The 999,841-nt window shown below is 47.6% G+C and overlaps 13 protein-coding genes across 28 annotated transcripts; 8 read left to right on the forward strand and 5 right to left on the reverse strand.

Annotated features, from left to right (window-relative positions):
• Positions 1-2,568: 2,568 nt before the first annotated feature.
• On the reverse strand, positions 2,569-14,410 carry DUSP3 (dual specificity phosphatase 3). The gene is made up of 3 exons (XM_075443739.1): positions 14,200-14,410; positions 7,678-7,904; positions 2,569-4,217 (listed from the first exon to the last, which is right to left on the reverse strand). Exons 1-3 carry the CDS (start codon positions 14,319-14,321, stop codon positions 4,012-4,014), a joined length of 555 nt encoding a protein of 184 aa, XP_075299854.1. The 5' UTR covers positions 14,322-14,410; the 3' UTR covers positions 2,569-4,011.
• A 2-nt stretch (positions 14,411-14,412) lies between these two features.
• Positions 14,413-20,544, forward strand: LOC104338675 (ras-related protein Rab-18-B). 2 transcript variants are annotated; one of them, XM_075443738.1, is made up of 7 exons: positions 14,413-14,650; positions 14,725-14,747; positions 14,961-15,022; positions 17,068-17,140; positions 18,106-18,224; positions 19,107-19,173; positions 20,097-20,544. In XM_075443738.1, the coding sequence occupies exons 1-7, from the start codon at positions 14,586-14,588 to the stop codon at positions 20,270-20,272; spliced, it is 585 nt and encodes a 194-aa protein (XP_075299853.1). In that variant the 5' UTR covers positions 14,413-14,585; the 3' UTR covers positions 20,273-20,544. The 2 variants fall into 2 exon arrangements, with proteins under 2 accessions (XP_075299853.1, XP_075299852.1); XM_075443737.1 differs by having other exon boundaries at positions 14,414-14,650; positions 14,725-14,780.
• Positions 20,545-20,823: 279 nt separating this feature from the next.
• On the forward strand, positions 20,824-27,059 carry LOC142364249 (uncharacterized). The gene is made up of 6 exons (XM_075443554.1): positions 20,824-20,836; positions 22,035-22,332; positions 23,214-23,278; positions 24,896-25,078; positions 25,786-25,898; positions 26,457-27,059. Exons 1-6 carry the CDS (start codon positions 20,824-20,826, stop codon positions 26,685-26,687), a joined length of 903 nt encoding a protein of 300 aa, XP_075299669.1. The 3' UTR covers positions 26,688-27,059.
• A 49-nt stretch (positions 27,060-27,108) lies between these two features.
• MPP3 (MAGUK p55 scaffold protein 3) lies at positions 27,109-54,693 on the reverse strand. Of its 6 annotated transcripts, none has more exons than XM_075443729.1 (20): positions 54,571-54,693; positions 51,724-51,808; positions 51,422-51,532; positions 50,057-50,175; positions 49,483-49,560; positions 47,459-47,539; positions 46,794-46,931; positions 45,747-45,828; positions 44,202-44,287; positions 42,657-42,731; positions 41,418-41,614; positions 39,594-39,658; positions 38,405-38,425; positions 36,713-36,751; positions 36,082-36,246; positions 35,293-35,373; positions 33,783-33,876; positions 32,885-32,993; positions 31,882-32,004; positions 27,109-30,931 (listed from the first exon to the last, which is right to left on the reverse strand). In XM_075443729.1, exons 3-20 carry the CDS (start codon positions 51,444-51,446, stop codon positions 30,749-30,751), a joined length of 1,761 nt encoding a protein of 586 aa, XP_075299844.1. In that variant the 5' UTR covers positions 51,447-51,532; positions 51,724-51,808; positions 54,571-54,693; the 3' UTR covers positions 27,109-30,748. The 6 variants fall into 6 exon arrangements, with proteins under 6 accessions (XP_075299844.1, XP_075299846.1, XP_075299843.1 ...); XM_075443731.1 differs by having other exon boundaries at positions 32,912-32,993; positions 36,713-36,754; XM_075443728.1 differs by having other exon boundaries at positions 27,109-30,928; positions 36,713-36,754.
• On the forward strand, positions 54,078-71,804 carry LOC104338709 (G protein-activated inward rectifier potassium channel 1). Of its 4 annotated transcripts, none has more exons than XM_075443734.1 (5): positions 54,734-55,074; positions 55,481-55,588; positions 59,340-60,829; positions 67,277-67,493; positions 69,181-71,804. In XM_075443734.1, the coding sequence occupies exons 3-5, from the start codon at positions 60,179-60,181 to the stop codon at positions 69,750-69,752; spliced, it is 1,440 nt and encodes a 479-aa protein (XP_075299849.1). In that variant the 5' UTR covers positions 54,734-55,074; positions 55,481-55,588; positions 59,340-60,178; the 3' UTR covers positions 69,753-71,804. The 4 variants fall into 4 exon arrangements, 3 of the variants coding, with proteins under 3 accessions (XP_075299848.1, XP_075299849.1, XP_075299850.1); XM_075443735.1 differs by having other exon boundaries at positions 54,734-54,902; XR_012766251.1 differs by lacking the exons at positions 54,734-55,074; positions 55,481-55,588; positions 69,181-71,804 and adding exons at positions 54,078-54,517; positions 65,457-65,606 and having other exon boundaries at positions 67,277-67,350.
• A 66,205-nt stretch (positions 71,805-138,009) lies between these two features.
• On the reverse strand, positions 138,010-651,827 carry LOC104338677 (acid-sensing ion channel 2). Of its 3 annotated transcripts, none has more exons than XR_012766230.1 (11): positions 651,057-651,827; positions 188,696-188,846; positions 161,047-161,174; positions 146,110-146,260; positions 145,613-145,669; positions 144,897-145,050; positions 144,066-144,157; positions 142,368-142,447; positions 139,217-139,285; positions 138,829-139,003; positions 138,010-138,470 (listed from the first exon to the last, which is right to left on the reverse strand). XR_012766230.1 is itself a non-coding variant. In XM_009944739.2 (10 exons), the coding sequence occupies exons 1-10, from the start codon at positions 651,618-651,620 to the stop codon at positions 138,902-138,904; spliced, it is 1,548 nt and encodes a 515-aa protein (XP_009943041.1). In that variant the 5' UTR covers positions 651,621-651,827; the 3' UTR covers positions 138,803-138,901. The 3 variants fall into 3 exon arrangements, 1 of the variants encoding a protein (XP_009943041.1); XR_012766231.1 differs by lacking the exon at positions 651,057-651,827 and adding an exon at positions 245,273-245,459; XM_009944739.2 differs by lacking the exon at positions 138,010-138,470 and having other exon boundaries at positions 138,803-139,003.
• Positions 651,828-708,684: 56,857 nt separating this feature from the next.
• On the forward strand, positions 708,685-738,753 carry CRHR1 (corticotropin releasing hormone receptor 1). Its single transcript, XM_009944740.2, has 13 exons — positions 708,685-708,997; positions 717,430-717,514; positions 726,559-726,678; positions 727,899-727,984; positions 729,056-729,162; positions 729,560-729,680; positions 729,931-730,084; positions 730,340-730,400; positions 731,304-731,376; positions 732,500-732,585; positions 734,397-734,532; positions 734,724-734,765; positions 736,000-738,753. Exons 1-13 carry the CDS (start codon positions 708,950-708,952, stop codon positions 736,138-736,140), a joined length of 1,260 nt encoding a protein of 419 aa, XP_009943042.2. The 5' UTR covers positions 708,685-708,949; the 3' UTR covers positions 736,141-738,753.
• A 62,173-nt stretch (positions 738,754-800,926) lies between these two features.
• Positions 800,927-802,546, reverse strand: LOC104338679 (reprimo-like protein). The gene has a single exon (XM_009944741.2). The coding sequence runs from the start codon at positions 802,084-802,086 to the stop codon at positions 801,751-801,753; it is 336 nt and encodes a 111-aa protein (XP_009943043.1). The 5' UTR covers positions 802,087-802,546; the 3' UTR covers positions 800,927-801,750.
• Positions 802,547-806,462: 3,916 nt separating this feature from the next.
• Positions 806,463-828,769, forward strand: ITGB3 (integrin subunit beta 3). Its single transcript, XM_009944742.2, has 15 exons — positions 806,463-806,753; positions 811,984-812,069; positions 816,407-816,599; positions 818,583-818,835; positions 819,313-819,475; positions 820,091-820,252; positions 820,411-820,506; positions 820,718-820,807; positions 821,367-821,501; positions 821,925-822,354; positions 824,623-824,845; positions 825,038-825,138; positions 825,265-825,384; positions 826,422-826,588; positions 827,359-828,769. The coding sequence occupies exons 1-15, from the start codon at positions 806,696-806,698 to the stop codon at positions 827,425-827,427; spliced, it is 2,346 nt and encodes a 781-aa protein (XP_009943044.2). The 5' UTR covers positions 806,463-806,695; the 3' UTR covers positions 827,428-828,769.
• A 10,916-nt stretch (positions 828,770-839,685) lies between these two features.
• Positions 839,686-852,978, forward strand: METTL2A (methyltransferase 2A, tRNA N3-cytidine). The gene is made up of 9 exons (XM_075443624.1): positions 839,686-839,810; positions 841,467-841,558; positions 845,544-845,905; positions 847,270-847,319; positions 847,803-847,863; positions 849,058-849,197; positions 850,000-850,106; positions 850,306-850,371; positions 851,730-852,978. Exons 1-9 carry the CDS (start codon positions 839,722-839,724, stop codon positions 851,879-851,881), a joined length of 1,119 nt encoding a protein of 372 aa, XP_075299739.1. The 5' UTR covers positions 839,686-839,721; the 3' UTR covers positions 851,882-852,978.
• Positions 852,979-863,722: 10,744 nt separating this feature from the next.
• Positions 863,723-908,250, forward strand: TLK2 (tousled like kinase 2). 5 transcript variants are annotated; one of them, XM_075443444.1, is made up of 23 exons: positions 863,723-864,346; positions 866,443-866,528; positions 868,351-868,416; positions 875,227-875,298; positions 877,815-877,884; positions 878,946-878,989; positions 880,115-880,210; positions 882,944-883,111; positions 883,677-883,772; positions 886,731-886,823; positions 888,242-888,352; positions 889,745-889,881; positions 891,279-891,431; positions 895,261-895,327; positions 897,217-897,314; positions 897,686-897,767; positions 899,435-899,526; positions 900,489-900,578; positions 901,074-901,243; positions 902,733-902,871; positions 903,996-904,107; positions 905,105-905,212; positions 905,553-908,250. In XM_075443444.1, the coding sequence occupies exons 2-23, from the start codon at positions 866,448-866,450 to the stop codon at positions 905,724-905,726; spliced, it is 2,319 nt and encodes a 772-aa protein (XP_075299559.1). In that variant the 5' UTR covers positions 863,723-864,346; positions 866,443-866,447; the 3' UTR covers positions 905,727-908,250. The 5 variants fall into 5 exon arrangements, with proteins under 5 accessions (XP_075299559.1, XP_075299558.1, XP_075299562.1 ...); XM_075443443.1 differs by having other exon boundaries at positions 863,724-864,346; positions 866,440-866,528; XM_075443445.1 differs by lacking the exon at positions 863,723-864,346 and adding an exon at positions 864,562-864,677 and having other exon boundaries at positions 866,440-866,528.
• Positions 908,251-916,205: 7,955 nt separating this feature from the next.
• On the forward strand, positions 916,206-946,233 carry MRC2 (mannose receptor C-type 2). Its single transcript, XM_075443676.1, has 30 exons — positions 916,206-916,342; positions 929,166-929,564; positions 930,407-930,580; positions 930,812-930,976; positions 931,186-931,299; positions 932,360-932,503; positions 933,061-933,249; positions 934,413-934,567; positions 934,818-934,925; positions 937,880-937,995; positions 938,141-938,289; positions 938,412-938,629; positions 938,879-939,021; positions 939,425-939,527; positions 939,623-939,761; positions 940,056-940,091; positions 940,413-940,573; positions 940,896-940,963; positions 941,115-941,215; positions 941,320-941,459; positions 941,798-941,912; positions 941,996-942,159; positions 942,375-942,483; positions 943,316-943,554; positions 943,640-943,808; positions 943,990-944,139; positions 944,426-944,545; positions 944,941-945,120; positions 945,465-945,491; positions 946,007-946,233. Exons 1-30 carry the CDS (start codon positions 916,252-916,254, stop codon positions 946,225-946,227), a joined length of 4,407 nt encoding a protein of 1,468 aa, XP_075299791.1. The 5' UTR covers positions 916,206-916,251; the 3' UTR covers positions 946,228-946,233.
• Positions 946,234-968,627: 22,394 nt separating this feature from the next.
• On the reverse strand, positions 968,628-991,319 carry LOC142364250 (uncharacterized). The gene is made up of 3 exons (XM_075443555.1): positions 990,813-991,319; positions 973,371-973,548; positions 968,628-969,557 (listed from the first exon to the last, which is right to left on the reverse strand). Exons 1-3 carry the CDS (start codon positions 991,317-991,319, stop codon positions 969,262-969,264), a joined length of 981 nt encoding a protein of 326 aa, XP_075299670.1. The 3' UTR covers positions 968,628-969,261.
• Between the last annotated feature and the right edge of the window lie 8,522 nt (positions 991,320-999,841).

Raw genomic sequence — 999,841 nt, forward strand, 5'->3', positions numbered from 1 at the left:
AGGCCCACGACAGAAAAACGCATTTACAGTCATCCGTTGTCACATAAAGCATAAAAATTTTCTTGATGTAGCTTCTCTAAGTGCTTACACAATCCCCTCTATTAACTGTCTTCTCATTTATCAGTATTATCCACTGGGAGAAATAATATAAAAAAATTTATGAAAGTAAAAATCAGCAGCTATATTTAGCCTCCGGCTTAAAACTTCCTGCCCACAAGCTAGGAGAGCAGCCTAACAGAGGCAAGAAAAGAATCCAAATCCCATAGACATTCAGATCCCTTAACTGCAAAAACATTCTTCCACGCCCTATAGCTGCTGGCCCGCTCATAGTACTTTCTGCAAGAAAGCAGACATGGTCTGGGCTGCAGTCCCTCCCCAAACAATTGATTTTTGCACTGTTAATGAAGCACAGGAGAAAGAAAAAAAAATGGACATATCAAGGAGGCTTTCAGGATTAATCCTCACCCACCAGGGTGGCACTGAGTTTGGATCCTCTGTATTCAGAACCGGGATGCTATTTTCTGAGCTGAAAAAAACACCACCCTTACCCATGCTAAGAAGGAATCAGACATATTAGGGGAGCAGGTACAAGGAGTAAATTGGCATCATGTATTTAGCCTGAGTCTGTTGCTGCTGCTTTCTGGACTCGGACTTCTGTCCTGATGTGCTTGCACTGCAAGATTCTACTATGAAGGCATGCACATATAAACCAGTTTCTGAAATCAGATCTGTCACTCGTAACTTCTGGTGCTCACTATGCACACCCCTCTGCCCACACCTGGACCAAGGGGTGCTGTGTTAGGTAGCCAGGCCCTAAGACATATGTATGCAATTTAAGCTTATCTGTGGACAATGGCTCATAATTTACACACTGCCCATGAATTCAGTTTCTGACAAATTCAAGAAGAACTTGTTTGCTCCTCAGTTCTTTTTCTAAGATGCTGCTAAGCCACCATTGCCCAAGCAACTTCTATGTGTCTCATAAAAATTTTGCTGAGTCACATACTACCCTGTGAATATCAGTCTAATGCTATGATGTGATTTCCTCCAAGCAGCCAAGAATAAATGCAATTTTAGTGTTCTCCCACCCGAGCCTAGCAAACGCACTGATATATCATTCCGGTGGCTTGCCTTTTTCAGTGACAAGACAAGAATACAATACATTCGCACAATAGCATTGTTCAGGGATGGAATGATGACTATCTAGTGAAGAATAACAAGCCTACAGCTCCATCTGGTGAGTCAGCTAGCCAGCAACCTTGGCACACTGGACTTATAATTAAAAAAAACCCCAACACTTTATTGATTTCCAGCATTTATTTGCAGAATAGAAAAAACTACTAGGATACGAATTCTCACAAACAAATCCTTAGAAGATACCTCTGAAGTCTGTTCTATTTTCAATTTTACTCAATGGTGAAGCCCAGAAAGTAATTTTGGAAGAAACCTCTGTGCTATAGTAAGTGAGATTCCATTAGATAGTCCCTCCATGCTAAAAACATTAAACTAGCAGAACTCCTTTAAAAAGAGAAGGGGCAAAAATCCTGCTTCTAGTTCTAGCATCAGAGATTTAATTAGTTCTGGACAACAGAACACAGCTCAATGAAAATATTTAAATGATGAAAACAAGCATTATAAATAACCTTGAAGTACCACTGAAGTTACCACTAGAAGTGAGCAGTGTCCTATAAATTAAAATAACATCTAGACTATAAGAAGAAATTCCTGTATGTCTTGATTTGCCAGTATTTCTTGATACTGACAAATACAAAAACATCACCATGAGGCAAACAGACTCAATTTAAAGAAACCATTCTGATTTTAATCTGACAACTATTAGCCTTCTTACAATCTATGGAAGAGTAACAAAAATCTAATGCCTAATGATTTCTTAGCTCTTTAATGGACTGGAATTTTTGAGTTCTAAGTAACAGGTCAAAGACAAAGTGCATGCACGTGAATCTCCGTATTTTTGTTTTTTCTTCTTGTAGTGCAGATAGGTATCATGAATACATGGCGTGAGACAAGACGACAGAAAAAAAAAAATCTATGCCCATAGTAAAAGTCTTAAAAGGATGATTTATAAATAAGACTGCAGTATGAAAAAGTCAGCATAGTAGAAAAGATAAGGCCAGTATTCATATTCCCCAAGCTACACAGCATGAAATTAGTAACTAGGAATTTTGAAGAAGCAATTAATTTAATACTGATAGAATGGGAGAAAGCAATCAGGCAGGTACTTAGCCAATGAAACTGACTGCTGCTCATTATTGCTGAACCATCCTGATTCAAAGCAAGCACTAAACACTGACTGCAGGCAGCTGAAAGGAAACACTATGTAGACTGTTCCCCAGTTGTCCCCTTAAACGACACAAAAGAGAAAATGTTACTTGACTTGGCAGTTCCCATTCTGTGCAAGGAAATGGAAATAAGCCTGGTTTTCAGCCAGAATAATCATCTCTGGAGTTCAATTTCAAGAAAGTAACCTAGCTATACAGAACTCCCCCCTGCTGCTCCCACCCCCCCAAACCACACAACCCCAACAACCAGAAGTAAGCCAAAATACGTCCTTTGTGATTTTTGATTAGTGAACTGAATTTACAAAACTAGATCTGGGCTTACATGTGTTACTAATGCAACAGTGTTTCTGTTTAAAATAGTGGTAAGATTTTCATTCTAGAACTACATTAAAGCACAGATAAAAATGGAACACATACATCCCACGTTCTGTTAGTTTAACCAACAATTCCGAGTTTGCAGCGGGAGATCCTTTGCATTAATACAGTGCTGTAACTAATACATTTACACACTCACTCAGCCATACTGTAAAAAAAGCTCCCTCTCCAAACATTGCAATGACTCATTTAATCTCTATGTCAAACAGAATCAAGATATAATTTATTTTAATAGAAAGGAAATGTTTCCTATTCCATGTGGTACATAACAATGCTCATTTCTATTTAATGATGACATACAAGCAATTCAAGAAGTCAAGAGCGTACTCCTGCAAACTGCTTTGTAAGCACACCTGTGCTGCCTTACTGGAAGTAATCTGCCTATGTGCTCATTCCACAATATGTTAATAAACAGTGATAGTAAAGCAGGGAGAGAGACACTATAATTCAATACAAGTCTCAGGAGCCATTATATTCTGATACTTAGGACTTTATCATACATCCAGTACAAGCACTCCTAAATACAGACATTATTTCTTCCCTGCTCAAGTTTTTTCCTCAACATTTGCTCTTGACATTTTTTTCTAGTATGACTTCAAAACAAAAATAAAAGAGCATTTAATATCAGGTCATCTCACGCCAGTCACAACAGCAAGGGGTACAAATATTCTTGGAAATACAGTGTGCATCAAGATTGGGCTCTGAATGGCTTTACTACCACACACTGTGTGTTGCATAAACCCACATGAAACACAACACTGCATACACTTCATTTTACAAGCGAGTGCATCTGTGCATTTGTATATAGGCTTCTTCATTCTTTGGAGCTCCTACACTCAAACTTTAGGCACCTGTGTGCATAAAAAAGAAGCTCCTACATTCAAACTTTAGGCACCTGTGTGCATCAAAAAGAAGCTTTAGAAAATACAGTACTTCAATTCAGAATGAGTGAAGAGTGTGAGGAGGCTCTCAGAAAGTGGTGCTCTGGTGGGATACAAGACAAGGCTTAAATGAATCACACTCAATGTCAATGCAAACCACATACGCTACAGAGTCTGCAGGGGGCTCTGAAATACATGTGAGGACAGCGGTTATCACGGGAGTTACTCCTCTGTAAACACCTCTTTATTGCAACAGCTCTGAACAGTGACACAATTTTGTGCCATCTTGAAAGACAGATCCAGAGATTGAGAAAGATACTTTCACTAGACAATAGCAGGATTTCTGTCTCCTTCACATTATGTGACTTAGCTTGGTGGTTGGGGTTTGGGAATCTGAAGCACCTAAGATGTCCTTTGATGGTCTGAGAAACTTCAAAATACTACAGTGCTCTGCTCTAGGGCTTCAGTTTGCCCTCCTTCACTAACTGCTCATTGAGCTGGCAAAGCTGCCTTAGAAAGCCATCATTGGGGCCAATCTCTCGCTTCTGCCGGACAGTGCTCAATGCAGACTTGACATCCATGTTCTGGCGAAGCATGAGGTAGGCGATGACCAGTGTAGGAGAACGGCTGTAGCCCTCACGGCAATGCACAAACACTTGTCCTGCAGGGAAGACAGGTTATAATTTGGGTTATACTGGAATATATGTTTGAAAAGCAACACGAAATAGCTAGGATATAAAGCGTGATAATATTAGTCCTTCAGCAGCTTGAGAAATGTAAACTCTGAATGCTACAGAAGACATATAGAACTTGGAAGAAAGGTGGTCATCAAGGATAACACAGAAAAAAATGGTTGTATATAAAACATTCACACTAAAATATATTTGCTCCTATACTACAAAGAGTCAAACTGTGTCTATTTACTACACTTCTCCAATCTTTTGTGGTTTAGAGTAAGCCTTACCCCTAAAGATGACCAGTAGCAAAGAGCACAAATAAATTATGTAAAGTTTAAAATAGATTGAAGACAGAGAAATATGCTGTTTGTCATATATTGCATCTCTTCAAAGATATCCTGACTTTTTGCTGGATTGCTGCCAATTCCTATGCTAACTCCATGTTGGATCATACCTGGCTAGTTCTCTGGCTATTTATGAAGCCACTTTAACACTCCAGTAAATGAAACTGCTGACTGTGCAGCAACAAGAACATGAAACATCTAATCACACCTATGCCAGCACCAACAAAATGCTTCCAGCTAACTGATTAGGGAACTCACTCTATGTATTTGTTGGGTTGTACTGGGTTTGCATGGCAAAGTTTTGGTACTGGGGGGGCTACAGTGGTGGCTTCTGTGAGAAGATGCCAGAAACTTTCCCTGTGTCTGACAGAGCCAGTGCCAGCTGGCTCCACGACGGACCCGCTGCTGGCCAAGGCTGAGCCCATCAGTGACAGTGGTAGTGCCTCTGTGATAACACAGTTAAGAAGGGGAAAAACCTGCTGTGGGACAGCAGTTGAGGGAGAGGAGTGAGACTATGGGAGAGAAACAGCTCTGCAGACACCAAGGTCAGTGAAGAAGGAGGTGCTCCTGGTGCTGGAGCAGAGATTCCCCTGCAGCCTGTGGAGCAGATCATGGTGAGGCGGGCTGTCCCTGCAGCCGTGGAGGCCCACAGGGGAGCAGATGTCCACCTGCAGCCCGTGGAAGACCCCATGCTGGAGCAGGCCGATGCCCAAAGGAGGCTGTGACCCTGTGGGGACCCAGGCTGGAGCAGGCTCCTGGCAGGACCTGTAACCCAGTGAAGAGGAGCCCACACTGGATCAAGTCTGCTGGCAGGACTTGAGACCCCGTGGGGGACCCACGCTGGGGATGTTCATGGAGGACTGTCTCCCGTGGGAGGGACCCCACGCTGGAGCAGGGGAAGAGAGTGAGGAGGAAGGAGCAGCAGAGACAATGTGTGATGGACTGACCGCAACCCCCATACACCATCCCTTTGTACCACTCGGGGGGAGGAGGAAGAGAAAAGTGGGAGTGAAGTAGAAGCAAGAAAGCAGGGGCAGGGGGAAGGTGTTTTAAGATTTGGGTTTATTTCTTATTATCCTACTCTGACTTGGTTGACAAATAATTAAATTAATTTTCCCCAGTCGAGTCGAGCATGACGGTAACTGCTGAGTGATCTCCGTGTCCTTATCTTGACCCACGAGCCTTTTGTCATATTTTTCTCCCCCTGTCCAGCTGAGGAGAGGGAGTGATAGAATGGCTTACTGGGCACCTGGCATCCAGCCAAGGTTAACCCACCACATGGGTAAATCCTGTAGGTAGGTATCCAACAATAATAAAGCAGGCCACTGCTCCCTTTGAGAAATTTAACTTCATTTTATTGCTTCTCAGCTGCTTCCTCTTTGACCTGCTTTTCCAGACACAAAAATATTTCACTTCCCAAAGGCAGCCCCAGGATATATGGCCCCAGGCTACCCTCCAGAATAAATTGTTTTCGGAGACGAGAGAACAGATGAACCATACACACACACATTTTCATCACAACCACAACTTGTTTTGAACCACAGCAACAGAAAGCCTGTTACCACATTTGCCTGGAGCTGCAGAGGCTTCTCAGCTCAAGGCAACTCTCTAATTAGTAGCAAGTTAAACAGCTAAACCAATTCATTCTCAACATTTATTGAGCGCCTGTAGCCATAAATTAGCAAGATTTAGAGATTTTTTATCATATACATGGAAAAGAATTGCCTTCCCCTCTGCAAATGATCAAAAGCAAAAGGGTTTCTAGCCTGCCTCTGTAAAAGGCAGTGTCTTAAGGGTGGCGTTGCAGAACTTCATGCAACAATGCTAAAATGAAATTGAAGGAAAATACTACTGCATCCCTCTTCATTGTGCTTGCTCTACACTTCATAATCAAAACAAAATTATCAAATTTCAGTAGCGAGCTAATGTTAAAACTGGCTCCAGCATCACCCAGCTACAAAGGTCCTCTTTGCTTACCACAGTAAGAAAACAGTGGCAGGCATGGTAGACAACTAGTAAGACTGAAAAAATCAGCAAACAGAACTGCTACTGTAAATTCAGATTGACTCTACAACTGTTTAGATCAAACTAAGCAGGGACAGTCATGACATAGCTGGCACTGTTAAACTCTTCTTTCCTACTGTAACCTGTTTCAGTGAGTCATAAAGCTAACTGGAAGAGTCGCATTTCAATTTTTATAATTTTTCATATTCCACCAAACTGGAGGTAAAATTTCTTTCCATCTGTCAAAGGCACATCACAGCTCTAGTACCCCTTTTGCCCATTTCAGAGGAAGAACTTCTAGAATTGTGGGAGTTTGTGTTTCTCCTTTTTCATGTTGAGTCATGAAGCAAGAAAGAAATTAAGCATGTCTAGAAATAACTGGTGTGCTGAAGTAGTCAGACAACAACAAACACTGTCTGGCCCACTGCACTATGACCTAGGATTGCTGCTGTGAGAAAACACACTGTAGAGAAATGTGGTAATCAACAACATTGCAAATATAATCTCCAGTATTCCTGCAATCCTAGGGAATAATGAGGTAATCATCACATAAAATAATTTAATAACTTAATGTAATAAAAATTGTAAGGCCACAATCCCTATCCTCACTGTACATGTCGGAAAAAAACCCCACCATATAGCAGGTTGTGTGAGTACTCTTCAGCAATGCTTTACTTGTATCACTTCTGCCTTTAATTTATAATTTCTAGTGTCCTATAAAAACTTATAGATCCTGAACTTTTTTTTTTTAATTTTATTTTTTCATGTGATTTACCACTTCTAAGGAAAAATAAGAACACGTCTTCCCAGGAAGGCACTATTATTAGATGCAGCAGCTGTTTCACTTTTCAAAGCCACCCCTGCAATGACAGACTTTCATTTGCCATATACCGGAGACCTACATGTATAGACAGAAGATTAATATCTCTTATTGTGTATCCTGGTGCCTTTGATCCAGAGCCTTCATCTGAATTCCTGACTTGGTTGTTCAGCTGATAATCTAAGCAAAGAACCATTTCAAACAGTAAAATAAATTGCTAAGAAACATAGGCAGTGCACAGAAAACATGGTAGAAAGACATTTCAGTTTGCCTTACCATCCTTCTGGGAAAGTGCTTTCTCAATAAAATCAGCTGCCTCCTCAAAATAGCGACTGAGGTTAAATTCTTGTGTATCATTAGCTTTAATGCCATGGTATCTGATGCCTGTGCCTTCATAGAACTCTGCATTAGTGTTCACATGCATGAATGACTTCCCCTCTGCTGCATTCAGAACATGGGTTATCCCCAGACGCTGCAGCCTCATAATGTTCTTGGCTATGAACCTGCATGATAAAAAGTGTCAAGAAAATGATTAGAACTTGGTGAATCATCTCAGTATTTATGATGTCCTCAGAAGGTACTGATAACAAAAACCTTTGATTTTTTATTAACAGATGCCAAATACACTGTGCCCAGAAGCAAACAGCCACAGATTACAAATTCACAGAACTATTTAGAGCCATGGTCACTACTTGTGCACGAGAGAACGCTACTTCCTTGGCTGACAATTGAGCAGAGCACACATGAAATTTAATCTGTTACACCCTGGCATAAAATTATAACTCTTTCTGAACACAGAAGTCTCACCAAAGTAAGAAAATACTGGAGATAACAGAAAGCCCAGCATAGTAACATCTAAGATTGACTGTTATCTACATATGATAATCCAAAAACCAGTCACAAAAAGCCTCCACTGTCAGCTACCAGTGTTGCAGGGCGAGGTAAGCAGTACTTGCTACTCTAGCAGACAGTCCAGAAAAACAGACATTTTAGTGGGCAGTATTAACCACTGTGAAAAAACACTGGCTCCTTCTCAGGACACAGGAAGATAGAAAGTAACTATGAGTAAATGTTCCTGCATGTTCAAAGGTCTCATCTGAAGACTCCTATGAGGCATAGTCCCCTGTCCCTGTGCTATTCAACATCTATGAAGTCATGCAAAGATCTGGCAAGGTATCCAAAGGCCAGTGATATAGCGATATAATTCAGTCTTTGCCACTCGGTGTTTTCATCACAAGTAATATAACTCTCAGTGTCTTAGCTGAAATCAATATGGAAAATGGAAAATATAGAAAAGAATCCAGATGAGTGACGTTTAAGATGCTTAAAAAAGCATTCAGTACTTTTAGCTCAGCTAAGCCCTTTCCAGCTCCTCAGTTCTATCAAATAATAGCAGCAAAACCACCTGCTCCCATCTGTAAGTGACGAAAGGAGCACCCTATCCTATCAGTGAACAACTGAGCAGGATGATGCATAACAATCACGCCTTTCAGGCTTAATGATGACAATGAATTAGATCCAGTAACAATGCCATAAGCTCTGACAAAAGTTCCAGGTTGTGCAATGGCAAACAATCCATCTGCTTAGGAACACGACTCACCATGCACAAATCTCTGCTTGTGCACTGGAATGCAATCTATAGTAAGAGGACATAACCATTAAACAATATGAGGAGATCATGGACTGCTTTTTGTCACAAACCCACCACTTTTCATTCTGAGTCTGATTATTTCCATATGTCTGTCCCAATATTTGCTTCACTTTCCTGGAAAGAAAAAAATCGTATGTTTTATCACACCATGTGGCCTCCTAGTAAAACCTGAGCCCACCGGTCAACATCAGCAGAATGTGACAGAAGGCTTTAGTCAAAAGAGAACTCAGTTCCTGCACACTTTGTGAAAAAAAGTAGCCTAAAGAGACATAAATCCCTTTGTTGTTTTTAAAGGCAGCTTTCACTATGTGTCTAATTGGACGTGGAAACGGAGATCTTTTAGAAAATGTCCTTGTGGCTCAAGTCATAAACTGTGAATACAAGGAGTCTTTATATTAAGCTGAGCTCCAGATAAGCATTTGTGCAGTATCTTTTTGGACAAGTTTCTAAAAGATGGAAATGCACCTATGGGTTTTGGCTGGACACTTAGCTATTCTAAAAACATCAAAATAAATACCCAGATTAGTTGGTTTATATCTATATAAAACTCTGAGTGCATTCACTCACAATTTTTGTGTAATTCAAGGCTATATGAACATCTAGAGCATTCCTTTTCTCCTAATGACTGTTCACCCCTTAAATTGTTGTGTAAACAGATAAATCCTTATGCATGAGTGAAGCTTCTACATATTCTGCTGTCTGTGCCAAACAACTACGGCAATGAGCCAAATATTTGTAAAGACTTCACTACCCAAACAAATGTTCACAGATTTTCCATCTGGCAGGACATCATCTGTGCCAGAGAACAAGTATCAGTGCCCGGGGAATTCCGCTTGCAACAAAAAAGTAAATCCTACAGTGCAAGGCCAAAACAAAAAGTGTTCATTCAGCTGTGAGTTCCTATGCTTAGTGAGGTGAGTATATGGTTTAAGTAATAGTATATAGTTCAGTATATATCTGATAGTGGTTGGGACAAATAGGAACTCAAGTCCTGGAATCGTGGTTGAATCTGGCAACACAGACTGGCTCCTGTGGAGGCAAATACATTCCCTGTGAATGACTTTTTCAGATTTTATACATAATTTTCTTACACAGCCAGAGCTGAAAAAGACAGTATTTGTATGCTATTTTTTTCTCTCTTTCCAAACTGTCCTTGGATGTCTCCCATCCTTAACATTTCATTCCAGCTGTATCATGTTCAATGTTGAAATGCCAGTTCCTCCAAATAGCAGAGAGACGCTAAGATCAGCCTCTTTTATTTCCCTAAGAAAAATCACAGAACCTTGTCTGTTCTCAGTATGGAAGACTGGGAGTTCCTTGTCCTGTGAGTAACACTGGTAAGAAGTGTTTCTTTTGAACAGAGATGAACAATTTTACCAGCCACAAAACACAGGTCTAGAGAACCATGCATGAGCAATTAAGAGTACATGAGACTATAAAGTATTGCCATATGGGATTATAAGCAAGTAAACCAAGTTCTTAATGGCAAAAAATGCCAGCACACTAATACATTTTAATTTCCACTGTTTTGGTCATGCAAAATTGCTTCCTCACCGCTTCTTCCCTTGCAGTCACTAAATTTAATACTAATTTGGGGAGAATGCCTTTCATACTCCTTACAATGCACCTGCACTTCTAGCACATTAAGAACAAAGAACTGCTTCATGGGTTACCCACACACATTAAAGCAGACAGAAAACTTAGATTGGGTATTCGTAACCAGAAACTTTTTACCAAATACAGTTCTGGAGACATGACTTGAATTGTTACAGGCTTCCAATAGTCTGTCAAAAAAACCACAAACAGACTCCCTTAGCCAGTAGTACAGGGAGCTAAGCCTGGTTGCTTTCTGGCAAAACACTGGTTTTGACAAGACGTGGTTGCCTACCCTCCGGTGTGTTGACTGCTCCCCCCATTTTGGTGTTATCTGCAACCCTGATAAAGATGCATTCTGTCCAACTGTCCTGGTCATTGATTAAGATGTCGCAGTGAAACACATCTTGATTTGTACAAAAATAGAAAATTATTTGTATTTCCAGTGTATGCTGAATTCTTAGTTTGTTATTGCTTCAAAAATGTATAATTGTGCTTGTCTGTCACCTATACAATAATTCTTGGTTTAGTGATATTAGGTTTTTACTCACCTTCACAAATCGTGTCTAATCTTCTTGAGAGGTTAGAACCGTCTACTGTAATATGCAAAAAGATTCTGTTGAAAATATTTCATTTTACCTCTGTGTTTTCATTAATTACGACTTTCACGTATTGCATGAAAGATCTGTTACTTTGGCTCTGCCTGTAACCTGAAGTCATACGACAGACAAATTTTATTCTGCGCTATGACCTGATTTAATCTCATACGCCTGAATATCTCTGCGTTGTCATTTTTATGTACAGATGAGTTACTCATAATGAAAGACAGCAGCACCTCTATGCAAGATATTCTAAAAGGTTACCAACAGAAGTTTCTGAATCTCACTCAGTCATTTTAATTTTTTCTTGTGAGTTCCTGTTCAAATGCTATTGCCTTTAGGCCATGTATTGGGATTCCAATCCCCCCATGTTAAAACTCCACAGATGTGTCTACTCTATGAATTCTTATTGTTATAAAATCTCCACTGCTTGTACTCATAAATGTGCCCTACATTGCATAAAGGTTTGATCCATTCAAGTCAAAGCAGAGATTTGAATGTCAGAGCAAATGACCGCTTTACTTCGCTCTCCTGCTATATTGCCTTCCCAGACTTCCCTGCAGCCCAGTGCAAAGTGCTTCCAGCAACCCCTCAGAGATTCAGTAAGCAGATATGTGCAACAAGGCCGAAACCGAGATGAGATGAGATGAGATGAGATGAGATGAGATGAGATGAGATGAGATGAGATGAGATGAGATGAGATGAGTGCCAATCAGATGCATGCTGCACCAAGGCAGCTGCAAATATAAGACGTATTCCAAGCTCTGCGCAGATGCTAGAGCAGAACAAGACAGGCTAATGAACTGCAAATACAGGCCCCAAACAAAGCTAAGGCTTATTTCTTGCGCACAGTAGTAAAAGCCTTGCACACTGTTGGACCCACATATGCACAAGGCCCGAGAGGCTGAATGCAAAGCAGGTTCACTTCCCCAGCAGTTCATAGGAGTCAAGTCAGAAAAACAGATCTCTCCTCAGCCTTATCTTTACACAAGCAGAGTACAAAAGAGGGACATGTAGCTGGAAATGGCGTAAGAACAGATCTGCACAGTTTCAAATTCTTTCAAAATGACAACTAATATAGAAAATGCTACTTACAAGGCAGTATACCACAACTCCACCTGATATGAAAAATTCTCTTAAGAATTAGTATTATTTCCAGTGTGAGAATATCCAAGTTCACCCTGCAGTGACCGAAGCTTAACAGACATTCATCCATTCTACTAGACCTCAGTATTATCTTAAGTCTCTGTGGGTGCTTCAAAGATATTACTGCCTGCTAAGTCTTGATAAATTAAGTAGGTGGTCTGTTCCCACTATGAAATAGCTTTGTAAGCCCACAAAATTCTTTCTTACCTCTAGCTGTCCTCCACAAGTTTTCAGCATCCCTTTAAAAACACTGATAGTAGAATTGCATGTTGTCCAACTAACAGTTAAACTGTTCTTATGCTACAAACTGCACTAGACAACATTGCATCTGAATGAATTAAAGTCCATAATGTGTAATTAAAATCAGTTACTGAACAATGAAAACTACTGTGTAGCAGCCAACTATCTTCAAAATTGTTTTTTAATTATTTACTGCGCAAATCACCTTGCAGGCTATGACTTCATTTCTTCCAGGTAAGTGCTAAAAATATGAAGCAGAGGGTGGCTGTCAGAGGTCAGACTGGCCACTGAGATAATTTCAGTCCTATCTGTAGATGTGCATGTCCTGCATTAACTGACAGTGACCAATATAATTTGATTTGGCTTACGAGAAAGTTAATGGAAACCTATGGGTTTGGCTTGTATTTCTTTAGGAAAGACAAGCTTCAAATAAGAACAGAGATGCAGTCTACCACACACGTAACAAAAAGTCCCAAATTTCACAGAGATAAAAGTGTACAAGGATGGGCAAAAAGGGGAAGGAGAACCAGCAGAATATGACAGGATTGGACAGACAACTGAAATCTTAATCTTGGTGCAAAGAATAAACATCATACAACTCAGAAAAGAAGCGCTATTGGTGAACACTGAACACTTTTCCCCATTTAAGAGCCTTCATCACAGCCATACCTGTAGCGCTCTGGCTCCCATCAGGTGCATGAATACTTAATTAGGATGAGTTTTTTTAGGGCTTAGAGTGCAGAAACATTAATTTGACCAACCACAGACAGGAGTGGTGACTCATATTAAAGTCTTGCTTCCTTTAGGTCATTTTGCACATGGTTAAACCCAGATCTAATATCCATATTGCTATTTGCTTGTTCTTTGTGTTCCAGCTTACTCCACTCATCTGACATACAGTTATTACACTGGTGTCGTGTTCGGGCTTCCGCAGGTGACAGTGTACATATACCTCATGGCATCTTGTCTCTCCTCCCTCTTCTGCGTGGATGACCACAGCTTGTTAGCAAGAGTAAGAGATATCACGAGAAAAAAAACAACCCAGCGCTGACACAACTGAGCAGATGTGTTTCATCTTTAAGCAACTTAATTAGTTTTAACCTTGTTTCAGCTCTAATTTAGCTTAGATTTGGGACTTCAACAGGGTACTGAACATTCTCGCAGATACCATTTATGAGCTGCGCCTCGTCATTTGCTGTGTCAGGCACCACCAGCCTGCTGCCTGGCTGCTCAGGCCTTGCAGCCACAGGCCTCCTGGCTGACAGTTCCCTCAAACTCGAGACCCCCGGGCCAGGCTCCGGAGGGCCTCCCGGGGCCCGCACTGATCCAGCAGATTCTGCCCTGCAGCCCGAATTCCTCGGGCTCAAACTCCCGTGCAGGCGGCCACTCGGCAAACGCCCTTCGTCTCACAACCCTGCATGGCCTCGCAGCCCGCTTACCCCAACCTCTGCGCTCAACCGCCTACGAGAACACCCGTCACAGGCTTACGAACACGGGCCCCCCACCTCCACCGCGGCCGGCCTCGCCGCTCGCGAGCCGCCCGCCTCGGCCCCGGTCCGGCGCACTCACGCGTTCCCCACGTGGATGCGCGGCACCACCTCGTTGCTGTGCGCGCTAGGGAGGCTGTAGCAGCCGCTCCCATTAGCCAGAAGGTCGTTCAGCTCCTCCACCGAGATCCGGTAATCGGACATGGCCAGGCCCGAGCCGATCCCCGCCGCCCAGCCACAGGGGCCCCTTGGCGCAGCAGCGCGGGCCTGGCGCACTCCCGCCCCGCCCCGCGCGGCACCGGCCGCTGCGTGATAGGCGGAGTCGCGTCAGCTGGTTCCGTCGGCGACGCCCGGCTGGGTCAGGTCCGGAGCAGCGCGAGGCGCGCGCAGTTCTCTCAGGGCTGCGCGAGGCTGCGACCCGCCCGCCGCGCCTCTCGGCTGGTTCCGGACCCGCGCAGCGCTGGGGGGATGGACGCTGCGGGCCTCACCCTGAAGTTGCTTCTGGTCGGAGACAGCGCCGTGGGGAAGTCAAGGTGCTGGTTGTGCGGGGCTGTGCGGGAGGGGCGCTTTCGACACCGGGCTGAGTTCTCGGTTTGTTTCCCCACAGCCTCCTGCTGAGGTTCACTGACGGTGCGTTTGAGCCGTGCCAGAAACCCACCATCGGTGAGGCCGCGGTCCGCCCGCCCCCGACCTGGGGACGCTTTCGCTTGTTTTCGTTTGGGTCCCGTTGGCGAGAGGCGGCGGTGGGGAGCCGGGGTCGCGCGCGCCACTGCGGGGGGAGTCGGCAGCGAGGGCGGGCGTTCGCCGGTTCGCTCTGACAAGCCTTCGTTTCTTCCGTCTTAGGTGTTGATTTTAAAGTGAAGAAAATGGTGGTAGACGGCCATGCAGTACAGCTTGCGATATGGGTAGGTTTTGTTCTGGACAAATATGGATGGGTTTTGTTCTCGGCAGATGTGGAAACTGAAGAGCTTCTTTTTGTGGAGGTTTTTTCTCTTCCTTTCCCTCCTCCTTGCGAAAGCGCGTTGAGATTGTGTGCTTATGATGCAAATGCGTAGAGGATGTCTGTCGTGATCGTACAGCAGTAGTTGCAGACACGAGTCTTACAAAACACTGATAAATGCTTCGTTGTTTGGGGCTTCCTGCAATTGTAGTAGGGATTTTGACTGCTCTTTCCTGCACTGACGCAGCTGGGTTCACCCTCTCTGAACTGGTAGACTTGTGAAGATGTGGCCTTGCCTGAAAGGCGTTTCATACCTGTGTGGCCCAGAGGCACTCCTCGGACAGGCAATACTTAAGTAAACTGTAGAAAAGTGGTGTTCTACTTAAGTAAACTGTAGAAAAGTGGTGTTCTGGGTGATGGGTTGTGTGATTTCCTGTAGGGACTCTGTGTGTATGCTATACCAGAAACAGTGCAGATGCTTTATTTTGGTTAAAATAGTGGTGGTGGTGGGGAAATATTTGGTCCTGAACTATTTAAAGGTTGGTTCAGACTTACTGGGAGACTTGAGCATTTGTCTGGAACTTCCTGATGCTGTATTTTCAGCACCTGCAAACTGGGAAATCAGATTGCAGCTGTGTGATCAGGATTATTTATAATAGTAAAGCACTGCATTTATTCTCCAAAATAGAATGAAAGATCCCTAGAAGGAAGAGATTTTGTGTATATGCTCATAGGTATTTGAGAAGGAACATGCTATTGTGAATTAAGTAATTGAGACTATTGGAAAGAGAGCACAAATGTGCCTTGGGCTGGTATTAACAAAAGTAATATAAACACCAAAACTTGAAATATTTTCTTGTTTTCTTTCATGCTTTATGTACAGAATGCGGAGCAAGAGTGATGAATTCACACTTGCTTTAGCCAGTAAGCATATATATTGGCTGTACTCTGAACATGCTGCACACAAAGCAGCAGCTTTGCTGAGAGTAACCAAGATAAGTTGCCTCAATAATCACACAGGGGTGTGTCTCCTTGCTGTGAAATGAGAAGCAAGGCTAGAGTGGTATAGCTGGAAAAGGCACTTTTGCAGCAGTCTCTAACAGCATCAGGAGAAACTGCTAATTAGGGGGAAATAAACAATGCAATTGTACAATGTTAAATGAAAACTTCAATGCATGTACAGTGCATCAAGGTCAAAAAGAGGCTTCTGCTTTAGTGTCCATGGATGCCTAAGAGTACAATCTCCTTAGTAATCATGACCTGAATTAAGTAAATATATTGCCAATTTTGGTTTCTTTTTTTAACAAGGAGGAAATAAATTATGATATAGCTGTTTGCCTATTGTAATCTGTACATAAATTTAAATAAATATTTTTTGTAAAAATCATATTTGTGTAATTCTTATTGTTTGTTCTGACGGTTTTGAGTTTCATGTTGCACTTGGCTATTTTGAAGATTCGTGAGAATAAGTGTGACATACTGCAGTAATAATTGAATGAAACATCTGCTTAGACTCTTAACAAACTGGCAGTAGTTCTTCCTCACTGGATTCTTCTTTCCTGCTGTGGAAGAGTAAATGGAGATTTTTGGAACCACTGTGTCTCCTTTCCTGTAGTGTCTCTCACTGGAAAACCAGTTATTCCTCACCTCATTCAGTGCAGTTGATTATTAACTGATTAAGCCTAGCTGCTTGGCTTGCAGCAATAATCTTCTATGTATTTCTCTTGAGTCCCATTGACTCTTTTGTTGTCTCACTCGTTACAGGTGTGCTTATTGCTTTAACCTTCAATCTAGTGCTCTCCATGCTTTTATACCCCTTCTTATTTGTTTTCTGTTGCTGCTGCTGCTGTTTTCTGTCTGCTTCCTTTATTTTGTTGTCTTATGGTTTCACATATCCTTACTGGTTAGGAACAATTTAACTTTGTTTATCTTGTGTAGTTTAAAATACCTTTTTTGTTCTAAATTTATTTGATTTTGTGTGTGTGTTCTTTTTTATTTTCTCTTCTGTAGGACACAGCAGGACAGGAGCGCTTTAGAACACTGACTCCCAGTTATTACCGAGGAGCTCAAGGTGTTGTTTTAGGTAGGAGGTATATGGAAGAAAAACATGATTACAAAAAATGTGGTCTTTACTACTACCTAAAAGTGCATGTCTTTACAAAAGGAGATTGTCTGAGAGAATCAGAGGAACAGTTACAGTTTTTGTAGTGTTACTGCATCATTAGCTGCAACACTGAATGTGCAAAACCACTAGTAGGAAATAAAGCTTCTTCAGAATATTTTAAATTTAAAATACAGAGATGTGACACTGAGCGGATTAATTTTTAGCTTTGTAGTTATTACCTTGGTGAGTTTCTGGTAGTGAGACAAATTGGGTTTTGTGTTGGGTTTTTTCCCCCCATGATGTTTTTACTTTTTTTTTTTTCCCAGAAACTGTTGATGTGATTACTGTAAGACATGAGGTTTGTAGCACAAGTAATGCATGGCTAGTCCCTTTGTATGTGACACCACCAGTTAGAAAAAGAAAGGATTCTTATTCTTGGGGTTTGTGAAGGCTGAACACCTTGCTGTACAAAATACTCTTTCTGACTATGATGCAGCTTTTTAAACCTTAGTGATTAAGTGAATGCAGTTATGAAGTTACCAGTGACCACAAGTCACTTTTTACTCAGAATTCGTGTTTTTAGTAGCAGTGTGTGCCTGTAGTTATATGTTAGATGAGGTGACAAAACACTGTTTTAAAATATTCCGTGTGGCACAATTCAGAACTAGTAATGGGTATAAGATTTCAACTGGTAAGTCTGATTTCCAGTCACAGATCTATTGCAGAGATGCTTGTGTTCTGTAATCCCTAGTGACTTTGGGTGAGCGCAGGCAATGTTTTCCAGCTCTGGGAAGAGGATGTGGTTAATGCGTCTTTCTGTAATTCCCTAATACTGCTTTTTTTTTTTCAGGGTAGTAGTTAGCTAGTAGGGACTAAGTTCTGTCATAACAAAGTAAACATTGATCAAGACTACAGCTGTTAAGCTCCTTCTCCTCTGTTATCAGTGTATGATGTTACAAGAAAAGACACTTTCGCAGGACTAGAGAGCTGGCTGAACGAGCTGGAAATGTATACCACCAAAAGCAACGCTGTGAAGATGTTAGTTGGCAATAAAACCGATAAGGTCAGTTTAGAAATGTGTCCTCTTATGCTCTTCCACAGATTACTCGGTCGTGATAGAGTATAAATGTGAGATAAGTGCTGAAACTAACACCTCTGTTGTGTGAGGAGGTTGATATGCTCTGTAACTGAGGAACCTACATTGGGCAAGCTCCACTTACGACGTCATTTTAGAAGTCGATCTTGTTAAAGATTTCAATGGGAAACTCTCCTGAAGAGACACAAATAATGAGAGATTCTCTTAAGAGCAAGAGGCTCTACCTAAAAACTGCCATATACCATTGAAGTTAACTGCAGTGCAACAGCACAACTGCTGCTTTCTTCTTGACCAGACTGTGTTTTGGACAGGTGGTAGGGAAGGAGGATTCAGCTTTTCAGATGGCTATAGAATCTGCATCTGTGTGGGGGTGAGGTGCGCTAGTTGTTGGACGCTTCTGGGGTGTTTTGACCTATCTTAGATCCCTGTTGCATAGTGAGATGTTTCACTGTTGCTTCAGTACAAGAGGTTTCCATTGTGGCTATCCTGAACCAGGTTCTCTTCTGCTTCCTTCCAAATCTGTCGATTTTCAGATCCCTTGATACGCCTTTTCAACTATTTTGCTACTGAACACTCCTTTCTGGCATACACCGTGCTCCTAGTTGATCCAGAAGATAGCAACACATTTATTTCCTGCTGATTTGATGTTGCTGCTGTTCAATTTGACCCCGTAACAGCCTGCCTAGCAGTAAGCTGTCTGTAGAGTGGGAAAACCCAGTTGCTGATTACTACATGGGTTTATAGACTCTTTTCAGCAAAACTTCACTTCTGCAGTGGTGCTTTTCCAGGGACTTCCTAAAAGTGGCAAGTGTAGCTTATTTTAGTCATGTTCTTCATTCATCTCTGCAGCCTGATCGTGAAGTAGAGAGAAAAGAAGGACTCCAGTTTGCTAGGAAACGCTCACTGCTTTTTATAGGTATGTAACTCCATGCCAAAAACTTGTATATTCATAGGTTTATTTTAGTATTGCTAAGCGTGAAGGAGGTGTACAATTACATTACAGGTTATGTTGATTTACATCTTTTTTTAGTACCTAATTAATATGGGTTCCTTTTGCTGCATTAGTTCATATGTGTGGATGTGGGTTTTAACTTTTTTCAGAGATGCTCTGCATGGACTGCAGTTGGAATTACTTTTCTCTGAAAGAGATTTACTTCATATACTGTGTGGGCATAAATTTTATATTCTATTGAAACTAGCAGGATTTTTTAATTCAGAGCCCAAAAGACTGGAATTTTTCTCCTGACTGATGTCAGCAAGGACCTTGGGTAATCTCTTTTTCAGTTCCAAGTTTATGCTGTTGCAGCTACATGAAAGACAATATTGTTACACCAACAATAAATTGTATGATGTGAAGATACAAAGATGGGTAAACAAATTGTGGTGGGTTTTTTTGTTTTTGTTTTTAAAAAGTACCTTTTAAGTGAAGCTTCTTGAAAAGATATCCAGAAGGAACTGGAACAAATGCATAGGGCAAAATGTAATTCCCTCTGCATTCTTCACTTCCCAGCTTAATTATGAAATAATTATCTTGTAGATTTACTATCAGAACCTGAGAACAATTTCTGTTTCTCCATTATGGAGAGAATGGGGAGCTGTGGAATTTTTTTAGATGGAAAAATGAGATGCTTCAGCCTGGGCTGCATTTCTGTTTATCATATTAAGCTTAAGTGTGCCTTTAAGGGAGAACGGAGAGGAAGTTCACTCATTTAAAAAAAAAAAACACCCCAACAAAAAAACCCATCTTCTCTCTGGTCCTAAAAACTTCGTACAAAGTGGAATACTCCCTGCAAATAAGATAAAATACTTCCCCCCCCCTCCTTCTTTCCCCTCCACCAGAGACCAGTGCCAAGACACAGGATGGAGTGCAACATGCCTTTGAAGAACTAGTCATAAAGATCTTGCAGACACCAGGTCTTTGGGATAAAAGCGCAAAGAAGCGGGGAGTCCAGCTAACGGAATCTTCAGCACAGCAGGAGAAAAGCTTATGTGGTGCATACTGCCCGCTTTCTTAAATCCACAGGTGGCTGTTCTGTCTGAATGAAGTGGACTTTTTTTTTTAATAAAAAAAAAACAAACAAGGCAGGGGATGGGGATTTCAAGCACTGGTCTGTGCCTTGTTTGACCCACCACCAGTTGTGTAGGTCCAAAACCCAAACTGATTAGCAACGTACACTTTTGTTCATTAAGAAAATACAATTTCTCCTCCCTTATGCACAACTAATATCTCCAGATATTTTTCTAATAACTATTGGATTGTTCACTATTAAATCATAGTGCTTCTTGCTGTATGGCCTTCAAATCTTCTGAAATTCCTGCCTTAGCATAAAATAAGGTAATACTCCATTTAAGAATGTTGTTGAAAAGGTAATACTCCATTTAGGAATGTTGTTGAAAAGGTAATACTCCATTTAGGAATGTTGTTGAAAAGCTACTCTTCCCCAGAATGGCAGGAGAGTCTTGTAGGCACCCAAGTTCCCTGAAATGTACTTAACAGTCAGGAGTCACCCTGAGAATTGACTTTGTTTCCCTATTTTTGATAGTTTTAAGCAGTTGAAATTGCTACATGTCCTCACATAGTAAGTAGAGTTACTACTTAATTTTAGGGTTGTAGTGAAGAGGTGTATCTATTAACATTTGGCAGGGAATAAAACTCTTCCTGTATAGTGCACTGTAGGTTCCCCCTTGCTGCTCTTAAATACTTTGTAGTGAGGATCAGTGGTGAAATGGAGTCATCATTTTGGGCTGGTTTACACCGTGGGTCCTTTTTGCAGGGCTCTCTACAAACCCATGTTCCTGCCCTCATTCAGCAATTGCAGGGCTAAAACTAAGTTTAATATAAAATATGCTGGTTGTGGAAGACTTTCCACTAGGATGAGTGCCTATTGCCAATCCTGTTATGAAGTTCTGTCAGAGAACTGCCTCTCTTTATGCCTTCCCCCTTCCCCCCCCACTTTTTCTTGAAAACAAACTGAGTCATGGAAGATGTTAGTCTAGACTCTGATCTTGGTAGCAGTGTCTCCGGAAGATTTCTGGTTGGCTGCCTGCAACACAATAGAAGTATCAAATTTGGGGACAAGATTAAAGGCATTTAAAATGTAAAGTGAAGTGCTTGTGTACAAGTGATGAATCCAAAGACAGTCTTTCATTAGAGGATGTTGTCAAGCCAGAACAGAAAAATTGCCCTTTTTTTAAGATGCGTGTTTTGATGATTCATCACTATCAATTTATGTTAGTGGGACTGCCTTCCTGCATGCCACTAGTGATTTGTCATGAGTGCTGCCACAGCACAGCAGAAGACAAGGCATATGAACTTCACCCTCACTTTGGAACTAGCTTGTTCTCTGCGCAGTTGCTCTTTGTGCAGCTGTTTTCTTTTGTGAAAAGTGTGCCTGTATAATTGTTGCTAAAGTGAACAGAAACACTTGTACTGGGTTTTTGTATCAGCTTCTGTCTGCCTTGCAATGGATCGAAGTAGCTGTATAGTTGGAGTATCAGTCCTGCGTATTTCCCTCTGCTGAAATTAGTCTGAGGGAGATGTCAGATCTTGTATCTTTAGCAGTGGAAATACATCTGCTTATAGCCAGCTGCAGGACTGCTTCTTGCACTTCCATCTTGGTTTTGGTCCCTTTCAAATACTTACTCAGCTTATGAGAGAGTAGAAGAGAAAGTAGTTTCTGTTGGTGTGACTGATAGCAGCTGGATAGGCATACTGTAAGCGGATCACAGGTGGTGTGGTTTGTTGACCTGCTGAGTTATCTAGCAGCAAAATGTGAGCATGTCACAATTTGGGATTGTCTGGAGTCTCCAGGTATAACTGCAAACAGCATGGGCACAAAGTAAGACTAGGGAGTCAACTTCAGAAGATGGGAGGCCATGGGAACTGTAACAAAGCCATAAAGCCACATGGAAAGGCTAGGAAGGAGACAATCATGACTTGTTATGATAAAAGACGAATGACTTCTGATTGGCAGGCCATACAATGGTCCTGGTGCGTTCTCTGCTGTTTGTGTCAGTGGTATTTTTATGGTGATGGGCATGACTTTTGTACAATGAGCCTGTCGCCAAGGTCATAGTTTCTTTCCTGTGTTTCCTGGGGTTAAGGAAGAGACTGGGGAGAAGACTGTGTTCTCTTCCTGTCTTGTGGAATGTGGGCAAAACTGCTTTGCTGGTCTGTGCTGCAGTTGGTATCTGCCTTCCTTGGAAGGCCTCATTTTTAAGAATGGCATATTTTTTAGAAATAATTAAACAGGTTACAGCCCTTTTAAAAGTAATGTAATCTTCCTTTGTGTCATGCTTCAGTTTGCTGCAAATGCAGTCCTCCTGAATGAACGCTTCCTCTGTTGTATTTGGGGGCAGGAAAAAACCCAGAACCAAAATCCACCTTGATTAATTTATGAATTTTTTGTTGTTACTTATAATAATAAACATTTTTGAGGGAAGTGAGCTAAATAAATCAGTCTTTCATTCAGTTTTGAATATAGTCAGGTTTGAGGGTAGTAATGTAAATATATACATGTTCTTACTAGAAACTACAAGAAACGTGTCTACAGGTCCAGATTTGCAAAATGAAATGTAAAAATCGAGTGTTTAGGTCTGAATGAACTATTCCTGTTACGGAGTGCTTATATGCATTGAAAAAGGTATCATCTGATTGTCTAAGTTTTGCCTTTCTAACCTTAAATATCAAGGAAAATTAACTATATTAGAGATTTGACTGGTGGTATCACTGGAAGTTATAATAGATGCTCTTGCTGTGACATCAGAAGCTAGTCCATGACATGGTTAAAGTCCTGTGAACATGAACAAATACCTCTGGCAAAGATGGGCACTGTGCAGTATTTAGCCTAGTCTGTCACAGTTGTAAATTGTGAGCAAAGAGCTGTGAAAAAGAGAAGTCTAGGTGTTGTTGACTATTTGATTTGCAAGAATAAGAATTTGGTATGTTTCTAAAAGTATTGCACCTTCACGCTTCACTCAAGAATTTTGTGGTGTGTTGGGTTTGTTTAACACCCAAGATGGTATTTTTTTTTTACTGAAAAACTGCTAATAGGAAGAAGAGGCTCTGGGGAGACCTTATTGTGTCTTTTCAGTATATAAAGGGGGCTTGTAAGAAAGAGAGAGAGAGGCTTTTTACCAAGGCCTGTAGTGACAGGACAAGGGGCAACGGTTATAAACTGAAAGAGGATAGATTTGGATTGGACTTAAGGAAGAAATGTTTTAGGATGAGAGTGATGAGACACTGGAACAGTTGCATCGTGGATGTTGCATCGTTGGAAGTGTTCAAGGTCAGGTTGGACGAGGCTTGAAGCAGCCTGACCTAGTGAAAGATGTCCCTGCCCACAGCAGGGGCGTTGAAAATAGATGATCTTTAAAGGTCCCTTCCAGCCCAAACGTTTCTGTGTTAATAATATCTTAAGCTATTTAAACTATAATTTGAACAAAAGGAAGAGAAACAGGAGCTGCTTTCAGCAGGAACGATTTTTAGCGATCCTGTTGGGAAATTGCAGTTCTCCTTATTACTAGATATTTTCAAACTGTAGCTAGTTAGTATCTCGGTAAATAGACTTGCTGAATTACTATATTTTCAAATGAATTTGACTTCTGATGAAGCTTGAGCTAAAATACGTGAAGGAATATTTTGATCCAGGTTTATCCTTCTGTAAACAGAAAAACCTTTAAGCAATATTGCAGTTCACTTACTGTGAGTAGAGGCACAGTATTACTAGTTTGGCATGTAAATAGGAAAATATTACTGAACAGTGATTAGGTAGCTCTGAAATGAGAGTACTCCCCTTCCTGTCTCTGCAAGTCTAAAACATTATTCCTATTTCAACTGCTTCTACAAAGCAATGCAGACTTGTAGTGCTCTCCCCAGCAAAAGCTGTTTTCAGGGTTTATTGGGGGGATGCTGACAGAGGAAAAGCTGGGTGAATGGATATGAGACTGAAAACTTCATAAGACTTCTTTTCACTTAAGGCTTCCCCCTGCCTTGAGCAAGACCTTGTGGGGATAATAAACCTCCACATGCACAGACTCAGGCTTTTAACCTGAGCAATATTTTGGTAATGGTACCCCCAAGTCTGTGTCATAGCAATGCCTCAGGTGGTAGGGAAGTCTTCAGGTAAATGTAGAGCAGGGGCCTTTCTTTAGCCTTTGAGTTGCCAAATGAAAGTAATGATAGAAAGGGTAAAGATAGGGGAAAAAACATTGAATACATTTCTGCTTTCTTACCTTATTAGTTTGTTTATATGCATATATAAATAGGAGTGCTGGGAGAAGGAAAACAAGGAAGTAGTGACAAAGAACAGCAAGAGAACATGGTGACTTTGCATGTGACTAAGTGCAGAAATGAGGAGAAGGTAGTAGTTTTTTAAATATATTTTAAAAATATATATGGGCAATGAACAGGGCAACATAACAACTGTGAGAGGCAGCTCAGTCAAGATTCTTACAAGACTATTACAAGCTAATGTCCTGATTTTGGTTAAAACAGACCCATCAACAGCCCCTGCAGCCCCTCCACCTCTGACAACAGCCCTGTTATTCCAGCAAGTGCCTGGACAGCCATTTAGAGCTTCGTTGTACTCATCATGCTGGCAGTGGTGAGCAACTACGTGCTCACAGTCCTGTGTGATGACTGCAAAGCAGACCACGTGCTCTGTGTCCCTGTGGCTATTATTGCCACCCTGCTCTAAACGGTGACAGCTTGTTATCTCTTGCACAGGAGGATCAAAAGCAGATTGGCCAGGGTGAAAGAGATACTAAGAAGCTCTTGGAAAGGCTAGCTGAGATACAGCAAAGGACAGGGATGGTGGACTGTTAGAACACTTGCAGGTGAGGTAGCTGCTTCCATTTGTTCCGGGGGGCAGGTGTGTGCCTGTGTCTGTAGGAAGGAAGGGTGTTGAATAATACAGTGGAATGGATCTACAATTTACAAAAGTAGAACTGCAGCTGTCAGCCTTTCCACTCATAATGTTTCTAAAAAGCTGTACCACCCTACACAAAATGATATCCACAGAAGGGCTCCTGTAGGAGTGACTGATGAAACATTTCAGCTTCAGAACGGGCTGTCTATAATAGAGGGAGTTAAATTAGCACCTACTGGTGTCAGTACCTTCCTACCTCATCTCCTGAAGAGTTAAATATATTTTGAGAGTTCTGTTCTTTTTAGAGTTCAGCTGCGTCTGTAGCCCCATCTACTATAGTACATCCTTACAGAGTTCTGCCTTCAGTCCATTCTGTATTTCATACACACATGCACGCCTTCTGCAACACTCGGTGAACCACTTTTTGGAGACTTTAATCCTTTTCATTGTGTACAAAATGTGTCTACTGAAATGCTTACGTTGTATTCTTTCTTCTTCCAGAGCTTCCTCTAGTCATTGTCATTTTGTGCAAATTTATGCTGGCTATCATCCTATACCATCCAGATATGGAAACATTGCTGCTTGCTAGGGCTTTGACTGCATCTTTCACTAGCTATTGTCCTGGGGTTTTTTTTCTGCCAGCCTCAGTTCTCCTAAAGGTTTTTTCCAAATGGCCCTAATGCATGGACTGCAACCCCAAACTCGCTTTGTCATTGTGATTTCCCCACAATTGATTAACTTCGCAACCAGCCGTCCAAGGCAAGCCAACAAGGTGATTTCTGGTTCTGTATTTGCGGATGTGTATTTGCACTGAAAGAGCCTGCACAAGTAGTGCACATTCCTTTATGGAATCGCAATGTGTTATCATTGCCTCCCCGTAGTATTCACAGTAGCTGTTCTGTTGCTACTTTCTTTCCGCATGCAGTTACGCTTTTAGATCTTCGCAAGTAGAAATCACTTTACCTATTTGGTGGTGCCTGTAGTCACGAATGCTGTAAAATCACAGAATCAGAATGGGGTGGGTTGGAAGGGACCTTAAAAGATCATCCAGTTCCAACTCCCCCTGCCACGGGCAGGGACACCTTCCATTAGACCAGGTTGCTCAAAGCCCTGTCTGACCGTCTGATTTAAGACAGAACTATGCAGGGAAAGGACATGACAATGAGCTGTGATAAAGATACAGCCCTTAACATGCTGCTATGGAAATGCTGACCAAAGCTGATATGTGATTACAGCATTCACTGAAAGGCTGGGGGGGGGCAGGATGTGTTGTTTGACCATGGGCACTTGCAACCAATATATACATGCCTTACAAATACCATTTCATTAGCCAGAAAATGTGTTTTCAAATGTGTTCATTTTTGTTTATAGCTCAAATAAACGCAAGCAAAACAGAAAAATCACAAACATCGTTGTGGAAAACCAATGTATTTTGAAGAGGCTTGTTGACTGTAAGCCTACCTACAATCAAAAGAATTCTGAGACTGGTTGGCAGGGATGTACTTTTTTTGTACAATTTTTATTTTGTATAAATATTATTTTTATTACAGCTTCAAACTAAAATTCTGTTGGGATGCTTTTAAAATTACTGCTATTTAGTTAACTGTGCATTGAACTAGAAAAAACCTATACCTTAAAAATGTGAAACTAATAAGAAAGCATTAGGCAATTAGAAAAGAGGGCAAGGAAGCATTTTCTAGGAAAAAAGTTAGTTAGAAATTTGGGTTGAGGGGCTGCCTGTATGAAAAAAAGCATGTCTGGTCTTAGTGCTAATGGCTGCTTTGCTGAAGTTGTGTTTTCTTGCTATTTTATTCTCATACTCTCAATAAATATTGCCAGTATTTAACAAAAATTTGCCAGTATATTACATTCAGGACTTAATTTTCTATTGTCTACTCACTCACATGCATAAATGCAAATATTAATTTGTTAGGGCAGAGCAATAAATCATGATCTGTTTCTTTATAAAAAGATACCAGAACAAGAACCTTGCTTTTTTACATTACAGAAGTGGAACCTAATTTCAGTAACAGCCCCAGCCAACTTTTCGCTGAAAGTTTAGGAAGCCATTGAATCCTAGGGAGGTTCTTCTGCTATGTCTTTTCAACTTGCTAATCAGGAACCTGAGAAGCTCACAGGTTTTGCTTCTTAAGAATTGTAGCCTTTCCCCCCCCCCCATGAGACATATCTTGTGATGGGTTGTGCTCAATTAGCAATGACAACTGTAAGGGAAGCCATCTTTGTAACTGTCCCCCGTATTCCCCTTGCTCCTTCTCAGGTTCGCTACAAGTTTTTCTATACTATCTGAATGGGCAAAACAAAGTATTTCAGTGCATTCTTAATACCTCAAATGTGAGGTAGCTGGGATACCTGGCTGTAAAAAGGTAGCTGATGATAGGCATTTTTTGAACTTGCATAGTTTGTAGCCCATTCTAGACAAAGATGTGTTTGTTACAAAAAAAAAAAAAAGCTAATGTTTAGGAAAAGGCAATCATGGCTGATCATTAAAATACTATGTATTAAAAATCTGTAGGTATCACTAAGATAACCTGTGGTATATTCTCAGGCAGGAGGTGGAAGAAGAATGTACAGTCTCTATTAACAAATAGTGTTATATACTCTTCTACAGAAGACTTGACTGAGAATGCTAGTAAATCATTGGTATACAAAGGGAACAGGATGTGTAAGAGTAGGGAAAAAAGGATGCAATATACTTCTGTGAATTAGTTTTCTTACAGTACATCATGAGCCCTTATGATGAAAACCCATAGCAGTTTTTTTTTTCCCATGGCAGAACACCAGACACTTTAAGCAGACTGCTACAAGATCCCTTATCTCCTCAGACAGAATTAGGTATGCTGTTTTAATGCAGGTTACACTTTATAAAAACAATCTACAGGTCATAAGAAGCTGGGTTAAAGGTATCTGGGTGCATCTCATAGTCATATTGAAGGTACGTATTTTATAGTAAATTGTTATCTAATCCTATTGCAAATTTGGTTGGAGAAATGGATTCTTTAAAACAACCTCAATGTATGTTTGAGCTTACTAACTGAATCATGCCCTGGATGTACTATATGCAACTGATTTTGAGAAAGGGAAGCAGTTTCAGATAGAGCCAGTGTATGGAAGACCACCTCAAAACTGTAGATGGCTCATCCTTGAATACCACAAACCATAAAAAGAAATACAAAAGACTACATAAATTTCAAGGGTGAGCAATGTGAGGAGAGGGTAAGGGGGAGGAGTTTCAGTTTGCTTAAGTACTTTGACTTAGAGCTTTTGCCAGTATTTACAAAGCAGGACTTTGAACTGAAGTAGATTTGCATTCTGATTTTCTTCAGAATCTCTTCTCACTTTTTTTCTCCCTAATGGCAGGAGCATATACTAGGCATGGCTAATACACCAGGGACTCAGTATCTTGTCAGGATTGAAATCTTGTCCCGATGACAACTATCTGCATGTACCCTCTTCCTAGGATTTTAGAATAAAGAGCACTGAACATGTTCTTTTTTTTCCCCTACAACTGAAGCTCATCTCAGCTACCTGCAAACTTCACCATATAACACATAGCCTCTCACCATCCTTTACTTTGAACCTAAAAAAATGAAACAAAGGTTTCTGACAGTATCCCAAGTTAGTATCTGTGACTGCATCCGTAGAGTATCTGCAAACACTTAAAAAAAATATTAGCTCATATTGAGTATTTCAGTTCACTTTTAATAGCAATATTATATCTTAGTATCTTAAGTTTTCAGTTATTGTAACTTCAGGTGTACCTCTATGTGTCATTTGCCTTGCAAGATAGATCTATGGTGAGATCAATCTCCCTGTTTCACATTTTTGTAAAATGAATGTAAAATACTACACTCAGTTTTTCATAGGATGAAGATACACAAAAGTCACTTGGCAATGCATGTGTCTTGTAAGCCACAAGATTGCAGAGTTAATGGCAGAGCTGATTGGGCCACCTGCATGTGGAGGAGTCCTTACCTGATGAGGCTACCAGTCTGACAGCAGATCTGCTCTGACAAGCCAGCGCAGATAGCTGGCTCTGACTAAGTGCTTATTCTTGCAGGAGTGGGAACCTCAAGGCCTACAGGCAGGACAGTACATAAAAGTTGCCAGAGTCCACGTTTCGAGAAGATGGATACAGGTGACTCTCCTACACAAGTTTTTGGGCTAGAGTTAATGTAGATTCAGTGACACTGGTACGTAAGAAATTCCTTTTAATACAGAATGGTGTTAGTTTTGCTAAATGCAGTAGAACAATAATAACATCATACTGTTAAGATGCAAGGAATGAGACTGGCGCACCAAAAAGTCTTGTTAAAGGGCATAATACATAGACCACAGCAGGCAATGGAAAGCAGGAACTAGTTTCAGCTAACATGCACCTGTACAATACTCATAAATTTTTTCAAATAATTATAAAGCAGAGGTGCTTCCAGAGTCATCTCTCTGTTTTTTTAAGTAACACCCATCTAAAAATCCTGTATATTCAAGTCTCCAAAGTCCTCTAACAGTTAAGAGTTCTTCCTCAAGACTTGATGTAGCCAATTAGATGCTCTGGAAGCCTTCTGGAACAAAGGCAGTCATAAATACTGGAAGGACGATGACTTGGCCCTGTAGCTCTGCAACTTGCTACTTCAGCCTCCTCTTTTTAGTGCCCTTTTCAGAGCTGCTATGTTGGTGTCAAGATGGTATCCCATCACATGGCATTTGCAAACATGTCTTGTAGAAAATAAGCTTCCTTAAAGTCCTATTTTAAATCATATGCAGTTATTTTCATGTAGACTAAAAAAAGGTCTCTGGTTTATGAGCTGGCTAATCACACATGTGTGTTCACAGGTTGTTTAACATTTGTCCTGTATCAGCAGGAAGAGATGGGGAAAGTAAGTACAAACTATCATTGAGCAGACTAGTACCTGTGCAAGACAACTTGGAGGCACTGGGAAATGTGGGATGGACATTAAAAAAACCGCCCACGTCTCAGCCACTAAACTTTCTACAACTTCTGTAACTGGCCTAGTTTTAGTGCCTAATTGGAAAGGATTTGCAATAATCTAATTAGTAATCTAATGATCTTGAGTGAAGGGAAGCATGTTTTTCAGCCCTGTCAGCCAGTTAAACTTTTGAGTAACTGACATGGTGTAAGCGCTCTCCAAAGGACATCCCTCCCACCTAGCTGACGTAGCTTGTTCTGTAGGCAGACTGGTTCCTGAAAAGTACCTTGTTCAGATGCCTTAACTCTAGCCACAAAAATCTGTAGCCAAAGGATGAAAATTCCATCTGGTTAGCATCCTAGCACTACTTAAAAGCTTTGGAAGTGTGGAACCCTCTCTGAAACTTTACTGTACAAAATACACTATTTACAGTCTAAAAGTCACTCCAATCTTTTACTGATCTGTTTAGTCTGAGTATTCATTTTTAAACAATAGCTGCTATTCAAGATTTTGATTTAGGAAGGCAGTGTCAGCTTCTGACTTTGTTTAGTTTTTCTCATACTGTCTTCTAGATAGACTAGCAGTTTTGAAGTGAATTTGACATATTTCCCTTTTCTAATCCATTTATTTACAAGACATTTTTATACAATCTTTCCCTTAAATAGACGATAACAAGCTATGACCTAACCCAGTTGACTGGCACCCAAAACGAATCCTTGTTTAGTTTCTCTAACACAGTTTTCAGCTGATTACATGCACTCTGGAGATCTTCTTTCACCAGTACAGTGTCAATTAAATGGCCATACTGTTCTTCAATGAATGTTGCTGAATTAATAATTTCCTGCTGTTCTTCATCCTGCTGATCAACACAAGAAGATGGTACGAAATTTACTGCATGTCTTTTTAATTACTAGCATTTTAAAGTATATTAGCACAATAAGTCATTACTTTGAAAGGAAATGAAACAAAGGCTGCTACCATTAGGAAAGCATACATAAGAGATTAAAACTGAGATCAAGGAGCGTTATGCTACTCTACTACTGGAATTTGGTAGGCTGTTTAAAAAATGCAAGAGGTGATAGGGAGAGGGAAAACATATTACAGGAGGGACATATGATGGTGACACTGCATTTTATGAAGTTAGAGTCGCTGCCTAACCTACCACCTGGAAATCATACTGCTCAAAAGTTGCAAAGGAATGCTGGACCCACTGTCTCCAAGTTCAATAATTTTAAGGGCTTACATGAAAACTTATCAAGTGAATTAAATTCTCTTATGTATAAATTCAAGTTCAAGTCATCCAAAGTAATGACATTACGCACTCTCAGTATTTCTGTTCATGTTTACACACCACCAATTTGCAGCTGATCTAGGCTTGGTCCTTGTAAGACATCCACATGCTGCATTTTGCGTGTCTCTGATTAACAGCCTGCGTGGGTGTCACTCTAGAGTGATCATGAATAGGTGGCTATCCTTACCATTTGATGGGGCTGCTTATCAGAAATGTAAAATAATTATTTGTTTATCTGAGTTCAGTACCAGCTTCCCCTGCTACAGCCTTGAGTGGTGTACAAAGATCCACATCGAAGAAGTGCACTTTGCTTCAAGTTAATTATATAGTCAAATTTTAAGGGAGTCAAAAATCTCATTCTGAAGTTCCAGCTGAAAGGCTGTATGTGCACAGGACCCACTTAGTGCCCCACTCTGACTCACACCGTCATGGAAGAGGAGCTCTTCCACATCACAGAAATGCTAGCCTAAATACGTCTTTCATGTCTAAAAAGAAGAGATTAAAGTTCGAATACTTACAAGGGAGGCTGGGATTTCTTCTGACATGGGAGATTTTAGGATGTGTTTTTTATTTTCTGGAATGAAAGGCTTCACAAAGATAACATAAGGCTTAAACTCAGGAGTCCTCAAGTGCTTTACTGCCTGTGAACAGATGTTTTTTGTTACGTCTTTTTTTTTTGTTTTGTTATATGTCAATGATTACTCAAGCTAGGTTCACCAGTTTCTCCAGTACACACTGTGGTGTGAAGTCCTGTGTACTATACATCTGACCACAGTAACTTCTTGCTCTTCGAATGAAAGGTTAATGTCAGTGTCCTGGCTAGCTTACAAGAGCACATGAACTTCCTGCAGCATGGGCTAACTGCACACCTGCCTCGCTATGCATTGCGATACCAGGAATGAGGACATGGCAAAAGATACTGAGAAAAGTATCAAAAAAAAACAAAAACGTGACGGGCAAGGTATAGTTTGCTTCACTTAAGAGGCCAAACACTGGAAATTTTAAACCTGGAATTCATCTGAGGTAGTATTACAAGTCTTTTCCTAGCCCAGTTACAAAATCTGAATCAAAATTTCAAAGATTAACTCCCAGTATGGAGGGATTAAGGGCAGGAATACTGGCACTGGTTACAACACTAGTAACACTTCAGAGGCAATAGGAAGGAACAAGAATGAAAAAACCCATCCATGCTCTAAGTATTCGCTCTAGGACTTGAGCAGGCTAGGACAGCGATGCACACTTCTCCTACAGCAAGGGAAAAATCCCACACTGAGAACTGATAAAAGTGTTATCTAGGCTGTATCAACCAGACATCTAAGAACTGTGAACACTGCACTGCTTTCTAAAGAGCCCTATTCTGTTTAGCTAGAGCAGTCGGGTCACCTGTGAGAAACACAAGTTCTGAGAGCATCATTGTTCTTTGCAGAGCAAGGAGCCATAAATGCTGAACGACATCAGTTACTTAGGCTGGCAGCCTAGTAAGAAATACTTGCTTTCTTTAAAATAAACTGCAGAACTTACTTCAGGTACCACATCCACCAAACAAACCTTCTTTTTGGCCATCACAGACCGGATTGCCTCAAGACTTGTACCATACAGATTTTCTTTGTATTCTCCATGTTCCACAAATCTAAAAAGTCAATACCAATAAATTTTTAAATGCCATCCACAAAGAATATTTAACTTACAAAATTTGACAGCCGTTTCCTGAAGTCACAGTAGTCAAATGAGGGGAAGGAAGGGTTTCTTTTCTCTCATTACTTTTTTCCTGCTGCTTGCTTAGCAGCAATAGCCTTCTTCACATGTCACTAACAGCTAGTCAGCACTACTGACCAATAGGGGAAGAAGCTGCATTAATTCAGTTGACTGATATTCAAGCCTAATAGAAGAAAGAGGATGTTTTTCACAGAAAATAGAACAAAGCTGGCAAGGAAATGGACTCAAATTCTTCCATCTTCTGAGAGACTAACCAAAAATCTGTGCTTTCAGGAAACACACTCCATCTTACATAAAGTCCTTTACATCCACGGATTCAGTCTACAACACACTTTAAAGTGGACTTAATGGACAAAACCTGTTACCCGCCATTTTAAATGGAGAATAAGTAGGCCCAACCAAATACCTTATTTTCACTAGGTTCAATTCTGACCAGTCATACTCCTTATGATATGCAGGCTTAAATTCTAACTTACGATCCTCCTGCTAGTCCTATGTTGTTTCTAAATTGCTTCTTAGTAAATTTCTGAGTTCATGCTAACAGTCCAGACTGAATAAAGCGCTTTTTACTTGGAAAGCTGAACCCTTCTAATATAACTAGTCCAACTTTACATCTGATTTTGGTACTCATGTGAGGTGAAGATTTAACTAGCAGTATTTTTGGAATACAGTCAATTATGCTAGTATTTTAAAATTAACTCACTTGTTTTGCTGCACATCTGTCTCAAATGATTGCTTGGAGACAAAATTGTATTCTACTCCCTCTTTCTCATGACTTTTCTTTGACCTGGTTGTATCTAGAAGAGAATGGAAGCAAGACACAGGAGACATCAGCCGTTGCAAAAACCTCTATTTTCTCTGTTTAGTTCCAGTCGCGTTTTCATGACCTCAAACAAGGTAGCCACACACTGGCAAATTCAAATGAATATAAAATATAAATCAAACATTATAATTTTGTTTTAAATTCAATCTCAAAAGTTATAAGACCAAAAATGAAGTTGTTCTGCTCCCAAGTGTGCTCTAACACAAAAATTAGGAGGCATACTTCTTACACCTGATAGAAGCAATACAGTATATCTTATGGAAAACAGTATCTCTTGACTGCTCAGAATACTGGACTCTCATTTTCTTTGAAACTTAGAAAATAAAACCAGGAAATATATAAAGTGCTATTATGTTGTCTCTGAATTTAAAGTAAGAATGTCCCTGGCTGTTTTCCCATGCTACTGTGAAACTTACATAATTATGTGTGTCCCTGACCTTTGATGTCGTAATCTTTTAATAATCATTATTACTGTAGAAGAAGCCTTGGTAATCATTCTAAAAATCTATGTCTGGCCATAAAAGTGATGTCCGCTATTCTTCTGTATACATGTTTAAATTCAAATTACCCATATGAGTTCTACTGCTACCTAATTGAATATCTGCCTGACAGACATTTATTGAAAGTCTTAAATAACATATAAACAGTGCCCTCAACGTTAATTTTTTTGTTGGCAAAAGTAGCTTGTTGGGGAATACAAATATGCATGGATTTTTTTTCTTATGTCTAATATTTTTTTTTTCAGAAAATAACCTAGCAAAAAAAATTCAGTGTAACTCTAGTCACAAACCCATGCAGCAGAATCACTAATTTCTCTGTCACTGTGACTGGCTTGTTTGAACAGCCTAGATATACTAATCAACATTTTAAAATATTGTAAAAAATTTGACTTGGGGTTAATAGCTTTTTTTTGTTTGATTTTTGTTTGTTTGTTTGTTAGGGATTTTCTTAAACTTTAGCCAGTATGATATTCTGAAGAAAAATCATCCTCTTTTAAACACACATTATGTTTTGACTGAATCTGAAGATACTAGTTCTTTTTGCAATTTACAATCTTATTTTTTCTTCCTAGATTCAGTTTCTCAATTTTTTTTAATGGACACTGAGAAAACGCAGTATGTTCACATGGGAAAACTCAATTAAAAAAAATCCGTTGAGTTGACACAATTCCAAAGTGCATACAACTCAAGTTGCGTAGTGATCTATTCAGCTGTTAAGGGCAAACATAGTATATTACAATGAAAAAAAAATATTGAAGTACTTCTGAAATATGCATATAATCAATAGTCAAGACACAAATTAACATTCATCAATGCAGCTAGCGCCACACTATTAGACAGCATTTATGGAATAAAGTGGCAACATACAAAAGTCAGTAAATTTTACTCACGTGGAACTGCAACACCATACTCCTGTGGGTTCTCCGACACAACCTTCTGCTTAAGCTCACTTAATCTGGCCCCCAAACAACCTAATAAAATACAACCGATGGACAGATTTCTGTGTGGAATGAAATACTGCAAAGAGAATAAATAACACCAATTTCACACAAATAATATGATATAGGAACGTGCTTGAAGAAACCTGTACATGAAAGACCTCATGACCTGCCATATTCTGCTCTGAAGAACATCATCAGGAACAAACTGAATCCTTAAACAGCTGTTGGACAAACATCCATCAGGCAGTAAGTCCGAAAATCTGTAATCTTAGCAGTCAGTTTTATAAGACATCTTTGATATCTATGACGTCCTGGGAAACTGGCTTAACACAAAGCTGTTAAGCATATTGGATTAAAATCGCATGCAAGATTTTGTTAGATAATTCTAGCACCTACCTTTTCACCAGTTGTTCTGACAGCACACGTATGCACGTTTGAGTGAGAAACAATGCAAAGTAAATCAGAAAAATGAGAAATGGTCCTGCATCATTATTTTTAAAAGGATCTGGTGAGTTTGGTTGTTTTTTGGTTTGATTTTTTTTTTTGGTTTAGGCTTTTTTTTTTTTAAATGGCATTTAAAAGAAGGGAACAACTTCAGACCAAAAGCAGAAAAACCTTAAAAAAACCCCACCATAATACAAAAATCAAAACCAAACACCTAAAGAAAGCCTCTTGGAGTGCAGGTGATATGGGAAGAGGGAGAGACATGAAAAATTTTGAACCAGTTGTGTATCTTACCAATCAAAACCACCAGCCTCTGCTGTTCACCAGGCTGCTGCTGGTATTTCGTGACTTCTTCGTATGTTAGGAACTCTGCTGCATCTGTCTGCTCTGCTTGCTTTCCTTCATTCAGATTGTTCTCCTTCTCTTTACGACTTAATCTAAAGCTCCTGCGTAAGCCAGCTGTAGAGGAACCAACAGATGGATTAAACCATGTCTCCACTTTCCTAAATTTTCAAGCTTGTTCAGCTAGAAGTTATTCTGTCTTTGAATATGAGTTGCTCTCACAAATTTTTTTGTAATCAGATCAGTGGACATATGCTAATCTTACAGATGAAAAATCTTATAGATGAAAAATTTGCCCATCAGGTAGAAAACCAAGCACCCAATCTATAATAAACCCCCCCTCATATCAGCTTGAGTTGCCAAGTGTTGGCTATGCCAAAGTCCAATTATACCTTTGCACAGAGACAATCTAGTCTGTGAATGCATGGGAAATTAATGAATAAGTATAATATAGCAAATGAGCTAGTTTTTATTTTTTAGTGTAAGTGTGTTTTTTGTGGGGTGGGTTTTTTGTTGTTTTGGTTTGGTTTCCTTTTTTTTGCAGGGGGTGTTAGGGAAGAGGAAAGGGATTTTGTTTTCTCACCTATGTACTCTCCGTTGAAATATCCTTCGCAGTCACAGTCTTCTGTAAATTAAAAAGCGGGGGAGGGGGAGGGAAGGGGAAGGGCACAGGAGAAAGTGAGAGGGGAGGAGGGAGATGTCTTAAACAGCACCTGTGATAAGAGTCCGACTCATTGGTGAGGGAAGGAGAAGTTTTCTATCCTGCATTATATGCACAAGCTTTTCTAACGCAAGTATTAATAATACAAAAAATTATTTGCCTTGGCTAGTGGTTTATATTTTAAAAAATCCCTGATGTCGATATTGCATAAGAGAATTTTACATCTCGCTATTTATGGTTCCCAGAATTTAAGCTCTTCAGCATTCATTACATTTGATCAGTGCTGCTGATAAAAGTATAATATTCAGACTTCAGTAAAAAAGAAGACTCCGCAAACATGGAGCTTTTTCAATGTATGACTATATAAATGGGTATGACTGTGTAAGAATATTGCCTGAAAGGGAATCAAGAGATGACTGAAATATGCTTACTAGTTCTTTATTAAAAAGGTAAAGACTTTTTTCATATGCATACATGTAAAATAACATGCAAATCTATGTCAAAAAAGCCAACCTACCCCTCCTCAGATTACAACTACCCCCAAGGCCCTTAAAAGTGGGCACAAAAAAATCATGATACTTAGCTGCAGAACATTAAACTGCTATCCTAAGACAAATATCGAGTTCTCATACTTCCTGAAAGAGGGCTACCTGGCTTGTTAAAATTCAGGCACCTGTGCCCTGCAATATCCATAGAACTCATTTTAAGGAGGAGGTGTATGGCTCTGGGACAAGCCCAACCAGAGGCAAAAATATATGCAGCTTAAACCTTTGACAAAATGTGCCAATCCAGAGAAAGAGCTTTGTCTTTTAATGAAGAGTTCCAGGCAGATATGCAATCAAGCAATCCCAAAGTATACTCATAAAACATTATGCCTACATTAACAGAAGATACTAGTAGCAATATACGCCTATCCATAACTAAGATCAGCACTATTTTCTGTTGTTGATGGTAGGGTCTAGTTCCACAGTCACGCTTCGACAGGGTATACCAGTCATGACCAGCTAATTACAGAATAGGATCAGTACTTTCACTGAAGTTGATGGAATACTGATACTTAGAATATTATTCTCAAGAAGGATGTGCAATGTCAAAAAAAATAAATCACAGCATGCAGTATTCAACAGGAAACACCTCGTATTTGGAAAGGCATGTGTACAGTGATATATAAAGTGCATGAGCCCAACACAGTTGTTCATAATGAAAATAACACAGAAAACAGTCCAAATGAACAGTGAAGAAAAAACAATTTGGATTGATACAGGTACTTTAAAATGTTAAACCACAATATTTCTTTATATTTTTAAAACTACCAGATACAAAGACTGCATTTGAATTGCAGCTCTTTCAGCCTCACTCAGAAACCTACAGAACATGTAAACGCGTACCAGAAGACACAAATCTTTTCTCCTGAATCAGGAGTAAATTTGGAAGTTATCATTACTTGAGCCATCAATCCAAATTAAATTAATTTAAAAAATAGTAACTTAGGAAGAAACTGCTGTAGGACTAAGCTGTATCTGCTATGCCCTTTGCTTGGGGGCGTAGCAAGTATTTTAGAAAATGCATTGGTTGTTTACATTCAGACAGAAAACGAGTTAGGAGAGTACATACCTTTATCAGAAGACTGATCATCTGTAGTTAGCATGAAAGGCAGAGTTGGTATGGTATTAAAAGACTGGCAAAGGATTGAGTAAAATTAGAGGGAATGGAAAGGAAGGTTCTTCTGGTATGATTTACTTAACAGGCTTTTCTATCTTCAAAAAAAAAAATAATGCAGTAATGTACCCTTATGAACTGATTAAAGACTTTTTTTGCTAAAATTTAGTATTACAACCAGTTATCAGCTTAATTGTCTCAAGAATGTCTGAGAACAAGCCTGAGTAACAATCCTCATTACATGCCTAACATTGAATGTAATGGAAATTATTTTTGAAAAACTTCATTTAAATCAGTCATGCTATTTTACAGTTTGGTTGAGCATCTTCCCTCTTCTTTGTAGCGTAAGAATACCTGTATCTCTTCATAAGATGCCATGCACCACAGGTCAGATGTTCACTTGTATCACTTAAGATGGACAATTTCCAGACTCCTAGTCTACATGAGGGTGGCGCTCCTAGCACAATGGCTTCACAGTCATGGGGCTGCCCCACACATCAGTAACAGCTATGCTGAAGTACCCAAGAGCAACAGGAACATTATATTCTGGGATAATACAGAATGTCTTCTGCCTTTCATCACTGATTAGCAATTTCATCACAAGTAGCAGTTTTGTGTGAACAATTCACTGATAGAGGCTTCAGAGCTGTAAACAAGAATCACTTTAAAGTCTACCTAAGACCAGCTCTGTTAATGCTAAGCCTGAAACGCAGATGGTACTGCCATCTTCAGTGATTTTTATCCTCCTTAAAGCTACAATTTACTTTCATATGAGCTTAGCGTCATTTCACACCCTTATGCAAGAATTTCAGGAAGTGTGCACTAGGTTACTTTTGCAGCTTTGAAGTTTCAAACCGTAGAAAAAATGTGAACACTAGCAAATTTTAAAGCATCTAAACAACATGTAAGGCCTCATGTTCTTGAAAGTAGGAAGAGAGGGACAGCCAGTTTGAAAACAATAGACACTAGCAACACTGGATAAAGCTCAAATCCAAATTCTCTCATGTGGTAGCTTGTATCCATGGAAATCAATCAATGACAGACTACAGGAAACATATGCAAACACATCATTACTGAAATAATAGAAAAATACTCAGAAGTTGGTATTAACTAAGAGATCACTGAAAGAACAGAACAGACTTACATACAGGCTTCTTCACAGTTCTGGGATTCTGCAGAGTGCCTATTGTTCTTCTGTAAGTCAACCGTCTAAATAGAAAACATTTATATTTTAGGAATGGAAGCTCATAATTGTAAAGAATTTATAGCATAGCATACACATAGCATTGAAAATATAGAATGAAGTAGTGCTTTTCCTTGAAAAATGTAACATATCTCTGATTCAACATTTTAAAATACTTTTTCTTTAAAATTGTGATGGTCCAGATTGCTACTGGTAAGTGACAGAGAGAGAACATTCTAAAACTTTTTAGGCTTTCATACATCAGAGCACAGAAATTAATAGCACGTTACGTTATCCCCACCCAATCTTTTCTGCAAGATTAAGAAAACAACAACTATTCTATTATTTTCTCATTCTATTCTATTCTCATTCTGCTGAGAATCCAACTTCTACTTGCCATTTTCACAAAGGACAGGCAAAATTCCTGTCTGCCACAATCCTAAAACTACTAACTTCAAAGTGAACTCGAGAGTAGATAACCTTTGACCAAAATGATCACTGGAGCTATGCATACTCAGAAATTATCCACTGCCTTCCAGATCAGTTTGGAATTTCCTGTTATTTACTAGTAAACAAATCAGTCACCCAGCTTGTATGAAAATAAAAGAACAGACTATCAAGCAAAATTTTCTGAAGTGTTAAAATCATCAACCAGAGCTCAACTCCTAGTCTCCCAGTCTTGAACTTGCTCAAAAAACCCAACCAATCCCCCACTCCAAAAACCCAACACCAAAAAACCCCCCCAACAACCCAGCACAAAAATCCAACTCCCAAGAAACCCCTCACTGTTGGCAAAGGAAAACACATTTTCTTCCCAAGTGTTTTTTTGCAACAGACCAACATTCATAACAGACTAAAGAATATGCTTAGGCATTTACACAGTCACTAAGGAGAAACACACTGAAGCAAATTCTATATTCTTGCATACACTGAAGTGCAGATTACAACATCTGAAAAAAGAGAAAAAAAAAAAAAGACTGCAGTGCAGCAGTCACAATATATATGCATGCACAGGAAGAGGGGTACAGCTGTTCAGGCAGAATTTGCCTAATTTCAAAGGAGCATTCATACAGTGGAGCAAAGTCCTCTATTAGAAAATTTATGCAAATCTTGGAGACCAGCAATAGAATCAGACCTGTTTAATTCTTAGATACCTCACCTTTGTAACACCTACAATCCAAAGAAGACAGATCCAGTAATTTGGAGTAAGAATCACACAACGAGACCAGTGGCCTAAATCAGATTCCTTCTTAAATTTAAGACTTCTGTACTGTAAATACAAGACCTCAGAGATATTTTTGCTTTAGAAGACACACATATCTTGCTATGAAAACAGAGAAACTTCAAACTCTGGAAGTTATCTGTGTCCAAGCTAAACCGGAGCCATAAGAAAGATTAGACACACTTTTTTTACTAGTACTACCACATGCAGAAATTCAAAATTGTTACAATCAATCATCATTTCCTCTTATACTACAGAAGTAAATGTCTGTGAAATACAGTGTCTCCATAAGCCAAGAGGGTCAAGAGACTGATACTCCACATTTCATTTCATACGTGTTTGCTTAACAAGTGTTCCTGCCCTCATGCTACAAAGCACAAGTCAATGGCAAACTAGCCAAAGGAAGCTAGGAAGTTTATCATATAATTGCAGAAGATGGAGCTTTTTAGCATTTTCCTCTAAGCATTTAGTATTCACTCTTCATTTCCTGTGAAAAAAGGCAGCATAAAATCAGTGTGACACTACATGTGTGAAAAAAAGATCTGTAGTTTTCATTGACAAACCTTTCTTGGAACTGTTTTGAAGGTATCAAACCCGCCCTGAGGTTGGTATCTCCAACACGCTTTGCTTGCCACCATGTGGGATCATCTTGGCTTACAACTTCTAGGACATGTCGTCTCTTAAATGGCAGCCCAGCCTCCTGGCAAGGAATGGCTCTGTCTTCTTTGGGATTATAGCAGAAAAGTGCCCTCATAAACACCTTTAAAAGAAAGTAACACATCCTTTCTTCTTGTCCTGTTTAGAATTTCAAACTACCTTTAAAAGGCTTCCCCAATGCTCACACTGCTAACTATACATACTTTTCACCTCTCTATGCTTTAAGGTACTCAAAAATACTGTAACCTAGCAAGCTGCATCTGTATTTTGACTGACTTACACAGAAAAATAAACTTTCAAGCACATACCCAGTCATTATGTATTGGCATTGTGGAATATGGGACTCAAATCACAAGTCTCAAGAAACACAGTTCACACTCCTCATAAGTAGAAAATGCAACAAACAAAGGAAAAAATATATTAAGGGGAGAAAACAATAAAAGGAGACTTATGGCAAAGTTGCCCAATTATAAAGACTGTCCTTCAAATGTTCATTTAATGCATCACAATCTACTATTCAACTGTGGATTTGTACCTTACCACTATTCAACACATCACAGCAGAATGACTTTTAAAGGTGATTTGAGGGGCTTCAACGAAAAATTTGGCAAGCAAGAGCAGGGAAGCAGAAATAGAGGTTGACAGAGGAATCCCGTAAGGGATCAGCCGAACAGTAAGTCATTGCTGATCAAGGAAGGCAAGTGAAGCACTTGGAGGCATGCTGATGTTTGCAGCGGGCTAACGGGGTCAAATAATGAATGCAGCTCTGTTTGCAAATAGGTCTGTTTTGACTCAAGAGAGTGGCAAAATGCCCAGAGATAATGGCCAGATAGCAGCTGTCATGGTGAGAGGAGACTGGCAGGAACACCAATGTTAATTACGTGAACAAAAAGAAGCGGCTAGATTTCAGAAATGCTATTAAAGAATGTGTGCCAAGATGATGAAGAAAAGAGAAGTCACTTGAGTAATTATACTGAATAAAAGGGCACTGCATTTTACAACAAGAAACTGCTCTACTATCTTTATAGTTCAATTACAGGTCTGTGACACTCCTCACTGAAACAGCAGGCATCTTGCGTTTATAGAGATCCCAGAACTGTGTAAATATGAAAATGAGTGCTTTGGTATTTCACTAAGTTGCGTACCTTGCTGTCTTTTAGACGATCTTCTTCTTTGATAGCTGGAATTATTTTTAATGTTATTGATCCCTGAGACTGAGCCTGAGAAAGAGACAAATATGTTTTACTTTGGAAGTAGGCCAAGGACAAAACGCAGACTATTCAAGTTCCAGTTTAGGAGCTAGCATCTGCCTCTTCTCTTAATGGGCTAAGCTAATCCACTAGTTAACCTCCTTACAGATACTATCGTGATGTTCCACGAATCCTTCACAACAGTGCCTTCCCCATGGAAACACGCACAGTAACTACTTGGCTAGAACATATTAAGACCTGCATTAAAATGAATTAATTTGCTTTTAGCAACTGCATTAATTTTTGGATTACAGTTCATAGGGCATTAAACACTTCTGTGGCTTTTAGTATGACACTAACTTAAGTTTTTGCACACTAACCATTTTGAAGTGCTCCTTTGAAAAATATTGCTGTATTTTCCCACATAGTGGCTAACCGGTTAGGGTGAAATGCAAACATCTACAAAGTAAACATCTACTTTCACTCTAAAATTCTTTGCTATTAAGTTTCAATTATTAGTTATAGTAAATTAAAAAGCACTTCTAGGTGCTCTGAAAATCTAGAACAGGTTCATCTGATCTGTTTGAGATGCTGTATTTTGCAGGACGTGAACTGTGTCCTAGAGAAGCCTGGTGTTCTGCACAGATTAAAAAGGAAACCCAGACAATCAACTTGGACAAACCTTTGTAGCTCTTCCTCAAAAAATAAACCGTGAAAAGGAAACTATTACATAGCAGGCATTTAGAATGGGACAGATGAACAGCATCCTAGGGTCACCACAAATAAAACTTTACACAGTATTTCAAAATATGGTTTTCATCCTCCTTCTCCAAGTAAAAAGCAGTAATTCTCCTTATTCAGGATTATTTTGATCTACATTTAAATTAGGGAATGGAACTGATACCAGATACTTCAGTCTCCTAGTGTCACCATTCTTCTGTGTCCCTAACCCACACCAAGACAAGGTGGAACCAAGCCATAAGAGGGGAGTTAGAGACAAATAAGCGTAAGAACTATGACACTTGCTGCAGCACAGCAGGCTGATCACACATCTGGAGGTTTAGAAAGAGTTACCAAGATTTGTGGGCATTGCTAGAGAAGCCTGAAGCAAGAATGTGCTGGTAAAGATCAGACAGCACTACTGAACACCCAGCCAGGACTTTCTTCAACTTCGTAACATACTGTATTATGAATAAACCGCATATCTTCTAGGAATGCACTTTTAATTTGCAATTTAACAAAACATGAATGGGAAGTTCTTGATGGAGCAACATGTAACTTTGTATTTGTATCTTACGTGATACCAATTCCATTCGCAGAAGTTTCTGAATTCAAAAGCAGAAGACTAATCCACTAGAATAAAAACCCTAATGCAAAGACAAGCAGGGATTGCATATTTTAGCTCTACATGTCTTTTAAACTCACGGTTAAATTTCATCATCTATTGTAGTTACTAGATCACCCAACAGAAAAGATCTTAAAATGAGTATCGGTGCAGACCAAAATCTGACTGATTTCTTCTGGTCGTTTGTGAAGCACAGTAATACCATTGACTTCTCTTAGTTCATCTCCAACATGGACAAGACCTGAAAAGATGGCAAGTAAATTAAAGTAAGTCCACAGACTGGAAAGCACCCCTCCTCTGAAGTCTGACCTAAGTCAATAGCATGTATCTCCTCTCCTCCCTTGCCCCGCTTAACGGATCTCCTACTAGAGCCAAATGCCTTTGCTGGCAATGCGCTCTCTAGTCTCCCACCCTTGTTCCATATGGCTTTTTTTTTCATGCAGCACAGTCTCATAGGAGACCAGTGTGGAGATAGAGAACATAGGGCAAGACACTCTGGAAAATCGCTGCCTCTATATTTGGATCAGCACTAAGAATGCAAAACTGGAATAGTTTAATGAGGATGATCAAATCTTGTAGAGTCATGAGACACGCTGCTGACTATAAAGGCAGGAATGACATGGCTGTTAACTGACAGATCAACACTACCCAGTCCCAGAAAGAATAGTGGACTATTTTTTTTAACAAGCCAGGAAGAGGCCCTTACAAGTTTTAGGTTTCTTTATCCAGTTCAGTAAGAGATGTTGTACTTGTGTTATATAACTACTGTTAACCAACATAAAAGAATTTTTCAGTAAATCATTTAGAAAACAACACGATACACTGAATAAACCAAGATACTAGATTAAGGGTAAAAAACAACTTCTCCCATCTCTGTTGGCATTTTTTCCTAGCAGCTATTTTAGAGAAAAACACATCTAATTAAATTAATAAATTACCGATGCAATACAGAAATGCCAAGCGCAAGCTCTAGTCATTTTACATTTATTTATCAGATTACACTAATCTGAAGAATGATAACGATCACGAAGAAAGCTCTAAATGGCTAATATTTTTTCATCAGAGTAATTCATTCATTTTGGGATTGCATTACTTGTATATTAAGAAAAGTTCATGAGGCTTGGAGTCTATAAATCTCATGTAAGGCCAATTCAGCCTATTTAATAAAATCCAGATGATCACCTTCTAGAAAATGCAAGATCACATATTGCACGGATTAACCCTGTAGGTCCTGAAAGCATGCTGAATGACAGCCTACACGTGGAAGTCTCTCCTGCCACTAGACACCAGAAATTCAGTTGTCAGGTGAGCTTACCATGCAGACCCCCTTTACAGTCAATAAGGAAGAAGGGCAATTCCAGCAGTGACCTATCCCATTCTAAAGCTCCTTGGGATGATCTGTTCTCCAACAACATCCATCTCCCTCCACTGACTACACAGAGAGCCTACATACGGGTTCAGACTTGACATCTAACAGTTGCCTATTAAAATTTCGATAGGCTGTTATCTTTTTTCACAAAACAGTCTATACATAAACACTCATGTCTAAGGGACTCGTTTGGAAATGAACAACCATCAGATTTAGCTAGACACTATCTCTCCAGGTATGTGTATACAGTACATGTGTCTGTGCATAATTTTGGAAATTTTAACACAGTTTACAAATGCAATTTTAAATCCCCTTTTCTTCAGAAATTTACCACTGCGATCAGCTGCACCACCTCTCATGATCCTTGCTACAATCACAGCTCCTGTATGCTCATCTCTTCTGATGGTAGCTCCCTGAAATAAAACATACCCACCCCCAACCCCCCCCAAGAAACCATCATAAGAAATTTGCTTAGAATACAGTGAGCTTTGAAATAACATGTAAGCTAATGTGTCCTCTAAACTGGAATTAATTTGTTCTATAAATTTTGTCTTCCTCCTTGACAATTTTCACCATTATTCAACTTTTGCCTGTGCCCGTATCACGTGATTGTGGGAAGGTGTGCACACCTTCCTTTCTGCTGACTTTGATGAGTGCTTACACTACCTATGTTATTGTGGTGATCAAAGTCACTCAAGTGTGCAAAACAGAATGTCTTACAACAAGCCTTTTCTATGTGTCTTCTGAATCTTTGTACAAAACAGACAGCACTTTTCCATATAAAAGCAAGGAAAGCCAAGTAATTAGATTTTTTTCTTTTCTTCTCCTACCACTGCTGGCAATATAAAGCTTTAATCCGGAATTAAGTCACTGCTGTCTTCTATCACTTACTGTCATATACAAAAAGCACTTCAGCAGATTTGTTCCCTGACGCAACTGTTTTTTCTTAGGAAATCAATTCTTCCATTTGTATAAAATTAGTACCTTGTCAATATAACATTTATACACAGCTATCAAACATACTCTTACCATACGTCACTGACTTTCATGCGAATGAAGGCATTAATTCATTGAACGTTAGCTGCAATATGAAAAGCGTTAATATGTATAATACACATCATTGCTTCAACATATAGTTTCCTCAGGGATCGTGTTCCCTGCGTTTACTGACATTATAAACCATGCCTATAAAGCACCTCACGCAAAATTGTGAAGGTGTATTTACCAAAGTTTTCTTTTTATGTTATTTTACTAGCTTCAGAACACTTCTAGGTTTTGCAGACTATTTGACGACATCTTCAAGTATCTCCTCCATACTCACAATAATGCTTTTGCACTACAGAACTTTATGACTAGAGATGGGTTATCTTATATGTACCAAGGGTTCTTTATTTTTCACTAGTCGAACGATTTTCACCGATTCCTCATCAAAATCATCATCAAAGTTATCTGGTAGAGGTGGAAGGACTGGGTCAAAGTTCTTCTGTGCTACAGTGTCATGCACTACAAGCATTGCCTGCATAAAGGAAATAAGAAACAGTAATGTATGGGGTAATATTAGTTTCCAGTTCTTATCTTTCCAGCATTACATCAAACTTAAACCTCCCGCTTCCCACCCTCACCATAAATCCCCTCAAGAAGATTTAGCAATTATCTTACCCATCATGTAAACTATATATTGCTATATGTCGATATCTAAAGTAAATCCAGGCAATAACAAAGCTCAGCCTAAGTAAGCTTACAGGATGGATGTGGACTATAGAAAGCAAAAAGTTTGGAAATGGTATTCTTTTCTGCTCCCTCAGAAAATATTGACGAGACGGAAGACAACATGGTCCATTATGCATAAAAGGCCGACGCTGTGTCTTCTCAATCCCTTTCGCATCCTAAAGCCAGTGTAGAAAATCACCGTGGAATAGAACTGCAGTTTGTAGGAGGTTTTTCTTTTCTCTTAGGGACTCTCCAGTGCAACTTTTCCATTGCAAAATATGCTACTGGAATTCTGCAAACGAATTTCGTTAAGGTCGCTACTGTATTTTTTACCCTGAGATGTGGTGTTGACAACAGCTGAAGTAGCTCTTTTTCTTCATTATTCACTGGTGCGGTCTGCAATTCTTCTATTACCTTTAAAATAAAAATTAACAACCTCAGAATAAAAGCAGTCCACCATATACGATGATACATTTCCAACTGAGTGTTTCTGGTGTTTGCTAACTTCTATCATTCTTCAAAGTAGTGTGCACAGATCAAAAACAATCCCAAACAGTAGTGCGTGAATCATAAAAGAAATTAAAATTTCTTCATCTACTTCATTTTTATGAGACAGTGCAGAGAGACATAATCAGAAATCAGGATCCTAGCTCCTAAACGTACATTTTAAGAGTGATTCCGTCAACGTCATTCCAGGAACGAGTTCTGAAATTTTGAATTCTATACAGAATCCGTAAGCGATATGTGAAACTACATTCTTGGGCTTGCAAAGCCTGGATACTCAAATATGCTCTGGAGTCTCAGGCCTTCCAAACAAAAGATCAGAGATACAATGGAAGCACTTTTGCACCAGGCTGATTGGGTGGGAGGAGAGAGAAGGGGGAGGAGGAAGTGAGCATGGGTTGAGGCAAGAGAGATTTCCTTTCCCCGTAAAGGGTTCTAGATAGAGAAGTTCTATAGTCCTTTATATAACTTCTCTGCTGTTTAGAAGATGATAATTTTGTATGACTTGACAGGCAGCAGTGCCGAAACCTCTATGCAAACAGTAAGCTATCTGTGGGAAAGGGAAGAGAGGGTATGCTGCAGGTTAAGATGGGGCAGTGGGGTCTCCTGGCTTTGCAAAGGCAGGAATTCTAGCTCCCAAACCTTCCACAGCCCTTTGTTACACCTTGGAAGGAAACAGCTGCAAGCCACTTGTAAAAAGCTGTCAAAGGCAATATAAATTTCACTCTTCCAGGGACATGACACTTTACAAATAAATCTAAGATACAACTATGCTCTGTGAACAGATTAGGGGATGAATGGATTGAGGGCAGCCCTGTGGAGAAGGACTTGGGGATACTGATGGATGAAAGATCAGATACATGATGGCAATGTGTGCTTGCAGCCCAGAAAGCCAGTCGTATCCCAGGCTGCATAAAGAGAAGCATGGCCAGCAGGTCAAGGGATGCGATTCTGCCCCTCTACTCCATTCTCATGAGGACCCCCTCCATCTGGAGTACTGCATCCAGTTCCAGGGTCCCCAGTACAAGACAGACATGGACCTGTTAGAGCATGGTCCAGAGGTCTGCAAAAATGATGCGAGGGCTAGAACATCTCTCCTATGCAGAAAGGTTGAGAGAGCTGGGGTTGCTCAGACTTGAGGACAGAAGGCTCCAAGGAGACTTTATTGCTGCCTTTCAAAATATGAATGGGGCTTAAAAGAAAGATGGGGAAAAGCTCTTTACTGAGACCTGTAGTGACAGGACAAGGGGTGGCAGTTTTAAATTGAAAGAGGTCAGATTTATACTGGACATAAGGAAGAAATTTTTTTACGACCAGGGTGGTGAGACGCTGGAACAGGTTGCCCAGAGAAGCTGTGGATGCCCCGTCCCTGGAAGGGTGCAAGGCCAGGTTGGACAGGGCTTTGAGCAACCTGATCTAGCGAATGGTGCCCCATGTCAGGGCAGTTAGACTAGATGATTTTTCAAGGTCCCTTCCAACCCAAACCATTCTATGTGAACAGCAGTGCTGCTTGGGTTGTAATGGGTTTAAGTCCCTAAGACCGAATGCTTAGCTGGGATAGTCTATCGCCAAGGAAGGACTGCACGCATTTTGAAGCCTCTCCCTTATGAAGGCCATTAATAACATCCTTCTCTTCTACCTGCCTGTGTCTGTCTTCACATGACATTTAATGACAAGACATTTTTGAGCCCTCATTTCCTTGATCAATCGTGAGTGAAACTAGCCACCAGATTCTGAAGACAGTTGGAGAAGATGAGAAATATATACACATATAGCACGATTGCCAAGTTTTGATTTGTTAGAAAAGCAGGCTTAAATAACAGGAAAATAAGGAGACGAAAATCTTTACTCACATCTTCAACTAATCCTGCTGCACTATGTAAAACAGGAGTTGGACTCTGTCTTTCATAATGACGGAGTTTTTCATGAATCTGAAAAAGATTATTCAGATATATCACTACAGAGAGATACAAAACTTGCTAATTATACCTACACTGGAATATTTTTATATTTAAGGAATATATTTTTTCTGAGATATGTGTCAGAAAAATAACCTCTCTTGGATTTATTTTTGTTTTGTTTAGGAGTTTTTTAGTTTTCTTTTTGCTCATACTAGTTTCACAGACAGCCAGAAAAATCTGTTACGACTTCAGCAGCGTAAGGGAAAAAATGAAGCTATTTCACACTGCTTTTTAGCTATGGGGCACTGTATCTGCATTCTGGCAATCAAGGCAGAAATGTTTTTTCTGAACAAAATATGTTAACTGTCAATGAGCGTTCTTCACATTTGTGCTTAAATAAATATATGCTTTGGTCTTTATAGAATTCAGAAAAAAAGAGCTTTGGGAAAGTAAACAGTTAATAAATCAAGGGAACAGAGAATAAGTAACCTGTAAGGAAAATACATGTTCATAAATGAACTTTTACCTTCATCAGGTAGCTGAGACTCTTTTCACTGAAAACATCCCTAAGGAATCCCACTTCCTCTTTATGATTTGAATCAGGTCTTAGCTGGGATGTCAAAAGGGCCAAAGTTTCATGCAATCCTAAATTATAATTCAAGACAGAACAAAACCTTTGTAGATAGCATGTCTCACAAGACCTTCTTTTGCAGACTCAACATCAGCTACATTTTCTTGGGTACCATCTTGGTGATCATTAAGCTGCAGAGAGATTTGTGCTTACCTTCCACTAATTTTGTAAGCGGCAAACACAGCTTAAGATATAATACTTAACAGATTAAGGCAAAAGCTACCAAAGCAATACATATTTTTAAAGACATTACTTTTGAAGTTTCCCCCTTAATGTTAATTACTCTTTGTTTCTAGAACAGCTAGCCCTCTAACAAACTTCAAGTTATTAGAGTGCCACAGCAGACTCGCAAAATGTCTGAACTTTCTCCTTTGTTGCACAGCTACCAGCTCTACTTCCTGAGAAACTTTGCTTACAAGCGTTATCCTGCCCTTGCTACTTCTGAGGCACCTGTTAGAAGTCAGGCCTGACCAGAGGAGGAAAGGACTGGTATAGATCTCCACTGCAGTGGAAGCAAAGCTTGTGGCTAGTTTTCTAAGAAGTGCTTAAATCATCAATATCCCAATTTTGCAATGCACAGGGCCAGACAAACGTTAGGTTTCTCCTGGTGGACCATGGCCAGGAAAAAAAAAAACAAAAAAAAAAAAGGAGAAAAAAAAAAGAGAAAGTGAGGGTGGGGCTAAAATCTGCTCCTTTGGCTATTCTCTCCATGAACTTTAGAGTGCATTTGGATCCAGGAGACTCAAACTCACTTCTGCTTTAAAGCTCAGTATCATTAGCATATATGACTTCACCCTGGGTAGCATACTGGAGCAGCTGGTTAGCAAGCCTTGAATGGAATCACTGTTTTTTAAGTCAAATGGAAGAATATTAACAAAGCTCGCCAACACCTAATCAGAAAATACCAAGAAGTAGCACAGCAAGAAGCAGAGATACAAGGGCTGATCTTTAATAAGCACGTGTAGAAGCCAGTGTTACAGTGAGAGGTCCCAATCTGTCCATTGGAGCCTGTCTATCAGTATATATTCAGGGGCTCTAGGGTTCTTATGAAACCAGGTGTTTCCTGAAATCTGACTAACTTTATTAATTTCTACCTTTTATACTCCACCTTCCTTGTATTCTTTTAAGTAATTGCTAAGAAATCTAGTTGAACTATCATAACACTATTTTATTTAACTCTAATTTGAATTCGTTTCTTGCGTGAAACACATACACTAAGATTGCAGTCACCAGTCTGTTGAAAGCATGCAGATTAGTTACCTGAGTCTTCCGAAAGCACTGGCATGGCTTTGTTCTTAATCTTAGAGACAAACGTTCAACTTAAAGCAACACAACTGTTTCTTCTTTCTGGACTGGGATTCAGAGGCAGTCCTGAAATGAGCAAAGATAATAGCTAAGCTCAAGCATACAAGAAAAATGGCAATCATGTAAAAACAGTAAATTCCCAGTACATTTTTCTCTCAAGTGTTCAGTTTAACCTGAATCAGGCAGAGTCCTGCAGTTTTTCTGCTATGCAAGCTGCAACACGAAAAACATCATGTTATATAACAACCATACGGTACCTTGGATAAAGCTGATGCTGAAGAGAGCAGATGCTTCCTTATTCTATTCTCAAGATAGACAGCCTTAGAAGGCCTAAGCAGCTGTCTGAAAAGACAGAAAAGAAAAAAGCACCAATAAACACCATATGCACAGAAACAGAGCATGTAGGAAGATGCTGTCATGACAAGACGTTCCAGGGCTTCCTAAAAGCACACCTCAAAGGAATTTACATCCCCCTGGCATTCTGATGCAGACCATTCTACCATTACTTGCAACTCATTAAAGCTAGTGGCAGTGTCACTCCATCAATCTTGGTCATGAGTATTAAGGATGCTACAACAAATAAGGCTACTTCCATTGCTCAGAGATTCCATTAGATGCTTTTATTGCTGATTTTTCTTGTCACTGAGAGCAAATGACTCCAGAGTAATTTCATTTCAAACTGCAAGACTGAATCTATGCTCACAATCACCAGTCCAAGATGAAACGGTTTGCACGTTCCAGGACATTTAAAATCTCATTCATGCTCATAAAATCCATCAGACTAATGCTTGCAGAAAAATAAACAGTCATAACAGCATGGAAAAAGGATTAGAAATGTGGGATACCTCAACTCTTTACTAAATGCAACATAGGATGCTCCTTCTGTTTCTATCTGTAGATAGATCCCTTGATATTTTGATCGCATGACAGAAGTTTGGTGGTTTTCTGATTCAACTTTATTTTGACTAGCTGCCTGAATATACTGTAGTACTGCATGGCAAAGTAGCATATACCAGTTTAGTATTTTCCAGATTCCTGAGTTTCCCTACAACATACTGAAATATTAAGCTCAATAGTCACCTGTGCTTTGCATCCCATATTTTCTACTTAATTGGAAAATTAAGTATGCTACGCTTAGTTAGTCCACCTGGGTATCAAAACATAACTAAGTTCTATAAGCAAGTGAACTGAAAGAGTGTTGGAATTTCACTCTAATCCATGGATTGTACTCCAGTGTATTACACATACTACACGTTTATTTAATTAACCTTCAAAAGCCATTGTATTACCTATTGCTTTGAAGAAATAAACATTTCACACATACCTACACACACTTCACGCCAAAAGAAATGTACAGGCAATTCACTCAGCTGCTCTGGTTCCTCGGCTATTGCATTTCATTTCACATGTATTTAAAATCTTCTCTAAATATCAAGAAAGGGAACTTTAAGTCATTGCTCTGTCTTTGTAACAATGTGTTTCCCACAGTCAAACTTATTTAGCACCAAAAGCCAAGAAAACCCAAGTATCTTCCAGACTCTTAGTGAAACAGTATCCCACATAGGAATCTGGAAAATCTATGTTTTAACATCTCAAACACCTGACAGCAAACTCAGGAGCACCAGAATTAGACGAGTTAGGCACCACAGTCAAAATGGAGGCTTCCCCTAGAGGCACTTCCCATGCTCTGTAAAAATCCTGTTAGCCACGACTGACTGGAATGAACAGTCAGAAGAATGAAAAGCATTTCATATCCAATAATTTGTCACCAGCACGCTCCATGTCAATACTCAGGGCTGGCTGCAAGGTATTAAACTCAGCCCAGCACATGACACTTTGCAAGACGGGCTCAAAACCATGAATTTGTCCTTTCAAATGTTGGAGTATGAATAAGCTCAAATACACTTTTCCTCTTTAAAAGTATCTACCCTAAACCATAATTCATTTTTCACACACATCTTCGCCCACCTGTTCGCAAGACAGAATGTTTGAGCCACCTTCCTTGCCTAGACAAAAGACTGTTGATATGTGGAAAGAGCTTAATAAACTGAACTGATGCTGTGCATGGGGTAAAACAAGGGGATTAAACAAGTAGCATAATATGCTTTAGCATATCCCCGTTACCTCGGAAAATAAACTTAGTGTGGCTCACAGCCTAATACAACACAAAGCTTCTGTAATCCAGATGTATCGGTCAAAGCAGTAGATTTCATTTTGGAAAGCAGTTGCATTTTAACATCTTCCCTGGAGAAGATTAGAAAATGCATCTGCATGCTGATAAGATCACAGCCGATAGCTAAGGGAGATACAGCATTTCTCCTCACTTTGCTTTTGTGTACAAAAGTGTTCAAATCTGACTGAACTAGTCTTTTGCCGAGTGCTATACCTACTTCAGCACTGAAAGCGGGACTGCTCTGACAGCTGAACGAAGTACGGAGAAAAGCGCACCGTTCCCTGTTGGGCACCACGGGGACGGGCTCTCCGTCCGAGCCCCCCCAGCAGGCGCGCAACTCCACGGCCCGGCGCTCGGGACCGGACGCCGCCCGTGGGCCGGCGGTGTGGACTCAGCCCGGCGACCTGGGGGCTTGGCGGGAACCCGAGGGGAGGAGCACGGCGAGGCGAACCAGCTCCCTCGGCACCGCTGGGCACGACTCTCCGCCCCGGAGAGATTTCCATGCGCTCCACCAAGCTCGGGCACCGATGACTGTCGGCGGCAAGGCCAGCGTGGCCGACCCTCCCTCACGGCCCAGCCGCGGCCCCAACGGGTATGGAGCGAGATTACGCCCCAGATCGGACTCCCCACACGCCGGCAGCGAGATGTCCTCTTCCAGACCTGCTTCCCAAGCCGCGAGGCCAAGCCCTGCAAGCGCCTCTCCGGCCCCACCTCCACCACCCGGAGGATTCGGCGGGGCTTCCGCTAGGCACGGCCGCAACTCCATGGCCTCGGCCAGAACCCGCCAGGCAAACCCCAGCGTCGAAAGCTGCGTCAGAGCCAGGCCCGGCCCGGCCACGCCCGGCTACAAAATGGCGTCGCCCTAGCTGCCTCTGCAGGTACAGAGCCGCGCCGCGCTTCGAGAGCAATGCTGCCGCCGGGCGACCGTTACCTGCGGGTGCGGGCCCAAGTCCGAGCCCGTGCGGTGCTGGCTGTCTGCCCCGGCAGACCGCGCAGCAGCTCCCCGACGCTCGCGTCCCTGCGGCCCGCTGCGCCCCTCGCTCATGCGCCCTGAGAGCTCTTCTACGCGCCGCCTCCCTCCCTCCCTCCCCCAACCTGCCCCTGGCCGGGCAGGCGACTGCGCCAGGGCTGGGGACGGCTGCGGCCGCCTGGCTCGTTGTCAGTTGCTGGAAACTCGCCGCGGAACGGGAGCGTATGGTGGGGGCGGCAGCGCACCGTCAAGCCGAGCGGCTGCGAGCTCCAGCCGGGGGGTTCGTTCCAGAGGTGCCGGCGCCGGACGCGGCTTTCCCGTGAAGGGCTCCACGCCCCTCCAGGGGAGTCCCGCTCTGCGCCCCCCACCCCACACCCCCCGTTGCCACGACCCAGCACCGCTCTGCGCCACCCGGGCTGCAGAGCTCCCTTCTCTGAAGTCACCCTTGGGGAGCGAGTGTCGATGGTGGTGAGCGTAGCCATCTTAGTCCCGTAGCTAGCAGGTGTCAGTTGTGCTGTGGCACTGGAAGACTTGAGGACACTGCAGTAGCTTTCTGGATTTTTGCATAGGGTGATTCAGCGCGGGGAGGTGGGGGGCGGGGGCTCGGCACTGGATAGTGCACAAAAAAAGTTGGGGGCAAATCGTGCTGGTGGAGTTTTGGTGGCCAGGCATCAAGGGAGCAGAAGCTTACAGGCTGATGACATAGGACAGCTGGCACAGCACGCACAAAAAACGATCCAGGCCTTAAAGACAAAAAAATATATTCAGCGAAGTAAAATGGGTTGCCAATGCAGAGAAAAAAAAGAGACGGTGGATAAAAATTGCAGCAGTATGGCAGAAGATCTGAGGTAGCATCTTTTTTTTTTCCTAGAAAAATTTTGTGTTATTTGGGAGATAGAGATGCTAGCAACAGATAGAGCTTTACCTTGCACAGTATTCTCTCCAGCTCTTCAATCCTTAAAAGTCCTCAGCAGTAAAGGTAGGACAATCTATGAGCCATTTACCAGATGCAATACTAAGTAATAATTTAGGAGCGTAGCTACTTTGGTCAGTCAAGCTCTTGGGAGTAAACCATCCTTTTAAAACATACATGTATATGAAGGCTAGTCTGCAGAACACAACATTACTCTGGAAATAATAACCAAGTTATTTATCAAAGTATTTACCACAGATTCATGGTAATTTTATGTTTTATAGAAGTTAATGTATAATTAAATACTAATTTCTCCAAAGCTATTCATTAGTGATATGTCATTACGATGACAAATGGCATTAACTAAAGACAAAGTTGAAATGCTTCCCAGTATTCTCCTAAGGTTCACCTGAACAAAGAATAACGTGAAAGAAAATAACATTTTCCTTCTTCTAGGCCAGGGTACAAACAGCCGTACTTCCATCTGCAGCAATCACTACTGTGATTGTAAAACTTCTAAAATTTGTCAAAATAGAGTGAGAAAGGCATGTGGAGACATGTCAGCAGGCTGCTTTGATCACTGTTAAATTTTGTTTAATTTGTAAAAAATGTATATATGAATACAGTTTCTTCAGTCAAGTCACAGTTGCACAACTAATTGCTAAATCTGTTCTACTTCTTTACAGTTCTTTGCTGCAGATGGTTGCAAGATCTACTCAGTGTGGTTTTGCAGATACGATGGCAGCAATATTAGTAAATGCATACAGGATCAGCCGGTTTCTTCAAATATAAGTTAATCATTACAAGAACAGCTAATAATACTTTAGCAGTCTGCTGCTAGTGGGGTACTGCTTCTGTGATCTGTCAGTCATGCAGAATAACTGTCTATTGTCTTACAAAAATGGGGAACTTAAAATTTTGAAAGTGAATGTGTTGCCCTTTTAAAGACTGCTTTTTCTCCCAACAAGTACCCTTTCAAGCAGAAAGTAAGCAAATATTTCCAAAGTGAAAGCAAGTCTTTTGTCAGCTCTTAACAAATTATTGAAGTGACAAATTCCAGTTTCTGAAAGAAAGCCTGCCTAAAATCCAGTAGATAAAAATCTCTGAACCTCAGAAGATCATGTTTTCAAACACTAGTATCAGGCTGAAAATAGGCTGAAAAAGATCCAAAGGTCACAATCAGATTTTTCTTTGGCTAGAATTAGAAGAGAATAGAAGAGAGGAGTTGAGTTCTATCTGATATTTTGCTTTTTTCAGCAGCAGCTGAGTCAGATTGAAATACTGCTATGAGAGTCCATACGGAATACCTGCTTTAATTATGTAAAACACCTTTTCCTATGCATGCCATCATAATGATTTGGAAAATGCAGTCAGGGCAATCCAGTTTGTGAACAGTCATTTGTAGAATTTTTTTTTACATCTAGTCCAGCCTTGAAAGTCTTGAAGTTTCTTCCTGCTTGTGAAGTACGTTGATATGCGTATGAAAAACATTCTATAAGATTATTTATTTTTTGACAAATGAAGGCTACCAACTGGAATTCTTAGGTATAAACCACCCCTACTAACCCTTGGGGCATAAATCAACAACTTGTTTGCAGCAGATCACCGAACAGAAATGATTCTACTGACTTGTCGGGATTTTTTTGTTTTAATGTGTCACAAAAAAGATATTTCCAGGCAGTGGGGCTCTTCTCAGTGAGACTGAGTTTAGCAAGTTTACTCTTTCAATAGGAATGCAACTCCTTCTGTCTTGAAAGACCAGCACATTAGTAATGTATACTGAAGCTGCATGATATGCATCTACATTATCCCAAGATGCAACTCTGCACTGTCACATCACTACTAGCCTTGTATTCTATCTACAAATTCCATCTGCCCTCGCAGTAAGCAACACAGGTGTTTGTCCAGGAAGACCCAGGCTCCTACTTTCTACCTGACATTTTGAAAAGCAGCTAATACAATTGAAGGTCAGGATGTATCCACATGATAAATATATGCCATCTGGGAGGGGGATCAGGAGGCAAAATCAGAGGAAGGTGCTCGTATGATGGGCATACCCAGTATTCTTCCTGTGAACAGAAGAGTGTCAGGTCACCCCACAACTTAAGATGGTGTCTGCTAGCAGTCAGTATGGGTCTTCGGCTAATTAACCTCCAGCATACCCCGAGGTACTGTTTACACAGCAGTACAGACAGAACTCCTGCTGTTTTGGAATACAGTTTCACCACTACAGACAGCAGTAATGCTACTACCTGTAGTTGTAGACAGAAATTCATGATGAGTGTAACTGTTTGGATAGGCTAAGATGTGCCACATTTGTACAGTGCAAGTAGCCAGTTTGCTGAACAGTGGACTTCCCTAGAAGCTGAAGATCTATGTTAAAGGGAATTAAAACTGTACGTTTCTGCCCTGACTGAGCACACAGCACTTCTGTTTCATCTTCCCTTCTGTGTGAGACTGAGACATTGGGTTTGGTGAGTGACCACAGGGAGTCCAGATTGCAGTGGGAGCAAGGCACCTGTCATACTCAGGAGGCAAAATGCAGGAGCATTCTTCAAAAACAGAGAGCCTCCAGAACAGGCAGGGAGCTATGCAGAAGTTTTTAAAGATCGAAGTTTCAGCTTTGGTTTCAAGTTTGATCTGGCTCCAGAACGCAAGCATTAACTGTTCCTGTGGTACTACATACAGACTAATGAGCCTTGTTGAGAGCCAACAAGCTGCAGCATCTGCATGGTGCTGAAACACTGATGTGAGCTGTGTATTCTTTCCACCTTCCAGCACGCTCTAGCATAGATACGCATGAAATCACATGACAAAAGCCATCAAGCACTTCTCAGTTGGTGGTAAGGCTTGGCATCATCTGCTTAGCCTGCAAGGAAGGAGTGTGGAATTACCAAACCTGGATATTTGTGTCCTGTACAGCTAGGTAGTAAAATTTCTCTTCAATGTGTCTTGAACAGGAAACTTCCCTTCAAAAGATACAATATATGATTTTTAAAATTAATGGAGAGTTAGAAGGTAGACTCTTCTGTGACTGTCTCCCCCATGGGTATTAAGAAACTGTCCAATCAGCAGGCACATGCCTGGAGATACATGATTATTGTTGGACCGTTAAAAAATAAATGAAAGGGCTTTATTTACATCTTGGATGATGCATTCTCACCAACTCCATTGCTCTCGTCTTTCTTTTGCAAGAAATACCAAAAGTATAATACTCTTCTGGTAATGGATACTTAGGGACAAGAAAATATTTTTTTAAAGCTTGGTTGACCAGTGGAATTAATCTCAAATTGTTAGGCCCATCTGATATTTGCTTTCCATATTTGCGGTGGCAATTATATGCTTGATTTGGGAGAAAGCTAGAGGGAACTGTGATTCTCTTGAGTTCAGGAAAATATGGCTCCTGAAATACCACAAAGCACCTACTGCAGCTAGGCACAGAGCCTCCTTGAAAAGTATTAATGAAGTAATGTCAAGACTGATAGGGTGAACATCTTAAAAATACTTGCTTAGGCTTTAGCATTTGGTGAAAATACTGAAACTAAACTTCAGACTAATCACTAGTTATTACATATTCTAAAACCTCAGTAACTGTGGGCTATGGTTTTGTAATGACAATGCTTTGATGAAAATTAGGTGTTGAAGTGACTGACCTGAATGATAATATTGTTCTTATATAACCGAGAATTAAATTCAAATACTGATTATTTTCGAGAAGCAACATTAAAAATAATGAGGGAGGGGGAGAGAGAAAGTCAGTAGCATAGCCCCACTTTGAGCTGCTAATGCCGTTACTAATTAACACTGCTGATTTCAGATCGTTTTTTGTCCATCAAAAAGATGACAGCTGCGTTGAAATCGTTGAAGCTTCTCGGGAACCGTCTTTCAAACAGTTTCTCTGCTATTTCGGCGGAAAGCAGGAACTCCGATGGACTAGGCCTGGTTTAGCTGGAATACTTTTCTTTCAGCGGCGGACTGAGCATCAGCATCATCGCATTCCTTTGTTTAAGGGCTGACCTATCTCACGATTTCCTTTTAAAATCCCTAGTGATGCCGGCACCACGGCTTCTCCGCGGGTGACTCGGTGCCGCTCACATTATCATGCTGATCTCCGGCAGCCCGAACTCCGCTACCAGGGTGTTGCGGTGAAACAGCGTTTGTGAAGTCCTCACTCGTCCTCGCCCGAGGGTCTGTGAGCGCGGAACGAGGCGCTGACTGCAAACGGCGACCAACCGCCTAGCTCGGGGGCGGCACTCCCCGCTGCGCTTCCTTCGGCCTCCGCCGCCCGGACCGCCAGACCCCGCGCCACCGCCGGCCGCCCCGCACGGCTGAGCGCGCCGACCCAGGCTCTCCCCCCGCCCCGGTCCCCGGCGAGCTCCGCCCCGCCCCCGCCCACCGGCCCGGCTCGTTCATCGGCTGCGCAGTCCCGCTCTCGGTCTCCTCGCCGCTCCCCTGCCCGGCCTTCCCCTGCGACAGCGCCTGGCGAGGGGGTGCGGGGGTGGGGGTGTCTCTCCGAGTCAGCGGCGCTGACTCCCGCTCTGCGGGCACATCCGGGCGCGCCTCGTTCCTCGGGGGCTGCTGCGCGCAGGCAGCGACGTGCTGCCGCCCCCCCCCCCCCGCCGCATCCTCACCGCGCCCGCGGAGGGCGTCGGCAGCATGTCTGCCGTGCGCAGGAAGTTTGGGGACGAGTACCATGCGGTGAGCTCGGCTCGCGGTGGCACCCGCAGAGAGAGGCAGCGCTTCGTGGACAAGAACGGGCGCTGCAATGTGCAACACGGGAACCTTGGTGGTGAGAGCAGCCGTTACCTCTCCGACCTCTTCACCACGCTGGTGGACCTCAAGTGGCGCTGGAACCTGCTCATCTTTCTGCTGACCTACACAGTCGCCTGGCTGGTCATGGCCTCGATGTGGTGGGGCATCGCCTACCTGCGAGGTGACCTGCACCAGGCGCATGACGACACGTACAGTCCATGCGTGGCCAACGTGTACAACTTTCCCTCCGCCTTCCTCTTCTTCATAGAGACCGAGGCCACAATTGGCTACGGGCACCGCTACATTACCGAGCGCTGCCCTGAGGGCATCGTGCTCTTCCTGTTCCAGTCGCTGCTGGGCTCCATCGTCGATGCGTTCCTCATTGGCTGCATGTTCATCAAGATGTCCCAGCCCAAGAAGCGAGCTGAGACCCTTATGTTCAGCCGTGCCGCAGTAGTCTCGCAGCGGGATGGCAAGCTCTGCCTCATGTTCCGTGTGGGCAACCTGCGCAACAGCCACATGGTGTCTGCCCAGATCCGCTGCAAGCTGATCAAGGTGAGGCCTGGTGCGACAGCGGGCGGGATGAAGCACATGGCTTGTGGTGGCTGATGCGAGCACAGTGCCATCCAAGTGCAACCACATGTCCATAGTATGGGTAGCGTGGGGCTTCCCCTGTGCAGCCTCTGCTGCTGCCTGCTGGGAGGCTCTGCCTTGTCCCAGGGGCAGCTGCCCTGTCCCTTGGCATGTGAACGAGAGGTTGTGGCCAGGGCAATATGAAGGGCTGCGTAAAAATTTGCTGTGGCTGCCCATAGTGCAAGCCACAAAAGAGCCAAGCAGGCATATGGGAAAAGGCAGTCTCATCAAAGAGCTCCAAGGATCATTCTCGTGGGTTGTGAGGCTGGCAGGAAGCCACTTTCGTCAGGAAGGATCGATGTGTCAGGAGAAAGGATAAGCTGCAGGGACGGATGCTAAGGCATGCCCCTTAGCAGGTGACAGCTAGGAATAAGAAATTGATTATACCGGTTTTGTGGTGACATTAAATTAGGACAAAGATAATCCTTGATCTCCTCTTCCCCTTGGGGAACTTGTAGTTCTTTACCCCATGGTTCCAGCCAGTGGCCTCCCAGTGTTTCAGAGGGATTGTACAGGTGCTTTAGTGGAAAGTCCCTTTGATTGTCACCAGTATCTATTTATTAATCACTGACAATGGTCAGCATAATTCAGAATACAAGAAAACTGCAATTCAAAGGAGATCATAACCAAAAAAACCAAAGAAATCATGAGGGTTTGATGGGCACTGAAGTCTGAAAGACGCATCGGGCGGGAGTCAAATGAAACGAAAACACTGTGTGTGGCATGCCGAGATGAAGCAACATAGCAGCTACGTCTGGTCACAGGAACATTCTTGATGGGGAGCATCAGAAGCTGTATCCCAGTGATGATGTGAATTGGAGAATATCATATTTGAATGTTGTAAATGTTCTATATTCTCTATGCTAATCCTCTCTTTGGAGCAGTTGTTTGGCCATTTTAATAATCTGCTGAAACAAGCGTTGATACAGTAGGTGCCAGGACAATGGTAAATGCAAAAGGCTGTGTTCCTTCTGTTCTGTGCAGAACGCTTGACTGAGCTGTTAATTTTTCTTGCCATAGAATACCATTTCAAATGAAGAATCTGCTAAGATTCAAAAAGAGGTTGGATATATATATGGGAATAAGCTGTCGGGAGTTGCAATGGAGTGATTTTTGTAGGAATTCGAAAGCCAGCTAACCTGTGATTTTTGTTGATCTCCAACTATTAAAAATTAGCAGAAAGCCTCCCTGAAAGTATTTAATTCTGTATCTCATCCAAGATGGAATGCAAATCAAAGTGGAATAAAAGCAGTATCACAGTTGTGTTTTTACAGTTATAGTAATTAGCTATAAACTTCTTTTGAAATAAGGCACCAAACACACCACCTGGTGTGCTTTCTGCTGATAATTCTATTGATACACAATGCTGGTGTGCAGAAGATTGGGACAGAAAACACAAGGAGATTTGATGTACCTGCTTGACTGATTTGTCTTATGATAGCTGTTTCATGGACTAGACAACGAATCAGTGAGTAATACTTCATTTCTTTCAAACGATCATAATGCCCATGACTTGTTTTCAGGCTGCTTGCGGCATGTGGCAAATATAAGCGATGGACACAGGAAACTTTAAAAGTGAATGTGTACTAGCTGCCTCCTCAGTCCTCATTAAGAGATGTGGTATTGGTTTCTGTGTCTTTCTGTAAATCCTTCTCAGTTTGTTGAGATGCCCCTTGAACTGGACACGCTATGCCAGCAGTCAGCGGCTGTTCCAGCCGTGCGTGAATTTACATCAGCTGCTTTGCAGTAGCTTTGTGTGTCCTGTAAACTTACAGTGAATGTGCCGGAGCTTGCTTGCCATTTTTCTTTAGCGAGTTTTGCCTTTTTGTGATTTGTGCTCTTTCCACTGTGCCTTGTGCAGTGCCCTTGACAGCTGATCTTGCTGCACTTCTCCAATTAGACAGCTGATCTTGCAACACTTCTCCAATTAGATATCTGGAATTTTTTTTACTTATGTCACAGTGAAAGAATGTGAAGAAATATGTCTTATCACACTTTTGTACTTGAGATAGGAGCCATATTTAGTAGTGAACATAGTGTTTCAGTGGGACCAATGGAGCCCCAAGGATTTACCTTGGTAAAGAAGTATACCAATCTAAGTCTGTCTGAATGCATTTGCTGAAAGTGTGATATATGCCCTAGGATATTTGGTAGATTACAGTGGTGCCACCACACTGTGCTGGCTTTTATTGGTCCAGGGGACTGCCCAGCAGCATGGTGTAGTGATGTCACAGGGAAGTCTGCAGCCCTTTTTGGACTGACTTATGGAGAGTTTGGAAGACAGAGTTACAAGACTAAGCGTGCATGTTTCAGCAAAGACTTTTCGAGAAACCCAGGTCTTTCTAATTTATGTTAGTCCTCTAGAAGCAGGAAAAAGCAGACTCATGGGGCAAGAAATAGAAAGAAGTTGGTTATAACTAGATGCTGAAAATGTGTTGTTCCAGGTCCTGGCCTTTTCAGTGTCACAGTGAACTGTATTTTTCTGCCTGTTAGTTCCAGTTAGTGCGGTTGAGCAGTGTGGTGATAGCAGCAGTAACCAATATCTGCTGTATGGCAATCAGTGGTGATTTTTTTAAAAATTAGTTACAATACCTGTTTTTATCTTTTGATGGGACTACAGATGTCACTGATAAACATGATAGTGTTGGTGTGTAAAGTGGTCTGTAAAGTGTTTCACCTAGTAGCGTAGGACATTTTGATTCAGAAAGCGGAGGAAAGTAAAATCATCGTAGCCTGCTTTCAATACATGCTAAGCAATAATTTTAAAAATACAGTTGTGAAGCATAGTAGCCATAGAGCCAGTGCACTTTGAGTTATGACCAACAGGCACCTATTCTTTGAGCTGTACTAATTAACAGCTTTGAATAAGCTGAAAGCAAACATAATTTTAACAAAAAGTTCTCAGATGATAGATAACAGGCATTGCGGGTAAGTAAGAAGACCCATTATACTGTGATCTCAATAACTTGATAAGCAGGACACGTGCAGAAGGTGCAAACAATATGTTTTTTAGTATCACAGAATCATTAAGATTGGAAGGGACTTCCAGAGGTCTCTAGTCCAACCTCCTGCTCAAAGCCTAGTGAGCTAGGAGGTCGGACCGGGTTGCTCTGAGCTTCTTCCAGTCTGGTTTTGGAAACCTTGAAGGACAAAGACTGCACAGCCTTGCTGGGCAAGCTCTTCCACTGCTTAACTGTCCTTATGATAGAAAAGTTTTCCTTCAATCCAGTCTAAACTTCTCTTGTATGAACTTAAGCCTGTTGTCTCTCTTGCTCCCGCTGTGCACTGGTGTGAAGAGCATGGCTCCATTTTCTTGCTTGCTTTCCTCTTAGGTTTTGGAAGGTTGCTGTTAGATCCCCCTATATGCCTTCTCTTCTCTGGTCTGAACAAGCCCAGCTCACTCAAGTTGTATTTACAGCTTGAGGCAACTATGCTATATTAAAAAGTAGCAGTCATGCTAGGAATTATCTGAGCTAGAGCTCCAGATATAGTGTCACTACCAAAAAACCTTAGAATTCTTTAACAGTGGTATCAAAGCAACAACTTCCTATTATTTCAGTTATGTAGTACATAATAAATGTTCTTGCAAGCTGCTAGTCTAAGGGTGGGGCAGAAGCACAGACAGGTGAGATCAGCCTTTTTCCTGTCAAATACCAGAACTGGAAATACCATAATACTGCATGGCAAATTAGCATGTACCCGTTTAGCATTTTCTAGATTCCTCTGTTTCTCTACAATGTACTGCAATATTTAGCTCAATGATCATCTGTCTTTTGCATCCTGTGTTTTCTACTCCAATGCTTAAGTAGTCCACCTGGGGTATCAAAACATAATTATGTGAGCTCTCTAAATGAGTGGACTGAAAGAGGGTTAATAATAAAACTGTGTTGTGTCCAATTAAAGATAAACAGCAGGGTTTAGAAAAGAGCCAGGAATGAATAAAGGATAGGAGTGAAGACTCAAAGGGCATAAAATGTTTGGTCAGACACAAAAACAGACTAAGTTGTTATGCAGTGGAAGTCTGCCTAGTAATAGGAAACAAAACAAAGATACAGTGGCAGAGAGTTAAAGATGGAAAAATTCAGACACAGAAGGAGTCTTTTTTTCTTAGCTGTGAGGCAGTTATCCTGTGGAGAAACTCATCTAGACCTTTGGATTCTCCATCTCTGGCCACATTTAAAATGAAAGGTGGAGCGTTTCTAAGTAATTGTGCTCTTGTTCAAGCATGTATTATTCTGCAGAATTTATTTGGCTTTGTGTTACGTGGGTGGTCAAAATAAAGCATCACAATTGTTCCTCCCAAACTTATTGCTGACAGTCAGTAGTCCTCTGCCCTGTTTTGTGATCGTTTGAGTAAAGCTATATTTATGAAACAAAGGTTGCTGGCTAGAAGTCTTAACGTATAAGGGCTATTAAGCTATCTTCATTCAGGTTGATTTCTTTTTATTTAACAAATAAATTTATTTTAAAAATTCTCCATGCCCGGCGTGAATCAGTCCTGTATGTAAGATACTGAATACCTCAAACACAGCCTTTTGCTTTGTCCTAGATCCATTACCTCTGATCGTCCTAGCTGGATTTGTTTACTATTGAGTGGATTTGATTGAAGACTTTTCCACAGAGAAAAATGGTTTGTAGATGAAACAGATCTGAAGTCATTCAGGCAGCAATTTGTGCAAATATGCACATCTTTGTCTAGGTAATTGTATTTGATAAAACTTTGGCAAAATGTGAGGTTTAGATGTTGGTTCATACAGCTCATGTTGAGCCTTGTTACCTTGGAGCAAAGATCATACACTGCCAACCAATTTGTGCATCCGCTGAAAGTACAGTAGCCAGGCAATAAAAGCAGTGGCGTAGCCTGCAGCTTAGTTCTGCAGGTTCCCTCAGGAAAAGAGTAAAGATGTTTTTGCAATAGGTTCATTACACCTTTGCCTATAACAGAGACTGTCACAATTGCTACGTAGGAGTGGTTTTGATTGCTTTTATTTTGTAGCACTGCCTTTTATCTTTCAAAGCACAGATAATCTGTGAGAATGCTTTTACAAGCAATCAGCTGACATTTTCCCCGTCCTCGTCAGTAGTGAGGAAGCTGAGTCTTGTGTGAGGGAGAACTTGGTTATTTAGATTAGGAGGGTTTTTTTTATCCTCAGCAGAAGAACAGACACATAGCACATAACTAAAATAATGCATCATATTTAGTAAGGAGCTGTACTCTACCAGCTACCTAACTACTTATGTAATCACCAGGAAGTACCAGGCAGTTAAAAATTCAGCATTTTTAAGATACGGGTGAAGTGTTGACACAATCTGAAGGTACACTAGTTGCTTAGGGATTTATTTTAAAGACAGAAACTTTCTTAAAAGAATATCAATCAAAGCTAACAACAAAACTGCTAGCTTCAGCTTGCTCTCAGGACTAATGAATGGAGTTTCCAAGCAATGGAACCAATACATTTGTCAGTACCAATGCAACACAGTTAAAACTATTTAGTAATTACAGAATAATCTGTCATTTGTAATCAATAGTTGGCTTCTTAAGGAGTTAAGTGCTTTCTAATCAAGCGATAAGCAGAAAGGATTTTAAATAGGCTCTGCAAAGCTTCTAATTTTAATGGACAATTTCCACCAGAGACCTTTAAAGCAATCAGCTGAGGAGCTGCCTGGCCAACTGATCTAATTTACTTTGAATACCAGGAAAATATAGAGGGAGCACTACAGGGTGGGGATAAGCTATCATATCAGTATTTTTATTGGACCTGTGAAATAATGTGAATAAAAACAAGGTACTTAGTTTAATAATGGTCATAAGTTCAGCAGTAGGTGGTACATGCAAATTGGCAAAGGATGATAGCGTCATTAATATCGATTCCAATGGTTTTGTGGAAATGTCACTTACCAGACATACTGTACAATTACTATGATGCTTACATGTGAGTTAGTACACCACAGTGTCTGCCAAACAAAAATTAGTATCATATAACAATAATGAAACATGAATTTAGGCATTACAGTGTGCCAGGCTTGTAGATTTTGTTCTCGTCAATGGGAATTTTTGCCACAGGACGTTTATGGTGAACATCTGTTACAAGGCGTGTAGTGTGGTACCCGATGTTTTCACCTGTACATATGTATCAATCATAGTAAATGTTGTAGATGATGAGGACATCTAGTGGCATGATAAGAAAAGTAAAAATTGGTCATATATAGTAGCCTTACAGTATTTAGTGTTACTTATAATGACATTATGAGGACCCCAGACCTAATATGTAGATGGTAATTTTGTGAAAGAGGCAGGTTTAAACTTCATTGCATTGATTTCATGTTTTGCATTACATGGTGATTACTAAATCCTCTTTTCATCTTTAGTCCAGACAGACACCAGAGGGAGAATTTCTGCCGCTAGACCAGTGTGAACTGGATGTTGGATTTGGAACTGGAGCTGACCAGCTGTTTTTAGTTTCCCCATTAACGATCTGTCATGAAATTAACTCAAAGAGCCCCTTCTTTTGTCTCTCGCAAAGATCACTGAGAAGCGAGCAATTTGAAATCGTTGTCATCCTTGAAGGAATTGTTGAGACTACCGGTAAGATTTTGAATAATGTGCATGCTCTGATTTTCAGTCTTTGTTTTCAGTCCTGATATTTTTAGTGTGCTAATCTTTTCAGGATGCTAATCCTGGATGCTCCAGAATACGCTGCCATATGCTACAGAGCTTTAGTGGCTTTTACGAGCCAATGGGAGACCTCTCTTCCCTGTAGGGGGTCTGCTTTTCCGATGCCCAAAGTGCCCAGTACATCCAAGAAGAGCTGCACCCTGCCATTCTTTGAGTATGGCATGTAGAGGAGTACAGCACCCTTAAGAGACTCTTGTTGTAAGGACCACTACTCTGAAAGAACGTTGAACTTTAAAAGTTGTGAGTGTTGCAAAATCACTTCCAGCCTAGCTTGCATTAAATTGAATGCAAAATAACAAATGCAGTTTTACGGTACAAATACAGACGACCTAGATGTAAAGACTGTAGGAACACGTGGTTATTGGCAAATACGACCAGGGCTTTTTTTTATTGTTGTTTAATTTTAAATTCTGATACAGTGTTGTCCAGATGACAGCTGACATTGTGGCCTTGTCATTTAAGTACTTAATTCTTTTATGAATCCCTTGGCAATGCACTGCGGTTACAAAAGAAGCTCTGTGTCAAGGATCCATGCGTACTGTTGAAGTCCAAATTATTCAGTACGTTCATCGATATTCTGATCTTCCTCTCCCTTCTTTTGATGGTTTGTTAAACTTTGATTAATCAAGGAGCATTTTAATCCTTCTTTCAACAAGATTACTGGTTGCCCAGTTCCTGCCTTAGAAACAAACAGTAATGTCCTTTTGGCACAGCCAAGTGCAGTCATCTCATGCCAGACAGGAAACAAAACTGACCGGTTATCATGCACGTGCTGGACCTAGCCCTGAAAAGTACACCATCTATCGGGACAGTACACTCTTTCACGTCAAGTGCGACAGTCTTTAGATCCCCACAGAAGCCTCTTCTCATCCCACAACTGAACCACGTATCTTAGATAAACATGCATTCATAACTGCACTTAATGCAATTGCCTAACTGGGTATCGGAAGGGAAACATTTTACACTTGTCAGAGAATTAATGTAGCGGTGATGGGCTTACTGACTGCTAATTCTGCCTCTGAAGAGTACAATGACAGTAAAGTTCTACTCACCTGGGATGTTTTTATTAACTGTCATCAGCACTGTTGCACTGAGATTGTAACAGATTTGTTGGCTTGGTTAGAACACATTTTAGCTGTCAGTTCACACATGTGAATACTGCCAATAATGTATGTTTGCATTAAGTGGAACAAATTCTTCTGTAAGCTTTACAGCGGAACCTATGTCTTAGCATGGAAGACAGCTGCAGTGTCTCTGCACAGCTTTTGTCTTGACATGCTATTTTGAGAAAAAGTAGCCTAGCCTATAGAAGGCACAGAAAATTAAATTTCTCATTTAGCTTTGGCTCCCCCCACACCTGATCTTTGCCGGAGAATTCTGTAAGCCTTAGCCAGGCAATGGTTCTTTCTCCCATGGTGGCTTCCAGTAAAGACTTTTACATACAAACTGTAAGATCGCTCCATTTTTTAATCTATAAATTTGTTAGCTGACAGGTTACAATTGATTTTTATCCGTCAGGCTTACCTTGTATTTTTGTTCCATATGCCAGTCTGCTTGCTCACATTAGAATGCCATGCTCTTGTCTCTGTTTCTGTAGGAATGACGTGTCAAGCTAGGACATCATATACAGAAGATGAAGTTCTTTGGGGTCACAGGTTCCTCCCGGTAATGTCCCTAGAAGATGGCTTTTTCCGTGTGGATTATTCTCAGTTTCATGCTACGTTTGAAGTTCCCACTCCTCCTTACAGTGTTAAAGAGCAAGAAGACAACCTGCCCCTATCATCTCCTTTGAATAGTCCTGTCAATGATAAAGCCAGAAGAGAACAGCCTTATTCACTTGACTGTATTGATGTTGCAGGAAAGAAAAACAAGCTCTCTCTTAAACATCAGAAGATTAGCTTGAGAAAGGAAGACCTTCCAAGAAGAGCCCTTGGAATGAGTTCCAGTAACATAGAGAAGACTTGCAGTACTGGCGATCTCTTGAAAATTGAAGAAATAAGTCCCGTCTCTGATGGTGAAGACGGTGATGACAGGATACAGCTGAAAGCCTTAAAAATAAATGCTGAGGCCTTGACTCAGTCTACCGGCAATCTTGAGTTACAGAAGAACCCTCCAAGTGTGTGCGCTCTAGAGGTGAAACTGGAAGATCATTTTCCTGCCAGACTTTGAAACATGAACTCTGATTGCCTCTCTTAAGACCAGAAGCAATAGGAGTTGTTGCTGATAAACTGCATTCGAGACTGCTGACCTGAAAGAGTTGTCTTACCATAAAGTCATAATTTGGTTTTGTCACTTTCAGGAAGAACAGTCCTTTTTGTATAATTGTTTTGTACAGATCCAACTTAGGTAACTTAGTAGGACTTTGCGGGGCCGTAAGAGATTGCTGCCCTAACGATGTTTATCGGCATGCTTATTGCAAATCTACATTGTCTTCCGTATATGCAGATGCTTTTTTCACAAAGCAAGGACCAGATCCTTAGTTGCAGGGTGAAATGTTCAGAGATCAAGCCAAAAAGGGTGTAAGACCAGCTGAAACACAGTTTTGTGCAGCTCACGTCTTGGACTGTTCCTGATATATAGAACAACAGAACACAGGAAGAATCTGTGATGCTCTTTGGTCATAGCCCAGTTCTGTCTCAGTAACCCCGTTGGAAGGTGGCCTTCCTGTGCAGCCTAGTGGCATGCACCCTTCTTTCTTGATGATTGTGGCATGCCAGCTGCGTGCCCTCAGAGTCTCGTTCATTGTCATTCAGGTAAAGGAATTCGTGTCGTTTGACTTACATCAGCTCTCATAAAAGTGAGGATCGTTTATCCTGTCCAAAATTAGACCCCAGGGGGTTTGATCATGTGGATCACATCTTGAATTTTAACAACCGTATCACCACTCACTGTGCAGGGAACTTGAGGTCGGTAGCTCAATTTAATGTCTCATACCTCAACTTCCTGAAATTGTAGTCTGGAGACTCCTCGTAAGTAAATAAAAGCAAAGCGGTAGATAATGCTCAGTCATTACAGGAATGGAGAATAGTATGTACACATCTCAGAGTTTTACTAATGAACGTTAGGGTCTTTGATGTTGCTCTTTTTTTGTTATATTTGCCTTTTCCATTTATGTATGATTCTCAATAATATTGTATATTTGACATTTATAATGTTATGCAATTTATTGCAGGGTAGAACCCTGTTTGAACATAAATGTATTAAGATCCTGAAAGAAAAGTCAGCATAGGTCTGTAACGTGAGGTGTGCAGCTGAGAGAGGGCTTTCATGCTTTGGAGCATAATGGAGCGTTCTCGCAAAGTGCTTCTGCTAATAATGGTGATTTACTTTCAGTTGTTGAATGAGTATTTAGAAGATCAACCCTGGAGTACGGCAATCTTACATGTAGAAATGACTAAAAAGATGTCAGTGAAGATTTACACAGAGGTGTTGGTGTTTTGGTATTCAGTATCTTGTTAAAGTGTCGTGCAGCTTTTTCTAAGTGACTGGTCTTGAACAAGAGGGAAAAATGCTCTTCTGGTTTTAAAACAAATCTTGTGTAACTGAAATTACTGTTCACCTTACTGATCATCAGGAAGTGGTGAGAGCTAGACTTTGACTTTCTTAGATTCCCTGAGGTTCTGCACTTCAGAATAATCGCATTACTATTCAGCTGTTCTGCTGTCCATCTTGATCTATGAAAGAGGTCTTTTTTTCCAGTTGGTAGGGAGCAAGCGTAATCAGATGTTGCTGTTCTGTAAAATGCGATGTTCAGTAGCTCAGCGTATAGAGTGCTTATCACTAGCAGAGCACTCTGCATCAGAAGGATCAAATTTGGCTCATGTTAGGAGGACAGAGTTCAGTGAAATTTAAAAAGGTATTTACTGTGGCCATATCCATGGGGAACGCGTGCTTCGATGACTGGAATGGAGAGGTAAAGTGATATATACAAGCCAGGGATGGCTTGGCTAGCATAAATCGCTATTTCTTGTTTTTGATCTCCTACTTGCGATGTGAAACTGGAAAATAGTATTTTGTACAGGGATAGGATTTGTTGTTGTTTGTTTTCAACACAAATTTCAACATTATTATATATTTATAAATCTGTATTTTCAGTTATTAAATGTATTAGTATGGGATGTTTAGATGACAGCCTAAAGTCTTGATGGATGATGACTCTGCCTACTCTTCAGAACAGCCAAAATCAGTATAAAATAAAATTACATCCGCCTTGGGTCTCAAGCATTGCGAGTTAGTGAGCTTAGAGTGCATTTCTAATAGACATGGAAACCACAAGCAAAAGTACTCTGTGTCTGCCTTTCCAAACAGTTACCTGAAAGGCTGTTGTGCACATGTTGTGCAACTGTCAGACATGTAAGGCAGTAGTGTTCTGTGCTGTGCGTTCTGGAGGATGGTCCTAAGCTGTTTTCAGTTTTCCCAGGTCTGGGCTGTTCCTGTAGCTGCAGAGTAGAATTAGTTGTGGCCTCCCAAGACTTTCCTGTAGACTAGTCTCAAAGCAAAGCAGAATCTTCGTGCTGTAAATGTATTATATGAGAGCTTGCAAGCCATATGGTGGTTTTCTGTGGTGTCCACTGTGACAAATATAATCCTCAACTAGTAGATGCAGAATGACAGAATAATCTAATTTCTGCTACAAGGCTGTATATGCACTGCACAGCAGCAGATTACCAACTGGTGAATCTTCTTGATAGATTTTTGTTTCTGCAAAGCTTAAGCTTTTTGTGGGAAGTTTTTAAATTAGAGTGAAAACTATTAGATGTTCACCAGTAAGACATACTTGACACAGCAGTTCCAAGCCAAATTCTTTCCTTTCCTGAAACAGCTTGGAAAATTTCCTATCAAGTTTCATGAAAAAGTGGAGGTTTTTTTCCAAATTGCCTGCATTGCCTTATGAAAATTACAGTTTTGGCTCATACCCAGCTCTGGGGGCTAGGCTGGCTGGAGGGCTTGTAACACACAGACCCACACACCATTTCCCGCGGACTTTGGCGCAGGGACCCTCATGCAGGTGGTAACAAGGAGGAGAGCACAGCCTGGGGTCGGGAGGGGAAAGCGTGAGAACTGCAGTGCGAGGGCCACTGGCTGCCCCCACGGCCACACCTCCTGCTGCCGCCGCCCTCTGGCCGCAATGCGGTACTGCAGCCCGGCGCTCCGCGCAGGGACTGGCCCCTCCGGCGCGCCGTCGGGGCTTGGCGCATGCGCGGTGAGCCGGAGCAGCATGGAGGCGTTGTGGGCGAAGTTCCCCGGGCGGCGATGGAGCAGAGAGGCCAGCGGTGAGGCGCGGGCTCCCCTCCGGCGGGTGCGGGGTGCGTGGTGGCTGCCCGAGGGTGGTGGGACGGGAAGCTTCGAGCCGCCCGCTGCGGCGGGCTGCAGGAGGCGAGCCGGGTGCGGGCAGCCCCTGGGCCAGAGGCGGGAGGTGACGGAAGGGAAGAGAGGAGTAGGCAGGCACCCCCCCAGCTCGCCAGCGCTCCCCCGGCCCCGCTTGCCCCGTGCAGCCGCCGCCAGCTCCAGCACGTGCCCTGAAGCCTGTCCCGGAGCGCCCGGCCTCCCCCAAGGCCCGTGGTGCGGGCTCGAGCGTGCCTCGGCCTCCCTGAACGCGGTGGCCGCTGCTTGTTTGTGTGTGGCAGGGGCCGCGCTGAGGACGCGTTTGTCCGTTCGTGCCCTGGGGATGCCGTTGGCTGCGCCCGCTCCAGGCTTGTGTGGGCTGCGTGTGCCGGGCCTCGCTGTGCTGGCGGCGTGGGGGCGAAAAGGGAGAGGCGGAGCGCTGAGCGGCTGCGGACAGGAGGTGGCGCGGCTGAAGCTGGAGAGGCCAGAGAAGGGTGAAGAATAAGAAATCGAAGGCCATCTGGGTGGCAGCTGCCTCGCACTGCAGGCAGGGGAGAGCCTGCCTGTCTGGGTGAGGAAGGATCCTTCTTCGTAGCCTGCAGCAGGCCAGGCCGCCAGCGTGCCCCGTGGGGTCTGTATGTGTCACCAGCAGCGCGGTACGGCTGTGCAGCCTGCGATGGAGGCTGCGTGTCTGGGGAACCTTGTCTCCTAAGAGCTGCAAGAAACACACGTTTTCTCTTAGGTGGAGGACAGCCAAGCGACCAGAGTTATGGAAGAGGAAGGTAGAAGAGAAGGAGAGAGAAGCATCTGAAGTGGCAGAGTCTCCTAGCAGTGCCGAGAGTGAGAACTGCAGTGAGTCCCAGGCTTGGGGCCGTATCGCTCCTCTTCTGCATCCTGGGCCCTGTCTGCCCCTCCCCTGGCCTCCTCTCTTTCCCATGCTGCTATGATTTTTTTTTTTTCTTCCCTGGACCTCTCCTTTCTGTTCTTGTGTCCTGCTCCCGCTCCCTGTCCCTCTTTTTTTTTCATCCTGTCTCTGTCCTGCAGCCCATTGCTGTATTTTTCCTTGCCAGTTGCTTTTTCTCATCTGTATCCATATCTGTTTTCCCCACAATTTCTGTGGCCTGTTCCCTGGTGTTCTTTTCCTCTCTGTGTCTTTACATGCCGTTCCATGTCCCTGCCTTCCTTCTCTTTCCCTCTCCTTCCTTCTCTTTCTATCCCTTTGTCTTGCTCAGTGTCGCTGCTTTTTTTCATTCTGTATCTCACTGTGCGTGTCCTCCTTCCTGTTCATCTCTTACTCTCTGTGACCCTTTTTGCTGCTCCGAATATCTCTCTTTTTTTCTCCAGCCCTCTGTGCATCTCATGGTTTGTCTTTCTCTCCCTCTCGTTGTCATTGTTCTGGTCTGTCTTGCTTCCTGTCCCGTTGTTTCTCACTCTATCCCTTTGTCCCACTCCCTGCCCATATTTCTATTCCCTTCTGTCCTGTTGACCATCCTGAGTGTTACTTCTCCGTCCTGCCGCTGTCCTGATCTTTCCTTCTCTGCCCTGCTCCCTGTTGCTTTTCCTGTCTCTTTTCCTCTGTCCCTCCTGCTTTTTTCTCCATCTCTGTCCAGATCCCTGTCCCTCTTCTTTTTTTTTCTTGCTGTCATTGTGCCCTGCTTCCTCTTGCTGTTTTTTTCTGCCTTTCTCTCTCTGCCTCATTCCCTCTCCCCTCCTTTATTTCTCTGTCCCCCTGTCCAGCTAGATATCCTTTCTTTCCTTTTTCTCTTCTTCGGTATTTTTTTCTTTCTCCATACCTCTCTCCCACTGCCCGTCACGGTTGTTTTCCCCCCCGCCACCCACCCCCCCAATGCTGTCCTGCTCTCTGTCCCTTTTCTTTCTCTGTCATTCTGTCCTGCTCCCTGTGTCTGTTTTTTAATTCCTCCCTCTCTGTCCCACAGCCCAGTGCTTTTTTTTTCCCCTTCTTCTTCCCTGCTGCCCAGCCGAGGCTTTTCTGTCTCCGTCTCTGTCCTGCTCCCCTGTCTCTTATTTTTGCCTGTCTTTCACTTCATCCTGCCTCCATCTCCCCTTTTTCTCTCTTAAGTATCACCTTGTCCTGCTCCCTGTCCCTGTCTTTCTCTGACAATCTGTCCTGCTCCTTGTCCTTCTTTCCCTTCGCTGTTATTCCCCATCCTTCTTCTGGCCTTTCCTTGCTTCTTTTTCTATCCTGGTGCCCCAGTGCCTCTTTCTCCACCGCTGTCCTGCTCCCTGGCCCTTGTTTCCTCTCACTGTCCCTCTGTCCTGCTTCGTGTCCCCAGTTTTTCTGTCTCTCTGTCCTGCTGCCTGTCTGGTCGTTTCTTGCTGTACCTCCCTGTCCAGCCAGCTCTCCCTTTTTGCCTTTCTCTCCTTCTCTTCCTGCTTCCCGGCCCGTTCTTCTCTTCCTCTCTCTCTGTCCTCTAGCCCCTTGCTGGTTTGTGTTGGGGTTCCAACCCTGACCACCCCCTTCTTTGTCTGACCCTTTCTTTGTTTCTTAGTACCTTTTTTCCTGTTCCCTGTCCTTTTTCTCTCTCTGTCAGTGTGTCCTGCACTCTGTGGGACGGGAGCGGGAGGCTGAAAAAGGGTGGGAAGATGGGGGTGGACAAGTGGAGGCTGGAAAGTGGTAGGAGGTTGCAGAGGGGTGGGAACCTGGGTTAAGTAGAGGCCAGCAAAATGGAAGGAGGGAGGCTGATGAGGGGTTGGGAGGCCTAGGGGTGTACCCGAGGAGGGGAGTAGAGGTGAGAAAAATAGAGGACCGGAAAGGGGTGGGAGGCCTGAGGGGGTGAGTAGAGGCCAGAAAAATAGGAAGCTGGGGACGAGAGTAGAGGCCAGAAACAAAGGAGGCCGGAAAGAGGTGGGAGGATGGGTTAAGTAGAGCCAGAAAACTAGGAGATGGGAGGCTGCAGAGGGGTGGGAGGCTGGAGGGGGGGTGAGCAGAGGCCAGAAAGAAAAGGAGGCCGGAAAGGGGTGGGAGGCCACAGAGGGGTGGGAGGCCGGGGGCGAGGGTAGAGGCCAGAAAAAAAAGGAGGCTGGAAAGGGGTGGGAGGCCGCAGAAGGGTGGGAGGCCGGGGGCGACAGTAGAGGCCCGTCGAATTATTAGTAAAATTAAGGTTTTACATCTAAAAATTAAAGTTTATATGAAAAACGTAGCAGTGTTCACCCAGTGAGGAAAAGCATGAAATCCAAAGGAGCTCTGAGGATGGGACGCAGCTGCAGCAGGCAGGCGAGGAATCCACTCCCACAGCAACTCCCTGCAGTGTACCATAGAGGACGGGACGGAGTGGAGACTCCGTGGCCCTGCTCTGTGATGATAAAGCGGGAAGAAATGGTTCTGTAGAACGGATCAGCAGCTCATCTGGCCCCCTGAGCCAACAGGTTTTCGAAACCTTGCCAAAGTGCTACCCTCTCGTGAACTTTGCTCGTTTTAATATCATTTTAATACCAAAACACACCTCCATCCCACAGGCTCCCTGCCTCCGAGGTGCGACCACCCCTCTTCCAGTCTGCGCTCTCGATTTTTTGTAAACTATAAACATAAAGCGAGAAAATTTTACAGCAATCATGATAAAAAGTACGTATGACTCCAGTCACTCAAACTCCACCTTAGAGGTAGAAAGGGTATAAAAATAGCCAGGGAAATGGGGGATTTTCGGAGAAGAAGATAACACTGTCGATTTTCAGAGAAGAAGATCATCAGAGGAAAAGAAGAGAACACCGTGAGCAAGTCAAGGGAAACTCCACCTCAGACTGCGTCCGACAGCCGGGATCGGCCGACGGGCTGAGCCTTGCTTCTCCTGCCTTGGGACGGCTTGGGTGAGACTCAAACTAAGCGCTTTTCTCGGGAATAGTTACTCCCTAATGTTTATAGCCAGGCTGTATTATTTATAATCTTTTCACGCGTTTTGGATTTGCATGTGCTTTCTTGCAGACAGTCACTATCACCGGCAATTCAAAAAAACCTGTGTATCTGTTGCACAAATAAAACTGCACTGTTTCAGTCGCCAGTTGTCACAGTTTCTCACTGAACGCGACCGAATGCGGCCGTGCCAGTTCATGAGCGCGACTGGACTGAAGGTGCAGAGCGCTGTCAGTGTATCCAGAGTCGGGGGAGTTTAACGTACGTATTAAACGCGACTGGACTGGTAGTGGCAAATTGGACATCACTCAGAATTTAAACCTAGCTGCGCCGAGCCTCTCACTTCGGTGAAGAGCGTTAGAGAGCAAGGGGGTTTATTTTCTGCCAAATTAACGCGACACAGGCTAGCCGCTTCTGGTTGCGAGCAATCTGGAGTCGTTTGCATTTTTGGAGCAGGGCTGCGAAATGAGCCCGGCAGGGTCCCTCGTTCCCAGGCTACGTTGGAAGTTTGAGGGGGCAAGACAAGCAAGCAGCCCCAGTCTCTGTGCCTCTGTGCGAGCAGTGCCATGGGCAGATGAGGCTGAGCAACAGCTTTCCAGGCTAGCCCCTTCTGGCTGTGAGCTATCTGCAGACGTTCGCATTTTCGGAGCAGGGCTGCGAAAGGACCCTGGCAGGGACAACCCCATCCCAGGCTAAAGCCCCCAGGAACCCAACAGAGCCCCCATGACACCAGCGAAGCCCCCAGGTCCCCATCACTGCCTGCTGGACTCCAACAGAGCCCTCTGGATCCCAACAGAGACCCCAGGACGCCAGCGAAGCTCTGAGGAATCAAACAGAGCCCCCAGGATCCCAACAGAGCCCCCAGGACCCCAGGGAAACCACCAAGACCCCAACAGAGCCCCCAGGACCCCAAAAGAACTACCACGATACTAACAGAGCCCCCAAGACCCCAGCGAATCCCCCAGGACCCCAACAGAGCCCCCAAGACTCCAACAGAGCCCCCAGGACACCAGTGAAACCCCCAGGACACCAACAGAGCCCCCAGGACCCCAGCGAAGCCCCCAGGACCCCAACACAGCCCCCAGAACCCCAACAGAGCCCCCAGGACCCCAGCGAAGCCCCCAGGACCTCAACAGAGCCCCCAGGACCCCAACAGAGCCCCCAGGACCCCCAGTCTCTCTTTGGAGCAACATACGGAGGGGACGTGTCCCGTTTTCCATGGTGTGATAATTGCAAAGCTGAAATAGAAACAAAGGAGAGGGAATTTCATCTCTACTGATTTAATATTTTGCCAGGAAGGAGCAGTGGTACGGGAGGATGTTTCCTGAGCCATCTGTTTCTGGTGGAACTGAGACCCTTTGCGTCCCCTCCCAGCCCTGTAGCAGCAGCCAGTGCCCCGCACCACATCCTGCCCACCAGCAACGCAGCGGCTGCGTGTGGTGCTCCTGGGCTGGGGGATGTAAATGGCTTTTGTGCCTCAGGAAAGGCCAATGACTCTTTAATTGGACACCTCCACTGCGTGTTAGCAGCTGGTTTGGCTTGTGACCAGAAGCAAGGCCAACCTGGGCTCATCAAAGCTGCTGGTTCCATGTGAGGTCTGAGTGAAAGCACTTTTCTGGCTGACTCTGGTGCTTTGATGACTTGGGTTTATCACCTGCCAAAATGAATAACCTTTTAGATCTGCAGCAGGGAATGTGATAAGCAAATAATAACTCAGCTATGGCACCTGAAAAAGCACCATCTTTGCCAGCACACCAGCATTTTGGCAACCCTTGGTCATGGGAGCACAAGGACAGCAGTGTCTTGTCTCCATCCACAGCATGGTCTGAGGGCTGGTGGAGATCCTACAGCTCTTGTGGAGATTGTTGCCTGAATAGAGAGGAGGGACCCAAATTAATGCCTGGTCCAAGAGGAAGGTGGGCAGCACTTGGCCATTAGATGGTGAGTTTGGAAGTAGCTGGTTTGCCAGCCAGCAAGGTGGTGGTCTCCTCTTCCTCTGGAGGACATGGGGAGGAGCTGAGATCACTGTGGGATGCACATTTAAGAGACTGAGCACACTAATGAATGAGAAATCAGGCTCTCTTATTTTCACTGCTCACAGAATATCTTGATTCTCTTCTTTATTTCTTTGATACAGCTCTGGATTTTCTTCTTATCTGCATAAAACGGTGCTCCCTTTTTAAATGCTGCCAGATGATGTATGATGGCAATGAGTTCCAGAGGCCAAGTGTGTCATGCCGTTATGAGTTTCTCTAGTGAATTTTGTTTAACTGTTTCAATTTCTCGCTCCCACTATGGAGCTTCAGAAGAGCACGATCCTTCCTACGGTGTGGGAAGAAGTGCAGTGATGGGGCTACCCATCAGGAAGTCATGCTCAAGGTGGTCTCGAGCACTTCTTCATCCATTGACACATCTTCAGCTACATCCAGCCTCAGCTTTAAAACATCCATAATTAATGCCTCTGCTAAAGACAAACAGTGTTCAGGAAGATTTATCATTTCTTCTCTTGTAATTACCTGTCAAAATTAAAATAATAGCCTTTTAGAAGGAACAGAGGATTTTTTTCTTTAATTAATTAAGTATGCAGCTTGTCAAGGTCATCAAGATTGAGATGAAGATGACTGCCCCACTACCACTGCTCTTCTCACAGCCCAGTGTGCACCCTTGGGGGGAGAGTGGGGGGAGATATTTGAGGAGAGTGGAGAGGGTTTATTCAAGAATCTAGCTCCTAGTGGACGTTAATGAGCCAAACCTCTCTTTTATATATACATTGTTCACTGTGCCCTTCAGCCTGTCCAGCCTGGACAAGGATGCTTAGAGGAATCTGTCATGGACCAAGACAAGCTTTGCCACCCCTGACATGTGGCTGAGACCTGCTGGCTTTGGAGCTCCTCTGCTGCTGGTCTGCAAGAAGTGTTGTGAGACCTGGTGACACCATCCAGAAGGTAAGTCCTCACTTATAGGCAAGCAAAAGGCAACCAAGTGGTGTCTTATGTTTTGGGTGTCGGAAGTGTCCCAGGAACCACCTGGCACTGTGTCCTAGTTCAACTGGTCTGAACATCTCTTGTCCCTGATGCGTGAAGGCTAGCTCCTCTTGGAGAAAGAGGTAGCAAGCTGTGGATAAAACTGGGGGATCATAGAGATGTGAAACAATCTCCAGAGGCAGGTACTCCCAACGGAGCCCCATGGGGCACAAGGGAAGAGGAGAGATGCTGTTAGCACAGGAAGGATGGGGATCTTGCCCCATTCTCCTCCATCTCCATCCCTGCACCTGGTGGGAGGTGGACATCTCTGCTTCCTCTTCCATCGTCTTTTTTGGTGTATCCCAAAAGCCGATCTCCATTTGTAGCAGCCTGTTGCTTTTTGATCAAGACCTCTGGATCCCCGGGCTTTAAGATGCCCTTCTCTGGGGAGCCGGCGAGCTGGCTGTGCAGGCTTATTTCCCTCTGATAACAGACTCTATTAGCATGAAGTATTGCTTTCAGTGCTCCAGTGAAAAATGTTAGCTTTCTTCATAAGAGGTATCTATTGGGTTAGGATTACACTGCCCATAAATAACGGAGACAGGCTCAATTCCAGGCGCTTTCCCAGCCCATAATTGGAACACCATTATAAATTGTAAACATCTACTTTGTGCTATAAATGCACCTTTAAAAGCATCAGAGTGGGGAACGGCACGAAGTGGCTGTCGGGATGAGAGCAGGGAGCAGAGGAGCAGGGAGCAGAGTCCTCTGTCCCCGTCTCCAGGTGATGGGGAGGGGGCCTGCGGACCGGCTCTGGGGGGGTTTTGGGGCAGATCATCCAAATGTGTGAATTTTGCTCTGTTCACAGGAAAGCTTGCAGAGATGGATGGTCTTGGGTTTTCAGTGCAGAGGAGTAAACCTGCTCCTGCATCTTGTCCTTGAAGTTTGGCTCTGGGCTTCATCCCTTGCTCAGCTGCAGCCAGAGTTGCCCACTGCCTCTAGGCTTGGTCTCAGCATCCCCTGCCCCATCCCAGGCTGAGCACACCTGAAGGCTCTCACAAGCACCAGGCTGGACATAGAGGGTGTCTGCATAAAATGTGGGCTTTTAATTGGAAAAGAAGATAAAATAACTTCTGAGAAACCAAGACCTTCACCTGTAACTTGTTGTTGGATATTTTATTTTTTTTTTTTGCTTCTGTGCATGTTTTCATCCTGCTGAAATGCCAACTTTCCATCAAAAAAACGCCCGCCATTTGACTTCAGTTTTTCAGCCATCGTTGCATTTCTTTTAAACTCTTCTCTGGAGGTATTTAAAGGGTGTGATAAGAGTCATGCAGAGGTGACAGGGACAAATGGCTTGTTTGATCTCCCCTCACAATGTGCAGTGTCCTAAGACTGACATTTATTTTAATGTATTATTGAGCTAATGATTTGTATAGACACGAGTCTTTTAGCCATCAATGTGTTTGATTTCTCTAGAAATACATATCTAAAGGAGCTGGTGACCTTCTGCTGGCTGCTGCAGCTCCAAAGATGCTCAAGGAGACTTTTCTTTGCACGGCAGCAGATGGAGGGACCCTAACATTACGGGCATGCGATGGTGCAGGAGAAGACCCAGGAGCCCAGGGTATGGGATCACGTTCCCATGTGGGATACGGGACAGAAAATAGACACACATCCATAGGAAACCAACTTTTATGGTGCACTTCGTAAAAGTATTTGGGGCAAGGGCTGTTTGGTGTCTCAAAAAAAAAAAGAGGATCTGAAATAATTTCTTTGTGGTGCTTAATTACCTTCACAGGGACAACAGGAGCATTAAGGGTGCTGTAATCTAGTGGAGAGGAGATCAGGGCAGGCAATGCTGTCTCAGAGCAGGAGATGAGGAGGGCAAGGCGATCGGATGTGATGGTGTGGAGGTACCCGATGCCTTGGGAAGTCCCCAAACCCCTGACAGCCACAGGGTGACAGATGGAGCCAGAGGGAGGGTTGCTGGGGACATTGTCCTTCTTCTCCTCTTCCCCAGGCAACCTCTGCTGCCATGGACCACGGGGACATGGGGGCTTTGGTCTAAGGCACAAAAGCAGCTCTGATGTCCTCTGACTTTTCATCCCTTCTTGGCTTGAGGACCGTGCCGGAGCCTCCTGGCTGGTATCTGCGTGGCTGTGCTGGGGAGCTGATGCCTGCTCCTGCAGAGGGGAGAGGTGGCGGAATTAATTAGCTACCAAAGTGCGAGCGCTAGGTGTTGCTCATTTGCTTCTACTTGTGTACTGCTGTGGTTTATTAATTAGATAATATATTCAAGTTTATATGAATTTCATTTCAAATCCCAGCAAATTTGCTGCGCAAATATTAATAGCTATAAATACCAAGAGGATAGCAGAACCGCGAGCAGCTCAGGTTTATTAAGAACAAATCATGCTAGACAAACTTAATTACATTTTTGATAGAACTGCTAAATTAAGGGATGAAGTGAAGGCAGTAGACATTCATATATCTTGATTTTTAGTAAAGCATTCAACTCGGCCAAGTGCGAATCGCCAGAATATGTCATCTAAACTGGCAGGGACTCGACTGTTGTCATGGAAAGTGTGGGATCACTGCAGGACCGCTCTGATGAAAGGGGATGAGAGCATTGCAGCCTGCTGGCAGCTGCCTGTCTCGGTAAGCTGGGCTGTCCCATGCGGTGGTGGCTTCTCCTTCAACCCGTGAGTGGGTCACAAGCACCCAAATGTGGTGTATCAGTGGGTGCAGGGCTGGTGGCATGAAGGAGGGGATGCTGGGCATGGTGATGCTGGAGTGGGGCAGAGCTGGAGGAAGGCAGAGCCATCCCAGCAGCTCCATCATCTGCCACCCTAATTTTCCCCAAAACTGAGGAGCCTGAACATGGGTCCTGTCCCTAAGAGAGCCACGAGCCAGCTGAAAATGCAAGGGCTGTGTTGCAGCTTGGCAGAGTTTTGCACTGATGGGTGCAATGCTTGGCAGCTCCAGGACCCGCTGCAGCTCTCTGGAGCTTCTCTTCCTCAAGCACCACCGGCTGCGAGCAGGGGAAGGTCCTGGTGGACATTAACAAGGATGCTTGTTAGCAGCAGACTTGTTTTTCTCCTCATCCCATGCATGGGCAGCTTGCTGCAGTCAGAGATCGGCACATGGTCGAGCCTCGACATCAGCAAGAGAGATTTTCACTTAATACAGCCACTGGGACCGCTAATGCTGCTATGGGGGATGATGCTGTAATGCTAACATCGGTATAACCCACAGGAGCTCCACCAGCACGATGGTCACAAAGAGAGTACGAGGTACTGCAATAGGCGCTCGCCCTTAGTAAGACCGTAATCCCAGCTCTGCTTCTTTTTTTCTTTCTCCCCAGTAATCAGTTCGAACGTTGACAGAATAAATCATCAGCTTTATGTGTTGATTTTCCACTGCTTCAAGCTCATCTCAGGTCACTTACGTTGGAGCAAAGCAGAAAACAGGACGCTGGGAGGGCTCGTGGCAGCAGGGTTGCACAGGCAAGTTGGGATGATAATAGAGGGGCTCCTTCTCAATTAGATGGTATAATTTGGGCTCTACCATCTCCTGCCCACCTCCCTCACCTCTTACTACCTACACTGAAGCATGTGTGCCCTTGCTTCGGTGTTGTACAGCCAGGTGGGACTGCCAGCAGAGCAGCAGATGGGGACAAGCCACCAAATCCGCACCGTAGGGGCAAGAGCAGCACCATTCCGCAGCACCATTCCGCAGCACCATGCTTTTGGGGTGTTTCCACACCAGCAAAAGTTGCTTTGCATGGCCTTGATCAGATAAAAATGGGAAAAACTGCGTCCCTGCAGTCGGGCCATGCTTTGGGAAGAAGAATGTTGCCAGCAGCTTCACCAGAAGGATGGTGACAGCAGCAATGCCTTCCTTAGTTCAGTAGCTACCCCACGGTGCTGCAAGCTTGGGAACCATCCCTGGGCCTTCTTGAACGCTCCTTGATGTGCCCTCGCTGTTCTGTCGTAGGCACATCAGCTTCGTTAGAAAGCTGCCGTCTGCACTCGTCTTGTTCAGTGTGATTTGCTCTGTTCCCGGCCAGGAGACGCGTTTGATCACCTGGAGTGGTGGTTCCCCGGGTTCGATAGACGTGTGTGTGCTTTAGCAGCGCTTTCCTTAAAAAGACAGATGGGTTTGAGAGGGAATGGAAGCTTTGCATGCTGCGTGGGGAGGCTTTTCCTGGGATTTGTGTGTTTATGCGGTATTACTGAGGCCAGGAGCTGAGCGCCTTTGAAAAAATGTTTAATTCCCAGGAATGGAAATGCAGTCATTAATTTTATTTTTTTTTAATTCCTCCTATGTGAGAGAGGGGAATAGTGTTGGTGCTTGGGAATGAGCGTAGCCCCCATCCTCTGTGGCCTGCGGGACCAGCTCCCATCTCTCTCGGGATTGCTCCACTCCCGCCGTACCCAAGTCCTCAGCCACGCAGAGATCGCAAGCTCAGACCCCCGGATCACGACACATGCTTGAAAAGCATGAGATTTTCAACAGGGGATGTCAGGTCCCTTTTATTCCTTCATTAGATCTAAGCCTTTGAGTGCTGCTTCAAGGGTTTTTTTTTCTCCAACTCCAGAAAATCTGGGAACCTGCTTAAGGTAGAAATGAGTGCTGATACTCCCATGAAATGATGAGATCCTGGGAACCGGGGCTGCAAGAAACAGCCTTGTTCCCTGAGGCTGGTGTCAAGGCTGTGAACCAGCAGCCCCATGGGAGGGATGGGTTCAGCTCCAGTGCCAGGCCAGATATTCGGTGGGGTTTCCTCTCCTTAGTGGCACAATTAAATACAATTACTACCATGGGACTTTTTGAACCAGGTCTCTGCTGTCCCGTTATCACCAGGATCCCAAGAAAGCAGTGAGTGCCCTGGAAATGAGGCAACATCACAGGCTTTTAGTGCAACCTCATATAGTTTTTTCCCTCCCTTCCTTCTCCGGAATACCTTGGTTTTGTCATGATGATTTTGTCCATCCTGAAACATGGTCATGCCTAAACATCTTCAGCTCTACTCTGCTCTTACCTTTTATATCTTAGGATACATGAATTGGTTAATTTCTGATTTACCTTTGGGTGTTATTAGTCCTCTGCTGTTCAGAGGGGCAGACTCTGGGCTGAGGGACAGATCAAACAGATGCCAAAGGCACAGGCCCTTCCAGCTCTGCGTGCTCCAGCAAAGCCACCAACACCTCTCGTGCTGTCATGGAAGAAGCAATCTTGCTCCTTCTCTGGAAGATTCTTCTCTGGAAGATGCTTCTCTGGATTCTGTGGAATCTTTCTGGATTTACACTAGCAACCAAAGAAGGAAAAACTCATTGCAAAACAGGGGCTTAAGCTTCTAAACAGCTGAGAGCAGCTGCTTGCAGAATAAATGGGTATAAAACAGCTCATGAGATACCTGCATCTTTGAGGGGACAACAGAATTTATGGCGAGGGGCTTCGTGACATGATGGCAGAGAGCTGGGTAGATCCGTGCCACCTGCCCGTGCAGCAGTTAGATTTCACTCTGCTGCTCCTATTTTGTAGCTGAATGTAACCCAGGTAAAATTGATTCATTACCTGGAGCTCTATAACGAAAATTAATGTCTTTGGTGCATAGCTGTTGTCTTCAGGGTGCATGCAAACAAACAACCAAAAATTGTAGTGTGGTGTAAAATCAGGGTTATGTGTGCTTTGAATGCTAATGTTTTTAAAGTTGTCTTGATTTATGAAGTGTTTCTTTACTGAATTTCCCTGAGATTCATCATGATTACTGCAACTTTGCTGGAAATCTGGATGAAGTTGATCCAAAAAAATGAGATGTATAGCTGAACATCGCTTTTACACACACTGAGACATCGTGGATCTGTCGCAGCATGGCTCTGCAGAGATGGGATCACAGAGATGGGATCACAGCTCTATCTGCTTATGGTTTCGTACATGTCCTTCAGGGATGGACATTTCTGTCCCCAAGAATATAAGAAGGAAATTATATTACATTATCTAACAGCTTTTGGATCTACCAAAATAGATGGCAGGTGAGGACCATAACCTCTGTATCTCAAGTAGCATCAGCCAGAGCAGCACATCTGGCCACAGCTGGAGGCAGCACATCACAGTTCAGATATTCCCACTGAGGAAACCCCATCCACGCAGAGAACCACAGTGGTGGCAGGAAGGAAAGTTGAAGGCACCATCGAAGATGCCTCTGTGCCTGGAGGAGCATCCCCGGGACGTGGGGTGCCTTCAGAGCAGCTCAGTGGGTGACCAACTCATCCTGCATTGGGCCACTAACTAAGGAAGGGAGTTTGCAAAGTGTTGTAGGATCATTTGGGCTCAAAAGGTGTTATATAAATGAAAAATAATTGTTAATTCCCTGAAGGCCTCCAAAGGGCTTTCATAAATACTGGCAGATTTATATAGATCCAGCTGGAGAAGTTTAACCTCAGGAGTCAGTTTATACAGTAAAACTGATTAATTTCTCAGCAGAACCAGTTAATTGCATGAAGACTCCCCAGTGACTGTTTGAGTTTCCATCCACAATAAGCCCTGTTTGATAAAATGCATCACAGTGAAACTAATCTGTGACCCAAGTCAGCTCTTCTGTGGCATTCGTGCCTCACGTGAGGATGTGAAGATACTCACCGGGATGAGAAAACAATAAAAATGAACTGACCTTTAGCGCAGAGGGCTGGTAGGTAGGTCATAACAGAAAAGAAGCAGTTTCTTTTGGAAGACAACAGAAAACAATTAAACTTTAGGTTTACTAGAACACAAAGCTTCTCCTGTGAAGCCGTCACTAAGCTGGTATAGCAGCAGGGTTTGTCCTCAAACTGCACATCTTCAGGACCATTGCTGCCCTTCAGAGGTTACCCTGGGGAAACCTGGGTTTACCCACTCGCTCTTGCAGCACATTAAGAGCCTGGGCTTCGTTGTCTCTTACTTTTCCTCTTGTCTCTGTGCGGAGGTGCTATCCATGGCTAAAACCTGTCCACAGATGAGGACAGTCTCTTATGATGACTGGTCCCTGGAGCTGGCCATTAGCTGGCTCTTCAAGAGGGAACACAACAAGCAATAACAACCAAGACTTTGCTATTGCTCTGGATTTCCCGATAGCGTTATTGATTGGGCTGTCCAGGGGGTCAAACCTGCCCACTGTGGTGAATTTATAACTACTGGTCTGGAGAGGTGCCTGATTGCCCTTGAGGTACCAAACATCGAGCTGGGGGTGATGCATCTGCCCCTGGGTTTCCTGCTGATGGTGCTGCCTGTGGTGGGGTAACAGGGTGTGGATATTTGGGGCTGGTTAGGGCAGGCAGAGCAGAAGGAGAGGAGGAAAAGCTGGTCCTGCTCCAGGGAAGAGCAGGGGACAGCATGTGAGCTGGGGCCAGGAGGAGTCCATGGTCTTGACTCATGAGAGAAAGGCTTGGAGAATCCCATGGAGAGTACTCAGCAGGCTTCACTCTAGAGGTAAGCATCATTAGCTCTGGCAATTGTTTGTTTACTGGTGGAGGATTAAAGGGAGAAAAGCTAGAAGACAACCCTTCACACACCTGTGCTGAACCAGGCATGGACCAGCTAAGCCTTCAAAGCCAGAAGGGATCCAGTCTGCAAGCTGAGGAGATTGGGTGGGGGGATGTTTGAGCATTTGTTTCTCTACATTTATTGTAATCAGTTGGCAAAACATTTCACAGGGTCTCTCCTGTCCTTCACACTTCCTCAGCCAAGTTTCTTTAAAGCCAACAAGCTCCTTGCCACAGCAGCAAGGTGAAAATAGCAGGGCGAGAGGGAGGTTGAGCACATCAATATTATTCTTCTGTCCCTGCTGTGAAGATCAGGATGGGAGCAGCGGGGTTGCCAGTGAAGGGTTTGTTGGTACAGGGGATCCAGCTGTTCTCCTCCTCTTGCTCATCAGTGTCCCAACCTCACCGGCAGGTCCCAGCGCTCCACAGGAAAGGACAGCTGAAACATTAGCCCCAGCCTGCTGGGAGCAGGGCAGGATGGTGCCCTCTCCTGTCTCTGCTGCTGGAGACAAAGACAGAGCAAAGAGCCGCTGCGAGCATCCTTACAGCAGGGGAGGGAAGGACGTGTTAATGGTGCGAGAGCATCAGGCTGTGGAGAGGCTGCACAGCCGCGATCAGCTGGGCTGCGACTTCAGAGATGTTCGCACTGAGTAGAGTGCTCCACAGAAACATTTCTCCTTTATCACATGCATGCACACGTGTGCACGCCTTTCCTTCTACTGTCCCTACACTGGCCAGCCCTGCATGCTGTAGGTGAGGTTCATCTAACCTACCTTTTGGTCCCTACGATGGCGATTGGGTGGCTGAGCTCATGCTCAGCTAAGTTGGCCAAGCAAAACTTTAGGACCCTGTTGGCCTCTTGGAGATGTGTCTGTGGCCATGAGGACAGACTGAGAGCAGGAGCGTGTGGAGAGTGGGAACAGGGCATAGTCCATCCTCTGTTTTCCTCATTCTGCCTTTCTAAATTGCATTCCACAGAGATGCCAAGGCATCTCTGGCTCCCGCCCATATCCTCATTGCTTGGAAAGCCTTGGCTCCTGGCTGCTCTCGCTTTACCACTGATACTATGAACTTTCTGATGATTTTTTCCTTGTTCCTGGATATGAAAATGCTGTCACTCCTTCTGCTGAGCTGTCACTTAAATTGCATTGGGAATAGTCCTTCATATTTCCCTTGGCTACATGAGTCTTGTAGATGATCCTTATTAAATGTAATAGAAGTTATTTAGACACCCTTTTCTTGAGTTTTTGAAATTAAAAGTAGTTCCAGGTGACTAGGTAGATGTTCTCAGAGGTTTGAGGAAGGTAGGCTGAGCAAAGGCAATGCCTCGTGGAGGCGAAGTGTGGTGGGAGAAGGACAGAGCTTGCTCTCCCTGAGCACTGCAGGTGCAGGACCCCACAGAGCCCTCCAGATCCAAGCTGCCCTTTCCCCCTGCAATACCCAACTGCTCACTCCGCCCGATTTGCTCCTTTTTAAAGACATTTCTTCAGTAACTAAGAACTTGTTCCAATGCCCCCGTGCAATTCAGCAGCACAGAGCCATGAGTGTGGCACTCTCTGCAGGAGGGCCTGAGGAAGCAGAAACTTCCTGGCAAGTTCCCATTTCCCTTCTCCTTGGGGATCCCGATAGGATGGATCCACCTACACTTACACTGTGCATCCAAGTAGCAGCTTGAAGATTTGATCGTTACAGTGGTTTCAGGAGTGTGGGCTTTGCCATCTATTGAACAGCTCTGTACCACCAACTCCCAGCTTGGTCATGCCCAGCCCTTTCAGATGAACTTTGACAAGGTTCATCTACCAGCAAAGAAGATCACTGAGGCTTTCAGCTTACCATGCCAACAGCAAAATACAGCCAAGGAGATCTCTAGGAAAGGTTGGTCCACCTCCCTGTGGACCATGCTCCAATGCAACACAGCTCTGGTGATTCCCATCTCTTTCAGGGAAGGATGGTGGTGGTCACCCTGGCTGCCTTGTGGTGTTTCTTTTGATATCAGACTGCATCTGTTGCCTCCTTCTGTCTCTGCACTTCTTGAATACGAAGCCATAGGTGGGATTATCCCAGGGCCCATCAGGAGCATCCGTTCCTCTGTAAGTGCCGGTATCTCTGCTGGGCCCCTCCCAGACATTTGGACAACTCCAGCAGTAAAGATGTCTTCTCTTTATTACATCCTTTAGGGTCTCCTGAGAAGCGTAAGCTCTTGCAAACAAGGGAATTAACCAAAAATTAAAGTCTTTTCATGTGCTAACAGCTCTCTTAAAAATTAAAGCCTTCAGACACAGAGTTTCATAGCAAAGACTGATGTGTTATCGGCTGCACTGTCAGCCCTGTGGGCAGGTGAGATGAGAGCTTCATGGGGAACTCACCGCTTGTATTTTCCTCTACTCCTTTCTTTCTATCAAAGTGCCAGATTGCCATGCTAATGAAATCCATTTGCGTTGTCTGAACTGTCCCCTCGTTGCTTGATAAATCACTTGATAGAGGAGTAAATGAAGCTGGCTGGTGATCAACTGATATCCAGCATCAATGCAGCCTGTCAGTGGCACTTCTGTTCCCTGGGGTTACCAGCAGAGATGAACGGAGCTGCCTCCACTTCTCACTCCCAAAATCCCCCCAAAAGCAGGAAACAAGGGAGTCTGTGAAGCTGAGCATCCTCCCGTAGGGCGAGGGTCTTGTGCTCGCGCTCAGGATGTGGGTGAGCGGTGTCTGCAGGGATATGTGAGCTGCTTTGCACCGGGGACCATGCTTTGAGAGCAAAACCACCGGCTGGCAATGTGCAGAGGACCTGGGAGGGTGGGAGACGGCTGCTGGGGTGGTCTGGTGGATGCTTTATGCAGAGCAGAGAAGCAGGATCCCCCCCATCCCATGGCAAGGAGGGTGTAAGTTGTTACTCTCAGAGAATGTCCAATAGTTTTGCTGTTGCAATGGAGCAACAAAGGGTTGGACAGACTTGAAAAATGCCTGAATCAAGCTTAAATATTACAGCGTGAGTCTGAAGCAGCCCCCAGTATCTCTGCTGGAGGACGCATTAGGGCACTTCTGCGTATTTAGGTGTGAAAGACTTTGCCTTCATCTACTGTGCACTTGGCTTCCTGGGGATGGACATCAGTATCAAGGTTGATGCTTTAGTAAAAACTGAAAATAAGGCAGCACAATTTATACCCTTCCTCTAGCAGTGGTGGCTTGCTCTGCCCCATGCTCTCTTCTCCTGTCTTCGGCACCACTGATCCTCTGGGAAACCCAACCAATATAAGACCCTGTGTGGGGAGCTGGGTCCCTTCTGCACTTCCTAGCAGACTTCAGAGCACGAGTAAAACACTGATAATTACAGAAAACTGTAACAAACCCAGTTGTCACCTTATTCTAGAGATTGCTTTAACAGAGCATGATATATCTACATTGTTCCTCCAGTTCTTGGGGACAGACAGCAATCCCTGCATTGCCACATCAGTGCCAGTGACTCTCCATATCAATAATGGGATAAAGCTGTGAATTATTTTTATCCTGCTTGTCTGTTCTCCCTTTGCTCACCTCTCCGGGCTCTCAGGGACCTTGAAGGGAGTTTGACGCTCCGTTCACCACATTTTTCTCCCAGCTGTGCCCTGAGATGTGTTTGCGCATCCCAATTCTGGCAGAGCTGACTTGTGTCATTGATGATGAAACCAAAACCTTGGACTTTCTAATCCCTTGGACCTTCTAGTGTCTTCAAGTGACTCGGTCTCCCTTTGTATGCTCCTCGGGGCAAAGTCCTGTTCCCCTAGAAGGTCCCCATCTCTCTCCTGTGCGTTCAGAGAGAGTTTAAGCTTCTTGAGCACAGAGGGGTGCCCAACTCCTCTGCCTGCTCTCTGGGGACAATGTCCCATCCAGCTGTGGCTGTTTGATTGACAAGGCTGAACTTCTCCAAGAGGAAACCTGTCTTGGGTGTGTGGCTAAAATGGAATTTTCACTTCTTTGTGTGGCCACAAGCTCTTGTGTTCCCACTTGCCTTGCACCTTAGTACCCATGCCCCATCCTCCTACCCCTTTTCCGCATGCTTCTCTTTGCTCCCTGGCAGTCTGTGTCTCTGCCTGAGGCTCAGTGGTACCAGACAGACCACGTCTAAGCCATCAGGGTGGATTTTGGTGACACAATCTCTGCAGCTTCTGTAAGGCCATTCCTGAATTGAGAAACAGCTCTTCCACGCTATTCAAAGAAAGCTTTCATGCTCTTAATATAAGCACTCTTGGCTTTACCTCACATTGCTTGTTGTTATGAGAGCTTCTGAATATTTGTCTGAAAGCCGGGTGCCTGCTGACTGCATGCTGTCTGCTGCCATCCTGCAATGCTTTTATTTCTGTAGCCCCTCCTCCCTTGCTCCTTTAGCGCTGCCATTCCCCCTTACCGGCTCGGCAGGGCTGGAAGCCATAACCAATTATATTGTTCTGCAAGAACAATTGCTTTTCTAACTAAAATATCTGGGAAAAAACTCTGGTTGAATCAGAATGAGGATGCATTAGTTTATTTTTCCCTTGCTGAAATGATTTAATTATTTTGAACAGAAGAGAAACTTCTCAGTTTCCATTTGGGAGCCAGGAGATGCAAGGTCCTCCAGGAGGTCGGAGTTCAAGCACAGTCGTGGCACAGCCAGAGTAATGGCTTTGCATGAAACTTTCCCACTGCCTTTGGGCTACGTGACCTCAGGTGGGGAGATGCTCTCCAGCTGGGTAAGGACCAGCACTGATCAGTCCCATGTGTTTCCAATGAGCCCAGTCCTTTCTGGTTGCTCCCCAAAGGGTATATAGGCCTGGGGCTGGGTGGGCTCTGCTTGGTGGGATTGGGTTTTGGGCTTTTGCTGGATGGTGATTTTTTTTGTTTAACTGGCTCTCCTTGGTCTAATGTGGACAAGAGGGCTGAGAAAATGTGCTTGTGGTGGTGAGGCAGCTCCTCGGGGAGTCAGGGCCAGGATTGCTCTGTGTTCAAGTGGATGCATAAATGTTTTTTGCAAAGTGGAGCAGCAGCAGAACACATCTCTTGTGGCCCCTGAAATGCTCTCTCCAGAGAAGAGCTGTGTGGGCTTGACCCCTGCTTGGTGGAGGAAGAGGTCCCATGCCAAGGCTGGAGGTAGGTGCCTGGGTGCTGAAACAGGCTGTGGTGTGGGGGTGTCTGTGGGTGCCCCAAATCTGGGTTTCCACTTCAGGGTGTAGGCAACTGTAAGTGCCCGGTGTCTGAATTCACAGCTGGGCATGGATGAACCGAAGCTCTGCTTCTTTTCAGCTCATAAACTGTCCCTGGGTCTTTCCCTGAGGCTTTTATTTGTCTTTCTGGGATTTTTAGCCCTTGGCATATATGCTTTGCTTTTTCTGGCACCAAAGTCATTTCCCCAAGAAACTGCTTGAAGGTTGTGTGGGTTTTTTTACTGCTACATCTCAAGGCATTCTGGTCTTCCATAAGGAGTCTTGTAAAATCTGTATTCACAGGACAGGCTCTCTTTTAAATCTTTTACAAACTCCTTTTCCATTTCTCCCTCACTCTGTTCTCCTTCATCACAAGTAAAGCTTAGGGAACCATCCTCAAATTCCTTCATTATTTCTCCCAACCTTTCTTCCCAGAAGATTTGGGTGTACCCGTTGCTCCTGTGCCTGCCCCTGCAAAGAGCAGAGCAGTCCATCCTGTGCCTCTAGGGTTCATCCATCATGGATTGCCATGCAAACCCTTTCTCCAGGCTGGTGGGGGATTGATCTGCAGCTGCACTGGTTCTCCTGCAGCCATTTAATGTTGCAGCTCCCAGTAAGTTCCCCAGTGCTCTGTACCTCTGACTTCAGCAACTCTGTTAAGCAAGACTGATTGCAAGAGAAGCCTGTTATTAAAAGCTGAATTGGTGGGTGAAAGTCAGGTAAAACATTACCGAAGGAAGGTTCAGCTCCATCCCCTGGACACAGGCTGCCCTTTGCTCCTTGCTTTTATTCCTCTGCACTGAAAACATGCAGTGGCCTCAAGCAGAGCCTACACTGAGGAGTAAATAGGGAGCAGGAAGCAGCTGAATCTGCTGGAATAGTTTGCTTTGTAGCATGCTTTGGAGGCATGACTTTGGTCTGGAAGCACTGTGACAGTCTGAGCATGGGACCAGCAGTGGAGGTGCAAATGTTGCTTGCCCTGTGTGGTAGGAGCTTTGAACGAAGCAGGTGCTTTGTTCTTCCTCATAGAAAAAGACAAAATGGAGCAGACTGTGTAAAACAACACTGTTCTGTTTGAGGTTTTCTGTTCAAGGACTCTGCATGCATCACTCCAATCTCTGTGCTTCTTGCTCAACCTATGATTTTTTTTAAAAAACCACTACTTTTGTCATGTTAATATTCCTTTTGTCTTGGACAAGTTTATCCTGACTGAACCCAAGGCAGGCTGCCAGCGGGTTCTCGCTCTTGGGGTTAGCTTGATTATAAAAGCAGTGATACAGATGTATAGACTGTCTTGTTTGGTAATAAGAAATAATACAAATCAGCTGTGTATTTTCTCCTACCGTGCAAATAAAAAGAAGGAAATTAAAGGGATAGAAATATTGTGAAAGGAATCTATTCTGAGTTCCTGGAGGTAAATAAAAATTAATCAGGTGTTTACAGTGCTTTCACCTCATGGCTGCAGTAACCTGCTTTGTGGAGGAGGCAGTGAGGAAGGGTGTGCTGGTGTGGTGTTACAGCTAGGAGCCTCACAGTGCATCTCTTCAAAAGGAAAAATTTGCTTGGGTGTGGGGTTTCAGTTGGAGCTCATTTTGCCAGTTAAGGCGGGCAGACCTTCCACTGAACATTTCATGAAAAGCCCCAGTTGTCCATTACATTTTTTTCACCTAGGAAGGATGTTTGATGTTTTGCTGGAAAATTGAAAAGTCCCAGACCACTAAAATGTCAGAAGCTGGTTCTTAGATGACTTGCCATAACTGGAAGTGTAAATCCAGGTGCTTCTCTCAGTATTGAGATTGAGGGGCAGCAAGTTCACCCAGGGTTGTGGATTCAGCTTTAGTGTCTCACTAACTTTTTTCCAAGGCTTTCTGAATACTGCAGATATTTCCAGCAAGGCCAGCTCACTGATGCATTTTGTTTCTAGGCCTTTGAGGATAAACCTTGGAATTTAGGACGTTCTTTTGCTGCAGGGTGTTGACTTTATGAAAATCCAATATTTGTTATTTGTGCAGCAGATGATGAAAGATGGACCAGAAAATTCAGTTTTTTCTAGCACAAAGGGATGGTGAGACCTTTCTGAAAAAGGTCGATGTTTTATGCAACTATTGATTATTGGTCCTGGCAATGACAGGTTAGGCAAGATGATTTCCAGTGTATCATCTGGCTCAGGCAAGACTGGATTTATCTGGCACTTGCAGTAGAGAAAACCAACAAGAGCTTGGTGTCAGGGCTGTGTAGAGCTCCTGGTGCCCTTTTTTTATCCAGGAAAAACTGGCTTTCTGCAGATCTTGATTTTTTTGGGTAAAAAAAAAAGGCACGTATTAGAAAAACAAAAAAACCCTAAGAAGCAAAAACCTACTATGTGAACTTTCCTGGTTCTCTTAAAAGGTAATAAAAAGGTGCAAAAACATTGCAACATCCCAGGAGTGGATACCATCCTGCAGCCATCCAAGGCTGGTGGGCTTTCTCAGGAGGAAGCATTTCCCAAGGGGTTTAGGTGCTGCTCCAAGCTCCTGACAAGTCTCCCAGGAGATATTTAATGCTAATTTGTAGCTCAGACTTGGTGCCCCACCTGGGCAGGGGACAGCAGTTGTGATGCTCTCCCAAAGCAGTTCCTCAAGGGCTGGAGGAGGGTTTCTGAGCACTGCTGTGAAGGACATGGACCTCAGTGTGCTTGCACAGCATTCTGCTGTTTCTTGCTTGCATGGAAGGGACATCTGCAAGTGCAGAGCTCTAAGCACTGAACCCATGGGCTCCCATCAAACACCAGATGGGGGAGTGATACAGAGCAAATGAAATATGTTTATTTGTCAATAAACAGATGAAGATTAATCCAAGGCAGGGCTGGCTCTGCATCAGGGTACCAGCGTAGCTGCAAATAAGAGGCTTTATTTGTGCTGCCATAAATTGAAGAAATGCTCCAGATAACAAGAACAAGGCACAGCACTGTTGCCTTAGGGCCTTGCTTGGGTGGGCTTAAAGTTTGAGCTGAAGTTTGCAAGCAGGAGGTGAAAACCACAATAAAACTATAAATATTGCTGTGGTGCAGGTGAGGCTTGGAGAAAAGTGGGGTATGAAGGGGGGATGGTTGTGTGGAGAGGGGTGATAGGTGGGTGACCATCACTGCTTGGGTGGGGGAGTGGAGGTGGCCTGAATGAAGGGGGCAGGGTCCCCATGGGGAATTGAAGATGAATTGGGGTGGTGACTTGAGGAAAGGATGGGATTTTTTGATGGGGGAAGGATTTTTGGTGATGGGAGCAGCTGCTTCTACCACTCATGCAAGCAAAGGAAGGTGTTTCCAGACTTGAGCCTTCAAACCCCCAGGGAGCTCTTCCTCTGCAGAAACAATTCTCTATTTTTCTTTCTTTTCTTCCTTTCCTGGAAAAGAGCAGTTTTTCCCAGAGTGCTGCATGCTGCTGGCCTGATGTTTGGGAATAAGCACAATGCTGGTTGTGGCCTCCTGCTCGCAGAATCTGGCCTGACCTTGTGCCCTGCCTGCCTTGCTTTGGCTGCTGCTGGGGTTCTTTTGTAGCTAGCCCCAGGTGGCAACTGGCATCTGTGCAGTAATTAGGGCTGTTTGCTAATGGCTCTCTGCAGACAGCAGTATACCTGTAAGATCATTAGCAGACATGTGGTGTGAGAAAGATGGTCGCACCAGAGGGATGAGGATAAGCCAACCTGTACTGGTGTCAGTGGCCATGAAGGCACAGAGGGGGAGCCTAAGGGAAGGGTTGTGGGGTCTGCTGGGTCAGAAGTGGATTTGCATAGTGCATGTTGCAACCTGGGAATGGGGTCGTGGCCATGGGGAGCAAAACCCCATTTCACCTGGGTGTTTTGAGCATGAAAATGCTGGAGTTGTGGCTCCTGGGACATAGGGTTTGCTTCCTACCCATCCTCTGCTTCGTGCAACCCAGCTTTGCTTATGACCATGCATGGCTCAAGTGTTTGAGACATCATCCGTCAAACTGGAGTGTTTTTTAGTGAGTTTCTGATTAAACCTTCCCCTGATGGGACTCCAGCAGAGGTGGGGTGCAAGTGAGAGCCTGCAGCTTCTGGCTGATTCGTATCAACCTCTTTCAGTGGAGAAAGGCTTTCCCTGGAGATGCTTCTCCAGCGTTTTTATTGGTGTCATATAAATGAAGGTGAGAGAAATGTTTAAAGCAGTAAAAAATATGTGGGAAAAGGGTTGTTAGGCAGATTGGAACTGAAAATGAGGTTTCATTTAAGCAAGAACCCAGGTGAAATGAAATTTAAGCTGTGTTTTATGGGAAAAGTAGTAGCGAATAAACTCTGCAGGTCATCTTGTTTCATTTACTGCTTCGCCTGTAAATTGTGCTGACTGTCAATGTGTCGGGCAGAAGTGGGGAAGCCTGCAGGGTGTTATAACTCCAGGTGAAGTGGTGGGTTTTAGCCCTGGGGAGAGCATATTCTCTTCCCTTTGGGGCACAGGGGAACCTCTTGGTGCTCCCTAGCTCTTTGCAGCATCACCTTTTCTGCCTGGGAGTCCACAGCAGAGAGAACTTTGTTAAAATGCTGAGCTAATGAGGTTTATAAACAAGAGCCATTGATTTCCATCCCTGTGGGAACACCAGTTTTTGAACTCACACAACGCGTGGAATTGGTGTGACACGAGGAGGCTCTGTGGAGGGAGGGGACGTGGCCAGGGGGCAAATGCTGCTTGCCCGTGCTTCCTTGCTGCTGAACTGCCAGCGATGGAGGCAGATTGTGTTTAAAGTGTGATGTACAACAACTCTGCTGGCAGAATTACGCTAATCCATTAGCTCCTGAGCTGCTTTGAGCTTTCTCCATCACATGGGGGTCATGGCGAGCAGGTGCTGTGTATGTTAGTGCAACCTGCCATCGTCGCTGGGGGGTAAAGTTTGTCCATTATTGGCTGGTTTTGTGTTAGCCTCTTCGAACGTGGAGTCGATTTGCAGCTCATGTTGTTGGACTATCTGGGGACAGGAGATTCGGATCTGTTTGTGTGGGAGACAAAGTGCTCTGTCCCAAATCAGATGAAAATAGAAGCAAGTAGCAGCTTTTTGCATCATTTGAGAAGTGGGTGCATGGGTTTTCCCCTCCCCTTATTTGTTCCTTTGGCTGTGTTTCAGTGCTGGGCAGAGGGTCCTAAGTGGGATGGAGTGCAGATTTGTGAAGTGCCTTGGGACTCACTTGAGTGTGACATGGTACCAAAAATTCGAGATCATTATAAGAACTGATTGTTTGGAGGTAGAGGGGAATAAACAAACATCCAACGTGCTGCTCAGAAATGAGTTATCTAAAAATTCTAGATAATAAGTTATGCTATGGAAAGAAAAAAATCCAAGCCTATACAACTCTTAGAGCATCATACACCAGTCACTTGGGGAGAAGTGATGACTCTTTCCTGTTTTTAAATTGTGCTCAGTCATTAGTTCTGGGGGAGGAGGCGGTCTGCAACTTTGCTGTAGCAGCAGGAAAACTCGGTGCATGTGTGCTGCTTGGAGTAAGTGGATTTCTTGGCAGTTGCTTGGGAGCATGTCTTGTCTCTCGAGGTGCTCTGAAATACTGGTTTGCGAAAACTCTGGTCTGCTGTGCTTGTGTGGTATTTCACCCCAGGCTTGGCAGCCCCTTGCAGGCAGGATTTAGAGACGAGGGCATGTGGGTCCATGTGGCACTTCCCATGTTGTCAGGCTCAGCACCCTGCTATGGCCGTGTTTGGGCCGTTTTCAGGTCTCAGTGGGTCAAGTTCAGGGGTTTTGGGTGGTTTTGCTTCAGGCTGCATGCAAGCCCTGGTGTGGTCTATGGGGGCCAAGGAGCACAGTGGGCTCCCCAACATCACCTACTGCTGAAAAATCAGACTGGGATGTCTTATTCTTTCTGCTTCTGTTTTCTCTTCCTGCCTGGACCCAGCTGCCCACACTGACCCTCCTTGGGAGCACAACCTCATTTGGGGTGCCCTTTATCAGAGCAGCCTCCCTTGAGCTGCTACGTGTGAGAGCCCCCATCCCCTTGGTGTTTGATCTTCTAATGAAATGGTACTTCCAAATGTTAATATTCTTTTAGCCAATTACCATATAGCCACTAATATGATAGGAAGCAGCATAAACATTTTTATGGCCGGCAATAGTCATGGATAACTTCTTCATGTTTAAGCTTGCCAGTCCTTAAATAATTTCTTCTTAAATAATTCGTGTTATAACATCCTTTAAGCCTGTGTGGCATTGCTTTGAGGTGATTATGGTCTGTAACAAACCTCCACTGGGAGTGGTGAAGTTAACAGAAGTTACTGGTTTAGTATAGGTGATTGCAAAGGCTGTGATGCTGCCTTAGGGTTAGGAGGGGTGAAGTTTATGCATTGCTGGGTTGTGTAGTAGGGGTCTGATCACATGAAGATGCTGTGCTGGGATGAATGAAGTGGTGATGGGGGAGCTGAGACCACTGGTGTCTGGCTTGGCAGAGCTGTGCCCATGCCATCGGTGTCTATGATGACATCTGGATGCAGAGACCAAGGGCTGAGATGCTCTTTTTCTATTAGATATTTGCAGGGGGACATTTTCGTGCCCCATTGCAGATCTGTGATGCATGCAGCCAGCACAGAGCAGCCTCCCTGGCCACAGGAGCAGGGCTGGGATCCCAAACAGACAGAAGCTGGCAGAGAGGATGATTGCAGTGTGCCCCAGCTATGCATCTGCTCTGGGGCTCATGGGGCTCCTAAGCAAAGCTCAGGAGGGTTTTTTGGTCCCAGATGGTCCAACAAATCAACTCTACCAAGTGATGGAAGCTGATTGTCTACATGGTGTCTCTCTCTCCTCCATGATGCTCTTAGCTGGCACCAGTGTTAGTTTTTGCAGCCCTCTCCTGACTGCCCTCATGTTTAATGGATAAAAGCCCTTCCCTCCTCCCCTGCTGCAGACGGCAAATGGAGAGCTCTTCTCTGACAGTAAATTCCTCCCAAGGCAGATGGAAATCTTGTCAGAGTCATAAAGTTGTCTTGCTGGTGTCAAGTTGCCCATAGAAAACTAAAATATTGATCTCTTCTTCCCCAGAAAACGTGACTAATTAGCTAATTATTGTCACGGAGTGTGACAATAGATGGTGGCTCGTGTTCTGTGAGATCTGATCTGGCTGCTGAAAAGACATTTGCTTCCCCGGTGAGAATTCCTGTAGAAGAGCCAGGAGCTAGCAAAGCCACTCAAGGCTGGATGTCCCTATTTTGGGTCCTCAACTCATTCATCTCAGAGCTGAGCGCTTGATAACATGATGATTGTGTTCTTTGGAAGCCTTGTACTTGAAATGCCCAGTTTCAATATGGTTTTGCCCCAATTTTCTAAATCGCTTGTCTCTGTAGAAAGATCCAGGATGGCTTTGCTCGTGGTAAATATGGTAGACGAATCTGAGACTTGTGCCATATGGAAATCTGCTTATGCGTCCCTAACCCTAACAATAATAACACACTGCTTATGTGTCCCTAACCCTAATAAAACTAATGCCCCATGGTGGAGAGGGACGTTGGCTCTTTCTGTCCTGACGGTCACCCACAGGAGGAGTCCACAGCTGCTCTTCCCCTCCCCAGAGATGCACAGCAGGATTCAAAGGCCCATCCTGAGCCCAGTGCTGCTCCACCAGCCGCAGCATCCCAGGCAAATAACCAAGACTGATCTGTTTGCACGGGTGGAGGGAGGTTTGCCTCTCCAAAGCAGCACACATTGAAGCAGGGTGTGCACAGTTAACACCCACGCACCTCCAACAGCAGTTCAAGTGTGAATGACAGCTTCATTTCATTCGCTTCGGGTAGAGGCACCCATATGAGAGCTCCTGTGACAGTCCCTATTTGCACTTAGATTTCCTTGGGAGCTGTCAATTTTACTTCCCCTTCTGTAGTTTCCTGAGTTAGGTCAGTGAACAGTAATGGGAAAAATAGATTATTTTTTTGTTATTTTTTAAGTTTCAGGTAAAACAAGCAACTGGGGAGCTCTGCTGCATCTGGAGTTGAGGAGCAGGTTCTGTGCTGTGGCTGAGCTGTTGCTCTGCCCGTGCTGCACCTCCCGTGGTATCATCAGCATCTGTGACCCTGTGGCAGATACAGCCTCATCTGACCCAAAGGAGGACTTCAGCTTGCACGAGACCCGCTGCTGACATATGCTACACAAAACTTTGTGCTGAGGGCTCACCATGTGGTTATATCTTTTACAGTAAAAATCAATGCATCCCGTGGGGAGCAGAAACCTCTGTCTGTGAAACATGTCTCTGGATCAAAACAATTTTTTTTTTCCCGGGGAAAAGTTTTCAGCATGTGACTTTTGTTCAGAGTTTTTGTGAAATGTGGACTGTGAAGCATTTAACTGGGAATTTCCCAAAGGGACCAAGGCTGATGCCAGCAAGTGGCTTTGCTGCACAGGGAGACCGAGCTCTTGGGTGCTTTAACCTGGGTGACCAGCTCCAGAGATGTCGGACATGTCCTGGTTGATAACCAGTCTCCCCCATCTCCCAGGAATTTGGGTAAGTCACCCCAAAACCCTTCCAGTCCTTGGAGCAGCATTGCCACTGTCCGAGGGAAGGAGGTGGATCAAAGTTTTCAGACACAGGGTCTACCCCGGGGACTGAGCTCCTGAGCTGCTGCGAGAGATTTGCAATTCTGTTTTGCTCTGCTGCAGAGCTTGGAGCCCCTGACCCACGGACGGGTGGGGAAGAGCTAAGCTGATGAAAAGATTTAGCAAGATGTTCTCTCCAAGACCAAATCTCTCTGTTGCAGCAAACAAGGAGGATGCGCAGCCCATCTTCACCCTTTCCATGCTGCAATCATTTCTCTTCCCCGACTTGGAATATTAGTCCAGAACTGGAGGTGAGAAATTAGACTTAGTTCTAGAGTTTGCCCATGCATAGATCCTCCTACACAAGGCTGTTTTACTTTGTACCACCCCTGGTGTTTCCCGGAGCTCTGTCAAGGGTGGCTTTCGAGGGGCTCTGTCAAACCTCTACCACAAAGCCAGCTGCCTATCTGCATTCTGCTCAACGTTTGCCCTGAGCCCCACGGCAGTGCCTGAGCAGCTCTGCACTGCATTGGGAGTTTGAGCTGGATGCCTGCAGAGATGGGGTGTGATGTGTTAAACCTGTTTATTTTTGTCACACAGGAGTGCTGTCTGAGGAAGCCTGGGTCTGCAGCTGGGCTTAAGTCTGATGAAGGGAAGCTGAGTTTTGCCAGGACTCGGCTGGCAGTTCTCAAAGGTCAGGGTGTGATGGCAGCAAGTTTTGTGCCACTGATGCTGGTTATGTCAACGCTTTCCCCCCTGGCCCCTTCCTTGGAAGCTGGTAGCTCAGATGGAGCAGCCTGGCTGTGATGTTCAGGGCTGTTTGCAGTGGGAAGCGGTGGGGTTCAGTTTTCCACCCAATCTTCAGCCCTGCTTGGGCTCCAGGAGGGTTATGGAGATGGGGAAGACAAACATTAAGCGAAGGCTGCAGCTTCTTGTCCTGAATGTCTTTGCTGTATGAGTGAAGCTGTTCAAATGGAGGATGTATGGTCAAGGCATGTATTTTGATCTCCAGGTAAGAATCGGGCTGGGGACCAGGAGCCAGTGCTCTGGGTCTGGAGGCCCAACCTGAGGACTGGGACCAAGAGCCTACAACCCCTCTTCTCCAAGTACCCATCCACCATATCCCTGCAGCTGGTCCCCACCAGCCAGGACATGCTCCAGGACCCATCACAGTCCTGGCTATCTGTTGCTCTGCAAAGATCTAGGGTAGCTCTGCAGCAGGGCTATGTCCTCTTTAAAAAAAAAAAAATGATAAAAATCTGAGAGTAGAAGTAAGGTGGTACATGTGCAATATCAGCACAGATGAGACCTGCCCCAGCTCGCCCCTCTGTGTCCATCCCCTGTGCTCTGACTCCCTGGGCACGGTGGGGATGTCAGATCTTGAATTTCAGCTTTGGGAGGAGAGTCTCCAACCCAAAGGAGGGGATTGTACATCCAGGCTTTAGTCACTAGAGGGAGGGATGCCCGCATGCACCGCTGGGTTTCCAGGCAGAGCTGGCAGCATTCTGGGGGTACGTTTTTCTACTTACCAATAATGTGCTCCACGTTCTTTGTAACAAAGCTTAAAACTTTATTTTTCCCCCCAAGTAACACATCCTATGTGTGATGGTTGGTCTCTGGGAGAATAGCAGCAAAGCTGAAAATGCATGAATATGTTTTTAATTTAGGGCTCAACAAGATATCGCCGAGTGAGAGGGCAAAGGCTGCCGGCGTTTCTTGCCTCATTGAAAAATAAAGGACTGGTGACACTCCCCATGCCAAAATGCCCAAGAAGCCTTCTGCATCCCCAAACCATACATGAGCACAGGTTCGTGGGGCAGCAGATCTTGGTAATTAGGTGTTAAGCACTTGAACTGGTTGTGCTGGGTACCTGAATAGCAGTGATGGCATCTGAGGTCTTCTAAGGATTGGAGTCCAGCCCAGTTACAGGTTTTATCCTCCATCTCTGTCCAGTTTAACCAGTAAGTCAGGACAGAAATCTGTGTTTGGTGCCTTACACAAACTCTGTGACCTGCAAGAACAGGACTGCACAGACAGTCAGTTCCTGTTTGCATGAAGTTCTATTGAACTTGAAATCTTTGCAGCATGTTCTTGATCCTCCTCTGCTGCCTTTGCATTAACCAGTGACCTGTTTGCATCCCAGCATCTATAAGCACCGCCGACTCCGTCTAGTGAGGAAAGGGAGTCTGAAAGCTTGAGAGGAAAAGTAACAAGCTCCCAGGCACCAGAAAGGTCTGAAAAACATGAGAATTTCTGATCTTGCAGATTTAGCAAAAGCACATAAATCTGCCAAATCATTCTGGTTTTATTCCCTTGCAACTAGAAACCAGCAAGATGAAGAGGAAAGTAGCTTTGCTGCTTGGAGGAGTTTGCTCCTCCTAGGCTTGGCCGTACCAGCAGGAAAGGATGGGGACTTGAGGCAGAAAAAGAGTGAGGATGAGAAGGAGAGTGCTTCAGGTTTGCTCTGAGGTAAGTCCTGGGAGCTGCGAAATGGCCAGCGCAGCACATAATCCTTGTCATTACAGGCAAATGGGGAGAATTTTCCCCCAACTTTCCCTCTAGAAATGGAGCACAATTTTTGCAATTTGGCCAACTTCCCCCCAATTTTCCATTGACCCGGGATGCTGCTTTGTGTTCCTCTGTCAGCCTGATAGCAGTGTGTACATCTGCAGTTAAAGATTTCAGATTGCACGGGGCGAGGCAGCCGCCATCCATTTACTCAATGAAAATCGCCTTCAGAAAGCAAACAGCCCCATTCACGCTGCCACGCTGATGGCCAAGCCCAGGCACAAACAAGCTGTGTGGCTCTTGACAGGTAAATCACTCAATATTACTCCAAATATCATCACTAACAGCTCCGGGGCCTGAGGTATTCATTTACTAATCAAAATAAGAGAAGTGAAAATGCACTCTGGCTGACTTTAAAAGCAAGCCAAACTTTATTTAAAGCTTTAACGGTGTAATTGCTAACGGATGATGAGCACGGAGGACTGGAAAAGCCAGACTTATGGTCACTCAGAAAATGCACCGCTCCACATTGGAGAAAATGGGGATTTTTTATTTTTTTCTTCAAGGTTTTTTTTGTTTTAGACTTTTCTCATAACGGAGAGGAATAATGTGGGGATGTGGAGCTGGTAGGCATCCGTGGGGTGAAATCTCACCCCTGGGCATTGGTGACCAGTCCATGCTTACTCACTTGGCACTGTCTCTTCATGCTTTATCCTTATAGAAATGAAAAACTACTGGAAGAGGATTTTGGACCCTTCTCCATCTGTGGACTGTAACCACAGGGCTGGCAGCTTTTGGGGAGCTTCCTCTCTGGCTCTGACTTGCAGCTCATCAGCTCCCAGGTCTCTTTCCTGAACTGAGATTTTTGTACCCTTGTGAAAAGCTTGATTTCAAGGAAGTGACTTTTTCTGTAAAATTTTTGGACAAAAAAGCTTTTCCCTTGAAGCCCCTGGACTTCAGCAGACATTGTTGGCAGAACCACTGGGGACCTGAAGCCAGGGGACTGCAGGGCCATGCATTGCCCACCATGCTGTCTCCGTCTCCTCCATCCAGCTCTGTGGGACACCTACCTGATGCAGGAGCTCTGGGTACCTCTGCTGTGCACAGGGACCTCAGTGCAGCCCTGGGGTCCACAAGAAGGACATCAGCCCAGGGTGAGGGTGAGTAATGCCAGGCTGCTGGCACCTCGGTGGCTCCCAGACAGAGTGGTCTGTTCTTGGCGCTGGGAGCAGGTCCCTGCGCGTCAGGGAGACTATAGCCAGGCTTGGCGTGGTGGAAATGGATTAATATATTTGTCTTCAACTCCAGGGGAGCAGAGATATGTGCAGATTAAACTCTGGACTAAATGAAGGCACATAATGATGGTTAACTGAGGAGCCAACCTGCCCCAGGTCCCCTTGGATGGAAGGATGCAGGCACTTCCCAAGGGCAAGATAGGTGCTTGCAGGGGCTGTGCTGCACTCGCCAACGGCTGGAGCAAATGCTGGCCGAGAAGTGAAGGAGCATGGGGGTTGTCTGATGGCTGTGAGTATTTTCAGAGGTGCAGCTTGGGGCAACATGGTGCTGGAAGTGGAGACCTCTTGGTGCTTGCATGGCCCAGCACGAAGCTGTGTTCAAGCAGTCCTGATGCTCCCTTCATTTCAGCACAGCAAAGGCTGACTGCTGGGCTCACTCTGGCAGTCACCAGGGACCTGGAACTGCAAAGTGCGAGAGTAAAGGGGAAAAAAGTTCCTCTAGCTATCGAGGAGATCTGGGCAGTGGGTCAGCCTGCTTGGAAGTCCCTGCTGCTGGGAGAGGGGTGCTGGGAGGAGAGGTAAAGGGCAGAGCTGGGCTCTGCAAGAGCTGTCTTTGCAAGAAGGTTTCTCTTGCTGGTGCTGTTGGGTGCCCAGGCAGCATTCCAAGAAGTTAATTAATTTTCTCTCATCAGCAGCCACAGCACTAGCAAATACAGTCTGGAGGAGAGCATTGCCATTTTGCAGCAGCAGCTCCCCCCTAAGTTACAGTGATAGTTACTTTGTCTTAGCAAAAATGAAACGTCAAGTGGTGACAGAGAAAAATATTCTTTTAATGCTGAGCAGTAACTGGGTTTCCAAAGTGCTGGGCTCTAGAGGTAATGGGGAAAGCTGGGACCGAGGCAGCTGGGACCACACAAGATTAATTTGGACTCCAAATGAGGCTTCATACATGATGTGCTGCACCATACATCACTGTCACGCACCCAGCAGTAGATCCAGCTTGGAGCTCACTTGTTTGCTCCTGGACCTGCTTCATCGCAGCGTGCGCTGCCGTGCGCAGTGGTGGGGTGTCACGGCTATCTGCTGCACACCCTTGCTCTCTTTTGGGTAGGAAACTCAGCAGGTGAAGGATGTGAAGCACAGAGCTGAAGGAAATTGTGCCCAGATAGATCCAGAAAGCATAACTTAGTGGGAGATCACCCTGAGGGGGACCACGGCCACCATCTATTGCCCCGTGTCGCCCTGTCTGATGTCATCGCGTCATGGCATACGAAGCCTGGTGCAGTAATTCCTCGGAGATAACCTGCCCCTTCCCGGAAGCTGGGTTTGGTCTCGTGAGTAATTTTCAGGTAAATAAGGACTCCACTTCCTAGATGACTTATTTGCAAGGGATAATTCAGACAGTCATGGCCTTGCTGGTTTTTTCCCTTTTGAGTTGTCAGGCTGGCATTATAAGCGCCCTACTTTCATTAAAGTTTAATTTCCCTGAAGAGTGAAATATTAATGAGAATAGGCTTAATACTGTCAGTAGGAAACAGACCCAAACAGATAATTTGCTAATATAACAACCTGGGATTTTATCTATTTCAAGCTTCACAATTGCTCTTCTGCTATGATCTTATGCAGGTAATAACCATTGTCGCCTCTGTTCAGTGAGAAAACTTAATGAGTTTAGAGCTAAATCACCATTTCGCACATTCACATCCCAAAGCATACCCCTTACTAATTCCACAGCCTCTACTCCCCTGCTCTCTGTGTGATTCATCTTGCACCCTTGGGTGGAGGGAGGACATCGGCCCCACTCTTATTCAGGTTGGAAAGAAGCTGAAACAAATTTTGGGCTGAGATCCAGGACTTCAGATCCACTCAGGCATCCCCCTCAATGACTTACCTGTGACCAGGGTCCCCAGATACCCTTGAGGCTCCTCACCCTGGAGACTCCCACCTTCATGGTCATGGCTGGGTGATGTGCAGACCTCTGGGACCCCCAAATCCTCTCCCTTTCCCCAGCACCCAGGAGAATCTGCTCCACCAGTTGCTTTTAACACAAATGTCACATTTAAAGAGCTGCCCTCTTTAATCTCAGCTGCTGAAAGAAACAAAAGGCAGGGAATTACCTGGAGTGGTTCTTCAGTTCCTTGGCAGGTGGGATGTGCTGCTAACTGAGAGGTGCTACAAGAAGGTACATGAGAAGGCGGGTGGGATGAGGAGCTGGGATGTCACCTAGGGACAGCCTGATCTGCTCAGTCCAAACAGATGACTGGACCAGCGTGGGCATCTTCCCAACGGTTTAGGAAGTGTATAAGAATTGGAGAGCAAGCTGTGATGCTCTCCCAAAATGCTTCCCTAGCCCCACCAGTATGTAGTGCAGGTACTTTCCAGGACAGGCCTGTTTGCTTTGCATTTGATTTTTTTAAAATGTTTTTTCTCTTAAATTATTTTATCGCTTTTTGAAGTTGCACATCTTGCAGCAACAGGCACCACAAGCACGGTATGAAAACTACCTTGTCTGCAGTAAGCCTGGCTTTTGCTTGTTCCCTTGTTTCCCACATTTTTGCCTTAGAACAGACTGAACAACTATTTTCTGTTCCCTTTTTCTATGCCATTTGTGGTTTGATGTACGGTACCTTCTTTTTGGTAATCTTTTCATTTTGGACTGGCTTTGTCTACTCGATCGCTCCTTCATCCCCCATTACCATGTGCTGAACCTTTTCCAGTCCTGCTGTACTCCAAGATGGGGGACCTAAGCCACACTCAGCATCCAAAATAAGCACGTGGATTTATACAGTGATTGGAGCTATTTTGGAGACAGATTTTATTCCTGCAGACACAAGTTCTCTCATTTCTCAGTGCGATCCTGCTGTGGCCAGGAAGGGCATCGTGAATGGACTCCGAGCTGCTTGTTTTCTTGAGCTCCATCAGCAGGTCTCACAGAGGATGCTCTCGCTCCTTGCAAACCGTGATGTCTCCCTCTCTCTTCTTAGCACCTAAAAGGAAGACTAGCTGGCTCACCAGCTTTCGTTTCTGATGTGTTTTCCAGCACCTGGAGCATCCAGCCAGTCCAGTAATAATACTAATAGTAGCAGTAACAGAGTTGTTTCCCGACCATTTTTCCCCTTGGAGGCCAGGACAAGTATTTACACTCATATCCAGCAGGTCTGTGCATTCAAAGCATTGAAATTTCCCAGTTACAGAGCTTTTCTTAGTAGCTTCACCCAGCTGACCCTAGTAAATAAAACCCTGTGTTTTTGGTGTTTGGAAAGGAGTTCAGATCTAGCTGGTTTCGGAGCTGAGCATATGGGCTGTGTTTGAGTGCTGGGAATGTGTTTGCTTGTGATTTAATAATACTGTGACTCATGACTGTACCTTCTTCCCAATTACTACCCTTGCATCTCTTTGAGTGGATGTTCTGGAAACTCTGTTTTCATTGTAAAATCAATTACATTCCACCCGTTGTTATCTGCCAGGTCTCCTGCTGTCCCTACTTGCCAAGAAAACCTCCACAACAGCTCGGGTGTGAACTGCGGCAGCGATGCTTGAAGGCAGCCCAGCCAGGAGGTGGGTCCTGGGGCCAGGCTTGGGCTGGGAGCTCCAGGATCTTGCAAGGCTCACTCCCTACCCTGTGTTGCTTGGCTGGAGCAATCCCTGGAGTAAGGGATGCTCCACAGCTCCGATTTCCGCACACCTCTGTGACCCAGAGGACTGGCAAACCCTGTTTGCACATGAGCTGTGTTGACTACAGATTTTTCACTGCAGCAGGACATGATTCTTTCTGAAATTAAGTCGGGTCCTCTGAGACTTCAATAAACCTTTAAAAGTATTTAATTAAAAAAGCATAAAGCCTGGGAGGATCAATCCAGTGTTAATGACCTGCAATGGTGCTGCGAGTAGCTTGTTCTTATTGACTTACAAGGAGCAAGGAACAACTGTGCAACCTGAGGTCTCTAAATCAGCCTTGCCAGGGCTATCCCAGTGCCAAGGAGAAATGGGAGCTGCTGCCTTTTAACTACATCCAGACAGCTCCTGATTAAAATCCAGGTAGCAATTGAAAACAGCTGGTTTTGGAGGCCACAAGAGGTGTGGGGCTGTCAGCAAGTGGCCAGCTGGCTTCCCCCCAGCAATGGGGCCATAGTGGTGTATCTGGGTGTGGAGAACTTGGAAAACTGGAGGCTGCATGTGAGAAAGGACTGCTCTAGCTTTGGAAAAACCAGCTGAGTGCAGGAAAGCACAAAAACAAAGCTTTAGGACAGGGAAGTTTGTTTCATTTTTAAATCAAAAGTTTGATGCAAGAAAAACAAAGCTAAATAGTTCAAAAACTTGCAGCTACGGAATGGAGAAGGGCTGGAGAAGGAGATAGCTGCTGTCACCAAACATCTCTGCAAATAGTCATGATGCCTTTCTGGGAGGAATGTGCTTTAAAAGACAAGAAAGTGGAGAAGAAACAGTTCCTTTTATTTCCCTCCAAGTCCATCCCTTTGGTCTTGAGTTAGTAGAAAATGTATTTTAGTGTCCAGAAAGATGTGAGAAATCTTTGTGGATGTGTGTTGGAAGAAAAACCCTTCATCCCCTCCAATGGGGAGGAAAAGGAAACTGGTGTGAAAGTGGACCCTGAAGAGACAGAGGGAGATGAGGACGAGAGCAGAGCTGCCATTTTAGGCTGAATCCTTCAACAAAATGGAAGGGAAGGACATTTTCTACCCAGAGCAGTAGCAGGGGAAATAGGAATGTTTTTTTTCTCAGAACTGAGTGATCAACAGTGTTAGAGAAAAGCAGATGTTTTGGGCAGACATTTGCATGTAATCAAACCCTCTGTTTTTTGATTGGAAAAATTTGCAGTGGCAAATTTCCAGCCAACACCCTGCAATCAAAGAAGAAAAAAAGCTTGTCAATAAGGGAAGTGGATAAAAGAGAGCCTGGGAGAGACCTGGCCATGTCTCCCCACCCCAACTTGCATCAGGCTCATTAACCTTCCCAGGCTGGGCCTTGGGGTGCATTTGCCCACCGGGCACGTTCCCCTCCTCTGGGCACCCCATATTTGTGGTCGTGGTCCCTTGAGACCTTGGTGATGGTGTGCTGCCTGTTCCTCCAGCAGCTACACAAGGCCATGCTGTCCACGGTAAGGCTCATGCAACGCGTCCTTGGGACACGGGGAGTTAGTATGTGACCCATAACCACCCAGAAAATGTATTTTTGAAGGTGCATGCTGCATCTTTCCAGTGCTGGGGATGGGGATGTGGATGTCTGCATGCCCAACCTGTCCCTGTCACCTTGTGTGCTCTTGGGGAACGGTATCACACAGGGGACTGGTGGGTTGATGGGGGTATGGGGGCCGGGCTGGGTCAGAGGCAGAGGGGAGGTTCTGCGTCTCTCCAAGGGACCTTGCTTTGCACCACAGGGAGGTTCTGCTCCCCAGCCCAGCTCAGGGATTGCGCTGCTTTTGGCTGACGTATGCTCTGTTTTATTGGACTTGCAGCAGCCTCTGAGCCAGAGATAAAACACGTCCTTCCTGTCTGTAAATGGGTAAATTATTGACATACTTAATAAGCATAACTTATCATTAGCCATAATTCGTGCTGGTGACAGAGACACAGCTGTTCCTGGAAAGCAGAGTGGCTTTGAATTTCAGATTTCCGCGGGCCAGGCTCCCGCTGCAGCTCCGGAGCAGCGATGCAGATGTCACACCGTCCCTTGCCCTGATGATTGCTGTCCCAGGGCTTTGCACGATGTTCAAGCTCTGTTTGTGCTGGGAGGAGGGTGAGGATGGACACCGTGTGCTTCTCCCAGGTCCAGGGATTGGTAATGCAATTAAACTGAGTAGTTCCTGCTGAGCTGGTAGGGAACAGAACATTCCTGGATGCATCCAGCCTGCAGCCACATGGGGCCAAAAAGCTCTGGTTGAGGACGTCTCCTACTTCTCCAGTAGCCCATGCTGCTTCTGCTGGCAGTGCCCAAATCCTGGCAGTGTGGTTGCAGCAAATACAACCTTTTTCTCCTTTAATGTCTATCCCTGTTCACCCTGGTCCCTAATGTGATAGGAGTGGGGAGGGGAAGTTTCCACAATCTATATTTCTCGCAGATGAAGAGCAGCTAATCAGTTGTGGGGATGGAGAAAGCCCTGGGCCACTTGCCAGTTCTCAGGGTGCTTGTAGAGGAAAAGGAGAGGCTGAAGCCTCCCATGCTGGGGACAGTGCCTGGGGTCTGGGGCTCTTACAACTAATGGGTGAACTTTCATTACTAGGGAAGGGGAACCATGCAAGGTGGCTGCGTGCGATGGGGCAGGCATGTAAGCTGTGGTCTGGTGGATTGGTCCAAGCTGATCTCCATTTCTGTGGCCAGAGTGCTCCCAGCTTCCTGCCCCGGCAGAAGGAGAGGAGATTCCTGGTTCTTGTCTCCCAGGTGGGACCTAAGGAGGTCGCTTAAGGTAGGTGCAGACCAGGGAGGATCTGGGGGGTTTTTTCCTGCACTCATTTGACCCCTCCTCCAAGGTGCTTGCAAAAATTTGAGCTCCAGTCTGGGCCCTAGAGAGCAATGCACCTCGATGTGGGAGCTCATTCCTCACCGGTCTGGAGCACCGAGACAAACGGGCGATGGAGGTGTGCAAGGGTGGGCAGCAGGAGAGAGCGTGTGAACTTGCGTACACCACGAAGTGGCAATACACCCTCTGAATAATCAGCAAATTCCTAAAGCCTCAAGGTATCTTTCAGTGAAAGTATCCTCTCCTCTCTGCACCCGTGAACTCAGCCCTGGATGTCAGCCTGGCTTTTGGAAACCTCTCCCGGGGATCTCGGCATGTTGGATGTCTGCAGCGAAGTGCTTGTGACCACCTGCGCGTCAGCACTGACTGATTCCAAATAAAGAATCAGTTGGGTAAATATCGCCTTTTTTTTCCAGGCAATTTGCAAGAAGTGAAGGCAGTGGAAATCCATCAAGTGACGGCTGCCACGTTGTACATTCGATTTGCTCGATGGCTTGAAGACATCAATGTGTTTTGGAATGACGCTGATTTTCAAACCATCCCTCCGGCTCGGCGCCTGCGGGAGCAGGTAAGGCAGACACGGGGCTGTCTGAGCCTTGCAGCCTGTATTTCCCCACTGCTCTGTGGATACACATGAATTGCATACTCCCATGAGCAAGGATGCTTGCTGGAGGCCCGTGGTGCTTTATTGGAGGTGGCAGTTAATGCAGGACATTTCTCCTTCTCTTATCTCCCTTTCTCACTGGTGCAAGCATTGCTTGCTGTCGGCTCTCTCAGCAAGGAGGGGCTCTTGCTGGACCTCAGAGGATGTTGGGTGTTTTAAAACAGTGTATAGAACAACTTTTTCCCAGTGGGGTTAGCCCTGCAGCAGCTGAAGGAGCCAGATACCCATGGCTGAAGTCTTGCAGAGGGACACTAAGACAAGAGAGTGGGCTTGGGCAGCCCATGCTCTGCCCATTGTGTCCCGCATGTCCTTGGCAGTGCAGGGACCTGTGTGAGTGTGCACAGCCTGGGCTGTGCCCTGATGGACCTGCAGGCCATGTGGGACCCTCCGCTTTTACAAACCGCTTGCTTGAGCAGAGGGTGGGCTGGTAGACCCTGTTGTCCATGATTCCATGGTTCTGTCATACCGAAATCTGCTTCAAACACGCTATGATGTGCTCAAAGGTGGCTGCATCCAGATGGGGGATGCCAGCCCCAGGGGCTCCTCCTAAGGACTCTGTGGAGGATGTCCTGCAAGTTCACATGTGCTCTGCAACAACCAGCCCTTTTGAGCAGTGTCGTGCTTTCAGGGGGAAGCAGAGGTGGGCCAACAGGAGCTGGAAAGCTCTGGAGGTGGTGAGTTGCTTGAATGGCTGTGGGGGAACAGGAAGGTGTGGGTCTGTCTTGGTCCATGGCTCAGACTGTGAGTTCTCCTCGCCAGCAACGCAAGGCTAGGAGCGTCTCTTCTCCAAATGCATGAAACATTGCTGTCTTTGGGGGGAAAATATTAGAGAGCCACTTACAGCATCTCCAGCCTGCATGGCTGGTGAAGTGCTGTTGCTTGAGCTCAGCAAGGGGGTATTAGTCACGCCTTATTGCCTTTAAACCCTACAGTAGCAGAAGCATCTTCCATTTGGTATTTTAAATAAGAATCAGCCTGATGGAGTGTTCCCAGCACAGTCTATTGGCTTCCCCATTACCCAGCCAGCCTTTAAAGGATTAAGCTTTCATCTTGCCTCTTTCTCTGCAGTTTGTAAAGAGCAGCTCTGCCTCCCGCGTCCCCTGTTTACAAAGCGCTGTTGGCATGAAGGACCCCCTGCAGAAAGGTGAGCGGGGAGAGCAAGGCCAGGCTTCCTCCCTCCCCCTGTCCCCTCTTGTGTGCGTGAGGAAGGTTCTGAGGATGGTGCAGCCTTGGTGCCATGCCTGGAGATCTTGCATCAGGGTTTGCTCTTCAGTCCCTCCTCTGTCGTCTCGGTTGTGCGTGGGCTGGGTGATGCACAGGCAAGGGATGGGGCTGGTGGGAGGAAGAGCTCTGATCCCTGGCTCTGGAGGAAAGCAGGGAAAGAAAAATAGGAAACCTGACAGAGCCGGATGACCAGATGCTGCCAGGATGGTTTCAGCACCTGAAGCCTCTTGTGCAGAAAAAGCCTTTGGCCTCTGGTCCTGCGCCATCCTCTTAACAGGGGCTGGGATGCCGTGGCATCCAGTCCTGCGACCCCCAGTCTTCTTCCCAGCTTGTAAGCTCCCCAGCACCTTCACTTTGGCCTTTCTGCATTTTTCAGCCTTGTCTCGGCATTGAGTCTGGTGGGGCTTTTGCGTGCACAAATGCAGTGCTCTCATTCCTGTTACCCTACTTAAATTATTGACGGAGATCTACAACCTCCGTTCCAGCTTAACAACTCCATTTTGCTGGGGTTTATTACCAGGATCAATCAAATCAAACCCTGATGGCTTAAAAATGTGCTTCCTTCTCATTGTTATTTGCTTGTTTATTATTAGGAAAGACAAGTTTTGGCTCCAGGAGATTTTGCTAGCAGTAAACAATGTCATTAAAAACAAATCAGAAGTCTCTGTTTTGCACGGAGCCGACCTCCGCAGAGCGCCCTGCGCTCAGGTCCCCGCCTGTCACTGATGCGGTGGCCAGGGCATGGGGATGGGTTCACGGCCAGGCACATCCAGATGTTGTCCTACAATTGCTCCCCTGTGGATTCACAGGTTTTTGCCCAGATTCGTGTCTCTGACTCCCATCCTCGCTGCTGCAGGGGCGAGTCCTCCACTCTGGATGTGGGGTGCTGTGGGGTCAGGAGGTGGCTCCTGATTTGGGGAGGTCACCCGGGTCTTTGGAGGCTTTTGGCCCTGTCCTTCTCCTTGCAGAGGGGCTGAGCTCCCCGCAGTTTGAGGATCTGGGCTCTCACCTCAGGGCTCATTCCTCCCTTTCCACAATGAGCAATAGCAGGGCTCACCTTGGGAGGTGGTGGGATGTCACTCATTGGTGTTTTAGGGGGCTTTGTGGTGATTTCAGGACTAAAGGGGCTATGGTGAGTGTGAAGTGTTGCGAGTTTGGAAAATGCCATCTTTTCACCCCCAGGCTCCTTCCCATACAGCTGGTCCACCCTGTGCCATGTGCTCCTCATCCTGCTGTCACCACCCTGCTCCCAGCCCTTTCCCTAGGTCCAACCCCATGGCGGAGCAGAGCAGACCATTTCTCAGCTGCTGCTGAGAACCATCTGGGGGAGCTTCGTCTCAGCCTTTGGCTTTACAGCACTCAGGCTGTACAAACACACACCCCACCAAAATAAATCCTGTAGCTCAGGCAGAGCATGCTAGGAGGAGGTCTGCCTGCCAGGGAGGTGTGGCTGCCTGTTCCCAAACCTGGGCCACCATGGTAGAAGGTGTTCTGCATGGCCAAGGTGCTGGGAGAACCGTGGTGCCCTTCATAACTGCTAGCCCAGCTCACAATAAACAGATTGAAGAGTGACGGGGAAGATAAATTGCTGCTTGTTTTTTTTTTAATGCATACAGTGAAGGAGTTTATTTTTAAACCCGTCTGTGAGTGATGCCTGGTTTGATCTTCTAAATGAAACTGATTTATTCCATTTGTACTGGGGCTTGGGAGAAGAGGGACTGAGTTGGATTTAATTTATGCATTTAACTTTGCCATGGCAGGACTGTGACAACAGCAGACAAATCAAAGCTGAGAAGCTCCCTCCGGTGATCCCAGCAATATAAATGATTTCCCTGGTTCTATCAAATGATCTCGAGTCGCTGATCCCAAGTTGCCATTTGGGGCAGGTATGCATTGTGTGGCCCTGGGATGAGGTGGTAGAACCAGGGCTGGGCCACCTCGCAGAGGGCTCAGGGGCTCCTGCAGCAGATTTTCACATCTGGAAATCTGGTCTTCTCTTCTTCATGGACCTAATTTCCCAGCTGTGTGGTCTTGCTGTCATCAGCTCTGCATTGTAGCCTGTCCCTCTAGATGGGTCAGGATAGGACACAAGGACTGGGTCTACTGTTTCATTGGGAATTCAATGCACAGCGGGAATCACAGCCTTATGAGCCGTTGCCGTGTTCCTCTGCCTTGTGGACAGTGAGGAGGGCTTCTGGGGCAAACAAAAGGTGACAAAGGAGTTTTGCAGTAGATTGATGACTGACTCCTCCATGGACTCCTCAGCTTTTTGTAGGATTGTTAGGGAAACCCTGCTGAGCAGATCTCAGTGGTGATGGAGGCTGGGGTGGAGCACTGCTGCAATCTGTGCTGAATGGAGGCCCTGAAAGTCTGAATTATTCTCCCCAGAGTCTCCCTTTAAAAGGACATGAGTGTAAAAGTGAGTCTTAAACCAGGCGAAATGATGAAGTCACTGGCATGGACGGAAACAATCATTCAACACTGCTCAGCCATGCATCACTTGGGATAATTATCAATTATTATATGCAGAGCAACTCCCCTCTGGAAGCTAATGAAATTTCACATGGAGCACGCTCTGGGAGATGGATTGTATCAGCCTGGACAATATTCATCTCCTCTAATGTGCTGCTTGTTCCTATTTATGCATTTTAAAGCTCCATGTGCAAAGCACCTTCCTGCTGGGAAGGATGAGGAGCCTGGGATGCTCTCGCCCGCAGATGACTGCGCCGACTGCACCGCTCGGTTTCGGATGCATCAGACCCCAGGAGGGTATTGGTAGCGCTGGGGAAAGGATCCCTTCCCTCTTCCTAATCTCTGTCTTTTGCGGCACTCTGCCTCTCCAGCCTTTGGGGATCTGTTTGGCAGAACTGGTGGTGGGCTCTGGGCCACCTTCCACGGTGCCTGGTCTTCCTCTCCTTCCCCTCTGGGTCCCTGCAAACACTTCCCCCTCCCAAGCACTGCCCTTATAACCATTTTGCAGTCCCACGTGGGAGCGCTCTACCACAAGCCATCAAAACAAATGGGAAAAGGTATTTTATGTACAGTTTAGCTACAAACTGGGAGCCCATTCTGGGTTTTTAATGTTTTTCCCAGGTACTGGCAGAGCGTTTGTAAACCTGCATGTGAGAGGGAAGGCCAGGAATGCTATCCAGGCAAAAAGGTGCTTATTTTGCTTCTAAATATTTCATCTGTGACCCATATGACAAACTGCTGCTTGTAAATACAACCATTATGCCTTATTTTGTCATACATAATTGAAAGGTTGGATCCTGCACTCGGCAAACAAACACATAGTTTACAAGGATGCTTTCCTCTCAGTCCTTCCAGTCCTTGTAGCAGCTTCTCTCCCCCTCAGGGCTGGCAGTGGATAGCGGTGGGATCCCCGCTGGGGAAGATCTTTCCATCTCCGCAGCTGGCGAAGTCGCTGTTGGAGATGGCTGGAGGTGTCCCCTGGGCTCTGCCCTTCTCACGAAGTCCTGTTCCCACCCCTCCTGGTTTCTGCCTCCAGCACCTACCCATGGGGGCCTGGGGCTGCTCTTGTACTTTTATTTTTGCAGATGAGCATGACTGCACTGAGAACAGAGCCAGCTCATAGCTTTGCTGCTAAGTTTGCAACCAAGGCAACCCCACTACCCATGGCACATCGAGCATCAGGCCGCTGCCCCATCCCCTGTCTGCTGCTGTACCATGGAACTGGGCTCCAGCGCTCCTCCCACCGAGTCTGCAAACAGGACCTGGGCACTCTTGGTGCTCACTGAGGTCAGTGATCACCTTTGATCCCTCTTCGTCTGTTGGCAGCACGGCGCCGTGTTTATTAATGAGCTAGAGGTGGGTGAGAAGGAAGGTGGCAAACTTCAAGCTCCTATCACTTATTTAGATGAGTCATGACCGAAAAAGGCTCCGTGGGGCTTGGGAAGCACCTTGCCAAGACAGGTGGATGGGAAAGGTGATGGAAAATGTGACTCATGCTTGTCAAGTGAAAATAAGGTATGTCAGAAGGAACGCTTTTTGTTACACTTATGGGTTATCAGGGTCTAGATTAAAAGTCGCTCCTCAGTAGCTTCCTGGGCAATATGTTTAGCTGGGGACATCCAACTATGACTGGGGTCCCACTGCCCCGGGGTGCTCAGAGGCTGGTCCTGGGAGATGCAGGGATTTGGGACTAAACCATAGGCGTGCAGTTTAGAGGAGAGCTTAAGAACAGAGTGATGCAATGAAGTGGGTGGTCCCTGGGGGCAAACTGGGCACCTCTTGCTAGCCTTCCTTCTTGCCCAGGGACGCTTGAGAGCACTACATCCCTGCTCCAAGCTGTGAACCAGCAGAAGGTGCTGTCATGGGTGTCACAGGTCAGCTATGACTGAATAGGATTAAGAAGAAACATCCTGTACAGATCACTTCAATACTGATTTATTGCAACATTTTGTGAAATAGCCAGTAGTACACGCCATGGGAGGCAGAGAAATAAACTGACAGGACTCTGGTGTCTCTCAGCAACCTGCACTCGTTAACAGCCCCAGTGTTAGCCAGGACCCTAGGTTGCATCATGCCTTTGCTCCGTTCACTTTTGTCTGGAAAGTTGTGGAAACCTATGGGCCAACCCTGAGCTTGGCTTGAGGGTAGATTTAGACTGGATATAAGGAGGAAATTTTTTACAATGAGGGTGGTGAAACCCTGGAACAGGTTGCCCAGAGAAGTAGTGGAGGCCCCATCCCTGGAAACTTTCAAGGCCAAGTTGGATGGGGCTCTGAGTAACCTGGTCTAGTTGAAGATGTCCCTGCTCACTGCAGGAGGGTTGGGCTAGATGACTTCTAAAGGTCCCTTCCAACCCAAAGCATTTTGTGATTCTCCCTAGGAGAATCAAAGCCACTTGCATGGACCACACCACTCTGTCTTTCATTTTGCCTTTATTTTGAGGCCAGATTGCTGTGGTCTTCCCCTGTAGCTGCTGCCCTCTCTTCTGGACATGCACATGCCAACCCCCAAGCCGTGACCATGCATGTGTGTGATGGGGGTATTCCTGTAGGACAGCAGACTCTGTTGATGGACACAGCTCAGGACACTTCTGGGTCTGAGAAGAGCAATGATTTAGGGTTGGATGGTGAACCTCCCAGCTGTGCATTCAGGTGCATGGACTGTAGCAGCATCAGGGCAAACCTCTGCATATGAGAAGTCCCAGCCATACAATGGTCTAGAGATGGTGTCCAAGAGCAGCCAAAGGTGAGATCTACCCATCCTGGTGTTTATCCAAACCTTCCTCGTGGCCAGTTCAGCTTTTCTCTGCTGTGCAGCCCGTGTGTCATGAAAGCTGTTTTGCTCTTGCAGCCCAGACCCTGCCTCCATCCATCTCTCGGGTTTGGCTTATTTGTTTGGTCAGCTCAGATCTCGCAGGGAATCTCTCCCTGGTGCAATATGCTCCACGTCCCTTGCTTTAATTGGCACGGGTTGGTGCCTTGCACCGGGCTCTCTGCCAGCCACCCCGTTTGAGACCGTCACGTCCGAGCGCATCAAACCTCACACTTGACAGACGGACTTACAGTTTCCAGCCAGGGAGGATGCTGCAACAGATTGACCGGCTCTGCCAAGGGCTGGGTGCTGGGTCCCGTGCCATGGTGTGCTGCTGGGTGTGGGGGCTGCTGTCACAGTTTAACGGGAATGCCAGCTGGGGTTGGCAGACACCCACGTGCCTTTGCACACTGGTTGTGTTCCACTTTGCTCTTTTCCTGCCACATTTTCCTTGGGGAGCTTGGTAGGAAAAGGGGATTTCTGCTCCTGCAAAGCTGCTCTACTTTGGCTGGGTTTTCCCTGCTCTTTGCTGAGTCCCTGGGGTGACTGTAGCCACTGGCACTGGGAGTCTCCAAGCAAGGACATGGACCCTGGAGGGGACACAGCAAGGGTTGCAACCAGACTGAGAAAAAGAGAAGACAGAGCACCCAGCAGAAAAAGACATGAACTGCTGCGCATCCATCTCAGATGTCTGCCAAACTTGTCCCTCAACAAAGCCATCCCTGCCCTTCCCTTGGGGACTCCACTACAATTGCATGCAGGAGCACGAGCTGAACCGTCCCCGTTTGTGTTTGCGTTGGGGAAAATGGAGGAGCAGCCTGTCCCCCTGCAGGGACTGTGGCGTGCAATGGCCATGGCTGGCTGTTCCCTTGCTGGGACACATGGCACTGTCAGGGCCCGGGAAAGCCCCTAGCCCAGCCGTCCTGGATGTATCACAGAGATCCCAGCAGGCACCAAGTATTTTCAGCACATTCGGGCCAAACGGTGTCAAGCCGCAGCTGCCGAGGTCTCTAGAAGACCGGAGGGAGAGATGGAAAAAATTATTTGAAGTGACTGAAATGGCAAAGCAGTTTTGCAGCAGGCAGAGAGTGAGCCTGGGGACCTGCTGCCCTGGGTAAGCCAAAATCAGGGACAGACTGCAGAAGGAGTGACATAAAATTAAGGAAATAAAAGCGTTTGGAGGGCTAGAGAGGGGAAAACCACAACCTGTGATCAGGAAGTCCTCAAATCAGTGTCCTGAGAGAGGTCATCTTCCCTGTCCTACACCACTGACTGCAGGACCCACCACCGCCTCTCACCCTAGAGCTCCACCAAGGCAAACACGGACACGTGGCTGAAGGCTTCAGTGCTATGGTCCTTGAGGGGCTGCAGGTGGGCTTAGCCTCATCCTCCCTGTGCTGAAACCCCTCCGCAGCGTTTCCCAGATGAAATGCAGTGATTCTGGCTCTTTCTGGTCCATGGCCAACACAGCGTGTGTGCTCTGAGTGTGTTGGTGGCAACTCGCTACCTTTTGGCTCCAGGAAGAGCAGGAACCCTGCAGAGTGTCAATATTATTTTTTTTTTAAGGAGGCTGAGAAATATTTCTGTATCTGGAATAACAATGCAGAGGCAGGGAAACACACAGAGGAGAGGAGGGAAAATAGCAGCTTCTGATAGTGTAAACCTCAAGTCAAACATGAAACATATTAATATTCATGTGCTTAGATACAGCCAAAAAACCAACGCCTGCAGCTCTCCAGAAATGCTCTGATCTCTTGGACTGCCATCAACATCTGTGGGGTGGAGCAGGCAACGAAACCTTCTTAAACCACCAAACTGTGGGAGAAGCATTGTAAGAAGCAATTCCCATACGGCTGGGATTAGGCTTTGGCTCTTTCTGTCCAACCTAACACGTAACAAGGGCAATCTTTCTGCTAAAAATATCAGTGTAATTGCTTCTAATTGATCTTCTTGCTAGCAGTCTCTGGAGGGAGGTGCATGTTGAATGGACTATGGAAATGTACTTTACAGTTTGTGGTTACCAGAAGTGATAAAGCGTTGGTCCTCAGAGCATCCGATGGGATAGAGAAGCTGCTGGAAGCAAAGCTAGCGTAGGGGACAGGTGGGCTTCTCTTCACCCTGGTCTATGTTGTTGGGTGACCTTGACCAAGTGGCCATGAAATGGAGGTGACAGTGATCCTTGTCCCAGTGGGGACACTGGCCTTGTATTGGTGACGTGTGATACTGCTGGAAGATAGCAAGAGTTGCCAAGAATATTTGCTGGATGTTTTTCTGGTCATTGCGGAAACTGCTCAGGAGGCAAAACAGCTTGATGGTGGGTCAGGGAAATGCTGGCTGGGTTGTAAACACAGGGGGTGTGCACTGGCCTGGAGACCAAGTGTCTCGTTGCAAAGCTGAGCTCTCTTATTTGCAAAAAATGCAGCTGCTGTTTAGAAGCTGCCTGTTGGGGCTGTTTCTGGTCCTGCTTTTTCTTCTTAAGCATTTCTGGGCTTCCCATGGGATATTGCTCACTGTCCCAGGCCTGAGACCTTGCCGCACAGCACAGAAGGTCTAATGCCCTGTGCCTCTGCCCTGTATGGCTACAAGGGGGGCTGTTCCCCTTGGATGCCAATTCTGGCTTCACTTTATGAGCCTGTGTTGAGGATGATTCTTCCGAGCTCCTGCTAGGCCAACCCCCTTGTCAGTCCCACTGAATTTCAAATTTCCCCAGCTCTTGCATGGGAGTTTCATCTCCCATGATGACTCTTTGATGCGAAAAGCCTGTCATTTTTGACATCAAGATCTCAGGTGTCTCAGAAGCTGACAGTTTGCAGAGCTGCTTGGCAGGGCATGGCTGGTGTCTCTCTGCTTTCTTCTCCCTGGAGCATCTCAGATGTAGCCTTGCAAACTAGAAAAAAGAAAAATTACAGATGCAAGCTTAGTGTTGAGTTTATGAGCAAAATCTGTCACCTTCTGAAAGCTTCTGTTTGAGTGAGAATCAGAGAAACAGCTCCTCATTTGAAAAGCAGAGCATAAGAGTTTGGGTAGTGTATCAAGGGCAGTGATAGACCCATGACAGCCCTGCAGCCACAGCGCTTGTTGCTGTTCTCCTCCTCTCCCACAGCTTCTCCTGTCCTCTCAGCCATACAGTTTGGAGGGAAAAACAAAAAGCCCTAATGCTGACTTACCTGATCTGTTGGAAAAGACCTCTGTGAGGGCTGGGTTGTGCAAGCCTGTGCTGAAGGGGCTGCAGAAACCGGTGATTAATGCTGTGTTGAAGGATAAGACTCCATGCCCCATCCTTCATTTTGATTGATGGACTCTCATTTCGGATGGAGTGGCTTGCTGCTCTTCACTGAATGTTGTCTTCATCACCCAGCAGTGATGGGTGATGAAGACAACATTATCAGTGCCCAGCCTTGAGGAGTCCCCTGTTGTTGGGATGAAACCAGGCTCAGGACCCAGCGTGGAAGGCAGCAACACCGGCCACAACACTGGCAGATGTGGGGCTCACAGGATGATGCTTGCAGCCCCCTGCTCATGCTGTCCCTAGCCCTGCTGGAGGTATCAGCCTTTGGGCCACCCCTGGATATCTTTGGCCTTTGGTGATGGGGCTACCGGAGCAGAGGTTCCACCTGAGCTACTCCCAGCTCACCATCGGAGTCTAGAAGAGGACTCAGTGGTCATTCATCAGTGTTTAATTTCTGAGTTTGCCTTCATTCAGCACCAACAAATGCTCACAAATGTAGTCTTTGAAAATTCAGTTGGATGTGGTTGAGCAGCACCCCAGCCTTGGCTGAGAGAGGGACCATCTTTCTCCACCAAGTCTGGAAGGGGAAGACATGCAGGCTTAGTCTCCTCCTGCAACAGTGTGCCGCTATACAGTCAGGCTCTGTCTTGCTCTTCACTGCACTCCAGAAAGGGCATTTATGGAGCCTCAGCTTCAAATGTCCTGCACTGAAAAAACCCAACCTGTTATACCAAAATTTTACCTATGCAAAAAGTGTCTGAGGAGCTCTTCTGGCAGTCCCTCTGCACATTTCCCTTGTGCCTTCTGCTGATGGAGGAGTGGAAATCTGATCTGTGCCCTTCCCTGAAGCCTCCCAGAGACCTGGATCCTTCTGCAATAGGTCTAATCCAGGCGTTACAACTTTACAATGAGCTCAGCTGGGACAAGGATGAAATGTCTTGTTGAAGAGGTTCATCTGCAACACTCAGCACTTGTTGCCACTTGGATGAAATGCTTGCACTCGGCTCTCCTGCTAGTTTGACTGGCATCGCTGCACGTTGGTTCTGCCGGGCACTCATGTTGGGGTGAACTGCCAGGACCTCTTCCTTGGCAAGATGGTTTCTCCTCAATATTGTTGCTACAGAAGGTGCAATTACCTCTGCGTTTTGTGAGCTTTGGCAGAGACAGTTGTGTCAGCCACAGCTGAGCCGCGAGCAGACACAGAGCTGGATAAATGCCACATACTGAGCTCCACACAGGGCAGAGCAGGTCAAGCATGAGATGGTCAATCTCCCTGTGGTGCTCTCTCTGTCCTCCATTTGGTTCTGTCTGCTGGCTCAGAAATACAGAGCATTTAAAATTTTCATCTTCAGGGCAAGCCAAGAAATTTCCAGCAGTAATTATACCTGGTACAAGCCAAAAATTTTGTTTTCAGCTCAGGTCTTCCAGAGATGCCATCCCACCTGGCTTACGAAGAGTCAGTGGTGGGGAATGCAGCACTTCTGACAGTCAGTTGATCCTATAGCTAAATGCCTTGTTAGAAAAATGTTAGAAAATATTACCACTCTGACTTTATCTGACTACAGCTTGATCTTGTTTATCTTTATTGGCCATAGACTTATCTACAACCTCTTCCTGTGTAACATGCATGTCTTTCTTGGACTCCCTCTAAAAGGTAAGGATATAGTCATTATGTGCATTTATGGTCAGTAGTGTCAATTGGCTGCTCGCTTGTTGCTAGCAACTACGATATGCACGTGGCCACAAAATGGGCCAATTTGAGCCCAGCAAAGACTTAACCTTCATAGAGATACTTCTAGATCTTGGAAAAAGATTAAAAACTTGCATGGTGAAGTACTTCCCATTGCAGGCAGGGCAGAGGATGAACTTTCTTTTAGAGGTGCCCTTCCTTCCACTGGTGGGAAATGCCTCAATAATTCTCAGACTGGAGGCTGTGCTTCCAGACAACAGGAGTCAGATGATACGAAGGTCTCATCTCCACTCAGAGTGCTGAGACCTTGGGTGAAGAGGGTCAGCTTCAGCCAGCTGCAGTCAGCACCCATTGCCCCCAAACTGAAAACAGGCTAGGAAAGGCTTTGCTGGAATACTAAGAGATCTGAACACAAGTTAAAACGATCTGAACGAAGACAGGGATGCACTTTTCACCTCTGTAATTAATTGCCTCCAAGGGCCTGGGAGGCAAAGCTGTGAAGAAGAGAACTAGGATCATTCAGGAAGCAATTAGAGACTGTCCTCAGGGAAGAATTATATGGAAATTGATATGCATTGATGGGACAAGTGGCCATTTCTAACTCCCAGTATCCCTCTGTTTATTTAATATGTGAGTAAACACCGCAGTTATGGAGTATAGCATGTGTCGGAGCTGCTGCCTGCAACATTAACATGGCAATAATGACTCTTTATGGTGGGTATATGGCTGTATATCATTAGTAAATTGAGCCCAGAAGGAGCTGGGTGGTGTAAACTGCTCATGTGCAGCAATACTCATGCCAACAAAGTGTCAGGGCTTGGTCTGGATGTGGGTGAGATGACCCGGACAGATCTGAGCACATGCCACCCTCCTGCCTGCATCCTGCCATCTGTGCGGCACCAACCTCCAGACGCTGCTCTGAGCCCAAGCGCTGCCCACCCCCACTTCGCTGGCCTGATGTCACCACCAAACGTCGGTTGCGTGGGGTCCTCCCCACCGGACTTGTAGGGTCTGTTCACTGAGCAGGGTGCTCAGGCATGGACCGGAGCTGTGTGTGCCGGCTCTGCTCATGGCCAGTGCGTGCATGGCTGCAGCCGTTGTGCAGCTGTGCGTAGAGTCATGGAATCATAGAATCATGGAATGCTTTGGGTTGGAAGGGACCTTTAGAGGCCATCTAGTCCAACCCCCTGCAGTGAGCAGGGACATCTTCAGCGCCGATCAGGGTGCTCAGAGCCCCATCCAACCTGGCCTTGAATGTTTCCAGGGATTGGGGCATCTCCCACCTCTCTGGGCAAGCTGTGCCAGGGTTTCACCAAAGGGACATTGTGCCCCTTCACCCATGCCTTTACCCACGAGCCTGTCCACGTGCTGGAAAGCCAGCTGGATCTCCATTCATCTGGACCTTGGGGTTTGGGTGCTGAGCGCTCAGACCAACTTCTCTCCCTTGCTCTGCCAGCTGCACCACTGGTCTCGTTAGCTTTCTAATATACAGATAGTAAAATTTCAGAGTGCCTCGTGCCTCAGGAAGCAAATACACCACATAAAAAAACCCTCGCCAGGGAAAACGCAAGATGCACATTTAGCATCGTGGGCTCCTGAGGAGATGGCAGCCGCCTGTCAGCCCCACGCCGAGCAGCTTGCTTGCGGTGTTTGAAGTTAATACCTCCCGACGCAGAGACGAGAAGACCTCTGAAAGCACAAATTAATATAAGTGACATGCCAAGAGGAAGCGTGAGCATGGCAGTGACAAGGAAGAGGCTCTTTGATGTTATCAGAGCAGGAGAGAAGGCAACAGAGGGGGATATTAAAAAGATGAGAGAAGAGCTGAATTTGACTGGATGGGTACGATCAGGATCAAAATGAATTAAGATTTTTTACAAGGAAAACCATACGAGAAATCAGTTTCAGCAACTAAATTTAACAGGAGGAAAACTTCAGCTTCCTGCAGACAAGCTGGCTGTACGATGTGCAGAGCGAATTTATGCCTCTGGGAAATTCTCTAACAGTTTTGGCGGGTGTTTAAAAAGCAGTGCTGACAGAGGGAAGCAACTGGAGCATCCAGAAAGCTGGCTGTTGGCAGGAGCTAGATAAAACTATCTCCAAAGGCTTTGTTGTAGCTGCTGGGGAAAGTTTCTCTGATGAAAAGACGACGTTCAGTTTGAAGGGTTCCTCCTGAGAAAGGCTGGCTTAGAAACTGCCAAAAAAATAAAGGGGGCAGTTGGGATGGCTGGTGTTACCAAACTGCAGGGGAATGTTTCATCTTGAAGAGGCATTCTGTCTGGAGCTGAGGTTTATGTTATTTGGTGCATGAAACAGGCTAAAATCCAACAGGATGGTTTAGTTTTGCTGAACTTGACTCTTTTGAATGGCCCCAATGGCAGATAGCAGGAAAGAAAAGCTGTGCTTTATGCTCCTTCCCCTCCATTGCGGAGTGACAAACACCACAAATTTTACAGCTTTGGAAAGGAGACTCCGAGACTGAGCCCGTTTTGCTTGGATGCACCCAGAAAAGGCTGCAGAGCCTGCTGGTGCTGCCGTGAGTCAGAGAAGGGAAAATCAACAGGGAGGCACCAGCCTGAGCACGCTGCCAGCGTTGTCCCTCCGTTCTCGTACGTGTTTCAAGTCAGACGTGGCGTGATAGCAGCGCTGGCACTTGGAGCTGGCATTTGGACATCCTGCAAAATGGTCCAGACCAGGGTGTCATCACTTTACTATTTTGAGCTCTCACTTGCACACAAATGCCAGGGGGAAAGATGTGACAGACACGCGTGTGCGCATGTGCTTTTTAATTTTTCAAGACTTGTCAGCTTGAAAGGGAAGATTGGGAGATGTAACAGCTTTGTCGTGTTCCCTTATCAAACCCACAACAGTGACCTTCTCTGGCTTTTATATCAATTACATCAGCCGAACAGCACATCTCCATCATGTGCTGCATCCCAAGAGGGACTTCTTTTGCCTTCGTGCTGTGGAGGTCGCTGGCAAGGTTGAGAGTTAGCAGATGAGCTGGCTGGAGGAGGAGGGGACGGTTCCCCTGGGAGAGGCACTGGTGATGAGAACAGAAGCGCCTGTGTACAAGAGGCAGTGCTGGGGGTGGCAGGAAGATGGCAAAGCCGTGACTCGAAGTTGAGACCCATCGGACATGCTGGGATGCCAGCATCTTACAGGAGGTCCCTGCCAGCAAAGCGCTTTGGAGACTTTCTGGTGGGCTACTTGTGTGTTGCAGGGATGCTGCATATCTGGAGGAGTATCTCGGCACGCTAATGGAATCCAGAGGCCATGTGCAGTAATTCGGCCACTTGACAGCCATGCACAACCACCTTTGGCTGCATTAAGTGCTTTTGAGTGAGTGGCATTGCTCTCCTGGGGTGGAGGGAAGTAGGCAGCCAGGGCATCCCGTTGATGTTTTATTCATGCTGCCTTGCAAGTCGGAAGCGACTCAGTTCCAGCAGTCTCATCTCTTTCTCTGTTTATGGCAAAGTTTGCTAGATGCCCATCTGGCTGCTGGGCAGGAGGCAGTGCCCAGCCTGCACCCTTGATAGCCCAAGGAGTTGGACCCAATGCCAAGGCAAGACAGTCTTGTGGGCTAATGCACTGAAGCGGTGCTGAGCCCACTGATCTGCACGTTCAAGATTATGATGGATCCAGGGCATGTTGTCTCAGCTCAGTATCTTTGCCCCGACTTTGTGGTGGTAAATGGGTCACGCAATTCCCAAAACATCGGCATGGGGAACACAGGTCAGGGACTGGAGGGGAATCCCTGCAGGGAAGGGATGTCCAGGCTTTTCACAGGAGAGCTGCAGCACCAGGATTGAATCAGCCCCTCCCACACTTATAAACGGGAATGGGAAATGTCCTCATTCCCCAGTATTTTCTGCTTATTTGTTGATCTCATCTGGGTGCCAAGTGGGGAAGCCACGGGCAGCCATTTTTGCCACACTGTTCCCTAGCTGATTTTCTGTCCTAATCTCTGTTTTTTTTAGTATTTCTTTGTCTGCTATTCCCACTCCTTCCAGAGCCATGGGAAGCAGCAGCAGCATCCCTGCTGCCAGCAAACAGCAGGAATGCCAGCTCCCAAGGTGCTGCAGGCATCAGAGACAGGACACAGCATCACGGAGTGCAGCTCTCGGATATGAGGATGGAGCATGTGGAGACCTGCAGATATTTCTCCGGATCCTAATGGGAGAGGACAGATGCTGGATGAGAGGCAGAGGTGGCCACATACCCAGAAGCTGCTGGAGACAACCTGCATAGAGGGCCAGGTACTATCACATATCTCGAAGGACTCTCCCAGATATGGTTTGGAGGCATCTTCATCTGGGTAAGAAGTGTATACATGTGGCTGAAAGGCAGAGGCGGGAGGAGGAAGCTTTCTGAATGCAGGTTGAACAGAATGGACAGCATTGCCCAAGAAAAGGGAAGTATTTGGTAACGCACAAACAAAAGATCATTACTTCTTCTGGCATTTTCAAAGTCAATACTCTTTTTCATTCAGTTTGCAACTGGATGATTTTTAAAAGATGAGGGAGAGGGTTAAAAAAAACCCCATCACAAAGAAATGTGTTCTGGGCCACCAGAACTGAGGGGAGGGAGGGTGTTAGGTTCTTGTTTGCATTCATGCAGGAATCATGCAAAAAGTAAGAAGTCCTCTGATAGAAGGCAAATCACCGGCCCTGTCCCAGACCCCCCTGCCTCGCTCTAAAGCCCCGAGAAATGTTATCAGAGCAGTAGTGGAGAATTTTTATTTTTTTAGAATTGGTTTCCCCAGGAGCTCTTGTTGCAGCTCCAAAATTTCTTGCCCATCCTCTCTGCTGTCTCAAGCCTTGTTCATCGCTGTCTGTGCTCTTCAAACCCCCTTTTATCTCCCCCAGCCCTGCCTTGCTGGCGGGCTGAGCTCTGCCTGACTCGTGGGTGGGCAGGACCCTGGTGCCCCTCTGCTGCCTCCAACATCAGCACTTGTCAAATATTTATAACCTGGGCCGAGCCAGCCACGGGATGAGACCAAGCAGAAAGCTGTTTTTGCTTTTGAGTTCATACCCACTGCATGCTTCTTCCATCCATTCCAGCCCCTGGGCATCCCTCGCTAACAAACTCCTCCCAGCAAGCACTGAGGCTGCCTGCAGGCTCCGCTTTGTGCCTTTGTAAACCAAGAATAAAGGTCATTGCTTTGTGGAAACCAGCCCTCCTACGAGCAGCTGGATGAGCGAAACTTGGCTCTTCTGGGCTGGATCCTCTGGTTTGCCCAGGGTGAGAGCTCTGATTGCCCCAGCTGGGGCATTTGGGCCATCTCCATCTTACTTTGTGCTTATGGACATCTCTCTGCATCCTTTCTCCCAACATAATGGAAGAATAATGATGATATCTTATCTCTGTGTGGTTCCTAATTTCATAATTCGGCAGCCAGGGCACCCAGTAAAGGATTGCACAGGGACCGTTCTCACATCAGCTCCCTTAGGACCCATGGACACACGCCAAACCCTGACCTATGGTGCTGTGACCATACAAGTTTCCCCAAAGCCCTAAATTATCTTTTCACTGTTCAGCCCTGTCCAGAAGGAGCTGGGCACACACTTCTGGGGAACATTTCCCTTTTCCCTGCCTCTGGACACCACCAGAAGCTGAACTGTCTCAGGCTTCGTAGGAAATGTGCCACCTCCAAGCATGTGCTGCTCCGCAAATTAAGCCATGAGTATCTGTAAGATGTAGAGAAGGCTCGTCCGCACTGCAGAGATAACTGGGACTGGGCTTTTGGCAGAAATCTCTCCCTGCAGGAAGCAAGAAACCTGCCAGAATAATTTTTTTAAAGTTTTATACCTACTGAGCTTTGGCCACTCACTTAAAAGGCTGAGTTTCTGGTTGGAAAAATTCCTCCCATCAAAATCGATTTTTTTTAAAAAGTGTTATTTATTTGGTGTTTTAACTCTGCATGTGGAAACATCTTTATTGTCCTTCAAAAGTCGAATCGTTCATATCCAGAATTTTGGTCTGGAAAACAGTTTTGCTGTTTCCAGGTGTCACAGCAGAGTGTCCATTTTCAGCTGCCGAGAACAGCAAATGGGTCCCTCTTTTCCTTTCACTCATTTTTTCCCCAAAGCAATTTAATTTTCAAGCAAAAGCCTTTGCATAGACCGAGCTTGGAATTGCAATGACCTTCTCCTGAAGCTGAAGGGATTTGCCCTCAGCCCACGGGCCAGGAGGATGCTCCCATGCCCTGGACTTCTCTAGCATGTGAGATGCAGCTGGAACCAAGCAATTTCCAGCCACTTCTGTCTTGTAAATACAGGACCCTTTGGTTCCCAGGCATTTAAAGTGATTTATTGGTCTAATGACTCCGATGATTTGGCCTCGAGTGTCTATCTATCTTCCGTGAGTTTGCTGATAGAGCCTCATGAGCTTTTAATGTTTTTCTTGGCAAAATGTCCTCTTCTTCTGCATCTTCAGCTCCCGGATTTCTGGTGTGGCCATCCCCATCCCTCCCATGTGTTTTGGCTGAAGTTCATTCACAGTTCCTATTTTGAGCTCTTGTGTTCATCTCCTCTGATTTCTCAGACATTTCAGCCTTTGTATGTTTTACCCCGTGGCATCTTCAGCCTGTGATATCTCATTTTGGTGGCCTTGGGAGTGTGTTATTTATTAGTGTTGAGTGTCTGATTTGTGCACTGAAAATCCTGCTCCTTACCTTTCCTCCAGGAGACACCAGAAGATCCTTCTGAGCTGAAATCCACCTGAAGGGTGGTCAAAGACCAAACCAGCCCCAGCTCGCACTGCAGTACCTGGTTCATGGAGCCAGGCTTGGTCCAGAAGATGCAACCCATAAAAAACTCTAGGGAACAGCAGGCACAGCAACCTGCATCTCCTCCCATGGTGGAGATGGGAGTTTGATGAGTTGTTGTAAGCCCCCCAGATGCCTTCAAGATGGTTTTCAGAGCCTTTTGCAATAGCTGATGGAGCATCTTGCAAAAAGTGTACACCCAAGACTTCAAGGCCATCTGAGCCCTCACCCAAAGCAATCCTGACTCTTCCTGCTTTGTGTGCTCACAGCCGCTGCACCTGGATCCACCAGTGGCTAAGAGCAAAGAGGATGATGTCTCCAGGAAGGAGGCAGGAGACGTGTAACCCCAGCTTGCTCTTTAGCGACTGCTGGTAGCACAGCGTGGGGCCATCACAGCTTGTTAGCATCTAGCAGGCTGAGAAGATGCAGGCTGCTAGAGTTTTAACAACACACAAAACTGCATCTTCCTAACCTTTTTTTTTTTAATGCATGAGAAGAACAAAAAAAAAAAAGCATTTTGCTGCATCGTAAGGTGGTCCCTATGGAGGTTGGGTATGGTCTAAATTTCCATACCCTTGTGTGCTCCAGAGACCTGTGACTGCCCAGCCTTCAGCTGGCTGAAGTCTCTGCCCTCCAACGAAACATCCAACAGATGAGATGCTCCAATAAAAATCATGCTGATGGAATCAGCTCAGGAAGAAGTGGAGCCAGAAAATGTTTCTAAGTCCCCATGCTCTTAAAACCAAAAACTTACTCAGGAAAAGTTTTACTGGGTCCAGGTAGCAGGAGGCTGGTGCCCATGGACTTTCCCAGCGGAGGCTTTCTATGCTGTAGCAAATATTAATAAATAATCAGGAAAGTTGTTTTTTCAGGGAAAGGATGTGATGATTGCCAAAAAAGATGCAGCCACCTGAGATGGAAATCTGCAGAAGGATCATACGCCGGCAGCGCAGACCTGGACGACCTTCTTTTCCAGCTGGGGAAAACAAGCCACTGTGGTACCACCATCACCTCTGGTCCTTCTTCAGACAGCTCAGCGGACTGAATGCGAAGCATCTCGCACTGTGCAGATGTATCACAACAATAAATAGACAGTAAGAGGCTGGCGGGAATGTACCGTGCCGCGTCTTTTGCATTCCTTTCTCCTTTTGCTGAAATGTGCTCTAAGCCAGCATGGGGCTAATTTGCAGCAAACAATTTATCAAGCACTTAGAGCTGCCCTTTCTGCTTGGCAGATCCTCGTGCACCTCAGCATAGCTGTTTTCTGTGCTTGCTCAGCAGGTTGGGTTATGATGTTTCTTTTTTTTCTGAAAGCCCCAATAATCCTCACTGCTTTTCTTGATCTTTAATCACCACAACACCATTTTTTTTCTTCCTGAATGAGGGACTATTGGTCCCAATAGGCAATGGGGTTTTGCTTTGGCAGTGCAGTCTCCCTCCATCCCACCTTCTCCACCGGGGCTACAGATCCCTTTTCCAGGGACATCCTCATGCCCTTGGCTGGCTCACTGAGTTGTGTTCAGGAAGGTTTTAAGGTCTCTCCCACTGCTGAAGAAGTGGCAGAGCTGCCATGTGGTTTCTGGACCCAGGAATGAAGCCACTGCCAAGACACTTGGTAAAGGGGAGGGCTTGAGTGGATGCACTGGAATGTCACTTTATTTTCTTGTTACTCTTCTGAGCCAGTTAAAGTTGATCGGTAAAGAAAAAGCTGTAATCAGCTGCTAGGATAGCAATGCTCCAAAGCTCCCAGCCCCAGCTGCGTGGAGTTTCACAGAGCTTGCTCTCCCTAGCTGCTAAAATCTATGGCTTGGTGGAAAGTAATTGCTCCTTGAGCAGCAGCATGAAAGCAAGCTGATGTCTTATGGCTTTGTGCCCTTTATCCCCCGCCCCTGTCCCCTTGGCTCCAGCAATGTGTGTGCATCCCCCACCTCCAAGGACAACGCTTCCAGGAGAAGGCATCAGATGCTGGGAGCAGCTCGGAGCCATGTGCATGGTCCATCAGCCCCATCGCTGCTTGGGCTGTGGCCGTCTATCCCAGCAGAGCTGCCAACTTGGTTTCCCATCTTCTACTCAACTGGCAGCGCTCGTGTAATGCGCAGGACCTGAATTATTTCTGAGAACCCGCTGCCAAATTTTCTTGGAACGGGCTTGTGGGTTTGAAAGCTGCCGGGGGTGATGAATGAGCAGACAAATGGGCTGACAACAAGCTCTCATAAGGCGTTTCCTCTGGAGACGGGGGTCAAAGTCATGATTTTTTATTGCACACTTAAAAAAAAAACCACAGCACAGCTACAATTCCTGGCTTCGTCATGGCTCCATCCAGGCACAGCACATGTGCGCCTGCCGAAGCTGCTTGCAGAGCTTGGGTGGGGGTGAGGACAGGAGCTAGAGGAGAGCCAGGAGGCTGGTTACGGGGTGGAGGAAACTCCTCCAGCGTGCCATGCCATGGGCTTTTCAAATGGTGGGACCATGCTGCCAACCCGTGTGAGCATACCCTGAGTCTCAGCAGCTCCTCGCCATGCGGGTGGGTGGAAGTAGAGGATTTGCGTGAGAATCGCAGTTTTCTTTGCACATTTCCAGGCTTCCTCCTGAGCTTTCGAAACTGTGAAGCGAATGTCACCTTTCTCTCTCGGAAGGTGGGAGGAGCAGGAAGCGAAAACATCACCCAATTTGGATTTTTTTTTTAAGAGAAAATTCTCGTGACTGTTTAAGGCAACCTCGTGATTTTGGGAAGATTTGCTGCTGGGTGTTGCTCTGAGGACACACAGCAGGGGCGAGCATGGAAGAACACCCAGCTGTCCAGTAGCTTCCAGAAGGTGTTGAAGAGCTCCGGTCTGGTGACCACAGCACCAAAGTGTCTAGGCCCTCATGGGATGATGCACCTTCTCATGAAGTTTCTCCCACCTTACTCCATTCAGAGCTCCGAGATCTGAATGGTTGATCACTGGGAGGCCAGGAGAGGGGATGTGAGAGCATCACAGAATCACAGAATCACAGAATAGTAGGGGTTGGAAGGGACCTCTGTGGGTCATCCAGTCCAACCCTCCTGCCGAAGCAGGGTCACCTACAGCAAGCTACACAGGACATTGTCCAGGCGGGTCTCGAATATCTTCAGGAGGTGAAGAAGAGCATCAGGAGGCAGGCGAGAGGATCAGCATGCAGGTGCGAGGATTAGGAGATGGTAAAGAGCATCGGGGTGTGGGTGAGAGCATCAGAAGGAGGCTGAGAGCATCAAGAGGTAGGTGAGAACATCAGCAGATTGGTGAGAGCATCAGGAGATTGAAGTGGGGTTTTTTGTTTGGTTGGTTTTTTCCTGTTTTTTTTTATTTTTGCCCCCTTAGCAACTGTGAAACAAAACACATTTCGCAGCCTGCAGAACTTATTTTTTGACATCTTGAAGGGAGAAACACCATGAGGTTTCTGTGCAAGGGGGTTTTGTGACTATGGCCAGCTGTAAGACACAGCGCAGTGCTGGATGAGAGCAGACAAGAATTGCAAAGAGGTTTTTAAGCCCAGGTATGTGACTTTTCTGCCAGATCTGGGCTCTACAGCTCCTAGGAGTGTGGTGGCACAGGGAGAGGTGATGGAAGATTTGTCACCCAGGGGCACAAGCAGGGAAGCATCAGGACATGAATCTCTGCTCCCTGCTAAGGAGAATCCAGAGGACTGAACCAGCTCCTTCACTTCCCAGCACCCATGGGTGCACGGTGGACTGGGCATTTGAGCGGGAGAAAAGCAAACTAAAATGGGAAAAACTGATCTGAACAGATAGGAGGAGGATGGGGAGAGCAAAGTGAGGGCACTGAGTACTTCCAGCATGACACCAGTGCTCTGGCTGAGGTCTTAAGGCAGGTGATCAAGGTAATTTTTCCTTTGACCAGCTTAGGAGTTGACATTTCAAGGGCCATACCCAAGCCCTGTGGGTCCTGCAATGCCATCTGAAGGCAGCTGTCTTTCTGGAGGCTTCATGGCAGCTTCAGACCCTGTTTTACAACCAGGAGGAGAATGGTGGGTCAATGCGCATTGCTTGTCCCACTCCACGTGGTCTCTTGCAGCAGCACCAGCCTTCAGGCTCAGCCCAGCATCACCCCGCGCTGCCTTCCTGCCTGCTGCCATTGAGATGCCACCGAACCCCTCAAAGCTGAGCTGTTTATTAGTGCTTATATTAGTGCAGAGAGCAGGCAGGCATGTCCTTGGCCACCCCAGGACGTGATATAATGTTCCCTTTCTTCCAGTATGAATTTGGCTTTGCAGCTGATAGATAAGACAGCCGGAGTCAACACACTGCATGTCACCTCTAATCGTTGACATGCTAGATCCTTGATGGAAAAACACTTTGTACCCAGTGGTAATTATTTGTTCCCTGCCAGTCTTGGAGATCACACCGCTCTTGGTGTGATAAGCAATTGAAATATGGACTTATTTTTTTAAACCACCCCTCCAAGGCTGAAAGTCAAAGACATCACCCAGAGAAATAGCCAGGAGTGGAGGAGCGGCTCCAGTGCAAAGACCTGTCCAAGCTCTTGTGAACTCCTTGGGAAGAAAAAGGCTTGTGGATGTCTAAGGGGGAAAATTCGGTACAAGTCCAGCTTGCTGAGGGTTTGGGTGAGCTCAGACACCAACAGGCTCAAATGGGGTTTTGCGGTCTTCACTTCCAAAACCTTTACTACCACCTGCAAGGTCTTCTCCATAAGCCAGCCCAGACAGTGCTGCGGGGATGGGGACCTGCTCTAGGAGCACATCTACTGGAAAAGGATGTTCTATCTTGATTTCAATACTTCGGGGGCTGTGGGACCATCCATGGTCCCAGGCAGGCTTTTTCATTTGAATGCGTTTAGCTTCCACATGTCATGACCCCCTCTTCCTCCCCGTTCTGGCTTTGTCTGACAGATTAAAGAATCCTTTATTAGAAATCTCTCCACAGAGGAATTTATAGACTGATGGAGCCACCTCTTCACCTTCTCTTTGTTAAACTAAATGACTTGAACTTTTGTCTCGCTGGCAGGCAGCTTGCCAAGCTTCATGTCTGCCCTTGCATCTCTGGGTTGAACCCTTTGCGACTCACCAGTGTCCCTCCCAAGAGCTGCTGCTTGAGGGAGGCTCCGCGTTGCATGGGAGGGAGGGTGGCAGTGGGACATCTGCGGGCTGCAGGGATGTGACCTGACCTAGGGCAGCTTCTGAGGCTGTTAAATCTGGGGTACGTTATACCAACCACTGGCAAGACATGCTGTGTTTTGACTCCTCCAGCCCCTCCTTCCCCAACCACCCATCCCCTCTGCTCCCCAAATACAGGCTCTTCAGGCAGGAGAGGGCAGGCAGCTAAAGGGAAGAGGGCTCTTGAATCAGCAACAGTGCTGAGAGCCTGTTGAGAGCTGAGGCAGCTCCAGTCAGCGCTACCTCTCCGGGCTCAACGTGCACACCTTCGAGCTGCAGGCTTGCAGAGAGCCGGGCAGCATGGCCTGTCAGCATCGCTGCTCCAGAAACCTAAGGGGTAGATCCCATGGTAGGAGGTGGGAATGGGGGAGACCTTCTAGGCAAGCAGAAATCCATCAGTGTTGAAGCTGCCAAACCCGCTGTGAGTGCTGCAGTGTGACCCACCTTACACAGAGGGATGGAAGACGTGCTGGCTAGAAGTTCACCTTCTGCTGCCCTCGTGCTCAAAGAGCTGATGCTCCAGGGCACTCAGGGCCAGCACCAAGCCAGAGCAGTGAGTTTGCAGTTACAGCAACCTCCTAAAGCATGGTAACACCTCCACACTGGATGTGGGATGGCTCTCCATCTCAGGGGCTGCGGGATGTTGGATTCACAGGGCAAAAGGACACGAGGCAACCGGGAGCTTTGCAAGTCTCCAGAACGGCTGATTTCTTGGTTGGCTTGCTTTCAGCATGGGGCAGCATCTCTTCTTCAACCTACCCACCACGCTGCTGCTGCCGTCCAGGCCATGTTGACGTAATGCAGTTTGGTGGTGATCCCTAAGGTGCCTGTGGGGCTTTTTTGCATTGAGATACGTGCTCCATATTCAATACCTCTTTCAGTAGAGGGCTGCCCCAGCAATCAAGCAAAATAGTCCAGGATCTGAGATTTCTAAATTTTCCCACCCTGGTGGTATCTCCTCCAGGCTTAGCTGTCCAATGGTACCAGCTATCTGCTAGGTACGGGCATTGTCAGCAGTGTCTCACCGCTCACCCCGATCCCCTCGTCATACCTACACTCTGTCAGAGAGTTGCTTTTCCATTTGGGGGTGATGTAAAAATCCCAAGTTCACCCTTGGGCTCCAATCCAAACAAAGGTGGAGACACTCCTGCTCCTTCAAGCATGCAGAAATACAGTACGAAGGTCCACCATGGACATAGGGCCAACTCCCTTCCCAGCCGTTAATGAGCATATGGGACAGAAAGACCAGTTTGCACGAGGAGCCCAGAGCAGGCTGGGCTTTGACAGCTGGTCCAACCAGCTGTTACGGCCATGGCTAAGAGTCTAGAGGTGTTCCAGTGAGTCACCTTGAGCCAGGCCTGGCATGACTTCCACCCACTGGTCCAGAAGGGACTACAGGGACCAGCCTGGCACAGGGCTTTGGCAATGGGAGACAGAGCTTGGCACCTCCACAGCTTTGTGGCCAGGCTGCTGATGAGCGCTTGTTACCAGCTGATGGCTGCTGGGCATACCATGGATAATGACTGTATGGCCAGGGTCCAGGTCTCAGGAGACAATCCTAGAATCACAGAATGATTTGGGTCGGAAGGGGCCTTGAAGATCATTTGGTTCCAACCCCCCCTGCCATGGGCAGGGACCCATTCCCCCAGCCCAGGGTGCTCAGAGCTCCATCCAACCTGGCCTTGAGCACTGCCAGGAAGGGGGCAGCCACAGCTTCTCCGCACAACCTGGGCCAGGGCCATGCAACCCACATAGTGAAGAATTTCTTCCTAATATCTAAATCCGCCCTGTTTCAACTTGAAGCCATTCCCCCTCGTCCTGTCACTCCATGCCCTTGTCAAGTCCCTCTCCAGCTTTCTTGCAGGCCCCTTCAGGTACTGGCAGGCTGCTCTAAGGTCACCCCGGAGCCTTCTCTTCTGTCCAAGCAGAGGGAAGGTCTTGCAGACTTAGGTGGTCCAGGACTGACCCACCCTGAGCACCCTTGGCTTGCTTGACATTGCCCTTTGGGGATGGTCTAATTCAGAATGTGTGATGGACTGGAAGCCCTTTGCACCATGCCTGGGGCAGGAGCAGGATTTGTCCCAAAGTAAAGTGTTTCTGTGCATGAACATGGGCACTTGAGACGGGCTTGGAGGACAGATCTGCACCTTCTCCATGGCAAAGGCATGCCTTCAGCTGACTGCAGCCGCAACACACCTCCCCTCTGCAGCATCCCCTGTGGGCAAATCTGAGCTACCTCCACTCCCCGTGGCTGGTTTAATGCTCTCCTGGGGTTTGGGACACCAGCAGCTCTCCCAAAAGAGTTTTCCACAGTCCAGCTGCGATTCTCCCCGCTGTGGCCACCATGCTGGTGAAGGTCACTGGCCATTCATCAGTATCCAGCCATGAGCTAGCAGAGGTGCAAACACACATATTGCACCCTGCTCCAGTTCCTCCAGGCTACAAAACTAGCAGGGTTTGAGGTCCGGGAAACTTGCCTTCTCTTTACTGGGGTAAAGAAGCACCATTTTGACCCAGTTCTGTTTAAACTCCTGGCTGCTAATAAATGAGATTCCAAGGGTTGACCACAGCGTACAACATCAGAGCTGGCCCCACCATCACAGAGCAGACAGGGATGTGGCTGAGCATGGCCAGGGCATTGTGCCCACCTCATCAGGAGTTGTGTGAGGATGTGGTGGAAGAGGTGAAGGGGGCGGGTGAGGGATGAGGAACAGCCCCGGGCAGCCCCCGGGATGGGCTCGTCCTGCCCCTCACTCTGTGCTGAGGCTGCGCCAGGGACTCCAGCTTGGGGCGGGGTGGGGGGCAAGGCAGAAATGACACAGCCCGGCCATTTCCACAAGACCAGCTTTAATATCAGTCATGAGAACGAGGAGAAAGCACAGAATCCATTAATGGGAAAAAAAAATTTTAAAAAAATTAAAAATTTAAAAAATAACCATAAAAAACAGAAACCCACCGCCCTGTGCCCACCCGCCGCAGACGGACTATCCAGGCACTGCAGACGGAGGAGCACGACACAGCAGCCGAGGGGGAATGATCCACCGAGAGCCACCCGGTCCGGCCCCTCTCCAGGGATGCTCACCTTGGGGTGACTGGTAGCGCTGCAGAGCCCCGGCGGTGGCCTGGCCTCGGGGCACCCGGCTTAGCTTAAGATTCATCACAGACTGACACGAAGGACAAGAACGTAAGAAGAATCCAAGAGCTGCGACTTTTTGTTTCTTTATTCTAATTCAGCCTACGACGTTAGTAATGGTGATTTCAGGGGATGGCTGGGCCCGCGAGTTCCTTCTTGTAGTGAAAATCAGAGACTGTAAAGAGGAACAGAGCTTATAAAGACAGATAGGAATATATTGCCATAAAAAGAACTGGCATGCAAGTGCTTTGTACATTTGGCAGTATGTGGAATGGCGGGGCTTCGGTTTTGGTTTTGGTGGTGGTGGTCTCTTTGTTTTGTACAGTTCAAAAATGAGCTGCTGCCTTCACAGCTTGAAGACAACCCCCCCACAGGAAAGGACAACACAAGTCAAGTCCAAGGCGCCTCTCGCTTGGTTTTGGCAGACTATATATATAATATATATATATTTATTTTTTTTAATGCATAGCGATTTTCTTCCTTTTTTTTAACATTTTTAAAAATTTAATTTACTTTTTTCCCCCGTTGCAAACCTGAGCTCGGTCCCTGCTTTCCTGTGCAGTTTTCCTTCCTTAGGTGTTGGCACTGTGGAAGGGTCGGATGGTGTCAGCAGGCGATCTCCTCCAGCGTTCCCAGGGTGGCCTGCAGCGGCACGTTCACAGTGTGGCTGATGGTTTCCGAATGATTTGGCATGGGGTCGCAAGTGCTCTGCGGACGGAGAGCGGGGGACAGGGTTACCCCGGGGCCGCTGGATGCTCCCTGTCCCTCCCCAACTGCTATCTCCGTTCTTTGGCCGAGCCACAGCCTCGATCCGTTGGAAATAAGCCGGGGCCGAACGCTGCATCCGTATCGAGCGACTTCGCCTGCCTACGGAGCCGACCGCAGGGAAATTTCCTCCTCTCTCCCAATGGGGCTCCTTACCACGTTTTCATCATGGCTCCCTTCCTCTTCCTCCTTTCCGAGTAGGTCTAGTAACTTCTCTTTGATCAGCTGGAAAAGAGGGAGGTGGGGTTAAGGTGGGCAGGGAGAGGCAAGCGCATCTGCCCTGCCTTGGGGGTACCACGGGGCAGCCTCACCCAGCGGGGCTGGGTCCGCAGCTCCGGGGGCTGCGCTGGGCTTGCAGGACACCCCCCAGAGGAGACAGAGAAGGAGACAATCTTTCCAAGAACACCGCCCCGCGTGTCTAAACTGAACTCGTCACATGGGGGAAACCCCCCCCCCCCCCCCCCCCTCAATTTTTACAATATATTTGGGGGTTTATTGAAAAATGTCAGCTATGTGAGTGCTGCTTCTCTTCACAGCCACATTATTTCCCCGGCAGCCGCTGCTGCTGAGAAACGTATTTTCAAGGGAAATCCCAGAACGGCTGAAAAGTGTTTTGCTGAAAAACTTCCACCGGGGCAAAGGAATTAAGAAAAAAAAAAAGAGAAAGCTAAAAATGTGCACAATTGGGTCAGGTCCTAGGGAAGCGAGGTGGGTGCTGGCTGGCACGCAGAGATGCGTGGTGGGGATTCGGGACTCTGGAGCACAACTCTGCTCTGGGGCAGGACCAAGAGGAGGATGGTGCTGAGTGAATGATGTAAAAAACCCAACTCTAAGGTCAATATTTCATGCAATTTTGGCTAAGTCACCAGAAAAGAATAGTTGTGTCCCTTTGCTGGCAATGCCCAAGAGTTTACAAGTGCTTTGGTTGAAAACTCAATGAGTTTTAGGTGCGCTGAACCCCACCTTGACAAAACCCTGAGCAGATTAGATCAACCACGTAGATTAGGCATCAAGACATTTTATGCCTTTTCTCCCTGTCCGGTGTGGGTTAAATATCTGTCACGGGTGACCATGAAGAGGCCCCCCCATGCAGGACATAGCTGGGTGAACCTGCTGGTGCATCCCCAGGTGCGCACGGGGAGCCTCTGCAAGGAGCCAGGATGCTCTCTTAAGCCACACTGCCCAAAAAAAAGAAGAAAAGAAGAAAAAAAAACAGCAAGAGGAAACTATCTGCCAAGTTTCATAAGCAGATGTCAAACAAAGGAGTAAAACAGAAAAGAAAAATCCGAACTTTGCGAGGTTTCTTATTACCTTGTTCTGAAAGAACCCCAAGAAAGCCGGGAAGAGGTGATTTTAATGAAATACTGTGTGCATTCAGCCTGAGATATAAACTGAGGCGCAGGTTTTGTTTGCACTTCAAAGCCATTATGAGCTTTATGCTTGTAATTTTCAATATATTTTATTGCACAATAATGCCACCAAGTGCTAACTGCTGCCCCGAAGGGACTGTGATGGGGAGTGACTCAAAACTTAAAGCCAGCATCTCAACTTCAGTAATATTGAGAGGTTTTTCAAGAGGCCCCAGCGAGCTTGGAGCAGAGACCGTGGTTGCCTGACATCCCTGTGCACCCACCTGGCTTGGCACACATTCATGCACCAGCCACCAATGATCCCTGACTGCAATATCCCATGGGATTAAAAATAACTGGTCCCATCGTGATATGGGGCTGAGACAGGGCTATGAGAGAGCTGGACTATGCAGGTCTAAGATAACGTGTATTTGGGTGCAGGGGGCCCAAAGCCATGGCATTAAAACCTCCAGGCAATGAGCAGATGACCTGAATTAGCAGGAGGCACCTTCCCAGGGAGGGGCAAAGGACCTTGGGCTGGAACATGCCAAATTTGCTGGGAGCTGCCTGTCTCCAGAGGTGTTGGCATCCTCCTTGAAACTATCCCAGGCCATAAACTCATTCTTTCCTGCTATAAAACAGGCCAGCTTGCCTGTTTGGGTCCCTGGGGTCATCTTGGTGCAAACTGGGTGCTCCTCAGCAGCTCACATCCAGCTGCAACACCTCTCCAGGCCTCAATTTCCCCTTCTATAAACAAAAATCATGAGGCTGACCCCCCAGCACAAAGCCTTCTGCAACGTGGTGATGAAGACTGGAAACGAAAATCAACAGCTGGCGGGGAGGATGCTCCAGGGAAGGTTATTTTGGACTGTGGCCCATATAGGTGAAAAAATGGGGTGGACAAAGTCCAAATGGCAGGAAGAGCACAGAAAGCAGCTGGAATCTGCCTCTGCACTTGCAGGGGCAGTGGTGGAGGGTGCTGGTGGGACGAAATGGCAGGCTGTGACAGCATGGGACCACCGAGGCCTGTGTTGGCACCGCGTCAGAGAAAAGCCAGAATCCCCCGGGAGGTGCTGAGCTGTGCTGCTGGGCTGAGACATCAGCACTCACCCAGGGAACTTGCTTAGGCAAAAAGAGATTAAAAATACACCAGGGTTGTAACTCTGCTGCTGGAAGGGAGGAGGACGGCTGCCAGAAAGCAATGTCCCCTCTGGACTGCTTATTGCAATAATTCCCATTCAAGAGGGCTTGCACTTTTCTCCGGAGCAGCTCCTCTTGGTCACCGCGGAGCCACAGGACCACGCTCGAGCTCATCTCGGCGCTTCCTAGAAAGCTCCTTGCTCCAGGGCTGCTGGCAGAGCTGCAGACAGCAGATAACAGGGACTGGGGTTTTTTTCCACCCCCCCCAGCAGTGGTACAAGGTCTGGTGTTGCTGCTTCTCCTGCCTGATGGCTGGATTGGGACTCAGGCGTTAATTAAAGGTGTTTTTATGAGAAGATGGTAACGGTGTGCTGCTGGGAGAAGCCCAGCTGGGGATGGGGACAGGAGGGTGCAGCAGCAGGTCCCCAGCCAGCACCCCAGGTAGTGCAAGCTTCAGGGTGGGAAGCAGCGCAGCCACATGAAGGTGGTGCTTAATTAGCCCAGGCGAGAAGCAAACCTCGTTAGCAGAGGCAGGGTGCCAAGTGAACCTGGCCACGCCATGCCCTGGCTGTGTACTTGTCCCCACCCCCGCCATGGAGAGCCCCCGCTGATGCAGGGACCTCTGCACCACGCTCCATAGCCGTGACCGACTACTAGCATTATTGTAGAGCATATATATAGTAGCAGTAATTAAAATCAATAATCCACGTGGGCACACTGGGCATGGAGAGTCCTGGTCCGCGACCACCCCAGCCTGGCATCAAGGCTGGCAAACCCACGCCCCGCCAGAGGAACCAGGCGAAGGGCGAGGGTCTTACCTCGTATATATAATCGAAGAGCTCTAGTATAGTGAGGATGCTAGCACCGATAAATAGCCCCATCTGGCCTCCAATGTCACCTAGGAGAGAGAACAACACGCGGATGGCTTTCACCCCTGGGGTAAATGCTCTTAGAGGTACCCGTGCAACCATGGTGCAGCTGCCCTGGGTGCTGCTGTCCCCAAAGAGTGGGGAAATGCATCACCTCCAGAAACACCAATGGCTCTAATGGCATGAAAATTATCCTGGGAAGGATGTTGCTGGCCACCAAAGCATTTCTCCTGCTAAAGAGGCCATCAGCTGGAAGCCTAACGAGGACGGGATACCACTGTAACAGACACACTGGCATCTGAGGAAGCCATCTGTCAGTTAGACAGCAGGCTTCATCCCAGGAATCCCAAAGCCCAATTCACATGGAGAACGATGCTGGAGAACAATTAGGTAATGTCCCCTAGAGCTGATCAAAACCCCAAACCTGCCAAAGAGAGGAAAGGGAGAGTGAAGATGGCTTGATTTTTGGGGGGAGCACCTCAAGGCTGTCTCTGCTCAAGCCCTACAATCCCCCATGGCCAGGGCAGGGCTGCGGAGGGGGCACCGTGGGGAGACTTCCAGGGATGTGGTGGGAAGGTAACTGCTGACATGAGATGCTGTGCTATCCAAACTGTGTGCTTCAGGGACAACAAATCTGATGGATTTTGCTGCAAACCACCCATGGTTCAACTGTGTTGACTCCCAGAGCAAAGGCACCCGTGGGTGGAGGGGCTACAGGACCTTTGCCGTGGATGTCCATGAGACAGAGACAGAAGAAGGAGGAAAAAAAGGTGCTTGGGGGCAAAGTGCTGGCTCAAGAGGAGCTGAGGACTGGGGGAAGACGAGACTCTGCCCAAAGCCAGCAGCGCCCTGGGAATGAGGGTCATGCAAGGCCGTGCAAATAAGGAGGCCAGTGTCAAAGAGAAGCCTCCTCCTTCTCGCTGCAGCACTCTTGGGGAACCCACAGTGGGCGCAGAAGGGAGGGATTTGGGGATTCGGGGTGGCACATGGTGGGCCTTCAAGGCTGAGCGTAGGCACAGAGCATGCTTGCTTCTCCTGACCAAACACTTCTACCCCAAACTCAGTGGGTCCCAAGCACCCAAATCTGCAGCTGGCGCCCACAAAGCTTGACCTGGTTTGAGGGTGAGCAACCCAACAACTCCTCCACCTTCTCCATCAAGCTGTGGAGCATGACCCAAAGCCTCAGGGTCCTGGCTGGCCTGGCTGGAAAGGAGGATGGATTTGGAGCATGTAAGAGGTGACGGGTAGATGGTTTTAAGATGGTTTTGTCCTCCTCCACACGCTGCCCTTCCAGCATGTGGAGCACCACAGAGAGCATCCATCACCTGCTCGGCCGCGGGATTTTCAAATAATAGGGCCCTGGTAGCAAGCAGAGATGGAGCAGCTCACATGAACCTTTCACCACAAGTGGCACACGGACTGGCTCTCGTACCTGGGACATTCCTGGGATGGATTGGTGTTGGAAGGAAAATAAGAGATGGGGTTGAAAGTGTGCTGGCCAGGAAGGTGGCTGGACCTTGCTGGGAGTTTCAAGGCAATGCACATAACCTGTGCACCCACTCATAGCATCTGTCTGTCCCATTAACACACACGGACTCCAGCACAGGATCACACAGACTCCAGGTTGCTCCCCTGATCTCTCCTTACCAAGTAAGGCTGCCACTTCATAGGCTTTCTTCTGCTCAATTGTCTCATAGTTGAGTGCTTCAAAAAATATGTCCAGCACAAGAATATTCTCTCTGTAGAAAGATGACAACAGCATCAGCCCATCAGCCACCAGCGGCCTCATGTGCTTTAGGACAAGAAAAAAAATGAGACTTTTGGGATTTATTCCCCTCTCTGCCCTGACTGTTCTCTTTCTGGGGTCCTCAGGAACCCACAGATGCTTGGACTTTCTGGAGACCAAGACCATAGGGCACTGTTAGGACTCTGGCAGCTGTAGCTGAAGTTGAAAAATGCTTCTCCAAGATATCTCAGGATCTGAGCTCTGGATCTCACTTTGATGATAACAGCAAGAGTCCAAAGGATGTTTAATATGGAGTAACTCTCGCTGCGTCCATAAGCCAATAATGTGCCCAGCGCTGGGAGAGGTCCAAGACAGCGGCTGCCTCAGATCCCCAGCCCAGACTTAGGTAGAAAGCAGCCACATCTCAGACAGGGCCAGCAAGACTCGGCTTCCCTGTCAAAATAAGAGGAGGTTTTACACTTTTTTTTGATGGGTCTGGGGTATGCTCATGGAGACAAGGCCAGGGAAGGACTACACAATTGTCCTGAAACACGTCTACTGAGATGAAAGCAACCTACACATCATTTCTTCAAGGGTTTCATCCCAAACCTCCCTGGAGGACACACCTCTGTTTAGTGATGGATGCACTGGCAAGATCTGGTCTTAGCATGGGCTTGTTTAAACTGCCAACAGGGTTTTACAGACACCTTCCCCCCATAAAGCAAAGGAGATCTGTTTGCTGCAACACTCACGAGATATATTTTTCTGACTTGTTGAACTTCTTCTCCAGGTACTTGGCTGAAGTCTTGCTGGGGATCTTGACCATGGAGAGCTCTTTGTTGTACCTGGTCAGGTTACAGGGTGTCCTGCAGATGCAGTAATTGCTGTCCTTTTCAGCAAGCAAACCTGGAGAAGGTCACAGAGTTAGATCTCATGGAGTCAGGGGGACACAGCCGACATGGGAGCAGAGGTCATGCCACCCAGAGAGGGGCCAAGAAGTCATATCTCAGAAGAACTGCAGGAAAGCCAGTCCTGGCCATTTCTCTCCCACTTCATTGCATGGCCATCCCGACCATCTTGGAGAGAATCCTTTTGCTGGAGGCTACACTCTGTTACCAGCATCTGCTCGGGCAACATGTAGCGGTCGAGTCTCCCAAACCCAGACCTAGAATGGGTCCCTCCATCCCAAACCCAGACCCAGAGGTGCTTCCCTCCTACATATCCTGGGGTGCCCACTGTTGTCATGCTTTCTGTCCTGATGGAGCCCCATGCCCCATGTAGGACCAGAAGAAACTTTGTACCAGGGTGCACCCAGCCCTTCCCAATGAGTTGGGTCTCTTCAAAACCCATCGCCGGGGTGCAGCTGCTCTAGATCACCCAAGTCCTCCCAGCCAGGAGGACATGGGCTGCTGGAAGTCCCTCCAGCTTGGGACACCCATGATACCCAGGGATGCCTCTTGGTACTCACCGAGCGCAGGCTCTGCGCATTCCTTATACTGCTCCGGGGTACAGAAAGGAGCATCCCCTGCATGGAAAGGACACATCCATCAGTGGGCACCAGCCACCGCTGCTGTGGGAGAGCTGGGGACCGCCGGGCTCTCTGCAGGGACCGCAAGGACCTCCCTTCAGCGAGGTGAACCCAGGCTGGGGATGGGCAGCAGAGGTATTGCAGCGTCTGCCCCACCTCTGCCTGCCGCGGGGGCCTTTTCTTGTAAACCAAGGAAGGGGCTGCTGGAAATAGAGCCCAGGGCTGTTAACTGGGGCTAATAAGGGGAAATCAGACCCGTCTGCCTCTCCCACGGCCTGCCCCTATTTCAGGGCATTTTGCAATGGTTGTTAGCATCCTTCGTTCGTTAGGGAAAGGTATTCCCAGCTCCTTTAATCCCTGGTCCTGTTCCAGCTCATTAACCCTTAATGACCCAGGCTGGGTGGAGGGAGGGGTCCCTGCCCCACCGGCACACTGACCTGGCATGTGAACCATTTTGCAGTTGCAGTTTTCCACAATATACCGGGTCTCGCAGTCGATCCTGCAAGCCGTGATACTGTAAACGGGAAAGAAGTCTAAGCCCATATCCGACGAGCGACATTCACCCCACGGCGGAGGCAGGTACGTCAGCTGCAAGAGAGGGAGGAGCAGGGTGTCAGGGGACGCCGGGGACCGGCTGAGAGGAGCGGGGTGAAGCATCTCCCTCCTCTTGCTGCAGAGGAGCCCCCAGAGCACAGTTCTAATGATGTTTGTAAGGGGGGGACCAAACGGTGCTGTTACAAGGGAAGGCCACAGCATGACTTTTGCCAAGCAAGAGACTTTAGCAAGCTCTTCTGCTCCAGAGCTGCTCTCCCGAGTCCCTGCAGCCCAGCATCTCCAGGAGCAGAGAGCCACAGCAGGATGGTGCATTGGAGATGTGCTCCAGGACCAGAGGCTCTCCAGGACCAGCTCAGTGGTCTTTCTTGCACCATTGGGAAAATCCTGTCCAGGGACTGGAGGGGAGGCTCCGACTTCGGTGAGAGCAAACACGGGGTCATTGGCACTGCTGTGTCGACAGCTCCTGTCTCCAGCTTACTCCCATCTCCAGGCTGTGCTACTACGTGCCACTCATGGGGACAATGCAGACAGTGCTGGTGACATCGAGGAGCAGAAAGGGGTGGCAGTGAGATCCTGGCGATGGCTGTGATTGCTCCGATGTGAGCAAAGCTGCCACATTTGCACCATTCCCTTCTTCAGGCACTTTTCTTGTTGATAAAAAATGCAGCAGCTCACAGCCCTCAGAGAGGGCCAGTGGCTTGGGAAGCACGTGGAAAGGACCGAGAAAAGCTTGGCAACTACAGATTGCTGCAGAAAAAGCACCAAGGAAAGGGCGTACCAGTGCCATAAGGAGCCTCCAACCCTTCATGCTCCCCATGGAGGGATGGCTCTGCTCAGAGCGGTGCTGCCATGGGAGATGGTGCTGGGCTGCTGAGCACTACCTCGCTGCGGCCTCGGGGAAGGCAGACAAGTCAATCGTCCTTTTCCGAACACCCATGCTCAGGGAGAACGTTATGGAGCTCCACACACATCATGCACTCTCCTGGCACCCCCTGATCATAGAATCATAGAATCATAGGTTGGAAAAGACCTCTAAGATCATCAAGTCCAACCATCCATCCAACACCTCCATGCCTGCTAAACCATATCCCATGTGCCACATCTACACATTTTTTGAACCCCTCCAGGGATGGTGACTGCACCACTGCCCTGGGCAGCCTGGTCCAATGCCTGACCACTCTTTCAGTACAGAAACTTTTCCTAATATCCAATCTAAACCTCCCCTGATGCAACTTGAGGCCATTGCCGCTCGTCCTTTCGCTAGTTACTTGGGAGAAGAGACCAACACCTGCGTCACTCCCCCCTCCTGTCAGGCAGTTGTAGAGAGCGAGAAGGTCCTCCCTCAGCCTCCTCTTCTCCAGACTGAAAAGCCCCAGCTCCCTCAGCCACTCCTCCATCCTCCTGATGATGAGGAACCTGTCTTCTTCTCCCCCACTTGCACACCACCTCGCATGAGGCTCGTAAGTTGCTCTGCTCCATGCTGGTGCAATGCAAACCCTTCTGCGGTTACTGCTTTATTTAAACACAAGATAAGATAAGTGGGACTCCACAATGCACAGCAGAAACCTTAATTCAGAGCCCAGAACATGTTGGAGAAAAAACAGTCAGTCTCTGTCCCCAAATGGCCAAATCTACCTTGTTCCTCTTCTGCCTGCAGCTTGGCAGCCTTTCCCGTTTATCTTTGCTAACTGCTCGGCTACTCTCAGCTAGAGAGCAGAAAATAGCATTCCCCTAACCCATCCTTCTTTGTGTTTTAAAGCAGCATCCAATTTGCTGCGCTTTGCTCCAAACACAGAACGTTTTGTGCTGGCAAAGCACGCTGGCTGAGCAAAAGCATTCCTTTAAAAAATGTAGTAACATTAATCACGTCCTAAAATAAATACGTAAACATATGTTGACGGACTATGAGCCTCGGACCCAGTGGCAAGACTCTATGGTGCTTGTTGTGGGCTTCTTCTGGAGACGTGTGGGAAAGGGAGGAGAAAAGAGAGGACCCGCAAAGCAGAGGCACACTGCAGATGCTGTTGGATAAATAACGACCCCATGAATCCCTCAGACACGGAGTTGGGGTAACTATGGCAAAACAGCCATGGTGTAAGCAGTTTGGAGCCCATGCTCTGCTCTAGGTCTGGCCCATGAGACCTCCTGTGAGAGCAGGGCTCCAGCTCTCCAAAGCACCCTGTGAAAAGATGTTCACCTTGCGCACAGCTTGCAGTGCTGGGGCGCTGGTAAAACTCCCTGTGGCTTTCACTTATGAACCACTCAGACGTTAAAAAACCAGGAGGGGCTTAAATTGCAGCCAGGAAGAGAAAGATGAGATGTTGGGATGAACACGTGTTGTGGTGAGAACAGCTGGGTATGGGAACAGGCTGCCTTGGAGGGGCACAAAACCTGGAAGCTAAAGGAGAGCCTGGGGAAGATGCCAGGCTTCAGAGGGTGATCCTGCCCTGTGGGGCTGGATGAGCTCTCAGCTCAGCCAAGCCAAAGTAATTCCTTCTCTAGGAACAATTCTGCCACGAACAGTTCCTGTTCGGGAATCCAGAGGCGTTTTGCTTATTCCAGCTCTTTGCTTGCTGCAACTATGGGCACCATACTGGTTCCCAGTTACTTCTCATGCAGGCTTTATGGGACCATCTGGAACCATGGACGTGGCAGTCCTGTGGTGTACCCATCTTCTAGATGAGCCACGGGTCCTCCTTGTGATAAGATGGCAATTCAAGGTCTTCCCTTGCATGACCCCAAGGACAGACCCGAGAAAAGCTCAGCCCCTGCCTGCACATGGGTGAAGGAGGTCTCCGGGTGATGGTGAACCCTTTTTTGGCTCTGGATCCTCCACCAGCCGGGGCAGCAGGGAATCACCAACTCCCTTCCCCTGCTGCTCTGAGCATCACCCCTGGTCTCAAGCGCCAACGAGACAGAAAACTTTGCAGTGACGTTCAGCCACAGCAGACCTGCACGGTCTGCTCAGTCCCTCTGCGTCCCGGCGTGCACGTGCAAAGAAATAGGACGCCATGCATGCCAGAGCTGGCATCGCCCATGGGTGCCTGGGCTGCTCGCTGTGGGACAGGAGCTCCAGCATTCCCAAAATCTGCCTAAACCCACGCTGCCGCTCAGGCTGCTTTGAAAAGCAACAGGAGCGAGAGCGACTCAGCTGCTGGGAGCAACACGCACCCGTCTCCGTGCTCAGCAGGTCCGATCTGACGAGCAGACAACATCCCCAACGGGTGCGAAGATGCAGCAGGTGACGGAGGGATCCCATCTGCGGGGACCAGCTGAGGCATTGAGGGAAAAAAGAAAAAAGCAGTTCCAAGCAGCCTCAGCATGCTCCAAGAAACAGACCTGGCTCTGAACAGGATGGTTTTGAAAGTCAGCAAAGCACACCTTGGAATGGAAATATCAAGAGCGCCTTTGTGACAATAGGGAAGTGCTGTTTGAAGGGGATCTTTTCTCATTTGCTTTACACTTGCAATATAATGGAGTACCAGATGCCATCATTTAGTCATCCACGGTGGAGAAAGGAGCCCATATGCTGCACGTTGTACGATAAAGGAGAATAAATAATCACGGTCTCAGATGGTATCAGCTCCCTTCCAAGCACAGCTACACACAAATCTCTTAAGCTCTTTAAATGTTATTCTGACTGTACGTGAAGGGATCAGAAAACGACGGAGTCGCCATCAGATATTTAGCTTACACACTTTTTAGCTCAGCCAGCACTGGGATTTGAGCCACGGTGCTCACAAACTGCACCGCGTTTGCAGGAGGTGCTCAGGCTGAATGATTAATTACACCCTAAGCAACGTAACTTCAGTAACAGAGTAATGGCCCGTTTTGTAGCTGGGACCACAAGCACCTGACTACCCCTATACTGCAAAGCAAAGCGGGTCTAGATGACCCACAGAGGTCCCTTCCAACCCCTACTATTCTGTCTGCATCTTCCCAAAAACGTGGCATTCCTCGGGGATCTGCTGCCTTGCCACATGCACAAGCCCATGCACACGCTCACGATTCACTTTTTTTTGGCTTCCTAAAAATGCAGGAATCGGTGCAACCCATCTCCCCTGTCACGTGCCAAGACTTTTGCTCTCCCCACCGCTCTCTGAATTGCTGACACTTGAGAGCAGAAAAAGCCTCTTGGTGCATTTAACACCGGTGGAGGTTTTTTTGCTCTGCAGTATGAAAGCTTTCCCTGCTTTGGAGAAAAGCACGTCGTGTCTGGGACCGACAGGAGACTCCAGGGAAGCTCCAATTTTTACTTTTTAAAGGAAATTTCCCCAGCAAAACTCTTGGCTACGGGCTGCTACACAGGCACCCCACTGCTGCCTTGTTTCATATTAATCCCCACCTCTTCTGCCTCTGTAACCCCGGGCGGGATTTCTGGCTGCTGGCCATGCCTCCAAGCAGAGCCCCAGGATGCGGTGGCTGCAACCAAAGCATCTCCCAGCCCCGGGGACAGGCACCGCCATGCGCTTCCCCTCCATCCCCGGCTCGGTGGGACGCAGCGCTGCAGCGTTCGGAGTTTGAGAGGCAAATCTGTGCTGCTTCCGTAGGGGCCAGATTTTAGAGACAAATCTCCCTGGGTTGGCAAGGTGGGACCCTCCCTCCCTTGAGCAAGTCAATGAACTTTTCTCTCTCTGAAGGGCTCATCAGGGGCTGTTACCTGGAGCCTCCATGGTAATTACAGCTTGAAAGACTCGTTGCTTCCCTTGCACTCTGTAATTTGTAATCAGAAGCAAACTCCCAACTGATCAGCAGCCAAATAGGGATGCAGGACCTCTCCGGAGGGAGAAGGCACATCATTAGGGACTGGGTTCTGCAGAGAGTAGGGGAGCCACATTTCCCAGATCCTGCCTCAACATCCCAAGGTAATTTGGTCCCAGCAAAGCTCTCTTTGCCTTTCCCAGGTGGTTTTGGTGAGCAGGCACCACTGTACCAAGTCTCTGATGTAGTTAACTCTTGTCCTGACCTTTCATTCCTGATTACCCCTGCAGGCAGCTGCTCTGTCACCATCTGTGTTTGGAGCCGCAGCAGCATCGCTCGCAGGTACAAGGTGACTGCCAGGACCATTGGGTCGCATCCTCTGCAGCGCTCCCCGTTATCCTTCAAAGAGGAGACTATTCAGCCCCAGGGTACAGTTTTACCCTTCAAATAGTGCACCTTGCAGTGAAAGACTCAAACCAAGGGGCCAAACTCTTCTGCAGGGTTTCCTGCCCTGACGTACAATGGAGCAGGATCCCAAGTCTCTTCCCTCCAGCCCCTGTGGCTTCTCTCCCCGTAGACGAGCCGCATCCATGCTCCCACTGCCTGTCCTGCCGGGGCACAGGAGTCACAGAATCACACAGAATCACAGAATCACAGAGTGGTAGGGGTTGGAAGGGACCTCTGTGGGTCACCCAGTCCAACCCTCCTGCCGAAGCAGGGTCACCTACAGCAGGCTGCACAGGACCTTGTCCAGGCGGGTCTTGAATATCTCCAGAGAAACTCCACAGCCTCCCTGGGCAGCCTGGGCCAGGGCTCCATCACCCTCAGAGGGAAGAAGTTCTTCCTCATGTTCAGACGGAACTTCCTGTGCTTCAGTTTGTGCCCATTGCCCCTTGTCCTGTCGCTGAGCACCACTGAAAAGAGTCTGGCCCCATCCTCCTGACACCCACCCTGCAGATATTTGTAAGTATATATTAGGTCCCCTTGCAGCCTTCTCTTCTCCAGGCTGAACAAGCCCAGCTCCCTCAGCCTCTCCTCGTAGGAGAGATGCTCCAGTCCCCTCACCATCCTCGTAGCCCTCCGCTGGACTCTCTCCAGTAGCTCCTCATCTTTCTTGAACTGGGGAGCCCAGAACTGGACACAGTACTCCAGATGAGGCCTCACCAGGGCAGTGTAGAGGGGAAGGAGAACCTCCCTCGACCTGCTGGCCACTCTCTTCTTGATGCATCCCAGGATCCCATTGGCTTTCTTGGCAGCCAGGGCACACTGCTGGCTCATGGTTAACCTGTCGTTCACCAGGACAGCCAGGTCCCTCTCCGCAGAGCTGCTCTCCAGGAGGTCCACCCCAAGCCTGTACTGATGCATGGGGTTGTTCCTCCCCAGGTGCAGGACACTGCACTTGCCCTTGTTGAACCTCATCAGGTTCCTCTCTGCCCAGCTTTCCAGCCTATCCAGGTCACGCTGAATGGCAGCACAGCCTTCTGGTGTATCTACCACACCTCCCAGTTTGGTGTCATCAGCAAACTTGCTGATGGTACATTCCAACTCTTCATCCAGGTCGTTGATGAAGAAGTTAAACAAGGCTGGGCCCAGTACTGACCCCTGAGGGACACCACTAGTTATCAGTCTCCAACTAGACTCAGCGCCGTTGATGACAACCCTCTGAGTTCTGCCCTGCAAGCCTTGGGGTTAATGCAATGGTGAACCCATCCGTAAAAGCATCCCTCCTTAACCCCCTCCTCCCCAAAACGGGTGCTTTCTTTGGGCTGCAACCTCAAGCAAAGCCTTTACATCCAAAAGGCCTCCGAGAGCTCCCTGAATAACTCACTGTAGATGTTTGACATGTGAACTTCCTGCCCACGATGCTCAGGAGGCCACTGCATCGCCTGGAAGAGCGCACCGGGGACCCTTCTCGCTGGACAGCAAACAGGAGCGTGCCTGACGGAGCAATCCCGCAGACCGCGGCCACGTAAACAACGTAAACAGGAGCGACGCTAATTGGGTTTGATTCCTCTCCCCTGCAGCCACTCTTGGGCAGTGTGCAGCCCCGCAGACATCTCCTGCTCTTGAGAGAATCGCCTTCCCCTCTTCCAGATGATGCTGATTTGGGGTTGGCGGGAGGGCTCCGGTGCTGGTCCAGTGCAGCCAGCCCAAGGATGCCGAGCTGCTCCCCTCCAACCTGCTCTGCTACCACCAAAGACAAGCTACTTTGCTTTGAAGCCGGAGGGAGAAAAAACCAGAAAAGCAAAAGGAAAAGCAGGGGTAAAGGCAGCAGGGACAGTTTCTGCCCTCGGTTCCTGCAGGAGAGGAGCACTGAGCTCTAATTTTGCTCCACTGCGGTGGCAGCTTTCCAAGGGCTGCCCGCGCATACCCCTCCCTGGCACCGCACGGTCTCACGCTTACAGAAATTCAGCTTCAGCCTCTAATTGAGGTTGACAAATTCGCATCCTCGCGTTTTTACAATCATTAATACTTAATTAATTAATGAAATGCTTTTTAAATTCTCTTGATCCTGGCTATTAGGGATTACGACAATCAAGTTACAAACTGGCAGGCGCCGAAAAAAAAAAGGAACAAATTGACTTGTCTCCTTAAAAGCAGGACAGATCTTGCTTGCCAGAAACGCAAGGAAAGCAAGGGCTGCTCTCGGCAAACGGGGGGAGCAGGTCGCGGCGGCGGGGGCCGTTCAGCACAGCCCCCTCCCCACCACAGCCCTTTTCCCTTCGCGCGCTGCTCTTGGCACTGAGCCTCCCGTAACAGCCAACATCTGTCTGCAACTGGAGAGGTCTTTTTTTTTTTAATTTAAGTGGTATCTCTGTTTTTTTCTGCATGTTTAATTTTATGCAACAGGGAAGATATGGGAATGCAGCAGAGATGTTTCGAGCACAACGCCGGGGCAGTTTCAGCCCACTTTGCAGCTGGGCTCTGTGATGAATCTAGCTTTGGGGATGAATCCTGCACCAACTCGGCTCTGGGCTACAGTTCAGCCCCTCTCCTGCCTAACTCCATGCGTAGGTCCCCACCTGATGCCACCGAACTTCAGGCAGGGATCACCAAAGCGGGCTGCAAACCTCTCCCTGAACATTGCAAAGTCTGGACAGGGCGTGTTTGCATTTGCTCCAAACGAAACAACAACCAGAGACCTTCATTCCTTAACGAGACATCAAATAGCATAAACTTCATAGAATTTCAATCCCAGGCAGCTTTAGCACTTGTAAAATGCTTAAAATGCTCGGCGTACACACAGCTTGTTGGCACCGTCTTCCAATTAATGATGCTGCAAGTTGTCTCTTTGCCGCCTCCCTTTGCCGTGCCGGGTGCGATATGGCTGCTCCTTCCCATTTGCTCCCTTCACGCAAGCACCAAAGAAGTTGTCTTTAAGGACAAGAGCTTAACCCTTCCAGCGCCTGGAAGGTCCCCCTGAGCAGGGCTCGGGGACGTTACACAGCCCCCCGGTCCCCAGGGGCTGGAGGCGAGTGGGCACCAGAAGGAAAACGTGATTTTGGAGCTCCACGCTCCACCACGTCCCTGTTTTCTCGGAAATGATTTTGCAAATCAAATAGCGATATTGAAACCTCCTGTGGCTCCCCGAAAAGTCTCTGCCATCCAGGGCAGCCCCTTCAGAGGCTCTTTCTTGGTTTGCTCCTAGGACCTGCTCCTAGGACGATGGTTCCCAGCCTGTGCTGCGCTGAGCATCCACAACTCCCTTCTGACTAAATGAGTTGTACCCTTCGTTCGTGTGCAAACCCTGTCTTAAATTGGATTAAAACTCTGCTCTCTTCCTCTTAGTCACCTCCTTGGCATATCTATAAGCAGCAAAAGTGTTCCCCCCTCATTCTGCCGGACACCGTTGGCTGTATTTGTTTGGCCTACATTGGCCAAACTCTTACCGAGGTGCCCAGTTTGGGGGCTGTGTGGTGGGAGTTGGGCTCTCTGAAGCTCTCCTGTCCTCAGCGAGCAGCTTTCCATCTTTTTTTAAAAAAATCCTCTCATCCACACAGTATGGTGAAGGGTTCCTGGCCCTGTCTCCTTTCCATCGCTGGCCTCCAAACCCATTTTCTTTCATATCCTTTTCCAAACAGGCTGATTCACCCCCGGCGCTGTTTTCCAGGCAAAGCCACTCTGTTACCCTACAAAAACAGCCGTGCAATCGTTTTCTTACGTCTCCTGCTTTGAACTGCTCCTGTGCAGTGAAGTTTTCTATGTGGCTGGCCACCACTGCCTGCCAGTTTTGCTTCTCGTTGAATTAATTCAGAGCCTGCTGATATACTGGAGGTAATCAGCTGGGAGAGTGTGTGGGATTGAGGGAAACAGAAAGAAATCGGATAGTGAATGTTCTTCCAGGAGGAGGTGTAAGACTGTAGGTAGGAGAAGCTGCTCTGAGCAAGGGTTAGGAAACATGGGAAATGCTATTTAATTGCTCCTAATTTTCAAATGCCACTGCCTACACCCTGTTTGGAAATTCGGGCTTCAGAGCGATCGCTGCTAGACCCCCAGTCCCGTTTTCCTGCCTCTGTAATTACACTTCTTGATGGTGCAGTTGTTGGTAGCTGCTGCTCTCTGTCCCATGCAAGCATTAGGAGGGGATGAGTCTCCAAGGCACACTACAGCCCTATTAAACAATATTGCTCCATCTTCGAACCTGTTGCTTAATTGAAGCCTCTTAAACTTTTATTGCCAAGTTGGCAGAAATTGCCATTTTTAGTGTGCTTTTCATCTTCTCTAACGTGCCGTGCCGATGGCATAGTGGGGAGCAGCCGAGCTGGGGAAGCAACATTATCGGATCCCATCCGTTATGGGAGAGGCTCGGGCGATGCTGCTGAGATGCGGTGATGATGCTGTAAAACCCAGCTGGAAAAGCAGGATTAAAAGGAGCAAAATCCAAGAGGAATTTGGCTTTCTCCAGGGGATCAGCCCTTTGAAATGCAATTTCCAGTGTGGCTGCCCATGCCTTGGTGCCGCGGTCCAGTGCAGGGGTGTGCGGAGATACTGCAGCCTCCCCAAGGCCATGCACCACACAAGGTCCAGAGAGGCTTGTCATAGCACCAGGCTCACCCAAAATAGCCAGCAACAGAGAAAAATTGAGGCAGATCCCTCCAAAGCCAGGAGCAGCGGAAGCTGAAGGCACTGCCCTGTGCGGGGTGGTCCTGCCCTCCCTAGGGACCCATCCGAGGGTGACGGCACGGCGTGCCCAGAGCCGGCTCCCGCGCAGCTCAGGGTTTTGCCCATTCATGAGAAAACAAACCTTATTCATTAGACTCAGCAACTGCCATGGCAACCGCTCCCCTGCGAGGCCGGAGCATCTCTCACTGCACAGCACAACGGGGACCGCAGCCGGCTCTCCCCACATAAAACGGTGTGAAAAGTCCAGAAAACAGCAGCTCTGGTCTCGCACATCCACATAAACCACTTCAGCTTCTTTCACGTTGCGTTCAGACACAGCCACTGCTGTGGTGTATGGAAAGTCACCCAGAGAGGATGTTTTCCACCGTCCTCCATCAAGACACTCTTGTTTTAATCACAACTGTCCATCGCGCGTTGCCTTCTGAACACGAGGAAGAACTTCTTCCCTCTGAGGGTGACGGAGCCCTGGCCCAGGCTGCCCAGGGAGGTTGTGGAGTCTCCTTCTCTGGAGATATCCAGACCCGCCTGGACAAGGTCCTGTGCAGCCTGCTGTAGGTGACCCTGCTTCGGCAGGAGGGTTGGACTAGATGACCCACAGAGGTCCCTTCCAACCCCTACCATTCTGTGATTCTGTGATTCTGCTGCGCCACCTCCCCAGTTGCTCTCGGGAGCTCAGTCCCGGCTCCCCTTCAACTTCAGGGGGTCGCTTCGGTCTGAGATTTCAGGCAGAAAGCATCTCCCTTCACGCACAAGTCCGCAGCAAAGAACCAGCTTGGCCTACATAACCCAGCAACCACATTTTATGGAGGAAACCTCCTGCTGGCATTGCCTTTGCAGGCTTGCTTTTGCTGACTCAGCACGCACAACCGATACAGGCGCAAAGTCCCTCTTATGATGCTATTAGTGCAAACCAGCATGACATCGTTAGTGCATTAATGATGCAGTTCCCAACCTGGTAAATATATCTTAAAAGTGTCACTCTGCAGGAATCAGAGGGCTCAGCCACTGCAGAAGGAGCAGAAAAGCTGATTCTGTTCCTTTTTTTAGACTGACAGCTGATTTTAGCGGGACATTTACTGAGATCATGCACCATCACAGAGCCAGAGTCTGCTTATCACGAGGGGCTTTTGGAAAGCTCTCGGTATAAAGATCCAGGATTTATCGCCCCGGCACCAAGATGCAAGTCCCTGCTTGCGCTAAGCGGCTGCACACCTGGAAAGGCTGGAAATCAGTAAGTAAAGCCCAGTAAATATCCTTATTTCCAGACTGGGATGGGGGGACGGGGGGATAGATTTGAATATGACCATAGGGGGTAGTAATAAAACCAGAAATAAAGCCATGAGCCTCTAAACCAGCCATGAATAAATCCCCTTCACCCCAAAGCCCGTCTTAAAGACGAGGCACAGCTCCCACCGCCACTCCAAGCCAAGTCTGCCCAATTCCCCGCCTGTATTCCTTATTGCCAGGACAAGCGCTTATAGCTAACGCCGAGGCTGCTCTGAGCTGGGAGACACGAAATGACCTTCTCTTTATCTTTATCTCTATTATTCTCCAGCTGGAGGATCGTTTCATTTATGTTTCATGGTGTAAAACAGATGGGTTAGGACCCCAACAACTGGCCGGACTCAGGCATCCGGGCGATGTTCATGGGCTTTTCCACCTTTTGCTCTGACTTACTGAAGGAGCAGCATGTGCCTGCCCCAGATGCAGAGATTCAGTACAAAAAGTAAAGGACTAAATCAGAGGTCTAAATAAAAGATGTGTGTTCAGGGCTTGAGACGGTGGGTGATGCCCGGCTGGTCCCTGCCGGGTAATTCGAGGAGGCAGCAGCATGTGTATGCTGTAATGGTTGTAATTAGGTTGAAAAATGACTTTATGGAGAAGATTGGGGCGGGCAGCATCACTTGGGGAGCTGAACGCTGCTCCAGGCAGTGGCTTGAAGAGCCCTCCGTGTCTCCTGGGTAAAGGCGCTGTAGCCTGTGGGATAAGTTTACACCAGTTACAGAACCCCTGGCCCTGAGCAGAAACGTGCCCTTCTCTCTCCAAGCACCCAAACTCTGGCAAAACCTGCAGAACAGGGGACACACTCGAGCTAAGAGTCCTCCCAAATCTGTCTTCCTTGTCAGCTTCTACATCTTCCCTGCCTGGAAGAAGAGATTTGGGGCGGGATGGGATTTTTCCCTCTCTCTCAGCTGGCTGTCTTCCTGATAGAAGATCCAATTTTTCAACAGAAATAATGAAATGGTTAATGCTGGCAATGGGATGGGGAAGATTTACAGCAGCTGTCTTAAAAGTCTCAGCATTTCCGCTATTTCTGTCTTAAAACCAAGTCCTTGAGCTCCTCGCTGCAGGCTCCAGCTCCCAGCCACGCTCCCAAACCCCGCTGAAGCGGGGATGTTTAAGGAAGACAAATCCTTCCAATTATCGCTCGTGCTGCCAGGCGGGTTCGATTCGAGGAGCTGTTGCCAAACTCTTTCAGCATCCGCCGGCTGCGCTGCCCAAACAACACCCTGCCCAGCGCTGCCTGCCTGCCTGCCCGCGAACGGGGCACGCAAAGCGCCCTGCAAACGGCTGGCGATGCCCTTCCCGATCGCCAGCCTCGCCATCGCCGCGGGTAGCTTTTCTCCGGAGCTGATGTGGTCTCGCTAAGGGGGGGCTAATTCTGCCGGAGGTATTTTTCCCAGCTGAAAATGTTCTAAACAAAAATCCTGCTCTTTGCTGCTGGGAAAAGAGGAAAGGGCTTTGCTTGCAGGCATGTGCACGCTGGGGATGGAAAAGCAAGACCACGACACGGGACCCTCTGCTCCGACACAGAATCATAGAATAGTCTGGGTTGGAAGGGACCCTTAAAGGCCATCTAGCCCAACCCCCCTGCCATGGGCAGGGACATCTTCAGCTGGATCAGGTTGCTCAGAGCCCCATCTAACATGGCCTGGAACGTTTCCAGGGATGGGGCATCTCCCACCTCTCTGGGCAATCTGGGCCAGGGTTTCATCACCATCAGAGTAAAAGATTTCTTCTTATACCCAGTCTGACATGGGACCTTCTGCTCTGACAATGACTTCCTCCAGGACCTTTGGCAAGTCACTTGTCCTCCCCGGGGTAACCCAGCGTCTGCGAGCCGTCTGCAGGGTGCTGGGACGGAAGGGCTCCCGTACGCAGCCGCTGTGGGGGGATAACCACCCGCTGGCCCTAACCCTGGGTCCGGATCCAGAGCCCACCGCTCTGCGCTGCATCTGCCCATGGCAGCTACGGGCACGGGGCTGACCCCACCGCCATCGCCTCGGGCCGTGGAGACCCGCAGACTGCTTTAGGAGATGCCTCCGGGGAGAGGGGATGGATAAGGCATTCACTATCCAGTGATTACTGCCAACAGTAATTAATTAGTTTTCCATCATTCCAGATTCTTTATCTCGCAGCATGCTCCATGTAAGCAACGCTGAGTGCTGCTGCGTCCCCCACGGCGGCACGAAGCGGCTGTGGAGGGAGGTGAGGAACCCGGGGACGCACGGAAGGCCTTGTGTCAAGGGGACAGGCGTGAAAACTGCCCATGATGGGCTTCCAACCCTGTTTCTCCATTGGACTTTGGCAGCTGCTGCCTCAGCCCCCGAAGAGCCCTTTGCCTTCGCTGTTCCTAAGGTGTTACCCTCCAAACGAGAGCCCTGCGCGCTAATAAAGCTGCTCATTTTCTCCAGCCCACCGGACTTCCCACGAGATGCGAACCGACAACAGCGAAACATTTCTCTGCGTTAATTGAGAAGTTTCCACCTGGCGCTCGCCCACTGGGAACCCACACCATTCGTTATCTCCTGGATGATTGCACACAAGCGCGCCGTAATGAAGGAGAGAGGAGCTCTTTCCGTCTGAACATGAGGAAGAACTTCTTCCCTCTGAGGGTGACGGAGCACTGGAACAGGCACTGGAACAGGCTGCCCAGGGAGGTTGTGGAGTCTCCTTTTCTGGAGATATTCAAGACCCACCTGGACAAGGTCCTCTGCAGCCTGCTGTAGGTGACCCTGCTTCGGCAGGGGGGTTGGACTAGATGACCCACAGAGGTCCCTTCCAACCCCTACCATTCTGTGATTCTGTGATTCTGTGGAGCCGCGTCCAGGCTGGCTGCAATGCAGCGTCTTCAGGTGTATTTTGGTACCGGCGGCCACGGAGAGAGGCCGTAACGATATATTCGGCAGTGAATTCCTCGCGTTGCTCTGAGCTGAAGCGTGGCTCTGATCTCCACGGAGGCTTAATCAGAGCAAAGCTTCCCACAGCTCATGTTCGCCTTCCTCAACTTGATTTATGTCTCATTTGAGGGTGGATGCAAGAGCAGGGAGGAAAATGAGAGAGGCAATGAGGCAGGAAGGCTAGGATGAAAGCACCGGGGCCAAGCTGGGGGAAAGAATTATTCCGCTGGCCGGCTTTCCGAATGCCTAACGAGGATTTGGGTCTAATGTCGCTATGTCACATCGCATTCATCTGCAGCGTGATGATGTGCCGCTGTCGGGACTCAGGCAGGGTGACGCGGCCCCAGCCACGAGCATCCCACCACAGTTTATAATAAATAGCGTTGAGTATTTCGGTGTTACCTGAAAGGATTCACACTGATCTCATAATGAAACACTCTCCTCTTGTCTCTTTTTATAGCCTTGGAGTGTGAGAGCTTTTTGGCAAAAAGCATCCTTTCTCGGGGGGTTGGAAGGGACCCAACGCACTGAGCGACTGCCACAGCTGAACCGTAACCAGGAGAAAGCGAGGCAGGGAAATTACCAGGGATGTACGGTACCAAGTCCCTTCTGTGGCCAAAATTACAAGGACTGTGGGCAATGCATGGGAAGCAACACTGAAAAAGCTGCCCTCAACCCAATCAATTCAAAGCAAGGCATAAAAATAGCTGTTAATCATGAAGACGCCTCTCAAGGGGCATTGATGTGTAGAAGGAACATCTCATATGGAGCCAGTGGAGTGATCTTGGTGTATAAATGAAATTTAGGACTTACCCTTTGCTCTTGGGTGGCCACAAAGGTCTGGAATCCAGGGGCCACCCCGAACCCCAGCTCTTGGACAAAGGGTGGCTCGGACTGGCTGTGGATCTGGACTTTGACTCCAGCCTCAAACGTGGTCTCCTCTGGAAGAAGAAGAGGGCAGGTTAGCGGGCTGTGGTGGGCGGGATGGTGTCCACCGGCGTGGGCACGTTTGTCCCTCTGCGAAAAATTATATCTGGTAAATCTGTGCTGCTCAAAAGCAGGAGGTAAGCAGTTGGGAGGGCTCCACCTGGATGATCAGAATTCTGGGCATCAAGGAAGGAAAGCCATCAGCAGCGTTTGCCACGAGCACAGCACACCCAGGACTCAGCCCAAATCACCACTGCTGCCCGTCGGGACCAGGAGCATCTCCAGGCTCCCGGTCCTTACGCTGCTGCCTACTCCAAGGGCTCACCCTCCCTGTAATGCAGATTCACGATTTCTTCAGCTTGGTCTGTACTTCCAAGCTGCAGAAACCAGGAGGTGACACCTACTTTCTAGCTGATACTTAGTTCCCGAATTTTAAACACATTCCCATATTACCTAAACAAACAAACTCCTCCTTGCCCTGAACAGAGATGTTTCTACAATTCGTAAGGTCTCCAATGCCAAAAGCACGGGTGCACCCCGCACCCGCTGCCCCATCTCTGACGCGGCATGAGGCCACTTGGGAGACAACATAGGTCATTAAATAATGAAAAAAGTGTGTTAAATTCAAAAGAGCTCATGCTTTTGGCAGCTGAAGTTGCTCCAAGCCAGACAAAGGTTATTTTGCAGCGCATGGGCTCAGACACGTCACCGAGTTATGGGTGATGCGAGGTTTCATATCCCAAATCTGTGCTGAATACCAAGTAACTCGAGGTCAGTCCCCCTCTTCCACTAGAAGCTAAAACCAGCTCGAAAGAGACTTTCTGAAGCAGAATTAATAGGATGCAAATCAGACCCGAGTGTGACATACAAGCACTCTGGGCTCCTCTCATCACACAGGCATCTTCACCCAGCTGAGACGCGTAACCTTTTACTCTTCAGCATCGCTGCTGCGGTCTCACACCCCAACAAACTAGAGGGAGCATATGGGACTAAGGGGTGGGGGGCTAATTTGCAAAGGAAGTTGTTAACTATGCATAATTTAGCCTAAAACCTGAGTTACCCACTCATATCAATCCATGCCTGTGGCCAGCAAATGCCACCTCTACATCTAAAGAGCTTCTGCTTGAAGATGAGTCACTATTTTCTTTGCTTACTATTCCTTGGTATTTTTCTACTATTTTATGATGCATTTCAGTTTTTAACAGCACTGTCTTCAATCCAAAGCACTGGCAGAAACCCAGCACCAAGGAATCACAGCCACAGAGCTGTTATGCCAGGGACTGCACAAAGACATGTGGCAGGAGACAACAGCAGAAGACACCAGACCATGGGGTGACACGGGCAGAGGAGAAGAACATGGGAAGAATAAGGTGATACTGGATGACATGAGGTTTACAGATCTCAGGAACCCATCACTTAAGAGGATGCAACTCTGCTGACTCAGTCGGGCAGCAAAGGGATCAGCCACCTTCTCCCAAAAGGACTTTCTTGGACCCTACTCTCTCAGTAACTCCCAAGGCAAACGAAGCCAGAAACTGCATGGGTGGGAATGGGCTTCGGCACAGATTTGCCAGGCTAAGCGAGAGCATCCACAGTGCTCAGATCTACCTGCTTCACAGCTAACCATCCTCCGTGGCTTCAACACCCAGCTAGGCAAAGCCACAACCAAACCGATCAAGCGTTGATCCAAGAAGGTTGGACCAGAGACCTCCGAAGACCCCTGGCCTGTTGCCACCTTCATCCCCTACCGAGCAAACAAACCCTCCCTGCCAACCACAAACCAAAACACACATTTCATTCAGCTTTTGGGAACAAACAACATCTACAAAGCCCCACTCTGACAGCAAGGCTGCTTGACATGTTGGCTGCGTGACACTTCATGCTCCGCATCTGCAGCCACACGTCTACCCACAGCATCTCCACACCTCAAGCGTTTGATCTCAGCAGACCAAGCAGCTGGAGCAGGCCATTCATATTTAACCTCCTAAAGCCCAGCTTTTCTATCTAAGGCACAGGAAAACAATTTGGAGATAAACAGGATTTCTTAGAATACCTAATTCCCCCGGCCTTGCATACTTCTGCAAAACTCTGGGATGGCGGCGAGCTTTCCACACGCTTGGTCAGGGCTCAGCTCCATCCAGTTGGAGCTGGACTTCAAACCAGTCAGAGATGCACTGATCTGCAAGGCTCACTCTTGGAACACACGGTCCCATCGATTAACGCCTCTGGTGCCCGCGCTGATCTGCCTGCCTGTGCACTGGCTCTGCGATGCTCCACGCAAGGTGATTACATATTTTTGTCTCCTTGTGACAAAAGCGCTTTTGGTATCTAAATAACATCATGATTTAGGGCACGCAGCATTACTAATTGCATGGGGTGGCAGGCGGTGGATGCGGAGCCTGGGTGCATCTCCTCAGAGACCTGCATCTTCTCTGTGGGACATCGGCACAGAGAATGTGAGTTTAGTTTGGCTTTTCCCTATGCTGAAGCCTCCTGGAGCAAGACTGGCATGGACCATCCTTGCTGCTGGCCTCCACTTCTGCTCAAGACCCAACAACCGTGACAGGAATCACTCCCCACCACCCTCCCATGATGGGGGTTATGGTGAAAACCACAGCACTATTACTGGGACCCACCATGACGAAAACCTGCCTAGCCTTTGCCTTGCTTGGCCATAATTGGGCTCCTCTGCCTCCAAGAGATGTCAGATCATAGAATCACAGAGTTACAGAATGGTTTGGGTCGGAAGGGACCTTACAGATCATCCAGTTCCAACCCCCCTGCCATGGGCAAGGACCCGTTCCCCCAGCCCAGGGTGCTCAGAGCTCCATCCAACCTGGCCTTGAACACTGCCAGGGAGGGGGCAGCCACAGATTCTCTGGGCAACCTGGGCCAGGGCCTTGCAACCCTCAGAGTAACGAATCTCTTCCTTACATTTAATCTAAATCTGCCGTCTAAGACGTTATCCCTTGTCCTATCACTCCATGCCCTTGTGAAAAGCCCCTCTCCAGCTTTCTTGCAGGCCCCTTCAGGTACTGGAAGGCTGCCATAAGGTCTCCCCGGAATCTTCTCTTCTCCACACTGAACAGCCCCAACTGTCTCAGCCTTTCCTCATAGGACAGGTGTTCCAGCCCTTGGATCATCTTCGTGGCCTCCTTTGGACCCACTCCAACAGGTCCACGTCCTTCTTATGTTGGGGGCCCCAGAGATATTGACATGTCCAAGCTCTCTTGCTGTCCGCTCAAGCCCTGCATCTGCCCACCCGCAGAGGCTCCAGTTGAGGGTCTCCTCCCTGCCAACACCTCCCCAGCACTGACCCTCCAAAACACTCCAGCGCTGAGGGTGAAGCCAGCCTTCCCCAAAACCTCTGGCAATGCAGAGCGTCCCCATCCAACCTCACCACTGCAGTCCTGGGCTCCGCAGCCCATTCAGCACCCAGCTGCCCAAGTCCCATGGGTGAACGCACACCAGCACGGGTTCAAACCCTCTCCTGAGTGCCCACCTGCTCCTCTAGTTTCAGTCCTGATGGTGTTATCCCTCCCGTGATGCCCACTCCTACCGACCCCACCTGGCTCCATCGCTTTGCCTGGTGCTGATCCCCTTCCAACACTCCGGAGGAGATACCATATGCTTCCTCCAGTAATTACCTGACAAGCTGGAGAAGAAAGCTTCTATTTAGTCTAAGTAGTTGGGCACTGGGAACTGTTTTGTTGCAACATTTTCCATTTGAAATTATTCTGCCCATTTCTGCACCTGCCCCAGGTCTGTTCAGCTCCGACTGAATGCCACGTGTCTCCACGGTTGGGTGCTGTGCCTTCTCTGCAGATAAATCCCTGCCCATCCCTATCAAGCAAATAAGAGTAATAGCCTGCAAGTATCCATAAGAGACTTAAAAGCGACAGGTTTTGTAATTTTATATAGAAAATTCTGGCAGGTAGCCATTTGCAATCACGGACAGGGAGGGGAAGGAATTTTCTGCACTGTAGAACAAACTTTAGTTTTCAAACACAGTTATTAATTTTCATCATCGATAATAACAAGAAGAGCAAAATAATCAGCATTTTTTTAGAAAAGCTGCCAAAAGCCAGGCAGCATTCATTGTTTTTCCTGCAAGCAACACACGTGAGGACGAAACTACAAACATGAAACTGGCTTTGAAAAACTGTCACTTCTCCTAAAAATTCATTTTCTACAAAATAACTGTTTTCTACTAAGCGAGAAAAATTAAAAGCCTGGCTACAAACCCCTTTGATGGAATATGCCTGGACCAGTCCTCATTAGCTGCATCTTAAATGTTTCCAAGCTCCATGCTGGGGCTGAGAAGCATTAACGGGGGTGAAATATTTGCTGCAAGCGTAAGGAAAAGAAAGGTCTCATAGGACCAAGAAACACAAGACTGTCTGCTTTTGGGTGCCTTTAGCTTGCTAAAATGAATGGCTCTGGGTGGAGCAAACCCCAAAAGGCTCTGCAGCAAACCCCGCTGGTCGCCCTGGGACAGGAGCAGTGCAACCAGGGGCGTGAGCAGCCACGGAGACGTGGCCAGGCCACAGTTTTGCCACTTTTTGCACCGTTTTGCACAGTTTCTTCTAGCAGTGCCTCCTGGGGGCACAGGGCTGAGCGCCGGTCCACGCCATCGCCGCTGTTTTGTTAAGGCTGTTTCTAATAATCACCCATCAGCGGGGGAAAAAAAATAACCCTGAAAACCCTTTGATTGGCTCAAATGGCAGAAAAACTTTAAAAATAAAAACCAGTGACTTGGGGTTTGGTTCGTACCTTATGGTTTTTAAATGAATTTCGTGATGTTGCCCAACCGCAGACCTTCACTCAGTCTCGAATCCCACTTTTCAGACGACAACGCCTGTAAATTCATTTCTTAGTGTGTCCCAGGTTGGGAACAGAGCAAAAACTCCTTGATGGTTGCATTTTTAAATATGTACACAGGACAGTGTTTCCAAACAAGTCCTGAGCTGCTCTTTTCCCTGAAGGATTAGAGTAGTGTTAATTAAATTGGGGATTAATTCAGCATGTGCTTCAAGCTGGCTGCAGAGTACTATATGTTGCAGATTGCACAGCTTTCTATTTCTGGCGTTGGCTTTCCATGACTTCGTCGGGGCTTTCTGCTTAGAGCATCGCTCGAAAAATCTTAATCAAGCTCCAGCTGACTGTACGCTCCGGTGCGGGCTACAAAGTTCATCCCTGTGAATATGCAAGAAGCCGCAATTAAAATAAGAAATGCTGCCAAAGGCACGGAGCTACCCTACTCCCCTGCCTTATTATGTCCAAACTGATCCACTTCTCCCTAGCAATTAACATCTGAAGCTGTGCTCAGCACTAATTTATTGGGAATTGAAGATACAGAGTCACGGGTCGTTTCTAGCTGGAGCCGTCACCTGCCCGCTCTGCCATCGGCACCAGCAGCTCCACGGAAGCGGCTCCTGCTCGGAGAAAACCAAAGTAGATCCCACATGGCTCAATCTGAGAAAAGTGGATGGTATTTTCTCAGCTGGTTCACATTATGGCTGTATTAGAAGGTGGCCTGAAGGTTTATTTTGGGTAATAAGCCTCCTCCTGTGCTGTGCAGAGGTAAGCATAGAGCTGGGAGGTTTGGGTTCTGCCCATACTCTCATTGTCGTTTGCCTCAGTTTCCTCATCTGTAAAATGGGAGCAATGTGCTTCCTAACTCGTTGGGCTGGAAGAGTCACCGGTGCCTCTCCTACGCTCTGCCAAGTGCCATTCAATACCGCGGTGTATTACGGGGGTGCAAAGACAGGGACTATCTCATGGGGACAGGATCCTCAAGGGGTGCAGGCAGCACCATGCCCAACATCTGGAAGGAAGCACAGGTGTTCATTCCATGAAGGGTATGTTGAGACCATGGCTCCTTGTCTTCCTCGGGGAGGAAGGCTCCCCAGGAGCAAAGGGGTTGTTGTGGCAGCACAGACACACCCAGAAGATGCTGTGAGACGTCGAGGTTCATCTCTAGTTTTCACGGCATCCTTGGCTCAGTATCGCCATGGAAACGACACGCATCAGAGTAAGTGCTCCTCCACCTCCCGTGCCGGCCCCCGGGACCGACTGGCATCCCCAGCACCGGGGCCGAGCACCCCGAGTTGCTCTGGGTGTTCAGAATAGCATGGCCATGGCCGTTCCCACCAACCCAGTGACCCCCTCAATCCCCCTGGCATCCCTCCTGCACGCTCCCATGTAGCTCAGCAGCACGTGGGACCCGGCTGCGTGTCCTCAGACGACCGACCCGGGGTCTCTGCGTGCAGCTCAGCACCTCCTGAGCACGTCGGGCTCATCACACCAGTGGGGCAGCCGGGACCCACACTGACCCAGCCGACACGTGCCTTGTGTCCCAGACTTGGGGGAACCAACTGCCTCTTTAACCAGCCTGTATCTGTGCAGAAATCTTACACAAATGCCTAACATTCACATTTTCCTAGACAAAAATTTATAGATGAAAAAATGCTCCTAAATCGCCATGGAAACGTAGCTATAAGAAAGCGGGACCGACAAGCTTACCGCGAAAAAACCAGAATTATAAAGAAACCAGTTTCACGCCAGAGAAACCAGTTTCGCTCCCCTGTGCATGCTCTCATTTCTGTGGAAGCGCCGTGTTTTGCTTCACTTCAAGTTGCTTGGTAACAGGATTAAGCGAAGCTGAAATAAAGAGTATTCACAACAGGGCTTGGGGAGGCTTGACGGCACCCGTTTGACAGGCGACCGAGCTGACGCAACTTTCCCCACTAAAAAACAGTTGCTCAGAATTTATCCTGTGCATTTTGCTATCGCGGGCTGCGCTTTGGCTGCTGTTTCGGGAGCAATCAGGGACTACAAATTTCCCCGTGGATGAAAACGAGATGTCTACCGCCGGCTCTGGCAGCTGCTGGGAAAAACACCACGCGTCCCGCTCGGATGCGGCAGGAGCGAGAGTCCCAGTGGGGCTGCGCAGAGCGCGCGTGAGCCCAGCCTGGCTGCTCACCCGCATTTAAGAGGGACAAATTAAGCGTACAGAAGCCACCACGCGAAGGTGGCCAGGGGACTGGGAGTCCGTTGTGGTCTCATCCAGCTGGCCACAGGTCGGAGGAATCCGGCTGATCCCGAGCACGCGGGAAAGGCAGTACTGGCCCAAGGGAATGGGGATGACTTGATGCTGGAGGAGACAAAAATGTCCCCAGAGCAGCTGGAGAAGAGCCCCTGTTGTAGAAGAGGGGCAAACCTCACTAATTGCTTTCCAGGAGGTGTATCTTGCATTTAGGGTGGGGGGTATAGGATGGAAAGTCCTAGAATCGACAGGTTACAGTCCTATACAGACGACTGATGGAGACCACCCAGCCCTTTATCCTGAAGGACAGGTCCCCTGTCACCTTACCACTGGGAGCCCAAAAGGCAGGACATCACCTCCAAGGCTGTTCCCCTTTGCAACCTTTTCAGCACACCAAGGAACGCTGTCTCTTCTCTCCAACATGATCTCCTTGCCACGGTCCATGTCGGGGTCTCGTGGATGCTGCGGTGACACCCCCGGGGGTCCCTGCTGCTGACAGCACTGCTGCAAGCTCCAGGCAAGCCCCATGCCCAGCTCTGGACACTTAAACCTATTTTCAAGCTTCTCCTGTCACCGAAGGAGCGAGGCAGGCAGCTCCGGAGTGATTCATCCCAACCCAGGGAGAGGTCTACAGCAGGATGAGTCACGTCCAAGGCGTTGCAACTTCCCTCCACTGAGCCAAGGCAACTCCTTCATCTCCATAGGCAGCTACGATAGGATCAGATAACCACAACGGAGCCCCAACGGGAATTTCAGGCGTTCCCTTTTCAGAGCTAAGGAACCGGTAAAGGCAACCAGCTTCTCTCTCTAGGAACCCTTCCCCGTAGCTATGAAATCCAACCTTGCTGCTTCAAAGCGCTGCTGACAACCTGCAACAGGGACTGCACATTCCCCTGGTCCCCTTCAATACTCAGTGTTGGGATGAAATGGGGGGGAAAGGATCGTTTCCTGGTGGACCAACTCCTCTCTCACGGAGGTGGGAAGTGCGCTGAGACCCCCCCAAAACATTGCCCAGGTGCCAGACAACTCAGGTAGATGTGGCTCCAGGACATCAGTGATGATCTCAAGGCTACTGGAGGCTTTGATGGTGATGGAAAGCAGACGAAGAGCAGCACAGAAGCATCGTGTGACAAGCTCCACTACATCCAAGACATCAGGTACTTTGTGTGCGAGGTTAAAATTTATTCTGGGAAAACACAACCAAAAGCCCCGCACCTGCAAGAGCTACCAGCATGAAAGGCCACCAGCTCGTACTAAAGGCAAGAGAGGCAGTGGTATTAGCTACAGAGGGAAATCAATTCTTCCACTTCACCTCTTGGGACACAGAGTATTTCAGAAGGGTTTTTTCTCCCTTTTTCTTTTTTTCCAATGAATTAAAAAAATACTTTGAAAAACCTCATGTCCTTGGAGCTGAAAGGTGCAGACTGCCCGGCTCAGGGGGGCTGCGACAGAAGCATGGGGGGCTGCTTCCCAGCCTCGGCTGCTCCATGACGGGGACGGGAGCACTGCTGTCAGCCAGCCGCCACCGTGAAATGACACCTCTCCTCGGTTGTTTCCTTCGCTTTGGTGAGAAAAAACGGCAAGAAGGGATTTGCAGGAAGAGGGAGAAGAAGAGCAAGAGGAAGAGAGAACCTTCTGCCTGCAGAGCCTGGGAGAGGGAGGCTGAAAGGCAGATTTGGGAAGGGTGGGAGACGGACCTCGCATCCTTCTCTCTCCATGGCTCAGAGGCTGGAAAAGCAGCAGCGAAGTCTCTGCCACACGACCCCAAGGGATGAGGGCACAGAGCCAATGCTCTCACCTGGCACCGGTGGGATGCAACCCCGGTGTGATTCCTACCCTGTAAACTGGGAGAATAATCATGGGATGTAAACCCCAAAACACAAGCTGATGACCCAGAATATAAAGCAACAACCACGCCTAGCTGGGACCCAAAGCTTTCCTACCAGCAATGCACTACTTAATCCTGCACAAAGGATTTATTCGGGTATCTTCTGTGTAATCATCCGGTCTCGGTGCTGGAAGAGGCAGGAGACGGGACATGATCGAGCTCCTTCACCACAAAAGTCAGGCCCAGAGTGCAGGTTTTTGCCTGCTCACTCCATTCCGAGCTCTCTGTAAAGCGCAGCCGCAATTCATTACTCACCAAGTAACAGAAGGTGTTATAACAAACTACATTAAGCATATCTGCTATTTTTAGTTAAGCATATTGCATTTGCATACTAAATCTGAGAGGCCATATGTCTCAACGTATATTATTGAAAAGCTTCTTACATAATATACGGGGCAGGAGAAAGCGGCAGGTCTCCAGCAAGCTGAGCCCAGAGCTGTTAAAGCGGTTTTGCTGGACGGCGAGGAGCCAGCAAATGAATATTTCAGTTCCTTGCTTCTCTCCTATTAAGCTTAAGGTTTAATGATTAAAAGTGGTGAAACAAGTGTCTTGTAACCTGCCTTACTGGTGGGGTCACGCCAGGGCAGGGAGCCTTGCTCCTGCCAGGTTATGCTGCTTATACGATCGCTTCTTGGTGGGGAAGGGAAATAAATTCCCTCCCCACCTCAGCATCCTTCGGGAACCGTGTGTGGCAGGGAAGGGCGACCGCACGAGGGAGGACAGCCAAAAAATTGGGGGGGTGGTTGGAGCCACCGTGGTATCTTCCCCATCCCTGCGAGCTGCTGCCAGAAATACGGAGCGAGGAAGGGAGAGAGATTCCCTCCGGAGGGGAGAAACAGTCCCCGCATCCAGAGCCGGGGGTGCCGGCCCCCCGGGCCACCATCTGCCCACTTTCGCTTCTGCTAGCTGCTGCCACTGCAGGGACAGAAATGATTCCCAAAAATCCAATAAAAATAAGAAAGGACACGTTTCAAAGGCGCAGAAGTGATTCTCGAACATCCCTCCCCCCTCCAGGAGCTGCGCTGCTTCCCCCAGAACATCTTGAAATATTAAACGGTGAAGGAGCTGCTGCTAATTTGGGCTGGTAGCGGAGCCAGATGGAAGCAGATTTCCCAGCGCCAAGGCTGGGTCCTGGCTCTGCTGCTGCCCTTTTTGGGGTGGGTGGATGGACGGGGGGGACCGGGACGCCTCAGAGGCTGAGCCCAGGGTTCCAACCTTGGCACTGACAAAAGGGAGATGTCATCCCCATGCACTTGGCAGAGGAGTCAGCAGGATGGGGTTTTTCAAACTGGAGGTCCAAAGAGGTGTCAGGGAGACCTTCCAGCTCTGAGCATCGCTGGCCCTCAGGAAGCCCCTCTGCATCCCAACACCTCTCCGGGAATGTGGGTCCCACGGGAAGGTATGATAGTCCCAAAGTGGGACAGAGGACGAAGACTGGGATGGGTCACCACTCCAAGACGGTGGGTCACCATCACAGCTGGTGATCCCACCACCATCACCACCCTGACCTGCGGTGAGAGCCTCCATGGGACTGCAAGGTCCACACAGGTCGTCAGACCGAGCTGTGTCAGGTCCAGCTCCTCTGCAGGATCTGTGCTTTATTTTCCAGCCTGGAGGATGCTGTAGAGCTTGCATCGGTCCAGCACCACTGGCAGACAACCAAGATTTGTTCCCACTAGGCCTTCATCCTGCAAGGACAAGACCTCCCTCTTGAGCCAAGCTCGTGCCTCCCCATCACCCACCCCCTTTATCATTCTGCAGCCACTCCAATGAGTAACGACCTCTTACAACTACTTATTTTCTCCTGGTCCCTCTCCATTGCTGGAGGCTGAAGCACCGAAGTCCCTGCAGGCAGGACTCTGCTGCCAGAGCCCAGCTCCGAAGCCAGTCCCATTTGCTTTTCCACCCTTCTGAAGAAAAGCAATTTCTCTCGGAACACAAAGCCCGGCTGGATGGAAAAGCTTTGGAGTTAGTGTGCAATTAAAGAAAATCACAGCCAGTACAAGGACGGTTGAAGATAGGTGGCAGAGAAGGTTTCAAGAAACCTTGACTCCGTGCCTTGCCTGAATTGCAGAGCCAGCTGTGGTTACGTCTATTTAATCTGCATCGCCTATAAATGTCAGTGTTTCGAGTGATGTCATTTCAAAGCACTTCGGTGAACTCGGCAACTAAGTAAACACTCAGTGTAATGGAAAAGGATGCGCCTCAGATGCGGTTTATGATTACAAAATGCCAGGAAAGAGCTAGTCTGTCAGAGTGGGGGAAAAAACCCCATTATTTTTGTTACACTGGTGAGGGAAATCCTTCTCCCGCTCTTGTATTTGAGATTTCAAAGCCCTGTCCAGTAAGGAGCAAGATAGACCTGAAATCAATAGGTGATTTTTCTGGAGGTGGGGACAAAATACAGGAAAAAAAAAGATAAAAATAAAACTCCAAGCCCCTCCTCTAACTCAGGGAGACAAGGGTGTAAGCCTTGGTCTCACACCCAAAGCAATGCTTCAACAACTGGGATACAGGACATTCTATAAAGATTGAGGTTTTTCCACACATTTCCACATGGAGTTTTAGCTCCTCCATGCTTCCTTAGCAAACTCCTTGCCCAGTCATTTTTACCCCCAGCAGCCAAATGGATTTTAGACCTTAACAGCAGAAAAACTAAAAGTCTGCGGGCCTGGGGAGCGGAGAATTTCATATTGCCTATTTGTCAGCGTCTTTCTGATATCCTACTTCATAGTGGTTTTTCAGGATTGGGGTTACCAAAGCAGGGAGAGCGTGTGGCCGCAGGAGGTGATGCTCCCCCAGGGTCCCTTCTGCTCCTCCAATCTCAGCTTCCCACTCGCAGACCTTCTAAGGTGCCTTCACCACTTGCACCATCCACACCCCAAAACCGAACCCTTTTTGCACCAGGAAAGGATTTTCCCCCTCTATACACATCCCATCTTCTTCCCAAAGCATCGCTGCTTCCTCACAGCATCTCCACCTCCCTCCCTTTGCCCCCCCCAAGGGCCCCGGTGTGTCCCCCCCCAGCCCTCTCTCCTCCCGCCATCCCCCAGCGCCGCATATGGAGGATGCTATATATAAAAATATTTGCATTGTGTTGTAGCGTGCTGCCCACGGTAAGGCCGGCGGGGTACAGACAGATCTCATCTGGCAGCAGGCAGTCTAATATTTCCCTCTGATAAAAATAACCTGTGAAAATTACATCTAGCGTGGCCTGCAGCGCTGCAATGAATTTTGCTGGAGAGGGGGGGGAAAGAAAAAAATCAATCAGCACTAACCTGGAGATTTAAGTGGCAAACGGCGTTGCTGATACCGGAGGTTGCTTCTGAGTTTTTGCAAATAACGGGGAGAAAAAGGCAGCACGAGAGACCGGGCAGGAGATGAAATACAGCGACGGGACTGAGCACGAGGCATAGCTGGACCCTGCTGAGATTTTGGGAGGATGAGGTGGATTTTGTAAGAGAGACAAAGCGAGGGAAACACTCGGCTCCTTGTGTTTTGGCTGTCTCAGAGTTGAGCATCAAGTCTCAGGTGGCCACTTAGGGCCCTCCACAGCCCATGGGGAGGGATGGGTGATTATACACCCCATCCTCCAAGGGCTGCTCGACTTATTTAGATGAGAAATCTCTTTTTAATGGGTAATGGAGGGTGGGATGGCTCCACTCCAGCTTCCAGAGCTCGGTCACCCTGTTCATCACCCAAACCCACCGTCTTGGATGCCAACACACACAAAGAAACGATGCTTGCAAGCCAGGGGACTCCAAGAGAGTCTTGGTAGTGGAACCTCATCTGAAAGACCATCATCAGTTCTGGTCACCAGAGCTGGATCGATGGAGACAGGGAAAGGAGCACACCAAAGCTGCTGGGATGGGAAGAGGAGCGGGAAACCCGCCATTTGGGAGGAGTCCAACACAGCTTGGGTTGTGTATCGTCTGGCGAGACGAAGGCTACGAATCCTCTCTATAAATACATCAAAGGCAAACACCAGACGGAATCAGAGTGTTTCCATCGACAGGAAAACATTTGTGAAAAAAAAAAAAAAAAAATCCCAACTAGGATAAGCTGATGGTGAATAAGTCCAACCTGGAAATCAAAAGGTCTGGAGCCAACAATACACAGCCGTGGAGATGGCGTCTTGGTAGCACAGACAGCTTAAATACCACATTGTGGCACTGGAGCCAGGACACGATCACCTGTTCTTCGAGGAGAAGCATTGCCCTTTCAGAGCCCAAAGGGATTTTGGCTGCAAAGGCTCCTGGACAACCCCACAGCTCACTTCCAGGCTGTACGGTTCATGGCGAAAGGCTGAGGTCCTCCATCGTCCCAGCGGGCACCGTGCATGACGGCGCCTGCTCTGCACCCACTTTTGCACCCAGAGCAAAGCCACCGGGGAGCCGGGCAGGGGAACAGACCGCTGGGGTTATGAAGATGCAACGGCTGCCTCCCGCATCTCCCCACTCTTACCTGGCCCCAAAGATCCGCATCGTTACATTTTACGGAACCTAACTCGAACCCGAGGAAAGATTTTGCCTCTGGAAACGTCAATTCTAATCCCGGCACAGCAAGAGGGTCCCCGTGCCCATGGGACCCACTCAGCATCCTCACAACAGCAGCCCTGGGCTCACACAGGCTCCTGCACGTCACCATCCCACCCTGGGGCAGCAAAAGGACCAAATCCAGCCCCCAAAGCCTTGCTCCGCTCCTGTCCGAAGCCCAGCCCTGCTCCCTTGGCCGCCACGGCGTGGGATGGAGCCAGAGACGTAAGTGTTCTTGCTTTTATGTGTTTGCAGCTTTCACAGGTTCAGTACTAACCTGTATCGCAGCAATAATGCTTAATTATTGTTTTTATTATTGAAATATTTACGGAAGCCCATGCAACATTGTACAAACAACCTTGTGAGGCCATTACTACCGTTAGAGAAATCAACACCTGCACTGAAGGGCATTCCAATGAGCCACTGAAGACGAATTGCTCCTGGCTCCTGGGATGGAGTATAACAAACTGCTGCGTAACATTCACATGTGTCAAATTTTCCCTTGGGAACACGCTCGGGTAAGAGCTTGGAGCATGAGAAATGCATCTAAATCATCACTGAAACAAAGAGGATTTTTTTACCGTTTTCCCCCCCAGCAGCAGCTCTGACATCCCTTGCGATGTGGCTGCACCACAGAGCTGCTTCAGCCCCAGCCTGGAATTAGACAGGAGTCAAACCTTCGTGCCTTGGGAGTCTTGCAGGAAGAGGTCAGCAAAGTGATGGAGAGAAGCCACCAGTGAAAACAGATCACAGAGTGATCACAGAGGAGCAAACTGGGGGGACCTTCTGCTCCCCCACTGGGACCAGCAGCCTGGACCAGATCCAGACTTGGTGGCAGATGCTAAAGTGTCGCAAAATAAATCAGTCTGAAATGCCAGCGCCGGGTGCACAGCACCATGGTGCTCAGAACTGGTGGAAAATGGGTGTCTCGCCTGATAGTGAGACTTCAAAAAACAACGTCCCTGTGAGCTGAAGGTCTCTTGCCCTGGACTGAAGGTGGCCAGCTCACAAGGAAAAGCAGGGCTGGCTCAGAGCCCTTTTTTTCTCCAGGTCCCTGCATGAATCCTTTGCTATTTTCGGTCTTTCCACATAAAGAGAAGGACTTTTGCCTCCAGCTGCCCGGCATGTTTCGGGACGTATACACGGCTGTTTAACAGTAGAAACCCCTCTCACATCCCTGCTTCCAAAGTCACCTCTTTTGCTTTTCTCACGCTGACCTTCCACGGGAAGGAAAGAGAGTTTTCCTGCTGTGCGTACATATTTGAGAGAAGGCAGCAGCAATCGCTTCCCTTCTCCGCTGTTCGCAGTCTCCAGAATATTTGAGTACCGACATCCCGTAGTATAATTTGTCACTTGGCCAAACTCTGCAGATGGCATTTCCCTCTCTTAATCCTTATAAGCTTCTCCTTAAATAGTAGTAGTGGAAGTAATAACCACAACAAAATATTAAAATTGATAAACAAACCACAGGCGCTGTCCTCTTTCCTAAAGCTCCCCAGTTTTGCAGGGTGTTTGGTAGCAAAGTACACATCACAGGTGGCAGCATGCCCACACCAGCCCTAGATAGCTCCAAAATGCTTGGGTTTCTCCTCAGGTAGTGGTGCCTCTGCGTACCACACAGCTCTAAAACAGCTCATTTTCATTGCTACGTGGCTTTGTGATCTCACTCTGCTGTCACTGAGCAGGAAAGTCATCCAGCACCGTCAACAGTCATGACCTGGCACACCTCACTTGGCCGGAAAATGAGAAAGCGTTGGAAACGTGTCCTGAATAAGCAGAAGAAATCTGCCAACGCGCCAGCAGCACAGGTCACCTGTAACATCACCCACACATCGCTCCTGCCTGGGTCCCCGTGGGCACCAAGTGACCTGTCTCAACAGCTGAGGCTGGAAGAGCCCTGGCGAGACCACCGAACCCAACCTCCTGCCCCAGGGCTGCATCATGGCAGTCCCAGTCTCCACCAATGGACTGTCATCTAACCTGTCCCCAAAGCCTCCAGTGAAGATGGATTTCCCTCGCTCCATTATGGGCACAAGGGACAACAGAAGGAGCAGGTATCTTTCCAGGACTTCACCCAGTGCCCTCCCCACCGCCCAAGTCCATTCCTCCTCCACCTACCCACCACACCTTGTCCCTCCCTTTCTCCCTAGCTTAGTCCTTCCCACACCTGAAGACTTCTTGGGGTTTCCTCTTCACCCTCTCTAAACCAGACAGTGTTGACTCCTTTCCCATTTCAACCATCTCAAGGGAAGCCCAGCAGTGCTGCAGGTAACTGCGCAGCAGAAGATCTCACGTGGCAGCAGGTGCCACCACCGTATCCTTGCAACGGCTGGAGCTCTGGCAGCACAGACTCAGCAGAGCTGATGAAGACCTTGCAACACTCAAGCTTTCTTCTCCCTTTTCATCTTTCCTCCACACATCCAGCCATCGTGGATCTCATAAATGCAGCGGCAGAAATGCCCTGCTCGCCGGCTGATGAGAGAGGAGCTTTGACTCTTTCCTGCCCTCCTTTTAACCTCCATAAAAGCTGAATAATTAATCACAACTCTTTTTTTCCCCCCTCTGCTCTTTTGTTCTGCTGAGATAGTCTTTACCTGCTCTCCAGCCATCCAGAAGCATGCGCTAGATCCTCTTTGCCATCTGTGACTCCTTCGAGCACTCTGTATTACTGCAACAAGACACAGTACAGCCAGAGACAGCTGTGCTCTTCAACAGAGATGCTCAGCATGGGCCGTTGGCTATTTTGTCTTGTAAACAAGCAAGGAGAGAGCCGTAACTAACAGGACAATCAAAATTTGGTGATGCTGCTTATGATGAAATGAGATGAGGTAAGGAGTGGCCACCAAGAGTTGCAGGAAACCCTCACGGAGCGCTCCTACATGGTGCATGGGCACCGGGGCTCCTGGATTTCTTTCACAAAGCCCTGCGCTATCTCAGGAAAGACATCTTTTATTTGCTCCAGATCTCAGGAAAGACAGATTATTTACTCCTTCAGAGCTAGCCAAAGCAATGACGTTTTTAAGAGAAGACTGTTGGGCTCTACTCCTGTTGCTCAGCGCAAGTGAAACGCTTCCAGAACATCTACAGAGGGGAAAACCCTTCCACCTCATCCTCAGCACAGCTTCACACCGCGCGGGGACTACAGCAATTTGCCTTAGCAAGCACCTGGGAGGTCTCAAACATCAGCTGGAGCCCGTGTCACTAGGGGCTGGACAGAGCTGGAGCAAAACGATGATCCCTGCACCAAAGAGATTAATACAATTAATTTTAATTAGCACTTGCAAAAGACTTTTATCTTCAAAGCACTTTCTAGCCACAAAATCTCCTGGTACCTCCGTGAGATTGATTAGCATGCGCCGAGCTTGTCGTCTTCCAGGAGGGAAACGAAGACACTCGGGGAAGGGTTAAGACCAGAGAGGGGGGCAACAACCTGGATTATCCTCACCTAAAAGGATAATGTGCCCGGAGAGCATCCCAAAATCTCACTAGAGTCACCAATACCTCCCTCCCAGGGCTTAGAAAAAAATAGCAATAAAAATCAGATGTTTGCAGGCACCTTTGCAGCTCCTGGGACAGCAAAGGCTGAGGCTGCAGACAGCAGCCCCCAAACCTCGTCACCTCGGTGCGAGCCACCCAGGCACTGGCTGATAGCTGCAATGGTGGCCATGCCAGGCTTTTTCTCTTGTCACCTTACCACCCCACGAATTCTTGCTGTTTTTGTTTTTGAGCATTCATATTTTGGCTATGGACATTTAACTTTACACACCAGCCACAAAGACTTGAATGAAAGCTACAGCATGAAATGCATATTTAATTTTAATGCTGCATGGCATTGCTTTGTAATATGTATCTGTTGACTTCAGGTGCCTTATCTCTGCTTTACCAGATTTCCCAAAGCCAGCTTCTGGTTTGTATTCCTTTAGTTTTGCCTTAAATGAACATTTCCTGACTTTGGGGCTTTTTTTTTTAAGAAAAGCTTTTCAAACATCTACATCTCTTAAAGGATTTTCTCATTAAGTCATTGATACGTATTTACAGCCTTCAGCTTAAGAACATTCTGTGACCGAGGACGGCTCACTGTGCTTGCTGATACCAGTCCTACAGAGGATAAACCCTGGCTGTGGCAGCTCACACACCTTCTCAAGCAGGAGCACAGGAACAGGAGCAGCTTTCCCAGCCCCATCTTAACTGCTCTGCACATCCATGTGTGTACAGCAGAACGGGTGCTGGGAAAGCAGGAGATGAGATACCTGCAGCAGACAAGCACAGTGATTTGATTTGATTTGATTTTTAATTCTGGGTGTCTAACTATCAAACTGGCACAACCTGGACCTAGAGGTCATTGCATGATGTGCTGATTGCACTAGGGTGGGCTGAAACACACTCCTTAGATGAGCTCATGGGCCAGGACCTCAGCACCAAGCTCACCATGGGGACCAGAGGGGCTGCTGGACAAAACACAAGGATGCTACTGACTCGCCTCTGCTGCCCAGTCCGGAAATCCCTTGCAAAAAGCCCACAGATTTCAGGCTCATGGTCACCCACCAGCAGCCAAAGCTGTTGAGATGTTCTTTGTGATGGTTGCAAAGCACCAGTTTGGGGCTCTTCAATCCAAAAGCCTAAAGATGGGCTACAGATGAACATATCCCTCTATTTGTTAAAAACAACCAACCATTTGACTTTAATACCAACTTGAAATCTCTCCCCCCCTGCTCCCTGCCAAGTCCTTTCATTCCACAAGCCACGTTGGATGGCCAGCATCAATCCTTGGGGCAACCTGAGCCTGGATCAGCCCCTGAGCATTTCATGGGCGCATGGAAACAGCAGTACCTGCTACATCGCAACAGAGAAAAACCAGCTTTTTCAACGACTGCGTGGGCTCTCTCCAGCACCATGATAACATCGAGAGGCCCTGGAGAGCAATTCACCACGAACGGGAGTATATCGGTTACGTGACAACTTTAATGACACAGCCCAGACACAAAACCCCGAGTAACCTTTGAGCTGCCTCTCTTCACTCCAGCGCTATTGATGAGTGTGCTCGGGCAAACATAATTAATTTTTAGTGGCAGCATAATTTTGTGGATACTCTGGTTGTCAGGAGGTTGGTGGAAGGTGGAAATAACGTTGACCTTTTCTCCCCAGGAAACCTGGCTAATTGAATGAATTCTTGCTCTCATTAGGAAAAGGTCCGAGATGCAGCACATTTTACACCTCCCTTTAGGTGACACCAACCCGTCTCCTAAAGGTCAAGCTACCTTTGATGAGTTGATCCGAGATCAGAATTTCCTACTGCAAAAAAGCAACGAGTTCTTCTGGCCTGAATCTCTCGGTGTTATTTATGCTCAAGGCCACTGCTGCTTTATAGGTACCATTTATCTCTTTGGACGTTTAAGCGTTCAGAAGGATGAATCAACCCTGTGTCATGAGGGTTTGGGGTGTTTTTCTATTGCCTTGGATAATTATTGCTGCCTGCTAATGCCAAACCTTTGCATCGTTTCAAATAAGTCAGCGTTCTCCCTTTGCAGCACTGACTGCGGTTCAGCAAAAGTCATTTTGTGGTAGCATTTAATAGCTTCTCTTTAAGCCAGAGGAGAGTTCTGCACGGGAAGCTCTACTTCATTTTGCAGAAAGGGACATAAGCAGCGAGGAGAATTTGACTCTCTCAGGGTAAGTTGGATGTCACGCAACAAATCACTGTCCTGGTTCAATCTGCTTCATCGCTTTTATGGGCTCTCACTGCAGATTGTCATCTAAAATCTTTCTGGCACAGAGGTGTCTGCGCAGGGCTCTGAACGCACCGACTGCCGCCAGTCCACCTCGCAGCTTCCGAAACAGCCGATACCCCAGGTTCGCCCTCGGTAACCGGGGACAGCGGGTTCATGGCTCTGTGGCTGTCCTCACTCCCTCAGATATCAATTTTGCGCCTTTCTGGGGCTTCATGCTCTTGCAAAAACTGAAATCCAGAGCCAGCCAAGATTCATTCCTCCGCTCTGGCTTGCTGGGAGACAAGGTGTCGGGTGGGAGAGGGACGGGGGACGGATGCCCACCACCGCTGCCACAGTGTGGTATCCCCAGACCTGTGCCCTGCCCTGCAGACGGGCAGGGACCGACAGCTAGCGAAGCCCCACGCACAACTGAGAGCACTGCTGCACCCCCGAAAGACCACGACTTGCACCGCTGCACCCCCAAAAGACCACGACTCGCACCGCCGCACCCCCGAAAGACCACAACGGCAGTGAAGATGCCAGTGTGCGTAATCGTAATTCCTTAATAAAGGATGCACTAATCTACGGTAAAACATCCCCACTCATTGCAGGGGAGGCTTGGACTAGATGACCTTTAAAGGTCCCTTCCAACCCAAACTATTCCATGAGTCCGTGATTCTGATCAGGAGGGAAAGTTGTTAATTCAGGATCCCAGGATGCTTCTTTAGTAATAGCAGAGGGCATTAACCCCAGCGCCCTGGTTAAATGCCAAGCAAAGCTGTCCCCCTCCGGCTCCCCAAGTCCCCGCTGCAGTTTCTAGCTGAATTCAGTATCATTTTCTCCATCTTAAACCATCATGTACTCTTACTGTGAATAATAAAAAAGCCTTTTTTGCTCTTTCCTCTTTCCAGAGAGAGCCGCATTTCATCCGCCTGCACGGTTACACGTACACACACAGTTTGTTGCCCAGCTCTGGGCTGAGAAGTGCTGGAGGAAGGCAAGTTACTCTTACACACACCTTGCCTTGCCTTTCTTGTTTTTTTTTTCTTTTTTTTTCTTTTCTTTTTTATTTTAATTGATAAATGAAATTGAGAACCACCCCTTCCAAGGCAAACAAGAGTTTCATCTGCAAAAAAGCCGCCCTAAGGCAGCCACGGCTGCACGCAGGAGGCAACTCCTCGCAACATCCCCGTCATGGGAAACAAACTCCAAAAGCTCCGAGGAGCCCTGGAGTCGGCACTAACACGCAGACTTTCAGGAAGCCGTTCCCTGTTTCAGAAGGCGCTCGGGGTTTTGCATGAAGACGTGTACGGGACGTCCCCGTGCAAGCCATCACCAGTCACTGCCGGAGCCCACCACCCCACCACGGCGCATGCTACCCATCACTTCTTCCATTCCCAGGTCACTTCCTACTTCGTTTATATTTACAGATGAGTTTTATGTTAAATATAATTACTCCACTTCAAACTCCACACACGGTGAATGAAGCAGATGCACAAACCGGTGCCTTTCTTCCCTCTTTCCCAAACTCCGCGGATAAAACCGGCGGCTCAAAGCCTGCAGACGATTCCCTGCGGTGTAAATCCGAAACAGCCGCTCAGACCATGCCAGGAGCCTGGCGGGTTTGCAGCCATGACCTGGGGGAGCCCAGGCTGCCTCCTCCACTGCTCGAATTCGGATCTTTTGTAAGCAAAAAGAGGTCTGGACTTCTGAAGAACCGCCACTAATCATATTAATATGCGGCAGTAAATGACAGTGAGTGCTTTGTGCCTCCCCACAGCTGGCAAATCCACTGCTCCAGGGCTTGGGCTTATTAATGCGCCGTGCACAGAGGTTGCACAGCTGGAGATCAAATGCTGGGGCTGGGGAGGCTTTGGGGAAAGGGGGGGACACACACATCTGACCCCTGAGCTAAATCAACTGTCCCTCCTTGCTGTAAAAACCCTCGCAATAAGACGTAGTGCAGCAGGAGCAACGCTCTGCAGACCCATCTCAGCAGCCTGGAGATGCTGTTTGCATCTGTCTGGCCTGGCGAGAAATCCTGGGGGGTGGGGGGCAGGAATATCAAAGAAACAACGGAAACACTCTCAATTTCTGCCCACATCAGTAAACTTCTGCGAGATGAATTTTCAGGGTTGGCAGCGCTGGCCTCCAGCCACCCACAGCTGCACAGGGTCACCCTCGCCCCTCCAAGTCCTCTCCACAGCAGCTTGGCTGCAGCATCCTAAAAGTTATCAGGGCTTTTGTGAGCAACGAGGAGGAACAACTCTGTCTCGAGCCAAAAGCATCACCGTGGTGCTGGTTGCAAGGAGAGAATGTGGGTGACTTGTGCTGCAAATCCCTTTGAACTGATGCCTGGAGCATCCCAAACTTCAGGTAGGTCCTGAAGATGCTCCACTACAGATCCCAAAGCAGGCAGCAGATCCCTCAACGCAGCCCTGATAGCCTATTCTTTGCCAGAAAAAAAAGTCACCAGTGAGACACCTCCTCTAAAATACAGCCTCTCCAAAGCTGGCCCGATGTCCCAGCGCACGTCCCTGCTCTGCAAGCATCCCACCGCGAGCCATTCTCTGGGGTGATTTAGCCGGAGGAAGGTCAGGGCTGGCTGAGAAGAGCTGCTCGTCACAGCATGGACGTGTGGTACCACTGTCACCTTTCCCCCTTTAGAGACTCAAAGGGGACCCAAACAGCCCTTCCCAGAACAGCCAGCAGCCGCAAGCAAATCCGAGCTAACTCCTACTGCATCAGGGCTCACGTGAAGACCCCGGTTCAGAATTAAAACCACGCTAATTCAGTTTCTCTAAATTCAATTTAGAAATGCAAAGAGATCAGCGGAATTAAGGCGGCTTTAATGAGGAAGAAAAGCAGCGGCACGGAAATTCAATGCCACCGAAAGCACCTGCACCCCTGGCTGATGTGGATTAATGCTCCAGACATGCCTCGGGTGCCCCCGCAGCGATGCCCGGAGGCAGGGCGAGCACCCAGCCCCTCCGGCATGGCAGGGGCTGGTCCCCGAGCTCCCACCACACACCATCGGCTTTTCCTTTTCCCAAACCACAGTTCCCTGGGGAGAGGCTTCCTCTGGCCACCAGCAGACGTTTCTCCCCTGCATCCACCATTTGGTGGAAGGGCTTGGTACCCACCACTTCTTTGACAGCACAAAAAAGCTCTACTGGGAAGCAAAAAATAAACTGCAATCCAAATGGGTTGGGTGTGAAGGAAACAGGCTTGAGATCTTTCTCTGCATGACCCAGATCAAAAGTCTTGCTTGTAGACTGTGTTTTTTATCGAGTTAAATAATAGCAGCCCATAATACTACATGACAGTCTCCTAAGTGGATTGAAGCCTCAAGCTTAACAGATTTCATGCTGCTTCTTAGTGCAATTTTATAGTGCATTTCTCATCCCTCTTTTTTTATTCAGCGTGTGACTTGATTAATCGGGATGAAATGTTCATCTTTACCCAACAATTCCTGAAACACAAACACAGGACTCTCTGATTGTGTTTCTTATTTACAGCCCTGTAGCCTGAGTGATTTCCAATTTACTGGGCTGCTATCTTAGGTCAACGTATAATATCTCGGGCCACTCCAGGAAGATTAACCAGAAGTGGATTCCCTTTCTAATCAAATAATCACCACTATAAACTAAAGTTTCTTTTACTATATTTGACTGCGTTTCTGCCACTTTCCCTATCAAGTGCAATAAAACAAACGCCCTCCGCATCCCCGCCCCTCCCCAGGACCTCATTTTGTGAGACAAAGCTGCATAACGGCGGAGCTGGGCAGGCTCCGTGCCATATGTACGACTGGCTGCAGCTTCCACCTACGCTACTCCGAGTCTGCGGCTGCTGTCTCCCCCTCGGTTACTGGAAAGAATTTTCCCTGGTATACATTCTTTCCATCTTGCATTCTCCTTCTGTGAAAGATTGCTATTTTTTCTTTGTTTGTTTGCATCGTGATTCCCACCTGGAACATCTAAGGCTTGCTTGAAAGCACAAAGGCGATGTGAAGACTTCAGCCAAAAATCATTTTCCCAACTCTTTTCATGTCTAGTACGCCCATGGTTAAAGTAAAATGCTAGAAAACACAAATTCTACAAGTGCAAAATTCAAAAGACAGAGATTTCTATCTCTATTTCTTTTTATTGTCTTTTTTTTTCCACGCTCCTCATGATTTTGACAGTCCTGACACAATATTTTTGCACACCCGAAGATGGCAAGGCTGCCTGATGCCATGACATCCAGACACAGTCAAAATAACCTTTTCTTTGCACTTGAAAACCAAGACTGAAGCAGTCTGTGTACACTCGCTTCTCTAAAATTAGACTGCACATAAATTTAACATGTTCAAATAATGGGCTTGCGTATGCAGACAGTCAAGCAAAAGGTATATTTTTCTACTACAAGTAACTTGTTAGACAAGATATTTCAGCTTCCCAAGATATTAACGGATACCCAGTAAAGGTCTTTCTAGAATGACAATACACTTCATTTTGTTTGCCAAGTCAGTAACAATTAAATCCCTTTTGGTATTACAAAGCATATGCCAACGTGACATGGTGGCAGCAGCTCCTGGAGCAGCCCTATCCCAAGCTACAAACCAATATTTTCCTTCTTCACTTCTTATTTGAATTGCAAAGAACCGTTTAAAAAAGAAAGCCGAGATCCTGAGGCACGCAGCCAGCAGCAAAACGAGGATTTCTGAGTCCACGCGCCAACTATTTTCATGTGGGGCTGCGAAGGAGAATGCGGTTTTATGGCATCGCCAAATCTGGAGCAAAAAGCAAAGTAGCTACGGGACTAAACAAAGAATAAGATGCCACCATCTGAACACGGCATTGACAAAAATCAGCCCTGCATCCAACAGAACCACAACTGCTCTGGTGCCAATGAGGGTCTCAAGGACCTGGGGTGCAGGAGGAAAGGTTTCACGGGGTGTCCTGCCCACGGCTGGGATGGAGACGCAGCAAATGGGGTCTTGGAGGGTTCTTTGCGTGGCTGTTTTCTAGAGGACAGACCCTTGCAAGAAGCATGAGCCAAGGCCACCACGACGGGCCAGAGAAATGACCATGAAGACCTCCCTGCAGTGATAGAGGTTGGTCCACATTCAGCGTCTGTGAAGTCCTAACGGAGTGCAAACACCATGTCCGAAACAGCAGCTCGGTGGGAAAACTTGACGCAACTAAAAGAGCAGCTGCTGGGTACAGGATGGTTACTGGGAAAATGTAGCAGCAAAATTAGGCTGTAGAAATATCTGAAGAGTTAAAGATAAGGAGTGAATGGAACAGTTCAGGTTATAATGGAGACATTAACTCATCGGGAAGAAAAAACTCAACTCCTTCCATCCTGGAGGTATCCCCATGACTGGACCTCCCCAGGTCTACATGTGGCTTTGGCACTGCAACACGAAGCTCTCACCCCATGTCCGCCCAAAGCCCCTTCAAGGGTTGACGTTCACTACTCAGAGCTGCGTGCCCCTGGCAAAGCTTTTCATTGGAGAGAAAAGTTTGTGCAGTCCCAGTGGCAGCAGCTGAGGAGGTTTAATTCCAAACACATTTACATTATTATGCAAATATTTGGAAATCATCAACTCCTTCACTTACCTACTAAGAGCCGAGTTAAGTGTTTCCATGGGAACAGCAACTATTAACCACTCTAGTTAATATTTTTATTCTGGTAGTGTCCAGAGAGCTCAATGAAGATTGAAGACAGCTTGTACAAGGCGCTGTACGAATGCAGAGGATGAAAAAGTCTCTTGTTGAAAGGCAAAGATTAACGTTTTATGAGCTTCAAAGTCAAGCACCAGTTCTACCAGGACCGGTAAGAACGTGGCGAAATTTGCTTGCAACGAGTCCAGGAGCATCTGCTACACCATTTAACCAAATCAAGAGCCCTATTTACATAGTTTTACCTTGAATCCTGTAGCATTTCATGGTCAGACAGAGATCTTTATAACTATCCCAGCGCAATCCAGCCCCATAATGTCAACCCAGTTCTAGGGACGTGAGAATCCCTCTTTGTTCCTCTACTCTTTAGCTGAGTACAAATGTAAGTTAAATACGAGTGAGATTAACAGTGGTCAGGTCACGGGGGGCAGGACATCATCAGGGACAACTCGAAAATCAAAGGAGTATATTGCTTACTTCCACATGTGGTCAAAAGTAAAGTCTGGACTCAAAAGACCCTAAAAGTCATAAGATTTTTGAAAACAATGAATGCACTTGGGGTTGGTTTTCCCCGCTCAGGTTTAAAGTCCACAGCCATAGCCATGGCCACTTTTGCCACAACCAGGGCTTGAAAGCTGCCTGAAGAGACTGATCAGAGCAGAAGCTGCCATCCCACCCAACCTCTACGATGCTCATAGACGTGGAGGTACCAGACTGGAAACCTCCTTGCTACTGCCACAGGCTCTCCCACCCAGCTTCCCTGCCAGACGGCAAGAACAAGACCTGATTGATCGTCCTCCCTCATCTTTAGTCTGCCCAATTTCTATCTCCTCTTGCTTCTTTCTTTTCTTTTGCCTCCTGTGTAATGACAGTCTAGTTTACCCAGCCAAGACTGATCCACCTGTCCCAGCATCGCAGCAATAGAAACGCACAGCTCTAAAGGCAGTGCATTTCTGGATGGGTTCCTCCTAAAGATTCTCCAAAGGCACCTCCAAAAAACAAGCCTACAGCAAGAATGGTGTGACACAAGGTTTGTGTCTCCATGGGGAACCTCAGAGGGGTCCAAAACCCACCGAGGTTGAACATACAGAGCTCATGGTGTGGCAGTCCAAGCCTGCTACGTCCCTGAGCCGTCAACGTGGGGGTTTCCAACCCCCACGAGCCCCCCCCGAGCATCCTGTAAGCAATAAAGCACCAGAGCTAGAAGATCCTCTTCATTTTCCAACTCTGCATTGTGAACTTGTTTTGCCTTTGGAAGGATAAGGCTTCAAACAAATATAACGAGTCAGAAATGATTATCTCAAATCACCATCTCCTCCCCCTCACCCGGGCCAGATCAGCCTGCCTTGGAGTACACGCTGAAAACTGGAAGGCAAAGCTCCTGCTACAAAAGCCTGCGCAGTTTTAAATGATTGACGGGACCGTGGGAACCTGTTTAAATCGTAGGAATCAAACACCACACAAATAAATTTTAAGTTTTGAATGAAAGCAGCCAACTTGCTTCTTTGCTATTGAGCGGAAGTTTGAATGGTGTTCAAAGGGGCTCGTTGGCACAGCGTGACAGAGCGACGGCGACACAAAACCTGAAGTGATATTTGCTCCTCTCCCTTTCCTGATACCCAAAAATAAACACAGACAACCTCACCCTGAAAAACGCCCACCGCAACGCTCTGCCTCGCAACTGCCAGAGGAACTGAGCGGCTGCCAATTTATCCAACACTGTTTTGGATGTTTTGTTTGAAATGTCAACGTGGGTTCATGAAAACTGCAGCCGCCACTGCTGAAGAACTGATAAGGCTTGCTCTGAATGGGTGGCTCTGGTGGCACGTGGCACTCCCCATGCTGTCCCCTGCCCATGCAGAGTCGACCACCTCCCTGCCATTTTTGCATCAAAGTTCGTTAAAGAAACTGGTTCCAGCATTGCCAGCAACTTCCACGGTGGCAGCTCCGTCGGGATGACGGGAGCTGCTGAGCTGCCCTTGCAGGAGGTTGCGTTTCCACGTCTGCTCCGAGTGCTGCCACCCCAACCCACAAGACCTGCGAGGCAGCACACAGCCCCAGACTTTCTGGTCAGCACCTTCCGCCCTTCTCTGCGCCAGGACTAGAGGGCTGCAGTGCAGCACACCGGCTCTTCAGAAGATGCCTGACCCAGTTGGGTTCATTAGGGGACAGAGGCCTTTCATCCCAAATGCTCCGCGTGCAATGAGCCGAGCCCTTGGTCCACCCAGGCAGCACTCACCCACGCAAAGACAGCAATTAGGGCAACAAATGTCGCCACATTTCAAGCAGGAGGAAAACACAAACAGCAGCTGGAGGTCCACCTTGAATGTGGCCTCCCTAAAATGCCTTTCTAGGGAAGAAGGATGTGCTGGAGCACCTGGAGACACCACACCTCTTGTCACCCACAAGTGCCCACCCTTGTCCAAGGACAGGCGATGACATTCCTGCTTGGCATCCCAAAATTTGGTGCCAAGACACCCAAGCCCAGAACTCACTGATGAGCTGAACTATACAAATGCCCAACTGGCAGCCCAAGACACCAAGAAGAAAAGCAACCCTTTTCCGTACAGACTGGGCTCCTTTCAAGAGCTATTACATTTAGACATTGGTTGGAGAGGATGAGACGGGATGGTCTTTCAAAAAAACCCACCAGCACCTGCATGTTTGCAGGAGGAAAAAGAAGGTCTTACCTGTTTCTCCCCATATTGGCAAATATTCATCCTGCTGTATGTCTAGCATGATTTCCAGTCCATTCCCTGTCCCACCTTTCACCGTAGTAAGCAGAGGCCGTCCTTCTTCTCCTGAGTTAAACATGTAGCATTTCCCGTATTTTGTAAACACCTGTGAGGAGAGAAGAGAGAGATGATATAGTATTTCCCATGTAATAAACACCTCTTCCCACCCAAAGGCGGGCAGAGGGATGAGAAACGGTCACGCGCTGCAGCTCGAAGGGAAATGTCTGCAGATAAACCTCATCTGGTTTAATTACTTAGCACATTGTGTTCGCCTAATGAAAATAAAAGACAGAAGAGGGGATGGGAAAGCCATTTTGGAGCAGTAAACAAATGTCTTCAGCAGCTCACCGGAGTCCTATCACGTGAAGTCCCTGAGAAACACGTGTACACACTGAGTCTGAGCTTGCACTAAGACACAACGCAATTCCCCAGCTTCGTGTGAGGCACCTCCATCACCCACCATGCTCATGGCCGCCGATCGAGAGGTGGGCTCTTCCCCGAAGGATGGAAACGCCAGCACTGATGCCCACACTCGTCCAGTCGCTGAGTACCACAGCTCGTGCTCACTGCGTTGCACCCAAAGGGAGCAATGTGAACGACGCCCAGGCACTCCAGACACAAAAAACCGCAATGTCCCGTCCATTCCTCACTCTGCCACGACTTGGCAAATAAAAACAGTTAAAACCACTTGGGTAAACAAGGACAGACTTCCTCCATCACTTTTGCTCTTTCTTTCGTCTCCTTTTGGCCCACCTCTTGAAAGAAACGCTGGGCAAAGCCCAGGTGGTGGCTGCCAGGAGACCACCAGTTCTGCAAAGTGGGGAGAACATGGGTTTCCAAGCTGGGGGGCACATGGGTTTCCAAGCTGGGGGGCACATGGGTTTCCTAGCTGGGGGGAACATGGGTTTCCAAGTTGGGGGGCACATGGGTTTCCAAGCTGGGGGGCACATGGGTTTCCTAGCTGGGGGGAACATGGGTTTCCTAGCTGGGGGGAACATGGGTTTCCAAGCTGGGAGGGACATGGGTTTCCATGACAGGAGGGACATGGGCTTCCAAGCTGGGAGGGACATGGGTTTCCAAGACGGGAGGGACATGGGTTTCCAAGCTGGGGGGAGGACATGGATTTCCAAGTTGGGTGGCTCTTGGTGGGGCAGCAGAGATGCGACATCTTTGATTGTGGTGGCACTGACGGTCTTGGGCACTGCCCAGTCCTGTGCTCAGCCTTCCCCTGAACTCAGAGAACACACGGAAACCCAAAGATCAAAACAGAAGTCCCTCCTATGCCTTGCACAGCCAAACCAGAGGCCATGCAGATGTGCAGAACCTCCTCCTACAGTAAAAGAGGATGAAACGGCTCAGAGCCATTTAGAAATCCCCCAACCACTGCACATGGTGACTCCTGACAAGGACGGGCGTGAGATGGGGAGTGTGAGTCGTCTTCGAGTCACTCTGCTGCTTCACGGCTCCACAAAGTCGGGGTTCTGCAATCAGTAAGCAACCAGCAAACACCAGTAATGAATATTCAGAGCGAAGGGAGCCCGACACGAAGCAGCACGCTGGCTGAAGTCCCGTCAGAAGTCACAAGTCGCTAACGCAGTTGCTGAGATCATACGACCCCGAGATGATTCATAAAACTCAACAGAAGCTGGAGTCATCAGCAATTTATTCCCCTCAAATATTGACATATGCCTTCTAATCACAGCATCAGGGAAGCAGGTGAAAAAAGAGAAATATGAAATCATATTTAAGTTTAAAACCTCCATTTGGAGCAAAAAGAGAAAATGAAGTGCTTGCAGGAAAAAAGCCATGCCCTTTAAAAAAGATTCTATATCCAAGTGAAAATCCCATTTTAATACTTGACTGACCTATTAAACCATTCAAGCTGGAAAGATAAGCTGAACAACAGCAAGCCTGTGTCAGCCGCCAGTGCCCCACAGATGGGTTTTCCCAGATAGGCTTTGAAGGCAGAAGTCAAAAATTTCTAATTAGCACAGTTTGAAATACAGTAAGAAGAAAACCTCCATGAGTGAAAATCATGGGAAAACAAGCGAGCTTACATCGCGAGCAACAGCACGGTGTAAACGCTGAATAAGGATTTAGCTGCTGATGGACCCAGTGCAGTCTTCAGCCCAATAAATCCACGCAATTTTATGGGGCTTTTTATATGGCCCTTTGCAGCCGTGAAACTTTCGGTGTAAAACCTCCAGTTAGGGCATGTTTATCCAACAAACAAGATTTAAAGTGACAGGGGCCTGAGGCTCACTGAGTTGCATGTCTGGGACCCCCCAGCCCAGAAAAAGAGATCAAACGGTGACGAAGGGATGGACGTTCCGCCATCCCCTCCGCTCCACCCTCAGCAAGCGACCATCAAAGTCTACAAAAGGCCGCTGGCCATGGCCAGGAGCTCACCTGCCACGACCTTGGCAGATGTTTCTTTTGCACAGTAGAAGGTGGGAAACCTGCCCAGCCACACACAACCTGGGAGGTGTTGACACACGTATGGCAGAAATGCAACCGCTTCCCTGCCCCACACCTGCTCCTGAGCAGTGGTACGGTCAGGGGACCTCCAGAGACACGGCTTAAATCCAGGTGCTGCTGGCATCATCTACATCGCTCCTAGGACTTTGCAAGGAAACATTTCCAAGGAAGTCCAGCAATCTTCTGCTGTTCTTTCGGGCCACCAGCAAGCACAGATCCTCATTCAGGCTCCTGGTGCATATTCACCCTTTCATCTTTGCAAATTGGGCAGTCACTTACGGATTCTACAGCTGAATACCACCCCAGAGCCACGACTGTGATACGATGGAGAACATGAACACTTGTCCTAACGAGGAATCAGACACCTTTGCTGAAGTGCCTAGAGCTATCAAAGGCACTTGGGGCAGGGTCACCACCAGGCCTAGTCACTAAGCAAAGAACTTGCTCAAGAGGAGACCAACAAGGGATACATCAGCAAACAGCGTGGACCAGGAGAAGACCTACAGAACAAAACAGCAGGGGAGGAGGACCAAATGCTAGATGTGATTCAGAACACTATTGCTTTGGACAAGCTTGAGCCCAGTTCCATGCACTGGGTGCCCATTTGGGCTGGAGCGCATCTTCCCACTAAGGTTCACCCACAAAGAGTTGAGCCCAAGTGCTCCAAGACAGCTGCTCAATGCAAACCAAAGCACCGTAAGTGGGGAGGGTTGGGAGCTCACTCCCAAGGCACACTCCTGATCCAGCTAAACCCCATGTAGATGCCTCCACTCTGGGTTTGAGCCGGCCACACGCTGCTCCCACCGCTCACCTCCAGCAGCCCTCTCTGGGCGAGCACCACCAGGGCTATGAGGACTTGGGCCTGAAAACACAGAGAACTGAAAATCAAAGAGAATAAACCAAGGAGGAAGAAATGAGAGGCTTTCCCTGCAGGACAAGGTTGCTCATGGGGACCCTACGGGAAATGCAGCCGTGTGCCAAGAGCAGTGTTAATGCTCAAGCAGCGACTGGGGCTGCCTTCAGGCAATCTTCTGCTGGGCTTAGCCCTGCTCCCAGGCAGAAGGGAGTCACAAAGACATCAAACAAACAAACAAGAAAGACAAAAAAAAAAAAAAGGGAAAAAAAAGGGAAAGGAAAGGAAAGGAGAGGAGAGGAGAGGAGAGGAGAGGAGAGGAGAGGAGAGGAGAGGAGAGGAGAGGAGAGGAGAGGAGAGGAGAGGAGAGGAGAGGAGAGGAGAGGAGAGGAAAGGAGAGGAAAGGAAAGGAAAGGAAAGGAAAGGAGAGGAAAGGAAAGGAAAGGAAAGGAAAGGAAAGGAAAGGAAAGGAAAGGAAAGGAAAGGAAAGGAAAGGAAAGGAAAGGAAAGGAAAGGAAAGGAAAGGAAAGGAAAGGAAAGGAAAGGGGAAAGGGAAAGGAAGCCACCCTGCTCGCTGCAGCTAGAGACCTCCTTGAAGAAGGCCCCTAGAAGACCTCTTGCTAGGTCCTCCAGTCCCAGCAGTCATCACCCTACTATACACAACTCGCCACACGTAACAGCAACTTCACTTCTACACGCCACCCTTCCACATCCCTGAAAATACACCCCATCCACCCTGCTCCCCACTGATGCTGCATGGAGCAAGCACCTATTTGAGCATGGACGTGGCGTTTAACCTCAGCTCCAAACCACCAGCGGCCGTTTCACAGCGATGAAGGCTTTGGGGCCACCAGCCTTGTGTCGGAGGGAATTGGGGAGAGCCAGTGGGCATTCAGGAAAGCCCCGCAGGGTTCAATTTTTCCTCCACAGCACAGCTCCCACGGGATGCGCATGCCCTGCTGCCAGCTACCTTCTGCCTTAAACCGTGGGCAGGCTCCTTCCACCTCCTCTACCAGGAGAAACCCCGGTGCCTGTACGGACAGCCCCTTACCAAACCATATATAAACACCATATATATCTATGGCATCCTCATGTATAAAACTTCCCCGCACGCAGCTGAGCTGTGCACAGAAGGCACAGGGCAACCGCGGGTACCCCTCTCGAGACCCTCAACCACAAGGTTCTCCATCTTTCCCTAAGAAGCTATAAAAGACTATTTAAAAAGACATTGCCAAGTTCAAAAACCCATATGCATTTATTTCAACTCACGTTAAACAGGGCTGCGCTGTTCCTCACCTTCCCTATGAATGATTATTTGGGAAGACAGAATTTATTTTCTGGAGATCCTCTTGGTTTCAGGCTCTTTCGGGCTCCCTGATAGCAGGGGAGGATGCAGAGCGTTCTCAGATCATCAGGATAAACGGATAGAGCGGTTCGGAAAGGGCACCATCAGTGTATACTAACTGCCGTGACGCACCTGAGACAGTAAACACGAGGCAGAGCAGAATGATTTAACCTCAGTTTATTTGTCTCGGGGGAAAACAGCACTCCTCGCTGTTGGTAATGTTTTAACTTGCCGTAAAAAGCAGGTCCAGCACAAGCCAGAAACAAAAACACAAACATGTACCTTGAGAATACTCTACAAAAATACCAATTTTTTTCTGTGATGGATCACTGGTTACTTTTGACAGCTCCTCTGCAAAATCCCCGCTGCAGTACGAAGGTAAACATGTTCCAAACCTGTGAAACAGTATTTGAGCGACACGAGGAGCCCTTCTTTAGCACGTACAGGGAAAAATGTGCATCCTGTGCAATTAAAAAGCGGAGCATGGGTATCACAAACAGACTCCACGTACCAGACAGAAGACACCGATGTATCTCCTGCTGTGTGTCAACCCAACAAGCCACAAAAGACCGATACTCAAAATGCAAGCAAGCCTGACCGGAGTAATAGAGAAAAAGGTATGTCACAATTTATACCCCGCGTGCACTGGACAAGCCTATCTGCTGATAAATTATCCTTTCAATACGAAGCAAAATGATGGTAAAAGCACATCATTTGAAGGCCGTAAATTACTTTTCTAAATCCAGACAAAGACGCAGGGTAGAGCTCACTGACAAGGCAAGACATTAGCTGTCAGATTAAGGTACCAACCATTGAACAGAGAGCAAATTAGCATCCTTCACCATCATTTTCTCCACAATTGTGGTACACAAAGGTTCAGAGACACATACCCCACCAACCCACAACCAACAGTATCGCAGACAACAAGCAAAAAGGAAAACGAAAGGACTTTCCAGACGGGTCCAAGGAGAAGAAAAACACAAACCTCAAATGGCCTGGGGAGATCAGAGATGGGTTTGGGCAGGAATGCACATGAGATGATGGGAAAAAGATCCTGTATAGAAGAAAAGCAGACTTTCTGTCTGAGTTTTGGCTGAGCGACACATTCCCACAGCTACCAGCCCTCCCGTGGCACCCGTGACGGTGGCACCGAGCCATGTCGTTATTGCACGCGGGGTGCGAGGAACAGCGCGGTCCGGTTGGCTCCATGCAAGCGCATCGCGATGGCCCATTCGTTCACACCCTGCCAGGAGGCAGCGGGACCTTATTTAAAATGAAATGACGGCTGCGAAGAGCAAAGCGCAACGGATGCCTGCAATAAACAGGTTTCTGAAGCGTCAAATACCAAGGGGATCTCTTTCCAAGGCAGAGCAAGCCTGCAGTGACAGCTCGGTAAGGAGCAAACTCACACTAACGGGCAAAAAGAACTCCATCTCCCTTCCAAACAAAGTGCAGAAGGAAAGAAGGAACGAAGTTCCTGTCCTAGGCAGAGGGGAAAGCAAGCCTAACCAGCCTTTAGGGCATCCTCTTCGTTGGAGGGGATTATGTACCTCAGTCCTACTAAAACACTGGAAGAATACGAAAAACTCACGGACCCACATATTTAAAAGGTGGTTTGGTTGGTCAGCATCAAGAGACCGTAAAGCAAGGCACGACTCTTTCAAACAACATACAGAAAAACACATATAGATGACATACTTTGGTATCTTCATAGAATCAGAGAATGGTTTGGGTTGGAAGTGACCTTAAAGATCATCCGGTTCCAACCCCCCTGCCATGGGCAGGGAGCCCTTTCACCAGACCAGGGTGCTCAGAGCTCCATCCAACCTGGCCTTGAGCACTGCCAGGGAGGGGGCAGCCACAGCTTCTCTGGGCAACCTGGGCCGGGGCCTCAGCACCCTCATGGTGAAGAATTTCTTCCTAATATCTAATGTAAATCTGCCCTCTTTTAGTTTAGAGCTGTTCCCCCTTGCCCTATCACTACATACTCTTATGAAGAGCCCTTCTCCATCCTTCTTGCAGGTCCCTTCAGGTACTGGCAGCTGCTCTAAGGTCTCCCTGGAGCCTTCTCTTCTCCAGGCTGAACAGCCCCAGCTCCCTCAGCCTGTCCTCTCCCCCTCAAAGGGTAGCCACAGATTTCTCTTTAAATCCGTGTTTGTTTTCTATTATCAGAAGCCTGGCACAGAAGCATGTCAGACAAGCAAAATATTATCCATCCTTCATGGTGTCAGCTTTAATCTCGCAACGTAGAAGAGTAATGGGGATGGAGCTCCGGAAAGCAGAGCCATAAAAGTTGTCAGAGCTGTGTTCACAAGGAGAGGGCTTTCCTTTCAGCTTCGCAGATGGAGAGATCCCACTGGGGCTTGTCAAGCGACTCGGCACGGCAAGGCAGGGAGATGCTGCCTGGAACGCCGCTCGATGCCTGCCCGCACCCCTCTGGGCACCACTGTCGCACGGCTGTATGGGAACAGCAGGGATGGCAGCTCCAGTTTTATACGAGTCTGCTGTTTTTAAATAAGAAGTTATCGAAGTCCTAGGTACCACCTGAGGCTACGATAGTCTTGTGCTGGCAACTAATGTTATTTCTTTTACAAACTAGCAGCGGCCAGCATCCCAAATGTAACAGCCTACCATCGCGACAAGCTGCTACGTAACGCTTAACACTCCTAACACATCGATCTCCACCTCCAAAACCACTTTTTGCCATTGGAAAGGACCAACTCTCTTTTTAATTTGTTTACTGTATAGGACGGCATGAAATGTCGCCCAGTGGATCACAGTTCATACCCCTACATTCTACCCTTCAAGAACAGTTTAACTCCAGCGCAACCAACACAGAGGCACGACAGGTTAGCACGTTTAATCCACTAAGAGATATCGCCATTTTCTTCTTATTTGTGCAATCAGCCACTCCCTGTAATGGCATATCGGTGCAAGCATTTGTGTGAATGGTGAGTACTTACGGAGGGTCCTTATCGCTGGCATAAATCACCTCCACAGCAATCACCGCAATTTAGCACTGGTTGAGTGGATATTTAAAAAGAAATATAGCACTAATATTCTGGCAGCAAATGAACAAACTGTAACGGTGAAGCTCCAAATATTTGAGAGTTATGTTGGCCCATAAACTAAGAAATCTGCTACCCTCTTTCTGAACCCCATCAAGCCCTAATTACTTCCACACATAACGAACTGATGCAGAATGATGTGACGGGAGCTCTGTCACACCAGACCGTAATTTATTAGTCATAGGAAACACTGTCTGCATGCTCCCAGAAAGGCTGATCTCCAACATGAACACAAATTAACCCACGAACATCTCTTCATTTCCCAAGACTTGGTTTGCAGAACACCATCCACCAGCCCTTCAGTAACCCGATGCAGAACACCATCCTCTGCTTTTTACTGGTTTGTTTTTTTTTTTTTAACAAAAACTTTTTCGTCTTATGAAAATCAACGCGTCAGCACAAGTGTAAGGCCACCTGGCATGTATGAACAGGCATCGTACGCAGGTGAAATGAGGTCAATGGCCCCAGACACGTCAGGCTGGGACCATGATATCACCAGACTTGGGTTGAATGAGGTCAGACAAGACAAAAACCTGGACGATGCCCTCAGGAAGCAGCAGATGGTGTGGAAAGAGGAGAAAGGCGTGTGACAGTGTCTTGCATTCCTCCTTCGTGAAAACCAAGCCTGTCCCTCCACCAGCGGCAACCCATGGATGAGCTCTGCGCATCCCAGCAGTAGGAGCCCCGGAGCCTTTTAACAGGTGCCAGCATAAGGCTTGAAGGCCAGGATTCATTCGGATAATCATTACAATCTGTCTTCCTAATCTCTCCCCACTGATTCATTTAATGAGTTGTTCTTCATTACCCTTGCTGAGCTCCTAACCAAGCAGCAGCACAGCTCTGTCTCCAGCCCAGCCGCAGCTCCAGCTCTGGGACTGACAACGGCACTAGTGCTGCATGGCCCTGCCAAAAATACCTCGAGAGCATGCCGCAGGAGCCCATGGATCCCCCCAGCACTCATCCACGCCGAGATACTCATGCAGGTGCTGTGGAGCCTCAGCAAAGAGGACGGATAATACACTTGGACTTGAAATGTCAGTGTTAAACCCAAACCCCTCCAGCTAAGGAAGGATATCACGCACCAGATGAGTTCTCCAGAAGATGATCATTGACCATCTTCAGACCTCCCATGCACCTTAAAACTATCAAACAGCACCCCAAAGCCAAAAGAGGGATGGGGAAACACTCATGAGCTAGTCTGTCCTGATCATCCAAGGTGAGATTGGCTGGAGACTGCTCAGTCATGGCCTTCAGCCCCTCCACAACCCTCCTGAGATACTGAGAATCTGCAGTACGGTTCCTTCCCAGCCAACACCAGAAGTATTTGCTCCTCACTATCGAATTGTTCTCATGTCTGGAGCATTTTAGGTTGTTCCCTGCCTAGAAAGCCCAGCCTTTGCGCAGAGCTGGTGCAGGTGGGAGGCGTCAGCCTCATGAAAAGGACAAACAGCTCCAAATGCTCCCAGCGGGACAACTTCATCTCCTGCCTTTTCTGAAGAAACAGCAGCAACTGCTTCCTCGTCCTTATGCAGAGGAGATAAGTACTAAACGTCACACCGAAAACAGCATTTCTCTGTAGCCAGCAAAGCTTAAAACCCCCGGAGGCTTTCACTACTTACAGCCCTGAGTGTTACAGCTTCTGCCTGAAGTGAAATATTTGGGGCACAAGAAGCAGCAAAGCCGATCCCCACGCGGCACAGGACTTGGCGTGGAGCTCAGGACCAGCCTGGCCACCATGGCCAGCATGAACGGCCACAGCCATACCCTCGGGTGTTGGTTTTATGCCCCTTGCACACCAAGGGATTTGAGATTTGCACTGCAGGCTTTCACTGGCATATAACCAAGCCATAATTCAGAGCACCACCATTTAGGCTCTTAAATTTTCTCTACAGTCAACTGAGAAAAATATTTCCATGCTGCACTTCCAGGCACTTTAGTTAGAGATGCTCTAAAGTTAGTACAAAGTGCTCCTTTCAACTTTCTTGTGATGGCTACATCATTTGGAAGAGTGAATGCTGGAGAGGCTGCAAGCATGGCGTCTTTCTTCTTTCACCTGTTGGCTGCACAAAGACCTCCCAGTAACACCCCACTGCTCTCCAGTGCAGAAAATCCCAGCAAGTGAAGTTGTTCCCCATCACTCGTGCACGCACAACCGTGCCCCATCTACAACTGCCCGAAAGGAGGCCGTAGTGAGGTGGGGGTTGGTCTCTTCTCCCAACTAACTAGTGATAGGATGAGAGGCAATGGCCTCAAGTTGTGTCAGGGGAGGTTTAGATCGGATATTGGGGAAAATTTCTTTACTGAAAGAGTGGTCAGGCATTGGAACAGGCTGCCCAGGGCAGTGGTGCAGTCACCATCCCTGGAGGGGTTCAAAAAACGTGTAGATGTGGCACTTCGGGACATGGTTTAGCAGGCATGGTGGGGTTGGGGTGATGGTTGGACTTGATGATCTCAGGGGTCTTTGCCAACCTTGATGATTCTGTGGTCCTATGATTCCTGCATGTGCTGTCAGCACGGCGGTGAATCTCATCTCCAGGGCTCCCTTTGGGTGTGTGGAGCAGACAGGGCAGGCAGCCCTCATGTTTCTCATCTCCTGTGGGAAAACACAGCCTGTGGATGGGCAAAACAGCGATACTGGCAGTGCCCGACTCCCCAGGAGCACGTGAGGACACCCGCATTCACGCCCGCGAGGTGCATGGAAATTACGGTAATTAGAGGAGCACAGACATCGCAGCCAGATTCACACCATCCCGCACCCAGCGCAGACAGTGGGAGTTTCACTGCAGATGGGAGCGAGCTGAATCAGGGCCTGTAATTAGGGAAAACGCTCTCGCTTTCGACATGCCATCCACGCGACCGCTGCCTCGTAGAGCGAGATGGTCTCCAAGCCCCAGCTCGCTGGAGGTGGCTGCTGTGCTCCTGGGGACCCGCTGGAGCAGAGCCGTCTCCGTGCTTGCTCACGGGACGGAGGACATCCCACCCTGTCGCACCGCGCCTCTCTGCTCCCCACCGTGCGGGTGCGTTGCGGTAACGCCGTATTTCATCATCCGGAGGTACGGCGGACGAAGCAGCATCACCCCGAGTGAGATGGCAGCAGGTCTGTCCCCAGCTGGAACTGTGTCACACCCAGTGGCAGCGGTGAAACGAACGGTCCCGTTACAGCAGGGGAAATATGAAAATAATAGCCAAAGCGGATTTTATTCCACCTTAGCTCAGGCTTCTACAGCAAAGTGGGGACCCAAACCCCACTACCAAGACTCCTGCCATCAGTGGACAAAGGCAAATCAGGGAGGGAGGACACATCTGGAGGTACACAGACAGGTATGGATCGACGTAATTGAAGCACAGGAAGTTCTGTGTGAACACGAGGAAGAACTTCTTCCCTCTGAGGGTGACGGAGCCCTGGCCCAGGCTGCCCAGGGAGGCTGTGGAGTCTCCTTCTCTGGAGATATTCCAGCCCCGCCTGGACGCGGTGCTGTGCAGCCTGCTCTGGGTGACCCTGCTTGGGCAGGGGGTTGGGCTGGGTGACCCACAGAGGTCCCTTCCAACCCCTGCCAGGCTGGGATCCTGTGTGATTCTGTAAACAGAGATGAAGTTTGTTTTAAGCCCAGGGCTGACGATGGGCAGAAATTTGTTGCACCCAAGCACCCATTTCCCAGGGATGGAGCCATCCATTTAAACCACGCGGGACGAGAGGCACAGCTCTACGCAGCCACTGGTTCATAGCAAGGTATAAAAAAATCCTGTGCTTGAAATTTTGAGCGAATTTATTGCAGAAAGAGCATTAGTAACCACAGCCCCTCCGCACTCCCTTGACTGTCTATAGGAAGTGAAATCTTTTTGCTTTTCCCCCCCGCTTTCAGCTGGGCAGAGCCAGCACAGCTGGGCGCAGCAGCCCTGTTTCCTGGCCCGTGGTTCAGCCACAAACACTCGCCCCGGGATGCAGCTGCAGTTTTGTACCATCAGTGTTGCCACAGCCACGGCAAACTTCACTTTCTGATTCCAAGGTAAATTGGTACCGGCAAGCAAGGAAAAAAAAAATCCTGCTTGTAAACGGGGCAGACTGGATCTCCAGACGACCGAGCGGCAGTAAACCAGCCACGATACGTCGGTATTTTTGCAGCCACTTTTCCGAGCGGAGCAGCGCTGGAGGAGACGGGGGATGCGGCACCCCAGCACCGCGCTCCCCGCCGAAGGCTGTGCCCAGCCAGATCTCCAGCCTCGGCAGCAGCGGGGCGAAGACGATGCTCTCGGCAAACCCACTGACTCAGCATAAACCATTCCTGATCACTTTCTATGTGGGACTGAATCAGATTCGGACTATACAGTATCTGTACTGATTTAACCAGGCAAGCAGCAACGGCCAGGCTCTGCTCTTCACAGCAAACATACGTGTAGCACGTTCAACGCAGGACAGCTTTTTGGAGACAGCCCTACAAAGACTATATTAAACGGACTGGAATATTTTCCAGGGGAAATTAAAAGCAAAAAAAATACGGCAACAAAAATATTTTGTACTCTATATTCCCAAACCTCACACAAGCACCCGATCCGCAGCCTCTGCAGCCAGACCAGCGCAGACACTCTGTGAGCATCCTTTGGCTAAAGGATTAACCTCAGTTAGCCTTTTAATTTCAATTACTGCTGAAGTAGCCAATTCAGCGAGCGATTTTATAGCTGTTATTTGTTATTTGCACAGCGCAGCTCCAAGCAGCCCTTTGCCGTTCCGGAAAGGCGGTGGGACACAGAACCCCGCGGCACAGCGCCGGTGCTTGGAGTTACACGGCAGGTTTTAGGAACTACCTCCGAATCAGGACCAGAATCACAGAGCAAAACCCCGGCTCTTGCCACGAGCTGAGGGCTTTTAAAGGCTTTGCTGTGCACACCCCTCAGCTGAGCAGCAGCAACTCGGCATTCAGTGCAAGGCACGAAGCACCGGCCAGGCACCAGCATCTCCTCAACGGCTGGAGCAATCCTGCCCCGTCACTGGTGATGGATGAAAGCCCAGTTAACCCAAAAGGCAAGATTTTTTTTAACCCTTAACTCTTTACTAAACTCAGAACCTTTCCGAGAGGTCCTGATGGCTGCAGGTTAATGATGCCAACACTCGTGACCCCGCAGGGAGCGGCGCTGCCCCGGGACAGGGACGTTTTGCTCTGTAAATGCAAGCGTGAAACGCAGCAAGGCGAGAGACAGAGAGGGAGATCCCTTCACTACAGCAAGCACACGGCCTAACAGGACTCAAGGGAGCTGGGCAGCTCGCCTGCATCCCTCCTTCAAACAGACACTCCGATATTTTTGGCAGAGACCTCCAACGAATCTATTTATGGTCCACTACGGTCTAAAGCCTATTTACTCGCTACCAAAGGGCTCAGGTATCCACCAGCTCCTTTGTAAAATTTTTACAGCCTGTTTCACACTCCTGGAAGACTCAAAGCTCTTTATGGGCAAATGCAGTTTCCCAGATCATCCCAGACGCAGGTTTTTTTCTTAAAAAAAAAATATATATATATATATATATATATTCCAACTATGCACTGCCTGCTACTTGGTGCAGACGAGAGACAGACCTGACCGCCTGAACTAGAGACAGAGCCCAAGCTCTGAGAGCTAAAAAAAAAATGCAATCAAATTTTTGCTTGACACACACCACCCCTCAGCTCTCTGGAGCATCCTCGAGCCAGAGATCTGGTACCTGGAGCTGAGCACACGTGCAAACGAAGACAGCGTGGCCCATTCCGCTGCTTTCAGTTGCTTCTAGCTCGTAACAACCTCAGAAGATATTCATAACCCAGGCACGGAAATGAGTTTGTTCAGCGCACGCAGCATGGTTTTAAAGCAGAAAAATATCCTTTTAATTAGCTTGCCAAGTATATATATATCTATATCTCTACCTTCCCCAGAACCTGCCAGCCCCTGAAACGTGCTGCCTCTTCCAGCTCCGAGGCTGTGGTGAGGGTCTTACCCACGCAGCAAGGACGCTTTTGGCACCAAGTGCCAATTCCTTGGTCCCTCATCCAAACTACACGGTTCGGTACCCAAGCACCTATAGAGAGACTTCTCTTTCTAACGTCAGGGCAGAAGCACGTTGCCTCCAGCCAGCTCTGTGCTGGGAGGGAACGGCGTTTGTCGGACAGACCCCATTACCCTGCTGCAAAAGCCATCGGCTGCTGCTGCAGGAGATTGCAACAATGCAAAATTTGAGAACATGTACTCAAAACAAACATATATTACTATTTTCAAGCACTCCCTGGGATGGTGCTTGACAGCTCCATGTTGGCCTCGCTCCCTTTTACTGCAGCGTAAGGTCACAGTGCAGCAACCAAAGCTGCTCCAAAGCAGCCCAGATGCCGCCAGGGGTGGGAGCATCCTCCAGTCCAAGTGTAAATGACCCGAAAAGCACAGTGCAAAGACTTCCAAAAGCAACTGTGTGACATGCCTTTATACCTGTCCTCCTTCTGCCCTTTATTTGAACCTTCACGCAAGCAGCATGCATTGGTTCCTGCCCTCCAAACTAACGAAAGCACCGGCAAAACCTTTCTCAAGGAGAAAACACCCGTTAACGAAGAACACAGGATGAAAAATCCCTGAACCCTCAGCATGTGCACTCCAGTCAGGCCCTGAAATTACAGATATCATGACTCCCTTAACAACTTTCCCCTGGTCTTATTTTATGGCTCGCTTCGCAGGAGTAAGCCTACAGTAATCACGAACAAAATTCAACTCTAAAAATGTAAAAACCAGCTGTTCAGAAACGTAAAGGCTTTATTTTGTAATTAATTTGACACCAGCTCCTAAAAGGCTTGGCTCTTTAGCACTCCGTGTGAGCAGCTCACTGAATAAAGATTTTCCTTCTCTCCATTTCAAGGAATTTATTTGACGCCATTTCTATTCCCGACAATATCCTGCACATCCAGCACACCAACGCACACAGCTCTATTTGCTTAGTGGCACCAATACGAAAGCCTACTTCATAAATTCCTTCAAGTGGACTTTAGAATTTGACATAAAACCTACCTATGACGAGGGGATTTTAGGTAGAGCCGTGCGATTCCTCTGCAGAAGAAACCAAGCATCGGTGCACAGCAGCATCCTGGGCAGAACAGGGGATGGAGGCAGCGCTCCCCAGGCAGGCGAGAGGCTGGGAGCCGCACGGAGCTGCGTTGGGTAGATGCTGCGTGGGGCTGGTGATGGTGTGGGGGGTCAGCACGCTGCGTGGGGCTGGTGATGGTGTGGGGGGTCAGGACGCTGCGTGGGGCTGGTGATGGTGTGGGGGGTCAGGATGATGCGTGGGGCTGGTGATGGTGTGGGGGGTCAGGATGATGCGTGGGGCTGGTGATAGTGTGGGGGGTCAGGATGATGCGTGGGGCTGGTGATGGTGTGGGGGGTCAGCACTCTGCGTGGGGCTGGTGATGGTGTGGGGGGTCAGGACGCTGCGTGGGGCTGGTGATGGTGTGGGGGGTCAGGATGATGCGTGGGGCTGGTGACGGTGCTGGGGGGTCAGCACTCTGCGTGGGGCTGGTGATGGTGTGGGGGGTCAGGATGATGCGTGGGGCTGGTGATGGTGTGGGGGGTCAGGATGATGCGTGGGGCTGGTGATGGTGCTGGGGGTCAGGATTATGCGTGGGGCTGGTGACGATGCCAGGGGGCAGGACGCCACGTGGGATTGCGGCAGCTGGGATGGTGGGGACGTGATGCTGCCACAGCAAGGGATCCAACTGGGCAGTGATGCTCGGCTGCAGCAGGAACTCTTTTTGCAGCCAAAACGGGCTGTGTTCGAAACGAGGGCTCCAAGGGACGCTGCAGTTGGAAGCAAAGAGCTATTGCATGACCCAAAGGCCAGGTTGATTAATTAAACGACGCCGATGGAGAATTATCTCATGGTAAACAACAGGAAACTCTAAAATGCAACTTCAAGAGAAAAGCTGTTATGAATGTCCTGCCATGAGCAAAGTAAATCCAAGCAAGTCTTTCGGGGCACGCGGGCTGTCCCAACAGGCCAGGAGAAATAAGAAGAAAGAGAAAAATGAGCATCACACCGCCATGGAGCCCCCAGCCCCAAAACCTTCCCTTGGGTGCTTTGGCAGAGGGGGAATGGAGCATCTCCTACCACAAACGACTTTTCTTTTTTCCTTCCAAGACTATTCTTTGCTACAACTTCACGTATTCACAGTTCTCTGCAGGGCCTCCTGACACCCCGTCAGAGTTTTAGCCTTGCCAGGGAAGTACATGACGGCTTCATCAGGGCTCTGCATTTTTAACACTGTCAGTTTTCCTTTTTATCCCCTGAATTTGCTACCCTGCAGCTGCCCTGAGCAGTCCCTTGGCCGTGGGCCAGCAGACAAGGTCTCGTCGTCACCGTCCTTCGCAATGAAGTCAGAAACCAGGAGCGCGGCTGGAAGCTCTCCGCTCTTTCATGTCTCCCTGGTGACTTCTTAAAAGCATCACCAGATCCTGGAAAGCCTCGCATGCTCTGTCGAGGGCTTTTGCAGCTACTTCTTCCCACCCAAGTCAGCTATTCACAGGCAGCCCGGGAGGGATTATTTGCCTGAACTAACTCAGCCTGCGCCAGCACATTTTGGATCATGGCAGCTTTCACAGCTGACCTGTCCGAGACGCCAACTCAATATGGGAAGCAGTGAAGGGAGCCAGTGGATGAAAAAAATAACTCATGGGGCAGAGCAGGGAGGGTGTCTTTGCGTGGAGATGGTCCTGCATCAGTGGAAAAGGCTCTTTTACCTTGCTTAGCTTGGGCTGCCAGAAGGCAAAGCGGCAGCTCATCCTGGAAGACCGTTTTGTGATGTTTTCCCCGTGGATCGCTTGCCCTGCTTCTGCCTTCGCCCTTATTGAGGGCAATCCCTTTCTCCACACTTGGATGTACATCAGGAAGAGATCAAACTGGCCCCGCGACGAGGCTAATGCTCCAACGGGAGCTGGCTGCAAGCTCCTGGGGCAGGGACCGTCCCCCCCTGCACCTACTGCTGCAGCACCGTGCTCCAAGGCTGGGCTTGGAGCCATGGTCTCATGAAAGCAAAACGATCAAGTCCTGCAGCCCTAGGCCTGGCCACCGCTCTGGTTTCCGTCACAGACAAACCCCATTACCAAGCCTTTCAGGTTTCAACACGAAGCAACATGCCCAGCACCCTCCGCGCTGCGGGATGCAGCGTGGCATCACCAGCAGTCGAGCATCTCGGGGGAACAAGTGCTCCTCGTTCCACTTCGTTCTCCTGGACCTCCACAGCTTCACGGGTCTTGGCCAACCTGTCTCATGCCCTCTGAGCAGGCGCTTTGCTCCTGCACCAGTCAGGTGCCTTCAGGAGATAAGCTGCCCCATATACAATATTGCGTGCAGATATAGACCTCAAACACAACACAGTCATGGGAACCCTTTACCAAGAAGGTCTGAAATAACAGTGAGGAGGGCAGGGACCAGCTCCAGGGACAGCAGAACGAGCGCTTCCTTCATCTACAGCAACATGAGCCAAAAGCAAATCAACAGAGGTGGATTAGCAGAGATGAAACCAAAACAGGACCTCCCCTGACTATTCAACCAGCAAACAAAAGTCCCGTGTCCCTACCAACAGCCACCTTCAGGGCCCAGCAATTATTAGCCAATTAAAAGCAAAGCAGCGTTAGGTTAGAGCAGCCGTCGCCGTCTGAAACGCTAAAAGCTTCTGCAAAGCCACGCAATGACTCGGGTCATTATTCCCTCCACACCTTGTAATTTCGTTCGTCGTCGCATCGGGTTATTTCCCCTTGCTCCTGGGCCGCCCTGCAAAGCTGCAGGATTCGCAGCGCGTTCGATTCTCAGCAAGGCAGGGGCTGACAGCTTGAAGGCTTAGTGTCGTGAGCAGAATAACTGGCCTGGCAGAGAAGCAAATTACAAATTGCAGAGGCAATCAGCCGACCCCACACAAGCAAACCTGAACCAGAAAACGAGCAGAATTAATCGAACCCCTCTGACCTCCTGACAGACGCTAGGATGAGCCCCGGCCAAACCCACAAAGGGCTGAGACTGCAATGGAAGCAGGAAAGGGAAGCATGGATTTCTCTCCTGAAGCTGAAGGCTCTGTGGCGGGGTTATTCCGTTATTATTTCCCGATCTGCAGGACCTGGCAGGGTGGAGATGGCTTTTGTCAAGGCTCCTCTGCCCGGAGAGATGTTAAGGCTGAGCCTAGAGATGGTCCTGACGCGAGGTGCGGGGGCAGGTTGTGCCACGGTGGGATGCTGTTGGGTTTCATCCCAGAAAGCCATGCAAGAAAAGATGTTTGGGCATCTCAGGAGATGGGGTGTTCAAGCGAGCAGCCAGGGAAGGAACAAACTGAAGACAGTGGGGATGCCTCTGGTTCTACCGGAGGCCACGGAGGAAGAAAGGCTTGAGAAGCAAATGCAAACATATTTGCAGTTTCTGTATCACCAAAAGCAACAGGGTCAGCAACACCGCCGTCAGCAAGCCCCTACTCAAGGGACACGACACACGTCACCGTCAAACCCATCCCAGCAATTAAGCAGCCGAACTGACCTACGCTTGGAAGTTGCATATGCAATTTAATTTAACACAGCACACAACACAGACCTCGCTCAAACCATGGCTGCTTCTCCATAATTTCTTTTGCTTTTTTTTTTTTAAATGAAACACCTGGTTTTGACTTAGAAAAAAGGGAAAATAAAATGAAGGAGAACTCCAGTCTACAATATAGAGACTTCACTCCCAAGGACTCGGCCACTTTCTGCCATAACGAAATAAAGTAAAAGCGAAACACGGGCAGAGAACAACCGCCTGAGTTGAACTTGGAGTGAACAGATCAGACAGCCACCACGAGGGCTTGCAGAGCAGCAGGGGAGATCAGAGGGGACACCAGACGCTGGCCCCTCCGGCGCAGGCATGGAGAAGGTGGCAGTTTGCAGAGCAGCGAGCTGTTCGCGTGAGACAGGACATGCAGAAAACTGCAATATGCCACAAAAGCTCTATGTTTTCGGCAGCTTTTTATTTCGGCAGCCTGCAGGGTTGTGTGTTTCGGTCCCCGGGAAGGGTTTTGAGCTGTATTTGACACCTCTGCCTTGTCAGCTGTGGGATCAGGGATGCTCAATAAAATGCTCCCGTCCCGATCGCTGGAGTCATTGCTGGGTCATGAGGGTTCATCGGTGGTCCGTGACCATCTGATGGAAGGAGACACCAGGGTGAAGTCTGGCACTGGCTGAGCTGCACCACCCATGTCCCTGCCCAGTCTCGCAGGGATGCTGGGGACAGAAGCACTTTGCAAAGCTCCCTTGCCCATGCACACAGCAAGCCCCAGACAATCCCCCAGCACGAAGCCACTCCATACTTGGAGCTTTAAGAAGAGGTTATTACTTTGAAGACTCTCTGTCCAGAGAGTTTTATTTAAGATCTCCTTTTAATAGCTCAAGCTCTCGGTGCCAGCCAGCGCTGGCTGCCAAAGGGCTGCGGCGGTGGCACCTCGCTTCCCCGTGCCGTTCTCTTTTATGTCGCTGTTACATCACCCATCATTCCACGACGTTTACGAGCTCAGATGGATCCCATTAGCTCACCAGTGTTAACGGCTAGCTGATCTATCTCATCCAGGCTGATTGATTTTGAAGAAAGCAGATTGATGTTTAAGCACCTCCAGGTCTAAGAAGTCTTTTAATAATCCTCACATGCTTGGAGGGGATGTGCATGCACTGGATCAGACAGCAACGCAGTGAGCTGCCTCCGGGGTCCATCTCCCCGCGTCTCCACTCAGCCCCATGGGTCCCCCGCGGCCACCGCCCTCCCCTGCACACCGCAGCCACACAAAATGCCTCTTTTTATGCAGAAACAAGGACCAGAAGCAAGAAAAACATGGTAAGCTCCCCCGGGTAAGGTTTCAAGGTGCTTTATACATCTTGCAGAGCGATGGGGGTTAGACAGCAAGAACCCAATTAATCTCACTTAATGTTATCTATCAGCAACGTGCCAGGTACAACAACAGATGCTGCAAGGACACCAGGCACCCGCTCCACTCCACGGGCACCTTACGATAAGCCGAATTCTGCCCTCCTGGTTCTAACTCTCTTTACTAACTACGAGCGAAACCTGCGGCTCAGATATCCTCCCCCCGTGCGCTGCTAACACCCCAGGAATATCGCTTTACTTTTATTCAGATTTTGTAGATTTTATACCAAAAAAAAAAGAAAAAAAAATCAAAAATCCCTTGCAGATGTTAAAATCTTCCCCGAGGAAGCAGCAGGCACTCGGGGCTCCCGCTGCGATGGTGCCTTCGGTGCGCAGCGATGCTCTGCACCCCTTCCACGGCCCCGCGCCTAACTCAGCCCCCCCGACGCTGTGCCGTGGGTGGCTACGACGGAGCCAGATCCTCTGCCCGTCTCTCCTCCGCCGACTTGTTTTTCGGCGAGCGCTAGGAATGAGTCACCGGCTTCGTAACTTGTTGCTCAAATTTCAACTCCTGCGCTAACCCCAATCCCCCGCTGCCCACGCATTAAACACAATCAAGTTAATTCAGAAAGATAACGTCCCCAGCTCGCCAGCCTCCCAGATGCATTGATCGTTATTTACTTAGGAAGTGGTTTTTGCAAATCGTGGCCATGCAAGGGCCGCAGCAGCAATACCGAGGTGTGGGACAAACGGCCAGGTTGCTTTTGCTTCAGAGCCCAGGGAATTCATTTATCCTCTGTGCAAGGAGATGCCATAGCTGGTGTGGAACTCCTAAAGGGCATATCTGAGACGCAGAAAAGCCTTGCCTGCACCCTAAAAAACCGCATATAATAGCTCTATTGTAAATATTATAGCTTGCAAAAAACAGAGATGCAGGAATACCTCAAACAGCAGGCGCTTCTGCGCTGTGCCCACCCCCTCGCCTCCCACCAGCTCCCGGTGGGGTGGCTCCACGCCCCATGTCACCGCGGCTCTGCCGGGAGCAGCAGCTCTCCCCAAAGGGCTCTGAAGCCGATGTCCCCGCAGGTCTCGAGAGCAACTCCGAGTTAAAGCTCTCGTATTCTCCGTGGCAAGCTGCTGTCCCACAGCGAGGGCACGAGCCTTCTCGCCCTGCGCTGCTGCTCCGCTGAGGGACAGACAGATCCTTCTGCTACAGCTACGATTCATGCCCGAGATAACCAGTTTTCTCGCTTTTCAGCCAACACTGCTGATGTTTAATACACCTGCTTGCTGTCAAACACTTCCAAAATGAAGTCTTCAGCTCAGGAACAGAGCAGCCTCCTCGCTGCTTCCACCGTCCCCACACAAGCAGGCGCTCTACGAGGGCTTCCAGTCCAAACCTTTGAAGGCAGGTCTGCTCAGGGACAATTCCCCTGCCAAATTTCAGGGCACTCGTTTCACCACTTCAAAACCAGACTCCAGTCCTGTGCGTCTTTCCTACTAGCCGATAAAAAAAGTTATTTTGCTTCTGTTGTTTTTTTCCCCCTCCTTCAACAGCCCATTGCCAGCTTCCACCCAGGGCAGTGGCCAAGAAAAGAATTTCAGGCCATGAAGAGAAATATTACAAGTTGAATCCAACTGACCCAAAACCCCTTTACACCAACCTGATATATCTGAGCGTGAGCCTAAAAGCCACGGAACTGCCATCCATGTCCATGCTCTGCCACAGACTCCTCACGTGACCTCGGTCATGTCGCTTGTCACCAGTGAAGCCCCGAGAGCACCCACGTGCCTGCTGCCCTCCTGCTGCAGCTCAGCACATCCTGTTCCCATGTGCCACCGCCTGGACACCCGCAGAACAAAGCTCTAATCCCAAATCCCTTTTCAATGCATGCTATAAATAAATCAGCTATAAGCACTGACCAAATCTGTTCCTACACGTCGGTCATGCCTGCTGCGGCGCGAGCGATGCGCTCTGTGGTACAGCTGCTGTTCAAGCCCTCCGCGTCCACCCCACCAGCAGCTGGGGAGGTATCGTCCCACAACAGCCAGGCAAGCTTTGGAGAGAATAAACCCATCCCTCTCCTCCCTGAAGGAAAGGGGCTGCATGGCAGTGGAGGAAAGAAACTGGATGGGACCAAAGGTAGCTTGCAAGGATGCGGGGCTCATGGCTGCACTCCAGCTGCAGGTGTTCAAAAGGAAACGCGTCTGTGGCTCAAGACTGGGGTTGGTGGGTGCTACACGAACAATAAGGAAAGGCTCCAACTCCTTAAAGTCAAAATGGAGCTGGAAATCACTGGAAAATTAGGGGTGCTGGAGATCACGACGCTACCTGGAGATGGGGGGGCTGGGCTTTGAAGAGACTGTAGGCTGGACCCAGGTACAGGGTGGCTAAGCTCCCCCAACCAACTTTAAATCCTGGCCCAGCCAGTTACAGCATCAGATCTGGGAAAAAACACTTTTTATGCTCAACTCTTTGCCAAAACCTACCAAAATTTGCATTAAGTGCCCTGGCCCAGGCAGCTTACAGAAGCAGCGCGCTTGCTTTATCCCGAGACTCGGCACAGGCTTGCCTGGATGAGCACGCTGCGTCAGCCGGCAAAACGGCGATGGGAATTTAAAGTGGATTGATAAAGTGCATTAACCTCAGAATGAACCATCCCTTCCAGTCCTGCCACGGCCAGACTTGGCTTTGAATTTTAACTAAACAAGGTTAAAGCCTCTAATTCCAGAGAACCGTCTCACAGAGAGCTTTAATGTGCTCTAATGAGCTTCTCTGAATCCCAACATAATTTTCCACTTGCGGCATAAACTAAAACATTGAAATCATAATAAAGCACGAAATTGGCCTGTGGATGGGGAGAGAATATGGTGCAAAAAACGAAGCTTATTATTACTATCTTGAGTTGTCAACAGTCCCTGCAAAATAACCCCTACAAGCGGCGGATGCACGTGCCCAGCTCTGGGCATGTGTCCGAGGTCTTCTCCTCTAACCAGGTCAGCGCAGCGTGCAGGCTCTGCGACGTCTCCGTATTTAATCTCCAGTTTAAAAGCACAAATAAAGCGCAGAGCAATACAGTTATTCAGCCAAGAGACGTGAACCCACGCAGGCAGCGAGGAGAACCGGCCCGGGGCAGCATCCCCAGCCTTGCCAGAGAGCTGCTCTACTCTGCGTGGGGGATGGACGGGGGAACCGCTGCTGGGGAAAGCGGATGCTCTCGTAGCTTTTCCAGCAGGAAAACACGCTGGCCAAGCACACAGGGCTATAAAAGCAGATATAATGTCTAATCAAGCCCAGCTATTACACAGGTTTCAATATGAGGCTTTCTATACGCCCTTCCTCCCCCACTGTATGGACAGAGTCACGTTGCAAGCCGACCCGCAGGTAAATCAGGCCAGAAGCGATCCCAATTAAACACAGCTCAAAACGAGCTCGCTCCAACGAGTTGCAGCAAAGAGCTGTTTACCAGGGGGCAGCGGGCGATTCATTACCTGCTCACGGCAGGACAGCCTGTCACCGGCGCTGGAAGGCGAGGTATTAACGAGGAGGACGACGGTGCGACAGGCACACGTGCTTTGCTCTGAGTCACCCCGAAGCAAGGACACTGGCTGTAAACTGGGGAACAAATTGGCTGCCGGGACGGAGGTGGGAGGTCACCCCGAGCAGACGTGGGTCAGCGAGGCCCCGTTAGCTGTTGGCTTTGCTTATTAACGAGCGGGCTAAGTCTGTCGAGTGGAAATGTTAATACTGCCGGGGCCACAGATTGTCTTCGGGATGATTGAAAGCCACACGACGAGCAGGCGTGGAAAAGCAAAGGCGACAGATTTTTGCATGAGTAACTCAAGAAAGATGCATTTGGTGGGGGAAATAAAAACACCACCAAAACACACCAAGGAAGGAACAGCCTCCCCCGCGAGTGGGTAGCGAGGGGAGGGGAGAGGACTGGGAGCGCCTGGGGATAAGCGATTTTTCTCCTCGGGACTGCAGCTATCACAGAGAGCTGGAGGAGAAAACCACTGGACAGGTCACCTCTGGCTAAAGGACTAATTTTCCTCCTATTTTCATTCTACAAAAAACCCTGGACTCTACAGCCCTTATAGGACAGGGAGGTAGCCCAGGTCCCCATTTCAGAGCTGTCTCTGGCAACAAGGCTGAGAAGCGGCACTGAACATCAGGGATTTTCCATGGTGGTTTGCTCTCCTGTGAGGAGAGGAACAGGGAGGGACCTTCAGAGCGGTCCCTGCTACCCATCACCATGACACATCCATCTTCCCCTCAGCAGCTGGCACCGCAGGGTCTCCGATGCAGGGGCTACAGAGGTCGCTCCCCACTCCATCCCTGGGATGCAAAGAGCTCCCAAATTCCTTCCTGAAGCCAAACCCAGCTCCCAAGGCAGGGATGGGCCAAGGAACCTCACATCAACCCAAAACCTCCCACTCCCATCCACGGATGGACAGGAACCGCCTGCGCCCGGCTGGCAGAGGATGTGGCTTGCGTTAAAGAGCAGAGGACCAACATCAGCGACAGCCTGTCCCTCCCGAATTCACGCCGTTTCTGCTGACAGTGATAAAATCAGCCAAGACTGGCCCGTGTAGCATCACTCCAGCTGCAACGCTGCTGTCTAGACAGAGCCGAGAGCGGTGGCCATCCCCTTCTCGTCCCTAATGTGTCCAGACAGTCACCGAAACCAGCACGCGCTGCGTTTGATCCGCAGGTCTTGGGACTCCAGCTCCCTTTCCTAGTTCCTCTCCAATTTAATCTGCCTTCTGGAAGCTTGGTTTGAAAAACCAGTGCAAGCAGACACCTAAAAATGCCAATTTAGAGACAGCACATTTCCAGTTCCTTTGAAGAGAAGAACTACAGCAAGCAGAAGCCAGGGACAAGCCAGTCCCACACAGAAGCAAAGATCAGGGTCCCTTAAAAGAAGAGCAACTTGAAGGCTCCGTGAGGATTCTGCATGAGAAAAGAAAAACAGAAAAACAAGGACGTACAAGACTTCTTTTGCTTTGCTCCACAACGGCTATAAAGCACCGAGAAGCACTGCACCTGCCACTGAAATAACATTTTGTAAAGAGGCGAAGAAAATCCAAACGAAGGTGAACTTCTCCTTTGCCTGCCCTGGAGTCACGTTCCTCGGATCCATGCTCCGGCCCCGACCCCGCGCAAGCCTCGGGAGAGCCGTCCTGCCCGGCAACGCGCTCCAGCAGCCCCGGGAAAGCAGAAGGGAAAGCCCTGCTCACCTCTGCCAGCCCTGGCAGGCGGCTGGGTCCTCCCCTGCAGAGCAGCATCTCCAGCTGCACCGCAATGATCGCACCCTGTGGCAACCTGAGGAGCATCCTACGGATCCCTGAAGTCTCCAAATGGGGGTTTTCTCAAATTCCACACTTTTTTCCAATTGTGTGGACACAACTCAAAGAAGTGGCAACTCCGGAAGCAAGGAGCGGGTGTTCTGTTGTGGTACCGTTCCACGCAAGCGAGAGCTCCCTTGGGCAACGGTGGTGGCCAAGGTGCCAACCCAACGGGACCACCTGGGCAGGCCCAGGGGCTGAGCACGGGGATGCGTGACACAATGACGGGGGGGACCTTCCCTCTGCCGAGGCGAAGAGCAAGGTGGAGCAGCCCACGGGGGATGAGAGGTTGGAAACTGGGAGCTCTGGGAGCAGAAGAACCCCCCATCATGAGTTCTTTGGACTCCCAGTGAGGGCAGTCGGACGCTGAGCGCGTGTTTTAGAGCCTCAAGCCAGCAGCGCATCCCGGGCTTCAGCTCCGCAGGATTTTTGCAGGGGTAAGCGCAAATCCAAACGTCCCCCCGACCGATGCTCTCCTGAAGAAACAGCCAACTACCTGGAGGTGCTTTCGGGCTGCGGGAGGGTCTCAGGCAGCCGGACTACACAATTTCAGGCCAAAGCAGGAGGTCTCACATCACCTCTGAAATTAGAACTGAACCCCAGCAGGGTTCGTCCCTCGCCTTGGCACAGCCGGCCGGCGCAGAGCCAGCCACCCCCCCGAGGCTTGCCCTGCCCTGCTCGCGGAAACCCCACGTACCCGGCAGCATCTCAGATATCAAGGTTTAAATCTGAAAATCTTGTTGTCGTTACCATGTCTAAGGACCTGCTGGGATGCACAGCTACACAAACCCAGCCCGGCAGGACAGATCTCCCCTCCGGAGCTTCCCGGCAGTACAATTTGCCATCTGAAACAGCTTATTCAATGTCTCTTTTAATGAATATACGCTGGTGCTTTGTGCTGGCAGGCTGTTCACATGGCTCTGCAAGGCTCTTTCACTTCAGAGACCGTATCTGCCTCGCACATTTTGCGTTTTATTCGAAATACATATATCCTGCCAGTGACATTTATGGATGAACTACAGCTCCCGTAACAGGCGAGCACAGTAAAATCCTGGAGACTGACGCACTTGGCTCTGCCTTCCAAGCTCAGCCAGAAATCCTGGTACAGCTAAAGGGAAATAACACGCTTTGACGGGTTCTGTGGGCAAACAAACAAATCATCCGACGAAACCTTGCTTCGACTTCTGGGCTCCAGTCGCGGGGAACCATTTTGCTCCTTGCAGGCTCTGAGAGGAAAGCATCACCAGTGCTCTCATTAATCAGCTTTTAATTGAAAGCAGAGAAAAAAACCCCTAGTGCCTAACGAGGAGGTGAGGGAGCCTGGCAGAGACGCACGCATCCGATTATCCCCCGGGAGCAGGGCGGGGGGATTTCATTGCGAGAAATCAGCAGAACGCCCCATCAGCTCAAGATTCCGGAGGTATTTTGCTGCTGCCGTTGGGGCAGAGTTCAGCGCAGATGCCCTCGGGGTTCGCATCGCAGAGGATTTGCCTTCGCAGCATCACTGCTTTGGGCTTTGGTGGCCATCCCTGCTCACAAGCAGGCACCGTGCACATCGCGGAGTGACCAAAGGCAGCAAGCCACGCAGATAGCTCGGCAGAGAGGAACCTGATGAGGTTCAACATGGGCAAGTGCAGGGTCCTGCACCTGGGGAGGAACAACCCCATGCATCAGTACAGGCTTGGGGTGGACCTGCTGGAGAGCAGCTCTGCGGAGAGGGACCTGGGAGTGCTGGGGGACAACAGGTTAACCATGAGCCAGCAGCATGCCCTGGCTGCCAGGAAAGCCAATGGGATCCTGGGGTGCATTAAGAGGGCAAGGGAGGTTCTCCTTCTCCTCTACACTGCCCTAGTGAGGCCCCACCTACAGTGCTGTGTCCAGTGCTGGGCTCCCCAGTTCAAGAAAGATGAGGAGCTACTGGAGAGAGTCCAGCGGAGGGCTACGAGGATGAGGAGGGGACTGGAACATCTCTCCTATGAGGAGAGGCTGAGGGAGCTGGGCTTGTTCAGCCTGGAGAAGAGAAGGCTGAGAGGGGACCTTAGAAATGCCTCTAAATATCTGCAGGGTGGGTGTCAGGAGGACAGGGCCAAACTCTGTTCAGTGGCGCCCAGCGACAGGACAAGGGGCAACGGGCATAAACTGAAGCAGAGGAAGCTCCAGCTGAAGATGAGGAAGAACTTCTTCCCTCTGAGGGTGACGGAGCCCTGGCCCAGGCTGCCCAGGGAGGCTGTGGAGTCTCCTTCTCTGGAGATATTCCAGCCCCGCCTGGACGTGGTGCTGTGCAGCCTGCTCTGGGTGACCCTGCTTGGGCAGGGGGTTGGACTGGGTGACCCACAGAGGTCCCTTCCAACCCCTACCACTCTGTGATTCTGTGATAACCGCTTCTATCTGCAGCATCTTCAGGCCATGAAACGAGAGGCATAGAGAGAAACATTTCTCCTGCAGCTCCATAAAGCCTTCTGTTTATTGCCTTGGGCTGAGGACGTACGCACCAGCTTCGAGCTTCTCCGAGTCCCCGGTGCCGCCGATGCCCCGGGGATGGGTGTTCCGGAGCCTTCGCACCCCACCCCAGCCCGCGGCTCCTTGCGGTGGAGCATTCTGGTAATTCCTGCAGCAAAACCTCACCTAACTCCCGCCAGCGCAAGCAACCCCTCTGCCCTAGCAGCTTGGATTCCCGCTTTTTCATTGTAACAACGGCTCTGGTTTCTGACGAGTCTCCCACACGTTGAAGCAGAGTCCCTTTTTCTGCCAAAACCCCCCCTTTTTTTTTTTTCTGAAAACCAGGGAGAGTGGGGAAGAAAAAATAAATAAACAAAAGTGAGCTGCAGGAGAGGGAGAAAGAGCAATCGAGGCTGGACTTCACCCTCCTCCCCAAAACTTGCTGCTGTACAGCGAACAGACACAGCCCAGACACACAGACACACCTATTATCAAGGTTAATTAATTAAAAAGCATAAGGAAGTTTGGGTGAGAGCCCAAGCAGCAGCGTGAAACACTTGTGCAGTCTTTGGGGTGTATCAGAGCCCGCATCTTCTAGGAAAGAGCATCTCTTTTTTAGAAAAAAAACCCGAAGAAAACGACAATTTGCACATCACTTGCCTCTAATGGCAGCATCTTTAATTAAAACATCCTCGGAGCTGGCAGCACTGATTGTAGCTCTCCAGGTTTTAAACGCTGTTACAGCACAAAGCCCTCTAAGATGTTGACGGCTTTCAGCAAAATGCTTAATATTCTCAATTTCACCTCTGGTCTGTGCAAGTCCGCGTGGATGCCGGGTATTTAATCTGCTTGGTCTCACCGTCAAATAATAAAATATCATAATAAAACCTGGCAGCTCCTTCTCTTCGCCTCAGAGAATAAACCCAAAATGTTCTGGCACCATGAGGGTTTTTGGGGGGAAGGCTGGGATTTTTCTTTCTCTCTTCTCTTTCTCTTCGCAAAGGAATTTTAAAAAGACACAATCATGATGCTAATTTCCTGATTCTCTGCTCCCAAAATCATCAAGCTCAAGTGCCCAGAGCTGCAGCAAGGAGGGAGGAACTGCACAAAACTCATCACAGAGTAGGAGCGCTTGCAGGTCGGGTGTTTTAGCGGTGGCCCATCCCCAGGAAAGAGACCAAATGCAGCTTTCCAAAGGACAGAAAACCATCCCAGAAGTTAAAGCCCAGCAGTCAACAAGTGTGAAGCATCAAGCCCTTACATTCCAGATCAGCCACTGGAATCAGCTCAGATTAAAGCGTGTGGCTGCGAGGGGAGAGGAGACGGCACGGAAACGCGCTGGGAGGGCACCCGCAGACGTCCCCACGCCGTTCCAAACATAACTTTGGGATAAAAACCTGGAAGTGTTCAAACACCAGCAACTCTTTAGATAAAAGGTATTTACTTTAACTTCTGGTTGTCCGTGCCCAGCATCTCCCCTGGGCTGGGGCCAGGGCCAGGAAAGCAAGCTGGTGCCCCTTCCTTCAGCGAGAAAATGCTTGTCGGTTAATCCCAAACCTTTCAGTGGCCACAAAATGCAGCACTTTAGTTTGCCATGAAGGTTTTCACGCTGAAGAAAGTTTCGGTTTTTGTTTCGGTTTAACTCAAATGCAAAGAATGAACAAACTTGAACAGCTCTTGCAATGCAAAGAGGAGATCTTGCTATCTGCAGCTCAGAAAACGAGCAGTCCTCCATCTCCGAATGCCCCGAGTTTTAACCCAAAACAGGCACCCTCTCCACACTGCTCTGAAAAACTCAATAAAATGAGAACACCCTTTATTTAAGCCTTGAGACGGGAAGAAAACACATCTCTCACGAGCCCCGCGGGGCTCCCATGCCTGCTGGGACCCCACGGAGATGTTTGGCGAAGGAATTGCCATTCCCAACACACACAGCTTAAGCATCTCCTACCTCTGGGTCAGTAGGTGACACCAGCTCCGCACACGAAGAGGGAAAAGAGCCCCAAGGGTTCCAAACCTGACTCAGTGCGACCGCATCCAAGCAAGGCATTGATCCGAGACCCCCTTCCCTCTCTCCCAAGCCGGGAGCATCCCTGGACATGAGCGATACCAGGCGCCAGTCACCTCCTCACCCAAGAGGAGCCCGGTGAAGCGCATCAAGATCAGACACTGGACCAGATCTGTGCTGGAAATCAACTCCCCATAATCACTCTTAATGCGCCAAACACCAAAAAACAAAGGTGTGAAGGTACCTTAACACCAGCTCTTGCACCACACCATAAAGCTGTCTTTTATTGCAAAGCTCCTGTCTAGTATTTCTCAGGTGTAGTGATGCTCAGTGACGCGTCTAAGGGGTAGTGATGCTCAGAGACAGAACGAAGGGTGCTGCTGGGACGGGTAATGAAGCCTCAGCTGTGATCCCCGTCGCTGAAAACGCTTGAGAGTGTTGTTTTTGTTTCAGGATCACTTTAATGCTGTATCTTCTGAACAGCACTTAGCAGCTTTCTCTGTAACTTCGTTCTCACTGGTAGTAACGAAGCTGGTATTACGAAGGCTACCAAGTCATATTAGCCTAGTTATTACGCAACCCAGCCCAATCCTCTTGTTCAAAATGTCTCCACCTGGAAATCGCCTCTAAATATATACATCAAACGTAGGAAGGTGAAGAAAGCCTTGCTGGTAAACCACAACTAGAGAGGCCGGACAGAAACCCATGATTAACTGAATCGCTTAGCCACGTCCACGCTTGCGTCTTCTCTTCTAAGCGCTCATGATTATATGATGCACAAGAAAATTAATAAGTACATCCTAACCCACACAAACACGCCAGAAAAAAGATGTGCTGCAGCTGTCTGCTGTGACAAAGTTCCTCAAATAGAAATTTTTTTCATGTTGTTCAACATGATTAAATAGGAAATCACACTCTCACAGCAAACGCAGCTCAGCAGACGACGCTGGCACGCGGTGCTCGCTGTCCCCTGACCCAGCACCCGTCCGCGCCGAGCCGGCGCCTGCTCCCCCCAGCTCCGCTCGCCGTCGCTCCACGCTCCCAACAAGCAAATCTGTTCTTTCCGGAGGTTACCGCAGCCCAGCACGGCTGGAAACCTGCGCAGCCCGAAGCCCCGAGCTGCGGGGAGGCACCGTGGGATTCCCAGAACCGCCCCGGATTTCAGGTAACGCGCTGACGGAGCTGAGCCCAGCCCAGCACCGAGCTTCGTCTTCCCCGCTCCGACAGAGCCCGGGGTTTTACCATCCAGCTGCTGGGCTGCATGAGGACGAGCCCATGACACCCACGTGGCGACATCCCCAGCAGCACCTCCCCTCTGCTTGCAAAATAAAAAAGCTCCAGCGTTCCCCTCCGCACCCGTAACCCCGAAGCGATGTTGCTCCCTGCAGCACGATCCCTCCCCTGCCATGCCTGGACCCTCTCCAGAGCCCCGAATGTCCCACCTCCACACCCCACTGATGCCTTTAACATTCTACAATGAGAAAACCCTGCCTGTGCTTACACCACTATTGCTCTCTGCTTCACTCTTTCCCTCAATTTATTTATTTTTTGCACAAATGCAAAATCCCCCCCACGTTCACCCCAGGGGATTTACATGGGGGCTTAACGCACCAGCCCCAAAGCCCAGCGCTCCGTCGCTCTTGTTCTGGGCACTGAGAGCACCTTTGCATCCCTACAACAATACCTGAAAATGGAAATGACTTTCCAGAAGAGCCAGAAATGAGAGGAATTAATTTGCCTCTAATCTTTCAGCACGCTTTTTATTTTGTACAGCGATGCCGATTTACAAACTCCTCAGGCACCCACCTGCGGGTTTAAATTAACTCGATAAAAAGGCGGAAAAGAAACGCAGCGAAAAATGTTCAACCTTTCTGAAAGCCAGCGAAGACCTTCTGCACCAAAGTGCAACCGCAGGCGGAGCAGATGAAACCGGGACTCGCTCAGAGAAGAGAACAAACACCAAATAACTGGAGGAATTTCTTCCTTTATCGCTGTGGCTCATCACTGAATGGCAGGTTTGGGCTGCGGCTGCCTACGACGCAGCCATGACTTACTGGAGATTTGGACTGATATAGACTGGAGAGTTATTATTACTATTTTTAATTTCATAATGGCCAAAACAATGTAAGGGCAGGATGCAAAGCCCTTTCAAGAGCGTGGGTACCATGGACACCTTTCCGCCCCTGCATACTTCACCTGCAGCTCCTCGCAAACCGCAGCTCGTGGCACTTCGGTGCCAGCATTAGGTACCGGCAACGCCCAGACCCAACCGCAGCCTTTCTTCTCCCATTAAAAAAAAGATGTATTACTCCTTTCTCAAATATTTCTCTTTGGAATATTTCTCTATTTTATCATGCAATAACCGCTGCCTTCGGTCACAGAATCACAGAATCACAGAATAGTAGGGGTTGGAAGGGACCTCTGTGGGTCATCTAGTCCAACCCCCCTGCCGAAGCAGGGTCACCTACCTCCCAGCCTGACTCCTCATCCCCCCTCCGCTCCTGCACTGAGCATGAAAGTGCTCAGCCCCACACTGCAGTTTAAAATCCAAACAAAACTCCCCAATCTCAACTGAAAACAAGCAGCTGCTTTGAGTGACCTTCGGGGAACAACCCTCTGACCCGTCCCCAGCACACGCCTGCAGACCCCATCAGAGTTAGCTGGGCTTGGCCAAGGCGCTGCAAGGAGAAGGGTCCTGACAGCTTCCTGCTGCAGCAGAGCTCGTATTGATGAGCAGCAGCGATCTTCTGCCACGCAGCGAGGTTATTAATTACACCCCCGGGGCTCCAGCAGAACCGCTTGCGGCAAAATAACCTGCTTTAAACTCGGTGCCCGCTGCTCCCCACGGGCAGCAGCCAGAGCTTATCTCAGACCTACAGATGCCAAGGGGACATCTGCCGCCCCACGGGTTGGTGGCATCAGCCAGGGAGGACTTACAGAGCTACCTCTAGCTGGGAGAAATCCGGGTGAGATCTAAGGGTGGATCTTTTCCACTCTGACGGCGAGGAAGCGATGATCTCAGCCTTCTCACCAGGCAGGGGTGAGCCATGAGCTCCTCACCGTGATGTTCCATTTCCATGCCGACTCCGGAGGGGCTGGAAGCTGGCAGCACGGCCAAACGGCTGCCCGGGCAGAGCTGGCATTACAGCCTGGTATAAAGCAGCTGGTCAGGCTGGTGTTTCCATGACTCAAACGCACTTGCCACTGTGCTTTTCAATCAGCCACATAAACTGCAGCGAGACCTCAAATTACACGGCAGTAGGAAATGAGAAATGCTGCTGCGGGTGCCAGGAGAGGTCGGCAGGCGATGCTTCAGCCGTCCCTTCCCTGCATCCCCGCGCTGCCCGCCCAGCCAGCCCCTTTCTGCCCATCAGCCCGGAGCTGCGGTTCCTTCTCCCTCCCAGGCAAACCCAGCAGAGCAGCTTGCAGAGCAGCTTGTCCCTGCCATAAATTCGCACGGAGGTGCACGAAAGCCAGGCACCTCCATCCCACCAGCAAGGGCAAGGAGAGGCTTTCGTTCCGAGACTTGAAGCAGCGTCTCGACTCGCCGTGTTACATGAAATGGGAACGACTCCCCAGCCTCCCTCCTCCTGCTGCACGCACCACAGGCTGAACTCGCCAAGGCATCAAATAACTGCACAGGTGAGCTATTAGCAAACGCGTCAAGACCTTCCTTCCAAATCTATTACTCTGGTAACTCATAAAAAAGTATCATTACATCTGGGGCTTATCACAAACACGCACCAAAAAATAGGTCAAGAGAAGACGTGCCTGCACAGCATAAACAGGGAGTGGAAGCTGGAAGGGCTGCGGCAAACCTCGGTCCGTTGTAGGGCGATGCCTTGCACCCTCACTCTGCAAAAGACTGAAATAAAGCCACTATTTATAAACGGTCTTTTATAAATAGAAATGTCACTCTTCCTTGCTAGGAAATTGCCTGTTGGGTTTTTTTCTCAAATACAGGTGAGAAGCAAGCGGGGAAAAAAAAAGTTATTCATTATACATAGCAGGATTCATTTTTTATTAGACCTCTTGCAGCCACATCATCGCTGCATCACTGTGCAGTACTGACGTAAGGGTGCAACCCCTCTTGAGCGAGCAGCCCCTGCGAACCCCGCAGCTCGGGGTCCCTGACGACGCAGAGCGGCAGCCCCCCGCGTACGGGACGGAGAGACGGAGCCGCCATCCCCAGCATCCCTCACAGCATCCCCAGCATCCCCAGCATCCCTTACAGCATCCCCAGCATCCCTCACAGCATCCCCAGCATCCCCAGCATCCCTCACAGCATCCCCAGCATCCCTCACAGCCGCCGTGCCGGTGTCCGGGCACCGACTCGCACGACGCCGGCTCCACGCAGGCACCCGCTGCCAGGTTTCCACGCGTCTCTGTATCCTCACGCCACTGGTCTCTGCCTTCGCTCGCAGCTGAGGGCTGGTTTACAGACGCCGGACCCGACGCTGGGAGCGATCCATACCCAGCGCAGCGCAAGCACCCGAGCATCCCCCGAGCAGCGGCAGATGCCTGCCCCTCCGCTTCCAAGCCCCGCAGCGGATATAAAACCCCGGCAGAGCTGCCTACAGCACATCGTAGCCCCTGTAAGCAGAGCATTACCCTGTCTAACCCCCGCGATCGCTGCCGCTCCCACCCTCCGTCTGACCGTGGTAAGGGACCTGGGCAAGAGGAGCCTTGAGGAGCTAATGAGGGGCTTCGGCCCTTGGCATCAGCAGCCGCCGATGCGCAAGATCACAGAGTCACAGAATGGTCCAGGTTGGAAGGGACCTCTGTGGGTCACCCAGTCCAACCCCCTGCCCAAGCAGGGTCACCCAGAGCAGGGGGCACAGCACCGCGGCCAGGCGGGGCTGGAATATCTCCAGAGAAGGAGACTCCACAGCCTCCCTGGGCAGCCTGGGCCAGGGCTCCGTCACCCTCAGAGGGAAGAAGTTCTTCCTCATGTTCAGCTGGAGCTTCCTCTGCTCCAGTTTGTGCCCATTGCCCCTTGTCCTGTCACTGGGCACCACTGAAAAGAGCTTGGCCCCATCCTCCTGACACCCACCCTGCAGATATTTGTAGGCATTTATAAGGTCCCTTCGCAGCCTTCTCTTCTTCAGGCTGAACAAGCCCAGCTCCCTCATCCTCTCCTTGTAGGAGAGACGTTCCAGTCACCTCACCATCCTTGCAGCCCTGAACATGAGGAAGAACTTCTTCCCTCTGAGGGTGACGGAGCACTGGCCCAGGCTGCCCAGGGAGGTAGTGGAGTCTCCTTCTCTGGAGATATTCAAGACCCGCCTGGACAAGGTCCTGTGCAGCCTGCTGTGGGTGACCCTGCTTGGGCAGGGGGGTTGGACTAGATGACCCACAGAGGTCCCTTCCAACCCCTACTATTCTGTGATTCTGTGATTCTGTAATGATGAGATGGCACGGACGAGGTTGCTCTGGAACACAAAAAGTCGTGTAAGCTTTGTGTTAACAGGGAAGTAGCGACCGACCTCAGTGCAGCTGGGGAACAGAGAGATGGGTCGTTTGATTGCTGCTAGACCAAACCCCACATCGCTTCAGCACCAGGCGGTCGGGTCAGCCGGCTGCCAGCCCGGGTTAGAACACGACCCTGACAGAGCAGAAGGGCGAACATGCAAACCAGAGCGAGAGGATACGAGACTGCAGGGTATGAACGTGTAAAGTAGACGAACAGCGGATAAAACAACGCGTTTACCTGGAAGCGCCTGGGGCTGTTTTCCCAGCGGTGCCATTTTCTGCTCTCGTTAGCCACCGGCAGCAGGGGCCGCAGCCAACAGTCGGTTTTTCCACTGCGAGCTTTTGCTTTGGTTACAGCAGCCCAGAGGAATCACTCGCATCTTGTCTGGGGTCAGCACATCCCTTCTGACACCCAGCACACCTCTGCGACTGTACCTACAGAAGCCGGTGACCCTGCCTTTCCTGAACACACAGCTTTTGGCCTAAAAGACCTGAAGTCTTCCTCAGCCCCCCATGTACACCCACCCATGTCCACGCACACGTGAGCACGGCGCTCCCCAGCACACGACTGCCACCAAGCTGTAGCCCTCAGCAACCCCCAGCCGCAGCTCCCGCAGAGTGGAGCCCCTGGGAGCTCACCTCTCCCATCCAAAACCACAACTTCTCTTAGGTGTGTCACGAGCACATCTCAGCGGGATCCTTTATTTATCACTAAATAACCAGCATCAGGTCCGCTCTGCACGCAGGCTTCGTTGTCAGTACGAGCCTTCAGCCTCATTTAACGCTGATGGACTTCCCGTGTCCGACAGCCACGTGAGGTGGGAAAGAAAACGGCGATTCCTCGCCGCGAACGGTGATGACGGCGGAGGAGCTGGGCACGCGCGTGCGCGGCGTCGGCAAAGCCTTGGTGAGCTCTGCCGGGCCCCTCGCGGGCGCGTCTGCGGGGCGGGGGGGCCACGGCCACTGCGGTTAAATTAAAGCAGCTTGTAAAAGTAAGCTTCATTTATTTCCTGATTTGTTCTTTCCTCAGGACGTTCCCAAAAGCCAATTTTTAAATTTTTGTTATTAATATTTTTTTTTTCCTCTACTTGTGAGCCTTTCCAAGGATTAATTTGCATGGAGCATTGGAGTCATCACGGTTTGGCGATTTTTGGAAAGGAAGATGAATGAAACGCAACAGGAGGAGAGAATAACAGAAACTGTGCAAAAACAACAGACCCATCTCCATTTTCCTTTCCTTTTTTAATACAGGGACCCTTTCTAGAGAGGCTCCTGGGGCAAACCAGCTCAGCTTTGAAACGTGCGGTCCAGCATGAGGTTATTTAAACCCAGGTGCCCGACTTCGCTTGGGAAGAAATCCAGTCTGCTTTCGCCATGTTGTGGGGCTCCACATCTTGGAGCAATCACAGAATCACAGAATCACAGAATAGTAGGGGTTGGAAGGGACCTCTGTGGGTCATCTAGTCCAACCCCCCTGCCAAAGCAAGGTCACCTACAGCAGGCCGCACAGGACCTTGTCCAGGTGGGTCTTGAATATCTCCAGAGAAGGAGACTCCACAACCTCCCTGGGCAGCCTGTTCCAGGGCTCTGTCAACCTCAGAGGGAAGAAGTTCTTCCTCATGTTCAGACGGAACTTCCTGTGCCTCAGTTTGTGCCCGTTGCCCCTTGTCCTGTCACTGGGCACCACTGAAAAGAGCTTGGCCCCATCCTCTTGACACCCACCCTTCAGATATTTGTAGGCATTTATAAGGTCCCCTCGCAGCCTTCTCTTCTCCAGGCTGAACAAGCCCAGTTCCCTCAACCTCTCCTCGTAGGGGAGATGCTCGTAGGGGAGAGCAGAGCTCATGGCTCAGGGCCCTGCGAGGCACAGCTGGGTCCCACGTCAGCGCGGGGCAGAGCGACACGAACCCAGCCCTAAAGCAGCCCCGGGGCAGCCCCAGCCCATGGGCTCAGGTGCAGCGATTTGCCCCTCCGCCGCTTGGCACCCAGCCGCCCCAGAGCCACGGGAGGGCACAGAGGGGGCTTGTAGCCATCAGACCTGCTCCACACAGGCTAGTTTTCCCCTGCCAGTCCCCAGCAATGAGAGGATTTGTGCCTAATAACAGGCCCGTCCTGCGCAGACACACTCATGGGAGCAGATCCCACCAGGATAGCGCGGCCAGCAGAACCCTGTACTGGGCACTGGTGAGGCTGCACCTCCAGTACTGAGTTCAGATTTGGGCCCCTCACTACCAGAAGGACATGGAGGGGCTGGAGCGTGTCCGGAGAAGGGCAGCGAGGCTGGGGAGGGGTCTGGAGAACAAGTCTGATGAGGAGCGGCCGAGGGAGCTGGGGCTGTTCAGTCTGGAGGAGGGGAGGCTGAGGGGAGACCTTCTCGCTCTCTACAACTGCCTGACAGGAGGGTGTAGTGAGGGGGGGTTGGTCTCTTCTCCCAGGTAACCAGCGGTAGGATGAGGCAATGGCCTCAAGTTGTCAGGGGAGGTTTAGATTGGATATTAGGAAAAATTTCTTTAGTGAAGGAGTGGTCAGACATTGGACCAGGCTGCCCAGGGCAGTGGGGGAGTCCCCATCCCTGGAGGGGTTCAAAAAACGTGTAGATATGACACTTCAGGACATGGTTTAACAGGCATGGTGGTGTTGGGTTGACGGTTGGACTTCATGACATTAAAGGACTTTTCCAGCCTTAATGCTTCTATGATTCTAGAAACAGTTGGTAGGACCATGACCAAATCCCACAACACAATGTGTTTCAACACTTTCATAACCCAGCCTCACAGACAGATACTCTTCCAGACATCCTCCAAACACCCGAGTCCAAGGTTTGTTCAAGTCCTGGCCCCACAGCTCAGGTTTCTTAATCTGGTGGGGAAAACCAGGGCAGAAACCCACAGCTCTGGGATGCCACCTGGGGCCAGCAGCCTCCTGCAAGGAAAAGCTCAGCAACCTCCCCCACACAATGCCTTCAAAAATGTAAATAAAAATGCACGCCAAATCTTCTGTTAAGTTGGAAAATCAGATGCACAAACTCTAAGATCCTAAGTCAGCTGTCCAACATGTCTGCAATTCAGCAGCTTAGACCCTATCCCAGATTTACTTCCATGCGGTGACGCTGGCAAAAATCCAGGCTTTGAATCAACAACTGGGACAAGCATCATGGTGTAAAAAACCTCCTTTTCCCCCACAAAGCATCCTCTTCTCTGCCAGCCCTGCACATCCCATTCTCCCCAAGGTGTCCCGTGCCATCCATGTTTCCTTGCTGCTGAGGATAGGGCTGGCTGGGAAAAAGACTTCAGAGAGACTTCAGTTCTCCAATGAATTCCCCAGCCTATCTACTAGGAGAGAAGGGAAACCTTCCAGGCTAGAAGTGTTAAAAAAAACCCCCAAATAATTATATATATACATACAAAAAAATCCCAGAATTATATCCATATATTATAATCCCAGACTGTTCACAAAAGGACAAGGAAACCACTTGCACTGACGCGTCCTGCCCATCAGTCTTGAAACCACTTACATCCCAGCGCCTCTCCGCCCAGTTCCCATTAAAGACCAGCTTTTCAGACGCTGAGCTCATTGCGTTACCGCTCCACACCACGGCAAACCGTTCCAGTAGCAACTAATTGCTAACAAGCTCATTACAAGACGAAAGCAGCAGGAGTGTAATACTGGAAATTTTTTTTGCCTGTCTGCAAAGTGAACAGCTGGCCACCAAACCTGGAGGACTAATCTAATTAAACAGTAACAAAAATACCTACATCAATGGCAAAAAAAAGCCCTTTCACTCCGACATAAATGTTCCCTCCTCAAAGTTCATCAGAACTTTGTCAATTCTGAGACCGTTTCCGACCGTCGCGCTCATGGGGAGACTGAAGATTCACGATCCGAGCCCAGCTGGGTACTGGCAGGAAAAAAAACCCAACGTGAGCAGCAGATGTTGGCAAGGTAACCTTGCTGCAAGAACACGGAGTCGCAGGGGAGCTGGCGTCGGGCTGCTGCTTTGGAGCCACGTTGTCCGAGCGAGGCTCGCTCCAGAGCTACGCCAGTTTTCACAGAATCAGAGAATGGTAGGGGTTGGAAGGGACCTCTGTGGGTCACCCAGCCCAATCCCCTGCCCAAGCAGGGTCTCCTACAGCAGGCTGCACAGGACCTTGTCCAGGCGGGTCTTGAATATCTCCAGAGAAGGAGACTCCACAACCTCCCTGGGCAGCCTGTTCCAGGGCTCTGTCAACCTCAGAGGGAAGAAGTTCTTCCTCATGTTCAGACGGAACTTCCTGTGCTTCAGCTGGTGCCCGTTGCCCCTTGTCCTGTTGCTGGGCACCACTGGAAAAAGTCTGGCCCCATCCTCCTGACCCCCACCCTTCAGATATTTGTAGGCATTTATAAGGTGCCCTCTCAGCCTTCTCTTCTCCAGGCTGAACAAGCCCAGCTCCCTCAGCCTCTCCTCGTAGGGGAGATGTTCCAGTCCCCTCCTCATCCTCGTAGCCCTCCGCTGGACTCTCTCCAGTAGCTCCTCATCTTTCTTGAACTGGGGAGCCCAGCACTGGACAGAGTACTCCAGATGAGGCCTCACCAGGGCAATGTAGAGGGGGAGGAGAACTTCCCTCGACCTGCTGCCCACACTCTTCTTGATACACCCCAGGATCCCATTGGCCTTCTTGGCAGCCAGAACATTGAGGAATTACATGATCAGGTGTTTGATACGCAGTTATTTCTTTTTGCAGATTCTCTTACTCGGTCATTGCTGTTTGTTTTGCTCTGTGTCATGCCGGACATCGGGGTCCTACCTGCCCCAAACACCCCCCACCACGGACACCAGCAGGGCAGCAGCAGGGACACGAGACAGCACCCACCCAAGCGCAGCGTGGCCTAACCCTGCTTGGGGTGAGCGTGTCCTGCAGCGCAGGGTAAGGACATCAGAGCAGTTTTCCACCCACCGTCCCTGCAGCTTGCCACTCTGCTGCAAACTGCTCCCTGAGGAGTTTGACTTCGAGCCCACCACATAGAGTGAGATGGAGCCCAGGACCAACCCCGCCATCTCAAGGCGTAACAGAAAATCAGCGCAGAGATAACAAAAAAAATGCCACAAGCAAATCTGCAACCCCAAACCAGTCATGCCGACGCCTGCAATCCCACCGCCTGCTCCACCACGAGAGAGACTCCGCAGCGCTTGCTGATCCATCACTAAAGTTCACGAGCAGTTAAATATTCACTTGCTGTGTCACATCACAAGCAATTTGTTTTGCGAAGTTTGAGATTTCCCTCAAGGTCTCGGGTTTTACAGCGTTTGTTGGTCCAGGATTTTGCAGCCCTGCCACATCCCCAGCTTGCTGCATGGTCCGAGCTGGGTTTGGAACCAAGCCCCCCAACCACCAGCGCCTCAACGCCCTGCCAGCCCACGCAACAAGGACAGCCAAACACCCTCCTTCAGGCGTTTCCATGCTGGTGTTGGTACGACACTAAGTAAAGCCATTTTTAAAGCCCTGAAGACGTGCTAATTCCTGCATCACGGACACCCAGAGTTTCCAAACCACTCACTCCGGAGGCAGAGCATAAACTAACCCAGGGCGCAGCCCAGCCCGCTGCCGATCTTCCTCCAAAGCAGCAGCCTTCACCACGAGGAGCTTGAGCCTTATCATACACCAGCGTTTCTTCCACACGCTATTTAGCTGGCGCTGCATTTTGTATCGAAAAGATAAGGACGCCTGAATTAGCAGCCGAGCTCTGTGCACGGCGCGGGCAGCTTGCTAGAGGCGGGCTGCATCCCCCCGCTCCACCCGGGATCCCCCCATCACTAGACAGGAGCCTGTTTTCTTGATGTCTAACATCAAAAGGGCATTTGCCTTTCCGAACCCAGAGGAGAGCAAGATGAAAACCGAGCAAGTGTCAGACTAATGCTAACAAGCACTGATGTCTCGGGAACAACTTCTGAAACAAACGGGTTGCCAGATACCAAGTATTTTGTCTGGGATTTTCTCGCTCCTGTTTAGTTGCCGGGAAACCGCCTCTTTTGAGGCATCTCAGACCCTTTTGCACTTGTTCCTTGTTCCCCGACAGAAGTCAAAGCTCTCGGCGTGAGTCCACCCAACGCCAGCGGGGAGGCGAGATGGGGCTGTGATCCTTCGGATGGGAAAATTGGAGGTGGCGACCCGACCATGGCACTGCCAACCCTCTCGGCGCTGGGCGTTTTAAGACCAAAAAGTCAGCAGTCCCGCAAATAACCTGTCTTAACACAGCAGAAGGGCTCGCGCAGTCGGCCCCGACGGCTCGGTCTTCCCTTCATCTCCACCTGAGCCCACCTTTAATAAGAAAGGCAGGAAACAGCAGCCAAAGAAGTCAAACTGCTTCAAAAAAGTGGAAGGGAACCAAAACAAAATGCAGTATTTTCCACAGCAAGTTGCTTGGGTTCGTGTGCCCGGCTGTACGGAAGGAGATTGCACCGTCTTGGTGCTGCTCAAGAAGGCTGGTTTCTCCAGAGTCACCCAGTGAGGAGATCTATTTATTAATTTTTTTCCCATTTATTCACTTATCCCACCTCGTAGCTCCAGCCACCCTCCTGGAGAGCATCCCCCTGTTCACCCCTCGCTGAGGAGCATCCCTCACCGTAGCGCTGCAGCCAGGCTCGCTGCCCTTCACAAGCCATTTCAAAGAAAGAACAGCCATTCTCACACTTTTATTTCACCCTCTCAAAATTCTCCTCTTAGAAACGAGGCATTTAAACGTTTTGGGTTAGTAGGCCACAAAAACCTTGGAGCACTGTGATGATCATACAGATGAAAACCTTCTCGAGCTCCTGTCCCTTGCACAAGCTGCTCAGAGTCACTCTGGGGCACCTGGGTGTTTCAAAGTTGCTCCCATGCTTTACTTCTCCCGTTCTTCCCCTTACATACTCCTGTTTTCCCAAATCCACCCTCCTTTCCCATCATCCTGGGAGAGACAGCTCGGGGCTGAGATCTCCATCAGCTGCAGGAGGTGAACACTGGACTAGGTGAGGTGAACATCAGACTAGATGATCATTGCAGGTCGCTTCCAACTGAACTACTCTGTTCTACCTCAAAGCAGCCAATGGTGCCCTCAGTTCTGACCTTCTCCCTACCAAGCAGGATAATTACTGAATCAAACATCTCCATTAACCCTATGCAACCTCCAGCCCCACACCCCAGCTCCAGACGCCCGTATCAATGCCCACCTCCCCGCGCCGCAGACCCTGAACTGCGGCAGGAACCACCCACGCCGACCCGTGGTGTCAAGCAACGAGCTGAACCAGGGAGGGGACGACAAGAAGAGACAAAAGGAGACAAGTGGCAAAGGATGGGGTTCACCAGAGCCCAGCTAAAACATAATCGCCATCGCAGAGATGCAGGCGAGGAGGAGCCCCAGGCCCCTTTCGGAGGTTAGAGAGGACCTCCTCTATCCTAGCATGCATTTTAGGATGAGATGATAGACTTTCTGTCGGGACCCCACCTGGTTTTTTTCCTTATCACACAAAAGTTTAATTTTCTCTTTGAAGCCGAGAGTTGTTTTCTATTCCCCTCATATATATATTAACAGTTATGACTGTGTAGGTTGCTGTACGGGAAAATCCTCCCCCTTTTCCGAGTCTCCTCTCCATCCCTCGCTCTGGGAGCGCGCTCAGCAGCACAGGGACTCGGGCATATCCCACCATCACCCTTCCCGAGAGGCAATCACCACCCAAGACAGGACGACAAGCCAACAAGGAAGATCCCCAAAACAGCGGCGCCCACAACGCTAACGAAGAGGCAGGCTGATGACTCAGCCAGGCTACGAAATGCAGGGAGGAGCACATCACGCGCTATTTTTAATGTCTGGGTAGCCCAAACCCCACCACCCACCTAGCACAAGCTCCACGCTCTTCCCCAGCACTTGGCATCGTTCTGCCTGTCTTCTCTGACTGTCTGCAAACCTCTCCAGATGTTTCCAGCACCAGGAGAGTTGTCAGAACAGATCAGAGCAGTTTATCAAACGCACAACGCTTCGCGTGAGGCAAAAAAATAAAAGACACCACTTTGGCAGATCCTTTTGGGATGTTAAAAAGAATCAAACGCTTCCTACTAACTTCCACACTTCTCATCTCCAGCCCTAAAGCCGGTAACTTTTTTTAGGTGACCACATCGACAACAACATGTACAGACATCACAAAATTACCCCTGGCTTTTGCTGCACGCAGCCAAGCCCCTGGGCTGTGGAATCCCACAGGACTTCATGTTTAAAGGCAGCACTAAGGACACCCATGAAAACCTCTGTTTTGGGGTGGATGTTTTTTAAATCTAAGTGCCTAATCCTCGCAATTGCAAAGGAGAGCTTGGAAATCTCTCATCTCTAGCAATGGCCAAGCCAGAAAGCACAATACAAACACCTAAGAAAATCTTTAACCCTCTTCAAATGATATTTTCACTAACCTTCAGCCAATGATCAGGATTTGCTCCTGCTACACCATCCGGTGCATCTTCACGTGTAACAACATCCTCCCGCGTGCCGGTACACAGAAACCGCACAGAGCTGCTTCCACCCCGCGTATCAGCCTGCGTAAAGCGACCAACCTGGATGCACCTCCCGGAGATAGTATCTTTCCCAAGAGGTGGCAGATCTCCAATCCTGAAGTCGCTCTAAATACAACCTCCCCAACCTTGGGAAGGGTGAGATGGGGTAGGGGAAAGGGACCCGCAACTTCACCGTATCGCCAGCGCTACAATTAATTAATTGTGACGGTTTAATTGCGCGGGAGCAGCGGGGCACTGGATCAAATTCCATCGCAAAGGAAGACCCTTTCGTGCAAAGTTGAACAGCTTGACTTCATGAGCGACAGGTCTTTGGAAAAGGAGCGGATATCCACGCGAATGCAAGGAGACGTGGGTTACAAACCATCTGGACATCCCTCAGCAGTCGACAGAGAAACGCCTGGAGCCGAGCTGAAGCTCGTCCAAGCAGCAAGTCCCACCGCCTCAGGACACCAGCGAATTTACCCCACCTCCCTGTCCAGCCAAGGACATTATTTCCATCTGCCTCTAACGGCTTGCCTACGCAAGCGCCTTGCACGCGTCGGCACACGGAATTAGTTTAGCACAAGCAAAGTTCAGCCAGGTGAATCAAACCGAGCAGTAAAGCGATAGTGAATTATCCATCGCTTGGAAAAATCGAAGGCAGAGGACTTTCTAGAGCATGGTAGCACTCGGTCAGCAAGCTTTGTATTTAATATTACGCCAAAAATACTGCTCGACCAAGACAGCAACATGGGTTGGACATGGGCAACCAAGCAGCAGCACAGCTGACGCTGAAGAGCCGACTGGCAGGGAAAAGCTGGGGATAGCAATGGGAACAGGGCAACGGAAAGTGTGGCAAGAGTGGCAGGGAGGTGATGGAAAGCAGAGGGAGGAGCAGGGCAAGTCACCCGGAGCGATGCAGAGCACCCAGGAAGAAGCTTTCTCCAAAGGCGGTGCCAACTCTTGGGCACTCACGGGGCTCGGGAGTGTGGAAGCAGGAGGGGGAAAACCCAGCCCATGCAAGAGCGTCCGTCTGCCCCGTCTCTCTCCTGGCTCCGCTCGCCTGGCAAAAAAAACAGAAGAAAGCCTCTGCCCTCCAGCATCATGAAAACATACGATCTTCGAGTCAGGAAGATCATACTTTTAATTCCTGGAAATTGCATTTTAATTATTTAATGAGAGAGCAGCAAGCTGAAGCCGCGATACTGGAATAGCCTCCTACAACCACAAACCCACCCCTGAAATACAAGGGGCCATTATGTCGCCAAATGCTGGGGACTTCTGTGTCCCCGGCCCCAGTACGGAGTGGGGAAGGGGGATCTGAGAACAGAGAGGGCAGGAAGGATGGAGGACTGATGCTTCCAACCGCATCTGGAGACCGATAAACCTGGATGCAGGGAAAGGACGAGGGAATCATAGAATAGAATCATAGAATGTTCGGGGTTGGCAGGGCCCTCTGTGGGTCACCCTGTCCAACCCCCTGCCCAAGCAGGGTCACCCAGAGCAGGGGGCACAGCACCGCGGCCAGGCGGGGCTGGAATATCTCCAGAGAAGGAGACTCCACAGCCTCCCTGGGCAGCCTGGGCCAGGGCTCCGTCACCCTCAGAGGGAAGAAGTTCTTCCTCGGGTTCAGCTGGAACTTCCTCTGCTTCAGTTTGTGCCCGTTGCCCCTTGTCCTGTCGCTGGGCACCACTGAGAAGAGTTTGGCCCCGTCCTCCTGACACCCAATCAGAGCTACGTCCAACACAGGGACAGAGCAGAGGAGGCAAAGTCTGTAAAGCTAAAAAGCAAACACACTTCTCAGAAGAAAACCATCAGCCAGTTTTGCACGCGTCCTTGGCTGGTTGCTCAGTTGGAATCTGTTGGTGGATGCCCAAGAGCGAGTGTCGACGAGCGCTCATAAAACCGGCAGCACGGCACCCAGCCGCAGTCCCGGGCGCAGTAAGTCATCTGAGACTGGTGGGAGGTTTCGACAGAGAGACTCTCTGGATGCAGACATTATTCGAAATGGAATGATTGATGTGTTTGATGTTATGGAGCATGTTGATTTTATGATGATGGAGGTAGCTGGGATTATGTGCACGCAATGTCTGGATTTGTCACGTTCTACAGTAAATATTTTAAGTGTTGTTTCGCAGCAAATAACTCAAGGCAGGGCGATACCTTCTGCTGAAAATATACTCTGGAAGGAACGCATTTTTGCATTCAGCTGAGCACAGACTGGTTTAGACGCCAGGAGATGCTTAATTATCATCCAATGCAGGGAATTAAGCTGGTTATCTTAACTGGTAGACTGCAAGCTGCTGCTCCAGCCGCAAAGAGGTAGCCCCAGCACTCCCACATTCCACGCGTTTCCATGCGTTATGCCAGGAGGTGGTAGCACAGGGGGAAGATCATAGGGGGTAAAGACTACTAACCCCATAAAGAAGCCACTGCTATTGCAAAATATTTGTTACGAAGTTCTACACACCTGAGGGAACCACATGGTACATACTGGTGTGTTTCAGGGAGCCTTTCAGGCTGCTTTCCTGCTGTACTACAGCAAGAAACATGCCCATTTTCCACTACTTTTGGAGGTATTTGGTAGTTTCTACTCAATTTAGCAAGGAAAGAAGGTCTGAGAGACATGAAGCCCCACCACACAAGCGCTGGGGGAAGAGTCTGGTGACGTGGTAGCGGGTGCCCCTGCGCTCTCCCATGGGGTTGTGCAGGGAGAAGCAGCCTCAAGGGCTTGCTCCTGTTCTCTGCGGTGCCACGGAGCTGGGTGAGCACGTTTGCAGTTTGCCTTGGGACCTCACACCACCCTGCTCTCAGCATCTCCATCCCTCCTCAGCTCCCCATCTGCAAACAGAGGAAACCCTCTCCCCTAGCTCTTGAAGGTGACGGAGGGGCAATTCCCAAGAGAAGGTGCAGACCAAGACAAGCACAGGGCAGGAGAAAGCAGCAAGGAGGGAAAGGCATTCCTTCTAACACTCAGCAAGACCCCAGCTTCCAAAAAACCACAAACCATCAAATACAACGCTCACAAGCCACGTTGCTTTCTAGACTTCAACGGGAAAGGACCATGAGACCTTCTCAGTTCCCACCTCTAACACAGCCCATCAAATCTCTGCAGAAGCGGGTACTTCCCTCCCAGCACCTCGAGAAAGGGCTGGTGAGAAAAGTCCACTTCAATTTCACTTGCAGTTTTGCAAGTCATTTCAGACCCCTTTTCCTGGATATTTTGGTCACTGTGTTTGCCCTCACTCAGAGCTGGAGATAACCACGTCTCTTCCCACTGCCTGGTTAAAGACAGCGAGGAATGAGAGGGGCTTTCCTCGCTCACCAGCACACGCGAAAGGAAGTTTTCAAACATCCCATTTGAAAACAAGAGGCGCAAAACACCTAGGATCTACACAAAGTATCTCTCCTTGGCATTGTCACCTGGATGGAGAAAAGCCAAAGTCTTGTAATTCCAGCCAGGAGTCTTAAAGCAGCAAAAGCCCAGGTCAGAGCCCAAAGGACCTCATGCACCATCTCCATAGGATTTTGGACGAACCCCAGAGCATCCTCCCACAAGAAACATAACTTCGGGTCCACAGCCCCTAGCAGCAAGTCCTCTAAGAGACCACAAAAACTGAACGCAGCCCCGAGCAGTCCGCAGCTCTACGCGCGGAGATGTCTCCAGCAAGCCCTCGACCCAGAGGGAGACGCTACTCAGCTTCCCCCTTCCTCCAACTGCTTGCAAAACCCCCCCAGCTCTCAAATCTACGCTGCTTTTGAAGTGGTTTGCAGCGAAATTAATACAGCTCTAAGGTCAAGGTGCTGATGGTTTTGCTCCTGCCCACCGCTCAGACAGATCGGGGTCCTTCCGCAAGAGCGGCTTGGGAAGCAGCGATGCATCGAGTCTAATAAAGCTACAGCATGAGGTTATTTATTTTCGTCAGTAACATATGTTGGGAGCCTATAAAGATTTACATGCCTGCAATGAGACACTTTCGATCATTACATGGATTTATTACAAAATATGGAGTAAATTCCCTGTCGCAGGTTCTCCTTGGTTCCAGCCACTGAAGGGTTTTTAAAAGGCAAAAACTAACGGAAAAAAAAAAACCCAAATCACAAAGGGTTCAGTCTTTTCCAATCGTATTATGCAACTTTTCCCCCACAGTGGCAACAGTAATTCCTGCTTGTGAATCACAGCTAATTGTATTATAATAGGCCATTCTTCTTGATTTAATATACCATATGAAAATCAGTATGTGAGCGAGTGTGGTCATAAGATTAGTAACAGCTCTAGTTCTTAATTTATGTTCACACTTTATTATTGAAAAATTTAAAGCTCAGGGGTGTTGAGAAGGATGTTTTGCTGGAGTTTGTTTTATTCCAGAAGAAAATTACAAAACTAGAGGAGAGGGGAGGGGAACAATCAAAACCCAATTACAAATACCTGCTCCCACTGCATGAAATCACAGCAGTCAGGGTGAGGAAAGAAAAAAGACAGAGGAAGAATTCCCAGAACTGCCTGAGAGCGAGATGAATCAGCTGCATTATCACGGAGGTTGGCAACAACAGGGTTCCCCATCTTCGGAAAGAGAGAAGAAAAGTGTGGAGAGCACCATGCTTCAAAACAGATCAAGATTCACGGGTGACTTTTGGCTGGGTTACAGAGCAGCAGAGAAAGAGGATTGGAAAAAGGGAAGGAAATTAGAAAAGAGTGAAAGAAGTGGTGAAAACTGCAAAGAAGGTGAGAGAGAGCAGAAATGCAGGAGAAAAAGAATTGCACTGAAGCAGAAGGACAGAGGAAAGCAAAGGAAAAAGAAATAGCCCCGCTGCTAAACCCTGGCCAAGCTTGCCTATGTGCTTTTAAGCCTTTTGGGTCTGGCACAGGTCTCCTGAGTTTGATTTTCACTCTGTAAAGCACGGGCAGCCCCTGGCAGGCAGGATGTCCCCAGCCCGCTCCAGCCCCCCGTGTCCCCGCAGCAGGAGCCGAGGGCACCGCACCACCCTGCCCTGCACCCCGCCGCCGTGCCCGGTGCCAGGCTGGCCCCCGCCCGCGCCATCAGGGAATGGGAGACGTGACCCTGGGTGGCATCAAGATGCAAAACTTCGGGACAAGCAACAGCCCCGCATGCAGGCTTAGCCTCAGCCAGGGATAAATCCATTTTCAGTCACCGCCTACGATCTGGCTCGAGCAGTGCTCTGCCATCCCAGCTCAGGCAGCAGCAAACCCGCAGCCAGGCTGGAAAAAGCAAGCCCAAAAGAAAAAGCTAATCCCGGCTCCAATTTCAGTCATCCCGCCGGGAAAAGCAACTGTTTCTGGAGCCAGCTCGGGATGCTGCAAAGCCCTCACAGCCCCGCGCGACGCTCCAGCCAGGAACCGGCTCCGGCAGACGGGGATTTGAGGATAAATGACATTGCCCTGAAGCACACCCCAAATAAAGGGCAAACCCCAGTGGCCCCGGGGCCACAAGAGGCTCCCCACAGCCATTTTCATTACACAGACTCTTGGCAGCATCTCACCAGGGTACGGGGACAGCGGGGAGCCCACGCCTGACTTCTTCCCATCCCGCAGCAGACCTGGATCTGCGCTGCGTTTATTTAACCTCCCCACACCGGTTTGCTTTGGAACCTACCTAACAATATGAGAATTCCTATTCTTTGCATTCGGTACGTATTAGTAAGATGGTCGGCAAATCCTGAAGCAATTTGCAAATATTAATTAAGCCTTAACAGAATCCCTGAGTGGTAGGTAACTGTAATTATGTCCTTAATTATATTAATTCTGCTGTAGGGCGGCAAGTAATTATTTGGAATCTATTATATAACTAAAACCAACCTATGTTGATGATTACATGTTTAGCGCGCGACTACCCAGTATTTTGTTTCCTGACTGACAGCTTCGACATAAATGAAAAAGAAAAAACCAGAAGCATGTTAAAAAAAAAACCCAAACACCTGCCCCGGAGGGTCCTGCTAAAAATCCCTCCTCTGCTTCCGCCGCCTGATTCCCCTCGCCCAAACACACTCGTCGCTCCTCCTGACAAACCGCACGTCTGCACGGCCCTACGCGGGCAAAGGGCTTTGGTCCTGCGCTCCAGCCCCGGGGCAAGAGAGGGCCAGAAACTGGGAGCAGCTCAGAAGTGACCCGGTGGTAGCGGGTAAGGTACCCGAGCCATTTCCCCACGGAGCGGATTGTTTCCTTCCTGCCTGAAATAACAATCCCAAGCGTTTTCACCTCAATTATTTGCCCAGATTTTGTTAAAACCTACAATCGTGCAGAGTTTAAACAGTTCCTTGCATCTGGACCCAGGTCAAGAGGGATGCAAAGGATGCACAGGGCTCGGGATGCCCAGGGCTCGGGATGCCATACCAGCACGAGCACCACCCAGCCCTGCTCTTCCCAAATTCCACGGGCCATGAAGCTGCCATCTCCCGTTACAGCCGCTCAACCCATAGCACATCTATTCTCCACCAGTCCAGCAAGGAGCCCTAACGCAAAGATTTCCTCCTGCTGCAAACCTGAGTTTCTGGCCAAACCTGGCAGAAAAACAACCCAAGTGCAGCCTCCCACACCAGAAAGACATTTACTCCTCAAAGATGCCCTCCACAGCAAGCACCTGCCCAGAAATAAAGACCAAGGGGCTGTAAAAACATAAAATATAAAGAACCTGAGGTTATTATTTTTCCTAAATTAGCAAGGCAGAGCAGGTCTCCCTGAACACCCTCATCCTACAGAGCCTGAGGAGTTCACGGCGAGAGCCCGGGCAGCATGTCTCCGCGTCAGCTTGAAAAATTTCACTGTGGCCTTCCCAGCACAGCGTATTGATGGAGCTGGGAGACGTTAGTGCTGACCCAGCAGCGAGGCGCATTCCTCAGATCAGTTGTATGGCAGCCTTTAAAACCCAACATCATTTTTCAAATCAGAGGAAAAAAAAACAACAACAAAAAAAACAGCGGTGAAAGGAGAGACAGAGAAGCTTTACTGGAGCGAACTGATTATCCACAAGACAGTAAAGGACTGCTCCCCGCAGCCTGTTCTCTATAGCCTGTCTCTGGGACAAGACCAATCAGGCAAGTTCCTCTCCACCCTCACCTCTGCAACCTCTCGGTCTGCATTTCTCGGCTCCATCCCTAACACAACCTCATTAGAGACCATCTCCTCCAAGAGTCACGTCCAGCTCTCACAGACACCCTTGGCTTGGACAACCCACACAGCTCCTTTGGTGCTGCCTCACAAATCAATCCCCACTCGTACCTCTTTTATTGCCATTCTCCTGCATGCTCTCCTCAAGTTGTCAATATTTTTTTTCCTTTCAAGGAGATGCTCCAAGGACAGAGGGTGGAAAAAACCAGTTTTGCTGCAATTGCGTATTATCTTCCTCATGTCTGGAAGGGTACTGGTTTGCACTGTGTTGAATGGTACCAGTAACGTCTCTGCTGAAATCTGTTTGAGTAGGAATTGGCTAGAAGTGTTCCAACAGCAGAGTTTGCAAAGCATCTCCATTTTCCAGTAGAAAATTATTAAAGGGTTCTGCTTTGACAAGGTCTACACCTCAGGAGAAGTCAAGAACATGACACCGAACCAAAATGTTTTCAGAGAGTTTCACATCATGAAAAGTTCTAATATCATACCTATTAAAATAAAAAAGTCAAATGAAGTCCCCTAGGAGATGGGAGGTCTGAGTTTCAACCAGACCTAACCCACCTCCTGGAAGCCAGACCTGGGAAGGAGGAGCAGCCCTTTCCCAAACAAGACGTGAACCTTCTCCACGCCAGGTGCCAAGAGGCGCGAAGCGCTGTGGCAGACGGCCGCGCTGATGAAGACCAGCACATCCACAGGCTAAGTCCAACTCCAAGGAACCGTAAATAGCGATGAACGCAGCAACCCCTTCGCACCAACCGCTGTCACTGCCAAGGCAGTTCTAATTCCCTCCCAGTCCCTGGACCGTCCTCCCGCTCCCACCACCACAGCCACCTCCTCTCCAAGCTGACCCCTCGCCATCCCTCCACCCAACCGTCACGGGCAAACCGCCCTTAGGAACCCAGCTGCAGCACCAAGGCGACATTTGGCCGCCGGTGCTTTGCTGATGGGGTCTATCAATCCCATGAGACAAGATAAATCAGGCTATCTGCTGCTGCAAAAAAATAATAATAAAAAGGACCTAGGTACCCACATTCCAGCCACATCCCATTTCAGACTCCTAAATCAAAAATACGCAATAATAAAAAGCCCTGCAGAGCTGCTGGCTACTGCCAAAGGAGCCAGCTCTCCACTGGCATTAAGCTCCCAAAGTAAATGAGGTGAGAGGAGAAGCCCAGGACCCCAGATCACGCACGCTGCCTGGCTTTTCTCGCTACGTGGATTTATTTGGGGTGTCTTAACCTCTCCGGAGCAAACCTGCCCTGGACGGGAAAGCGTGGCAGCGGCCAGTGATGCTCCTTGGTCCCTGCTCGTCTCTTCCAGCAGCTCCGTGCCCATCCACCAGCCAGCACTGAAGTGGCCATCTCCAAGCCAGCTCGTCTCGGCTCCGTTTTTATTCCCCAGCCTAACCGCAGTCACGATCACCTCAACAACCAACTCTGCAGGAAAACAGGAATATCTAACTTCAGTGCGGGGACCAACTGACCCAAACACAGATTAAATTGCCCCAAACCCCTTTTCGGAGCCAGCCCGTATTTCACAGCAAGCATCACTTTGTACAGTTCAGTCCTAACTTCTCCTTGGATTCTTTGACGCTAACTAACACACAATTAGTAATATTGCTTAATGCCGCTGCAGTCTGGTGAGGAGAGCATGGACTTGGCACCGCTGCCTTAATGAGCGAGACTGAATCCAACTGGCTCCGCTCGCCGCTCCCTTAAATGGCAGTTGTACAAACCGGGAGCAGATTTAAAGCTTCAGCCCCACATCAGCATAATTAAACGCAACCCAGTTCCCTTCCAAAAGGAACAGTAAAAGCAAGCCAGAGTTAAGTTATGTTTGGAACTGGTGCTAAAAAAATAATAATCATTAAAATAAAAATATAACAGAATACGGGTCTAAAAAAGGAATTGGGTAAAACAGTTTGTTTGCAGTAGAGCGAGCAAAATCCCCAAACAAACAAGACCACACACGCGTGCTGAAATTGCTGTGCAATTAGTGATGCTGGTGCTAAATACGGCGCTCCCAGCTCCTCCGCGCCTCGGTCCACCCAGGCTGGCGGCACAGCGCTTCCCACCCGCGGTCGCAACGCAAGCCGAGGCCAACCCAGTGCTGGAAATGTCTCACTGATTTAGTCTGATGAGTGTCAGCTTCACACTGGACACGGTGTGAATATTTTTAAATACCTTCCTGCATTCATGAATACTTTTAAAAATGCGCTGTCCTGCGGCAGAGCAGCACCCAGGTCCATGCAACTGCTACCCCACAAAGTCCCTCTTCCAGGAATAAATTCAAACGTTTTTAAAAAAATAAATGGTGAGCAAATAAAACCACTAACAGGTACTGACCGCAGTCTGAAGCAGCCCCACACATCACCGCCTTCGCCAGGGTTTGTTTCCCCGGGGTGCAAGCAGAACGGCGCCGGCGAGCTGCCAGCCCTCCCTGCAACCCGGCTCGGCCCCTCGCAACCGGCAGGGCAAGAGTTGTATTTGGGAAGGGATTAAATCAGGATGAGGTAATTAGCCCGTAAATCACAACTCCTGGGATGTATTAACAGCTTTCTCAGAAAGAAAAAGGAAGTGGTCAATAAGCAAAGGACAACCAAGACGAATATTTTGGAAACAAGAAGAGCTGCATGGAATAACTCAACACCCAAATTCAAGCGATGTGGAGCGAAGCAATCGTCCACCTCAGCCCGATACTCAGTGACGGATCAACGGGGCCATTCCCGCAAGGGACAGCAAACACCATCTTCGATCACTGCCCAGTTCCGACAGGGTTACATCAGAAACGGGAGGAGGTTTCCGACGGCCGCCAACCGCCGAGCCGACGCTTCGAGTGGAGGCGGCAGCCAAGCACGTGCGGAACCATCACCTCGCGCCACGGCCGCGCTTCCAGGTCAGGCTACGGCATGAGGCAACCCCGTATAGTGACTGAGGGTACCAGACCTGTGCAGCCTGCTCTGGGTGACCCTGCTTCGGCAGGAGGGTTGGTCTAGATGACCCACAGAGGTCCCTTCCAACCCCTACTATTCTGTGATTCTGTGACCCCATCCCGCCTGTACACAGCCGTCCTCACCCGGCTGGAGAACGCCGCACACGGCCGACACAACCTGCCTCGCGCAGGCAAGGGAGTCATCCAGCACCGAGCGCTCAGAACTAAGCTAAACGTGCCCAGCCGAATCATTTCAGCCCTGCAGCACCCAGCTCCACAAACCAGTGCAAACCCCCCGTGTTTACATACACCGGGGAATAAAAAAGCAGCGCTGCCTACTCCCGTCGGTTTCGCTGCGCTGATTTTCACAGGGCCCTTTGCTACTTCAAGTTTCAGAAGTGCCATTGCCGCCGTGCCCGAATGGTGTAAACAAAGCGGGGCTGAAAGGAGAGGCAAGAGGCAATCGCCTGTACGAGATGCACGAGCAGAGCCGGAGAGAATAAAAGGCGGCCAGCACTCTCATCCAGAGCCTTCTCTTCTGCCTCAGATCTGAGGAGGGATTTGTTTGCTCAGAAACACGTCTGGTTTGCTCTTTCGGTTTTTTTTTTACCTACTGAAAGCTATAACCCTGCAAGCATTACCTCACACTCGTCTTCTGAGACAGAAAATGCTCTCTGAGCATCCGAGCAGGTACAAAAAACTGCAAAATACACTTAACACTATCATTTATTCAGTTTGCACTCGACCTTATCCACTCGCTTTGCTTCCTGCCTGTGCCCAGTTCAAACCACACAATTTTCTTGCCCCTCCTCTGTGGGATTTCCTCCTAGTTCAGGTGAAAAGTCGAGGCTTCAAGTAGCCCTGACCCAAAGGGAAGCCTGGGGCTGCCCAGCTCTCAACCCTCGCAGCAAACCCCAAGGCTGGTGCATCGCCCACGCCAGAGCCCAGAGGAGCTGCATCTCCCCAAGAAACATCTCCTCTTCACTAGGGATTCACAGGTGGAAAAGCTCCTCAGCCTTTGCTCAAGGACAATGCAGAGGTCACTCCCGTCTGCTTTACAACAGAGAGGAGGCAGGACGTGCCGTGCCGGGGGGAGCAGGCACTACCTCCCTCCTCACCCTGCTTCACGCAGCAGCTCAGTGCGGGGAAGGCAGATCCAGCTGCTTGCCCTGGCACGGAGGGCTCCCACCTCCCTCCACCCCGCTGTCCCCCCTGGCGCCACACACCCTTTACAATCCGAAGAAGGGTGAAAAATCCCAAGTATTTCTCCTGTTTCCCCAGCTGAGCGATTCCAGGCAATGGCACAGGTCTGACAGGGGATGGGGAGCGTTGCCCTGCGCCCGGGCCACGTCCCGGCATGCTGCGAGCTCCCAGCAAGACTCTCCGGGCTAACACACACCAGTTTCCATCCCTCTCACCCTCAAGAGGCAGCTTTTCAGACATGTGCAGGGTGGTTGAAGACCACCGCGTTCGTTAGCCCTCCTCGGTGGTATAAAACCGCTGCTGCAGAGCATCTAGCACCCAGTCACATCAGCCAGAGTCTGCCCTCAACTCCGGCCTCACCCTCCCAGCATCAGTCGCCCACGTCAAGCCAACACTGCGCGCCAGGCTTTATGTTTCTTCGGACAAGGCAAATCACGTTGCCTTGCTCGCCACAACTTGGAACAAGAGTTCATTAGAACCTGCAGTCAGGCCCTGCTGATGACGAGCCAACATCATCACACTTGTAAACCGAGGAACTGGAAGAGGGAGGCAGCTTTTCCCAGCCCAGAGGCCAAGTGTCTGTTTCTGCCTATTACTCCCAAATTTCCTTATGCCACTGGACTGGTCTGCAGTCTTGTCCTGCTAGAAAGGGCCTGCCTCAACATGTTTTGGGTTTTTGGGGGGTTTTAGTTTGGGTTATTTTTGTTTAAGTGTGCCATTTCTGCTCATCCTTGCAACAGCATATGCTAACTCCACAGTCCTGGGCAGCTCACTTCATCCCGCAGGGATTTTCTCCCTCCTCCCTTTTACAATTTAGCAGCCAGCTAGGCTGACGTGACAAGTCCAAAGAGACAATTTCTTTTGATTTTAGGTACGCATCTCCAGCAGCACTTTCAGAACAGGGAATTCAACTCCTCTCCTGCGTGCGGAGCAGCAACAGCTCAAACTAGTTATCTCTCCCTCCAGACACCAGCACCGCTAACAGCGGCGAGAGTATTTAATCGCAGTGTATACCTCTCTCTCCTGGATATCTGCAGAGATTGGAAGAGCAGAACTTTCCAGCACAATAAACATCCAGCTGCTATCAATGAAATACAACAGGGTCACTCAAAAGAGTCCAGTTTCAGCTACTGCGATTCAGCATCTCCTCTCACCGCACCGCAGCCTGCGGACGGTCCCACGGGAATCTTTTCAAGCAGGGATGCTCTCGGTGGTTGGAAAAACAGCGCCTGAAGTTTAGGGGTTTGATGCCATGGCAGAGTTCAGGGGCAAAGCCCCACCTGGCGCACCCACAAAGGAGGCCGGGGGCCCTTCCAGCAGGCAAAGGCAGCAGCCCCAATTAGCAGAGCTGCTCATTAGCAGAGCAGATCGGGCTGCCCAACGCTTCGCAGCTGTGCGGGGTGCGGCTCAGCCAGCCAGCGAGGAACCCGCGGGGTGGGGAACCGAGCCCCCGGCCCCGACCCCCGGGGGGGGCCCCCGCTGCCAGCCCCCGCTCCCCGGCGCGGTGCAGCAGCCAGGGTTCACCCCGGGAAACTTTGCCTCTTGGCTGGAGACGGGAAAAGTCGAGATGCAACCGCGCTGGAAGCAACAGGGCCAGTGTGACAGGAGTCGCTGGGACGGCTGCACCGTTCCATTTTATAATTAAATTAAAAAGGGGGGGGGGGGATAGCAAGTCCCTGCTGATGGCCGGAGTTTTAAGCCAGCAAGCATCAGCTCTGGTCCCGGGGAGCAGTGAGTGCTCAGGGACACGGCTTGGTGGGCAGAGATGCGCGGGGGGGGGCTTCTGCGCGGGAGCCCCGGCCGTGCCCACGCAAAGACCGGCCGCCGGCCCGCAACCCCCCTGCACGCGGGACGCGGGGACAGGGGGGCTTCGCCGGGCACACTCACCGCGGAGAAGTTGTGGGGCCCGCAGAGCTCGCCGCGGTACTTGCAGGAGAGCAGCATGTCCTCCAGCTGATGGCCCAGGCGGTCCATGAACTCGGCGCTGATGCCCTCGTAGTGCCGGGGGGGCAAAAAGAGCCGGAAATCGGCCAGCTTGGCGAACCAGCGCAGCCGCGCCTCGTCGCCGCGGAGCAGCTCGGTGAGCAGCGGGCGGGCGGTGCGGTTGGGCAGCAGCAAGCCCAGCCAGTGCCCCGCGTAGTAGAGATCCCCCTTGGAGAGGCGGGGGAAGCGGAGCGGGTTGTTGTTGCAGAGGGTGACGGCGGGGAAGGGCAGCTGGCGGCTCCACTCGGTGCGCACCTGGGTGTGCGAGGGGAAGGCGAGCCAGTGCAGCAGGCGGTTGGAGGACCAGGAGAGCAGCGAGCCCAGCGCGGCGCAGAAGGCCAGCACCCACAGCGCCCGCCGCGCCAGCGCCGCCCGCCGCGAGCACATGTGCCGCAGCCCGTGCAGCCGCGTGCGCAGCGCCGGCGCCCGGCGCCCCCGCGCCATGGGCGCTCCCCGCCGCCGCCCGGGGCTCAGTGCGCGCGGCGGCCCCGCGCCATGCCGGGCCCCGCCGGTGCCCGCGCCGCGGCCGGCAGCGGCCCCGAGCGGCGGGGGGAGCGGCCGCGGGCCGAGCGCCGCGCCGGCACCGAGCTCTCCGCCGGGCGGCAGTTCCGGCAGCGCGGCATGCCGGGCCCCGCCGCCGCTGCGGTTGCTGCTGCCGTGGATGCCGCCGCGGGGGGCAGCGGGGCGGCCCTGCCCGCCAGCCGCCGGCCGAGCCTCCCGCCTGCCCGGCCGCGCCGCTCACATGCTGCGGCGACGCTCCCGCTCTGCTCCCCCCCCCTCCTCCGCCCGCCGCCGCCGGCACCGGGCACCGCCCGCCGGAGCAGAGGGCTCGCCGAGCCCCGCAACCCCGCCGCCTTCCCCCACCCCCGCCCGCTCCAGTACCGCTGGGCTCGCTCCCGGGACCTTCCCCGCCCCGCACCGAGCCTTTCCCGCTCCGGTACCGCCGGGCTCGCTCCCGGGACCTTGCACCCCCCCCCCGCTCCGGTACCACCGGGCTTGCTCCCGGGACCTCCCCCGCCCCGCACCGAGCCTTCCCCCCTTCCCGCTTCGGTATCACCGGGCTCGCTCCCGGGACCTCCCTACCCCCCCCCCCCCCCCCCGCCGTTCCGGTACCGCCGGGCTCGCTGCCGGGACCTCCGGTGCTCCCCGACACCAGCCGCCTTCCGAGCCACCCCCCCCCCCCGCCTCCCCGGGCACCGTTCCGCGGGGCGAGAGCTGCGGGACCCCCCCGACTCCGGGCGGCCGCCTCGCCCCGACCCGCGCTCCGCCGGCCCCGGCCGCCCCTCGTTCCCCCGGGGCAGCCCGCTCCGCGGAGGAGGAGGAGGAGGAGGAGGAAGAGCGGGGCGCAGCGGTGCGAGCCCCGGCTGCGGCGGCCGGCCCCGCCGCTCGGGAGGCGGAGGGAGGGAGGGATCGCTCGGCCCCGATCGCGCCGCTGCTGCTCCGGAGAACCCCCCCCCCCCCCCCCCCCCTTATTTATCCCCTGGCAGAGCAGGGGGAGCGCGGCCCCGCTCGCAGCTCCCGGGACCGCCGGTGCCGCCGGGCTTCGGGGAGCCTTCCCCTCCCTCCTCTTCCTCCCTCCTCCCTCCTCCAGCCGGAGTTTGTTTTGCTGCTTTCCAGCTCCCCCGGGGCCCAGGCGCTGCCGCAGACACGAGCAAACCCTCCAGAACCCCCCGGCGCGGCTGGCACCGGCTGCGGGGAGCTGCTTTCGGGGGGAAGCGGCTGATTTGGGGGGGGGGGGGGGAAGCTGCTTTTTGCTTTCCGTAGCGAAGCTGCTCTGCGCTCCTCCGCTTCCATGAAAGCGGCACGGAAAAAGGGGTTCAGCGAAGCATCCCCCCCGCTCCGGCCCCTGCCAGCCGTGCGCCCAGGCCATGCCGAAGCCCGGGGAGCGCTTTGGGGGACAGCGGGGTCCTGCTGCCCTGCGTCGGGCGCGCAAAAAGAGCCCCCTTTCCCCACCGCCTTGACCAGCCGGCAATAACTTGCGGTCTGGGTTGGTGTCTCGTCCTCCGAGCTCTGAAAAGCAGCTCGGCGTCACCTGCATTTTGATTTCGAACAGTACCAAGAAGCATCGCTGTAATTGTGTCCAATTAAGCCGTAAGTGGCGATAACTGCTTTGAATCCCCTCTGATATTTTATTTTTTCTCCCCTCTGAATTCATTTTCCGCGTGCGTTTTGCTCCGTTCTGTGTTTTCACCCAATAGATGGAGCCGTTACAGCCCGGTTATCTCCAGCCGCCTGCGGAGAGTTTCTGTTTCACTGTGGCAAAGCTGCAAACGTGCAGCTGAACCCCAGCAAACCCCGAAATCCCACTCCTGGCTCTGGGGCCACAGGGAAAAATGTGTTTGAGGGGCCCCGAGCTCGTGCCCTGGTCTCCCGTGCCGGAGCTGGGGGCAGCAGGGATTTACGCAAACACGTCGGCTCAGCTTTACTCCCTCGGATAACTTGGCTGATTTGCGGTGCCCCTGCTCGCAGCGTACCCGTGACCGCGCTCCGCAGGAGTTTCACCATTTTTTAGCACCGCTCGTGAGCATCAAAGCCTTTCCAAACCCAGAAAGATGGCCGCGACCTTTCTCAAACCCAATGGGAAAAGGCCAGAAGTGACTCCGTTCGTCCTAGCGCGGTATCGAGCAGCTCTCAGCCCGGTTTTGAAGCAGATCTCAGCTTTTTTCCTGCCACCTGTTGAAATCAGTGGGAGTTTTTCCCCTTGGCTCACTCAGGATAATAAACATCCGAACCGCTTTGCCACGAGGCGGTCTGAGATTGTCACAGAGATAGATTGACACAAACCCCAGGACGTAAAAGGTGCCTGGCTACAAACGTCCTCAGATATTCCCTCCCCCCGCCCCAAACCTCATCGCTGCCTTGCATCAAAGAGTCAGGGACGGTGCCGGGTTCCCTGGCGGTGCCTGGGCTATGGGCTGTGCCTGGCCAGAGAGACACAGCGCAGCCCTGGAATTCCTCCACTTGCTTATTCTCAGCCTCTGCCCCCTCTCTGAAGGGTTTTTCACTTCGGCTTTGGGGTGGGGGTAGTTTGGCAAAGGGGGACTGTGAAGGGAAGAATGCCAGGTTTGCGTGGAAAGCTGCTTTATTCCCTTAATGCGCCCACTCCAAATGATCTGCTCAAATCTCCAGATTTATCACAGGGAAGTAACTTCTCTTAATCTAAAAAAAAAAAAAGCAAAGAAAAGCTGATGGTCAATAGGAGTAAGAACAACTTCATCCTGAGCTGAAATTCCAAAGCTTCCCCATGAAAACTTCATGAAGACAAACCAGACAAAACCTGATCATAAAATTACAAAACTCGAAGCCCGCCTCAGCGGGTGTGACGTCTCGCCCGGCCCACGCGCCCACCCTCTGGAAACCCCTTTCCATTCTTCCCGCTGTTTGAGAAAGAGCTCCCGTTACCCCCTCACCCTGGGCGCTTGCTTCGTCAGAGCCCTGGTTAATTCTTTACGCAGCCAGAGCAGCTTAAAAGCTTATTGGGCTTAAGGCATGGAAAGAAGAATAGAGCTGGAATCAATAAATATTGCTTATTAATCAACAAGTCACTCTTAGAATTATCCCTTGGGTGGGCGAGTTCGCTCCTTCTGTTGGGGAACAGAGTTTGGATGGAAAGAAAACTGTACGGGAGAAACTCAGTGAATCATTTCGGGTGAATCCTGCCGTTCCGCCCCCCAAGATGTAACCCGCGTGCTCCCGCAAGGCACAGAAAAGACAAATACTCTGAAGTTTCTCTAAAGCAAAAGCATAGCCTTCTTTTGAAACTTCATTTTCACTTCAAACATTGTCTCAGGTTAAGACAAAAAGGATTAAATAAAAGCTTTAAAACCCCTGGAAAGTAAATCACAATACTTTCTTCCAGCTGGACCCTTTTATTGCTATTATTTAATTCATCCCGTAAGGGAGCCAAAGGAGTGAAAGCTCAACCCCGAACGCTTTTCCCTCTGGACTCTCAGGGGGACTGGCAAGCTGCAAACCCCGCAAACCCCCTCTGTTCCCCAGAGCCCTGCAGCCCCCGGGAGAGCCAGATGCGGAGTTAAAAGCTCAGGTCCATAAATGTGAATTTAGCACAAGAGTTTCCGAGGTTTCCGGGCTTGGCTCTCAGGGCTGCAGCTTCCCTCCACCCCCGTGAGCGGGAGTTAGGGCATCCCAGGGGATTTGTGGGATTTATTCCATCGCTCAGTTCCGCAGAGCAGTTCCTGCCGCGCGGGTGGGCAGCAGATTCACCCCCGGTTCGGCGCCGCGATGAGTTACGGCTCGGTAGCAACACCATGAGCGCGCCCGGGACGTGGATCAGCTTCGCAAAGCTGCGGCATCGTCTGCTTTAGAGCGGTTTTACTCGCTGAAGGCAGGAGGCGAGATTACAGGGATGGGATCAAGAGGTGCAGGACTCTGATCAGCACCTTGCAGCACTGGGGTCTGGGCTGTCCAAGCCCCTGGAAAATGAAGGGCTTGATTTCAGCTCTCAGGAGCTCAAGCCAAGGAGAATGAATAGAATAGAATCACGGAATCATGAAGGTTGGAAAAGACCTCTGAGATCATCAAGTCCAACCATCAACACCACACCACCATGCCTGCTCAACCATGTCCTGAAGTGCCACATCTACACATTTTTTGAACCCCTCCAGGGATGGTGACTGCACCACTGCCCTGGGCAGCCTGGTCCAATGCCTGACCACTCTTTCAGTACAGAAACTTTTCCTAATATCCAATCTGAACCTCCCCTGATGCAGCCCGAGACCCAAAGGCCGGTTGTCCCCAGGCTGGAGGTTCAAAGTCACCGTGGGTCGGGAAAGTGACCCCCGTTCCCTGCGCAGGAGCATCCCCCGGTGCCGCGGGAGATCCCGGTGCAGAAAGCACAGGCTGAGCACAGCCGGGTGGCCCGCAGAGCTGCCGGCTTTGCGGGGATCTGACTCCGGCACGGCCACACAACGAGCGCCTCGCTGGGGCAGATCTGCTCTCGCAGCCCAGCGGGTCGGCGTAGCTCAGAGCAAAATGAGCGTGCTCCTCCCTTGTGTTCTGCAAGCACCCATTTTTCTGGAATACTTCTCTGCTTCGCTTAGCTGCCGCCCAGACAATTCCTGCTGAAGCCACCATGTTACGTGAAAGTCACAAACCGCTTGGAAAGAGGGGTTTCCATGGAAGCTACCATCTTGGCCTTCATTCTGCGACTGCTGCCTCAAATCCCAGCGTGTGACAAAGCCGCCCCGGCGCCAGCCCGGACCAGCGCAGCTCTGGGGAACCTGCAGGCTGCTGCCACCCCACAACAACGCCTTCGTTCCGAAGGGGGCTGGTTTGCTTTGCTTCCATTTTATTTTCCTTGAAAGTAAATTATTGAGCTCCCGGCAGTGAAATTCTCCGAATTAATCGAGGATTCTCAGAGCAGAACCCTCCTAGGTGCAGCCCTGACTGCATCTGTTCCAGCGATTTTTCTGGGTCTGCAGTGTTTTGGGGCTGTGTGCTTTTAATGTAGGGAGGTGAAATACTTGATCCATAATAAAATATTGAAGGCACATAAATAATATGTCAGTAGCCTAGCTCCTAATCTGCTGCATGCATTCTGGCATCAGTAGAGTAGTAAAACGGTTTGCATTTTACAACTCTGCTTTCAGGTCCAGAAATAGGAAAACTTTTGATATCTCATTTTCCGTGCCTCATGTGTGTATTAAAAAAAACACCCGAGAGAGATCAAACAAATGCCCAAGTGAGTAAAGATGCTGCTGCTCTTCCAGGGATTACGCTGGCACTCACAGTCTGTGAAAAGCAAATAAAAGCGGGGTTTTCTAGGGTTATGCAGGAGGCTGCTAAGGATTAATTAGAAAGGCTTCAGGAGGAGCCACATCTCAGCTGGGGTGGGGGACCTGGCTGTGACTCCCCGTAGAGGTGTCACATTTGCCCACACAGCAGCCGGGATGCACACGCAGGGAGTCCCCTGTCCCTGCACGCCAGCAAGGATTTCCTCCTCCAATGTCCCAGGTTTTTGGAGGGGACACTGAGACACGTGGCTGGAAAGGGCTGGTCCCTGGGCTTGGAATCCTCTTAAAAAACAACTGGAGATTATCAAGGGTCCTGTGCAGTGCCACGCATGCCAGGGCTGTCCTGTGTCCTCTAATTAGCCGAGTCTAGTTAAATTGGCATTTCCTGAGATAACCATCGTTCACTAACTTTCCTTAAAGGAGCAAAAAGATAATATATACATATATATATGCGCACCCGTGTATATATATATGTGTATATATTTCTTCTGCAGGTAGAAAAGACGAATGATTTTAATCTATTTTAAACTTCCCAGATGGCATCCTCCCAGTTATCTCCCTTTCTTTCTTCTCCTGTTTTCCATTTCGCCACTGAAGAAAAGAGGAGAGGGAGTGAAACAAATGAAAATACCTCTGGATTTCTTAAGAACTATTTTTAACGTTAACTCTTTTGAGCAAATTTAAACGCAAAGTTCTCACAGCCTCTCAATATCAGTAAGCTCCTTTCCTATTGCGCTCAACAAATCTGTTACGGAACATGGGGCTTCTCGTACCTACCAGCACCGCAGTCACAAGGGAAGGTGGGGACAACCCACCTCCTGCTGCAATGCTCTCCATGCATTTTGGTGGCCCTGTGGCCACCATCCTGCTGGCCAGGGCTGAGCAAGAGCCTCCCCTCCCTCAGTGGGCAGCCCCGAGGCTTGGCTGGCCGCAATGTTTTAGCTCAGCCCCGGTGAGACATCGCGCGGTCGTGCTGGGCGGGAGAGGGTCAGGCAGCGCCCTGTGAGCTGGAGCAAATCACTGCTGCTCTGTCTGGGGACTGGAAGGAAATGGGGAGAGACAGACGGAAAAAGAGGCTGGCACCCCATACCCGAGCTTTGGTATACTTCTGCTACGTCACCTGGAGTTATCCTGGATCCATCCAGCCCACCACGCAGCACAGATACGAGAAAAGAGAAAGCAACGCCTTTAAAAAGGAGTCCTGCAAGACTGCCAGAAAGTGGGGGGATGCATGAGACACGGCCGGAGGCTGGAGAAATTATTCCATCTTCAGGACAAAAAAGAAAACTGAATCTTGTCTCCTTTTTGGAGACAGGGACTGCATCTCTGAACTTCAGAGCCTTGAGGCGGCTCTTCACAGAGCAGTGCTGCAGCCGTTTTTTTTGTGTTGTCATCTCTTTTTCTTTTTCTTTTGCCTGTATATAAAGGGCTGAAGTTTGCTTGGAGTCACCTGGCATTTTGCTGGATGAGCTCGTGCTATTTTAGCTCACGTCTTTATTTCTGATGGGCTGTGCAGCGCGGGAGCAGGAGCGATGTTGTCGCTGCTTCACTTGGGTGTTTAATCACGCTCCAGAGCGTTTTACCTCTTTGTGTACACTGCCACAGGAGATGTTCTGGCTTAATTAAAAAAGAATCTGGGGAAAGAAAAAAAGCCTCTAAGCTCACTTTATTATTCAAATCTGTGCAATTCAGCACGCTGGTCCTGGGCTGTGGGACCGTGAGCTGATCCATATGAGGATTAGACGTCACCTACACCTTCACACGTGGCAGTGGGACGCAATAGTGGGGGGCGTGGGAGGGAGATCCCGGCTTCTCTGTCTTGGGGGGATAATTCTGGATACTCCGTGGCCTGGAGTGTGAATGTGGGTCTGGAGGCTCTTCTGGGCCTCACCTGGCCTCAGATGTCACATCCCAGGGAGCAACAGCACCTGGAAAATGGGAACCTGGAGCTTCCCGGTGGACATCTGGGGCTGGACATGGCACCCACACAGCAGCCGCTGCGGTCAGGCCAGGGCCAGGAGGAGTCCTGGTGAATATTTCATGTCACCTCCTCTGTCTGGAGGGAATATTCGCCTGCTGTCGTAATTCCACCCTTCCTGCCTCTGCTGAACACTTTTTTTCTCAGGTTAAATTTACTGGACCTAGCAAATACAGAGGAAAGCTGCTCTGTGTTTAGATGCTGAAGGGGACTGAAAATTACATCTCTCCCAGGGAGTTTTGCTTCTAAATCAAGTTAAGGGAGCAATTTCTTAAGTTAATATTTATTCTTTGTCTTTCCTAGGTATTTGAAGACTCTTGTGGGAGCCAGGTGGGAAATAGCCCTTTCTCCTCTTAAACCTGTTGCTGTTATTTCAAATGCAAGCGAAGGCGAAGAGGCTGCCACAGCCCCGTTCTTTATAGCAGCAGGGAGGGAAGCTGGGAAAGTCATGCTTCAAATACTGAAATACGAGCACAGCTCGGTCAGGATGAAAGGGGACGGTCACCTCTTGCATGAAACAACCTCAGACTTTAATCCTGCTGCACTAGGGCCACGGTTGGAGGCTGCTGTATTTGCTGCATGAGGGTCATCTGCTGAAAAGCAAATATTTAACTCTCTGGGCCAGTTTGGGGTCTCCCCACCGAGGCTTTGGCTGGAATTTTAAGGATTAAGTAGCCTTGGAATGTTCCCACAGCCAGGATCTGACCCAAAAGTCGCCACTGAAACCTCCCCATCCCCAAATCTATTTGCTATTGGGAATGATTTGTGGCACAAAGACTTGCACCATACTGCAAAAATGCTAGTTTGGGGTGTGTGTGGGGGTTCTTTCTTTGTGAGCAAGTGGCTCTGCAAGGAGAGCAGAAATAGCCAGAGCAGGTGTCAGAGGTCCACAGCATGAACGGTCACCTGGAGACCGCTGTCCTGAGTCCAGGAGAGAGCCATGTGTGTGGGTTGGTGCTTGGGAAGGGTGCGCGTCTCACGCACGCACGCACGCCCTGATGCTTGCTCGCACAGCCGTGTGCTCTAGCTGAGCGCAGAGGTCACATTGGCAGAAATCAATAAATACAATTATTATAAAAGTTGCCGGTGTACCTGCGGGATGTGGCTGGAAGCACAGGAGGGCAAGTCTCCAGCTGATTCGACTTCGCCCTGACTGCTCCTGGCATGTTCACCCCGCGGCACGGCAGGGCGAAGGCACGTGGAGACTCCCAGGGCGACGGCGGCCGTTTGCCGATAGCGGGGGATTTTCAGTGATGCTTCCCAAGGGAAACAACTCCGTTCTGCACAAGGAAAAGACCCCCCTCTCCATCAGAAAAACCTGAATTCCCGTCAAAAACTATTTCAAAGGAGAAGCTTTGGCAGCTCCAAAGTTGCTCCAGTTCCTTCCAAATTCAGTGGGAATATGGCCGGGTATTTCAGCATGAGTTCACTGGGGCGATGCCCATCCGTGGAAATCCCGGGTCGTGGCAAACTCTCCCAACACTGGCGGCTGCTGCAGAAGGAGAGTTTGGGGGCTTTTACCCTCTTTACGTGATTTGGCTAGGACTAGGGGCCGCGGGGTCGGTGCTAAAGGGCTGTCCCCACTAGTATTCCCGCTGTCCTTGGCACGGGCAAAGCCCATCCGCAGGGAAGCTGGGCAGGACATGAGCAGGGCTGGCTGGCAGGGCAGGTAAGTGCTACCTGCTGAGCTGCCAAAGAGAAAGGATCCGTCTAACGTTTCTTTGGCAGGCTAATGGGTGACAGCAGTTGAGTGGGAAGACTAATGGAGAAAAGGTTTGATAAAATAGAAGCACCATCCCTAAGTTTTTCTGATGCTTTTTTGCAGTTATATAATTTTAAAATGACATTGATTTGAAAAAGAAAAAAACAACACTGGGAAACTTTGAACACTTAGGGCTGGATTCTGCTCTCGCTGTCAGCAGAGAAAGTTTGGGTCCCTCCCTATGAACTTCAGGGGAGGCTCAGCACATTTTCCCAGGAGGGGGAATGGGAAACAGGATTTGGCCCCACACCATTAACAGCCTCTGAAAGCCACCGGTGCCGCACAGGGAAGAGCAAAGGGGCTGAGCCGTCACGCCCAGGGAAGTGTCCACGGTTTGCATCCAGCCGATATTCCCTGTGCACGGCGCTCCTGTGCCGACCGGCATCAACGCAGACCGGGACGCACGAGGGGTCTGCACCTCGCGGGGATGCGGCACCATCATCCCCGCGGCGGGGGCTGTTTGTGGGCGCTGTTGCAGCCTCGCACAGCCCCTCGCAGGTGCCTCTTGCTGGGCTCTGCAAAGCCACCTCTGCAGTTCCTGAGGAGCTTTGGAGGATGCCTGGGGAATTTTAGCTCCCATGCCCACTGGGTCTGGACTCGGGGCTCGTTTGTAAGGGAGGGCTGGTTAAAACAAGGTTACAAACAAGGATGTCGGCACGGGAAGGAGCAGCACAGGCAAGCGGTTGGATGGCCAGCGGAGCGGTGGGCTGAGTGTGAGACCCACAGCCCTGGTTGTCACGGGCCGGGTGTGCTCGAGGCTGGGGGGCAGCTGGGGGACAGCATCCCCAAAAGCCTGCTGGGCTCCCAGGGCTCTGCCACAACCCTGCGTCGGGCTGCAAGCTACCCCGGGGGCACAACGGAAAGGACGCAGGGGGAGTCGCCTGCTCTGAGATGTGGAGCTGGGCACCTTGCTCGGTGCCTCAGTTTCCCTGCCCGGCTCTCCTGTATAGACCAGCAGGTTTCCAGGCACAGACTGGTACAGCATGAAGGACAATGGGACCTGGCTCAGATCAAGCCTGGCCTCTCTCCTGGCCAGCATCCAGCCCCTGGCGAGCTGTCCCCTCTCCCACCCTCGCCAGTTGGGACTTTTTTTATTAATGCTTCCCTGTAGGCTCCAGCATTTGGCTCATCTGATGGCTGATGTCTTTTTTTTTTATTAAAAATACCTGCTTTGTTTTTTAATATAATCCCACGGGAAGCCAAAATGAAGGGAGCTCTTAGATGGAAAAAGCCCCAAAGAAAGGAAACTGCAGCACAAAGAAGGTTCCTCCAGGAGCCACGTCCGGACTGACTCTGCCTTGACACCAAGAAAGATGTTGTCAGAATTAGTTTCCCTGAAGAAATGTTGTCAGTGCTTTTCGGGAAGGTTTGGATGGATTCTCTTACCCCTCCAAGAGGAGTGGCTTTGCTCCAGGTATATAGTGAGGCACAAAGGTGAAGATTCTTGGTCTTTTTTATTTTCCTCTACAGCAGTCCCTGTAAATATGGCATACATTCATATTCATAATTGCTCTCTCCCACTCTCTCCTCCTCTGAAATTCCCTGGATGTGGCTGGGTGAGCGCGAGGCGGGTGCGCATGGCGCTTCTCTGAGCAATGGTTAATGGACTGGATGATTCTCCGAGATGGCATCTCAATGTTTTTTTCTCGCAGGGCTCTGGGTTGATATTTTCAAAAAATACACCTGAAGGTATGAAACCTCCGTGGAGAATTGAGAAAGGCTGGTTGGAAATGCGCCTACCAAACGCTTTCTGATCTCCTCTGCGCCCTCCTTTCGAGCAGTCCCCTCCGCTTTCTCCTTTCTGTCTGTAAGAATACGAGTTGTTTTAATAACACCACATGAGTTGTTTTAATTTCACCATTAATCTTGTAAACAAGATGCTCCACAGAAGCCATTTCTCTTGTGCCAATGTACCAGGCTTTAAAATCTGGGGAACGAACATGTCCCCATCTTCTTTCCCCCCTTTGCTGGGATCAATTTCTTGGTGCAATGAAAGGTGATGGCAGTCAAGGGCCTGCAAATAAGGGGGAATCAGCAGCTGCAAATCTGCCAGTTTGCTTAACGTGCTCCAGAAAGCCTCCTCGAGCCTTCCACAAAACAGAGGAAAAGCAGGACTGTTTATTTTCCTTCCAGCTACTCCTAAATATTAGTGCAGCATCATCCCACGTTCCCCATTTAGCCCCCGGAGATAGTGACACATTAGGTTTATCACATCTCTGAGACGGACAGAAAGGGGCTGAGATGAGACATTTCCATGTGGACATGAAAAAACCTTGAATATGTTCCTCGCGGTGGGTGTTTTTCATGACAACAGCGGGTTTTTTTCTCACGTTCATTGACATCACATTATGCAGTAAGTCCCTGGGGAACTGTTCCCAGAATAATTGCACAAGACAAATAATCAGTATTTCCAATTTATTTTCTTCTGCTCTTCCGGATGAAGTAATGTGGTGTTTCTTTGTGATAATTGAAAACACCTGATGCTGACCTTAGAAAAAAAAGGAAGAATTCAAAATATTGATCTTAGAGCCAATGTAAAGGGAAAATTGGCATCTTGTGCTTGGAAATCTTAGCCTGGGACAGCTCACATTGCTCTCCACAAGCTCTCGTGCAGAGACCCAGCTTCTGGGCAGCAAACTGGTGCTGGGTGCAATCCATTTCTTGGCCTTCAGGCTGGCCACCACCTTGGCTGTGAGCTGGGGGCTACAAGTCTCCCTGCTAGTCCTGCTCAGTCAATCCCCTGCTTTGCTTCTCCAGGGAAGTTTATCGTGATACCGTGTTATTGCTTCTTGGTGCTCAGCCAAAGGTTGGTTTGGACACCAGTGTCACCAGTGCTAGGATCAGGTGAGGCATCCTCTCTGGCCGACACAAACGCTCCTGAGAGCACCCAGGGTCTGAGGTGGACCGGAGACATCAAATAAAATGAACAGAAAGGGATCAGAACAAGCAGAATAGCGTATTGCTCCACATCCGACACTGGGAAAAATTAGCTGTGGGCTATTAATGCAGAGATAGACTGACCACAGGCTGATGGAGATCAGCAGAGTATTTGGGGGAACAGTGTTACACCCTGTCCTTATTCTCTGCTCTAGGTGTATGTTTTTATCAGGGACAGGATATTGGAGAAGACAGGCTCTCCATCTGATTTAATACCGCTGCTCGCGTCGTCTGATGCCATGCTGCTGCCGCTCCCCAGGCTTTGCAAAGTGGGACATGCCTGAATCCAGCAGCTTCCCATTAGGCTGCTGGGAAGCAAATGGATTTCAGCTCAATGACAACTCAGTAAAACCAAAATGAGCCAGCGTTTCTCTGCACTGCAAAGTACACACACGGGGACCTTCTCGGCACCCCTGAAAACGAGACGCAGGGCGTTTGCCAAGGGCTGCTGTCTGCCCCGCAGCAGAGCGTGCAGGAACCCGCCCCGCTCAGCCCCGTCGCGGGAGGAGCAGAGGGCCAGCACAGCTCCCGACGTGCTCGCCACACCGCTTGCAGCAACAGCTCTCCTGCGTTTTACACAGACTGGAAAGGGATTCGTGGGCACAGGCGTGAATGGAGAGTTTATGAATGACCCAGTGTCAATCACACTGCTTAAGTATTATAAAGATTTGTGTACTTCTCAATTGATATTGTATAAAGATAACAATAATGAATTTTTTTGAAAATGCCACGAATCAGCTGTTTGTCATCTGCTTATATCTCTGCCAGCACCCAGAGCAATCACCCACTGCAGCCCAGTGAAAGCTTTCTGCTTTACTGGTTTTACCGGACTAAGGAGCTGGAGGAACGATGCTGCTCTGCACAGCACGCACCAGGCAGAGCCCAGAGCAGCACCGGGAACATCAGGGTGAGGAGTCAGAAATTGCTGTTCGGAGCAAAAGCTCTGCTCACCCAAACCTCCCAGCGCGGTCGGTACCGGGGGCAGACAGGATCGCGGCCGCAGCACTGCCAGGGAGCCCGTCCTCGGCCTCCTCGAGGGTCTGCATCCACTCAGCCTTCGGGATGCAGCAGCTCGTAAATGAAGCACGGATGCTGTGCTCTGCCCAGTCTAACACAGCTGGATCCACTCACCAAGATCCCTTTCGACTTCTCTGGCAGTATAAAAGAGATTTTAAAGGTAATACATGCCTAAAGCTATGTGAAGTGGCCTCGGTGCGAGCCAGGATTGTCTCATCTCCAGTAGATTTCTCTAAGTGTGGACCAGATTCCCTTCTTGCTGGTGTAAACCTAATGCACCCACACGAGCTTGGTGGTGAAATTCAGATGAGCACATGGCCCGAAGCTACTATCATGAGTAACAGCTTCATGCATCTTAAAAGGGACTGAATCAGCTACCAGAATAACTCTGGGTTTCTATATCCAGGCAGCGGCATATCCGCCCCAGATTCATCCACGCTTCCTGAGAGTTAGGTTTGTGTACACACGCTGTGCTGGCGTTTATAATTTTCATCTCTCGGTTGTCTTACAAACAGTAGTCGCCTTAAGGGTGAGAGTCTGAGCAAATTCCCCTGTTTGTTAAGAAAAAACACAGGCCTGATTAGGAGCTGAGATCTACCTATTGCTAAGCTGGATAAAAACGCTGAGTTCCAGAGCGTTCTACCCGTGCTCAGTGGTGGGGAGAGCGCTCAGAAGAAAGTCTGGTCAGTGAAGACTTAGCTTTAAGCATAACCTTTCAGAAAGGAGATGTGGCTTCTGGAGAACTACTCGTTACTCCCCATTGTCCTGTGCTGGAGGGCTGGGGAAATCCATGCAGTGCTGCAAAAGCCTCAGCGAATGCAGCTGGGTCGAGCAGAGTGGGGCAGAGCCAGTGATTTCCCCACCCGCAGGGGGTACAACCTGGAACTGCTCTCCTGGGGAACCAACCCTCCGAGAAGCTACTGGAGAGACTCCAGCGAGGGCTACGAGGATGAGGAGGGGACTGGAGCATCTCTCCTATGAGGAAAGGCTGAGGGAGCTGGGCTTGTTCAGCCTGGAGAAGAGAAGGCTGAGAGGGGACCTTAGAAATGCCTCTAAATATCTGCAGGGTGGGGGTCAGGAGGACGGGGCCAGACTCTTTCCAGTGGTGCCCAGTGACAGGACAAGGGGCAACGGGCACAAACTGAAGCAGAGGAAGTTCCAGCTGAACATGAGGAAGAACTTCTTCCCTCTGAGGGTGACGGAGCCCTGGCCCAGGCTGCCCAGGGAGGCTGTGGAGTCTCCTTCTCTGGAGAGATTCCAGCCCCGCCTGGACGCGGTGCTGTGCAGCCTGCTCTGGGTGACCCTGCTTGGGCAGGGGGTTGGGCTGGGTGACCCACAGAGGTCCCTTCCAACCCCTACCATGCTGGGATTCTGTGATTCTGTGAAATAGGAAGGGACGATGCTGGTGAATCGTGGGGCAGGTGTTTAAATAGTTCAGAATGAGCCCTCTTTTTTTCAGTTGCACAGCGCTGGAGGGTTGCCAGCTCACTCCTCTGGAGGAGTGTTCAGGATTATACCGCAGCCTTGCTGAGTCAGTGGTGAAACTCCCTTTTGCTTTCCCGGTATCAGGGTTTCATCCTGTTAAAAGGTAGACACTAAACCACAGCTCAGCACGGCCCAAAGCACTCCATTTGGCTTCAGCGAGAAACTTGGCGGGTCAGCCTTTCCAAAATCAGGAGTCACATCCTCACTTTAGGCTGCTTTACGAGGAGGTCCGGCATCACCGAGGCTGAAGAGCAGGCAGGGCTGGATGGGAAATCACTTCCCATGCTGTGAATATTCTTTTTAAAAATACTTCTCATTTGGGATAAGCGTGTTTGTGTGCACCTGTGCATGGACAGATAGACTGCTTCTTGCTTTTGCGCAGCCCGGGTTTGGGAGACTTCAGCACCTTCACATGATCAGATCCGTGTGTTTGCGTGCCACGGTAACTCGGGCTGTAATTGCTGCTGCCTCTCTAACCTGCAGCCGTGCCTGCTCCTGCCACGCCTGACCCTTTGCTGTGCAGACCCACCGCGACGCCTGGTCCCTGTCGCTGCAGGGCTTGCTGCAGCCCCTGCACGCGAAGGGCTCTCCGTCACCGATTGCTCCATTGCCCATGGGAGCACCTCGCAGTTGCACCTTGCCTTGCACTGCACCAGCGCCCGTACATCGCAGCTGGGGGAAACCCGTCGCTTCTTTCCAGCCCATCCGCAGACGAGAAGCAACAGCTCCGGGGAAGGGGGTGGCGTGTGGGGCTGGCATTCAGGATCAGCCCTTTAGGAGGGCTCTCGGGAGTGGGGCATCTCCCCACGCCGCTTCTCACACCGATAGACGTGTGCCGTCAGTGTGGTGGCTTTCAGGAGCAGTTTGCTGCTTAGCCCCAGGAGGCTGGAGGTGGAAATGAGATGGATCGAAATCAAAGATTTCCTTTGCTTTCGGACTCCTTGTCATTTTCTTGTTTGCCTGATGTTTGCTCTGTGTTTGGTTAGAGCCCCTCAGCACTTGGAGAAGATGTGACACGTGGTCATAAATAGTCATTAACTCCGCAAGTACTTTCTAGTTTAAACATTTTAAATAAATAGATGTAAGTCTCCTGAAATGCAAACTTTTATCTAACTGTATTACATTTGCATGCCTGCTGCTTTCAGTGAGAAAGCCCTGCTAAACAACACGACTGGCACAGGCTGGACTGGTATTTCCCGATCCACAATGGGAAGAGAGACTGCTCTGTCACCGGGAAATAGAACGGCGAGATCAAATACCAGAATATTTCGTCTTGCTTGATAGTGAGCTGCTTCACACCGTGCACTGATTTTTCAGCTAATAAAACTGGCTGCAGACTCACAGAGACCCACAACATTAGACAAGGTGGTGCTGTCAAAGAAATATGAACTGGTTTTGGCAGTGGGATTGAATGGGGAAGGGGGTGCAGAGATCAGACCCCTCTGAAATGCTGGGCGGGATGCCCTGCCCTGCCTGGGAGCAGACAGAGCTCCCTGGAAGAGGGGGATGAGCCATAACTGGTCATTAATGTCAAGAGTCCAGCTGGGAGGTGGTTGTGATGCCAGCAGCCAGCTCTGCTGATGTAGGTGGAAACACCCCCAGCAATACCCTGATGCAGAGGCACGCCAGCTGATGGGGTTCTCTGCGGGACTGGACTTGCTGAGTCACTTCTGTAGACAGCATCATTTCTCACCTCCTGTGATGAGCATTTTTAACCCGCCTCCTTCCATAGGAAGTCTATGTGCCATCGGCAGCACCAACGTTTGCATTCACTGAGGTCAAGTCTTCGAGGCTGGGGCACTGAAGAAAAGCCAGAGGTGAGAGGGGGCTTTTGCTCTGGGCATGGCCCAAGCAGGACCAGCTTGTATCTTTGCTGGTGTTGGCAAAGTGGGAGCTGAGTTGAAAATGTAGCTGGGCAAGCTGAGTTTGCTGGGCTTGGTCCTGCTGTGACAGTGGGGACTGTCCAGGTCAGAGCATGGACCACTGGTGCAAAAAGACAGGGAGCACGCTGCTAACCCAGTTATGTCGAGGTGAGAAGCTCGGGGGTACCATGCCCACACTGTTCACGGCACGCGCAGCGAAGCGCTGCAGCCGCTTTCCTCTGCAGCACGGCCGGGCAGCAGCTCGGCGTTTCGTCACCGCAGACTCAGTCAGCCAAGAGAAGCGCATGCAATTAGCAGGGCGCTGCTGGGTCATTACGGTTGAGCTGTTTAACAGCCGCAGCAAAGCCCTCTGTCAAGACAGCAAGGTTAAGCCCAGTGAAAAAGGGACGCTCACCTGGCACATACGAAAAGTCACAATGAACCAGAAAATGCTGATGAAGAAAACTGGGTAACGGTGATGCAACGGGCTACATCACACCCGTGACGGGCAAAAGCAGGGCTGTGGTAGCAGGCAGAGCCCAGACTGCGCACGCTGGGCTCTCGGATGCCACCCATGTCCCCAGACTTTTTTGCTGTCAGCTGCTCCGGGCACCAGCCAGGAGCAGGAGCCGGGGGATGCAGGCAGAGTGTCAGCCCTGTGCGTGTGTGTCCAAGGCCGTCGCACACCTTAGGAGCCCGGACCGGGTGGGACCAGGTGAGGGTAGCAGATCGCCATCTCTTAGCGCTCAGTGAAGTATAACTAGGGAACTAGCAAGAAAAATAGCACTTGCAATAAAAAAAAAAGAAAGCCAAGCGCTGCCCTGTGATGGTGTGCCCATAGCTGGCCTCTGCCCTGCATGGCCAAACCCAGTCCGGCTGGCAAGCGAGCCAGATGCCACTGAAAGCAGTGAGAGGGAGGCTCAGAAAGAGGAGTTTCTCTACAAACCCCGTGTTTTATCAGCGTGACCAGGGCTTTTAGAGGAGCTCAGAGAAACAGCCCTTTATTTCAGCCGCCGTCACTGCAGGACTTGATGGACTCCCAGAGCAAAGCGGTGGAGATGGCACCTGCAAAGCCCACGCTGGCACAATAAAAATGTCGGCGGCCTAAAGAAAGACAGTGACAAAGCAATCTCTGCAGGAGACGGAGCTCAGTCTCTCAGCCGCTTTGGTAAAGGCTCGTTTAATTTAGTGCACGGTGGTTGAATTAAATATTTCTTGGCCTTATTGAAATAAGGATTTACTCCCCATTCTATTATTCATGGGGCTGTACAATAAGTACCAGCCAGTCAGAGGGTAATTAACAAAGAATTATTTACAGAGGTGAGCAACTGTTACTAAACCCAGGCAAACAGTGTCTCCGTGCTCTGCCGGCGTGGCCTGGCAGCGGGACGGCTGCACGACACGACCCATCAGGGCAGCACCTCTGCAAGCAAGAGTGATAACGCCTTCAGAGGCAGGCATGGGAGTAACTCACAGAAACAGCAAACATGCAAACTGTCAGCATGATTCACTGAGTAATTATAGAATAATACAGTGTAAACTATTAGGAGATAATAACAATAAGTCAGGATTGACTCGTCTCCTTTCAAACTTCAGGCTGCCTCCTGGTTATTTGTTATCTCTCAAAGCCTGCTGCACGCATGAGAGGAGAGCTGAAGGGTACTGCGGCGCAGGCGCCTTCTTCCGTAGGCTTTGACAGCAGCAAACTTCGGGAGGTGGAGCCCATAAATCACCCGGGCTGCTGCCTCGGCCAAAGGCAGGTGTCTGCCGGAGGCGGCGGGGGGAAACTGGTTGGGAAAGGACGGCCCTGGGGTGCATCTGGTGGGACAGGCAGTGACAGGGGTTATGAGTTCTTGTGCTTCGGGACAGACGAAGCTCGGGGTCAGGGAGGAGTCCCATCTGACTTTTATTACAAAGGCACCTGTAATGTTCCCGGGGTGCTGGTATTTGCTAAGGTTCACCCAAGCTGAACCATTTTTAATACAACTGAACCCAGAAACCAGCTAAGGACGCAGCTGAACTCAGCTCCTCTCAATCCCAAAGCTGCATTTTGGTAACACTGATGTATTTGGTTTCAGTTTTGAAATTTAGCCGTTTTACCTTCCCAAATAGTCACTGGGTTTATTTAAATATCTTTTTTTATTAAAAAAAAAAAAGCACTTCAGACTGCAACTTTCTACTCTGAAAATGGCAAATGGAGCACCGAAATAACTGCGAGCTCCGTTGCTGCCTCTCTTCTCCCTGCACCAGCTGTCTTTGGAGTGGGGCAGTTGTCAGCTCCAGCCCTTCACCACACACCACTTCAGTTAGATGAATGACATTTTTAGTGAAAAAACTTAATCCAAATATCCTCGGTTGGCAGGAATTGGTATTGCATTGCCCAGTCTCGCTTACTACGGAAAATCCTGTTCCAGAAATGTTTTTACCACAGCCAATGCCTCAATAACCTGTTGCCCTGAAAGTGTGGGTGCCGCGTGAGGCTTCTGGGGTCTCTGGGGTCTCTGCTCATGACTTCTGGGGAGTCTCTCTGCTCATGAGGAGGGGTTGAGGATTAGACATGAATGTGGGGTGCAGATTTGCATGCGTGTGCAGACACATGTGCATGCACACACGCGTGTGCAGAGCCACGTGCTTCCGCAGGGTGTAAGTCCAGGCAGCCCGGGGGCCCTGAGGGTCCCGCAGCTCGTTCTGCCTGCCCAGCACCAGCAGAGACGCTCAGGCATGGTGTATGGCAACACTTCTCTGGAACAGGATGGCATAAGTTTAACTCTGTTGCAAGGAATGACCAAAATCTTACATTGATTGGTAAATCCGGCCACAAAAAGCCCCTTGTTTGGGTCTGCCAAGCAAAAAAAAATAGCAGGCAGTTTAAGGAGATATTCTGAAACATGTCTCTAAAGCCATGCCAGAAGGGCAAGGGTGGTGACCGAGAGCAACATTTTGGTGGCTAATAGTCATAGATGATGCGTGGCAGGTGGTGCACGGACATTTTGGGTACCACACATCCTCTCTGCGAGAGGCTCAGCTGGCAAAAGCAGGCTGGCCCCTGCCGGCAGCGCGGTACTGCTGTGCTGGAGAGCCCTGTGTCAACACCCCATCCATCACTCGCCGTTCTTTATGAGCGCAGGAGAGCAAGCAGCAGGCGTAACCGTGCTCCGCCGTTGATCAGAAGGTGACACAGCAGGAACAGCTGTCCATCAGCTTGAAACTCAATTATCCAAGCTACATCTCTCCTGTACAGGTGTGATCAGCTTCTTATAGATTGTATCTCATGCATTCACCTACTGGTTATCATCCTCTGTCACGCACTTTCTAGGCAGTTCATTACTTAGCCATGCACTAAGCAGGTATCCTTCCCCCGGTGGGACCTGCATTGCTCCTGATGGATGCCAAGCCCTCTTCCCACGTTGAAGGGCATCCTATGGACAGCAAATCAGCTGGCGGTGCTGCTTGCAAGGACCGGGAAAGGAGATGGCAGCACGGACCTCAGAGAAACCCTACAACCCTGGCAACCTTTGGCTACAAAAGCCTGCGGGGTCTGTGACCGAGAGCTGGAGGCTCTGCTCTGCACTTCACCGTGGTTCTAAAACAGGGAAAAACTAGGCATGGTCCATTCATTTTTTTTTTACTCCGTCATGATTATTTCCAGGAATATTACTTCAGGCAAGTTTGCAGCTTGTATTCACAGTTGAATTCTTTGGTGGCAAGAGCAATGAGCAATGATTTTTGTTCTCTGGGCTTCTATACTCATAACATTTCCATTTTTATGGCATTTGATTATGTATTAGACATTTAAGATGCATTTATAACATTAACCTCTCAAAAGAGGCCACTCCTCAAACAGCTCTGTTTGCCTAGTTAAAATGCGACTCTCGCTGTTGTCTGTACCTCAACTAGTCTGAGTCGATGAATCAAAGACTTGAAATGCTAAAACAAAAAATATATATAAAATACCCCACAGGGCGGAAAGCCTCCTTTCTTAACAAACGACCTGTGCTGTAACACCAGCCACTTACTCATTTGTCAGAGCGGCGCGGTTCTGCTCAGCTGCACCGAAAGTTGTAATTTGCAAATCTGAATCCAGCTGGATGCTTTGTCACCTCGTGACACCGCGGAGGGGGCGAGGAGGCCACTCCGCACCGCTCGCCCCGCGCGGGTGCTGGGAGCTGCCTGCCCTTCCCTGCCGTCCCACGGTCAGGATGGGGCCGTGCAGGGGGGATGTACCCAGCACCCTGCTTTGTGGGGCTTTTTTGAGATCTGGAGAGGAGAGGAAAGCACCAAGCAGGTGCAGATGGAAGGTGTCAAAAGAGGTGAACGGGTTTGTTTGAGATCCTCGTGTGAGTCCAACTAAATACAAAGCCTGGGGCAGCACCAGAGTTTCCTCATCCCCAGCCAGAGGATGAGCCATTTGATCACGCTGATCTTTCCCTGCCCTCCAAGCTGCTTTGGATTTTCATTAATTGCTTGGTCTCTGTAAATTATTATTTTGTTTGTGTGCTAGAAGCAGCTCAAGATCCTGCCGGCGGACATGGACCTCTCGCTGCTGGGTGATGCCCACGCATCTAACCAGAAGAGAGTTGTGACAGCACGAGGCTCTCAACAGAGACCGCAGAAGTCAGATGGCTGTGACAAACCCAGAGGAGAGTGAATATCCATCACGCAATATAACACAAAACTGTCCCCACATCAAGAGCTGAGAATCTCCGATTGCTCTGAACCGCTCCCTGCCTCCTCCTCTCATTTCCCATAGCCATTACAGGGATACGATGTCACCCCATTGCACGGTGTCTCCTCATGTTTGTGAAATGCTCGACACAACCACAGCGAGAACTGTAGAAAAAAATCAGGAGACAACAATAACTGTCTGGGGTTTTTTCCCCCAATAAGCACATATGGCTTGAGAACCAACACAGGGCAACGGCAGAGCCAAGGCAATAAATCCGCTCTCTTTGAACGAGCCCTGTCCATCCTTGCCTGGTCCAGACAGTCGTCTTCCTGAGAGCAGTGTGAAATCATGGAAATAAAGGCAGTACCATAACTCACACGGCAGGCGGAGAGTGGAAATGATGGATGCGGAGTGCAAAGCGTGTCTTCTATTCCCCATATCCGAAGCATTTCACTTTGCACCTTTAACGATATTTTTTTTTCAGCTCTGTACTACGTATGTGTGCCGTGCTCACGTTTAGATTTAACAGTACAAATAGTGGCCAGGATCAGATGCACGAGCCACACGACTCCGGCAGTGATGCCGGAGGAACCCCCCAGTTGCTCACAGCCTGTCTGTGCTGCTACTCGCAGGCTGAAGGCACTGTAGTTATCTCAACACACACGTGTTATTTTGCTAGGCAGGGCGGGATCTTAATGTGTGTACACTATAATTACTTTTAGTTGCTCCCTTCTCTTTTATTGTAATTTGCTTGCTAATTATCGTTACAGAATCTTAACTCAGTTGTTCCCATTAATCTTAAATTAATTATAATGTAGTCCATACTAATTTAACACCAGGGTTGGGTTTTTTTGCTTTTAATCACATGTTTTTAGGCTTGTTGCTGATGTGCTAGAGCCAGTGATACTGGAAAAGCAGCTCTGTCCTGAAAAGCGATGTTGCAGAACACACGACTGTAACCCAGGGATGTCCTCTTCTGATTCAGGGATCCGGGACTAAACCGGCTTCATATGACACAAGGAAAGAGCTGCTTTCCCGACTGCTCCCCAGTCCGTGCAGAGGTCACACTCATTTCTTTGATTTTCAGGTGCCATAAGTGTTTAGACACAAGCGTTTCGCCTGACCGGCCGCAGGAGGTAAGGATTAAACCCTGCGAGAGCTGGTCCCACCTCCCAGAGGTTCCTTTGCAAACCCTCAACTCACTTAAGCATCGTATTAACAGTGCAGGAACATCAGAGGGCTCGTCAGCCTGCCTCTAACAGATCTATACACCAGGAGACAAAATATTCACCAAGCCCCCAGTGAGAAGCATTTCTGTTCCTGGCTAGCTGTTAGGGGAACAGTATTTCTGGATGCAGGCCTTACAGGAATGCCTGTTTCTGATAACACTGAAGATTTAAGATGTATTATTGCACCTATTATAGCTTAGCTGGGTAACAAGCTTTGGCTGAGACTTTCTCTGGTAAAGATGGTGACTTGGTGACACCAAGGTTTTCACCAAATTCATGTCAGTCAGTAGTTCTTCTCCAAAAGAATCTAATCCTCAAACCCTCCCTTGAGTGGAGGCCTCTTCCTTGAGGTATTGCCAGAGTAGGTGACTCCAGGTGACCCCTGCTTGTCTCCCAGGCAGAGATCAATGGGTCAGAGGGCTCCAGGGTAGGACACGCATCCTGACTTCATGGTCAGCTGAGCTCCAGCCCGTACTCCAAAGGAGATTAGGAAGCCACTGTCACTTGTTCACATGCGATTGTGTACCCCAAATGACACGGCTGCATTCTTACGATGACGTATTTTGGCCTTTTCAAAATGTCATCCAAAAGACACACTCCAGACTAGAGGGAACCGTTTTGTTTCAGTCCAAACAGGATGCTACAGCCACGGCAAAATCATTTCCCCTAGTTTTTTTTCAGAATTGTCTATGAGTTGGACAAAATGCTGTATTTTCTCAGAGCTCCAGTCCTGGATCGTGTCACCCGCAGGTGTTTCAGCACATTTGGAATAATAAAGTGCTGCGTACAGTTTGCTGAAAATACTGATGAAATCAGTAAGGTCCTGCAAAACTCTTCTGTGACAGAGCTCCCCCGTTTGCCTTTGCAATACGAATGTGTCAGATAAATTTTGACAAATTCTGCTGTTTCTCACGTCATGGCTAGTTTTTATGTACCTGGACTCTGCCTCAAGCATTTGCTGGGACCTACTGAAATGACAGACAGTGCTGGAGCTGCGAGCCCACATGTCCTACAAGGACAGAGGAGCTCCAGCGCCAGGGCAGACCCACGGCATGAGATGCTCCGTCAAGACGTCGAGATGGGACAGCCCTCTGCCCAGCGGTGTACAGTGACCATCGGACAGAACCCAACAGCTCCCTGCAGCCAGCTGAAGAGACAGGCTACTAAAGAAACAGTGAAGCAGCTCTGCTCTGTAAGATCTGCAAAACCATGGGATGCCTACGGCTTAAATAATATTGACTTATTTATAGACTAAGCAGGGATATGAAAGGATTGGAGGGAGGATGAGGCTTTGTCAGTGGGATTAAACTGTATGTTTGCTAATGCCATCATAAATTTTGTTTTGTTTTGTTTTTTCTCCTAATTTTGACGAGCTGCTACTCTCACAGAACCCTTGTTCAGGTAAGCACAGAATCAGGACGGCAGCGTGAAAGCAGTGTCGTGCCCCAGGAACACCTTTTGTCCAAGAGCCGACACGCACATCGATCGCAGCCACGTACTGCAGTTTTGTGTCTCATGGAAGAAAATCACTTTGGTTTTTGGAGGGGAATGCCAAGGGCCGCCTGCCCCGCAGCGTCCCTGAGCCCCAGCCAGGCACACCGGGCAGCGGCGGGGGCTGGCAGCAGCACATGGCGGCAGGCAGGCAGCAGCGTGGGGTTTGGAGGGGCTCGCTTTGCTGACAGCTGGGGAGCTGAGCCGTGGCAACTCGATTGCAGCGTGTTATAAAGTCTGAGTACTTCCTTCTTTAAATCTCTTCTGGCTCCAGTGAAATGTTTTATTATGAAGACGCCCCAGTAACAAATTCAGAGGGCAATTGTGTTTCCTCCAGAGTTCTTCTGAGAACTATAACTATATCAGAGGAAACACCATATATATCATCTGCAATATTTTCCTCCTTTTCCCTGAAGTCCTCAGTGTGCCTCAGTACCTTTGGTGCCGCGGAGGACTTGCTGTTGCAAATAATTTCTCAGCATCCTCTGAAGATTGCAATGGGACGCAAGAAAAGCTCAGCTTTTAAAAATACTCATTTAGACTCTGCTGGGGAATGGCCTTGCTCTGTGTAAATGTTTGGTTATAAGTGCAGGGATACTCACCCCTCTCCTTACCAGAGCCAGCTGGGATCTATCTAGCACTTCATTTCGAAGAAATGAGGGGTTGTGGCAATACTGTTTGCCAGGCATGCACAGGAGCTTCGAGCCCTGGCAAAGGCAGACTGCAGTGACGCCGGTGCTGGAGGGTTAATAAACAATAAACACTACGAGCAGCCCACAAAATCCCCCTTGCTTTCCCCGCCTGCCAATGCACAGAATGCAAATCAGCCCACCTGTTAATGTTGCAGCATAAATAGAGGCTGAAGGATATTCATGCCGCTTACTGCTAGCTAAAACATCCCTCAGGAAGCTCGCAATTAGCCTGCTGTCTCCGAGCCTTCGCTCGGTACAGTCCTTGTTAAAAGATACTGCCAGAGCATTGTGATTTTCAATGCTTGGAAAGAAATAAAGGGTAAATACAAAACCAGGCCTGCCTGCTAAACTGTGCTGATGGAGGGAAGGGGAGGGGCTGAGCAGGCGGGGGAGAGGGCTGCGCTCCTGTTTCACACTTGCTCCTCACTCCAGCATCCCCAGGACGTGGCCACATCTGCGTTTCTTTCCAGAAATGTTCCTCTGGGCTAAAAGTTCATTTCAGGGCTGGCAGACGCAGCAGATGACATGCCACTGGGGAGCTGTGTCCCAGGGAAGCCCATCCCCTGCCTGCCAGGGCAGGCCAGCTGAGGCTGGCACTTGGTGGGCCAGGATGTTTCTTTGGCCAAGCCGGTGCTGGAGAAGCCCTCCGTGAACAGCAGCATCTGGATGAGCGGATCCAGGTGAGACACTTCCAGTGCACGTATGAAAAACGGGCTTTGTGCCCCTCCTGTTTTCTGCATCGCTTTTCCAAGCGCTCCCTCTCCTCAGCCCACCTTGCTGGGGATGCACACCAGGCACCAAGGTAGGTCCTACGACCTCTGCATTGAAACCCAGGGTGACGTTAGGTAGCAAATGAGCTCAAGCTTTCAGGGTCATGGTTTTGAGCTCAGATTCTTGCCATCCCTGAAACAACCATTTCAAAGCCCATTTTAGTACTTTCTCTTCATTTCCACTATTACCTGTGTTTATTTTTTAGCCACTAAAAGCGCTCCGCATGTGTTCGTGCCCATCTCGGTGGTGTGCTGTGGTGTGCGGGGGTGTGCTCGACTCAGGCGGTGTCTCTGGATACTATTCTAAAGCAAGCAATAATAAATCAGTCTACACCATGCTGTGCTAATTAGGAAGCACGGCTGACAGCGTATTGGACATCCTCGTTTCAAGACAGCCTGAGATGAGGGCCTTCCACAGCTCATGTCTGTGATAGGAATCCACCAGGCCATGAGTCTGGGCTAAAAATAGCCATCGTAATTAAAAAGAGAATTCAAGGCACAAGCAGAGGTATCACAGGCAGATGTATCTCCTTGTAAATACAATATTTAAACACCTAATAAGCATTCAGCATATCACCAAGAAAGAAGTTAGGAGAAGGTCAGTCCTCCTTCTGTTAGTCATGCAGAGAAACAGAATGTATTTGATTGTCCAATATATGTCTGATCTTTAATGGGCCTTTCATTTACCTTTAATATTTATCATAAAGCGCTTTACAAGAGAAAGGCCAGCTGGAGGGCCCTGGCAATATATCTGCAGCAGAAATGTCATTGTGCCCTCTTTTCTCCGTTTCTCTTTGAGGTGTTCCTTGGAGGAGCTATTCCAGGAGAAGAGCAATGAGGTTTGAGGCCCATCATGCCCTGACCAAGAGAGGGGACTAAGGACTCTCCAGAAATGGGTGGTCATAAATGTGAATGCTCAAGCCAGCAGGGAAGACTGTCACTGTTTGTAACTGCTGTGGAGTAGAGATGTACATCGTGCCCTCAGTCCTAGCCAGGCTGTGCTAAATAAGAAGTTGCTTTTACTGAACATTTCTCTGAGACTGAAGTTCTAGCTGCTGCACAAAGCCCCCCCCAGAGGGACATACCGTAAGGCTTTGGGGGACAGAAATCACCTTTTTCTCCTGTTGATCTCTTGCCTTTGAGGAATTTGAGCTGCCTGGATCTATGTCAGTGCTTCTCTCCCCCTCAGGTAAACAGACATTACGGAGTTTGCCCCTGTGTGCAGTCAGCAAACCCGCACGGAGCTAAACCTCTCCGCTGCCATTGTCCAGAGAGCGCTAAGGACCACGGGCTGCCTCCAGCCCAGGGTGACAGATCGGGCACCACGCACTTGGAGATTGCTTTGCACCCTGTTGCACTTTCTAGTCATCCGCACAGGACCCTGCACTCTTTTTAGTGGCTTCTCTCTGTCCCAGCTCTCCATGAACCTGGCCTGCGGGCAGCAAAGCAGTGCTGCTGCCTTTACAGCCTTGACCCCAGGAGCAAGAGAAGCATTCTGAGGTTCTCCTATGAGCTCATCTGGGGCAGGACAATCTGCTAAAAAGCCCATGATGTGCTGGGTTTTTTTCTTACTGAATCCCTGCTGTGCCAAGGTCACTCTCTACATCTTTAATTGGGGACAAGGAAAAAGCAGACTCCAGCTCCAAAAGGTACATCCTCCTCCCTGCCTGCCCAGAGCCCTGCAGATATGAAACCAGCTTGTTCGCAGGGCAGCCTGGTGCATAGTGATTAAACCACAGCACAAACGAGTCTGGAAGTGATGAGGGTAGACTTGGGAGCAGTCCAGGAGCAGAGAGACTTCTAGTAAATATTACCCTGAACCTCAGGACTTGGCTCCATTTTCATGTCTTGTCCTTGGTGTACAAGCCCGGGGCAGCGTGCCTGGTGGATGCCTTGGATCGATGTTATTCCCAGGCTGTAACTCTTTCAGCGCTTGCAGGAGTGGCTGCATGCAGAACTGGGGGGCAACGGCTGAAGGCAGGGAAAGGGGATGCATTGCTTTCCAGCCTACCCCTGTTACTTCGCTGATGCTCTCAGGTTGGGTTCCCAGCTCTGTCACTACTCATTAACAATTTGCTCTGCATGGATTTAGGACTCATTTAAAGCCAATGAGACAGGGAGATCCACTGAAGTCAGTGGAGTTACACGGCGAAGAGCACAGCAGAGATGCTGGTCCTGGCCCACTGTGTCCATGGTTACATGTCTTCATCAAAGTGACATTTCTCACCACTCGTGGAAGGAATGGCTATTATCTCACTGTCTGCTGCTAATGAACTTCACCGCAGTGAGCAAAGTCCTTTGGTGGGCACGACTGGTGCTGCTCGTTCCAATTAAAAATGCACAATTAACATGTCGCGCCATCCCCTCCAGCAGAATGACTTGGAAAATGTCCCTGATCCTTTCTGTCACGGGACGACCCTCGTGCTGTCACTTACCCCCGTGCCTGGCATGCTGTTAAATACCTGGGGCTTAGCACCGGGTTGCTCGACCACCCCTTCCTCACAGGCTGGGTGACACATCTGTCCCACACCACGAAGCTCCGGGGAATCGAAGTCGGAGATGTTTCGGTTGAGACAGATTCCAAAAACCACCTCGAGGAATTGTTGGGCGTCACCGCTGAGAGAACATCAGCAGGTCAGAGGGACGCTGTAAGCGCTTTGCAGATCTTGTAATCGGCCTTGCCCAGAGATAGCTTCATCCTCAGAGGATTTGTTCTTTGCTCTCTTTTTATGTTCCCTTCTGGAAATAAGAATTGATATTCCATCATTTCGTCTGGATGTTTTCACATCCTGACAAGGGCTGGGAAGGCTCAGGAGAGAAAGAACAACTGCTGTTTATTCTCCAACTGGGCTGAGCTCTGTCCTTGCTTCAGCAGGAGTGGGTCTGTGCCACGTCCGTGTGTGTGTGCACAGATGGCTGTCTGGGGGGCTGTAGATGGACAGGGTGGGCTTCAGCTGCCCAAACGTGGTACCTAGAGATGTTCAGCATGCCCCAAGGCATCCCAGGCAGGCATAGGACGATCACATACAGGACCTACAGATGGTAGAGGCCAGGAGGGATCTGAAACGGACCCTAGACATCTGCAGTGGCATCAAACACCTATGTGAGGGCTACTAAATCCCGCCCAGCTAATTAAGGAGCACTACAACTCCTAAGGGTCATACAGGAGAAGGAAATCTCCACTAGACTTGCTGGAAGAATTGCTACTTTCCCTTGAATCTCTTGCTCATCCATAAAGAAATGCAACCACCAAAGCATCCTCAAAAAGCAAAGCCTGCGGAGAGGGTGGTGACACTGCCCCAGGAGGGGGAGAAGAAGGAAGGGAGCCACTCAAGGATGCTGTCAGCTGACTCTGAGAATTAAAGAACTTGTGAAGAATCAGACCCAGAATGGCAGACGAACTAATAATATCCAGAGATAAAGAGGGATCGGGGTCTCTGATGCAGAGGGAACACGCACACATAACCCACATACACAAGGAAGAGGGAACAAATGTTCAGAGTCCTTGAGAAATGTGTTTTCTCTGTAAAATCAGGCATGGGAGACTGCTGCTGGTGTTTCACTCCCTATATAACTTGAAATAAAATGTCTCCTTAAATAAAAATCAGTTGTAGCTGCGTGCGTGTTTCTGTGTGCCCTGAGAAGCAGGACAAGAACTTTGTCCTCACCAGGGTGGGGAGAGGGCAGCAGTGAAGTTACTGCAAATGTTCATTCATCTTTTCAAGACAATTTGTTTTCTCTGGGCAAGGGTCCATTTTGGATGCCCATTCATTAGCTGTTCTAACAGAGGCATTTTAACAGCCCCAAACCTGTCACCACTGCTCTGCTGGGCAGGATCTCCACGGTTCATGCTGGAGCATTTCTAGCCTGGAGTTGAGGACAGAGTCTGTCAGATGAGAAGCCAATTTGTTGATCCTGAAACACTTAATTTGAAGCATCTTAGCTAAGACTCCCTCTAACCATATTCAAAGCAAGTCACTACCAATAGTGTTTGGCTGATCTGACTCATATTGGGGGACTGGGATTTTCAAAGACACATGGTTCCCCCCACTTTTCTTTGCAGGTCTGACACACTGCCATTTTAAAGCCCTCCAAAAACATGGAGATCTTTGAAATTGGTGAAATTCCCAAACTCAAGAGCAACTGCACCTTCAGGGCTTATGAAGCACTAGACACAGGAGCTAGACACAGCCCTCGAAGCTGGGATTTGGCTACCAGCAACCATGCTGCAGCCAGAGCAAGCCCTGACTCCGCATACAGGCGAAGAGATCACCCTTCGGGTTCCTGCTGGAAACCTCAAGATGCAGCTGTAGATACGAGCCTTCTCCTCTGACGTCGGAAGGCAGACGTTTTAAGAGTAAAGGGAGAAAAAGAGGCAAAAGGGATATTTTCTTGGGAGTTACTGTCTATCCTCTTGTATCATTCCCTGAGGGCTGACAACAGAATTTCTTCAGCAAAGCCAAAGATCTTCCCTGTGCTCCCTTTATTTCTTCACGCTCGGCCCCAGGAGTAAAGCACAGTAAACGCCACAAGGAAGGAGTTTCCTTCTCCATTCACCCCTCGCTTGCACAGGTGTACAGTCACGCACACGCGTACGCACAGAGCTCTTCCTTCCACTTCTCACTCATAGTCCATGATTTATTCATTCATAGATAACCTGTGGGATGTTTACAGGAAAGCTTACTGCTTTGGCAGCTTTAATAGAAAGGTGAATTTATTTAGCCTGATAAGCTGCAACTAAACATTCACCCTGTGCTCTAGATCCCTCAACACAACTTCATCTCTTTACGAAAATGGTGCTGAGGAAGCCCATAAGGAGAGGTTGCTCCTCTGGAGTAAAGTTACTTGGGTCAGCATCAGGCAAGCATTGCACCACCACACTGAGTACATGCTGTCCACCCACTGGGGAGACAACTGAGCTCCTTATAACAACGGAACAGCCTCCAACCACCTCCAGATGGGTAGGACCGGCGGCTCTCATGGTGATGGTGAACACCAAAGATACATTGGTACCTAGACTCATAGAACTGTTTTGGTTGGAAAAGACCTTTAAGATCATCGAGTACAACAACATGGCTCTGTGTACACCACTGGAGACCTTCAGACACAGATGTTATGGACATCTCTACCCCCATGGACAGCAATGCCTTGCAATGCACTGCTGGCTCTCATTGCTGTCATGCTGCCATGCCCGGGCATAGAAGGAAATAAGAGAATCACATTCACAGCAGGTCTCCAAATCACACCCTTCTGTTTTCAGAGGGGACCGGATTCGCTTGTCGTGCTTTACTCCTACCAAGAGGTGGCAATAGGCAGTTCTGTATTGGCCTCAGCAAGGAAGAAACCCTGAACTTTAATTATTTCCACCAGTCATTGGCACACGCAGTCTCTCCACCGGGTATAGCGTGAGCAGAGTTCCTGGACTAGAAGGGGGAGAGGGAGGGGTGCTGCAATAAAAGCAACAAAGGACACTTGCAAAGCAAAAATGACATTGAGTTTAAAGAGCAAGAGCAACACTGCCATTTGCAAAGGGCAAAGCATCTCCAGGGAAAACTGGAGAACATTATTGACAGAGGGATAGTTTGGAAGGAGCACAAAATGAGATGATTGTTTAATAATGAGGCAAGAAATGCTCAATTAGCACATGCTAAAAAAACCTCCCATAAGCAACTGCAGATGATCCAGACATGGTAAAGCCAAGCACAAGAGTTTAGCAGACCGTAAGTCAGCTCCCTTTCCCCCTGGGTGGTGATACTGGCCAACCATTACAATACTATCATTAGATGTGCATATATATGTGCAAACATTAATTTCATTTTCATTTGGCTTCTGAACCTTGGAGGATGCATGCAGGTCACGTTTGCACAATCCAGAGGGTCAGAAGTTTAATACAAAAGAAAAAGAAAACACAAGAGATTCTCTCCCTCACGTGGCTCCAGCAGGCAGGGATGGATAAAGCTAAGAGACTCCCCCAGAGATGCAATGACATGGAGTGAGCAGGGAGCACTGGAGATCTTGGGGGATGCCTCCATCGCTTCCCTACTCAGTCTCTGTTCTTTCCAGCCAGCTGGGGCTGTTTCTGTTTTGTTTCATGGATATTATCAAAGCTGACGTCTGCATTGCTGTGGCCCACGGAGCAGCAGCACATCATCGCCTCCCTGCAGCAAGCCTACGGGCAGTCCACGAGGGCAGTGGGTGACCCCTACTTGGGTGTGTGGGTGCTGAGTGCTCCAGTGAAGACACTGTAACCCTGCCTCTGTCTCTGTCTTTGTGCTTACTGTCAGCCTAGGAGGTATCTTGGAGGAGAGGGGTCTTGCCCTTTGCACTTACTGACCCTTCACTCTGCAGCTTTGTGTTACAAAAAAGACGCCTCTTCTCCAGGAGATGATGCTGATGTACCAGGAAGCTTTATGAGACCAATAATCAATTCCCCATCCCTCTGCAGAAACAGCTTTCACACTGTGGACTCTACCCAGCAATTACACTCCTGTGCTGACCTTTAAATCACATCTGCTTTCCCTGGAGAGCACTGAGCCGAGAGGTCACAGCCGCCCCACGTGTACACATGGAGGTGCCTGACATTTTGGGAGGAAACATAAAGGCGATTTCAATCTTCTTGTAGCTCCAAGGTGCTATTGAAAAAATACGACATGAAATAACATCTCTTCAAGGCCCATCTGCAGCTGCTTGGTAATGGAAATATGGGAGACAGATTGTTCCAAGGGATGGCTCAAGACCTTAGGTGAAAGGCTTGTTAAGTCCAATCTTAACAAGTTTGTCCCCTTGGGCAGAGCCCTTTCTTGCCCGCAGACAGCGGAGACGTGGGAGGGATGCAGAATGCTGCAGCTGGTGGCATGGACAGTCTGCTCATTGAACACGGCCATGGTGTGAGCCCAGCATTGGAGGAGACAACCCAGCACAGCCCTGGCCTCTGGCAAGGTCAGGACAGGGTGGATCTGTCCTGAGAAAGCTCTGCTCAAAGTGACATCTGGGCAAAGCGCTGAATCTAGTTTGGGTGGTGTTTTGGTTCAGCCAGTGCCCATGATGGGGGTTCAGCCATCAACGCTTGGCTGTGGGGCTCAGCAAGGCCAGCACGCTTCCTCAGCACAGATCAGCACCTCCAAGGAGTCACTCAAGCCACCCAAAAGCAGCCACATGGGAAGGGGGAGCTGAAACTCCCTTGGGAGGGTTAATTCCTCACCTGAGCTGCTTAGCTACCATCATGTACTGATATTTCAGGTGATTAAAGTTCTGGAGAGGGACCTCCCTTCCAGTTTGAGCTGTCCATGTAGCATACAGCATCCCAGCTGCAGATGTTGCTGGCTTTGGAGAAACTCACGTGTCCAAGCTCTGTTTGCAAAGGGGAAATCACAGGTATGAACTGCATGCCTGAGAGCTAAGTCAAAACCATCTTGGGAACATGGTGTTGTGAAGAAAATCTTATGTCAGCCGCAAGACTGCAGAAATTTTGGGATCTCTGTTTTAACAAAAGATGGTTTTTCTGCCTAGAGTCCTGAATTTCCTCCTTTCCTTCTAATATTCACCATGCTGAAAACCCCAAAGCATTCATAAGCAAGGAGGTAACCAAACACAAATGCAGATTAGGAAAGCAAAGCGGATTTGTTGGGCTTTGAGGCTACTGCGTGTTCCTCACTGCTGGTGGCTGGAGCTCATCTGAGAGAAACGGCTTTGGTTGTTCGTTATAGCACACAAAATCTGCTGGTTGTGGACTTCCTTTGCAGTCAGTGGAGATCTGCTCCAGACTAGCAGCAGATTTGAGGTGTGACTCCCCTGAGGGAGAGGACGACCCTTCCTCAGATGAATCCCAGCTCTGTAGCTGGGGGAGACACCTCCATCCAAGGTGCCCTACACAAGTGGGATCTTTTTTGTGTGTCAGTGCCTTAATTATCATAGAATCATAGACTGGTTTGGATTGGAAGGGACCTTATAGATCATCTAGTTCCACCCCCTGCCCCGCCATGAGCAGGGACACCTTCCATGAGACCAGGTTGCTCAAAGCCCCATCCTGGTCTTGAACACTGCCAGGGAGGGGGCAGCCACAGCTTCTCCAGGCAACCTGTGCCAGGGCCTCAGCACCCTTGGAGTAAAGAATTTCTTTCTTATATCTAATATAAATCGACCCTCTTTCAGTTTAAAGCCATTACCCCTCATCCTATCACTCCATGCCCTGGTCAAAAGTCCCTCTCCAGCTCTCTTGTAGGCCCGTTTGGGTACCGGAACGCTGCACTAAGGTGTATCTGTGTAGATATCTAAGGAAGAATAAGGGCATATATATTTGTGTTCTGAACTGACATGATACCAAAAAAATTGCTGCCTTAGGTTGCTTTTTACTACTCTCAGTTATGGGAAACCACAAGCGCTGCTGAACAAGATGTGTGCATTTTCCTGATGTGTTTCAGTGCAGAATCAAGCAGATTAATTAAACCTCTGCTGAAGATGATCAAAACTGCTCTACCTTATTTTGCAATGACCTCTGCAACCTCCGTAACCTTTGGCTCAGAAAGTCTTTGAGCTGCATATGCCTAGGGAGGGAGATATTAGCATTTTTATACACCTGACCTCTACTTACACACTTCCCTTAAGCACCCTCTACAAGCCATTATCAGAAATGAGCTCCAGGTTTTTGATGCATGAAGCTTAGCACAGTTCTGACTGAATCTGACTTATTGTACTTATTTGTATCTGAATGGAAAACTGAGGGCAGTTACAGGGCCACGATTAGGGGATGGTGACTTCCAGATGAGGTCTCATCCTGAACAGCTGCAGCTTCCAGCTTCTTCAGCCCCACCGGCAAGACCCACATCACCAAGACCACAGCCTTTGCAGCAGGGTTTTGCATCCCCTGGCAGGAGCTAGTCAAGCAAATTGTTTATCGTACACTTTAGGTAGGTCCACCCTAGGGACAGTGTTCATAATTGATTTTTTGCTTCACTGGCAATTTCAAACAAACAAATAAGCAAACAAAAAATTTCTTCAGGTCAACTTGAAATTCAAATCCCTGAAATTTTTTTGGTCAGTCAGAAAGTTGGGAAAAATAAACTTTGGGTTAAGTGGAACATTTTGTTTGCCCTAATATAAAATGTGCCATTTTGAAGCCAAGTATTTTCTTTCACCATGGTGTAAATATAACTTAAGGAGGTTTCTAACCAAAGAGCGTCTTAACTGTTACATTTTCACTTCTTCAGATGGTTTGTTTGTGTGTGTCAGGGCCAATTCTGCAAGGCTGAAATTCATCCAGGGAACAGTTTGCTGCTGCGGAATCTCTGTTCTTTTTGAGACAAAAAGATTTGGCAAAATATTTTGCTCAGGTGAAGCTGTAGCTCTTTAAGAACCTTTTCTCTTATGTTCTCAAAACACCTTTTACCCAGTAGGCTTGGGATATATTAAAATGTCTGCTTTACCTGTGAGTAAAGTAGGTGAAGCCCACCCTGGGCAGAAAGCCAGCACAGGAGCTGTTTGTGGCTAAGCCAGGACAGAGGGAATCCGAAGCCTCATTTTCTTCTTGCCGAAACGGCCTCAGCGTGCAATATGGAGATTTTGTGCAGTTTCAGTTTCACAGAAAAGACTCCTGAAGGACCTGGATTGAATGATTTACTTCAACAATGCTGTAAATCGGAAGATAATCACCAGATCTGTCTGCTCTTTGTAATCCCTGTCACTCAGTTTTTGGGGTAGAAAGTGTGCCTTATGCAGTGATCGTGCTGATCCTTCCACTTTTTCCCCAGCTTTATGACGCCAAGACGACACACTTGGGCTGGTCTTGCTGAACGTCAGGCAAAGAGCCACTGGTGGGGTTGATAACTGAACCCAAGAGACCTGATTGGTTGCATATTTCTTAAAAAGAATGTTTACTGTGATATCTGAGTGCCACTACAGCAGCCCTGGTTTCTAAGCACTAGATTTAAGTCTTCCCCCCAGGGGACAAATAGCAGAGATTAGATAAAACAGAAAATTCCGATGTAAGAGAGCAGCTGGCAGTTGAAAATGAACTAAATCCTCATTCTTCTCGTGTTTGTATGCTTCCAAACTGAGTCTATGTATGCCTGAAATGAGCAGATCCTATCAAAGCATTTGGAGATATCTCATCCAACGCTATGTGAACAGCAGAGTCATCACCCAACAAAATCACTTTTGAACTCTGTGTGGCAGCAGCCCGACTAATTGCATTTCAGATTAATGAGTCTTTCACTAAAGTCCTAATTGCATAATGAGAACCTTATAGTTCACTTTTAACTACTGAACTGTTTCCAAATTAACCAGGCAATGCACACGCACCCAGTGCAACCTGTAGTTGGGCTGATTTGCATATGATAATTACAAGTGTTTCGCTTTGTAAGTGGCTCGCTGCTTTCTCTTACAGAGTGTTTGTTTCTGCTCCAGCAAATTGTGTTCTTGGACATGCGCATTATGGCTGAATCGTGAGTGGTGAAAAGACTGTTAGTGTTGTTTTGAACTACCTTCAAGCTAGAGCACACAGCCATAATCGTGCTGTAATTGTTCCCTGCCAGCTGTCTGTGTGGGACGAGACCACGCTCTCATCTTGCTTATTTAAAGGCAGCAAGTCCCATTCTCCAAGCTGGAAAAGCTTCTTCCTCTTCCCTCGGTCCCATTAGGCTCCCCACAGGTTTGGTGGTTATGCCCTGCCCAGGTCTTATCAAGGCTCTTATAGAATCACAGAATGGTTTGGGTTGGAAGGGACCTTAAAGATCATCTGGTTCCAACCCCCCTGCCATGAGCAGGGACATCTTCCACCAGACCAGGTTGCTCAGAGCTCCATCCAACCTGGCCTTGAACCCTGCCAGGGAGGGGGCAGCCACAGCTTCTCTGGGCAACCTGGGCCAGGGCCTCACCACCCTCATGGTGAAGAATTTCTTCCTAATATCTAATCTAAATCTGCCCTCTTTTAGTTTAGAGCCGTTCCCCCTTGTCCTATCACTACACATCCTTGTGAAAAGCCCCTCTCCATCCTTCCTGTCAGCCCCTTCAGGCACTGGCAGCTGCTCTAAGGTCACCCTGGAGCATTCTCTTCTCCAGGCTGACCAGCCCCAGCTCCCTCAGCCTGTCCTCGTAGCAGAGGTACTCCAGCCCTCGGATCATCTTTGTGGCCTCCTCTGGACCCATTCCAACACATCCACGTCCTTCCTATGTTGGGGGCTCCAGAGCTGGACACAGGACTCCAGGTGGGGTCTGACGAGAGCAGAGTAAATGGGCAGAATCCCCTCCCTCGACCTGCTGGCCACACTTCTCTTGATGCAGCCCAGGACACGGTTGGCTTTCTGGGCTGCAAGCGCACATTGCCGGCTCATGCTGAGCCTCTCAGGGCTGAGCATGGACTGGGATCGGTGAAACGCTGCTTGGCAGGGGAAGGGATGTGGGATGGGGCCGTGATGGATGGGGAAACGACTGGGGGGTTGTACACCTCACTGATCCTTTTCTCCTGTGTGACAGCATGCGAAAGAGAAACTGGGAGAAAGACAAGGAGGATGTGGCACCTCTCTCCTCACCCTCATCTTGCCCCAGCCACCTCTCTTCCCAGTGCAGCAGGGAAAGCAGAGGGCATACGGTATTCATTTTCTGAGTATAGCAAAATGAGCATTTCAGTTTGAAACTACTTTTTTTTTTTCCCCACATCAGTTTGATTTTGTTTCTTTCAATAGTAAACATAAAATTCGCACTATGACAACAGCATGTTCCCTAGAAGAAAACCCGGACTTTCAAGGCTGGAAAAGCCTTTTTCTCAAGAGGAATATTTCGATATTCCTGCATTTAGCTGTAATAATGGTCTTATCAAGAACATTGCGTGGCCTCTTCATCCTCCCTAAACCAGACAGCGTGTTACAAACCCCAGACGCTGTCTGCCAGTCCTTCTGCAAAGCGGGCCACGCACCACCATGAGACCCCGAGCTTCTCTACCACAGCTGGGAGGGCAACTGCTTTCTCTATACCACTGCACTTGTTCTTGCTTCTTTCACTAGAAAGTCCCGAGGGGAAAGAAACACACAACATCTTTCCAAGGGCCACTGAGGTATCTGTCATTGCACCTGCATTGCCTCCACGGACATTATTTGGATGTCCAGCAAACGCAGTCCCTTTGCTTCCCCCAGATCTCAGCCCAGCTGGCAGCAGAGCAAATATCTCTTGTCCTTCAATATCACAGGCTTTTTCCTCATTCCAGAATAATTATTTTGGCTCGTCTCAGTCGCTCCTCTCCATTGCCTGGTGCTATGGCTGATTGATGGCTGTTTTCCTCTTGGTCTGTCTTGTCAGTACAGGGAAGTACTTTTATGTCATAGACAGAGAGCTCAGGTTTGTTCCCTATACTGTCGCCTAGGTTATGATGTGAAGGACTCCTCGCTTTAAAAAGAAATAAATTACCAGTCTTTTTAGAGACTTTGCAACTGCAGATGGCCTTGCAGGTGACCACTCCAGCTCCCTGATGTGCAGCCTTAGCTCCTCCTTGTGCACCGGGCTCTCATCCTGCTCCTCTGATAGTTTCTCATCTTTAACACCACATTTTTCTGCCTTCCTCCGTCACACGAAAGCTCAGCCTGAAAGGGCTCTCCTGAATCCATTTTGTTCCTTATCCCATTTTCTTTCTCTTCTCCTCAGCCCCGTCACCAGCCCAGTTTGCAGAGTGAGTGCCACTGTGTGCTGGATATATTAAGCCAACCTAGAGCAGTCCTATGTCCCCTCCGACAGCAGCTTTTACCCTGTGCTTGGCCCAGCAAAGCCTCCCTCCTGCCCCTCCACAACCTCTCTGCTAGCGGCAGAAGAAGCCTGACCGGCCCATCGCAGCCAGCTCCTGCCTCACTATCTGTTTAGCACCGCTGGGGAGCATGCACCCTCCTTCAAAGCAGAAGGACAACTTCTTTGTGCCACCCCACCCCATGTCCCACCCCGTCCGGTGGGAAGTGAGAGGTACAAGCTGCCCCATTCAGTCTCGGATACAACTTTTGCCTGAGATACAAAGGGATACCTGCCAGCATGAGAACGAATGGACCTTTCATAACATACTCCTAACAACAATAATAAAAAGAAGAATGATGTTTGAATACAAGGAACAACGGCGGAGAAAGGTGGATTTTATTACTGACAACTTGAAGAGTGACATTCCTGGATAACATAGTAGTATAGCACAAATCTTCCTGCCAGGGAAGCAGATTGCCTTCCACATCCATGTTGTATAGATGGGACAAAAGCTCTTGTTTCTATTCATACAAAGAAAACAGAATCTGTTTCCTGTGGCCAGACAGACATCTAACTGAGCTCGCTCGCCGCCGTTTGGGATCGCAGGAGTTCTTTGTTTCTCATTAGTGTTCAATGTTGCCCATGCACAGCAGATGACACAAGCACACTCACAGTCATCGGCGCACACAGCAGACTGTGCTGCTTCAGAGGTTAAAAAAATAAATCTCACAAATGCTGCAAATCGGAATCCCGTTTCCAATGCTGGGGGTTTGTTTTGTGTGTGGTAATGACGGGCTTTGCATTACGCGGGGGTCCTTTGTCCTCTTCTTTCCTTGACAAAACAACGATGGCAAATAATCTTACACTCAGTATGGGAAGCACGTTTTTGCATGGGGACAAAAGAATTACTTGATTAGACACAGGTGTCTCTTCCTTCCTCTCATGGTACAGAAGCCATATTCCTCCTCTGCCATTAGGAATGAAGACAGATTGTATGGTAGCAAAGACAAAGAAACTTCAACCAATTTACCCTCTTTCCAAGTTGGGGTAGATCCTACTATATCTATATACATGCACGCATACATATACATCCATATGTATTAAATAAATACATATATATATATACATATTTGGATGTGTGCATGGTGCATGATCACTGTTGTGGGTGCTCAGAGGGCTCTCGTTCGATTTTACAGCTCAGCCTAATGAAGACGAATCTCCCCTCACTGAGCAGGAGCTCATGAACGGGAAAAAGGAAAAAGCTACTCAGGTAATTCAGAGCTTCGAGGTGACCAAACACCTCAAGGGACTTATTGCTGCCTAAACATCACCAGTGATGCCTGTTTTTACCCCTCAGGGGCTGTCCCTTCCCTTGGAGATGTGCTGGGTGCTGACGGGGCTCTCTTCCTCCCGCCTGCTTTAATACAGCCGTGCGGGTTTGAAGGAAGAGTCTGTTTTGCAGTTGGGGTCAAATTGCTCAGCCTTTGCTGCGAGAGTTTGGCAGGCAGGGATCCAGACACAGCTCTGCGAGGGGTTTTTGTCACTTCCCTAGCCGTCTGTCTCTCACTCTGTCCCGAAGGGGGATTTCCCCGCCCTCTAAGCGAGCTCCAGCAAGATCACGCAGAATAAAACCTCTCATTTATTCTTTACAGACACAGCTTGGCACTCATATCCCATGGGAGGCGTATTTGGCTTTGTACACCTCGAGACAAAATTCAAACACCTTTGGATTTCAGTCAGCTGAAAATCTGTACTTTGTTTGCTTTGTGAGAGTAACTATCAGGATACAATTCATCTCCATTCAAGAAGGACTTTATAGCACGCAAGTCTTGCTAGCAAAAAACACGTTTACCCTGCGGAGAGCACTGACGCCTACAAACTCCAGAGCCATCAAACACTCACAAGTTCGCTTGCGCGGTTCGGTCTAATAGCAACGCTTCCCGGCACGTTGGGGAAACTGAGGCACGGCACCACAGAGGGATGTAGCCGAGCAGAAGAGATTGGTGTGCTGGGGGAGAAGCTCAGCCGGACAGCCCGATCGAGGGACAGCAGCGGGAAGACACGCTGCTCAGACACCAGCCCTTACCAGGCAGCACGGCACCTTTTCCAAGGAATTATTTTACCCATCTGCAGCATTTCAGGTTTGGCTCCTCTGCCCCAAGTCTGTGAAATTACATTTTCGCTACAATTTTCAAGAAAAAGTCCTGGGTTTTCCTAGGTTTAATGTCATGTTTTACCTTTTAAGCCTGAGCAGCCTTTGTTGAGGATGAAGGAAAAGAGCTGCCAGGTGAAAGAATCAAACAGCGATTTCTGCAAGAGCGAGCACAGTGTGCCTGTCGCGCTAAAATGAGAGCTGCCCCTTGGACACGAGAACGGCTTGGGAAATGTCATACAAGAACGACTGCAACATCTGAGGCAGGTTTCATAGCTTCTGTGTTACACAGCCTTGCAGGATTTTTGTGGGAACTTTGCTCTTTTCTTTCTTCAAAACAGTTGCTTGTTTGGGCATGGTGAACTCAAACATCACACCTCGCCTTACATCCCCCCACCTTGGGACGACACCTGGGTTTAACTGGGGCTGGTGGCATTTCTGAGTGGATGGCTTGGACAAAGCCACCAGGGAAAAGATTTCTTCCAGAGGAAAAAGAAATGCTGGAAAGAGCTGGCGAGGAGACCGGAGGCATTGAGTCACATCAAATCAGCCACAACATGGCCCAAGAAATTCTTTGCTTCAAGTTAGTCCTCGCCTGGAGCTGGATTTTGGGTACAACACCACAGTGCTGGAGGGCTCTCTCACCACTGATACAGCCCTGGTAATGCTGGAACCAGTCTGTCCCCTCACTGCGCTGTGTTCGTCACCTCCTGTCCCCGGTTCTGTTGCAGGGCTTGAGTTACGTGCACTCACCAGCCGGCTCCAAGCAGACCTGACGAGCTTGCTAAGCTGCAGCCCAGCATGTTGGCCTCTCTCAGACCCTGTGGCAACACCACACGGCACAGAAGGGGAAGCAGCTCTCTGGAAGATGTCTTCCCATCTATCTCATTACGCCCGTATTTCTTTATCTTGCTTGGGCCAGCCTGAGCTGGTCCAAAAGCACCTTGACAAATACATCGTAGAATCACAGAATGGTTCGGGTTGGAAGGGACCTTTAGAGGCCACCCAGTCCAACCCCCCTGCAGTGAGGAGGGACATCTTCAGCTGGATCAGGGTGCTCAGAGCCCCGTCCACCCTGGCCTGGAATGTTCCCAGGGATGGGGCATCTCCCACCTCTCTGGGCAACCTCTGCCAGGGTTTCGCCAACCTCAGCGTAAAATATTTCTTCCTTATATCCAGTTTAATCTCCCCTCTTTTAGTTCAAAACCATTGCTCCTTGTCCTATCGCAACAGCCCTGTGAAAAAGCCCGTCCCCATCTCTCTTATATCAGCCCCCATTACGTACTGGAAGGCCGCAATAAGGTCTCCTCTGGAGTCTTCTCTTCTCCAGGCTGAACAGCCCCAACTCTCGCAGCCTTTCCTCACAGAAGCGGTGTTCCAGCCCTCGGGCCATCGTTGTGGCCCTCCTGACATGGCCTTTGCGGCCATCAGGCGCTCCTGAAATTCCCAGAAACAACCCATGCAAGTCCCTTTTACGTCAGCAAAGTCTATGTACGGGAAAGCTGTCTGTGCAGCAGGAGGAGATTGCTGAATCCATCTCCCATGCAGGGCTGCAAGCCCTGAGACTGCGCTCTTCCACAGGTTATTGCTCTCCTCTTGCTCGGCACTACGGCACTTTCTTTCACTGAAGATTTCTCCCAACTTGTGCAGCACTGACAGAAGTGGATCCACTTCTCAGAAATGTCTTTTGTCATGTTTTCGAATGCTCCTCTGGCATTTCTGAAACGTTGCCTTCTGCATCACGTTCTCCTTTGTGCCTCTGTCTAGCCAGCTTGCTAGAGCAGTAAATTTTCCCCAGATTGAATTGCATTACGTTTTGTCCAGAGTTCACAATTAGAAGCCTTGAAAATGCAAGAGTGTATAGTGCTTTGCTTACTGTGCTTACTACTAGTATCTTCGGCATTTAAAGATATCTAAGCAGATAACTGACCACACAAATGACTTCCTAGCAAGAGTTGGAACTGTCTGAGCTTTCGGAGATTCTCAGGAGAATCTTTAAGCCAGCTCATGGGTGAATTTTCCTGCAAAAGTTGGAACACCCCTAGTTTGCTACACACGCCTAGAAATTATCTTTGGTTTCGATGCACCAGTCCCAGCACCCACAGCCCCTTTGCAAAGCTGTGCTTCACACGGAGGGGTGCGCGCAGCCTGTGTTGTTAGCTATCATGAGCCAAGGCAAGGAATTTAGAACAAAGATTTGGGGAAAAATCTGGCTGCATGCAGACAACAGTAACATACTTCTAACAAGCGCAGCAGTGAGGAAAACAAACACTTTCATTAATAATAATAAGACAAAGAATTTTGCAATCAGCATGTCAGCATGTATCTAATGGTCTGTTCCCGTTAAACGGAGATGAATTGGCGGTATGGGATTTCAATATCGTGCAGGCTTTGCCTTGTAGATGCATGACTGCCACAGAGCGTCTCAGAGGAGCACAGAATAGCACATGGGATCGCTTAGTGCTGCGTCCCATGTCTGAAGTTGCATGAAAAGTTATTGTGGACTTAGTGGAATTGAAAAAAAGAAAACCTTTTCTGTGGCTGTTTCCAGCCTGCTTGGCAGAAAACACGATGCAAGATCTTCCTTGCGGGAGGAGGATGCTTTATCAGCAGCTGTTGAAGTTGGAAGTGTTGCTTCCAACAAAATCAGTCTTGTTTTTAATAGCCATAAGTGATGGCATTTTTATAGTGTATTGGAGCCCAGTCATAGACTAAGATCTTACTGTAAAAGTTACTATGCAAGCGCCAAGCAAAAGACAACCTCAGCTACAAGAAAGATGAAGCCCTGTAATTAATCTGTGCTCAAATCAAGCCATTATTCAGCGCTAAGTGATCAAGCATTCCTTTAAATGACTCTTGGGGGCTTGGGGTTCTTTCCTTTTCATTGAATTTCAGAAGTCCTCCGATCACAGGAGACAGGCCAGGGCACTCTCTCTAATCCACATATTGATTAGTCATTCGGTGGAGGTGGGAAGCAAAATGCAGCTCAAAGATGCCTGGTCCCTGCAGCAGCTCAGTGTGTGTGATCCACCCGGGACGGAGCCCACAGCTGCCCAGGGACGCCTGCCGCGTGGGTCCTTGCTCTGCTTCGGCCTCGTCCCCAGCTGTTCTTTACAGGAGGAGACTTGCTCTGGATGTTGGAAAACCGGTGTAAATCGAAGCTAGCTGAAAACTCCCTGGATAGATTGATGCTTGAATCAAGATCTCTGAGTAAAACGCAGCAGCACGAGCTGAAAAGCCTGAGCGACCTAATGCACGTGTCCCCAGGGTAGCTTGGTGACCTTACTGCCGAGCACAGCCTTGCGTCAGCGAAGGACGTTTATCCTGGACATCAGCAGTGAAAACGCTCACGCCGGTGCAGCCTGGGGCATGGCTGCTCTGTCAGTATGAGAAGTTGACATCTGCATTTCCCTTTCAGCAGGCAGTAACCTAAAAGCTAAGTTTCTAAGCTGAAAAGCCACCCCTTCCTCCAGAAATGCAAAATGGGATGCTTGGGCTATTTAGAGACTTCTTCCCAAGAAGCTTTATTTCCACATACTAAGTTTCTACAAAATAATACTTCCTGGCCAGAAAACATTTAGCTGGAGATTGCCCAGCTCTCTGGTAAATAAGGGACAGGCCAAATGTGTAGCAGGTCACTAACAACTTGCTGAGTTTGATTGCCTGACATGTCCACATGTTCACATGACTCCGGGAAATGGGGATTTAACGTGGAAGAAAACATACTGCGATACAATCCAGTGCTAAGAAACAATGAAATCCTGGGTAATGCGGCACATATTTTATAGCTTCTGGCCAGCTAAAAAGAACTGCAAACAATGTCACTCTCTTTCCCTGCTCACCCACTCCTCCCATATGGTGCTTTCCCTCCTCCGCACTTCCTGCTCTCCGCTTGGCACCATCTGTCCTGCCCGTGCCTTCCCCGCACACTCCCTCCCGGCCTCCTTCGCCTGGCACCCTTCCTGGCACCCTTCCTGGCACCCCCTCCAGCCAGGTGTCGTCCAGCAATAGATCCTTCCCTAGGCTCTGGGCTGGTTTTGCTGCTTCTCTGCTGGCATCTGTGTCACCTGAGCTGGGATTGAAGGGGGACATCCCCTCCTTGCGTATCTGATGGCCTCCTTGCTGCTGTGCAGGACATCAGCCAGGAAATATGAGGCAAGAAGAGCTGGATTTGCTTTATTTTTTTCCATATGGGGCTCGGTGTGGGGCTCAATCAGTAGCCAGCCTCAGCAAGCGTGCTGTGCAGAACGGGTCGATGTGCTGTGTTCCCTGCAAGGTTCAGGATTTACGCCGTTGCTGACGTCCTTGGTGGAGGCTGTGGAGGTCTTGCCAAAGGCACTGCAGCATCCTGCCGATTCCTGCTGGCCCTGGGACCTCGCTGACCTCCCAAGGCAGAGCCTGGGGCAGGCTGGTGAAAAATCAGCCGGGGATTACCTCCCCGCCTCCTCAAAGCTCCTCAGCAAGTCAACACCTTGCAATAATCTTGAGAAGGAAAAATCAGACTAAAATTCTTGTAATTTCCACCAGGTATTACTGATGTTCCCTGCCTGACCCTCTCCTCACCCAGCCTTCCAGCAGTGTTCAAAGCATATTAATGCCCAAAGCAGCTTTCCGCTGCACTAGGCAGCAGGGGAATAGGAAAAGGAATCAAATCTCTGCCATGGAAAAATGATTTCTTTATATTCACTCACTCTTTACCTTGACAGGAGCTTCAGCTTACAAAATCAGAAGAGGCTATGGAAATAGACATCTTCTTTAATGCCTTTTTTTTAATGTAGCCCATCTCTTTTCCCTCTAAGAGAAAGGCTTGGAGACAAAATCCCTGAGAAGGGACCTGGGGAGAGAGCTCAGGGGTGCTTGCTGGCCACACTGCCGCCTTCCCTCTTCATCAGGCAATTTCTTTTCTTTTTTTTTTTTCCTCTTTGCTAATAAAACTCATCTCTCTCCTCCCTTTAATATAGCCACAGAGGGCACTCGAGAAAGCAAACAGCTCGGGCACATAGCAGGAGCCCACCCCTGTGATTTCTCTGCCCCGAGGCACGGCGGGCCGCTCGGCTGCCTGGGCACAGCTCGCCGGTGGCACCACGGCTGACGCCTTCCGCACGGTCGGGCCTCTGTGTGATCCTAACCCTCGTCTGCAGGGTGGACGCTGACAGTCCCTAAGCGCCGACAGCCGCTTCGGAAACAGGCAGTAGCTCCTTTTGGTGGTCCGAGTACATCAAGTGATGAAAAGGTTTGGAAATAGAGATGTTTTTCAACACATTAAATGTTTCACTGGAAAATTTGAGAATTTTGTGCTCGAAGGTGTTTTATTTTCCATTTTCGTGCTGTTTGCATGTCATTTTGTGATGCCAAGAGCAGTCACACAGCGACAACCACGACACAGCCTAACCAAGTGCCTGCAGCCAAAGTCATAACGTGGCAGGGGGCTGCAGCTGAAATGTTGCAACGTCTCATTCCTGCCTCAGAGCCAGTGCTTGCCGGCACCGTCCCCGCGGTGTTCGCCCCGCAAGCCGCTGCCTGTGCTTCTGCAGACACCATGGCTGTGTCTCGCCATCCCTTCACAGCAAAGGTGCAGAGGTGTAGAACGCACACAGACCGCAGAGACGCAGCGATGGGGCTCGCAGGGATGGGGCTGAGCCTGATCTGCAGGATCCTGAGCCTGGCTCCCATCAGCAGCCAAGGGATGCTCAGCGCACGGGAACACTTGTCTGAGAGATCCTAATGGGAGGAGGCTCTGATTGCATTAATCATCGTTTTCTGAGAGGACACGATTCCCCAGTACAGCAGACACTCTGCTATATTAGGAATATCATTTATTCAGACGATAGCCTTCCATCAGCATCAGCAGCATTAGTGAGTTTAAGCAGCCAAGAGCTGAAAGAGCTTCATCAAAAGAAAAGGACGAGGGCAAACTTATACACCACCCTTAGCACCTAGACATCACAGGCTTTGGTTTAAGTGAAAAATGGAAGACTTCAAGATTGGTGGAGTTACTTGTAAACCCTGAATTTGGACTGTGACTCCAAATGCAGTCATGTTGCGGGTTGAACTGTGGTATTTAGGGCTATGAGGATGATGAGGGGACTGGAGCATCTCTTCTACGAGGAGAGGCTGAGGGAGCTGGGCTTGTTCAGCCTGGAGAAGAGAAGGCTGAGAGGGGACCTTAGAAATGCCTCTAAATATCTGCAGGGTGGGTGTCAGGAGGACAGGGCCAGACTCTTTCCAGTGGTGCCCAGCGACAGGACAAGGGGCAACGGGCACAAACTGAAGCAGAGGAAGCTCCAGCTGAACAGGAGGAAGAACTTCTTCCCTCTGAGGGTGACGGAGCCCTGGCCCAGGCTGCCCAGGGAGGTTGTGGAGTCTCCTTCTCTGGAGATAATCAAGACCTACCTGGACAAGGTCCTCTGCGGCCTGCTGTAGGTGACCCTGCTTCGGCAGGGGGGTTGGACTGGGTGACCCACAGAGGTCCCTTCCAACCCCTACCACTCTGTGATTCTGTGATTCCCAGTGCAAGCCCTAACCACAGAGAAAATTTCTGGCTGGAGATTTTCTCTCCAAATAGCAGGCAGGACTTGAAGACAATTTTTAGCAAAACCAACATATAGCCAGTTGAAAAGAAAAAGAACGCCAAAGTTCTGCATTTGATGAATCAGCGTTTCCCAATGCAGAAAATATTGTCCAAATCCCCCGTGGGCAGCACCTGCCAGGGCACCAGTCCCCGCTCAACGCAGCGTGTCTCGCTCGATATCAGCTCGTTCTCAGCACCTCCAGTAATGGAGTTTCTTGTGAGAATTTAATTTATGGAAATACAGTTCCCTGTCAAGCGATTCTCCCTGGTGTTCAGTGTAGACGCTCCCCGTCTCAGCATTATTGCATTAGCCCTAGTTAGAGCTCCGTGAATTAGCTTGCCTTTCCCTCCTTGCAGCGTACATACTTTGCATACTTCTTAAAAAATTAGTATTGTAATTTAGTCATAACTGAAAATGTCCCTTAAGCATCAGACTCCATTTCTCTGTTGTGTTTTTTTTTTTTCAATTAATCAACACTTCTTGTGGTTTCCAGGACTGCAGACACCAGGTTAGGTGTCTCACTGATACTGCAAACAGTATTACCGCCGGGATCGTCTGGAGGTGAATCCTCATCGTGTCTGTTGCCCTGGCTTGATACCATGTAAGTCTGAAAGGCGAGGGATTACCCAGCCAGTCTGACTGCACGCAGAGATGAGGTCACCTTCCACCCATCACAGCCCTGGCACCGTCAGCGCCAGCATCGCTTCTCCTATAAACTCCCTTAAAAACTCCTCTCTTCCTAAAATAAGCAGCCGAAACTGTCATTGTGCTACTGTTGTTTAAAAATAATATAAAATATAATCCAATGCCAATGTATTCCTACTTAAAGAAAAGAGTTAGTAATTACTACAACTCTGAGCTTTTCAGGGCTGAAAATATGTCACATTTCAGAGCTGTTACCCATTCGAACCCTCAGAGATGTTGGAAATGCCCTGAGGGGAACCCAGTCTGCTGTGCACATACTATTCAAATATATTTTTATAAGAGCAGATTGTGGTTTTGTTTATTTCGAGCTTTTTCTCCCTGCATATGCTTTACTATTTTGGGCTAGTCGATGAAATATTGCTGTCTCTAGACTTTGGCTACTGGATCGTTGTTACCTACACTAAATGTAGGTGTTTCAGGCGCGTTGTGAATTAGGAGCTAATCTAGTTTAGTGGGAGCAGAGGTGGTAGCCACATTTTTCAGAGTCAGAGCCACAGAGGAGCAGTGTACCGGGAGGGACTAGCAGCAGCCCCAGGTCCGATTTCTTCTATTTCAGGCACGGATGCGACAGAGATTTAGCCTGGAAAGTCCATCAGCCACAAACACTTCTCGGTGCTTTGTAGCCAACTTCAAACCTTTAGTGGAAGACCAAACGCCAGACGTATAAAACCCCACTGTAGGAGCGAGTCGAGTTATAACGCATTTGAAGCAAGTGATTCACTAATGAACAGGGTGCTAATTAAAAGGGGGTTTCCCAACCAGTTCAGGACATTAATGGAATGGGACGGCTCCTATCCGAGTCCATTATGGAGGGTCACAGCAAGGAAAGGTTTCTGATCCTGGAGAATTACTGTGGGTGAACACCGTAGCGCGAGCCACACAGGGCACTGCTTAAGGAGAGCTTTGTTAGAATGAGAAAGAAATTTTAGCTGAGAAGAAATGGTCCGGGACAGTCTCATCAGAGCTGGTTTCTGGGAAAAATCACCTGCCAGGATCATGGAGGAAGAGCGCTGGGCCGGTCAGGACGAGAAGGTTTGGAAAACCTGTTCTCATTGGGCGTGGACGTACGTGGGTTTTTGTGACCTTGGCTCAGGACACACGTCCTTCTAACAGCAATTCCTCTGCTACCCGGCAGCCTGCTCCTCCTCTCGGCAGTCACCCCGGCGCTGTCGGGACTCTCTGCCTCCTGCCTGCCGCTTTTCACCGCGAAGGAGCCTGATTCAGATCTGGCTTACCGGGATCAAAGATAACTCCATGGAAGGAAATTAAATGACTCAGGTGCTAAACTGGTGATAAAAAGGTAGCCAGTCTCCAGGGACTCTCTACAACAGACATTCCCAATAAAACAATGAATTGTTTTACAGAAGTATGAAAGACAATTAGTTAAAGGAAGAAAACAAGTTTAAAAATAAATACAGGATGTTACTTGGCTCCAGAACTTTGCCAGAGTAAATCCTAATTAAATCCTAGTTAGATCAATTTTGTGGATGTGCCTGTAAACCAACCCTCTTTTTTGTACGCAGCTATCTATATAATGGATAACGTTATAAAAGCCTTTGCTCGCACAACACTTGAAAGACTCCTTTGGAATCTGAGAACTGATTTAAAGCAAATAACAAAGCCTGCCAAGCGAGTCCGTCCCCAGCACATGACAATAATCATTCCCACCCAGTAACGAAGCACTTGTCTCTGAACGATCAACAGGAGCCTGGTAACTTGTCTAATTACCACTTTGAAAAACGATATATTCATTTTAATGAGAATGCATTTCTCCCTTCTCTCCTGCTTGTTTGCAAAAGGTCAGAAAGCCGCTTTCATGTTCAGGCTGCTTCAGCCTAGAGAAGCCGGTGCTGCCTTAAAAAACGCCAAAACAGCCTCCTTAGAAATTGCTTCAGAGAGATCCATGGGACTTAGAAACAGCCTTCTCGGAGTTCTTCCTGAAGGTTCTTAGATGTAGCTGTCATTGGGCTTCACAGAGAGAAATTATTAAAATCAACTTTTTTTTTTTTTTTAGTAGGAAATTTGGATTTGGAGACTAATCCTCCTTCCTCGGTCCTCCGTGCAATGGGTGTCAGCACATCCCCGGCACAGCAGACTCGGCTGCCTGTCTTCTGCCGCGGGCGAGGGAGTCAGACCCTTTCCTGAGGGCTTTCCTGCTCTTATTAAAAATGTGGGGATTTTCAGCTGCAGCTATCTGCCTTGCCTCATGTTTTTAATCTCACATTCAGGGTGGGCTTTAAAGAGTCTGTTCAGTCATTTCTTCATGAGAAGAATTTTTTTCCCAGGGAAATATTCTTTTGAAAGGGCAACACCCACCAAGAGGTTTCTGCTTTCCTCCATTTCTGTTCATTTTGATGACTTCTTTTTCCACTACAGATGGAGATTCATAACCAAGAAGCATCTTCCCCCTTCTCTTTCCTAAAGTTAGGTGACAAGAGACATGAAGGGCCACCTCAAGCGTTTGCAGCAATGTCCCTGATGACAGCGATCCCATTCCTGATTTTTTCCCCACAAAAAAATAAATAAGGAATCGAGGCTCAGCCCTGGAGCTCGAAGTGCCCAGAGGACGGTCTCTACCCACTCGGGAAGCTTGCCTGTGGGTGGGCTCCGGGGCGCGGGGGTGGCTGAGCTCAGTGCCTGCTCGAGAAGCACCTGCAACTGGGGCAGGAACACGGGCACGTGGCATCAGCAAACACAGCTCCTCACATCAAAGCTTGGAAGAGAAGAGATTTGCTGCTAAGAGCGGATTAATTTTATGAGTCATCAAAATCTCAATTGAGATGCAGGGAAAAGGATTGAAGAGAGAACATTGCAGTGAATGAGATTAGAAAACGAGGAAATCTATCACAAACTCCCTCAAAGGTAAGGAGCACATTCTTAACTCTTATTTAATGGCGCCATTCCTCGTGTCAATAGCTCAGTTAAAGATTAACTAGAGACCTTGTCCATCTGCATACTGAAAAAGAAGCTGGAAGTGCTCTGTAGGGTAACTCAGAGAGACAGAAATAAACAATCGCTTGTTTAATTTCACATGCAACAATTTTAGAAAAAGAAACGATGTCTGACTTCTTGGAAAAGTCTGCAGGTAACTCATCACTTCATCTGCACAATGATCCATCCCGACTCCTCGGAACAGGGAAAATCTTCTAAAATAGAAGTTTTCCTTCCTCCAAAGAGTAAAAGCCTCCGACATACAGAAAAAAAACAGCCACCATGTCACACCAGGCTTGAATCACAATAAGTGCTTCCATTTTTCAAGTCAAATGCCCTTGGAAGTGTTAAATTTCCTGACAAATGAAGCTCGGGATCTCTCAGCATGAACTTCAGAACTGCTTGATTTAAGCTTTGCCGGAGCAGACTACTTGTGAAAGACACTTCATCACCGTGTCCTGAAGCTGGCTTTCCAATATGCCTGCACTGAAGTCTCCACTTGTGTTTCTACATATGCTTTACCATTTCCCTTCTCTCTCTGCCAATTCCACTTCCTCAAAGCCCTCCAGCTCCAGAGTGTTGGTGCTTTGAACCTGTGCTTGTCTATAAGCTTAGGGATGTAGAAAGAAACCCAAGTGAAAAATCCACCTATTCTGGAGTGAGGTCACCTCGAGGTCCTTCCCATGGGACCTTCTGAAGCCTTGGTGCCACCTCTCCATTGACACCACCAGGAAAGGACTCCAAAGGATCCCATCACACGGAAGCAGAGATTTGTGGACACATCTGGCAGGAAGGAGCTTCAGCTCAGGGCTCCAGCTCCCACGCATCTGTCCTGTGTGGTCAAACTTGGGTGCAAGGTTTTGCCAGATGATAAAAACCTAAATGTTAGAGGTGGAAAAGACCTGAAAGACCAGTCTGCACTGCCCCATATGTTAATCAGTTCTATTTTCCCACCTGATTTTAATCTTTTTCAAGCCCTCAGGCTCCTGTGTGCCCCTCCTGGGAGATGCCTCTGCAGTCTGGGAGCTTTTTCTGCTGCATGGAGGTCTCCCAGCTTGCTGCAACACTGTAAGATCCCACCTGGGATTTTACAGCTTGATTATTCCAAGTGAAGAGTATGCAAATTCTGTTGCTGAAGTCACTGGATGCTTAAAAGCTCTAGAAACAATTACTTTTCTGATTGGCATTTCAGGAGATCCTAAAGGGAGTGGAAATTTGGAGCAAAAAGTTGAGTGATCTGTTCCCGAAACACGTTCACACCCCCTGGACACTCCCGTCCTTCCAGGCAACAGAGCCAAGGCCATCTCCGCGTGCCCAGGCTGGACGCAGTTCTGCTCTGGAGCATGAGGTTGTGCAGCTGATACCCCTTCACAGGACACAAACACTCTGTGTCCGGTGATGTTGGGGTGGAGATGTCACCTCCACAGTGCTTGTGGCAGATCCATCCCCAGAACTAGTTACATACTGGAACTAGGTAAGAAGTGTACAGGCTGATTGTTTATGTGTTGAGAACTCTATTTCACTGCAATGCTTTGGGGAAAGGTATCATTATATACTAAATGCTGGATTTTTTTAAGGGGGAAGGCAAAGCACTTTGATGATGTCGAAACATTATGACAATATCATAATGGAATGTTTCAATATCTCATTTTGGAATGTTCTCATTTTGCTATGCCATTTTACAAATATATACCAGTAAAAGAATATGATTAACAGTAAATATCGGCATGCGCAGGAAATTTTTAGGTTTTATAAAAATGAACTGAATGAATCCTGCTATGGAACTGTCTTCAAAAGAGGTATTTTCTTAAAACTGCCTTTGTTTTGCAATTTCTTTAAATTCGGATATTTTTCGTGGCGTTTTTTCTGCATGTCTTTTCATGAAATGAAGCTGCCTTGGCCTTGTCCTGCTCTGAGAGTTCCGACACACTCGGTCCTCCCCTCTCCTGGCTCTTCTGTTCCACATCCCCCACTCCGCAGGTTCCACGCGAGCCGTCTGGCTGGGCGCACCGCTGGGATGCAGCAGATGAGGGCATTGCCGCACGCATCCCTGACCCGCTGTGCTTTGCGTCGCCTCTTTGCCTTCAGACAGCTAAGTCTGAGTCTCACCAGGACTCATCAGCCTCTTCATTTGTCATCAGCTGCCTGTGCAAGCCCTGGCAATATAAAGTCTCTGTAGAATTCATAACTGTTAGCCAGCAGCTGGAAATTAGCAGTAATGTTCTTAATATTGGCTATGTAGAAGACAATGAGAATGAACACTTCCACTGATTGCTGTGAATGCCCAGATAATTAGCGCAGCCTCCTGGCCCTCCCATTCCCCAGCCCTTTGCTGCCTACAAAGCCACGGCTGGGGTCATGAGCACTGAAGCCAGCAGTGGTCCCTGAGCACAACGATTTACAGAAGAGCAGCTGGGAGCCAACAGCATTTTGTAGCAGTGTTTATCATCTACATGTGAATGACTAGCAGGGCCATCAGAATCATTTTAGCCACGTGACTGTGCTATGCTCATTTTGAATGCAGAGATCCAGCTAGGACTGTGATTTTGGACACAAGATGCCTGGACACGCCAAACTCAACAGTGTGAAGTTAGGGGGAAACTGCAGCTTTGGGGCATATTTGACTGTGGGAATGAGGCCAGGTCAAAGAGCTGCTGCCCATTCCCATTCCCATTCCCATTCCCATTCCCATTCCCATTCCCACTCAAGCCACTCATTTGTCTACACACTCCAGGACATCAGCTTCCTCAATGTGTTGGGATACCTGTTTGTGTAGCCATGGTGTAAAAGACATTAAACTGCTCTATGCTAACCCAACCCTCCCATCAATGCATCACATCGATGTCTATCTGCAGCACTCACATCTCCCAACACAGTGAGAGGACTCTGCTCATAAAATGCAGAAGATGCACCTCCAAGATCCAGAAATTAGGAGCTACCTGCACGAAGCTTCGTTGTCGCTTCCTTGCGCATGTCCGTTATCGTACAGCTGGATATTAATGGTTTTGCAGAAGCCCTGTCTCAGTCAGTGCCCGAGATGGAGCTCCTTTAGGGGAGCAATTGTGGCTGCGTAGAGAACACGGGTTTCTGAAGCCCTGGAGGGAATGAGAAGGTCTTGCACTGCTGGGAGACCTATGTACAAGTGCAGTCCTTTATTTCTTTGCCATTTGAAGGAGAACCTATATAAAGTGATGGTTTCTCCTTATACATTCCTCCTGGACCTTTCCTGCCTTCAGAGCGGTCCGGACTTCCTGCAAGAAGCCAGTTACATGGCTGGTTTGTACTGTGCCCTGTTTTTACTCTGTCATAGGGTCCTGATTTCCAAAATCGTCTCATCACAAGCCCTTGATTGAAGGGTATCTAAAATGCAAGTAACGTCTTGATAAGTGGAGATCACTAGACTGCATGTAGATGTTGCAGGCACTTCTTCCTGCGGCAGAATCACTGAAGTGAACATTTTAGGTACTTGTACTTCTCACGTGCTGCTGTTCTCAGAGCTTTAATCTTGTGCTTGTCATAAGAATTGCTGGTTTGTCCCTCCACAGTGGCGTCAGAGTCACTCATAGACCATGCTTTGTTGTCCACTTGATGGATAGGATATAAACCCCAAAACTTTCTTAATACAAGAGATAAGCCCTTGTGGATTTCCACCTAGGGATGAATTTAGACATTTCAGTATTGTGTTTTGTCCCAAATGATGGGAAAGGGAATTGAAAATGTAATGTTCTATTTTCCTTCATTGAACAGAGTATCAAAATGATTTCAGTTTGGAAATGTCAAATGTCACTTATCAGGTGAAATATTTTGTCACTTCTGAAACTTATGAGAAGGTGTCTTTGGTTTCCAGCCAATATGGCTTGTAGAATTTAACTGCTGATGCCTTCCCTGGGAAAGAGTGGCTGGTCCCTGCAGGGCACGAAGGCACATCAGGGCAGCCAGGCCTCCATGAGTGCTGGCCGCAGAAATCTTGCATTTCTTCCACAAGGTCATGTCCACGCTGCCCAGAGCCGTGGGGAAGGGCAGAGCGCCGCGTGGCCGAGCCCTCTGCGGTGGAGGCAGCCATCAGGAGCTGCTTTAGCTCAGGCCAAGTGGAAGAGCTCCAGGTATCTGACTGTGATTTCTGGCACATCGTGCCTCACAGAGAAGACCTCCAGGTGCTTCTAAGGCACTGACTAACCCTAAAGCAGCTTTCTTCTCTTTATTTTCTGTTCCCCAAAGTACCTAAGATACAACACTACTGAGAAAGAGGCAACGTCTGCCATCGCTCTGCTCACAGAAGATCTTCCCCCTCTCCCTCCTTCTCCAACTACACATTCCCAGGCGATGGCATGTCTGCAGTGAGTTCGTCTGGGCTTGGGATCTTTGGGCAGCTCATGTAATGCCCAGTATAAAACCATCACAGCATTTTATCTTCCCCGGCAATGGCCTGTCCCTGGGAGCACGCTCTCCACTTGCAGGCTGGACACTCTGTGCTAACAGGCAAAGGAGAGAATTCTGGGCTAGGGGGGGCCTGGATTTGCAGACTGTTCTGGCTGATACCTCAGGCATACAGAGAAGGCTTCTAAGCAACAGGACTGCACAAGGGGCTTATAACTCTTTCTATAGTGTTCGGGAACACGTGAATCTCGCTTGTGTTATCTAGAAGGGAATTATAATGACAGCGATTGTGTCTAACTGAGACCAGGGAAACACAAAATGAGCTTAAAGCACTATTAGTAGCAGGAGACTTAAAGGAAAATGTCAATAATTTCACTTCTCCTTTCTAATGTGTTTTTTCACCAAAAGCTCTCACAGCTCTTTTTAGTCATTAGCTAAGCAAATCTCACAACCCTCCTGCAAGAAAGGCATTATACTCTGTTATTTTTTAGTAGTGTGAAAGAGAGGTCAGTAAGTGTGGGGATTGGCAACCCTGAGCTTAAAGACAAAGTCGCTGTGAAATGACCATGGAGTATTTGTAAGGAAATGTAGTCCTGCTGTTCTCCTCCGTGAACACATCTAGTAATTATTCACTGGATCTTAGACTTCTCCTTTCTCTAGTGATGGCTTGACTGGAGTTCAGTCTTTCTTAGGGCAAAATTATCCCTGTGGAGGAACCTATTGCTTGTCAGAGCCCTTGTGGTGGCTGTCTCAGCTGTGACGCTTACAGGTAATTCGCAGGCTGAACATTTTTACCCGCCAGAAATGTGTGCTGCCCCCCCTCAAAGGACATTCAGAGAGTGACAATGGCAGTGGCCAGGAGATCACAGCCACCTCCTACGTGCTAGCATCATGCTGGGACATTCTCCAGATGCTGATGAACTACGGTGGCTATGGCAGACGGTAGAGTCCTGGAGCATCTGGCTACGTATATCTGATCTTAGCTCATCTGCTGGGCAACTTCCAGCCTGTCCTTGGCTGCTTAAAGGTTCTCAGAGAGGAGAATGAAGACAAAAAGAGAGGGCAGCGGAGGGCAAAATGGGAAGATAAGGAATCAGGCAGGAAGAGAGGTACTAAGTGAAGAAGAACAGTCTTACTGTCCTTTGCAGATTAATTCATTGCAGTGTGGCTCTCTGGTTTTCCAGAGATTTAGTGCTGACTGAGGCTGTTCCAACAGGTAAAATTTGCTTTTGTAAACAACCCTGTTCTCTTCTCTAGTGCTGAGATTCTCCATGTGCCCGAGCACATGCCCAGTCCCACAGATGACTGTCAACTCTGACCTCACCCTGAGCTTATTTGTACAAAAAGATATGTAGAAGCAAAACCAAATTCTGCAGAAAAATCCAACTTTGCAATTTTCTTCCCACACTCATTAAGCTTAATGATTTAGGCCTTGTAATTGCCACGAATGGGCAAGAATCCCTGGATCTTAATAATTCTAAACATGCCAGAAGTAAATTTTAAAATCCTAAGCAAAAATTAAATGACCATAAAATGTGTGTTCACCTCTCAAGAGACAGTTCTGTTTCAACACGACAGCTTAATTAAAAGCTCAGTAAACCGGTCACAACATTTTTTAATAAACAGTCTTTGTAGCTAGCATGCAGGAGAGAGATGCTGCTTGTAATGCGGCAGAGGTAATTGAAGCGATCAGAGGTCCCCATTCCTTTGATGACCTCTGCAGTAGCTGAGCTCAGCTTGAACCACTGCTAGGGGGAAGCTGAGGCAGCTCAAGAGCTGGAAATCACATTTATATTCCACAATATCCACTCAGTGCAAATTAACATTGCCCAGATTTAACTACGTGGGAACACATATAATAGTTACAAGGTATGTTTGTGTCTCTGAAGCTTCAGTGCTGGGTCTGTGACCAGTTCCAGATGTTCACGTGAGGCTCTGATTTGTCATGCTGGGAAGCATTTGCACTATGTCCCATTGGTCAGGGCACTTGGAGACTTGGAGATCAGCCTTCCTCACTCCCAGGGCAGCTCCCTCATCCCTAACGAGAGTGTAACTGCCAGGCTGTTGGTGAGGTTGGACAGCTGGGACCTGGGGTTAGGAATGCCCTTTGTAAGGGATTGCCACACATCCAGGAGCTGCCTGGTCGTTCTCACTAACCTCGAGTCCCTTTTCAACTTCAGGATGTGACAAAAAGAAATTTGGGTTCAAAATCACCTGTTTTATTTATCTTGAAACACAAAATATCCCTTGGCAACTCCAATGAACTGTTTCATTTCAGGAGAAATGCAACACTTCATTCAACCTGAAATGACTTTTTCTTCCCCATCCAGAAGAGCCAGCGAACCAAAAAATCGGCTATTCCCTCACCTCTGCTTGTTCCCCATCTCCTAAGCCAGATGGTCCTTTTATAATTTCATCTGAAAAAACACATCCCAGGTCCCTTTCTCATGCATTTTGCCTACACAGTTGCCTGCACAGTCAACTCACGCTCAGATCACATCACACGGGCCACCTCGCATTCGATCTTTGCCACAGCATTGAACCTCCTTTCAATTATCTGTACCTAATGTTCCCTTTCCCTTCGTTTAGGGTTGTGGGAGGGGGTCAGGTAGTTCAGATCTGTGAAGAGAAAGAGCGAGACCTGCCCCTGGGATGCTCCTTCCTCACAGAATTATGGGACTCACTGCAACCCTGCCGGCCGAGTCCTTTGCCCAAGTTCTTTGCTCATCTCCAAACTCAAATCTACACGAGTCGAGGGCTGGGACAGCGTCCTGTGAAGCAGGGCTGTCCCCTCTCTCTCATACGTATGAGATGTGATGGGAAACCCCGCTAAGATATTTGCCGTGAGCTGACTTCCACCCATTGCAGTCACTCGCCTTTGATCTGTCTCTCTTCTCCAGTTCTTTTTTTTTTCAGAGAACAACACTCAGATCACAAGTCCTCAAAAAATGAAAGACAAAACTTTTTTCAAATTTCTTCTATAAATGGTGTCACTCTTCCTGACACTCTGGCAAGAAATCAAACTAAAGAGCTGGTGGTTTCCAAACCTCCTGACTGTTTTTTTCTTGCAAAAGCTATGGAAATTAACTTTTTCATCCAGGCCAATTTCATTTGGACTAAAATTTGTGAAGTTTTTGCATTTCCCAACTATTTTCACCACTGTCTCATGATAACCTGTGTCAGTGGTCACACTGGATATAAACCAACCCACCACACTGTTCCGCATCTGGTGTCTTTACCCATCTGACGTCTTCATGCATGGGAGAATCCATCTTTAGGACCAATTCACTAAGATATCAAACAATCACTGATGAGAAAAATTGAGATAGAACAGATTTCAGAGGACCAATGCTGTGGACCAGCATATATTTCCAGAGTCACATACTGAAAAGCTAACACAGTTACCACTAGATCTTCAGTACAGCCTCCCATGTAACTCAAGCTGGAGAATTTTTTCCTCTGTTGAGTCTACCAATCTGTAAGTATGAAGATGAAGTTTCTTGCAACAGCCTACTATCTGGAAAGAAGCTATTCGGCTAAGATTTATGAATCATATACCATGCCGTCAGGATTGGCTTGCAAATGATTTACTAAACAAAAATGGGGCTGAGTTCATAATGGATGTTACTCAAAAGAAGAAATTTGACTGGCGCTATATATTTCATCTATTGGACATAAAATGCATTTGCTGTAATAAAGCGAAGATATAAATGTTAAATATATTCTTTTTTCTTTTTCTGCACACGTGGATTTGTGCTTAAGAATTCTTCTGGGCTGCTGGCACTGTGATTGATAACAGCCTTGCTGACAGCTTCACTAACACCAGTTCAGTGTTGGGCAAATTTGCTTTGGAGTATACTTGCCTCGAACAAATATACTTTGGAGTCCATTAAAAGTGTTTGTGAATTTGGGTTTGAAGCCTTCAGCAATTTCAGCAGCTCCAGAGCCCTCGGGAAGATGGATTGTAGCACTTGCTGTTCACAGCTCCTAAACCACTGATTGCTTGGGGCTGGGAGGGGACAACCGGGAACAGGACTTTATCCTGCTCATGGCCACTGCAGGAGATGGGGTGCTGAGTTTGAATAGCGGGTCCTACCGCTTATTTCTTAGACTGGAGAGACTAGATTTTGCCTGTGCAGAATTCAAAAACATCCTATAAAAATGATGATAGTGACTTGTCTTCCTCCCTTCCCCAGTACAAACATCCCAGGGGCACCGCATGAATTCCACCCCACCCCGAAATTCAGTTGTGACAAAAGCTAGTGAGATGTTGCCACCATATTTTGGCTGAAAGTCTTCATTTTGGCTGTTCTCCCACTGCCACAGATGCTGTGCCCTTTCAGGACACGGTTTCACAGCCACACTAAGTCTACAGCGGTGCCAGCTCCCGACAAAACAGAGGCCCCGACGTTGCCGGTGGCTGGCACACATTTCTGTTCCATCCTTGCGTCCCTCATACAGCCTCACGTGACCGATATCAGCTATCATCCCATTGTGTTTTACATATTTTTTTAGAGAGAGGATGGAATTTTTTTGCAGTTATCTCCACATTTCTGACGATCTCAGCCTCTTGGGGGAGAATATGAAAAGGAATCCAGAAAGAGAAAGGAATCCACAGGCTTTGATGCTGTGGACACAGCTGTCTTATTCATCACCTTGGTGCAAACAGGACTGTACCAGGAATGGTACCTGCTGCACAGACGATGCCTGAAATGGCCATACACAGACAGACCCACTCCAGCTGCCCCAGAAGCTGTCTGGAGAAAGTCTGACAGCCGTCTTGCTGGGCTATTTTGACTTACACATCCTAGAACTGGAATAGGTGCAGGGATAAGATTTCTGTCCCATGAGGGACAATCCCATGCAGCCTGTAGACCACAGCTCATCAGAAGGAACAGGACCTCCAGGCAACTCTCCACGCTACACCACAGTGGCTCATGTAGGCCCTGTTTAACCTCACAGTCCATTACTTCATGGGGGGTTTCAGGATGGCGTCCAGCCAGCCAGGGGTCTGGAATTGGTCAAAGCCGAATCTGAGCTCATGGGCACAGACATACCCTACATTAATTTTAATCACAACAGAACATCAGATTATTCTTCTTCAAAAAAACAATCTTCAATGTTTCCCTTTAGTGGGATTCAGAAGGCTTCTCCTAAAATCTCTGTGTTTCCAGCAGGACAGAAACTCTGAGTTTTGTCCAGCTTGTTGCAGAAAATCACTCCTCCAGCCCCCAGAGCCTGCGGGTCCCCCTGCGAGCGTGCCTCCCGCGGGAGATGCACGGCTGCCTCGTACCCGAGGGGCTGCACGGCGCTCGCAGAGGAAGCCTGCATCAGAAATCCCTCCTCTGACTGACTTAGGTCCCCAGGTTCTTTCCCTAAAGGAAGCAATGTTTTCAAAGATGATATGATGATATCACATCTCCAGGTTTGGCCCCAGACCTCAGGAATCAAAAAAGGAGGCTGTACTGCATGAGAATGAGATACTAATTAGCTAATAATCTCTAACAGCCAGAGGAAAATGAATATGACTAGCTGTCATTAAGATGGTTTTGAAAGCCTGCCTTTAGTGTATAAAGCACATTAGAAATGATTTCATGATCCATCATGCCGCATGGTTTCTGTGGTATAAAGAGGAATTATCGGCAATCATAAAGCATACAACGACCATCATCTAGCCTTGTCGTTAACTGCAGCAGTGAGTGAACCAAACTGCGGCTGCAAATAAAGAACAACTTGCTTTTATTTTTAGTTCCTAGTGGTTTGGTTTGTCCAGCCTGCGGGACCATGTCTCACAGCAAGCCCTCCTCAGGGCTGACAGCTAAAGGGGACTCCTCGGATCGGAGGGCTGCCTTTCCAGCCCTTGCAGGGACCGCTGCGGAGCGGCCCAGGGCAGTTGCACTTGGGTCCGCTGCCCACCCTTATGAGAGGAGAGCTGCACCGCTAGATCAAACCTAAACGTTCACAAGTCCCTTCTGCCAAGTGACAGCCGGCTTCTTCCCTGCAAGTGAAGACACGGGTGTCCTTCGCTTTAGCCTCATTCCGTCTCCAGCCTCTCTTGGCGCGGTTCCTGCCAGACAGCTACAACGCAGGTTACCCGACTCCAGTCTGCATCCAAGTTCACGAAAGAATTGATGGCGTGCCAGGCTTTGGAGCCTACTGTCTTTGACAACTCGAGGCCAAGAACCATCAATGAAAGTGTTTCATTTTAGACTGTGAATACTGAAAATGTCTCAATGGGCAAGAAACAAAGGAAAAAGAAGAAAGGAAAAAGAAAAAAGAAAGGTCAATGTTTCCTGTGAAAATCCTTCAGGTGACACTGGTCCCCTCTGCTTTCCGGCACCAGCTGTAAACTGACATTCAGAAGGCTCCAAACAGCATGAGAAGATCCCTCTGCAAAGAGCGGTCAGCTTCAATACATCAATCCTTTCCCTGAATCAGGGCAGCTGCAGGTGTAAACAGCCACAGAGAGCAACGTGCTCTCCGCTGACAGCAAAGTATCTAACCACAAATGATTTGGTGGGCTCTGGCAGCTGCTTGTGCAGCTGAAACAAGCTAGAAATACATCCTATTAACTGAAGATTTTGGTCTAAAGAGACTTGTTATTCTTCCTACACGGTAGGCAAAGGGATAACACCAGTTGTTGGTGTAGCTGTTGGCTCTTTTAGATTGATGAATGATAAATATTGCTCAGGTCCCGAAGGCAGCACAGCCACAGTGACCCTGGGAATAACCCCACTGGGGTATCAGCAGCCCAGCTCGAGGAGCAGCTTCCAGCAGCAGCCACGCAGCCCCATGCAGTGCTCACCTCTTGCAAAGGTGGCTATAAATCACCTGCAGCCCCGTCCACGGTGTCGGGCAGGGCAGGCTGAGGGCAGCTCTCCTGCCTGCTGTCCCCCCACCTTACCTGGGAGGGGAAGGCTGGTTCCCACAGCGATACTGGCTGCAGTCACAAAACTATTTTAGTTATGCAGGGGTTTCCCTGGATCAGAGACTCCCTAGAAATGCAGCTGGGACTGATAACAGATGCATTGCATAAGTCCTTGCTCAAACTGTCACCTTCCAGAGTCTGATTTAGTGCTAAATCTTGAAGTGAGAGATAAATCCTCATCAGCATGGAAAAACCCATGGACTGGCCCAGCCAACCCTCCACTAAACTTACACAGCTGACAGACCGAAGAAGAGCACTGCAAATATCTCAAGGTCAGAAACGCTCTTCTGCAGCCTTATTTTCTTTTATTAGGTCTTTTAGCCCTATTAAAATGTACTAGGGAGGCTTTTATGCAGTAACTAGCAAAATTTTAAGTCCAGTCTTTTTCTGTTACTGCAACTTTAATGACTTCTCTGGAGTTATCACTAAGTGGAAAGCAGGTTAGACTACTGCTCCCTTACAAACAAAATAAACCCCAAAGCCATCATTATGCAAATCAAAGAGGAAAAGAGCAATTTAGCTGTGTTAAAGAGAGGACAGCCTTGCAGGCTAAGTCTTGGACCAAGAGTCAGGAGCTTGAGTAAAAGCATCTCCCCCCGCCAGCAGTCACCTCTGCAACGCTTCGGGTGCCGTGAAACAGGGAGGGACTGGGGCTGGGGCAGTCACAGGGCAGAGAGGTGACACCGAGGTGACATCAAGGTGGCACCAGGGCCCCTGGACTGGGCAGGGCTTCATAGCACGCTGCTGTGAAAGAAACTTGCGGTTTGGCTCTTGCAGTTGCAAAATTAAAGTAGTTTCACAGATCGTTTCAGAAGCCTCTGTAAATGTTGCACTCCAAGCCCCCAAACACACAGAGGTTCCCCAGCCCAGCGGAAACACTGTTTCTCTGCATTGACCCCTTAGATACAACAACCTCTGCAGGGCAGGGCCTGACTTCGCCCCGTCCAGGGCTGCTCATGGTGCATTTGGGACCTGGGAACACGCAGGGCCTGTGAGAAGGCTTGAAATGCAACCTCTGCTGACACAGGGCAGGTCGTGTTTCCAGGAGAATGTTTCTTTCCTGGCGGGTGAGGCCAACTGCAGCTGCATCAGGGCCCACGAGTGGAAGGGGCCGGGGTACCCGGCTGCAGAGGTGAATACAAGCAGGAGGCAGAGGCTGGAAAGGGTTTCACTTCCATGCGTGTGCCCAAGCCCAGGCGCGTGACTGCACAACCACTTCAGCTGCAATAAGGATTGAGAGAGTGAGATCTGCGCCTGCTCTGGTTTCTGCAAGCGGTCTTCCTTCTTGCCTTTTGCATTCCTTCTGGGGGGGTACATCTCCCTTCCCAAACCTTAAAGAGCAGATTTTCAAAGATGTTCTGGGTCCACAACGACTTTGAAGATCTGGCCCAAAGCCTTCTGTCAGGGGCTGCTGGAGGCAAGAGAGGAGAACATGTTCTTTCTGCAGGGCCTGAAAAAAAAATCATCTTGTGTTTGCTCCGCTCTTCTGAGCAAATGGAGTGTTGTCTCTTGAAGCAGCGGGGTGGAAGGAGGTAGGGCTGGGCTGGGCACAGGGGTGGAAAGGGAGGAGCAGGATGTCAAGGGAAGGTTACAGATCTGATAGCGCTGGCAGCACGCCCCCAGCCCAGCTCTGACACATGAAAGAGGATTTTATCCAGCTTGAACACATTGCCTGCAGCCTCAGTGCAGATCACACGGATTAATGGCTTGAAATTAAACCTCTGCTCATGCAAAAGAGCAGTGTGAGTTTCCAGCAGAACATTTCTCTCCTGGCAGGAGAAAGCAAGTGCCATGTGGCATTTGCACAGGGGGCTGCTGGTGGGCAGGCAGCTACAGAAGAGCAACTCAATCACTCCTTTCCCAGCTGCAGTCATATTTCTCCCCACCGCATGTTACAGCTGAGCTCCTCTGACTCCCACTACAACGGCTGAAACTCATTGAAGACGAACAAATCAAGAAGTGCCTGCTCCATGCCATGACCCGGATGCCAGATCAGATGAGATGAATCTTCAAAGACCAGTTCTACATACCAAGATGTTCAAGAGCTTCACCTTTCTGCTCTGGTAATGCTAATGCCTCGTGGAGCAGTAAGGCCACAAGAGAGTAATTGCTCTAAGTAATACACAATGACGATTGGTCTTGAGTTGGAGAAACGCAGTTGTGTCCTCCTGCTTATACACGTCAGCTTTTTTTCCCTGGTATCTGCAGCAAAAAACGCCTACAGCTTCCTGGATGCATCAAAGGTAGGGTGGCGGCTCAGCAAACACTGCTTAAACAACTCAAACGGGTGCTTGTCTACCATAGCTACACCTCCAGGGAACAGTACACACTACTACTGCAGCAGTAACACCCGTCCATGCCCCAACTCCCCTCTGTCCCAGTCTGCAGTGCCCAGGCCAGAGCAGCAACCAAGAGACCGGGAGAGAGGGAGGGCGAGACTTGTCTTTCCTAGCCCAGAGAGAGACCAGCTGAAGGTGCTACCTCCAAGTACAGTTTCATGCTTACCGAACCCTGAATGGGTCTCCAGGCACCACAGATTGTAATGCAAAGCTTTGCTCAGCTGTTCTGCGCTTAAAGTGGAAGGTGAGGAACAGCAGAGACAGGAGCAGGCGCAAACCCAACCCACTGAAGCGGTTGCATGGACCTTTCCACGCGCTAATGAGCCCAGAGAGGCTGTCTCCAGCAAGAGAAGAATCTTAACAATGTTTCTTAGCTCATCTAAAGCAGCCTTAAAACCGAGCAATGAGCATAACCTGCCACGCAGAGGCCTGGAAGCAGGGGCCCAGTTTCACTTACACCGAGATTCCAAACCCCTCCCCAGACACCCATGGTGGGAAGCCAGGCGCAGACCTGTGCATCTCCTCAGCTACTCCTGCCACTGGCAGGCCACAGCATAAACCTGGCTGGGGTGTTAAAAAATAACTGCAGGGTATTTAAAAACAACTTTCCGTTAATAAATTATGAGGTGGAAGCGCCTGCGACCAGCACTCCTCGCAGAACAAACAAGAAGCTCTTGCTGTTCAAAAGCTGAATCCCAAAGGCGAGAAGCAACTGCAGGCTCTGTTTAGCAGGAAGAAATGTCTAATAAGGGAGAACATGCAAGATCATTTGGACGCAGTTGAAAGTGTTTTATCAGCTTTCCCCAAAACATGATTTTTGCCCAAGGCTGACAGATTCCCTCTTCTTGTCAGACATAGGAACAACAAAGCAGCCCAAGAGAGAGGAGACTCCAGCTCCATGAACCTGCACGCATGACTCTCCTCTGGCTTCTGCCAGCAAAAACCAGGAGTAACTCTGCTTTTTCAGACTCAGTGCTTATGCTTGTGTGTTACAGTAAAACTGCAGATGCGTTTTTGCCTTTTCACGGAAGAAGAATATCCCTATTTCTGCCTAATATCTTATCTTTTCTGTTAGCACAGACCAGCCCAGGTGTTGTCAGAGAGCCATGCAGCCAGCGCAGCTCTGCAAGCACCAGCACAGGGCTCTTCTCCCCTCCCTCCTCCTCTCCACTCGCTGCGATGCATCAGATACATTTTTGTTATGATTACTTTAATTTTGCTTTCATCAAAAACAGACAAAAACCCTACCCCAGGGGCTATTGGCAAGGAGAGAAACGGGGAATGCAGACGAGTGGCATCTACCAGTAATTACACTGCATTTCCCAGCTAGTGGTTCCCCGTTGCACCACGGAGCCGCGCAGCCAGCAAGATGAGGTCTCAGGATGATGCCTGGGCTGGGCGGCTGCTGTTTAATTCTGGCTGTCTCCTCGCTGCTTGCAGTGGTTTGCTTAGGTTTTCGATTATTCATTGGTTTCGGACTCCAGGGGTGAGCTGGCATTTTTTGTTTGCTTGTTTGTTTGTGCTGGGGGGGTTGTTTGGGGTTTTTTTTTACAGATTTCATCTCTGGGATTTAGTGTTTTCCCCAGTGACAGGCCTCTTTTACATCAAAAGAGATTTTTCCGCCACTCTGAATTTATATACTCTGAATCTATTGACTCAATACAGCTGGACCAAGGAGGTCATCCTAAATATTTTTCACCTTTTCTTGCAGCAGGAGGATGAAACAGCAATCAAATATTTATTTTAGATCCCAGTGATCGAACACAGATGCCTCGGGTTTACCAGGGGCTTTCAAAGCCCTTCTAAATAAACTCCCAGAGATTGTCTTTTTTTTTCCCCCCTCGTTGTATTTGGAAAAACACAGGCATATGCAGTCCTTTTACTGTGGCACTTCCCAAGCTGTTTATGACTGTTTACTCTCCCTGTAAAGTTTCTCAGCAATGAGGGCATTATAAAACCTCCCTCCATCTCCTCCCCCTCTTCCATTCCTCCTCCCCTCATCCCACCTTCCCTTCACTTGCAGATGCCTCAGAACAAACCATATATCATGCGTTTAGCAGCTTAGGGCCATTAAAACCCAGATCTGGTATTAGTGCTGTGGACACGGAGAGCTTTCATCACCACTCCAGAATGGGTTTTTATGGGTAATTGATGGGAAGCCACAGACGGCTGTTGACAGTGCGCAGAGATTAAGCAGTTTACTGAGCAGGGCAAGCCTGGCCAGTCCATCCGCCCTGCTTCAGTGGCCAATCTTTAAAGGAATAAATGATGCTCATAAACACATCGTTTTTCTCCCAATCATTATGCACTTCCTCACTACAGTGCGGTCTTGCAGGCAGGACCTGATCCAACACCCACGAAGCCCATGGGAGTCGTTCCTGCCAGTCTGGCACAGATGCACAAACCATTTAGAGTCAGAGTTACTGAAGAGTGCAGGTGCCTAGGGAGGAGCTCAGGGAAATTTAGACCCTCAAATGCAAAACTGCAGCTAGAAAATTCCGGGTGCTCAGCTTAATCCTCAATGTGCTAGACCATGATGTTCCCTGGGCACCTGGAGTTGTATCTCTGTGCTCCCAGTTCCTAGTTTTGAGCTCGCTTCAGCCCCTTCTCAGTACAGATAGGAAAGAAAAGCTGGCGCGACAGTTACCTGCTGTTTCTGGGGTACCCTACCGCTACAAACACCTGCAGAACCAAACCCAAGACCATCTCCTGTTCAGCGAAACTCATACTGCATTTCCTACTAGATGTTTTCCCACCTCTCCTTTTGCTAAAGTCCTGCCGTTCTGCGTGGAAGCTTTCAACAGAATCAGATCGGAGGAAGATGGAGCAGAAGAAGAAGCAGGACTCCGGTGCTGGGTAATTGGGGCATGCAGGAAAGCAGCCCTGTGCTGTTCAGTTTTACTTTATTGGCTTTACTGCTGCTGCTCATTCAAAGTCATGTTAGAAACCAAAATAATAATATGAAAAAATTAAGTTACAGACGAAGACTGAAGTTCCAGAGCAGATATGATGGGAAGCTGGATCGTAAGAGCTCTGCAGCCTTTGGTGCCTGACTTGTCTGTGCAGGATGGGGTTCACTGGGGACTTCCAGAAGCTGGGACTTGGTAGAGGTTTAATGAACAAAGGAGGAAAATTCAGTCTCTACAATCCTTTTTTGTCCTCTGATAAATATTGCCCTTGAATTTCATGCTATGTACTCGGCCAGAAAAAAGCTAATGATCCAAGATGTAAACATTTTATTTCCTGTCTCCAAAGCTGAACACAGCTTTAACCCTTGCCCAGAAAACATCAGCAGCTGTCAAGAAAGCTTTTCCAGACTTAAAGGGCAAGATCCTGCCCCTGCTGAAGTCAATGGGGCTTTTGTCATTGCCTTGGGACATTTTGGGAAAAAAGGCACGAGGAAACCACCAAGGACAGAACTATAATTTTTATCAGATACTCCCCCCACAGCGGATGCAGGCTGGCTGCGAGCAGAGACCCTGCAAGTCAGGATGCCCGAGGCATTCAACCTGCAGCTACATCGAGACACGACACCCAAACCGGAATAATTCTTTTCTCGGGCATTTTGTCCTCCAAATTGGGCAATCCAAGAGGAAGCGGATGCTTTGGGTGGAACTGGGACGGTGTTTAGAGGAGAGATGCCCTCCCTGAGCAAGGCTTCTTTTAAGGTCAGCACAAAGCAATTCCAAGCCAGTACTGTTAATGGGGTCTGGTGCAATTCATCGCAGCCTGAAGTAGATGCCTCCAGTTGGCCAGACTCTAAACTCCACTGGCTATAAACGTGGCTGAGGGTGACCGGCTGAGATAGCCGCCTATGTCTGTAATGGAGGGACTTTGATGTGAGATGAATCCAACCCTTTGGGGAGGTGGGGAATTAAACCTGATGTTCAATAGACAAATTACGACCACTTTAATTTGCCACTCCCTTTTTTCTCTGTAACCACCTGTGGACCACCTTATGGATGAAGGGACTGTGCCAGGGATCTTGCAACCAACCACTTGGAAAAACATTCTTCGGCTTTGGCCAGAAGCCACAGCACTTAGTTCAAGACTGAGTACAGGATGGTGCTGTTGCTTTCACCCTTTCCCAGGCTCTTGTGGATTTTCAGCACACTGGAGGTTTCAGCAACTTGCATGTGTGCATATTATGGCCATCTTCCCTCCGTCTGCCGCTCTATTCTCAGAGATGTCTGAGAGCACGGAGGGTGAAAAATGAGCAGCCACGCCATTTAATTCAGTCCCAATCATCATTAATAGAAGAACGGGGGAAAAAACGCACTTCTATAATTTAAGCAACTGTTTGCTTAACATTTCTGGTCATGACATGAACGCATATCATTAATTATTCTTAGTAGGTCAGGATTATTTTTGACCTGAAGGTTTTCTTGCTTATTGTGCAACCTCTGTCTCCAGCACCGAGTCCTTCTCTGCCTATCTTATCCAGATTCCTTCAAGAGACACAGCCCAAGTCAAGATTGAGCACCAATTTGGTTTTGTTTACTTGGCCAATTAGGGTCAAGTTAATGAAGCATCACGTGGAAAATAGCATCTCTTGTTATGTTGCCACAGCAGCAATTACAGTTCTCTTGAAAGAAGGTTAAGAAATTTATTGCAATGCTTCTTTAGATATAAAAAATAAGCAGAGGTTCTGTCTTAACTGGTTTGAGGAAGTCACTAACCCACATGGTTTTGTGGGCAACATTTATTGACAGCACAGTGGAATAAGTTCATTCTTTATCCAGACCTTGCTGGTGTTTGAGAGAGGACATGTGTTGGAAAAGCAGTCAGCAGCAGAAAGACAAGTACTGGTAAAAGGATGGACATGCTTTCTGGAGCTCTGGCCCTTGGCTGCCCAAATCTCACCAAGACTGATGGTCTGCTGAGCAAGAAATCCCTCCAGTACAGGCTGAAAAATTTAGAGAGCAAACCCAGGATGATCATGACCTGGCCCTTCAGCAACGGTCAACTGGCCAAGGGGAGCAAACAGATGGAGCATCTCGGAGAGCTCTGCTTCATCCTCTCCCTAACTTCCTCTAGAAACCTGGGCTGCTTCTGCCACGCCACTGGAACAAAATCAGTGCAGTCTTTACCCTCCCCACACTGGGTGCGTCTTAACTCTGATGCGGGTGACTGATGGGAGAAGTGCAACCCTGCCTGATCAATGACTGCTGCTCAGCTGCTGATGACAAGAGCCCAGAATCCCAGAATGGTAGGGGTTAGAAGGGACCTCTGTGGGTCACCCAGTCCAACCCCCCTGCCAAAGCAGGGTCACCCAGAGCAGGCTGCACAGGACCTTGTCCAGGCGGGTCTGGAATATCTCCAGAGAAGGAGACTCCACAACCTCCCTGGGCAGCCTGTGCCAGGGCTCCGTCACCCTCAGAGGGAAGAAGTTCTTCCTCGGGTTCAGACGGAACTTCCTGTGCTTCAGTTTGTGCCCGTTGCCCCTTGTCCTGTAGCTGGGCACCACTGAGAAGAGTCTGGCCCTGTCCTCTTGACACCTTAAGATATTTGTAGGCATTTATAAGGTCCCCTCTCAGCCTTCTTTTCTCCAGGCTAAACAAGCCAAGATCCCTCAGTCTTTCCTCATAGGAGAGATGCTCCTACGAGGAGCAGACTGCTTATATTTTACTGCATGAACAAGATGCTCTGTTAAACTGGAAGTTGAGCTAAGAGTTCATGTCAGGGGCTTCCAGGTGAACCAATCTTACGGCATCATTTTAATTAGTGAAAAAATGAGACATCCTGGAAACCTAAGAAATGAAAATGGAAAAGGCATCATCTGCAGAGGCAGAAGTAACTGAGGTGCCAGGCCAAGGGACAAGGGCAGGAGTCTGTATGCTGGGTTGTGATGCATTGAGGAAAGAGACCAGCTGTATCACAAGAGATTCCCTAAAAGTTGTTGAAGGTACCAGAATTACCAACTGCTTGTTTATCCTCTACCCATAGAACTTCTCCGCTCATCTGCTGATTTGGCTCTTGGTGCCAGCTTTGAAAGAGACGACATGGGAGCGGGTGAGCTTTTCTAACCTGGGGAGTGTTTACAGCCAGCAATGAAAAGTCTTCAGGAGAATCCTCCAAAAAGCTGAGTGAGACAGTCAGAGGATCAAGCTATCTCATTTTCAACATTAAACTACATTGCCTAACCTGGGACATCTGCAAAACTCTGTGTGGAGATTGGCAGCAGAAAATTTTACCCTGCAGGTAGCTTTAGAAAAGCTACACTGCCAGCCCGAAATTAAATTTTGTCTTCCATCAGTGAAGTCACACCACAGCAGTCTCCCAGGGTCATGTAAAGCACGCTGGACGTTTTCTTCACAGAGGAAACTTGACAAAACTGGCTTGGTTTGATATTGGATTTCTCTGCTCTGGAAGAGTCTAACTGAAGAACGATGTACAGGGGTATTTAGAAAGCACTAAGGATTCACCACCTTTAAAGCACAGTTTTAAAAGGTAGTTTTAGGTAGATGTCCCAAATGGCTAAATTGCTAGCTGCTTGATAAAAACCAGCGTTGTTGCTAATGCTGAGCTTCAGGCCAAAGCCCCTGAACTTTCTGCCCTAGCCACCACAGCTACAGAGATAAGCTTATCCCTTTGCTCTCTGCAGTAGCCTTTTTAATATTAAAGGACCGTTAGAAATCCCTCCTCAGTCTTCTCTTCCTGTAGCAAAACAGCCCCACTTCAGGGAGGGTAAGCAGGGACAGCCCGTGTGCCCCCCGTCACAGAATACTGCATTAAACAGCCCAGGCTGAGAGCAGCAAACGAGCAAGTGAAGTGCCACTGGGCCCCGTGACCTCGTCCAAGGCCCTCTGGACCTATTCCCCAAGACAGGCATTAATTATATCATCAGATGCTATTTTTGCCTCGTGGTCGCTGATTCAGTGCACAAGATGAACGTGCCCTGGGCAGTGATGGAGGCTGTTGCCTGCAGGATTCTCTTGCGTTAAAAAAAAATAAAACCACACACACACACAAAAAAAAAACAAATGAAGAAAAGAAATAAAAAGGCATGTTTGAAATGGAGGAGGTATTTCTGAGCCACTGCAGACAATATTCTGCCCTGCTTCCTCCTGCCACTCAACACATTCTAAATGCGCTTTCTCTGCTGAATGGACGGTGAAAGCAGCCTAAGTCCTGCTGAAATTAATGGCCCGTGTGGTTTACTTTTATGTCACAGGTTTTGTTTCTCAGAGATGGGTAGAAAACAATTCATTTTTAAATTAAATAGATAAAAAGACATTTCTGAGTCGAGATCAAAAGCTGTGAAAAAGAAGATTTGCACAGCATGGCCACAGAGATGACCTTCGTCATTTCTGATGTCCACCCCATTTGTCGCTTATCTGACTTCGCAGGCTGTTGAACACCCGCGGGTATCTCTGCAGTGACCTGCATGGCCTAAGCTGTATCAGTCATCTGCCACGGGAGCTAACATTTGCAGGCTCCAGAGGTGAATCCTCGCTTTCAGCTTTCCTCCTCTCTCCCCAAGGAATAAACCTTCTGGGCAACTTTCATAATCATTACATTCTGCTGGAAAATGGTATGTAAATAAAATTTCAACATGCTTCACAAAGCGCTTATTCATGTTGATGCATTTCTTGGGGAGTGTAATATTTCCTAAGTCAAATACCCATTTTACGTTTCTGTTGTTCATTTTCATTCTGATATTGAAGAAAAAGCTTCCTCACGATGGGAGCTCTGAGCTCAGGTCAGCTCCATGTGCAGCCCCTGCTCCCCTCTCGGAATCTCCCCTTCTCCCGCGAAAGCATCCCGCAACAACCGGCCTTCTCGTCTCCCTGGAGTCTAACCTCACTGGCTCCACCTGAATCCCTCCCAGACCACGGCCTGATCCCACAGCTGGTTCACTCTCACTCCACTCCTACTCCACTTCTCATTTTTATTATAGAAAATTGCTCCAAATTGCCTCCCACCCCTTGGCCCACGCCAGCACCACCGAGAGCCTCTCGATCAGTTGTAAACCCGCCGATGCCTCCTTCCAGAGCACTCTGAGCAACTTTGAAATAAGATGTCTCTCCTGCTGGATTTTATTTCTTTGTCAGAAATCGATCCTCTCTCTCCCTCACTGTTCTTAACAGAGCTTGAAATTAATGCACTCCTCTGCCGTCTGTCGGCTTGCTCCTCCCCGCTCCACGCCGTGCCAGCTCTGCAGCCCCGGCTGCAGAGGGACCAGATCTCCTCCTGGTTCCCCAGGATGCCCAGCACAGGGCTCTCCATGCGCTGGGGTTGTCTCAGCTCCCGGGGGAGACCTCACCCTGCCCATGGGATGGGAGACCCTACGACCTGGAGCTTCCAGACCAGCTGAGATGTGCCTTGAGGATATCTTCTCTGCCCTAAAAGGCTGCTTCCTTGCCAGCAAACAGCATGGTTCTGGGTCTTTTTTCTGGCCTCAAGGTGCTCTTCCTATGCAGTGAGAGATGGCTTTGGATGCTGCCACAAAGAGTCACCCCTAGTAGCTCCTGCTTTAGTGCACGGGGTTGCATGTGGTCCAGCGAAGGGACTGTGACCGGGAGGCACCTTGTCTCGCCACCGACCTGTCCAGGGAAGCACACAGGCCCCAAGCTGTTACTGAGAACCCAGCTAAGCAGGGATCTCAAGGTGGGATAAGCTAAATGCAGAAGAGCAAAGGTCAGTGACAGAAGGAGAATATTGGAGTAAAACTCGCCAGGAGCTGCTGAAGCAGACCAGAATAATACCAACAAATGCAATTTTCCCTGCAGGAATGACTCCCTGTGCAGGCCACAGGAGCATTTGTGTGCTGAAATACACCCTGGTGCATAGTTTACGCTGCAGTAGTCTTTGAGAGAAAGCACTAGCGTCTGTCGGAGACACAGAGCTGGGGAACACACTAGCTTCCTTTGGCCCTCCCAAAAAGTTGTAGAATAGGAGGGAAGAAGAGCAATTTTCTTTCTTATGACAGGGGGCACTTCACAGTGATTTCCCCTCCTGTAAGCAGGATCTCACCGGCTGGGCTGCAAGTCCCACGCTGTGGTCTGGCCACGCTCCCTGCTCTTCACTGCGTGGGGCTGGCGATGCAGCCATCGCCCTTTTGCCTCGAGGCGGTGGTTTGAATTCTGTTTTGAAAGAACAGTGCTTTTCCCCATTTTTAAAATCAAAATTAAATTGGTTGGCAATATGATGTCGAAATTTTCAATTCTCAGGGAAACAAATATTCAATTTTTTGTTTTAAAAATACCTTGGAAATTGAAACATTTACCTGAAAACACAAAAAGGAGGCCAAAATGTAGTGGAGTTTGTTCTTCAATATTTTCTTTTTTTTTTTTAACAGAACAAATTAAAATACAAGGAATTCTGGGATAGGCTCTGAAAATACTGGCTTTGCAGAGCTCGTCCACCAATTAGAACAAGACTGTTATTTAGAGAATAGGAAAACATGACAAATTTCCCCCTGAAACGCTTCACATTGCCTCCCCTGGACCTGAACATCGCCGTTTCGTTTCTTTTCACATCCTTTGCTCTCTGGTTGGGTTGGCAGCCTCGCCTGGGGGAAGTCATCACTGGGTAAGGTCGCAGCCTGCTCTTGCCTCTGCCCTTGCTGGCAGGCGGCCGAGCGCTCCGTGGTGTGCGGGGAGTACGCAGGGTGCCCGGGCAACCAGAGCAACGGCTGCAGTGTCACGAGAGATGGGGTTCACCAAACAGAAACAAGAACCAGCCCAAGCCCACCCCCTGTGCAACACAGCAGCACACTAAGCATGCTCAGATTCGTGAAATTACACATTTCCGTTCAGGGTTTGGTGCCCTCGGACTCACACAGCTCTCCCCAGCCCGGGGAGCAGCAGGCGTGTTGGCAAGGAGCATCCTTCCCTGCGTCCTTCTCTCTCGGCGGGCGTTTGTCTGGCTCGCCGTGCTCCCTTGCCTCTCGCCCTGCCCCTTGTCACAGGCTTGTGATGGCCAAGCTCCTTCCTGCTTCCTCCCGCTTCCTTTTTCCCCTTCGCAATCTATTTTCCTTCGCTAGGCTGCAGCCAAGAATTTGATGCACTAACATTTTTCTGTTTGTTTGATTTTACTGTTCCAATCTGTTTACACTTCTCATTGAACATAATGGCTTGAGAGATTAGGAGAGGAGTTAATCAGACCTAGGTCCCCAAAAAATCTGCTGAAATGCTCCAGTGAGCTCGTCAAGTTTGAAGTACGGATTTGAAAGGACCACGCCAAGCTGTTTGCTTGAAATGTGTTTGTGATGCTGAGTTCGCTTCAAAGCAAGCACGTCTGAAATTGCTGGATGCACTCAGCGGGGGACATGTGAAACCAGTGGGGAACTGCTGATCAACAGAGCCTGCCTCAGAAATCTCGGCAGGCTAGACGGACAGCTTCAAACGTCTTCATCAAAATACAGAACAGATTTAAGGGCGTAAAAGCGGGCACGGAGGCAGCTGGGATCTGAAGAAAGCAGAGAGGTTACAAATGTAACTGCATCGTGTTACCCGGGATGTGTAGCAGACCGCACAGTATTAATGTGAAGGATGAACGGAAAAGCAAAAAATCCTTAAAATTCCTCCCCTGTATCCCTCAGATCAGTCCACACCTGAAATACACTGACTTTGACAACCTGCTCTAATATGAGCGGCTTCTATTAGGAGACAGACCGCCACTTGGACACTACATCAAGCCATGCAAGGTCCCCCCTGCCTGTGCTTTATTTTAAAAAGATTGTTTCTTTTAGATACTTTTTATACAGACTTTTTTCTTGGCTTCAAGAAGTGTGCTAGAGCAGCAAGTTGAAAAGCAAGCATTCACAAACTCCTCACGTCCTTGAGCAGAGAGACACTAGCTGGAGATGGCCAAACGCAAATTTGTAAGAAATTCCTTTTTTTTCCCCTTTCACTTTTTGATTTTGGTCCAAATTGAATTGGAACCAATAGTATTTTTTTAAATTTATCACAGAGTAGAAACTCCCACGGTTTTGCAGCTGCTCCCGTGAAACTACCACCGCCGTCAGCTTCCCCCAGGATAGAAATGGGAAAGGCTGTGAATGGCACTGAAACGCTGGGGGGGAAGATGCTGCACACCCTCAAAATCCCCGGCCCTGATGCAGACCTGCCTGGCCCCGTGGCTACCAGCCCACAGGTCCCTGTACTCCTGGCCCTTAGAAATATCACAGAACCTGGCTTCGGGCTTGGCCAAACAAATTTGAAGCTCAGAAGTGTTAAATGAGATAATTGGTGCTGCATGAAATGGTGTTTTTTATGAGGAGACTTGGTTTCACTGCAGAGCTTTTGACTGGCTCTAATTCGAGCCGTGCCATTGCCAGCTAGGATGAGACTAAACTGGGCTTTTACAAGCAGCTCAAAGCACTTCATTTTGAGAAAGGCTGGAGTTAGATCAGAAAAATGAGAAGGAAAAATAATTAAAGCATTTGTGGGACTGAGTTAGGAGGGAAGATTAAAGGAGTGGAATACCTGTAGCGTGGCTAAGCAGCAAGTAGTTTGGAAAGGTGAGAAAAGAGAAACCTGGGTGTTTGAAGGCTGCGAATACGCAGAAGGGAAGATTGATTTGTTGAATGCTCCAGATCCTGAGGGTGTCTGGGAGGAGGAAGGGCATCTAGAAATGGTGAGGCAGAGAGTCAACTAATAAGCAGCTCTGGAAGGAACGGACACCATCTCCAGGCAGCACCTCTTCCTCTTGACGCACCCTGGGAGACGCGGCAGCGTCCATCCTCCCGTACCAGGCAGGTGCCAGAGAAAGGACTGCTGCCCAACAGCTCTTCCTCATGGCTTCAAAATTAAAGATTTATGGAGAGATTCATTAGCTGGTCTGGTTTACAGCAGCCTGAATAGCTGGACTTGCAGTTCCTCGTGCTGCAGGCCTTTTGCAACAGCGTAATTCACCCGCTAACTGCACCCTGTCTGCTGCAGGAAACCTGCTCCCCATTTACCCTCTCCAGGCCCAGCTTAACCAAGTTTCCACCACCTCCCACGTGTCCACAATAATCTCCTGATATTTCCTAGTTAAATGTCAAGCTTGACTCTCAATCTGGCGGCAGTACGTTTCCTTTCAGGTCACTGGTACCTCAACCCTCCCTTGAGAGCAGGCGTGCTGGAGCAGCCTCGTGCCCTGCTCATCCTCCCAGCCGGGCTGCAGCTCCTTCGCTCATTAAATGGCAACAGACCCAAACACAAAGCGAGCGTGTGCATCATTAGAGCTAAACATGTTTTCTTCTTTGGTTTTGTTTTCTAAGGGATATGTTTGGGGACTTGTATAATGAGGAGCTCGTTGGCAGGGCAGTTGGAGAGCTAAAGGCAATAAGGCAAACAGATATAAAAAGAGAATGGATCAACAAGCAACATCCTTGCTGTAGAGGAGTGCGGTGATGTCCCCTCACACCTATACACGTAACAACAACAGTCACAAGAGGTCACAACGATCTGAACTGCTTGACTGGCCCCATTCCTACGGTGCCTGAGCACCTCCTGATCCTTCACGTAGTCACTCGGGGTCCTGGGGAAGGGCAGTGCTATTAACTTCAGCCATAGCAGAAAATGAGCTTTGTCCCAGGAAAATCTCTGGAACAGTGAAACATTTTTCTGTCTTATGCTGTGGCAAAAATGATGGTGAATTAAATAAAACCAATGCAATTCCTCTTCCTGTGGTGCAGGGGCAGGGATACCAGCAAGAATCAATCATAATGCTGTGGTTTGTTTTGGTTTCAGCTTCTTATGTTCTTTTTCCCAGTCTAAATAAACTAAACTTTTTGACCAGAAAGCCCCTGATTCAATGTCCAGAGACTCCTTATTTAAAAACTGAATTGTCTGGACTATGGCAGCATTTTTCTCAAAACTAATTTCAAGTCAAGCAAGGTTTCAAATCTGCCTCTTCTGGTTGTCACAAATTGGCATTTTTTGGTGTTGACAAAAGCAACAACAGAAAATTCACTGAAAAATTCCTGGTGGTCACAGCCTTCATTTCCAGTTGGTGTGCAGAAAGTGTGTTACAGTCCAGATGTAGCAGCCCTGGTGTTCAAATGATTAAAGAAATGCTAAACATAGATTAAAAAAAGTCCTAAATACTGCCATATCTTCCCCTTTTCTCCCCATGTCCTGCTTCATGCCCAGGTGCTGCCAGACACCTCTGGTCATTTGTAGCTAAACCCCCTATTTAGGAAGACAGCAGCCGTGCGTGACGAGTGGAGCAATGTCAGCGCTTCCCGCAAGCCGACGTTCACACCACGAGCAAGTGGAAGTCTGCAGAACAAGCAGTGGTAACAAAAACTGGATTGAGGCATCACACAGTAAAACTTAATCTCCCATACAGAGACTTAGTCTACCATAAAAGAAACAGTGCTGGAGGATGTAAGAAAACACGAGACCCTAGGGATGATTTAATGTCCTAGAGACGTAAAGACATAAGCCACAGCAATGCAAAAATGAGCTCAGTAACGCAGAGGCTATTACATTTCAATTGGTTATGTGTACTCTACATAAAACACAATCCAAACACTTGTTTTTAAAGGATGTAAATGCCTTTCTCAGGCTGAGCAGAAGCAGTGTTACTGATTTAGAATCTTAAATATCATTTTAGGCTTTAAACTTGAGCGATGCTACCTCTGTTCAGCAAAACTGCCCAGTGAATCTGGAAAGTACCGCGCAAACTTTGTTTCGGCATCGTTAACGTGAGACCTGGCAGCTAAGTCAGGAAAACCAGGTTCATTTTCTGTTATAGACTTTGTGTGTAAATTGGAAAAATAGCTATTTAATCCCTGGCTGCACATTTATGGGCTTTGCTGGCTGGGCACTGAGTAACTCTGGGCTGTCCTGCTCGGAGACAGGTCCTGTGTGGATTACTCCACCCATCTGGAAGGTTTCTCCAGGCGTTGAGGTGACCAGCCCCAGGACTGTCTTTCCAAAATCAGCAGCTTTGAACCCCTCAGCCTGCAACCTTTATAGGGCAGAGTTTGCAACATTTGCCCTTCTATTGTGTTTTTGTGCACTCCCTTAAACAGTGGTTCCTGGTCTCCTGGTTTTCAGGTGGGGAAGGTCTCCTCCTTAGTGGTCAGACATTGGAACAGGCTGCCCAAGGCAGTGGTGGAGTCCCCATCCCTGGAGGGGTTCAAAAAACATGTAGATGTGGCACTTTGGGACATGGTTTAGCAGGCATGGTGGTGTTGGGTTGATGGTTGGACTTGATGATCTTAGAGGTCTTTTCCAACCTAGGATTCTACGATTCCTCAAGAAAGACAGGTGATGGAGTCTTCATGGAAAGCCTCCAGACAAGGAAGACTAAAGGTAGTTGTTGAAGTTAGGAGAGACTAAAGCTTCTCCACTCTTCTCCTCCTTTCCTTTATCATTTCATATCTAAAATTATAAAAACAATCCTCCCATCCTAGGTGAGTATTTCTGAGACCTCCTGCTGGGAGCACAGAGAAGAACTGTACCTATCGCTACAACCTGGGAAGGACGTGTCATGAAATAGTGTTTCAGAAAAAAATACCCAAAAACTTTTCCAAAATGGGAGGATCTAAATGAGAATAAGTCACCCTTGGAAATGGAAATAATCTGTAATCAAAATGGGCACTTAATTTCCAGCTTCTTCCTTAACTCTAGTTTTATGCTATTATTTTAATTATTTTAATAACACAGTGAGGTGTAATAAGAATTTAAATAATACAGAATGTGGTAAATATTTTATAGGTGTTTAATATTTATATATTACATTTGCTTTTTCAAATCATCCTGCTTCAATATTACAGAATGAAACATTTCCAGAAGGGGGTTCTGACGCTTCCAAAATGCAATCTCCGCTTGGTGAAATATGTCTGAATTTCTCCTTTCATTCTGGTGTGAAAGGAAACTGAATTTCAAAGTGCTGAACTTCCCCAAAGCCAGGAGGATGATTTCGTCCCTCCCTTTGTAACACTGCCCTTCTCCAGCAGGCTTTGGGAGAGGCCGTTGTCTGCATGGTCAAGGCTTCAAGAACACCTCTGGGGGGCTAAGCCAGAGCCATTAGAGATGTTTAGTTATTTAATTGCCATGGAGTTCAGCGGGAGAGGGCTGCCTGAGCATCTCTGCGGCTGCAGCAGTGTGAACGTTCTGCTCCTCGGTTTCTACCCTCTAGCGAGGTTCACATTTCAGCTCCTCTACCTTCCTGCATGACCAGGCTGGCTCAAAGACCACGAAGCCAGCAACGCTTTGGGCTGTCCTAGCCTAGGGCAAACAGGTCGGCACCGAGCAGATGAGTCTCCAGGCTGCAGGGTTTCTGCTCCTGCGGCTGCAGGGAAGCAGGATGGTTTCGCAGCCTCCGGCTGCTCAGCACGGAGCTGTGCCACCCTCTGCCGGGAACCGGACCAGGGCTGGGTCCCAGCACCCTGGGCCAGCAGCCCTTGGAGCAGAGCCGTGCAGCCTCCTCTCCCAAGCCGGCCGCAGATGAGCCGGCGTCGCTCAGACCTGAGCGTTGCTCAGTCCTCCCCATGCACTGCCTTTTGCTTATCCACCGCGGCTCTGCCCGGCCAGGCTTGGCCGTGCCGTACCGCAGCGGCGTGAGTTTTGGCTTTGGAGCTGGTTTGTGCCGCAGCTGCACGGAGGAAGGGTGCTCCCGCACCACGATGAGCTGTGCCAAAAGCAGCTGAACTGCCACGGCTTTGGGGCTCACGGCTCAGGGAGACGGCGGTCATGCTCGGCGCGGGAGGTGCAACCTCGCACCCTTGAGCAAGCGGGTACGTGAGGACGGCACACCAGAGAGCACAGGCGATACCCAGAACTCTGCCCCACACGAGTACCTGCCCCCTTGCACCTCCTTGACTTTGCTGCCCTTCCAAGGAGCCCCCCACCTTCTTTCCCTGCACTCGCCATCCAGAGCCAGTGCTGTTACTAGTCACCAAGACGTCTTTATTTCATCTTCTGGAGCTGGCTTTAGTCAGCGGCACTGTGTGTCCCTCAGCTATTGCCCTGTCCCTAATTTTAACAGCCTCAGCATCCATCTCTATCTGCTGCTCCCAAACATATGAAAAAAAGAGAGAAAACATTGAGCAAGGAGGAAAACTGGAAGAAAATGAGTGATTAACCCCCCCCTGGGAGCTAGGGAGATTGGCCTGTACCCCACAAATCCAAAGGGTCAGCAGAGACCCTGGGGAGCAGATGGGGCAGGAACAGCAGGCAGCGAATCTGAGCCCTGGTCATGGCAAAAATTGTTCCTGAATAATTAAACAGCTAGGAAACACCTTCAGAGTCGGAGGAATGACCCAAACCTTGTCATGACTGTCTGCTTTTCTTAAGATAAACCCATCCCGAACTTGGCAAGCCCTTCGGACACAGCGTGCATCGTGTCATCCACCAGCAGCACTACAGATGGGGACAGGAACCAGCTGTCAGCCCCGGCCACGCCACCAAAGCTCCGCACACGCGGAGCAGGCAGTGATTCACTTCTGACGAGCGTAAAAACCTGCCGCTGCAGATTTCTGCCCAGGGAGAACTTCTTCCCTTCAGTTCTTTGCCTTCTGGAGGATTCTGTTTTCGAATCAAAATGCAATAAGCTTATGCTGAAAGATTAGCCAGGCTCTGGCTCAACCAAGAAGGGATCACTAACATTCTGAGAAGTTCATGGAAGTTAAAATCACAGGAAAACTCCTGCTTCTGACTGCTCCAGGACCAGGCTTTTGCTCCCAGTGTGTCACATCCATCACACGTCTCATTCTCCATCATTTTTATTATTGGGGCTTTCTGTAAAAAGAACAGCTCCTGGATGCTTGTCCTGGAGACACCACAGTCTCCAGCGAGGACAAGATCCTCTCCACCCGTGGCCTCAAAGGCTTCCCCCAGCCACTAGCAAAACTGGATTTAGTTACGTGGAAAGAAGAAAAATTAACGGGAATTAGCTGTGTCTCGGGTCCAGTGACGGAAGTGTCTGGGCTGTAACAGAGGACGCTCTTAGATGCTTTACAGCCCTTCCTGAACAGACGGGTTATCTGAATTACAGGTTATTTCCGTGACTGAAATTACACAGCTGTTTGCAGGAACTGCTCGCTCCGTTCTGGAACACCCAGCTCATGATTTCCAGAAGGAAATGCTTTTTGTAAATCCCTCCTTTATCGTGATTTACGTCAGGCAAATATTTGATTTCCTTCTTTTCAGAAGTAACAAAATGCATTAGCGCATGTGGGAGATGATACAGGACGGCCAGAAAGGAGCAGTAAATAGATGCACTGTGCTCAGAGAATGGGAATGACAAAACTGCATTTAGGAGCTAACAAAGATCCCAGAGAGCTGGAAGAGAGCTCAGTTGTGTTTATTTTCTGGAAGTTTTGTGGGATTTTGGAGATGTTTATATTCATGGATTTCCCTTTGTGTTCCAAAACTTTGCAAGCAAATGAGAAATATGAAGAAAGGGAGAACAATACGTCAACCATGAATTTGAGATTTCAGCTTTTCAACTCCTAAGAAAGCAGAAACCAATCCTTCTCTTTTCAAGCCTGAGGGCAACCTCTGCTTGAGGATATTTTCTATGGTTCTTCCTGATAGAAAAAGGGACATTTCATCGTTTCTGAGCCCAAAAATCTGCTGCTGCATATTGTCAGCTTGTGGCTGCCTGTCCGCGTACTAGCCACAATCTGTACTCTGATTCTCTCTGAGCTGCAAAATCTTTTCATTCCTGTGCTTTGACTTATTTTTGCCAAAGGAAAGCAACAAAAGGAATTTGTTATCTTGTTATTAATCATGTTTATTACAAGAATGCCTAAGGATCAACTAGGATTAAGTCCCTGTTGTGTTCAGTACTATATGAGCACAGAGCTGTAGGAAAAGGTATTGCACAAGGAGCTCCTCTTCCCGGGCTCGCGTTGATGAAGCAATATATTATGCAGCCCCTGTGGCCCATCCTGTATAAATGAGCTTTGAGGTAGGACAAGGAACAGTTGGCTTAATTTCTAACAAGGGAGATTTTGGTTAGACATTGGGGAAAACCTTTCTGCGATCAGGCCAATTAAAGACTGAAATAAATTGCCTGGCAAAGGTGCAGCAGTGCCATTACTGGAGCTGTGCAGAATGGATTAGACAAGTGTCTCTCAGGATGGAGCAATCTGGATGCTCCTTGCTTTGGCAAAGCAAAAGCCACCTGAGTTCCCTCCCAGCCAAGATTTTCTATGGTTTTAATGACTGTTATGATCAACCGATGTTCATGCTCTTCATCCTTCATCTTGCCCCTGACTTCCCAATATCACAAAACTATCTTGGTTGAGCTAGGCTTAGCAGGGCCATCTCCAGCCTCCTCTGTGGGTTTCCCCATGGAGCAACACACCACAAACCTCACATTTTTTGCTCTGTCTATGCAATTTATTAAGCAAATCTTGGTTTGTTCCTATGTCCTGCTTCCTTATGCCCAGTCTCTAGAACACATAGGAGAAAAAGCCTAGCCCCAGCCCCTGGCCCTCCTCACTGGATGTTTATGGGCAAAGACAGATCTACCTGGCAGCACAACACACATCTCCATGTTTTTACTAAAATAATCAGTTTTGGCACCTCTCGTTTGTGTTCCTCTACAGGGATGCTCCATTATCTGCACCACAGCCACAGGAAGGGTATTCATCCTCCAGAGCCACGATAAGGACCAGGGTGGCTTTCAAATGCCTGTTTCTGATCTTGGGTCAAAGAAATAAGGCTGTAGAAGAAATTACTGGGTCAGAATTTATTACAGTTAATGGGCTGATGAATTTGCAGGATTGCTGAACATCTGGATTCAGCAACAGCCAATTGGCAAACAAGTAAAAATGATCCCCAGGGAATGTGAACCTGCAGATCACAATGTCAGCAGGGCCATTTGAAGAGACTGACCTTGCTTTTTTAGTAGCATAGAAGAGAGCAGTTTCTGTGCCAGCATCTGTGCAAAAGAGCATAGAAAGACCACGCAGGGATCCCATGTGTAAACACAACTGGTCACGCTCCGAGCTAACGCTTTGGGCCAAGTCAGTGTGTCCTGCAGACATCCCCAGGTGCTGTGCATGCCAGACAGCCTTGGCTGTTTGCAGCATTTTGCTCGAAGCAGTAAGCAGGTGGAAAATACATCTCTGCCAAAGCTGCTGTTCTGCTCCCGAGGGGCCGTTACTGAAACTCAGAAGACAAGATCTGTATTTCAGTCCTGAGATGCAAAATGTTGAAAAGTAAGTGGGCTCCAGTGGCTGAGCTCTCGAAACCTCATCTTTGCTATCCTGAGTACAGCAAATGCTGGTGGTTTGTTATTCCAAAGCCTGATGCTGTCCAGAAGTTTAACCTCACCCTCCTCTCTCGGTGCGGGAAGCAAAGCACTGAACACTTTGAGGGGCTGGTCTGGAAAACCAGAAGGTGCAATCAAACATAGCGTGGTCCAAGAGGGAAAAGCAATTCCCTTGGGAAGAGGTATCCAGCTTTGCACTGATTCAAAAAGCCTATGATATGTAAATACTATGTATGGATCCCTCTCCATCCCAGCACTGTAGCATCACTGGGCTGGGCTTTGAGGGCATGGAGAAACACTTTATCCAGAAGGCAAAAAAAGTCACTTTCAAAGTCACCTAATCAAAGGTAACCGTCTATTTTAGCATAAGATGTGCCTTTAAAGTATGTAAATCATGATGATAAACTAAGGGACAGCAGTGGAGCAAGGACAAAAAGTCATTGCAGAAATCACCTGGAGATGTGATGTGACCACAACTTTTAAGAATTTTTAAAAATTAAAATAAAGGAAGAAAACAATGATAAGTAGAAACAGAGCATCCCCTCCCTCCATGCCCTACTGAGAAACAGCTAATTAGCACTTCCCACTTGCGCTGCACGAAGTGTGCATTCAAACTCTGCTTTCACTGAGCTGCTAACTGCACACCCGTGTTAGCAGAGTTCAGGCATTCCCAGGGACTGCAAACCGACGGCTCCTTTGCGAGCTCTGGGCCCATGGGCATCGGCACTCGCCCAAGAACCTCGCAGGTGCAGCTCAGCCGACGGGACAGCCCCGTGATGATGCTCACGGGGCAGCTCGCATTCAGCCCCCCCGATACGAGGGCCGTGAAGTCTCCTGGCACACCGACCTCGTAACGACGCGTCTCAATGCTGGACAATATTCCAGGCACATCAGAAGTACCCCAAAGGCAGAGCCTGTGTGTGCCCAGGGGAAAGCAAAGCCTCCCACCACCACGCTAGTTCAGATGTTCTCTTTTTGCATCCAGAAATGCCAGTCTGACTATGAGGAGTGGTTACTTCAAATGATGCGTATGAAGGAGCAAAAAAAAAAAAATTTCAAAGAGTTAGCATTTTTGGATGGAAAAACTTTTTCTTCTTTCAAAAACACCCAACGAATTCTGCTGCACTTGTCAGCCCTCCGGACTGCAAGCTAAGATGCAGCTTTCAGCAAGATGTCCTGTTCTCATGGAGCCATTTCAGGAGAGTGCTTTGCCGTTCAAGGTCAGCTTTTGAGCTGGCCGAGAGCAAGCAGACGCGCGGAGTCTGCTGCAGATGCGCCTGCTCTCTCCAGGCAAGCCTCGAGCACGATGTTTGCTGAGCACAGCTCTTGTACAAACAAGAAATCTTGTTGGCTTGCGTCGGATTGCTTGTGTACACATGAAGATTTGTAGCAGGAGAAAGGAGAGAACTGTTTTCTCCTCCATTGGGTGACGTGATAGTTTTTTTCTCCTACCCCCCAAATTAAAAATTCACTGATTCTAGGTAGTTCAGTTACTTCTCTTTCTAACATCTCAGGTAGGGAAACACACATGTCCAAACAACTGCCAGTCATGGAAAAATCAGCTAGCTAGTTAATGTCTTTTACTATCTCCCCTGCCTTGTCAATGTGGTGATACATCACACCACTGAGACAGCGTTTCTGTGCTAAACCTTTGTTGTCAGCTGCTTAAAACAGTCACGCCAGAAATACCTTTATTGGCTTGACATTTCTCAGATGTTTTCTGCATTTCAGAAGGACTTAATCAGCTCTTCCTGAGTTCTGTGATCATAAAAAATATCTACAGCACTTAATTTTTTTTCACATCCTTTTTGTGATCAAGTAGCTAAAAAAACACTGTTTTGAACAGAGCTGTTTGTAAAATATTCCCTCCCACCCTTGGTTTCACTGTAGAATTTTGCCTTTTTGTTAAGAGTTATTTGGGTTTTGACTTCAAGATTTTTTGATGAATATTGAAGAACATAGGAGAAGGAGGTGCTTTTTCCAGAAACATGCAGGAAAATCTGAAACCTGTTTTTCCATTCGAAAGTTTCAGCTTCAGTTCGGGTTTTTTTGGTCTGTCTTGGGTTTGAACTCAAACTCACTTTAGCAATAAATTTAATTTTAGAGTCCTAAGTTATAAATCATTTCTAACATCTGTTTCTTCCCCACAAACTGAATCACAGTCTCCCCCCTTGGACAGTCCATTTGCATGTGGAGATACTTGGAACTAGACCTTCGTAAATTGTACATTGTACAAATGGACCAGTAGCCCCAAAATCGAGTAGACTTTCTCTAAGGATGACCATCTGCTGAAGAGTCCATGTTCTTGCCCCACTAATGACGGTGCCAAACAAGCAAAGACTGCCATGTTGTGACAATTTTATGGGATGTCAGCGTGGTGCACCCTCTGCACCAGCCAGGGACAGACCAAGTCTCCTTCTCCCTCCAAAGAGCTCGTTACCAAAGCGATGCTGCCGAATCCCTCACGCGAACGCTGCCGGCAAAGCTTGACTCACGCTCAGTCTCCGCAGTGCCCAGGATTCGGGGAGGGTGCCACGCCGGGGAGCACGCTAACGACATCACTGTGAGGACGAGTATGTCTCGATACCCAAAAACATTCCCTGGCACAGTGTTATTTACCAATATAGATTTAGCCAAAGAAACCCTGTGGTGCCTATAAATTCCCCTAGTTTCTATGGCTACGAGGATGTTGTAAGTACATTGTAGAGAGAGAGATTCGATTGCCCCAGTAGAAAACCTACCAGACAATCACCGTGCTTCTTGCTGGCTTTAAAATCAATTAATCTGTTGTAGCAGGAGGTCTGTAGGGCAGACCTTAGCAAGCTGCCTGGAGGCATGAGACCGAACTAAACGACTCCATGTGCAAGCCCGGCAGATGAGCTGACTCTAGCTCGTAGGTCAGACTCTCCCACAGCAGCGCTGGCTCCACAGGTCTCCTTGGAGAAAGTAATACGTGAGCTGCTCTCGCTGTTGAAATCGAGGAGCTTTGATTCGGCTGCAGCCATGAGGGAGGAGAAGGGAGGGGACTGCACTGGGGAGGACAGGGACTGGGCAGAGCAGCTGGCTGGTGGCTGCCCCATCGTGAAGCCCTACTTCACCCACTAAATGTCAGTCGAGCACTGTCACAGTGGATGTGAAAAATGGTTCTCATTACAAAAGGAAAAGAGAAAAATGAAAAGCAAAGAAAGGGCTCAGGATCCCCCGCCAGGAGTTGCAGAGCGGTCATATGCTGTTTGGAGACTTTTATGATCAAAGAGTCCTTCCCAGCCTCTTTCTTCTGCCATCACAAAGTCAAGCCCTTTTACAAGACTAACAATATGCAGACATCAGAACTGTGATACAAAGAAAACACAAGGATATGCATTTGATTAATCTTTACATTATAAACCTAAAAGCTAGGATATGCTGTTTCTCTCTGCCTAGAAAGCCCTGGCTACTGTGGGCTCTGAAAACTACAGGTTTTTTCCACTTGTTAAATTTCCATTAATAAGAAAGTACAACAGACTCTGCAAACACTGCTGCTTCTTCATGCTCTCAATCTCCCTGTGCGATTGCTTCGAAATCCCCTGGTCTTGGTTGTGCTACTTAAGGCGTTGTCTGTACCAAATGGAAGACCAAGCTCAGACCAAGGAAGTGACTGCTGGGTTTCTGATGACCTTTTATTATCTTTAATACAAATATGCTGGTCATGTAAGACCAGCTTTCTGGCAAACAAGAACTGCATATAAAATAATCCTGGATCCAATTTCTTATTCCAAGACTCCTCAGCACAGAAGTCTCCCCACATGACAGCCACAGATGATAAATGTACTGACTCAGACAAAGCTGAGCTGTACTGAAACAGTCTGGTCTCGTTTAGTCCTCTCCTATTAGGATAAGTTAAATTCAAGCTTAAAACTAAACTGAAGAAAAGTTCTTAGCTATCTAAACATGAACCACACCTCTCAGATAACTGATCTCAAAGTCAGCAGAAACAGGCTTAGCTTTTTTGCTGATTAAGCAAGAAAGTCTAGTTTTATTTTAAGGGCTCTTTCAAGGTAGAGTTTGAAAAATGAGGCCCTGTCTACCTTGCCAGCACCTTGGGAAAGCTCTGTGGCCAGTTTATGTGAGCAAGCAGAGTTTTATTTCCCCTGTTCTTTCCAAACACCCATTTGGTCTCCCTCAAGCAATATTCGCAGGCACGGTAATTCCACCCAAGAAGCAGCTGCATCTCAGGTTCAGCATCCGAGCTTTGCAGAATTTCATAGTCAGAATCCTCGTATCTGAGCCCGTACAAATACTGAGGATTAATACAACAGTGTTGAGTTTTTCAAGCAACCATCCTGAGCCTTCATCAGAAATCCCAGAGATTGCTTTGGAGGAGACCAGATCTGTGCGAGGGTTCACCTCTGGAACTGGCAGCACCACTGGTGATTTTACCATTAAACCAAGGCTCCACTCCAAGTTTAAGCCAGAACATCTGTCTGTCTCTATATAAGACAGGACTGTTCCTACCTCCCCTTTACTTCTTTGGTTTTTTTTATTACTAGGTTATTTTTCTGCCCATTCAGCAAGGTGGGTCAAGGAATACCCAAGGAATAAGAGCTTGTAGGAGTGGGACCACTTCTTTGTGCAGCAACAAGATGGTGGATTTTTTTCAACCTAGCTCAGGGAATCTCACATTTTAGTTTCTGTGTGCTGGAGCTAGTCAAATAATACTCAGGATCCAACCTGTATTTTCCGTATTAAGAGCTTAACTGTGTTGATCTATGGAAATAATTTGTGGGGGGCTACAGGAAAAAAAAAATCACAGGATGTCCAATAAAATCTTTGCAAGTAATGGTTCCTGTCCTTGTCTCATCTGTCATCTGCCCCTCCCATGGCCCATTCATGATTCAATATCTTCAACTTTCTAAGGAGGCAAGAAATAAAAAACAAAAGGCATTTCCAATTCTTCTCCAAATATAAAACCTACACACAACAAAAACGCAGCTGCCTTTATTTATATCGATCGGGAAGGTATTTACTTCAAGCACTGAACAAATGTCTGTGCAAACATCAATACTGGTATTAGACTCATAAATGTCGTCTATATTTCATAATGCGAGAAGCAATGACTTTTGGGAATGCTCAGGCCCTTCATTCATTCCATCTTCTTATTTATTTTTTTCCTCCCTTCTCTGGAAGGAGGCTGCAGGGCTGAGATATATTTAGTTCCATACTTCTGAGCTCGCTGCCACGGCTGCCAGTGAATATAGATTTAGCCAGTTGGCTCAACCCTGAGCAGAGTCGGTTTCAGGAAAGGGATGGGGATTTTAAAGGTTTCACTTGGCGTTAGGTACGTAGTCCATGGAGGAAGTGTAACAGTCATGCTGCTGGGTTCTCTTCCTAACTTTTGGCTTGGGGATGATGCCTGGGTATCTTTGCTCCAGCATCCCAAAGCAAGGGACACACAAGAGCTGATGTATTATTTCCAGTCTACAAAGGAAATGTAGGCTTTAAAATTTTAGCTGCTAAATTTGTGGTCAAGAAATCAAACAGGCACTTCAGTAGCTGCACCAGCTCCAACAGCTTCTATCTTTAGACCAGTTTCTCTCCAAGATCCAATTACTTTTTCCCCCATTCCTTCCTAAATTACTAAATCACTCCTCGTCTTACAGCATCAGATATGGCACTTCAGGACAAGGTTTAGCAGGCGTGGTGGTGTTGGGGTGACGGTTGGACTTGATGACCTTAGAGGTCTTTTCCATCCTTAATGATTCCATGATCAGAACTGAAGAAATACTGACAAAGTTGAGGAGAGGCTTGAGCAGAGAGCTTAAGCAGAAGGTACAGACAGTGTCACCCTCAAAGCTGTCCTGGGGGACTTTGTCTCTTGGGTGTACCCCAAGCTTTCCTGGCCCGGCTGGTCGCAGGCAGGCTCTTTGCCACCACTTTCTTCAAACACTTGAGAAAAGCAGACAGAGCACCATCCCTTTTATAGAAATAACTCCCAATCTGTTGTTTTAAGGGCTGGATAAATCTAGTCCTTCCAAATTCCCACCTCTAAAGCTGCCACTGCCTTTGTCCTAGCCTTATTTTCAGGTTAAACTGCCCGAAGGAGCTTGGGGAAATGCCTGGGACCACAGTGCAAGAGCCCTGCCTCGGCGTGCGCTTCGGTGCCAGTCAGGCATCTGTTCTCTAAGTGCCGGAGCTGAAAGGAAGAACTCCCCTGCACGCTTCAGAAACTGTCAGCCAGAAATGAAGGAGTATGTTATATTTTGGGGGGCATAAAACCATCTTCTAGGCCACGAAAGGAAATAAATATGTTAATTCAAAAAAAAAAAAAGGGCAAGGTGGGGGACGACGACTCTGGTTTATTTCTTGCATTGCCTCGAGAGAAATGCCATCTTTCATCTTCTTTCTTTCTTTCTTTTCTTGGTATTTCCTTTGCCCTCCTTTCCTCTGAGTTTCTGAAGAATTAGGAACAGCCATGCAAGTATCAGCCTGGCTGTGATGTGTCCCAGGGGAACAGGGGTGACACGTGGCCATCCAGGCCTGAGTTGCAAAGGCCACATCAGGCCACGAGCAGGGCTAATCTGTCTGTGTCTGTCTCAGAAGATACCTGAAATGACAACCACGGCTGCCTTTACGCGTCACTTGGGCATTGCGAGTCCATGCACTGACTTCTCCAGGCTCATAAGGGGCTCAGCTTATTAACAATAGTCAAAAAACATGGGCAAGATCCAGTTTCAACCTCTGAGAGGGAAGAGCAGGAGCCTGGGGAGGCTTTTCCCCAGCAGCAAGCCCTGCAGAGCTCAAGATGCCATGGGATGGAGTTTGAGCCGGTCCATCGCCTCACCAGGGGAGAATGCAAAAGCCCCTCTCTGCTCTAGCAGAGATTCTCCTCTTGAGCAGCCATGCTCACCAGCTGCAGAGTGGGCTGGTAAGGTGCGTTTGATGTCTGCAAAGTGCTTTGAAATCCTCAGATGAACGCAGCCTGGGAAGCACAAAGTATTATTCTGACGAGGTGTTTCAACAGCTAGCGCCAAGCATGGAAATTGGACGGGCCACGCTCCGACGACACCGCACACATGAGCGCGCCCAGCGCTGCAGCTCAGCCTGCTTCCCGACCGGGGCCCAGGGGCTTTTATACGGGGTCTGGGGATGTCTGTGTCCATGGAAGAGAGAGGAAGGCCATGGAAAAACATGGGAAGCCACATGCCTCAGTTTCCCTACAGTAAAATTAAAATGATACCATCTTCCTTTGTAATCTACTTTCTACTCCAGCCAAGAATTTTTTAAGCCTGCCCGCACCTCTCTCATCTCTGCAATTGTCCATATCAGCATATCAGGACATTGAGCTTACTACATATTCCTCATATTCAGCGTTGGAGAATGACAGCTTTCCAAGACTATACAACAGTCCTTACACTCTTTATACCCTTTACATTCCTTATAAAAGTAGTGGATTAAATGACCAACAAACAAAACTGAAATCTCAATATTATTTAAGAGGATTGTCCCTGATATCCAGAGAAACTTAAAGCTGGCAGAAAAAATAACATTTAAGAATTTAGGAGAAGGTTTCCTGAGCTGATTCATGCAGCCAGAGATCACCTCTCCAAGTTTCACTGGGAGTTGTGCAGTAGCTGTGGTTTTATTGAAGTTTCAAGACTCAAAGGCATGTGATGAGATTCAGCTTTCAGTTCAGTAACTTCCAGTGCTGCTGATAAAAACCAGCAACTGAAAAATAACACCTCCCTTCCAGCTTCAAATCTCACAAAATACGTTAATAAAAGAGAATCCGACAAATTTTCCATTTAAAAAGTCAGATCCTTCAAAAGAAACCTCCCGATTTTTTAGAAAGTGACTTCTGAAGTTTTGGAGGTTGCAATACTTTGCGGATCGTTCTTGGATGAGTGATTTCAGGCTGTTTCCCTGAGCAGAGGCCAGCACAGGGGCAAAATGCTTCCAGGAATCCAGGCTGCTGTGGGGTGATGCTCCTGGGAAATAGCTGTATGACGTGGGCAGAGCTCCATGAGGAGCTCTGGATGTTTGAACTTGATAATACTGATAAAAAAAAATATTATTACATCACTGCCTCCTACAGCTCGGGCACGCTTTCCCCCACTCCCTGGTGTTTCAACAGCTCTTCTCCTCCCCATCGCTGAAGAACAGAGACAGTCAAATTCCTCAGAAGATCATAAGAAGGAACTCAAGAAGATTTCAGGTCCAGCTCTGGATCTCCAATACTTCAAAAAGCTGGGGAGGTTCCTGGAGGAAATAGCTCCTCCAGTTATGCACGGTAGCTTGGAGAAAGGGATGTTCCAGTTTCTCAGCACCATGAAAAAACAAGCCCTCAGCACCTCACTTGGAAGCACAGACTGTGGTAACCCTCATGAACAGCAGCCCGTCATGCTGTGGGATGTGTGAGTTCCCTGGTCAGAGAGGTTTGCTGTTTGTGGGTTTGCACCTACCCTATGGGTTCTCCTTCTCACGCTCCCAACACGCCCAGGGCCTGCACCCGAACACGGGTATGTTCAAGGGCAGTGAGAAGTATCTGCGTGTTGCCATTATATGAGCAGATATTGGTATTGCAGCTTGTAGAGGACAAAGGGACAAACCAGAACTCCTCTCTCTTGAGACAGGAGCATGCTTTGTCCTGAGCAAAAATGAGAAATGCTCAGCTCTTAGCTAATAAAATAAAATGGAATGGAAAACCCACAACCCTACACATCATTAGGCTGTGATTCAAAACCCAAACACAAAATAAAACAATTTCCCTGTTAACTGAAGCTTGCAGAGTGAGAGCCCTGGACAGGTTTGCGTATGCTGTGGCTTCAGATGAAAAAGACAAGAAAAAAAGCCCTACCTCCTTCTAAAGGGGTGAAGTAATTTTTCTTTGTAATTTCTGTAATTTACATAGCAACAGAATATGTAGCGAGGTTGGCATAAACGGCAGTACAAAGAGCAAGGCTGGTTACATCAGGGCATCTCATGGCCCAAAAAATTATTTTTAGCCTTGCAAACCTCCCCAAGAGCCCGGTCGAGTCAGACTGTGTCCCCTGTGCGGAGGTGACGGCAGAGAGATCGCTCGGAGGATGCTTGAGGAGATGCCCCCAGCGAGAGGCTGCGTGGTCCTGCCGGAGCTGCGGCCACGAGGCTGGGCACACTGCTGGCATCAGGGCCAGGGAGAAGGTCCTGCCGCCACCACCCCGACCTTCCCAATTAATTAAGCAGAGAAACTACAGATTGACAAGGTTTTGGTGCGAAAAGCCCACTCCAACAACCACAACATTTGGCCCTGTTTTATAACTTTTGGCAATAATTATAATCTAATGACCACTCCTATAATTATGAATAACTGTGTATGTCCAAACTTTTATCTAAATAAAATAACAATAATATTAATATCTGATTGTTATAGCTGATGACAAATATATGTGCAATGCAAAAACAAGCAATTAACACAATCTGTACATTATTAATGTCTCTCCTTTTCACTGATGTTGTTATCATATGAAGAACACTTCAGGAACGTTGATTTTTCGGAATGACCCAGGACCTTGTTAAGGCAATTTTGTTTGTTTCAAGCTGAAAACAAGTTACAATTTCCACGTGCGGTACTGAGTTCTGGCTTTCTGAGATGGACAAACCTTTTAGGGTTTTTCAAGCTCTGACTTCGCATGGGCATACAGTCTTGGCAGCTTTTGAATGTAACTAGGGCGGCTCTGCGTCATGCAGGACAAAACTCAACCATTTGGCCTCTTGGTCTGCTGAAAAATCCATTTGTTCTAACTGTAAAGCAAAATACGGCAATCAGTGCAATTTGGTGAAACCGGCCAGTTTTAACAACGCACTTTCTACTAAAATAAAATCCTCCCTCGCTGATTGTAGCAGCGAGGGAGGCTGGAAAATGCCAGCTGTGAGCGAGGCAGGGGCATGACGCACGGCTCGAGGAGGGCAGGGGAAGGGGCACAGCTGGGGCACGTTCTGCGACGGGGACAGCCTGAACCAGCTACTCCGTTAGCTCCAATCCAGAGCAGCCCTCGGGCCCCTGCACTGGAAAGCTCAGGTCCCGGCAGCCGCTGGAGGTGAGGATGAGGCTGAGCTCTGCTTCCTCCGTGCCTCAGCCAAGGCGGCCAGGCAGGCTCTGAACCCGGCTGCTCGGTGGCAGGACATCCCGGCGAGCCTGCAAGGGATGGAATGAAGACGGCACCCTAAATTTGTCACATGGCTGCGCTCGCAGCCCCGTGACCCTTTCCAGGTGAGGTACCTGCAATCTCACCCCCGTCCAAGGAACAGAGCTGCTCTCCTTTTACTGCCTGGCCATGTCCTTTTACTGAAAGATCTGTGAATGTGACTGTCATTGCACAATAAAGGATGTGCCGCCTGCTCTGAACAATTAATCCACCTTCTTTCTGATCAATTAACTTGTTCTTTCTCCTCCGTTGGGAAGAAGAGAGCTGATTATGCACGGTCTATCTGTCCAAACAGAAGATATCAACCGGAGTACATCAACTAGGCATGAAGGAGAAACAAATTCCTGGGCACTGGAAGGCTTTCAGTCAGTGTAGCAGAGGAGATGGAGGAGGAAGCTGCTAGATAAATTGTCAACAGCAAGTAGTTGGTGCAACTCTGCTCCCCTTTGCAGTACATATTCTTCTCCATTTCCGTTCACACTTGCAGCTTAAAAATAGCAGAGTCTCTGTCCCTGGCACAGAGGTGTCACCCTTGGGTGCTAGATTCACTCAGATAACACAGCCTCTTCCTGTGGAAAAAGTCCTCTCGGTGTGTTTGGAAACAAGGAGCTCTCCCGAGGAGTCTATCCGAACTAGAGGAACCTCCAGACAGGCTCAAGAAGTCATCAGAGGGCTGGAGCACCTCTCCTGTGAGGAAAGGCTGTGAGAGTTGGGGCTGCTCAGCCTGAAGAAGAGAAGGCTCCAGGGAGACCTTAGGGCAGCTGCCAGTGCCTGGAGGAGCCTGCGAGAGAGCTGGAGAGGGACTTTTGACAAAGGCATGCAGTGATAGGACAAGGGGTGATGGCTTCAAGCTGAAAGAAGGTCGATTTAGATTAGATATAAGAAAGAAATTCTTTACTGTAAGGGTGCTGAGGCCCTGGCACAGGTTGCCCAGAGAAGCTGTGGCTGCCCCCTCTGTGGCAGCGTTCAAGGCCAGGCTGGATGGGGCTTTGAGCAACCTGGGCTGGTGGAAGGGGTCCCTGCCCATGGCAGGTGGGGTGGAACGAAATGATCTTTAAGGTCCCTTCCAACCCAAATCATCCTGTGATTCTATGAAAATCCACTGCCTGGCCCCAGAGGTCCCTCAGGAACCTGACTCCTCCATCCTTGCTCAACTCAACGGCCCTACTCTCTGCTATCATGCCTGCTTTCGTAGAGGTAGGATGCAAGTGACCTAGATCAGTCCACGACAGGGAAGATCCGCCTGCAGACTGAGCTTTTGAGCCCTGGCTCTGCTTTTCATAGGCAGCTGAAATGCCACCAGATCACCGAGACTTTTCTAGTGTTTGTGAGACTCCCTCCTTGTCACTGACACAAGCTTTCCTGTCCTGGGGGTCTGTATGCTCCCTTCCGTCACTGTCCGACACGGCACTGCCCTGAGAAGGAGCCTGGGCTGGTGTGGCCCTGAAGGCACCTTTCTGGCAGCATCAGGGGCCGGGATGGCAGTTCTGCAAGACAGGATGGCAGCAGGCTGGGAGGCAGAGAGCTGCTGCCAGATGCAATCGCATTGTAATGAAAAATGAAGCATGAAGCTAGCTGGGAGGGATGTTGGCTTCTGGCAAACCCGTCCGGTGCCAGATCTGCCAGCAGAGGATGAAGAAGGCATAAAAGCACCTGAAGGTGTCACAGAATGAGCAGCTCGGCACCCAGACTGAAGCAGAGCTTGGCTGGCTGTAAGAAGAAAATTAGACAGGAAGAATGAAAAAAAGACACCAGGTTTTGCTGCAGGTTAATTAACCTGGGAGGTCATCAGTACCTTGGCTGAGCTGTCTTCAACAGCTCATTAAGAGTTTTTTGACAAATTGATTCCTTCTTTGTCCTCTCTTTCTTCTCAGAAAGGGAGAAACCACCTCCTGTCCAGAGTACGAGACATGGTTCGCATGGCCCTGCCCGGTGCTGCCCAAGAGGGCGCTGGCAGATCAGGGCGAGCTGTGTACAGCAAGCGTGCACAGCAGCAGTGGGAAGAAAGCACTCTGTTTAGATGAAAGTAAATGAGCTCTTCATTAGCAGCTCTAGTTCTTGATGAAGAGCTGAGGGAGGGACTAAAAGCACACCGACTGCCCTGGGTCTCTCCCAGCCTCTGCTTGCAACTCCTTCTCCATGCTCCAGCTCCCAAGCCATCCGCAGTGGGAGGATCCGGGCGCTGCGATCGGCCGGAGCCCGGCTCACCGCTCTCCTCACCTCAGGGCATAACTGTCCCCTCTCTTTGCTTTCTACTGACTGCCGAAGCTCCAGTTGGTACCATAGTCTTCCTCATCAGAAGGGATCCTGACTTCGGCATCCCCTGTTTGTGTTTGCTGGTGCAGCCCTACTCAGAGGGCTTCCCAGGCGCAACGCCAGTTCGCTTATTTTATGTATCATTTGATGAGCGGCTATGAGGTTTTTTTTTCCTTTAATCTCCGTAATTAAAGCCCCCAGCTGCCACAGCTATAGGAGCGATACAAGTAACAACAATCTAATAATATATATGCCATAATTCATGCCCCGCCACCTTCTTCCTCTCTCCCAGCCTCTCTCTCTTTGTTGATGCTCTCAGGTGCAACACTCCATCTGGGTGGTGGGACCTGAGAGGGAACCAACAGACCCTCTGCTGGTCTAGCCCAGTTCCAGGAAAGTCACTGACACAGTGGAGATACCTGCTGAGCCTGGAGAGAGCAGATCTAAAGGCAGAGTAATTTCATTTCTGTGTCTGATGAGTTCATTTGTGCCGGGATGTGTCAGATCTCCAGCAGAAAAAACCCTTCTTTCCCAACCCTCATCAACAGCCACACATCAAGCAATACCGTACAGAAAAGTAGTGATGAAGAACCAGAGCTGAAATTATACTGACACAGGAGACAGCAATCTAATGAAATTGGTTCATACAGCATTGGAGCCCTTCAAATTCTGCTAGTCCAAATGAGATCACTCACTCTCCTGTCCTTCTACTTTACTTTTTCTTAATGAACTCAGTGTTAATCAATGGAATTATGTGAGTGGAGTATTACTGCTCAATGGTTCAAGTAACACGGCACGTTCACTCTGTTCGGAAGTTCTCTGATGGCCAGGTCTCTGGCTCAGAAAATACAAAGAAACCTAAACTCTTCACAGGAATGCAGCGGGGCCAAAGGCACACAACAATTTAACTGTCATTTGATGATGAAGCTATTCCTTTGTACTCTGTCAGCACAGAGGAACAGAGCATTCATCTTCCAGGCAGAGGAACAGAGATTGAACCCTTGTCTCCCATGGCCCAAATAATGTGGGAAAGGAGCAGGAGGCAAGGAGCAGGAGCGTGTGATGCTACGGCATGGTCCGGAGGGACAGCAAGGTCACGAGACAGCGTGGCTCAGCGGTGTCAGCACCACCTTGCAACAGGCACTGCTGCTCGCTGCGGCTGCCTGCTCGGGCCGGTCCCAGGACACGCGGCACTTCACAGAGCCCTGCAACGTGGCTCCTGCTGCAGGGTTGCAGTCTGACAAAATCCAGTTTCTTTCCCCCAACCTCAGTTCATAACCTTCCCGTGTTAACGCAGCCCATGGTTCCCTGAGGGCTTCTTCCCTTTCCCTCTGCTGTGTGATCTGACATTTACCTCTTGTCTCTCTCCCAAGGAGGAAAGGATCAGAAAACCTCCCTCGCTGGAGCAGGAGTCCCGCAGGGGCTGGGATACACAATGGCCACCAGTAGAGGAAAATCTGAGGCCTTTCGTTGTGTACTGTCATATACTTTACTTCTTTCAAAAGTTAAAAAGGTTATTTCTACTCTAATCCTCCGGGTAAAGAGCTGAACACAGAGCTGGGAATGCTGATATGGGTCCAGCTCTTCCAGGTGTTCCCGCACAAGCAGCTCACGAGTGGTTTCTGCCTCTCAGAGGCACTTCACACAGTTTGCCTGGTTTTCTGCTCAGCCTTCACATCTCAGTGAGCAGAAAGTCTGGCTTGTACCGTGGTCTCAGAGGTCTGGCCAGCTGGATGAGTTTGAACATCTTTTTTAAAATGTCCTGCTAACACGGACTGGGAGACGCGGCACAGCATCACCCTCCGCTGAGCTGCTCCTGCTACTGCCATTAAACAACGGAGAGGACGAGGGTGAACATAGGTTTGTGTGATAGAGAAATATGTCTGGAGATAAGGCTTTAACAGGGTTTTATAGAGCTATTAAAATGCTTGAACAACACCTGTATTCTAATCCTTCTTTCACTACCCAAAATAAGATTTCTCTAGAACTGAATCATAGGGGTTAAGTTTTACTAGAGCAGGTCTTTGTATCACCGAGAGAAATCGGTCCCGGGGCAAATGTATCAAGGAGCAGAGCTCCTCTCCCAGGAAAGCGCTTTCTGAGCATGGGGTGATCCTCAGTCGTAGTTTCGACCATCAGCGGGAGCCCAGGAGCCCGCATCAGAGCTAAGGAACCCAAAAGCATCAATATTTTTTTTGTGATAAATACAGCCGAACCAAACCAAGCCATCTTCATTTTCAGATGCAACTTTTCTGTTTTCTATTTTCTATCTTTTTAAGCAAAGCACACATTTTCAGCAAAGGAGAAAGTTGTTCTGGCAAACACCTAATTCAAACCCCCTCAATCAGCCTTGAATCAGCCTTAAAACCCTTACGCATTCTGAATATTTCCTCCTCCCGATCAGCTCCAAACCTTTCTGCTCATGTCTGCTTTGGTCTGAAACCACCACCACCTAGAGAAATTCTTCCTCCTGTGTCATTTATCATCTCTGCTTATTGTTTCTGCTTTCTTTCTGTCTGTTTATTACACATATGGCTCTGCAGATTACACAGGGACATGTTAGGAAATGTGTCACAAGGGAGACAAACGTTTTTGTTTCATCCAGGAGCAGCTCAGCTAGCAGAAAGTGGATCATCGTATCGGCTGCTGGAAGAAACTTGGGTGGTTTTCCTTCCCGGAGAGAGGCATCACTGCAATTATTGCTAGGTTTGATATAAATATGCGATGTCACATGTGTGACTGGCTGAAGTCCTGCAGCTTTATTTACAGAAATGATCTTATTTCAAGCTCAGGGTTTCCTGAGGGGGAGGAAAATGAAAAATAAAAGGAAATGTTTCTGTTTTTTAGCAACAACAGCCACCAAATAAATAAACAAATAAGAAAATCACAGTTTTCTTTCCAACCTCCAAAATTTTTCTGCTTCAAACCTCTTAAAGTATTTCTTGACTCTGCACTGGCTTAAACTGCTTGTTCCTTTTTGGCACAATAATTTTGCATTTCTAAATCCAATCATCTTCATAAAGGCAGCCACATCCTGCTCTCTCTGGTAGTGTTCTTTTAGTTAAGTAACACAATTTCAAACTTGTTTAATTGAATGTGTAATGAGCAAAATAATTGTGCCAAACTATGCATGCTAGTGGTAAGCTGTGCATGCGTCATATGACATTTCCAAAAATTTCTCCAGTTCTTTAAAAGCGTCGTCAGCCATCGGTGTCGAAGCACGCACGTGTGCTTTATTCAGGTTGGACCTATCGAGGCAAAGCTCATGGCTTTGGGGCAGCCCTTGCATGAAATCCGCGGGCATGTTTAACCACCTGGCCTTAATAACCAAGCAGCCACGGAAAGAAGCAGGTCTGTCCTTGGCTGCCACCATTTCTGCAAGCCTCCACCCCGCGGGTGAGTGGTCCTGACACCGGCGTGGATGGGGACGGGCTGCAGTCACAGGGCAGGTCAGTGGATTCAACGTCAGCGCCCGGGAGAGAGCAGAACAATGCATCAAACAACTCAACAGTGGTTGCTGGCATGGAAAAAGCGTCCCTGGACTCTGAACCCCTCCGTAGCCGAAGAGAGGAAGGCATCTCTTCTCTTCTCCTCAGCCTTAACATGCATGGTCTCCTTAACATACATGATCCATTGCCAGCTGCAAATGTGTCTTCCTCCACTCTCACTTCTCCACTGGTTTCCCCTTTCTCTCCACTCCAGTCACCCTTCCTGAACTACTCCTTCCACCTCAAACTCCAGATCTCCTGCAGACTCCTGCCCCTACCCAAACAACAGAGGAGTAATAGCGGTCATTTAGCCTCCATACAGGGCACAGAAACTCTCAAGAAGAGCCAGGAGATGTGCAAAGCGCATCCAAAAAACCCCACACTCTCCCTCAGCGGATCAAGGATTCCAATTATTTTTCAATAAAGGTTTCTACAAGCTGCGAAGAGCTCTACATGCAACAATGTCTTTACAACATCAAAAACTAGTTAAATGCTGGTAGGGAAAAAAGAAACCCTCACCCAGACAGAGCCTTCTATAACTCAGGGCTGACTTTATGCCTATAATCCTTACATATATACATATATCTTAATTTACTGCCACTAAAAGCCTTTTAGCAAAAAGAAAAGTCATTCCTGTCTCTTCGTCTGTTTTTGATAACTGCATGGGTATATACATTATCAACATTACAAAAAAAAAAAAGAAGAAATATTTGCAAATTATTTTAATTAAAATGTGATTTTACAATTGTTAAAAGAGATAAAAATAATCCTCATTCATTTTAATTAGTCTTCATTTTTGCATGCCTGGAGCGTCTTCTCCCATGCTGGGGGGCCCTTGAACACTCCTCTGACTGCTCCTGCCCCTCCCTCCCCACAGCTCCTTGCTGCCCCTTCACAAGAGCCAAGAAGGGGATTCTGGGGGGCAATGGGCAATACAGGCAGCACAAGAAGAGAGAAGAATTTCTCTGCCATTGAGAGTAAAACTGCTCAGTCTGTTTGCCACACAAGTGCAGAAAGATGGGTGCTGTCCCCTGTGTGGTGGGCAATATGGATTTGAGGGCTGGGGGTGCCGGGCACCTGTCTGAGGACCCTGCCCCTGAAGAGTCAAGGTCTGAGCATGTTGCATTCAATGGCTTTGTCCCACTTAATTCCAAGGCAAAATCCGCTATTACAAACCATAATCTTTGATTAAAGACACAGAAGAACAGAAACGTGCACAAGCATGAAAAAGCAGAGCATTAGGGCTTCATTAGGAACAATAACCCATAATGCCTCTCCCTTTCATGGCAGAGTTTTTAAGATAAGAAAGCATTCAGGTTTGTCAGTCTGTTAGCCGAGATGAGCAATTACTGCTCTTTTCACTGGACAAAACCAGAGAGCTGAGATAGCTGCCAGGGCTGCTGTCTGGTGTTATTGCGATCTGCCCCTGCTTCACGGAAAACACATCAGGGAGAAGAAAGAATTTGCCAAACTGGACAACACAGCCAGGCAGCAGGACAAGAGTAACTGGGAACATCTCAATACTCTGTGTGCAGCGCTGCCGCTACGAACTGGGCAGGGACTGGCAGCGAGGGCGCGCGGGCCGGCGCAGAGCAGCCTGTCCATACGACTGTGGTGGTACCAGTGATGTTGCAGGGTTTTTTTCATAGCACAGCACTGTTCAAGGATGTTGATGCAGTTCTTTGTGGCTGTCCAAGAGAGATGCTCCCCAGTCTGGAATTTGCTGTCCTTCTGTCACTGCCATTCACACCTCCTGGGACGGCTTTGTTCGGCTTTGGGCTCGGAGCTAATGGCACTGGGATCTGCAGATGATTTAGCAAGTTGCCAAGTGTGTTAGGCACTAGGCACATGATGGGTCTTATTCACCGACGAACTTAGTGCCAGGAGGATATTGCATCTTCTGGGATTCAAACTGGAGAGTAGGTGCTCTGAGAGCGACAGAAAAAGCGATGTCCAAATAGCACAACCCTCCTGTGGGTGCAATCTGGGGAGCCCAGGCTGTGACTTCAGTCTAAAAAGTCCTCTAACCATTTCTACCTAGGAGTGAAACACGTGCTTTCAGGTGGTGAGGACTGTATCAGTGAGGGCCTTCAGTCTAAATACTTCCCCTACAAACAAGGACTCCCAGACTGTACGGTGCCAATGCCACGGAAGCTACTGCAAACCAGGCACCTCATCCGAAGTCCCCGTGCCTGAGCCATGTCTCCGGGGCTGGACGGCTCCCTGGGGCACCCGCGCCCGCAGCGGGATGGCCGGCAGCAGCGGCTGCAGCAGCGCTGGAGCGGGACGGAGCAGCCAAGACCACCTCTCCCAACAAATCGCTCCAATGTTTAACTCAAGTTGGACACGGGGATAATAATGCCCCCTCGTTCCTGGTTATGATGGTTGATTTTGTAGCTCATATTCCCCTTTCCCAGTGGGCATGTTAGAAACCTTGTAGGACATGATGAAGCAATATTTTTTTCTCCAGGTGCTGTCCTCCTGTGGCATTCTCATTTCTTTCCTGTTCAGAGCACCACTCCCCACCACTGACACAAAATACTGATGGGCTTTGCTAATACCAGGAAAATGGCAGCACAGCAGACTCCCCCTCCCACTGCGATTTAATTTCTCAAATCATTCTCCCTATTGCAAATATTTTCTGGTTTGTAACAGCTGAGGTTTGAAAACAATGCTATGTGTACAGATATAACATCTTTCTCTTGTTTGCTTTTATTCCACTGGAGAAAGGAGAACTGATTCATTTATCCATTGTATATAAATTAAGCAACTGTTTGACTCTTCTTTTTTTAATTATTGTGTTGCAAAACACCCCACAGTTTGATTTTTACAAGTTTACTTATTACTTATACTTGTTAACCAGGATACATGAACACTAAGCTGCTCTTCATTTATTTACTAATCATTAATCTTCACTAGAATTTCTCATCCATTTCTTGTGACATTATTTCGACTTCTCAATTTGATGTCTCAACTCTTCTTTAACAGGAGAAAGACAGATCATTAGTGGTAAATAATAAACAATTAAAGATAATTGTCCTTGTTTTCAAAAGTAACTTTGTTCTTTAGCCAGAGTCTTGACATAGCTTTTCTTTACATGCAGAACAGCCGCTCCCTTGATATGCAGCCACACTCATTCTGATTCTTTGCTCGGGGAGGTGGGGTGACCCTCCCCATGTTACTCAAGACGACTGCCTTGAACCACTGTCCCATCGGTACCCCACTCACCTCACACCAACATTTTCCATCAGATTTCCCTCATTCTCCTTTCCTTCAAAAGCTGCAAGCCTGCACTCGCTGTAAACCAGTCCCCATAGTCCCCATCGTGGTCCCAGCAAAGCAATTCACCCTGCAGCCCTGCCCACGCGTGGTGCCCGGGGCAGGGGGCTGCGGGGCAGCGGGGGCTCTGCACACCGGACTGCAGCTCTCCTCCTCCTCACGGGGAGAACCTCTGATCCGCTGCAGCGGGGAACGGCTGGGAAACAAGCACTGCCTTTTGCAAAGTATGGCGAGGATTTACACTTTCATTTTCACTCCCCGCCGATGTGAAAACAGGACCCTTCGAAGCTTTGATCCAGCACCTCCACAGAAAGCAGCCGGTCACCTGCCTGAGGAGAGCCCAGCAGTCAGATTGTGTCACCAGGGCACAGAAGTCTTGACTCAGGTTCATACCCTGCCTCTGCGGCAGCACATCTTGAAACAAATAACCCCAGTGGCTGCTCACGCTGTCTCCTGACCACCGCAAAGCAAGTCCACAGCTATCTACCCACAAGTTCAATCTAATCCCAAAAGCTTCACTGAAAGAGACTTATTCCTATTTTTTAAAAAATGGTGTCACTCATCAAAGCACTACTTATCACTGTTTAAATAAAAAAGGTTGGCTGAAATGTTGCCAACTAGCTCTAAGAAGGATTCCTTGGAAAGTCCCACCAGGACGGTCTGGCAGGGAACACGTTGCCTTGGGGCTGATCACTAACTGCAACAGTCACTGACTCACCCAAGGAGAGGGGAATAGTTTGCCTGGACCACGACGGAGCAGAGGGGTGATCAGCCAGGAGCTCTCACGGTAGAGCAGGGCACATCACCAGGGTCAGGTGCAAAAATAATCTCAGCTTTTAAACCAAGTGAGCTGGAACAGTAGCCATCCCTGTGGTGGAAGATCAGCATAGCACCGGGAAACCAGCAGTGACTGCAGCCCTGGGCTGTGTGGCACAGAGCGCGTCCTCCTGGCTAACTGCTCCAGCAGGAACAAGAGATGGATTCCTGGAGGCAGAGGAGGAGTGAAAGTGTCTCTTCTGTTTTTCCATAGCCCTTGTGCATCCAAAGTGAGTGGGGCACCTCTTACAGGTTGCACAAGCAGCAGGGAGTCAGTGGAGGTGCTTTACCGATCAGACAGTCCAGGATCTGGGGTATTTGCAACATGGGTGGTTGGAGAAGCCAAAAGCAGAGATTCCCCACACCTCCTGTCATGGACCCCATCACAATCCTTTTCTGCCCACGCTTTGCAAGTCAGGGATCAGCACAAGTCTCTCGCACGAGGTAACACTGCGAGTTCATCATTGAACAACCCTTGAGTTCTGCACCACTGCTCAGAGCTGCACCCCCAAACCCTCCCTCAGACGGAGCTGCTGGCAACCTCCCAGTTTTCCTTTCTCATTCCGAAGTTGCTAATATCCACACAGCAGCAAAGAAGCGCTATTTCACTGAGAAACTTCATGTGTTTTATGAGGTGACAGTTCTTTCTTCCTCAGCAGCGAGGAGCATTCAGAAACACCCCAGGGTTGTAATTTCCTAGATGACCCCGTGTTGAAGTGTCTCCATTGCTCACTGTCCTCAAGCACAATCACCACCACCCATCCGCAGTCACCGCAGGCACTTCTGGCTATAGGTTTTCATCATTGCACTGAAACCAGAGAGAGAACAGCACTGCTGTCACCCTCTGTGTGGAAGTGATGAGAAGGGAGAGACATCTCTGGGTGCCTCCCTGCCGCACTGGGATCATTAGCGGGCCCTTCCTCGCTAGCTAGACCATCACATTAACCTTCCTAAAAAGCACAAATGCATTACTGTGGCATATTCAGGAAAATAAGCGACTCACAGGTGGCTATTACACTCATTATTCCAGAGGGTTTTGAAGTTCCCATTTCTATGGGAACAACGGCTGCAACCAGCCTCACCTCCCCCAGCAGCCAGGAGACGCTGCTGGTCTCCCAGGAGCGAGGTGTTGAGGAGCAGGCAGGGAACAGGCCCAGCAGTACGGTTGCTGTGGTGGTATGCAGTTGCTGGTAGCAAGGAGGGACAGTTCTGGCTTGTGTCAGGGAGGCAGGGACTGGTGTTGGATTTGTGCAGAACACGGTTTTCATGCATGAGGGTTTTGCTGTCCGATTCCTACTGAGACAGGGACTTTAGTGGGAGTCAGGGACTGGTTAGTGAAATTGTAGCCAGTACTGGGAGCCTTTGTAGAACAGGAACTTGCTCACCACGCTTGGTGTGGTGAGTCCCACCTTCAACCCCACGGACCAGCAACCACGAAGGCGACCTTGCCGTCGAGGCACAGCGCAGCTGCTTCCATTGCACACGTGGGCAACACGAGAGCTTGCAGTGCTGCCCCTGCGCCTCCGTGGGGCTGGGAGAAGGCAATAAGCAGAGCACCCCACTTCAGAGTTTTGCCGAGGAGGAATTCAATAGATTATAACGCATTCAAGTGTTGTAGAACAAGCCAGAGAAAGCCCTGCAACAGCACATTTTCTGATTACATTAATGAGAGCATGTGAAGCAAGAACTAGTCTCACATCATGAAGCTAATGGTTGTTTTCACTACATTTGCTATTGAAGGCGACGTCTGAAAGACATGAAGGTCTCGTGTCCCATCACATCCCCTTCCCCCTCATCTGCGGTGGAGACAGTTAGATCATGTCTCTCCCGGACGCCTGAGCTTTGTGACTCCTCCCAGAGCAGAGCCAGACGCTTCCTCACAGCACTGGAGAAGCTCGTGCTGCTCATTCTCACCACTTTCTCATCTCTGTTTCTTACCAGGCAGCCCACAGCCACCAGACTGGACCAGGGGAATATGCAAGCTGGTGGATGGGGTGAGACTGAAGAGACCCCAATACGCCAGGAAAAGGGAATACAGTTTGCTCTGAACTCAGACCAGCCCGGGGCAAGATGGGTGGGAAGAAAATGAATGGCTTGGGGGAAACCAGAAGGCAGAATTATGTAATTTCTTTTTTATTTTTGTTTCGCTGCACCCCTTGGTGAATACTGCCTTTGCCCCCCACCTGAGACAGGCAGCTGTCATGGGGCTGAAAAGTCTGGATCAGCACTGGCTAGAAATTTCAGTTGAAGAACAACAAAAAAAAAGAAAGCAGAAAGGGAAATCCATTCTGCTGTTTCAGTTAGTGAAACTCTCCAGGGTTTGTATTGAAATGACCCAACACGAAACTCAAACATCCAAACAGAATATAAGTTATAATGCCTTTGTTCGAGGGACATTTTAAATGTGTGCCTGCCACAGTGCTTCCAAGGATTAATGGGTAAAGGGGACAGGGAGGAAGGAAACCTGCCTTAATGAGAGAACCCAGAGCGTCATGTGAAAAGGGAACTGGAAAACCTTTATCTATCTCAATTACCTGACACGTGCCAGTAGGTTTACAGGGATGGGGCACGAACTGATGAGCACTGGGGGAAGGTGCAGGCGGACGTGGTTCCAGCGCTGCGGGCTGGCTGGTCTCTGCCGCCTGCGCACACGCACACCCTGATGTGTTAAATATAAAGCCATGGGTTACTCCTAGATACATGCTGGAAGAAATGAGAGAAGAGCAGGGCAACAAGGAGGGCAGAAGGACGAAGAGTTCACCTCTGAGCTCCCTTTCAGTTTGCAATGAAGTCTTCATTTCCCAGGGAAATGTCTATCTTGTCCAAAGATTTTTAAAGGGGAAAAAAAATATTCAAAGGCAGATATACAGCCATTTTTGTTACTGGACAATGAGCCTGTCTCAATAACAGGATGTAAGGGCAGGATTTCTTCAGAGCCTGTGTATCAGCAAACCCTCTTCTTTCTTGCTTGGATCAAAGGAAACCTGTGTACCAGGGAAGCAGCAGCTCTTTCTCTCCCCAGTCCCCAGTGCAGGCTGTGTACGCGTACGCTGCAATGCACAGAGGCTGGCTCTGCCTCGCTGGAAAACTCCAGCTTGCCATCAAACGGAAAAATCGATAATGACAGAGAGAAAAGGGAGGAGGAGATGGGGCAGAGGATTTCTGCAAATATGATTAAATCACTGTGGGGCAAAGAAAATCTTTCCCAGCCTGTGCAGCTGCAGGGCTCCAGCAGATAAGAAGCCAGCCCTGGTATTTTGTATGTGTGTAGAGAATTCAGTCTGGAAGGTGTAGCACACAGGTAGTATCCACCACTGCTCAGCTCATCATTTAGTAAAGGGGTAAACTAAGGCACGGAGTGGGTCAGAGGTGTACCCAAGGTCTTACAGAGTCGTAGCCAGTCCCTCATCGCAGACTCTGCAGCGTCTATGGGAATATGATCAGGTGCTCCAGCCCCATGCCCATCTCAAGCAACGTTATCAAACCCGGGTGGCTCGGCCCCATCCGCACCCCGGCCTCGGCCAGCGTGGAGGTGTACATCACGTTTGGCAAGGGCCCCCACATCACCTCGGGCTCATTAGCGTGCACTGTTGACATCTCTTTTGGAAAGTTTCTTACCAGGGAAGCAACACAGAAACGCCACAGTCACCTCCCCTGTTGGAACACATATCGAAATGTTTTTCCAATCTGTCAAATTATTCAGTGCTTGTTAATGATACAAATCAGAATCTGCTTGCCATCACATGCTCAGGCCACTGAGCTGAGAAGACTGGCCCTGCCAGAGTCTGGACTAATGAAGCCTTAAAATCCTGTCTGCCTACATCTTTTGTCAGAAAATAATTCACCTTCGTATTTTGACTAATTACAGGAGTTCAGAATGGCTGGGCTGGCTCGGATCCAAGGCCTGCCTGCAAAGGGAACCCTCTCTCCAGCTCTAGGCAGTAGCTGAGGCTTTGGAAAAGGGACTCAGCCACACTTTCCATAAAGTTGCCTTGGGGCGAGACCCTCAGAAGGGACAACATCTTTGAGGTCGATGCTGTGTCCCTGACACCAGGCAGATGGGGCATCAGGGTCCAATCACAAATAAACTAATCAATCACGTAAAACTTTAGGGAATGGGCTCAAAGTCATCCAATTTCCACGCTCTCCCCATTCAACGTCTACCTGGGAACGGGGCTGAGAGCGACTCAGCAGCTCTCATGTCTCTCCCCATAGACTCGCACACCCATGACTGGGCCATGGCACCCACAGCTTTAAAGGGGGAACTGAAATCAGGACAAGGTTCTGTAAAATATATGAGTCCAGGGCATCAGCTGGTAACTTCACTGAGGCGAGCAGCACTTTGTGTGTAAAATATTAGCATGTGGGGAGCCAGAGCCTCTTAGCAAGGAAACATACTTGTTTCTTTAACTGCCTTCTCAACTCTTTCTAGGATTTATGACCCAACAGAAAGCACACTCACACACTAGCAATTTTCAACTGAAAAAGTGAAAATAAAGAACAGACAACTTGCAAATAAACATCTACCTTAAATACAAAAACTACTTCAGTAAAGAAAATCATGACTCCAATCAAAATCATTATTTTCTTCCTAGCTCAGCAGCTGGCCTATTCAGCTTCACAGTCTGTATCTGTCTGTAGAAGAGCGTGGCAGTCACCAAACAATATCATATTCACTTAAGAGATCAATCACATTGTGAGAACAGCAGAGAGATGAACATGGAGAACTGGAAGCCCTGGGAAAGAAGTCATGAGCAAATCCGCAGCCTGAAGTACATTCCCACCAGCCCCACTTCAAAATAGCAGAAGCTTGTGAGCACATCAGTGAAAAGGAGAAGTCATTTGCCACGATCAGAGAAAGTGGCAGCGAGGACTCAGTAAGTGCCTTGCTTCAGAGAGCTCACTTCACTCTATTAAAGAGAGAAAACAATTTATAGTAGCACTCTCTACCCTCAGCCTCCTGTTTCAGCAGGGAGAGGCAGCCTGGCTGGCCAGAGCAAATCCGACTTCTGTTGTCCCACGTGCAAGACCTCCATACGTGACTGAGCACCGAGCCACGCAGCCTTGGTTTGACCACAGCGCCTGTACCTGACATCCACAACGACCTCTGACTGCTGCAAAGCCTCCCCAAAGGCTACAGGCAAATTCAAATCCAAAGTCTCAACCCAGAGCTTCTGCTGCAGCACATATACATCAGGTTGTGAGCAATTATTGGGTCTTAATGAGTTACCACCTCCAGCTGAGCTGCCGTGAGTGACTGGACTCATGTTGAATGGTTTTCACTGCGAATGCAAGTGAAACCTGCAGCCAGCCTGGAGGGATGCAAGCTGACGGCTTCCACTAGGCAAGCATGTTGTCGTGAATCCTAGCCCAGGAACCTGACTCTTCCGCAGTTGAGTCTTTTGAGATTTAGGCATCAAAAACTCAGCCATGAGCAATTTGATCGGTTAAATCATGAAGAAGGTTCAGCTGGGCATCAGGGAAATAAGCACCGGCCTCTCAAACCCCACTCCGGCTGCTACCTACCAGGCTGGCCTTATTAGCTGCCAGTTCCAATCAGGTATCTTTCCCACTTTAAGCATAAAAGACCAGAAAGATGAGCGACCCAGCTCACAGATGCACGTTTGGCGAATGCTGCAAGCCTGGCTTAGCATTCAGGAGAGGCAAAGAGCAACAAGTGCCCATAGACTGGCTGGCTGGCTGGCTTTTCTAGTTCCCTGGCCAAGGGTGCCTGGGGGGATGCTGCAGGTCCATGTACACTTCTCACCTCTGACATCCCTGGGTAATTTAGGCTTTGATTGACAGCGGTGGGGGGTAATTTAGGCTTTGATTGACAGAGGTGGGGACACGGGGACCTCTGCTGCTATGTGCCCAGGCAGTGCAGCCCCCTGAGCCTTGCAAGAGCCAGGCAGGAGGGAGGGAAGTGCTTTGCTTAGCAAAGAGCCATGATAAATGACCCTGCCTCTGCAGGTTGATTATCCTAATGACAATGATTTGTCACTGCAGGATCTGGGGAGGAATCCCTGTGTTGACAAATGAAAGCTTTCATGGCTCTGATGGGGTGGTGGGGAGAGACCTCGCTCCTCCCCTCCATCGCTCAGTGCTGGCTCTGCCACTACCCATGGATACGTACCCTAGTGGGAGGCAAGGAGACACTGCCTTCTTTCATGAAAAGCTAATTTTACAGCGGAAAAAAAAAAGAAGAAAAAAAAAGCCTTCACACCCTTGTGAAAAGCCCCTCTCCATCCTTCCTGTCGGCCACTTCAGGCACTGGCAGCTGCTCTAAGGTCACCCCGCAGCCTTCTCTTCTCCAGGCTGAACAGCCCCAGCTCCCTCAGCCTGTCCTCGTAGGAGAGGTGCTCCAGCCCTCGGATCATCTTCGTGGATTTCCAGCACATCACTCTGTGTCTCAGTTTCCCCATCTGTAAACCAAGGCTTGGCGCTGTCTTGTTCCTCCCTGGTCCCCCGGGGAGGAGGGTGAGGTGCTGCCTGAGCTGAGCCTGTTATGAAAAGTGCATCCTGGTAAGGTTTGTCCCAAAGTGGAGCTGCTCTTGCTTTGGTTGGGGACTGAAATTCTTGGCTGAAGGAGCTGGTTCTGCTGGAAATTAGCGTGTGCGAACGATGCATTGCAGATTTTTGCAGGCAAATATTCAGTCTGGAAATGGATAATATGCACTCCCAGCCACGGATCAGAAATGATACCTCGGGCTTATCAGAGCAATCACAGCTCAGCAGCAGAGCTCAGGTTTTGAATACTGCAGACTACAAACATGATTCAAACACAAGGAAGGAATGCACTGGAAGAAACCGCAGTCCAGAGAAAATTTCAGCTACCAGAGAAATGATTGCTGTGAATTATGCACCATCCCTGGGGCTGACAGATCGAGAAAGCCCTGAGTGGTCTGTGCTGGCTGGGGAGAAAGTTCCCAACCAGTATTTCTCCTCTGCATTTGGAGCATTTGGCTTTCCCATCCTGTTTTTGTCACCTGCCAGATGAATTACTGCAAGAAAGGGTTTTAGTGTTTCAGATGAGGGCCACAGGCACCTGGAAATAGGCGGAGCAGCAATGCAGAGGCCAACATCTGTACCCTCAGAGCCCCGGAGCACACCCAGCTGCAATCCCTCCTGGTCATGCTGGCAAATCCTCCCCTACCTTGCCCCTCCAGCCTGACAGAGCCCAGCTGCCACTTTAACCAGAAACGTGTTTTAGCATGACACAGGGAGAGCTGTTCAGCAGGTTTGGATGGGTTTTTGTGATGGAATTGAAGAAAAAAACAAGTAAGTTTCAACAGAATGTGTTAGTCTTCCTAGACCAGCGGGAATTTCTTTCTGTTGGAAAATTGACTTCTCTGCTCCCACAGCTCATCAAAATAATTCATTTTCAACCCAACACATACCTGCAGATTTTTTTGTTTTAGTTTCGGAAAAGACTGAGTTTCAACAAAAATTCAGCTGCAAATGTCCAAGGACATATTATGAAGGTGAGAGTGGGGCAGTGTTTGGGGCTCGTTTTCCACACAGGAAACAAAAAATTCCAGCCTTTTGTAATACTTTGGTACATTTCAATCTTCTCTGGCTCTCAAGCTGCTCCCCAACGCAATTTAAAGTGCTCCCATCCACCTCGGCACCGAGTGCTGGGGACTGGCCCCAGTTCAGCAAGTTCTCAGCCACACATGCCATCGTCATATCGATTTTCCTCACTTGACAGCATAGGTTAAATTATCTGCTGAACCGAGGACTCTGTACTTTACCCACTTATTTAGTCTCAGGCAAGTCCCTTCCTCTCACAGCCTCAAGATTCACACTCCACTGGGAAATTTTACTTGAATAAAGACTTTGGGGGTTGAGTCCGTAGTACCTTGGAGCATTCATTACTTCTGCAGGTCTCTAGAAAGGTCATCACTCCCCCACACACACCACTGAGCCTCTCTGCATCTCCTTCTGAAGATAAGGAGCCTGGAAGAAACCCAGGGATGGTAACTAGCAGCGAGCGAGCTGAGCGGAGGTAGGAGCGACGGAGAATTCGCAGGGACTTGGCTCGAAGGCACAGCAGGGGTTGTGGGGAAGAGGCAGGAGGGGCTGGTGCTGTTCAATATCTTTGTCAGCAACACGGACAGTGGGACTGAGTGCACCCTCGGCAAGTCTGCCAATGACACCAAGCTGTGTGGTGTGGCTGACACGCTGGAGGGAACGGATGCCATGCAGAGGGACCTGGACAGGCGGGGCTGTGTGAACCACATGAAGTTCAACAAGGCCAAGTGCAAGGTCCTGCATGTGGGTCGGGGCAATCCCAAACACAAGTACAGGCTGTGTGGGGAGTGGCTCGAGAGCTGCCCTGAGGAGAAGGACTTGGGGGTGCTGGTGGATGAGAAGCTCAGCATGAGCCGGCAATGTGCACTTGCAGCCCAGAAAGCCAACCGTATCCTGGGCTGCATCAAGAGCAGCGCGGCCAGCAGGGCGAGGGAGGGGATTCTGCCCCTTTACTCCGCTCTCGTGAGACCCCACGGGCCAGGCTGGATGGAGCTCTGAGCAACCTGGTCTAGGGGAAGATGTCCCTGCTCATGGCAGTGGGTTGGAACCAGATGAACTTTAAGGTCCCTTCCAACCCAAACCATTCTATGATTCTGTGATTCTATGACTGTAGGGCAATGCTTTTGGGATTGCTGTTGAATATAGGCAGCCACCAGGCAGAGGTTGCATTTTCTACAGGCAATGAGCAGAGCGGTGGTAAAACATTTTGCAATAAGGTTTTCCTGGTGCCTCCCTCCATCAGCTGAGGGCTGTTCCCTTCCCGGCTCCTTCATCTTCCTCACGTTGGCATTGCCCCCCTTGCACACCTCCTATGACTACTGCGTTCTGAGTGACACCTCTACAATGCCTGCATACAGCCAGACTGAGCTTTCCTTAGTTCCAGCAGCTTCTCAGCAAATTGTCAGCAGGACCAGCCATGTTCCCTTATCTGCAAACAATATATCTACGTGGATGCTTCCCGGTCTCTTTATCAATAGCTCCAAAATGCATCATTAATGAGATCTGGAAGAATAAACCTGAAACGTGTGTCAATAATTACCTTGTTTTTCCAGCCGTACATTGCCTCGCCCCCTTTCTGCCTCCATAAGGGTGACATGCAAGACACCGCACATTGTGTCCTACTAGATGAAAGGCATGTCAGACTTAACCTGGTGCACTTTAAAAATTCTACTGAATTAATTTCCCGTAGTTTGGCTCGGTGCAGTACGAGCCTGCCTGGAATGCAAAGCAGCCCCGAGTTTGTGCGGAGAACTAAGAAGTCTGGGCAGAAAGTGATGATCAATTGAATTTTCTCTTAAATCAGATTGAAAAAATATTATGCACTGCAGAGTGATCATTAGCTTGAGTGATCAGGGAGAGCTGTGCAAGCAGCCAGTTTTCCATGCCCAAGCCACGCTGTTTCGTTAAGCCTTCCCTGGGAAAGCAGTGGGTATAGCCAATATATCAAGTAGGGATTGATACCAAAGTCAAAGACTGTAGGTTGGCTCCTCTTCCAGAGCCCAAGCTGCTTTCTAATCCCAGATGCTTTCCATGTTGCTATAGAAATAATACAAAGCTCTGCTCGAGCCTCGCACTATACACCTGCTGCTGCACTCGGATATTTTGGGGTACAGTGCGATGAACCGGCATCTCGCGCTGGCCTCTGCCCTCCCCTCCGCCGGCACTGCCCGGCCGCTCGCAGCCCCCCAGCCGCCTTCAGACAACTTCCCGCTGCTTTTCCTCACGTAGAGCACAAAAACCCTGCCTTCCTCACCCTGGGAGGAAACTCTCCACTAGCACTGGTCGGCAATATATGATAGGCATTATTCAGCCCTGTTTAGAGACATATTTAAGGCCCTATTATTATTATTTATTATTGGATCTTGCAAACACTCCCCATGCGGAGCCAGTGTTTTATGTGCCTGGGATTGGGGTTGAGTAGTCCCTTTCCAACGGCGCATGCAGTCTACGTCCAAATCTTGCAGAATATGAGATATTGGACCTGAAAATTGCATTATAATGTGACAGCAACTTTAGATCACTTTTAATTCCCAGCATTTATCACTTCCAATTTTTTTTTTCTCTCCAGACCCACAGAGTTGCATTCAGCTCTGGGAACCCTTGCTTAGCTTGCAGGAAGGAAAACAAGTAGTCCTATTAAAAAGAATAAGCCCAAAACGCCCAACAGCCCTAAAACATTTGATGCATTTCCTACATCACTTCAGGAGAATATGTAATGTAAGAAAGTTATGAGCCAGGGAGAGTCTATTATCCCCGACCGGGCAATGATTTTTCGCAAGCATTACTATGGCTTTAGCTATTGCAAGGAGGCGGGGATCCCAAACTCGGGCGAATGAACCATCCCACACGACTGCACACGTGTGTGTGCGACCTGTGAGCACATGTCTGTGCCCTGAGGAACACGCAACATGCATTTGGCAGTGGACTGCATCGCCTCGGGAAGTCGTATGAAGCCAGAGAGGGACTGATCTTTACCAGAGCACTGAGAATAACCTAAATTGTAACAGTTAATGACAAACAAGACATCAGACGTCAGAGCAACCCCACATCTCGAATCAGCTCTCAGTTATAAAGGATTAAGAAAGTGGAAAACAGATTATTTCCCATCCGTTTGTTGATGCTGAAGCGTAGCCTCTCTGAGATGCAGTAATGGTCTAGATGGAGCCGAGGTCTAATCTAATTTGACAGTTCTTATGTTCTCAAGTGAGATCTCCAGGAAGTTTGGAAAAATCTCTTCCTACACCTTGTGAATTTTTCCACTGTATCATTTTCTGGTGGGGGAAGGCTGCTGCTTCCCTTAGATCCTGGGCAGTTGCTTGGAGGCACAGCTAACAAATATTCGATATGACTTTACCGTGCACTTTGACCCTCATTATATTACAACAGATGTTCTTCATCTGTGCTTTGCCCTAAAGTAAGCGGGTCACCAAGCAGTTAATAAGCTTCTCCAAAACTTAATTAATGGTCAGCTTAGATGATCCTTGCTCATCCTCTTTGTTTTTTCCCGTGTTGGAACTAGAAGAAACACCTGCACACGTGATTTTTTAAAATAGTTGCTCCTACTGCCACTTCACCTTCTTGTTTATAAAATGGTATCTCACACGGACAGGAACACATGCATTATTAAATTGAACTACTCATTAGAACCACACTTAAAAGCTGTGCATTAAACACATTAATTATGTGAGCTCCTAGGACAACTGATGTGGAAGAGAGAGACAGAGATCTCCGTGACCATGTGTCAGCTTGAGACTTCCATAAAGCTCTCCGGAGTCCCTGCCATAGCTGGAGGAATCTGGGTGACCTGTGCTCGGTGCCTCAGTTTCCCCATTTGTAATGCTAAACCTACAAGAACATTAGCATTCTCTTAACTCTAAACATATAAGAGTAGGTTCATAATGAGGACTTTTGCTAAATCCCATGAAAAGCAACTTGCAGCTGTTGAACCAAAGCAGGACAAAGCACAGCAACGTAACAAAGTGATTTCTTTTGTTACGAACAACAGAATCAATCTAGACTCAGCAAGAAATGGTAGCTGAACGCTGAATGATTGAGCAACAGGAAAGGAATACTGTGTGCAAAATGAGCATAATTACTGGATAGGAAACTGTACGTTGTTTATTAAAACACAATATTGTTACCAATTCTGCACCTGAGAAGAGGGGACAAGAGGATTTGATGCTGGGAATTCAAAAAAGAATCGCCAAAAGTATTACTTCAAACAATTCATTTTCTTCTGTTGTGAATAAGTCAGTGGCTTAATGTGCAACTTAATTTCCCCAGAGCAAAAGGAAAAAAAGTCTTAGAAACACTTCTGTTCTTTTTAAGCTTTAATATAAAAATCTGATCCTGTTCGAACTGCTCTGTGTTTTATGGCTTCCCGCCACAGTCAAAAAACATCTGTGCAGTCTCCAGCTGTATCCCTTGCTCCTGCATCTAGTTAAACCCTGCCCTTAGAAAACCAGCATCCATATTACATGTCTGTGCTTGCTGTAACTCTCCACTGCACAATTTAAAAACTGATTAACGGACTTTCTTCCAATGGGATCTATTGAATGCTCTAATTAAAAAAGAAATTGCTGTCTCAGGAGCTCCCACTCAATCAATTGCCCTTGGTAATGTTAGTTACTATTGCTCTGGACAAAATGAAAAGAAAGAGACCAACAGGAAAAAAAAAATCTAATTATTGCAAGATAAATACAGGCAGTTGGGAAATGCAAAAAGTTCAGCAGAACTTTTGTAAGAAGCCATTCCAAGAGCTAGAAGTGCGTGATGTAGCGAGAGCAATACCTTACGGCTGCCTGATGCGAGAACCACACATCTTTCTCCAAGACATCTCTCTGCTCTTGGGGTGTCTCCGCTCCATGGGGTCTGGGTCCATACTAAATTGTGGATAAACCCCCAGCCACCATATTTACATGCTGACTTAGCTGAAATCTTAGGGCCAGATGTGTGATTCCCCTGGGCTACGGTCTGGGCACCCCAAAGTTATTCTCCACTGACTCTAAAGGGAGCCCAGCTCCCGTTGGATGCCTTCAGCTGGGGCAGAATATCCTTGAGGCTTCAGATTTCCTGTGCTGTGTGAATGCACTTAGGGAAGGCTGGATGCTACAGCCTTAAATATACCCAGAGTTTCGCTTTTAGATGCTGAGTGTGATGTCCAGATAGCATGGACAGACACCAGAGTGGCCCAAAGGCACCTCGGCTTTGACTTAGTGGAGTTCTTTCCCCTCCAGGCCTACACTAGATTTAATTACAGTGGCAATATATAATGATGTCCAGTTTCACCCCATCTATCCAGCCCTGCTATCCTACAATGGCAAAATGAGAGCAGGTCACCAGAGGACACAAGCAACAGCTCAGGGGAGGGAGACTGTGCTGGCGCAGGGCTTAGGTGATGCACCGGAACCAGGCATTTCCTCGCTTGTTAGAGTTTCTTTGAAGGCTGTCACGCTTATCCTGCTATAATCCTTTGCAAAAAACTTCTTTGCTTTGAGATTTTTGCTGAAATCTGTTAACCTGGGCTTTCGTGTACTTTCCTGTGGTCAGGGCTATCTGGAAATGCCATAATGGGGAGAAGGGATTTTGGGAAAAGGGAGGCAGGCTGGGTACCAACACTGCTCAGCAGCTACACCTGAGAGCATCAGCTGCTTGGTCAGCTTACAGCGCAGTTGTTCCCGAGCCACACGTGGATGGGGAGACTGCCTCTGCGCTGCTCTAAGAGGTACAGCTGCCCAGTCGCTGAGACGAAGCCCGTTAGGAAACGGGGTCCCTACTCATAACCTTGACAACCTTGTAACACAGCCCACCAAGGTGGGCATAACTGAGAGGAGAGCCTGTGCTTCAGTCCCAGCTTCACCACCACCACCACAGGATTTTTTTAACTAGATCATAACACATATTATGTTCAGGACTTTGCAAGACAGCTTTTTGGATGAGACAGGCCTTTGCACCCATGCTCTTCCTCTACTGGGGCAGTGTGTATACAGTTACTTATTTGAATCAAGCTGAGACACTCGCATGAAGATGCACCGTAAGATGCAGCATCATCCCCAGGCCTGTGGCACTCAGGTCCTGATCCCTTTCCTTGTGTAGTCGCAGTGATTTGAGTGCTGTCACTATTGATTTGCTCCACTGTGAACTGAAAAAGATTCCAGCTGAAGACTTAATAAATATTCATGTCTCTGGAAAGACTAGGGACCAATTAACTCTTGAAAGGAAAATCTGTTTTGGAAATGAACTTAACAGCCTCTAGCCTTGAGAGGAATAGGTTTTTGAAAGGATCTATTTCTTAATTTTTGCTCAAGCATCCAGGGAATCAGACAGAGCTTCTGATAAAATGCTCTCCGGAGTATTCGGCCCATCAATCGATTCAGTATTCACCATTCTAAGTGCTATTTAGACTTTAATTAAATTGTGCTGGTTTCCGAATAAGAGAGAATTGACTGTTCAATGTGCTTCCCTGATTCATTTATTTCTATAGTAATCAGGCAACAAATATATAGAGTGCTCATGCGTTCCTTCTTCATCAGCAGAGTTACTGGGAGTCTCCCTGTATCCGCCCGGGTCTTTCAGCAGTGGTAGTTAAGATGCTGTAAGCAAATGCAGAAGTTCCTACCCCGCGAGGCTCAAGCATGGTTCTGGGAGCAGTCTCCATTCCTCATCAGCAAGCATTTGTCAAGCAACACTTTTCCAGAGTGCTGTTTCTGAATAAATAACACAGCTTACTGGGAACTGTACGAACCTGGAGCATCTCTGCTCCCGTTGAGACCTTCTTAGTTATAACCATGCAGTGCCTTGTGTCACTGAGAGAAGACACAGCTTCAAATACAGTGGGCTTTTTACTGAAATCCTTTTTTGCTAAAAAGGAAACAAAGGCAAAGGCTTCGATCGGGCCCAATAATAGAAAAGACTTTGAGCACGTCTGCTGAATCCACGCATCATTCACCCTCAAAACTCCCTGGAGTCTGGCCAAAACCTACAGAACCCCCTCAAGGAAACCCCATGGCCCCAGCATCACAAAACAGACCCTTAGCCCACCCTGCCCTGCAGTGCTAAAGCCTTTGGTGAAAGGACCAGAAGTCTTAAAAGCTCCTGTATCCCAGTATGGGGGGAGCAAAACCCACACAAGCTGGGCACTCCAGTGGAGAGGCCCCGGCGAGGCGGAGATGCCCAGATGGAGAAATGTTTCTAAGCTCTCAACTGCACGGGGGAACCGAGAGCAGCTCAGGGATTCGGGTCCAGTTCTACCAGTAAGGACCGCTGTCTGCATACATGCACACAACAAGATATTTTTTCTCTTTTCACTTTAGCTGAACAAGAGTGAAAATGAAGGTTGCATTCACACCTTCACTTCTAACAAAAAGCTGTAGCCTGTAAACGGGACATCGGCCCTTTGGGGAAATTTCCTCTTATCTTACACTGTTCTTGCCGTTGGGAGCTGCACCTTTCTCAGGGCCATGCAGAGGTCAAAGCCAACTGCAACACCTCTTCTTTTTTTTTTTTTTTTTATTTATAAAAGAGGGCCAAATTAATCCTCAAAAGGCCAGATACTTCATTGTGGGAAATCTTGATTACCTGTGGAGTGCAACCATTCCAGAATCAAGGCAAACAGTGCAGGATGGGGCAAGAACTTTCCACTGGCTGGTTTTGCTAGTGGGAAGTGCCCAGTTTAGGCAATCAACATTTTCCATGGACGTTTCTTGGAGGAGTTTTCAAGGAGATACGACTCTGGGGAAAGTTTCTGGAAAACAGGTGAAAATTGTTTCCAAGTTGGAAGGAGAAAAACCAGACAAAAATCCAGCATTTCAAAGTGGCTTAATTTTTAATGATCTCCTTCCTCAAGGACACATTAATGAATTTTCTTCATGAGTTGGAGAAACCTGCTGAGTAAAACTCACAGTCCAGCCCAGTTTCCAAGACAAAATACGAGGAGACACAAATACAAATAAAGGATTTGATTTTTAAAAAAGGTCCAAATTTAGCTGTACCTGGTTGGCTCCAACCGCAAGACTGCAATGAAATAAAGAAAAAAATGTCCCAAGGTGGGCCAGATCCATGCCCCTTGTCGGCAGCTTTGGCAGAAGCTCATCCCCCAGCAGTCTTGTCACTCCGCAGATGGAGGAGATGTATTAGCCCCTTCAGAAATCAGTTCCTACTCCTTCGTGTAGCCACTTCCAGCCACTCTGCCCATTGACTATGAATCAGGTTTCAATCCCTGCACAAGGGCACTAGATACAATGCTGATAATTCTTATTGTACAAAAAGCTTTTGTCATGCGCTATTTTGCTGTTCTGCTGAAGATTTTCCCTTTGCACCTCTTCGAGTGCTTGTCCTTGCAAACTCCAAAGCAAGCCATTCAAACCAGAAGATGCTCCGGCCTTTCTGCGCGCAGGGAAATTCAGCATTAGCCCCCCCCCCCCCCCCCAACCCCTTAAAACTGACACTGGGCACATGTTCTTCTGCAAAATGAGAAATGCATTGAGAGCCTTTCTAAGCTGCAAATGGACATCAGCTGATGGAGTATTTTTAACTATGTATTGAAACACTAAGGAAGCCAGTGCTGCGACTTGGAATGCAGTCACACAGCAATTCGGACTACAGATTAAATCTGAATTTTGCTTTGGAAGCAGTGGCGATCTGAGCAGCATATTGCAGTTCTATCACGTACTGGTTGTGGGCTTGTTATGTAAAGAGCTAGGGTCTATGAAAACAGACCGCCCAGAACCTCTGAAAGGAAAAGTGAAATAATGTATTTCCCTATTAAAAAACAAAATTCAAGAATGACTTCAAAACTGAATGAAAAATAAGAAAAATCTCTGCTTGTTAAAAGTTTCCCACAGTTGAAAAAGTTGTGAAAAACAGAAATAAAGGTCCTTTGGTGCACGCTGTCTGAGAGCTGCCTTTTCCCTGCATTCAAATTAACTTGTGCTTCTTTGGATGCCAAACAAAAATGAATATTTTGAGTCCCAGGAAAAGTGGTATTTTGGAGCAGCGGCTGTTGTCCGAGAAATCTGCCTGATTCTGGGTTACTTTTTTTGGGACAGTTTGAACCCAAAAGCACATGGGTTGTCGGGGGGAACCAGCCACAGCAAGATGTAGTGCATCCTGCTCTCCGGGGGCATGGGAAGGCTCGCAGTTAAACTTTTAATTCTTTCACCACTCCTGTGCAGATTAGAGAGGGGAAACTTTCATAGCGATGGAGTGTGTTGGGCTGAAAGGAATCTTCCAAGGGCAGGTGTGGGGGGCAAAAATAGCCCTTCAGTTATTTAGACCATTACACACAAACCTGACTTTGAATTTTTCTTTAGACTCCTACCATTGGGATTCAGGGATAGCAATAGTAAGGTTTCAGGTAAAGCAGGAACCAGAACTGGCCAAACCTCCCTGCTGCCCTGAGATCACACGACGAAACTGTGATTTTCCTTGTAAGCTTTTAGGAGTAGAGACATCTCTTCTGCTGCACTTCTAACAGGTCTGCTACACTGGGTACTAAGTTTGATTAGTGTTTCTTTAGTAGAATTGATTATGATTATTAACCATATTTCATAGTGACATTTTCCCTACTATTATGTCACTTACGATATTTACTTTGCTTAGAGAAAATTAATGGCGTATGAGATCTTGACAACAGAATGAGACCTACGTATTTTAAATCACTTCCAGGTACAGAAAATGCTGTCCTAGTCTTTTTGCGACCCGTCTCCCCTCCCAGCAGTACAGTTGTCTTGTCTTGTTCTACAAAGCGAGGTCACATAACTTCCCTGGGACAGCTTCAGTAGCAACTTACAAAATCTAGATTAAACTCTTCTAGCTTCTTTTAATAACTGGCAGTACTAGGAGCAACACCATGTGTCCGGACAGAGCCTTACAACAGCTGCCGAAAATCACTGGATTCACTCTCCGGATGCTTTGATAGCATGGGGCAGACAGTTCTAGACACATCCCACACATTTTTCCTGGTCCAAAGGTGCTCTTTTGCTAAGCTCAAGAGGCGAAGCTGTTGCCTGAATGAGGGAGGTACTCTCCCACAGTGTAAGGCTCTCAGAGGACGGCTACCCATGCTGCCACATCTCACGACACAGTCTTCGGACCAGCCTTTGTTGACATCTGTGGCACTAATTGCCAACACCCCACTGCATGATTCACAAGAGGGATGAAATATCGCTCCTGACAGTGTCCAAAGGGCTAGAATGAGGAGTCTTTAACCCAGAGCCTGCGCTGGTGGGAGAAGAAACTTTAGGACCTGACATTATGCCAAAGCTGTATTAGTGAAACGTCCCACAGCAAGCACCGACTCCTGCTCGGTTCTCCCAGCACAAATTCTGTGCTACCCCAGTGCATCTGTATGGCCGTGCTGCCCTCATTGCTGAGTCCAAGCACTCCCACACTGCTGCCTTCCACAACGCAACTAACCTCTGTCTGCAAACCAACTGACACGTGGCCTTGAAGTGCTCTGCTTTGGCGAATACCAAATATCTCCAACTCTTGCCAGCTGGGAATGCAACAAAAACAGGAGTTGTGTTTAACACATGGTTTGAGCTCCTTAAAACTGGGAAAATCTGGTGAGGAGAGGTCTGAATGTGACCAGTGGGCTGGAGAGGAGTTTGCTGCATTCATGCTATGGAAAGCAGAGTCTGAGGGGCTTCCCACCTCCCGGGTGAAAGAGCACAGCCCTGACGCATCTCCGTTCACACGGTGCAGTGGGCTGGCTGGCCCCGCGCAGGTAAAGCAGCTGCGGCAGCATTCACTCAGCTGGAAATGATGGAGTTTGCCAGTGCCACGCATCCCCCACCACCCCGAGTCTTTGGGGAGCTCCGTCAATAGGACCTGCCGACACCGCTGCCGGGACGGAGCAGGCAGCTCGCTGCAGGCAACATGGAAATTCAGCTGGCACTGCCAGCCCTAACTGAATATTTTCCTAATTAAATTTTTTTTGGCAGAAAATTGGGCTTATGATTAAATACTGGTTTTGGGGGGCAGTTTCTCCATAAAATACAGAGTTCATTGTTGCAGAACAGCGCAACGCCAGCAGTCAAAACTATTTCAGTGGACACCAAAGTGATCCAGTTTGGAAAGACCTGGCAGGAGTGTACAGAAGCTGCAGCCTGGCTGTCCCTTGACCCCCGTCTTTGCTGCAGGGAGGTTCTCAGCCCACATCCTGTTTGCTATCCTGCAGCAAGAAAAGGAAACCTCATGATCTCTCTCCTTTTTCCAAGGCAAAAGGCAGTGGTGTATCACGGGAGATGCAAGATGTGAAGGCAAAGGGATGAATGTAGCATCACAACTATAATTCTTGTGCGGACTGAGGAAAGAGTTTTAAGAAGAAAATATTTCAGAAAATCTGTCTTGTCCCTGCAAGAGGACAGTAAAGAGGCCATTTCTGCATGCCAGGATAAACCTGGGCCCTCGATAACTTACTGCCCTTCAAGGTGCAGATGGACCTTGCTCTTCTTTATATCATTCAGATAGAGCTGAACCGTGGACACGGGTCTCTGTCTTCGGGCAGACGCCAACACCGCCCTTCCCAAGGAGCAGCGCGGCGTGCGCCAGCTGAACCAGCCGACTCTCCTCCAAATCCCCAGACAGAAGCTTGAGAAGTGACCAATTACTCTAACGGAGGGTGTGATAATCAGCACAGAGGTGGAACAAGCTTGCAGGCTGCCTTGCAGCCTACGCCCGTAGAGAGACCCGGTGATTGATATTGCGACTGGCGATAGCACCGTCACGAAGGCAAACGCTGCGAAATGACTGATGCCGCTTCGTACCGTAAATCTCCCAGATATATTTTACCCAAACCCAGCCACGCTTTTGCCAGCATAACCAGCAGCAATTTCCCTGATAGGTAGCAAGGCCATACAGCGAACGTCTAAAATCTGTCTGACAAAGAGACGAATGCTAATTAATGCTGCTTCTCAAGAGCTCGGGCAGCCCAGGCCTGGAGGTAACCTTGTGCAAGGAGCACTTTCAGCCACAGATGGGAGACAGGACTTCTCAGAGGCTGCAACGCCAGGGAAAATTATCGGGATTTATTTGTGTGCCCACGATGCAGAAACCACACTGTGGAGAGATCTTTTAAGCAGGGAGTCGACCTGCTACAAGAGATTTTAACATATGTAATTAAAAGGGACTATTTTTGCAGAAGACAATCTCTGGAAGGCTAATTAAAATATTGCTGGCCCCTGCTTAACTTGCTCAGCTTTCTTTTAAGAGCTAATGAAATGCAAAGTATTGCTCCCTGTTTTCATCTGTAAGAGAGTTCATTAATGTACCTTTCTGCACTGGATTAAGCCAAGTGCTCAGGAAGAGAATAAATTGAATCTCAGTAATTGAAGATCAACATTTTTTGGCTGCAATCCGATATTGGAGATGAAATCCTAAAAAAATGGAAAAAAAATAGGAGGTCCATGTGTAAAAAGAAATGTTGTGGCTTTGATTCCATGAAGAAAAACTGAGCGGTTTTGGGGCAAGCAGGCACTTCTCTCAAATTTTATCTAAAAGCTATCAAAAGTTTCATGAAAAAATGTTTGGCCAGCCCTCCAACAGGCACTTTGGGTGGAGAAATCCCCTGGGAAAAGATTCTCTTTGTTTCTCATCTTTCAGCTTTAGTCCTGAGGATACACAATACCATGCACTGCAGGAGTGGATGCTCACTGAGCAGAACAGTTAATTCTTAATCTAAAAATATAACCTATTAATACAAGCAGGTAATTTTTTTTGCTGTGCCAGTGGTTTCTAGGAAGTTGCTATACTCTTCAAGCCTTGCACTGCAATTCAGATCTGAAAGTGGGTCTTGTTTTCGATTAGAAAGCAAGTGGTTCCTAGAATAAAGCCTGGTTTTCAAAGTGGTTTCCTGTGCGGACTCTTCGGTGTTTACGCAGAGGTGAGCTAAGGACATTTCTTCTTCCATGACTGCATAAACTAGCCCATCTTCTTGAATGTTGTTTCCACTAAACCATAATAGCTTTGAATCCTTAACCACGAGGTCAACTTCTACAGAAGCTGGCCAACGCGTTCCGAAGTGAACGAGGAGGGCTCAGAGCCACGCAGGCACACACGCGTGCACCGCCGTCACGCAAACCACGTTCCTTCGGAAACCAGGCTAGAGACGGAATGACCCCCCTCCCCCCAAAATCCGGCTCAGTCTGAAGAGTGGAGAAACTTCCCGAAACTGGTAAAAGATTCCAAAAAAGCTCTTGATATTCAAACTACCATCTGTAAAAGCCCAGGTCTCTCATGTTTGGTGAAAGCTGTATGTGTTAATATATGCACAGGCGGTATACATGTCCACGCCTCTGCTGCACTGCTTCTTGGCACAAACAAAGAGACTTTGCTCTTATTAGCAGCATCTTATATCACATTCTGAGCTTCTGCTGCAGCTTTATCTGGGATTTGTTCCTTCATGATTTTCTCTGTAAGGACACAATCTGCAACTGATTGCACAGATTTTTGCACTGATTCCAATTAATGACAAATAAAAGCAGCCAAACAGATCACAACCAGCTCTGGAGTCTGTATATTAAGTCTTTTTCCTTGGAAAGAAGTGTCCATGGAAAAAAAAAGATGAAAATTTCTAAATTTGTTGTTCAAAACCAGTGTTGCTTAACAAATATTTCTGTTTAAGTATAACTCTTGAACTGGCACCATGAGTTCTCTATATGCATGAGACAGTATGTCTCCATAGTCATCTGCTGTTATTTTTCTCTCTCATTGTGTGGTCTCGCCAGACTTCAAAATATATGGAAATACGAATACGATTGCACTAAAGGAACAAATATGGAAAGTCTAGGGACTGTCAGATTTGCAAGGGCAGAAATAAGGTTGTAGGAGGTCATAGATTTTATTTCCATACTCTCAGATTGTTAGCTTTCCTGTAAATCTAACCAAACTCTGAATTTCCTGGAGTATTACATGTTAGCTCAAACCACTCCTGCAGCACTCTCCCAAAACATTTTTTGACTAGGTTATTGTATTTTGCATTCAACCTTACCTCCAATTCAATAATTTTATTCTCATTTTGGATGGGGATTTCAAAAGATTGTCAATCTAATTTTATTTCCAGCTAAAATAAATCTCATCTTGTGATTAAATGAAGCTTGTCCCACAGGGCATAGGTCACATCCTGCAAAAACCACCAAGCAGAAAAAAACATCCACTGCTGCCAGTGTTTCTGCAGAAGTGAATTAAAAGATCCTGAAAAGGCAGCTAAGTAAAATGTAGCCCAGGAGTCACTATGGTATTTACAAATCATTTTTCTCATTGTGCTAGAAATGTTAACTTGGATAAATAATTCATGCAGTGCGTTTGATGTTCAGTTCACTCCTGTAAGCTTAACGGATTACCCCCATAGCACCTGTCTGCATTCAGCTCTCCTTCCCCACTTAATGCACGAGGAAACTGAGGCACAGCTGTCAGGAGAGTAGAGCAGGTTGGAGCTGCAGAGCTTCCTGATCTTTGGAGAGACTTTTAGAAAATAATTCCAATTAATGGTACTTATTATTTCTTTCTGACATGCAACAGGTTGGATGGCACTTACTGATCTGAGGCATGCTGTGTAACCCTTCCTGTTCCTGCTCCCCTTTGTGCGCATCGATAACAAACTCTTCTGGACAGAAGAGGCAATGGCAGTTGCTGGCCCCTTTTGACTTAGAGAGAAGGAGAAAACAGGTTTTGTGCCAGGAAGTGTCAGGGAGCAAAGGGTCCCTTTGCCTCTTCCTTCTGGAGGTGACGCTGCTGGATATTCCCAGCCCTACTCAGGCTGCAGAGGCAGTGTTAGGTTTTTTAATACATCATACAAGACTCTCCTGATCTTCTCTGGCATGCTTCAGTTTATGGACATCTCAACTTCAGAGTTAGGGGAAGTTCTGAAGACAGAGAATATACATGCCCAAAAATACCAGAGGAATTTGAAATGGACTAGAAGTAGCTGCATCTTTGTGCTTATTCCAGGAAAACATAGAAAACCAGTAAAAGGTAAGAAAGAGGAAAGCTTTGGGCTAGTGGGTGTGATGGAAATGGGAGAAACTCTTGCAGCCCTTGGTGGGATGTCTTGCTCCTCTGGTGACTATGTGAAGACAAACACCATACAAAGGGACTCAGGCTGAGGACCATCATTTTAAACAGAGCATCAGGATGAGGCAAGGGGAGAGCAGCGAGGAACAACGCAGATGAAGCCTTGAAATTGGTAGGGCCCTACAGGGAAAAGCCTACACGACGCTGTCTCCACGCCCGCCAGCTGAAAGCCTGTCATGTGCAAGATGCATCTGCACTTCCTTGGAGACAGAAGAAGTCCCTGTCAGCTATAAAACACCCCTCATCCTTCAGCAACAGCCTAACTCACTCAGCATTATGCAGAGCTGTGGTTTCAGCTCATGACTTATGTTTCCCCAGTTGAGGGTGACGATCCATAATGGGGTCAAGACCAATTATCTCATCCTTCAGTTCTCTGTGGAGAGCCACTGATGGGATTCAGTTGCCAGAGGAAGTGAGAGGACAGGCATATCCGAAGACTAAATGCCTCTGGGAGGTGCTTGACCCTCTGCAGCAGGGTGATGCAAAGCTCCTAGCAGAATCCCCTGCAAAGTCTTGGCCAAAGGATGTCCCTCAGCCTGGTGCCCGGGGCTGAGCGAAGATGTTGCAAAAGGCCTAATAGCGAGGAAGTGAATCTGATTTGGCACTTGGGGCTACTGTCATTTGGGAGACCAGCCAGCTTTTCACCAAAGCCTCTGTCACTTGCTAGGATGGAAAACAGGTTGCAACAGCCTGTGGTGAGCGACAAACGATCCACGCAGCTGGGGCTGGCTCACCAGCACTCGCGTCGCCCCAGCTCCTCATCTCACAGCGAGCTGGCATGAGCCAATGAATTACAAACAAAGGCAATTAGTCAGACAGGCTGCCATTTACTCTGCATCCCCGTTCTCCTGTATGCATATCTCTCTGCCAAGCACAGCCGGGCTCATGCAAGCAAATGAAAAGGAAGATGAGACAAAGTTCCTCTGATGGATTCTTCTCCCTTTCTCCAAATGCTACCCGAGTCATTTTTCAGCCATCGGAAGGGATCATGATGACAACATCTCCTTTAAATCACCAGTACTAATGATTTCTAGCTTGAATACGAAACTTTTAATTGTCAGCAAGGACAGACAGATAGCGAGGAACAAACTCCGCTGAGAATTGTCCCAGTACAGGTCGCTCAAACGCCTTGCTTTTGGTGGAGTGCAGTAGTCATCAAAGCCTTTCAATGTAACTTTGTAGTTCAACATTCCTTGCCTGACTGAGCAGGAAACTACTAAGCATGTCAAGTGCTTTAGAGCCAGCAACCAGGCTCCTGCCTACCTGCCTGCCTGCCTTTTTGTTGGCATCCAGTATTCATAGCGAGAGAAAGAGGAGCTGTTTCAGTGTCTGCCAGTGGCCTTCCGCTACTTGGGGAGCTTCAGTGCTGGCAGAGGTCTGTTGTTCTCATCAGGGTATTTTCTGAGGTCCAATTTATTCCTTCAGCCATATGGTGATCAAGCATCCCTCAGTGCATGCAGTGCTTTCAAGAGCTTCGCTTTGTTCTGTGACTGGTTCTGGCCAGCTTTGCCTAAAAAGCTCTCCACGGTGGCTCAGCTGGAAGCCTGCAGATGGTGTGACACCAATGTGGCTAATGAAGCTGCGCTGCGTAACCACCTCCCGTGCCCAGGACAGGTACCCGGCCCCGGCACTGGCCCCTCAGAGCCCGTCCTGCTACCGCATTTCCAGAGCACGCTTCCTCCCTGGTGACTTTCTGTCACGGCGCTGTGTCGGTACAAAAAGATACTGATTTGTAATGCTGAATACGACTTTGCTTCATCTTTCCTTGCCTCTAAGGTATTTCCAAGCTTTTATCCTCAGCTCTGATTATTTCTCTAGCAGTTCCCATTTCTGAAGATGTTCACTCTTGCTCCTGCTCTTCAGCTCAGCTGTCATCGCTGTCAGCCCATCTCCAATCTACTTGCTTTTGCTTGTAGCGGAAACAACACTTTCGAATCACACAGCAAACAAGAACCCACTTTCCCCTGGGAGACCCCTCCTCACTGGCAGGAACCACAGACCATCAGTCCTGTGCCACCAAGCCGGGAGGAGGTGAGCCGAGGGCTTTGCCACTTCCCACCGGCTGCTTTCCCTCTGTTTTTGGTGAAGGGCTCTGGTCACGGAGGGACAGTGTGGGACAGTCACCAGCCGGGCAGAGGGCAGGGTCATTGGCTGTATTTCCCTTGCACGCTCTCTGCCTCTGCCAGAGGGACTGCTGAAATGCAGCCTGGCTCCCGAGCAACACAGCGTCCACTCCTAAGGACCACGAGAGACCGTAACTTCTCCCCAGGCTGATCTCCTGAACGTCAGAGGCTCCTGTGCTCCTCTCCTGACCACCTCCCCCTCACAGCTTTCCTGCCATGTGACCTGACATCCACATGCACGTCTATCTCACACCAGCAGTGTGTCCCACTACTTGATGGGAGCTGTGTGCAGGTTTTGTCGTAAGAAACCCATACTCCAGGTCAGAGAATGAAACAGGGAGGGAGCCCAACAGCACTGGAAAGAGGATAAGAGAAAATGGCTAACAGGTCAGGCACGATGTTCTGCTGACCCAGGGGTGGTTTGTAAGGTGTAGGTTGAGCACCCTTGCGCCAAACAGTCTGTTGCTGCCCACTCTTGGAGACAGCGTCCTAAATCAGCCGGCTTACAGCTCTGATCTGGTGTATCCTCTGGTTCACAGCTGGGACAACATCAGAGTAAATCTCTGCACCTCAGCCTCTGCGCAATATGGACCTGCTAAATTACTAAACATTGGCAAAGTACAATGGACATACAGGGCTATAATGCACAACTGGGGCTTGCTGGCTCTCAGCCTGCTCCTGAAATCATTCCAGAGGTCCAGTTATTCGTGTGTGTATCTATATACACACTTAAGTGTGTTTGAGGGTGTGAACACGTGTGCATGGGATGGGAAACGAACAAGTGTATTGAATAATACATGAGGGAAATGGCAGATTACAATGCTTTTTTTCTAAAATAACTAATAGCAGCAATAAAGCAAATGCCTGAAAGGGCTGTCATCCCATTTGTCAGGCTTGAGACAGATTTTTCAGGCCTGTACCCGAAGCTCTCTCATTGCAGCCCACAAATAAATCACTGCCTTGCCTCGTCCCCCCTCCTCTCTAACTCCCTCCCTACTTGTGCCTGTGCCCTTTGCCTGTGCTTTGCTGTCCTGCAGCCTGTAGCTGCCTCTCCTGCTTCAGCTGGCCGGGTCCTGTGTTGAGGAGGAGGATTTCTGTCCACATCTCTGCTGCGAAAGGGCAGGTCGGATACAACACAGTTTTCTCAAGCAGTGAACTCGCTCTCTCGCGCTTGGTGCACCAAAAACCCACGCTCTGCTCAGAGACCTACTTATGAAGATGGATCAGCAGCTAGATCTCACGCAAATGGATGGGAGGGGTCAGAAAACTGATGTGGCGAGTTAAAACAGACTGTTAGAAGAACAAGAAAATACATTTCTACAGCGGGCTAAAATACAGACACATTGAGAGATTCTGCAGCCAGCCAGTGCAAACAGGAGAGCTGGAAAGACACGGACCAAACAGAGAGGGATAAAAGGCACGTTCAAGAGATGATTCAGACAAAACAGAAATCCCTCCAAATTTAGACAATTCAACCCAAGAAGTGGGCATGTAAACTCTTACGCTGGTCCTACGTGTGTCACCCTCCTCAGCCTGGAAGGCTGGGTCCCTTGGGAACCACACTCCAGCAGGTCTGCACAGTCCGAACGGCCCCCAAAGACCTCCACACCAGAACGGGAAGAGCCAGGGGCTCTCACGCAATCTGTGCAAAGCTGTTAGGGCAGACCAGGAGATGGAGGGATGGGAACTGGTCCAGTGTATAAATTAGGATTCTACTCCTGCACGTTTTATAAAAAATTAATTACTGATTAATGGATAAAGCTGCAGTCACAGGAATGTTGGAGGAAATGTGTCACTAATGCATTAGTGTCAACAGATGGAGCCTGGGAGAGCGAGAAGAAAATGTGCTGTGGTGTGCAGATGGCACTCACACGCACATCAGTGCCCCAGGTCTCCCCAGCAGCCAGGGAGATGGATGGGGAGCACCAGACAACGAGGAGAATTTAGGGACCTACCGATAAGAGGTAACAATTTCAATGGCATTAATCCAGTGCTTCCTGTCCAGATTGATGGAGGTTTCACAGCAGAGGCCACAGTCCCGTACTCTTCGCTCACCTGCCCTTCCTACTATTCCGTCCAACAAATCAGCCACACGTGGTTGTTTCTAAAACTCCTGGTCTAGCTTTCTCACTAGCAAAATGTCTCTTCCCCAGACAATGCCAATTTGTTGAAGTCAAAAATATCTGTGAGAAAGGATCAATTTCACGAGTCTCCTACTGGAGGAAAAAAATGTTGAAAAACTGTTGAAAGCCTATTTTGTCATTTTCAACAAAAACAATATTTTTTGTTTGGAATAAGTTCTAGCTTAGAAATGTAACTTAGTTTACACTACAAATGTTTTTTAAAGGTCAAATGGAAACAAACAGCTTGAAGACCCAATGTTTTGACTGATTCAAGTTTTTCCATCCTCAGCTACTGGTAAAAAACCTGAGATTTTTCATTCTTTCTTTCAGTTCAAAACACGAAAATTATTCAAAGATTCTTTCAAGATGAAAAGACCGTTCCCATGCAGCACAAATTCCACCTGAATTTTGGTTTAGGGCAAAGCAAAGCGCAAGTAAGAAAGGATGACAATCATTCAGGGGTGGTCCACTGAGAAACATGGTGTTGCAGGCTTCCTTGCAAGAGACCTGCCCAGTCAACCAATTTGAAATAAATCAACCAATTATTTCAATGATTTGAAACTAATCTGAAACAAAGGACCAAATCCTTTGTCTCAAAATATCTGTGTCTCTGCAGAAAGAAGTTTCCCAGAAATTTCAGTGCTATCAAGGGAGGAAAAGAATCAAAGCGGAACACACGCTCTCAACCAGTCTGCTAGAAGCCACGAGCCCACACAAACCATCGACATACATGTGGCCCATGCCCATGCCACCCTGACCACCCACACTGCACAGATGACCCACGTGGTGTGATTCCACGGGCCACATCCACCGAGGGCTGGAGCAGCTTCATCTCACAGTAGCTGCCCACAGCACAGGGGCCCACGTGAATGACTCCTTTGTGTAACGTGTACGTGTACTCACATGCAGTCTCTAATACAGTATGGCCTTGGGGACCATCAGCAATTAAACATCTTTTCCCTGAGAATGTATGTTTCTGTGTGAAGTGGCATTTGCTTCTTTGGTAGAAGAAGAGGTGGGAACATCAGGCGGGGGATGAGTGCAACAGCATCTCTAGGGAAAGCGCATGCTCTGGGAACTGCATTCTGCTTTCTCTGAGTCCTCATCTTACTGTCTGCAGGTACATGTTTCATACACGTCTCTATGTGTTTCACATGTGTATAAGGTTCTTTTGCTATCTTCAGGTCAGGATTTTCCTCCTCAGTGTTTTCCATAAGCCACAGGAGATGCAAGAGTGCGCAGTCGATAGGGAGGACTTGGGGACTCAGTGTCACAAAAATGTTGTTTCAGTGCCCAGGGCCAGCGCTGCCGTCCCTTTCTCATGCTCTGAACTTCTCTGTTCCGAGTACGGCACAGGCTTCTCCCCTCCAAAGAGCATTGCCTGGGAGACGTCACTTCTACAAAGCATGTTTGCCTTATTCCAAAGAGCATTGCTACGGAGACGCAGCCTTTCCAGAGGAATATGTCAAGCCGTATTGGCCAGAGAAAAAGAGTCTCTCCTATCTGCGCGGTGGGCAAGGGGCAGGGGGGACATTTCCCAAGCCCTCTTGCAAGCTGCAGTTTCCTCTGCCCACGTACATGTACGCATGTATTCTGAATAGGCAGCTGAAAGACTGGGGGAAAACCACCTACCACGACAGAAGTATTTCCAAGGCTTCCAAGTTTCTGCTCAATTTACCACAGCAGTAGGAACAAGACACATAGCCACAACCTGACATTAGTCCCTTGCCCATTTTGCTTGGAGTCTTCAGTGGTAAAAGCGTTTTGCTTAGCACAATAAGGTCTTCCTAAACAACACTTTTCATTTCCCTTTTTTCTCTTTCAATCAGCCCATTCTTCTGCAGGTCTGCCACACAGGCAATTGTTTCTCTTCTCAAAGAAGGGAGAATTCAGCCTGATCTCTGAGAGCAGAGTCCCTTTATGATGGCAAGAAGCCATATAGAAAATAGAAGATACTTTAAATATTAACGACAAGAAAACAAATGGAGATTCATTAAACAATGTCACAATCACAGCACAGCCTTGGCTACAAAGCTCTGCAATAATTAGCTGTCAGGAGAAAAAAATACAATTGTATTAGGATTTATCCTCATCACTTATAGACCACTTCGCTTCCAGATGTCTGCCAGGCTCAGATTCCTAGAGTCCAGGGATTTTCTCACTTGTCCTGAAACACCCTTGGTGGGTGACGCTTCGCCCCGAGGAGGCTGCTGAGCTCAGCGAGTCAGTGGATCCTTCGCTCCGAGCAGGGCCGGCAGCTCTCAGCGCTGGGTTCCCTGACGGGACCCCTCCGCCTCGGCCTCTCCTGCAGGCAGCTGAAGGACTGGCCATCCCACTGCTACATCTACCAGACAGCTGCATATATACTGACCCATCTACTACCAGAGCCACTGCCTATTTTTTTCGTTGCTTTTTTCCTAGTTTATAACTTGCTAAAGGAAATGCAGGAGGCTTGTGCTTCCAGGGGCAGCTGTGTTCACCCCTCCAAGCCCGTAAGTCGCTCTTGTGTTCTCTGAAGTTACTGCTTTGTTTTAGCTGCAAGAGGCTTTTATTACCCATAGCTCTAAGTAGTAAATAACCCAGAGGAATTTGCTTCCACCCTGCCTGAAACAGAAGAAGATGCTTTACTAGCTTGGCATGTTGTTGCATCTTTCCTTTTGCAAAAAAGAAAGCCTTTACCAGGCTGCTTATAAAAGCCAGAAAGGCAGTTGGAAGGAGCCTGTTTCCCGTGAGGGAGTTTGGCAGCTTAATCCACACTGAGAAGGCACTCATTGAGTGGCTGATGAGAATTCACCAGGGTACCACCAAAGCCCCTGTCTTTAAAATGTCATTTTATGTGATTCTGCTGTTTAGGAATAGGTTTTTTTGACATTTCAGTGGACAGCAAAGTATTTTTTGATAACCGACAACGGAAAAAGTGCAGTGAAAGATCGAACTGCAGAGGTTCAGCTGTAGTTATTTGAAAACTAATCCTTTGCCTGGGAGAGAAAGGAAATTTTTTTTTGTCCCAAATTTCAGTGGGAAAAATTTCATCAGAAAACAGCCGCACAGAGAATTCTGCTTTCTCTTGAAAGGGCTTCACAAGTGGAGAAAAAATGAACTTCACTGCAATGAAAGACAAGCCATGGGCATGTATAAGGGAGTCACAGAGTGTGAGCTTCACAGCTTGAGGTTGGTGAGGGATCCCAGATCTCCTGCCCTCCGTTACGCTAGTATTTGGATTTAAATTCTCCTCCAGGTCAGCCTAGACTTTGGTCTTGCATCAGTGAGTAGAATGGGAAGGTTGCGGCTGCTGTAGCCATTTCAGTTCACTTTCTAGCTAGCTGGTGGGAAGAAAGCATTGTAGTTCAGCGTTACCTCTCCTTCTGCTGCAGGAAGCGTGGGAGCTGAAAAAAAATTGCTCCGAAGTACCCTGCCCGGGAGTCACTAACCACATCGTGGCAGCCACGTGCTGGTATGTTAACCTGTCCCTTCTCCAGTGCTCACGGGTGCAAAGAGGAGGACTTGTTATACGGTTACACCAACTGTTTTTCCTTCCTTCATTCCTTCATATTTGCTGCCTTCCGCCCAAGATAATTTTGAAAGTAAGCGTTGTGTCAGGATTGAGCTGTGCATCACATGCACATGTCCCCTGGATGGCTGGTATCAGCCGGTCATTTTCCACTCTTCACTGTTCTGCAACAAAAATCGCCCAGACTCCTTTGCCCATTCTGCAAAAAAACCCTTCCACACGTGTGATGTAGGCTGAGGTGGAGGAAACCTATGCTGGAGGAAAGCATTTCCCTCTGCCCTCTTGTGCCTCAGTTTCTCAAGCTGGGAAACTCCTAGACTCCAGGCTGAGAGTGAGCCCACGGTGTGGAACCTGTATGTGACTGGGAACTTTGGGTTTGAAGGTGACCTCAAGCCTTGGGCATGGTGAAACCGCCACCCCAGGAGAGGAGCTTTCCTTCATATAACCTGTGTCACTCCTGTGACTAATGAACACAAGTTTCAGCAGTCTCAATGAGAAGAATACACCTACAAGATGAAAATACAGGCCACTAATTCCAAAACCAATGCAGTACTTCTGGTTTTTAAATAAGCACAAAAGATTCACAGTTTTATTTGCTTGCTACAAAACAACAGAGAAAGATCTTTGCCCAGATATACTCTATTTGCTGCTGGGCTCAGCTGTTTTGATAGAGAATCTAATTCATATGTTTGCCTGGAGAGAAATTCAATAGAGACGAGACTTGTGATCAATACCTGAGCGGGTGTTGGACCAGCACGCTGCAGATAGTCTAAGCTCAAAAAGAATGAGGCCCAAAGCAGTGGGACTCTGAGCTTCTAGAGAGCTAGGAAAAACAGCTTGTAGTTGTAGTTATTACAGTTACTAGTTATTTGTATGATCAAGGTCTGTAAGTCTACGACCCAGTTGTGCCAGGTGTGGTACAAAACACAGAAGAAGGATAAAAGAAGGAAAGGCTTTGCACCGAGGCCAACAGCTGGCTATGGTGAGGGGAGAACAGCGAGAGCGCGATGAGGCAGAGCCGGTGAACACGGCAGTGATTGCTCTCTGCTGATTAGTAACTGCTGTCAAGTTATTTCACAGATGCCAGGGAAAGGATTTCAGGGAAGGAGGGTTTCAGGAAGACTCTCAAGGCTTCTGCAGTACTGAGCTTGTCTGTGTAGAGTTCCTATCACATGTCAGGAGCAGCATGGGAGGCAGCACAAACACGGCCGGGTAAAAATCTAACAGATGGGTGATGAGGTATTGTGGTCAGGTCTCCAGAGGGCACTGAAGTTGTCTAAAGGGAGTAAGAGATGATGGTAGAGATCCTGAGGTAGGTCTCGTAGGCCTATAAAGTGAAGATGAAGAACTTACGCTTGATACAGAGAGGAGGAGCCAGCAAATACATGTGCAGAGACTGGGGAGAAAAGCATCCAGGACAGCACGGCCCTGCAGAGCGAAGGCACACGACCACGACCCCTTTACTTCACTGCAGGCCCTCATTATCCATGACAAGCATTGTCTCCCTTCTACATGGGATACCATCCTCAGTTACAAGAGTCAATTGTTTCTTCCTTCGTCTAGCACAGATTAGATTGGGTTTTGCATTTATGTACCCAGCTCTCAAATGTGTTTGCAGTGACAAAGCAACCACAGGCACAAGCTGCGGGTTTAAAGCCAGCGGTCTCTGCTCTGAGCCTCAGACAAACAAACAGACACCTCTGCCTGAAAGTGTCCCACTGCAGAACACAGCTCTAGCACCAAAAGAAGCTTGCAGGAAAGTCTGCTTGCAGAAAGGAGACAAGACATGATAACCTTGTTTAAAAGGCAATGGCTGAACAAACCTGGAGACCAGCTTTGCTGAAAGTCTAAGGCAAAAAAGAAAAAGGCTAGAACACAACAGGACACTCCAACTTCTTTCTATACCCTGCTCTCCCACTTGCCTTTCTTATGCTGACTTTGTAGATGATTTTATTCAAGTAGAGCTGAAAACCTATGGGGATGTCTGTCTTTCAGTACAAATTTATTAATACATAAATATCTCCAGCAATTTCTTTTTAAAAATCTAAGAAAATGCTCGCTCTCTCCCTCCCTCCCAAAGCCTTCAAATTCAGTACAGACAAAAAACAGAGCACTAGAGAAAATCTATACAGCCTTCAAAGAAATCACTTTGCTGATATACAGAGCAGAAGGCAATAAATAAATAAATTCTAAGCATACATAAGCAGATTTTCTAGAAATACTGAGAGCAAAATCTCAAGATTAACAAACAACCTAGCTATACTTGTGAATGCATGGCAGTACGGTTGTGAGTATGCGTCAGAAACTACCTTGGGGCAAGAGAAGTTTTGGGGGTTTGTGAGTGTATGGAAATATATACTTCTGTGAGAAAATTAAGTTGCATTTATGGTGAAATTCTTAATCTCCTAAGGTGAGTGCTTATACAGCACTGGAATGCAGATATCTGGTTTGTAGGTACCTAAGGTCAGAAGGGATGAATCCCACTCTGCCATTTGCAGTATTGCCTGAAGGCCTCCTCCCTGCTGTCTTTCTGGCATCTTCATCAGAAAACACTGGACTTGGGTGGTACCCTGCGTGTCCCTACTCCTAGCAAGCCCTGGAGAGCCGGGCCATGGAAGGCAGCACTGCCTGAGGCTTGGCCAAGAGCAGCCCAGTTACTGCTGCCCAGGGTGGAAGTGCACTGGTGATGGAAGTGCAAAATCAGAAATGAGAACACACACACCCCCCCCTCCCACACACCTTAGGCCGGTAACTGGAGTGGTGACTGGAGGAAGCTGCATGCTTTCTCCAAGGCTCTTGACTTGTCATCATTCCTTTGCTTTCTCTTGTTTCCAGGGGAATTCACTCACACTCTGCAGAAAGGGAAGGAGGGAAGTGACTCGCATTAAGTCACATGGAAATTCTATCTGTGCTGCCTCTAGTATTTCTCTAAAACATCAGAATAGCTGAATCTATAAATCGCTTTCTGCAGCAATTTGCAAGACACAAAAAAGACTTCAAAGAGGACAGGAACCTTTCTTGAGATGAGGAGAGCAGGTGGAGTTTGTAGGCAAGGAGAAGAGGTGGCTCCACTCCCCCTCGTATCCGTACATGCCCATTTTCCCTAGACTGCGTTCAGTGCTACTGCTCCGTGAAAGGTGGAGAAGCCCAACTGTATTGCCATCTCAACTGCTTCTATCACCTTTGAACTTCCTTCTGTTAAGTGTAATGCTGATTTCATTTATAATACTACCAAAGCAAAATCTGGTGGTTTTTAGAGCACATTAAAAATTGATCTCAAAGCATGCTTCCTAAAGGAGTCTTTGCAAGAAACAGCAAACACACTCAGAAACAGTCTTCAGAAAATACCCTGACTCGCACCGCGTATGCACCTGCTCTGCCGCTGTTTCGCCGCCTGAGCAGACCCGATCCGAAACTGTACACGAGCTTCTCCGGACACTGCACTTTACAGCTCTCTGCTTCAGTTTCCACATTTGCGTCACTGGGTATAAAACACATCCACATTCTGTCTTTCATTTCTTACTTTCCCTAACACTAAACACCAATCAAGAACCTGCAGGGAGCTTTGGGCAATATTGCGCTGATAAATATTCACCTATTCCTTCTATTTTTCTTCCTCCTGATTGCTGTTCTTGCTAGCCATATTTGCATGAAAATAAGGTGTTTATTGCTTATGTCCCTAGAGTGCTATTGCATTTAGAAGCTACAAAGATTATAAAAACTGCAGGTGATGAATAAGCCACTGGAACAGATGTCCGTAGTAATTAAAAATGTGGGAACATTTTAATCTGTTAAATATAGTGCAATGGACAGTCTTGTTTCTAAGCAGAACCTTTCCTGTGATCTCCTCAGAAGGATCACACACCTCATAAGGCTGTACTTTCTTGTGGAAGCAAAACCTGGCTGGCCTTAAGCTGGCGGAAATGGATCCTCTACTTTCCGATCCCTCTGCCCCATGGCAGCTTCTCAGGAGCTCGGTAGCCATTTCTGAGTGAGCCGCTGCAGCATGGCACGTGCTGTACGTAAGACTCTCTTTTACCAGCACCATGAACTTGGTCCAGCTCCAGCTCCTACATTTTGCCTCCCTCGCTCTGCTCACCACCAGCCTCCTACTTCTTCCATGTATTCTCATGGCAAGAGCCTCTGCTGTAGCTCGCTGTGCATGCTCTGTTCCTGTTGGTTTATCACAGATTTTTGGCAAGATTCAGGTTCCAAAGGCCTCAGCTGTTAAATCCTAATGCCTAAAATCAAAGGGCTTGTGATCCTGCCTGTAAAACACACCTGGACTGTAAACTGTTGAGCAAGTAGTGTGTCTTTCTGCATACGAATACTGTGCCTAGGGAGTACAAGAAGTGACTGACTGAGCCCTTAAGCAGAGCCGTAGTGTGATTAATGGCACTCTCCTCATTTCCTTTCTCTGCTAGTGATGAACATATTGGAAATGCCTTGATCAATATAGATTACGGGGATCAAGTCTTCATCTGCTTTCAGATCTGGTCTATAATGTGTTTCCTCTACTTGCGTTGAGCCTTTAAATGCCTGCCTTTTACCTTCTGCTTTAATTATTTATCTTACTAACATCATTAGCTCCCAAGTATGTTTTGGATGTCATTTGTTTGTGTTGCAAGACACAGACTAAACTAGCATTGATTTTGAATGCTACTTCTTCACTTGGCAGTAACTGCAGACAAGTTACACAGCCGAACAGATACAGGATTTGACCCTGATCCCTGCATAGACACAGCTCTTCTGTTTTCTTCATTATCGGTGCTTTTGGCAGAAAGAGAATTGGCCTATGAAACTTTCATCCCACTTCTTCACTTGAGGCCTTTTATATGCTCTACTTTAGAGACAAATCAGAAGCAGGGATTGGGTATGGGACTTATTAGCACTAATTGCCTCCCAGGGTAAAATCAAACATCCAGATCACTAAAATGTCCTGCTCTGTTTTCATAATAGCCATTTAATTCAATGGGCAGAAGTGCAGGGAACATTCCCAGGGAAAGGTAATACATGTAAATTGAGAATGTAATGGGATATTGGGACACATTATACCCAGCAGGTCTGCCAGATGTGATTAAACTCAGTTCCTTTACAAAAGCATAATAGTGCTCATTGTAGATCAGCAAAATAAAATCCTCAACTGTTCTTATGTCAACACTAAACTGATCCTATATGATGGTACTGCCCAAATCAAAATTAACTTTGTCCACCTCTTGTGTCTAGTTTGGGAAGATCCAAGGCTTATTATTTCAGACATCATGACAGAATGTGATCCAATGATCCACCCTGATAGAAAAATCTTATATTTGTTTGATTTTTTTTTATTCCTGATATCTGATAATCATTAACTGAAATTAGTTAACACTGGCTCTACCCACTCAGAAAACATCTGGGCAAGTTCTAGAATAAAGTTACACAGGTTCTGGACCACCATATAGATAGAAAATGCTAATAAACGCTATGAAGAGAGAGGGTCATTTGTTTTATGCTTCTTGTCTGTGTCAGCTTCTTCTGAAAGACAGAGCCAAGTCCCAGTATATCACAGTTTGATATCTTGCCCCAGTGAACAATTTAGTGGCAATGCCAACTTGGGCACAAGAGCGAAAGTGAAACATACCCACTGCTTAAAATGGGGCACGGTAACCTGAAAGTTTCTTTCTTCTCCTCAAAGATGTCAATCCGGACCTTGTCTTAGAGGTCCCTGCAAGAAGCTGCCTTGGGAAACCAGTCACAGAGCCAGACAACAGAGGAGGGATGGTGCCCAGAATATGGCAAACTCATGTTGCAGAGGAATTGCCTGCAGAGGATGACCAAGGCTGGCCTGGCACAGCAGAAAGCTACAGCCTGGGGTAGGAAACACCAACCAACATTGCAACCGGGGAGCCAGGTGGGAAAATGAGCAGTGGGGAGGGCAGAGAGCAGGAAGGAACAGCCAGGAATGCAGGCTGAGCAGAGGCAAAATGCACACCAGGAGGCTGCTGCGGGGAGAGCGTGGGGGAGAAGTTTGCCAAAAGAGGTTCAAATACCAGGAGAAGCACAGTATTCACGTGATCACAGAGCTGTCATAGTGTGCAGTGCCTCCTTGGGAGAGACGCACCCCACCCCACCCCCAGGGAGTGGGGAAGGAATTTATCAGCTTTTCCTTCCATCTCTCCCTATTCCCTACTAGCTCTAGCTAAGTATTATCGAATTTTATACTATGGACATGTGCATTCAATGCTGTTGGATCCAGTCCTGCTGCCGAAATCAATGTTTCCCACTTGGCTGCTTTTAAACCTTCCACTAAGCACAACACACAAATAATAAAACCAGGAACATCACTGGAAAAATCTCAGTGCCCCTGTGGGCCAGTTTCCTCCTGGTTTGTTTCCTTTGCACAGTCTGGTTAGGGTAATCAAACAATCTGGGGCTTGCTAATGACCCAGCCTAGTCTCTCCTACCAACGCTGCAGGCATAAAACACGTGTTCTCCTGAACCAGGCCGAATTTCCTTCGTTTCTTGGCTTTAGCCTCCACCGTCCAGGCTGGATTCAAAGCCAGTGGCAGGGGCAGCAGAATATCAGTTTGAGATTCTGTACACTTTATTTCTGTATCTTTGTGTCTTTGACTCTGTGCATTCACCCTAGACAAAGAGCAGAGAGATACAGAGGCTTTAGGAAAGGTATCAGACTTCTTGTCCTCTTAACACGTTGAGGGAAACAGAAGAGGAAATGACTATGCTGTTAAGAAGACAAGAAATATTGACATGTATTTACAGCAGAAAGCAGAGGTATCCAGCTTTGCAGGTTCTCAATTTATAAGGAATACAGTATATTAAAGCCTCAGTTCTTCAGCCCTGTGAAATTCTCAGGTAGCATTAAACAAACAAGAAGTCTAAATCTTGCAGCTTCCTAGGAAAGCTCTTAAATATAGCCTAAATGGGCCATCAGGGCCCATAAAGCTGGGAGCAAAAGACAAAAGAAACCCTAAATATCATTAAAACCAAAAATCTCATCATTCTTTCAAGGCTTGATTCATATTTTCAAGTCTGGGCCAGGACAGGAATAATTCTCTCCCTTTGGTGCTCTGCAGCAGGTCTGCTGTAGTTTTGAAAACTGTGGCTGCAAAAGATGCCTCATCCTTGTTCATACCCTGATTTTACACCTAGGAAAACATAACTGAAAGTCACCTCTCGAGCCTGAGGTCTCCGATTCCCTACACCAGCCTTCCTCCCTAGCAGCAGCATCTCTCTCCTCCAAGCACACAGCAATCGGCATCGTTTATGGCACTGCTGTTTTCTGAGTTGTGTTTCTTCCTATCCAAGGTTGCTACATGTTTCAGTACCATGGAAAAAACAGAGCTCTCATCCAAACAACTAGCTTGCTGCACGGTGGCAATCGTCACTGATCCACAGCGATCATTCAAGAGAGTTCTGAATTGGGCAGTATCACTCCTGTGGATACCTATGGGATGGTTCCTTCAACTGCAGACACTTCGGGAGATCTTCAATTGCAGATACTTTGAGAGGGATCAGGAGAGAGCTGTTTTGTCCCCAGATAAGGGGCAATTTAACAAAGGTAAGATTACTGCCTCCTGTTTTACATCAAGAGACATTTTATGCTCACAGAGTGGGCAAATTCTTCTATTAACAGGCACTGGGCCAGTCAGTATCTCCAAAGACTTTCCATGCGGACGCTAAGCAGTGCGAAGCTGCATTTTGTTTTCAGTCCAGAGGAAGTGGCTGCTGAAGGGACCTTTTTGATCGAAGCAGCAATGCTGGCTCTGATGGTGATAATCACACGTGAAATTCAGAGCCCTGCAAGGTGCCAGCCCATCAGACAACATATTCTAGGCTGGAGAAGAGGGAGACAGAAAGAAAGTGCAGGGACCAAGTATTTCCAGGAATATCTGAACAGCAGCAAGTTTAATTCCAGCTTCCCCCCGCCCATCCAGGGGATCTGTTGTTTGGGGGGAGTTTTTTGTATTGCTCTTGTCTTCTGCATGTGAATAGCAGCAGGGAGGTTCGTGACTGCATGTCCCTGGCTGCCGCAGGAATGTGCCTGTTTACCTCCACCGTGTAGCTTGCTGCTCATGTACTGAACCAGGCCTTTGCACACAGAGCTTATTGCAGTTAAAAATGTGGTAATTTGGGGTTTTGCAAAAACTCCCTTGCACTCAGGGTGGGCTGGTGCTGGTACATGTGGCAGGTGCAGAAATAGGTACCGTACCCACTTCCAGGTCAAACCAGAACAGGCAACAAGGCTTCCCCCAGTCAGAACAGGTCAGGCACAGAGACCAATTCCCTGGAAACAAGTGGTCAGTCTGTCTGACTCGGTCAGAACCCGCCACCTGCAAACCCCATCCGAGGATGCATGAAGCTCCAAAGGCATGAAGCTTCAGAGGCAAGGGATGCATTAAGCTTGTGTTGGTCTGCAGTGAGTTTAACAGTACCCGTGGATGGGGTCAGAGGTGCCTTTTTATAAAGCATACAGTTCAAATAATTTCTAGTATGTAAAGAAAAAGCTTTTGTAATTGTCTCTATGAGATATGGGGAACGAGCCAATGCAGTCAAATGAAGGTCAAGATGCTATTTATCTTATCCTAAATTGTCTGTGCGATCTGAAATGCCTACCAGCCTGCAAATATCAGAAACTGAGAAAACACGCCAAGAGAAGGCAATTGATCTGACCCTTTTTAAGAGCACTTTCCAGCTTCAGCCCAGATTTCCCAACCACATTCCCAAAACACTGTCATCTGAGGCAAAGCCAGGAAATGAATGAAGAATCATCACGACCAAGAGGTCACCTCATTCCTCATACTTCATGCAAGCTGCAGCTGGTAGAGGCAACGACTGGGGGAACTGCAGTGTGGGTAACACGGGTATGGGTTTGAGAATTCTCCAATATCAGGCTAATGAAACTGAGCAGCTGTTGGAAGAAAAAGCCGTAAGTGCATTTAGAGATGCAGGAAAAATCCATGGCAGAGCAGGACATTGGATCCAGACCTCCTGGTTCTTAGCAGCTTTCAACTGGAAGCTCCAGCTGGACAATCCCTGAAAGAGATTAATCCTGGAAGATGGTCTAAAAACCACTTTCAGCACATGCCTAACAGAAGCACAAGCTGCTCTACAAAGGCTCTATCAATTCCTCATCACTGCAGGATCCCAGTATCTCTCGGCAGTGTATTAAACAGCGTGATTACCATTTATCATGTGACATTTTTCCTGTAGCTGGAGGGAAAAGCAGTATCTGGTAGAAAATGCCCTTTTGTTACGTGATATTTTTCTACTCAATATATAGCATCATTGCTTGTACTTTGAACGGTAGAGGGTTGAGCTACAACGGCCCTTACTTGCTTGAGGCCCAGGGTATATTGATATTGGTTATAAGGAGGGATCACTGGAGCAGCTGTGAGCACAGCATGTTCCCTGATGTGGCCACCTCCTGTTGACACAGGGCCTGGCAGACCCCCCGCAGCGTGCTGGCACCCGAGCTGAGGACCACCTGGCCAGCAGTGTCTGGCAGCTGAACTTCACTGCGCAACAGCAGAGCTTGCTGCTGCGGAGCGGGTGGACACCCTGGGTGCCACGTGCTCCTGATCTGGTCTCCCCAGCTGTGGCTTTGCCCGTGCTTGGAGCTGTAACCTGGGCAGCCAGACAATCTCGGCTTGTTTCATGGGAATCTCAGAAAATAATATCTAAAAACCACTGACTGAGACCATTTATGGACCTAATGCCCAGCCCATGTTGCTGAGCATCAGGCTCAGGGCTGGGGCCTGACAGGCCAAGCTTTCTAGTCCAGTGGAAGCAGAGGGATTTTTTGGGAAGCCTTTTATTTGTTGCTCACTCAAGGATGACAGCAGGCAACCAGGGAGAAGTGTACCTGTGTTCAGTGCCCTAAAGCTATTGCTTTGTTACTCCAGGCAGAGAAAAAGTTCTCAGGAGAAGGGAATAGTGCCTAGAGGTTGAAGTTCACCTTCAGGCTATGTTGGCTTGTCCTTCACTTTTCAAACAAAGGCTCCTGGGGAGACCTAATATCCTTTACCGGACCAACAACCCTCTTTTCAGCCCTTCCTTGGACAATGAGACTGATGTTGTGCTACTGTAAAGCAGCCTCACACAAACCAGACTCCAAAAACAGCAAAACAACTTCCCCCGTCTGCCTGTGACCTCTTTCTAGTGTGGCTTGAAGAGCAAAAAAAGCCTGAACACAGAAGAAAAGAGGAAACAAGATAAACTGCATAATCCCACTTCAAAGGCTGCTTTAGCTGAGTTGCACTGGCTGGAACAGCCTGAACAGGCGCAGTTTAACTGTTTGCAGGGTGTGTTGCACCCTGCCTCTGTGCCCTGGGCCAGGCAGCCAGGGTGGAGGGAGTGGGGCTGTGCAGTGTGTTCTTGCTTCCAAAGTCTTTCTGTGAAGCAGCCATGCTCATTGAATTCTTCTTTTTTTAACTGCGTGTTAATGATCTGCTCTTTAACCCCTGCCAAAAGCATCCTCCTCTCTCTGGCCAATAACCTGTAAGCGGATGTGGGTCTGACCAAAAAATCCTGTGTAACTCCATAGCTGGCAGCTTTCTAGACGATGGCTGTCGCACTCCAGGAAGGGTGTGAGACAGGGCAAGACCTGGGCCTGGAGATGACTCATGTCTACCACTGGCTTTAGTTTAATTTCCCCAGTTCTCAGTTTCTTTATCTATAAAACGGGAATAGTGTTACATTTCACTCTGGGAGATACAAGTGGCGAAAGCTGGGTAGGAAGGAACAGCTTTTCCAAACATGGTGTCGCTAAAAGCTTTTCAAGAGGCATAGGGATATTTCAGTGTCTGACAAACAGAAGAAAGGATGTGTCTGCTAGAACTGTGCTTCCACCACGCTTTCATTTAAGCTGTAAGAAAAATAAATGGTGTTTTCCAAAGATCCTGAAGAAAAAAAGAATAGCCAAAGAAGAGGTTAGGCACTACAGGCTTGATGTTCCCAATGAGACTGTTCAAAGACGATCCATCAAAATGATTTTTTGTGTACAAGTGGGGCTTTTTATGATAAGAAAAGAAGTTCACAAAATGTGAGTTGTACCCAAGCAAAGATTTTTTTCTGAGAATGAGAAGCCATTTCTTGGCTGAAAAGTCGTGTTTTGGGGCCAAAAGTGTTGAATTTTTGATGAGGAATCAATACTTCCAGTGAATAAATCACAACACACACACAAACAAAAAAATCAGACAACAAAAAAACCTCCAAATCCCCACCAGACCAAAGATGTGATGTAGAAAGAACAGGTGGGGGGGAAAAAACAAAACTGACACAAATATCCTCAAATTCTGGATAGTTTATTTCTACAAGGAAATAATTTACCAGACTGCAGTGATATAAACCAACCTGGAAAAAGGCAGGAATACAGCCTTCACTCCCCTCTCACCCAGTCTGCACTAACTAAACCACCTCTGCACCCCCACCTTCTCTTGGTGACTACAGTGATCTCTGCTTCCTCTGCAATGCCTGCAGACCACCTACAGCAGAAGGATATCCCCCCTTTCCACCACGCTCTCTTCACAGGGAGATAGATGCCAGGAGAAATGGCACTGTGCCTTTCAGACCCTCACCTCCTCAGTTTACCAACAAAGAGGAGCTCGGCAGTGGAGGCGGGGGTCTGGCACTGAGTGTCAGGTCACGGTGAGAGGGACTATCCCAGGGGCTATTCTGCATCTTCTTTCATTGCGCTCTCGAGCAAAACTGTGCTATGTCTGATGTGTCACAGCTTTGCCTCTCTGATGCAACGCCAAAATGGCCTAAAGCAAATTTTGCCGAGCATGATGGAAATAATTCTCCAGCCTAGCCGATCAGGACTGTACTGAGAAAAACCAGGAGCCATGATACGGAAGGTAAATTACTAACTAATAAACAGCAGCTGAATGGGTACGGGGAAGGCAGTCAAGGCTGCTTCCTATTATTTATCACTTGTATTGCAGCACCACCTATACGTCCCTGATACAGAGCACAACTCTGTGGCATCGCACCCTGAAGAACCACAAAATACAAAGGGCTCTTGGGGTGTGTTGCGGTTCAAGATTAAAACACTTAAATGCAAATGCATACACGTGAGCTAGGGGCTTGGCTGAGTTGCTGAACCTGAGCATCACGGCCTGTATCACTCTTGACTTCCAACATTCATGTAAGTCTCCCCTAGGTCTTCGGCCACGACTGACAGCCTTGTGCAGGTATCTCGATCTCAATGGCACTGTTTGGACAAGTCACTCAAGCTCTAGGTTTTCTTTGGCTGTAGTGTTACTTAGGCACCAGATATGGCTCTTGACTTTTACATGTGGTCAACATACGTTTGGATTCCTTCTTTGGGGGCTGAACCCATCTGTTCTGCCCCAACAAGTTTCTAAAAGGAAATACAAAAGCAGACGCACAAAGGTTCAATTCTTCTCATCCAGATTTGCAGATGGGGATCATCTGAATAAATGTCAAACAGACACACACACACACAGAGGAGTACATTTCATCTCTTTCTAAAAATGACACCTATATTTAGACAGATGGATTGTGTTTTGTTGTCCATTGCCTGAATTCAGTGACCACCGGGGAACTCAGGACAACTCGCTCATTTGGAGACATGCTGTAGATACACTCAGCCCCTGAGATAAATCCCATCCCTTGCAAATTCAGACAGAGGGATGGAAAGGATCAAAGCCACAATGGAATCATACTTGCCAGCTCAGTATAAGCCGTCTTAACCTTCCACATTTCTTTTCATTCAGATTTTCTAACCGCCTTGAGGAAGACCAGTTTTTTTAGAAAGGAACTGGACAACTACATGAACCCAAAAGATCTGGATTGATCTGTTAAAGTGAAAAGAAAAAGAGCCAGTTCAGTCAGTTCTTCATAAAGACAAAGAGGAAACTTTGAAAGGTAAGTATTAGCCCAGCCATGATGTTCTAAGCCTTATGCTGGAGATGCTATTAATTGTAATTCAATTGCTCCAGTGCTGGGTAACAGCCAATGCTGTAATGGATTTTAAAGACAAAGTAGCTGCTATTTTGTGTAAGCAATGCTGGCGATGCAAATTGTCCTAATGGCATAGCGGTTGACCAGGATGCTGGAAACTACAAAGAATGATTTTACCCTTACAGAGAATTTTAACATTAAAGAAGCTGTTTAGAAGGTAGCAGCACTGGAAAGCAGGTGCCTCAACCGAGGCAGCTTTGAAAGGTCAGCAGTAAAGAAAAGGTACTCATGAGAAAAGAAGGGAGAAGGACAGAGGAAGATTGTTTAACAGCATGAATGTCAAGGCAGAGAAGCAAAGATGCCTCTAATTACACAGTGAATTGTTTGGATAGAGTTCTTCCAGCTCACCAGTTTTCCCATTCAGGAAAAGAAGTAGCGTAACCATCTTCCATGGTCAACCTGCTTCCGGTGTGTAAGAGAGGGCAGGGGAGCACTGGAAGCACTGCCTCCCCTGAACAGCCCTTAGAACTCAGCTGGGGAATGGCTTGGGGGCATTGCACAGAGGGATGCATCTTCAGCCCCATCTCCAGGTGTCCAAGGCTGGGAGAGGTCAAAGAACACCCTGCAAGTTGAACACAGTAAGAGATGTACCAGCGTTAGAGAGAAGAAACCTGCAGCCGAGAGTATGGAGAAAGCATTGATCTTGTTCCACTCAAATCAAAACGTATTTGGACATGGAAAAGGCATCTAGCATTGCTTCATATAACCATTCTTCCATTCTTTGGAAAAGAAAGCCCTTGAAGGGCAATGATGGAACAAACTGTGCTCCAAGGGCAAGTAATATTAAATGTGAGCCAGATTGTGGCTCAAACTAGAAGTCTCTACCCATCCCTGGGAAACATTCAGCTTTAGCTAATGAGCTGTTTGCAAGACATCAGAAACAAAGGGCAAAAAAATGTAAATACTGGCCTCAAGCTACGGCTTGTAGTGAGAGATTTTGTATCTGCCCTCCCAGACTACGAAAGATAGATCTAAGGTTACAAGCAGATCACTATAAACTCAAAGCATTAGTCCCAAAGTTAAGTTTTCTCTTCTCTTCACACAGCCTGCCAGTTTAAAGCTTTTTCAGAGCTTCTGCTTGATCTGTGCTTCAGCTATGCTCTCCCTGCGTTTTTTCATTACTTGGGATTACTTCTTAAATTCTTTGTGTGAGCAAAATCCCAGCTGGAACTGAACTGTGATTCTCTGACTGCAGGGTATTGTGCTCAGTTACAAACTGTAAAAGGAGGCACATTGAACAAATGGCTACGATTCTGAAATTCTAAGATTGGGGAGGATGAACTCTGGGTAGAGCAGACCTATGAGATGTGATGATTTTTTCCTCAAGGTTTTTCCAATAGCTCCATGAACAGAGCATGGGATTAGGAAATGAAAGCCCTAAAGCAAATTGCTGCTCTGTCCTGGGAAGAATCAGGACTTGAACTAAGCTCTGTCATTGCAGGTGAAAGATAAACATTGAAAAGTTATCTCTGCTCTGAATCACTAGACAGGTGCTTCACCAAGCAAAAATCCATCTGGACCCACTAAATACAAGTCTACAAGGCCACTGGTCTCAAATCTGGCAATGCATGCTCCCATACAGCCGTTATGGCTCACTATGACTCCCAGATTTCCTAAAACTGATTTTATTGCCAACTTCACCGTGACCAATGAACATATTTTTTTAACTGAGTGTATACTAGTCCATAGTGCTATTTCCTCTGTATAGTCCAAAGGAGCTGATTTCTCCCTGCTTTCTCCGGCACAAGGTAGGTAGGATCTGATCTCACCCGGTTAAGTCCCCTATAGCTACTCGTTAACCACTGGAGCACAATAAGGTCACAGGTGATTAGAGCTGGCAGAGGAAGGGTGACACTTCTGCAAGGAGCAGTCCCCGGAGGCCAAACGGAGAGGACAGGGGAGATGCTGCAACGGGCAGAAAGGTCACCTAAGTCCACATGTTGTTGCAAGGGATCATAGGATTGGGCCAGACCTCATCAACTCTGTTTTTCACAGTCCCTGAGCTTTGATTAGAAACTGTTATAAAACAGATGGAAAACTGTAGGCATGTAGGCATCTCCACTGGAGACAATCTTCTTAAATTGCCTAGGCTCTTCAAATATCATCCATTTTCACAGGATTAGTCTAAATGTACAGCATGAGGGGGGACAGGATTCGCCCTGCTAACACTGGTACCTGGGCCTGTGCATGTGGGATGTGATGGAAATCAACAACCCCGCTGGACTCCAAAATCTCCAAACTAGCTGAGCATCTCACCTCTACCAAGGACAATCACCGTGTTCTGAATTGGCGGCTTTCCTCCCTCAACATATGGGATAGATGCCTGAAGTAAACAAGGTGTCCATATTCCTGTCACCAGGACACTGGTAGAATCCGCATGGGAGGCTCCCATGGGTTCTGAAGTGACCAGAGAAGTCTTAGTTTCTTTGAGAGGCTAGAAGAGGTAAATATCTATATAATAATATATATAGATATAAATCACAAATGAAGCATGCAAAAATAGGAATTTGTTAGTCACGAAGCACAAAGGAATATAAATTTCATGGAAACGGTTGCAATTTTTCTGCCTTCTATTTTTTTTAATGTGATTATCTCTGCTGATTAGCCTTTTCTGTGGGAGTCAGAGGATGATTGGGCTTGAAGGCTGAACTCCTCTTCATCTCAGCAGCAGCACTGAATCGACTCAGGCTGGGCAAGAGGCAGGCAACTGGTCTTGTCCTTACTTGACCTATTTTGTAAGCAGCAGACCTAAACACGCAGATCTCTTCTTGGTATTCTTGACTACCCTGAAGGATACCAGATGAGAAAGAGAGGGTTTTGTCTATTTTGCCTTGCTGAGAAATCCTCCCTCCTGTAGTATTTTATAATCAGTTTGTTCCTAGAAGTGCTCTGGCCCAAAGTCAGGCCCAGAGGACATAAGGCAGAGGAATAAGCTGCAAGTTTAGTGGTGGCTAAAACATCACTTGAGGGAGACTTTCACTGCAAACAGCTAAACTTTTATGTTTGTAATCTAAAATTCTGTTGCTGAAGAGAGTCTGATTTATGTGCCTAGAAGGGAACATGATTATTATTTTCCAGTGCCTTTCAGAAACACCTGAGATGAAGCAAGGACCAAACAACACTGCTACCTCAGAAGAATTAAATTGTCTCTTTATTTTAAAGCGTCACAGTAAAATTAGCAGGCTTTGAAATTTCACTACTACAAAGAGATTGGTTTCTTTCTTTAAATCTCCCCAAAGATAATCTGGATAATACATTTTTTAAGGATACAAAGTCATCTGGTTTCATTTCCTACTCACTGGGGGGAAAAAATATGTTTTTAAACGGAAAATTATCCATTTTGAATGGAATCTGGATATAAAGGCCAGTTAAGCTCCTTCAGAAATAATCAAACCCATACTATTGTCAACTCCTTTAAAGAGACACATTTCTACAATAATATCTTAAGTGATATTCTTTATCCCTTTCTTGTTCCAAAGCCTTTCATTCTATTGCTAAAAACCATGAGTGTTGTGAGTTATGAAGGTTCTTTGCTGGGTTGTTTATGAGATAAATGCATAGTCCTGTGCACACTGCAACATTTTAGGTAAATCATTTCTGTACAGGCGGCACATTCTGCGTCGTGCAATGTCTTTCAAACCAACCTCATACTGATGAAGCTGTCATGAATCACAGTTTGGGTGATTACCCAGGCTCTGTTTATAAGGCAGTTCAACCACTCCGCATGACAGAGTCTACAAAATAACCTTAGCTCTTCCTCTCTGCTTTCCAAGGCACTTGCGTTCCCATAGCAGTATGCAACAGAGAGAAGTGGAGACATCTTAGCTTCTTGTGGATTTGGGATGCTTGAGGAACAAGGCTAAGAGGAGAGAAGGCCAATTTTCCTAGCAGGAGGGAATTAAAGCTGTGGTAGGTCTCTGTGCTGTGGCTGGGAATGGATTCAGAAATCCAGACCTGACCCGGGAAACTCCGCTGCTCAACAAACTTCCACGACAGGAAGGAAGAGTCCTCCAAAAACCTCCTCAACTTTCCCCATCCTCCTGTAATGCATCCTCCTCACAGGTCCCCCCTCCTGTAATGCCAGCGAGGCTCAGCAGTCCCTCAGTGCCAAGGAGTGTGGAGGAAGTCCCAGTCATTAGTATCTGAGCTCTGACTGAGCAGAATAGTGAAAAATGAGTCTCCACATGACAAAACCATTGATTCCAAGGGCCCCTAGTATCTCCTAAAGGTCTAGTTCCTCACATCACCTTCTCCCGCACAGAAATAACAACCGTCAATCAGCATTAATGCGATACAGACTGTCAAGAAAAAACAGTCTAGTAAATGAGCAAGTTACCCATCTCTGAGGTGCTATCAGCTGTCATACAAAAGGACAGGTCTTTGGTGTGACAGTAGCACTATTATTGCTAGGCAAAGCTTAACCCCATAATTCTGACTGGGACACGCCCTGGGAGTCTGTGGTTCAGCTGCTGTTACTGCAATCTTGTCCAGACTTTGTCAGGAGGAACGAGCTGTTCTGTTTTGCTCTCCTGACCCGCCTTGTCAGAGTTGGAGAGAAGATTCCCTTTTTCCCTGGAGGAACCATCTCTAAGGTACCTGTCTCGTCTTCCTGGAAAGCTTGTCTTGCAAAATCCCTGCTGTTAGCAACGACTCTTTCCCATAAACGGGATTCTCATCTGTATTTTTCTGAAGCGCAGGGCAACTTTCAGACCCCCAAATGTTCCTAATGTTTTCCCATATCTGTCTCCTTATACATCTGCAGGCCTCTAGCATCAGTTTCCAGGGATTCTCTTACCAGAGAATCAGACCTTCTTCACTGGTTTCTGCTAAATAAAAAGCCATCAGGTGGCAACAAATGTATCAATAATGATGTCCTCAAATGTATTAATACAAAATCCACATCAGAGTCTGATTCATTGCCTTTTGCTTTTGATAGGGAGCAAGTGTTATATTAAGTGGAGGTAAATCGACTTGGTCTGCTCCCTGTCTTGACAAAATGCAGATTCACCCCCCTAAGGGCAGATGTCTACATTACAGGCATCTCCACTGGAGCCACCCTTGTCAAAAGCACCACACAGCCACTGGAGATCTAGTCAGTACAGTCAGCCATACCTATAAAAGCAAAGTCAGATAACCCCATGCACTGTGCTCTCTGTGAGGAACTCGAGCCCTTTAAAATTGCAAGGCTGGTTCTTCAGCTTCATAGATGTAACTTCTGTTCCCCATCTTCCCCTATCTCTTTTTCACTCAGTCTGAGCCATGCGTTTCATTCTAACTAGAGCGCAAAATTCCTCAAATTTCTTCACTGCAGTTTCTCTATTAATTCTCCTGCTTGAGACAGCAGAAAGCTATTGCAAACAGAAAGTGCTTCAAAATGATCTGGTGTCAGAAAAAAAGCTTCCTCCTACCATCTTCCTTCCCAAGAGAGCCGAAGTACAGCAGGTCTTTTGAAGGACGAGGAAGGGATCTCACCCTCCACACAGGCAATGCATAGACGGCTGCTGAGGGAGGACAGACCCAACCAGCAAATCCCACCAGCTCCTAGGACCATCAGCCACCGTTGCGGTGGTGTATGCTGGGCAGCACCCCACTATCCCCTTGCACCTTACTGGAGCACAACTGACCTTCTACCACTCCACTGAGTTACACTGACTGCCACTTAGCATGGGATCTGCTGGGCTAAGCAACACTAAGAAAGGAGGCAATTTTGCTCTGCTTCCTGAATTGACCCAGTTACAGCCTGATCTGGATGCCTTTATTCTGGGTTCAATATACCCCAAGGCACTGCGGAGATGAGGGTAATGCCTTCCGCGGGGCATATACCACCTGCACGGGGAAAGAGCTGAGATGGTTTCTAATCAGTGACCATTGCAGTGGCTTGATTACCTACGGATAAACCCTTGTCAGTCCCTGGCCTTCGAGCTGATAGAAAAGGCAGAGATGACCTTTAAAAGCTGAGCTGAGATTACAGTAATTGGGCAATAATCTGAAACAGCAAACACAAGTCAAAATGATCCCTTTGACTTCAGTGAGAGGAGCAGCTAATGCGTTTGGAAGTGTTCTCATTATTTCCACTTGGCATCAAGATTTTAACTACACCTGCTCAACAGGTTGGGCTGTTAAGTGGATCACTCTTTCACACAAGGGAGTAACATCACCTGTGAACAAGAGCGAATCAGTGTGATTGAGGCAACCAGATGTCTGGAGTTCTGTGATTAGAGCTGCACAAATAACTGATGTTTCAGTTCGCTGACCAAAAACCCCAAAATGGGAAAAAATATTCGTATGATAAGCTCTTCAACAAAATTTCTTTCAGGTCAAATGAAATATTCTATGATGTCTGCAATTAAGTATTTCATTTGGCTTTCAAATTGCAGCTTCATTGTTTGCTTTTTGTTTTCCCATTTATGAATGGGAGGACCTTGGACACCACCCACACAAAACACTTTAGAAAAGGTTGAAATGGGCATTTGCAACTTTTAAGCTTCTTTTTCACTAAAATAGTCAAATAAATTTAACATGAATATGCAAATACATTTAATCACTCCAATGAATGAATTAATTCCTGAATTGTTACCAAACAAAACATTTGAGCTACACATTTCTCTTCATTCTTTGCCTTCATTTTTGTCTGACCTCTGTTAAATTTCCAAATTATTTCTACTTCCAGATGAAGGGTTTCACCTCAGGACAGATTGCCATGCTGAACATCCTGAAGGAGTGATACAAACCAGATCAACACCAGGTCCCCACCACATGGTGCCTGGAATCCAGACTTCTTTGCTTCATCTCTGCTTGTCCTACAGCTTCATCTTACTGAAAGAGCCTCAGTATTAAGACCCTCCGACACTAACCCACCTAACCCCTTGCCATTTGCAGGCATCTGGAACAGATCAACTACCAACTCTTAAAGCCGTTCTTTGCCTCCAAATCTTAACTAGAGTCTCTTCCATGCAGAGACACGCTGGCACTGGCAATACCATTTTCAGGCCTGATCTCAGTGAGGTGCATGCGGGGTTGTGGCTCTTACACATGCACCGCACTTCTATGTGTTTGCTTGAAATATTGATAGGCTTCAGGCATGCTTGATCCCATTTATTCTTGCCCTTTGAAAGTAGAGGGACCCTTTGTTTCTTGTCCACCAAACCACTTAGAGGGAGGATTCTGAATGACTGACTGCAATGCCAAATGAGCATGGCTTTTTAATGACAATGCAGTCATTACTGAGGCCATTTCTTTTGATCTCTTAAGGGCAGTCCATATTGAATCAAGATTTATGACCCTATATCTGCAAATACATAATCTAACTATCATATAACTTTAGGCTCGAGTGAATGCATCTCTTCGGTTCTGAGCAGATAGACAGGTAACCAAAAGCGTTGCAAAGTTTCGCCTTGTAGAACTGAAATGATATTCTTCCAGTCAAGGACCACTGTGTTTTATTACTGTGAAGGCCCCTGGTTCATTGGGTGACCTTAAACAAATCATTTAACTTCTTATGTGTTTGTGAACTCAGCTGGAAAACTTCACACAAAACCATCCAGCAGGCAACTTACAGCACGCAACATGCCGTGCTTGCATTTTCCTCAGGGAAATAAAGCACAAATGAAAATTGCGAACCATCGTCAACCCATAATAAATGTTTAAAACACATGCTGGAGTCAAGAGAAAAGCCTGAAATTTAAACGTGAAGCAAGCCAGACTATCAGTTACTTTTTTAAAATAATTTTTTTTTGTCTGAAATTTAGCCCTACTCAACTCTTCTTGAATCTCAATTTCTGCACGCAGGCTTGGTACTTTTTATATTCTGACCATATGGGTTGGATGAACTAATTGATGAGCTGACAGCAAGATGCACCATGCTGCCCATCTTAATGATTTTACCCTGATGTATCTCTCACCTTGAGGCTTAACCAAAACAACCCAGCCCTCGCTTTACTGAACCAGCAGAGAAGTGTGCACATCTCAGCACACTTGCTGACCTGCACCCAGCCCTGGCACTGCTGTCTTGGTACAGCGCTGGCATGGACCCAGCAGGCTGGGTAGAGAGGCAGGGTGTAGCAGCGTCGTTTGGCTTGTTGTTTTGGTTGGCTCCATGGATCATGTCAGCCTGGAATACAGAACATGGATGTGAGCATAAGATCGCAGATGTTCCCAAAGTGCTACTGCTTTCAAGAGACATCAGGATACCCAGTCCTGTCTGATTACACTTAATTTTTAGCATTTCATTATAAGGCAGAACTAGAGACAACACTACAGCAGGCAGCAGAATTGATTTCACAGAGAGGCACAAGACCAAAGGACCACATAAGGATGGGCAAGAACCATATGACAGTACTGCAATGCCAAAGAGCTGGAAGTTAGCCCAGTAGCGGACATCTGGCATTCCCCCTCAACTCCCTAACTGGGGGCTTGATGCATGTGTTAGCTGCATGCTAGTGTCTGACCCAGGAGATTGACAGTCAAGCTACAGCTTAGTGCAAGTCTGGGAGGAAAAAAAAAGGTATAGAAGAATTAAAAAAGCCTTCATGATCAGAGATTAAGTTAAATGCCAGAAATAGTCTGAAAATATATGTTAAAGGATGTCAAGCTGGGGAAAGTGCTCTTAAGGTAATGAAAGAATGAATACAGAATGCAAACTAATAATGAGACATTTTCCCCAGAACTCGCCCTGATGAAGAGCTGGTGAAGTGGAGTTGTACATTTGTCTTCCAGAGATAAACCCAGAATCAGGTTTTGGGTTCAGGGCAGATCAAAAGGTAATGCAGAGAAGAATTCATCAGGGAGCTCAGCTCCCAGGGAGGTAGATTATCTGATGAAGAGGCAATGGAAGAGAAATCAGAGAACAAAAGGTGAGGCAGCTTGCTAAAAATCAAGGACAAAAAGATGAATAAGAAAACATTAGCAAAATACATTCTATTCTTTTTATGTGCCAGGCAGGAGGGAAGCCAGTAACCTAGGAGTCACTTTTAATTTAGCACAAGATACTAAATTGTGCTAAAAAATGTATCAGAATTCTTTGATTTTTTACAGCAGATCCAGAAGCTTTGTGCAAAAAACAGGAAAGTAAGCCTAATCTGAAGCGAAGAGCTAATGGCCACTAAATGTTGGACCTTATTCAAACAAAAACTCTTTTAGATGTGAGAGCCTTGCTTCAAATGCACGTGGGGTACTTCCCTCATTATTAGTCATGGGAGTCCGTGTATTTGAGCTGATAATTTGAAGGAAAGGGACTGGAAATGTGCCAAAAGCAGTGCTTGTCTTAGATGTGAGGGTCTAGGGAAACACAGCACCCAACCATCCTGAGTGCAGTAGCATGTGTGAATGCTAACCTGGCAGGTCTTGCTGAAGAGTTCAGACTGAATCTTCTTTTTAAAAAATGAAAACTGGATTTTTGGTGACTTGTGTATAAAATACCTCCTCTTCCTAGAAGAAAAACTTTCTACATAAGTCATAAAATGGCACACACAGATGCATGTGGGGTTTTTCTGAGGGATATTAACAACAATCATAGAGTGGCAGATTGAACAGAACATTTGGGAATTCTTATGAAACATTTTGGAGGATTCAAGGAGATGTCACTCCTTCCACAGGCAGTCCATCATTTCCTGCTCAGTTCTGCGTACATATTCCCAAAATAAGCACTGCTGAAACACAGGCAGTGGGAAGGTTATTGTCTTCACTGGCAAGCTGATAAACGAAGAGGCGAGGTTGTGAAACTGTGCATGGATAAAACAGTATTTAAGGCAGCATGAAGACAGCGGTGAAATTGTTTCCGGCAAAGCAGCAACATGAAATAAAACAGAATACCAGCATGTGAATTACCCAGTGATACACAGTGCAGAAACTGGGTTTCCCCTTTCTCCAAAGCATTTGAAGAACGGGAATCAAGCTTCCAGCCCCTACGAGCAGCAGGACATCTGACTAAACATGGATCAAATGGAAATATTGATTTGCAGCAAGCCAATCGTCACCAATAACTTTTCTGTGCTACACAGGCTATAAGCTAACTATCTCCATTTTTCTCCTAGGAGATAAACATGCTATCACATCTCTTCCTACAACTAACATCCGCTCTACTGCATACGTACCACCTACCTTTTCTTTCAGAGATGAACTAACTGATACATCTCTAATTAAACTCTGAGCAATCATCCTTAACTTGCATTTAGCTTTCAAATCTGATGCTTCTGTTCCAGACCTGAATAATAGCAAGTGTGCCTCAAAGCTCCTCTGCATTTTCCAACTATACTTGATCTAATAAAAGATAATACTTCTACCTAAAAGCCTGGTCTCACTGTAGAAAATCAAACCCTTCATAAAAAGCATTATAATTTCCCCTGTGGTTTTAGTTAGCATGCTTGTACCTATTAAAATCCATGTGGCAATGGGACAGTAGGTGTGTGGCCACTGAAGACACAAACAGGGAGACCAATAATTCATGCTCTGAGGTCTAAGGAGTTGACAGGCCTTGTGCCTCCAGGGGATTTTCTCAAAGTCATCAGATCTCAAGGACCTCAGATCAAAAATCAGCTCAGGTTTGACAAAGCTAATCTACTCTTGGCCACGCCCACGCCCTGAGGTACTGCCACTTCCCACAGTCCAACGACGCACCAGCCTCTGCCGTATTTGGCTCAGTAAATCCCAGAGACAGATGCCAGAAAGCTGGTCAAAGCTGCTTGGTTTTCTGACCTTGTCCAGGGTGAAGCAGTCCAGCAACTGCTCTGAGCTGAAGCTGACAGGAGTATTCAAGGGGCTCACATATCAGATGGCTAATTTAGAGGCTTCTGTGCATCAGAACAGACCTCCTCTGCCATACAACACCTGAGAAAGGGCATCTGTAAGCAGGTTAGAGCAGCAGAAAGGCAGGGACTACCCACATGCCTGGTGCTGGCTGAATTGCAGCCATAGGGTTACAGATCCAGAATGGAGAACTGACCACAGAAACAGCGATAGGGGAAATGTCCTTGTGACAAAGGCAAACCCCAATCTCAGTGCTGCGGAAGGAAGTAGAAGAGCAGAAACAGGCTGGGAAGACCTGATTTAGGAAGCTCGTGCCACTATTCTTTCCCTCATTGTGCACTTAAATTTTTCAGTACACTGTACTCCCTTGGGGTTCAGAATCATTCTAGTGACAGGAGGCTGCGCCAAAGACAAGGAGCCCTCGGAAGACCTCGATGACATTGTTAGGTCTGCCACATGGTGAACTGGCCCCTACTCACCCTGAGCACAGCCAGCATTCAACTGCATCCACCCTTGACATCCTGTCATATTTACTATGATGGATTCCATGCCTGGGCAATGCAACAATGGAATGCATTTTGTAAATTAACTCAATTAATGTGCTTCTGACCGAGGCTGCATCTTACTAGGCTGTTGGCCAAATGGGCTTTCGCTGCTGCCTCCTCTGTGGGAAGAGCAGGAAAGACAGTCCTTGAACCAACTGCTGCAAGATTGTTTCATAAGGCTTGTTCTCCAGAGCTCCAAGACCAACGTGGAGCAATACAGTTCCTGCATTTTCTCTGTTAGATCAACACACAGTGTAATCGCTCTCCCAGTGAAGTTATTTTCCTTGCAATTATACTCTGCAAAGTTTCTCCTGTTATTCTTTCTTGTCTCACTTCAATCAGTGACTCCTCCACCCCTCTGCACTCAGTACCTCACCCTTTGAATATAAGGGATGCCCTGCGAAACATAATGAGACTGTTATTCCCACGCACTCCATAGCAGGGCTATCAGTTTCATTCAAACTCTTATTAGCCACTTACAATTGCTCTCAGAAGATTTTCTGTAATGAATTCACCCACCTATTGAGAAAGAGTCTACTGAACTCGATTTCCTTCCACATACCTTTCTGTCAGCCTAGGAATTCTTCCCCCTGCCCGTTTCTGCGTTGCCTCATTCATTTCTGCAGGAGGGCAACTGGGAACCCTGCAACCAAGCTCCCGTTAAGCACACGGACTAAAGGATTCCCCGCCTTTGCTGGTGCTCAGCTTACTAATGACGGATTCCCATTGACTCCAGTGAGCTCTGGATCTCTGCTGCCGCGCGCCTGTTCAGTAATATCCCACGGACTCAGCACTCAGCACCCTGTGCTTTCAGGCAATCTCTGGGAGAGCACAGCACCCAGCACAGCACTGGGGGACAGTGACTCCTCCAGAAACCCGTCCAAGCACCACCAAGGTGCGTGGGAGCTGGCAGGTGTGGAAGAGCAGTTTGTTTTCCAGGGTTAATCATTCCTTGTTCTCTCTGCTGTGCCTCTTAACACAGCCTCGTGTGGGGCTGCTTCTCTGATTCAGCTCATCGGGAACTACAACGGGGCCACTGCTCTCTCCAGCTGGCTCCCCAGAGCCGGCATCAGATAGAAATAACTAACAACCATTTATCGCAGCAAGTCACCTTCAAACCAGTGAGCTAAAGAAAAGCTCTCCCCTACCAATACCCTTGCCTTGAGCCCTCCAGGCTCTGCTGATTGTATTAATTTCCTTTAGAAATACAGTAATGTCACCTGACATCTCTTAGGGCAAACAGTGGGATTCAACGTGAAGTTTCACTCCTAATGAGAAGCAAATTGCTGTCTCCAGCCTGTGTTCTGGACTAATGATACAATCGCATCAGGCACAATTCATAACTTGGGGGAGGAACAGCCAGCCAGCCAGAGAAAGAGCCACTGAGAAGCCAAGCATGGTGAACTGCACGTCACGGCACCCATTATGGGGTAAAACTGGAGTTAGTGAGTGTAGATCACAATGTCAGCTTTTCCTGACAGATGAAGAACGCAATTACCCCTTCACTAAACTGATACAATTTATTCAGCGTGGGTTTACCTGCCTTTTTTCAATTTAAAACTAATTTGTTTGAACGGATTTGATTACAGGCACAAAGACTACGGCAGAGCTGTGGAGAAGCAGCTGCTCCAGGTGAATACTTCCTTCCACACGAGAAAGGGAATTTGGACCTCATAATGCCAGGTCCCTCCATTGCTCCAAGGCCCAGCAATGTCTGACAGGCTTCCCAGGAAGCAAATCCAAACCCCTTATAATCCCTTCCTAATGAGCACTGGTTCTCGCCAACCCTCAGCTCCTGACGCTTTTTCCAAGACAAGTGGGCAGCACTGTCTCCCTTCATAAGGGTGGGAAATTCAGGCATGCAGCAACAGAAAGACATGCCTGTGGCCAGAATGGATAAGTGATGGCCCAGGAACTGAAGCCAGGTCTCCTGAATTTAAATATTGGAAATAGCTTTCTTGTTACTAACATTTCTGATTAATTCTGTGGTGCTACATATGAGGGAGAGGGGGTACATTCCAGATGCCTGCAGCAGTTTATGTATCAAAGTATAAGATTTTATCGTCTTTAGCTCAGCTACCAATTCTAATAATGAGAAAATCCAAAGGCTATATTTAACTCACTGGTGCTGGTGAAACTTGTTGCAGCTTCTTCCTTTTTGCTGTGTTCCTTTGTTCTCCACTCTTTCGCTCAGCATTGCTGAACAAAATCCTCTTTGGATTTGGTCTCTTCCTTTCCATGATGCCTGTCTTCTCTGCCTGCCCTCACCCTGCTCCGGGCTGACGCAGATGTACTTCAGGTACACTGGATTTCTATTTGAAGGGCTCACTTACTGCATCATATTGCCCTGGCCCAGCGAGTGACCATGAATCAGTAGGGAGCTGCTGCTGTGTGCACTCAGCCTGCAGGATCTTTGGGTTACATGAAGCTGAACTCCACCACGATCACTCTGAAATAAATGTACCCTGTGAAAAACGGTGTGTTTGGAGCAAAAGGATGCCTAGCTCATTAAGAAAAAAGCAGTTTGTTTAATGTATTGCATGGAAAATTCAAATCAACCTGAACTTTGGGAATATTCCAAGCAAATGTTTCATGAGAAATTTTGCATATTCGGGGGGGGAGGGGGGGGGGGGAGGGGAGGGGGCTGTTGAAAGAGTAGAAGCTGTGACGTTAGGATCATCCTCCTTTTACACAGCCAGGCCCCACAGAGCAGCAGATCTGTTCCCTCAGAGGATGAGGTCTCAGGAGAGAAAGGCATCTGGAGTCCATCTAGTTCCTCTTCATGAAGACTTTACTTAGAGATTGCTTCCAGATGTTTCCTGCCATATCACTACTGCCAGCGATGAAGCTTTGGACAGACCCCGTGGGAAAACATTACATTCCACTGATGCCACTTTACTGTGAGGGTGCCTTACTACAGACACATCCATCCCTACTCCAGTCCCATAAGCGACTGTTGAGGGCATGGGCTACAGAAGAGCACGCGGGCAGGGGTGCAAGGAAAGGAAGACCAGCTGCACTGCCAACATCTACAGAATTCATCCTGAAACCATGCTGGCCTCGGAGCTGCTCTCCTGCTGCGAAGAGCAGCATCAGAAAAAAGGTGGTTTGCTGGCAGATAGGAGTGCATCCCCTCCTAGAACAAAAAGCCTTGATCTTAGGGCCTGTGGGCACTGCAGAAATGAAAAAGAACTCCCTTAAAATGAGACCATTGGCTGTTCTGAGATCCAGGGAATGGTTCTTCTCCACAGCTTAGACTTTTCTCTATTTTCTCTACCCCAGCTTATTTATTTTGTTTCAGCCACAGCCTCTAAGTAAACCACTAAACCAACCAGAGCTGAACAACCAATTAAAAATGGCTGCTCCAGGCAACAAGCAGCTTTTCAACTATTCGTTTGTTTACACCCGTCCCCTCCGACCCTCTGGTATTGCTTTATAATGTATAATTTGTTGAAAACAACCTCCCAGACTTCAAATCCTTAACAGCAAATCAGCTGGAAAAGCAGAACTTCCCACAGCAGCCAGTGCATCTACGGCTGCTGTGAGCCCTGTGCTGGTGATGAGGATCTGGGGACTCTCTCGTGAAGCACAAGGACCTGGGGAGCAGGTGGGGGTCATTCCTTGCAGGAAATACTTGTTTTATCTCTGTTTAGTGAGTGGTGTTGCAACCAGTATCCCTGCTTCATCTTCTGGGTGAACTGGGACCATTCACATTGGATGTCTACCATATGATTTTGGTTGCCACAGAGCCCATGATGGGTACCCATCTAAAGGTTGATGCCCTCAGCATGCAGAAGGTGGCTGACTGTCACAAGAAGGCTTCTCCAGTTCTACATCTGAACCAAGCCAGCACTATTTGCTTTCAGTCCTATCTTATTGGTAAGGCTAGAAGGTTAAGGGTCCACCTCTCAGTAGTGGATACTAGACAAACCTCCAGCAGCTGCAGTCCAAGAAAATCTCAGAGCTCCACCAAGCCACAGTTTTAGGGAAAAGGTGGCATTTGGACCACTTGAGAGATGCCATGAAGCCCCAAGCAAAGTATGTGGATATCACACCAGCGATGAGATATCCCAAATTATGGCCACTCCACAAAAATCACAGCAGATACCCACCGCCAAGATCCAACAGGAAGTCAGAGGGAAACCACGTGCCAAGCACCATGCGCCTTCAGTTACACCAGGGCAAATGCTTGTGGGGCTGTGCTGCAACCCAAGGCTGGGAACGGACCTAACTTTCAACCAAAGATACAACTGGGGATCTGGTGCACTACAGCACAGGAAGAGATAAAGCAAGTAGAGGAGGCACAGATGAAGAAAGAGCAGGAATATGTTGTTGCATGTTGTGACCGTGCAACCACGGCTTTATAGACATATAAAGTCCAGGAAAGCCAATGCACAGCTGCAAATTCACCGACTGCCCAGCGCTGAGTATGATCAGTCTTTCAGGGAATTAGAGGAAGACGCTGTCTAAGTCTGAAATACAATTTAAATTACTATCAGCTTAAATGTTACCCTGTTGAGGGCTCACTGGCAGCAAAATGTGATTGTGCATTGTGGGTACTATGATCGATTGGCCAATACTTCCATTTTTAAATCATTTGTTCTGTGAAGCTAATTTAGAGCCAACATTTTTATGAACCAGTGGCTGGCAGGGAAGCTCTCCTCTGAGCAAAGCTGGGACTCCAAACTTAGCTCTGTGACTGTTCACATGCCATGAAAGCCTGTTTTCCCTTTTTTTTCTTTTGACACTTTATGTGTGTGTTCAAATAAAAAGTTTGAACTGATGCTATCTGAAGGGATTGGAGGTCCATAAACTTAAGCTCCTCCTCATAATATCTCAAGATGCTTGTACTGATTTGGAGTTGTAACAAGCTAATTATTACCAGGGACTTTGGCAGGAATGTCCAGTTCAGATTTCATGAGCTTTTGTGATTCCATTAATGGCTTTCTTTGATGGGACATTAGAACACAGTACAAGAGAAAAAAAAAGAGAAGCAGCATCATTTCAACTTCTGCATCATAAGCTAATTGATCATTATTTCTTTTCAAAGTTATAGCTCAAGCACTTTGGAAATTACTCATGAAATACAATTTCTCACTTCTATTTCTAGATTCTATGCTGATGTAACCCCATTGACTTCAAAGCATTTTACACTAACAGTGAATTTGGCCACGCAACAAACTGAAGAAAAAGCCCATACCCTGATATGGACATTTTGCCCTACTATTTGACCCTGGGGATCATGTCCCTTGCATATAGCATGCCTTTGGCGCTGCAAAACCCTGAATAAGAAAGTTTTCCCAGAATTAATTTCTGAAATGCCTTCCCAGATGTCATAAGCAAGCTATAGAAAATGGTGTAGAACAAACCAAGGTAAAGGGTGAAAACACGATTACACTCATACTTAAGATATAGTTTTCAATGACTAGCCATCAAAATGAACGGATGTGCTAACTGTGTTTCCATGTGGGTCAGTACTGGGCACCATATTTAGTATCTGTCATGTAACCAGGGAACAGAGCAGAGAAGAGGCTTGTGAAACTGATAGCAAGTTGAGAAACAAAAGGAGATGGTTCTTCATAGAACAGATAACATACCTCTGAGGCTTCTTGCCAAAGATGTAGACACAAATCACAGCAGGCTCAGGAAATATTCAAGAAGCCAGAGACTGGAAAGGCACCTATGGAAAGCTTTGCATACACTTTTCCTGTTCTCACACCTCCCCAGTGTGTGGCCACTTTCGGATGCAGGATACTGGGCTGGAGTGACACTCCATCAGAAGCAGAAGAGCATTTCTGGTGTTTTCAAGGGAACAGAGGCACTCTAGAAGGATGTTTTTGAAAAACTGGAAAAATTAACTTAAAAAAATCAGAATGACATCTAATAAGTTGTCCTAGGTATTACTTATGTTTATGCTGGAACATCAACTGCATAAATATGTGCAAGATGAAACTTGTCAGGCAGAAGTTCTGCACAGAAGAATCCGAACAGTTTAGTGCATCCCTACGGGGACATAAATGAGCAATGAGATGCTGCTGTACCAAAGGCAAAAACCCTCCTGGGAGGCCCCAACAGCAGAACAAGGCAAAAAGAAACCCATCTGTCCTTCTGCTGCATCAGCACCAAACAGGTCGGAGCTGGAGTCCCTGGTGTGGTACTGGGCTCTACCCTCATGCAGGCTGTGGACTGGCTGGAGGACCCAGAAGAGAATTGCATGAATTATCAGGACCCGACAAAGCAGCCTGCGATAAAAAAATGGAATGAGATTCTTCAACATAATAAAAAGGGCAGTGATAATAACAGTCTGCAAATATATAGGGAGCAGCTGCAGAGAGGACAGGAACAAGCTGTACTATGTGGCCAGAGAAGAGGACAAAAAGTTGCAGCTACAAGTATTAGGTTAAACGTTAGGAAAGCATTAAATAATTTTACCAGTAAGCACTGGAGTAGATTGCCTGGGGAGATGGTTAGAGCCTCCATCATCAGAGGCGTAAGCATAAACGAGACAAACCCATAATGATTCAGCGCAGCCAGTCCTGCCCTGAGTAGGAGCAGAACTACGCAGCCTCTACGGGTTCCCTGCAAACCTCTGAACACCCGCAATTTTCCGAAGCTTCGTGCTGACCCTTTCTCTAAACGCTCTCCGTGCACTCCAACCTGCCATTTCCATGGGTAGGCATCTCTGCATAAAAAGCTTGATACAGTCAACTCACAATTAGTTCTGTTAATGAGGGGGTGGGTTAAAACACCCAAAGCAAAATACTTTTGCTATGCAAAGCATATGTAAATTAGGATGCAGCAACAGATTGAGCACATTCACCTTTGAAAAACTTCTGAAGACATTAACACGGCAAGTGGGAACAGCTTTAAACACCAGTCAGCAGAGCAAGAGCTGGAGTAAATTAAATGTGCTCTACATCACAGCCGCTTTGAAGCTAACCTGTCACCACGAATGCTGGAGGAAAACAGGGCACAAAGAAACCACCACACGGACATCCCACCTAAGGATGAAGGATCCTTTCGTCTAGATGCATCCCGCAGAGTATTAGACCCTTAACTGAAGTGTTTAAATCAGGAGCCCTGTTTAGATTTGGTCTCTGAGCTCTGTCCATAGACAGTGGAGACAGCGAGGTCCTTCCAGAGGGATTTCAGTGTTGACAGAGCAAGCCACCCTCCGTCCCTGGGTTGTACAGTGATTTGTTGCTCCTTATTTTTACCAGGCTTCTCACTTAGGTGCTTCATTTACAAGCATTAAGTTAGGTGGGATGTATCCAGACCTTTGTGACTTCTCCTTGGCTCAGAGCCTAGAGTTCTCAAGACACGACATTATTCTAGCACAATAAAAAATAATAACTAAACCACCTGTTCTAGGGACCATCTGTCTCAGGGGAGTAGTACGAAACACGATTAATGTAGGACTGGAAAGGACGTTCCAGCCAACTGCACCCTGAGAACTATTAACACCTTTTTATGAGCCTACCAAAATTCATTTTTAAATTATATCTATTTCTTAATCTCTGCTGCTTTGGTTCCACACCCTCCTTCTCATTTTCTAGTCTGTCTGGGTTCTTTGCGCAAAGTCTGTCCTGTAACTACAGGATTTCCTCCACCTCTCCGGACTTTCCCTGCAGTATATTTATGGAGTTGATCTTCTCTTCCTCAGCTGCAAACCACTGGACTGACTCTTGCCCCTTCTTGCTAAGAGTCTTAAGAGAGAAGCCAGATGCTGGAAAGGCTGTGGGCCTTCATCTCTTGGTCTTAGCTGTGTCACCTTGCAGCCAAACAGCGGTGAGATCTGGAGGTGACACTTTCATGGCACCCAGCGTCAGCAGGTAGTAGTCCTGCCTTGCCCGCGGCTGATCTCCACCCCCCAGCAGATCACAGAAGACCCGCCAGCTGCATCAGGCAGCTGAACAGACATGAACAAAAACCGAACACAAAACCAAGAGAATTCTTTCACCGGCTGGCCTGTGATGGCTGGAGCCGCATGTGCAGTGTGGCATGGGCGTGGATGAGTGCCGGACAGGCAAGAAGGCTGAGTGCTTGGGGGAAACATCTGAACTGGGTTGAGTTGAATTCTTCAGAGGGAAACCACAGCCTGAGATGTGTTAGTGGCTCTGTTATCCAGACACCACCACAGTTTGCACATCTCAGTCCACTGAGTAGCAGACAAAGTGAATGTAATAGAAGGCAAATTATAGACAGACCAGCAAAGAGGTTCAGGTTAAAGATAATTGTTGTATATTGAACCAGTTAATGACTTGGAAATAGAAGTTTAGAGACACATGAACAGTTTTCTGCACAAAACCAGTGTTGAATTTAATAGTTGAACCCTGGAGATGACATGTGGTCATGAGCAGGAAGCCTTTCTGCTGGTGACAGCAAGGAGCGCTCTGAGCCTGCCTTGGATTCCACAGGTGACACAGTCACTACAGGACCATTACACCTGTTCCCCAGTTTGCTCCCAGCGCTGGTTCTGGGCCTGATCTAGATCTTATGCTGGGACTGAGGGCGTGCTCTGGCAGTGTCTTCCAGTTTGGCTGTTCCTGTCTCTTTTGCAGTCTTTCTGGAACAGGGAGCTGGCTCTGGTGGGGTGGGGATTGCACTCAGTCCTGGGAGGAACTGTAAGTGAAGACTGGGAGATAACTAAAGCTGAGGGCTCGAGCTGACGTGCCTGTTCCCATCCAAAGCTTTTCTGAGTTCATGCTGTAGCAGCACAGGTGAGCGCTGAGGTGCTCTGCCTTGGCCCGGGAGCAAGTGGGGCTCCTCCAAGGCCTCTGTGCCGAGCAGCAGGCAGTTACGGGGAACCCCAGCGCCCGTCTCGTCGAGGCTGACTTAAGTTCTCCCGCTATGAGGAAATTTCAAGGTAGTTCTGATCAAAGGGAGTGGATTTGGGCTGAGCCACCTCAGTCCCCTGAAGCAGGAGCAGAGTCCTGTGGCTGACTGCAGGACGGAGATGATGGATTCAGCGTCAGGATCCACGCACGCTGTAACCTGCGCCTTGGACTCTCTCCTAACCAGAAGAGCTGAAATCGGGTCCCTGGCTCCCTCTCGCAAGGCTAATGTCACAGGCTCTCCTCTGCTCTCTTGTGCTCCAGCCACCACAGGGTTAATTCACTAAACCCTAATCTCCAGCTGGTAAAAAATTCACAGTTTATGTCTGTTCACTGAGTTTGTCACTGTATGGTACGAGCTTAATATTTAAAAGTGGTCTTGGAGCCAGGGGCACTGGTAAAGCAGCACAAGGCTCTGATCTACTGGTGGAGAGTGTTGGGCCCATCAGGATCATGTGGTACTCTGCCGCGGAGTCTATCACCCACATTATTTTGTCTCTACCAAAACAGCCTCTATGAAATGCAAACGTCAGCCAGCGAAAGGCCACACCATAAAGCAAAGGCTTTTTTCCTGCTTGGTCTTTTTCTAACCTGCAGTTAATTGATTGCCAATGAACTCACAAACCTGGTCACTCCCTGCACATTAACAGCAGAATGTAAATGCATGCACTCTGCCCTACAGAAACACGACTGTTCCTTGCCTGGAACAAAAGTTAGGGGGAGGACTGCGCTCAAACTAACCTTTACAAATGTGTTATCAACTATCTTCGGTTAATTGGTAGCAAATTAACTCAAGGTCAAAACCCTGCACCTGAAGGCCTTAAGACAAATTTTTTTAACATTATTCTCAACTGCCTGGGGGTGAAGAAAGATGAAATACAATGTCACCAGTATGGCTAGCCTGGCACTGGGACAAGCAAGGAAATGCACCTGCCACCCAGCCAACGATCTCTTTGCACCCAAATGCCCGTGTCCTCTTTTGCTATGTCCCTCAACATGCGTGGTTGATACACACCATAGGCAGCTGCACGCCCAGGCTCCTGGGCAGATGTCAAGAGAACACAAGAAAATCAATCGGCTTCTCATCTTGCAGAATTGCCAGATAGAAAGAGCAGCTTCTTCAGGTGGGAGCGTTGGTGTGCTGTGAGGTTTTTTCTTCTCACAATGAAAATGGTGTGAAGAAATTATGTGGGCAAAGGTAGGATGGCAATAATAACAGCGCTACTATGCCTGCAGGGCCTGCCTAGTTTTATACACACATATGCACACACACTTGGCAGCTTGGGCTTGTTTCTGAATCCTGAAGTACAGTATACACCACTGGAGAGCTCATGAACTTTTTAAGAAACCATGTGTTAATAAGCATGTGATAACTTCTATTTCCGTAGACAAACAAAACCTAAAGCAAGAAGGCCTCTGCAAGATGTATCTAGCAGAGTGCCTTGCAGTATTTCAGGCCATGCTGACCCTCAACACGGTGTTGAGGACTTCTGGGCATCCCCTTCAGCACACCTTCATCTGTGAAAAATTCAACATGGTTCTGCAAACCACTTACAACAATTTCTCAAACTACTCTTTGGAGGACTATGGTTGAGGAACCACTACTTTGGAGACATTTTCAGCCTCCCCTAACCCAGGATCACAGCACTACTGAGGAGGACTGGAGGAAGCCCAAGAATCAATGTCTTGCCACCTTCCCCACAGAGCCTGAGAGCTGGTCAGAAGTCCTTGTTGTACTTTCCATAAAATTATGTCTGTTTCACATAAGGACTTTAAGGTAAAGAGTTTACCAACGTGACCTTTCAGAGGTTTTTTGGGCAAAACTTTCTTCAGACCAGCCTCTAAACGATGCTATTCTTGTAGGACTCTGTACACCCAAAAAGGAGCTGTTTCCAAGCATGTGGGAGCCTGGCTTAGTTAGTGCCCAGTTTTCTCAGGTCATTCCAGTCCTTGTAATCCTTAGGGAGGGGAACCAGAAGGTTTTTTAGAAGCCAGTGAATTGTACCCCTTGTAGTTCACACACTGTGGAACTATTTATCCTCTCTTGAGATCGACTTGCCTGCACTGCCAAGTCAATAATAACAGTAAGACATAAGAGTTAAAAAAGTTTCCTTCCATCACCAGCAACCTCACAGGTGGAGGAATGAGAAAAGAACAGATTTGCGAGTAACACATTTGGCAAGCAATAGATACACGCCTTGGCTGAGCTAAACAGTGGCTGTTATCTGACCACTGCTAGGGCTGAAAACAACTTTTATGTTACTGTGTTTAAACAAAAATGTCCAAATTGTTCCAATAATTCATCGAACAGATAACAGAAATGGGGCCAAGTCTTCTCAGGAGGGACGACAGTGCTCTGCAGAAAACTAAATTGGATAAAATTAGCTGTGAACATAATGATAAACAAACTGTAGCTCAGCTTTCCTGTTGCTAAATCCTATTAGTTTCTGTGTAGGAGCACGGCAGCTGGACCAGAATCCCACTGCCCTAGATGCACCACTTTCATCCCTAGCCAAAGAGTTTTGAATTGAAGACAACCGACCCCAAGAAAGCAGACAGCAACACTGGTCAGCAAAGCACCTCGCAGCCCGGTCCCCTGGGGCTACAACTGCACACCTTCTAACTCTGCCGGCGCAGAGAGGCCCCGTTACAGAGAGGGAGTCACTCCTGGAGATAATCATTGCCCTAGGAATGATGAGGTCCCCTCCACCTTCTACCTAATGGCTCCCTAGAGCTGCAATTTGCCTGCTGCTCAGCCCAGGCTGTGCCCTCCCACTGATGAAATCAGGCTTCTAGAGGAACAGGGGAAACTTCACACAATCAGCTACTCAGGCACGATGGCTTGTGTTGCTGACAGCTTCCAGCAGATACCAGGCTTGCAGCGGGAATGAGGAGGGCAGGGAAGGGAAGGCAGGAGGCGCAGAAGAACGAGTGCGTATCTGCACAACCCCTCCTTGTTTTGTTGATGGCGTCTTCAATGAGAAGAGCTATTCTTGTAGAGGGATTTTTTCATCTGCAGATGCAACACATTTTGAAGAACCTACTGGGTCAAGATTAACACAGCTAGATTAACACCTGTTTTGTTTCACGCTGGGGTTTTTTTTTCCCCACAAGAAAATCAGACATAAAATTGTTGGTCGTGGGCGGGGGGATACAACTTTGAATGGAAACTATTTTCAGAAGTTTCTGAGATACCCAGTATAGAAAAGGCATAAAAAAGACAGCATGAAAACACAAAAGAGAAGCATTTAATTTCACATGGTCTAAAATGAAATGCTTCATTTGTGTTCCAGCTTTTCAATACTTTTCCCTTTTCCTACAAATTCAGAGTCTATTTTGAACAGAAATAGAAAAATTGAAGCTTTCTGTTTTGCAAATGTCAACAGAAAATTCTGTAACTTCTTCAATCTTTTTTATTCCATTCTTGGGGATTTTTTAACCAGATGATCCATTATTGACTCTTTAGTTGACGTTATTACTTAAAATGCTTTGCTCAACCAAAATATGAGGCTTCCAGGGGAAAAAAAAGTTAGTCTAAAAATATCACCTACCTCTAAAAATAAAGTCATGTCTCATTCTTTCCCCTGTAAAATGCATTTCAGTCTCCCACAACCTGTCTTTGGGCACTGTCTCCAGTCACACTCCATGTGGACACAGAGCACAGCCCACCCCTCCATTTCTGGGACACTGGGAACCTTACCTCCCTCCCTCTGTGTGAGGAGCAGTCGTGTTGGTTGGGCTCCGGGCACTTCACATTTAGTATTTACAGAGCAGATGTCCTCAGTTGTCACTCCCAACTCCTTTCATGCCCAGGGGAAAGAAACAGGCAGGATTCAGTTTAGAGGTCTACTTAAGGAGGAATTAAACGTGCTCTGGAAGCGCTTGCATCTCACCATGGACCATGAAGGGTGGTTGGCACAGGAAAGCCCTGTGTGCCCACTCTTTGAGCTGGCCAAACACAAGCCAGCGCCCACACAAAAGCACTTTATATACATTATCACAGCAAGCCGATACAGCCTGGTGCAGTATAGTTCTAGTACCCTGAGCACTGCACCGTGCTGGTACAGCCACACATATTTCCCATCAGAGCATCCAGCACCTCAGATGAACAAGCTTACATCTGTCTGACCACACTGATGTGCCACAAATCCACCTGAAACCCCTGTGGCACAATGTGTTAAGTGGAGGAAAAGGTCCATATCACTTAAATAAATTAAATTAAAAATTTAAGTCTCTCCAGCTCCCACCTTTTTCTCCTTCTGCTTCACATACTTGACATAATAAATTACCACTTCCAGAGGATGTGGAGTTAAAGATCTTGGAGAACAGTGATGTTGGTATATAGTGAATGTTAATCTATTCCTTTCCTAACACATCAGTGTCTGTGAATTTTAAATGAACTGTATTAAATATTGATTTCCTATAGCTCTAACTGTGCCTGAAGGTGGATATGTCCTGAGGTGATTCTCAAATGTGACAGCACATTTCTCAGACACCCCTTCCCCACACTCTCAGTGCCTCCTCTCCATCAGGTGTAGGGAAGACAGCACGCTACAGCAGTGAGAGGGTCTCCCAAGGAATTCCAGGTGTCCTGGTTTCTACCCCATAATTGCCACAACCTTAAGCAGTTCAGCTCACTCATTTGTTCCACAAACTATCTCCATTTGTACAATGGGAACACAAATCATGAATTAGACATAACTTCCGTTTCCAGAGTTGCTAGACTCAACAGCAAAGGGCAGTTAATGTTAGTTAATATTATTCCAGCAGATTTCACATTGTGAGCAGAATAATTTTTCTAGAATGAAGTCCTGAACAGTCTATACGCAGGCACAGCATTTACTAGAGGACATCCTCTGCCAGATGCGTGCTGGTCAAATGCCCCACACAATGAGGATGCAGCACTCCAGGCTGTCTGTAAACGGGCAGTCTACGTGTTATCTCCTGAGAAGTTCGTCTCAAAGTGTATCTAATCTAATGAAAGTGGAGGCAGGATGGGATGTGGCACTTTATTTATTGACTAATTTCAACCTCTTTCTGTGATCATTACCCAAACTGTTCCTTCCTTTAAATCAATTGAAATTGCTCTCTCATTGCAAACTGGAACCAATGCAATTCACTTTTCCTATTCATCTAGCTTTCAAGATTAAAAAAAAAAAAAGAAAAAGTAAAGGAAATCTGGGAAAAAAATGGTAAGGGTTTTATTTGTGCACATATAGGAAATAATATACCTTTGGTTTAACCCCTGAGAGTCCCCACAGTGTGTGCAGAGACGTCAGCTGTCTCTAGCTCGTGCAACAGCTCGTGCGAGCAGAGAGCGTGCAAGCAGTGCACTTCCCAAGGAGGGACCTTCTGCACGCCTGTGTGCAGTGTGGTTGGGAGAGCTGCTCTGGCTGGAAAGTCACTTCCCACTTGCTCTTCCCTGCATGAAAGCTAAATTGAAAATAATGTCTCAGGAAGAAGACCTGCTGCTGAAAGGTTACTGTCACCTTCAAAGGGAGAAAGGAGGAACTGAAGAGTGTGGTACTTCTCTGGCTCAGGGTATGAGTCTTTCTATTCTGACAATACAGCACAAGTTCTGGAAGTCTCATATCATCAGAGAAATTAGAATTGGAATTTGTTGGCTGGGAATGAAAGCAGGATTCTTCCTAAAGGCCTGTTCTCCCGGGCCTTCTACACTCCAGCTTAATGCAAACCAAGCAACAGAACTTCCCCACTTACTGTCCACGTACCGAATTCACCTGGGCCTGTGCTCACCATGAAAGGTTACAACCACCAGAGCTGGGATCAAGGAAACAAGCTTTAATTTCCTTACCTTCCGCAACATTCTGGGCCCACCCTGCTTGTTTCCCACTGCGGGCATCCACCAGGATTTGGGGGTGCATGGAAGCCTCTGGTGAAACACCTAACTTTCTTGCCCACCATCACTCTGCATCACTTAAAGGTACATTCAGAAATTTTCAATTTTACTTGGCAGTTTCATGCTGCTCTTGAGTTTCTCCTTTCAGCAGGATTTCAAGTCCTGTTGAATTGCTCAGTCAGCTCCTAGGACAGGGACCAAGATCACTGACTTATGCTAGGAGTAGTGTCTGATATTCATGGCAAGAGAAAGGAGCTGCCATCAAGCATACATAGAGCTTTGTCAGGCAGCTTTTGCCAGATTTACAGCAGCGTGCACTCTGCTTTCCTTGGGCACTCAGCACAGAGTGCCTCCCTTCAGAGAGCTTGACATATATCAGTGCGGAAGAGCAAGGGGATAACACTTAAGCACATGGACATAGTGAAATGCAGCATAATTTCCCACCCTTTCTTCCAGGCATCGACACAGGGCATGACATAGCTCCCAGAAAATTTAATTCAAAATACTCTGAAGTGCAAATGCTCACAGATAAGTTTTATATCATCAGGTTTCACATCAGATGAGATACTGTCCATCCTTCTGCAGTCACTCTATAAATGCCTAACGATGCACAAGCAGAGTTGAGCTCCTCTGTACTTCAGCCCTTGGAATCTGTAGCTGCAAGCTGAACCCACAACCCATCGCACAGCTGGACAGCGGGGAAGCCTCTCCCTTGAGCCCAGACCACGACGCTCTTTTTTGAACAAATTCGCTATGCAGATCTTCATCCAACTCCTTCCAGCTTTCCCCATCAGTTACTTCAAATTCTCATACAGATTTGGGAAAAACATTTTCATACATTATTTCCGCACTGTTAGAATCGCAGACAGAGGTAGAGTTGGAACTGAAGCTTCGAAGATGGTGTCGGTTTCCCACTCAGTACGGCATAAATTAGAAACAAAGAATTTCTTCAATTTTCTTTAAAAAATAACACCGTTAAAGTGGATTATCATGAAATTTTATTTTAAAAACCTGATTTTAGGCTGTCTCTAAAGCAAATCACGTGCTTGTTCCTGGCAGACTGCCAGGGCTAAATTAAATCGATACATTTAATGCAACTGTAAGCTAATAGGCAGTCTGGTCTTCCGTTGAACCTATGCAATCTTTTAAATGTTTAATCAAGAAGCAAAATTAGAGCTTAAAAATCCATTGCTTCCAGCATTGTTTTTCTTCTAGGTAAGCAAGTAAAAGTCTAAAAAGCCCTCTGCCAGGGTAGCAGTTTCTGTGATGCTGAAGGCATCTTTCTTTGGTCAACAAGATACAGCGCTGGAGAATCAAACACACTGAGACAGAGGGGCAAAACCATGCTGCAGCTGGGGGTGAAGGGTGCAGGAGAAGATGGCAGCAAAGAACCTGTTACATATGCATAAATGCATAACATATACACACTCATCCATGCAGCTCTGTACACCCTGCAGCCTCCTGATACGCCAGACCCAGTCCCCAGGCCAAATCTGCTGCACCTCTCGGGGGTCGAGCCCTGGCGTTCCCACACCCTGCCCTGGTAACACTGGTCACTCCCTGCTGTGAGCTCCCCCTGCGCTGCTAAAATGCTGGGTTTCCACGAACATGCTGCAGTGATTATATACGTCCAACACTACAGAAGGATTAAAATGATAGAGATCTCAGCCTACATGCATTGCCATGCCTTTACTGTCTGTCCCTGGGTCGCGACATAGTGCAGCCAGAGCAGGGATTTCTCTTGGCTAACAGGTATCATTACAGTATTTTCTTTTCTCTCTCACACATGACAAGAAGAGTCTTGCCTCCTCCAGCAGCAACATAACAAAGCAATAACATAGCTAATATTCTACTTCCAATCCTCCTCTAACTCATTTCAAATGTTTGCTGAAGCCCAAGGGAAATTTTGTCTTTTTAGAAAACATATTAACTACATGTGAGCCTTGATGCATCCTGTGTGGAGCCCCAAGAGAGCGGCACAAATATTTCTCAGTCATCTTTCAAAGAGAAAACACAGTAATATCTCTTAGTAAAAGCAGAAGCACAGGAACAATATATATTCAATAAACTGCGCTTGGACTACTGTGGACAATGTTTGAGTAAGATTTAGCAGGCAAGAAGTCTGCAGGGGTCTCTGAGGCTGTCTTCCCTGCTTTGTTGTTGTAACACCCAGATCTCCAGCTTCAATGTAAAAGCTGCACCACGAGGCTTTAACCTGCAAACCAGTTTCTCTCTGCTCTTCATTCAGGGGTGGGACGTCCATCTTTGCAGTATGCTGGGCAGACTCTCTTACCTGAAGTTCTGAGAACAAGAGAGGAAAAGCAGCATCTTCACCCTTTGCAATGCTTTGGTGACCTGCCAGCGAACAGGCTGGGCTCTCACAGCCCGGAGGTTAATAACGCAGCAGTCCTTGGCTGCAGCTGGAAAAGCACTCTGCAGTTTGGAGCCAGCGCTTTCAAGTTCACATGGCTGTGGGCACAGCTGGTAAACACAAGATAAAAACTGGCCCCACCATTGAGCAGCAATGAAATGTGGTGGCTTTTCACTGTGCTGGAACCTCATCCTCTCCTGCTGTCAGGCTGCCTCAGCAGAGAGCTGCTGTGGGGCTCTTCCTTTAACCCAGGATTCATCCTCCCTCTTTAAACTGCAACTTGCTCACAAGATCGTATCATGGGGAGACATGAGACTGTGCACAAACGTGCCCTTGGGAAGGATTCACTACAGCTTTATTGAGAACGACTTCTGGGAGACACTTAAAGAGAAGGATGTTATCTCCTGAGATCTATTACAAATAGGATGCCAGGCAGCCTTCAGGAGGGAGATGCTCTCTCTTCCCTTTTCACAATGTGTAAAAAATCCCCAAATCCTGCCTTGTCACACCTAAAAGTTTCCTCTGGCATGCTGCTAAATTAAAGCGGTATTTTTCTGGCAAGGTGCTGGAGATGGATCGTTCATGCTGCAGATTTGGATCTGACAAGCAATAGTAGTCTATGGACTGGGTGCAGAGCTCTCCCATGGATTGGGACAGGAAGGATGCACAGAGCTTCCCTCTCTAAGACTAAGCACAAAGTTTTCCATTTGGGAAACACCTTGGGCCCTCACTTTGCCAAAAATCACTTCTGAACAAGCAGTGGGAAGTAAACTCTGAAAATTACCTGAATTTCCTATGATGACTTAGTTCTAAAAAAGGACTGAATTCAGACCAAATAGGTAAAGAAAATTATCCCTCAAAAAAAATTATGGATTCTTTAATCCTTCCTTACTGATCTGGGAGGAGGGGGAGAAGAATTTCATATCCAAAGCTGATTTGATAGGACCATTTGCCCTGGCTAATATGACACTGGCAAAGGGGGATTCTTCACAGTTAACTCATTTTTTTTCTCATGGCAAGTGAAATGAAATGTGTCAATACAAACCTGCTACGGCTAGCAGCAACAATGCCATAAAGCACAGACACTCTGACAATCTATGGAAAATCCTTTTTACCCCAGGGCAGACTTGAGTATTACGTATTGTCCCAACAGCATCTGCAGAAGATGTATTATGGCTATAATTTCATAGAAAATACAACTAAGAGTCAAAGGAATTGTTTCATGCCACAAGGCAAATAGTCTCCCAGCAAACCTCCATGGTTCTGAGTAGCTTGTATTAGAAAGCAACTTTAGTCAAAGCATAAGTGACAGAAGCCCTGTATGCCTTTGCTTTATTCAAGTTTTCTCTGATATCACTTAGGCATCGGATATTTCCAACAGCTTCCTGAGCTAAAGGCAATCCCTGCTTCACCTTAAAGTGGGAGAACAGCTGATTCACTGGGTCTCAAAATGCTGTGTTTGACACTGGGGCAGATGGAGGATGGTACAGAGACAGGTCAGGATAGTGGAGATTTACTTCAAAACCTTGCAGCGTCAAAGTTCCACCTTGAAGTAAAAAACTCATCTGAAAGCCGTGGCCCAGATCCTACTTCCAAATAAGCATCATACAAGACATGCAGATTTTAAAGAGTTTTCATGACAAATGGAGACAAGAGAGTTTAGTCATGCCTTTTTGGAGATGACATGCAGAGATGCAAAGGGTGGGATTCACCTCACTTAACAGAGACACCTCATTGTTAAGTGTCTGCACCTATACAAGTTGCCCGTCCTCCACCACACACACACGCTCACAAGCCTGTACAGAGATGTGGGAGCACCAGACGGCAGTTCATCTCCAGGTGTCTCAGCTGTCTGTCTTGTGATGGGCTGTACCACCCCTGGGGCATGCTTGTCTCTCTCCACTACAAGGAGCTGAAATTATTGTCTCAGACATCCGCTCAGTATCCAGATCTAAGGTGACTCCAGCTCGGAGCAACTTGCTCCCGGGCCTATTGCAGACCAATGCAACAGCCAAGTTTTGAACTATTTCTCCAGCATACCATGCCTTAAACGTGACAGCATCCTCCCTCCACGGGCAGTGAGATCAACCCATTCACTGCTGGGTTGCTGTGACTCGGCAGTGAGGGATGTGCCAAACCATCTTTAAAGGTCAATAAGTTCCTCTGCCAAGGCTGAAAACAGCAGCTTGGCCCTTTCATCTGTCAGGTCTGTTTTATATCATCTGTCAATTGCTGGCATCCCATCCTAAAATAGCTCACTTCACCTCTGTTCCCAGCCTCGCAGCCCATCAGGCTGTTCCTACCCTGTCACCTCCTATTCCCCTGTGTCACATCATGGGCTTGGTATGACGTGACAGGCTGAGACGCACTGAGCCAGGGAAGCCGTAATCGTGGTTCAGCAGAGAGAAAGAGAGAGGACAGGATGGTTCAGAAGTGCAATTAAACAGACCATATTTGATCAGCACTCTAAACCCACAATAGATGTGTTTCCTTTCAGCCCTGGGAAAAGTATTTTACAATACCTCTGTATCATGCTAGTTTCTTACAACTCCCAAAGGCATCTTGTTCTACTCTTGCATTGATCATCGTAAATCAAAGAGAATAGATCCCCTCAGCTAGTCTGCGTGGACAGAACTGCGAGGAACAGGATCCCTCTCAGCCCTCCACAATGTATCACCAGAGACTTCAAGAATGAACAACTTTATTCTGTAAGGCTTTTTTTGTGTGTCTGATTGGAACGATGGAGCAAACGGGACGGCTGCTTTAGCATCACAAGAAAAGACCTGCAGCAGTGGGCACTGCCTTAACCCCTTCCCTCAAAAGCAAGCGGAGTAAGAGTACAAAGAGTGGTGAAACTCCTGAACAGACATACCCTGCCTACTGCAGGCTGAAAGGGGCAGTTTACTTATCCTGGGCTGATCAAGAGACCTCAAGTTTGTTGCTAAATAAACAGTGTGGCTGGACCCAAAAGCTACAGAACCCTCTTTCCCTCCCTCCAGAGACACACTGTTAGCCTTCATTACAGGATGTTATTAATAATTAGTAGCTATGGGAATATTATACATGTGTAGAAGTCCAACAGCTCATATATTTTGTGAGGAACTCTAAACTGGTAAATGAGGTTCTTGGATACACTTGTACAGTAACATTTACACTGATGCAGAGAGCTTGAAAGAGAAACCTCTGTTACTTGCTTTGCAGGCATATTATACCAGGGTGGATTTATGTGATGCCCACAAGGCAGATACTCAGCTGATGCAAGGAGACAGCTACCTGCAAGGCAGGTGATCACCTGCCCTTCAAGGCTCAAAGGAAGAATGTAATGTGCCCTTAGTTTGGAAATGGCAGATGTAGAAGCGAAAAGAATGGAAAAACTTGTGTATCTCTCCAGTTCTTGTGAGGACAGATGGCTTTGCATGCTGCTGAAAGAATGATCCCCTTTTCATCCTCCCAATCTTACTTTTTAAAATATCTCATCCTTGGCAACTGCTCAGACTCGCTGGTCTAACAGAGGAAGCATGGTCCTGCACCAAGGCGCTTCCTTGACAGGATGGCCCCTGGGAGACCAAGGGAGCACTGGCCCCCTGCACGGCTCACGATATCCCCTGCAGAGCGCAGCCCTCCTCGGCCGTGGGGGCCAGGATACAGGCACGTTGGCATGGGGAAGAACTGACCCTCAGTTAAGGATGTCACCTCGATCCCCAGCTTCCTACCCTGCTGTAGGCTTCTCCTAAGGTGGAGCTCCCCATCACAAAGCGGTACATTAGGGGCTTTCCCACCTCTCCTGTTTTAGCTACAGGTTCTGCTCTATGCCACGGTGCATCTCTCCTTCTATTGCATCGTGAGCTTGTACGCTCCGCCACAGCAGGGAGAAAAGGCGTTTGATGGCACGTAGGCACTTCATTTGCCTGCTGTGGTGGGACTGACAGCACTGTTCAGCTTCATAAGGACCAGCATTAGAGAGATCAAATTGATGGTGGCCTTACACGGTCTGCAGGTAGGCAGAGACGCTCTCCTTCAAGCCTCTTGCTCCTGAAATAAGGAGTCTAGTGCTGTGCAATGATGTCTCCCTTCTGTGTGAGTAGAGATTGCAACCGGGATGCGTCTGTGTCTCTTGTCATATGCCCTGATAGGCTTTAGCAGGAAGAGAACATCAGTCTGCTTTTTCAGGTTAATGGCTTTGTCTGTTCTACCTTATCAGGTGCCTTCTACCACCTTCTCCTTGAACAGATGATAGATTTCCAGCCAGTGCTCATGTGTTAATGAGACCAGAGACTGAATGAAAGCATGTACACCCCTGCATGCAGCCCCCTGCCCCCGCAAGCACTGTCCCTATCATCCCATTTTTGTTGAACCTGAGCTTAAACGTTTGATTTCCAAACCTGCTCACTCTGGGCCAACAGCAACACCCTGCAGTCGATCAGAGGACACTTTGAGTCATTTTTGAAAGGGCATTAATTTCAGAGCTATGGCTGCCTATGACCCACAACAGTCCTACACCAAGCCTTGCCGCTGGAAGGTGTCCTACTAAAGGCGGCCGAGCTCTGCTGTCACAGCCCTGATGGCAATGGACACAGCACTCAACAGCCAGGCGAGCTCATGAAATGAATAAGCTGTGCACAAATCAAACAGATGCAAGCCCTCGCCTCAGGCCCAAACCAACCTCCCAACTTCTGTATGTGCCGAACACACTGAGAGCAAGCTGGAGTTATCCCAGGGTAAATCCAGCGCAAACTGCTGGAGTCACGGGAGTTACACCAGCCTGTGAGAGCACAGTCCACACAGACAGTGAGACACCTCCAAATTCCTCTTTTAGTGTTTCTAGAGCCCTGTACATGCAAGCTTCGTGTTTGAGCTCGAGTGCTCCTTACAAGTGTGGTTCCTTGCCCAGAGCTGCTGCTGCTTTACTCTGGATATGAATAACGCTGTCCACTAATTAACAGGCCTGTCACCTGGATGCGAAGGGAGTGTGGCCTCAAGTGTCATCTAGACTGAGATGGTGACAACAGGGACAGAGCCTCTCTGTTCCCAAGCTGGCAGTGGGAAAGCTGAATTAATTAAGATACCGGTGAGATAAGTCAGGATGGTAGGAGGGAAAGCACGCAGAGAAATCGAGTGAATTGGGATGGCCTGGTGCAGACACAGAGCACCTTTTAACTCTGTACTAGCTCTTTCATTTAGTGTTTTAAAGCAATTGCTGTTATTAACTAAGTATTGCTACTAATTCTGGAGTCCACTTCCTCTTATAAAAAGGTTTTTAAAAACATCCTAACTGAAACAATTACCTAAAGTAAAAAGCTATTAAACAACTGTGCATCATTTAGCAAAGAGAGTTCAAAATGTCCACAACTACTGGAAGCTGGCTGCTAGTGCAGCTTTCCTGCTGAGAGCAGCACCTCCGCCCGAGCAGAGATGCAAATTCTGATGCAGGCTGGCAAAATGAATCTCCGTTCACTCAGACACCTGTGCTTGTCCCATCGCTTTCTTACTCTCGCAATACGACGTCTGTAGCGTGCCCTCTCTGCTGGATAACCACACCACAGCTGGATTAGCCCCATGGCTGAGAATAAGGTGGGGAGCATGCTAGCAAGTGGATCCAAAGAGAGGTAGCACTGTTTAATCATTTAACTTCTGAACAAGAACCCTTTATGTCAGCTGAGATGGATCTTGCCCCAGGGCTTCGGAAAACTTCAACTTTCACAGGGCAAACTAGTGATTTCTGCATGCATGCTTTTGCTTTGGGGAAAATGTACTAGCTTCAGGATCGCATGGCCATTTCCATACATTCCCTGGGATACATCGCAGCAGAAGAGCATGCAAAGGGCAGGGCACAGAGGAACAGCTTCCTTGTGGAGTTCCATTGATCATGGGGGCTGGATAGGCAAGCGTTTCCAATGTCAGCAGAAAAGGAAAATACTTCAGACCTCTGCTTTCCTCTCAGTGCAGAGAGGATTTACCGTGTGCTTAGGCAGCACTCCTGCTCTGAGATCACAAAACGTTATTCAGTGAGGTGCGGACGCTCCCTCCAAACCCCCTTGCAAAACTGCTGAGGTCAGAAGAAGCCTCTGGATACACCTAATTGAACCTGCCTGCTCAAGGGAGGGTCAAGTACAGCTGGTTGCTCAGAGCCGTGTCCAGCCGGGCTCTGCGTATCACCAAGGGTGGAGACTCCACAACCTGTCTGGACAGCCTGGCCCAGTGCTCAGGCAGCCTCCCAACAGAAAAGGTTTTTCTTGCATTTAAATGGAATTCCTTGCGTTGTAATTTCTGCCCATGGTCTCTTCTTTCACTGAGCACTCCTGAGAAGCATCTGACTCTGTCTTCTTCACTCCCTCCCATCAAGCATTTATACCCATTGATAGAACCCCTGAGCCATCTCTTCTCCACGCTGAACAAACCCAGCACTCAGCCCCTCCTCGTGTGTCAGATGCTCCAGTCCCTTAAACATCTTTGTGGCCCTTTGCTGGACTCGCTCCAGGACGCCTACGTCTCTCTCATACTAGGGAGCCCAGACCTGGATGCAGCATTCCAGATGTGTCTCACCAGGATGGAGAGAGGGGAAGGATTACCTCCTTCGACCCGCTGGCAACACTCTTTGCCATGCAGCCCAGGAGGCTGCTGGCCGCCTTAGCTGCCAGGACAGATGCTGGTTCACGTTCAGTGTGTTGTCCACAAGGACTGCAGAAGTCTTCCCACTGAGCACTTGGACAAATGCCCCCACGCTGATGTCTCAGAAATGCAACTTTGATGTAACTTCCACATTTACACTTCAAAAACCACAAGCTCAGCACAGTACAAAAGGGTATAATTACCATTTCAGGAAGAAAAAAAAAAAGTTAATTTGATGTGCATTACGGCTCTGACAGCTCCCAGGCTCCTGTGAAATGAGTGTCAAAGAGACACTACGAACAAATATAGAAGTGTTTGGTTTTTGTCTTCCTATACTAAAAAGAAGGATAGGGGCCAAGCTGAAGCAATGAGTGGAAAAATCAACTGTTAAATGAGGAGACAAAGTCATTACAAAGCAGTTTGTGATGTTTTTCAGAGCAGGCAAGTGTGGGAATAGTTCTTGTTTTGCAGACAAATGGGAGCTAAAGCCCTTGCAGAAGAGAAGTGAACACACATACCCAGGGACGACTCCCACCGGCAGGAGCTGAGTGCCTCCCTTGTTCCTTAAAACCATCTCATATGAACAACTGAAGTCTGCCCTCAGACACAACTCTCCTCTCCTCCTTTCTCCCATCAGTTTGATGGGACTGACTTGTGCTCAGTATCCGCAGAACAGCGTTAGAAGAAAAATGTAGAAGTGATGCTTGGAGTATCCCATTCAAAAGGGGATCCTTCGTGTCTGTTTACAGGAGAAAACTTCTTGTTAAGGCTGGCTTGAATGTTTCCTTCTAAACATTTCCTCGCCATCAGAAAAATGTTTTTAGAAAAAACTGCGGATGTTTTTCCTTCTTTCCCCAGGACCTGCATGCTTTCCACGAATTCGCAGTGCAACCACGGCCACAGGAGGGTGTGGTGAGGGAGCCAGACAAGCACTGTCAGCAGTGCTGCACCAGGAGCTGTCTTCTCCTTAAGAGACAATCTGAGAGTCCTTCTGACCGTCAAGCCTACAGTTTTTGTTTATTCATTTTTTTGTCATAAAAAGTCCTTACACTTGTTTTTTTCCTTTTATCACTCAAGACCTCCCCTAGGAAAAAAAAAAATACAGCGTTTGGGATTTTCAGCAAAATGATAAAAAATGTCCGTAAGTTGAATCTTGGGTTTTCCCAGTCTGATCTTCCTGAGGAAGAAAGTGCAGGGCACAAAAAGCAATCACATTTGTTTTGCTGCTGAGAGCGCACTGACTTCAGCCTAAACATTTCTGACTGAACCAGTTCCAACGGGTCCCGGACTAGATAGGGTGGAAAATCAGCTTTGCAACAGAGAAGAAGCAGAAGTAGTCAATAAAGATTTCAGTTCTGTGTTTGGAAAGAATTTGGATAAAGTATTCATATCCTACAAGGATAATGAAATACTTCACTTTCCAATGGCCCTAAGCAATGTTTGACTGCACAGAAAGAATTCAATATAATTAAAGAGGATGTTAAATAACAGCTATTCAAGTCAAACGTTTTAAAACATGCTGCTCCAGATTTACAGCTACATTTACATGTAGGAGTAGTCAGAGAAGCATTTCATGAACATTCCAAAACTTGTTACAATTTTTGAGAAACTGTATATCCAGGATACCTGATTCAGGCACAAGATGGCTTTAAACACGGATTTTTAGTCTCCTAAGGGAACGCTCTAATCAGCAGACGCTTTGCTCTCCTAGCATGATGCTGACTCAGTCTTTCTACCTGGTATCACTCTTTTTCAGTCTCTCTCCTCCTCTCCTCCATCACCCAAACAGATTTCTAAAGGACTGAACTCTGTCTTAGGCAGAGAAGACATCAGTTATCAAAGCCTGCCCTTTTCCTCACCGGCGAAGTCCTTGCACCAACTGGACATCCTAGAGGGAAGAGCCAGGGATGCTGCAGACAGATGCAGCACATCTCAGCCAAAGAGTGAGAGTGGGAGAAAACCTGCACAGGCAGGACTGGGGAGAGCTGCATCTTCCCATCTCGTACCGGGAGGAGGCACTGGCTGGAAGGGCTGAATGCGCAACGCCTCTACGTCCAGTAGCTGAACCATGCCAAGAAAGCCACACTGTTGCTGAAGGGAGGCATGTCCAGATTGGGATTCACTTGAAGCCTAGACCACAATCTTACCACTGACTTTTCTTTTCCTAGCAGGGAAGGCAGGGTCTCTTCCTTCAGTTCTGACAAGGACTAACTCCATGAATACCCAGAGATATTCATACCAGAGACATGCATAATGTGCTTGCTCTACTCAAGGGCTCATCTCATTAGCTAGGCTGTCATGCCAACCCCTCTGTACCCTTCTCCAGACCCTCTTGCCCTATATCTGATCTCCAGAGTCCCCCCCTCCAGAGACCCCCAGCTCTCTCATGTCCTTCTAACCACTTGTTTCCTATTGCGGAGAATTTTTTCTTTCTTGGATATCAGTCAGTCACCAGCATGTTTAAATAATCTCTTACCTTTGTTCAATTCAGCCCCTCAATCAGTAATTTATTAAACAACTGCGAGACAGTTCAGGTGACCTAGATGAACTTTATTAACATAGTACAAATAATTCAAGATTTCTAACAAAAGAAACGGGCCTTGGAAACACTCCTTTTGATTCATAACCAGCTTTGGTGTAGCTGCCAAATGGGGTCACGCAATGACCTTTTTAAGGGAGCTGTAGGCCAGGACAGAGATGTCCCAGCTTTCCTCTGAGACCAACCTTGAAAGGATAGAAACCTGACTGAAGAGGCTAGGATGGCTGTGGGGTCACTGCTCCTGAACCGCTTGCCACTCAGCTGCTGAAGAGAGGCACAGCACAGGCACTGGTAATGCGCTATAAACCAGCGTGCTTTGAACTGCACCTGCTCAGGACACAAGTGAGAAGCAGGTCAGGCATCTCCGCAGAGGAGAAAGGCAAGCAAGGGCTTTGACACCTCCTCAGGTCTAAAATAATAATCAGTGAGAGTCCCAAATCTCACAGTTACTGGTTCCTGAAGGGGAGCTTTGCTTTTTCATCCTGAGGGCACAGACTGCCTGGATGGAGGACAGTCAAAAGATGTCACATTTCTACGTGGAGGGGAAAGCTTCCCAGGCCCAATGTACTTAAGCAAACAGTGAATGCGAAGTCAGACCTTTACGCTCACATCCAGGTCAGAACAGGGCGTTCGGAGAGTTCAGTCTCGAAGTCTGATTTAAAGATGCAACTAATAAAGCAAGGCTTTACACAAAGCAGGATTATCCCAGGCTGCATCCACTGAATGAGCCCCTTCAGCACCAGAAAGCCTAAAGAAGTAGATAGAGGAACACAAATAATTTTGTTGGGAGCTACTGCCTTACTCCTGGAGGGAAGAACCTAAGGTAGAGTGTCCTGCAGAGCAGCTGACAAGGGGGTGTCAGCTACACAGCCCAGAGATAAGGGGCAAAGAAGGAGCGTATCCATTACAGATGGATGCTGTCACCAACGACTGAGCCCGCGATGACAGAGGGACGTTGATGTTCCAGTGCACCAGCAGCCAATCAATAAGTAATTAGAATGATTCAGTAAATTTACTACACAGAACAATTGTTTAAATGAATTAAAAAATTAATATATAAAGTCCATAGGACAAGTTAACCCTTCTTGACTCCCATACTCCAACTCCCACTGCTTGATTTTTCACCTATTTATAGATTTCAGGTCCCTAGAGCATCTAGCAGGAACCTCTGCTCCACTCCGTCTCTGACTGCAGCTACTAACTCCAGCACTGAGCTTGATACCATGAAGCCAAACATTAAAGCATTTCTTCTAGTCCTCATTCAAAAAATTATATATTATGAGGAAGGTGCCACTTAAAATGAAGATTTTTTTTTTTTAATTCCAGGGAAAAAACATAAAAAAGAAAAATTTTTCTTCAAAACAGACAGGAAAACTGAAGAACTCATAGATTAATAGAGGAAACTAAAATATTTCTTCCAAATACATTAATATTACTCAGGCATAAATTAAATATTTTATACCAATTATTTTGAAGACCTTCATTTCACTTTTGAACATTCTGAAAAGCTTTTGCCTATTTACGTAACATACATGCCAAAGCAAAAAGCTCTTTTGAATGGAAAACTGTCCTTTGTTTTGAGAACACTGGAGATTTTTTTTTACTTTTCTCTCTCACAAAAGAGAAAAATGACCTTTTGCTTTGAAAAATGATAATTGTGATGCATTTTTAGTTTCCATGCACAAAGTTCTAATTAAGAAACTTTAGGGCACCCTAACTACATCTACCTTGTTAGTTTGTTCCAGCTAGGTTAATCAGCCTGACTTTTAGAAATGTGTGATTTAATTCTGTTAGGACTTTGTCTGGCTCTCAGTAACAGGGCTAATGAGACTATCACACTGCAAGCTGCGTAAGAGAAAGGTTATCTTCTCTGACACATCAAATCCAGCACATGTAATAACACATTCTCTGTTCCACTGATCTGGAGGCTTAGCACTGCAACAGCCTGAAAAAATAATAATAGTGGGTCTGGCTAGGAGCAGTTGCTGGAAAAAGTGTGATCCGGGTAGAGCTGGGTGGAACAATAGGTGTGTTTAGCAATGGCTATCAGAACATCTTCCCTGATCTGGAGTGGCAGTAAATGGCCTCCAAAGCTCCATCTGAGCCTTGTTAGGCATGTTACCACCTTCCGGGCCAAGTCAGTGCGAACAGCTTGTCCCTTTTCCAAGCAGCTGTCCACCAGCAACACGTTCGGCCGGGCTTTCTGTGAAGCAGGAGTTCTGGTTTGGTTCTTTTCCCCCACAGACAAACTTCAATGGTAATCCCAAAGCAGGATATTTGAACATTTATTTCGGAGACTATTCCATTCCTTTTGCAAGCAAACCCCCTATTTTAATTCCCTTTTGCTATGAGGTTCTGTCTGTACTGCTCGAGCAGGATGCTATTCATATTACTTGGATTATTAACGATTACATATCCTTGTAACATTTTTGAAAACGCCTAAGTTTCCAAAATGATACAGGTGACCATCTTTACTGACTCCAAATCCATCTTTCTCTACGTCCTCAAGTCAGCTACTGTTCATAAATATTTGTGGAAGTCAGAGCTATGGAAGCAGATATCAACTATTACTTCTGTTATGTTAATGATTTGCTAAGAATTTTGCTCAAGTATTTTTGATACACTTTATAAACAGATCTTTTAGAGAAGACATTCTGGCAAAACTGAATTTTCCACACACTTTTTTCCTAGCAGAAAGTTTCTCAAGCATCATGTGGATTTCTTGGTTAAAATTCAAATAAGACATAGCCTTGAGCAGACAATAAAAAAGTTCAGTCTGTTTACAACGGGGACAAGATTGTCCCTGGTAGATGTGTGTTAATATGTTCTTAAAATTTTCCTTATCATTTGAGGCTTATAGGAAGAGGTGGGATACAGCTCTCCAGGATGGTGCAAGAATAGTTAATCCCCCAACTCGAGCAGGTCATCCAGATAACACCTTTGGTGTCCTTCCAGCAACCTTGGGTCTCTCTCAACTCCGAAGAGCTCTCTGGCTAAAAGACTATCCGCACTTGCAGCCTCCCAGGTTGAAGCTGTTCCGCAGTCCACTATTTAGAGCAGCAAGTTCAAGGTGTATGTGGCATTTTCCATGTGAGTGCCCCAAACCATCAGAAAATCAGGTGCCTCTTTGTTCTTACTGCACCTTGTAGATGGCATTAACTGTTCCTCGAGGTAGAACGTGTAACTCTGTCAGGCTGTGAAAACCACTTCTCACCCAGTTCCTGTGAGGTCTTTCCCCAGAGACTGCACAACGTGACTTTAAAGACACCATACAGTAACAAGCCTGAAGCTTAGGCTCAGACTAACCAGAAAGGTGAAGCTCCCCATCCTTTTTTAAAAGGATTCTGTCCCCAATGCAAAGAGTCTTCATTATCTCTTAACTGCAAGCAAAAATTAGGTATCTTGTAAACTACACTAATTAATTAATTAATTCCCCATAACATTTCCTTTTGTAGGAAGGCTGGAATGTAATCAGAAATATGTTAATGTGCCATTTGCTAATTTCACTCTTATTCCATCTGGGGACAGCAAGATCTCCTCTGGTATGTTTTCAATGTACTTGTCAGAATCACTAGATCCTGAAGAAGAAATAGTTTCCTGCTTTTTGCAAGTATTTTTTCATTCTTATCCCTGAGTCCTCACATAAGGAAATCAAGATAAACTGGGGGTTTTTCCCCAATTAAGCCAAGACCATTTCAGCTGCTGCTCATGCTCTATCTTCTCTAGATATCTGGAGTGAATTTTTATTGTTATTTTTCTTTTAAGATTTTTTCTTGATCATAATTGGATTCTAAAATTAGTTTGATAGCAGGACAAATTCAATTTTGTGACTTTAAAGATTGGTCTTTCTAACCACAGGTTGCATTACTGCTGCTTATGGAAATAATATCACACTATTACCTGATAAGAAAGAAATTAAGGGGTGAAAGATATGGCTCTATGACCATTAAGTCCCTTTGACTGCTCACATGCAGAGAAACAAATTCTAGCCTAGGACAAATTCAGGTCTTTCAGCCTGCCAAGCCTATACAAGTAAAAAGTCCCTACCTGGAAAACAATCACCTTGGTCTCCTAGAGAGCTGCTACTTACCCTCTCTGAAACCGTAGCCAAGTGCTCACACCATCTGCCAGGGCTAATACAAGTGATTAATTTTCCCTGATTCCTCCCACAGTCACTAATGAGAGACCAGCTCCCTCAGATGAAGATTCAGAGCACCTGAGTTAGGCTCCCACTCTAAGCCACGTCCAGGGAGGCTGTCTCTCTCTGCTGGCTACAGACAGAGACAGAGACAGAGAGTGAAGTCAGCTGGCAAAGATTCTACAGCCTCCCACACTTCTTCAATACCAGCTAGTATTCAACTAGTACTCACAATCTGAGATTGTCAAAATCCTAAAATTTGGGCTATGTGCCTGTCACAATGTTTTCAGAGATTTACATATGCCTCTGGCTCTGGTCCTCCAGACAACTAGATTACTTTGATAAATTCACACGTATTAATTCATAGCCCTGACCATGCTTCCCTTTTCAAACAAGATGGAGCAGCTAATTAAATGCTCTTCTAAATCATTGGAGATCTCCCTGGCTGCAGAGAAGGAGACAATGGGGAGATGCTTTTGATGATAATTTCTCCCTTGCTCTCTGCTGATTAGATATGTGGAGGCCTGCCCCCAGCTTCTGACCTGCTTTGCTAAATTCCCCGGAGTCTGTAAGTGACATGTGTACTACACGCAGGCAGTACTGCCTAGGGATGGCAATAGTGGACGCGGATTCACCAGTCAGCTCAGGCACCGGCTTTCCCTGTGACTTTGGGAAAGACACGATGCTTTTCTGTTTCCCATCTCTGAAACACGGATAATGCTGTTGGTGTCCTTTCAATGTGTTTGTCAGCCATGAAAGCAAGACTTCAGTGTTCTTCCTATTTTAATACTTCAGCATTTATTTACTTTTCTATTTTTGTTCTGTTCACAATACATTTTCGAGCGTGCTATCAGCAGAGATATACAATACCGGCTTTAATATTAGAGGGAATTGATAGTGATGGGAGCCCTGTTACCATTTGTTAGGTTTTTATGTTCCACGTAAAAGAAAATTGATGTGCTCAGAATTGGTGAAGTTATTTTTCAAGGGTTTAGTGGAGCTTAAATTATGCTTCGGCCTTGTTCTTCTCAGGGGTGGATTCCACCTGGGGTGAAACCGAATGGCCTGGTTAGTGAGGATATAGATTTCAAATAGTAACTCCTACTGTTTAATGATCACTTAAACTTGTGTTATCATGATACATAACAGCTATTTCCCTTGAAGGTTTCCAGCACAGAATTCAGGTTAGCTATTACAGAATTGGGAGGGAGCATAGACGCTGAGAGTGCTTAAAGGTAGAAAGGAAATAGAAGCTCCTATCGCGTATTACAACGTATGAACAACCCTCACACCCCCCATGTTACACTCGGATATTAGCAGTTGCTCTGATTGTGAAATGATGTGGAGCACGTCCAACCGCGCGTTCACTATTGTGTTGATTTTTGTCTTGACAGAAGCACCAATTAGAGCCATGGGCTTTGCTTTGTCCGACGTCATTCTCCTGTGTAGACAAAAGAGATTTCTCCCACCAACTTCCAGAATCAGAATCGGCTGGGAGGCAAAGACTGATTTTTCAACAAGATATTTTGAAGGAAGTGAATTTTTGCCTCCCTTTTCCCTCCAAATCACAGGAACTTCAATTTCAAACGTCCCAATGAACTGAAAACTGATCACTTGTCCATCCATTAAACTCACCATTCTTTTACACCTTTTTGTGATCTGCTGTATTTCTTCAGAGGAGGGAAGGGGGGACAAAAATAAATATATAAAGTCTGAATAAAGAGAAGAGTTTTGTGTTGACAGAAATCAAAACATAATTTTTCATTTTGATGACCCAATCAATAATCACGAGCAATGTGAAATCTCTTTGAAGAAACTTCTGCTGGCAGACAGTTCTTGCCCACCTCCCTGCCCACTGCTCCAGCGGGGGAAGGCAGCGTTCCTGGAAGGGAAGCTGACAGACAAGCTGATTTGTATTTGTCTTTCTGTGCTTTCTGTTGCTTTCTTCGTCTCCATCAGATTTAACAGAGTTAACTCACTCGTGCAGCCATCAGTCTCTGGAGTGACGGCAGAGAGCTGCCTTATCCGGCACACTGTGCTGCAGGGCTCCCAGTTTCCCACTGAGGAAGTGGAGTGAGTACATGGCACAGACCAGGTGTGCTCCAGTGAAAGGAATTTTTGGCTAAATTCAGTCTGTGTGAGTCCAGGAAGCATATTTCACCACCAACAGTGACGGGTGACAACAACCAGCCTCCTCTGCAGCAGGCTTCAGCCAAGAAGCCAGAGATAATAGGACCAATTTCCTTTGGAGAAGTGAATATTTCTAGTGAAAATGCATGGTGTTGCCACGAGGAAGGTGTACCCTGGACCTGGGATGTGAGATGCTTCTTTTTTTTTTTTTTTTTTTTTTTTAATGGCTGGAGACTCTGGCCAAATACCCGTCCTCTGATACTAGACCCAGGGACCTTTCTGCTGCGTGTCTACCTTCCCACCCAGAGAGGAGGCAGCTGTTTATCACAGCAAGCGTTGGCCCAAGGCCCAGCTCATTTTTGTTGAAAGTTTTCTTTGAAAACCAGCTCCTGTTGTCACAGTACCTCCAGCTATTTGAACAGTGTAACCCAGCACTGCCTGCTCGCAGCAGCCCACCCACAGCACGGGTGACATCCCAAACAGGACATCAGAGCCACCAGTGACTTAGCCCGTGGTGAAGCCGTGCCCTGCAACAGAGTCTTGATTCTCAGCATCAGTTTCCGCAGTGTATTTGATGTTTTGAATTTGTTGGTAAAACTCCCCATTCTAATCACTGCAAATGCAACTGAAGAGCCAGGCAGCCTGCTGAGATGCAGAGGTAATGCCATTTGTATGGGAGGAGAAGGACAATTTCCGCCTTGTGTGCATCTCTGCAAGGTGTCCTGATGGCCATGGGAGAAAGGGGAGAAAAGTGATGCAAATGCCACTTCATTCTCCTCCACGACTGAAAGGATCAATAAAAAGCATTGAGGATGAAAGAATTAAAGAGGGGAGGGAAGCCAAGATGAAAAGGTAAGAGACTCATTTTGCTTCTTTAACCGAATAAATAGCACACCTGGCTGCTGCTCCCACATGCTTCAAACAAAATGCTCCACACTTCTTACTCTCTTTCCTCAGAATACACGGAAAACTTGGAATGAAACCACACAAATTAAATCATCATTTGCTTTGATTTTCAGTCTCAAAACGAGGACAGACCACTGGCAGAGACAGGAGCTCTGTGCTTGGTGCTTCCACCTCGAAAAGCAATACCAGCAGGTGAGTCCACATCCCTCCTGCTCACTGGTAAAACCAAGACTCACTGTGCCGCAAAGAGCACGAGGGGCTGTGTACCTGCACAGCACTGTACGATGCCGCTGGGAGAGCAAACGAGAAGAACCAAGTGTTCTTCTTCTGTTGACGGTGCTATAGGTGAAGAACGCTGGCCCCAGCAGCAGCACACACCTAACAGCACAATATTTCAAGGCTGAATTGTTTGTTCCACAAATGTGAGCCCGAGCCCAGACATAACACTGAGAGCTGGACTTTGAGTTATTTACAGCATCACCCTCAGGAAAGGAGTTCTGCCCACCCAAGATTATGAGGATGACAACTCAGCAGCTGTTGTCAATATTTATGTTTGCTTGGCTATCATTTCTTTGAAAGGAAGTAACATTTCCTGCAACATTTTTTTCTGCTCAATCTTGTTCCTTTCTCCTTCCTCCCAATGCTTGAGTTAAATGAAATGTCTGATTTTCAGCTCTTAAAAATCTTTCAAAAGAGAAAGCTAAATTTCTACAGAAAGATAAATTTACAGACAAAACACTTTCAACAGAAGAATTCAAAGTGCTTCACTGCAGAATCACCAAAATAAAATAATTTCACCTTCTCAAAAGTGGCCAGAAATATTTACCAAATTTGAGATGAATTCTTCACGGAGTCAAAATAAATGCACGGGCAGATTTATTTGCTTCTAAATGGGAAGTCTGGCAAATGAACTGTTTTGTCCAACCCTAGTTACAGGACATCCATGCCCTGCAAAGACTTCAGGGCTGACGGGCGGCTAAGGAAAGAGCCTTGCCTGTGCTCCATCGCCAGCTGGATGGAGGGTGCGTACTGTGCTGGTGGATGCAGGCCTAGCCACGGTTTGCAACTCTGAACTCCATGGCTGCTCATTTCAGTACTCTGTACCCAGGAAGGAATGCCACATGCTCCGAAAGGCTGTATATTGAGGAGGAAAAGACACAGGGAATATCCATCCCCACAAAAACGAAATCAAACTCAGGATCTTCAACACAAGCACTTTAACCACCATACAATACTCTAATGAGGAAGAAGAGCAATCACATGATTTGAATGCAAGAATTTGTGCAACAAAAAAGTAAGAAACCACTGCCCACATTGCCCACAGTTACTCTCATATCTCAGCCCTTCAGCCTGAATTTGTCACATCCCGAAACAAAAGGGTACTACAGCACTCCTGGCTCCAAGCACTCTCAGCTGGCAAAGCTGTTTTCTTCCCCAATGAAAACAGTTTCATTTATTACCTTTGCCTGTAACAGAGAGATGCTCAGCTACTATAGAAGCGAAGTGTGTAAGTGTGGATAGATATACAGAACAATAGAAATAGATGATAGATAGATAGATAGATAGATAGATAGATAGATAGATAGATAGATAGATAGATAGATAGATAGATGATGGATGCTAAGTGATAAAATAAAACCAGATGTCATATTCAACACAGAGAAGAGATAAAGGCAAGTTCTTCCCGTACCAGCAACAGTGAGCTTCTGACACGGAGCTGTAAGGTCAAATCCATTGATAGATGTGCAGAGGAGGAAGATGAGATTAAAAGAATGAAGGCTTTTTCAGACCACCAGAGATCAAGCTCTCAGAAGGAGTGTAGGTGACTAAAAAAGTCCCCTGCTAGCCTGGAGTGACAGGCAGCCATGCGTCCAGGTCCTGGTAGGAGCGTGTCACACTGTCTTAGCCACCTTGTCATTGCAGGAGGTTTCTGTGGCTGACCCATCGCTGTTGCTGATAAAAGACTGGAAGAAGGCAGTGAGGCCTCTTACTTTTTGCTCTACTTATACATTTTTTTCCCCTGTTTAAAAAATCCTACTTAGGTAATAGGCCCCAGAAAGGGGAAAAATGTCCTATTAATGAGGAACCAATAGAGACTTCTGAAAGCACCTGACAGGGCTGAAGCCATAAATTCCCTGAATTAACTAGAGTGGAGTTATGGATGCAAGTAGGAACTCAGCCAGGAATGAATTAAAATAATTCAGCCTCAAATTCATCAATGTCCCAGTTAATATTTTAGCCTCTCAGTGGTCCAGAAACGATGAGGGAGAGAACAGAATTGACCATAATAACAAGGCTGTTGAACGCTCTTTGCGAGTCTTATTGGCAAGGAGAATGAAGAGAGGTGTAATAGCTCAGAGAGCGCTGTTCCTGCTCACGGGAGTCTCTGATCTGTGCCTGCAAGCGTCTGTCCTCCAGCAAGCGCTGCTCTCTGTCATGCCTCGGCCTCTGCTGGAAGAGAAGAGTCTTGGGGCTGTTTTGTTCAGAGCCCAGGGGAGAAACGTGAGAGCCAAGGAAAATGTGCATGTGTCGGACTGCGCAAAGGGCTGTTCGTCTAACGTTTGTTTCTATCCACAATGAGAACAGGAGGAGACAGATGTAAAACTGTAGCAAAGATGTTCCAAAATGGTCTATTAAGAGAAAGGAAAACACTTGGTGTGAAAGTTGGAAGCTTTTTGTTTGCAGCTCAAGCAGGTCAATCATCCCAGCACAAAATTGTTTGACTTCATTTGTGAAATGGTGCTTTGGCCAGGTGGACTGAGAGGTTTCATTTCAATTTTTCATCATGATAAATGACCCTCCATCATTGTTCCTCACATTTCATTTAAATGCAGGCCCATGGTTACACATCCAGGTTTCAACAATATATTAACCCATCTGTGTTAAAAATGTATGATGTATTTTACATATTTATTCATGTAACTTAGGAACAAAATGTCAAACCACTTATGAAAAAATCAGGATTAGGGAATTTTCTTACAGCCAGTTGAAGTGGGATCCTTCACTCATTGCTGTCGTGGTCCAAAAATGTAACTGTTCCCTTCTGAACTAATTATCTGTAGTCTCTTGAATAGACAGGCAGCTCGAAAGCATGATTTACTTCACACATTTTGATACTGACCCCAAGAGAAGAAAGAAGACGTGCCTGTTTGTTTCAGCTTTCAAATAAGTCCAGACAATTGGTGCCAACTCAACTCCTACACTACAGGCATCTAAACTTAGATTCAGTGACACCTCTCTCTTGAGACTGCTGCAAATCTTTACAGGTCACAGGGCTCGAGACACAGAAAAAAAGCAAACTCATTGCTTTTTATTCACACAAATATTCTCAGTTACGTCACCAGACAATTCAACCAGCTCTAATGAACACTTGCCTATTTTCCTCAAAGAAAGCGTGCTGTGATGTAATATGCAGCTCTGTAAATTCACTTAAAGCTTTTTAGAGAAAATAATTTGGCTTTTTTTCAAAGTGTTAATAAGAAGCTCATCTACTGTGAAAGCACAACTGACATTAAGGGTAGGAGTGGAGGTTGAGGGGGAGAGATCAGCTGGAACCCTCGCTTTTTTACAAAGAAGTTGCTGTCTTAATTAACGATGTAGCTGCCCAGTGTCCCATCAACAATTCTGCTTGTGTCTTACCGATTTCTGGCCACAGCAGAGCAATCCATCCACTACCTGCCATTGCTTTTCACTAACGTCAGAAGTCAGAAGACTCAAAGGAGTATCTGCATGCTCCCACCAGACTTTACAGTCTGGCTTGGCACAGCTTCCAGGTTTTCATCTGCACCGCAAACACCAACATTTGTCAGATGAATCTCACTTTTCAAGAGGTTATACAGCTATCAAAAATTCCAATTTCCCTCCCAATCTGCATTTCACCCAGCAAGCAGAACTGGAGCACAGTAAACACATCCTGACTACCTTTAACAGACTTCGGTACCAAGAAGAGCAGGACAGACTTCAGCCCTCCCTGAATGAGCCCAGGTAGCACTGTGTGGAGACACTTGCAGACAATGCTTGTCAAAGTTTGGGCTTATTCACTTTTTGTAGACTTTGTGTGACTTTACTACTCATTTCCATCAGTGAAGAATTATTGGTTCCTTGCCATGGGATTTAAAACGTACATACATGCACACTCCTGTCACTGAAGACGGATTCAGAGCAGTCAGTGCCTTGCAGGCAGGGCTCACATCACCAAATTTAGCTGTGTGGTTACGGCTGAGCACCCTGTGGCTCATCATCTTTGCTCTGCTGTGGTTTTGAAGGGACTCTACACTTTGGCATGGACACTCCCACTGCAGACAGCAGAAGTGTGGTGAGATGAATCAAACACCTTTGTCTCCCAGCTTCTCTGCTTACCAAAATGGTGCCTCCTTCTCCCACTACCCTGCCTGGCCTGTTGTCACTGAATGCTGCCTGAGCTATTTTAGGTGGATTTGAATGCCTTGGGCTTCCTGGGGGATCACGTTCACCCTTGTGCAAAGAGAAGCCCAGGCTTGAAAATGGGGATACATCCTTGCCTGTGAATTCAGCTTGTTACCAAGAGATGCAGGCTCTGGCGTACGACGGGACCCACCCAGGTTTCCAGAGCACACAACTCTACTTCTACTGCAGACATCATGCAAACATACCTGCACGCAAATTTCACTTCTCTCATTCCCACAGGCCATTCTTCAGGCTGGCGCAGCACTTTCTGCTTGGACATAATTTTCTTCTTTTTTTTCCCATTCTAATCAATCCTACAGATTTTGTACCCAGGACCCTAAAGCTGATGGCTGTCTGGTAGGTCTAACACCGTACAGATAAGGTAACGTTAATGTCAGTAATGATGTATAACATCAGCTCTTCTGCTCTAGGATCCAGCTTTATCTGCCTGCTTCCCCACTCCAAAGAATTGTCTATCTAACATCCTCAAATGTGTTTTGTTTTCTGTCTGCTCTTGATAACGCTGACAATGACAGACAATGTAATTTCTTCTGCAGGCTTCAAACACAGACTTACCAGAGCTGGCACCAGGCATCTGCCCAAGCATATGACTTGTCAGAGCTTCACTGCAGGAACAACAAATTGTTTCTCATTGATTTCAGCTCCTTCCCCAGCTGGGGATTTAAAATTGGAGGAGGATATAGCTAGAAAACATGTTCCTCAGACTCCAAAGGGCAATTACCACTTGGTGGCCAGATCCTGAGGAGTAAATACACACTCAGATATTTCAGAGGTAAATAAGAAATAACTACCTAGAGGCATAGACTAGATCATGTTAGAAATAGCTGTGGCTGGATTTAAGAACCAGTAGCGTCAGGCATAAACACACAGAAGCAAGGCCCTAGCCCGTACCCAGCAACCAGGACATTGCCTGAAAAACCATGAGGGCTTAGGGGATTTTTAGTAACACATTTTAGGCTCCATTCACTTGGAATCTCGTTTCTGGCCGTTGGAGGGTATATATTTCATGTTGTCAATGTCTTCTCCACTAGCATTTAGAAATGTATGGAAGGGGAGAGTCTCTCTGAATCCTGGAATTAAATGATATGGACTTGAAAACAAACAAACAAACAAACAATCAAACCATTCCATCTTATAAGATTGATAACAATAATAAAATTGTAACTGGCAACTGTGAAGAACTGATCTAAACTTTTTCCATGAAATTTGAGCTCAGTGAAGTGTAATAAAAATAGACTTTTATCTGGAGAAAATAAACATTGAAAATGTGACCGTTGATTTCTTCCCTAATATGAATCAAGGACACTTTGAAAGTTTAAGTTGGTCCTTGCAAGTTTTGGGACTCCTATTAGTTACTTGATCTGTCCCTAGTCATAGCAACATCAAGGTGAGTACTGGTGCCACCAATGAGGACGATGTGACAAGAGTGCACGCCTCAAGATTAGGGACAATAATAACAGAAATTATTACAAAATTTCCATTCGTTTTGGAGACGAACAGGAAAGAGAAGGGGAGAAGTTAGGGATCAAAACCCGTATTTAAGTGGATACATTATTAATTGTCCAAGTTATAGATTTTAGTTACTTGATGTCAGTCTTCCAAGTCTGAAAATGTGGCATTTTATTTTTTGTTTAAGCCAGCTCAATGGGGATTTATTTTCACATACACAGAGGCACTGGGTGTCTCAGGCAGAGACAGATTTTCATTCCTTTATTTTTTTCTTTCCTGTTGTTTTTTTTAAGAGAACTACATCCGTGCCTCAAAGCTAAAGGAATGTCAAGGGTCTTAAAAAAACACTTTATTTAACTCTGCCTGCTTCTCCAGGGAATGTGTCTAATCCTGGCTCTGTGACCTCCTCATTCACGGTACCAAGAGAAATGGTGCCAGTTTACTCTTCTAAGTTTTCATTTCATAATGAACTTGCACAAACGATCAAAGAAAGAGCACCCCAGATAGACAGAAAAGCCAACTGACAGAGGAAAACTGATACAGTACAGTTCTCTCTCCTGCACTGAATCCCTGAAAAAAAATCCTTTTTATTAGATTTTTTTTTCCACTAAGCATCTTCTTTGTGATTGATGTTGCTGGCAGCCCTGGGGATAAGAGCTCCCTCTTCTCTTGCAGCAAAAACAACAAAGTGATGTATTTCACTGGTGTTTTTGGAGGTAAGGCTCTTCTGTGACCAGGTAAAACAATCATTCACTTGATTTTACTGGGAATAAAGGACTTGGGCAGAGAGGAGCAGACAGCCCAGGAAAGCAGGCATCTCTCCCTGAGCAAACAACTTTCAGTTCTGAATTCTACATCTTGTTGAGGACTTTGGCCCTGCGGGAACAAAAGGTGCCACCCTGCTGTGTGGCTTCCTTGTCACTTATAGCACAGCTAAAAAGACTCTTGGGACTAGATCCTGAGGTTTTAGGAAGGGAGCAATAATTCCCTTGAGCTGTTTGGAAAATGCCACTGAACCTAACAGCGTTCTTTCCTCTGCACGACAAGGGGGGCCAAAACACATTTTGGGATGCAGTGGTATCGTACACTGAACGTATGGACGTGCCTCGTGCTCAGAACTGGGAAAAGAGGAGACACTGTCAAACCTCAGGGGAACTCTAAGCCTGCATTTCCACACCAGCAACAGCCAAACAGATCCTACCACCTCTCTCTTCCTTCCCCTTCCAACCCAAAACTTACATACATACATATACGTATACGTCTATTTATGCCACACCAGGGCCACAACCCAGCTCTGCTACCAAAAGCGCATTCTGTGCATCCCTGCGTCACGACACGGAGCCAGATGCGATGCTGAAGAGAAGAATCAAGATCCCACCTATCTGTCCATTCCCGTTGCCACAGCCCTTCCCCTGCCAGCACCACCGCACCGGTGCTGATCCTACGCTGCAGTGACCTGGGAACTGATCCAGTCTAATCAACCATTTCATTTTTCACTGGGTGAGTTTTAACCTGGATTGGTTCTCTGTGCATCCTCACCAGCGCTTGCTGGCACCAAGGCAAGGGCTGTGCCTGCGGCAGGAACCTCTGCTGTGGGAATAGGGGGTAAGAGGGAGCTTTGGGTGCTGATGTGAATCTGCATCTAACGGGGGCAGAATTATAGCTGTAAGAACACCCTGAGTCTAAACAAACAGATCCCAAGCACCACACGGCTCAGCTGGAAAGCTGTGCTTAAAATCTTGAATTGCTCATCTCCATCACGGCACTAAGTATAGCTCCGGATGTAAACGACACTAGCAAGCCTTTCTTCATACCCAAAGCCTCTCACACCGAACAAGAGACGCTGTCTGACATACACATACACAGTAACACCCATGCATGCACACACTCTTGCAGGCTCAGCCTGTCTTTCATGTTCCCTCCTTTCCTTACCTTTTTAGGTTAAGGTGCTGATGTTCTGTAACTAATATGGATGCTTACAGAGCAAAGAGACAGGCTGTCTCGCTCTTACAGGTTATGAAGAAACTAATAATATAAAAAAAACTAATATGTTTGTATGTTTAGAGGTGTGGTGAGTTTGGAGATAGGGGAGTTTTGCCACCTTGCTGGTTTGCTGCTGCAGTGTAAAATTTCTGCGTATGTCCGTTTTAGATGCTGTCACACATGCAGTGATCGCTTTTCACAGCCATTTACCTCTGTGCCATGCCTGTCCATCACGGAACCTCCTTCTTAATTAAAGCGATGTCTCTCAGATTGCTTTCTAAACACGGAAACTCAAGCTTAGCTCACTGGAACATGCTTTGGGAGGCTTGGCGAAGGAGAGGGGGAGTTGCAGACATGATTTGATTTTCTCCTTTACCAGCACTGTAGGAGGAGACTGCACGATGCCCAGATCTCAGAAAAACTGCTGAGCAAAGTCCTGACAGTATATTTCTGAGTTGTGTTAACCTGGATACAGCTACACTTCAGTCTAAATTGTCCAAGCAGCACAAAGCAGCTGACCTCACAGCCTTGACCTTTGGAATTTTTAACTTCTCCTAAATTAATGGCCATGGTAACTCCTCCATGGCTCATCTGTGGATACAACAGCAAGACTCTGGGAAACATTTCTTTAGAACATCTAAGAAGCTCCAAGGGAAAAGCACAACAAATTTTGCTGGGGTATCTAATCTCCATGAGAGGGAAGGTTTTCCCAGTCAGGAGGTTTGCCTGAAACTAGCTTTTGTCCTCCAGACCTCATTAGAGACACGGTAGACAAGCCAACATGGGGAAGTACCACAACCACAACACAGCTTTGTGTGAAAAGAGAAAGCTTCTCCAGTGAGTGCCTGACATTTCTGGCCTTAAAGCTCTCTCTAATATACTGGGAAAGGGGACTGATGGCTGCACCTGTCAGGCTGTGATACTGTGCCCAAGATTCGTGCTTAGTCAGGCACTGACTCTGCTCCCAGACTGCCTCATGGCTGTTGCACAATACTACGGGAGAGTTCAGCTTCTCATGGCAATTTCCTTTCTAAACTTTAAAAAGCTGCTTTGCAAGAGCCTCCAGAAGGAGGCTTTCAGGGGAGGATGAGAGGGCCTGAGGGAGCAAAAGGCTCTTTCAGTGCAGCTGAAATCTTTGTGCAAGGAGAGTTTTCCAGAGAGATGTACGAGCACAGCCCGTTTTTGCCTCCTGCAGGTCTCCTGCGAACACCCATCCCAGCACGCCTGCAGAGCCAAGGAGCTGTGCAGGGCTCCTGGCAGAGGAGGAGGCAGGGAAGATGGTGCCTCTGTGCTGTGTCTCAGGATACGCGGCATTCCTCCCAGCCAGAGTGGAGACTGTGAAGGTGATCACCACATTGGCTTTTGCCTGGTGAGTAGGACACAATCTGCCTGCTAGCAGCAATGGACTGGGGTATTTTCCAGCGCAACGGCCAGCCAGGTGTCTGGCCAGGAGTCCTGAATGAGCTGTGGGCTATAGACCAGCTTAATCACCAGATGGCCAAGGCCCTTGGTAGATGTTATAAATTACTGTCTTCACAAGCAATTTGCACTCGTCATCAGGTACTGAACGTAGCACAGGAATGTACTGTGTATCCGACACCAGAGATGTGGAGCGGCATGTTATCTCTACCCCAGAGACCAGCACTGGGAACATTTTCAACGGAAAGAAATAGAATGATCTCACTTCCTATTTCCTTTTGCTCTTTTAGTATTTTACAATTAAACACTTCATTTTAAAGTCTCTCTTTTTCCTTTCTTCATTTTCTTTCATTGGAATTGCCCCTGCCTCCACGTTCTGTTTCCACTTTCTCCTCTTTTCTTAAGGGGAAAGAGAATGAGTGAGAGAAACTGGGACTGAGAGATAGTCCCACACCTTTCTACTGCGAGTCAGAGGAATTATTTTCTCTTTCCTCAGATCACTTATTTTTCACTTTCCTCTTTTCTGGATCTGTTCCCAGCATGATTAGTTCAGAACCATTTTCTTCTCCGGCTCTTCTTCTTTCAAGGAAGCCTTGTTGTACTGGGGCAGGGGGGAGCAGCTTTTGCAAAACAACAACCAAACAAAGCAACCCAACTTGTTTGATCATTTGTTCTTTGAAGATCTGGTTCAAGTTTGTTCTACCAGATCTCTTCCAGGCCCAAGGATTGGAGAGAGAACTGACACTTCTTAGTCTCTAAAATTGGGATTTCAGAGAACAGGAGCTTTTGGGTGACTTCTCAAGAAAGGGGCTCATCTGTTTTCCAGCTGTTCACCTGTGACCAAAGGCCTTGTGAAAAATAAGCACCCACTTTTCTCCAGAGGCCTGAAAGAGAATTTTCCATACCCTCAGCAGAAATCTGGTACCCACCAACGCACCAGGTGTTCCCAGCACATCTGATGCCTGCTAGCTTACAAGTGAAACACATATTCTGCCTTTTTTCCACATACTACTTAATTAGCTGGCTGTGCAATTAGGTACTCAACAGCTGCCTTCTCATGTGGCCTAGAGATGCAGTGTGTCCCCAGTAGCTGACAATTTTCCCAAGTATTCACCTTCTCTGCCAGAGTGATGAATCAAATGAGGAAACTTCTGCACTCCCCTCAACTGACCTGATGTGCTTTGCAGGTGAAATGCATGTGAAAGAGGAAGGCAACCTGCTGTGGGTGGCCCACGCATTTCCACGGGGAATTAAAATAAGCTCCTTTTGTTCTTTATGGGAGGGATAGCATAACGAAGAGCTTTTCCTTGTGGAGCTGGAATGCGTGGGCAAACGATGTTTCACAGTGCCAGCTGGATGTACAGGAGTCCTGGCTCCTCATTGACTCAAAAGCATTTACTGTAAAGAGCAGATTACTGGTTTTCCAAGGGAGTTACAACTGAGGGTAAAACTCATATTTGCACTGAGATCACCCTCTGGGGCTGGGCATTGCTGGAATCCATCAAATTCCCTCCGCATTACAGAAGGGTTCAACTTTGATGAACATTGCAGGACCACTAAGCGTCTTGACGTCCCTTGGGCCAACACATAGCCTTATTTCTGCTATCCTTGTCTATTATTCAGATATTTCAGGGGGTTGGGGCTTGGTGAGTTTTTTCAGAGTGAACTGGCTTTCCATTTTTGGAGTGAATTTTCTTTCCAGTCCCTTCATACCATCTAGTGGGGGATTTGGGTAGAACACATCAGCAAACATGAATGATTAGAAAATAACAGGTGGCGCTGAAATACCTGATATTAACATTTCTGCACCTCTAATTAAAGGCAATGGTGATAAAGGTGATAAGTAAAAAGCCCTCAGGACACACCTGGATAATCACCTCGGTCTGGAGATGGAAACTGAGGGGGAACCCAAAATGTCTGGGGTTTATTCTAGCTTTGCAGAAAGAAAAGCAGAAACATGTGAAATGTTAAATGAAATCTAAACATGCAGGTGAAAAGTGATTTTTGGAAGTAAGTGAATATATTTGATCTAGAAACCATGTGAAAGAACATAGTCCCAAAGGGGTTTTTTTGTCCTAAGACTGAGCTTCATTTTTACTCCCTGTGCAGTCTGGAATCTTGTTGCTTAAACTGTATAAATACACTGTGGAAGATGATACAGATCTTCATAAATCTTCACCACAGATGAAGGAGAAAAAAATGGTCCTGACCCAAAGGCAGAGATGGAAGCTGAGGCACAAACAAAAATAACTAGTAAGCTTCAGCTCTTGTAGAAATCAATCCATGGCCAGAACATGGAACTTCCAGCTGCTACTTTTACCATCAAATTCCATTTTTCTTTTATTTTCTGCTCTTTGAATGGCCTGCAAAGCAATCAAATCTGGAATTTCCATGGCTACATCCAAAAACCACGGCTCTGTCCAGGACTGCCAGAGGAGCCAGACTCTTTCTGAAGGCTTTCATGATCTTATGTTTTGGTGGTTTGAATGATGCGTTCCATGGAGGGCTGCATAGCAATGAACAACACAGGGAAAACAGTAGATCTAATGGAGATCTTGTGACAAGTTTACATGACAAAACACAGAATATTGTCAAAATGGCCATTTCCTATAAGAAGACTCCAAACTGAAGTTTCTGAATCAACATTTTGAAATTTCAGTCTGTCAAAAATGACATTTTTCTGAAACTAGGCATTTGTTTTGCTCAAAACAGACAACGATTTTCAGGTTGCTGTTTCCAAACCAACATTTTCCGGAATGCCACTAAAATGTTGATGTTTTGGCTTTTGATTCAGTTAGGAGACAAAAATGAATGCCAGAATGCCAAAATAACAGAATTCCTAGTTAGAGGAAATTTCTTCTTTTGGTTCTAGAGAGTGAAGGAGCTGCCAGTCTGAGGACAAACTTTCCCTTGGGTGGTCAGAGACCTGAGCAGTTCAGGTTTTACCAGCTGGAGAACTAAACCAAAATGAAATGCTGCGTTAAAGAAAATGATGCTGGAAATTGTATTGTCTGAAAGCTTTGGAAAAAAGCTAGTTTTCTGCCTTTAGAGGAACAATTCAGTGCCTGGCTAATGACAGTGTTCCTTTAGATTAAAGGAATTCAAACAAAAATGCAAGGGAGAGACTGGTGTGTCGGAAGGAATGTACCTCCCATAGTTGCACCTCATGAGAGGTGCTATGCCGTTCATCACAAATCCAAAACATAGCACCATACAAGCTACTATGGAGAAAAATCACCCTATCCCAGTCAAAACCAGTACAGATGCTAACCTCTGCTGAGACTTCATGTTCCAGAAATGTCAAAGGCTACGCTCAGAAGCAAACGGGCACTCAGATCCATCATTACATATTGTCCACCCACTAGACTGAGAGGATAATTCGACAGTTCCTTTCTCAGTGCTTGGGGACCCAACGAGGAGGTTGGGAGCACACAGCACAGCCACTGTACCGGTAAACACATGAGTTGAAGCTAGAGACTTCCACAAAGAAACATATGCAGAGCAGATCATCCACCACATTCTTAATTTCTGAAATTACTTTTTTTAGGTCCCTAAGAACTTTATAAAAGCAACCATTAGTCCCATTTCTCCACCAGGAGCCATGTTCAGACCATACAAAGTGAGCTGCCCAACTTGCCATTGCAACTCCTCTCCATCCTTGGTACAGAAAGGCCACGGCTGGCAGCCTGGGCGAAGCAGCACTGTGAATCCTTTATTGATCTCTTGCCTTCAGATGTCATGAGTACTCATGCCAGTAGGGTTTGGTTCCTAGAAAAGATGGTCAGGGTCTGACTCTCGGGTGACTATGTGCTCTGGCTGATAAGGTCTGGCAGCTACAGCTACGGTCGCTGAAGTCTTTTCTCTCCCATCCCACAGCAGAGCTGACAGCAGGGAATATGTATGTGCACTGCAGGCCTTGCTGTTCTCAACCCAATGTGTTAGCTTAAACTGCTGAAGAAAGTGAGTTTACGCAAATATTTCAGGCAGAGCTAAAGCAATGTCATTTCTGCCAGTTCTGTGATGAAGATAAGGAAAAAGCAGTAATTTCTGACACAGAGTTGGAATAGACAGCGGAGGGAAAGAAAAGTCTTAAAAACACTTCATCTGATTACTTCAGGACATGTGAATCAGAGATGCAAAACCTGAGGCTATTAAACGAGATTCTCAAGAGTCCGAGTCACTCAGTCCAAGTCAAGAAAATGTATCTTAGACTCCTAAGTCACTGTTGGGGATTTTACTCCACCCCTCAAACCTTTCAGCATGTTCCAAACTGACACAATTTATTCATGAAGGTACTCTAGCCACATCACCAGCGCATGATGTCCTGTGGCCATTTTCCCATCAGATACTATGAGACTAATCTAACATGGTGGCAAGCACCAGTAAATATGGAAATAGGGACAAGCCAGAGCCACTGAGCATTCTGTTGGCTGGTTTGGGGTCCAGAGCAGTGAAGCCATATGCTGACCCCTCTTCTGTGGAGACTGAGAAAGTTGACTGAACATAAACTGTAACTAACGGGTAAATGGTTGTATACTGTTGAGCCCCTTCAAAGACAAACGAAAAATCAAGACCAATCACAGTTTTATAAAATGGCTTTTAGTCAGGTCTCTAAAAAGTTCTTAAATCTCAAATCACCTAGCCTACACTGGCACGCTAGAGGCCTTGCTATGCTGGGAATAGCAGAAATTCTCTTTAGAGGAAAAAAATTTTTCTTCCAAGGCCTGACATTAAAATGTTCTCAGGGACCCAGATCTATACAGGATGAGAAATTTTCCAGACAAAATCTTACTGTACGTTGCCATGACAAGGTAATTTCAGCATAATCAAAGACGATTTCGCTCTTTATGCCGTTACCCCCTCTGAAACTCACAGCAATCCATTTAGTTCAGATCAACTCAAACGAAAACATTTGGTTTGGGTGTCTGAATATCAGTTTACCCAATACCTCACAGACAATCAACCTGGTCCTCCCTCAGCCACCCTTTGCACAACCTGGTTTTGTGTTAAGGTAGTTCCTTTCCAAGAATAAAACTATATGGGAGAAGTCACCGCTGAAGCTGTAATCTGAGATTCAAAGGCAGAGACCAATCCACCTACATTCCCGCAACCCTTTCTAGACACAAGGGAGGTCAAATGGGACCTAGATGTGAACAGGCTGCCTTGTTCCTCCATAGAGACAGCAACTCCTCCTGCACAAAGCCCACAGCCAAAAAGAAAACCAGCCCCCAGCAGCCATCAACAGCGTTTAGTGAGTTGGGCACTGGGGATAGGCACGCTTTTGAGAACAGCCACTTGGTATTTCTACCTCATCTGTGAACGTGCTGTCCCAAAGGATTTCTGTAACTCTGTTAAAAGTAATGTTCAAGTGAGCTGAGTAAAACCAGACATGAGTGTGTGGAGCCTTAAGGTTTCCGGGAGCATCACTGGGCTTTGATATGTGGAATCAGTTCTATGTAATGGTTTCTCAAATGCACCCTGACGCTTATGTATGGTGTCCTGGAAACGAATGGGATTTATTCAGTGCCTTACGAAGTGTAACACTGGGGCTGCATTCTAATATGGCTTTCTACATGACAAGCACACAGCTCCTGAATCAGCATTCAGCGCTCATGCATTTCCAGGCTAGGAGAAAAACATGTTTTTCAACTTAATAAATGCAGGGGACTGTTCTAGCTCATAGCAGGAAAATACAGGGCACCAGGGCACTCGGGGCACTGGGGAGGGCACAATTTGCTGCATGAACAGAGATGCTTATCTTGTATCTACAGGATACAAGAATAAGCATTTCTATAGCAGCAGATCACGTAGACACAGACAAGCTTGCTGTAAAACAGCCAACTTGCTAATACCATGCACAACTTTATTAGGTATCACGATTTTTTTTGCTCAGGCAGTGCCACAGAACAAAGCCAGTCATAAAATTACCATGCAAACTGTTTCTCACTAGGAACCAGAGTTTTTAACTGAATAAATCTTTTGGCCATAAATTTCAAAGATTCTCTGGAAATTATAAACAAAACCACTCCCCAGATGTCAGAAAGCAGAAAGAAATTTCAGAACTAGCTTAAATACTGTGATTTTTAAGATGCAACCAGGTTCCCTCACAGGAATTACTGGTGTCTCCACCACTGCTCCTTTTCATCTCCACCATCCCAGCACAAAAAAATCGCCATGATGCACAGCATCCCTCAGTGAAATGCTGGTGAGTGGTTAGATGTAGCCCAGATGCACATTAAAGATGGAGCACAAGCCAACCATTTCAACTTCAACCCCCGCCTGACCTGTTCATCATCAGACCAGATTAGATCTCTGTGTTACCTAGCCTAAAATGCCACAATGCCATCTCAGCCATGGTCAGGATCAGACTCTTCAAAATAATGCAAGGAATTTCTTCTGAGAGAACCTTCACTTTAAAAAAAATACAAAACACATCCTACTCAGTTCTAATTTTTTTGTCTGCTATTTCACTTGCGTGTTTAAAGACTCCTATCTGATCAGGACATGTTTTCTTTTGCAACTTTACTCCTATTATATCCTGTTGCCTTTACGTGATTAAAAAGTTAGTTTTAAGTAGAATTTCCATCATTCACATACACACCTCTAAATTTTGTCTTGAATTTCCTGAATCTAACCTTAATTTAATGAATAATTGCTTATTTGGGTAGCAGCTCAGGAGCTTGAATCTTAAGATCCATCAGTATTATTGTTCACTGATCCAGTATCTGACAGAGTTAATGGAAGCCTTCCCACTGGAGACCTAGTGACATATTCAAAGGTCTAGTTAGCATCTCTGTTTCTCTCTGTATCACTAAATATAACAGCTGAGCTTTGATGCGAGTACAGCAGTGGATTAGTCAGCTTTGACTACCTGCGTCTGCCCCCGTACCTGCACTTTTACTAGTGCCCTTCACCACAGGTTGCACAGGATGTTTTTCTGTTGTTTTTTTTGTTATATCTCTTCACCAGAAAATTTTGATTTATTGAAACCAAAGCTTTTCTTCAGTGAGGTTCCTTGGATCCAAAGGGAATTTCTCATCAACAGTAGCAGAGAGAGAATGAATCAGCAGTTCCTGGTATTGTCACAGGCCACAGTATGTGACGGGAAATGAGTCTAGTTAAGGGGTCAGCAGCACAGAAGTGTGGAATTATCATACAGACAAGAGGTTACGTAAACTCAGTAAGTGATACACCTGTCAATTTTAAGGTGTGCATGGTTCAAATGAAAAACACATATTTTTAAAATTCTGTGGCAAACAGACACTCACAAATTTAACCGAAATCTCCATGTTATGTCAAAAAACAGTTGAGAAGGGAGAATATTACCCAGCCGTAGTATACAACAGGCAACATGAATGGCTCTTGGCGTAGGCACTACTTATAGCCGCCTAAAGATTTGGGTCAATGAGCCTCTGGGCATGCCATCAGCCATCTCTCCAAGCGAATGCAGATAACCACGTAAGAACCCACACCGTGGCAAAACGCCCAGGAAGGCGTCCCCCAGAGATCGCTCTCCTGTGGCACAAACAGGGCAAACACGGGACTGCAGAGAAGCTGAAATCCCCATTTTCAATTCCCTGCTGCAAGCAAAATACAACACAGAGTAGGAAGTGGCGCAGGTGCAGAGGATCTGAGTGGGTGCAGCGTGGGGGCCCTGCGCGGGTCCCTCCACGGGATCGGCAGCCACGCGTGGAAACGAGTCCCGTGGCCCCTGGATGGAGCTGTTGCTTCACAGCTGGCTTTGCTGCCGGGAGAGCGGCTTGGACTTGCACTCTCCGAGCTTTGTAGTGAAAAAACGAAATGAGGTTGAAAAGCATCGGAGAAGGCGTGGCTGTAAGATAGCAAGGGAACAATCTGTCTTGGTGCTGAGATTTATGGATCAGCCAGCTCAGCACCTGAAATTTGTGATTTCTCACCTTGGGGATTTCATACGGCCAGAAATAGGAGCTGCTGGGTCACTAGGCAGCATGCGCTAGGAGCTGAGAGTCGAAGACTTGAAGTGCCATATTGTTGGGACTGCCACCCTTGCCTGCCAAAAAGTAGTTATCCAAACTAAAGGCTTGGGGGACCGCAAGAAGGTCTTTTCTCACTCTCATAAGCAAAGAAGAAGCAGTAAGTGGATCTGGGCAAGAAAAGGAGTTCTCAGTCCAGTAAAAAAATGTTACAGATCAAAACAAAATCCTCCTACAAAATTCCATCACACATCAGAGCCAACTAGAAAACTGGAGACACTGTCACACAAATGTAAACAAAACTCGTCAAATAACAGAAAACAGGAATTTCATAAACACAAGTAGTCATACCACTCCCCCGAGAGGTGACCACCTTGTTTCAAATATGGCCTAATTCAGGAAAATAGGAAATGAAGCTTACACACAATAAACTCATCCACAGTTAAACTCAATTACTGCCAAACAGCCCTTTGAAGCTGTTGTGCCTTATTGGCACCATCAAGTCAGAGGAAGACAAGGTTATTGGAGAAGTGATCAGGGCACCGGGATGGGCACTGGAAACAAGCTTTTTATATAGTTTTTATAATTTTATATATTTGGAATTTTTTTCTGTAATTTATATATAAATTAAACCCATGATGGAGAAAAGCAACTGTTTCACTGGTAGGAAGTCAGATAGCCACCACGTGCCCGATCTCTTTGCAACAGAGCAAATTGTGCGCTTGGCACTTTTCATTCTCCCTTACAGGACACGAAGCCTCATCCGCACCCTGAATTCCTTCTTCGCCTATGGATCCCACAGGCAGGAGGCTGCGGGGAGAGAGCCCTGGCACACAGGCTGGCTACAGCAGCCTCTAAGCCTGTATCACCTTTGAAATTCAGCTAAGGCAGCTGCTTGGAAACAGCCTTCAAAGAAACTTCTGTTCACCACTCTTCATCCCAAAAGCAAAGGGAAAGAGAGGATAATTTCCAACACATCCCATTGCTTGGCTAACATCTGTTAATTCTACCTGGCTAAAGGTTTGTAGTGCCTTGTGGGATGATGTTTTAATGCAAATTATGTAATGAGGTAATTTTCCTTGCTGCAAATAACTTGCATTCAAATCTGTCTTTACAAAGAGGGAAGAAACAGGTTATGGATAAAAGACTTCTGCTGATGAAAGGAATCTGGTGTATGCACAGAGAAGCAGATGGGAGAGATTGCTCTCTGCCCTGCATCCTGCAATGCTGCTGTCTGCTCTGACGGCAGGTCTCTGCCCAGAGCTGAGTTAGGCTCTCTCCCTGACCAAAGCACCCCTCTGCCTTTCTCCTAAGTTTAACCAGTCTTGCAAAGCTTGTGGAAAATCATGAAACAGACACAGAGCCAAGCTATACTCATTTCATGGAAGAAATTCAGCATATCCATCAACGGCTGTCAAGCTCCCATTTTGCTAGCTAGTGAATGGAGGGGGTTTATTGTCCAGTCTGGAGCATCTCCAGATGCCACCCCAGCTTCACGGCCCACATTACAGAACAGCAGAGTGGCTGCAACACAAGCCTTCTCTGAAAAGAAGGGTCTTTGCCTTGACTCCTTTGAGGGTGATGTCTCCTGGGGAAAGTCCTGTTACAGGGCATGCACAGTGGACACAGTAACCTGGGAGGCTGGTGAGGCATACGTGAGATGAGGGTTTCCTGGGCCAAAAAGCCAGCATTTTATCCCCACACAGGATCCACAGTCAGAAACAACGTTCTTCATCAGTCGCTTGACAAAGTGATATGTGCAACACAGGGTGATTTCTATTAGCAGAACCACAAAGCTTTTTTCTGCTTTTGCTCTGTATCAAAGGTCATGTACCCGTTGCACAGACACAGATAAATTACTGGACCCCCAAGGGCTGCTGGAAGAGTAAATACTGTACAGAAAACAACCTGCTGTGCAGGTGCTAGGCAGCGCTACTTGTCAGGATTGATAGGTCATTTTGTGCAAAACAGATTGTGGGGCTCTGCAACTCCAGTGGGAGAAGCAGCCTTGGACTCAGGAGCCTCTGGGTTCATTTCAAGCTCAGAGACCGTGGCCTTTCCTGGTTCCTCATTACCAAAACTGAGAGAACAGTTTTTGCCACTCAACACAACAGACACTGGGACAGTCTTTGACCAAGGGACTCTGCTGCCTCCAGGCGACAACTACAGATGGTCAGATACGGTTCATTTGCTTCTCCATATTTCCTGTCAAAGATGCCGACTCTGAACTCCAAACTCATAGAACTGATATTTTCCATTTTTCATCACAAAATACCAAGTTTAGAAGCAGAACAGCATTCCTCATTGTGTGAAAAATCACCTTTTCAGTGCGACGTATTTTGTTGGAGAAATGTCATGAAGTGCCGCCTGGTTTCCATTGCTGTATGGTCCTCTGAATTTGGTATCAAACAGGGGTGAGTTACGACTGATGCTTTCTCTCCCCTATTCTCTGTACCAGATAAGGGTTAGACTCTTTGTTCCCTTACAGGAAACAAGCACAGAGCAGCTCTTCCCACAAGTGCAGCATGTACAAGGACTCCGCCTCCTGCTCAGCCACTTCTTTCTACAGTTACAGAACAGAACCATCTTAAGCCTTCACCCTGCAGTCATACTCACCTGGAATTGGCCAATTTGCTGCAGCAGTGGCAGAGAGGAGACGGCACAAGGAAAAGTGGAAAAAAAGAAAGACAAATATCCTTAGAATGCAGCCCTGCCTGTACATCTCCTTCCTGCTGCTGAACAGCCCAGAGGTTGTTGCACGTGTGCTCTGGGGTCTCCACAGCACTGGCAGTCCAGCTCCCAGCCTGACCAGTCACTGCAGACCTCTTGTCATTAGTATCGCATGTCGGATGCTAATCAGTTGTCAGTAGTTATGCACAGCAGGAGAGAGAGAAAGATAGGTGTGTGCTGTTGAGCTTATTAAACTCTTAGATCACAGATGATTAACTTGGGTGTGAGGGTCTTCTTTCCAATACAGTGAATAATTTACACAAAATTGAAAGGAAAGAATCCAGACCTGAACTGCTCACAATTTTTTCAAACAACTAACTGTGGGGTTCTTTAATGCATTACTGCTCCTGCATGCTCAGCAGGTGACCAGAGCAAAGGCACTGGAGTATGTTTTCCATTCCTCTCCTTTTCTCCATCCATCCATCCATCCATCCATCCATCCATCCATCCATCCATCCATCTTAGGCTTCCCAAGGAGGCTGGCAGCCCTGTTTGTCTAATGGAGGGGCAGCTGAAGGGACATCTCCAAGCTAGGGACATCTCCAAGCAGAGGACAACCCAGGGCATGCTTTAAAAAATTACTTTGGGAGCTCTGCAAGAAACAGGACACTGCCCTGCTTTTCTGTGGCATTTTGACAGAGAACTGCATAAGTGAAATCACACGGATTTGAAGTAATGATCCTCCTAGCACAGTCAAGGACAAACACATCCTAGCTAGCTGGCTCTATTCCCTTTTCCCAGCTGTTTCACAGGTTTGGGGTTTATTTTACTGGCCTTCTGGTCCATTGCCCCTCTGCATAGATTTACTTGGTAATTCACACGGCAGATGCTGCAGGAATTTGGCTCCACCAGATCCAGCTCCCTTCTTGATTATACTGGTTTTCTATCAATTCCATTTTGTTAGGTTTAACAGAATGGTCTACTACATTTAAGTGTTACAAGCCATAGGAAAGTGAGAAGATAGTGGACTGGATTCGTCTCACCTGACTTATCTGAAAGAGATATAAGCACTGCAGGTATTCAGAGTCAGCCAAAGTCTAATCTCTGAGTCAGTGGAGGGAGACAGACAGATAAATTACTTAATTCAGACATTCTGGTGTGAAGCAAACCTTGCCATAAAAGTGCCTGTTTCCCTCTGCTGCCCATGAAAAGGCTGAAAGGTTCCATCACTCACTTTCCTCTCCCATAGAAGAAGCTTCTTTTTTTTTTTGTAGTTCAAACACTGAGGCAGGAAGAACTGAATTCAGCCAGGACAGCGAATGCAGGACAACATCATCTCACCCCAGAGATCTCCATCACTTCAGGGATGCTAAAATGTTTCCTCAGTTGGAAATCAAATTTATTACTGGTCAGTGCGTGCATTACAAGGAGATGCAGATTTAAATCCTTGCTTTAAAAGATGTTTAATGAGCTACATGTGCAAGTGGGAAAGCAGGTATCAATCCCAGAGCAGAGCACAGTGCCCAGATACCTGCAGGAGACATTCACTGGACCCCTTCTCCAAGGACATGGTGCAGCCCTGACTGAGACAGCAACAGGGACCTAGGAGGTACTGCTTCTTAGTTCCTACTAACAGAGTGATGCAAAGGTCTTGGCAAAAAAAGAAAGAAAAAGAAACATGCAGCCTGAAGTGATATGTCTCACTTTGTGTCTGAACCATCTCTTATGGAGTTCAACTCTGTGACCTTCGCACCCTTGATGCCTTTGGCTCCCATTTCCCTCTGGCTCAAACCGGGGCAGGACGGGGTGTATCTCAGTGCGAGCTGGTGTCTGCCAGCTCAGCTTAGATCAGTTCCCATCAACCTTGCCTGCAGATCAGAGCAGCCTGCCAGCACGACAGGAGATGCTCCAGCTAGAGATTCTGCTGATTAAACCAAAATCTCTCATTCAAACACAAACACCAGGAAGGACAGGCATTCTCACCAAGCACCTGCCCATTCATTCCCTGCCTCTTGCTGCAGTGCATAAGGGAAAGAGCAATAATGCACACACAAGGGATGAGGGCCAAAACTGACCGTGCTCTCAGTAGAAGACGCTCAGTTTTGCATCACGTGCCTGGCAGTCCAAGTGCTCGTAGAGGGCTTTGTGATGTGGGGGTCTCAAAAGGAGTCCTGTGGATTAGAAAGCCTAAAGGGCAAGGAGAAACTGCAGAGGCAAGGAAGGGAATGCTGCACTTGTATACATAATTGGTTTAGTTACTGCAGAGATCAGGAATGGCTCTGTGATCAGTTAAGCCTGACACTCTGGTTCCCAGTTTGCCCCAGCATTCATAGCTACTTGGCCTTTAATCTCCAGATACAAATGATTGCCTTAAACTCCAACCCTTTAGTCTCCAGAACTTTTTTTTCCAGGCTGGTTTCTTGCATCTGCTTTCCTTTTGTCTCCTCCAAAATCAGATGTAGAGGAATACAGTTCTGCAGTTCTGTTTCTAACCCTAGATGGTGCACTTTAGTTACAAGCCTCAAGAAAAGAACCGCTCATGATTGGGATTACAAAGGTTTCTTTGCAAGTCCAGTAGCACACGTGAAGAGGTGGTAGCAAGAACACGTTGGACAACCCACACCAGTTGCAAGAAATCATGGTATAAGCAGTAGATGGGCCAGTACATCCATCGCTTGACTGCCTTACAGATACCTTGCTTGCTGTCCCTGCTGTGTCAGCGTGGGATGCGGAAGCACAGCTCCAACTTGTAGAGTTGGTTGCAACTGTTGGTGCTAGACTGCTGTTGGTACAGCAACTGAGGATCTGACCCTTGATGCTAGAGAACAGCCTGTACAGCACAGCTCTTTCCCTCTGATTTGCTATGGGATGGGAATTCCCACGTTAGCCAAGGTCTAAACCAAGGACTGACTGGACCTCCAAGCACCAAAAGATATTGCTCATTAGGAGTTTATGTTGTGCCAGTAGGAATTATTAAACAAATAAATAAGCAAAACCCACCAGAGTAAACGCAGACTCTAAGCATACCAAAGCAACATAAGAACACAAGCATTATAAGAAGCCAAAATTACCTTTTCAAGAAGCTTTTCATCCTCCTCGGTGTGTCTCTAAAGCCCCAGCTCTGGGACCTCTCATGTTTATTGTGCTTATTTTGTGACTGCAAAACACAAAGAGCTGGAAACGAAACAAATTCATTCCCCTTCCCAGTGGAAACAGAGCTGGAAAGTCAAACCCCTACTCTAGCTCATCTTGTTTGGATTCCCTGTGGGGTATGTTCACAGCATCAGGGAACTGGTGCTAATGCCATCCCCCGCCTCATAATGCAGACGACCATTGAGCCTTGATTTTAAGATCTTTTAAATGACTAAATATCAATTAATATCCTTTAACTGCTGCTATAAATCATTTCATGGGAGACATGCATGCTTATCTCTCACCTTTATTCACCACCTCAAAAAAATCCACAGCAAGAGAACAGGCCCTGAAGGGCTGTGGCTCTGGCGACTGCTGCTCAGACCCTCCCAGCAAGCACCGGACTCTGCCCTTGAGCCAGCTACCAACAGGAGTTGAACGCCTCAATCTCCACGTGACAAGGGCACAGCTTGGAAAGGGTTTTGCAGCATCTCTGGTGCTCCCGTCCCAAGAATCTGCAAAGGCTGACCAAGGTCTGGCATAAGGAGGTTTAGCTTGAACACTGAATCAAACTTTCAGTCCAGTGCTAAGGATAGGACCGCACCAGCACACATTGCTTAGGGAGGTTGTGGAATCTCTACCACTGGAGTTTAACAATATAACGGTATAGCTTTGGGTAGAGATATGCAAATTCAGAGCAAAATAGATTGGATTAAATGACCTCTAGAGACCTCCTCCAGGCCCATCTTCTTTTTAATTATCTTTTAAGTTTTAGATGAATGTCAACAACGATATTACTGTCTGAATCTAATCCATGTGTCTAAACCTGATTTGGACCTACCAGAGAAAGAACCTGATGGAAGGTCTGGAAAATATCATTTTTAGGTCTTAGTATACCTCATCACCTCAGGGTTTCATGACAGACAACAGCATGGCTAGGCAAGGATCTGTGACCACAATCAATCGATTTCATCCTAAACAAAGGCAACAGATGCTAAGAAGAAGCAACGGAAGTACATGAACTGCCAGCAAAGAGAATCGACAGTCCTTCTTCTCTACTAGAGCCTGTCTTAGCACAGCCACAGCATACAACAAAGAACAACCAACCATAACAATAGTGGGCAGGCTCTCCGATACAAACGCATTTAATGCTTCCAATAACATACCCTTGTAAATAAGTTAACAATAATAAATAAATAGTTAATTACAAGAGCTATTTAAAATCACTTTTCCTAAGATGAGATATGACATTTTATACAGACATGAACACATCATTTTAAATGCTTAGTAAAAATCCATTTCAAGCTACTTGTAAAGTGGAATGCATAATATTAGTTTTATGTACTTCTATAAACATTTTGCCTTTTTTAGTCATTCATACATTCAAATTGCTGTCGTATCCAAGTCACTAAAATTAATATTAAATAAAGCACAACTCTACATTATTATTAGAATAATTGCTCCACTACACAAACAATAGACCCTCTTAAGCCTGAATGGCTTTTTTAAAAATAGATGGAAACAAGTAACAAAAGTCGTCTCCAGTAGAGAGAACAATGTCTGTTTGCAACTTCAGACAGCCTGCACTGAACTGAACTGGAAGCCAGCTGCCTGTCTCCGCAGAAAGGCATTAGCAGCAAAACCAATTTGCCATTTTAATGATGAGAAAATTTGTCAAGTAATCCATTTCAGTGCACCACTACTCACAGCATTAGAAAGATTTCACTAGTGTCTAAACTGAATCTTGCTGCGATTTTGTTTTGCTACAGGTTGTACATCTCCTGGACATGGAGAAAAGATTTTTTCCACTGAAGACCACACGAATACTATAAAAATTTTTTTAGATTAGTTAGGCCACAATATACACCAAGAATTACATGTAAGGAATGTAGAATAAGAAAGGTGATTAATGCAAGCAAGTGTTAGAAACTGAACTTTTCACACAGAACAGTCTGATCTCCATTAACTACCATACACACAATTAGGTGGCTAGAAGGCAGTGAAACTGGTGCATGGTCTGGTAGTGAAGCTGATACATTGTTTGCTAAACTGGCATTTCTGTCACTGTAATCAGCATTCAAATTACATTAGTCCCTGCCCAGAGATGCTGTTCCTCTGACACACAGTTTCTCTTGCTATCAGGGTCTCTTCTCAGAGTTGTAGGAAGACTCTTGCATGCTTGTAACTTAAGCCATAGTGCTTGGTTAAGACATAACCCCAGCAGTCGCCCTAACTGTTGTCATTGCCTAGAAATGCTAGGTGTAACACTCCTCTCTTCCCCTTAGGGTTACAGCTGTTGGACCATGCAGATGCATAGTTTTCCCACTGCACTATTCATCATTTGCTATGTTCGTTTCAGATTCTTTGCAAGGTCTATTCAGCTTGCATCTCTGAAATGGTCGGTTCTGTTGGGGTTCCTCGAATTCCTCTCAATTTTGAAATGCACCTTTGGTGGTGTGGAGAACCGCTTTGAAACAGTTTTTCATGTGACTGAATGACTGTCACATATTCCTCCTGAGCTTTCCTTTACACTAATCACAGAATGGTTTGGGTTGGAAGGGGCCTTATAGAACACCTCGTTCCAAACTCCCTGTCATGGGCAGGGACCCCTTCCACCAGCCCAGGGTGCTCCAAGCCCCGTCCAACCTGGCCTTGAGCACTGCCAGGGAGGGGGCAGCCACAGCTTCTCTGGGCAACCTGGGCCAGGGCCTCAGCACCCTCACAGTAAAGAATTTCTTTCTTATATCTAATCTAAATCTACCCACCTACAGTTTAAAGCTGTTACCCCTTGCCCTCTCACTCCATGCCCTTGTATAAAGTCCCTCTCCAGCTTTCTTGTCGGCCCCTTCAGGTACTGGCAGGCTGCTCTAAGGTCTCTTTGGAGCCTTCTCTTCTCCAGGCTGAACAGCCCCAGCTGTCTCAGCCTTTCCTCATACAAGAGGTGTTCCAGCCCTCCAGTCATTTTTGTAGTCTCCTCTGCACCCGCTCCAACAGGTCCATGTCTTTCCTAGATCCGCTATAAACTCAGCTGCTCCCCCTTCTTATCCCAAATCTGTATTTCTAAACACCCACTTGTGCACCTGAGGAGTGCTGGCTATTTTGCTTAGCAGTAGCTGCTGTAGTTGCTGTATATCTGTATTCTAATGAAACCATTCCCCAGCATGCTATTTGTCAAGATCATACACACAGTGTTCCTCCTAGCCTTCTGCAAATGTAATAAATGCATCCACTCTCACATAGTTCAGACAGTTAATGGAAGTACTGAGCAAAACTGGACACAGGACAAGTCCTAATGAAGCCTGACTCCATTAATTCTTCCAGCTTCCTCTGGCCCACCCTACTGTAGTCGTACCTAGACTATATTTCTCTAACATGCTTATGAAAATGTCATATTTCTTGCACTTAAGTACATTGCTTTCCATGACATCTGCTTTTCTACTATCAAAAAGGCTTTTCTCAGTGTTAGGAGTAAATTCAATTTATTTGACATGATTTATGCTTTTCTAATCCAGGTTGGCTGCAACTCATCTTCTTGCTATCTTTCATATGTTCAACAAACAGTTAAGGTTATTTATTCAGTATTTTCCAGATATTGAGGTCAAGCTGAAAGCCCTGTCTCCTCTTTCAAAAAGAAAGCCAGGTTCAGCTGACTTCTCCTTCTACTAACTGCTCATTTCTGCCTCTATTTGCCCATTGAATGTTGTTCTCTAGCCCTTTACACCATACAGCTTATCCCTGTAAACTGGGTAAATTAAAAGGTTTCGGTTTTAATAAAAAACTGGTAGAATTTCAGGACAGTGGAACAAAGGAAGAATCTCAGTGTGGAAGTACGGATGCAAGGCCGGGTTGGGGGACTCTTAAACTGGCTGTACCCACATGCCGGGCTGGTATGGGTCCCTTTGAGCTCTCCTCAGAAATCCTTCAGAAATTAACTCTTCCCTCCTCTTCCCTTGAGAAATTTCCTTAGGAGCAGCTGGTTTGACCTAAATTGCTTCTCCTCTGATCTCTCCTTGGTCTGGGCTTTGCTGCCCATTGGAGTTACACTAACCACTGCCTCACAGACAGCATTTTAGTGAGCGCCTCTTTAGCATTGTGGGGCTCGTCTGTGAAAGGTTTTTCCATGGCCTCTCTTAGTATTCATCATATAATTTCATTTAACCCAGGATTTCTCTCACTTCCTGTGTCTTATTTAGTGCTGCCTGTTTGATTGTGTCCCTCCACACATTGACTGTTCTTAAAGTCCAGCTTTTCTGATCTAACCTACTTGCCATTTTCTGCAAACACAGTCAGGAAACAAGAAATCAATGGAAAGCTTTTACTTTGTTGAGCTGCCTTTTATTGAACCTTCTATTCTTACTCTAAATTGAGATGATTTGTGTTCATAGTCCTGCTATCAAACGAAAAATGCCTAGCCCTCTCCTTAGTTTCTTCCCCCCTGGATCTGCTTCCCATGAGATCTCATCTCCTGCTTCTAAGTGCATTGGAAGTTACCATTATTGCATTGTTCTTCCCTCTCCCCCTTACAAGAGTCACGCTCACTCTCACCCTAGCTGTGCTCCATCTCCACCTTCGCCAGTTCCTCCTTCCATGGGTAAGAATCTGGCTTTCTCTTGGGTTGCTTCTGCTCTTGCATCAGTTTTCTGCTGTTTTCCTTTCCTAAATGTTTATGTATCTAAAAATCTCATTTCTATCCTCCTTACCCATCCTCTCCAATCTATTAGGGGTAAAGGAGAGCAGGAGGGGAAATCAGAAGCAATAAGGGCAAGAATGGCCTCTGTAGCCCTTGGGGTGGTGACATTAATCGAACATTCCTGCACACCAGACTGAGGACTGAAGGTTGCTGCCACTCTACATAAGCAATGTACAATCCAGCCTGCTGCAGTGCCACATTTTATTGTTATGGTTCATAGAAAGGTGAGTGCACATTCATTTTTCAAGCTAACCCAAATATTTCAAAAAAACGCCACTTCCATTTTCTATTCAGTACTTTCCTTCTTCAGTTTAAGTAAACACTTGCAAAGAAGAAAAGTATCACCAGAAAACCAGAAACCAGCTCATCAGGTGAGACAAATCCAACCAGATCAGACATAAGGATCTGAAATCAAGGGTAATGAAGGGAACACTGAACAGTATTCCTCCTTCCCAAAGGCACGCAGTCTCTGTGCATGCTGCCCAGAAGGCTCTTGTGCGGCATACAAACAACTGTAGTGAACTGGACCAAGCTGGGGAAGCTGCCAGAGCAGGCCTGGAGGTTTGTTTTCCATGTAAGCAGCCATGCTCAGGTGTCTCAACCTGCGAACTGACTCCCTCCCTTGCACAGCCTTTGCCTTTTCCTTCCCGACCATCTCTTCTGGGACTGACAGGTAACAATGAGGATGGTCTTGAGAAGCTTGCACTTCTGTGTCACACGGCAACACTTCTGTTCACAAATTGTCTTTATACTTCTGATGTGCAATGCCTGTTATCTTCCAGCCATGAGCTTAAATGCGCTATAGCAAACCACTCTCCAATATATCAATGCAATCTACAATCTAATCTTCTAATTAAACTACCTGGGAAGAAGCTCTTAATGGGGCAGCAGATTTATTTCCATTTTCAATTCTCGCATCAGGATCAGTTAAAAACTTATCAAGTCTCAGCTCTATTCTGGAGCTTAAAACAAGCTCAAAGTCAGAACTGAAATACATACTTCTTGTTCTCTTATCTGAAAGAAAATTCAAGATTTCTTTGGCATGGATAAGGAAGACACTGAAGTACTTACATGAAAGAAAATAACATTTATCAGCATGGAGGTGTTAAAGAAAAGCATGATTTATGTCAACTTTTTAACTGGAAATTGAACTTTTTTCAGCTTATTAGGACAGTTTTTTCAGTATTTTGGGTCAAATATTTCCTTTGTGATTTCTCTTATTTTCAGAAGAAGTATAAAGACTTGAGTCCACTGGATTCTTTCATTTACATTCCTTGGGAAATTCTGACCTTTAGAATAATTTAATTTCAAGTAAAAAACGACAATCCAGGTTAAAAGCTTCACAGAATTAACTTCCCCAAACAGGCAAATATCATTATATTCTGTGATAAAGTTGAGTGTTTTCATTTTGGTGAAAGAACTTATTATTAAAATTGATAGCTTAAGTCCCTCAGACTGAAAACTTATGATCAAAACACGCAAAGTCAGTCATAAGTATATTTCCAGGCTCTGAAAAACACTGGGACACAGCTTGTTGTGTCATAAAATGCATTCAGTTTGTGATTTGCAAGGTCTTACAAAAACAATAAATTTTTTCATGTTATAGGATGGAGTCATAAAGCTATTTCAATTTACTTCCTAAGCAGAAGGATAAATCTAAAGAGGGAAATACCCATATTGAAGGATATTTTTGTATTGATGGGAATCATTTCCAGGCAAATTAGCATTGTTTTATGTGCATTCTCATAGACAAGGAGAAGTCAAAGCAACCATGCAATCAGTCTTCCTTAAGCAGTAGAGAGGAAGGGCAGGCTGTCCTACAGAAGCGCTTTGGGTATCTATCTGCATGCAGCAGACTCTAGATAACCTCCAGGTCTAACAGGAGCGGCCAGCAAGCAAAAATGAGGCAGTGGAAGAAAATGTTGCTCAAGAGGTAAAGTGGTGCTGAGTGAGTTCAGGACTCCCACCCTTGAAAGAGATGAGAGGAACTCTTGCTGAGGACCCGGGCAAGACTGCAGGTGGGTTATACCCATAGTTTATACTTCTTCAGTTTCCTTTGCCACATAGTAATGAAGAATATAACCCTGAATTTTGCTAGAAGATACTTTTTGCTTATTTTTATTTTCAAATAGGCTCCAAAATCTGGTGTACTTAGAGGTCCACAGGAGTGACGAACTGCTTTACTTGCAACTGCTAGTAAGCACTTTGGTTATGAGGTACTTGTGCCACCAAATCTTGGGAGGAAATTTCCCAGTAAATACCCAGTAGTGAGATAGCTGATGGCTATAGCTAAGTGCATTTTGCCAGAGAAACATTTGTTTAAAATATTAAAGCAAACATATAGGAGCGGTCAAATTAATGTAGTATAAGAAGTGCGTAAGAAGTATTAAGAAATACCATGGCTGTTTATACTTCTTACAGCAAGTAAAAACTTGTGTTACTGCAAAGGTTGCAAATTGTATTTCCAGAACAAAAACTTTTTATAAAATATATCCAGATGGGTTCAATTCAGAAAAAAACCAAGAGCTAAGGCAGCCACTTGGGCTGAGCTGCAGTGCTGCAGCAAACTGTCAACATTCACATTTTTGCGTTAGGATGAGGGTGAACTCAAGCTCAGACATACCTGCATGGACATACCCCAAAGGAAGAGACATACCAGACCTCAGGAAAAGGCAGTCAGCATTTGCACCTCTACATTTGGAGAAGGAATGCAAATGGTTTGGGGTACATAAAACATCAATAAGCTGAAACTAAAGAGCTTTCATTATCAGTCCTCCATTTATATGCAACAGACTCCGATCCCAAAGGCCGCCAAAGTGAACCAGCACACAAGCAATGAAATGCCAACTTGTGAGCATGAAGACAAATTAATCACCGGAACAAGCTAATGCAGTTTGGCTTGCAGTTAAAGTGAGATCTATGGGGTCACTTCCTCTGGTTCAGCTGATACGCAGGAGTAATTTAATCATTTGCCACTGCATATGTGTACTCAGAGTCTGATTAAAAGCTCAAAACTGGTGGTTGAAACCTAATCATCTTCTGATAGGACTGTCTGCACAATCTACGTTCATGCAGTGACAAGACTACAGCGAGCAAGGAATAGGGCTTACATTTACCTAGTACTCTTCATCCCAAAGACGCACAAGGTACGTTACAACAAGAACCGTACATACTGCAGCCTTAGTACACAACTGCTCCTGGAGTGTGAATAAGCAGCCAGGGCACGGCAGTGCGTAGCCAGAAAGAAGGTGCTTAGCTCTACACATGCAGAGATCCTGGTATTTGGCACTTGGACAATTGCATGGCTGGGCTGAACAGTTGCAGAGACCAATCCAGTCCGTGCTTCTTATGGGCTCTTTGAAAAAATGACTGATCCTTCTCAGCAAATAATTTGTCCAGTTTTGGAGACCGAGATCCTTCCTCTCACACTAGCTTGGAGGAATTGAGTTAAAAGATGTACAACTGCAATGGTGTGGGAGACAAAGGAAGACAAAAATGAGAGATCAAACAGAAATAACCCCTAAACTCTTGGCTCTAAATTATTCAAGCTACTCTCAGCTAAAACCTGAGCAGAGAGAAAGCACGCTTTGCTGTAAAGCCACTGAAATGAATAATTGCTCAGTGAGTTAAATCTCTCAAGAAAAACAGCCTCCTTTTTCTCACTGCAGTTGCAGGAAGGGGGCTTTGCTGTATGCACCAGCGCTGTGCCGAAGAGCTACTTCCCTCCACAGGCTGCAGTGGCTGGTTATTAAGCAGCATGAGGATACGGACAGCTCTGTTAGTGATTTCATTAAAGCTGACAACCATCACACAAGGCCTGTTCAGGGCTGAACTCTCAGACCTCTTCCGGCACAGCTGATCTGCACAGAGCAGGGCCTGGCAGTGTTTGTTTCTCAAGTATAACAGAGGATCACCAGGAAGCTCCTTGCTGAGCTCTCACTCCCTTTCACAGCCTCAGATTAAGGCAGCAGGATTCCAGGTACCGTCCACCCCTCCTGATTACAGTGTCTCAGAGGTGCCAGGGATAAAAAAAACCTTTACCTTCATCAGGATCCTCAAGGCTTCAGAATAAAGTCACTGTCACATGTCACTGCTATAAAGCCAGAGCATAGGAGCTCCCAACCAAATGCTCTCATTATGAGACACCTCTTTCTGTCTGCTGAGGCTTAAACACCCTTCAAAGTAGGACAAGGCTGATGGGGCTGGTCAGGAACATGGACAGCTGTCTAGGTCCTTTGCTTTCTAGGCAGCACCAGTGCTCTGACTTCTCTCCCACCTTTGCTCCTCTCCCTGTCTCAGGTCTTTCTCTCAGCTTGCTGCCATCTCTCTCTTCCCCCTCAATGCTAAGCTTCTCCCTGCGATTCTGTTAGGCCTGGCCCATGGCAGGAGATAAAAAGCTTCACTGAAACTTTTTTGGGTCTCTTGTGCACTATGTGCCTCTCCATCTCCTCTTCCTCCCTTACCGTACTGCTTGTCATTTGTTGTAATTCAACAGCTGCAGAGACACCAGGGTGGAGTGCACAGACATGTGAATAAAGCCTGATCCTTAGATAAAGGAAGCTCCTGTGTTCATGTGGAAAATGAAGTGGATGGAGCAAGGGACATGTTTCCCTCTCCAGGAGGTAGCTGCTGCTGTTTACCAAGAGGTGAAACTTTTCAGTAGCAAGAGCTTGTTCAGCTTCTGAGCAAATGAACACCGTGCATGAGACACATTTACCAGCCAACCAATGCAAAATGGCTTCCTAATATGCCTCCGAAACCTTACTCTATTCTACTACCGCTCCCTGATGAAGAACTGTCAACATCATATATCTGTTTCTTGACTTCTAAAAGCATCTTTCTTGTAGACCTCACACACAGGGCAAGCATGTGGCCAGCCTTTCCAGAAATCTCCTCTTTCTCCAGCTGGAAATTTTATCCAGGTGGGTTCTGTGGGTGTTGTGCATTTGGCTGAGATGGAATGTGTTGAAATGGTCCCTCAAAACCCAGTAATGGGTGTGGATTTTTCTGCACTGCTCAGCTCATTCCACAGGTCATGACAGGAGTCAAGTGGACAATAAACCAGCCAAGAGTCCTGTGACGACGGAGAATGCTTGACAAAGTCTGTGGGCCTGAGCCATGATGGAAATGCAGCATGATTCATGCCATGGTTCTTGCACTTGAAGTACCTCACCAGTCTTGCATGACATACAAACTAGCATAAAACTATATACCAGTTCCTTGTAACTACAGACATGTGCACATCTCAGGATCTTTATGCAGTTTTACACTGATTATACACCGCTCTTTAATATGCAATTAGGTCTAGACTGCTAATTACTTCCAAAGATTTGCCCATTGCAATTTGACCGGGGTTAGCTCAGCATTGACTGAACTACACACTGCTCGTGTGCTACAGGCTGTGTAATGCCTACCCTTGAAAGAGTTAAACAGGAGATCTCTAGAGCTGAAAACATGAGCAACTTGCATTAAAAAAAGCTAAAACCCCATGTCTACGGTTACTAGCTGGTATCCCTGTGGGTTGGCTTCTAACACAGACACGTTGGTGGGAGCTGTAAGCCTTGCCAAAAGCTGGTTACACAGACTACTAAAAGTGACACCGTCCTATTCTTAGGCACTGTGAGCCTCCCGACAGGTTTTCTCATACTGGGCTGCAGACGCTTGCAGAGTCTGGGAAATCCCCAGGAGTTCTACTTTGTTGGCATCCTACATTTTACCCCTGAACCCCTCGCAGAAATCCCCGATCCCTCTGCTCTGGAAGCACCTACTCAATAACTAGTCGTGACCGCAGCAGGTTTCTTCCCCTGCCCGGGGCCTACTGGTGCTCCAGCCCCAGGACAGGAGGTGCTCCGCGTTCACCCCCCTCAGCACTCCCAGCCAGTGTCACCAGCTCTGTTGAGACGGGTCTGCCAGCTTACTTCACGCTGCAGGGAGCATCGGAAAGCAGCCAGACAGTGGAAAGCATAAAGCATGCCTCTCCTGCAGCCTGCAGGCTGCCTCAAGGCTACTGTCTGTCTGGGTCACCTGTGCAAAAGAAACAGCAAGGGCTCACAGTGAAGAGAATCAGACTTTGTAACAACAGGACAGTTAGAGAGAACTTGTCAGCATGAGGACAGGGAGTAGAGAAACCCCAGGCTTACAGATCCTCCGTACAGATCCCCCATTCCTGCCTTGCCTCCACAGCCACCGTGCCCTCTCGTGCTTTCTGTTCTAACTAAAGGCTTTTCTCTGCTCAAGCTCTCTGTCTAGCTCAGAAGACCTTTTCCATATGTACAGATGAAGAGGGCACATCAGAGTGGAGCTGTGTGAACAATGGCAATTTGAGCTCATTAGCCATATCAAAAATGGATAGACAGAGAGGGAAGGAGATAGAAAACAAAGCTGTTTTTTCCTGCTCAATCTGAAAAGTAGTATTTGGGGATATGTTTGTTTTTGCAAACTGAAAATAAAAATAAATCCTTTTCAGCTTCAACAAAAACTGGATTCCCTTAAAAATTATTTCCTAATTAAAGTGGAATCATTTTTAGAGTGAAAAGCTCTTTTGAACTGAAATAATGAGAAACCCCAGTTCATTAATATCTAAATGAAACATTCTCCTATTTCAGAATTCTCAGTCTCATTTTTATCCCATATTTCAGTGTTAACCTCTTGGTCACCGTCCCTGTCTCACAGAGTGGGACTGCAAGGAGCTATAAAGATTTTTTGACTTTTTTATACTATACTAATGGGTTTATCTCCAACAGTTTACCTCTACTAAAACATCTGTGACTACTTTTGGGACAGGATCTGAGTCCAGAGGGGGTTTGGTGGGTTTCAGGGCAGAACGCAGGTCCTTGGGAAGGTCTGTCACTGTACAGTTCTCTTTGACTCCACCAGTCCTGGCCTGGTTCCCTTCGACTACAGCCAAACAAGCAGCCGGACAGAGCGGGTAGATGTCTCTGCTCTCCCACCCTGACTCATTATAAATTAGAGGTTTTGTGCTCAGTTTCAAACCTTTCAAGCAAAACTGGTGGGAAACTATCTCCCCCCACCAATAAATTACAATTTCCTCCACTTCCCTCACCCCCTTTTCTTGCGCCAATTAAAAATTCAAATAACGTGCTGCTACAAACCCACAGCTAAATCCCTGGAAACACATTACAATAATTACCTTAAGCAGTATTTCTCTTTCTCTACATCATTCATTCATATTAAAAGACATCATGGGAGCATTTAAGCCAAGCAGTATGAGCACACAGGTAACAGTCTTGCCCAGCCAGATGAGGTTTTTTTCCACAAAGGTACATTCTGCAGTGCAGTCCAGCAGTCTAGGGAACTAAGTTCCTGGGAAGTGCCTGAAAATCATGACTGGAGTGTATATATGGGTATTTTTTTTCCATTCATCCATTCCAGAAGTAGCAAAGAGCTGTCAGAGATGCAACGATTTGTCTTGTCACTGCGATTTCTACATATTAGCAATTGGTAGAGGAAAAAAAAATGAAAAAAGGGGAAGAGAAGAAAAAACCCAACGTGTTATCTCATTTCAGTAGCATCTAGATACTGCCCATTTAATAGCTGTTGTTTATCCAAGCATTTAATCATGCTGTAAATATAGTGAGTCTTTCAAGACACAAAACACTTCAGTTAATGAGATTAAAGAAGGATTTACAATTCTGCTCTGCCTTTGTCTCTCCCCTGGGCTGTGCCCCAGGTTTTCAGAGAAAACGTTAGCCTCCGTTTCGGGGGAAGCTCTGAAATCAGCATCCTATGCCCCAAAATCACTATGACTGACTACCGGAATAAAGATGTTTAATACTTGCCATTTTGCATTGCAACTCTCTGGCCCCTCTTAGGGAGAGGCTGGGACAAGGTTAGGAAGAGGCGTTTCAGGCAAGACAGTGCATCAGAAGCAATGGGACAACAGATATTGCTGCAAGTAGCTGGAGGTACTGCCCTGCCGTAGTGATGGGGAAACTGCCACAAACCCGTTGAAAACCACAAGGATGACACAGAAAATCACCAAACTCTGCTCCTGGTTGTTAGAAATACATCTAGAATTGTGCATAAACCCCTCAGAGTTTTTCCCCTGCTTACCCCAATGCCACTGAGTGACCAGATTTTAGCCACAGGTCTGCGAGGCTGGCACATTATCCAGCGCTTCTGCTTCCTATGGATGGAACTGCGGCCATAACAACACCCTAGCCTCCAGCAGATTTAATCTGTGTTTACACCAGTCTAGGAAGGCTGAACCCTGCACATATCCTGATCATATCTGCTGACATGACGATCTGTTTTTACCCCTGTCAGCACCATAATAGCAACACAGCTCTAGAGCCACAGTACCCTCTGCCTCGGGCACCCTCAGCAGAAATGTGTCAGCAAGTTTCTGATCTTGGAGCATTTATTGCTAGAGATGGGGCAGGAGAAGCAGCACAGCTTGATTCATTAGCTAATGTTTGTTCAGCGCTCTGAAGGCTCCAAAGTGCTGTATAAGGACTAAGAGTTACTATTATTATTATTCTGATCTCAGGATGAGTTTTCCTTGCTGGTGGTTAGAAATATTTTGCCATGTAAATTGAACTAATCTGACTGGGAATAGCAGAGATGCTCAGAGGAGGGATGTGCTGGCAAACAGCCTCTGATGTGCTTATACTCCCAAGACTGCAGGCAGTTACAAAGCCTGCCTGTCAGCAGTTTCTCCCTCCCCAAATCTGTGCTAAGCCACGGACCCTTTTCCTCCCTGCACATTCCTGGTGGCCTTTCCCCACCATGGTCTCACGCTAGAGTCTCAATCTAAGTGCCAACTCCTTAGACAAATGCCTGGAGCAGAACTACGTATCCAAGCACTCTCAAGGGACAAGTCAGTGTAGTCACAGCTTTGCCTCCCCAAGCTGTCAATCATTTTGATACCTAGTGGCTGAACTGACCTGTTGTTGCTTCTCATCTTTTGTGTCACACAGCCTGGCACAGAAAAATTGCAAAGGTCCTTCCAAGAGGACACATTACCGTGCAGATCCACGCTGCTGACTGATAGCAATACACCCACAGCACAGTGACAGCACGGCTCCAAATGTGACCTCATGTACACGGCGTCCCAATGAGCAGGCACTGATTCCACTGCTGCGGCAGTGGGGCACCACTGTGAGCTGCTGCGGCGAGTGAGGTCTCCCAGGTCAAACGGCAGCAACCCACCAAGCAGCATGGAGGTGAAAAACAGGCTAGAGAGGAGAAAAGGAGCTTTGCCCCCCACTCACCAGCCCTGAAGGCTCACAACTCGTTTGTTCAAAAGATTAAATGGAATTGAAAAACCTGGTGGCATCATCAAACTTTAAGTAGCTGTGACTCAGACACGCAGAGCTCAGAGCCCATGTGTTGCTCTGACTTCCCCGAGCCGGTAAAAAGGGCCAGGGGCGATCTTGGGCCCGGCGTCACTGTTTCACGTCTGTCTCCTTCAATCAACGTCCTGCCCGCAGAGTTCAGACGCAGATTGCACACCCCTGATGCTCTGCAGGGACCTGGGCTTCCTTTAGGTTTCCTTTCTTCACACAAAGCACTCTTCTGATGCCCAGAATGGGACTGAGAATCTCGGAGGCAGCTGCCAGCTTTTGCTGCTTAATGGTAAACCCAGAGATATTTTTTTTCTTTGTTGATGCTCCAGTCTGCTGAATTATGATTCAGTGCTTGAATTTATATGAAATTAAAATGAGGAGAGCCAAACACACTTGTGTGCTAAAATGCTTCAAGCTAATTTGATCAGACTTCAGGGTACAGAGTCCCAACAGACCAGCACAGTTGACTGGAGCTCATTTATATTCTTGTACTTCAGCTGGAAATGAACAGAAAATAGTAGTCAGGTCCAGTCAAAAGTGCTTTCGAGATCTCTTTGCTGGAGCCAGCAGAACTATAATATTTGAAATAGTTCCCACATATCCATAATAGCCTGCTGAGCCCTTGATTGACTATAGCAGGGATCTGGGCTGCTGACAACAGGTTGGTTATAAGCTTGCTGCTGGTCTAGAAAGTTGCTTATACAAAGATGGGAGGTTGCAGTCCTCACATAGCTGTTACTCATTTACTTTCACCTGCCACAAACTGCTTTTTGGCAGCTAAAGCTGAAAAAGCTTTTGTGAATCTTGGCAGGGATTTTCCTTTGGTGGAAAAGATACCGTGAATCATCTCCAGCTTTATCGTGCTCCACAGGGTCAACCAATAGGCAGAATTTGTCCATTTTTTTAATAGCTCATTTCTTGATGTTTTTTTCTGCCAGTGACGAGCCTGTTCTGGATTACATTCAATCTCTTCTTAAATTTATTTTTTGAAAATGACCCGGCTTTAACACCCAGCATTTGCATTACTGCTTTGCTTTAGGGGCTAAATGCAAAGTGATTTTTTATAAGGAGACATCAATGACCTCTAAAAAGGACCCCACAAATGATAAAGCATTTGTTCCTTCACACGAAGCATAAAGCAGCTGGAAAGGAGCCACCCTGGCATTGCGTGTGATTACATCCTATCTTACATTTGCATTGTGATCTCTTGGAGGTTTTCAAGATCCAGCTGGAGTCAGCCCTAAGCAATGCGGTCTGAATTTAATGCCAAGCCTGCTTTGGGTGGGACGATGCATTAGATGATTTCCTGCGGTCCCTGCCACCTTTCTTTCCCACCTGTACCACTCCACAGATTTCACAGTCCCAAGGGATGCTAATAAACCAGTGCAGAGTTTTTGTCTGGATTTGCTTTCCAGTGATTTATGGAGAGCTACCCTGTCAAAGTTTCCAGTATCGCTTCATGCTCTTCACATCTGATACAGAGTTTGTCAGCTTGACAGAGAACATCTGAGCTGGCTGTCTTTGTGACGGCTGAAGTTGTAGTTCCACAAATAATCTCTTTCTCCTCACACTAGCAGTCCATTAGCACAATGAAGGCAATCTCTGTGCAGAGACGTAACTTGCTCGTCCTGCTTACTGTGAGTCAGTGGTGGCATTGGTCATTATTGTCATAGAAAATAATAAAGAAAAGAATAAAATGTAGCATTAGATATTTTGCCTCCAGTTGCCATGAAAAGTAGTTAGGAGTTTTCTTGGCAGAATTTCCAGTGATAAAAGACATGTGAAATGTTTGGTTTTCAGGAGTTCAAGTTTTCAATAGGAAAAAGAAAAGACTTTTTTGTGGAAAGCAGCCACTTTTTCTCAAAGGCATCTGCTCAGCCACAAATCCAGCATACTGTCAAAAAGCCATTTCAGTGAAGTAGTTTCAACTAGTCCTTCTTACTCACCTATTCCAGTAATTGATTGCACACCTCTGCAAAGCAGCCTCTTTTCTTACTCTACAAGCATTTATATTTTTCCTGTCAGTGCCCACAACTCAGACATTATTTACATTTCTCTTCAGATCACTGCTCTTGAGTCTGGTTTTGCCTGCCTTTCTTGTCTGATGCAGATCATCTATCACTTTCTATGTTCTCAGGTTTGGGGCTGTTTATGTCTCTGCTCTTTGCAACAGTAGCTACTACCAGCATCATCAAGATCCACCTTTCAGTCTGTACCACTGATGTTACCTAACACTGATGATTTTTGAGGGAGTTTGTACCTGCATCTTGTTATCAACCCACTGGTTAGGGCCAATAGCCCCCTGAGAGTACCTTCCCTAGCTAGAGAGGGGACATATGCTCACTGATGGATTTCAGTGCCCCAGCAGAGACCTGTTTATGATGCCTGAACTATCACACCTTGAAGAAGCTAGTCTCAGTGATAAGTCTGCATACAGCCTAGCTACATAGGGGTCTGTGATTTCTGGGTTGTTTGATGAGATGTAGCAAACACTGAATTCCCATCTATTATGTTGCTTTTTAATTTTTTTTTTTCCTGAAGCATCTGAGATTTTACAGAGTACTCCTTCTCATGACACTTTCAGGCCATTTTCCAATTCTGCTGTCCCAAATCTGGCCCTACCTTTCCATTTATTCCGGTCCTTGTATCCTGCCATAGCTGTTACATCTTCACTTGCTCTCTGCAAGTAACTCTAGGTGAGACCACTCTCACCTGATACAGCACTCTTTAGTGAAAGAGACCGAAGCCCTCCCATTACAGCACAAGTTTTTAGCATCACAAGAGTCCTCCTACAATCTCATCCCTCCTTCACATTAAGACAAAATCCCTTTCTAATGGCTCCAACTGCAAGGACATTAAGAATAAGGCAATCTGTCCATCCACCATCAGCATGCTCTGACACAGACACAGTTTAGAGCAGGATTTTCTGCATGTACTGGTATTATGACAGACAGGATTAAAAATGGCTCAACAATGTTGTACAACGGTCAGCACTGCTCAGATCCAGCACTGCTGAGAAACAGTGAAGAAATAGCCCAGAAGCCACCTACATGCACAATACTCTTCCTATGATTATACTGTGAAAATCAGCTCTGCTTGAAGAAACAAGGACTCATTTTTCCCCAGAAATGGACTTCGTTGTTCCAAAATTTTCACTCTGTAACTTAGCAACATTTTTCCTCAGACAAGGAGCTGTTCTCAAATATATTCTGAAATGCAAAAGTCCTTGAATTTTGAGCAGTTTTATGTTTCCTTGCATACAGAAATGCACAGCAGACAGACAGATGCATCACTGCTACAGACGATTATGGCTTCTTCCTCCAAGATTCAAGAGAAGCCAATTACTTCCAAGCCATTTTGCCTTTTCCTATCTGCCACTATTGCTTAATCGATGGTCTGTGTTTAATGAGGCAGAAAAAGAGCAGAGAGAATAGAAAAGGCTTTATTCAATAGAGGAATAGTTCACGTTTAACCGTGTCTCGGAGGGAAGAAGATGAATTTGCCCTGGAGTCGGGACTCTGAAAATCCTCACACTGTATAGCACCTGAGTTGGACCCCCAGTCTTCCTGGTAAATGTAAGCCAGGACTCTGTGTTAGTCTAAAAGGACTCTAACTCTAAACAGGGAAAATGTGTAGGAAAGGAAAAAATAAAAAACGATCACTTGTCACTTTTCACAAAGCATCTTCATCACAGGGCAGCCTGAATCACTGTAGAAAGATCACTGTAGTTTTAGCCCACAGACATGATTCCTAGCTTCCCCCTCATTCGTTATCTCCCTGGAAGTTGTGTCTTTTTTATGCAGCTGCTTCTCCCTGTTTTAGCCCACGCACAGCTCTTTCTCTGTCAGTGAGAGAGGCCAGGGCAGTGGTGGTAGATTTGGGTCTTGGGCATTGAGTGCTGCTGGTGAGCACAACTCCGAGCAGGCTGCAGTGTGTACAGGAGGTTACACAGAAACAAAAAGGTGGTGATACAGCATTTCAGGGGCTGGAAAGAACATGAAAAGGGAAGCAAACACCTGAGATCTGTACAGTCTTGTAGCATAACAAAGATGAAGATATAGAAAAGCCTGGAGAATCCCTCCGCACAACAAGCGGCACAGGACCCAGCGACGCTATTTCCTCTCCTTCCCAGGAAGGGACTCAGGATCCCCGCCACTGCCTTCTTCCAGCAATTTCCAGCAAGTAACGCAGGATTCCTCTTTGCTGGAATTCGAGGAAAGGCTTTCAGGGGAAATAGGAGAAAACTGGGAGAAAGTCATGCCCAGCCCATAGAAGCAGCCATAACTTCCCAGCTCTCCAACTCTCTCACAACTGAATTTCTATTTTACATGAATGCCAGGGGGCCTTGAGTTGATTCTGTTGGGAAGTTCCCATTGATCTCTGCCTTCCCAAATCCCAGCACTTCAGTGTTGCTGAGAATCTCCTGAGCAACATGATGTCTAGACCAGTGGAAAAGCACTGTGTTCCAATTAGCTTAAATATAAATAAAATAAATCATAAGAATTGTGATACCTGGGCTAGTCCTGGGTCCAGTTGGTAATTCACAGGCTGTAGCTTAGCAGCTGCCATTGCCTCCAGTAAATATGCAAGGATAGCAATCAGCTGGTATTTAATTAAACCACAATTACTGCCTCATTAGCTCTAAACAGAATTCTTCTTATGGAGCCTTCTTTTGATCACTGGGACATACTTCTGCAGGAGGCTTTGTTATATTTCAGATCACGTGGAGGGGGAGATAGATGAATTTGAGGTTGTGCTGGTGGAAATGACTCCTAGCAATGCCCAGATGCCAAGACCACACCAGTGTTTGCAGCATCAGTAAGAGATATTTTGAATACTTTCACAGATCATGTTCTGTGTGCAATCAGTAGAAACATCTAAAGTATGCCTAGAGCCACCAGCCCTTTGTTTCTTGAGCAGCTGGGGGCAGGGGGGTGAGGGGGTTGATTGGGTTTTTTATTACTGCTGCTGTTATGTGGTGGTTCTAAATACTCCATCCCTAGAAAGGCAAAGACAAGGGGAGTTGTATTTAACCAAGTACACTGATAAAAGTGTTTCTCTTACACCCGAGATAAGTAATTGATGTCAGTCAACCGACAATTATTTAGCCACTAGTTTTTCCTTTGTTTTTTCTTTAAAGCTACATCATATAAATTACTTTGTGTTTGTAATTTACATTTTTTTTCCTTTCTTCTTCCTCTGCAGCAAAAATAATAACAACAGCCATCATAAATCACACAAGAAGGTAAAAAAATCCAATATCTGCTGGGGGAGGGGGAAGAAAAAAAAAACCCCAAACCCAAAAAAGAGGAAGGTTAAATTCAGTTACAAAAGCATTTGGCTACCTGATAAATCTCAGTACAAAACTAGAGAAAACCCATGAGCCTACTGACTGGGGTACTGACTGCCAACAGGAAAGAGCCACAAGTAAATTCTGCCACTAATTGGAGTGGATTTAGGTCAGCAGGCAAGAAGTGGAAATTATTGTAAAGGAACCAGCATAACATCTGTTAAAATACTACATTCCTGGAAGTTTACTTTCCACATCTCAGAGAAACATCCTCTATTTGGGGCTCAGTGAGTGTCTTACACCATTAACACAAAAAAAAAAAAAAAATAAAAGACTGAAGTTTATCCCAACATAGAACAAGGCAACTGTGGAGCTCCCAAAATTCCGGCAGGATGGGAAAGCTATTTTCTTTGTTACCAGGCCAGGTGACGCTGGCGCATGATTATAGCAAGGTTGAGTACTTTGTAAAAGCACAGGCATCTTGAGAACTCAGAATTGAATCATGCTGTCATGGCTACCATTAGTTTTGGGAAGCCTGGATGCACTTGAGACCATGCTGCTCCACCTACAGATTACATACAACGTCTCTACCCCTATGAGATATTTGTTCCCTTCTACAGTAGACTCCAAGCCAACTTGTCACCTCTCTGGTTGTCTCTCCAAGATGGACGGGAAACACATTCATATGTAGGCAGAAACAGTTATGTGTACTCTGATATTTCAGCCGTATTTAAAGTTTCCCCATGGATTCCCTATTTTGCTCACTGAAACGTGCCCCAATGATATTTCCAGGTTCAACAGTCTGAGCGTTTGGCAAGTTTGGTCTCAAGACTTTTATCTAAAATATAGCTTAAACGTAGTCAAACATGCTCCCTGACTTAGAGGGAAGCACTTCTCTTAACTGACAATCTTTCACTAAAACTGGTATGCTTCTGGGAATATTTGATTTTTTGACAACTCATTTTTGACAACTAAACCTCTCTGGAGATGGGACCTGGACAAAATTCCCTCTATTGAGAATCACAGCTTGTGTTTTTCTTAATACCCTGGCTCCTAGAGATATGAAATTAAATGAAGTCTTCTGCATTTCACTTTAAATGCTTGATTTTTATACTTAACGATTTTGAAAGAAATGCAACCCTTAACCAAATAGAAAGAAAGATTCCAACAGCTTATCTTTCAAAATATTTCTTGATTGTTCAATCCATGTCATGAATGGTAGGTGAGTGTAGACTTGTGATTTCTGAGTGACTGAGTCTGGCAAATCTGAAACGACACATGAAGAAACCATTCCCAAGACAATGCCAAAGCTGCAATTTGTTATTTCAGAAGCTGTTCTATAAAGAACAAAGACCCCAATTCAGCACATTACATATGGTTATGTCTATCTTAAAAGATATGTGTAGTAAATCCCCTTGAAATCACTGGAACTACTCATATGCTAAAAATCAGGCACATGCTTAGGTATCTTGCTGAGCTGACGCCTAAGGATCATGATAAGCTTAATAAGCATTCATCCTAAACACTGTGAAAATATAAGCTGTGAAATTCTCATCAAAAATAAGGGGCCTCAAGACATCCAGAGATGAATCATGAAAAACAAATTGGCAAGTCTCTTATTAAAGCAGGAGAAAACACAACATCAAGCAATCAGAGCAATAAAGAATCTCCAGCTCCACATCAGCTGGAATAATCAAATCAAAGCAACATAAAAGAAATAATGGCAGACAATCAAAACCAAAGGAGCGCAGCACCTAATGACTCCTGCTTGGAATAGTGTGCATCTGTTTTGGAAACAAATTCTTCCCCAGCTCATCAGAAAAACTGAAAACTGCTCAATGTAATGACAATATCTAGAGGAGCTGTACATCTTGGAACAATGCTGGGCTCAGTAGTGGCCCTCCCAAGCAGGGCAGGGCTCCATGCCCATCACTAGCAGATCTCTAGACTTTGAGCCAGAATGTGCACAAGCAAGAGGGTTGTATTTCTCTGAATTAGACAAAGCATGCAGAATTTCCACGAGCAAAATCAATTATCCATGAGTTTCTAGGTTGTGTTCCTAGGCAGGAGTGTTGCTTGGAGGAGGTTGTGCATTTCCAGTTGAATCAAGACAATTTGAATAATACCAAAGAAATTTGTCAAGTTTCCCATTAAGGGCTTTACTGACTAGTTCAAAGTAAGAAAACACAGTTTCCCTTAGAAAACGGTCTGTCTGCATGAAAACTCCATACCACACAAAAACGCTGCATACTCTGGCCTTCCCTGAAATGGGAGAGGTGGTGATTAAGAGTTAAACTCCAACATGAAACAAAAAAAACCACAGCTCTGGAGTAGTGGCGAGTAATGCAGTGGTGGAGGATTAAAAAGTAGAGCCTTGGCTACGAAGGGTACATTGCAGCAGCACTTATTGAATGACGAGTGTACTTCATGAACGGGAATCTATCAGCTTAGCACTTCTTTGTAAGATCATGCAGTGAGGTTCAGTAGCTCCTATAATACAATTACGCTCTCCAGAAGACCAATTCAGAAAGCAATTACACACCATTAACAACGTATTTCCAAAGGCCTCAGCTCACCCAAGAGAGGCAGCCACACAGCTGAGTAAGCCACTGGTCTCTGTGCCATTTATATCTGTTGTTCCTCAGTCAGGAAGATACTACGGTGAGCTCAGCTCCGACGATTTTACAGAGAGAGATTCAGGTGATTAGAAAATGCAATAATACGAAGAGGAAGAAGGCTGGACAGGGAAACCCCAGCAGTTTAAATATATCACTTAGAGATCTTTGCAAGGCCATTTTTAAGGTCTGCCTACACCAGAGACAAAATTAAGAGGATTTTTAGGTGTCAGCTCTAACTTTCTTCACAGATGAGCTCTGCTACTGTATTTTTCCACACTAGTTATGTTTATGAAGCATCACTTTTAAACAGAATTGAAACTTTTTAAAAGACATTTGAAATACGAGAGTTCACGCATGGCTGGTCCAAAATAGCTGACCAAGAATGGCTTTACCTGTAGACAAGCCCTTTGCAGCTGAAAGCATGAGTAGAGTTAGCTAACCACAGATTAGGTTCCATCCAGATGCCTCGGCTAGTGTTGGCAATGCAAGCACGGCAGCATGGTTTTCATCATGGACTGCATAGTTTTCATTGGAAATACAAAGGATCCTGGGGCAAGCTTACGCTCTCCACACCCAAGGCTACACTTGCCTCATGCTATGATTGCCCACCCCAATAGGCAAAAGCCAGCAAGTCTGTGTCCCTCCATAATACCATCACTTCTCTTGCAGCCACTTAGTTCTACGCGCAGAAGCAGCTCACACCTCCAACTCAGGTTCACCAGCAAATATAACTAGCATAGTGGAACCCTGCGCTAGCTCCAGCAGTGTCCCCTTACCCATACACAAGAGATTTCTGTCCCACACAGATGTGAAGGATCAGTGAGATTACCTGCTGCAGAGCTCCACCATTCATAACTAAGGGCATTCGTGTAAATTCCCACTGATTCGTATTAAAGATTTGTTAAACTTAATTTAAGATAAAAAGTACCTTTCACCTCTTCTATCCTTTACTACACATAATCATATAGACTGAATAACAATACATATATTTACATTCAATTCAATTTTTCCTGATTACTTTCAGACCTCTGAACTGTAAGAAAATAATACGACGGTTAAACACCTGCTCTTTATTAATTAGATTCATTCTTCATCAGAGTTATATGAACATTATGAAAGTTGCTATAAGAAATATTATACATGTCCATGGTTCAAAACATCAAAATACATAGTTTATACCCCTTGGTAACATTCACAACAGAAGTTTATCAGCCAAACCATGTATTTAGCAGTTTCCATACCGAATAGTTTTCTCTCTGACTTGACAGAAACAGTTTAAAGGATGTGCCAAAGATCTCTTCTTAGCAGAATGGTTTTCCTGCCTCTAACTACTCTGCTTGTATCCCCAGATCATGGGAATTTATACATGCATCAGTAAATTCTATCTACGGGTTAAGTACTTCACAGTATTTCTCATATATCTTCCTCCATTGCACTATAATATCACTAGAGGAACTCACTGTAAAGATTAAGCTAGCAAACATTTGGAAACACAGCCTGACTTCATTAACGGCTTACAAGGACAGTCACTGCACACCAAACTGTCTCCATCTCCTACACTACAAACAAATCAGCTGCATGCAGAAATCGAGTGCTTTGTTAGCACAAACCACCTGACCTCTGTTACAGCAAACTCTTACAGGTTTACCGTATTTAGTTATCCAAAAATCCAAATTCTCGTTTCCTTTGCAGAACACAAGCTGCAAGGGAGGGATCTCAGCAGGCTTACAGTTTTTCTCTTTCTAGGCCTTTGCCTCTAGCAAAGCATAAAATATCTTGCTGTCTTTAACAAAGTGCTGCCAAATGGTAGCATAATGAGGATATTTATCCTTCAGTGTAACTGTAGTAATGCATGGTTTCTTAGCAAACCACCTGAGAAAACCTCTCCTCAGAAGATCTCAAATAAAATCCACCAGGCTGATGGGACAAAAAAGTTTCTAGAGGAGCTTTCTGTGGCTCGGTTAGTGAGAACCCAGTGCCAATTCAGAAAACGCTGAAGAGCAGGAAAAAACAGCACCTCCTTTAATAAACTCACCTAATAAGCACAAAGTAAAAGAACACCACTTGTCCAAAGCCTACAGACCTTTCTGCTGTTTTTAATGCTTTGTTGTGCCTTGTTCAGAGGTATGTGGCTTTAAAAGCATTTGGTAGCCAGGATATTGATTCATAGGAGGTGGTAGATTCACCTGTGATGCCAACACTGTTAAATTTTTGTCATCTCAAAAAAGACATGCTGCTCCTCCTCACAAAGATAATTAAGATAATGTAACAGTAGGGAGGAAAGAGGAAACCTACCCAACAGAGCTCCCTGCCCAGGAACTCGAGGCCTAGATGGGATGTGCCACTAAAACGGTTTCCCAGATTGTCCTCCTCCACATCCTGCTTTCTACTGAATTCTGCCATTTGTCTTAACCCCTTCCTCACAGCCAAAATTAGCCTTTCCTGGTGGAAAAAAACCTCATTTACTCCTTCCTGTGTCTTCCCAGCCTTCACTTTCAAATCTTCTGAGGTTCCCTTGAGTCCTGTGCACGTGGGATCTCCCTTCCTGATATGACCTTTAATTTTGACAAGGTTTATTGAAGAATAATAAAGGAAACCTTTTGCTACCGTGAAGACGAGACTCTCAAAGGCCCAAAATTCCCCGTCGGTCATGAAATCCATAAAGAAATAAAAAGCCAAAATGGCAGAGCACTGAGGATTTGACTATTTGAACTCTAGCAAGGTGCTCCCTGGTTTATAAGCCCACCCACCCATGCTATTATGTGTCAGAGAAATACTAAAATGTTCTGGTGATACACTTGCAGAGGTAACACAAATCTGGATTTGGTACAAAAATAAAACACAGCGGCGCAACCTTCTAAATAATTTGTGGTTCCCAGATGAGTTTTCTGCACCAAGAAGGCAGAAGATCATTCAGGGAGAAACGAAATTACAACCCCAATCTCCTTCTGTTGAAGAGAGGCTGATACTTCAATTATTTATGTGGGCTTTAAATATTTAGCTTGGCACTTATACCCTTAAGGAAAGTATAGTTACCACTTCATCATTGCAAGAAGCCCATCATTTATTCATGGAATCAATAGGAACACAAAGCAGGAATAATGCTTTGTTCCTATGTGTGCACCATGTGGGTCAGGGCATACAGAGTCTGTCCTTCTGGAGGGAGCAACCTGATTTCTGTGGTCAGCGCAGTTACAGAAGACAGGTACATTGTCTTGAAGCTGGTATTGAAAAAAGTCAACCCAAGAAACAGGCAGCGATCCAAACAGGGGGCTGGGTACCACACAGGTATCTCAGTGTGCTCAAGTGGGTGCGTGATTGTAGAATGGGGAAAAAGCCACATACCTGCACTGAGCGTAATGACTGCAGTCACTGAAGAGTTTTGGTGGGCTACTGTGATTTTACTGACAGGTGGTGGTAGAGGTGCTGACTGTGACCAGATTTTTAGCAGCAGGAACTGAACCTGGGACCTTGTAACCTGAAATCAGAAATATTTATGGCTTCCCTAAGCATCCTGGTTTGAGCAAAGCCTAAAGCAAGGCTATAGAGAGGTATATAAAAATGAGTTTGCTTTGCCTTGGGTAACCTCATTTCACGGTAGGGTAGGAAAGTCTATTTTCCATTGGCATCCTTTGGCGAAGTTACCAACAGGCAGATGCTCCTCATGTCATTCCATTTAAATCAAAAATGAATAAAACTGGAGAAATAGTCCAGGGAAGCTGGCACATTAACTAACTTTCCACAACCAGAGTGGGAAGCATTCTTCCAAAGCATGGTAGTAAAACACAACATTAACCTATTTTTATTATCCTTAAAGCCCTTTATGTCTCTTAAATTTTCATTATAAACAATGGATAAGGTTGGCATAGAATGAATTCAATGCAACCAACCTTGTTTCAGGTTTAACTGAATGGAGAACAGCCAAGCAAAGGTATAGACTCAGCTTTGTACACCGTTCATAACAGTGACTCAGAAGCCTTATGTGTCGCCTTTCTCTCAAGAAACTTGTACCGTGACCCTGTTAGCCTACAGACATACCTACAAAAGAGCTTACACTGACAACGTTTTTAGAAAGAGCGAGTATATTGATTACCCCTTCCCTGACACGCAGCTGGCTATCCCCACTCTTGAGCTGCACTGACTGAAACCTCTCTAACTCCTTGCCTCCCTTAGTTCTGCCACCAGCACCTGCAATATTTGCACCTCCTTGGTTCCTGGTCTTTTTGCCTTGAAGATCATTGACAATACCTCTGTTTCAAATGTTTGGACATCTTTACTTTCTACAATCATTTATCACAGCCGCTTCTTCTGGCAGGCGTACAAATATAATTTGGCATGCTGTAACATCTGCATTGCATTTTATTTGTATTATTTTATTTTGAAACATTACCTGCTCCAGGACTCAGATTGCTCTATGCCCATTATAAACTACACAGAAATATGATGAAAATTAATCATACTTAGGATGGGTCTCAGCAGATTCTAGGACACTATCAACAGAACTCATATGGGGAAATAATGCTTTTATGACAAGAAAGGGCAGCTGAATTTGTAACTTGAATAACAATTGCATTAATACCCATCATTAAGATCTCCCTCGTTTCTGTAGTGTGAATGGAGATGGTGATTTTTGTCAGCCCACAACCTGTCAGCCACCTAAAGGCCTGCTAACTGGTATCCTGAATCTTTAAAAAAAAAAAAAAAAATTCCTATTTATTACAGCTGTGAAATGTATGTATTTTTACATGTGTCCAGCACCTAGGTACCCAGAATGTCCCCTTTGAAAAGGGAAGTAACTGATTGTGATGGATCAATTTATTTATTTTTATGTGCCATGTTAACAAATTCACTCTCACTGTAGCTGCACTCTCATTTCTGAAATATAGATTCATGGCGGCAATGCAAACCACCAAAAAAATCCCTGATGGAAGAATCGCAGTCCCACAGACCAACTGGAAATGACACACATCTCTCTCCAAGAGACAGGAGAGCCTGCCAGAGCCGACGTTCTCTCAGTCCCACTCTTTCCTTAATTACATCCTAGAGCGGTGCAGTGCCCGATGTGGGAGTGCACCCAGACAGGTCACAGCCCAAACAGCCACATGCTGCACAAGCCAAATGATTTAAAACACCTGAACGTTAAAGCCCGAGGGCCTGTGAGCAGCCAAAACCTTGAATGTTTCTGATCCCCCCTTGCATTCCACACTCCCTCACCCCTTGGTTTTGTCAAACATTGGTAAATAGTTCTATTACTGACTCCGAGGAAAATCTCAAAATAATTGCTAATTTAGCAACAAATACAGCAGAATATCATCAAAATATTGATGAGGCCAAGGTTCCAATACAGGGCAACATGGAACACTTGGTGAATGAAGACTAACTGAACTTCACTTCTTTTAAAGAACAAAGAAAGGTCATATATATCAAAGAATAAAGGCAGAAAAAATATACCTAATGCTTGCTGAGGTGATCAGAAACTGTTGTTATTGAATTGGATTTTACAATCTGAGACTGAATTCTCAAGAAAGGAAAAATCAATTGGGGTCACAAAGCATGTAAGCTTTGGTTCTCTGTGCAAACAAGCTGGACCGTTAGTGCCTTAGCGAATGATTCCCACTTTTTCTTCTTTGCTTGTTACCGTATCTCATTTGTGGCAGAAAACATCAGAAAACTTGATGTTCAGATTTCCCAGTGTAAATGGAGAAAAACAAACACTTTCCATGAACATTTTCAAACAGTCAAGGAAGTCCTCATTTCATTTTCTATCAAAGAAGTCCCCATTGAAGAATTTTGCCAATGCCATCTCTGTATGTACTTATTCTCACATTTCTAAAGAAAGAAATCGGTCTGTAAAGAGGCTCCAGAAAGATAAGCATCAGTGACGGGAGCCTACCAACTGAAGATAATATTTATCCTGGTCCAGTTGCCCTTTGTGCTACGCAGAAGTAACTGTCTCACTTTCCTCCCCCTGAGGCTCTCAGCAAAACCTCACTTGTTTTCTGTGACTGCAGTACCATCTCGGCTTTGTTGTGTTTACTGCACCAGGAAGTGGGAAAGTTTGAACAAACCAATATGAAAGCAGCTGTAAACTGAGAAGCAAAATACCCGTCCTGTGGAAAGAACAGTGGTATTTTACCATTTTAAAATGCGAAAACTCCTGGCATGATGAGAAGCTCAGAATGAGAATTTCTGTTCAGGGATGTTGGTGCATATTGGCTTTGATGTCTCTTCCTCTTCCCTTGCCAAATGCAGCAGCAGAACCACTTAGAGTCTGTATTATTCATCATGATGCTTTCTGGTGACTAAATTGCATCACGGGCATCTCATGACCACAGTGCAGGGCAGAGGAGTTTTACCCAAAATGTGGTTTAAAAAAAAAAATCAGAATCACACAATCAAAAACCCTACAACTCCCATGCACTACTGAGACAACTCAGGTCCAGACTGATGCCTAAATCAACACACTACAATTTGCTGGATTGTTTCCTGGCAGGAAAATCAAAGCTGGTTTAGTTTGTCAGCTTTGCCTGTATTGATATTTTTCTACATCAGAGTTTCATTTTTGCAAGAACCAACTCTCCTGCACAGAAACACTGAGCAGAGGAGCTACCTTCAGCCCCACCACTCAGCTGAATCCATGCCCCTGCGCAGAGGACTCCAATAACTCTCGCCACCAGAGAGGCTGCAGGGTGAACTAAGACAGACGATGGAGGTAGGGGGAAATAGGCAGTTGCAGTGATTTCCACTTCAGCTTCTTCTTTTGCTCAGAGATGATCTAGCAATTAATTTCATCAAACCCTAGTATTTAAAGTATATCCCTAAAAGTTTGGTTCATTTCTCCAAATTTCTTGAAGCACTCTGTCAGTGAAAGGAAAACCAAGGGAACATGACTGCCAGCAGGCTTAAACAAAATCTAAAAAAATAGCAGTGGCTATAGAGCTGGTTACATCCTTCTTTCCTCTAAAGGAAACGTCTGCTTGCTACATTACAGTACTGTATTCTTGCAAGGGGATAATTACGTCAATATTCTTTGGTAAGACAAGTCTGCTGTCACTGTAAATTTGACACAGATTAATATTAAACTGGATTTAAGATGCTGTTTTCTCATCATGGGCCTGTAATTACCTGGCTAATAGCAATGACTGTGATAGAGCAGTATTGTTAGTTACTCAAGAAAAATTAAAATCAAATCTCAATTCCACACTCACTGAGAGCTTGTCTGTGAAATTTATTTGAGTTCACAAGAAGGATTTGCTTTCTGTTGCCACTGAAAGTACAAACAGTTATTGTCTTCAGCTACTCATCTGCAACACCATCAGGGATGAGCCTGAGTAACATCCACGTAACCTTTCTGTGCTACAGAGCAACCGGCTGCTGACCACAGGGCCGACCTGGGCCTTCTCCACAGCAGTAATGATGATGCATTGTCAGGAATAACAACCCACAAGGAGCAGAAAGGGACAGAAGTATCTACGGGAAAACTGTCTCAGTGGAGCTCTGATACGTTGTCCGAAGGGGAAACTGAGACAATGCCAGAAACAAGAGCAGTGCTTGGAGGAAGAGTCGAAATCTGACTTGTAAACCATCTGTAACAATTAGGTTACTCCTGACTACAGTCAGAAATAAGAAAACAGGCTCAGATTGTTTCTCAGGTTTCTAGAAGACACTGGTAACTTTTTATATTTATAGCTTGTCTTAAAAGAAAAAAAAACACATACACAAAACAAACTTTCACTGTATTGAGGCACAGTACCATCAACTCCTGCAAAACTAGCTTGCAATATCATCACCACTGCTGTTTACTTCTTTAGTATGTCACTCGTAACTTCCTGTACTCAACCATCAAATTATCCCTTCACATAAAGAGAAGAGAATTATAGTCATCAGCAGAGAACACAAATAGAAAGGAAGGTTGTAGTACAAAGAAAGCTTCCAAAACTTGAAAGTCATTAGCTCTCCTTTCCAGAAAACTCCAAGAAAAGTTCATCACCCTCTTATTAGGGTGACAGCAAGGCCAGCTGGGGTAGGAGCTGAGTTGCTGATTTCCTGGTGGGTCCTATCTTGGCCTGTCTACGTGTCTTATACTAATTGTCTGGTGAGTAAATCCTCTCAGGGCCTTCACTCTCAACCTCCAGCGACACAACGCTGAGCTCAGTGTAGGTAATCTGCCCACCTGCCTCCTCCACATAGCATGCACACACCACGCATATGTGGCCAGGGAAGGGAGGTGGCATTTGAATCCTTCACAACAACCATAGCAAACCCTGAGTCTCAGATCCTTCAGCTTTTCAGCTTAGTAACAGTGGTCTTTTGGAACTGGGCGCGTCCCTTGCCTTCCCCACCCCATCTGCTCAGCAATGCTCAATAGCTAGGATACGACTATGATAAAGCCTAGGTGACAACTAATTCTTTTTAGAGCAAAAGCAAGCACACGGAGTATTTGGTCCACGCTATACTCCTAGTTGATTTAGGATTTGACTCTTAGTTAAGGAAGAGTATTTCTTTCTCAATTAAACAAATATCCACCAGCTTGGTAGATTACATATCAAACTTTAAATGGTAAAAAAGAATTCCTATTTATTTTTTTTTGTTGCATTGTAGACATTCTTGCTTCAGTTGAATCTTTGAAGTTAGATGCCCTGTATTTAACATCTCTGTTCCAATACTTATTACTGATATTACAGAGGGATCACTAAAAAAAAAAAACCACAAACACAAGAGCCAAGTACTAGACTCCAGGCTGAGCCATTGCATGAATGATTCAATGGAACTGCAGTGGTTTACATCAGTACAGGATCGACTCCATAGCAGACATGGGAGTGAGACTGAAATGCAGTCCAGCTGTGTCCTTGAGCTTCCCTCCGTGAAAGAAGAGAGATTTAATATGACACAACAGCAATACTACGCAGCAAAAGCCAGCGGTGATCTACACATGTGCACCACACACACTCAGATCTCTGCTGCTTCCTCAACTATTCACCCACCAATCTGACAGAAATTTCTAGCCCTGATTACACTCCAGTAATCATGTAACTCAGGACTGGTGCTAAATGCAGTGCTTCTGCCTTACCTCTGTGCTCCTAGCACATCTATAAAGATTTCATATGTTCCATGTTTCACTTTAGGCTACAGAAACTGCTGGATTTTTGCTTGTACGTATCAGATTTAGCAGGGATGTCAAACGTAGAGTTGGAAGACCAGATTTAAGAACCATAACTTTCTCCGTCCAACAACCAGTAGTATCCTGCTACTGACTGCATCAGCCATCATTGGCCTACACAGATATCAATATGTATGCTGTGATAAGAGAGAATTTTTTATAAAATACAGATGAGCCAAAGGGCCTAGCTCCTTATATGTCAGGCCACTGTTTAACTGAGAAATAAAAGATCATCAAGTTGCAGTGCCATGAGGTCAAGGACAGAATTTCCTCTCCAATGTCCAGTCATACAAATAATGATGCAAGTAGTATCAGAATACTCTATAGTATTAGAAATTGTTTCCTTAAAGAGTTATACTTTGAACAATCAGCTGGTTCCAGCAGATAAAATAATCTACGGTTTTCCATTGGTGCACTTACTACCATAGTATTTAGAAAGGCGTACAGTCTTCAAGAGAATGAATTGACTTTCCCAGAAGTATTCGGTATCAGCCACAGCTGATATTGTACTTGCTAAGCCAGGTCACTGGTTAAGAAAAGTGATCAGATTCTGCATTCTTGCACAAAATTGAAATGTAAGTACCTAGCTGGGGCCAGCCATAAGTACCGCACTACTTTTTTCCAGGAATTATTTCATAATGGTTTGGATATTCAAACAAATCCTAATTTCGATTTCATGGCTTGCACTGTAATTAGCCTCCAGGGAATAGCACTTTCAATCAACCAATGTAAACATACCATCTAGTTACACCATTACACGTTTTCCTAAATTTCCTGATTGAGAGCTGGAAGGCATATAGCATGGGGCCAAAAGTCATGGCACAGTGGAAAAGCATGGCTGTGAATTGAAATCATCCTTCTTCTCCTCTGCGTGAGACTGCCTAGTAGTCCCTAATGTCTCCTGCTACTATGGCTAGGAAGGAAGTGGCGTGGTTCATGGGTTTGTCGGTTGGCAATGACCCACTAAACTCCTGCCTACCAAGACACAGTTCTCTGATGGGTAACCTTGCTCTTATGCTGATATCCCAGCAAGCATACAGCACAAAGTCAATCTGCATATGCTTATGCATTGGGTATGTAAGAGGAGTACTAGGGCCATGAAGAACAGCAAGACTTGACTGCCTGATGTTCTTACTCTATTTGTACTCATCAGCTGACAGAGCAAAATAATTAGGATGGGTCTCTTTCCCCTGGCGCCAGGTGAATGTACATGGCATCATTCTTCCTAGAAGCAATAAAAATCAGAGTGAATATACTGCAGGTGCAAGCTGCTTCTGAAATTTAACCAAAGGCCAACAGAAATTGAGTCAGAGCTATTGACTCCAGCAGTCTCTGGATGCGGAAGCAGGAGCCCCTGAGGTGTCTGAGAGCTGGGCTAAGACCGATCAGCTTTCTAGCAGGGTGCATTTACTATTTTGCCCCTGACCTGAGTTGTGTTGGTTCAGCACTTTTCTAAACTGCTTTTCCAGCACTTCGTAGAGGCAGTTTACAAGGGGAAAAAGACTGAGGGGGCTGGAAGAGGGACTGTCCGAGGACTGAGTTCATGTGGCAGGGGGGAGGTACATACCCCCAACATGCCTGTAAATGCTCTTAATTGGGAAAGGGGCGGCAAGATTTGCCCCTTAAGCAATGGGCAAGGCTCATTGTGGGATGTCCCTTAATTTTGCCCGTTGTTTATTCCATTATGTCTTGTTATAAAGCTCAGTTTAGAATCCAAGGAAAGGGAGCAGAGGTCCAGCATACACTCCTCCTTGTACCTGCTTCACTCCAAGACAAGTCTGTGTCTTCTGCTCAGGCAACCAGGACTGCAGAGCAGAAAGGCCAATTCTGCGACACAGCCATTCCTTTCTAGTTCTGCACATAAGCTGAAAAGCCAGACTCCACAGTTTACTGGAGCTACAGGGAAGTGTAAGACATTCCACTTGGCATTCTAATGTACCCTTCTGCAAGATATTCAGCAACAGGTACAATTTACACACAGCAATAACAGCCCAAAGTCACTGAATAAATTGCTGATTTTGAAATAGCAAATGACATGTTAGCAACAATGCACACTGAACAACGTGCAAGAATAAAAGAATAGGTTTCATAGCTCTTTGTATCCTCTCATCATATATATTTGTGTGGGAATTCTTGCTGCCAGAAAGCTAGCATGTCTAAAAGCATCTTAAAAGAGTCCTTGACAAGCAGTTCCAGTTTATAAATAGAAAGTTTTGATGGCTTTTTTTTCCTTTTACCACTTCCATAAAATATGGAATTTACATTTTCTACATTTCTACACTTTATTATCCACCCATGTTTGATTTCCTCCCTCTAGCAAAAGTAAAAGTCTAAAAAAGAGTAAAAAACAAAAGACCAGGACTAAAAACCTGCAAATGTTCAGGGTCCTACCCAGTAACAAATTTTTCAGGAATTATTTTTACAGAAAGAACCTGAAGGGTCTTTGTTTTTAAAAACCACACCAGGACACACACACACAAACCAAAACAACAATAAAAAAACCCACACAAACACACATACCTCACTGGGGAAAATCTGCATGCAGAAAAAAGGGTTCATGTTCTGCACAGTGAACTTTCTGAAAATGATTGACTCCCTCTGGAAAGTCCTCACTTTTCATCAAAATATTTAAGTACTACTTTAATGAAGTTTTTGTGGAAATCTGACTGTAATTCTCTAAGTTTTTATTAGCCCAGCACTGGTGGTTGCAACTGGCACTCACAGCTGACTCTTCACTCCTTTCCCCCCACTCCGCTACTGTTCTCCCTCTGCTGCACCAGCTGCCTGAAGACCAAGGCCCATGATGCACAACACTGCCATGTTTTAGTGTTTGCTACCTGGCTGTCATTTCAAGCAACAATTTTAAAACGAGGAGATACAGTTGCCGAAGATCATCCTTCAGCAAAGCTTTCTTCCTAAATCTGAATGCCTCCAACTTCACCCTTCCTGACACTGAGCTACTTCTGTGCAAAATCTGACATTCTAAACTGCTGATGAATCCATCTTGAAGGTGAAATTCCGGATTATGCATTGAAGATGTCGAGTGCAGGTGCATATTCCGTCCTGTCAACCCTAGCACGAGAATGCTGCATCAGCCAACGGACAGGACAGGGATCTGAAGGCAATACCACTCCAGACACGCTTCTCAAAGACCAGACGTGGATTAGAGTGTTCAAAAGCATTTAGGCGTCAATGAGCCTCTGCTAAAAAGGATTCAGGGCCTGTCTGTACCAGCAGCAAAACAAGTGACCTCTGGTTTTTGTTTACATTTCATGCCACGTGTCAGATCACCATGATGTTTTTGAAGAGCCTTTGCCCTTCTCAAAGGAGCCTGACAAGCCCAGGGAAATTTCCAGCCTTTATGAGAAATTTCCAATAAACTGTCAAGAGACTAAAAGACAAATTTTTTTTTTTTTTTTTAAACAAAGTAGTGCAATAATTCTTCTCCTAAAGAGAGGAATCCTGCTGAAAATAGTGAGCTCATATATATCCATTTGCTATGCAACTGCATCCCGCTTCTCCTAGAAGATTTTATTTCACCTTGAATATGGACTATTTAATAAACGAAATGTTAATGCTAGGTTTCCTTTCAAGAGATTCAAGATAGTGCCTCTTTCAAGAATGCTTTCTTGTGCCAACTAGAAATAAGTTTTTAAAAAAATAATTACAAAACACAATGAGGGCTTGGAATAGATTTTTGTCCCAAGAGAAATGAAGAAAAAAATTGAGGCCTTGAAAAACTTGTCAAAAGACCGTTCCCTCCGCTGCTTGTATCCTCACTTTTCACCTACTCCCTCTGGTCATCCACACTTCAGGAATTAGGGAACACACTTGCAAGACATTTATTGACCAGGATTTAATTGCAGGGCCTCCTGCTGGACACTATTGCCCTGTCAGATAGATAACTGTATTTTGTGAGCTCCTCAGTCCAAAATAGGGGAAAAAACCACACATCTCCCATCAAGTGACCTCCAAGCTTGTGTCTGCTCTGATCAGGTAGATAGAGCTGGATCTCGAACTTGCACCTCCCAGAACCCCCAGGTCTGTTGGGTGTCTACAGCCCCAGTCAGCTGGGCTGATTTTACACCACCGACCCCAGGCCCTGCACACAAAACTGCTGGAAGTAGCAATGTTACACTTCATGACCTAGTTATGGATTTCTTGGATGCTCTTGTCTGACTTGACTTAAAAATATAAATTTATCTCCAGACTTTGGTAACAGCCTCCCCCTCCTCACAAAAAAAAAAATCCCAAAGCCAACACTTTGGTTTTTCCCTTCATCCTTTAACCTCCTCTTCTGTTGTTTTGTATATAGTGAGTTACAATTCTGTAATTTAAAGATTTTTACATAGAAAAAAGTCTTTTCAACTCCAGCATTTACTAATCTTTTGACCTTCAGAATTAATTTTCAGCGATGGAAATCAGAATAAAGGATTTGTTTTTATCTATCTTGCTCCCTTGACAGAGAAAACAATTGCAATTTTTTTTTTTAATCCAAAATATGAAGATGACAACATTATGCTCATAGTTGCACCCTCCCCCAGTACTCTCAATATGCCAAGGCCAATTTAGGAGACGTAAACTATGAGTACCAAGAGTTTAAAGGACTTAATTTCTCATTCTCTATACAACAATGCAGAAGGTATTTACAATAAGACCTCAGCGACTGATTTATACTTGACCTGAAATATTCAGTTCTAATTCTCCTAGAAGCTTCGTAGGTTAAAATAGTCTGATCTACTGAGAGAACTATCCCTAAATAGTATATTCACTTTAAATATCAGGTAACATAGACAAAGTGTAGACAGCTAATGTGAAGACAATACTGTCAAAGGAACTCCTTGACATGACAAAAATAAAGGGCAAGTAACAGGGACACCAGTTAAAAAGTTTAAAGATCAGAGCTGGTTCTGGTTTTCATTCAGAAATCCATCTCATCACATATGAAGTTTCAAAAGGCTTTACTGACTATTTTCTGCTTCTGAAGCCCACCCCACAATACACACTTACCCATGCAAGACAGGCCCCTACCAAAACTGAAGGGCCATCTGTCCCACAGAAGTAGCCAAAAAAGACTAGATACATCAATTCATGTTCTCCAGCTGTGTTTTACATCCCTTTTGTGTGACTGGGCTTCATTGCTTCAAGTGAGTCTCCTCCCAGCAGGTATTAGTGGGTCCTGTATGATTGTTCATTCAGCTTTCAATCTGATGCATCTTCCCAAAAGCTTTCATTTGCTTGGTACACTTTGCAAGCATCAACATTCAAAGCAGCAATCCTCACGTCTTCCTTTCAAAAGGAAGCAAATGGTCCTGTTGGAGAAATCAATCAATTCTAGTGAAGCACCCGACCACCTATTTTTCATTTCTTTGAAACATACTTACTTGACAGGTTTGTTTCAGTATCAGTGCAGTTGCCCAGACTTACTTTATCCCTGTTACAGGCAACGGAAAACGTTCTTTGCCTCCCATTCTTGCCTGCTCCTACTGACCTGCCCCTTGAATTTGCTCCCCTACACAGAGGATGGGAAATTAATTTCCTACATTTGTGATCTGTTTGAAGTGTGTGCAGTGGTAGATCTAACTGTATCACTAATGGGCCATCTGGCAAGTGGCATTATCAAAGGAGTTAAGTTCCTAGTCATGTTCTGCTCTTGCTTGAAAATAATTTGCATGAAGCATTACATCTCCTCCACTGAACTCCTTGTTTGAATTCCTAGAATGCGCTCTCTTCTCTTCCATTTATTACCTAGTAACCTATTCTGCTCAGGCACTACCTTGATTTCATTTCTCCTAAAGCCAAGTAAATTTTTGGCACTTAAAACAATAATAAATATTTTCTGCTCATTTTGATGTTTTAACAGCACACACAAATCAATTGCCTGGCATCCACCAGCAGCAAAAATACCATGAGAAAAGCCGAATTGACCTCAGGAGTGAACTTGCCACACCAAGGAGGGATGAATGGATACCAGTTTGTTTCAATGGTTCATAAAATGTGGCTTAAGTTGCTGCCCATCAACAAGATAAAAATAGTCCTTCAGGAAGCAGAAGCTTTCTGAACAAGGCATCTACTTCTGCTGAACATTTGTCTTCAGAGTAATTCTAGCACCAGCTGAACAGCTAGAAATGCAAATAGTTCCACGTAAAAATAATCTGTGAAGAGCATGGCAGGTGCTTCCTAGAATCTACACAGATGTAACTCATACATACGTTTTCAAGTGACCAAGAATTCACAACAACTTTTTTTTTGGTGCTTCTGCTTGAGTAGAAGAGAAGCAACACATGACTTCAGCAACATAGTACAAGGACGTCCTTCTACAAGGAAGCTGGTCATCCAGGTCATATGGATACAAGGAACTAGCTATCCAGGTGGTACTTCCTTGTTAGGCAAAAGAACATGTCAAATTAATAATATATAGCATCCATATTGAGCTGTTGGAGATATATCACACATCTTTCTATTGGGAATGGGAGAGACGCTTTTCTGGGTGCAGCTTCCAGATGGTTTGCTCGCCTGCTGCATACAAATGAACCAGTTTAAGAGCAACCGTTCTTTGAGCTTCATTGGATTGCTTATGCTTCACAACATATGGTCCTTGAGCTAACTTGCTTAAGTTTTAAGAGTCTTTAAATGAGCTGGGTACGTTAAATTTATGACCAAGGATCATGCTCTTCTTTCCTCTTTCTGTTTGCACACCGTTCAGCACAAAGAGGGGTCTAGTCTGTACAGAAAGATTCTTGGGCATCACAGAGCGGGTAATGAGCTGTGCAGACCTATGTTAGCAGATCCAGTCCAGGTGCAATATCAGAGTTTTAAATCTCATCTTTCAGCAGTTCCATGCTCTTTACTGCTAAGTCTGTCCTCACACGCATTTCAAAACATCATTCTTCTTAACTATAACTCCCTGATGCCAAAGACAGTCAGACGTTGGTGAAGACAGACGACAGACTAGAGCATGAGATAAAAACAAACTCTGCTGTCCAAGAATAAGGAAGAATTATGAAGCAAACTGCCCAATTTCTTCAGTCGTGACCAAAGGGTCCTTTGAGCCCATTTGCAAGACAGAATCAGCAGTGCCCATAAATGCTTTGTATGCTGCTTCCCTTTGCACCTTTCAAACACAATCTCTCCCTCAGTCACCCAGGGCACCTCAGAAACCTATTTAAGACATCACTGCTGGTTTGGCAGTATTCATTATTTCAGAGCGAATAAATATTCTGTCTTCCCTCGGCAGACAACATAGTTAATGCAGTAGGATGGTGTGAAGGAAGCAATACAAAAATGAGCGTAGCAGGTTATCTAGTCTCGTAATTCTTTACTTCTCTGTGGAGGTGTAGAAATACAGATGTCTTCCTTTTGTGAGATTTCATTCACCACTGTTCCATTTAACTTGGTGTTGCTGTGATCATCTTAATTTCTATACAAAAAACATAGCCCTGGCAAGATTCTGGGCTTTAATAACTGCATTGTAATTCTGATATGTACATCTACTACTCTTTATTTCCATTGTCTGCATCTCTTCAAAGGCAGAAAGAACCAGGGTCCCAAAGGATGAGATTTTCTACACATCATGTCTAATGATATAGTGGAGTCACTCAGCAGTGAGCAGAATTAGAGCCATGGTTACAGACTGCTCCCGGGAATGGAAGAGAACATGCAAGATGTCAGGTAATGATTGCTTGCTACCCTTAGGGCAGGCGTGATCTCATTTAATTTATGCATCCACATGGATCCTTAGTCAGTGAACGGAAAAGCACTTGTAAGGTGCAGTTTGGCTTATGCTGCAGCAGGTCAGATACGCTGCACACTAACATACCTATTCCCTCCCATGGAAATTACGAGATTCTAAAATTGTGCGAAAGCAAATGCCCAGATGACAAATCAAAGATCTCAACTGGGGAGAATTTCTGTCCTATTTGTGTCCAGTGAAGAAGATGCAGATCTTCTGTAAATCTTCCTGTTCTCAGTCTTCTCAGACAGCAAGTTGACCATGCCAGAACTTACAGAAGCAAAGCACCATTACCTCAATTCAGTTTCCTAATCCTAACCTTATTACAGTTTGCTGCCTATTAGAGATTCCAAATGCAAGGGAACCACCCACTCTGCACACAGGGACACAGGTCATCTATACTCCATGGGGGATGACGTGCCAAGGATTCAGGTCTTTGGAGAAGAGCCAGATGCTAAGATCTTCCAGCACAAGCACCCGTAGACAGCAGAAGGGCACAGCTGGTACAAGGATGCTGAGCATTGTCACTGTTCTTGAAAGATAAGTCTATTCAGATTCTTTCCATATTGTGGGGACCTTCCTGCCAAGCCCCCACTTGCTGGAAAACATATCCAGGAAAGTTTGCCCAGTTTGTACTATTCCAACAGAGCCCCACTGGGAAAGCGAGAACAATCAATTGCCTACCTAATGGGTTTTAAGAGAAGGGAAACATCTGTTAGCATGAGGATGACAGCTTGTTGGCAGCTTCCAACCAACTAAATAGACTATCATAGCAGGGTATCAGGTCTGCCAAGCAAACACACCACACAATGCATACAGAGAGCACAGTGGAAGCTGGCTATGGCATCCGTGGATATGAAATACCCCAGCGCTGGGCAGACAAGCATGCAGGAGTGTCACACTCCTGTTTGTGGCTACCTACAACCATCACAAGCCTCTATGTCCTTGTGAAACTCTGAGGCTGGCTGTAGGACTAAGCCAGGCCCTGCTTCATCCTGAATTTTGCAGGAGTCTTAATGGGGACAACAGGCTAAATTCCTGTCCCAAAGAGAACTGCTAGGATCTAAGCCTAACCTAGTCACAGAGGCCCAATCTGCAGTCAGTGAAGAGAAACAAGTATTCCTGAGGTGTTCCAGGTAGATAAGACACAGTGGTGCCCAGAGAGGCTATTTCTCTTCACTGCCTATAGGAGAGGCATCAGCCTCAGACATCCAACAATTAGATCTTCAAACCCAGGTGAAATACCAGGATGAAGTGGTTAGCTGGTAGAGGAAGCCATTAGCATGACAGTTACCTCACATGACTAGAGCAGCTACATGTGTGCATGCCTCTGTAGCAGTCCCAACCCCCAGTTCCTCAACATAAACAGCAGAAATTATTCCATTTGTAGGGCAATGCCAGAAAGAGCTAAAGATCTAATTTCATGTTAATAGCAAATATGTGGTACTTATCTTAAGCTTTACATCATCTGAACAAACAGCAGGACATTCCCCTCTGTGTAATGAGGATTACAGGCCCAGTAAGCGACTTGCTCACCGTCAGACCAAAAGGTATTGCACAGTGAGGACCTGAGCACAGCTTCCTGAACTGCATTCACTTGACCTCTTCCTCTCCCACTGCTCTAATCTGTTACTTTCAAATTCCTGCATAAATGAAATGAAACTCTGGCACTTTAATTAAAGGCCAGCATTTACCCAAGGAATCTCGTCTCTTAGTCTCTACGGCTTTTGCAGATCCTCTGTATAAGAAGCACATGGAGTGCTGGTATTAAAAGGATGTAAAAATAATCTACACAGCACAGAACAGCAAGAAACACGCTGCGAATCCATCAGTCTGAAAGGCATCTGGATACCCTCAGCATGGATGGCAAAGAAAGATGGAGTTCAACAGAGCAGTACTTAAAATTCAGTTTTCATCCAGAGAGCAAAGTACTTAACAAATTAATTGAGCTTAGCATCCATGTTGAGAGCTCAGCACTGTTACAATCATCACAGGAGAAAGTCTATTTTATGACTGGCTGAAAGAAGCACAACCAGACCTAAACAGACTAATCACTACCCCTTAGAGGCCAGTAAGATAGCAAAATAGCAGCCCTTGCGATTTTGGTACAGCATAACTCTGGCCTTTTGCTTTTTACACAAACATTGAACCCAACACTGTCCAAGTTCTGCCCATAAGAAGCAACCCATCTTACCTAGTCAGGTACATGACACAGTCGCTACTATTGCCTTATTTTTCCCAGATATTGCCCTATTTTTCAAAGTATAATACCCTGGGCACCACAGGCCTTTTAAAGAGATTTTTTTGTTTTGTAGCTACACATCCTGATTGGCTACCACAAGCTCTGAGAAGTTCAGTAGCCCTCCTCCCTCCCAGTCTACCTCTCTCCTTTATTCCCCTCCCCTTCCAGATGCTGGTGGGAATGCATGCGATGAGACAGAAATCATCATTTCCTGGCTCCCCGCCATGTTGTTTGAATTAAGTGACACCAAATAGACGGAACAATAGGATTCTGTTCCAGTGAACAAGATTTATCGTCCCTTTAAGGAGATAGTGACATTGCCTTTGCTCAGTCAATAATTGTTTGCAGTCACCCACATCTCCCCTTACAACCTGCAATCCACCACTTAACTTTCTACCTGTAGTCCCAGAGGAACTGAGCTGTTAATGCTTTTTTCTGGATCACAGAAAGGGTAAAATATCCTTCCCTGGAAAGAATCACCACAGAAGGGATAAGAGCACCAGGCTGTGAAAAACCCTAAAGTATATGTCCACTTAGTTATAATTGGGAAAGTTTTCCCACTTCACTGTGTTAACTGTTACACTGTATGCATCTAGCCATAGAATATTTTTGGTGTGTTCTGCAAAGCATTCAGCATACAAGGATAATTCCATACTAAACAGTACATTAAAGAAACATTAATATTCCAAAACAGTATGCTGAAAGTTGATAAATGCTAGCAATAAGGTCACTGTGGCCGCCTTTTCCTCTCCAGCTACCTAATCATATATTTTCTCCATGTCTCATTGTCAGAAATGACTGAAACTGTTCAAAATAGCTCAGATGGAAGCAGGCACATACGCAATTTCAACCCAGAAGTGTTTGGCAAAGCGATAACTGGAACTCCAACAAGTGTAAATCAAGCGTCATTGTGTGGTACAAACGATCTCAGATATCCACCAGTTCCATCCACAGCAGGTAATTATGGCAGGGGTCACTGACTCTCAGTTCATAAACTGAAGCACTGAGCATTTCAGCAATTTCCCCACTGTGACACAGATGGCAAAGGGAGAGCACGGTAACCCCTGTTCTCAGGCCTCCACATACACACTGAGTCCACCCTCCTACACAGGTCTTGGAAGGGCAAGTTCCTAAAATGTGAAAGGGATTCTACGGAGCAACCAGAACAAGAAAGGAAAAAAAAATACCAGCTATCAGGAAAATTAGGTTCCATTTCCCAGAAGGAAAGAAAGATCTGACCTAGGGTCGCTGGTGTGCTCTTAAGACACAGTATTCAAGAGCTGGTTTCACAGCAAAGTGAAAGAACATAACGGCAGAAAAAGAGTTAAGAGGGTAGTTCACATCAGACCAAACTTTCAAGCCCAAAGTGTTTTTCCTTTCTGATTCCTCAAAATCCTGAAACCACTTAGGCCACAACACATTTTCTCTGTTTCACCCTGTATGCAGGATCTATAGTCCTTTATTTTCCACATCACTGCTGAAAAAGCCAACTGCATACAAGTGATAACAAGCAGCGTTTTCAGGATGTCTGGAGATGCTTATCATAAACACCATAAAGTCCGTTCTGCTTTGCTAGAAGACAGCAGCTCATCTCTGAGCCACAATTTCAGGCAGTCGCAGAAGATTCAGAAAGAGTTATTCAGCAAACATGTAATCTCCCATGATAAGAAATACCAACTGTCTGGAGCAGGATTTCTCTGCGTAAATTGAAATCAGGTCTGTGTAAAGCGGAATTAAACCTTTTTCACGAAACTGCAGACCTGTCAGGTATATTCTTCCAAGTCAAGCTGGCAGCATACATTGAGAAGGCAGCCTTTGAACAGCACTTCTACTGCAGTAGTCACTTTTAGAATAATGGCAACAATAAGATGATCTGTTCTTCAAAATTCTTAAACGATAATGATTTACAGCACAGAATAATGAACTGCACCACGCTCTGCTTAGATAACTGTTTCACAAGCAATACTTATTTTCTACAATAAAGCTGCTATATGTCCATAACTGTCCCTCTTGAGAAATTTTGTTAATTGTTCCTCCTTCTTCCCCTAGCTTTAATTCCAATTTTCCCTCTCTAGCCTAAGGGAATAAAACCAAACGGTTTTCATCTAGAGTGTGGAAAGCTGGTCAGCTTTCATTATGGCCTCAGTCACTTTTAATCAGCTGCCCCCAAAAAAACAATTGAAAATAATTAACTGAGCTTCTCCTGGGCTTTCAGGTTCAACAGATAGGTGATCAACTGAAGATAGACTAAAAGATAACACTCCTATCAAAGTCTGGACACCTTCCAAAGTCTGAGACAGGGATATAACACCAAGCTTCAAAATTTTTGTCCATACCAGCTAAGAACCTAGGCAAAACGTCTTGCAAGATTTGTATGTGATTTACAAGTGTAGCTTATGCTGCTGGTTCCTCTGGCTTTGTTTTGTGTACCACTTCTCTAACAACATGGGTAAAGTTGGTCAAATGCTCCTGCATAGGGATATAACCTAATTTTCAAATCTCCCCAGCACACACTGCAATCATTCACCTGTGCTGCAGGAAACCGAGAGTCAAAGGCTGAGGTGTTTGAAATGAAGCGTGAGGCTATGCTGGCTATTCCACACAGAGCAACGCACAGAAGAGATAAGAGAGATCTCCAGAAGCAGCAGAACAGTTGCAGTTTCTAAGAGCAGCAGGGAAAAATACAGCCTTGCATTACTTAGCTTAAAGGCTTTCAAAGCTTCAGCTTCACCAGATGGGATGAGCTGATCTAACAGCTCCTAACAGCAGTCTCTGCTTCCTCTTCTCCCTCTGCTCCCAGATCTCCCATTTCTCCCTTACCTCAAACCAGCTCCAAGCCTAGGGCAGTGCTTCCCTGAGCAGATTCATCTCACTAACCCAACAATAAGCCTGTTTTCAGCTGTCTGAATTGACCCATCAGACAGTTAAGAAGCACCACCAGAACTAGTTGAAAGGAAGGATGAATATCCCATTCAGCAGTAATGAATCATGAGCTCAGCCCAGAGGCTTGTGAAACGGCTTCTCCTGTGCAAGGTGCTGCAGAGACAGAAGGTGGTGATGGGGTGTAGTGGTACAGCTCCCCCCCCGGGCCACTTGGCCATCTACATTGTGTTCTTGCCCGTATGGCAAGAGCAGTGAGCTGGGATGACTTGGCACTTTCCTTGCCTTTGTACAAGAGCAGTGAGTTGGGCCGACCAGGCACTCCCTGACCACACCTGGAACTCCTGCTGCCCGGGTTGTACCTGCCTGGTAAATGTCAGACCTGTACATTCTGGGAAGTACTGGAATTGTACGGTTGCTGTCAAGATGCCATATGGATACCTCACATGGACTGTGGCCAGGGTGGAAATTTACTGATGCCTAAAGTCAATCATCTCATGACCTTAAAAACAGCGGTAGCAAGTGAGGCCCTTTGAGCTCTTCTGGACTGCAGTGGGCTGCACCCAGCATCTGCTACCGAGTGGGATGCCTCTCAGAGGACTTCAAATTCTGAAGTTCAGGGTTACCTGGGCTGAACTACAGGCATCCCTCACTCCTTGAGGCTTGACTTCTGCTTGTTGAGGAAAATAATCTGAAGTGAGCATTTCACTGAACTCAAGGGGAATTTTTAACAGGTACCTTTATCTATGCATCTTATCTGTGTACGTGTGTATGTGTGAATCAATTAAAATCCTATTATTGTGATTGTAATGAATAATTTTAACCACTTTGTAAAAGTTAACCAATGATTAATTACTGCTAAATTTCCATGATTTTTTTTTCTCTCTCTCTCTTTAACTGTGAACAAGCCTGAAACTGCCGCTATACATATCCTTTCGACATCAACCATTGTGCTCTGAGGCTAAGTCTGGATCCAGCTGCACCTAGGCTCCTCTCTGAGAAGCAGTTTAGAAAGCAAGTGGGTCCATTCTGAACCTTGTGACTCAACAGGATGGTCTCCCTTATCCCTCACATCTTTCTCCAATTTCTGTAAAAATCATTCTACTGCAATCCTACATCGATTCTATATTCATTTAATAAATAAGAGAGTGAACCTTGCCAACAAACTCTGTTAAATCACATTTTATAAATTCTTATTAAAATCATCTCTTGCAAATACCTTTGACAGTGATTATTTAAGCAACCTAACCACTCATTCGTGACAAATTGGCATAGTTGGCAAGATCCTAAATCCAGATTTGAGATGTGAAGTAAGCAATGCACTCTGGAAGGAAACCCAGAGACAGCTCACCCATGAAGCTACTATCAAATACTATCAATATTATTCCTCAAAATTTAGTTCAATGTTTATGGAGGACAGGACTTCATCTTATCATGTCCATCTCTGTACTCCAGATAAGAGATGGTTACAATAAGCCTTTTGTTATTCAGAAATAATGCTCTCTGGCTGCAGGATCTTTGTAGCTGTGAGAAAGGCAGAGGCCAACAGGACTGCCATTACCCATGGGAGCTGACGGTGCTTGTAGCTAAAGGGTAGGCCTATTTTTCTTGCTAGCTGAGCACGTTCAGGTAGCAAGATGTGGGGGGAACACCCATAGAATAAAGAAGCAGCCCCATGGCATGTCTATATAGCGTTATTATCTGAGTGGAACTGTAATTGCAAACTCCTGTAAAATGGTCTTCACAAATAGGGAACTGTGGGCAAGGTTGTTGATATCTGCCAGCAGAATTTAGGAGTGAAGTTTGCCAAGGCTCTTCCCATCACTGACCCATTACACAACCCTTGATCACCCAGTGTCAATATGCTCACTGAATTCCTTTGCATTAGAAATACACACTTTAAATAATCTCTATTGCCTTTTACACTTCTGCCTTCTTCACCACGAAATCCTTTATTACAGTGAAGAAAAATCATTCAGAAGCTCTTGGCTGTTGCAGTGCAGGAACAAGAAGGTCCAGAGGCAAATGGGTACTGAGGGCATCTTCATGGCACTGTGAGCCAGAATTACCCCCCTGGAGTAAAGCACCATGATGGCTGGAGGGGAACAGCTCTGTTCCAGCTACCTGTCGCCTTCCCTCAAAGCAGGTTAAATGCTTATATGGAAAAACTTATCTCAACAGACTGTGCGCCTGGCTTACCAGCAATTAAACTGCAGATCAAAAGAAACATAAATGTGGATGTTGCTTTGCTTATTAGTATCAGCTCTGTCTTTGGTTGCCTGAAGGCCTTTCCAACAACGTTGACTTTAATTACTTTAACGAGAGAGAAAATGATCTGAGGAGTATGAGCTCAATGGGGCAAGGTCCTGATGAAAATGCTAGGTCTAGGATCATTAGGTTTAGCACTTAATAGTACATTATCTTATGTTATTGGAGCTAAATGTAAATAGCTACTGAAGCCCAACTGCTGTCAGGATTGAAGCTGAGGCAACATATTAAGAGCAGCTTTGAAATAAGGTTGTATTGGTTCTGCTACCCACTTTCAACAGAGACTGCTCTTTGTTGATCCATTGTGGAAAAAAAAATGCTTCTAGACAGAGAAGCAAATTTAATACGCTGTGGGCTTGTCTTCAGCAAAACACTCATGACAATTATTCAAAATAAACTTTTTGAAGTGACTGAGTTTAGCTACAGTAAATTAAGATAAAGCAAATCAAGGCCACTTCAATTCTTAAAGGAAGACCAAACTGCTAAGCAAGAGACTATGCATCTGCTCAGCAGTGTCAGCAGTCCTGTGTGCCTCCTCCCAAGCTATGGGAAAGGCAAGATGGAGCAATTTAGCTTCATTTGCAATGAAAAGGCATTAAATTGCATTGTATGACCTGGTATCTGCTGCAGGTGAAAACCCTTCACAGCTACCACAACTCAGCTGACACACAATTAATTTTAAGCAGAGGTAATGGGATTATGATTCTGAGCCATGAGTATTTGATACAAGGCTATAATATGGTTAAATTAATCCCATTTAATTTTTCACTAGAGTTGGTGGTGCCTACACTTGTAAGTGTTCCTGTTGTGGAGACTTAGAATTGCTGGTTGTTTCAGCTTGGAATTAGAAAGGGCATTGCAAGAAAATAAGAATTTTACTTCCCAAGAAAAAATCCCTTCCGGAACTTTCCTCTGATGCTGTAGTCCTGTGCATAAACCAGGCACAGCAGGCATCAAAGATAACCGAAGCCATCCTTGGACATTCTAGCCCACTAGACATACAGATTCCTATTTCAGGTTTCATTTTTTCTCTGTTTTAGGAACAATTTGGGGTTTTGTAAAAGTCCTTTGAACAACTTTAGTGGTTTGTGGCTTGTGGAAGCAAGCTGCATCTTTTCAATAACCCTGGAGTCCTCATCTATTGCAAAAGCCCCCTTGGAGAGCAGCCCTTAAAGACAGAAGTAATATCTAAGAACCACAGCCAAATGAGTTTACCAAGAATGAAGACTCTTCTGCAGGTAAATGAATGTGTTCAGCACTTTAGACACCAGGGCTATCAGGCTCTTTCCCAAAATAAGGAAGTTCACTCTTGAAGGACTGAGGTGAAAAGCTAAGCCCCGGGCCTAGTATTCCATGTTTTTCTTTAAACAGGGATTGCAATGGCTATTTAGCATATAGTGGAAACAAGAACAAGTTCTCAAGGGGTAAATTAAGCAGTGACCTGCTGACTGCAGAGAGGTAGCTTTCAGTTCTTGCTTTGAAAATGGCTGATAACGGGTCCTCTGGCCTGCTCCAATCTCTGGTGGAGATTCACAGGGAAAACAACAGCACTTCAGGCTTTGCTGTCTCTTCCCTGTCTGGGACAATGGGGCTCCATAAATAGCCGTCTGCCCCTTACGATGTAAGGTTTGTCCAGGTCTACCTGCTAATCCAGACAGCACCTTTTCTACAGTTTTATATGCTTTTACATTTACTAAAAAGAGTGGCAATATTAAATATTTGTTTGGCAGGCATGAAGAGGAAGAGGAGCAGTCGCAGGTGTGGAAGCTCTGACAGAAAGCATGTGAATCTGAATACCTGACAGAGCGTGAGAGCAGAGTGCTGGCTGCGTTACCTCTGTGAGGCAATCATAAATGAGTTATACAGGCTGTCCCAGTGGCTGTCATGCAGGAACAGCTTCTCCTGTCTTCCTTGCATGGGCACCAGCAGAGACCAAAGCTGCTGCAGCCTGGACTAACAGGACCAGACTTTAAGCTCACGCAATACAGTCTAATTCTTCTAGCTCCAGATAATGTAAGGTTTGTACTTCTGTTGCTGTGGAGCTGCCCCGGAGCCCAGAGCTGCCCATGCTTTGCTTCCACATGGTACTGTAGATGCTCTGTGTGGCAGGTACAACACTCCAGAAAAAAGGCACTTTAAAAATCTATTGGCTCTCTGAAATTACACTGTCAAGATTATTTTTGGGTTTTGCCATTTCTATCCATCTATAAATCCAAGAGCCTGAATTATCACCAAGAAAACTACTCTGGGTTTGCAAGGAGCTATAAAAATCTCTTCAAATGACATAGTGCAGCTCTGCTGATCAGAACAACGGCATGATTTTACAGTGGATAGCTGAAGACATTCCAGGGAAGGAAGCAAGTGGCCGTGCACCTCATTAGGAAGCCAGTAATTGGCTCATTCCAGTGAGCTTAAATACCTGTTACCTCATCCATGTATCAGTGAGATATGAACCTTCTGTCCCAGCTATGTTAAGCTTCAGACAGAGCCAGGACAACAAAGGACTGCTAGACAGAAATGAAGGAAGGAAGGAAACTCTTCTGCAGATTGATCACTGAAATAAAAGTGGCTGTTGCAAGTTTCTTAGCCGTTTTGGAAGGGGGACAATGCCAGAGGAGATGGATGAGCAGGCAGAGTGCTGGTGATCAGGTCAAAGCATACTATAAACACCTTGTCCAGATCACTGATGTTTCTCTAGTGCCTAATACCTTAGGCCATCATCAATCCTTGAGCACTTTCTTGCTGCTATAAGCGAAAAAGCCAAAGCTGAATGCTGGCTTTTACAGTCATGAGAGGTTTATACTGCAGCTCTGAGCTTGATCATGTGTCTATGTGAGTGTGTGTGTGCCACTTGGGAAGTGCCTGTTGCCTGCTCCATGAAACATAAATGCCACTGTGACAAAGCACAGTTTACCTCTCACGAGTATGGTACTTTTTAGGTTAACTGTATCCCATTTGTATTGTAGCTCAGTTTTAAAGGCATAATACAAGAGATAACACAATTTCTGTGGTGGAAAAGCTGTATCTTGTTGCGGTATATTGCCCACTAGGTTGCCTCTCAAGGCTGGCTCTGGTCCTCCACAGTTAGTGGTATTCTGTCTGATACTAGCATGTATCTTACCTGAGAGCATCACAGGAAGCTCCATGTTGAGGCTAAAAGGTGGAAACTAATGATATGCACTCTCAGTGATGTTAATGAGGAAATACCACAAAATTGTAAAAAGATACTCTGAGAAGGACACACAGGTTCTACCGGGGATTTCTGAGCTTAAGAGAATGGGACAGGAAAGGAGGAATGGACTGCAGAGCTGAGCCCAAAGGATGCTTCTTCGCAGAGACAGGGTAGCAGCACTGGAAAGCAGAGCCTGACCTAGAGTTTAACTGTGATTCCAGACAACTTGAACTGCTTTTGGTGGTTCTTCTCCATAATTCTTAGGGATGCTTAAGGATCCCTCCGTGCTGATTGTCACCACCGGGTGCTGTGTGCTACCTAATACTTTCCTCATCCAGGTGAAAGAAAGAAGACACAGAACATGGCACTAGCTCTCCCACACCTAGCACTGAGAGTGGGAGGAGGAAGAGTGGAGCTAGGGAACATGCAGGCATATCACGGCCTGTAGCTTTTCATACAATAGCAGTTTTATTTAACAAAGGAGCTCAGACTTTCCAGCCTGTTCCTTTAAGACCGTGTTTGCAGGGGAAAGACAAACATATTGTTAACCAGAAACAACAGAAACTGAAACCCTGTGATCTGAAACATGACCCTGATTCAACAGCCAGGAAATCCTGGGAAACCTCCAGAGGCAGCATAAAATCCCTTGCCTTGGGGTGAAGGAGAAGGAAACAACCAACATATTTATGCAGACTCAGAAAGCATCAGCCATTTACAGAAAACAGGCAGAGCATGTGCAATGACAGGAGTTAGGATCATAATTACTAGGGCACCCAATTTTTCTGCTTCAAGGCATAAACTGATCAGCAGATGGCATCCAAAGAAACTCTCCCGTTCCGGTGGCATACACAGTATAATTAGCCAGGGCATGGAAAGTTTCTGACACACATCCCACCGTCGCAGTGGCCCTAGAGACAACAAGCAACATTTTCTGATGCTGAAAACTTGACTGTAAGAGAAAACTATACAAATACAACCATGCTTGAATGTGGAGGTTGATGACCCAGCCATTTATTCCTGCCTGTGTGGACTGGAAAAAACAATCTAATGATGAATGTGTTGGACTGATCCACTTAAAACTAATCTGCTTTACCCATTGCAAAATGGGACTTCATGAGTTGACAGCCCCAGGGAGAGCTTTACTAGGAATCCCAGATATGAGAAATCGTGGGGCTTATTGGTGGAAGCAAGACTATAGAGAAAGTTAATTTTTTGAGAAGCTGGAAGTAGGCAGCGTTGCCCACTTCAGTGGTAGCTGATTTTTTTTCTTGGAAACCTCAGATAATAAAATCAAATGGGATAAGAAAAGTGTGTAATTTTTTTTCTTCTGTAATTCAAGTCCTTACACAGACTGGCATGACAATGCTGCTATGCTTACCACTGGAATTGCTGTATATGCCAAGCAGCACAATCTACAGGATAGTGCAAGCATCCTGATGCCTGAAAGGTGCTTTATAGTGGATATGTCACTGCCTCTTTTCTTTTACATCTAGCCCTTTCTAGAGTGTCCAGAGATCTGAAATGTTTCACGTTCAAGTAGTGCTGAGCATCCTCAGTTTGTCTTGACTTCTAATCAAGTTCTGTGGGCTGCACAGACAGCCTTAGGCTTTCCCCTCTCAAGCTACATCTTTAAACTCATCAGAAACCAAGTGTCTATTTTGCAGGAAATACCACTCATTTAAATCCTATTTTCATCACAAACCCAAGAGAAAACCAGCATTTTCTAATGAAGAAAAGAAATGGCTTGTTTTCTTCCATGTGGAGTCATCAAGCCATTTCGTATGGATGGTGCTGGCACTTTCATGCACGTCTTGCAGCACCATTTTAATCTGAATGCACAATACAGATCGTATCATATCCATTTTGTTGGGATCAAACAAAACACAGGATTACTCAACCATGATCACTATTGACATGTTCTCCTGAATAGCTTTTATTTCTACAAAATGGCAGGTTCTAATGAAAAGAACTACTATTGACAGTTTTCCTTCTGGCTTCTCTGTCATTATCTGTAGCTGTGCCAGCTCTTTTGGATCAGCATTTGAGCTAACGAATGGGGAAAAGCTTTACCAACTTAACCTCTCTGCAGTCCCAGTATCTTGGTTCACTCCTATGTCCACCATTATGGTTTCCCCTACCATTTATCAACTAAATTTAGTAGACTCCTGACTGGCATGCCAGGGCTGTACATGCTCGGGCTCCTGCAGTGTGCTTTAGGGCAAGCAGAACATCCTTGACAGAAGTTATTCCCTTGTATTTATGCCTTAGGCATTGTCTAGTTCCAGTAATAACTGCAGGTTCTGCCATTTCATTACTTAAGAACTTTTGCTGCACTAAATTCAGGACATGATCCATGGGGATTTCTCATCTCAGGAGTTTAATTACTTCTTTGATTGAAGTAAATGTTGTATCAGGTGGATAGAGGGAGGTCATGGTTGGAACAATCTCCTCGTATACAGATTAGAAGCACAGCTTCCCATATCTACCACTGGCTTCTAACGTGGAATTTCGGTTTCACCAACTTCAAAGCAACCTCAGAAATACAGATGAACAGTGCCAGCAGAGGAGATTCTACTTCCTTGTTGCTCTGAATTTTGTCACCATGTCCCTTTTTTCTCTCCTTTTTTAGCTGTTTGAAGTTGTATTCCTCGTGCTCTAGAAACTCTGCATCAGAGATTTTGGGAGCTGTAGCTGGACGATGAAAGGGATTAAACCAGCCAAAGGAGCTCGTTTCTCTCTGCTTGGGTTTGGACAAGGCAAACAAACTTGGCATAGCTTCAGAGAGTAAGGGTTATTAACAGCTCCATAGGGCAGGAGAAACACCTTGTTGACATCATTATTTATTTAGTGCCCCACCTTCCCAGCCCTACCGCATTCCTCACAACACCAAATCCAGCCTTACCTAAGCGAAGGGTGAGTGGAGAGAAAATACACTAAGAAATGTTGCAACAAAATAATGGGAATAAATGCAACTTCACAAGTTCATTGAATCAGAAAAGTTCCAAGGCACATCTCAGGTAGTCTTGGTGGATCAGGCCAAGGGCTGGAGACTGGGAAACGAGGCCTTAGTCCACTACTTGGTATGTCCAAAGCTGAAGTGTTAGAAGACTTATCAGCCCTGGTGACAGACATTCTAGAAGATAATTGGTCTTGAGTTCCAACATAAGTGCAAATTCATGCTGAGCACTGTACCTGCTTCAAAAGTTCCCTTCAAGCACATACATCTTAAAAATCAGGGAGGAAGATTGTTCAGCAACAAAACTTGACCCTTGGTTCTCATCTTTAAACTTCTTGAACCAGGTCCTTCAGATCTATAAACCTTATTGCAGAAAATTCAACCCCTGAGTGCCTGAGGCTGGAAATCTAATAACTGAAAACTTTAAAAGTACCTAAAAGTAAGAATTTAATAACTGAAGCCTGGGTTTGATCACAACTCTGGAGTATGGGTACCCTGAAGATCAAATTGTTCAATAAGAGACTTCCTGGAGGATGGTGTATTTCTTTTTCAGAAGTTTCCTCAAGTATTTAATGAACGAGAATTCCACTCCACAAATACCCAAAATTCCTTCCGTTCCCACTCTGACACATTGCAGCAGGCTTACACCTGTGATGCATCAGTGCTTCTCAACAGTAAAAAGCTAATTCCATTGATTTTTAGGAAGAACTCAGCTCTTCCAAGTGGATCTTATGTCCTATATCCAGCCCCTCCTGTGTCATTGCCCTTCTCCTGCCAGGCTAATTTTCTGAGCAGAAAAGCACAACTGAACAAAGGCAATTCAACCCAGCCTTTTAATGTCCTCCACAGAGAACGTGGAGACTCCTTTCAGCTTTAAAGCCACCGCGCATCTCCATGCCACTGAGTATGCCCTTTCCCTTCTCCGTATTATTCTGTCTGTGTGGGCAGGACCTGAGACATCCTGTCTGCCCCAAGAGCACAAACAGAGGAGATATCCTGCAGGAAGACAAGTTATTGCAAAGCAGGCTGTGATGATGTCAGAGCTCCAACCCCAGCAAAGAGCAGGCTTGAATTCTCCTAGACTGCTCTTTCTCCCCCGTCAACCTGTTCTCCCTCCAAACACAACTCCCCGGCAGCCTTCCTCAAGGAGGATGTCAGCTAGGGCCTAACACATCTGCTTACCTCCACGCCACATTTGGTTGAAACAGGACCAGTTGCCACCAGAGATGTAGACAGACAGATGTTAGACTCTGCGGGCTGCCATCATACATGCTGTTCTGAGTTCAGCTGAGGTAGGTTAAGAGCTTACTAGCCTCTGACATCAGCTGGCATAACTGATCATATAGCTGCCGTCTAACCTGATTCTGTCAAAATGGGTTTAAAAAATTCAACAAACAAAAACCTATACTATTAGCAATGTTTTAAGCTAATCCAGATCATTGTGATAGAATCGGGCTAGTGAACAATTCTAGCTGTCATATCAGAAGTGCTAACCTCTGGCAAGGGACACAGCAGCGAACAGGTGGAGGAGGGCAGAGATCTGTAACTTCTCACTCAGCAGCTCTGAAGAGTACGCAGAAGGACTGGGCTGCTCACACAGCCTGTTTCCAAACCCTGGGGCTGCCCAGTTTGCTGTAAAGTATATCTCACAGACAGGTTCAAACAGAGACTGCACCTAAATTAAGTGTAGAACAGGACAGATGGATCTGATGGAATCAGCACAGGTCATACACTTGGCTTTGTCCCCTCAAGCCAGTGCCAAAGTGTCCTCAGCCAGGCAGGAATCATGGCTGTCACAGAGATCTGCCCTGGTTGGTCCAGGAGCAAGTACAAAGGAATGCATGTGTGGTTGTGAGAAGACAATGAAGCATGCCACTAACACTATTCTAACATAGAGTTTGCAAGATATTATCAGGGTGACAGCAGCATTCTGGTTATGATTCACCCTTGGCCCATGAGGCTGAATAATTCAATATTTCAATGATTCCACACAAGAGTTCAAGCAGATCACCGCATACTGCCTAGGACTGAAACAGTGGACTCACAGCTCCCCACCCCTGCTGTGGGACCTGTATCTAGGTAATGTTCCTTGAGAAAGCCAGCTTTTCCCACCACCACGACTAATAAAAAATTTCGCTATAATGAAAGGACGTCCTTGATCCAACTAACAATCTAGGCAGAAGAAAATGTGTAGGGAATATTTCCCTCTTGCAGATGGGGCACTGAAGCACAGAGACTTTAAGGAGCAGATTTCTGGCTGTGCATTAATCAGAAGTGGGGACAGATTATTTTTTTTTAAGTGGCAAGTTCCCAGCAGCTAAGCTTGCATCAGTTGTGGACAGATTTCCAGTCAGTTACCGACTGGCATGTCAGTACAGGACTCTATCCATATATCCTCTAGTGACTTCCAACCAATAGCAACCTCCATTCAGACCAGCTGTTGAACAATCTCTCGTTAGCCCTGTGTGATCGTCAGTACACAGCAGTGACCTTGCTGTGATACTGCTAGGACTTGGATAAATTCCTTTTGGCTCTGACTTCAGAGTGGTTGTGCCAGTGCAGACACTAACCTCACAGTCATAGCTGAGCACCAGGAATATCTGTGCTCCACAAGATGACTCCTTCAGCATCTCCTTCAATCTCTCCATCGACCCCATTTTAGTTCAGTGCAACTCTCACTTTTAAGTGGATGGTTTGCTGTGAAGCTGAGCTCCATGGAGAGCAGAAGATCTCCACAGCTGCCTGAGGACAGCAGATGTGTTCCCAAAGCTCCCTACCTTAGTACCTACTTCTGCATTTTCAAAGAGTGGACTGGAGGTCTTTACTCAAGATCCTTCACAGATTTCTTACATGCAAACAGGCCTCCCCTGTTTTGTTTATACCTTGCAAACATGGACACATGCAGTAAAAATTAGCCTTTTTGACTTCAGTAACTAATTTGATGTCATAGGTAATTGTCAGACACCATGGTACCATCTGCCACATTCACATGACTTAATTTGCAAGACACTGTGCATCACCTCCCTGTTTAAAATCACCCTTTCCTCTGAACAAAGACTGTCTTTAACATATGCACAGTACATCTAAAGGAAAGGAGGAATATGTAATGACTATTTACCATTATCCACAGCAATACATTATTCATGCTTCCCTCTGCTAGCAAAATCTTTCCTTCCCTAATGTTAAAGTGGTACGTATTGAAGTAGAATGGCAGACCCTCTGGGATTCCAGATGACTTTGCACTGGTTTCATTAGTATAGGCTCTCAGATTAATCAGTATATTCATTATATAGCAATTTCACTAGGAACAGGTGCCATGCTGTTTCACCTGGAGTGAGAACATAGCACCAGTATCAGCTTCTACGGCAATCGCAGAATGAACTGGCACACCGATTTCCAGGTGGGGTGCTGAGAAGCTTGGCACTTTAGAGAGTGTTGGTAGTTACTGAAATCAGGAACAGTTCCAGGAGGCAATGAGATGCTGGGAACGTCCTTCATATGAGATGCTATGCAGGTCCTGTCAGCTTGGGATTATTTAAAGACAACTTAATTTACAGGACGTTAAATACTTGCCCTGTTGTCTTGGCAAAATCTCAGCTTTCTTCCTCCGTTCCTGATTTATGGCACACCGTCTTCTTCACTTTCTATCCCAAAATGTTGCTGTGATGTACCTCTACTGTGTTTTGCTTCAGAGCTGTGTGAACATGGGGCAGGATTTGACTGTATGGACTCCTGCCCAGGTTGCGCTTTTGAGAAAAAAGAAAAGCATATCCCCTCAGGCATGCTGCAGAGCCTCTGGAAACACACATGGCCTGTGATCCAAGCTGTGAGTCAGGTATGCCAGAAACCCAATTCATCTAAAATCACCCCAGGTTGGATCTGGACAGCACCAGCTAAGGGCTGCGCAATGGCATGTGTGGCCATGGAGCAGCTGGGTCACAACAGGGTTTCGGGAGTTGCTCCCACTGATTCTGATCTTGCATATAAGTCGGAAACATTCCTGATACACATGATGGTGAGAGGCCAAGGTGACTTATTCAGAGCAAAGCCCCAAGGGTAGCAGTCCTCAGCACATGAGCCAGCGAGAGACTGTGCTATATTCCATAAAGCCACCACAGAATCACCTAAGTGGACAGAAACAGCCAAATGTGGCTTTGTCCAAATACGGCTTTGCCCAAACACATTGCCACTAACATTGTTAAAATAAATAACACATGTTTATGCTACTTGCTGGTGCACCAGAAATTGAGGTGTGTGTCACAGAGGCATTTCAGGGATGTTCACTGGTGGCTATGGAGTGTGACCTGGTGCAGTCGAGTTAAGTGAGAGTCTGGATGCTGGCACCTCACGGATTTCTCATCTAGAGGGGACTGCCCACTCTGCAACCCACACAGCACCACTCACTGATAGCTACAACCCCCAAGGCTGCCATGCAGTTTGGACTCACTGGCTCCTGTAGCTCATTAACCAGTCCAGGCTGTTGGCTCTCATGCAGCTCAAGCAGAGATCCCTGCCCGGGAAATTATCTAAGCACAGCCTTGTGCTGCCCAGGCTGTCTTCCTCCTGATCTTGAAAAACCAGCACTGCATTACCAGTTTTGTCCCCCCGTGGCTCAAACAACGTACTTCCAGCTGTATCCAGAGCCATCACTGAGCAGAAATATGGCAACTGTAGCAGGGTCAAGAGGTGCTCCCTGGTGCCTTTATTTTGACCTTTCATCCATAGACATTAGGTGACAAAGACGTCATTTCTTAGCATTGTAATAGTGAGCTCTCATAGCAGTGTTGCAGCTGTGATGATCTTAGGATATCAGAGAGACAAGGTTTTCAGGGAGAGGTAATACTTTTTATTTGAACAACTGATGGATTTTGGTGGGGAGGTGGAATAAGACAAACTTTAAGGTACACAGACCTTCAAGAATTTGTTTGTTTTCTTCCAGCTGTAGCAGTAGAACTAATAAAAGACATTACCTCTACCACAAATTTCAAGGGCTGTATGCCTGAACGCCTGTCAGTCTTTTTTCTGTATCTTTCAGTTACTGCCATTGCAAATCTCACCTCTTACATCTTGATTTGCACTTTTCCTCCAGATTTCTCAAAGGCCATGGTGAAATATCATTATTTTCATTTAACAGGCAGGGAAAGATATGCTCAGAGCAGTGATGTGACTTGCAGCAAGGGCAGCATTATGCTGTGGATCCCAGGGCATGCCCTATCCGTTGCAATATGCCACTGCAGCCTGGACTTGGGGACTGAAATTGTTTCTCTGCTCCATGTCATGGCTGTGGGGTTGTCCCACGAGTGTGCATGTTCTGGCCATCTCTGGGCTCCACTGCAGTCCATCGCAGGGCTGAAAAGGGGCTGCATCACTGTCCACAATACCCAGAGTGCAGCAGTTTCCCTTTCTCACACCTACGCTGCAAACATGCCCTCATTTTGTAATTGCTGACATGTATAACACTCAACTTCCAGCCTTGTCTCCCCACTTTATATCATTTCACAGCTTTGTGAGATAATTTCCAGTGATGTTAGTGCTTTCCGTGTTTTTGACTCAACACCCTAAATGAGCATTGATATAATGTTTTAATTTAAAATCCTAAAGTAGATTTTGAGTATCAGTGCAGGAAAAATAGTGAGTCTTCCCTCAAAGCTCACTATCTAGAGCACAGTTTGCAGCAAACAATGTTAGCTGTGATAGGAAACAGCAATTGTCTCTCAGCAGATAGTATTTACCTGCCTGAAAGGAGCAGACAAATGGTAGAAAACATTTGTGAATAATTTATTTTAAAAGTGATGGAAATGTTTGTTCCAGGTCTTTTCCTCTTATTATCCAAACAGCTCCTGAGCAATTCAGTGTGAATTCTTGCCATTTAATGGCCTCCTCCTCTTCACATGTGCAGAGAGACAATGTTAGTACAGACACACGCAATACTGAGCTATCTACGAAGGACTGTGTATCAGCTAATCCACTCATAAAAAATGCAGTCACCTCCAGCAAGTGTGAAGGTCTCATTTATCTCATCTCCCCCCCTTTCAATTCCCCTGGGACCCTGCATTTTTATAGAGAACCTATTTTGAAACTGATGTTGGTAACAATGTTTCTAATAACAGGACAAGGTCTTCATCTTTTTCAACTTACAACAGCCCTAAGCAAACACGCTAGCGAGGTGCAGAGAAAAGGGGAGTTCTTGCTGAACTAGCACAAGTCTCATGGGGACTTCTCCCATTACCAGAGTTTTACAATACATCACCAAGCTTCCCTCTGCATTTAGGTCCATATCTCACTCCAGTATCAAGGCTTCTGTTCAAGAAGCACACATGCCAGACACAACTCATACTGCTGAGATATGATTCACCAACCCACAAGGTCAAAGCCTGCAAGGTTCCTGCACAGTGAACAGCTGTGGAACAACACTCCACTAAAAGCAGGAAGAAAGTGGCAGACCAGCTGCAAGAAAAACAAATCAAAGCAGTCAAGGAGCTGGAAAGCGGATTCCTTAAGCCAATCGCTGTGTCTAAGATCACTTGCAGAAAGACATAGTACTGGGTCCATAAGAAGTCTTGTCTGGAAATGAAAGACCCATTGAATCAAGATGAAATCCAGAAAATTTGTAAGGTGGAAGAAGACTCCTATATTAATGACAAACTGGAAAGAAGTAATCAGGGCAAGTGGCGCGTTCCAGTTTTTGTGATGCCTCCAGCCAAGGAGGAGCAGGCTTCCCAGTTGAGATGTTTTAGCCCAATGCCCATTCTTGAGGAGACAGATGGATTTCTACAGTTTCCATTTTACAGGAACTGGGGTGGGAGGGATGATGGAAGATGGCGTGCTCCTCTTCTAACTACCACGCTTCAGTGACTTCTCTATAAAATCTTAAATGGCTTCTTCATAAAACAGAAGGTCAAGGACTTAAAGTATAATAACCATGACCTTTCACAGCCAAACAAACTCCCCAGCCAAATGAAAAGGAAAACTTCCAACACGTCCTGGATCCTAGAAGCTTTTTAGTTTTACAGCCTTATTCGTAGGAATGTCACAGTGCAATTTTTTTTCTGCATATGTATTCCTGCAAATAGCAAAGACAGTTTGCAATATGACAAAAATCCACCATCTTTCACCAATTTCTAGAAAAGACAGTTTAGTAGGCAGTGTTCAGACAGAATGACCAAAGCTACAGTGACAAAGGCTGGTGCCTCCAGCTGCTACAACATTCAGATCACAAATCTAAATCCAAAATCCAACAAAATCAGAAACTAAGGAAAGTGCAAATTGGTCTTATCCCTCCCGCCAAGCCTCGCTCAGCTGCTTCTAAGGAAAGTACAAAGGAAGAATTGCGTAAGGTTTCAAAGCAATCTACCAAATACAAAAAGGATCTTCTTTAGATGTCAATGGTAGCAGTGAAATAGAATTGCAGGAAGTTGGAAAATAGTCCCTCCACCCTCATGGCCCCTTTCTGCCTCCATTCTGTCACTAGAAAATTTCTGATCTTATAATGAAAATAAGAAAGCTTGTAAACTTGAAAGCTTCTATATATTAAGAAGCAAAACTATAACTTTTTTGCTAAAATGATTCAGTTGGGAATTTCTGCCAAAAAATAATACAACACAAGGAGAGAGAGAGAGAGAGAAGGCACTGTGTTTTTAAACATTCAGCTTGTTCTAATCTAAGTCCCCTTAGACTGTTCTGAAAACACCAATCCACGTGGTTTCAAATTCTACCTTGTAAATACACAATTTATTGAAACTTTATTAAATACAAGCTAGTATTCCTGCTCAGATCTGCAAACCTTTTACAAGTTGCAAATGATCTTTTATTGATTTTTCTCTTTATACAGTTGTTATTATTTACTTTACTTTCTTTTTTAGGAAAGCCTTTACCCAGGAGCTAAAGCCCTGCTGGAGAGAAGGTTCATTTCACTACAATTTGGATGAAAATAACTCTAGTAGTAACTGCTTAATTGTTTTGAATTATTATTGCTAATTGGAATTGTGTCTTTGATTTGCTGAATGGCAATGATCAACGATTTAACTTGCATTGCAGCTAATTAGTAGCATTTATGATTACTGTGAGCTTCAAGTGGCATTAACCATTTGCAAATAGATTCTCGAGTGATTATTTTGCCAAACATCACGGGAGGAGACAATGGCAAAGCTGCCGTCAGGAGAAAGCAGAAGGACATCCAGTCGATAGAGAATGACACTCAGAGAGTGGCTGAGCTCTACGCACAGAAAAATTATCACAACCGGGCATACGCGAGCTGTTGATTGCACAGCAGAGGAAGAACTGTGGGCTGTAGCACAGGTATGGAGGTAAAGTTGAGCCCTTTGTATGCACCATGCCTTTACGTTTGAGAGTGGAGATATTTTTCCTCATTGCAACATTCATGTTTAAACTTCTGTGCATTTGAAGTGGAACACTCCCATGATCTGAGTGAAAGGGTTTGGCTCTGTTTTGAGGAGATCTAGTATTGCTGGAAGTGGAGATGTGGTGTGTAGGAGGCTTGAAATCCAGACAGAAATGGGATGGAGTAAGGCCAGCTCTACCCTGCAAGGAACTCAGCACAAGAATCACTAGGAAGAAAAAAGACATATATCCTCTTTTTAAGATCCTGTATTTCCTCTCCACTAACAGCAGCTGCTGCCTCCATGTGTGCTTTTAAATACGTGATCAAGAATTCTCAGTGCTTGCTCCTGTCACATATAGCATGAGTCAGCTGTGCATCCAGAGCCACGGCAGGGCCCTGGGGTTGTGCTCAGCACTGGAAAACTTTTACAATTCATCAGTGGTTCCAGGGTGCTTCTATTAATGCTTCAGCTCCTGGGGTCACATAAAGCAAATGAGAATTGAGCTTTGAAAAATAGATGTAAAAATGACTGGAAGTAGGTGTCTCAGTTTCTCATCACTGACTTGAAGAATACATTTCAGATGTCTGACAGTTATTGCTTCAGGCTGTCTGCAGATTCAGGAAGAGAGCTCTGCATTGCTTCCAGTCAAGTCACAAACTGCGGTGGGAGAAGAGAGCAAATATTTGATCTGAAGATTTACTATCTTTTACAAATGTTTAATTAAGTTTTTGGAATTGAGACAGAAGATGACAAATCCCCATTCTGATGAGTTAGCTAACAAGGGAGGGGACATCTTTTCTTCTTTTGTACTGAAGGGGTTTGAATTTCATCTCTGCACGCTCTAGATTAGCTAAGAGTGGGGAGCAAAGTTACTGCTGAGAGTTCTCCACGTGCTGAACTTTCCACAGCCAAGCCCTCCAGTTGCAGTGGAGGTCTGTGCTTCGCAAGTGCTGTGCCAGGCCCATGGGAAGGGGCAGCTTCTACCACAGGGCCCAGTTCACAAAAGGTGGCAAACCAGAAGGGGCTGTGGATGGATTAGCAGTGTAATTTTTTTCACACCTTTGCTTTTGTCTACAATACCGCAATCCGAAAGACAGGCTTTTATTGCAACCAGGATTCAACATCCTTTAAGGTACTAAAACAAGAGGCAAAGAAAAAGAAGCATGACAAGTACTAACTCCTAAATCATTACCAGGCAGGATGGGGAGCACAAAGCAGAGCTACTGTACTCAGTCCTTCATCGATGTTTCAGGGGAAACTCTTGTTCAGGGAAGACAAGCTGTCTTTGGACCCTGGTTTTTCATTTATCATGAGGACACTGTTTCTTTTCCACAAGCTGGCAATATCTCAGCTTCATTCTACCCTGAAGTTGTTGGTCTTGTTTGCAAATTAGAGACAGGAAGCAATTTTTAGTAAGTGGGAGGCAGGAAAGGAGACTGAAGGAGCACTGGAAATGTAAAAGAAAAAAAAAGATACTGAAAGCTGTTGCCATGTTAAAAACATCGCCTTGGCAGGATGATTGACCATTTTTTCAGTAAATCCCAAAGATCTGCAAGAATCAGGGACACGGTAGTCCAAACAACTGAGGCACCTCAAACATATAAAATAGCTACTTTAGACGTTAAAAAGGCAAGTCTGAGAAATAGTCTGTCCCAAAGATAAGACCTCTAACATTTCTCCATCCTCTTCTTGGCCTCAAGCTGCATCAGGGGAGGTTCAGATTGGATATTAGGAAAACATTTCTTTTCTGAAAGAGTGGTCAGGCATTGGAACAGGCTGCCCAGGGAAGTGGTGGAGGCACTATCCCTGGAGGTGTTCAAAAAACATGTAGTTATGGCACTTCAGGACTTGGTTTAGCAGCCATGGTGGTGATGGGTTGATGGTTGGACTTAACGATCTTAGAGGTCTTTTCCAACCTTAACGATTCTATGATTCTATGATTCTTCTTCCATGTTAAGTAGGTTCAGGATACAAGAAGGGTGAAGGGCCAGACAGGCTTTGCTTTATTAAATAGTTTTCTTAAATCTAGTGTGAAGAGATAGTGATTTGGCCTTGTAACTTATGCCTGATCAAAACTGGGACTGTGATAATGTGAACATGATTCACTTTAAAAGACAACAAGCTGCTCTGAAGCAAAGGCAAGCTGCATTAACTGGCCCCTGTCCATTTTCAGTCCAATCTGACAGTCAGCTCTTCACAAGTTTCCTGTTTTCTATGATTCCTTGAGTCCAGTCAGTCAGTGCAGGCATAGAAGGACTGAACAGCCAAAGCACTGGGTGTTACATGACGCACAGACGTACAATACACAGCTGTAACTGGGAGTGTGCTGTAAGCGTGGGACTTGGGATTTCTTTATGTGATGCTACACTGCAGCTCTGCAGCCTTTTCTGTAGGCTGCACCCAGCTGAACGGTCAGAGAACCACAAATCTGTCCAACAATGTGCTCAGAAGTGAAGCCACAGAGCTGTCTTCAGTGATGAGCTCTAACTACAACTATGCAGAGACTTCAGTGGACTGATGTTCAGTGAGTGAAACTTGACAAATCTCTTTGTTTTGCAGTAACATCACCACTTCCCTAGCACTCCTCAGAACAGCACTGTGCTAAGCACAGCACATACAGCTCCCAGTCCAGTCCCCCCAGAAGACAAGCAGCCTAAACTGCACTGATTTTAAAACACCAGGAAGTAATTTTCTCTGCAATATAAGTTGTTTTATAATTCACTAGCTAGCACTGCTATGTTTAAGCTGCATCTCAGATGACTATAAAAGAAGGAAACCACAGAGAAAAAAGCCAAATGTGTCACAAGGAATGTCCTCAGGGTCGTATTATTTGGAACAGGAGTTGCCTGGTTCCTATCACTGAAGAATCTCTTGTGGGAAAGAAAACATAATCACTGCAGTATTGAATTTCACTGAAAGATTTATGATCTAATTTAAAGATATAGGGATTTATTTGTTAATTGTAATAAACAGCAAGTTCATTACACTCCAGCTTCCAAAGAAACAGCATATTGTAGACAGGGGATAAAATATTAGTTTCATTCACTTGTAGGGCACAAGTTAACCAGAAAGATGCGAAAACCTGAGAACAAAAACACTACTATCCCTCCGCCAGTAAATTGTCTTTCAATACAAACTGCATATGAAAAGACGCTCTTCCTTTGAGTGAAAGAAATACCTGATTCCTAGATAGCACTTTCATTTTGAAGCACCACACAATGGAGGTAGCTGTTGTTCTCTCCTTTGTACAGACAGAGAGACAGAGGCACAAACAAGGTGAATCAGGCTAAAATCAGGACCCTCTGGGAATTTGCACAGAGTCTGAGACACCAGACCAGAACGGTCTGGCTGGTAAGTTGAGCCAGGTGTCCAGTCCAGAGGACAGCATTTTACGTGGCCCACATCACCTTCTACCATAGCATTGTATCTCCCAAAGTCTCTGAACTTATCCATGGCATCAATCCTACATGCTGCCATTTTGCCAGCTTAGGAGGAGGGTGTTTTGATGGCTCTATGTGATTGATGTTAGTACCTCAGAACAGAAGAGAAGCCAATAGCATAGACAGCACTGAGGCACACCTTTACCTGAACTCACCAAGGAGTTATTCAAGTTGCCAGCAGAGAAGGATTACATCTAGGCTTGAGCATTCCAAGCAATTTTTTGTGTGTAAGACCAAAGTTTGTAAGGAAACAGATACGCATTTCCCTACATGCTATTCCTCTGAAAAATGTGATTTTTTTTTCAGAGGAATAGCACCCTGAGAAGCCTTCCCAGTTAACTCAGCCACTTCAGTGTTGCAGCACACTATTGCCTTTCTCAACACTCAAACTGTTTTGAATATATCTATATAAGCGAACTTCAACTCTTCCTCGCAATGCAGAGTTAGCCTTGATGATTACACACTTTTATTTACCTGCTTTTATTCACACACCTTTTTATGTTGCCTGTTAACAGCCGTTTTCCTCTGACCATGAATATGCATTGGAAAATGGCACTGGCCTCTTACTTCAAAGCAAAGATTTATGATCTGGTTCGTTCGAGAGCTCATTTGCTTCAGCATCTGGATGCTTGGCAATGATTCATTATTAAGGGGACCTGCAATTTGTCATGGGCTTTTGTTGTTGACTTGTGCAATTTGCTGATTATATCTGCAAATCACAATTTAAAGTTTAATCTGATCAAGGGGATGGGCTCCATATGACATGCTCTACTGAAAATCAAGGAAGCCTTTGAAGTAACTCAGTGAATAAAAAAAAATAAAGAAAAATAAAATATATCAATCAGATGCTAAAAAAATGAAACCTCGCTTAAAAGCTGAAATACTGCTTATCAGAATTCAGTTCCCTTAGGAAGCAGTAGAACATTGTGCCTGGAACACAGGAAGTCAGAATTACTGCTGGGTTGAAGATCGAGGGTGTTATTTTTTTCCCCTCTGGAGTTCTTGCAGGGAAATTATCATTTGAATTTTCCCACTGGGAAATAATAACCCACTTGAAGCGTCAAACTAGGAAAGCACAGAGAAAGAATACATCCTTCCCCTGTATTCTCCTGGCCTTCTTTATAGTTTTTTGGTTGCCTGGAACACAGCACTGAATGGTAACAAGTGGTTCCTTAACTTGGTTTCAGGGCCACTGCTTTTAGTTGGGTTTCCACTGAGCAAAACCGGGAGATATATCAGCAAGAGAGAGGAGTGTATGTTTGAGAGACTCGGATGCTTTCCAGTTCTTCAGATAGATGTGGACTTGCCAGCAGTGCTCGGGGCCCCTTGTCTCCCCATTCCCTCTTTCACCTGTCTCCCACTCTTGCCACAGAACTGGCACCATTCCCAGGACCACGAACCACGAGTTGCATAGCATAACAACAAGCAGTGGCGTAAGTGGTGAGGGTAGAAGCTTTTCCTTTCTCTGCGGCAAGGGAGAAGGATTCGTTTCCCCCTTCCTTCGTTAGTCATATCAAGTTTGCATCTGCCCGTGTTGCAAGTGTTCTCACACTTTCACCACTCAATACCAGTCAGATTCTGCAGTTTAGGAAGTGAAAGTATTGTTCCTAAAAAGGAAAGCAACATCCTACATCTTCTTCAAAAACAAGTTTACTCCAATTTTCCTAAGGAATTAAGATGAAAAAAGTTTTATTTCTTTGGGAGATACAATTGCTGTCTGTCTTCCCAATATTTTTATTTGAATCCAAAATTTTGTAAAAATTCCAAATATCTTCTTCTATTTTCAGTAAAACTCTATTTTTTAATTAGCACAAATTCATTGTAAGAGAAACAGACTCTCACTACTGAATATTGAGGGTGGATCCACCATCTGGACAACAGACCCAGTGTCCACAGAAAACAAAAGCAAAATAATCTGGTATCATCCTTCTTTAAAGTATCATCATTTTTCTTGTGCAACTTTACAAGTTACACAGGGAGATTTCTGAGTAGTCAGAGAGAGGTTTGATGTTGAAAATTCAGACATTGTTCAACTCTGCACAGGGTTTTTAACAGGTATCCATAGCAGGACCATGGATTATATACACTGAAGAGAGAGCTTCACTTTAAAAGACATTTGGTTTGCAGAGATGTGCACAATGATGCTTAGGGCTCACTAAGCCTGTCCCTTGCTTGTCCATAGGAAACTGCTTTGACTGTAGTAGTATGCTTCACCTCACTGTCTCACAAGTCCAGACAAGTCAGGTCAGGCAATACTTGGAATGGGGTTTAAATGCATTAAACCTCTGCCTCTGTGGGATTCATTTGCCAGCACAATTTTTACATTTACTCATAGCATTTTCAGCTATTTGAAACTGTATTAAGTAGAACCAAGTCAGATGTGGCTGTAATTGGGAAGATCATTCCAGCTGCCACAGAATGTACTTACAAGTATGGAAAAAGATATTCTTTTATCTGAATCAAAGCTGGATCAATGCTATGAAATGGAGCTAGAAGATGCTGTAGCTCAGACAAGACGTAAAAGCAAGGTCTGCTTTGTTTTCATTTGTTATGGCCTGTGGCAGCACCTGTATGAACTCTGGCATTAAACCTGCCCAAACTATGCCACAACTAATCAGATTATGTTTATTAATCTGTCTTTCACAACAGAGGGAAGACAGGATGTAACAACAATAAATGCAAAGGTAGGAGGTTACAGAGGCCACTGGACTGAGACTCCTCCTATGGTTCTGCCAGGTTTTCTAGCTGTCTGATTATCACTGCCATAAAGCACTGTCTCCTTGAATCCTCTACCATATTAGATGGGGAAGAACATACCGAATAAGACAGCCATCGTTCTAACTGAAAATCTTGATGATTAAGTGGAAGGGCCTGAGAAGGTACTTACAGACCATAATCAAGTCAGCTCTTTTAACACAAATCCCAGGTAAACAGTTCAGATTTGAAACTGAAAAGAGTAAATCAGAAAAATTGTTTCATTAAAAAAGCCAAAATACAGAAATATTTACAGAAAAATGTTTTTGACTTCTGCTTTTGGATGAAAAACATCGTAAATAAAGCCTGTGGGGAAAAAATCTGCCTTAGTGAAGTTGGAGAGAAGAAAACTAAGTCCACCAAAGAAAAAAAATTAGAAAACTAATTACTAATATTCTATAAAGCACTTCTCCAGGCCATAAAGTCAATCAAAATCATGTTGGAAAATCCTGCTTTAACCCATCTACTCACATCACCCTTCTGTGACATTCTCCCTTTGATGCAGCAGTGCTAGTCATGCAAAGAAAATAACCTGAGACTGCCCAGAGTTCACGGCGGGTGAGCAGCAGTTGGCCAAAGCACAGTTGTCTATGTAACTTTGCACAACCTTTAAAATATTAACCTGCTCCAGATATCTACTTAACTTGCTCTGTACCCATGATTGCTTCATCTGCAAATGGAGTTTGTAAGGAGTTTGCTAAATGGGTTAAGAGGCCAATTCGTACTTCACTGTGCCTCCCATATGTGACACTTGCTGTCCCTTCTGCTAAACAGCTCTTTCATAACCTTTAAGGGTTCATTACACCAGAAGACTGCTTAAGTCAGCCTCACTGGCTAGCTGTCTAGGAATCTACAGAAAGGTTAGTATAGAGCTATACGGAGACAATCTAACAGCAAAGGAGGAGAGTTCACAAGTACCCGAAGGTTGTGTGCAAAGGGCAGGAGCTGGTCCTCCAGGGCAGGGTATTTTCTGGTGGCTGAGGAGGATGAAACCACTCATCATGTTAAAAGAAAAAGCTTAGAGGAATTCTACACCAGGACTGCCCCTACCTCCAAAGTAACAGGCAGAGGGAAGAACCAGTCAAGAGAATTCCCTCTAGAAAGGGTGTTGTGATGGAGAAAATCTTTAAAGAATCAAAGCTTGCATGCAGGAGAGGGAAAGGTATTACTTGCTTGGGTAATTTTTTTTCCCAGCACTAAGGTAGAATATATAAAAATGACTGAGGACCTTAGATGGCTTCTGGGACCTCTGTGTATGCACATCTTGCACAAGTCATATATCATATTTCTACAGAAGGGTTAGCAAATCACAAAGCTACTTATGATTAAAGATTATTAGTAGAGCTAATGGGGACTCTACAACTATGGCAGGTGCTTTATTCCTGCCTCAGCGGTCTCTCAACTTGTTTTTTTGGGAAAAAAAGATTAGTAGGGTGCAGAGAAGGAGAAAGGTGCAGCAGTCTCGCATCCTTTATGTGTATGAGTGCTCAACTCGAAAAAAGTAAGAAAGTGGCGGTGGGTAGCAGAGGCTCATTTGAAATGAAACACTTCTCATTCAGTTAGGAGGAGATCATAATTCCTGCCACATACGACAAGTCCTAGTTGTGTCTTCATTTACCTCAGCATAAGCCAGAAGCGCTTGTTGAAATGATGCAGGTGATACAAGTATAAAACTAGCTCATACATCGAACCACAGCACAGGGTTCACTGCGTCTGTTGGCATTACTGCCACACAAGGAAAGAGCTGTAACGGCAGCTAAACCCCCTTCTGCCAGGTAGCATGTGGGAAATGAGTGCAGACATTTGTCAGAATTTTTTTAGAATTTGTACCTGATTAAAAACAGCCCAGAGAAGCTGTAGTAACAGCTGTCTAAAGCCAAATGTACTGCTCCGAGCAGCCAGGCCACCCTGCTTTGAAAACCACAATACTTGCAACCTACAGGACCAGAGACTGTCTAAAACACAAATCAGAATTAGGCCTTAATTTGGGGAACAATATTTCCTCTCCTACAGCGCAATAAAAGCAATCATTCTCTGGATACATACTGTCACGTCATTCAAATCTCTTTTAGAAGCAACCAGGCCAGGATTGCCCTCTGCTCTTGTAGACGGAGAGATGTTTGCTCTTTGCTTTCCTCTCTTCTCATACTTCAAGAGTGTCTCAGAGCAAGTGTATCAGTTTGGTTTTTTTAAAAACTGATCACTATCAGACTTAGGACAGAGCTGATGGATAGATACCTTCAAGACTTTCTTGGGAAACCAGGTGGAAAATGTCACTGAGCATAACATCATCTGTACTACAGATGCAAGAGCTCACCAAGCAGAGGAGAAAGGTAGTTCAGTGAGACATACCTGGAAGCAGAATGTAACTCAGATTTCTCATTTGGTCACTGGGCAGAGGGGAGCCAAGGTCAGTAATTCCTCAGATCAGAATTTCTTTACCAGACTAAAGCTCTCTGCTGTGATTATGAACTGATGTGAAAGTCTGAATATCTGAATTCAGGATAAAAGGACTTACAGAGTTTCCAGACAAGACTTTTTGCCACTCTGAGTCACAGAGAAAACAGGACACGTCCCTTGTTTAATTCTGGGCAATGAGATGGGCTGTGCATTGCTTTCTTTGAAATTGCTCACCCCATCTGTTTGCAGCTTCATCTGTAAAGTACGTTTACCTAGTTTCCAGTCTTTCTCATTCTCTCAGCCCTTGTTTTGAGTATACAGCTCCTCATGGTTTCCAGCTGATAACAACAGCCCTGAAGACAGCAGTGGGCAAAGGTCAAGCCAGTCCTGAAAATCTACCAAAGACAAGTTAATACATAAAGAAACAATAAAACCCTTCTTTTCTATCCTGTGGTTTTCTTAGAAATGAGAAACTTCTTGAAGCCAGAGGGGCTTCAAGAGAATCATTCAGAAAAAAAACTCCACGAGAAATCACTGCCTTGGGACCATCTACTTTTTCTGTCATGAAAAACACCAAATAATATTTGAGAACATCCACAAATCATTCAGCACTAGGAGGTGGGCAGAACCAGCGGGTACAAAAACTTTGGAAAGAGTCACATCCTTATTCCTGGGGTGAATATTTACTGACAAATAGAATTATTTTTCTTAAGCCCGTCAGCATCCAAACAAAGCAGCAATCTACATGGAACCAATAGGTCTCATTAGCTAGAGGCTTCAGATGATATTTTTTGTTTTCAAAAAATAAATTAACATATCCTCCCTTCCTTCCCCCGCATACATCATGGTAGTATACTTGTAGACTTTGTGGATTTTTCAAGGGTGATGAAACCCTGGCACAGGTTGCCCGGAGAGGTGGGAGATGCCCATCCCTGGAAACATTCAAGGTCAGGTTGGACGGGGCTCTGAGCAACCTGACTGAGTTGAAGATGTCCCTGCTCATGGCAAAGGGGCTGGACTGGATAGCCTTTAAAGCTACCTTCAAACTCAAATGATTCTATGATTCTATGCTCTGTAAGAATAGAAAACAACAGATCTCTGTGGATGGTGAAAGACGGCAAAGTTCATGTATTTCAGAAGGAGGTGCTTTGATCTGAGCACAAATTGGTTGCCTGTCTTTCTGGACATTTGGTAAAGACTGACAGCAGTTCTCTAGGTAATTACACCAAGCTTGGTCCATATGTTTAATTGCACAGTCCAAATTCACATGTTCAAGTGCTTATGGACCCTTCGCTCCTCCTCTACCTGGACTACTCACAGTATCTCTCATCTCTTCTTTCTTGCCAACTGTGCGCACCCAGCACTCTACTACCCATTTCTTCGCACCTGAGGCAACCAGCAATTATTTCTCCTGAGGCTCTTGACTGGACAGGGCAGTTTTGTTGCTCACAGAATTGGTGCCCAGCAGCTGCTGAGACACATCCTGGCAGATAAAATCCCCTTCAGCACCTGGGTGCTGGCGCACCACAGGCTCCATCTATGCATGAGGCTGGCACTTCACACAGTCTAGTCACCAGTCTCGAAGCTATCATATTACAGGCAAACTGCAAACGTGATCTTAAAAAAAGGAAATGATGATGTAACTGCCATAGCAGACGCCAATCCCTCCTCAGATCTGCCAGCAGCCACTCTTCGTAGCTGAGTTCTTTAATTTCAACTTTTTTTTTTTGTAATTTAAAAAGATACACACAAAATCACCTATCATTCAGGAGTTTCACTGTGTTGGTGTTTAACAAACTTTAATTCTTTCTCTTGCCTCTATTCTGTCACGCCTTTCTCATTCCCCACCTTTAAGTAGGATCACACTAGCACATCTTCAAAAGTCTAATGGTATTTTTCTAGGTTAAATTGTCTGGTTGCTTCTTGTTTTTAGCCAGATCAGAGGAGAAAGCAGACAAACCGTTTTTCATTCCCTACATACAGTCCGTTTCACCACAGCATCCTCAGTGTCTTAACAGCTTTATTCTACCTGGCTTTCACAGAAGCAAATGAGTCTTTACATATTCTATGTGCATTTTTCTTGAGAATCATACAATCACTAAATTTCCAACTCTTAATGCTTTGATTGGCAAAACTGAACAAATACCAAACAGAAAGGCATCGTTTTATCTAGGGGGTCTTCAACCTTTCAATGTTTACCTTCTGACTTTGGTTTGACTTTTTTTTTTTTAATTTTCAGAAAAACAAAACCTTCTGTTTAAGTGCAAATTAATTGGCAGGACTCCTTTCAACACTCTCCAACTCTTCACGTAGCTCCCAGCTGGTAATGTATGTTCTACATCCTTTGGACTTCTACACTGCCTTTCATCTGAAAATCTCAAAGTGCTTTGCAAATGACTAATTAATAAGTTTCAGCATAGCTCTCAGTGAGGCAGGTAAACTTGACAAGTAAAAGTGCTAACATTCTTGCAAGAATCAACACAGATAAATTCCCTAGACATCTGGGGCAATCGGTAGACCCACAGGAGTTTTCATGCTCTTTGGTTTAATGTAGTATGCTTGACCTTGCTCTGTGGAATTCAGTGCAAGGGCAGCCTTTCTCAACACACAGGTCTTTGTAATTGTTTTAGTCTCTGTTTGAAATGTCTGCATTAAACTATGTATTGAGTGATTCCCAAGGAGCCAGATGCTCTAAGTGAACAAGCACATGAAATATATCATTGTCTTGAGCCAAACAAAAAATTTCCAGCTATCTGAAAAATGTGAATATTGACTCCAGCAGATTTTTCTGGACTTCTGCAGAACTTCTAGCCAAGAGCCCCACATACTCTTCTTTTTTATTCACAGGTCTTTTCCCTACCACACATTATTTTACCTCATGTGATATTGGATGAAGGAAACTCAAAACACCAAAAGAAAAAATTTCCATATGCTTTGTTCAAATACTGTTGACATTTGGATTCAATCAGTAAGGTGGGATTCATCAAACAGGGTTGTCTGTAATATGACTCTCTGAATGCAGACATGTACTCTATGAGAACACAATTCTTACTCCGAGTTGCACTGACTACCCAAGCATTGGCTACTCATGCAAAATCCCCCTCAGCACACGTCAAAATAGAGTAAAGCTATTTATTATTCAAAATCTCAACACAAATACCATGGTTTCAAGTGTCAGGAAGGAGATGAGCAGGCACTAGCAAGGAAACATCTGATATCTGTGCATTGAAAGTGCATATCCAAGAGACTTCTCTCCCTCCTCATTATCCTGCTTAAAGCTGTTTGGACATTTATCTAACCCTGTAGTTATCATTCCCATTCTGGTACAAGTTCACAGCTTTGGGCAGCATTCCCAGTGGAGGATCTAAGCTCAGGGGAATAAACATTGTTTTATACTCACCCTTTTGCTTGTTGAGTTGTTCCCTGAATTAACGCTGCCTACGATCAAAACGCATGGGCCTATTCTACAACCAAGATATAAAGGCTACACCTCCCATCACAGGGATGTATCTTCCCTATTTCACAACCCAAAGACACGAGCTGGGCCCCTTTTATACAACCCTGCACTTAGCATATGTTCCTTTTTACGTGACCCTGTGGCCTAGCCCATCTTCTTTTTCTCCAGAAGGCGAACTGGTCAGTTTAGTTACGTCCACATCTGGAAATTTGCTTGCACATAATACAGACAGTGGAAGAATCTGGACAAGTAGTCTCAGAAACACAAACAACCTGAGTCTAGATAGATGCCCTATGATGATTATTGCCCTACAACAGGAGGCACCAGCTTACAGTTATTGAAACCCATTTGCAAGTGTACTACAGTGAGTGCATGCTTTGTGGCAGCCAACAGCCATTAGTCAGAGATGAAGCAGAGCACAACAATCTCTTGGTACTCTTTCACCAGCAAGACTTTCAGTCAGCATCCCAATACTATAACCATCATCCCCAGCTCCAAGTGAGTTACCTCTATGCCCTGACCCAGCATCCCGCCCTGTTTTTGGCTTACAAGCCTCTCTCATCCCCTTCACACCTCCAGAGTCTTTTCAGAATCAAACCTCAGTTCCACTGTGCCCTTTGCACTGGTTGCAATGTTCTCACGGAAATCAGTTCATCAGAGCCCTCACTGGTTTAAGCCAAATGGGGAGTGACAGCACTGAGTCTGTTGAGGAAGCGGGGTTGTCATCTCTGAGGAGTCTGGCTTGCTGACAATGCCGTGGGCTAGAAGATGCTCCTGTCACTTTGAATTACCATCACCCATGCTCCACAGATGTAGAAGCTTTTCACAAGAGATGACCCTTAAAGCCCTGCTGAGGCAGGAGACGCTTCTCCAGTTGTTGATTGCAGAAAGTCACTTTTGAGAAGCGACATGGCAAAGTGCAAAACAGCTTCACACATGCATGCCCAGTCCGCCATACACACCCTGCTGTGTCCTCAGACATGAAGAGGAATTGCAGCTACTCCTGCTGCCTGAACAGCCACCTGCCTCTCTGCTTGCTGCTTTGACTTTAAGAATGTAGATCCTTCCCCTGCAGGCTAGTAATAATTCACATTAATATCTCCATTCTGGAGTGACTGCAAATGAGGAATACATGCTATACCCATCATTTAAAGAATAGCAGTTGTGTTTGTTTATAGGTTGACCCAATGCTCTTATATATGGCTTGACATTCACACTTGTGGTGGATGGAGATCTGTAGCATCACATTCTGTCATCCTTTCCTGAGTGTCTCTGTCCTTAGGTGGATAATAACCAGTGTCTGTTTCCTGGGACCCCACAGCCAGAATGGCAGAACTGGGGGTTTGAAAGAAAACCTCATGAAAAGGTGGGATTCCTATCCTGAAGTTTAAAGCTTTCCACATTTACTTTAATCCCAGTGCAGGAGAGGTTCTGTGCAAATATTCTAAACTATGCTTGGCTTGCTTCCTCCAGAGAATGCAGACACTATATGATAAAAGCAAAGCATGTTCTCATGATCTCCCAGAGAAGTTGATGAATGTCAACATCATGCCATGAAATGCAGAGCTGCCATTTCTCTTACAGAAAATTGCTCCAACAGAATATTTTTGGAACATCTTAAATACCTCTGGTTGTGCTAGGCAACCAGAGCAAAGTGACCTTTGCTGTCTCTGGACCTGCAATGTCTCCCCTGAACGAGCAGTTGTACTGAAACCAAGAGAACTCCTGCTATGAGCAGAATCCCCTGCCATGAGCTGGAAGCTGGCAGGACTAGGCTTTCTGTTTTTCATGCAACAAAAAGGAATTAAGCTTCTTCTCATTAGTATCTGTAGGAGTCCGATAACTAAATCTCATGCCGGACTTTAGATCTCAAGCTGCGCTTTGGAATCGTGGATAATTTTTGCTGAGATGTGCTAGAAGGTGTCACCACGTATCCCTGCCCACAGAAAGGGGGTTGGAACTAAATGATCTTTTAAGGTCCCTTCCAACCCAAACTACTCTATGATCTATGAAACTGGAAGCAAAGAGGGTGTCTTAATTTAGAAGCACCTGATCATTTATTAATTCAGAGGACTAAAACCTTTCATAGGATGTACCAAGACCTGCAAATTTATATTTTAATTTTGTCACCTTCTCCCAAATTATACATCCACATAAGGTTAGAAGAATTATTGCATTTGGAAGTGCCTATTTCCACTAATTCTGAAAACAGCATCATTCTGAGTTAGATGCCTTGCTGCTGGCATCTGAAATCAGACTACCTGAATCCTTTCCCCACACTTAAATCCCAGCATTTCACAAGCAAAGGAACAATGTAAGCCTGATTCCCTTATGGATGCGAGTCCTACAAGTGGAGCCTTCTAGCTATCACAGAGCATACCTCTATGCAAGCTTCTGCCCCATAAGAATCCTCTTATGACCATTAAGTGAATTCATGTCATTGCTATTATTTCGTCAGTGGAGACACTTCTGGGATCTAGCTTCTGATTTTCACAAAATTCATAGGACTTTTATTATCTTTGAGATCTCCAGTTCCTCACCAAATTCACTTGAACTTGACTGATGGGTTCAAAACACACTAACAGAAAGAAACAGACAGACATGTGCACAGGCAGCCCAAACACATCAGCTTCATTTTCTTAGAAAACTAGGCTAGAGAATCTGAAAGAGTCTTATGAAGTTCAAAATTCCTATTTCACCTGAAATTAACATTTGACAATTCATTTGCAAGACATAATACTTCATTAAGCAGAAATTCTGTGAGCTATCAGATTTCTAAAAATAACCCTTAGTTTCAGAAAAGGAATTATGTTCCAGTTTATATTAGTTTTATTATTTTCCCATTATTTCATGAAACACACTGCTCCCACTTGCATAGATAATATGACATCATATAAGAGTTAATGTAGTCTGATTTTTAGGTTTTTTTCACATCATTAAGTGCCACTGCTATTCAGCACTGATTGAAATGTCTCATCTCTTTCTAGATTAAAATTTCTGCAGCTTGGTGTAATCAAACAGTTTGACACTTTACAGTATAAATAGGAGACATTTGGTGGTAGAAAATATGAGATTTTCAATCAGTGCTAAGTAACTGCTGCACTTATCTGAAGTATTATACACTTTTTAAATCGTTGTATTGCATATTGATTAATAGTAGCATCTGTTAAGGTCTACTATTGACAAACAATGAAATACAAAATAATATAAACAGGAGAAATGCACAATATAAATGCTGGAAAAGTGAAACAATGTCAGAACGTGCTTATATGAATATTTATATATATTTATATATATATTTATATATATAACGTACTTATTAAATATTTTCTTATAGGAATTTTTCATTCAAATCAAAACAGCCTTTTACACTGGGAAAAAGCATCCAGCCAGCTACAGTTGCATGAAGGGTGATGCTGTGCTCTGAACTGGGCAACTGTTTCAGAGAAACCAGTCAGATGTTTGACCTCGTTTCTTCCTCACTTGTGGGAAACCTCCAAAGATGTCTGGAGCTTGGGCTGCACTGACTATAGAGGAAGATGACAGAAACAGAAGGAGATAACTAAAGCCGATATCTAAAACAGGAATGTCCCCCAGAGACAGTAACCGTCAGCGTAACACCTCTAATTCAGTGTTAGTTCATTAGCCAATACCTGCTCTGCTATTAAACTACCCATGTGTTAGGTTCATTTGTGCCCAATGAATATAAGGAGCCTTACAAGGAAATCCACAAAGAATCTGAAGAAATACGAGCTCTGTAAATAAATACCGGTTCACCTAGACCCATTTTTATAGCTCCTGAAGCTGTCACAGCAAGCACTGATGCAACAACCCTTCTGCTGGCAGAAGACCACTGCAGCACCAGACAACCAGACATTCCTTCCGTATCTATCCCTTTGCAGCTTTCCTTAAAGCTCTCCTCAAACACCCGCCAACTTCCGTATTTCAGGGATCTTAAAGTCAGCACTGCTACCAGAGGTGAAATCATCAGCTTCTGTTCATTTACTTCCCCCACATACTGAAGAAAATCCTTTCCTGAAAACCACATCTCTGTCAATGTGCTGTGTCCTGAACTCATAATAGCCGGATCTCCAGAGTCACAAAACACTGGCCAGGAAGAGGGGCATTTTGTTCAGGGAGGGAGGGATTTTTGAGGGGAGATGGAGGCATTTACAAAGACACCTTAATCACTTGCAGCATGAGGGCGGTCAGCACAAAGGCAGCTCTAGGCTACTTGCAAAGGCAAGAGGCAGTGTTGCAAGGGAACTGCTGGTCACCCAAAATGGACAGTAGCACCTTAGCATACACACAAGGGTGAAAAGAATCAGGTATGTGTAGAAGAAGCCTTCTTACAGGGCTTAGAAACATGTTGGCAGGGGTCCTGTATCACAGAAGGGGGGGGGGGGGGGTAGTTTCTGGGTCAAACTTTTGGGGAGGAGCAAGGTGCAGGTCTGGTGCTCGGTAAGAAAGGTAAGGCTTGTTCTGGAAATCACAGCTGGGTGGGAAGAATCAGAATGACTGGGCAAACCTAACAAGAACTGAACACAGCTGAACAACCTGCAGGTCTCCTGCCTTTGTGCAATCACTATGGAAACCAGCAGGCTAGGTCTGCTGAGGAGAAGATGCATATTCAGGGTGCTAAATCCCTCAAGGCTTCCCCTACCTGTCTAAGCACACCAGTCGTATCTGCACGTTGTCAAGCACACGTCACCTGGAAGCAGGGATATACGGGTGAAGGATGAGACATGAGCGTGCCTATGAATGCTCTACAGACTGCTCTTTCAGACAGGCCCAGATTATAGATGCAGCTTACTTATGTTGCCTCCTGTAGGCAGAGCAGCTTGTCCTGGGCCCTTCTTGCAAGGGCACTGCAGGACCGTTGATCCGGATGTGACCAGCGATCAGCATGCTGCTATCGGGTCCTCTCTGCGACTCTGCCCTACAGGTCTTCCGCAAAAACAGCCCTTCATACATCCTGAGGAATAAAAAGCACCTTCACCTTTCCATGCTTCAGCAGAGGACGCCAACTTAAAGCACTAAATAGAGAAGAGAAAAATTGCTGGCAGTTCTTACAACAGAAAAGCACTGTTCCCATATGAAACAAAAGCAAAACTTTTCAGTACTTCAGAAATAAATTTTTAAAAAAATAGGTCAACTGAAAAGTTTAAATTTTGTATGGTTTGTTCTTTTACAAACTTGCAGATTTCCCCTACACTTTAGCATCTGTCTAAATAAGGATTTAGAAAGATTAAACTCAAAAGTTTTGGAGTGAAAATGCCAGTCAAAATACAGAAACATTTGGATTAAAGATTTTACTGTTCAGTATTTCAGTTTACTAGTGTACATGCACTCCTCCCCTCCAAACACATTTCAAGCGAAAAGCAAAAAGCTGTCCCGTAAAAGGGTAAGTTTATATTTATGAAAAGAGATTGCCATTAATCACTGTTAGCAAAATCAGCATCTTTGCCTGAAGTGATTCACGTTCATGAGTTAGCAGTTTCTGGCTGAAGTTTCCAATCCACTTTACGCACAGTTTGTGACATAGAGCTTTGCTGCAGTCGAGACAGGGTGCACAGAACCTGGGAAGGCTGTGATGCAATGAGTCTGCCTTTGAATTGCTTTTTAAAGGCTGAAGAGCAACACATACTCTGCCTGTGGAGTTACGAGTAGTCTGTTTAAATCTATCTCACTGTGAGAGAGCACATTACCCATGATGAACACGGAGTAGTCAGGAGCACTTGCTAGAAGAGAGGCTTCTTTGGGGAAGCAAAGTTCACCACTCATTTGCTTTGCCAATAATGCACCTACTGTGTATATAATTGGAGTTAATGTATTTTCTGACTGGTGTATTAGGCATTTCATAAAAGTAAGCGCAAGCTGAACTCCAACAATTGCAGGTTCAAGATGGCACAGAGTATTTAACAAAAATCCTGCTTATTGTGGAATATGTGTTGATACGGAATGAAACCCTCGTCAATGACGAGCTTATCTAGTTAGAAAAGTTGCTCTCTGACTCCCTGGCTTGATAACAAGCCAAAGACTTATGGATTCTCTCTGTTGAGCTTGTAAAAATATCTTAGGGTGAATTCATAAAAAATACAGATTGACATCATTCAAAACATCATCGTAAAGGCAAAGGGGAAGAGTTTATGGCTGAAAATGCTGCCATAGGCGAAAGAAGAGTTCACTGAGAGCTAGAAAAAATAAAATAAGAAGTATCTACTCAGTCAAAAACTCAGACACTAAAGATTTGTTTTAAACCCAGAACTGGGATATAACACTGTTTTGTGTGTATACACATATCTACAGACTGAAATTGATATTTCAAGCTTGTCTGCTTTAAGTGTCATGGTCTGAATGAGTCCAGCAGTGACATGTATTATCTTCCTGAAACGGTTATTGCTTATGGGACACAGTTCAAATGCCAGGTGACCTGATTTTTACAAATTGGACATTTTCTTCTCACTGGACTACAGTCCCTAAATGCACAGACTTCATGATAATCTTCAAAAGAGGCTTTCAGAAGAAAGACCAGAGAAAACACAGTTTCTCGACATAGCCAGCCAGTCTCAATATGTGAGAAACAACAATTCAAACTACAAATTTCATAGGCAACAGCTGGCAGGGAACCACATTGAAAGTTCTGTCAAATCAAGCCATAGACTTCAGGGCAAAAAGGGATCACAATGAACATGAGATTTGATTTTCTGCATAATACAAGTCATTGGCTTTCCCTGAATTATATTGTATTTCAACTGGAAAATATTATTCTGGGAAAAAAAAAAAGTGATTTTATTTTACTTAAAAATTGCTAGTGGTTGAGAATCCAACACTGCCCTTTGTGAATTGTTCCAAAGCTTGATTAACCTCTGTTAAACATTTATATTTTACTTGTAGTCTAAATTTGTCTAGTTTAACTTCCACATGCCTGGCCTCCTTATAACTCTATAACCTTGCCTGGTAGGATGAGGAGTCCATCAAAGTTCTATGCCCCATACACTTAAATTTAAACTTAAACATTTGAAGTACCTGAGCCTTCTAGCCCTGGCTCCTCTTCCTCTTTGGTTAGCATGAAAGAGACCTGATTTCCAAGGCTTGTAACATTTACTTTTGAGAGAGGTGTTTTGTTTTGGGGTTTGTTTGAGTTTATTGGTTTTGTGGTTTTTTTTGTTTTGTTTTTTGTTTTGTTTTTTGTTTTTTGTTTTTTTTGGGGGGTGGGGTGGGGTGCCCATCCTTTAATAGACTCAGATATTAACTTTGGGAGACATTTAGAATGGGCCCTTTGTAATCGACACTCCTTTCCCAAAGACCACATTTCTCTATTGCAACATTCACAAGCTCCCAGGAGACAAAAAAATGGTAAATGTGAACTTTCTTACAGGTAATTTTCTTGAAGTGACAATGCAACAGACTCTTCGCTAACATCAACTAGTCCCATTCCATGATGCTAAGCCAGGCACGACCATAGTCGTTACTGAAAACTCAAGCAAAATGCAGGGCTCCATAAAGCAGAGTCCTCCATACCCAAATATATCCATTTGTTTAATTCTTCACAACTGGCCTGCTCTAGCTGGTGAACAGAAGGCTTGATCCAGCCTGGGCATACTGTCCATTTTGCACTTGCATCACTTCACACCTTTTAAAGGTTTTTTTCACTTTTAGTTTTAAGGTCCCCTACCACCATGGTGATATTCTCATATCCTAAAATTGCTCCTTCTGCATGTCAGCTGTTAAGGAGTACCTGCACCCCTTATCCAGCTGGGAAGCTGTGGGACTACATCCATGTGCACCCAGTCTTAGGGAACAGCTTAATTAGCGTGTGCTAGCCCTTAACAGCCTGAGCAGTGCTGAGCACTACCCCAGTGAGGACATCTGGCTGCTGGAAGCAAGGAAGTTTCCATATTCGTCTGATTCCACCTGAGGCTTTATCATTACACGAGAATCCCACAATGACTATACAAACAACAGAAGCGGCAAACACCAGATAACTGAGCTTTCACTAAGCTGCAGTTCTAATACAATTTACTAGAAAGAACTAATGCTATCTGGAGGGATCAATAAATACAAATAATTTTTTTCTTAGGCGGGTGTTGAATCAGGAAGGAAAGCGGCGCAAATAGGTTTGTTCTTAAAGTTATCGAGGTGCTGTGTCTTCCTGCAACAAAAGTAAAAGCCCAATCCCCTATCTTTGTTTCTCAGGAAAGACAATATAAATACACACAGCAAATAATTCCGTGTATCTAATTACATCAGGAGCAATAAAGACAGTGCTCTATAACCAAGCTATCTCCATCATATAAACTCCCAGACTGTAGTTATCAATCTCTCTTCTTAATTACAGGGTACAAGTAAAGCAAAATAATGACCCTACTTAGACTGCATAACGCTTAGTCTGATCTCAGAAAGCTGAAGCCAGTAGTAAGCTATCAAAAACATTTTTGAGACTTCAATCAATTTTCACCGGCTCTGTATCACAAAGAAATTATAAACCAGTCAATCACTTTGGGAAAAAATAAAATCAAGCTGTATCACATTAGCATGAAGAGGAATAAAATAATCTGTGCTCTTATAAATTATTTGAATGGTCTTTATAAGACACTCAAGGAGCTTAGGCTCATGACTCAAGTTCTGCTCCGAAAGTTTGAGTAAGAGCACAACCAAACCCTACCAGTGTAAGCTTTCCCATCGCGTTTCTCTTTGATTGTATGCACCCACAAGTTTCTCAAAAGCTGCTCCAACACAAACCTGCATGCACATAGCTGTGTGACAAGCGCACAAATGTATGTGTGTGTATATACATGTTATATATGTTTTTATAAATATAGTTATACACACACACAACACACCAGGGCCAAAGGCACCACGGCCATATACAAATTGACTGGAAGGATATCAGCACTTTTGCTTTTATCTTATCACCAGAGTCAGATAGGCCACTGGGAGAGTATTCCAGCACTGTTCATTTAGTGGTTTAGCTGCTACAGAGCTAAGTTTATTTCTTCCAGCTCAGTCCCCAGTGGAAGAAGAGCTGACTCTGCAGGGCACAATAGCTGTACAGCTAAGTATCAGCTCATGTAACACAGTGAGAACTTCAAATGTTGATCATTTTAATCAGCTGAAAAGCCAAGAATATACTGTTTTGGTTCAGTCTAAATATTTAATTTCGATCATTTTGAAAAATCATATTTCATATTCAACTATTTTTCATGTAACAAAAAATTTAACTGAAACACTGGCTTCAAAATGCAAAAACCAGGCCTGGCCAGTTAAAAAAAAAAAAAAAAATCAATATTTTAACAATTTCAACCTCCTCTCTCCATCTTTTTTTCTATGTTGCAAAGGAAGTTAGACTACTAGACTAATTAACTATTTGGTTAGACTGAAACCATATTGGCTTCAATCAATTCACTTTATGAAAGTTGGCACATCAAAAAAATACCAGTCACATCCAGTAATGTTCTCTTTTTCTACACTCTTTGAAATCCACATATAAAACCTACCAGAAAAGCATGTTTTATGATCAAGAATAGGATTGCCTCTTTTGAGCCAAGCTTTGTCTCTTATTTTTAAATTATGTCTAAAAGTCAGAAATTTTAATTTATTTCAGATCTTGGTCAAATTCTCCAAAACAACTCCAAAAAATAAAACCACAAAATAAGCAGTCTTACAAAAAAAAAAAAAAAAAGGCAGCAAGAAAATAAGAGGAAAGAAACCATAGAGGAAGTTGAGACATTCACTTTGAAGTGTAATAAAGTTATAGTTCATAAAATGTAAACATACTGCCCAACAGCTACTTCTGTGAACAATTAGTTGTGATTAAGAGGTATGTATTACTAAGTAGTCTGTAAGAGATTCGTGCAGAAATTTCTTTTGCTGCACAGAAGCTCCATCCTTGAATCTCAGAAGGATGCTTTGAAAAGGCATCCTCCTAAATGTCTGAGCCTGCTTCTGATTTAACAAGAACCTAATTGCCTGATTATTGATTATCTCTTTGAAGTACAGTAATCATGATATTGCAGCAAATTTGCCATCTGCCTGTCTTGTTAACAACCCGTCTATTTTCACCACAAGCTGTCTTACCAAATGAAAACACATATGGTTTCATTGCAGTGTATGTCCTTAAAAGGGCTGCAAACACAGATGGCTTTGGAGAGGAACACAATGGGGTGACAGCTTGAGTTTGCCCCTCCTCTGGAACTATTGTGATCATCTGCCTCCTATCAATGGGTCTCTGTCATCCTCTTGTGGTGCCTGGAATCCTTATGGAGGTTGCTAAACTTGCACGCTTGGTCACCAAGAATAGGGAATTGTGGCTTCAACCATAACTCTCACAGATCACATACAAATATCCAGAGACCTCTTCTGAGCCAGGCAATTGACTTAAAAGGATCAGGCAGAATCCAGGTCTACCACCTATGTCAGACCTATGAAACCGAATTTCTTCTAGTACCCTAATTACACTCAGAAGACCAATGATTTCCCTAGAATCACTGTCTTTGGCATGGGAGCCACCGCCCTAGTTTTTCAAGAATTATTTCCATAGAAAGGGCATATTTCCGGTAAACCTTATTCCTACATCCCAGCAGCTCCTCCAATTTAAAACGCTTTTGTACCAATACAGTTCATGCCGAGGCTCGGATTTTTCTCCATTAAGGTTAGATGCCTATAATGTAGTCATCCATGTCAGAGTCTGGTAATTCCTGGACACAACTTATCTCATTCTAGGGTAGATATCAAAAATAAGCTCAGTTCTCGGTGTCTAGATGTACAAAATAGCTCCAGAAAATACCCTAGATAACTGACGCAGGTATTCCCAGCCCCAGGAAGAGAAATTCCACTACCAGTGCTTTTGCTGGTACTACCAAAATGATACACGTTGCACATGTGGACAAGCCTTCAAAGAAATTAAGACAGAAGCAACAGGTTGATGATGAGCAACTAATAATTAGCAGAGAAATTAGAGCAGGTGGTGTGAGGAAACAATTTGCTGGCTATGCTCCACATGACCCTGAATGGTAAGGACCCTAGAACACAAGGTAAAATGAGAAAAGAAAGCAGAAGTGATCCATGTACAAAGCAGAATGGAAACACTCCCAACTAGCAGAGTGGTTTCCCAACACCCACAGCAGAGCTGGGGCTGTGTTTGCTGGTTTCGGTGCACCACCAGCATGTTGGGAGGCATGGCAGAGATTTAATCTTCACCGAAAACATGTCTCCTCCTTTTAGTAAAAATTACCTTGTGACTCCATTTTCATTCTAGGTCCACTACAAAGCTTACTGAGAAGGGATCTATTCAAGACACTGTTTTTTCAATTACTCTGTGCTCCCTGCAGCTTTCTCCTTTTACAAGAAAATCTTTGGAAGGATTAGTTCCACCACTAGCTTACCGTTCAGAGCTGGGTGGTTCCAAAATGTGTGTGAGAGAGAGATTAGCTTGCTCAGGGACTGAGCATTCTGCTGAGAGATTCAAGTAGCTGCCCCCGACCTTGTGTGATGCACAGGAGCAAGCAAAAGATGCCAAAACGAGGATTTTGTTTTTATTACAGTCTTAACCAAATGTCAAATAAATCCTGGTAAACTTAACAGCTCTGAAATGTGAGCTGCCAGGAAAGAAGTATGTAAAAGCAGAAACTTGTGGTCAGTGAGGTTAGCAGGGCTTGTTACAGCCATCTGCAGAGTGTGAGCTCAATTAAAATATGTGAGTAATTTCTCTATAACCAGGGCATGGCTTTAGGAAGAAAAATTACCTAAAGTTGAGAACCATGCCTATAATGAATGGTGTTTTCCAAAGTAGGCATCAAACCTGTGTGCAACAAGGTCACGCAGTTGGGATACTGTTTTCATGGAAGTCTTAAAGATTCACAGCTAAACATCGGGCTATCCGCTTCCTTGATAAAATTTCTACCCTCCGAGTACATTGTTCACTGGGCAGATTAAGTCAGCCCCACTACATCTCAGTTCATTTTTTCCTCATCCACAAATTCAAAGAACAAAGGCGCCCTTGAATGTACTTTAGACAGCCGCAGCTGGGTCCTTGCTCTACCAGTAGCAACAGGAATTTGGAGCTTATTACAATATATGGCTGTTGGCCACATTAGGAGAGATTAGAAACCTTCCCAGAACATGTACTTTTCAGATCACATTTTGGAAACATCTGACTCTCTCCATTGATCGTACAGGAAGAGAAGATACACTATTTCATCTCTTTGGGTATAACTAATTTGGCAGAGACCTCAGGCATTTGGGATCCTAAGTCATTTATCAAAGGTCGCACAGAAACTTTTCACAGACACACACTGCAACCAAATCACCAAGTCCATCAGTGCTTCAATCTCAAGACAACCTCTGTTCTCCTTTCAACAAACCTCTTTCCTACCCCTTAGTTAACCAGCTTGCCCATTTGGTACTTTCTACCAGTATTTATGGTTATAGAGGAAAATTAAGTTGTCAGACTTCATATGGACTTCGATTGCCCTAGCTGATTTGCCAAAGCAGCTGTGGTCTTTGGAAAACTCTCATAAAGTTTTAACATAATTACCTCTAAGTAACAATTTCTCAGGCCCGAAATTGAGTCTCCAGTGTGACAGCCTGCAGGTAGGCACAAATTGGGAAAGCACAATCCCTCCACACGAGTGCTTCCAAACTCTACAGAGGGGAAAGCTTTACACCAGAAGAGCTCCATACCCAGGACTGTTCCCTCTCTCCCCTCTCCTCCACCCTTTCACTCACTCCACACACTGAGTACTAACCAGTAATCCAGCCGTCCTCCTCTGTCAGCTTCGAGCACCTGCATGGATAGCCAGTGGCTGGATGAATATACGTTACAGCCTGCAGCTTTAACTGGTCCTGAGATGCCTTCTGCAGCTGGTAGCCTTCAAAACTAGGTTTCCTGCTCTTTATGTGAAATGACGCGCTCTGGATCAGACTTAAAACACCAGCATATTGCACTGTTTAGCCTTCAGAGAGATTAAATCATTGCTGAGCGCTTTAAATATACAGGAGATTAGCTTACGTATTTGAGACATGAGTTTTAGAAAATATTGTGGCAAATGTCCATAATACAATTTGCCTTGTTAAACAGGCACAGTTCCTCAGGCAAGAGAATCCAAAGTCATGGAAGAGACAGCACAGAGAACATAGCCCCAGTGCCCCAAGTGAGTTACTCCAGCCTTGAGCCTGCAAACAACTCTGTGTGGGAAGCAGCCTGTTTTTCTGCAGAGCTCTGTGTATCCAGGGCACATCTCCAATGCAGACTGCAGTGGGGATACCCAAGCAAGCTTTCCATTTCTTTGCTGTAATTTTGTACTAGATATGGTATGTAGTGGCTTTTTCTGGCGTCTTCTATGTGTTCACATGCAGTCTGGAAGCTGCACATTACCAAAGTTCCCACCTGGGGCTTGCTCCTTCTTGCTATAGCTAGCCTGCTCCTGGTCCTTGAGGCTTTCACATTAAAACCGTCCCCTATACATTTCTGCAACACCAGGTCTCCAGCATGATTGCACAGCTCAGTTGAAACAGAGAAAACAGTAAGTTTAGACTTTCAAACACTCTTTGATCTAAACACATCTTATGGCAGGTTCCCTATGATTTCTGGCCACCATGCCATGAGTGATAAACTAAGCATATCATAAAATAAGTCTGACCGAAGTTTGTTACAACTTCTCATTAGCTCTGGGGGAGAGCTGTAGTGAAAGACACGGTGCCAGCACACTTCACACACTGGCTACCCCTTCCCACACGGCCCCTTCATCTGCTATTAGGCAGCTGCTTCTCTGTGTAGCTGGTGGCAGCATTGTAGATTTGCTTCTACTCAGAAGTCTCAGACACTTGCTGGAGGTTTTCAGCATTTAAGCACATCAAGCACTCACAATAACTATTGTCAACTGTCTGTCCTGTGAAGCTGGAAGGGGAAAGAGAATCAAATTTTTCAGGTGAGATCGTTCGGCAGCAGGGAGGCGATGCTGAGCAGACAAATATCCTTCTGGTCATGCCAATTAGCTGAAAAATCCTCATTTAAGGGTTACAGGAGCCCCTCACAGGAGTCAGATGAAGCTGAAGGGAACCTTCCATCCACAGGTGTTTTACAACAGCCAAGAAAGCATCTGGTGGGCTTTGAGAGGCATTTCACAACTCCAAGGCCAGACTCCGCCTGGAGCTGCACCTTCACTCCACAACAACAAAAAAAAAAAGGCCCCGAAAGAAAAGCCTCAGAGAGGGATTTCACGCGAGCAAACTTTACATGTTCTCCGTGAGGGCAGCGCGGGCAGCAAAACACCGACGGCGCTAAGGGGAGCCCGGGATGGCGCTGAGGAGACCCAGGGACGGCGCTGAGGGGAGCCCGCGACAACGCTCAGGGCTGCGCGGCGCTGAGGCGGCAGGGCTGGGCGCCAGGGGCGGTCCCCTCCCCGCGCGGCTGCCGCTGGGCGCGGTTCCCGCTCGCTGAGGCGGCGCGAGGCAGCGCTGGTGACGCTCACGGCTGCGCGGGGCTGAGGCAGCAGGGCTGGGCGCCAGGGGCGGTCCCCTTCCCGCGCGGCTGCCGCTGGGCGCGGTTCCCGCTCGCTGAGGCGGCGCGAGGCAGCGCTGGTCAGGGCGCGGAGCGGCGGGAATCGGGGAGCTCCGGCAGCAGCCGGGCGGCCGTTGACGGGGCGGCTCGAAGGAGCGACCGATCGATAACGGGGCGCTTCAAACGAGCGAGGGAACCATGACGGGGCGCTTCAGATAGTGGCATGGCGATTGGCGGAGCCCTCTTTCGCCGTCTCTCGGCGCATGCGGCAGCAGCAGGCTCAGCTCGCCTCAGGGCCCCGCCGCCCCCACCAGCGGGCAGGGACGTGGCTGCCGTCCCCGCCTGGAGGGGCCTGGCCTGGGCAGGGCTGCTCGGGGCTTGTACCCTGTCGCCTCCTGTTGTAGTTCAAGCGGGTGACAGCGGGCTGAGTGGCGCGATCCGTGCGTTGGGGCACAAGCTGAGGAAACGCGCTGAGCAGAACCTCACGAAGTTTCAATGAGAGCAAGTGCAAAATCTCCTATCGGGAGGAGTAACCCCACGCAGCTGTACAGGCCGGGGCTGACTGACCAGGATTCAGCTGCTCAGAAAAGAAGCGGGGCTCTCAGTAAACCAAAAAAGTAGAAAAAGAACTTTAAAAAAACCCTTAAGCTGTAAACACACCGTCAATATGAGAAGTGCTCATGGGAGAGGCGATTCCTTCAGATTCCAGACATAAACTGGGAAAGCGCAATCCCCCAACACGAGCATTTTCGAACTATGCTCCGGGGGAAAGGTTTACACCAGACGAACTCCGTACCCAGGACTGGACCCAGACTCTAGACGGTCTCTGAAAGGAGCTGGTGTGGTTGCCAGAGGTAGGTGAGCCGTGGGTGATGTGGCTGCTGAGCTCAGCACCGGTGGGAGCGCCTGGAAAGACTCCACGAACACGGTAGCTCTCGCTCAAACCACGGTTGTTAAGCAACAGAGAATGGTGATAAGGTTTCAGACACACTATTCGTGTTGAAGAGCTGGGGTTATTAATGTTTCCAAGCATGGTGCTATTCATTTGCATAAAATATTCTGTGTAGTGAGAGCATAGTTGCATGCAAAAAGTGTAATTATGGAACTACTGAATCGTTATTCCTGACCTCAACATGGCTGCAGAATGAAGTCAGTATTATCACAGGTTGCAGGTTAATTGTCAGCATCCCTGCAAAGAGTCATTACTGAAGAACTGCTGGGACATTTAATTGCCTAAGCAATTAATTACTGGGCAAAAATGAAGAGATATATGTTCCCATGGGTGACTCCCTGCACATGTTAAAAGTTATGACAACTAACTGAAAAATGAACCATAAATGGGAGCAGTCACCATCAGTTATTACATACTGATACTGAGCAGGAAGTTCGCAGGAGAGTTTGGAGAGAACCAGCAGGAATTGCAATGTGGAGGAAGTCTCTTCCAGGGCCCCCTCAAGAAGGGCAGACTCATGTTTGCTACTCTACCTCCTGCAGCTTGGATAGGAAAGACTGAAGCTGATGGCACAAGTTCTGACATTCACAGCGAACGCAAAGGAGACCTTTCCAAGACCCTGCAGTCAGTGCTGGCTACACTACTGGGAATGCTGCCTGCATGTATTCCCCAACACTAAGGTCAGCCAGAAACCAAAAATAGTCTTCACCCTTTTCATTTAGTCTTAAGTGGTTACAGCTCCAATGAGTCACTTCACAACCTAGAAATTACAAGGTATGGGGCTGTGCACTCATGCCCTCTGACATGAGTGTGCTGCTTTGGATGGACACTGCTGCTGTGGGTGGGTTTGCAGAGGGTGAAATTCATTATGAGCTTTGCTGCCTTGTGCTGCTCCAGCAGCTGCAGAGGAAACCAGAGACCAAATTCTCCGTGGCCTCTAAGCATGCTATGCTAAAGCTGGATAATCGACTCATGAGGAACATGCTGCATGGCTGTAAATAGCAGTAAATGCTCGCAGATCAGAACAGCCTCGGGAAGCAGATAATGGCTAGTGTACAACAGAGATCCTCTCTGGCACAACTACACTGTCAAACTCTCCTCGCATAGACTCAGTGTATGGCCGTTGCCAGCTTCATTATACAATGCCCCCAAGTGCCATGAGTTGAGCTGACAAAAGTGGTCTGTTGCCAGTATAGCACCATCCATGCTGGGAGTTTTGCTGGCGTCAGCAGGTTGATTTTTTTTTTTCTTTAACATTTCTTAGCTAATGTAGTTGCACCAGCCAAATTCTGCTGCAAATACCAATTCCTTGAATTCAGAATCATGTCTAAAGTATCTAATCCTCTCCTCCCTAGAAACAATGCTCTCAGAGGTTCATCCATACTTCATGCTCTTCCCCTTATCAGCAACACCCCATCAGGGGACCACCCGTAAACACCACAGAAGCAAACTGGGCATTTGAGAGCCTCTAGGCTTCAGTTTCAGAAACAGAAGTTGGTGATGGTCATTCCTCATTTATTCCCCAATCCAGTGATCTACCATTCACAAGCTAATATTAAACTAAATAAATATGCTGTTGACGAGTTATCCTAGCGGTCACCAGTAACATCAAGGAAATTTGGCTCTCAGTAAAAAATGGTACCGTATGTGCCTATTGTGAAGAAAGAGCCGAGTGCTGAATCCAAGCATGTCTGGGTCAGGCCAAAGTGCTATTGCTCCACCCCTAGGACTTGCCCAGAGTTGATGCAAAGAGCTGCAAAGTCATTTGTAGTAGAAAAAAAAAAGGAAAAAAAAGATGTTTTCAGTTTTTGTGAAGCCTCAAGAACAGTTACGTTCTTTACCATTTTCTAGCCCTTTAGCTATTCGCTATTTAAACAAAGAGAGGCAGAAAAACTCTTGTAACCTGACTCAGCTCAATCAATTGGTTTATGTTTCTTGGCAATCTGAAAATAAAGACTGAACAATACACTTTTTTAAGTTCTTCTTCTATGTGCTATGCTAAAAAAAAAAAACAGGGAGCACACGAGAAAGAATGCAGGTGTTTTGTATTTTACTTCAGTGAGAAGGGAAAAGGGGGAGACAGCTTGTGAATGCAATTAAATCAACTAGCTAAAAGCTGAAAATCAGCATGTGTGAAAAGAATTTGAAACAGTGAGTGTGCTTCTATATTTAGTGGAAAGTTTCCTTTTTCCTTTGCAGCTTTTGCATAAAGCCCAAAGGCATAAAGAGAAGTGATCTGTCTGTAGCAATCTGTAGCCCAAAGTGTCAGAATTCTACAGTAAATATGTAATGCCACCAAAGGAGACTTTTAAAAGATGAATGCCCCAAAGCCTCTGAATTCAAAGAAATTAAATCTTTGTAGTGCACAATACCACATCTGTACAACTCAGGGTAACGGGGCCTAAAACACGTCTGTGTATATGACTCACTAACTCCCTCCTACTTACACTAATGGGTTACCCATGCACACACTGCAGGAGCCCAGTCTCCGTAGATAATCAGGTATTCCTGGAGCACACAGCATAAGCTCAGATTCAGAAGCAGACACTGGCTTTAATCCTGGGTCATTTCTTTTGCTGGTCGAGGACACAGCCCCCAGACTGCTGTAACATGCTTAATAGATGGTTACTGTAACAATTTTCTTACGTACAGCTTCGTGTTAAATGATTCTCTGAGGAAACTGCACTTTAAGATTCTTCAGTCTATTTTAGACAACGTTTCAGATTAGCTTATTACCTGGTCAAAAATAATTGACCCACAGGTTAATGATAATTTTTGTAAACAGGAATTTATGAGAGAAACAGGAAATCAGATTACAAAACTGGTTTTGGAATTCTTACTACAAGACTATCAAACACAGGCCATGCCGTGCTTGTTTGATCAGGCAGCTGTTACTCCAGGTCCGGGAGCTCGCTGTTTCACGTATTCTTTCAGCCTTGCAGCAAAGCAATGCTATTACCCCCACTTTATGGGAAGATGAACAATCATAAGGAAACCTGCTAGTTTGGTGGTGATGATCTTGCTTGGTTTTGGCTATCTAAAAGCTACAAGTCTAGTCTAGTCTAAGCTAGCCAGATATGCTGCTTGAGAGAGAAAGATCCAGAGGTCATTTCATCACACCCTACATGTCTAATAAAAGTGAGATGTGAGAGGTTGGAAAAGAGGGACAGGTTATATAGTGCCTTCCTGTACCAGGATATTCTAAGCACTCTGAGCCTGCCAGAAGGAAGGCCCATGGCCATATACACACTGTCCTGGGATAGCCAGACAGAAGGTCCGTTCCTGGAACCCCATCTGCTTTGAGATTTGCTGTAAAAGTGACTGGGAACCTGTCACCCTGTAAGGTGCAATGTGGTGGCGATGCAGCACCCCATGAGAATGTATCATGGGGATTTATACAGTAATCAGACCTAAATTCAAAGCCTACTCTGTGATTGATCTTCAGTGCACGCCCAAACATGAAGGCAGTAAGGGAAAGCAGCAGATTCAGTTGGTAGGTGTGAGTTTGCAGCTGTGGACCCAGGGCAAATGCTTTCATGAGCATCTTTTCAGGAGCTGTACCTGAGCTGTGTTTGAACCAGGTACCCTAAAGGGACTGGCCTGGTCACAGTAATAATCCTGAAAACCATCTAGATCCTGCCCTGAAATAAGGTCTTTGAGCTTGTGTATCTGTGGGAACAGACTAGCGTTCTTCCTTTCACTGTGCAGCTTTAAATGGCTCTGGCTTGCCCTGAAAATTTCCTCGGTAGCCAGTCTCACACCTCTGATCTGGCAGGGCTCAGGGAAGCTGTGAGCACCATCAGTCACTGGCAGACATTGCAGGACATCATTTAAAATGCAATTCGCAGGCTCTGCAGCTCTCCATAGAGGGAGAGAAAATGTTGCATTTAATTCTGCAGAGCTGGTGAGCGATGAAGTTGTGAGTAAAAGTGCATGCTGGTAGAAAAACCTCTTTCAACTGAGCTTCCTCCAGTTGGAGGAAGAGGGAGAATAAGAAAACATAGATTTATGAAATCCTATTCTTTCTATGAGAAAATCAAAGGTAAGCTTTCTTTGGAAACAGTAGGATGCTGTATCAGGAAACAAAAAGCATTTCTGGAAAAGAAGAGCATGGAAGGATGGTAGGATTAGTGTGACAAGGCACAAGCTCCTCTTCCACAGCTACATAAAAAAGGCAAGGCTTTACTGAAAACTTACCCTTTGCTGTCGCAGACCTTAGATATTCCACTCATTAGAAGATGACTCCTTTCTTTTGTTTTCTTTTGTGGTTTTTTTGGTTTTCTTTTTGTTTTCTTTGTGTTTTTTTGAGTCCTTTCTTTTGTTGGAGGAATAGAGAGAGAAAGCTGAACCAACTGCACACTGGACAATACCATCGAGGCAAACTGCAGCATCAATCTCCAGCTGCTTCATCAGCTGCAAGGATGACATTAGCAATGGGCTCCATTCAGTCCTTTTACTGCGTTATTACTTATTTACTCATACACAACTCCCAGAAGACCCCAGTTCAACAAGCACCATTAAAGAAAAGAAGATTTGGAAAGAAAGCTCCTTCCCTGCTTCTCATCAGCTCCGACTTCAGTCCAACTTTTCTCCTTTTAATTCTTGAAATCAGACCCAATTTTGTAGCATGGATAATATTTGCCTGGTCACACAGTCCCAAATTATTACAGTGACAAAATGGAATTAATTGCATGGGGGACTTTAAAATGAGCTTCTAAGGAAGAGGTTGTAGCACAATTTTAACCAGCAGTTCTCAGCCTCCTGAGACTGTCTGAATGCTGTGTGCTTCTTCGAAATGATACAGGTCCCTTGTCCTACCTGTATTTTTAGGAAGCGTGGCTGTCGTTTGATCTGAAAGAGCCCCTGCCTTGAGCAGTGTGGGTATCAGCAGGCTGCTGACACTTGACAAACAACCTGAGAAACATTATAGGAATTGAAAAAGAGGGGAAGAGGAAAAGGGGCTTGAGCAGAGAAAATGGGATGGAGGAAGCAAAAAGAATCCAGAGGGGAAAGAAGAAAAGTGATGGATGACCTTGGCTTTTGGAGAAGTGCAGAAGGAGCAGAATTACAGCACCTTGTCCCAGGAAAGAGAGAGGCTGCTTCAGGTTACATAGCCCCCATCTCCCAGACTCTTTGGGTTGACTTCTCACAGTAGAAGTTCCTGGACAGCTGACCCATAGCAACCCCAGGGCTGTCGTAGGGCAGCCTGGGCTGACAGATTCTGCAGCTACGTGAGCAGAGGGAGCCAAGTAGCCCAGCAAGTAGATTAGGAAAACAAACAGGAGCTCATCTCTCAACTCTTAACTCCCTTGCTGGAAGGGGAATGTGTTTGCTCGTACCTGCCAGCAGAGCTGCTCTGGTGCCATCTCTGCCTGCCTGCCTGCAGATGCGTATTGTCATTCTGTAGAAGCTGAAAAACACCTTAATGCTACATCACCCTGCATTCACACCAGGTAAGACTGGTACCTAGCTCTGTTCATCCTCCATGCTCCGATTTTGGGTTATCTGTCATTTCCAGACCAGCAGCTTAAAACATCCCTTCCTGCAGGAACCCTACTTGAAAATCTAAGGGATTAAATATTACCAGTGAGAGAAAGAGGAATTTAGAGCTACACCTGCTGCATTTCTGGTGCTTGCCAGTGAGCAGGGCTGCCTAGCCAGAGCCTGCCACTGTACCCTCCCGAAAGCACACAAGTCTCCCAAGAGCAACTTTGTCAGAAAACTCCAGATTTTGGAGTCATGTGGCCATGGAAAACTTGAGAATGCACTGTTAAAATAAAAAATAACCTAACAACAAAACAATGATAACATATTTTCTGCAATATTAATCTAAAATTAAAGGCAAATCAAAAGCTATACAGATGATATGAAATAATTTTAGTCTGTTTAAACAGAGCACTTGGATACTGTAAAGTCAAAGATAAAAGTCAGAATAATTTGTACTGGTTTTTCCTTTAACAAATGGTTTTGAAAGAACTAATGTGTTCTCATGAAATTATTTGATTTAAATGAATTTGTATTTTCTAACAGAAAGACATTCTGTCAGTATGTTTTCCAGGCACCTCTGACAACAATAATTTATGCAGTGTTGAAGAGAGGGAGCTTATGACTGAGCCATACTGAGGGCTCATCTTTGGTGTATAGAATAAATGGTATATATGTGTAGAATAAAGAAGTACAGTGTCTTTATATTGCTTCAACTTTTGCTGTACTTCCAAACTCTCAGAAAGAGAGTACGTGACCAGGCTGTGACCACCACAAAACAATAGTCTCTATTTTCTACTTCGGTGGCTATTTCATTGCAGGCCATCCACAGGGACAAGTAGTAACAGCAGCAAATTTTAACCTGCTATAAAATCACAGCAGTGACACTTCTGTCCTGCTGCCACCCAAAACGTTGCTTGAAAATCCAGGGCAAGATCTGCAAGCTCAGCACTGAGCCATTCAACCTGTCATTAAACCCTCACAGTACTACCGCTAGGTCCTCACAGGAGCAACTGATCATCCCCGCAAGGGCTGAACTGCACATTTAAGAGTACTTTTGCTAAAGCCCTGGTAACGTTTATAAAGTGGTATAGACTGGAGCCCATTTTCAAAGTACTGCAGGTTTTATGCATGGTGAATGATGCAGATAAAATCAAATGTGACCATATATACAACTGTAATAGTTGCCCAGGCATGTGAGAAGTATTAGAAATAACAATGCTGATCCTTTTAGCTGAGGACTAGCATGAACAGTGTGTTCATAGCAGCAGTATATAAAGTTACTTGCTTTCTCTGCAAGGAAGATTTGTCAGGCCAACAAGAGACTTGTAGCATGAACACGGTCCTTGTACAACTGCAGAAAGTCAATGAAGATTTCTCTTCCTGCTTCTTGTAACTATCTGTGCATCACAGCAGACCATCTCCTGACATCCCTCCCTGTTCTCTTCTCTATGACTCATATAATTTCTTCTAGCAATGCTTTCCTGAATTTATGCTCCAAATGCTCTTGCATTTTCTTGCTAGGCATGAAAGAGTGTGGCCAAGTCAACAGCTTATGGCCCAAAGGGTTCAGACACCAATGGACGAGGTCCTGCTCTGTTTTCATTCCTTTTTGCTTGGAAATCCTGGCCCCACAAGCCCTGCCCTCCAGGGAGATCAAGTTTGATCTTTTTATTACACACCAAAGAACAGCTTGGGGAGGGAGGTATAGCGTCACTGAAGCTCAGAGGGTTGGTATAAACCACTGAGCTGAGGGGACTGGATTTTCAGTTGCAAATTATCATTTTATTGGGCTCAGGGAAGAACACAAAACAACGTTTGACTGTTCCCTTCATCTGTGAGTGAGAGACAATTGTATTAGCAGTACAGGGAACTGGGCTGTTGGTAAATCCTCTTGAAATGTTCTGAAATACAGAGGCATGAGTGACTCTTTCAGGGAACGTGGGGCTGCTTTGTTCTGGGAAATGGAATGGGAATTCATGTCATTGCATAGAGCATGCCAATCTTTTCACTGAATCTAAACACACCGGACTCCTACATCTTTGCCTGGCCTTGACATCTGGATGCATTAGGAATTTGCAATTCTAATTATAATCAGCCACACTAACTGTGCTGTTTTTTTAATTGGCTGCACTATTGATTTTACAAGATACGTGATGCTCTTCCACCTGTGTGCAAGGCTCCTGCTGGGAACTGCTAATGGAAAAAGACACCTCAATTAGCAAGAATTCCGTCTGAAATCCTTGAAAATCCAATATTGCTGATTAGTTTGTTAAAAAATCTTATTAAGAAATGCTTGGTGACTTCCCTAATAATATCAAGAAGCAGATCCTCATGCTGGGCTCCCTAGAAGACTAATCTCTCCCTCTCCTTTTTCCTTTCCGGCTTCCAGCAAGGTTCAGAATTTGCAGCGTGCAGGAATTAATTTCCCAGCCCCTCCCTGGTGAACCATGGAGGAGGAGAACTGTGCTTCCTTTTTTAGCCCCATGCGGGAAATGTAGCTGTGTAAAGAAATTAATGATGTTAATCCAGATTCAAGGAGAGTGGTGGAAAGCAACAGAAAAAAAGTCCCTTTCATCCCTTTAGTGCTTCATCAGGCAAATTAGCTGTATCCTTTGCTTATCTCTTTCCTGCTTCGGTCTTGAATTCATATTAGCTTAGTTGAGATTCTCCTCCTGACAAATGGAAAAGGTGTGTTCTTCCTGCCTCTCCTCTTGCCCGTCACCTTGCCACAAGAGGTGGCAGAACCCAGAGATAACAAGGCAGTTTGTGTCTGGAACACAAGCTAGTGTTCACTCAATGATCTCTCTCTCCCACAGGCAGAAGTTTGGCTTCCTTTGCTTTAACTTGTGCCCATGGTATCAGGCATCTGCACACAGTTTATTCCTTTATTTTCAGATAATCATTGCAATTTCTGTGAGCCAGCCAGACCTTTAACTTCCTTAGAAAAAGGACTTTTTCTCCATTTATATTTACTTTGGCCGTACCAGCATTAAAGAGACATACCTGGAGAAAAGGAGGGATCAGAAGTGGGGCCTTCCCCTGTGACTGCAAATAACTGCAACAGGAGGTCTGCAGGAGAGGTCTGTCGTCATGACAGTGCTCTCTACAGCTCCCTAGTGTGATTTGAACAACTCTGTATTGGTGCCTCTGTCAAGACAGCAGAGATAACAGCTCTATTTCCAGAAGCATTGATAGGTGAATGAGAACTCAAGCAAGTAAGCACAAACAGTTCTTCCCTTCTTCCCTGTCTTAGTTAACATATCAACAGCTTACAGTCGTTCCTGTCACGCTGAAGACACATTCAAGACCAAAGAGATCTGAAGCAGTGCTTCCTGTCAGAAAGGCTATGCATTCGTCTAAGTGCATTCCGCATTTCCTTAGCCAAAGAGTCTGGCTGAAACATTTGCACAAAGTTTCTACAAAACGACATTTTGTACAAACAATAAGCCACCCGGAGCTTTGGGAAGCATTCCCTGACCAGCCCTAAAGTTTACAAAATACCATGCCTGTTCCAGTTGTGAGTTGTTTTGTTGATTTTGTTTTAAACACAATATAGGCATGGTGAAAATGAAAATGGTAATTCAACAGCTGGTTAGGAAGCAGTGAGACTGAACACAAAGGCGCCTTCCCTACCTTGGGGGAACCCAGAAGCTCTGGAAATGAGTGTAGGAACCTTCATCTTTTCTTAGCTTTAAAGCCTACCCTTTGCTGAGAAAACGTTGCTCCCCCCATCAGTTAACGGGGAGGGACGACATCACCACAAAGCCATTCGGAACAGGAGCCAACTTTTGATCTTTCTCTTCTCATGTTGCCCCTCTTGCAAAAGTGCAAGCTCTGGCAAAAATTGTCCATGTGGTGGAGTAGCTGCTCTGCACAGGCAGGTAGGAGCAGCCACAGAGAAGACTATTTCCCTTCCTCGGGCTTTGCTTTCTTTGCTCCTTCTGAGCCTCTGGACTGTAGCTAGGGCCATCCAGTGTTCTCATTCAGCACATGCTAATTTTGACATTTCCATAATATCTGCTTGTCATCACCAACTCTTAATTTAACCTCACTGCACAAATGCCTTCTGCATTTCAATCAGACAGGCTGGAGTTTGATTACACAGTCAGGCAGCTGGACTGTGTTGCAGTATATCCAGCCAGTCCCTGGTTTCATGTGTATAATTGCTGAAATACTTAATTTTCCACAATCCTCTCCCCCCTTCCCAACCTACGTTCTCATTTAGCAACCACAGTCACTTGAAAATATTTTGCTAGCAAAACAAATTGCTGCTGAGTTCAAGCAGGGCTTTTCCCCCCCCCTTGGATTTCTGTATCAGCCTGTTGATATGGAGAGGAAGCCGCAGGAGTCATTGAGTTAATGGGGCCCAGAATCCTGTTTTTCTTCATACCCAGCTGATGCCATGCCTCAGCACTGAGCCCTGTTAGTCTCTCACATCTCTTACTCCTTGACACAGCACAGCACAATTCTGAATTCCTCCTTTTGAGATGAGTGGGCACTTGTGCCTCTACAGTCTTTTTTTAAATGCTGCAAAGACTCCCCTGCCTCTTGAGAGGTTTATCTGTCTTTGAATCCCTGGCTGTGGGTGCCCCAAAGACACAACAGACTGCAGAACGGGGCAGCCTCAGGAAGGCCGCCTGCTGAACAGCCAGAGACACAGGTAAGCGTGAACCACACGAGTGCTGCCAGAGCTCAGGGTTACCCAAGGACTTCAGCCGAATCAAACCCTTCTGTGTGATGCATTTTCCCTTTGCCACATTGTGGAGTCTCAAAACCCCAATGCTGTTCCAGGAAAAAAGAAATAATCTTGCTATCTATACCCAGTGACACTTTAGCGCAACAAATATCTACCTCTTACTGAAAGGCTGTTAGGAGTCTAACTCCAGTCTTTGCAAATACCACCACCCCAGACACCTAACTACATCTTTTGGTGGACTAAATCCATTCATAATTCTGACTCCCACTTCATAGCTAGTCTGTGCCAACAACAGTCCAGAATGTTAAAAAAAAATAATCTTAGTACTGGGCTGAATATTGCAGGGTTCAGTGCCTGTCTCCCAACATCAACTGCCCTTGCAACAAGGGTGGAAATATAGAAGTGAAGGGATAAACTGACAGTAGGATCATATTTCTCTTAATTAATGCATCAAAACCTAGACTGAGGACCTATTAAGTGCTTAGCGAGCCTCTTAGGACCTGACCTTATCCACATGCAGCAGTTGTGTCCCTGACCTGTGAACCAAAGTCACTGCTGGCACAAGGCATGGAGAGGGCATATCAGAGGGGTGCTTGAATGCGATAGGATAAGGAAATAGTGAAATATACTGTATCCAAACTGTATCCAATTACAAATTATCAACTGTGTCCGACTGACCTGATGTGTGGAAGTAATTACTCTTACAGACACCCTGTACATCCCATCCCACATCACCTCTGTGGGACTCAGTACAGCCAGCTGCAACCATCAGGAGGCTGTAACAAAGTGAAGACAAGGAATAGGCCTATCTATTCTAAATAGGAGTTTTCTGTGTTATTATTCAAACCAGTCTCACTCAGCTACCACCGTTCCTATGATCTACTCTGCTAAACAACAGCTAATGTCGTTAAGGCACATTCAGACTCCTTAGGATCTACAGCTAAAAGTACTAACACCTTTGAGTGGCATCTGGAATCAAACTGCTTAGGCAAAGAGGAGAAGGAAGAAAAGACAGTAAATGGAAAAATGCAATTCTCCAAGCAAGCTGTACCGTGTAAATACCTGACTTCCCACTGCTCTGCCAGGCAGCAGAGAGAAACTGAAAAGGGAATTAAGCTGTCTCCTGTCACAATCTTAACTTGTGCTTTTGCATAATAAACTGGAGTGACTATGTCTCTACTTTATTTTACTATGCTTGATCCCAAAATTTGACTCATTCCCTCTCACTGCCAGGGATGAGAACGCTCCTTAGCGATGCATTTGCTTAGGGCTTTACTTATTATAAAGATGTCTGTATTTCCAGGAGACTCCTGTGAGCCTGCAACTGCCTCCAAAGAGAGCCTCAGAAATTTATTAAGGACAGCAAGCCTTCTGTCAAGTTATATGGGAAGCCATACTGCTGTGTGGACCCAGAGCATGGCAAAGGAATTCCTTTAATTAATTCCTGTTTAAACTAGAGCACTGATTTTCAGAGCCAGTATCAGCCAGTCCCTCTTGGCCTTACAGCCTTTTACTCTATGAAGTCTTGAAATCAAGATGAAATGTCTTTCTAAAAGCTCTGTGGCCTAGAAGAGGAGAGCAATGGAATGGCATTTGCTGACCTGTGTTATTCAGCATTCCTCTAATGTTCATTTCTAGCTTTAAAATACGTAATTCTCTAAAACTGACTCAGTCCACATTCCAGGGTTAGGAAGCCCATAAAGAAAAGATGGCTTTGCCCCAAGCACTCTGCACCTTTATCTGCTGAGATGTCTGCTTTCACTTGCATGTTTGTAGGAGTGCTCAGTAAAATCCCTGAAGACCTCAGTGAAGGAAGCCTGTTCTAGGGAGAAAGAATAGTGCTTGTAATTGTTTTGCAGAATCCTGGAAAACGTCTTGTTTCCATTTTCCTTTGCTAGTATTAAATTTTAATGCAGGAGTGTCCGTTGATATTCATTATTCATCTGCCCTTGAATTTTTAACCAACATGTGCTTGAGATGATTTCAGAAATTCTGTATTTATAGAGAGCTGGGAGTGAACAGCTATTCAGCTAGGCTGATAACTGCTGTCACACTTCAATATCCATTTTCAGCAAAAATAGGTGGCTGATAACCATAATCGGAAAAATAGTTAAATTTCACAAACGAAAGGATGCCAGGAGTCATGTGCTCAATGAGAGTGAAATTCATCTCTTCTGGGGATCTGTCTCGAGCTGTGTGATCTCCAAACACCCCCAGTGTGAAGACTCTGTGATACACAGTCCTTGTGTTGGCTCTCAGCATGATGATGAATTTCACGTTCTAAGAGCCAAGTTACATGATTCGTTACAGAGACTTTTTTCTCAAATATAGCTTATTTCTTCATTATTTTCCTCAGGAGCAATCCAAGTGCAAACTGCACCTTTCTTTAAAAGCATTTGGAATTCAGCTTTATTTTCTCTTTCCTTTTCTCACTCTATAAATAGGTTGCAATCAGTATTCACATTTCGATTGTGTTGACTTGATGTCTCTAGCACTCTTCACTTTTTAAATAAGAATCATGATGTTTAGAGCGGGGTTTTTTTCAGCCACAGCGCTTGGAATCACATAACTGTGTGAGAATCTCAGTTTGCACTTAGAAGGGTATTTGTAGGTTTGTATTGCAAAGGAAGCAGGAAAATAACACACAAATGTGCTGAGAAGGACTGACAACTGGAAAGCAAATAAAAGAACTTTGCATTTATTCTCCAAAGAAAATCTGCACAGCTTCTCCCCTCCCCCCACCTTTTTCTCCTTTATTTATCATTTTTATGGGAGAAGGAAATAGAAAACACATCTCTCCTGAAAGCACCAAAGATAGGTGCGATTAATTTTCTTCTGGAGCTGCCTGTTGCCTTCCCCTGACTTTGCAGAAAAGTTAAAGGATGGGATTCAACGTACACAGCCTTGGGGGACCAGCCCAGATGCAGAAGCCTTTCTATAGTCACTGGAGATCTGCTAACTGGGGTTTCGGTGTTGTGCATTTCACCAAATGTAGATGTTGACTTTGGTGATACAAATCTGCTCCCCGCTGTAGTCAGCAGAGCGTGAGTGAACACAAAGTGACCTGGGGGCATCTACGCTGGGGCAGATTGGTAGGTTGGGTTACCTTAATTGACCGAGTGGATAAAACCCAGAGCTTGCAGGTGACAATTTGATCTTTAGGAGAGCAGAGCCATGGTAGATATTAGAAGGAAGCTGACAGGTAGAGTTGAGTTTCCTTTCTTACCTCAGGCAAAGATGTTGGATAAGATGATTTCTATTACTTCAATTTCTGATACTTCAGAATACTTTCCTGTCATATGCCTACAGTTTAAGCAGTAGATTTTAGACTGGGGCACAAGCCACCAAGTTTCTCTGGTTACAAACAACATTGTGTTCCCTGAGTCCATCTGGTTTTAGTTCTTGCCAGAGACCTTTCTGAGAGCCATATCCACTGTGAAAATGCAGGAAAGCAGAACACCTCACCCCAAACAAGGACCCGAGTGATTTCTTCACTTAGGTAGGTTTACAATAGCAGTCTGGCACACTTGAATGTGTACAGAGAAAATTTCACAGAGTAACAGTGCAAAGATGCAGATTCGGCCTGAAAGACAACAGAATTTAAGAGATGCAGACAAAAAAATTGACTGTTTGCCTGTGAAATAGATGGCAGCAATGGAAACTAGAGCTCTGAATAGAAAAAACAGTGTAAGTGAATCTCTCCAGACACTGGCCTCATGCCTGTTATTCACTGAAAGAACTAGCCTTTCTCTGCCTGGTCCACCTGAAACACTCATTCCTCATGCAGAAGCCAGCCTATCTTGGACCCAGGGCACTTGTAGAAAGGCACTGATTTGCAGAGGGTCTGAAAGTCAGGCTGTTTGCAAAAATTTTTATGCGTTGATCGGTCCTTGTCAACACATACAATGTGCCAGGCTCAAGGACCACAGAAAGCACTCTCTGTGAGACAGAAATGCTGTGCAGCAGTGAGAAGGGTTCTGCTCAGGGGTGTACTCACCGTGCATTTGTAGAGCTTGGTGGCCTGGTGCCGTCCCCTGTGTGTTCACTAAAAGGCAGGCCACTGTGTCTCCCCTACAAGCTTGATGATTTCAGCCCTGACATGGCTGCAGTCAACCAGGAGGGAAAGGAGAGGAGCAAACATGTTCAATAACTACTTCAGAACTCCGATGCACTTCATTACCCCCTCATCAGGCGCTGGTCTCCTCTCCCCAAATACACTCAACCTCCCCCCATCTCTGAGGGGGTTCTTGGCCAGTACAGTGATTTCTACTCACAGCTAATGCTCTGCTACTCTGTCATTTTATGACTCTTGAAGTGGTTTTGAGACAGCTTTGCTGCCGAAAAAGCTGCCCAGACCTCTCCATCCACCTGGATGTTTGTTCCCAGCCTGTCTCTGCCCTGTGTTGGGGCACACATGGACACGGGATGGACAGAGTCTGGAAATGTGTGGCTGGGAACCAAGGGGACAAAATTCCATTTCCAGTGGTGGTATTGGACACTGTCTGTGCCATGACCAGTGCTCACTGTAACCCTGGCTCCGCAGGGCTGTGACTCACAAGCACTGCAGATCTCCCTAGGCTGATACTGGAGGTTACTACCACAGCAGCCTGAGACCCCTCCTTATTCTGGCTCATTTTCTACCAGAGCATAGCACATAAGGCAGCAGGTGGGAGAAACAGGGTCCATAAAGATGATCCCAACTTTAATCATCGGAGTCTGTGGGCCAGACCCCCACCCTTGCAGGGAAAGCCCCCTGCAGCCCGCAGACACTGGCCATCTTAATCATGCCCCCTCCACAGCTTCCTCCTCTTTCCAGGGACAACTGCAATGCTGGGGTTGGTTTATATAGCACCTTACACAGCAAGTGCCATATTCATGACTGACCTTTCTCAGATTGGTATAAACCACTGGTTACCTCCCCACCCTCTCTCATTCCAGATCCTCTTTTCCAGCTGTTTCAGACTAATTCCAGAATATATTGATTTCATCTTCCTGCTACTGTGGAATTCCAGTCCCTTTTTGACTGCAGCAGCAGTTATGGAGCTTAGGTGTATGCAGTGAGCATGGGTGACCTTCCCACACATTCCTGGGTTTTTAATATATTGCTTTTCCCAAGAACTATCAGGTAGGATTCTGTTGTAATGAACTCAGAGGTGGCCCTTTCTGAAGGCCCAAATACTCAGGTGTAGATCCAAGAGAAAATGTTATTGAAGTCATACTAAAAATTAATGGCAATTGTGCATTTAAATGCTTTGCAGAGTTGGTTTTATGTGGTGACAGCTACTGAGAAATATTTATTTTTTAGTGAAAATTAAATTTTCTGCAACCATGGCATTAAAAAGATGGATTGCAGCTAAAGTTTTCAGTTTTCTTTTTTAGTTGTTATTATTTCCCTGAGCTCAGAAACAGAAACAAAGCTGTGAGTAAGGAGAGCCTTTTCCAGGAAAAGTTACGCGTATTTAAGCTGTGTAGAAGATGGAAGAGCCTTTCACAAAGCATTGTGAATATCTGGGAAGTGGCTGCATCACTTCTGACCAGAATGAAACCAGTATCAAAAATGTGATCTGAAAGAATATTGAGTATACATGTTGCATATATTTATTAGCATAAGCGGTATATATATTAGATCAACATTTCATTCTAAGAATTTTTTATTTTCATTGTTTTCTACAATAGTACAAGGCACTTGGTTTGCACTGAACTTTAATCCACAGATGCCTGAGTATTCCACAAGATAAATGTGATCCAGCAGACATTAATTTTGTGTTGGCCTTCATCGAGTATTTTCTAACATTGCCTAAACACACTATTTTATGTTTCTTGATGGAAAAATGCTGTATAGATCTTTCTGAAAGAAAAGAGGAAATGTGAGGTAGACAAATAGCATGAAAAATCTTTGCTGAAATGTAGAATCAGACACATTCCCAAGCAGCTGAAGGCTGGGTACTATAATGAAGAGCATTAGGAAATATCAATATCATTACCAGAACAGCACGCAAGAGATAGAGAGCTTCAGTTAACATGGAACAGATTTGTTCCAGAGACTGTTCCATGAGTTTAGTAACAATCAGTCTTATTCCTGTGAGTCTCTTGAATTTACTAGTATAGATAGAGCCTTATTTTCTCAGACAGCAGCTTTTATTGCCCCTTGAAACGTCACTCTGGCTCCTTCTATTCACCTTGAAATAATAGTGGTTTGTAAATCCATTTGAAAAGCACAACCATTCCCATTTCCCTGACTTTCGGACTTGCATGTTAAACAAGACCAATTGTCTTCCCAGGCCTTAGGGAACATCCGTGTGTTCAATAGCAACATGGGACCACAGTAACACAGGAGAACCAAAGTAAGAAGACAGCATTTTTCAACAGCTCACATCTACTTCAAACATGAAACGGTTTTCCTTGGACCAGCAAAACTGACTTTCTTGATGCCCGAATTATGTTAGAAGTGAGAGCTAAGTATCAAGATCCTTTTTCAAAGCTGTCTGAGATCTTCAAAACCAGTCAGAAAAATGGACACTCGAAAGATTTATAGCTTGGATTCCTGCTGACCTTTGAAGAGTTTTAACACCTCCACAGCTGATAACAAGCATTTAAACCTGTCCTTTAGGAAAAGTCTATGCTAAACCTGTAAAAAAATCTATTACTTATACCTCTTATATGTACTCATGTGTAAAAGTACTCTGTTCCTAATCATGTTGTTCTTTGAAACAGCCCAAACAAACATTAACTCATCCTTAATACATTATTTTCTTAGCTTGGCTAAATAAGCAAAAGATAAACCTACTGGTAATGCAATTAAGTCATAATTATACAGAAATACATATGCAATTACTTTCCCACCCTCATTAAAGTTGAATGAATGCTTAGGGGTTTAACTGCCTTTTAACTACAGAGCAAAAGAAAGTTAATTAGATAGTTGTGAAATTTTACATTTTAACTTTTCCTAGTAGAAGTGTGACAATAGCTGCCTTTAAAAAAAGTTGCTCAAGCTCTTGGAATGAAACATACTAATAAACATTTTGTGCAAAGAAATTAAGAATGCAAGCAAAGTGTATTAATAAAAATTCAATTATACACTTATTGCATGTGCAATTCTCAAATAATTGCATTTCAGCAAGGTTTCTTTCTTGGATAGACACTACATTTCCACCAGAAAAAAACAGCTCAAGAGGATATCTAATGAACCTTTGTTAAAAGAGTTCAACAAAGGAGGGGAAGTCTTGTTAAGGGCATGCCAAATGAGGAGCTTCTGAGTGTCATGTGAGGAAGGTCACTGAAGATCAGTAGTGTGTATATGTGGAATTCAGTGCTTACTGAGTTATACTCACCCGCGCAGATGCAGGGGGCTCACCCAAATGCCACTAACATGGCTTTGACTAACTCACTTGTCCAGAAGTACGGAAGGGGTCCTGCTGCCATGCACATGGGAATAAGCACAAATTCTAGTAACACCCCCAAATTACACTCTACAACCTAAGGGTTTTCTCTTGATCCACAGTTCTAAGTTTGTAGTTTTGGGTGCCCATCCCCTGCACACAGATGGTAGATGATCAGGATGGTACATTGTGCTCCCAGTAAGAATTTTACAGGAATTAAATCCTCTTAAATCCCATGTTATAGCAGCAGAAGCTAAAGGGTCTGCAGCAGGGAAGTTGGGGCTTCTCAATTCATCGCTGTTCTTTGGACGATCTGCTGAGCTAAAATAAAGGAAAATCAGCTCCAGTGATCGCCAGTCCAAGGGCCATTGATGATAGGAAACACTGGACTCATGTGAGAGACACCTCTCACTTGGCAGAAGAGCCAATTAAATCCCGGTAAAGACTGGCATGATGGACAGGGAGAGGAAGAAGAGACTAATTTGAAGCACCTGACAAGGATGGCCATGGCAGGATTCTTCCCCAGAGGGAACGCTGTAATTAACATCTCCTAGAGACATGGTTTGTCACTAAATTGTCTTTCCCTCAGGCAGAAAAATGCAGTACTTTTTATTATTCTTTCTCCCCTCCCTAGCTGGTTAGTTGGCTGATGAAGTTACATGATCAATATGTCATACACAGACTAATCAAAAGTCTGGCTAGACAAAATCAGTTAGCATGCAATTACCTTTGGGTTATTAGGGGTAACACTTCAGCAGGCCTTGCCTATGTTTCAAAATAAGGCTAATAGTACAGTGTCACCTTTTCTTTCTGCCAGGTACCATCCTGTGCAGCAGTAAGCACCCAGCTCCCCTCTCAGCCCACCTGAGATGCAGAAAGCGGGCACTTCTCTGCTGCTGTCTCACTTGCAGGCTGTTTTGCTCACTGGGTGTGCAGTCTCAGCTGCTAGAGGAGCAGCTTTCAGTCCACTTGACTTGCTTTCTGAGAAACGTATTGCACATCCTTTGACACGTAAGGAACAACAATAGATTTGTACTGGTGCAACTGGGAAAAGTGTCTGGCCCTTAGGTCCTGTTCTTCCTCTCCTCTGCTGTCAAGTTCTCAGTCATCACCCCAGTCACCCAAGGTGCAGGTTTGCAGTTGCCTGCACTGTCAGTGCACTCATTTTGCCATGTCCTTTACCAGCAGAAGAGAACTTCCAAATAAATGCAGGGAGGCAAGAAAAAAATCACAGCTCTTTTGAGAGGCTCTGAAGAAAGAAGCAGTAAGCAAAATGGGAGTTCCCTGTGTTCAATGTATACCCTCTGTGCCTTGATCTGGTGACCGTGTCTGCACACAAGCGTGAGCAGCAAGCTGTCAAGCTGTTTTACTGGGATGACAGATGAGTCAGCCAAGCAGAGATGCACATTCCCTTATGGCATCTGAAGTGTGGGTTTTTCCAGAACAAAGAAGCAGGCAGCCTCCTTTCTTGCCTCCTGTGCCCCTGCCACTACCCCTGGCTAAAAGGCGACAGGCAACCTGTCCCAGCAAGCCTGGCATCAGTCAACAGCCTGCTGAGCAATTCCAGGTTGGAGCAGGATGTAGCTGTGACGGTGACAGAGGGCAGATAGTCTCACGAGAGTACAACGTCCTTATCTCTGGTCCTCCTCACCTCCAGTATCTTGGTCTTATCCTTACAGGAACAAAGATCATTGGCCAAGAACACCAATCACTTTTGGTGACATTGAAATTAAGCCCAGAGGTACCCATGTTGCTCTGTGGGGTCTAAGTCTTAATTTAAAAATATAGAAGAAAAGAAGGGAAAGGCATTGAGTTATCACAGGGGTAAGGACAGTCAGCAGCTTACTGTGAGTCCATCTGTCCTCGTGGGGCCTCCAGGGCCATGATATGTGAGCTATTCCCTGGTCCCAAAGGCAGGAAAAGAGTGAAACACTTACTTTGGCAGCCAGGTACCGTGACAATGGACAGTCCTGGGAGAAAGAGCTTCACAGATAGATAGCAAGAAGTCAGACAGGCAGACAGACAGATTGTAAACTAGCGGTGTCCAGCTAGACGCACAAGTACAGTCTTTCTCTCAGAGACTGTCTCACTTCCAGCAGGTTGCAGCCACAAAGTCGTAGAATTGTCGAATCATAGAATGGTTTGGGTTGGAAGGAACCTTACAGATCACCTCATTCCAACCCCCCTGCCATGGGCAGGGACACCTTCCACTAGACCAGGTTGCTCAAAGCCCTGCCCCACCTGGCTTTGAGAACTGCCAGGGAGGGAAGCAGAGCAAGTTTCCACCCCGGAGATAGCTGCCAACCAGGAAGATAGTTCAGCACCATGATGACTGAGTCTGAATGCTAGCCATGAGAAAAATGCACTTTATCAGCTGTTCATTCCCATCGCTGGGAATTTATGGCTGAGAAATAGTTCAAGGCAAAGATTTCGAAAGGATTTCAGGGTGGCGATGATCATAGTAAACTTACAGCTTTGGTACCATGGCTGTAACGGTAGGGTCAAAAAAAATGGAGTTAAGTGTAGGAGTGTATTAAAATGGTGGACTAAGAAATATATGGAGTGTATGAAGCTTTTGTATCACCAGAGTGGGATTTAAGTGGAAGCACAAGAGTGGATATCCCTGGAAAAGTACCAGGGATTGCCTGTGTAGATCTGGATGATCTCAAGAGTCAGGTAGATACTCATCCTTTTCGTTCTGTTGGGTTTTCTCTATTTTTTCACTTATTGCCCTTAAACACGTCAGCCCTCAGAACAAAAGGTAACTAAAAGGCACTTGCCTAACACATTTTTAATCTCCTAATGATCCTGCTGGTGGAGTTCCTTCCTACTCCATCTGGCAGCACAAGGGATAAATAGGAAAGGCCAATCTAACTTCTTTATTCTGGCATTATTTCATGCACTCATTTATTTCGTTTTCCCTTGGAACTAACAATTTCAGCCTTTCAGGCTTTTGTCATTTCTACTGCCTGCCCTCAGCCAGAGTGACTTGACCTTGGACCAGAACAGCCTGGCAGAGTGAAATTAGTCTTTTATTGGAGACAAAGAGCTAAAGTGATTCGAGGAAATGTAGATGACAGAAGCTAGTTCAGGAGATGTTTCTGTTGATTTTCTGTGAAAGTAGCTTAGGTGCTATGATGGATAGTGGTATAAGTCCTTAATGACAGGTATTTTCACGTGCATCTTTTGTTAGTCTCTTGTATTACTGAAAGCCACAATATTGCTATACTTTTATTAAAACAAGTGAAAGCAAACAGAAGGAATAAATGTCTCACTCTAACTCTTATCCACTCTCTGATCTGCCAGGAAATGGTTATTGCCTTTCAGAAGGTTTTCTGAGGCCAGCTGCAGTCAGTACAGAGGCTAAAAACAAACCAGGTGCTGGGCCACAGATAGATCATAGTCACATGCGGTGTTAAACCATCAGCCTTGCTACAAACTGCATTTAATATATTGTCAAAAACGACTTCGTACTTGCCCTCCTACTTCTCACATGCAAGCAGACATTTATCAGCGGTCACTGGTAGCCGTGGGCTGCAGTGGCCCATGCTAAAATGGCTCACACTGCTAAATGGCTTGTTTTGTTCCAATAAAATAGCACTTTACTGCTGCAATAGTTTTGTCAACACCAACCTGCTCCCAGCAGCTTGTATTCCTACCACCACTAGTAAGTACTTAACTGGTACCACTGCCTGTGTGCATATAACTAAGCGGTTACAAGGGTGGTCCCTGTGCACATTCATTGAGGTCGCAAGGGTAGAGAAGTTTATTCCTACATTATTTAGGTCCAGTAATAGAACCCTTTTACAGGAAGTGCAGTAATTGGTGTACACGTCTTCACTCAAGCTATTAACCACTCCACGCCTACCCCCAAAAATGGTGTTACCTGGTTATCCTTTTGTTAGCACACTCAGCAACAGTGAGGACAAATTCATCCAAGTACGTGTCTACAATACAGGCATCTACAGCCCTGCTAAGCGTCACCTGAGAGTCCTGTTATAGCCAGTATGGAGTGGTATGGAGGCATTTTTTTCCTCTCCTATGGCCATTAATGTTCTGCTTAAAAACAGAGGGACTTGTTTTCCAGAGCTCTCAATCCTGTACTTGGAAGTGGATGGGGAATGTGTGTCAAGATGGATTTGCATTTCAGGAGAAAAAAGGCTGACGGAAAATGTGGCTTTGCTCCGTTTTCAATGTTTCAACATTTTTCCAGGGGAAATGCTGAATTTTTCATTTTTGGTTGGGGAAGTTGAAGCAAAACAATTTAGAGGTGGGGCACTGAGGCTGATCCTGAATGCATCAGATACCTCACATGAATTTCTGCATGTATACCATGTGCCTCTCTTTTCTGATGCAGTGCACCATGGCAGTACAGCACTGATGCATCAGTCCAAAGAAGACCATGAGTTCAAGGTAGGAATGAGTGGGAATAAGGTGCCACAGTATCAATTCTAGAAAGAAACACTCACAAACAATTCAAGTAACTCGTATGGAAGATGCTTTCTGTAGCAGTTTCAAAAAGGTCTTTTTAGTGCAAGTCCTTTGACATTTTCAGTTTTTCTCCTTCACTCAAGTACAAACAAGGGAGAAAATATTGGTGCTTCCCATGCCAGGAAAATTCCAATTTTCAGTCACCTGCTTCTGCTGCCTTCTACTCATGGTCTGAGAGACGCCTGGGTTGCTGCTTTCCTTTGCAGATCAAACAAGGATGAGATGCTTTGATCTTTCATGTTCTAATGGATTAATTTGTTGCCTTTGTCTGAACTGCAATGAGTAATTTGAATTACAATTAGCAAATCTCTGTGCAGAGTCAGCACCTGGCAAAGAAAAACACTAGGAAAATAAAGGACCTTCTAGGTGAGACAAGATGAAAATATTATAGAGAGCAGCAGCAGCTGGGCACTCAGCACCCTTCCCAAGGGATGCAGTGAAGGCATCATCACAAGGAGTAGTGACAGGCAAACTAATATGCTAGTGTGATTGAGATCAGAGCTATAAATTCTGTGTGTCATAACTCATGACTGATGATACACATTTCTACTTAAGCCAGTCAGTTTGTCCATCTCCCTACTCATTTGGAGTATAGTCACTTCTAGCTGTCTATTAACGTGAGCAATGCTATGAAACTTTTTCCATTTCTGGGACAACTTGAGGAGGATGACTAGGATTTCACAAGGCTGCCTGCTATTGAATGTTCGTTAGTCTTATGGCTTCTCTTGCTGCACAGCCCAAGCCCATTCAGCAGCTCTGGCAGCTGACTGTAAAACCAGCTGTCATTTATTCCTCCAGCAGCCTGGAGCTGTGAGGAACAGAGTTAGCCCAGTGAGTGACCCTGGGCTTGGACAAGCAAACAGAAGGAATGACAGTGAGATGTGCTTTTCAGTGAAGAGACCTCCCTTTCTTTCTTCTGCTGTTAATCCAAAGCCTTTCACTGGGGATTCTCCAGGGGATCCTTGCTGTGCAGTGGTGTCTGCAGAAACACCATGATCACTATCAGTTTGGATACTGTCACTAAGAAAGCTGGGCCAAGAATATGCCCAGGCACATAGCTTCTACCAGATGGGATGCTCCAAGATCAGACCGCTACTTCAAACTTGCCAGAAGACCATGGGGCTGGAGGGTGAGGAGCTGTATTCCCCTTTAGGTGTTTATCATCTGTGTATGTCAGGGGTGTATAAAGAGGCCACAACTGAGGCAACTGCAGGGTCTCCTTTCCTGGAAATGCTGTACTGCAGAGTTTCCCTTTCTTAATAAGCTGTATCTAAATCAAATTTAAAAAGCTAAATTTCATTTAAAATAATATATTCAAATAAGTGGATAATGAGTTAACAGTGACCATAATGTTCTTTTCCTGTGCCATTCCCCATATGAAACTGTGATATGACTCCCGAGAAAGCAACCTCCGCAAACACCCTACCTAAATCTCTCATTCAGAGCAGCTCTTGAACCCGTGAATGAACTCTGAAAAGACTACGCAACGCTCCAATGCAAGCAGATTCTCCAGCACAGGGTTGAATCAGAAGCTTTTTTTGTCTTAAAAGGCTCTGGTTTCAGCATTGAATTCTGGTTCTGTTGCACAACAAAGAAGTCACTGAATCAGACAAAGAAAATTAATTCTTTATTTGGGGACAGGATTTCACACATTTTCGTGCATAAGCATTCAAAAAATGTTACTGCAAGTGTTAAATTCAATTCAGTGTCCTGCAAGAGATGTGTATGTGTGACTGCCTAATTATAATTAGAACCACAGAGTATAAAAAAAAAATCTCTTCATTATAAGCATGTAATTGTCTTTGTTAATTGCCATGAAGTTGCAGATTTTTCTCTTAGCTCTGGCCTCAATGCTTGTCTTTGATTTTAAATAGAGGCATTGTACTCTAGAAGCTTTGTTTAAATGATATGGGTTTTGTATAGCATTTTTGATACTTTTCACGGTGACTACACATGAAAAAAACCACAAATGTCAAGGTTATCAACCATGCAAAATGAAAGCATTACTGAGAGTTTTCTGTACTGTGATTCTGTGTCTGATGAGAGGTGTAGTTTGGAGGCCAAATTCCCCATTTTCCTATGGGCATGGGGCACCAAGCATTTCCCCTAATAAGCAGGCTTGGCATGGATTCAACTCATGTGGCCTTTGGTCAAGGAGCATGAGCACACACATCTGAGTGCTGATATCAAAGCAAAGCTAGCAAAGCTATATAGGCTATAGCATAAGGACCTAATCAGAACCCAAATCAGCTCTTATCCATCCTCAACGGCTTTGTGAGATGCTTCAAATGTACGCCTAGGGATTCTAATCATCTAAATCCTATTTATTTAGCATAGTACTTCAACGTAAAATAGGACAGAAGACACCTAGAAATAAATTCAACCCAAACTGGAAAAAAAGAGAAGTCTTTACACAGAGGAGAGCAGACCTGGTGTGTCCTGCCACTGCCATGCAGAGAACCTTCAATTTAAAGCAGCATTTAACACAAAACTATGCCAAAGGCAACCTGAAGATGTTCTGTCATATCTCATTTATGCTTTGATGCCACAATAAAAAGGAAGAATTCCCTGTCAGCGCAGCAGTCCTCTTTCAAAGGCTAAACAAAAATCACTGAGGATTTCAAGCCATTGATGAAGGCTATATGCGAAATATCCTTCTTTCTGACCCTGTGGAAAATGCCTGTCTTCATACAACAGAAGAACAACAGAAATTGTCGGGGTTTGCTGCAGGTATCAGTGACTTTTGTGCAACGGGAGATGGATAGCTTACTATTTTGCTTTTGATTAGCAGGTTGGGGGGACACTGGCTCATGACTACAGACAAATTAAGCTCAACATCTGATTGCATCTCCCCACTTGCACCACTCTTAGGGATTGCTGGAGAAGCAGAGGTGCATAGGGAGCTACTCCTGGACCTCCACTTTATGCTCATGGTATTAAGCCTATGATACAAGGGGAGAGTGTGACTACTGGAGTTCAGCAACACTTTGAGAAGGAATCACCTCCTTGAAAAGGAACGAGCCATTTCCCTCCCAGCTGCCATTTTCCTCCCAAATGCCACATATAACTATTTTCTTCTTACCACAGAGGAAAGCTGTGGTGTACTTGTCTGTAAATATTTCAGTGGAAAGGAAGTACAGGTTAGCCTCTGTCCACTTCATTTGCATCAGACCACGAGCCAGAATTTGGTTGAAAAATTGAATATGGTGAATATGAGACAAAGAAAAATCCTAAACTGAGCTAAACTTTGCTGTGTTTGAATAGTTGGGGCACCTGCCATGACTGTTAGATGGAACAATTATGTTAGGCTGCTAGAAAATATTTTGTATTGAAAAGTATTCAAATGCCGTTCTGTTATCCATCAGAAACACATCTGTGCCAGCAATGTAGATTTCTCCAATGTCCCAAATCTTGCCGTTTGATGCATTGAGAAAACATGTGTATGTGCATTAAGCTGCCAAAAGTACTTGTTGTAAATGAGCAAGCAGAGTTAGTGTTTCATCAGCATGTTTGCTGACTGTTAGGAGAAAAGTCCTTTGAAAGGCTTCAGGAAAAAAGAATTGAAGAACCTGCTGACATTTTTAGGATGAGAGAGGAGAGATTATTGAAGACAAGGCCTGAATAAACAGTCTGTATTTATGCTTATATATTTTTTTCTATGAAAACTCAACCATATCTTTTCTTTTCACTGATTAATTTGCCTGCCTTTTTCATGTCAAAACTGAAACTCTTTCAAAACAGTTTTGCTGATAATTTGGACCCTTCATTCCTTTGCAACAGTTAAGAACTAATGACAAGGATTATGAGAAATATCCCAAAGCAGTCTCTTCTATGTTACCTTCACGAGATGAGACAGATGATAGGAGATTTTAAGGCAACAATGGATGGTTTGGCTCGTTCTCCATGATTTTTAAAATTTTCTGACTGACAGTGTCTCTTAGTGTTTTGCACTGGAACCACTGATAGCAAAAATTCTTCATGGCCCTGAATGTAAATTCAATAACTACGGATTAGAATCTGGAAATTTGTTCTCTAAATTGTCTCCTTAGATGTTTGATCTCTGCCTGCGAGTGGGAATGGACCAAATGGGTTTAAGTAGTCTTCTCTAGGCTTAGTTGCACGTGAATCTTCCAAAATCCTTAGTTCCCATCTCATTTCCTCACTGCTAATGGTGTCAAAATCAGGTTTGTATGATGTCATGGCTAAAAAGGACATCCAGAAACCCCACTAGACTGCAATCAAAACATCCTGATTACACTCAGATTTTTTCTGCATTAATTATAATATAGTGCAAACTAACTTCCTACTCACTGCTTTAGTCCTTTTTAAAAAATGATCATCATGACATCCAGCAATAACAATGCAACAATCATACAGCAGTTCAAGGGTCATTTCAGAGTCTGCCTGGCAGACAGAATGACCACCACTGTTTTAATATATGCCTTATATATCTGAAAAACAGATCTGAAAATCCCCTGAAATTAAAGGGGAAAAAATCGTTTTAAATCTGATTAAATGACCAAAATGTCTACATCAGAATTGGAGCTAACAACATTAATAACGACTTGAAATCCTAGCACAACTATCAACCCAGAAATAGCCATTTTGTCTGCCACACTTTTTAACAACGTGGTAATGAGCACTAGCAAGTTATTAAAATCGCATACTAGGGCAAATAAAATAATTTGGGTTTGCTCTGTCTTGTGAGCCTGTCAGGCTGCAAACTGCATACCCTCACTCTCTAAGTGGCCGGTTATCTCACAGGGTCTTGGCAAATGGTTGTGGTGGCTCGTGTTCCCTCGCTCTCCCCTGCTACCATCCTTGTTACTCATTTCTCCCCTTCTCATAGCAACAGTGCCCCACAGTAAGATGGGCAGAGAAAGTGTGGAGCAGCATCTTACTCATTTCAGGGAAAAAAATTGCCTACATGAGTGCAGGGCTCTGCCCAAGCCGGTATCCACCCTAGCTAAGAGGTATGGGGAGTGTGAGAAGAGGAACTACAGAATGTAAAGGCACTGCCATTACAGCTGAGCCTGTGGATGTATTTTTGCAAATTATATAGCAAAACCAAGCAGTAAATCAGTGTCTGATTAGCTCTGGGATTTGAGGATGTTCTGATTTGAAAACTGATGAGAAAATTCCCCTCTGGAATGATAAATGGGCTAACTTGTAAGGTCTTTGTTAGTTTTTGGGAGAGCAGACTGTATTAAGTATCTTCCCAAATCATAGCTGTCCTATGGCAGTGGTTAGGGGCTGGAGGATCTTCTCATACGTTTTAACTCCCAGGGGTCACTGGGGCTGTGTCACATTGCAGCAGATGCTGCAAGTACAGACTACTCGAGGCAGGACCTAAAGCAGCAACCTTCCCCTGTCACTACAAGGTCAGTACCTAACCTGACACCTCTCCCAGGGTCTATGGGTGTGCCCTTGCCTGACCTTCGAATTTGTCGCTGAATGCGTCAAGGATCAGCAGTCTGGTGCCTAAGATATGCTGGGTCTCAGCTCAGTCTTCCCAGCACCTCCTGGGTCCTGCCTGGTACTCAGACAGCAAACTGCTAGGACCTGACATCTTCTTTGTTTTCTGTTTATCCAGCAGCTAAACACACTGGGATGCTGCTCCAGTACTGTAACACTGCTATTAATAATAACGAAAGATGCAAATTACTCCTTGGATTTCCCTGAAGCCAAAGCTTCCCTGCAGGCAGAGATCAGTTCACCTTCCACAACTAAGAGATGATTCACCATTCTCCTTCAAAGATCACATGCCGGCTTAGTTTTCCATTGCTGACATTTTACCCTATCGATATTTTCTGATTAGTCCTCCCTGTTTTGGTGTCCATGGTGACAACCGCTTTTCTTCTGCAGCCAGAATCCCAGCGCCAGCGTGGGAGTGCTGATGAGATCCCTCCGACTTAGCAGTCACTGACACTTACGAACAGGGGCTCATCTTCCCCTGTGCTCAGCACCTGGGGAACCATGCAAGATCAAGGGAAGCAAGGAGGTGGCACCCCAAGCTAGCTAGGCTTATTCATTTAACAAGCCAAGTTCAGCACTAACACTGCAGAGTGCATTCAACAGCCTTGAGCATGTTTTGGAAAAGCAGTGGAGACAAACAGCGTGAGTTCGCTTTTACCTGCTGTCTCCTGTTAAATAGCTGATGGAAAGGAAGAGGGAGGAAGAAGAAATCAAATATGAGCATTTCATGGTGCCTGCTTTAGTTAATTGGGCTGACAAAATTTCCACTTATGCTGGACTTTAATTAATGACAGTGGGTGAGTTAATACAACTTTGCAACTATCTTTTCTGTATTTTATTTAGTTACTTCAGTGCGCCTCAGATGCTCACTGCTCGGATAAAAACACACTTTGAGAACAGCAACACCTCCTGCAATGAAAAAAATGTAAAAAGAGTTGATCAGAGTTGATCTGATCAACTCTGCAGGATCTCAGCCAGCCAGTCAGATGCTAAAGAAAAACATCAGCATGTTTTCTAGCTGTGCAAGGCTCCATAACCAAAGTATCTCAGTGCCTTGTCAGGGATACATTAATGTTCAGACAGGTAAACTGAGGCATCAAGAAGTTGAAATGAATTATAAATCGAAAAACAGGACCCCGAAGGTGTGGTTCCCAGTATCATGCTGTTTCATTAGAGCGTTTCCATGTTTGGCCAGGCATTCTTAGAGGATTTCTGAGGTGTCAAGCCATCACATATTAACATAAAAGTTTTAAAGCTTTGTCTACAGTAAAGACAGTGATTATAAAACGCTGTTCTGTACATGTGCTCTATGAGCTGGGGATACGACTCTAGCAAATGTGTGACCATATTACAAAGACTTGTCAGAATGTCAGTACACATTAAATGGAAATGACCTGAAGGGGAGGGCTTGAGCCATACCCAAGTCACTCTCAGCCCACCATTCAGCCATTCCTCCTGGATTCCCCAACAGAAGGGGAAAGAAAGCAGGCAGTTCGATTTGTAAGGCAATAATACTTGTCCTGCTACCTGGAACTGCTAGCAGTATTTAGAATGTCTGAAAAGAATTGCTGCCAAGCATTCAAGGAGAATGAAAATATAAAGAGACATTTGTAAGAACAGCGGCAAAGGGAGTAAATGGTTTCTTTCCTCTCTCTAACATGCTCTTCAAATGAATTTTGGATTTGAGAAATGAGTTTACAACTGCAACAGACAGCAGCCGGAGTGGGGCAAAACTCAAATGCAGAGGTTGGTAACAACATGTAGCTACGCATCTCCGATGTCTGAATAGGGGTGCATACAGCATGGGAAATGCACAGGAAGGATTGGAAGGTTGTACTGAGCTGCAGAGATACAGCCTGACTGAGGTCACAGAGAGGTGCTTGCACGGCAGGAGGGCTGTAGCGGATGGTTACACCTCCCTTCATCCGTCTGATAAATCTCCTCATCTTGGATGAAGCAACACTGACTTGGAAAAAATGAAAATGGCCCAAAATCCAGGGGGGGGATGAATAGCAAAGACAAAACCCATGAAACCATCCACTGAAATCTTTTGTGAATCAGGGTCTCTGCCTCGTGTTCTTGCTCTTGACTTTATAATACGTGATGTCATTTTCAAGTTGATTTGGTTTACCAGAGCATGTACAGTACTTCATAGCCTTGCAAATGCTTTAATTCCAGAACAAATATTTTGAGTGCTATAATCGCTCATCTGACTAGTAATTATACTTACAGGAGATGAAACAACAGTGTTTATATGTCGTGCCCAACACAAGCAAAGCCTTTCGTTGGCTTCCAAATCCTCATCCGTTACTGAACCAGTGACTTCGCATGATTGTTTCAGTCTTCAAAGAGCTAAATGAGGCGATCAATTAGCTCAGTTCTGCCAATTGCTGAGTCCTCGTATGCCCTGCTGTGAAAATCAAGAGAGTAACGGTGCTACTGGAAATCTGAGAAACCAGCAAGTTGCCAAGGTTTGGGTAGAACCAGGTAATTGACACAAAATGAACACATGGGAAACCAAATGCAGAGAGGCATGAGAAAACACAGAAAGGTTTGTTATTTCAGGGAAGATAACAAGGGTGGCCAGAAATAATAATATTTTCATGGGTAATTGATATTTGTTGCAACTTCGGATGAAAACAGGATTCAAAAAGTCAATATTTCTCATTTCCTGTAGGTGTGAACTACGCCAATATTTTTGTTTCATTTCAAACTTTGTTTAAATAGGAAAGTTGTCTGGTAATATTTACATATCACAATATTGCTTTATATTATAAATGCACACAGTGACTGTGCAAAATTCATCATCAATAGTAACATTCAGGTTTTAACAGAATGTAAGTTGTTTTAGCAAAAGTCAGGATGAAGCCTTTTAGCTTGTTGCAGTGAACCAGCAGCAACAGCAAACCAAAAGGTTAAAGTGCACATTTCAGTACGCTGCAGTCCAAACCTAGACGTCCCCACAAAATGTTATTTATAATTCTAATGGAAATCAATTGGGTGGATTTGAAAGGCAAAAAATTAATCAGAACAAACCAACAGTTTTCTATTAGAAGTACCAGACTCCTGGTGAGCTGAAATTATCCCAAATCTTCCAGCGCTGGTCTGAACTAGTGAGCACAAAGCAGCTGAGAGCTGTCAGTCTTCAAGACGGATATAAGGAGCACAATGAATTCTTAACTCTTATCTATATCCATTATTTTCCATAGTGGACGTATTTCAGGAGAGTCAGACCCCACACTCATGGCAGGTCTTGCAAACCTCTGCTCTCCTCAGCGGGAATCACTGTTTAGGACTTTTAAGTCAGGTTTTAAATGAGGCACCTAAAAGTTCCCCCAAAGCCATGCTCTGTCCTCAACAGCAACAACATTAGGAAGCCCCGGAAAACAATAAATAAGCATTGATGCTAGCGCATCACACTCTGCTATTACAACTAATTCAGTCCTTTGATATTTATATTGTTGCTGAAATTAACTTAATGAGTGTTCACTTCACTAGAGGCATAATCAAATATTAACAGCTCAATGAGATGAAACTCCCTGCCAGAGCTCACCATAGAGAAAGAAATTGGTCTGCAAGCCAGAAGGATCAGATGAACATCAGCGGGTGGGCAGGGATGACTAACAGAGCCAGCAAGGAGCCTGCCTGAACTGGAAGCTGGTGGCAGCAGGAAAGCCTTACCCAAGGGAAGATTTTTGCTGCTTATCCTGATGGTGCAGCCTGGTGCCTTCCTTCCCTGCGCTGTTTTGAGGCAACGGGGTTGTTCCCCGAGCAACTGGCTAGTAAAATGCAAGGGACAGGAGGAGGAGGCAGTGGGGTTTCTCCTCCATGCCCTTGGCTACCCAGACATTCTGGTGTTCCTGGCAGAGAGAGATGACTGAGTAGAGTCCTCACCCCTTTTCAGCACAACACTGCGTTTGCCAAACTGGACACCTGCCTTTGCTTCTGTTTCTGACTTGTCTTGCTGATTTTCTGAAGCTCAGCTGCAAAGAAAGTGGGAACTTTTGCTTCATATAGAATAATTCCTTTTCATTATTTTCACCTACTGGGAATAAAACATGATCTGCTAAAGGCGACATGGTTTAATACAAAAAAGAGAAAAACTAATTAAGTAAACAAAGGTGCATATCAACTTTTGCTGGGAGGACAGAGTGTGCGAAACAAACAGGACTATTTACTAGCTGTGCAGGTTAAATAGGGGGCTTGCTCTTGCATTACAGAAATAAAACCACTTTAAAAAAAGAAATTTTGATTTTAATCTGAGCATTCCTTCCTCATCTGGGAATGACGTAACTATAGTGTACCAACATCCTTCTGTTTCTTAGTAACCATGGAGCCAGGCTAATGCATTTAATTTCTGTTATATCCACGTATTTCTACTCCTTTTAGACAAAGACCACGGCTCTATTAGTAACTCAAACACACATGCAACATTTAATTTTTACAGGGATATTTTGTTTGGTCTCATAACAACGGCAAATATGGAAGAATCTCTTTGCTCCTGCAGCAGTTTGTTAGCTGGATGTGTGTGTGAGCCTTTCATAAAGCAGAACAGATTGGCAGGGACTGAACATTGTGTCCAACTGGGAATGGAGACCCCTCCATAATTAGAAAGCCACATCTGACAGCCCCTCAGCAACAGGGTTGTAAAAACCAGAAGACTGCTGAAAATCAGGAAAGAGACATCACAGCTGACATCTGTAAGCATCACAAGATGAAGGTTTATCTACCAGGAACTGGGCAGGCAGGACCTAACCAGCAGCAGCAGCAGCATGGGCTTGGTCAGAGGCAGGGTCTTTGCACTACCTCTCATTTATCCATGGAGAGGGTGGGAGAAGACAGGAGATTTACAGATCCAGAGTAAGCAAGAAGCAAATCCCTAGTAAGAAACCCAACTATCCCACTGAGAAGATTAATGACACACTCCGTTAATCTGGCATGGCTGGAAAAGATGAATTGTGAAACTATTTGAGGTTTGCACATTTGTTTTCATTTTGCATCAGAACAGTCAGAAGCTTTTGAGACGTTTCATTAAGAACAGAAAAAGACCAATCCATCCTAGAATGACGAACAGCCTGAGCACCGGAGTGCTCAGCTGGGGTATGGGAGACTCCACTTCGAGCCCTTGCTCTGGATGCATGGAGAAAACACAAGCCTTGGAGTATCAAGTGTTTCAAACACGGTGCCATCCCCTCCCGGCTTCAAGCCCCACATGCTGCAATATTATGCAGATGTGGGAATCTTTCATCACTTTGACCAAAGACTTCTTCCAAGGATTGGTTTAATGAAAAGAAATGATGCAAAGAAGTTTTTCATTTCAATTTAGCAGAGATTTCTCTATAGAACACGCAAGATCCAGGCTTTTAGGTAATTTATCCCTTTTCAACTTATATTTGCCTATGTATTCATCCCCACACAGTTGTCTATTTGCTTGCTGCAAAGAAATCTCAATTTTATGATCCTTATATAAATATAAAACCTGTACTGAACTAAGTCCTTTTTGTAAAACCAAATCAAGAACCTCACAATTTTTGCATAAGTTTTTCATGTCACAAGATCTTCAAGATATCTAGATTTTTATCTGATTGTTCTCATTTATACAAATACTAACAGAGATATTAGATATAACCTTAAACTGCATTGCAAAATCTGAATTACATGACTGAATGAGACTTCTGTGTGCATTTTCCTACTGTTCTGTGGCCAAAAACTGAAAATTCTGTCAATATCATGAGAGGAGTAATTCAGAACTGAGTGATTCAGACCAGACTTCAGCTGTGCAAGTGAGATACCCCAGGCACTAGGATTCCCAAACACCCATTTTTAAGGCTTGGACTTGATCTGACCTTAGGCAAAGCAGGCAGCTGCCTAGAGTGGCAAAGTGGCCCCCCAGGACCCCGTTCCTTGGTGTACTTATGCCCAAGGAAGTGGTGGTAAAATCTGCGTAGAGAATAACTGATTTATATGTTTCATGTCAGGACACAGACATGCAGCTCTCTGATGACAGCTGCCACCAAGGCAAGGATGGGGTGCAAGGCATGGAGGTGTGCTGTTTTTCCCAGCAGCTCCATTTCTGCTTCTCCACTGGCAGAAAACCCAATTCTCCATGGCTCATCCTACCTTGTTATCCTAAAGGAGTTTTGTCTTCCGCTGTGCAGATCCAAAATGTATTTTGCCTACAGAGCCAAAGATCCTTTCACCAGCTTTCTGTGAGCACAGGCTTGGCATATCATAAGGTTATAAAACGCAAAAGCAGGCCCCTGCATGGACTTTCAGGCTTCCTAAGCCTTAAAGTAATCATCAGGTTGATCAGGCTTTTTTAGATGTCCTGACCTCTCACCTCCTCTCCCATTAAAACCAGTAACACGAATCTTCAAGGAGCCTTTAAGTATATGGAGAGGGCAAGGCATGACTATGCCAGCTAAATAACATTTCAGTTTAAACGTAACATATGATGCTGACCTCCTTGCATGTAAATCTTGATCTACAAAGACTAAAAAGCAAACCAAACTCTCTGTGAATAAATGAAATATTTCAACTGCTACAAACCACATCAGCTTCTTGGACCTCATGCATTGGTGAGGGGAATATCACACACCTCATCAGTTTGGAATTGCTGATGCAAAGAAGTAAAGAAATTGGGGAATGAGGGCTGGCAACTGGCTGCTTCCCCTATATTAAGAACTACTGCAGTCTTCTCACCTTTTGCAAGCAACAGAACAGAGAGGAGGTCAGAGAACAGCCTAACTGTCACTTCTGTTCCTTTTCTTCATGTTACCCCAGTGCTTTATATCATGAGAAGCACTGCCGTTATCACTAGCAGCTCCAGAGCCAGGAGTCTGTGAGGCAGATTAAAGCATCCTGCAAGTAGCTACTTCCGTGACAGTTACTCAGGCAGACCCAGCCAGTGTTAAATGGTTAATTACTGCAGGTCTTACCTTCTCAGATGGTCATCCTGGGCTCTGCTGAGGGTAGGTGAAGAAATATAAGTAGTTCAGCTTATTTTACCAAGGACTATCAAGACCTTGGGGAATTTGCCCAGGATTACGAAGGAAGCGTGGATTGCTAGTCCAAGTGGGAGGGTTGCTGCTGGCTATATGGGCCAAAGCCCATAAAGAGCCATAGTTCCGTACTAAAGGATATGAGAGGCACAGGGTAAAATAAGGCTGAAATAGGTGCTAGATGACCAGGTTTTACTTGGTCTGTATGAAATGGCTTATACCATAGGAAAAGAAGGTGGCAAGGTAGCCATTCCCATGGAACAACAGAGAATGAGGCATGAATAGTAAGAGGGACATTATAATTTCTAAAAAGTCAATTATTGGTGGCTATATATATATCATAAAGCTTCTGGGGTTTAGGACCACTAAAGCAGGCAGCCCTGTACAGTCTTTTTCTGTTACTTCTTAACAAGACTTCAGCCAAAAAGGGCCCTACAGATCATCCATGAAACAAACCAAAATAATAATAAAATAATAATAAAAAATATTTAGAATAAATTATTAGGTGAAATGCAAGTGGAATTGTACCCTCCACTTCTGTGGCATTAACTGGTATTGAAATCTATGGATTAACAATACTGTATAACAGCTTGATATTACTATATTACCAATACCCGAAACCACCTTGTCTCCTTTTCGAAAGAAATAATGTCTCAATTCTCTATGGAGTTAGAATAACATAAATTTGGTCTAAGTGGAAAATCAGGCCTATTTTATTTCAAACACGATATCTTGCATGTACATTCCTATCACTGACTTTGCCAAAGTCAAAGTATATGAAACAAGATCAAGTTGACTTCACCCATTATGGTTACAAGTGATGTTCAACTGGGGCTACATGCTACTCCCTTTCATAATAGCCTAGAATTATTTGGCTATTTAAGTCATTAAACATTCAAACATTTTTGCCAGGGGTCAGACTGCCTGCTTCAGATTCCTACCAGATGGAGATTGTTGCTAAGGTAACAGCCAACATCAGCTCCCTCTGCATCCTCAGTGTCCCCCCCCAGCAGCATACTCAGAGGCTTATTTCTTTCTGAGTGAGCTGTTTGCATGTGTAGAGATAGGGATGCCTGATGTGAGTGATCTATTTGCTATTAAACTGTTGTGACAGGACATCAGAGTCAAAAGGGCATTGAAGTTCGATCTTACTATTGCTAGGGTTTGTGAAAATTCAATCATCAGGTTCTGAAGGACCAGACTCTGATGATATTTTTTCTCTACACCACCAGTAGCAGAGTAGAGCCAAATGAGCTGCTGACAAATGATGAGATGTGACTGTAGACTTGGGCTCAGCCATTGCTCTGCAACTCTGTGAGGCACTTCAGTTAAATCCCACCCGGAGTCCTCTGCAAAATATGTATTGACATCTCAGCTAGCCACATTGACTCCTTTTATAACCAAAGGATAGATCAGTCATCCTTTCTTTTGAACATCTGAGGATGAGTTGTCTCTGTTCAGGAAGAAAAAAGTCTAGATGCCTTGGCTCAGCTGTTGACACCCACTTTCTGGACACCTAAATCATGATGAGATTAATCTCACCCCTTAGACACTCTGAACTGATATTCTTTGTCCAAATGTATATGTCCTCAGTGTTGACATCTCCATCTGAACAAGTGATCTGGACTCCTTGACAGTTAATGGAAAGAACAGGCACCCACAGGACACAACTCATCGCATTGCAAGGGCGATGTGTAAAAATGGGTAAAGAAAGCAGGCAAGAAATGCCTAGTGTTGCATAGGAGATAAAAACAGAATGAGAGGAGCCAAAACTAGCTGCTGTTGGTGTTCTCATCACCAATTATAGTTTGGAGGGGAAATTTAGTAAATTGGAGGAAAAATTGGAGAAAGAGGACTGGATTTCCAGAAAAGCCTAGTTAGCAGCAGTACGAGCCATAGACATGGAGGCTAATGGTCAGCCCGTAAGGGAAGAGACACATTCCCCTCTGTTACAGCAGCTCCCACAGATGTTCAAGGGACCCTTCCTACAACTCTAGGTGACCAATGATTGAAGGTGATACAGAGAATTAGTAAAGGCTTCTACCAATTCACTTTTTGTTCCCTCTTGGTTTGGTCTCCATCTGCAGGAACTGCCGGTTGAAGACACAGAATAAACAGCCAAAGTTCTTGGAGTCGGTTGTATCAGTTTTTTCAGTGATGTTACTGGCAGAATGTGGGCAGTGAAAGATCAAATTGTTTTTCACAAAGTAGAGATTCTTCTAAAGTTTTTAAGACTTCAGTGGGAGGCAATCAGAGGGTCTGCTGCCAGCAAGGGCTGCTGGAAATGGAAATTAAAATGTCAGCAAGGTTTATGTAGTGGCATTTGGCCAGAGCTCGACTGAATTAACTCAGCCAGGGTAACACTAAACAGGATATACTAATAGGCTCTCAGAGTATATTTCAGACAGATGAAAGCAGTTGTCCCTTGACCTTATGCACCACAATTCACCTACAGCATTTACAATAGCCCAATAATACGCGTTTTGGAGGAAGATTATTGCTACCTTAGAAAAACTATTTCGTTCTAACCACAGCTCTTTATAAACCCCAGAAAACAATTGACTTCTCTTGATAAACCCTGGATGAAGCTTCTCTGTGCTGAAGACATCACACCCCATGTGGGCCATCTAAACATCATCCTGATAACTCATTAGGCTCTTTCCACAGTCTGTGGAGGAAAATGAGATGAATTCCGCACCTCTGTCTGTTCTGTCTGCTAAAGGTTGACTGCTGGACACAATACAGAAGAAACGCAACCGGAGGAAAGGGAAGTCTTGGGCTGCTTTTCTAGTTATGCAAATCCCCGACCTATCCTTCAAGACTTGTGGCTAGTAACATGTTTCAGCCATGCAATATATTATTGGCTGCTCACAGCTCAATGCTATTTCTCCATTGTTCCCTAGGGATCTATCAGTGATTTCCAGGTCTTCCCTGGTGATGAAAGCCCTCTGCAGAATCACTCAGGGGAATTCAAGACAGAACTTCTTTGAAGTACATGTGAACCCATGGCCTCCATTTATTCATCTCTTCTTGTGATGGTTGTTACTTTGACATTATCTGTTGGAGCATATTTATAGCTGATGTTAACAGAGTGGATTTGGAGTGGACTCAAAAGTGGTAATGGGCACCATGTATTTTTACAGTGAAGACTTTAAGAAACTTAAAGACAGTCTGCAAGAAGTGTGTGTTTGGAAAAGATGTTGTTCTGCTCGTTTATCCTAACAATGAAGCAGCCATCACATGTACAGATTCATATTCAGTCTCCAGCTCAATTACAGAACTTTCCTCAGGAGACACTCCATGAGCTCGGACATCACTCTGACCAGGACAGAAGGGTTGTGAGTCTTTCTCAGCACAGTCATTCACTGGATTTTAACCCTCTACAGATTCATTAACATTTGGCAAACTTGACTTACACGGGCTTACATGGTTAAACAAGGAGCTTCTAGCGGAGATCAGGCAGAAGAGAAAGGTGCATGGCATGTGGAAAGAGGGACAGGCCACTTGGGAAGAGTACAGAAACATAGTGAGAGCATGCAGGGATGCGACGAGGAAGGCCAAGGCTCACCTGGAATTGAAGCTGGCAAGGGATGTCAAAAACAACAAGAAGGGCTTCTTCAACTACATCAGCAGCAAAAGGAAGGCTAGGGACAACGTGGGGCCGCTGCTGAATGAGGCGGGTGTCCTGGTGACGGAGGATGCGGAGAAGGCAGAGCTACTGAATGCCTTCTTTGCTTCAGTCTTCAGTGCTAAGACTGGCCCTCAGGAATCCCAGGCCCCGGAGGTAAGAGAAGAAGCCTACAGAGAGGACGACTTTCCCTTGGTCGAGGAGGACTGTGTGAGGGATCGCTTAAGCGATCTGGATGTCCACAAATCCATGGGCCCCGACGGAATGCACCCACGAGTGCTGAGGGAGCTGGCGGATGTCATTGCTGAGCCACTCTCCATCATCTTTGAGAGGTCCTGGAGGACTGGAGAGGTGCCCGAGGACTGGAGAAAGGCCAATGTCACTCCAATCTTCAAAAAGGGCAAGAAGGAGGACCCAGGGAACTACAGGCCGGTCAGCCTCACCTCCATCCCGGGAAAGGTGATGGAGCAGCTTATCCTGGAGGCCATCATCAAGCAAGTGGAAGAAAAGAAGGTTATCAGGAGTAGTCAGCATGGATTCACCAAGGGGAAATCATGCCTGACCAATCTGATAGCTTTCTATGATGACATGACTGGCTGGGTAGACGAAGGGAGAGCTGTGGATGTTATCTACCTTGACTTCAGCAAGGCTTTCGACACAGTCTCCCATGATATCCTCCTGGGGAAGCTGAGGAAGTGTGGGCTGGATGAGTGGTCGGTGAAGTGAATAGAGAACTGGCTGAATGGCAGAACTCAGAGGGTTGTCATCAGGGGCGCTGAGTCTAGTTGGAGGCTGGTGACAAGTGGTGTCCCTCAGGGGTCAGTACTGGGCCCAGTCTTGTTTAACTTCTTCATCAACGACCTGGATGAAGAGTTAGAATGTACCCTCAGCAAGTTTGCTGACGACACCAAACTGGGAGGTGTGGTAGATACACCGGAAGGCTGTGCTGCCATTCAGCGTGACCTGGATAGGCTGGAGAGCTGGGCAGAGAGGAACCTGATGAGGTTCAACAAGGGCAAGTGCAGGGTCCTGCACCTGGGGAGGAACAACCTCATGCACCAGTACAGGCTTGGGGTGGACCTGCTGGAGAGCAGCTCTGCGGAGAGGGACCTGGGTGTCCTGGTGGACGACAGGTTAACTATGAGCCAGCAGTGTGCCCTGGCTGCCAAGAAGGCCAATGGGATCCTGGGGTGCATCAAGAAGAGTGTGGCCAGCAGGACAAGGGAGGTTCTCCTTCCCCTCTACACTACCCTGGTGAGGCCTCATCTGGAGTACTGTGTCCAGTTCTGGGCTCCCCAGTTCAAGAAGGATGAAGAGCTACTGGAGAGAGTCCAGCGGAGGGCTACAAGGATGGTGAGGGGACTGGAGCATCTCCACTACGAGGAGAGGTTGAGGGAACTGGGCTTGTTCAGCCTGAAGAAGAGAAGGCTGCGAGGGGACCTTATAAATGCCTACAAATATCTGAAGGGTGGGTGTCAGGAGGATGGGGCCAAGCTCTTTTCAGTGGTGCCCAGTGACAGGACAAGGGGTAATGGGCACAAACTGAGGCACAGGAAGTTCCGTCTGAACATGAGGAGGAACTTCTTCTCTCTGAGGGTGACGGAGCACTGGAACAGGCTGCCCAGGGAGGTTGTGGAGTCTCCTTCTCTGGAGATATTCAAGACCCGACTGGACAAGGTCCTGTGCAGCCTGCTGTAGGTGACCCTGCTTCGGCGGGGGGGTTGGACTAGATGACCCACAGAGGTCCCTTCCAACCCCTACTATTCTGTGATTCTGTGATTCTGTGGGCTGAGGCCGGTGAGAAAAACAGATGTGGAAGTCTATTATTATGAGCAATTGCTGCAAGCCTGGAAGTTACCTGCTTTGCAAACTCAGTTCTAGGACAGTGCAGAAAGCTGGAGGCCCTCAGGTACTGCCCTGAGTGAACATGTAATTGCAGAAGATTCTTCTGGCTCATCATAGCAGCTCCTAGCTGGGATCAGAATCAGAGCTACCGGCTCAATTAAATTGAGACAGACTCACTTCTGCCTTCTAGCCTCCAATGGCCAGCACAGCCCTGGAAGAGGGACCTCCATGGAAGTTCAGGGGTGTTCGAAGCAATGCCACAAGAGAGGCTTGAAGTTTGAAAAGACCAGTCAAACAAAAGCAGGACTGATGGCACACTGCAGGTACCAGGGCTCTTGCGCTGCCTGGTCTGTAGTCCTGTCACAGCACAGAACTCCTGCATTTCCCACAGAGTCTCCTAAATGCATCAATGATCTCTGTACCTTTTGAGGTTTTCCTTGAAAAATATTACAGCATCCAAGTTTTGGTGAGAAAATAAGGCCAGAGGGGTATAATGGCACTTGGCATTTCTCATCAGCACCTGCTGGCCTTGAAATTGATTTAATGACTGCAAGGTTAGGAATAAAAATAAGAACTCTAATAATCAGGTATTCTCTAAAACACTTTGACTAAATGAACCTATATAGCTGACATATTCAAGAAGCAGAAAAAAAAAATGCAGAATTAGAGAAGTCTTAGAAAAACAAGCAGGGACAAACCTTGCCCAATTCAGGTATTACACAGGTCTGGCAAAGGGCTCAGTCTTCATTTAATTTCTATGTCCCGGAAAATGTAGGTTAGTATATCCATACCTCTGTGAGAAAGGGTCCATCAGAGATCTTGTGCCAATGCATTAACTAGGCAACTCATGCCAACAGGGCACCTTGAGATGTTTCTCCACTATGGGAAACACTCGATATAGTTTGTATGTTGTATAAGGCTTTAGCATCTCCCTGTGCATCCCAGACCCAGGAGGGTACATGCACGTGCCGTACTTTGAATATGCAGGAGATTTACCTTGTGCTAGGTGGACCTCGGGTATTGTGCAAGGATGAAGCCTGCTGAAATCCTTCAGAGTACAGATCAGCCATCAGAGAAGTTTACAGATACTGGTTTTGCTAGGATGGCTTTTCTTGGTCATGCTTTCAGATGGTTTGAAGCCTGGGAGCAGGGAGCTAACAGATTCCCAACCAAATCTGTGCCTGAACAAGAACAGCAATTCCCATGTAGCACTTTTCATGGCTACATCTCCCAGAAAGTTATAGAAGAGCATAGCACTTATGTCCATTTCACAGATGGAGAAATTGAGGCATCAGATCAAGCCATTCAGCTTGGCACATGGCAGATTTAGGAACAGAAGCTGCCTCAGTGGCTGCTCGGCCTATCTTACTTCATGCAGCAGCAGATGACAAACTTTCACAAAGCAATTACTCAGCTGAAGTGAAGCACAGAGAAAAACAACTTTCCATGCAGATCTGTCAGGGTGACCCAGATTGGCTCAGTCTTCGAGCACGCTGCAGTACTCCATCACATGGCCACCACTCGGCAGTGGCCTGTGGCTATATTGACACCAGCAAAGCATTCATGTCCCAGACTGTCCTCTGGCACCAATGGCAGGTGATGGGGAACAGCCCGGGTCACAGCAGTTTAACTCTTGCCCTCCACAGCATAGTAGGAGTTGTTCCTTGAACTGCACTATGAGAAAAACCCATTGGGACTGGTCCAATGGGTAGGGGCCAGGTCTGAACCTACCACTGGGTATACCTGAGTCCTTATGCGCTGGATTACTCCTTGACATTGTAACTCAGTAGTTCAGATGCTGGAAGTGCCACAGAAAAGTGCAAGAAAGTTGTCACGTGGGTAATCAGAGCAGCAGTCCTTCCTGCCAGCTTGCCCTTTTCACCAGCACCGGGCAGATGATGAAGAACAAGGAATTTACAGCCCAGATTCATTTTGCATTCTCCTACCCAGGAGTAGTTTATTATTCTGCTGGACTGACTTTTTCAGCCTCCTCCTTTTCCTGACTTCTCTCTCCTGGGTGATGTCTCCCAGCACTGCTCATCACAGTCGGGGTGTCTGCAGTTAATTAACGGAGTGTTTGTTTTCTTTTGAGAGGACAGGGATGGTGAGAGGCTGGAGTTCAGTGGCTTTGCAGTCGGTGCTGTGTGTGTCTGCTCTGCAGCTCCCATGCTGAGGGCAGCTCAAGGCTAAAGCACCAATTAATTTCCACTTAATCCTTCTAATAATACTAAGGAGAAAAAAACAAACAAAGTAGCTTCACCCTTGCACCATGTACCACGTTGAGGGGATTTAACCCCATCCTTCATGCTCTGCAGCTATCTATCACTGTTAGCCTCCCACACCTGCCTCCCAGCCGCCGCCTAATAGCCAACTCCACCTCTGCTTGGGTTGTTTGACTGGACCAGCCCTCTCAATTAAGAAATGAAGAAGCTGGAGCAACCACTCTGCCATGCTCGTGGCTCAGGCTGAGCCCAGCCACACAATGAGTCTCGCCTGCCCGCTGAGCAAGCCTTTCCACCGACCACTGCCAATGACAGAACACCTTTCCCTCTCCAGCAGAAGGAAAATAACTCTGGAGCTCGGACTGGGGGGAGAAAAACCGACACAAGTCAGAACAAAATGAGCTGAGAGCTGGCACTTGCACACAGTCTGTACAGCACCTGCTTCCACCCGCAGCTGCAGACGTATTGCTGCATGTGCAGCATTTGAATTTCCATCATGGTGTGGTTTTACATACAAGGCCGCATTGAACAGATGCAAATGGATGCTGAAACAAGTGGAGAACAGCCAAAACCAAACCCATGTCTAAAGATGTACAAACCCCCATGCATCCAAATGTCTATGCTTTATATTAATATTGGGTTGTTTTGATACATGGAATTGTTCTTAACCCTTCATGATCATGTCTATAAAGCCCAGACCATCAGATAAGATGTTCTCCCTCATGTTACTCCAGCAGAGCCTGAATTTGCCAGTGTGAGTTGGCAGCAGATTTATGCAAGACTCATTATAGTCAGATTGAGCAAAACATGCTTTTTCTCCTCCTGAAACAGTATTTAGGGAAAGATATTTTGTGCAGGACATGCTGGAAGTTTAATACATGTGAACTCCAACACAACTTTCACTCAGTTATTATTTATACAGAAACATTTCATCAGCTGCCCCATTAATAAAATCTCAAGCTGCTTTCTTGGAAAGAAATATAAGTTTTATAGATGTCTAGAATGTTTGTTCCATATGCATTTGAATTTCCATGAAATGGCTCGCAAAGTGTCGTCTGTTTTGCCCTGTGCACATGAAAGGACATCAAGCCACCCCATGGGAGAAGCTACACCAGCTCAAGTCCCCCCTGGCGAATCTGCCCTGACCTGCACAAAGCTGCTGAAATGTGCAAAAGCTTTGACCTTCCTAAGGAGTTCTGGCAAGTCAGGCCCTGGCGCTTGGATCACCTGGAAAAAAACAGCCCTCGTTTTGTCAAAATGCTGTCTTTCCCCTGCAGAGAGCAGTAATCATATTTCTCATCTGAATTTCCCCTAAACAGGAGTTATTGCCCATACGTTTGATTTGTGTGGTAATTAAGCAGGTTGGGATTCTTTCCTCATACTTTTCCCATTTTCAGGCTCAGCTGCTGACTCCAGTAGATGCAGCTTTTTTGTTCTTGCAGATAATGTCATTTATACTGCTAAAAAAATAATTTCTGAGCACATGGATTCAATGGCCCATAAGCTCTGATTGTATTTTCACAGATGCAGTTTTTTTAAGACCAAAAGGAAATATTATGATCACCAGATAGCCTGACCTCCAGCATAACACAGGACATAGAAATTCACCCAGTAATTTCTATGCTGCACCTTATAATTTCCGCTTCAGCTAGAGATGTGAAGAAACATCCATCCTTCCCTTCATTTTTTGCAATAAGGATACACCATGTCACTAAGCAAGGCAATTCAACCTCTTTGATACTGAAAGAGTTTGATCGACATGTGTGAGTATATTTATATCAGATCTATTATCTCAAACTTTCTTTGACATATACGGTGCTTTTCTATGATTGATGAAGATTCAATGTAATATGTTTTTTCCTCCAACAAATTTATTACATTGAAATTACTAAGTTAGAGCTGGTCAGAAAATAGTTGCATTTGTTTGGCAGGAATGATGGCTTGTTGTGCTACTTGTAACTGAAAAAGTCTTTGTTCATGATTTCAAGTTCAACATTTTTCATTTCTCCTGCTGGAACTTTCCAATCAATATGAAATGAGAAATTTTATGTAACAAGGATTTTTCTTCTGGTGTGACATTTTGATTTGTAATTGCCAACATTTAAACGTGTTTATTCTCACCTTGAGGAAAGGGAATAGGAGCAAGTTTGCACCAACAAGAGCTGTTTCCCTCTCTCTCTGACCAGGGCCCGGCAAGCGCGACAGATGTGCTTCACAGGGCTGGTGTTTCTGGCAAAAAGGCTGTTGAACATTTTGCTTTAAGGTAAAATGGTGTAGTGATTCAGAACTCTGCAGATGGCAATATGCTAATACACAAGGACTGAAGTTTGGTAGGATTATTTTCTTTTCCGACACAATATTTTAATTACGCTGTAGCTATAATTACTTGAGTTAAAATGGGATTTACAATGCATTTAAAGGTCTTTTCCTGCCTTCTCCCATTCACCTAGACTACACAGGTGCTCGGAAAAAAAAAGCAAATATCAAGACAACTTATTACATGTGTACACTTAATGAAGCCATTGCAGCCCCACAAGCAGTGCTGCAGAGTCTGGATCCATCTGCATCTAAGCTGCGGAGTAACATGCAGGTAGTTATAGAAAAAAAATTCAGAAGAGCCAGTTAAAACACTCTTGTACAAGGCATTTTATTGCTCATACATGGATTCCAGTTCACGTCAGCCAGAAAAGCTCTTGAGTCTATATCAGAGGTGAGCAAGGGAGATTTTTAAATTAACAGCAGCTTAAAGACTGAAAGTGAGAGAATATATGACACGCCAAGGCAGAAAAGACCACAGTCATAATATTGCATCCACCTAGCAGGAGGCTGCTAAGGCACCATCATGTAATGAGTATCCCTCTCTTGCAAATAAATTGCATGGCTTTGTTTATCTCAGGTGTTTTTCCACTGCTAGCTACTGGAAGCTTCCAAACATTTGATCTCTGATGTATTTAATTCAGCTCACCAGCTGTCTTATGGAAGTGCAAACATACACACCCATCGTTGCCTTTTAAAAGAATCACTGGCCTGAAGACTAGAGGAGGCCAAGCATGCTCCAGCATCAGACGTGGCAAATATCCTGCTGCCACATGCCAAGCAGACACCGGAATGTGGCATGGTTGAGAGCCATGGGGTAACTGAAGCAGAGAGGTGGATCTTTGAGAAGATGATGTAGACCGTTTGTCCCTGTGAAACACAGGCAAGTTGAAAAAGGAAAACTGGTACTATGGTCAAGTAATTGCTAAAAAAGTCTTATGAGATTGGGTCTCAACCCTAGACTGGCTCAAGCCTATGTGAAGTGCAACTTCTTTGGAGCTATTCAACTCAATTTCTAAATGTCCCTTTTGTGACCAAGGCTCCCAAATCACCTTCTGAGAAATCTGCCTTCAGTACGTGTTCATGCTTCAGTTATGCAACTTGAGATGGGGCTGATGCACTTTGCTTTGCACCCTAGGATGGCATGAAGAGCCCTAAACCTTACAATAACAAGGTGCGGACAAAACCCTTGCCTCTAGGTTGAAAACCAAGAACTTTTCAGGCAGCAGAACAGTGCTTCTGACTGATTTGTGGAACTTTTTCAACAGTCTTTGGGCTTCACTGTTTCAGAGCAAATGGTGGAGATTTTAACTGCTGCTGCAATGGCTATTATAACAATGATGTGTCACTTTTGGATTTACTGGTTAAAATCATGCTAGCCGACACTGGCAATTTCTTGTGTGATAAATTCTAAAAAAGCAACTAAAACAAGCTTCTAATTATGTACAGTTCCTGCTTTGGTGTTGATTATAATTCTCAGTCCTGCAGAGCAGGGTGTAATTATTATTTTCTCATATGTTGACAGGGGAATAAAATATTAGAAATGTTGAATACATCCCTGATTATCCTAAAGGAAAATAGTGCACCTCTTCAGTGCCAAGAGAGGGAGCCCATGGCCATGGTTGCAGGGTATCAAGATTCAGAATGATGGACCTCATTTAAGAGGATACTTCCAGAAGGCAACAGCTGAGACAGCACAATCGCACAGACGGCCATGTGTAGTGAGACCTGAGACCCAGAAGATGGTGGCTGTAAAGAAGAAGAAATGAAACTGGTGTTTTGAGAAGTTGAAATGGACCCTGGAGAGTCTGATTTACGGTTTATCAGAAAGACTCTAGGGAGGAATGGAAATAAGAAAAGTGAAAAATTTGTTGTCTTTAGAAATTTTTAGTTTATTGCCAGAAATTTTTGATCTCTTGTTAAAAGAAGTCTGTGGCCTTGAGGATTTTTATTTTTAAGGTGAAAATAATAGAATCGGGGAAGTCAGGTACATTCCATGAACATCTCTGCCTCATTAAAACTTCTGGGTTTCTCTTGAGAAACATCATTCTGCTTTGAGTAATGTCAGTTTGAAGTAGTTCTTAGAATCAGGCCTCCATATAGTAAATCAATGTAGGGCAACAACTTTGGTCACCAGACCGTCCAGAACCTTCATCCAGAACATCAGCTGCATTAGTAGCACTAAATGGTGTTTCTGACAAGGTTTCCTGGCATCCCAATGAAATAATCCTCAGTCTGTCCTGAATTTTCAAACTGAAAAACAGGTCAGAAATGTCCAGCCTTGGCATAGCCCAACTGGAACACTTTCATCAGTGATGCTTTTTTTCTGTTTCAGAACCATGTTTGGCACAAAATTGTGGATAGTCTTAACTGGAAGTAAAGCTTTTCTTACCTCTGGCTCTGAAAGAATCGAAGGATTTTCTACCCCAGCCAAGTAAAACCACAAAATCCACAGATCTTTGCATTATTCAATGTTTTCCATCTTCAGACTGCAATCACTTATCTCTGCTATTTTAACAAGCATTAAAGAGCCCTCATCCTCTGGAGTGGAAAGCTGAAATAGGAAGCTATGCATGAAGGTAATTTATTGACCTAAAATATCCAGCAAGGTTACCAGGTTTAGATTTCACTCATTTATTCTTTTGCTTGCTACTTCAAAGAGAAAATTAAGACAAATTATTATTTGTGAAAACGGTAAACTAGGTCATTGCAGATGTCATAGAGGAAGATTACAGCAAAATATCCAACATTAAACTGCCAGAAGGAATTATTTAGGATAACTTTAGACTTAAGTGGAGTGGAGTGTACTTTTAAACTGGACGTCTGGGAATTCATTTGTACATTTTCAGCCCTTTTACTCAATGTCATGCACAGCATTGGGGTTTTTTTGGTTAATTATACAGGTGGGGTCATTAATCTGCTCTGACTGAGCCAAACGAAACAACATCTAGGTCTGAGTGGTGACCTTTGTGGTTAACAGAGGGAAGGAGGCAGCCCTGAAGGACAAGAGATGCCTCTCTTGGGAAGTGAATGTAGGATAGGGAAGATGAATTGCCCTCTAGGAGAATCTTGCTCCTCAGTAACTACAAAGCAAGCCCAGAATGACTACTTCAAACTTACACATTTGCATCTAGATGAGATGAATCTTGTACTCCAGAAAAGAAAGTCTGAGAGCAAGGGCAAGGCAAGATCAAAGCAGGAAGGCAGCAGCTCAACTGCATAGTCTGCTTCTAAAATACAAGTGACTGTGAGTTAGTGCAGAAGAAAACACTGGCAAAGGGAGTACGCTGTGGTGGTTTTGCTTCTGGTTTTTGCAAGCTGGCCTTGCTTCTTACTTAGAAGTGTTTTTGGTTTGGGATAAAAGTGATGTTTTCACTCAGCAAACAGTGTACATATTGAAAGTACAAAACCTGCACACCTATCAGCTTTTAAGCTCCTCCAGGCATGAGCAAGGTTGTCTGAGGAGGAGGGGAGGAGACCTGCAAAATCCAGAGCAGGAAAAGTGCTCTAGAAGGATTAAACAGAGCATGAGCTCAGAAGGGCCAGGGGGTTTGTGGTGAAGCTGATGGACAAACCAACATGATAACAAGGATTCCACCTTGAAAGCAGTTATGTTCATGATTTTTCTTACGATTAGGAACTATATATCTCTATAAGCACAAGAGGTAAATTCCTCATTCCTACCCTTCTGTCTCCTGGGCAGGACACATCAACACTTCCTACAATACATTCCTGCTTTTTGACCAGCTGGCAAACAGAACAAATAACCATTAAATTTGTGCCAAAGCTTTTTGTTTCCATCAGAGAAAAAGTCTGTCCTAAAAACCTAGATGGGTAGCTACATTGGAAAGACAGACACAAAGAGAATATTGCAAAAGATTTCTGCTAAAAAACCCTAGTCCAAGAAAGCTCAAATAAAATTAATTAAAACATCGATATTTTGAAGCCATTTTTCAGCAGTTTCACTGGCCTCTGTTATGGGCTGGCTGATTACAGCAGATCTAGCTTGGCTGGACCAGGGAGGCTCATCACTGTGCAAAGGCCCATGAAGATCAAGCTTGCTCCTTTCAGCTGAAAGCTAACAAGGGATGGAGCTTGACCACACCATAAGACAGAGTCAGAATAATTGTTTTGTACACTGTAGAAAACAGAAAAATAGATCTGCCCTTTGTGAATGGGCAGGCTAAGGGACAGTGAGTTAGATGGACAGAGCTGACGTACAGAGAGCCGGGGGGACAGATCTTTAGCACTCATGACATTTATTACTAACCACCACGGCAAGCGATGATGACACTAATTGAAAAAAGACCCAGCTGTAGTGGGGAAGCTGTCACCTGTCACACCCAAGGGCATCCTGTGTCAGGCTCAATGTGACAGTGATAGAGTCTTAAAGCAAGCGATCGACCACAGCACTTTCTTGGCACCGTCACTGAAAGAGGGTGTCAAACCTGAAGGAGAACTTTTTGCACACAACAGCTTGAGAACACCCTTCGATTTCATTATGCCCCACCAGCCTTGCTGCCCTCAGCTGTACTTCCCTCCCAATAAAACCTCTTGCAAGAGCTACTTTTCCCTCAAATCTACATAGAACTCAGGAATCTTTTCTGATAACCAAAACCCTCCAATTGTAACTTTTATTCATGACAATAGAGACTTAACCTTCAGGTGCCTGCATTGTCTTGACAAAGTCCCAGTCATAAAAATCTCTCACACAACCTGGGCACTGATGGATTGGAAGCCATAAATCTTGCCGGGTTTAGAGCCACAGTTCTCCATGCTCATTGCAACAAGTACTCACCAGCCATAAATCTTTGTCTCCTTTTCTAAAAGACACCATTTTGAATGCTTCATTGAGATCTGGATTATTCTTCAGCTATTCGTGTGCTTCTTAAAAAAGACATTAGAGGCAGTCTCAGAGAGAAAACGAGTCTCCCGGTGAAGCTTTCAAAGGAATCCCGACGTTAACACAAACCGCATTCCTGAAGCTGCAAGGGAAGCAGGTGAAGAATTTTTCTCCTCAAAATATTATCCTTGTTCTCTACACACCAGCTGAACAGAACTGGAGATCAGACTTTTAGAGGTTCATTGCTTATTTTCAGATGAAGACACTCAGAAATAATCAAACAAATAATTTTGACCCTATATAAAATAATATTTAGATGCAGAGATGAAAAGATGAGATTGTCTTCAGATCATGACTTGTTGCACTGGGTAAAAAATCTTTTTTAAGCCTTTACAGAGCCTGAATGATGTCTGCTTCCAGCTCCATGTCCCTGAAGAGATACAACCATCCTAGGGTGTTGCCAAGGCCAAAGCTCTGAAAAAACTGTGTGAATAAACCCTTCAAGACAGACAGCAGAGGTGAAAGGAACGAGCAGCAGTAGCACTGACGTTGAGCCACATGTTCAGGTATCCTCCTTAAAGATCTCAGTCAGACCTCCAGTGAAACCCAGGAGCACTCTGCCTAGGTAAATAATGATGGAAGACCTCCATCTCCTGTGTGTATTCATGCAGCTTTGAATGTATGAGCATTTATGAAGACACATCTACTCGCACCTGTGCATGTACATGTAGGTATATTCACACACTATACACTCTGAAACATCAGAAAACTCAGTGCCGGAGACCTAGGCTCAACGTCACCAAGGTGAGGTTTTGAAAGGTGATTCATTGGGACTACAACCAGAGGAAGAAAAAAGACTCAGTGTCATCTTATCTTCCCAAGATAAGTATCCCTTGTACAGAAGAAAGAAGAATTCAGCCCTAAGTCAAGGCAAGCCCTTGGACGACTCAGCTGACAAAAATATGGGAATTTTTGTTGCACTGTCAACACGTTGCTTCGTTAAATGGCAACTGAGAGCCTTTGCCAATTTCTGGATGTGTTTGGGTCTTTGTCAAGTAATTCTGGGATGTCAGCTCTGGTGGACACATGTCCATGTTGCAGATACAAGTATGATGGTCTCTAACATCTTCAGTAAGAGGCTTACTGGAGACACCAAGAGCAAAGTGATGCTGTGCCCGAGCAGGTCAGGGTTGATGCATGGCAATAAGATCAGGAGAAGGACAGCAACCAGGGAAGCACCTTACCTCTACCACAAGGACACAATCGCAGAGAAGGAAACCACCCACCCAGAAAATTTAAAGTGTAATTTAATTTGAAACATTAATGTCAGAGTTCTTTCAGACAAACAGACACACACCCCTGAAATAACCATTGCAAGTATTTTTCTCCTACTCAGCAGGAAAAGGCACCAGGGATAATTTAATGGCTTGAGTCACTAGCTGCATACTGATGACAGGGTATGACGCCAAATGCTGAGGCTTGGCAAGGAGATGGAGATCCCATTATAGTTTCTATTACACTTGCTAGACTAGAGTGTGAAACCTCTTTACTATAGCATTAAAAAAGGTTTCTTTTTCCCCAGTGAAAGCTCTTGCTGACCAGAATAACATCTTTAGCTAGTGTATTCCCTTTATTTTTAGAGAGGAGAGAGCAATGTATATGCAACCTCCTGGTGCAAGTCACACAGCAAACCCAGTGATACCCTTGCACTGAGCAATTGGCAGCCCAGCCCCTGTCCTTTGCACCAAACGCGGTCAGCAGATGTCTTTCTCGTTCCCAAGGCTCTGGGCCATAGGGCAAAGAGACAGATCATGGCCCTACAGCAACCAACAGTCAGAACACAAGACTGTTGAATAAGTATTGGCTTCCCTTGTTTTCTGGTGCTTGAACTTTCATGTCATTCTTGGGTCTCAGTTTCAAGCTTCTCCTAGCAACCAAGTCAGTGGAAAACTCACTGTTGGGACAAAAAGCAGCATTTCTCAGTGATGCACAAAAGCATTCAGAAAATCACCAACTATCACAAGGCAATAAAACCATGAGAGCCATCAGGGGAAGGATTGCCACAGGATACTGTCTGGAACCCATTGCTGGGGACTATTTTCAATTACCATGATCTTTCCACTGCATGAAAAGCAAGCCCCTCACCTAAGCCATATCAGATTGATACCCAGGACTCAAATTAAGCCCTTACTCATTCATAAACACAGATTACCAAGCAGGTGGTAGCTGAGGAAGAAAATTCTCTGTTGATAGCATATGTGGAACTGCCTGCGACCCTAGCCATATCGAGAAGGAAGCAGATTTTCTCTCCAGATGGCAAGCTTTACTTGTTCTAATTACAAATATGTCCCCAAACACCTGAACACTCTCCACATACACACTGAAACATCACTTTACAGGCTAGTGATTTGAAGTAAAATTTATTTAGTTGTTTAGCAATTTTTAAAAATCAAAATTTCAGCTCCCTTTGCTGCCTGCTGTCTTTCTCCGAACAGCCTTTTACAGTCAGCATGGTGTACAGGTCTTCTTGGCCACATCATAGGGCATCACTAGAATAAAAACTTTCAGGAAGAGGGAAATAAACTTTAAAATTAATCCTGGGATTAATTAGGAGGGAGATAGAAGTATGGAGTTCCAAACTGCCTTACTTCCTAATTAAAGACTGCTCACTTCACAGCCTCATGATCCTGAAGCAGTAAAGATAGGGCCAGGTATTTAGCAGTACAAGTCGATATATCCCCATTGACTTTGCAAAGTCAATTTATGCCTCTTCTCACCAACCTGATATACTCGGAAATCAGTGATGAGACTTGCAGTGACTTCCACAGCACTTTGGGTCAGGCCAATAAAAATGATCCATACTTACTAATTCTTACAGTGTTTGGCTGGTCATTAGCAGATTTTCTCCCTTGTCTCCCCTGCTTCCCTGTTCAAAGTCCACGGAGGGGTATTCTACTTCTTCTCAGCACTGAGTTGTTTAAAGGGATGTGTTTCATTTAAATTCATCCCACTGTTTGACAGGATCAGCCAATATAAAGCTTTATTTCTCTGTCAAATAACTGCTTTACTCAATTCACAGGAAAAGTCCAAGGTTTGCTGAAAAGAAAAGAGTTATCATCTCAGGCTGCGTGGCATCTGGTAGAGATGCACAGATAAGAAGGAAGTGGCTTCCTGTTTCGAAAGGGTGCTTGAGATGTCGTCTTTTTATAGATTTATATAGAGAGATTTTTAGTAGATTTTTTTTTCCCATTTTTACAAACTGACAACTAAACTTTGACATCTTAAAAAGTGTTGTGAGTCCACTCAGCCCAAACATTTTCCAGGACATGGTGCCTCAGGCTGTGATTTCAAACTGTGTGAAATGTAAGTTTTGCGTGAATTAATGGCTGTGAGTTTAAACTGAGGTGATTTTTTTTTTTTTGATCAGGATGATGATTTCATTACATCTCTAAAGGTGCTCTCTGTTGTGTTTTCCAGAGGTGGAGACAGGTGAAATTCATCAGCCACAGTTCCCAACCACTCTGAGACCTCTGAAGGTGATAGACGCAAAAAGCCAATGCCTTAAGTGTATCCAAATGAAATAAAAATCAAGGATTTTTGTGGCAATGCAATGCATGCCCATACCCCTCTGCATATCTAATGCCAGGCATTACTTTGTGGTGACTTGAAATCCAGCAGCAGTTTTTAATGACTGAACATATGCTGTAAAGTCATTTCACGAACATCAATGGGCTTGAAAGAGAAAATGATAAATTCATCTAGGGAAAGAGACAAATGAGTTTAACTCCTTTCTTCTCCCAGAGTTAACAAATGTTTAAAGAATTTTATTCACCATCGCCAGTGTTAAATCTGTGCAATATGCTGTAATGTAAATGTACCTTCCTTGTAAAGCCATTTTGCAATTATGGGACCTGTCCAGGAGTTTAATGAAATACTTGGTCGGAAAATGGTCAAGTGCAGAACTCAAAATTACTTTCCTGCATGAAGCAGCTATGGTGAAAACAAAGTGGGGATGCGGAAACTGCTGAAATCATGTGCATCATTCCTTTTTAAATCAAAATGTTTCATTTCAGACTTAAAAAGACTTTTCAGTGAATCATTTTAGAAATGAAATATAATTTCAACCCCAAATCCAGGTGCTCTGGCTGTCTAGATATCTGAACCAAATCCTTCCATATTCCTCTTCAAGTGGAAACTGAAAGTTTCACAGTGATTTAAGCAAGAAGTTTCATTGTCGATGAAGAGAAATTTAATTTCATGAAGAATGTTGATCTTCATGTGTTCTGGTCTGCTCTGAATGGGAAAAGTTTTTGATCTCTCTAGCAAAAATTAGAGAGAAATTTTCTACATCCAGCAGGGATCTTGGGTGTAAACTATTTATGTTCTATAATCAGTTGTGTAGGGCCAATGCGTTTTACTTTTTTAGGGCAGTTCCACTTCATGCATGCAGTCCTGGCTTCCCAGACGAAATGCAGCTTGACTACAATGAGTTTTTCAAAATATGGCTTTTGTGCTTCACCAAGGCAGAAAACTGAATTATTAGGGTCATGTACAGTGCAGTTCATTATCCATCCCTGCCCTGCTATGGCCTTCATTATGCTAAAGAGTGACAGCAAAAATGGATTTGCCTTGTGACAAATTTAAAGCAATAATAGTGTTGCTGATTTTAGGGCTGATGGCATTTTCCGCTTGAGCCTGGAAGGATTGTCTGGCTTGATTGGAAAGCAGTACTATTAGCTATGGCCCACAAACAGCAGAAGCATGAGGTCATCTGATTCTAGAAGAAATATGAATTTTCTGTACTGTCACCACCTATGTTTGTCTACAGGTGAGCTATTTACTATCTCTGAGCTGCAGCTGAAGTGTTTCTGGGTAGCTGGGAATTTTCTGACCTTGACAAATGCTGCTGGCCCAATCCCTCATCTCTCATCCTAGCACATATCTGTTCTTGAGAAGGCTGAAAACCCAGTAGGATGCACATCTAGGTTTTTTTAAGTGTCTTTTTTTAATTTTCAGAAAGTCTCCTTGTTTTTATGGTCTGACCAAAGCAGAGCAGGAGGTCCTGTTTCCCAAGGCTGCAGCACTCCTTTGCAGACCCATAAAGGAGCTATATGCCCATTTAGCAACTCTATGGGGTCTTAAAAGTGTTGGTTAGCTAATGGATATGAAAGGGTTTGAGGCACCCAAGATAGTGGTTTGTTATTTTTGAGCTCCATGCAGCTAATGAATGTGCAAAGACTTATAAAAGCACAAGGACAACCCATGGTAACCTCATCTGTTCAACACAGGAGAAACACTAAGATGTAACAACTCCTGGCAATCCTCAGATTATTGCTGTGGCCATGGAGAGCCAAATATTTTTACCACTCCTACTAAGAGCAAAATTTTTGCCATCAGGAAAGATATATAGGTGTAATCTAGGTTTTCTTAGGAGGCTTGTCAGTTTGGATAGCAGGGGGAAAGGACTACAGACAACAGTACTTTGTAGCTTCCAGTTTACCAAAACTGGAATGTTCTTTTATTTTTGTTTCTATCACTAAAGACACAAAAAAGCACCCCGGAAACAGTATACTTCCAGAGCATTTTCATGACTCATATTTAAGTTGAGTGTTGTAATTTTTAACCTTGGAATCACAGGATTGCTAAAACTTCTTCCAATCCCAGTTGCCAAGGCCAGCTTGAACAAGTTGTGCCTGGAGGGTATAGCACCAGTGGGCAAAGATTTAAAAGCAATTGTGTGTAAACACCATCTGGATCTACTTCACTTGGCAGCCAAAGTTGAAGAACCATCCCCTCTGTGCACCATCCTCATCTCCCTCCCTCTCTAGTGATGAAGCTTCTCAGGTGTTTATGGAGGTCAGCTCCCCACCATCCAGCTGGGGCTGGTGGAAAACACTGAACTTCCCTCTCTGTAATTACCAACTCTCAGCCTGGCTGAGCGAATGCCTCGATTCCTATTCCTGGATGCGCTATGCATCAAATTCTTCTGGTAATCACGGTTTAAAATGCTTAGAGTTGGAGATTAAAGGAAAGTGTGCTCTCTCACAATGGGACATTGAGCCCTGGAAAGGTTGTGGTCATCCTCATTGAGGCCCAGTGCTGGCTATCAGCGCAGGAAATCATGCAGGTGAGCTTCAGGAAGAAAAAAACTAAGAAGTGATGAAAATGGAACATGATAAAACCCATAAACTAGATATGACCGGGGCACCTGCTTCCCTAATGCAGCATCAGGGGGGTCAAGGAATGGCTCCAGAGACCTTTCTAAGACAGCGGCAACCAGTACATAATCCAGTATTATCATCCAGTACATAATCAAGCTGCAGCATTCATTGACACAGGATTTGAAGGGTCTAAAGTTGTCTCAGGAGGGGACTAGATGGACTCAGAGGCTTCTGGATGGAATTGAGCAGTAGTCCAGTGACAGCTCCAGCATATATCTCTAAGATAGCGTACTGGGGGCTGACAGACCAACTACTCCTTGTGCTCTACCCCAAAAAGTCTTGCATGTGTACAAGTCTTGGCCACGCTGGTGACCTAACAAAATAGGAAGGATCCAGATAACTACGGCTGACAACACCTGGAAAAAGGAAGACATTTATGTGAATGAAGGGGTCAAAGCACAGAGGGGAGGACTAGCAGTTGTCGTTGAACACTGATCTATATAGTGCCAAGATCTGAACCTGCACAGGCATACTTGTGTGCATAGGGGCATGTGAGGAGAAGTTCTTCCTGAGGATGGGACAGATTTTTGAGAGCTAATGAGCCTGGAAACTTTTATATAAACCCAGCAGCTATAGGTTGTTTCTTGGTCCTAACCCACTGCCCGGTTCAGAAGATGAGCAGAGGAGGCTGGCATTGGTTCACTACATAGATGGAGCTTGCTTCTGCCCACATAATAACACATGGACACCATGCAAGACACAACATTGCTTGCAGCATGTTGCATGGAGGAAAACCCTTCAGCCCCGCCTACCCCCTCCACTGTCACTGCTTCCTTGTGGTTTGCTGTCTCCCTCCCAGTCCGGGCTTTCCCATCCTCTCAGCCAGGTGAGCTTGCAGCTCACTCGCTACAGTTACAATGGATTAAACTAATGCCAAAATATGCAGATGATCTGGAGGTGAAGCACCATCTAACCCAACCTGGGCTGCATGCTGGAGTCTCACATGCAGATGGGCTCCATTTCACCAGACATGGCAGAGCATTTGGGGGTTATTTGCTTTTGGGGAGGGAACTGGGCAATGGAAAGCATCTAAAACTGTCAAAGAAAAATGCAGCAACTTGAATGCAGCTGCAAAAGTGTTAATAAGAGAAAGGAACTTCCCCTCCCAGCTCAACTGTGGGACAGGGGTTTTGTATCGCCTTCAGCATTTAACTTCTCGGCAGCTGTTTGGACTGAATAAAAAAACACCCTTCCCCCATGTGATCACAGGACCCTTTCCTGGGGTTTCTATGGAAACCCAGCTGCTTTTAAAAATATCTTCTTCCTCCAGTGGAAGAGACTCAGCTAATTTCCTCCTGACCAGTTCTTCCCTTTGGATGGGCTGTTTGCCCATTGACCCGCCAGATCAAGGGCTCTCCCTCACTCCCCCTTGGCATTTGCATTGCTACGCGTTAAAGCAGCAAAAAGCCATCACAGGACACAAGCACTGGAAACCCGGATCATGAAGAGCCCCCATCTCCCAGGACACGAAAACCAGGAGCTACTTCCATAGCTCTCCAGCGCTTGGTGAGGCCATGGGCTGGAGATTCCTCATCCTGGCCAGTCCCGCATCCCCGTGGCAGCTCAGCTTTGTTCACCTTACAGTCCAGTCACTGGGCAAAGACTAGAGGACTTTGGGGTCTGGTTCAAGTGCATCTTTGCACCTCTTTGGCATGCAAGCCTGCCAGAAAATAAGCTGATATGTCCACACCTGGTGCACTGGCATTGGATGCAGACGGGACAGGCAGCATCCCTGCCTCTCCCAGGCCACGCGCAACCTCTCACCCCACTGAATTGGGCATCGGGAAGGAACCCGCTCCCCAAGCCCGCTGGCTTCCCGATGCTTATTACTTCTGACAGGCACCGCTGCCTGCCCGTGTTTGCCATAACAACTGTTTCCAGGCAGTTGTGCATCCTGGAAGCAAGTCCCAGCACTTTAAATCAGTCTAAACAGTTTCACAGACAAAACATCATGTCAGCATCTACACAATCTCTCCTGATTGAACCAGTGATGGATGTGACACATCAAAAACACAGTGCTTATACTTTTTCTCTGCTTGCCAAAGCTCTCTCGGAGGGGCTGGGGAAGCAGCTTAGGGAAGCGCAGGGCAGGGGACCCTTGCTTTGCTGACATACAAAGCACATTCTGAAGGCATCCTGTGATTACTAGCTTGTATTAAAGCACAAATTGTTATTTATCCTCCCCCTTTCTCATGTAGCCCTCAGGTTTCTCTAAATAGCACCACAAATGATTTAGAGAGGGCTGCAGTGCTTGGCAGAGGTTGGGGGTAGTGGGTTTTGCAGGTGTTTGCATTTTATTTTGCCAAATATTTACTCTGTCTGGCTCTCCAAATTTCTGGGACAGAGTGAAAAGAGAACCTCAGGGCAAGAAGATCTCTAGGGATGAGCATCGGGTTTTGCATCATTTAAGGGTTAGGGCATCTGGAGCCAGAAACATTGCAATGAGGATTTTGCTCAGAGAACTGTGATCTCAGCACTGCAGAGACTCAGCGAGCTGCTTGCAGGGAGCTGAGGAGTGAGCAGCTCTCAAGTGAGGGCTGGAGGACCAGCAGAGGATTTGACATGCTCTGAGGGTTTTGTGGGCAGGCAGCATGCTAGCCCTACCCCTCTCTCCTGCTAATAGCTCAATATGCTCATGCATCTGCAGGTGCGTGTGTACGTATGTATGTCTGCGTTTATCTGGGTAGGTACTGAGCTCTCTGCCCCTCCAGAAGCCCTGCTCTGACCGAGCTAGCTAGTTATCCACAAAATAATGAGATTTTGCTTTAAAGGAAGGGGATTTAAATGAAAGAACATGAGTACCTTTCATTTAGTGGCTGACTTTTCAGCCTTTTCCGTCACACTTGTAACCTTTCCTCTGGAACTCAGAGCCCAGAAGTATGCCTTGTAATGAGATCGGTGTGCAAGTTCACATATCAGAAGAACTGAAGCTTGAAGGAAAACATTAAGTTCTGTAAGATTCATAATAAAATCACTAGAGCTGGCAACCATGTAATCTGAAGTGTACATTTCCTACCCTTTTCCCTGGCAAATACAGCTGTCAAGCTGATAACTCACTGCCAGAGCTAAAGTTTGTCCAGATTATTTAGCAAATACACACAAGTACTTCAGGAGAGAATCCACAAACAAGTCACTAATCCAAAAAATCTGAATTCAGAAGGATGACTGCAAGTTTGCTATTCCTGGCATGCTTAGAGCATAGAGATATGAGTAATTCTGGCGGTAGGATTAAACAGAGTTTAGGCTTTCAGTTGTGTGATAGAAAGCGTATTAGGTCTGCAAGAAAAGCAACATGACTGAGGTTTTTTTCCATTTTAATAGCATGGGACTTTCACCTAATATTTTACTGTGACTTTCAGTATAGGGCAGCCTTCCTGCCAACCCCTGGTACCACAGGAACATTGCATGTACCCAAATGGAGGAGAAAAAGGCTATTTGCATAATAGGACAAGACGCTGTTGTAAATAACTTCTGATAAGCTGAATCACAGGGGAGCCCAGGGAGTGGGGCTGCAGCGTAGTACCTGTTGCATGGCCCATTATATGTTGCTTTGATATGTCATTAATATGCACCTCCTCAAGGCATTCCTGTATTTTCTCATGAAACATTAGAGAGAGGGCAATTTCTACTAGTCACACAATATTCCTACATTGCTTTCTCACATTTAGCTGAAGGGGAAAGGGAGGACTGCCTCTTCTCCCTCCAAACATCCCAGGGATGATGTTTATTTCCCTGTAAAATCATCCTGCAGCAAGGCATTCCCAGCTGCCTCTGGGATGGCAGGCTTGTGCTTCCACGGTCTGCGGGCAGCCTCTAGGCTCCTGCCTGCTTTTCTACATCTTTCCGCTTCAGAGCCGCCCCAGGCAGCATGTTCAGGGTGGAAAATCCTCCTTCAGCCTCCTAATACAGCACTGAGCCTTCCCGGCATAGCTGTCAGCTCTTGGTGAGGTTACTCAAGGCAGAATAAAGGCAGCAAAACTTTTTTTTTTTTCGCTATTAACCTCTTAAAAGCTGGTTCATGGACTAGATGAAATGATATCTGAGCAGAGGGACCCCAAAGCATGGGAGTATGACCAGCTCTGGGCACAAGCATGAGCATCCTTGGGGCTGAGAGCTCTTCCTGAAGTGGTGGCTCCACTGCAAGCACAGAGGTTTTGCCTGAACAGTTGACAGCGGTTTATTTGCTGAAGGGGAGTAAAACACAGTGCAATTCTTTTGACAGCAAGTTTTTTCCCATTAAAAAAATGTCATCAAAACCAAGTGTTTTTACATCATAAGGACAGCATGTGGTGCACAAGGGGGTTTCTTGTAAATCGAAGCAAACAATTTTTTTCAAGCTCTATAAACACGAAATATTTCTTTTTTCCATTTGAATCAGAGTAATTTCTTATTTAGCCGAAGTGAATGCTTACATCAAAGATGTAATGATGGGATTTGCAATCCCAATCCAGCCAACTCCAGGCCTCTGAAGTCTGTACCCCAAGACCGGCTGACCCTGCAACACCATGCTCAGGACCAGGATCAGACTTTTATGCTGCATTGCTTGGTAGAAACAAACTCCCCAGACAAGGAGATTTTTACACAAGATTCCTCTTTCTGCAACAAGCTCTGAGCAGGAGGTGCTTCTGCTTCAGCATGGAGAGCCCTGCCTTGTTCAGCGTGCAGCCCAAGGGGGAAAGCCCTTATCTTCAGTGAGCACAGTCCCCTAAGGATCCAGACAGACAATCAATAGGAGTGCAGAGATTTGCTGGCTCTGAAGTGCTAAGGAGATAGGAGCCCATCATGCATGATTAGATGTGCTGATTATCTGCTGATTTTTAGCAGGGGGATTCCCTTAGCAGCTGCTTCTGGCTCCTCTATCCCTCATCTGTCCTCCTCTGCCTCTGCTGCCACCTTTCTTGGGTCAGTAGCAGGTGTGATTCCCTGTTTTCATACATCCCTGAGCTCTGGGACCTGGTGCAAAGGTCTGCTTGTGTTTTTAGACAGAAAGAGGGAGCACAGAGGAGGGGCGGGTGCTCCTGAAAAGGTCCCGTTTTGTTTTCCCTGTTGGGATGCCACCTCCTACTGCAAATTTTGAATCCATGTCGAAATTCAACAGTAAAAGGAAACTGATCTAGTCCGTTTTAAACTGTCCTGATTCCTGCTCCTTGCTATTTGGGATGCTCTACCAAGTTTCACTGTACTCCAGTTTAAGCTGCTTCTCAGGCTTAGTATTTAGTATTTCCCTGAGTCAAGATGACAAGGTTGCCTCATGGATTGCAAGTTAATGGCCATGGTAGAGCAAATGAATGTCCCTGCTCACTGCAGGGGGGTTGGGCTAGATGACTTCTAAAGGTCCCTTCCAACCCAAAGCATTCTACGATTCTATGAGAAGTTTTTCTAGTGTCCAAAACAACGGCAATAATTGGCAGCAACATGGAGCTCCACAGCTGGTTGATGCAAGTAGAGCTCTACTTTCTAAATGGAAGTCATTAGCATATATACGTGATCATTTGCATAAGTAAACACTATCTCTGCATGGGCTCTGCAAACAGCTAAGTGCAGCCACCATGCAAAGTGGACAGATTTTCAGTTTCTACAAGCTAAGATGCCTGGAACATTATGATCCACACCTAGAAATATTGCAGTCAGATTTTTAGGAGCTTATCATGCTTCCAAGAAGTCAAAGCTCCAACATCTTCCAGAGGATCTGCAAAGGAGGAAAAGTGTCTACTGGCGTAGAGTTGCTCATTACCTTTCTAGCCTTTATCTCATCCTGAGACAGTTCCTGATTCTACACAATCTTTAGAGAAGAGGATAGTAATGCTCTGAATAGGAAAAAAGGGAATTATAAAAATTATGTATCTTAACAACTAAAACTGACATGATTTCAATTGTCCTTAAGCTTAATAAATTCCCTCTCTTGACATGCTGGGGACACTGCAAGAATATGGCATCAAGTGATTAGACAGAGCCATCCACGTAAGCCTTCCAGCTGGGCTCTCCTCTTGGCTGCATCACAGACTCACAGTCCAGCCTCACAGCTTGTCTGAACTCCCCTTGTCTCCGTTCTCCGTCTGCAGCACCTGGTCGGCAGCAGTTAATCAATCCCCATCTTCTTCTTGCCTTCCCTACTTAGGCTGCAAGATGTTGGTCAGGAGGCTGCTGTGGTCCATATTTAGTACAGCTGTGTTCTGCCCTTCAACAGGGCTTCCAAACATTTTAATGCAGGTATTGGGGAATCTATGATTAGATCTGCAATCATTCCTAATAGTGTCTCATAAAGGCTATTTTGTGTTTCCATCACTTTTGTTGCAGTTCTTAGCATTGGACTAAAAGCAGTGGGTATGGTAGATAGCAAAGCATTTCACTGCCGGTCAGAGGTGAGACAGGAGCAGAAATCTGTGAATTCTGCTTTTATTTCTGCTACTGTCCATCTAGACTTAAATATCGATAAGAGCAGGTACAATCTGAGTACAGTACTACAATGCTTTTGTCTTTATGACGTTTACAGCTGTAAACCAGCCATGGATGACATGCAATATCCATAAAAAGCTTAAACACTTGCAAGCCTAGTCACATCCACAGGAGCCTCAGCTCTTGTCAGAATAAGGCAATTGCGCTGGAACATTTCTACCGAACTCCTAAACCATTGCCCAGGACCGACCTCTGGAAGAAGCAGGAGGCTCATTGCAGGAGAAAGAAAAAGTGCATGCCCTCAGCTGGCCTGTAAATACTGGTTCTGTTTTTCAGGCTAAAGGAAATGGTGTTTTGTTTTGTTTTGTTTTGTTTTTCATTCTGGGAAGGCAGGAGTGCTATGCGGCTCGCAGTACTTAAAAGATTAGACAGTAGAGGTCCCTACTTCAGTATCCATCTCCTTTACCATTGTTGTAACCATTAAGTAGAAGTAGGCACTGCCTGGCAGTTTAGGTGAGAAGGAAGCTCAGAAGGAATAGTTACGGGTATCTACAACGAGTATCTTAAATAGAGATAGCTAGCACTAACACTCTAAGGAAGAGCTTAGATATAATCATCTATAGCTGGATTAATGGATGTGAGAAAGAGCAGAGAAATCAGGGCCTGCAGCGGAAACCCTGAGCCCCAGGAGGGAAAGGGTCCTGCTAGCACCCTCCCTGCCAACCCTGAGCCCTGCCAAACTCCCATCAACTGTCTCATAGGAATGAAACTTACCCCTGTTTGAGTCTAATGCACCCTGGGAGCATGGGTGTGCCCAATGGGAAAATACTGAAGGAAAAGTATGAAGGGCTAAGAGGTCTCATTAGCAGTTTAATTGCATAAAGTACCTAGGATTACTAAATGGACTTTTTCCTAGTGAATAGCTCTTCTTTTCAATTAAGGGGGAAATATCTACCTGCTCAGATAAGGTTCATGCCAGTGGGATGCTCATTAACCTACATGTATTTGCTTTGTTGGACTTGGCTGATAATTAAAGTCTTCCCTTTTGCTTCCCTTGGGAATGAAAGGGTCTTACTGTCTCTGCATAGCTTTGTCGTGAATAATCCTTGAGGCAACAGGCTTGTCTGGGAGAATGTATCTGTAACTGGCAAACTGCCTTTCTGTGGAGGAGCCTCAGCTGGGACCTGCCCCGGGCAGCGCTCCTCGAAGCTGAGCCTGGACGAGACCTGAAGGAGAGGTTGGAAGGAGAGTCTTCCCTCGCTTGTGTTAGCAGGGGCTTTAGGATCTCTGTCCTGGCTCTAGATGCTCTGCGCGAAGAGGCGGCATCCTTCTTCTCAGGGATACTGGGGAGGGGAAGGTTTGAGTCTCTGACTTGATAAACTGGGCTTGCAGCTCCCTCCTGCAAGAGCTGCAGAGCGGTGGTTGGTCTACGAGGGCTGGATGGGGTGCAGCCCTCGGTGTGGTGGTGGAGGAGGCACAGATCAGCTGAAGGATCAGAGCGGTTTCCTCCAGCATCCCCACCTTGCATGCAAGCACAGCCTGGCTGTCAGAGCCACACAGACGGGATTGTCCCTCCCTGGGACACAGTGCCCAGCCTGGCTGAGCCTTCCCCATCCTACCACAGCCATGGGACACGGTGTCAGGGCTCCTCCCTTGCTGCATCCCCTTCCTGCCATCAAGGGGGTACTGTCAGTGTCCTGCTAGAGAAACCTGGTCATCAGAAAGGAGAAAACACGCCCTATTCTTCCTTTCCTCGCTTTTTGCCTCTTTCCTGGCTCTGGCAGGTCCAATGCTTATTTGTCCTGACAGTTATTAGCAAAAATCTCTAGCATAAACCACACTCCCCAAGACACAGTGTGGAAGGCTGCCACAGAAAACAGCTGGTGTTTTACCCTGGGAGCGTGAGTGGGCTCCCACTCTGTGGGGTAGGCAGCAAGCAGGGTGTTTGAGTGTTCCCTGTGTCCTTTAAACCTCAGCCTATGCAGATAGAAATGATTCAGCACAGGCCCTGGGAGAGGAAGCCTCCCATTTCCCTCCAAAGCAAAAGGCCTTCACCTGCATTCAAACACCCTCGTGCTACATCGACCTGGGGATCACTGATGAGACAGCCCCCTAAATCCCTGAGCCTTCAAGGTAGTGCCTGTGCATCAACCAGTTCAGAAACCTCACAATTAAAAACTTTCCTGCTACGCTTGGCCCTGCTGAGACAGGACTCTCTATTTAAGGGCGAGACTGTTCTGCTTTTAACGCAGCACCAATAGCTGCAGCTGGGCTTTGCTGCAGCAGCTCAGCACCACCCAGCCAGCTGAGGTTGGCCCTGTTGCTCCTGCAGTGATTAATGAAGCTTGAGTGGACCTGGGAAGGCAGGGAGGGTCCATCAGCTCAGCCAAGCTCTCCTGGGTCTGATTACCCCGCTACAAAGTGGGGGTCTCAGCACTCAGCTGCTATGGTGAGGAGGTGCTAACAGGGTTAAATCAGTTAAAGGCTGTGAATGGCTCCAGCTCTGCTGTGGGTTGTTGGGTCTGGGAGGTGAGCTTGAAGATGGGGCCGGAGGCAGTGTCTCTTTCCTGCACCCCTGGAGGCAGTTCCTGTGCTGGGTTTTTGGTAAGCATTTTAAAGACTGTGTTCTCTGGGTACTTTATCTGGCAGACCCCTTGTACCAAGATGACTGAACAAATTCATCAGAGATCAGAATCCTGTAACTCTGAGATATGAGGGTTTTTTGTTTCCTTGAACAGTTTTTCCTCTTTTGAGCTTTCCAGAGGCACCAAACCAGGGAGTTCAGCACTGCCTCTGCCTGTTCTTGCTGCAGTGAGAAAGGGGGATCAGGCCTGGAGCGATTTCCTGAGTGTTTGCTCAGAACTGGCACTCCTGCCTGCATGCTGCTTTCCAGCTCAAGGACTAATGCTGAGAAAGGTACTTTCAGCACAAAGTTAGCTAGATAGCTTTTGTGCCAAACTTGTGACTTATACGCAAGATTAATCCTTACCTCCCAAATCTCTTTGTGTAAAGGAGGAAAAGTAATGTTCTGTCAATGTCCAATAAATGATTCCAGAGGCGAGCTTTCTACTGGAGGAAAACAGATATAAAATATGGGAGCCTGGGATTTCAGTATCAAACATTTAACTCCTTGAGAGCTGGACTGCTCAACAGCCACCAGAGGCATTGCTTGCTTACACCCAGAGTAGCTCAGCACCTCCTGGCCTCAAATGCCATCTGGGTGACAACACAGGCCCCTTTGCAGGGCAGAGCAGCTCCTTGTTAACCTCCAGAGGTGGAAACATCTCTGTTGTTTGATAAATAAACAAGGTGCCTCTACCTGATGAGCACCTTTGGACAGATGCTGAAATTCGGCACAGCCCGCTCTGAGCTCTCCAGAAAGCCTTGCTCACAGGGAGGTGTGTTTTAGCGTACAGCTCTGCCTGTTGTAATGCCCGTGGGCGCGTGGGGCAGCTGGGTGCTTGTGCGGGACCCGGTGGTCTGTGTGTTGCTTGCTCTGGCTCAAACTATATGCAAGAGGTTGCTGGATGGTTTTGCACAGCTGCAGCCTCTGCAATGTGGTGAGTTAACCCTTCCTCTCCTCCTCCGTGTGCTCTTCAGGAGCAAGACACCTTTCTGCTCTGGATTTTAACCCATTCCTAATGCAAAGCTAGGGAGAAGGCTGATAGGCATCCACACACACACATACCTACTTCTCTGAGCTTTGCTTGAGCCCATGCCCTGGGCTGAACCAGGGGAGCCGCAGAGTTACCAGAAATTTGTAGGCATCACGAAAAACCCATCTCTGCCCTCTCCTGTTGGGATTCAGTGCTGGTAAAACTTAGACTACAGTGACATTGGCTCAGCAAATTGTAAATGCCAGGGCAGGCACTGCTGCTTGGCAAGGAGGTGAGCAAGCCCCAGGTGAGCAGCCTCTGGGGCTGCTCCTCTGCTTTTCCCCTGTCAGGGTGCAGGGTTCAAAGCCCAGCCTCCTCGCTGCCCTCCCAGCACTGCCAGAGCACTGCGGGGCTGCACAGGGTCCAGCTAGCCAGTGCTCCTCTGCATTGCACTGCTTCCCTGCTGTACCCTGGTCCCTCTGAGGGCATCTCTAAGCCATCAGGTCAGACCAGGGAGCTCTGTACGCCCACGGCTGTGCTGATCCCAGCTTCTGGGCCGTGATGTTTCTCAGACGCCTGCTGTTTCTGAAGGGATTTAATGTCAAATCCCCAGGAATTCGGAGTAACTCGGACTTCAAAAGCTTTGAAAAAGTGATCTCCAGGCAAGCATGAACTGGGAGTGATAGGCAATGGCTACACAAATTATAAACTCTGCTCCATGCCCAGACTGTGAGTATGTTTTGCATGCATCTTGCTGAGGTCCCACATCTGCTGACCCCAGCTTTGCTCGGTTCCTCTCTGTCTCTCTCCTTCTCCTGACACAGTGCCTTCAGAGCAGGGATGAGGGATCATCTGCAATTCCTCTGCACTGCCACGAATTTCTAAGCCTTTAAGTAGTTTTTGGTGAAGGAGTGAGAAGAGGCATAGGAAGAGTGGGGTGAAACATCATCCCCAGCTGTTTCAAAGCAGGACTTCGTTGAAGACCCCAGATGCCTGTTATCAAGTCCCTCAGTCTTTCACATAAAAACGTGAAAGCAGAGCCCATAGGATTCGTGAAGGCACTTGGGCAATCTCACCCCCTGGCAGGCTCAGCTCTCCCCAAAACCACTTCAGATGTTTGTCTAACATATTGTCAAAAACCTGAAGTGAAGGAGACTCCACTTCCCAGGCAACCTATCACAGGGTTTCATTTTTCTTTCCATTAGGAAGGTTTTCTGATGTCTAACCTAAATCTTTCTTCCTACAACTTAAACTCAGTATTTCTCATGTTATCCCCCACGGACAAGGAGAACTCGTTATTGCCTTCCTCTTCGCAGTTCTCTCTCATGCACACGCTATATTTACCCTTACAACTTCTCTGGAAATCAGCATTGCCGTTATCTCTAGCAAACAGATGGGAGCAGAGTAGAGAAGGGTGGGGTTTCTTGCTTAATTTTAAGTATCAACGAGTCAGAAGTCTAAACTAGTTATGTGATGCTCACTGTTGTATCTAGTACAGATTTCTCCAGCTGGGACTAGTCTGAAAGGACTTCTGCGTGCCACCCCTCAATCCCACTGCTTTAGTGCTGTGACATTTAGCTTCCCCATCACAAATACTTTTGTTTCAGGATAGGATGAGCGGAATGCAGGATGCTGCTTTCCAAAACATGTTTCCGTGTGTGCAGCCCCAAAGCACCCGTCACCACTAATGAGGATGGAGAAGGGGGACTACTGAGGGGTGCAAGCGCGGTGGTGTTGTGGCAGCGAGTGCCATGTGTGCTGCGTAGCATCTGGGAGAGATATCCTTAGGTGAAATATCAATTCTGAGGTGCGTCTCAGGAAGAAATATTATTTTCAAGTTTACCAATAGCGCTGTCTTTCACGTGCAAAGCACCTGTCTCATTTCATCAGAGCAAACAGCATATATTGGTTGCTCCTTCCTTTTGATTACTTTTTAACACTAAGTTTGTGCTGTGTTTGAATTTTGGTAGGCGCATAAGACTGTAACAAGTAGGAGGTAAATCTCAGTTAGTTTGGAGAAAGGCAGATAAAATAATTTTTTTCCCGTTTTAAAAAAAATTAATTTGATGCTAATACATGATGTAAATTAAAGCTGTTAATTGGAAAAAATGAGAACATAAACATTTGAGTCTTTTTAGTGTTTGCATCAATCTGGCACTTTGAGGAAAAAAACGAGCTTTGATTATTTTTCATTTGAAGTGATGCTTCATTTCAAAACTTCTTTCAATTGGACTTTTTGTTAACTGAAAATCACTCAAGAAATGCTAGAATTCTAAGAGATATATTCAGTTCATTTCTAAAGTATTTTTTAAATTATTTTTTTAAGTCATTAGTAATTTGAAGGTCATTTTTTCCCCCTCCTATTCCTCTACAGTCATCAGCCTACCACTCAATTGCTGCTTTGCTCAGCTCAATGCAGGTGTGGGTTGAACTGCTGCCAATGGAATTTCAGGCCTGGCAAAGGAGGGAACAGGAGAGCCAGGGCTGGGCAGGGCTGACTCCCTGCCTGAGCTTGCAGGGAGCTGCTGCATTTTGGCTTATAAAACCTTTCCAACCCCTCTCTGAAAAATCCCAGCATTTTGCCGGTTGCTCTTTGCCAAGCTTGAACAAAGTAAAACCAAACCCAAATTAAAAAACAATGGGGAGAGGGGGAGAGAGAGAGAAGGAATATTTTGGTTTGAGATGCTTTATTCTGAGTAGGGACTTTCTTAAAGTAAAAAGGACATTAAAACAAAGAAAGGGAAAAAGGTCACTTAACCTCGCAGTAAACCAAAACCATCAAGGTTTTGCTGTACCAATGACAAATAGAATATTCCTACTCTTAAACTTATTTTCTAAAGAAAGCTTCTGTCAAACAACAACACATTGCAGTTTAGCCCCAAATCCCAATAAAACAGACAAAAACTAATTGAGCTGGAAAACTCTGAGCCAGCTCTCCTTGTGAACCGGAGGACCTTTGCCAATGAAAGCTGTGCAGGATGACAGCTCCAGAGCCCGAACAGCTCATATGGTTTTCTCTGTTGGCACATGATAAGCTCTGAATCCCGGGACTGCTAGCTTGTGCTATGCAATGTTAATACGGTCTTGTCTGCAAGCAGTGTTGTATCCCTTCCCCAGAGCCTTGCCAGGGCTGCCCATCCTGTGCTGTCCCTGGCAAACTGCCCCAGAGGAGATGGGCCTGGGTTTGTTAGCGCCGTAGGATGTTACCCCTCGCCTCCATCTGCTAACGTGACCCTCTGCCTCCCTCCAAGCCTCCTGCCCATTGCATGCAAAGCTTTGCAATGCTTCAAGTACCAAATAAATCTGGTTTAGCAGGGCAGCTTGCAAACCCGCCTAACAGGCCCTTGTTACCCCATCGACCTGCTTCCCTGGGAAGTTTGCCAAGGAACCGGGATCAGGGTAGTGCATTTCAATGCCTGAGTGACAGCTCAGCATCCCACCAAGCATAACAATTTGCGGTGTTCACATCTCCCGACTGTGCTAGCTGCCGTTACTGTGGAACCAGGACTTGGTAACAAGTGTTTATGGCTTTTTGGCTCGCTTCCCAGATCAGTTCCACCTAACGCAGAGATCACTGCCATGGCAGGACATCTTTTTTGATATGAGTTCTTGTGTAGTTACTAAAATAATTGGGATGTAAAGCAGAACAGTATCTTTCTCTTCCAGAACCAGGCACAGAGTGCTTGGAGGATGCCTGCCTTTGTCTGGGCACATGAAATCTCTGCAGCACCTTCTAGCAAGTGTAGTCCTTGGCCTGGGTCCATGGGAAGATTGGCCTGGCTGGTTGGATCCATATGAAGTAACTAGAAGGAAAACAGCCTCTTGAGATCTGTATCATCTGGGATGGATTGCGATGAGCTGCAGAGATGGCATTGTGTCCTCTGATGCCACAATGATCAATAGCAGGGGTGGGAAATGTCTGTCCTTTGCAGCAGAATCCCTCCAGATGATCATGGGATGAGAACCATGATCCTCATTTCCACAGCTTCCTAAAATATTAGGTGGTAATAACAAATATCCTCACTTTTTTCCCCATCCTGGTATCAAAGATCTGTCCTTCTTTGGTTCTGTGTCTGGCAGTTGGAAGGACGTTCCCAAAGGCTCTTGAAGGGCAGGCTTCTGGATCTGAAGAGGTGCCATGCTTCCCCTTGCCAGGCGGTGCAGCAAACGACAACAGACTGTGCAAGCCAATTCATTGTTTACAATGAAAAAGCAGCTAATGTGTGGTGGGGAGAAACAAAAGCATCATCCAGGAGGGAGAATTTAGTCAGCTCCTCTGCAGTTATCATCAGTGTTCATTCACAGCAACTATCATTTGCAAAAGACCTAGGTAAATATTCTCTGCTTCGAGGCCATACTGTGTTGAAGCAGGGGAAACTAAATTGTTCCCTTCTAGCACATACCACAGGTATCTGAGCAGAAATGAAAGGAGATTGCACTCTCACATCTCTAAAGAGGAGTCTCAGCCACCTTTACTAGCTAATTCTGCAGGCTACATGCTCAGCTCAGAGGAACATGTTGGTGCTATGAAGTAGGAGGACAATCTGAACTGGAGAACCTGAACAAGAACCAGATATGCCTGCAACCATGGGTCAAATCTTGCAGCTGTCAGTCAAATATCACAGCCTAGAAGCAATACAGGAGATGTCTCAGGGGAGACCAGCTTCTCCTATGCACACTGCACCTGAAGCACATGCACTATGACACCATCAACCCAATGCACAATAACAATGCAAAAGAGCCTACTACAACCATTGAAATGAGGAGCAGAGGGATGCACTCAGGAGTATTTCAGCATCTGCAATTTGGAGGCCAGGTGAGCCAGAAAAAATGATGCTGAGGAGCTGCATTGCTCTAACACCTTAGGAAAAGTTTTCAAATGAAGATTTAAGTCTGTTGTGCAGCACATGGGTCTTCTGGAAGCCGGTGGAGGAGGTCTTGCTTTTGACATTGGTATTTTTTTTTAGGTATTTCTTAACCAGGAGATGACAACTGTTTCAGGGAATAGGGAAAGATGACATCCAAAGTCTATCTGAAATCCAAAATCAGGTCTAAAGTTCTCTCCTTAAAATACAGACTGTGAAATGATTGTTCACAGGACCATGAGGTATTCAGTGTTGTGGGTGCTCTCCTCCTCATGCAGTCACTCCTGAACCACTGTCCTCTTCTTATGGGGAATGACTGAGTAGGTGGCACCTCCTGGGCAATGCCTATAGAAGAGATACCCATAGTGACATCCCTCTTTGGGATGGCTGGTCCAAGCTTGGGATGGTGACAAGTATCGGGTTCAATGCTTCTCCTTCTCCCTGCATGGCCACACCACATAGCTGTGGTGTTTGGTGATTCATGTTACTCCCATCCAGTGGCAGCTGTGGAGAAAGGAAACACATGACACTGACATAATCCTTGCTCCTCCCATGCCAACATCCCGTTCTGCCTGGATTGGGGGGTGTCCATAGTTACAGGGCCATCTCCTTTTGCTTTGATATAAAGAGCTTTAGCGCTCTTCCCTTCCATCTCTTCTACCTCACCGCCCGCTTTCCCTCCAGAGTAAACAATATTCAAAAGATTCAAGCTGATCTTATTAGTGGTTTGACACTGCCATAGCGTTCTGGTCTAACACAACAAGCACAGACTACAACCGCGTCCCTGAGACGCGTCATCAAGAGAATGTCAAACACATCAAGACTTAACTCCTCCTAGGATATACGTTACCACACGCACTCTGCCTTTCACCTCCTCAGTGGGCGTCAGGACCTCACTTATGGACCTCAAGCTGCAGAATAGCTGAACCTTCAGAAGGAAGTGGAGAGGTGGGCTGCCTACTGGCTCTAGCATTTGCTGAGGGGGTGTTTGGCTGTTCTTGCCAGAAGCATAAGCTGCTCTGCATGGACCTGTTAAAAAAGAGTAAGTCTGGCTGTAAATAGGCATTTCACCATGATCGCACTGCTTACAAATGTAATTGAGGAGAGATGACTTCTCACTAACACACATGCAGAAAGAGCTACACTACCCTAATGTAAACCCAAAAGGGATAAAACTTATTCCCAATCAATTATTTGCCCCAAATGAACATGACAAGCTAGTGAAGCTGTAACAGTGTGTATTATATCTAGAGCAATCCAAACCAGTATTACTTCAACAAGAACGCCCCACCAACAAAGCTCAGAGTCGAGCCTGCCAGCCATCTCTGAAGCAACAGGTTATATCCTCCACTGTTGCAGTTACTTCAACAAAGCTGAGCAAGAACAGTTGTGATGCCCCTTGAAAGCTTCCCAGGTTCCCACCGCCTGTGCTTGTGGTCCCTATGATACCAGAGAGGAGGAGAGCAATATGAACTCTCTTGGATCATCAGCCATGATCAGTGTTTGTGGCCAAATGAGAAAAGGCTGAAAAGGTGTCGTTATTTTTCTATAGCTTATTAGCTTCAGAGGACGTGAAGCTGCCTTCCTGTTCTTCCTGGCAGGCTGCTGATATCATCCAGTTTGTCATTATGTGGCAGAGGTCCCAAAGAGGGTGAAAGACTCCTCAATGTGCCCAGAGCCCTGAGGCATCCTTCTTTGCTGGGGATCAAGTAATCCAGATGTTGGTATGGCTGTGGACAGTGAGGTGGAGGAGGTGGGAAGGCAGTCAAAATATCAGCAATTATCACTGCCGAGAGCAGAGTCTTGTCTCAAGAACATAATGGCCCATCTGTCACCTCACCTGGAAACACAACGTTTGTGACAAGCCAGGTGGGGCCCAGGCCAAACTGTTGTAAGTAGGTGAACTGACCCAGTGGAATGGGCTGGTCATGGAGTAAGGTATAAAAGTTGGCTTAAGCGTGGTGCGTTTCTCACCTTCCCTTCCCATAAGTAATCATGATAGATACGAATCCCTTTGCCCTCCCCAGCCAACCTTTCTTTGGGCAGGCTTATGAGATACTTACCCTAAACCAAAACCTGGTCATAGCTAGTGACATGGGTGAGTGATTTTAATATCTTTTCATGCTCATTCTGCAGACGGTAGTCTTGATGACTGGTTACCAGAACTGACACAAGATGGCTGTGGCCCGCCCAGCTGCACCAGCTATGGCCACCATGAAGCTCCCCAGCCTGTGACACTACAGGGACCCTGCCTCAGATTTTAACTGAAATCAAAACTGTGTGGCACAGCTCCTCTGTCTGGGCTCCTCCTGTCATTCAGGTGAGTCAGAAGGGATGGAGGTGGTACCTAAAGTGTTTCTTCCCCATGGGGCGCAGAGGCCATGTGATTCCTGCTTAACATTATGTTCCCAACAGGAGCACATCTGAGGTTCAATTTGTCTTCTTGGATTTTGCATGAAATACCTGTAGGCTCTGGGCCAACTCTGTTTTTCATGATGCTCCAAAGTAGCTGATGCTGCTCATTGCTTCTGTCATTGATGCCAATTGGTCATGTACAACTAACCAAATGAGAGATTTTCCCATGAAACTTCATCAAGTCCCCACTGCCCGGACTCAGATTCTTCCTGCATGCCAACTGTGAAAGAAACATTTCAATTTTTAGCTTTGAGGTGTTGGCAGGAAATGCAGTGTATGGATCTGCATTACATGGATAGCACAGCCCCTAATCCTGGGCCTTCATTCCATTCTGCCTATACCAAGGATTGCAAACCTTGGTGCTTAATCTAGTGTCCTAATCGCCTGTCAGCCACTCTCCCAAATGCCAATAAGATGGAACAAGAAGCAAGGTTTTTCATGACAAAGTGCATGGGGGATGGAAAAAGCTTTATGCAGGCTGTGTTCGATAATGTCTGTGTTTAAAGTCTGGAGTGCTTATTCTATCAATTTTCTCCTTTCTCCCCTCCTGAATTTTATTTTCAAACAGGGAAAAATCTTTTTCAAGGTCACAGAGAGGTTGTGTTTTAAGATGTTTGCAGTGCATAGCTTCAGGCTGGGTTGAAATTCCCTTAATGATTGTAGCCTGTCTTGACTGGGATTCATTTCTTCTGCTATCATTATCGTATACCTTCCTCATTCCTGTTAGAGTTATGGTGCTGCTAACGTGGTGCGACACCAAGGGCAGAAGGCACTTTTCTCCCTCCTTTTTTTTTTTTTTTTAATACAATAGCGGTTTGTTGTCTCTTTTTGTCTTCCTCCCTCTGCTTCCTCATGGCTTCTTGTTGACAGAAATGAGCTGCTTAGCTCTGCGGTCAGGATACTAGCAAAAATTCAGCAATTCTCTTTATTTTAGAGGAAACTGGATACATTCTCTCTGTATTAGAAAACCCATTCCTTTTTTCCATTATAACAGATTCCTTTCCACTGGCTCACTATGCGCCACCTGTGTCATCTTTCAAGTTATAACCCCAAAATGGGGCAAAAGAACCACACCACCCCTTTTGTGGGATGCAAACCCAAAGACTTGACTATATTCAGGAATTAATGGCCTGTGGCATTTTGCTGTGGAAAAATTCACTGTAAATGTGGAGCAAACACATTGAGCCTTCCTCCACAGTGTCTGCAACTCCAACCCAACCTTCACCTTTGCACCCACTGCAAACTGCTCTGATTACAGAGCCACAGTCTATCTAGCTGGTGAAATGCCTTTGGAAAGGAGAAAGATGCTGTGCACTAAGAAAATAATGATCAGTGATGATCCTATCTGGGGGCTTGCAGAGAGGAAGAGCTACAAATTCTGTGTACAGGTGCAATTTCCATCCCCAGAGCCAAGTACATGAAACAGCCTACAACTAAATTACTTACTATTGAAAGGCCAGGGCCTCTCGTGGGACAACCAGGGACACACTTTGGCTTCTATCTAGATTTAAGGCCTTGACTTAGGAGACCTTGTCTCTGCTCTCGTGCTTATAGCAGGGGCAGATGACCCTGTATTTGCAAGGATAGAATATAGCACAGATAAATTGCTCTTATATTAGCTAAGGCCTTGAAGGAAAATCGCTGGCTAATAGGCTATCATGGCCATTCATTGCACGGGACAGTTGCCAGGGCCGTGCTTGAGGTCTCTTAAGTACTGTCAGCTCTGGGTCTGCGCTAGGTGCCATCCATCAGCTGACCTCCCATCCAGCACGGAGCAACCCCAGCCAGAAATGACTTGTGAGCACCACTGAGATCTCCCCAAACAGGTTCTTGCTGCTCCTGCAGCAACGCCAAACACTTTGTCCCTCTTCCCTCTCTGTCCATGCTTAAATTTATCCTCTGTTGGGATTACTCTCTTCTGGGATTTTGGGTCCCTTACAAACCGTGCTGAGCATCAGAGCCATCCTTCTAACATGTTTCTTTAGTAGCTGTCCCAGCTTTCATCCTGCGAGATTTGTTTGGACACAGTTACACAGTCACAAGGGATTTAAATGCTTAAGGGCTCTCCTGACTTTCTTATTGAAGATTATGCTTCTCTCCCACCACCTTTGACTTTGACCAGTTCATCCCAGCAGCAACCAGCTGTGTGCAGAGAAACTGCTGGGTCAATAATTATCCATTCATGGGCAAACAACCCCTAACAGGAAAATCACAGAATCATAGGTTGGAAAAGACCTCTAAGATCATGAACTCCAACCGTCAACCCAACACCTCCATGCCTACTAAACCATGTCCCGAAGTGCCACATCTACGCGTTTTTTGAACACCTCCAGGTATGGGGACTCAACCACCTCCCTGGGCAGCCTGGTCCAACGCCTGACCACTCTTTCAGTAAAGAAATTTTTCCTAATGTCTAATCTAAACCTCCCCTGATGCAACTTGAGACCATTGCTTCTTGTCCTATCGCTGGTTACCTGGGAGAAGAGACCAACACCCACATCACTACAACCTCCTGTCAGGCAGTTGTAGAGAGCGATAAGGTCGCCCCTCAGCCTCCTCTTCTCCAGACTAAACAGCCCCAGCTCCCTCAGCTGCTCCTCGTAAGGTCATTTTGCTCACTGGTCTTGTGTTGCCATTGCTAAAGATTTACTGCTACTGCCAGGACAGTGTATTCCGGGTGTTGCTAGAGGAATAGGCAACCTAAGGAAGGTCAAGGGAAATCCATTTCATCTATGATTTCTTGTTCATGTGACCAGAATTTCTCCAGGTTACAAGTGCATTAATATTCTTCTCTCTCTATTTGAAATGCTTTGCCTTAGTCTGCCTCTGCCTTTTATCCTTGCTCAATCACAAGTGGTGTCCTACACTTGTCCCTAGCCCGGTGATCACCCCTGTTTCTTCCCCCTCACTTTTCTAAGCAGTTTTCTCATCACACAGCAGAAATAACATAAACATAATTGCAGTCATAAAATACAAATGAAGAGCAAAATACAATTTCTGAACTCAGTGATAGTTATCAAGACTACATTGGTAATATTTCCGTGTTCTGTATCTCAATTGTTATGTAGCTACCATTACCTATGGTGTTGAATATTATCTCACTCCTGTAGTACAGGAGGGAATTTATACCTAGACCTGTGCTACCACATCAATTTACAGTGTGTACATAGGCAGCCCTTCAGTTACTTGCACTCCGCATCCTCTAGTAAATTCACCGAGTGAATAAAAAACACAGGAGGATCCCCTACATGATGCATCTGTGCTGTGCTCCAAAATAGAAGCAGAAAATAGCCTTGTTAATCTTAACTTTTCTGGAACTCAGTATAATGTCTCTATCTTTAAAACTTTCTCTCCCACGAATGAAAAAAACCCTGCTAACAGATTCCTTATTCTTTGCCATGCTTATACTTCTGCTATGCTCCTTATGCCCTGCTCAGACTAGAAGCAAAACTGTAACCAGCTCATGCTGGGTCAGCAACACCAGTGCCACCAACAAGCGAGTGTGAAGATGATCATGCAGAGCAGAGTAAGCATCAATACCTTCTGAGATGGGCTGTTATGCAATGTCTGTAGGAGCTGGCATACGTAATTTCCCAGGGTGAAGGAGAGGACTGTATCTGAACCGCAAAATAGCTGTATTATGACCTGTTAACTTCAGGACAGCATCCAAATTATGTCAAGACAATGATATTAGCTAGTTAAATGCCAGCATCAGCAACAGAGATTGCATGAGGATACAGAAAGAGCCAAACATCCCAATAAATCCCACTGAAACAGTGTTAACAATTACAGAGCCCTAGGGCTGATTCGACCTGGCTATATTTCTGAACAGAATAGTTTAGTGTAGGCAACACAGATCACCACTCAGTAGCTGACTAACCTCGGTACAAGGCTAACTGTCCTCGATACAAGAGTGTGTCTCTGATACTGGGGGTCATCTGCAGCATATCCTCCTCTCCTGCGCAGTCTGTGCTTTGATGCAGAAATGGTTTAAAAGAATTACAGGTCACAGCAGAAGTAGGCTGTATTCTCCAGGTTCCCCAGCTTTGAGAACAGTGAACATAAACAGGACTGACACACACACAAACGTGCTCCCTGAACCTTCTCCACGGGACACCATGAGTGCGCAAGAGCGAAAGAAAATTTAAACCTTAGACCTATATGGAAAAGGGAGAAACAGCCCAGTTTGTGCAAAAGTAAATTGGAAAACAATTACATGGTGCAGGGGAAAAATTACAGTAGTAGCCAATAAGGAAGACTTCTCTTAATCATCCCGTATTAGCTCAGTGAATTGGAAAATTGTGGCAAGTCTGCCAGAGAATATACTGCCCAAACCTCATATCAACTGCCGAGCTACATAATATTTAGCTGCTTGGACAGGAAAATGCATTGCTTCCCATAAAGCATGCCTCCCAGAGAATTACAATCTCTTATTTGTCATGCCAAGGTGGGTGTGTGGGGGGAGAGAATTGGAAATTAATGCTACAAACGCTCTCTGTTGCAAGTAGGGAGTCAGTTTATCTCTTCAGCCCAGAACATAAAACCCACAGCTGTGAGTGGAAACAAGGGTTATTTACAGTGCATCTCTTTTGATGAAAGCCTCCTAGAAGGGGTGAGGAAGGTGTTTCCTCTTCATCACAAGTCCGACCCTTGCCTTGTGTGGACAGGGGCGGAATAAAGTGTGAGGTCCTTGAAGGGAGAGGAAAAATAATGCTTCCCTACGAGGTGTCTTCCCAGGGCCACGCTGACAAATCTGCAGTGCTTTTCATTATGGTGCCACAGAGCCCTTAACGAATGCACCCAGAAAAATGAATTGTTCCACAGCTCCAAAGCCACAGAGGTTGAGGAGCCACCGGCAGCTCAGGAGAGGAGCCTTCCAGGTGACTGGACCGAGCTCTGACACCTACCTGTCCCCCTCACATGCGCCAGTACATCCCGCTCAGCCAGGTGTTTGTTCGTCTCTGCGTTGGAAGCCACAGTGGTTTCTTTGATTTTACACCCCCAGCGTAGCTCATAACCAGGGGCTTTTGGAGTGGTTAAACCATGAGGCTGGGATTCAAAGGGTAGTTTGCTCTATCACAGATGGGTTGCAAAGCCAAAAGAAGTCTCTTCTTCTCTTTCATACTTTCCCCACAAGTAAAAAAAGGAGAAAACAGCCCTTGGGGAGGAGGCAGGTTTGTGGTCCATTGATGAAGAACTCACATTCACATTAATCCTATTTTAATAACGGCAAGAAAGATTCAGAGTTTCCCCTTCCGATTGGGGAACCTCCACTTTAAGGTAAGGAGCTCAGAAATCAAGCACTTCCTTGAAGCAACCTCAGACCTGCTGGCCCAAAATTGCTTCTCATGCTGGCTTGTCTGCTTTCACAAGTGCTTGTCACTAGAGGAGCCAGGAGCGGAGCCTGGATGTATGTGACACCTTGTTGCATGTAACCCCCGGAAGAACCCAACTATGAGAATTGGTCTGTGGGCAGGATCAATAGTGCCGGTGTACAAGAAAAAGGAACCTTTTGGCAATTGCTCTTGAGTTTGTGTGTGTTCTTGCTTGGGCCTTCTGCCTGAGTACCTTCAAGAGCATGAACAGTTCCTCCTTGCACTGTGTGTGTGTGTAGAGAGAACTGCTCCCCAGCTAACTGAAGTATGAGAAATCTTGGGCACTAAAAGGCTCCCGAGCCTTGCCACCTCTCGATAGAGCCTTCCATCCAGGAGCATACTCTATGCACGTGCAGCTGGGATTGGGATCTGTTGAGCTGAAAAGTCTGCACTTTGGTAAAAAAAAAACAAACAAAAAAAAGCCTGTTTTCTGCACAGGGGTACGACCTGAAGGAGAATCAAGCTCACACGCGTCTGTTTTATGGGAAAGCAATTTGCTGTGTCTTTGCATCTGTGAGCTGGTAAACACAATGCTATATCTCACGGCAAGTTACTCTTCAAAACTAGCTGAAGCATACTCGAAAAGTTTTTTTCTGTTTTTTCAAAATGCAAGATTGTAAGAGACAAGCTATGTGATATTTAACTTCGCAAGAACTAAAAGGATGTCTTTAGCAATCCTTAGCTGGTTCCTCTCAGGAGAGCATCTTGGCTCCTAATAAGGTCTAAAAATCTTTTCTAGAAAACACCTTCCTTTAAAGAACAACTTCGGAAATGCTATCCTTGAATGTAAAGAATGGAGCTTTGTGGATGGTAATGGACTTATAAGGGTAACTCACAAAGCTGGTGAAAGAGTGAGATTTGGGGAATATGCACAAAGGTGTCGACACTCCATAGTCTCTGGATAGAGCCAATGGTTTTTGCAGATTTCCCCCACCAGCCTGGTAACAAGCAGCAATAAATTGTAGCAGGAGAACCTGGAGATCCCCAGTCGTTTCAACACAAGACTTAAGCTTCTTCCTGCTCCTAGGCTGTGGCATGGAGCAGGAGAGGAGAAGAGGAAAATTGTCCACTGTGGAACCAGCTCTTTGCTTCTTTCTATGCTAATTAACCAGCTCAGCGAACAGTTTACGGAGTGGGTTCCACGTCAAAGCGTGGTTGCATCCTGCTGCTCTCCAGGAAACTTCTCTTTTTCTCCAGCCTCATGCTGGGTTGTTAGAACTGCTTAAGGCAAATTAAAAGGGGGAGAACACAGCAGGATGTCCTCTCCTCTGTGTAAGGGAGGGGATGAGAAGAGGTGATGCTGACCCACCAAAGCTACTGATGCTTTCAACTGCTTTTACGGCACAGATGCACCTGCGTGAGTGTGAGACTCACACCCCAGAGCTCCTGCTTTGCTCCTCACTTACTCCTCCTGTAGCTTTGACCATCTCTTCTGTACAGGCTGTGAATCTTTGGGACCTCTCAGTCCCTGAGCGCAGAGCTTGGATGCTGGAGGAGAAAAGACCCCCAGGCACTGTCTGCTCCACAAGCAGGGCTTGGGAGAGCTGGGATCCGTGGGCAGGCATGAGTCCCCACCGCAGCCCGCATCCATCTCTGATGAACCTAGCACAATTTCTAGCCCAGGAGGTGGGCATCAGGAGCAAACAAACTGGAAAGGCCTTGTTACTGCATCCTTTGAAGTACATATTTGGAAGATCTGCTGGGCTGTCTGATCCCAAACCTGTCATGATCTGGCAATTCTTCGTGGCTCCTTAAACAACCCTCTTCTTCCTCCTGCTGAAAGTAGTCGCAGCACGGAGAGGTGCCTGCTGCCTCTCAACACTTCACACTCCTTGCTTTGTTGCTAATTTTTCCTTGGGCTTCCCCTGGAGCCCTGTCTTGCCTGATAAACAGAGACATCAGCGGCAGCGCTGCAGACACCAGAGCAGATTGCACAGAGTTTTCCATGCAGCTCTTGCTTTCAGCTGGCAGAGGCAACCCTCACCTCTGTGGCGTTTGAGAGACTTTTGCTATAGCTGAATCAGGCCAGATAAGCCTTGTAGAGGTTTTTCCAGGGAGGAACAATAGCTGCCTGCCTCCCCAAGTTTCTCTCTGCTCCATTTACTCAGGCTCTCCAAAGTTTGGCAAAACCCCTTAGCTCTTCTGAAATCGAATATCCAGAGACAAAGCTAAGAAAAAGAAATCCCTCCTGTCCCAGGCTTTCACTGAGTGGTTTATACTGACAAGGAAGGCACTAGTCACTAATACCATAGGGTCTAGTTATACGTATGTGTATTTTGTGGCATGTTTTTCCACTGTGTGTGCCCGCAGTGGCTGTGCATCAGGAGCCTTAGGTGGCTACCAGCTAATGGAGGGTCTTTTGGGATGTCTGCACTCATGGAGAGCGCTTCTCTGCCTACATGTGCATATACAAGTGCACATACGTGCACACTCAGACACGCACCCCAGCTGTTCTCCAGCTGCTGCCTGGGGAATGCCAATAACATGGAAAGGCCAAGAGAGAAGACCATGCTCGAGGACTCAGAGGAGTAGTCCCACACCTGGCCATTTTTCCCAAAGTGCTGAACGTTTTCATCTGCGAACACTCAAAAACCTTGCTCTGGTGGCTGCTGCTTTCCTACCAGCCTCCCCGAGCCCACGTGGCCCTGGCTTGAAGGCTGCTCACTCCCAAGGCCGGGATGGGGCAGGCGCTGAGTGGAGAAATGATCAGAAAAGACCCGAGAGGAAAATGTGGTCTCATCTCGTTTCTAATATTTCACAGCAAAGTGTCAGTTTGATTCAGTGAAATCCACTTCACGACAGAAGTCTAAATGAATCACTTGGACTTTCTTGTTTAGTTTCAGGAATACTGAAGTTTTTTTGTTTAGGTAGCTAAAACAGACAGTTCCAACTTATCACTTTAATCCCTTTTATTTTTAACATGTTGCTGTACTGAAATGTTGATGGTATTTTATAATAACATAACCACCTAATTTATACTAAATATCCACTTAATATATGTGCATGGAAACCTATTTAATATCATATTTAATATAAACTCTTTATAATATATGAAGCCTAGTATAACACAATATAAAAACCTATCATGTTACAATATAGTTTCATATTTTATGGTAGCAAAGAAGTGCAAACAAGCCCACATCAGTGTTACCTTCATGTTGCTCTGATTTTTTATTCTGATTTATTTTACATGCATCACGGAGAAAAACAACTGGAATTGGTCCCAGCACACTTTGAAGAGCAGGTTTGCCTGGGCTCTGGTCCAGCAGGACAGGGACCCATCACAAAGCAGCAGCATTTCCAAGGGAAGCCATGAGGCGAGGCTGTGAAACAAACCTACCCCAGCTGGAAGATCTCGACCCAGAAGCAGCATTTCCAAGGCCTGTCTAGACAGGGAGGATACAGGGCTAATTGCTGCCTGGCTCAGCAGAGCTTTGCTGGCTCAAATCGAGCTGGGGAGGGCACCAGCAGCAAACCCTGCCCGGGGAAGCTGTGCTCTCTGGGCTCGTGGGGCTGCATCTCAGGCATAGCTGCTCTGACAAATCCTTCTGGCTGCTCTCACCTGGGGAGATGAGGGGAACGCAACCATACCTTCATGTCCTACAGTCTCAGCTCAGTGGAGAAAAGAGGAACTGGGGTTTAAACTGTCTGTTAAGAGCATCTCTCTGAACATGAAAACGTGCTCATCCAGCGGGGGATAGCATACAGCACAGAGCCATAAATAATGCATAGATCCCTCACACACAGTTTGCTTCAGCCTCGCATTCCTCAGAGAGTCAGCAAATATTGTTTTTCTGTTCTCTTTTGTGTTTCTATTGAATGGTGGGTGGCTCTGGGAGAATGCAAAGTCGCTCAGAGGTGCTGTGCTGATTTGCTTTCACATCTTCCTCCTCCTCTCTGCTCCTCTTCACTGCCTTCCCGAAAAGCCTGCCTACCCGAGCGCTGCCGGCGAGCGGTGTCAGATCGGCAGCGCTGCCAAGCTCCCCCGGAGGGTTGTAGTTGCAGCTGGGTTTGGGAAACAGATTGGCTTAATGTGTTAAACTAAACGCAGATTTTAGAGCACACAGCAAACAGGGCAAAGTGCAGCTCAGCACTCGCGGTGCCTGGGACTGCTGCCTCCCGGGAAAATGAAGCAGAAGGATTTGGCTGCTAGAGGATGACGGGACAAAACGTGAATTTCTCTCCAAGCTAGTGGAAAAGCTTCCCTGAAATCAGGTTTGGAACTCCATGGGACTGCCAACAGAGGGGATCAAAAACTCACAGCTGCTGAGCAGGTGCCTGAAATCATGATTCCGCAGTATCGCCTTTCCGATTCCCAAAAAGCTAACAAGCTGTTCAGAACCCTAAACTGCTAATTATGTGTCTGAGTCCTAAAAGCAGTGTCCAGGATGTCTTCGTGCTATTGAAATAGTCCTGACTGAATTGCTGTCAGACTACCCAAAAAATTCTGGGATTACTTAATGAGGGACTAGAGTCTGACTGAAAAATTAGATTTTTGGGACCCCAAAACTGCTAAAAAGTTACTCAGGACCCTGGTGCTTCTCCAAATCCAATTTTTTGGAAGCAACTTGAGAATCTGAACCTCCGCTCCCATGTTTCCCTTGCACTGTCCTCATCTCTGCTTGACTCCATCCCTTCAGGTGGGATTTGTGACCCAGGGGTGGCCCCAGCTGGATGCAGCCACTGTCTGAATCACATGGATTGGAAATGGAGAGCAACTCTGTTGCTGTGTGGAGTGGTGTCACACTGACATGTATTTCTTCTTCTACAGAGCATCCTGAGATGACATCAGCTCTGCAGAGTCTGACCTACTTTAAAGCCAGGCTGATTTTGTCCAAGCAGCGGCTGTATTTGAGGGCAAAGAGATAGAAGTAGAAGCTTCTGAAATCTGAGTCCAGTTTGCTGGTCACAGGCTCATGCCCCCAGCAAGATTCAGAGCTGCTGGACTTTGGTGTCTGCTCTGCTGTCTGCTCCTTGGCTTTCCTGACACGTCCTTCCCAAGCACATGCTGTAGCCTTGGCTTTCACAGCAAGGAAAGGAAAGCAGTCTCTATTAGTCATTGCATCATTTGCAAAGCCATCAAATGGGAGAAGTAATTAACTCAAGCATGTTTATCTACAGTAATTATGAATTTGCATTGCTCTCTCTGTCAACAAAGTGGACTGGGCTCCCAACACTCTCTGAGGTATTCACATAGCCCATGCATTTCCTTTTATGCATGAGTCCTGGATCTTTAGAAGAATCACATTCAATCCTGGCTCTGTCTATATCCTCTCTGCCTCTCAATACCCTCCTGAATATCTGGGGCTCCTGGGACATTTCTCAAAGGCCACTCATCACCAAGAAACCCATAGACCCTGGTTCATTTCCATTCTTTATCTGGATGATGGGAATGGCAGCCCAGATAACAAACCTTGAGATGTGAACAGAAGACAGTGAGGTGCTTCAGTGTGGCAGTGATTGAGATGATATTTGAATTTTAAGGGAATTTCAGTCGGGCCGTGATTATCCTTGGGATTTTCCACTGCATTGGCAAGAACTAGTCAATCTGCATGGCTAGTAGGGCTTTCTTGCAAGACTTCCATTCACAAAGTCCCCCTCTGTCTCACACCGCAGGCGGCGTGTGTCACATAATATACTCTTGATTTGTTTCCGATCTTGATTCCTCGCCTTAGATTGTGCTGGAGGCTGCTGGGATGTGGGCTGGCTTTGCGCACCACGTACACTCACTGGAAAATTCTCCAGTGAACAAACATTCGTTAAAAAACAGCAAATGCGAATTATAACTGACTGCATAAAGGTGCTGGTGAATTGACAACATATGCACACAGTCAAAGCAAATGATCTGGAACACATCAGCGAGAGATGGAAATCTCTCTCGCATCCCAGTCTGACACGTATCTCAGGGGCGATGCTGAGCTGCTGGCTAGGGCAGATCCTTCGTGCTTCCATCCTGCTGCACTTTCACCAACATGAACCTTTTACTGCTGACCAGGAGAGGCAATTTCAATGTCTGAGGGAGCTCCAGCAAAGCCAACCCCTCCCATTCAGATAGCTTGATTGTACTTCATATCAAACAACCAGTATGGATTTACTTTTCAGTCTCTCACCTTACTGGTTGCATTGGTTAAGCAGAGCATCCCTCCATTTGCAGTAGGACCCCCTGAGATCAAGCCAGCCTGATCCGTAGTTCCCCTTTACATCAGCATAATCCCTCTGGAGATGGCTCATAGCTGAATGTAGCGAAGCACCAAAGGGTTTCATAGTACTAGCTCTGACTGCAGCACAAAGTGGTGTTAGCAGGGTCATTGCGGTCCTTGCTTTGAGTGGAACTTTCAAACAAATAATTTAGGATTCAAAAGGGGACGAAATGGACTCTGAGCAAAATCCCAGTGCTGGCACTAAAATCAAAAAGGAAGAAGATTGAACTGCACATTAAGCACGAAGCCGGGCTGCCAGTCCCAGATTTGTTAGATAATATCCCCTAAGTCAACAGAAAGTGAGTCTTAATTAGTCCACATCTGGACCTTGGTTTGTCCTAAATGCGTTGCCGCGTCACTTGACGCCAGATCTCTATCTCGCTCGCTCACTCACTCCCTTCAGGCATCGCAGTGTGCCTTTCAAGGGAGTTGCTTTGCAGTTTAAGCCTGTAACACAACCCTGCAAGGCACGTTTGATGTGGCTCCAGGTTTCCCTGTGAATGTTTCCATACATCTCTAATTAATAGCAACAACAATCACTTTTTAGCCATGGGAGGGAAACCCCCGTGGGTTAGTTTCTCTAACTGCTACCACAGCCTCGTCTCTCTAGGAAACCTGAGGGCAAACTTCCAGAATTCTTTTCTCCTCTACAGTACATTCCAGCATGTGCGGCAGCCCTGCAGGGGAGCCATGCTTTGTAATGAAAACACGGTGCATTTGCTCTTGCTTATTTATGGGATAATAGACCAGGTGCTCTGTTTCATGAGACAATAATCAGAGTTCCCAGGTGGATAAAATCAAGACCAACTAGCTCATTTCTGCAGAGGGAGTGTATTATTGTCTTTTCAAATAAGGTTTGCATTTTTGTCCTTGTTGTATTATGAGTACTGGAAAGATATTGGTCGGAATCAATCTAGCTCATGCTTTCCACTATTTTTCTCCCTTGCTGCTCAGAGACCCCTTAAATCAGAGAGAACATTATATTATTTCTAAACAATAGAGAGGACAGACCATCTTTCTGATCCATTTTTGTACGACGTCAACAGCTTTCCAGTGGCTCACAGATGCTCTATCAATACAGATGATAAAGAAACATCCCACCACATGTAGTGCCCTGAATTCAGTCAGACCGGCCATTAGCAAACCCCCCAGGACATTCTTACTAGCCCTTGAAGTTGAAAAGACTGAATAACACTCAGAGATGTCCTCAACTTGACATTAACATGTCCGTTTGAGACACTGTCAGACCAGAGTTTGCCTGCAGTTCAAGTGACTTGCACTCCTGTTTTGGGTAGGTGCTTGTAGCAAGCAACATGAACACCATCAACCACAGAAGCTGCTTCAGCCTCAGCATGGGATCTTGACACAGCACTGGACAGGATTAACCACCCAAAGGACTTGCATCTTGAAGGACTAAATATTAATATCTCCATCCAGACATAGACAAGATCGGAGTTAATCAAATTTCCAGATCTGACCAGCTGTGTATTAAAATCTTCCCATGATCAAGAAACACAGAAATCACAGGATGTGTCTCCAAGAACTGAGGAGAAAGAGCTTTCCAAGACATGACTGTTTTTCCAGGTTTCCCAGACACACCACCACCTTGCTGAACCCAGATCAGATGTCCTTAAGACCCATGATCCAGGTGTACACCCAATCCATTCCTTCAGTAAAGAAAAATTTTGGTGTGCATCAAATTGGAGAGGTCCTTGAATGGAGCCTTCTGTTACTGGCAACCACATTATATAATCCCGTCCTCAAGGGATGATCCTGTTTTAAAACTTGCTAGGCTTTTTATCCCCATAATTCCTACCGAACAGTTACTTCAGGATTTCATTCCTTCAAGCACTAAAAAAATGCATTCTATGTTCCAGCATAAAGTTATCTGTGACCAATTTATACACTTTTCCCCCAGCCATCATCATCATTTAGCTGAAATAGCTCCGTTACCTTCTCAGTGCTTATGTCCTTGACGTATTTTTCTAGAGTCATCGCAGCCCCTCACACAGCCTTTGCCTTGTTAGCTTAAACAAGCTAAATTCTCATAATCTTCCATCCTAGAACAGGTGTCTCTTTTCCTTAATCATCCTCATAGTCTCTCTCTGTACCTGTTCCAGTTTTGGTTCAGCTGCTTTTGAACGTGTGACACTAACTGTTCACTCAGCATTAGCATTTGCCACTGCTTTCTCCAATGGCAATAACATATCCTGATCTCCGTAAGAAATAGCTTTGTAAAGTTCCTTGGCAAAATACAGAAAGTTAAAGCAGCCACGTAATTAAAAAACTAGTCAGGAGCTCTCCCTTATCGTTCTGGTAGTTTACATGTCTGCAAAAAATTCTCAGGGATGGACAACTCTGAGCCACTGCTGGGATCGACATGTGCAAAACAAACAGGCAAGGATGGAGCACTGAGAAGGTCTTTGCTCAGTGATGTTTGAGATCTGATCAAATATATATTTTGATATATATCTGATCTTCAAAATATATATTTTTTAATACTCCGTGATCTCTCGCTACGTTGCAGACTCCACAGCCCTTGCTGAAGGTTTATCCAACCCACCAGGAGGACAAAGCTCCGGCAGGATCGATGAGGAGAGAAGGCACCAGCTGGCTTAGGAGCAGATGATGGTTTCATGAAGGCAGGTCTGGCAATACCAGCTGGCAACAGCAGCTCCCTGCTATCAGCTCCAAAACACTGTCGTAGACCTAACTCTACAAACCAACAGAAACCTCCTTTCCAGAGCTGAGCCTGAGCTGCTCCACGTCGCTCACGCAGGGGAATTCAGCTTCTGAAGAGGAAATCCTTTACATTGCACTCTGAGGTCTTAAATATTATTGTTCCCTGTTGAGTGTGGGTTAAGGGAGAAAACAGTAGTACTTTTCTCTTTGGCTCTTTTGCAGCTCTCATAAAGGCATATAAAAACAATAATAGGCCACTCCACCACTTTAAGCAGTCAGACAATGGTGAATGAGAACCGCTAAAACACTTCTGTCTGTGCCAAGGGCACTCTGGATTCTGCTTGAACCTGTTTTAACCTTAGCACTTAACCTCCTTTTCCACAAAGTTGCCATTGGAGCTCAGAATAACAAGGCAAAGGAACGGTTCCTTGAGAGGCAAGGAATATTTCCTTCACAGTTGGGGCTGGGTTTTTAAGAAGTGTAATTTATCTACTTGCTAAACCTCAGAATTTTAAAGAAACAGGATTATTCTGTGTTACTAGTAAAGGAGGGAGGAAAGCTATGAAATTCAGCATGGAAGTATTTTTTTTACAACAGTGTGGTGTGAAAAATATAGGGAAAGAATAGAGCTAAGCATTATTTCCAGCAATAGAGGCTCATACAAATGTCCCTCGCTCCCTTGAATTCAAATCCTTTCTTGGAGTCAAGCTCACACAGACAGCAGAGCAGGCAGTTGACCCCAGGTTCGAGAGAATATCAGCTGACACTGTTAGACGTGCTTCTGCTTGTGCTTTTCCACGGCCATCTGTGCTGCACAAAGTGATACAGTTTGCAGAGACCATGTAATGAGCTGCCAACAACGAGCAGAGCCTGGGTTCCCAAAGGTGCATGCATGTGATGCTGCTCTTGGGGACCCATTCCTGCATCTCTGCAAAATGTGGAAACTCGGGCAAAAGCTTGCTGTTGATCTCACTGTGCTCTGTCTTGCTTGTACCGTGTGAAGCAGAGGAACACACATTTCCTCTTCATCCTTGGACTCAGCCAAAGACCTGTACATTGCTTCCACCAGCAGAAAGTCTCCCCAGCTCACAGCCACCAGCATGCTCTTCACGTCCAGTGCAAGCAGAGGACCAAAGGCACATCTGACAGCTCCCTAGTGCTCACGAGAAGCGAGTCCCTTTACCTACAGCAAAGACAGCAGCCTCCCTCATCCCCACCAGCACAGGCACTGCTCCAAAGAGTGGGCTCCACTTCCCCTGACCTTTCCTTCCTCTCTCATCTTGCACTGGGTGGTAGAAAAACCCAGCATGGAATTACTGGAAACTCTCTCTCAACTCAGGAATAAGATGCAAAGATCTCCTCTGTGGCACTGCCCAGATGGGTATCTATCTCGGGAACATGGGGTTCCCCACAAGTAGCAACAATCATATACATAAAACTGGGGTTTGGTGCATCACTGCTGTAATAAGTGATAAAAAATCATCATCTGCATCGCTGAATCCTGGCCATTCTTAACAATCCAATGAGACAGGAGCCAACGTCTTGACTGAAAAACATCGTATTGATGTGGCCTGAGGGGGATCCCTGATCGCACACCCACTAGCTGGAAAATCTCAAGTCTGGATGTGTCTTCACAAAAAATGAAGAGTAACAATCCCAAACAGGACTGCAAAATACTGCTGAGAGATGGAGCTGCTTGGGCATACAGCTTAGAGCAGGAGCAGACCGAAGGTGTTCTCAGCAAAGAAGCTGCATACTGTTTTCTGGTTTTATTGTGTTTAATGAAAGCGCGCATGTCTTTTTTGAAAGACGAGTGCGATTACAAGAACATACCTGACTCATACATCTATTTCTCCTCCTGATAGAAAAAAGCATGGAAGGACCAGAATGTGCAGGCTAAAAGGGCTAACAATGACAGTGTTAGCAATTCACTTACACCTCTTTCCCGGCTTCCGAGATTACTTTGCAAATGGGGACTGTGTACGTACCTACCTGATTTGCAACAAAATAAGAGCGCGACACATTTCCCTATCCCTGGTGACTAAATTGTCCTTGCTTGATCTCTAGAAATAGTTTGCCACATGAATTTACCTGTGGTAGCTGCGCTTTACTTTAACCCCCTGCAAGGAGTACCATTACAGACTGTTTTGAAACATGGGAGGAAAATATTCTGCAATTAATTGTACCAACAAACAGCCAATGGCACACGAAAGGAAGGAGTAATCTAAGGCTTAGAATACCCTTCTGCATTTAACAGCATTCCAAAGTGGAAGGGAGGCAGACGTTTTACTTAGGGATGCTGTTTAGCCCGCAGGCGCTTGCAGCAGCTTGCTGGGTTTTGCAGAGCTGGGAATAGCTGTGGATGCTCAGGTACACTGTGCACCTGACTTGAAAATATAGTAAGTAAGGCTATCAAAATGCTTTTTGAGTGAAGACATTAATGGAAAAACCCGTTTGGCTTTAATTCCTTCCAAAGGGGAATGATGGATATTCTTCTCTGCACAAAATCACAGCCCACGTCATTCTTGGAGGCAGGCTAAAACAAATCCCCTCCCTTATTTAATTTTTAATCAATTTTAAAAAGAAGTGTTCAGTAATAAACATAAACCAGGAAGACAGTCCTTGCCCCAAGGAGCTGACAATTTTATCATCAATCTGAACGGAGGCATGCAAACGCTGTACCGATGCAGCATAACGGAGGCTCAGAGCTGGGCTGGCAGCTGTTCCTACCCATGCCCACGACGCAAAGCCACAGTCACCTCGTGCATCCCGAGTCCTGCAGCGCAGGTTCGCAGCAGCACCATGGGCCCGCGCCTGCTGCCAGGAATTGGGCAGACTCAGAGCTAGGTGGCTGGAGGGGAAAAGCTGTTGCCCACGGAGTTAAGCTGGGAATGGATTCTGGTGAGACAAAGCAGCATCACCCCTGCATGGGTTTTGGGGTCCTCTCCTAGTCCTCCTCAGTGTGGCCACGTGTACATTGTCTTTGGTGGTGAATATCATGGAGAGTGGGCTGGTCCCTGGGAGAGGGCATGCAGGGCAGCTCCCATCCATACCAGCTGTCCCTGTGTGTGTGGTGGGGCAAGATGTTGGTGCCCCTGGTTTCAGCCCAAGGAAATTAGCTACTGGTTCACTTCAGGTTGGAGTCCAAATGCTAACCACCATGGATGTAGTGGGACCAAACAGATAACCTGAGTGTTGAAGTGAAATGGCGGAATTTCTGCTCACAGCCTCCTGTTTGTGGGGTGGAGTAGAGAGCACAGAGGAGCAAGGCTGGAGGGCTCCGTACAGGAGCTCTTTGCCTTCTCCCACCTCTTCTGGAGAGCCACGGGCCACTGGGATGGTTGGGGGCTAATCAGAATGGCAGAGCCTAGCAAAAGAAGGTGTTAAAATGGTTTAAACATGTACTTTTCCAGCCCTTCCCAAAGCTCGGGAGGGAAGAATCAGATTTACACCATTTGTCTGGGCCTTAGCTTAAAAATAAAAGGATATCTCCACACTCCCAGTCCTTCTTCCACATTCCCATTTTCTTTCTGAGAGATGGCGTGTGGGCATTTACTGCATAAACCACCTAGATCCATGAGGGTCTGATCCCCCCAGAATTTCCTCTGTCTGTGTAGCCCATGTTGTATACACAGCCATGCCTCAATAATAAACCAGCAAGAGCATCTCTGATGTCTGGACAACACGGTGGGTAAAAAAATCAGGGTGCAGCACCTATGTGCCCAGCAGGAACTGCAGTGACAGCCCAGCAGGTCTATTCATGCGTACATAGGTAGACACAGGCGTGTGCATGTTCAGTTTCCCACATTCAGCAGAAGACAACCCCTTCAGCAAATGCAAGGGGGGAAATAAATGTTTTACATAATTTGTGAAAAAACAAATCCACTATAAAACAAATTATTCTTGAAACAGAAAAATTATTGGAACTTTGGAGCTTGTTTTCCTAAGGATGACGATATTCTGTCTTCTAACCTCTCCCGGCTGTGTCCCAGGTTCCTTAGGACTCCCACCAGGCAAAAGCAGAATAAGCCAGGGGCAGCTAACAACCATATCCATGTACCTACCATCACACGCACACAGATCTACCTCTGGGTTATTTCTCCAGGTCCCATGGGTAACACAGCCCTATGCATACTGATTTTTTCTTCATCGTGCTGTCTGTACTGTCAGAAAAGTGCAACCTGTCTTGTTATTGCCAGGCTGCTTTTGGAGAAAGTGGGGCACATATGTTTGTTGGACAGCTGATCGCTGTCAGATGAAATGTACAGCACCATCGGTGACCCTGCTTGTCCTCGGTGGACTTCAGTTTGGGTCTCTCCCAGCTGCCAGTTTTCAGGAAACTTGTAGAAACCAAATGTTTTTGAGACATCTCCTGCTCTTTCAAATGGAGGCAAAATCGTTGAAACTTTCTATTATGAGGAAATAAGGCTCAAACTCAACCACCTCCAGAAAGCTCAGAGGATAGACTATCAGAAAGCATCTTGCCTTGAAACCCACCCTTTGAAAGAGAGGACTCATATGAAAGCAGTGTGTGAAATCTCCCTATCCAGGGAAAGCCAGATATGAGTATATAACTCAGGGTTCACCCTTAGTGACATCAGATGATACCAGGTTTTTCCTCAAAACCCATGTAAAAAAGACCCTGGGGTGCACCTGGTCTACAAGTGCAAGATGTAGAGACTACACATGGTGGAAAGTTCCACAGCTCTGGGTGACTTTTTCCATTACTTATTTCAGAATTAGCTGAAAAACAGAACATCCATTTAGTGAGACATCCTGGGGTTTCAAGATTTTATTTTGATCTGAGATTTATTTTTAATTAATTTAACGAAAAATAGAAATGCTTTAAGACAAAAAGCTTTCATTTTTCTTATGGGAAATCTCATCCCAGTCAGTGCAACTTTAGGAAAGCAAGCATTTTCTGATGGAAAGCTTTCAATGGAAATGTTCAGACCAATTCCAGGATCATCAATCTGTGTTTCAAAAATCCGTGCTTGCTTCTGATCAGAATTTGTTTGTCTTTGAGCCAACCTCAGGGCTCTGCTTCCTCATGCCATAAACACAGTTTACTCCCATTTCTGTCTCACCTTCCCTCTTCCTCTGTTGCTCTCCCCTGTTCCTTTTTCCCGTTCATTTACGCTTCCACTTCACACTCTGCACAGCACCTCAGGATACACAACACAGATTGAGAACGAGGAGCTGGGAGCCACAGCTCCACCTGACACAGCGTGCCAACAGAAGCAGAGATGTAACAGAGATGTTTCTGAACACTGACGTACCCAGCAGAGAAACAGTTTTCAGAAACTTCAGAGTCCTATATGCACGATAGGAGACTCGTGCACATTTTTCTAGTATCATGCATGAACACCATAGAAAAAATCTTTTCCCTCTTGATCTGTTTTTCCCTGGAGAGATGCAGATGTACAGAGTCATCATCACAGGACTGTCCTCTAAGGGTCTTTTTGTATTACCAAGTGATAATGAGAAGAGAATGATTTTTCCAGGGATGGATGCAATTGTGGGGGCTGACAGCATGATCTAACTCTCAGTGAAGTCTTTAGGAGGCAAACCCCACTGGGGTTCAATAGAAATAGGATTGGTTTGTCAGCCTGGGACTTGCTTTTTCCCACAACTCATCCTTAACAGCCATCTATACCATGGCATCTTCGCACTCACGGCATCCCTCTGCTCTTGTTCGTGTCCCTGTAATGACAGGCACCCTATAAGGATCTTGCTGCGGTTGGTGTAGAGCAGCAAACGGCACTCATGCTAATTCACCTGCAATCTGCTGTCATTGCCTTGACAGAAACAAATCCATTTGTTATTCATGTGGATGTCACATGTATTTCAGGAGATGCTCCATCATAATTTAGCATTAGTTAATGGCCACTTAGAGTATTCCTGGAGCTTCTGCAGAAGGGATGGTGGCTGTGGGATTCATTGTCAGGGTGGAGTACGAAAAATGCAGTTCAATCAACAAGTGTGAAGCTTAACATCTGGCACAACAACTCCTTCTCTTAATGAGGGCATGATATCCATACCCTGTCTCGTCATGCTGCTTATTTCATAAAGATTGGTTTAGATAGGAATAGTTTGAGAAGCTGCCACAGCAACAGTGTTCACAAAACCTTTTGGGAAAATACTTTTCATTACAAAAAAAAGGAAGAACCCCCAAACATGAAATGCTTCAAAGAAAAAAATTAATACATTAGGGCTGCATGACTGCTGTAACCAGCCATCACTTCCCTAGCAAAAGAGGAGACAACATGTTATGTTCTGGGAGATATAATCTAACCACTGTGTCCAGAGAAAGACAGCAGTATGATGAACAGAAACTGCAGTTCCTAGCAGAATTCTCAGTAACATTTCTGGTTCATATTTTCAGTGTAAAAACAACAAATCTGGTGGCAAATATTTAGTTCTAACCCAAGACTCACTTCAAAGAAAGCATCACTTTCCGGACGGCTTAGAGTTCCTCTGATCACCCATTCGAGGTCCAGCTGAAGCCTCTCTGATATCCTCGTTCAGCTCTCAGAGGTTTCTCCCTGGCTGGAAAACTGCTGATGAGTTAACAGCACTACTGACGCTGCCGTTTCGTGCATGGTAGGCAAAGATGGATCACACATGCTGCTCTTCCAAAGCACAGCAGGTGGTGGTGGAAGAAATACAGAGGCTCTAATTGATATCTCTATATATACAATCCATTTTAGTGCCAGGGAGCAGTGGAGTGTGGTGTTGAAAGTTTAGCTAATTAAGGGTTAAGCCTGCATTAATTCCTCCCACTGGTCATTATCTCTCCTCTGCAATTAATTTAGCCCTTTATTGTCCCACCTATGACATACTGCAATGATGTTTTCTTGCCTGCCACTGAGCTATCCCACATGACAATTATATTCTTCTCGCGCTGTACCAGGGCTTCAGCTCATCATTTTCTACTTGAACTGGGGGAAGTAAGTCACCCATCATGGTGGCAGAGATTTGAGCCCTTAAATTATCCTGCTCACAGTACATGCAGTTAAGTCGCTAGAGAGCATTTGCTTGGGTTTATTTATTCTCTTCTCCTGGTCTAAGATTAATTTCCCTCAAACGTTCAGGTGAACAAACAGTTTGAATCACTGTTATGGGATTCAGCCCCTAAACTGAAGTCCTTGCCTGACTGTCCTTCACTGCATGAGCATGGGATTTTGGAAAACGTGGAAGGAACAGGGATGAAACATCAAAGAAGAAAATGTCTAAATGTTTTTTTTTTTTTACTTTCTTCCCCCAGTAATGCCAAAACCTTTAAAAAGGCAAACACATTTTTAAACCTTTTCATTTCATGCCCATCTTTATATTACAGTCATTTATGCATCAGTCTTCATATATCAGTCTTCAACGTCATTGAAACAGCATCATGAAGATTCAGATTTATACAGCAGCTGAAACTTCATCCCACTAATATTTTTGGCCCTCAACCTGTTTGTTGGATTTTTTTTTCAGATATGGAAGACAGACTCAGAACTATTGGTTTCCCTCAGGACAAACTCCATTTCCCAACAAAATCACACTGGGAGTGAGATCTGAAAAACGTTTGGACTGGCTGAAAGGGAAGCCTGAAGGCTTGGTGTGAAGCTCACAGCAGTTGGGCAGAGGCTGGAATCACCTTCTCGTGCAAGCTCAACTGATCTCAAGAAGCACCTGATGAGTAGATTAAATTTGGCTTAGTCTTCTTCTTTTCTTATTTTCTTTGCAAATTCCAGTCTCTGAGGAAATCACAGTGCAGAACTGGCTCATCTGACAGGAGCAGACAACTAAGCAACTTCTACTGCACGTGTACAAGCCCTGATGGCTCAGGTCCCACTGCAATGGGCTTCTATCTGGAAATCTAACCAAGTGCAGGTGAAACCTCCTTTTATCTGTCTCACTCCAAGCAAATATATGTGCATTTTCCATTACCATCCACTTCTTCACTTCACGCTCCCTGACTTAACACACAGGCTAAATGCTTTCTTCAACAGCAACAACAACAACAAACGATGAAAACAATTCAGCTTTTCTTCAAATAATGGAATGTGCTTCAGTTGTAAATATTCATGGCTGGATGGAAATTGTTTCTTGATGGGCCCTGAGCATACTGGTGTCAATCTGTTTAAATGACTCACAGCCTCTTTTACCTCCAAGGGGCGATTTTATTTTCCTGGTGCTGGTCTCATACATTAATCTGTGGCAGATGGGAGTCAGACATGTCCACCTCATCTAGCTCATTTTCCATCTTAGCTCGCTGAGCTTGTGATCCCTAAGAGGTTTCCGCACAGCTATTCGCAGGTCTGGAAATCTTTTAGAAGACCGTTCAGGTTACACTCATCCCTCAGTAATGAGAATACACTTAAGGCTTTTTTTTCTTAACCTCTCAGCAGATTCAGGTGACAAAATAGCTGCTGACTTTTGCAGCCTGCAGAAGTAGCCACCGTTCATGTTTTTTCCCCTCTGGAAGACCTGCCTTCTCCCCCACCCCCAGCTATCTCAGAGTTGTGCTCATCTTGTAGGCAAGAAAGTTTTTCACAGATCTGTTTTTCCAAAGAGCTCTTCCTATGGAAGCCTGTGTGAAGGTCACATCAGCCCAGTAGACAAAATACTTTCTATACCTTTCGAGTACTATAAGCAGTGGGTATAGCTGTGGCAGCGACACATCCACCTGGCACGCTGCTCGGGCCCACCTTATCACGGTAGCTGAGCAATATATTGCCTTTTAATGCCTACACCCTGACCATGCATCCCCCCTGACAGCCAATTAATGCGTAATTCTGCTGCGCCGGCCGAGCTGAGTCTGGCTGACACTCCAGGTATAAATTCCTTTAACAAATGCTTTTGTGAAGGCGTAGGAGGGACTCGCAGACGCCGGGCTCTGCCAGAGGAGATGGAGATGCCTCAGATGACCTCGCTGTCCCTGCTGCTGTGCAGCCGGCTGTGCTCCTCAGGAGCTGCAAGGCACATTTTCTCAGTCAAGACAAGCTCAATGATGGATTTGAGGTTTTTTTCAGGGAATCTCTGCTGTCTCCTTCTAAAGCAAACAGCGATGGTTCCAGGAGACGGAAAAGGCCAGGGGCTTGCTCAAAGAAACCGTGATGGGTTCATTATGGAATCAGAGCTGTGAATGCAGCAGACTGAGTTGTCAACAGCTGTGCATTCTAGGCCAATTTTTTTCCTTAGGTCAGTGACATGAACTCTAACTTGTACCCCAGGCTCACAGAGGGGAAGGTAACCATCTTCCAAAATTGGCTTTCATTTTTTGTGCTGTCATTGAAGACTGAGTGAATTGAGCATGAAAAATGAGACTCCCAAAAAAGAGCAAAAGGGAATAAGACCAGGCAGGTATGCACCTGCTTTTTATTACAGAATCCATTCAGGTTGGAAGGGACCTCAAAAGACCACCCAGACAAGCACTGAAATCAGACCTATTTTCTCCCTTAATGAAGTGAGAACTGTTTCACTTCATGACCACTCATTTCAGTTTTTGCCCGTTCCCTTCCATGGGGATGACAGACACTGAACTGTACTGGTCAGGACCTTGCAAGGAGTGTTTAGAGTAAACCCAGAGAGTGGTTTACAGCTGTCACACCATGCTTTTTCACATGGCATCACTGCACTTGGTCAGATAAGCACAAAGATTCTGCAAGAGTGAACAGCTGGGAGGATATTTATTATTTGTCAGGAAGCCTCCAAGGGGCACTTGCATGAGGTGTATGGAAGAAGGTCAGGACAAGTTATGTTGCTCCAATTTACCTCTCCAGATGGAAACTATCATGTTTTTTTAATATGTTTCTGGTCTTTCCTGGCCTCCACTTACAGTTTTAGACATGACAAGATTTCAGTCTGGTTCACGTGCAAAAAGCACAAGTACATTTGAATGCTTCCCATGGTTTCAAGCTTCATCTACTGCAAACCGCAGGCTGTACTCAGGGGATCTCTGTCCAAGACCAGTTGTCAGGGAGACCCTGTGAGATGAAATGTGTTAGTCACAGAGAGCCACGGGCTAAGGAAACACCAGGACATGGTGGCTGAAAGACATTTATAATCCTTGTTCTCTGGTTTTACAACCTTGCCTCCCCACAGCTTTCCAGCACTCTAGTTCCCAGTGACTCTCTGGGATTAAGACTATCTCACCCCATTTTGTAGGTAGGAGAGCTGAGGTGCAAGAAGCCAGACTCAGAGGTATTTCCAATGCAAAGGAAAGCCTCGTACAATTCCCAGGAAAATTTTGATAAAGCCTTGCAGCCCTCAAACATCTCCTCTGTCCTTGCAGCTCTAATGACATCCTTCTTGCTCAGCGTTTCTTCTTCATCTCAAGGGCAGTGTTACCATTTTGCCTCGGCTCCAGATGCTGTTTTGAGTGCAAATCCCCCAGCAGGTGTGGTACAGATCAGGGGATGGAGGAGCTCTCACTTGGCCTCCTGATGAATAATTGTGATGAATGGGAATCACTTAGCAGACAGGAGTGGTTATTGCTCTCCCTTAAACGAAGCAGCCAGGTGCACGGCGTAAGCTGAGGCCATGGGCAAGGGAAGGCTGAGCACACAGCTGGCTCTTACGCACAGAAGTGCTTTGCCTCTGCTCCTCCAGGGCCCTCCCTGTGCCTCATCTCTCTTTGCACTCAAACCCCTCTGATCTCCATCTGTCTCTGATACTTGGGCTGTGCTCATTTCTGAGATATAGGAGACTTTTAGATTGTTTCCCATCTCAAATCCCTAGTGAGGGTCGGGGTTGTGCCTGGTCAAGAAACAGCTCAAACCAGAACAGAACACAGACCTTTTAAAAGAAAATTCAGGAAGAATTTATCACCATGCTGCTCAGGTCTGGAGTCAGACCGATGTCTCAAACACAGTTCACTCACATCCCAAGTAAATGACCTACAGCCACACTTCTGAATTTTCTGTCCTGTGGGATTTGTTTCACCCCAAGTGAATACTTTCAGTATTAAAGGACTTAAAATTGGGTTTGCCATGAAAGGACCTCACTGAAGTTCTACAGCCTTTTCTTTCTTAGATTTTAACTCCAGTAACCATTTGAGACCCAGGAAAATTTTCTGATGAACAGATGCTCATCCCAACTGGCATCCTCCCATGAAAATTTCTGGTGAGTTCTAAAGCATTATTCTATGACTTTGGAATAAATAAAGGAAGTACAAACCCCATCAACTCCACAGGGAAGCACTAGCACACTCATTTTACAGTTAAATACTTAAGGAACAGAGAAACTTAGTCCAGGCAAATATTGAGTAGAGTGAGGGTCTGCATTTCTCAAGGGCATGGTTTGCATGTTGGTCAGATACACGACTCTGGAACAATCCACCTCGTTTTAGACATCCAGCCGAGACACCACCACCAGTAACATGGTAACTCTGCACTCCCTCCTGTGCCCATGCACTGAGACTCAATGGGACGTGCAAACTCAAGATGTTGCAGACTGGGAAGGCTGCACAAAGATTTGGCCTCCTACTGCAAGAAATAGCTACTTGTGTACAAGGTATTGGAGAATTGCAGAACTCATTATGGCAGCTCAGATTTTGGAGCAAACTTTGGAAAAAGTCACGATTTTGCAGAAAAATTGTTAAATAGAGAGAAGTAATGAATCAGGCAGCCACCATCCTGATTTTTCTTTTATTGAGGAAAGTGGAAGTTGTATAATAGGAGATGAGAATGGACTCATCAGTCAATAAAGCAAAAGCTATTTACTAAATGCTGGCCTCATGGGCTCACTAGAAAGAGTGGGAGAAAAAACATGCATGGAGAAAGATGGATAGACTGACAAGAACCTGTGTCTCAAAATAGAAATACTCACATGAGATACACTCCAGAATGCGGACACTGTCTGTTAGTAAGAATGTGTATTGAAAATAAATGAGTTATAACCTTCAATTGTCATGGCCACTGAAAATAAATAGACATCTGCCAATGAAGGCATAGCAGGCACAAGCTAAGTTATTGTGTTACCTCTGAAATGAATTGGATGTGCGAGGAAGCACACACTACACATTCCACTTAGCAAATGACCCAACTGAAAAACATGCTTATCCACCAGCATGCACACCCACCACCACCGTCTGAATATCTCTAGCAGGGCTTGGCCGCTGGAGCTGATTTCCTCAGCAAGGTGGGACTAAGGTAGCCCGTTCCCCCTGCTGCTCATGTTCTTGGTATCTACACCCAGGTCATCCCATCGGCTATGCTACCTTTGCCCCATGGATTGAAAGGGTTTTTATACACTTTTCTTCCCTGTTGCCCCATGCCTTTGCTGTGCCACACACAAAAATCTCCTGTAAGCCTCCCCTGCCATTGCTCAGTTCATCCCGTGCTGGAACAGCGAAGGCCACAAGCTACACCAGCAGGCCAGGAAAGAGGCTTTGTTCCAGCACGCCCACGGAGATACCCAGAAAATCACAGCAGTGTGTCTAGGGCTGACAAGCCACAACTTTACCACGCTCAGCAGCAGTAGGATGGGAAGACCTTAATGTCATATCGAGCAGCATGAGCAGAGCTCCTCCAGAAAAATGCCATCTGCGAGGTCATTTTCAACCGCGACCTCCTGGGAGGAGCAATGCACAAAAAAAGGAGGGGATTTCCTTGGCTGCGGCTGTCATCAGGCTTCCCTCCTCCAAAATACTCCAAGGGAATGGGTTTGCTAAAGCATGTTCTGCCAATTTGCTATTCTTCATTGCTTTGCCTACAGCAGAGGTCTGCATTATCTTATCTGCTGCTCAGTGCATTGCAATGCCAGCTCAGGAATCAGTACATATTCGCTAAGACCTTGCTGTTCCCTTCGGATGTATCTCTGCAGAAAAGCTTAGGGGACTCACTCCTCTGAGCAGACCATAATATGGGGAACTGTTGTCTGAGAGACATTAGACATTATCCTGGGGAGAAGGAACAGAGAGTATAAAGAATGCGCTGCTCAAATCCTGTTAATAAGGCAGTGACAGAGAATGGAAACAGGGAAGTGGAGGAGGAAGGAGAGTAAAGTTACATTTTACAGAGTGCCAGGACACTGCCATTCCAGCTTCTGCTTTCCCATGTGGCAAAAGCAGGGTGTGCTTTATTCAGGGGACGTGCTGCACACTACACCCCCCTCAAGCATCAAAAGGGACAGCTGACCAGCCAGCGAGACTGCACTAACTTCTTTAGCAGTATCTTACTGAAGAGTTAATTGCTTTGAGGCAGCTTTCTGCTGCAAAACTCCTGCCTCTTCTGCTCCCAGATGCATGGCTTTGGGGAGTCTACAAACAGAGCTGGAGTTCTTCGCCATGATGACGTGTTACAAAACTGCTCTGGGATTTACAGTTTGTTCCCGACAGGGGAGAAATCAGGCTTCAGTGATGATGCTTCTCCTCTTTTTTCCAGCTGGTAATGCAGCAGAATGGATGGGCTGTCACAGAGCCTGTGTGCAGTTGCAACAGGTCATTGGTGATTAAATGCGAAATTCATCCAGGACAAGAGGCTCTGATTCAGCCCGGAGGCAGTTCAAAGACCTTTACAGCATGCTTCCTGTGGAAAGACCTACTCAGCTTTCAAACAGACACTTTTTGCTGCCTTTTATCTCTGAGAGGCGAAGTCTGGAAGGAAAACAGGGTTGTTGCGTCCCTTTTGAGTACTGCTCCCTGGATTTCCATAACCTGAGGGATTACCTGGAGTCAGTGAGGCTGAAACACCTGCCTCTGTTAGAAAGGCACAGCGGGCAACGCTGGGAAGATGTTGGCTTCTGGATCCTCTAGGAGCTGCTTTGCAGAATGGTCTGAAGTATTTCACTGCCCTGTCTCTGAATCTCTGTGACAAGAACAAGCACTGTCAGTCTGTAGTATCCCATCTGTTTCTAGCTGGCCCTAACCTGTTTTAGCAGAGCAACGATTTATTCGACAGACAGGGAATGTTTAGTCTTTCTGGAAAATACTGTATCCCCCATGGACAAGAAAAATCTTTGTTTCAGAAGCAGCTGCCTCAAAAAACTAAATGGCCGGGGAGATGACACGCCACCGTGTCCCAGGGGGGCTGCCAAAAGCTCCTGTCCTATCTGAGGACAAGACCCACTTTTTTTTAAGTCCTGCAGATGTTTTGAATTGCTGTTTGCTTGCTGGCTTTGAGGCTTTTGCTTTTGACTGATGTTTATTGCGTTATTGGGAAGCCCATGGACAGAATACGTCCCTCTCCCCACACCCTTGCTACGGTTAGGGGAGGTCTGTCCATCCTGTTGGGATCTGTCCTCACTCCCCAGCTCTTCTGTCCCCTGGACTTTTTCATCTGTTTCTCCTTTTCTATCCCATTCTCCAGACTTAGTCACACATAGCTTTTCTTCAGCAAGCTCTTCTCCTAGTGACTTTCTCGTTACCTTCCTACGACTTGTATGGCCCAACCTCTACTCAGATCTGCCCAAGGAGCAGAAGGAAAGGAGCGGTTTGCCTGGATATCCAGTCCAAACGGGCAGGGATTCAGGGTTATGCACAGGCAGTAACTGAGGCATAAAATTATATGTACCTGCTCAGACATTTAAAGAGAGCACAGTCCAGGTGACGGCAATGACTTTGTGGCATGAGTCAGTTGGACTTATTTGCTGGCAGACTCAAAAGCAGCAGAGACGGAAGATATTCCCTTCTTCTGAAAACAGACAAAGATCCTGCTGACAAACCAGACCATCATGAAACCTGCCATGGCACCTGCCTGTCTGCAGGACAGTGAGCAGAACAAGCAGCATCGCTCCCAGAGAAACACCCAGCTACACGCTGTCGCCGAACCCTCCAACCAGCTGAATCGGTGCGAAGGGACTGGCCAGCGTGGCCAGAGAGCAAAGCACAGCTCAGCCCAGTCCCCAGCCCACACACCCACGTCTCTGCTGAGACAGGGCTCAAACCACCAGCCCAGGGGGAGCAGACCCCTCTGCAGCCTCTTGCGCAGCCCAGCACCCTCCCTTGCCCCAGCAGCACACAGGGGACATGAATTCTTCCAGGCAACCTGCTTTTTATTTTTATTTTAAGCTGATACTTCTTGCCAGCTGAACTGTCCAGGCCAGCCTGCACTGCCATCAGGGTGTCATCCAGAAGCTGTAAACTGAGCAGCGTCTGCTTCCTTCAGGATCCTCAGGCTACCCGGCTCGCTCCACCTCCCCGCCAGCCTAAGAGCAGACTGAGCTCAGAGCAGAGTCTGATTGCTTTTCCTCTTCGTCTTTCTCCTTCCCCCCCAACACAGCACCAGGAAGGGACCCAGCTGCTGCCCCACACTGCACAGCAAACTAGGATTTAGGAGCCATGACCACCAGGAGCAAGCAGAAAAATTTCCCCTTCCAAGATTTCAGCAAGGCTACAAACACTCAGGGAAATGCAACTGGCTAACGGACATCACTCAGACCATCCCCGGCTTTTCTTGCTGGCCTCTTTCCAGCCCTGCCTACTTTCTTCAGCTGGCTAACATTCACTGGCCATAGCGAGAGACCCCCAAGCTCCCTCTGATGCTCAGCAGGACCCATCTGACGCCCTGGCCTGGCACCAAGCAGCCGCCTGGGAGCCACGGGCTTTGTGCAGGGTGGGGGCTGGACCTGCTGCAAGCCCCTTGCAGGGCTGGCCCCACGTAACCCCCCCCGTTAGGACTCCAGCAAACAAACTTCAGCTGAACAGGCTGCCTCCTCCTCCTCTGCCGTGGCAGAGCCCAGCAGACACCATTCTTGTACCATACCCACACAGGCTGGCCAGTGACCTCCAATGCTGTCCTGGTCCTGCAACACCACCACCATCCGAACACCCAAAGCAGAGAAAAGCAGAGTGTCTGCTCATACTCACAGTTTTGAAGTCCTCATGGTTGCACTCTTGCCCTTTGAATTTGCAGTACAGCATCATATCCTTCAGGTCATGGCCAACTCGCGCCAGGAACTCCTGCATGTTGAAAACTTTTGGTTTATACTGCTTAAAGTTGGCCTTTTCTTGGAGGATGGCTAAGACAGCCGGGTCAGCCAGGTGAGGGTTGGGGATCTGCAGGTTGACATCAAGCAGGGCCAGGAGCTCCCCAGCGTGGTACAGGTCGTTGGTGGTGAGCCGGGAAAAGCGAAACTCGTTGAGGTTACAGATGGTGACAGCAGGGAAGACTAGGCTGTTTGCCACGACCTCGTCCACTTTGGTCACGTGCTGGTAGGAGAAGTAGAAAGACACCCGATCTGAACTCTCAACCAGGAGGAGACCCAACGAGCCCACAAAGGCCAAGGTCCAGAGCAGGCGACGGATGGTCACTGGCCCGTAGACGAAGACGTGACGGATCCCGTGGAGCGTGGAGGTGTTGGCAAAAATCTGGATGCTGGAAGGCTGCAGGCTGCCCATGCTGCCCTCGCTGGTGCTGTCCTTCAGATCCATCAGGGTTAGTTAGTTAAATCCTGGCAGTGCTTTTTGGGTCAGTCTGTAGCTGGAACTGGGATCCAGATCTCTCCCCTCCCCTCTCAAAAGTAATTAAATCCTTCTAGGGGTGGGAGAGAGAAGGAGAGTCTCAGGCCAGCTGCTGTAAGTTTATCCCACAAGCTCAGCAGTAGCTTCGTAGGGGTAAATGTTGATATAAAAATCCATTCAAACTCTCGCTCTTGATTTCCTCGGCGCGATAAGAAGGGCTGGTTTTATTTAGGGAGACACCAAGGTGATGTGGAAGAGATGTGGGTGGGCAGTGAGTGCTAAGCCAATGGAAATAAAGTCCTCCCCCTACACACACACACATGCACACACACACACGCCGAGAGGAGATGGGATTAAGCGAGAGAGCGAGCTTAAAGCAAGTCGAGGCAGCTCGCAGCCTGTTAACTAGTGCGTAAAGCCCGAGGAAGCCGCTTCCCGGAGCTGATGTCTTGCAGAGCAGTGAGGCTTTCAGACCGATCGGATGATGTTCCCTGGGCTCCGGGGATGCGAGCTGCTGGATTCAGGCATCTTTCTTCCTCCCCACCCCTCCATTTTGGGCAGGGTTCCAAGAAATAGCACCCCAAAAACCCGCTCTGTGCTGCCGGTGTTACTTCCAAAGGCTTCTCTCAGGGAAAGGTGGGCAGCTAGTTGAGCGGGAGAAGTACGAGATGAAAAGGGGGAGGGAAAGGGAAAGGCTGAAAAAAAAAAGGAAAGGGGGAAAAAATTGCTGCTCAGCTCCATGCACACACGTACACGCAGACTGAGCAGGGCAGAAGGCAATGGCATGAAGCCTCTCCTCTGTCGCGCAGCATCTCAGAGCGAAAAATCAGAGAGGGAGGACTCGGTGGGGAGAGGCAGCGGGAGGAGAGGGGCTGCAGCATCTCTCAGCTCTTCTCTCTCTCTTCCCTTCACTTCAGGACTCGACAGCCGTGAGTCACGCATCGATCCGGAGCCACGCGGCAGGGCCAGAGCCCAGGGGAGGGCAGGGAGAAGGGGCTGCGATCCGAGAACCCCAGCTTCTGCCCGGGGGGGTGAGTCTGTACGCAGCGGTGCCTCGGGGGGCCCGGGGGGGTTGTGCCAAGCAGCTCCTGTAGCCCCCGGGCTCAGCCCCCAGAGGACTCGGAAGACTTTTGGCCAGCGGGATCTCCAGATGTTTTGTTTGCTGCTGAAAGGCAGCTGTGAAGGATGTGCTTGGGGAAGATGCTCCCAGACGTGTGTTCAGCCGGGAGGTTTGGAAGGAGGAGGGGGGGCAGAAGGCAAACTGGGAAAGGTTTCCTACCCAAGAGATACTGCAAAATCCTGTAACGATGCCTCCATACAGGAGAGCATCCTTAGTGCATGCCGCAGGAGGTGGGATTCAGCCCAGGAGCGGGGTTCAGCCCAGAGTGAAAAGTGCTGGGGTCTGAGCAGAGTCTGGAGTAGTTTGCCCCCCCTCTATTGTCTTGGCGCACAGCAGGCTTTTGCCTGCTTTTGTTCAGATCCAGAATTAAAAAGCAGTTTCTGCCTCTGCCCAGCACCCAGCACTACAGCCGGTGAGGGTTCCAGGGGCCATGGTAGCACCCAGGAGGTGACTTTCCTGGCTTGGATGAGGTGGGAGCAGAGGGTCAAAGCACAGACAGAGCCTGTCACAGTCTGCAGGGTGATGCCTAGCAACTCTCAGCCACTCATGAGGTTACCTTAAGGACAAACCCAAAGATTAGACAGGACAAAATGAGCCTGGTTTTAAAATTTATAACCCGAGGTGCTGTTATCGTGAGAGCAGACCCTGAAAGAGCCTTTGGACTTTGCACCGTTTGGCCCCTTCATCTCTTCAGGTGCTTCGCCTTCACTGATGGACTTGAGTCCCTTGTCCCCTGGCCATGAGCCACCCTGTCCTCCCCCTGATGATTTTCACCCTGAGATAAGAGAGTTTCAGCTTCTACTACCTCCAAAGTCACATTTGGCCCTGGCAGGCAAAGGCCAGCCCAGCTGTGGCATCCCCCAGTACACATTATGCTATGGGAGTATCTCTCGGGCTAAGCTACTCTTCCCAGCACTGCTATATGGTAGCGCAACGCTACTCTCTCCATTTTACACCAGGGAAACTGAGGCAAAGAGAGGACAAAGGAGTCGTGAGCAGTCACCCAGAAAGCTTACAATATAGCCATGATTTGGATTTCCTTGTAGGAAAGGATTTCCTTTTCAGCGCACCAGGTTGCTGCCCTAAAGCTGAACTCTCTTTCCATAGCCAGCAGACTGCAGGACTGTGAGGAGACAGCGGCTGGTCCTCATGGACATCTGGGCTGCAGAGGGAGCAGGAGCTGCCCCCAGAGGCTGCTTTCCTCTTTGCACAAATCCACATCAGCCCTGAAATGAAAAAAAGGGTCCCTCCTCCTGCATCTCTGCTCGTGACTGAAAGCCAGGCTCTCAGTGCAAACCCATTTGTGGCTAAACGGAGCTGTGCCCATCTTTGTTAAGCAGAAATTCAGCCAAGATGAGACCTTACAAACTTGCTACATCTTGTCATGCCCTTTCCAGGAGAGGTGGAGAAGACAGTGCCGAACAGACCCAAGCAACATGTGAACCCGAATTGAAGCAGCTGAGGACAGGGTGGCTGCAGCACCCTTGTTCCTGGGCTCCAGACCACGCTACCTGTCTACCCTTGTGCTCACCATCTCCCCACAGCCAGGGACAAGACCATTTCCCCCTAAAAATTTCCTAGCAGGAATGGGGTCCCTGTCCCACCCACGACCAACCCATCTGCAAATCTCCTTCCTCTCCGCCCCCGGGTCTGCATTATTTGGCCTGGTGCGTTAATGCTTTCATTTGTTCACCATGCGCGCTGCCTTTACAATCCTGTTTTGTGTAGTTCATACCATATGCCATCTGCTGCCTTTTATTGTTTAGCTATGTAGAGTGCTTTGGCTGCAGTCTGGAGGAAGAAGTGCCGTGCCCAGGAGTGCTGCCTGGCACCAGCGCTGGTTTGCCAGGCTCTGCTGCACCGCGTGTGGGGCTGGGGACAAACCCAGCTGGGGACAAATGAGACAAATGCCCTCCGGTGAGTGCCTGTGGCTCAGGTTGTGCCCAAGAGCTGGCGATGGCCACTGTGTCCTGGGAGCCAAGGAAAGCAGCTCTGGTCATGCCTGGGGGTGCACTGTGGGGTGACACCAGAAAGGGTGGGGAGATGGGTGGTAAGGGACGGTAAGGGCTGTTGGCACCCATCGCCACGCGTGTGAACAGCCTCACTCCAGGAGGGTGTGCAGGGCAAGGACAAAACAGGCCGGCTGGTCCCATAAAAGCCCCCGAGCCGGCAGAGCCCAGCTAAGGAGACCTGCACTCCTCTTCCCTGGGGTCACCCAGCGAGCGGCAGTGCATCCCTGGGTGTGAAGTAGCTTCTCTGGGAACTCGTAGCCCAACCTCAGCCCTTGGATAGTCCTCGCAGACCTCGCTGTTTGAAGTCCCCTTCAGAAGGAAGGGCAGAGGAGGCAGGCAGGGCCAGAAGACATATCCCTCAAGAAGAAGACATATCGCTTTGTTCCCCGCTCGCAGGGAGGTGGTGGTGGGCGGCAGGGCCGGGGTGGCGGAGGGACACGAGAGCAGAGCCGGCTCCCTCTCTGCTTTGCACAGCCTGTGCCTGCCCTCTTGTGTCCCAAGCCTAAGCTGCGCTGCTCAGGGTGGGCGATCCCGGCCCTGAAACACGTGGGAAACGAGTTTATTCGAGGAGGGAAACCAGACGGAGAGGGGTCCCCCCAACTGCGTGAGCCCCTCTGCTGCCGCAGCCCCACCTGAGCCCTCCCAGCAGCACGTCCCAGGCGAAGGTTTCGTAGAATCACGGATCACAGAATGGTTTGGGTTGGAAGGGACCTTAAAGATCATCTGGTTCCAACCCCCCTGCCATGAGCAGGGACATCTTCCACCAGCCCAGGTTGCTCAGAGCCCCGTCCAACCTGGCCTTGAACCCTGCCAGGGAGGGGGCAGCCACAGCTTCTCTGGGCAACCTGTGCCAGGGCCTCACCACCCTCACAGTAAAGAATTCCTTTCTTGTATATCTACTCTAAATCTGCCCTCTTTCGGTTTAAAGGCATTGCCCCATGTCCAATCACTCCATGCCCTTGTACAAAGTCCCTCTGCAGCTTTCTTGTCGGCCCCTTCGGATGCTGAAAGGCCGCAATAAGGTCTCCCTGGAGCCTTCTCCTCTCCAGCTTGAGCAGCCCCAGCTCTCAGCATTTCCTCACAGGAGAGGTGTTCCAGCCCTCTGATTTGCACTGGGAAAGTCAGAACTGGCGTTACAGGCAGAGCTATGGGTTGTTTTAAAAATAAAAGGTGATTCTTTGTCCCCCTGTGTGGTTCAGCACACCACCCCCACTGCCCTGGGCCAGAGCCCTCTCCTTAGCCCTGGAGATTGCTGTATTTTCTGCCAATTTGTTGTTTTTATGTTTCCCTCTGTGCTTGATTAGGAAAAGAAAAAAGAAGAAAAGAAAAAGCAATGATGATCACAGTCCAGGAGAGCAGTTCGTCTTCCCTGGCGCAGCTGCAGATCATTTATGTGTTTGCACTGAGCAGCAGGAAAATGTCCCCATCAGTGTCCCACTGTGTTTCCAGTTTCACAGGACGCTGCTTCTGCCACATCTCTGTAGGACTTTGCTCAAGATGATCATAGTCCTACAAGTCTCCCTCCATTTCTCACCCTTGCCCTGACCTTTTTGGACCCTCTTGACACCTGCTTATTGCCACGACCTGCAAACAGCTGGGGACTCAAAACTTCGCTTCGCAGAGAGAGCTTGGCTACTTAAATGAGTCTGCTTTTCCAAATGGGAACATAACATTGAATGCTGATGTTTCCCCTGAAATTAAATCTGATCCCTTCCAAAGTAGATTTGGCTTGGTTAAATGGCTTTTTAATATATATAGAAAATTGAAATTTTGATTGGATTTCAATATATTTAATATTATGCTTGGATTTATAATGGTGTATAAAATGAAAGCAATTAAAGCACTTAAAGAGGAAAAATGTCTCCTTGAAAGAAAACCAAAGAGATTCAAATGGCTGCATATTGGGAAACACCTTTTAAAGAAAGGCGGAGGAAGACAATAGAATGCTCAATTTTGATGCCTATGCCCCCTAAAATAAGCTGCTGGTTAAAACATATTGACAGGGAGTTGAATCTGCATTTTCCACTGGAAGAGCTATTTTGGGGGGGGGACATTTCTCCACCAGCTGCACCTGGCATCCCTCAGCAGCACAGAGGATGCTCCAGGATGCCCTCCTCCTCCTCCTTCTCCTCCTCCTCTGCCTGCAGAAACATTACAGCACATTAATAGCTCAGGGGTGGCAGAGCCAAGCCTCCAGCCTCCTGATCTGGCTGGTGATGGAGGGGAGAGGCTTCCCCAGGGCGTAGAGATTATTCTCAGTCCAAATCAGCCCAGAGTCTGCAGACCGAGTTACATCTACAGATTTTATTACAGAGAGAGAATATTGGATTTGCAGTAGTGTTTTTCAGCAATCGGAGCCTGTCCCGCTCACTCTGACATTCCCAGCTTCTCTGCAATAACTTAGATTTATCAGCCCTCTCTCCGGGGCCGCGTTTATCAGCCGGGGTTCGAAGATGTTCGCATTAGCAGTGACTCGCATGGCACCTGCTCGGCGTGCAAAGCGAGCTGGAGGGATTGCAGGGGTCTCCAGCTCCGTTCCCATGTGCCGTTGCTTCGCTGCATGACCCTGAGCAAGCCACAGTGTTTTTTCATTCTATGCAAAATCGAAGTAATTGTGTTTCTGTCCTGTGTCTTGGGCTTGAAGATCTGGGGATGAAAAATGCAATAGAAGAACAGCATTTTCCTTTGGTGCCTCCCCATTTAAATAGCCCTTGAAATCATACTTGTTCTCCGTTAAGCTTTGCATGATTTTATTTGGAGTTATACACATTAGTTCTGCCTGATACTCTTGTTCCTCAGAAAGTCTGTGAAAGCACTTTGAATTACTCATGAATAATTCAAGTTTAGGACCCATTCCAGGCCCTTGTTTCTGGATAATGTCAGGCATTTGTGCTTGTTGGCACATGAAACAGGCCAGGAAAACTCTCTGAAATACAGATTTTTTCATTATTTTGCCCAAAAATGTCTTCATCAGCTTTTCTTTCATTTAAACTTCTCCTTCGGTGCCAGTGCAGCTCCTAAGTGAAATTCTCCAAAGGCGGCAGTTTTCATGCGATTACAGTTCTCAGAATAATTAAGAGAAAGAATCCCACAAATTAAGAAGTCATCCTTTCATTACTATGGCAACCCTGATTGTCCTGCCTCAAGTGGCTGAACTGAGAAAACAAGAAAAAAAACAGTCTAAAAGATAATTGCTATCCTGCTGCGAAAGGAGCAAAGCTGGGAGGTGAGATGGGACAGATGATCCTCGGTGCTCCCGAGGGGGGACCTCTCTATGCCGTTTCCATCTGACCTCAGCATGGTACAAGATAGTTCTTTTTGCTGTCACAAGCAAGGTGTAAAAGCCTGGTGGCAAGGATCTGCTTCTGGATGAGAGGAGTTGCCCTCTGGGTTCCCCACATTGGATTGGCTCAACCCCCAGTGACTGCAGAGGGAGCAGAGACACCCAGCACATGGGGACATTGTCATGTTTGGGGTGTCCTGATGAGGACATCCCCCATCAGGACATCCCCTGTGCTGATGGAGCATTTGCTTAGGGAAGTGCAATCAATTGGAAACTCAAAACTTCTTTGGTACAATTGAATGGGTCAGGCAAAAAGGGATTTACCCCACCAACATGCTCCTGTCAGGAGAGAAGTGAAGATGCTTCTACCCTCGTGGAAAAGCTTATCCTTAGGAGATTTCCAGCCAGAAAGTGGGACAGTTTGAGTAGAGAGGGGGACTGAGCTCTGCACACCAAGGTCCCAAGCAGCTTTGAAATGCAACTCCAACCCCCCCGAAGTGCCACCAGGACACAGCAGGATTTCCCAGCCCTGACTGACTTTGCAAAGCCAGCAGGTAGAAAACTTTCATTTGCATTTGTATCAAGAGCAAAGCCCAGCCTGAATTAATTAGAGTGCAATAATGAGCCTGCCCAGGGGTGTCATCACAGAGATGTGATCCTCACTGCTCCGTCATGGGGGGCTGCACTCCCATCCGCTTCCCATCCTGCTGCTGGCCATCGCTGCGGGCTGTGGCACTGGCAATGCTGGCGGTGCGGCGGTGCTGAGTCCCAACCGATGCACAAACGGGAGCTGAGCCACCCTTATTACATGGTCTGTGCTCAGCCTTTTCCCTTCCAGATGTCTCTGGAGCTTGTGTTAAGTTAGCTGGCAGTGTGATGGAGGACAAGTATGAACCTAAGACCATGCCAGCCGTGAGGTGTTTATTTTAAGCCTGTTGCAGCTACATTTGGCTAAAATTGTTTGCTTCCATTTCCATAAATTATCAGAGATCTCCTCGATGGGGTTTTGGGGGACTGCAGCTGATATGAAGTGACTTGACCTAAAGAAGGTCTATAAAGCCTCATAGGAACAGTATATTTTGTGGGGACAGATGGATGTGCCAAGGCTGTGTCCCGTCACATCATTAGATCTTTCATTATGGAAATCGGAGCTGTGGAAGGGGAGAAGTTTGCTGGAAGCCAGCCGAGGCGCGTGGTGGCTGGAAACACGTCATTTAATTTGTTTGTGCTCCTCAGTGTGCTGCATGGGCCTAATCCTTTCCCCTCCTCAGGGACGCTGGATGGGTTAGTTAATGTTTATTCAATGGTCTGAGAAGCAGCAGGGACAGGAACTCGACCAGATTATGCTATTTACTCTTCAGTAAGATTATATCCACTCCAGAGAGGAGCTGTTCCTGCACTGATAGGACAAGCCTTATCTTAAATCCCTGCCCTTTCTGTGGGGGAAGAATACATGAAATTTCTGTAGTCCTTTTGGATAGAACTGAAGTCAGTGCAAAGCGACACAGTAATAACTGCACAGAGTTTTTCCGTTGCAGAACTGAGCAGCACAGGCATTGTTGCTCTGTGGAGCTGCCCAAGCTAAACAGATCCCTTCAAATTGTCCAAGATGTGACAGAAGAGGGTTTTACCATGAGCCCTTTGCTCCTGTGATGAGACATCACAGGTTCCCTGAGATGTGACCTGAGATGCTGGGTGAGAAGAAAGGCCCAGCGAAGCTAAAGGAGAGTCTTGCCTGCTCTCAGTGGGGAAAAAATGTGGACTGGGCTCAATAGATCTTTTTTCCAAGCTCATCTCTGTCTTTTCAAACACTGTGTGTCCAAATTTAAAAAAAAAAAACACCTTTACAAATTAAAACCCAAAGGAGAAGGACCCAAGACCAAAATTGAAATGCTCTGTTCCATCTGCAGTTGACCCTTCCTGCTGATATCCAGACTTTCCAAAGAAGTGAAAATCTACTCTCTTTGGCATCAATTATTAATAACTCTACTTGTGCAATCTAGGCTTCACAGCTTTGTGAGTTTAATTCTACCTGGCCAGACAGCAACGCTCACCCCCGCCGTGATGAGCCCGTCATTGACATCACCTATTCACTAGGTGCTGTGATGGTCATTCTCACATGCTCATCCAGATGGGAACCTTCCCCAGACCCCAGGACCTGCAGGGACAACCCCCTGCCAAGCCCAAGGGGAAGCAGGAATGAAGAAGCTGATCTCCTCCCAGCACCTGAAGCTCCTGCCCTCCTCTCCCCACTTTATTTTGGTTTGCAAAAGGAAAGGCAGAGCCATGGCGGGGGGTGTGTGTGCATGAAGACATTCCCTGCAAGCACATCCTTGCTCATTCCCATCTGCAAATGCGACATCAGTTCTCTACCCTGGTGTCTTTGCTGGTCTCCTGTCTATAGAAGGACAGAAAGTTTATTCCAGAAGATGAAGGAGGGATCAGTAATCCCTGGTTTAATGGCATTAGAGGGGAAAAGAACAAAACCACAACCTGCTGAGCACTCACTGTCGGTGGGTGTGAGTTTGCTGGCCTGGCTGGTGAAGCAGGCTGCTACCAGGTTTGTGGAGACACGAATGACTCACTGCTCTCACTTGGCAGAGCATTTAAGATGGATTATCTGATCAGTGGAAAAGCATTTTCAGGTCAGTCAGAGCTATTTGTAGTCAAGCTGGTGAGTGATATCTAAGCAAAAACAGGCTGCCAGAAGAATCAAATGAAAAAATGTAAACCTTGTGTAATGACAACAAAAAGTCTAAGCAAAACCAAAACTTCGGGATTGTTTTTTTTATTTTGAAACAAAGAATTAAAATTAGATCAGGCTAAACATAATAGAAGAAGATTAAGATCCCCTTTCCCTCACCACCTTCCCTGCTGTCCTTCCAGCCATCTCTCAGCAAGAGCAAAATTTCTGGGTTAGAATTTTACGGACAGAGAAAACTAACCTGAATGTGGGTTTCTGCAATTCAATATCCACATTTCAGAAGTCCATCACTTGATTTACAGGTAGAGAAGATCTGGGCAGCACAGCGAGGCAAAGGCACAGCCCAATTACCTGTCCACTGCCTTCTCTCTGCTGGTCTGAATTACAGCAGAGCTGCCGCTTAGAAAGATCTCTGAATCTTTTTCCTACAAGACCCTGTTGTGGTGGCTTGTAACATTGCAAACCATAAACTGGCAGGGTCAGGAAAATCCAGGTGCTTTATTAGCATTGCTGAGAGACAAAAGAGGCCAATTCCCCACTTTCATTTGCGAAGGTAACAGAGATGGCTCTGTAGGCAACCTGATTTAGAGTTTTAATAACAGCAAGCGAAGAATAGAGCCCCATATTTGCTTTCTTGGTTATTCATGTTTTAATACAGTAACAAATCAACATTTAATGGAAGAACAAAGCAAGTGCTGCTCATTTCACTGTCGGGGCTCTATGTCTGGCCATGATTTTGGCCTGGTGGGATGCGATGGGAGGTTTGCTGCTAGCCTACAATCAGCCGGGACTCAGATCCCAGAAGCTGGTCAGGGTAGTGAGGAAGCAGGACTCCAGGGCAGATGGACAACTTCAGAAGCAAACCCTCCACAAGCTAAAACTTGGTCATCGCTCATCTTCACTTGGAAGCCAGATGTGATAGCAGTTGTCACCAGAGTGGTGGCTCACATTTTTAAGAATGGAAGAGCATTTCAAGGCTTTTGAAAGCATCTCCTGTGATGGCATCGGTCCAACCCTTCAGAGACCCATCCTTGCAATTATCATTTTTGCTGTGGCACCAACAGGGAGCCCCCATCCCCAGGAGCCCGGCGGGGAAGGAGCTGTAAATACAAGTTTGCAAGCAGCAAACACCCTTAAACAGAAACTGTGATTCGGTTGAGTGAACCTTGCCAAGATCTGCTTTGTTTCCTCCTCTCCAGGAAATTACTGATAGCTGCAAGATAGATGAAGGGCTGATAACCATTAATCAAAACCCGGACAAAGCAATGCAACCCTGTTCCAGAGCTCGATGTGTCAGAGTCAGTTCATTCCCTGGGTATTCATCATTTACAGCACTGAGGGACTGCTGATACGGGCACAGCCCCGGGCAGTGGGGGAAGTCAGCTTCAGCATGTCATGATTTTTGGCTGGCTTTCCACGGGAAGGCTGCTCCATGGTGGTGTAACTCAGGTATTTAGAAAGCTGAAGCATTTCTATGTTCCACCCTCTGCTCAAATTTTACAAAACCAGTCTGGTTCGAGCAGTGTGATCTGCTGTCTGGATGAATCTGTCTGAATGGCACATTTCCGTTTACCTTGTTTCAAACCAGTTTAAATGGAATTGACACAAAACCACTTGAAAGCAAAGTCAGAGTCCTTGTAAAGCCCTCTGACAATGATTCACATCCCCTCTGTTAAATCGTCGTCTTCCTGCAGAGATCAGGTGTAAAAATCCCTGATAGGGATTTCACTGGGATTCCCAAGGAACAAAACCTTTGGGCGGTCATGTCGTTTTGTTACTCGTTCATTCAAGGACTGCTTTTTATTTGACAAAAGTCAAATTCAGAAATTAATGAAAATCAGTGCACAGAGCGTATGTCTTTGCCAGACAGCAGGGGATGCTCTTGATATTCATTAGTCAGCACACCCTGTTGCTTCTATGCGCTTGTTCATGTTACAGTGAGACCAAATTTAAAGTGTGTAGTAATTGCAGAAAAACTCTCTGTGTGAGTACATTTATTCCAGAATATAAATGTCTTGCTCCGGGGAAGGTTAATTTTGTTTCAAAGGTTAAACCGGAATAAGGCTCTTCGATGTGGTTCAAGAGCATCCAAATGGAGCTATTCCGAGAACACTTATTTTTCAGAAAGACATATTTGGGGCTGTTTGCAAAGTCAATGCCAGCAAAATGATATCAGTCTTTGGTCTCTGACCAGCACACCACCTTTTAGCAAGCAGGGCTTTAGTCATCTGCTGAACAGGAGGTTGAAAAAGAGAAGTCAGGTTCTTTCTGAGAGCCCCATACCTTTTTTGCAGACTTGTTGAGTTCAGTTCAAAAGAAAAAGGGTAGAAAGACTTTGGAAAAGTCAAGATTCCTCATCTTTACACTTACAAAATGAAATGTCGTCATTTCTCATTGCAGTGCTTTCATCTCAAAGACTGCCACAATGCAATATTGGGAAAACAAGACAAAAACAGAATTTGAAGGCCTTTTAAAGCAAACAGAAACTTTTATTTTTTGTTGAATGCAGCATTCTGTTTCACTTGCCATTACTCCTATTTTTAAGGTGAGTAATAGTTCTACTGATAATTTTTTTAGTTCACCTTTCAGGACAAAATGATGTATTTCAAGCAAAAGCAAAGCAAAGCAGTAATTCCTGAGATCAGATGATAAATAAATTAATATTTCAGTGTTTTGATATTATTATTTTCTAGTGCAGCTTCAGCAGCAAGAACCATTACTTTGGTGTCATTTTCAGCCAAAGGGTTAAAGTCCATTAATTCAGTACCTGCAAGGGATTTGAAGTCTCCAACCTTTGATGTTCACTCCCCTCTCGTGCCAGTTCTTCCAAGTATTGAGAATAGATGGCTTCTAATTAAATCTGGCAGAAGCCAATATATTTTCACTGAAGCAGTGGAAAGACAATGCATTTTTCATGAAATCAGCTGTGGCTTGAATAATGTCCTTTTATTTCCACTGCTTGTAATTTCTGCTTGACTGTGAGCAAACGGCAGGGATGGAGGGCTGCCCCAGATGGCTGAGGACCAATGCTGCACCCAGGCTTGGAGCACTCTGCCCCATGGTTCACTCCCCCACAGATGTCAGCCCATCACTACCCCACGCTTGGGTCATGACCATGCGCAGGCTGCCATGGGACTGGGAGGAACAGGGCACACGCCACAGCTTTAGATCATGTTTTACTGGGCAATTTTCCCTGAACTCTGGAGTTGGCGACCTCTCTGTCTTCTTATTTGGGAAAATCATCTTCCATTTGAAACCAGTGTTGGAGGAGTATCACAGAGCAAACAAAAATATATATGTACTTAATCTGTAGGTGAATAACAGTCACATTACTCCCTCTTTACCTATTTTTGAGGGAAGTGCCAGCAATCTGGGAGGAAAAGCAGGTCATCCAGCTTAACCTGTAGCCCTTGCAGGTATTAGATTTGAAGGTCCTTAATTAAAGTCGCAACATGATGCACTCAAACACTGAGACTCTTCTCAGGAAAGGAAAAGCCGGTCTGGCTCTAATGAACCTCTCCATTTGCAGCTTCCAGTTTCTACAACTGATCCATAAGCGGGGCTCTGGGAGCAGAAGGAGTCAGTGGTGGCTCAGCAGCAGAGACCTCCCACACCACCATGCAAGGGTTGCATCCTTTTGTCGCAATTCTTACGAAAAATGAGCAAGACTGTAGAAATATGCAGACCTTTTAAGAGTAAATAGGTAGGGTACCAAGCACCAAAGGATAGGGCTTGTCCAGGTGGAAGGTTCTGACTCAGTGCACCTCTCACCAGCTCTCTTGAGAATCACAGAATCACAGAATCACAGAATGGTAGGGGTTGGAAGAGACCTCTGTGGGTTATCTAGTCCAACCCTCCTGCCGAAGCAGGGTCACCTACAGCAGGCTGTACAGGACCTTGTCCAGGCGGGTCTTGAATATCTCCAGAGAAGGAAACTCCACAACCTCCCTGGGCAGCCTGTTCCAGTGCTCCGTCACCCTCAGAGAGAAGAAGTTCCTCCTCATGTTCAGACGGAACTTCCTATGCTTCAGTTTGTGCCCATTGCCCCTTGTCCTGTCACTGGGCACCACTGAAAAGAGCTTGGCCCCATCCTCCTGACACCCACCCTTCAGATATTTGTAAGCATATATTAGGGCCCCTCTCAGCCTTCTCTTCTCCAGGCTGAACAAGCCCAGCTCCCTCAGCCTCTCCTCGTAGCAGAGATGCTCCAGTCCCCTCACCATCCTTGTAGCCCTCCACTGGACTTCCTCCAGTAGCTCTTCATCTTTCTTGAACTGGGGAGCCCAGAACTGGACAGAGTACTCCAGATGAGGCCTCACTAGGGCAGTGTAGAGGGGAAGGAGAACCTCCCTCGACCTGCTGGCCACACTCCTCCTAATGCACCCCAGAATGCCTTTGGCCTTCTTGGCAACCAGGGCACACTGCTGGCTCATGGTTAACCTGTCGTCCACCAAGACACCCAGGTCCCTCTCCAAAGAGCTGCACTCCAGCAGGTCCACCCCAAGCCTGTACTGATGCCTGCGGTTGTTCCTCCCCAGGTGCAGGACCCTGCATTTGCCTTTGTTGAACCTCATCAGATTCCTCTCTGCCCAACTCTCCAGCCTGTCCAGGTCACGCTGAATGGCAGCACAGCCTACCGGTGTATCTACCACTCCTCCCAGTTTGGTGTCATCAGCAAACTTGCTAAGGAAATGTCCACACCCTTGACTTGTTTGGTGTGCAGTTCACACACAAGCCTCCCAATAGGTCATGATTCTTCCTTGCCCTCGCCCTTGTTCTTGGCTATCCTGCCTGCCTAGGTCATGCAGACAGGGACTGGGCCAACTTCAACCTCAAGAAAATGCCCCTCCTTTGAGAGCAGCCAATGTGATCACTTTGCAAATCCCTTTTAGAGACGATTAATCCAGCAGTGAGTATTCCCATCATCATGGCTGTAGAAATCATGCCCACATTGAGATTTGCTTGCAACGGTTAAGAAGAATAAACAGCTCCATGCAGTGGCTCGTTTATTAAGCACCAGTTATTCCACCAGCTCCAATGATCGATTGCAATTGCAGAACAAAATCCAAAGGGAAAACATGAAGTTCCAGTGCTCTGCACTAGATGGTGGTGCCTGCAAAGAAAAAATCCCAGTGTGGCTCTCTCCGGGATGCTCAGCACTGGGCAGCACATTTTGCACCTCGAAGTCACTGGCCCTAATTTAGGGTGAGGTATGCAAGAGAGGCACATTGCCCCAGTGTGCAAGGGGACAGGATTTGGCCCTTTCTGGTCTCGCATTGCTATAGAAAAATTTTCCAGCATCATTCAGAAAGCAAACAGCAATATGCATCTGAGAAGGCAAAGGAAACATTCTAAGAAAAAAAATCTTCACCTTGCACAGTAATGAACACCTAAGAAATAATCTCTAGCTGGAAGTACGCACCTTTCCGCAGGAAACCTCTTAGGTCTTCACAAAGCACCACAGCAGCATGAGCTTTGAAATGAGGGAAGAAGATATAGCAGAGGTGGGGGGATCTCTTTCCCCCAGTTACTTCCCTGGCAGTGGAATGATGATCTCCTTTGTCCCAGGAGACACACAGATGATGACAAAGCTGCAGATGGAAAAATTCAGCTGGCTTTAGTTAGTGGCACTCTCTGGGTTGTGCTGGTGTTTTCTCCAAATCCAATTACAGGAGACCCGGGTACACCCATCCATCCTCTGCAGAAGATGCAGGGGTGTCGGTGCTGTTGCACAGGCCAGCATGAACCCTGCGAACTTCTGTCACCGGCCGTGAGTCACAAAGGAAGAGAGCAGCTGGACTCCGGCAGCACAGGCTGAGCTTTTGGAGATGGGAGTTAATGAAAGGAGAAATTCTCTTGTAAACCATGAGCTTGTTTGCTCTGGAGTCACTGTCCAACAGCGAATATTGCTGCCTTTCAGCCTGACCCCACTGTCTGAGAGCTGTGGCGTGGCATGGGGGAAGAAACAGGGGTTATTTCAGTAATACTCAGTTCCCAAGAAATAGCCTCTCCTATGTCAACGTTAATAATTCACCTGGTAAACAATATTTCTCTGTCAGCTTTGCCACGTGTTTCCCTACAAACGGATCCCAGTCACCCCATGTTACCATCTTTTTTTCCTGTGAAGGCCAAAACTCAGTTAAAAAAGTTTCTACTTCTTAACTCTGTCTCATCACCTGTAGCCCTGGGGCCTCTGGTGAGGGCAGAAAGGAAAGAAAAAATAACAAAACATGCCCATTTTCTTTGCAAGCTGCTTGTTTAACCCTGGCCCACTGTGCCCTGGTGTGCTGCCCCGCAGAGATGGGGCAGAAGTGGGTGGCGACAATGGGGGGGTTCACGCCTGATATTTGTGGCCCCCAGTGATAGACCTGGATGGACATCCTCACCCTGTTCCCAACAACAGCCACCTGGGAAGGCCTGGAAAAGCCCAGAGTTTGTATCAAGCAGGAGTTTTCATGAGCAATAAATGGATATTAACATGCTTCAGGGTCTGAGCATCTCATAAACAGCCCAGCTGATTCATTTAATGAGCTGGTTTCCCTTCTCTTTGAATAAATGACCCAAAAGCGATTGTTGGCATGCAGGGAAAATGTAAGCATTTGGGAGAAATGGAGGAATGTGCTCATGTTTGCTCCTGAGCAGGCCAGCAAAGGGATCTACCAGCAACGCCCTTATAAAATTGGGCAATTCCCATGGTCACAATCAGAGAAGAGGGTTCTTCTGGTGTGAAAGTTTCAAATCTGTGCTCTGATTTTTCACCCTAAATTGAAATTACATTTCTGGAATTTTGAAATTCCTGGCATTTGCCTCAGAAATATCACATTGTTTTGTTTTAATAATGTCTAAAGGTTTGAGTAAAGAAAAAAATCCAAAAAGTTCAGTGCTCTTAAACTTCTGAGTATATTAAAAAGCACTTCAGTACATCCTACAAAGTGTATCAAAAATACCAGCATCAATATAACAGTGTAAAAATGTAAATGGAACAAGGAGGGCAAGGATTATCATTCCGTGGGAGTGAGTCTACACAATTTTTTTAAAAGTTTTTCCCCGTGCTGCGTTATCCAACCCAGTGTGTTACTATAAAACATTTCCAACAGATTTGCACTTGCAAATGGGGGCAACTCCAGTTAATTTCGGATCTGCTGAGGACATGATGCAGAATTTGGCTTTTGTAGATAATCAGCTGAGGAAAGTATAGGGAGCAAAGTCGTATCTTTTATTAGAGTAGCTAGCATAGTTGGAATAAAAAAAAGTTGTGAGAACAGCAACACAGCTGTCACCTAAGCAATGACATTGCTCTCTTGCTCTGTTTTGTGTGATTGAGCCAGTAAGATCGTTAAGTTCATATCTTTCCTTCCTCTGCAACAGTCAGTTTTTCATATTCAGCTCCTACTCCAGGCTAGTTCGTTGTGACTTCTTATCTGCTGAAAGTTAAACAGAGTTGCTCAAAAAAGGATTTTTTTTTCACTCCAGAAAAGTTCATCCATGTGAAAACCAACCTGCTCAAGTTTCTCCAAATCACGATGGTTTCAAGACCAATCCACAGCATTTTCAGACCAGAGCCATCAAAAGAAATAGAATAACCTCAGAGAGAATGCTTTGATATTCCCTCTCGGGGACGACATGGGGTGGAGAAGCGTGCTGGTCTTGTTGTTTCCCACCATAGTGACAGAAAGCGTGGCCTTGAAAACCTCCTTTTCAACCAATTCTGATGGGAATTTTTGAGATCCAGGTAGAAACAAGTCATGTGCTGCTCTGTGAAATCAAGACCCAGGAGTTACAGAGCCTAGGAACAATTCTGCTTGGTTTCCCCCTGCCTGTTTGACAGCCAGGGTATTGTCAGTGAGTCCGTCCACTCAATACCACCAGTGCTGGGCAGTTCGTGTCCCATCGCTGGGTCTGCCCGGAGCCAGCTGTGTTGGGGGAGAGCCAGAGGCCGTTTCCCAGGTGAGGGCTGTGCTGTTGAGATCTTACGTCCTTCAAACGTGGGCAATTCAGTTCCTTTCCTTCACCCAGAAGATGAAAGCCTTGCTGTTGGATGGCGGTGGCTTGGCATTGATTTTTCTCCCTTGACTTTAATTCCTGCAGGAAGTATCCTTTACAGCCTCATAGCCGGGAACACAGTTGCTTGAATGGCTGTAAAGAGCCATATAACATTTATAGACCTGAAGAAGAGGGATGTGTGCCAAAAGCTTTTCCATTTTCCAACTAGATCTGTTGGTCCAATAAAAGATATTATCCCGCTGAACATACTCCACCTTTGTCACAACATTCATGGTCTCACGGTGAAAGACTGCACATTGCATAGCATCAGGCACAAGCACCCGCTCTGCAGAGATGCAATTCTCAGCGACACAAAGGCAATCTTACATGGCTCCTGCCTGGAAGTGAATATAAATTTGCACTCTCTTCAGTGCTCCCTAGCCTGATAAGTAATATAAAGCTATCGTGTTGTCAACAGGAATCAGGGCTAGACATGAAGTAACCCCCTGACCATGAAATCGGCTCTGGGATTAGGGATTTGCTGAGCCACAGGAAATGAGACTCAGCAGCTTGTGAGCAGAGGGACTGGGGAACTGGGAGGGATGCTGGGATGGTTTGAACCATCACCAAGGATGCAGCTTTTCCCACCATCAGGAGATATGTCCGTTTCCTCCTTATGCAGCATACTTTTGAAAAGCCTTCAAGTGATTTTTCTCCACATTTTCTTTTTTTTTCCTTCTTCAGGTGAATAGTCAAAAGTCCAAACTTCTTCACAAAGGAAAAACCAGCCTAAAAGTGCAGACATTAGAGTGCTGTGTCCTCTCAGAACTTTTTAACATTTGTAACTTCCACTTTATATAAATTCCCAGATTGAAGGCAGTTTTGAAGCAAAATGGACATTGTTATTTTGATCACATCAAAGCAAATAGTGGATAGTTTCAGATTTTTTTTTCCCAGCTTTTATTATAAATATGACCTTTTCCCAAAATTAGCTGTAAATCCACAGAGGTGGCATTTCAGGAGAAGACTTTCATCAGCAGATACCAAAGCAGCTATTACTCCAGGTCTGGAAGGAAAATCACATTGTGTCTCCCACTGCCCATTCCGCCCTACTATAAGAGATCACACAGCGCCGTGTGCCCATTTCCTGCATTAATCCAACAGCTTTTCCAATCTGTTGGAGCCCAGCATGAGTTACCGTAGAATTACATTATATTGGGTTTGCATGGCAAGGTTTCAGTAGTGGGGAGACTACAGGGGTGGCTTCTGTGAGAAGCTGCTGGAAGCTTCCCCTGTGTCTGATGAAGCAAAGGGTCCAAGACGGACCCGGCGCTAGGGAAGGGCGAGCCCATCAGCAATGGTGGTAGGGCCTCTGGGAGAACATATTTACGAAGGGGGAAAAGTTGCTGTGCAACTGCAGCCAGAGAGAAGAGTGAGAATATGAGAGCAACAACTCTGCAGAGCCCACGGTCAGTGCAGAAGGAGGGCAGGAGGTGCTCCAGGCACTGGAGCAGAGGTTCCCCTGCGGCCTGTGGAGCAGACCATGGTGAGGCAGGCTGTCCCCTGCAGCCCATGGTGGCCCATGGTGGAGCAGATCCCCACCCACAGCCCATAGAGGACCCCACACTGGAGCAGGAGGATGACCAAAGGAGGCCATGACCCTGTGGGGAGCCTGTGCTGGAGCAGGCTCCTGCCAGGACCTATGGCCCTGTGGAGCGAGGAGCCCACACTGGAGCAGATTTGCTGGCAGGGCTTGTGACCCCATGGGGGACCCATGCTGGAGCAGCCTGTTCCTGCAGGACTGTCTCCCATGGGAGGGACCCCACGCTGGAGCAGGGACAGAGTGTGAGGCGTCCTCCCCTGAGGAGGAAGGAGCAGCAGAGGCAACGTGTGATGAACCGATGGCAACCCTCGTTCCCTGTCTCCCTGTTCCACTCAGGGGGAGAAGGTCGAGAAAATCAGGGGTGAAGCTGAGCCCGGGAAGAGGGGAGGGGTGGGGAGAAAGTGTTTTAAGATTTGGTTTTCTTTCTTATTATCCTACTCTGATTTGATCGGTAATAAATGAAAGTAATTTTTTTCCCCAAAATCAAGTCAGTTTTGCCCATGACGGTAATTGCTGAGTGATCTCCCTGTCCTTATCTCAACCCACGAGCCTTTTGTTATATTCTCTCTGCCTGCCCAGCTGAGAAGGGGAGCGATAAAGCAGCTTCGGTGGGCACCTGGCTCCAGCCAGGGTTAATCCACCACATACGTTTCACACCAGGTGATCATGCTAAGGCTCAGACCTCGATAAGCAAAAGTATTGGCCAGGTCAAGATATGAGTCCCTTATTTTATTTCTGCACGTGGCAATCTCCAGCTTTTTTTTTTCCCCTCCTTTTTCAGGAGCAAGGCTGCAGTTTCAACAGCAAAGGGCGTGGGGATTTATTGCAAGCCGAACAAAAACTGAGTAGCAAAGGGAAGATTAACAGCAGCCCGCTTGCTGAGTCCTACTATTGGGGACCTTATAATTCACTGACTTCTCTCCACTTTATGCCTTTAGTGGGATATACTGAAGCAGCTCAACAGAAACCAGCCCTAGAGTGAGCATAATAGATGGGCTTGCTGCAAACAAGTATTGCAGAAATTGTGTGGTGGAGGTGGGAAGGCGCAAAAACTTTCTCCGTGTAGTCTGGGGTTAGCATTGCTGGCCAGACGCAGCAGCTAGGTGCAGGATAGCAGTGCCCCACAGGTTCATTTTCAGGTGGTCCCTGATGTGTCCTTGAGTTTTTGCTTGAAGATCAGGCATGCTGCAGAGCAAATCACTCATTCTCCTTTCAGATTCTTTGGAAGGCATCCTTGGTGTGGATTTTGATGAAGGCCAAGGGGGTGCTTTGGCCATCATCTTGCTCCACCATGGGTTTGCAGCATGGAGACAGGGAGCTGGGAGTGGGGCAGGCCCCACAATGGGAGGGTTTCAAAGTTGCAAAGAGGTTTGCTGAATGCAGACTCCTGGGACTTCCCTAGAGTGAAATCTACCTAAATTCACTCAAGCAGCCAGGCAGTTCCAGCTTTATGTTTATCTTTATCTTTTATTCAGCAGGCTAAACGTTCTCACCAATGGCACGTCTCATGCTGCAGCGTTTGCTTGGCCTCTCTATGCCTCATCAGCCCTTACGATAAAAAAAAGAATAAGCAAACCAGCCTTTCCCCCAGTCTCTGGGAAATTTGCTATTCTGATTCAGCAGTTTGTTTGGGTTTAATTGCAATTATGTTCTTGTGTGTTTAATTAACCCAGTGTTTTTGTTGTAGCTGCCAGGCTAACAGCAGCTGAGACACTGCAGAACCAAATGTCTTCCTGGAGAGAAGCTCTGGCAGGTGGGAAAGGCGGGCAGCTGCGCTGTGCCAGCCCGGAGATGCCAGCGGTGGAGTTTCTGCCTTGCTGTAGGCACAGTCTCACCGTGCCCTCTTCCCACGGCAACTCCAACCTCCCTTGACTTCCAGCTGTTCTGTGATGGACCTCCACAGCCATGCAAGAGCTATGCCTCCCTCTTGCCTTCCTCTAGAGCAGCAGAGGGACCAATGCAGGAAGCACTGATGGACAAGGTAGAACAGCAAAGGGCAAAGAGCTCCCATCAGCAATACACCCATTGGGCTCATTGGCACCCAGGATGGTTTCATAGAGTTGTCCTCTGCCAAGTTGCAAACAGATCTACAAATGGGGTTTCCACCCTTTTCTAGCAGTAACAAGTCCAGATCCATGAGTACATGGATACAGGGATAAGAGAGAAAGCACTATGGATGCAGAAGAAAGTGGGGACAAGGAAAGGGCAGACAGCATCATCTTGGGATGCACCTTCAGGTGTGGGCATGTGGCACCCAGCACCAGCCATCACAGCTCTGCTCACCCAAAGGCTGGCCACTGGATTTTCTGATGCTCTCCAGCTCTCACACAGAATCATAGAATCATTAAGGTTGGAAAACATCTCTAAGACCACCAAGTCCAGCCATCAACCCAACACCACCATGCCTGCTAAGCCATATCCTGAAGTGCCATATCTACATATTTTTTGAACACCTCCAGGGATGGGGACCACCACTTCCCTGGGAAGCCTGTTCCAATGCCTGACAAATCTTTCAGTAAAGAAATTTTTCCTAATACCCAATCTGAACCTCCCCTGACACAGCTTGATGCCATTTCCTCTCGTCCTATCACTAGTTACTTGGGAGAAGAGAACAACACCCACCTCACTACATCCACCTTTCAGGTAGTTGTAGAGAGCGGTACTATCTCCCCTCAGCATCCTCCTCTCCAGACTAAACAACCCTAGTTCCCTCATCCAGTAAGACAACTTCCAGCATTGAGGACAAGTTGAAATTTCTCACTAAACAAAGCCTCTGAGAAGCGTGACGAGTACTGACAAAGCTTGAAATGCTTCACTTTGACGTGGTCAGCTGAGTCTATTCCAGCAGCAGCCATTTGGTTCTCCACCAGAATTTTTAAAAAGTGAAAGGAAAGGCTTCAATTTCCACTTCAATCTTTTTCTTAACAAAATCAGTCCATCCAGGGACACATTCTAGCTTCTTTAAATCTTTATTTTCAGCTCAAAAACTGAACTGTGGGGGACTTCAAGCCAGTGGTGTAAATTAAGAAGAAAATCCTTTGGAAAGCAGAGGAAAGCTGCCTTGTGTGTACCCAGCAAGTTTGGAAATGTCTCACATGACTAAAATATGCAGGCTTAAAGTTCCCTGCCTGGTTCACAGCAACACTTAGGTCTAACATTTGTGTATTTTGCCCCCTCTTTTTCCCCAAGGACATTGATTCTCAATTTTCCTTAAACCATCTTTTGGTTTGGCCAAGGGAATGAAAAATTGGATCTTCTTTTTCTCTTTTTTTCTTTTCATGGAAACGAATAACAGGGAGCAAGAGTCATCAGAGGTGGACACCCTTGATGGGACTTTGGTCAAACACAAAGACTTGAGAATCTGGCAGTGAACAAACACTCACTTTAAACTTTTCTTCACGTCATTACAAAGCTTGGAGTTTCCACTTCCCCATCTCTACAGCTATCAAAAAAGAAAAAAAAAGCTTTATATTACACTCCAAGTTATTAATTTCTCTTCTGGCTTGTAGTTTAATAAATTAAAGACTTCTAAAACTTACCCTTGCCTGTTTCTGCCTCTATATAACATTGCTTAGTTTGAAGAGTGTATTCAAGAGCAGAAATAATCAGCTGGCGAGAAAGGACTGGCTTTTTGATTGAAGCTGAAGGAAAACCGTATCGGGAACTTTCTTGCATGGTCATATGGGCATGATCTACAGTGTTTGTTTCCTCACAGCTTAAAAAAGGTAATGGGAGGAACAGGCTATTTCCTACATCTGAGACGCATTGTGACCATTAATACATTGACATTTATGGGCAGGCAGATAAAAGCATAATTCACAATGTAGAAAAGACTTTTAATTATGTTTAATATTCAAATTTGGGCTTAACATGGCTTTCTCTTGCTGTACTTAGAATAGTTGCTGTGAAAATAATGGATCTTTTTTTTCAGGCATCAAATAAAAAAGATAAGGAAAGAATAAATAGCCTTTGGGCAGGTCCAGTGCCAAATCCTTGTTCAGGTCACAACCAAGAAAAAAAGAAAAAGAAAGCTGTTTACTTTGGGTTGATTAACGCGTTTTCCTCAAGCTGACGTGAAATGTTTTCTCCTCATTTTCACGCTCACCTTTTGTTTTATTTTATCCAGGGAAAGGATAAATTGATTTCTGAGTCAATATTTTGTTCAAAAAAAACCCCAAATAAAGTACTCCAACTGCTTCCATGCAAATCCAGAGGCTGCAGATACACATGCACGCACGCCTTGTTTTCCTCCTTTGTTATTAACAAAAGTCATTTTGCTTCAAGGGTCACAGCTAAGACCCTAGGTGTGGCTTTCTCATTCCTGACTGCAGTGTTTACCTGCTGTATCCTGCTAATGAGCCAGTATCATCATTATTGCTTGTACTGATAACACAGATCCTTTGTATGAGGAACCGTGCAGACACACAAGAAGAAAATGAATCTTCTACCTGTTCTGCCCTTCCTTTGTCTGCTGTTCCTGTACATTTATTACCATATTTTTTCTCTCCCTCTTCTCCTGCAACACTCTTTGTCCCAATTAGTAGCATCCAAATAGCTGCGAACACTTTTTATTTGGTTTCTTCTATCTTCTGTCATTCTGTCAGTGAGCTTATTGCATTCTTAGACTGTGCAGCGAGGAAGACTCATTCTCCTCTGCCTCACACTTTTTGCAGAAGACACAAGCTTGGGTCAAACAATGGCTTTCAAGAAGGTGCATTAACTTCCATAAACTGCTTTCTAATTGGGAAAGAGTGGAAATCTTTCAGAGTTGCCAGGGAACTAAATCTTTCCTCCCCACCCTCCAATTAAAAAATCATTTTCCAAGAAAAAATGACATTTTCTTTGGAACTTTCTTCTTTTATCAGAAACCAGTGGGGAAAAGAGTAGAAGACATGCCAGAAGAATTGTCTGAACTGAGGTCCAAAAAATACTTGTTCAAGCCAAAGTAAAGTCTCATTAAACTCTGGATCAACAAGTATGAGTTAAGTAATCATTCTAGACAAAATAGAAACAAAAACAAAGATGATGACAGTGGTGTCACAACTGTCACTGAAGTGAGGCCACTGGTTTTGACCCAGCCCTATTCCTGCCCCAGTACCAGTAGCCTTATGCTATGTTTTCATCTGTCTAAGTGATTTTCCTGATCTGTAGCTCTTGCTGGCCCTGCCACCCACTGTTGGCTCTTCATTGCTTTGAAAAGCCCAACAAGGGATCCGTTCCACTATGGGTTCCCAAGAAAGCCATTGAGATGAGGCCATCGCTGCCCTGCAGGAAGGCTGTGTGCCCAAAGCCTGTCTTTTCCAGCCCTGTCAAGGCCTCTAACAAGAGCAATACCCTCATCCCATTGCTGTCGTCTCGGCTGGACCCGACACCTGATGTTTTGATGACTAAATTTCATCGAGTTTAATTCCATTTTAGTGACTTAGATTGCAAGAGTCATGCACTTTTTAATGCATGAATAATTCCATACAAAATACTTTTAAATTAGCCACTTTGCAAATCCCAGGCACTCAATGATTAGGGGATAGCAGACTTCACTGTTCATTAAATATTAATCTGTTTGGCTCATACATATCCATTCTGATACAGTCTCTCATTATACCAACGCATTCTACTTTTTCCAGCGTCCCTGCCTGGAATTGCTACTCCCAAAGAACAGCCCTGAAAGACATTAGGTCTGCCAAGAAACTGCTCATGATATTTCTTTTTCATACAAAATGTATTATAATGCCCCTTCGTAATCCAGCCCTTTAAATCTGTCTTGACAACAACATGACTAGTTTTACAGAAAATAAAACTTGTTGTTCTCTTAATAATAATGACAATAAAAGAAAAAACAAGCATAGGAGAGAGGAGAAAAAGCTGCAGCAGCAGTTTTGTCAGCTAACTCACATATATAGAAAATGGTGGGGAATAAAAGACATGTGGGTGTGAGCTTGTCTGCTCTGCAAAAAGCTTTTCTAAGTGCACCTCCACGATGGAGGGAGCAGCCCCAGATGTGCCTTCTGCTTTTCTCCCGTACTGCTCTCTGCTTTGATGGCAGTAATTGAGAAAAGCTTCAAGGAGGAAGCAATCCTTGAGACTCCTAAGGTTCCATGGTAATATGTGCAACACCAGCCTGTGTCTCATAAGTGCAGTGCAGAAAGGCTTGGTATTTTGGTCCATTTGCAGTTTGAAAACAAGAAGGGGGGGGGGGGGGGGGAACATGTTATTCAGTTTTAACTTCAAACACCTAAGTTCTCTGAAGGCTTTCTTGGACATTGAGAACTGTGTTTGGCTTCCTCAAGCTTCTCATGTAATCACATGGCTGTGGTTCATAAGCCCTGTCCTAGTTTTAGGTCTAATATCCAGCTACAACCATGATGCTATAACAGGTAATAAGAAGTATTCCCAAGGAAGAACTGGAGACTACACCCTATTTCATGGTGACCAGAGTCGTCTATGCAGTCTGTGTCTCCACAGGGAGCTCAGCCCCTGGCTGTGCTCCAGCTGCTCCTGCAGGCAGCATGCTCTTCAGCCTCAGCCTGATGATGCAGAGCCACAGGACAGAAAGCATCACTGACATTTAGCGCTTGTAAAATGATTTAGCAGTTTAGAAGTGGCCACTTTCAGGCCTCCAGGACCCCCAGCAATTGCCCTATGAGCTGTATCATGCAAGCCAGAAACCCTCCTGGACAGGTGTGAACAGCTCTGCTCCAAGCTCCAGCCACGAGCTGCCCGGCCACAGCCCTTTTCCAAGATAATTCAAAGGGGCAAACCAAGCTAGCCTGGCAGCCAGAACAAAGCTGGCTAGTTCAACATGTCCCCTATGCCCACCAGAAATGGCTCAGTCTTGTTCCAGGTGGGCAAGAAAGAATTAATCTGCCTCCACTGCAAAGGGTTCTGGGGAGTAAGAGACAAAAATTTCCAGTATCAGGCAAAGAAGCTCATTTCAAGGGGCTCTTTCCCAAGAATTCAATTCACAGGTGCCAAACCGCTTCCTCTGTAACCTCGGCTAGAGATAATTAGAGAGCATTTAAAGCAGAGCTTCTGACTTCCCTGAGACCACATGGTGCTTTGACCCAGGATAGCAGTTCTGCAATTTCCATAGGTAGATATTTGGCTGGAGCCTAACGAAGTCAAGGCAGTGTTATTGAAACCACAGGGCATTAGTTACAGGGCTAAGGAAACAAATCTCACAGCACAATCCTGAGGTGCCTTTCATGTTCTAATTAAACCTATATATAGAAGCTGCAGGCAGGAAAAATTGCATGAAAAGTTTCTCATCTGCTGAGTATTTTTCCATCCTTTCCGTCATACCCCCACCCCCCTTAACCTGGAGAGGGGCTGAAAAATATTCCTCGCATTGATTTTGATAGAGAAAGAGAGAGAAATGCCAGGGAGATAGAGATCAGCAGCATTTCCATTCCCTGAGCCTTCTGAAAGACACAGCCCTGCCGACACTCACTGATAAGATGGACTTCTGCCCTGATAAAGCAAGGCCAGCCCGAGCCGCTCACAAGGGGTCGAGCACAGCATTGTAGGCATCATTTTTTTCTCCTTCTCTAATTGAAAGGCAAGGCTGAAGATGGCACAATAAACCTGAGGAGCTGGGGAAATCATGAAGGCTGTCCGGGAGAATTAGTGTTCAGCAAAGGATGGGAGGGGGGACAGGGTGAACCTCACTGCCTTTCAATTTAGGAAGGGTCACAGGAGACAGATGAGGAAGGAGGGTGAAAGCCTGCTGTATCATTTGCCACTTAGCAGAGCCATCGAAGTGATGAATGATGAGTTTGGGAGACAGGAGACGCTTTGGGCTGGCAGAGGCTATTTCACTGGGGTGAGAGCTGCTGGGACAGCATGGCCACCCCACGACCCTGGTGTCTGCAAGGGCTTGGTGTTGCTTAAGCTGTTAAACTTTCACTTCTTGCACAAATGGTCCTTTTTCATGTAAGTTACTATCTGTGTTTTGAGCTTTTCTCCACAAGCAGCGTACAGGTAAGGTCTCACAGAAGGAGCATAGGCACATGCAGTGAGGTTGTACTTCCAGGCTTACACAACATGGGGAGGCTGAAGTTACTTTAAACTGCAAATCCTGAAGAAAAGAATCACAGAGCTGGCTGAAACCTCTGCTAATTACGTCAAACGTTATCCAAAACCAGTTTCATGTAGCTTGGAGGAAACGTATCTGCGTTAGCAGAGCTTTCACTGATAGTCACAATCCAGTTTGGGGTCTAGCTTCAGGTGGGAGCTCCCTGGGCTAGCCATGCTGTGGCAGACATGGCAGTGGGATCCTCTTTCATCATGCCAGGGCTGTCTGAGACCTCTTTCTCCTTTCTTTCATTTCTCTTCCAAGGGTCCACTTCGGAGCTAGCTGCCAGGGGTATCTTTATCCCTAAGGCAGCAGAATGAATGGCTGAGCCTGCTGATGAGGAGGCGGACCGAGATGTTCATTACCACCCTCTTCATGCCAAAGGACCCCCCTCCCACAGCAGGAATTATTCTATAATTAGCTTAGAGAATAAAGTACTTTTAATTAAGGACTGAAATTCAGCAGGCCATCTGCCTGGTTTTATTTGCAAGCAATAGGCATCTTTTGCTGGCAGCAACATTTTTCCTGGTTCCTTTCTCTGACCCTCCAAGGCTCTCTCTTGGGCTAAGACCAGGATTGAGCATGTGGGCTGGAGCCAGGACATCATGTCCACACTGCCCAAGACAGTACACTGCAATTTATTGGTTATTACATTGCAAAGCCCCTCTCAGAGACAAGCAAGACAGCAGGGAGGGCATCTTGCTCTCTTTACAGTCTTGCTGCCGCCACTTCTGAGCTCCACGGCAGCGCCTGCTGCAAGAAACCCACCCAGAAAATCTCAGCAGATGATCTTGCTGTTAGTTCCTGGATGAGCCCTTTAGTCTGCTCTGCAAATACTCAGTGAGCTTCAGAAAAGCCAGAAGCACAATTCCTGAAACTTGCGTGTCTTGCACAATCGTGGGATGTAAAGCAAGTTGGATAGGTCCTGATTTGGAGGTCACTTTGACCAACTTGCAAAAAGATGCAGGAGCCAAAGGGGCTCCTACAATTACACAACACCTTTAACACCTCATTGCATTTCCCCATATACTCCATGGGATTTCCAAATCACACAGAATAAGCCACTTTTCTTTGTTAGTACCCATTCTGTAACTGCCATCTCATACTTCTTACTCACTTGAGCACAGGTGAAACAGCATTTCATGGTCTTGCAATGAACACAAAAGAGACATTCCCCTTTTGACAATGCTGAGATCTTTCATGTCAATCAAAAACTGTTAAAATATTTTGACATTTCCAAAATTACAATTTTTTTTCAGTCCCTCAGAATTTTCCTTTATTGTTCCTGTAGAAGTAAGGCATATTCAGCTTGACTGTGCAGGAGAGTGAAAAGAGAAATGCAGGAGTAAATCCTCAGTTTGAAGTCTAGATCCCACAGGAATGCCCATGGGTGCCTCATAGCCGGGAAAGACCTCACTAACAGTTGCTCTCCTAGTCCTGACACATCCACCTTGAGACACCTTCAGTCTCCACAACACAGCAGCCAATGCTGCAATAATTTGGGGGAATAGAAAAGAAAATTGAAGACTATCTCCTCTACCCATGCCATTGCTCTATGCCTTTTGGTTCCTTCTCTAGGAAGAGCAGGGCTCAGAGTGGGGCAGGGAAATAATCAGTAGCCAAGGCTGAATTAGGATGTTACCTGCTATCAGGCATGGTGCCTGATCACTTGTAACCATGAAGATGGGTTAAATGGACCTACTGTAGTTCTTACCTGGGATGATTAAGAAGTGGCAAATGTTTGATTGCTGTGTCTTAATAAGAGGAGAAAAGCTGCTAATTTGATAAACTGAGACTCCAACTATTCCCAGAATGAAAAGCAGTTCATTTTGTAGCAGACATTGGATCAAGTCCACACACAAGCTGTTAACCAGGGCATCCAAAACGTCTCTGATATTCGTTCATTCTATTCATGTGAATTTATCCAGATCCATTCAGCAGCTACGGTCACCTACACAAGGAGCAATCCCTGGATAAGAAAACTGCACCGTGTCATACCGCCAAACCTCACCACCCAGCTTCATCCCTCCTCTTTGCCCTGCTCCTCACATCTCCTGTCCAAAGGCTGTCATTCTGGAGAAGATTTCTTCTGGGGATGAAGTGAAGCATCCCAAATCTGAATCATCTCTGAGACTCTTTGTAAGATCTGTCATCCGGTCTTAGAGGCATCAAGCAGCTTTTCAGTGCCAAAAGATATAAACAAGAATCAGTCTGCCAGTGATGCCTGAACTGAAATTTAGGCATCTAAAATAGGTTCATAAATATATTCAACCAGCTTCAGATGGCTAACTAATGCACAGGAAACACACTCTGCTTATTGTGTGAAGGCAGAGGTATGGAGCAAATCCATCTGACGAATTAGCTCCACAGACCACTCAAACAGCTCACAGAAACATCTATCTCACCAGGCAAGCTTTCAGACAGACACCAGTATTTTGTGTGTTTTAGTAGCACAGCTGCTAATCTTTATTCATTTATTTATTCTCCTCACAAAGGAGAACAATTAATTTTTAACCAGCCCATTGTTAGCTTTCAGCACCTAATCCTCATATCGAAAACTAATTCGAGAGTAATATGAGGGAGAAGTTATGAAACACACAATGAGAAAATCAGATAGTCAGTGACTTAGTCAGGCTTGAAACAAATGATCCCCCTCCTGAACTGAAGAACTACTACCGAAAAGACAGTGAAAGTATGAAAATAAAAATTAAACAAAAAATTAAAAGGCAGCTGAAAGCTTTCCCTGTTGAGACGGGTGTTTGCAGAGCACTTTCCACTGTCTGTCACAGTGACAGCTTCAAGAATCAATAGGAGAAAGGAGAAAATAACATGTCAAGATATTTTTGGAGACTGGTGAGGCTTACAGGGAAGTTCCTTTGAAGGCAAAGAACAAATGTTTATTGCCCTTGCTTTATTTCTTTTGCCCACTCCAAGATACAAAAGGCTCTTGCTCAGATCTCAATAAACAGGAGCTGACACACCTCCTCGGATCTTTTGCTCAGGCTTAGATCGGTGCTGAAAGTCACCAAGAGCATTAAAAATATTCTCTTTTTTTTTTTTTATTTGGGGGCCATTAGTGGAAAATACCAGCATTAGAATCGAGGGGAAAATGTAACTGAGATTGGGTTTTGTCAAAAAGTTTTCCGCAATTCCCAGCCAGGGATATTGAATGCCAAAGATGCAATGCTGGTTCATCCTGAACTAAATGTCCAGCCTGAGAATCTGCTCCAGACCAAGACATGGAGAGATGCTGTGCAGATCTGGTTCAATCTGAAGGCTGCTGTTCTGACAACCCAACAATTTGTTCTCCCCTAACAGTGGAAAACTCGGCAAAATTCAGTGGCCAAATTGAGCTTTACTTGTATTGAAGTCCACAGGCATAGTGTGAAACTAGAGACCTGTAAGAGCTGACTTGAAAGGGAAGTCTCTCTTGTGTTCATATGGCCCTTGGAAGGGCATACGATGAGTTGGTCTCACACTGGAAGATCACTCTGTCCCTAACCCACCACTGCCCAGCTCACTCCCACGAGTGCCAGACACACAACCAGACCCAGCAGCAGATCCATCGATTGGGTATTTCTGTCAGGTAGCAAATAGCAAGTGTAACCTTCTTCTGCCATCAGCTGATAACAGCAGGGCAGTGAAAGCTATCCAACAACACAAGTGTAACCTGCATCTTTCCTTTGTGTACATCTTTCGGAGACCTGTGTTGCTCCTTTGACAGCCTACAGTTGCGTTATTTGCTAATCTAGTATCTAATTGCTGATTAGTCACTCTCGGTGCCCTTGTTATTCTAGTTGCACAGCTACAGCCGGTATTTCTCAGACCATTGCACAGCTTTGCAAAAGGGAGCCAGGGTATTTGTTCCATTCACAGGAACATGAACAGAAAGTCCATGACGTTGCTGGGGAGGGATGAAGACACCTCTGAAAACCTCAGGGACATAACACCAGGAGCAGAGAGACAACCCAGAGGGCAACTCACCGAACTTGTCATGCTTGTTCATCCCTGGGTGAACTGGTGTCTCAGCCCATGGTTCACTTGGTGTTTGAGGCTCCTGGGATGCAGAGCATTAGGGACAAGGAAACTCCTGGAAACTAGAAGAAGCTTTTTCTCCCCACAATCCATAGCTGCTGAGTTCCTGCCCTGTTCAGGTGAGATCTGTAGGCAGGAGCTCAGTCTTGTGGCAGCTGCTCTTTGAACTTCTTGATCAGGTGCAAATCCTGAGTACCACCTAGGCATACGCTTGTAACTTGGCTGCCCGATATGGGCAAATTTATCCATACATGAAACGTTTATAGTTTCATCCTTATGCTTCTGGCCAGCACGACCCCAGTTCCTGATTGCTCCTTACAGCTGTGTCTGAAAAGCTTTGCATCCTTTGTCCTGCTAGGTCTCCTCAAGGACCTTTTGTTTCTCTTTGAAGCCACATTCATTTTGCAGGGACACCCGTGGGCATTGGAAACCACAAGTTTCTTTTTGTGGTTGTTGATTTCCCAAGAGGAGGGAAAACCCTGGAGCATAAAGCAGGAGCTGGAAATGTCACAGCTCAGCAGGCTCCTTTCACGAATGTATAGTTATAACGAGGTAACGACTTGCCAAAAGTGTTGGACAAGTCCTCCCATTTGCTGACCCCCTCCTCCTTATGAGAAGCAGGAAAACAGTTACCTCTTCCCACCCTTTGTCTGTCTAATTTGGAATATGGTCTCTTTTATCAACTTCCGATATTTGCTTTGACCTCTCATCATGGCCACAACGTGATGTCTCCCATGGTAAAGAAGAGATACATACAGAGAAGCATTTCTGTATTGGGGCTGCAATTTCTGTATGGGGATTGCATTTCTGTATGGGGACTGCAGCATCGCATTGTGTGGGGTGGGGCTTTTGTTTAGGAGGACAAGTACGTTTGATGAGAAGGCATGTTAGTTTGTTAAGCAGGATGTCTTCTCAGGTTCTTCCACCTGCAGATGACTGATTTAGGGGAGGAGATGAGGCAACAGGGGTTTTCTTGCGGTGGGGAGTAGCATTCTCAAATGTCTGGAGCTCATCAGGTGAAGAGCGCTATCTGTTCTCCAAGCAGAGAGTACCTCAGCCCTTTGCTCCAGACCACAATGTCAGGTGCAGTTCTACAAAAACAACATTATTCTCATTTGCATCTTGCTCATTTGCATGATTTCTGGCACCTGCCTCAGCTGCCAGACCACCACCACTGCCACAGCTCAAACAATACATGCACGGAGGGAAGTGTCCCCCACCCCGATTAGGTCAGCAAAGACCCGTGACAGCACTGATGAGAAACCGCTGTTGAAGTACTATTTATTCCACTGCAAAACCCACACTTGTTTTCACGGCACATTCAGCAGCACAACTTTCAGCAGCTCTGCAACGTGCTGCCTCCGTGTACTGGAATAAATAGGAGAAGTGCACACAGGAACAGGACCTGCATCCCATCATGTTTTGCTGCGTTTGCTCATGTCACAAATTCAGGCACTTGAAAGCCAGGAGGGCTGAGTCATCCTCCTTGTCTTGGCTGCCAAACGTAAGCCAAGGGATTTTGTCCATTCGTTTCTCCTATAAACTCCTGGTGATTTTTTTTTTTCTGGCAGCCTGCTTCAGAGGGTATGTTCATCGCAGGTTCAATGCTTGCAGCTGGCGCGAGGTGCCTGCATGTGTGTCAGCACGTGGGTTGGTGTCTAAGCTTCAGGAAGAAGCAGATGCAGATGCAGAAAGATGGTGAAAAGGCGGTGAACGGAGCAAGAGTGGCTCACCAGCCATGCGGACTTGTTGTGGTTGCTGAGATGGAGATATCTACCTCCATGTGAGATGCAACAAGGTACTCCTCAGCCTTTGGCTGTCTCTTTAGAAGGATGTAATATTTCCACCGGTCCTACATCGTGTTTTCCAGCCCCAGGGACCTCTCAGAAGCTTGCAGCATCTCGAACAGCCATAGCTACCCACGTTCGGGCAACTGAACTCAATGTGTCTATTTTAGGCAGCCTCCACTGAAGCCATGTGGCACCAAGGAAGTATTCCTGACCCAAAACAATCAGAGGTTGTGCTGAAAGACATCCATTTTCTGCCAGATACTCTAATTCTAAAATTGACACCCTCCCAATCTCAAAATATGGCATGGGAAAACACCCTGTTGGCCTGGCTCCAGGCATGTGTGCCCATTCTCCAGCGATCCTCTGGCCTTGTGTTCAGCTGTTCCTTGGCTGAGGCCACAGGGGGAAGGTGATGGCAGAAGGGATGGTTGCCTTCTTGCTTTGTGCTCCATGGCTTCTGAGCTGCCAAACTTTGTGGTTGTCATGCGAGGAACATCATCATGCTCAATGGCTGGTGGGCGGCTGTCTGGAAGCTGAGTGGAAGTTGTTTGTGGAATATGTAATGAGGATTATGTATGGACGCAGTTCACATGGAGATTGGTTGAGCTTGGCATCTTGCGAAGATGCAACCTCCTTCTTGTCTCGTTTTGGTTTTCTTAAACTCAGGAGGGCCCTTCCCCCACCAGAATGAGAAATCAGGATTCATCCTTCCCCTCTCCACCCTCTTCATCAAGATGAGGTGACTGATTCAAGTCACAATATTTTAGAAAAGATAATAATCTCTGGGTGTCTTTTCAAGCTGCTTCTTGATTTTCCAAGCTGGGAAAACTAAAGATTTCAAACCTAACTGGAAGCACAAATTATAACCCCTCCTGCTTCAAACTGTACTGAATCTCCACCACCATCCCCAACTGGGTTTTGATGGGACCATCGAGATTCATGAATGGAAACAACACAGATTTCATTTTATTGTCTGTTCTCAGTGCTGCAGTCTGAGATGTCAGAGCAACCTTACAAGAAAGACAGCAATGGCAGAGAGAAACCTGAGGCTTGGGGCTCCCAAGCAGGGTTAAGGCATGCCTGCACCCATCATCCCCGGTTCCTAAAGAGCACTGTGCTTCCCGTAACTACATTTGCAGGTCATTGACAGGAAGAGGAAAGTAATTTTTCCCTGAAATCTGGAAATCAGTCTGAACTTGCAGAGCTGGACGGGGGCACCTGGGCCATCCTGCCCCTAAATGTCACAATGCACTTCTGTGGGGAAAATTCCATTTTATTTTGGAACTGGTTTATTCCTACGTCCGTGTGTGTATTTGTTACTAGGAAGGGGCACAGTATCTGCCCTACTCCCTCCCTGACAGCTCGGACAGCACTCACCCCCCACCCTCACTAAATGTATCTGAACCCCTGCTCTGCGAAAGGACATCTGCTCTTCACTGTCTCCCACCCTGCTTTGCAAATCCTTCATCCCTCCTTCTTTGAACTGAGCTTCTAGGCAAGTACTTGCTACAGAAGTGTTGGCTCAGGATGGAGAGGCAGGGAGGGTGAGGAGGGTGAGCCTTTGCCAGAGAGGACATGGGGATGGGATGTCACCAAAGGGGTGGAGGGGAGAGAAAGGTGGTAGAAGGGCAAGGTAGGAGGGCTGTGTTTGTACTTTCTCCTGTAAGTTTCTGTTTTGTTGACCATGAAGACCCCATCAATAGAAAGAGAAGAGAATAAGTTTTTTCCAGTAAATCAGCTGCATATCCACTGCAGCACAGGAGTCCGAGTTCCTATTCACACAGCTCTGCTGTCGCTCAGCAAAGCACTTCTGCCGAGAGACACCGAGGTGTCCAGGAGCACTAGAAGCGCAGCTGTACTCACACCCTTAGCCCTTAAATCTGACTTTAGTCAGCAGTGGAGGCAGGGAGGAAACCTCTGAGGTGTCTGTGGAAACTCAGATTCATGTTTCAAACAACTTTTCTGCTGAAAGGTGTTTCAGGGATGAAGCAAGCCTCACTGTCCAGGGCACGGGAATTATTTTGGCAGCCTTGTGTATGAGGAATGCTCACCCCTTCCACCATTTCAGCTGCTTGCTGGTGGGGGAGGGCAGCTGGTAGGTATCTGAGGTGTGTGATGCCCCCCGACAGAAACGAGTGAATAGTGGGATAGTTACTCCATCGCTTCTGTTTCCTTCTTCCTTTTCATCTAGCTTTTCCTGGAGGCTTTGGTTTCTCACATCCTGTGCTATAAATGATCACTTGGGGCCTTAATGTGCTCTGTGTAATTGTATTTTTTCCAGAACAAGAGTCAGAGGTTGTCTTTGTTTTTTCTTTTAAAGTCTTTTAAGAAACAGCTTTCTCTCACACAAAAACACTGGTCATTTTTTTCCCATAAGAACATTAATTGGGTTATTTCCAGACTCGTCCTTTGATGAGGTTTCATTCTTCTGTATATCTCCAAGGAACAGATACTGGCAGTCTTGAAAAGATCTCCAATAATATTTATGTTTCATATTTACAAAGGAGCGGAAAAAATATGCTTGTATGCCATGAGAGAAATAAAATACTTTTCAATCCATTAGTAATTAAGGAGGTTGTTAAGCAACACCTGATAGGAACAGAGTTCTATTTATATAATCTCAAATTGATAATCTGGGATAACTTTTATTCAGGTGTCTGCAACAAGTTGGTCAGAGAATTCTCCAGCACACTGACATTAATTGCTAATGTGTGAGAAATCCTTCTTGTGGGGGAAATTGGAGAAGTTGATGGAGCATTGTGCAGAAAAGACAAGGAGGATGTCCTAGACCACAACACATTTGCTAAACAGGTGCCAGTCAAGGGCAAAATAATAAGAAAGTTGATCATGGGATTCAGTTAATTGGTAACTAAAGGCTGGGAATGTCTTGCCATTAATTGATTGAGGCTGTCTCCGGTCAAGTGGATTTTCAGTCTCATACTTCTGGTTGATAAAACCCACTGCTCTGATACGGTAGATTTTGATTTCTGAAAGGCCTTTGGCTTAGTACAGGTTAAAAGATCGGTACTGAGCCCCAAAATTACTTTGTCTGCCCAGCTGGACTGAGGAGAGATATTACCTATCCCTACAAAGCCTGCCTTGCCAGTGCTAATGAAGCAGATGAATAAAGAGCTGCCAGGAAGAAAACACCTTTGGGTGCGATGTCTCTGGGGACGTGCTGCGGAACTGCAGCTGAATGCTTCCTGACCGTTTCATCAGCACCATTGAAGCAGATAGAAAATCACATGCAATAAAGTCATGTGCTAAGCTTGATAAACTGGTGAGTGCTAAAGAAGAGAAGACAGGCCGGTGATTACAAGTCTCCCATACAATAAGCCTGTTCTAATCCATCTGTTTATATCTCTTCCTTGCCTTCATCTCTACCCAGAAACACAACTCTGCGTCAAAGGACAAGCCAGGCTTACCTATGGGGATCTGTATCCTGGAATTTGACAGCTCGGAAAATGAACCAGGCTACATAAGCACCAAACACCACCCATGCTGAGTGGGCTGGAGGTAATATGTATCTGTGTTGGAGATAGAAGTGCCCAACTAATAAATATGTGCTTCCCTGGCTCTGCCTACATGGACAGCTCAGGTGCTGCTCTTAAAGAGCGGGTGAAAAATCAGAAGGGACTGAGAGCAGGGACCAGGCATGATTTGAGACCTAGAGAAAATGCCATACTGTGGGAGCTCAGTCTGGTTAGCTGATCAAAAATTAAAAAAAAATAAAAGAAGGCGATTTGATCACAGCGAATAAGTGTTTCCTCACAGAGAAAATACAAGGTACTCAAGTGCTCTTGAATGTAGAGGAGAAGGAATCAGTAGTGAGGATCTGAACCAGGGCAGCTTTGCATTGAAAATGAGGCACAAGTTTTTTTTTCCACAGTAAGCATGACTAATCCATGCAACAAGGCACTAGCCATCCCTTTGTTGTTTCCAGATCAAAGTGGGATAACTTTCTAGCAAACAGGCTGTGACCAGCAGGAACGATCAGGCTCAAGAGCTTAGTGATGTGAAAACCGAATAGTGACTTTGCAGTCCCACCTACATGCAACAGGCTCCAGTGGGGCTGCAAAGCGTGTGCTCAGCTGTGAGAACGAGCCTGTGGCTAGGGCAGGCTGGAGCTGGAGCTTGTCCAGCAGAAAGGCAGGTCCACAATACACACACTTTATCTAAATTTAGCCTTTCTGTAGAAAATGGAAGAAAATTTAAACACAAAAATTTGTGGGTTTTTTTCCTCCAGGCAAGCAGAAATGTCATATTAGGGCACGAACTTGTGCTGCAGTGGTCCAGATATGGGGAACTGGATGTAGGTGTGTGCACCTACTTCAAAAATTCTGCAGAGAGCAGAAGGAGTCCAGCTCCTGCCTTTAGCTCCCTCGTCTCAGAAACATGGGGTTCTTCCCACATTTATACTAAATAATACACACGCCAGGTTAAATCCTGCTGAGCGAATGCCATCCTGGTGGGGAATACACCACAGTCGGGCGGCTGTGAGTGACTCAGCCTGAGTGGGAGAAAGTGCTGAGTAAATGGCACTGGGGGGGATGACTCACAGCGCAGAACAGGGGGTGTCTGCAGGCCCAAAGGCAGCAGAGGAACACACCGTCACAGGCACTGGTGGATGGTGTGACTCAGGTACAACTTCATCTTTTTCATCCATGAATGCAAAGTAAAAGTGGGCCAGGTTTGAAATACCTGGAAATTGAAGCCCTCCTTGGCCAGGGCTGTCTCTAATGCTGATTTAGCTCATTGCAGCTACTGCAGCTGTGTTCTTTGCTGCTCCCGAGGGTATTTCCCTCCACCTCTTTGGAAGTGGCATCTACGATGAGAGAGAAATTCCTGCAGCCTCTACCCAGGAGAGCTGCCAGACAGCACCAGCCTCCTGCCTTTTCAAGGAGAAAAATTGCTTCGCTCCACACATCGCTTCCCCAGCACTGCCTGCTGCCCACCAGGCACCACCCGACAGCTTCTCCTAGTCCTGAGGACTCCTAACATGGTTAAAAAAAGATGCATGCTGCTCCTGCAGTGAAAGCAAGTGCATCAAATTCATGCTAGAAACAGCATAAAACTTCACAAAGGAGCTAATATACCCCCTTCCAGAGTGCCGTGCAGTTTAAATGAAATCTTGCCGACTAATTAAAATCCCTTCATCCATCTCATAAACATCCTGGAACCGTTTTTCTCCCTAACTGAATTATTTAAGGATTCTTTCTCTCAGGATTCAGAATGATTGTTTCAGTGTTGCATTACTCCAGGTTCAGTGCAGTAGAAACCCTTTGGCCTCTAAGGAACTTCATTTGTATAATAAACCAATAAAGAGACACTGTTGCTTTGCATTCAGACAACTTCCTTCAGTGAAACCTGTCACTGGTCCTGGAAACCAATAAGGCAGAGCCTTTAGGGATACATCTCCTACACTTGTGCTGGCAGACATGAAAGACCATGAGAGAAGGGGGCAACTCAAAGCTTCAGTTGGTTCCCCCGTCTGCTTGACTAAGCAGACCCAGAAATTGCACCTCCAACACAACCAAGAGCCTCATATGAGACTGGGAGTGAGGAATGGGGTGAGGAGGAGGCAGGAGCTGCTTGATTAGGCACTGCCACCATGGAAAATAACCCTGGCATCATGACCAAATGGGCCAGCAGAGACAGCTCAGGGGACTTGCAGGGACTGCACAGCTGAACAGGAGAGCCTCTGCTAAACTGCGGCAGTGGACACCCAGGTTGGTCTCTTCTGCATCTCCACTTGCATTTCAGCCATTTAGAAGGTGGCAACTGGACACAGTAGGACACTGAGGACTGTCAGGGCTGGCTGAAGCCCCCAGCAAGCCTGTTTTGGAGGTCTGGAGTCCAACCACACCTGCTGGTATGTGATGGTACCTTTAGTACCATGCAACCTGCTCAGGAGATTCCTCCCTCTCCTGGGCAGCTGTCACAGAGGGCTTTTCAGCCTGCTGCAGCAGACCCATCTATGGGGAGAGAAACTTCTACACTTAGGGCTTAAGCTGTATCTGTACCTATGACTAAACTTCTTGCTAACCCAGTATTTCAAAATCTCTTTCAAAATCCTCCACTATTGCTTTTTGTGACCCTTTCGGTAGGTCTTGACCCACCAGCAGACAGATTGAGGCTTTCAGTTCAGGCAAAGCTCCACACCCACAGCAAAAGACGGTCTTACATCATAGAAAAGAGCAAAGCATTTTCCATCTGCGTAGCTTTTTGGCCCATGAATGATGTCTTCAGAGCACATATTTCCTTGGTCGGGCAAGTCTGTGCCAATGGCAAGGAATGATGCTTCCAAATGACTTTAATACTGTTTAATACAGTTTAATACTTTGCCTGTCTCACATTCACTCTGGAATTGCTAATCATGGTACATCAAATGCCATTTAATTTCAATTACAATCTCTCTGGTAAAACTTACAGCTTCTTTTCCCGTCGCTCTTCGATCACCCTCATGCACTCCTGCTCTTACACACACAACACACACACACACACACACACACACACACAGAGAGCACTTTCAGAAGGAGAAGATCCAGTATGTTTCTGTTGCATTAACAAAGCCTTTGTGCTGGTATTATCTCCCCCCCATGCACATATGGCATATTGAGAAAGTAGGAACATTGCTCATAACATGAGGAGTTAATAGATTACCAGGGGAAGGAGCTACAGTTCTGACTTCAGTCTGACACTTTGGAGGAATCAGAAGGAAGAAAATTCCTGTATTTGACTGGCACTCAGCATGGAAAGCTGCAGAAAATTGTATTGATTTCACTGAGGCTGTAGCCTCACTACAAAGGCTCTGGCTAGACCATATAATGGGTGTTTATCTATCCCGCAAATGACATCTGCAAGCCTTCGTGCAGTCAACACAAGCTGCGAGAGTCAAGCAAAGAAAGAAGTGTTAGGCATCTGCACAGCTCCATGGCAGCCAGAGCTGGAAGCCCAGGGAGCTGGAAGCAGGAGGGAGGTACACGGTGAGTGAGGGCAGATAAAGGATGGAGAATTGAGGGGGATAAACCAGCCTGGGAACTACCCTCAAAACTGGGAGAATTGAAGATAGTCTGGAGAAGACCAGAGGACACGAGGCCATGGCCAATGGCAACAAGATGTCATTTCTTTTCTTGACTTCGCTGTGCAGCTCAACTACCTTCGCTGAGTACGCTCAAAGCCTACTCTTTTTAGTGGTCAGAAAAACTTTCAGGTGATGGATCTCACTCTGCAATACCCTCCTCCTCTATCATAGGTCTAACACATGCACATACATATACGTGTGAATTTTATAATTAATTCCTATGTTTAGCCCAGTGTGGCTTTGACTCTAGCACTTTCAATTTTGCAGCTGCTCCTGTGTACTCTAGAAACCTAGTTCGCTTTGGAAACGAACATGAAATGTGGAGAAGACAAAAGCAGCAATTAGCTGTACACACAGTCATTAGACCATGGGAGATCAGAGCCTCCCTCCAAAGAGAAAATTAAGGCTGGTGGCTTTGTAGGGGCACAGGCTCAGGCAGCTTCCAAGGAATGTCACATCCAGGGTTATTTTCATTTCAGTTCATTTTCAACTTATTGCAATTGACTCTGATTTGGAAGATGCTGTTTAAAAGAATAATAAATGGGAAGCCCTAAGTTTGCAGTCAGTGCAAGGAAAATGGTAAAAACTAAATCTCCAGGGCTGGAGGCAAGCTCAGATGGCTCCAGGCTATGTGCTTATGGGCTAGCTGAACCCAACAGGCTTTGCAGGTAGAACACCACCTTTACCCTTCTCCACTGCACGGGGGCAGGGGAGTGTGGGCTGCACCCTGGCTGGATCCCCCCTGCTGCAAAAAGATGAGTTTTTGAAGAGTTTACTGGCTATTTTATTGCACACCAGCAGAGCATTAGAGCCTTGCGACTCTCCAAAAACACCCTAGGCTCTCTAGAGGTGATGGCTAGGAGGACAAGCTTATAATTTTTCTCTCTTCCCTCCTGTAAAAGAGACAGATTTGCATTTCTCTTGCAAGGCATTGAGGGGAAGAGAGGCATTGCAGCACACTGCTTTCTGTCTCGCTCCTGTAGCTGTCTCTTTTTCACCCTTCTTGTTCACTTTCTTGCTATTCCCCATCCCAAACACACCTTTTTCCTTCTTCCTCCGCTCCACTACACCTGCTTCCAGCTTTCAGGACTTGGCCCTAACCAGTTGCAGCCCTTTGGCACTTCTCCCTCAAATAAGGCGTTTTTATTTCATATACAAATACTTTTCAAATTGCAGTAACACCAGGCATTTGCCTCCAATTGAAAGAGCTTTTCAGAAATGTACCTTAAGCTGAAGTGTGAGCCTCACCGGAGCTCAGTATCTGCTCAAGTGAAAATGGAAGTTGTCAGGAGGCAATGAGATTAAATCTTTGTGAATTGTGAATAGCAGATGACTAGGCTGCTATAAAAAATAGAAGGTTGAAGATACAAATTGTTTCTACATACCGTATCTATAAATTTTGAAGATGAGCTATGCTGTAAAAATAAAATGAAAAAGAAAAAAGAAAATAAGAAAAAGAAGAAAAAAAGGAAGAAGAAAAAGGAGAAGAAAAGAAAAAAGAAAAAGAAAAAGAAAAAGAAAAAGAAAAATAATAAAAGAAAAAGAAAAAGAAAAAGAAAAAGAAAAAGGAAAAGAAAAAGAAAAAGAAAAAGAAAAAGAAAAAGAAAAAGAAAAAGAAAATGAGAAAAAGAGAATTAAGGGTGGCAGGAGAAGCATTGACCTTCTGTATGGAGAAGACAACCTGGTGGTCTCCAGGCAGTTATAGGCAGGGTAACCCTTTCGCAGGGGGCACTGGGGTCACTCTCCTTGCTCGGGTCCCCACTGGCACAATGTGCATGAAGCTGGTGAACCCACACCCGCCTGCGCCTGAGCTGAGGAGGAGATGGCACTGGTGTACCCAGACACCATCCTTACTGGAGAGCTGTGAGCTCTCCTAAGGACATTCTTTGTCTTGTCTCAGCATCCAGCCCTAGGTCAAGATGAAACATGGCCCAGAACATCCCTTCCAACTTAAACTGGAAATCGTTTGCAACTTAAATTCCTCTTTGATTCCTCTAGCTTAATGCTTTCAGCCAAATTCTTACCGCAGTGACTTCCTTATTCAGCAGCTGAGTGTTTTACCAGTCCAGAAGTGAGCAGGCTGGTGCTGGAAGAGGACTTGAGTAGGAATAAATCCTAACATGTGGGTTTGTGGGGTTCTGCTACGTATGAAAACAAAGCTTTCCACTCCTCTTGTAATGAGAGCTGGGTTATGAACCTGCTCCATCGGCTTCCACAAGCTCCCCATCTTTTTAGCAAAGAGCATTTTAAATCAGAGCAGTGATGTTTGAGCGGTCTGTGGGGTGGTGGTGCCAGTGGGGTGCAGCAACCGGGACCCTGCTGCTCTCCCCACACGCTTGAAGGAATTGGTTAGCTCTGTCACCAAGCTAACCCACACATCCTTTTCAAGAAGCTAAAGGAAAGCATTGGAGAGAAAGCATGTGTGAACTGACTGGTCATGCTTATATGGACATTGGAAATTACTTGGCTGGAAATGCTGCCCACAGCGCGGTCTGGGGCAGACTCCGCAGCCAGGGCAAGAGCAATGGCACTTGCTTAGCCTACTGCTGGGACTATCTCATGTCCTCCAGCATGGTGTGCGTATGTCAAGTCAATTAGGTGCAGAAATGCTCCGCTTTCTAATCCAGCAAAGGTCCCCCCAGGCATTTCCCTGTGGAGCAGAGCAGTTATCACAGCTGGTCCCATGCTGCAGGCAGGCAGGGCTCTCCTCCACAGATCTGCCTCCCCCAGGCGCTGTCGCTGGACCCAGGCGCTTTGCCTGCCCGACTGGCACCGCTCAGTATTTTCCTTCTGATCCTTCAGATATCTTCTTTGCCTCCAGCCATTCCCTCTGCAGCGTCTGCTGTGCTGTCAGCCTGGCTGAGACGAACAGGTCTCTGCATGGTTTGCAAGGCAGCTGCAGCTGCCTGGAATTGTCCCTCCATCCCAGCCCCACTCGATGATGGAGCTCAGCCTCATACTGTCCCATCACCGCTGGGGGAACTTTTGGCATCCAGTGATCTGTGCTGGTTTGCAGGGAGAGCATGCAACGCCCACTGCATGCAGGGCAAAAGTAGGGTCCAGTCCTTTGAAATGCCAGCTGTGGCTTTAGATGTGGCATTGGGCGCCTGTCCCGTCCTCACTCCCTCCACCAGCAGCACTGCTGGGGGCGTGGAAGGGGACAAACTCAGCCTTGTCCATCTCTGCTTTCAAGAGCTGGGTTGGATTCTGCCTTGCAGATCATCTCTGTCATGAGTAGAGCTGCATTCAGTCGTTCCTTGGGCCCTCTGAGTCATTGCCAATGTCTTCCTTTCGTCTGAATCAAGCCAGTCCAGGTGGATGAAGGATATTCCCTCCTTGGTCTGTTGTCTGCAATGACCCGCTGGTGGCAAGGCATCTTCCTTGTGAACACACTGTGCTCCTTCAAATCCTCACAAACACAAATAGAAAACCTCTGCAAATCATAGTGGAAAAAAAGCTTGCTTTTTTTCCAGTTCACACATCACGCTGTGCAATGTGAGAGCCTTTTTTCTCCTGCTGATACCAACTCTTCAATCTCCAGGGAAAAGCTGTTATTGAAATAGTGGAGCTGGGGAAAAAAGTTTGTGCATACTGAGACACCTACAGAGAGAGAGAGAGAGATCTAATTACTCTTTTAGGACCAACTTTTTGCTGGTAGGATCTAACTAAGATTTATCAGCTTCCAGGTTATACCAAAGAGCCCAATGATGTGCTGTAGATAACCAGCATTTGCATGACCAGGGTTTGATCCTGCCTGGCTGGTTTCCTTCACCTCCAATATTCGTGAAGCATCAAAGCCAGAAACCCACCATCCCCACCCACACCCACCTCCCATTTTCAGAACAAATGATGATCCAAAGCATTTACTGACACAGCCAGGCTATCTCCTGCCATGGGTCAGTGCCAGTGACTCTGGCTGTCTCTTTTCTGCTCTCTGAGATGTCTCGGTGTCACGGCTGAGCACAGGGAACCTCTCTCTAGCTCTCGTTCACACTTACTGTGTGCTGCTGCATTTAAGAGGAGACCTAATGCATTGCAGCAAGGAACTTGTCACAACATATTAGCAGGGTATCTCTGGATAATTCCTTCCATCAGCTCAACTACATTTCATTTTCCAGAAAGATTTTAGGAAGTTTTTGTATGTGTTGTACAAGGCTCAGTGAACAGCTCTGGCAGACTTTGCAGAGCTTTCACACACCCTGGCCGGTCCTTCACTCGATGCTTTTGATGTATTCCTTGAGCTGATTTTCTTCCCCTGTATCTGATTCCTTTCTTCCCTTTTCTAGCTTTGCCTTGCTGAGAGCTTGATTCATCTGACCTAACGCAGATTTCTTGTTTGGGTGGAAAGAAGGGATCTTAAGGTGACTGGCCCCAGTGTGGAGACCTCCATGGTGACAGATAATGACCTTCCCCCTTCAAGCAATATAAATTTAAAACAAAAGGAACAGAAGGGACAAAGGTGAAAGATGTAATTTTGCTTTACAAAATATTTCAGTGCCTTAAAAAAAATCCTTCAAGCTCAGTACCGGGATGCCCTTAGGCCTCTTCCCCGATGAAACCATTGTGATCGACATTTCCCACTGAACGGCATTTCCCAGCCTCTGAATCATTTTGTGTTAAATAATCCCAGTCACCATTACAGGGCTGGCGAAATGGCAGGCAAACATCCATAGATCAGTCCGTCTCATCCTTACAGCTCGGTGATTACATGGAAGATGTATTGGCTGGGTAATATCCGCAGAGCAGCCATTAAGCTGGCTGGGGGCTGATCCAGGTCTCCTTTGGCTGGAATAACGAGGTTAATCACACAAGCTCGTTGCTCGACTATTACTTTTGCAGCTCAGGCTCCCCAAGCACCTTCATCACAGCAGCATAAACACAGCAAAGCAGCCACTGGGCATGGCAATGAGGAGATCCAGGCTCGGGGCTCATCTTGCTATCAGGAAACGGGATGATTTCAGCTTCCAGGCACCAGATTCAGGGCTGGAAATCTGGCCGAGCCATTGCCATAGTCCCAGCATCCCACAGCCAAACCCTGGTCTGCACCAGCAGGGTTTCCCTTCCTGACCCCTGATGGAAGCTGCAGCCCTATAAAGCTCATGTTAGAGCTAAGGTACAGTGAAGTTCTTGCAGAGATTCACATGAAATAAAAGAAGCTTGAAGGAACAAGAGCAACACCAGGATCTGATGGAATCACAGAGAAAGAGGGCTTATCTCAAACAAGATGCACAGGCTCCTTCTCCCCACCAGGTGCTTCTGGTCCCCCACTAACTGAGCATGCTAAATGATGAACAGAGTGAGAACAGGGAAAAAGATCCATATTGAAGACTGGAAGAAAAACCACAGGTCATCAAGATATCTCTAGTCCAGGCAATGCTTAAAACCCAAGTAGGGTTTGAAAAATATTAAAGTTTTTCTGGGCACTGGAAGGCCCTGGCAGAGGTCAAACCGGAGATTTTTGATTTGCGGTGGTGGACCTCTGCTCTGAGAACAAACCTTCACTCTCTGGTGTCTGTAACTAAGAAGCAATTTGCCTCTGCAAACCCCTGAGCTTGTGAAATTTGACAAAGGTCCTGGATTGCTTCAGGTTAGACAGGATTGTATCAACGATATCTCATTGCAGCATAAACATAATGGCTGTGTGCATTACTTGTATTCCTGCATGTTTTTCTTCATCCCTTGCTAAAAAAAGTGTCGTGTCTCAGCAGCCAGAAAGTTATTTACCTTCACAGAAGGTCACGAGTGGAGTTCCCCAGGGCTCCATTTTGGGTCCAGTCTTTTTTAACATCTTTATCAACGATCTGGATGAGGGGGTTGAGTGCTCCCTCAGTAAGTTTGCAGATGACACAAAGTTGAGTGGGAGTGTCGATCTGCTCAAGGGAAGGAAGGCTCTGCAGCGGGATCTGGACAGACTGGATCAATGGGCTGAGGCCAATGGTATGAGGCTCAACAGAGCCAAATGCCGGGTCCTGCACTTGGATCACAACAACCCCATGCAATGCTCCAGGCTTGGGGAGGAGTGGCTGGGAAGATGGGGTGTTGGTCGACAGCTGGCTGACCATGAGCCAGCAGTGTGCCCAGGTGACCAAGAAGGCCAATGGCATCCTGGCTTGGATCAGGAATAGTGTGACCAGCAGGAGTAGGGAGATGATCGTGCCCCTGTACTCGGCCCTGGTGAGGCTGCACCTCCAATACTCTGTTTGGTTTTGGGCCCCTCACTACAAGAAGGACTTTGAGGTGCTGGAGCATGGCCAGAGAAGGGAAATGGGGCTGATGAGGGGTCTGGAGAACAAGTCTTACGAGGAGCGACTGAGGGAGCTGGGGCTGTTTAGTCTGGAGAAGAGGAGGCTGAGGGGAGACCTTATCACTCTCTACAACTGCCTGACAGGAGGGTGTAGTGAGGGGGGTGTTGGTCTCTTCTCCCAACTAACTAGCGATAGAACGAGATGAAATGGTCTCATGTTGAGTCGAGGAGGTTTAGATTGGATATTAGGAAAAATTTCTTTACTGAAAGAGTGGTCAGGCATTGGACCAGGCTGCCCATGGCAGTGGTGGAGTCCCCATCCCTGGAGGTGTTCAAAAAATGTGTAGATGTGGCACTTCGGGACATGGTTTAGTAGGCATGGTGGTGTTGGGGTGATGGCTGGACTTGATGACCTTAGAGGACTTTTCCAACCTGAATGATTCTATGATTCTACTCCTCTGTCTCTCTGTACTCCTTTGCCACCCAAACGTGGCAGGACAGCCCCATCATGGCAGCCAGTGCCTTTCCCAGCAGCCACGGTAAAACCCAAGTCCAGATGGAACCTACTCAAAGGCAGGTATAGCCTGAAACACAGAAAATCCAGCAAAAGACTTATGGACCAGCAGCCAGCTCTTGTCTGCCAGCTGAGCTCCTGTGTGAAAACTGGTGTTATTTCTGGGCCCGCCTATTTATGTGCCTGCTCATTGCAGGGGGGTTGGACCTAGATGACCTTTAAAGGTCCCTTCCAACCCAGAGCATTCTATGATTCTGTTTTGATCCTTCTGGGATTTATTTTGCAAAGGAGAAGGCCGTGGAGTGAGGTCTTGCATGTGTCCCCTAGATGGCATCTACAGACTGTGCAGTGACTGTCCCCACGCTGTCCTGGCCGGGGTGACAGCCCTGGGACACAGCTCCACACCCAGCAGCATCACGGTGCCTCCCAAACCCCCCCCAGCCAGGCACAAACAGCATTTTCTCAGGGATACCCATTTTCTGAGACTCGTCACGACTCTTCCCCTGGGCTTGAAGCTGGGTGCTTGGGTTTGCGGCGAGAGACCCTGTGAAGTTCCTGCGCACACATCGCATTGGGATCCTTGCTCTGTAATTCACCCTGTTAACAGCATTGATACACTCTGTGTTGCCTCTATAACATCCTTTGCAAGCTGAGCTTTAAGCTTATTTTGCAATACGGTAAACGGAAGCACAGAGGAGTCCCTGGTTTGCCCAAGCAGATTGCTCGTAAGACTGAAAAACACTGGAAAAGGGTCTGAGTTCCCAAACTGCCGCTGACTCTCCAGCAGATGCAGTGGAGGAAGTTGAACTGGGTGATGCTGGTCCACGGCCCTCTCATGGTGGAGCGGTTGGCCTTTTGGACTCCAGTTTCTTTTCGCCCAATTTTCAAAAGGCTCCCATCTGCCTGTGATCTGCTCTTCCAGCCTTGCCAGTTTGCTGCTGTCATTTCTTCCCTCCTTCCCAGCACCTTCTGCTGTTTCGTCAGCCCTCCTCCTCCTCCTCCTTCATGGCTCTCTTTATGCCTCCTGAGAGCCAGTCCCCATCAGCCAGCACCTCCTGAGTACCCCTGCACCCTCCCACCCAGGCTGGTGGCAGCTCCCCTGTTTGCTCTGCCCAAACTAGGGAGGAGAAAGGGGAACCTCTGGGAAATCCCAGCTCTTCGAGGCAAGAGCTGAAGCAAAGCCAAGCAAGCACAAGTCCCTGCAAGCGAACATCTGATGGATTAAACACACCAATGTTGTTTTGCAGGACCCTAGAAATAGTCCTGGACTTTGTCCTCTCCCCTGCTGGAGGAGGTCAAAGGGATGGAGGTGCCGCAGCAAAGCAGCTCTCTGACCTACACCGCTTCGCTGGAGAGCGGGATGTTGTCTCCCACACGCTGCATATAGAGCACACGTGTGAATTTGCTTGGGAGGCAGTTCTCCGCCCTGGGAAGGGACAGGGTGCAGCAGGCTCCAGTGCTGGCTCAGCACGTTGGCAGTGTGACATAAATCACCACTGCCCTCCCTGCCCATGCTGCTTTGTCTGCTGAGAGCGCAGGACACGTGTTCCCTACAGGTGCACCACGTGGGATAATAAATGCCCGATCCCTGCCCGGAGGCAGTGACAGATCAGTGATTCTTTTAGCTCTGACCTCCTTGCACATGGCATCGCTCAGGAGCTGGGGATTCAGCCTTCGTGGAAGCCATTCGGACATAACTCGGCCAAGGACAAGGACACATCCCTCCACTTTGAAAAAATTTTACCTTGCTAAGGCATTACTTGGCTCCTTGTCACTAGGTGTCTAAGGACACCAAGACCTTAGAACACCCCACTGAGGCTGGACCAGGCTCCCGTCCTCTTGCAGAGCCTTGGCTGTAAATGCCCAGACGCTCAGTGTGCTCATCTGAAACCCCAGCAGCCGAGAGGCTTTTACACTGGTCCCTGCAAGAGTGGCTCAGTCCATAGGAGCAAAATGAATCTGTAGAGGACACCCTGACCTGAGCTACTTGTATGTGGGAAGCAAAAGAGACCTCTTGGCAAACCTACCACTTACTAAATTAGTGATCCTGCAACCAAGCCAAGCTTGAGGAGAGAGGGCAGGTGATGCTAAGAGAGCGGGTGAGCTTCTGGGCTGGGATTAGCTGTCAGAAAGATCAACCAGCACTAGAAGTCCCAAGAACGGAGGAGAACCACAAACGATGTTACCAGAGACCCGGGTGAGCAGCCTGAGCAGCCACCGCATTCATGGTCTGACCTGCTTCCCCCTGCCCACTCCCCTGCCTGCTGCTCCACAGCTAATTTTAGGTTAAAGGCCTCTTATCGGCTTCCAAGCCTCCAGCACGCTCCAGGCACTCTGCAAGAACCAAGTCTCCTCCCCGTGGCTTTCCGAAGGGAAAGATTCGTGAGGTTTTAAGGGTGACAGAAGCGATAGCTTCCTGCAACCACCGTAGCTCCTGCAATGTGCCCTTGGAAGTGCCCAGGAAAGTATTTCCAGGACCAGAACTTCTTGAAGGGCATTTCTGTGCCTCATAGACCTGTTTTGGCACCTTCAGCTTCAGGGGAGCCTCTCATCTGATGCTAAATGAGTTACCCCCACTGACTGGAAGGCCCCAGCTATTAAAAAGCCTAAGTTTTCAGGTGGTATATAAAAAAAAATCTACTTCAGGATTCTTACCCTCCTAGATTGGGTGCCTTTGGGTCACGTTTTCCCACCTTCATTTCCTAATTTTCCTGTTTGAATGGAAGGTGACAGTTCCTGCAGGTTCAGGACCCTGAACACAGACTGAATTTTTTGGACTTCTGGTAAACCTGAGCAGCGCAAACCTCTCTCTGCCTAGAAAGCAAACGAGCCAGTTCTCTCCTATGGGGGAGGAATTCATGGACAAGGTGATGACTTTCTTAGCAGCAGTAAAGCTTTCAAAGCGCAGAGTACTTTCAAAAGCAGCAACTCACTCAGCCTTAAATGAGGCAAATTCTACATCTTGCATCTTGCGGAGCTCACCTTCCAGCTGGAGGTGCTCTGTGCAGACCAGTGGATTGAAGTCCCAAGCTGGAGCCAAACCTTGAAAAATTAGTTAATTTAGATGCTTATGCTCGAGTTAATGGAAATGTGGAGGCTCTAGCTGTGTTGAGTCATCCTGTGTAGCAACAAAACCCCAAGTAGAAACAGACCCATGAGACCACATCTCTGCTCTCCGGAGTAGCTGTGATTGCCTTTCCATATAGCTCACGAGCCGGGACAACAGATTGTGGCTGGCAGAGATGCGTGTGGGTTTCATCTGCTCGCAGGTAAGAGTGCTGGCAATGCACCTTCTGCTAGCACACGAATAAAGAGGTGGCTCCAGCTGCTGCCCATTTCCTTCCTATGCTTAAGATGTAAACCTGCGGTTATCTGTGCTGCCATCACGGCTGGTTTCTGAGCTGCTGCTCTAGATAATCGGCAAAATGCAAGCAGCAAGATTGATTGTAGAATTGAGGCTGCTAGTTGCACATCCTGGCCTTGCTCTAGGGTCCCAGCACCCTGGAGCCTGTCATCCCTGCAGCAGACAGGAAAAAGCAGGGGAGATGGATGAGGAGAAAAGAATGAGCTATAGCAGACATCTGCCAGTGTATCCACGAGGCTCTCCTGCTGGATTCAGTCCTGCTGAATTACAGTGCTGAGAGGTTCAGGGATGGTGTCCTGTCTTGCGGTTCAGCACACCCAGTGCCGAGCGGCTGGGATATGGCAAGGGAGGACTGCCCTTCCCCGGTGCACATCTGAACCACGACGTGGACTGGTGACCTCACACAGTCTGGGGCTGACCGTGGTGAATTGGGAGATTAGGCTTTTCTGCAGCCCAGCATCAGCATAGATGGAGCCTGACCCAGGCTGCTTTTTCACTAGTAAGCATCATTCCTGCCAGCAGGCATTCCCTGATAGCCTGAGGTCAGAAACTCCTCATGAAGAAGACTGGATGTGAAAGATGCCGCTAACTTTGTACCTGGCTCCATCCCAGATAGCCTAGCATGTGCATGGGGGAGGTGAAGGAGTCACACTGCAAGGAACAGAGATCTTCTGCAGGTGGGATATGCTGCTTTGCAGAGTGGTGTGAAAGCAGGGTAAGCAGGTTTTTCTCTTCTCTTCTCTTCTCTTCTCTTCTTCTCTTCTCTTCTCTTCTCTTCTCTTCTCTTCTCTTCTCTTCTCTTCTCTTCTCTTCTCTTCTCTTCTCTTCTCTTCTCTTCTCTTCTCTTCTCTTCTCTTCTCTTCTCTTCTCTTCTCTTCTCTTCTCTTCTCTTCTCTTCTCTTCTCTTCTCTTCTCTTCTCTTCTCTTCTCTTCTCTTCTCTTCTCTTCCCTTCCCTTCCCTTCCCTTCCCTTCCCTTCCCTTCTTCCCTTCCTTTTCTCTTCTCATTTTAATTTTTCTTCTTCATCCAGAAAAGGGAATGCACTGCTCCAAAGGCAGCTCTGCCCTGTTATTAACTGCTCTGCAGAAGCAATTACTGCAGTTGCCACAGCAATGCTCCGTGTGCATGGAGGGAGTAGTGGGCTGCCACGCACAACTTTCCCATTCTCACATGATGCCCGCCACAAAGACATTGAAGAACATGTGCTGAAGAGGGAAATACACCCCCATCCCAAATGGATCCCCTTCTGCAGACCAGCTTTGTGATTTCCTCTTTCTCCCTGTCATAAATGCAGTCCTTTGGATGACCCTCACTCAGCAGTTAATTATTCCTAATGAAGGAAAAATTCTGGTTGAGCAACAATGGAGTAAAATGAGCATGAGAAACACAATTAGCAAACTGCCAAGGACCTTAATCTCCATGGAATGGAGCGTTATAGATATGTTAATAATCTCTGTGCTTCTCATGGATCAAGACACTTTGTAAAACAAGAGAACAGACCAAAAGAAATGCCCAGTAAAAGACTGTCATTTTTAATAGTTCCCCAGCTGAAGCAGTGAGGACCTGCAGGATCATAGTTAACACATACCTGGAGTAAAACATCTGATAGAAAGAGGATTTTTACCTATGTGGCCAAATTATGTTATCACTGCAACTAGTAGGCAAGCTAGCTTTCCCATCAATTCCTGCAGTAACCATTTCATCTGTCCACAGGCCACAGCTGGAGAAATAGAGAAGGTGGAAAGCTTTTGGACTCAAGAAATATCAGGAGACTACCTGTGATATTATTGTAAAGAAAAGATTTACCAACATCCCCAAAGACACAAAGAAAATCAGTCAAGAGGATACAAACCTGGATGACACTTTACCAGACTTTTTCTGGCTGCATGTACTAACTGTTTTGTACCAGCACCATCCACAGTAGCGGTGAATGTCCTCCAAGAGCCATGGTCTTGGGCTTGGAAAGATGAAGAAGCATTGCTCTGGAGGACATAATCATGCAAAAGTCCTCCAACAACGGCTGAGTCCATTTTCAGGTTGCATTACCCGGAAAGCAGATGGAGACCGGGCCTTGTATCAGCCTTGAGATCTGAAGGGAAGCATCCCCAAATCAAAGCTCTCTCCCTGCGAGGCTGCCAGTCACCGTCATGCCAAACGGCACAGTTGCTACGAGTGACAGCCGGCACCACCTCCAACACATCCACCGTCTGGCTTCCTCCCATCTCCCAGCGCAATGGCCCAAGCTGGCTGGTGTCTTGGCACAAACCCACCCTCTAATTAAGGCATAAGAGAAGGAAGGGGAAACCTTCAAAGAAATCCTACCAACAGCCCTTACAGGAAAGCTTAAGACCTTCCCAAGAAATTGCCTGATCTGCGTCCTCCTCATACTCTTCCCAGCATGGTCTTGCTCAGCTTCCCAAGCCCACCTACCTCAAGGCCACCAGGTCACTTCATCTCTGCCCTTTGTGCCACCACAGAGAGGTCTTTTATAGAATTTTACATTGTGTTTCGATTTTTGGTTTAGTTTTGTTTTGCTGCTTTTTGCTCTCTGCATCAAGGCTTTCTGTGTCATTCCTTCTGAGTTTTATTTGATTGCCTTTTGGAGATGAGGAGATTAATATTTCATCAAATATACAGGGAATAAACAACCAGATTTGAGAGACATCCAGGATCTCTCCTGCCTTCACTGATAGACCTGATGAGTGGGGAGGTTTTTTTGCCACAAGCTGTTTCTGAGGAACTCACAATCCTTGACGTGATCTCTGCAGGGCATTTCCGTTGCCCATGACATGTCCATGCCCACGATGTTGTGGTCATGCCCAAAGTAAGGGTGTATCAGTTGCAACACATGCAACACTGTGGATGTGGCTCTCCACCTCGCCATACACCTGGCAGGTCCCATGGGGCACAGGCAGAGCCACACCAGCCAGCATCCATGCAACAGCATCGCGTACACCCGTGCAACAGGATCGTGTACATCCATGCAACAGCACCTTGCAAGGGAGGATCTCGCTCATGCAGACACAGCCATGAACGAGATGCCTCGATGCTGGCAGGGTCGTGCAGCTCCCTGTCACCCGGCGCATGAAAGCAGAGCACTTTCAGCTGGTGGATTGATGGCATCAGCCTCCAAAGTAAAAAGGTGGAGTTTTTCCCAGCCACAAGTGGCGGTTTTTTTGATGGGAAATGCCAATTTGCTAATTGGTAAATTTAGGTTGACTTAGCTAAGAGCATTTTGATTGAGGAAAATAATAATTATGACAAGTATTATGATTAGTTTAGCATTCTGCCTCGAGGTTTAATTAACTGTAGAACAAAAGCTTTTGTGTTTCTGTTCTATTCAAAATTGACACTTCCTTCCAAAGAAACATGAAAAACATGACAAGATATTTTAAGAAACTCAGAAATCAAATGAGACGTTCAGTTAGATCCCAGATCTTTGTGGGTTTCCCAGCTTCCCTGAGTTTGTATGTTTTAATCTGCAGTTTCAGTGGTTTTGTTAACATGGTATTTCTTATTGACACACGCAATTTGGGGAGGGGAGAAGAAAGGGCAGGAGAGAATTATCTGTGTACTAAAGGAATCAGTCATTTGCTGCATGGAGCAACATGTGTTTTGGTTGGGTTTTCCTTCTCCCAGCAGGACGCTGGTTTCTTTCCCTGTGTGACTGCATGGACAACTTCTGCATCTCCAGCAGAGTTTGATGGGATGAACAGGGTTCTGAAGCATCCAGAGGCCACCCAAGCCTTTTGCAAGGTCTTCGGGACCAAGAAACGTGTCTGCCAGCCCAGCCCTAAGGTAATCACCATTAAAAGAGGTTGTTGAATGAGTAACAAGCCTTTGGCTTCCCTCCCTGCAACCGATTTAGTGGGTCTGTGGTTTAAGCTTTCCTGCTCTTCCTTTCAGAGCAGCCCTAAGGCTTGCAGGGACGAGGCAGGCTATATGGAGCAGTGAAATACAACAGGGCTACCCGAATCTGGGGCAGGATTGTATGATGTAGTGACCCGGAATGAGGGAAACCTGGCCCCAGCAACCACTTTCTTTTATTAGGCAGAATTGGAGAGCGTGTTCTTCCCCTCACTGCATGTCTAGAATGAGAGAAGAGGGTCAGGCACACAACAGAAAGCCTGAAACTGGATTTTAAAACCAGGGCAAAAAGCAAGATTCCTGAGAAAACTTGATGTGTTGTGCTGGTGTTTTTTTTTCTCAGCGTGCAGTTGAGCAGCTCCACCAAGCACCACACTGAAAAGCATCCTCTGCTTTCCTCGATTTATGGAGGAAAGAAACAGCCCCAACCCACCAGTAGGGAAACCGAGGCAAGTTGCTGATCTCAGCCTTGGTTTCAGCTGAGAAGCCAGACTCCAGTCTTTCACCAACCTGGTCTATATGGTCATGACACTGAGGATTATTTTTTTCCTACAGACGTCCCACTTGGAAGCAAAGCCCTGTGGCCCACACGGCTATTGATGCCCCATGCAGGAAGCAGGGACTTGTGTGTCGGGCTCTCCCAGTGCCGGAACTGGTCCCAGTCTCATCCCCATTGTGCAGGACGGACACACGCAGCGGCATGTTTTTCCCAAGCGTGGGGAGGGGATGGCTGCAAGGGACAATGTAGGAGCACTGCAGTGGTGTAAGTGACACAAACAGCCCCACAGAGCAGTGTCAGGGAGCTGCTCAGAAACAGCAGTGTCAAACCATATGCAGTTACATAAAATGATAATACATGAAAGGCAGATAAAGTCAGGCAAGATCACTCCTCTCCCTCCTGCCTGGAGATCCGATATTTCTCTTCATTCTCCCCATCCCTAATACCCATCTCCCACGTTTGTCTCTGCGCCGCACCGAGGAGTTTGAGATTAACCATGACGAATGGACTGATTTCCTTGTCTCAGGGACTGTTTTATTTTTCCTTTGCCACATCTGACAAGTTACATTTTACTATAAATCCCCTCAATTAGGCCTTTCAAACAGCATTGCAGCTATTACCCTGATATATGGGGAAGGAATTATCTTCACGTCCCTGGCAACCAATTCCTTGACTAAAAATAGTAGACATTCACTTTTGCTTTCCTCCCGTCACCTTACACTTTTGGCACATGAGAAGAGCGTGGCCATCGCACATGTCCTACTTGGTGGCCATGGGCAAACTGAGATGGCCAAGGATGAGCCCCGGGGGCTCAGCATGGATATTGGGTCCCCAGTGCTCCCAGCTGCAAAGGGCCTTCTGTGCTCTGGGGTGCAAAAAGTCCTGAGCAACCCCCAAAACCAGAGCACAGAGCTGTGTCCTAGACCCACGATGCAGTCAGTGAACAGGCTGAGTCCAGGCTGCTCGAGGGTGTGGGAGGCTTCTTAAGCCTGTTTTAGAAAGTTTTGCATTTTCACTTGGGCTTATTGAAGTGAAAGGTGACGCAGGGATGGGTCTGGAGAGTGTCTCATCCTGTCGCTTGTCAGGGGTAGGGATGTTAGGAGACCTAAGAAACAAAGAGTTTCCTGAATTTACCAGAGCTTTACATATTTTCAAACTTCTTTGCCAAAGCAATGACACAGTTGCTTAAATCCAGCTAATGCCGGAAGATTTATGTCTGTGTTGTTTATTCCCTCTAATTACTGGGCCAGGAGAATTTACCCTTTTAGGCCTGGGATGGGCATTGGTTGCACCCTGCGTGCTGGGCTGCAGCCCTGGCTGGCCACTCTCACCCTGGTCCAGCAGATGCAGGAAGGACCTTGATCGCCTCCTGCCCTCTCCCATGCTTCGGAAACAGAAAGCAGCTCAGCAAAGATGGATGGACACTGCGGCCATGAATCCATCAAAGGACACTGCCCTCCTATTGATCCGTCTGCAATACGCCATGGTCTGCAGCCATTTGAGAGGCAGAGGCTGTGGCTGGGATGAAGCGGGGAGCGCGGTCCAGCACCCCATGAGAGACAGCTGGTAGATGCAGCAGCATCAGGTAGGGGAAACAGCTTTGGTCCCTCCAGGCTGGTGACCCCAATGGCAACGTCTTCCATCACCCCCTTCCCAGCAGCACACCTTGGCTCTCCTTATTTCCTCAAGAAAAGAAGAAACTGTAACCTGCTGCCTGGCTTTCTTCTGGCAGGTTACCATGCCACCTCGCTCCGGGGGGTGGGTGCAGCAGCTACAGCTGGGATGACCCCCTCCAAGCCCCAGGCGGGTGTGGAAGGGATGCCCTGAAACTGGATGCCCTGGTATGGGAGAGAAGGTTTCACCCAGGGGGAGATTCATCTGACTCGGACACGGACCCAAGCCTGGCCACACCATCCCCAAGAGACAGGGGATATGGGGGACCCCTCCCCAGGAGCCCAGGGTGGAGGCTGCTAGGAGACGGCAGGAGGTGTGACAAAGAGACCTTAAGGTCTGACAGTTAGGCTGGGGGGGGAATGTCATTAGCCAAGACCCCAGGAGCATCATCCAGGTTTCCCGGCACCACCCACTCCTGCTCCCCACCCTCCCCAGGACGCACGTCCCCCAAAACAGTGCTCCCTTCCTTTGTCAGTTCAAGCCCCCCTGCTCCTGCCTCAATACCTCTGCCCCTTCCACCATCATCCTACAAGAAAAGCCAACCTCCCAGCAGCATCCCCACCTCCTCCGTGACTCAGTTTCCCCTGTTACAATCAAGCGCCCCAGCATAGCCCCACTGTGTGGAAGGACCTACATCCACCTGCCCCACTCCCCTCCTTGTCTCAGGAGCGTCTCCCTCACAAGGAAGGTCTGAAGCCCGTTCCACCCCATCCCTTTGTGGAGGGGAGAGGGGCTCTTGCCTCCCTCCACGTTCACCAGCCAGTTTGCAAAGGGGCTGCGAAAGGTGGCAAAAGGAGGGGAAGCCTCCCCTTCCTTCAGTCCCTCTGCCACAGCCCTGGAGCCAAATTCCCGATTACATAAACCCTCCCACAAACTGCAGCCCCAAGCCCTTTGCGGACCCCCACGGGAGGCCACAGCCTCCTCAGGAGAGCCCGCAGCAGCAGCCGCAAAATGGGAGTGCGGGGGGCAGAGAGAGGAGAGCCTGGTCCAGGGGCAGCCGGGGTGGGGGGGACCAGGTGGGGGTCCCCGGGCCGGTGGGAGTTCTCTGCTGCTAAAGATGCTGAGAAAGGAAAGGAGAAAGGAAAAAGGAAATAAACTAGAGTTGGAAGGCACTAGGGAGGTGGAGGAAGGAAAAGGGGAGGAGGAAGAGGAGGAGGGAGAGAAGGGGGAGTGGGAGGCTGGTGAGGAGGGATGTAGCCCATCGCCAGGCGAGCTGGAAGGTGGGAAGGCAGAGGACCGGCTCCGAGGGAGGTTATAAAAGGCAGGAGCGGGTCGCTGAGCGAAGGGGAGGGCGACAGGGACCTGCCCGCCTCCGCGCAGCCCCGCCGGGACCCGGGCACGCTCCTTTGCTCGAAGCCCCGAGGATTTTACCCCCGACGGCAGAAGGAGCCCAGCGGGAGTGGGGACCGCTGCCAGCCATGCCCCGGGGAGCTGGGCACGGTGGGAGCTAAGGATGGTGCCCAGCCTGCATCCTGCCCTCCTCCTCCTCCTCCTTCTGCAGGTAAGATGCTTCTAAGTCCTCTTCTCCCAGAAGGGCCCTTCTGCCTTCCTCCCCATCACTGCTCCGCACCCTGCACCGCTCCTTTTCTCCACAATGACTTTTCCATTTCTTTGAATGAAGGGAAAAGTAAAAAGGAGAAACAGCTACACAAAGAGCCCTCGGGGGAATTCCTCCAGTCGACCTCGGCAAGAGCTCACGGTGCCCAAAAACTGTTGGGGAGGGGGTTGGAGTCAGTGAAAGGATCATTCAAGGGAGGGGGACCTGCAGCCAGGTCCTCCCGATTGTAGCCCAGCTCTCCCAGCAGCAGCCCGCCTCACACCTCCCAGTGAAACCAGCTGCCACCAGTTTCCCTTAGGCTGCAGGGAGGGGGTGGCTGCTCTGGGGGTGTGATGGACGGGGACAGCACAAATGCAATGTTTAATTGTACCCCCCTTCACTGATTTTCTAAGGAAACCTCCCCTTTTCCCCACACCTGCAAAGCATGCGACTTTCGCCTCTAAAATTGCTTGCTGTGGAGCTGTAGCCACTGCTAATTTTGCAGCTCTGCACAAAATGCAAATGCTTTGTCAGAAGCAATATTCCTCCTCCCCAAGGGCTCATTGAGAAAGGAAACGTTCCCAGCCCAAAGCATGTTTAAATCACAAACCTTGGGGAAACAAGGAGATGGAAAGGTTTCCAGTGAAATCCTGAATATTTTTTTTAACAAACCTGGGTCGGCAGTTAAACAAAATGATCAGGGTTTTGATTAAACCTCTGTGTCAGAGGGTTAAAAGAAAAAATTTGCCTGGTTCTCTGCAAAATGCTGTCTCAGTGGCCCAGTTGTGACTGCAGAGTTACAGAGGCAGAAAAAGCGGAGGGTCAGCGCTCCCCATCAGCACCGTTGCGGTTCATACCCCGCGGGTTGGTTTCTTGCCGTGCATCGTGGTGGTAAGAGCAGGGAGGAGTACATAGCTGCACCTTTGGGACAGGAAACTTCTCACCTAAGCAATGAGAAGAGCTGACACGCGCCTGGTGACCTCCTTGCCAAGTTGGTGTTGCTTTTAAAAGCTCCTGTTCAGAGCAGCTGCTTTGTCCTGTAACTGCACATCCCTAATGCTGTTTTATAAGGACTCTTCTGCAGTTATATTCAGGTTTTGTTTGACTCTGATGAGAGAAGTGATGGTGAGAAAGAGCAGGACCTCTTCCCCCCAGCCCAAGTCCTCCTTGGCCAGTGTATGGGGACACCCTTGGCAAAGCTGCAGCCCCAGTGCAATAGGGGCAGGGTCTGAGATGGGGACAGCCAAGCAAGAATGACAGCTCCCAAGAGCTACTGTGTGAGCAAGAATTGGTCAGAAAAAAAGCTCAAAGGGACTGAGACACAGCTCCCGTTCTCTGCTAAACCTCCTCAGGCTGAAGTTTCCCTAGCCATCCTTACATGTTCCCTAAGGGTGGTCTCCGTGTGAGGACAGGGGGCCGAATCTTTAAAAACCTTCTGGAGTTTGAGAGCAAAACCAGCCCTGGGCTGGGACCAGGAGGAATTCACAAAAATCAGCCCAAGCAAAGAGAAATCTCTGCTAGCCAACTCTAAAAAAGAAACACCCAGTCTACAAAACACCCCCTTGCAATCAAACCATCTTTTTTTTCTTAAAAACACATGCATTCAAACTTCAGACCCTTTTCCAGCACAATCCCAAGCCTCTCCTGGGGGCAGCGTGGGCTAAAAGGCAATGAAACTCTGCCTCAAGTGAGCGTGCCCCTGCAGCCACGCGCACCCAAAGCAGTGTCCAGCCTGCGAGCGCAGAGACCCGCAGCAGTCTGTCTCCAACGGGGAGCTTGGCGGGGGTGAATCTCCCCTGCTTGGGCAGATTTTGCAGCCTGCAGACCCCTGGGCTGGCACAGCTAAGGTACTGGCCAGCAGCTCCAGTTTAGCATCGATTTGTCCACCTTGCCTTTCTGGGTAGACATCGCTTGGGGGGGTCAGACAAATAGACCAGGAGACAAGCAGCCAAACTTGCTGCGAAATGCTCTCTGGCACCCTGCAAGTCATTTAAACAAATTAGACAAGTGATTGAAAAAGAAACAGTTCACCTGCAGCTTTGTCAGAAACTGATGACATTTCTGGGGCTGATAAAACTGTTTGCAAAAACATTTTATGAAAAAAAAGGAGTTTGATGCTGGGGGTGGGGTGGTTTCCCCTCTCCGTTGATCAGCTCCAGCAGCGATAAGCCCAAAAACCAGCCCCCTACCCCTTCGCTGCTTAAATCCCTGCATAAGACAAGGAGCTGCAGCAGCAGGATACGCTGACCCGGAGGATCTCTTCCAGTCCTCGCTTTCCTTAAAAGCTGGAGTTGATTCAGTGTGTATGAAATCATCCCCGTGGTTTCGCATCTCTGGTGAAGAAGTGAATGGAAATGGCACAGCCTGTTCCCAGAATAGCTGCTCTGCTGCCACAGGATGAACACACAGAAATACGATGAGAATAGCCTGCACAGTCAGTGCAACCCTGCCCTGAAATACAGCTCTGCTCCCCAGAAATCCTGCGCGGGGCTGGCCCAGGAGTTTGTTGTGAGCGACAAGCTCAGGCTGAGGTCCGAGTCTGCAGCACTTAGAGAGGCTGCATCTGTGGTTTTATCTCGGAGAACAGTATTTGGACCCAAAGGAAAGCACAAATCGTTAGCATGGGGTTCCCTCAACAAACAGAGCCCAGGAGCCGTTGTCCAACACTCGAGAGCTGTCACTCACAAGCGGGTGGCTTTTTCTGAAGATGATATGACATACCCAGAGGCCCATCTGCTGTTTTTCCTTTTTTCCCTAACTGTATTTTGAGCTAATAGAAGAGACTCTTCTCCTCTGCAGTGTCCTGCTTTAGCGATGTGTCACCACCCAGAAGCAATCGCCTCCATTCAGATGGCAGAGGGCAAAGGGTGTTGGTCTTTTGCAGATCATAGTTCCTCTTCCACCCTGAAATCCTGTGCTGTTCGCCCTGAAAAGGCAATGGCAGATGCAGCTTTGGTGGGGCCAAGCTTTCCCTTGCTGTGAATGCAGGGAAACTGAAGGAAAAATATAGGTGAATTAAATGGTGGATGTTCAGCCCAGGGTATGACCGTAAAAAGGTGGAGGAGGGGGTTTGGGGCAGCTGAGATGTGCATCTTAGGAGGCAGCTGGGGAAAATAAATCTCAAACCCCAAAATGAAAACATCTGTGAATGCGCACGGGTCACATGTGTACAATCTGCAGGAGAGTTCAACACAACCACCTTAGAAAAACCGCCCTCCCCTGTGCTTGTGTCCATCACACCAACTCTTCTTCAGCAGCCTTTGCTCTGGCAAATCCGGATGCCACAGGAGCTGTTTTGACTCACGCAGTGCCCCCTTCCCCAGCTTGCTTGTGCCTTTACCTTCCAACAGCCAAATGCCTTTATTCTTTTTTTCACCTGTCTCCAAAAATCTGTGTGCCTTTTGATAGATAAATGAAGTCAGAATTATTTATGGCAAGCAACAGAGACCAGAGCTTAATCCAGGAAAACCCTTAATTGCTCATAAATCAGGTTTTATAGGGCATTCATTTAGCCCTGATTGATATTCTTTTGTTAGGATCTGCATCCAGCACACTCAGAGAGAGACTCCAAACAGAATAAATACTCACACCAAAGCCTCTGTCTACACACAACAGGCACTGGCCCTCTGATACGGCTAAATTCATAAATTCACAGATTTTGATGCCAGATGGAGGCATTCTCACTGCCTGCTCTTCCCTCCCAGAAACATCAGCCACAGAAAATCCCCCCGCAGTTCTCGCTTTGAGCCTCGCTCCACTGCCTGTGCTTTGCCTTCATGCCTTGATGCTGGCAGGGCTTCTGATCTGGCTTTGCACGAAAGCAAGTGAAGGAGCCACGGGGGGTTAGTTGGCAGAGCGGGGGTCTCGGAGAAACCTTGAGCTCAGGGGGTGGCAAAGGAGGTCACTGTCAGGGCTAAGGCAGGGGGTGGTAGAGGAGGTCCTTCATGGGCCAGATGCTCCCTGGGGGTTTCATTGGACTGGGGATGGGACTTCTCCAGATGAGGTGGTAAGAAGCTCACCAGCTGCAGAAGGTGGTGCCTGGAAGTCAGAGGAGTCAAAGGCAAAGGGATCCCCTTGAAGGCAGGGGACAGGGAGGGCTGGGCAGCACGGGCCAGAGGCTCCCTGGCCACCTCCGAGCTTATTTGAGGGGCAGCTCTTTTGGTCAGGCTTTTCAAGGCGACCTCCAGCCTATGGCTGTGGTGTTGGCAGGACGTGCTGCTTTGTGCCCTCCCTTCCCGCGCCGCTGATGTTGCTCTGCCATCCGAGGTTGGCATTCAAGCTCTTTTAGCATTCACTGTATTTAACACCCAAAGTCTGGCACATTTTTCTGCAGGCTCAGGGCCAAGAGCAGGCTCGATCCCAGCCTAATACCCCAGGGAATCTCAGCGAAGGTCCAGGGCAGAGGCTGCGCTCAGCCCTTCACCTGTCCATGTGTCCCAGGAGGTCTTTCTTCTTCCACATTGAGCATCTCAGGGGACAGCAACCCCAGCCAAGCTGGGGAGCAGAACCAAGGGGTGAGAAAGGTCCCTACAGCAAGGACGACTGCAGGGTGGCTGGTGTTGACCACCCCTCCTGGGGGAGTCTCAGTGGCCATCACCATCCAGCGGTCCCGCTGACCTCTCCGGCTTTGTGCAAAGCCACTGGCTCACACTGCTTCATCCTGCTAATCTCTCCGCTCTCCAATTACAGCCCTGTTGGCAGTGGAAAACCCAAGCCTCATCTTAGATTGCTAATTAGGCTACGAGCCATCTATCTCGCTGCTCAGAGCTGTCAGCCCTTCCTGCCACGCAGATCTGATCTTGTTTGAGGCAATAAGATATCAAGGGGGGACAAGCCTGTCTCTGGGTAGTGTGGGGCGGGGGGGGTTGATGTTTGACTCGGATGTGAATATATTAATTAATATCTGTGGATTGCTTTGGAGAGGGAAAGCACTGCAGGGGAACATTAAATCCTAATTGTTATTAATTGAATTTTGCTGCTAGGTCAGCAGCATGTCACAGAGACTGACGCCGTGCATGTGTGTGATTTTGCTGCTCGCACCCCTAGCAGCAGCGAGACCCCCAGCCTCCTCGTGCCGAGGAGCTGAAACTGTCTCAGCCAGCCGTGCTGCACCTCCCAGCCCAGGGGATCTGCCACCCTGTGCCCCTCACGGTCGCAGGGAATGGCTCCGAAAAACCCAGTGACACTGCATCAGGACACGGCCAGTGGGTCCAGATAGGAGCGATCTGCTCCACTTGGTGCAGCACAGCCTGAGCGACCTCAGCAACTCAGTGCCTCAGTTTCCCTTCTGGGACAGCCTTGACGGGGGGGGGGGGGACACACACCGACTGCAGCTGGTGCTTGCCGTGTGTGGGATGTAGTAAATGTTGAAGCAGCGTCAGGTCCTGGTGTCTCGGCCGCACAGCGAGTACTGGTGGGGCCGGCTGATCCCACTGCAGGAAATGTGGGGGCGAAAGGAAGGAGCGTGCTGCTCCACGAGCTCCGAGGTTAACCCAGCGCCATCGGCGTCTGCTGCGATGCCTCCCTCTGTGTAAAACGGAGATGCTAGCAGAGCCTGGAAGGATGCTGGCAGGGTGCTGAGGCAACGGCAGGGAGCCATTGGTGGCTTTTGATGGAGAAGCTGCTGCCAGCGTGGGGCCTCATAAGGCCCATGCAGCTCCCAGCAGAACCATCATCCCCACGGGACCAGTTCCCCAGGCTGACTGGGACCTCTGTGCAAAGCGGCTGCTTCTAGAAAAGCAGATTGCATTTCTTTCCTCGTGCAGGTGAATGCTCAGCTGAAGCTCTCCAGGATTTTGGCAGTCTGAGGGAGGTCGTGGAGGTGTTCTTCAATGCAGAGCATCGTTTGCTGTAGCCTGTGTCAAAGCAGGGCTGGGAGGGCAGAGAGACACGGCCCCTCTCTGGCCCGAGCACGACCCACCACCGTTCCGGGGCTGTTGAGGCATGCTGGGCTCCAGCCCGGCCAGGCTGGGACCCGCTGGGCGCCATGTGGCAGCTTACGGCAGCGATGCTCTGGCAGGCTTCAAGGACGGAGCTTTGACCTATTCTCTCTCCAAAGCCACGGGAGGGATTAAAGTAACCCGCAAAGGGCAAAACAGACAAGACCTCGACCATCAGGGTACCAGATCAGGATGCTTTTGGCTTATGCAAATCCACCTGGAGTGGCCACTTTCCCCACCTTATCCTCCTCGAGCTGGGGCTGATGGGAGTGGGAAAAAACCTCTGCCTCTGTCGAGAGCATCAGCCACACTGCAGTGAGACAAGACTCTGAGCCTGGTAAAAAAGCTGTTAGGGTTTGTTGTGTTTGGGGGAACCTTTTTTTCCTTTCTTTCTTCCTTCTGTAGTGGTTTCAGCTCATTAACAAAGCCTGCAAAGAGCCAGAGACTGCACTCCATCCATACCCCCCTCTAGCTGTAGCTTGGGCCATGCTGCTGCTCAGTGCCAAGACCTCTCCCTGTGTCTGGAAGCCAAACAGGCACTGCCAGGCTGAAGCAGGCTGCGATTAGGAGAAACACATCCAGTTAACACTTGAGAGCCTGTTCAGGGAGGCAAACTATCCCAGCCCATTTTGGGAGAAACCCTTTTGTCCCAGTTACCCATGCAAAGAGCCGTCAGGTCCGGTGGGCACCAGCTGCAGGCATCAAAGCAGAGAGGAGCCAAGCCCACTACACCCTGCTCACCCCACATCTGGAGTTTGTGTGGTCTCAGCTTTCGGCAAAGACACCAGGGAGGTGCCCGGCTCCTGCACGACCATCATGGCAGGAGCCCCGTGCAGCGCCCGCGCTTGGGGCAGGGCTTTGCTGCCGGATCCCCTGTGCCATCTGGAGCAGTCATAACAAGAAAGCTATTCTCAGCTCCATTTATACGTCTGCCTGACATCTCTCTTGCTGTCAAAACCAGCTTCCCAAGGCAGTAAATAGTTGTTTGGAAAAGAGCAAGTGGGTGCTGAGCTTGTCTCTGTGTCTGAATAAATCTTGCTAATGCTTTGGTAAGGCGCAGGGCTTGCTGGGTGTGTCAGCAAGAGAAGCCAGTGTTTACAGGATTAAAAGGGCAAGAGGAGGACTGTGTCCTCCCTGCTCCCTACCCAGAGCAGTTCTGAAGGTAAATGTCTCTCGGGAAGGCAGATCCAGCACTAGGGACGAGCCTGGCCGGTGCGGAAGGTGGAGGTGGGTGTTCATCGTATTGGCTCAGCACAGGACGGCGTCCAAGCCCACTGCCCCTGGGAGCTGGGAGCTTGCCTGCAAGTAGAGAGGCTGCAGCTTTTCCTGCCTCCAGGCTCAGGTTTGAGTTTTCCAAGGGATCCGCATGTGCTTGAGTTTTGGAGCACGGCTCTGCCATTCAATCAGTCAGCAGCAAACTTTTCTCCAAGGGGTTTGGTCAGTCCTTGCAGCGCAGGCTTGGGGTGAGGGAAGCAGAGTTCAGCCTCATCCGCTGTTGGCACTGGTCCCCTGAGCAGAGGGGATCAGCCCATGTCACCACGACACCCATCTCTGAGCCAGAGGAGAAAGTGGGCAGCTGCTCTGGTTGAAATCTGTGTGTTTTGCAAAACAGCAGGTCCCCTCCTTCCCCCGTCTGCCTCCCTAGGGAGCCTTGGGTCTAACAGCACCGTCCCTCTGCTGTCTTCCACTTGCTATTGCCTTCCTGGGTTTTAGTTTCCCCAGACTCCTGCAAAGGCACAATAATTCAGTAGTAGCTCTTCCAAAATAACTCCCAATGCAGAAGGAATCAACAGTTTTCATTCCAGCAGAGCTGCAGAGGCACCCGGGAGCTGCTCTGGAGGAGGGATGGGACAGATCCTGGTCAATGCTTCCCAGTGCAATGGGAATGGCAGTGTTTGCAGCCAAGACTTTCTCCTGAAAAAAGGCTTTAGCCAGACCCAGCTGACTGTGGATCAGATCTCCTTAAGATGTGTATTAACATCTTCCCACTGACAGCTTACAAGACTATGATTTTAATAAGGTATTGAAAATCTGAGCGTGGTATCAGGCTCATCATGTTTCCCCTGTCTGCTCTCAGGATGTAAAGATGCTAAAACTCAAAGTGAGGATTAAATTGCTAAACAGCAGAAGCTCTGTGGCCTGGCAGGGGCTGTGCAGGGCTGCAGTACGGTTTGCTGAGGGGGATATTTGGGGCAGAAGAGCAGGGGCGGGTGGGAAACAGAGCAGAGAGCATCAGTCCCACAGCCCCAGGATGGATAAGCTCAGGTCCTCCGGGCTGAGAAACCTGTCCTGCAAATGGGTACATGTCCATCGTGCAGCTTTGGGGGTTGCATCCACCAAGGCATGGCAAGCTCAGACCTGACCCACCTACTGTGGGGTCCAAGAAGGGACTGGGGGCCGGGGAAGTGGCATGTGGCACCTATAGCCCTGTCTGTGGTCTGCTCTCTCCCCGTGCAGGCGTTTCTCCTCTGGGAGAGCCCGGTTGCAGCATCCATACAAGAGCAGTACTGCGAGAGCCTGCCGCCTGCCACCAACCACACAGGTGAGTGTCATGCGTCCCCTGCCCAGCCTGGCCATCCCCAGGGGACCCCGGCGGTAGGGATGGCTGGAAGAGGGGGTAGGGGGGTGTTGTTAGGCTGATCTGCAGCTGCCCAGCTCCTTTTCGGGGGGAGGTGGGATGTGCTGAGCCTGACTTGCAGACCCATGTTGGCTGCTGCAGCAGCCTCTTTGCAGGGTGACAGTTGAGACAGGTAGGAGATGCAGAGGTCAGGAGAGCTGAAAATACAGATAATAAATGTCTGTTGAGCCAGGCTCAAGGAGGAGGTGGGCAAATAGATGTCTGCTCGGCCCCAGCTGCCGTGCTGCCCATTATCTGCCATCCCCAGGGACCTCAGGACCTTTGTCCACTATGGCCCCTCCCCCCGCAATCCCCCTGCCCGGAGGTGACAACTGGAGGTTGTGACTTTTTGCAGAGAGCACGTCACCAGTGTAGCGTGGCCACCGTGCACTCAGGGCTTGGTCACCCTCCATCCCCCAGCACTCCTAGATGTGTGCCATTGAGCACTTTGGGAGCCACAAGCCACCAGAAGCTTCTGGGATGTGGCCATGGCCAGGGCCGGCTCAGCTGAGCTGGGTGAGACCAGCAGGGTCATGGGCAGCACACTCCTACTCAACACCCATGCATGGGTTTGCATCCAGCTGGGTCAGGTCCAAGACACGTTTATGCCAAAACTGGCTTTTAACCTATATTCAAGCTGTGACTTCAATGTCACCTCATCAGTGACAGGTCTGGTTCAGTGACAGATTTTGGGGGAGGAAAGATGGCTGAGGGAGAGGAGAGGAGCTCACGGGGACAAGGCGAAAAGTCCTCCCCAGCTCAGGGATGCTGCAGAGTTCATTTTCCCACGACTGAATGAAGACTGGAGCAGGCACCAAGCAACTGCCCAGCTTGCCCTGGTCCCTGCTGCTCAGAGCAGCTCTCTCCATCACGGTGATGTATGGCCTTGGAGGCCCGGCGCTGATGGATGGTTGCCCACCACCCGGCTCCCATTAACATCAGCATTAAAAACTTCTTCTTAGAAAGCACAGCTTGGCACCAGCTGATTCAGTGCCTGGCCAAGCCCATGCCACCGTGGCCCTGCAAGGAGCATCCCCAGAGCACCTCCATCCCAAGAAATGGAGGCAGAAACCCGGGAAAGACCAAGGCTGCCAGTGGGAATGGAAATGTCTGTATGTCTCTGGCCTGGACACAGTGTGGACAAGAAACCTGGGCATCACTTGTGCTTTGTTCCCTGAAGGTTTCATCACTCTGCTTGGCAGGGTGGTTGTCCCTGGCCATGTTAGGCTGTGATAAATGGTATTTGTTTTCTTCTCACTCCCCTTGCCTGGTGCAACACGTGTCCAGCTCTGTGGGCTCTGACCCACAAAAGCACCAGCCAAGCACCGCAGGGCACTCTTGTGATGCATGGACCAGCTGGTGGCATGACTCAGGGCAGCAGACAGGTCCCTGAGCCTCCTCGTGCCCAGCTCATGGCCTTTGCCACCCACTGCTGGAACCTCCTGAGCCCCGGGCAGAGGGCAGAAAGTGGGGTGAATTTCTGCCATGGCTTTAGTGATGGATGTGCCCTGCAATCGCCACCACCCTCAAGAAGTAGGTGCTGTTTTCTGCAAGGATTGGGCTTTGCTCAGTAGGGATTTATTAGCATGAATCCAAGCAGGACTTAGTGCACCTCAGTGCCCATCACCCTGGGACAAGGCAGCAAACATGTCAGGCTTCAAATTTGAAAAATCTCCAGTGCCTCCACGCATCCGACCTGTCATCCCTGAGTAACTCATTAATTTGGGACGGGGCTGGCGCATGTGAGAGCCGCTTCCAGCTCAGGGAGGGAGCTTAGAACAAGAGATGGAGATTAATCTAATTATCTTATGTATGCTGCTTGGTGAGTGGAGCTCAGCGCCGGCCCTCATCCTTGGGGTCCATTTAAGCACTGCCTGATTCAGGCAGCGATTCCCAGGGAGCAATATTGACAAAACTCGAAACTTTGTTTTGAGGCTATTTAACATGAAGAGTTGTTAGGATGACGCTAATGAGAATTGCAGCGAGGCCATGAGAATTAATTTGTTAGTGTCTGCATAACCCTTGGGAAATGGCACATGCCAGCAACACGAGCCCATCAGTCCTCCAGCACGCGGCTCGGCAGGGCATCTGCTGGATGTACAGAGGGGCCCTGCCTCGTGTGTGCAGCACCCCTCCTCCAAAAAATAGCCCAGCATGGGCTCTTCTCCTCCCTCGGGTCACCAGTCTCTTCATTATTTAATCTCAAACTTTTTAATGAAGATGCTTGTCTGGGCAGTGATATCGCCAGGGTGCCAGTGCTCTCCAAGGCACATGTGCTGAGCTGGAAAGGTCTCTGCTCACAGCAGTGTGGTGGAGACAGACCCGGGGTGATGTTCACTGGGCTCATGGAGTGCAGGCATCGTGAGCAAACCCTCACCCTGGGAAGCAGAGCAGCCGAGCCCTGCGGACCTTCCTTGTCTCGCCCTCTTATCGACTTTGATTTCCCCATCTTTCCTTAAGCACACTGTCCCCAGTGCAGGGCAATGTCCCTCGGCATTCACCTTGTCCAGGCTCCCTGCACGGGTGTAATGGCCCAACCTGATATTTTAGGTATGTCTCAGAAGTACCTGTTGGTGGGCCCCTGATCCTGGCAGGTGCTGGGATACGTGTACATCCACAACACAGGCTGGCTGCTCCAGCAGAAAAGCTGCTTTCCTCAGGAGCAATTAGCATTTTCTCCTTCAGTCAGAAATTGTATCAGGCTGGACTTAAGGTCAATGTGGAGCATTAGGGAAGTCAGGTCAGCTGCACCCCCAAACACCTGGAAGCCAAGAAATTCCCAGATTAGGCTTGAAAAGGAACGCAGCAAGGATTGGCATCCCTTGTCCAGGGTGGAAATGTGCCTGTCCCAAGGGCTCCCAGCCTGCAGATTGTCTCGGACCGTGAATTTGGCCTCCTGATGATTTCAGCTCCCCGGAGTCTGTGTGCAGCTGCTTCTCGCCTCGCCGTGCCACGAAGCCTGTCGGGGAGGGACAAGGTCATTTCACCCATCTGGGCAAAGCATCCCGCTGCAGCTGCAGGAGCGCTTCCCATCGTGTCACGTCCCTGGGGAAGGAAGGGGGAATCCGAGCAGATGGGAAAGTCTCTTCCTGATTAACAGATGAGGCTTTTCCAAAGCATCCCAGAAGAAAGCACTCAAGGGGAGGGAGCTTGGAGTGCTCACATGGTTGTTTTGCCCTTCGTAGCATTCAAGCTTGGATCAGTTCAAAGAATTGGCACCCAACTGCTAATAGACCTGGCTGGTCCTGGCTGCATGATTCACTCCTTTAAGCTGTTAAACTGTTTTCACAATAAATTGTTATCCTCAGTCCTCTGTCTGTGCTCAGGAGAGAGAGGGGAGCACAGCTGATTTCTTCCCGGGAAAGAAATGTTTCCTGCCACTGCAAGTTCACCTAAAGCAAAAGAAAATGACACCAAAGCTAGGCAGAGCTGAATAGAAATGTCTTTATTTTAACTGGAGGCTTTTTCAAAGAGGGGAATGGAGCGTAGCTTTGCCTTTAAATAAAACAAATCAAGTTATTCCAGATATAGCAAAAGCCTGTGGCTGGGAAGCACAAGAGAGCAGTGAGTGATGAGAGCATTTCCTTCACGGGCACTTTATCAGACAGGTCTGGAAACACGTTTCACAGCGGGTGACAGTTTGACCAAAAGACTTTCCACCTGCTCCAGCTCAGCTCCCCGAACTGCTGACGCTGCTCCAGCAGTCCTATCTCCTGCCACTGCTGTTTCATTCACTCACTGACCCCCCTGGGGAGACACTCGAATTTAAATTCATAAAGGTCAAATTAACAACATCAGCGCCTCTCTTCCCTTCAGCCTTGCTGGCATCTGTCCCAACAAGGCAGAAATACTAATAAAGGACCTGAGCAGGGGCTAAAGAGGAAGCAGTGAGTCCTGGCAGGGACATAGCACCAAGGGAGAGGTGATACAGGAGCAGGTTTGGGAACTGAAAAATTTGAACTCATCTGTATGGAAAAATCATGATGTTTTAAGTGTATATTTGTATCAATAAAGCCATTCTGCTACATCATCTAGGAAACAGGGATGTCAACAGAAACTTACTTATATGCGTAGATTTTAGTGTAATGGAGGAGGGAAGAAGGTGATGAGATTTTCTGGTAGGAAACAGTGTCCTGGCACATCTCAGCATGAGCAGCAGCTACAGCAGTTAAACTGCACTTTGGACTGGATGCAGTCAAATCATTGCCAGCTATTCTGTTTTATTGTAGCCAAACTAGAAGTCTCCGTTAGGAAAACACTGCCAGCGAGGGATTATGCTTCTTTGCTCACCTACAAGCAAAGCCCAGGCGATGCCAGGGGATAAACCACTTGCTGCTACTCTTGGTAACAACACAACTCCAACCACTCTACGGGTCATATCAGGGGAGCAAGATATGCCCCAGACCCAACCCACTATATTATACATTCTAATAAATATATATGCTCCACATAAGCTGTATGTAGATCAGTCTTAAGTGATGACATTGAGCAGATGCATCAAATACCAATGGCAGAAGCTAGGTTTGATGCCTCCTATTTATTCTTCTCAAGGATAGCAGCAGTGACCCAAGGGGACAGTCAATGATGGTGAATAGCAACAAGCCAAAAATTTATTACAAAGACACTTTGCTATCGTAACACTTAGTTAGCCTGTGTGATTATTTTACATTGTGGACCATGAAACTTGAGCACTTGGGAGGACTGCTGAGGATTTTTGTAAGGACTGGACTCTTACAAAGATAAATAGAAACATCCAATGCCACCAAAAGCAGTGCTGGAGGTACTACGTGATCAAGGATCTAAGTATTTCGAGACAACCACAGTTACTCCCAGCCATAATGAGTACCCAGCCTTGACTCAGAGGGAAGGCAAGCAGCTCCATCACCCCAATTTCAACTCCATATTAACATAAATTGCGCCCCAGTGCCATTTCCCTCAATGTCTCAGGGTGCTATGTAGGCATTTGGCACCTGGATGGCTCCACATCTGGGATTGTGCCACCCCTCCTTGGCACGTCAGCATCTTGAAATAAGATCATCCCCCCAAAGGCCCTTGCTTTGGGCCAGTAAGGTGTGAAATGGCTCCTTCTGCTCCACTAACATGATGGAGCTGCTCGAGAGGGATAAACAACCTTTTGCATGCTGGCTACAGTGAGTATATTTTGATTAGATGTGGAGATGAAGCCCTGATTACCAAATGCAAATGCTGCAGCAGGGACACCCTTGAGGAGCCAGAGGCTTCAGCCTGCTTGAGAGGCAGCAGCAGCAACGCAGTCACTGAGGACATCAGGGATGGACAGAGATAATTGTGGTTGAGTAAGAGCTCAGGACTGGTAGAGGTATGAGCTAACACTGTTCAGCTATTACTCAGCCTCTTGAGACACCTTAGATAAATAACCCCATCACTCCCAACCATGGGAATGAGCCTGTGATTCAGATTTCCACCATCTCTCCTGGCTCCTTTGCATTAGACAAGAGGAGAGAAGCTTTGCCCTTCAAGCAGCCATAGTGTTGCTGGGAGCACAGCAGCAAACTGGGATGCTGCATTGGTGCAAAGCTTTGCCTGGTGTGAGATGAGAACGTGTTTAGTGGCACAGTTATGCCAGCAGAACCTTTGCTTTGCTCCTTTTCATACCATCCTAGCAATAGTTTGATGGTGCAATAACACTTCAGACCTCCTGACGTCAGCTCAAGACCACCATGGCCACACGTCTGGTGGTATTGACCCAGGATAAACATGCTCCATCCTCTTTAAATTTATGAAAAATCTTTGGCAGATCAGGTGGGACTGGAGAGCTTTACCCTGCCGGGCTTCCCATGGCTGCGTAGCTTTCACTTGGAGCCATCTCAAGGATCTCTGTGAGTGGTGGGAGGAGGCTGGAGAAGGATGTTTTACATAAGCAAAGAGGAGGGATATTGCTATAGTTATCCTGAGATAGTTATTGTTATATAGTTGTCCCAGTGTAAGTCCCCGGACAGGCACGTTTTTTCTTCAGAAGAAAGGAAAAGCTTTATATTGCTTCAAAGCAGCACCATCAGAACGAAAGAGGGTGAGAAGGATTTGAGTGACTTCCCCTGTGCCACATTCCCTGTCATCAAGCAGGATCAGCTCCTTCCTACCCCAAATGCTGTGTTTCTGTGTGGAAGGGAGACAAATCGGGGGGATTGGGTGCAGGTAGGAAATTTGTTGACCTTTCTTGCTGTAAAAACTGCAAAGACCAAAGCTGTGTCTGTGCATCCAAGGGTGCTGAGAAAGCTGGAGCAGACATCTGCAGAACCTGGGAGAATAATCCCCCTGCAAATATGGGTGGACCACAAAGCAGATATGAAAGCATTTAGCACTGATACATAAAATTTCCATGCTAAACAGTGCTCTAAATGCTAGGAGCTGTGTGCTGCTGGGGAGCAGCTGGAGCAGACGGACGTGCTGGGCAAACGGGACATCGCAGCCCTCACGGCACTCTTTGCTGTTTTACTTAACCCTTCCCCAGCAGGAGATTTTTTTCTTCCCTATAAGCTGGAGAGAGCAGGAAGAGCAGCATCTACTTTCTGCAGCTTTTCTTCATCAAGCATTTCTCAGCAGGAGCCCGGGAAAAATATTACAGCCACCCACTAGATTAGAAACTGGTCGGACAGACCTCAAAACGCTGCCTATAGCAGTGCTGGGGCAAAGCCTGCTGTGCACAGGGTGAAGTCCCAGGAGCCTCCTAAAGCCTGGCTGAGCCTGACCTCTGCTCACTGACTGCAGCCCCCAAGCCCGAATCTCACCCCACCCCAAACCACAACCCCAACCCACGGGACGAGGAGGTGACTGAGGTCCTGCTGATGCTGCTCCACCTTCACCCCGCATCCCTGCCATGGTGGGACTGCAAGACCCATCCTCTCAGTTACTCATTTGGTACGTGGCCACAGTGCCTTAATGCGTGTGCCAAACAGCATTAAATCGACTGCTTTGGAGAAATGATGAGATATTAAATCCAAACTTGAGCAGATGTGTAACAGAACAATGCCACCTTTGTCTGACCATATAATTTCCATGAATCTGTCTGTACCTTTGCTGCCAGTCTCCAGCTCTGCTAACTTTTAGTTACGGAGTCTGCCTGCTTGTCCTCCCTGAGCAGTCTGCATCTCTGCCTCAGCACAGCCCCTGGGGTGTAGGAGGGAAACTGAGGCATGAGGGGATGGGGAGAAAAAGGAGTTTGTGCTCAGCCCCACTGGTCACAGGGAGGGTTTTCAAAGACTGCATGAGCTGCTCTGGGCATTGGCACTGTGCAAGCCCTGTTTTCCTATGCTGGGTTATTCCAAGCGAAGATTTTCCTATTCCAGACATTGACGCGGCTTCTTACCAGGGTGGATTCCCAGGTGCCTAACAGGGAGAGCACTTGCAATTTAACTTTGTCCTTAGCTGAAGCAATTACCAGTTGTCTTTTCTCTATTTGGATGAATATTATCATAAAATTTTAAAAAGGGACTTCATTATTGGTGACCCTCTATTTCTCAGTCAGATTTGGGTCAAAACAACTAAGGGGCTCAACAAATGCTAATGGATGCAGACAAGCACAAACACGCACACTACATGTGATGAAATGCCCCTTGTTTCCTAAGAAATACCGGCTTAAAACAGTTAACTTAAAGTGAAGGTTGCCGCAGCAACCATACACATTAGCAAAGCTAAAAGCAAAGGTCATCGTTAAAATTAATTTCTCACTACAAGCTATGGAAGGCAGAAGGTAACGCTCACCACGCTCTGATGCTTCCCCAGCTCACACGCTTGGAAGTTTTTTCCCCTTGCAAAGGTGTCTGAAGAAAACCCTCCTTTTCTTTGCACTGAAAATTTACTCTGAGAACATCCCAGGAAACCAAGAAGCCAATTTTTCAGCTAATCAATGAAAACAAATATTCCCCCATGAAAACTTTCATTGTATTAATAATAAAATATTCTGCTTTTTTGCTTGGTCGCTCTTTAGCCGGCTCTACCCCTAGGGAGTCTCAGGAAAGGCATTCAAATAACAGCCGTTGAGTCTGGGTGGAGAGGAGACGCTGTGTTCTCGCACCCAGGGAGCTGCGGATCAGGGTGGTTTGCCTTAGGAAACGGCAATGCCTGTCCCTGCGCTGGCAGCACCAACATCTCTGGTACCCAGGAGTGGTTCATGCTGAACTCTGCACCTTCCAGGGTCTGCTGCCCATCCATCTGCTACCTATCAAGGATTGTATTATATGGATATTACAGCCGTTGTGCTTCCTACCTTGCTTTGAGATGTAGCTAGGACATATTTAGCTACACTACGTGTTGTTCTAAATATACACAAATTACACATAAAAAAGCCTGCAATCTGGCCTACCTAATGCCTACGTTAGCACACTTGTGTAGCTGGGAAAAGCACACAAATCCTGCTTGAAATCTGAAATAGCAGCAGCAGACTTGGAGCTTTCTTCCCAGGAAAGGCTGGAAGAGACCAATAGTATCAGCTAGGAAGGAGATCTTGCAGCCAGGAGGTGTGAAAGGGTTGGAGGCGCTCCGAGGAGCATCCCATCAGCACCGGGCTGGAATCACTACCAGGAAAGGGAAAATCTGGCTTATTGCTGGCTGATGAGGGGCGGGATGTCAAAGTCACAGTTGAAGAAGGGAGCAGGGCTAAACGACCATAGACAGGGAACCCCAAGTAGACTTGGGAAGCTGGGTAAGCAAATCAGGCTTGTGCCAGAACTGGGCTTAACCCAGGTGCTCAAACAGGACCAGGGTGACAGTAATGGCCAGGATAAATCAACCAGCCCTTGAGGAATCTTAGCACAGACCCCATTTGGTGTCTACCACAAGGGTCTTCTGGGAACTGAGCTTGCTGGTGACCCACCAGCTCAGCCAGGACTACAGCCCCAGCTGTCCAGGCAAACCTTGACCCTTCAACAGGCTGGAGTTGGCCCACGGTGGCCCAGAAACCTCCATTAACTCTCTACACTTCTTCCCCACAGGTCCCCAGTGCAACGCCTCAGTGGATCTGATCGGCACGTGTTGGCCCCGGAGCGCAGTGGGACAGTTGGTGGCTCGCCCCTGCCCCGAATATTTCTATGGCGTGCGGTACAACACCACGAGTAAGATGAGCAGCAACCGGTGGGGTTGCGGTGGGTGAGGGGTGGGGGAGTTCAGAGAGCCGTGTGCATCTGGGGCTGTTGGGTCATGCGTGACAATACATCTCCAGGTACAGAGCTCTTTGGGGGGGCTCTGTGCAATCCATCAACCAAAAAAACAAAAAAGCCCGCATATCCCAGATTTCAGGGAGGGTGGTTTCACAGCAGCAGCTTTATAAGCAGGTCCTCCTGGATGTGTCCCAGTGAAGAAGGAAAGGACAGATGGTCCCATCTTGGGGACAGGGGAAGAGGAGAGAGCCTGTCCTGCTATTAGACTTGGCACAGAGGTCTGCAACTCCCAGCTGAGCAAGGACTGGGGAACCTTGCAGCGGCACGGATGACTGCATTTTCACTGCCGATGACATGCTGGGAGCAGGGAAGAAGTGAAGGCACTAAAAAAGTGCCCAAAGCCGTTTCTAGCACATGGTTGAGTTTCTGACCACTCAAGTGCTGCTTTTGATGAAAGAAACATCTTGCTTCCCACAGAAAACATCAATTTTTCCATCCCACACCTTTTCGCAGCAGTGGAAGATCGCATACATACGGCTCCTGCTTTGTGGTGCTTCTCATGCTGTTGCAGGAATCCCTTTGTATTAATCTATACTTGTGCCTGCCCAAGAGCCATCTCCATCCCTGTCCCATCCCATCGCCCTGATGAGGCTCACGGTCTCTCCTGTTAACAGCAGATGCCCAGCATCGCCCTAATGCTGATGCTAATCGGAGGCTACTCGGGGCTGTCATGGCCGTTCCTTCTCAACTAGCCTTGCCGCTCACGGTCCTTGCTGGGAGGTGAAGAAGTCTCGTAATGCAGGAAGAGAAGTGAAAACTTCATGCTGCCATTGCAGCAGTGCTCACAGGATGGCACGTGATCCCTCGAGCCAACGGCGCAGAGGAGGGGAACAGGACAGTCGAACTTGTGCTGCTTCCACCACGTCTCGGTGGTGAGAGGCATCGGGGTCCCCGAGTGCCAAGGGGAAGAGCTGGTGCAGACCCAAAGCTTTTGAGTGGGTCTGAAATGTCCCAAGGATATTGGTTCTGCAATCACAACCAGCATCTCAGCTGGCTTCAAAGCAAAAGATGCTACTGGCTTGATGCTAGTGACCCCTGCATTAGTGTCATCAGGTCATATCTTTGTGCCCATCGTCATGCACCGTTCACCCTTCAACGTGCACCCTCTCTTTCAGATAACGGCTACAGGGAGTGCCTCGCTAACGGGAGCTGGGCAGCACGCGTCAACTATTCCCAGTGCCAGGAGATCCTCAGCGAAGAGGTAGGACCTTGGTAGTCCCTTGGCCAGGATTCTGGCAGGAGGGTGAGGGACAGACAATGGAGTTTTGAAGGGCAACAGCATCCAGGTCAGGAATGGCCCAAGGGAGCTGTGGGCTGGGCATGCAGCATATAAGACCCCCTTCTTGATTTGCATTTTCATTCCCTGCCAAAAATAAAGCCATACCTGTTTCCTTCCCTGTTAATAATCCAAGAGGCTTTGCAGCATGAGGTCTTCTGGCCCCAGGGCCACTGGGTGCAGATCAGCATGCCCACCAGCACCATTGCCCTCCTCCAGCTCCCTCCTGACACAAGCACTCAGTGCAAACCTCATTCCTCCCCACTGGCGATGAAATAAAGAAGAGGTTTAGGAAGCTGAAAGGGATAAAAAAAAATGGGGACCAAGAATTACAAGGCCCTGAATAGGTCAAGCCACTCCTCGAAGCAGAAGAGAAGAGATGCAGGCTGTTCATTTGCAGCTGATACCCCCTCTGGTATTTAAGATGCTGATATCTCTTGCCAGGAGCGGTTTTCTCACTCAGTTAATTGCTAATTCACGGGTTGGATGAGTGCCTAACAGCAGGAGCGATCAATTAATTTAATTATCACTCACACCTTCCCCAGATCCCCTGCTCCCTCTTCCCAAATTCATCCCAGTCTCTCAGCTGCCCCCAGGGCAACAGGGAATGAACAGAGACATCAGATGTCACATTGCCAGCAAGCTCCGCTTAATTACTGCTGGATTTCCCCAGACGATGAGTTGGGGATGTCCTAGCGCTGCGCAGGGTTGATGAAGGGGCAGCAACCATGAGCCCTGACATGGGTAGGATATGAAATGCCTGAGCCCTTTGCAGGGCCAGATTGGTGCCTCTCCCATCCACATTAGCCCCATCCAACCACCCATGTCCCCTTCCAGCTCCATCTCCAATGTCCTGCACCAGGTGGGCTCCAGTTCCTTTCTGAAAAAGGACCCAAAATTTGCAGTGCAGCTCTCAGAGGTGATGTGGTGGAGGAGGTGGGTTTGTGGTGGTACCCAGGGCTGCTGCTGATCCCCTCCCCATCTTCCCCCTCCTAGAAGAAGAGCAAGCTGCACTACCACATTGCCGTCATCATCAACTACCTGGGGCACTGTGTCTCGCTGGGGGCCCTCCTCGTCGCCTTTGTGCTCTTCATGCGCCTGCGGTGAGTGACCTGACTCACTGCTGTGCTCCTGCCGGGAGATGAGCCCAGGGAGGTCACCCCACATTCCTCGGGCTGGGGACAGACCCAGTCCCTGTGTTATGCCATATCCTCCCCCATGGGCACTGCTCCCCATTCTGGAGGGATCGTGCTTATCTCAGGGTTAATTTCCTCCTGCATTTTTAAAGCAGTGGGTTATGGAGGCAGAGGGTCCTCCTCAGTGCCTTCCACCACCTGGCCTTGGTCCTGCCCACCTCACCCAGGACGTGGCCCCAGCAGCTCACCCTTGGGGTCCCAACAAAGACATTCAGCTCCACAAACAGCCCTGTCCCCCAGCCCACACATTGCCAGCCCCCGCCACCCACCACACTCTGATGGTCCCTGGTCCCCTCTTCTCCAGGAGCATCCGGTGTCTGAGGAACATCATCCACTGGAACCTGATCACAGCCTTCATCCTACGCAATGCCACGTGGTTCGTGGTGCAGCTCACGATGAACCCGGAGGTGCATGAGAGCAACGTGGTAGGTGCAGCTATGTCAGGCAGCTGGCCTGAGCCCGGCCCGAGCATCTGGGGTATGTTGGGAGCTTGAGGATCCTAGATATGAGGCCACAAAAACAGCTTGAGGGGTGAAATACGGCTGCCTGGTGGACAACCCAGGCTTATGAGAAACATGGGTTCAATTGCTCTGCTGGGTTCTGTGTTGCTCCGTACCTCAGTTTCACCACTGCAACACAGAGCTCTGCTCTTCACCCTCCATGTCTCCTTATCAGGTCTGGTGCCGCTTGGTCACTGCTGCCTACAATTACTTCCACGTCACCAACTTCTTCTGGATGTTCGGTGAAGGCTGCTACCTGCACACAGCCATCGTGCTCACCTACTCCACGGACAAGCTCCGCAAGTGGATGTTCATCTGCATCGGCTGGTGTAAGCGCCAGGATTTCCCCTTCACTCACCTGGTACCCATGACTTTAGTGATGGGTGATGCCCACCTCTACCCTCTGCTCCAGCTCTTCTTGTGCATCCAAATAGCTGCAAAATGTCTGCCAGGAGCAGGAGGATGGGTTTTGCATGCCTATATCAGCTCACCCGGTGGTTTAACCTGTGTGAGAAAATTGCTGTTGGAGCAGAATTTGGCTGCAGCATTGCACCCCTGAGACTCATCTATGTGTTCATCTGCAGGTATCCCCTTTCCCATCATCGTCGCCTGGGCCATCGGGAAGCTGTACTATGACAATGAGAAGTGAGCCTGTTTGGTTTCATTCCCCATTCTCCTTTCTAACCCAATCCCGCAGAGATCAGTTGTGCCAGGGGCTGTGGCAGGCACAGATCGTGCCCGGAAGGGCTGACACAAGGCAGGGTACATGGAAAAGGTGGGAGGAAAAAAATATTATATTCTTCCATTCTTTCTTTTATCCCATCTTTAGCCTCTCTGCCTCACGAGCCCTGCCTGCAGCCGCCTGTTGCTGCATTTTGCTCTTCAAAGGGCACATGAGATATTTAAGGGGGAAAAGGCAAGATTAAGCCAGAGATCCTACAATGTGTTTGCTAAATGGAGCTGGGATTTAATCTACCAGCAGAGACATAAACTACCACCACCTGAGCCATTTTCACAGAGACTTGCTAACGGAGGACTTAACAGGCACCTGAGAGTTCATCCTGCGGATGGTGACAGTAAAAGGAGCCCGTTCAGATGAACGACAGCTTGTCTTGTTTTTCGGTGCAAGATTTTCCCCCTGACTTCAGCAGCCCTGTGCTACACACGCAGGCACAGCACTGATTTAACAAAACCCAGCAAGGTGCTCCCAGGACACAGATGTGCTGGTGTGAGCTCCCGCAGGGTTTGCTGGGGACAGAGACGACCCAGACCTGTGCGCGTGTAAGGTCGTCCCTGCTTATCCTACAACAACCGGTTCCCACATCCATATGGGGCCCATAGACACCCCCACAAGCCCCCACGCGTTGCCATATACGGGGTTCCTGGGAAAGCTATTCCAGAGCGGCTACAGCAGTTGAACTTGTAGTGCTTTCACCCTATGGACAATGACAGAGGTTGTGCAAGGACAGGAGTAAGTCCAGGTCACTCACACTGCAGGCTTGTCCCCAGCACCGCATGTCCCTGACACGGCTTGTCCTTGCCTTGCAGGTGTTGGTTTGGGAAGCGAGCAGGAGTTTATACCGACTACATTTACCAAGGCCCCATGATCCTGGTGCTTCTGGTAAGGGCAAAGCGACCTTGCTCGCTAAATGTAGGGTCCTTCCCATCTGCACGTGAGGTAAGGCTGTTCCTGAGCAGGGTCTCACCTCCTCCTCCAGCTTTGCCCCGCTGCAGCTGGCCGTGCTGCCCAACAGCAGCAAATCCGCGAGCCATGCGAGCCCTGCTCCCTGCACTCAAACTCAAATAGCGTGCATGGATCCTGCTGTCTTGGGCTGGGCTGGAAAGGCAGCCTGGAGACCTCATTCCGATAGGGATGCTCCCATCGGCAGACTCCCACATGCAGCAGTAAGTCCTTCCATCCCTGCCCTGGCACTGTGTGGGCGCAGGTGAGTGCTTTGCCAAGCATTCACAGAAGCCTGGAGACCTCAGCTCCATTCCCTGATCCACATCACTTTTCTCCTGGCCTTTGGCTAAACAGTGATGCTTGACCAGGGGTCTTATGGAGCATAATTTGCTGGAGCTTTGCCGTTTTGTGAAGGAACAAAGAGGGGCAGTGGTGGCAAGTCACAAGCAGCAGTGCCAGGGTCCAACCTGTGCTTGTAAGGAGAAAACTGAGCACAAGGTCCCGCAGCTTTTCCTCCTTCCTTGCCCAATACTGAGAAAACCCAAGAGAGTAAGAATCAGTGGCACCAACTGGCCTCACTGAATAATTGAGCCTGTTTCTCATTTCCCAGACCTTCAGGTAGCCAGGCCACTTCTAATTTGTGTCAGCTGTGCTGAGCTCCCAGTGCTACCTTCCCGTGCCCTCATTAGCGATTCAGCAGCTGGGAGAGTGTCCAAGCAGCTCCTTGCTCTGATGGCAGCCACTCTCCCAAAATCCCATCAGCCACTTTATATTCCTCCTTCCCTTCCAACTTTTTTGCTTTCGTCCCTCTCTAGCACTTGCCCTTCCTCGTCACTCTGCTGGTGTGCCCTGCTGCCCCGCTCCCATGAACAAACTCCTAAATCGTATTGCTAAGGTGCTTTAAAAATGATAAATGCAGGTGTCCTGTGCACAGAAGGAAACAGATCAGGTTCAAGAGGAAACGTTCCAATTTCCCCTGGCACGGCCCATTGCCTCTGCTGAGGAACTGGGAGGAAACTTTGGGGGAGCAGACACTAACCGGGTGCCCTCTTCCTTCCAGATTAACTTCATCTTTCTGTTCAACATTGTCCGAATCCTCATGACGAAGCTCCGAGCTTCAACCACGTCAGAGACGATCCAGTACAGGTAAAGCATGAATGATCCTGCAGAAAGCAGACCTAAAAACTGCATTAGCATCATTTGGACGGGGCACAGGAACAGCCCCAGCAGCCAAGTATCAGGGGGATGGGAGCATGGAGAGATGTCTAAGAGCACCTCAAATTCTTTTTGGAGGCATGTGGCCATTGTATCTGGGGTTGTTCAAAAGTCCTGGCCAGTGAGAGCTTTGTGATGGAGAACATGGACAGCTGGATCTGCCTTTGAAGGAAGCCTTTTGGAGCTAAGCATCTTTGCAAAAGCTTCTTGTGGTGGGGTCTGATAAGCTCGCCGGGCTCAGAGCTGCAAATCTTGGCACGGAGGTGAGAATTAAATCGCCGCTTGGCAGCAAAGCAAAGAACAAGGAAGGAGTAATGAATCGATGCCACCCCAGACACCTCCTCATGAAACCGCAAGGAGAAGGCAGTGCTCTCAGCAGCACGCGGCAGGAAGATTTAACCCTTCCCTGCTGCAGAATATTTTGCAGACAACTATGGAGGTGCAAGGTCAGAGCAGCTCTCTGAACTACCTGGGACAGGAGAAGACACCTTGGTCTTTATCAATGCTTCTCTATGGATCATTTTCTGGGCAGGAATTGGGGAATCTCATTGTGTGCTGGATCAAGAGAAGCAGGTTTGGGGTGGATGGTGACTTTTTAAGTTGAGAATGGAAAAAATCAGATGCTGTCACTGGGAAATGCCAGCTCTCCTCTCACAGAGTATTGAGCTGGGATGAACAGTTCTGCTTGGGGTGAGCAGAGATGAAGGTTATTGAAATAGGCTGGTTGGCCTCAGTCAGCAATTTTGAGTCTTGGTTTTCCGGTATTTTCCTGATTTTTGCAGGGAAGGGTTTTCACCTTTGGACAGAAGAAAATTTTTTGTTCCCCAGAAACATTTTGTGCAACAGGAAAACTTGGAGAGTTTGGTAGGTTATAAACTGGGCAGTCCTGGTTAAATTAGGCAAGAGACAGCCCTGCAGGGCTCCTACTTACCTTAGACTATAGATTTTGGTAAAGAGCTGAGGGGTCCCCTGCTACCGTGGCTGCTTCCCTGGGGAAGCCACACCGGTGTGTGTGCTGTCCCATAGTTTGCCAGCCTGAAGATGCTCATGTCCTCAATTATTTCCAGTTCCTCAGTGCCATCTGCCAGTTTGTCAGTGGCTGTGGCTCTCCTCCAGGTCAGAGATGCAGCATAGTCCCAGGCCATATCCCTGCCCAGCCCAGACCTGCCATGGATGACATTTTTCATGTTTTCAGCTAATGTTGGAAACTGTCCATTAACAGGATTTTTAAGCAAAAAGTGTTGACTTGGCATTGTTCTCGTCCTCTAATCCAAACGAATGAGATGCCAAGCCCCAATCTTTCCTCTTGTATCAGCACTATTACTTTTCACAAACCACACTTGTAATCTCATCAAGAAAAGATAGCAAATTAATTAGCTGGAATAAGTTTTTCATAAACCCATGTTGAAGGGTGTGAATTATTTTAGCCTCCTTAATTCCTTTTTAATCGAGCCTTAGATCAGCCAAGCAATCATTTCGTGCCAGCTCAAGGTCAGGCCTCCACAATGTGCTGCCCTTTTCTGGATGGAGAAACCGCAGAAGGTGCCCAGTGCTCAAACCAGCGCACCCACTTGAGGATCACATTGGAAAACAGCTCAACTCTGCTCCGTCCTCCCGTGGTCACTGGTTTTCCCAGACCCAGCCAGACCAGTCCCAGCCATGTTGGAGCTGGGAGTGGGATGGGGAGAGTCCTCATGCCCAGGGCTGCACTGCAGCAGCTCAGGTCTGTGTTTTCTCCCCAGGAAAGCAGTCAAGGCCACTCTGGTGTTGCTGCCCTTGCTGGGAATCACCTACATGCTGTTCTTTGTCAACCCAGGGGAGGATGAGATCTCCAGGATCGTCTTCATCTACTTCAACTCCTTTTTGGAGTCCTTCCAGGTATGATCCTCAGCACTAGCTTCCATCCGAGTCCCCTCACCAAGGGATGTGGAGGAGACCATCCTGGCTGATGCCTCACATTGCTTCTGCCCCCTCCCAAAAACAGACATCCCCAAAGCTCCAAGTCCCTGAGCCTGGGGGTGCCTGTTGGCCGCTCCTCCACGGTGACTCTGCTGCTTGTCTCCTTCCAGGGCTTCTTTGTCTCTGTCTTCTACTGCTTCCTGAACAGCGAGGTGAGCACCGGGGACTGGGGGATACTCAGGGGGTTCTACACCATTCCTTGCAAGCAGACGCAAGCTCGGCCTGAGGCTCTGCCCCTGCACAGGGCTTGGATAGTGCTGGCATCCAGTTCCCCAGCCAAAGGCATTCACTGATCAGAGTTGGTGCTTTACCTCCTGCTCTAGGCACGTCTGCAGCCATAGGTTGTGCCTAGATAGGAATGGCTACTGTCGGGAAAATCCACCCCCAAGGACAGAAGCTCTGGGGGTGAACCTGTGTCATTTGGTGCAGCAGAAGAGCCAATGGTCCCCCCCATCCCTGGGAAATCCTTCCCCAGGGTGATTCCCACACACATGTGGGTACCTGGCACATGGATGAGGGCACTGCCGGGACCCTGACCCAAAACACAGACAGCAGAAAGCAAAGGAGGTGAGAGTAGAGGCCAATCCTGGGGCTGATCATGGGCAGCTCTTTCCTCTGCCTCCTCCCAAATGCTCTTGCACCTTTACTGGCTCAGGAGAGTTTGCCCCAGACAAGATTTCTTTGTTACTAAATCATATATAATTAATGCATGAGGAAAAGGGACTGGGCCAGGGCTAGCTGCTGACCCAGGAGTATATCACATTGTGCAATTCATGGTCCTTCATCTCTCAATACCAGCTGGGCTGGCCAGGGATCTCAGTGTTCACCCAACCGCACCGTCTCAGCCGTCTGCGTCCAGTGCCCATCTCCCAGGGCCATCCCACGCTGCAGTCGATGAAAAGGCTTTTCTTCATTATTTACCTGCCACGCAAAGCACTTGGGCTGTCGTAGGGCGGAATTAATGTTGAAGAAATGCCACTAGCATGAACCAGACAAGCCATAAAACCTCCTCGTCTGTCACTCACACCCCTCCCAGCCCTTTGCAGCATCCGGATGCAGCATGTAAGCTGCTGCCTCTCTTGCAGAGCCCCCGCTCAGATTTATTTCTCCCTCTTGTTTCCATTTTGCGCTCAGAGGCACCATCAGTCGGGTTCATCTCTCTTCACAGCTGCAAGAACTGTGTTTCACTGGCATCACATCAAACAGGGCTGGGTGCACTGGAAGGTGACATGGGCTCCTGGTACCATCCCTGCCCCCAAGCAGCTAAGCAGGGTTTCAGTAGCATTTTTGGTTGAAAAACTGAGGGTGAGGATAGTTGGTGCCTCTGAACAACTTTGGACAGCCACGTGGTGACTGAATGTCCCTTCCTCTGTCTGACACCCCCAGGTCCGATCAGCTGTACGGAAGCGATGGCACCGATGGCAGGACAAGCACTCCATCCGAGCCCGCGTGGCTCGAGCCATGTCCATCCCCACCTCCCCGACCCGCGTCAGCTTCCACAGCATCAAGCAGTCCTCAGCTGTCTGAGCCAGGAGCGAGCTGCTGTATGGGATGGGGGAGCTGGTGTCCGCGCTGCGTGGGACCCCTAACATGGCGCAGGACAGGAGCCAGGTCCTGGCTGCAACCCACCAGTCTCACCGAAGTCACACAAACTCACAGCAGCTGTGGGAAACCCTACAGAAGCTGCTGTCCCACTTTCTGGGGCAGACATGTAGGATGGGACAGCTGAGATGCTGCTTTGTCATCTCCCTGGCAGCAGTGTGACCTGCTGTGGTGGTAGCAGGAGCTGGAGGAGCTCAGAGAGGTTGGAGTAGCCCCCCTGCTTGCTCCATCCTGTGCACAATCCCATCGCTCCCACTCTCAAGTTTGTCACTGCTTTGAGGTGACAGGACACCTGGACATTTCTGGGAGAGCCTATGGGGCTAGTCCCTGGGAAGCTGGGTCAGATTTCCAGTGAATGCATGCTGGGATGCTTCTGGGAGGGGGCCAAAACCCTCTGGGTTGACAGGGGATGGATGGAGAGGCCTTGGCCTGGCTGAAGACCTTGCTTTATGCGGCTGTGTTTTTGTACCACTGGGGTCATTTGAGCCCTTCCCCTGCCCCTTGCTAGGTCCCAGGGACATCCTGTACCTGCTGTTTGGTCTGACCAGGTCATTTCTCACCTCAGCACCAAGGATGCAAGGCAGAGCAACCTGGGGGGAGAGGGGATGGAACCATGCAGGGGATGGGGATGGGTCCCAGGGGCTCTGAACAGTCATGCTTGGTCTGAAGGGAGGCATGAGGTTTAGTTAATCCTGTGGTCCACCCCAGCCGAAGTGGCTCTACAGGTCTTTGCAATGCCCTTAGACCTCAGGTTGGCTCCATGCCCCTGCTTGGGGGTGGAAAGGCGAGGGAGAGCTGCAGCGAAGCAGTGGCTCAGCTCCCCAAAGGCAGCTACCATGGGGACATGCTGTGGCTTTGCTCTCCTCTGCCCTGCCCTGCTTTCACCTGTGCAGGCAGGCTCAGTGCCAAAGCTGCTCCTTGCTCTTATGCAGGGGATGGAGCCAAATCATTCCCATGCTGGGTTAAGTGCCTTGGAGGAGCGGCAGCCTCCCTCCCCATGCTGGGGACCTCAGACCATCTCCCATGCAGCTCCCAGGTCCCACCAAGTCCCTGATCCATCCCTGCTGCCCTATTTCATGTTGTCACCAAAAGTGGCTAAGCAGAAAGGTCCATGCAAGGTGAAAGGTTTTGTCCCAACAACCTCAGAACCACTTTCCCCAGCCTGTATGATGTCTGGGGATGCTCAGGCAGGGAGAGGATGCCAGAGGGTTTATGGGCCAAGTCTGCTCTCTGCATCACAGGGATTTTGTCACTGAAGCCCTGCAGGGTCTAGTATGAGTCCCTTCACACTTCTATGCCTCTGTTTCCCCACTATAAAGAACAGGCATAAGTATTTCCCTCCATGAAGAGGTTTAAGTATCTCTGAAATTGTAGTACTCTGATTTCCTCAGGATACACCACCAGAAGGGAATAGAATCTTTCTTTTTTTCTTTTAGAGAGAGGCATAGGCTAAAACCTCCAGGTTCTTTCTTTAAACGTTCAAGAAGTTCAATAGTTTGAAGCAAACTCCTCCCATTTCCCTCCTACTGAGATTTCCTACCTGCATGTCTACTGTGCAGCCAGAACCAGAAATAGCCCATTGACTCCAATAACGAATGGGGAGCAGCAACTGCATCCAGTATGACAGAGTGACCATGACAAGGACCATGCCCTGCTTATGGGGCAGGTTTCGGTCCCTGTACAAGCTCATCCATTATCAACAGTCCCAGAAACTGCCCTTTATCCAATATATGGGTAAGAAAAAGACCACCAGAATTACGCAATGGGAAAACTGGCAGCTCTTGGCTTTATGGTTGCTTTTGGAAGGGGCTGATGCCCTGCAAGGAGTAGACTTGCTCTGTGCCCACCGTTGAACAGTTTGATTTCTCTGTCCGGTGCTTTAACAGGAGCTAATAAAGAACTTCTGGCTACGGAAAAGGGATAATGCCCTAGAGAGCTTTTTTCATTGTACATACAGGTGATGTCACCACAAAGTGATGTGCTATAAGTTCATTTTGGATTTTTCTAAAATGGGGTTATTTTTGGTGGAAAAGAAGATGTAAATTGAAAAACCAAAGGAAGAAACCCAAACAGAAGCATCTGTGTTTGCATCACTGTTTTTTCCTTCTCCTCTCGATGGTCTACTCCGACTGACATGACTTTGCTTTCCATAGCTGGAGAGGTGTGTGTATTCTCAGCCTTGTTTGATTAAAATTACTTCGATTCTTCTCACAAGGACTTTTAGGGCACGTCTATCTTTTGGAAAAGACAACCCAAGCATGGGCTCTCCCCACTTTTCATGGCAGCATCCTTGCGCTGCAGTGGGCTCAACATCCCACTGGCCACAGAGGTACCTGGGGCAGCCAGTGGTTTTTTGTCTCCTCCTTACCCAAAGTCCACATTCCCATAGCATGGAGGTGGGATACAGGCTCTCCGTGAAGGTATCAACACTATCTCATCTAAGGGGGGGAGGAGCACTCTGTGTGAGTCTCCCACGCAAGTACCATCAGGGCTAGAGAAACTCCTCCAAGTTTTCCGTGATGCTCCCTCTCACCAGCTGAGCTAAGACAGAATAAAAATGTAATGTGCTTCGCAGCAGGAGGGAGGGCCAATTAAACCCGAATTTCATTTCATACATCAATGTTTATGAGTGAAATTCAGACACAAACATCTCTTTCTGGTCAAGCTCTTCCGCTGCAGAATTAATCTGCTCATCACACACAGCCTTGGAGAGCGCTGTAATTTGGTAAGCGCCATGCACATAAATAATAATTACAGGTTCCTGCTGATTACATGATTGTATTTAAAGTTATCGAGTACTTCCAAGATTAATGACCTGACAATCCTGCGCATTTGATGAGGTTGTAGCCTCTTGAGATAATCCTGCATTAACCCTTGATGTTATCCTGGCACCTCTTGGGGCTGGGAGAGGCAATGTGGGACCCCAAGAATGGGACGTCGTGGAGCTACGGGGCATCCTGGGCTGGGAGCAAGGCAGACTCACAGGAACCTCTCTGGCATGTAGAGATGGAGTTTAATTTAGCTTCTTTATTTGATTAACACCTTAAACCCACCACAGAGGTTGCCTCCAGCCCTGGAGCTTCTCCCCAGCCTCAGCCCTACCACCTGAGGCTAAACTTTGGGGGTCCTGACTGCCCTGCACTACTTTCCCAGCACACTGAGAGCTGGCAAAGGAGAAAACCTGTTGTCCGGAGCCTGAACCAAGAGAGGGACAGGAAAGCTCGTGGTCCTGACACTCTGTGGAGGATCTGAGCTTTCACCCCACCTTCCAGCCAGGCTGACCTGGGCAAACAACCTTATTGCCAGAGCCAGGATCTCCCAGTTCCTGCTCCACTGCCATGGGCACAATGCACTGTCCATCAGTTGGAGGGTTTATAGCTTGTTTTTAAAGCCAAGCTGGGACTATCATTCCCCTTCCTCCATCCCAGCTCAGACACCACATTTCTGTCTTCTTGTCCACAGCTTTGGGTCATTCCTGGATGTTTAACCCTCTCTGTACCTTCCCAGGCTGGCAACGATAGAGGTGGGAGGGGAGAGGACATCTTGTAGAGGTTTATAGCCCAATGGGCTCATCTGTGACTTTCAGAGTTGTCTGCCCCAAGATGCCTCTCGCCTGTGATGTGTTGTCCTTCCAGTGCTGCCAAATCCTCAAATAAATATTTCATCTTTTAATTCCAGTGGCTTCTCGCTCGCTGCTCTCCCCCCAGCACAAGCGTCCTGCTGACATTTGTCACTGCAGTCACAGTTAAATGGTTTTCAAAAGTGAGAGTTTTTGTGACCAAAGTGCAGGATCCGGCACTTGGCCTCGTTGAAATTCATACAGATGGCTTCGGCCCATCGATCCAGCCTGTCCAGATCCCTCTGCAGAGCCTTCCTACCTTCAAGCAGATCAGCATTCTCACAGAATCACAGAATGGTAGGAGTTGGAAGGGACCTCTGTGGATCACCCACTCCAACCCCCCTGCCAAAGCAGGGTCACCTAAAGCAGGCTGCACAGGACCTTGTCCAGGCAGGGTTTGAATATCCCCAGAGAAGGAGAATCCACAACCTCTCTGGGCAGCCTGTTCCAGTGCTCTTGCCCAGCTTTGTGTCCTCTGCAAATTTACTGAGGGTGCACTGGATCCCCTCATCCAGATCATTGATACAAACATTAAACAGAACTGGCCCCAATACCGAGCCCTGGGGAACACCACTTACGACCATTGCCAAATGGATCAAACTCCATTCACCAGCACTCTTTGGGCCTGGCCATCCAGCCAGTTTTTCACCGAGTGAAGACAGTGCATCTGTCCAAGCCATGAGCAGCCAGTTTCTCCAGGAGAATGCTGTAGGAAACAGCATCAAACACTTTACTAAAATGTAGGTAGACAACATACACTGCCTTTCCCTCATCCAGTAAACAGGTCACCTTGTCACAGAAGGAGATCAGGTTAGTCAAGCAGGACCTGCCTTTCATAAACCCATGCTGACTGGGCCTGATCACCTGGTTGTCCTGTACGTGTGGCGTGATGGCACACCCCACCACCTTCCATGCAGCATCAGGTGCTCACAGCACGATTGAGTCCACCTGGGTGCTTGACCTCACCTCATTATGAAAACTCTCATTAGCTGCTGTGTTTTGGTGGAACACCCTTCTCTTCTTGGCGCTAGACCTTACGCACAAAGCCACCCTGAGGATGGGCCAAACTCATATTTCAATTCAGATCAGCCTACAAATTCTTCGTACATCTCTTTTAACCCGTGGCAGAAAGGATTTTTGCTTAAATACTAAGTCCTGGTTGATTTTTATTAATCAACAGAAAGGTGTGTTTGCTGCCCCTAAAATCTCCCATCTGATGTGCAATTCCCATGCTTTTCTGTTTCTTTTTCTGAAAGGAGTACCCCAACATACTGTGTGATAGCAAGGAACAAAGCACAGCACAGTCTCCAGAGATCTTCTCATGTAAAAGCTGCATCTCAGGCATACTGCACCTAAATTGCTTGGAGAGATTTGAAGGCCCCAACACAACCTGAAGCATCACAAATCCCAGCCTGGCAAAACAAGACACAAGTCAAGCACCGCTGGAGAGGAGGGTGTGCAGAGCCAAAGCCATGGCAGTCGATGAAAATCTATGCAAAATGGGTAGCAATTAAATGAGAATTAACTGGGTTGCAAGAGGAGAAAATTGCTTCTTTCAAAACTTCTGGATTATAGAGCTGAAACAGCCCAGAGCTCCCATGGCTTATCGCTGGCATGAACAGATGAAGAGGCTGTTAATCAAGATTGTCAGAAGCTTCCCCAAAGCCAAACATCCTCACTGGAGCGAGGGCTCGGCAGCAACCTTTGCTCTGCCGCAGCTTCATCTTCTTAACTACTAACCACAGAAACACTGGCCAGAGAAAGCGGACATCTTGTTCGTTTATTCAGAAAAGGGCTGGGGATTTCATGCTGGTGGTCAGGAAGGTGACACCTCTGTTGGGGTGAAACGGAGATGGACCCTCTGGAGCCCATCCCCATCCCACACAACCCTTCTCCTTCCATGTCCCTGACGTCCCGAAAGGCCAACGGTGTTTTCCATCAGCAGCATGGTGCAGCAGGCGAACAGGATGTTTTGTCAGACCATCTTGCCAAAAGCCAAGCCTTGACAAGGGCTGGCAACCTGCCAAGATGAGCTGGGTGCCAGGCAATGGCTGGGGGTGGGTAGACCTGCGTTTTCTCCCCCTGTCCTCCCTCACCCCCTCGACACAGAAGCCAGGTGGACCATCATCTCTAACATCCATGCGGCCCCGGGCAATAAAAGGCTCTGGGAGGGAACCTGCACCCAGCCAAGGTCAGACCTGGTTCTCTGATCCCCTAAAATGATGGACCCCATCTCTCCCCGTCCTGCAGCTCTGGGAATGGGCTGGGACACCTCTCATCAGCTCCACTAAACAGCTCAGGGAGTTTGAAGCAAGGATAGAGGATGGAAAAAATCTTTGCTTTGCAGCTGAAGCAAGTGACGAGCACGTGTGGGTGCACAAGCAGGGATTCACAGAAAAACCAGCCCATCCTGTGCTTGGAGAGGTGACCACCAGCCGTCCCTTCTCACCATGCTCCGATAAACCCCAAAATAGCTGTTGTGTGGCTCTCACCAGCTGAGCTGCAGCTGCCTTCTGTGCCAATTACATACTTACGCTAAAGCCACAGCGCTAATTGCATTAATAGGAGACTAATCGCACACCTAACGGATGTAAACGGGAACTAATTACCCGACAGCGACACCGTGCTCCGCACAGAGCCATCCATCTCGGTGAAGCGCAGTTGTTCCAGGAGCATCCCGCCGGCAGCTCCGGGGCTCTCCAGGTGCATGAGCCGCAGCCCCGGGAGAGCGGTGGTGAAACACAGCATGGGTCTGGAGACACATCTGCTCCTAACCCCCAGCAGGAACAGCTCCCTCATGCCTCATCTGATTCCTCCTGGGGCAAATTAAGCCTGTTGCACTGGCTAGGAGATGGATTTGGCTGTTCCCACACTCCTGAGATCACCTATACGTTCCTGTAGGTGGACCGTGTATTCAGAGCACCCATGACGAGGGTGCTGCCAGTCAGTGTCCATGGGGGTCTTGCCCTTGCCCCAGGCCACCAGCACCCTAGGTATGACCAGGGGCAGTGGGTCCACTCTGGGGACACCCAGCATGCATGGCAAGAGGGTAGGAAATGGGTTATTCCTGGCTCTGGGGCTGCTTGGGTGTTGTGAGGACAGGTTTTGCACTGTGTTCCCATACCTGATGACGGGCCCCGTGCTCCCTGTGTTTCACAGTGACTCACTAATACCCATCTCTGGGCCTCCTCCAGCTCCCCTGCCTCCAGCATATGAAAACTGAGCCAGAAATTTCACACACCCCCAACCATGGCTCCTTTTCCCTGGGAGATCGCAGCCCGGCGCTAAGCAGGCAGCAAGCAGTTCAGTCACGCAGGCTCCTGCCCCGCAGGCTCCATGCCCTTCTCCCTGTTGCTGGAGGGTAATTAGTGCCTCTTGGCTTGATGGTGTGATGAACTAGCAGCAATAGCAGCTCTCTGCAGTGGCACGGAACAGGAAGCAGAGGGGGAGCGGGAAGTGGCACCCAGTTTTGAAATCCAGCCTCAAGCGAAGGAGTCATTCTCTGGGAGTTTTGAATGAGTTTAAGTCCGTTTAGCCAGCGACAGCACTACGCTAAGGAAGGGCAGGACATTCAGGTCATGTTTGTCACTTTAGACACTGTTCTCAGCCCGCCAAAGGAGTGCCATCTTTCAAATACCTTTAACTCTGCTGCTGTGAAGATGTGCAGGAACCAAAGTGTTTGAGAAAGTAAAGCGTGCTTGGTATGGAGGGAAAAACTGGATTTAGAGGTACCATTTTCAGATAACTGGAGAGCCTGTTTAGCAAGTGGGCTAAAATCCACTGGAGTGTTGGGCCAAGAGAAAGATGCATCGAGGAGGAGACTGAACAAGGCTCTTCCCAGGGCATGCAGTCTAGTTAAAAAGTTGGGATGTACCCTAGCAAACCACAAGCAGAAGGAGCATAACCCCCCCCACCATTACAAACAGGGAAGGTGGTTTCTCCATCAAACACATATTGTTCTTTGCAGCCTTCTGGCAGCCGAGGCTGAGTGAGCAGCTCTGCGCTGTGACCGGTGCCGCAGCAAGCAGAGCGTGCCGGTGCCGCTCGCCGCAAGCACTCCCGTGCTGCAAAGCAATTGCAGAGAAAACCCTGGCTGGGCTTTCACCGCGTTCGGAGAGAGCGGTTGCACGGCATGAGAGGAATCCTAATGGGATGGCAGGTGGCTGCGGCAGCGTTTGTCATCTCAGCAGTCCTTCCCAGGCAGCACAGGACTGCGCCATCACGGAAGGCATCCAGGGATTCAGGCAGCGCTCTCAGGCCGTGCACGGTGCAGAGTCAGCGCCTTTTTTTCCCCGCGATGCTCAGTGCATGAACAGTGTCGTGAGGCTGCACACTTGCACAAATCAAGAACATAGCTGGGACTTTGAAGAATGGTGGAAGCTCAAGTAAAGCATTTCTGGATTTTAGGTGAGTCTGACAAATTCCACCAGAAGCCCTACACACCCTGGTGTGCGCCAGCACTGTTCATAACACAAAATACTTCAGTCTGAATTCGTATTTCCAGCCTTGAACAGACATTTTCCAGCGGGTACAGACCTGGGCAGACCGGCTGCATGTTCCTTTTGGCGGAACATTATTTATTTTCCCACTCAGTTAAACCTTTGTGGCTACGCCGCACGGCCGACCTCTCTCAAAAGAAGGGGCTGCATTTCATTAGCCAGGGGAAAGCATGCAGTTTGCAAAGGAAAATCAATACCTGTCATCTGTATTTATGTATGAGCTTTTATTAACGTGGACTCTGGAGTTTGGCTGATGTTCTCTGTATCTGTCCCTAACATCCACTGCTCCGCGTGCTCTCCCCACTCCAGTCAATAGCCATTCCTGTTTCCAAAGAGATGCACTTTAAAAAGCATCCGCACCGCTTACTTTATCCAAGGAGTGGGATTTTTTTTCAGCAGTTCAATAATATTCATGTACAATATAAATGAATACAATATCCTTTGATGCCCTGGCCAGATTGATGGTGTTTCTCTTTTTTCTGCATCAACTCTTTCCTACAGCAAAGAGAAAAAATTAGTCAGGGCTCATCAAATGCTCTCAGTCAAAAATATTTTTTTTTCTTGGGAAGCATTTGGGGATTGATTACTGTTTTCTTCTTTAATAAAGTACCTATTTGTTTCTTGTTTTTCTTTCCCACTGGAAGATCAAAACTCCAAGCGTTATTTTATTGGCAAAGCTTTTAGCTTTCAGTTGCTGAAAACCTAAGATGTTTTGGCCTGGAACCAAAATCATGAAAGTCTTTCCAAGGAACACTTTAAAACCTCAAAACTCCTCTTAGTTTTGTAGGTTTTCAGTTAAGATTCATTTTTAACAAGTCCTGGAACAGATGTAGTCTGGGAGGGAGTTGTGCATTCATCACCTCTGTCTACAGATTACATCTTCCACTGCACTCATGGCTATGGCAGGATGAGAGCTGAGGATGCCCTGGCACATCCCTCCCCATCCCAGTCCCTCCTGCACAGTCACCTCTGGGTTAATTCAGAGCTCTGAGCTGGTTTCACCTTCCCTAAGCCCAAGCAGAGATCCCAAGGTGGGACACGTTGGCAAGGTGTCCATTTTGGGTAGCAGCAATGTGCTAGCAGAGGCAGCTTTCTAACTTGGCATCTCTCCACTGCAGCAGTGAAAAATAACCCCAAAAAAATGAAATGGGAAGAAAGAAATCCAGAAACTCAAGTGCCTTCTGCCTGTGGCTGAGCCGGACGTGCCTTTCCCTCATGGCTCCTGGGGATGCTTTGAAGTCTTGGACCCTCCCTGCCACATCTGGATCCTCTTTCTCTCTTTATTCACCTCATCCTCTGCCCAAGAGCAGATTTAACCCATGGAGTTGCTGGTTTTCCTTATTTAAGCACCCTCGTCCCTCCTCATCACTCCAGTCCTCCTCCTGCAAAAAGAAATCGATAGCTGGAAATCACATTTATGGCACCGTTGGCACTGGGCTTGGCATGCACAGCACAGCACGGAGCGATGGGCCTCGGCAGCACTGGGAAGCTTGATTGCCTTCAAATTGAAAACTAATCACTGAATATCAGTGTCTCGGTGCTGGAGAGGTTTTTTTCCTCATTTACTCAAAACCAACAAGGAGAGTCAAGGTGAGCTTCACTTGCACAGGTCCTTGACAAAACTGGAGTGCAAGGGGCTTCTTCTCATTGTGGGATTTCTCCAGCGAATATTGAATGCGGAAAAGACTGTGTGGGTGTGACCCAATTCTCTTTTTTTTCTGTTGAATTGCTTTCACCTCCCAATGCAATTCTTACAAAATTTGTTTTTTAATTCACCTGCAATACTCCCTTCTGCTCCTTTCACCTGAAGGGAAATTGCTGACAAAGCCTCATATCCACACAGGAGAAGCTCGGGGCAGACCCAAGGCACCCCATGGTCTTCTCTGGGGCATTTGCATGCCACAGGTCTGCACCTCTTGTTGCAAAGAGGGTTTCCTGAGCTGGTGGAGCAGCTCTGCAGCAGCTCCTGGTGTGCGGAGGGAAGGATCCCGCAGCTCCCAGCCAGCACTAGGTGTCATCTGAAGTCAAAGCTCCTGTTGAACCAGCAGCAGTCAGCACAACACATAGATGATTTGTACCGGCATGGGCAGCTGCTTGAAGATTCAGGACAGGAATAAGCAGAAGAAAGCATCTTCCTGGTGCAAGGTGCACAACCTGGTTGAAGTGCCCGTGCTGCCAGGCTCTCCTGACTGTGACAGCTCCAGGGAGATGGATACACAGGAAAACAACAGCACCGTGACACTTTTGTCCCCAGGACAGGGCCTCTGATGCCTGCTGGGACCCCCACGCCTGGGGACCGGCTGCCTCTGAGAGCCATGGAACTGGTGGCTGGCTCAAAATGAAAAACGAGAGGCCGGGCAGGCTGCTGACCCACAGCAGCTAAACACAAGCAGCTGGGCTCCAGCCAAAGGAGACAGAGAGCTGCTCATTTTTTAAAGCACTGAATAGATTGACACGTCTCAGTGAGTTCAGACAGCTCCTCTCTCCATGTTTTGGGGAGAGAAGAGCAGAAGTAAAGTGGACTCCTGGCCCTGGAGGCTTTCCCCGCACTATAATTTCATCATGCAGACAGGACAAGCATTAATCGGTTGGAGGTGAACACCCAGCATATTTATTGCTGCCTGAGCCAGATGTACTCTGCGCAGAGCATCTTTCCACCCAGCACAGCGCTGAGAAACGCCTGGCTGATTAAGAGAGTAAACAGTCGAGCGAGGAGAGAGAGGACTGGAGGTCTAAACTTAGAAGGGGCAGCAGCAAAGCCAAGAGGCTGTTACAGATGACAGGAGCTGCCCAGGAAAAGGAGCCGAAAAGGAGCTGAAAAGGAGACTTGTGGAGAGCTGGAGGTGGCATCGCATGGAAATTCCCCCTAGGATTGCAACCAGCCGTGATTTTATCCAGCTTCTGCTGCCTCCCTGGGTAACCCATTAACTGTGTGTGGAATAATCAGGTTTTCTAGTTTCATTAACATGCAAAGTCAATCTCCATGAACCCACTCCTGCTCTGCAGCAAGCTCCCGGGGGAGCCATTCTTGCACACCTGTGAAATTAAAGGCATCACATTAATTCAGCATCCCAAGTGCTGGAGGGGCATGCAGAAGCGTGCACCCATGGCCAGCCTCATGCAGTGTAAGAGCCTACACATCACACAGCAGCATCGGTTCAAGCAACTCAGTTTGCTCTTACCAATGGCCCTCCAAGGAGGATGTTTCTGAGGAAGACCAGCGTGGTCTCAAATGGCATAGGATGGGATGGGGAGCACAGCCACGTGGCACGGTTATCACCAACAAAGGTGTCAAGGTTATATCAGCGCATCTCCACACACAAGAAAAGCAGGGCTTTGGCAGGGGGGAGGTTCTTGGTACTTCCAGGCTGAAGCTGCCGCAACAAGTCTCCAAGCTGCGGGAAGAGCCCTGCAATGCTCTGTCCCGGCTCTGACCAGCCATGGGTGCTGCATCCAAACTTCTAAGTGTGAGCTTGCACCTCCCTGCCAAACCTGGGGGCTGCTGAACGCTGCTGTGTCAAACACGCGGGCACCTGCAGAGCCATCCTCATCCCCCCTGCATTCCCAGGATGCTGGGGATGCTCTGGGATGCAGGGCTGTGAGCAGGGAGAGGGAGAGACAAATTACCTGGTTGCTCTGTCAGTAAGGGATTCAGCAGGGGAATCCGTGACAGCTTTGCTGACAGCTGAAAAAAATTGCTACTGCAGTCAGTCGTCCTGTTGTTTGCACAGGGACAACACAGTGTTTATTGTCAGGCTGGTTTTTGTCAGCTTCTCCCTTTCCTTCGGGCAGAAGAATGCCAGCAATGCAAAGATGATGCAGGGTCTTTAACTGCAGGTTAATTATAACAAATCGCAGGCATCTTCAAATCAAACCATGCCATCGCTCGAAACCAAAACCTGTGAAAATTCATTTGGGAATTTATGTTACAGGGGTGGAGAATTTCTTGGCCTGCACAGAGACATGGGCGAGTGTGACAGAACATTAAAACACTTCTTAGACAGGTGATAAATAGGAGCTGGAGCAGAGCCAGACTCAGCACACGCAGCGTGATCCTAAGGATGTTTGACTGCTACCTTTAGCTTCCTCTGGTAATTACTGAATTTACTAACTTATGACCCCTGCTCATTTTCAATTCCCCATTCTCTGTTTCTCACAGATGAAGTTTATCTTTAGAACACCCTAACCCGGACTGTTTAGGCAGACGTTAACGCAGAAAGGAGAAGGAGCAGGAACACCAGCCATGGCAGTGTGGCTGGAGGAATGCTCTTCCCAAGGCTGCTCCCCCTTTCCTCACTGGAATGCAAATGACTTAGACCCAAGCATGAACTTTTTTCTGACTTACACTCTTCCATGGGATATTTTTGCTCTTTGGTTCTTTGATCACGGTTATAAACCCAGAAAAATCTTCATATGCTGCAGCCCCCAGAAATGTGTTGAGTGCAGTGCCTTTTTCAGCAGGTAATCAGCAGCAGTGGGTTGCAGAGACTTCATTTACCTTTACCCACCTCTCTGCTACCAGTGTGCTCCCCTGGACACGCTTTATGCATTAATTACAATAACCAGTCCTGCCTAATTTTGGCCCTATTATCTATTTTTCACTGGGGCTACAAAGCCCCCATTAGCTGCTGACAAATTGGACAAAACTGGAATTGATTCCACAAGTGTAATCAGAGATGTGAGAAACTCCCAAAGGTCTATCCAGGAATTTCACAGCAGTAAATACCCTGCAGTTCATAGTACGTGGTTACACATCCATGCTGATGATCTGGAAGACCTGGGATGCTTCTTAGGCTGAAGTGTCCAATACTGTCCCGCTTGAATCACCATTTTTTCCAGACTGGAGGGAGCTGCTGCATGAAGACGGTGCTCCTATCACGCTGCCAACTGGAGTCACTGCTCGCCTTTGCCCGTCCTTGGGACGGGTGTAACATCCGAAAAAAATGAATTTAAAATCCATGTGGAAGCTGTGATGTGAAGCAGACAGGGATCTCTTTGCCACCAGGACAGGGCTTGGGGTGTTGAATCCTTGTCCATCCCCTAGTCCATGGGATGAGGCATCGGAGCCCAGCACCTGAACGGATGTGGGCTGAGCCTGCAGGGCTGTTTTTAAACAGTTGCTCCAGAATATCTTCCTCTAGACGAGCTACATTGAAAGAGTCACATGTGCAGGTGTTTGACTCCAAACAGTTGCCTTGGCTTATTTGCCAATATTCTGGGAATTTCAGTGGGAAATGTTTTCAAAGCCGTGGGATTTGCCTCTGATAAAGGCTCCAGTTCCCAGTGCTTAGCTCCAAAATCAACTGAATGTTTCTGAAAACCTCCTGCCTTTCCCTATTCGGTAAGAATTTGCTGTTTTCAGGTTGGATCACCAGCCAACCCTGGCAGTTACCTTCTTATCTGTCCTCCTGGGGCATTCCAGTCCCCTGTTTCTCTGCATGGGGAACAGCTGGTCCATCCTGCTTAAGGCTGAATTTGTGCACTTGACTCTCCTTTACCCAAAACAACACTAGCAGCGGCAAGCAGCATTGAAGTGAGAGCTGTCTTTGCTCAAAAGACTCTCAAAACTGCCAACTGGGTCTAAAAACCAGAGTCAGCCCTGGTTGTGCTCAGCCAGCCGCTGCTCCCTTTCTGTGCTGGCTGCCTCCCTGCGATCGCAGCCAGAGGGAATTTGCTGCAGGTCTGAATTAAGTATTTTGTTAACACAGCTAATCTTGGCTAAATCCCTGCCTAGCCCGGCTCCTACTGACTTTGTTGTCCTACAGGTTAGTTGACAGGAGCCCGTCGCTGTCTACTTTAGCAAATAGATCCTGCTCAGCTACAAGGGAAGTTGCAGAGAGCAGCCAGGAGGGACCAGAGTTTGGCTCATTGCCTCTGATGGAAAACCAGAGTTTTCTCAAATAGAAACACTGGTGCCCCCGGGGCCAAAGCCAAGGCTTGCACAGAGGTGAAGCCCAGCCCTCTCTAATAATCGTTATCTCATAGTTCGTGCAGTCTGTCAATGCTGGGGACGTCAGGAAGGTAGTTGGTATCCCCAAGAGCTTGTGACAAGAAGATCCACCTGCATCTGCAGGAGCATAAGGGGACCAGATAACCACATGGAAAGGAAATTCAGAAAGTTTTTACACAGAGAAACCACTTCGGTCTCATAAACTCCCTGAGCCACAAACAGCTGGAGACTCGGAACACCTCTTTGTGTGTTTGTCCTGCTCTTTCCCTAGCACTTACTTTTGGCCTCTGTCCATGTGCTATGCTGTAAGAAGCACCTCTACAGCAACACATGTTACACTGGGCAGGAGCATGATTGCGACGTGGGGAGCTGAGCTCGGAGCTCAGCCATCCGCTCAATCCCAGGGCCAAGCCTGAGCTGCCCGTGCCTCTGCGGGGGCTGCTGTAGCCTGGGTTTGCTGGAGGAAATCCAGGCAGGAGCATCTCTGATGGCAGTGTGGCGACTCACAGATGACAGCAGCATCCCCCTCCCGGTGTTAATAGGCCTTCAGGTATCAGGGTAATAACTCAGACAGACAGGATCAATCTTTCTTCTCTGTCTGGAACTGGTGAGGAGCAGGAGCAGAAAGATCCTCAGCCTGCATTTGACATCAATCAAACATGCACGGAAATAGTTCAGTGGTGGAAACAAAGCAGCGGGGAGAAGGAGAGCAGGGAGGTGCTCGTGAATCACAAGCCAGGCATGAGAGGGGGTGGTCGGCTGTGTGGGTGAAAGCAGCAGCCTGAAACCCAGTCCCCACTCAGCCCTTGAGCCGTGCATGGGGCTGGGCTATTGGAGACCCCCAGAGTCCATGCATTCTGCCAGCATTGCTCTGCCAGCCTAAACCGGAGTGCTGCCCAAGCAGGGTGAGATGTCTGGAGGTAGACACCGTGTTAATGGGCAGTAATGAGCACCTCGTCCCGACTGCCTAATGGGTTGTGCCTGAGCTAAGGGGGAACCTCTCATCGGACACCACAAGGGAGTGAGCAGACGCTGCGGAGGAAGTGAGCAAATGCACCTGATTTAATCCTCAAACTCTCTGAGCAGGCTCTGAACAAGGAGAGCTTGGCAGCACCATCCTCATCCTTAAGCTCTGCAGGGCCACTCTGCAGGAGTGACTTCAGGAGCGTGACATCAGGAACCGAGGCAGAAAAACAGCAGGTTACCCAAAACAGCCCACCCCGGACAAGCCTCCCTCCAGCCCCTCCCGCTCTGGCCCTATCAGTCTCCAGCCATGCATAACCTCCATGCTCTCCCTGGTTTCTCTCACATTAGTTTCACGCCATAGCTTCTCCCTCCGGCTCTGCCAGTGCTTTGCACGTGGGCTGCAGCATTGCTGCATGTCCATGTGCTTTCTGCCTGCTCCCATGTGCAGCTGTAGAGGAACTGCAGGACTGGGAGCTGGTGGAGAAGTCTTCACAAGAGCATGGACGAGTGACAACTCCCTAATAAACCGAGTGAGTTAACAGGGATTTGAAATAAGAACTTCTGTTGGTGGGAAGCAATTCTGGGTCCCTCCATCAGGCTGGTCCCCAGCAAAAGTGACACCCACAATCCTGAACAGACTCTGTCCCAGTCCATCTGCAGTCCTGCTGCTGGGACTCTGCTCAGAATGAACACTTTTCTTCTGAAGTAGCTAGAGAAAATGCTGCAAAAGTTCACCAAAATCTGGCAGCTGCAAAATCTTCAATCTCCATCTAAGTCATTTAGAAGTAAACACCCTCCTGTGGATGCAGAGCTGCTTACAACAGATGGATGATGGGGATTGGGCTCTTTATGGCATAAGGCTGTGTTTTATTTACCTATCTTGGCAATAAAGTCTGGAGGTTGTTCAGCAGCAACAGTTCAGCAGTAGTTTCTCGTTAAAACTGTCGCACTCACCTTTAATTATTTTTTTTGGTGTACTTTCCTCCCCGCACTTCTGTAAAGCCACCAGATTGAATGCAATAAATCAGTGTTCCCCAACTGATGTCAATGGTCAAGGCTGAGTTACATCAGCTACGGATCTGTCCTGCCCCATGCCTTTGGCTTCTTGGTACAAGAAAACTGACGGAAGCAGTTATCGAATGAGGGCAAAATTTGTTGTGAAACTTGAGGATTTTTGTGATGCACATCAAGAACAACCTCTCTAACTTCCTCAGTGCAAGGACACTGCCAAGGTCACCAAATCAAACCCACCTCAGGGACCTCTCCTTTACGTTTGGTTGCAGAGGGCTCTACAACCACATGCAGCAAGGGAGCACACGTCTAACAGGAACATTTCAGTTCATCACTCTCCATTAAGAAAACTCACACACACAGAGGGCTGAAGTACCTCTTCAGTAAAAAGTCCACTGATGCAATCAAGTCCTCCTAAGTAATGTTCTGGTCATAAACCTTCATTTAGATTTCACTGCTCCCGCGCTACCAGACAAGAGTTAGGATGAGTGGCCAAACACCCACCAGCCTCCGTTTGCAGCTTGATGCTCTCAAGCCTCCGAAGCTAAAGCACAGCACCTGCAAACCAGAGAGTGTTCGAAATGTTGCAGCAAAAAGAAGTTTGACACGACCCTGTACACCCATGGAGAGGGGTAAAGGGAGAGAGAGATGGAGAATAGCCCTCAGCCACCAGCTCCACTCACCGAGGAGGGATCAGGAACACAAAAACCACCACGGCTGGGGAATCGCCACATAAGTGTAGGCACAAGGAGTGATGACTCCTGTTTGATGATGGTTTATAGGCTCTCTGTGTCCTCCAGTCCTCCATTTCTCTCCTTCAGTGTTTATGTAATGGTGGGGTGGGTTTAGTGTTCAGTGGGTATATTGTTCTCTCACTGATGGCTTGTTAAACCATTTCCAGCTGCTGTGGAGCAGGTCTGAGCGTACAGCGCCTGACACAGGGGCACATCCTTGTACCCACAGACAGTTCCTGATGGCCATCACCCTGCGCTGTGCAAGGCTAAGTGCTGCAGTGGCTCTTTGCATACTGCCCACGAGCTTATTTAAAAGGGGACTGAGCTCAACAAACTCATTTTGCGCAGGTTGGAAGGCATTTACAGGTGGCAATAACCCCAGACGGGGTTGAACCTGGACTCCCACCCCATTCCTCATGCCACAGCTTGGACTTGAGAACAGAAATTGCCACTGATAAGAGACCCAAAGATCCCATGTCCCCATTTGAGGTGGCTCAGAGGCTTGCAATGAGCAGATGCCGCTCCCAGCCATCCATCCTTGTAACTCCCCATGCCCTCATCTTTTACCCTCTTTCAAACTAGATTTCAAGGCAGACTCTGCTCTTGTTGTAATGTTACAGAACTGGTGTTCTCGTGGACTCAGTGCTTTATGCAACAGCAGACTGTGAATGCACATCTCTCCTCCTCGCCACCACTAATATCACCCAGGATGTAGTCAGGTTTTCAAAAGTACAAGCAGGTTGCCTGAGGATAGCCTTTCCCTATCTTCCGAACTGAAGATGATTCAATTACTTACAGGAAGAGGTTACAAAATTCTACTGAAAATGCCTTAAGATTAGGTGAGGCTTTCTTCAATAATAGGGCTTTCTTTCTCTGTCTCTATTGATTCTGCAGTAAAAAAATAAACACAAAGTTTAGAAAAAGTTTGCAGCTGTTTTTTTCTCAAGCTTCTGAAAACTTCAGCTCCAGGGAGGCAAGATACGTGAGCCACAGCTTGAAAAGCAAACAGGGCTGATAGGTCTGAGTATGAGTCTGGCAAAGCTGCATAACGATGCCCCACCATCCCACATGGCGACTCTTTGCCCTTCCAGTGGCTGCTCAACCACGACCTCCCAGCGACATGGAAGGAATTACACTGCCCTGACCACCCTTGGCAAGCAACAACTGCTTTGGAGGGCTAAACCAGGGCAGTGACTGGGACCAGCCCTGCAGGAGGGAGTGATGTTGCTCTGTAGCTCATCTTCCCACCAACAACAAGCATGAAAAGGAGGTTTTCGAGGTTCGTGTTTTTTTCTGTGCTGACTCTGGATATCAAAGACTAGCTGGTTATCGACTAGGGGCCCAGCAGAGAACCCAGGAGTCCTGCTGCTCCACCACCAGTGACTGCAGCTTGTGATTTTCCATGCAAACTTTCAGATGAAGGTTATTTAAACTTCTTTTTTAGCAAACAAATCCTCCAAGGGAGAGGACTTTTTTTCTGCCACTGTTCTCCAGGAGGAAAATATCCCCAGGGGAGTTTGCCTCCCCACCCCACTGGAAGCTGGATCAGCTGCCAGCTTTGCCATCCTCTGGGCGTCTACAAGCTAAAAATACCCCGTGTACAACCAACCTGCCACCCATCAGCCCCCGGCAATGGGACTGACAGGTGCTCACGAGCTGCAGCAATTTAAATGAGAGCTCCACAAACAAAAATGAGTGAGATTTCAGATGTCTCTCCATGCTGCACTGTGAAACTCCCCCACGGTGGGCCAGGAAGGGCTTTCAAAGCACCTGGGAAGTTAATGCCAAGCCAACAAATGTCACAAAATGGGGTGTGCTGGTAGATAGCTGGTGGTCTTCTCCAGTGCAGGACTCAGATTTATTTTTGCTGCTTGACCCTGAGGGCTGGCTCTGCTCTGTGCACAGGAGCCCACAGATGATCATGGTGAGCACACCTTTTTGTGTATAACACTCCTTGTAGCAAAACAAGGATGATTCATGGAGATACCATGTCCCTGATCTTCAAAGTCATCAGCACCGAAAGCAATTGCAGTGTCCCCACATGCCAAGGATCCCTTTACAACAGGTCCATAGCACTTCTGTGCTCCTCTGACCTATTTCAGGTGGCTATTGGTGTGGAGGTAAAATCTCAGCAGAATGAGACTTCTCCATTAACTGGATTTGTTCTGGTAGCAGAGGGGTTTGGGGACACCAGGTTGTCTGCAGCTGCCAGCATGGGTCAGATGAATCCCCTCCTACCCAGAGTACTGGCACTCACCCACTGGGATTTTTCCTTTTCAGAGGGAAAAATAGGAGTCTTTTCAATCCATGCTGCTAGACAGAGAAGCTGACTTCAGCAGCCGGCAAAACCAGTACTGCTCACTGCGTAATGACGGCCTGGCACCAGCTGCCATGTCACTCCCGCTATCACCCACTTAAAACAGTAACAACTACTGACAAAAGAGACGATCACAGTACACTAAATACTGTATTTTGCCTGGCTTTGACTTTATTAGCAGACAATTGTCTTACAAACTGCCCAGTATATCTGCAAACCCTAAAAGGTCCATCTGCCCCAACTCTTGCCAGCTCTGCCTAGGTTGATGCACCTCCCAGACCCCAGGGAAGAAGCAGCTGAGGAAGACCATCAAACCAGAACTGTGCAATAAGCTACGGATGAGATCCAGTACGTCATGAATCTGTTGTCACGCAATCATCCCTTAGACAGCTCATCAGGTACAGGAGAGCAATGGGTCTGTAAGTATTGTGGTGAGTAGAATTGCTTTGGTTCCAGGCATTGTCATTTAGACAATTTAGTTGTCACAGAAGATAAAGAGGTGACTTGCATACAGCGGATGAGCATCTTCAAAGGCAAAAATACTGGATTCTGAAAAGCTTTTTTATCCAATAGAGAAAAGGCACAGCAAGATGTCAAATGGCTGGAAGGTAGGCAGACCATCAGGGCAGTGACTCATAAAGAGACCTGCTGCCCTCCAGAGAGCCCCAGGAGCTTGGCCCTGATGCCCTCCAAGAACTCTCTGACTGGAATGGTGCTGGATTCATTCCTTTTTGCTGTCATCAGACGGAAGCCAGCAGCAGTCCTGGCAGTGATGGTTTCATGCACTACACCATGGGCTTCTATCAGGGGACAAGCTGACATTCGCTGTTCTCTGTTCATCACAAAGTCAATTAACAGAACTGATGCTCCCTTATAAGATGTAACACCTAGGATTACCTCTGTGGGCTCAGCAGTCTCAGAGTTTGTCATCTGAAAACTCTTGCCAAAAATTGTAAGATATCCTCTGCCAGAGAGAAGTTGCTGCACACTTTACAACAGAAGCAACATGCCTGGCATCTGCTGTGACCTTCCCTGTCCCAAACATCACAGTGGAGAATGAAACAAAAGCCCCAAGGTCCAGACTACTGCTGTCACCTGGATGTCCAGTTCTCAGGCCTTCCCTTGAGATGGACATCGTAGTCACTGAGATGATACGGAGAGGCTGGAAAGCAAATCACTCTGGAATGGGTATCTTGGCTTGTTTTTCTTCTCTGCTTTGCTTCGACTCACTGAACAATCCCATACGGCTTTTCTGAACAGCAGCGTTACTCACCTTGCACTTTATGCTTTCCTGGGGATCAGTAATAAACATCCCTGCAGCTGATAATGAAACAGCAAGGAAAATTAGCAGCACTTCTACCATGAGCTGAGAGGTAGTAAATCCCCAAAAAAGGTCATGGAGTTCACATAGGGTTCAGACACCTGCTGGGACCGATCCCCACATCCCTGTTCTTCATTTTTACCTCTACCAGTGGCTATTTCTCTTCCTGTGATGCTAAAGGACGTACCCCTTCTAACACCAGAGTTGCCGTGAAATCCTTCTCAAGTGCCCAGCAGCAGCCATTTGTGTCCCCAGCCCTCCCTGGCAGGATGGACATGATTCATTTCAGACCAGTGGCTCTGCAGGAAATCTATTATTTCCTGTTCTTCCAGTGAGTGATGTCTCTCCCTCTAAATTGAAGCTTTTCGCAGCAGCGGATGGCTCCTCCATGTATTTCTCACCTCAAGGAGACACTTGGCAAATTTAAAACCTTCTGAGTATTTGGCTTTAGCTGCTTTGAGATGAAAAGCTAGATTTCTGGTTCAAAAGATGTTTTGGCACTAATGGCTACTGATGGTAAAATAAAATAAATATTTAGATGCAAATGGTCCAAGGCAAAATGAGACATCATGAATCACTGACCTGTTTGGCCTGATTTGATTTTCTTTTTTATTTCCTTCCCAGTTTGAGAAAAGTTCTGCCTTCTCATCCTGATTTGGAGCATTAACACACTTTGAAGATCCAAACTGGCTGACTCTGTTCCGTCCAGCTTCGGAATTAGCCCATTTCCGTAATGGGCCATGGTTTCTACTATGGTCATGGTGTCTCACTCAATGGTTACGCAGAGGAGGAATAAGTGCTAGGTGATTTAACTCCTCCACCCCACAGGGAAATGAACAGACACCAGCAGCACTGCTGCAGGACTATGAAACTTTTAGTCTCAGTTGCTGACACAGTGGAGGGAGCTTAAAGCTTAAAACTGAGAGCAGGGAAAATCTCTAGGAGGGAGCCACAGCAAGCTGCAGTGAGGCAGATCCAGCTGGCTTTGTGATGACTCAGCTTCAGGGAGATAATTGCCATCTCCAGATATCGAGGGATGTTGGTGCCAAGGAAGGAAAGGAAATATTTATGCTAGAAGAGAGTTCAAAGGCAGCATGGCCGAGCTGCTTGTGTGAAAACAGAGGTGGGACAATCCAGGCTGAGAGGTGAGGAAAAGTATTAGCCTGTGAAATTAGTCTCCCAAATGTGGAAGAGGCAGCATCTCCATCATCTGGGATGCTCAAAATTACACCGAACAAGATCTGAGTGAGTTCCCTTCAGGGAGCAATCACACACCAGCTGAGACGGATCTCTCCTGCCTCCCCACCTCTGCATTTCGCTACTTTTTCTCATATAACTGCAGGTGTCAGTAAGGAAATTATTAGATCCATTTCCCCAGCTGTCCCGTGATGCCTCCCCTCAATCAGAGCTACAAGTTCGTACACCCTGCTGTCAATGGGCCATGAGATGGCCCTGCCAGACAGGTGGGATTTGTTTCCCCAGGGCTGTTTGACCTCTACAAGAAGGGAAATTGGATGCACAGCCTCTGTATGCCTCGCCAGGCTTGCAGCACGACGGCTGCCCCACGTCATGTCCCTGGGGTACAGTTATCACAACACTGCCAGTGACTGCAACCAGGTCCTACACCAATGGTTTGAGGACAAGTGAAGCAGCTTGGCACCCCCCTTGTCCTGGCACCACCAGCCTCTGCACCCTCCTATCAGGGGAATGGACAAAAAAAGAGCAGGAAATGAAAGGGAGAGCGCCAGAGGTTCCTAGAGGAGCTTGGCAAGATGCCTGTCAGCAGCCAGAACATAAATCCAAAGGCTTTCCCTGAATTAAATCATCTGTCCTGGGGCGTGCAGCATGAAGGCTGGCAAAGGTTGGGCACTGCCAGATGTGAAAAATCTTTGTAGAGGAAAAGCCTCACCATTCAGAGAGAGGGAAAGAGCCTCAGCTCTTGAATGATGTGTCTGCAGTGAGCAGCAAAGGAGAAGGTGCCCTTTGCTTTCACTGCCAGCTTTCCTCCAGAAAAAGCAACAGAAGGAAGAAAACTTCACTGCAACACTGTCGAGATGGACACAGGTCAGACTGCTCTTAGATCTACCCAGCAGCTCCCTCCTGTGAAAAGCAGAGTCTGTTCCCCATCCACGTGCTATAAAAGCCTGCTGCCACTTTGGTGTGACTCTTGCCCACCTCTAACTGCCTGTCCCTGGGCTGCACCATGTTCTCTGCACCTTCCAGGTGCTCTCCTGCAGCTGGGACAGCTGCATCACCTCCCTGCTATAGCTGGACCCAGTGTTTTGGGTGCTGCCTGGTGGGTGGTAACATGGGAGGACCCTTGACACTTTCTGTTGAGAACTGATCGCATCAATCCCACAGTCACCTGTGCCCATCTGGTCTCCTGGGGCTGGTGCCTTCCGCTCTCCGTGCATCCTAGGGATTGCTGCACAGTGTACTGGCATCAAGGCCAGTATTTGGTACATGAGTTTGGCAGAAAATAGGATCCTCATCCCCATATTACAGAGGAAGGAACTGAGATGCAAGAGAAGTGACTAGACTGGACTCATCCAAATCATTTCCAGTGGAGCAGAGATGCAAAACCACGCTTTCCAGCTCTGAGCAAATAACCCAGGTAACAGATCCAACATCCCACCCTGTTTGCCAACCACTATAATTTGTTTGCTCTCGCTTTCAGAGAGAGGCAAAATTACCCCTAATTACAATTCAAATTGGAGGAACTATGGCTTCTTGAGCCATTAGCAAGGAGAAAATCAGCTGGAATTGAAAAGGTGCTATCAGCTATGTCCAGGGATTCAGATGAATTTTCTCCCCATGTTCCAGAATATTTTGACATCAGAGTGAGACCAAATGAGGAGAAATTTTCATCCCAGAAGAGCAATTGTTTGCTTTAAAAAGGTATAAAGCTGCTGGAAAAGAGACTTAAATTTGAAGTGACCATTTAGCCATAACTGCAACTTTGCCAGCAATTTGCAATATGTGGAATGACTCAGAAATATAAAACCAAGGGGAAAATGTCTTCCTTTGTTCAAGGAGAAAAAGAGATGTATCCTTCTTTAACACAGAACTGAAAGCTCTGCAATATTATGTTGAATTCAGAGCAAAAACTGCAGAGAATGTACTCCTGAGTACCTGGTCCTGATCCTATCACTGTCTCCATCTAACTGTTAACACTTGGTTCTGTTATCCACAACAGAGGGGTGTAAAATGTGGTGTGTAAATCTGTTAAGAGCCAGATAAATCAACTCTGAAAATCACCTGCACACAGTTATTTTCCTGCATCAAGTGATCGTTCAAGCCGCCACTTTTCAAGTTGGGCAGAAAACATTGGGTCTCACGGCCAGGGGCATGTGTTTGGCCTGTGGGTTCCTCTGCAAGGAGGGCAGATGCCTCGAGTCTAAATGGGGAATATGGCCCCTACAAGTCCAAAAATGCATCTGCCAGATGCTCTGTGGTTTGAGGCTTCTCTCTTGGTCCACAAGCCCAACATGCCAATCCCCATGGCCATGGGCCAAAATTAAACAGAACCTTGTAGTCATGCAAGCAGCAGGTAAGAGGTTTCCTCTCCAATGCTCCTCTAAAGTCTGTAACCCACTTACGTTGTCAAAGACTCATCATAGCAACAAGCAATGGGGATCTCATTAAGTGCCACGTATGAGCACTGGAGATAATGCTCTTCTGTCTCTGCAAGAGCCTCTTCTGGCAGATGACACGAGCCTGAAATCTGATTTCACCAAACTTAAGACGCCTCAATGAGAAAGCTCCACTCCTTCATACTTGGCAGAGTCATCTACAGTCATCGTAAAAATAAGTCAGTGAGGATTTAGAAGATTTTCTGTGAATAGCTGGGAACAGCTTTAACTCTGCCCTGGGATACCCCAGGTACCACCAGACCAGGACCAGATGCTGCAGCTCTCCCCTTTCCCCCCAGCACCACCTAAAAATCATAACTCCCCTCCCAGCCAGAGCCTGGGAAGGGCCTGGCTCACGTGGCCCTGCTTGGCCAGCTCTCTCATGAAGATGAATGATCCTATTTGATGTGATGACACAAGCCAGCAGCTGGGGCCGTCTCTCAGCCACTTTAAGGGCAAAGCAAAGCATTGGGTCTGACATGGAGAGTCAGGCATTGCCTGCATCTGCAGGTGAGCAGGGAGACAGATTGCCTGATAATTAGCCCTGGGGTGCTAATGACACTTGGAGCATTTACAAGCATCCCCCTGCCCAGTGCTCTGCATTGAACAGGGAAGCCACAGCATGCACAGGGCAGCAGACCTTGACATGCCGGAGGTGAAGGCTCAGCAGGACCAGCTGTGCTGGTTTGCAGCGGCAGGACTGTGAGCAGGATTTAGGCACAGGGGATGGCTTTAGGTCTTCCAATACAAGTGCAAAGTACTGCTGCGCTTTTGATTTGTACTTGGCTGCCTGTCTCTGCAAGCATGTAGAAAACCTGCTTCCCCCCTGAACCAGTGAGACCAGCTGTGGCCTTTGGAGGATACCCAGGGAAGGCATGGGGTTCTCCATCCCTGCGATCCACAGGCACGACACCAGAGCAGAGCCAGGCAAAGCTCAGACCTGAAAAGTCAGGAAGAATCTGTCCAAAGAGTAACCAACATGCAACATTTCTACCGTTCCTGGGAAATGAAATCCCCACGCAGAGAATTTTCTTTTTATTTGGTCAAAACCTTCCACTCTGATTATAATCAAAGCATCACATTCTGCCTCGCCTTCTCCCTGGTGGTGATGGGGTCACTTGGGATATCTCAGCAGGAAATTTCTAAAGGAAATGTCTTTCAAAACAAGCCTTTGTGGTAAGAACATATCCGTCTTATCAAAACGCTTTGTTCCCTGTTTTATTATTAAACAAAATCTGCCCAGATGTGCGCTGTGAATCCGTACCAGGGAGCATCACATCACCCAGCTGTGCATGTGGCTCACACCAGCCCTGCAAGGCCAGGAGAGCAATTCAGGCATTTGCTACCCTCTGCTGTCCTCCTCCTGCTATTTCACCTCCCTCTAGCAGAGGCCACTGCTTATTTTCCTCTCTCCCGTACGTCCCTGTGTCACCTGCCACAGAGGCCATCATCATCCTTCACATCAGAACACCCTGAGCCTTTCCAGGTGCCTTTGGGCTGAGCCTGCTGACCCCTCAACAATCTGCTCCCCCAAACCGCTCAGACCCAGGTCCCAAATATCATCATCTCCATACGCAGAGTAGCTGCACTTCTCTCCATTCCCCAGCCTGCTTTTTCACACTGTCCTTTCTGATTCCCAGGCGGTCCCCCTGCCCCTAACCCTACCCTTATGCCACTCCTCCCTCTGCGTTGCTCACAGACATGAAACAGCTCACGGAGAGCCAGACTCTGACCTACCGAGTACTGAAAGTCCTTCTGCAGGTCTCAGAGAGTAACCTGGCACCACCAGGGTTAATTCGGAGGTGGTATCAGTGCAGGTCTTGCTTTTATTAACAACCCTTGACCCTTCACAGAGGAAAACAAGCCAAGAGATAAATGGCAGCCATGCTGCTTTGGTGCCCGCGTTGAATATTTATCACCACCAGATTTATTTATCACAGGAAGAGAGATCAGGGCATAATTCATTCCTAACGAGCCATGTTCAACTGCCTCCTGATAGGATCTGAAGTGTGGAATCCCTTACTCTGAAATCGGTTGTTCACCCCAGCTGCCGAGCTGTGCCAGGCCGTTCTCCCCCGGGAAGCCACTGCCCATCCCAAGGGCTGGATTTTTCACAGGGAGGTAAATGTGACCCTGCACTGCTAACGCAGCTTGTGGATTGCTTGCGACAACCAGCATCACTGTCTTTAGCAGAGAGCACTCCCAGAGCAGAATATAATCACCAAATCATCAGTCCAAGTCTGAAACCAAGAGACCTAGCAGCTGCGGTGATATTTCTAGCCAGTGCTCCTTGGAACCAGTCTAGGTGTTGCTCTGGGGCAGTGGGAGTCCAAAGGATCTCTAGGAGGGATCACAATCCCAGGAGATCCAGCTCCGACTTCCATGGGCCCTCAAGAGCTACAGAAAGGGGCACGTTCCCGTTGCGCTACACAGCATAGAGGGATCAGGACTTTGTGTCTAGGAGCCAGGCGCTGTCATAAAGCCCTTGCTGTAGCCCTGCAGCAGTTCCCTGGGTGCCCTTGGGGAATCCCCAAGGGACCTGGGCACCTCATTCAGTGCTGAAGCTGGTGACTGTTTTGGAGAACAATCTCCACCTGAGGTTAAACTTGGGCACCTCCGTCTCCTTGTGAATCTGGACTTAGATGTACCCCAGCCTTAGTCAGATTTAACTTAATTTCTGGCAATCCAGGTCTCCCCAGCCAAACAAAGCCAATTTTAGGAGACCAATGTGGGGACACAAAGACTGCGAGATCCTGTCAGACGTGCCAGCAGGGGACAGGGAGGGACAGCAGGAACAGTGCCAGAGGCAGCAAGGGGGTCTGTGTACAGCACAATAGGATGCTCCTCCATCCCTGGGCACTGCTGCAGTTCATGAAAGCCAAGGGAAAAGGAAACCTCCTTGATGCAAAATGCCCACAAATCCCAGATCTCTCCCTTCCAGCCACAGAGGAATGCAGCAACTACTAAGATGCTTCTAATTCTTATTTATAAATGGAGTTTGCATGTGAGTGCAACTCGCATCACTGTCTTGGAGGGAGGGAAGAAGGTTAATTCCTAGTCAGAACAATACAGGGAATGATCCTCCTGTGTGCTTACTGAAGCAGTGGTTGTGCTCTCTGCAAGATAAACAAGTGAATAACAAATGCTATAAGATGATAAAAAAGTGAATCTGTATTCTTGGCATTTTACTGCGGATGACCCAAGTTCAGCTTCATACAGGAGCCTGAATTTTGCATTTCAAGCAGGGATCCAAGCTCTTTGCTGTGTAAGAAGGATATCCCTTCTCCCGAGGCCGCAGCACATGTTCAGTGACTGCTAAACAAATTGTCTGAGAACTCATAAACTAATCCCTTACTGACCTGATGAGTTAAAATGAATGCAAAAATGGGAAATTTCAGAAAGTCACACCTGCCTCAAATCATATATATTTTTAGACTGGTTGTCTCAGGAAATGAGATCCATGGAGTCATTCAGAGTCTGGCCTGGCTGGCTGCCCGCTTTGTAATAACTTTTGAACACAAGTTTCACTCAAAGTTGACAGAGCAGAGAGCTCAGAGATACTACCAAGCTGCTACACGTTTAGTAAGAAGAGGTGATCAATGAGAAAAGCCATCCCTGTGCCATGACTCAGCCTGCACCAGGCAGGAGGGAACGCACAGCCCCGTACCGTAAATCAAAGGGAAGCCTTCCTTCATTCTGCTGCTCGCACAAGTCTGTGTTTTTACCCCAAGCAATTTCACACCAGACTTGGTTTATTTCTGTTAAAACTGTCAGAAAAACTTGAGAGCTGAGGTGCAGGGTTTTCGTTGTTTGGGTTTTTTTTTTCTTTTTAAAGAAACACTAAGGATTCATTCATCCCATTATTCAGCAGGGTGAAGCTTTCTCCATAGGCACAGCCTGAAAACAAACAGCCTCCGGAGACACTTGCTCAGCCCTGCCCTTTCCTTCGGCCCTCGCCAAGACAGAGGGGTGAGGCTACCCTCGCTGGATCTGGCCCCTACTCCCTCCCAGCCAAGGGGCAGGGAAGTGTAAGGTTTTTCACTGATTTTCTCATGATTTCATCATTCTGGAGGACAAGGAGGGAGGGCTGCCTTTGCTTGTCATGATTTTCACCAACAGTAATTGCTGGTGCTTTCTACTGTCTCCAAGTTGTTGCATGCTCTGTATTTCTGTTGTATCTTAAATGAAGCAGTGGGTGTTTTCTGACTTCTCTTGGTTTTTTTTTTTAACTTGTGCTGTTTTCTCATGTACACATTCTTTTCACAAGCGAGTAGGATGATTTGAACATATTTACCCTAAAAGCACTTCTCCCTCCCCCTACGCCTGGCCTCCAGAATCCCTGGTACAAGTGAGAAGGAGTTTTTAGCCTTACTCTTTCAAAGCTTCTGGCTGTCCATATTTTAACTGCCCACTTTTAGCTCTCAATGGACAATCATAGGAACCTAAATCTCATTTCCAGGACAAACAGGAACATTAAAAAAACACACCCTTTTTAAGAGATACTGATCTGAACCAAGAGCTTGCCTGAAGTGTCCCAGGCTTGAATCCAAACTTGCTGCTGCAAGCTGTGGGCTGACCTCTTGCTTAGGACGCACCCAAGCCAGCAGAAGGACTCGAAAGAAAGTACCCCCTGGTACATGGCCACATCTTGCCCTCCTTTGCCCAGCGACTTCTGTCATTTCTCCCTCTGAGACTTTTGATGCGTGTAATTTCCCCTCAAAACCACCATTTCCTTCAATATGTTCATATTTTTTCAGATATCCTCTACAGCCAGTTCCAGGTACCCTCCATAGCTGGAGACCCTGGAGTCTTGATCTAGAGTTATGGGGCATACTCACCCTCACTCCAGGCTTTCTAGGTTTTCCCTACTTCTTGGTCTGCTAGGATTTCCACTAAAAAAGCTTTGCATAGCACTCCCGTTGTCCACCTCCTCCTCCTTCCCTCTGATCATCTCTCCTACCGTGTCTCTTCTACTAGGATGTCCCCAGTTATATTTCCTCTAGTGCATTCTGCCCAGATGGTCCCCAGCAGAAGGGCCATGTTTCCCACAAAGCCCAGACCTGGTGAGTGTGACCAAGGCGGACAGGAGACATGATGCTGCCCACCCTGTGAGTCATCACTAAGGTGACACAGACAATCAGCAGATTCTTCATTGCCATGGTAACAAGGTGTTCCGCACAGCACAGAGGGGCAAAATGCTTTGTGCTCCACGCGTCTGGCCAGACCCTGGGGAACCCAGGGTGTTTTGGACTGTGGGGATCCTGACTTTGGTGCTTTGTAGCTGCTTAGGTAAAAGACCAGTGTGGAGATCAACGTACTCTGTTCTGACTCCTTGGAGGGCCAACAGGAGCCTTGGAGAGGAGACCAGAGTGAGGGGAGTACCCTCCAAACTCAGCCTGGGCACTGTCCCTCTGCTTCCCTTCTAGGACAGCCAACGTTACTGCCTTGGGACCTGCCATCCAACTCCAGCTGGGAGCATGAAGGTGGTGAGATCTGCGAAGCTGTTCCTGCTGGAACTTCCTGACCCACTCTTCTTTCCTGGGTGAAGTAGTTGTCCCCATCCAGGCTTTGTCCAGGTGTTGGTGAGAGGACCCTCTCCTTGTTGCCCACTTTGCCAAGGGCCTGGGCAGAAGATGTGGCTTCCCAGTCACAGCCAACGTGAGCAGAGATGGCCCAGTCAGACTCTACGGTCTCCACCAGCTCTGCTCACCACAGCCTCACTTCTTGCCACTTCTTCCTACAGCTCCTAGCATTTTCTCTCATTTGATTACATAAACAACCTCAGATGTCCCTGTAGGATGGTCTCCCATGGGACTGGGTCCATGCACATGCCACACAGGTTCCCAGCCTGCTCCAGTGGTGTCCCAACCCTCCCCTCTCCTCGGCCCCAGGCCTGTTTTTCACAATGCCCTGAAATTCCTGAAATATGTCCCCAGCTTTTGTCTCTCTTTCTCTGGCGTAGGCCTCGTCTTCATCCACATGGAGAGCAGCCTGTATTCACTGCCCTGCAGCCCTATTGTGATGGAGGTGGCCGATCCCACCTACAGCTGGGTGCGCGACACGGCAGGTAAGGTCCCTGGTCCTCTCAGCTGCATGGTCAGGAGCAAGCAGCTGCGATGGGCTCTGCTACCATGAGGCAAGAGAGGGTTAGGAGGGGAAACAGCCACCCAAGGAAAGAGCAGGTCTGTAGAGCAGATGAGGGGCATGTGAAGACTGGGATCTCATGAGATTGCCTGTGTTAGGGGGTGCTGAACTGCAAAAAGGACTTGAGGTTATGGGGTAATAGTTGCTCCTTTTTCTGTCCTAATAAGGTCTGAGAGGTTGCGTTAAGAAAGTTTTCAGGCATTCAGATGGTTCTTTTGCAGATAGCAACATTTCTGGCAGAGGGGAGGGCAGTGAATTTCTGAATTTTCTTCTTCCCTCTTCCTCAATAACTTACCAGAGAAGGAAGGGGAAGAGCAGCTTTTGGAGTCCTTGTAGTGGTTTAAGGAGACCAGGGGCAGTCCAGGAAAGCATGACACAGCCACCCAGGAACTGGGCCAGCTCAGCACAGGACAGCCAGCTCCTGCTGATCACCATCAAATCCTCTGTCTCCTGCAGTAGACCACAAGTTGCTCTCGGTCTCCAAAGAAGGACATCTCCTCTTCCAACACTTCCAAGCAGGTGACAGTGGGAAGTACTCCTGCACCATCTCCTACATGAAGCACGAGGTCTCTGTGTCCCAAACATTTCACTACAGCGTGTTTGGTGAGTCCAGTGCCATGCTAACAAGCAGGGGGGCCAACCCAACAAAGGCAGGAAGGGTGGAGAGGCCATGGGGTGAGAGGAAGGGTGGGACCATACTCAGCTCTCTGGATGAGGGAGCTCTCTCTTGGCGAGCGGGAAGAACCAGGCACCTTTCAGGGTTTTCTCCCATAGGTTACCATGTGCTCGGGGGCCTGGACACTGTGCTGCTCTTCCACAGCAAGGTCTGTGAGGATGAGTGGACCAAAAGGTTCCTGTGGGGTCTACAGAAGAAGCTAAGGCAGCTGGAGATCAAGCAGCACTGCAAATTCCAGCTCACAGCCACCTCCTGCTTCCCCTCACTCAGTGACCCTCCGGATGAGTTCATCGTCCAAGTACAGCTAGAAGGTAAAGCTCCAGGCAGAAGAGCCACAACAGAGTCCCCAGAGGACAACGGAGGCAGTGGGTTGGAGTGAGAGGAGCTCAGGCATCTCAGTTTGTGCTTGCACAGGGAAGAAGGAGGCAGCACAAAGCTGAAGGGGTGTACTGAAATCAGGGGCTTTTGGGAGACAGTGGTGTCTAATGGCTAGATTTGTTCAGGGCTTTGCCCATCTCCTGCTGGAGCTGGGACTGCCTGAGCTGCAAAGGTGATTCTCCATACTTTAGTGTCGCTCTTTGGGCCTCACTGGGACAAACGCTGCAGTTCCCAGGGCATGAAGACTGTCATAGGCTGCTACCGCAAAACTGTCCGGCGCAACCTCGGTCAGGTAAGTCCTGGGGCCAGCGTACCAGCAAAGGAGTGAGCATGGCACAGGGTGGGTGTGGAACAGGGACACTCTCTCCAGGCCCAGATATCTTCGGCAGTGCTGGAATGAAGAGGAGCACCCCTGATGGTTTGCTTAGTTTCCCTGGGGCCCAGCTAGAGCTCCCACTCAGGCTGGGGTGCAGTACCTGTCCCCCTCAGCTCAAACCCCCGTACTATGGCACTGGGAGGACATTTTCTGTGCCACAAGGTCTCAGCTGCCCTCTTGGACCCCAACATTGCCCTACTGAGCTCTGCCTGCTCTTGCCTCCCCAGGTCCAGCTTGCCCTCACCAGGTTCTTCAAGGAGCACAAGTCCTTCCATGTCACTGGGGCTGATATCCCCAGCATCAACTTCACCAACGAGTTTGTCGGCTTCTTGAAGACCAAGCAGTGCAGTGGGGGCTATGGGCAGACCAAGCAGCTGCCAAGATGTCTCGACTGTTGCAGTGAGCCAAGAGTCCACAGCCCTTTGGTCCCCTCTCCTCTTTTGCCCTGCTTATCTCTTCCCCTCCCCATGCACAACTCCATGTTTCTGTGTCCCTGTTGCTCTCCCCATGCACACCCAGCCCAGGGTATGTAGTGGACAGGGGAATTCTGAGCCCTTAAGCATCAGGGTTCAGTTTCCTTGACTCTTTCTTGAATACAACTTTATCAAGTAGCCAGTGCCATTGCTCAGAAAGGCCTTTCTCTATGTCCTTTCCTCAGTTGTATGCCCACCAGGGACGTTCAGCCCTCCCAAGAGCAGCCAGTGCTCCCCATGCCCTGTTGGGACCTACAGCCTGACCTACGGGGCAGCATTTTGCACTCCCTGCAAGGACGGCATGATCACCAGAGTGCCAGGCGCCAGCTCCATGATGGACTGTGTCAAGAAGGAAAGGACCAAGCAGGGTACACAGATCATCTGCTACTGAAGCAGGGCAGGGAGGGGTCTGGGGGACTCTGAACTGAGGGCAGGCACTACAGTGGGACCCCTGAGCAGCTGCCCCAAATACATTGGCCATGGAAACTTCTACAGCCCTTGAGGGTTCTTTTGGAGATAGGTCTCTTGTTTCTTCCATCACCATATCAGAAAAGACATGGGGTCCCTCACTGCTACCCATAGCAGGCCAATACTGAGCAATCCAATTTCTTGCTCACCTTGGTGTCCTCAACTTGCCTTGAGCTCTGACAGCCTCACTGCTAGGAAGGATGTAGGTCACAACATCTCTGCCTGACTCTGGGGGCTAAGGAGTATTAGCATCAGGGTTATCTCCAGGGCCTTTTGAAGTGGGACTTCCCACTTTGAGTCACTCCAACCTATTTCTTTCTCCTCAGTTGTCTCCATTGTGCACAGGATCCCGCTCCTGCTTCTTATCATCTTGGCAGCATTACTAGCCCTCAACGCTCTCTTCTTCATGTAAGTCTGAGCTCCCTCTCCCGGCGTGGGATATTTTGGGGACAGTTTATTGGTGTTGAGACCTCTAGCTCTACATTCCTCAGGAGATGAGGGAAAACCTGAGCCCATCACTGTGACACCAGCAGGAGATGGCATGCCAGAATAAGGGTGCAGGACACCAACAGCTGGGATAATCCTTGGCAATAGCTTACACCAGCATATAGAGAGTGTTTGGGTATGGCCCTGGAGGATTCTGGCCCTGAGGGCTGGTGCTGGGTGGCTGTAGGGCTCTGGTGCTGGTTTCTGGCACTAAGTTCCTGTTTTTCACTATGGGCTTCTGTCTCTCTGTAGCAGCGCTTGTTGCTGGTTCTATCGAGAGTACCAGGTGTCATCTCCAAGGGCTTCCAAGATGACAGGAAGCTCCATGAGGATGGCGAAAGAGGCCAGTTTCATCAGCGTCCCCAGACAGGGCCCCAGGGCTGGCCCTGATACTGGACTTGCCAGTTACACCAGTCATCTGGACACCAGCTCATCTCAGGGGAGTGATGAACACACACATGGAGCACTGTTCCCTGCCATGACCTTGAACTTTGCTACTGTGACTGATGAGAGAACTCCTGTGCTGCCTCCAAAGGACAGACAGGACATGTTTTGAGATTCCCTCCATGTGCACAACAACATTGAGGGACAGCAACGCTCCAGCCACCACTCTCCATTTTGTTTTTGTCCCCAACCACCCCACACTGGCTGAAATATCCAGCAATGGAGAAGAGGGATACCCTGCTCCTCTCTGAACTTGTCTCCCCAGATAGCTCTGACTACATCCATTCCTTTTGCGAATAAAGATTGGCTTCTATTCGCGTATCTCTGCAGCACTGCATGCTCCAGACGCAGCGGGCTTGGGGGTTACAAGGAGGGGACCTATCATATAGGTTGGATGAAGTGTTTGCCTTTAGTCGTGGAAGGCATTGCTCCCAGTCAGTCTTGCACTAAGGCATGACCCAGTTTCATTCCTATACCACTTTTTTATACACCCCTGATAAAGCAGGTCCTGGGAAGATCTGAGGCCAGAGCATTCCCTGGGCTCAAGGTTATACAGGATGCAGCAGGAGACAGCTTAGTCTCAAATCTCTTCATTTGCAGAGCCAGGTCTTGCCATGTGAGGGACACGGGCCTTGGGGAAGGATTCCCACCTTCGTGGCCTCAAAGAACAGATCAGCATCTGCAGCTGAAGCTTTCCTGAGCCCAGCGGCTGCCGGAGAGCCCAGGAGAGGGCAGCAATGCAGTGCGGGAGGCACCGCGCCAGCCCGGAGCAGCCGGGGCAGCGAGCGGGGGACTCCTGGGAGGAACAGGCTCTGGATCCAAAACGCAAGGGAGAAAAGAGGCTGGCTCTGCTTCTTGGAGTAGAAGCAGCATATTCAGAGCAGGGGTATTGGTCCAGCTCCAGGTCTTGTGTTCAGTATGGTAGCTGAAGGGGCACTAAGCTGTCCCAAGAAACTTAGCAAAAAGTGTGGGCTGCCAACCATTCGCGGAGGCTCAGTGAAGGAAGAAATGGTGTGATTCACCCATTACCTGCAGACCAGTCAGCCCAACAACGGCCAGTTCCTGGGCAGGAAGGCCAGAAATTGCCCTGGAGATGAGAGGAGGGAGAAGAGCAAAGTGGAGAAGACAGAGCAGAGGACAAATGTATGTGATGTCAGGAGGGGGGGGGTGGGGGGGTGGCTGCGAGTCTTCAGGTGGGAGGTGCAGGCAAGAGATAACAGGAGGGCCACTGGTTAGCTATAAAGCTCCATGGTCCTTCTGCTCCTCACAGTTTTGCTCCAGCTCATGAGGCTCCTCTGTGGGACTGCAGCAGGTGATTAAACACAGCTTTGGCGTCAGCAAGTTGAAGGTAGGGAAAAAGCCAGTGATGGGAGTGCTGGCTTCCACATTCTCTGAAATAGGGAGAGTGGAGACCTGGAGTAAAGCCAGAGGAAAGGAGATGGAGGGAATAGGCAGGTCAGTCCTGGGTCCATCACTTTAAAGTTGCTCTGCCAGGCTGGAGGTGAAGTCCTCCAGCATTGTGCACAGCTTCCTGAGACACACAGGGCCTGAGGAGCACTGGGGCTCTGCCCCTCTGCTGTGGAGTCTGGATGTGTCCAACCTCCTCGGTCACTCTCAGCTTCTCCCCTCTACAAAATCCTAAAAGGGCCTGCAAACCCCCGTCTGAATGAGCCTGCAAGCCAGCCGGGCTGCAGCCCAAACCGCAATCATGCTAACGAGGCACAGCTAATGCCCACCCACTGCCTTGAGGAGGTTGTGTTCATGCCAGAGAGACCCAGCAATGAAACTGCTCTCTTGGCAGAGGCAGGGTGAGGAGGCAGCAGCAGCAGCAGCTGCTGCCCAGCTTAGCTCCACAGCCCAGCTTGGAGGGAACAGATTCCTTCTGACTAATCTTGAGACAAGTGTAATTAGCAGGTCTGTGGCGGGGGCTGTGGGCGGGAATCATGGTTGTCCCCTGTCCCTGGCTGCGTGGGCTGTACTGTGAGTTGGTGCAGAAGGGGTGGGGGGAGCTGGCTCTCAACACAGGCTGGTTTGCTTCTGCAGTCAAGGGCAGAACAAAAAGCCTGGCAGAGACATTCCCTATGCCCAAATCACCCTCATCCAGGAGGGTTCAAAGAACTGGGCCATGGGAGGGCTTTGGGCCGAGCAGGGCTGGTAGCCCGGAGGTAGGCAGATGATGTCCAGCTGACGGCATGGCTGCAAACAAGAGTGGGTCTAGAGTACGTGTCTCTCAACACTCTGCCACGGGGCTGGTCAAAAGTCTCCTCCAGCTCACTACATTTTGTGGATTTCTAGTTATTCCCTATAACATGTCAGAGTTTAATGCCCTACTGCCTTCCTGGTGCTGCTGTTCCATGTGAAGGTAAGAAAAAGGCTGCTCCTGTTCTGGGTTTAATTCAGATGTGTGTGAGCACCCACATTATTTTCAGCATCTGAGGATGTTTGTGGCAGCATGTGTTTAGGTGCTTCCCTTGGCTGGGATCTAAGATAAAGACCAAGCTCACTGGGTTTCTGGAAAAATCAAAGGGATTTTTGGTGTGAGGTGATAAGGCAGTAAGTGGCAACAAAGCAATCGCTTGTTATCATCTGCCCACACTGCTGCTTAACCAGACTGAGATAATTAATTGATGCTTATGTTTGCAAGCAATCATCTTGAAAATATTCTTATTTATGTCAGATTGCAGTCTTCCTGGATCCAAAAATGTCCTCTGTTAATTCAGGGCAATTCTGTGCATGTGTGTGCATGTAATAGAATGTTGCTTTTCAGAAGCAAGTCAGGAACCAAAGCTTCATCTCCCCAAGATTCCCTCAGTAATTCCAATTTTCTAAACATTGTTCTGGTCCAGAATTCATTTTATGCATAAAATCCAACTAAAACACTGTGGTCAGCTCTATGGAGGAAAAAGCAATGGGAAATTTTGATTGGCCCAAATGAAAGAAAAATGTTGGGTAAATGGAAACACTAATTTCAAATGGGAAATCCAAAACATTTCAGCCTGAAATAATCATACCTCTCAGTTTTAAGTTTGGGGATATGTTTTCCTCTGAAAATGAAAATATGGCGAAACTTGCCTGCATTTGTAAAACTTCTGGAGGTCACAAACTCAGTCCTACACAGCCCAGGGGGGAAATTCTGAATAAAGCTGCTGCTCAGTTATCTGTGGGGGCTTGAATCCAGCCCGGAAAAGGTTTAATGTCCCCAGTAAATTGAAGATTAGGGCCATCTCCCCAGGCTACCAAGCACCTTTCCTTGCACGTACCTCTTCACTCATCTTGCTTTCAACCACCAGTGACTGGGTAGCCCAAAACACAGGCTGACTTTCAGCATTTTGCAATAACCATTCTGGTTTGAGAGGCTGGGCGCTCTGCACTCAAACCATTGTCCCAGTTTCACCCTCTTGCAGACCTGTTTGAATCCAGACGCAGCCCAGTGAAATGAGAGCAGGGAGGTACAGCTGGGTGAATAATAGTTAGGAACCAAAGCCACATTCTTAACAGATTTTATTTTTCAGTTGTCTTCACCTCCATGATGTGAAACAGGACCTCTGCAGATCCCACACAACAGGGCAAGGGAGGACAGGAGGAGCAGAGCAGTGCAGAATTGGGCCCTCAATTGCATGTTGGTATCCATGACAACCTCTCATTGCCACTTGCTCATGGTAATTGCTGAAACTCTCCTCCTGCACCAGAGCACCCCTTGCTGGGACTGCACCTCCTTGCTGGGGGTCTAAGGGGGCCACGGGACTGCAGAGTGTCTGTAGTTAATACATGAGTGGAGTGGGAGAGGGCACAGAGGTGCAATGCTCACAAGGACAAGAAACTTCCCACGTAGTGCCAAGGTTGTGTGCGTCACTGCCCTCAGCGCTCTGGCAACTGTGGTGACGGGCAGATGCTCCAGAGGGTTGTCACTCCATTCCTGCATCTGCTTTGGGCTCCAGAGGCACCTCCAGCGCCCCAGAACCCCAAATGAAGACCAGCTATGGACAGAACAGCCCCCAGGTGAGCTTCCCCTCAGCAAACAGCTATGTTCCCATTGTAAAACCACGAGCTTGCAGCTACCCCTGCAAGCTCAGCACGACTCTGCAGCGCAGCAGGAGCCATCCCGGTGTCGAACAGCGTCAATGTCCCCAGAGCATCCCTCTCGGGCGGGCTGCCCTGTGCTGCAGTGCTGACGCCGTGCTGGTTTCCAGCACCAAGGGCTGCAGGCTCACAGGCCCACGGGTTTTAATGACATGAGGAAATTTCCCCTGACAAAGGGAGCGGGTTTGAAGCTCAGCTGCCTTCCCCAATCAACACCAGCAGGACCACTGGGCTTGTGTGATGTCTCATTAGGTAGCTCTCCTGGGCGCAGGATGCATCCCCGGGAGGCTGCACATCAGCTCCAGTAATGAGGAAAATTGCAACCCAAACCCCTTTAAGGCAGCTGCTCATGCCAGTAGGACCAAGCCTGCTAAGAAACATTAAAGACCCCCCACCTGGCTCACAGCCCTCCTTCCCCGAGACGGGGTCAATGTGAAGGCAGAAAATGAAGGTCTGGCTTTTGATTAGCATGTGGCGCTGCCTGGAAAAGCGAAGGCATGGTGGGTGGGTGTCGGAGTGAAGGGCAGTGTGTTTGGTGTGCCTGTACCATCGGTGACAAGCTCACTGTTCTCCAGTTGCACAGAGGACCCCTAGAGAGGACAGGGTTTTTTGCAGGATTGCAAGCATAGGTTTTCTCAGCCCTTCTTGCAGGCTGCCAGGTTTGAGCAAGGGGTTTCTCAATACAATAGACCTAGGCCAGAGAAAGGCCTGGACCCAGCTGAGGGCTTTTCAGTGCCACAAGCAACACCAAATTTTGCTGTCCTATGAAGGATGGCTGTGGCCAGATTCGTGCACTCTTCAGTGTGAGGAGTTTGCTGTTCTTGCTGCTGGGTGTAGGGGAGATGGTAGCGCTGGGGCTGCTGTTCCCAGCCCTGTGCCACCCACATCCACACACCAGTGCTTCTGGCAGGAATCGGTGGAGATATCCTGAGCCTGACATGGGCAGGGCAAGGGGCACCAACACTTCCAAATGGGTGAACTCCATCCAGACATCCTCTTCGTGGCCCTCTAGTTCTCCCTGGGCTGGAGGCTGCCCTTCTGTATGGCCAGTTCAGGAAAGCAGCCTCCAAGTGTGCCCTCTCTGGGGCCACCTGCATCTGAGCAAGCCCACAGGTCTCCAGGGGGTTGTGCTCCAGATGCGTCTCAGGGAAAACAGAAGCCCCTCCAAGCTTCTGGGGTGAACAGCTTGTACCATAAGGCTTTCCCCTTCTCCTGTGAGGTTCTCAGTGCTGCAGGGGTCCATCTTCCTTTGCAAACCAGGGCGGATGCGGTGGAGGTGGAAGCAGGAGGAGGAATTTCCTCTGCTAAGGAAGAGCTCTGCCTCTTTAGTACTCATTTTCTCTCCTTCTCCTCCTCAGGCTTTGCTTCTGCTTTGCTGCTGGTGTCCCGTGAAACTCAGGGCCTCCCAGCAGCAGGGCAAGCCAGGTGAACGCAGCCCTGCCTGTCTGACAGGCGCTGCAGGTGACAGATTGCACCTTCTCCCTGTGGATTCTGGGACTGCTGAATAAAATCACTTCTAAAACATATCTGATCACCAACTACTTGATACAAAATTGGAATTTTTAATGAAAAAAAAACCCAAGAACTATTATGATCAAATACCATGACTGCCACAGTTTGTGAGAGTTTATAGGAGATATTGAGATATGCCTATCTCAATGTAACTGCAAGTTCAGTTTACAGTTGCAGTTCCAGCTCCTGCTTGCGTAACCTCAGCCTTAAGCAAGACCTGCTTTAAATTTGAGCATCAAAGATTGTTTCCTTTTTGTTAAAGCTGCCTGATCCAATGGAGGTATAAACACCTTGATGCCAGCCTTGTATTAATTCACTGCAACTGCAAGAGTATCTTGGATCCTGGCTGTCCACTGCACAGCAGTGCCCCTGCACACGTGGCAAACAACCTACAGACAGGGATCTAGCAGGAAAATGCAGTTGTTTCTCCCGCTTGTGTGGTGTGAGATGGACTTCATCACAACTCTCCAGGGACTTTGAGGCTAGGAAAGAGCATGTCCTCAAGCAACACCTTCCACCCCAAACCTTGAAAACACAGTCTGCTCAGACCACACCGTCTGCCAGTACCTACAAGGGAGATGCAGATCCATTAGCTCAGGTGCAGAGGGAGAGAAGGTGGGAGCCCCCCGGGGAGCTGCATCGGGGGCTGGCTTGTGCTGTTGCCTCCGAGCTAAACTCCAAAGGCAGCAGTCGCTCCTGCATCAGTGCTGGCAGCATGACCCTGCTGTCGGATCTGTCTTCAGCAGCCCGTGCTCTCTTGCTCAGTTTGCCTTACAGTTCCCAGTCCAACTGCAGCTGAGGACTCCTCCTGCCAGGCCACAAACCAGTTGTGATTTCCAGGAAAAAGGGCTGTCCAGCTGGCAATGCCAAGGATAAGCTGTTGTCATAGCACCTGCCACTGTGAGCAAGCTGGCTTTGGGCTGAAGGTCTTTGGTGATAAAAGCATAGCACAGGCTCCTTGTTGCAGGCAACTCCTGCCAAAAGGTACCAAGGGCGCGAGAAGCCGAGTTGTGAACCCTCCCCAGAGGAGAATGTCTCCCTGACAGTTCTTTGATCCCTGAGCTGGAGACTGCACCCTTTGAAGAAAAGAGATGTAGAGATTTTTCTCTGCAGACAATAAATCATGGAAGTGATTCACTTTGATCTTATCCAAAATATGAATAAATACAGAGCTGCTCTGCTGTCTCAGGTGGAGTCCAGAGTTAACTAATTGTTTGAATACTGATGGGCAAAGGGCTGTCTCGCCAGCAGCTGTCAGTAGGCAGCAATTCATTAAAAGTGTTCCTGCGTAATTTTGCATATCTTTTCTTTTAAGCCCCAAAAGACCACTATCTGTTTTGTCTGCTCTTTCTTCTCCAGAGATACATACTTACTATCATATGCAAGATGCGGGAGATAATTAGTGCGCTTTGCTCACTGCTGATGAGTTCTCAGCTGGAGACTGTCCACTTTTGAGCATCATGCCTTAAAAGATGACAAATTAAAGAGGGCAGATGACATCTGGAAGGCCTGAACCACCCCCTCTACAGAATTGAGAGTTCAAGCATGTTCAGCTCAGGTCAGAGAAGGCTAAGGCGGCAGGAGCAGGCTACCAGTCCCTGAAATGGTGTTGAGAAATGGCTGTCCGTATCCACTGAAAGGCAAGAAAAGGCTTTAGGCTGGATATTAGACTCTCAAGCAGAGAGAATTAAGTTATTGAAAGAGGTACAGTTGCCTTCACTAGCAACCAAACAGCGATCTATTATCTCCAGACCCTCTTCCATTGCATCGGCTGGGGGAGAAGGGATCCAGGGAACAGCCCAGGCCAGAGCCCAGCCTCGGTGAGTCCAGCGCTGGGTAGCACCCTGGTACGGCAGTGGTGTGTCCTCCTCCGACCACAGAAGCATCTAGACCTTACCCAAATCCTTGATGCTCATCCCCAGAGCCCACTGACCGCTTGTATGTCTTGCAGACTCCAACCCACATCACGTCAGCCACGAACACCCACCCGCAGCTGCAGAATCACAGAATTGTATAGTTTGGAGAAGACCATCAAGATCATCAAGTCCAACCATTAACCTAACACTGTCAATTCCACCACTAAACCATGTCCCTAAGCTCCACATCTATGCGTCTTTTAAATACTTCAAGGAATGGTGCCTGAGCCACTTCCCTGGGCAGCCTGTTCCAACGCTTTTACAACTCATTCGGTAAAGAAATTTTTCCTAATATCCAATCTAAACCTCCTGTGGCAGAACTTGAGGCCGTTTCCCCTTGTCCTATTGCCTGTTACTGGGGAGAAGCAGCCCATTTTGCAGCAGAGATGTCACCTCCCAAGTATGTCAGGCACCCATCCTCCCCCTCACAAATCCCATTCAAGGATTTTCACCCCGGTCCTGCTGTTTCCAACTTTCCTCGAGTACCTCCATCCCCCTCAGCGTAACAACCTCCCTGCAGCAGAGGCTCTCCCAAACCCACGGCCTCCGAGGAGCTGTGAGAGCGGCCGAGGGCCCCCTCAGCCCCTCCATCTCCCCTGAGCCCTCGCAGCGCCCCTGGAGCCTCCCCTCAGGGAAGCGCGAGAGCGGGGCTGCGCGCTGACCAATCCAGCGCCACTGCCGGGGCTCCTGGCCAATCGCCTCCGGCCGCGCCTCACCGAGGGTTTGTAAGGCTCCTCCCACCAGCGTTAGGGCAGTCGGTGCTGGCAGGGTGAGGAGGCTTCGAGGCGGGAGAAGGGGCTTCTCTGAGCGGAGGGCGGTCGTTAACTGGAGGGGGTTTCTCTGAGGGGCTGCTGCGGGTGTAGGCTCTCTGGGAACCACAGCGGTTTGTCTGAGCAGCCGATTTGAAGGGGAAACCGTCTGGAGCTCGAGTCACAGGCCCCACCAGCAAGCCCCAAAGCGGGTCTGTGGTTGGGAGCATGTTCTGAGGCAGCTTTGCCGAGAGCTGTAGTCATCCCAGGCAGGAACGTGCCTGGTTTCTTTGTATGGCCTCTTAGGGGCTGTAATTATTTCAGTGTTGCTTTGCATCGCACAAAGCCTCAGGGGGGTCAACCAGAAAGGGGGTCTTGATGGGGCATGTGAGCTGGCAGAGGGAGGAAAGGCCAAAGTCATCAACAGCCTTACCGCTTTGCTGTTCTTTTGTGATTTCTCCAATTAGTGCTGAGCAGGAAAGGCAGTCACAATTAAAATACTAACTATTCAAGATGAAATTATAATTACCATGGGTTGTTTATGCAAATTTGGCAAAGCACATTAGAGCTGAAGAACAGCCCTGAGTCTCCTGGTCTAAAGGCAGTTCTCAGCCTTCTCAGCATACCCTGGGCTGCATCAAAAGCAGCGTGGGCAGCAGGTCGAGGGAAGTGATTCTGCCGCTCTACTCCGCTCTGGTGAGACCTCGCCTGCAGTCCTGTGTCCAGCTCTGGAGCCATCAGCACAAGAAGGACACGGACATATTGGAGTGGGTCCCCAGGAGGGCGTTCCGAGGGCTGGAGCACCTCTCCTACGAGGACAGGCTGAGAAAATTGGGGCTGGTCAGCCTGCAGAACAGAAGGCTGTGGGGAGACCTTATTGTGGCCTTTCAGTACTTAAAGGGGCCCTACAGGAAAGATGGGGACAATCTTTTTAGCAAGGCCTGTTGTGACAGGACAAGGAGCCTTGGTTTTAAACTAAAGGAGGGTAGATTTAGACTGGATATAAGGAAGACATTTTTTACAGTGAGGGTGGTGAAACAGTGGAACGGGTTGCCCAGAGAGGTAGTAGAGGCCCCATCCCTAGAAACGTTCAAGGTCAAGTTGAATGGGGCTCTGAGCAACCTGACCTAGTTAAAGATGTCCCTGCTCACTGCAGGGGGGCTGGCTTCCAACCCAAAGCGTTTTGTGATTCTATGATTCATCTGCTGGACTTCCATAGGTATGGCTTAATGCAATACAATTCTCAACTTTCTGTTTTTCCTCTTTTTCATTTATTGCCTCTTTTCTGCTTTTTCTTGTTTTTAGGAAGAGTTGTATCCTGCTAAGCATGCTGTGAATTCTCTTACAGCAATTGCTTTGTGGATGTTGAGAAGAACACTTCCAACCAGGCAAGAGTGGCAGAGGGCGCAGAGCTGGACCTCCCCTGGCTTTGCCACTGGGCTATGCTGCCTTTCATGGTGCTCAGCTGGCAGGACAGGGACTCATGTGGCTACAGCTGGAAGGTGGTGCCAGCAGCAGGCGCTTTCTGAAGCACTCTTCAACAAGCTTTTGAGTTTCCTCTGACACATTTGAGCCATTACATCTGATTGTCCTGGAAACAAAGTCCCACTAAACAACATCTCCCTTAACACAGTCAAGGGAAAAGGATGCTCTTGTGTCAGGAGCTGGCAGGCTAGGATCCTCAAGCCTTTCCCCACACAACTGTCTACTCCCTCCAGTTTTTTCCAATGTTTTTGCCCTGAGCAAGTTGACAGCTTGATTGCTGCACTTGTTTCTGCATTTGAAGCAGATGTTTCCGTGGTCACATGAGACAAAGGGGCAGCCTGGCTGGAGGATGTTGCTACCGGCTAGAAAGCATCAATAGCACATCCGTTTCTCATTTGGTTATTCTCACTTGACCTGACCACTTGCTTAGCAACTGCTTAGCAATGCCTTCCTCACTGAGAGGGCTGTGCAGCTCCCGCAAGCTTGGTGGTCGTGGCTGCATGATTGAGAGACTTGATTTACTCCAACAGAAGTTGGGGCAGCTGAGTTTTTCCAGACTGTGAGAAAAGGGGAGCTCGACTGATGGGACTGAGCCATCCTGGCCTTGCTCTGCAGGTCACGTGGCAGCAAGTTGGAGCCATGGGAGATGCTGCGGTGAGGATTACTCTTCGCTTTGAACTCTGAGGAATCCCCAGCTAGACCAGGCTGTGCATCCTCACTGCCCCTTCCATTTGCACTGAGAGATTCAGAGCTGACAAGGAGGCAGGTGAGGAGAAGTTTACATTGAGAAAGCTGATGACCAATTTGAAATCCCTTCACAAAAAGCCATGGCTCCCGTCTGGTAAGCAGGAATGCTCATTCTGTGGGGTAAGAAAGTGCAGATACGGGTCTTACAGCAGAAGGTGCAGTTCCAGTCTCCTGGGAGCAGTCAGGGTGGTAGGGAATGTCTCACCCTGGCTGATGGAGACACAGGCTCAGTTCTAGTCTGTTAGTGTGGTTTGGCCCCCTGGGAAGCATCAAGTTGAAATGCAGCGCTATAATTAACAACCGACAGCTTAAATAATGTAAGGGAGTTGGGAGGCTGGAAACACATCCTCTCTCCCAGTGGAGGCAGAGGCAGTGGGGGTGGGCAGGCAAGACAAACATTGCCAGAAGGAATTAGTCCCTCAGATGGGGGCACATCAAATAGCTTTCGGGGCAGGTTCCCGTCTGAGGCAGATGACCGTGGGGAGGAACACGGTCCATTTGGCACAGAGGTCTTGTTCCTGGTGTTTTTCCATTCCATGGAACAGTGTGTACTGGCATGAGGTGATACTTTTCTGCTTCTCTTTTGGGAAAGTAGAAAGGACTCTTAATGGATGCAGCTGAGATGAGATGAGTTTCCTGTTCTCTGGACGGGGACATAGTGTTTGACTCTCCTTCCCCAATGACCCTGTGGCAGGAAAGCAGCCAGCTGGGGTTGAGCTGCAGCCGGGCCACGGCAGTTCCACCAGGAGCAAATAAGGTTTGTGTTGGCTGGAGTCCTCTTAAGCTTCTCTTCCCCTTCACACCTGGGAGATCACTGGTAATGGGCAGTCCAGCTATCCTGGCCAGGGACTTGGACTGTGAGAAGGAATTGGTTTAACCCTGCAGGTGTTGTCATCATGGCTGATAGGCTGTTCCGTGTGTGTCATGGCTAAGTTCATGTCCAGAGCAATGTCTGTCTTTCCTTCTCCTTCCCTTCACCGCTTCCATGACCACCAGCAGATGCATCTGTGTTTCCTTCAGCCAGTCCCATGAGGAAGGAGAGAAAGCTGTGACTGAGCCAAATGGTTGTATTTCACTTGGAAATAAGCAGATGGAACAGACAGATGGGAGAACAAAGCTATATATATATTTTTATTGCACAGATATCTAATAGCCAATAAAATTGGTCTGGGACCACAGAAAACTCTGGCGTGGTTGCCATGGCAGTATGCACACAATTCCAGTGAGATGCAGGAAAGAAATCTTCTGTGTTGTTAGGGAGCTTTCTAAAATAAAACGTGATATTTAAATGAGTGGTTATGGCTGCCTCAAGGAGCACCTGCCAACAACTCTGGGTCAGACCACCTACCAGAGTATGGTGTGGGTTTTTTTTTTTAACTTGCAAAAGTGGCAGATTGTCCTTTGAAGGCAAAACTGAGGGGCAACAGGAGGACTTAGATTTCGTGAAATTTTACATATGAAAGGAGTTGGCCTATGTTGTACTGCTGACAGGGAGCTTTCAGAAAAATTAGTTGTTTCTACTGTAGGAAGGACTGGGTCAAAATCCACAGCAACCAGGGGTGTTTGGGCACTGCCAGCCCCCTTTGCATCAAGGAGCCAGAAAGGAACTGGGACTCTTTCCCAGGGAGCCACAAACCTTCTGCTGTCCTCCAAACAGGCATTATTCCGTGGCCTGACACCAGAGTGATTCCGAGAGGTGGCTTGGGATCTGCCTGGGAGCGGACCATCAGGCTGGCCCTGCTGAACCCTCTGGTGTTACCATCTGGGAACATCTGCCCCTGCTTGCCTTGGCTGGACACAGAAACCAAGGAGTGAAGGCCCTGTGTGGCTTTTTATCCCTACCCCTTCCTCCCGCCCTGGGTGGGAAGCAGGATGCAGCATGGTGTGGATGGGGGGCAGGTGCCCCCGGCTGCCTTCGGGGCAGGGCCCGGCTGCGGAGCAGCCAGGCTGTGGGGAGGTGGGCAGAGAAGCTGCGTTTATTCAGAGCAAGGCAGCAAGCTGCTGGGTGAGCTCTGCGTGGGAAGGGAGCTGTGAAGTGTGACACTTCGGGCGGATGAACTCTGGGCAGGCTTTCCTAGAATAGACCAGGTGAAGGGAAATCAATGCTAGAGGGGTGCATTGGCTCTCCGCTCCAGGCTGAGCTGCCGGGGACTGGAGTGTGCGTGATGCACACAGGTGCCTTGGTCTGGTTTCTTCCCCCACTTGCTTGCCCTCACTGGTGCCCTCTCCATCACTCCTTTAGTTTGCAGACACGCGCATTGACGCACAAAACTACCACCGGTGGTTCAGCGAGCGAAGGGATTGCTGAGCTACATTGAACCTGGCTGCTGGGAAGTTTCATGCTACACTGATCTGCTCTGTGACTGCTTCAGTGAGGAAGAAGGGGACCTGTTTGCCTTTGTGAGCACGTGGGGATGGCTGCTGGGTGAGAACCCACCCTAATTCTTCAGTGAAGCCACCCATTGAGCCATACCTTTCACTTTTCCAAGGCTTCAGAATGCCTTCATTGGCAGAAGAAAGAGGTTTTGTGTCACTGCACCTGGGACTCCTGTAGATTTCCAGGGAACAGGAAAAGAAAGAAATCTCTGTGAGATAAAACATCAGAACTTTTTTGCCTGAGCACCTCAGCACTCCGAAGTTAGTGCCAGGTATGGCTAGAGAAAGCAATCACCTTTTACCCTGGAAGGTGGACTGGGAGCCTCCCAAAACTGTGCAAAAATTGGTGAGTGGACTGCAGGAATCCTACAGCAGATCTGCGGGCATCGCACCATAGCTCTTCCCAGTCCTTAACCAGACTTCTTGCCTGCCCACGGAAAGGCATCAACACCAGGCTCTCCAGGACACCTCTGGGTCTGGGGCTCCCATGATTGCAGGCTATAGTGCTTTTTCACAAAATTTCACATTACAGACTCATTAGGAAATCTGAAAGAATTGTTCTGAGAAAATCCTGTAAAAGCTGTCATGCCCAAATGCGTATCGGCTAGCAACAGTTTGAATCGCAGTGTTCCTTCGTGCTCTTTGTTTCCCAGACCGCGTGGGCCAGTGTTTAATGCACAATCTGGATTTATCACTGGTTTATCTTAATGCAGGAAATTGTCCAAAAAAAAAAAGAAAAGAAGAGAGGGAGGAATGGGGGGGGAGGGCTCATGACTGTTGGCAGCAAATTTTAATTTGGGTTTGGCAGATGAGGGAAGTTATTCATGGAAATCTTGTCCCGAAATAACACTGAGCCTGCCCTGCGTCAGCCAAGGCAGGCAGGCACGCGTGGAATTCGCTTCTTCTTCGCAGCCATGGGGCCGAGCAGCACGCAGGGGATGAGAACAGGCACGCTGGGTCAGACAGAAGGGCATGTGGCTTGGTAGCTGCCTGCAGACAGTGCTGTTTCTTGAAGCATGTGAGTAATAGGGCAGAGATAGACCGTCTGGCTCTGCTTGGACATGTTCCCTCACCAAGAGCAGATTAGGGATTGTTTTACAGCTTCAGGTCCTGGTGAGGAGATTTCAGTGAGTGCACCTCACCCCACGCCAAGCCTGTCAGTGGTTTTGGCTCCTGCAAAAAAATGTGAATCCTGCAGTGTGCAAAAGCTCTGTTGTATATTTCTTTTGCACTTGCCAATTTTTCATTTTGTTTGAGTTTCATCTTTCTAGTTCTTGAAAAGTGAAGAGCAAATAGTACTTGCTCCAGGTCACTGCCTGAAGATCTTACCAACCTCAGCCGTTTCTTTCCTGTCACCAAACTCTCTTCCAGGCTGCAGATTCCTTGGTTAGTCCTTCCCTGTGGAGAAGCTGTTCCACGCTTCTGATCTTTGATTCCTTTTAGTTCTTTTAGAAGCTACAACACAGACACCACATCAGTCCCCTGTCCTTTCTTGCGCTGCCATGGGAGAGAAAGGCTGAAACCATAACATTCCTCTGCCCAGCAAAGGCAGAGCTTCTTCTACAGACTGGGGGCCCGTACTACAGGAAGGAGGAGGCAACAACAATCTTAAATGAGGATTGCAACTGTGCTGCACAGAGGCTTCTAGGATGATTCACACAGAGGACAGTGGCTGCTTGTGCCCGACAAGACCTGTGATAGCCTAGAAGCATTAGATCTTCTGTGTGCCCAGATAAATATTCATTATATGCTCTGGTTTTGCTGTGGGAAGTTCCAGTTCACAGGGATCATCATATACCCTTCCTGCCTGCACTCTGTTGCAAGGACTCCGAGATTAATGGAGCTACTGGCTGGCAGGTGGGGGCTCATTCACAATATCTTCATCCCAAACGCAGTTAGACAGACCTCTGGTACAAGTCTAATTCCTCGGGAGCCTTTTGCAGGGAAACAGGCAGGCCCTTCTTTGCCACGGGAAGAGGGTGGTGTGTGCTGCTGCCACCAAAGATCCTGGCTTTCTGTTTCCTTGTAATGGTACAAACAGAAAGGAGGTTTGATAAGGTCCAGAGACTGATGAGGGGGATGGAGTAACAGCCAGGATCAGACCCAGGTCTGTAGCACAGCGAACTGTGTACTGCAGTACTTCCACAGAAGCTGAGCATCACTGACATTATAGATAGGGAAACAAAGGCACACTGCCTGACAGAAGCAGCCCAGAGCCAGGTGGAAACGATCCTCAGCTCCTTCCACCCTGGACTGTCATATTGCTTAACCAGGACTGGGCTCCAGCTGCCCCAAGAAAACATGGAAGAACCTTGCAATGACAGAGAACTGCATTGCTTCAAACATGGCTTCCTTTTTACACCGTCTCTGCTCTGGTCTAAAAAACTGGCTCTGTTTCTTTCAGGGTGCCACAGGATCAGGCCCTGAGATGCTGAGCTCGGCCGGCTGATGGGCAGTTCCCTTCCTGAGGATTCTTGCACTTTTCACGTGGCCAGCTCTCTGGAGAGAGCTGTGCTGCAGCGTGGAGCCGTGTAGGTGGCAGCTCTTTCAGAAAGGTCAGGGAGAGCTGGGAAACAGAGAAGTGCCTGACTGATCTTATTGGAGCCTCAGTCCTGCCAGCCTGTTGTGTCTGAATGAACGTGGGTACCATGCAGGAGGGGAGGGAGGACCAAGCAGGTCTGGCTCCCCTGGGGCGGCCAGGAGCCCACACACTGGGAACCCTCCCAGCCAGCTCTGCTGAAACAGGAGGCAGCTGTGTGAAAGATTGTTGCTCTGCCATCATCTGAGCCCAGACGTGCTCCATCTGGCCAGCCCCTCCAGCTACCATGCTGAGCGCACCTACTGTGTACCAGCCAGCCTCTGACCTCCGGCCATCTGGCCTGAGACAGCCCAGTTAGAGAACAACCCGCAAACCACCAGGCTGGGAGCCGGGCCAGCACTGGTATGAGCTGGTGTGAATGCTTGCGAGCACAGCAGGAAGGGAAGAATAAAAGTGGGGCGATGGTTGTGCTGTGCCATGTAGGGAACCAAATACCTGGCTGAAAAACCTCTTCCCAGCTCTGTAGCTTCACCCCTTCTATTTTTTTTTCCACAAGGACTTGTATGAGGCTGCTTTCATGCTTTGCCCAGGGGGGCAACTCCAGTGTTAGAGTCATTAGCTTCCTTCCTTCTTCTCCCTCCATCCTCCAGCCCTGTTTCTATTGGGAAAGAGCAGAGAGGGAGGGACCTGGAGTAATTGGAGGAACTTTCTGCTTAATTGACTTCACAGTTGCTTTGCTGCCAGCCTCAGCCCCATCCCAGGGGACGGTTAACTCTTTGAACATCCAGTTTGCAGAGTGCCACATCAAAGACCCGTGCTGTGGAAGTGCTACTCAGAGTAGACCTGATGAAGGCAAAGAATGGGAAATATCAAGGACCTCTGCAGCTCACAGCTCCACGCGGTGGGCTTAATCGCACCATCCCACAGGCCACGAGAGTCACAGGACAGCCCTCATTGGCTTCCTCTGTGTCTTTACAGATGTTTTGCCAGGTCTGGGACAGTTGTCCTCGGTGTGCAGCAGTATGGAGAAGGATGAAGCCCTCAGCGCCATGCTAAAACTTTGTGTGTCCTCACAGCCCTGCTCTCAAAGAACATCTCCTCTGCTCTCTGCCAAGCACTGGGGGCACATCCCTGTGGCAGGCCTGACCTTAGCATTGCTCCATGCACCAGGAAATCGTGGAGCCTGGAAGCTGAGCTCCAGGGGCCCACTGAGAGGTGGGAGGTCTCCACAACCACGAGCTGCAGCTTGGCCGCTCAGAGGGAGGGTGCTGGCTCCAGGCACAGCTCAGCCTCAGCGCTTGCTCGCTGGCATCTGTCAGCAGAGGCTGGTCCAGAGGAGCTGGACTCATGCCTGGCTCTTACAACGCTGAGTAATTCCCCTGGGGCCAGGCGGGTGAAGCCACAGCAGTGAGCAGCACGGGATCAAGTTTCCTTTCTGCTGCCAACACTAACTCTGTGGGTAAGTAAAGCCAGGTCATGGGCTGGCATTCCTTTTACACACTCCCACGCATGTGTCTCCCTGCATAGCAGAAAAATGCTGCAGAGTAATGACCAGGGCCTTCTAGGGAGGTCTGAAATACCTCCTGGCCTGTTGTACCACTTGGAGGAAACCATAACTCTGCCCAGCCCCTGTGTCTGCCACCTTGCCTTCTTCCTCTGCAGCACAGAGTGCCAGCATCCTTCCTTCTCTCCCCAGGGAGCCAGACTGGGGCCCTCCCTGCCCGCTCAGCCCTCCCCAGTCTGGCTACGTGGGGAGAAAAGGAAGGATGCTGGCACTGTAAATAGCAAGTAATTTCAATTTCAATGTTCCTGCTGCTGGGAACGGCTGGGCCTGGGTGTGTGGGTGCAGACCAGCTCTGTCTCTGCCTCTCCCTACCTTGTGCTGTTTCTCCACAGAATTTTCCTGCCTTTGTATCTGCCCAGCTCCTCACCTTCATATCTGCCCACCACTATCTCTTTCGCTTTATTCTCCCAAACCATCTTTAGATGGGGCTTGAGTTACCCCTCCCAGGGCTTTCAGGTGGCAGCAAGCCAGAGAGCCCAGTGCAACACTACCCCAAAGCAGAGCTGCAGCCAGCTGCTCATCCTTCACTTACAGTCTCCCGGTCCTCAGGTCCAGGAGGCTGAAAGCTGCTGTGCAGAGCCCTTTGGGGCTCCCCAGGCCCACGAGGTCTCCTAGGTCACAATGGAAATGGGTCCAGTTCATAGCTCTGTCACCTAGCATGACATTGATGTTTCACCAGACTTCTGAATTCAGTTCCCTATTTTAGGAAAAGAAGTTGTGTCTGCCTTAAACACCAGCGGTGCTCACTGCTCAATGCCAGGTCCTTGAATTCAGGGAGACTCTTCCTTCTTCGCAGGCAGGGAGAGACAGGAGAGCCATTGCTGAGCTGTTCTGAGCCCATATATCTGTCCACCCCTTCTTGTCTGTCTACCCGCTGCCAAGGCAGGGGAGTGTGAGATCTCCTAGTGGAAAAACAGAGGGAGAAGGAGGAGAATTGCCAAGTGCAACAAGACAGAAGCAGGAGGCAGATAGACGCTGTGCCAAACAGAGATGTCAGTCACTCCTTCCACACCAGGCAGGCTGCGAAAGGAGCTGGCATCCTGGCAGCCGAGCAGCGTGGCAGAAGCGGCTCTCTCCTGCCGTGGAAACAGAGCCCACAGCACGGAGCAGCAGCCACCTGCACAGGCTGGTGTGGTTCCTGCCTGCGTCCCTGTGCCAGGGCCATTCCTGCTTCCTCCAAGGTATAACCCGAGCGACAGCAGTTTACAGTCACCAGCTTCTCTGTGCTCCCCTTTTCTTGATGAAGTGTGCTTCTCTCCCTGCTGAATTTCTGCTGTATGTCAGGGATCTAGGGCTCCATCTCTCACTAGCCCAGTCCTCTTTGAACATCACCGTGACATTTGTGCCCCAGGAAGGGAGTTTAGCGGTCCGTTGCCCAGAGATACTGAGTGACGTGCAAAGACAGAGGAGAGGCAGTGGCACATCAAGGAGTTTCAGAAACTGGCTTTTATCAAAGCTTTGGCTTGCCCAGAGTCTGTTACGTGCATTTAGTGTTGGGTCTGTAAGAAGAAGAGCCAGTGTTGGACACTAGCTGGCAGAAGGAGACCCTGGCCTAGTTTTGCTGGCCTATCTGGCTCTTCAGGGCAAAAGGAGACAGACTGGAACAGCAGTCAGTGCAGGCAGGTTGTGGGGGGCTATTCAATGGCTCTGCAAATGCAAACACCCCACCTGAAGCACCAGTCCACTTCCAAGCCCCATCTTTGGCATAAATTCCTGTAGGAGAAGGCCTTGATGTAAGTCTCAAAGCATGAGGAGAAATGTGCGCGATGTGGCCAGCACCTTGCTCCAGCCTTCTGCTGTCTCCTCAGCTCCAGTGCCAGCACACACCATCTCCAAACACCGCCTCCAGCGCAGGAGACAGCAGAGGAGGAAACATGGAGGTGATATAAAAAACAGCATTTGCTTTCTTGGCCATCTGTCACAGTGTCACAGTCGTCTTCCCAAACACATCCCAGCTCAGCACTGGATGGTAAAAACAGGGAGTTATTTTCGTTCATCAGCATCCAGAAGGAGCGGGACGATAGATCCCACGTAGCAAACAGGCAGGCAGTGCTCAGCGTCGGGACCGCTGGCTTCATGGCTGGTGTAGGACACAGAACCCTGCGCACCACGAGACACCGGTGGGGTTCAGTCCCTGCAGGAGCGTTCACCAGCATCTTTGCTGCTCCTTGTTGCTTGCAGGTGCAGGGCTTCTCCCTCTGCCTCACCGAACTCCATGATTTGTCTGAAGGTTCAGATGGAATCCTGAGGCTGCGGTCAGGCAAATGCAGACCACTGCCAGATGGAGGATGCACTGGCAGCAAACGGATCCTCACTGTGAGTCAGGTAAGGGAGCTGGTCCAGAGAACTGAGGACAAAAAATCCCCAGTATTCAGCCAGATCAGCTCCCTGATCTGCCTCACTGACGGGCACAGGAGAGGGAATGGGAGCAGGGAACCCCCTTCTCTGATGGCTGCCTGCACTGGTGTGCGATCACGAAGCTGCGATTTCAGCTGGTGTAAGCACACGGTCAGTGCAGGACCTGATTTAGCTGAGCAGGGCTTTGCACCAGGGACTGCGCACAGTCAGAGACGGCTCTCAGCAGCTCCGTGTGCTTCTGGCAGCCTGCAGACAAAGCAGTGAGGTGCTCAGGGCCAGTTCCAACCCCAGCACAGCACAATGGGCTCCCTGTGTTCAGCTTGAATGTAGCAGCCATGCCAGAGCTCTCTGGCCTTCAGGAAAAGTTTTCCTCAAGCCCCACTCCGAGCACACTTCCCCCACTGTCTTCTCATTTTCCTAGTCACGAGGCAGAGTCCCCAGAGCAGACACAGTGAAGGCTGGCAGAGTTTTGACACATTTCATAAGGAGCATTAATAGCAGAAAACTGGAGGCTGTTCTGCTGGAGGGCTTCAGCTCCTTCCATATTCATTTCTCAGGCAATCCATTACCCAGCTGAAATTATTCCTTGATTAAAAAGACGGGTAATCCTTTTACATTGAGCTTGGGATTTCAGGAGGAAATAACTTGCAGGAGACCCACACAAAGCAAACCATGGCAAGAATGGCTTGGAATTGGTTGTCCTAAGATATTTTTAAGTGGAAACAGTGTCTTGGAGTAGCCTGGATTCACAGGTGGATTGTTCCAGCTGGGCAAAGGGGGCAAATTTGAAAGAAAATGAGGAAAAGAAATAGGGGAGGGGTGAGAAGAGGAGGTTAGACATTTTAACATAGGCTAAGCGACAAGGGCCAATTTTGTAATAAAAAGTTATTTTCTTGTCACATTGCAATAAGTGGGGACTAAAAGAAGGGAGAAAAAGCCTGAGAAATGGAAACGATATGTGGCAGTCGGACTAAGGCAAAGCAAGCCAAGTTTTATTATGAGATTTTAATGTTTTGTCTCTTTCTGTTTATTTCCCAAGCTCCAAAATTATCCATCAGCAGGAAACCAATGCCACATACTCCCACCATCTCTGCATTGTGATCCAAATTCAAAGCAGGAGTAAAACTTCCCGGCTCCATTGCAGTGAACTGATCTGCACTGAAGACATTGAGTAAGGGATGAACAGGTCCTGTGTGAGTTGCTTTGGGCAAGGCATTTATTACTGTTGCAGATGGCAGACTCGGTGACATGCTACCTGTGTTTCCCAAAAATGCTTCATTGCACCGACAAAAGAAAAGCAAGGGAGAAGCTACCAGAAAACAAAGGGCTTCTGCACAAGTACTGTTTTGTGGCTTGGACAAAGGAGACCAGGATGTCTCATACGTTTGCAGACACCCCACGCTGTGAGGAGAGTTGTGAGTAATGCAAGAGAAGAGGACAGTTTGAAAGGAGCCCAGTAAAACAGATAAATTAAGCTGCAATAGCCCCCATGATGGGGTTCACTAGGAACAAATGCAGACTTCTGCAGACCTGCAGAGATCATCAGCTACACCAACTGTGGACTGGAGACAATGAGCTAGGCAGCAGCTCTACAGCAATGGCTCTGGGGATCCAGGTGGATCCAAAGCTGAATGAGAGCTCTTCTCACGCTGGTTTTTCCGGAGCTTGAGAAATACCTCAAGCCTTTACCTTGTGACAGCCTTACCCTCATCTTTCTTGTAGCAGTACACAGTTCCTGTGAGTTGTGCCAGCAGTGTTGCCTGATGGCTGCATGGTGAACCAGAGAACGAACTGACCAACACAGAAACCTATGTTTAGCGTTAGTTTACTATGGGTTTTTTTCAGGTTCCCTGATCTGGTTCACAGCGTGACTCCCTTATTTGTGAAGTGGGGAGGCGTGAAGAGACAAGAAGGGTTCAGTGAGCTGGGAATGCTCCAAGCGTGGCTGCCACAAGCTTTAGCGCATGAAGGCACAGTCCTAAAGGATCCCCTCCTCCAGAAATGGCCATAACTGCAAGGCTCAGCTGGGCATATCCACCATAACAAAGGGGGGAGTGCTGATGCTGAGCTTTAGCATTGCTGTTCTTCAGTTTCTCCATCCTACAACCCCATTCACATGAGGAGGGAGCTATAAAAAGGGACTTTGGCCCTGTGAATCTAAATGGCCAGCTGTGTTTCTTTGTCTTTTGTTGCCAGGCATTGTTCCCTCCTGTCTGTTAAAGGGTAACCTGGCATATACCTCGCAGAGGATAATGGAGCTATTAGTCATCCTAAAGCCCTGAAATAAGACACCTGCAGGCAGCAGGCCTGAGCCATTTAAAGTAACTGTGCATGTTTCAAATTCCTAAGGAGCCAAGGTTCTTGCTAACTTCTCTCTCCCGTCAGCCTTTGCTGCTTCACCTAGAGCCAAGGTGAAGGTGCTGGGTTTGTTGTGGCTCATCCAGCAGTGCTGGAGACTTCACCTCTAGTGCAAAGTGCTTTGAAATCAGCACCTCAAACCCAAGAGGATGGGAGTAGGCAGAGCCATTCATACCATTGTGAAATGTGGTCAGTGCAGAGGAGTTGTTTGGAATTGTTTTGCAGCCCAAGGGAAAAAGGAGATGTGAGGTTTTTACTTGAAACTGAAACACCTAGAGCACTCAGCAACCACAGAGCTGCCTTCTTTCTTTTTTCTTCCCATTCACTTGGGAAGCACATAAAGCTGGAAATGGTTTTAACCCCACAGCAAAAGAAATATCCCTAGTGATACAGGACAGGCAGATGGAAGTGTGAAAAAAAGCCGCAAACTACAGGAATGGTGCAAATGTGATTAGTACCTCCCTTCTGCACGCCCTGCCCACCCCAGTGATTATTATATTTCCATACAACGAGATGACGAACAGTCAGCACTGAGTGAAATGTGTGTGTAATTTTTCATCCCCCTATGCCTTGTTTCCCCAGGCACTTCATAAACTCCGTAATGAAATGCAGCCACCTGGCACACAGCACGCTGCCTAGCAGTGGGAGAGAAGGGAAACTTGAGCCAAGGATGCAGAATAAGTCCAGCGTTTTTCTAGGCATGATCCTTCAAGTACTGCAATGAAAGGAACATCATGTTTGTTCCTACCTGTGCAAACTCTCTGAACCATCCCTGTCCACTGGGAAACCGCCATCTGTAGCAAATACCAAGTCTTTGCTCCATAAAACATGGATCTGTAGTCTCACTAGGGACTTGCTAGAAAAATTGTGTACACCTGGACAAAGCAGCCTATTTGCTGAAGCTCCTCAACCAGAATGATTGCTTCACTTTGCCTTGTCACATTCATGGTGGAGACGTTCACTTTTGTCCAGGTAGAAGGGAGCTCCAGTACAGCCAGAGGCTACTAAATCTATAGTTTTCTACCAGAAAGCATTTCCAAGGCAGATCTAGAAGTGTCACTGCCAGCTCCAGCTTGTACCCTAGAGGTTTCCATCAGCTCAGGGCAGCCCTGATCATGAAACAGAGCTTCTGGAAACCCACAGGCTGAGACAGACAGAGCAGCAGAGACAAGAGAATGAGCAGCCAGGACAGTTGATTCAGCACTGACCATACACAGCCAGTCTTTGAGGCCAGCCAGCTGCTAGCACGCTGTAATCATGATGGAGGCAAGTAGAGATCAAACCTATTGTCCTTCCCAGCTGTAATCCTCTGGCATGCAAACGGCCCAGGGTAGGTCCCATCACACTGGGGTTGCTGGCACGCTCCTGCCTGGGTGTGTGAGGTTTAGTGGCCCACCAGCTCCCTGGTTTCTGAAGTGTGGGATGAAGAACAATGAGCCTTGCTGTGTACCTGGGTCACCAAACCACCCTCACCGCAGCCTGGGGGATTTAGGGGTTGCAGCATCTCTCTGGAGGTGAGGAACAGGGCTCTGCAGAGTATTGCAGGTCAGTGAGTAGTAGTGTTCAGTTTCCAGGCTGGTCCTTGCGCAGTGGTGTGGCAGCTGGCATAGCACACATCAAGCTGGATGGATGGCGGTACTGGGAATTCATTGCAACCAATTAGTCCAATTTTCAATTATCTGAGAGAACAAATTTAGCTAATTAAAGCCTAATTACATTTTGCCTGCTTTTTCAGCTGTCTTGTCCTATGAAACTATGCATTTTGGGACTCAGTGAGGCAAAAGCGGAGTGCTCACGGCTGCACAGAAACCTGTAAGATATGAACACTCGTGGGTCCTGCCAGAAAGGATTTAACCCTACGTGCATGAAAGTTTGAGCCATGCCAGGGCAGAAAGCCAGCATCCAGCACCAGCCAGGCAGCTGTCATGGAAAGGGAACAATACCCTGAGCTTTCTTTCATGTACACCATGTTTTCCTGGAAGGTGCAGCATTCTGCACAAGCACCTGCATCCATCCGCACACCCACGCTTGTCTACCAGCCTCGAACAAGACCAACAGACACACTAAGGTAACAAAAATGGCTCTTTCATGAACAAGCAGAGTTGTGTGGCTCTGCTGTTCCAGCCCCTTTTCCAGAAAGGTCACCGTAGTTGCCTGCTGCCACAGGGTAGATGTTTCTCCTGCCTTTTGTTAATTATTGCCTTGATCATGTCCACTTCCAGTGTCACATCCACGGTCAGAATGAGATGATAACACATGTCCTCGCATTACTGGACCCTTTCAGAAGAACTGGAGCATCACAGGAAGGGTGGATCTTGTCTCCTTTCCCCCTAGAGTGACTCAGAGCAAAACCAAAATGGTGGTGTTCACCAAAGGCACATATCAGCCAGGCACAGCTGGTGCTGCATAAACCACAAACAGCCAGTGAGCCCACATGGAAAGAAAAGGCAGATCTGACAAGGGATTCTGGTGCTGTGTCCTCTAATTTCACAGCTCCTTGCTAGGAGAGCAAATCCACCTGCAGTGGTGGTGTCTTCAAAGCTTGTCACTGGGGCAGGAGAACCCCATTCATCTGAGAAACAATGTTCAGACAGGTCTCATTAACTCATGAAGAGGAAACTTGTTTGATTTAATAGCTGCTCCCTGACTGCACCCCAACAGAGAGTGCTTTGCCATGGCCAGGACTCATGACCCTGACCAGTTGAGTACCAGAGGTTGACAGAGAGTGCCGAAACTGCTGCCTTCACCTTGAAGTCATCTGTGACCTGCAGCGAAAATTGCCACACAGGCCCAACTCTCAGCTTCTTGCACTACTGTGCTAAAATCTTTGTCATTAAAAAGACATTTTTGCTTTGTTGTTGATTAACCTGCCTTAAATTAATGACGTGAAAATGACATCCACACTAACAAACTTCTGGGAAGGATGAGAGCTGCAAAGGCATCTCTGAAGCTAGATTTCTGCTATACTTACAGCCTGAACTACATGTAGATGAGCAGTGATTTTCAAATCAGAGGCAGTCACTTCAGATATGTGTTCAAGTCTTTGAGCGCTGCCAGTGCCCCCACCACTTTCCAGCACTTTGACGTGATATCTTCGGGGATGTGCCAAACTGTACTGGTTGTTGACAACATTCTGATTTTCTCTTAACTGAATTTTGCATAACCATGTGCTCATGGAACAAACAAGTCCAAGAAATTGCCTGTCTCTCAAATCAGAGGAGCATAAACTTGACCAGACTGCTGGGGAATTGCTTGGCTAAGTCATCTTAATGGGGGGACTGGTGTGAACCCAAAGATGTATCCAACACCATGGAACAGGCAGTTGTCAAGGCTGTTGAGGATGTTTTGTGCTTCCCTGTGTTCACTGTTTTTGCAAAGACATATTCTCCAGGCAGGGGTTTCCAATTGAGAAAGCAAAACAACTGATTTAAAGACATCTACACTTGCATGTCCATCCATCAAATCTATTGAGATACTCACCGCACACAGACAGCACAGTCCAAAGTAATGTCCTTGAAAGCACTGTGGTCTTTTAACTCTGTCATTTTGGTGCTGCCCAGGGCCTGTTTGGCTCAGGTTTTGTCGGCACAGCTCTGAACCATACCAAAGAACCATTCTCACAAGTCAGCAGTATCAGGATCCAAGTTACAGTGCTCAAGAACGTTCCTGGCGCTGTGCATTTTCCTAGTACACATGGAGCAGTAAGATCCGTGTTTCATACCAAGGGCTCTAAATGCTCACATAATCCCAAAGCAGCTCTGATTTGGCAAAGAGCAAGAGGGACAACCCACATTTATTTGAAAGTGAGGAGCTTTCTCTGGCCCAGGTTTTGTGGTGGGTGCCAGGTGCTTTGCACACCTCAGCAGGGAGCAAGCCCCGTGCCAGGCTAGCAACTCCAGGCAGGCTCAAGCATGGGGCCGGGGCAGGACAGAAGATCTGAGGAATTGCAGGCCAAAATGCTGTCAGCAGCCACAGCTGCATAGCAGCTGGGAAGACACAGAAACTGGGAAACATTTCCCTTTCAAACAGAGAAACTGGTAGGCAAAGTCTCTGAAGCTGTGAGGCAGTGCTGGCTCTTGAATTCTGTCATCGTTTTGCCTCAGTTCTCCCTCGAGTATCTCACTTTCATGGCATCAACTTGCCCCTCTCCGGCAGAGCTAATGGACTACAGAGGCTTTATCGGGAGGCTAATGGCTCTCACACAGCTGATACAAGGGAACCACGCTGCGCTGCAGTGGGGATTTATGGAGCGATGTTCCTGAGTAATTGCGCTGCGTATTTCAAGCCATCTCTCTGCTAAGTGAACCCCTACATGCACTGCCTGAGCTTTCTTAATAGAAAATGGACTCACAAAGCTGCTGATTTAACCAGCACTAAATTAAAATTCAATACGAGGATCAGCTGGACAAACCTGACACACTTGCTGAAGGGGATGGCTTCGGAGGGGAGATGGAAGTGGCTTTTTGTCCATTGATGCGAGGGCAGGAGGGGGACACAGGAGACTTCTGTTCTGGCTTGATGGGTGCCCCTTCAGGGAGCACAGCAGCCTGGAGACCTTGCCAGAGCTCTGGAAACATGTTTTGTCCTTAGATCTGTCGTGTGGCTTTAGGAAAAGTGGTCTGTTACCTCCTTTCCAGCCCCCAAACTGCCTGCCTCATCTTGAAGACACAAAACTGGGAGGAGTGGTGGATACACTAGCAGGCTGTGCTGCCATTCAGCGAGACCTAGACAGGCTGGAAAGCTGGGCAGAGAGGAACCTGATGAAGTTCAACCAGGGCAAGGGCAGGGTCCTGCACCTGGGGAGGAACAACCCCATGCACCAGTACAGGCTTGGGCCGGACCTACTGGAGTGCAGCTCTGTGGAGAGAGACTTGGGTGTCCTGGTGGACAACAGGTTGACCATGAGCCAGCAGTGTACCCTGGCTGCCAAGAAAGCCAATGGGATCCTGGGATGCATTAGGAGGAGTGTGGCCAGTAGGTCAAGGGAGGTTCTCCTCCCCCTCTACACTGCCCTGGTGAGGCCCCATCTGCAGTGCTGTGTCCAGTGCTGGGCTCCCCAGTTCAAGAAAGATGAGGAGCTACTGAAGAGAGTCCAGCAGAGGGCTACGAGGATGAGGAGGGGGCTGGAGCATCTCTCCTATGAGGAAAGGCTGAGGGAGCTGCCAGGCTTGTTCAGCCTGGAGAAGAGAAGGCTGCGAGGGGACCTTATAAATACTTATAAATATCTGAAGGGTGGGTATCAGGAGGACGGGGCAAGCTTTTTCCAGTGGTGCCCAGCGACAGGACAAGGGGCAACAGGCACAAACTGAAGCAGAGGAAGTTCTGTCTGAACATGAGGAAGAACTTCTTCCCTCTGAGGGTGATGGAGCCCTGGCCCAGGCTGCCCAGGGAGGTTGTGGAGCCTCCTTCTCTGGAGATATTCAAGACCCACCTGGACAAGGTCCTGTGCAGCCTGCTGTGGGTGACCCTGCTTCAGCAGGGGGGTTGGACTAGATGACCCACAGAGGTCCCTTCCAACCCCGAAGATTCTGTGATTCTGTGAAGACCACCTTGGGACCTTCATCACTTGGGCTGCAGGTAACCATAGGCAGGCTGCAAACTGGGCTCACAGCATCCTTCTGTGAGCTCGACTGGGATGAGGGCTTGCCCATGGCCACTCTCTTGTACATATACGCTTGAAAAGACATATGTGTCCTTCCTGCTAGCCAGCTGAGGACACTCCTGAAGTCAAGCTAGAGGTCTGGCAGGGAAACCAGGTGGTCACAGAGCATCCCAGACCCATCCATGAGAGGGGTCCAGCCCCTCACACCCATCAGCGCTCGGTTTCCGACCTGCAGAGATTCACTCCAGCCATTCCCCAGGCTTCCCAGGGCAATGTGTGTCTGGAACAACCTGGTTCCCTCCACCTACCTACAGAACAAGCCCAGAACTGCCAGACGAGAGACAGGAAACTGCTACTTACCTAATTTGATTTTATTTTACTTCTTTTTTATTTTTTGGGCTCTCAGAAATGTGTTCAGTCTGGATTGAGGTTACAACCTGGGTAATGCCTCCTTGCCTAAAAAAAAAGGCTGTTACCATAGCAACCTGACTCTGCGCTTCATTACCATGGCAATTCTCAGGAATTATTAAATACTGTGTATGTTTGGTGCACGCGCTCCAGTACATCTGGTGCCAGGCTCAGGTTGGGATCCTCCCTCCCCCCTAATCTGTTTGTCTGTCTCATCTTGTTTAACTCTTTCATTGCCCTCAGCCAAGGCTGGCAGGGCAGGGAGAAGGAGATGGGTATCATATGGGACTTGGTTTGAGTTTTTCCCCACTGTAGGTGGGACTGTATGACCAGGGTTGCTGGGTTTTCTCAGGTGTGTCAAGCCACTTCTTTATTTCTCCAATTGTAAAATCCATGATTACAGAGGTAGAGGATTTCTCTTTGCAGGCAGGCTGCTCCACAGGGGGAAATGCTGTCACACTTGCCTTTCTCTGCTGTTTCCCTGCTGCCTGTTCAGAAATAAGAAATTCCATCTGGAACAGAATTGCAGCAAGTGGGGGCCAGCACAGAGACAGGGAGCTGCTCCTGAAGGGGGATTGTGAAGGTCCAGTGCAGGTTGCTCTTGGTGGGGCTCAAGAAATTGTTCCCCATTAGCAGGATAACTTGACTGACCATGTACTGCCCAAAATCACGATTGTTTTCAGAGAAGCAATGCAGACTAGATGGACCAGTGGCTCAGACCAGCGTGGCCAGTCCCACAGGATTGCATTGGTATCTTCTATTCCATTGCTAGGAGATGATTTTAAGTGAGACTCAATGCCTGGTCATCACTCTACCACTGATGTGATGTTCCACCTAAGTGTGTCCCTTGTCTTCCTGTCTCTTTGCTGTACTTTATAGCCAGAAGTGTGTCTCAGTCATACTTGTACAGCTCCTGGCACCCCAGTGACGTTCTAGAAGCTAATGTGCTACAAGCAACAATTCAAAAAAAATGAAATAACATTAAACCAGCCTCGTTCAAAAAAAACATGCTTAAACTTTCTTGGGAGCCAGTACCCACTTGCAAGCTTAAGCTAAATGAGTAGGCGTGAGATGAAAAACACTGCTATTTGTGGGGAAAGGCAGCAGAAAGAGCCATTATAGTCTGCTTTCCTTACGCAAGCCCTGGAGTAACCACCTCATCCTCTGGCTGCAGGACTCATGCCTCTGGGGCAGGACAGCTGGGTTTTCAGGGACTGAGAAGGCAGCACTTCCCCTGAGATCTGGAGAGCATCACGGTGCCCTCAGCACCCTCCCTTCCACCAGGCATGACCTGCACTGGCATCTGCTCTGTGCGAACAGGATGGGGAAGGAATGGGGGCAGTTAAAACAGCAACCATGACTTCACCTCAAGAGGCTCTTTTAGACCAGATCTCTCATCCTTACCATGCCAGCCCTTTGTTGCCTTCCTTGTGGTCTCCACCTGCCATCTTAGTGCTGGCATCAATCCTCCAGAAATCTTCTTTTCCCCAAATAATTCCTCCTCTCAGTGGGATAATCAGCCTTTTATTGGGAATCTAACCAGATGGGGACTTGTGTGCAAGTGTCTTAAACCCACTTCAACCCACTGCAAGCAAGACAGAAGCCCAGTAACCCCATGGGGACACATGCCATGTAGTATGGCAAAGTGGATGGTGCCCACCACTTTGCAGACCCTCTTCTGTTGGTCCACACAACCTGGTAGCATAGACATAGCCCTTATGATCAGCAAAGAGACACAGCACTATAAGAGGATGAATAAGCCAATGTAAAGTTGGGTTCTTGCCCCAAGGAGACATGCAGAAAGTCTTCCTTCTCCTATCTGACTCCTGAGCAGCTCCATCTGTCACAGCAGGTACCCAGCTCAGCTTTCTGGGGGATTATATTGCTCCTCCAGCTCATGTATACATGACCCTCCTGTAGCTGACTTTTCTCCTTTCCTCTGGAAGACTCCACAGCACAAAAGGGACGAAGACCCCCACACCCCACTCTTGATGTGGCTTCTAAGCATGCTTGGTGAGTTGGTGGCTATGTGGGATTGCAGAGGCATGTTTCCCCACTGGGCAGCAGGACCCCTCAACACACACACCAGCTCTCACGGCCCCTGCCAGAGCAAGGCAGGTAGGGACAGCTGAGATAATCTGACGATCTTCTTCACTCAGGGCATTGCTGCAGGTCAACAATAAGGTAATTTTGCTGTTTTCTTTGGATTAGCAACTTGTCCGGTGCATTGCTTGCATTGCCAACACTGTAAGGTGTCTTCCATATCATCTCTAAATTCTTCCTTGTGCTGGGGCCACAGCTGGGGGATGGATTGGCAAGAGAGACCAAATGCCAGCTTAAAGCAGAAGCTGGATGGGAGTTTAGTCAGTACATCTGGGCTGTCCTCTCACAGCACAGCGACCTGAAGATGCAGCTACACGTTTCAGTTATGCATGCAAGTACACTCCTAAGGGTTGCAGAGCTGGGTCATCATGTGCATCGGGGTTATTTGCATCTCACCTGGATGTCATGACCAGGCTGTGCTCCCACAGTGCAAGATGTTTGCACACATATGCAAAGAGATCAATGGCCATAACACCCCCTTCAGCAGCAGGGACCAAAATCCCCTTCCACACTGCTGCGTGAAGCGACTTTTACATCTGCTGGCAGGGCAGCAAGCCCTCCATGCTGAAAGGCTGCTCGGGTATGCAGACCTACAAGCTGCTCATAAAAACCAGAGCCCTGCCTTGGTCAGCTGTTCCACTGACACCAACGGGACATTTCTGAGCTTCGAATCCCAAATTCTGGTCCTGCTGCCACGTTGTCTTTGTGCTCTTAAGGCGTTACAGACAACAGATTAGTGGGAGCAACAAGTGACCATGCTGCACTAGCTCTGTTCTGCATCAGGTTTAGTCCACTGATACCCTATGGGAACCTTGAAGTAGGTGCTCAGCAAATATTAATTACGAAATATACACTAACCTTATTCCTCCTTTTGGGAAAGGCAGAGAGCTGCTCTTCTGGATTTACACCCAAGTAGAGCAGATCATCAGCTCCTCCAGTATCTCGGATTACTTTCCCACTACAGAAGTGGAGCCAGCAGGAATATTGTTGGCGCAACAAAACTCAAATTATTTCCATCTCACACCCACAGACAGAGCTATAATTCCATCACAGAACAAAGGTCAGGAGTCCTCCTCCTCTCACATAATTTAATTTTGACAGCTCATCAGGATCAGAGGAGCTGGAGATTTTAACGTGGAGGCTGAAATCTTGCTTTGCAAGAGGCACTCAGTGCATCTTTATCAATCTCTGCTTCAGTACTGTGCAGGTATTTAACACAAGCCTGAAATACATAGTTTCTGACGAATTTATTTGCTAGTGGTAACTGATACTTGCCTGTGAAAAATGTATGGTAGTTTCTGCTTTAGATAAATATCTCTAATTAGAGTTCAGTTGGAAGGTGAGATGATCATATCTGGAACTAGGATTGAAATACCTCAACTCCACACACACAGAGAAAGAAAATGAAGACAACACCAAATTCTTTTGAAACAGCTTCTTTTTTTCCTGACTGTTCACCAGTTTTCAAAAAACTACAAAAACCTCAAGGACTGTAACAATATAGCACTTGAAAAAAAGGCTGCTGTGTACAAAAACAAGCATGCTTTTGTTTTGGGGTTGGAGTGGTTTTTTTGTATTTATCTGGGTTCTTTTCTTCCTTCAGCATAGTGTGAAAGAAGAAAGTACCAGTTTACTTAACAGGATAGCTCAGAAAAACAAGGAAGAACATGCTTTCCCCGTTACAAAACTCTACGAGAAGATGCACACTTGAGGTCCAAAATACAAACAGACTGATACATTTTGTAGCATGCAGACTTCGTTGTACGACCCACATGGCACTTCCCTTCCCCTGCCCCATGGTCAAAGATGTGGTCTGTGCCATGCATTTGCTTTACCTTAGTTTGGTTTGTTGTTTTCTTTTTGTAATGAGTTATTCACTTTTTTTTTTGCCTTTTTTTTTTTTTTAGCCCCAAATCCCAGGTAGCGGTATCCAAGGTAACAGCAGAAAAGTCCAGATCTGCACATTATCACTGTTTCTGCAAGTTTCATGCAAAACTTAAGCCATTTCTGCATGCAACACGATGCTGGTCATTTATTGTGCTTCATACAACTCTGGGGAGATTTCCCCGTTCACCACGACAGAGTTTGATGACTGGGAAGCGCAGATTTGCTTTCCATAGACATAGACATATTAAAAGACACCTCACCCCCTTTCCACTCCCCCCCAGCTGCCCCAAACACATGGGAATGTGCATCTCAGCACCAGGTCCAGACAGTTCACTTGCCTACAAAAGCCCGGTGGCTTCAGTAAAGTCCCATGATTGCAGCTCCCACATCCTTGGAAGGTCTTCGGTCCTTCACCAGAAAGTTAATCATGCTCTCCGACTTGATGAGCAAATTGCAGCCCAAAAAGAAGATGCCGAACATCACAGTCAAGGAGAGGACACAGAGGACAGCGATCTGCACCACTCGCGTGATGTAAAGGCTCCTCTCGTCGGGTGCCAGGACCGAGGAGCCGCCGTCGGTCGCCAGCACCGAGCCGGTCCCATTGCAGCAGGCCATGAGCATCCCCAGTCCCTGGGTCCTGTTGGGGTAAGCTCCCTGCTCTAGCAGAGTCTGGTTGAAAAATGATCCATTCATGGCGTGCACGTGATCCCAAATCTCCGGGAAGGCAAGAGGAAAGCTTGCTGTCCCCCTGCCCACCCCTCACAGGCCAGGGCTCCGGGCTCCGAGCCACCTCCTGCCTTTCTTCTTCTCACAACACCTCGGATGGAGGGGAAACTTCCTCGAGGCTGCGAGCAGGTGGGAAGCCAATTTGTGCAGCCGAGGGATGGCTCGCTGCCGGGTCCCTCCTGGCACAGGCAGCGTTAGCACAAGCCCCCAAACGAGCAATAAGAGAGAGAGAAAAAAGGCGAAGGGGGCGCGGGGGAGAGGAAGGCAGCCGAGGATGGCCCCATGCCTCCTGCCCTCGCCACTGCCCCCAGGCGCAGCCCCTTCCCCGGGGGCTCTCCCGCAGCCGAGCTGATTCCTGCCGGCTGGGAGCTCCACAAACGCAAGTTCCAAGCTAAAGTCTTCACTGTGTTCAAAGAAAAAACAGCAACTCCACCCCCTTCCAGCCTCCCCCCAGGACCGCCTTCCTCCCCCTCCACGCTCACCCAGGCTGCCCACCCCTTCCCCACGCGTGTGCACCCCCCCCTTGCCCTGCCACTGGTGCCCGCGCCCAGCCCTGTGCCACCCCCGGGTGGGGGCTGACCCCTGAGGCCCTGCGGAGCAGCACCTAGCCCACCCTTCCTCCCAGCCCCTGCACCCGCTCCTGACACCAGCCCACAGGGTCCGTGTTCATCTGGGACCGCTGGCCAGACCCTGTGCCCCCCACGCAGGCTCCCGTGAGCCTCAGGTCAGGCTGCTCTCGCCGATCCCCGCTGCTGCTCTGTGCCACCCACTCCTTCTCAGAGCAGTGCTGGCCCCATCCAGCCCGGTCCACCCCCAGCTCTGCTCAGTGACGCCCGTTCTGTGCTTCCAGATTCGAGCTGGATCCATCCCCCTCTCTGCATCCTTGTCTTGCTCGGGCTGGGGGATTCATCTCCGGACACCTTTGTCTCCCTTTTCTCCCCCTCCTGCTCCTTAAGCCCCTTTGAAGAGGAGCACTGTGATGCTGCACCCTGATCTCTGCCCGAGACCCCAGCTCTGGGTCCTACAGCAGCATCACTGCTGCGCCCAGGGCTGGAGCGCCGCAGACCCTCTCCCTTGGGCCCCTCAAGCCCCACCGAGGGAATCCCAGGGGACGTTTCATCACCGCGCCCCTCTCCGTGGCTGTGTAAGCACCCAAAATGAGAGCACGAGTCGGGGTGTCCAGCCGTGTATGGCTAGTTCCGTCCCTGCCCGTCCCAGGGCTGTGCCCACGGACCTGCCGTGTCCCAGCTTTCCCAGCTTTGCCCGTTGGTGTTTGCCTGGAAATGTGTCTGGATCACACAGAACAGATCACTCTCGAGCCACGATGTGGGGACCTTGTCCTGGTTTTTCTGCATGCATCTTGGCTTGCTTTCTTTGCCCAGACCCCAAAGGCGATTTTAATAAACCTAAATGAGGATTGATAAATTGCAGCTAAAGGCAGGAGCGTGAGGCTGTCTGGCTGAGGACGGAGCACAGCTTGGTAGAGGGAATGTCAATTGATTTTCCTTTTCGGCGGCTGGGACCTGTGTCCTTGTTCTGCTGCTGTGATATTTAGGGGCTCAAAAGCTGTTGGTTTGGGTTTTACTTGTTGCTTTTTTTCCTCCTTGTTTTGCACATGGCGTTTCTCTCTCTGAAGGGCTGCCCGGTCTGCGAGGGCAGGTTGCAGCAGAAGCGCTTGACAGAGGGAGGCAGAAAGCCCTGCTCAAAGAAGAGCATCTGCTCGTGTTTAACCTGAGGGTCAGGAAAAATCCCCACGGGAAACCAGTGTGTGGCCGGTGCCCCAGCACGGGTGGGAGCTCCTCACCAGGAGCTCCAGCTGGCTCCAGGCTGAAGGAGTTTCTGCTCCCTCTGGTGGCTCCAGCTCCAGGCTCTGCTCTCTCCGCACGCCCGAGCACGGATTGGGGCTGCGACACCCATCGCTCCTGGGTCCCAGCCTGCAGTGATGGGGCAGCCGGGGCCCTGGGCCCGCTCAGCTCTCAAACACCCCAGCCTGCTCCTCGCCTTCATCCGAGCAGCGACTTCAATACCCAGAGCATCCCACTATAGAATCACAGAACCATAGAATTGTTTAGGTTGGAGGAAACCTTCAAGATCACCAAGTCCAACCGTTAACCTAGCACTGTCAACTCCACCACTAACCCACGTCCCTAAGCATCACAACTATGCGTCTTTTAAATACCTCCAGGGATGGTGACTCCACCACTTCCCTGGGCTGCCTGTTCCAATGCTTTACAACTCCTTCAGTGAAGAAATTTTTCCTAATATCTGATCTAAACCTCCCCTGAGGCCATTTCCCCTTGTCCTATTGCCTGTTACCTAGGAGAAGAGACCAACCCCCAACTCGCTACAACCTCCTTTCAGGTAGTTGTAGAGAGCGATACGGTCAGTTGTCTGATTATCTATTACACGGTGCCCGGACTTAACATCACAGGGATGTTTTCAGGACAAGCAGAACCTTCTCGCAGTTGGCGGGGAAATTCAGTCCGAATGTGCTGAATTAAATTCATAGCATCGTTGTCCTCAGGGAGAACGAGAGCTCAGGTGGATGCAGGCAGGTCAAATACGTAATTTGTGACTTTTTCCTTCTTCTTCAAAGTTTTTGCACCATGCTTCCAGCAAGGGCTGCAGTATCCCAGTTTATGCTGGGCACGGGGTTTCAGGACACGCAGGACTGTGTGTCCCTTTGGAGCCTGCACCCCTTGCTAGTTTGAGCACCCAGCAGCTTGGCAGGGTGAATCCCCCAGAAAAGCAGGCCTGCGAGATCGATAGTGTGTCGGATCTGTGGGGCTTGCAGAGCCAAGCAGGGCTCCCACATTTCTCTCTATACAAACTTAGACAAATTCGTCGTCCCTTCCATGAAGCATCAGACGTGCTTACAGGGTGGTACAGGGACAGGCTGCCACATGGCCAGAAAACCCTGCACAACAGGGAATGGCCACATAGGTGGCATTTCCAGGCAGAGAGAGGAGGTCCCGTGCAGGAGAAACAGGAATTTAGATGCCTTAAAACTGGCTAATGGAGTCTGCAGAGAGAAATGGCTTCAGGATCCGGAGCAGGACGAGACCTAGCGATCCGCAGGAAGCAGGTTTGTGGTTTGTATTGATGTGGCAGCCAAGGTGCAGCCCTTTTCGACACTGCATGAGGGTCGGTGGGCTTCTCTTAGTCCCCTTTACCAAATCCTCCTTAACAACTCTTGGGGAGGGAGTTGGGTCCCAGAAGGAAAATGCTCCCTCGCTGAGCAGAGTCCACGCAGCCGTGGGAGGGCAGCAGCACCCCGCGGGCACGGCGGGGCCGAGTGGGGAAGCAAAGAGGCATCAAAACTTCTTTTAAAGCCAAGAAAAGTCCCCAGCTCCTGAGGCAGACTCCCCATCTCCATCTCACCCTCGCAGACACCATCACCTCTCACTGGGAGCCGCCTGGCTCTGGGGCAGATGCGGTTATCCCCAGGGTGGGGGCCGTGGGTCTCGTACAGCACCTTACACATTGCCCCAAAGCTTCCGGCACTGCCAGGCTGTGGCTGACGCTCTCGGCACTCACACGAGTTCATTTTTCCACTGCCTGGTGTTTCTGTGCGTTGGATCGCTCTGTGTCATTTCTGTCCCCAAGTCCTGTCACCTGCCAGGAGGGAGCAGCCCACAGCTCCAGGGAAGGAGCCCTTCTCTCCGTTTTGCCCCCCAGCCCATATTTTTAGTGCCTCAGTTTCCCCATCTCTGAGCAGGACTTTGGTATCGCAGGGGAGCAAGAGGTTTGTTGAACCCCTTTGGGAGGCACCAGCAAGCAGCTCAGGCATTTCAGCAGGGGCAATTCCTGTGCAGATCCGACTCCCTGTACTTGCTCAGTATAGAAGCAATTTCTGAGGACACAGAGGGGAAAAACTATACAAGTGAGAAGAAAATCAGGTCCAAATTATGTGACTCAAAGCTGAACTTCCCTGCCTTTGCGATGTCCAGGTTTATACCCAAACTGCTGGTTTCAGCAGGTCCAGTTATTGGCTGGGTCTCCCAGCTCCCAGCTCTGTTTCAGCAGAGATATTCCCATTTGCACCAGTGCTCTGGGGAAGGGAGCCGAGAACCCACACTTTCATATCGCTATATATTTGCTCTATTTATTTCCCCTACAATCCTTGAACTCAGAGGCTGCTCAGACTGGGTTCAAAACCCAGGCTGCCTTTCATGCAAGAGTTAATAAAAGGAGGGAGTGAGCAAGATTTTGCAAGGAATTAAACCCAGGCAAAAGAGCCTATGGGAAAGAGCCTGTTACCAGCCCCGGGGCTGTAGGTCACCAGTGCAGCGTACTTGCTGCCAGGGTTTATTAGGTCCTTGTCTGAGCTGAGAGAGCGGAAAAAAGCATGAGGAGCTGCAGGCAGAGCGGGCGGGGGCACTCCCTGACTCAAAACTGAGTGACTATCCAGCGCCGTTTCCTCCGGCCGGCCCCGCTCGCCATGTGTGTCATACACCCAGACTCATGATTCATCTCCTGGACTGCTCAAAACCTCTGGCTGCCCCAGAGCTGCTTTCCATCGCTCACGGCGGGGCTGGTCCACGCAGCCCCCCACGCGCGGGGCTCGGAGAAGAAGATGGGAAAACTCTGCGTGGTTCTCGGGATCCTCGTGCTCTGCGCTGCTGGTGGCTGGGGTAGGTTTACAGCCTTGTAGCTTGCTTAAAGCCAGGTCACTTAGTGATTATGTTGCCTGTTACTTTTCAAAATCCCAGGACTTTCTGCATTCCCAGGGTCTGCGATTTCCTGGGAAAATCGCTCGGAGGGGGAGCTGGCAGCCTGAAACCTCAGCGCGATTCCCAAATGCAAAGCACTGCTCAAGCCGGTCGGGGCTAGGAGGGTTTCTCGGAGATGTTATAGGGTCGAGACACGGTTTGGTGTGTTGTTCTCGCACTGGGTGCAGCAAGTTTATATTCTCTACCTATGCTGTGTTTGGTTCCGGGTACTGGTTTGTAATGGAAGCACTGGGGTGTGACTTGGGCTCTGTCCTTAGTAAGCAGAAAGTACGCTGGGGGAGTTTGCAGGGCAGGTAGTTGCTGTATCCATGTCATTTTAAGGGCATGGAGTGTATTTAAGTCAGCATTTCTGTCTTGTGTTATTTTTTCTCGTGCTGTTTTGGTGCTTTGCTTTAAAAACTCAGATTTTTGGCATCAGGTGATTTCAGGACAAAGTAGTTTGTATTTTAAAAAATATTCCAATGTCTGAAGCATGGAGAAGAGCCCTGTAAAAGCGTTATCTCCTCCCCGGGTGTGTTTCCGGGGCTCAAAGTAAATCCTACAACTGCACAATGGTGCCGTGTTCTCAGCTCCTGGTTTATAAATCAGTCCCATTGTTTCTGAGGCCAGACTCGAGGGGGTTTGGGGCAACATTGTTCTGTCTAAAGAATTCCAGAGTTTGGTGAATTCCCAGGAACAGCCTGAGGCTCCGATCTGCTGCTGGCGTGAGCTGTCATCAGTACAGGGCATGGGATAAGCCCTGGAAGAGCTTCAGTTTATAGAGCTGCAGTTTGGGGCTGTGCAGGTGATTTTTCTGGTCCTGTGTGTCGGTGCCTGTAACCAGCTGAGCTCAGTTCCGGGCATCCCATCTCTGGGAAGATGCTGGCAGACAGGGAGAGGTTCAGAGAAAAGACACAGTCCCAGGATGGCATGGGCAAAAGACCAGCCAGAAAAGCCTAAATCCTTCTCGCTGAGTCAAGCAGAAAGGTCAGAGAGGATGTAAGTATGTTCTGTGTCTTAACTGAGTTGTCCAAAATACCTTTATCAAGTTTTCTGTGTGCACTTTCCTGCTCAGATTGTCAGGAGAGGAAGAAACAAGTGTGTGGCTGGCTCATGCAGTACGTAGAAGAGTTTATTTGGAGTGCAGACCAGGGACGGAGTCATTTTCTCCAGCCAGGGAAGGGTGATGCTCAGCCACAGACTTCTGGGGTATTTCGAGCGCATCATTTCACGTCGCTCCGGGGCCGAAGCACTGCCCAGCCCCAGGCGGGTGGCTCCCATGCTGCCCAGATTCCCTGTATTTCATGTGCTAGGACTGCTTTTCTTTTTTTAAAGCCCGAGTCTTTAGGATCAGGTCATTATATGAGACCAGCTACTTTTGTAGTAAAAAAATGCAGCTTTTGTACTCGGGTTTATTTGTTTTTATGGCTGGAAAAAAAAAGCCCCAAAAATGGGGAGGGAAAAAAAAAAAGAACTAAAAAACACAGAATTTATTAATTTAGGCTGTGCTGGAATCTTGTTAACCTGCTCACAGTCAGGCAGCTTCCCGAGCCTGGGAAGCACTGCTGGGCAATCGCAGGCCCAAAACCTGAAGGGGCTCGAGCTGCGGCATCCTCCGCTCTCCTTCGCCTCTGCTTTTACTCTTACATCACCCCAAGGACTCCCCTCCCCGCTCCCCGCCACAAAGCCCTCCCGACACCGTGCCCATGCGTCCAGCCACGCAAGCAGTGCTGGAAATGCCGAAATAGAGACATTTCCCCGCAGCGAGAGGGGTGAGGCTGCCTGCTTGCAGCAGGACGAGCCGCATGGTTGGATGGTGAGAACTGCCCTCGGTTAACCACCGCCGGCGCCCGGCGGATTTTGGCCCCTTCCTAGGGGGGAGGGATGGCCCTGCTCCATCCAGCCCGGGGTTAAGTGCAGCCAAGAACGGCTCCGCATGGTGCTGGAGGTTGGGGAAGGGTCCTCCATCCCCGGGTACATGTCGCGGTCATGGAGTGATGGAGACCATGGGGCTGCACATGTCTGGGGCAGAGACCTCCACGTTGCAGCTTTGGGCAGCCTGAGGTGGCAAAGCCACTGCTGCCAGCAATGGCAGAGTGGCACAATGTGACAGCAGACCCCAGGGCAGCCTCGGACACGGCAGCGTCCCTCCTGCAGGGACCCTCCGTGCTGCAGCCCCATCTAAGCCCTTGTGATGCTCCCCAGCCACGGGGCTGCTGCTTGGCCTGGGCAAGCCAGCCCAGCTTGTGGCCCTTGTTCCAAAATCAGCCAGAAAATCGGGTTTACGTCTCCAGCATGGAGGGGGGGACACCAGATCAAGGACCCCTGGGCTGTGGCATGGCGGCAGAAGGGGAGGAAAGGAAACCATGGAGCCTAGAGGCTGCGCACAGGCAGGAGGTGATGTGCAGCAACTGCTGGGGAGCAGACAAACCACCCAGCCCAAAGGGTGGTTCTGGGGCTCCTTAGCTCGTTAGAGCTCAGGTTTTGCAGCATGAGGAGACAAAGCAGAGGCAGCGAGGGCCTTGGCCAGCAGACATGAGCTTGGAAATCCTCCACATAGTGTTTCTGTGCAGCCGGTGCTCACTGAGGCCAGGGTTAATGCTGCACGGGGGAAACTGAGGCAGGGAGTGGCTGAAGGACTTGGCTCAAGTCACAGGGGAAGTCCGTCAGAGATAGGATTTGGACCAATGCATCTCACATCCGGATGCTGGTGTGAGCCCTGGGTCCTGTCTTCTGGCTGGGAGCGTGGCTGGAGCACCCGTGGGTGGCAGGGGCCCTTGTCAGCTCTGCACCTCCCCAGCCAGCCGGGTGCTGGGGCAGAGCCATGTGGCTAAACCATCCCAGGATGAACTAAAACCTGGGAAATAAATCCCACACTGGTGTTTAACAGGAGTCTGAGCCAGGAGCAGTGCTGGTGGTGCTGGGTGCTATAACCCTGCCCCAGCCAAGGCTGCAGCCACCGCAGCCGTGAGTCAGCGGCTGGACGCAGGTGCTACAGGGAGGGAAGGAGAGCAGAAAGCAACGAAACCCCTGGCACAGAGCAGGCGGCTGCCTGGCACCTCTGACCCCGACTGAGGGGCTGTGGTGCTGGTCCGCATGTCAAAGCATCAGGGCTTCCCGGGGACCTGCAGGTTTGGAAGCTGTTCCCACATTCGGGCACGTGGCCCCGGGGTTGGCAGCTCCGAGAGTTTAATCCTGAACACCTCGAGCTGCCAGGGCCGTCCCCGTCCCCGAGGGCTGCCAGGGTAATGCCGGAGGGCCGAGCCACAGCCAGCTGCACTGAAACCGGCTCCCAGCTGCACGGCGCAGCGCGATCCAAGGCTCGGCACAGCGCAAATCCAAGGCACGCGCCCCGGCACCGGGCTGCAGCCGCCGGCGCTTGGCAAGGCAGGAGGGATCGCACACACACGCAGCAGGAGCAGGCGTGAGGAGCGGGAGCTGGCGCTGTCGGTGCCGCTGCTGCTTTCAGAGGGCCCTTTGCCTTCTCCCCGCTCGGCCCCGCCATCCGGACCCGTCCGCCGCAGGAGGCAATACTGCTGTTAGCACATTGCTAAGCGTCCTCGGTGCGGAAAGCACCAGAGATCAACCCGCCGCTCTTTTGGGCAGTGCTAAATTTAAAGTCTTTCCCATCCTCCCAGGCTGCAGCCGGGTACTTTGGTGTATGGTGAAAGCTTTGGGAGGGGTGCGACCCCAGAGCTGGTGCTGAGCCAGGCAGTCAGGTTTTAGGCTGGAGTTTAGTCCCCCTGCGTGGGACGAGCGGGGAGTGCAGGTGGCAGAGGTCTGACGGGACACACCAGCCCCAGTGCCCTGGGGCACGTCCCCAAGCAACTGCTGGCCTTCAGGGCAGCCAGAGCGTGCCCAGCTCAGCGTGTGACACCACCCTCGTGCAGACACGCACATCCGTGACACGCTGCACGCACAGCCGCCGTGCAGACACGCGCACGCACGCACGCTCGCGCTCCCAGGCTGTCTGCCAGCGGGCACGAGCGCACGGTGCCGTCGCCGTGTTCTGTCCAAAGACCTGATGACATCGTTTCTCCATTTCTGCTTTCTGCTCCATGTTGCATTTCCTGCAGCTGGGGAAAACGCCGCTTCTTCTGCCTGCGACTGCTGGGGAGAGCCCTGGGTGGGGACAGGGGGACACGGGGCAAAGGGGAGACCCCAGCGCCCACTACTCCATGCCGGCATCCCCCAGGCTCCCCAGGTGGCAAGGAGGCACACGGCTGTGGTCTGCTCTGCTCCGGGAATCCTAAGGCTCTGCTGAGACACTTGTGCCCCAGGAGGGAGGAAGAGCCGAGGGTGATGTCACCACAGCCGTGCCCCCAGCTGCTCGCCGCACCGGCTGTTGGCAGTGGGAACCACAGCTTTGCACGGCGCTGCCTCTGCCGGAGGAGCAAATCCTGCCCCGGCAGGTGCTGGCGCTGCCCCAGGGCCCCTGCGGGCATTTTGGGGCCCTTTAACCCCCGCCTCGGACCCGCTGGCCTCTGACCACCATGACTGGTGCCAGCGTGAGTCTCCTGATGCCTCCACCACCACTTCCACCGACAGAGCCTAACCTTCGCCCGGGGCATCGGTGCAAACCGCTGCCAGCACGTTTCTGGACTTGTGCCCTTTCCCTCCCTGGGCTTGAACCCCAGCCAGGACCAGCCTCTGAGTTTAGCGTCTGCACAAGAAGGCACCAGCTACCCTGGGCTGGGGGTGGTGGGAAGAGGCGGCAGTTCCCCGCCCGCTGGCTGGGCTGTGGGTACCACACTGCGCCCCTGGGAATTCACCCCATCCCCCTCTCTGCTGCCCCAAAATGTCTGCAGGGAGGCACAAGGGGAGAGGCTGTGTGTCCCCCCCGCCCAGTGCTGGGGCTTCACTCCAACATGCGTGCAAGGTTCCAGGGGTAGGGGGGACCCTTTAAGGAGCTGGCAGGAGGGAGATGATAGCGCTGGGCAGGATGAAGCCCAGCTGGTACTGGGCTGGGGAGGTGGTTATAAAAGGGGCAGGGAAGGGAGGACCTGGGCTTTGGGGCTAGGAAAGGGGTTGGAGCAGAGCCCTGGTGGCATGTGTCTGCTCCTGAAGCTGCTTGCTGAGCACTGAGACTTTCAGTGCACGTGTAGATTTTGGGCCCTGCAGATTGTAACCACTCTCTGTTTTGCTGTTTCAGGGGGTAACATCTGCACCACCCGTGGGGTGAGCTCCTGCAAACAGTGCCTGGCTGTGAGCCCCCTCTGCGCCTGGTGCTCTGCAGAGGTAAGAGCTGGGGGGAGGCTGAAGCCCATCCCTGAGCAGGAGGGGGGATGTGTAGGAAGGGACAAGCCTTTGGACTGTGGAATGGGTGTTGATCTCTGTGTTACAGCCATGAGCTCGGTCTCCATCTGTTCCCACCGTATCTAAACACATTCCTCTGCGGCATCTGGCTCTGACCACAGCTTGAGATGCACATCACGGGGCTTGGGCTGCTCCTGCCTGCCTTGCTCTGAGCATCTGCCCCTGCTTGGGGTGTGTTGGTGGGAGCTACATCCAGCTGACTGGGAAATGCTGATGATTTCACTGCGAATTCACTTTGTCTTTCAAAAAATGTACATTTGAAAACTTCGTTTACTTCTGGTTTGCTTCTTGAAAACCCATTGTGAAGCTCTGGGTAAAGGAGCTTAATTGCTGGAAGGGCTGGAAAGGGAAGGGGGCCTGGAGGGAGGAAACAAAAATACTGATTAGAAGTTCGGGATTGGGTTTAAAAACCCTCTTTTTGTTGGAAAGAGGGTGGAAGGAAGACAAGGTGCCTGGTTTTGGTTACTGAGCTAAAGGGGATGGGAGAGCTGAGCTGTAGCTCTAAAAATGACCCTGTTTGGGTGGGTGAGAGCCTGGAAGCTCTGCCACGCTCTGCTCCAAAAATGCTGCTCGGGGGGTTGGTCCGTGGGGTGTAAGGGGAGGGAGATTCCCAGCACGGATGGGAGAGCAGCCCCAGGGCAGAGACAAGGGAGGTGAGGCCGGGATGGGGAGAGGTGATGAAACCTTCAAGGCTTCGCAGCCAGGAGCAGTTCCTCCTCTGGCAAGGCTTTTCTTGCTTTCTGATTCTCCATCCGTGAAACCCTGCTTCCTCCGGCTGTGGCTGTGCCTGCGGTGCCCACTGGGGCTGGGAAAAGACTTGGGAAAAAATGATCCAAGCTGGAAAACGCTGTTGGATCGTGCCGGCATGGCCTGATGCCTTGGGGTCAGTGTGTATCCGGAGGGGACGCCTCCGCTTGCCATGCCCATCAGATATCGCCAGGATCTTGGCGTGCGGTGTGAATGAAGATGCTTGTGCCCCATCTTATCTCCCGCAAGGAGTGGCTGAACTTTGCAGCGTGATAAGGGACCTTGCTCCCCTCTCCAGAGGGGGAACCACTGACTGGGCTGGGCTGGGCTGGCTCCTTCCCAGCCGCTGAGCCTGGGACGGGCTGGTGTCTTGATGCTGCAGTGGAGGCTATGATGGGTTTTTTTTTCTCTCCAGATCAGCAAAGGTTTCCAAAAAAGGAAATATTTCCAGTGCTGCTCAGGGTTGTGCTCATGGACAGACGTGACAAGTAGCGAGGGAGTCGTCCCGCTGCCAGCAACCGGCCCCGGGAGAGCCAGGCTGTGCAAACTCTGCTCAGCAACTCTGCCTCCAACATCTGGACCATATTGTCTTAATTTAGCAAATGAGGGTTTTTTCTGTGGGTTTAATTTCCCTGGAGTGGGTAAGGTCTCTGATCCTTCCCCCCCCTCCCTTTTTTTAAAGGGACAGTGCCCTTATTTGAGCTCCTTCTGCTCCCACTGCCCTTTCCAACCCACGCTGCCTGCCCGAGGAGCATGGGGTTATCAGCTACTCCTGCTCCATCCTGGCTTTGGACAGGAGATGGATTTCATTGTGGTTTCGTGTGATCGGTGACCCCACCGAGCGCTGATGCAGAGAGGAATCAAGTTTTATTTACTTTTCTGAAAACTTGACCACTTTTACCAACAAATACACATGCCTATCCACTCACTTTTCCTTTTGGAAAAACTCAGCCAAGCCTTAACACTAAGATGTGGCTCTAAAATCACTTTGGAGATTGTCGTGGCAGATCTTCCAGGGTTCCACGCACTCAAAATGTCACCCACTCTGGTTCCCTTGGAGGAAATGCGGAGGCAAGGCTAGACCAGGGTTTGATTTGGAAAAGCTGCTGGGAAGTTTTAGCTGCGAAGGCATCTGTGCTTTAGGTCTTCCCAGGAGCTCTCCTGCAGAGAAGCTGATGCTGTATGTGGTTGCCTGCGGGATGAAAACAGATGCCCTGGGGATGTGTGACTTCAGCGAGAGAGCTCGGGGATGGAGCTGGCCCTGCCTGACCCTGCCCTCACTTACAGGGTTTGGAGGCAGCGATCGGGGGTAAACTCATCAGATTTCCTGTCCTGGAGGGAGCTTGGGCAGATGCTGAGCTGAAACCTCCTCTCCTGCAGCGGGACAGAGGCAGTCAAAGTGGAAGCGGAGCTGGGGAGCATCTCAGCCAAGGGCTGCGGGATGGCTTGTGGTAGAGGAGGTGGGAACACGTGCCCCCCCCGCCACAGCATCTCAGATGGGGAGCTATCAGCGCTGCGCTGACGGGGAAGCGGGGTTGGGGGGGGGGGGGGTGTCAGTGCATGAAGTCCCTGTGCTGTGAGTTTGTCACCAGCAAGCTAGGGCTGCCTCCAGATTGCTCCTACCTGGGGCTGTGTCCAAGCTGCTGAGTCTGCAAATCTACGGAGACTGAGGGGGGAAAAATAGACTGGGGGCTGTGAGGGCCTCGTAGCCAAATGCCCCATCGATGGAGCTTTTTTTCTTGGCCTTTTGCAGTAGTTTTGTTGCTGGGGAGGCTCCTGTGAATCCTGAGTCAACCTTAGTATCTAGGCTTCCAGGGAAAGGGGCAGGATGTGGCCCTGGGGTTAAATAGCTTCTCCATGGGAATCTCGCAGCAGGAATGATGCTGCTAATCCTTTAAGGTGCTGCATGGCCTCTGAGGTCCTGGGAGCTCCCCGGGATCTCCAGGCATCACCTGAGAGCCCATCACCAGTTAAAAACCTGTCTGCCCAGTCTGCTTTTCACCCGCCTGTTTTTCCAGTGATTTCACCGCCTGAGACAGGAATGTAGGTGATGATTGATGGGATCTGGAGTAAACCAGGCACACAGCCCTGCAGCGGAGAGCCCCGTGGGACAAGACTGCAGGGTGGGTGGGTGCAAGGGAGCTAATTTAGAGGGGTGACTTATCATCTTCACCAACAGCACGCTGTCCAGGCAGCGAGGGCGGGGGAGGAACACGCCTGCTGATGTATTTTCTGGCTATGGTTTGGCCACCGTTTCCAGGGGGCTGTCGGCCAGCCAGGGCCTCCCGACACTGTTTGCATTTTTCTACTTGTTTGCGTAGAACAAATTCTTTCCTGGGTTCAGTCAGCCTGAACCTAAGGGAGATGACATCCCGGGTGGGGAACCTCTCCAGTGCTGGCAGGCTGCAGCTTTGGGATCCAGCTTCCCAGGAGCAGGGAGGGAGCTGAAACAGCCCCACCAGGACTTGTGCCACCTCGCTTTGCCCCAGGGAAAGGCTGTGCTGGTCATCTGCTGTAGGACTTTAAATGTAGAAAGATTTGGGCTGTGGGAGGGAGATGGAGAATCCCTTTGGAAGGGAGGGTGGCTGTTGCCTGTCCGGGAATGCGTGGCAGCAGTTCCTGGCAGTGTTGGGCTGGGAAAGAAATTCTTCCCATATTTGTCTTCATGAGAAACCGAAGCAACTGGAGCCCTTCTGAATGCACTGTGATAAGGGCGAGGAGCCGGCAGCTTTCTAGGAAAGGGCTGGAGGCCCATGGTGACTCCACACTTTGTGCTTCCTGCCCCTGACAGGCACTTGGTGGCTTTTCCCGCAGCCCGATTGCCTTTTCTTTCTTTCACTCCTTTTTTGGTTCTCCTTTCCCCCGGTCGACTCCATCCAGCAGGAAGCTGGAGAGCAGGAGATAAGCCTGAACCATTCTGAGACAGGAACCAAGCACCACTTGATGTGATGAGCTCACCCACAGCAGGCCTGTTCCTTGCCTGTGGCAAGATCTCTAAGGGCACATGTCGAGAAAATGGGGGGGAAAGGTGGCTTGTCTTTTGCCAAAGTTTAGAAAAACAATAAAAAAGTTCCAGACTCTGCCCCTCATCCTCAGCCTGCCATGTTCACATCCCACTTCACCCTCTTCCAGCCATCCCATGTAGACAGGCTTTTCTTTCAGCTTTGCCAAAAACCAAGCCTGAGGCTCCAGCTGCTAGGAGCCAGGAGGGGGGTTGGCAGGGATCTGTTGTCCATCACTCCTTCTTGGCAGGGGCTGCTGAGCTCCCTCGCGGAATACGGCAGACCAAAACGCACCCTGAGACCCAGCAGGACTTGCTGATCCCAGAACCCCTCTGTTTGCCATTTCCCTCAAGCAGAGACCGCGAGCCCCAAAAAGCCTCTAATGTCGGTCTTGCGTTAGGTGTGATAAAGCTGCAGCTCTCCATGAAAAAGCAGCCTCCTCTCCTCCTCACGGCATAACCCCAGGGGTTCCTGCAGGAGCTGGCTCCTGATGGTCTCCCCCTTCCACAGGTCTTGGAGCAATCTTTCCCCCGGTGCGACCTGTATATCAACCTCCTGCAAAACGGCTGTGAACAGGACCACATCGAGTTCCCCACCAGCACCGTAACCGTCCTGGAGGACCGACCCCTCAGCGACAAGGGCTCAGGGAGCTCCACCACCACCCAGATGAGCCCCCAGAAAATACAGCTGAACCTGCGGCCGGGTAAGAGCCCCTAGACTACTGTGGGAAGGGGAGATGTGGTGGGAATAGCCCAAAAGGCTGAAGGGATGGGTGCGCTGCCACCCTGTCCCACTCCCCAAGGTGGGGGCAAGGCCAGGCTGGGGGCTGCACCGAACCCACCAGGGACATCCCCGATGGGCAGCCAGGCTGTCTACAAGCAGATTTCTGCAGTTTGGTCTCTTGGCTCAGTCCTGCAGTACATTGAGGGGCAGGATGGGATGCGACCTCACCAACACATGAGCTTATTCTGTAAAGCCTTTAAACCTTAGCCACCGCTGCTTTGCTCTGAGCGCTTTGGTGAAACTCAGCTCATGTCTAACGAGCCATAGAGCAGATGGTAGGGTTGGACTGCCAACAGGTCCCTGTAATTTCCCAGGCTGGAGCCAATTAACTGCTATGGTCCTTTGCCAGTGTTGAGGAGTTCCAAGCAATGCCAGGCAGGAGGCAAAACTAAGGGGTGTCATTTGCCCCAGGTCACAAAACTGGTTTGGGGAACATGGAGTGAAAGGTGCCATCACTATGCTCTGCTCCACGCATAGCCACCCCCAGCCATCCATTCACGATGACTCTTCCAGTCTCAGCAGGAACAATTTTGGTTCCTTGTGCTCGTTAAAGCCCTGGGGCCAGATATCAGTGGCTGATAGCACACGGTGTGCTGTGCACATCCCTGGGCCTGGCCAAGAGGAGTCCTGACTTGTCTGAAAGACAGCAGTCTGAAGCGTTCCTGCGCCATGGGGACACGTAGCTACTAAGTGGTCCTGGCTCTGTTGAGGTCTGAAGATATTTGGCAGGAGGCACGTAGGTGTGCTGCTGGAAGTCCCTGTTCCTTGGAAGCAGTAGAAGAAAACCCCAGCTTGATATCCTCTCTGCCCAACCAAGAAGGCTTGGCATAAGACATCTGTCTCGACTCGTGAATAAAGACCAAATGTTGAAGGCTATAAGTAGGACAGGTCACAGCCCATGTCCCACAGGCTTAGAGTCCTCATGGTTTTAGCTCAACAAGGAGAAACAAATGCTCTCTGAGCACAAAGTTGGGACCCCTGACTACGTGGTGGTTCTCCAGCGATGCAGCTGGAGGGGGGATGGAGCTCTTTAGGCTCTCATAGATTTTGAAGCGTTCTCCATCCTGAAGGTCAGAATGTGACATGCAGATTTAGAAGGAAATATGAAAACAATAACAATTTAAGCTCAATTAAAGCTTTTTTCCTCAACATTTGAGGTGTTCTGAGAAGGCTGCAGCTGTGCACCAGCTTACATTTCAAAGACGCCATTTCAAAGAACAGCAAGAAAGAACCTTTGTCTTTCTTAGAAGGCAGAAAGAAAAGGTCAACCCCAAGCATTTTCAGCTGCTTTTTTTTTTTTGAAGTGCAAAAGTCATCGAAACTGGCCTGTTCCCCAGAAGGTTCTGTCTAAGGGGGTTTTTGTTTCAACAGAAAATGTTTCACCAAAAATTTCCCAGAAGGAGCTGGGAGGACCCAAGAGGAGAGGGAAGGAACAGGGATGGGATGGGGCCCAGGGAGATGCTCAGAGTCCTAGGGAGCCCAGAGAAGCCTGAAGCAGCCACACAACCCCCTGGTAATCCCTGTAAGACCTGCTGCCCACGTGTTGGGTGTTTCTCCATCCAGCATGTGTTGGTCGCACTGTTTATGCAGGACAGCTTGGGGGGTCAGCTCTGAGTAGGAGGATCTGCTCACATCCTGGTAACAACGTTTGGAGAACACGAGCCATAAGCCACATTTGCCATCTCTAAGGGGTGCACACCTTATGCCTCACACAAGCACCCTGCCCTAAGCGCTTTGCCCCTTTGTGTCTCTTTAATTGTGGTGTTGTCCTCCCAGGAGCTTTAAACCACCTCCTTTGGTTCCTGCTGACCCCGTATGTTGACTTTCTCCCTAGTCCTGTGTTGAGCCCACTTTGCTTCTCCCAGGAGAGGATGTCTCACTCCGCTGTCCTGTCACATTCCAGATGACTCCCAGATCTTTCGTGTCCAAGTGCGTCAAGTGGAAGACTACCCTGTGGACATCTACTACCTGATGGACCTCTCCAACTCCATGAAGGATGACCTGCGGAACATCCAGAACCTGGGCACCAAGCTGGCCAGTGAGATGCGGAAGCTCACCAGCAACCTACGCATCGGCTTTGGGGCCTTTGTGGACAAGCCCATTTCCCCCTATATGTATATATCTCCTCCGGAAGCCATCACAAACCCTTGCTATGAGTAAGTCCCAGGCTGAGGGAGTCCTGTAAGGGCCAGAAGTTAACGGGAGATCTCTGGAACATGGCTGGAAATCCATGGTAATGGATTTCAGCAGAGAGTTGAGGGTCTGATTCTGGGCAGGGTTTAAGCCTTGCTCCACTGCATGTTCTGCTGGCACAGGGAGGAGGAGCAGGTCTAAACTTTGAGGTATCACTGTCACTGAGAAGTTCTTAAGGGAACAATTTCCCACCATTTTTCAGGAGACATGTTGAAGCTCAAAGAAAGTGACTCCTAAAAATCCCAGCAGTACAGAGGCTGGGAGCTGACTGGAGCCCAGCATCTCTAGAACACCTCCAGCTGTGTCCTCGGGCTCTTGGGGTGACTGGATCCCTCCAGCACATCCCAGACAGGACCGTGGGACATGGGATGATTGCAGGGCAGGGATGGGAGCTGGAACACGCCTGTGAGCCTCATGCCCTGACTGCTCTCCTCCTGCAGGATTGGGGAAACCTGTCTGCCCATGTTTGGCTACAAACATGTCCTGTCGCTCACGGACGAGGTGACCCGCTTCAACGAGGAGGTGCGGAAGCAGAGTGTCTCACGGAACCGTGACGCGCCCGAGGGCGGCTTTGATGCCATCATCCAGGCCACCGTGTGCGATGTAAGGAGCAAGAAGGCCTGGCTGGGGCTAGGAGAGTGTTGTCAGGCTGGGCCTGGTGGGTTGGCAGAGACCACCCAACCCCACCAGTCCATAAACCCTGTGGAGCTGCTGTGCAGCTCAGATCTGGAGAGGGGGAACAATGAGCAATGACATTTCTAGACCAATATCCGAGGCAAGGGAAAAGTAGGACCTTTATGTGGTCCTGGGAGGAGAGAGGAGCAGAGCAGGTGCTGGGGAGCTGATGATGATCCCATGTCAGCCCTGCAGTAACCAGCCCAGAAGGGACATCTTCTGTGCCTGCACTTTGATTTTGCTGGAAATAGGAGGGGTGGCATCCCTCAGTCATTGGCCACCTTGATTAACAATCTAGCAAATTAAAACCTGTCTTTCACCTGTACAAGCAGCCCATGCCCACCTGCCAGGCTCCACAACCCACATTCCTGGCATTGCACTTCCCTGGAGGAGCGATTGCCCTCAGTTCCCTCAGCAGGGGCAGGTTGGTCCCTTCGGCCAATCCATGACCCGGGGTGGCGGTGCAGCAGCAGCGGGGTGCTGGCACGTAGGGCTGTCCTCGGCACGTACTGCCGCATGACCGGGAGCTGCCTTTCGCTGCAGGAGAAAATCGGCTGGAGAAACGACGCTTCCCACCTGCTCGTCTTCACCACGGATGCCAAGACCCACATCGCGCTGGACGGCAGGCTGGCTGGCATCGTGCAGCCCAACGATGCCCAGTGCCATATTGACAAGGACAATTTCTACTCTGCCTCCACCACACTGGTAAATCTTGACCCATGTGTGGAGTTGTGGATTTCAGAGCTCCTGTTGAGGATCACCATGGGTTGGGAAAGGTGGTCCAGCCCTGGTTGGAGAGCATGATGGGGACCAGGGCAGTTGGGTGTACATGCTCCCAGGGTATAGCCTCTCTCCATTCCTAGGACTATCCCTCTCTGGGCCTGATGACTGAGAAACTCTCGCAGAAGAACATCAATTTGATCTTTGCTGTGACAGATACGGTTGTTGGCCTCTACCAGGTAATAGCTGCTGTGCAAAGCCACCTTCATGGGGGGCTGGCGGGTCCCAAGGAGCACCCTTTGCAGCTGGCCATGGGTGGCCGGACATAGCTTGGTGGTCTCCTGTCCTATCAAAGCTCCCTGGGAAGCTCCTGTGTGCCCAGACATGGGCTGGCCCAGCTGTGGCACATTCACACGTCACGAGCAGACGATGCTTACAATATTCCTCCAGAACTACAGTGAGCTGATCCCAGGCACAACCGTGGGCACCTTGTCCAGAGACTCCAGCAATGTCCTGCAGCTCATAGTGGACTCCTACGGGGTGAGTGTGCAGTGCTACCACGTCCCATCCCCATGGGCAGTGCAGCCCCAGCCCTGCCTGGGTGGCTTGGAGGGGCCAGCGAGGTGCAGGGGGGCTTTCTTCTCATTTTTTGGAAAAGCGATCACCCTTGCAGGGCCCAGAGCCTTGCCCTGGGTGTCTGAAGGAGAGCTATGTGCTGTGACGGCCCCACAATCGCTCTCTCCCTCCCAAAATAGCCACTGCTTCATGCTGCAAGCAGCCCGTACAGATTTGGCAGCTCCCCCAGCCCCGAGCATCCTCCCTGGACCAGCTGCGAACATCTGCCTCCACCCACATGTGTGGGGACCCCGGGGAAGCGAGATCACATGTTTGCTGCCTGCCCCTTCCCATCCTCGAAGGCATTTCCCAGTGGGGAACGACGTAGCCGAGTCCTGAGCAGGACTCGGGGCACTTGGCTCCTTTACTGCGCGCGCGGGAGCGTTGCTGCAGCGTGGCAGCCGCTCGGGGAGGCCCCTCCTTGGGACTGAGCCCTGCCCAGCCTGTGCTGTATTCTCCATCTTTCCTCCCTCCTCTCCCACAGAAAATCCGCTCCAAGGTGGAGCTGGAGGTGCGTGACCTGCCTGAAGAGCTGTCCCTGGCCTTCAATGCCACCTGCCTCAATGATGAGGTCATTCCCGGGCTCAAGTCTTGCATGGGGCTCAAGATCGGGGACACGGTGAGGATCCTCTTCATGGGCTTGGTTTTTCTCACCCTGTATGTAGCAGCGCTGCCAGCTGATCTGATGCTCTCCACCAGCACCATCTGCTTGCCCCACCACCTCCCAGGTGACACAGACCCTGTAATCTTTGCAGTAGAAAGAGGGGTCTGGCCGGGTGGAAAAGGCTTTTTAGTCTGCTGGATGCAAACTCTATGGCCTCTTAGCTCAGCCTGGGCTGCTGCCCACAGTGCGTGGGATTTAGCCTGGTTACTGTGGCAGGGAGGTGCCCTGACCCCAACCGTGCTGGGACAGCTGTGAAAAGCCCAGAGAGACGTGGTGGGTCCCATTTCTGGGCTCCTTAGGCTTGGGCATGGACTAGAGCAGGTACCCCAACATCGTGCTGGTGGCACCGACACCCAGATGCACCCCTCTACCTTCCAGGTGAGCTTCAGCATCGAGGCCAAGGTGCGGGGGTGCCCGCGGGAGCAGCAGAAATCCTTCACCATCAAACCCGTGGGCTTCAAGGACAGCCTGACGGTGGTGGTGAACTTCAACTGCGACTGCTCCTGCGAGAGTCAAGCCGAGTCCAACAGCTCGTCCTGCAGCCGAGGCAACGGCACGCTGGAGTGCGGCGTGTGCCGCTGCAACCCCGGGCGCCTGGGCTCGCACTGCGAGTGCTCGGAGGAGGAGTACAACCCCTCGCAGCAGGACAACTGCAGCCCCCGGCCAGGCCAGCCCCTCTGCAGCCAGCGCGGCGAGTGCATCTGCGGGCAGTGCGTGTGCCACAGCAGCGACTTCGGGAAGGTGACGGGCAAGTACTGCGAGTGCGACGACTTCTCCTGCGTCCGCTTCAAGGGCCAGATGTGCTCAGGTGAGTGCTGGGCTTGGAGGGGAGGCAGCCCAGGGCATGCACGCTGCCCAAGCTCGTGGACAAGGGAGACGACAGCTATTTTGGGGCTCATCCCATGAGGTGTCCCTACTTCTGGCTTGCTCAGCCCTGGCTCTGAAACAATGCCGGGGGAATTACTGCCTTTTTGGCAGCAGGTATCACCTCTTGTGCCCGAGAGCTGTGGCAGGGTGATGGGCTTAGAGGGTTAAAAAGCAGACCTAGGTCTCTGCTTCGACTCAGGAGTCCCATCAGGGGGGCTGGTAGGCACCCAGGGAAGTAGCCCAGGGGTGTGCAGGGCAAGGACCCTGCTCGATTCACAGCCCCGACACATCAGAGGTGTTGCTCTGCAGAAGGAAACCCCAGGGTGGAGGGGGAGGGGTGAGGAGAGACACCTTTTATCCTCCACCCAGTTCTTGAAGACTTCCTGTTGGCAAAAGAGGTGGGGAAGCAAATCCTCCCCCCTCGCTGGCCTTCCAGCGTCTCCCCTCCTGAACATTCATCTCTTCCACGTGCTACCAGACTGTCCCGCTCCAGCCCCAGCCGCTGCTGCTCTCAGTCCTGAGGAGAGAGGACCAAGTCCTTGGGATCTCCTCCCACGCTGGCGTCTGGGGAAGGAGCCCCTCTCTGCAAAACACCCGCCCCAACAGCAGTTTCACATGTCCTGATGTGCCAGGGCCTCTTGCCCACCAGGAACCTCCATCTAGGGTTTTTCCCACACGCATCTCCAGTAAGCACTGGAGGTCTGAGTGAATCCCAGTGCTCTGCCCACCTCTTGGTTTTTCAGGGGATGCAAGAGGGATGGCAGTGCCCGAGACTGGGGCGTGAAGCTGTGGCATGTCCCCTCCAGGACCAGAGCACCCCAAAAGTGATTCAGGGGGAACAAGAGAGGGGTGGCCACCCCCACTCCACAAGCCCAGGCAAGGCACCTGCTAACCCAGTGCCGAAAAAGCACTGCTTTCCTGCTGTGAGCCCAATAAATCCCCAGGAGAATGTCAGTGGCCAAAGCTGATCCCACTCTGCTGGAGCCCAGCACGGGTGAGATGAAACCTGCTGGCCAGGTGACACTCCCTTCCTGCTCCCCGATGTCCCCAAGCTGGGTTTTTCGGATCCCGCCTGCCCCCCAGCCCAACTTCATGGCTCACAGCTGCCTCTGTGCTGCTGGGATTGATCCTTTATCTCAACAGCCTGCTGATAACGGAGGTGGAAACGCTGGGTTTTCCCTCACCCTAAACAGTCAGTGCCCTTGGTGCCCCTGGGGAGCGGGGAGCTGGGCGCTGATCCCTGCTGCCTGTTTGCACAAGGGCTGCCGGATCCGGCCGGCGAAGCGCGATGATGAAGCACTGCCCCCAGACTGGGCGAGCTATTAATTAACCCGATCTGTCTGGCCCTGTTGGCATCCGTCCCGTCCCACTGAGCCACTTCTCCCCAGCCTCCCCGTCTGTTTCCCTGCCTTGTCACCCAGCACGGCACTGTTTTTCCTGTGACTCAGCCCCAGTTCCTCATTAACGGGGTTACACATTTATTTCTCACGCCGGTGCTCCCGAGGCCATGGCGGGGACGGTGCCTGGCTGATCCCTTGCCCGGAGCAGCGTTCCCGACGTGCCCCGGCGCTCGGGGCTTGGGATGGGTCGGCGCGTGCCGGCTTCGTGGCATTTCCACCACTTACCATGTCTTGTCTTTGAGCTGAAATCAAACCGCAATCCAAATAGCTCCAGGCTTTGGCAGGATTTGAGCATGTCTGTCTGTCTGTCTCCCTGATTAAGGCAGTCTCTGTGAGCGTGCAGAACATGTTGGGCTTTTCCCAGCAGTCGGCTTCCCCTGCCTGGTCGGGGAAACGAGTGGGATTTATTTGGGGGTTTTGACCAGATGTCCTGAATCAATTTTAATTTCAATCTGAAATTAAAAACCAAAGCTTGACGAGCTCAGGGACAGATCTGACTGAGCATCTCCAGCTGCTGCCACCAACCTGCCGGAGCTGGGGCAGCTCAGCCTGAAATTTGGCAGTTTTTTCTTGTTCGGGTGCAGCAAGAGGAGGGTTGGGGACACGGTGTAGGTGAAGGTTTGATGTGAGCTGCCGTGCGTCCCACCCCAAGGACAGTGGAAAGGGTTGTCCTGGGTGGCTGCTCTGCCTTGCCGTGCCTACGGAGGTGGAGCTGCCGCTCTGGGTACATGGGCATCGCATATGGGTGATCTATGATCATCACCAATGGGGACACTTGAGGGTCCTGATGCCCTCTGGGTTGTCCCCAGGCCACGGGCAGTGCAGCTGCGGGGACTGTCTGTGTGACTCGGACTGGACTGGTGACTACTGCAACTGCACCACCCGCACCGACACGTGCATGTCCAGCAACGGGCTGGTCTGCAGCGGCCACGGCTCCTGCGTCTGCGGCAAGTGCGACTGCACCCAGCCCGGCTCCTACGGCGACACCTGCGAGAAGTGTCCCACGTGCCCAGATGCCTGCACCATCAAAAAGTGAGAGAGGGCAGAAAGCTGGGATGGGTTGTACCCCATCGGGGAGCTGCAGCGGTGCTGGCAGGAGCTCTCACTGGCTGCAGCTCGGTTGGGTTGGGATTGCAGTGATTTCCACAGCCTGAGACCGAAAAGTGTGATGGTCCCCTGGGGAGAGCATGGAGGAGCTCACAGTACCTCTCTCCTCTTCCTCAGGGAGTGCGTGGAGTGCAAGAAGTTTGAGCGGGGAGCGCTGGTGGAGCAGCAGTCCTGCAGCCGCATGTGCCGCGACGAGATCGAGACCGTGCAGGAACTGGGTAAGAGAGGAGACCCAGCGCCCTGCTCGAAGGCGTGGGAATCCAGGGGGCTGCATACACTGTCCTCTTTCCCTCCTTGTGTGTATCTCCCCGGCGTGGGGGGCTCTGAGCCTCTCACTCTGGCAGGTGACAGGGGCAAGGACGCTGTGAACTGCACCTACAAGGACGAGGACGACTGCGTGGTGCGGTTCCAGTACTACGAGGACTCCAGCGGCAAGTCCATCCTCTACGTTATCGAGGAGCCAGGTAAGACCCAGCAGCTGCGGTTGGGCTGGTGGGGTGTGGAGCCTCCTGTGTTGGGTTTCTGTGCTAAATCAGTGGATTCTGAGTCCCCTGTGCATGTCCCACCCCAGCCAGGCTCTGCAGTCGGGGGCTGAGAGGGGTTGAAGAGCTGCTTTGTTCCCAGCTCCGTGCCACCGGGGCTGTGGTTTCCTGCCTCTCTCACATTTCCCCACCGTGTTGCTTGGTTATTTCACGCCCGCTGGGGCCGAGGATGGGGGCTCAGGCTTCCCACCACCCTGCTCCTGTTTCTGATTTTTTAGGGAAGCAGGTAAGAGCTGGCTCCGGTTAGGCAGGCAGGAGCAACACCCAGGGCTGGGATACGGCAGCCCCCTGCCATGCACAGCAGCCCCGGGGTCTCCAGCAACCTCAAGGTCTGATTTCGAGCTGAGCTGGGGGCTGTGTGGCCACAGACCCTTCAAGAGCAGAGCCACCAAGGCAGCCGCCAGCTCCCGTTACTGCTGCAGCCCACCCTCCCTGGCCCCCGCGCCCGGAGGGGAGAGGCAGGCGAGGGCTGGGGTGGCTGCACGGCCCCGGGCAGCGTGTGGGGGGAGCAGGGTGGCTGCTGGGGTCCGCACCAGGTCTCGCCGCCCCCGTTTGCCGGCGCGGTGTTGATGCACAACCGGAGAGTGGGAGCGGTGTGGGGTGTCAGCCGGGCTGGTGGGTTGGGGATGAACTTCCACCAGCCCAAGGACTTGGTCTCCAGTGTCATCCCCCACCACGGGAGTGATGCCCCTGACCTGGACTGCTCCAGGCTTGGGTACAGACCCTCACCCTACAGACAGGAGATCAAGGATCTCAGCACATGCACCCCATGGATGGGATCCTTCTTTCTTAGAGCCTGCTGTGCTCAGCGATGGATGCTCCTGCTCCCTAACAGGAGAGGATGAAGCCCTCCTGAGACCAGAGGACCTCCATGTACCTGCAGCCAGGCAGCCCAGAGCTGCTTTTAATTGCCTCGGGGGTGCCAAGCCCCCCTAACTCTGCCCTCTTCCTTCTGCCAGACTGCCCAAAGGGGCCGGACGTCCTGGTGGTCCTGCTCTCGGTGACAGGTGCCATCCTGCTCATTGGCCTCGCTGCCCTCCTCATCTGGAAGCTCCTCATCACCATCCACGACCGCCGGGAGTTTGCCCGTTTTGAGGAGGAGAAGGCCAGGGCCAAATGGGACATGGTGAGGGCCAGCGGGTCGGCTGCAGAGTCCTGCCTGTGCCGGGCAGGAGTCCCTGAGTCCCACAGCCCCTGGGCTGAGTGGATCCAGAGCCCAGTGCTCCCAGCACGAGAGCCCAGTTGCTGTCTGTGGTCCTGGGGCATGGTCCCTAGGGCCCAGCTTGCCCCATCCCTCTCTGAAGCATGGCACAGTGTCACTGGCAGGACTTGGGGTGACATTGTCAGCCTAGACACCCCTTCCCCGAGCCCACTGCGGTCCCAGGGGCTGTGCACAGGTGACAGCAGATGTCCCAGATGATTTTCCCACCTCCAGCCTATGCCAAGCGCTTGTCACCAGCGTGACCCTCTTACTCACTGCCCACACCAGTGTTTCCACCCTGTGAGCGAGGCGGAAGGTCCCTGCTGCCACGGGATGCTGGAAGGGCTGAGGCACCTGGGGCACGAGGGAGGGGGCTGGGATGGCACCGGTGCCTGTCCCCCACCTCTCCTCCGCCTCCCCAGCAGGAAGGGATGGGGTGGGATGGGGTGGCCCTTTCAGGAGGCCACTCTGCTCCTGAGCTCCTGCTGCCTTCCCTCTCCTCCACAGCAGCTTTTCCCTGCTCTCCTCCATGAAACCTTATGGGGAGCCATTAAACTGCGCAGCCGAAACCTTGAGTGGAGACACGGATCCACCACTCAGTGCTTAAATGGTGCCTCAGTTTCCCCAGCTGTAAATTTGAGTGAATGCTGATGCCAAGCACAAAGTGATAATGCTCTTTCTCTTCCTTCTTCCAGGGCCACAACCCTTTATACAAAGAGGCGACGTCTACCTTCACCAACATCACGTACCGCGGGAACATGTAAGGATGCCGCATCCAGCACTGGCCATGGGATCAGCCGAGGATCTGTGGGATCTTCTGGAATCCAGTTTACAGAAGAGCTTGTGTCTGTCTGTGTGTAATTTAACAATCCCTCGCCTGCCTCCAAGGCCCTATTGTCCATCACCCCGCTGTAACTGCAGGGACGTGCTTTCCACGGCAAACCTCTCGTCCTTACCTCGGCGGGTCGCCTCGCGGGAGCCGGCGGCCCCTCCATACACTGAACGCGGAGAAATGGGACGTTCTCTGCCTGGCGAAGTCTGTGAACTGTTAGGTGCTCATCGGGCCAAGCGGATTTCAGGAGCGTTGCTTGAACCAAACACCGAACTGTGCTCTCCTCCGTGGCCCGTGCTGGTGAAGCTCTGCCCCGTCGGAGAGTCCCCTCGTGCACTGGACAGATGCGGTCCCCGTGGGGGCAGGAGCCATCTCCACGGCGGACAGGGCAGCTACGCTGGCTGCCAGCAGGCAGGATCTGTCACGCGGCTCTGGGTTGAGGACACCACTGGAGCAACCCAGCAGTCCCCTGCTTCTTGCAGCCACGTGTTTCTGGCACTGCTGTGGCCTGGGACAGTGAAAAGCAAAGGCCTTGGCATCGCAGTGCCCTTCCTCATTCCCTCCACATGCCCTCAGTTTGCACCACCAGCCAACTCTCTGTAGCATCAGCTGCGCCGGTCCCAGCTGCAGCCTGGCTCAGCCCCTGGGATGGTGCTGAGCTCCCCACGTTCCCCCCCACCATCACCACGCCACAAAGCACGTGGGTGTGCAGGCAGCAGCCTGGGAAGGGCCGTGATGCCTGTTCTCCCTTGAGCCTGGCCACCTCCCTCCCTTTGCTGTGCTTTTTGGGCTGCGTAACTGCACCACAGTTGGTTTTCCGTGTAGCTCAGGGTTCCAGAAGAGCAGGCAGGGTTTGGGCCACGTTGTGCTGCCTGGGGCTGTGCATCACCCATGGTCTGGACCCTGTGGGAAAATAAAAAAACATCCCAGTAGTAGAGTCTGGCTGTCACAGTCCTGCTGCCTAGTCCATGCCCCAGCCAGGCTGGTGCCTCTGCTCCCCTCGATTGCACCAAAAAGCAGCAGCGACCTTGTGTTCTGTATGGAGCTGCCCCCAGGGCCCCAGCAGTGCGGTGGCCAAGCTGGCAGTGGCCGTGTTGCGTGGCCAGCCCGTCCCCAGCAGTGTAGGGGCAGGGGCTGGCTGCAGGCAGCAGTCGCTGGCGCTGGGGTGGGAGCTGGGGCCGAGCCCCGAAGCTGGGGCGGTTGCATGGGCAGCACCGGAGTGGCAGAAATTCACACCACAGAAATAAAATTAAATTAAAAAACCCCTCAAACTACTAACAGTGTCAGTGTCCACATCAGCAGTCTGTGCCAGGCTTCCTGCCCCATGGCCCCCCAGCGTGACCTGGGGAGCTGGGGTGGACTGAGGGATGGGGGAGCCAGTGCAAGCAGGGCTGTGGGCCCCCCATGGGGGGGTCTCTGCTCTGTTACTGGTGCCCTCCAGGGAGTGGAAAATACATTTGGGGACATGGGGTGGGCCAGAGTCCACTGCAGACTGTGGTACTCCTGGCAGTCACCTCGCTCCATTGCACGTGGGGTGAACCCCAGCACCGCTCCATCCTGCCCCAGAGGTCCCTGCGAGCCCTCCGCTGCTGGAGAAGCCCCCAGATGAGGGGAGCTAAGCTGGGACCACTGCAGGGCCGTCCCAGGGCAGCTGGGGCCTGGGCTGAGGGTGGAGGTGCTAAACCTGGGGGCAGGGTCCTGCCTGTGCCCCCAGCACCCAGCCCATGCACCCGCTGGGCACTGCACACGGCCGCAGGGACACCCAGCAGCCACCCTTCAAAGCAGCATTTTGGGGCCATGGAATGTGCTGGAAAAACTGTTTGCTCGGCTCCCTGACACCCCTTCGCACCCCCTGGGTGCCCCCAGCCCATGCAGCGGGTCCAGGCACCTGGGGCAGCACTCAGTGCTCCCAGCTGCACCGGGCGGGGGCTCGGGGTGGGTGTTAACAGCACCCAAGAGGGCTGTGGGGTGGGGTCGGGTTGGGCTCTGCTGGGTTTGGCCCCAGGAGCAGCATTTCAGCTGCAGGGTGAGCTGAGGGGAAGGTGAAGAGGTGCCCAAGGCAGGGCCTGGGCATGATATGGAGGAGGAGGAGGATGAGACCCTGCAGGCTGGCTTGGTGGGGGGGGCCCTGCTGCACAGCACCCTCCTGCTAGGCTGCCCCGGGCACTGCAGTCACCTCCTGCCTGGCCACAGACACTGACCTCGGGGCTGCATCCTTCCCAGCCGCGCCCTCGGCCACAGCCCTGCTGCGTGCGAGACCTCCGGGTGCCCATGGGTGCCCCTGTTCGCAGCAGGGCCGGGACGAGGAGGGGATGGACCCCAGCAAGCCACCCAAACCCTGTGGCCCCGCAGACGCCAAGGCTCAGCAGCAACCACCACAATGCGGCTCAGCAGAAAGCCAGGATGCATCTGCCTGCTGCCGAGCCCCGTCGGTCCCCAGCAGGACCTCCACATCCAGCAGGACCTCCACATCCAGCAGAGCCTTCACGTCCAGCAGGACCTTCGTATCCAGCAGGACCTTCGTGTCCAGCAGAACCTCTACATGCAGCAGGATCACCAAGTCCAGCAAGAAGTCTGCAGCCGGCAGGACCTCGAGGTGAGTGAGGGGGTGCCTCCTGGGGTGGAGGGAGCCCACGTTGTCCGTGTTTTGGCCTCCCCATGTTCCCTGCTTGTCCTCAAAGCTGAAAAGCTGCAGGGTAGGAAGGGAAGGGTGCTGGAAGATGGTGCTAACATTGCGGGGGGGTGCCCCGTGATGCATGGTGCTGATGGCCGAGACGTATCCACCCAGGCAAGTGGTGTGTAGGAAGGACATGCCGAAGGCAGATAAAGCAACGCAGTTGAGGGTGGGCAGCGCTGACCCCCGCACACATCCACATGAGTTCCTTTGGAAGTGTGCCCACACCCCAAAGCTATGTGCCCATCACCCACGCACACAGCCCTCGTCCACAGGGCTGCAGCTGGGTCATCCCAGCTCTCCCGGGATCTCCCTCTCCCGGGAAGCACAGGCAAGGATTTGGCTGCTGCTGAGCACACTGGTGTGACCCAACCTGGGGGAGACTCCCACCCAGGAGCTGGGGACCCTCCAGAGATTGAGGACTGGACCCTCCCAGAGACCCCCAGATGGGGGCTGCCAGCTCCATCCTATTCCCCTCCCTGGGCTCAGCCCATACTCGGACAGCGTTTGACAGTGTGTGTGCTCTCGGCCCCAGACCCCCTCTCCCTTTAAGGTGTTACAGAAGAAAAAGAAGAAAAATAAGTACATGAGCAATGGCCAGGATCAGCTGCAGCAACGAGCCTCAAGGGCCAGCAGTGCCTCGGAGAGCTGCTCCCCAGCATTGCAGCACAGAGCTGCCAGCCCCCCCGGGCCGGCTGTCGCACCCCAGGGCAGGTAACGCAGGGACCGTCTGGGGTTGGGCCAGTCCGACCCCGGCGTGTCCCCCCAGGGTGATCTGACCCCCCAAGGCAGAGGGTTGGGTGCCAGGCAGGGTCATCTCACACAGGTCCATCTGATCCCTTGGCAGGAAGAGCGTGTCCAGCCTGCGCATGGATCCATACGAGGAGGGAGAAGAGCAGGAAGAGGCTGTGCTGGAGCCAGAAGGTAACCCTGCTCCTCCCCATCCTGTTCAGCTGTGTTTGCTCCATCGTGCTCCTCTGAAACCCTCTGTCCCGCCTTGATGACTCCAGCACACTGGAGAAACCAGGGTGATGGCACATGTGCAGTTGGAGCAGAAGATCTCGATTTCCCAGAGCAGGCTGCACAGCACCGTGTCCAGGCAGGTCTGGAATATCTCCAGAGAAGGAGACTCCACAGCCTCCCTGGGCAGCCTGGGCCAGGGCTCCGTCACCCTCAGAGGGAAGAAGTTCCTTTCCTCCATGGAGGTGTCCGGAGAGCAGGGACACTGCAACCCATGCCACAGACACAGCCCCTGCAGCAATGCTTCGGGCCAGGGTTCTTTTTATTGCTGCTTTTATCCCTGAAAGTACTGACGTGCTCCCTCTTCTCGGAGCCCATTAACACACCAACTCCTTCTGTAAACTGACGTCTGTCAATAAATCCAAGAATGAGCAAAGCACTTTGTGATGCAGCTAGGAGATTATTTCAGGTGCGTTCTGTCCCATTCACAACCCAGAACGGTGTTTTCCAGGGCTCTAGGAAATTTTATGAGGTGAAACACATCTCCCCGTTGATTCTAAGGAAGCAGGTTGATGTTGGAGAGCTGTCATCTCACCTAGCCCCAGTGGAAACTCACTTACCAGACCAGAGTTACCAGGAGGCACTGGAGTCCGTGGCTGTGGATGGTGAGTGTATCGGCACTTCGGGGTTGTTCAGGATCTGGAGCATCTGCTGGGCAAAAAGCTTAGGAACTGGGAAGGAAGAGGAGAAAGCGCTGGAATAAAAAAAAACAAAAACTGAAGTGCCAAGATTTCCCAGGGCACAAAAATCACAGAATAATTCAGGTTGGAAGGGACCTCAGGAGGTCTCTAGTCCAAATTCTTGCTCGCAGCTGGGTCAGCTGAGAGACCAGACTGGGTTGCTCTGGGATTTATCCAGTATGGGATCTCCAGGGCAGTAAAGGTGTCAGGGTTAGCCTGGGATGAGAGAGTGCAACACTCTGGGGAAAGCTTGGACGTCCAGCCTACATGTGGCCAAGAAAGCCCTGCTTTGGGAAGCATTTTGGGGGTCAGATTCGCTAAAACTACCAAATCCTTTGTGGATATGAGAGTTCTCAGTGTCGTAAACTGCTCTTTTAGTGAGACATTTAAAGGTGCAGCCAAGTGTCCCTGCAAGTTCTTGTCTGTATTTTGGGCTCCCCTTCCCCAAACGTATTTCCCTATTGACTAAGCTCCATTTTCTCCCATACCCCAGTGGACACGGTTGACATCCAGGACCCAGACTCCAATGTGGGCACCACGGAGGTCCCGTTAGCCACCAAGGAGATGCAGGAAGCCCTAGGACACACCGCAGGTGGGGACCGATATTCCCCTCCTTGCTCTGTGCTCCTACATGGCCCCTGCAGACAGAAACAAGAGCACAGGGCAGCTACCGGGTCTCTGCAGCTCTCGCTTAGCCCATGGCTGGCATGGGATACACTGCACTCAGCAGAGGTTAAATTCTCTCGATTTCTCCCTTCCCTTTAATCCTGTGTTGAAGTTTTGCTTTGCATTATTTGGCACGGGGGGCATGGTGTGAACTCGGTCTGTCTCGGCAGGATATAAATGCCAAAAGAGGAGGGGGCTGTGTCTAGAGCGTGTTACACACGGTGCAGCGTGTGGAGGGAGGTGAGAGGTGATGAACGGCTGCGGAAAGGGAGTTTAATCTTTCTTGGCCTCAGCATCCCACCCTGCCTGGGGGGGAGGGAGTTGGGTTGCATTATTGTGGCTACAGTCCTTTAGATCCTGAGATGGAAAGGGCAGGTGAAAGGCAAAGGAGGCTCTGTTACTATTATTAATAACCTTTTTTTGCCAAGCCCCTCTGTGCTGACTGCCAGTGTGCAGAAGAGGTCTCCAACACTTTCTTGTTCCAGAAAGGACAGCCTCTGCGGATAATCCAGGCTCTGACCTGGTCATGGTAGAGACCTGCTGAACTCCGGAGCCGCAGGGCACCCAGGACCTCGACTCCATGGCCAGCAAGGTCCACCTGCCCAGCAAGGGGAAGCTGGAAGCCTTAGGACACATGGAAGGTAAGGGTAGGTATCCGAGGTCTTTTTCCTTGGAGGAAGCCTAGAAATCTCTCAAAACCAACAGATTAGTTAGAAGCCTTCTGTATGCCTGTACTGGTGCATATCAGACTATGAGCACGTGATGTTAACACAGGAGCTACTCGAGGTAGCTGAGCCCCCTAAAATAATGCTGTGGGTTCCCACTCACATGGGGTAAATGTGAAGGAAAGTCTCTGGTGGTGAGGGACTCGATTGTTCCTCTAGCAGTAAAATCCTCCTCCCCTGTCTCAGCAGGCTCTAGTACGTTGTTTTTTGTACCCTCATCTGCCACAGAGGCCTCACACTATGGGAGGGAGGGGGTTGTGCCCAACGAAGTCAGTCTGGATTCCCACCAGTGTAAAGAGAAGCAAACCCCAGCGCTTTTGCTTTCAACTTTCGCTTTTTCCAGTGCCTGACCCTGCCGAAGGACGACATCCTGCCTTCATCTGGAAGGAAGCAACCTCTGACCACCATCTGGGGGAAGCCCCTAGCTTGTGCCGTAGCCGTCACTGGGTCCACCAGCAGCACCTCGTCCCCGCCGTGTTCTGGTGTCTGTTCTTTCCAGGGATGCTGAGCGCTGCTCTCCCTCCGCAGCTGACGGGAAGGTGAAGCTGAGTGAATCCGTGAAGGCAGTGAGGTCAGTTCAGCAACCACCCCCGGGGGAAGGTGAGCAAGATCTCCGTAATCCAAGTTGCTGCTAGATGACAGCAAACGGGATCAGAAAACAGTCCTTCAGAAGCAAACTCTGGGGACACCTATCTTACTGAACTGGAAGTCTGCTGGTAGTGAAGCCATGCAGGGAGAGCCAGAGACACACCAGCACCGCAGTAGGTTTCCAAAACTTCCCTGCAGAGCACACTACCACCGTGTGCAGACTCGCCAAAGCCAGACAGGCAACACAAATCCCCGTATTCACCAGCCTTCCTTAACACGTGTGATTACACATGGCAGTCACAGCACTTGGGGTGTGCAGCCAAGCTCCCCTGTACAGCACACCAAGAGAAAACATGTTAAACTCAGACTTCTCATCAAGGATTCCATCCCCAGACCAACCTTCTAACATTTCCCACCAGAAACCGTAATATTGCTCAGGGCCATCAGAGATGAACACATCAAACCCGAAGGTGCTGGAAAAATCAAAGCACAACGCTGCTCTCGGCATGCTTCTTGCTCCATGTCGTAACTCCTGAGCCACGAGGGTGGGAAATCACAGATGTAGGATGGGCTGCTCGAGACTGACAAAGATTTACTTGACTCCCTCTGGCTTCTGTTTCCCTTCTTGTTTCAAGACCCAATTTGTCCCCAAGCCACGCCATCTCGTTCTGCTCCCCCCTCGTCGCAGTGATGGCAGTGCTTTTCCCCTCCCTGCAAGCATGAGAGATTAATGTCACTAATGTGCTGAAAAGATTTTAAATCCTCTGGAGGACAGAGCTGGAGAAAGGCAAAAGATGTTACTAACACTGCTCTGCATTTCGTGTAACCAGTCTCCCTCCATGTCCTAGCTGTCAATCACAGAATCACACAGATTCCCAGCATGGCAGGGGCTGGAAGGGACCTCTGTGGGTCACCCAGTCCAACCCCCTGCCGAAGCAGGGTCGCCTACAGCAGGCTCCACAGGACCTTGTCCAGGCGGGGCTTGAATATCTCCAGAGAAGGAGACTCTACAACCTCCCTGGGCAGCCTGTTCCAGATAGCAGGTGGTAGCACCGTGCTGATGTGTTTAGGATGGTACTTACTGAAAACACCCATGTTTAGAAGGAAATCAATCCTCAGAGGGTCCTTTTAACTTTCACAGAGGACAAAGTTGATGTCATTGGTGAGGGCTCCACCCTGGCCACCCCACGGATCCATTCAGACCCAAAGAAGCCAGAAGAGGCAAAAGTGAACAGTGAGTGAATCGTGGAAATACTGGTGGGAAGGATCCTCTGGAGGCCTCCAAACCAGCTTCCCACATGGAGCCACTTATTGCCAGCACTAGATCAGGCTGGACAAGGTTTCGTCTAGCCAAGCCTTGGGCTTCTCATTTGGGACTTGAAAGTCTGGGCATAGCCAAAATGCCTTGCCCAGTGTCTCACAGATTTTCTGGGGTGACAGCAGGAAATAAGACTGGGTCTTTAGCCACCCGTGCTATGGGACCTTGTACCGGGTCACAGTGCGGCAGGGGTGACAGGCTGGCTGTGCTGCGACACCAATCGCGTGGCCCCGCATCCACCAGCTGAACGAGGTTCTGGATTAGCAGATGGAGGACAGTGTAAGGGAGAGCTTGGTGTGATGTTCATCCCCACCTGTGGCTAGTCAGCCTTTGGCTACCATGAGGCACCATGTGCAAGAGTGGAGAAAGGAAAACCAGTTTGTCCGTGAAGTGTCACCTCCATGGGTGGCAGTTTGCCTCAGAGCTACCTGCCGTGCCAGGCGCTGGCTACTGTGGAGGGAAGGGCAGAGGAAGGGGAACAAACTACCTTCCACATCCACTGCAGGAGGGATCAGCAGTCAGAGGCTTAAATGACAAGAGGAAATTTGAATCAGCCACAGGGAAGAAGCAAAGAACAGGGAATACTGGGAGGGCGCAGGATTTCCACTGCTGGGTAGCCTGCTGCCCATGAACAGGATGGGACAGCGAGTTAATGCTGTGGTAGCACAAAAAACAGGGACAGGTATAATTGTGGGGTCCTTCCAGCTCTCCTCCTGGTGATGGCTACAGCTGTGAGTCCTGCCTGGAGGGAAGCCCATGAGGCTCTCCACTTGTCTTTCCACATCCAGAAAGAGTTGCTTCTTCTCCTGGCTGTGCTCCCAAAACCAGCATGATACCAAAGCCTCTGCCAAAGAAGAGGGTGATAAAACCCCTCCCCAGGGAGACAACCAGGTGAGCGTGAAGGTGGAAACAGGGTGTGTGGAACCGCTGCTGTCCCTGGTCTGTTCTGTGATCATGTGCAGGGGTCCTCCTTTCACACTGATCCCTACCACGCGCTGTGTGTTGGCATTGCTATCAGCTGGGATATAACAAAGCAGTTCTTTACTCCGAGGGTGGTGAGGCCCTGGCCCAGGCTGCTCAGAGAAGCTGTGGCTGCCCCCTCCCTGGTAGTGTTCAAGGCCAGGTTGGACGGGGCTTGGAGCACCCTGCTCTGGTGGAAGGGGTCCCTGCCCATGGCAGGGGGGTTGGACCGGATGATCTATAAGGTCCTTTGCAACCCAAACCATTCTCTGACTCTCTGATTACCAATGTACAGAAGAAATGCTGAGGCACGGGTGGTGGACTGGGCCAGGCTCCTGAGCACCAGCCCCAGCGAGGGCTGTGGGTCACAGAGCTTGGTCCACCCAGTGCTGCAGTGCGGCCAAGGGAGGTTTCCGGGGCTGTTACCTCCTGGTTGATGTTTCTGCTTCCCCACACACAACAGGGTGGCCACAGTTGCCCTCTGTCCAAGCTGGTCTGAACCGTGAATACAGCGGAGACCCCATTCTCATATCTGTGCAGCCTCGGGTGGTTAACGAGCCTGCCACACAGTGCTTCACTCCCAGCCCTGTGAGCGTGGAGCTGGGTGGTGAGCTCTTCCCTGGTGGTCTTTGCAGCACTGCCTGGCCCGTGGGGCTGGGAGAAGGACTGACACCTGCATTGCTTGCTCCAGCTCCATCAGCAGGAGCTTCTCTCTTGTCAGTGCGTGCCTCTCGGTTGTCAGTCTGTCCATATCTCTTTATGCCGCTGTGTCTGTGGCAGGGACCCCTCACGCATCCCTCGGCAGAGAACCGAGTGCAAAGCAACAAAGAACTGACAAGGAAACAACAGAAAGGTAATGTCACCTTGTCACGGGCTTCCCCCCTAGCAGGCATGTCGCCAGCATGGCATGGCCAGGAGTGGTTTGACCTTGAGCTTGGTCCTGCAGCATTGCATGATCCTCCAAAGAGGCTCGGCCATGGCTCTGACCACCCTCCTCCTCTCCAGCCCCTGGGAAAAACGACTCCGGCAGCATCGATTCTGTTGATGCCAGAGAAATCCTCCTCTTCAAAGGTGTCCTGAAGCTGGTGGAGTTGGCAGCTCTGCCTCGGCGAAATCTGGTTCGGACTATCAGGTGAGCTGCCTTAGCTCTGCGAGGCAGAGGGGAGGTCCTCATTTTACTGGGATATTTGTGCCTTCTATAACTCAATATACAGAACACAGGGGCCCCGAGACTAGATTTCCAGAGATGTTTCATACCCCGGTGGACATGCAAAAGCACCTGCACTGTTGTAAATGCCACCACCTGCCTATTACACGCCTTTGCAGTTTAAATATCCTCAGGTACGGGCTCTTCCCAGATCTGCGGGTGCACCGCAGGCAGTGCCGAGCGGGGCCTTGGGCTGTGTTTCATGGGACAATGACGCCCTCTTTTGTCTTCTAGTTACTACCAGCAGAAGCTTAGGGACTGCGGTGGCATCGAAGGCTGGATGGATGATGACTTCCTCAAGTGTCGCAGAAAGAAGTTCCACAAAATTAGGGAAGAGCTGTTTTACCCTAAGCCTGCCTTCGCAAGAGCCGCCCGAGTCTCAGCCAAGAACAAAAGGGAAGCACCAGCTTACGTGGGGCACCTCAAAGGTAAGGCTTGCACGCTGCCACTCCCGCTCTGTCCAAAAGGGAAGTCACTGGAGCTACGAGGGTGAAAACCCGACCGTCACAGCTTCTTCTGTTCCCTCCTGGCACGTAGCCTGCTCTGCAGGTGGAGGAGCAGTGCTCCTAGTATGGAGTTCAGCAAGGCTCAGGGTCAGCCTTGCACTAGCACCCCTTTCCTAAGGTAATTCCCAAGAGGATCACAGAAAGCGGAGCTGGAGGAGACCTCGGGAGTCCCTCCAGCCCAAAACCCTCCCAGGGCAAGAAGCAAAATCGAACATTTGCAGTGGGTTCTGCTCCAGGGGCTCATAGGGGCACAGGAATTGCTCTCCAGCAGTGTCCGTGCAAGGTGGCTGCCAGAAACACTCCACTACAAAGCCTCTCGCGGTGGGTGAGCTCTGGGCTACCCCAACACCTGCAGCCACCTCTGCACCATGGATTGCTGCAGATTACGCACTCCACAGCGTAGCCAAGGCACGGGTGCCTTTGTGGATCTGTGCCTGCTGACGCTGGGCATGCCAGACAGCTCTTGTGACTCATGGTTCAGAGGAAGGAGGATTTTGGGACCCACCAAGCCCTCCCCCAGTGAGAGGAGGCAAACCAAGAGGCGGGAGACAGCTGGCTGCTGGCCTCACCGTCAGTGACTCCAGTTCCTTTTCCCTTCAACCCGCTCAGGCAGCCCCTACGCCCAGGTACCCATCTTCCCACCAATTTCTAAACAAGACGCGATGACGCTGACAAAGCCAAAAAAGGGCTTGTGGAAGGCAGTGAGGCAGAGGAACAAGCCAACCAGTTTGTCTGAGAGCCGCTTCTTCAGCAAGAGAAACCGGGTGCAGGAGGTGAGAGAGGTAAGCGATGCTTCAGCCGTGTAACAGCATTGAAGGAGGTGCGGGGACAAGCCTGAAAACCCGTGATTTATTCCATCAGACAGCTGCTCTCAACCCCCCTGCTTACCGCAGCAAGCAGACGCTCCCCTGATGTGAGCACCGAGCTCCCGAATACACCACGTCATCTGACAACAGACAGCCTGGGCAAGACACGGGCACAAGTGAGTGTGAAATGTAGACGGCAGACGTCACCCTGTGTCACATGGGGACGGCACTTAGAGTAGAACTAAGTGCAACTGGTCACTCACATAACCTATACATTAACTGCCTGGTGAATGCTTCAGACACAGGTATTAAAGAGCAATTTTGTCCTAAGTGCAAGGAAAAATTAAACCGGAGGTGTAATAATAGCTTAGTTGTTTATTACTGTTAATCGTCAGCATAAATCGGTTATAACCTGCCAGCACCGCATCGCAGCATGTCGCTGAGGAGCTTTTTGCCCTGTATGCACGCGCATGGCTCGCGCTCCCACCCAGACAAAGCTTTCCCCGCCATGGTTCTCTGCCTCCTCTTCCAGCCTCCCTCCCCGAAGGCGCAGGCAGCCAGGCGGCACAGGCAGAACCCGGCCCTCCAGCCCGTGGCAGGACACTGGCCGGACCCCACCAGCCCGCCGACAGGCAGCGAGCGCTTCCACCACACCTTCTGCACCTCCTGCCGGGTCACCGATCGCCTGCCGGGAGCTGGGTAACAGCCGCCGACCTCCGTAGGCCGCACCACCAGCCCTGCCGCAGGCGGCGGCCCGTCAGGCAGCGAACGGCAACGGCCAGGCCTGGAGGCCAGCGGAGGCCGGTGAATGCCAGACAGCTGGGGCTGAGGCCGCGCCTGAGCCCGCCCCGCGGTGTGAAAGGCGAACTAAAAGCCAGGAGCAGCAGTTTGGGAGCTGCGGTAGCCATTTTCCGCCCTGAGGTAACTGCCACCCCTTCCCGCCTCGCAGCGCGCTTCCCGCCGCCGCCCCCACGTGACAACGGTGCTCCTCACGTGACCGCCGCCCGCCCGCCTAAGTCCTCTTTCGGGTCGGACGGCGGAGCGATACTTCCGGTTCCGGTAGCTCCCGGCCCATCATGGCGGCGCCCAAGGAGGCGCCGGAGCGGCGGCCGTTCGGGAGGCGCCTCCTCACCGACCCTGCCCGTCTCTTCCAGCACAACGCCTGGTGAGGGCGGCCGCCCCGCCTGCCCCTCGCCTCGTCGGTGCCCGCTCCGCATCCCCGGCGCTTTGCTGCCCGCCGCGGGGAGCCGATCGGGGCGTTGCTGCCCTGCGGTCCCTCTCCGCGCCCGGCCGCGGGGGTTGGGGTGGGGCGGGGCGGCCGGGGGTGCTCGTCCTCGCCGCCCCGGCCTGCCTGTGGCGGGGCGGCGGTGGGTCCGCCCCGAGCAGCCCCGCTCCGCTCCCCGGGAGTCCGGGCGTAGAGCGGGGCCTGGGGCCGGGGCCTGGCAGCCCCGGGTTGGGGCGGTGCCGGGAGGGCTTGGAGGCGCGAAAGGGCCCCGCCCCGCTCGGCCTCTGCTTGGGGGTGCCGATCCCCGGGGGATTCTGAGCCTTCGTCGGCTCCTCCCGGAGCGGTCAGGGTCCCTGGACGTTTCAGGAGAATGTGTTGCTTTGCTTTGTAGCCATTGTCGCGGTGGTGTAGTTAATAAAGTTAAAGGATCTGGTCTCGGAGCTCTGTCGCCCTTTTCAGTCTGTATACATGGGTGGCTAATGTGGAAATGGAGCGAAGATCGTTTTGTCCATCTGCCGCCCCACGAGGATGTAACAGGGTGAGGTGGTGTTAGCTTGGAACGGGAGCGCTTTGGTTAGAGAAAGCTGTTGGTTTAAGCTACGTTAAGGACCCAAATTCTCAAATTTGCTGAGAACTGAAGGTATTTTGCATTTTTGAAGTAAATATGCCCACTTTTGATCTCTGGCTGCTATACCCTGTTAGGAATTAGGTGTGTTTAATTTATAATAAAGCACAGCTTGTCATTTGCTTTGGGACTAGACTACATCAAAGATATGTTACAAAAGCATATCCTCAGTAGTATTCCCTGCAGGAACTCCTCATAATTTAGCTTTTCACAGAATTGACATTTGTCAAATCTTTGTTTTGTGAAGTAATATCAAAAGACTAATTCCTCCTGAGGCCAGGATAGTGCTTCTTGGTTCTTGTAGTCTGCTTTTCATTCACTTATTTTAATGGTAAAAGGTCAAGTGAATCACTTTAATGACTACACAAGAGTATATGCACATTTAAGTTATTAATAGGTTCTTAATGCTTTAAAGCTTCCTGCATATTTTTCCCGTAATTGGATTTAATATAACACTTTCTCTTCCAAATAACTCTACTGCCTTTTTTGTTTTAACTTGAGAAGGAAAATGTAGTTTTCTAAGATAGTTAAATCAAATGGCCCAAGTTGATAACTCTCAAGTGAAAGCACACAAGTGCCTGCCTGTCCGTCCCTGGGTGAGAATGGCAGTTCCTCTCCAGGGAGGCTCGTTTGTGCTGAGTGCCCCCGTGGCTTTGTAGTAAAGATTTGTTTCCTCTAAACTTGGCTGAGCATCATATAGGGAAAAGATTAGGGGACAGATCTGGTGTCTTGTGGGCTCCCTTCTGGTTATGTCTTTTGTAATGCTACAAGTGCCATTCATTCAGAACTGGGAACTGTATCTGCTGATAGTTGTATCAGCGATCAGAATTAGCTGCATCAGCTTTCAGAATTAGAGATCATGGAAAAGCTCCACAGCTGTCAGTTTGGAGAGCTGTCTAGACCTTTCTCATTTCTCTGTGTCTTTGCCCTGCCACTCTCAGCTGAGCAGTTCATCTTATTTTTTACAACAGGGATAATGTGGAATGGTCAGAAGAGCAGGAAGCCAGTGCCAGGAGTAAAGTTCAAGAGAACAGCTCACAGCTATTGCCACAAGACAAACAAGGTACTTCTGGATGCTATTGTAATGCTGAGTCTTATCTTGTTCATACAAGAGCGGAACAGTCTGGCCAGAGCTCCATATGCATCTTCACTTATTCCTCCCTTCCCCCCGTCTCCCAGATCATTCAAAGTACATAACCTAGTAGTTGATAATGAAAAATGGAGGAGGAGGAATCTTTCTGTTCTTAATTTACCTCTTTGTGACTTTTCCACCTTCTCCAGAAACTCATCCTACTGGAACAGAAATTATATTGGCTGGGAGGAGTCGTCGTGGGTTGAGCTGCTTTGTTCGTGTTGTGTATGTTTAAATACTTGTTAGTGTTCCTTGTCAGCAAACTCCTTTCCATGTAGAGCAGCAGCCTCATTTAGTCTTATTTTTTCTGCTTGCTTTTGCTTGCTAAAGCTTAACTTCTAACAGACAATCCTCTGTTTGCTTGCATGCTGTGGAGCTATCCCTAATGCAAGCTCGGTTTTTCTCTTCAGAGGGCCTGATGAAGTAGTGTCCATATTCATCTCTACCAGGTTAACAAACAGCATGATAATGATTAAATCAGAAGCGAAGAAAAATTATTTTATCCTGATTGAAGTGTTTATCATCAGAGAGGCAGAAAAGGGATTCCAGAGTTTTTTGTTTCATCAAACTTGGCTTAAAGGATATTTATACATCCAAAATGCAAAGCTTACCTGGATCTGAACCAAGCTAAAGGTGCACAGCTCTAAGTAATACGGCCGAAGCTGTTCTGAGTTGGTTAATAATGCGTCTTTCCTCCACACCTGCTAGATATCATCCAGTCCCTTAAATGGCGGGGAAATGGCTTCCTGTTCTTTGGTGTGATAAGAGACTTGTCTGGTGATGGTCTTGTTATACCCTGCCGAGCTCTAGGATGGATCTGCTCCTTTTGTTCAAGTTAAATTGAGCGTGGCATCTGTAAGGCGATGCTGAACGCTATTGGAGCTATTGAGACACTTCCCATATAGCTTCCAGTTGTGTTCACAATAGCAAATTTCATTATACCAAAGAGCAACCCTCCTAATTTCTTGGATTCCCAGAAGTATCCAGCAGTTTCTATTGTGATACCCATTGTGCTGAGTTCATTTTAAAATCTGGTTAACATTAAAGGATGCTGTCTGTCATGCTTTGAGAACCTATATACAACTATGAAATTGTGGAGCAATTCACTGTTAGAGCAGTTTGTCAGGTCTTCGTGATGTATTTCCCAGAGTGAACAATGGAGGCCAGTGAAATTTTGATGGCTGCTATTCAGTGGGAAGCATGTGGAGACAATGGGATGGCTGAAACGTAGGGAAGCCAGCCCAGCCAAATGTGCCTGAAGGCTCTAGTATTTTGAGAATCAGTAACGTCCAGGCAGCAGAACAAAGGCAAGCTATTGGTCATTATGGCTGTATTATTCTGTGGACTTCTTGGGGCTGTCAGAATTTGTTCTGAAGGAGGAGAGAACTTCTGTGGGGTATGTCGAAGATGTGTCTCCTGGCTGGGAACAAAGAAAGAAGTGGAAGAGCTTTTTGGTTTCCTTTTGAGGCTCCATAATTAGCCCCCATGCCATTCAGGGGGTCCCCGGGTTCTCTTCCTGTCTTTTGTGAACAGGTACTTTTGTTTGCCCTTCTGCAATGTGGAAGGGTGAGTATGGGCTTGGCTCTGGGGGTTTCCTTACAAAGACGAGCAGAAAAGTCAGGAGTCCTTATCAAGAATGCCTCTGGAGGAATCTGGCTCGCATACTGATGTCCTCGTGAGCTAATACCACAAAAAGGGTCTTGAAGCAAGTATTATGTGAACATTTCTGGCATAAGTTGTGCAGGAAGTCAGACTGAAAAATTAATGTGGTCATTTTTTTTGCTTTAAATCTGTTTCTTGCATGATCTTTGTCAGCTGGCCCCTGATTTCTTGCATTTGTATTGTTACTGATCCTGTATTCCAGTGCTTTGAAAACACCACACTATGAGGTAAATGAGCTTGAATAGAGCTTCCGCATATGTGGGTTGGAGTATAACAGCTGTTCGATAGCATCCAACAGAATTTCACAATAATTTAACACAGGAAGAGCACAATGTCCTGTTTAGTGTTATACTGTGGCAAAAATGTGGGTAATCCAAAATGGCTGGGCTGGAATTTTGCCCCAGCACCTTGGGTAAGCATCCCATTACAATCAGGCTGTCATGGGATTGTTAGGGACCAGCGGGAATCAGGACTTCTTGTTTCTGTTAGGTGAAAGAGTGTCTCCAGCCTCAGCAGACTTGCATATCCCTACTAGTGCATGGAAGAAGTCACAGTTCAGGAAGGAGTGAAGCACCAGGGGCTGAATCAGTAACACTTCTGCCTCTGACATTAGCAGTCATTGAATTCTCCTATGCAAAGAGTAAACTGACTTAACCCTGCTTGCTTTGAGCTACAGTGGGATCATGGCACAAACTTACCACTTTAGTCTAATATCAGACATTAAAATTTCTTTCTGCTTGGGATTTAAGGACAAGGCTTCTTAAAAGGAGAAAATCCTTGTAGTTGTGGTGAAGAGATTATTTCTGTATATAGCTCACTGTGTTCTAGGGATAGGTCCCACTAAAAATACACATACAACTGACTTCTGATTCTGTTAAAGCCATTTTTGTCTATATTTGGCTAAGGCTACATATGTTTCCAGGTGTTCTTGGTTCCTTTTACTATCTCCCTTCAGATATCTTCTAAACATTTGTATGCTTTTCAGAAAGACTAATAAATTGTCGTTCAGAGAGTAATACTAATCTCCAATTTTAAGACGCCTGCTTTTTCTCGTAACCCTGTTCTTAGCAGATGTGGGAGAGAGGTTATCCATTCTGACATACAGTCATTGTCCTTAAGTGTGGGAGAATCATTTGCGTTCAGGAATGCACGTGTTGCTGTGCGAAGATGGCTAAGGAGTTGCATGTTATTGAAATGCAGTTGGGATCTCTGGCTGTGGATGTTAATGCATCTAAGTGATTACAAGCATAGGATGCTATAATTAGCTCTTATTTCCCAGGACAGAGAACTCATCACATGGATGAGAATTCAGGAAGCCAGCTGGATTCGTAACTACCCATTGAAAAATAGTTCCCCTAGAACTGTGCTTGATTGGAAATCTGTGAAGGTGTGTGGAAATAATTCTGTGGGTGACCTGAATGTTATTAGATTGTGGCTTTGTAAGAGTTCTTCCAGCTTTCTGTAATACTCATGTTGCTACTGGAATGTATATCCACTTGGTGTGAAAATTACAATGCTTGCTGCTAAAGTTAATTCTTACCATCTTTAGTCTACACTATTGCTTTAACAACAGTGGTTGCTTTGTTGATTCCCCTCTTTTGTTTTAATTTCATCAATGCGTGATGCTCTGACATGCGCAGAACTATAGAAAACAAAGTGCTGTAGACTGGACTCCAGCAATACTTGTGTGAAAACTTCTGTCCTGTAATCCTGGAGTATTGCGCAAGTGCTAATTGAGCTTTCTGACAGACCTGTGTAGTTGACTAATTTTCTGTCTCTTCATCTGAAAAAATGGACAGCGTCTTGGACAAGAGCTCTTCAGCTCCAGGCAGCTGTCATAGAATTCCGTAGAAATTGTAAGTGCTTGACACTTAGTGTCATGAGGCTCCAAATGAATTGTTCCAGGGAACTGAACAAGTTAGTGTTAGAGATGGAAGTGAAACCTGGTTTTCTTCATTCCAGTCTGCTTCAAAGAGGCCTTTCCAGTTGCCAGCTTCCTTTAAATCCTATCAGGAAACAAACAGTTTCCTCTTCTATCTCTTTTTCCATTTTTAGCCCTAAGTGACTGTGAGGAGGCAGGCCGAGTGTTTATGTGGGATGGCACAATTTAAATAAAGATGATTTTCAATCAATAACCTTACTTGTTAAAGCAGATTGCTGAGTAGATGTCTGCAGTGATCCCTCGCTGTCTGAACTGATTATGCTCTGAGACTTCCGTTTTGACTGCTGGTGATGGTTTTGCTTGTGTTCACAGAGGAATATGAGGTGAACGCGAAGAGGTACTGGGATGACTTCTACAAAATCCACGAAAATGGCTTCTTCAAGGACCGGCACTGGCTGTTCACTGAATTTCCTGAGCTGGCACCTAACAGGAACCCAAGTCAAAATGGGGATTCTGTGCATGAATTTAGTAACAAAGAAGAATCCAACAATGAAGGGCTGGGAAGCTGTGAAAATGGACATTGTTCATTGGAAACCAGGTCAGAGAATCAGTTAAACCTGATAAAAAGCACACCTAAGATCTGCACAGAGGAATCGGCTGCACGGAAGTATAGTGAGCTGAATCAAAGTGATGGAGATTACCCAGGATCATCTGCATCTTACCGTATATTAGAGGTAATAGCTCTAAAACAGAAAGTCACACATCAGATGGTCCCTTGTATGTGTGTTAGCGTGACTGGGACATAAAAATATATATCACTGGCAAACAGCAAGTGAATGGGATAATTTCCTTAAGTCAGTAAAATGCAAAAAACAGAGCGCAGCTTAGAAGTGAATTAAATCTGTTGGGATTCTTTTGGTTCAGATTGTAAATTGGCAGAGCACAAGGAGCATAAGAAGTTTCCGAGTTTAAAAGAGAAACTATTATTATCGGATGTTGAAACGAGCATTAAAAGTCACCTTTTGAAGAAGCTGATTCTTGTCTGTATAAAGCTTTCAGTTGTCACCTATGTTTTGTACGTTTGTGCTGACTCTTCGTTGCCTTCGGAGGTGTGAAACAGAACAATGAAACCAAGAATGCAAAGGTGCTGTTTGGTTTGTTCCTTATGGCCCACGTAATAACAGGGAATCTCGGACTGATACAGGGTTTGTCCCAGAAAAGTCTGTAGGGCTTCTAAATACTAGACTTCTGACAGCTGGTAACAACCTTTTGCTCTGCCACCTCTAGTTTTTCACTGTAGATGTCACTGGTTGTGTTGAATGCTTCGTGTTCTATGGAAGTTCTGCCCTTCCAGGGAGAGGCAATATGAACTGTCCTTTTGATTTTATTTATTTAACCTGAGGTTTTGAGACGTCTTCAGTCTTTGATGTTCTTGGGTCCTTGTGGCTTTCCTCTCTCACGTGAGTACTCTGAGTAATATCTGTCACTGCAAGCCATCAGTGGTGTTTTCTGCTCAGTCTATTTAAATTTTACTGATTCCTTAACCATTGAGGCAAATTCCCCAAACCCCGTTGTGTGAGCCATCTTCAAATGGGAACAAACACAAGGAGTAATAAAGCAGAATCATTGTAGGCCTTGTTGTAACTTGAGGAAGAGCCATCTAGTGAAGGAAACTCTGAAGCAGCAGGATGTGATTATAGTAAAGCAAACATCTTCATCCATTGCTCTGATTTTCTGTGGAAGTGAATGCAACTAATCCGTCACCTTTGCCAGTGCCTCAGTGACTCATACTGGTTGTTATGCTTGGGATTCCAGCAATAACAGTTTTCAAAAGAGTAACAATATATGGCTTGTTAGTAAGATTTCTACAAGAACTGGCTTAGTGGTTTCCTACAAATGCTTATATGTAAGCCTGCTCCTCAGAGCTGAACATATCCAGATCTTGCAGTGAGATTTGCAAATGGTCACCGCTATGCTCAGTTGTTACTCTTGAATTTCTCTTTGTTCCATGGCTCCGGAGAGATGATTTTAAATTAGCTGCATGGGACATGCTGAAGAAATTATTTTCACTATGTGTACATCTACTTTGTTTATGCAGGTTGGCTGTGGTGCTGGAAATACAGTCTTCCCAATTTTACAAACCAACAAGTAAGTAGTTCTTGACAGGTTTTTACCTGCATGATATACCAGCCTCTGAAAAACAATCAGGAAAGTGTTGCATGTGTGTTCTTAGTTTAGACAAGCTCAGAGAAAGACCAGATGCAAATGGTACATTTGCCATCTGCAGCTTCAGACGATTGTGTTTTGAGCTTCGGAATCTTTGGTCTTAGAATGCAACCAACAAAACATGGTGTAAGTTTCTATGTCTCATTCTGAAAGCATTTTCATACAGGCCTTACTATTTCTCCTTTTCCAGAAAGAGAAGTAAGCAGTCAGTTCCATATGAGAAGAACTGAGGCATGAATGAGCAACATGATCCACCAGATTTTGCACAAGGCATTGTTGACAGAGATAAACTAAAGCCCAGGATTTCTGGCTCCCAATTCTGTGCTCTGTGCATTCGAGACACTTCTGTAATTCCTGTGGAGCACCTTTATGTAAATGATGATAGTTTCTTTTTATTTATTTCAGTGACCCAGGCCTTTTTGTTTATTGCTGTGATTTTTCTACAACAGCTGTGGATCTTGTCCAGGTAAACTCAGTGATGACTTACGAAGGTAGAAACTACCTGGTGACAATTGCATGTTAACACAAATATATCTGCCACTGGCTGTCTGGCTGTGTTGGCAGCTTTCTGGTTTCAGCTAGCCTTGATGCTGACCCTTGTACTGGTAAATCAGGAAAACAACCTGTCAGATTGTAGAAATGAGGGAAGTTGGAGTTCTCAAAATGTCACATTGGCAGCAAACAAGTCAGCCAGATTTTCTTTCCTCTGCAGTTGGCAGTACTTTCCTAAATCCAGTGCTCTTTTAGGTGAGTAACTGCTGAACCTTGAAAACATTCAGGCTATTTTTTAACAGGAACTGAAGCTGGTTTTGGTTTGTGTGTGCGTTACCATTACTGCAGTTCTGGGAACACGGTCTGATTGCTTCTGCACAGGCAGCTGAGGAGGGATATTGTCTGTAGAGCAGGAGGCTGGAATTTAGTGAGAGGACAAATACTGCTAACAAACTTCGGGTCAGAACAGAACTTGGAATATGTGAAGTATCAAATGTCGTCAGTCACTTAATGAGATGGGGAGCACGGCAGCAGAGGCAGCGTGCCGTGTCATCCTCTTGAGCTGACACAAGCACTGTTTACAGAGGCTACTGCAATCTGTAGCGGCAGCTTTAGAAAAATACACAACTTCTTTTAGAAGTCTAAATGTGATTTTTTAAGAGCATAACTTTGGGCAGCCTGGTTTGATGTTTGGGGTATAGAGGGAGTAGTCTGCCTGTAGTTGAAATGAGTGTTGATATCAGTGATGCAGAGAGGGGCCCTGACACTCTCCCTTTTGTAAAGATTTCCAGCTTAACAGTGTAAATCCCTCACTTCTTACCACTATTAGTGGAGAATCTGACCTTAAAATTGCAATAATCCCTCAAGCCAGTTTTGGGGTTTTGGCAGTGCTGATTGTCTGAATGTAACAAGTCCAAAGCTCTTTGTAAATCTCCCATGTGTACTTATTTTTCACGTTTCACCCCTATTCCTTGTCTAACCAGGGAACCTCTCTGAACCCATCTTAGTGGCGTCAGATAGGTCCAGGGGGGCCTTAGTCTCAGTGAGGCTGAAACAGATCTCTGGACACACCACTTTAATTTGTGAAAGTTAAAATGCTCCCATGTCCAGATAATGTTGAGATCAAGGTCTGCTGCTAATGCTTTAATTTCTCTCCCCTTAAATACAGAATAATGCGGAATACGATTCTTCTCGCTGCTTTGCGTTTGTCCGTGACCTGTGCAATGATCAAAGTCCTTTCCCAATGCCAGACGAGAGTCTTGACGTTGTTATTCTTATCTTTGTCCTCTCAGCGATTCTCCCAGAGAAGTAAGTTTCAATAATTCCTTCTGGTTGCAGAAGACAATGCATATAGAACTGGAGTTCTTTAATAGTAGGTCCCCTCATATCAAGGAAGATTACAGTTTGTTCTGTGTCTGGTGCAGCTTTCCATTAAGCCTCTGAAAATGAAATTTGCAGGTGCTTTGTGTGGTAACAAATTCCGGCCCAGGATAGGTGTGATTTTGAAGTGTTAAGTGGCTATAGGTGATGTCTTGCTGTGGTCACAGTTTCTCACCCATTCTGAACCCCAGCCACACAGAGCACTCAGCATCCATTTGTGGAAAGTACGCTGCTAGAGTTTAACACTCAAAGGCTAGATGAATTTCTCATATGAGAGGTGGCAAGAAGGGAGGGGACAGGTTCAGAAAACAGTTGGAGAAAGTGCTGTGATCTTGGTGTGACAGTGTGTTACAACCTACACTAGTCTCTCTTTTTTGTTCCCTTTGGTTTTATTTCACAGCATTTTTCTTCAAGTTCACGTATAACTTGTTTTACAGAAATAGAAATCCTTTTGTAATTAGTAAGAGAGAGCAGTTTATCCCTGCTGTGGCAGGCTAAGTTATCGTTGTAAAAAAAAAAAACCAAAATTGGGGAGTGTCAGCAATAAGCTGGCCAAATAAAATCAACCCACCGAAGTCTGGGAGAGCTCAGAAAAGTGCTAGCTTTTGGTAGCTCTTTATATGACGTTGAAACATATGTAAAACTTTCTACCTTCTTTTTGGAAAGTAAGCTAAGGAAATAGGCATTGTTTTGCAGAAGGTTGAATACTTCTGTTTTGTTCTTTCCTCAGGATGCAATGCATCGTTAACAGACTGAGTCGCCTTCTGAAACCAGGAGGAATGATTTTGTTACGAGATTATGGCCGTTACGATCTGGCCCAGCTTCGGTTTAAGAAAGGTATTTTCTTTTCCCTTGGGGAGTCTTGCCAGATGACTCATAGATGATGCTTCTCTGGAGTGGTTTCTACCCTGTTTAGGAGGCAGCTCATTAATTCTCCTTAAGCACAGCGTGTGCTGGGAGAGGTGCCTCTTGTTGGATGGCAGTTGTTGATTTTTAAATGGTAGCTGGTAACTGTTTAAATCCCTCTTGCCCTTAGGTCAGTGTCTGTCTGATAACTTCTATGTGAGAGGTGATGGCACCAGAGTCTACTTCTTCACACAAGGTAGGAGGCTAGAAAACATCCCTCTGACTCTCCTCACTTCTTTATGTCCCTGTGCCTTCAAGTTTTGCCACTGGCTGTTTCCAGCCTGCCTTTGTTGGAGCAGTGTGAAATGTTAAGTGTCTCCAACTGCACGAGGATCTGGGCTTGTCACTTGCTGATGTGAATATGGCATGGTGAATTCCTTAGTGGAAAATCCTTTTAGGGAAGACTAGTGTATTTGGTACACTGGGAGAGGTGGGGATTGGAGGAGCTCTCCCTGAATCTTGCTGCCTCCAGAGGATGGAGTGAGATGGACACCACTGGAAGGAACTTCTTTTAACTTTACTGTTCTCCTACAAGGAAGTAAGAAGGGTGTGGTTCAGCATAGAGCTGAGGTAGCCGCTCCAGTTCTGCTGCTGCTTGCTGTTCAGCAGGGGTTGTATTCTCCCTGCTTATCACCAATTGCACCTCCAGTCACTTCCACCACGGGCCCTCTGCACGGTCAGTTTTAGACCAGTGGCACAACTGCAGCAAACTATTCCCTTCGCCACTGCACAAGTCTTGTTTGTCACAACAACATTAATGTTAATGCGTGTTTGGCAAACGCTTCACAATGGCAAGCATCTGATAAAAGAGCACAAGCTGGGACCTGTTAGCCCTTTTCTATAGAAACTCCGTACAAATCACGTGCTCCCAGGCTGCAGTGGAACAAGCTCTCTGCTGCTCAGCAGGACTCGGTCTGGCTTTGCCCTCGGCCAGTGTGCTGGGGCACTGTGATACTTATTTGCTTGGTCAGGAATACCTGCCAGTGTAGGTTGTTGCAGCCTGGAGGCTCTTAGTGCTTTCATTGGACCCCAGCAGGGTGTGGTTTTTTAAGGAATTTTTTTCCCAAACTTAAGTGTAATGAATCCTGTTCCCCTCCAGCCTATACAGCCCAGATCTTACTGCCACCATTTGAAAGCATAGGTCTGATCCTGTTCTTTGCTCTGGCAGACTCGGAAATTCCTCTGGAGAGAGGGCGGAGGGAGAAGGAATGGATCTGTCCCTACTCGCCAGAAGATGCTCCCTTAATAGGTTACTAGAGGCAATAGCCATGTCTGAAACTGCTGCTATTTTCCCTTGTCAAGTCTCTATAATTCTAGTTGTCCTCCACATAGTTCTTTCATTCCCTGGTAGAAGGTAAACTCAGGGGAAACTAGAGAAACTGTGATCTTAATCCCCCGTATTGTAGTTGTTACATCTTGTCTGATCTTTACATTTCCTTGTGAGACCATGACTTTCCTTTGGCCCATCTTTCAGCATGGTTTAGCCCTCAGTGTGAGCAGGTGTCAGTGAAATGAGTGCTGTGGTATCCTCAATCTCCTTCTCTCTGCTTCCAGATGAATTGGATGATCTCTTCACAACAGCTGGGCTGGAGAAAATCCAGAATCTGGTTGATCGGCGATTGCAGGTGAACCGTGGGAAACAAATGACAATGTATCGAGTATGGATCCAGTGCAAATACCGCAAGCCTGTCGCCCCTGAACTGTGAGGAACTGGGGCACACGTTTTAGGTTGGAGCCTCTTCGTGGCCACGAGCAATGTGTCCTCCTGGTGAGATGTGGTTTTACAGAGTTCAGCACACACAGGACCTCAGTGCCTTTTACAGTGCCTAGCATCACTTCAAGTGAGTTTTGCTAAGGACAAATGCTCCAAGAGGAGACCAAGCAGTATTTTAGATGTCTTGCTACGGGTTTGAGGTTTTTTTTAATTATTTGTGGGTTTAACAGCTTAAGAAATGGTGAAACTGTCTTGCAGCAGCTGAGCAAGTTGAGTAGCTAGTCACTTTTACTCTGGATTTCCACATGAAACAGAAGGAGAGCGTCGACCTTACCTCTGTGTTGTGTACTCTTGTCTTGGGAACAAAAACCATACAAAAGGTAAATCTGCTCTTTGCAACTGGTCTCTATGCCTATATGGATCCCTCAGCCAACTTATCTCATACAGCTCTCTTCTAGTCATTCAGGTTTGTGCAAATCCACAAGTTTAAAATACATTGATCGAGGGCAGGAACTGAGAGCATGCGAGCTTCTCTGTGCCAGCTTCCCCATGGATGCCTCAAGGTGTGCAGATAACCTGTGGAGGAAGCAGATTATTCTGCCTTGCCCTCGCTGTTCACAAGGATGTTCATTGAGGGAGCTAGAACACTATAGCTCAGGTGCTATAAATTTGTATTGGGCAAGGTTCTGACTTTCAAAGATTTGGGGCTGATGCCAGTTTCAGGGCACCTCCAGAATGCAGAGTATCAGCAGCAGCTCACGGGACCAGGGTTTACACAGGATTACCTGGTTTTTCTGCTTGAGCAGGGAGAAACTGTTCTTGCTGGCTGCAGCCCCCAGGCCACGAATTGCACTGCCCTGTCATGGCGGTGTGCTAAATCCAAGTAGACAAGACACCTGTCTGGGATGAGAAATCTGAAGAATGTCTACCACTCTTGTTTAATTTCTTAGATGAAGCCAACATTGTGGCTTTCTGAAGGTATTTCCCCACCTTTGACAGCAAATATTTTTTAACTCAGCTTGTTTTCTTTTGTTATTTTTAGGGTGTGGTACAACAGGTATTAGAATAAATTTTGTGATGATGCTTTTCAGTGCTGGTTTGATTAATATAAATAAGGCTTCCACAGAAACTCACATGCTTCTGCATGCCTGACCTGAAGGATTAAGGCCACCATTAGGTAACTACAGTTTTTTTCCACTTCTGTTATCATGAGTCTCACTAGTGCCTACTCTCATCTGTCAAGAAGGGAAAGCCTTGCCTGATATCTCCCACCTTGTTTTAGTTCCTGAAGCAACAAGATCTATTGTGTGTGCACTGCTGGCGGAAGAGCAGGTCATGCTACACAAAGCATGTATATTTTGTTAGCTAGATGCTAGTATTTGTAGCTTACAGTTGCCTAAGAATAACTGTCAACTATACAGACACATAGGTTATGAAATAACTGTCTTGAAACAGGAAAGAAAGGGTAAAAAGATGAGGAAATGTCATTGCTGTCTTTGGAGAGTCTGCAGGAGTCCTGGAGAGTCAAACCAGGAGCACCCTGATCTGTAAAGCGTTGGAAGGGACTGTAGCAATACTCTTTGCTGGGCCTGTGACAGCGTGATCAGTTCGTAACTTCCATGTCACTGTGTCACCTTGCAGGTATTCGTATGTCTGCCACCCAGAGGCCTCTGGGTCAGGACATTTCAGCCCTTCCTGTGGAAAGGTTACCCAGCAAATCTATTCACACCACAAGGGCAGGTTGCGGTGCTGGGGTGGGAATGGAAATGCTCTATTGCTTTTTTTATATAGCTAGCTTTTTTACTGTTGAAAGCGAATCACATAACTGGGAAGAGAATTCTTGTTCGATTTGTTGTACTATATTTCCTGAAGGGCTAAGCAACTTTCCAATGTCTGCAAGTGACATAGGAGATAAGGCTTGAAGCAGCTTGTTTTGGAAAGCAGAAAAATGAACAGGAGATTGTTTTGCTTCACAGCTACTGTGTGGCCTTTTCTGCTGCTCCATCTCCTGTCCTTTTTCTTAAAGGCAGTTCAAAAATCACACCTCGCTACTGACCTGCCCTTGATACATCTCCACTAGGGTGCAGGGGGAGAAACATCACATGGGGGGAGCACGTGTTCCTTGGCACTCTGGTTCCTGCTGGTCAGCTCAGCATGTGGGCTTGAAAAGCTGAAGGGAACCATAGTGCTGAAGGCAGGGAAAGCAGAAGAAAATGTCAACCGGGGTCTTAAATTCTCCTTCCGTCCCTCCCACTTGTCCCCAACACATTTGACTTCTGCTGGGCACAAGCCTGACACAACCCAGAAGCTGCGCAGTCGCAGCTATGATTTCATGCTAGACCTACAAAGTCTGGTTCCATGGCAAGGTTGGTACCTCAGGCAAGGTCTAGGCAAAACACAGCTCAAGGCCTCTGGCACCTGAGCGAGCTCACGTCTCCTCATCTCATCCAGGCAGAGTCAGGCTTAGCAGAAGAAGTCCTGTGAGTGTTCAACGTGATGTGACTCACGTAACGAGCTCTGTCGCTTTCAGTGAAAGACCTCCCATATGTTACTGGTGCCTTACACAGTTCCCTGGGGTCCTTTTCCTCTCGGTCCCTGGAGGGTGACCTCCTCCTGGGATAGCTTTATCTCACTGGAAGAAAAATTCTTGACTGGGGTAAACAAGCAGCATAATTAGTGTGAATTAAAGTAATTTGAAAAATGCCTTATTAATCATCCAAAGGCTTGTAAGCAGTGCAGGAAAATATGTTTTTAATTATAAACATAATTTATTTAAAGTTGATGGACTCCCCTTCAAGTTGAAACTTCTGAATGGGAGAAAATGAAGGCTAGTAATTTATTTGTTTCTACTTTTAAGGCTATATCCGAGCTGCCTGCCTGGTTTTGACTTGGGCTTCATGCAAAAACTTGCAGCCCCATGAGCCTGCAGCCACTGAAGTGCCTGTTTGGCTTTCTTAATGCTCTTCGTTCTGCTGGAGTATTTAAGCAATCGCTCAACATGAACCATGCTGGGCAGACATGCCTTTGTTTCCAGTCCTGTTGGTGGTGTTCAGAGAGCAACAAGTTAATGGCCTCGAATTGAGCCAGGCCTCCTACAGACAGATACTGTCTGAGTTTCCTTCATTAATCTCCACCAGCTCCCGTTCTCTCTGAAGCTGCTGCTCTCCTGCGACTCCGGGCCTTGCCTCCCACATAGCTCTGCTCAGGTACCTTGGCCCTGACTTGCACCAGCTTCTGCCATTCCCACCTTGGGCCTGCTGAGCAGGCTGGGTTGCACAACAGCTTTCTAGCGTGTTCAAAGGAAACCTCTGAATTCACTTTTACTGCATTGAAGAGCCTTTATTTTTTTTGTTTTTGTTTGGGTTTTTTTCCCCCATTCCTTTTTAGCAGTGTAACATTAGCTTTAAAGCCATTCTGAACGTATCTGCTCTGGTTTTGTTCCCAGCATTCCAGGCTTGTGGTCTGCGGCTGGCAGGCAGTGCCAGCGTAGCTTGTCGAACCTCCCAAGCAGAAGAGATGATTTCATAGCTCTTCAGAGGCGCTGCCCCTGCGATTCTGGAGCCAGACATTGTTACACTTCGGAAAGTCTGGTCCTGGCCCTTGCCAGAGGATGGTGGATTTCCTTGGAGGTTCGTAGATTGTTTTGGCTGTAAGGGAACTTTATCATCACCTATTCTGACCCTTTGCATAACCCTTTCATGTAGGGGTTATGGCATCAAGCCTGTGACTTGGGCTGATCCAAAACTAGTCCTTCAGAAAGGCTTTTGATCCAGCCATGATGCTGAGGGCTTCAGTGAATGGCAAAGAACCCTTGGCCTCCCCAGGTATGTTGTTCCTCTCAGGGCACCCTGATTTCATAGATTGTCTAGAAACTGGGCGGCGTGAAGGGAACGGGAGGTAAAGAGAATAAGAGGCTGGGAAGTATTTCTGATGCTCTCACTTCAAAAATAAATAAATTGTAATTTCTACTGAAGATTGTAGCTTTCTTAGAATCTTCCTGATAGCACAGGAAAGTGGGAAATGGCAGTCATCCTTAGTGATTTTTTTGTTGTTGTGACAGAATCACAGAATGTTAGTTGGAAGGGACCTCTGTGGGTCGTCCAGTCCAACCCCCCTGCCAAAGCAGGGTCACCCAGAGCAGGCTGCACAGGACCTCGTCCAGGCGGGTCTTGAATCTCTCCAGAGAAGGAGACTCCACAGCCCCTCTGGGCAGCCTGGGCCAGGGCTCCGTCACCCTCAGAGGGAAGAAGTTCTTCCTCATGTTCAGATGGAACTTCACATGCTTCAGTTTGTGCCCGTTGCCCCTTGTCCTGTCGCTGGGCACCACTGAACAGAGTCTGGCCCCGTCCTCCTGACACCCACCCTGCAGATATTTATTGGCATTTCTAAGGTCCCCTCTCAGCCTTCTCTTCTCCAGGCTGAACAAGCCCAGCTCCCTCATTACGACAGTAATCATCAAATGCTTCTGACCAGAAGCATGCAAGACCAGACACAATTGCCTTCTCTCCCAAATCCTTCAGCTCCACCTTCTCAGGGTATGTCACCACCATTTCTAATTCTGTAGTTAGTTGTAGAGCTCCAGGATAAATGAGACCTGATTATTTTCAATAAAATAGAGGTATGAGTAGAAGGCACCTCCATGTGTGCATGCCAGCAGCTTTTGGCATTGCATCGTAACTAATGCTCAAACAGCTTTGCTTTGTTGTTGGCATTGGGGAGAGCCCTGCCTGGTCCCCAGTTGGATTGCCTACAGGAATCCCAGTCCCAAACTGAACTGAACTGCTTTTCCTGAGCACAAATGAAAGATGCACAGGTTTCAGTGCCTAGAAGGGAGGGCACAGGTGAGGATGAGGCCGCAGAGATAAAGTTATGAAGGGATTTGGGGAGCATCCTTCCATCTCTGTAAAGACAGGTGGAGGGGAAACTGAGTCATGCAATCGTGTTTGTTCTGATCAGTCAACTGGATCTGATTTGTCAATCGGAGCAGTGCTGCCACTTTTGGTTTGGTGCTGTATTTGGGAAAATTAGTCCAGAAGAGAAGACGCGTGATCAGGATCACTTTTGCTGTTGTAGTTGTTCATCTGCCTTAACAGGGGTGTGTGCTTGGCACACATCTTTTTGTAGAGTGTCCACAGGATTCTGACTCTAACAGCGTTGTGGTGTGTGTTTTCAGGGCATGATAGAAATTACTAGAAAAGTGAGGAGAAAGGAGGAATTTTTTTTGGAGAATGCTCCTGCAAAGTGAGGTGTTCTGGAGGGATAGGAATTGTCAGCTCTCTGCTTAATCAGCAAAGCTCTGGAGCTTGTGCTTACTTCTTGCTGAAGGCAGTAAGTTGCTGTGCTTAAGTGCCTTGCTGAATGGGAGCTTGTATTGCCGAGAAAGTGGGACAGTGCAGGAAATTACCTGTGTAGGCAACAGTGAGTGCTAATTTGAACTAAATAGGATATAGCTACCTTTGTTACAGAGAGCACAAACCAAGCCTGGCAACTTGGCTGGAGCACAGGCAGGGAGAGGCAAGAGAACCTTAGCTGTGTGTGCGTCTGCTTTTGCCTCCTGCCGAAAGGCTGTATGGGTTGACAGGAGATGTCATGCTAGTGAAGGGTTTTACTCTTGTCTTTGACCCACAGTTGGATGAGTGGGCACTGGCCATGATTGGAAAGCATTGATGGCAAAGATCGCTAGCAAATCTAACGTGTCAGCACCTGCCTGGAGCTCCCAGCCTGTTGGTCCATGGCTGTTTCCAGGAAGGAAGAAGATCCTGGTGGTGTTTGCACCCTGCTGCTCTAAAATGTGCCCCGTTGTATTGAATAACCCTGAAGAGTCTTCACTGCAAGCACCAACACAGCGTGTGAACACCAACTTGATTTCGGGGTCAACAGCTAGCATGACTGCTGTATTTGGGTTGGGTTAATGTTTTGTAGTCCAAAGGACCCTTGTAACTCATACGTTTTCATTTTATTTGGGGATTGGGGAGTTCTGGGGGATTGCAGCCAGTCCTTTGGCCTATGAAACTTTGTCAGCTCATGTGAAGTGGGAAGTTGCTGTTTGCAGTCCCCGGTCACAGAGGCCGGGCTCACACCTGTCTGGTGTGCCTGAGGAACACCGGGAGATCTGCTCTACAGCTGCAAGCAGCGAGGTACCCTGCCACCCTTCTCCAGGGACATGGGATGTGGCTTTCCTCACTTTCAGAGAAAGAACTGGCTGATCTCTTCGCAGACTACTACTTCATCCACGGGATCTAGCATCAGGCGCAGTGCTGGGTCCCCCTCATCTGGGGGATACCACGTAGGCAGGTGCACTACGCTGCAGCCGCACGGTTTTTTCCACATTCAGTGCTGGGGTGAATGGGAAGAGGTCGATCAAGGTTGCATGGAAAACTAAATCTGGCTTTTCCTCAACTTCAAGTGACTTCTTCCCTACTGAGACAAGCCTTGTTATGAAGGTTGGTGTGTATTTACAGACATTCACACAGAGGAGGCTGAATATACTCACAGAAATATGCGTACAGCAACTCTAGCTTTACAGTAGGATGTTGATTTAATTTTCCTCTTACACAAATCTCAGAGCAGCTTGTTTAATTGAGGCTTTCAAAAGCCCTGTAAGGTAGGGTGTTATCATGCCAGTTTTATGCAGGAGGAAGAGAAGCAGGGGGCAGATCCTGCCGAGAATAATACCCGCTTGTATTCTAGGAAGCTGATAGTGAGGACAGGGAAGGATTTTCTGGCACATACAGGAGAATCACATCGTTTGAGGTGTGTGCAGAAGAAAAGACAGTGGGTTTTGGTGCCCCTCAGCAGGGCCGTGGCAGTTGCAGAGGTCCCCATTCCCACGTGCGGCGGGCAGCCTCCTCCAGCAGCGGGACACGCGCTCCCTTGGATCAGGGCACTGCTCTGAGGTTGCGCTTGGCTTGCTGCATGGGCGGAGGTTGAGGGACCTGGATGCTTTCCTACTGGGTTCAGGTATCAAAACCTCCCTCATGGGATACCTGAAGGTGTAGACAGAGGGAGGGGCAGGAAAAACCTCCAAGATAAACTCCATTGTGTGGGAGGGTGGAGGCTCTCGCAGTGGCCTCAGGAAGGAGTCAGGCGATGGCATGTTATCTCTGAGTAGCTGAGATACCAACTTTCTCCCAGTCTAATGAAAAGGAGGAGAGACCCTTTTAACGTCCTTAGTGAGGGAAAGGCTGTGCCAGGAGCCCTACCCTTACGAGATGCTCAGTCCACACAAGAGTGAGGTGTTTTGAATGCTCCTTCGCTTGCGACTCATCCCTCCTCAGGTACAGCAGAATCTGTGCTGCAGAGGAGGATTGGCCTCTTCTGGATGTGATGCCTAGAGGTGAGATCATCCCCCAGTGCTAAAGCCTTAAGAAACCTCTTGAATGCTGAACGCTTTTGTTGGGTTTTGGTTTTGTTTTGTTTTTCCTTGATGGCTGTAAAATTTGCAGATTTGAGATCACTGATGCCAGCTTCTGTGTTTTAAAGGCTCAGGCTGTTTGGTGCTTTTCTCAAGTCCCCAGGTCCTAGAGTCCTGCTATCAGTGAGGAATCTCAGCTCTCATTTTTGTGTGTGTGTTACATTATGTCAGTACATTTCTAGACCTCATGACAGTACAGAAATGCTAGGAAAAATGTAGTTAGAGTATTACACAAGCCTGGAAATCAGAGGCAAAGGAAAGTCACGAAAAACACATTAAAAAGATCAGGAGTTTGACTGCTGGTATTTTGTCTTTTCAAAAATCAAGACAGAAGGAACTTGTTACATGCTAAGTTAAAAGATCTGTAAAATATTACCAAATTTTGGTCAAATCTAACATGGTTTGACAGTGAAGCTGTGATGCAAAGGCAGGGGTTTGCCCTTATTTTGCTACGCACGCCGTGCTGGCTGCAGGGGAGCTCTCGGAGACTGCTCAAGTCGAATTCAGTGACAAAGAAAATGGCTGCAGCAGCTGAGCAGTTCTTCAAAACATGATACAAGTGCAACGTGCCAAGGATATTGCTGACATCCAAGGAGACCAGTGCAAGAAGATGAGAGCTGCCACGGGGGATGTAATAGGAAGCATTAACACTGGCTGATGGCAGACCTGGAGAGCAGGATGCTGTACCGGAGGAATCTGGCAGAGACGACGGTGTAGGAGGGTTGGCTTGGCCCCATGAATGAGATAATATTTGGTCAGCCATGTACATACTGCGTTCCTCATAACCATCCCGTCGCCAGCTCTCAAACCAGCTCCTCTAAAAGGACCAGGGCTCAGGGGCTCTTACGAAGTTAATGAAAAAGGGGGAAAACAGAACAGTTTTCGTGTGGCACTGAACTGGGGGCTAGAAGGAGGAGTTTTCCCACATGAGAATTCTTGGAGATCCAAATATTCTCTTCTGTTGCTGGACCAGAAAGTCAAATGTACTAAAACTGTTCACAAACTGAAATACTATGGGGAAAATCAAGTTGTGATCAACAGAGTTTTGGTTTCCTAACCTTAAGCATTGTTTTAGTTTTGGTGCTTTATAGGCTTTTAGGAGTGGTATCTTAAAAGTTGACATTAAAATTTTTAGTTGAATCCAAAATTTTCCTATACAAAGGTATTAAATATTTACATATTCTAGCCACTTTGAATTAGAAAACCTTTCCATGTAAAAACAGAAAGTCACAAATTGACCTTTTCTTGCCAGAAGCACATTCTAATAGCTTGGCTTTTCTTGTTTAGAAAACAGAATTAAGAAACACTGCCAGCCCACCACTACTCTGCTGAGTCCCAGCCTGGAGGATTGGCTCCTGCGGGAGATAACGCCATGAAAAAGAGTCCAAGCATGCCATGTCTTATCACTGATAAATATATTTTTACCTTAGAGACCATTACTGTTCCAGGGAACCCAGTCTTGGATGTGCTGGCACAGCACAGTAAGAAGTGTTGTAGCAGGCTGGGATGGACGGTGCATCCCTGCTCAAAGCGGAGTCGTGATGGAGCGTGGGAGGAAAAACCTCTGCGATCGCTGACTTCCAGGCTCTGTCTGCACTGGGAAATCTATCCGGTAACTTGTTTCCTACTGAGGCTCTCTGATGAACTTGTCTAGAATCCCCGTGTATCTGCCTGGCACTCCACTGACAGCAAGCGAAAGCCTTAAAGACTACTCCAAAATTTCTGCTTACGGACAGAAATACAGTTGCAACTTGTTCATTGCTTCCCCTTCTGAGCTACAGGAAGATGAGCTGCCATGTCCTCCGTGAGTGGCTATTTTGGCATTTTGGAAAGGAAACTGCATCTGAAAGCGTTGCTCTGAGCTGCTCTTCGGAGGATGAAGGCAGAGAGGACGGTAGTTGAGTTTGCAGCAGAGGAGTAGCAAAGGATGTGACTGTATGGCTAGCCAAGGCTGAGAGGAAAGGGTTTGTAAGCACTCGCTGAAAATCCAGGAGCAGAGCTGAGCTCGCAGGGTCCGTGGACCCCAAGCCACAAGGGCTGTCTTCCCAAAGCCCCCAGAACACACTGAAGGGGGGGACATGGCTCCATCCCCCAAATTGGAAGTGAGTAGAGAAGCCCCAACCATTTTGCTGAGCGTAGAGGAACGTGGGGCGGCAGGGAGGGGGGCAAGTCACAAGAGGAGGATGGTGCAACCTCAGCTTATCAGGTGCGTTATCAGAAGTCACCACCCGCTGCTCCAGCCTGACCCTGGCAGAGCCCAGGACTGCAGCCACTGGGCCAATGTCAAGCCCGTAACTCAGCGATGCATCACAGAATGTCTTCTAGAAAACATTCCTGTCGGCAGCAGGTTCTCCAGGAGGCCGTTGCCTCCCTGGGCATCTGGTCCTGCTAGAGAAAGGAAGGGCAGGGTCATTATCTGTCAGACTTTGGTGAAAATGATAGCAAGCAAAACACTGTTAGGAAATCGTAACCCCATGGTCTTTTCTGGTTTCCTACGTGAAAAGGTTGATGGTGATGTGATCCCTGGCAACGCGATCCCCAGCGATGCATGGAAGAGGAGGAAGACCCTCAGCAAGCTCACTCCACAAAGCAGGAGAAAAATTAGACCAACATGACCCCCATCACCCCTAAAACACAAAGACAGGGGGATGGTGCCATAGATTCGGTGTTACTGGTGTCCGGTTCCTGTCCGGCGCCGAGAGGGTGAACCGCTCCCTTTAAAGCTGGAGGTGTTTCTAGGGGCGGTGGTCGGGGTCCAGAAGAGCCGAGGGGAGCAGGAAACCGGTCCCTTTACTGGGTGTAATGGCTCCCAGATCTCCTCCTTCCACCCAAAATCGAACAGAAACGCACAAATGAAATTTATACCTCTCCAAACAATGTTAACTGCAAGTGGTACTAATTAGTGCTCCCCTAAATGGCTGTGATTAGTTTACCAGCTGATGAAATATTTACGCTAGAATTTTTTCTTTAAAGAAAAAAAAAACCACGCACACGAAACGCTATTTATTTATTTATTTTACAAATTCCTGCCGCTGGTCGTGCTGAAAATGTGACTCACGCAGTAGGAGCTGAAACTGGAGTGGCTCTTCTACCGAAAAAACAGATTAAAGCACAGGAAACACAGCTTGTGAGAACAGGCAGGCGCTTCGAAAGCCGTTTGTAACACCGAGTTAACAAATAACGCCGAGCTCGGAGTACGATAAATTCATAATTTTAAAATAATACAACTTCCCCCCCCGTCGCCTTGCGAGAGCGGTTTTTTCCGCGATGCTCCGCCAGCTCTTCTCCACATCATCGCTTTTGCCAAACTGGTAGGTTCCAGTTCGGTCATAAATCGCTCGATGTCGGCGGCGCAGCGGAACGGAGGTGACGGCCGTCCCTCGGCTTTCTCTGCGCCGGCGTTTGGGGAGGCGAATGCTTTCTAGAGCTCGGGGAAGCTCGGCTGCCATCGCTAATCCGCGCCTGCCTCCCCTCGGACGGGCCTGGCCACTTCCCTTCCCAACAAACCTCGTGGATTTTTTTCCCCCCCTCTTCCCTGCTTGTTTGCTTTTCAGAAAGCTGATTCAGCCTTAAAAGCCGAGCGGGTTGGGCGTTCTGCCTTCTGCCCCCGCCGCCTGGGAGAAAGGCGAATGAACTGCCATGTAACCGCTCGCTCGCAGCCAGGATGAGCCCTTATTTTTATTATTTTAATTTTTTATTTTGCTTTTTTTCCCCTCACGCAGCCCGGCCTTAGCAAGGCGAAGGGGAGCAGCGGTTGACGGGGAGCTGCTGGGGTGCTCGGGGCTGTGTTTCGCACGCCATGTCCGCGTTCGATCGGCCCCGGCCCACTCCTGGGGGGTTTGCGGGGTTCACCCGCGTGTGGGGTGGGCAGGGACGGTGTGCTGGGGGGGTGTCGGGGTGCCCTCGCACCCTCCCCGGGGGGGGGATGCGGGTGGTTGTGGAAGATGGACACCAGCCCTCCCACACTCGGGGTGGGGGGGGCCAGGTCAACCTCCGCTCCCCTGAGGGGGACACGCTTGGGGGGGGGGGGGCCAGGTCAACCTCTGCTCCCCCGAGGGGGACACGCTTGGGGGGGGGGGGGGGGGGCCAGGTCAACCTCTGCTCCCCCGAGGGGGACACATCCCCAGGCCCGCGCTGACCCCCAGACCTCGCCTGGATCTGCCCTCCCCGACCCCCAGAGGCACCCTAACCCCAGGCCCATCCGTACCCTCTGCCCTCCCGGACCCACTGCCCCCCCCGGCCCCGCCCCCCGCCTAGGCCCCGCCCCCCGCCGCTGACCTGCCCTCCCCTTCCCCCCCCGCCCCGCCGCCCTCTCGCCGCCGTGCAAATCTCGCGAGACGCCGCGCGCTTTCACCAGTGTGTGTGTGCACCAATCGATCCGGGCCGGGCCCAGCGCCGCGGGGAGGGGGCGAGCACCGGCCCCGGCACCTGCCCGCGCCCCGCCGCGCCCCCCGGGAAGCGAGGGGCACCTCGTGCCCCCCCCAGATACCCCCCCCTCACCCCGCCACTCGCCCTCCCCACCTGCCCGGCCGCCGCCCGCCGAGCCCTCCCTCGGGCCTTTGTCCTGCCGCGAGGCCTTGCGGCTGCCGCCGGCCTGCGCGCACCCCGGCCGGGCCAGGACTCTTAGGCGAGGCCGGGGATCCGCGGCCTAGCCAGCTCTTCTCGCTCCCCCCGCCTCGGAGCCGGCGAGGGGCGAGCCCCCACCTTCCCCCCCCCCCCCCCCACCTCCGCCCCGCCGCTGCTGCCGCCGCCCCCCCTCCCCTCCGCCCTTCTCCCCCGCGTGCAGGCCGGCTGCCCGCAGCGGCGGCGGCGCCTGGCTCACGAGAGGCCGCGGAGCCGCCCCTGGCCTCCCCCCTCCCGCCCGTGCCGCCGCTGCCGCCGCCGCAGCAGGTTCCCTCCCCCCTCCTCCTCCTCCTCCTCCTCCTCCTCCTCCTCCTGCTCCTGCCCCCGGCGGCGGCGGGATCCGAGCGGTGCCCGGGGAGCGCTCGGCCCGGGCGGGAGGGGAGAGGAGCGGCGGGGCGGCGGCAGGAGCAGCAGCGCCAGGTGAGAGAGCCCGGGGGCGGCGGGGGAAGCGCGGGGGACCCTCCCCCCCTCCTCGCCACCCTCCCCGGCGCCGGGCCCGAGGCTGCCCCGGGGGGGGTGGGGGGGGCGGCGGGGCCGGGGAAGGGGAAGGGGAAGGGGGGGGGAGCCCGGGCCGCGACCCCGGGCCGCGGTGTAGGCGAAGGGCGGAGGCTGTGAAACGCTCCGGGCCGGGGTCACGGCGGAAGGGCCCGAGGCCTGTGCCCCGAGGCGGGCGGGAGCCAGGCCTGGGCCGCGGGTCCCCGCCTCAGCGGGGCACAGCGCAGCGCAGGCCCTGCGGCCCGGCGGGCGCGGGGTAAGAGCGGGGCGGGGGGGATCGGCCCGGGGCAGCGCGGAGGCCCCGGGGCTGGCGGAGGAGGTGGAAGGGTGGGCACGGCCTGTGAATCCTCGGCCTGGGAGTTGAGGCGGTGCTGCCCGGGGTGCCGGGGAGGAGGAGGAGGAGGAGGAGGCAGGCCGAGGCGGTGCAGCAGCTGGCAGCGGGGCAAGGCTGCTCACTCGCCGGCGGATTTTCAAACGCCTGCCTCCGTTTCCCGAGCGGGGAGGGAGGGAAGATGGGAGAGAGGTGCTGAAAATGCCCCCGCGGGGGAGCTGGGGAGGGACGGCCATCCCCTGCCGGGAGGGCTGCGGGGGGGCTCGGGACAGGCCCCGGGATGGAGCTCGGCCCTGCCGGGGTTGGGGGGGGGGGGAGGCTCGGGAACTTGTGGCAGTCGCTTCCCCAGAGCAGCATCCCGGCGGGGGGACGCGATTTCTTCCCGGGTGGTAGCCCAGCGCCCCGTAATGGGGGAGAGACCTGGGAGCACTTTAACATCTTTGCGCTCTCGTCTGTCATTTTCCTCGGTGCACAGATTTCCTGTTTTGAAAACTAGGCTGGTAGCTTTGTTGGGGGTTTGAAGCCTGTAGCAGAAATGGGGTTCTCAGTAACCACATTTAGTATCCCATGAGTTTCTGAGGCTTGTTACTGGTGTGGGAGGGCAGTTGTAAATGCCCCCCTTTGGGAGAGCAGTTGTAAATGCCCCCGGATGGATTCACTTTGCCCCCTCTAACTTAGATCTGCAGCGTCTGGAGGAAACGGCAGGAACAAAATGGACAGTTAGTAAAAGGAACAATTGTATACTGCCTGTTCTAGAGGGCACTTGCTGCCCTTCAAGAACTTTCCTCATCGCATATGCTCTTTATACAGCAAATCGTTATCTTCTGTGTCTTTCTTTTTTTTTTTTTTTCCTACCTTAGTCCAGAAAATGAAACTGGAACAGACATTTCTGGAAATGAACTTGATTGGTGCGGTTGGGAAGATGTGATTCACAGTTATAATGAACATTGAAATTTGTCCCATTTTTTTGCAGTTCAGTATTCGAATTGTGCATTTCCTGATTTTTTTTAACCTGTTTACACGACTGTGCTGGTTTCTTTTTTTTAACCCTTTAAATAATGGCATCCGTTGTGTCGGATTGCCAGCAGGTATGCCTGGTACATCCCATGTAGAGAAGCAGCTGTTTTGCTAGAGGTATCTGATGCTTTACTCTAGAGAGTAAAAGGTTTAAATGAGCATTATTTTCTGCTTATAATCCCTTTCTGTGCTTGGAAGAACCAAAGCTGTTGTCAGTGAAATCTGGAGTTCGGGGAGATCTAGTATTTCCAGGATTGGCCAAAAATAAATTATGGGGTAAAGAATGCTGCTTTTTTTTCTTCCTAGTCATGCAGCACGGGTAAAAAGCTCTGAAGCTTTTAGTCATAACACTCTGGTTCCATGTTTTCATTTTAATAAAGCATCCAGTGGGAGAATGTGACATAATTGGTTTCTTGGATTTAGAGATCTTGAAATGGCTGGTACAACGGATAGAAGAGGAAACTCTCCAGCAGGATTGTGGTGTACATACAGTAACATGGTGGCAAAGTCGTGTTATTATTGCATGGTAATCTTGCATTTCACTTGCAAGAAAATGCTTTCTACATGGTTATGCTGCAGAACAGGCACTTCTGAGTCTTGTCAGTGGCACAGAATGTTAAATCTCTCTCCTTTCCTTGCATTGCGTAATCGGAGTGTTGTTCTCCCATAGCAGCAGAAATGATGGAAGAATTGCATAGCCTGGACCCACGAAGGCAGGAACTACTGGAGGCCAGGTTCACTGGAGTCGGGGTTGCCAAGGTGAGCATAAGTACCTTTGGTAACAGGCATGACTGCTTGTCCATCCTGCGCTGCACTTAGTGTTTTTTAATTTCTACGTTGATAATTTTGCTTCGCAAGCAGAATGTTTTGTGTCAATAGTTGTGTTTTGACCACTAATTTGCTTAAAGTGTGGCGAAGAGGAATGAAAATGGGATCTGTATGAGCAGATGTTTTACTATACAGAAGATTTTGGGTCCTAATTAAGTTCTTAGGAGTCGCTCCATCTTAAGGCAGCTTGTACACCCCAAAAAAGCCCAGGACAGCTTTGTCTTTGGAAGTGGGAATCTCATCTGTCTCTTCCTTTCTCCGAGAAAGCACTTGAGAACTGAATTTGGCCACTTGTTAGATACAGTTTCAAGTTTACTGTGTTTGATACAACATGTAACCAGACTTAATACCTTCAGGAATTTGTTGAGTTCTTTGTGGGTGCAGCATGCTAAAATTGTGTATTCGGTCGCATAGAACACAAAAAAAGTATTTGAAGGTAAGCTCTCCTGCATCTGTGATCCACAGACTGATGGTAAAATCCCATCTTTGTCCTCACGTACAACTTCATAACTGTTCAGTAGCTGCCTTTCATGAGTAAGACACTTAAATAACATTGTGGTTGCTTGGTGTACTAGCGTTAAGCTCCTAGTTCTCCAGATGTTGTTGGTAGTGTTAATTGATAGTCTCTCTGAGCAGTGAAATGGTGGCAGAACTCATCTTGAAGGAGGTCAGTGATAAGGAGTTTACTTTTGAGGAAGACACTGAGTTTTGGACAACATCGAGGTAGATGGTAAAACAACATACCATTACTAGATAATTTTCATAAGCCTCTTAGAATTATTTAGGGAAGAAACTTTGCTGTATTTCTTAGAAAAATTCAATCAAATCAGAGCTTGAGAAGGGGTTTCATTTGAGTTCATACTTTTCTTTCTGACCTGTACTTCAGTCAGGACACTAAGTCTTGGAAGGGGGCATGAGTAAGTAAAATGTTCAGCTGTAAGGTAGTGTAGTAAGGAAGATTAACATTTGGAGTTGGTAAGGGGTAACAATTTCAGTTACTGAAGTAAGAGTGTGGGGGTTTTTTGATCTTTGCCCTCACTCTTAAGACTTCTTAGTCGTAAGGCTTTTACTAGCGTAAAGGTTTAGGCTATGTAATGTATTTACCATCTTCAAAGACTTGTTTTATACAGCATTACAACTTGTTATGTACTTTTTAATCTGTTTCTTACCTCTTCCTCTCGTGTTTGTCACTTTTAACATCTTTAGCTGTACCGATATAGATAAAGCCAAACAACTTTCTAGAATAGCAAAGACTGAGAGGCATAGACACTATCGTTACTTTAAAACAGTGCCAACATACTCGATGCTCACCAAGAACGTTAGGAGCTATTCCTTTTAAAGGAATAACCTTCAAAAGAGACCAGAAAGCAAGTCTTAATTATGTTTTCAATACGTTTGGAGCAGAAAGTACATGCCCTTTTTCTGTAGGGTGAATCTTGAAAACTCATTTTTGTTTCTAAAGCATATCCGAGTAAAAAAAGCCTCATTTCTTGGAGGCTTCACTTTGAGCAAAGCTCTTCTGTTACTGAGTTTTATTTTTACCTGTTGTTACACAGTATAGTGTTTTACTTTGTGTTAGTCAGTAAACTGTTAAAGCGCATTACACTTATTTCAAACAATATATATTTATTTACTTGCATACTTGGTAATTTTCAATAGATCAGCCAGCCATTGATATGAATTAGCATGACTCTACTATGTTGCAGCAAATCTCGGTTGCAATATTAATCTCAGATACTACATTCCCTCCCAGGTTGGTGCTTCAAATTCCCTCCCTACCCCCCCAAGTCTCCGTCCGTCATGCTCCGCACTGACATTGGTAGGTCACTGTCTTAAAGGGAATGTATTGGGAAAGCTGTAATACAATTTGTGTGATTCAACTAAGATTTGTAGCTCTCTCCAATGAAGTGCCGAAGGAAGGCTACGTAGGGTAAGTTAGTGCCATCTAGTGGGACCGGGACTGGCACATCCTCCTGGGATAGAAGGTATTCTGTTGCTGTTTATTGCATAAAAGGAAGAAATGTCATCTTAGATGCTCTCCTATTGGGCGAAGGCAGCAGGCAGCTGTAACTGAGCTTCCTGCCTGCCGCTGACTGGGTGTATCGCTTAGTGTCTTCGGTTAGGTTTCTTTAAGGTTAAAAAATACAGGGTGTATTTTGGACCTGTGTAACACTCACGTACTAGTTTACATCCTTAATACAACTGCAGATTTAAAGCCCGCTTTCCCTGCGTGTTTGCAGGTAAAGAACAGCTGTACGTGTTTCTGAGAATGAATACAACTACACTGATCTAGAATAAATGTTTAGGCTTGACAGTAGAAAAAAGATTCTAGCCATCAGAGTCATGGGGTTCTGGAAGAGCTTTCCAGTAACAGCAGTAGAGGACAGAAACCCTAAACTGTTTTGGAAACAGCTGTGTGCTGTCATCTCCTGTGGTAGCTGAAGGCACAACCCAATGACTGAGGTCATTTGCAGTCCCAAATTGCCTCAAAATTCTGTTCCAAGTCTGTGACGAATTATCTCGCTTAGTAGCTGGAGAATATATTTCTCTAGAAGCTTAGGGTTAATACGTGGAATCAAATCTGTGAGCGAGGAATGTTTCTAGGCAACTGTTATACTCATGTGGTTCATCCAGGTCACTAGACAGCTTCAAAAAGCCAGTGATGCTTTAGATGTCTATTCTTGCCATATGGTAAAGTGCCATTTTTCCCCAAATTCACAAAGCAAGTCCTTGAATTAACACATGACTATCTGACACCTACTGCTATTCCTGCTTATTTGGCTTCTGTTTATGTTTACTTACTGGGGGAAGTGTAAGTGTATTCACTTGAGGCATTATTCTAACTAGTCATCTCAGACATCTTCCTTGGGTCAGTAGGTACAGAAAACAAAATGTAGTTTGTTTCTCTAGATAACATTGTTGAATTTGGTCTGTTCTCATCTTCTGCCTCCCTCCCCCCTGTCTGCGTGCTGGCTTTAAGATGTCAGACGAGTTAACTCCAAAGGATTTGTGTCATTTCCACAGACTTTTACTGGATGAGAACTGGAGTAGGTAACTGTGGTGGTTGGATCTGTGTTTGCATGTGGCTTGCCTCAGGCTTAACCAGGGTGGATCATCACGGCAGGTATCTTCTACGAGTTTGGTCTTTAAAAGATCTTCAGACTAAGTTGTGTGTGCCACTTTGTTACAGTTAAACTAAAAAGGCTGGAGTATTTCTAGAGAGAGTAACTTTCTCTGTCGTGCTGTAGGTATCTTGTAGATCCAGATGACTGTGCTAGAACTGAAGAAATACTGGTCTTGATGGTAGCTAGTGCTCCCTTTCCTCCAAAATGAAAATAACCTGAAGAGTGGCACTTATGCTGCAGAACATCTGCCACCAAAAAGAGAATTGCTCATAAAGAAGAACTGCATTTGCTTGTATTGTTTTGGTTTTTACCCTTTCTCTGTCCTTCTAGCAGCCTTGATCAGTTCAGTAACTGCCAGTGGTGTGGTCCACTTGGTAACTTTGCTGCTAAAAATGTTGCTAAGTTGAGAATTCGTATTTGGGAATAATAATGTCTTCCCTGGGGGGAAGTGGTGCTGCTTAGTGATGGTCCTTAACAGGTGTCACATGCCACCAGAAGAACTAGTTAATGAGAGTTTTGAAACTTAGAACTGAATTTATCAGCTACCACAGAATGTGCCAAGACTTTATGCCAGATACTCAAAAATTGTTTGGATGCTTCCGTGTGCAATATTACTTGTTTCAAATGTGTTGTCTGGTTATTAGAGCCCAGAAATAGCTGCTAAATCTCAGTTCTGTTTCTGCCCCTGAACTGAGGGTTAGGCTGAATTGCATGACCCTTCTGTCCAGTTTGCTGTCAGTAAAATAAAAATACTGTTTTTTTCAACCTGAGAGAACCCTTGAGGTGTAATGGAAGCTGAGCAAATCCTGTTGCAAATCTGCTTACCCATCTGATATAGTGGAGGTTACCTGTGAACATCTGCTAGTAGATTAACTTCTCATGGCAAAAAGACCTAGGTGGTTCAGGAATTTCATTACTGGCTATAATACCGAGCTTTTCTAAAAGCCCGACTAAGAAGCAGACTGTAATTCTCATACTTATGTGATGCTTGAAATAAGATAAGAATATGTTAATTAAACCTGTCTTATACAGTAGCACTGGACCAGAGTAACTGGAAAACCGTTCAACCATTTCACTTTGGTGTAAGCATGTGTGGAGTCAGCACTAACTTCTAGTGGAACTAAGGATTGACTTCTTCCCTTTGAAATCTCTTGATTTGCTACACAATTCAGGAGAACTTGCATTAGCTTGGCTTAGAGTAATGAAGCATGTCTCCTCCACCATTGAGTTAGCAGGAGAGTTTTGCAATGCATGTTGCTGGAAGTCCACGTTGGAGACTCTGGCTAGGCAGCTTGAATTCCTAGAGCTCTCTTACAATACGAGGAGTTGAGAGCACAAAATGGAGACTGCCCAACATAAGGGTTGCGGACAGGCCTGAGGGATCATTTTTGAGAGCTTAGAGAGGCAGAAGAAGTGCACAAGTCATGCGAGGAAGTAGATGGGCTTGAAAAGAGGATAGGTAAGGGGGGTCTGAGTCAGGCGAGCTTTGTTATAGAAGATCCAATGGGAGCTACTATCAGGCCAAGTTGTTTCTGTTGAAACTTCAGCCATTGTGCCTCATCTGTGGCCTTTCCAGGGCTCTTGCAAATGGGATAAATGACTAACCAGCTCGTGTGAGTGGACAGATTTTAAATTCTTGCCTTTGAGTAGGAGTCTTGAAAGCACCTGCTACTGCTGCATCCACTTCTCGGCATGGAGGTTTTGTTGTACATAGGTAGGTCACGGACTTAGAAGCAGCAGTTGATAGGTGAATCACAAGGGAAAAGAGCATGCCAGCTTATCTCAGAAAGAAATTCCTTGCGGAGGAGGAAGTGTGTGCTGTTCTTGTGCTTGTCATTTGGGTAAACACTATAGAAACTATTGGCTTATTTCAGATGACCCACGTATTTTGAATTTTTCTGAGCCCCATCACTGATTCTCTTGACAGGGTACAGTGGATGAGTGGGCTGTAAGTCATATCAGAGAAGTGCAGTATTATCCCACAGTAGTCTGTGCTAGAAAAGCCAGATGCCAGTGCAGATGACTTCTTCTGGAACAAAATTCATAAGCCCTTCCTGTGTAAACTGTTGCATGTTTATTATTCCCTACTGCTACTTCCCAGTCAATATTCTGGTGTTAGTGTTCTTTGCCATTGCTTTCTTGTTTTTTTCTAAAATCCAGGTTCGTTCCTTTAATTCCTTTTGTGTCGTGACCACTTAAGATGGTATGCTAAATTAAGTACTGAACATTTATCCAATGTCAGTTGCTGAGTTAAATATAAACAGTCAGGAATGATAAAACATAAATTTGAAGGGTTTTTTTTATACACACACTCACTGCCTGTTAGTGGAGGGTAAGAATGTTCAGATGTGTAGTTTCTCATATCCATTGTCTAAACCTGTTGCTATAAGAAGTTGACAACATGAGGTTAACATGTGAAACTAGATATCTAGCTGGTTGATCAGGAAAACTTGCCTTTACTTTCTCTTGGGTCCAGCTGAGGACTAGGCCATGTTCCTTAAACATCCCAGGTATTGCATCTTTATTGCTTCCACTACAGCACGTTCTAGTGAACAATTTGTGTTTCCATAGCCAAAATACCTCAGAACAAGACATTTTGTTAACTTTGACGTGAACAAGATGCTTCAGCTCCTTGCCTGTGAGATAGGCCTGATCCTTTACTGGAAGAGAAGTGTTGGTGGAAGGCCCTCTAGAAGATCATCAAGGGAGAGGAAAGCTCGTGCAGTGGAAATGGGTGAAGACTTGCCTACAAAGAATTAATTCTGCATTTGTTCACAGTGTCAATACACATGACCATGAACTTGCTTGGATACTTGCAGACATCTGACAAGCTCTTATTTTCTGGTTCCGTGACTGAGTAGTTAGTTCCTTTTCACCCCTTCTGCTACTGCAGGGAGTTCGATTTTACAATTTTGTCAGTGTAGTTTCTAGAGGAAGTTTTAAAGTAAAAGGAAAATAGGTTTTTTTGCTCTTCAAGAATCAGTGATCTGAACTGCTCTTTTGTTGTTGTTGATGCAAAAAATGGGTTTGATTCCAACTGCTAGACCTGTAAATGTCCCACACAGAATAGTTGGTACAGGTAGCTGGGATAGTGGAAGTAAGAAAAACATTCTGGATTTTGTTGTTAGGCATTTTTCTAGCTGCTTGTGTTCCAGAACTTTACATTCAGGTGCAGACCGAGTGGATTTTTTGTACCAGAGAGGATAAACTTGTATTTTTTTTAAAAAAGTTAGGATCATTTCTAAGTATAGACAGACTCATCAGTTTGTTTCTCCAGGTGACCCTGGAATACAGGTCCCTTGCTGAAACACTGGCCCTCTGTAAGCCACTGACATACCCTGTCAACTACAGTGTTCCTGAAGAGCTCAAATGTGGCATATTGGGAGCAGCTGTTCCTGTCATTAGCTACCCATGTGCAAAATGGAGGCAGGGAGATTTAACCAAACGTGGAAGCAACTTTCACATTCGTCTTCATCATGTCAGAACCCCAGCCTGTCTGTCTGAGACCAGCAAATGCTGATTTGCTGAGATGCTCCTGCACCTAACAAAGCTTCTACACTTGCACAGAAGGTTGATGTCTTGGACATGCTGCTGGGGTTGGAGTTCATGAGGAAGTGAAAGATTTTAGAGGACAGCATTTGTGCAGTTTATAAACAAGCTTTTTACATGGGTGAAAAGATGAACTTTCTGTTGCCAAGTGCTGTAAAATATTACGTGAGTTTTTTAATCAGTGAGGCCTTCATGTGGATGTAGGTATGGTTAATGTTGGCACTTCTGTTAAGTCCTGTTGGCCAAGGAGTAAATCCCTCACATAACCTAGAGTTGTACCTGTAAGATTTGTGAGCCATCACATTGGGTGGTGGGGAGCTTGCCACTTTGTTTAAAAAGCAACTAAATTTTAAGCTTTTGTATTGCTGAAGAAATGAGGTAAAGTATCTTTCTGGTCTTGAGCTATTTGTGCAATGAGTTGAAGGGATAATGGCATGGCTTAAAGAATATAATCTGGAATTTTTCATAAAGTAATTTGCTTTGAAAAGGGAATCCTAAATGTGTAGCTGCTTGAGCTGTTCAGGTGTTGTTATTTCTTCTGTTGTTGTTGAAGCAACTAAGCATGTCCTTGCAGGAGAAACAAATTTGGTAGTGAATATTCGCAGTGCAATACAGAAGGTAAACAGAACTTTTATTTTCTGTGGATGCCTGCTTGGAAATTGGGGTTAGTAATAGCTAGGTTGTGTCACAAGTTTAATTTGATGGTGGTGTTTGTCTTATAAATGGGGAAAGGAGAGCTGCTACCCTCAAAAATAATCTACTGTGGGATTTCTCTGTGCTATTAAGGCTTCTCCCTCACCCCTTCCATAAGTCTTCTGCTCAGATCTATAATGAGAAGTGGCTCTGCCTTGAGGAAAGGTTGATTGGTGGGAAGTGATTACTGCAAAAATGAGAATGCTAAAATAGAATGAATCTTTGGGAAAAGATGCTCACAAGTTATTAATGGAGAGGTGGCTTTATCATGTCATTCTTCCTGTTAATACATTCCATCAGTAATTGTGAATCTTGTTTTTGTATCTTTGTCAGATTCGTCTAGATTTCTTAAGTTAGATCTGTGGGAGGATACTTTTGTGTCAGAGCACTAGGCTAAAACACAGTGACTTTGCATGATTCACTTTTCTTTCCTTTTAAAACCAGTTTTGACATGGATTTTGGAAAATAATTTTCAAAAATGCTTGGATACATAAAAATGCAAATACGTATCCAGTAGAGCCTGCAAAGATGCAGGCGTGCGCTTGTAGGTACTTGGATACTATTTTGGTAAATCTATTCCAGCCTCTTGAATTTGTGCTTTAGCCTGGTAGGAGCAACTGCTCTGTTGGTAGGTCAGCCGCGGGTCCACAAAATAGCCTAGTGGGAAAGATTGTCTTATGGGTGCCAGCTGTACTGCTGTTAAGACAACTTTCACTTGTTCGCTTTCTTAGTGTTAAAAAAAGCATAAAAATTACGCATTTAAAGGAAAATCAGTGGTACTGCCAGCATCTGATAACAGTAATAGCTGCCTTGCCAGATGGAAGATGCCTCTGAATTCTTAGCCCAGGGTCAGGCAGATGCTTGCCTGAAGAGCCGAACTTGGAACTACTGCTTCTCAGCAAATCAGAAGTTTTGTTTCTCAAACAGGTTGTCTTAGACTTTTATGAATACTGCCTTGGCTGCTTTGCAGATGTGGTTAAGTAGAGCAGTAAGGATATGAACTGATACAGAAATACCATTGCGAAGGCTGGATCAGTGTACTGAGAAAAGACCGTCCAGCCGTCAGTCCACCTTCTGTCTTGCTCCAAGCCACTTCTGAAGCTTTTTAGTGCCCCATCACATGCCTAGGTACTTGACCCGTGTTGCTGCTGTATCCACGTGATTTAGAGCAGCATAGTTAGCCCAGAGATGCAATGTTTGATAGGACATACCTGCCTTGTATGGAAGTTGCTTCTAACAGTCTTTGCTTGTTTTTTCACTAGGGTCCATTAAATAGTGAGTCTTCCAACCAGAGCTTGTGCAGCGTGGGTTCTCTGAGTGATAAAGAATTGGAGGTAAGCAGGCACAAAACCTCACAGTAATCAGGTTTAAGGTGGACATGATTGGGACTCGGAACATAGAAGGAATTGTGTGAGAGTGAGTGACAGTGTTCTTTGTTTGGGGTGTGAAAGGGACTAGTGGAAGTATTTAGTCTGGATCTTAACCCTACAGTCTGTGGACCGTGCTGTGAAACAGTCCTCCCTGAAGCTTCCCACTGTAGCAGGAAGATTTTACCTAACCCCAAAGACACAGTATTCATAAAGCTTGGCTTATGAAACTGTTTTCAGCTGCATTGTGATTTGTTGGCTGGTTTTGGATACAATTTTGGCCAAATAAAAAGCCAGAGAGCATTAATGGAAAAGTTTACCTTACCTATCAAATATGTGTACTTGCAGAAGTCTGTACAAAGCGCAGCATTTTTATGAGCTGCTCTGTGGAAGTGTTGGGAGGTGAAAACTGATGCTTTGTCCCTGTTTAATCTCACCGCTTTAGGATTAACTATTTCAAAACACTTGCTAAAGCAGCAAAATTAATTGTAGAGTTAGATTTTTACTTTAAGATTCGGCATTAATAAAACAAAATCTCAATTTTATATGCATTTCTTTATCCATTTAAAGAATTTTCCACACTGTTATCAGGTAAGTTTTGGTTCATATTTCCTTCTGTTACGTGGCAGTACTGATATGGGGTGTCTGGTGTAGCTAAGTCTTTTGAGAACGCAAGATCTAAAATTCCATAGAAAGAAGTATAGTTAATAGTGGAGAACAGGATTCATTCTTATTTTACTCGGGGTTTTTTAATGAACTTCTGTGGAGTGATTTGAATTGACCAAGCTGACATAATGAAATCTACCATTCCGTGCTTTTTCAGTCTGTAACAGATAATGTTGTGTGTAACTTTTGTTATGTAAGTACTTGAATGGAAAAACAACTTAAACTGACTCTCATTAATACACTTACAGTTCCATGGAGGCTGTAATGGAGCCTGTGGTGTTACAGTCACGCCAACGCTGTTCATGAGTTGCTCTTCACTACGCAGTGAGGAGGCTCTGTCACTGGCTTTTACTTATACAGGAGCTGGTACAGCAAGTCTCTAGATAGTCATGGAGTTTTCAGTCCCCCCATTCTAAAAAGTACTTTGCAGACACAATAGCCAGCTTTCTCTTAACATCCCCTCCATCCTCTTGCCGAAACAACAATGTGTCAGTGACTGCGCAGCTGGTGACATGGGACTGTAGATGTCCAGCATCCTCTGGGGACACAGCCAGGTTTAAATTCTGGCTGTGTCGGCTTTATCCTTTTTATCTTATTAAAGGAAGTAGATTGATTTCTGTGCTTATTATGTGCAAGTCTTTTGGCAGAGATCTTTGAACAGGGTACTTTGGACTTTGGTTTCCAAAGAGCCTGAAACTTAGGTTTACCACAAACTTTCTGGCCATGGCTTTCCCTCCCCCAGAGTTGTGTTTTGCACACTGTGGTTTTCTTCCTGCCCCCAGGCTATAGTTTAGTGGTGGCTGCAGTGACTGTAAAGCGTATAGCTCAGGAATTATTTGGGACCCTTTGGGGTAAGAGATGTTTTTAAAATGACGTTGGTGATGGAAATGGCAAGATATCTTTCTTTCCAGCAACCTCAGGAAGCTGCTTCTAGTGCAGTGCTTCGTAATGTTTTCAGCAGGTTTGACCACATAGGTGACCCTGGTGATGGGGAAAGCATCATGTCGGGGTCTCCTCCGCTCGCAGGTGTTTAGGCTTGCTAGCTTTGTACAGGCAGATAGGCCTGACACTTTTGGAGCCTTCAAGCCTCCCACCTGTGCTCTGTATTGTGCCTGTGCATAAACGTATCTCTGTCCAGTGATCAGCTGCCCCTTGAGTCTCTTGGTTGCTCACAGACATGGCAGATGCAACTGGCTCTTGACTTTAATGAGAGAGAAGTCCAGGTGAATTGCTGCATCTGTGGCAGCTTTCTCCTGGCTGCCATCTTGGGCAGCTCTGCCTTGTTTTGTGTGAGGTTGTGGCTGTGCACCAGTAGACGGGATGGTTCTTATAGCCATCTGCAGAGAGCTTTGGGAAGACGCATTAGCTGCAGGCAAGATGAATTGTCCTGCTAGACTGTGAGTAGCCACTGGACTGTGAATTTGGATGTCTGTACTCAAAACTCTCGGCATTACTCCTCTTGTACCAGTACTGTGATCACTCTCAAATGGTGTACACAGGTTTCTATAGGTGTTTGAACTTGTCTGCTAACCACGCGAGGTAACTGGGCAGTAGAGGCTCACTTACTACAGCTGAAATTAAAAAAAAAAATAAAATTAACCTCATTCCTAAACAAGTTCTCTCCGTTCTGCAGCACATATATCAGAAGGTAGTAGCTATTTGAGAGCAGTTGTTTCTTTAAGTACCAGCAGTAGAAACAAATGCACCAGAGAAGTGAAATGGCCACTGGGAATATGAAGCAGATTATTGTGTTTTGGTATTTTCTTTAAATCGTGGAATAACTGCAGAAATGTTAATTTTGAAGTATTGTTTAACAGACTCCTGAGAAAAAACAGAATGACCAGCGGAATAGAAAAAGGAAAGCAGAAGCATATGAGACCAGTCAAGGTAATTCATTCTCCTGGCGTTGCTGCAGGATTTCTGAACGGTTGGTAATTCGTGCACGTTTTGCACAGTCAGTGTCCTAGGAAACTAATGGCTCTTCTCAAGGGTGTGTCAGGCAGCTTGTTATAAACTACTCCATGATGGTGTAGTTCTCTTCTGGGAGCCTTGTTATCCTCATTGGCAGGAAAACACTCGCCTTCAGCTTACTCGTACAAACTATCCCATTTTTATGGGACAAACTACCCAAAGGCTTAATATGGCTTCTCTGAAGTGTTGTTTTAGTCCCACATCACAACACATACAGCAGCCAGACTTCTAAATACAGGCTGTACTCTCTTCCTAGCTTTTTGAGACGTATGCCTGCCTTGTTAGAGCAAGTTCTCACCATAACAAATAGAGAACAAACTGTGCTCGAGTATAAAGCACGCAGTGCTGTCTCGGGGTACTAAGAAAAACCCAACGTGTTCAAGTGTGAGTTCAGATTTTCTAGCAAATGGGCATAGGGGCAGATTTCTGCTTCTTTTCTTCTTCAACAAGGAAGTAAGGAGGATTGTGTTGACAGAACTGCTTTGATAATATTATAATAAGAGAAAAGGGCTAAATTTTAATGAGTTGGTATTAAGCCACCACTAATTATCTCTGTAACTCTTATAGGAATGCTTGTGAGAGATCTAATACGCAGTAATTTACCTGAAGGCAGAGGAGTAAAAGTACCCTTTGTTCTGTCCTTATCTTGAAGGAAAATTTGGAGAATCTTTGCAACATTCAGTGATGTTTAGTGTTTTCTAAGTACTTTAGCAAGTGCAAATGCTCTTTGATAGGATTTGACACGTTTGGAATTAAGAGTCAGTTGAATTGTCAGCTGTAAACCCTCCCAACAACAGCACAGAAGCTGTAACCCTGGGGCAGTTTTTTGTCCTGCAGAAGCTTTTGTTGTGGTAGGTGTTGCACCTTTCTACAGGGAGAGGAGTATCAAAATATAGGAGTAGTTTTTTAGAATGGCATCATGACTTTTGTTCTTAAAAATACCAATTCTTATTTTCACCCTTTGTTTTCCTTTTTAGGAAAAGGCACTCCTAGAGGACATAAAATTAGTGATTATTTTGAGGTAAGCATCTTTATGTTGTCTGAGAAATCTGCTTGAATTCCCATTACAGACTTCCATGTACAGATATCGCATTATATGACTTCTGTTACTGATCCATCATTGGAGTCATTGACGATACTAACCTGATATGCTCAAATCTGATTAGGTCAAGGATATGAGATTTTTGGAAGTTGTTTTTTAAATTAACATTTCTTTGAACAGTTGTTAAACCAATTTTTTGAAAGAGCAGCCATGCAAGTATAGGTTTGAGGTTTATTTCTATTGGAGCCTGGGTCCCAGACGAGGATATCTCTGCGTATGCAAACCTGCTTTGATAAGGGTCCAGTGCCACAAAAGAACATGCCTGCAAAGTCCCACTGATTTGAGCAGCAAGTTGTTTACGGGGTTCCCTCTTCAGAAAAGCTTGCCGTGGGAGGCTGGCACCACACGGGAGATGGAGACCTCTTCCCAGAGCAGTGATGGACGTTCTAATAATCAGTATTCTTTTTTTTTATTACATAGTTTCTGAAGTTTTTCTAGGTCTGCACAATCCAGAGCTCTAGCTTTTCTCTTAAGTTTGTTCTTTATTTTACTGACTAACTTGGAGTCAGAAATGAAGTGCTTATCAGCGTTTACTTCGTTCCTGGCTAAAGTTTTTTACGTGTGGTACGCTGTGGTTCAGGAACATAAGAACTTCTGTACCGACTAGAGCAGTTGTCCAGCAGCTTACATACCCTGTCTTTAACAGAGACCAGCACAGATGCCTCAGTGGGGATGTACATTTCTTACCACTCCTGTGGTGCATAGTTAGAGACGTCTCCTTACGGGGAATGGGCTTCCGAATTCTGTACAGTAAATAAGTGATCTATATCCAAGTGTGCAGGTTTACATCTTTTTGTGCACAGTGCAAATACCAGTGTTTGTCTGAAGTACTTGCTTTTGCTGTTCTTTTTGAAAACAGGGCGTGAAATCTTAAGGTTTTCCTCTTAGCTTATGTTCAGTTTGTTTAAATGAGTCCCTAGAGCCTATAGGGTTTCATTTTTAAGACTAATATGTTTCTTCTGTCTCTGTTAAATTTGCTTAGATATAGTATTGTATATTATACTCTGTGGAATTACTGATGATCAAATCTGTTCCTTTGGCCAGTTTGCTGGGGGAAGTGGCCCAGGAACCAGTCCTGGTAGAAGTGTGCCGCCTGTCGCCAGATCATCACCACAGCATTCCTTATCCAATCCCTTGCCGGTAAGTGTTCTCCCTGGGGACAGAGCTGGTGGCACGGCATTGATTAGGTTGGTGGCCGTGCTTCAGACGGTTAATAAAAGGTTCTGAACAGGAAAGAAGGATCTCTTGGTGAGTGATTTGGCTTATTCTCTATTCAGTTCCTTTTTTTAAAATCTGAAACTGGGTTCTGGCAGCAAAGCCAGGTGCCTAGGACCCTGTAACGGCGGCTAGCACAGTTGTAACTGCTATAAATATCTGAACTTGAAGCATGCAAGATGAATGTTTTTAACATGCTATGTGGTTACAGATAGATCACTGTCCTTAATAAAAGGTGGAACTGACATATTAGTTATCTTGTATTCCATTGTAGCTCATGAGCTTCGCCGTAGAGTTGGGAGTATGTTGTATGTGTGTATAGCTCTAGTACAATGATACCTCAATCTTGATTGAACCCCTAGGGTATACTGAGAAACGAGCATACCATAATTACACTGGGAAGGTCTTTTACTTCTGTTCACGTGCATGCAACTGGTAAGGAGCCTTAGCAAAAGCTTGCAAAGAAATGTGTATACGTGCACATCTGTTGGGATTTTTTTGTTATGTAATTCCATTTTGCTGTCACGGCATTTGTGCAAGATCCGAATGTGAAAAAATAACCAGTATTTTTAAGCCATTTTAGCACAGAGCAGCTAAAGAAATTTTCTAGCAAAGCGATATTCAGAGACTCTGGTGTCTGATGTCTAGTTTTGACCAATGTCTGGGCCCCTCTTTAAAAATTTTCAGCATTTGTTGAGTGTCAAAAAAGTATGGAGCATTGTGGGAGAGGTTAGTATTCCGAAAACCAAATGCGAAGTCTTTACTGATTACATTAATCTGCAGAGACCTTTGCACAGTTCATGAATGTGTACTGAACTAAACCTCAACAGTGAATGCTCTGCTCAAAATTCAGTATGTGTTGCTAGATTTTGGAAGCTTTGTAATGCTGCTTTAAGGGAAAGCTTCACATATGCTTCTAGGTATTTTTTATGTTTATAAAAATTAAAATACGTCTTGTTAATTGAATGGCTCTTCCTCCTATCTTACACTAATTCACTAATACACCTCTATAAAGAGAAGTTAATGAAAGAAATAGCGTTTCTGAGTGTTGCAGATGCATGAGGTATTAGGGACAGCTCTTTATTCCAGCAGTTGAGATACCCTACAGGTATTTATAGTGGGACAAGTGGATTCTTCCTTTGGTTGTCATCTTCCACACTTGTACATATTACATAGGTAAAAGATCGAACAGAGTATTTCTCATGTGGTGAAGTCTGATGTTACAGTTAGTTTCAGGTAGGCCAGTTTGTCTCTCTCCTTATGCAGGTGCTCTTTGTGTTTCTCATCTTCTGTTCTTTATTCTTGCAGCTAAACCTGTAATGTTTGCTTATTCGTAACAAAATATTGTGTGCATTTGCAAGATCTGTTCTCTTCTCAAAAAGTGATTATCAGTGGTTTGAGCGAAGCCCCAAAAAATGGGAGGATGAGTGAAAATTGGAGAAGATTGAGTATCTTACCCATTTCAGATATCAGTATGGTCTAGGAAGAGAGCAGAGTGTTAAAATGTCTTTAACAATGAGGCAAACCTCCTCCGAACCTGTGAGTTAATCTGTGCAGTACTGGAAATTTTCTGCAATAAGAACTTGTGGAGGAATTGTAATGGCTTCAGGATGTTACTTCTTGTCTTCAAATCTCTTGACTGCTTTGAATTGCCTTGTTTCTCCTTTGATCAGAAGAATGATCTGCAGGTCTTCAGACTCTTGCAAGGTCTCTCTCACAGACAAGCATTCCTTTGCGGAAGAAAGCACACTCTTGACATTTGTAATGTTAGCCAGAAAATATGCTTCAGGTTGCAATTTAGGTTTTTAAGAAAAACTGAAGCCTGACCTGAATATTTACTTTTCTTTGTGGCATATGCCTGGCCCAGAGTTACAGCTTGGAAGGACGTAGATGATTATTACCCAGACTGCCAAGTTTTAGCTGTGATGGGCTGGCTTTTAAAGTGAGAGCAATGAGATTCTGAGTGCTGTAATCAATGTAGCTCAGATGATTCTTGTTCTTATTGAACCCAGTTCCTCTATCACTGTTGGAAAATGAGCCTACTGCAGGAGAAAGGAGCTGGCCTTTAAGAGATATAATGCATCTTTAAAAGATTTTGGAAACACATTAGTACTTTGCTTATCTTGCAGGAGATTGGTCCCAGCTATAGTGACAGCAGTGAGCTTCCCATGACGTCTGGGTCCTAGGCATGGTTAGGTCACTGACATTTAGCAGTTCTGACTCGGTTTATTTCACCAGAATAACAAACATACTGTGACATTGACTGTTTTAAATTGAGTCCTTAGGAAACATCAAGTAGTATAATTTTGAAGGCATTGACCAAAATTGCAATGCACTGAGATTTTTGGATCTGCAACCTTTTTTGCCGCACTGGCTCTGAAACACATGTATTTGCAAAGGAAGGGGGTGTGTTACTGACAAGGAATTCTGTCCTGTGTGTTCATTTGTTACTTTTTTTTCCAATTGTTAACTTCATCTACTTTTTGATGTCTGCCATGGGAACAATCACTGCAGGAGTCCTGTCTGAGTTATCAGATCCTCACCATGCTGCCTGCCCATTCCTGAGCTGCTGTTTCGCTGACAACAGTTTTGGCAGAGTCAGAGAACCACTTTTTTAAAAAAAAAAAGTTCATTGTATTTCTTTTGACTGTGTTACAGCGGCGAGTGGAGCAGCCGCTGTATGGGGTAGACGGCAGCACAGCAAAGGAACCGCAGGAGGAACACTCTGCTCTGCCAACGCTGATGTCGGTGATGCTGGCGAAACAGCGGCTAGAGAATGAGCAGCTGGCACAGAGGGGAGGTGGCCTCTGTTTTACTTTTGTCTCGGTGAGCAGCTCTGAAAAGATTTGAATCCCAAGGGATGTTTCTAGTTAAGGGATGGGGGATTTGAAGCTTTTCTGCTCAAAGACAGTGGTTCAAGTGCTGCCTGGTTTATTGATGACCAAGTCTATCATCTTCTGGTAAGTTCATCTTCCTTGTGAAGAGTTCTAGGTCCCAGGCTTTGCTTGTTTAATAAAATGACGCAAATTTTAAGTTTTTAATCTTACTTAGATCAGAATAATAGCCTCTGAGAGGCTAATCTGATAGATGCAAAAAAGCAAAAGAATGAAGTATAGTCTTGCTGTGAGAAGTGTTTGTTTTGGCCTCGCGTAATCTCAACTGACATGAATTATGTTAGGCTTTTGACTTTTAGCAGGTTGGGCCAGGCTTCTTGAAAGAAATTGACTCTCTTTGTTTTAATGAACTAAATCTTTAGAGCATTCTTAAACCTTAACATGAAAGTGTGGTACTCAAGCCAGGCTGCACCTCCCATGTAAAGAGAAGTGTATCTGCATGGGCAATAGTGATCATGCTGCGGAGCATATAACAATACACTAACTTTCTTTTGCAGGCCCAGCAAGGCAGCCCATCTTCTACCGGATCAGGGAACACTGAGCATTCCTGCACTTCCCAAAAACAGATTTCCATCCAGCACAAACAGTCACAGGTATAGCTCACTAGATGATACATCTCTTGGGTATGACACTGCAGCTACATGCAGTGAACTTCCACACCAGAGGATGCCACTTGTAGTAGATGTAATGTTTCTAGTGAAAAGAGGCAGTAGTCCCAACTCAATCTGTAACTACTGATTGAAGTGAATCACTCTGAACTTTGTTCCTTATCCTGTAAAGGATGCTTTCAGTTGCTGCTACTGGAGTTTGCCTAATCTGCTGCTGAGGCTTTTCTGTGTCAATACTGTGGGCAGTTCTCAGGAGAGAAACACCTTAGCTCTGTCCATTTCAGTTCTGTTGTATCCTGAATGTTCTTCCTCTTTTTGTAAGTGAAGGTGTGAAGGAAACCTGAGTGATAGTTATGAATGCCTCTATTCAAGTGCTGGGTCGTGGGAGCGTCCACACTGCTTACAGTACAAATATCCACAGTCTAGCTGGAAGTTCTTTGGCCTTTGCAGAGTACATGCATGGCATAGTTTGTCCTGTCAAGGTGAAATGTGATGCGTTCCTGACAGTGCTTCTCAGCAACTTCACTGACTAGGAGTCAAGAAGAGGAGTAGATCTTCTGGCTGTGCTGCTGTGGTTTTGGTGCCTTTTAAATTGTTAAGATTCTTCTTGTGGCTTTATGGCAAGATTTACTTTTGGCTGTGTCATCTTCTTCTGTTGCTTAGAAGGATGTTCAGCTTCATCTGCAATGCACCTTGCTTATTTCTTCTCAAGGCCTGCTTTTAATCTTTTGATTTTCGTCTCTGGTTTCATTGTGACTGACACTTCCCTTGAGTGATTTTTAAACAATCAGTTTTGTGTCAATCATTTGCTCGCATCAGTCTCTGTCAGAGAGGATTTTATTGCTGGGGGAAGTTCCTTCTCCATTTCCCCAGCAGGTGGTACAAGTTCTTTGTGCATGAAGGACAGCAATTCTACCTCTGGGGATACTTAACTAGCTTAAGTCTCTGAGCTCTGTTGTGTCACTAGGGTCATATTTTCGTTGTCTGCATTGTTAAAATGCTGGAGTGTGATAATCACTGTTTTTTGCTAATGCGTGGAGAAGTCTTGTGTGAGAATGATCCTATAACTCGAGAACCTGCCAGAGATAACTTTCAGATTGCAATCTTTGCTGTCCCAACACCAATGCTTAAAATAGCGGTCCCTCCTGGAGTGAGCAAGATGTTTTTATTCTCTCCTCTTCTTAGCATGCCCACGGGGTCCATCTTCCTTGAAAAGGGTGACAAGTTGTCTGAGTGTGCTTTCTGCCAATGCTCAGCTTCATGGTAGTCTCCAGAGGTCTATATGTAGCATATGCTTAAGGCAAAGAATCCAGGAAGATGCTTGACTGCATGATGAGGACATGTATACATTCTTGTTTTTCCCTCGCAAGCCTGTTTGGAGTTGATAGTGTTAAAAAAAAATTGTCAGTGATTTGCAGTTTGAATCACTTCTGGCAATGCCAAAAGCAAGCCAGCATGAGCATGATTTTCTTAGCGTTTTCAGTCGGTGCTAGGGCCCTCCAAGTGCTCTGAGGCAAGGTGAGTTGTGATGAAGTCACATGTAAGAGCATGCATCTTGAAGCATGATTTCATCTGACATGGTGCAAGCATGTCTGTGCACTTGGCAAAATGACATAACAGTCAGTTACTAAAGAAACTTCCTGCTGCTTGGCTGAGTGGATGCAGCCTGGGTTTTCAACAGGCAGCCTTTTCGTTGCCTTCAGTGACAACAGCGTTTGTTGCATGTGCTTCCTGCAGGCTGTCAGGAATCACAGAATGGTTTGAGTTGGAAGGGACCTTAAACATCATCCAGTTCTGCCCCCCTGCCATGAGCAGGGACACCTTCCACCAGCCCAGGTGGTGCAATTGATGTGCAGTGCTGGCAGGTGTTCTTTTTGAGCTTTCCCATACTGGGCATATGTAAAGACACAGCAGTCCACCAAGTTTGTCTCTTACTTCATGGTGTTAGCTTCCAGGCAAGCCTGAGATTTGGAGAACAGTTATATAACAACTCCACAGGTAAGTGTCCACTAACTCTTCTCAGAACCAGGGTAGTTGCTTGCTAGCCATAAATGTGAAATCTGTGTACACAGTCATGAAGCGAGATTCCATTGTATTGACTTGGGGTTTTTCAGATGTTGTGTTCATGTACATACTGACTTCTTCCCCTGTTCTGCCCCACCCAGTGGAGTGCTGTGTTTGAAATATGCTATATTCTCTAGCAATGAGAATGTCTTTTGTCTTCTGTTCCTGGGTATAACTCTCACTTCATTGGTGAAGGTATTTGCCATGTGCTGCACCCCGTAAAACTTTCCGAACAGATTTCACTCAAGAACTGTAAAGCATCTATCCCTAGTGGACACTAATACCTCAGTTTGACAGCAACAAAGACTTGTGCCTAACATTCCTGCTGTCAATCTGTTATAATATTTTAAAATGAAGACCCGTGTTTTCTGTCAAGACCACCTTAAACCCCACAGATATTGTCTTTTGACTAGCAGGTGGTTGTCTATGCTCATGAAAGATCTCACAAATTTGATATTCCAGCTGAGGGTTGGGATTTGTTGGTGTTTTTCGTAAGCCTTTTTCCTGTACAAGCTATGCTGCACTGCAGGAAAGGACAGTGAATGTCAGAGACCACCGAGGAGTGGGCAGAACTCAACTATAAAAACCAGATTTGCAGGACACAGAGGATATTGTAACCTGTTAAGTGTTACCAGTTTGTGTTCTCCAGAGCAGCAGCTTTGTGCTAGCTGACTGAACCTCCTATGCTGGAGGAGCCCACCATGCAGGAAGAAAATGGAGAATGGAGAAAGTTCTTCCCCACACTGCTAGGGTGCAGGGGATCGGTTCCTTCTACTTAGGCGTAACTCTTCAGAGAAGGTTATGCTGTGATGTTACGTGCTGACTCTGAAATATCATCTCTTTGTCTTAAATGTGGTTTATGGTGATTTTTCTCTACAGTCTGACCTCACAATGGAAAAAATATCTGCACTAGAAAACAGTAAGAACTCTGACTTGGAGAAGAAGGAGGGGAGGATAGATGACTTACTAAGAGTAAGTATTTAAAGTGGGACAACTCTTCTAAAAGCTGCTATTTAAAGACACCGAGAATGCATGTGCCAGCTAGGTTGCAGAGCAGGATTTTGTATACCATTTGTAGAACCAGAGCTTGCAAGGTAGAACAAATCCAGTCATCCCTTACTTGCCAGACAATTATCTTACTTGTCGATACTCTGTTTGGGCCTGCTTGAATCCACAAGTGGTGTAACAGTGACTGTGGCTATGTGCTTGCAGAGTTATTGTAGCTAAGTGCTGGCTCAGATGTTTGTGTCCTCAGTAGTGTTGTTGGCCTTTCTTTGATCTGTTGCATGCTTTTTGTGGATTTTGCTAGCTAATCTAACATGTTTCTCTTCAGAATTATTCCCCTCTCCTAAATACCCAGGGGCTGACTCTGCTTTTTATTTAGTAAAATGTTCAGTAGCCTCTCGGTAGACTGTGAGGCTGCATTCTGAAATGTTCATTTGTGAGGCAGTGACATGTATAGAGGTGAGGAGAACATCTTTTGGTCAAACTTAAAGAATAACGCTTCTCTTAACCCATTAGTATTCTTCGGTGAGAGATAAATACCTTTAAATCAAGGATCTTGGCTTAATGGAGGAGTTCTGATTGATTTAGCTTTCATCAGCTGGAGAGGTGTGAAGTGTTCAAAAGGGTTAGAAAACACATTAAAGAGAGGAGAGGGGAGGCTCTCTGTGTTTGAACGTGTCTGATCTCAGCACCCAAAAGAGCTTTGTTTGTGGAAAACAATCCATGAAGCAGGAGAGAGACCTCTTTTTTTCTTTTTTTTTTCTTTTTCTTTTTTTTTTTTTTTAACCATCCACTGTTTTATCAGAAGCCAGACTATTGGTTGGGAGGGAGATGGTTAAATTTAGCCTTTTTTGCACATAAAATCCTGCTGTAGGCTGTAGTGGTGTTAAAAACAGCAGCTGTTACTGGGAACAGTCTCTGTAGTGGGGCTGATGGATAGTAATTCGAACAAGAATTTAATTGAAAGTGCAAAGGGAGTTACCCCATCCTTTTCCTCTGCCAGTATTGTGGCTAAAGAGGGAGGATAGTCTGTAGATGACTAAGCTGTTTTGAGACTTGATAGCTGTGACAAGGTCTTAAATGTTTAAAAAACCCCAAATTTCTCGTGCTTGTGTTTAGTCTCTTTGTACCTTAGTTCCTATATGTAACCCAGGATCATAGCACTTCCCTATTCTGGAGGAGTATTAAGATTTGAGTTGGTTAAAAATTGAGGAGCTTGGCTGTGATGTTTTGCTAAGAGGAACCTAGTCTTTTTTCTTATCCTCCTGGTTTGCCTTCTTTAATGTGATGCCTAGAGCTAGCTGGAAAAAGTCTTCCCAGGCGATCTTAGTTTGGCTGTTTTGGAGTGATTTTAAAGTCAGAGGCTTTTCTCTGTTTGCTTTTAGGCCAACTGCGATTTGAGACGGCAGATAGATGAACAGCAAAAGATGCTGGAGAAGTACAAGGAGCGGTTGAATAGATGTGTAACGATGAGCAAGAAGCTTCTTATAGAAAAGGTGAGCAGGGGACTTTCCACATCTCTACAGTCACAGTCTATGTCCTTGAAAACTTCTCTTGTCGTCTTTTGAGCAGTGAAAACCTGCTGCTATTGCCATAGTGACAAGAGACAGCTGGAATTCTGCCTTGAATTATTTCTCTGCAAATAGGAATGTAATGCTAAGACTGAAATGGTTCACAATGTTTTGGTTTGGTTACTTTTCACAGTCTCAAAGAATGATCTCCCTTGCTTAAGTGAAATAGTCTGAGCTCTAAATGCAACAGGCATTACTTGATTTGGAAACTCATACACCTGAAAAGCAACATTGTCTAGCTCTGGCAATGCCAGAGCAGTATCCCATTGTGTGGTCAAATTGCCAGATATGCTCTGTGACACTGGGCAGGTGATTTAGACCTTTCCTTCTTTCAGACAGCAAAGTTGGAGATCGTTGCTTTGTGTAACACTCAAAACAACACATTAAAGGCACTGGGGAAAGTGCCAGGCTGCTGTTTACCAGTGTCCAGCATGCTTCAGCGTTGAAAGATTTCCAGATTTCCTGATGATTAAACAGTGTGATTACTCTTTCACCTGTTGGCCAATTACATGTATTGTTTGTGGGTACTGGATGGGCAAAACTACCAGGGTGCTGACCAGTACGTGCAGTCTGTGTGAGTAGAGTTTGTCACAGAGCTGATTGTTCTTGGCTGAATGGGACTCCCCTTGCTGGGAGGATTTGTAACTCCTGGGCTAGGTGTTACGTAGACCTGGCATTAGGGTAGGTGGTGTGTAGCTCCAGTGAGGAGCTTTGCTGGTTTGTCTTTAATCCTGACTGACTGAAACTTTGCTGCTCTCATCCCAGGCCTTGGAAATTTCCTCTCACTTAGCACAAACACTCTCTGACAGACACCACCACCAGTTTTTAGGCGTGTTGGTGACCTAATTGAGATTGTGTCACTTCTGGGAGTGGTGCGAGTCTAAGACTGGGCCGGCTGATCACTGTATGTTAGTCTTAACACTGATTCAAGGTGTATTTTCTTCCTTCATCTCTTGTTTGAATGAAAAAGGACCTGATCGGAGCTACATCTGGAGTCTAGCTAAGGTACTGATACAAAGAGATAGTTTTAATCCTACTGCTAGACTGATTTCAGCTGATGACAGAATGGGTGAGCTGCCCAAGCAGTAATGGGGAAGGAAAGGTGAGGCTGAAATGTCGGAAAGGAGGCAGTCAAACAAGTGCTGGTCAGACCAGTGTCAAGCATCAGCAATAATTTGATCAGTGATTTTCAGCTGGGTTTCAGATAAGCAGCACTGAAACAATGGAAAACTGTAAGAATTGGTAGTGATTTAAACCACAGCACAGCTCTTAGCTGCTAATTGATGGCATATTTTTTAATATTTTTTTTGTTTTCAGTCAAAACAGGAGAAGATGGCATGCAGAGATAAGAGCATGCAGGATCGATTGAGGCTAGGTCACTTCACTACAGTGCGGCATGGGGCGTCTTTCACCGAGCAGTGGACAGATGGCTATGCCTTCCAGAACCTCATCAAGTGAGTACAAGCAGAGCTGTCTTTACTTTCAGAGGCAAAGACAAAAACTAAGCAGTTGTGTGCAATGTCTTGCGTGTCAAACTGTGAGAATGGTGTGACTGATCCATGAAGGGATCAGATAGAAACTCAGCTGCTGACAATGGGGAACGTTTTCACGTTGAAGTGAGAAATATGTTTCCACTTAAACCTCCAGAGACTAGAAACTGGAATCAAATTGTTTAAGCTGGCCTCTGGGTTGGAAAGCAGTAGGCTGCCCTGCTGGGTTTTCTCTGTGCACCCACCTGGCTGTGCAGTGCTTAGGTGAAGAGGTGGACTGAATTCCCACGTGTATCTTGAGTCAATCAATTTGATTTGCGCATCTGCATATGTTAGTCAAGGAAGGCTAATTAGCTCCCCCCTTTTTTTTAAGTAGAAAGTAGAGAAGCTAAAAAGAGAAAATCCATACTATTTAACTTTTTTTTGTCTCATAGTAACAGTGATCAAAGGGGCTGCAGAAACCTGGAAATGAGGATCAGAGACTCTTTTATGCAGGATGTTAATGAAAATATCCAGTAAATTCCCACCTGGCCTAGACCTTTAAGTAGGACTTGGCAAATTAATTGCATTAGAGAGAGCCATGTGTGATCCTTTAAAATCACATCACTTCTCTGTAGCCTGATAGGGAGGTGCAGCTCTTGTTAGGCACAGATTAAGGACTTCATGATTCCTCCTTAGTGTGTGCTGTCAGACATGGAAGAAATACTTCTGGAATATTTACCTGCAGTCTCAGTCTCTTTCAAAAAGTGAATTAAGTCTGTAAATGTTCAAGTCATTTAGACTTGAAATTTCAAGAGTGCTATTATCACTGTAAAATGTTTTAAGATAGTCTGTTTATGTTGGAGAGGAGACTGTTTTCTTAGTGAAATTGGGAATGGTGTTGGTTAGATCTCAGAGAACGAAGGATAATTTGACTGTACCCTTGAAGCAGAAGATACTTTCTCAGACAGTGCCAGACTTCAGGAATAGTTTAAACAGGAAAGTGAGATTTAGAACAGAGCATTCTAGGAAAAAGTGTGTGGAAAGTAAGTGACTTCCCACAGACCCCTGGGTTTTCCGTGAGGTTAGCAGCTCCTTCTTTTTGGATATCCTCTGCATGAATAAAACCTTTCACTTACTGAAAGGTTTCTGTGGGCCAGGAAAAGAATTCCCTTTTATGTAAAAACACCTTTAAAAAAAAAATCTGAGTCATAATGTTTGGCACATCCCCTTTTTCTATACAAAAATATTTTGTTACTAATCTTACAAGTACAACTGATTTGAAATTCATTGCTCCAATCTGTTAAGAGCAGATGCTGACAACTACAGAGTACATACCACGAGTTATCTGCTTCATGGTTTTTCTACTGCCTTCTTTCCAGGCAACAGGAAAGGATAAATTCCCAGCGGGAAGAAATAGAAAGACAACGAAAAATGTTAGCAAAACGGAAGCCACCTGCGATGGGACAGACCCCTCCAGCAAGCAATGAGCAGAAGCAGCGCAAGAACAAGACCAATGGAGCAGAAAATGAAACGTAGGTTACGTGGCTTTCTTAGTGCATTGCAAAGCTGCGTGCTTTGATTAGAGCACGAAGTATCTACTGGGAAATGGAATCTTGCCCTTGCCTCTAGGCTTCACTCAATGCCCAAATGAATATTGTGGAATTAGCCTGGCGTTCAGTAACATCTGGCTGCAGTTCTAAATAGTTTTCATTGGAGTAAAACAAGGATCATTGCAGGGTCCAGACTTTGTATGAGCTTAACTTTTTTGAATTGCAATAACTTTTTCAGTATTCCTGTTGCGTGAAATTTGAAAAGTGGTGTCTTTTTCTGAAGTGTTGCAACTTCAGAATTGATTTTGGTATCACGTTCTGATATGTGGTGCTTTTTTTTAAGGGAAAAAAAATGTACACATTTAGAAGCCTTTATTTCCATGTGCTTTCTGGTGAGGCTTTTCAAACAATTCATGCGGTATACTGAAGAAAAAAGATGCTCTCTGTAAAGACAGTGCATTAAGCATTGACCTGTATCCACAAAGCAGTCCTTTGCAGATACCGGAGTCAGGGAAATGGAGAGGTAGTTGAAGTGCTACTGTTTGTTGTTACAGAAGATTTTTTTTTTCTTCCCCTCCTACCTCTTTTGAAGTTACTGATGCTCTTAAGAGTCCCAGTGTTCTTGGAGAGGAAAGCTGTGTCTCACGAGAAATTTAGAATAATGTTTTTTTGGAAGTTTTTGTGAGTTGGAAATATGTTAAGTCAGAGACTTTTCCCTACCTTCTACCAGTTGCCTTTACAGTCTTCGTTTTATTGCTGTTGGCTAATACCTTAACTCTCAGTGACACTTTTCTTTTTGCACTGTTAAATCTCCTGGGCGTGATTTGACCTCAGAGTTCCTGGAGCCCTTTGAAGTCTTGGTCTTGATCTTTAAAAGTGCATGTGAAGCAAAAGCTCGCACTGCCTTTTGCAGTCACAGCAGAGGTGGCACATGACTGGGTGAATCGTGACATTCAGGGTGCTCTCAGCAACCAGGGCGGTGGCCCCAGATAGGATGCTGGTGCCTGCAGATCAGGTGTGTTGTGTTGGAGGGCACTGTGTGCTTTCTGCAAATAGGTAGCTTGAATAGAGACATTTATCCCTCATTCTGGCCAAGTGAGCTGAAAAAGAACTAAATAAAGTTTTAAAACCATCCTGTATTGCGGATTTGAGTTTGGAGAAGTAAATTGAAAGTGCATAGATATTTTGAAGCGTTGCTGTTCATTGTGGTAACCTTTCACTTCTGAGGGATGGGAGGATGATTTCCCCATTTCTGTAGGGAGGTTTTTCCCCAGCAGACCGGTGCAGCTGTGGTGTGGCTTATTCTGCAGACATGGCAGCACAGGGCTTGATGTGCCTGGAAATCACGATAATGTTTGCGATACCCAGTGAGCTTCTGCCTATGTTATGAGCCTGCCTTGACATAATCTAGCTCTACCTGGGTTTGCTGGTGAGCCTTTTCGTGCTACCAGGTCTTTTCCTCTGTGTTTCTTGCTGGTTTATCATTCTTTGCTGATACATTTCAGGGTTTTATCTTTGTGGTTTAGAAGAGCTGCTTGTGGCATTCTTGATGAAAACTGCTTGCCAGTGTATGGATGTGGTTCGTGTGGCGTGTTTTAGCTTATGAAAACATTGTTTTTGCAAGTCAGCTGAGGGAACTATACTGACTGACTACTTGTTTAATCATCAGTTACCCTGTAAATGTATTTGTTGGACCGATGTGCATCAGGTACAAAATTTACTGATAATTGGAAGGGTTGTTTGTTTTTTCTTCTGGACTTCTTACAGGGACTGCCTTTTAGGCAAGTTGAATAGAAAAGTTTCTGAAAGTTGAATGTGAAGTAGACACCAGATTCCCTCATCTGAGTTTTTGGTTGCTCTTTGGTTCATGGTTGTTGCTGTGTCTTAAAAAGGAGAGGAAGGTCCATGGTGCAAATGTAAACCCATGCTCTCCTGAAACTAGTTTGTAGCCTGTGAATGAAAACAAGATTTTCATTCAGGAAGATTAATCTGCTGGGGCTTTTTGAGGTTTGTTAGAGCAACTTGGGCAACCTTAGTCTCCAGCTGCACTAGAAGTAGTGTATTTCGAGCATGTTTCTGTGAAACAGGGCAGTGTTTGTCTTAGAGCCCCCTTGATTTTTGTAAGACTTGCTGCTAACAGGCAGCTATTTTGGGCAGTGTTAGCCTGGTGGTACTCATTACATCTCTTGCTTAATGAGTAGACTTGGTGTTTAGCCCTGTATCTCATTTCTGCAGAAGAATATGTGGAAAGCTTGTTGCTGGTTTATTCAGTTGTCTTTTTATTCCTTATACAGCAGTAACAACCACAGACCTAAACTTTTGGGACGATCTTTTGGATTAGCTGAATCTGATTAAAATTCAGGCTGTGGAGGGGAGGGTGGGGTGTGTGTGAATTAGCATGCTTTTGTGTGAAAGGAGACAACGTGTAAACATTTATGGTACCAACTACTTTTTATATGTATCTGTAATTTGTATTAAGGAGTTCCTTATGGTCAAGATTCTTTCAAAGAGAACTTGGCTTGCGAGTTCTGCAGTAAATTTATCAGCTAACAACTGCTTTAGCACTTATTTCAACTATGCAGACCCTCTGCGTTATCAACATTGGAGAGAAGTTGGAGCATGTCAAGATGAGCACTTAATCAGCTGAACAGTACCTCGTCTCCATTACTGTACAGCGAGCCAAGGTCCCACGGCCCTGCTCAGATGTAGGACTTGGTCCCTACTTGAAACTAGTTGTGGTATTGATGCTGTGGAGACCTCACAGACTGACCTTTGTACTAAGTACTATGCAGAGCATAACCGCTTCGACACGAATCCTGGGATATGCTTTGAACGCAAATTACATTCAAAAAAGATGTTTATGTGCTGTCACATGTGTGTTTTGCTTACAAAGTAAACAGATGCAGTTGATATGGGCTTCATAACTTTATGTTCACGTGCGTGATGCTTTTACCAAACTCCTCGTTGGTAGTAGTGAGGAAATTAATATAACAATTCATTTTTCTTACCTTAAAGATCTCAGCACATCATTGCATTTCGCTAGTGATGGGATCTGTTATTATTCTAGTATAAGGCTGTGCTTTGCCTTTGTTCTACATGGCCACTTTGGCTATAAAAGACATCGAAAACTAAGTGAAGTTTTTTTTGACCAGCCACCTAGTGTGGACACTTTGCACATTATTTACCATCAACATAATGGGGATTATTCCCCTTCTCCCATTGCTTCTCCTAACTAGACATCGGGTCAAAGAGATGGTAAGGTGAAACGAATTTCTCAAGGTTTCCCTGGATGCCACTTCGCAGAGCCTGAAACAGGAAAAAGTTCTGAATCGCAGGTCATTGCTCTGTTTGCAGCGGCTCTGAGGCCAGGTTTACTGGTAGTCCCAGAGTGAATAGCTGGGTTGAATTATCCAGCTTCTTTTACAAAGAAAAACTTGAAAATGAGTCAGTAAAGCAAACTTTGAATGGAAAAATAAGATATAGAATACTTGTGCTTCAGTGTTCCATGTTTAGATTGTGGTTTAGCGTTCCTTGTTAAAAGTCAGTCGCAAGCCTAAATAGGTGTTATGAGGGACTTGCATTTGAATTTAACATATGCTTTATCAAGGTTTCAGCTTTTGGTCTCTTTTGGATTGATTTAAAAAAAAAAAAAAAAAAAAAAAAAGATTGCAGAGTTTACCTAAAAACTTTCCTGCTGGCTGTTGACATACTCTGCGGAGTTGTTGCTTCCGCTGGCGCGGTGCATTCTGCAGACGGTTCACTTCACCACGTGCACTGACGCTAATGCATTGCGTCTGTCTCTTCTATGCAGGTTAACGTTAGCAGAATACCACGAACAGGAAGAAATTTTCAAACTCCGGCTAGGTCATCTTAAAAAGGTAAGAACTAACTACAGAAAAGGCTATGTAGGTAGGCTTTTGCTTCAGTGTTCTATGAACAATAGCATTTCTCTGTAGAGGTCGTTACTATTTGTTTGATAACTGGGAGGGTTTTGTTGCTTGAAAGGGATGGCCAGGATTTTGTAGTAACTTTTTCCAAGGCGGTGGTATTAAGGAAAGATGTTCTTGGCTTCAGTAAATAGATTTCTGTGTCCTTACAGTTACGACTTCATGCAGGGAGTTCCACTGTTTTGATGCATCTTACTGTGTCACTGTGACCTGCCTAGTGCTGGGCTCTGTATGTGTCTAACATGGGGGAACATGAAGGAACGGACCAAGGGAAGAAAATTACAAGAGCACGATAAAAACTGCAACCATCATTGACTTTCCCATTTCTTTGCAATGTGAAGTAACCATCAGTATCAGTCCAACAAAATCTCTTGGGCTTTTGGAAACTAGTACGGTTTAGATAGTTGTAATGCACATTTGGTTTCAAATACATTGCCTTCAGTAGGAACTGTACCTGCAAGTGAGGTTATAATTAGGTAAGCTGTTTGTTACCTTGAAAGTGATTGCAATAACCTATCAATAGCTTTTCTGGGACACTTGAACAGATGAAGTACTGAAAAAAATAGATGTCTTCTACCATTTCCTGGTTAGCTGTGACCTCTGCTAAGGCCAAAGCGTTTTCTTTCCTGTGTGAAAAGAAGAGGAAGCATGCAAATGTATTGCTGGAGTCCCCCTTCTTTTCTCAGCTGGTGCCTGAGCTCTGCACTAAGTTTGTCTTGTAACCTTGACACACCAGTTGAATGCAAGGCCTCATTAATGCTAAGGTACTCCTTGTTATTTTCAGTGGCAAGGGAAAGTTAATGCACACATGGAATCCACTGGCACTCTGCCCGTTGTGTTTTATTGACCCGTGAGCAAAGATAAGTGATATGGGCGGGAGTATGCTGAAGGCATGCTTGCTCTACAGCTTCCGCATTGCTAGAGCGGATTACTTGCAGAACCATCTATGCTGGCATGTAGTGTGCCAGCCTGGAGCAGAGGAATCCATCTGGAAATGGACCTTAATGGAAAGTGAAGTAATGTTCTGGGATCGTGGCATTGTCTGAAACTGTGCTTATCCTTCTCCACTTTTGGAAACTGGCTCATTTTTTGTGCCTAAAAATAGAACAAGTTGAGAAGGGAAGGAGCAGAGTCACGAGACAAATGGGTAACTATGTCCCTTGAGTCATATATACCAAATAATGCTGCTCAAGGCACACATGTTAATTGAGGTTTGCAGTCCTGTCCACAGTGATGTGAATTCTAATGTCGTGTTTGAGGGCACGAGAACTTCCAGCTCTCTGAACAGTACATCGAAACTTCCACGTGACACGAAGTTACACTCTGACCTGTTCTACCGCTTACTGCTGATAGGAACGCACATTGACCTTTCACATTCTCCATCCTCTCCAGATCCTGCCCCATCCCCATGTGGCATTGTGACATCCCTGTTCCTCACTTCTGAGGGATGTCCCCTCTCTCTTGTCTCAGCAGAGGCTGAGTTCCTACCAAAACAGCTGCATAGCACTTAGGGAAGGAGCAGGACCAGAGCTACAACTCTTATTAATTACAGAAAATGTTAAAAACAGGAAGGTGTAAAGACATGTCTGCTCCTCTCTATGTGTAGGTGTAAACAGAACTGCCCAGTCAGTTTTCATTCCTGTCACCTTCCACCTGACTCTTAGATGACTATGACCTTCTCTCTAATCTCCCAAAGAAGTTATTTGCCAATAACTTTTTCACAAGTGTAATTACATTGGTGTTTCTGTAAATCAGGCGGCAATGCTAACTGCACTATCTTACACAGTGTTGTGTTTTCCTTTTGATTTTTCCCTGTGCAGGAAGAAGCAGAGATCCAGGCAGAGCTGGAACGGCTAGAGAGGGTTAGAAATCTACACATCAGGGAATTGAAAAGGATACACAATGAAGATAATTCACAGTAAGCACATGGGATTCAGGGACAAGAATATATAACATTTTTTTATTTGTTCCCTACATAATGGGAAGCACTTGATCTTTTCTGAATTGGTGTTACTACTTAATATATCACTTGATTGTGGGTGGCACGGTGATAGAACTTGAAGTTCATGTAAGACAAAGGCTACCAGGTGGATCGGGGTACCATTACATAGTCTTTCATCAGTGCAAAGCGATCAAATAGTATCAAATCTGTCAGTCATTAACACAGTTTTAATATTTTACTGTCTTAATATAAAAATGCTGTTTCTAAGCTGTGTAGTAGCTGTAATTTATTGTGCAGTAGATGGCATTATTTCTGCCAGTGTTCTTAAACTGCGTCTTTCTCGCCAGATTTAAAGACCATCCAACGCTAAATGATAGATATTTGTTGCTACATCTTCTGGGTAGAGGCGGCTTCAGTGAAGTATACAAGGTAAAAGGGAAGGGGCAGTCTGTGGGGTAATCAGAGTCTGCAATGACAGATTGCAATCAGCAGAATTTTTACACTTGTTTTCTTAATGATGTGTGTGGTTGTGGAGGGAAGAAGGGAAGAAAAAGCACATGTTGCATCTGGCTTGTGTTAGACAGAAGGCTTGAGATTTTTAGGTTCTGCCCTTGTCCTCAGAGGTCAGATTTCTTGCAAATATATGTTTCAAGAAAACATTGCGCTAAATTTGGAAGCTTTGTCAGGACAGAGAAGCAAACCATTTGTTTGTGCTACGCACAAATACCCTAAGTAGCAAAGTTTTATTGAGTATGGCATAGCAAGTCTGAACATCACTGTAAATAAGAGAAAATAGCTCAAATAATAAGAGCAAAGCCTTCATTTCCTGGGGGTAGAAGGTTTTTTTCTTCTGTCTTCATTTTACGCTTTGAAGTAGCAGACTGGGGGGTGGGGGTGTAATCTTGAGACTTCCTTGGAACTGCGATTACTTGTGTGTCAGCACTCTTGCATGGCCAAGACGTGTGATGCTTTGGTGCTTGCTACTTGACTAGCATGCTTAGAGCCTTTTCAGTTCTAAATATTCCCCATCTGTACCCTGTAGTTCTTATTCATGTTGCATGTGGCTAGAATGAAAGTAACTATGCCAGTGCAAATATTGGAAAATTCTTGTTGATTTGTTATTTTTATATAGTACAACAATAGGTATTTAACTAGGGGGACTGGACTGCTCAGGTAGCGAAAAAAGAATATGATCTGCATGTAAATACTGTGAATTGCTATTTGGAGGCTTTACTGACTAAGTAGAAAGCCTTGGCCCTGCAGATGAAAGCAGGAGGGTATGAATGCTTCATACCTGACTACGCTTAAGAGTTGTAACTAAGTTATTAAAACAAAGAAATGCTTAGCCCTTCTTCTCCAGGGTCTGTTAAGGGTTATAAGTTAAGTATACAACTTTTGAGATGGACACAGTTCATTCTTGTCTGCTTACAATACAATTTTGTGCCATCCTAAAAATTGTTAGCTGTTGCCACTCTCAGACAAGGTAAAGGTAAAAGATTTCTGCATTTCTCCAAGAGCACAACTGTAGACGTCTGTTCTTTAAAGACTGCCTAAACAGCAAGAAACTGGAGGGGAAAAAACACAGCATAAGATTTAAACAATTTGCTGTTGAATTCTCCAGCTTCTAAATAAGCTGAAATATTTTGGTCCAAGATGGAGAGTTGAGCTACCAGTGTGAAAAAAGTATTAAAAATCCTCTGTATGTTCCGGGGTTCTTTAACTGAATGTACAAAATTAGATAAGTGGCTTGGGGGAATAATGGCAGGGTCTTTCCCAATGTGATTGACTGACTATATTTCGGTAATTTGGCCTTTCTGATTCCATTGTAGCTCTGGTGGTAAAATGTCAGAATAAATGCAGTGTTAGTTAGATCCCATAGGGAAGGTCAGATCAAAGCACAGAATATTCAATTGTTTTCAGAGTTGCTTGGTTTCATTAGTGAAACTAATTACATCAAAATGTGGGTTTGCTCTTCACTCAGTATGTTGTAATGCTGATTTCCTGGGTGGGGATATTGGTTCGTTAGAGCTTGTCTACTTCTGCAGTGTTAACTAGAAGTTGTGATTCCTACTGATTTTCAGCTCTTCTCTCTGCAGGCATTTGATTTAACAGAACAGAGATATGTAGCTGTGAAAATACACCAGTTAAATAAAAACTGGAGAGATGAGAAGAAAGAAAACTATCACAAGTAAGTAAGGCTGTAAAGCAGCCGGCCATTTTCCCAGACTCCTGCTGTATTTGGTTATCCAGTGCCTGTGAACAGGCTACCATTTTTGTCGTGTGTTTTGCCACATTTCAAAAACCGCTCTCTGTCCCAGTAGCTACTTGCAAAAGCTATGGTCAGATTAGGAAAGTTTTAAACGTGCGCGCACGCACACACACAGAGTTTTGTATAAGCGCTGTGGCACAAGGTTTTAAAGCACCAGTAGCGCTCTACGAAGAAAGCGTTAAAGTGTCGTCTTCTCTCTAAAATGTCTGAGCTCTGCCCTTGTGGGAAGCAGTTGTTCGTGCCCATCTTCCAGGTACACATCTGCATTGTGCTCCCTGAAGGCCTTCCCCTTCCTTTCGTTTCCTAGAATGCTTAATCCTTTCACAGACGATTAGGACTATTTCATGGCCTAGAAGGGAGGTACAGGAAACCTTTTGGTGTTGGTAATGCTTGCTCCCTAGTGCCGTGGATTAGATAAGCTCTGCAGGATGGCAGCCAAGCCTTCTCCACAGAGCTTCAAAGATAAAGCTGTGATCTTAATTCCCCAACAAGTCACTGGGACAAACTAAGCTGACTTTGAAGCCTGGTAGTTGGGCTGTTGAGCATCACGGAATTTTTCTAAAACTTGCTGATTTTTGTATTCAGCTATCTTGGATCCCCTAACAATTTATTATGAGGTTATTCTATTTTGGCAGGCAGTACCATTAATCAAGATTAGTTGTTTTGTAGTATTGCCAGCGTTTGAGATGCACTCAGATTTTGTGGTTCTCAAGAACTGTTGTGTTGAGTTCCTTGTTTGCTTGCCTTTTCTTATGCTGTATGAATAATGTGCATGGGTTTGATTGAACTTGGACTGCTGTGTGGTATGTCTGGGTTCGCTATCTGCAGAACTTAGAATTAAGTCACTTGTATGACTAATGCTCAGACTTTCCTATTTTCAGACATGCGTGTAGAGAGTACAGAATTCACAAAGAACTGGATCATCCTCGAATAGTTAAGCTATACGACTACTTTTCGCTGGATACTGACTCGTAAGTTATGTTGCTGTGTCCTTTGACTTGTTTTGACCCTTTCACTACAGACAAGGTGTTTGGGCTCTGAAAACTTTCCAGGAGAGTCCAGACAATGTCCACACCAACTTTACTGACTGTACTGCAGAGATATCTGAGGTGGTTTCAATATACATTTGTTTTTCTAGAGGTGCTAGCTCACAAACCAGTATGCCTTATTATGTCAGATGTGGTGCTTTACTAGGAAATCCTACTCTTTGTTGGCCTGGGCAAATGCCATAGCTGATGCAGCTTTCTGCTTCTGGATCTAGCACTTAATGGGGGATCTCTGACTTTGTACTATTGGAGTATTGAGGACCGTGCTCCTGGTAGCTTATTTTTAGAAAGGAATTAGTGGGCTGGAGGACTCTTAATTTATTATATTGACCAAATAGGTGAGTTCTACAGACAAGCAATAACAAAGGGTTCTGGTTTCTATCAGGTGCCTTAATTAAACAAATACTGTTTTGCCTTCAGGTTTTGTACAGTGTTAGAATACTGTGAGGGAAATGATCTGGACTTCTACCTGAAACAGCACAAGTTGATGTCGGAGAAAGAGGCGCGATCCATTATCATGCAGATTGTGAATGCTTTAAAATACTTAAATGAAATCAAACCTCCCATCATACACTATGACCTTAAACCAGGTATGCTGTGCTGCTAGCTGATGTGCTTAAGGATGCTAACTAAAGGTAATGGGTTATAAGTAATACGGGCAAGTTTACGTTGGTCAGACAGCAAAAAACAACAGAGCTGTCTGGGAAAACTAACGCAACAAGAAAAAACTAAAATGCATAGAACATGCTGTGAAAAGGGTATTGTCTCCCAGAATTGCAACATAAAACAAGGAAGTAACATTCCAGAAAAAGCAGCCTCCTTGTTCGGAACAAGCCCTTAAACCACCAAGTGTCTGTGTTTGGTTTCTTCATGTCCTGCTTGTACTCTGCTGTTGAGAGCTTCTGTTATTGCTTCATTAAGGTTCCCATAATTACTAGTGTTTCGTGTTCCCATTCTTCTGGCTTATTCTTTCTGTAATCATCTGCCTGAAAACCTGGTTGCAGAAGCTAACTTGGAAGCGTTCGGTTTTTCGTATTGTGTGGCAGCTCACAAAGCTGAGGACATCCAGTCAAACTGTTTGCTCAGGGCTGCCTTTGCATTCAGTGACATCGGCCGTGTAGAAGATTCTCTCCAAACGTTGTTGCAGATTTCGCCTTATCGTTGGGCAGAGTCAGAAAGGGAAGAATGGAAGTGCTGTCTTTTGGGGTGATGCGTATTGACCACATAGCTTTTTTTCCTAGCCCAGTAAAACTCAGCCATCTCTTTGGGCAGCTGTCCCTGGCTTGTCTCCCTGTACTGGTGGCACTTCATCAGCATTGTGTAACTGGTATGTGATGTGGTTTATTGCATCAGCACCAGGAATCTGTACGGGAGGTGGTGCTGTTGCACTAGTTCTGGTGACTCTGTTTCTTCCCCAGCTGCCAACCGTTCTCGTGTTGTCTGAGCATGCTGCAGAGCTCTGCCTACAGTTGTCTAAAGCTGTGATTCATCCACTGCCATCATGCACGATTCTGCTGCTTTGTTGTAGACTTTGAGAAAGAGAGTGATGATTTGACTTCTTGATCCTTGATGAATTTGTAAAAGACTCTTGCCTAAGCAGCAATTGTCCTTTTTGAGCTTAGAAAGCCACTGGGGAGCACTGCCAGGAAGGAGAGAGTTTCTGGCTTGCTGAGAGGCCAGGGCAAGTCAGGACTTCTGGGCAGAATGAGTCATAACTGTGTATGTGTACTTCTTAATCCTCCTTTTTGACCTGCCCTTCCAACGGGACCTTTGAGAGGGGAGAAAACAGCATGGGCATTAAGCTCCTTTGGTTAATAGGGCTCAGAATATGGAGGCTTCAAGTAATGTCGGGCCACTGGTTCCTTCAAGGATGGGCAGATCGGTTTTGGCACTTGGTGGGAGCCGGGTTGTCTCTGGAGCTCAGGATATTGTGTTAAAATATCTACCCCAGGCTGCTGCAGCTCACTGTGTAGGTTCCTTGTCCTCTCGTGCAGAGTGCCACAGTTCAATGAAATTTTATTCTTGTTTTTCTTCCTGCTACATGCGTATTCTAAAGGATTATTTCCTTCCTCTGTCTAGGTAACATTCTTCTAGTCAATGGTACTGCATGTGGAGAGATAAAAATCACAGATTTTGGACTTTCCAAAATCATGGATGATGACAGCTACAACTCTGTTGATGGCATGGAACTGACATCGCAGGGGGCTGGTACTTACTGGTAAGCGTCGCCTGGGGCACTTGCAAGTTACAGATCAAGAACAGTTTCTAAACAGCTTTGGATCTTTGTCAGCTCTGTGTGTGCTGCCATTGTCTGTGACAGCTTGAGACACCGGAGGTCTGAGACCCTGGAAACTGCTCTTGTTGTCACACAGCTTCTTTTGAGGCTGGCAACTTTTTACTTTTTAGTGGGTTAGTGTTTCTACATTTGAAAAGCATCTCTTATCCAAAGGGCCTGGAGAAAAACTGTGTGTGCTGCATGCTGCTGGGATAGCAAGCTCTGGAGTGGAGCTTGGCTGCTATTTCACAGTCCATAATGGCACTCTCTAACACTTTAAGCAAGGAGGAGGACAATACCATGCTTATGTAGAAATTCAGGTACATCAGGGAGATGGAAAGAGTATTCTGCTGAAGTAAGGCGGTGAAAATCCATAGTTAGAAATGTAAATCTCAGTGCTGTCTATACCCAGAGCTTCACGGTCAAGTGTGGTGTGAAAGATGTTTTCAGCAAGACTTTATCATCAGTGCCAAGTGTTGTCACTGCATCACCCGTGGCTGAGAGCAAGACCTGCAGTGAGCATCACAGAGTGCGATTCCTAGGTACTACCTAGGCTGCAGACTGTCACTATGGGCAACAGTCGGACAGGAACATTTGTTTAGGCATTCGGTATTGTGCAGGCTTGTTCCATTGCTGAAAATGAAACTGGCTGTAGTTTGAGCAAGGCTGAGTGTCTCTGACTAGGATGTGGCATCTGCAGTTGTATTTCTAGAAATATGTATTTTGGCTGCGTGTTTCTGTTGTGGAATTGTTGGCCAAGTCTTTTTAACAACAAATACCAGTTCTGAAGATAGAAAAATATGGGATTATTTTATGTGCACCAGTGAAAAGAAACTGACTGTGCTGACTAGCTCAGACCGTGAGCATCGGGAGAGTCCTTGAGATCACTGTGTCCAGAAGGCATATGCATTGGTGATCTCGGCCCAAAGATGCACAGGAATGAAACTGGGTCCCTCAAGTCCCAAGCCAATACCTGACCACAGAAGCTTGTTCCTTCCTTTCTAAAGAAAATATTGAAAGTATTTGGAGATGCTGCTCGTAACGTGTTGTTGCTTTTTTCTTATCAGGTATTTGCCACCAGAATGTTTTGTGGTTGGGAAAGAACCTCCAAAGATTTCAAATAAAGTTGATGTCTGGTCAGTAGGAGTCATCTTCTATCAATGTCTCTATGGCAGAAAGGTAAGAAAGCATTTAACTCCTTTTTTAGTGGCAATTCCCAAACTTGTTGGGAGGTAGCCCTGGCTTCTGCTGCTTTCTCCTCCCCAGGCTTAGAAGGTCCCTCTGCTTTATCTCCTTGCCATCAGTTCCAAGGCAGAGTTCACGCTAATGAAGTGGGGAGAATTTACTAGGTTGGGTTTTGCTCTACCTGACACTTCTTTCAGAAGCAAAGTTCTGCAGAACATCTCTTTCCACTGGGCACGTTCCCACTGAGGCCATTCTGGGCAGGGCAAGTGTGTCATTCAGGGCCAGGCACCTGAGGTTCTCGGTCTGGCAGTGTTGTGTGATGCTTTCCGTGCACTAAGTCTGTGTCCAGCGTGATATTGCTTGACGGCTGCAAGTGTGTTTTAGAAAGAGAAAACAAAACAAAAAAAATCAGTAGGTACAAAGACCCACTCCAGAAGTTTTTAGGATGGCTTTTGGAAGGGAAGAGTCTGGATCAGGAAAAGATGATTTGTCCTGAGAGAAGGTAATTTGTTTTAGGACAATAGAAGAAATAGACTGGAGTAGGAAAAGGATTCCATTAACTCTTGTTTTCATAAGTCCTTGGTTAACCAAGTGTTGTGAAAGCCTGGGCTGACAAACACGCTGTGTTGCTTGGTGTTGTCAGTCTGACAAACAGCGGAACCAGCCCAGATTGAAGTGGGTGAATCTCCTGTCAGCTCGGATCAAGGCCCTCTTGCACCTGCTGAAGCTGATGTATGGCGTCTGAAAGCAGGTGGAGATCCCTCCTGTCTGAGCCGGAGACACCCCAGACACATTCCAGCTTGGTCCCTTTTGTTCAGTTTAGTGTGGGAGCAATGTGTCCTGGTCATCTGGCTGGAATCTGCAGTACCTTCACAGCATTCATGGGCTGCTTGCCCAGAAAAATGATGTCAAGTGATGATAAACAGTAGCTTTATGGGTTTTTTAAGTTCTGTCGGCAACCTTTAACAACAGTCTTCCATTTTTTTGCTAGCCCTTCGGTCACAACCAGTCACAACAAGATATTCTGCAGGAGAACACAATTCTGAAAGCTACCGAGGTGCAGTTCCCTCCAAAGCCAGTAGTCACGCCAGAAGCAAAGGTAAATATTCTTGCAGCGAGCCTGATCGCGCTGTGTATTTCAGCCAGCAATCGGCACTGGCTGCTCTGTGCTCTTGGTGTTTAGTGCCTGCCTCCTGCAGAGTGGTCAGTGGCTTTGCCTGGTAGCTGTCAGGCCGAGGATTGAACGGAGTGCAGCGTGTGCCTCTGCCCGTGCTTTCTGCTTCTAGAAGATGAGCTTCTGGTGTAGGAGCTGGGCTGTCTCCGTGGTCACCGGGGAAGGAATTTCGGCACTGGGGTTGTCAGATTGGCCCCGCTCCCAAAGTTATCTGTCAAAGGAAGCATCTGTCCACCTACTAATTCTTGTTTTGGGGTGTCTGCAGGCATTTATCAGACGTTGTCTGGCCTACCGAAAGGAGGATCGGATAGATGTCCAGCAGCTGGCCTGTGACCCATACTTGCTGCCTCACATCCGCAAATCTGTATCCACAAGCAGCCCAGCTGGAGCTGCAATTGCATCCACCTCTGGATCATCCAATAACAGCTCTTCAAACTGAGACACAGTAATAGGCCAAAAACTGCTTGAGAAACCGGCAAAAAGACTTTCAGAAACAGCTTTGGAATAGAGGAATCCGCAAGGGTCTCAAGAAACCTGTACCAGGTGCTTTTTTTCTCTTGCTTTTTTCCATCCATGGAGCATGACAACATCAACTCTCATCAAGAAAACCGTCAGCATCTAGGCCAAGCCATGTGGATAGGAGATGGCTTGAGTAAATGACCACAAAATGGTGGCTGCTCTGAGCAAGTAGGGGAAACTCAAGAAAATACAAAAAGACATGGTTCCATGTACTGTGAACTTCTGAACATGCAGCCTTGGGGAATCCAGGACGCCGTGTGTGCTTCATATGAAGAATGTGGACTTTGGAAAAAGACTGGGCTAGTCCAGTGTTGATATTTAAACATTGTTCTTTTTCTTTTAATAAAGTTTAGGTAACATCTCCTGAAAAGCTCGAAGCACCAAGGTTCAGCTGGGGATGGTATATGACTCTTTGCCCTTTGGAGGGGAAAAAAGTTGATCCTGCCTGTTCATGGCACTAGAGTTAGTGTTTTACCCCTAATTAATTTCAGTTTTTTAAAAATAACAATTTTTTGGAAGAAAACAGTTTTCTGGTCTCAAAGTGAAACCCGTATTAGCAGGTTCATGGCAGTGTCCATTCTGCGGATGGTGCCACTTTCTGCTCCCTTGGGATGGCCTCTTACGATTACTTCACCTTCTCAGGAGGGCGGTGAAGCCCAGAGGAGAGCAGGCCTGCGTAGATCTCCTGTGATCAGTGGATCACAGCTCAGACTGCCACAAGGTTTTCAGCTGCTGCTTCGTAGCTCTCAAAACGGTTGCACCCTTTTTAATTTATTTGAAGTGCTGTTCTTTTTGAAAACACACCCTGACGTGTTCGCGAGGTGCTCTCTGCTCTCAGGAGCGTGATGTCTGGTGACTGTTGAAAAGGCAGGCAGCGACTGGGAAAGAATCGGAGCACAGTTCAGTCGATCACAGGTGTGATCTGTGCTCACACAGTACTGTACATATCTTGCTCATGTTATAAAAATCCAAAGCTGAAGACTTGCCCGCTCTTCTCAGTTAGGTGACTTGGCAGCAAAGCTTCCTCTCTTCCTTAACACTTTCCTCTTCAAACTTGCTGACTTCCCTAACTTGCTGCCATTGCTGCATCTGATTTCAAATGACAGGGAATGAGATAATGTTCTTGAAGGGAACAAACACTCTAATTATTATTGTTGTCTCCCTTCTGTAATCTGCCTGAAGGGGTCTTGCACCTTCAGCTGGAGTCTGCGGGCTGTGAAACGCAAGCCTCTTGTCCCCACTGTGCCCCCTTTTCCCCCCCACACTGAAGGAAAGCTGAAAACATACACAAAAAGCACAGCACTTGAACATGTGGCAGCCAGGTTGGAGCGCTCCTAACATGTGGCAGGAGCTCAGAGCCAGAAATATTTAAAGATGCAGTGTTCATGAGCAAGGCTTGTCTCGGGAGGGAGCTGAGCGGTGGGCTACTGCAATTCAGGGAGGTGTTTGAAAAACAAATTACCCTGTGTTCACTTCCTAACCCAATACCCAGACCACTGTGGTGTGGACTGTCCTCTCTGTGGCACCTCCAGGATCGTTCCCGCAGCTCCGGCAGCGTGTGGGCTGTTTGGGGCGCTCGGCACCTGAATGGCGTTCTCAGGGCAAGTGATGTTCTCCGTCACGCACTTTTGGAGAGAACTACCACTTGTCTGCCTTATTGTAAGCCATTGTCTGCAAATACTGTGCTTAAACCTGATCAGGAACTTGTGGTTAACTGAAAAATGGAGGAGTCTGTTGAAATTAAGCAATGGATCTGGGAAGTGGAGAACTCTGCTGCTTTGGTTTTTATTACAATTTTTGTAGTGATTCTTGGGCTTTTAATTGGATGTAATCACTTGCAGCTGCATTAGGGTGGTCTCTAAACTGTAGTGTTTTAAACAAAGAAAAGAAATACTGCATCTTTAAATCCTCAGCCATAATTTCTTAGCCCTTTCCATCCCTGCTGCGCTATTCCAGAAGTTAACTGTTTAGCAAGCAGCGCTTCGACGTGTCTACTCGGCCTACGTCAGGTGAAATCAGGGTTGATGCTTCATCCCGTTTGCTGAAACTGATGATTTGGTGTCTGTCCACATCGGGGAGAATTCTAAAAGGGTTTTTTCTATCCCGGTCCCGTTGTTTCTTGGACATACAGTGTGTGCTATCTCTGTGGGTGTGATTAGTTTTGTGTCAGATGCATTTATTCCTGCTGTGCGACACCCATCCAGGGGCCTGGGGACAGCGTTGGCCTCTCCCGGGGCTGATAGCAGTGAAGAACCCTGGTAGAATTCTGGCTGCGACACCTTCCTCGTTAATATGGGTTTCACTTCAAATAACAGACCCTGTTGCCACACTGTTCATTTACTTAAAGAAAAGTGTATGAAGAATTTGTAACTTAAACCAGGCCAGACTGTTTTGGCTCTACCCAACAGATGAGACATGGATATTAAAATAAGTTTTAAGAAACTGATTTGCTTGGCTTTTACTGTTTTGCTCTTTATAGCGTTGGCAGGAGCTCTCTTGCAGTAGCTGCATGGAGGTGACACAGGACAAGATGAGGAAAGATGGAGGAAGGTTGCATTTGACAGCTTGGAACAGCGAGATCTCTGCGTCGGAGGTGGGGAATCGCTGAAAATTACTGAGTCTTGTTTAATTGCTGCCATTGATCTTGTTCAGGAACATCAAGACAGTCATCTGAGGTGGGTTTGTCCCTCATTTCCACTAGAGTAGCAGCTGCCTTAAGGAGCTATGTATGTTCAGGACACAAAAAACACCTTTTTTTGTGTCTTGTGTCTGTTGATGAAAATTGTGTTGAACTCCCGTGCCCTGGCTGGCCGTGCCGAGAGCTGGTGGCTGTGACCTGCCGGCTGCTCCCCAGCCCATGGGTGCCCGAGGCTCCAGACTCAGTCACCTGGAATAACCATGTTGAGCAGTGATGGGAAACTCAGCTCCTTTAATTTCTTACACCCGAGTCTTGTCAGCTTTAAGAACATACAATAGCAAATGAAAAAGGACCTTGGCAGCTGAAGCCGTCAAGTCTGCTCGTGTCTGGACTAATAACCGGGGAGTGCCAGCCCACCCGCCCAGCTCCTCTGCAGGCAGCCCCAGCCCAGCGCGGGGCATCCCCGGGCATCCCTAGGGTGAAGCGGGGCAGCAGCTGCCCTCCAGAGCCTGCTTCCTCCGGAGGAAGAGTTGCTGGGGATGAGGATTTTGCAGCAAACCTGACGTCACCCTTGCCGCACTTTAACTTCAAGTCAGCTTTCAACTGAGCGCGAGTGAAACCGAACACCGAAAGCAGCTCGGCTCCCTCCCCGCTGCTGCAGTTGATTATTTTTCGGCCCCCTGTGCCAGCTTTGATGATGGGACGCAGATCTGGGCAGGGGGAGGCGGCGGCAGCGTTCCAGCAGCGAAGGCGCAAGCACCCTGCGGTGACGGCGGCAGTCCGGCCTCCGGGCCAGGTACCCACCACGCGTGCGTGGCGTGCCCGGGAGCAGGGACGTACGTGGAATTACACGCTCAGCTTCACGCCAGCGGGAGTGAGACTTGCTGAGGGGCTGCCTGGCTGGATGCTTCGCCTCCTACGTTAGCGGTTAGGAGTCACACTATGAAATGAGCTTCCTCCTGCCAAATGGGCCAGTCCCAGATTATTTTGTGAGCTGGCAAGCCCTCGACACGAGGTTTGCTACTGCTGCCAGCGTCTCCCTGGGATTTGCTGCTGGAGGATGTTATTTTCTGGGTGCTACGTGAGCCTGGCTCAAGCAGCCTAGACTTAAACCTTCCTACACCCAGCGTGGAGGGGAGAGGAGACTTGCAACGCGTGGAAGCGAGACCCAGCACAGCCCTGGCCCTCACCCAGCCCGGAGGTGCATTTCCTACCAGATGCCAGTGAATCTTTGCACTGAGACTCTGAATTTCTGCTGCCACACATGGCTGTGCCCACGGTCTCCGCTTTGCCTGTGGCCATCGCTCTGGGTGGGGGCGAGAGGCCAAGCAAACGCGGAGCTGCTCGGCCTCCCCTCGCCACGTTCACACCCGGGAACGGGCGTCTTGGCCACAAGGACGCTATTGTCTGAGCCGGGGCCGGGGCTGAGACACGCTCTCATTTCATGCATTAACTCCGTGGGGGAGCGAAGGATGGGAAAAGCCGCTGGCGCGTGCCGCCTGGTGAGGATCCGCACGCTGCTGCCAGCGCTGTGCGCTCCTCTCTGCTCCTCTGCGCGCCCAGCCCTGCGTCTTGCCACGGGATGGGTTGCTGCAGCTCTTCTTCCTCCCTCCATCCTTCCGCAGCAGGTCAGTGTTTCTGTTGCTCCTCATGTCCAGCTGGCCAGCTGCTGGATCGGCACAGGGGAGGCTCGGCACTTTGAGCCGATCCAGTAAAGCCTAAACCTAGAGGTTAGCCACCATCTGCCCCACCAGTGTGGGGTGAGCCTGCAGGCAGCCCTGGCCCACAGCTGCTTGCTCACCCGCTGTTACTTGGGCTGCAGGGCTGGGGCAGAGGGGGGCAATGGTCCAGCTGGAGCTAAAAAGCCACAGATGGAGCTAAAATGGCAGGGATGCTGCGGGGAGCAGCAGGGCGAAGCTGGGGAGACTCAGCCTCGCACGCAGGCCAGATCTCCCATCCCTGCTCAAGCAGCCACGGGGAAGGCGGGTGGTGGGTTTATACGGTGCTTGGCTCTGGTTTGCATTCATGGGGAAAAAAACCCAGCTCTGCTCAGCCCTGTGCTGCTCTGTTGACCGAAGCCGCCGGCTGCGCTGGAGCCACGAGCGCGCGTTGGCTGGGGTCCGTGGGACACAGGCTGCCGTGTCGGCAATCTCCTCGCTCTTGGCCTGGCTCAGCTCTGCTTCAAGATCAGGGCTCGAAACCTGCTTTGTTCAGCATTGGCTCATCCCAGCTCCTGCTAATCCTGAAAATCCACTCGCTCTCACCCAAACCCAGGAGACCGGCTGGCATTGATCCCAGAACCCCTCCAGGCTAAGGGGACCGGCGAGGGATGGCGGCAGAAGGGGATGTGCCCGTGGCTACGAGGTAAGGCAGTGGCAGAGGTAGAAATGAAGCATCTTGGGCTGACTGCGTGGCCGCTGGACCACGCTCCTGCGGCTGGAAAGGGCGGCGGGACAGGGTGGGAGCTGGCTCCCGGTCCCATCCCCGCTTCCGGCGGGAGGAAGATGCCGTTCGGGATGTGCTGTCCTCCGCCACTCTCCAGCTGCCTTCTCTCCCCGCTCTGCAACCCAGCTCTGCTCATTTGCTCTGGAGTCATGCGGGGAAAGTGTTTTTCTAAAAGGCAAATTTCTTGCAAATGGCTGGAATTCCTCTCTGCCCCTTTCCAGGAGCCCTGGGGAGGAAGGAGAGGCAGCGGGCTCGGAGGGCAGCGCTGCTCCCCGGGCAGCCCCCGGCCTCGTCTCGCCCCCGCGGCGGAAGGGCAGGGAGCTCGGCGCTGGCCCTCCCAGGGCTGGAGCGCCCTGAAATTCCTCGTGGCAGCTTTGAGCGAGCACATCTGGTTTTAATAAATTATTTGCAGCTTGAACTTGCCTGACTTTTAAGGGCTGCAGAAGAGAGAGCAGCGAAGAGCTGAGAGTTGCAGTGAGGGACGCCCACAAAGGGACCCCCTTTGCAGTGCTGGGAGCCAGCAGAGCTGGGGAGGGTGTCGGGGGGGGGGGGTGGTCTGCGGCTGACCAAGCCCCTGAAGGGACCCCAGCAGCTGGGAAACCCCCGTCTGCTCCTCTCAAGAGCCAAGGGGACAGTCGGTTTGGAGGCAGGGAAACGGCCCTTCTTTTTGGCCAGGATCCTTCTATCTGCAGCTGGGTGTCGAGCAAAGCTGGGGTTGATCTTAAATGCTGTGTTTCTGCACCCAGGCGAGCAGCACGGGGAGCAAACCGCAGTGCAGGCGAGGGTCGGGTGCCTCCCCGACATCCCCCCTGCTCGGTGAGCCCCGGCCACCAGCACCGAGACCCCTCGCCCAGCGCTGAACCCGTCGGTTCTTGGGGAAACCAAACCCCGGGACCATCAGCATCACCCAGGCACCCAACGGCCGCCAACATGCCCAGGGCCAGGGAGGAGCTGAGACCCCTCACGGTGTCCCCAGGCTCGTCCTCGGGACGCAGGGTGCAGACAAGTCCCCTGCATACCCCCCGTGCGCGTTCCCCGCTGTGCCAAGCCCCAGATCCCAGCGAGGGGGCTGCTGACCACCCCTCGCTGCCTGCAGTGCAGAGCCCGGCAGCGGGCTGCGGGGGGGAAGCCCTCTCCATTGCTGGGGCTGGGGCCGTCCCTCGCCCGTCTGCGACGCAGGGAGAGCGACGTGGCCTTCCCCTGCTGCCGGCGCGGGGGAGCGAGGAGCCAGCAGACGCCAAGACGGCCTCTTCCCCAAGCAGTGACCTCAGCGCGGCGATGCCTGCCAGGGGGGTGTTGATCTTGGCCCGGCCGGGCCCGTTCGGGGGCCAGGATGAGGCCGAGCCGGCGCGGACGCAGGGCTGAGCTCGCGGCGGAGCCTGGCAGGTGCTGCCGGTCCCCGGCAAAGCAAATTGCAGCTCCATGACAGCCCCTGCCTGCAAGCAGGGCTTTGCTCTCCAGCGCTGGTCTCCTGGAGCCCTGCAGTCCTGCGGAGAACCGTGGGATGGGGGAACACCCTTGGAAGACCACAACCGAGCAGGACCTGCGGCCTCTCTGGTCTCTTCTCCCAAGTAACTAGCGACAGGACGAGAGGCAATGGCCTCAAGTTGCTTCAGGGGAGGTTTAGATTAGATCTTTGGAAAAATTTCTTTACTGAAAGAGTGGTCAGGCATTGGACCAGGCTGCCCAGGGAGGTGGTGGAGTCCCCATTCCTGGAGGGGTTCAAAAACGTGTAGATGTGGCACTTCGGGACATGGTTTAGCAGGCATGGGCATGTTGGGTGGATGGTTGGACTTGATCTTAGACGTCTTTTCTGGCATATGATTCTATGATACAACATACTGCTATGTCCTCCCCAGGCTCTCAAATAGACCCTTGGGACCTGCCAGTCCTCAGAGACGGCTGATGGGTCGGTGCAGATCCTTCCTTCAGAGCATCTGCCCTCAAGCCTGGTGCAACGGATGCTGCTCTCATGGTCCACAAGTCCCCACATCCTGCCTTCTAAAGCCTCTGGTACAAACAAATGCCACATGTGCCACATAACATCCCCAAACTCAGCAACTCACAGGGTGCCTTGATGCCACTGAGCACCCCAGCTTCAAGTCTGGGTTTTTCTTTCCATCCCAAATGGCTGGGTCCCACAGCTCGTTAGCGATGCTTATTTTCCAACCCGTGGGAAGCTGAGCGTCCTGACCGACCCATTTTCTGCCAGCACTTCCCGACCATGGCAGATCTCCAGCCAAAGGTGGGCGAGTGGCACAGATCCATCTCTGGAAATGTTCTCCAAATGCTCTGGCAGGGTGACTTCCACTCCAGCCAACGCTGCTTCACACCGTCCCACCGCAGCCCCTCCACTGTGACCATCCCCCTACCCTACATTGCTTTGGCCAAAACATCGCTTTTATTGTCCCAACTAGGGGACAGATACAGATGTTCTGCGGGAATCGGCCGCAGACGCTTAATGTCCCAAGCACTGGCTAAGCCCAGGAGGACGAGCCCGTCGCTCCCACCCATCGCCCGGCGCAAGGAGCTCTCCCAAGAGCACGGCCGACGGCGCAGTCAGCCGTCTCCTGCACGCGGCCACATCCCCTCCTCTGGCAGCAACTCGTTAGGGCCAGAGAGGTCAGACAGCTTGGAAAAGTCCCAGGGGAAGGGAAAAATGCGTTTCCTCCCGATCTGCTCCAATGAGTAGCAACTCAACTGGTACTAAACCGGGTTAGGAGGACAGTAGGTGAGGAGCTGTTGGCCTGCATTGGAGGAATTAATTATTAGGAAGTGCTAATTATCTTCTAATCACACACAGTGCAGGGGCTTTCAAGACATGGGATGAGCCAGGTCAGGAGGCAGCGATGCTCTGTGGGATCCAAAGCCTTTCGCCTCTGCTGCATCCCCTGCTTTGGACGGAATTCGCCTCCCGGGAAAGGGATGTCAAGTCTGTCGGGAACGGAAGGAGGGTGCCACTGGTGGGACTTCACGGCTCCATCATCTCCAGTCGCTGGTGCCTCAGTGGGAGGCAACCCCCAGGAGTGGTCTCCAAGGTTTAGGGATGGGAGTGAGGATCTGGGCAATTCCCTCCTCTCCTCCGGGCTGTCGCAGTCGGTCCCCGTGGGCAGCCCCCGGCGCGTGTCCAGCCACAGAGGGCAAGCGAGGCTGTTCTCAATTAAAAAATAATCCCTGGCTTGAAAAAACCCAACAGCCCAGATGCTGATGTGCTTAATTGGGCCCTCTGGAGGGTTTGCATCCCCAAAGCCCGTCCTGGCACAGGTCTCCAGGTCCTTCCTGCCTTGCTGGGAAACAACAGATTCATTTATTTTCACAGGAACAGCCGAACAGCACGTGGCTGGCTTACACACGTCCCCCCCACGTCGCGCCATCTCGGGGCCAGATCCTGCTCCCCGCTCCAGGGAGCGCTGCCATCGTCTTGGCCTGATTAAAAGCATCGTCTCACCTGAATTTTGTACGGCAGAGCCTGCGTGTCGAGGTCTGATGTGTCCCCCAGCGCTGCTCAAACCACTGGAGAGCTCCAGGAGGAGGCGAGGCTCCCACATCCTCAGGGATGTTCCCACGGGATGGGCACCACAGGCTTCATGCTTTCCACACCGGTGCAACCAAAGCTTTGCACCATGCCATGTTGCCATGCCATGGGCAATGCCAGGAGAAGCCGGACCCTTCCAGCCATCAGGGAAAAGAGGAATTTGCTGCTTTTCGGCTGGGTCCGAGCACAACCCTCGAGTGCGGGGGGACACAGCAGGGCCAGCCTGCGCTGGTCCCCCCGGGGCTTCCCAGCAAAATCCTGAGCAAAAAACCTCAACGTACCCAACCTGGGTCCCACCGCGCTTCCAGATGTTCCCACCTTGCTGTTCAACGCTTGCTCGATTGCCCCAGCAATGGAGAACCAGCTCTGCAGCAGCTGAGCTGGGCAGGACAACACCTGAGCCATGCCCAGCTGCCTGATGCAGATTTTCTCCTCCCAGGTTTCAGGGATTTGGGGTTTTTATTTGGTTTCAGTAAATTGAGATGCTGAATCCCCTCCAGGTGCCTCGTCTGTCCCGTTCCCTCCAGCCAGACCTCCAGGAAGGCGTCAGCAGCTGTGCTGGGTTGGTGCTGATGGCTTGTAAAGTGTCAGTGGTTTTTTGCACTGAAGAAACCCCCCCTTGCCCCAAGCAGGAATCTGCAGTGTTCGTGTGGCTCCCGTGGCAGTGGGCCTCCTCGCACGGAAACATGCAGCCCGACAGCCGTATGAACCCGGGATGATGCCCATTGCCCGCATTTCCCATGTTCATTGCCTGCTTTGCGTGGCTGTTGGGGGGCTGGGCAGCCCTGATGAGAAGGGAGGCGTGGGGGGAAAAAAAAGGTATGTAAAAGTTTTTAAAAAGCTTTTTATATTTAGCTCTTGGATATGGGGTACATCCACAGCGGATACTGTGCGATGCTCTTGGCCCCGTGCTCCTTGGCATCACTCCCCACCCCCCAGCATCACCCCCAAACCCTAACACCACCCCCCCCTCCAGCATCACCCCTCACCCCCGGGCATCACCCCCAAACCCCAATACCACCCCCGTCTCCAGCATCACCCCCAAACCCCAACACCACCCTCCACCATCACCCCTTACCCCCCAGCATCACCCGCAAATCCCAACACCACCCCCCAGCATCACTCCTCACCCCCGGGCATCACCCCCAAACCCCAGCATAACCCCCAAACCCCCAACACCACCCCCCGCCCCCAGCATCACCCGCACCCCCCAGTATCATTCCTCAGCCCCCCAACACCACCCCACCAACCCCCAGCACCACCCTCCGTCCCCAGCATCACCCCCAAACCCCAGTATCACCCCTCACCCCCCAACACCACCCCCCACCATCACCCCCACCCCCCAGCATCACCCCTCAGCCCCCCAGCACCACCCCATCACCCCCAAACCCCAGCACCACCCCTCACCCCCCGCATCACCCCAAACCCCACCGGCGCCGCCGAGCCCCGGCGCGGGGCAGCGGCACCGGGACCCCCCCGGCGGCCCCCCCCGCTCCCCCCGCCGCTGTTCCGGGCCGGGCCCACCGGCGAGGGCCGCGCGGCTCCCGCTGACGCAGTGTCTGAGGCCGGCGCACACGCTCCGCGTTCCGTTTTTTTTTCCCCCCAGTTATTTATTTTTTTAATTTTTTAAATTTTTTCCTTTTTTTTAATATTTTTTTTTTTTTTTCATTTCTTCTTAAACTTTATTTTTCCCTCCCTTCTCTCCTCCCTCTCCCTTTTCGGTGTCCCTCCTCCTCCTCCTCCCCCGCCGCCCGCCCCCCGCCGTCCCCCGGCCGCGGGCAGGGAGCAGCGCGGCCCCGAGCGGAGCGGAGCGGGGCAGCGCCGGGGATGGGGCGCGGCTCGGCGGCCCCGCGGCCCCTCCGTGCCCCCCTCTGCTGCCTGCTCGGCCTCCAGCTGGTGCTCGGCGCTGCGCACCCAGGTGGGACCGCGACCCCCCCCCCCCCAAACCCCCATCTCCGCCGGACCCCCTTCCTCCCACCCCCCCCCCCCCCCTCCGCTCTCCGCGACTTAATAGCTATGGGGGGGGAAACCAGCGCAGGGAGGGATGGGGGAGCCCCCCGGCGGGCTCCCCCCAGCCCAGCTCCGCGGGGCACTGCCCGGGAGGGGGGCGGCGGGACCCCGGCGGCAGGGAGAGCGAGGGGCCGCTTCGCTCCGGGGCCGTTCACATCGCTCCGGTTTATCTCCTCCCGGGATGTTTGATTTGGTTTTATCGCTGTTTGTTTTACTTCATCTTCCTTCGGCCGCGGTTTGTTCCGCCGCGTTTTGTTTTCTCCAGTTTCGCCGCGTCGTGTTTGCTCCCCGTTCCGCCGCTTTTTCGCTCGCTTTTATTATTTTTAGTTTAACTCCCCGCGCCGGGCGGCCACGCAGCGTCTGGCGAGCCCGACGGAAACGCTTCCGCGGCCGGGGGGGTGGCGGGGGCCGGGGTGGGGGGGCCGCCGGCCCGCAGCGCCCCGCAACCCCGCTCCGGCCTTTTGTTTCCCCGGGGAGGGCAGTTGGCGGAGGGAGAGGTCGGGAAGGGCCCAAAGTGTTTTGTTGGAGGTTTCCTCCCTCCCCCATCCTGACCCTCCCCTCCCTCCCGGCCTGTTGATCCCAGAGGAAAGTGCCCCGCGGGATCGGGCCCGAGAGGGGCTTTGCAGACTTCCCTTTTTTTTTTTTTTTTTTTTAATAACTTCTCACAGTAAAGTCCGCGGGCAGTATTTTGGTATTTTGGGTTTTTCCCCCCCAAACCTTCTGCAGACACCATGTGCCAGGCGCCCGCAGCTCCTCGGGACGGGCATCGCCGTTTGGGACACTTTTCCCCCCAGGAAAGTCCAGCCCAGAAGCGAGGATCGGCTTTTGTTGCCTCCTTGGCTTAATGTGGCCCTGTTGAGAGCACCTTAAAAAAAACCCCACAACCAAAAAAAAAGAGCAAAATTGGCTACTTTTGCCTGAACAATAACAACCGTAAACCCTTGGCCTATTTTATTAGAGTGCGTTTAGCAAATCCAAAGCAGATTTGGGAACGGCAGCACGGGAGGGCACTGTTCCCCTCCTCCCCCCTTGCCCCCCGCTTTCCCCTCTCCCCCCCAGCCCAGCAGCCCCCCGGGGCTGAGCAGCGCAAGGGGCGAGCGCGGGGGTTGCCGTCGCTCCGTGGTGCGATGCCGCTGGGCAGCGATGCCGGGCGAGGGGTCCGGCCGGGGAGAAACCGCTGCTCTGAGCGATGGAGAGAGGAGGCGGCGATGGGGAAGGAGACCCCCGCACCCTGGGGTGCCCGGGAGAGCGGTGCCGGGGTTGGCTGCTGGCTGGAGGCAGCTGATCCGCGGCTGAATTCCCGTTAAACCTCCCCGTAATTTCCTTGAGGGCCGTGAGCTCCTCCGTTTGCGGGTTTTAAGGGAGGTGCTTGGTTTCGGCAGGGCTTCGCCACCTGGAAGGGCTGATTCTGGCTGTTTCGCCCTGAAAAATGTCGGTGGGATCCAGGTCTGGCGAGCCCGAGGACAGAGGCACCTCTGTCCCGGCGAGGCGGTGGCAGCCGACCCCGCGCCGGGGCAGGGCGAGGAACAAGGCGGCTTTGAGCTGCCTCCAGCACCGCTCGCGCCGAGCGTCCCGCTGCCGAGTGGGTGCGAGCACCCTCCGTTAATTCTTCCCCCCCCCCGACCCCATCCCCGCTTTTCCACTGCTGTCCCCAGCATCGCCCCGGCTTGGGCCTGGCACGCGAAGGGAGCAGGGGATGGCACCAAAGGAGGTGCCACATCCGAGGTCCCCCAGCTCCAGGCTGGGTTTACGGCTCGGAAGGGACCCTCGCTGGGATTTTGGGATCAGGGTGGGTTATCCCTGAGGGTCCCTTGGGCGAGCGCTCATTGCAAGGACGCTCTCGGCGGAGGCGTCGAGGGCTGGCCCGGCAGACAGCGTTGCGTTCCCCGGGGAGCCGACGCTTCCTTGCGGGGTTTGTGCCAAATCCTCGCCTCCAGGAAGGCCGGGAAGCTGGAGCGGAGCTTTGGCAGGAGGCTTGTGGCTCCTCGGGGCGATATCGCCGCCGGCTGCCCCGTCTGCAGCGATGCTCGAACACCCCTGCGCCTGGATTGGGGAAACTGAGGCAGCAGCTCCCGTCCTGCCATGGCTGCGGGCAGGACGAGGTCCCTGTGTCCGTGCGGGGACGTGGCCTTCCCGGTGCTTCAACTCAGCTTCTCCACCCGCCCAGTGCCCTGCGTGGGACCGAGTCCCCGCGGCCGCGGGCGGGAGCTGCCGCGTGGGCTTGGCGGTGAGAGGGACCCGGGGAAGAATTTGCAGCCTGTGAAAGGAACAGAGCCGCCTTTGCGTGAAGCTCCCTCCCCGTTTTCCTCTTTGCAATGGAAATAGCTCATTGCATGGCGAATGCAGCTCCAAGAAATTAGAACTCGGTCTCTCCTTTGGATTATTTGGGAGGAGGAAAGGGGAGCGGAGGTGTCGACTTCGCTGCTGAGAGCGCAGCGGCTGGGTGCCTGGCCGGGCGCGGGGGACAGCGGGGGACCTCGCCGCAGAAGCCAGCCAGGGACCGGGCGGCGGGGCGAGGGGCGGCTGCTGGCGCAAGAACCACAAGAACGAAAAGTGAAAGAGATTCAGCCTTTGGAGCAGAACTGTCCCCTGCTCCCAAAGCCACCCAGCGCGGTCTGGTGGCCCGGGAGGTTTCCCACGTGGAGGTGCTGCCCTGGGACACCATGCCGGCACGCGAGAAGGCGTTATCGGGCGTGAGGTCCCGGCGATGGTGAAAGCCACGTTGCGGGTTTCTCTCTTCGGTTTGATTTCTGGCTGGATTTTGCACCTTTCCCTGTGGCGCAGAGGCACCCTCCTGCCTTCCCTCCTTCCTTAAACACTCCAGGGAGACTTCCTGCCCTGAGATCGAAGCAAATGGCTGCTGGGGAGGTGTAATTACTGCCTGCTAAATCATCTCTGCCGGCTGATGTATCCGTAGCGGGAGACTCTGGCTGTGGCTCCTCGCCGGGTGCTCGGAGAAGGGCGGCGAAGGGCCGGGTCCCGGCGCTGCTCGCTGTGCGTCGCACGCTGCTTGGCTCCGTCGGACACGGCCGGCTCTCGGGTGGGTGCGGGAGCGCGTGCGGCAGCCGCCCTCGCAGCCCGTCCCGACCCAGCCATTTCCTCGAAGATTTTTTTTTTTATATAAGCAATTTGTAAAATTTCGTTCTTCACGTGCAGCCGAGGAGCAGGATTTTAATTAATTTGAACTGTGCCGAGACCGCGGAGCATCGACATTTTTCTCATTCTTAAGATTACTCGGAGCCCAGAAGGGACCCACACAGATGCTGTCTTTCTTAAAGGACCCATCTTTAATTAATTAAGGATTAGAAAATGATTAGTGGATTGACTTGCAAATTCTTGGGTGTATTCTTTAGCCCGGGAGCGAAGGTTTGGGCGTTTGCGGGGGGCACAGGGCGTTTTTCAAGCGTGATGGTCTCTTCGTCCCCACCCCGGCGAGAGCTCAGTCCTGCGCTGTGCCTCGTGCTGTTGCAACAGGGATGTAAATGGGATTTTCCGTGTAAAACAGCACTTTTTCAGGATGGTGCTGAGACCAGGAAGGGGGAGATCGAGTGCTTTCCTTTGCCTGAATCCAGACATGGCGTCTTTGGGCTCTGCGGGGATCAGCCCCATTTACCCCCGTCTTGCCCTTGAGTGCTGGGCACGAGGCAAGCGAAGAGCACCTGGTGAGAAAACCTTCATATTAAACATAATTTTAATTGCAAAAAGCAAAAGCTGTGGGGCACTGGAGGCTGATCCTTGCTGTGCAAATGTGCTTGGTTTTGGTGAGATGTGGAATCCCCCCGTCCCGAGACACCGACGGCAGCACTCGGGGTGTTGATGTTGGGAACGGTGCCGGAGAAACACGGGAGGAGAAATCTCTGGATCTTTTTTCCTTTGGTTTTTTTGGGGAGTTTCTTTAGTAGTTTTGCAAACTCGGGTAGTTTTCAGCCAGTTGTGCTGGCACCCCGTCTGTGGGGACACGTGTCGGGGCTGTCCCATGCGTCACGTCCCACTCCTGGATGTGGCCACGAATCTGCTGGCCGGGGGGGTCCGTGCTGCTGGTGGGCAATGCTCTGGGGCGAGCAAACTGCGGGTGGGTGGGCAAGCTGGGGCCGGAGCCGGGGCACGGCTGAGGCTGCCGGGATTTTGTGCCGGGGTGAGAAGACGTACGTGGGACAGGACATTTGTGGGGAGCCTGGCCACCATGTCTCGGGGGGATCATCTGGGCGGTGGCGGCCGGGGGACCCCTGTCCTCTGCCACTCCCTGCCGTGTTCCCAGTGGGTCCGTCGCGCTCCTCCGTCCCCAGCTGGAGCCCGCCGGAGGGACAGCGCTGCCTTCCTCGCCCTGCGTTCCCGGGGACTGGGCAATCCTGGGATTTCCACCTCTGGATGTGCGCAGCCTCTGCGGGGCTGGAGCCTGGAGAGGCTTTGGGGGAAATTTGGGGAAAATTTACATCTTTCCAGCCTTTGCTGGGTAGGGGAGGGTGGATGCAGGGGCTGCTGGCTCCCTTGTCCCCTGCCACAGCCGCGGGCGAGTCGCTGGAGCTGCCCACGGGCAAGCATCCCCGTGGAAAACGTTGATTTCTCTGCCTCCCGGGCAGGGTGCGGGGGGAATGGACTTTTTAAGGTCTGTGGAGAGGCTGAAACGTGGTATGTGGGCCCCATCCAACGTCTCTGCGAGGCAGCAGAGAGTGAGCAGGGTGGTAGGGAGCCTTCGTGGTCGCAGCCAGGTCAGGAGCTCGTCTCGTACGGCTCCCACCGTCCAAACAGCGGCTTCTCTCCGCGCCGCTGGGTGAGCCAAGAGGGGTTTCTCAGCTCCAAGCACAGATCCTGGTGCTTCACACCCCCAACCAGGCCATCAGGAGCTTCGCTTGCTTCCCTGTAACAAGAGATCTTATTTTTAAAAAAACAACAAACCCCGTCTTTTATTCTGGTGCTTGGCTTGGAGCATCCAGAGCTGCTTCTGGCCGCATCCGGCCCCAGCCGAGCCCTGGGCATGTGCTGGGCCGGGGTGGGCGTGCGGGACAGCGGGCAGCATCGCTGTTTCGACGCAAACCTCTAATTTGGGAGCATGGGAGGTGGGGGGTTGGCGTCTGCCATCGGTTCTCGAGCAGACGGGAGCGGTGCCAGTGCCTTCTCCTGAGCCAGAAGCTCACGGCGTGCGCTGGGGCTGCTGATACCGGCTGCATTTCCTTCCCTTCTGGATATTTTTTTAATCTGAAGTGCTTCTTGTAGGGGTTTGGTGGAGTTTATCGATGCCCAGAAGCAGCTCGGGGGGGAGGCAGAGCAGCGGTGCCCTCCCCGCGGGCTGGGGCTGCTCTCGTACCCCGTGGGCGATGGCAGCCGGGATGCTGCAGCTCTGCTGTCGGGAGCTCCCACGGGTACGGCTGCTGCTTTGCTTCTCACCGCTTTCCTTTCCCAGCCCTCGGAGGGACACACAGGCTCCTTCCTCGGGCCAAAAATTGCTGATCTTGATGGCAGCGGCCATGCTTTCGCTCTTCTCTGTGCCAAGACCTCGGTGATGGCATCAGCCACGCCTGGACCGACTGGGGCTGTGGGTGCCAGCGGTGGTGACATTGGGCTTTGCTGGGAGCTCCTTGCCAGGAAGGGGGTTTTCCTCCAGAGGAACACTTCAGTAATATGGAGTTTAAGGTGGGGCTGGGGGCTTGGCTGTGCCCCTGCAGCACCCATCAGCGGAGCTGGCCGGGCACGGTGCCGGGGTGCAGCCCTGGGGTCCTGTGCTCCCAAACGTCACCGGAGGGTGAATTTTTGGGCTGGGTCTCTCCCCATCCCGGCAATTCGCTCCCCTCCTTCAGGGCTGTGCACGCTGGGCCTGGCAGAGGCTGGCTCTGTTGGGTGAAACCCTCCTGGGTTTGGCGAGCAACACCTTTTGGTTCTTTTTCTGTTGGTTTTTATTCGGGGGGGGGGGGGGTTTGTTTCTCCGTTGCTAATCCTCCACCCCCCGAGCCTGGTGCATCCCCACCTCGTTTATTGGGCGTGAGCTTTTTCTCCGTCGCTGCGGCGTGGGTTTGGAGCCGCTGCTCGTCCTCGGGCAGCGATAACGGGCTGAAAAGCCGGCGCTTTGGAGCAGGTGGCCTGGGGCTGCTGTGCCGTGTTTTCCAGTGAGTAAGAGCCTGTGAAACTGGGAGGTTCAGCCTGAAGGAGGTTTTTTATGCACCATGCGAGTGAAATGTGGCTTTCTTGGTGCAAGATGTTATGGGTGAAAATTCTGCATGGGCTCCCAGATCCAAACGAAGGCGTTCGTTGCAGGCTTGCTCTCCTTCCACGGGGGTCTGCAGCCGCTGAGGAGCTCCTGGGTCTGGGAGCCCCGATGGAGCCCAGTTTACTGCCCTGACTGGGGCACCCAGCTGGGCTTTGAGGGTTTGCTGCCCTTGCCGGGTGGTTTGGAGCAAACCGTCTCCCTGGCCGTGTCTGTGGTGCAGAAACCTTCGAGGAGGGGATCGTCCCTGCTGCTCTGTGCATGCTCAGCCTCCCGCACAAGCGGGCTCGGAGCCGGGTTTTTTGGGACGCCCCAAATAAAGGGCAATTCCGAGCCAGAGCGCTGGGCAGGGAGCTCCTTCGCCTGGATGGGGCTGAGCCCCGGTGCAGCCCCGGAGCTGCTGTGAAGGGCTCCGTCGTCGAGTGGGTGCCACGATGAGCCCTGCAGAGGAGCCGGGGGTGGCAGGGGGTGCGGGCACAGAGCCGGAGCAGCACGGTCACAGAATCACAGAATAATAGGGGTTGGAAGGGACCTCTGTGGGTCATCTAGTCCAACCCCCCTGCCGAAGCAGGGTCACCTACAGTAGGCTGCACAGGATCTTGTCCAGGTGGGTCTTGAATATCTCCAGAGAAGGAGACTCCACAACCTCTCTGGGCAGCCTGTTCCAGTGCTCCGTCACCCTCAGAGGGAAGAAGTTCTTCCTCATGTTCAGACGGAACTTCCTGTGCCTCAGTTTGTGCCCATTGCCCCTTGTCCTGTCACTGGGCACCACTGAAAAGAGCTTGGCCCCACCCTCCTGACCCCCACCCTTCAGATATTTGTAGGCATTTATAAGGTCCCCTCGCAGCCTTCTCTTCTTCAGGCTGAACAAGCCCAGTTCCCTCAACCTCTCCTCATAGGGGAGATGCTCCAGTCCCCTCACCATCCTTGTAGCCCTCCGCTGGACTCTCTCCAGTAGCTCCTCATCTTTCTTGAACTGGGGAGCCCAGAACTGGACACAGCACTGCAGATGAGGCCTCACCAGGGCAGTGTAGAGGGGAAGGAGAACCTCCCTCGTCCTGCTGGCCACATTCTTCTTGATGCACCCCAGGATCCCATTGGCTTTCTTGGCAGCCAGGGCACACTGCTGGCTCATGGTTAACCTGTCGTCCACCAGGACACCCAGGTCCCTCTCCGCAGAGCTGCTCTCCAGCAGGTCCGTCCCAAGCCTGTACTGGTGTATGAGGTTGTTCCTCCCCAGGTGCAGGACCCTGCACTTGCCCTTGTTGAACCTCATCAGGTTCCTCTCTGCCCAGCTTTCCAGCCTATCCAGGTCACGCTGAATGGCAGCACAGCCTTCTGGTGTATCTACCACACCTCCCAGTTTGGTGTCGCCAGCAAACTTGCTGAGGGTACATTCTAACTCTTCATCCAGGTCGTTGATGAAGAAGTCACGCTGAGGCCGGCATCGCTTTCGGCTGCGGTCGGGTGAAATCGCGGCCAGAGCCCTGGAGCTGCTCCAGCCCGGGATAACAGGGACTGGGCTCCAGCCGTAGCTTCAGTCCGCTCTTACGTTTGCTGCCCGCATTTGTTGCTGGTGATGGGAGGGTGACGGACGCAACGGAGCAAGGGTGCTCTGGGTGTCCTGGTGTGGGTGGCCAGGCTGGGATGCGCTCGGGGCAGGGTGGTGCCAAGGACGCCCGTCCGTGCCGTGCCGCAGTGCTTTCTACCTCTGCCACCACCAACGGCCACCTCTGTCCGCTGTCCTCCCCGACCCCGTTGCCTCTCTCATCCAGCGCAGCCCACATTCCCCAAAATTGCAGGCTGCAGAGCTTTCCTTGCTGTGGGGTGGTGAAGCTGCTGTGGGAAGGGTTGAGCTGAGTTCCATCCAGTTCAGACTTTCTACTGGCTAAAAACTTTTTTAAAAGGTAAGAGAAGCCAGGGCTGGGGTGTAGGACTCCCTTGAGGGCTGCCCCGAAGGACTGCAGCTTCTCCCACTCGGCAGCGTTCGGCTGCCGGTGCCAAGGCCCATTTCTCCCACTGTGCCGGAGCGCGAGCATCCTGGTGATGATCCCATCTCCCTGGACGGGAGAGCGTTTCTGCGGGCAGAGCGGGTGTCTCGCAGCCCCCGCTCCCCGCCGTCCCCACCATCACGCTGCCTCGTGGCACCGGCTGGTTTCCACGCGCGTACCAGTAACCCAGAGGCAGCATCCAGGCATCTGCGTGGCCGGGACAAGGCAGCATCCTTGCTGAAAGCGTGGGTTTTCACTTTGCTTTTACAGTTCCTCCGCAGAGGAGGAGGAGGAAGAGGAGGAGCAGGACATGATGGAGCAGAGCTGCTCTGAGCTGGCCCAGCTCGAAAGATGTGGGATGCAGGAGGGAGAGGCGCAGGGTGTGCAGGCAGCTCCTCTTTGGGGCAGGGAGGAGGATCTGCCGGTGTTTGCTGTGGTTGGGTTTCCATAGCCGACGAGCGGTTGGGAAGCTCTGCCGGTGGGGTTTCGAGTCCGTAGGTGGGGGCAAAAACCTGAAGAGCATCTCTGGAAGCAGTCACCCGTAGCTGTGCCGTGGCTGCAGAGGGCAGTGCAGGAGAGGGGGCCCTGGAAGAGATGGGGACATTCCTGGTCCCGCTCGATGCTCCTCTGGAGCTGCCTCCTGTGAGGCTTGGGTTCACAGAATCACAGAATGGTGGGGGTTGGAAGGGACCTCTGTGGGTCACCCAGCCCAACCCCCTGCCCAAGCAGGGTCACCCAGAGCAGGCTGCACAGCACCGCGGCCAGGTGGGTCTGGAATATCTCCAGAGAAGGAGACTCCACAACCTCCCTGGGCAGCCTGGGCCAGGGCTCCGTCACCCTCAGAGGGAAGAAGTTCTTCCCCATGTTCAGATGGAACATGAGGAACGGTTCAGACGGGTTTGCTCTGCAGGGGTGCCAGGCTGGGAGAAGGGACTCATCGACACAAACTGGCCCCAACCCGCTCAACTCCGCATCCATCCTGTTCATCGGCAGCCGGGTGGGAGCAGGGAGAGTTCACCTGGGCGCTTGATTTCGGCATCGTTGGTGAAGCTGGAGCCGGCCGCAGCCAGGCTGGTGCTCGGCAGCACCTGCAGCCACATTTCAGAGGTTTCTCCGCAAGCAGAAGCTGGGAGATGGTTGAGAAGAGCCCAAATTTGGCAGAAGCAAGTGGCACCACGCAAGAAAAGACTGCCAGTCCCCTGGGGAGCTGTTTCCTCCATAGAAGTCGAAGTCCATCGGGCTCGGCTGTGCGGGGGTCTGGGGTCAGGGAGGCTGGAAGCTCCTTTCGGTGCATCAGGGGCCGGACCAAGCACTGCTGCCAGTGCCGTGGACACCAGTGGGGGAGTCAAGTCAACCCTGAATTCCCTTTAAAGAAGTGAAAGCACAGCGTATTTTGGGTGAAGCACAGCATGTGCCTTTGCTGACGTGTGTGGAGCTGGTGTTGGTTGGTTCCCCCGGCTGCAGCTCGCTGGGAGCAGCTCCCTGGCAGCGGTGCACAGCGGTTCATGCAAGGGGAGAGGGTGGAAGCACAGAAAGGCGTGAGGGCTGAGCTGGTGCTGAGCTTTCCCATTCCTCCAGGACTCAGCAGGGACGTGATGGGGACAGGTTCCGTGCCCTCTTCTGCCTGCTTCCAGCAAAGGGGCCCTGGGCTGAGCTGCCCACGGGGTGCGGAGGCAGCCCCGAACCCTTAGCCTATAATTTCCTACTTCCAGCTCTTCTCTTTTTAGAGTGAAAGGATATTTTATGCTTTTCTGGCCCCAGGGCTGCCCCCTCCAGTCTGGACAGCTTCCTCCGAGCACCGTGCCGCTGCTGTCGAGCATTGCCCCTGACAGGGCTGTATGGCCCCGACGCGGTGCTGAGCACCCTGACGCCGGCTCCTGGGGCTGGCTCCAGGGCTTTCCCAACATGCCATTAATTTTTTCTTGCAAAACTGGGGTAGCAGATAAGCAGAGAAGGGTGTCCCGTTGCTGACCCCTGCTGCTAACGGCTGTGGCGGTGCTCGTGATAGAGCAGCTTTTTCTACTCCTAGTACCAAAGGGCCAGCATTTGGCTCCTTACAAAGAGCTGTGGCATCAGCCTGTGACCCAGGGAGGCTCATCCTGCCCGAGGGCTGATACTGGGGTCCAGTGGGTCACAGAATCACAGGATGGCAGGGATTGGAAGGGACCTCTGTGGGTCACCCAGAGCAGGCTGCGTAGGACCTCGTCTGGGTGGGTTTTGAGTATCTCCAGAGAAGGAGACTCCACAGCCTCCCTGGGCAGCCTGGGCCAGGGCTCCGTCACCCTCAGAGGGAAGAAGTTCTTCCTCGTGTTCAGCTGGAGCTTCCTCTGCTTCAGTTTGTGCCCGTTGCCCCTTGTCCTGTCACTGGGCACCACTGGAAAGAGTCTGGCCCCGTCCTCCTGACCCCCACCCTGCAGATATTTAGAGGCATTTCTAAGGTCCCCTCTCAGCCTTCTCCAGGCTGAACAAGCCCAGCTCCCTCAGCCTCTCCTCGTAGGAGAGATGCTCCAGTCCCCTCCTCATCCTCGTAGCCCTCCGCTGGACTCTCTCCAGCAGCTCCTCATCTTTCTTGAACTGGAGAGCTCAGAACTGGACACAGCACTGCAGATGGGGCGTCACTGGGGCAGAGTAGAGGGTGAGGAGCTGTGTCACCCCAGAAGTGTCGAAAGACCCCATCCCTGGGGCTGGTGGTGGGTTGGAGCACCCCTCGCTGTAGGTGGGAAGGGGAGGGTGATGGGCTGGGTGATGCCGTGGCTGATGCCGGCACGCGAGATGGCTGCTTGGTGGGAGGATGAGCTGGTCCTCTGGTGTCCTGGTCAGGATCAAGCTGACTCCGGTTGGGTAACGCCAGCATCGGTGTAAGGGGTTGAGCTTCAGCCAGCCAAAATCAGCCTCGTTTGAATTTTTTGCGTATTTTTTTCACTTGCCATGACTTGAAGAATATTTTCCAGGAAATTAAGCATTTCTTCTTCTGATCAGTGCCTTTTTCTGTTGCACGTGCACAGAGTCTGCTCCTTGGAGATCGCCATGCGAGCGGGCTTCACGTGGGTTTATTTGAGGTCATCCCTGATGTCATCTCAGCTGGGGAACGGGCCGTTTGCATCTTTTCTTGTCTGGAGCCGGGCCGATACTGAAGCTCTGGAATGAAATGGGGGTGTCCTTCATTGCTTCCCTCCATTTCTTTGTTCCTTTCGGAGACAAGTCAGGAAGGTTCGCTGAGCCGAGATGTTTGTGGCTCGAACGTGCCAGAGCCGCCTGTAACGACATAGCTGGGGCAGGGTGAGGTTGCGGGGGAATAGGAAATGAAAACCTTCTCAGCCCAAAAAATTCGTACAGTGGCAAAAAACCAAAGCAAACCAAAGCTAAATATAGCGGGGCCCGTGAGTTCCCTTTGACTTCTGGTGAATGCTTGTGGCGGAGGAAAAAAATGGGTGGCTTTTAAAACAAAAAGAGCCCGACAAAAGTCGTGTTGTCGATGTGCTGCTTTTTGCTGGGGTGTTGGGGCAAGAAGCAGCTGCACGAAGCCCCAGGGGCGGCTTTTTAGCTTAGAAAGATGTGTTTGAAGAAGCAAAGTATCTTCTGAAAAGGACACGTCAGCTGGAGCAATGTGTCCAGTGTATTGTCCTGGGTTTACTGGTTTGTACAGGTTTTGAGACGGATTCACGTGGTGGGGTGGGCCTGGGTGATGCTGGAATTGCCGTGGGGATGTGGGGTTGGGCCGTCGCAGCGGGCAGGACCGCGGGACGTGCGTCGAGCCGGGGTGGAGATCAGCATTTTCCCTTCCGCAGCTGCGCTAGCACTTTATCTGCTGGCAGCGATTCCCCTCGCTCCGCTCCCGCCTCCCCACGCCCGGGCTGGGATCTCGGAGGGTCCCGACGCGACGTTTCGTATTTGCTGGGGCCGTGCCCGCGGGAGCCGTGGCTGCGTGCAAGCGTTTTCCATCACGCCCTGTTCACGCTCTGGGAGACCTTCCCCCGAAGTTCTTGTTTGCTCTGCAGATTTTTTAGCAGGTCCCCAAATAGACATAAAAATGACGGATGCGCTCTCTGTTTCCCTGGTCTGTTTTTCTCCACCTGGAGCAGACGGCCGGTGCCGAAGCTGTTGGCGTGGGCTCCTCCGGCGCTGGCGCGGGGTTCGTTGCGATGCCTTGGGATGCTGCAGCTGGGCGCTGCCGATGGGAACGCGGTTCTAAAGGGCTCTGATGATGCTCTTGGAGCGGATGAGCTCTTTGCACCAGCTCCCAAGCCCAAAAGCTGCTTGCTGGTGCTTCGTGGGGATGCTGCACTTGGTGCAAGCACCCATCCATACCTCCGTGCCTGGGGCCCATCACCCTGAGGACAGGCGTCGGGGCAAACCCCGGGGTTGTATCTGCGGGGAAGCGATGGTCCCCAGTGTGCTGGGTGCTGCACACGGGGTGCACCCCAAAACTTGATGGACATAGAAGGGGAGCCAGGATGCTCTGTCAAGGCTGGGGGCAATGCGTGGTACAATGCCGAATCCTCAGCCGTGCTTTAACCCTTTCCCCCTGTTTTTTTCCCCAGACTCCAAAGTCTTCCTCATCTACAACGCGGGTGCGCAGGGCTGCCTGGAGACGAAGGACTCGCTGGTGAGACTCGCCAAGGGCTGCAACGCCAGCGCCCCGGCCCAGCAGTGGAAATGGGTCTCGCGAAATCGCCTCTTCAACGTGGGGTCCCTGCAGTGCCTGGCGGTGTCGTGGCACGGGGCCAACGCCACGGCCGGGCTGCACCCCTTGGCCACCTACGAGTGCGACCGCGAGTCCGTCAACATGCGCTGGAGCTGCCGCGGCCTCGGGGAGCAGCTCTCCCAGCATCTCGGCGCCCGCCCAGGCAATTCCTCCCTGGACAGGGGGGACCAGGCACACGGCTCGCAGTGGAGGATGTACGGCACCGAGGAGGATCTGTGCTCCATGCCGTACTCTGGTAATGCCATTAGTATATTTTGGAGTGCATTAGGAAGAGTGTGGCCAGCAGGTCGAGGGAGGTTCTCCTTCCCCTCTACGCTGCCCTGGTGAGGCCTCATCTGGAGTATTCTGTCCAGTTCTGGGCTCCCCAGTTCAAGAAAGATGAGGAGCTGCTGGAGAGAGTCCAGCGGAGGGCTACGAGGATGAGGAGGGGACTGGAGCATCTCTGCTACGAGGAGAGGCTGAGGGAGCTGGGCTTGTTCAGCCTGGAGAAGAGAAGGCTGAGAGGGGACCTTAGAAATGCTTACAAATATCTGCAGGGTGGGGGTCAGGAGGATGGGGCCAGACTCTTTTCAGTGGTGCCCAGCGACAGGACAAGGGGCAACGGGCACAAACTGAAGCAGAGGAAGCTCCAGCTGAACCCGAGGAAGAACTTCTTCCCTCTGAGGGTGACGGAGCCCTGGCCCAGGCTGCCCAGGGAGGCTGTGGAGTCTCCTTCTCTGGAGATATTCCAGCCCCGCCTGGACGCGGTGCTGTGCAGCCTGCTCTGGGTGACCCTGCTTGGGCAGGGGGTTGGGCTGGGTGACCCCAGAGGGTCCTGCCAGCCCCGAACATTCTGTGATTCTGTGATTATCCCATAACCCAAACCAGCCCCGAAACGTGAGCTGAGGCCGCGGTGCTGCAGCAGTTGGGTCCTGCCCAGGGAGCTGAGCTGCAAAACCAGGCAGGGCTGGGGCAATGGGGATCAGTCCCAGGGAGCAGGCAGCCCCTGCGCTGAGCCAACTTGCACCCCTCACCCCAAACCTCCCTCCAAGCCCTTTGAAGACACAGCCTCAAGCAAGGGCTCCTCTTTCTCCACAGAGATTTACACCATCCAGGGCAACTCTCACGGGAAGCCGTGCACCATCCCCTTCAAGTACGATAACCAGTGGTTTCACGAGTGCACCAGCACGGGGCGGATGGACGGCCATCTCTGGTGTGCCACCACCCAGGACTACGGCAAGGACGAGCGATGGGGCTTCTGCCCCATAAAAAGTAAGTGGGGGGGATGTGTCCCATGGGGAAAAGCAGAAACCCCATGTTCATCCCTCCTGAGGGCTTTCCTGCCTCTCTCCTTCCCTCCTGCCTTGTACCTCCTCCTGTGAGCAGCCTGAGGTGCCGGAGCAGCCCCGCTGGCTTCTCTCTCTCTGGCTTTTCTGGGTTACTGGGGTCTTCTGGAGTTGTGAACGGGGCTGCATTAGGTGCTCATCATGCTCGTCCCCGCAGGCAACGACTGCGAGACCTTTTGGGACAAGGACCACCTCACCAACAGCTGCTACCAGTTCAACTTCCAGTCAACGCTGTCGTGGCGGGAGGCCTGGAATAGCTGTGAGCAGCAAGGGGCTAATCTGCTGAGCATCACCGAGATCCACGAGCAGACCTACATCAACGGTGAGACGATGGCAGCCTGGCCGCACCCCCGTCCTCCTCACCCAGGGCAGAGGTGGTGCCACCATGGCCATCGTCAGTGCCACCATGGCCATCACCAGTGCTAGGTTGTTCTGCCTGCCCTGGGAGGTTGGTTTGGGGATGGTGGCAGGCTGGGGGTTGAGCTGGGGCCGGGAGGACTGATCCTGCCCCTCTGGCTGCGTCGGCCCCAGGGCTGCTGACGGGGTACAGCTCCACGCTCTGGATTGGGCTCAATGACCTGGACATCAATGGAGGCTGGCAGTGGTCGGACAACTCACCCCTGAAGTACCTCAACTGGGAGAGCGGTGAGACACGGGAGTCATGGGGGTGATGGGGGGACTGGGGAACAACCCATCGCCACTGGAGATGGCCCCATGGCAGAGGAGGTGGCCCAGGCTACTGTGGGGTGTCCCCTCGCTGCCTGGGGATGGAGAGACCCGTAGGGTTGGGGAGCAGCCTGGGACATCCGTGGAGCTGGAGGGGGGTCACAGGGTGCTGGAGGGGATGTTGTCCTTCTGCCAGCCCTCAGCAGCCCTGTGGATAACCTGGGTTGAGCTTCCTTGTTTGGAGGGTTGTTGCATCTCAGTGTAGTGAGGCAGGGGTTGGTTTCTTCTTCCAAGTTACTAGTGACAGGATGAGAGGCAGTGGCCTCAAGTTGCATCAGGGGAGGTTTAGATTAGATACTATGAAAAATTTCTTTACTGAAAGAATGGTCAGGATTGGAACAGGCTGCCCAGGGCAGTGGTGGAGTCCCCGTCCCTGGAGGTGTTCAAAAACCGTGTGGCACTTTGGGATATGGTTTAGTAGGAATGGTGGTGTTGGATGGATGGTTGGACTTGATGATCTGAGAGGTCTTTTCCAACCGATGATTCTATGATTCAGCTTGGTGCTGGAGTGCAGCTGTGGAGTGGTCCCCCACTGTGGATGCCCATTTCTAATGCTGGGGAGCTCGGGGGGCAGAAGGACCCATTGCTAGGGCTGCTCTGGTTGTGCCCAGTGCTGTCACCCAGAGGCACTCATGGAGACAGTGATACCCCGGGAGGAGGTTTGGGGACAGGTGGGAGCCGTTCAGGTCTGGTACCGTGTCCCCTCAAACTGCCATCCAACATTTCTAGGTAAAATAGTGATGCTTCAGGTCCCCGTGCATCGAGGGGCAGTAAATAATCCTGGGTGTGTGGGGTTACGTCTTCATCGTGCAAAATAACAAAATAAATCGGGCTTCGCTGGTGCTGGAGCAGGGAGAGCTGCACCCTGAGGGCACCTGCCCAGGCGCGGTGCCCTGCCTGCGTGGGCAGCGTTGGCAGCTCTGCCCCAGCTCCTCAGCAGCGTGTCCCCCCCGTGTCCCCCCCTCGCCCCGCTTTCCAGACCAGCCCGACAACCCCAGCGAGGAGAACTGCGGGGTGATCCGCACCGAGTCGTTCGGGGGGTGGCAGAACCGCGACTGCGGCATCGCCCTCCCCTACGTCTGCAAGAAGAAGCCCAACGCCACCGCCGACCCCTTCCTGACGGGTGAGCAGGAGGGCGAGGAGCCCCGGGAAGGGGCAGCCCCGTATCCCGGCCGGGTGCCCTCCCGTCCCGGCACGGTCAGGAGAGGCTGTCCGAGTGCCGGAGCAGCGCGTGGAGGTGCCCATGGTGTCCCCAGCTTGCCAGTAGCCTGGGTTTGCGGAGCAGGGGTTGAGCTCCCCAGGGCTGCCTAAATTTGGGAAAACTCCTCCCCGAGGAGCAACCCTCAAGAAGCACTCGGTGCCATTACAGGCTGGGTGGTAGGGGAGGGATCGAAAGCAGCGGGAGGGCCCTTGCGGTGCCCAGGGATGGGCTGCTCTCTGCTCTGCCATCGCTGCTCTGCGAACGGAAGGGATTTTATTTTGTCTGCGGAGCTCTAAAGCCACCGCTGCTTGCACCTTGCCATTGCGTGTTACGTTTTGGCTGTAGCTTTCCCACCGTTGCTTTGGCTTGGTCTCCTGAGCACCCCGTGGGACTGTGGTCCCCTCCCTGTGCTCCTCTCCCTGCCAGCGAGAGGGCTGGAGAACGGGACAGGAGCCTTCAGCTGCCTTGCATCCTGCCAGACTCGTGGGCGGAGGTGAAGGTGGACTGCGAGCCCAGCTGGCAGCCCTTCCAGTCCAACTGCTACCGCCTGGTGGGAGAGAAGAAGAGCTGGCAGGAGGCGAAGAAGACCTGCCTGCGGAGCGGGGGGGACCTGGTCAGCATCCACACCCTCTCCGAGCTGGAGTTCGTCACCAAGCAGATCAAGCAAGGTAAGGGGGAGCCCGCGGTGCCCGCAGCACCCTTCCCGTCCGATTCTGGGCTCTGTGGAGAGGTCGCTGCTGTGTGATGGAGGCTGCAGAGTTGAAGGAATCTGTGGCTGCAAAGGGAACGGGGACCGCAGGCTGGGAGGTGAGGTGTTGCTGGGAGGAGCCCGTGCCCCAGGCGCATCCTCCACCCAGCAAATGTGAAAGCTCTTCCCGGGAGCCTGCAGTGCCAAGGAAGAAAATACAGAGCTGCAGCCGGGAATGGCACTAGTCCCGGTTGGTGAATGTAGAGAAAGATTGGAAAAAATGTCCTGCTGGGCTTGCTGGAGGAGGCTGCACATCTTACTCCTGTCCCGGGCACATTTAGCAGTGTCCCCTGCAGCAGGTCAAGGGGAGGGGCAGCTTCTGCCTGCGGTGTCCCAGGATCTGCTTCTCACCCCGCTGTAATGGGGTTGAAGTTTCCCATGTCGGGGTGTGTCGGAGCAGGGACGGCGCTTGGGAAGTTTCAGCCTGAGCAAGCACGCGATGGTTTGGGGCAGCACCCGTGCCACCATCCCCTGGACCCTGCTTGTGCCACCCCTCATTAGGGTCACCCTCGGCTCGGGTTTTGGTGTTCCCATACAAATGCAGCCGCTCCGTCCAAATTCTGCGCTCCCACGAGCCCATCCCTGCTCTGCAGGGGAAGAGCCTGGCAGCAAAACCCACCGTGGGGACATCGGGAGACCCAGACCTCAGTGGGGACCTGGGAGGGGCTGAGGGCTGGCGGGAATTAGTGCTCAGGGAGGCAGGAGCCATAGGAGGGTGGAGGGAGGAGAGGGACATGCTGGTGCTCCCAGACAGGGATGGGATGGGAGGTAATGGTTGAAAACCAGTAGCTCACTGGACCTGACCCCGTGAGTCCAGACATTTACCATTCTGCTGCTGCCAGCACCTCTCTGCAAGCTGCTGGGAAATGTCCCTGTGTTTCGCCCTCCGCGGGTCCGTCCTCGCAGGCAGGAGCTGCCTGCTGCCATGGCTGGGGTGAGGGGCTGAGCCCTGCGCGGGGTTTTTGGCAGCCGCTTTGCAGAGCTGTGGTCCCATCACAGGGGCCCGTGTCGCGGGGAGGGGGTTCTGCAAGGTTCCAGCCATGCAGAGGGAATTTCATCCCCCCGACCCTCCTGTCTCGGCAGACGTGGAGGAGCTCTGGATTGGTCTAAATGACCTCAAGCTGCAGATGAACTTTGAGTGGTCGGATGGGACGCCCGTGAGGTTCACGTACTGGCACCCCTTCGAGCCCAACAACTTCCGCGACAGCCTGGAAGACTGCGTGACCATCTGGGGACCGGTGAGAGCTGGGGGCAGGGGGTTCCTCCTGCACCTCGCAGAGCCCGCTGCAGCATCCTCATGGCATCCCCAGCATCTCCGGCTGGGGCTGAACGCGTTTCATCCTGGCTCTTGGGAGGGATCCAGCACCACATCCTTGGGGATTTGGTGTAGGGAAGGAATGTCGGTGGACCCAAGGTGGGGATGGGTGGGCTGGAAAATTGTCCAGGCAGTCAGATAGGCTCAGTCCTGGTCTTCTCCTCGCTGTGCAGGAAGGGAGGTGGAACGACAGCCCATGCAACCAGACCCTGCCGTCCATCTGCAAAAAGCCCGGTCGGGTGAGCCAGGAGAAGGAGGAGGATGACCACGGGTGCCGAAAGGTGAGGGGGACCTGGGGCAGGAGGTGGCTGTGGCTGCTCCATGGCTCCGCATGATGCTCAGGGCTTCAGGGTCGTGGGGGACCTCTCCCCACAACCGTTTTGGGGAGTGCTGATGAGCAGCACCCAGAGCTGTGGGTCCGTTCCGGAGGCTGCCGGCACACTGGAGCATCCTGGGGCCGCGGAGCCCCTTGCTTCTGTGGTTGCATGAGGCTGCGGGAAGAAATCGGGACAAAACACGTCTCCGTTGTCCAAGATCCTCCCCCTTGGGCTGGCTTGGTTGCCAGCAGGGACATTCATTTTTTTTTTTCCCTCTTTTGCCTGGTTTGGCACAGTTCCTCCGTGCCAAAACCTGGCAGTGAAGCGGCTCCGTGCGGGAGCCCGGCGGGACGAAGGCAGCTGCTGGCCCCGCGATGGCAGCCGGCGCTCTCTGGGCAGGGTACGGGCGTTTTGGGGACACAGCCACCAAACCAGCGGGTTCTCACCCGGACCACGCTCTGCCTCAGTTTCCCCCGCTGTCGAGTGGGGCTGGGGCCTCCCCGTTCCCACGCTTGCTGGGAAGTCGCTTTTGTGCCTCTCGAGCGGCGAGCCTGGCATCGCCGCCGCTCTTGAACGTCTCCCAGCATTTCAAAGCAAGCCAGCTCGCGCTCGGACTAGCAAGCAGCCCCTGCGGGCCGGCTCCCAGGTCTGAACCCCGTCGCAGCGGAGACAAACCCCAGCTCTGTGAGAGCTCGGGGGGCGAGCTGGCACGCCGGCCAGATTGGGGGGGCTGCCAGCTGGAGCCAGAGGAGCCCCAGCGTCGGCGGGTGCTGGGGATGAGGTCCTCGGCAGTGGTGTGCCATTGCCAGCCGTCTGCTCATCCCTGTGGAGTCTTGAGGACTTACGGGATGTCCCCATGCAGATTTAATCCTCTTCTCCCTCTCCAGCCATAGTCTTACCCCAGCCCGGGTGCCCGGCAGAGATGCACCCGCTGGGAGACAAACTGGGAGTGATAAATGAACTGAGGAAAGACCTCTTCTCATCCTTCCTCCCCTTCCTCATGCTCAGCAGGGTCATTTGCAACCCAGATGCAGAGGCTGATGGAGAGGAGGAGGTGGCATCTTGCTGAAAGGATTGGCCCTGGTCCTCTCCAGCCACCATGCTGACTTTTCTTGGTGGCTTTGGTGCTTTTTCTCCCTGTTACCAAAACCCCTTTATTATATTAATGTTATTATATTTGTGGAGCAGCCTTGAAGGAAGCGATGAGGGGTGGAGGTTTGGGCGATGGAGAAGGCAGAGCCAGGCAGGGACGTGGGGGCATGCAGGGACCGGGAGCTGGAGGCAGCAGTCGGGGTCAATGGTCCCATCCCGGCCCCTTCTGGGGATCACAGGGGCTTGCTCTGGTGCTCAGTGCGTGGGAGAGCAGCCGTGGGGTTGAGTGATGCTGAGGCCCAGGGCTGGTTGGGGACCCATCTTGTTCCATCCAGACCCCTCTGGGGACATTGGGGTCCCATGCCGGGCCCTTTTCCCAGCTGCTCGGGGGTGTCCATGCTGTTCCCAGTCGGACCCAGCGCGGGGTAGGGGCTGCGGGTGGGTCCGTCCTTGGGTTTGCTGACTTTGGGGAAAGGCTGCAGGAGCAGGAACCTGGGCAGAAAAAAACTGGATTTGGGGTAATTTTCCTCTTGGTCTCCCAAAGCTGCTCTGCTGCTTCCCTCCCCGCTGTGCTGGTGATGCTACAGGTGGCACATGTCCCCTCTGTCCTTCCAGTGGCCAGGGGACCTGGGGATAGAACCCTGGTGATGCTTCCTACCGTGCCAGGAGAGTCCCCGAGCCTGGGGCCACTCACGGTCCCGGCTGAGCCCCCTCACCCTTCCCACCCCGGCTCGCTCTTCCATCCCGTGCATGTCCCCTCTCGCAGATGAGCCCCCCACGTCTCTCCCCGCGCCGCTGCCCACCCCACGGCTGCCCAGCTCTTGCAGCAAACAGGCACTATTGTGTCTCCAGCCCCGGAGAGGCTCCAACATCAACAAGGCGGGGGATTAAAGCAGGCTGCGGCGGGACTCGCGCTGGATTCGGCCCCGCGGCGCATAGAGGAGGATTGTGTTCCCCCCGCGCCCCGGCCGGGGCTGGACGTTGGCAGGGCGAGCCGTTCCCCCGGCTTTGAAGCTGCCGGGGTGTTTGTTTTCCTTGCAGCCATGTCCTCTGGGGCTGGGGGCTCGTCAGAGCTCAAAGCTGAGCAGGGTCAAGCCGGGGCGGCCGGGGGCAAGAGACCTCCCAGGAGAAGGGTGCATTAAGAGGAGGGTGGGCAGCAGGGCGAGGGAGGTTCTCCTTCCCCTCTGCTCTCCCCCGGTGAGGCCGCATCTGCAGTGCTGTGTCCAGTGCTGGGCTCCCCAGTTCAAGAAAGATGAGGAGCTACTGGAGAGAGTCCAGTGGAGGGCTACGAGGATGGTGAGGGGACTGGAGCATCTCTGCTACGAGGAGAGGCTGAGGGAGCTGGGCTTGTTCAGCCTGGAGAAGAGAAGGCTGCGAGGGGACCTTAGAAAAGTCGATAAATATCTGAAGGGTGGGGGTCAGGAGGACGGGGCCAGACTCTTTCCAGTGGCGCCCAGCGACAGGACAAGGGGCAATGGGCACAAACTGAGGCACAGGAAGCTCCAGCTGAACCCGAGGAAGAACTTCTTCCCTCTGAGGGTGACGGAGCCCTGGCCCTGGCTGCCCAGGGAGGCTGTGGAGTCTCCTTCTCTGGAGATATTCCAGCCCCGCCTGGCCGCGGTGCTGTGCAGCCTGCTCTGGGTGACCCTGCTTGGGCAGGGGGCTGGGCTGGGTGACCCCCAGAGGTCCCTTCCAGCCCCTGCCATGCTGGGATTCTGTGAAGGCAAAGGTGGTGGCAGGGGACATGGGATGTTCCTCTTGCCCCCCATCCTTCTGGGGAGGGCTGGGGCGAGCAGTGGCCGACATCCCCTGTCACCCGTCCCCAGGGCTGGAAGTGGCACAGCCCCTCCTGCTTCTGGCTGGGCGAGGACCGCGTCCCCTACAGCGATGCCCGCAAGACGTGCTCCGACTACGGCTCCACGCTGGTCACCATCACCAACAGGTCAGCGCCATGCCAGTGGTGACGGGTTTGCCCCAATGTGAACCCCCCATGTGGGATGATGACCCCACAGCTGGGCCCTGTGGGCGGGCTGGGGTGACACGGGCTGCTCGGCGTCTCGGCTCGCAGCATCGCCCGCTCTCGCCAGGTTCGAGCAGGCGTACGTCAGCAGCCTCATCTACGGCTGGGACGGGGAGTATTTTTGGACAGCGCTGCAGGACATCAACGAGACGGGCGCTTTCCGCTGGCTGAGCGGCGACGAGGTCATGTACACCCACTGGAACCGCGACCAGCCCGGTACGGGGGTGGCCGCGGGTGGGATGGGGACATCCCCTCCATGCAGGGTGGGTGCTGGCTCTGCCACCTGGCACGGCCCAACCCTAAGGCTGGCATCCTCCCCGCTCCCGTGAGCACTCCAGGTTACAACAAGGGCGGCTGCGTGGCCCTGGCCACCGGCAGCTCCGTGGGGCTGTGGGAGGTGAAGAGCTGCAGCACCTTCAAGGCCAAGTACATCTGCCGGCAGAACCTGGGCACCCCGGTCAACCCCGAGCTGCCTGGTCCCTACCCCACGCCCAGCCTCGCCGCCGCCTGCCCCTTGGGCTGGAGCTCCGACTCCAAGCTCCGGTACTGCTACAAGGTGAGGGGTGCTGGGGGGGGGGGGGGGCTGCCCTGGCCATTTTGGGGGTGCCTGTGCCTCCCCACTGGTGCGAAGGAGGGTGAAGGAGCAGGTTTTGGTGCTTGCAAAGGGCAGCCTGGACCCCACGAGCCTGGCTGGGGCTGAGCGGTGGCAGCGTGCCCCGGGATGCTGCTGTCTGCGGGGTGGGGACGATGCTCCGCTCCCGTCGCGGTGCTGAGCCCCCTCCACTGCCGGTTCCTCCTGCCCCAGGTGTTCAACTTCGAAAAACTGCAAGAGAAGAAGACGTGGATTGCGGCGCAGGAGTTCTGCCGGGAGCTGGGCGCCCAGCTGCTCAGCCTGGGCAGCTACGAGGAGGAGCACTTCGTCGCCAACACCCTCAACAAGATTTTCGGGTGAGAGGCTGGCTGCGCCCGTGCCTGGCCCGCTGCGTCAGCACGGCCGGCGGCAGCTCGCACCCACCCCCACGCTCTGGCACGCGTGGACGGGACGCGGCCGCGGCTCTGCAAGTGTGAGCGTGTGTTCGGAAAGTGCCTCGGTTGGTGCGGCTGCGCCCAGGAGGGGGATGCGGGAGAAGTGCAGGGAATTGGGTGTAATTTGGGGGTGGGACGTGGGTTTAAAAATCCTTCAGCCCTGAGGCAGCACGCCCGTTAGTGGAGCTCCCGCCTTTGGGTGTCGTGGGGACAGCAGGCTTTGAAAACAGACCAAAGAAAGCCAGTTTATAAATGTGTATTTGTATATAAATATAAAAACCTGCGGTTTGGAGGGGTGTTGTGTTCTCACCCTGGCTCTCCGCAGGGAGTCGGAGCCGGAGCTCCACGAGCAGCACTGGTTCTGGATCGGCCTGAACCGGCGGGACCCGGCGGGGGACAGGAGCTGGCGGTGGAGCGATGGGCTGGGGGTGAGTCCGGGGGATTCGGCGTTTGAGGTGCAGTGGGGGGGGACAAATCCGGCGCTGGTGGAAATGCGCAACCGCCCGTCTCTTTCGACCCCCAGTTTTTCTACCACAACTTTGACCGCAGTAACTACGATGACGACGACATCCGGACCTGCGCGGTGCTGGACCTGGCCTCCCTGCAGTGGATGCCGATGCAGTGCGAAGCCCAGCTGGACTGGATCTGCAAACTGCCCAAAGGTACCCGGCGAAGAGGCCCCCCCAAACCCTGCAGCTTTGGACAACCTGGCAGAGGGTGGGCTGTGGGTGGTGGAGCAGGTGCAAGGGGACCCCCGGTCACCTCCCTTCTGAAGGTTGCGCTTTTATGGGAGGAGGAGTCCTCATTCAGGGGCTGGGAGAGATGGGGTCCATCCCTGGAGGGATTCGGGGGGGGGCATCTCACCGTTGGAGCCCGTGGGCGGTTTGCAGACAAGCATCAGCGGGAGCATCCCAGCCCCGCATCCCGCTGATGGCCTCTCCTTCCCCTTTCGCCAGGTGCCGACGTGAAGGAGCCGGAGATCACGACCCAAGGTGCGTTGGCAGCGGCCGTGCGTCTGTCCGCTGTGGACCGTCCTCCCTGGGCTCTACCACCCCGTCGCAGTCCCGCGGGGCATCCCTGCAGGAGGAGGATGGATCCTGTGTAGGGCTGTAGGACGGTGGGGGGCCCAGGCATCCCGCTGCCCCTTGCTCCACGGCATGGCTGCGGGGACCGGGCAGGATCAGGCCCCTCGGCTGGATGCTGACCCGCTCCCTGCAGGAGACCCGTGGGGGACCAAGGGACAGGGTGGTGGGTGCTGGGGGCTGCAGCAGGGCTTGGCACAGCCGCGGCGTGACACGGGTCCCTGCCTGCAGGCAGCAAAGAGTGGCTGAAGCACCAGGAGGCCGAGTACAAGTTCTTCGAGCACCACTCGACGTGGGTGCAGGCGCAGCGCATCTGCAGCTGGTTCCAGGCAGAGCTGGCGTCCGTGCACGGCGAGGCCGAGCTGCGCTTCCTGGGCCAGAACCTGAAGAAGGTACCGGCGGGGACAGGGATGTCCTCGGGTGCCAACGGGCTCCTCTGCCTCCTTGGGCTGCTCCCTCCCCAGCTTCTTCCATCCTTTGCTGGAGGGACGTTATCTGGGGATGTCCTGGCGCTGCTGGGGTCTCGGTGGGTCGCGTGCGGTGGGGGCAGGTCCCAGTGGCTGGGTGCGGGTTTGGGGCTCGGCAGGGTGATGATTTTTGCCCCGGTGCAGGTTGCAGGGGGGCTGCCCGGTCCCGGTGCCTGGGGTGGCCATGGCTGTCCCCAAGGACACCCAGTCTGGGCAGGGCACTGACGTGTCCTCTCCGGGCATGCAGTTCTCCAGGGGCCAGGAGCAGCACTGGTGGATCGGGCTGCAGACCTACGAGAACGACGGGAGGTTCAAGTGAGTCTGAGACCGAGCCACCCCGCGCTGCTGGGATGGAGGTTCCTCCACGAGGGAGCCGTGGTGGGGCACGCTCCCAGTTCGGGCGTGCAACCGGTCCCGTTCACCACGTCACCCCGTGACCTCGTGCTCCCACCGGTCCCTTTCCCAGGTGGTCCGACGGGTCCCTCCTCAACTTCGTCTCCTGGGCGCCGGGCAAGCCCCGGCCCGTGGGCAAGGAGAGGAAGTGTGTCTACATGACGGCCAGCCGAGGTGAGGGTCCGGCTGGGCGCTGGCGGGGCTGGGGGCACGCTGAGCGGTCCCACCCCTGCCCCGGTGCGGTGGGGGGGTCACTCCTGGTCTGTCCCTCCCCGCAGAGGACTGGGGGGACCAGAAGTGCCTGACGGCGTTGCCCTACATCTGCAAGCGGAGCAACGGGACGGCGACGAAGCCTTCCCTCCCGCCACTGCCCGCGAGCGGGGGGTGTCCCCGCGGCTGGCTTCCCTTCCTCAGCAAGGTACGAGGGGACGGGGAGGGGACAGCCACCTCCTGGCCCCCCAGCAGCCCCGCCAAGGCTGACAGCTGGGGGGTTGAGAGATGGCGGGGTGCGGAGGAGCGTGGGCTTTGGGGGAAATGCTGGGGGCTGCGTGCGCACGGGTGCTGGGAGAGGGGTGTGCCGTGGGGTGCAGGTGCAAGAGAGGGTGGGGGGCTGCTGGGGTTGAGGGTGCAGAGGGGAGAAGGACCTCTGGAGCAGAATGCGGCTGCAGAGGGTGGGTGAGCAGGGAGGGTGCAGGGCTCAGGGTGGGGGGGAGGCAGCTGCACCCCTTGGACTGTCCCATCCCCCCACCCGTGCAGTGTTTCAGCTTCAACGGCCACAACAAAGCTGAGAGAGTGAAGTGGCTGGAGGCGAAGCAGGCGTGCGAGAGCCAGGGTGCCATCCTGGCCACCATCGCCAGCCCCCTGGAGCAGGGTAGGTCCCCCCAGCCCCCACCGGCCCTCGCTGGCTGGGGACCTGCCGGGGCTGGTCCTCAGCGCCTCGCCCATCGCTTGCAGCGTTCATCACGTCCATGCTGCCCAACATCTCCTTCGACCTCTGGATCGGCCTCCACGACGCCCAGAGGGAGTTCCAGTGGGTGGAGGGCGAGCCGCTGCGGCACGTGAGCTGGGCGCCCGGCGAGCCCTCGGGCTGCAGTGCCCCCGGCCCCCGCGACAAGCCGGTGAGCGAGACCCCTCCCCAGCATCCCCCATCCCCTGGGAAGGTCTCAGCCCCGTGTCCCACCAGGAGGGTGGAAGGTTTCAGCATGCCAGGGCGGCTTTCTGAGGGCAGAGCGGGATCTGGCCCTGCAGGGTGGGGGTCCCTGGGGTGGAGGTGTCTGCGGGGGTGGGATGACGATGCTGAGGGCGGTGCTGACCTTGAGGCTTGGCTCTGCAGACCAACTGCGTGGTGGTGTGGCACGGCTCGCCTCCCCACTTCACGGGGCGCTGGGACGACCGGAGCTGCTTGGAGGAGAAGCACGGTTACATCTGCCAGCGGAGCATAGGTGGGGAGGGACGGGGGGGCCAGCCCCAGCCTCTGCCACCACCACCCCAGTGTCCATGCCGTGGTGGGGCTGCAGCCGGGGAGCTCGAGGAGATGGGCTCAGCTTGGGGGGGAGCTCAGGGAGCTGCAGGAGCTTGGGAAGACAGGCTTGACGTTGCAGGGTCCCTGGTCTCAGCGATACGTGGGCCACCCCCAAACCAGCCTGGCTCGGCGTGTCCCATAGGGGCATGCATCCTGACGGACAGCTCCCAGAATCCCAGAATCCCAGCATGGCAGGGGTTGGAAGGGACCTCTGGGGTCACCCAGTCCAACCCTCCTGCCGAAGCAGGGTCACCCAGAGCAGGGGGCACAGCACCGCGGCCAGGCGGGGCTGGAATATCTCCAGAGAAGGAGACTCCACAGCCTCCCTGGGCAGCCTGGGCCAGGGCTCCGTCACCCTCAGAGGGAAGAAGTTCTTCCTCGGGTTCAGCTGGAGCTTCCTGTGCCTCAGTTTGTGCCCATTGCCCCTTGTCCTGTCACTGGGCACCACTGAGAAGAGTCTGGCCCCATCCTCCTGACACCCGCTCTTGAAATATTTATAAACATTTCTAAGGTCCCCTCTCAGCTTTCTCTTCTTCTGGCTGAACAAGCTCCAAGGTGGGGATGGCACCGTGGTGTCACTGCTCGTCACCCCTGGGGACGCGGCCTCTCCGCCCTCTCCGGTTGCACAGGGATGTCCCTGGGTGCCTGTGCTGCCAGGGACACCTGGGCCTGGGGGGGTGGACGAGGGGATGAATCCTTGGGATGCAGGAGTGTCCTCCGTGCCCTCTGACCATGTCTCTTTGCTCCCCCAGACCCGTCCCTGAGCCCCACGCGGACGCCGTACCCCCCCTCGCCCACCGGCACCCTCTTTTACCACAACAGCACTTACCGCATCCTGCAGAAACCCCTCAGGTGGCACGAGGCGCTGCTGCTCTGCGAGACCCTCAATGCCACCCTGGCCACCATCCCCGACCCCTACAGCCAGGCTTTCCTCACCCAGGCCGTCAGCAGCCTGCGGGCTCCGCTCTGGATCGGGTTGGCCAACGACGAGGTGAGGGAAGGGGGCAGGCACCCGGGGCGGGGGTCCCCAGGGGGTTGTGGAAGTCCCCCAGCTTCTCCTCCCCTTGGTTCTCCAGGGAGGCCGGAGCTACTCGTGGCTGACGGAGGAGAACCTCTTCTACGCCAACTGGCAGGACGGCGAGCCCCAGCAGCTCGCCGGCTGCTCCTACATGGACACGGACGGGAGCTGGCGCACGGCCGGCTGCGACACCAAGCTGCAGGGGGGCATCTGCCAGCTCCGAGCAGGTGCTGCCCGGGGCGGGCACGGGGGCTCAGGGTGGGGAGCACCCAAGGGTTGGAGATGGCATCCCACCAGGGACCTTCTGGAGCTCTGTGCGTGTCCTCGCGGGGCTGGGTGCCCCAGCGTGCTGTGGGACCCCAGCACCCTGTGCCTCCCCCATCTCCCAACGCACCATGTGCTCCCCAGGTGCCCCCCGCACGCACAAGTGGAGCTACAGCGGCAGCTGTCCCAAATCGCTGGAGGACTCGTCCTGGATCCCCTTCCGGGACCACTGCTACACCTTCCACATGGAGATCACCCTGGGGCAGAAGGATGCCATGAGGAGGTGCCAGAAAGGTATGGGGGGGCTGTGGTGGTGGAGGAGGGTGACCCACTGTTGGAAATGGAGAGGGTGGGGTCTCCAGGATGCCCATGGGTGCAGCAGAGCACCCATGAATGGGACCCCTGTCCCTGCACCCACATCCAGCCTTGGTCAGCCATCATCTCCTTGCTGTTAGATGTTAGGGTTCCTCAACTGCCATGAGGTTCATGGGTGGTTCCTCAGCTTTGTCCTCCTGGACACTGCTGCTGTCGAGCTCCATCCTCCGAGCTCTGAGCTCTTCCTTGACTCTTTCCTCCGCAGTCGGTGGCACGGTGTTGTCCATCCAGGACGAGATGGAGAACGTCTTCGTGTGGGAGCATCTCCAGGCATACGAGGGCCTGTCCAAGGGCGCCTGGCTGGGCATGACCTTCAACCCCAAAGGTACAAAGGAAGGAACAAGGTTTTATCCCCCTTAGGCAACACCATGGATTCCCACCAGGTCTGCAGTGAGCAGAGGAAGCCCTAGGTGGTGGCACCAGTGGGGGGGGGTCTCATGTCAGGGGTGGCCGGGAGCCCCATTGTCTCAGGCCATGCTGGATGTGCCGTGTGAGTCCTCCTCTGGCTTGGTGACATGACTGTGGTGGCTTTGAAGCCCAGAGCCTCCTCCAAGGCGCTGGAGCCTGCAGGTTCAGGAAGGTGCCCTGCAGCCCCTAGTCCTCCCCATCGCCCCATCACACCTCCCCGTCGCCCCATCACATCTCCCTGTGCTTTCTGAACTGGCGCAAAGTTGGGGCGTCCCCTTCAGCCAACCCAGACCTAATTTTTGCATTTCCCAGGTGGCACCTTGGTTTGGCATGACAACACCGCCGTGAACTACTCCAACTGGGGCCAGCACGACACGGGGCCCAGCATGCTCAGCCAGAACAGCTGCTACTGGATCCAGAGCAGCAACGGCGTCTGGCGCCTGGGCTCCTGCACCAACATCACCATGGGGGTCATCTGCAAGATCCCCCGAGGTAGGGGCCCCGCAGCTCCCCGAGGCACTGGGGCTGATGTGGGGTGAGCTGGGGGTCCGGGCAGGGTGCTGCAGGGCACAGCTCTGTCCCGCTGGCAGCACCGGCTCCGTGTGTTGGGTAGTTCCAGTCCAGGGGGGTTGTGGGGCTGGTGCTGGTGTCTGCAGGTCCCCACTGGGCTCCACGGTGGGCTGTGCCCATCTCGGTGGCCAGGTCAGGATGAGACCAGTGGAGGGGTGGTGGAGCAGAGCTGGGGGACCCCATGGCTCTGGACGGCCCGGCATCTGCATGGGCAGGAGGGGAGGGTGCCGTGGCCGTGCACTCATCTGTCTGTGTTGCCATTGCAGTGGAGGAGAGCAGCTTTTCCAGGGCAGGTGAGTGGCACCGTGGGCCTGGGCACAGCACCGGCACCAGGAACCAGTGCTGGGGGGGCTGTGCTGCAGCCCAGCTTCTATTAATAACCAGAGAAATGGTGGTTTTGGGTGGGAAATCGCATTTCCAGGTGGCTTTGGCCCTGGGTTAGGACTCCCCAGCAGCAGGAGCCATCCCTCTGTGGAGGAGGGTGTCCAGCCAGCCCCTTGCCAGGCTCTGCTGCCCTCGCCTGTGCTACCTGGCCAGGCTGGGGGACAGATGCCAAATCTGCTGGTGGGATCGCAAAGATCCATCCCAGGCAGCTGCCAGATGTTCATGCACATCAGGAGCAACCCGGAGAGGTTGCCCAACCCTGGGAGCTCTATCCCCAAAACACCAAAGCAGACCCCAGTCCCGTCCCGCTGTGACCCATCCTTGCCCGTCCGGCTGGAGACCCACCAGCCAAAGCCCCTCTTGCGGGACAAGACGGTGGGAGACGGGCAGGCTGCCTTCCACCAGCCATCTCCCCTCCCTGCAGATCTGCCGGAGAACACGACGGCCATCGCGGTGGTGGTGCTGTCGACGCTGGCGCTGTGCGCCGTGCTGGCCGTCGCTGTCTACCTGTACAAGCGTCGGCGGAGCGCGGAGCGAGGCGCCTTCGAGAGCGCCCGCTACAGCCGCACCACCTCCAACCCCAGCGAATCGGCCGAGAAGAACATCCTGGTGTCGGACATGGAGATGAACGAGCAGCAGGACTAACGGCAGGGGGGACGCTGGGGACGGGGATCTGGGGAGGGGGGAGGACGGGGAGCATCACACACGCTATCCCCACGGCGCGTGGGGCAGGGGCGGCAGCGGGACCCTTGCAGCAGGGCAGGGAGAGGGGCTGGGGTCAGGGTTGGGGTCCGGCCGGGCGGGCGAGCAGAGGGAGCTGGGGTCCCTCCTGCCCTGTGGGTCGCTGCCACCACCTCCGGGCTTGTCCCCAGCCACCGGGAGGTTGCCTGCAGCAGCCGTGGAGGCAGTTTCAGGGCTAAAAAGTTTAGAGGAAAGTTGTCCCCCACGGTTCGAGAGCGTGAACAGGCTCCGAGACACCTTCCCCTTGGGAGCAGGCAAGAGCAGGCGTTCAGGGCCCTGCGGTGGGCTCGTTCCCCCCAGGAACCGAGCTGGTGTCCGAGAAGACATCCTCCTGGGCAAGAGGTCTCTAAAGCCGATCTACCTCCCCTCCGCGCGCAGCGGCGTGGGCCCTGCCAGCCCCCCATCCCCGCCGCCGTGCCGCTCCTGTCCCCCACCTCGGCCCCCTCCCCCACCTCCGGGAGAAAGCATCGGAGACGCCATCACAGCGATCCGAGCATGGACCCCCGCCCAGCATCAGCGATGGGACCCCCTGCTCTCCTCCCTGGCACATCCCTGGGGCTGAGTCCAGCTCCGGCGAGGCTGCGGCTGACCCCCCCTCGGCTTTCTGTCCCTTTGCTGTGTGTCCCCCCCAAATAACTGCATGGAGTGGCACCGGAGCGAACCGCTGGCCAGCCCCTCCCCGGCGGGAGCGTCCTCGGCACCCCAGGCTCTGCGGGAGGAGCTGGGTGCTGCGGCACGAGGTGCTGCCGGAGAGCCGGGGCCACCCTCCGTGCCTTGCCGGGCAGGGACTGGGGCGCGGGGCTGGGGTCGCTCGCCGCTGGTTGCCTTCTTCGGGCCAGAAGGACGGGCGTCAGGGCTGTAGGGTGGGGAGCGATTTGGAAGCTTCAGTGGTTATGTTGACAGTTTGGTGGCTTTGTTGTTTTGTTTTGTTTTTTTTAAGGAAACGATAGCTTTTTTTGCTATACTGTATTGAGTGCGTGCTGAATATATACGTTCTTTCACACAGCTGGCTGGGGTGTTTGTGGTTGCCTGTTTTACGTGTAGGATGTAGAAGAGGAGGAGGAGGAAGGAGGTGTGGGGCAGCAGCATCCCGGTGCTGGGGTCGGGACAGAGGATGCCTGGCGACAGCGAGAGGCGTTTGGGCCCCGAGGGGGGTTCCCTGCTGGGAGTGGGACCCAAAGAGCCCCTCAGAGCTCTGCGGTGGGGTGGCACAGCCCCTGCGAGGGTCGTTGCAGTTAGCCCTCTGCCTCCGAGACTCGAGTTGGGGTTTTTTTTGTTTTGTTGTGATGACAACAGGAACTAGCTAATTTGTGTTACTCTCCTTTTCGACACCTGTGTGGATTGTAAAATCTGTTGATTTCACTTAAGCTGGACATTAAGTGTTTAAGAAACTGTTGGGGGGTGGGATGGGGGAACAAGGGATCGTTGGGGTTTTGTTTACGTTTTGGCAATGTCCAAAAGCCACCACATTTCAGGGCAGGAGAGAATCTGGAGCGCATGGAGCTGCCCCGGCTCCGTTTCTCTCTCTTGGCTTTCTCTGCATTTATTTCCTGAGGTCCTTTCTGGTTTGGAGCTGTTGGTTTTGTCCGTGGGCCCACGGCTTCCCGATGTGGGTGCCAGATCCTGAAAAGCCAAGCGTGGATTCCTGCTCATCCCCAGCGGGCGGTGATGTGCCGAGTAGCAAGCTTGGAGTGTGCTGGCATCCCTGCTGCGGGGATGCTTGGAATAGCAGGAGGGATGCTGAGCTGGAAGCTGGCCGCTGGTGGGGACGGAGGTCCTGGGTTAACTCCTCCTGGATGAGCAGAACTGTTAGGAAGTCCGGAAAAATAAAGGTTGAGGTTAGGATTGGTGGGAAGGAGAGGGCGAAGAGCGGTGCTGAGGTCGAGGGGTGCAGCCGGGCAGGGTTGGGGCTCGGCTGGAGACGTGCATGAGACCCTGGGCTAGGCGGGCGCAGGGGAGCACGGGGGAACGGCTGGGAGGGTGGTGAGTTACCGGCGCGGGAGGAAAGCCCGTGGCATGGAAAGGCGTGGAGTGCCGGGGGTTAGGAAGGAGGTCCCGTAGCCGTGCAGGAGGCATCGCGCCTGGCTTTCACACGGCCCTACCTGGGAACACCTTGTTTAAGAGAGTTTCTTTCTTTTTTTTTGTTATCCTTGATTTATTTTGTTCCCTCTCCTCCTTCTTTACTTTCAAGAAAAGAAATCTGTACAGCCTAGGGGAAATTTTGTATGAGAGGAGTTTTGTCAGCTGTTGGCAGTGATCAGGATTACGGGAAAAACGCATATATGGTTAATTGGCATCTCCTATCACCATTAGAATAATGTGAAGAATTGCTTACAAGGACCCTGTCAATTATATATATATATATATATATAAAAAATATATATATATAGTTTTGCATTTTTTTACTCTGTGGTTTGTAAGATCCTTTTAGAAGCTTGGAAATAAAATTTCCTTCCCCACCTATTTTCTTCCTTTTTTTTTTTCTTCCTTCTTTTATTTGGGGAAAACAAAACTTGTCTTTCCTCTGTCCCTAACAAGCAGCAAACATAAAGCTGAAACTACACCTGCCTGTCTCTAGCAGAGGAGGTGCAAAGGCTGCCCAGGTGAGGGGGGGTGTTGTATTAATACCTGGCATTGCTTGGTTGCCTGTCCCAGGGGTGTGGTGGCTCTCTTCTGCTGGTGGTTGTTCAGAAGAGTCGGCTGGAGGAAGAAGATGAAGGAGAACAGGCAACGTTTGCTTGCGGATGACTCCTGAGTTCAAGGAAGATGTCAGATTGAGCAGCGTCCTTAGAAAAGCACTGAAACTTCTATTTCTCACCAAGGGTTGGGAGGTGGGGGTGTAGACCAGCTGAAGCAGCTCCATCCCGTAGCTCGTACTGGAGTGGTGAGCACTGGACCACCGTAGCACCAAAATCCCTGGCCATGCCGCAGCGTTCCGGGCAGTGTCGGTGGAGGAAGGCTGCGGGGCGAGCTGCACCGAAGCCATTGCACAAGAGCACGTGTGAAGCAGCGAGGTCGCAGCGTCCTGCTGGCACGGGGCACGGGCATGGCGTCGGGGGCAGCTGCCAGCGGTGTTTCCATACGCGAGGCTTCCCTGCTCGCACCGCGCTCGCTCAGGGTGCTGGTTTCTCGCCTCCCTGTGCTTCAGGGCTTCCCCCCATCACTTCGGTAGCCTGGGGCTGCCCGCACCCACCGCTCCCTTCCCTGGTGTGGTTGGGAGAGTGAGAGCTCAACGAGGTTTCCCTTGGGTTTGCCAAGGCCGTTCGGTTTTGCCTTTCGTTTGGTGAAGAGCTGAGCGCAGGCGCTTGGAGCAGAAGCTCTCAGGATGCCTTTGAAGGAACAGATTGTTTTTCTCTTCTTTTATTTTTCACGCAAGAGGTGAGAGGAGCTGGCGGGGGGCAGCAAGGGCTGCGCCGTTTAATTGCAAACAGCAGTGGAAATAACGCTGAGCGGCACTGCTCTGCAGTGGGGGGAAGGACGCCGGAGTCATCCCTGTTCTGGAGCTGAAACGCGCTCAGGGTGACCTGACCTGAATTTAGGGATGCGGTTTCTCTTCAAAGGAAGCCCTGTAAAACTTGCACTGCTGATTTTAAACAGTGAAGTATAGAATGTGCTTAATTTTTTTTTTTTTTAATTTAAAAGAAATGCAACCTTTGAAGAAAATTGTAGTTTGTAGTGACGAAAGGCTGTTTCTCACGGAGATGAAGAGTCTCTGCCTTTTATCTGCTCTTCTAAACTTGAATTGAGCACACCCATTTTACGGGAGTCATTAGAAAATTCCATGAGGGTCTGGTTCAGGCTGGGTTCATCTGGAGAAGGATACGAAATAGCCTTGTTATTTTAATCCCCAGTAATTTCCCTACTGACTACTTGGTTATCAGGCAGAGGGAAGGCAACACCTCCGAAGCAGGCAACTAGGACACTCTAAAATTAGCCACTGGCCGGTGTGCTGCTCGCCAGCCCCTGGACTGCGGACTAGTGGTAAGGGGTTTGAAGAGGAACGTTGGTTTTATTTTCAGAAACAATTTATAACATGCCTAAGAAGTGCAGCACACCACACCTAGACTCCAGGATGGGCTTCATCTGATAAATCTGAGTCAGCCTGGGGTGCTGGCATAGCCTCAGGCTCCCGTCAGCTTCGATGCGCTTCACTAGGCACTGGTGGGTCTAAACTGGGTCAGATGAATGGTTATGAATGGTGACCTAAAGTGCCCTGTTCTCTCGAATAAAAAAAGAAGGCTGGGGCAGCTAGCTGAGCTGCAGCGGCTACATCGCATCTGACGTTAGGTGACCAGAATCCTGCCCTGAGAGGCTAATTCCCTCGGTTTTGCCTGCACTGATTGGTAAAAGCAGACCTAAGCTGCTTAGGATTTGCTCATCATCTGCATTGAATACTTTTAGCCCTGCACTGAGATGGTCCCAGTATCCAGAGTGTGTGGGAAGTGCTCAGATGTATTTGGGAGCGATGCGGGATACGGTACGGGCGGTGCAGGAGCAGTTACGCCGTGCTTGGCTCTTCTGAAGACGCGCCGGCTGTTTTGTCTACAAGCTATGTCAAGCAGTGTGTGCAGCAGGGGCGAGGAGTCCGCTGGGCTGAGCCTGCTCTTTACCACTCGGATCCGACGCAGCAGTGTTTGCGAAGGTGGGAATTCAGCGTTCAGGAAGAAGAAATCTCTCCGTGGCTGTAGCGTGTCAAAGATCGGGGCTCCTCAGAGCCACAGACGTGTATGGACGTGACCAGTGGACACCGCCTTTGTGAAGCAAATTCCAGTTGGCAGCTGTTTTCATTTCACCCCATGGTAAAAACCGCTACTCTGAAAAGAACCAGTTTGTGCAAAATGAGTAACCACAAGATCTTTGTTTCCTCATTCCCAGAATCCAGGCGTAAGTCTGACTCAGAAGTTACTAATTTTTGCTGGATGAAGAAGGAATGCAGTGTTCAGTGAATACAGTGCCTGCTTAGTAAATCATTTTGTTCAGGGATAATCATAAATATATGCTAGGTACTCTTCACTTGGGATGGTCATCGGTCATATTATCATGTATAGTTCTTGTTTAATAATTCTAGTTCATGCAGTCAGTATGCCGTTTGTAAGGACCAACTTGGAGACTAGTGAGCACAGCCGTGCATGCGTATCAAGTTTCCACTGATGGCCAAGAACCAGCACAGTCTTAGCAAGGAGCATAGGGGATATTAAGTGTTTTTCAACTTGCAAAATTATACCCTTTCATCACACACAGTAGAAAGAAATTTAATTTATGAAGTAATATATTTCAAGTTTATGTGGAATTGAGCTGTTAGGAAATGTGTTAATCAGACAAGAATTCAGAAGGTTCATGCACAAATCTCTGAATAGCTTAAAAGAATTTCTACAGCAAATTTGTACCAGTCAATCCAATTTTTTGCTGAGATGCAAATACTCCAAGTTTCTTGCTGTGCAGTACAGTGAAGCCTTCAGGCTCCTTCCTACCTTCAGTTCCAAACAACAGCAGTGTTTTCTAGTTGCTTTGCATGGACTCAACTCAGTGTCTTTGTATGTCAGCATTTAAGTCAAGATCTGAGTAACTGGTTGCCTTCATTTTCTCCTCCAAAACAAAGGAAAGCTCCTCTTTGTTCAGGCCACGTTAGCTGTTAAAGAAAGAGAACACTGAATACAGGAACTTTACCAAAAGTTCATCCCACTCAAGCTGAAGGTAATGCACCCGATGGTTTGTTGTCACGTGCATTTGATCAGCAGATGTAAACGTGTGCTTTGGACCTTTTGGCTCCAACTTGTGTGCAGGATCACGTCACTTCATGGGCTCAAGCTCTAATCAGAAGAAACCTCAGAAGCAAAGAATGTCAGTATTATATGTGACTCAAAACACACAGTAAAGGAACCACAGGCATCTCCATAGCTTGTGATTTCAAAGGTTAAACAAGGTCAGTTAGAAACCCAACTTACTAGCCAACTGTTTCCAATTAGGTGAGGCAGTTTTAGGACATAATCAATAGAAGTACCATGTTGGCAAGTTACCTTGACCTATGGTCTTTTAAAGTAATTAGCACTCAGTGTTTGGACATTTAAAGACATCAGTAGGACTACAAAAAGGACAGTGTGACATAAACAGACTTGCTTTGGCTTTAATTAAAGTAGGAGAAAAGTAGGGGCACAAAAGACCAGTGAAAAGGGTACTCAATATAAAGCATCTTGGTGGAATTCCAACATCATGAGAGCTTTATCTGTTTTTCTCAGAGTCAGGATCTGTAAATTAAGAAAGAAGGGTGTTTTAGAATACCTTTCTTCATCAACAAGAAGAATACGAACTGAACAAGGTGAAATGTCATTGCTTTCTCTTAAGCTTGGGAGAACAGTCGTGGAATTAATTATTTTGATTGCCAATTAGCTGCACTACTAGCCTGCTGTTCTGCTCTCAGAGGCACCTGTGTCATCCCTTCTGAACTCAGTTTTGCTGCCCATCTGAGGATACAACAGCTTCCCCAAAATCCGAAAGATATTTATTCATTGACATAGCCTTCAGATTTATACAGTTTGAATTACTGTGGGCAAATGTGGTAGAGCGAAAAGTATGGTGTCTCCTCTTTGCACATAAGCATCTTCTAAACACTGTGGAAATCACTGGACTGCCCAGTGGTTCAGCATCTTTTTTCCTCAAAGGTGAATTTTGTAATTCTTACCATACTGTTGTTAAGTTTTAATACATGGAAAACCTTTTCAAGTCATTGGTTGCAAATCATGCAAAAACTGCCACGACCGTCTTTGTTAGCTTGCCTGCCTAACTTATTGGTACCTGATTTATTGACAGTACAGCTGAAAACGCATTTTTTTATAGGCTCGTCAAATCTACAGTATTTGAATTGTTATTTAACTCTTAAATAATATGTAAGAAGCATATCTAGTCTGTTCAGTAAGATAACTAGAAGATGTGTTTTGTCTAGGGAATGACCAGCTGGCTTAGCAGCCGTATGGGGGTTGATGCAGGAAGGTCTCTTCAGAAGTGATACTGTAACACTAATTAATTAAAATGTCGGATTCTAAGCATCATTTTATATTCTAAGGATTGTGTCAGCATAAGCAAGCAAGTTTCTGCTTCTGAGCGCGTGAGGCGGTTCAGTGCTGAGCGATGGCAGGCGGAGGCGATGGATGGGCTAGCGGCGCAGAAGGCAAATCCTGCTGAACCTCTGGCTGCTGGAGCGAGCGGGCCGGACCGAGCCTGGGAAAAGCTCGGCTGTAATTAGCTGAGCAGGGACTAGATGTCACTGCAGGCCCAGCTGACAGAGCCGAAAGGGCCCTGCTTTGGCAAAAACCCATGGCAGCGTGTCCGACGCAGAGACGAAACTCGCCCCAGCTGAAGCAGGTTTGCTCTGAGAATATTAGCTGTGCTATAAACACAAGATCTGAAGTCTTCCTCTAGAATGAAATAACTCATTTGGCATTTAGCATTGTTCCCAGCCATTACAAGTCTTTTAAGTCCTGTTTATATGTGGTATTTTTCCTGTAACTGGCGTGTTGGAATTCAGAGAAACCTTTCCTTAGCGGCAGCGTCGGGATTTCATACCTCGTCCTCAGCTCCACAGTAAATGGATCTGCAAGACAACAAAAGCCTGTCATTCACTGGTAAAATGTCTATTTAAAATATGCATTCTCATTTTTCTGTTCGCTAATCTTGGACAATGAATTGCAATAGGACCTAGAAGGTGGAGGCAAAGTGGCTGGATTGGCCAAAGAAGGCAATTTCACATCTCTGGAGAATATTATCATGTTAAGGTTAATAAATGATTTACCAGAGAAAGTTTCCTTACCCTTTTATTTCCATTTTATTTCTACCTTTGACAGAAATACAAGTCCTTCCTATTGGCTGAGGGACAAGAGTCCCTGTTCTGTCATGCAGTTCAGCAAGTATTTACATCAGAAACAGAGAGTTAATCTCTTTTTAGCCAATAATCATTGTCCACACAACTTATCTAAATATGAGGTTTACTTTGTTTAAATACCCATTACAAAATCAGACTTGAGACAAAGAAAAATCTCTTTGTAATGGAAAATGGATAAAATATCTCTGTAATGGATAGTTTAACTTCGAGGTCAAAGTCAAGGTTGTGGCTAGAAACTTTGGAGGCAGCAGTTCTACAATTACAAGGCAAAGAACAAATGTAAACTGAGTTACTCTCAAATATGGGCATTGAATGATCTCTAACTTACCATGTGATAGCAAGCAAATATCAAGAAGCAAATAAGTTTAAGTAAGTATCTGAACTATCTTTAAAAATCGTTCTTTTCTTCTCATTATTTCATTTAAACCCCCCATTGTTCATAGAAGATATTCCAGGGTGGAGGTTGCTATAAACTTAGAAGTACTGTAGGACTGAAGAAGAGTTTATTTATCATGGCTAATGGTCACGTTCAGGAAAAAGCTGCAAGGTGATACGGAGCTTGAAAGGGTGGGAAAAGGGGGCAGAGACTGAAACTTCTTGTGGAAGAACAAAGACTGGTTTCAGACTGCTGAAGACATATTTTTTTAATCAGTAGCACTAGCACCTCTTTAAAATTCCTGTCTGGAATGTTTCACTAAGGTAAGAAAAATTAAAATTTGGGGTATTTTTTTATTTAAGCAGTTTATTAGGAGTCCTAACTTCCAGTTGATACCCTGCTGAGCTCAGCAGGGGCAGCCACCTAAAAATCCAGTGGCTTAATATGGTTCTAGATCTTGAACCCTGAAACACCAGAAACAAAGGCAGGGAACTTTCTCAGAGGACAAGGCTTCGCTTGCTGTGTGTTCAGACACTGAACCTCGTGTGGAAAACAGCTTCGGGCTCCTCCTCGTTGTTTGATGTAGGCATGCTCTTTGACATCGTAGGGACCAGCTGCGTGAGTAAGCACTCAATTTTCTAACCCACAGAATCCAGGATTATTTTGCAAGCAAAAGCAAAGCCTTTTCTTACAGTTTGTGATTACATCTTAAAAATAATCCAGTTCGTTGCCCTATTTTACATATGTCAATGTCTTGCTGTGAGCATTTCTCTTTTAAAACTGGATGGGTATGTAGAGTTTCCTGATCCGCTCAAAGGAGAGAAAACATAGTGACTTTGTTAAAACTAGACAAAAACAAAAGCCTTATTAAATGAATAAAGTCTTTAATAAGATGCCAGCCTTCTTTTTAGATGTTCCAGAAAAAGCTCATAAATGCTGTTAAAGGCAATTTAACATCTTATTGATTCAAATAATCAGGGGGAGTGCTAGCACACCAAAGGCGTAACAAATCGAGTTTTACTGCAATAGACTTTTAAAGAATTAGAAGACTAAAGCCCAAAAAGCCAGAACTTGTACATAGTGGGGTATTTCTTTTTTCTCTTCCTCACTCATTGTTTTTGTGGGAAACTTCGACTAAATATCTTTACTGTACACTTGATACCATGTAAATATTCCTAATTTCTGAAATTTGCATTTCCTGAATTTTTTCCTCCCACTTTTTAATGTTTGATATGTCTCTTCTATATCTGAGTCCCTCTTGCCAATTCATGAGATCTTGCATATTTAATAAGAACAATTAAACACGAATTTTTTAAAAGTGAGTTCTAAGCTCCAAAGCTTCCTTTCATTTTCGCCTGCTTTAGGCTGTCTTGAGCACTAGGGGACAGGTAACCAGGATTAATAAAGCTTTCCCATTTTTAACACTGATGAGACATATGCTTTAATATAACTAGAAAAAGCAAAGAGAATGCTTTTTTAAAAAAATTAAAGCATGGAAATGCTTAAAAACAGGACAAGTGAGGAAATTAATACTGAAGCTACAGTAAAGCTGTGGATTACTCTCAATATCAAGATGACTTGGAAAAAGACATGACTGGTTTGCCATTAAATTTTACTCTGTATTTCACTGTATTTTTTAAAAGACTCATTTCGTTGAAGTAGCTAGACCTGAGACAAAAAAATCTAAGGTTGTGGCTTAGTTTTTATGATTTCTGATCTTTTTTTTGAGTTGTTGGCTTCTAAAATAAAATTTATACATGGGGATAAACTACCAGACCCTCAGGGATTTATATGGATTTAGTCATGATTTTGTGCTAATAACACTCAGACTTTCAGAAATACAATTCAGCTCGAACCTAGGAGTAATGCATTCTTCTGAGATACACGTGGGATTGAACTTGAACCTAGGAGTAATTCATTCTTCTGAGAGATGTATGGGAGAGAGCTGGCATCTGGACTTGGTATTTTTCATTTCCAAGTCCAATCCCATCTGAGACTTTGAAAGAGGAGAGATGCACGAACGTGGCATATTGCTCATGCAACCTGTGTGGTCGTTTCAGCTGAAGGCCTTTTGCCTCTTCATCACAGGATGGCACCTAGACTATGGGAAAGCCTTTGTCATCCCTTTGAACTCAGAGAGACACGGGAGTTTTTTCAAAGCCCAAAGGTCTCATATCGCCGGAGGCTCCTGCATTTCACTTGCTGTTCCCCATCCAAACAATATTAACGCGGACCTGCGTGGGAGGGAAGGTTAAACAGTGCAAGCAGCCCAACAGCAGAAGAGCACTGATGGTAAACGTTTGAATAAATAGGCTCAAACACTCATTAAATGTCCATCAAGGAACGTTCTACCTCTGTGCCACCTTCGGGGGACTGCTCATTTATATTTCCTGCTATGATCTGTTTACATCAAGTGGGCTGACTCAGCTACCAAAATGCACTTCAAAAATGTCTGTACGTGATTCTGTATCAAAATATTTGAGTGACTAACTAATGAATGATTGTGAAAAGCTTCACTGAACTGCTTCCGTGGGCCTCTGTTTTAATTCAGTATTCTCTCTGAAGCATGTGTTTGAAAGTAGTTTCTCTTTCATGTTTGCCTGCTGCTGATAGACTTCTTTATGAGAGCTTTTAACAAGGCCATCTGTAACCTCTGACTGCTGCAGCGTTGTATCATTTGACACTAAAGCTGTCACTTCAGTTTCTGAAGGTTTTAGGAAAATGATGGCAAATAAAAATTTTCAGCATTTTGTACTATGTATACTGCTTGCAGTAAATGTCCCACATCAGATGAGCTTGGCTTATATTACAGGAGAGGGAGCTAGACTAATTCAGAGCACATTTGACCATGTAATGCTGGGCCATTAACAGATAATTGAGGTTGCTCAGAAACCAGACTCATTCTGTCCTGCTGCTGCACCGTGCCAGAGACCTACCCACAGGAGCAGATTCCACACCTAATTCTCTCACTTGCTGCATGATTTGGTATCTCGCACACAAACTGAAATTTTCAGAAGTTGAAAATTTTGTCTGTGGGTTTGCTGGTGATTTTAGGTGACTCTCTTTGCTTCACTTTCACAGTAACCAGAGTGAACTGCTGTGACTGTGCTCTGTCTGCTCCACTTCACATCTGCAACAGAGGTATTTATCTGTAACATAGTCATGCCCTTAAAAAGACAAAGGTCTTTACAGTGAGGCTCGTGTGACCAGTTTAAGTCGTCTTTCCCAAGGTAAAACTAACCGTATCTAGAATAGAACACGATATTCCTATATCTCAGACTTGCCTTTTTCCCTAAGCAAATTATAACAAAATTGTTGCCAACCGGTGTTAACTTTGTACTGGGGATGTCTAAAATGAGCAGAGATTAATCCCCCTTCTTTTGCCCAGTTTTTGAAAGTGCTGAATTCTTTGCTGACTTCAGCTGGCACTGTGGCTGCATTCAGCTTTATGAATGGCAAAGGGAAAGGTTTTTTAAATTATTTATTATAATAGATAGTCAAAATGAGAGGTAGCTTGTGGAAATGCCAGTTCCTGATGCACCACAGATGGGTGGTTTACGTGCTACATCTGAAAGTATTCTTTTACTTTTTGTTTTCTCATCTGGACTGATGATTTGTCAGGAGAGAACTGTTGCTTCGTTCTTTGGTTTGGAGGTTTTTTTGAGTTGTTTTATCTTGTCTTGTTTTTAGTGATGTTTGGCCATAACTAAGCCAGAAATACTCACTAATTATAAGGGTAAACATATCATAACAACAACAGTAAAATAAAATAAAAAATATTATCATTATGTCAGTATTATTTTAGACTGGACATTTCAAAATGGCAAGACTAGAAAGGGATCACAACAATGCAGCATCTCATACCCTGGGTTCTAATTAAAATCCCTCCCAACCTCCAGACAGTCAGGGCTGAAAATCATTATTCCTGCAGTTTCAAGATGACTGATGAAAGACTTCAGACAAGCCACAAGCAGCCACTGGATCAGTCGATGTGATCTTTTTTTAGATCAGCTCAACTACAATCATAATGCTCCAGTGAAAAGATGTTCTATGAATTTAAAACCATCAAAAATGTCATTCCAGGGAGCTTTGCAAGGTACAGACCAGTCCCAGTTTCATGTAGAGTTTGCCTGACAATTAACTGCAAAGTTTCATCTGCAGGCTTGCAATTCATGACAAGCTAAGACAAGGGATATGTGTGTTAATTTGACATGTCCATAGCGCTGACCCACTGACTTGGTCACAAATGACAGCACCACAAATGTATTCTAACTCTTCCTGCCTGCACGCCTGAAATGAGTGGAATAACGAAGCGCCTCCCAAGATGATGGAAACAGTATTTACCTGCAGCCAGGAAACCCTTTCACATGGGTTGAGATGCTTACCATAAGGAGGAGTGCTAGCAGAAAAGGCCTCATTAAACCTCTCATTTTCACCCTTAGTTTAATTAAAATTCCCTAATGCATTGCTGCCAAACTATTTAAAGGAGTTGGTGACTAGTTAACATCAACCAGAGAAGCTGGTTGGGATATGTCTGTACTCATTTAAATCAGCAGTGTTGGAAAAGTCATTACATTACATTCCTCAGTCATTCCAGGTGCATCTTCCAGACATGCAATCCCATACAATCCCAAAAGTTACCCAGGATCTCTTATAAAAATTTATGTAATATTATGACTGGTGAGCGGGGTGAGCACAGGTGACTTTTGTGAAGCTGCCAAAACTGCTATGAAGGTCATTTACATAATTGGAAGACAACAAGGAAATGAAGTACCTTGCCTTAGGATGTCAGCAGGATATAGGGCTCAGGTGTGATTCCAGCCTACACCTGTAAGGAAGCTGCACAAGAGAAGTTTACTGGCTGGTCTTTGAAGAAGAAGGACGTCTGTTTGGAAATGCTTTGCTAGCTCTATGTGGACTGAAGAGCTTGACAACCAAAGAGAAGTGGCAGACTGCTGTAGCTCTCAGAAGAAAACAGCGAGGGCAGGCCATAACTAGCAGGTAATTGTGAGCAGTGTTATTTTCACTACTTTTCTTACCCTTTTTCTGGTGACCAGGGTGGAGCTTAGTCTCATGAGTTCTGCAAATCTCTATTCGTAAGAGTGATGCAGTGCAAGACAGTGACCTGAGTCTGTTAGTTCATGCTGTGCTGGCATGGAAAAAACAAGTTTGTGTTTTCACTCTTGATGACTACCTTGTGCAAAACTACGCAAAGGTGTTAAAGCTGCCCGTGGTCTTAGGCGATGTTGTAGCAGTGATGACCTGTCTAGTGGCTGGGCTAGGCTGTATAGTTATCTATTCCAGTGTTTAATTGATCTTTTTTATATTATATCAGTAAAAAGCAGGTGCCCCTTGGTTACGCACTAAGCGTGTGAGCAAGAGGAGTGCGGTGCAGGCTGGCTGGCCCGAGTGGCAGCTGGCACGTCCCAGCACCTGGCTGGAAGGACCTGGCCAAAATGAGGGCACCGCTGTTGTGGGGACATGATTGACACTTACTTATGGATGCATATGTATGTTCCTGTCACAACCCAGTGTGTAGGACATGATTTAGCGTTCTGTGTCTAGTACTGTAATGAGATTGGAGCCTGAAGAAAGAGGCTGGGATGGAGGGGGTGACCAGAATAACTCACTTCACGTGTTGTGTTTCTGTCCACATCCGAGAGGTTTTCAGAAGGAAGGAAGTTGTATATGAGTCATATTCAGCCAAAAAGTCTGTGGGTTGAGTATCTGATTTACTGAATGCAATTCACTTGTTAACTCTGGAATATTTTCACAGTTAATATTGTATGTGCTAATCTTTATCGCTAGCAATGCTTGTGGCTGTTGGCCTGTTGGGAGGATTCAACATCCTCGCAAGGGAGGAAGGATGCTGAGGGAGTTCTCTTAGATTTTGAGTCCTGGCCTGAAAAAATGCATGGTTGCTAGTTTTACTGAGACAATATCCTGTTAAAAAGGGAAGAATGAATGTTTAGAATACAGAAAAGATCAACATTTGGTCTGGCCTCAGTATAAAATGGAGCGTGGGATGTAACACTGTATGAGGACGATACTTGTCCAGAATGGAACTTGGCAAGTCCAGCAGAGAAATGGGTCTGCTCCAGTGAATATTAGTGAAGATTGGTATAGTTCACTGGGAAGAAAGCAAATGTGAAGTATTGATTTGACACCAGCAATGGCAAATACCGAGCAATAATTAAAAGGGGAAAAAGATGGTGCAATTCAGGCTGCAGATGTACTATTCAGAACAGGGGGAGGGCTGGTTTTTGGGCGGATGTCACTGCTTTCTTTTCAAATCTAGATCCACTACAATGTAAGTAATAATCACTGATAAGAAAAACAAGGAATGAATTTTCTGCCTTCCTAGATGGAAGGTCTCTAAGGAAAATCCTGGCACTGTGGAGAACCAGGTGTAGAACTAGATGGTGTTAAGCTTTCCTAAACCAGATCATCAAACAGGGATGAACTGCTTCAGAGTGTCGAATCTTGGGGAGATACAGCAAGAGATCTTGACCACCTGCAGGTATTGAAGATTTCATGGTATTTGTAACTGTCATAAAATAAAACGCAGCATCCTGGCTGCGTTCCACTGGGGGTAATTGATTTTGCCTCCCCAGGTTTCCACTCTATGGTTCTAATTAACTACTTCTTTAAAAATAGTGAATTTAATCAACCCTCAGGACAAAACACTTATTTTGTCTCGCTCTTGACAAACAAGTGTTTTGTTTGCATTTTGCCTCTGTAATTAAAGTGCCAGCTGCCAACAGTGAAATGAACTATAGAAATTAATAATTATTTACCCTGTAAATACACTGTACGATATTGCTGGCGTGGAAGGCTAGCCCTCATTCCAAGCCAGACATGGCTGTATTCCACTGATTAGAGACAAAAAATGATGTGTATATGTAAATGCGTTTGAGGGGGGGAGAGAGGGAAAATGGCAGAGAGCAAGGGAGAGAATTTTGTACGTGTGCACTTACAGAATGCACATGCTGGATGCTGAATGTAAATCCAAGCTTGAGAAAAGCTACCCTAGGGCTCCTGACAGTGTTCCTGAGAAGTATTGTCATCTTAAAAACTGTGACTAGGAAGAGGCAGGACCAGCCAGCCAGTGAATGGAAGCAGCGTCACCCTTACCCTTGAATTCTTCCTGCTCCTTAGGACTAGAGAAAAACACCTCTTTTTTTTGTTGTTGTTGGTTGGGGTTTTTTTGTCTGTTGTTTTGAGGGTGGTGGTGTGTCCCTTTCATAGATTAGGCATTCTGATGCACCTGGAAAAGGCTGTAACTGGGGTGACATTTTCTTTGTGCTATAGTATTCTATGCTCCACCACGTTTCTAAATTCTCCTCAAATTGTTCTTTTAACTGTTGCATCTTTCTCCACCCTTTTCCCCTGAGTTTCTGTATTCCTTTTGGACATCTCAAGCCATACTGTTGTTCTCTTTTAGGCTTTCAAAAGAGTGTCTGCCAATCTCAGCCTAAATAAAAGGCTTTGTGTTCATATATATTTTACAGCATAGAGGCAAATCAATCATCTAGAAAATAGTTTGCTAGTGAATGCTTCTGTCAAAGCATTCTGGGAAATCATTTACTTTTTTATATGAGGAAGTAAGGCCTGAAGGCATGCAGATGGGGAAATATACACTGTTTACTGCAAATAATTTGAGAAAGACACTTCTACCAGATTGTGCATCTTCTCCTAGTTGATAGGAAAGACTCTGGCACATTGAATTATTTATTTAGATGAGTAGAAATGCTGGAAAGGGCACCTAACCATATGTTTTGGAAGCTTCTGGCATCACTAGGAATGCATTACAAATAATACCCTAAAAGTACAGCAGTATAATATGATATAAACCACCTCAAGAAAGCAACACAACCTATAATCTTAATTATTCTAAACACTCCAGCAATTGTTCACCCTTGCAATTCATCCTGTTTTTCAAATGCCTGGGGGGGGACATAAGCCTTGCTGTTTTTCCTTGTGTGGAATGTGTAAGCACAATGCGCTGAATTATCAAACTAGACTCCAATACGGGCATCGGTTCAAATTCTGTGAAGTACTTAAAAAGTTTCAAAGCTGAACTGTATGCGTGTGGTTCACATGCAAGCCTGCAACTCGACTGCTAGTACCGAAAGACTGTGTAGAAGGGAGGACTGAAACTCCCACCAGCCACTCTGAGGAAAGCCAAGACGTTTGCAAGGCTTCTGGAGAAGGCAACTTCTGTTGCAATTTGCTAAAAGGCCTTGTTGTGATATCTTCTTTACGTACAGCTTGCGCAGTGGGGTCCTGTCCAAGACTTGAACTCCCTAGGGCCATGAAAACTTGTCAGTAACAATGAATTTGAGCATTAAAATTCCAGAGTAGTGTTTTTTGAAGTCTTACCAAGAAGATTTTCTTTGGTTGCTGAGCATGTCAATCTCTTTCCTCAGTACTAGTATTGCATTATAATGAAATCAATACATCTGGCTTTGCTAAGATTAATTTCTCGGAAAGCAGGGTATTCTTGGCTATCATTAAAAAGGGGGCTTTTAGTTTCAATGTTTCTGTCCCTCATTCTTGTATCTCTTTCTTTAAAATTCCATGTTCATTTAAAAAAAGAAAAAACCCTAACAGGAAGATTCTTCTGTTTCTTAGTTTGCTAAATTCCTTATCTTACATAATGTTGTGAAGGACAAACAATGAAATCCTTGGCTGCTCTCCCTCAATCTGCTTCTCTCCTGCAATGTTGTATCTGTATAACAAACAAGAATTTTTTCCGTTGCCACGCTTAATTACAGGTTTTCTCTATGCAAAGCCTCCAGATACTGGGCAGTTCTGTGAAATGCTATGGGATTATACAATCCAAGCCTAAAATGAATAAAGTCTCTTTACATTTATTGAAATCTGCATAAGTAAGCATATCTCTCTCTCACAGTTTAGCAGGTTTCAGCTGATGTTGACATTTCACTAGGCACTGAAATATTGCAAGGCAGCAATATCAAAATAGGATTATGGACTCTTATCTGAAGAAAGGCAGTTCCTTACCCATGACTATTGGTGATTTCTGTAGTGTGCATTCACATTAGAATTGTCCACATCAGTTATCAGGTCCTGCTTGCAAAACTCACAGGTCTTCACAGTCTCCACATCAGCCCCTGCAGTAAGGCAAAACCAGAAGTTTTTAACCTTAAACTGCATCGTGCCTGTTATAAAATTGAAATGAGGACACTTTTTATTTTAAAGCAGTCTTCTACAGCATGCTATCTGTTTCTTGGAATTCTCCTGAATAATCTGAAACCACGGCTTTTTTTTGTCATAAACTTATGTAATAGTAGAGATAATTGGAATAGTCTTCTGTTAAATTCTGCAGGGTATATGACTGCTGGATTTTTTGTTTGCTTTTAAATGGCAAAATCTGTAGCTTTTATGCAGTAAAACTGCAGGGATCATAAGCCACACTGATGTAAAATGCAATAATGGACTTCATATGTAGATCTCTGTGTAAGGCCTTGTCAGTACCAGCAAAGCCAATGAATTGTTTGGAATTGTTTACTTGCATCTTCCGCTCGTTGTTTTTAGACAACAATGAATTTCATTTGAGTGCCATAAAATAAATTAATATGTCCTCACCCTATGAAATGAGTCTCTTTTCCCCTTTTCTGCTAAAGGAAGATGTGGAACTAAAACTTCTGTAGAGAAAAAAGCCCTGCTTTCCATGTGCACAGACAGCCTGCTTAAAAAAAAAAAAAAAAAAAAAACGACCCTGAAGAAATCCTTCCCACACACTTCACTAACCAGAAGCAAAACTTCTGCTTGTTGAGATTGCTATCTCATCAAACATGCTTCCTGGGACAAGGTTCCACTTAGTTCTTTCATTGCTCAGCGTACCAGCACCTCTTTTCTTGCTCTGGCCTCCAAACCACTCAAGGAACTCTCTCTGAGCAGGATCATGTCCCCGAATTCTGTCAACTAGCGCTGAGAGGGAACTGAAATTATTCTACAAGGACAGGATTTGGGGAAGGCTTGGGAAATGTGACTCGTTTCCCTAAGCTGGGGGCAAGCCAGGAATTTAAATGAACAAGGCCTGGCAGGGAACCAAGTGCACAGGATTTTGCTGATATATCGTCTGCCTTTTAAGACTGAAGAAACAAAGCTGGCATAAGCTATTATCTTCCCACGTACAGGACTGGCATTTTACACAATCTACACTGGGTTAAGGTGTGCGTATATATCATATACCTACTTATATCCTTTCTGGAGGTTAATTCTCTAGCTGTTATCTGATGGTGTTTTTTTAATTTGTATTTTTAACTGCTTACTTACAAGGAGTAAGTTGAAAATTAAACAACTCGCTTAGGAACTTCAGAAGCCATAGTGTATCTAAGTGCTTAACAAACACTGTAGAATGCATCTTTAAAAAATAAAAAAAAACCCCAAACTAACTTGTGTTGTGATTATCTTCCATCTCGCAACATAAATAAAGATAGGGTGCATATTGTGCAAATGCACTTATCTAAACTTGTAGTGACATAACATCACTGATAATCTTAATTCAGAATGGAACTAGAAACAGTACAGCAAGAGTAGTGCTTGGGGAGAAAACAGAAAAAAAGCACGCTGACAGAAGTGAGGGTGAAATCAAAGAATGATCAACAGGACTGTTCTCTAACTGGGGGTCACCTTCTCAATGCTAAAATTTGTCCTGCTGATATCTCTTCTCCTCTGCCCACCTGAATTCTTCTGACACTTCGCACATTTAATCTCATTTCATGTTTTTTGTCATTCAAAAATTTCTCTTATTTATTAGTCTTATACATGCAGTTTATGATCCCTGCAAAATTTGATGTCTGCCTGATGCTACTAACTGCTGTAAATTGGGTCATTAAATATTCCAGCACTTAATACCAAAGATCTTGTTTTAATCCAAACCAAGCACTAGAAAATTACGGTTTCGGTGATCTGCTCACTACATACCGGTAGCCTTATCAAAGACGCTAATAGCTACCATTAATTCACTGAGAATGCTTGTGCTACAGAAAAATACTACTGTGGTGAGCAAGCTATGAGTTGAATGTTTCCTTTGAGTAAATTTAAACACTTCATTCTGTTCAACTCCATTAGTATAGAGGAATGAGTAGAGAGGTAAATCTGGCAGAAGCATCTCAACAGAATGTTTTATATCTTGTGCAGGTCTCTCTCTCACCTGACTTTGTTTTAGCGTTGAGACGTTTTGTTAGACATTCCTGATGAACAAACTGCAGGATTCCCGCACAGCCGCGTGGCTCTAGCAGTGGATTTGTAAGAGAACCTCCAGCAAACTGACAGATATGGCACTGATCTTCCTTCTCTGAGTCACCTGCCAGAAGACTATTAAGACAGAACAGAAGAAATCAAACACTGCTCTTGGCAAAGTCTACAGCTAAATAATGGACAGTATCTTTGCACTGATGTTCCAGGATTTGGAGAGATTTTACTAAGGACCTTTATCACATGGTAGTGACCTGAAAGTATAATATCCAACAGTTCGTTAGAGCCAATGTGTACCTTAAAGCTGATAAATGTTCAAAAGGAGAACCTTATAGTCCTAAATCCGCTTTTATGTTTTTGAGTAATCCAAACGATGCGTTGCTGAGAATTGTACAGCCACTGTGCTTGCAGAAGAGTGAGTGTGTCTGAATACTGCCTATCAAGCATGAGAGGAGGCATCTGCTGAATACTCCCCCCTCTCAGCTGTGTTGGCATTGCATGAGTTTTGAAAATTTGTCCCAAATGGCTTGCTTGTTAGAAACCTTTCTAGATTTGTGGTGATGCAGGGGAAGTTCATTTCTTGGTGAAGAGTAATATTTTAACCAAACAGGAAAAAAATGTTGTGTTATAAAATATTTTAATGGTTTTGTATTTATGACTGATGGATAAAAACATGCAAAGTACTTACTGATTATGATCTAGTGCTTTTTGCGTGAAATCTGATGAGCAGATTGGGTTCCTGTTTAACAAACGGAATACTAAACAACAAAAAAGTTGAGCCTTGGGTTGGACTCAAGGTTAACTAATAGTGTAAAAATATGGAAATGGAAAAGCAATTTATGACTTTATCATTTCACACATTCAAACCTTAACCACGTGGGGTTACATCTCCATCCATAACTTTGCCTACTAATACCTCTAGGTGGTACATATATACTACCTCAGAAAACCACGCTCTTCAAGTTAATGTCACCAGTGGAATGTTGGTTTTGTTTATTTTTCCCCCCTCCCCCCCCCCCCCCCCCTTCTCGCTATGATTTGGCTTGCCTAAATGTTTTGTGTTGAGAAAGAAGGAAAAGGCTTTTGTCTGAAAGCTGGAATAACAGGAGACCTGTTTATCTGTAGAGCTTTCAGCGTCTTTCTAGTCTGCCCTTTGGTTATCTTTTCTCCCATTTTCTGGCATGTGTCCCCCTAAATTTCTCGGACAGAACGGGTACCATTACTAACTCCAATTAAGTCATCAGAAGACTGAGGAAACTCAAGAGAAGGGGGGCTTCTGGTTGGCATAGCAGGAAAGATGAATATTTACAACCTTTCAGTGTGAAATAGGCAAAACCTCTAGATGTTCCTTCCATCTAAATTGTTACTTCAACGCAGTGTGGCATCCCCAGTTTTGAGTTTCCTTAACTTTTGAAGAGAGAATTTTTATTCTGAGACTTCTACCTAGCCGTCTGCCATGTCCCCTGGGATAGCTGACAAACTCTGAAATACCGACAGTTGGTTTATTTGCAGTGAAACGGGGAACAGAAATGCTTTTCCTGATAGCATCTCTGAATCTAATTGTTTAAGCAGTTCCCTGAGACAGGGCGAGCAGCTTGTTGATTACAATGAGCAGCAGGGAAACCTATTGCTCCTTCGTTCTGCCTTTATTTGAAAGAAAGTCAAAGAAATTACCGTATTTAGATCACAGATTGAAAATAGGACGAGCAAACAATTAAAAATAACTTTGACGAGCAAAGCTTCGTCTCCTAACTTGAACTGCTGATTATGGCTAGAATACATAAAGAAGCTGAGCTTGAAGGACTTGGGACTGGTTAAATGGGATCTATCCCAAAGAAAGGCTGTATAAAGGAGTGAAAGGGCAAGTTCTATGACTATGCTATTAGCCATCTATACCAGTGCCCAAAGAGCACACTTGTGGGTTGTGGTGGACTCTGTCATGCTAAGGAATCTATTTTTTGCCTCCAACACTGTAGCAATAAAACCCACAAATCTCCCTCCCATCTCTGCCCAAGAAAGCTTGGTTAAAGCTGCAGTGGTGCTTATTAATGTTCAGGAATAAAGCAACTGAGTGTGTGACTTGTAGAAGAGGTATCATGATGCAAACACCATCTGCTTTTTGAAGTGGTTTTCAGTGTCTCTAGCAGACCCAGCTCAAAGTCACACGTGAATGATAAAGATGGAGATATAGATGGAAGAACTATTAACTTATTTTTGTATGTTTCCAACTCCATAGAAAACTTCAAAGAGGAAAAATGTAGCCCTTCCTTTACAAAACAAGCCAAATATCAAACCAACCTATGACAAAAATAGCACTCTGAAATCTACGCTCGTTGTCACTTAGCTATAGTGCAGTTTCTTGCAATTCATGAGCTAGCTATCATGTTCATGTATAATTCTAGGGTTTGCATATACATTGATTATATTCCTCACCTTTCATGTTAAGTTTCTGTTCATCTGCCTGTGGTCTCTTCACTGCCTTTGTGCTAGCTGAATAGGAGATCATTGTGTCACTTATTGTATTACTTTGGTTTTCTAAATAAGGCACCACCAGGGAAGTCAATGGCAACTGATCATGCAAAACACAAGGAACATGAAGATCAGGAGTGAATCTTGGCTGGAAGAATAAAGAGATGAAGACCTAGGTGAACTGCAGTTTTACTTGACGTAGGAGGCACCACTGGGAGATGAAATGTGCCAACCATCATTGATGCTGTCCAGCAAGCTGCTGTCTTCATGTATATTGTGAACAGGCAGTGAAGAATCAGAACTTTCTGAAGTAGAAGAAGAGTCCCTGTAGCGTATAAAGGACAAGGGTGTATGCATATTGAATGTTAAACTATCATCCAAATCCAGTGTTTGTGGAGAATATGTTGCTGAGCTCCAGTCTGCTGAGGACTCGGGTCTGCATGCAGACTGAGCGGAGGATCCTGGGCTGTTAGGTGCAGAGTCCAGCAGCGGTCTGGGAACAGTCGACAGAACTGGCCTAACAAAGCTGCCATGGCACTTCTGCTTGCTTTCGCAAGAATGCCATTCTTTGCAATAAATATGGGCTCTAGCCCTGTTTCTGTAATTAAGGTTATTAAACATCTTTTGAATACATGAATTACTTGCCCTATCTTCAAATTCAGAATGATCTGTGTCTTCTGAACAATTCCCATCTGGAGGGTATAATTTGTCACTGTCCTTTGCTTCTCTCCGCTGTAGTTCTACAGTGGTGACCATCATTCTGTGCTCTCTCAAAGGCCAATGGGAAGATTTACCTCGTCTTGATGACGCATTTTTGTCATTTCCACTTTCTTCCAAGCTATGTCACTCACCTTGTGCTGAACATATTTCAATAAATTTATTCCTGTGTCCCAGAATACTGGGGAATTGGCTAATGCTCAGGGAAAGCCTTTTCTTTAACTGACTGCCGTCTTCTGTATCTCCATTTCTTTAAAAGAACAGAACAAAAGCTTTACCCTCTGGACCTAAAAGGGGCTCTTCTGTGGTGCAGCAGGGATGAACCATTCAATTCGTTTGCTATGGAGGACCCGATAGTTCCCTGGAAGATCAATGTGGATGACTGAGTTAGAGATGGCTGAGCTTGTGCCTGTGCTGGAATAATTCCTGTTTTAGATTTTGTCTCAAGGCCTCTGTGATCTAGACTGAAGCTAGAGGACTGTGTTATACTCCTCCTCCTTTGAAATCGCTTCCTGTTTTCAACTGCAGTTTCACTTGATTTTCTTGCACCATCTTGTTGAACTCCAGGATCTGCATTCAACAGTAAAAAACCAAAAACTCTCAAAATACTGTTTTACTTTTGTATTGAGTGTTTAGCACAAATTTGGAGTGGCTTAAGAATATTATCCTGGTATTGATATTGTAGCACGGTCAGTTATTGGTAATTCTATTTCTAGTACATTTCTTGTTAACAATATGAATTTATTCATGAACTTCTCTAGAATGCAGACAGAAAATCAATACTGCTTGTCTGGTAGGACGTGTGTAGGAACATATGCAGAACGCTAATAGATACTACTAAATGACAGAGTGGCACCTAGAAGGCCAGTTAGTATTTACCTCTTTCCTGGAATGCGTTCGGACCCACCTGGGCCTTGCTTTGTTGAACACGTAGTTTCAGAAAAAAACACCTCTATGTGAGCAATGGGAACTGCATTGCCAGCTTGTCCGGGGGTTTTTGTTGTGTAAAGTAAGAGATGGGATTTTCAATTTTCAGAATTTTATCTCACTTGCTTATTACACAGCAATGTAAACTTTCAGTAAGCACTTTGATCTGCCCCAGTTTGAATGTGAAGCTGAGCTGATTTTTTTAGCGTGTACTTTGGGGGAGGTCTGCTGCTTGTTCTAATCCTCAAGGGCACCCTGCAACAGAACTCACTGTGTGTTACCATTTATACCCAAACCGATATGTTATGGTAACAGAAAAAACACCAACTTTTAGGGATTCTCTTTATTATCTTACAAAAAATGTCGCATAAAACATTAGGAAATGTGATAAATTTCATGAGATGACTGCAAGTCATATCTTCTTGTTTAGCATAAATATAGAAGTTGGCTGGGTAAAACCAGGCTGCTCATGCTGCATGATAGCTTACTGCCCTCTCAGCAAGGGAGAGGCAGCCTCCCTTCTTGTGTCTTCTTGGGGAACTGCCTCACGCAGCACAATCTTTAAACCACAGGAAAGAATATAACTTACAGGTAGGGAAAATAATCTCTCTGACAGACTGATTTAGTTGTGGGTTACATCTCTCCGATCAAACCCACGCTACTGCTCGGGTCGACTACGCTGCTGTTCTTGCTAGTGTGGAATTACAGCCTACAGGATCCTCCCAGCCGTGCGTTATCACTTGGCTGTTAAGTGCGCGTTTGCCTTTTATCCCAAGGAGATATTTGAACTACTGTTCTGCTTGGGCTGTCCGCTCATTCATACAGCATATTTTTAAATTGCTTGGGGCTGCTTTATCATGTTTTTTCTTGTTGCATGGGTGCACTTGAATGTATTTGTTTCCAACTTCCAATTGTAAAGCAGTTTTAAAAACGTGTCCTCTATCTGCGATTGCCATCCCATATTTTACTGTGGGTATGTCCTGCTCTCTGCTGTGTCAAGTAAACTGCTTTTACTGTGAGAAACTGTGCAGAAACTTAGGAGCAACTAAGAATTCATGAAGACATGGTGCAGAAGGCAACATTTCCCATTAAATTTAGTTTTTCTTGTACTTCTTTTGGTCTACTATACACTGAAATGTGGGCTAGATAACAAATATTTTACCTCTAACTCCAAGGCATCATAAAAAAAAAAAGAGTAAACTGGAGCCATAGCAGTCTCATTGCTCTTGAGAAGTTGGAGTATTTATTTCTCTTCTTCAAAACAAGATGTTTACTCTCTAGATAGCAATTTGAGAGTTCCTGAAGTCGATGAAAGCAGTAATTCCAAGGTGGTGACACCAAAAAAAAAAAAAAATATGGCTGTGTTATTTCTCGCAGTTGCCTCATTGCCTGTGGCTGCAGCAGAAAGAGAGCCCTCCTGGCCCCAAACAAGTTTCAGACAGAAAATATAACTAGTACTCAGGACCCTCGAAGGGAAGATAAGATGGCTGGGTTCAGTTTTGTGCTGTGCTAAAACTTCTCCTATATAAATCACTTACTGTGCCTTAGCTTTTCACTCAAATGTAAACAAACATACCCACGGGTGCCATAAAGATGAACTCGTTGAAATGGTGGAGGACAGTCAGACACAGATTGAGGGGCAGGTAAGTATGTAAAATCATCAGGCAAGCGTGCCTGCATGCACGTTAAGGATGTCAGAGAGAAATAAAAGGTGAAGATAAAATATACTAGGAATATGACGGGCAAGTAGGTGAATATTATCCTCAGTCTAAAACAGTATGAAAAGAACAGACGGGAAGGCCGCAGGGACAGGCCTTGAAGATAAACTTTCCTTCAAACTACTCGTTTCTGAAAAATTAAAGGGAAGTTGGAGTTTGTTCCCTACAGACAAACAGCAAGATACATGCATAAAAATATGAGTTGATAGTAATATTTAATTTTGTTTTATTTCTCTGCTGCTCTCTATGTATTAATTTTTCTCCCCTGTCTGGAAGGACAACTGGTCCTACTCTGCAAATGGCTGGCTGACTAAGTAACGGCAGCGCGTTACTCGGGAGGCTCCCTGCTGGTGTGAGCGAAGTTTTGAAAGGAAATAAGATTTTGTCCTTACATAGTTACAAGATCAGGGCACTAGTTAATTTTAACTATACTTTTTCCCCAAATACCTGAGGCCTATTTTCTGTTCTAAAGTAAGTCAAAGACATGAAATAATGCTGATGTAAGTGGGATTACGTCAGACCTACATGAATGCACACTTAAATGGGTTTAACCTTAATTTAAAAATACTTATTTTTGCTGAATGGTGTTGGGTTGGAGTTAGTGGAATGCAATGTGTAGTAAATCAGAATTAGGAAAGGATCTATTCCATTTCCTCTCTAAAATTTAAAAAAGCCAACACATTGAGTCTTGAATATTCAGTGGCATCCTTGATTGTGTGGAGAGCCTCAGTTTAATTAGACGTGTCAAGAACAACATCAAAATAGTTTTGTGTTTATGCTATTTCTACAGCGATAGAAACCTGCAAAGATGGTCATTCCTGCAAAACTGTTTCTCTGTCTGTCTGGGCCTGGTTTCTGTCTCCAGAGACGTAGCCGTGTTCCCACAGTCTCCCTCAAGAAGACAGAAACCGTCCATCTGCTATGATATTTAGTGAATAATCTTTGTTCTATAAATATTTGAAGATTTGTGCTTAAAAATGGAATATCACTTTAAAAAGCAACTTGCTGGCATACATGCTGACTGACTTCACTGAAAGAATAAACTGATTAGCTAATCCTGGCAAACTTCATATTGTTTCCTGAGAATCTACTCATACACATTGTTAAGTTGGAATTTGTTTAACGGCTGCTATGTAAATCATGGAGGATTTAGTTGTTGGTTTGATAAAATTAACTATGAAAAGTAACTCTTTTATTTTTTCTTTTAATTTTAAACACAAATAGCTTGTTTTAGATTACCCTTCTTATCTCAATCAGCTGCAAGTTGCATGGAATATGGATCCTGTTCTCAATAAAAGCCTAGTGAACATGACTGCAAATCTTTGCCTGCACCCTGCAGGAACAGCATGATGGGGAGATGTGCTTTATCTCTGGCCTTTGATCCTGTGCTTCACGATTAACTGAAGGGCATGTCTGCATAGTCTGCAATTCCTTACTCCTGAAGTAATTGTGGGGGTCCTGAACAATGCCACTAAGCTGTTTCACTTAATTCACTACGACAAAGTTTACAGTTACAAGTGTAATTCCAATGTAAACTTTCCTTTGTGTGGCAGTTTAAAAATTACCTAAAAATGCAAGCATGAACTCTGTTTTGAAAGTTTTTTGTTATTAAACTGTTTGTTTATATGAAGAAAATAAAGCAAAGTAATGTGAGTATAATTAAATTACAAAGCATTTATCCAGCTCGCTATTTCTAATAATGGGACAAATGACTCGATTTCATGTACCCAGTACTCACTTGAGGTGACTTCATTTGGGTCAAGTACACTTTTCTTGACTTCTTTTAAGCTAATGTTGTGTTTCAACTTCTGTTTGACTGCTATATTTTCTATAATAGGAAATTTAAGGCCTGGTCTGTTCCCAGAAGATTTGACGACAGACCCACGTTTGCTTCCAGAAGTCTCATTTGTGGAGATCTAGAAAAGAAAAAGAGGTGAGTGAACATCATCAACTCTGAGGAAAAAACATTTGCAATAGAAGTAAAGCAGTATAAGAACAAATCTTCTAAATAGCAGGAAGAAAACACATGGGCCATCCATAAACAGAAAAACACTTTCTCCTGCTCTTCTCTCATCTCTTCCCAAAGTTGTTTAACGTGTACTAAAATCAAATTTTTTTCCACATAACATACTATGTTCTTCTATTTTTTTGTTTGGGATTCTTCATTATACAAATCAAGGCCTTCTGTTAAAAATCTTTACTCTATTTTGCAGATGACTTGCCAGAGTGATATCACTGTTACAAGAATAAAACTGAAAGCTGTGATTCTGTAATGTAAGTACCAACATGACATAAACAGATATAGGAGTGAATGTTTCCAGTTCGGTTTATTAGATCTGTTAACTTGCAAGTCTAATTTGGACTTGTGACCTTCTGCATGTTAATATCATCAGGGGAACTACAATGAGAGCCATTCAAACCAAGTCATGGTGGTTCAATTATGAAACACTTCATATGTTCCTGTTCCACAAAACAATTCTGCCTTCTGTATTCCAGAGGACAGGCATGACCTTTGTCGTTATGATGTTAGCATTTTTCATTTAGATGTATCTGTTTGTCAATAACACTCAGAAATTAATTCTGATCTTCAAAAATTCCTTGTAAAGAGATAAAACAGTAACTTTTTGTTACTGGATGTTCAAATATCAATACCAATATTGAGTTCTCAAGACTGAAAATAGTAATTTTCAAATGAACACATCCCAACAATGCTTATGCAGCTTAGGGTTAAGAATAGAACAAGCTCCTGGAGATAATACAGCTTCATTCTGGGAGCAGCTACACTTGAAGCATGAAGTCTAGACTAATGTGCAAAGAAAAGTGGAATAGGTAATGTACTGCTCTTTCAACATTTAGATTTAAAAAGCTATGTTAATCAAAAGCAAAAAAAAAAAAAGGAAAATAATGTAATAAACTTTCATGTGCATCCAACTTCTACCAATCAGACCAACATGTTTACATAATTTGGCTCAATATCTTTGGACACACAGAAAAAGCTTAAAGAAGCAGCACGTTACATGTTGAGACAAGGGCTTATTGGTGGAGTCATATAAATACTTACCAGATTATGTCTGATTACATTTACCTGCTTCGTGAGCATAACACTGCTCTGGATTTTTCTAAAAAGCCATAATTGACAGTAAAATCCTTTTTTCAGAGGTTTGTGTAAGATTAGTAACCTAACATTCCCCAATATAAGCATGTTAATCTTACTTATATTAATCAAATGCTATAGGGAACTCCTAAAGCCTTTTTTTTTCTTGCAGATTCAGAAAGTTCATGTGTAGCACTGGTAAAAATTAGATGTGCATTCATTTCCTGAATGATCATGGGATTAAAAAGAAATAAATTTCCTACTACATATATCTGCATAGGGGGAGAGGAATGTAAAAATGGCTCAAATACAGACTAAGAAGATAGTCTTAATTTTAATAGCAGTAAAGGGTTTCTTTCCCACCTTTCAGAGATCTTTGGTACAGTGAGTTGGAATAGAATGTGCAAGAGGAGGATTTGGGTTTTGTTTATGTGTACATAGAAAGATCGAGCTGAAGAGCTGTAGCATGTACCAACATATCCATTACTCACAATCTGGCAAACTCTGTATCAATGTAATCTTCCTTTTGCATGGTATAAGGAAAAGATGGCTGAACTCTCATTAGAAAGAAAGAAGGAAAACTGCTGTGGAGGAAGATAAATGCCTAACGATCTAGCTAAAAAGCTAGTGTATTAGCTGAGATTAGTAACCAGAGAGCAGCACGGTCCTGTTGGGCCACTGTCAGCGTGGTGATAAATATGAAAGCATCTCAGAATGATAATCAATATTGTTGTTAATTTTTCCTGAAGTACCGTCTCCTAAGATCTCTCTGATCTGATTCTGCCAAGTACTTTCCTGATTATAATTGTTTTCTGTAGTAACTTCTGTATTTTAATGAAGATTATTTCATTAAGCTGTGTCACAATTGTACTTTCAACATGGTGCATTGTTTGTTAGTAGTACAGCAACATTTCAGTCAGAAGCAGAAAATATTTTGTCCTCCAGATTAGTAAACTGTTCCCGGTATGTTTTTAAAAAAATATTGCTATGACACATCTTGCAAACCTCATACTAGAAGTTTAGAGGAAAAAGTACCGCAGCGAAAAGGATTAGCATGCCATTATTGTGACGAAATCAGAACCTAGGAGATTAATTTTATATGATTTTTTAATTTCATAGAATTTCCATCTTACTGTGTCATTGATAGTTGGTAAAGAAGGCCAGTTTTCTTAAGAATATTCAGATAAATTTCTATTTTTCGCTTCATTCTTGGAATATTATTTCATTTTTTTTCTAAGAAGGAAAGGATATTATTACTATTTGCTTGCAGGTAGGACAGCAGTGGTGGAGATAACCATCCAATCTTATACCCCACAGATCATCTATAGAGGCCAAAGCACTAAGGCAGAAAGTGAAAGCAGCTTGTTGAAAGGTAACGCTCCGTAGCAGCAGTAGAACCTAAATACAACATAACCTTTCCCAAGTAAATAGTATTGCTGCCACTGAACTCACAAAGTCATTGCTTTCCAACTTTATTTTTCGATTATTTGTGCTGTGTAGTGTTGGTTTGGTTGGAGAATATTTTGTTTGTTTTATGTGCAGTTTTTGTGGTCTAAATATCATAATTTGGAAAGACAGTCATATCTTCTTTAACTACTCTGAAGGGTGGTGTGTTTGCCACAATGTTAACAACTTGTTCAATGATTAACTGCTGATCATAAGAACTGTGCACATTTTCTTCACATTTTATTTTTGTAACTTAAGCTTTCACCCACAGATCTTGCTCTCTGGCAAGTAAAACAGCTAAGAACAGATAGCTTCTCTTTATGCAGGTTCTCCACAAACTGGAAAGCTAACCATAGGGATTAACTCTGGGTTTAAATGTGTTGTTGGTACCAAAGCAGGTCTTTACAACACCCTACTGTAGCTTCACTTTTCTATTTAAACATCTCAGAAAAGTCTGGTTCTTCACTGTTGCTCGCTGCTGCGGGGCCAGAGGTCTCCTTCAAAGCGTTTGATGCTGTTTCAAAGCTTTGGACAATAGGGTTATAAGTTTGAACGGTCAGTGATGTGCCGTGTAATTTATTGTAGCATATGGTACAAATGAGGATGGAAAGTCCCTAAAAGCTACTTGTGCTCAGTTGCTAGCTTGGGGTATAAGCTTTAGCCAATAAAGACAAATAATTATGTTCTGTATTCTCAGATTAGAAAATAAGAACCACATTATTCAGCTTTAAAATTATTTAGATTCTTTTCTCAGGGGCATTGTAATTGCTTTCTTTTTATCCAGATATTTTTAATGTTTGTTTAAGCTGAGACCATAAAGTGTGCATAATCTTCTAATCTCACAGTCCATTTTAACATACTTAGTTCCACTGTTTTAATTCCACTTGGCTTTCAATTCTGGATAAAAATTATAAACACCATATTTCAGAATGTAGAAGCGAGACACCAATCTTTGTGTTAGGGGGAGATTTATTTTTGTTTCAATTCCCTGTTGGCAGCAAATAGAGCAGAACAAGAACTAGAGGGAGCTGTTGTTCACAAATAATTCACAAATGAACTCCATTATCATTATAAATTAGAAAACTACTCTTTTCACGGCGGGGAGGGGGGGAGTACTGTCTAATATATGTAGCAATAGCGTGGAGGAGAAGACAGATAATTAAGGCAGAAATACGGACTGCCTGGTCTAATGGAAGCACATACATAACCTTCATTAGGGAGAAAGAGCGGGAAGCAAAGGTGAGGGCAAGTGAATGACTGAATTAATCTGTCCTGTGGTTTAGAGGTATAAATGGATACATTTTCATTCAGTTAGCAATGCACTAAACACTCTCACTTTTGAAACAGCAGAGCAAACACATAGACAAATACTATACTTGGAAATTAAAAATACTGAAGCTTTGTTTGGTAAAGGAATGATAAACCTGCAGACAGCTCCATTCATTGTGAGGCTACTTCTAGCTCAATAACTAGAAGAAAGCTTATTTAATAAACTGAAATGTTTCTTCTAGAAATTGGTATCAAACAATCTCAATCCTCACCAAATAGTTTCAGAGTCAGATAAAGAGAAATATCTGGAGGGTAAACTTTGTTTCATGAAAAGCTGCATGATGTAAAAGAATTATCATGTTGTATAATACATGAAATACGTACAAGCCAAATATATTTGTTGGCAAAAAATTCCTTTGGCATACTGAAGTAAAACATCCACATATTCCAGGGGTTATCTGGTAAGGCCCTTGTGAAACTCGCCAGTCGTCATCTCACTCTGGACCACTGTCTGTCATTCGCTTCTAATCATAAAACAACTGTGAATTTGCTCAGTTCACCACCCTTTCCTGTGAAATACTGAGCAAACGTAACGTATGTTGATACAGTCTTTCAGGGGAAAAAAAAGGCTGGAACTAGCAGATACCGAACCAAGGGAAGTTTGCTTGTGTGTTTCTCTAGAGCCAAGTTCCGTTACACTGGAATGCCTCCTTACCAAAACCAGCATATGCAAACCTTTCTTTACTTTTCACTTGAGAATCTATCTTCAGGAATGCAAAATAGGCTTCATAGAGATTAGCGGTCTTGTTCCGAACTTTATATTTTATTAAAAATTGTAAAATTACAATCTTTGAATATTCCTGCTTCTGTTGATTTTCAGTACTTGCACACAGGAGCAGAACTGCTATATCCCTCCCTTGTCTGCAGTGTGCACAGGGCTGAAAGAGTATTTCCAGTCAAGCATTTGAGTAGATGATTGGTATTCAGCAAAGAATTTCCTTGATGTGCTGTTCTGTGCTAGACAGATGGCCTTCGTCTGTCCTGCACCTGAATGAATTCCAGCAACACCACTTCACCTGGGAACCACCCAAACCAATTGAAACACCACGAAGGGACTGACCAGGGGCAAGAAAAACCTTCTAGGTAAATAGTTCTCAGATCCACTTTTGTCACTGATTGATTGCCACTGGAAGACAAAAAAATACCCACCCTAAGAAAGTGTGCCTTATCAAGTGTGACTTACAGGAGTCGTTCAGAGGACACAGGGTGCATCTGCAGTAGCATTTTGTTCAGATTTGGGCCTTGTACTTTTGAAACAACTCCATAGGCTCGACGTACTGTGGAGCAGTCTGGGAGAGTACGCACTAAAACACCTTTCATGTGAAACTTAACTGGAAGACAGGCTGCAGCTGGTCATTGGCACTCATTCATGTGACCAGCTAGGCAAGAGGCAGAAGTAAAACCTCTTAAAATGCATATAATGTGGATGTCATGTCCTTCACTCCAACTGTTACTCTGTAACTCTGCTTCCACCCGGCTGCATTACTGCCTGGTGAAGATGTAATCCAGAGTTACCCAGAGACCAGTCTAAGATGGTACGATGAACTTCCAGGAAAGTAGGGCCAGTCACAAACCCTTTTCCAACCTTTTTACCAACACCTGAATGCTCTTTTTTGACTTGGTCTTCTCTACTGCAAATCTGTATCATTTATTGGTTTGGGGCAGGAAAATAAAAAAGAGGGTGGGAAAATCAGAACACTGTAGTATGTAATTCTTTTGCTGGAAATATGATGGGAAAAGTCCATGAGTCAGAAGTCATAGCTGTGTATTATTTTGTTCAGCTAATACACTGATGATGGCAGCGTAACAACCGAAATAGAAATGACATTGGTAATTGAGCAGTGTATTCAAATTACTGTCAGAAATATGCATTAAAACCCGAATACAACTATTGCAAAAGCAATGTCACTGAAAAGAGAAAGTGGATGGGAGAGGCATGCACACCCAGCCAAAACATTCACCCATTGTGTGTTTTAATGTTTGCCAAGTTCAAGTAAGATTTCTTTGCTTCATAGAATAGGGAAGCCTGGATCCAGCCAAGGCCAGGTAATGTCCTCTGCATTTGCCAGTAGTATGCACGTTAAGGAATGACTGACCTAAATGTAATGACCTGATTTGAGAACAGACTCAACCACATAAGAGAGTGTTTACTTCATAGACTTAATTTCACATTGCAGAAGACACAGGTTTTGCACATCTGAAACACGGCGACTCATGCCCTCCAGCCCTCTCTGGGAACTATGTCCACGCTCTCTCCCATAACACAGGATGGAAGCAACATCCCATCATTTTACTAAATAGTTTAGTACTCAGACTCCTTACTCTGTACGTAGAAGAACTGGGTTTGTGTGTCCTTTATATGAACGGTCTAGCCACTAGGCTGTTGTTTCTAGAGGGAGGTTCTTAGTTTTTGTACTTACAGTGTTCACTTTGCATGGAGTGCAAACAAATACTGTTAAGGACGAAGTTAAAACAGTTGTAAACTGGCTGTTGGGGACTAGCAAAGTAGTGCAGGGATCTCAGTTTCAGCAGATTGGAACCAAGGTTTCCTCCCCCTTTTTCTGCCTCAGTGAAATTTCCTCACTGAAACTCCATTACCCAGACACGTAGGCTAGGGGAATGGGTAATGTCTGTAGCTCTTGAGAGGGTTTAGGCACAAGTGAGAAATCTGCCCTGAGTGCTGAAGGTACAGCTGGGCAAGGCGAGTATTGTTTAGCTCTCCTGGGAACTTTACTGGGAGATTTAGCCCTTCTTGGCTTTTATTCTCTGGATTGCCAGCTGGCAAATCAATAAATAAAATGGTAATTTCCCAAAGAACTACTTGTGTTAATACACTTTGACCATTTTTCTGATGTCTAAAGTCTATCACACAACTTTCAAGGGTACTTTGGATTAAGATGAGTTCAATGGAACTACCAAATAATGTTTTGGAAAACAGATTAACCTTTGCTGTGAGCCATGTCTGTTCTGAGAAATATCATACTCTGATGAGAGATGCAGCACTAAGTTTTCATGGTTAATGCATTTTAACTCTGAGAATCTCCTTATGGCAATGACAGCAAATGGAAGACAGACTATGAGCAGCAATAAGCACGGATATCCTGATCTCAGCAGATTAAAAGATATTTGGGAAGGATGATGATTGCAGCAGCAGACTCTGCGTTCTTACGATGTTCTTAGGAAAGCGGGTGTCTGGTGAGACAGATGATCGGACACGGTGTACTCTAGTAGCTGATCCTCCTACAGCTGGATAAACCAAGAGGAAGTTCTGGCTGAGGGGGAAGCAATTCACTTTGCAACTCATCTTGTTTGCAGCTACCTAACTTTGAGATCGGGTTAATTTTTACTCATTGGGCTCATACATGTAATGCCTAGTACCGATATAAGATTTTCCTAGATTTTCTATACGAGGAGACCAGAGGATTTCCCTGGTTTATTCTGAATCTCTAAGAAATCTATTTTTCTGTAATTTCTAGTCTGTGAAACATAGTAAACTGGTGGCTGGGAAGGCTTGCATAAAACCCGCATCAAGGAAAAATGTATGTGTTGTGGCAGCCCCCTCCACCCTGACTTGTTTTCAGTTAAACTCAAAACCAAGCAAAAAGCTTGCTTTTCCCTTGCAGAAAGACAAGTATTAACATAGCTCAATATGCTATATAATAATTGTCTCTGCCACTTGTAAAACTCCAGAAAAGTTTCTGGCGTGTGCTGTTCTGTGAAACAACTTTGGGCATGTTTTTTTGTAATCTAATTTTATAAAGGAATCAATCCTTATGTGATCATAGCGGGTGGTTTTTTTATGTCAGTTCACCCGTGCCCAGCTTTTGTGTTATGGATGAACAATTTTATAGGGTAGAACACTCAAAATAATTAAGTTTCTGTTAGTGTTGTGACAGCTGGTGGCTATGGATTATTGAAGCTTTGTTAATACCTCACAAATAGTAGAATGTTTCAGATATCAGTGTCTTACGCTAAGAACAAGTTCAAGCAAAAACATAACCAAGCTTCTTTTGATGATGAGTAAGACCTCATCCCATAGTGCAGATACTGTGAACTGCAGTTCTGCTCCACAAGATGGTGAACAAATGTAGAGAAAGATAATATAGGCAGCTCTGCATCACTATTGCATTACTGTGATCCCTTGGACTTACTGATGCTAATCCAGCCGTTATGCAAGTACTTTTCTAACATGTAACGTACGATGGCTTCTTGCCTTATTCAGCAATAAGGGGTTTAGGCAGCTTTACATTTTCCTCATTCTGCTGTGGAAGCACAGCACAGCTTTGTCATGAACACAAATCTGACCCGTGCTCGAGAAACTGAAAGCTGCAGGGGGTGCAGGTACAGCTGAAAAATATATTTGTTGCCTCAGTTAACTTTCCTCAAATCAGTTCTCCTGGCTTTTTAATTTTTTTCTTTCGGATTTTTAAGTTAGGTGCTCTAAAATGGAACTTTTTGCATTGCCAGTTCTGTATGACCCTAGTTTAATTACCTGTTTGATGACCAGTGTGTTTGATGGCCACGGTGTGTCATAACTGTGTGTAGCAAAGACAGAACTTTGGGTTTCCCCACTCTGTTTTTCCCTTGTGTGGTGTTTTTGTTTCTTTTTAGCTTGCTCTCTGTTCTGCTTCTGTCATCTCAGATATGCCTAAGGAACAAAACATATTATTTGGCTGGATTAAGAGAGATTTTTATGTGTTGTGCACCTGGATGATACGATCTCATGTCTGAGCATTCATAATCCATACTTTTTATGAGGTACATCACATGATAAAAGAGTCAATCCACTGAATTACTAAGCTTACCACTGATGGGAATAATTATCTGACCTGGTAATGCAACAATCTTGGTAAATATAAATAACAAACACTGCCATGGTTTATTGGAGCTTAGTATTGTATTTAAGGATGTCCACTGCTAACCCCAGAGTTAAAAAACTAGAAAATGAGGGAGCTAATGCTTTTCATAGTGTTTTCTGTTCTCCTCACCTTACTTGTGAGGAAAACTCATCTTAGACAGTAAAGATTGCTTTTATTTGTTTTCCAATTATTCTCATGCCAAAACATTGCAGAAATGCTGCCATCAGCGCAAGTGGTCTTGCTGTGCAACTTCATGGTGCTCTTGAAGATCAGTCTGACTGCACAGCTATTTGGGGTTTGGTTTGGTTTTCCTATTTTAATGCTGTCAGTTTGATAAAGTGGAATGACCAGAGCCATTAGATTCACCCACTTCAGCATTCTCCCAAGAGATAAAGGAATCTCTGGCTGATATCAACGTCACGCAGCAGCCTCCATGCTCCACAAATACTTGGCATGGTGGGATGAAGGGGGATAAGGGAGCAGTGGCAGAGCATGTACCAGCAAGGCAAAAAGCTTGCTGCCAGCGTGGCCTCTGAAGCTGAGCTATCACGTGCCCAAATCTGAAGCGCTGTCCTGCCAGCTGTAATAGGTGTGAGGACAGCTGCTGCTTCTGGCCTGTTAAACCTCCCCCAAGAGCCACCTGGCCAGCCCAGATAACACGTGACTGGAAATTTGGTGCCAGACAAAATCACTGTTTGATACCAAGCACTCTGAGAATTTGCACAGTATACAAACGTATACTTTCTGTATTACTGTGGCTCTGAAACCAGAGTTAAGCTTTAGTGTGCAATTGCAAGAAAAACTATTGTAGAAGTTAAAAAACACTTCTTCTGCTAAAAATCAGGACTGCTCAACTTAGAAAGCAAGCAAATTCTCATAGTTTGGGTCTTATGGACATATATTTGTTTGATGCATAGTTTGCCTAGCCTCTGGATCTTGGCTGGGACTCACAGCGCTACCCCCAAAAGAAGTGAATAAAAGAAACTCTACATTTTTCTCACTGGGTCTTTATTTGAATATATGCTACAAAGTTTGCCTTTGTAGCATTTAGTTAGTAGTCTAGCTTGGTCAGAACATGTTTTTTTTCTGAAGTTTGTGGAAATGCTTAAATTTGATCCAAAGTCTTCCAAATATGCTAATTCCTGCAATCTTTATTTACTTAAAAAACTCTGCCAGAAACTGTGCTATTGGACCCAGACTGCAAGTCCCTTACAGTTCAGTAGTCATTGGCAGAGAGTGAACAACTACAATGAAGTTGGTGGTAATAGCTCTGTATACCTTCTCAAAAATACAAGCCACAGATTCACAGTCTTGCCCATAAATATTATAGTTTGCACCTGCTTGAGTGAGTAGACTTGCCTGCCAAAGAAACTATTGTAATTTACGTACTGGAGACAGCCTGTATAGCGTGCTATTCCTAACAAAGGGCCCTACGCTGCTCAATTTTCCCTCCTCCCCTTTAGGCTTTTAAATTATTGACAATAAGATAGCAGCTGCAAACAGATACATTTATTTCAGTATAGCAATATCACATTCTAGCATTCTTTCTGGATGTTTCCTTTACTGCTTTAGTTTTCTCCTTTTAGTTAGTTTAAAAATCTATTAAAATGTAACAAGTCAGTGGATGGACTGTACAAATGGCTCTGTAGGGTTCTAAATTTACTTTCAGTGACTCTGTATCAAACTGGCCCAATCTGCAAATCAACAGATGATTTAACTGCCATCTTTACAAATTTCATCTTAGCTCTGAAATTCATAATGTGATCTCTCTGTCTCTTACATAATTATGAGTAATAAAGACTAGCATTCAGAATTTAGCTGAGAATTATTCTGATGATGCATGGAGCAGGAGAGGCTGCAGATGCTCTCTTGAATAGCTATCGCTGCTTAGTAAGCAATTAGGAATAGTCACAGTCTTTTGCTGTATTTAAACAGCAAGTGGGTTACTGGGCCCTAATCCTTATGAAGGCTTGTAAGTGTTACTGAATTGTAAATAATACTTAAAGGCTAGGAGCAGGAATCCTTGTTGTGATAGTGCAGTAAGCAGATATGACTTCAAGGATCCATTTGAAATACGTATATTAAAGTACTGAAATATTATTAGCCCTGCAGAAAATAAATGCAGTTCTGTACAGAACAAAGATGCTGATAGAAAGGTCACTGTGTGACTTTCTGTTGCTTTTTTCAAATGCTACAATATAGGATAATGAAATAAAAGTTACGTAATTTAGAAAAGAACTACTCTCAGACTTAATATAACCAAATGGAAATAACTTTTAACATACGCTGCAGTGGTTTTCTCTACTGCTTTCTGGTCTACCTGAGATTCTGAATCCATCTTGTGTGGCATTGCCCTCAGATACAGAGCATTGCTGATAAAATTCTGTCTTTCCTGTGCTTCATATCTCACATGAGCTGATCAAAGCCTGCACACAAAAAAAGCCTATTTGTTTTCTTAGAACTGATTTCATTCTAAGGGAAGACTGTCCTGCTGTTGGTGGCAAATTAAAGTTTTGTCTTACTAATTCTAAACTTTGTAATTGCAAAATTGCCCACTACCTTAAATGAGCTTGGTCTATTCATTAGCAGGAAAATGGCAGCAAGGTCTAACAGAGTACTGGTTTCATAGACAGGAAACTAGGAGTCTGATCACAGGAAACTTCACTAGCGTAAGATATTGTCAAAATCAAAAATACACTATGGCCAGAATTAGTGTTCTTTGCTAAGCAAGGTCTAGACCCTGATGATGCATCAAGTCTTTACTAAAATAATAAATTGAAACACTCCAAGATTAGTGTGCTGGCAGATGTCTTAGCCTCACCACAGTAGCACAGGGAGCAAGCTGGGAGTACAGAACCATGCAGACCGCTTGAGGATGGACTGAGTTTCCTCTCTGTAACCTTGCTTAGACTACAGTGTTACAGCTTTATGGGACAATCGTCTTTTTCATCTCTACTAATTTTTACTCCATTTCTCCTTAGAATGATAAACATGTCCTGGTATTCATCATTCCAGACTGGATATAAAGATGGTTTTAATAAAATACATTGTTATGCCAACACAATGATTTTTATAGTTTGGTTTAATTCTAGTCAGTCATAAAAGAAGTACGTGTTCTGTGCCAGCTAGTATGGAAGGCTAAATCTTGTCTTAACTTGTCTGAGAATGACATTACAAGGTAAGTACAATAACTGGATGACTCAATATATGCAGAACAAATCCATGTTCCTGACTATAGGGAAGGGTGCAGAAGAGGAGAGAGGGTACCTACCAGACATTTTCCCTATGATTGTTTGAACCATGCAGACAGAGTTGGCAGCTTTGTGGTTTCACATCATGATTTCATCTGTACTAACCACAAGATCGGTTAATATGCCTGATTTACTTCGGGGATTTTAAAGTTGCTTATACCATAACACTATCTTTCTAACTAAAAATCTGGTCACCTTAGTGCACTTCTACCTTGCTCTCTGTTTGGAGCTCCATGTTAAAGACAGAGTGTGCTTAGGAGCCCTCTGCACACCTGAAGATTTATACCTTCTTACCTTCTGAACATATCCAGACGCTTAATCACTTGTGCTCATTGAAATTGGAAACAAAGGAAGAGGTAATGTGAGAGAAAGGTAGAGCAGCATGATCCAAGGAGCAGTATGCAAATTTCTGGAGAGAATATTCTGACTGGCCCATAAAAATAGATGTGTTCCACACACCAGAGGAGATAATGTGAGCTATATTCACAGAGAAACTCGGGAGATAAATCAGAAGTGCTAAGAGCAAAACTCATAGACTACTGAGCACAATGCAGTCTTTAAGAAAGTACCATGACAACATTTTTCTGAAAAAAACAAAGATATCTAAGGAGATATCAAATTCAAAGTTTCTTAGATACAAAATATATATTCTGATAATGTATTTCAAAAATTTATATCACAAATGATCACAGGAATCAAGAGACCTGATCACAAACTGTTAGTTAACAACCACCTTGAACTACTTCTCTTCCTGCCTAAACTATTTAGCACCTGTAAAAGGAAAGAGAGAAATGAACCGTGCTATAGCCTGTGCAAACAAAAGAGATGAACAGTCAGCTTGGATATTCTGATATTCAAAAATATTGTATAGCTTTTCCACTAACTCAACATATTATCAGAGAGACACTGTTATACAAAATAAAGGTATTTCTTTTCAGAGGGCAAAATACATTTAAAAAAAAAAAGGTTGACATTGGATCATTAATTGCATACCTGCAACTTCTGCTCTGTGAAAGACATGATGTATTCCTATTCTTGTCTCTTTGTTTGTAACACAGGCAATCTGTAGAAGTATCACAAAGACTACAAGCTATGCAAGTTTTGCCCTCAAAAGTTGTCATAAAAATCTCATAACGCATTTTCATCCTTTTGCACTTCTCGAGCAATAAACTGCAATGTCATCTCTGTAAAAGGCCAACATAACATTGAAAATACGTCAGCTAAGCGGTAGCAGACAAACAAAATACCTCTATGGCATAAATTGATTGCTTGTTGGCAATCTCAGGAAATGAAAACGAGGATTAAGAGAGATGTAAAGAATGACCTTATGCTTTACTTTTTATAATATATTGGGAAGATAGTGTGGACAAAATTCCACCAATTCTGATCATGCCCTACATCTTTAGTAACAGAATAAAGATTTGGTGTTTTCTGCAGAATTAATATTTATGTATTAAAATTAATGATGACTTTTTAGAGGTAGAAAGAGAAAGGAAGGACTTGTTTCCATAAAACGAAAATCACACTGGCCATTTAGTATACGCCATTTGGTAGCTATGATGCAAATATATAACCTGTTTCTGCAGTTCATCAGCTTCCATGTCCGAATGAAAAATGCAGAGTTGAATTCAGTATAGCTTCTGGTGTCTGTCGGTATTAAAACAGGTTCTCTGAAGGTAGGCCTCACTCGCAAGCAATAAGCTAAGGGAAGAGGTGAAGAAGGCAAAGGGAGGAGAAAATAGGCAGTTAGGGGCTGCATGGTTATTTAAGAAGAAAAAAGGGCAAGAGACTCTGAAGCCAGGGCTACGATTCTGTCCTTAAGACACTCTGTTTATGTAAGCATTTTCAGTGACTTAATATTTTAAGAACTGTGACACGCCAACGCTTGAGAATATTTTCCATATCAGATAGCCTAAGTCAACCTGCTAAAGTTATTCCCCAAGGGCCAAATTCAGTCTTGTTGCATCACTGAATGTCTGCTGAAGCTAGTCCGTGTGCTGGTATTAGTGAAAGAGGAATACAGCTTGGAAAACATCCACGTTTTCCATTTTTTCTCTTTTTGAAGCTGATGCTGAAGACTATCTGGAATTCCAGAACTGTCCATGTTTAGGCCACATCCTGCAAAACGCAATAAAGCGTAACTTAATTCTAGTCTTGTTCACAAATTAAAATCAAGTGTTTTGTGAGATTAAGGTCTGTATTTAGGATTTAATAATCTATAAACATAAAAAATATGTACAAATCTCTATCTGAATATCATAATTATGGAGACAAGACCGTGCTTGTAGTACTGCATGTAAATGTATTTCCATCAGTAAGAAATGAGAGCGAGGTCTGTGCATTGCCTGGGGACCTAAATAACACTTTGTGTTCATATTTTGTCCTTATTTATTCATTGTATTATCTCCTACAAGCGCAAAGCCTGCAACCCTGTTTGCGTATCAGTGTTGTACATGCTGGTATCAACGAAACTGCTCATAGATCATCAGAAAATAGAACAGACAAAAACTCAGATCATATGGGTCATTTTCTCTCCCTCAAATGATTATGAGCTACTAGAGAAAGAGTTTCTACTACGCCTACTGCATGTCAAACTGAATGAAAATGCAGTACTGAAAGAAATCAAAATCCTCTCTATAATACCTTGCTGCCTCAAAAAGAGGAGGGGAGGGGGCGGGGGAAAGCTTAGGATGGTCCTTGGATATCCAAAAATGAATATCAAGAAGGTTCTCTTTTGCTTCTGCAATAAATTGGTGAGATGAGCAAGAGAACATTGTATCTGGTTTTCATCCCTTTTCTTAAAGAAGGATGTGGAAATGCTAAGCAGAGTTCAAAAAGAGGGGCGACAAAAAATGATTCAGGTCCCGGAAAACAAGCATTAATGATGTAAGGTTTAAGGAGCTTAACTTAGCTTAACTGAAAAGCAGGCGAAGAGATGACTTGATCACTGTGTGTATCTACAAACACCTTTAACAAGCACCTGATAGTGAATGGCTTTGCAACAATACCGACAAAAGCAGAACAAGATTTACTGCCTGCAAAGTTGGCAAGCAAGTTTTAAAACCACCACAATCACACAGTTACCTAGTGATGAGGATAACAGAGCAGTGGAACAGTTTACCAAGTGATGAACGCACCATCACCTGAAATATTCACAGCTCGTTATATACTTAAAAGGTACTGTTTCACACAGCTTCTGGGATAAACCTCGCAGTCTGTGAATGTAAGGAGATCTGTTAGGCTGGCTGGTTTTCCTAGTCCTTTCCGATCTTGCATCATGTGAAATGCGTGTGTTTTCCTGTTCATCCCTTTAATGTATGGGTGTCACAGGGACAAGGAAATTGCCGGCAGCTGCAATCAATAGGCTTGTAACACTCGCAGCTTGGTATCAACACAATTCCAACTTCATGTTTCGGCGTATCATCTGTTCAGCCGTGGAATCGAGCAAGATTGACCCTGGCCCTAACCCTTCAGTACACGATTGGCTAAACTTAGTTGCAGCACTATTTGCCGCCTTTTTAACTGTCAGAGACTGGCTAAAAAGGAAGGGGGAGGCCCAGGGTGGGCTGGTACAGCGTAAGAAATGGCAAACCAGCTCATCTTTTCTGATGTCTGGCTTATCTTCCCACTGCATATGATTAAGGTCAAACTGATTACCCGCTTATTTTTCTTCAGGCAGATTATTGCAGGGAAGCTTTATTTCTCCTTGGGAGCAGGGGCACTGTTTGCAAGCTGGGAGCATCGGGGTGCTCTCGCTGATGGATATTGCTTCTGTTGCCAGCTCTCCTGTTTTCTAATTCGTGCCTGTGACACAAATTTTCTGAAGGACCAAACGCTGAAGCCTGATGATATCCATAGCTGGCCAAGGCCAACAGTATGAATTTCAACAAGGCCAAGTGCCGAGTCCTGCACTTCGGTCACAACAACCCCATGCAACACTAGCGGCTTGGGGAGGAGTGACTGGAAAGCTGCCCAGCAGAAAAGGACCTGGGGATGCTGGTCGACAGCCAGCTGACCATGAGCCAGCAGTGTGCCCAGGTGGCCAAGAAGGCTAGTGCCATCCTGGCTTGGATCAGCAATGGTGTGGCCAGCAGGAGTAGGGAGGGGATCGTGCCCCTGTACTTGGCCCTGGTGAGGCCGCACCTCGAGTGCTGTGTTCAGTTTTGGGCCCCTCCCTACCAGAAGGACATGGAGGGGCTGCAGCGTGTCCAGAGAAGGGCAGCAAGGCTGGGGAGGGGTCTGGAGAACAAGTCCCATGAGGAGCAGCTGAGGGAGCTGGGGCTGTTCAGTCTGGAGGAGGCTGAGGGGAGACCTTCTCGCTCTCTACAACTGCCTGACAGGAGGGTGTGGTGAGGGGGGTGTTGGTCTCTGCTCCCAGGTAACCAGCGACAGGACGAGAAGCAATGGCCTCAAGTTGTGTCAGGGGAGATTAAGACTGGATATTGGGAAAAATTTCTCCAGAGAAAGAGTGGTCAGGTGTTGGACCAGGCTGCCCAGGGAGATGGTGGAGTCCCCGTCCCTGGAGGGGTTCAAAAAATGTGTAGATGTGGCATTTTGGGACATGGTTTAGCAGGCATGGTGGTATTGGGTGGATGGTTGGACTCGATGGTCTCAGAGGTCTTTTCCAACCTACGGTTCTATGATTCATAGCTTAAACAGAGTAAAATCCGTTGTCTTGTGGCGTGGGCACAGGGGAACCAACAAACTTTTGTTCACCTCAGCTTCACGCAGCTGGGAGCAGAGCAGGAACCACGCTAACCACCACCCGCCCCACTGCCCGGGTCCTGCCGAGGCTCCTCCGCATTCACCGCCCTGTTCGATCACCGCCAGCTGCTACGGCGGCCCGAGCTGGGGCAGGCCCGGGGGGACCGCGCCGTGCCCGGGGCAGCCGGCGTGGGGCCGGGCGAGGGGCGAAGCGGCCCCGGGGCGGGGAAGGCCGGGTAACACCTGGAGCCGGCACGGAGGAAGGCGGCCGCGGGAGGAGTGACCCGGACGAGCTGCGGAGGCCATTTCCCGGCGGGGAAACGCGCCCGGGGGTGGGTGGATGAGTGAGGGAAGGAGCGAGTGCTGCGGGCGTCACCGCCCCCCCCCCCGCGGAGCGCTGGCGGGGCGGGCCCGGTGCTGAGGGAGCGGCGGGGCCGCGGGGCTGGCAGCGGGGCGGGCCCGGTGCTGAGGGAGCGGCGGGGTCGGGGGTCGCTCACCTCAGGTCCCCGGCCGCGGGATGGCGTCTGCCCATTGCCGCGGTACCCGGGTCCGCGGCCGATCCCCTCCCCCAGCGGCCGCCGGGCGGGGCGGACGGCGTCGCCGTGAGGGGACGGCGGCGGCGAGGCCCCCTTCAGCGTCCCGTCGCGCCGGGTCTCGGCAGCGGGGAGGCCGCGGTGTGTCCCTCCCCTCAGGCCTCGGGGGAAGGCCCCTTCGGAGGGCCTAGCACCGCCAGGCCCCGCGGCGATGGCCGTGCCTCTCCCCGGAGGCTGACAAAGGGCGCCTGGCTCTGCCTGGGGATGTTTCAGCCTCTTTGCCCGGCCCTGGTGAGCCCCTGGGGAGCTGGGGGGAGCCGGGGCCTGAGCTCCCGCCGGCCCCCTGTTAGGGGCTGGGGCCGGCTGCGGCCCGAGGGTGTCTGCAGCGGTTCCTGGGGCTGTGAGGGAGGGAAAAACCAGTCCTTGGGGTGGGAGCTGCTTTGGGGCGAGACCTGGGTCTTGTCGTGCCATGTTTCTGTGAGACATCTGCCCATGGCTGCTAGACAGGGTTACGTGAGCTGAAAAGGGTGCAGAGAGGTTTCTGTTCTCTCTGCAGAGACCGCAGGTTTGGGAATTTTTTTGTTTGTTTTTAAAGAATGTTTCCAGAAGACTAACCAGAGAGTTGCGGTGGTTTTAATTCTAAAGGAAGGTGTGATCCAGACGTACCTTTTGTTTGTTTGCGTTTGTCTTGCTCGTCTTTCAGAGGAAAACATACTCGGTGCAGCATCAGGCTTGTGAGCTGTAAGCAGGCGTAGAACTACACGTGTTCCTAAACTCAGGTGCATCTTCTTATTTTGCTATGTAGAAGGGAATTCTATTAATGTTTTGAAATATTCAAACGATAGTGACACAGGAGCAGAAGTACTCCAGTGCTCTGCTACACGTCATGGCACACGTCAGACGCTGCTCTATGACTCTGTCTGGCACAAGCTAACTAACGTTTTGTGGTTTTGTCCCGCTAACAAGGACAGAAAGAACAAAAGGGCAAAATAGATGCAACGAACAGTTGTATTTAAAGCCTTTACTTTGCCCTTAGTTCACCTCTGCTGTTCTTACTGTTGTCAGGTTTCCAGAGCTCAGTGGTATCTCTTAATTTGGAATTTCCTTGTTTGTTGAGGTCAGGCCATGCGGCTTATTTTTATGATATTTTTTTTACTGTTCATGCAATCTCTTTTTGCAAAGAGGACAAAAATAATTTTAAAATGTTGAAAAATATTAATTGGGCAGAGAGGGAATATTGCCCAAGAATATCAGGTTTCAGAGTAACAGAAATGTCTTCCTTGTGTCAGCGTAGCCATGGCTAGTTGCTTTGCTTTCTGCTGTCGTTATTGTGGTTTTGGTGCCAGCACTGCATGTGGATTTGTGAAGTATAGGAAAGCAAAGCACTCATTGCCCTGGAGATGTTAAAGGTACAACCTCAGGAGAATCTCCAACTGCTCTGGTAATATATACTAAATAAGAGGTGTAACCTTGTTTGGCATTCCTGCCAATCCCATGTGACATGTTGTAATATGCTTAAATCCCCAAATACTGTTGTAAATCTGGCCCATAATCTACAGTGCACAAGCAGCAGGGATCTGGGAGTAACATCTGCTCAGAATGTGCACACCAACTACCTCTTGATGCGTTACGGTGCTGAGTAAGGGCCCCACTCTTCTTCTGCGGAAATCAAGCTGGTTGTAGTAAAAATTTTGGTGATCACAGACTCAATTCCATCATGGATGCAGAACTGAACATTTAATCATTAATTCAGTTTGACTGTTGTTTCTTTTTTTTCCACAATTGAATCTTCAGGTGCTTTTTAAAATTATTTTTTCGTTTTTTGGCCTTGCCTTCCCCTTTCTGTCTGTGTTATTTCAGGAGTGAGTTTTCATTGCTGACTATCTTGCTAACGTAGCAATTGTGCTGGGCAAATGACAAAGGCCAAGAACTAGCAGATGAAAGCCAACTGGTGTTACCCATATGATTTAAAGTAGCTTTTTCTTCATATAAACAACATGCCTGAGGTTGCTGTTTCAGCTTGCTTTATCCCACCCATGAATCTCTGGATTTACATGTCAGTCTGTGTTCTGCATTATATCTCTTTCCTTTTTGTGTGTGTGTGATTCATTATAGCTTAACATCAGAAAGAGAATCTCTGGTGTGCAACACGTACAAGTCAGAGATACCATTATAAAATTGCTGTCCTGCCGTGCATGTAATCAGGAATATGCCCTGAGAGGAAGCTTTGGCTTCCCTAAGATGCTTTTAGAATTCTTGTGAGGCACAGTACCTCCAGCGTGCCCCTGAATGAGCAGTATCAAATGATTTTCAAAGCCTGGGCTGCTGCTTTGTGCAGTTTTATTTTAGGAATAAACACTGCAAAATCCAGCTCAGGGCTATGAAAATGGACGGTCTCAGCCTTATCAGTCCCTTTGGAATGACATGGTTTTAAAATGTCATATCAGGGTAATGGCTATGACATTCATGACCTTGTTTGCAAGGGTGTCCTAGAGTAACAGGCAACAGTGCCTCATACAAATTTTGATTGTAAAGCATTATCAGAACAGTATAAAATCTTCCATAACAGCAACAAACTTCACCTGACTCACTGGAGAGTCACATTTGAATTCAGATTATTTCTGAAGTTGAGTAGTCTGTTATTTTGTTCAAAATTACAGTGTGGCCACAACAGGAACTCGAATGAAGCTGGGAACAGTGGTATTTGGGAAAACCAGAATATCATGGTATTTATGTTCATGCTTTTTGCAGGCTTCCACACTGCCTAAGGGGGAATCTTTCGAGAGCTAGATCTTCACATGAAAATCTGATTTCATTTTGTTTTCACCATCTGGCAATTGATACATTCTTAGAGGATCGCGACTTGTTTATCATGTTCTAAAGCTGGATTCTCTTGCATGAAAGTGAAGTGCAAATATAAATGAAAATAGATGAAGTTCAGAAACACTGGAGATGAATACAAAACCGAACAGCAGCACTTCATCATAGGACATTTTGAAATTGGGTACTGCTGGCTAGAAACAAAACTACATCTTAGTGCTTTAATCGTACCAAGCTTAACATTCAGAAAAGAAGAAAGCAAAGATGGAGCAAGAGTAAACTGATTTTAAAACAATTAATTACACTACAAGGCATAGTGTTTGGAATTAGAAAAAATGTGTTTATTTCATGTATATCTCAAGGTAATTAAAGTGAATCAATGTTTGATCCACTGAATTTTATCCCAGGAGTTTTTGTTCATTTTGATGAATAAAACTAATGAAATGCCATGTAATTAATAGATGGAAGTAGTTCCATGGAGGACAAAAGTATAAATACATGGAGAAGAGACTCTACACAGGAATAGAGGATAGGTCCGTCAGTTACTACTGAATAATACAGTGGTCTTAATTTAACATGCAGCTCGAGAAACCTGTTAACTGGTTGTTGCCAGAAGCAAGAATGGCGGATGAGCGAGAGAATCTTTGTGTGCTGTAGGATCCCTGCTTTCTGAAACTGTTGGTAGCTTTTGCTCCTGGACATAGACAGGACAGTGGGCTAGGTGTACATGCAGAAGCCCACTACAAAAACTGAAACTGTCATAAAGAGCCTTTATTTGTCAGCTCTGTGTCCCTTAACGTGATAAAGGTCATTTGACTAAGTTTGATAATAACTCTAGTACTGCAGGATTGGAGCAATGAAGGATTTGGGGGTTTGCTAATTGAAGCCAAAAAACTTACATGCTTCAATTTAAATGAATGACATTTGGCAGGTCTGAATTATGTAGCTGGAGGAGCTCCAACACTGTTGAACTCCTAGATATGGGCTAGTAATTGCCTCTGGTCTGGAGCTTTTTTTTACCAGGCAAAACACATAATTTGGTGATGTTTGTTATAAGCTATGTTTTACTTTGAAAGCCACAACAATCCTTTGTCCTCTGAGGAATGTGGAGCTGCATTTGTGCCCTTTTGATGGGGTTTTCTGTTTTAGCCTTTGTTCTTGGATTTGCTGTGCAGGTTAATGTCTACTTTGTAAGGGTGGGTTGGCCCCAAGCACCAGACAGCCCATATTTGTGTAGGCCCTGAAGCAGATGAGGGATCCAGTTCAGACCTTCAGTCTGTCCTTTGGTTAAATTAAGAATAGCCATGGTCAGCCCCTGTAAGTAGCTATTATGACTGGGAAACTGAAATGCAGAACCACGTCTGCTTCTTACACCCTCGCTTGCCTTGGGGTCAGATGTGAAGCAGAACTTCTTCCAAGGCTGTTTTAATCTCTGGACCATATCCTGCAATGAGAATCATCAATACAAAGAAATGCTGCTGCCTAAGTCAGGACTTTATTGCCTGGTGGGTATAGCGAGACCACGTGGATGGTGCAAGCCCGAAGTGAACTCCCCCCAAGTCCTCATGTTACGTATTCACCATGTATATTTGAACGGCCTGGTTGCCCTGTTCTGACTGCTGCCAGATGCTGTACAGCTAATGGTGTCATTTCTGTTACTACATCAGTTGTGAAGTGGGCCAGAAAACAGCCTTTAAGATTAAAGTTTAATCAATCCAAGTATTTTGAGAGCGAGCAAGTATATTCTTGAGAATTACAGTCTACTTTTTGAAATCCCTGGCAGAGATAGAATGTTCTGTCAGAAAATGTCTCCAGTGAGAAATAGCAGGCAAAGAATATTTTCTGTGGGATGGCATGAGCAACCTTGTACTTTAAAGCTTGTATATTAATTGCTTGTTAACGGGCAGCTTTTGGCAGAATTTCTTTTTGGTATGGCCTCAAGAATTTTAATGGAGCATCAGTCAGTGAGTGGAGAAAATATACTTTAAAAACAATAAGCAGGGTATTCAGTGGTTGTGTCAGTTTGTGACATCGGCTGAATCAGTCATGTTCTAGTTTTGGTCAATTATAAACTCTGCATTAACTTCATTAAGAGCAGAAAGATGCATGACGTTCTTCCAACCCCAATACAATACCTTTTCCTGGATTTCCCCCCCCCCCCAGCCTGACATAAGTGTTTTCAAAAGGGTTATAAGGAGAGGCAAATAGTAACGTTGAAACCCCAGTGGATATCAAGGAGTTAATTTTCTGTGTCTTGTTTACAGACCTCTGAAAGTGATTCCCAAAATGTTTTCAGGCTCACTGAGTGTTTTGTACGCCTGGTTTTCACAAGCAGAGAGGCTGTTACAAGCTTGAGCTTATAGGTACAATAGTGCATATATGTAAATATGTACAAAATGTCCTTTTCTTTGGAAAAAAGTCACAGTCTATTTGTCCTGTACTCATGAAAAAAACAGTGCTGCTGAGGCGATTGAGTGTCTCAGTTTTGATTCCTATGCTTTCCCTTCTTTTACTGGTCATTGGTTCAGGTTTCCCCAAAGTGCGGTATTCTTCCCAGGGAAGAAGGGAAAGAAGGCTCTGTTTAACAACGTGCCTTAAGACAACCAAAGGTACTGTGAAAAAAGAAAAAAAAAAACAACAGTAGGAAAACTGTAAAGTGCAGGAAAAGCTTTTAGTTTACATTGAGCACAGTCTGTTGCTTCAAAAAAAGGAGTCGTCAGCACAGAAAGACCTTTGTGTACCCAGCCCTTTGCTGTGTCACCTCCTCGCTTGAGAGAAGGAAGGGGAGTTCTGAATTACCATGGCTTGAATGAGCTTTAAATTCTGCCTGACAAATTGAAGCGTGTTTTTGGCAATCTGGTAACTCAGAGGTGAGACCATAGAGCAAGTTCTCCCTTCCCCTGATCTGACACGTTCCCGTTCCAGCTTGCTGAGCATCGTTCCCACAAAAACGTCAGGCGTAAGTCCCCCTGTAGAACAAAGGAGGACTGGCTCTTGGTTTTCCTCACCTCTTCCAGCTTTGCACCTCATTACTTCTGTTTCCAAGAAGTAGATGGAGTAATAGTCATTCTATGGGATGTGTGTTGTAATATAGGGATTGGCACATTTGCATGGGAGAAAGAAAGGGCTCCAGACTGTCTTTTTTTTGTCTGTCCCAAATTGGATGTTAAATGTGTTGGGAGAAACTGAACAGAAACAGAGACACCGTCTTTCGGGGAGGGAAGACGGTGCTGGTCACTTCACTGGTCATGTCTTGCTTTTTGTGAAAAACAGTGTCCCTGTTGCTGTTAGAGTTCGACGGCAGCCAGGAGGCAGGAGCTGTTGCCACTCACAGATGCTTCTCTTGGGATGCTGCGGGTCTCAGGTCCTGGTCCTGCACTGGCTTTACTGTCTGCCATTCAGGGTCTATCTTGTGATGCCTTTTGTGTCAATGCCAACGATTGCCAATCCTTTTTTCCCCATTAGAGCACATAGTTTCATAGTATGTGATCAGTAGAAAAATATCGCGGAGCCTTTAGGATTGCTGTATGTTTAACACAAAGTGATACTAGCAAGAAACTGGAGAGTTAAACTGCTTAACAGATCCTGCTTTTCACCTTTAAATACACACCTTATTGTATAAACGTAAGTACTGTACACACAGCATGCGCTACAACCCGAATTCCGCTGCGTCTTTGTCCTTCTGTACACACTATTATTGCTAGATTGTGTTTTCCATAATGCCTGCATGCTTAGCGCAGAAACTAGCTCTTGGAAGATCACAGTTTAACAAAGATTTTTGTGGAGTGGAGATGAGAGAAGGTCAACATCTTCAGGCAGCAAAGATAATGCTGTAGTCAAGGTCTTCATCTGTTGTAGGGATATTGCTCCCCGTGAAGAGGATTTTGGGTTCCGTCATCAATTGTGCACATATCCCACTCACTCTGGGGGAGAGGCATCACCAGGTTAGTGAAGGTGCCAAGTTAGTGATGCTTTTGCACAGGAGGCCTCTGTTAATCCAATCTGCCTACGTAGCACACAAGGTTTTATCCAGAACACAGAAAAATGCTTGAAAAAACCATTAGCATCTAGCTTTGCAGAATAAATCTACTTGTTGCAGTGTCTCTGTTAAGGATCTTCCTCTCCATCTAGTTTTAATACTTGGGAGACGTTCTTAAGTAGTGAAGATGGACAGCTGAGGCTAAATTTTAGCTCAAACATAATCCGAACAGTTCCTTCAGAAAGCTACACAGAGAGGAAACAAAACCACATATGAAACTTTGAAACTAATCCTGTATGACTAGGTGCATAAATTAAAATGTCTGTGCTGCTGTTTTTATTTTGAAATACTGTTTTATAGCACAGCTTCAAACTCCAGATTCACTATTGGCTATCTCTCTAATTCAAAACTAGAAGCAAAACATCTCCCAGCCATGCCAGGGTTCGCTTCACTTGGGCACGTCCTTTGTTTAAAATATCTTGTGTTGGTTTGTTCATCAGGTTCAGATTGGTGATCCGTTCCAGCTTCGCTGAGGCGCTGTCGAGAGCTCTCTCCCTATGTATCTTTGTAGCGCCATGAGCTTCCGAAGACCTCAAAGTCCTGTGCAGTTCATTATCCTTCTCTCCCTCTCTTTCTCCCTCCCTTTTTACTGTTGCTGGCTTTGTGCTTTTTGCTTTGTTCTAACGTTTTCCATGTGCTTGGAATAGCTGTCCAAGCAGAGTTCACAAAGACCCATTTTTTTGCAGAAATGATTCTTAAGACTGAGCCTATTTCTAGTTACTTTCCGACTCAAAATGCCATACATCAGCCTGTATATGTGTTATATTGATTTGTGTGCTCCTTTGGTGCTGTTAGACTGTAAATTTTTGGCGCTGACTCTTATTTGTGCAGTACATTTTACCTAGTGCACATTGCTCTGCTCATCTAAACCTCTATATAAATAATGAAAATGTACAGGGCTTGCTGGCACAAGTCGGTAGAGCTGCGTTTCCTGAGGCTCTGCTTCAGAGCTCTGCTTTGTTTCCGGGAGCTCTGCTTTGGTTTTGAGTCTGTTGTGCAAGTATTTTACATAAAGCTTCATGTGAACTTCAGTTCTGAGGCTCATCTGTTTGGCACGTTACATAGACACAGACCTGTGTTGCACCAGAGTACGCAGAATGCAAAAAAGGCTTAGACAGCTTCCTTTCCACTCCCATCTCTTCCTCACATGCAGAAATAAAATAACTGAGAACCCTGCCTAGAGCATGGAAGTGAATATTGTTGTCCTGAAAGCATGCAGAGCTGCATGAGGAAGGTGTGTCACCAGCCCACATGCCAGCTGGTTTTGGCCAACAAGCAAACCCTGTGAATGAGCTCTCAAGAAATACCTGCTCAGAGTGACTGTAGTTGTAACTTTAGGATACAAAGCAAATTAGGGTAAAAAAAGCGTGCATTGATTAAGGAATCCATTTGCCATATAAACGGTGTCTTAAGGCATGGTCAACAGCAGCAACCCTCCTGGAAGTTTGCCCAGTTGAGTTATTTTTGCATTGTAAAGTGCCTTCAGATAATTTCTCTGAAGGGTGCTGTATAAATAAAACAACTGCCTGATTGATTTAAAGCGAATCTCTTGAATTTTGGCTCCCCCTTCTACAAATTACATGTGTCTAAATTTCCCTGCTTCAAAAATTAAACCAGATATATCATGGATGGAATGAGATTAATTTTATTACACACAATAGTTCATTAGTGAAGTAGGAGCAATTTCATGTATTTATGCATAGCCTGCCCAGAATTTTTTTACTGCAGCTCTTTCAGATGTAAATAAAAATATAATGCTCATTGAATTGCTTATTAGACAGCATACAGTAATAGAAAGTGTTTATGGTATTGTGCTGTAGAATACATTTCAAAATTCCTAGGGAATATCAGGCTGAAATTGGCCCTGGGGACCAAACCCCTGATCGAGGGCTGACATTTTGGCCAGCAGCGTGGGCTGGCCAGGTGACTACAGAGGCAGAAGGCTGAATCGTTGCACCCTAGAGCTGGGCTCTGCAGCGTGCTGGCAGACGGCTTGCACGTGCCCTGCGGAAAGCAGAGGCTGGAGCTCGTTTCTGGAAGCCCCGGGAATTCAGATGGGGCTGAGCCTTTCCTGGCCAAGTCTCGTGAGGACTTCCAGAGCTAAAACCAGAAGTTTCTATCTGTCTTGTGCTAA

The sequence above is a fragment of the Opisthocomus hoazin genome, chromosome 26 (assembly GCF_030867145.1).
Source record: "Opisthocomus hoazin isolate bOpiHoa1 chromosome 26, bOpiHoa1.hap1, whole genome shotgun sequence".
Classification (NCBI taxonomy): Eukaryota; Metazoa; Chordata; class Aves; order Opisthocomiformes; family Opisthocomidae; genus Opisthocomus; species Opisthocomus hoazin.

What these genes read in the sequence shown, in the direction of transcription:
- DUSP3 (XM_075443739.1), bottom strand. Translation starts at nt 14,321, where the DNA reads ATGTCCGATTACCGGATCTCGGTGGAGGAGCTGAACGACCTTCTGGCT. An exon ending in CGCATCCACGTGGGGAACGC is followed by an intron (nt 7,905 to 14,199) that starts GTGAGTGCGCCG and finishes TTTATCATGCAG; the next exon opens with GTTCATAGCCAAGAACATTA. An exon ending in AGCACTTTCCCAGAAGGATG is followed by an intron (nt 4,218 to 7,677) that starts GTAAGGCAAACT and finishes TCTTCCCTGCAG; the next exon opens with GACAAGTGTTTGTGCATTGC.
- LOC104338675 (XM_075443737.1), top strand. Translation starts at nt 14,586, where the DNA reads ATGGACGCTGCGGGCCTCACCCTGAAGTTGCTTCTGGTCGGAGACAGC. An exon ending in AGCGCCGTGGGGAAGTCAAG is followed by an intron (nt 14,651 to 14,724) that starts GTGCTGGTTGTG and finishes GTTTCCCCACAG; the next exon opens with CCTCCTGCTGAGGTTCACTG. An exon ending in ACGCTCACTGCTTTTTATAG is followed by an intron (nt 19,174 to 20,096) that starts GTATGTAACTCC and finishes CCCCTCCACCAG; the next exon opens with AGACCAGTGCCAAGACACAG.
- LOC142364249 (XM_075443554.1), top strand. An exon ending in AGCCTGTCGCCAAGGTCATA is followed by an intron (nt 22,333 to 23,213) that starts GTTTCTTTCCTG and finishes TGTTTCTAAAAG; the next exon opens with TATTGCACCTTCACGCTTCA. An exon ending in AAGGACAGGGATGGTGGACT is followed by an intron (nt 25,079 to 25,785) that starts GTTAGAACACTT and finishes GTTCTCCTAAAG; the next exon opens with GTTTTTTCCAAATGGCCCTA.
- MPP3 (XM_075443727.1), bottom strand. Translation starts at nt 51,446, where the DNA reads ATGCCAGTGCTTTCGGAAGACTCAG. An exon ending in TGTCAACACCACATCTCAGG is followed by an intron (nt 46,932 to 47,458) that starts GTAAAAAATACA and finishes TCCTTTATGCAG; the next exon opens with GCAATGCTTGTAGTGCATGA. An exon ending in TGAAAAATAAAGAACCCTTG is followed by an intron (nt 45,829 to 46,793) that starts GTACATATAAGA and finishes GTTTTATTTCAG; the next exon opens with GGAGCTACCATCAGAAGAGA.
- LOC104338709 (XM_075443733.1), top strand. Translation starts at nt 60,179, where the DNA reads ATGTCTGCCGTGCGCAGGAAGTTTGGGGACGAGTACCATGCGGTGAGC. An exon ending in TCCGCTGCAAGCTGATCAAG is followed by an intron (nt 60,830 to 67,276) that starts GTGAGGCCTGGT and finishes TTTCATCTTTAG; the next exon opens with TCCAGACAGACACCAGAGGG. An exon ending in AGGAATTGTTGAGACTACCG is followed by an intron (nt 67,494 to 69,180) that starts GTAAGATTTTGA and finishes CTGTTTCTGTAG; the next exon opens with GAATGACGTGTCAAGCTAGG.
- LOC104338677 (XM_009944739.2), bottom strand. Translation starts at nt 651,620, where the DNA reads ATGGATCTGAAGGACAGCACCAGCGAGGGCAGCATGGGCAGCCTGCAG. An exon ending in TGAAGTGGCAGCCTTACTTG is followed by an intron (nt 142,448 to 144,065) that starts GTAAGGAGAGAT and finishes TCTCTCTCCTAG; the next exon opens with GTGACATTGGAGGCCAGATG. An exon ending in TCTTCGATTATATATACGAG is followed by an intron (nt 139,286 to 142,367) that starts GTAAGACCCTCG and finishes CCTCTTTTCCAG; the next exon opens with CTGATCAAAGAGAAGTTACT.
- CRHR1 (XM_009944740.2), top strand. Translation starts at nt 708,950, where the DNA reads ATGGTGCCCAGCCTGCATCCTGCCCTCCTCCTCCTCCTCCTTCTGCAG. An exon ending in AGGAGATCCTCAGCGAAGAG is followed by an intron (nt 727,985 to 729,055) that starts GTAGGACCTTGG and finishes TCCCCCTCCTAG; the next exon opens with AAGAAGAGCAAGCTGCACTA. An exon ending in ACTGCTTCCTGAACAGCGAG is followed by an intron (nt 734,766 to 735,999) that starts GTGAGCACCGGG and finishes TGACACCCCCAG; the next exon opens with GTCCGATCAGCTGTACGGAA.
- LOC104338679 (XM_009944741.2), bottom strand. Translation starts at nt 802,086, where the DNA reads ATGAATGGATCATTTTTCAACCAGACTCTGCTAGAGCAGGGAGCTTAC.
- ITGB3 (XM_009944742.2), top strand. Translation starts at nt 806,696, where the DNA reads ATGGGAAAACTCTGCGTGGTTCTCGGGATCCTCGTGCTCTGCGCTGCT. An exon ending in ACAGCTGAACCTGCGGCCGG is followed by an intron (nt 816,600 to 818,582) that starts GTAAGAGCCCCT and finishes GTCACATTCCAG; the next exon opens with ATGACTCCCAGATCTTTCGT. An exon ending in CGGTTGTTGGCCTCTACCAG is followed by an intron (nt 820,507 to 820,717) that starts GTAATAGCTGCT and finishes ATATTCCTCCAG; the next exon opens with AACTACAGTGAGCTGATCCC.
- METTL2A (XM_075443624.1), top strand. Translation starts at nt 839,722, where the DNA reads ATGGCGGCGCCCAAGGAGGCGCCGGAGCGGCGGCCGTTCGGGAGGCGC. An exon ending in CTCTTCCAGCACAACGCCTG is followed by an intron (nt 839,811 to 841,466) that starts GTGAGGGCGGCC and finishes TTTTTACAACAG; the next exon opens with GGATAATGTGGAATGGTCAG. An exon ending in CCAATTTTACAAACCAACAA is followed by an intron (nt 847,320 to 847,802) that starts GTAAGTAGTTCT and finishes TATTTATTTCAG; the next exon opens with TGACCCAGGCCTTTTTGTTT.
- TLK2 (XM_075443444.1), top strand. Translation starts at nt 866,448, where the DNA reads ATGATGGAAGAATTGCATAGCCTGGACCCACGAAGGCAGGAACTACTG. An exon ending in GCTTCAGTGAAGTATACAAG is followed by an intron (nt 897,768 to 899,434) that starts GTAAAAGGGAAG and finishes TTCTCTCTGCAG; the next exon opens with GCATTTGATTTAACAGAACA. An exon ending in AAGAAAGAAAACTATCACAA is followed by an intron (nt 899,527 to 900,488) that starts GTAAGTAAGGCT and finishes TCCTATTTTCAG; the next exon opens with ACATGCGTGTAGAGAGTACA.
- MRC2 (XM_075443676.1), top strand. Translation starts at nt 916,252, where the DNA reads ATGGGGCGCGGCTCGGCGGCCCCGCGGCCCCTCCGTGCCCCCCTCTGC. An exon ending in GCTCGGCGCTGCGCACCCAG is followed by an intron (nt 916,343 to 929,165) that starts GTGGGACCGCGA and finishes TTTTTTCCCCAG; the next exon opens with ACTCCAAAGTCTTCCTCATC. An exon ending in GAGAACGACGGGAGGTTCAA is followed by an intron (nt 940,964 to 941,114) that starts GTGAGTCTGAGA and finishes TCCCTTTCCCAG; the next exon opens with GTGGTCCGACGGGTCCCTCC.
- LOC142364250 (XM_075443555.1), bottom strand. Translation starts at nt 991,319, where the DNA reads ATGGCACGACAAGACCCAGGTCTCGCCCCAAAGCAGCTCCCACCCCAA. An exon ending in CCCGCGGCCGGGGACCTGAG is followed by an intron (nt 973,549 to 990,812) that starts GTGAGCGACCCC and finishes TTTCTTTTCTAG; the next exon opens with ATCTCCACAAATGAGACTTC. An exon ending in CCCAAATGAAGTCACCTCAA is followed by an intron (nt 969,558 to 973,370) that starts GTGAGTACTGGG and finishes TGTTGAATGCAG; the next exon opens with ATCCTGGAGTTCAACAAGAT.